This window comes from Saimiri boliviensis, chromosome 10, assembly GCF_048565385.1.
Source record: "Saimiri boliviensis isolate mSaiBol1 chromosome 10, mSaiBol1.pri, whole genome shotgun sequence".
NCBI lineage: Eukaryota > Metazoa > Chordata > Mammalia > Primates > Cebidae > Saimiri > Saimiri boliviensis.
The window spans coordinates 44042118-45117016 of NC_133458.1; the positions used below are offsets into that span (position 1 = coordinate 44042118).

Sequence of the window (1074899 nt, forward strand, 5' to 3'; positions counted from 1 at the left end):
CTGGTAAATTTGAAAGAATTTAATGATAATTTGGTAAGCTCGAAAGAATGGCTTTTTTAAAATTAGCTTTCCAAAATCTATTTTTACTTCCTAACAACACACTCATTTTTTAAAAGTTTTTTTTCACAGCTTTTATTAAACACACACTGTCCAGAAGGCTGTTCTGCTCCAATGACTTCTCTAGAGACAGCTACACTGACTTCAGAGAGAGCATTTATTCAGTTTGAAGGGACAATTCTGTGCTCTCCACTGGAGTGGTACCTAAGGTCATGACTGCTTATGCTCCTGTGGGTGGCTGCTGATGATAGGAACCATTTTCGATGTCTGTAGGATGAAGGTGACTTTCACAAGAGAGTACTTGTATTAATTTGCTAGGGCTGTTATAACAAAGTGGCACAGCTTGGGTGGTTTAATCAACAGAAATTTACATCCTCACATCTGTGAAACCTGAAAGTCCAAGATTAACGTGTTGGCAGGGTTGGTTTCTTCTAAAGCCTTCTCGCCTTGATGAGACGATCATTTTTCCTTGTGTCTCCATATGTCATTACTTTGTGCATGCCTGTGCCCTAAACTCCTTGTCTTATAGGGACACACTTAATGCTGTAGTAGGGCTCACTGCTATAGTTCATTTTACTTTAATTACCTCTTTAAAGGCCTTGTCTTCACAGTCTCATTCTGAGCAGGAGTTCAAGACCAGCCTGGTCAACATGGTGAAACCTGGTCTCTACTAAAAATACAAAAATTAGCCAGATGTGGTGCACACTAGTAATCCCAGCTACTTGAGAGGCTGAGGCAGGAGAATCAGTTGAACCCAGGAGGTGGAGGTTGTGGTGAGTGAAGGAAAGGGAAGGGAAGGGGAAGGGAGGGGAGGGGAGGGGAGGGAAGGGAAGGGAAGGGAAGGGAAGGGAAGGGAAGGGAAGGGAAAGGGAGAGAGAGAGAGAGAGAGAGAGAGAGAGAAAGAAGAAAGAAAAAAAGAAAGAAAGAAAAAAGAAAGAAAGAAAGAAGAAAAGGAAAGAAAGAAAGAAAGAAAAAATTTATTCTAAGGGATAACAGAAAACTTCCCAAACCTAAAGAAAGAGTTTCCAAGTACAAGAAGGTTTTACAACATCAAGCAGATTTAACCCAAAGAAGACTACCTCAAGGCAATTAATAATTAAATTCCCAAAGGTCTCTTGCATCTAAAAGCAGCAAGAGAAAAGAAACAAATAACATATAAGGAAGCTCCAATATGCCTGGCAACAGACTTTTTAGTGGAAACTTTTGTAGACCAGGAGAGAATAGCATGACATATTTAAATTACTGAAGGAAAAAATCTTTTACCCTAGAATAGTATATCTGGTGATAATATCCTTCAAACATAAAGATGAAATAAAGATTTTCCCAGGAAAAAAAAGCTGAGAGATTTCATCAATATCAGACCTATCCTACAAGAAATGATAATGGGAGTACCTCAATCAGAAGGCAAAGGACATTAATGAGCAATAAGTAATCAACTGAAACTACAAAACTCACTGGTAATAGTAGCACACGGAAAAATAAACCAGAAGATTATAACACTGTAACTGTGGTGTGTAAACTACTCTTATCATAGGTAGAAAAACTAAACAATGAACCAATCAAAAATAATAACTACAACTTTTCAAGACACAGTACAAGAAGATATAAATAGAAAAAACAGATAGTTAAAAGGCTGGGGGGTTGGGATGAAGCAAAGAGTAGAGTTTTTATTAGTTTTCCTTTTACTTGTTTTTTTGTTTAGGTGAACAGTGGTAAGTTGTTATCAGGTTAAAATAACGCGTTATAAGATAGTATTTGCAAGCCTCATGGTAACCTCAAACCAAAAAACATACAATAGATATAAAAAAATTAAAAGCAAGTAATTAAATCCTATCACCAGAAAAAATCACCTTCACTAAAGCAAGACAGGAAAGAAAGAAAGAAAGTAGACCACAAAACAATCAGAAAACAAATAGCAAAATGGCAGCAGGAGTAAGTTCTTACTTATTAATAATAACATTGAATGTAAATGGACTAAACTCTCCTATCAAAAGGCTGAATGAATGAAAATACAAGACTCATTGATGAGTTTTCTGCAACACACTTCACCTATAAGAAGAAACACAGGCTGAAAATAAAGGGATAGAAAAAGATATTCCATACATTTGATGTGAGTATATAGGTACTCCTGCTCTTTTTTGTAAACCAAAAAAGAGCAGGAGTACCTATATACTCACATCAAACAAAATAGATTTTTTAAAAATTGTACTTTAGGTTCTGGGGTACATGTGCAGATCATGCAGGATTGTTGTGTAGGTACATACATGGCAAGGTGGTTTGCTGCCTTCAACCCCCCATCACCTATGTCCGGTATTTCTCCCCTCATTATCCCTCCCCAACCTCCCCACCCCCACTGTCCCTCCCCTAGACCCCCCTACTGACCATGGTGTATGATGCTCCTCTCCTGGTGTCCATGTGTTCTAATTGTTCAACACCTGCCTATGAGTGATAGCATACAGTGTTTGGTTTTCTGTTCCTGTGTCAGTTTGTTGAGAATGATGGTTTCCAGATTCATCCACATCCCTATGAAGGACACTAACTCATCGTTTTTTTATGGCTGCATAGTATTCCATGGTGTATATGTGCAACATTTTCTTTATCCAGTCTATTGATGAATGACATTTGGGTTTGTTCCACGTCTTTGCTATTGTAAACAGTGCTGCAATGAACATACGTATGCATGTGTCTTTATAATAGAACAATTTATAATCCTTTGGGTATATACCCAATAATGGGATTGTTGGGTCAAATGGAATTTCTATTTCCAGGTCCTTGAGGAAGTGCCACACAATCTTCCACAATGGTTGAACTAGTTTACACTCACACCAACAGTGTAAAAGTGTTTCTATTTCTCCACATCCTCTCCAGCATCTGTTGTCTCCAGATTTTTTAATGATCACCATTCTAATTGGTGTGAGATGGTATCTCAACGTGGTTTTGATTTGCATCTTTCTAGTGACGTGTTGATGAGCATTTTTTCATATGTTTGTTGGCCTCATCAATGTCTTCTTTTGTAAAGTGTCTGTTCATATCCTTCACCCATTTTTGAATGGGTTTATTTGTTTTTGTTTTTGTGTTTTTGTAAATCTGTTTCAATTCTTTGTAGATTCTGGATATTAGCCCTTTGTCAGATGGGTAGATTGCAAAAATTTCTTCCCATTCTGTTGGTTGCCAATTCACTCTAATGATTGTTTCCTTTGCTGTACTGAAGCTCTGGAGTTTAATTGGATCTCATTTGTCTATTTTGGCTTTTGTTGCCGTTGCTTTTGGTGTTTTAATCATGAAGTCCTTGCCTATGCCTATGTCTGGCATGGTTTTGCCTAGGTTTTCTTCTAGAGTTTTTATGGTGTTTGGTCTTATGTTTAGATCTCTAATCCATTTGGAATTAATTTTAGTGTAAGGTGTCAGGAAGGGGTCCAGTTTCTGCTTTCTGCACATGGCTAGCCAGTTTTCCCAACACCATTTATTAAACAGGGAATCCTTTCCCCATTGCTTGTTTTTGTCAGGTTTATTAAAGATCAGATGTGTGATGTTGCTTCTGAGGCCTCTGTTCTGTTCCATTGGTCTGTGTCTCTGTTTTGGTACTGGTACCATGCTATTTTGGCTACTGTAGCCTTGTAACATAGTTTGAAGTCAGGCAGCGTGATGCCTCCAGCTTTGTTCTTTTTGCTTAGGATTGTTTTGGCTATGCAGGCTCTATTTTGGTTCCATATGAAGTTTGAAGTGGTTTTTTCCAGTTCTGTGAAGAAGGTCATTGGTAGCTTGATGGGGCTAGCATTGAATCTATAAATTACTTTGGTCAGTATGGCCATTTTCATGATATTGATTCTTCCTAATCGTGAGCATGGAATGTTTGTCTGTCTGCCTGTGTCCTCTCTTGTTTCATTGGGCAGTGGTTTGTAGTTCTCCTTAAAGAGGTCCTTTATATTCTTTGTTAGTTGTATTCCTAGGTATTTTATTCTTTTTGTAGCAATTATGAATGCAGTTTGTTCTTGATTTGGCTCTCTTTAAGTCTGTTATTGGTGTATAGGAATGCTTGTGATTTTTGCACATTGATTTTGTATCCTGAGACTTTTCTGAAGTTGAGAAGCCTACTTCTCAAGAACATACAATGGAGAAAAGACAGTCTCTTCAATAAATGGTGCTGAGAAAACTGGATATCCATATGCAGACAAATGAAACTAGACCCCTATCTCTTGCTGTGTACAAATATTAATCAAAATGGATTAAAGACTTAAATGTAAGGCCTCAAACTAAAAAACTACCACAAGAAAACATTGGGGAAAATATCTAGGACAGTGGTCTCAGTAAAGAATTCTTGAGCGATACCCCACAAGCACAGGTAACCAAAGCAAATATCGACAAATGGGAACACATCAAGTTAAAAAGCTTCTGCATAGCAAAGAAATAGCCAACAAAATGTAGACAGAACTCACACAATGCAAGAAATATTTGCAAACTGCCCACATGACAAGGAATTAATAATCAGAACATGTAAGGAGTTCAAACAACTCTGTAGGAAAAAATATTTAATAATCTGTTCCAAAAAATGGGCAAAATATTTGCATAGGTATTTGTCAAAAGAAGACATAAATGGCAAGTAGACATATAGAAAGGTGCTGAACATCGTTGATCACAGAGACATGCAAATCAAAACTACAATGAGATTTTCTCTTACCCCAGTTAAAATGGCTTTTAACTGAAAGACAGGCAATAAAAAATGCTGGACAGGATGTGAAGAAGAAGAAACCCCTGTACAATGTCAGTGGGGATGTAAATTAGCACAACCGCAATGGAGAACAGTTTGGAGTTTCCTCAAAAAACTAAAAATTGAGCTACCATATGATCCAGCAATTCCACTGCTTGGTGGGATCTGGAAGAAAGAAAATCAGTATATCAAAGAGATATCTGCACTCTCATTTGTGTCAGCACTGTTTACAATAGCTGAGATTTGGAAGCAATCTAAGTGTCCATCAAAAGATGAATGGATAAAGAAAATTGTGGTCCATATACACAATGGAGTACTATTAAAGAAGGAGATCCAGTCATTTGCAACAACACGGATGAAACTGAAGATCATTAAGTGAATTAAGCCAGGCATAGAAAGACAAATACCACATGTTCTCAATTATTTGTGGGATCTAAAATCAAAACAGTTGAACTCATGGAGGATGGTTACCAGAGGCTGGCAAAGGTAGCGGGAGGCACTGGGGGAAGGTGGGGATGGTTAATGTGTACAAAAAATAGAATGAATAAGACTTACTATTTGATAGCACAAGAGGATGACAATAGTCAACAATAACTTAACTGTATATTTTTTAAGTAACTTAAACAGTATTATTGGATTGTTTTTAACTCAAAAGATAAATGGTTGAGGGTATAGATATCTCATTCTCAATGAAAAAACAACAACAATAACAACAAACCAAGATTGGCACTGCTGACATTTTCCTGAAGCAGTTCTCTCTCTTTGCTGTGGCCCTGCCTGCTCTTGGCTCTCTTCTCACAGCTCAGCTCTTGATCTACTCTTCACTCTTCAGCCTTTCAATTGATGATCTTACCTGCTTCAATGACTTCAATAAAAACCACTGTTCAAATATTTAATAAATCAATATAATTTGCTTTGACCTAAGCTGCTGACCCACATTGCCAACTACTCCCTGGTCAGCTCCACTTCGGTGCATGACTGGCACCATCCACACACCATGAGCAACACCAAATTAATCATTTCTCTCCCATACCTACACATTTTCAACAAATAAATTGGGATTTTTTTTAAGTAAGAGGAAAATATAAGAGAAACCTACAAATTCAAATAGATTTAAGAGACATAACAGCCTTGGAGATTATATGTTGAACCTGATTCAAACAAACTGGAAAAAATCATAATGCAATCAGGAAAATTTGAACACTATGTAGAATTATAGCTAAATTTGCTTAGGTGTGATCATGGTATTAAGTTATGGTTTTTAAAAGACCATTTTTCTTGAGGTACATGCTAAAATACTTATGGATGAAATGATGTGATGTCTGAGAGTTTTTTTTTTTTTTTTTTACAGTAATATGGCAGAAAAGGGAGTGGGGGTTACAAATGTAATAAGACTAGGCATGAAGCTGGTAGTGCTTACCTAGAGGTTCATGCACATACTTGTTTCTACTTTGGCATTTGTTTAAAGTTTTCCATAAAATAAAGACTGAAAATTAAACAAAGGTCAACAAGTACAATTAAATTAGAAAACCTGTATGTCTTCTCACTTTCCTAATTTTGACCAGTTCTTCTTTTTTATCTGTTATTTCACTATTCTTTGCCTTCTCCCTACAACCCCACATACATAGGAACTGGGTTAAGCCCAGTTTGTTTTCCTTCTAATGCATACTTGGTTTCCTTCCTCATTTTTTTATGTTTTCTAATCATTCCCTAAATGCACAGGACCTCATTTTCCTTCATCTGTGATAGCATCCTGTCCCCTAACCCTGTCTTTCCTACCGAAATAGTTTATTCTAACCAGAATAAATATTATTGTAATCAGAATAAAATAATAGTGTAATTCCACTTGTATTTCCAGGCCATTCCTTAGAATATACTTATTTGAGAAAATAGAACAACCTGTGGCAGGACTAAATACCTAGAATGAAGCATGAAATAACTCTGACTTTGGGGTGGTGGGACAGAGAATGGGAAAAGAAGCTTGGGACTTGCATTTGTATTCCAAACTTGGGTTACATTTTTCTAATAATTGTTAACTAGGCAGAGATAGCTGAATGCACTGGTTAAGAGCCAGACAGCCTCTAAGCTCCATGCCTCAGTTCCTTCCAAAGTGAAATGAGAAAATAATTGTACTTATCCCACAGGGTCATTATGAGGACTAAATGAGCTCATATTTATAAAAGTGTTTAAAATAATGCCTGGCACAGAGTAAACACTATATATAGTTGACGAACTATAACTTCTTTCACAAATTAGTAAATCCTTCCCTTAACAGACAAAAATTGCCACACCGCATTGGTTTTTAGAATATTCTCTTTTAAAAATAACCCTCAGGTTGTGAGGTTTTCCTAGGTCTTCAAAGATGGGTGCATTCCCAGGACAAGCATAAGATGATTTGGGCAGAGGATGTGCAGAAGAAAAGATGCCTCTTCATATTTTTGTTCTTAAAAAAAATACATTAGGCTTTTTCTGTTCAGTATTCAGAGAGACACTGGAGCCCCCATTCTTTCTCTATGTGAGTCTTTCAATATGGTAGAAAGATGTCTTAAAGGAAGAGTAAGTGTTCTGTAACATGATTGGGGAGTAGAGTGTAATAGCGTTATTTATCCCTATTCATTTAGCTTTCAGTGTGCTGAATATATTACAGATATGTGTGCTGGAAAAGGGAGTTTACAGATTATATTCTCTAATTTTAATAAAACTTACCTTTACAAAGTGAATAAACAGCTTTAAAATATTTCTGTAAAACAAACAAACAGGAAATAGGAAAAATGACAGTTCCAGATGGCCAAACAAAAATAGCTCCGGTCTGCATCTCCCAGAAAGATCAATGCAGAAGGCAAGTAATTTCTGAATTTTCAACTAAAGTACATGGTTTATCTCATTGGGACTGGTTAGATAGTGGGTGCAGCCCATGGAGGGTGAGCTAAAGCAGGGTGGGGCGTTGCCTCACCCAGGAAGTGTAAGGGATTGGCCAACTCCCTCCCCTAGACAATGGAAGCTGTGAGGAACCCTGCCATGAGGAACACTGCATTCCGGCTGGATACTACACTTTTCCAATGGTCTTTGCAACTCACGGACCAGGAGATTCACTCTGGTGCCTATACCACCAGGGCCCTGGGTCTCAAGCACAACACTGGGCGGCCATTTGGGCAGACACAGAGCTGGCTGCTGGAGTTTCTTTTCATAACCCAGTGGCACCTGGAATGCCAGTGAGAAAGAGCCATTCATTCCACTGGAAAGGGGCTGAAGTCAGGAAGCCAAGTGGTCTAGCTCAGCAGATACCACCCCCATAAAGCCCAGCAAGCTAAGATCCACTGGTTTGAAATTCTCACTGCCAGCACAGCAGTCTAAAGGCAACCTGGGATGCTCCAGCTTGATGCAGGGAGGGTCATCTCCCATTACTGAGGCTCGAGTAGGCGGAATTCCTTCCACAGTATAAAAAAAAAACGGCAGGGAAGTACAAACTGGACAAAGCCCACCTCAGCTCCGCAAAGCTACTGTAGCCAGACTGCCAGTCTAGATTCCTCCTCTCTAACCAGGACATCTCTAAAAGAAAGGCAGTAGCCTCGATCAGGGGCTTAAAGAAAAACTCCTATCTCCCTGGGACAGAGAACCTGAGGGAAGGGCTCAGCTGCAGCAGACTTAAACATTCCTGCCTGCTGACTCTGAGAAGAGTAGCAATTCTCCCAGTACAGCAGTCGAGCTCTGCTAAGGGACAGACTACCTCCTCAAGTGGGTCCCTGAACCCCATGCCTCCTGACTGACAGACTCCTCCCAACAGGGGTCGACAGATACCTCATACAGGAGAGCTCTGGCTGGCATCTGGCAGGTGCCCTTCTGGGATGAAGTTTTCAGAGAAAGAAACAGGTAGCAATCATTGCTCTCCTGCAGCCTCCACTGGTGATACCCAGGCAAACAGGTTCTGGAGTGGACCTCCAGCAAACTTCAGCAGACCTGCAGCAGAGGAGCCTGACTGTTAGTAAAAAACCTAACAAACATAAAGGAATAGCATCAACATCAACAGAAAGGATGTCAACACAGAAACCCCATCTGAAGGACATGAACATCAAAGACCAAAGGTAGATAAATCCATAAAAATGAGTAAAAACCAGCACAAAATGGCTGAAAATTCTAAAAACCAGAAGGCCTCGTCTCCTCCAAAAGATCACAACTTCTTACCAGTAAAAGAACAAAACTGGATGAAGAATGAGTTTGATGAATTGGCACAAGTAAACTTCAGAGGGTGGGTAATAACAAACTCTTCTGAGATAAAGAAGCAAGTTCTAACCCAATGCAAGGAAGCTAAGAACCTTGAAAAAAAATTAGAAGAATTGCTAACTAAAATAATCAATATAGAGAAGAACAGAAATGACTTGATGGAGCTAAAGAAAACACAGTATGAGAACTTAGTGAAGCATACATAAGTATCAATAGCCAAATAAATCAAGTAGAAGCAAAGATATCAGAAATTGAAGATCAACTTAATGAAATAAAGCATGAAGACAAGATTAGAGAAAAAAGAATAAAAAGGAAAGAACTAAGCCTACAAGAAATATAGAAATATGTGAAAAGACCAAACCTAGATTTGACTGGTGTACCTGTAAATGATGGGGAGAATGGAACCAAGTTGGAAAACACTCTTCAGAACATTATGCAGGAGAACTTCCTCAAGCTAGCAAGACAGGCCAACATTCAGATTCAGGAAATAAAGAGAACACCAAAAAGATACTCCTAGAGAAGAGCAACCCCAAGACACATAATTGTGAGATTTGCCAAGGTTGAAATGAGGAAAAAAATGTTAAAGGCAGCCAGAGAGAAAGGTCAGGTTACTCAGAAAGGGAAGCCCATCAGACTAGTGGATCCCTTGGCAGAAAACCTACAAGCCACAAAAGAGTGGGAATCAATATTCAACATTCTTAAAGAAAAAAATCTTCAACCCCAAATTTGATATCCAGCATAACTAAGCATCATAAGCAAAAGAGAAATGAAATCCTTTACAGACAAGCAAATGCTGAGAGATTTTGTCACCACCAGGACTGCCTTACAAGAGCTCCTGAAGGAAGCACTAAATGTGGATAGGAAAAACCAGTACCAGCCACTGCAAAAACATACCAAATTGTAAAGACCATCGACACTATGAAGAAACTGCATCAATTAATGGGCAAAATAACCAGCTAGCATCATAATATCAGGATCAAATTCACACATAAGAATATTAACCTTAAATCAAAAGGGTTAAATGCCCCAATTAAAAGTCACAGACTGGAAAATTGGATAAAGAGTCAAGACTCATTGGTATGCTGTATTCAGGAGACCCATCTCACATACAAAGACACACATAGGCTTAAAATAAAGGGATGGAGGAATATTTACCAAGCAAATGGAAACCAAAAATAAAAGCAGGGTTGCAATCCTATTTTCTGATAAAACAGACTTGAAACCAACAAAGATCAAAAAAGACTAAGGAAAGCATTACATAATGGTAAAGTGATAAAAGCAACAAGAGCAGCTAACTATCCTATATATGCACCCAATACAGGAGTACCCGATTCATAAAGCAAGTTCTCAGAGACCTACAAAGAAACTTAGACTTTCACACAATAATAGTGGGATTCTTTAACACCTGGGGGTCAGTAGTAGACAGATCAATGAAACAGAAACATAACAAGGATATCCAGGACTTGAACTCAGCTCTGAAGTAGGTGGACCTAATAAACATCTACAGAACTCACTAACCCAAATCAATGGAATATACATTCTTCTTAGCACCACATTGTACTTATTCTAAAACTGATCATATAATTGAAAGTAAAACACTCTTCAGCAAATGCAAAAGAATGGGAATAATAACAACAGTCTCTCAGATCACAGTGCAATCAAATTAGAACTCAGGATTAAGGAACTCAATACTGCACAACTACATAGAAACTGAACAATCTGCTCCAGAATGACTACTGGGTAAATAATGAATTTAAAGCAGAAATAAATAAGTTATTTGAAACCAATGAGAACAAAGACACAACATACCAGAATCTCTAGAACATAAATAAAGCAGTGTTTAGAGGGAAATTTATAGCACTAAATGCCTAAGAAATAACTAAGATCAGAGCAGAACTGAAGGAGATAAAAACATAAAGTCCTTCAAAACATCAATGACTCCAGGAGCTGGTTTTTTGAAAAGATCACCAAATAGATAGACTGCTAGCCAGACTAATAAAGAAGAAAAGAGAGAAGAATCAAATAGATACAATAAAAAATGATAAAGGGGATATCACCACTGATCCCATGAAATACAAACTACCATCAGAAAATACAATAAACACCTCTATGCCAATAAACTAGAAAATCTAGAAGAAATGGATAAATTCCTGCACACATACACCCTCCCAAGCTTAATCAGGAAGTTGAATCCCTGAATAGACCAATAATAAGTTTTGACATTTAGGCAGTAATTAATAGCCTACCAACCAAAAAAAGCCCAGGACCAGATAGATTGACAGCCAAATTCTACTAGAGGTATAAAGAGGAACTGGTACTATTCCTTCTGAAACTATTCCAAACAATACAAAAAGATGGAGGCCCCCAACTCATTTTATGAGGCCATCATTCTGATGCCAAAACCTGGCAGAGAAACAACAAAAGAAAATTTTAGGTCAGTATCTCTAATGAACGTTGATACAACAATTCTCAATAAAATCCTGGCAAACCAAATCCAGCAGCACTTTGAAAAGCTTATCCACCAAGATCAAGTGGGCTTCATGCCTGGGATGCAGGGCTGATTCAACATACACTAATCAATAAATGTAATCCATCACACAAACAGAACCAATGACAAAAAACACATGATTATCTCAATAGATGCAGAAAAGGCCTTTAACAAAATTCAACAGTCCTTTGTGTTAAAAACTCTCAATAAACTAGGTATTGATGGAACATGTCTATACATCATATGAGCTATTTATGACAAACCCACAGCCAATATCATACTGAATAGGCAAAAGCTGGAAGCATTTCCTTTGAAAACTGGCACAAGACAAGGATGCTCTCTCTCTCCACTCCTATTCAACATGGTATTGGAAGTTTTGACCAGGGAAATCAGGCAAGAAAAAGAAATAAAGCATATTCGAATAGCAAGAGAGGAAGTCAAATTGTCTCTGTTTGAAGATGATATGATTGTATTTTCAGAAAACCCCACTATCTCAGCACCAAATCTCTTTAAGTTGATAAGGAACTTCAGCAAAGTTTCAGAATACAAAATCAATGTGCAAAAATTAAAAGCATTCAAATACACCAAAAAAAGACAAGCAGAGAGCTAAATCATGAGTGAACTCTCATTCACAATTGCTACAAAGAGAATAAAATACATAGGAATACAACTTACAAGGGATGTGAAGAACCTCTTCAAGAAGAACTACAAACCACTGCTCAAGGAAATAAGAAAGGACGTAAAAAAATGGAAAAACATTCCAAGCTCATGGACAGGAAGAATCAATATCATGAAAATGGCCATACTGCCCAAAGTAATTTGCAGATTCAATGCTATCCCCATCAAGCTACCATTGACTTTCCTCACAGAATTAGAAAAAAAATACTTTAAATTTTACATGGAACCAAAAAAGAGCCTGTACAGCAAGACAATCACAAGCAAAAAGAACAAAGCTGGAGGCATCACACTACCTGAACTCAAACTATACTACAAGGCTACAGTAACCAAAACAGCCAGTACTGGTACCAAAACAGATATATAGACCAATGGAACAGAATAAAGGCCTCAGAAATGATGCCACAGATCTACAACCATCTGATCTTTGACAAACCTGACAAAAATAAATACAGGGAAAGGATTCCCTACTTAATAAATGATGTTGGGAAAACTGGTTAGCCATATGCAGAAAACAGAAACTGGACCCCTTCCTTATACCTTATACAAAAATTAACTCAAAATGGATTAAAGACTTAAACATAAGACCTAAAACCATAAAAATCCTAGAAGAAAACCTAGGCAATACCATTCAGGACATAGGCCTGGGCCAAGACCTCATGACTAAAACACCAAAAGCAATGTCAACAAAAGCCAAAATTTACAAATGGGATCTAATTAAACTAAAGAGCTTCTGCACTGCAAAAGAAAGTATCATCAGAGTGAACAAGCAAACTACAGAATGGGAGAAAACTTTTGCAATCTACCTATCTGACAAAAGGCTAATATCCAGAATCTACAAAGAACTGAAACAAATTTACAAGAAAAAAAATAAAAAAACATCAAAAAGTGGGCAAAGGATATGAACAGACACTTCTCAAAAGAAGACATTTATGTGACCAACAAACACATGGAAAAAAGCTCATCCTCATTGGTCATTAGAGAAATGCAAATCAAAACTACAATGAGATACCATCTCACACCAGTTAGAATGGGCAAAATAACCAGCTAGCATCATAATATCAGGATCAAATTCACACATAAGAATATTAACCTTAAATCAAAAGGGTTAAATGCCCCAATTAAAAGACACAGACTGGAAAATTGGATAAAGAGTCAAGACTCATTGGTATGCTGTATTCAGGAAAAATAGTTAAAAAGTCAGTAAACAACAGATGCTGGAGAGAATGTGGAGAAATAGGAATGCTTTTTACACTTGTTGGTGGGAGTGTAAATTAATTCAATCATTGTGGAAGACAGTGTGGTGATTCCTCCAGTATCTAGAACTAGAAATACCATTTGACCCAGCAATCCCGTTACTGGGTATATACCCAAAGGATTATAAATCATTCTACTATATAGACACATGTACATGTATTTTTATTGCAGCACTATTCACAATAGAAAAGACTTGGAACCAACCCAAATGCCCATCAATGATAGATTAGATAAAGAAAATGTGGCACATATACACTATGAAATACTATTCAGCCATAAAAAAGGATGAGTTTATGTCCTTTGCAGGGACATGGATGAAGCTGGAAACCATCATGCTCAGCAAACTAACACAGGAACAGAAAACTGAACACTGCATGTTCTCACTCATAAGTGAGAGTTGAACAATGAGAACACATGGACACAGGAAAGGGAGCATCACACACTGGGGCCTGTCATGGGATGAAGGATAGGAGAAGGATAGCATTAGGAGAAATACCTAATGTAGATGATGGGTTGATGGCTGCAGCAAAACACCATGACACATGTGTACTCATGTAACAAACCTGCAAGTTTTACGTGTCTCCCAGAACTTAAAGTATAATAATAATTTTTAAAAAAGAAAGAAAGAAAAAGAAAACAGGAAACAGACTGGGTTAGGTGGCTCAAACCTGTAATCCCAACACATTGGGAGGCCAAGGCAAGTGGATCACTTGAGGTTAGGAGTTTGAGACCAGCCTGACCAATATGGTGAAACCTCATTTATATTAAAAATACAAAAATTAGCTGGCTGCGGTGGTGTGCACCTGTAGTCCCAGCTACTCAGGAGGCTGACACAAGAGAATTGCTTGAACCTCGTAGGTGGAGGTTGCAGTGAGCCAAGATCATACCACTGCACTCCAGTCTAGGCGACAGTGTGAGACTCCATCTCAAGAAAAAAAAAAGAAAAAGAAAACAGAAAATAAAAGTAGAAACAATAATGCAGATACAGGCAAACAGTAAGAAAATGACAAATCTGTTACTTGGATTCCTGGTAAAAAGCACTTCGCAGCTGCATTACAAGTTAAAAAGAATGATGATGAACATAGATCTGACAAATAGTACTATGGACTGAATTGAGTCCTTCTGAAATTCATCTGTTGAAATCCTAACTCCCAATGTGATGGCACTGGAAGAGGGGCCTTTGTGGGGTAATTGAGTTCAGATGACATTATGTGGGCTGGGCTCCTATGATGAGATCAGGGCCCTTATAAGAAGAGACTCAGAGTTAGCTTCTTCTGTCTGCCAGAATTTAGTATGATACATCTGATACATTCTGCAACATGGATGTATTTTGAAGACATTATGCTAAGTGAAAGAAGCTAATAATATAAGCCCTCATATTATATAATGGCATTTATGTGAAATGTTCAGAATAGGCAAATGTATACACATAAAAGGTGTGTAAGTAATTGCTAGGGGCTATGGAAATGGGGGCATAAGGAAATGATAATTAAACAGTATGGAGTTTCATTTTGAGGTGATGAAAATGTTCTAAAATCGACTGTGATAATGGCTGTTTATGTTTTCATGAATATAAATAAAATCTATTGAATTGTGCACTTTGGGTGAACTATATGGGATGTGAATTGTATCTCAAACTATTTTTTTGAAATAGTGGGAATTATGTTTCATAAATTTTGTTGCTGGTGGCACACGATCAGAAAAAGTTTGAGACTACTTATTAGATGTTCTTGATGGATGCATGTCTTCCATATATACCTTAATTCATGACATCTGTATCACTCTTTATAAGTTATAAAGTAGCCTCATCTATAACTATTGTTGTTTATGGTGCAGTACAAGTTCTGGTAAAGAAGGATAAAACTATTTCCAATTTTATTATATACAAAAATGGGGGGGCTCACTCCTATAATCCCAGCATTTTGGGAGGCCAGGGTTGGTGGATCATTTGAGTTCAGGAGTTCAAGACCAGCCTGGCCAACATGGTGAAATGCTGTCTCTACTAAAAATATAAAAATTAGCTAGGTGTTGTGATGCACACCTGTAATCTCAGCTGTTCAGGAGGCTGAGGCAGGAGAATTGCTTGAATCCAGGAGGCGGAGACCGCACTGAGTGGAGATCATGCTGCTGCCCTCCAGCCTGGGTGGCAGAACAAGGCTCTGTCTCAAAACAAAACAAAAACCAAAACAAACTCTTTAGATGCAGTCTAAGCAACATAATGCCTACTAACTTTCTAATTTTCTTCACTAAATTCTAATGTTCTTGGCCAGGCATTTACAGCTCAGTAAGATAGACTTGCCAACCATCTAATTTATTTGTTATCTAAGTTAATAACCAGGCTTTTTTTTTTCTTGGTCCTTAAGTTGGATGCATAATCTGTGGACAAGACTATCTTGGAGCAGGAGTTAGCAAGCTTTTTCTGTAAACAGCCAAATAGTCAATATTTTAGGCTTTGCAGGCATGCTGTCTCTGTCTCAGCCACTCAGCTCCGGTGTTACAGCACAAAAGCATCCATAAACAATCCATTAGTGAATGAGCGTGGCTGTCTTCCAAAATCTCTAGTGTGAAGTCTGAAAATTGAATTTTATATAACTTTCACACAAAAATTATTCAGGATAGTTTTTTAAAAATCATTTAAAAATATAAAAGCATTCTTATATTGTGGCCTTATAAAAACAAATGACTAATTGAATCTGACCCTGGGCCTTAATTTGTCAACTCCTGTCTTTGACTATAACTGAATAGAGATAAAACTAAGGAAATCTTCTAAAATAATTAGTATCCTTTAAAAATTTATTTCTGGCTGGTTGTGGTGGCTCCCACCTGTAATTCCTAGCAATTTGGAAGGCCGAGGCGGGGGAACGCTTGAGGCCAGGAGTTCCAGACCAGCCTGGCCAACACAGTGAGACCCCCATATCTATTTTTTAAAAAAGATTTTAAAAAATATTTTCTTTTCTTGAATATAGGGCTCATGGTGGGATTGGCGAGGTGGTGAAAGCTCAGAAAATTACTAAAAGCTTTGCATTTGTGACTTTTACACTTAAAATCTCTCAAATCTCATTATATACAACTGAAGTTAATTCTATCATTGTCTGAGAACATAAATACAAACAACCCCCTAAACTGCTTAGTAATCTTCTTGGCAAGCTTTTAAATTAAAAATTAATTTTTATCCTCCTCAGCTGAGTGAATTTCATAGTCACTATTATCTTGAAAAGTAGGTACTGGGGGAAAAAGATTATCTAGCCATTCCCAGGAACCAACATAAAAACTTTCTTCCTTTCCTTCCTTTCTCTTTTCTCTCTCTCTCTCTCTGATTGATCATACATAATTTTACACTTCTTATCACCACGTTAATTTCAAACACACAGATTGTAGCAAAGTAACACAAAAATAATCAGTTGAAGAAAAGTGAAAAGGTCAACCTACCAAACTATCACTTCTACATTTACACAATAGTTTTACTGGATTTTCAAAACTGAACTGGTCGGCCGGGCGCGGTGGCTCAAGCCTGCAATCCCAGCACTTTGGGAGGCCGAGGCGGGTGGATCACAAGGTCAAGAGATCGAGACCATCCTGGTCAACATGGTGAAACCCCGTCTCTACTAAAAATGCAAAAAATTAGCTGGGCATGGTGGCTCGTGCCTGTAATCCCAGCTACTCAGGAAGCTGAGGAATGAGAATTGCCCGAACCCAGGAGGCGGAGGTTGCGGTGAGCCGATATCGCGCCATTGCACTCCAGCCTGGGTAACAAGAGCGAAACTCCGTCTCGGAAAAAAAAAAAAAAAAAAGAAAACTGAACTGGTCATCATTGATCTTACACTCAGTTGGGGCCCAAATTTGTGTGTGTGTGTGTGTGTGTGTGTGTGTGTGTGTGTGTCTGCCTATACTTCCAGTAGTTTTGCTTCTAGTTGTGAAAATATATTCCCTTTTTTTACTGAGTCATTAATATGGATTTTCTAATTAATATCTATCCCCAACTTTAAGCATACATGCCTAGGTTGAAAGATATAATGCTGAAAAATGAAATATGCTTTTCTGTTAGCTTTACCACTGTGATTATGTGAGGGACATCCAGAGACCACAATAATCTAGAAGAAAGACATTTTTTTTTTTTTTTTTTTTTATATATACACACATTCACATGTATTTATTTTTTCTTTAGCAATGTAAGGGTATTGTTTGCTTCTAAAGTTGGGTTACAGAATTTTCATTTTGTGTAAGAATAGCATATATTTTATTTTTATTTATTTATTTATTTATTTTTGAGACGGAGTTTTTCTCTCGTTACCCAGGCTGGAGTGCAATGGCGCGACCTCGGCTCACTGCAACCTCCACCTCCTGGGCTCAGGCAATTCTTCTGCCTCAGCCTCCTGAGTAGCTGGGATTACAGGCATGTGCCACCATGCCCAGCTAATTTTTTGTATTTTTAGTAGAGACGGGGTTTCACCATGTTGACCAGGATGGTCTCGATGTCTTGACCTCGTGATCCACCCACTTCGGCCTCCCAAAGTGCTGGGATTACAGGCCTGAGCCACCGCGCCCGGCTCAAAATTTTAAAATTAATTCCATTATTGAAAGTATGTCTATTTTTTTTTTTTTTGGAGAAAGTTTTGCTCTTGTTTCCCAGACTGGAGTGCAGTGTTGCAATCTCGGCTCACTGCAACCTCCACCTCCCGGGTTCAAGCAATTCTCTCATCTCAGCCTTTTGAGTAGCTGTGATTACAGGCACCCACCACAATGCCCAGCTAATTTTTGTATTTTCAGTAGAGATGGGGTTTCACCATGTTGGCCAGGCTGGTCTTGAACTCCTGACCTCAGGTGATCCACCTGCTTCAGCTCTAAAGGTGCTGGGATTAAAGGCATGAGCCACTATGCCTGGCTGAAAGTGTGTCTCTTGATTATATAGATATTTAAAGTGAACTCTCTGTATATTCTTCTGAAACAGAAAAACTTGCTAATATTATTTTATTAATTCTTTGATTCTTGTCTCTTAGTCCCTTTTCTCTCTTTCTTCCTTTGTGTCTTTTTGATTTTTGTATTTATATGCTTTTCTTTCTTTCTTACTTTGTTTTGTGAATCTACACAAATATATTCTTTGTGGTTCCTTGGGGATTCCATAAAACCTCTTTGACTTCAGCAGACTCAAAATGTCATTCCAAAGTACACCACCATTTCTTTCAGCCCTTTCTGTCATGGGAGACAGAAACCAATGTCTAAGCGTGGTGGCACACAGCTGTAGTCCCAGTTACTCCGGAGGCCGAGGCAAGAGAATCGCTTAAACCTGGGAGGCGGACGTTGCAGTGAGCTGAGATCATGCCCCTTCGCTCCATCCTGGGTGACAGAGCAAGACTCATGCATCACTCAGTATTATCAGTTAACCACAAGAGCCTCTCCACCTAGATTTCATCATGCATCTTTCATTTTAATGTTCTTACTTTTCCACAGAAAAGGTAGTAACGCCCACAGTAAAAAACTGAAGTCCAAAGAAGTGAACAGGCTGGGCGCGGTGGCTCACGCCTGTAATCCCAGCACTTTGGGTGGCCGAGACGGGTGGATCACGAGGTCAAGAGATCGAGACCATCCTGGTCAACATGGTGAAACCCCATCTCATGTCCGGGCTTCAGGCGGTCGCGGCGTCTCAGCCGCGCATCTCCCAGCACCTGCGGGTCACGGGGCCGCCGAGACCGGGCCTCCGGGAGCAGCGGACACGGAGCACCGAGCAGAGGAGCGGGCGCGCCGGCGGCGGCCGCAGACAAAGGCCCCGCCAAAAAAGAAAGACATTTTTAATAAACCAAATGTAATTGTTTTCTTCCTTTCTTCATTTTTTTTGTTATGATACAAACTTAATACCAATCGCAATTTTTAAAAATATTAAAGCTAGAAGAAATTGGCATCTTCTCCAAGCACAATTTAATATAGCAACAAGAAAGCAAATTATATTGATAAATCACACTGGGTGGCAATTGGGTTATGAGTCATGTCCTATTTAATTCTACTGTGGGATACAATGTATTTGCATGCATTTTAGTGAAAATTCCTAAGCCTCTTTTCCATGGGTTTACTGAAGTGTGTTTTCACTTTTCTGGTATCATTATCCTTTTCTCTTTCCTCATTTCTTTCTCTAGGCTTTTTGGACAAATTTAGAACAGAATGTGCTGTAACCATGGTGAGTAAGGGGTATAATCAATGTAAAATAAATTATCAGGATGATTTTTTAAAAATATTTTTGACAATCCCTTCAGTATACTGATATCTTTATGAAAACAGTTAATGAAATCTTAAAGCTAAATGACCATTGGTGGGAAAAAATGCAAAATAAAAGTTTGACAAGTAGCATATGGATAAGACTCCAGCTTTTTTGGGATTCAGAAATGCTAACAGAGAATACTGAATTATGAATTTCTTCCCTAGGCAAATAAAGCTCTAACTTTAGGAATTTCTGCAAGAAAACCACAACTTTGCATTATTTTCACTCTGAAGCCAAAATATTCTTCTGAATGTTGGCTTTCAAGCTTATATAATATTCCTAAAGTCATCAGATACCAAGCTCAGGGATGTGGCACACGTTTAATATAGATAAAGTGTTAAGTCCTCCAAAACTGGTGAAGACGTGAATTTATATATATTTCTTTATATCCCTTTTTCCTTTTTTTTTTTTAGCATCAACAAAGCAAAGGTAAACAAATGGACATACATTTAAGAAGTTAATTGAAACAGAATCTCTAACTGTTCTAGTGATTGAATAATCATGTCCCTATATATGTTTTCTCTAAACATATATTCAAGACATTTGCAACTGATAGCTCTGATATACAGTTCAAAACTCTAATAGTAACTCAAAGATAAAATAACCATTTGATGATGGTCTAAAATCATGATCAAGAGTCCTCAATTTTTTTTAAAAGCAGGAAATCCTAATGTTAAACAAAATTGTATACAGAACTCCCAAGATAGAAAGTATATTTTTAAAATAAGAGCTTATTTCATAAAACACACAAACAAATAAGGCAAATTCTCTAATCAGAAGTCACTTGTTGAGACTAAAATGTCAAATCAGGTCCACCACCTAGTTTTACACTGCCTAAGAGTTAAGAATGGCTGTTTTTTAACTTGCTGAAAACTATTAAAAGAATATTTCTTCTTCACGTGAGAATTACTTATAAAATTCAGATTTTAGTGTCCATATATAAAGTTTTATCAAAACACAGCCACAGTCTTCTGTTTACCTATTATCTATGGCTGCTTTTGCATAGGCCACAGGTCAAACTTGAACAGTTGTTACAAAAAGACTATGCTTTACAAAGCAAAAATATTTATTATCTGTGCCTTTATAGGGAAAAAAAAATAAATGTGCCAACATTCTAGCTCACTTCCCAAAAACTTGTTTTTCAACAATTTACTTTCCTCTAACCTGTGGGCATACTATTACTCTGCCAGCTGCACATGTCTGTGAGTATTAGTCGTCATGCCTACTTAAAGTAGATTCCATCAATGGTCAGTTGCATATGCGCTTGCCCATGACTGTGCTTGGCCCTGTGGTGAGCTCTGAATGAATGTAAGTTGTAACCTCTACACTCAAGTAGCTTAAAATCTAGCTCAAGAGAAAATAATGTGCTTTTCTGCATTGAATCAAATGTGAAACTCAACTAAGGTCTGTGATTTCTAACAAAAAAAAAAAACCATTCATACTAAGTCTGTGTGTCAGGAGCAAATCAAAGTGAAAATTGGAGACAATGGAGACCAGCAAAAAAAAAAAAAAAAAAAAAAAAAAAATTTCCAATTGAGTACTGAACAACCCTATTCTTAAACCATTCCACCTTGTTGCCTGACCCTCCCCTTCCTCCCTTCTCCTCTCTGTCATTCCCAGTTCTCTCCATCTCCATCTCCATCTCCATCTCTAATGCAAAGAACTTAGCTATTTTTCTTCCTTGGATGTTGCAACCCATGCTTTCAAGGTTCCACCTCTCACTCCAAGCACACCTTATCAAAATTTGTTCTCTAAACAAACATGATTCTCTCCATAAGAGAAACTTTGATGCCACTGTTAAGATAATGCTTTTAAAACTGCAACAAAAATGCACTTCAACTGAGCAGGGGAGGGGAGAAGATAAGCACCCTGGGTGAGAGAAACATAGCAAAGATTTGGAGACAGAGGCATGGGGCAGTGAGGAAACAAGCTAAACAAGAGTGGAGTTTCAATACTAGAGGTTAAAAGAAAGAAAGGTCAGGGCCGGGCGCAGCGGCTCACACCTGTAATCCCAGCACTTTGGGAGGTCGAGGCGGGTGGATCACGAGGTCAAGAGATCGAGACCATCCTGATCAACATGGTGAAACCCCGTCTCTACTAAAAATACAAAAAATTAGCTGGGCGTGGTGGCGCGTGCCTGTAATCCCAGCCACTCAGGAGGCTGAGGCAGGAGAATTGCCTGAATCCAGGAGGCAGAGGTTGCGGCAAGCTGAGATCGCGCCATTGCACTCCAGCCTGGGTAACAAGAGCGAAACTCCATCTCAAAAAAAAGAAAGAAAGAAAGAAAGAAAGGTCAGAGAAGCAAGCATGATATGGCCAAAGGGCCAGGCAATGAAGGTAAAACTTAGAGACAAAATCAAGAATCAAATTAAGTATTTGAGCACAGGACTGTCCTGATGAAAGTGGCACTTACTGAAAATAAATATTGAGGTTGGATTCAAGGGGACACACTGAAGGCCAGTAAGTCAGATGGGAGGATACCATAATAATCTAGATGTAATATGGTAAGATCCTGGACTACAGGGCAAACAATGGGGATGAAGGAGGAAATGGCTATACACATTTTCTCGAGAAAAAAAAATCAATGGGACATAGCTTTCAGGAATGAAGGGAAGGAAAAATAGAGGATTATAAAGTTTGAGCCTGAATGTCTTGAAAAATGGTAGAGATATTATCAAACATATTACTATCTTTAAAATAAATGTGTAATCTATTTCTTTCCTATTTCCATAAAAGAATTTGATCTTATAAAAAAGGCACATAGTCATACACAGGGAAATAAAGTTAAGACAGAGCTCTAAGTTAATACAGAAAAAGGAAACTGGGGGTGATGTAATTCTCTAAGTATTAAATTTAGCTCTGACATTCCTTGCAGGTGAGGCAGATAGCTTCACAGCTGTGTAACTATCTATAACGTTTTCTCCAGAGACTATCACTTGCCTAACTGTAAGTTCTGGAACAAATCACATCAATCTTTACTATACTGGGTAATGTAACAGATATGGTTTTAGTAGGGGGTGCTTAAAGATGTAGAAGATGCTCTTTATATATCTGATCCATTGATCAATACCTCAGAAAATCTGGGATAATGGTCTTAGGTCCGTTTTGTAAATGCTTTTCTAAAATAAATGAGGCTGAATGGATCAAGTAGGGTGAGAATTGAGCCTGGTGTTTGGATTCATAATAATTAATTATCTAGAATTTTGTCCTATTAATTTTGAGTAGAGTTGCATTAATGTTATATTAAGAGAGATTATATTAATAAAGAATATTTGATATTATTGTTAATATCCAATCTCCTTCTACTTCCTCTACTCTGTAGTTCTTCCCAAAGTCACAGAAATCCCTACCATCTCTCTACCCTACATTATAAAGAAAATTAATGACAATGTGGCATTTATTGAATGTTTATCAAGTGCTAGCTTCTGTCCTAAATACCTCATAACTGTGATGCCATTTAAAACTCTCGCCAACCCTATGAGGTAGGTAGTTATTGTCTTTAATTACAAAAGAAGAAAAAAGGCAAATAATGATTTTTAAAAGTGCACAAGGACCAAGACTACACCTATGGCTGTGTAGACTGTGCACTGTACAACTCCCATGTGTGCCATTCTAAACCCTACATTATATGTACCCTATAGCTACCTGCCAAGGTTACAGAGCTTGCTTTGCCTTGCACTGCTGAGGTCACACAGCAATTGGCACAGCTAAGGTTCTAAGCCAGGAACTCTAGCTACAGACCTTTTTAAATTTTATTTTTTATTTTTAGAGACAAGATCTTGCTCCATGCGGTGGCAGGACCCTAGGATTGAGGAAGAAGACCCTTAATCCTCTTAAGCTGCTAAGAGCCCTTCCCCCTATACTTCTATATTACATTTCAGTAGGAGAAGTAAAGGCAGGCAGCCCAGGCACCACCCTTAATTGCCCTCCTAGAGATCACAGGCATGGTATGGAGGAATCTTTCCGGAAGGCATTGTTTTTGCTTAAACACAATCAAACCCCCACCAAGTCACGTACCCCACACCTACTTCATGGATCAAGACTCTTTCACATATAATATAGAGAACTCTGAGCCTTTAAAAGGACAAGGATTTTCTTTGTTGAGGAGCGAGGCTGTTAAGGTACTTTCACCTGCTGCAGCTCCCGGCCGAATAAATCACCACTTCTTTCCCTGTTCGCTGCTGAAGAGATTTGCGGCTGCTCCTGCTTCAGGATCACAGATCACTGAACCCTCAAACTCCTAGACTCAAGCAAGCCTCCTGCCTCAAACCTCCCAAGTAGCTGGGACTACAGGCACACGCCTCCAAGCGTATCTTGTCATTAAGAACAAAACAGAAATCTCAAACTTCCTCCTAGCATTAACGAAATCATTTTATAAATTTGTGAGGAGGAAAGGAACTACTTTACTTAGCGGAATTCTGGTTTAGGTTAAAGAACGCCCTCTGCTTTTCTCAGCTTCCACCAGTGATATGCTGGTCACAGTCCCAGTTACTTGAAGGTTCTTTTTAAGTAAAGTTTAAGACTTACTTAAATTCATACCTCCATGGGGTATGAATTATGTGAAAGGAAATAGTCTTGGATTAGTATGATTAATACTAATTCCTCTCTTTCTCCTTAGGAATGTTAGGAGTACGAATCCCTCCCTCAATGTTCACTGTTGGTAAGTTCCCGATTCTGGCAAGGTATTTTAGTATTATTTGGGGACTGTTCATCATCAGTCTTAAATTTTACTTAAAAAGAACCTTCAAGTAACTGGGACTGTGACCAGCATATCACTGGTGGAAGCTGAGAAAAGCAGAGGGCATTCTTTAACCTAAACCAGAATTCCACTAAGTAAAGTAGTTTTTTTCCTCCTCACAAATTTATAAAATGATTTTTTTAATGCTAGGAGGAAGTTTGAGATTTCTGTTTTGTTCTTAATGCCAAGATATCAGAGAATAAAACCATAGGAGAAGATAAAGCATGGGTTTATTAATAACATGTACTCATAACAATTAATATACATTATATTGCACTTGTTCTTGGCTGAAAAAATTTTTTATTGATACTTAAAACAAACAAATACAATACGACTGACTTTAGCTGCCTTTTGCCTTCAAATACAAGAAGAATGGGGTTTAATTTCTAGAAGAGAAAGCTACACTCTCCAAATAGAAGTCAGGAACTGAACTAAGGAAGCAAAGCCTCAGCAGTCTTAAAATTCAAAATATCCACACAAGTGTTTTTTTAGGGTAGAGATACCAGGTAGGTGGTCTTTTGTTCAGAAAAGCAGTTTAGAGTATTGCTCAGAAAAGCAGTTTAGAGTATTGCAGTAAATGTGGTTTGCCAACCACAGCATTATTGACATTCTGGGCTGGATAATTCCTTTGTGGGGGGATGGCTTGTGCATTGTAGGGTGTTCAGGAATATCCTTGGCCTCTCCCCAGTTGTGACAACCAAAAATATCTCCAGACATTAGGGGAGGGGGGCAAAAATGAACCCAGTTGAGAATGCCTGAGATGGACAAAGGTTCATCTCAGAAATAGATCAGAATCAGAGTTGGATTGCTCCTGTCCAGTGTTTCTGAATGTCTAGTCCTTGGGCCAGCAGAATTGCCAGGGAAGCTTGTTGGAAAAGCAGAATCTCAGGCCCCACCCCACACCCATCACTACTGTTTGAATGTTTGTCCCCTACAAAAATGGTGTTGAGACTTAATCTCCGTTGTGATAATATGAAGAGGGTGAAAAATGCAACCATAGTATTTGAGAGGCAGAACATTTGGGGGAGGTAATTAGGATTAGATAAGGTCGTAAGAGTGGGGCATAAGAATCCTGAGCTGGCAACTCAGCCCCCTTACCATGTGATGCCCTGAGACACCTTGGGACTCTGCAGAGTCCCCAGCAGCTAGACGGCCCTCACCAGAAGCGTCCCCACAACCTTGGCCTTCCCAGCTCTCAGAACTGTAAGAAATAAATTCTTTTTCTTTATAAATCATCCATCTCAACTATTCAGTTAGAGCAACAGAAAACAGACTAAGACCCACTGAATCAGAATCTGTATTATAATACAATCTCTAGGTGATCCATATGCATATTAAGTTTGAGAAGTACTGTTATATCTGTATTAAAACACAGGCATTTCTGAAACCATCTATGTGCAGAGAGAAAGGGATTTCAGAAAGCTCAAAGAAGTGGAGACTGACAAAGGACTGGAAAAAAAGTGAAGAGAAGAGGAATATGGTAGTGGGCAGAAATTTTCTTTTTTCTTTCTCTTTTGTGTGTGTGTGTGTGTTGGAGTCTCACTCTGTCCCCCAGGCTGGAGTGCAGAGGCACACTCTTGACTCCACCTCCACCTCCTGGGTTCAAGTGATTCTCCTACCTCAGCCTCTAGAGTAGTTGGGATTACAGGCATACACCACCATGCTCAGCTAATTTTTTATACTTTTTGGTAGAGACATGTTTCACCAGTGGGCAGAAATTTTCTAAGGCAGGGTAGCTGAAGACCTCTGGAAAAATAATGCTTAATATTCAATTAAATTGTGTGCTGTACTGTGATGTAATCCCTACTGCACCTTCCATGTCTGCAAACCTAGATTACTACTCTGCTACATACCAGAACCTATATTTATATGACTTTGTGGGATTAAAGAAAAGTGAACCATTCCATGTTTGTGTTGATGTTGGGGGCACACACATGAGGTCAGCTACAGGACTTAAGACACAAAGGACATCAGAAGTACAGTGGAAGCAGGAATTTAAAGCAAGAGACAACTAGGAGAAACATGAGCTCCAAAATCTTTCATAATATGGGAAGAGGCAGGGAGGAGGCTGGAGAATGGGAGCTGCTGGCTCTGTATCTGGAATGGGAACTATAACTATTTTTATGTTAAAGGAAGAATGACTTTCCCTGTCCTTTCTTGTTAAAGGAAGAAAATCTCCTACAGAAAGGGGAGCTTGGTACAGGCATCTGTAAGTTTATAGCCACCTCTCTATGTGTGTGTGCTTCCAGAAATATATCACTTTTTTAGGCCCCTGTTTTCAATTAATCTGTATTTGTAACTAAGTAATCTATATACATAACTAAATTCTCCATATAATGAGATACCCAACATGGATATTTTAGTAATGATCTTTCCATTAACCTCAATATAAACAGGGGAAGAGGCAGAACAAATGACTGACATATTTTTTCTATAGCCTTGCAATGAAATGGATGCCTTGGATGAATAATGAGATTATATTTGGCATATTAGCATGAAATACTTTGAAAAAAATCTATTGGTATCAACTATAGCATGTCAATCAGAAGTACTAAAACATTCATTAATTAATGTGAACAATATTCCCTGTCCCTCTCACTGTGCCCCAGGAATCAACTGTTTTAAACAGTGTATGTTAAATTTTATGTTGAAGAAATGTTTGTTTTGTAAACAATTTCCTTTACTTCTATTTTTGAAAACAGTTTGGCAGTTTCTTAAAAAGTTAAATATATACTTACCATATGATCCAGCCATCCACTTCTAAGTATTTACCCAAGATAAATGAAAAAATATATCCATACAAAGACTTGTACGTAAATATTCCCGGCATTTGTAATGAGCCAAAAATGAGAGAAAAAACACATTTCCATCAACAGGTGACTAGATAAACAAATTGTAGACTACTCATCCAATGGAATACCACTCAACAATAAAAAAAACACTATTTACACCCATTAAGAGCAGGGCTGAATCTCAAATTAATTGTGCTGAGTGAAATAATTCAGACAAAAACAGAGTATTTATTCTATTTATATAAAATTCTAGAAAATGCAAACTCATCTATAGAAAGCAGATGAGCACTTACCTGAAGAATAGAAGAGTATGAAGAGAATTACAGAGGAGCCTTAGAAATCTTTTAGGGATTATTAGTCCGTTTTCATACTGCTATCAAGAACTGCCTGAGAGTTCTCACAAGATGTGTTGGTTTTATAAGGGGCTCTTCCACCTTCCCTCCCCAGCCATGGTGAACTGTGAGTCAATTAAATCTCTTTCCTTTATAAATTACCCAGTTTACTGAGAGTTAGATACAAATGTAAAGTTTACTGGCTAATTTATAAAGGAAAGTGGTTTAATTGACTCACAGTTCACAATGGCTAGAGAGATCTCAGAGACTTACAATCATGGCAGAAGGTAAAAGGGAAGCAAGGCACCTTCTTCACAAGGCGGCAGGAAAGAGAAATGTTGAACAAAGGGGCAAGAGCCCCTTATAAAACCATCAGATGTCACAAGAACTCACTAGCACAAGAACAGCATGGGGGAAACTGTCCATATGATTCAATTATCTCCACCTGGTCTCTCCTTTGTCACATGGGCATTATGGGAATTACAGGGATTACAACTCAAGATGAGATTTAGGTAGGGACACAAAGTCTAACCATATCAGGGACTAATGGGTATGTCATTATTTTGATTGTGGTAATGGTTTCATGAGTGTACATGTATGCCAAAGCTCATCAAATTGTACACTGTAAATATATGCCATTTATCATATGTCAATTAACCCTCAATAAAGCTGTAAGAAAAACATTAAATCAAAAACTCTTTTTAAATGATAATCAGTCATAAATTAATTACAAAAAGAAGCATATGTGCTAAATATATTTAACGTTTTTAAAGCAAAATTGAGCTGTACTTTTCTACTTTCTGGGAATCTTTTCAATTAATCTTAATCAGCAGTGGAGCTTGTTTTGCTTTTCAGTGGCACTGTCTGATGCTCAGTGGGTAGAGCACTGCAATTTTGGCTATTAGCATGTTTTCTGTGTTTTGCATATTAATTAAACCTATTGTTTATATTGCAACTAATACCTGCTTACTTAAATTTTTTATTGAAATAGGCCTTGGTATAGAAGTCAATACCTATGGTTGTAAGAGAAGAGATACATACCCTTACTTACTGATGGCATTTTGTTTGCCAAAAGAGCTAGTTGCATGCATGCTGCACTCACTTGTACATCTGTTTGTCAAATGAGATAAATCTTCGAGAGCACTTTGTAAATTGTAAAATACTAGAGCAGTAGAAATTGTTACTGCTACTTCTCTGCTGCTATTAATTAATTAGATGGAAATTGTGATTACTAATTCATTTGCTCAATACAATTAGCTAATTTAGAAGGCTCTAACTCCAAAGTCAACCAATATATTAATAACAAAGTTAGCATAAAGCTGATATGAGCAGACGAGGTATATTTGTCATAGAAACACATCCAAGATGGGTGCAGCCTGCACTATTTTTTTCTTCTCTAACAGAATTGTAATATAATTATATCACAATAATTGTAATAATGCATAATAATTATAATTCAATTACATAATTGTAATATAATATATATTGTATTACAATTATGTTAGAGAAGGAAATAGTAGTGCTAGTTGCACCCATCTTAGATGTGTTCCTACAAAGAACACACACACACACACACACACACACACAGATGTATGTGCACACACATTTAGCAGCCTCAGGGATTAAGATTATAAAGAAATGATAAAATTTAAGGGGCAAACTAGGGATTTTGCATGTCAAATAAAACTCTGGTTAATGAATGTCATCAACACTTAACATGAAGTCAAATAACCCTCAGAAATAATAAATCCTCTCCCAATTTCCCACATATTAGAGAGTATTATCTTTAAACAAAGATAGCCTATAATCTCCTGTTCTATGGGATCCTCTGCAGCTTCCTTTTGACCACCTATATTTTACCTCCTTTTCTGTTTTGTTCCCTAACCTCCTTTATTTAATTCTCTTTACTCTGTTGTGCTCTTGTACTAAAAATCAAAAATTCAATTTTTTCTTCCTCATTCTCTTCCCAGGCTTTTTCTTTCCTGTGAGAATCGATGTCAATCAAATGCTTATAAAACTCCTTTCACATTATTTTTTTCCAGAGAAATGCTACAGTTAGAAGCTTGCTAGGATTTGCAGTGCAGTTTTTCTTGCTCATCCTGAGCACTTCACAGACACAAGGATCATTGGTTTGTGTATTCTACCTTACACATTCTAAAGGATTTAAAATGAAAAAATATTGTCCTGTCTCTCAGCTGAGTCCTTAAAAACCTGGGATATCATTAATTCTAGCCTATCTTTCATTTCTGAGGCTAAAGAAGGTCTGGGATTATCTCTCTTGGGCCTAGATTTCCATTCTTATTGTATCCTATAATGAATTTTTAAAAAGATGATCATTAGATTACTAATTTAATTAGAAGACTAGAGACCAAAATTTATGAACTATATGTAATGGTCAGGGTTCTCTAGAAAAACTGAACCAGTGGGAGATAATGCATACATATGATGGTATTTATTAAGTTGTTTCTCAGGTTACTATGGAGTCTGAGAATGTTCACAATGTGCAATCTACAAGCTAGAGACCCAGAAAAGCTGTTGATGTAGTGCCAAGGTCCAAGAGCCTGAGAGCGAATAGTATAGATTCCAGTCTGGGTCTAAAGATTGAGTGCCAGGAGCACCAGCAGAGGAAGATTGACATCCCAGGCTAAGTAGTCAGGCAGAGTTAATTAAACCTTCCTTGGCCTTTTTGTTCTATTCAGGCCCTCAATGGGCTGGTTGATGCCCACTCATACTGGGGAAGGCCATGTGCTTTACTCAGTCTGCCCATTCAAATGCCAATTTTTTCCAGAAACATCCTCAGAGGCACGTGGGCCTGAGAAATAATGGTTAGCCAACAATCCATGACACCCACAACCCAATCAAAATGATATATAGAATTAACCATCACAATGTTATATGATGATGTAAGTATTGGATTGAATTTTGAATAACACGAATACCGAGATGAAGCAAAGAGTAGAATAACTGAGTAATCTGGTAGCAACTGGCAAGAACCAAAATACTCCTGTTAGCCTCACAAAAAGGGACACCCTCTCCCAGTATGAGTTTGGGATAGCAGTATTCTCTTTGGCCAGCTATGGACACTTATCTGTCTGCTGAGACAGTGACTAAAGAGGCTACACCCTCTAACTGAAAGAAGTATAACACAAGATCCTGGCGCCCTTCAGGCTGCTTAGACTGTAGCATAGACCACATACCACCCGGCTAGAGAGACTTCAGGATGCACCTCCTCCTGAGGAAAACTCCCACTTCCTCCCAGGGCCACAGGAGGAAATAACAAAACATGCTTTTAATGTGAACACATGTGTATATCACTGCTCTCTGTTGCAAGGCACAGCCTAAAAGGAAAATGTCCAAAGTGACAGCCCCTGGCCACCATCAATACAATCCACAAACCAATCTAGATTCTTCTGATTTTCCTTCAAAATAACCATTTCATTCATGCCCATTACTGTATCTAGCTCAGGCTATGGTTTTGTCATGTGTAGATTATGTAACTGTCGTATCTTGAAGGCCTGCCACATGACAGGCACTTCGCATACATCATTATCCTCACAGTAACATTGAACTTAATAATAAAGCTATTTTATGGATGAGGAATACAGTGGAAAGCTGTTTTTGTTTGGTTGATACGTCTTCCTTTCCCACATCTTCTTTTGAGGCTCTTGCTCTGCCCCATTCCTGTGATGCCAATGACAATGCTCTCATTCCTCCTCCCAGATATATTTAGGTCAAACTCTGGCCACAGAAATGTCCCAGAGGTGAGACAATGACAATGATCAATCACACAACAATAACAGCTTTGTGAGGGCAACTATTCCAAATACTTTAAATATTTTAAGCCATTTACTCCTTAGAACAATCCTGTGGTTTTCCCCTTTGGCAGAAGAGGAGACAGAGGCACAGAGATTTAAGAAACTTGCCTAAGGTTACAAACTAGTCTTTTGTCAAAACTTCAGGCCAGGTACGGTGGCTCACAACTGTAATCCCAGCACTTTGGGAGGCCAAAGCAGGTGGATCATGAGGTCAGGAGATTGAGATCATCCTGGCCAACATGGTGAAACCCTGTTTCTACAAAAAATAGAAAAATTAGCTGGCTATGGTGGTGCATGCCTGTAATCTCAGCTACTCAGGAGGCTGAGGCAGGAGAATCCCTTGAACCAGGGAGTCAGAGGTGGCAGTGTGCGGAGACTGCACAACTGCACTTCAACTGTGGAAAGAGTCCTTTTCTCTTTGGCAATGAAGCTAAGAAGAGATGAGCACAAAGTTTTGAGTAGTCATGTCCCTTACCCCACTGTGAAACCTTTCCCACCTTCCTCAGAGAAGAAAAGATAATTCTGGCAGGTTTTAAATCTCTAGCTCAATTTCTTGAGTTCCCCCAGCTGTCTGAGTTCATGTTTTCCCAAAGCTTGACTGTTCAGCTTTGTGAGGCCAATCCAGTAATTATCCAAGAAATTTCTTCTTTTGTTAAATTGAGATTGAGTTAGAATTTAATTACTTGCCAGCAAAAGATTCCTGATTTATACGAGAAGTAGGCTAAGAGAGGCTAGATGATAAAGGGAGAGTTACTACCAGCCTTTTCTGACTGGAAACATGCTCTCTACTCCATCTGACCACATTCTTTCCTTGGAAGCCTCCTCAGTGGGCCTGTTATTATAGGGTCTTGTCATTTGAGTCCCTTCTGTTTATCACTGCAAGGTTAGCCTTTCTTCTTCTTCTTTTTCTGATAGAGTCTCACTCTGTCACCCAACCTGGAGTGCAGTGGCACAATCTCAGCTCACTGCCACCTCCAATTCCCTGGTTCAAGCAATTCCCCTGCTTCAGCCCCCTGAGTAGCTGGAATTTACAGGCACATGCCACCACGTCCAGCTAATTGTTTTGTATTTTTAGTAGAGACGAGGTTTCACCATGTTGGCCAGACTGGTCATGAACTCCTACCTAAATTAATAAGAAAAAAATTATCTTGTTTTTAAATAATGAGCAGAAGCCTTGAGCCAGCACTGCACAAAATAGAAAATCCAAATAAACATCAGCTTTGTGAAAAATAATGAATTTATTAGTAATCAAGGAAATGAAAATAAAAATACATTATCAGTAATCACCTATTAAAATAGTTAAAATTAAAAACTCAAAATGCCATATTTGAAGAACTAGATCACTAGAATACATTACTGATGGAAGCATAATTGTTACTACCATTTGGAGAAACTTGTTGCATTATCTACAAAAGTCAAGAATATTCATCCTATGACAAAACAATCCACTTCTGAATATATAACTTAGAATATATAACTTATATTTCTTGTGCACATAGAATATATAACTTATATTTCTTGTGCACGTAGAAATATGTGCACAAAAGTGTTCATAGAAGTATTATTCATAATAGCCCAAACCTGGCTATAAACACAAATATCTATCAGGAATCAAATAGATAAATCACAATATGTTCTATAGTGGAATACTCTACAAAAACAAAAACAAATAGCTGCACACAAACACACAAACATATACACACAAACACACAAAAATACTATGTGATTATATTTATAGAATGCTAAAAAATTAGGCAAAATTAAACCATAAAGTTAAGATAGTAGTTGCCTTTAAAAAAGAGAATACATTGAGCTGTACAGTTATGATTTGTGCATTTTTTTCTACATGTATATTAAACTTTGATTTAAATATATTTTTCAAAATTATTGGCACTGGCAATTAGAAAATCATTAGATTTCTCTGAAAATTTTCAATAGACTAATTTAACTAAAAGACTGATTTAAAGTTTTTATATAAAATGGAAGTGAAGAAGAAATGGAGGCACTTGGTATATAAACATTGAAAAAATTGAAGCAACCAGTAACAGCTCACCAAAATATACATTATAATAAGCATATTTGTTTATATGTACATTAAACTTGCTTGTTCCTCAATCTTTAATTTAGCTTTAGTGTAAATCTTCACAAAGATGATTCCCATTGTTTAACCACAGTAATCCATAAACTCAGTAATGAACATCCATACTCTAGCTACAGAATTGAGAAGCAGTTTCAGTTTTGTGAACAAATGGCTAATCTTGGAGGACTGACTTTGTTAGTTTTGACTTTGAATTAATAGTATGTCTGGCTTGAAAATTTGTTTTTAAAATAATAAATATTGAAAATGAGTTTTAATTATCAATGCACATAGTATATCTCCAGTTCTAATAGCAATGTAGCTTCAGTATTCATATTCTATTTTTACATTCTAAGTGAGATGACCCAGCAATACCTATTGTAATTTAAAAATTAATATAAATATGAGAAATGTGCTCCATTTTAAAAATTAAAACAGAGGTAAATAGCACAAAATAAATTTTTATTCAAGAAAGTAATAAATTTGCTATGTTCATAAGTCTGGTTTTCTTATTAGAATAACTATTTAGTATTCCATTTTGAAACTTCCTTACTTTCTTTTTATATAACACAAAATCATTATCATTTAATTAAAATAATTTCATTAAATAGGTGACCTTTCACTTCATAAGACTTGCCACTAAGTCTGATTTAGATTCCAAGTCAAAAGCACTCTCAGCTTAGGCAAAGGAATATTTGTGAGCTCAAGCTTCAGAGAGAGGTTCTACACCACTCCCTGTATTAAGGTTCTCTGCCTAAATCAGTTGGGAGGGATTACTGCAACTCTAACTCACAAATTTGATGAAGAGTTTTAAGTCCTATGGTCATAAAGCCATCAGATAAATATATTGAAATACTAATTAAAGTTTAAAATTCACAGAACCATAATTTATGAAGGTATTCTCAAAGTGAAACTCAAGGTTTGATATATTTTGAAATTTTACCAAAAAATGTAAACTTAACAAATAAACTTTTTCATTGCTGTAGGATTAAGATTACTAGGTTAAAAAAATTATAAAAACCTTGGAAGACAACCTAGGCAACACCATTCAGGACATAGGAATGGGCAAAGACTTCATGACAAATACACCAAAAGTAATCACAACAAAAGCAAAAATTGACAAATGGGATCTAATTAAACAAAAGAGCTTCTGTACAGCAAGGAAACTATCAACAGAGTGGACAGACAACCTACAGATTGGGAGTAAATTTTTGCAAACTATGTAAAAATTTGACAAAGATTTGCTAATATCTAGCATCTATAAGAAACTTAAACAAGTTTACAAGAAACAACGTCATTAAAAAAATAGACAAAGGACATCAACAGATACTTTTCAAAAGAAGACATACATGCAGCCAACAATCATATGAAAAAAATCTCAGTGTCATTGATCATTAGAAAAATGCAAATCAAAACCACAATCAGATACCATCTTACACCTGTGAAAATAGCTGGTATTAAAAAGTCATAGATACTAGCGAGGTTGTGGAGAAAAGGGAATGCTTACACACTGTCGGTGAGAGTGCAAATTAGTTCAACCATTGTGGAAGGCACTGTGGTGATTCCTCAAAGACCCAAAAGCGAAATTACCATTCAACCCAGCAATCCCATTACTGGGCATAGACCCAAAAGAATATAAAACATTTTGTAATAAAGACACATGCATGCATACGTTCATTGCAGCACTCTTCACAGTAGCAAAGACATAGAATCAACCTAAATGCCCCTCAGTGGTAGACTGGATAAAGAAAATGTGGCACATATACACCATGGAATACTATGCAGCCATAAAAAGAATGAGATCATGTCTTTGGCAGGGACATGGATGAACTGGAGGCCATGATCCTCAGCAAACAAATGCAGAAACAGAAAACCAAACACCACATGTTCTCACTTATAAGTGAGAGCTAAATGAGAACACATGGACACATAGAAAGAAATAACACACACTGAGGCTTATTGGAGAATAGAGGATGGGAGGAGAGAGAGGATTGGGAAAACTAACTAATGGGTACTGGGCTTAATACCTGGGTGACAAAATAATCTGTACAACAAACCCCCATGACACAAGTTTATTTATATAACCTGCACATATACCACTGAACTTAAAATGTAAAGGTTACTGGGTTAAAGGGCATAATAATTTTCATAGCTATTAATACATGTTGCCAGACACCTTCTAAAACAGGAGCAGTAAGTTCTTTTCTGTGTGCAAAATTTTGTATTTGGATTTTTTCATTTGGTCTTTTAAATTATATTTAGAATATTAAGATGGGGCATTAATCTCTCAAATACATGAAGCAAAATGTCTCCAGGGCACACTGAGAAGACTGCTACCCAAGATCCTGAGATGGCCCTGGTTTTTGTTCCTTCTGAAATCTGGTCAGCCAATGTTTCACATTAATACAGTTGTATTGGTCTGTTGCTTGCCATCAACTTCTAACAGATATATCTCCCCATATGTAGAGCACTTCCAGACAGTTTACCTGCCTTTCTACCTGGATCTGAAGGCAGTAAAGGTAAATTATGATAAGACCCAAAACAGACAAGAGTAAATATTTGACTATAGAATTCCATTTCTCTGATGGCCTGGATAAGAATGGATGAATGGACTTGCAGAGTAGTGTTCTCTGGTCTAGACAGGTGTATTAGTCCACTTTCACACTGCTAATAAGGACATACCTGAAACTGGGTAATTTATAAGGAAAAAGAGGTTTAATGGACTTACAGTTCCACATGGCTGAGGAGGCCTCATAATCATGACAGAAGGTGAAGGCACATCTCACATGGCAGCAGACAAAAGAAGAGAACTTGTGCAGAGAAACCATCAGATCTCGTGAGACTTATTCCTATCATGAGAACAGCAAGGGAAAACCCACCTCCATGATTCAATGACATCCCACTGGGTCCCTCCCACAACACATGGGAATTGTGGGAGATACAATTTAAGGTGAGATTTGGGTGGGGGCACAGCCAAACTATATCAACATAATATTTAAAAAATTACTAAGGATTTGGATTATCTAAACATGAAAGAGATAGGGGCACTCCTTGAGAATCAAAAGTAGTTTGATGAAAAAAACAAGTTAGCATTTTATAGGATAAGTGCTACAAGAATGTAATTTCTTTCTCAGAAAGAGTAAGTTTTTAGATCAAGCAAGAGAAACAGTATAGTAGAAGTTTTCATTAGAGATATACTACATTTTTCTTTTTTCAGTAATATTAACTTTTTTAATCTTCTATTTGTGAATCTATTTTTATATACACACAAAATTGTCATCCTTTATTCAAAAGTAAATATAGGTTTGACTAGGTATGGATGATAATAGAAGAGAAATTGGTTGGGATATTTATGGATGCTAAGCCTACAAAGAATCTAGGGACTTTTGTATATGTCATCTCACCCTAACTTCTTTTCTCCATGCTAGGCCCTTGCTTCAGTGGCCTCCAACTCCTCTTTCAGTAAACCCTTAATTCTACAAGACCCTGATGTGTCTGCCTCTCTGGGACCACATCACACCACACCTTGCCTGATCCTGCACTCCAAGCCATACTGACTTCTTTCAGTTCCTTACATCATCCTGCAGAGCACAGTGCCTTTGCACATGCTCTCCCATCTCCCAAGAACATCCTGCCTCCTACTCTAGAATCTCCCTTTCCCAAATTAATTTAGCATAAACATGGCTCCTCTGGGGAGTCCTGACCACTCCAGCAACCAGGCCGGGTTCTTTTGTTCCCCACTCTCATAACACTGTGTTCACTCAGGCTGTAAGTGTACATGTAATTGTGTATATTATTAAAGATATCTTCTAGACTATAAGCTATGTGACAACAGAAACCACATCTGGTTTTACTTACAATTTTATCCCCTACAACTAATATAGTGCCTGGACACATCCTTGGCACATAATAATTACTTAATAAATTTAAAAACAAACTAATTGAATTGGTGCCAATGTCAGAGGCAGATTCCTAGGCTGGAGAACAGAAGTCTGAGATTTTTGTACCTGCACATTTTTTCTGATGCCTATGTATTGGGTTGAAAGTGAAACTGCTTTTGTAAAAATTAGATCAGTGAAAAAATTATGGCAGTAAAACAGGTATGATTTAATCCACCCCCTATCTTGCCTTTCCCTTAATTATTCCTGGGCTTAGGCTAAACTGACTGATATGGTTTGGCTCTGGGTCCCCACTTAACTCTCTCATCTTGAATTGTAATCCCCGTAAACCCCAGGGTATTGAAGGTGAAAGCTGGTGGGAGGTGACTGGATGATGGGAGCAGTTTCCCCAATGTGGTTCTCACAATGGTGAGAGAGTTCTCACAAAATCTAGTTGTTTGATACGTGAGGGACTCTTTCCACTTTGTGCAGTTCTCTGTCACCTGCTACTGTGTAAGACGTGTCTTTGCTTCTCCTTCACATTCTGCCATGATTTTAAGTTTCCTGAGGCCTCCCCAGCCAGGAGGAATTATGAGTCAATTAAGCCTCTTTCTTTTATAAATTACCCAGCCTCAGGTATTTCCTTACAGCAGTGTGAAAACAGACTAGTACACTGACTTTGGGAGACGTTTAGTTTATAGTTTAAATGATAACAGGCTTTCCCCCAAACTCGTCTACCTTTGTAAAGATAATGCAAGGCCATCAGGCTCGGGGAGGAGAGGAATCTGAATTCCGTGAAGGTATGGACATAGTTTGCCAGCCATTCCTGCAGATAACAGCACTGTTACACATTGGCCCCCTTGTTTTTAATGTATTTTATAAATATTTTATTTAAAAATATGGAATGCTTCACAAATCTGTGTGTCATCCTTGCTAAGGGGCCATGCTTCTCTGTATCGTCCCAATTTTAGTATATATGCTGTCGAAGTAAGCACACAGATAGGCCTTTTGAGATACCTTTTCAGGGATTTTTTTTTTTTTTTTTTTTTTTGCATGTCTGACATCCATGGTTCTACCTGGATGCTTCCACTTGGACATGCCAACCTCATTCCTGTGGCTCCACCCAGAAGCAACTCAGTGCACAGGACAGCTTCACAGAACCACAATGATTTTATCTCTGCCACAACCAAACAACAGCAAGCCTAGCCACTCTCACCCATTACCCCAAACTGCCTTTGTAAAACCCCTAATCTACAAGCTTTGGATGAGACTGTTTTGAGTACTAACTCCATCTCTCATGTGACATGGCTGGCCTCATGTCTATTAAACTCTTTTTTTACTTCAATGCCATGGTCTTTGTGCAGAAGGCAGGAAGAACTTCTTGGGCAGTTACAAAAGAAATCTGTGCAGTGCAGCGTTTTGCAGGTTTGCACTTCCGCAAATACCTACAGGACCTGGTAAATGTGTAGGTAACATTCCACGCAATTCTCTCTCCTCATACCAACTGTAGGTAGACTTGGAATATTTGGTAACGTGTGGCTGACCTCAGATAACCATCCTTCCTCTCTCAAAGAAAGCATACAGGGCTGATGCCCACAAATGAGGCATGCTCTGACATCCTTCAAGTGATGCTAGAAGGAGGCAAGTAATGAGAAAGTAATGCTTCTGCATGTTTCTGTTTCCTTATTTCATTATATCCCAGATCACACATCTAAAAACATGAATGCAGAGCCTGGTTCCAAGCAAGCCGCAGAGAACAAAGACTGCCATCAATAGAAAGATGAAGCAGTACTTTGTTTTTTCATAGAAAGTGGAATTAGCAGCCTATATGAATGGAAAATGAAATATAATGAAAGTGGAATGGAAAAGCACTTGTTTTAAAAACAACAATACAGACTTTTAATTTTTATTGCAAAAATCTTGACATTAGGAATACAATCTTGAAAAGATATTAGGTTACAGTAAGCATAGCAATTTTTCCCAGTTCAATAAATATTATAGTTAACTTTTTCCTTGGAACAACTATTTAGGTAAAACACATTTTAACAACTCTAGATTATACCATTTATGGCTACATCTTAGCATATATTCCTAGTATTTCATACATGTAACATTCATTTTTAAAGAGGAAGGGAAAAATAGTAGCTAAATAGCAGAAAAAGCTGTTAAATTTAATGAGAGTATTGCATTAGAATAGTTAGTGTGAATCTTTTACTTTAAGTGCATACTAAGGAGACATTTAAAAATTTCTAACCACACAACATTAGACACTTAGGTTGCCAAATATTTATGTTTTTTTATATCTCTGAAGCCCAAAAATTTCATGCAAAATTTCCATTTGCATTTCAGGCAAAATTTCAAAAACATTTTGCTTTTAAAAAACAATCAGCAATCTGTTCCTCCAATCTGTAGGGAATAAATGTAAAGACTTCTCTGAACTTCCAACTCCATTATCAATAATCACCAAGTTCTGCAGAATATATTGGCTGTAGTTTTCATGTTTGTCTCCCAAAACTCATGTTGAACTTTGATACCCAATGCTGGAAAAGAATCCCTATCAGAAGGTGTTTGGGTCACTGGGGGCAAATCCCTCATGAATGACTCAGTGCCTTCCTCATCATAAGGAGTGAGTTTTCATTCTATTAGTTCCTGCAAATGATGGTTGTTAAAAAAGAGCCTGGCACCTCCCCATGCCTCTTGCTTCCTCTTGCCATGTGATCTCCAAACATGCGTGCTCGCCTTTGCCTTCTGTCACAAGTGGAAGCAGCCTGAAGCCCTCATCACAAACAGATGCTGGTACCATGCTTCTTCCACAGCCTTCAGAACCATGATCCAAGCAACCTCTTTTCTTCTCTGTGGCCCAAGGTGGAGTGCAGTGGGCTACTCATAACTCACTGCAACCTCAAACTCTTGGGCTGAAGTTATCCTCACATCTCAGCCTTCTGAGTAGCTAGGACTACAGGCATGTGATACCATGCCTATAAATTTTTCTTTTTAGTGAAAATGAGGTCTCACTATATTGCCCAGGCTGGTCTCAAACTCCTGGGCTCAAATAATCCTCCTTCCTTGGCCTCCCAAAGTGTTGGGATTACAGGTGTGAGCCACCACACCCAGCTAACCTCTTTTCTTTGTAAATTAACCAGCCTCAGGTAATCCTTTACAGCAACACTAAACAGACTGAGACAGTATCTACATGATTTTTTTTAACCCAATTCATCAAATCAGGTTGCAAATTCACATAATTTGTATTTATTTTCTTCTCTCACTAGACCTAAGCTCTTTGAGAGCAGGGTTTATCTAACCTGTGATTACTCAAAGCCAGACACACAGCAGATGAGCACTATACCTTTTTGTTTGGTCAATGCACACATGATTGCTCATGTTGAGAAAAAATATTATGTGATTTAGGAAAAGCTTTTTCTATGTATTTTGGAGAGGAATCATATATAAGTATTTAATATTTAGCATATAGTATTCCTTCTGATTCAAATACAATGCACAAAATTCTTCCTTTGCAATTCAGGGGATTAAAAATTTAACCATCCTAAAAAATGAGCATGGGAAGAAGTGCTTCTAATCTTCCTAAATCTCTGGGGAAACTATGCTGAGATCTGACAACACCCTGATAATTCACTTTCTACAAAAAGTTTGTTCTGTGTGCCGAAATTAACTCTATCAAACATGCTATAAACAAATTAGTAGGATGTACATTCTGCCTGTTCCCTGTTATACGCTAGGAAAATACAAGGTGACTATGGGCCTAAAGTCTCTAATCTGTCTGGCTTATTTCACTTAGTATATCTTCCAGGTCCATCTGCATTGTTGTAAATGACAGAATTTCCCTTTTTTTGTGGGGAAATACGGTTGAAGAGTTTTCCTTTGTAAATGTGTGTGTATGTGTATGTGTGTGTGTGTGTGTATGTGTGTGTGTGTATAGGCCAGACTACTGACGGCAATATGTGTGTGTGTATGTACACATATTGTATGTGTGTATATATGTATATATATATATATATGCTATGTGTATATATATACACACACACATATATATACACATATATATATATACGTACATACACACACACACACACACACACACCCCCCACACACACACACACACAAATTTTTTTTGCCCATTCCTCCATCAGTGGATGCTTAGGTTGATTCCATGTCTTGGCCATTGTGGATAATGCTACAATGAACATGGGGATGCAGATATCTTTTCCAGAGACTAATTTTATTTCTTTCAGATATATATCCAGAGATAGAATTGCTGAATCAAATGAATGATAGGCCTATTTTTAATTTTTTGAGAAAACTTTATACTGTTTTTTTATAATGACTGCACTGCTTTACATTCCCACTGACTGGCTTGCTGCCAGCGTCTCTGGTTGGGCATGGCCAGTGCCTGTGTTATGAGATCAACTCAGGGCTACTGGCTGGAGTCCTTGGTCAGGTGAGTCTACTAGCTATGCTCTATGGTCAAGCAGGGTGACTGGCTGGACTCTGCAATTGGGCATGGCCATAGTCTGTGCCTCAAAGTTGGGCAAGGTAACTGGTTAGGTCCCTTGCCTACGTAGGGCTACGAACTCTTCCATGGATGGGAAGGGTCACTAACCAGGCTTCTTTTTCAGGCAGGGCTATAGGCTGTGCTCTGCTAGTCAGTTTGGTCATAGTCTAGGCTCTGTGGCCTGGCCAGACAATTGACAGCAATCTCAGCTGGGCAGAGTTCTGACCATCCTTGTTGGCCAGTTGGGGCAACTGGTTTAGTTCTGTGGGTGGACAGAGCCAGTGGCTGTTCTCTCTAGTTAGTCAAGGCTGCTGGCAGGGATCTAGTGCCAGCACCAAGATTTGTCTGCTGATAGCTCTAAGCTCTGCCTCCCTTTTTTTATACTTAGCTCACCCCTTGTGTTCTAGCCATGTGAATTCCTCCAATGTTCCCCTGAAGTGAGATATAAGTGGGCCTCCTGGGAAGCACTCTAAAATGCTAGGGAAGCTGACTACCTCAGGCTCTTTTTTTCTCACTGGAGAATCCATAAGCCCCAAGGGTCCGTCTTGGAGTGGCACTCTGCCAGCCTGTGAGAGGGGCAACATGGTCAAAATGAAGCCACTTATCTAACCCTTGTAATGTAACTTTTCTTAGCTTTTGTACTCCAAGGGAGTGGTTCAGTCTCACCTCCCCTGACCCTTCTCCCCACAACCTCCTCTTGGGTTCTGGTATTTTTTTTTTTTTTTTTGAGACAGAGTTTTACTCTTGTTACCCAGGCTGGAGTGCAATGGCGCAATCTCAGCTCACCACAACCTCCGCCTCCTGGGTTCAGGCAATTCTCCTGCCTCAGTCTTCTGAGTAGCTGGAATTACAGGCACGTTCCACCATGCCCAGCTAATTTTTTGTATTTTTAGTAGAGACGGGGTTTCACCATGTTGACCTGGATGGTCTCGATCTCTTGACCTCATGATCCACCCGCCTCGGCCTCCCAAAGTGCTGGGATTACAGGCTTGAGCCACCGCGCCCAGCCTGGGTTCTGGTACTTTTCACAAAGGCATTCTTGTCTGTAGTTAGTTGCTAATCAATATTTCTGTGAAAGAAACTAAAGTCGGTGACCTTATATTTTGCCATCTTATTAACCCAGACAAAATTCTGAAAAAGTGATTACCCTCAGCTTGGTCGGAAAAATCTGGGTATGTGGGAATCTCTGAGAAAAACAAATAACACCCTAAGAGGAGCCCTTCTTCCCTATGATAAGTGGACAAAGACTCACCCTGACCTGAAAGAATCATAGAGATCATGCTTTTTAAATATTCCTACCAGCAGAAGATAGGTAGAAAAAGTATAAGGATAAGGACTTTGAGGATAATGATCATGACGAAACACACAAGCTTGACCAGATGAAGGGAGGAAAAACAGGAGTAAGCCAAAGCCTGAAGCCATAGAGTCTTGTGCATCAGATCAAAATTAGTCCTTCCAGGGAAAATATAGGCTGCAATTCATGGAGTGGACTTTTTGTGGATTTGGAATGTGATTTTACATTAAAAGAACACAGATGTGATATAGCTGCCCAGGCCTCAGTCTTCTTTACTCCCAGGTTCTCAGGTTGATTCACAGGGCTTTGTGTTCATGCATATTTATACTAATATAATGAAAAAAAAAAAGCCTGTTTTACTAAAACGATACATTTTTTAAAGTAGATTAAATTTGTGTCATCTGTTCTAGCACTTACTTGTCATAGAAAGCAGTCATTTTAGGACTTTTGAAGTGCATAACATTCAAGAAACACTTATGAATTGGACATATTTTTACAAACCTATAAAAGAAAAAAGATAACATTCAACTATACTATGTGAGTTTCTAACACTTCATTAATGATACTTGAATGCAATGATCACTAAGTGAACAAAAGTATGAGAAATTTTTATCTCAAAGTCACTGCTGTTTAATGTTGTATGTTTGTTACAGCAATTATATTATTCTTATTATTCAAAGTCTATTTCTGTAGTATAAAAAGTTGTTTTACTATTACAAGCAATCTAATAAATGAATCCAAATAATCTGATGGTAGTGTAAACATCCAGTGATTAGTTATTTTATAAAGCTGATTGATTCACTTCAGTAAAAAACCCAGCTGCTCAGACATATAGACATACAGAAGAAATTAGTTAGACCTGCTAATTACTAACTTGTTTAGAAAAGAGCATGTTGAATTTTTCTACTTATAACTCCATAAAACCTCAATAACCTGTTTTATTTACTTAATTGGAGCAAGGATTTCAGCAGCCAGAGTTTATGATTGGATAGTTTCAATAACTCTACATACCACTGTATTGTCAGAGGCCATTCATTTAATTCTAATATTTTCAATGCATGAAAACTACATAAGTGAAATTTTTTCTAATTTTTCCAGATTTCTTTCTTCTTGAGATTAATAATAACATTCTTTTTAGTTTTCTACCATTCTCAGTTCTGGCAATTATTAAATCTCAAAATTAGGGTCAAATCTGATGTTCCAAGTCTCATTAACTCAAATTAGAGTGTTTCGTTTTAGATGGCTTTTTATTCTTTCTTTCTCTCTCTCTCTCTCTTTCTCTCTCCCCCCCCACCCCATGTGTGTGTGTGTGTGTGTGTGTGTATGTGTGTGTGTGTGTGTGTGTGTGAATATTCTATATAGAAGAATATTTTTATAAGTCTCATCTGAATAGCAGAAAGTTGCTTAGACTTTGAAGATAAGCTTCAAGTACAATGAAGTCACAGTAAGGAAGAGGTCAATGTGTTAATATATGGTAAGATCATCAAGATGAACTTCAAAGTCACAAAATAATATTATTGCATATTCCTATTTGGATTTGAATATCTTTTTTAAAATATAAATTGTCTTATATAAACTATCAGCTTATACCTCGTGGAAGAATACATCTTATATCTCCTGGAAGGATACATCAGAAACTACCACTAGGGAGAAGACTGGAAATATAGAGTAGAAAGAAGATTCACCTTTCATTACATATTCCTGAAACTGAATTTCTCCATTTCTTCCTACCTTCTTATCTGCTTCTAAAATCAGCTTTGCAAAAATCACAGCAGTAAGGAAAATTGAGCACAGGCTAAAATGCTTGTGCTGATCCTTGTGGAGAGGCCTTTCCTTGAACTTACCTCCTCCTTGTTCAAAGATTAAAACCACATTTGTAAGTACTAGTAAAAGGCCACAGTGTTAGAGTTATGGTAGGGGTCTAAACTTTGCTAAAGAATAAGCATGTAAAACGATAGCCATCCACTGCTTGCTTTGCTTAGCTTACTTTATTATAGTTGCTTACTGCCCCAGAGGTCACAAGATGTGTAACTTCTCCGGCTGCTCTTATAGAGAAATCACTATTGTGAGACCTAAAGGTCTGGTTTTTAATATATTTTTCAGAGTTATCATTTTGGCAGACCAAGAGATTCCACCCATACCAAAGAACTGATTCAACTGGTCCTGTGACCTCTGGCTGGGAACTGACCCAGCTGCAGCTTCAACATGCCTGCAGTTATATCCTCAGCCAATCAACTGATTCAGTTTCCCAGCCTCCTGCCCACCAGTGTATCCTTAAAAACTCTAGCCTATTAATTATTGGAGAGGCAGATTTGACAAATATTTCTCATTCTCCTCGTGCAGCTGCCCTGTGATTACTAAACTGGTTCTCTGCTGTGATACCTGTTGTTCTCAGTATATTGGTGTTTTTCTGAGCAGCAGGCAAGAAGAACTAGTCAGACTATAACACTCATTCTCATTTTTTTTTACTTATTCCTTTTACTGTGTTCAAATTCTGAACATTGGTTTACCTTAGAGCTTATCCTAAATTCCCTTTTCTTCTCCATTCTCTATTAATGACCTAATCCAGGACTATACCTTTCAATATCTTCAAATGCTGATGACTCTCAAGTTACCCATTACTGAGCAGATAGCCAAAGGATTATAAATCATTCTACTATAAAGGCATATGAATACGTATGTTTATTGCAGCACTATGCACAAGAGCAAAGAGTTAGAACCAACCCAAACGCTCATCAATGATAGACTGGATAAAAAAAAAATGTGGCACATATACACCATGGAATACTATGCAGCCGTAAAATACAATAAGTTCACATCCTTTGCAGGGACATGGATGAAGCTGGAAACCATTATCCTCAGCAAACTAACATTGGCACAGAAACCAAACACTACATGTTCTCACTAATAAGTGGGAGTTAAACAATGAGAACACATGGACACAGGGAGGGAAACATCATACACCAGGGCCTGTCAGGGGTGAGGGGCAAGCAGTGGGAGAGCATTAGGACAAATACCTAATGCATGCAGGGCTTAAAATCTAGATGATGGGTTGATAGTTGCAGCAAACCACCACGGCACATGTATACCTATGTAACAAACCTGCATGTTCAGCACATGTATCCCAGAACTTAAAGTAAAAATTTTTTAAACCCATTATATAACCACATACACACACAAACACACATGCACACACAAATTTCTGTCCCTGAAATCTTCAAAATTTTGGATCATATAGCAAATTGGCCACTTATTATAAGCACATTATTGACTAATGGCATCTCAGAGGTTCCAGAAGAAGGAGGAGTCACCCATCCATCTTTGCTGCTCTCCAGCCTCCTTAAGTGACATCTCTGGACACAGGAATAAGTAAAAAAAAAAAAAATGAGAATGAGTGTTATAGTCTGACCAGATAAATAGAAACTGAAGTGAAAACCCAGCAAATTGCAGCAGCCTTACAGAAGAGGGACCAGACTATTGAAAGCAACACAAAAAAGCAGAAAGCAACAACAGCATCAACAACAAAAAGGCCCTGACAAAAACTCAATTCAAGGGTCAGCAGCTTCAAAGGCTGAAACTAGAGAAACTCATGAAGATGAGAAAGAATCGATGAAAAAGTGTTGAAAACCATAAAGGCTAGAGTGCTTCTTTTCCTCCAAATGATTGCAATGTCTGTCCATCAAGAGCACAGAATTGGATGGAGGATCAGAAGGATGAGTTGATAGAAGTAGACTTCTCAATTTCAGAAAACTCTCAGGATACAAAATCAATGTGCAAAAATCACAATTATTCCTATACACCAACAACAGAAAGCCAAATTATGAGTGAACTCCCATTCCCAAATGCTACAAAGAGAATGAAATACCTAGGAATACAACTAACAAAGGATGTGAAGGACCTCCTCAAGGAACTACAAACCACTGCTCAAGGAAATAAGAGAGAACATAAAAAGATGGAGAAACTTTCCATGCTGATGGTTAGGAAGAATCAATATCATGAAAATGGCCATACTGCCCAAAGTAATTTATAGATTCAATGCTATACCCATCAAGCTACCACTGACCTTCTTCAAAGAACTGGAAAAAAACACCTTAAACTTCATATGGAACCAAAAGAGAGCCTGCATAGCCAAGACAATCCTAAGCAAAAAGAACAAAGCTGGAGGTATCATGCTACCTGACTTCAAACTATGCTACAAGGCTGCAGTAATCAAAACACCATGGTACTGGTACCAAAACAGACATATAGATCAATGGAACAGAACAGAGGCCCCTAAGTAATGCCACACAACTATAATCATCTGATCTTTGACAAACCTGACAAAAACAAGCAATGGGGAAAGGATTCCCTGTTTAATAAATGGTGTTGGAAAAACTGGCTAACCATGTGCAGAAAGCTAAACCTGGACCCCTTCCTTACACCTTATACAAAAATTAACTCCAGGTAAAAGAAACAAGCATAAGAGTGAACTGGCAACCAACAGAATGGGAAAAAATTTTTTTGCAATCTACCCACCTGACAAAGGGCTAATATACAGAATCTATCAAGAACCTAAACAAATTTACAAGGAAACAACAAACAACCCCATCAAAAAGTGGGCAAAGGATATGAACAAACATTTTTCAAAAGAAGACATTTATGTGGCCAACAAACATATGAAAAAATGCTCATCATCACTGGTCATTAGAGAAATGCAAATCAAAACCACATTGAGATACCATCTCATGCCAGTTAGAATGGCAATTATTTAAAAATCTGGAGACAACAGATGCTGGAGAGGATGTGGAGAAATAGGAATGCTTTTACACTGTCAGTGGGAATATAAATTAGTTCAACCATTGTGGAAGACAGTGTGGTGATTCCTCAAAGATCTAGAATTAGAAATACCATTTGACCCAGCAATCTCATTACTGGGTATATACCCAAAGGATTATAAATTGTTCTATTATAAAGACACATGCACATGTATGTTCATTGAGACACTGTTTACAATAGCAAAGACCTGGAACCAACCCAAATGCTCATCAATCAAAGACTGGATAAAGAAAATGTGGCACATATACACCATGGAATACTATTCAGCCATAAAAGAGAATGAGTTCATGTCCTTTGTAGGGACATGGATGAATCTGAAAATGATCATTCTCAGCAAACTGACACAAAAACAGAAAACCAAACATCACATGTTCTCACTCACAAGTGGGTGTTGAACAATGAGAAAACGTGGACACAGGGAGGGGAACATTATACACTGATCTGTTGGTGGGTAGGAGGCTAGGGGAGGTATAGCAGGGAGTGGGGAGATTGGGGAGGGATAACAATAGGAGAAATACCTAATGTAGGTGAAGGCAGAATGGAGGCAGCAAACCAATATGGCATGTGTATACCTATGTAACAATCCTACAAAATCTGCACGTGTACCCCATAACTTAAAGTAAAATTATAAAAAGGAAAACCTCATCATCTTAGCCCAAAAATTTTTGAACTCATAAGCATCTTCAGCAAAGTCTCAGAACAAAATCAATGTGCAAAAATCACAAGTATTCCTATACACCAATAATAGACAAGCAGATAGCCAAATCATAAATGAATTCCCATTCACAATTGCTACAGGGAGAATAAAATACCTAAGAATACAACTTACAAGGGATGTGAAGGAACTCTTCAAGGAGAACTACATACCACTGCTCAAGGAAATAAGAGAAGACACAAACAAATGAAAAAATATTCCATGCTCATGGATAGGAAGAATCAACATCATGAAAATGGCCATAGTGCCCAAAGTAATTTATAGATTCAATGCTATTCCCATCAAATTATTATTGAGATTCTTCACAGAATCAGAAAAAAAAAAACTATTTTAAATTTCATATGGAACCAAAAAAGAGCACGTATAGCCAATACAATTCTTTTTTTTTTTATTGCATTTTAGGTTTTGGGGTACGTGTAAAGGACATGCAAGATTGTTGCATAGGTACACACATGGCAGTGTGGTTTGCTGCCTTCCTTCCCCTCACCTGTATCTGTCATTTCTCCCTATGCTATCTCTTCCCACCTCCCCTCCCCACCGTCCCTCCCTCATTTCCCCCCAGTGGACCCCAGTGTATAGTGCTCCATTCTCAGCAAACTAACACAAGAGCAGAAAATCAAACACTGCATGTTCTCACTCATAGCTGGGTGTTGAACAATGAGAACACATAGCCAATACAATTCTAAGCAAAAAGAACAAATCGGAGCCATCATGCTACCTGACTTCAATCTATACTACAGGTCTATAGTAACAAAAACAGCATGGTACTGATACCAAAACAGACATATAGACCAATGGAACAGAACAGAGATCTTAGAAATAATACCACATGTCTACAACCATCTGATCTTCAACAAACCTGCCTCTCCTCTGAAGTAAATGGTGCTATGAAAACTGGTTAGTCATATGCAAAAACTGAAACTGAACCCCTTCCTTACACCTTATACAAAAATTAAGTCAAGATGGATTAAAGACTTAAATGTAAAACCCCAAAGCATAAAAACCCTGGAAGAAAACCTAGGCAATACTGTTCACAACACAGGCACAGGCAGACTTCATGGCAAAAATTCCAAAAACAATTGTGACGAACACCAAAATTGACAAATGGGATCTAATCAAACTAAAGATCTTCTCCACAGCAAAAGGAACTATCATCAGAGTGAACTGGCAACCTACAGAATGGGATAAAATGTTTGCTATTTACTCATCTGACAAAGGTCTAATATCCAGAATTTACAAAGAATTTAAACATATTTACAAGAAAAAAAAACCCTATCAAAAATTGGGCAAAAGATATGAACAGACACTTCTCAAAAGAAGCCATTTACACAACCATTAAACATGAAAAAATGATCAACATCACTGATCATCAAAGAAATGCAGATCAAAAACACAATGAGATACCATCCCATGCCAGTCACAATAGTGATTATTAAAAAGTCAGAAAACAATAGATGCTGGTGAGGCTATGAAGAAACAGGAATGTTTTTAGACTGTTTGTGGGAATATAATTAGATCAACCATTGTGGAAGACATTAAGGCAATTTCTCAAGGACCTAGAACCAGAAATATCATTTGACCCAACAATCTCATCACTGGGTATATACCCAAAGGAATATAAATCATTCTACTGTAAAGACACATGCACACGTATGTTTATTGTAGCACTATTTACAATAGCAAAGACATAGAAGCAACCCAAATGCCCATCAATGATAGATTGGATAAAGAAAATGTGGTACATACACACCATGGAATACAATTCAGCCAAAAAAAGAAATGAGATCATGTACTTTAGGGGCATGGATGAAACTGGAAGCCATTATCCTCAGCAAACTAACACAGAAATAGAAAACCAAATACTGAATGCTCTCACTCATAAGTAGGAGTTGAACATTGAGAACACATTGATGCAAAGAGGGAAACAACACACACCAGGCCTGTGAGGGGGATGAGTGGGGTGAGGGATAAGGGGAGGGAACTTAAAGTACAGGTCAAGAGGTGCAGCAAACCACCACGATACATGTATACCTATGTAACAAACCTGCACATTCTGCCCATGTATCCCATTTTTTTGTTTTAGAAAAAATAAATAACACAAAGATTGCATTTACCTCTTTATGATCTTTATTCTCTTCAAACTGCTCATTTACATCTGTAATAGATTTGATGATGGCCCCTCTAAAAATTAAAGTACAAATGTGAGAAGGATTTAGTCTGAGACCATAGTTCAAATCATAAATGGTTCTTTTGATTTCTTTGCATGAATTCCACACAAGAGCTCTAACATGGTATACACATCTTGGAAAACACAAAGGTCATCCAAAAAAAAGTAGTTAATCTTTAAACTTCAAAGAAATGGAATGAAATCAAATAGGGTTGTGCTAATCGTACAGCCATGCAGATTGTGCACTGGAAACCCAGAGGAGCCATTCACATGATCTAAACTTAGACATAACTTTAACCAATCAGTTTTCTGAATTTCAGTGTCCTCAACTATAAAATGAGAAAGTTGGAACAGGTATCTTCCAGGCTTCTCCAGCTATAGAACTACAATTATCTTCTTCATGCATTTACATCTATTACCATTAGCTCTGCTTTTCTTTTCAGTAAACTGCATATACCATTTGATGGAAGGTCATTAATAATATTAATGCCACATTTTATCAACATATTTCTCTGAAAGTGAAGTTATTTTTGATAAGGCACATTTTATGGAGATGATGTGCAGAAGTGAATCATCTATAAAACAAGTTTATTGGTTACAAACATTCTTTAACTTACTTAAGTCTTCCTAAACTTAAATTTTGCATCCCACAATATAGTTCCTACTGACTTAAAAACTAGTCAAGAAAATATACCATGGCACAGACATACATAAAAATAGAGATGAGTAATTATAATATGTAAAGATTAGCAAGCATACTGATAAAGAAAAAAATCATCATAATGCACCATCATTTGTCATTTATTTTGCAATTAAAATGTATCAAACCTACCAGGTTCAGATTGTCCAAAGAAATTGCTTTGTTAGCATCCTTTATTGTTTCTTTCATCTGTCATAAATCATTGTAGAGAATGTCTAGAGTAAGCATATTTTTCCATAGTTTTCCTTTACAATTTATTTCCAAAAGTAAACTAGATAATAAATGCATATAATATTCTAATTAATATTCACCTATGTGGCATGTTCAGAGATAGTTGGAATTCACTTAAAAGGTGCCACATATTTATAAAGTGAGAAAATTATTTTTAAAATAAAAATGAGCTATCAGGATGATCTAAAAGCAGCTGATGGTAGTAAAAGGCATTTCACCTCAAACTAGACAAGGAGAGTTGGCTTTGGACATAGCTTATATGGGAGATAAAGATCAGCACATATAAAAGGGCAAAAGAAAAAAGAAAGTAGAAGATTAATCTGTAAAACTGGCTTTAATAATCTTTTACTTCTTCAAACTAATAGAAAATTAATAAAATACTTGATGAGGCTTTGACAAATCTTGATAAAGTAAAACATAATTGTCTCCCCCTTGAAAAATAATTTAACTGTTTACATAGATTGCTGGAGATTAAAGTGGAGATTATCAGGGGCTTCTGCTTCCTGCTATTGTATCAGTTATCTGTTGCTGAGTAACAAATTACTACAGCACGAAGACCTGGCCTGAGCTAGGTTCTCATCTGCAAGCTCAACTAGGGAAGGATACATTTCCCTGCTCATGCTGTTATTGGAAGCATTAATTTTCACCTTCCTGTAGCTATAGGATCCATGGAGGCTTACAATTGTTTAAAAATAAAAAGGCAGAGAGACAGTATGCTAGCAAGGCAGACTAATGTAACATAATGAAATTATAGGAGTGATATTCCATCACCTTTGTCCCATTTTATTGGTTAGAATCAAGTAAGAGGTCCTGCCTGCACTCAAATGGAGGTGATTACAACAGGGAGGCTCAGTCAGAGTAGAATCTGCTTCCCTGCTTATAAGTGGTTGTTGGCAGCATTCAGCTTCTTGTGGCTACAGAAGGCATGGCAACTTAATTTCTCAAAACCAGCAAGAGGAGACAGGGAGTGAGTCTGCTACAAACATGGAGTATTATAGGATGTAGTATAATCATAGGAGTAATATATCAGCACAATTCAATATTCTGTTAATTAGAATGCAGTCACTGTTTTTGCCCATACTTAAAGAGAGAGAATTACATGTGAACACCAGGAGGCAAGGACCATGGGGGTCACCTTGGGTCTTTCACCCTTTCCCAAAAGTCACTAATCCATTTCTATTGCTCCCTCACAGGGTATCTTCACACCAATTGAAAGTATTGAAAATCTCTCAAACGTGATACACACTTTCACATCTTTGAGGCTTTGTACATTCTGTTTCTTCTAACTGGAATGTCATTTGATCCACTGCTAGTTGTCAATGCATGTATGTGTTTGTTAAGTTTCTTAATATTCAAGAGCAAAAGCCAGCCCTGCCCTCAACTCTGCTACCTGTCAAACTGCGGGGTTCTACTTCTATCAGTAATTACAGATTCTATTTCAGGTTCTTAGCAGAACATATAAATTTGGCCCATCTGCATCAAGAAAAGCTATCTATGGGAGGTTCCAGGAAATAGGACACAAGGTCTCTGTTCCTCTAATCATATTTAGTTATAATCTTGACTTAATCTTTAACTCCTGACCTTGAATGCAGCTCCTACCATATTCCCAGTTTAGCTCTGTTCTTTCTAGCTTTAGTTAGAACTGCTTGTGAACAGTCAAAGCCCTGCTTCCAGGTCAAGTCTGAGACAAGTCTATAGTCTCTCCCCTTCCCAGCATCTCCCCATCCAAAACTCCACACCTATGAAAACCAAAGACTCATCTTTTTGGAGGGTCACATTAACTTAATCTGCATTCTACACTATCAGATTAATCATTTACTCACTTAATTAATGTATCTAGACTCTTTATCCTCTGCTAGATGATTGGTATACAGTGATAAACAAGACATAGTCCCTGTTCTGAGTGACTCATAATGTAAGGAAACATATATGAGCAGATAATGGTTATATGTCATGTACCACAGAAAATATTTTAATACAAGGGCATGGAATCAAGCAAAGGCCTCTTGGAATTAAAGAAATGAAAACAGTGGACTGTGCCTAGGTATGAAGTGCATGAGGAAGAGGTGAAAAAATAAAGAAACAAGAGTTAAAATGTGGGTGACCACTTACCAATATATTTTTAAAACAATCAACTTTTGGGGAGATACCAGAGAGTCACAGGATCCTCAAAGTGTAATAAAGAGTGCTGTGTTTAAGTGCCCCAGATCTATTGACAAGGCTTGGAAGAGTTAGTCCCAGACATGAGAAAAAATTTAAGCACTAGATGAATTCTAAGATCAGATTACATTATAGCAGCTAACTGTTGAAGTTTGGCATCATTCACTTAAAGTGTATAGGTGATTTTAAAAACTTTTCAAAGGATATTTATGAGTAGCAATTAGAGATAAATTTTTTTAAATTATAGTTCTGAAGAAAAATCTTTTCCTATTATCTCCATTTACATGCAAGGCCAATGTACAAGAAGCTTGCTAAGTCACAATTTAAGATATCACTTTTTATTTGGAAAAAAATATATGGATCACAGAAGCAATGACTAAGAAGAAACATTCAGGCACTATAGGGCTAATCCTTCAATTTCCAAATACATGAAGATATGCTAAATTTCACAAAACAAGATCACAGTTTAAATCTGAAATAGTATGTAAGAAGTAAGCATTAATCATTTTTATATTAAAAGTGTACAAAAGGGCAGTAAAGAATCTTTATTCAAATAAAATACTGTACTGTTCATGAAGCAGTATGAAAACCATGACTATGATAGAAAAGGACTATGTTTTGGGGTCTGACAAGGATTTTTTGAATAATAATGTCTGTACTTAATAGCTATGTGATTTTAGACAAGCTACTGAACCACTTTTTTTTAAATGTACTTTTTTTCTCCAGTGTTTTTATTGTGGTAAAATATACAGAACAAAATTTATCATCTTAACCACTTTTAAGTGTAGATTTCAGTGGTATTAATTACATTGATAATGTTGTAACAAAAAGAAAAAAAAAAGAAATTGGACTTTATCCTGCAGACAGTAAAGAATCACCAAATATTTTTTAATATAAAAGCTAAAAAATATATATTATTTTCTTGAGATGGAGTCTCCTTCATCACCTGTGCTGGAGTGCAGTGATGTGATCTCAGCTCACTGCATTCTCTGCCTCATAGGTTCAAGTGATTCTCTTGCCTCAGTCTCCCAAGTAGCTGGTATTACAGGCCCATACCACCATACCTGGCTAATTTTTGTACTTTTAGTAGAGATGGAGTTTCACCATGTTGGCCAGGCTGGTTTGGAACTCCTGACCTCTAGTGATCTGCCCACCTCGGCCTCCCAAAGTGCTGGAATTACAGGTATGAGCCACCACACCCAGGCAAAAGCTAAAAATTTTAAAATAATGTTTGAAAAAGATGAGTCTAGAAGAAGCTATCAAAAAGCTAATACAATATTTCCGGTATAGAAAGAGACTCAACTCAAGAAGCATTTTTTAGAGGTTCAGTTGATAAAAGCCAATAGATAGTCTCTCAATGAAGGAGAGAAAGGAATCTGGAATAACTTCTAAGTGTTTCTCTTAGGAAAATGCCTGGAAGACAGAAACATGAATCAAGATGGGGAACAGAAAAAGAGATGCAGGCTTAAGAAGAAAAGCTCAGAAATGTGGAATCTTCTATAAAATTGGAGATAGTTTAAACTCAAGCTATTTGCATTTAAAAATCTAGAAGGTGAATGATAGAAAGTGCTTTTTCTCTATCTTACAAGGCATGAAAGCCTTTAAGTATATCTTGTTGGCACATGTAGCATGGCTTTCCTAAGTGGTGAAAAATCAGTGACCTTTCTTATAAACATGCATTCTGCAATTGAACCTCTGCGTTGAATTGTCTCCCAGGCATGTGAAGATGCTGTCTCAATGCATTTTTAAAATCCCAGTGCTTTAGTCAGGCTGACTGCTTGTGAATTGTGAATGTATAAAAACATCTGAGTATAGGAAGCATTTGCCATTTCAAAATAATAGTTTTTTGTTAACTATTGCTTATGTATAGTAAGAGTAAGGTCGTTAATGGCAACTTACTTTCATGGGAGAACAGGTTTGTTAGCTTGAAAATTATCAGCCCAGTTCAAAGAGAAATGATGCAACTTACCACACACTGCATATGAATATGCCATTCTTGAAAATACTGGTGTGTAAAAGAAGGTTTCATATTTACTCCCAACATTACAGCCATTCTGGAATTAAGGAAATAGTAATAAGACACTATCAATTACATTTTCATTGTTAAATCATTATAACAACATTGAAGATTATATATGGAAAGTAAAAATAAAAGATCTATAATCCCACTATCTCTAAATAACTTACAAATCTTTAAATGTTTCCTTTCAGTCTTCTCTAAATAATTGTATATAGTGACAATAGCCTGCATTCTATTTCATATTTCACTAATTGTATATAGTGACAATAGCCTGCATTCTATTTCATTTTTCACTAAGGATTCTAGTTAAGGCATTTCTATGTTGCTATGTGAATTTTATTATCATCATTTCTATCAGTTGCATAATCTTCTACCATGAAGATCCACTCTAATTTACCTAACACGACTTTATTTATTCATTGTTAGATCTTTTTCTTCCTATATTTTTTGTGTTCTAGACAATATTGAAATGAACATCTTTCCCAATAAGGGTTTTCCCTTATTTTAGTTTACTTTTAAAAAACAAATTTCTGTTAATTGACTTACTAATTATAATAGCTATTTTAGTTTACCTTTAAAAAACAAATTTCTATAAATTAACTTACTAATTATAATGGCATAAGCCTTTTCATGGCTCTTGATTCATATTGCCAAATTGTTTTTCAAGAGGGTTGCATCAATTTGTCTTCCCACTTGCAAGATATAAAAATGCCATTTTCATGACATTTTCTAAATCATATCCTTTCATTAAGTGGAAAAATAAGTTATTTTGTCTTAATTTACATTCTATGATTACTAGCAACCAGAAACATTTTTACTGTTTCCTCAATATTTCTACCTTTTATTCTTTGATGAAATTGTATTATTTGCCAATTATATTGGAATACTACTTTTTTCCTTATAACTAAATGTACTCTTTGTATGTAATCTTTAACTCTGATTATATATACTAAAATCTCTTTGTCTGCTGTTTTCTTAATGGAATGATTTTAAAAATAAATTTAATAATTAACTAGAACTGCTATATATAAAACTTCTTCCCAACAAATTTAACAATATTTTTATACCATAATGGTATTTGCATAATTGGTTATTTATTCTAAATCGCCACCCTTATTTGTCTTGACAGGACTCTACAAAGTTCCTTCCAGGACTTTAGCTATTCCTTTAGGGCTGACTTATGACATCATCCCAAATGTGTTTCCTATAATTGCACTCAGTTCTTAAAAACAACATGAAAACCCAAGTGGCTAGAAAGGGAGCTGTAACATTAGCTACACATTAATGTACATTAATTCATATCCTTAGAGATTATAATTTTTTAAACATATTCAACAGACACAAAATTATATTGAACAGCAAATATACTCTCAAAACACAAATACATCAAATAGAAACTTTTATAAAAATAAAAAATCGGCATTCATTTTAGGTTCATCCATCAGTGGATGTATTTTCAACATCTGTCCATTTGTACAAGTGTGATCAGTAGCCGGAGAAAACAACACAACTGCCAGGCAAAATGAGAAGATCACAGACCCTAGAATCAGAAAACCTGAATACAATCTAAGCTTTGCCAATTGGCAGCAACAGAGTGAAACCCCATTAAATCACATCTGTTTTCTCAACTATAAAATAAAATCATAGCTTCATGTATGCCTGTGGAGCTCTGCATACTTCTCCCACATGCTTGCATTGTCACTATCAGGCAGGAATTACAGCTTCCATTTTACAAGGAGAGCTCCTCTGACTTCATTATTTAAACAATCATCTCCCCCATACACCACACTTCCGTTCCCTCATATTTGTTGAATAAATAAATAATCTATAATAACTGCTGCTAACCTAGGTTTCTTGTATCATTTTTCTAAGCCATTTATAATTTCTTTAAAAAGTTATTTTTATGGGCAAACACATATTCTAAGTGATAACAGATCTGTTCATTTTTTGATTTAGTATTTCATTGATAAGTGGGAGAACACTTTGGAAAAATTTTAGTAATAGGCTTGAATTCCTCCACACATTTAAAAAAATGCTATCCCTTTTAAGCTAGACTGTCGAATCTACTCTTCCTTGTTTATTGTAAACTGAGACTAAACATTAAAATGTTAAGACATCAGATTATGCATTCAGTACAATCCTTAGACATTATGCTGAGTCTCTGGTGAAATCTCCAAAGCTGGACATCAGTCCAGATTAGCAGAATTCTATAGATTCATTCATTCATTGAAAAAGCCTTCCAATCCAATTTGTGCATTGTCTTGTGAAAATTTACCAAAATGGGCAACGCATTTTGATCTTACAAAGTCAGATGGGGGAAAGAGATGTCAAAAAATTTTTTCTCTCATGTGGTCAAGTAGAAATGACAGCTTTGGAAACAGAGAAAGCAAAGTCATTTTTCTAGCTCTCCCACTTATCAGCTGTGTGACTTTTAATAAAATATTTAGTCCCACTAAGCCTAAGTTTCCTTCCACATTTGTAAGTGGCAATGATATTTGTCTTGTGAGGCTGTGAGAATTGAACACAATCAGCATGTGAAGTATCCAGCACAATTACTTACCTAATGGAGAATCTCAATAAATCAGCATCTTCCCTCCATTCCTTTCACATCTAAGATAGTGGTGATGATTTCAGAGAGCTGGGGTTGAATCCTATCTCCCACATGGCCTTGTGCAAATTATATAAGCACTCTGAGCTCCCACTAAATGATTGGTAATCAGTTACTGGGGACAGTGCCAGGCTCCTAGGTTTTTCACTAAGAGAGAGCGCTTATGTGCAGTGCTTAGCATTCAGCTGACACATGCTAAGTGCTCAGAAAGAAAGCTTATTATTAGTTAGTAATAATAACAACTATGTAAGTAAAATGACATTGAAGAACAGCAGGAAGGGCTAATTTCTCCCTAACTTTATTCTGTTAGACACAAATTTAATGGCAAAGAAAAAGTAAAATTCAGTTTTTATCAAGAGTCTCTTTCATTAACATATCTGAGAGTGTTGTCATAGCTTTAGTAAATCCAGAAGGCACTGTGAGTAGTGGAATTTGTACTTCCTTTATTTTCCACATTTCCAACAATGAGTACATATAATCTCTGCAGTCAGAAAGGGGTTAAAAAAAGAAAAGCACAAAGCAGCAAAAAATATTCAGAAAAAAATGGGTTGTGTTACTGCCTGATTAAAAACAAAGCAATGTGCTGTGTTTTCTTGGCTGGTCTATTTACATGATATATGTAGTCATGCACTGCCCCTGGAACCATCCTACCACTTGCACATTTTTGAAAATTCTAAGCAATAGCTCCCAGGTTTACCTTTATTGCAAAAGCAATCCTTGCAATACTTGTTCATTGCTGTATGGCTCTCTCGTGGAGATTCGGGTTTTGGAGCGGTACTGCTAGATGAAAATGAATCGCATAGAGCTGAAAAACAAAAACGGTGTCAAAGTACTTAAGTTTGGTTTTTTTTTTTGGCTTTTAAGTAACAAGTTTTGGTTAAGTTTAAACTCTAAAATAAAAGCTTTTTCTACCACTTCAGTAAGGTCGCTGATGAAGTGAGGTAAATTGCCTTATCTCCCCACAGACGTTAAAAATAGACCAGTTCAAAGACACAGACTCTGTGATCTCTGAGCACATGATCCTACAATCACACTCTATGTATGGGTCCTTGTATAGGGCAGTCCAAACTCTCACTAGTCTAAGTGTTTAGTGGTTTGAAATGGCAGACACATATTTTTATAATAAAAAAATATATAGCTCACAGTTTCCTCTAGAAACGACACTTCCTACGGGTTCCTGGATACAGTAAAATTTTTGGTTAGTCAGCTTACTTTCCTCAACATATTAGATCAAATCTTCTGTCTGATGAATAAAAAGATGCATCAGGAGCCAAAAAGACAGGCAGTATAGGTAGAAAATCACAGATGTGGCTCCAGCCTATGCTATGCTAAACCACAGAAATTTATTCTTAAAATCCCAACCACAATTATTTTCAATATTTTTCAGTGGTACAAGTTAAATGTCATAATTTTAAAGTCTTTAAAGAAAAAAGTATGAATTTTATTCTGATACTACTGATCCTAACTATGCCCCATTACATTTAAAAGAGGCATCAAGGCACCAAAATTGTGGGTCCAAACAAATTGGACGTGGCTCAGTTTTCTGATTCAACAATTAAGGATTTTTAAAAATCTCTTTACTTGGTCTAGGATATCCTTCCATGATACAGCATTGAATTTGCAAGTTGAGATATATGAAAGTCGGAAGGAAGCATAAGGTTTTTAGTTAACTGCACCTGCTGTTTCAAAGCCACATTGAGATACATGAGAGAGCACAGACCTGGTTTCAGATCAGACCTCCAAGCCCATCTCAAGAGCCTTCAGCAGTAGAAGTCACTCAACCACTCTGAGACTCAGTTTCTCCATAAATAAAATGAAATGAACCAGGAGGAACTCTTGAAGTCCTTCTCATTTTTGACATTCTGTGGTTCTCTGACTTTGCCAGTACCTAAGTTCTGGCCAGATTTCTGGGATTTGGCCCAGACATATTTGGATAAGCAATAATAATTTATTCCTTCTATCTACCAAAAACAAATAATAAAACATCAGATATGAAAAAATATGTAAACAAGACAAAATAGAGTGTAGTACTATCTCTGGTTATTTATACTTAATATTTGTAACAGTTTGTGGTGGAGGGTGTCAATACCACCATTCTCCAAAATTGATTTCTTCTTGCTCATCACCCTTGTCCATTTCTCTAAAGGACACAACCCTCTTTTCTTTATGCTCATCTTTTGGGAAGTTTTTTCTAGCTGGGATTTTAACCCTTCTCTCATTATCCTCCTACCTCTATCATTGTTTCTCTCTGACCTGAGCTTCTCTTCTTTTACCCCTGTCTTAACTTCATATTTACCACAAAGTTCAGTGCCATCTTTTCTGATTTTCTTTCTGTGTATTCACTTGCTTGGAGAAATCACATTTTCTCATCTAATAGCGTACATTTTCTATGTCAAAGATTCTCCAATTCACATCCATAGTGCAAGTTTCTTTCCCAGCATATGTCCAACTGCCTATTATATAAATATTTACATATCCTGATATCACATCATTCTAACATGTCCAAAACAAATTCATCATTTCCTTTCATTATCCATTTGCCGAGAAAAATCCAGGCTACATCCTATGTCCAGTTCTTTCATTATCGTTAATAATACTGATCTTCTCTCAAGAAAGAAGCCTTAAAAACTTTGGACATTTCTTTGTATTTTGCTGTGGTTAAGGGGGAGTCAAACTGCCTAGGTTCAAATCTTAGCTAGTCATCTGCTAGCTTTGTGATCTGGGCAAGTTATTCCACCTCTCTCTGTCTCAGTTACATTTGTAAAAATGGGGGTGATAATGATACCTGCCTCATAAGGGCAAACCGTTAATATATCATAAAGTGTTTAGCACAGTGTTTGTCATAAGCTAAGTGTTGAGTAAATAATAGCTAACCAAAAAAACAAGCAACAAACCACCAACATATGGATAACTTCAGGAAAAGCAATAAGAAAATATAATAATAAAATACTATGTGTGGTTCATAATAAGTATGTCACTGAATATGGACTTAACCAAAAGTTGTGAAATAACAGGATAAAAGGAATGGAGGGGGGGAAGTATATATGCAGTTGGGAGTGTGTGTGTGTGTGTGTGTGTGTGTGTGTGTGTGTGTGTGTTTGTGTGTGTGAGAGAGAGATATTCTGTGGATGAGAGAGATGCTAAATCATCATCTTCCAGGATAGAAAGCCAATATGTAACACCTATAACAAAAAGACCAGAAAGTAGCAATACACATAAATTATTGAGAAATATAGAGGTAAGTGCTAAGAGAAAACATTAAATTAAAAGACTAGAAGCAGGAATCAGGGTTGGGATGGGATATATCTGAGGGCTACTCTTTGTTCCTTAAAACATTATGTTTATGTATTACTCAGATAAAAATAAAATTTTAAAAAGTAATTTATTATATCATGGAATGTGTGTTTAGAGGTTACATAAAATCTAGGGAAAATGCTGCTGCATAAAGAACCTATTACTTCTACATTTTAATTTCCCACACTATAATTTATAGTCCATGTTAAACATATAAACTGATTTTAAAATGCTTAGAGAAATTTATGATAAATTTATAACGAAGGCTTTAAAAAGGTAGGAATATCTGAGTGACAGCTTAGTCTGGGCCATATCTTGAAATGCAACCATGACCTCTGAAAAATATTATTTATCACCTTCAGGAACAGAAAACCAGATTGCAAGACTCTAAATCTGACCTACAATTTAACAAGCAGGGTTTCTTCAAGTGTGAATATTTATTCAAATGGTGGTCAGGCCCAAATTGGGTTTGGTAATATTATTCAAAATATTTTGGTTAAGAATCTCTTCCATTAAAGCATAACACTTGCCATTTTTTCTGGTTTGTATCTCCATCAGGTATCAGTGCCACCAACATACTTGGAACAGTATTTATAAGAACGAATTATTTGCAAAGTACATTGAATTTCACAAATTAAAACTATGGCTTCAGCACAGTTTTAAAATCCTCTAAGTATGTGCTGCTTCATAAATTTAGATGGATTTGTTATTCTTTCCTAAAAATGTGAAATCAATAGAATTGATAGTATTTTATGAAGGTGAGGAAATTCTAATTAATAAATATTAGCAATTAATGGTTTAGAAGATGATTTGTTAGAATTGCTTAAACCCAATTTGATAGCAAGAGGACCAGAAGAATCTTGAGAACGCCTTGTGGCTAATTTCTGCTTTAAGGCATAGTTGGTTCCAGTGAGCTTTTGAATATCAGTCATATCTCAGAATCATGAAAACTTCACTCTACTGTGGAGCCCAGAATGGGTGGGGTGGCTTTCTGAGGAAGATATGAATCACTATGATACTAAGGGAAGCTCTGGTTGGTAAAACAAAAAGTATCATCACAGAAGAATACTTAGAGCCAGCTCTTAAAGTGTACATTTAAGCATTGGTAGCTTTGGTTCTATATCTATCATATATTTAAGAGGAAAAAATAAGTTAATCACAGGAACTATAGCATCCTAATATGTGAATACACAAAAATTACTTGAAGAAAAAAAAAGTGAGTGCTTCTACAATCAATGCTCTAATGCCTCCACAAGAAAGCCAACAGGCTATGGTAGGACTCCTTTCCACACTCAGGTTTCCAGGCATGCTCACAGGCATGTTTCTGGAGACTGCCAGGAAAGAAATTTGTTTTCTCAGATGTTTCCTGCCCCTAGTCTAAGAAATTGGGCTATGAAGTATCACAGTCAATTAAGAAATGTTACATATAGCTGCATTGTCTAAAAGTCACACCATTTGATTCCTCATTCTTCCTTTTCTCAGTCAGTGAAACAGTATTAAAAGAACTTCAAATTTGCTTCTGTGATCTCCACATTTAAATCTGCATTTGTTCAGCCATTGTGGAAACTAATGTGGTGATTCCTCAAAGAACTAAAAACAGAACTACATTTGACCTAGCAATCCCTTTATTGGGTATATGGCCAAAGGAATAGAAATCATTTTACCATAAAGACACACGGATGCATATGTTCACTGCAGCATTATTCACAATAGGAAAGATATGGAATCAACCTAAATGCCCATCAATGATAGACTGGATAAAGAAAATGTGGTACATATACACCATGGAATACTATGCAACCATGAAAAAGAATGAGACTATGTCATTTGCAGGAGCATGGATAGAGTTGGAAGCCACTATCCTTAGCAAACTAACACAGTAACAGAAAACCAAATACCACATATTTTTACTCATAAGTCAGAGATAAATAATGAGAAGACATGGTCAGAAAGAAGGAACAACAGATATGGGGACCTACTTGAGAGTGGAGGGTGGGATGAAGGAGAGGTTCTGATATGGTTTGGCTCTGTGTCCCCACCCAAATCTCACCTTAAACTGTAATAATCCCCACGTGTCAAGGGCAGGACCAGGTAGAGATAATTGAATCATGTGGGCAGTTTCCCCCATATTGTTCTTGTGATAGTGAGTTCTCATGCAATCTGATGGTTTTATAAGGGGTTTTATAAGGGGCTTGGTTCTCACTTCTCTCACCTGCCACCATGTAAGATGTTTCTGTTTTGCCTTCCACCGTGATTGTAAGTTTCCTGAGGCCTCCCTAGCCATGCAGAACTGTGAGTTAATTAAACCTCTTTTCTTTATATATTACTGAGTCTTAGGTATGTCTTCATAGCAGCAGACAGATGGACTAATGCAGGTTCAGAAAAAAACGTATTGGGTACTGTGCTTAGTATCTAGGTGACAAAACCTGTACACTAGACTCCCAAGGCACAAGTTCATCTATGAAACAAACCTGCACATGTACTCCTTAATGTAAAATAAAAGTTAAAATATGTTTTTCTTATTTCATCACATTTATTTTTCTTATCTTTTTAAAGAAAATTATTCTTTTATAGCTAAAATCCTCATAATTTGTGTACTATTAATAATGTCAGAATATTCCATTTTTTTCTCATTGTTCCTTTTTGAATGTGACTTATACCTTATTCTGTAAGTCAGTGGAAAATAGAATTTTTTTAAATATATATTTTATTGTGTTTTAGGTTTTAGGGTACATGTAAAGAACATGCAAGATTGTTGCATAGGTACATACATGGCAATGCAGTTTACTGCCTTCCACCCCATCACCTATTTCTGGCATTTCTCCCCATATTATCCCTCCCCAACTCCTCACCCACCACTTTCCCTCCCATAGATCCTCCCAACAGGCCCCAGTGTGTGACGCTCCCCTCCCTGTGTCCACATGTTATTGTTCAACACCCACCTAAGAGTGAGAACATGCGGTGTTTGATTTTTCTGTTCTTGTGTCAGTTTGCTAAGAATGATGGTTTCCAGATTCATCTATGTCCCTACAAAAACATGAATTCATCATTTTTATGGCTGCATAGTATTCCATGGTGTATATGTGCCACATTTTCCATGTCCAGTCTATCATTGATGGGCATTTGGGTTGGTTCCAGGTCTTTGCTATTGTAAACAGTGCTGCAATGAACATTTGTGTGCATGTGTCCTTATAACAGAATGATTTATAATCCTTTGGATATATACCCAGTAATGGGATTGCTGAGTCAAATGGAATTTCTATTTCTAGGTCCTTGAGGAATCACCACACTATCTTCCACAATGATTGAACTAGTTTACACTCCCACCAACAGTGTAAAAGCATTCCTATTTCTCCACATCCTCTCCAGCATCTGTTGTCTCCAGATTTTTTAATAATCATCATTCTAACTGGTGTGAGATGGTATCTCAATGCAGTTTTGATTTGCATTTCTCTAATGACCAGTGATGAGCATTTTTTCATATTTTTGCTGGCCTCATATATGTCTTCTTTTGTAAAGTGTTTGTTCATATCCTTCACCCACTTTGAAAATTTTAAAAATTCAAATAAAATCTACATTTGTTTTAAACTCAGTCTCAGCTCTAAGGCTATAAATGTTTAAAAGAAAGACATTCATTAACCAAGTGCTGCATTCATGCTTAATTCTCCAACTTTACTGCCCATTGAAATGATCTGGGGAGCTTTTAAAAAGGCACATTGTGGATTATACCTTCAGAGATTCTGAAGTACAGCCTGGGCCTCTGAACTTCTGTATACTCTTCAGGTGAATCTAATGTGCAGTCCCTGATGAGAAGTTCTGCTCTCAGAACCAGTGCTCTCACAACTACAAAGTTGACTTCATGTTTATCATATTCTTTAGACTGTGTGCTCTTTGAGTAGAGTGGATTGATTTTTGTTTTTCTATCTGCTTCTTTGGCTTCTATTTTGTTCAATTCTTTGCAAGGGTGAATCCAAGAGAATGATGCTACACACATGATTTGAGGAATGCTAACTAAATAACCCATCTATTTCTGATCATGTACCAGTGGTTTTCCTGAGTTACAAACAAAAGAATCTACCTTATATCCATGAGAAAATATTTTATAGGATAACAATCATTGATAAAACTCAATAATAAAAATCATTATACATTTTGTGCTTTTCATTCCAGAAACTCAACTCTGTTTTAAGGATCGCCTTATTACTACCCATAATATATTTCTTTGGAAAGAAAGTTAAAAATTACCAATTGAGCTAAAAGAATGTTGGGGTCAGATATCAGGTGTATTTCTACTTAGTTTAGTATGTCCAGCAGTTTAGTATAATATTCAACAATCTAAAATTGAAGGAAAAAGGAAGATATTTAACAAATTACCTGGTTTGGTCCTACTGATTTCTAGAGTTTGATATTCACCCTTATAATTACCATGTCAGAGCCTTATTTTAAGAGCTGTGGGTGGTCACTGAGTATCTTTAGTTATAGAAATAACCTTGTTTTCTCATAGGAACTTGGAAGGAGACCAGATAGAAAAACCTAAGTTCAATTTTGGGCTACTGAATTCGAAATGTCTTTGAGACATCCAAGTAGTAAGTGTCAATTTAGTTAGTTGGCTGTGCTGCCAGAGGAGAAGTAAATTTGCAAATCTCTACAGGCAGAAAATAACTGAAGTTATAGGCAAGATGAAGGGGGTTTGTGAAAAAGTAGAGAATAAGAAGAGTGAGTAACTCCAACATATATGGTCATATAAAAGAGAATTTCAACTAAAAGGGAAAAAAATGCAATAAATATACCTTAATCTCTTTCACATTTCTAATTACTTCATGTGTAATACTAGCAGTGGAATTGTTAAGTTTATAACATATGTAATATATATACACACTGATATAGCTCACATGGCTTACCCATATCACTGCATCTCTTCCGCCTAGTTATTAAAAAGAATTGAGTTGTTTATAATAAAGGTGACATCTTTACTAATAAAATTGTACCTTTTAAAGAACTGTTCCTATGGCTACCATTAGAGCCTTTCAAAGTTCTTTGTCCCTGGACTTGCACTACCATTGTAGCCATGATGCTACATGAAACCATGTGACTAAAAAAGGTTATTTTTTACTAATTAAATCTATTTAGATGGTGAAAAAAAAATTAAGAGCATTTAAAATTTCCTGATTCATACCGACAGTTTTTTCAAAAACTTATACCAATTTTCCTCCCCATCACCAGCACTAAATATGATCTTTGTCAATTTGGTTGACAAAACATTATCCCATTATCTCAGGCAACTATATGAAATAATTTATATTATGGCAGCATAAACGGTGTTGCTACATAAATGAGACCAAAAGACTCCCAAATACAGATTTGTGTTTAAACTGAGACTGTGCAAAAAATATAGTAAATATCCAGTAAATCTGCTAAATTAAGTTGAAACCAAAGTATAGCTACTTGTTTTCAGAAAGCAAAAATTGTCTAAGAGCAAAGATTCCAACATCTGTTTCTTTGGCTGTGGCTGGGGAGGTCCCAAGACTGCTTAGCTAATTAGTTCTGGTATAGCCTCTCAGATATCTTTCAGCTGGCAGGAACTTCCAGGATGCAGCTCAGGGTGATGGGAACTCGATAATGGTGATTTTTTTTGTTTGTTTGCTTTTTAAGATGGGAATTTCAAATTTATTTTATTAACATAGCTTGAAAAGCAAGCATTGCCTAACATATTCTTTGGTCAACCAATTACTATAAATTCACAGGTAAATATATGCACTCTATTTTCTAGCTTGTTAACCCCAAGAATAAAGCACTACACTACTGAATGTATCATGATTATGCTCAAAGCCTTTTGGTTTCGTTGTCTTATCTTAATGTGATTAGACCCAGATTCATTCCAATTGATGTCTTTCTGATATTAATGCACATATTTTTCTTAAAATAATTGCAGTTAACATATCTGTATTTTTAACTGAGTCCATTGGAGATATTATAAACTGAAAGCATATTTTTAAATAGGGACTGTGTTTTAAAACTAGTTCCTGCTCTGTATATTACTTTCAATTCCTGTTATTTTCTGCTCCCTACTGCCAGAGGCATTTGAACCAGAACAACTCCACCTCTAATAAGGACTGAGTAAAATAAGGCTGAGACCCACTGGGCAGCATTCCCAGGAGGTTAGGTATTCTTAGCTACAGATGAAACAGGAGGTCAGCAGGACTAGTATCACAAGATACAAGTCACATAGACCCTGCTGGTAAAACTGGATGCAGTAAGAAGCCAATCAAAACCCACCAAAATCAAGATGGTAACCTCTAGTCATCCTCACTGCTTATTATATGCTAATTATATGGCATTAGCTAAATGACACTCCCACGAGTGCAATGACAGTTTACAAATGCCATGGCAACGTTCAAAAGTTATCCTATCAGGTCTAAAAAGGAGAGAGACACTAAGTTCTGGGACTTGCCCATCCCTTTACAAGAAAATTCATGAATAATACATCCCTTATTTAAATATAATCAAAAAATAACCATAAAAATAGCCAACCATCAGCCAACAGCGCTGCTATGGCTATGAAGTAGCCATTATTTTACTTCTTTACTCTCTCAATAAACTTGCTTTCATTTAATGGATTCGTCCCAAATTCTTTTTTTTTTGAGGAGGAGGAGGAGGAGTTTCGCTCTTGTTACCCAGGCTGGAGGGAGTGCAATGGCGCGATCTAGGCTCACCACAACCTCCGCCTCCTGGGTTCAGGCAATTCTCCTGCCTCAGCCTCCTTGAGTAGCTGGGATTACAGGCACATGCCACCATGCCCAGCTAATTTTTGTATTTTTAGTAGAGACGGGGTTTCACCATGTTGACCAGGATGGTCTCGATCTCTTGACCTCGTGATCCACCAGCCTCGGCCTCCCAAAGTGCTGGGATTACAGGCTTGAGCCACCGTGCCCGGCCCCAAATTCTTTCTTGAGTGAGATCCAGGAAGTGGAAAGGGGTCAGGATCAGGACCTCTTTCTGGTAACACTACCACTTCACTTTAAAGGCAACACATACACTTCTGTAGAAATTAAAGAACTCCCAATTTGTACTCGATCAAGCTTGTTGATATTGCCTGCTATGAGCCTGTCCCAGCATTTGTCTTGATAGGTTGCCTCAAGTTTGTATCTTCAAATTATGCAATTGTTTCTGTTTGCTTTCTTTGGAGAATGGGTAAGTACTTGGATCTGAATCCCATCATCACCCTTTACAACCTGCATGATCCCAAGATTATTCAACCTCTAAGGTGCCACAGATTCTGCATCCGTGCCCAGGTGATACTAATAGTATATCACATAGGCAATTAAGCAAGCACTGCAGGTGTTATGATAATCGTCTTGCCTGGTTGTTTCTGCCATTGCTGTTGTTACTGATTTTCATTTATTTGCTTGGGTTCACATATCTGTAAACACAGGGATTAAAACTCAGTCTCCCCCTCCGCACACATACAAATGGATAAGCCATTGAATCATCTCTCCTCCCGCTTCTTCTCACCCTCCCCTCTTTCCTCTCCTCATCTCTCTAGTGGAAGAATGGAGAATGAATTTGAGAGCAAGCCTGAGACTGGGAGACCAACTGGAAAACTAGGGAACCCAGCTCCAGGTATCTGTGAGGGGAGGGGTGACTGAGTACAGAAAAAGGAAATGATGCATTTATAGCATGAGAAGCATCAACAGTACATTTTACATCTTTAACGTACCTTTTAAAAAGCACACAGGACGTTCGGTATGGGGACTGGGGCTATAATTTCCAGATCCAAAGAACAGGGAGGGCTTTGTGGGAACTGGGATGGCCACCTGGGAGCTGGATCTACCCCGCGTTGGTTACCTTCGCCCAGGAGAGTGTGTGCTGGGTGACCAGGGCCACGAGCAGCGCCGCCGAGGCCGCGCCCTGCGCCTGGCTGCGCCCCGACCGCTTCCTTCACTGCCTTGAGCCAGGCGACCTGCTAGGCAAGGACATCTGACTTCCTGGGGTTGGGTCCCAAGATGGGAAGCGGGAAGCCGCCTAGCTTGGGGTGGAAAGGTCTGGGGTGAGGGGTGGGAGGGAGTCATTGTCATATCTCCCTCGTAGGCGTTTTCATCAGCATCACAAAGGGACCCAGTTCACCTGGGGAGGGGCGGGACCCAGGGAAGAGACAACCTCCTTCTAGCTGATGATCTCGACCCCGAAGGCAGGGCCTGCAGCTGCCACCCTGAATTCTTACAAGGGCAAACAAAACCTCTTCCTCTATGATCATCAGTATGAGTATTTCCGTTGATAAGCCTTACTGCTGCTCTTCCATCCTCTTAATGATAAAAGACAAACCATTGGTTTTCACTTGCTGTGTTTTTCCCTCGCATTCTCTTATGTTCTCCTTGCTGATGTTCCAGGCATGGGCCTTCAGGCTGAGGGGTCAATTGAAGTCTTCCTTCATTGCTCCTGGCCCCGGTGCTTCCAGACCCCTCCTTCAGTGCGGGAGCCCTGCCTTTATGTTGTGAACTTCTTCCAGTATCTCATCAGTTTCCAGCCAGAATCCTCACTGATCTTCCTATATTTGCCTGAAATTCTTTAGTTATGTAGTCTGAAATTCACCTACTAGCAATAAGCTTCCTTTTTCAAATGCAGGCCAGGAGCAGTGGCTCACGCCTGTAATCCCAGCACTTTGGGAAGCTGAGGAGGGTGGATCACTTGAGGCCATGAGTTTGAGACCAGCCTGACCAAGATGATGACACCCGATCTCTACTAAAAAATACAAAAATTAGCTGGGTGTGGTGGTGGGAGCCTGTAATCCCAGCTACTCCCGAGGCTGAGGCAGAAGAATTGCTTGAACCTGGGAGGTGGAGGTTGCAATGAGCTGAAATTGCGCCACTGCACTCCAGCCTGGGTGACAAAGGGTGACTCTGTCTCAAAAGAAAAAAAAAAGAATAAAATGAAGATGTTACTTCATGGGTAGGCAGTCTCTCCTACCCAAATTAGAATTGCTCCATCATCCTGTATTTTCCTAAAAATTTAACACAGTGGTTTCAGAGGGAAGCTAGCATAGTGGAATCAGGGAAATGCAGAGGACAAGGTGGGTGTTGGGCTGCAGGTCTCATCGGCATCATAGACACTAGGAACAGTGGAAAGGAGTACCAGGCTTCAAGAATTACTTTCCTGCCTTTTCAGGTCTGCTCTGGGTAGAGTGTATGTGGCTTGTAAAGCTGGAGAAAATATTCACTTTAGTAATGCAAGTGCTAAAATAATCAAAGATTTTAACAAAAAATAAAAATGTAAAAGGTAATTGTCTTTACCAAAATCTTCTGCAAAACACTGAAATCTACAGTAAAACCTGATAACCTCTTTTGACATCTGCCCTTGTCATTGTATCTCACGCTATAGTCGTCCCCTCAGATCCTTCCCTCCCCTACTTCACACTTTCCAAAACCTTCCCCTACCACCTGAATAGGATAGCCATTCTTTTTGTTTCTCAAGTATGTATTCTCTCATCTGCTGGAACTAAAGAAATGTTGGTTCTCATTATAATCCATCCTAAGCATGAAAAGTTTCTTGATAAACTTTTGTCCAAACTGTCAATAAATAAATGTGTCACTAGAGAATAAAAGGAGAGAGAAAAGAAAGCGACTTTATTTTAATAAGACAAGAAAATTGGTCATCCTGTCTTCCTAATTTGCTATTTCTTTATGACTAGTGAGTCGCTTTGCATTTTTTCCAAGACGCAAGACACATAGTCCAATCTCCTTCCCATCTGAGCAGTGTCTAGTTGTATTCTGAGAATTACACAGCGTTTGATTTTTACACTCCATGATAGTAATGACTTCATAAGCATCTTCAGTTCCTAAAAATAAATGTATAGATGAACAAAAACAAGGATACATTTACTTGCAAATATATTTACAAAGTTCTACCAGAGACTTCAAATATAAAGTTTTGAGGGAAAATATTGGTGAGAATGGCCCATGGTAGCAAAATAGTTTTTAATCAGATTTAAAAATATATTTCAGAAAGGACTGACAGGGCCTTCAGGCACACCTCACTTGGTGCAGAAAAACAGTTTACCTTCCTTTGGTCTGTTGACAATCCCAAGAGAGAACCTGATGCTGGGCTTTCTGGAAGATCAGTACTGAACATCATGCATGCTGGATGTTCTGCCATTGCAGGCAGGTGAGGGCGACTGGGGCATAACTCTTAGGTGCGATTTCTCAGGAGGCTCCCTATGCCACTCCATTCCTATCTGAAATCCACATCAAGGACTTCCACTACCCTCCACTTTCAATTACCTCACCCAGGGCCATTTTGGGAAACAACGTCATCACTCTTGCAAGTCAATATTTTTATTTTCTTCTACCTGAATCTTCTTACTAATTGTTTAGCTTTTAAAAGACTCATGCCCCGTATGTAATTTATAAGCTTCCTTATATGTTCAATAACAAACAAACAAACAAAAAATCAAAAGAAGAGGGAGAAGGAGGACAAAGGAAGAAAAGAGAATGAATGTGTTCTGTGTTGCCCTTGTCTTCCATTAATATAAACGCTTATTACCACCATGTCCAGAACAGGCCCAAGAGAAAGAGAAAGGAGACAGGGGAAATTGCCCTTGAGGTAGTAATTTATTCACATAACGTTGTTGCTATCCTTTTTTTGGAAGTATCCCACAACGTTTATCACCAGCCACAAGCTTCTTCCTCATCTCATATCTCTACTGTATTATTTCCAGTTAGATGTCTCCCTGTCACTTCAAGGTAACAATTTCTAAAATCATTTTAACTAGCTTTATCTCAATCAGCTCTCTTTCCCTCAATTCACATTTCTATTAACAGCACCACAACTTTCTAAATACCTCACAAACTCCTTCTGTGCCATAATCGACTCCTCCCTTTTCTCTCCTTAATACCATCAAGGTTTTCATCTTCCTAACATTATCTCTCTCCACCATTCCTTTCTTCCCATTCTTAACTTTATCAGGCCCTTATCATTTTACAGTTTTAAAGATAAACTTTAATAATTTCACAGTTTTTCTCCAGGCTCATCCTGCTTGACGATATTCTGAACTGAAAGAAGAAATTGCTGAAGAAGATAAACTTAAAAAAAAGTGAAAATAGTAATAATAATAATAATAATAATAATAGTTAACATTTCTTAAGCACTTACTAGTTGCCAAGTACTTCCTAAAATCCATTGACATAAATTAGCACATTTAAGGCTCACAACAAAACTTGTTATTTGTACTTGTTTAGATTAGGGAGAGAAAGATGAGAGTGGATATAACATTTTTGTGGTGTGCTAGGAGTTAGAGGACCTGATTCAAGCTCTCACAATCATTATTTATAAAATGAGAGAGCAGAGGAGATAATCTCTAAATTCTCTTTCTTGGAAATAACCTGATTCTATCCCAGCATTGAGATGAGAAATTTGGTATGAAATAGAAATGGAATCATGGAATTCTTCAAATTCTATTATTTTTAGACTAGAAAGAAAAACTAATTCATCCATTAAACAAATTCATCCAACAAATGTTCATTGAGCAGCTACTATGTAACACTGGCAATAGATGGTTGCTTATGCCATTTCATACTGGCTTCTCATTCACTCTAATGATTGCCTTACTATTACTAAAGGCTTACCTGAGGTAGACAGCAGGCCAAGAAATAAAAGAGCAAAGAAAAGGTAGTGAATCTTCATGGCAAGGTAGCTCTGAAACAACAAAGTGTCTTAAAAAGATAAACCAATACAAATGGAGACGATTTTAGAATCAGAACTCCTGTATTTAGAAACTTTCATGGGTAAGTAGGACTTTAAGTGTCTCAGTTTCTCTCATATTTGTGGGGAACCAACTCCCCACAAGCCCTGTACACCTCCTATTTGTTTAGATCCCATTATGACATGTGCAGCCCTTATTACATCTTCACAACACTTCTGTCTTATCTGTTTCCTTCCACAGTGTCTCAGTGACCCACCATCAGGGCTTAACCTCTGGGCCTATTATCCCTTGAAAGATGTCTAACTTGATGGTCCTGTTGTAGATGATACCTCTTCGCCTGACACCATTTTCACTCCCTCCACATAGGAAAAGTGCTTTCCCTTACTATCTGTACTTCTTTCCTCGACTGGTTGTCGTGTTCACCAAGATCAATGCTGCCCAGAATTCTTAATACACCATAAGATCAAGAGCAGACTTGAATCTTCACAGCCCCCAACTCAGCATCCTCTCCTCCCATCCTAAGTCTGGCAAACAGAAACTCATCCTGTGACTATGCTAATGTTTCACTTTTATTTACTGTCAACTGGTTCTGTTCCATGTAGCTGCTCTCCCACTAAATGTGATTTCCATGATGAAAGGGACTGTATCTTCTCTGATCTTGTGCCTAGCACAATGTCTTAACATGGTACATTTTCATCAGAGTTTCTGGAACTGTTGAACCGACTTTCTCCACACTTTTGGGGGTTCTTTTGTTGTCACTTTTTGACTCCTCTCACTCCACGGTGGCTGTTTGTATCAAAAGTAACCCATCTCCTTTATTCGCACGATTACCTAAAATCTTCTCCTTCTTTCTTTCCTGAAGATATTGAGCCATCACATGTATATTCTTTCATCTCACCTTCTATTTACATTAAATATCTGTCTTTACCTCCATTCATTGCTATCATTTCTTTCAGAAGAGATGCCACTTCTGCCTTTAAACTGTCATCTTCTTGGGCTCTCTGTCTGATCCTTTTCTACCATTTTCCTCCATTCCAAGCTTCAGAATCTCATTTTTCTCTCCAAGTTCATATGTTTAATCATTAATTCTCACTGTAGTTGGAGAAAAAGAAAAACAAAAGCAAATAGACAAAATGGAAAACGTCCCTTGACCCTGCTTCCCTCTGGGTCCCGTCCAATTTCTTGCCCATCTTACAATGACAAGCAATCAGAATGAATGATTTCTGTTGCATTTCATTGCCCACTACTATTCTCTCCCAACCTTCTGCCATCTAGATTCTGCTCCCTCATTCTATCAAACTTACCTTCAGGATTCACCAGTGAATAAACAAACCAAGGAGTTCGTAGTTTTTATACCCATTGGTCAAGATGTCGCTGTTACTTTTGATACTAGCAAGCCTGTGCCTTTGGAACTCCAGCTTCTACCCTGGTTTTCTCCTGCCCTTTGTCTCATTCTCCTTTCAAACTTCTTCTCTTCCTGGAGACGTTCCCCCAGGCTTCAGTCTCTAGAGCTATACTCTTCTGTTTTTACCTTTTCCTGGACATCTCCCATGCTGACTGTTAATGCTATCACCTTTGGTATAAACTCCAAAGTCTTGCCTGTATGTCTCCAGGCCTGATCACTTTCCCCAGGCTTCTGTCCCTTGGTTCCATCTGCTTATATCCCACAATCTTTTCCAGATCCACAGGATTGAATTTACACTCAATGGAACCTCAACAAGCAGACTCCAATACTTGTAGATTGATATCTATAATTGATATCTCTTAGATCACGATTGCTTCAAACATTCCTGCAGACAATGGAGAAGTTAGCTTAATGTTGGACATAGATGGTAAAGGCAACACTTAATACAACTTAGAGTCACTTATGCAGGAAATTAATGATGCAGACTTCAAAATTATGATTATATGTTTTATCATAGATTCTCCTGAAAAGAATTTAAGGCAGTTTATTGACTAGACACATGAAAGGTTAAAAAAATGAGACTATAAAATTGAGATGAAAAAATAAATAAAATCACAGGTAAGCTATAGATAAACCACAAATTTTGATTGCATTTATTGAAGTGAAAATAGGAATAGACACTTAATATTTATATATTAATATCAACATTAATATAATAGACACAGAAGTCACAGAGATATAGCATAAAAATATTTCCATTACTAAGAACAAATACAACTCTTTTTTTTCTGGCATAGAGATTTGAGAGAAATTTCTGTCATGAATTCTCTTTAAAAAGTCAATGTGTTATGTGGGACAATATATTTGCTTATGTTTTATACAGCAATTTATTATTGCATTCATCAATGTAAACAGATGGCATAATGTCAAAAAAACATTTTGATAAAAGGCTATATGATGTTAAATAATATGGTCCATGTTTGCAACTCACTGAGTATTTGGCTCAATCAAGATTGAAATATGAAAAATATTTAGCCTTTCCTAAGGAGCAGGTAAGAAATCTAAGGGATGAAAAGGCTGGCCAAAGCTGGGGAGTCAAACCTAATTTAAGAAGCCAGAAAGCAAGGAATCAGAAATGAGAAGACTCAGTAAGACTAAAGACTGAAGCATGGATATCAGTTAGCCCTCAGGATATCAGTTCAGACAGCCTATTATCACAACAGAAATAAAATTCTACAGGCAAAGGAGTCACAAAGTCCTCCTACCTCTCCATCCCCACTTTCTCCAAGTAAACTATTCAGTAGCCACAGGACACCAATAACTAACTGTCCTTACTAATTAGAGAAGCTTCCTATCCTGTTCAAAATGCCCTTGTACTTCCTGCTAAGGAAGGAGCCAATGCCAGGGCACAACCATTCTGAGGCCTTTGAAGCAGGTAGTGAACTGTGGTGAGAAGTCTATTGGAAGTTCAATCAGAAGGACTAATGGTGATTTGCCAGGTACGGCTCACACCTGTAATCCCAACACTGCGGGAAGCAAAGGTGGGTGCAGCTCTTGAGCCCGGGAAGTTGAAACCAGCCTGGGAATACAGTGAAACCCTGTTTCTACAAAATAAAAGTTAAGAATTAGCCAGGGATGGTGGTACATGCCTGTGGACCCAGCTACTTAGGAGGCTGAAGAGGGAGGATCTCTTGAGCCCAGGAGGCAGAGATTACAGTAAGCCAAGAATGCACCACTGTACTCCAGTCTGCATGATGAAGCTGACCCTGTATCAACTCCCTCCCCAAAAGTAAGAATTAATGGTGATTATACCATTAGTGGGGAGTGGGGCATGAGGGCAGATACATGGGTAAGTACTGCCATTAAGATAGGGTTAGCAAGTAGATTTAAGTTGTGTCTACTTTTTCAGAAAAAATACTCCATAAAGCCTGAAAGCAAAATATACAGGGCAGCATAGTAGCTCCGTGATCACCAGGCTCCTTTGTCTTGTTGCTCCATTGCACACAATACGTAAATACCACCTCTTGGTCCTTGATGGCTACTCAAGCTCCAACTATCTGCTTCTATCCAGTCATCAGGAAGGAAGATGTGTGAGGAAGGACACACTCTTTTTTAAGGAAGCCTCCTGAGTTGCACAGGACACTTTAACTTATATAATTTTGATGTGGAGACATCATAGAATGCTTTTATGAAAGATTCAATGCCATGATGCAAACAAACCATCTAGCTTAGGACAGCCTTATAGAATGGGTCTTCTGCGAAACACCATGTACAGCGCCAATTTCAAGACTTTATTGTAATCTCAAATGCCTTAAATCAGAAGAGACGTCCCCCATTTCCAAATTAACATTTCTGTCCTAAATAAAACTTCATCACAAATTTTTATACTAAAAAGGAAATAAAAGTATTCTGCATTAAAATTTAGAACTGGGAACATCAAGCTATTAGATATTTTAGTTCTGTACTGTATTTAATTAAGATGGAGTACAACAGATGGGGGGGGGAAGAAATCTAAGAAAAGAGGTAGATGAACATTCAGTATTCATCATATTCTAAAGAACAGAGTTAAGCAGATTCAGCAGTATTACTTTAAGTTATCCCCACACTCTGAAAATTCAACTATTTTTGAAATGATTTTTAGTGTCCTAATTTTAAGCTAAAAAAGAAACAGCCTTTACAAAATTTATGGCCCCTAAATAAGAAGCAAATTTTAATAATACTAATCACATTATTTAAGTGGTTTTCACTTGGCTACCATAAGAAAATTCTGAATAGACTTAATAAAGAATTTCAGACAAAGAAATGGCAAAGATGGCAGTTGATTTCCAAACATGATGGCAACTGAAATTCTGCCTGCACTCTGTAGCAGTGTCTGAACCCTCATATCACCTTCTTCTGCTTTTTTCAGTATTATCCCAAATAAAGCATTTTCCCCCAGTCTCATCAACATGATGATAAATCTTAAACACATAGTGCATTAAGCAAAAACAACATCAATTTGCTAAAGGATATCCAATTACACAAAGTTTTAAAACCTTACATAAAGTCTATATTGCTTGTGGGCATACATTAGTAAACTAAATTTTAAAAAGCATGATGAATACCTAATTTAGAACAGTAGTCATCTCTAGTGAAGGATACATCAGAGACTTAATACCTGAAATATCTTATTTCTTAAATAAATGAAGCAAATTTGGCAAATTATTAGGACTAGTCCAAGTTGTGTGTGGAATACAGATATATCCTTTTGTATACTTCTGTTTGTGTGATATAATTTATCATTTTAAGTAAAGAAATTAAAATAATAAATTATCCTAATAAAGAGGCTAGAGAAACAATAAAAAAATAATTTCAGAGAAAGAAGAAAAAGAAATGTATAAAGATTTAAAAGAATGAAACAGAAAACATAAAGGAGTAAAATCAATCAATCAAATCAAAAGTCTCATAAAATAGAGAATAATTTTGAACCTGTAACAAAAGAGAAAAAATGAACAACTTCCATAATGAGAATAAACTTTCTTCATAATGAGAAAAGAGGTATGTCTACAGGTGCACAGGGGATTGCCCCTTAAGCTGTAAGAGAATGTCAAACTTTCCAATACCAGTTAATTTAAAAATATAGTTGAAATATTTTTTAAAATATATATTATCAGGCCGGGCACGGTGGCTCAAGCCTGCAATCCCAGCACTTTGGGAGGCCGAGGCGGGTGGATCACGAGGTCAAGAGATCAAGACCATCCTGGTCAACATGGTGAAACCCCGTCTCTACTAAAAATACAAAAAATTAGCTGGGCATGGTGGCGCGTGTCTGTAATCCCAGCTATTCAGGAGGCTGAGGCAGGAGAATTGCCTGAACCCAGGAGGCAGAGGTTGCGGTGAGCCGAGATCGCGCCATTGCACTCCAGCCTGGGTAACAAGAGTGAAAACTCTGTCTCAAAAAAAAAAAAAAAAAAAAAAAAACATATATATATATATATATATATATATAAAACATATATATATAACATATATATTACATATATATTACATATATATAACATATATATTACATATATTACATATATATGTAATATATATTACATATATATATAACATATATATATATATATATATATAATATATATGTAATCAAACTAGACCAGAAAGAGGGGGAAAGCATGATTATAGCAATAATTCTAAAAATAATTGTAAGAATTGTCAAAGCTTTATCCTAAAAATAGCCTCCAGTCACAGATGGTTTTATAAGTAAGTTGTACTAAGCCTATAAAAAGCAGATAGTTACTATGTTATATAAACTCTTTCAGAACATAGAAACCATGCAAATCTTCCCATATCATTCTATAAGAAGAGCATAAGTTTATATCAAAAGTAAATAAAGATTGCTCAGAAATAGAACACTATGGATGACCTTATTCATAACATTGATGTAAAAAATCCTAAATAAAATATTAGTGCACTGAATCCAGCAGTTTACTTCTAAAATAATATATTAGAATTATTGGGAACATTAGTCATTCTTCCAGGCTACTTAGTATCTGATATATCCTTGGTTTAGAGAATTCCCAAACACTCATCAAAGAAGCTGCCCATGCCCTCTTTCCAAGGTTTCCTTGAAGCTATAATAAGAGATACATGGCCTCAGCTTTGCCCATAAGACACCACCACCCTAGACATCAAGTTGGAAGCAACTGGCACAAGAAGCAGAGAGTGCCCAGGATATGTTTACTTGGTGGTAAAGGCTACATCCAAGTGCAAAGGTGGTAAGGCCAACAAGAGTATCCACAGTCCAACTTAGGTAAGAAAGGTTGTGGTGTATGTGTGCAGCAGTTTCTGCAGCGAGTCTTCACTAGATCAGTTCTATAAAATTATGGGAGGCTTTGTTCTGGACTGTGTAGCCTATAAGCCCAACTTTTTGATCTCCCAGAGATTCTAAGAGTACGCCGATAGCTTTTCATAGGCTTTTCTGCCCAACTTAGCATGAGTTGATTTGTTCCTTTCCACTAAAAACACTGACTCATAGACTAACAAAGTAGCATTTACCCCAGTAATACAAGGGTAATTTAATTTTCATAAATCAATTGATATAATTTACTACATGAATAGATTTTAAAAGAAGAATCATAGATTATGCAGCCCAAGACTACTCAAGGAAGTTTAGTAACTCTTATTGACTAAAAACAACACAACACAAAATCTTATCAAGCTAGGAATAGTAGGACATGTTCTTAATTCATAAAGGATGTCTACTAGAAACAGAAAACAAACATCATACTCACTGTGAAAACATTCCATTAATACCAAGAGAGAACAAAGATTTCCACTTATGCCAGGACTGTTCAGTTCACATACCTGACCTCACGTCCAAAGCAATTTCATAATTAACTATGTGAGATAAATTATTTTAAAATAATAAAGTTGTCATTATTTGCAGAGAAATATAATTGCTTACACAGAAAAATCAAGAGAAACCAACTGAAAACTATTAGAATTTTTAGGGGATTTAGTAACATAGGTAGATATAAGATCAGCATAAAAACATTTATAGCATTGTGATATGCAAGTAATAGTCCATTTTAAATAAAGTAAAACCTACCATTTATAATAGCAAAAGGAATATAAAATATGATGGAACACATTTATCAAAAATATTCAAAATGGGCCAGGCACTTTGCCTTTAATTCTAGCACTTTGGGACGCCATGGCAGGTGGATCATTTGAGGCTACAAGTTTGAGACCAGCCTGGCCAACATGATGAAAACCTCATCTCTACTAAATGACTTGAGGCCGGCAGTTCAAGAACAGCCTGGCCAACATGACGAAAATCCCATCTCTATTAAATCACCTGAGGCCAGGAGTTCAAGACTAGCCTAGCCAACACGGCAAAACCCTGTCTCTACTAAAAATACAAAAATTAGCCAGCTGTGATGGTGATATATATCTACAGTCCCAGCTACTCAGGAGGCTGAGACACAAGAATCCCTTTAACCTGCAAGGCAGAGGCTACAGTGAGTCAGATGGCACCACTGCACTCTAGCCTGGGCAGCGCCGCAAGATCCTGTCTCAAAAGAAAAAAGGTCCAAAATGCATTTGAGGAAGATAATAAAATGCAACTCACAGATTTGCATTTTATTATCTTCCTCAAATGCATTCAAATAAGATTTGAATAGAGAAACCCACCAGTTCTTAGAGGTCTTCTCCAAATTAATCTATTTAATGTAATCTCATTCAAAATCCCTATAAGAATTTTGTTGTATATGTAACTTAATAAGCTGATTCTAAAGTTAATCTGGAAGAAAAAATAATAATATCCAAAAATATTTTAAAAAGAAAAAATATAGGCTGGGCGCGGTGGCTCAAGCCTGTAATCCCAGCACTTTGGGAGGCCAAGGCGGGTGGATCATGAGGTCAAGAGATCGAGACCATCCTGGACAACATGGTGAAACCCCGTCTGTACTAAAGAAATAAAAAAAATTAGCTGGGCATGGTGGCGTGTGCCTGTAATCCCAGCTACTCAGGAGGCTGATGCAGGAGAATTGCCTGAACCCAGGAGGCGGAGGTTGCAGTGAGCTGAGATCGCGCCATTGCACTCCAGCCTGGGTAACAAGAGCAAAACTCTATCTCAAAAAAAAAAAAAGAAAAAATATAAGAATTACACTAACATTTATTCAAAAATACTATAAGCTTCAATAATAAAAAGAGTGTTTAACATAATTGGAACTGATACATACAAAAGCAGATTAGTGAAATAGGCTAGAGGGCCCCAAAATGGTTCTGCATATAGACGGGAATGTAATACTTAAAGCTGATGTTTAACATTTAGGTGGAAATGAGTCACTTTCCTAAAAATAGTGTAACAACCAGCTATATCTTAAAGTGGGGAAGACTTAAACTCTTCTCCCCACCAAATGTAAAATCAAATATCTATGCATAAAGGAATTTGAAAACAAGGAGAATCTATAAACAGAAAGGCTGATAAACTATACGGTACCAAAACTTACAGCTTCTATATGGTTAAAAAAAAAAAAAAAAACCCACAAAGAAAGGAGACAAGAAGGATGGACCAGCAGAAAATGTTCATAATATATAGCAGACAAATGTCTGTGTCCATAAGACATAACATGTACTCATACAAAGAAACTCACCTTTTCACTTGTTCCTTCATATTACTCCTTATCGTCTGAAATTTTAGCAGGAAATTTCTCATATATGGACATACTGCAGGTTCAGTTCCAGGTCAGCACAATACCATAATATGGCAAATACCATAATATGGCAAATCACACCAATTTTTCAGTTTCCCAGTTCGTGTAAAAGTTGTCTTTATACCATACTGTAGTCTATTAAGTGTGTAACAGCATGATGGCTTTAAAAGTACAAACCTTAATTTAAAAATACGTTATTGCTAAAAAGCATTCATGATCATCTGAGTCTTCAAAAAATTGTAATCTTTTTGCCAGGGGTTAGTCTTGCCTTGATCTTGATGGAGGCTGCTGACTAATCAGGGTGATGGTTGCTGAAGCTTGGAGTGGCTGTGACAATTACTTAAAATAAGACAACAATGAAGTTTGTCAAGTCAATTGACTTTTCTTTTCATGAAAGACTCCTCTGCAGCATGCAATGCTGTTTGATAGCATTTTATTCACAGTAGAACTGCTATCAAAATTGGAGTCAATCCTCTCAAAGCCTGCCACTGCTTTATCAACTACATTTATGTAATATTCTAAATCCTTTTTTGTCATTTTAACAATGTTTATAGCATCTTCACAAGGAGTAACTTCCATCTTATAAAACCTCTTTCTTTACACATCCATAAGAAGAAATTCCTCTTTCATTAAAGTTTTATCATGAGATTATAGCCATTCAGTCACATCTTCAGGCTTCACTTCTAATTCTAGTTGTCTTGCTATTTCCACAACATCTACAGCAACTTCCTCCATTGAAGTCTTGAACCCCTCAAAGTCATCTATTAGGCTTGGAATCAACTTCCTCCAAACTCCTGTTCATGTTGAGATTTCACACACACACACACACAAACACACACACACACAGAGAGAGAGAGAGAAAGAGAGAGATGAAATATATATATTTGATATGTATTATATATTATATATAGTTCATAGGTATACATAGAGAGAGAGATCTACAGAGAGATATAGATATAGAGAGATGGAGATAATTAGTCAATCCAATTCCCAGGCACATGTTTATATTTTTACCTCCTCCCATGAATCATGAATGCTCTTAATAGAATCTAGAATAGTGATTTATTTTCAGAAGGTTTTCAATTGACTTTACCCAGATCCATCAGAGAAATCACTCTCTAAGGCAGCTGTAGCCTTACAAAGTATATTTCTTAGATAATAAGACTTGAAAGCCTATATTACTCCTTGATCCTTGGGCTGTAGAATGAGTGTTGTATCAGCAGACATGAAAATCACATTCATCTCCTTGTATGTCTCCATCAGAGCTTATGGGTGACTAGGTGCACTGTCAGTGAGTAGTCATATTTTGAAAAGAATGTTTTCTGAGCAGTAGTAGGTCTCAGCAATGGGCTTAACATATTTATAAACCATGCTGTAAACAGATGTGCTATCATCCATCCAGGCTTCATTGTTCCATGTATAGAGCACAGGCAGAGTAGATTTAGCATAGATTCTCAAAATGATAAATGAATATTGGCTTCAACTTAAAGTCAGCAGCTGCAATAGCACCTAATAAGAGAGCCTGCTAGTCTTTTGAAGCTTTGAAACCAGGCCTTGACTTCTTTCTAGCCAAGAAAGTCCTAGAATGCATTTTCTTCTTCCAATAGAAGACTGATTTGTCTACATGAAAAATCAGTTTTCGAGTGTAGCCACCTTCAAGAATGATCTTAGCTAGATCTTCTGGGTAACTTGCTGCAGCTTCAACATCAGCACTTGCTGTTTCACCTTACATGTTATGTTATGGAAATGGTTTCTTCTTTCCTTATGCCTCATAACCAACTTCTGCTAGCTTCAAACATTTCTGTAACTTCCTCACCTTTCTTGGGCTTCATTGAATTAAAGAGACTTAGGGTCTTGCTTTGGATTAGGCTTTGACTTAGAGAATTCTGGGGTTGCTTTGATCTTTTATCCAGACCACTTGAACTTTCTTTTTTTTCTATTTTTTATTGTACTTTAGGTTCTGGGGTACATGTGCAGATCATGCAGGGTTGTTGCATAGCTACTTACATGGCAAGGTGGTTTGCTGCCTCCATTCCCCCTTCATCTATATCTGGCATTTCTCCCATTATCCCTCCCCATCCCCCACTGTCCCTCCCCTAGCCCCCAACCAACTGACCCCAGTGTGTGATGCTCTGCTCCCTGTGACCACATTTTCTCATTGTTCAACACCCGCCTATGAGTGAGAACATGCAGCGCAATAAGACTGTTTCACTGTCTTATCATTTGTGAGTTTACTGGAGTAGCAGTTTTAATTTTTTTAAGAACTTTTCCTTTGCTCTCACACCATGGCTGTTTAGCACAAGAGGCGTAGCTTTTGGCTTATCTCGGCTTTTGACATGCCTTACCTCACTAAGCTGATTTTTAGCTTTTGATTTAAAATGAGTGATATGCAACTTTTCCTTTTACTTGAGTACTTAGAGGTCATTGTAGGATTAGTAATTAGTCTAACTTCAATACTGTTGTATCTCAGGGAACAGGGAGGCCCAAGGAGAGGGCAAGAGATTTGGGAATAGCTGGTGGGTACAGCGGTCAGAAGACACACAACAGTTACTAAATATGTTCACCATCTTTTATGGACACTGTTCATGGCACCCCTAAACCATGACAATGGTAACATCAAAGATCACTGATCACAGATTATCATAACAGATATAATAATAATATTTGAAATATTGTGAGTAATACAAAAATGTGACACAGAGACTTTAAGTGAGCACATGCTGTTGTAAAAAATGGCATAAATAGACGTACTTTATACTGAGGTTGCCACAGACTTTCAGTTTGTTTTTAGAAAAGCATTATCCACGAAGCACAATAAAGAAATTAAAAAGATGTATCTTTATTATTTGTATAATTTAAAAGATAAAAAGAATTTTTAATGTAGGAAGTAACAACACTTTTCATCAAGATTTTTCCATATCAACTTTTTTCTTTCTTTCTTTCTTTTTAATAGAGACAGGGTTTCACCGAGTTGCCCAGGCTGGTCTTGAACCCCTGAGCTCAGGCAATCCACCTGCCTCGGCCTCCCAAAGTGCTGGGATTACAGGCGTGAGCCACTGCGCCTGGCCCATATCAACTTTTTAATTTAAATATCTCACAAGACTTCAAGGTCTATAAAAATATTGCTCCAGATATTGTTTTTTAAGTTTAAAATAATCTTAAAATGAAGTATTTGTGCACTGTATCTGTTTCTTAGAATGAGGAATTCAAGCATTATATGTTTGCTCCCTGTTACAGTATTAATAAAAGAAAAGAACGTTGCTATTACTTCCAGTTGAATTGAACTTGCAACTTGGGCTGCTTTAAATGTTTTTAAACTATAATTCATAAATGTTAATAAATGGTTTGTAAACAGTGGTTCTATAAAAAGGTATATCACCAAAATAATTTGGGAAATAAATTAGTGATTGTGTCTCATCAACAGACTGCTTATGTGCCATAATGATTATTTTTACAAGGGGCATAATCTATTTCTTCCCTGTTTGAGTTGACATGGTGGGGATGATAGTTATAACTTGCAGTCAGAAGATCTCGATGTGCACTCATGCTCTACTTAATCAGTCTTTGTGCTATAGTTTCCTCTACATAGCTGGTTGTTCTGAGAACTGAAATAACTTTGTCAAATGTAAAGCACACATAGAGGCAACCTAACAATACGAACTGGGATATGAGTACATTTTAACAGCTCAGCATTGATCACCTCTGGCATATTTTCCCTGATTTTCATGGGGATTAACACAGGACAGGAATCATGTTTTATTCTAAGCAAACTTCTTGGTGACTTTGAAAAGTATTTACTCTCTCTGGGACCTTTGTCTTCTAAGTAGAAAACTAAGGCTTTTTTACATTTGTCTCTTAAGACACATTCATAAATGTGTCTTCATTGAATGTAGCAATCAGTTCATAGGACAACCTTCCCCCAATCTGTTGCCAGGATATACAACTCAGATAAAAATTCTGCATCAAAACTGCAACTCTTTCAATCTGAGTTACTTCTTCCATCCAAGTCATGAGCCTCTCAGAGTCATCAAGTTAAAGGCATATTTTAACTATACACCAAACAAGTAAAGATTGGCTTTAATTGCTTGTGACTTATTTTCCCAATGGTCATGAAGGCCAACTCCTCAGGCATAATTCAGAATATATCACTACCTTTCTGGGAGAATTTTCCTTAATGAGTCATTTCTAAGCATTGTTTCTTCCCAATACATTAGAGGAAATCTGCGTCTTATATATTTTAAGAAAAGACTTTTGAAATGGTCCAGCAAAGGCGGAGAGCCTTACAATGTCTAAGAAGAAACTGGAAGTCTTGAAAAACATCTAATGGTTGAAATCACACTGGGAGGTTCCCAATATTAGAATGTACAGTAGACGATGAAGGGCACACTTGCTTTTTATGTTGCCCACTGTCTCAGTCCATTATGGCTGTTATAACAAAACACCATAAACTAAGTGGGTAATAAACAACAGAAATTTGTTTCACTATACTGGAGGTTGGGAAGTCCAAGATCAAAGCACTGATAGATGTGGTGCCTGGTGACGGCAGATTTCCTGTTTCATAGATTGTGCCTTCTCACTGTGTCCTCACAAGGTGGAAGGGCTGAGGGAGCTCTCCAGGGTCTCTTTCATAAGACTATTAATCCCATCATGAAGGTTGTACTCTCAGGACCTGACCACCTCTCAAAGTTCCAACCTCCAAATAGCGTCACATCGGTGATAAGGTTTTTAACATCTGAATTTTAGGGAGATATAAACATTCAGACCATGGCCCCATGTAGAGCCATTTTCCCATCAAGGATCCCTGTAAACTAATAAACTCTTCTGGACACCCCAGAGAGCAGCTCAACTCAGCTAGTCATTGCTTCCCTACAAATCCCAGTAACATCAGTCTTCTCTCCCAGAACTTAACATGTTGCTTCTATGTCACATTCACCTCTTCGCTCCAAGTACTTGGACTCACATCTGAATTGCTCATGAACAAAACCAAACCTTTAAAGTCTGAATACTTTTAAACAATGCATTAAGCTGAAAAACAAAGCAGGGTGATATTAGGTTCCATTCCCATCTTACTGTCCACAGAGCTCCTCTTGATCATAGCTCAAATAATGAGAGGAAAGGTAGGAAAAAATGGCCCCATATATACCAACTGGATGGATGAAGAGTGCTTAGTGGGCATTTGAGTATAGGGTCTCAATATATAATTTATAGGGCCTCTGGGGGTAGGAGTAAAGAGAGTTAGGGGAAGATTAGAGAAGGCATTCTGGAGATAGTTTCACAAAGTTGTGTTTGAAAGTAGACAGTTTTCTAGATGTATAAGAGGAAGAATGGCATTCCAGGCAAATGAAACAGCACAAGGACAGAGGCTTTTCTTCCTCTTGTGACACAGAGTTCTGGTAACAATAGCAGTGTTGAGGGTATAATCACAATGTAAGGTCAGTGGAGTTGGCAGTAGATAAGATAGGTGGGATGGCAAGGGCCATATCATAAAAGGCCCCATAGACTAAACAAAGCAGCTTGGATGTGGCTTCATAAGCTCTGCCTCTGACATGTGTGGCACCACGGTGACATTCTTGCTTCATAAATGGAGCTGGAGAGGAGGGGAAAGGCCAGAGTCAAATGTTGACTTTGGAAACAGAGCCTTCAAACTTTTCCTTCTATAATCAGCTACATTATTAGATATGTGATGAAACAATATCAATTCCTGGTAAACTGTACTGCTGTATTTAGCAAATGTCTAGATAAAATATGTATCTTTATAAACTGGCACTGGGAATGTGAACTGTTGCATCTGTGGGAGTCATTGAAGGTATTAAGGACAACCACTATTAAACAATCTTACTTCAAATCCAGGCTCTATTCTTGTTCCTTTACAAGCTATGTTATTATGATCAAGTTATTCCATTTTCTAACCTCTAAAACAGAGGTAATAATACTATCTAACTCACAAGTTTATTGACAGGATTAAATGCTCTTGTAAGACAAGCCTGGTGTTGATGAACTCTCTCAGCAATTGCTTGTCCATAAAGGATTTTATTTCTCCTTCACTTATGAAGCTTAATTTAGCTGGATATGAAATTCTGGGTTGAAATTTCTTTTCTTTAAGGATGCTGAACATTGGCCCCCACTCTCTTCTGGCTTGTAGGGTTTCTACCAAGAGATCCACTGTCAGTTTGATGTGCTTCCCTTTGTGGGTAACCCAATCTTTCTCTTTGGCTGCCCTTAGCATTTTTTTCTTCATTTCAACCCTGGTGGATCTGACGATTATGTGCCTTGGGGTTGTTCTTCTTGAGGAGTGTCTTTGTAGTGTTCTCTGTATTTTCTGGACTTGAATATTGGCCTGGCTTGCTAGGTTGGGGAAGTTCTCCTGGATAATATCCTGAAGAGTGTTTTTCAGCTTGGATTCATTCTCCCCATCATATTCAGGTACACTGATCAAACATGGATTAGGTCTTTTCACATAATCCCATATTTTTTGGAGGCTTTGTTAATTTCTCTTCACTCTTTTTTCTCTAATCTTACCTTCTTGTTTTATTTCATTGAGTTGATCTTCAATCTCTGATATCCTTTCTTCTGCTTTATCAATCTGGCTATTGAAAGTTGTGTATGCTTTGCGAAGGTCTCGGGCTCTGTTTTCAGCTCCATCAAGTCGTTTATGTTCTTGTCTAAGCTGGTTATTCTAGTTAGCCTTTCTCTAACCTTTTTTCAAGGTTTTTAGTTTCTTGGCATTGGGTTAGAACATATTTGTTTAGCTCAGAGAAGTTTGTTATTACCCACCTTCTGAAGCCTGCTCCTGTCAACTCATCAAACTTATTCTCCAACCAGTTTTGTTCCCTTGCTGGTGAGGAGTTGTGATCCCTTGAAGGGGGCAGGTGTTCTAGGTTTTGGTGATTTCATCCTTTTTGCACTGGTTTCTTCCTATCTTTGTAGATTTGTCTACCTTTGGTCTTTGAAGTTGGTGACTTTCAGATGGGTTCTCTGAGCGGATGTCCTTTCTGTTGATGTCGAAGCTATTTCTTTCTGTTTTTTTAGTTTTCCTTCTAACAGTCAGGCCCCTCTGCTGCAGACTGCTGGAGGTCCATTCCAGACCCTGCTTGCCTGGGAATCACCTGTAGGGGCTGCAGAACAGCAAGGATTGCTTCCTGTTCTTTCCTATGGTAGCTTTGTCCCAGAAGGGTACCTGTCAGATGTCAGCCAGAGCTCTCCTTTATGAGGTGTCTTTTTGGATATACGGGAGTCAGGAAGCAACTTGAGGAGGCAGTCTGTTCCTTATCAGAGCTCAAGTTCTGTGCTGGGAGCTCTGCTGCTCCCTTTAGGGCTGCTGGACAGGGACATTTAAGTCTGCTGCAACAGAACTCACAACCACCCCTTTTTCCAGGTTCTCTGTCCCTGGAAGGCGGGGTTTTATTTACATGTCCCTGGCATGCTAATGCCTTTTTTCAGCGATGCCTTGCCCAGCAAGGAGGGAGTCTAATCACAGTCTGCCTGTCAGGCACTGCTGAGCTGCCGCAGGCTCCGTGTTAACTTTGTCCTGCTTTTGTTTACATTGGTAATGTCAGAACTGCCTTGGCAATGGTGGGTGCCCTTCCCTGACCAAGCTTGACCATCCCCAGTCAAGCTCAAGCTGCTGTGCTGGCTGCAAAACTCTCAAGCCAGAAGGTTTCACTTTGCTGGTCTTTGTGGGGATGGGAGCTGCTGAGCCAGATCACTTGGCTCCCTACCTTCAGCTCCTCTTATTTCAGGGGATCAGGAGGCTCTGTCTCACAGGTGTTCCAGGCAGCAGCCAAAATAACCACTCAGATTTGTGCCACAAACCCACAGTGCCACCTAAAATGGCAGCTCACATCTGTGCTGGAAACCCATGGCTCTTATTGGCCTGGCTGAAATCTGGTCTGTGGGCTGTAAAGACCATAAAGACCATAGGAGAAGTGCAGGATCTGAACTGGAGTGCCAGGTGGCTGGAAAAGTCCCCAGTGTCCTCCATTGGGTGTGAGGGGCGTCCTCTGGCTAGTTGCACTTCCCAGGTGAGGCAGCACCCCACACTGCCTCGGTTTGCCCTCCTTGGGCTACACCCACTCTCCAACCAATTCTATTGATATAAACCTGGTACCTCAGTTGGAAATGTGATCACTTGTCTTCTGGCTCTTGCTGGGAATTGTGCTGCAGAGCTGTTCCTATTCAGCCATCTTGGCTGATTCCCCTATATTTTCTTAAGTATACTTTTAAAAGGTACTTCTGTAATAAACTACAATGTTGTGTCTCAAATGTGTTTCAAAATCAATCTATGGTAAAAGGCTACAAAAATTTAGGAATGATACATAGACAAAGAAAATGTTAAATAAACAGATTTTACCATTATATGCAAGCTTGAAGTAAATATATAATGGAAAGGAACAAATGAGAACTAGGATGGAAAAGACTGTGAAAAAGAAGAAAGTATTCACGTCTTCTGTTTGGGAAAAAACATAGACATGGGAATTCAATTTGCGAATAATGACCAAGCAGTTATGGAAAACATTTAGCTAACAAGAGAACTTCCACTGAACGGGAAGGCTGGGAATGTTGCAGGAGGAAGCTGGGGAAAGCAGCTGGAGTATGAGGAAACTGTCATCAAGACAAGGAAAGCCTGTACCAAGGAATTTACATTCACTGTTATCAGGTGTAGGTAAAATCCTAAGGTCAGAGAGAACCAACGCTTAGAATAAAAATGATGAGCTATATTAAAAGGTACAGGGCAGTTTACCTAAATGTCCTCAGATGTTTAACTTTTTTAAAACTTCTACCTCTGGTGGAAATTGCTGAGAGACAGCAAAGAGCACCTGAAGAAATGAATCAAAGATGGGTCAGATGTGGATTACAGACTTCATTGTGTCTGTTATTAGCTCAGTGTCCTCTGGTAAGCCATAAAAGCTCTCAAGTTTCCAAATATTGCCACTGATCATTTGTTTCTCTTTGTATGGTTCAGGGTGCACAAATCTAAAATCTAAAATTATATTACTCTGAATGTATGAATTTATTTTAATGGAGATAGTTATAAATCTAAATATAGATATGTGATTCTGTGAATACATATACACTGGAGTATTCAGAATATTTTACAACCAGTTTAGTATCAACTAATTAGGACAGAGACTGCCTACAAAGAGCCAGTATGGCCATACCAGTACATGCCTTCTGAATAACAGCTCTAAAGGGAAAAACAAGTGGTAGACAGACAGACAGACAGATTTGCACGTAAATGTGGCTGCTCATTACCTCCTGAAGATAAAAACTACATTCACACCATAAAAATGCAATCCATGTGTTACTTACTGCTCACCTGGTTGTAATTCTCCTTAGTTGTAGACCTAGTGAATAGGAGGGAAGGGAATAGGAGGGAAGCGAATAGCTTCTGGGAAAGAAAGGAGGGAGGAAGGAGGGAGCAACTGCATTTACGAATCATAATTCCTACATGTAGCATAGGTCCCAATTAGCCTATAGACAGAACTTGGAATTGCTTGATAAGTGTGTACTTATTCTCATCGTCTGACTTAAATGGAAACTAAAGACCTTCTTGGGGAAAATAATTTTAAATGACAAGTTATGTTTCCATGTATACAGTTCAAAGACTCAGCTGATGGACTAGGGCAAGAAGCAGAAGAACTAAGAGAATCTAGGTGTGCCCTTAAGAAAGAATTCTCCCTTGGCCGGGCATGGCAGCTGCTCACACCTGTAATCCTAGCACTTTGGAAGCTGGCAGCAGGCATCACTTGAGATCAGGAGTTTGAAGCCAGCTGAGGCAAGATGGTGAAACCCTGTCTCTACTAAAAATACAGGAAAATTAGCCAGGCATGGTGGTGGGCACCTGTAATCTCTGCTACTTGGGAGGCTGAGGCAGGAGAATCACTTGAACTCAGAAGTTGGAGGTTGTAGTGAGCCAAGATTGTGCCACTGCATTCCAGCCTGGGCGATAGACAGAGACTTCATCTGAAAAGAAAGAAAGAAAGAAAGAATTCCCCCATGGAGAAGAAAGAGTCTGGCATGGGACCATATTTAGTTGGAAGGGAAAAGTGGTCTTGGTTGTACCCTGAAGCACCATGTAGCTGTTAGACAGAGTCCTAGGAGGAAAAAAAGAAGGAAAAGCATAGCCTCTAGACTCTTCTGAAAGGGATCTCTGAGCTGCATCCAGCATTACCTCCTGTGGGATTGGGCAACTGCTTAAACTCTCTATGCTTCAGTGTCTTTACCTGTAAAATGGGGATGGTAATGTTAGCAGTCCCTGTATCATAGGGTGGTTGTGAGGATGAATGTGGGAACTGCATGTAAAGCCATTAGAGAACTTAACACACACTAACTGTTGTTACCCAGAAGCTGAGGTACCCTCTGGAAAGAAAAGGTGAGTTGTTTGCTAGTGAACTAAAAAAAAAAAAAAAAAATCTCACAATGATGAAAGCAATAATAATACCAACAACAATAATAACAGCCTCATATGCTATTCATCATTTAGGGATATGGCTAAGTGCACCCCACCCCCACTCCACCCAGGCCTGTATTTTTGTTTCACTCATAAGACAGTAATTTCGGCTTAGTTTTAGGGAATTGTGGGCTTTCCTCGCTCTGGGGGAAAATGTGAAGACTTTTATTTGAAAGCAGAGAGTCCCAGGGCTGGACTATCTTGGGAACAAGAACTCCCCACATTAAAAAAGATGAGAATAACCTACCTGAGGGAGACAGAGAACACTAAAATACACCTGTTCCCCGAATCTGACACATCAACCTTTTTTTTTTTTTTTTTTTTTTTTTTTGAGACGGAGTTTCGCTCTTGTTGCCCAGGCTGGAGTGCAATGGCGCGATCTCGGCTCACCGCAACCTCCGCCTCCTGGGTTCAGGCAATTCTCCTGCCTCAGCCTCCTGAGTAGCTGGGATTACAGGCACGCGCCACGATGCCCAGCTAATTTTTTGTAATTTTAGTAGAGACGGGGTTTCACCATGTTGACCAGGATGGTCTCAATCTCTTGACCTCGTGATCCGCCCGCCTCAGCCTCCCAAAGTGCTGGGATTACAGGCTTGAGCCACCGCGCCCGGCTAACCTTTTTAATTAAAAAGAAAACACCATTATCAGGGAAAAAAATCTTTATAACACTTTAAAGTTGTTCCATATCACTGTCTAAAACAGGTTTTAAAACATTCCTACAAAGAAAAGGCCAGGACCAGATAGCTTCACAGCTGAATTCTACCAAACATTTAAAGAAGAATTATTACCAACACTTCTTAAACTTTTCCAAAAACAGAGCTAGAGAAAATACTTCCAAATACATTTTATAAGGTCAGTTTCACCTTGATACCAAAGCCAGACCAAAAAACTACCAGAAAAGAAAACTACAGGCCAATATTTTTGATGAACATCAATGCAAAAGTCCTCAATAAAATGTTAGGAAACAGAATTAAGCAATACATCAAAAAGATTATTCATCATGACCAAGTGAAATTTATCTCCAGCATGAAAGTCTGGTTTAATGTATGCAAATCAATTAATGTGGTATATCACATAAACAGAATGAAAGAGAAAAACCACATGTTCATCTCCATCGATGAAGAAAAAGCGTTTGACAAAGTTTAGCATCCTTTCCTGATAATTTTTTAATTATTATTTGTATTATATTATTTGAGATGAAGTTTCACTCTTGTTGCACAGGCAGAGTAAAATGGTGCAATATCGGCTCACTGCAACCTCCACCTCGTGGGTTCCAGTGATTCTCCTGCCTCAGCCTCCCTAGCAGCTGAGATTATAGGTACCTATCACCATGCCCAGCTAATTTTTTGTTTTTTTTTTTTTTTTTTTTTTTTAGGAGACGCAGTGTTTCACTATTCTGGCCAGGCTGGTCTCGAACTCCTGACCTCAGGATATCCACGCACTTTAGCCTCCCAAAGTGCTGGGATTACAGGCATGAGCCACCACTCCCAGTTTTATTATTATTATATTTTAAGTTCTGGGATACATGTGCAGAATGTGCAGGTTTGTTACATAGTTACACAAATGTCATGGTGGTTTGCTGCAGCCATCAACCCATCATCTACATTAGGTATTTCTCCTAATGCCATCCCTCCCCTCCCATCCCTTGAAAGGCACTGGTGTATGATGTTATCCTACCTGTGTCCATGTGTTTTCATTGTTCAACTCACACTTATGAGTGAGAACATGCAGAGTTTGATTTTCTCTTCCTGTGTTAGTTTGTGGAGAATGATGTTTTCCAGCTTCATCCATGTCCCTGCAAAGGACATGAACTCATCCTTTTTTATGGCTGCACATGGTGTAGTATATGTGCCACATTTTCTTTATCCAGTCTAGCACTGATGCGCATTTGGGTTGGTTCCAGGTCTTTCCTATGGTGAATAGTGCTGCAATAAACATACATGTGCATGTGTCTTTACAATAGAATGATTTATAAACCTTTGGATATATACCCAGTAATGCGTTGCTGGGTCAAATGGTATTTCTATTTCTAGATCCTTGAGGAATCACCACACTGTCTTCCACAATGGTTGAACTAAAATTCACATCATCTCCAGTATCTGTTGTTTCCTCACTTTTTAATGATTACCATTCTAACTGGCATAAGATGGTATCTTGTTATTGTTTTGATTTGCATTTCTCTAATAACCAGTGATGATTAGGATTTTTTTCATATGTTTGTTGGCTGCATAAAGTTCTTCTTTTGAGAAGTGTCTGTTCATATCCTTTGTCCACTTTTGAATGGGCTTGTTTTTTTCTTGTAAATCTGTTTTAGTTGTTTTTAGATTCTGGATATAAGTTCTTTGTCAGATGGATAGATTGCAAAGATTTTCTCTCATTCTGTAGGTTGCTTGTTCACTCTGATGATAGTTTCTTTTGCTGTGCAGACGCTCTTTAGTTTAATTAGATTATATTTGTCAATTTTGGCTTTTGTTGCCATTGCTCTTCGTGTTTTAGTCATGAGGTTCTTGCCCAAGCCTATGTCCTGAATGGTATTGCCTAGGTTTTCTTCGGGGGTTTTTATGGATTTAGGTCTTACATTTAAGTCTTTGATCCATCTTGAGTTATTTTTTGTATAAGGTGTAAGGAAGGGGTCCAGTTTCCGTTTTCTGCATATGGCTAGCCAGATTTCCCAACACCATTTATTTAATGGGAAATCCTTTCCCCATTGCTTGTTTTTGTCAGATTTGTCAAAGATCAGATGGTTGTAGATGTGTGGTGTCATTTCCGAGGTCTCTGTTCTGTTCCATTGGTCTATATCTCTGGTTTTGTACTAGTACCATGCTGTTTTGGTTACTGTAGTTTTGTAGTATAGTTTGAAGTCAGGTAGCATGATGCCTCCAGCTTTGTTCCTTTGTTTGTTTGTTTTTTGTTTTGTTTGTTTGTTTTTGTTTTTTGTGTTTTTGTTTGTTTGTTTGTTTTTTGCTTAGAATTACCTTGGCTATAGGGGCTGTTTTTTGGTTCCAAATGAAATTTAAAATAATTTTCTAATTCTGTGATGAAAGTCAATGGTAGCTTCATGGGGATAGCAATGAATCTATAAATTTGGGCAGTATGATCATTTTCTCAATATTGATTCTTTCTATCCATTAGCATGGAATGTTTTTCCATTTGTTCATGTCATCTCTTATTTCCTTGAGCAGTGGTTTGTAATTCTCCTTGAAGAGGTATTTCACATCCTTTGTAACCTGTATTCATAAATATTTTATTCTCTTTGTATCAATTGTGAATGGGAGTTCACTCGTGATTTGGCTCTCTATTATTGGTGTATAGGAATGCTTGATTTTGCACATTGATTTTGAGTCCTGAGACTTTGCTGAAGTTGCCCATCAGCTTAAGGAGATTTGGGGCTGAGATGATGAGGTTTCCTAAAAATAGAATCATGTCATTTGCAAACAGAGACAATTTGACTTCCTCTCTTCCTATTTGAAATACACTTTTTTTTCCTTTTCTTGCCTGATGGCCTTAGCCAAAACTTCCAATACTATGTTGAATAGGAGTAGTAAGAGAGGGCATTCTTGTCTTCTACCAGTTTTCAAAAGGAATGCTTCCAGTTTTTGCCCATTCAGTATGATATTGGCTGTGGTTCTGTCATAAATAGCTCTTATTATTTTGAGGTACATTCCATCAATACCTAGTTATTAAGAGTTTTTAGCATGATGAGATGTTGAATTTTGTTGAAGGCCTTTTCTGCATCTATTGAGATAATCAGGTGATTTTTGTCATTGGTTCTGTTTATGTGATGAATTAATTTATTGATTCCCATATATTAAAACAGCTATGCATCTCAAGGATGAAGCTAACTTGATCATGGTGGATAAGCTTTGTGATATGCTGCTGGATTTGGTTTGCCAGTATTCTATTGAGGATTTTTGCACTGATGCTCACCAGGGATATTGGTCTGAAATTTTCCTTTTGTTGTTGTTGTGTCTCTGCCAGGTTTTGCTATCAGAATGATGTTGGCCTCATAAAATGAGTTAGGAAGGAGTCCCCATTTTTCTATTGTTTGGAATGGTTTCAGAAGGAATGTTACCAGCTCCTCTTTGTACCTCTGATAGAATTCAGCTGTGAACCTGTCTGGTCCTGGGCTTTTTTTTTTTTTTTGGTTGGTAGGCTATTAATTACTGCCTCAATGTCAGAATTTGTTATTGGTCTATTCAGGGATTCAACTTCTTCCTGGTTTAGTCTTGGGAGGATGTATGTGTCCAGGAATGTATCCATTTCTTTATTTATCTATTTTTCTATTTGCAGATGACATAATATTATTATTTGGGGAAAAACCCAAAGATTACATGCACACACACAAATGGTTTCAACAAATGAATTCACTAAAGCTGCAGGATAAAAAGGCAATATACAAAAATCAGTAGCATTGCTATACAAAAACAATGATCTAGGTGAAAAAGAAATCCAGAAAACCATCTCATTTATGAAAGCATCACAAAAAATAAAATACCTAGGAATAAACTTAGTCGAGTAGGTGAAAAATCTGTACACTAAAAAATGTAAAACATTAATGAAGGAAATTAAATAAAACATCAATAAATGCTAAAATATATCACTTTCAAGGATGGAAAAAATTAATATTCTTAAAATGTCCATACTACCCAAAGCAACATACGTATTTAACACTATCCCCATCAAAATTCCAATCACATTCTTCATAGATTTTTTTAATCCTAAAATTTGTATTGAATCACAGAAAAATTTCAAATAGCCAAAGCGATACTGAGAAAGAGAAACAAAGTTGAAGGTATCACATTTCCTGATTTTAAATTATATTATAAAGCTATAGTAATCAAAACAGCATATTACTGGCATAAAAACAAAAACATAGACCAATGGAACATAATATAGGGTACAGAAATAAATTCAAACATATAGAGTGCCATGATTTGAATGTATTCCCTAAAAGTTTCTATGTGAAAAGCTTCATCTTCTCACATAGAAGATGTATGTAGCAGTATTGTGATGTGAGGCCTACTTGAGGTATTTGGATAATGGGAGCAGATTCCTCATAAATAGACTAATGCCATATCTCAGCAGTGAGTGATTTCTCATTCTTACAGAAACAGATTTGCATGAGAGAGTACATTGTTATAAAGCAAGGTCGTCTCTACTATTTGGCCTCTTTTGGCAAGCCTGCTTCCCCTTCTGCTTCTCTGCCATGTTATGATGTGGCAAAAGTCCCACAACAGAAGTCAAGCAGATGTTGGTGGCATATTCTTGGACTTTTCAGCCACCAGAATTGTGAAATAAACCTTTTTTTTTTTTTTTTTTTTTTTTGTAAATTAACAAGTCTCAGGTATTTTGTTATAGCAAAACTAAATGGACTAAGATATATGGACAACTAATTTTTGACAAGGACATCAAGAAGACACAATGGGGAAAGGAGAGTCTCTTCAATAAATTGTGCTGGGTAAACTGAATTAAACCGGACTCATACCATACATAAAAATCAACTTGAAATGGATAAAAGACCTAAATATAAGACATAAAACTCCTAGAAGAAAACACAGGAGGAAAGCTCCTTGACATTTACCTTGGCAATAATTTTTGGTTATCACACAAAAGCTTAAGCTACAAAATCAAAAATAAGTAAATGGGACTACATCAAACTAAAAAGCTTTTCCAAGTAAAGGAAACAATCAACAAAATGAAAAGGCAAGCTAGGTACTGGGAAGAAATAATTGTAAACTACATATTTGATAAGGGTTTAATATCTAAAATGTGTAAAGAACTCTTATAATTCAATAACAGGAAAACAAATAACCCAATGAAAATATGGGTAAGAGGTCTGAACAGACAATTCTCCAAAGATGACATGAAAATGGCCAACAGGTTTATGAAAAGGTGTTTAGTATCACTAATTATATGGAAAACACACATTAAAATCACTGTAAAATATTACCTCACACTCATAAGGATGGCTATTATTTAAAAGACAAGAGATAACAAATGTTGGCCAGGATCTCGAGAAAAAGGACACTTAGTACACTGTTGGTGGGAATGTTGATTGGTACAGCCATTATGGAAAACAATGCAGAGGTTTCTAGAAATTTAAAATAGAATTATCATATGACCCAGCAACCCCTCTTCTGGATATATACCCAAAGGAGCAGACATCAAAACCTTGTTAAGATATCTGCACTCCCACACAAATGTTCATTGCAGCACTGTTTACAATAGCAAAGACCTGGAACCAACCCAAATGCCCAAAGATGATAGACTGGATAGGGAAAATGTGGTACATATACACCATGGAATATTACGCAGCCATCAAAAACGATGAGTTCACGTCCTTTGTAGGGACATGGATGAACCTGGAAACCATCATTCTCAGCAAACTGACACAAGAACAGAAAATCAAACACCGTATATTCTCACTCATAGGTGGGTGTTGAACAATGAGAACACATGGACACAGGGAGGGGAGCACTACACACTGGGATCCGTTGGGGGGAAATGGGGGAGGGGTGGGGGGGTGGGGAGGTGGGAAGAGATAGCATGGGGAGAAATGACAGATACAGGTGAGGGGACGGAAGGCAGCAAACCACACTGCCAAGTGTGTACCTATGCAACAATCTTGCATGTTCATCACATGTACCCCAAAACCTAAAATGCAATTAAAAAAAAAAAAGAAAAAAAAAACATATAATTTATACAAATGCAAAAAAAAAAAAAAGATATCTGCATTCCCATGTTCACTGCAGTATCATTTACAATAGCCAAGATATAGAAACAATCTAAATGTCCACTGATGAATAAACAGATGAAGAAAATGTGGCATGTGCACACACACACACACAATGGAATTTTATTCAACCTTAAAAAGAAGGAGATTCTGCCATTTGCCACAACATGTATGGACCTAAAGGACAAAATTCTAAGTGAAATAAGCCAGATGCAGAAAGAAAAGTACTGTATGATCTCACTTGCATGTAGAATATGTTTTTTAAAAAAGTTCAAGTACTTAGAGCCAGACCATGAAACAGTGGTTACCACGGGTCGAGGGAGTGGCAGGAAATGGGGAGATGTAGGACAAAGAACACAAAGTATCAGGTATGTAGGGGAAAAAAAGCCTAAAGAGCTGAGATACAACATGAGGACTAAAGTTAATAAACTGTATTGCATTAGGGATTTTTGTTAAATAAGTAGATTTTAGCTGCTCTTGTCATAAAAAGCAACTATGTGAGATGACAGATAGGCTAATCTGCCTCACTATAGCAACCATTGTACTGTATATGTATTCCCAGATTTTCTCTTGGATAGATTTCCAAGGGGGATTAGTTCCAGGACCTCCATGGATACCAAAATCTGCAGATGCTCAAGTCCCTGAAATAAATGGTGTATTATTTGCATATAACCTAAGCACACTCCTGTGTATACTTTAAAGCATCCCTAGATTACTTATAACACATAATACCCTGTAAATACTATGTAAATAGCTGTTATGCTGTGTTGGTTTTAAATTATTTTTATTGTTGTATTGGTATTGACTATTATATTTTTCAATATTTTTGATCCATGGTTGGTTGAATCTGCAGATGTGAAACTCCAGAATACAAAGAGTCAACAGAATACACAATTAAACATTTTTTAAAATACAGGTTTTAAGAACCAGCTTGAGGGTTAGGACAGGTTAAGGAAACAAGTCACCTAGAGAACAACTGAGGCCTCAAAACACTGCCCAGGGTCTGAGTCACAAGTCAAGGATGTCACAGAACCCAAGAAGGTCTGGGTTTCTTCTAGAAGTTAGAATATGGAACTAGGATCAAAGTCAAACAGAATTGAGTGCCAGATCAACATCCAGAAAAAACACAGGAGTTGGCTGATCAACCCTAGATGCACACAGTTTGCTGGCTTTCTCAACAATGAGGCCAATAAAAGTATCACTCTCTTAGATGGTCACTCTAATGATACAGGGCTTAGTTTGCTCTAGAGGATTGGGAAGAAGGAAGGAGGCTGGGCACAGTGGCTCACACCTGTATTCCCAGCACTTTGGGAGGCTGAGGTGGGAGGATCACAAGGTCAAAGGATTGAGACCATCCTGGCCAACGTAGTGAAACCTCATCTCTACTAAAAAAAAAAAAAAAAAATACAAAAATTAGCTGGGCATGGTGGTGCATGCCTGTAGTCCCAGATACTCAGGAGGCTGAGGCAGGAGAACTCCTTGAAGCCAGGAGGCGGAGGTTACAGTGAGATGAGATTGCACCACTGCACTTCAGCCTGGCACCTGGCAACAGAGCGAGACTCTGTCTCAAAAAAAAGAAAAAAGAAAAAAAAAGGAAGGAGTTTGCAAAAGATCACTTTTAAAAGAGCAGAATTATAAATTGTTTAAATTATTATTCTAAAAGTTTATTATTTTGAATTTTATCCCAATGTCATGCATTGATATAAAAAAATGAATGCTAATAATAACTCAAAACCACTACTTTAAATTATTTTAAATGTCATAAGCAAGTTTTCAGAATTAATGTCAGAAACATATACATGTTTCCATCAAGAGTTAAATACACCATTTGGAGAAAAAATGAGGGGCTATGAGATGTTTAATTATGGAAATATTTTGTGTGTGAGACGATTCACTCTTGGTCTTGAAATGTAAAATTTGGAGTTTTTATTTTTAGTCTACTTGGTGTCCTTACGTGACCAATGAGTCTGTGTAAAAACAGTTACCATGGTGACCAGAGATCCCCCTTTCTATGTAGATGAAATGTGAGTAAAAATGTTTTCGACCCATCGTTTTCAACCATGTTCCTTTTAAATATATCTTCCTCATTAACATTATAGCATAAAGATGATACACACACACTTAAACTCCTTCCTTTTAATATCAAGATCACTGAGCCACCCTGTCCTGTACATAATAAGGTTGCAACATTTACAGATTACTGCTGTCAACTAAAAAGTGGTTAAAGTGAAAATTACCCAGTCCTGGTAGACATTCATGTGACACTAAGGTTTGGTTTTTTTCTTAGGATTTATAACCTCGATAGTTAATTTTGCAGGCCTCTTTTAAAGCATGTCATTTAGCACAAATTGACATTTAAGCAGCTTTTTAAAGCTCTAGTATAAAAATGTTAAAAACAGTCTGGGTTTTTCCCTATTAACATCACTTATTATTTATTATCACAGTCAGAGAAGTGAATCATCAATTTTCCCCTTTTCAACATTTTTTTTGGGAATTGGAGGCAGTGAAGAAGACAGGACATCCTCAAATTTATTTCCTTCTTTAAAAAGAAAAATATAAACTATTTAGATTAACACTAAAATCTTTTGTAAAAAAAAAAAAAAAAAAAAAAAAACACCACAAAATGAAGACAGGCCACCACACCAACTGGGAGTTGTAATATGTTTAATAACAAAGGGCTAATGTCTAGAGTATAGATATGTTAATATATACAACTACAAATTATTAAGAAAAAGGTAAACAGCCAGTATGAAAAAGGGAAGGGATATGAACTAGCAACTTGTGAAAGAGAGAGTTTGAATGGCCATATAAAAAGATGATCAAGAGCTGAGATCCAAGATGGCTAAATAGGAATAGCTCCACAGAGCAGTTCCCAGCAAGAACAGCACAGAGGGTGACTGCTCACTGCATTTCCAAACGAGTTTTCACTGCCCACAGACCAGGAGATTCCTGTGCCAAAAAGCACCACAAGTTTTCAGCACTACAGTTTCAGCCAGTACCACATTGGGGCACATAAACTCACACAAGTCTTGATGGCCATTTCGACTGGCACCCAGAATACCAGGGAAATAGAGCCACCCATTCAACTGAAAGGAAGGGGGCTGAGACAGGGAGCCAGGCGATCCGGCTCGGCAGGTAGCACCCCCACAAAACAATCTGAAACGCTCTGAGAGTTTCTCAGCAAGTGCAATTAGACACAGGATCGTCCAGCTCAGTGGGGGGAAGGGCGTCCACCACTACTGAGGCAGTCTGTCACTATTGAGGCAGTTCACATAGCAGTTGGGCAGAGCCTGCAGCAAGCTCAGCACTACCTCTGCTGGCAGACTGTGACTAGACTACTCCGTGCGGGGCAGGGCATCTATGAAAGAAGGCAGCAGCATGATAGGAACTTATAAACAAAGCCAACCTTCCTAGGACAGAGCATCTGGGAAAAGAGGTGGTTATGAGTTCAGCTGCAGCAGACTTAAAGGTACCTGCCAAGCAGCTCTGCATGGAACAGTGGAGCTCCAAGCACAGCACGTGAGCTCCTATAAGGTACAGACTGTCTCCTCAAGCAACTCCCCAACACCCATATACCCAAAGAGACACCTCACAAAGGAGAGCTCAGGCTGACATCTAGGGGGTACCCTTCTGGGACAAGGAGAGCAGAGGAAGAAACCATCGGCAACCCTTACCATTCTGCAGCCCCAGTGGGCGACCCTCAGTCAAGTGGGGTCTGGAGTGGACTTCCAGTGGTCCTGCAGCAGAGGGGCCTAACAGTTAGGAGGAAAATTAAGAAGCAGAAAGAAATTGCTTCAACATCAATACAAAGGATGTCCACTCAGAGATACCATCTGAAAGTCACCAACTACAAAGACCATAGGTAGATAAAACCACTAAGATGGGAAGAAACCAGCACAGAAATGATGAAAACACCAAAAAACCAGAAGTCTCTCCTCCTCGAAGGGATCACAACTCCTCACCAGCTAGGGATCAAAGATGGACAGAGAATGAATCTGATGAATTGACAGAAACAGGCTTCAGAAGGTGGGTAATAACTAACTTCTCAGAGCTAAAGGAATATATGCTAACCCAATGCAAAGAAACTAAGAACCTAGAAAGGTTAAATGAGATGCTAACTAGGATAAACAGCTTAGAGAAGAATATAAATGACTTGATGGAGCCGAAAACACAGCACGAGAACTTCACAAAGCGTACACAAGTTTCAATAGCCGAGTCGACCAAGTAGAGATTAAAGATGTACTCAGTGAAATAAAATGAGAAGGCAAGAATAGAGAAAAAAAAGAATTGAGAAGAAATGAACAAAGCCTCCAAGAAATATGGAATTATGTGAAAAGTCCTAATCTACATTTGATAAGTGTACCTGAATGTGATAGAGAGAATGAATACAAGCTGGAAAACACTCTTCAAGATATTATCAAGGAGAACTTCCCCAAACTACCAAGACAGGCCAACATTCAAGTCCAGGAAATACAGAGAACACTACAAAGATATTTCTTAAGAAGAGCAACCCCAAGACATATAATCATCAGATTGATCAGGGTTGAAATGAAGAAAAAAATGCTAAGGGCAGCAAGACAGAAAGTTCAGGTTACCCACAAAGGGAAGCCCATCAGACTCGCAGCAGATCTCTCAGCAAAAACCCTACAAGCCAGAAGACAGTTGGGGCCAATATTCAATATCCTTAAAGAAAAGAACTTTCAACCTAGAATTTAATATCCAGCCAAACAAAGCTTCATAAGTGAAGGAGAAAGAAAATCCTTTATCGACAAGCAGTTGCTGACATATTTTGTCACCACCAGGCCTACCTTACAAGAGCTTCTGAGAGAAGCACTAAACAAGGAAAGGAACAACCAGTACCAGCCACTCCAAAAACATACCAAATGGTAAAGACCACAGACACAATTAAGAAAATGCATCGACTAATAGGCAAAACATCCAGCTAGCATCAAAACGGCAGGATCAAATTCACACATAACAATATTCATCTTAAATGTAAATGGACTAAATGTCCCAATCAAAAGACACAGACTGGCAAACAGGATAAAAAGTCAGCATACCCACAACCATCTGATCTTTGACAAACCTGCTAAAAACAAGCAATGGGGAAAGGATTCCCTGTTTAATAAATGGTGTTGGGAAAACTGGCTAGCCATGTGCAGAAAGCAGAAACTGGACCCTTTCCTGACACCTTACACTAAAATTAACTCCAGTTGAATCAAAGACTTAAACATAAGACCTAACACCATAAAACCCTGGAAGAAAACCTAGGCAAAACCATTCAGGACATAGGCATAGGCAAGGACTTCATGACTAAAACACAAAAAGCATTGGCAACAAAAGCCAAAATAGACATATGGGATCTAATTAAACTCCAGAGCTTCTGTACAGCAAGGAAACAATCATTGGAGTGAACTGGCAAGAAACAGAATGGGAAAAAATTGTTGCAATCTACCCATCTGACAAAGGGCTACTATCCAGAATCTACAAAGAACTAAAACAGATTTACAAGAAAATAAAAAAAAACCCCATCCAAAAGTGGGCAAAGGATATGAACAGACACTCTTCAAAAGAAGACATATATGAGGCCAACAAACATATGAAAAAATGCTCATCATCACTGATTATTAGAGAAATGCAAATCAAACCACATTGAGATACCACCTCACACCAGTTAGAATGGCAATCACTAAAAAATCTGGAGACAACAGATGCTGGAGAGGATGTGGAGAAATAGGAACACTTTTACACTGTTGGTGGGAGTGTAAACTAGTTCAACCATTGTGGAAGACAGGGTGGTGCTTCCTCAAGAATCTAGAAATAGAAATTCCATTTGACTCAGCAATCCCATTACTGGGTATATACCCAAAGGATTATAAATCATTCTATTTTAAAGACACATGCACATGTATGTTCATAGCAGCGCTGTTTACAATAACAAAGACCTGGAACCAACTTAAATACCCATCAATAACAGACTGGACAGGGAAAATGTGGCACACATACACCATGGAATACTGTGCAGCCATAAAAAATGATGAGATCGTGTCCTTTGTAGGGACGTGGATGAATCTGGAAACCTTCATTCTCAGCAAACTGACACAAGAACAGAAAATCAAACACCATATGTTCTCACTCACAGGCGGGTGTTGAACAATGAGAACACACGGACACAGGGAGGGGAGTATCACACACTGGGGTCTGTTGGTGGGGGCAAGGGAAGGACAGCAGAGGGGTAGGGAAGTCAGAGAGGGATAACAGGAGTAATGCCAGATATAGGTGATGGGGGAATGGAGGCAGCAAACCACATTGCCATGTATGTACCTATGCAACAATCCTGCATGATCTGCGCAGGTACCCCAGAATGTTAAGTACAAAATGAAAAAAAAAAGATGCTCAATCTTTCTTGTAATTTTAAAAACATCAGATTACCACAATGAAATGCCATTTTGTGCTCATAATACTGACAAAGGTGTAAATGTCTAAGGCAGGAGGATCGTGCTTTGAATTAGTTTTGTGTGCTCAGTATTTGCTGGGTCCTCACTTCCAATCCAACAGCCTCAACACTGTCCAGCCAAATGGCTCCTGGGCTTAGAAGGTGTGAGCTCTGGCCTGTCCTAAATGAAAACGATGAGCCCAAGGAACGCCCAGGGATCTGAGGAGAAAGTCCCAGGAGGAAGAGCAGACCAGTTCCTGAGGCTTCTAGGGAAAAATTGGTCTGTGGAGATCTGTGGTCCCTGGGTAGACTACTATTCTTTCTGTTCCTTGAGGAACTTCAGAGGGGCCATGCAGGAATCCAAATCTTCACTGCCCTAAGAGACAGAAGAATAACACCCTTTTGCTGGCGTTTTTGTTTTTGTTTTGTTTTGTTTATGGCTTGTATTAATTTTGTTTTTTAAACTTCAAGAGCATAGTGTTCAGCTAATCTGAAGGAATGCACATTTATTACAAAGGGCCACAGAAGAATATCGCTGGGGAATATCAGTCACATCAGCATAGAACTGTTTATTTGGAAAGAAAATGGATAAGACCTGGGTTGACAAATAGTGGGAAAGTAGACAGGAGCTCACTACACATGGTTCATACTATCTGTAGTCACATATAAAACATTATCCATACTGGGAGACATCTTCCATTACAAGATGGAGTCCATGTATCCTCACTTCCCCAACTATGTCATTATTCAGGAGAGTAGATGTCTCAAAATCCAAAATTTTAGACATATATATATTCATATATATATATATATATATATATATATACATGTGTATATACATACACATATGTGTATATATACATACATGTGTATATGTGTGTGGGGGGTGTGTGTGTGTGTGTTTGTGTGTGTGTGTGTGTGTGTGTGTATTCATAAGTTTTGGATAAGGCCAGGCCATTACTTGTTCAGTGTCTCAAGCCCAGAATAATGAGTTAACTCTTGAAGGAAACAACTTTAAACAGTAATGAATTCAGTTGCTTCAATTTAACAAGCCCTAATAGTTAAGACCAAGGATATCAGAAAAGTTTTTAATAGTATCTGTCTATAATAAAGGAACAGTTCAGCAGGCTGATGAATACCATCTGGGAGCTGCTCAGCTAAGGAAACAGTGAGATGCTGAATGGTACTTAGGACCTATTTGTGATATTTAGAAAAAACAGTTGAATTCATCTATTGAAAAACAGATGTGAAAGGAAAGTAAAGGCATTTGAGATATTTAAAATCATTTTTCTAAGTAATCCTTGGATTAGGAGACATTACAACTAAAATTACTGATAAAAATGAGCATCAGTGAGAGGACTGCATTTCCTGCCTATGGCATGAGGCCAAAGGATACTCAGCAGAAGGGCACAGCCTTAGGGGCATTTTTAAGAAAACAGGACAGACAGAAATGAATGCATTAAGCTTTCAACTCATGATGATAATAAAAAGAAAAGACAAAAAAAAAAAGAAATGAATTTAAAAAGATAAAAACAAAAATAGATTAAATACAAAATAATCCCTCAAAGGCAGACTAGATTAATTAAGATAAAGTCAGCTCTTTGAAAAGCCCAATAAAATGCAGCAGCCTCTGGCAATTCTCTCCAGAGAGAGGAGACCAAAAATAAGAATGCAAACACAGCCAAGAATGCAAATAATACTTGTGAAACCAAGAAAGAATCTATCTAATACTTATATCAGTAAATCTAAAATTTTAGAGGAAAGAATTGTTAAGGATGCATGGATTATTAAAGTAATATCAGAGAAAATGTACAACTGAGTAGCCAAATAGCCATAGAAAAAAATTCAAAACATAATTTTTATAAGTCTACTCTACAAAAAATGTCATCAGTCTCAGAACATTGTGTAAGTTCTACAACCACTAAATGAAAGATTTTGTGTGTTTGTGTTTTATTTAAATCATTTCATGGCATTGAATTGAAATAAATTTTCCTTATTTGTTCTATAAAGCTAGCACAACACCAAATTGAACAAAGACTCTCCAAAATAACCATTTTCTAAATCTCATGTAAGATTATAAAGGTAAAAATCTTCTTAAAAGATTACAAATCAAAAGTAGCAGCATATTACAATAATAATATATCATAAACAAGAACTTTTTATAAGAATGAAAGGGTGTGTAAATGATCACATAAGAAATGTATTCATTTAATTTCTTGTATAAATAAACAAAAACTAGAAAACCTATATGATTCATGCAATCATAGGTGCTGAAAAGGGAGTTGATAAAATCCCAAAACTACTCCTGAAATAAACTCAGTGTATTAGTCTGAGATAATAGGATGGATGAATAAATGAAAGCAAGCTTATTAAGGGGTACTGACTTACACAATCACAAGATGAAGTCCCACAGTAGGCTGTCTGCAAGCTGAGGAGCAAGGAAGCCAGTCTGAGTCCCAAAAACATCAAAAGTTGGGAAGCCAACAGTGCAGTCTTCAATCTGTGGCTGAAGGCCCAAGAGCCCATGGCAAACCACTGGTGTAAGTCCAAAAGTCCAAAAGCTTTTGGAGTCTAATGTTTGAGGGCAGGAAGCATCCAGCGCAAGAAAAAGATGAATGCCAGAAGACTCACACAGTCTAGTCCTTCCACGATCCTCTCTGTGCATTTATTCCAGTTGTGCTGGCAGCTGATTAGATGATACCAATGCAGATTGAAGGTGGCTCTGCCTCTCCCAGTCCACTGACTGACTCAAATGTTAATCTCCTTTGGCAACACCCTCACATACACACTCAGAAACAATACTTTGCATCCTTCAACCCAAACAAGTCAATCCTCAATATTAAACATCACACTCAGTAATTTAGGAATAGCATGAGAATGGGAATAAAATTAAAATAGCATGAGAATTTTTCACATTGATTTTGCATCCTGTGATTTTGCATCCTGTGAAGTTGCTTATCAGCTTAAGAAACTTCTGTGCTGGGCTTAAGCAGCTCAATGCCATTAAGACAATGGAGTTTTCTAGATACAGAATACTGTCATCTGTAAACAAAGATAGCTTGATTTCCTCTCTTCCTATTTGAATATGCTTTATTTATTTTTCTTGAGTGATTGCCCTGGCCAGAACTTTCAATACTACGTTGAATAAGAGTGGTGAGAAAGGGCATCCTTGTCTTGTGCTGGTTGTCAAGGGGAATGATTCCAGCTTTTGCCCATTCAGTATGGTGACATTGGCTGTAGGTTTGTCATATATGGTTCTCATTATTTTGAGGTATGTTTCTTCAATACCTGGTTTATCGATATATTTTTAACGTGAAGATATGTTGGATTTTACAAAGATCTTTTCTGCATCTATTGAGATAATCATGTGGTTTTTGTCTTTAGTTCTATTTATGTGACGAATCACATTTAATGATTTCCATATGTTGAACTAAACTTGCATCCTGGGAAGAAGCCTACTTGATTGTGGTGGATAAGGTTTTGATGTGCTGCTGGATTCAGTTTGCCAGTATTTTGTTGAGGGTTTTTGTACTGATATTCATCAAAGATATTGGCCTGAAGTTTTCTTTTTATTGTATGTCTGCCAGATTTGGCTTTCAGGGTGATGCTGGCCACATAGAATGAGTTAGAGAGGAGTCCCTCCTTTTCAGTTGTTTGGAATAGTTTCAGTAGGAATGGTACCAGCTCTTTGAGTCTCTGGCAGAATTCAGCTGTGCATCCATCTTGTTCTTGGCATTTTTTTGGTTGGTAGGCTATTTATTACTGCCTCAATTCCAGAACTCAGTATTAGTCTATTCAGGGATTCCATTTCTTTTTGGTTCAGACTTGGGCGGTTATATGTGTCTAGGAATTACTCCATTTCTTCTAGAATTTCTAGTTCATTTGCATAGAGGTGTTTATAGTATTTTCTGATGGTTGTTTGTATTTCTGTGGGGTCCTTGGTGATATCCTTCTTAACATTTCTAATTGTGTTTATTTGAGTCTTCTCTCTTTTCTTCTTTATTAATCTAGCTAGTAGTCACCAAGAGGTCACCAATAGTCACCAAGAGGTTTTACTTATATCCACATCTGGCTGCCTAGCTACTCCCATCTCACACCAATCTAGCCCCACCTCATGTCCCTAGTCTTGCCCACATACTTACGGGAGTCCCAGAGGTATTCCATATGTGCTCACAAACAAGCCCACTCAAGTCCTTCTCATATGGCCTCTTCAAAATTTACCTATTTTGTTAATTTTTTTCAAAAAAGCAGCTTCTGGATTCATTTATTTTTTGAAAAAAAAAATTTTTGTGGCTCTATCTGCTTCAATTCAGTTCTGATCTTGGTTATTTCTTGTCTTCTGCTAGCTTCAAGGTTTGTTTGTTCTTGGTTCTATAGTTCTTTTAGTTGAGATGTTAAGTTGTTAACTTGAGATCTTTCCAGCTTTTTGATGTAGGCATTTAGTGCTATACATTTCTCTCTTAACACTGCTTTAGCTGCATTCCAGAGATTTTGGTATGTTGTATATTTGTTCTCATTAGTTTCAAAGAACTTGATTTCTGCCTTAATTTCATTATTTACCCAAAAGTCACTCAGGAGCAGATTGTCCAATTTCCATGTAGTTGTTGGGTTTGGAGTAAATTTCTTAATCTCGAGTTCCAATTTGATTGTATGCTGTCTGAGAGGCTGTTTGTTATGATTTCTGTTATGTTGCATTTGCTAAGGAGTGTTTTACTTCTGATTATATGATCAATTTTAGGGTAAGTGCCAGATGGTGATGAGAAAAATGTATATTCTGTTGCTTTGGGATGGAGAGTTCTGTAGACATCTATCAGGCCCACTTGATCCTGAGCTGAGTTCAGGTCCTGAATATCTTTGTTCATTTTCTGTCTCAATAATCTATTATCAGTGGGGCATTAAACTCTCCCACTCTTATTGTATGAAAGTCTAAGTCTCTTTGAAGGTCTCCAAGAACTTGCTTTATGAATCTGGGTGCTCCTGTATTGGGTGTATATATATTAGGATACTTAGTTATTCCTGTTTAATTAAACCCTTTACCATTATGTAATGCCCTTCTTTGTCTTTTTTGTGGTTTCAAGCCTGTTTTGTCAGAAAGTAGGATTGTAACCCCTGCTTTTTTCTGTTTGGTAAATTTGCTTGGTAAATTTTCCTGCATCCCTTTATTTTGAGCCTATTTGTGTCTTTGTATGTAAGATGGGTCTCTTGAAAATAACACACCTATCGGTGGTCTTGGCTATATCCAGCATGCCCTTCTGTGTCATTTAATTGGGACATTTAGCCCATATACATTTAAGGTTAATATTCTTATGTATAAATTTGATCCTGTCATTATGATGCTAGCTTGTTATTTTGCAGACTTATTTATGTTGTTGCTTCAGACAGTCACTGCTCTGTGTACTTCAGTGCGTTTTTGTAGTGTCTGGTAACAGTTTTTCCTTTCCATATTTAGTGCTTCCTTCAAAATCTCTTACAAGGTAAGCCTCGTAGTGATAATGTCCTCAGCATTTGCTTGTATGAAAAGGATTCTATTTCTCCTTCACTTATGAAGCTTAGTTTGGTTGGATATGAAATTCTGGGTTAGAAATTCTTTTATTTAAGAATGTTGTATATTGGCCCTCAATCTCTTCTGGCTTGTAGGATTTCCACTGAGAGGTCCACTGTTAGTCTGATTGGCTTCCCTTTGTAGGTGACCTGGCCTTTCTCTTTGGCTGCCCTTAAGATTTTTTCTTTCATTTTGACTTTGGAGAATGTAATGATTATGTGTTTTGGGAATCATCTTTTAATGGAGTATCTTACTGGAGTTATATGCATTTACTGAATTTGAATGTTGGCCTGTCTTACTAGGTTAGGGAAGCTCTGCTGGATGATATCCTGAAATATGTTTTCCAACTTGATTCCATTCTCCCCTCCCTTTCAGGTACCCCAATCAGTCTTAGATTCAGTCTCTTTCTATAATCCCATTTCTTGGAGGTCTTTTTCATTCCTTTTCTTTTGCTTTTGCTGAGGAGTATTTTACTTCTGATAATGCGATCAATTTTAGAGTAAGTGCCATGTGGCAATGAGAAAAATGTATATTCCGTTGTTTTGGGATGGAGAGTTCTGTAGATGTCTATCAGGTCCACTTGATCCTGAGCTGAGTTCAGGATGTAGGTTAGGAAACTTGATCCTGGTTCTCTTTTCTCTATTCTTGTCTACCTGTCTTAATTTAGAAAATCAGTCTTCAACCTCTGAGAGGCTTTCCTCTGCTTGGTCTATTCTTCTATCAATACATGTGATTGCATTGTGACATTCTTGTGTGTTTTTCAGCTTTAATGGGTCAGTTATGTTCCTCTATAAAATGGCTATTTTGCCTGTCAACTCCTGTATTATTGTAATTCTTAGCTTCTTTGTGTTGGGTTACAACATGCTTCAGTAACTCAGTGATGTTTGTTATTATCCACACTCTGAAGCTTACTTCTGTCATTTCAGCCATCTAGCTTCAGCACAGCTCTGAACCCTTGCTGAAGAGGTGTTGTGGTCATTTGGAGGGAAAGGGGCACTCCAGTTTTTTGAGTTTTCAGCATTTTTGCATTGATTCTTTCTCAACTTTGTGGGCTTATTAATCTTGGATTTTTGAGGTTGGTGACATTCGGATTAGGTTTTTGTGGATTTTTTGTTGCTGATGATGTTGTTTTCCATTTGTTTTTCTTTTAATAGTCTGGCCACTTTTCTGTAGGACTGCTAAGGATTTCTGGGGTCCACTCCAGACCCTAGTTGCCTGGGACTTTTCCATACCTGGAGGTATCACCAGGGAAGACTGTGAAACAGCCAAGATGGCAGCCTGCCCCTTCTTCTAGAAGCTTTTTCCCAGGGGGATACTGACCTATTGCTGGCCCAAATGTGTCTGTGGGAGAAAGCTGGAGACCCCAGTCGGGAGGTCTCACCCAGTCAGGAGGAACAGGATCAGAGACCTGCTTAAAGAAGCAGTCTGGCTGATTTTTGTTAGAGCAATTATGCTATGCTGGGGATCCCTTCAGCCCCTAATCAGTTTGGGCTCTCCAAGGCCCATAAACTGGAACAGCTGAGAAACCCCAACAGCCAAGGTGACGGCCTCCCCCACCCCTCAGGCACTCCATCCTAGAGCTCTATCACCCCCATAAAACACTGGTGGGGGTGGCCAGAGGCCCTGACTGGGAGGACCTACCCTGCAAAGTGGGGTGGATCAGTGTCCTGCTTAAAAGAAATAGTCTGGCCATACCTCAACAAAACAGCTGTGTCATGGTGAAGAACCCCCTCTGGCCCTTTGGCTTGGACTCTCCAAAGCCCTAAGACTGTAATAGCTGAATTGTACAACCAACCCAGGTGGCAGCCCTCCATCCCAGGGAGAGATCAGAGCTCTGTCCATAATACATGTGGACAGATGTTGCAGTTGGGCCCAGCTAGGAGGTCCTGCACAGTGAGAAGGAATGGATAGGGATCCCATTTAAAGAAGCAGTCTGGCCACAATCTAACAAAGCTGTTGTGCTGTGCTGCTTTGGGAATCCTTCCTTGTCCAGACCATCTGGACTTTCTAAAGCATGCAGGCCAGAATGGTTGAGCTGACCAAACAACAGAGATGGTGCTTACCCTTCTCCCTGGGGACTCTGTCCCATTTCAGGCAGGCTCCATCCTGTTGCTGGTGGCTGGCTGGAATTCCAAGCCAGTGCGTTTGTGTTGTGAGGTGTTGTGAAAGTGGGGCCTACAAAATGACACCACTTAGCTCCCTGGATTCTGCCATCTTCCTAGGACTATGTGCAGAACTCCCACCTTGACTACATTGCAGATACTTTTGTTGGGGTTCCTGGGGCTGAAATACGTAAAGCCCCTGGGTCTCTGTGCATGCCTGAGCAGACTCCACACAGCTCTGTGTGTGTTGAACCCAAGGCCCTGGCGGTGTGGGCTCATGAGGGGATCTCCTGATCCTTGGGTTGCAAAGATCCATGAGAGAAGTGGGGTTTCCCAAGCCTTGGAATAAACACCATAAGAAATGTGTCAGACCTATGAAGAAAATCAAAACTTTATTTAAAAATGTTTAAAGACTTGATTAAGTAGAACATCACACTATGCACACATGTTTCTAGATATACTATTTTTTCCAGTTATATAAGTAGGGCGAATTATTTAACCTCTTTATGTGTTCTTTCCCTTGTCTGTGCAATGAAAAGGAAAACAGTACATATTTCATTGCATTGTTATATGAATTAAATGTGTCAACTTATTTAAAGTATAATGTCATTGTTTGCCATGATTAGTAATAAAAACTTCTCAATCTATAATTTTAATGCAGTTTTAAATAAAATGCCAAAAAAATTTTACAGATCATTAAAAATTAACTCTTTAGTTCATCTGCAAATATAAATGTTAAAAATTACATATGAAAATTTATGAGTATGACAGGGAGTTTGCCCTGCATCTATTTGAAAGCATACTGTGAAAAACTTTGGTGACTCAAACAGTGTAGTATTCATTAAAACAATAAATATCATTTAATGAACAAAGAATACAATAAAATAAAAGATCTAAAAAGATTCTTTTTTATCTGTATATGTAGGACTTGGTGTGAGATAAATGTAACATTTCAAATCCATGGAAAAAGAATAGACTATTCAAAGAATTTTGTTGAAACTAATAACTATCCATTATATATTTATCCAACACCAAATACAAAGATAAATTCCAGATGTAGTCTCTACTTAAATGAAAAACGACAACTATAAAAGCATTAGAAGAAAATATAGGGAAATAAGTATATAACTTCAAGAGGGAGGCATTGCAAACTATATTGGTCAGAGTTCATTTGAAGATAACAGAAATTATTCTACCTGGCTTAAGCAGAAAACAGTTTAACACAGACAGCCTAATTCTGAAAAAAATAACAGAAAGAATTGAAGGACCATGACTTAAGTAGAACTTTCAGAAACGATTTTCAAATTTCACACAGATCTGGCCACCAAAATAAACAATAACCCTTCTGTGATCAGAAAACTTCAACATCAGGAAGCTGAGGAATCCATTAACATTAAGACCACTCTACCTTAACCCTTCCATGTTAGCCAAATGAATTCCCATCTACTGGATTTCTTGATAGCCATAAAAGTAAAGATAGAAACTGGGACTTCTACAACTGCTGCCTCTGAAAATCAAATGCACCTGCCACTCTGCTGGCCTGTGGAAATAGCTAGAATAGCAAAGGCATAGATGTACTCCTCACTTCCACTTTCTAAATGTTGGCAGGCAGGGGATTGTCTGCTAGATATTAGTTTACATGTAAAATTCAAGCTCTGATGGATTTTGTGAAATTTAGTCTTTCCACATTCTAGTCTTTCTACTTTATAGCCTCTAGCATGAAGTAAAACATACTATAAGGGGGCTAGAAATTTACGAAGGGAGTCAGTTTGCAATTCCTTGTACAAAAAGAAAGAAAACTCAGAAGCTATAAAAGGGAAGATTGATGAATAGACTACATAAAACTTAAACTTTGATATAGTAAAATAAGTCATTAAAAAGTAAAATAAACCAAAATGATAATAAACAAGTAATATACTGGTGAAAAATGTTTGCAATATATAGAGCAGATGAACATGAATGCTTATAATGTATAAAGATGACTACATCACTAAGAAATAAACAACACAATAGAAAGATGAATAGAGTATCAGAAAAAACAATGAATAGAAAAATAAATATGCACAAATGATAAATATATGGAAGGATTCTGAACCTAACCAGTTAAGAGTGAAATGCATATTAACACAAGGCAATACGATTTTGAACAATCAGATTAGAAAAAAAATATTTAGTTGCTGACATACAATGTTGACGGAAGTATTCATTAGTATTATCTTCCAGACAGCCATTTGTCAAAATTTCTGATATATGTCAAAATTTTAAACATACATGCCATTTAACTGAATGTTTCACTTCTAGGAATCAGACCTCCAGTAAACTACTTAATAAGGCAGCTTTTGGGATACTGAAAAATGGAGACAACTTAATTGCTTTCATCGAAAAGAAATAGTGTTTAATAATTTAGGCACAGTCATTATTGAAAATAATAAGTAATCAGCTTTTTATAGCTATATCTATTCATTCCTGGAAAAGACACAAGATTTCAGTACAGGGACAGATCAATTGTTACTTATAGTAATCACATCAGTTTCCAAGGGTGTTTTGTGTCTGTATCTCCTTCAGTTCTGCTCTGATCTTAGTTATTTCTTGTCTTCTGCTAGTTTTTGAGTTTTTTGATCTTGCTCCACTAGCTCTTTCAATTTTGATGATAGGGTGTTGATTTTAGATATTTCCCTGCTTCTCACGTGGGCATTTATTGCTATAAATTTTCCTCTAGACACTGCTTTAAATGTGTCCCAGAGATTCTGGTATGTTGTGTCTTCATTCTTGTTGGTTTAAAAAAAAATCTTTATTTCTGCCTTCATTTTATTGTTTATCCAGTCAACATTCAACAGCCACCTACAAGGAGACTCCCACACAATAATAGTGGGAGACTTTAACATTCCACTGTCAATATTAGATAGATCAACAAGACAGAAAATTAACAAGGATATCCAGGACTTGAACTCAGATCTGGACCAAGCACATCTAATAGACATCTTCAGAACTCTCCACCCCAAATCCACACAATGTCCATTCTCAGCACCATATCACACCTATTCTAAAACTGACCTCATAATTGGAAGTAAATCACTCCTCAGCAAATGCAAAAGAAAGGAAATGGTAACAAACAGTCTCTCAGACCACAGTGCAATCAAATTAGAACTCAGGATTAAGAAACTAACTCAGAACTGCACAACTTCATGGAAACTGAACAGCTGGCTGTTGAATGTTGACAATTTGACTTCCTCCTTTCCTGACTGAATATCCTTTTCAGATGGGGTTTCTGAGTGGACATCTGTTTTGTTTATGATAAAGTTATTTATTTCTGTTTTTTATTTTCCTTCTAACAGTCAAGTCCCTCTGCTGTAGAACCGCTGGAGGTCCACTCCAGACCCTCTTTGCCTGAGGATCACCTGTGGCAGCTGCAGAATGGTAAGGGTTGCTGCCAGTTTCTTCTTATGTTACCTTTGTCCCAAAAGGATACCTGCCAGATGTCAGCCTGAGCTCTCCTTTATGAGGTGTCTCTTTGGATATAGGGGGGTTGGGGAGCTGCTTGAGGAGACAGTCTCTCCCTTATAGGAGCTCAAGTGCTATTCTAAGCATTTCATTGTGTTGGCCTGTGTTGTCTAATTTATGTTGATGAGGATGTGTACAAAATGTATATACTGTGGAATGGTTAAGTTAATTAATGCATTAACTCACATATTTATCATCTTCATATGATGACAACACTTAAAATCTACTTTCTTAATGATTTTCCAGTGCATAATACATCATTATTACTATAATCACTATGTTATACAATAATCTCTTGAACTTATTTCTCCTATCTGACTGAACTTTAGTATCTTTTGGCCAACGTCTCCCCAGTCTCCTATCCCCAGGCCCAGCCTCTGTAACCGCCATTCTGCTCTCTGCTTTTATGAGTTTGACATTTTTGGATTGCACATATAAGTGAGATTGTACAGGGCTTGTCTTTCTATACCTGGCTTATTTCACTTAACAGTAAATAATAAATGGATCATGCTTACCATTTATAATCAATTAATTTATATTTAATGCGAACGATTGCTCTCACTAGAATAGTTAGATCTTTCCAAATACATTTGTTTAAAGGGACTTCCCCAATATAGCTTCCCATTCATTTCCTTGGATCATGTTTTGAGATGTCCGTAGGTGTTAGCTATTCTCCTTCCTACAAGGAAACTAAACTTAAAACACAGACTGACTTTCAGTTGGGGCTGCAATGACATGTTCAGTGACCCCCAATTCCCAAATTATTTCTTTCTGTATTCACTGATAGTGATAGGAGTCAGAGAGAATAGTTGATATACTGGATCCCAAGTGTGAGGGCAATTTGCAGGCAGGCCAGGAAAGTCCACTCTGATGGAACAGTCTATGTGGATAATTGTCAGGCCTCTCTGTAGGCAGTGTAGATATACATAACCTATGGACTTCTCAACCCTCATAGTTTCTCCAGCTACAGATTTAACAAGGAAAAGAAAAGAAAGTGACATTTTAGAACTCTAACTCTAGTAACTGATTGATATAGTTTGGATGTGTGTTATCACCAAATCTCATATTAAAATGCAATCCCCAATGTTGAAAGTGGGACCTGGTGAAAGGTGATTGAATTGTGAGGGAAGATTTCTCATGAATGGTTTAGCGCCATTTCCCTTGATACTTTTCTGTCAATAGTGAGTGAGTTCTCTTGAGATCTGGTTGTTTAAAAGTATGTAGCAACCTCCCTGCTCACTCTGCTGCTCTTGTTTTCACTATGTAATTTTACCTCTCCCTTTTCATCTTCCATCATGATTGTAAGCTTTTTGAGGCCTCCCAGAAGCAGATGACAGTACTCTGCTTCCTGTACAATGTGCAGAACCATGAACCAATTGAATCTCATTTCTTATAAATTACCCAGCCTCAGGTATTTCTTTGTAGCAATGTGAGAATTGACTAATATATTTTTTATAAATATTCCTAGGCAAAACTCAAATGATATTTTCTAAATGCTGTCTCTTGACTATCTCGCCTTGGAGGATAAATTTCCTGCCACTTTATCTTTCCAACTAAAAGTCATTTGTAGTTCATCAATTATTAGGGACCTATTTCATTCAACTCTTACTTGGAGCTCCTACTTAATTATTTCATGACTCTGGAATATAAACTATATAAGCATATGTGAACATCAACTTAAAAAGGAGGGCTCTCAACAATTTCTCACATGGGCAAGTTTAAGAATTGTACTATAAAGGTGCCTGAAATGTGTAAGGCTAACAAGAATCTTTAAAGGGAATAAATTAAAGGTAGTTCTATTAAGTACCTATTAGATTTGCTTGAGAATACAATCTAGATATTAGGATCCCTTCTTTCTGCCTTACATGTCCAAGTCCACCTTCTTTAAAATGACTCATTAGACTACACAGGGCTACTCCATGAGACTGGCTTCTAAGTGACCAGAGCATATAAGGAGGTTCTTGGTGAAAGAATAAAAATTCTTGGTGTCTGCTACTGATTACAGCTATATGCTGGTTCTGCACACTGTTTCAGAGCTGTACTCTGAGTTCTTCTGAGTCTGTATCCAAATTCCAGAGCCAGTGTTGGGTGGCTATTAATAGCTAAATGTCTATCAGAATCCCAATACCTACATCCAGAATTAAATACAATATTTTATGTGCAATTTTGCGTGTGTATATTTCTCAGGACAAAGGACAACAGATTTTTCTGTGTTCCCACTGCATGTTGAATTGTAATCCCCCATTGAGGGAGGGACCTGTTGTCAAGTGACTGGATTATGGGGGTGGATTTCACTCTGGCTGTTCTTGTTATAGTTAGTGAGTTCTCACGAGTGTGGTTGTTTGAAAGTGTGTAGCACTTTCTCTCTGTGTGTCTCTGTCTTTCTCCTGCTAGCCATGCGAGGATGTGCTTGCTTCACCTATGCCTTCTGCCATGATTGTAAGTTTTCTGAAGCCTCCTCAGAAGCAGAAGCCTGTATATCCACAGAACCATGAGATGACTGAAACTGTTTTTTTAATAAGTTACCCAGTTTCAGGTAGTTCTTTATAGCCATGCAAGAACAAACTAATATATCACTAATTTTCATTATCTTTGCTATCATAGTTCCTGAACTCTCTCTGGTTAATCTATCACTTTGCCTAACTCAGGCTTCAGGAGTCACCCATATTTAGAAGAACAGCCTCTCCAGCACATCCAAACAGTGCATCTCATTCCAGGCCTTAACTAATCTTAGCCATCATCTCTGGGCACTTTCCTATCTCACTCCTTTCCTGTGCCTCCCTCCTTCTTTGTACACATTGCTATAACTATTTATCATTGCTCCCACCCAATGTGAATATGCAAATCCCTATTCAACTAAATCTGTGGATCTTTAACCCAGTTCTTATGATTCTACTTATTATAAAACTGTTTTCTCTCACTGATTTTAAGTTCATTATCCTAAATAAATCCTATTCACTTGCCATTCCATGCTAGTGAAGAAAAAGTGTGTGTGTGCACATGTATGCACGTGTGTGTGCATGTAATAAGAACTTTAAGTACTTTAATACAATACATTGTAGTTGGCCTGTAGAATTGGTCAGAAAAAGGACTTCTTTTTACTAAATGTTTGTGCCTTTGAACATAACATAAACCAACAAAGAAGGGGATTTTGTAACTGCAGTCACAGTCTGTAAATGAACGAGAATGGGCAACATATATAGGAAAATAGGGCCCCTCAGGCATAGCAGGCAACTACAGGGAAAATTCTACTAAATTTCAATACTGGAATAAGCATGTCGATGACCTGAAGGCCCCATCTGCAGCAATGAGCTATTTTGTTCCAAACTCAATAGGAAGTGTACCTTTAAATTCAGTAAATGGTCATACATAGTTGTCTCTCATTTCTGGCTTATGCGTAATATAGAAATGATATTCTATGTTGCCACAATAAGTATTTCTCCCAAAGATAGAAGCCATATGATCAGATGATTAAAATGGAGTAGTATGCTATAATTATATATATTCACAAATTATAATAATTATTCTAAATAATGTCTTTGTTTTAGATGGAATTCTAAGATAGATCCCCAAGATTCCTGTCCTCTAGTTATTCAATCAAATACTATCCAGGTGCTGCTGTAAAGAGATTTTGAAGATCTTAAAGTTCCAAACTGGTTGAACTTAAGCTGCAGAGAATCACATGTGCTCTTTAAAAGCAGCATTTTCTCTGACTGGTAGTGGAGGATGAAATCAGAGAGATTTGAAGCCTGAAAATAATTTGATGCACAAAAAATTGCCGACCTTGAAGACAGAAGAGGTCACATGCAAGGACCAAAGAGTAACCTCTAAAAGCTAAGAGAGACTCACAGCCAACAGCCAGCAAGGAAACTGTGGCCTCAGTGCCACAATGGCAAGGAATTAAAGTTTACCAACAACCTGAATGAGCCTCTCAAGGCCAACACCTTGATTTCCACCTTTTGAGACCCTAAACAGTGAACTTGGTCAAGCCATGCCAAATTTCTGACCTACAGAACTGTTACTTAATAAATTAATGTTGTTCAAGCCACTAACTTTGTAGACAATTGTTGCACAGCAATAGATAACTAATACACTATCCTGATGTACCATGCTTCTTTTGTCTTTAATGTTTTCTTGCATGTTTGTACAAAGATTCAAAATCTGACTCACAAAGAGAAACAGAAAGGCCACCAGGTAACCATCAGAAGAGCTCTGTTGACTATTCCAAAGATCATTTGTTGAGTTATGATCTGTGTAGAAAAATGACTCACTTGGCTTTAATAACAAGCCAAAATAGAAGAATCAGTAGAAACATCTAACCAAAATGACTAACAATCATTTTCTAGATTGCAGTACACATTAGGAAGTTTTAACATAGGTCTCTGACGAAGTTATTTTTATAGCACACAATTTTGCAATAAAAGCAAGTGATTGTGAAAACAAAGGGCAAAACTACACTGGATGAGTCCATGGAAACCTAAGACTGAATTCATACCTATAGGCATGCAAATTTGGTTTTACCACTGCCACATAGCCCATCTCAACATTGTTTGGCTGAGCTTACTTTTATCCAGCTTTCTGTTTCCCTCTCAATAGAACAAATATAATTGGAAGATAAGGAAATTGGTAGACCATGGGGACCACAGAGAAAGTATATTAATGAGAATTACACTGGGAAAGCAGTACAAAGCTGCCTCTACTCACAGTCTGGAAACAGCTCAGTATGCTGCTCTGATTAAAAATTAATCAAGTGAATAAGACCCTCCAATACAAAACAGCAAAAGAAAATTAAACATCTCCCTAGGGGAAAGCCTACAAGTCATAAAAAAAATTAAAAAATAAAACTGAATATTTGCAAATATCATTTACAAACTTAAGGTTGTTAATGACTCACTTCCATGGCAATATCACAAGTCCCGAGGGAGCTGCCAGACCTTTCAAGAGTTGAGCAAAGCTTATCCTGCTTGAGTATGCACCAAAACCACCACCTAGGGATGGAGATGGCAGATAACAAAACACACGGACTCTGAGAATCCATCCCTGATGAGGGGTGCTGATTCAGAAGGTCTGGGATTCAGAAGATCTGGTTTTAGAAATTAGGACAAGTAACTTGAAGGGATTCTGATGGGCATATGATAGGAGAAACTCTTGCAGCAACCAGTTTCCTCACAGTTGTCTAGCAAGTTAGGTGCTCTGTCAGTACAACACATTGCCTATTGTACTGTTTATTCAGGAGCTGAACTTCCATTTGTGAATTATGCAGACATTTTCCAGTTTTCTCATCCAATTCCAAATGAGAACATCCTGAGCAGAGCTAACTTTAGGATAAACACTGGTGAATAAAACTTTTCCTGTTGCTATTTCCTTCATTCACTAATGAATTCAAAACATAATGAAAAGCTATCATGTGCCAAGCACCGGATAAGGTCCTGAAGATTCAATGACAAAGAAGTAAAATATAGCCCCTGCTCTCATGGCATTCACAACCTAGAGTCATTAATAAGTAAATTTAATACAATATTATTAGTTGCAGGCTGAGAAAAATACAATGAGGAGAAAGTGTTCCTAGCAGTGGAAACAGCTTATGCAGAATCTAGAATTAAGAAAGAAGCTTATTGCTACCCAAAATGAAAAGATGGCCAAATAGGTACTGCTCTGGCGTGCCATTCCCAGCAAGAACACAGAGGGTTCACCACATTCCAAATGAATTTTTACTGCCCACAGACCAGGAGATTCCTGGGTGGAAAAGCACCACCAGTATCCAGCATGGCTGTTTCAGCCAGCACAGTGGGTCTTCACACAAAAATTCACACAAATCTGGGTGCCATTTGAACTGGTGCCTGGAACACCTAGGAGACAGAGTCCCTATTCAACTGAAAGAAAAGGGGGCTGAAACAGGGAGCCCAGTGATCTGGCTTGGTGGGTCTCACCCCCACAAAGACAAGCAATCTGAAATGCTCTGGACTGAGAGTTTCACATCAAGCACAGCTGGACCCAAGACACTCCAGCTCTGTGGAGGGAAGGGTGTCCACCATTACTGAGGCAGTCCACAACTACTGAGGCAGCCCAACATTACCAAGGCAGTCGGCCATTACTGAGGCAGTCTGCCATTACAGAGACAGTTCACCATTACTGAGGCAGACTGCCATTATCAAGGCAGTTCTAACTATACCTCTATAAACAAAACAGCAAGAAAGCTCACACAGCAGCTGGGCAGAGCCCACAGCAGCTCAGCAATGCCTCTGCTGGCAGACTGTGACTAGCCTACCTCCTCTCTGGGCAGAGCATCTCTGAAAAAAGGCAGCAAGATGTCAGGAACTAAAAATAAAGCCCCACCATCCAGGGCAGAGCACCTGGGAAAAAAAGTCAGTTAAGAGTTCCACTGCAGCAGACTTAAACATACCTGGCCAGCAGCTCTGAATGGAACAATGAGCTCACAGATCATTACTTGACCTCATATAAGGGTCGGACTGTCTCCTCAAGCAGCTCCCCAACCCCCATATATCCAAAGAGACACCTCATAAAGGAGAGCCCAGGCTGACATCTGGTGGGTATCCTTCTGGGAAAAAGAAAACATAAGAAGAAACTGGTAGCAACCCTTGCTGTTCGGTAGCCAACATAGGTGATCCCCAGGCAAGCAAGGTCTGGAGGGGACCTCCAGCAATCCTACAGCAGAGAGGCCTGACTGTTAGAAGGAAAATAAAAAACAGAAAGAAATAACTTCATTGTCAACAAAAAGGATGTCCACCCAGAAACCCCATCTGAAAGTCACCAACTACAAAGACCACAGGTAGATAAATCCACAAAGATGGAAAGAAACCAGTGCAAAAAGGATGAAAGAATCAAAAGGCAGAAAGCCTCTTCTCCTCTAAGGGATCATAACTCCTCACCAGCAAGGGAACAAGGCTGGATGAAGAATGAGTCTGACGAACTGAAAGAAAGAGGCTTCAGAAATTGGGTAATAACAAGCTTCTCTGAACTAAAAGAACATGTTCCAACCCAATGCAAAGAAACTAAGAACCTTGAAAAAAGGTTTGACAAAATGCTAATCAGAACAAACACCTTAGAGAAGAATATAAATGAATTGATGGAGCTGAAAAACACAACACGAGAATTTCATGAAGCATACACAAGTTTCAATAGCAAAGTGGACCAAGCAGAAGAAAGGATATCAGAGATAGAAGATCAATTCAATGAAATAAAATGAGAAGGTAAGAGTAGAGAAAAAAGAGTGAAAAGAAATGAACAAAGCCTCCAAGAAATATGGGATTATGGGAAAAGATCTAATCTACATGTACACATATGTTCATTGTGGCACGGTTTACAATAGGAAAGAACTGGAACCAACCCAAATGCCCATCGATGATAGACTGGACAGGGAAAATGTGGCACATATACACCATGGAATACTATGCAGCCATAAAAATGATGAGATCTTCTCCTTTGTAGGGACATGGATGAACCTGGAAAACATCATTCTCAATGAAACACCGCATGTTCTCACTCATAGGTGGGTGTTGAACAATGAGAACACATGGACACAGGGAGGGGAGCACTACACACTGGGGTCTATTGGGGAGAAATAGGGGAGAGACAGTGCGGGGTGGGGAGTTGAGGAGAGATAGCATGGGGAGAAATGCCAGATACAGGTGAAGGGGAGGAAGGCAGCACATCACACTGCCATGCGTGTAACTATGCAACAGTCTTGCATGTTCTTCACATGTACCCCAAAACCTAAAATGCAATTAAAAATAAAATAAAATAAAATGCAAAAAAAAGAACACAAATTTTATATAGTGTTAAAGCTGAATGAATTAGAACATCATTACATGAATTGGCTCTATTCCTTCATCTGGACTCCAGATTCTTCAATTTCACTGATACTAGTTTTTGAAACTATTTCTATTAGGAGATTTCTAAAGGCAGAAAAAGTGGAGTTTTTAGTCAGAAATTAATTGTTGGCAGGTAGATATTAAGATCATATTTTATAATGATAATTGAATCAAGGAAGAGTGGAAAACTGCCGAACCAATTGTTCAGTGGCATAGAGATAAATCAACCACCATAGTGACTGTTTTCTCTCTTTTTAACAACTTGTTTCTTTTTTATGTAGACATAACCCAAATATCCTTATTGTGTCAGTAAGCATATGGGAAAAAATTTTAAAACTTTTGTAATTCTAAACAAAAAACAGAAAAGAAAAAATATTTCTATAATAAACATGATAATGAATTTCATAGGATACTCAATTCCCAAAATAAGTAACTCTATGATGAGTGTACACAAAATAGAGTTGAGAAATATGTGTAAATATAAATACAAAATATCTGAGCAGTTTGTGCCTTTATATGGTAAGAATGTTGTTGAGGGCCCAGAAGGAAGATTTCTATGTTAAAATCCAAGGAGTTTGGTGGCTAAGGTAAGAGAAGGTAGATCTGAAAAAGTTAGAATTCAACTTAGATCACTTCTGACAAAGGGGCTTTTCCTCTCTCATGCCCAGAGAGCCAAAGGGTTTAAATCAGTGAATATCAAAAACTGAGATATTCAGTGATTAAATGAGAAAATCCAGGTCTCCTTCTGATATATGTCTATCAAACATTAAATAATTACCCCTGAATAAATTACACACAGTAAAGATCCTATCTCCTTTTAGGAGAGAAACCATCATCACTGGAAAATATATTTCAGATGGAAAAGCATGAAATCTGTGACCTGAAGATACAACAGCATTAAAAGAACCTCAATTTCCCATTGAGTAGCTTGCCCCAAATTTAGAAAGATCTTCCAATTCAACATAAAGCTTTCCTGACCAAACTCACTCAGTTTGAAATAAAGCTTTTCTGAACTGGAATGACACTTTGAACTATAGTTCTAGAAAAGAAATCATTTGAAGGTGGGAAAAGGAAGTGGAGAAGATCATTCAATTTGTACAGTACAACAGAAGAAGGGAAAATGTGAGAGTAAAAGAAACATTCGTCAATAAGGAAGTAATTGGTAACATTCAAGGGTATAGGCTTAGTAGTAGGGGTAGGTGTGTCCTAAACTATCATAATGAGTGGACAGAAATGAAATGAAGGTAGTAATCATAGTCTACAGAACAGAAAAATAAGTGGTTGAAAGAAGGAAAACTGTCATCATGGTTGAGCTATATCATTAGTCCCCAACCTTTTTAGCATCAGGGACCGGTTTCATGGAAGACAAAAGTCCCTGAAATACTCTTTCAGGCGTTTCATTTTTTATGGCCCTAATTTGTATTGGAGGAGGGGTGGGTGAAGGTTTGAGGATGAAACTGTTCCATTTCAGATCATAAGGTATGAGTTAGATTCTCATAAGGAGCATGCAACCTAGATTCCTCACATGTGTAGCTCACAATAGGGTTCACGCTTCTGTGAAAATCTAAGAATCTAATGCTGCCACTGATTTGACAGGAAGTGGAGTTCAGGCAGTAATGCTTGCTCGCCCATTGCTCACCTCCTGCTGTGCACCCCGCTTCCTAATGGGCCACGGACCAGTACCAGTCTGCAGCCCTAGGTTGGGGATCCCTGATCTATATGGCACTATAAACAACTGGTTTGGCAGATTTCTATTCTTTTTTTTTTTTTTTTTTTTTTTTTGAGACAGGGTCTCTCTGGAGTGCAGTGGCACCATCACAGCTCATTGAAGCCTCAACCTCCTGGGCTCCAGTAAGTTGGTCCTCCCGCCTCAGCCTCCAGAGTAGCTGGGACTACAGACACATGCCACAATACCCATCTGATAAATATATTTATATATTTTGGTAGAGACAAAGTCTCACCATGTCACCCAGTCTGGTTTCAAACTCCTGGGCTCAAGCAATCCTCCCACCTCAGCCTCTCAAAGTGCTGGGGTTACAAGTGTGAGCCATCACGCCCAGCCAATTTCTGTACTTGATTCAATTATTTTAAAATATGACCTTAGATATCTATCTGCTCATGATTAATTTCCAATCATTCAGAAAAGTCGCTTGTGAAAAGAAAAAAACCCAATTTTGTGCTCCTCCATACCACTGAGACCTAACAGCTAATGCCTGGCAAATGGGTTCTCAGACCTTGTCCATCCAGTCAGTACTAATTCAACCAATGACAGAAAGGGCTTAAGATCAAGGGAAGGCTTTTTTCATGGGAGGGAGGAACTGTATATGTTTGAAAGCTAAGGGGAGGAAGCCAGTAGAGAGGAGAAATTGATCATATTAAAAGAAAGACCTTGATTTAGACGGAAACATGGGAAAAGGTCACCAGAGGCAATGGTCAAAGATGGTATGAGAGCCTTCCTAGGACCTCTCCCCATTATTTCTAGGAATCCTTTTTCATTCCCATCAATCTCCTTTCCTCATCCCGTCAATCTTTCTTTCCCCCCAACTTTGCAGTCCTTTCTTTTCATTTGTTCTATTTCCTCTCTCCCTCACTTCACTTGTCTCTCTCCTACCTAGCCATAATATAGATATAAAACAAATAAGAAATATTCACTTTTATAAAATTACATTAAGTTTTATGACTGTTCTTAATCTAAAATCAGTTGAGTTGAATGTTTTATATCTAAAATTTTTTAATGTGGTTCTAGAATAAATATTTTTCCTTTGGGTAAAAGGCAATATTTTTTAAACTTCACCCCAATTTAGACTCTTGGAAAAATAATTTGCTTTTATGGTAGAGAAGGGAGTACTTTGTGGCAAGAAGCATTATGATATAGTTATAGGCTACAGCATGGGCTGCAGAGTCAAGCAGCCTGAGATGAAATCACAAATCCACCACTGGCTGGCTGAGGGACTTTGGCAAGTTTTCCTGTCTCTGAAGTGGTGTTATCATCTTCCTCTAGAGAGTGGTTCTAAGTTTTAAATGAAGAAATGATGGAACTTTAGCCTAGTACCCTGCACAGAGTAAACACTCAATAAATAGTAGCCATTGCCATTATTGGCTATGGTATCCTGAATTCCCTTAAAAAAAAAAACAGTAAATTTTTTATTAAAGATAAATTAGCCAGATAAATTAAAGAAAACATTCTTTTAGACATTTAGGTTTTTATGGCCCTGGTTTGTATTGGTAAATTTGCCATTACTTTTATTCTCGCTATTCTTGTCTAGAATGAAAAAAAGAGAAGAAATGGAATCAAATCCAGTCTCCTGCTAATACACACAGTTGCAGCCAGCTGCCCCCAAGATGTAGCAGGGCTGAGAAAGTGAAAGACGTCTTTGTTGACTTGACAGTTCAAGAGATAAATAAGCATATCAATTTTAATTTAACTTCCCAACCACTCAAGCTGTCACTCAAGATCATTGTTATGCCAATTATCTGGCATTAAATATTGTTATGATTTCTGACATCAAATCCATAATAGAACATTGTTTTAGAGTGACGGTTCAGTGGAAAATTCCCAGTACTTTCCCTCTGGCAATCTGGCCTGGTATGGTTTAATTAAAACAGCCAAATTACAAGCTGCCTCAGAAGGTTTTATAATGAAATTGCTGGCTGGCCTTTAGTGATAATCGTGCTACAGAACATTGCTTATTATCACATGAGCTTACTTGGATATGAAAGGATTGGTCATTGATTCAGTAATGGAAGCCAAGACTTTTTATTGCTGTCATTTCTGCTGCTTTTACTGGCAGTGAAAGTAGGAGATTTAAAGTTTCTGTTGTCCTCATAAATATGCCCAGTCACGGAAAAGCAAGGCGAAGGACTGGCACTTTAAAGGTCATCCACTGAAAATCTATTGAAGGCTAAATAATATAAAATCCTAAGGACATCAAATGATATTCCAAACACTAACGGAAAAAGACAATTTGGTCTGGGCTCAGGCAAGTCATTTCAGAGCCCTTCTGTCCTGTTTGCCAGCCGCTGAGTCCCCACTGCTTATATTACAGAAGAGGGAAAGAGGCCAGCCAGGGCTTCAGTTCTGTTGACGAGTGAGGTCGTAAATGGGGCATTGGGCTTCTTGCTTCAGCAACCTTTTGTTCCTCAGGGCCTGCTCTGAAATTTCGGAGCTCGAAAAGCCTATCCAAGACTATGATTACTCCGCTCATCCTAGTGACATTAGCTGAACATCTTGCTAATGTAACATATATTCTTCCACACCTTGCGTTACTCTCTTTCATGCACCTGTACTGAAGTCTTTGGAGGTTTTAATCTGCTTTTTCAAAATAGTCTCAATTCTTCTCTTCTCTCTTAAGCTGCTCAAATTGGCTACCTAGACATCAACCAAATAGTCCAACTCCACCATTCTTCATTTCTATAGGCATAATGCTAGTATGTTATTTATGGCTTTGAAACTACATATCTTTGTAGATTATATGAATGAACAATCTCAGATTTAGGTCAGAGTGTGAAAAATAAGCACATAATCAGATTTTAAACTTTACATTATAGTAAATAGACTATAACTTCTTTGAAAATATATCTGAAAACTCATTATATAATCTTATATTACATATTTATATTATATATAAAATATATAACTGTATAATGTAAGAAAAATTGTAACATATAATGTACAATAATTCTTCTTACATTATGTAATGTCCCTTAGACATCACTTCTCAGGAATGACATTGAGCACACATGGACATAAACATGGGAATGACAGACACTGTGGACTACTTGTGGGGGAGGTGGGAAGGGAGGGGTGGGTTGAGAAACTACCTACTGCATGCTGTGCTCACTGCCTGGGTGCAATATACTCATGTAACAAACCTGCACATGTAGCTAAAGTAAAAGTTGAAATTTAATAATATATATGTGTGATGTACTCAAAGTATGCCTGGCACCAAGTAAGCACCTCCTCAGGAATGTCTAAGATGGCATTATATCCTTCAATGTACTCTTTATTGGGAGCAAAGAGTAACTTTAAACACTTAGAATTAAACCGTGAAAGGAAAATATATAGGCACTCTATGTTATCATACTTCTTGTTTTAAAACATGTAATCATGACAGTGAGAACTGTCATGGGTGACATAAAGAGAAAATTTAGTCTGAGAACCTTACCTACCAGCACTAAAACTTTTACTTGAAGTCTAGTGAGAGTCACTTAATTATTCAAGCAATGCAGGTGAAAAGAGCTTTGATGCTTTGATTGACAATGGACACTAAATTACTCTAAAACTTTTACTCATCAATAAAATAGTTGCCCATTTGGAGTTCCATCATCAAATCTTGTTCCTATTTCATTCTCTCATAAACACATTATAGAGACAACTCTGGAATTGTATTTACCTAGGTTTGAACCCATCAACTCTTGTTAACTGTGTGACTTTGAGTAAGTACTTTAGCTTCTCTGAGCTTCAGATTCCTTATCTGTAAAATTGGGATGGGTAAAAATAGCAATTACTATACAGAGATCTTGTGAAGATGAAATGAGTTAATATGTGTGATATCACCAGTCAGAATGGCTATTATTAAAAAGTCAGAAAACAATAGATGCTGGTGAAGCTGCAGAGAAAAGGGAATGCTTATACACTGTTGGTAGAAATGTATGTTTGTTCAGCCACTGTGGAAAGCAGTTTGAAGATTTCTCAAAGAATTTAACACAGAGCCACCATTCAACCCCAAATAGTTCAATATGCCAAAAAAAAGACATTTGTGCTCATATTTTCATTGCCATGCTCTTTAAAATAGTAAAGGCATGGGCTCATCCTAGGTACCCATCAATAGTGGATTGGGTAAAGAAAATGTGGCACATATACACCATGAAATACTATATAAAAAAAAAAGAATGAAATCATGTCCTTCACAGCAACATACATGGAGCTGGAGGCCATAATTGTAAGCAAATTAATGCAAAAAGAGAAAACCAAATACCTAATGTTCTCACTTATAAATGAAAGCTAAACAACAAGAACACATGGACATAATCAAGGAAACAACAGATACTGTGGATTACTAAAAGGGGAAGGTATGAAGGGAGGTATGGGTTGAAAAACTGCCTATTGGGTACTATGTTCACTGCCTGGATGCAATATACCCATATAACAAACCTGCACATGTATCTAAAGTAAAGTTGAATTTTAAAAATATATGTGTGTGATGTCCTAGAAGTATATCTGGCACCAGTAAGCACTCTATGAAGGCTGACTCTGCTACTCTAGGACATCAATGCCACAAAAGCTGGAGCCCAGTCTTCACTGTATCTGTCCTCACTGTCTGTCTGTATCCACAGTTCTGGAATAGTACCTGGCACAGAGTACATGCACAATAAATATTTACTAAATGAATGAACCAGAACATTCAAGTATAAAAATAAACCACCAATCACTTTTCTTTATTGCTTTCTCATTTTTTTCACTTTGTATTAATGCTTATTGTGTGCATTTTCCAAATACATTTCTATTAATTAAATCCACACAAACAAGGAAAAAAAGTCATGGGAATATGGACTCTACCAATAGGGGGAAATACAATGAATTGTAAATTCTGCCAATATTAATTCTATAATAAAACGTAGTCTTTAAGCAATTGTCTATGACTCCAAGTTGCAGATGCAATTAATGCAAATAAGAAGAAAAATATATTTAAGGTTTTTATTCCTAATAACTGAAGCCTAAATGTATTTCTTCTTTATTCCTCCTTGAAATAAACTTGTAGTAGATTATTTCTATTTTTCATAAGACTTTTGGATATAAGTCCAGTTGTTGGACCATTATTTACTTCACTATTTGGTAGTCTGCAACTATATGCAAATAAGTAAAGGATTATTATGGCAGTTACTGATCATCTGCAATTGGATCAGAAAATGCATATCAACATAAAGACAAATGTTACATGTCTCATTTATTTGTGGGATCTGAAAATCAAAACAATTGAACTCATGGACAGAGAGAGTAGAAGGATGGTCACCAGAGGCTGGGAAGTGTAGTGGGAGGGTGGGGGTGAGGAAGGTGGGCATGGTTAACGGGTATCAAAAAATCATTACAAAGAACGAATAAGACCTACTACTTGATAGCACAACATGGTGACTATAGTCAATAATAATTTAATTGTATATTTTTTATAAATTTAATATTTTAAAACTGAATTGTTTATAATTCAAAGGATAAATACTTGAGGGAGTGGATACCCCATTCTGCATGATGTGCTTATTTCACATTGTATGCCTGTATCAAAACATCTCATGTCCCCCATAAATATATATAATTACTATGTACCCACAAAAGGTTCTTAAAAAGAATGTGCATACCAGTCAGAAAGCCCTCTAATTCTACATGCTAAGTTAATTTAAATATGTCTTTACATATATGAGGCCAACAAACATATGAAAAAATGCTCATAATCATTGGTCATTAGGGAAATGCAAATCAAAACCACATTGAGATACCATCTCACTCCAGTTAGAATGGTGATCATTTAAAAATCTGGAGAGAACAGATGCTGGAGAGGATGTGAAGAAATAGGAACACTTTTACACTGTTGGTGGGAGTGTAGATTAGTTCAACCAGTGTGGAAGGCAGTGTGGATTCCTCAAGGACCTAGACATAGAAATTCCATTTGACTCAGAAACCCCATTACTGTGTATATACCCAAAGGATTATAAATAATTATATTATAAAGACACATGTACACATATGTTCATTGTGGCACGGTTTACAATAGGAAAGAACTGGAACCAACCCAAATGCCCATCCATGATAGACTGGACAAGGAAAATGTGACACATATACACCATGGAATACTATGCAGCCATAAAAAAGATGAGTTCATGTTCTTTGTAGGGACATGGTTGAATCTGGAAACCATCATTCTCAGACACAAAACAGAAAATTAAACACCACGTGTTCTCACTCATAGGCAGGTGTTAAACAATGAGAACACATGGACACAGGGAGGGGAGCATCACACACTGGGGTCTGTTATGGGGTCTCTGTGGGGAATGGTGGGGGAGGGATAGCATGGGGAAAAATGCCAGAGACAGGTGATGGGGGATGGAGGCAGCAAACCACCTTGCCCTGTATGTACATACGCAACAATCCTGCATGTTCTGCACATGTACCCCAGAACCTAAAGTACAATTTTTTTTAAAGTCTTTTATTTTTTTAACTATGTACTTTGAGTTACAAAAAAACATGGCTTATAATTATGTTTCCCCAAACTGTCAATATTTTCTATTAATCAAAAATCAGTCAATTATTTATTCTGTTTCAGTCATTCACTATAGAAAATACTTGCCCAGCGTTCACAATAGGCCAGGCTCTGTGCTAAGGATTGAGGATACAGACAGATATGGCCCCTGCTGTCACAGGATTTACAATCTAGCTCATGTTACAGAGGTAGTTTCATACTTGTATGTCAGATTTTATTTTTACTTACGATATTATATAAATTTATTTATTTTCCATTGTTCTGAGAATAGAAAGATGAACCCTTATCTTAAAACTTCAGTTTTCTCAGGCCAGGTGCGGTGGCTCATGCCTGTAATCCCAGCACTTTGGGAGGCTGAGGCGGGTGGATCACGAGGTCAGGAGTTCGAGATCAGCCTGATCAACATGGTGAAACCTTGTTTCTATTAAAAATACAAAAAAATTAGGCAAGTATGATGGCAGGTTCCTGTAATCCCAGCTACTCAGAAGGCTCAGGCAGGAAAATTGCTTGAACCTGGGAGGCAGAGGTTGCAGTGAGCTGAGATTGAGCCATCACAGTCCAGCCTGGGCGACAGAGTGAGACTCTGTCTCAAAAAAAAAAAAAAAAAAAAAATTCATTTTTTTCAGCCATCATTTAATCCTTTCAAGTCACCTGAAATTATCACAAACCAAAGGAAATTACTAGTTTTAATAACCCACAAGCCTGAATATCTGTGTTCAAAGTCTCTGAGACTAGAATTCCTGCCTATTTTGATATCTACGGATTTGAGAGGAGACAAAAACCTAGTATTGGATTTAATGTAAGAAATTGATATTGACTGGCAGGATCCCAAGTCTGAGGCTTAGAGCATGCAGATCTGCAGTCACATCACTGATGCTGGAGAGTGAAGCAGGATTGCAGTTCTTTGAAATTGTTCTTGAGTGAATAGGAGAAAAAAAGAAAAACGTTTTGAGTTCTTGAATAAATAATTCTTCATTAACATTTTCATTGGTATTGTTCAAATACTGTAAGTGTGAGTATCCAAATGCTTGAAAACAGCTTATTGGACTAGGGACTTCATTAGAATAAGTGATCTGCTTCTCTTATTTACGTGATTAATATCTTTATCAAACATTTTTCTTAATGCAAAGATAAACCCATTCCACAGGTCAGAATTATCACCAATTCCAATGAAGTCTGTTAATGAGGTGTTTGTTTGTTCTATAGAGTGCTATTCAAACCAGTAATGCACATCCGATGTAGTTCATAATGACTTTTTTATTATGCAATCAAGAGTATTCACAGGAAAAGCATACCCTTGTCTGTTTACCATGTCTCTGTTTATTTGTCCACTGATTTATGAAGTGCAATACATTGCAAAGGCTCTCTTAGCAATTATGGAAAGTTACTAAAGTTCCTCTGTATAGTATTTCTTATTATAGTATAACAAGAGTTCACAGAAAACTCATTTATGTAAACTAAAGATTAAAGTTTTTGTCCAAGTCATGATAAAAAGTCCAGGAAATCAATATACATTTCAATTAATTCAGAAAAAGAGAAATTCACCCAATGTTCAATGGATCATGTAGACCAGTGACTAGTAATCTTTTGGGACTCAAAGACCACTTTGAGAATTTAATGAAAGTTATTTTTTCTCCAGAAAACCTAGACCAGGTGAAGAACCTCTGGTGTAGAAAAAAAAAAAAAAAAAACAGTGATTTTTCACTCATCAAGCAGTTGTCATGCATCATTAGATAGCCTTAAATGCCAATGCCTTCTGTTTCTGAGCTCAGCTGTTTCGATCAGTACAGTTATTTAAAAAGGTCTACCTGAACTATAAGTTCATCATTATAACATGAATCTAGGTTTGGACTCCTGGGGCTTGCTATGCCTCCTCTTCTCACCTGAAAGCCTCCACAATTTTAATGTTTAGAAAAGCTCCTGAGATGCCTTATCACCAAGCAAAGTGTTCTGAGACTCTCTTGGTCACTCTGGGTGAATACTTCATATCTTTGAATCTATCTTTCATCTTTTAAAAGTCTACAGCTTTTCCGTGGTCATCAGTTTTCCCCACCCTGGTATGTCCCTAAATATGATCCCAGCACTCCACCCGACCTTCCCTTCCAAATGTTCCTCTTGTATTTTCTAACATTCCTAATCAATAAATTCCACTGTATCTTTAATAGCTTCTCTGAACATCCCTTTCTCTCCTTACTTTAAATGAAACTAGACCATCTCCTGAGAACATTGCTTCCTCTGCAACCTTCTCAAATAGAGGCCGGTCACTGCAACCTCCCCACCCTGCCCACACACCCTACCCAGCATCTCACATACACAAGTGTTAGAAGCTGAATTATCCTTCCTGTTTCCCATTGCAACTTTCAACCATTCTTCTTCCCTCCTAGAGAGCTTGCTACTAAAGCTCTGAAACTCATACTGGCCAGCTACACCAGCCGCTCTACCTCCTCAATGCTACCATCTTGTCTCTCAGTTACTCCCTTTCTTTCTTTGACAGGATTAGATCCTGGATTTTAGACCAGAGTCTTCCTTATTGCCCCCACTCTGTCATCGTTTTTCGTAAAGACAACATCCACATGGTTGACCCATCACACACCCCAGTGTTTCAATTTCCTAACCACCTCAATTTCAAGACCATTCTACACTGTCTCAGCCAGCCATTCCCATAACCATACTGTGGGTCCTGACATTATCACTTCCACAATCTCTATAATCTCAGTTTCAAACATCTCATTTCTTGAGGGAGCTAGTCCCGAGGGAGCTAGTTTGCCCTTTCCACCATGTGAAAACACAATGAGAAGGTGTTGTCTATGAAACAGGCCCTCGCCAGACATGGAATCTGCTGGTGCTTTGATCTTGGACTTACCAGCCTCCGGAAATGTGAGAAATTACTGTTGTTTATAAGATACCTGGTTTATGGTATTTCATTATAGCAGTCCAAATAGACTAATTATCCAGGTACTTTCTAAATTCTTCCAACATTTTTACAATCCATATTTTTAGAGTCAATGAGGACATTAGAGATTATTTGTTCAACCCCCATTTTGAAGGCTCAGCAAAACAGAGTGATTAGGACAAATCACAGATTAGACAGTAACGAGGCAGTGAACACAATATGAATCATAATCTCTAGTATGAATCATAATCTCTAAGACAGACGTGGTTTCCACTTTGCTTTTTTGAAATTGTGAGCTCCTTGCAGTAATAATACCCTAAAAGTACTACAATATGAGCATCTGGCCAAAAAGCTGAGAAATAGATTCATGGGTTCACCTAGTCAATTACATATGAATACTCAAAAGACTTCCACAATAACAGACTAGAAACCATTCACCTGTGTGTAAAAGCAACATTCTAGGAGCGTACCAACCCATTAGCTATTTTGTATATTACTTCCCCAGAACAGTCACCTCTATCATGGCCTTATTGTAAAAGGATACTGAATTTTAAAGGACTCTGGATTTAGAAGCTGCCTTTACACAGCTGGAGATAGCCTCAGTTTCCTAGTGTTTAAGCAAACCCAGGAAATTTTTTTAATTAATCTCATTTTATAATTCATCAACCAGCCACCAATTAAACAAAGATATACCAAGTGACTGCTATTGTCAGGACCTGCGTGAGATGCTGGGTTTACAGTGACAAATGTGATATAACTTCAGCTCTCAGGAACTCAGGATCTGTCAAGAAAGCCCTCATGACACATTTGTGTGGTACAGCCACCTTGAAAGGCTAGCACAAGTAACTTGCTATTAATAACAAAGTACTGAAGTTAGTGAAGTGTGTACTTTTTAAATTTTGCTGTGAAGGAACAGATTAGTATCCTTATAACTTTGTAGTCATTTACTGTCATTGTGATACATATCATTGAATAGGAATAAAAGGGCTGGAGTTACAAATCATAAACTACAAATAATCCACATCCTATCCTGTCTTTGCTGCAGCTCACCATCTGAGTAAATCCATGGGGGTGTGTTAGCAAATAAAAATTATCTATAACACGTCCAAGTAGGAAAAATTGTTAACATGGGTGAGTCTAGAGATCAGTGAGAGAGACACACAGATAAGCAATTATTACAGGATAGACTGTTAAGTGCTATAATAAGCACTTGGTATATGCATAGGAAGCTGTCACCATGCAAAGAGTATCTAATGCAGTCTTAGGGTTAAAAGAGAAAAAAACATGCAGATAGGTGAGGGTGAGGTTAGGGTCAGAGGAAACTGTACAAGAGGTAGCTGACATAGGGAGAAGACTGATCAAGGTGGGCAGAAACAGGAGCTGAATTCAGACAGCTTAGGTAGAGGATGGGTTGGGGACCTGGGTCTCGTATACCTTAAAGCAAAGCAGAATTTGGAGTTTGTGCTTTCAGGTCAAACTGGAGAAACCTATCCAGGCTCACAGTCTGGTACACAGGCTGCAGTCAACTTTCAGAGGTCCAAGTCCAGCAGGGGCCAGTCAGGCTGCACAGCACAGCCAAAAGAATGGTAGCATGGGTCAGAGGTCAATATTTGGGCTGAGCATTTGGACAAATCATCTGGAAGGAGGGTGTCTTCAATTAGAACACATGGGACCACAGAGCAGCAGGGGCAGGGTGCAAGTGTGAGGCCAAGATATGCCTGTCTCACTTGTGCTCTTGTCATAAGCTCTGATTTGGGTATGTGGCAGATAAGGTTTAGCAAGTGTGTGCAGTTCCAGAATCAAACAAGTAGAAGATGTAGAATAAAAATAATACAGCAATATCTCTGCCCTTGAAAAGCATCTAATAAGGGAGAAAGAAACAGGTAAGCAAACAAGCTCTGGAGGTGCTGTGAAAGAGATTTATGGGTGTAGAAGAGTACAAAAGAGGAAGTGGTTAATTCAGCCTGGGGAGGTGGCATAAAGGTTTTGAAATGTAGGTGACTAGTGAGTGACTAGACATAAAAGATGGATAGATGTTTGCTTGGTAGACCTCAGAAGAAAAGGGCCAGTGGGAAAGACATTCTGAGCAAAGGAAGCTGCAGCACGTGCAGGAGTCAACTGCACACATGGAGCAGCTTAGAGCATCAGGGACAGGATCTTAATCCATTTTTGTTGCTATAGAAGAGTACCTGAGGCTGGGTTATCTACAAAGAGAAGAAGTGCATTTGACTTACAGTTCTGCAGGCTATAAAAGAAGCATGGCACCAGTATCTGCTCCAGGTAAGGCCTCAGGAAGCTTGAAGTCATGGCAGAAGACAAAGGGGGAACAGATTTGTCACATGGCAAGAGAGGAGGAGGAAGAGGAGAGGGAGAGAGATTGAGAGAGAGAAGGAAAGTGCTATGCTCTTTTTAACAATCAGATCTCATGGGGACTAACAGAGGAAGAGCTCACTCATTACCTCAAAGATGGCACCAACCCATTCATAAGAGACTGGGCCTCATGATACAAACACCTCCCACCAGTCCCCACCTCTAACACTGGTGATCAAATTTCAACAAAAGATTTGGAGTACACAAATATTCAAACTCTATCAGGTAGCGTGTGGACAAAACATTAAGTCAGGATGGATTTCACAATTTGGAGTATGGTGAGGAGAGACTTCTGAGCCTGGGACCATGAAGCCAGCCCTGCAGAGGGCAGAGTGGAGTGAAACTAGTTTGTACTTTATTAGGTAAGTCACTAGAGTTATTTTAAATTTTCATTTAACAGCTTTATTGAGATATAATTCACATACCTTATGATTCACCTATTTAAAGTACACAATTCATTGATTTTTAGTATATTTACACATATGTGGAACCATCACTACAGTCAATTTTAGATTTTCATCCTGTCAAAAAGAAATCCCACAGACCATGTCTTCCACTAACCCTAAGCAACCACTAACCTACTTTGTCTCTATAGATTTATCTGTTCTGGACATTTGTTCTGAGCGGGAAACGTATGAGGGGAGAAGAAAAGACACACACACAATACCTTTAAGAGTTAACAACCTTTATCCCATGTAAATGGCAATGCAGATATGATAAATGAATGATATAATAAGCAAATAATATAATAATAAGAGATATAATAAGCAAATTGCAACAAGAAGGGGAGAAGGAAAAAGATGTACATATATATTTACACTCACCAACTATGGAGGATTCACCACCAGACTCGGAAGCAACAGCCTTGGTTCCAGAGTCAGCCACCTGTGTGTGCACAGACAAAGTGAGGTCTCATGAAGCTTCAGTGCAGTCTGGGACCCTAACTCTTTTTGTAACAAGTTGTTTGGCATGAAGTCCAGTCACGAGGGCCCTTCACAACTAGGGTCAAGGAACACAAAAAGGTCAATTTGTTTTTGTGATTGTCTATTGTTTTTCAGTAACTAACATATAGGAATAGATTGCAATAGAGATTTTTTCTGAAACAGCGCTAAATGAATGCCTCAAGAGGCTCACACCACCTGTCCTGAGACTTGGTGACCATTGTTTGTGTCCACGTTCAACTGAGTTCAAATTTAACTTTTCCTCCACAACATTTCCTAGGAATGGAATCAAATAATATATGGTCTTTTGTGACTGATTTGTTTTACTTAGCATGACGATTTCAAGGTTCATCCATGTTGTACCATGTGTATTTCATTTTTATGCCCAAATAATATTCCATTTTTTGGATACAGCACATTTTGTTTATCCATTTGTCTATTGATAGACACTTGTTTCTATGTTTTGACTATAATGATGTATGCTGCCATAAATATGTATACACCAATTTATTTGTGGACAGATGTTGTAACTTCTGGCTATATACCAAGGGTTGGAGTTGCTAGGTCATAGGGTAACCCTACATTTAATCATTTAATGAACCACCAGACTGTTTTCCAAAGTGAATGCACCATCTTACATTCCTGCCAGCAGTGTATAAGAGTTCCAGTTTTTTACAACCTCACCAACTCTTGTCATTATCAGACTTTTTTTTATTCTAGCCACCCTAGTGGTTGTCAAGTGCTAGCACCTTTTGAGCAGATAATAAAAGCAAATTTCACTTCAGAAGGATGACTCTGACATCAAGATGGGGAAAGAATTAAAATAAGTAGGACTAGAGGCATATGAGACTAACAAAGAGATTCTAGCAGAGTTAGTAATATATAATTGAAATTTGCCAGGACAGTACATCTTAAATATCCTCACCACTGAAAACAAAAACAAAACATGTAACTATAAGGGGTTAAAAGAGAGAGCGAATAAACCTATGACAGTCTGTTTTCTGTCAGTGGCTGCTTAGGAAATATTACAAGAAAAAGAGGCCCATCATTCCAACTACTTTGTAATATCAAGATCTTGACTTCCCATCGTTTCCTCTAGAAGTTGATCATAATCTTAACAACTACTATAAAAAAAAAAGTGGAGGTCACATTTTGAGACTGTGCCAAAAGGAAGCCACCTCTTCTACACCTACCAAGTTCTTTGCCTGTTCATCCCACTTCCATCCACCAGAGCGATATTTCTGGCCACAACTAGAGGCAGTCTTGTTTTTAATGCATTAACAAGGATTAGACAATTAATTGGCTCTAGAAGGTGAGAAAGAAAGAGGAACCTAGTAACTCCTGGTTTGGAGCAGGGGTAGCTGGTAAATAGTTCTTCTTAATAAGATGCATAAAGCAGACCAGGAAAGAGTAGTTATGATGAAAGGAAGTGTAGTTAGGGAAATAGAAGGTATTTGGATTTAAAAACATTGACACTGGAGACATCTAGGGGAAGAAGGTGGCAAGTAGCTGGATAGGAGTCCCCATGGTAGCGCTTCAAATTGTCTGCTTCAAGTGCTTAAACTACACACCTGCAGAAAAGCTTAATAATTTGCTCATTTAAATGTCTAGAACTTGCCATTCTCCTGCCCTTTGCTATAGAAAATAGAGTTTCAAACTAGGAAATTGGCCCCAATACTCAGTGAAAAGAAATTTGGAGGAAGTGTCTCAGTAAAAGATAAAAAAATAGCTATGCATTTCCCCAATTCTCTTCTGTTCTTTGCTGGTGAGATACAACATGTTTACAAAATCTACACTTGATCTTAGCCAAAAGGCCGAGAAACAATGATGTTTACAAAATCTAAAGCAATCATCGACTTCACCTGACATTTGAATTCATTTGTCTACTCAGTCATTCAACAGAAATGCATCAAATGTCAGGTACTATTCAGATGCTCAAGATGCAATTTATTAAACAAAAGAGACATGGGTTCTGCCCATCTTATCCCCTGCCATGGAGGTGCCTCCATGTTTTTTCTCACTCACAAGCTATTTGTCTGGAAAAGACAATCATCTAGCATCTGGGAGTTGCACTAGATAGGAAGATTTTATTTTATGCATCAAATTATATTTAATAATGATTTAAACCACTTTGGAAAAACATTTTTAATTAGTTGGCAGTTTTCCTAGAATACTAAATTTCATGAACAACATTGAAAAAAAATGGTTACAAAATTGTTTAAATCTCCACAGAATACACTGTTAATTTTCTCAAGCAAGATAAGAGTTGAAAACCCTAGTTTAAAAATAGAAACTCAGAATAAAATGTTAAATACAAGACTGTAAACACTGCAGCACTGTTTGCCTCTGGCTCAAAAAGAAAAAAAAAACAGGGCATTGAGAGGGAGCCACATTGATATTTGCAAGACTTTTATTTAATGGTGCAGATTCAATGATGAAAATTACTAAAACCCTAGATAAGACTGTTTAATCAAAGAATAATAGTACTTTGTTAAATTCTTATTGAAATGTAATTTACATACAACATTATCTCATTCTGAGCATACAATTTGATACGTTTTGGCAAATCTATACAGCCATGAACCCATGAACACAATAGATACAGAGCAGAGGTTAATAGAAGTTTTGGTAATCATGGAAATATTCTGTATCTACCTTGTCCAATGTGGGAGCCATGAACCACATTGGCTATAGAGCACTTGAAATGTGGCTTGGGAAATTTGAGTACTGAATTGTTAACTACTTCGTTTTAACTAATAACACAGCATTTTCTTCACCCCTAAAAGTTCCTGTTGCTATCATCTTACAATTTTACTATAGTGCCCTCTACTGACAAAGCCTAGCGTTCCACTAGCTGGCAAAGACATTTACACGATGTAAACAAAGCAGGGACTGAGGGTAGATTTGAATAGACGACTGCTTAAGTTTGATGAATTTCAATTTATCAATTTTCTTTGTCCTTTTTGTCCTACCTTAGAAATCTTTGATTCAATATTTTCTCTTAGATTTTTTTTTTTTTTTTAGAAATTTCATTGTTTAGCTCTTACGTTTAGACCTATCATCCAACTTGTGTTAAGATTTTTATACGGTGGCCAGGAATGGTGGTTCATGCCTGTAATCCCAGCACTTTGGGAGGCCAAGGTGAGATGATCACTTGTGGCCAGCAGTTCAGGGCCAGCCTGGAAAATATAGAGAGACCCCATCTCTACAAAAAATACGAAAGATAGCCAGGCATGGTAGCATGCCCCTGTGGTCCTAGCTACCCAGGAGGCTGAAGCAGGAGAATCACTTGAGCCCAGGAGTTCAAGGCTGCAGTGAGCTTGACTGTACTACTGCCCTCCAGCCTGGGTGACAGAGTGAGACCCCTAGCTCTAAAAATAAACAAACAAATAAATAAATTATATGGCTTGAGGTAATTATATTTTTACATATGGATGTCTAATAGCTTCAGCATTTGTTGAAAACACCTTTTCATTCCCCATTGAACTACATTAGCATATTTGTCAAAAAAAATCACTTGATTGTATACATACAGGTCTATTTCTGAACTCTCTGATTTATACGTCTATCCTTATACCAATGAAACTATTTCTATTATAGCAACTTTATAGTAAATCTTGAAATCAGTTACTGTGAGTCTTCTAACTTTATTCTTTTTCAAAATTGTCTTGGCTCTTTTTGGTGGTGTGCACTTTGATATAAATTTTAGAATCAGTTTGTTAATTTCTATTAAAGAAAATGCCTCCTGGGATATTGAGATTTTATTAAATCTATAAATTAATGAGGCTAATTGACATCTTAATCCTATTGCATCTTCCAATTCATGAATTCAGCATATCTTTCCATTTATTTAATTTTATAAAATTTATCTGAGTAACGTGTTGTAGTTTTCCTCAGTTGCTATTCTAGGGGTTAGACAAACTCACAATTCTTATCCCTTCTGGTTCACAGATTAAACTTTCCTCTGTCTTTCATCTGCTTTTCAATACTTTCCAGTATCTTAAAATCATTTTTTTTAATTATTTAACAAGTTTTAAAAATTATTTTCTGGGAATTTGTGAGATCACTTCACTTCTCCAAAAGCAGACTCCTTAAATATGTTGATAATAACTCTAAAAGCAAAGATTAGAGTTCTTCTTTGCTCTAAATTCTATCAACCTTCTAGTCACATCTGGTGCTTGCATTATGATAATGTCTTCATTTTAGTCAGCTAAAGCCTAAAATAGGAAGAACAAAATAGACAAAGCAAGCTAATTTTCCATCAAGTTTCTTATATTTATGAAGTACACAGACCAGAACAGATTCACCAATCAGAATACCCAAAGATGTGATCATTCTCTTGAAATATTAGATTATAAAGCACAGAAAAATCCTGATGGAAGGTAAAGTAGTGAAGAGAGTACAAGTAAATATCTCACAGTATTATTCAATGTGTTTCATTTCTGACTTCCAGTAATTCCTCCTACCATGCAAATATTTTCTCCAATTTCTCCATAAAGAAAGCTGCAAGAACAAGGGGTCTCATACTCACTGCCATGTTCAGGTTTGTGTTTTATAGCAGGAATGAAGTTGCAACCCTCAATGTTCTGCAATCCCCCATGGGTGATTCTCAGGCAAGCTGGGTCTGGAGTGGACCCCTAGCAGTCCTGTAGCAGAGGGGCCAAACTGTTAGAAGGAAATCTAAGAAACAGAAAGAAATAACTTCATCATCAACAAAAAGGACGTCCACTCAGAGACCTCATCCGAAAGTCACCAACTAAAAAGACCACAAATAGATAAAGCCACTAAGATGGGAAGAAACCAGTGCAAAAAGGATAAAAACACCAAAAATCAGAAGGCCTCTCCTCCTCCAAAAGATCACAGCTCCACACCAGCTAAGGATCAAAGATGGATAGAGAATAAATCTAATTAATTGACAGAAACAGGCTTCGGAAGGGGGGTAATAACAAACTTCTCTGAGCTAAAAGAACATGTGCTAACCCAGTGCAAAGAAACTAAGAACCAAGAAAAAAGATTAGATTAGATGATAACTAGAATAAACAGCTTAGAGAAGAATACAAATGACTTGTTCGAGCTAAAACACACAACATGAGAACTTCGTGAAACATACGCAAGTTTCAATAGCCAAATCGACCAAGCAGAAGAAAGGATATCAGAGATTGAAGATCAACTCAATGAAATAAAATGAGAAGGCAAGATTAGATCAGAGATTGAAGATCAACTCAATGAAATAAAATGAGAAGGCAAGATTAGAGAAAAAAATAGTGAAAAGAAATGAACAAAGCCTCCAGGAAATATGGGATTATGGAAAAAGACCTAATCTACATTTGATAGGTGTACCTGAATGTGACAGAGATAATGAATCCAAGCTGCAAAACAGTCTTCAGAATATTATGCAGGAGAACTTCCCCAACCTAGCAAGCCAGGCCACCATTCAAGTCTAGGAAATACAGAGAACACCACAAAGATATTCCTCAAGAAGAGCAACCCCAAGGCACATAATTGCCATATTCAACAGGGTTGAAATGAAGGAAAAATGCTAAGAGCAGCCAGAGAGAAAGGTCAGGTTACCCACAAAGGGAAGCCCATCAGACGCACAGCAGATCTCTCAGCAGATAGTCTACAAACCAGAGGAGAGTGGGGGACCAATATTCAACATCCTTAAAGAAAAGAACTTTCAACCTAGAATTTTGTATTCAGCCAAACTTAGCTTCATAAGCAAAGGAGAAAGAAAATTCTTCATGGACAAGCAATTGCTAAGAGGTTTCATCACCACCACCAGGCCTGCCTTAGAAGAGCTCCAGAAAGAAGCACTAATCAAGGAAAGGAACAACCAGTACCAGCCACTCCAAAAACATACCGAATGGTAGAGCGCATTGACACAGTGAAAAAAAATGCATCAATTAATAGGCAAAACATCCAGCTAGCATCAAAATGGTAGGATCAAATTCACACATAACAATATTGACCTTAAATGTAAATGGGTGAAATGCCCCAATAAAAGGACACAGACTGGCAAATAGGATAAAAGTCAAGACCCATCAGTGTGCTGTATTCAGGAAACCCATCTCGTGTACAAGGATACACATAGGCTAAAAATAAAGGGATGGAGGAAGATGTATCAAGCAAATGGAGAGGAAAAAAAAAAAAGCAGGAGTTGCAATCCTAGTCTCTGATAAAATGGACTTTAAACCAACAAAGATCAAAAGAGACAAAGAAGATCATTACATAAAGAAGAGCTAACAATCCTAAATATACATACACCCAATAGAGGAGCACCCAGATATATAAAGCAAGTTCTTAATGACCTACAAAGAGACTCAGACTCCCAAACAATAATAGTGGGAATCTTTAACACTCTATTGTCAATATTAGACAGATCAATGAGACAGAAAATTAACAAGAATATCTAGGACATGAATTCAGATCTGGACCAAGAGGACCAAATAGACCTCTACAGAAATCTCCACTCCAAATCCACAGAATATACATTCTTCTCAGCACTGCATTGCACCTACTCTAAAATTGAACTCATAATTGGAAGTAAATCACTCCTCAGCAAATACGAAAGAATGGAAATCATATCAGACAGTCTCTCAGACCATGGGGCAATCAAATTAGAACTCAGAATTAAGAAACTAACTCAGAACTGCACAGCTTCATGGAAACTGAACAACTGACTCCTTAATGTCGACTTGATAAACAATGAAATGAAGGCAGAAATAAAGATGTTCTTCAAAACCAAAAAGAACGAAGACACAATGTACTAGAATCTCTGGGACATATTTAAAGCAGTGTCTAGAGGAAAATTTATAGCAATAAATGCCCACATGTGAAGCAAGGAAAGATCTAAAATCAACACCCTGTTATCCAAATTAAAAGAGCTGGAGGAGCAAGATCAAAAAAACTCAAAAGCTAGCAGAAGATAAGAAATAACTAAGATCAGAGCAGACTTGAAGGAGACAGAGACACAAAACACCCTTCAAATACTCAATAAAACCAGGAGCTGGTTTTTTCAAAATATCAATAACATAGACAGACTGCTAGCCAGATTAATAAAAAAAGAAAAGAGAGAAGAATCAAATAGATGCAATAAAAACAATAAAGGGGTTATCATCACTGATTCCACAGAAATACAAACTACAATCAGAGATTGCTACAATCAACTCTGTGCACATGAACCAGTAAACCTGAGAAATAGATAATTTCATGGACATTTGTACCCTCCAAAGTTTAAACCAGGAAGAAGTTGAAACCTTGAATAAACCAATAAGAAGGGCTGAAGTTGAGGAAGCAATTAATAGCCTACCAACCAAAAAAAGTCCAAGTCCGGAGGGGTTCACAGCTGAATTCTACCAGACATGCAAAGAGTCACTGGTACCATTAGTTCTGAAACTATTCCAAACAATACAAAAAGAGAGAATCCTTCCCAAATCACTTCATGAGACCAACATACCAAAACCCAGCAGAGACTCAACAAAAAAAGAAAACTTCAGGCCAATGTCCATGATGAACATAGATGCAAAACTTCAATAAAATACTGGCAAACCAATTGCAACAGCACATCAAAAAGCTTATCCATCATGATCAAGTAGGCTTTATCCCGGAGATGCAAGTCTGCTTCAATATATGCAAGTCTATAAACATCATCCACCACATAAACAGAATCAAAGAAAAAAAAAACACATGATTATCTCAATAGATGCAGAGAAGGCCTTTGACAAAATTCAACAGCACAGTCTGCTAAAAACTCTCAATAAACTAGGTATCAAAGGAACATACCTCAAAACAATAAAAACCTACAGCCAATATCATACTGAATTGGCAAAAACTGGAAGCATTCCCTTTGAAATCCAGTACTAGACAAGGATGCCCTCTCTCACCACTCCTATTCAATATAGTATTGGAAGTTCTAGCCAGAGCAATTAGGCAAGAAAAAGAAATAAAGGGTATTTAATTAGGAAAAGAGGAAGTCAAATTGTCTCTATTTGCAGATGACATGATTGTATATTTAGAAGACCCTATCATCTCAGCCCCAAAATCTCCTGAAACTGATAAGCAACTTCAGCAAAGTCTCAGGATACAAAATCTGTGTGCAGAAATCACAAGCATTGCTATACACCAATAACAGACTAACAGAGAGACAAATCAAGAGTGAACTACCATTCAGAATTGCTACAAAGAAAATAAAATACCTAGGAATACAACTAACGAAGGATGTAAAGAACCTCTTCAAGGAGAACTACAAGTCTCTGCTCAACAAAATGAGAGGACACAAACAGATGGAGAAACATTCCATGCTCATAGTTAGGAAGAATCAGTATCATGAAAATGGCCATACTGCCCAAAGTAATTTATAGATTCTATGCTATCCCCATCAAGCTACCAGTGACCTTCATTACAGAACTGGAACAAACTACCTTAAATTTCATATGGAACCAAAAGAGAGCCCACATAGCCAAGACAATCCTAAGCAAAAAGAACAAAGCCAGAGGCATCATGCTACCTGATCTCAAACTATATTACAAGGCTACAGTAATCACAACAGCATGGTACTGATACCAAAACAGAGATATAGACCAATGAAACAGAACAGAGGCCCTCGAGGCAATGCCACAAACTACAACCATCTGATCTCTGGCAAACCTGAGAAAAACAAGCAATAGGGAAAGGATTCCCTGTTTAATAAATGGTGTTGGGAAAACTGGCTAGCAGTGTGTAGGAAGCAGAAACTGGACTCCTTCCTGACACTTTACACTAAAATTAACTCCAGATGGATTAAAGACTTAAACATAAGACCTAACACCATAAAAACTCTAGAAGAGAATCTAGGCAAAACCATTCAGGACACAGGAATAGGCAAGGACTTCATGACTAAAACACCAAAAGCATTGGCAACAAAAGCCAAAATAGAAAAATGGGACGTAATTAAACTCCAAAGCTTCTGTACAACAAAAGAAATAATCATTAGAGTGAATCGACTACCAACAGAATGGGAAAAAAATTGTTGCAATCTACCCATCTGACAAAGGGCTAATATCCAGAACCTACAAAGAACTGAAACAGAATTACAAGAAAAAAACAAACCCATCCAAAAGTGGGCAAAGGATATGAACAGACACTTTTCAAAAGAAGACATATATGAAGCCAACAAACATATGAAAAAATGCTCATCATCACTGGCCATTACAGAAATGCAAATCAAAACCACATTGAGATACCATCTCACACCAGTTAGAATGGCAATCATTAAAAAATCTGGAGACAACAGATGCTGGAAAGGATGTGAAGAAATAGGAACACTTTCACACTGTTGGTGGGAGTGTAAACTAGTTCAACCATGTGGAAGACAGTGTGGTGCTTCCTCAAGGAACTAGAAATATAAATTCCATTTAACCCAGCAATCCTATTACTGACTATATACCCAAAGGATTATAAATCATTCTATTATAAAAACACATACACACGTATGTTCATAGGGCACTGTTTTCAATAACAAAGACCTGTAACCAACCCAAATGTCCACTGATGATAGACTGGACAAGGAAAATATGGCACATATACACCAGGGAATACTATGCAGCCATAAAAAATGATAAATGTGTGTCCTTTGTAGGGACATGGATGAATCTGGAAACCATCATTCTCAGCAAAGTGACACAAAACAGAAAATCAAATACCACATGTTCTCACTCATAGGTGGATGATGAACAATGAGAACATATGGACACAGTGAGGGGACCATCACATACTGCTGTCTTTTGGAAGCCAAGGGAGGGACAGCGATGAGGTGGGGAGGGCAGGGAGGAATAAGATGGGGTGAAATGCCAGATATAGGTGATGGGGGGATGGAGGCAGCAAACCACATTGCTGTATGTGTACCTATGCAACAATCCTACATGATATCCACATGTATCCCAGAACCTAAAGTACAATTAAAAACTAAATAAATAAATAAATAATAAAATAAAATAAATTCAGGACCTGTTTTATTGAAAAAAAAATTTTAAATAGACCACTGGCTAGACTAATGAAGTAAAGAGAATAATCAAACAGACAGTCAAAAAAATTATAAAAAGCTATATCACCACTGACCCCACAGAAATACAAACAACCACCAGAGAATACTATAAATATCTCTATGCACATAAACTAGAAAATCTAGAAGAAATGCATGATTTCCAGGACATATACACCCTCTCAAAACTTAACCAGAAAGCAGCTGAATCCCTAAATAGACAAATAACAAGCTCTGAAATTGAGGCAGTAATAAATAGCCTACCAACCAAAAAAAGCCCAGAACCAGATGGATTTACAGCTGAATTCTACCATAGGTACAATGAGCTGGTAACATTCCTACTGAAACTATGCCAAACAATAGAAAAAGAGGTACTCCTTCCTGACTCATTTTATGAGGCCAGCATCATCCTAATACCAAAACCTGGCAGAGATAAAACAAGAAAACTTCAGGCCAATATCCCTGATGAACACTGATGCAAAAATCTTCAATAAAATACTAGCAAACTGAATCCAGCAGCAAATCCAAAAGCTTATCCACCATGATCAAGCTGTCTTCATCCCTAGGATGCAAGGTTGATTCAACATATGCAAATTAATAAATGCAATTCATCACACAATCAGAACTAAACACAAAAACCATATGATTATCTCAAAAGATGCAGAAAAGGCCTTCAATAAAATTCGACATCTCTTCATGTTAAAAACTCTCAATAAACTAGGTATTGAAGGAACATACCTCAAAATAATAAGCGCCATTAAAGAGAAACCCACAGCCAATATCATACTGAATGGGCAAAAGCTGGAAGCATCCTCCTTGAAAACCAGCATAAGACAAGGATGTCCTCTCCCACCACTCCTATTCAAAACAGTGTTGGAAATTCTGGCCAGGGCAATCAGGCAAAAAAAAGAAATAAAGCATATTCAGATAGGAAGAGAGAAAGTCAAACTATCTTTGTTTGCAGAGGACATGATCCTATATCTAAAAACCCCATTGTCTCAGCCCAAAATCTTCTTAAGCTGATAAGCAACTTCAGTGGACTCTCAGGACACAATATCAATGTGCAGAATCACAAACATTTCTGTACACCAATGACAGACAAGCAGAGAGCCAAATCATGAACTCCCATTCACATTGCTACAAAGAGAATAAAATACTTAAGAACACAGCTAACAAGAGACATGAAGGACCTCTTTAAGAACTGTAAACCACTGCTTAAGGAAATCAGAGAGGAGAAAAAGCATACCATGCTCATGGACAGGAAGAATCAATAATCAATATTGTGAAAATGGTCATACTGCCCAAAGTAATTTATAGATTCAATATCATTCAGATTAAACTACCATTGATATTCTTTACAGAATTAGAGAAAACTATTTAAAAATTTATCTGGAACCAAAAAAGAGCTTATATAGCCAAGGTAATCCTAAGCAAAAAGAACAAAACTCTAGGTATTATGCTACCTGACTTCAAACTATACTACAAGTCTACAGTAACCAAAACAGCATGGTACTGGTACAAAAACAGACATATATACCAATGGAACAGAATAGAGAACTCAGAAATAAGATCTCACATCTACAACCATCTGATCTTTGACAAACCTGGCAAAAACAAACAATGGGAAAAGGATTCCCTATTTAATAAATGATGGCTGGGAGAACTGGCGAGCCATATGCAGAAAATTGCAACTAGACCCCCTTCCTTATACATTTTACAAAAATTAACTCAAGATGGATTAAGGACTTGCATGTAAAACCCAAAACTATAAAAACCCTAGAAGAAAGTCTAGGCAATATCATTCAGCACATAGACATGGGGAAATATTTCATAATGAAAATATCAAAAGCAATTGCAACAAAAACAAAAATTGACAAATGGAATCTAATTGAACTAAAGAGCCTCTGTACAGCAAAAGAAACTATAATCAGAATGAACAGACAACCTACAAAATGGGAGAAAATTTTTGCAATCTATCCATCTGACAAGGGTCTAATATCCAGAATCTACAAGCACCTTAAACAAATTTACAAGAAAAAAAAAAAAAAAAACATTCAAAAGTGGGCAAAGGACATGAACAGACATTTCTCAAAAGACATTTACGTGACCAAGAAACATATGAAAAAAAGCTTAACATCACTGATCATTTGAGAAATGCAAATCAAAACCACAACGAGATACCATCTCATGTCATGCCAGTCACAATGGTGATTATTAAAAAGTCAAGAAACAACAGATGCTGGTAAAGCTGCAGAGAGATAGAAATGCTTTTACACTATTGGTGGGAATATAAATTGTTCAGCCATTATGAAAGACAGTGTGATGATTCCTCAAAGACCTAGAAACAGAAATAAATTTTGGCCCCATAATTCCATTTCTGAGTATATACCCAAAGGAATATAAATCATTCTATGTTAAAGATACATGCACTTGTATGTACATTGCAACACAATTCACAATAGCAAAAACATAGAATCCACCCAAATGCCCATCAGTGATGGACTGGATAAAGAAAATGTGGTACATACACATCATGGAATACTATGCAGCCATAAAAAGGAATGAGATCATGTCCTTTGCAAGTCATTGATGGAACTGGAAACGATTATTCTCAGCAAGCTAATGCAGGAACAGAAAACCAAATATTGCATGTTCTCACTTATAAGTGGGAGCTGAACAATGAACATATAGATACAGGGAGGGGAACAACACACCCTGGGATCTTTTGGGAGACAGGGGGGAGGGAGAACATCAGGAAAAATAACTAATGCATGCTGGGCTTAATATCTGGATGATGAGTTGATAGGTGCAGCAAATCACCATGGCACACATTTACCTATGTAACAAACCTGCACATCCTGAACATATACCCCAGAACTTAAAATAATTATTTTAGAAAGAGGGAAAAATCCTATGTGTTCCATAAATAATTTGTAACATTTAGTGAATTTTTATATCTCATTAAAAGTCATCCACATTGTAGCAAGTTAATAAATTCTAACACTCTACTGTTTATTTATCTTAATTTTTTTTCAAAGAACAGAGCCTGCTGTTTAACTCAATTTGCCAACAAGCATAGATTATTGTTGAATGCAGAGGATCTTATGACCTGTCACTTGTTCTTAATTAACCAAGAGAACTCCACAGGGAGAATTCTAGTGTATCACATTCGTCTCTACTTGAAAATCAGTCTATTTGTACTTAGCACCAGCTTCTCCAAAGCTCTCCCACGACTCTCCGCTGAGTCCTACATCCCATGTTAATGCAACATCTCAATCCCTATGTCAATAGAGATTAGAGGACCATTTTTCATCTAATTCCCTTGACCCACAGTACTCATTTCTGTCAATGAGAGTATAGATGGAACTCAGCAAGGTGCCGAGGAAAGCTGTAATGAATCCTCTGTGTATATTAAATATATTGAGATGAAGCACTGAGAGAACACCTGATAAGCTACTGTTTCAGTAGCTTAAAATAAATTAATTTTTTTTTATCACATTCAAGTTCTAGGAGAAATGAGATGAGTAAAGCATTACACAAGACATTTGCTTTGTGATGTGTAAAGGAGTAGCCTAACACAGGGGTAAAAGCCAAAGGCTTACTCAATGTAAGGTCAGTCTCAAAGAGGTGTTTGAATCATGCTGCAGTGTGGGGAGAATTGAAAGAGGGCAAGACAGGAGTAGAGAGATCATTAAGAAGACTGAATTAAAGCAGTAAGCATGGGATAGAAATGACAGAAAAATGATTAAGGAGAAAGATCTAAAATACAATAATCAGGTAGAATCAGTAAGATCTGAGGACTGATCATCAGTTTAGAGAAATTAAGAACAGAACCCTGGAGTCAGTGACTTCCGGTTCTATTATTAAGAATTCTGGCTAAGTAAGACTAACATAAATAGCAACGAATTGAATTATTAGTAATATTGGGTAGAAATAGGGATGATTCCCAGGTTCTAGATTACATGACTGGTAAATAGAAGTACCTTTCTCTGGTAAACAGAGGAAATACAGAAAGAAGAACAGGTTTTGGTGCGAGGAGGGACAATGAAAAAGATGCTGAGTTAAAGGAGCTTGGGAAGCATCCGATCAGAAAAACGCCACAGGCAGATGCAGAGGTGAAACCCACAGGCAGGAGAAGAATTGAAGTGCAGAAATACAGAGCTGTGAATGGTCACACATATTAGTATTTGACAGTATCAGAGCAAATGAGAAAAGAGAGAACCAGGAAAAATATGTAGAATGTAGGAAAGACAGAATGGGGTGAAAGGGAAGACCAGAGGACTTGCAGGGAAACAAGGGCAACATCAGTGACACAGAAGCAAGGGAGGGGAGGGTTGGAGAGAGAAGGACTTATCAGACACTGCTTTCTCACCAGATCAACCCAAGCAAAGATGTGTCCAGAAATGCATAAAATTTGTGAACTTCTCTAGGACCTCAGGCCCAGGTCTTGAAGAGCATCCCCTGGGGCATACCAGGAACCTCCCAGCAGTCTTCCTGGAAGCTGCCCTGATAGCAATGGCCAGGACAGAGCAGTCGCCCTCTGCATTCATATCTCAGGTCAGCCAGAAGTTTCATGGCTTCTGCGAAGCAGAGAAGAGTTTATCCCACTGATCAGCATGTAGCCCATGTCAGCTTCACATCAGCTGGAAAAAATTTAAAACTCATGGAATCATGGAAAGGTGACAAAACAACCTGCCTACTCATAAGTTAGAGATGATAGTTATATGTTGGAAGTACAAAGTTGACACTCTCGGATTTGTCTTTACTGTAGTGGTAAAGTAGTAACATCTTTGTGAAAGCAAATGTTCTAGATAAAGTTTACTACTTTAGGAAATGAGCATTTTATTTTAGCCACCTTTTAACATAAATCTCATCAAAAGTTTTCTATATTGCCAATACATGGTACACTGGATATAATATAGTCTTGCTTACAAACTCAAGATCATCATTATGATCATTATTTATCATGGTAAATGATGGAAAGAATGAGAAGAGGTAACATTTATTGCTTACCTATGTGTCTGATATATAATACTCAACTTCCTTGAACCTATGAACTAAGCATTGTTATCTGTATTCTACAAATAGAGACACTAAGGCTTAGAAAAATTAACTTGTCCAAAATAAGACATATTTAGTCAAAATATGTATCTAGTTATGCTGATTTCAAAACCTTTCTATTCCTCTTCCCACAGCCCTCCCCCAATTTTAACCCAACTTTTGAAAGTTGCTTTTTATACGTCATTTTTTGCTCTAGGGGCCCTCAGTAAAAAACAGCGAAGACTGTTTACCGCTATGCAAAATGGTCCAGTTTGCTGATATTGTAAAAGATGATTTCTCTCCTTCCTTCCTTGCTACCAATGATCACTTTCAATATATCAGCTTAACAGTAACTCCTCCCTTCTCCTAATATGTTTTTTTCCTAAAACCTAGGCAACTTGCCAGGGAAAACCAAATTATCTATTTTATTAAAGAAATAATATAATACTTGACAGAAAAATGTCTATCTCTTCTGTGAATACTGTTTTCATCTTTTGTTAGAGACTTTTTTAAACTGTCAGATTTATGGCTATCTTCAAAAAGGTTAAAGTTCACCAAAGTCTAAATATTAAACAAATTGCTCTCTGGGTTTGCCCAACAAGTCTTCACTGAATCACTAATCTGTATATGGGCCATAGTGATTAGTCCAGAGGTAGGCAGGTACCCAAGGCAAACAATCAGAGCCTTTCCTGAGGATTTTTCTGGCTAGAGGTAGCATGAAAGAGATGCTCTTGTCACTGGAGCTATTACACCATGAGTTCAGAACTTTTCACTACTTTATGGAGAGAGCATACTGTTGTAGTAGAGAATACTACTCACAGAGAGAACAGAGACCAAAGACAGAGAGAAAAAGGATCTAGATAACCTTTGTCTCTGGATCCACTTATTCCTAGCTCTACAACTACCATGGTCTTATAAGCATATAAGTTCCCCCCGACTCTTTTATTTTTTTAAACTAGCTGTATTTGTCTTTCTGTCACCTATCACTGATAGAGCCTTAACCAATAAATGTGGACATTAACCAAGAACAGTACTGCTCAACTTTGTCTGCACATTAGAGTCATCTGGGGAGTTTTTAAAGTCTCAATGCCCAGGCTGCATCCAAAACCAATTAAATCAGAGTTTCTGAAGGTGGGAACCAGGCATCAGTATTTTTTTCCTGAATTAAATTGCAAATTATATATATATATATATATATATATATATATATATATATATATATATATTATATATATATATATTTTATATATATATATATATATAAAATTGCATTTTAGGTTTTGGGGTACATGTGAAGAACTTGCAAGATTGTCACATAGGTACACACATGGCAGTGTGATTTGCTGCCTTCCTCCCCATCACCTATATCTGGCATCAGTATTTTTGTAAAGTTCCCCAGGGAAGTCCAATGTGCATCCAGGATTAAAATAACTGCTCTGCATCAGCTTTCACTCTTCCATAAAAAGTGGCTTATCAAAAACCATCAATAAAAGGTTAAAACTTTGGAAACATTCTTAACTGAAATGAAAACCAAAAGAACAATTGCTACTATTCCCTGTACCACTCAAGGCATGCTGAAAATCATAAATGAGACAATAAATGTTGTATAAAGTTTAAATCTAGAAAGTGAACAAACAAAGCTGTCATCTGTAGGAGAAAATATGATTGTCTACATAGAAAATCCAATAAAATATGTAGACAAATTATTAGAATTACTATTAGAAGAGCGACTTGATATAAAATCAACACATGCACAAAGTGTCAATTCTCTCCAAATAAATGTGTGCAATCAGTAGATGTGTCACAGGACTTCTTACAGAACTTGACCAGCTCATCCTAATGTTCACTTAGAAAAATAAGGAATCAATAACAGCCAAAACAAGACCAAGTAGGGGACATGCCTAGCAGATATAAAGTTTCTCTCTTTCTCTTCTAAATTATATTTTAAACATATGCACACACACAGTTATACCATGCATATCTACTTTGACTCCAGAGATTAAAGTAGTATGCTACCAATGCAGTATTTTAAAAAAACGAATTGATTAATAACAAAGAATAGAAAGTCCAGAAACAGACCAACACATATCCAAAAAGTTGGTAACAGAGATGGAATAACAAATCAGTGAGGGAAAAAAATAAACTATTCAATAGGTGGCACTTTACATGGGGGGAAAAATGGATTCCTATTCTCACAAAAGATAAATTACAGAAGAATTAAAGACCTAAGCTTAAAGGTAAAATTTTAAACATTTCAGACAAAAAAAATGAAGAGTATTTTTATAACCTTAGGATAGGGAAAGGATTCTTAACAAATGTAAAAGTATAAAATACAAAGACACCCACTAATAAATGTGACGCTTAAATTTAAAACTTCTACTATGTAACACAACACTGTAAAAAGAGATAAGCCACAAACTGGGGGGATATATGTGTACTGTAGAAAATCGACAAAGAATTAGTATCCAGGCTATTTAAAGAACTCTTGCAAGTCAAGAAACCTAACAGAAAAATATACAAAACTTGGTGGGAATGGGCAAATTACAGATGAAACCCCATCAACAAATAAATAAATAAATATATGAATACTGTAAATTTAAAGTGTTATATATTTTACACTCATCAAATTAACAAAAATTTAATGACATGACAATCACAAATTTGGAGAAGGAAATGGGCAAAGGGAACTCTGAAAAGCATATATTGCCACAACCTGTTAGAACTGTTTGAACTTGTCCTAAGATCCAATAATTCCATTTACTTAATTTTTAACTTGATGTTTTCCCCCTAAGATCAGGAACAAGACAGATGTCCACACTCATCATTTCTCTTCAACATTGTACTATAGGTTCTAGCCAGAGAAACTAGGTAAGAAAAAAAAAGCATCTAGATTGGAATGAAGAAGTAAAACTACTTCTATTACAGATGCCCTGATCTTGTATACAGAAAATTTTAAGGAATCTATTAATATCAAGAAGACTAATAAACAAGTTTGGCAAGATTGCAGACAAGAGATCAATATACAAAAATCTATTGCTTTTTTATATACTTTCAATGAACAACCAAAAATTAAATTAACATAACAATTCCATTTACAATCACATCAAAAATAATAAAATACTAAGGTATAAATTTAATTAACTACAAAGCTTATAACCTGAAAACTATAAAACATTGTTTGAAAAAATTTTTAAAAGATCAAAATAATTGGAAAAGTTCTGTTCATAGACTTGAAGACTTAACATCATTAAGATGGCAATACTCCCAAATTGATCTACAGATTCCATACTTATCAGAATCTCAGCTGACTTCTTTGTAGAAATGAACAAGCTGATTCTAAAATTTATAAGGAATTGCAAGGAACCCAGAATGGCCAAAGCAATCTCAACAAAAAGAACAGAATTAGGAAGACTCAAATGTCCTAATTTCAAAATTTAGTACAAAGAAATCATAATCAAGACAGCATGGCACTGGTGCAAGAACAGACATATATCAATAGATTAGAACTGAGAGTCCAGAACTAAATCCATATATCCATGGCCAACAGATTTTAGGCCAGGGTGACAAGATCATTCAATGTGAGAAAAAAAAAATAGCCTTTTCAACAACTGGTCCTAGGACAACTGGATTGCCACAAGCAAAAGAATAAAACTGGACCCTTACCTCACACCATAAAAAAAAAAAAAAAAAAAAAAAAAAAACTAAAGTAGCTCAAAGATGTACATAGAAAAGCTAAAACCAGGAAACTTAGAAGAAAACAGAGGTAAATTTTCATGACCTCCTTGGATTATGTGATGTATTCTTAAATATAATACCAAAGCATGAGAAAGAAGTAAAAATAGTCAAACTGGACTTCATCAAAATTAAGTTTTTGCACTACAAAGGATATCACAAAAGTGAAAAGACAGTCTGCAGAATGGAAGAAAATATTTGCAACCTATATATCTAATGAGACTGGTATCCAGAATATTTAAAGAACACTTACAATTTAATAATAAGGCAAATAAACCAATTTTAAAATGAGCAAAAGATCTGAATAGACATCTCTCCAAGGTACATATAAAAATGGCCAGTAAGCACATGAAAATATGCCTAACACTATTAGTCATCAGGAAATGCAAATCAAAACCACAAGACCCCACTCCATGCCCACAAGCTAGAATTTAAAAGTTAGATAAGTACAAGTGTTGACAAACGTGGAGAAATCATTACCCTCATACATTACTCATAGGAATGTAAAATGGCACAGCCTCTTTGGAAACAGTCTGGCAGTTCTTCAAATAATATTGGTATACAAAAGAATGGAAACATGTCCATACAAAAACTTGTTCCATAAATGTTTATAGGAACACTATTCATAATAGCCAAAGGTGGAAACAATCCCAATGTCCATCAATGAACAAATGGATAAACAAAATGTGTACATCTACACAATAAAATATTATTTGGTCATAAAAAGGAATGAAGTACTGATACATGCTACCACATAAATGAACCTTGAAAACATTATGCCAAATGTATGCTGAGTGAAAGAAGTCCATCACAAAAGACCACATATTATAGTACTCAATTCCTGTGAAATGTGCATAATGGGGAAATCTAAAAGGCATAAAGTAGATTAGTGGTTACTTCCAACTAAGAAAGGAAGGAGTGGGGAGATTAAAATGTTCATATTCAGTTGGGTGTGGTGCCTCACACCTGTAATCCCAGCACTTTGGGAGGCAGAGACAGGAGGATCCCTTCAGCCCAGGATTTGGAAACCGGCCTGGGTTGCCAATGTAGGGAGACCCCACCACTACAAAAAAATAAACAAAAATAAGTTAGCCCGCTGTGGTGCTGCATGCCTGTGGTCCCAGCTATTCATGAGGCTGAGGTGCTGAGGTAGAAGGTCCAGGCTGCAGTGAGACAAGATCATGCCACTACACTCCAGCTTGAGTGGCAGAGCAAGAACCTGTCTGTCTGTGTCTGTGTGTCTGTGTGTCTGTGTGTCTGTCTGTCTGTCTGTCTGTCTGTCTGTCTCTCTCTCTCTCTCTCTCTATATATATATATGTATATACATACACACATTCAAATATACATATTTATATACACACACATATATAATATATACACATATTCATATTTTTTAATTGACCATGGTGATGGTTGCACATCTGTGAGTATACTACAAATTATTAAATTGTATACTTTCATTGGGTGAATAGTATGGTATGTGAATTATCTCTCAATAAATGTAATGAAAAGCTGCCATTTAAATAACTTGCAGAATTATATGTATGCCATAATTCCACTTAAAGTTTACAAGCACACAAAACAAATATTTTTAATGTTTAAGTATATCAATACAATATATGTCTTAAAATTAATTTGGGCAGAAAACAAATATTTTAAAACAATGAGTTATTTGAGAAAGATTTTTAAAGTGAGTAGATTGAGAAGGATGAAAAGGGAGCTTCAACCACATCTGTAATATTATATGAAAATATTAAAGCAAAAGCAAAATTGTGTAAAAACATTGTAGTATTCTCTAATATTTTTAATAAACTTTTTGTTGGCTTTTGTTGAGGCCAATTGACATAAGCAGCAATTATACTAATTGCTAAGTCAATATTTGTCTCCTCAGCCAAAATTTGTCTCAAGAGAAACAAAGTCTATAAGATCCATCTACTTAGCATATTTTGAATGAAATAAGGACCTGGGTCTGTAGTTAATGAGGAATTTGCTATACTCCACATCTTTTGATCTTTTTAGTTTCTTTTCCAAACTCTTTTGTCTTTCTACCCTAATTTTCTCAAGTGCTTTGGCTGAAAATAGATGTAATATAATGTAACAAGTACCTGACTAATGGAAGGATTTTATATATCCTCTTTTTTCAATACAGTCAAAATTCTGATGTTTCCCCAACCACCACCACCCCAAATTACCTGGCCATAGGCTCAGGCTCAGTCTGGATTGTTGTTGAGCCACAGATAATAACCACGGGTAACCAGCATCTAAAACATTCTGACTTAGCAAATAGAAGACCAAGAATTTGCTCTGCTAGGTATCTTAGTTCCTCAACATGGGAGTAACAACTCTTTGATTGTGTAAAATGCCTCTTGCAAACTAAGAGCTAAAATATTCTCTAGATCTCCTATCACCCTAGACTAGTAATTTCAGCACTAAGGTCTTCCAGATCTCCCATCTCCTCTAGTTTCTTCTCTCTTCTGCTCCTCCATGTGTCGAACATGATTCTCATGGCTGATTTATCAACTTTAGACCATGTGTACCTATTGCTTTTCTGCCACAATAGGCAAGGATTGAGCACACACTATTACCCACCTTTCCTTCTTCTTGCCTCCTCACATATTTAGATAACTATTTTAATTCATCTTGTTGATTATCTTTATAGTTTTAATCATTAAACTATTTGAATGTATTCAACTCAATCTCGACTCTGGTTTGTAAAATGAGAATATTAACACTCTTACTTGCCTGTCATCTCACCTTCCCCTTCCCATCCACTGACAGCTACCTCTTGGCTTTTCCCTTTGCAAAGTTCATGCTATTTATAGTCTGTTCTGCATTCATAATTGTGTGTTCCATAATTTTTAAATGTCGGTTTCTCAACTCATGTGATTTCCAAAGAAAGATATTATTACAGGGTTAATTTGCAAGTATTGTTTTGGCTTAGAAGGACATTTTAATGTAGTCATTTTGATTCAGCTTCATCAAAATGTAAAAATTTTCTATTGTTTAAAACAAAAAATAGAAATGTATGCAGTAGACTTCCCTAAGCCTCACCCCATCTCTAAACACAGGAGAGGATAGGAATGGTGTAAGGCTATTTATGATGCACATTGCTTGATGGTAAGAAAACAAATGCTTAATATGATTTGCACACTTCAAAAATGTCATGTACCTTTTGTTTTTCCCTGTATTGTGAAGGCATATAATCAGGGGAAAATATTGGAAAGCTCAATTATTTCCTAAATTTGGGGCAGACTAGACAACCAATCTAAATGAAAATAATATCAAAACCTTACAAAAGAATATGCCTAACTATATAAGTAGCCCTACAGGGAAATGTCACAAAATTACGAAGGACAATGCTTTATAAAAATAAATCTTGTCTGAAATGCCAGTGCTAAATCTCTTCAACCAAATATAAGCTTAAGATAAAATACTAGAATTTCTCATTCATCTCTAGTCTTCTGAGAAGGCTGTAAAAGAATCATTGTTCTCTTTTTACACATACCAGCCCACCCACAATTTAAGTGACTCCCATGAAGCCATAATAAGGGTGCCAGTAGGTTGCTACTAGAACCAAGTCTCATAAAGCTTGAAAATTGCTAGGAGATAAAAATCAGTCTTGGATCCTTTACCACAGATTTTGATCCTCAAAAATGTCAGAATACATAATCCTGTAACAAAACTCCTAAGTCTGCATTATGGTTAGACTTCAGAGTGTTTGACAGTTCATTCAACTGTCCTCCCACAATGTTCAGCATTCTGTTAGATATGAGTTAGATTTAGTTTCCCTTCATGAATGAAGGGAAGTGGACGCTTCCTTGTGCAGACATCCATATGCCTATATCTTGCCAGAGTATTTTTGAAAGAGAGAAGAAGAGAAAAAAGATGTTTAAAAAGGAGTGTAATCATTGTTTAAAAAAAGATTGATTCAATTGAGATTGACTTTAAGATTAACATTTGAGGCTGTAAATTTGCTTAAGACCTCTCAAACAGAGCTTGCTGCTGCTTCTGCTTAATTTTAAAAATAAAAATCCCTACCCAAATCTCAGGTGAATTAAGAGCACTCATGACCAGTCAAGTCAACATGGAAGCAAAAAAAAAATTAATCAAGTTTTAGATATCATGTCAAGCAAGAATTGTTTAGCAGACAACCTCCAAGACTGTCTGGATATAACATTTAATACGGAACTCAAATGGGACACCAAATAGAGGGGTGACATGGAAAGCTCCAGGAACTTCTACTCTGTTTAAGTAAACCAGAAATTCACACACAAGAAATTGTGAGTTTCCTGATCAGAAAGGCAGAAATGGAAATAAAGAGGAAACTGTCTGGGGGAAAGAAACATTCTAGAGTGAATTGCACTGACACTGAGCTGCCACCAGGACACTGAGGTAAAAGAAGAAACATTCCAAACATGAGGATGTCATTCATTTTTGCTGGGCTATGTAGGGGTAGTTGACCAATTCCAGTGAGCTCTTAGACAATAGGCTGAGAGGGTGAAGGAGAATCCTTTGGGTGTCAGGAACCTTCAAAAGTACAGCTCTCTCTGCATCAGCTAAGTCAGCTCAAAGAGTTAAGATCAATTGATCTGGGAATTAGAAGTAATACTGTAAGGGATCTCATTAAGCTGTGACATACTAAAGTGAAGGACAGTGTTACACAGCAGGCTCTGGTGTATGCACCTAACACACAGAAACCTTTCCCATATGAAAGTAGACCAACCCAGGGGGTGCCCAAGGGACCCACAAATTCCTCATCCTATCCTAATGCCACAGCTTAGGATTTCCTTTCCCTCTCAAAGGCTGCTATGGGAATCTACCTTTCTTCCACTCCCAGTTAGATGATATACTTAGGGTTCATAAAATAGACATTCTCTGATACGTAAAAGTCTTGCTTCTATCCACCATGCTTATAGAGTGATCAGAAACTCTTATGTGCAAATTAACCTGATATTATCTGAGGGAAGATAGAAAGTTAGGATAGAAGGAAAATATAGAGGGACATCTTCTATTCCATCATCTATAAACAAGGAAAGATGCTCATTAACACAGCTTCTTACCACCTACACCTTGGGCCTCGATTCTGATCCCTCACCCTCCAGAAGTAATGTACAAAAATATTTTAGGAAAATATTCCCTTTGTAAAATATCCACCATGTATACTTATTCTTTGCAAACTTCAGAACTGCCATGTGCAGCTGTGGATTAAATAGGGTCCAAAAGAGTTATGCAACATAGTGGCCCTGAATGCTTTTACCCCAAGATTCATTTTTTACTCATATGGAAAAATATCTTCATTGCACACCTACTGTGTGTCAGGCTTTTTTCTAGAAGCTGAGAATACAGCAACACAAATGGTAGTCCCTGTATTTGTAAATTTTTATATTAAACAAACAAGTAAATGATAAATATGTAACCTCAAGCAGCAATAAGTACTGGGAAGAAAAATAAAGGTTAAGGAAATTGGCAGGGAGGAGAGCAGGTCAGTTGCTTTAAAGAAGATAATTATGTAAGACCTCCTACCTAAGTTTAGGGAAATGGGGAGCCAGGAACTTTGTTTACAATATTTTAAGTCTGACGTGCCCATTAGACATTTAAATAGGGATGTCACAGGCAGTTACGATACAGGCAAACCCCAAAATTAGGGCTCAGCTAGGATGGTTCTTGGCTTTGCACAGGAAGGAATTTAAGAGTGAACTGACAAAGTGAAAGCAAAGTAATTTTATTAGAGCAAGTTTATTATGGCTGCTCTATAGACAGAGAAGAGCTGGCCCATAGCCAGAGCAGCACTCGTGGACTGCTGGCTAGCTATATTTATAGCTGCTCCTTAATTACAGCTAAATAAGGGGCAGGCTATTTATGAATTTTTAAAAAAGGGATGGGGAATTCCTTGAACAGAGGGTTTCTCTACCTTTTAAACGATATAAGGTAACTTCTGGTCATTGCCATGGTATTTGTAAATTATCATAGTGCTTGTGAGAGTTTCTTTTAGCATGCTAATGCATTATAATTAGTGTCTAATGAGCAATGAGGGCAACCAGAGATTGTTTTTGTTGCCATCTTGGTTTTAGCTGGTTTCAGCCAGTTTCTTTACTGCATCCTGTTTTGATCAGCAGCCTCGTAACTGGGGTCCTGACCAGTACCTGGAAAACAAGACCTGCTAATCTCCCATCTCCCATCCAATATGCAAATCCAGAGCTTCTAGTAGAAGTCAGAACTGACTGGAGATGTGAATTTGGAGGTCATCAACCATGTGTAACATACCACATATTAGAATAAAGTTTCTCTTCTTTTACTTGACCAATAAAGCTTTGCATTCTATTTACTTTCCTGTTGAGAAAAGGTACCCAATGGAAGTTTAAAGACTTCCTGCAAAGACTGGAGTTTATTAATGGTGAAAGATAGTCTAAAACTTTCTTATGGGCACCATCCAGAGCTTGTTCCAACTGAGTTTGTTTAGTTGGACGCTGTTCAAGCTCCTGATGCATACGTAATTTTAGAAATGCATTTGGCACAAGGTATACATATATCAAAACATCTTGGTGCACACCATAAATATATACTACTTTTACTTATCAATTAAAACATTTTAAAGAAACTCATTTGGGAAAAATGCCCTCTGCTTACCTGCTTACAGTTCCTATATCTCCCACATGGCCACACACACAGCTATGGCTAATCTGAGCTCTTGTTGGTACTGTGATTCCTCATGAGGAAAATCAGCTAATTCCATTTGCCCTCCTTTCCATTTTCCTTTTAGTATTCACACAGAGTGGATTTATTAAAAGGACTCAGAGATCTTGCCCAGAAACCAAGACTCAGGAAAGACCTAGAACCAGAAATAGGAAGGTCATCAGGACTCTCTATCCCTCCTTCTGCTTTTAAGTATCTATGTCAGTCTTTTTCAAGACAGATGCACTCTCCCTATTTTGTTGTCTACATGGAGGAATGTGGCCACTCACAGGTAAACCCAAGTTCACACGCATAATATACTGTATCACTGCCTTTGATTCTTCTCCCCATCCACCACTCATCCCTTCAGTCCATATCCATGCCATGTGCCATATAACTGCAGTTCCATCAAGGGGCAGAGTGCTTTCAGGTCAGTCATTGACTTATCTGGCCAACAGAATGGGGCAGAAATGAGAGTGCCAATTCCAAGCCTAGCCTCCATGAGATCGGCTACATTTCCACTGGTATCCTTGTATTTCAGGCATTGCCATAAGAACTTGCGAAGCCTAAGACACTAGTGCCAGGGGATAAAAGGCACATGGAATAGAGCTGCTCAGCTGGGCCCAAACTAGATCAGCCAAATCCCTGGCAAGCACAGATGCATGAGTTAAATAAACGATGATGGTCATGTGATCCTGAGATTTGTGGATGTTTTGCAGCATTATTGCTCCCAGAGCTAAATGACACATTACAATGGTAGTCACCCAGAGACTAACTTAGCTGTGTCTGAATCCTAACTTCACTTACTGAGGAAAGAGACTATCGTGGATTCAGCTTGGATCAAGTGTCAACATCCATGGCTGGGGATGGTATTCAAGGCTGTATATATAAACATGGCTATCGGTGGCCTATCCCTGTGGGTCAAGAAAGAGTCCCAAATTAAGGTAGAGATGTGGTGGTTATGGTGAGCTGAGCAGACACCCAAAAGAAGCCTACTTCTTCTACTTTATGTACAAAATGCTTTCTAGAACAAGAACTGTCTTTAGGGAAAAATTGTTTCCAGTGACAAAAACTGTCTCCTGTAAGAAAATTCTGATCCCATAGAAAACCAAACTTTGAAAAAAAAAAAAAAAACCATGAAAAACAGCTATATTCCTTAAAAAAGGGAGATAGAAAGCAAGGAGAGATATTTAACTGCAATAAATTAAAAGCTTTGGATAAAATCTGATCAATAGTTTACAAGGAAATCAAGGGTGAGGTAAGTAATTTCTATTCCTTGGTATTCACTCTTTCGTGAATCCGTAATCCTTGGCTGCTGCCAGCCACTACGTGCAATTGCCCATCTAGCATAGATCTGACCTGGCAAAGGATAGAGAGCAGTCTCTTAGTGAATAAAAATGATCAGGGTGCAAAGGTAAAGTTGAGACATACTCACCCATTTCAAATTTAATAATATTAGACCTTGACTTGAATGCTGAATTTAATATCAGAGAGCTATTACACTGCAAAAAAATGGATTTATTCAAGTTAGGTAATTCTGTCTCCTCTATCACCCTTTGGGAAGATATAATGAGAACTTGTAAGTTTTGAACATTCAAATCAAAAAAATGTTTATAATAATATACATAGTTTAGTTTGCATCTACTATTTAAATAACTCTGATTACCAACCCATTTCTTAAAATGCTAATATGAGGGTGAAGATTACATTTTTACTTTACATGCCACTTCCAGTGAGGAAATGGCTGATGCTTTTACCCACTTATAAATAGAAGCATCCATGTATATAACATATTTTAAATACCGTTACTATTATACAGACCACATGTGAAATTTAAATGGAATAAATATACCATATCGTAAATTATAGCCAAATGGACTATCAATACTTCTTTGTTTTTTGTTTGGTTGTTGGTGTTTTTTTGTTTTTGTTTTGTTTTTGAGGCAGAGTCTTGCTTTGTCTCCCAGGCTGGAGTGCAGTGGCACAATCCCAGCTCACTGCAACCTCCACCTCCAGAGTTCAAGTGATTCTCTTGCCACAGCCTCCTGAGTAGCCAGATTACAGGCATGCACCACCATGCCCAGCTAATTTTTGTATTTTTAGCAGAGAGATGGTTTCACCATGTTGGCCAGGCTGGTCTCAAACTCCTGTCTTCAAGTTTTCTGCCTGTCTCAGCCTCCCAAAGTGCTGGAATTACAGGCATGAGCCACTGCACTGGGCCCTATGAATACTTCTTTGAATAACTGATATAATTCTGAAAGCAGTACACGATACTTGCCAAAAGCAATGCTTATTGAAGGATTCTATTTGGAAGCAATTAATAATTAATAATAGTATCATAATGAGTGTATTTGTGGGGGTACACGGTGTCCTACCAAATATTTGCCAGGCAAGCAATAAGATTTTGAATAAATAATTTAAAGAGAAAGGTAAAGGAAAATTGCGATGAAATGAAAAGCTATTCTAAATACTTTATAAGAAATTGTACTGGGGCCAGAGTCATCTTACAGCAGCTGCCACTCAGTGAATTTCAGTTTTCACGCAAAAGCTTCTGTTTTTTCCTAGGCAAAAATCCCTGAGGCAAGTAAATTCAAAGCACTGTGAGCTACTCTGAGGGTGAGTTGGTCTTACCCTCTTCCCTAGACCTACTAAATCTGACGCCCTCCAAATGGATTAAGAATCTATGTTTTTAATAGGCACCCCAGGTGATTCTGTTGTACAGCCAGATTTGGAAACCATTGCTCTGGAGAGAAAAATAGAAAAATAGAAAGTTGACACAGTTAGTACATATGTGAAGGCACTGAAGCAGGAATTCAGAATTCTCAGGAAATGCAAGTCAGGAATGGCCCTCTGGCTCAATACCCTTTTGCCCTTCCCTCCCAGAAGCTAAGAATTTTCCTTTCTTGAAACATCTCACTTAGGCAATGCAGTGCAGTTGCAGTGTGCGATTCCTGACAGTCTTACAGCCCCTGTGTGCCCCGAGAGCCGAGGGAAGGTTGGCACGGATGGAAACAGCATGATTGAGAGGTGGACAGGGGAAAGCGCTGTGCTTCGATGACAGGATCCTCTGAAGCTCAGGCTGCAGTTTCGATCTTTTCCTTAATGTGAATAAGGTCAATTGAATTTCCTTTTTTTGAACTACCTTTGTAGTATAGTATTTTAAAACTTTTTTATGACATCTCAAGGGAAAACTAGATCCATCCAATGACATGAATGACTTGGAATTAAGCTGACATAGGGTCCAAAATAAATCGCTAAATTATTTAATCTCTAAATTATGTATTTACTGGGGGACTGGGCTACAAAGAGGAACAATTGACCACAGGCATGGTTTCCCTTTACATGTGTACTTTAAAATCTATGTTTGGACTATTGTACATTTGAAAAATTAAATGCCGCATTTAACTCACAAATCCTTCCTTCTTTGTGTATTGATTTTTAAATTCTATCACCATAACTGCATCATGTTGCTGAAGTGAGATTATGCTACATGATAAACTGCTAATAAGTGAAGACCTAAAAAGAGCCTCCATCTGCCCATCAGCTTTCTGACGAGCAATCAAGGCAGTGCTTGTGCTAAACTGTGCTTACAGTGCCGTGACTCCCAATAGTGTCTGCAGCCCCTGTGTGCCCTGAACGCTGAGGGAAAGTTGGCACTGATAGAAACAGTACAATTGAGGAGTGGACAGGTGGAAAGTCCTGCCCCTTGATGACATGCTCCTCTGAAGCTCGGGTTGCAATTTACGTCTTTTCTATCAAGTGAATAAGGTCAATTGAGATTAAGGAAGCTATATTCAGGAATATAATCATTTTTTAGATTTCCAACATAGTTGGAAGGAGAAAATCTACTTCTCTGACCCTTATACACCGCTTTTGATGGTCACTAAGAACAAGTCAGTCCACTACAAAAAGAAGAACCTAGAGAGTAGTGGAAATAAGTAGACATATAACTTATATATAAACACACACGTACATACACAAACATAAAAGTGTATGCCAGTGTGGGAGGCAGAATGCATAGGAAGCAAGAGGTTGGGTTCACTGCAGGAAGAAAACATGAAAGGCCAGTGGGGCAGAACTTACCCAGTTCTGTTTGCATGAGGAATAAGAAACCATTTCTTAAAAGTCTCTCTAAAAGAAAGGATAATGAAATTACACAAACTTGGTCCAAGAGCACTAAGTCTGTGCAGGAAGGAAGAGGAGATTTAGGGACAGTTGTTTGCCTGTGTCACGGAAAAAGAGCCTGGAATACACAAAATGAAAAAATATTTCTTTCAGTAAAGTTTCAGTCAGGTACAGAGCATTAAAAACAATACCCCTCTGGCCTGTGTAACAGAATATGAAGGAGTTAATCATCCCTTCTCACTTCCGGGGAATGTGGAGTTCATCAGAGCAGAGGGGATACAGCAGCCTGGGCACGAAGCTGGACCTGCCTCCTCCTGGAATCGGGGAGATGTAGGGGAGAATGACAGAGGTAGGAAGAGAGGGCGGTCTGGAGAGAGTGCTAGCTCCTAAGCTCATGTGAGTCATCTCAGGGGCTCTCTGAGCCAGCTGGAGAGATCTGAGAGCCATCTCCATTTCCACCATTACAGACAGGAACAGAGGTAGAGAAATACCCTTTTTCTTTCTTACATTATGACCTCATAGTAACCTCCATGAAGGCATGACCTGGGGAAATAGAAGCCATCCTTTTTTTTTTTTTTTTTTTTTTGAGACGGAGTTTCGCTCTTGTTACCCAGGCTGGAGTGCAATGGTGCGATCTCGGCTCACCGCAACTTCCGCCTCCTGGGTTCAAGCAATTCTCCTGCCTCAGCCTCCTGAGTAGCTGGGATTACAGGCACGCGCCACCATGCCCAGCTAATTTTTTGTATTTTTTGTAGAGACGGGGTTTCACCATGTTGACCAGGATGGTCTCGATCTCTTGACCTCGTGATCCACCCGCCTCGGCCTCCCAAAGTGCTGGGATTACAGGCTTGAGCCACCGCGCCCGGCCCGCCATCCATTTTTTAAAAGAATGTGATGATGTATCAAAGACGACTCATGTCTTGATCTAGCACGTGACATCATAGATGGATAAAAGGAGACATATTTATGTACGTATACATACATGCACATGCATGCATACATGTATTATTGTTGCCATCAGGTTTAAGTGTAAACACATACACTCTTTTCTTACTTTATTAAAGTACTGAGTTTATTTCACTTGTCTCCCCATCATTTCCATGTCTGACCACTGCTACTATTATATCCTATCGCAACATTTCATACATACTTAAAACCAAACAAAAAGTGGGGTTCCATCTTTAAAAACCAAAAAGGCATTTTGGACAACACATTCTTGGCAATGGAGCATGAACGACATTTATTAAACACAGTAGGGAAAGTTCTCACTCTGCATTACAGAGAGGACAACCAGATTATCAACGGTTACAGAAATGAAACAAGATGAAAATTTTTTAACAAATTGTTTAAACTCTTTTCTTAAAGAGACTTCCTCCACTGCCAGAGATCTTGAGTAGCCTCCTGGTCAGTTATCTGGAACCAATTCTTCACATAACCGATGAACTTAGCTTCCACTTTAGGAAGAGAACCACCTTGTTCTATACTTGCTTGCGTTTTGCTTTAATGTCTTCTACAGGACTTGTGGTGTTTTAAGAGAGTTGGTGTTTTTTTTTTTCCTGTTTTTTGAAGGATTCTTGACCTTTTGATCTGGGTGTTAGTGGCTTTAAGTCTTTTCTATTCTGGTTTTATTTTTGTACATTTTTGGCTGGTATATCTTATACAGATTTTTTCACTGGAGCTTTTTCTTCAGTTTCCTCATCATCTTCATCATCATCATCATCTTCACAGCAGTAGGTTTTACTTTTTTCCATGGAACCCTGTTACCACCTACAGGAGCAGATCACTTTCCAGATATTCTTAAGAGTTTCACATCCACCTCTTCATCTTCTGACTCTGTGTCTTCTTCCACAGCTACTAAGTGCTGTCCACCAATATGCACTGTCCGTGAAACACACTTCAATTGTAAGATCACAGGCCGGGTGCAGTGGCTCAAGCCTGTAATCCCAGCACTTTGGGAGGCCGAGGCGGGTGGATCACGAGGTCAAGAGATCGAGACCATCCTGGTCAACATGGTGAAACCCCGTCTCTACTAAAAATACAAAAAATTAGCTGGGCATAGTGGCGTGTGCCTGTAATCCCAGCTACTTGGGAGGCTGAGGCAGGAGAATTGCCTGAACCCAGGAGGTGGAGGTTGCGGTGAGCCAAGATCGCGCCATTGCACTCCAGCCTGGGTAACAAGAGCGAAACTCCGTCTCAAAAAAAAAAAAAAAAAAAAAGATCACAGGTGGTGTTATTTCAAAGCCCCCAAGAGAAACTGTTGCCTGTACAGACATTTTCAAAGTTGCAGTGTTACTTTAATTGGACTGCCTTTGTAATTCATCGCTTCAGCTTCAACAATGTGCAATTCATCCTTTGCACCAGCCCCTAAATTGACCATTCTTAAAGATAACTGGTGCTCATTTTCATAATCATTCACCTTAAAGTGATCATCTGTGCCAGCTTTTAGTTCACAATTGAAAAGATAGTTCTCAGGGTCTCAAGGGGTTCACATCTATGTTCATGGAATCTTCCATGGAGTGGCAGCACGTGTTTAGGTGGGAGAGAAGGCAAACAGAGACAACCAACTACTGCTCCAAGGACAGCCGTGCAGAACAGAATCACACCCAACACACACATTCTTAAACTCTTTTTTTTTTTTTTTTTTTTTTTTTTTTTGTCAGAAATGACACCTACTGTTGATGGATTTAATGACAATCCAGATGGTGGGTGGTGATGCCATTTCCCGAGTAGGGAAAACCAGAGGAATCAGATTTGGTCAGGGGAGTTATTAACAAGAGCTCAGTTCAGGTTGCATTCAGTTTGAGAATAAAATGCTTAAGTTCACAGTGGATGCACTATGTGGAGTTCAAAGGAGAGATTGCAGGAGATGTCAAATGGGGCATCATCTGCATTTAAAGTCATGGCCCCTTGAGCTCAGGTATGAGGAGAGGGTAGATAGAAAAGAGAAAGCAGATGAGAACTGAGCCTATGGCAAGGAAATGGAAGAATAGGGAAACTAAGCTGTATGTTGAAATCAATTGATAGCTTTATGTTGAATTTAATTCTATTCTATTAATAGAATTGTGTCTCTCCAATTATAGTCCTTGGTTTACCCTAAGGGAAAGGGTTTTATGATCCAGTCAATGTGGGATATCTCTCATATACCGCTCCCTCTGGGAGTTTCAGAGGACAAGAGCAATATTTACAGATGAAAGACTCTGAGATGTCCTTAAAGGAAAAACTTAAATTTTAAAAGAACATTTCTTTAAGTCAGGGGTTCTTGGAATATGATCCCCAAACCAGCAGTATGAGCATCACCTGAGAACTTGGGAGAACTGTTCATTCTCAGCTCCCCACAGACTTACAGAATCAGAAGCACTAAAATGAAACCCTGCAATCTATATTATTATAATCCTGCCACAGTGACTGTGATGTGTGGTTCAAAGACCACTGTCCCAAACATTTGGCCATTTTTCTTTTGTTGACAAATAAATGCTTTCCAAAATGTCTTTGTTGGAAAATATTGTTACTGCAAACTCTAGTTTTAAGATCTTTAGTTTAACAAACTTTAAAGTGCAGAATCACTATTAATAATTAAATTCATGGCTGGGCACAGTGGCTCACATCTGTAATCCCAGCACCTTGGGAGGCCGAGTTGGGCGGATCATCTGAGGTCAGGAGTTTGAAACCATCCTGGCCAATATGGTAAAACCCCATCTCTACTAAAGACACAAAAATTAGCTGGGTGTGGTGGCCCCACACCTGTAGTCCCGGCTACTTCGGAGGCTGAGGTGGGAAGACTGTTTGACCCCAGGATGCAGAAGTTACAGTGAGCCAAGATTGCACCACTGCACTCAAGCCTGGGCAAAAGAAAGGAATTAAATTCTAAAAAAGAAAGGAATTAAATCACTATCTCACTTTTTATGCATTTGGTATTAAATCATCATGCCCCAAAATATTTCTATCAATTAAAAAGTGGCTTTTTGCCAACAAACTTCACTCAGTTATATGCCAGTCAATGACATATTTCAAAATATGTTTGTTTTCTTTGGTTCTTTTTTTTTTTTTTTTTTTTTGAGGTGGAGTCTTGCTCTGTTGCCCAGGCTGGAGTGCAGTGGTGTAATCTCAGCTCACTGCAACCTCTGTCTCCTGGGTTCAAGTGATTCTCATGCCTCATCCTCTCCAGTAGCTGGGATTACAAGTGCAAGTCCCCATGCCCAGTTAATTTTTGTATTTTTTTAGTTGAGACAGGATTTCACCATGTTTCCCAGACTGGTCTCAAACTCCTGACCTCAAGTGATCCACTGATCACAGCTTCCCAAAGTGCTGGGATTACAGATGTGAGCCACCACAACCAGCCTAAAGCATGTTTTTAAATTTTACAAATATAGTCATCTCTTTTGCCTTTCTAAACAGATTAACTTTTCTAGACCTCCACTATCTAGTGAGTTAGTCCCTGACTATATGGGCTATTTACATTCAAATTGCCTAAAATAAAATTTTAATAGTTTCTTAGTCATATTATCCACCTTTCAAGTACTTGATAGCTATGTGTAGCTCACAGCTATCATATCAGACAGTGCAGAGCTAGAACATTTGGTGAACAACACTGATTTAGATTATGAAGGGTTCCTTGCTTTTGTTACCAATTAATTACTCACAGCCAACATTTTTTAGAAGAAAGCAATTGTGATACATGAGTGTGCTCTTCATTTTTCCAGAGGACCTCAGTCTTCATGGGAAGATTAGGAAGGAGCAATGAAAAACAGCTAAGAAAATCAGTGATCTGCCAAGTGTGGTGGCTCATGCCTGTAATCCCAGCATTTTGGGAGGCCAAGTCAGGTGGATCACTTGAGGTTAGGAGTTTGAGACCAGCCTGGCCAACATAGTGAAGCCTTGTCTCTACTAAAAATACAAAAATCAGCCAGGTGTGGTGGCAGGCACCTGTAATCCCAGCTACTTGGGAGGCTGAAGCAGGAGAATCCCTTGAACCTGGGAGGCAAAGTTTGTGGTGAGCCAAGATCACACCACTGCACTCCAGCCTGGACGACAGAGCAACACTCTATCTCAAAAATAAAAAAGAAAAAGAAAATCAGTGGTTTAGAACCTTAAGCTTAAATGTTTCCCTCATTTTTCTACACAGAGCCTTAGGTATCTTATGCTCCAACTCCATTGAAGTTCCCCTCCTGCTGCCCTCAAAATCCTCTCTTCTCCTCTCCACCACATAACAGCCTTGTCCAGCCATCACTCCTTTACCACCACTGCCGCTACTGGTGTCAGTTCTCACTGCCATTGTCATTCTCATCACATATTCTGGCCACTCCGCATCTTTGAGCTTTTTTTCTGCACTTAGGCACACCCACTTTATGAATCCATGCTTTCTCAAACTAGATGCCTTCCCCTTGCTAGCTTCCCTTGCAGTCTACCTAGAAGCCTTTGACCTAGGCTCCACCAGTCAAGTGCATCCATGAGAGATTTCAATTTGGGAGAAAGCAATACAGTTAAAAGCCACCACCCAGGCACTATGTGATAGTATGCTGGCAAGAATGGCAGAGGGTAGCCAAAGAGACTTTCTGCTTTCAGTGGGAGCAGGGGCAACAGTCTGGAGGTAGTGCCCCATGCTCAATGTCGGCAAGGCGAATCCCTGTCCTGGCTCAGCATGGCAGGAGGGCCGCCACCGGAACAACCCACTGATGTGACTTGCAACTTCTTTCTGGCTATAAAACATCCAAAGCCCTATTCTCTGGCTTCTTGGAAATTCTGTGAGCTCTCTCTTAATATGTTCCTTCCCAGCTCAAATTAGCAAGAGTGGGTTCTGTTGCTTGTAAATAGCATCCACAGCAGAAATTCCTACCCAAGTTGGAACGAGTTCTCTCCACAGCAGTTACCCACACACATTGATTATATGGCTTGTGTTAGACTCTCTGCCAGGGACTGGAGATACAAACATGTAGGGGATTTGTTCTCAAGGGGTCTAAAATTTAGGGAAAGAAACAGATCAGGATACCAATAAGGACTTTAAAATACTGTTGGTGGCCATGACAGAAATACAAATGTGGCATCATGGAGACCCAAAAGACAGGAAGGAGGAAAGCAAACTGGGGAAGTCTTTAAGCAGAAGATGGCCCTTGAACTGAGTTGTCAAAGATAAACAGGTGTTTGACAGGCAGGCAATAAGACAAAGGAAAGGAAAAAGTATGCACCACTGGGGGAGCCGGCTGCTTCAGTCTTCCTTGTTCTGGGAGCAATGGTCAAAGCATGCACTCACTTGGGGACAGGAAGGAGTCCAGGCAGCAAACAGCAAGGCCAGAGAAACCATGAAAACAATAGTAGTGTCATCTCAGTGCTTACTGTGTACCTTGTTCTAACTATTTTACATCGAATTAACTCATTCATGCCTCATTACAACACTAGGAGGTGGATGATTCTATCAGCCTTATGTTATAAAACACTAAGGCAGGCTGGGCGTGGTGGCTCCCACCTGTAATCCCAGCACTTTAGAAAACAAAGGTGGGTGGATCACCTGAGGTCAGGAGTTCAAGACCAGCCTGACCAACAGGGTGAAACCTCATCTCTACTAAAAATACAAAAATCAACCAGGTGTGGTGGTGTGCACCTATAATCCCAGCTACTCAGGAGGCTGAGGCAGGAGAATCACTTGAACCCAGGAGGTGGAGGTTGCAGTTAGCCAAGATTGTGCCACTGCACTCCAGCCTGGGCAACAGAGTGAGACTCCATCTCCAAAATAAAAATGAAAAATGAAACACTAAGGCAGAGAGGAGACTTGCCCAGGTTACACACACCTAGTAGGTAGCAGAAGAAAGTTTTTACCCTGTGATCCAGCTCTAGAGCCCATACTTTTAACTACCCACACTACTACAGCTAGTTGGGAGCCAGTGCAGGGCATCTTTATATGCCATTCTAAAGAGCTTGGACTTGACCTTCTAGCAGTGCTAAAAGGTTTCCTTTTTTTAACTTTCATTTTAGGTTCAGGGGTACATGTGCAAGTTTGTTACATAAATTGTGTGTCATGGGGTTTTGGTGTGCAGATTATTTCATCACCCAAGTTATAAGCATAGTACCCAACAAGTAGTTTTTTGATCCTCACCCTCTTCTACCCTCAAGGAGTTCTGGTGTCTGTTGTTCCCTTCTTTATGTCCAGGTGAACTCAATGTTTAGTTCCCACTTATAAGTGAGAACGTGCAATATTTGGTTTTCTATTCCTGTGTTAGTTTGCTAAGGAAAATGGTCTTCAGCTCTATCCATGTTGCTGCAAAGGACATGATCTCACTCTTTTTTATGGATGCATAGTATTCCCTAGTGTATCTGTTCCATCTTTTCTTTATCAAGTCTACTGTTGATGGGCATTTAGTTTAATTCTTTGTCTTTGCCATTATGAATAATACACTAAAAGATTTTAAGCAGGTGAGTGGAATGATCAGACTTGTGTTTTAGGAAAAATACAAAGTATTTAGAGAACAAGGCAGCATGAGCGTGGATAGCTAAGCAGGAAAGCCTGCCTCCACTTCCCACAATGCACACACACTCATACCTCCTTCTAGGGCCTGCCATACAAACCAGGACACCAAAAAGGAGCTCTGTTTCTTCAAAACCAAGGAAGAAACAGCAACTCTTAGCAGAATATCTGACAACAGACCTGGGTCACAACCATGGTTCACAACTTAGCAGCTTTGTGACCCTAGGCAAATGGTTAGGTTAGTGCAAAAGTAATTGTGGTTTTTGCCATTGAAAGTAATGGCAAAAACTGCAATTTTGCACCAATCTAATACTTCACCTCTTTGAGCTTCATTTTTTTTTCTGTGAAAGTGGAGAAACAGCATGAAAATCCCTATTCCAAAACTCTAGGAGGAGGTCAGATGTGTTTTCAGAATTCAGATTTCTGGACGATAAAACAGTAATATGTTGTATATATCACATATTACATAACATACCCAGCAAGGTCGGATGCACTCCTCCATAGTCAAATTCATTAATATTTCTGCAGTAAAACATATAAATATTCACACCAAGTGGAATAAATCAAAACTAGAAAAAGTCCACATAAGTTCTAGTTAGGTTTTTCTGTCAAAACATTTCAGGTCAGGTTCATTTCACATTCATGAAATGAATCTTAAGGCTTTCAAAGATTTTTGGATTTCCAAATTGTGGATAAGGGATTGTGCCCCTCTTATAGTACTATTGTTTTAGAGTTATTGTAAGAATTAAGTGAGATAATGCATATAAAGCATTTAGGTTCTGCTATCCCTCCCAACTGACAATGAATGTGACCCAGGATCCCAGCTACGGAGCCCACGAGCCCCAACTCTGCCATTTCAAAAAGAGTTCACATTGGAGCCTTTTTCATCCCCGCTTTCAATTGCAGGTTCTAATCTTTCCTGTCTGTGAGCCCTACCACCAATCATAATGCATTCTCCATCATTTTTCCGGGAATTCTAGCAAGTTGCCATGCAACTGGACCCCTCATTAAGTCCCAAGTTCCTAAGGTGGACGCTATAGACCAGCCCACCCCATGTGCCTCGATACACAGGCCTGTCTGCAGGACCATTCCTGGGAGGTGTGGAGCTGCGGTGAATCACACTATGAAGGAATCTCCATCCATAATATTTTTGAAAGCGAAATCTTGTTAAAACCAGCAAAAGTGATCATTAAATTTTACTAAATATGGGAAAGACATACCAGGAAACTCACACAGAACTTCAGCCAGGTAATGGTCAGCAAGGAAACATTGATGACTGTGTTTCAGGCACGGCGCTTCTGGCCCCCCTGCCCCACCCTTAAGGACAGCAAAATTTCTATCCCTTTTTCTCCAACCCTTCATTATACTCCTTTATCTCTATCAGAGCTTTGCTGAAATCAGTATCACTATCATCATCATCATCCTTCCATGAATACAGTGCTTTAAAACTTAGGATTCACACACACATCACTTGTTCCTGCCTCACAGCTGCATGGGTTGTTATGATTAAACCTGTTTCACAGGTGAAAAAAACTGGATACAGTTTTTTTCTGTACAGGATACTGCCTTCTCAGCCAGCCAGACTTCGACAGGATACTGCCTCCTCAGCCAGCCAGACTTCCCACAGCAGACAATTTTCATAAAATGCTGGTTGCTCCAGCAGAGGCTCTGGAGACAAAAACATCAAGCAATCCAGAGTAATGCCTATCACACTCACGGACCAAGCCATAAATGCCATTTCGTGTGTTTGACTGGACCAGCTCAGGAGGTTTCCCTGGACTGGCCATTAGGTCCAGGGGTAGAATAATCATAGTTCACCTGTCCACAAAGAGGAGAGCTGCTGAGTGCTGACATTTCCATCTTCGTTACCAAGAGCAGTGCCTCCCACACCCTGACTGAGTGTCAGATTTACCCTGGGAGATTTTTTTAACTCATATTTCCAAGCCCTTCCCCAGAGATGCTGAGACCATCAATCTTAGTTTAGGTAAAGGCTGGGAACATGTGCTTTCTTATGTACCCCCAGATGATTCTGGTACAAAGGCAGTCTGGGGAACCCTTGACCTAGAAAAATCAAGAGATACACCTTACAGACAAACCACTTGAAACATACCAAATCCTAATTTCTAGACACTTAAAATGTTGTGACCACACCAGGAGCAGAAAGGAAATGCCCTGGGAATATTCATGCAAACAGCTATAATAAATGTTCACTTTGGATAACCTTTGTACAAATGGCATAGATGTTGTGAGGGAAGCATAAAATTGTAAAATGTGAAGCCAAAAATTAGGTGGACTGCCAAATGAAGGTTGGGCATCTAGAAGATGCTCTCAGGCAGCTTTGTATGAGGGCTCGTTGTTCATTCTTCACCTCATTCTGTTTCCCCACTGCCCTCCCCTCCCCTACCATCCCCAAGTAGGAGCTTATTTCAGTTGCAGGATGACACTTCAGAAATCAAATGGAAACCAAAAAATTACTTCTCTGGTTAGCATCTGTTTGCCAATATGTTTACTGCCTCTATTCAGCTCTGAGCAACTGCCAGAAAAGCCAGAAAGAGGGCAAGAGCTCTATTCATCTAATTACTTGAGCAGAAGAAAAATATGTTAATTAACTGACCTTAATAATTCATATATATCTCAAACGAGGGATCATTAGACTTACACGCGAGGCCTGGTGTCTGAATAAAGGATCACTGGAACGATCTCATGGGCAGCCTCATTTTGGAGAGCTGATCTATTTTTGTTTTCTCAAGAACAAACGTAATGCCTCCAAAATGATTGAAGAACTTTTCTGCAAATTACAGGTTTGCAGTAATACCTTGATTCCTCCAATTTCCTTAGCCCCTCAGGGGGATGTGAAATATTTTTAGAATCACAACAGCCTAACATATTAATTGGATTTCATTATGCTGGCTGCTGATTGGAACATTTTACAGCAAAGGGGAACATGTCTGTGTGCGTCCTCTATAGACTTTCAAATCAGAATGAGGAGCAACAGGAATGAGGCTTGCTTTGCTAGGGAACTGATAGAATCATCAAATCACAGTTCCCTATCAAATATGCTACCATACAGAAACCAGCCCAGGAAGTAGTGTGACAGGCCTCAGCTTTTGAAGACAGTCTAAGGAAGAGAAAGGATGCTGATAATTTTATTCTCAAAGATAGTGGGAGCCCCTAAGCAGGTGCACTGTTTACATTTGCCTTCCTGGGGTTTTGGCAGGGGGAGTGTAGATCCATTTTAAATCCACAGATAGAAAGGCAAAGGTGAATCATGGTGCATTTGCAATGGAGAGAAATCATTTTCCAAAAGCATTTATGAAACAATTACACAGACATCATAGATGGAGAGGCACATAGACAGAGGCTGTGCGTCTATTTCACAGAGGACAAACAAAAAATGACACAAAGTGGCAGGAGGTTCTCCAGCGGGTCAGCAAGACATGGCAGTGATGACAAAGACACAGATGCCATGGTGGCCGGGCCAGAGCACCTGCTCTCTGGCAATGACTCCAGCCCATCAGGCCAAGGCTGTCACTGCAGTGTGTGCACCACAGCTGAGCCCCAAAGCCAGCCGCAGAGCAGGGGGACACTCACCCATGCCAGAGGCCCCAGGGAGGTGGAAACAGACTGGGAGCACTGCCAACATGGGGCCCCAGGCGTCCATGGATTCTTGGGTGTTACAAGTTGAATGATGTCTCTCCTTCCAAATTAATGTGTTGAAGTCCTAGTCCTCAGCGCCTCAGAATGTGAATTTATTTGGAAATAGGGTTGTTGCAGTTAAAATTAGTTAATAAAGTCATCCTGGGGTTGGATATGCCCCTCATCCAAAATTTATTCATTTATAGAAAGAATGCCATGTGAAGAGGCAGGCATGCACTGGGAGAATGCCATGTGAAGACTGGAGTTACTGCTACAAGCCTAGAAACTACCAAAAGCTAGGAGAGAGCCCTGGAAAAGATCTTTCTCTAGCACCTTCCAGAGGGAGCATGGGTCTGCCGACACCTTGATTTCAGACTTCCGGCCTCCACAAATGAGAAGCAATACGTTTCTGTTGTTCCAAGCCACCCAGTTTGTGGTACTTTGTTACAGCAGCCCTATGAAACCAAAACACTCAGCCATCAAGCCTATTTCTCCAGCTACAAAATAGGATTGCTTAGATAGCACCTGTTCATAGGGCTGTTAGGAGCACAAAATGAGACAACACTGGTAATGTGGTTGGCACTGTCCTTGGCATATAAAGGGCATTCAATAAAAGTGAGTTAGCTACTACTTAAGGAGCTGCAGAATGAAATAAGCAAAATAGTAGACAGTGGACATCCATCTGTAATTGTTACCCTCCTAGGTTTTGTTTGTAGACCCTACGAATTGTGATACATATTTTCTATCACGGTGACTAAAATATTTATCTGCATGGCTGATTCACAAATACCACAACTCTCATATCCTTCTTTCCTTATCACTGCTTTACTAAATCGCTCCTGGCTTTCAGCCCCTCTCTCTGCACCTTCCTCACTCCTGGCATCTCCAGCCATCTCCACCCACATCCTTTTCCTCTTTTCCCTTTCTGTTTGCTGTGCCGACCTCTGGCTGTAAATCTTGTTTGTTCTCCAGCTGCTCTGCCTGGAGGAATCTCCCATTGTGGGCCCTCTTCTCCTTTAAGCCCCCTCTCATCCTACTGTCTGCTCAAAAAAACCCATCCACATCCAATTACAGTGAATGAAAATGGGAGGCAGGTTCCCACTCATACCTAAACATCAACTACCTTCTAACCCTAACCCACGCACAGCTGATTAAAAAAAAAAAAATCCTTTAAAAAACAGAACGAGTCATATGAATGCAGCCTCTCCTCCCTCATAGCATCGCAAGGAGCTGGGTTTCCATGCCCTGCACAGAAACACTGTATGTGCATGACAGGGAGGTGTGCATGGATGCCAGTTTAGGAGAGAAAGCTGCTGGGGAGGTGACCTGAGCCCCCTCACCTGCCCTGCCCTGCACTGGTGTCTACTAGACACCCCCAGGGAAAGGAAGAAGTAGAGCACCCAATAATTCATCTGCAAACCCACAGAAAGAAAGCCACACCACACAGGCAGCCCCTCCCTCACTACTCCAATCACCATGAGTCAACCTTTCGGGATTTTCCTCCCACCAATTTTAGAAGCAGCATCCAAGATATGAGTTGAATTAAGTATAGCAGTGCACAAGTTTGTGGTGAGAGGAGCGCTTCTACTCTTTAGAGACATCTTGTTATCGACAAGTAGATAGGAAATGGTTCTCATGTTTGCCTGCCAGCACCTCCCAGTTTCTCTTGGGGAACTATTTCTTCCCTGTTCCATATGAATCTCATGATGCAATTAAGCACAAACATACATACAGTAACAAAATTGATCCCAGATGGGGTCAGTCATCATACCTCATTGCCCCGGCCACAGTGACTGCCCCCTTAGGAATAGGCATGAGCTGTGATGACCCAATGGAGCCCTTCCCTATGTAGGCATAGAGTGAGAGAAGTGCCTTTTCCCACTGAGGTTGCTAAACTGGAAGGATGTCTTCATGGGATTTTCATTAACTATCTTCCTCATTGCATTAAGAGATCCTGCGGCAGGAAGACAATCCACAGAGGGAGGGCAGAGGTGAGAGACTGCCAGAGGGCAGCACAAAGCTATAGCAGCAGCATTCAAGCCCCAGGATCCAGCCAAGCTTAAGCCATAGCCACCCCCAAAGTACCCCCAGTTCCCCAGTTGCAGGAGTCTTATTTTATTTAGCCCAGTTGGAGTCAGAGTCCTGGTAGTTACAACCAGAACTGAAACTGAGCTCATTTACATCCATATAGTGATAATGATATAGAAGGGCTGGGCTCCTGGCTAAATCCCACCCTTAAGCCTGGAACCACAGCTTTAAGTGAAAACAGCTGACCCTGGTTATTTTTACCCAAATGTTGCCTTTTTGGCCTGTCCCACCCCTATCCTGTGTCCATAAAAGACTTCAGCTGGCAGATCAAAATAAGCAGCTGAGTGTAGGGGATACAAGCAGCTGAGCATCAGGGACTACAGAAAGACACAGTTAAGCTCAGACGGTGTGGTTTTGGAGAGGGGCCCCGGCCGAAGACAGCCAGGTTTCAGAGAAAAATCTCCTTCCCATCCCCTTTCCAGCCTCCCTTTCTGCCACCCACAGCTCAATGAAGTCTTCTGCATTCATCACCTTTCAAACAGTTCGTGTGAACTGATTCTTCCTGGACACCAGATGAGAACCTGGTGTTGAGAGGGCAGGGGCTGCCACCTGACCCTCCAGTGAGCTGGTTGGGCCATCCCCAGAGAGCAGAGCTGAAAGAACAAAGATCTTGGATGCTGCTGCATGGCCCACACAGACCTGCTCCCTCCAGAGAGGAGCAGCCAGGCAGTTTCAGCATTCATTCGCTCCAGTTCCCATGCTCACTCTCTCACATGTTTCCACATGGAGTGGACAGCAGCAGGCTGAGTAAAACAACCCACTCCAGTTCCCGCCTGCGAAGGGTGTCAAGGGATCTATTTCGTCTCATCATCTGTGCTTCGTCAGCAGCCATTTTGACTGTGTTATGGTTGTTCAATATTTTGATAATCACCACAGCTTTCATCAAGAAAGTCCTGACCCACTGGAGTAGGTGGTTAGCAGTGCTATCCAAGCTGTGAGTGGGCAGCCTCCATTCCCTGCAGGCTATGGTTGCCTCTTTAGAATTTCTTCCAAGTGCCAACTCCTACCACAACAGGGCATGAGACCTGAGATGTGAGGAGGAGAGCTGCAGGAGCAAATTAAGCTCCTATTCCTTAACTTGACACAGTCCCTGGCTAGAGCCATCTGGAAAGATGGGACACAAGACTGCACAGATATATTCCATAAGAAGGAGATCAGAGCAAAGTCAAAGATGAAAAATGACAGAGAGCAAAAGTTCAGAGAAAGAGTGGGAACTCCTATTCCTGGGAAGATGGTACTGCCCGTAGAAGAATAAGTACAGTTTTCCCTTTACAGGAAGACTGAGAATGAGTGAAAGGTTGGTGAGCCTTGCATGCACTATGGAATGAATTATGTCCCCCCAAAATTTATACATTGAAGCCTGAACCCCCAATATGATAGCATTTAAAGATGGGGCCTTTGGGAGGTGATTAGGTTTAGATGAGGTCTTGACTGTGGGGCCCTCATGATGGGATTAGTGCCCTAGTAAGAGGAGACACCAGAAAATTCCCTCCCATTTTCCCTGCAGCCCCTCTCCTCTCTTTTGTCTTTCCACCAAGTGAGAACACAGTGAGAAGGTGGCCATCTACAAACCAGGAAAGGGGCCCTCATCAAAAACCCATTACAAGGGCACCTTGATCTTGGACTTCTGGCCTCCATAACTGTGAGCAAACAAGTTTCCGTTGTTTAAGTCACTAAGTCAATGGTATTTTGTCATGTTAACTCAAGCTGACTATAGCATCATGAAACCAAGAACCTTGCTGAGTATATGGGATTCTGAAAGCAAGGAAACAGCCCAAAATGTTGAGAAAATAAGCTGAGAGGATGGTTCAGCCCTTCAGCCATGCAGGTGAGAGCAGGGCTACCCTTAGAATTTTGCTGAATGACCCCAGGCTGCTCCAGCTTTTGTCTACAGTGATGTCCTATTAATATTTAAGCTCAGTGTTTGCTGACTGCACAGCATCCTCCCAACCAGGCCGGAATTTCAGCCCCACGAAGATGTTCTACAAAGACTCAAGAGGAGTCCTCAAAAGCTATCCACAGATTCTTGCAGAGGAGTAGGAGAGGAGGAGCCATCCCTGGACACCTGCCTCCACTGCCCCAGCTTCCCCATGGCTCCTGCATAGCCTCTCCACCATCCTGCGGACTTCACTACCCAAGGGGCCTCAGCAGTTGAGAGGCTGTTTATGAGAAGGACACAGGACAAGAGTGACATCGCTCTGTGTTATGCTCAGTTGTTGTACCTCACCAGCCCCAAAGTGTGACAGGCCTTAGGCCTTGATTAAGGTCACTTAGGCTGACTCAAAACCAAGACCAAACTCTAAATCTTAAGAAGAAGCGGTGGGAGTCCATTCCATGGCTTCTTATGCGAACTGACCCATCTTCCCCCAGATTTTAAACACCAATGCCACCATTCACCATAGCAAAAATATGGAATTAACCTAAGTGTCCATCAATAGATGACTGGCTAAACAAAAATACATACACAATGGAAAACTATTCCACCGTTTTTAAAAAAGAATGAAATCACATCTTTTGCAGCATCATAGATGGAATTGGAGGCCATATCTTAAGAAAAACAAGTCAGATGCAGAAAGATAGATATCACATGTTCTCACTCATAAGTGGGAGCTAAATAATGTGTATACATAGAGTGTGGAATGGTAAACACTGGAGACTTGGAAGGGTAGAAGGCTGGGACGATGTAGATGATGAGAAATTACTCAGCAAGTACATTAGGTGACATTCGTATGTACATTATTTGGATGATAGATATCCTAAAAGCCCTGACTTTACCGCTATGCAATCTATGCATGTAATAAAACTGCACTTTGGCTCTTCCAAGTCAGACAAAAAGTCTCCTTACCCCTTTGCCCAGAGCAGGCACTCTGATGCCTTACAGTAACACTTTAAAGGGGACAACTCCTCTAACTCCTCAATAAAGATCTAGTCCCTGCTGGGCACAGTGGCTCACACCTCTAATCCTAGCACTTTAGGAGGCAGACAGATCACAAGGTAAGGAGTTCAAGATCAGTCTGGCCGACATGGTGAAACCCCATCTCAACTAAAAACACACAAAAAAAATAGCGGGGTGTGTTGATGCACGCCTGTAATCCCAGCTACTCAGGAGTGAATTGCTTAAACCCGGGAAGCAGTGGTTGCAGTGAGCCAAGATCATGCCACCGCACTCCAGCCTAGGAGACAGAGCAAGACTTGTCTCAAAAAAAAAAAAAAAAATGACCTAGTCCCATCCATGTGACTTTACTCACTAAGCATACAGCTGTCAGTTTCTCTCAAAAACAAACAATAGGCTCAGGGAAAGTACCCAATTAGGGCACCTTATTATACAAGTAAAAGCAAATAGATACAGGAGGGGAAGTAGTCACTGGCCCCCATAAGCCAGATATAGCCACATCTCTCTGTTCTAGTCCAGGCCTTGTGACGCAGACACACCATTACCAACTCAGTTACAGTTCAGGTACTTGTGGGAGAAGAGTTGAAGAAAGGCAGTGATGCTCGGCAGAGCACAGAGCATGGATGTTAACAGTGGCCAATGGCCTAAAGAGAGAATGCAAGAGAGAGACTGACTAGTGTAACATGGGGGATAAAACAGCCAATCCTGGGGAGGGGATTTGACCAAGCTGCCAGCCAAAATTAACAGCACAGTTCCTCATCACCCACCAGAGGGCTATGCTTCATTTTCCAATACCCCTTCTCAATAGGTTTTTCCCTCCACACAAGACTCTTACAAGGATATGGGAAGTTTCAAGAAACAGGACATTTAGGAGACTCATCTGCTTTCCTGACTCTTAGCCAGCCCATCTCTGCAAGAAAGGTAGACATTCAACAATGGGACTAATTTGGCATCTTTCAGTAGAATGAAATACTGGGTTCATTGTTTACTCCAGGCCCCCGCAAGAAGAGGGGAACAGAGGCCCCTTGTCTCATGCCTCAGCCCATCATGCTACCTCACTGAGAGCTCATGCATGTTTGCTTTTCTGGCTCCAGGAACATCTGCTTGGAGCTTTGCAGAGCTCCATTTGTATCCCTGCTTTGGCTCTTAATTTACAGTTTTGCTGCCATCATCAGGAAAACTATGAGCAAAAGCAATGGCAATTCACTGACTAGATAGACAAGAGGGCTCAGGGTCTTGGGAAATGGTAGAGAGAAACACAGAATGCAGAAGCATCTTAGCTCTGTTACTCCCCAAAGCATCTTTACAAAAATAAATTAGAGGTAAATTTAGACTACAGTTAAGTAAGGGATATTGCAAACAGAAAATTGTATGGGTCTGCTAGGAAAATGAACATTTGGAAGTTATTGAGAGAAGCCAGTTTGAGATATGTTTTCTGTGGATACAGATAAAGACTGAATTGTCTGGCAGATACCACTGAGATAGAAGAGATTATAAACTGAAATAGGGGCAAAAATACCCTGAGTGAAGTGCTTAGAAAATGATTCACATTTACATGGTAAATAAGGCTTTCTTATAGCATGAAGAAATGATCCCAACAGTGTGACAGCCTGGTCACCTATGAAAAGTAGGTTTCCCAAAAGTGCCTGGTAGGGAGAGGTAAGCTGTTCAGAGGTTGTTTTCCTAATCCGAGACTTGCCAGGCAGGGCAAGTGGCAGCTCCTGGTGCCCTGGAAACTCCATCCACTCTCTTTTCAGGACTTTGTTTAACCCCGGCTGCCCCTCCTGCCTCTGCCACTGGCCTCACCACCTACTGTGCCACTGGTGCAGGCTTGCCTTCTCCACCACCGCTGCCACTGAGATCAGCAAACATTCTTGAATGGTAGACCATCAACTCACACTCAAAAACTAGATCGATGATCATCCTCCCATCTTGTCCTCCTTATCTTCCAACTCAGATCTACTTCTTGGCTTCATTTCTGACAATAGCACCTCTGTTCTATCAGTCACCCAGACTTGAGGCTACCAAGTTACTTTTGACTTTTTCTTCATTAACCCTGCCCTAAACCAACTGTGTAGGGGAGAATTAACCTTACCAAAGGGCTTTAAATGGCTAATGAAAAGCATTTGGCACTTGCCTCCTCCACAAAGAACAACCAAAATAGCAAGTAGATAGTCACACTGCAAATGGAACCTCTAAAAGAACACTGAAAATCAGCAGATAGGTGACAGGAAATACCTGAGGCATAAAAGGAGAGGGAAATGAGGTGGCCAGTTGGGAGCCTAGAAAGGCTCCCCAGTGCAGGGAAAGGGTAAGTAAGAGATCCCCAGGAGTCTACATTCTCACCACAAATTCCGGCAATCCTAACTACAGGGGAGTCCCTCAATTCTTGGGTCCCTGAGACTAGCATAGGAAGCTCCCTGGAAGCCATATGGTAGCAGTGCTCCAGAAAGGGAGTTCACACTGAATCCCACATACCTGTGTGCTAAACAGCTGCAGTATGTTACTATTTTGAGAGCCCAGGCCCCATCAGACTGAAGACTGGCCTAAGGCCAAATCGTCCCTCCATCTCCACATCCCTGAAGACCCACTGACATCCCCTCATATTCACTAGAAGGGTGCAGCAGCATGACACTAGTTGGACCCAGTGGAGCAGCAAGGTCTCCAGCATACACAGTATCCTAAACCCCAGGGAACAGGTGACACAGCACACCGAGGTTGCCACCCCTAGAACAAAGGCACCCAAAGTACATGTCCCTAGAGTCTGAAACCTGCCTGCTTGGAGCCACTGTCACTGACAGCAACTCTGCCCCCATCAGCAGCAGGGTGCACCTTGAGGAGAGGCACCTCAACCTGCAGCCTCCACTGCTGCCACTGGGGCCTAAAGCAAGCACCTCTGGCAGTGAGCCGACTTGCTTCAGCAGCAGAACTGCTGCACATTTGCATGTGCCTTAAGGATAGGCATTCCTGGTTTACTGCTACTGCTGCTGCCGACACCTGAGCTCTCAGCTAGAGGGCCTGGGGATCTCCCCACCCTGCCCACCACAGCCCTGACTCATGCAAACCACCAGGGGACCTGAGGACAGATCAGCCTGGCCCAGCTCAATCCCCCTAAGTGTCTGAACATGTCAACCAGAACCACCCCTCCCCATCCATCACTGCTGGCCTCTGTATACTCCTATCAGAGCCCTGAGAATGAACTCACTCAGGTTGCCACTACTAACACAGACACCATCCATGTGCACACACCACCTGGGGACATGGGGGCCTGAGGACTAGCCCACCCAGCCCATTACAACCGCTGCTAACACAAGGGTATGCTGCCTGGGAGCCTGAAGGTTGTTCTCCCACCACTATGGCCATTATCCATGCCACAGACACTTCTCAGGGGCCCAAGGACTTGACCTCCCACCCAGCCCACTGCTGCCATTGCTGGTACCTAAGCAAGCTGCCTAGAGGCCCAAGAATCAGCCTGCTTGTGCCCAGTATCACCAGTGCCTTTGTATGCCACCCAAGGGCCCAAGAACAGGCACAATCAACCATCTACTCCCACTACGTGGGACCAAGAACTAGCCTACCTCAGCAAAACCTCACCACAGCCTCCACTAACAACCACAGCCTAAGACACAGAAAATCACAGACACCACTGACACTGTTTATAACTAAAGAAGTCATACAGAAACTACACTACTACATGCACCCAGAATGAAAACTGAAGTGCCCTACCCAACCAACACCATAAATAGATCAAGAGTCTTCCTCTATGAAAGCTAATACAAAAAGTTGGAAGAAGTAACTTTGACAATAGATGTGTAGCTATCAAAATGAGGACCTAAGAAACAAGAAAAAGCAAGAAAGCATGACAGCACCAAAGGAATACAATAATTATCCAGCAACAGATTCCAATGAAAAAGACATTTGCGATATTCCAGAAAAAGAATTTTTTAAAAATGATATTAAAGAAGGTTCAGCTCTGGGCAAGATGGCCAAATAGGAACAGCTCCAGTCTGCAGCTCCCAGCAAGATCAACTCAGAAGGCCAGAGGTTTCTGCATTTCCAACTGGGGTACCTGGGTCATCTCATTGGGACTGGTTAGACAGTGGGTGCAGCCCACAGAGGGCAAGCAGAAGGAGGGTGGACATTGCCTCACCTGAGAAGTGCAAGGGGTCAAGGAACTCCCTCTCCTAGCCAAGGGTAGCCGGGAGGGACTGTGCTGCAAGAAACAATAGATTCTGGCCCAAATACTATGCTCTTCCCAGGGTCTTCACCACCCACAGACCAGGAGACTCCAGTGCCTATGCCACCAGGGTCCTGGGTTTCAAGCACAAAACTGGGTGGCCATATGGACAGACACCAAGCTAACTGCAGGAGTTTTTTTTTCATACCCCAGTGGCACCTGGAACACCAGTGAGACAGAACAGTTTACTCCCCTGGAAAGGATGATGAAGCCAGGGATCCAAGTGGTCTAGCTCAGTGGATCCTACCTCCATGGAGCCCAGAAAGCTAAAATCCACTGGCTTAAAATTCTCGCTGCCAGCACAGCAGTCTGAAGTCAACCTAGGATACTTGAGCTTGGTTGGGGCGGGAGGATTGTCCAACATTACTGAAGCTTGAGTAGGCAGTTTCTTCCCCACAGTGTAAACAAAGCTGCCAGATGGTCTGAAATGAATGGATCCCACTGCAGCTCAGCAAACCCACTGTGGCCAGAGAGCCTCTCTAGATTCCTTCTCTCTGGGCCTGGCATTTCTAAAAGAAAGGGAGCAGCCCCAGTCAGGGGCTTATAGATAAAATTTCCATCTCCCTAGGACAGAGCACCTGAAGGAAGGGGCAGCTGTGATCCCAGCTTCAGAAGATTTAAACATTCTTGCCTGCTGGCTCTGAAGAGAGCAGCAGATCTCCCAGCACATCTCCCAGCACAGCACTTGAGCTCTGCTAATGGACAGACTGCCTCCTTAAGTGGGTCCCTGACCCCAGTGCCTCCTGACTAGGAGACACCTCCCAGTAGGGGTCAACAGACCTCATACAGGAAAGCTCCAGCTGACCTTTGGCAGGAGCCCTTCTAGGATAAAGCTTCCAAAGGAAGAAACAGACAGCAATCTTTGCTTTTCTGAAGCCTCTGCTGGTGATACAGGAAAATGGGGTCAGGACTGGACCTCCAGCAAACCCAAGCAGACCTGCATCAGAGGGGACTGACTGTTAGAATAAAAACTAGTAAATCAAAAGTAATAGAATCAATATCAACCAAAGGACATTAACACAGAAACTCCATGTGAAATTCATCAACATCAGGGATCAAACATAGATAAATCCACAAAGATAGGGAGAAAACAGCACCAAAAGGCTGAAAATTCCAAAAACCAGAATGCCTCTTCTCCTTCAAATGAACACAACTCCTCACCAGCAAGGGAACAAAACTGGACAGAGAATGAGTTTGATGAATTGACAGAAGTAGGCTTCAGAAGATGGGAAATAACAAACTCCTCCAAGCTAAAGGAGCATGTTCTAGCCCAATGCAAGGAAGCTAAAAACCCTGAAAAAAGTTTAAAGGAATTGCTAACTAGAATTACCAGTTTAGAGAAGAACATAAAGACCTGAAGGAACTGAAAAACACAGCAAAAGAACTTTGCGAAGCATATACAAGCATCAATAGCTGAATCAATCAAGGAGAAGAAAGGATATCAGAGACTGAAGATCAACTTAATGAAACAAAGCATGAAGACAAAATTAGAGAAAAAAGAATGAAAAGAAATAAACAAAGCCTTCAAGAAATATGGGACTACATGAAAAAAACAAACCTACATTTAATTGGTATACCTGAAAGTGATGGGGAGAATGAAACCAAGTTGGAAAACTATCCAACTTCAGGATACTCTCCTGGAGAACCCCAATGTAGCAAGACAGGACAACATTCAAATCCAGGAAATACAGAAATTCCACAAAGATACTGCTCAAAAAGAGCAACCCCAAGACATGTAATTGATAGATTCACTAAGGTTGAAATGAAGGAAAAAATGTTAAGGGCAGCCAGAGAGAAAGGTGGTGTTACCCACAAAGGGAAGCCCATCAGACTAACAGTGGATCTCTCTGCAAAAACACTACAAGCCAGAATAGAGTGAGGCCAATATTCAACATTCTTAAAGAAAAGAATTTTCAACCCAAAATTTCATATCTAACCAAAGATTCATAAACAAAAGAGAAATAAAATCGTTTACAGACAAGCAAATGCTGAGAGATTTTGTCACCACCAGCCCTGCCTTATAAGAGTTCCTGATAAAAGCATTAAACCTGAAAGGAAAAACCGATAGTTGCCACTGCAAAAACATACCAAATTGTAAAGACCATCGACACTATGAAAAAACTGCATCAATTAATGGGCAAAATGACCAGCTAGCATCATAATGACAGGATCAAATTCACATAATACAATATTAACCTTAAATGTAAATGGGCTAAATGCCCCAATTAAAAGACACAGACTGGCAAACTGGATCAAGAAGCAAGATCCATCTGTGTGCTGTAGAAGCTTAAAAAAAAGGGATGAAGAAATATTTAACAAGCAAATGGAAAGCAAAAAAAAAAAAAAAAAAGCAAGGGTTGTAATCCTAGTCTCTGATAAAACAGACTTGAAACCAACAATGATCAAAAGAGACAATGAATGGTATTACATAATGGTACATGAATAAATGCAATGAAAAGAGCTAACTATCCTAAATATATATGGGACCCAAAACAGAAGCACCCAGATTCATATAGCAGGTTCTTAAGACCTAAAAAGAGACTTAGACTCCCACACAATAATAGTGGGAGACTTTAACACCCCACTGTCAATATTAGACAGATCAACAAGACAGAAAATTAACAAAGACATTCAGGACTTGAACTCAGCTCTGGACCAAGCAGACCTAAAAGACATCTACAGAACTCTCCACCCCAAATCAACAGAATATACATTCTTCTTGATACCACATTACATTTATTCTAAAATTGACTACATAACTGGGAGTAAAATACTCCTCAGCAAATGCAAAAGGATGGAAATCATGACAAAAAGTCTCTAAGACCACAGTGCAATCAAATTAGAATTCAGGATTAAGAAACTCACTCAAAACCATACGACTCCATGGAAACTAAACAACCTGCTCCTGAATGACTACTGCGTAAATAACGAAATGAAGGCAGAAATAAATAAGTTATTTGAAAGCAATAAGAACAAAGACACAACGTACCAGAATCTCTGGGACACAACCAGAGCAGTATTTGGAGGAAAACTTATAGCACTAAATGCTCTCAAGAGAAAGCAGAAAAGATGTAAAATCAACACCCTAACATCACATTTAAAAGAACTAGAGAAGCAAAAGCAAAAAAATTCAAAAGCTAGCAGAAGACAAGAAATAACTGATCAGAGCAGAACTGAAAGAGATAGAGACATAACAAGCCCTTCAAAAAAATCAACGAATCCAGGAGCTGGTTTTTTGAGAAGTATAACAAAATAGATAGACCACTAGCCAGACTAATAAAAAAGAAAAGAGGGAAGAATCAAATAGACACAAGAGAAAATGATAAAGGGGATATCACCACTGATCCCACAGAAATACAAACTACCATCAAAGAATATTATAAACACCTATATGCAAACAACGTAGAAAAACTAGAAGAATAGATAAATTCCTGGTCACATACACTCTCCCAAGACTAAACCAGGAAGAAGTCGAATCCCTGAATAGACCAATAACAAGTTCTGATATTGAGGCAATAATTAATAGCCTATCAACCTAAAAAGAAACCCAGGACCAGATAGATTCACAGCCAAATTCTACAAGAGGTACAAAGAGGAGCTGGTAACATTCCTTCTGAAACTATTCCAAACAATAGAAAATGAGAGACTCCTCCCTAACTCATTTTATGAGGCCAGCATCATCCTGATAACAAAACCTGGCAGAGTCACAACAACAACAAAAAAGATTTCAGGCCAATACCCCTGATGACCATGATGCAAAAATCCTCAGCAAAATACTGGCAAACCAAATCCAGCAGCATATCAACAAGCTAATCCACCATGATCAAGCTGGCTTCATCCTGAGATGGAAAGCTGGTTCAGCACATACAAATTAATAAACATAATCCATCACATAAACAGAACCAATGACAAAAACCACATGATTATCTCAATAGATGTAGAAAATGTCTTTGATAAAATTCAACACTCCTTCATACTAAAAACTCTCAAGAAACTAGGTATTTATGGAACACACCTCAAAATAATAAGTGCTATTTATGACAAGCCAACAGCCAATATTATACTGAATGGACAAAAGCTAGAAGCATTTCTTTGAAAACCAGCACAAGACAAGGATGCCCTCTCTTTCCACTCGTATTCAACATAGTATTGAAAGCTCTGGACAGGGCAATCGGGCAAGAGAAAGAAATAAAGATATTCAAATAGGAAGAGAGGAAGTCAAATTGTCTCTATTTGCAGGTGACATGATTGTATATTTAGAAAACCCCATTGTCTCTGCCCAAAATTGCCTTAAGCAAATAAGCAGCTTTAAGAGGTCTAAGGTTATTTGAAAGCAATAAGGATACAAAATAAATGTGCAAAAATCATACATATTCCTATACACCAATAGTAGGCAAACAGAGAGCCAAATCATGAGTGAACACCCATTCACAATTGCTACAAAGAGAATAAAATATCTAGGAATACACCTTACAAGGGATGTGAAGGACCTCTTCAGGAAGAACTACAAACCACTGCTCAAGGAAACAAGAAAGAATGCAAACAAATGGAAAGACATTCCATGCTCATGGTTAGGAAGAATCAATATCGTGAAAATGGCCATACTTCCCAAAGTAATTTATAGATTCAATGCTATCCCCCTCAAGCTACCATTGACTTTCTTCACAGAATTAGAAAAAAACTACTTTAAATTTTATACGAAACTAAAAAAGACCCCATATAGCCAAGGCAATCCTAAGCAAAAATAACAAAGCTGGAGGCATTATGCTACCTGATTTCAAACTATACTACAAGGCTACAGTAAACAAAACAACATGGTACTTGTATCAAAATAGATATATAGACCAATAGAACAGAACAGAGTCCTCAGAAATAACACCACACATCTACAACCATCTGATCTTTGACAAACCTGACAAAAACAAACAATGGGGAAAGGATTCCTATTTAATAAATGGTGTTGGGAAAACTGGATAGCCATATGCAGAAAGCTGAAACTGGACCCCTTCCTTACACCTTATACAAAAATTAACTCAAGATGGATTAAAGACTTAAACATAAGACCTAAAACCATGAAAACCCTAGAAGAAAACCGAGGCAATACCATTCAGGACATAGACATGGGCAAAGACTTCATGACTAAAACACCAAAAGCAATGGCAACAAAAGCCAAAATTGACAAATGGGATCTAATTAAACTCCAGAGCTCTGCACAGCAAAAGAAACTATCATCAGAGTGAACAGGCAACCTACAGAATGGGAGAAAATCTTTTCGATCTATCCATCTGACACAGGGCTAATATCCAGAATCTACAAAAAAGTTAAACAAATTTATGAGAGAAAAATAAACAACCCAATCAAAAAGTGGGCAAAGAATATGAACAGACACTTCTCAAATGTATATATTTATCTGGCCAACAAACATATGTAAAAAAAAATCTCATCATCACTCATCATTAGAGAAATGCAAATCAAAACCACAATGAGATACCATCTCACACCAGTTAGAATGGCAATCATTAAAAAGTTGGGAAACAACAGATGCTGGAGAGGATGTGGAGAAATAGGAATGTTTTTACATTGTTGGTGGGAGTGTAAATTAGTTCAACCATTGTGGAAGACAGTGTGGTGATTCCTTAACTGGTGTTTCAGTTTTCCTAATACTTCTAGCATCAGAAATATTATTTGACCCAGCAATCCCATTACTGGATATATACCCAAAGGATTATAAATTATTCTACTATAAAGACACATGCACACATATGTTTATTGTGACACTTTTCACAATAGCGAAGACTTGGAACCAACCCAAATGTCCATCAATGATAGACCAGATAAAGAAAATGTGGCACTATACACCATGGAATACTATGCAGCCATAAAAAAAGGATGAGTTCATGTCCTTTGCAGGGACATGGATGAAGCTGGAAGCCATCATTCTCAGCAAACTAACAGAAGAAAGAAAAACAAACACTGCATTTTCTCACTCATAAATGGAGTTGAACAGGGAGAGCACATCGACACAGGGAGGGAAACATCACACACTAGGGTCTGTCAGGGAGTGGAGCACTAGGGGAGGGATAGCATTAGGAGAAATACCTAATGTAGATGACAGGTTGATAGGTGCAGCAAACCATCATAGCACATGCATAACTATGTAACAAACCTGCATGTTCTGTACATGTATCCCAGAACTTAATGTATAATTGTAAAAAAAAAAAAAGAAAAGAAAAGAAGAAGTTTAATAAAACACAAGAGAACACAGATAAATAATACAAAAAAATCAGAAAAATAATTCAGGATATGAAGGAGAAATTCACCAGAGAGATAGATAGAGATAAAAAAGAACTGAACATAAATCCTGGAATTAAAGAGTTCAATGAATGAAATAAAAAATTTATTTAAGAGATTCAACAACAGATAAGATCAAGCAGAAGAAAGAATTTCAAAACTTAAAGACAGGTCTTTTGAAATAAGCTAGTCAGACAACAGAAAAATAAAATTAAAAAAATAATAAAGCCTATGTGACATATGGGACACCATAAAATGACCAAAACTGCAAATTCTGGATGCTTCAAAAGATTAAGAGAACAAAGGCATAGAAAACCTATTTAACAAAAATAACACTGAAAACTTCCCAAGTCTACCAAGAGATTTAGACATCCAGATTCAGGAAGCACAGAAATTCCTCAACCAGATACAATCAAAAAAAGTTCTCTCCACAGCACGTTATAATCAAGATTCCAAAAGGCAAAGAAAAAGAATTTTTAAAACAGTAATAGAAGAGCATCTAGTCAATATATAAGGCAACTTCCATCAGACTAACAGCATATTTTTCAGCAGAAACCTTAAGATCAGAAGAAAATCGAATGAAATAGTCAAAGCAGAATCAAACAAAAGGGAGACTTAAAAAAAGACAAAGCATCAATGAAATGAAAAGTTGGTTTATGGAAAGAGAAACAAGATTGATTAACCTCTTGCTAGATTAACCAAGAAAAAGAGAGAAGGTCCAAATTCAAAATCAGAAATGGAAAAGAAAATGTTACAACTGACAACACAGAAATATAAAAGGTCATCAGATACTATTATGAAGTATACATTAACAAACTAGAAAAATGTATAGGAAATTAATAAATTCCTGGATACATATAACCTACCAAGACTGAATCAGAAAGAAATAGAAAACCTGAACAGCTCAACAATAAGTAATGAAATTCATTCAGTAACAAGGTCTCTCAATGAAAAAAAAGCTCAGGATTAGATGGCTTCACTGCCAAATTCTACCAAACTTATAAAGAATTATGTAATAACGTCAATTCTCCTCAAATTATTTTTTTAAAAAAACTGAAAATGAGAGAATTCTCCATAATACATTCTACAATAATTATCCTGACACAAAACCCAGACAACCACACAACAAAAAAGGAAAGCTGTAGGTCAATATCCCTGATGAACCTAGATAAAAACTCTCAACAAATACTAGCAAAGTGAATCCATATCAAAAAGATAGATCGAATAAGATTTATCCCAAGGATGCTTAAACATACACAAATAAACAAACATGATACATCACATCAACAGAATGAAGGACAAAAACCATATGATCGTCTCAACAGATGCAGAAAAAGCATTTGATAAAACTCAACAACGCTTCATGATAAAGAAAAAAAATCCTCAACAAACAAGGCATAGAAGGACTATATCTCAAAATAATAAAGGCCATAGATGACACACCAACAGCTGACATCATACTCAATGGGGAAAAGCTGAAAGCCATTTTCCTAAGCCCTGGAACAAGACACGGATGTCCATTTTCACCAGTGTTATCCGACATAGTACTAGAAGTCCTAGCCACAGCAATCAAGCAAGAGGAAGAGACAAAAGATATCCAAATTAGAAAAGAGGAAGTCAAATTGTCTCTCTTTGCAGATGACATGATCTTGTATCTGGAAAAACCTAAAGATACCACCAAAAACTCTTAGATCTGATAAAGAAATTCAATAAAGTTGCAGCTACAAAATCAACATACAAATATCAGTAACATTTCCATATACCAGTGATGAAATAACTGAAAAAGAAATCAAGAAGACAAACTCATATACAATAGTTTCCCAAAAAATATCTAAACATACATTTAGTCAAGGAGATAAAAGACCTCTACAAGGGAAACTACAAACAATGATGAAATAAATTGAAGAGAATACAAATTGAAAGTCACCCCATGCTCATGGATCAGAAAAATTAACATTGTTAAAAGGTGACAATACTGCCCAAAGCAATTTACAGATACTACTTGACCATAAAAAAGAATGTCATTTGCAACAACATGGATGAAACTGAAGGTTATTATGTGAAGTAAAATAAGCCAGGCACAGAAAGACAAAATTGCATGTTCTCACTCATTTGTGGGAGCTAAAAAAGTGGATCTCATGAAGGTAGAGTTTAAAATTACAGAAAGCAGAGGCTGCAAAGGGTCTGGGGAAGAAGATGAAGAAGAGTTGGTATGGGTACAAACATAGAAAGAATAGTTCTAATGTTCACAACAGAATAGGGTGACTATAGTTAACAAGATGTTATATATTTCAACATAGCTAGAAAAGAGGACTTGAAATGTTCTCAACCCATAGAAATGAAGAGGTAAAGGATACGTTAAACATCCTGACTTAATGATTTCTCATTCTATGCATGGAACAAAAACACATTTACCCCATTAAAATGTACAAATATTATGTATCAATAAAAAAAATTAAAGGATATGGGTACCAAAAAAGTTAAAAACAAGTAAGAATTAATCTTACCCAGGGAGAAATCAGGCCTTCGCCCTTGGCTTTGGGAGCTGATCTCTAGGCCTTTGGTAATACCCTACCTCATAAGAGTGTCTTTGTTTACCTGGGGACTTTGGGCAACACCAGATAATCTGTTACTGTCATTTATGGTGGGGACTTTGGGCCATGTGGTATCAGTTTAACCTCCAGAGAGACTAGAGACTAAAGGCAGATTTGCAGTAATCAACTATGTCTACATGATTAAGTCCCAGTGAAAGCTCTGGACACCAAGGCTTAGCTGAGCTTTACTGGGTGGCAAATGATTCCACTGGGTGAGGACAACTGGAAACCCCACGTTTGGAACTCCCCTGAAATCAGATCCATGTGTCCCTTCCCTTGGCTGATATTAATCTATATCCTTCCACTGTAATAAGCTATAATAGTGAGTATAACAGCTGTGAGCGAGATCTTAAGTACTTCTAGCAAATTATCAAACCTAAGTGTGTACTTGCCTTCTCCCACCCAGAATCTGCAACTGGTTTCAGCGGTAAGGGTGTTTTTGTGGATAATCCCGTAACTTCACACCCACTCTTGCTAGACCCTACAGTGAGCTGGCACACAAGGGTTGATTGACATGACAGTCAAAAGAGAAAAATTCTTAAATTTCTCCCCCACAAAAACTAAGGATAGGGGCTGTAACAGTCAGGTTTTTTAATCCCCAGTACCTGTGACATAGTAGGTGACATACATATGTGTGTGTGTGTGTGTGTGTGTGTGTATACATACATATGTGTTTGGGGGGGTGTTTGTATTTGATTGTGTGTGATGCGGGGTCTCAGTCTGTTGCCCAGGCTGGAGTACAGTGGCACAATCACAGCACACTGCAGCCTGAACCTCTCTGGTTCAAGCAATCCTCTCACCTCAGCCTCCTGAGTAACTGGGACTACAGGCACAGGGCACCACACCCAGCTAATTTTTTATAATTTTTTTGTAGAGACAGGGTTTTACCATGTTGCCCATGCTGGTCTCAAACTCCTGGCCTAAGGCAATCCTCCTGGCTTGGCCTCCCAAAGTGCTGGGACTGCAAGCCTGAGGCACCATGCCTGGCTAATTTCTTTTTGAATTAATCAATTAGCCATATGTCTAGCCAAGAACAAATAGCAAGAGAAATATGTAATTTGCTATTTGATCAAAAAACATAGAAATATGCAAATTAACATTGTTAGGAAATCAGGAAAAGAAATTTTACCACAGTGAAATTTAACCAAGACAGAGCTTGGCTGGGTTCACGCTGGCTGGTCGAATTTGTACTTCCTCATATTACCAGTTTTATATATGAACTATCACAGTAAGCAAGTATTCAAAAAACAGATTGGAAACTTCAGACCCATATATTCAACTTCCCACTGGACATTTGCTGTTTGTCTCAGAATTTGCCCAACCTCAGATTGGAATTTATCAACTTCCTCACCCACAAAGCCTGCTTCTTTTCAGTATTCCCCCATCTCAGTGAACAGCACTCTCACCTACCCAGCGGACCAAGCCAGAGAAAACTGAGAACCATGTGTGACTCCTCCTTCTCCCTCACCCACTCATCTAATTATCACCCATGCCAGCTGAGCCTCTAAAATATCTTCTCTTTTCCCAGTCCTACTGCTCCAACAGGTCATCATCATCTGAAAACTGGCTTATAGCTTTCTGCTAACCAACCTGGCTTTCAACTTCCTGTCTGCTGGTCTTTGTGCCTCACCTTTTAGCCCTTCTAATTCTCCACAGTGCCACCAGAGTGATTTTTTTAAAAGCACAAATATTACTTTGTTGTTTTCTCTTAAAGCCTTTTAATAATTTCCCACTGTCCTGTGGGACCTGCCTCCTACACACCATCAACACCTCCCTGTCCAGCCTGATCAAGTACCACTTCCTCCTCCTACCTTATGCCCCAATTATTATGAACTTCATCCACTTCCTCAAAGTCACTGCACTTTATTTCTTAACTCCAGGTTCTTACTAATTCTGTTCTTTCTACCTGAAACATTATTCCCTCCTCTCTGCTCAGCTAATTTCTATACATTTATTAGGTTTGCTGAACGTTCAATTCTACTGGGAAGTATTCTGTACATATTGGGTTTTCTAAAGATGGCCATTACAGTATCTCTCAGTCCGCATGCTCTTTGGAACTCTGAGCTTCCCATGTAAGGAATCCAACTATTTCAAGGCTGTCATGTTGTGAGAAAATCCAGGTCTCATCTCATGGAGAGATCATAAGTGGGTCCTGCCCAGGAGCCAGATATGCAAATGAAGACACCTCCCATGATGCCAGCCCCAGGCCATTCAAGTCTTCCTGGATGAGGTCCCAGATAGTTTAGAACAGAAGAACTGCTCCACTAACCACATCCCAAATTCCTGACTCACAAATTCCATAAGTGTAGTAAATCGGTGGTATTATGCCACTAACCTGTGGGGAAATATGTTGCCTAGCACTAGTAACTGGTATGCTTTCCCTTACCACCCAGGCCTGGATTAGACTCCCTTTCCCTGGATTCCCAGAGCATCCTGTACCATTCCCATTCTAAATTTCCACACTGAATTATCATTGCTGCCTTGCTGATATCTACCCCACACTATGAAGTCTATAAAGGCTAAGATTACGTTTGCCTTATGTACCTATATATCCCCAGCACTCTGCACAGGGCCTGGCACAAAATAGGCAATAAATAATAGTTGCCTAGAAAATCACCAGTGACGGAGTACCACAGGAGCATTAGAAAGATTGCCAAAAGCATTGTCACAACAGGGGAAAGCAGCCCAGAAATGCACCCCAGAGAACAGGTGTATCATCTTCATTTAGGAAAGTACCTTGGGTCAGCGTGAGGGTTAACAAGAGCTTAAGCCCAGTTTCACTACAAAACCAGGTTTCAATTTGTGAATTTTTCATGAAAGAAAGACAAGCTGTGTACTGGAAGAAAGGCCCAGATAGCAGAAAGGTTACAAGGTCAGGGCTATGGCTCTACATGGCAAATTATACTGTGAGTTTAGACACAAAGGGACTCAGAGAGAGAAACAACATCTGGCCGACCTTTATCTAAGGCCTAAAATTAAATATTAATCATAGAGCCTGACCCAAATCTACTGAGGCTAGAGCTAAATCCTCTTTTCTACAGAGGCCTTTGTGGAGCTCAAAAGATGTAGGGAAAAGGGCCAGGGTGTCACACAGGCAACGATGAAAGGATCCGGAAGATTCATTTACTGGATGAGGAAAAATTAACGGAGTTTAGTGTAGGAGTCAAGGTTTTATTCAGAGAAACTAGATGGAAATGTAAACACTTTAATTCGTAACCAAAGTAAAAACATAAAGAACAAGGAATATTATTTAATCTTATTTCCTGCTTAGAACTAGGGTAAATGAACTGAAGCATATTTTATGATACATGAAATAAGTATTACTAGCAACAAAATCACATTTAAATCAACAAGAAAGGCTGAGCATTGGAATGAAAATGTCCTTAGATGCAACTAGAAATTCAATAAACTGTTTTGACAATAAAAAATACCTTTTGAGATTTTTCTCTCTTCAGTTCTGAGATTTTTTTTTCCACAAAGGCACTCACATAAAAAGGAAGTTAATAAAAAAAAATCTGACAAATGCAGATATGGCATACTTGCTAGAAGACATTCTATAAGCAGAGAGAACTGGGCTCTCACAGAGGTTCCAGACTGATTTTTCTGAATCTGCAAAACTTGTACATAATAAAAAATCCAACAAGTAAAAAAGGGTATAAAATACAAACTAAGGTCTTTAAAAGTCTTTTAATGCCCAGTTTTTTCCTGAAAATTAAAAATCCTTGGATTTTTTCAGCCTACTTGAAGTATAGATTAGGAGTGAATTTCTGTGTTTGTGCCCAGAAAGAAAAAATCTATTTGATCAATGTGTGGTGTTATTACAGTTACTTTCTATCTTAATTCTACTTTTAAGTTACTTTTCCTCCTCTCAACATTTTGAGACATGACCATGGCAAAATCCTACCACCTAGTGGAAAAATTCTCTGCTCTTCACTCTAAATCCATTTTAGAATTTAGAATACATTAGCTGTTAGCCATTAGCTACATACGTAGATCACTTTTAAAAGCTACTTTTAAGAGAATGAGCTGTTCAAACATCTTTAATCAATAAAAAATTGTGCAAATTTTAATACCAAAGACGTCAGCAATGTAACCATTTCCAGAAAGACAGTATATTTTAACTGCAGAGATCTGCTTTCATTGTTAGGACTTTTTCCATTCTTATGTTCATTTAGTGTTGAGAACATTAAGATCTAGACACAAGTGGGTGACATCAGGCACAGTTTTAATTGTCCTGTTCATATTAAGTAAGATAAATTCATATCCGCATCTGTCTATGGCAGTCATTCAAACTGAGAAAAGATATCTTTTCTCTTCTAACAAGTCTGTGAAGCAAGTCCCATTCTTTTAGTAGATTTTGAGGTTGCAATTTTTTTTATGAGGAATAAACAACAATTCTGTTCCTTCATAGATATAGATTTTCCAATGCTTGGTTTAGTTTGATTACCTCATCCCAGGCAATAGTCTTGAAGGCACAAAACCTGCTTTAGAAATTATGGACTGATTCAATAGAGAAGAGAAGGGAAAGAGAGGGAAGTCAGAAAGTCAAACATTATAATAAAATATATAAATAAGCAGCTATGAAGAAGAATTTAATATCATATGCTACAGATCCGTAACATGCTTCTAATTTTTTTTAAGACAACATCTCACTCTGTCACCCAGGCTGGAGTACAGTGGCATGATCTCAGCTCACTGCAACCTCCGCCTCCTGGGTTCAAGCGATTCTTCTGTTTCAGCCTCCTGAGTAGCTAGGACTACAGGCATACACTACGATGGCTGGCTAATTTTTATATTTTTAGTAGAAATGGGGTTTCACCATATTGGCCAGACTGGTCTAGAACTCTTGACCTCATGATCCTCCCACCTCGGCATCCCAAAGTGCTGGATTACAGGTGTGAGCCACTGCACCTGGCCTTTAATTTCTAATCACTCAGATGAACTACGGAAAATCACCATATTCATCCATAAAATATCCTTGAGTGCCAAAAGCAGAATCCTGAGCTAAATAAATATCTGATTCAATATGGGTAGACTTTCTTTTCTTAGGTCAAAAATTAAAACCAAAGAATAAGTTGATATGGAACCAAAGAAAATAAAGAAATAGTCAAAAATCAATCAAGAGTCAACTAATGGTGAGTGCTAAAATAATTACAAGTAAAACTATACATAGGAAACTGATACTAAATGGACGTAGGAAAAGCTTGAAAAAGGAAATGCCAAGTACACTGTGTCAGAAGCCAACCATGAGAACAGAGTGGGTCTAATTTAGAGCATAACAGCTGCTGGAGGGACTAGCAAACCATCCACTGATAAGCTGGGTCTCCTAAGATCAAGGCAGCCTAAGCTCTACCTTCACATCTGTGGCTCCTGGAATACCACACTCCGTTTTAAACACTTTTTTTTGCTGAGGAACAAATGAAAATTGGAATGTATCCAAAGAAAACTAAAATGATCACAGAAGGACAGTTTTTTTTAAAGACAATATAAATGAGTTAAAGATGGAAAATCTGGTTAAAGGACAACAAATGCAAAGGAGAAAGAATGTAGGAATGAAAGAACGCAGTGCACATTCAAATTTCTAACAGAAAGGATGAGAGCAGGCAGACAAAAGAATGACACCTGGAGTGGTGGCACGGAGTGGTGGCACAGCCCAGTGGTGCAATGGCTCACACCTGCAATCCCACCACTTTAGGATGCTGAGGTGGGAGGGTCACCTGAGCCTGAGAGTTTGAGACCAGCCTGGGCAACAAAGCAAGACCTCATCCCTACAAAATTTTTTTTTTTAATTAGCCGGGCATGGTGTCACACACCTGTAGTCTCAGCTACTTAGGAGGTTGAGGCAGGAAGATCACTTGAGGCCAGGAAGTCAAGGCTGCAGTGAGCTATGATAGCACCATTTCACTCCAGCCTGGGTGACAGGGTGAGACCCTGTCTCAAAAAACAAACAACAAAAAAGAATTAAACCAAGAAACCATAATGCAAATATGTTCAGGGTCTTGGGCAAAACAAACCAAAAAACCCAAGCCAGTGTAAATTACAGGGAACATAGCTCAGCTTTACAAAGGAGAGAGGACCAGCCTGCTGGGTATTTTTCTAAACTTCATAAGTGAGGAATTGAGCTGAACACTGCTGAAAATGCCAGGAACACACAGACTTTCTTGTCTGCCAATATTATTATAATCTCTCAACTAGAGCAGTTTCTTCGGTTGTTAACCTGTGTAGTTGCAGAGGACACTGTGCTTGGTTTAACGCTCTGCTGTTTCCATCTTGAAATCATTATGAATTTATAAACATGGGGCCTGCACTGCATTTTCATTTTGCACTGGGCCCCACAAATTACATAGCTAATCCTGCACTAAACTCAGACCATAAAGAATTCTACCACAGGCTGGGCGTGGTGGCTCACACCTGTAATCCTGGCACTTTAGGATGCCACGACGGGCAGATGACTTGTGGTCAGGAGTTCAAGAGCAGCCTGGCCAACATGGTGAAACCTCCATCTCTACTAAAAATACAAAAAATTAGCCAGGCATGGTGGTAGATGCCTATAATCCCAGCTATTGGGGAGGTTGAGGCAGGAGAATAGCTTGAACCCAGTAGACAGAGGTTGCAATGAGCAGAGATCATGCCACTGCACTCTAGCCTGGGCAAAAGAACGAGACTCTATCTCAAAAGAAAAAAAGAATTGCACCTCTATCATCAAAATGTCTCTTTTCTCCTACACCTGGAAAAAAAAAATTTGAGTAGAGAGTAAAGCAAGAACAAGGACAGTCTATTTACCTCCTTTTCCTGCAAGAACCCCTTTCTGTCTCATCTGATGACTGAGCTGCCCCTCAACCTCCTTCTCCAAGACAGCAGCAGCAAGGTCAAGGAGAATGGACCGTGACTGCATGAGCTGCATCATCAGGGTCCACTAAGCAATGGATTCCTCCACAAAAGTCACTACACATTGAGAAAAACTTTTGCTGGTCAACTGACATCTCTAATCTTTTCAGGTTAAATCACTCTTTTTCATGCAGAATCCACAAGCCACCTTTGAGGAGTAAAGAGATGCATTCGCAAGTAAGAGAAAGCCTAGGAAAATCAAAGATTTCTTATCCCCAAGCAATTTTAATAAGGAGGAAATTGTAGGACATATGTATATATACGTATATATATACACATTCCTAAAGTCTTTTTTTTAACTCACTTATTCAAAAAGCCTTCAGACACTGCTAGACACTAAGGATTCAAGAATGAAAAACAGAGACATGGTCTCTACCCTCATGGTGGTTATAGCCCAGTGGAAGACTGACTATGAACCAGGAGTTATGCTAAGTGTTTCACAGACATGTGATCTCCATTCAACACTATAGGGTCAATGTTATCACCCTCATTTTCAGAGAGGAAAGAACTAAGAGAGGTTAAGTTTCCTTCCCAGGCCACACAGCTGTTAAGAAGCAGAACCAAGATTCTAATCCAGTTCACCTGACTCCAAAGTCTATCTGGTGCCTGAAAATATTAGGGTAGGACTCCTTGAGGAAGGAAAACCAAAAATATTTTAGAGGATCTGTTTTAGAAGACTGAATAACCACAGGAGAAATGTTGAAATGAAGGAATTAGAAAAACTATCCTGAACAGAAGGGACACTATGAACAAAGGCATCGTGGAAATAGCATTCTCTAAAGAACCTACAAAGCAGAATTTGAGAACTATTAAAGATTTTTGACTAGGAAGGGTATAGATTTACATTTTTAAGAAGATTATTCTAATGGCCTGTGGAATGAGGACTTGAAAGAGACAAACCCAATGTCTGTGAGACCAGTGGGAAGGCTGTTGCGATCATTTGGACAAAACACAATTGTGGGCTTAAGTAGAGCACAGATGGCAGGGATAGGGAGGAAGGGATGGATTTGAGAAATGTTTTAGAAGTTGGAAAGGGACAAACTGACTAGATAGAACATGGTCCCAGGTTAGGAATAGGAGATCGAATTAAGAACAAAGGTCATTTCTTAAAACAAGCAGTTTACCTCAATCTGAGTCTTGAAGAAAAGCTAAAAGTTTGTTAAGGATGAGGATGAGGTTGTAAGCAGGTCTGTAGAGACATCCAGAGAAACTCTCCGATGGCTGTTATTCTCTCTGAAGGTAGGGTAACCAACTGTCCTAGTTTGCATGGGGCTGAGGGCTTTCCTGGGATAGCAGTCAGCTTATTGTCTGCTCAAGGAGATGTCTACCCTCCCCTGAATCATTCCAGCTCTTATTTTCTGGGCCATAAATTTGGACATTTAGCCATGTATTCTTTCTTACTTTGCCATTGTGTGGTAACCTTGCCTCCCCACTAAGAGATAAGGTCCATGAGGGATGCATGCCTACATGATGAAACCGTTTGGAGCTTAATAAATTCCTATTGCGTTACGGGGAGATTCTTCCCAGAAGAAGCCTGAAAATAAGGTTACCTTGTGCAGACCTTCCTAAAAGTGGGATCGGAGAGCTCCCTTCTGAGGAAATTCCTCAAATCCAAAAGAACCATCAGCCTCTCGCTATAGCCAGCAGAATCTCTCTCCTAGGCCTCAGACCCAGCCCTCTCCCTTCTTTCTGCAAATAAAAAGATTACCCACTCTGATAAATCCAGTGCTTACCAAGTGCTAGGCATCATTTTGTTCAATCTTCACAGGAACTCTGTAAGATAAATATTATTCCCATTTCATTGATGAGCTGACCAAGGCCCAGGAAAGATAAATAACTTTGCCAAGTCCCACAACTTGTGAGCAACAGAGCCAGATTCAAAGGCAGGTGCTTCAATTCCAAAGTCCACAGTCTTCACCACCGTCTCTGAGGCCTTCTTAGCCTGCTTGGGGCCATGTTTCTCCAGTTGCAGCTCCCAGTTATCCTTTGTCTGATGCCACCATTTGCTCTCCCTTCAGTATTCCACACATACTCTATCTTCTCATTTACCTTCTTTCTCTCAAAGGGAGCTCCTTTGCTCGAAGTACCCAACCGCCACCAGGTGTCCCTCCTCTCCTATGAGTGAACACCACTGTGCTTGAATTGCAAATCAGAGGCAATGCAGGCCGCCTGGAAACTCTTTCTAGCTTGATTCAATTAAATTCACGTGGTTGAGCGATATACTAATACACTGGGGATGCCCAGACCAGAGTCAAACAAAGAGTACAACACAAATACACAATCACAAGGCAAAATCTAAGAGGGTTGAATGAAGTTCTAGGTTCAAAAGAAGAGTGAATTTCATCAAGTTGGTGGGAAAACAATTATAAAAGATTTCTTTTGTGACTTCTACCAAGTAATATAGAAAGAACCTGGGTTTTCTAACATCGCTACCAAAGGTTTTCTTTAAAAGGTTCCAGATTCAATGTAAAAGGCTGCCTCATGTCTTTTTCATCAGTGTTTTTCCAAGTCTATAAAAAAACTGTTTTGAGCCTCTACATAAGTTTACAGTAAGTCAGAAGTTGACCCTGACTTATGAATATTAAAGAAATTTGCTAGATTTGGGAAGGGGACACAGCAGAATTCTAATTTAGTCTGATTCTGGCAATGTTGAAAATCATTTTTGGAAATGACAAATTAGGCATTTTTAGCATTGGAGAAGCCATAATTGAATTATTAACTGGTTTTCAATTGTTTGGTCTGCCCCATTTGTTCATTAAACGATAAATGCTCTGTTGCAGCGGCACTCCACATTCAGAAAGAATGTTCCTGATGGAATAAGCTTGTTACAACTCATTTCTTTGGGGAGCCACGCATGAAAAATGAATCAAGTTTCAAAATTTAAAAGGGAACAGATGAGGCCAAGAAATGAAGAATTAAGATGATGACTCTCTAAATTCAGGTCTGCATTTCTCACAGATCATTTGTTCTTTATCTGTTTGGGAAGACATGAAATATCTCATGCCTGCCTCCATCTGAGAAAACTTCAAACACTGCCACCTTGCAGGTGGGCTCTATATTTCATGCCATGGCTGCTTTCTCTGTTCTTATCCACCTTCACATCCTACTCCCCACATTGCTGACCAAAAAGAAAACGTCTACAGAAGAATTCCCAGCTATGTTATTGGCAATACCAATCTTGAAGGGGAAAAAAAGAGTAAAAGAAGAAATTAAACCGAGGTAAATGCTTCCTTGAATTTCATTCTGACCAATTATGTGACATTTTTTGATTTTCCTTAAGTGGTGAGGGAAATTCAAGGATAACACAAGTTTTCTCCAAATTGACTCTTGCAAAGGCAGAAAACTCAGCTAAACTTAAAACACATTTTATTCTTTGCCATTTTAGGAGTTGCACTATGCTACATAACAGCCTGTCTCTGCTCACTTTAACACTTGGTTTTGCTCCTCGGCTCCTGAGGAATAAATCAATCACCTGTCTCACAGTTCATGGTGCATGACTGTCATTGATTTCAACTGACTATTGAATATTTTAATGATGGTTGATTACATTTTTATCGCACTAAATCTGAAGAGTAGAGTTGTTTCTAAGTCATGAATACAGTTAGATCAAATAAGGAACATCTGACCATCCCCAGAAAGGAATGTCCATCTTCTCCTATCACAGGTCGAGAAAATGTCTTCAGAAGAAGACTCGAGACAGAAAGCTCCCACTCAAAATGACAGGACTTGGTAGATCCTAATGTAATTGATTTGGGTAGGATCAGGTGGGGGTGAGTCCAATGTGTAGCCACTCCCTTAGGCAAAGCCCCGAGCAGCATTACTTTTCTCAACAAGATCTTCTCAGGCTCTCTTGAGGCAGTACGTGGAGCCGGCCCCTTGTCTGGGCTCTCCTCAGGTTTCTCACCCTTCAGGGTTCCCAGGTGCTTGCTCATACCTGCTATCAAAACAGCCCTCAACAGCTCCATAAACTGGATCCTAAGCTCCATGCAGTTGAGGAGGTCAAGACACGTGGGACCAGTGGTACAGGAATGGAATGGAAATAAAGAGAAAATCAAAATGGGTGAGGGAGGAAGTGACACAGGTATGTTCTTCTGAACACATTTGGGGGTTATTGGACAAGAGATTACTAGTGATGCCTAAACATTCAAAACAACATCTACAGAATGGCCTCACTCTTTAATATACAATTTAAGTTCGTTTAATTTTTTAGTGACTTATAAACAACACAGAGACCGAAGGGTTTTTTGTCAACTCCCCTATTCTCACCAGCAGCAACACCCTCCCATGATACAGAAGAAAATGCTGAAAGTCAGGGGAATTAAGTAACATGATCAAAGGCATACTGTTACTCGTGCATAGAACCAGAATCAGAATCCAAGTTTACTCCAAATCCGTTATTTGTCCAGTCACCCTGAGCACCAGAATCATCACAGCAGCATTTCATAACAGGAATTCCTAAGTCCCACCCCACGCCTGCTAAGTCAGAATAGCCAAGGCCACAGTCCAAGAATCAGGGTTTTTCCAGCCTCTTAAGTGATGCTAGGATGGGCAAACTGAGGAATCGCTATTTCTAATTCATGATTACAGATCATTACTGATTGCCTGGACATGGCTTATTTGCACGACCACATCAGAAGCCTCTTTGAAGGGACCATGCCTTCAGCGCCTCTGAGACCCTTTGTAGTGTCCAGCACAGGGCAGCACAGCATGGTCCCACTGCTGAGCACAGTGTATATGCCTAGTACCTATTTATTAAATGGAATTTTGTTCTGCGTTTTTCTCACTGCTTTTTTAAAAAATAGTTTTTATCCTCATAAAAAGTAGAATTATATTTCAGTAATGTTTTCCCTATGTAAACAAACATGTACTGAGAAGTCTTCATCTTCACCAAATAAGTGGCAGCACAGATTCTAATAAGAACATTTTTATTTTTCCTTAAAAATATATATATACTTCCTCTCTCTGTGGAACAATGGTTCACAGTTCTAAGACTCTCTCTCCTTTTCACAGCTTCTTGGGGGCAAACTCATTCACAGAGGCCGTAGATTACCAGTCTTTTCTGATGATCAATCTCTTTTGCTTATCCTTCTCTCCTGAATATAAATAGGGTCATTATGTTAAGCTGGAATAAAATTATTTTCATGCCCTGACTCAAGGAGAACTTGTTTCCATTAAAGTTTTTCTTCTAAGCAATAAAAATTGGTTATAACATGATGGTTTGCAAAATATATTCCAAGATACCTCAGTTAGTCCAAATGGCATGCACACCGAGATTCTTCCCTTTTCTCCAGGCTATTGTTACCAAGAACAAAACAGTTGTTTTGTGTTATTTTCATATCTCTTTGTTGCTTTGTTCTTGGTTTGGAGATTGGTGCTCATTGACAGAGTCCTGGCCAGATGACCCTGGTCTATTCCTGAGTGATACGTACCCTGTACCCTTAAGTTGCAGCTCAGTGGCCTTAGTAGAAGCCAGGCCTTCCTAGTTTCAGGTAGCCACAAGCCCCAACAGCCTCCAGGTATCACAGCAGTGCGAGGTATGCAAGGCTGGGCCAGGCCCACCTGTAGGTGGTTACCAAGACAGAACAATTTGTGGTGCTACAGGAAAGTTCTTCCAGGGTCCTCATGGTAGAATACTAAGTACATGGCATTGGACCTGGAGTCAGAAGACATGTGTGATCCTCTAATAATGGCTGGCAACATCAGGAAGGGCACGCAGATAAAATCTGTTACTAGAACAATCATCTCTCTCTCAGACTCTTGCGAACACCACCAAAGTCCAAAGAATGGTGCAAAACTGTCTTTTCTTTTCCTATCAATATGTGTCTTGGTTCAGCTGTCCCTTCTATTCCTTTTGCTCCTCCTGGGACTTACCTTTAGTGTCGCACTCCCTCCTCCCAGTGCACCCTGTGGATCAAGCCCTTAGCCCAGGGCAGACAGGTTCCTGGCTCCATTGCAGGTCAGTGAATGTGGATCCTTATGTTCTTCAGACTAGATCACTTGGAAAACAACAAACCCTCCTGCTTATACTAATCACCTCTTACGTAGTAACTTAACAAGTTATTTTGCTAAAAGACTCTCACCTCTTCAATCTTGGTCAGAAGAGATCAGTGTGGTTATCATCTTAAACCGTGCCACAGAAAAAATGTTTGGCCCTTAGCCCCACCAATAGAGGTTTAAATGTAGCTGAGTTTTTCCACTATGCCACACCTACTACATTTAACAATAATAATTATTAAAACAATTAACATTTATTGAGTACTTGGTTTTTGATACCCTTTTAAGTCCTTTATAACATTTTTAAGTCTTATAGCAATACTATGAAATAGATTTTCTAATTATTCAATTTTACTGAAAACAAAAAATTAAAGAGGTTAATTTCTCCAAATTCACAGTATGTGGTGGCACCAGAATTCACACTAGGATGTTGGTCCCCAAGCCCATGTTCTTAACCATTGTATTTGACTATCATCAGATTATCTGTAGCCAGCCAATACTTTTTAAACACATTCAATGGAAGATGTTAATTTGTGAATCCAATATCTAATACTGGGAGTTGTGGTGACTGAAGTTTCCCAGGCTGTGAGGATCAGAGGCATCACCATACCTTTGTCTGTGCAATACAGGCAGGACAGTACAGATCAAAAACACTGGATCCAAAAAGATGAATAAAATGACTTATCAGACACTATTTTATGTTGTAAAAACCATACATTTCTTGGAATAAAGATTATTTATCACTGAGAATGAAATGTATCCACTGTTTAGATAGAAAAGAGAGGAAAATATGATCAGAGCGAAAAGAAAGGAAAGAAACAGGTGGTTTTTCAAAAGAGTTGTTACATCAGATCATCAGTTTCTGAAACAACCTTACAACAAATCATGATGACAAATAATTTTTGCCATACCCTATCAACAGGTCAAAAACGATTGTCCAGTAATTGCAAATTTCAGATTTTAACAATGTTCTGCATGATATGTATCAATTAAAAAAAAAGAGTTTCAGTAAAAATAGTTTTTGAGTGCAAAAATGGATAAGCAAAATGTATTGTGTTTATTTCATTAACTATTTAGTGTTATAAAGTGAATGTTTCATATCCTAGTAAACCCAAATGTTTTTGATCAAGCCAAAATGATAGAATCATAATACATTCTTCAATTTACTAGTAGAATATATTTATATTAAATAAAATATTTTCTAAGACTCATATGCTTTTCAAACTCATTTATTTCACACTGCGTCTTATGTCATATGCTGTGTACCTTACTTTCATTCCTGAAATTAATACAGGTTCCAAATATTCTAATTACATAATTTCCTAGTGTAGTTTAGCAAAGGCCACAAATCTACCAGATTTCTTCCAAATCAATCAGCAGGGTACCAAAGGGGTTTTTTCATGAGAAACAAGGTAAACAAAGCTTATATAATTATATGTAACTATCCATCTCCTTTCTTTATCCTGCACACTTATGTAAGCTCCTCTAGAATGTTTTGCACAGAGTAGGAGCTTAATAAACATTAAATTAATTTGGCTTTCCCTTTTGACCCCAACCCCACATAACTACACTCATGTTTTCAACAGCAAACACTAGACAGCAACTAGCTTTGAGGACCACCCATTGCTGTCCCTGGGAAAATAGAGTCAAAGTCTAATTACCTAAGCAGAATCCCTTCTATTGAAAAGAGCAATCACCTGGTTCCCTTCAACACGTAAAACTCAATGAATTTCTCAGGCTCTCCCAGGCATCTGTAAAGGTGCATGAGTTGTCATGAACCTCATTGACAAAGTGAATTTGTTCTGGTAGCAAAGCTCCTTCTGTAAGAAGTTGTAGTACATGGTCAAGTTCTCTTGCTTTCTGTTGGTTCTCCTCCCTACTCGCCACCCACCAAAAACCCAATTCAAGTTGAAGTGCCCTACCATGAAATAGGGCTGAGACAAGTCCACCCCTTTCTAGTTGCTATTCCCACACCCACTTGCTTTAGAGTTGCTCCCACACTGCTGCAGAAAGAGGGCCCCAGAGCTGGGTTCCCTGACCAGATTATCTGTTGCCTGAAGAAGTGCACTTTCTCAGTTCTTAACCCTGTACACTCCTAGGAAAGTAAGAAGCTCAAGGTGTTAGCAGCTGCTCTCAGAAAATCATTTCTTTAGTTCTGTTCAGAGTCCAGCTGGTTGAGTCGCTTTACGATCATGTTGTTGATTCTCTTAAGATCATCTATGTCTTTTCCTTCAGCTGTTAGTCTTCTGGACACATCATCCATCTTGTTTCCAGTTTGAACTTCAAAACAGAAAACAGACTGTGTTACATTGGTTTCCACTGTGTGCCACTGAAATTCATCAGAGCTCCATGTTGGTGCTCAGCATCAGCTGAATGATACTCTTGACAAAACCCCTGTTCCCACATTCATGCATCCCAGAAGCCCAGGAGAGAAACTGGTGAAGACTGAAGTTGCCTAACCAGTGAATTGTTTTTACATCCTCTTGGTGCCAGCCTAGACTACCTTTGGCAACTTCACATCAATTATGACTAAGAAAGACCTCGCTGTGAGCAACCAAAGGAAACTGTCAGCATGTTTGATTATTCTCCCAGATGTGATTGCTATGTTGCTTTATTTTGAGACCCATTCTCAGGAAAAGGTTTTTGCTCATCACTTCATAAATTACATTCTTTGGATTCCAGCCTATTTTGACTTAAGTCTGCTGGTTCTGAATTACCAGTCCAGAATGAATGTGTAATATTCCCCCTCAGACCAAGCATGAGAAGGTATATTTTCCAAATACACAGAACCTTTGGCAATAAGATACAGAATGGAACACTTTAGAGGTTTGCTTAACAGAGTTAAATTTTCTAAGATAGCTAGAGGAAGGATTTAAGATAATAAACTTGATGTAGCTAACACAAAGTAATTGCCCAATAAAACACACTCTTCTTTATTCACCTCTTCTTTCTGTTTCTCACTTAATATGACTTTGTCCTCAGTAAAAAACACTCAAGGCAAATATAAAATAAATCCTATTTATACAAGTGGAATATAATGATGTTGATAAAGTGCATAGTCTTTGACGTCAAGTGGAGTGTCCTTGAGCCCCAGTTTGGTACTTATTAACAACATGACCTTGGGCACATTAATAGAGCTCTGAAAGCCTCCATTTCACCATTGGTAAAACCAAAATAATAATGAATTTGGCTGGGCACGGTGGCTCATGCCTGTAATCCCAGCACTTTGGGAGACCTCAGATCACCTGAGGTCAGAAGTTCGAGACCAGCCTAGCCAACATGGTGAAACCCTGTCTCTACTAAAAATACAAAAATTAGTTGGGCATGGTGGTACACACCTGTAGTCCCAGATACTTGGGAGGCTGAGGCAGGAGAATCACTGGGAGGTGGTGGTTGCAAGTGAGAAATTAAAGTGCTATAGAAATATTTAATGTACATATTCATGGACTTCTGGCACTGTGGGCTCTGCAGTGAGTTCGTACCCAAGGGACCCTATGCTCAGCCAGGTGGTTCACGTGAGGCATTCCTTCTTCCTCTTTCAGTGTAAGCACTGATCACCAAAAAGCATTGACTTGAGGGTGCAAACTTTCCAGGGGCAAAGTTAAACAACCAGCTGTGAATAAATGCACACAAGTAATAATAATAATAATAATAACCTGTGGTGGTACTTACTTATTAGAAATATCACGAAAAAAACCAGTGCCAGACTGACAATCAGCACAATTAGCAGCCCCACAAAAAACAGACTCCGGCTTCCATTTCCTGAGTTTGTGCCAAGGACAGGGATTTTATCCTCTAGAGCTAATACGAAACAAACAAAAAACAAGGACAAAAACTCCTCAGCACACAGCTTGTCAGCAGAACTGAACAGCGCCCCACTGTTAGACCATGAGTAATGGATACACCCACTTTCCCTCTGACAAGCTAGAAAGTGACTTCTGTTTTAGGAATGTCTTCAGAAAGAGAGAAATTAGTGAATTATTTGCCTTCTTCTCTACTGGTATTCAAGGAATAAGCAGGGTTAACCTATCTCCTTAGACCTATTTGGAAAGTTTTTTGAAGACTGTCTTAACACTGAAGTAGCAGGACACAGATTTTGGGGGGGTGGGGAGAGAATATAGAAGTTAAAGGGTAAGAGTGATAGAAGTTCTATTACCCTTTCCCAAAGTAACCCTGGAGTAAAACAGAGCTGGATGTGCGACACCTATGCTGGGTGGAAGATTCAACTGAATGCTCTGGATTATCTCCCTGGTAACTTCTTTTATTACAGGAATAATCAGTTAAGCCTATATCCATTTAGACAGAAATGGCTCTGACATCTTTTGGTTTCTTAAAGCTGTCTTCTGGGTGGAGATGCTCTGGAAGCAAGGTTCTTTTAAATGTTGTGCAGTTGAACTGAGAATGCGGCTGGGTTTAATTAACAGCTTGGTTTACTGAAACCATGAATTGTCTGCATTTAATCACCATTTTGTAAGGTCTAGTTGCCTAATAACACCCAGGTTAAATTGAATAAGCAACACAGAAACCTGGGGTAGTGGAGATCATTGGATTACTTTTTGCATACTGCATCGAATTGGTCCCACTCATGGTGCCACTTGATTGCAGACAGATGGGTGGTTTATCATGCCTTGTAAGTACAGCCTATGTCATACCCTTCAGCCACTTTTGCTTCATAATCAAAGCAACAGTGTAGGCTGACACTCAAACTTCTACTGTAGTTGAGACTGACTGCAATAAAAACAGATGAAAATTTGCACTTATCATAAATGAAGAAAAAAAGAAGGAACTTAGAAAGGACTCAGACAGCAAATGATAGATATAAAATTGCAACAATCAGTTTAGAGTGCATATGAAACAAATGGCAAGTGGGTAATTAACGCCAGTGTTTGAATGTAAGCATTTAAGTTAGAAAAGATGGTGCTCAGAGTGGTCTGACAGAGCTCATTTATAATACTTAGGAGGCAAGATGCACATTTAGTATTTAGCAGGTTTTATTTTGTTTTCCCCACCCTCTTCTCCTAACCCCTAATTGCATGATTTGTAACTTGTCAGTAGAAAACGAAGTTGACTTTTTCGCCCAACAGAATTTTAATGGTTTTTATAAAACTGGGTGAATGTGTTGAGCATTCTCGCAGCAATCTGCTCTAAAACAACGCTCCTGTGGGAAGTGGTCCCCGTCCCCATCAGTAACCTAGCCATGGCCACTAGAAGAAGGATGAACGAGCCTCCAGGAGTCCAGCTTTGCAGGCTGCACTCCTTTCCCAGGAGAATATTTGAAGACAAGAGTTCTTCCCAGGAGAATATTTGAAGACAAGAGTTCAAATCTTGTGTAAGAACCAAGAAAGCCCATAATCCTGTCAAGTATTCAGAAAACAAAAGCAAAAATTGCCTAACAACAAATAACATTACCAGTGCCAACCTCTTCCTAATGCCCACTCAGCCCCCACCACACCCACACATCCAGTCAGCAGTGGCTATTTTTAGGTAACCTAGAAGCTAAGAAGTGCCGCCCCACCTTCCCCAGCACACATACGGAACAGATGCTGTGATCCGGCTGGACAGAGGTTTAGTTTGTTTAAGTCATTTATGGAATCCACCACATAAAGCTTTCCATCTTCCTGAATGCCACAAGAGCCAGTGTCCTGGGAAGAATGAGTCATTGTCCCTGAAAGAAAACACTGATGTTAAAAACAAAAGGTTGGGCTTGTGAACTCAACTTCACAAAAATCACAGCCAGCAGGAAGCCAGACAGGCCTGTGAAGAACCACCCACAAATACTAGTTTCAACTAAGGGTCTAGAGAACTTTGCTTATCCAGGAGAAAAATATTTCCTTTTATGGACCACTTTGTAATTGTTCTTTTTGCTTTGCTTGCCAGGAAGCTCATAGTCAAATGTGTGGCCCAATTTTACGAGTTATGCATCTGTGTATACCCTGCTTATCTGCAAACACTCTTTTCTTCTCCTCAGATTTCTCAGTTCTGCCTTTATCTTCCCTGGATCTGTTTTTATTTTGTAACTGATTTTTTAATTTTTCTCTTTTATTACATTGTTCATATTCTGGTGAGATGCCTCAAATCCTTTGTGCAAGAAGACTAAGTATAAGTACATAGACAAAATTAAGCTAGTCATCCAGTGGCCGTAAAACATTCTGAAAGAAGAGAATATTGCCATGAACCACTCTAATTGCAGGAGGCTTTAATAGAAAATTGCAATTTTTATAGCCTCCCTCCATATGGCATATAAGTCCTTACTTCACACATTTCCTTTAGCCTTTAGACGCTAAGTGCGAGTCCCCAAGACAACAATCTTAGCAAACTTAGATGCTATAGAGAGGAATCCTGCTAGACTTCAGGACCTCTGAGATCTCTTCCACCTGGATTTCCCTTAGACTGCAGTCACTTATGTAATAAATAGCTTGAGGTTTATTAAATATTAAAGGTAATATTCTCTAATGACAGCACAACTATAAGCAACACTGAAAAGCCTGAAGAGATTAAAAAGTTTTCTAACCCATAAATTAAGGGTTAGAAAAAGGCGGTGGGTTAGAGAAAGCTGTTATCTCTAGCACAACAGAGAACTTGTGGCCATTTAATTGAAAAGGTTCTAGAAAAACAAATTTTAATTACTATAAAAGCTTTTCCTTTTATGGTAATCAAGTCTAATCATGATTGAGGACTTCTGGATCTAGAAAGGGTGTTGCATGTGCTCTAGTCTAGCCCCATCCTTTCCACAAATGATGAAATGGAAACTCAGCGAGGTAGATGCCCGGAATCACACATCTGCCCGGTAGCAGAGCTGGAATCGGGCCTTTTGCTCAGCATTCACTGAGTCTTGCTTTGTGCCACTTTCCTTTTCTATACCCCTTCTTAATCCTCCCTCAAGACTCAGCTCAAACATCACTTCCCCTAAGAAGAGAGAACCAGCCTGTCTTTCCTTGGTGCCTTTGCTGGCTTCTGTACATTCTTCTATCAGAACACCTATAGTATTTTATTGCATTTATTTCCTTGCACCTTTGATTTCCCCAAAAGACTGAAAACTCCTTAGGGTAGGGACCAATCCAATTCTTCAAATGCCCAGTGCCAGGTTTAGAAGTTGGTGACTTACGTTAAGATGGAACACCTGAAATGTTTATTTGGGATTTAAATCTTACTATTTTCGAAAGAATTAGAGGCAGCTAATCATCGGTACATGAACAGAAATAAGACTGAGGATAAAAATCCTCATGTGATGTCTATCTGGATTCTAGTAAAGTCAATGCAGCAAATACTGTGCCTGTGCGTATTTGGCAGTACACTGTTTACTTCCTGTTATTACAAAAATTTCCTTTAAAACTCAACTACAAAATGAAGAGAAATATAGAGTTGGAAGAAACCAAATTCAGGAAAAAAAAAAAAAGGTATACATCTAAATAAGACATGGTGGAAAAAAGTATCAGACATTTTTGAGCAACTTAAACTGTACTCTAAAATACTTTTTTAAAAACAGCAATTTCCCAGTAATACCTAAAACTACTGGTACTTGTGAAAAATGTGCTACCAGGTCCCTAGCTAAGAAAGAGAGCTCAAAAATTCATGACTAAAATTATTTTTTAGAGTTAAAACTAAAAAAGTGTGTTTCACTTATCCTGAAAGTTTAATTAACAAGAACACACAATTCCCTGAGTTTTCAGATAAGATACTGCTGCAGCACTTTGTGGATATTACGGATTTCCAAATATACTGCATAAAGCATTCTTAAGGAAATGACTTGATATGACAATTAAAAATAATTAAAAAGCTGCAGCAAATAGAGTAAAAGGACCTCAGACATCGGTCAGATCTTAACCTTTTGCAGTTATAACCAAGGCCCCAAAATATTGACTAATACATAGTCACAGACTTTAGAACAATTCGTTTAGATGTGTTTTATATTTTATCATCTGTTTATACTAATATTTTATCAAACGAATATTTAACCAGGAATAAAAGTTTTATGTGTCACATCACAGGACCATTGTCCCGCACACAGCTTCTATTTTAGGTGTGGTAACTGAAGCAAGGTTCATTTTTGGATCTCTGACTTAATAGCTTTGAGCCTTAGCTTCCCCTTCAGGAATCTATCTACTGCTGCTTAAATTTCATGCTGAGGCTTAATCAATGTTTACAAAATGGAGACCTAGCTAGAAAATCACAGCCGCAAAAACTGACTTTAAGAGTACAGCTAATAACATCTCCAAATTACTGGCCTTGCTATCAGCTCAAAAGGTGACTCCAAAAGAACTAAGACAACAACCTAGTGAGCCAGGACGTGTTCTGAAAGAAAACGTCTTCTTTAGAATGAAGTCAAAATGTAAATAGATGCTATTCCATTTTTTTTTTTAAATAAACTGCAACATGCAAATAGAAAAACAAAGAAGTAGCAGAGAAAACAGTTGGCTGCTGTTCCAGGGCTCCAAGAGCCGGCAAATGACTAGCAAATGACTCATGAGTCTGCTAGTAAATGGATACAAGATCACATGGCCCTAAAACCAGGCCCCACAGCTGTTTGACACCCCACAGTTGCTATCTTTGGCATCTCAAAATGAGGGCATCTAGGAACAACCAGCAAGGCTGCAGAAGCCAGTGTTACCGGCAATTCTTCATCACACCAACTTGACCCTCCTTTTCAACTCCAGTGTGCAAATTTGCTTATTCACCAAGATTGGCTAAAGCAGCATCCCTTTAATAGAACCCTTTCTTATACCTTGAGTGGAAACATGTAAGTAATTTCATTTTCCTCTGGTTTAGATCACTGCTAACAGCTGGTTCTTTTTGTCATTTAAGCATTCTTTGACTATTTACAAATAAGTATTCTGACAAATAAATTGTCTATGAAAAATTGCCTTGTGCTTTATTTTTTTCCCATGGGTGCTTGGTATCAAACCACAGAAATAACTCACACCAGTATTGCTTGCCATGAAATTGGAATTGTTATAATAGGGCTTAATTCAAAGCTAGTAAGCAGCTTTATGGAGTGAGTCATGGTAATTTGTTCTTTAATTTCATTTCCGAGTCAATGCCTCTTCACATTCAGGAAGTAGTTTTTAAAATCAAGTCTAAATCATTTCTATCAAAAATGAAAAACACAGAGTTCATGCAACAAAAACTTCCCAACTCAAGAATCATAATTCAGTCTCAGTAGAGTAATAGCATGCAAATTACTTACAAAAATGTGAGCTTTGACTGCTAGGTTACCAGAAAACAAAACAAAACAAACAAAAAACGAATTGTTCAGAAGCGACTACAACAGAACTTTTCAACAAATTTTGTAGTTCTTTGCCTTTCTTCAGCATACGGGTGCTCCTATGAGGCCCATAAGCCGTAGCATGAAACTGTTGGTCTATATTTAGTGTTAATTTAGCCAAGCAGTGTAAGATTCCAAATCCTGACTTTTTTCATAATGTCTAAGGTTTTCAGTAAATATATTACTAAAACTATGCTTTAAAAAGAAAAAAAATTCCATGTCCTGATTTAGTTGGTTAAGTGATGAGGCTTTTATTGGACTGAAGTTACTGCCCGTATTTGGCTGAAGCAACTGTGTAAGCTGACACCATATTTCCAGCATTCCTGCCATGGTATGCTCTCATATATAAATGTCCTGTAGCAGGCAGGAGCTGCCACTCTGAAGACTAACTTGCAAACACTCCAGACTAACCAGAGAACTGCAATGAACAGGGACAGAATATGGTTATGACATCATAAACAAGGAAGGCGGCAGGTCAGATGCCTAGCTACAAAAAGTGATTGTGTGTGGGAGAGTTTGTGACTACAGACCCACTGCAGATGAAGGAAGCACTCCATTTCATCAGCCGCCTTTCCTTTACAAAGGCTTTATTCTGTGAGTGTTTTACATCCTCCATTCTCAGGGAAATCGGCCATTTATGTGGTTCCCTCACATACATGCCAAGGAGCTTCTGCCCTCTGCTGTACATAAAAGATACTACAGTGACAAGACCAACTATCCAAGCAGGATACTAACAGTGAGGCTGTAAACAGTTGTGCAATCCAATATCCTCACTTCCATTGCCATGGTTTGACGAACAGTATTCATCTTTGAAACATTTTTCATGTCAGTGAGAAAATACGTGTTCCACAAAATTTTCTTTTTGAGATGGAGTCTTGCTCTGTTGCCCAGGCTGGAGTGCAGTGGTATGATCCCAGCATCACAGTGGTGTGACAGTGTGTGGCAGTGGTGTGACCTCTGCCTCCCAATTCTCCTGCCTCCGCCTCCCACGTAGCTGGCATTGCAGCCATGTGCCACCACGGCTGGTTAATTTTTGCATTTTTAGTAGAGACAGGGTTTCACCATGTTGGTCAGGCTAGTCTTGAACTCCTGACCTCATGATCCACCCACTTCAGCCTCCCAAAGTGCAGGGATTACAGGCATGAGCCACTGCACCCGGCCCCAAATTTTCTTTACACCTATGTCCCATATGGACCTCACTCTGCTTTACGGGAAGGGGAATGTCACTTTTTTTTCTTCATGCTACCTAGTCTAAGAGAGGAAGACAATATAACTAGTGAATAACTAGTAACTTTTATCAGAAACCAATTATACATTAAAAATTTATGCCAAATTTCTCTGAATAAAATGTTCATGTTAGCTATTATACTGTTTTTAAGTAATCTCCCAACTACCTGATCTGCTGTAAGCCATCTATCCTTCGAAGATGTAATAGAAGTAACCACCTCATTTTTGGACATTTACTATTTTTCCTCTCTCCTGTAATCTAACTTTGTGAAATATTAGCCTTTCCTGAAAGAGGAAGAAAATGGAGACTAAAGAATTTAATTGTTAAGGGATACACTGATTGTAAGTGGCAGAGATGAGATTTAAACCCAAACCTGGCATTAAAGTCTGAATTCAACTATACACTAGTGAGGGAGATAAGACTGCCTTTACACCAGTTAAGACTTCTGGAGAGGCACTTAAGAACAAAGCAAGACAACTTACTTCATTTTAACCATAACGTACCTGCAAGGCCACCTTTAAGAAGAGTTTTGGGATCGGGGACAGTGGCTCATGCCTGTAATCCCAGCACTTTGGGAGGCTGAAGCAGGCAGATCACCTGAGGTCAGAAGTTCGAGACCAGCCTGACCAACATGAAGAAACTCTGTCTCTACTAAAAATACAAAACAAGCAAGGCATGGTGGCACATACCTGTTAATCCCAGCTACTCGAAAGGCTGAGGCAGGAGAATCGCTTGAACCCGGAAGCCAGAGGTTGTGGTGAGCCAAGATCCCACCATTGTACCCCAGCCTGGGCAACAAGAGCAAAACTCCATCTCAAAAAAAAAGTTTTGGGTCACAAAAAGAGATATTCTCACATGAAGTGTCTGATCTAGGGACATTCTCAAATATTTCTGACTTTTTCTTTCATGTATTATATCTCAGGGTATCTAATTCACTCCCAGGAAATTCAGTACCCATCAAAGATGAGTCACAGACATTAAATATTTCAAAATGCTTGAGCCTCAAAATAATGAAAGTGGACAAGATTAATCAAGAATCAAGCAAGAAACAACTAGTCTATCACACATCATTTTTCTGCTTTCAAGAAAACACAAGCATTCTTACACATCGAACACCGAACCATCCTTGTCTAGCAGTTACAAGTTTCATGAATAAAGTCACCCTCATATAAATTCAACATGCAGATTAACCCTCTGTATCCTCTTCTTCCAAAAACCCCAGTAAAAAACAGGGGTACAAATTGCAAAACCAGACTAGCACTTTGGGAGGCCAAGGCGGGTGGATCACAAAGTCAGGAGTTCAAGACCAGCCTGGCCAATATGGTGAAACCCCATCTCTACTAAAAATACCTTAAAAAAAAAAAATTAGCCAGGAGCAGTGGTACACACCTTTAATCCCAGCTACTGGGGAGGCTGAGGCAGAAGAATCACTTGAACCCAGGAGGCAGAAGTTCCAGTGAGCCAAGATTGCACCGCTGCACTCCAGCCTGGGTGACAGAGCAAGACTTCAGTCTCACAAAAACAAAACAAAACAAAACAAAACAGAAAAAGTAAAATAGGAAGAAACAATGCTGAAGAGCTCCACAAATGTATTGAACATGGTAAGAAGAGTGGTATCTGCTAGCAGGGTTATCACGGATGAATGACAGTCAGACTGACTGCAAAATTCAAGCAATTTTAGCCAAAAATAAAATGCAATAAACATTGGGAAATTGTCTTAGAGAAATATCCCAGAGAGAAAAATAATAATAATAATAATAATAAGGCTGAAGGCTCAATTTAGGAGCTCCACTATGTCATAAAGTTCCAGAACAAAGAAAATGAGAAGGGGAGAAATCAAGAACTCATTATTTTCCAGGTTGCCAAGCCCACCAAAGCACAGTATCATGCAATCTTAGAACACCAGAAACAAAGAGATTGTGAGAAAACAAAAACTGCAATAGATATCTCAAGATTTTGCAAATAAAGTAATGCCATCAAAATTCTGATTTTGAATATGTCAAAATTTTCAGAAGTTCCAAATTTGATTTTCCACCTAGAATTTCATATGCCACGCAAACTGTCTTTCAGAAATATGATGAAGTTCCAGAATAGCTGACCTTTCATGCACTCATTCCCAACAAGCTACTGAAAGAAGTGCTCCATGTTAACAAAGAAGTAAATTAAGATATGGGATCCAGAAAATGAGGGATCCAATTCAAAGCAAAGAAAAACAAATCCTCACGATTGCTCTCTCAGGATAACTGCTGTCAACTGGATGAGAAACTAGTCCAGATTGAAACAAGTATTGAATCAAGAAAAGTTGTAATAAATTTATTTGGGACCGTTTGGGAAGAATAAATGATGTGCATATAAAGCCAAAAAATAAGACATTTAACTCCAAGACAAAATGTTGCATGAAAATGAAAATGTAAGCACATTAAACTAGTTCACAAGTGAACATACAAGTATGATCACAGTTATGCAAACAAATATTAGAAAGATGTGAAAGGAAAAAAAATTTTTGATGTCTTAATAATTTGACAAATGCCTAAAAAATAAATGGCTATATAATCATATTATTTAGAAACCTGAAACCAGAAACTGAAGGGTGAAAAAACTGAAGGCTGAATGTCTCCTGGGATGGGACTGAGGAATGGAAAAGAAAGAAGCAAGGGGTTTCCCCTTATTAGCTTTGTAGTACCATCAAACTATGTTCAAGCTGGGCACGGTGGCTCATGCCTGTAATCCCAACACTTTGGGAGACCGAGGCAGGATCATTTGAGGTCAGGAGTTCGAGACCTGCCTAGCCAACATAGTGAAACCCCATCACCACTAAAAATATAAAACATTAGCCAGGTGTGGTGGCACACACCTGTAATCCCAGCAACTCAGAAGGCTGAGGCAGGAGAATCGTTTGGACCCAGGAGGCAGAGGATGCAGTGAGCTGATTGCGCTACTGCACTCCAGCCTCAGCAAGAGTAAGACTGTCTCAAAAGCAAAAGCCTATGTTCATATTCAAAAATTCATTTAAAATTACATATACATACATATGTGCAATTGCATATTTAGAATAAACTACCATTTGCAGTCTCTTTTCCATGGTCCTAATCTATTTGGAATATAACCAAGTAACAACATACAACTTCTAGATTCCAAATGTTTTCCATTGCACTGTAACTAGGGGATGGAACTCAGCAACAGTGACTCCATAAGCCAGCAAATGATTTTCACCAAGAAGGAGCACCAGACTTCGTTGCAATGTGGGAGAGGAACACTAGTTTGGAAAAAAGACCTTAAATGATTTTGAAACTTCTCTCTGCAGTGTACATGCTTCCATAGCCCTCACTGTGATCTATAGCAAGAGCAAGGAAGAAACAAGTCTATGGATTTGAAATGGCACGTTGCTCGTACTATACCTTTAAAAGTTTATTAAATGTTAATGTGTTGTCAAAATGCCTTTCATAAAAAGGAAGAAATATACCTCATGGGGCAAACAAGCAGCAATATTCTTTTTTCTGTTTTGCTTTTGAGACAGGGTCTCACTTGTCACCCAGGCTGCAGTCCAATGGCACAATCACGGCTCACTGCAGCTTTGACCTCCTGCTTGCCTCAGCACCCAAGTAGATAAGAGTACAGGCACACACCTCCACACTCAGTTTTTAAATTTCTGGTAGAGACAGGGTCTCACTGTTGTTCAGGCCGATCTCAAACTGGGCTCAAGTCATCCTCCTGTCTCAGCCTCCCAAACTGCTATGATTACAGGTAACAAGCAGCAATATTCTTGAAAGTCAGAAACCATAATCTCAATTACATATTGCTATATTCTTTTCAACTGCTTTAATGTTTGCAAATATACACATAAAGCTTTGTCTCTCCGCCCACCTGGCCTAGTCAACTTAAACTCTGTACCTTGAAGCCATAAATAAAGTTTCTTCTATTAGAAAAGAAGCACTTTCCATGTGAAAAAAAAACTTTATTTCAAAGTAAAATGTAAAGTCTCATACAGCAGATAAAATCAATGTTACTGCTCTCAGAGGTTAAGATTAGCAACCTTTCTGGCATATGCTAACTCATTATGAACTCCCAATAGCTCAACTGTGCGGCTTTTAAGCACGGCTGTAAGGTCTCATGGTATAATTCCTTTTGTTGATGCCAGTGACAAAATTTTAAAAGCTACATTCCATTCAAAATTAAAAATACAGCAGCGTTTCCAGAGGAACTAGATCCCAAAATTGTACCTAGAACTCTTGTCTAAGACAGTAAGTTAAATATATATCATTACAGTAAATCAGTATTTTTGACAACCACAGTGTAAGAAATTAAACTTTGGCTAATAGTTTTTCCCATCATGAAATCAAAGTTTTTTTTGATGTCTTCATAAATAAAATATGACAAAACATTACAAACACTTTATACATGTTTACTGATTTACAGAGAATAATAATCAGAACTCACCAGTTTCAACACTGTACATTAAATTATAAGCAATGTAACCCTTACTACAAAAGTTATCTATGTTAATCCAAGATAAAAACTGTCTTTAGAGTTTAAATACATTGAAATAGAAAAAAAATAGAAATTAGAAAATAGTCTTCAAGTTCTGAAAATCTAGAAGAATTCTCCAACATCTGCTCTCTTATCTCGACATTTGCTTCTAGCTTTGGTTCGAGCTTTGAAGGCTGCAGAGTTATATAAATGCTGAAATGAAGAAAAGGAAAAACATGTATTAGTAAGACTTAAGATATTCTTATAAAACAGAAAAAGGGTAAAAAGTCACAAAGAAAAGAAATGAACTAATCTGACCCTATATACATTTAAATATGGCAGAGTGCAGTGGCTCACGCCTGTAATCCCAGCACTGTGGGAGGCCAAGGCAGGTGAATTACTTGAGGTCAGAAGCTGAGACAGGCCTGACCAACATGGTGAAACTCCATCTCTACTAAAAATACACAAACTAGCCAGGCATGGTGGCGGGCGCCTGTAATCCCAACTACTAAGGAGGCTGAGGCAGAAGAATTGCTTGAACCTGGGAGGTGGAGGTTGCAGTGAGCCGAAATAGTGCCATTGCACTCCAGCCTGGGAAACAAGAGAAACTCCACCACAAAAAACAAAAAACAAAAAAATAAAACAAAAACACACATTTAAATGTTTATAAAACACATACACAAAGAACGAAGGAGAAAAACAAAGAGTTCATGGCTATTCCTTATTTAGAAAAGTCCTAATGAAATTGTAAAACACCAAGAAAATAAGACAATTTCAAACAACAACAATGAAAAAAGAACATCAACGTTTAGTTTGATCCAAGAAAAGACAAATAACTAATGTGGAAAACAGTCCTACTTGGTTGTCAATTAAAACAACAAGGGAAAAAGTGATGAGGTATCATTTTAATAACAATTAAATAAACAAATGTTTATAATTATAAAACTCAAAGGTGTCAAATCTTGGTGTAACAGCTACATGCCTTCATTCCTTGCTGGAGACAATTTAAATACTGTCTCCAATATTAGAATAACTTTGGGAGGTAATTTGCCAATACATTATGCAGGGGATTTCTTCGAAAAAATATTTCAAAAGAGAAAAATATGTAAAAATATTAGTATGTCTTAAAAAACTCAAAATACCATACAACAAACAATTGCGCAGATATAAAACTGATAAAATATCCAGGTTCTATAAAAATATAATTAAACAACTTCACACCCACCAGAATGGCTATGATTAAAATTATTATTAGTGAAGATGTGGAGAAACTGGAACCTTTACACACTGCTGATGGGAATGCGAACTGGTATAGCAGCTATGGAAAACAGTTTGGTGGTTTCCGAGAAAGTTAAATGTAAAATCACCATCTGAGCCAGCACAATTCCACTCCTACGTAATACCTCCCAAAATTGAAAAGAGCCTTTAAAAAAAAAAAAAACTTGTATGTGAATGCTCACAGCAACACCATTCACAATGGCCAAAAGATGGAAACAGCCCAAATGTCCATCAACTGTTAAATGGATAAACAAAATACAGTATATATCCACAAAATGCAATATCATTCTGCCACAAAAAAAAGAATAAAGCTCTCTGATACATGCTACCACATGGATGAACTTCCAAAACATTATGCTAAATGAAAAAAGCCAGACACAAAAGGTTGCATGCTATGTAACTCCATTTACATGAAATCTCCAGAAAAAGTAAATCTTTTTCATATTAATCAGATAAATCAGAAAGCAGATTAGTGGTTACCAGTAGCTGGGGGTAGCAGAAGGTAAGTGACTGCTAATTAAGAGGAGGTTTACTTTTGAGGTGACAATGTTTTAGAACTAGACAAAGTTGTACAATATCATGAATGTAGTAAATGCCACTGAATTGTACACTTTAAAACAGTCTGCTATGTGAATTTCACCTCAAGGAAAAAAATACATATAATAAAGGATTTTTGAAATGTAGGCTAGGTGTGTTAGCTCAGGCCTGTAATCCCAGCACTTTGGGAGGCCAAGGTGGGCAGATCACCTGAGGTCAGGAGTTCCAGACTAGCCTGGTCAATATAGTGAAATTCCATCTCTACTAAAAATACAGAAGTTAGCTGGGCGTGGTGGGCCACACCTATAATCCCAACTGCTCAGGAGGCTGAGGCAGGAAAATCGCTTGAATCTGGGAGGCGGAGGTTGCAGTGAGCAGAGATTATGCCCCTGTGCTCCAACCTGGGCAACAGAGTGAGACTCTGTCTCAAAATAAAAAAAAAGAAATGTTAAATAAAAATGTTATTAATTACTATTTAATGCTACAATCTCTTTTAAGTTTCTTCATTTGTAAAATAAGTCTGGTACTTCACTTAGTAGACTACTATCTGATACAAAAGGACTATGTAAATACTTAAATATAAAAACTTTATAGAATAAAAAGAAACAAAAAATGAACATCATTCCTATGTTAAGATAGGATTATAGGTAAAATACATACATGTATATTAAATTTTAATGTATTGTCAAAATGCCTTTCATAAAATAAAATATACCTCATGGGGCAGATAAGCAGCAATATTTTTTCTGTTTTGCTTTTGAGACAAGGTCTCACCCTTATCACCCAGGCTAACATATATATATCTATATATCCCATACTCTAAATGCTTTCTACACCTTTAGTACAGCTATTCTGTGTGAAGCATCATGAAAAACTAAAACTCCATATATAGGTAGACACAGTTAAGTTGCTGACACCAGAGGAATCAAAGCTTTGGCCCACTTAGTTTTATAAAAAATAAAAATAAAACCTACCCTTTCAAAACGAGAAATCTTCATCGTTTTAAGTGTTGCAGCATCAAGCATCACTGGGGGTCCAAGTTCAAATACATTTCGAAGGAATTCATTTGACTTATGTGAAAGAAAAAGGTGGTAAGGCTCAGTATTAAACATTATAGCTCTTTTTCGCTAGAGTGACTCTGATTAACGGAAGTTATGTGGAACCTACAAATATAAACTTGGATCACTTATTTTCTGTTTCTCAGACTGAGAACAAACTGTTTTCCAATGCCCTGAATCCAAGAAAGCTATGTCAAGCTATTTGCTTTCATACAGACATCGGTAACAGTCCACCCGACTTGCCCAACACAAAGAAAAAAAAAGGAACAGTTTCGGGTTTATTCAATTCTACTTTCAAAAACAAGTTTACTGTTTTCTGATATGTGGAAACATACTGAATAACTAATTAATCCAAAAGCCAATTAAGTGGGCTACATTCACGACTGCTCCCTAATTTAAAAGCAAATTCGTAGAAAGGATGACACTTACCTGCAGGTGGTACTGCATCCCTGATCCAAGAACCTCCTTAAAGGTGTCATAGGTGTGTTTTTTTACCCAGCAATCAATATACATGCGTTCAGGACCAAATTTAACGGTTTCTGTTGGAAAATCCCGTTCCTAACCAATGGAAGAACCAAAATTACCAAAAACACTAAAATGGCCCACATCATGTAAACACAAACAGTCATATACATGCTGACATAAATGAATAATACAGCTGAAATGGATACTGCCATACCTCAGATGTGGACAAACTAATAACTGCCATCCTATATATAAGGGTGTGGAATTTGTCTAGCTTTTATAGACTTAAAGACACAACTGAGTTTCAATAACTATTAAGGCAAAACTACGCTGTTGAGAACACTTAAATTTCAACAGCTCTCAACAAACTTAAAAAAAGGTCAGGTGCTTATACTGGTCTAGGATGGGAGAGGGAAGAAGGTTGCAGAACAGTCAGGAAAACAAAATGGCACCACAAACGGGGTGAAATGACGGGCAGCAGAGATCCAGGGAAGAAAGTGAAGGTAAATGGGGTTAACTGACCAAGCAAAAAGGAAAGGTCCAGCAACCAGAGGGTTCCAAGAGGTCTCAGGCTAGGTTTATAAGATAAGAGGTAACACTAGAATCGAAGATTTTAGTGATGGAACAATTCTGTCAGAAGACATTTCTAAGGTATAACCATGGGAGTTTGCAGCCCAGATGACATGGAAATAAAAGTCAGATGGATTTAAAAAAAAAGTCAGCGGGAACAGTGGCAGAACTTGTTAACGCTGGCAGAACTTGTTAAGAAAGAAACTAGCTCCTTAATTCTTCGGTAAATCATGAATATGTCAGAGTAACCAGGAAGGGAGGAGGAGCTGACTGCCACAGGGAGAGGAGAAAGGAGTTGGAACTTGAAGGACAAAACCACTCCACCTGCCCTCAGCCCCTTCTCACTCAGCAGACACAGTATATAATGCAATAGAAAGAAAAGAATGAAAACTCTATACTTAAGATGGACATGCAACTTGCAGGCTTGTGATTTCATCAAGTAACTTAACCTTGTTGAGTCTGTTCCCTTGCCTGTAAAATGAGGCTGTCTTTACCTAGACTGCATGAGGAATATTAGAGGTGTAAGAGAGGACATGCATTTGAGGCAAACACAGTGACATACGAGCTCAAAACAACAATAGAGTCCTCTTAATTTCAATCTTCTTTATTTCAGAAAACATTAGGGCACCAGGAAAGAACTATTTCCCACCAACCCTCTATTAACGTCATCAGCATCCTTCCCTATACCCCCTCTGCTGTTGGTAACAGACAGACCTCCGACCCTCCACAATTCAAGGTTAATCCCAATCTTTCTCATATATAGTCAACCCTCCATATCTGGTTGGTTCTGCATCATGGATTCAACCAACCACGTATTGAAAATATTCAGAAAAAAACTGCAACTATATTGAACATTTACAGACTATTCTTTTCATTATTCTCTAAATAATAAAGTATAACAACTATTTTCATAGCACTTACATTGTATTAGGTATTACAAGTAATCTACAGATGATTTAATGCATACATGCATAGGTTATATGCAAATACTATGCCATTTTATTTATTTATTTATTTATTTATTTATTTATTTATTTATTTAGAGATGGGGTTTCACCATGTCGGCCAGGCTGGTCTTGAACTCCTGACCTCAGTTGATCCACCCGCCTCGGCCTCCCAAAGTGCTGGGATTACAGGCATAAGCCACCACACCCAGCCAAATTACTATGCCGTTTTATATCAGAGACTTGAATACTCAAATTTTGGTATCGGGGCTGGGGGGTGGTCCTAGAACCAATGCCCCATGGATACTAAGGAACAGACTACATTTTCAGATGCTCCTTTCTCCACTGGTTCCTTCTTCATAAATCATCTCTAGTATTTAGAACAAAACAAAACAACAATTCTTCCCACAACCAGCACTACATTCCAGCTATCAACACTCTTCCCCTTTCCATTACTGCCATGCTTTTTAAAATAGTCAAGACATGCCATCTTCACTTATTCACCTCTCACTTCTCAATCTATTTCAGTCTGGCTTTTCCCCCATCACTCCACTGAAGCTACTCTTAGAAAGGTCACCAATGATCTAATCGACAGACCTAAGTGAAACTGGTTACTCTCTCGCTTGACCTATCTGTATGTAGCATTTGGACATGCTCAAAGAGCACAGAACAGTGGGTTCAAATTTCAACTCTACTACTTAACTATTCTTTAACTATTCCCTTGGTCCCCATTTCTCCTTCAAAAGGAGACAATTCCACTGCTTAAGAGGTATAATGAAATAAGATAACTGTATAGCAAAGCACCTAACATATTAAGTGCTTGCTGATTTAAGCAATGCATGAGCCTCAAGGTTTTAAATGAAAAGAAATGGTGTGGCAGCCACTACCAAACCTAACATGCTTACATCTCCTTTGTGGCAGTAGAACAACCTTCATTTAAAAGACCCATCAGGAAACTGGGTGCTCCAGAAAAAGCTAGGTTCCAGTGGGAAAAAGAAAAAGAGAAACAAGAATCCTTAGCAAGGCCCAGAGGATACGTCTTTCTTGGGCAGGTGCATTGAAGCAGAGGCTGGAGGGACAAGGAAGATCCTGAGATGAAGAAAAGTGGGCAGGCAGATAGATAACTATGGGATAGGAATGGCCTCCATTTAACAGAGCCTGAGAAATTCACAAGAGGCTGTTAATGCTGGTGTAAGCTGAAATGTCACTTGTGTCTTCCTCTGAATAATCAGTAATGAGTGCTATGGCTGGCCTGGTTTGAGGGGCTTGTCAATGGACAGGAACCTTTCAATCACCAGGTTCTGGTGACCCTTACAATCTACTACTTAAAGAAGACGCATTAGGGCAGAGAACCCGAAATCAGGTCAGGTCCACCCAGAAAATATAGGACATGACATCGTATCTTTGGAGACTACAGTATCTTAAAAAAATATATAGGAATAGTTTATAGTTACTTAAAGAAAATGGCTTACTTTAGAGATACAACCACACTAATTATAAGACTAATTTCAATTCTTGATATTTGCTAAAGTTGGGAGGTTTTTTGCTTTTTAATCTATAAAATCCAGAGTAAATATAAAATACTATTATAATGTGATAAGAGTCAGCATTCTCAAAAAAAATAAAAATAAAAATAAAAAAATTAGGCCAGGCGCGGTGGCTCAAGCCTGTAATCCCAGCACTTTGGGAGGCCGAGGCGGGTGGATCACGAGGTCGAGAGATTGAGACCATCCTGGTGAACATGGTGAAACCCCGTCTCTACTAAAAATACAAAACATTAGCTGGGCATTGTGGCACGTGCCTGTAATCCCAGCTACTCTGGAGGCCGAGGCAGGAGAATTGCTTGAACCCAGGAGGCGGAGGTTGCGGTGAGCCGAGATCGCGCCATTGCACTCCAGCCTGGGTAACAAGAGCGAAACTCCGTCTCAAAAAAAAAAAAAAAAAAAAGAGTCAGCATTAACCAAAGTATGTAGATCCGAAAGGATCTAATTTGTATCCTAGATTTTACTTTTCTAAAAATAGATTAAAATTAAGAAAGTAGGATACATATAAGAATTCACTGGAACATATTAAAATTGGATCTGGAGTGGGGCCTCACCATTTTCAGTTTAAATTCCCATTTTAAATTTTCACACACACATCAAGTTGAATGACATTCTGATGATATACTTACTCTTAAAACAACTGCTATATCAAACAGCAATAATCTAAGAAACATGTCCTTTAAATCCAAGAAATATTTTACCTAGCCAACCAAAAACAATTACTAAAAGTTTTCAGTTTTCTCCACTGAGACTTTTATCCTGTAGTTCATTCTAGCCATGCATTCTAAACTAATTTATTTGCCATATAAATTGAAACAGGTTTGAGGACAGAAGAAATTCCAGCATTAGATAATGATTTTAAGTGGCCTTGTCAAAATGCTGGGTTTCATTATTTCAGTTTTTAGCCTCCAGCTTTCCTAGAAAGATCACAAAGATCTCTGTTTAAAGACAATGAGGCTGAGTTGAAGTCTGAGGAGTAGGCAGTAATTTATTACATTCATAAAAAACACTGTACACTAAGAATGTATTTAAGCACCATTGTTTAAATGAAAAATACACCAAGGTCAAATACATTTCTATCACTATGGGTCTTTTTATTTAAAAGAAAAAAAAACTAAACAAAAAAAAAGTATCTTTATAGATCAGCATTAATTTTCCTTTGTTTGAAAAAAAAGTCTTCACTTATATTGTTAAAATACTGCTATGACGTAAAATGACAAATTATTTCCAAAGGTGAAATTCAATCAACAAAAGGACCCAATTGTTAAGTTTAGCTTGAAACAATCCAATTTCAAAATGAGACGCTATTACAGCATTTAAGAAGCCTACCTCCACTGCCCTCAGGACATCTCTGAAAACTGACCGCTGCTTTCTCTTGTCCACTTTGGCCCGGTGCTTATTTCCATCTGTTGCCAAGGCCCTAAGCATTTGCGTCAAAGACTCCATGTCTTCATAAAAAAAGTCCTGTTCAAAAAAAGCAATTTTGTTTCCTTTATTATTGTTTTTCTTTTCCAACCTCATATAGAGCTAACAAAGAACAGTGTACCTTTGGAAAATACCCAGTTGCACAGAGCATTGCTCAATTCCTCAAGGTGTTTAGGGACTAGGCACACACACACATATTTTCATGTAAAAATTTAACCCAGAAATGCTGACTACAAGATGATGTATTAGAGCAAAAGAATTAATATTTCCAAGTATATGTATCCAACAAATACTGTGTTCCTACCATATATAAGACATCCCTGGCATTTCAAAGTTCAGTAAGAGACAGATACCAATATAGCTTTTACCCTTTGACTCTCCAATTCCCAAACCAAATATTCACAGAATTCCAATTATTCTTACCCCAAAGGTGTAAAGCTACTATTAGTGCTTTTAAAGCACCTACTTCATAATTTACTGCCATATTTCAAATAACTAATACAGCACATAATTCAGGTGATTAAATTATTTAAGGCAAGAACAAGGTTTAATCCTTTTTGTGGGGGGCAGCTACAAAATGTACTGAAATTTGCTATAACCTTAAGCAGATTACAGGCTTCCTTGTCACAGTCAACGTGGCTATGCATTTAAGAAGTCTCTTTATTTGTGGTGTTTTTATTCCCTAACTCCATTTTACAACCACACTAAAAACTAAAATATGAGTCAAACTTATTTAGTTGATCAAAACTAGAACAGACACTTCTTACTAAGAAGCCAGGAGATGGGCAATCTCCAGTTCTAGTTTATTCATCCATGTTTAACATTTATTGCATTACAGGTTAAGAATCATAAAACTTACTCTATTAAAACAAACAGCTCTTCTGAGTATTCTTGGTTTCTTTTAATGTCTTAAATGAAAAAGATTATTACACTGGTAGAAAATAAGCTTGAAATTAATGTGACAGATATTCTAACTTTTAAGTATATAAATGCCTTCTTGTCTTATTTCCAATTACATAGTCTTAATTATTCCAATAAATGTTTTATTCAAAGGTTTCAAATTCAACCTCCTATATCTAAGTTAGAGACAACACCCATTAAAAAGATGCAAAGTGGGTATTAAAATAGACCAAACTTAAGTTGATCTCTGTGTTTAAATTCCAATAAATTAGACTGCATCATAACAATCTAATTGTTATAGGCGTAATTTTACTTATAAAGAACAAGTATATTTCAGAGACTAGCAGTTTCCTAATCATTTTATTGGTTACTTGTTCTTTTACAGTATTCTAAATATATGTGTATGTATATACATGTATATGTAAACGGTTTTTAAACCTAGAAGAATAAATCAAAATTTAAGAAAATTCTATACATTATTTTAATTTGTTCTAAGAACTGAACATCACTGCCAGTGATTATCAACTAGGGATGATCTTCTTACCTCCCACTGGATTTTGACTATGTCTGAGACATTTCTGGTTGTCACAAGGAGAGGGGGTGCTATCGGCACCTAGTAGAGAGAGGCCAAGGATGCTGCAAAATATCTTTCAATGAGCAATACAGCCTGCGCCCCTACAACAACAAAGTATTATCCAGCCCAAAATATCACTAGTGCTGAGGTTTAAAAACTCCACTGTAAGCCAGGCGCAGTGGCTCACGCCTGTAATCCCAATACTTTGGGAGGCTGAGGCGTGTGGCTCATGCCTATAATCCCAACACTTTGGGAGGCTGAGGCAGGTGGCTCATCTGAGGTCAGGAGCTCAAGACCAGCCTGACCAATATGATGAAATCCCCTCTCTACTAAAAATACCAAAATTATCCGGGCGTGGTGGCTAATGTGCACCTGTAATACCAGCTACTCAGGAGGCTGAGACAAGAGAATCACTTGAACACAGGAGGCGGGTTGTAGTGAGCTAAGATCACGCCACTGCACTCTAGCCTGGACAACAAGAGCAAAATTCTGTCTCACCAAAAAAAAAAAAAAAAAAAAAAAAAAAAAACTCCACCGTAATAAGATCTTAGCAACAGATAAAACCCAATCTAGTTTAGTTTGTGAATCACCAAGTTCAATACCCTACTAAAACCTGAAAAATTAAATGCTAATAACTATTTTAGAAAAAAGGCTCTATAGAGTACTTGGGCATTAAAAAGAAAAAATAAAGGAAGGAGGAAATAAAATGTAACATGTAACAAAAATAGTCCATAAACAGCTTCTAAAAACCTATTAATTGGAGTTTAGGATAATTATATAATAGAGCTGTACCACTCCGGGACAAATAAAAAATGGGCTCCCACAGAAATAAGTAAATATCTTAATATATTATCAATAATAAAAAGAAAATAGTGGTCATTACTACACAACAGGGTCAAAAGTCCTGGATTAGAATCTCAAATCTACTACTCTCCACACCAAGTTTTATAAATTATAAATCTATCTTATCATCTGAAAAAAAGATATTATCTACCCTCTCAAACAATGGTTGTAAGCATTAAAAAGACTTAATTCCCCAATAAATTCTGAAGCATTAACTATTTTATCAATAATCTAGACTTACAGGAATTTATAGAGAACTCACTTTTTAAAAAAAATCTGTGTGGCAATCACAACCATATGAGACAGTTTAATGTCTTATATAAAACATAGGTTTTGCAATCAGAACATCTAGGTTTGAATCACAAGCATCCACCACATAGCTCTATACAACCTCAGACAAAACTACATTATCAATCTGTCTCAGGCTCTTCTTATATAACAGTTATTACTACCCATATATCATAGGTTTATTATAAGGAAATGAACTATTAGAAATATATAAAACACAGGACATAAACATTCATTAAGTTATAGATTCTACTGTTACGATATGCACGATATAAATACAACAAACTGGTCAGCTGAAGATAATTATTTCATAGCAAAATAAGAGTTACAATCAATTAAATGGTTTCAAAAGTTGAATGGAATTAGGATGAAATGAAACCAAAGAAAATTTCTGGAAAAGTTTAGGCAGACAGGGTGAGATGCTTAAGATCACAAAAACTAACCATTCCCCAAACTTATTATTTCTATATAGAAGTCATGGAACACTCACTATAAACAAAATAAGCTAGGTCTTAGATAATTAAGTATTAAGAAATAAAAATCAAACAAAAGCCAAATATTAAAACAAAACTTGAGGCCAGTCACAGTGGCTCTACATCTATAATGCCAACACTCTGGGAGAAGGAGGGAGGATTGCTTGAGGCCAGAAGTCTGAGGCTGCAATCAGTTATAACTGTTCCACTGCACTCCAGCCTGGGCAACAGAGTGAGACCCTGTTTTAAAAAAGACTTATATTTATTTCAAATCCTGCTAATCAAGGCAGAATATCATTGTCAAGGTATGGAGATATTTTTACACAGGGTTAGTTATTATAAAGCAAAAGCAAAAACAAGAAGAATGCTAAGTTGCTGCTTCTGAATATAAAATCTAAGTGATTTCAGACTTGGCCCCAAGAAGTATATTTGGTCTTTGTCTTTTTTCTTTCTCTCTATACCATAGCACTTCCCCCATCTGCTCAGCTGGGGAATGAGACTTGGAGAAGGTCTAACTATATTTTATTTTGTTCAATTTTCCCAAGTTAGGATTGGACCAGCACATTACATGGCTCCCAAGATCTTAATTCTGCCCACCAAACAATACCTCTTATATTAAGTTGCCCTAGAGTTCCTAAAATGCCACTGGTAGACTACTGCCAAAGGCAATACTCAATTCAAGCAACGTTCTAAATAACAGCTAACATTTATACTGTACCTATCATGTGTTCTCAACAACTCTATGAAGTAGTGACTAATAATCTCTCCATTTTAATGATAAGGACACTGAGGAATAGAGAAGTTGCCCAATATTATCCAACTAGTAAGACAGAGAGAGCGATCTAAAGGTAGGCAGAACAATTTCAAAGTCCACTATCATCTAATTGGTTATATGGCAAATATCCACTAACCTGGAACTCTCATAAAGGAGTAATAATTACTATTTTCAACTTTGAACACATGGTTTATTATTGATATTTAACCAACTCATTCATTAAATTCCAACCTAAAAGCTCTTCAGAAGTTTTTTTCCAAGTCTCTCAGGCAGACTTCAAGGTTAATAACATCAAAAAATAAGTTAGCAAAAGGCCATAATTCAAAACTCCTTTGCTGAAAAACCCTGTTTTGAATCTGTCTATGTATTTCATTAACGCCCTGGTTTAATTTTTGAACACCCTATTACTATCCCCACCAGCACACACATATAAAAAGCTTATTTTAAAAAATACATAAAAACACTAGGTTCTATTTTGTAACTCAGTTCATTTTTGTCCTTGGATAAGAATTCAAGTCAAATGAAATATGTCTAGATGAATTCTCCTGGCTATCCCGTATAATTTATTAAGTTGGAGAAAAGATATGTGGGTGGCAACACATTTTTATGTTTATACAAACTTAAACAAGTTCAACATGTATAATTTAAATTGCATTATTACTTCATTTTAAAGATACATTTCCAAGGAAAAAAAGAAAAGAAACTGCCATTTCTGGCTAGTTGAAGAATGTAAGATTAAAAATTAGGACATCTGGTTTCTGTGCCTTGAGGTTAAGAAGCTATTAACTGGCTCAATAAAATTAAATTGATTGCTAAATTTGAGTCCAATTTCTCACATAAGGAGAATCATTAGCTACTGACTACATTAACTTACTTTCCATTTCTACCTACTATCCCTTAAACAAAAGAAGGGGTGTGGGGAGATGGAGAGAGCTACTTCACACATAAAAATTTTAAGACTGTAAACCTTATTAAACATAGCCCTAGAATGGAATATGAATGACTGTACATGGCAGAACTATATTAATCCTATTTGGAACTGTTCACTGTAAATAACTACTTTAAATGCAAAAGTTTCATTCTGAAAATACAATCTTTCTCCTTAAATTAAAAAGCATCTAGTAAGTAATTCAGGGTTGGCAATAATAACTACTACTGAGTTACCCATTTCCCATATATTTGAATTTTCTTATTGGATCCTTCACAGATTCAGTGTGAAGGCAGTAAAACCTGCTTCTTATTTCTAAATATCAGCACAATATCTGAATCACGTATCGTAAGAACAAATTATTCCTTCCAATGGTAAGATTTGAGGCATTCCTTTCTCTTAGCATTCCTTAAAATAGAGATGACAAACTAGGGTTACCAATCATCCCAGTTTGCCTGAGATAAAGGATTTCCCGGAACATAAGACTTTCAGTGCTAAATCGAAAACACGTACAAAGAAAACTGGGTTGGCTGGTTAAACTATCACAAACTCAAATCCCTTGGAGAGCCAAGCTATGGCAACCAACATCCAGGACACGTGAATGGGTTACTGCAAAGCACATGTCCCAGTTTATTTCCATCTTTGTCTTAAGAGAAGCTAAACAACAATGACTGAACCCTTCTCATCCCAAACCTATGCTAACTTAAACTTTTATTCATTTGTTTGATATTAATTATGAAGCATCAGGGACCTACATTAGCTTGATATATTGGGTATCTGAGAAATCCAAGCAGTTCCATACAGATTATAATACACAAAACTCTCTCCATGAGTAGTCAAGCATCCCTAAACTTCAGTTCTATAGATAGCAAAATTTAAGTATAATGAACCACAGTCAAACACTGCTCTACCAACTCTACTGGTTTCGCTCTCTGGAGTATTACACTACCACTGCCAAGAAGTAGGGAAATCAGTCACTGGGTTCTCAAGCTGGCCATGCTCCAAAGTTATTGTTCAATTCTTAATTCCAAGGTAATGATAGAATAATGGGCCTTGTGACATAAGCTGTTTCCTCTGCCAGTCAGATACTTACACTCTCTATTCCTCTGGCCAATTCAAACAGAAGTGCCAAAGATTCACCAGCAGCTATTCTCATGTTTACATCATCACAAGAGAGGAGGCTTGGAAGCTTATGGAAATGCCTAAAAAACAGTTAGTCATTACTATGTGAATACAACCAATCACGTCCACTAAACGGTGCTTTTATAAAATATGAAACTAAAAACACATACATCTCAAGCTTTTTCTTCACTTCATTGATTGGGCATATGGTCAGCAGTAGTGTCCATGCAAGAAGCGAGCTGATATGAAGCACTGTATTAGGGGTGCTGCAAATAACAGTGGTGTCTTTCTCTTTGAGATAGGACTTAGTGAAGATATTTTCCAAACATTCCAGAGTTGAGTACAGTTCCTAATGCATAAGAATATGAAGTAAGGTAGCCATCTTAAATTAGAAGTAACTGCAGATAACCAGAATCAAAGGATTTTTACTTACAGTAATGTCATCTGTGGCAATAAAACTGCAAACACCAAAGCAAGTTGCACACTAAAAAAACCACAACAAAATATATACACATTAATGATTTTATTATTCTACATCTTCCTGCTTTTATAACTCAACTTGAAAATTTTCTCAGCAATGTGATATATTAGTTCCCAAGCACTGCATATAAAAGAGGTGAGGAGAGAAAGAATATTGAACTAAGATCAAAGGAAGTGGGTTTCAGCTCAAGCTCTGCTACCAAATTCACAGTATGACTTTAACAGTGATTCTGTTCATCCTCAGTCTTCTTTTACTGATCCGTAAAATCAAAAGCATGAAAATGAATTACATAATTTCTAGAACAATTGCACCTCCATAATCTATTACTTAAACTACTGAATTACTTTTATGAGTCTATGTCAATTAAAGGATTCTGAAAGGGTGAAATACCCCTCATTTCCTTTCTGTATGCTTTACAGGTGCTTAACAGATCATTTGAAGCTTTAATTGTAATTCAAAGATAGAAAGGTTAGACATGTGAGATAAAGAAGCCTACCCTATTAAAAACCTTTAAAATACTTTCAAATTCCATTGGTTTTTAAGCTGTTAAAACTATATTCTTTTGTTCTTATGAAGACTCTACTATTAAAACTTCTAAAAGAAATCAATTTCTGGCCAGGCACAGTGGCTCACTCCTATAATCCTGGCACTTGGGGAGGCTAAGGCAGGTGGATCACAAGATCAGGAGTTCAAGACCAGCCTGGCCAACATGGTGAAAGCCCATCTCTACTAAAAATACAAAAATTAGCCAGGCGTAGTGGCAGGCACCTATAATCCCAGCTACTCAGGAGGCTGAGGCAGGACAACCACTTGAAACCAGAAGGTAGACGTTGCAGTGAGCTGAGTTCACACCACTGCACTCCAGCCTAGGTAAAAGAGCAAAACACCATCTCAAAAATAAAAATAAATAACAATAATAAAAAGAAATCAACTACTAAGAAATAAGCACACAAGAGAAGAAATTTCATAAAATTTAAATAACTGTCTGTTCAAACTTCCTACCTAACGAAGGATCTCATTAATTCAGATTTCACTTATTCTGTAGTATGCTGAAAAGAAGCTGGGAATCCTATAATTGCCATTTGTTTGGGGAGGGGAAGGGCTAAACAAAAGTGAGTACACTACATGATTACAAAGGTAAAGCTTATTCAATAAAACACACTCAGAACACAACACTTACACAAACCATGTACCTGCAACATAAACAGAAGCCTTCGATTCTCACATTTAACAAATTAATCCATATAAAAACAGAATTTGTAATCTGAGATTTTATTATTTGCCATTTCCCCTTTCTCCACATTTTGTCACTCAAATTCCCTCAGGTTTTTCCAAGAATTATTACAGCTTTAAGTCTTTAAAGTCACCACTGATATCAGGCCCAGGTTTCAGCCAGTTCTGTTCCAGTAATATGAGGAATATCTGTGGTATTAATCTGCTTGGTGTCACTATTTTATTTTCATTATATCATCCTGGTAAAAACTGGACACTGTTAAAATTTAAAAGTAGCCTAGCATTAAAGGAAATTTTCAATCCATAATCCCTCTGCTAAGTAAGCACCAGAAGCAAGGCTATATCGCTCCTTTTGGTGACTCTAAGTAAAACGGCCAATTAAAAACTAGAACTGGCTGGGTGTGGTGGCTCAGACCTATAATCTCAACACTCTGAGTGACCAAGGCAGGAGGATCACTTGAGCCCAGGAGCTCAAAGCCAGGCCAGGCAATAAAGCAAAACCCATCTCTACAAAAAATTTAAAATGAGCCAGACATGGTGGCACATGTCTCTAGTCCCAGCTACTCAGGAGGCTGAGGCAGGAAGATAACCTGAGCCTAGGAGGTCGAGGCTACAGGGAGCCATGATTGTGCTACTACATTCCAGCCTGGGTAACAGAGTGAGACCCTGTCTCAAAAAAAAACCTAGGACTGCCTAATTTTTATAAGGATTCCATCTGCTACACGGGGAGGCTGAAGAGGTTTTTTAAAAATTCACAGCAACTCAAAAGCATGAAAAAGAAAACGCCTTTAAATGACCAACAAACTCGTATACAACCAAAATTAAGTGACTGCTCCAAATATCTACCCAGCAGTGTTTTCTGTCATTCTAGTACTTTGAAATTACACCCATAGTTCCGTATGATTTAAAAGTTGCATAAATTCACCCAAAAAGAGGAAAAGAAAAAGAGGCAAAAGCTAATTAAATATTTTAGGATTACTAACTACTGGAGGGCACAGAGATTACTACAAAGTCATCAAACTCCAATTTCTTGGCCTCCAGGGCAAACAGCTGGACTATTCTCTGCCTCCATATGGCTGGTAAACCAAGGAACTGGATGCAAAAATGAAGTGCTCTGGCTGAGTCTGCCACCTAGCTACCGTGCTGCCATATGGAGAGGACCTAGAGGTGGGCGGAGCTGCAATGGAGGCCTGGGGTTCCAGCCAACTTGCATTGGGTGGTGATGATAAAAACAAGAAATAAATTTTTACCAAGCTACTTAGACCAAGATTAATGTTACTTACCTGAAGTGATACTAAAAGGAATCTGATTTGAATAATCAATACTAGAAGTATTAAAATGTTTCAAGCTTAAAACTGATTCACTTGTTTAAAAAACAGCTTAAGATCACGTTATTTTTCCAAATCCACTAAGACCATCTCAGACGTTTCTTTGACACAGTAAAACATGTCCATATGATCATTTCTATCACTTATTAGCACACCAAAACCAAAAAAATAAAAACCTCAAAAATCCAAAATCTAAAGCCAAGTGTTATGCGGTAAATATCAACTATTAGAGAATGAAAGCTTTCTCAAACCCCAAAATTAGAAGATTATTTCGCAAGTCAGAATTTCAGTTTCCTATGTCTACCCAAATCCACATCGAATTATTATTTTTTTTTTTTTTTTGAGACAGAGTCTCACTCTGTTACCATGTGCCAGGCTGGAGTGCAGCGGCATGACCTCGGCTCACTGGAACCTCCACCTCCCGGGTTCAAGCAATTCTCCTGCCTCCGCCTCCCGGGTAGCTGGGACTACAGGCGCGTGCCACCACGCCCAGCTAAGATTTTTGTATTTTTAGTAGAGACGGGGTTTCACCATGTTGGCCAGGATGGTCTCGATCTCTTGACCTCATGATTCACCCGCTTCGGCCTCCCAAAGTGCTGAGATTACAGGCATGAGCCACCGCGCCCAACCAGAATTATCTTTTTAAAGATACAGCGTCTGGCTCTGCTGTCCAGGCTAGAGTTCAGGGGTGTGATCATAGCTCACTGCTGTCTCAAACTCCTGGACATCGGGGATCCTCTCTCTTGACTCAACCTCCTGAGTAGCTAGTATGGTACTATAGGTGCACCATGTCTGGGTGTCATGACTAGACAGATCTGTAAATGTAAATACCTTATACTTACAGTTTGCCTAACCTGGATACTAGCTGCCCCATCGCAAATGATTTTCTTTAGGATTGGTCCAAGAGTTTTCAAAATCTCTTCGCTTTCAATTCCAGGGCCCAGCTGAATACAGAGAACAGATGCTAATGCTGCGGCTGCACGTTGCTCATCACTCTTACCTATAAAAGCAGCCAAGATGCAATCATGGTAGTCTAACTTACTAAGACAGTAATTTCCCAAATTTGATCAATGACAAAATAGCATTTACCATGTTTGAAACCCTATGCTCCAGGCTTTGACATAAGTTACAAACCTTAGGCTAACAAGCTCCAACTGTACAGACAGGCAGACCTCACTCAAATCCTAGATCCCATTTATTAGCCAAATGACCATTGATTACTCTTATCCTCTAAACAGAGTTCCTCATCTGTAATATGAAGATTAGTATTTATTTTCTGGGAGTACTTTAACAGTTCAACTAAACGTACTTCAAGCATATTTCTGTCTTCAACCTCCTTAATGTACTGATGTAAACAGTGCTCAAATTGCCTTTGAATTACTCTCCTAAGCATTTCAGATGTACACAGTCCATCAGGTAAACCTTCAGGGTTTCCCCACCAAAATTTTTTTTTAATAAAGAAGGGATTAAAAATAAACAACTCTTTAAAACCATAAAAAACATATTAATTAGACTACATTTGAATTTATTAACTTTTTTTTTCAGACAGGGTCTCACTGTCATCCAAGCTGGCATGCAGTCATGCAAAAAATACATTTATATAAAGGCAAATATAACTTAACTCTTAAGAACTGTATAGGCTGGGCACGGTGGCGCACGCCTATAATCCCAGCACTTTGGGAGGCCAAGGCGGGTGGATCACAAGGTCAAGAGATTGAGACCATCCTGGTCAACATGGTGAAACCCCGTCTCTACTAAAAATACAAAAATTAACGGGCATGGTGGCACGCGCCTGTATTCCCAGCTACTCGGGAGGCTGAGGCAGGAGAATTGCTTGAACCCAGGAGGCAGAGGTTGCGGTGAGCCGAGATCGCGCCATTGCATTCCAGCCTGGGTAACAAGAGCAAAACTCCGTCTCAAAAAAAAAAAAAAAACTGTATATACCCCAAGTACAGGGCAAACACTAAACTTAAACTATTACCTAACAAATTAAAAATTTATAAAAAATGCAGACTAAAATGGAATTTTTAAAGGTCATCTAGTCCAACAACCATTACAGCATATAGTTTGAATCTGAAACACCTTTAAGAGAGCCATTGTGTTATCTTTAAAAAGCTGGCTCTGCTATCACCTATACCAATAACAACATATTTAAACACACCCACCTCAGTTTTCCTAGGCCTCTTTTATTCTATACAATGGAACAGGTGAATTTTATCAAAGGTTTCACTTACAACAAAATGTTTACTCTCAGGTAAAATGAAAAAATAAGGACCTAAGGCTTAGTTCATTCAGTTTTTTAGAAGTGTATGTCTACATTTTGGTGCTAGAATATTTTGCTAATAAAATAATGATAATGGAAGATACTTATTTTCATAATGTTCTTACTTGGCCGAATAAGTTGGCAGACACCAAATCTTATTTTGTTTTGTTATAACAGAAACCAAGTATTGCTTTGTTGCCCAGGTGGTCTCCCACTCCGGGATTCCAGCAATCCTCCCACCTCGGTCTCCCAAAATGCTAGGATTACAGATGTCAGCCACCATGCCTGGTCACTAATCTCTTTAAATTTGGTGGTTCCTAAAACTTCTAAGTCTGGTAACACTGAACTTTATGATCTAATGACATTATCTTTAAGATCTCTCTTTGGTTTTAAAAAATTCTATCACTGTAACAATTTGTATTCCAGAATTTCTATTATGAAGTTCTAGAATTCAAATATTCCAAGGGATATCCTGAAAATGATGTAATTTACAGGTACAATCAATGTTTTAAATAAGTGCAAGGGAAAAATGAGCTAATGTCTGACATACACTTACAAGCTTATCTGACACACACTTTCAAGCTTCTCTGGCATAACAAAAGAATGACAATCACCTCTTCTGATACAAAAAAGAATGATGACAATCAACCCCAATCCTTCTTAGTTTCAAGCTATTTTTTTTACATAAAACAAAAACAAGTCTCATTCTGAACTATAACTAGATGGTACACTCCTTGACTATTAGAAAGTTTTAAGAGTGGGCCAGTATTACAGTGCCATTACTGAATGTTACTGAAAAATAGGTAATGCACTCCTTATTAGTTCTGTGTCTGTGACTTAAAAATAAAGCCATTACCTTTTCTCAGGCAGCGTTCAATACTGTCAGTTAAAGTCATTCTTCTTTCCAGAATAAATTCATACAGCATTTTTGAAGCCAGCGCATTTTTAATACCTTCAAGAGCTGCTTGCCTTGTCTTCGCACTATTTAAAACCCAATGTAGGAGAAAGATCCAGATGGAGTATATAATAAATAACTTTTTAAAATCTAACTTATTTCCTTCTAAACTTTATCTATGTGTAGACTTTTTAAATCTCATTGTCATCAAGCTCTAAACATCTGTCAATAATATAGTTTAATATCTATCTATGACTCGCCTTAATACACAAAACACTTAGGCTGCTTTATATCATAGCATTTTTCTTAGTTTGATAGCCACAACTTTAAATGCCTTCATAATATTTTATTGTTTCAATCAACAAGTATAACTTCAATGCAGTGTTTTCCTATATTACACATTTAAGTAAATTTATACTTTTTAAAAAAACTACAAAAGTCTAGAATTGTATCTTCAGGGCTTTTTAATTCTATTAAGGTCAGATCAGGAGCTATAGTGAAGAAAAACAATAAGCTTTGATATTTTTTCATATCATAACAACATTAGCGGACAAGCAGCTTAAAGCAAGCTTTCATTATCATTTCTGGTTGAAGATTAACTTTTAATTCAACAAATTCATTTTTATTATAATCAAATATAATTACATATATGCTATTATGCTGGAACAATGACTAATCTGACTCAATCTAAATTCTAATGGCATGTTACTCCCCACATTAAAGTCCAACAGAACAAGAAACATTATCCAAAGCAAACATACTAAGCTTTAAGAAAAATATATTGCTATTATCTAAGAGCTGCACAAATTGGCCGGGCGCGGTGGCTCAAGCCTGTAATCCCAGCACTTTGGGAGGCCGAGGCGGGTGGATCACGAGGTCGAGAGATCGAGACCATCCTGGTCAACATGGTGAAACCCCGTCTCTACTAAAAATACAAAAACTAGCTGGGCGTGGTGGCACATGCCTGTAATCCCAGCTACTTAGGAGGCTGAGGCAGGAGAATTGCCTGAGCCCAGGAGGCGGAGGTTGCGGTGAGCCGGGACCGTGCCATTGCACTCCAGCCTGGGTAACAAGAGGGAAACTCCATCTCAAAAAAAAAAAAAAAAAGAGCTGCACAAATTATATATATGTAAGGTAGCTGATCAGAATCACGCAGAATACTCACTTCTCTTAGCTGTTGACTAAGATCAAGCACAGAATCACACAGAATGGAGTTTCCAGTAATGCCTACCTCTTATCCAGGGTTAGGTCAATTAATCCTTTCAACTTATATTCTAGGTCTTCCTGAGTTCCTTCCTCATCAAGGACTTCTGGTCCTAAGAAATAATATAAACCAACCACTGTAATTTAAAAGAAAAAAAGCAGACGGAATAATAGTATACCTCAGCTACAAGAATTCTTCCATCTAAAACATTTTCTCTAAAGTTCCAAATTTAAATTTAAAACTCATACCATCTTCAGCAAAACTGGAAGGATCGCTATAACCACTGCAATGGCTCATTGTTTCAATTGATGCATCTTCATCACTAAAAGGTTGAACGTTTCGATGCTGGCCACCTAGTAGGTAAAAGAGGAAAGAGGTAAATTATTTAATTGCCATATATTTAAATATCAAACTTTGGAATTTTTAAGTTTACTTAAGATAAATCCAGTAATAAAACCAGACATTTTAGAAAAAGAGATAACTGTATCACAAATGAACATACTTAAATATTCCTAAACCAAGTCAGTTAAAATACACCTAGTATACAATAATAGTATTAAATACACCCAGTATGCATTTCAAAGCGCCAATGATACATCAACTATACGCATCAGTCTCCCAACAAGAGGCACTCATGGTTTATGACACAAAAACTGATATGAAGATGGGCACAGTGGTTCCCGACTGTATCCTAGCACTTTGGGGGGCCAAGGTGGGTGGATCATTTGAGGTCAGGAGTTTGAGACCCACCTGGCCAACGTGGTGAAATTCCGTCTCTACTAAGAATACAAAAATTAGCCTAGTGTAGTGGTGTGTGCCTGTAGTCCCAGCTACTCCGGAGGCTGTGGCAGAAGAATCGCTTGAACCCAGGACGAGGTTGCAGTGAGCCAAGATCATGCCATTGTACTCCCTGCCTGGGTGACAAGAGTGAAACTCTGTCTTGAAAGAAAAGTACCAATGCTGTTACTAAAAAAATAAATTTTTTTTTTAAACTAGAATCTTTCTTTCAACTTCATTAACTTCAGGAATAAATATACAGTCACTTAGGGATTATGTATTAATAAAAGGACTGCCCAGTCATGAACTACATTCAGCACTAAGTTAAATTAAGTCCCAAATTCTGCCCCAAAAGTGACCCTGAGTCATTTGATTAACCTCTGAACCTAATTTCGTTTTGAAATCAAAGTTCCTATGTTCAAAAGTCACCATCTTAAGGGTTTTGTTTTTTTAATCTTCTAAATTTAAGCCTGTGACTGTTGGGCTGTTTTTTTGTTGTTTTATGGAGTTGTCTCTTTTTTTTTTTTTTAAATCGAAACATAACAAGCAAGTGGACTTCACATTTGCTTGCGTGGTGCCAAAGTAGTAAAGCATAAAGATTAAGTAATGAAGCCAAATCTCAAAATTTCTTAGAGTGCTTAGGACAAGAATAAACAAAAAACTATGATATCATACTCTATTTCTGGATCTGTCTTCCTCATTTTTATGACTGAAGTCATGGCAATAGATGAGTGTCATCTGATTAATTTTACATTTATTCACAAGTCAGTTCACAGTTTTTCTTTTTCACAGCCTCTTTCTAAGAGTATTCCTCCTATGCAGCTCTTACTATGTTCCCCTAATCATCGGTATTAATGATTTCTAAGATTCAAGGGAAAGAAAAAAATACATACATACATAAACATATATAACTCAAGAAAAAGAACCCTGTTATAAATGCCTGATATCTAGGTCAAACTCACTCACCTTGTGAATCTAAGTACCATTAAAGAGATGGTACTCTAGGCAGATAAAGTACTTATTTCTAGAGGGCTCATTAACAAGGTTTTGTACTTTCTTGAAAATATTCTCTTTGAATTAAGTGCTATGACATACCTGTACAAAAGAAGTCAATTTTATTAGCTTCCTAGAACTCTCCACTAACATAAAAAATAAAGACTTTAAATGGAAAACTCATTAATAAAGACAATTTGGTTATATAGTACAGACTTCATTTGAATTCCACTTCTTCTTGATGTCACTTAAAAATACCAATTAGGTAAGTGGCTTGTAAGTAAGCAAAAGTTTGTGCAATTTTCCATCTCTTCTACTCGATTATTATTTATTCATTATTTAGTAAATATTCACATAGGACGAAGTTAAAGTTAAAAAGTCAATCTCATCCCCATACGCCCCCAGTTCCACTTCTGAGAGGCAACCACAGTTAACAAATTCTAGCACACACTTCCAAAGATATTCAAAACACGTGTAGTGTTTTAAATTAATCAAAGAATTATTTTCCATTTGTTTACATATGCCAAAATTCAGTGGTGAAATGGATCTTTCAGTGAAAAGGTAGCAGCTATAAAGACGATGAAAGGTCACAAATGAGCTTTGAGGCAAAATTTAAAAGGCAATCCCCACACAGCCACCAGGGGCCTGTATATACAGGTACTGGAAGCACGAAGAGGGAAGGAGGCTCGCCCGGAAACTTTAGACCGGAATCAAGGTTTGCGGGTGATTGAGGCCATTGCTAACATCGTTACTACTTTCAAAATGACTTTTGCTTTCTGCTTCTTTATTTCCATTTCATCAACAAAAGGGTAAAACAATAAAATAAATATCTTCTAGACAAAATTCAAATGTTTGATTCAGATGAGGAAAAGCTAAAACCCAGTGGTAAAAAGTATCCTCAGGCCACGCATGGTCCCAGCACTGTGGGAGGCCGTGGCAGGAGGAGCCCTGGGGGCCAGGGGCTCCTGACCAGCTTGGCCAACATATACCTTGTCTCTACAAAAAATTTAAAAATTAGCCAGGAGTGGTGTCACATGCCTGGAGTCCTAGCTACAAGAGACTGAGGAGGGAGAACTGCTTGAGCCCAGGAATTAAGAGGTTGCAGTGAGCTATGATCACACCACACTGCATTCTATCCTGGGCGACACAGCCAGACCCCCCCTTTCCCTTAAAAGTATCTTCAATTCACATAGAGCAACCAGAGGCCACAATAAACTAATTACATATTCTACATCTTGATAAAGAATGAATTTCATGAACATGAAGAGCATTCAAAATAAAGAGGCACCTAAAAAACTGGAAAAAAATGCTGTTAAGAATCCCTCCCTATTGTTAATTATTAAATGGTTTAATACATGATCATGAGTTTTTGCGCTTTTTAAATGCCAGTTTCCAATAAACTTTAAAAAGATAACCTGCATATTTACTTTTCTTATGAACAAAGGCATATCATTCTGAGCGGCCACCGTGGCAGAGAGTGACAGCTGTGTCCAAAAATACCTAATGGCTAACAGTTCCAGTGTGATGACGTCGGAAAATACTCCAAGATTTAACTCCTGTTTAAATTTCTGCATAAAATGGTATTACCCAGTTTAATATTCCATTTGAGTTTAGTGGGGTCTCTCCTAGAAGGGCCTTCCAATTGGAATCCATATGATAAGTAGAAAACCATAAATTCAGTTAAGCACCTACCCATCCCATCCAGGAAAAGCTTCAACTTCATAGCGAGGGCACAATAACCTCAACTTTTAGCCAACTGCAACCTGAGCTCTTCACCACCCTGCCTATTTGGGGCTCACTGCAGAGAACATATAGAATGCAGCACAAAGAGAACGCGTTTCTTTCCTCCAGGAACAAGAGGTGGCCTCGGCTGGTCGCAGAGGGGCTGGAGGATAGGGGCTTCTGCAGGTGCCAGTTAGGGGCAGGAGCACAGCCTAGCGGCTCCCGGCCTCCGACGCCTCCGCCTGGTCAGGTAGACACGCGGGACGGAAAGCCTCTCCAGCGCCTCTGCGTCACCCGGGGCACACGGCGCAAGGCGCAGGCCGCGTGACGCAAGAGCCTTTCCAAACCCGCCGGACGTTTGGCATCCCCGGGAGCTCCATGTTGGAGCCGCGGGGTCAACGGCGGCCAGTGACAGGACGGACTCAACTCCCAGCTCTGCCCTACTCGTGGTTGGGGGAAGGTCGGGCGAAGTCGCCGCATAGAAAGGAACTCTAAAGATAGTTCCTTTCTCGCCCAGCTCCCAGTCAGCCCGTCTCCACACACTCTCAGGCGCACGGACCCATTCCTCCCCGCCCCCAAGGCCGGTGCCTAAGAGTCCGGTTCGCACGCCAGATCTAAATCGCGCGATGCGCGGAGCCCAAGGCACGCTGGGAATTGTAGTTCAGTAGCCAAACCACGCATCCTGGAAACGCAAACGTGTACAGCAGAGAGAGAACTACAACTCCCACTGTGCCCAAGCATGGGAGACTCGCAGGTCTGGCCGGTAACCGGGATGCCGGCGGCGGGGATACCCCGTACCTGCTGTCGCCGCCGTCGCAGCAGCTGCCCCTGACCCGCCGCCGCCAGCACTGCCACCGCGGTGGGGAGTGTTCCGCTTCTTGTTCTTCGGCATCGTGGGACGCCCGGTGCCGCCTAGAGTCTGAGCTTAGCGAGGATCAGCCGATGGAGCTGCACTTTTTACTCGTGCGTCTGTGCGGCGGGCGGCTGAGAGGCGAGTCTTCGGCTAACAACAGAGGTGAGAAGCGGCGGGGGTAAGAGTGGGCAGTGGCGGCAGCAGAAATCCCCGTGAAGAGCTGTGATCGGAAACGATACATGTTTCTCTCTAGCGCGGGAGCTAAGGCGGGGCGGTCGAGGCCACGACGCCTTAAGTAGCAAGACCGCCGCCTGTCGTCACCATGTGTGGGCGGGACTCGAGCGCTCCTCAGCCAATCCCTGCACACCTCCCCACTCGACTCCTCCTTAGGGCGGGGCGCGGATCCTGCCTACAAATCCCATGCGGCAAGTCTTCCCTCGGTGCCCGGAGAGTCCGTCCTCATGGCCTCACTGAATTCTGGGAAACGTAGTAAGGCTGGAGCCGGGGCCTCCTCCCAGCCCTCTCTTACCAACGGGCTTTTCTGCCCACTTGCTTTTTCCCCGTGACCCCACCCCTGCCTCGGCGCGGCCCCCGCCTTGGAACTGGGTGAGGTAGGCACCGGCGATGCGCAATGGGGCAAGTACGCTCGATGACGAGAGCCGGCTTCCAGCTGGCACCTACGCAGTCACCTTTGCTCCTCTTTCTCCCGAGGCTCCTGTTCTCCTTAACCTTTCCTCTACCTCCCTGCGGGCCCCTGCCGGGCACAGCCTTACCTCTCCTGGGGAGCATTTCCGTGGTTTTAGTTGTTCAACTAGTTAAGCGATCATCAGTACTGTACCTGTAATTGGACCGTGGTTCAGGGTTATGTGTCCCCCAGGCCCCCAAAGAAGGGATGCTTTCGTCTTCTTCGTTGTGGAGTTCGTGTATATCTCTGATTCTAGACTAAGAATATATGGTGATTCCGTGTCCTGGGTTTCTATACAGGAATGTGGCCCTTAACAATATTACCTGCCCGTTGGGAGGTCAATTGAGGGTAAGAGTTTCTGAGAACTTAACAGCTGGTAAAACAAACATGAGTTATAAGTATCAATAATCGCAGTGTTCCTTTTTTTTCTCACGGCACTCCTAGATCTCAGTCTTCCTTGCTAGGACATTTGTCAAGTATTTGGAGCCTGTTATTAGGTTCCTATACTATGCTTATGACAGATCAAAGTCCCTGACTCACCTCAATGTAGGTGAGTCATCTGCCACCCCACCTCTCAGCTGAACTCCATTCTTTTATTTTCAATTGCCTGTAGCACATTTCCACCAGAATGTTCCACCTGTACCTCAACCCAATATCTCTGAAACAAATAATTATGTTTCCTTCTTCCTATCTTCCTTTTGTGTGTTCACTGTACTATTTATTATTATCCCATATGTTAAATTCCAAAACTCGAATTCATACATGGTCTGTTTTTCTCTTTGATGCACCCCCACCCCCCCGCAAAGCAATTAGTTTTAAAATAACACTCTTAAATTCCTGTCCTATTCTGTGATCACACATGACCTCAGTTCATGCCTGGGCATTTTAAGCGATCTCCCAATCTTTTCATCCATGTTTCATGCACAGTAATGCCGCCAGATTTATTTGTGTGTCCCCTATTTTACTAATCCACCTGCTTTAGTAGTTGCTTCAAAACATTCCATGGCTCCCATGACTAATATATTAAATGCCAACCCTCTTAGCCTGGCCCCTGACTCCCTTTCCAGCCTCATCTTTCACTGCTTCCTCATACAGTCCTTGTTCTTCAGCCAAACAGGACTGCTTTTCGTTTCCAACACACAGCTCTGTTCTCCTACCTCCATTTCCTCGTTCATATTCTTTCCTGTTCTTGTAATGCCTTTCCTCCCATCTTCACCTTAAGAAATTTTATCCACCTTTCAAGATCTTGCTCATGCTAGATCATGAAGCCTTCATGAAGGTGATCAGGAAGGCTTCATCTTCCTGAAGCCTCCAGCCAGAATTATTTCTTCCTCCTCACAACTATTTGTCATGCGTCCTAATAATGCCCTAGTGGCACTTACTACCTCCCACATGGTCTATTCCAAGATGCTATTTAATGGACAACATTTCATGGTTGCTTTTACTTTGTTTAATCCTGAAGCAGCCAGTAAACTGCACAAAGCACAGAAACCAGATACAGAGGCAGGTTGTAGGGGAGGAAGCAGCTCCCACTGACTCCTTGTATCTATCTGGTAGAGGCATACTGCAACTCAGTGACAGGGCCGACATGGAATGAGATATCTCATAGAATTGTAGGCTCAGTAACTTTTACAACAAGGCTCTTCATCATCCAGAAATAACTTATATTATACACAAGGCAATAGTTTTGCTACTTTGCTAGCCACATCACCAGGGCCTAACGTCCAGGTTCCAGGCCTGGAAATGTGTGCTTTGCATTTGGGGCAGGGGCTTTTTTTTCATATCACTTGCCTTCTCTCAGTTTTTCTTTGGCAGCCCGGCCATGGCCCACCACATCATGTACATACTTGTTTTACATTTATTTATGAACACATCTGTCATCTCATGAAATTACCAGCTTCCCAAGAACAAAAATATTGTTTTCTTTTTCATTTGTTTTTTTTCTTTCTTTTTTAATTTACAGACCCAGGAACTTGAAAAAAATCTTGTTTTCATCATTTCTGTATCACTTATGGAACAAAAAGAAGTGTTACATTTGAAACAAATTATAGTCAGCATATATATATATATATATATATATATATATGCAGCATGTATATATGCTGACTATAATTTCAGTTTCAAATGTAACATATATATATACATATATATATGTGAAATGAACATTTAAGAAATAATTGTTGGCTGGGCGCTGTGGTTTACACCTGTAATCCCAGTACTGTATAAGGCAGAGGCGGGCGGATCACATCAGGAGATTGAGACCATCCTGCCCAACATGTGAGACCCCGTTTCTACTTAAAAATACAAAAATTTGCTGGGTATGGTGGCACATGCCTATAGTCCCAGCTACTTGGGAGGCTGAGGCAGGAGAATCACTTGAACCAGAGAGTTAGAGGTTGTAGTGAGCCAAGATCGCACCACTGCACTCCAGCCTGGCAACAGACAGAGACTCCATCTCAAAAAAAATAATAATAATTGTTGACTTGATTTTTCTGGATCAAGGAAATGAAGAAACTATGTATCACTACATACATACATACATTATACATACAAACCTATTTTCTGGATCAAGGAAAGGGAGAAACTACGTATCATTACATATGTGAAGTAAACCCTTCAGTAAACTGAATTCTGAAAGATACTGTACCTGTGACAAAAATTGCCTTACTATAGTTTTATGCCCACAGTTTAGCTCCAGATCAATACAAGTATCACAAAGATTTAGCCCAACTCCTCATGGGACAGGGGTCTTCAGCTCCACATACTGTTTTGCATCAAGTTTAAAGAAATTAGAAGACTCCAAACATTGAGTCACTAGATGATTACAAATACCAGGAAGGAAGGGGAAGCACAAAGGGGAACAGGAAAAGGGGCTTTCTCCAGACTTTGCCTTTTCATTAAGGAAAGACTATCCTCCCCAGCATGTTTAAAGAAATTAGAAGACTCCAAACATTGAATCACTCAATTATTACAAATACCGGGAAGGAAGGGAATGCACAAAGGGGAACCAGAAAAAGGGGATTTCTCCAGACTTTGCCTTTTTCTTCAGGAGAGAACACCCTCCCTAGGAACTTCCACCTGTATGTTAACCAGAACTGTGTCACAGGATGCTCCCTAGCTGCAAGGAAGACAAGTATTTTTGGTTGGGCTCATTGGCAAACAAAATTGAGGTTCTGTTGTTAAGAATGAAGGGGAAACCACTGATATAAGGTAGGCAAACAGCAATGTCTGCCTCATATACCAGAAGGCAAAATTCTCTCATGCTCTAATAAATAGATATCACATGTTTGTTACCAATATGACATTACGTGCTGCCTCAACATTTCAGTCATAGTAAGATATATTTTCCTCTTATAAAACAACTTAGTTTAACATCCCATCAAACAGAAATCACCATCAGGGTAAGTATACTCAAATGTTGCAAAAATAAATTTTACATTAATTAGAATTTAGGGGCACACCTGAGAAGAGTTCTAACTTCTCATGGTCTGTGTGTTGATGACTTTGATTTGAGAGCAAGTAATAGAGATAAGACTCAGTATTCAGACCTTCCTTGAACACATACACATGAAAGGTTTTCTTTGAATGACTTTAGTTATGGCCTTCCTAGGAGTCTCTGCAAAGCCCTGAGCAGAAATAATGCCTCCCAGATCCTCCATGCAGGGATTATCAGAATCTGTATTTTGCCTATATCTCCCAAATGACTTCCTCATCACCTAACACAGTCCTTTTCCTAATGTCATATCAAACTCTTAGCCAGTCTCTCAGCTCACCGCTCTGAAGCTTGTGGGCCTCACTTAGGTCTGGCACCTGCCTCTCTCCCTGTTGCATCTCCTGCCCCTCTTTTCACCCACTGCACTTCAGCCACACTGGTCTTTGCCAGTTCAAAAACACAGAGTTTATTCCCTGCTTAAGACTTTTGTAACAGCTCCTCCCTCTGCCTGATATGATCATCCCAGTCTTCCCACAGTCGCCATTCAGACTGAGCTTAAATGACGCCTCCCTGAAGAGGCCTTCTCACTCTCCCACTCTTCCACTCTCCATTCTAAGGTCACATCCTCACTCCACCTACCACCAGCACCTCCACCCTGCTTAGACTCTCCCAAAGTACATCTCACTACTTAATATTTTTCTAGCCCAGTTATTTTCGCCTCTCCTACTAGAATGTTAGAATTGCAAGAAAAGAGATCTCGCCTTTTTTATTCACTGTTGTATCTTCAGTACTGGAACAGTGCGTGGCACTTAAATATTCCTTTAGTGTGTACTGAATGTTTACACTACTCCTGAGAAGAATAAGCATGGGAGGAAGAAGATGAAGCTGGCAGTCCTAGAATACTTTAAGGTGGGTAAGAATGGCAAAATAAGTCACCTTCATCACCTTCATCTAGAGTGCTCTTCAGATGAATGTGGTGCTGGAGCGTTTATGGCCAGCCACTTTGACAGACATTATTGTGACAGATGTCTCATGTACTGCTTCAGCAAACCAGAAAACAATTAATTGTGTATGAATTAATAAAACACATGAACTAAAACAACATATTGACTGAATGGATAAATGTATTAATAATTAAATGTCACTCTTCTGCCTAGAACATCCTTTCCTATGATCTCCCCGTCATCTTTTAAGTCACTGATCCTGGGTCACTGATCCTGGGTCCCGCAACTTGTCTGATTTAAATGTCTTTTTTGTTCCTATAGTGCCTTCTTTAGACTGGCATTAATTATATGTATTGTAGTTCTTTTTTTTTAACTTTTAAAAAATTGTATTGTAGTTCTTGATTACATATCTGTTTTCCCCTCAGGCATAAGCTACATGTGGGCAAAGTTCAGTTTTGTTACTTCTGAAACACACATGTAACACCATTGTGCAAATTAGAAACAGAATACCAAGATTGATGAGTGTTTATGAGCCAGAATCCAGTCACCAATCTCCCTTCAGCAGGAAACAACCTATACATCTGTACATAGTGCCTCAGATAGATAATAACTGTGTATGTTTAATTGAATGAGGGAGTGAATTTCCTCTGTATCTTAGCAATTTTCCTAAAAGCAAAGGAACGAATGTGGGAAAAAGTATGAGGCTAACATTTATTGAAAGTCTACACTGCCACTGTCCTAGACTGTTTTCACAACTCCCATGTAATTCCTACAGCAATCCTACGTGATAAAGGTTAGTTTTACCATTTCGCAGGTGAAGAAATGAGCTCAAAGAGGTTTTGCAACTTCCCCAAGGTCGTTCTGTTGGTAAACAGGAGTCTGATGAAAACCTATGCCTATCTGATTCCAAGTTTGCCCCTAGATGGCCTTGGCCACATGGGAAGCTGACTGCTTGTTCCCAGGAGTCATGGGTTTTCTTCTTTGCCTTTTTTACAATATCAACTTTTATTTTAGATTCAGGGTGTACATGTGCAGGTTTGTTACATGGTTATGTTGCATGATCCTGAGGTTTGGGATATGAATGATCCTGTCACCCAGGTAGTGAGCATAGTATCCAATAGTTTTTCTTTTCTTTTTCTTTTTCTTTCTTTTTCTTTTTTTTTTTTTTTTTTTTTTTTTTTGAGATGGAGTTTCACTCTTATTGCCCAGGCTGGAGTACAATGGCATGATATCAGCTCACTGCAACCTTTGCCTCCCAGGTTCAAGCATTTCTCCTGCCTCAGCCTCCTGAGTAGCTGGGATTACAGGCATATGCTACCACACCCAAGTATTTTATGATTTTTAGTAGAGATGGAGTTTCTCCATATTGGTCAGGCTGGTCTTAAACTCCCAACCTCAGGTGATCCACCAACCTCAGCCTCCCAAAGTGCTGGGATTACAGGCATGAGCCACAGCGCCTAACCCCCAGTAGTTTTTCAACTCTCCCTTCTCCTTCCCTCCTGCCTCTAGTAGTCTCCCCAGTGTCATTGTTGCCATTTTTATGTCCAGAGTCATGGGTTTTGTTTGTAATCCTTCGAGAAAAGACCCAGTGAAGCAAAATCTTGCCTTATTTCCCTTTTTTTAAAGAGTCTCTTGATCCCTAGTATTAGTATACAGGCAACATTCAATTGTTGACTCCCTGATGATTGTTTGCCAGTGTAGGTTTTTTCTGATATATCTAAAGCTTTAGCAGAATTTTATTATTAAACAGTAATGTTATTCCATCAAATAATTTTTTACATGGATTATCACTTGTTTTGTTTTAGGTTGTATTGTTTTCTTAATATGTTTGCAATTTTTGTTTTATTGTCAAGAATGGTGATAATATAGCATTCTAAATTTGAGATCCCTGTTTGTTAAGAAATGATACAGTAGGCAAATTTAGTTAGAACTCTTTAAAGCCTTAAGATATATTTTGTTTGCTTTTTTTCTTTTTGTTGTGTAGAAGATACTTCTTTGTAGTTGTCAGTTTTGAAATTACATGAACTTTCTCTAATGAAATTTCTGACAAAAGACACTAAGAGTAATGTTCAATTGTCTTCCCAAAAGGGAGTGTTGCTCCTCTCATAACTTTGCAGTATTATCAGTAATAGAAGATGAGAGTATGTTAGCAGGATACTGTGAGCCAGAAGTACCATAATACACACAGCCAAACTAGGAGAGTTATGACACATTGTGTTGGAAGAACTTTTTATGGCAACAGCATAAATTATTTTTCTGTTGAACATAGAGAATATCATTGGACTTTTCCATTTGGATATCCTCTGACTCTTCATACCAAATATAACCAAAATCAACTTGTTCTTTACCAACCTCTCTACATCTCTACATTCTACAACCAGTTATTTTTGTTTTTGTTGTTTTGTTTTTTAGAATTAAAAGAATAGAGATCCTGTCTGTTTTATTCACTGTTGTATCTTCAGTACTGGAACAGTACGTGGCACTTAGATATTCCGTTAGTATTTACTTAATGTTTACACCACTCCTGAGAAGAATAAGCTTAAGAGAAAGAAGATGAAACTGGCTGTCCTGAAATACTGTAAGGTGAGTAAGAATGGCAAAATAAATCGCCTTCATCTAGAATGCTCTTCAGATGGATGTGATGCTAGAGTCTTTATGGCCAGCCACTTTGATAGACATTATTGTGACAGATGTCACTTATTGCAACAAATGTCTCACTTATTGCTTCAGCAAACCAGAAGACAATGAATTGTGTATGAGTGAATAAAAGACATAAACTAACAAAATATATTTACTGAATGGATAAATCTATTAATAATTAAATATCACTCCTCTGCCTAGAATATCCTTTCCTACAATCTCCCCATCATCCCTTAAACAAATAGTATTTTCACCTGATCTCCTGAGTGACCCAGATAACTATACTTTAGCCAACCCCCTCAATACCGCACGGTCTGGGGGGATTTTTTTTGAGACAGAGTTTTGCTCTTGTCACCCAGGCTAGAGTGCAATGGTCTGACCTTGGTTTACTGCAACCTCTACCTCCCAGGTTCAAGGAATTCTCCTGCCTCAGCCTCCCAAGGGATTACAGGCATACACTACCACACCCAGCTAATTTTTGTATTTTTAGTACAGAAGGGGTTTCACCATGTTGGCCAGGCTAGTCTCAAACTCCCAACCTCAAGTGATCCACCCACCTTGACCTACCAAAGTGCTGGGATTACAGGCATGAGCTACCTCACCTGGCCTTTTTTGTTTGGTTCGTTGGGTTTTTTTTTTTGTTTTATTTTGTTTTTTTGTTTTTTTGTTTTTTTTTGAGACTTATCTCCCTCTGTCATCCAGGCTGGAGTACAGTGGTGCCATCACAGCTCCCTGCAGCTTTGACCTCCTGGGCTCAAGCAATCCTCCCATCTCAGCCTCCCGAGTAGCTGTGATACAGACACATGCCACCACACCCACCTAATTTATTTATTTATTTTTTTAGGGTATTGCTGTGTTGCTTAGGCTAATCTCAAATTCCTGAGCTGACGCAATCTTCCCACCTCATCCTCCCAAAGTGCTGCGATTATAGGTGTGAACCACCACACCCAGTCTTCAGCCAGTTCTTGTTCCCAGCTTTCTCTGTGTGGGAGTACTAATCTTATGGCCAACAACCAGAGAATCTTAAATACTTGAAAAATTCTTAAGGGGTGATCTACTTCAGACTCCTGTCTCATCTAGGAAACTATTGCTAACATGATTAAGAGCCAAGGCTCTAACTCAGTATTCCAGGGTTCAAATCTTGGCCATACTATTTGCAATGGATTCTTGAGCAAGTAACTTCACTTTCCATGCCTTGGTTTTAATGTGGCTAATGATAGAACCTATTTCATGTGGCTGGAATGAGGAATACATGACAATGCATGTAAAGTATTAGCCCAGTACTTAGCCCAGTACTCAGCACATAGTAAACAATTAATGTTAGCCATTAATATTAGTAAGCAGATATTAATCCATTTTTTCTTAACTCTGCCAGTGCTAGGATTCACACAACTCCAGTGTAGCTCATTCCAACAGTGGATAGTTGTCATTTTTTGAAAAGTCTTAATTCCTTCAACAAACATTCCTCAGATGCCTTCTATGTACCAAGCATGTTCTAGAGCATAAGAATAAAGAGATGACTGAAAACAGAGTGTTTGTCCTCATAAAGTCCCTAGTCTAGCAAGAGAACTCAGCACCAGTTGGCCTGTGGCTGTCTGTCCCTCCCAGCCCATCTGGAGATGACTCTTGCTTCTCTCCTGACTTTCACTACCCACCCCGAGGGACATGACCAAGGAGGTCCCTCCTCTCTACCACTAAGCAATGAGTTCATAGGCTCCGTAGAGTGTCCAATCATCTCTTCTGGAGCAAGTCAGCTTGCCGCAGTGAACCTCCATTTCCTTATCTCAAAGATGGGAGTCAATTATCCCTGCCCTATTGATGTCACTGGACTGTCATAAAAATGACATCATCATGTAAAAGTCTTTGTAACCTGCCAAGTACTCTATGATGATGAGATACTCGTTATATTAAACCAAAGAAAGAAATGACTCTCCTAAAGATGGAATTTTACTCATCAGTAAGCAAGGGAAAATCTTTTGGCTGGGAGTTGATAAAGTGGTTAAGAGGAGAAATTTACTAAGCCCCAGATCATACTTATAAGGACAAGACTAGACTGAGTCAACCAGGCCTCCAGAATTGCTCCTAAAAATCTTATTGGAGTTATATTGGAGTTATGCTGGAGGGTCACCAAGTTTTAGATCCAGACAGACAGAACTAGGCAAAATGCCTTATCAACCACTTACTAATTTGGCGAGTATGTGCAAGTTCCTTAATCTAAGCTATATGAATGAGGAATATATGAAACAGTACATGTAAAGCACTTAGCCCAGTACTCAGCACATACAGTGAACAATTAATGTTAGCCATTAATATTAGTAAGCAGATATTTATACATTTTTTTTTAAACTCTGCCACTGCTAGGAATCAACACAAGTCTTCAGGGCCACTTGTTTCAACACTGGATAGCCGTCATTTTTGGAAAAGTCTCCCTTCCTTCAACAAACATTCCTCAGGTGTCCACTATATACCAACCATGTTCTAGAGCATGAGAACTAAGAGATGCCTGAAAGTGGAGTATTTGGCCTCATAAAGTTCCTAGTCTAGCAAGAGAGCTCAGCATCATTTGTAAATCAGATTCTCTCTCTTTGGAACTGAGAGACACTCGAAGAGTCTGGACTGTCTTCTGAGCAGAGAATAAGAAGTAGCTATCATCTACCCACCACAGATATGAAAAAATAAGAAAGACAGCTTGTGGAGAGGAGAGAATGAAACAGGACTGTAGACAGAAGTAGAGACAAGAAATGGATCTTCCCATCTCATCATGGGCTTCCACTTCCAAGTAAGCAAAACTGCCAGAGACTCAACTGAATTCCTGCCTTAGGCTTCCAGGGGATACCCTGAACTTTTTATCTTTTTTTTTGGAGATGGTGTCTTGCCTCTTGCCCAGACTGGAGGGTAGCGATGAGATGACAGCTCACTGTGGTCAGGTGACCCTCCCACCTCAGCTTTCAAAGCTGCTGGGACTACCAGTGTGCATCACCATGGCCAGCTAATTTTTGTGTTTGTTGTTGTTGTTGAGACAGGGTCTCGCTCTATCGCCCAGACTAGAGTGCAGTGGTGCGATATCAGCTTACTGCAAGCTCTGCTTCCTGGCTTCAAGCAGTTCTCCTGCCTTAGCCTCCCAGGTAGCTGGGATTACAGGCATACACCACCATGCCCAGCTAATTTTTGTATTTTCAGTAGAGACAAGGTTTCACCACATTGGCCAGGGTGGTCTCAATCTTTTGAACTTGTGATCTGCCCACCTCAGCCTCCCAGAGTGCTAGGATTACAGGCATCAGCCACTGTGCTCAGCTTAATTTTTATATTTTTCGTAGAGATAGGGTTTTGCCATGTTTCCAAGGATGGTCTGGAACTCCTGGACTCACTCTATCTCCCCACCTTGGTCTCCCAAAGTATTAGGATTACAGAGGTGAGCCACTGCACCCAGTGTGAACTTTTAAAATAAACTCTTTCTTATGCTTAAGTTAGTTCCAGTCAGTTTCTATTTCTTGCAAGATGGAGTAGTTTACAGTTTCTCCTAAAAATCCTCTGTTTCCTTGATTAGTATCTCTTGGAGTTCCAGAAAACTGTCCAGGCATTTGCAAGTAGGACTTTAAAAGCCTATCTTTTATGCTCAGATGAAAGGCAGTAGGAAGTAGGAACAGATTCTCCAACACTTTGGAGGCATGTTAGCACCTTTCTAAATTATGGAGAACGAGTGAACTGCCAGATTTCATTCATCATCACTGATATTTATTGTGAACCAATCCAGCCAAAAGAATTCTGAACAGACACTTTAAAAACCTATGCCAAACTGAATTGACCATACCAGCCTATCACACTGAAAAATCTATTTAAAGTAGTCTTACAATTTAATTATGTTAATCGTTTTATTAAAATCAAGAGAGACAAGTAGCTATTTATCAAACTGCTGAGACTGCTAAAAGATTTATCAGCCTTATATAAATAAGGTACACTTAGTAAATATTTTCAATCATCCAAGAAAGCCTTTTGTGGCCCAGTGCCATGGCTCACGCTTGTAATCCCAGCATTTTGGGAGGCTGAGGCAGACAGATCACCTGAAGCCAGGAGTTCGAGACCAGCCTAACCAACACGGTGAAACTCCATCTCTACTAAAAATACAAAATTAGCTGGGCATGGTTGTGAATGCCTGTAGTCCCAGCTACTCTGGAGGCTGAGGCAGGAGAATTGCTTGAACCCAGGAGGCAGAGGTTGCAGTGAGCCAAGACTGTACCACTGCACTCCAGCCTGGATGACAGAGTGAGATTTCATCTCCAAAAAAAAAAAAAAGGCTTTTGAAATTAATTTATTGCAGACATCATTGATTTCCTGCCCCGGATCCATCTTACTCTCTTCCTTATTCTCAGAACCTCAGTTTTGTTCAGATATCCAACCTCCTTTGAGGGGCCATGTGCTTCAGGGGAGGCTGGACCTACTCCAGCTCCAGGGGTTGGGTCATAATTGATTCCTCTTATAAATGATTGGTTTATTTTTGGGCACAGAACACAGTTCTAGCCATTGAGGTATAAGAATTGAGGGCTTGAGGGACAGATTTCTCCTTTCCGAGAGAAATACAAATGAACAGATGGTCTTGTATTTCTCTGGATGTTGTCATTTATGGCCATAAAGGCAAACAAAGCTAATACCAAGAATAGCAAAAGAGAAGGGTTAAAGAATGTAGATGAGGTTTTGAGTCACCCAATTAAGCAGGCACCACCTACCATCCCCTACCCCTAAACCACTTATGTGATTATAATAAATGCTTTTAATATTTAAATCAATTTGAACTGGAGATTTCTGTGGCTTGGGGCTGAAAGTATCTCAACTGATACTGTTATATCTAACAATCTCTTCAAGATGATGATCTCATTTGGCACTTTCTAACAGTCATATGCATTCAAAAATGAGTTAAGGAAAAAATAATTCCCCAAGTATTCCCCTACTACCCTTAAAAGTCCCATATGTTCCAAGAAAGAAAATGTCTTTGAAATCCTCTCTCTTGTCACCTGCTGTTTTGTACATACAATGTACCAGCATAGGGCCACTGCCCACTTCATTCCGCCTCTACAGAATTCTGTCCAAGAACACCCTGTTAAAACTGTACTTGGAGAATTTCCTTCCTTCTATGCCCACTAGTATTGTGTATGACTGCTTTTTGGGCTTTTTTCATTCTTGTTCTTTTTCCATCTTTGGCTTCCTAATTGAGAGTTTTATTGCCCTTAATGGTCCTTAATAGGGCTGTTTGTTACTGTTGTTATTAATTGGCACCAGAACTTTTTTTAACCAAAGCACCTTTCAACAGGAGAAATCAATTTTTCTGTCAATGATATCCCAGGTGGCTAATTTTCGTTATGCTTAGGTCGATGATTCATGAATGGTAGTTTTCCTTCTAAACAAGTGTTGCCATGATGGGTGAGTATTGGTTCCTTTGCTAGATTCCAGAGACCGAGGGAATAAAACAGACTCCACCCACATGATAATAGGGTTAATTTGACTCTGCATGTATCGATTGAAGGTTGTTTATTTGTTGACTTGATTTCCACAGCCTAGCCTTTTTTGGGGAAGGAGGTATCTTCTAGTCCCAAGTTATTTCTATTCGTGCATCCATTCAAACAATTTACCTTTTTCTCCTAGTTCTGTTTCTTATGATAAATTTTTAGAAACCCTGGACTGATCAAGGAACTCTCAAAATAGGAAATGAACCAACAACATTTATACTTATAGCTTTTTATGTGCTTAAGGCAACATTCAGGAATATTCTTTCCCTTGTTCTCTCAAACTCTACCTCTTTACCTCAATCTACCTCTCTCCTCGCCCATGTATTTTTCTCCTCAAAGGTATGCACAGTGCTTCAGTGCCATTTTCACAGCCCTATAAGCTAGAAAACCTGCCTACATATTTGCTTTTAAATGAAGCTGTACACTTTGCCAGCTTCACTGTTTTCTTTCTTGTGCTATTATTTCATTTTTAGCCAAAAATTTGGCCCCATTTTTAATGAAATCAGCAGTTATGATCTGACACTCAGAGAGACACAAGCAATTAAGTAATGTATTAGTTTGAAAGTCTTCAAAGTTGACATTCAATAAAATCCCTATCTTTGATATTTATCCCAAACTCCAGAACCCCATATCCAATCACTGTCTTCTTCATTTGCTATGCCACAGACTTGTCAAATTTAACAGTGAAAAATGTAGCCACTCTACCCCTACCCGACTCTTACCTGTTTCTTCTTTGGCATTATGCATCAGGGTTAACGGCTCTACTATCCATCTCAATATCCAAACCAGAAACCTAAACTCATTCAGCATGCTAAACCATTTCACATCTACAATATATCTAAGACCCTGTTGTCTCCCCTCCTTCCTACTGATACTACCAAGTGTTACTTAGCCTCTTAGTTCACTGTCCCACCTCCGGTTTTGCCAAGCTCTAAGCTATCAAAATGATCTTCCTTATCCCACCCCAATCCCATTACCATCTCCATGAAGACTTTCCAGCCCCACTTTCATCCCTGCAGAATGGATTGCCTTAAATAGTGTGGCCTCTAGTGCTCAGGAGAGATTTTCATTATGGGGAAGTAGCATAGCCCTTAGTGGTTTAAAAGTACATTTTCTGAAGTCAGACCATTAGGAATTGAACCCTGGTTTTACCACTTACCAGCTACAAGTTACCAAATCTCTGTTCTTCAGTTTCCTCTTCTATAAAACAGCACTAACCAATAGTACTTGTTTGGGTCATTGGGAGAATTAAGTAAGATAATACATGCTGGCACTTAGCACATGCCTGGCACATGGTATTGATAAATACCCAATAAATATAAGCTATTATCATCATCATTATTATGGAAAATCTATGACTTTCACTGCACTAACTTGTTTATATTTTTCTTTATTAGGCTTTTAGTTCCTTGTATCTAATTGATTTTTGTAACCCAGCACCTAGCACTGGCCTGAAAACTAGGAAACACTCCATACAGAGTTTTTGATTGAATCATCAGGTTACTGCTTGGCTCATAACTCCTCTCTGGCTCCTGATTGCCTGCAGAATAAGAGTCATACTTTTCTAGCCTAGACAACATAGCAAGACTCCATCTCTACAAAAAAAAAAAAAAAAAAAATTTAAATTAGCTGGGCATGTTGGCACACATCTGTTGTCCCAATTACTTGGGGGGCTGTGGTGAGAAGATTGTTTGGGCCCTAGAGGTTGAGGCTGCAGTGAGCTATGATCGTGCCACTGCACTCCAGTCTGGTGACAGAGACCCTGTCTCAAAAAAAAAAAAAATACCTACTCTTTAGCCTAATTTATGCACATGTTCAGCTTCATCTTCTCCTATACTCTAAGGAAGATTGCTTGCAGTTCCCTGGACATTTCCTTCAACCAGAAATGTCTTTCCAGGCCCTTTTCTCAAACTTGGTGAACATTTTTTGATATATAAGACCTTAGTCAAGCATCTTTTCCTTTAAAATCTTTCCTGACCCTTTTATAGGTGGCTAGCAAGTCTAGAAACACAGGCACATACATAATAAATGGTTTGTTGGTTTTATACTATAACACACAATAAAATAATGTATTTGCATTTCCTGATTTCATGGCTACCCTATAGCTAGAACTGATCCCTTCTCCTCCTTCATGCTCTTAGTGCCTTCTATGAAGCACTGATTAGCTGGGGCAGAACATAGCACCAAACGGTTCTGCTTTATTCATCTTTGTATCTCAATCACCCAGCCCCATGATTGGCACAGACAATGCACTCAACAAATACTTGTTGAATCAATAAAATATCAGTAAATATTTATGGATCATCATTGTATAGGACAAGAAAAACTGCCACCCATTTAACCATTGAGAGTGAATATCCCTAATCCCCCTACAATCATTTTCATTACTGCTGCTCTGGATGTTCGGTGAAGCAAAATACTTGGCATGTACCTTGGTGATCTCATTTTGCATTTGTTGCATTCAGCTTTCATTCATGGTTAAAATGTGTTCCCTGAACAAATATTCCCATTTTTTAAAAAAGAAAATTATCTGCTTTAATCAGTCAACATCATTTGAAATTCTTTTTCTTTAAGAAGAAAGTATTCAGCGAGGTATGGTGACTCACGCCTATAATCCTAGCACTTTGGGAGGCCAAGGTGGATGGATCACCTGAGGTCAAGAGTTTGAGACTAGCCTGGCCACCATGGTGAAACCCCGTTTCTACTAAAAATACAAAAATTAGCCTGGCCTGCTGGTGCATGCCTATAATCCCAGCTACATGGGAGGCTGAGGCAAGAGAATCACTTGAACCCAGGAGTCAGAGGTTGCGGTGAGCTGAGATTGTGCCACTGCGCTCCAGCCTGGGCATCAGAGCAAGACTTCATCTAAAAAAAAGATATTTCAAAATTAATGATATATTGAAGTATGAATGTTCATTTTTAGTAAGAGCCAATTAAAACCTGAACAGATAAATATATTTCTGTTAAGGTCAACTTGAATTTGTGCTGGCTGATGAGCTCATGTATATGGTTGCAGTCAGAGTATGTGGCATTTTCTTCAAGTGCACACACACTCATCTATAGCAGATTCCTCTGGCTCAGTGTTGGACTGGTAAAATCCAAGTCAGTCTCCCTTAGCAAACTCTCCAGTGAAATAAAATTCCTTAAAGATGACATTCAGCTAGGAAAATAGATGTTTAACATGACAGTTTCATTACATGGTCTGTGAAATTGAAGACGGCCCCTGGCTAGTGATGATACCCAGGTTGTCAGATCCGTGTTTTGTAGTCACTCACTCACTGATCTAATGAGGGAAACATTTAGACTTCTCTCTGCTTTAATAATGACTCATTGTCCTGGGACTCTTCACTCTCTATGAGAATAAGCCCTGGAGTGGCTCACAATTTGATGGTCACTATGACAACACCGAAGCTTTCAGAGATGCTCTGGTTCTGTCTGCGGGTGGTTCCGTGTTGATCTGATTTTGAGGGAGTGTTGTAGTAGAGAGGTAATACCGCCGTCACTTACTGAAATCTAAAGTAAAATTATTGCCGTTCAATAAAATGTTACTCTGTTAACCATTAATCCAACCTCTAAAATGCATCTTGCAACATGAGCCATAATATTTAGTCATGGCACAATAGCATCCAAGGCTAAGGAGCGCTGAGTTGGCGTTTGAAACCTCTCAGAAGAAGTTGTTAAATGATACAGGGTGATCAAAAAATAATTGAACACTTCCAAAATGTATTTGTCGGTAACCAGGTAATTCAGAATCATGTATGAACCAAACTGTGAGTGACCTTTTTAATGTCTATGGAAAATGTTAGTTTGTGATCATGTTTATATTAATATTTATAAGTGTTCAATACTTTTTGGATCATTCTGTACAATAGTATAAGTGTGATATTAGTATAATCTGAGGTCCAAACATCCCACAATATGAGATTTAGATGGTCTTTGAAACTCCTGAAGTTAGGTGCAAAAATATTGTGTAGTTGAGCATTGAAGTTACTTAATTTTATCCTATATTATAATTTGTCTTTGTGTAAAAATATAGAATTGACAAAAATTTTCATTAACAAATTTTATGATGATGTAATTACTTAATTACTAAGTTAATCTTAAATATAATTTAGAATTTAATAAACTTCTGGCCGGGCGCGGTGGCTCAAGCCTGTAATCCCAGCACTTTGGGAGGCCGAGGTGGGTGGATCACGAGGTCAATAGATCGAGACCATCCTGGTCAACATGGTGAAACCCCGTCTCTACTAAAAATACTAAAAATTAGCTGGGCATGGTGGTGCGTGCCTATAATCCCAGCTACTCAGGAGGCTGAGGCAGGAGAATTGCTTGAACCCAGGAGGCGGAGGTTGCGGTGAGCCGAGATCGCACCATTGCACTCCAGTCTGGGTAACAAGAGTGAAACTCCGTCTCAAAAAAAAAAAAAAAGAATTTAATAACTTCTACAGTTATTAAAGTATATAGTAGACATATTTAAAATGTGTTATCATATGAAGTACAGTATATAAACCTGGCTGTTGTGGCACCGTTATCATTCCCACTGTGGGACTCAGGGCCACTGCTAGCCCGTAGAACATCTTCCTAATTTATACAGATTTTAAGAAGGCTCCTAAATGCCCTTCTTTTGGTGGGAGTGAGTCAGTCCTGCAGTGAGAAGCATTGTTTAGTATGCAGGCTTGATTTCAAACTCTTTTCATGCTCTCAGCTGGGTATCTATGTTCAGTGCACAAAATAACAGCCATACAAAGCAGCCCCACTGGGACCTCAAAGAAAATGAGAATAGACTATGTCTCTTCAATACTTTTACTAATTAAAATACCTCAAACAGAGAGCAAGACATACTCATCAATTAAAAAAATAAAACACTCAGCCAGGCGCAGTGGCTCACACCTGTAATTCTAGCACTTTGGGAGGCCAAAGCAGGCTAATCACTTTGAGCTCAGGAGTTTGAGACCAGCCTGGGCAACATGGCAAAACCCCATCTCTACAAAAAATACAAAAATTAGTAGGGCATGGTGACTCATGCCTATGGTCCCAGCTAACTTAAGTTGGGAAGCAGAGGTTGCAGTGAGCCAAAATCATGCCACTGTACTCCAGCCTGGGTGGCAGAGCAAGACCCTGTCTCAAAAAAAAGAAACTGTATTTAGTTGTGAAGCTGCCTTCACAAAAATTATAACTGAGAAAATTATGACCATGAAAGATCTGACCTAACTGACTCCTTCTTGCTTCTAACCTCCAAGCTGTCTTTGTTAATTCCTGGGCACAGACAGAATCAACTTTGGGAGGAACTTAATTTATAGTTTAACTTTGAAACAAAGGATGACAACAGTCCTTTCCCAAAACAAACCCCCTTTCTGCCTGGGGACTAGATTGCCTTTGCAAGATTAACAAATTAGCCACAAATTTGAAATTATAGTTTAGGAGTATGCAGCTGGAGGGTGCAAGATTCTGAACCTCCCCGAATTGCTCCTGGAGATAACAACACTGTCATAAAACCTAAAAGCAGTGCTTGAGGTATTTTGCAGACCCAGTACTTGGTGGATCAGCTGGCACCACCCAGATCAATAAACTGGCTCATCTGGTCTGCAGGTCCCCACCCAGGAACTGATTCAGCGCATGAGGACAGCTTCAACTCCCTATGATTTCATCTGTGACCCAACCAATCAACACACCCCACTTTCCAACCTACCCACCAAATTGTCCTTAAAAACCCTGATCCCTAAGTTTTGGGGGAGGCTGATTTGAAGAATAATACAACTCCAGTCTCTTGTACAGCTGTCTCTGCATGAATTAAACTGTTTATCTATTGCAATTCCTCTGTCTTGATAAATCAGCTTTGTCTGGGTGGCAGGCAAGGAGAACCCATTGGGAGGTTACAGTTTATTCTATGATCCACATGTTTTAACAGTTTAATATATTTGAAATTGAAATGTCTTACAGTGCCATATCTATTCTGACACTCAATAAATTGCATATAATTAATATATTCCTTGAGAAAAAAAGATTAAGGAAGTGAAATAATCCTAACTTCTATTTATATTGTGTTTTCACTCAGAATAATAGGTCATTGCCTACTTGAAAGCTGATATGCTATAGGTCTATCAGAGTATTTTCTTTTGTCCTCTGTTTTCAAAGACTCCTTAGACCAAAATAATCCCCCTTAAATCCCAAAGCAGTTTGCTTATACTCTTGTGACCTTATATTCTGCTTTGCACTTTAAGTGTATTTTACTTTTCTCATCATAAGCTCCTTCAGTGCTTGGCCTGTGGACTTTTCTCTTCATTACACCACCGGCCAGTAGTGTGACCTATGGAAGCAGCATGGGCTCTGAAGTCAGGCTGATGTGTTTCCAGATCTTAGCTCTGCCATCTACTAGCTCAGTGATCTTGGGCAAGTAATGAACCCATCCAGGTTCAAGCGATTCTCCTGCTTCAGCTTCCCGAGTAGCTGGGACTACAGCCAAGAGTGCCATTTCCTTATTTGTAAAATGAGGATAGTCATACTTAATACATGGAATTGGTTCAAAAGTTTAAAAATGAGCCAAGTTGTAAAGGATTGGCGCTTAGCAGTTTCTTTATAATTGATTATCACTGTTTTTCAGAGGCAGCATAAATTTTAGAATCAGATTCAAATCCTGCCTTTGTCACTTGGTACGTCTCTACCTACCAGTTACTTCTCTAAGTGTCAGCTCTAAGTGCCATGAAGGTCAAGATCTTGTCTTTCTTGTTCATTATTGTCTCCTTAGCATCTAACACAGATCCTGACACATGGTTGTTGAATGAAACAATAAATGAATGAAAAATGAAGATAATTTTTACCACACTACTGTGAGAATTCTAAAAAATGTACACTGCACCACTTACAGTTTCAATGCCCAGTACACAATAGGCCACAATAACTGATTTTTGATGCTCAAAACAAATGAATATTTAAAAATAGGATACATAAAGTCCCTGGGCACTCATGCTACTGTGTTTATCGTGTAATTATAGGAGTAGGCAATAAGAGGACATGGCTAAACGGCTGACCTGATGACTAATATCTTCTAGCATTAAATTGTGTTCATACCGCCAACACAACACTATTAAAGGCAGTAAGCATCACTTGGTTGTTTAGTAAATATGTATTGAGCACATAGGATATGGAGGACACCAAAATGGACAAAATATTTATGAACGATTACATCTATGTCAAGGACAGAATGTGGAGATGCTTGCTTTCTAAGAATGGAGGCCTCAAATGACTGAAGTTTCCATATAAAGGAGATTCCAGAAAGATCATAAAGAATTGACAGAATATTTGGCAGCCCCTTTCCTTTCTTTAATTCAACTACTACTTTCATAACTGTGACATTTCTGCTTCCACTCATTTAGGCAGAGAGAGTAACCCCTATGACCTCTGGTCATCAATGCAGATAGTAGAAAAACAGGTTATGGAGGTTAGGACAAGGGAGTTTCCTACTGCCCTGGATATTTCCCTCCCAGTCTTCCAATAGGATGGGAAAGAGGACTGCATAGATGTGAGGAATAGGTGGTGGGAGGGTGAACTGCAGCTGTGAGTCTGAAGATAAATGTTCACACCACACCTCATCCAGAACCTGGCTTCTACATGATTTCACCTAAAATATTCCAAACTGATGCATATAAGTCTTGTTTTCCAACATAGATAAGAGAATAGATTCCGTAGGTAGTAGTAGAGTCCTGTTTCAAAGTCCTGAACCATTATGCTGAATTAGCAAATTTGAATTTTGTTACCACATATCTGTATATTGAGACCAATCTTAATTCAACATATATAATATGACATATAGTTAAAACAATAGTATATGTCTTCATATAATAATTTCTAGGCCAAAAGGGTAAGACAGTAACTTCCTAGCCTATCCTTAAGCTTCATTAGCTCCCTTTGTGCCCTGTAAAATATTAATGATATTAGTAGCTTTCTGGCCACAACAGGGAACACGGGATACTGGTATTAGCAGGAACACAGGATACTGGTATTAGCAGCAACACAGCCTGAAAAACAATGAGGAGAAAATGTTCTAGGATTAAGGACACATGAAGAAAAGAAGGTAGGAGGGAGGGAAGGAAAAGGATGAGACAAGAAAGAAGAAAGGAAAGAAATAATAAGTTCCATTCATCTCAATAAATAATTATGTAAAACCTTGAGTCAAAGGAACTCTGAGGAATGATGCTTCCACCCTCACTGACCTTTAGGGAGCCTTTGTATCAATTAGCTGGGGAACACGGCGCTGACATATATAACACATGATGCTGGGAGAATCTTCTCCATCAGGGCCCAGACTATATGAGTACCCCAGGCCACTTCTGGTGTGGAATAGCAAGCTGCAATCGGTAATCCTTCCAACTCCCTTTTAGTCTAGTTCACCCACTTAGTCAACCCCAAAATTAACAGAGACAGAAAGGGGATGAAAGGTAGCTAGGAGTGAATATGTATGTGGAAAGGAAGCAGGAATTAGCCCCATTCTTGGACATGGACTCAGGAAGGTTTATTCTGGGTAGGCCAGATATTTTCTAGTGTTTCCAGAGCAACAAAAATCAGGGCTCATGTCATTTGTGACGAAAAGGAAGTTTAGGCTCTTACCAAGTTCTCCTTCCTAGGTAATTCTGAAAATCCCCAAAGAATGCTCACCTGCTCCACACATCTGTTCTGGGTACTGCTTGTCCCCTCAGGTAGGAGCAAGGAGCTAGGCTGCTGCTCCAATCTTCAGCAGGCCACCCCCCAGCCATCTCACAACGACCTTCCAGGTTGCTGCCAGGCTTCACTGTCTGCTGTGTTCTAGGCACTGACACAGCCCATCCCTGAATGCCCAAAGTACCACAACAATCAGGAGGCTTGGAATAACAGAAGGGAATTATGATATAATTTCTTAAAACAGTATTTTCCCAAAAAATAATTGGGCTCCCAAATCCTCCACCTGCCCCAGGTTGCATCTGTTCTATGTTGCTGATTACAACTTTTTGCTTTTCTTGGCTCCTAACTCCCTTTGTGGAATGATGGTGGGAAGCTCCAAGTCCTTTTATCCAGGAGAAGCCCTTAGGCCTCTACAGGTGCTGTCAGCCTCATCGCATCTCTGATTTGTATCTGCCAACATGGAACAGACATGGAGAGGATGAAGAAGTAGGAAGAAGCTGGAAGAAGGGAAATGAGAAATCTGTCAGAAACATCAGCACTCTGCTCTATGGCTCAGAAGTGTCTTCTAATAGAAACATTCTGTTTTATTTATATAACAACTTTTCTCATACGTTATCCTCTTATAAGAAAAACTGAAGGACTATCAATAGAAAACAACCAAACTGCAGTTTTTGTAACATGAGATTGCAGATTATGTTCTTTTTTAGGAAGATGCTGGGCCTGCCTTATCCCAAAAGTAAAAAGAGCATAGTAAGACTGCCTTGTTTATTGAGATTGCTAAAATAATAAATTGATATCATGAGTCCCATTTTAGTGTGTCTGAGTGAGAATCTGTTGAAGCAGACGGGACATTATGGGAAGAAATCTTAGAAAGTAAAATTAGATTTTTCATACACAGAATAGCAGCTGCTCAAATAGCAAGAAAATCCTTACAAGCCATTTACCAGGCAGCAATGTGGTGAACAATAAAGACAACTCTTTTTTCACATGAGAGAATGGTCCAACACCTCTGTGACTGCAGATGATAGTATGCTGTGTTGCAGATATTGCAACTATTGAATAACTGATGTTCAGAGGTTTATACTTCTGAATGAACATTCTAGAGTACAAATTGCCTTTGACTTAACATGACCAAAAACAGAATTCTAAAGTGTAATCATGTTGCTGGATGTGCCCGATGGCTATGACACAGAGTGATATGTGCATATGCCAGTGGTTTCTGTGAGTACAGTCATGCTAAACAGTACTCACAACTGAACAGCCAGGTCTGAGATTAGGCAAATGTTTTAAAGTAGAAAAAGCCACAACTGGTATAAAAACAAAGCAAGAATATGAGTGATAAACAAGAAAGTACAACGGAGTAATTGTAACTAAGGCAACTCAATTGGTAAATAGGCCTAAGAACAAAAGAATTCAAACATTTGTAAATGATTTCCCTGCTTTTAGACAGACAGGTCAAAATTACTTTTCTGAAACTATAAAGATTTTTGGGAGATGAATTTTAGATGAAGTAAAGGACCATCTCAAAGTAAAATAGTTAATCTGATGAAGTCTGTTGTCATGATGACAGTAGCTTTTGAGAAGACGATTGACATGTCAACATTTTAGTTTTAGCAAGATTAATTCTGCTAATAAGAAAGATGACTTGAAAGGGGATGGGCAGGGTGGATTCAGGTTTTGTGTGACAGAGGTTAATACCAGCTTTAAAAGGGTATGAGCTCTATTTAAGAAAAGGAATACAGATTCAAAAAAAATTGCTATGGCCTTTCCCAGAGCCTTTGAATGGCTTCATGCAAGGAAGTCTGAAGGTTAAGCTTCCCTACCTTCAATATAAACCACCTCATAAGCAGGTGATAGCTAAGCCACTAACACTTTCACCCTCATCTTGCCAGCCACCCAAGTGAGAACCCCAGGAGTCATCTTTTATCCTTCATCTTATTTCCTCTTCACTCAGCAAGCCATGCCCATTTTATTTCCTAAATATTTCTCAAGTTCATTTATTTCTTCATTCTTAATGCCAGTACCTTAGATCTACCTGACGCTGCCTCTTAACTACTCCATTGCAAATAGCTTTTCCAAACTGGTTCCTGTTTCCACCCTTGTTTACTTCCTAGAAACCTATCCTTCACCCAACCACCCAGAATACACTATCTGTAGGTAGGCCAGTTAATCTCATACTTCTGGTTAATACTCTTCATTCAAGCCTCATCAGGAGAACGCTTTAATAATGAAGAGTATTAACCAGAAGCAAAGTCTACGTGATCTTACCCCTTTGTGAGCTCAGCTCTGGACATCCTTGCTTTGCACTTCTCACATGTCAACACAATACTGCATTTCCTGCAAATGCCTTGAAAGTTCTCACATCTGGGTTTCTGGTTCCTGACTGACCCCTTGGCTGATCATTGTCTCCCTTTTCCCTCATCCCTCCTCCTTCCAACCTCACTTTACCAGGCTCACCTTTTCCTGGGGGCCTTCATAGAGACATACTCCTCTGCCCTCATCAAGCTGGTGAGGTGCCGTCCTCTGTAATCCCACATACAATGCTCCATCAAAGCACTTAGCACCCTGTGTTAAAAGGACTTATTTATATCTGCCTTTCCCTCTCCTCTCCAGACCGTGGTCTCCTTGGGAACACATCTGATGCATTTTTGTATCCCCAGCACTTAGCAGAATGTAGGTTTCATTAGATATTTTTGAATGAGTGAACAAATTAATGATGAAATCAAGCACTACGTGAATTATTCTCTGTGACAGAGAATAGAAAGATAAGGGATAATTCTGGGGTATGTCTAAGCTTGTGCGTAAGAGAAAGAAAAGAAAGTAATTAAAAATAGAAGACAGAATCATAAATTAGTAAAAGGGATCAAAAGCTATTGTTTATGTTGTTTTTCTACTTATCAAGTTAAATTTCTACAATGAATGCATATTACTTTTTAAATATGAAATAAAGGAGCTCATTATGGTAATTGCTAAGCTACAGAAACAAAAGGACAACAAAATAGAGTGATGAAAATATAGTGTTAATGTAATTCTCTCACATGTAAGAATCCAGTGGTGATTAGTGTAGGGCTGGCAGAGGAGCACTGCTGTCCTCAACATGCTAGCCCTGCCACCAGACAAGTCAACATGGCAAGACTCTGTCTCTACCAAAAATAAAATAAAATAATCAAAGTGGACTAAAGGTTGAAATCTAAGACCAGAAACTATGAAACTACTAGAAGAAAACTTTAAGGAAATGCTCTAGGACACTGGTTTGGGCAAAGAATTTTCTGTGTAAAACCTCAAAAGTTCAAGCAGCCAAAGCAGTAATAGACAAATGTGATTATATCAAGTTAAAAGGCTTCTGCACAGCAAAAGAAACAACAAAGTAAAGAGATAACCCACAGAATGAAAACTATCCATCTGATAAGGGATTAATAACCAGAGTATATAAGGAGTTCAGTCAACTCAATAGCAAAAAAACACAAATAATCTAATTTAAAAATAGACAAAAACCTGAATGGATACTTCTCAAAAGAAGAAATACAAATGGCTAGTACATACATGAAAAAATGTTTAGTGTCACTAATCATCAGAGAAGTTCAAATCAAAACCACAATGAGATATCATCTGTCTTAGTCTATTTTGGGGTTATCATCAAGGAATACATGAGGCTGGGTAATTTATAAAGAAAAGAGATTTAGTTGGCTCAAAGTTCTGCAAGCTGTGAAAGAAGCATGGTGCCAGTATCTGTTTCTGGTGAGGGCATCAGGAAGCTTCCACTCTTGATGAAAGGCAAAGGGGAGCTGTAGGGTAGAGATCACATGGCAGGAAGCAAAAGAGAGGAAGGAAGTGCCAGACTCTTCATAATAATCAGGTCTGGGTGCAGTGGCTCATGTCTGTAATCCTAAGACTTTGGGAGGCCAAAGCAGGCAGTTCACTTGAGCTCAGGAGTTTGATACCAGCCTAAGCAATGTGGAAAAACCCCATCTCTACAAAACAAAAAAACAATAAATAAAAAATATCAGATCTCACAGAAACTAATAGACCCAGAACTCATTCATCACAAGGATAGTGCCAAGCTGGTCATTAATGATCTGCCCCCGTGACCCAAATACCTTCCACAATACCCCACCTCCAACACTGGGGATCAAATTTCAACATGAGATTTGGAGGGGACAAATATCCAAACATTATCTCACCCAAGTTAAAATGGCTTTTATCAAAAACAGGAAATAACAGATGCTGGCAAGGGTGTAGAAAAAGGGAAACACTTGTACATGTTGATGGGAATAGAAATCAGTATAGACACTATAGAGAATAATATGGAATTCCTCAGAAAACTAAAAATAGAACTATCATATGATCCAGCAATTCTACTACTGTGTATATATCCAAAAGTAAAGAAATCAATGTATCAGAGATATGTGCATTGCCATATTTATTGTAGCACTATTCACAATAGCCAAAATATGGAATCAACCTAATTGCCTATCAGTGGACAAATGGATACAGGAAGTATGGCATATATACACAATGGAATATTATCCAGCCACAAAAAGGATGAAATCCTGTCATTTGCAACAACATGGATGAAACTGGAGGTTATGTGTTAAGGAAAATAAGCCAAGCACAGAAAGGCAAATAGCACATGTTCTCACTTATATATGGGGTTTAAAAAGTAGATTTCATGAAGATAGAGAGTAATTTGGTAGTTATCAGAGGCTGGGAAGGGTAGAGATGTGGAAGGATGCAGAGAGATGGATTAATGGGTAGACATATACAGTTTGATAGAAGAAATAAAATCTAATGTTTGATAGATCAGTAGAGTGGCTATCATTTATAATGATCTATTGTATGTTTCAAAATAACTAGAAGATAATTTGAATGTTTCCAGCAAAAAGAAAATACAAATATTTTATGTGATGGATATCCCAGTTACAGTTGATCTTTATAAATTATATAAATATTAAATTATCACATGTACTTCTAAAATATGTACATCTATATAAATAGATATACATCTATGATAATATTATATATTAATTTTTAAAAGAGCAAAAATATATTGGAGGCCGAAAATTTATATGAAAACAGCAGTGGAGAGAAAGAAAAAATGTTGGAGGTCTAGAACTGGAGAGATTTTAGCCTTGTTGAGTCAGAAGGACAATTCTCCTTTTGAAGTTGGAGGAAGGATGGTAGGACAGTATAGAGACATTGATGGAAGTGAAAAGGCTATTGGAAAGGGAAGTTTACACTACCCACCAGCTCTCCATTTCTCCCACTGTGGAGCCTCAGGCTCCAAACTTTCCCATTCTTAATCCTACTTAATCACACCCTTAAAAAATATTACATGTGACCCATTTCTTCCCATTTTCTAATTTGCAAAGTCAATGAATCAGCTAGACAAGAGTATCAAGTCTTCAAGGAGGAGAGACACCCTGCCTCCTCCTCACCTCTTTAATTCATTTACATACACATTCTTAATTCAGTACATAAATAGATTGCCTACATTCCACAGGTAGGGATATGGAGGTGAACAAGCCAACCTCTTTGCCTTCATGCAGTTTGATTTTGAGGACAACATGTACATTTCAGTGATAACCTTCTAAAGACAATGCTCCTGCGTTTGCTGCCTTACCCAGTTACCGTAATAATGAAAATTTCCAGGAGAGTAGGAGATGGGATACACTGTATTGTAACTGAGTACCCCTATTTTTCTAAAAGAAAGAAGTTTCTTTAAATTATTTTCTTCTTTTCTCTTTTCTTTTTCCCCATTTCCCATTTCTTACTTAGCTTTTTAGAAATACTATCATAATCTTTACCTTCCCTTCACCAGACACTCTCTACACAGCAAGTTGACTCTCTGCTGACTTAGAAGCTCCAGAGCAAGAAATCTCTCCCACCAGGTGATTACCTCAAGACAGCATAGTCAATTTACAACCTAAAATATGCCTGCAACAGAACTCTCTCCCACCTGGAGGGTATCTTCCGACAATGAGCACTTTACAACCTTGCTCTGCCTGAAATGGTGCCAGTTTATATACCATAGGGTATATAAGACACCAAAGCAAGTCACATAGACCCCCACCTGCTGGCTCCCTCCATGCTTGCTGTTCATACCAAGTCTCCCTTTAAAAGTCCCTGCTTTCTGTCCCAAAAGTGAAGTGGTATCCTTAAAGGGAGGAGCCTTTACTTCTTCCCCTAAGCTAAGCTTTTAAATAACTCACTTTCTTTATACCATACCCCACTCTTGTTAACTGGACTCTGCAAGCAGTGAGCAATTGAGCCTGTGTTTCAGTTGCAGTATGGCAGATGCCTCTTCAGTCACACTGAATTCACACTTGTCCCCTGGTGGCTGGAAGAATCCAGATCTACATAATAAATCCATGGAACACATACATGAAAAAGAGATAACAAAGCATGTCAATCTTGAAAAGATGTTAGGTGAACAATCCTGTAGGTGGGACCCTACATGGCCAAAAAGAGCCATGGATTTTAGCTACTTTGATTTTCTATCAAGAGCCTATGCTTTCCTCCCTCTACTCTCCTCATCACCTTCCTGGCCCACTGTTTGTTTTTAATTTTCTCCATATTCTCCTGCATATGATCACCTTCTGGTTTTGTTTAATCTCAATGAAACATTTCTAATCTCTGCCAAGGCAGTAGTATACCCACTACTTACCAGGTTACTAACATAAACTCTTAACTCAAAAGGCTTGAGTAGCATCTCAGTCTTTGAGCAGTTTAACATCTTTAAGCCTCATTTTCTCATATGCAAATGAAGATGATAATACCTACCTTGTGATTGGCTTCTGAGAATTAAATGGGATGTCCGCGTAAAGTTCTTCACAGAATGTTGGCACCTAGTAATCACCGAAAAATGCTAATTTTATGTGACAGTGCTACCAGATAAAGCAGCTGGCATCAGCCCAAAACCTGATCAGCTTAACTGTTGGCTCAAGTAAAAATAAGTAATAAAGGAACATCAAATACTGGGATGAATTAAACACATCCCTCTGGACAACCTTTTACTATACAGACCTTGAATGAACCAGAAGCAAGGAGTGCAGATTGGTTTTAACAGCAGTCAGCCTTGATAGGGCCTCCTGGGGTTGGCCTTCACAACAATAGGAAGTGCTGAGTCATCCTGGCCCCCGGGTAGGGTGGGGAAGCAGGCAGAAATCCTTCATGGCAGGCCTCCGAGCAAGCATTCCAGGGCCTACTCCGTCCACTTTGGTCTCCTGACCCATTTACAGCTGACCTCTTTGTTACAACCCTATTTATTCTCCCATCTCTCGCCTACTGATCCAACTGGTTATTTTCTTTCTCTGGACTCAAACCTCTTGATCCCAGTTCTTGAAGTGCAGCCAAATGGTCAGGTGCTCTTATAAACACCTGAAAATGTCCAACTTTGAATCAGTGGATGCCCTGAGCAGGAAAAGTGCTAACCTTCTTCCTGGAAACACTGCCCTGGTTCTTCTTTTAAGAGTTAAATGAGAGGGAGGAAGAAGCAAGTAAAAGATCTGCACGAAGTGGAAACATGAAAATGAAGCTAAGGGGGAAAATTAGATGCGTTTTCTAGAAGATAGATGGAGCACAACTACGTTATTAATTTCTTAATCTTGTCTGTGCAATTCAAGGGCATTGCCAGAGTTGTAAAAATTCCTTGCCATCTATTCTCTGTTATAAATTCTCCCCATTATAAATATCAATTTTGGTAGCTAATTGACCCTAGTTTCTGCTGTAGGACTGTGAGATGAATGGTCTGTTCTGATTGTCAAGATGCAGAGCTCTGCAGCAGACTGCAGGTGTCATGAGTTACAGAGCTGGTCAACATGAGAAAAGGAGCAACACCGGAAATGCATTACAGCATCTTCAGTTACTGAGGAACCTGAATTGGCAAAAATATTGCCCTTTAAAGTCTTGAATATACCACCCCCAACCCTGTGTTTCCATCTAAGCCCTCCTGTTTCCTGTTTCCTCCTTGTCAAATGTGGAGTTGTATCAAGTCTCATGCAGGAGGACTGAGTGGTAACAAATGCCTCCTCTGTCCCCACTGCTCCTCTTGCAACCCTGACCACAGCCCCTGCAAGCAACAGGAGGTAGGAAGGGCTGGGCAGCTTACAGAGCAGAAACCACCATCTCTGCATTTCCTTCCGCCCTAGGTACCAATCTCTGAGATTGCATCCTCCCAACCAGTGATCACTTTTCACCCCTCAGGTGATGCAAACTACAGTAATCCCTTTGCGGAGGCACCCACAACCTGGCTATGACATCTTTCTCCACACTGATCCCTGAAGGTGGCTGTAGTGTGGCTGAGGTCCCTCCAGAGGTGCCTTTGAAGAAGATGCTTTCCAGCAGACAATGAGGGCTGCTCCCTGGTTCACGGCACACTATTGGCCCATTTCCTGATCTTGAGACTGCTCTTTTTGACCAACATTATGAAAACCTTGCCATCTGCCCACGAGGTCCTAAAAGTTCTGACTTCAACATTTGTGCTGAAGATCACATCCCTAATTTAAATTCTTAATCATATTTGTTTGCAGACTGATTTTTTTTTAAGATCCTGGATCCTTACTCATATTAATTCTCCTGGTTGCTTATGAAATGAATTAACACAACTTCTTCTCTTTAGTTAGATTTTTATTGAGTTATTACTGAGAAACAGGACAGAATTGTAGAAGGAGTATTGATAATTTTTAAACTATTAAGGGTTATTTAAGTTATTATTTTATTAACATTTCTGACTATAAACCTACTGCAGAGTCATTTTACGATGTATAAAAAGCTGGGGAAAATTTAAATCACCAAGATAAAAGCACAATAATCTCACCACCCAAGAGCAATGACTGTTCACATTTTGATATATTTCCTTCCAATCTTTTTTCCCTACAGTTTTTAGTAGGAATAGTAGATCTATTTTTATTCATAGCTCCCTTCATCGAAGAATGGACACTGTGCTAGGGGTATAGCATACATATTTGCTACTATTTCCAACAACTCAGAAAAATGGGGGTTACTAAAATTGTGGAAACTGAGTCCGAGGATGATGAATTAGTAAATTGTTCAAGCTGGGATTCAATCCACATTTGTCTTACTCCTAGGACTAAATGCTTTAAGAAGTAACTCTAAACCAGAGCCTTTCATTGGATATCATGGAAACAATGAAATGTTAAGAGAGGGCTAGGGGGAGGTTGATGCGATTCTTAGTGATAGTCAGATTTCTCCAGTTTATTGTTAAACCAGATCTACTGAAAGAAATTTCTTCATCTGTATGTTGCCATTTTTACAGAGATTTATTTCTCCATGAATCCAAATTATCATGGCCTATCATTGTAAGCCGACTAGAAAGGCATGGAGAGACTCCTCTGAAACATCCACAAAGCAGCCCAGCAGGAAGTACACTAAAAGGGAGAGGAGAGTAAATCTTTGGCAGTTTGGGCCACTTTCAACACAGCACGAGCCAGGGCAATATCATGGCTGCCGGAGACTGCCAGCTACAGATGAAGCCAGGACAGCAGGTTCCAGGGCTATTGGCCAGACATGAATAGAAGTCAGTGAAGACAGGCATGTAGTTGCAGTTCTGCTAAAAACATCTGGGCTCAGATAAAAATATGTATCAAGCAATTCCTTTGTTAGTCCTGTGCTAGCTTTGGGGCATTAAAATGAGTACATACAAAGAATGGCTTTGCTTCTTTGCCCACAAGGAGTTTTATTCATTCAACAAATATTTATTGAACACCTACGGTGTGCCAGACATGTTCAGTCTATACGAATGCATCCGTGAACAAAGCAGACAGAGATCCCTGCTGCGTGTAGCTGACTATTCAGTGGGAAAAGACAGACAATAGACAGTAAACACAATTGAAGCAAGTTTTGCAAATTCCACAGCCTGCCGTGGTTGCAGTATAAAGAGCAAGCTTTACTGGAGAGCTTAAGTCCAGAATCAACAAGAAGAGGCACGTGGTCCAGCCATCTGATATTCATTTTAAGCTCATTTGTTTCTAATATCTGTGTGTTCTCATTTTCCTTCTTCATTTTATTATTTTTTTAATTTGTAAAACCTTTACATTGCTCAATATATGTAGATCATTATCACTGCCTCTATTTCCTCAGCCCTTCTCCTGCCCTCCCTAAGAAACAGCTTTTACTAATTTTTTAAATTTATTCTTGCAGAGCCTGTGCTTTTGGCAAAAATAAGCGTTCTTCTTTGTCCTCTTTTCTTACACAAAAGATAGAATCTATGTATATCTTTTATCTATTCATCCAATCTTTTGTTCTTAATCTTGGATTTTTGTTTTGGTTTTTTGACAGGATCTCACTCTGTTGCCTATGCTGGAGTGCAGTGGCACAACCAAGGCTCACTAGAACCTTTACTCAAGCGATCCTCCTGCCTCAGCCCACTCAAATAGTTGGGACTACAGGTATGCATCACCAAACTGGGCTAATAGACGAGGTTTCACCATGTTGCCCAGGCTGGTCTCAAACACCTGGACTCAAGTAACCACCCACCTCAGCCTCCAAAGTGTCGGGAATACACTGCACCCTGCCAAGAACTTTTCTTTTCCATAGCTGTTTCCTTCTCTATTTTGTGGATGCACCATAATTGATTTAACAAGTCCCCTATTGATGGATATTTTTTATTGTTTTTTTCTCTTTTCTTTTTAATTTATATGGGCACATAGTAGGTGTATATATTTATGGGTTATGTGAGATGTTTTGATACATACAAAGTCAAATAATCACTTCAAGTGTCCATCACTTCAAGCATTTCTTTGTGTTAGGAACATTCCAATTACACTGTTTTAGTTATTTTTAAATGTACAATAAATTTTTGTTGACTGTAGTCACCCTGTTATGCTATCAAATACTAGATCTTACTCATTCTAACTATATTTTTGTAACCATTAACCATCCTCTCTTTCCTCCCCACCCCCACTACCCTTCCCAAACACTGATAACTGTTATTCTATTTTTTATCTTCATGAGTTCAATTGTTTTAATTTTTAGCTCTCACAAATGAGTGAGACCATGTGAAATTTGTCCTTCTATGCCTGGCTTATTCCATTTAACACAATGCCCTCTAGTTGCATCCCTGTTGTTGCAAATAATAAGATCTCATTTTTTATGACTGAATAATTCCCTGTTGTATACCACATTTTCTTTCTTTTTTATTTATTTTACTTTAACTTCCAAAACACATGTGCAGAATGTGCAGGTTTGTTACCTAAGTATACATGTGCCATGGTGGTTTGCTGTACCTATCAACCCATCTTCTAGGTTTTAAGCCCTATGCATTAGGTATTTGTCCTAATGCTCTCCTTCCCCTTGCCCTCCAAACTGTAACAGGCCCTGGTGTGTGTTGTTTCTCCCTGTGTCCATGTGTTCTCATTGTTCAGCTTCCACTTATGAGTGAGAACATGTGGTGTTTGGTTTTCTGTTCCCGTGTTAGTTTGCTAAGAATAATGGCTTCCAGCTTCATCCATGTCCCTGCAAAGGACATGATCTCATTCCTTTTATGGCTGCATAGTATTCCATAGTGTATAAGTACCACATTGTCTTTATGCAGTCTATCATTCATGGGCATTTGGGTTGGCTCCATGTCTTTGCTATTGTAAATAGTGCTGCAACGAACATATATGTGCATGTGTCTTTATAGTAGAATGATTTATATTCCTTTGGGTATATACCCAGTAATGGGACTGCTGGGTCAAATGGTATTTCTACATCCCACCAATAGTACAAAAGTGTTCCTATTTCTCCACATCCTCTTCAGCATCTATTGTTTCTTGACTTTTTAATAATTGTCATTCTGACTGGCATGAGATGGTATCTCGTTTTGGTTTTGATTTGATTTGCATTTCTCTAATGATCAGTGATGGTGAGCTTTTCTCCATATGCTTGTTGGCTGCATAGATGTCTTCTTTTGAGAAATGTCTATTCATATCTTTTGTCCACTTTTTGATGGGGTTGTTTGTTTCTTTTTTCTTGTAAATTTGTTTAAGCTCTTTGTAGATTCTGGATATTAGATCATTGTCAGGTGGGTAGATTGTAAAAATTTTCTCCCATTCTGTAGGTTATCTGTTCACTCTGATGATAGTTTCTTTTGTTTTTCAAAAGCTCTCTAGTTTAATTAGATCCAATTTGTACTGGCTTTTGTTGCAATTGCTTTTGGTATTTTCATCATGAAGTCTTTGCTTATGTGTACATTCTGAATTGTATTGCCTAGGTTTTCTTTTAGGATTATGGTTTTGGGTTTTACATTTAAGTATTTAATCTATCTTGAGTTAATTTTTGTGTAGGGTTTAAGGAAGGGGTCCAGTTTCAGTTTTCTACATATGGCTAGCCCATTTATTTTCCCAGCACCATTTATTAAACAGGGAATCCTTTCCCCATTGCTTGTTTTTGGAAGATTTGTCACAGATCTGATAGTTGTAGATTAGTGATGTCATTTCTGAGGTCTCTGTTCTGTTCCATTGACCTATATGTCTGTTTTGGAACCAGTACCATGCTGTTTTGTTTACTGTAGCCTTATAGTATTGCTTGAAGTCAGGCAGTATGATACTTCCAGCTTTGTTACTTTTGCTTAGGATTGTCTTGGCTATATGGGGTCTTTTTTAATTTCACATGAAATTTAAAGTAGTTTTTTCTAATTTTGTGAAAAATGTCAATGGTAGTTTGATGGGAATAGCATTGAATCTATAAATTGCTTTAGTCAGTGTGGCCATTTTCACAATATTGATTCTTCCTATCCATGAGGATGCAATGTTTTTCCATTTGTTTGTGTCCTCTCTTATTTCCTTGAGCAGTGGTTTGCAGTTCTCCTTGAAGAGGTACTTCACATCCCTTGTTAGCTGTATTTCTAGGTATTTTATTCTCTTTGTAGCAATTGTGAATGGGAGTTCATTCATTATTTGGGTCTCTGTCTATAGTTGGCATATAAGAATGCTTGTTAATTTTGCACATTGATTTTGTATCCTGAAACTTTGCTGAAGTTGCTTATCAGTTTAAGGAGTTTTGGGGGGTAAGACAATGGGGTTTTCTAAATATAGTATCATGTCATCTACAAACAGAGACAATTTGCCTTCCTTTCTTCCTATTTGAATACTCTTTATTTCCTTCTTTTGCCTGATTGCCCTGGCCAGAACTTCCAATAGTATGCTGAATAGAAGTGGTGAGACAGTCCTTGTCTTGCGCCAGTTTTCAAAGGGAATGCTTCCAACTTTTGCTCATTCTGTATGATATTGGTTATGTGTTGGTCATAAATAGCTCTTACTATTTTAAGATATGTTCCATTAATACCTAGTTTATTGAGTGTTTTTAGCATGAAGGATGTAGAATGTTATCGAAAGCCTTTTCTGCATCTATTGGGATAATAATAAAGTTTTTGTTATTAGTTCTGTTTATTTGATGGATTATGTTTATTGATTTGCATATGTTGAACAGCTTGCATCCCAAAGATGAGGCTGACTTATAGTAGTGGATAAGCTTTTTGATGTGCTACTGGCTTTGGTTTGCTGGTATTTTATTGAGGATAATCACATCCATGTTCATCAGGGATATTGGCCTGAAGTTTTCTTTTTTTGTTGTGTCTCTGCCAGGTTTTGCTATCAGGATGATGCTGGCCTCATAAAATGAGTTAGGGAGGAGTCCTTCCTTTTCAACTGTTTGGAATAGTTTCAGAAGGAATATTACCAGCTTCTCTTTGTACCTCTGGTAGAATTTCGCTATGTGTCCAGGAATTTATCCATAATGATATCCATAATATCTCATTCTTTTTTATGGGTGAATAGTACTCCATTGTGTATGTATACCACATTTCTTCTATCCTTGTGTCTGCTGATGGACATTGAGGTTGATTCTACATCTTGGTTATTGTAAATAGTGCTGCAATAAACATGGGAATGCAGACATCTCTTTGATACACTGATTTGGTTTCTTTTGAGCATATACCTAGCAAAAGGGTTGCTAGATCATATGGTTAGTTCTATTTTTTGTTTTTTTGAGAAACATATACCATTCTCCATAGTGGCTGTACTAAGTTACATTCTCACCAACGGTGTATGAGAGTTCCTTTTTCTCCATACCCTTGCCAGCATTTGTTACTGACCACCTTTTGTTTTTTTTTTTTTGTTGTTTGGTTTTTGTTTTTTTGTTTTTGTTTTTTTGAGACAGAGTCTCACTCTTGTCACTCAGGCTGGAGTGCAGTGGTGTGATCTCAGCTCGCTGCAACCTTCACCTCCTGGGTTCAAACAGTTTTCCTGCCTCAACCTCCCAAGTAGCTGGAACTACAGGTGTGTGCCACCATACCTGGCTAATTTTTTGAATTTTTAGTAAAGACAGGATTTCACCATGTTGGCCAGGTTGGTCTCAAACTCCTGACATCAGGTGATCCATCTGCTTCGTTTGGCCTTCCAAAGTGCTGGGATTACAGGTGTGAGCCACTGTGCCCAGCCAACTGCCTTTTGAATAAAGGCCATTTTAACTGGTTTGAGATGATACCTTATCGTAGTTTTGATTTGCATTTCTCTGATGATCATTGATGTTGAACACTTTTTCATATACCTATTTGCCATTTGTATGTCTTCTTTTGAGAAATGTCTTCAGATCTTTTGCCCATTTTTTAATCAGATTATTAGGGATTTTTTTTCTATTGAGTTGACTGAGCTTCTTATATATTTTGTTTAATTCCTTGTCAGATGGATAGTTTGCAAATATTTCTCTCATTCTGTGAGTTGTTGCCTCACTTCATTGATTGTTTTCTTGCTGTGCAGACTCTTTTTAACTTGATGTGATCTCATTTGTCCATTTTTGCTTTGGTTGCTAATGCTTGTGGTTATTACTCAAGAAATCTTTTTCCAGACCAATGTCTTAGAGAGTTTCCTGGTGTTTTCTTCTAGTAGTTTCATACTTTGAGGTCTTAGATTTAAGTCTTTGATCCATTTTTATTTGATTTTTGCATTTATCAAGAGATAGGGGTCAACTTTCATCCTTCTGCATATGGACATTGTTTTCCCAGCACCATTTATTAAAGAGACTGTCCTTTCTCCAGTGTATGTTTTTGGCACCTTTGTTGAAAATGCGTTCACTGCAGAGTATGTATTTATTTCTTGGTTCTTTATTCTGCTCCATTGGTCAATATGTCTGTTTTTATGCCAGTAACATGCTGTTTTGGTTACTATAATTCTGCAGTGTGATTTCAATTCATGTAATGTGATGGCTTTGTTCTTATTTCTCAGGGTAACTTGAGCTATTTTGTGTCTTTTGTAGTACCATATAAATTTTAGGCTTTTAAAAAATTTCTGTTAAGAATGTCAGTGTTATTTTGATAGGGATTGCATTGAATCTGTAGATCACTTTGGGTAGTATGGACATTTTAATAATATTGATTCTTCCAATCCATTAACATGGAGATGGATATTTGGATTGTTTATAATCACTGCTTACTATACATAATGTCTCCTGATAAATAACTCTCTTCATATATCATTTTTAATTTGTAGAGGTTCTTAAAAGTAGAATTGCTCAATCAACAGGTAAATTCAAATATAGTTTTATTAGTTAATTCTAAACTATTCCCCATAAGGCCTACACCATAATGATGACAGAACCTATTTTTCAACAGCCCCACCAACAAAGTATATTAGCAAACTTTTTGAACTTTGCCAATTCAGTAGTTGAGAGGTAAGATTTTTAAATTCTTTTAATTCACTTCTTTCTTAATATAAGTTAGACTGAGTAGCTTTTCAGATATTTTAGGGTCATTTTCATTTTTTAAATTTCTTTCTGCTTTGAACAGCCAGTTTGTTCCTTTTGCTTATAGTGCCTATTTTTAGGAGTTTTTCTGAAAATTCTTGCATGTTAATTTTTCTTATGTAGTTTAGAAACAACTTCTCTCACTCCAGAAAAAAATAAATAGTTACTTTTAATGTGATGACAATAAATGTATATATTAACCTGGGAGAACTGGCATCCTTATGATGCTTCATTGTCTAATCCAGGAATACAGCACATCTTTCTACTTTTGTGTTTCACAGGAGTGCTTTAAGGTTTTTCTCATATCAGCTTACCATGTTTCTTTGTACTCATTTGACAAAACCACAACAGGATGCAGCTGAACTTTGCTGGAGAAAAGCCCACGATCATGCTGACTGGTCTTACTTTAAATTTACTACTGCTAACCGCAAGCAGTGTCTTCATGCTGCTAGGCAGTCACACTGCCTTGTCCTTCCATCTCCAGCTCCTTCAGACAATTGTTCACACCTTCTCCCCCACCCTTCTCCCATCCTCATCATTCAACTAATTGTCTTGTTTTCTACCTCACTGACAAAACAAAACAACGCAAAACATCAGAACTTTTGACATTTTTCCATAGGATAATAACGCGAGCCACCCAAATTCAAATCTCTCCACATACACTCTCTTAGCACAAAAAAAAAAAAATACAGCTCAACAAAGAAAGCCAAATAAATAAATAAGTAAATAAATAATATATGTACCTTCAGAATAACTGGAAGACAAAGTAATTGAAAAAGATTTCAATTTTGATCTAAATGAAGGAGATACTCAAGAGCAGGTGTTGCTCCAGAGCCTACCCCAGAACACCATCCTTGTGAGGATTACATGGGAGAGAGAGAGCAGTGGGAGAACCTCAAGAATGTCAGCTGGGGTTCACCCTGCTCCACCACAGGAGACAGGAAAACAAAGGTTTCAGACCATGTGCTGCTTCACCTTCTGCATGGCCCACTGGGGAAGGGCTGAACTTCCCCAAGCATGTATGCTCTACTTTGGCCACTGCAGAGGGACTAGGGGATGCCTGTGAATGCCAGGGTTACAGCAGGCACCGGGGTCACTTCAGCAGCCCATGAAGGTCTGAGAGAGGTGTAAGGGCTTAATTTCCATAGCCAACAGCTCTTTGGAATCCAATTGATGGGGTTGAATGAAAGCCTAGAGAGATGACAGTCACAATGGGAAACAAGACAAACAGCAAGCAATTAATAAGCAGTACAGATGGGAACACCTTGTGTTTACTGACCGAAGTGATAATTTACTTAATTATGTAGTAGAGACAATTCAGGACTGCCATAAGATATAATAAGTTGCTAATCATAGGATGCAGGGGTTAAATACAAAAGATGCTTGAGAGCAGACCAGATGTTATGAACTACAGTCACCAGGTCGTGGTTATCTTGATGAGAAGCAGGGGATATAAAGCTAGATTTTTAACTCTGGCATAAAAGTTGTTGAGGAGGTGTTTGCCAAATGGACCCAAAAATGAGTCAGATGGAGGATGTACATCTGTGACCAACAGGGTGTTTGATTGGCATGTTCCAAGAAAGGTCTCAATTTAGCCAGCAGAGGGCAAGAGAACACAAAACTATTCCAAGATTTATAGACTTAAGATTGTTTGGAATAAAGGATTGTGTAGATATCTAAGCAAAAACAAATCACGAAAACAATTACAAATCTAGCTCTTTTGAAATAATATATTTTAAAACTACATATCTAAAGAAGAGATTGACTAATGTTGGCATTACAATAAATTCATGCTTCTTAATAAAAAGTCAGAATTTCATTAAACAGTGCATGCCTTTATATGTAGATCCTTAAGTGCTTGACAAAATATGGGAACCTCTTTGAAATATTTAACTTAATATTTTAAGAAACATTTTTATTTGAAGATTCTAGATAAACTGAAACATTTATAAACATACATAGCAGTGATTTATTTTCTAAACCTCAGAAATAGGCTTTTTCTAAAGCATGAGAATCTATTATAAAGGTAGCTAGCATGTTATGACATTTATTAGACTATTCAAAATAAACATGTATGTAGTCTATCACGTAAGAAAGAGTGGAGATAAGAAGAGTGAGAGAAGCAACTGCCCTTTCCCATAGATACAGGGCAGTTACAGGGTTAGGCATCAGCAAATCCCAGAGGCCAGTGGCCGTGTGCCTGCTCCTTTCAATGTCCATCAGCTCCTCCTTTTATGCCGTGTCCCACGCTCCCACCTCACCTCCACTGCTAAAAGTATACCAACTGGACATTATCTGGTAAACTATTGAAACTTTCTGGTCCACAGTTTTTGACTTTTTTTTTAAAGGTGTGAGGTAAGGTGATCTCAAAGATTTCTATGAACTTATAGGTCCTAAAATTCTATTCATTTTATCTGCATCTTGCAGTTCTCCAACTCTGCTAACGAGCGCTGATAACAGTGTAGGATGCTGATCTCCACCCAAGAAAACACATAATTTAAGTAAGAAATCTTGAAGACTCTAGGAAATTAATCTTCACAAATAGAATTTCAGACCGAAAGCAGAAAATAAATTTATTTATTTATTAAGATGAGAATGGTGATGTCCTTCAAACCACATATTTAGAGGCTGACTTTAGTTGTGAATACATGCTGCTTTTATACACCCCCAGGCTTCGCTGAACTATACTCCTTAGGGCTCTTAGGGCACTGTGCAATCGAAGTGGTAAACAAGAAGGCAGCAATTAATAGAAAGTAGGATGGCCAAATTCTAATACTCCTCCAGAAAGAAGTGTGGAGAAGCGTTACCTCCTACTCAGACTTTCGACCATCTGTAGCAGCTAAACACACATTCAGCTCTAACTAACAGGATATTCAAGTGCAGAGGTTTAAACCCTAAGAAACAAGAAGTTCAGAGCTAGGCTTTTCCAGGTGTCATCAGCTCTCAGGGGTCTCATCCACAGAATTAACACCTCATGGTTACAAGATGCCTGCAGCCTCAAGTAACAGCTCCATAAAGCAGGAAGGAATGAGAATAGGCAAATGTCACTTTTTTTTCTTACTTTAGGTACGTAATATATCTGGCATTTCTCCCCATGTTATCCCTCCCCCGCTCCTCACCCTCCCCACCCCCTGCGTTCTCTCCCCTGCCCTCCCCTAACTGCCCCCAGTGTGTGATGCTCCTCTCCCTGAGTCCACGTGTTCTCATTGTTCAACACCCACCTATGAGTGAGAACATGCAGTGTTTGGCTTTCTGTTCTTCTGTCAGTTTGCTGAGAATGACGGTTTCCAGATTCATCCAAGTCCCTGCAAAGGACACGAACTCATTGTTTTTTTATGGCTGCGTAGTATTCCATTGTGTATATGTACAACATTTCCTTTGTTCAGTCTATCATTGATGGGCATTTGAGTTAGTTCCAAGTCTTTGTTATTGTACACAGGGCTGCAATGAACATACATGCGCAGGTGTCTTCATATTAGAATGATTTATAGTTCTTTGGGTAATGGATTGCTGGCTCAAATGGAATTTCTATTTCTAGATCCTTGAGAAATCACCACACTGTCTTCCACAATGATTGAACTAATTTACACTCCCACCAACTGTGTAGGAGTGTTCCTATTTCTCCACATCCTCTCCAGCATCCATTGTCTCCAGATTTTTTAATGATCACCATTTTAACTGAAGTGAGATGGTATCTCAATGTGATTTTGATTTGCATTTCTCTAATGACCAGTGATCATGAGCATTTTTTCATATGTTTGTTGGCCTCATATATGTCCTCTTTTGAAAAGTGTCTATTCATATCCTTCACCCACTTTCAAATGGGGTTGTTTGTTTTTTTCTTGTATATCTGTTTTAGTTCTTTGTAGATTCTGGATATCAGCCCTTTGTTGGATGGGTAGATTGGAAAATTTTTTTCCCATTCTGTTGGTTGCTGGTTCACTCTAATGATGGTTCCTTTGCTGTACAGAAGCTCTGAACTTTAATTAGATCCCATCTGTCTATCTTGGCTTTTATTGCCATTGCTTTTGGGTTTTAGTCATGAAGTCCTTGCTTATGCCTATGTCCTGAATGGTTTTGCCTACATTTTCTTCTAGTGTTTTTACGGTGTTAGGTTTTATATTTAAATCTTTAATCCATCTGGAGTTAATTTAGTGTAAGGTGACAGGTAGGGGTCCAGTTTCTGCTTTCTGCACATTGCTAGCCAGTTTTCCCAACACCATTTATTAAACATGGAGTCCTTTCCCCATTGCTTGTTTTTATCAGGTTTGTCAAAGATCAGATGGTTGTAGATGTGTGGTGTTGCTTCTGGGGACTCTATTCTGTTCCATTGGTCTATATCTCTGTTTTGGTTCCAGTATCATGCTGTTTTGATTACTGTAGCCTTGTAGTATAGTTTGAAGTCCGGCAGTGTGATGCCTCTGGCTTTGTTCTTTTTGCTTAGTATTGTCTTGGCTATCAGGGCTCTGTTTTGATTCCATATGAAGTTTAAAGTTTTTTTCCAGTTCTTTGATGAAGGTCATAGGTAGCTTAATGGGGATAGTGTTGAATCCATAGATTACTTTGTGCAGTATGGCCATTTTCACAATATTAATTCTTCCTAACCATGAGCATGGAATGTTTCTCCATCTGTTTGTGTCCTCTCTTATTTCGTTCAGCAGTTGTTTGTAGTTCTCCTTGAAGAGGTCCTTTACAGCCTTTGTTAGTTGTATTCCTAGGTATTTTATTCTCTTGGTAGCAATTGTGAATGGGAGTTTGCTCTTGATTTGGTTCTCTGTCTGTTATTGGTATATAGGAATACTTGTGATTTTTGTACATTGATTTTTGTATCCTGAGACTTTGCTGAAGTTGCTTATTAGTTTGAGAAGATTTTGGGCTAAGATGATGGGTTCTTCTAGATATACAATCATGTCATCTGCAAATAAAGACAGTTTGACTTCCTCCTTTCCTAATTGAATACCCTTTATTTCTTTTTCTTCCCTGATTGCTCTGGCTAGAACTTCCAATACTATATTGAATAGGAGTGATGAGAGATAGCATCCTTGACTAGTGCCTGATTTCAAAGGGAATTCTTTCAGCTTTTGCCCATTCAGAATGATATTGGTTGTAGGTTTGTCATATATAGCTTTTATTAGTTTATAATACGTTCTGTCGATACCTAGTTTATTGAGAGTTTTTAGCATGAAGGGCTGCTGAATTTTATCAAAGGCTTCTCTGCATCTATTGAGATAATCATGTGGTTTTTGTCTTTGGTTCTGTTTATGTGATGGATTACATTTATGGATTTGCGTATGTTGAACCAGTCTTGCATCCCCAGATTAAAGCCTACTTGATCGTGATGGATAAGCTTCTTGATGTGCTGTTGCAATCGGTTTGCCAGTATTTTATTAAAGATTTTTGCTTTGATGTTTATCACGAATATTGGCCTGAAGTTTTATTTTTTAGTTGAATCTCTGCCAGGTTTTGGGATCAGGATGATGTTGGTCTCATAAAATGAGTTAGGGAGGATTCTCTCCTTTTGTATTGTTTGATACAGTTTCAGAAGGAATGGAACCAGCTCCTCTTTGTACATCTGGTTCAATTTGGCTGTAAACCCGTCTGTACCTGGACTTTTTTTGGTTGGTAGGCTATTGATTGATGCAAGAGTGGGATAATATAACTTTCTTCTCATGCAGCTCTTGCTTTATCAGGAGGCAAGTCTTTCCCCAGCACACTTGCTCTTATGTTTTATGAGCCAGAACAAGGTCACAGGCCTTCTCCATGGCAAGGGAACAAGACTCCTTTTCCTGGCTTAAATTGGTCCTGGTTCATAACCTAAGGTTTCAAAAGTATGTTTATTATTGCTACTATTGGGCCTATTGCTGCAGAACAAAGAAATCTGCTTATGAAGTGGGGGGAAGGATGCTTATTCAGTGGTCAATTAATCTTATCTTCCAAATGATTTCACAAAAAGCCTAAGGACACGTTTCTCTGCTAGATTACAGTAATGGTCAGATTTAAGCCCAACTGTGGCACTGAGAGACTGGAAATAAGAAACAGCTGTTGGTAGAGTAGATGATCAATGTTATTTTTGTCTCATTGAATTGAAGTCAACTAACCTGAGGTAGCTGGAGTTCTTTGCACACCAGGATTCATAGATTTCTCGAGTGCTTTTTCTGATCTTTTAGGAGGTAGGAATTCATGGGCTGGTAATTGATTCACTGCCAACTCACTGCTGTGATTACAAGAGGAAAGAGCCTAATGATTTTCTGTGAACAAGAGCCAGAGAATAAGACTCAATGTGAAATAGTTGAGTTGGGGGGAGCTATAGATTATACAATTCAGGACATATGGTTTTCAGTACTAAAATTAGGCAACCAAGCAAGCACATTTCTTTTTTTTTTTTTTTTTGACAGAGTCTTGCTCTGTTGCCAGGCACCAGGCTGGAGTGCAGTGGTGCAATTTCAGCTCACTGCAACCTCTGCCTCTGGAGTTCAAGCAATTCTCCTGCTTCAACCTCCCAAGTAGCTGGGACCACAGGAGCGCACCACCATGCCCAGCTAATTTTTGTATATTTTAGTAGAGACGGTATTTCACCATGGTCTCTATCTCTTGACCTCATGATCCGCCCGCCTTGGCCTCCCAAGTGCTGGGATTACAGGCATGAGCCACCATGACTGGCTGCAAGCACAGTTCTAAGACCTTTTCTTCAGTACTTTTCCATAGTCTAGGAATTTTTAGATCTGCGAGAAAATTAGAATTTAAGAGTAATTTATAATGACTTTAGTTGAAAATGGTGGTAATAAGACCAAGGTCAAGGACATGAGTGTCATTTAGATCAAATTTTGTTAAAATCATCCATCACGGTCCCATCTAACCAGCAGTAGCATACTCTTGATCACGTGAAATCTGAGAAAAAAATAAGGCAATATGAGCAAAACTGCTCCCAACTGAAGAGGGGAAAAAGCCAATTGAAAGGTATATACCAATGATAATATTTAAATACCATATTGTCAGTATGTATCCAAATAAATTAAATGAATTGATGCCTTTTTAACATTTAAGTGTTTTCTTTCCTATTTTGCACATTTCCCTGATTTGATGAAGTCCTAGAAGATTAAAGTGCCACACATTAATCCCAGGTCCCAAAAGAACCTCTGGCATTCAAGCTTTCAAGTGCAGGCAATCTAGTCATACAGAACCATTGTTTGTCTCATTTTGTGTTCTAATGAAGAGCAAATGCTGGCTTGTAAAACTCTTTTTCATTTATGGGAAGCCAGATAAGCCAATGGGGAAAACATACCATGTGTGTTTTCCTTTTTATATCCATGCCATTGCAATATACACCCAAACTCCAAATTAGGGCATTTGTCTATGATTGCCTGGATTTTTCCACTTGAACAAATCCAGGTTGGTTTTTGAACACCAACTTGCCTTTCCTATCATTTTCCTTTTGCTCACTTCTACTTCTTCTTCACTTAAACCCCTTTGTCACAGTCAATTGGGGCTACTGTAATAATATACCATAGACTGGGTGACTTAAACAACAAACATTTATTTCTCACAGTTCTGGAAGCTGGGAAGTCCAAGATCAAAGTGCCAGCTGCTTGGGTTCTGGTGAGGGCCGTCTTTTAGGCTTACAGATGGCTGCCTTCTTGCCACATCCTCATAGTGAAGAGAGAAAGAAGGCCCTGGTCTCTTCTTCCTCTTATGAGGGCACTAATCCCATTAATGAGGCTCCACCCTCATGATCTACCAATTACTTCCCAAGGGCCCCACCTGCTAATACCATCACATTGGGGGTTAGGGCTTCAAGATATGAATTTTGCAGGAGACACAAACTTTCAGTCTATAGCATCCACCAGAGGAGTTTTAACATATTTAATTTCCACTTTTTCCCTCTATTGCTTAATTTATTGTATTTTTCTTTACCTTCTGTTGAAAGAATCTGTGTTGAGTAGGCTGCCAGATTATTCCAGAGGACTGATTAAAGATTCCTCGGGAAGACTTTCTTGGCAGATAGACAAAATGCATCCTGTATGTTTCTGCAGCAGCCCATAGAGTGCAGCACCACACTACTCGCTCCCTCCCAGAATGAAACTCCATGAGTTGTCAAATTAATTTCTTCTTTCTAAAATGCATAACACAGTTCATTCTGGGCTTCTATCTGTTCCGGAACTTAGAACCAGAACTTTAGACAAAGGGATTTTAATTGCATGCTGATAAAATGATAAAACCTTTGTGCATAAAGTAACTGTGCATTTTTTTTTTTTTTTTACAATGCCTCGAGGATAATGAGAAAGATTTGCCCCGGTGTGTGAAATCCATTTTGTAACTCATCAGAAAATCTTTAACCTATGAGCTAATTCTTATAATCTCCTCTATAAGCCATTAGATTGTGTCTTCTTGCCTTCTGGACTGCACAGTTATACAGTCTGCAAATTTGGTTAACCCATTGCTAACTTTAAGTGGTGATTTTTACCTCCCTGTGAAAATCTTAATGATGAATAGGACTGCTGCTTAATTGGAGAAGTCATTTATTTCACAAGACACAGTTGATATGCCTCATGTTAAACTGTGAAGAGCTGCATCAGAAGGTCACCTTCCTGCGCTGTCCTTTCCACTTTAAAAAGAGAATACCCAGAGAAAACAACAAGGATGTGGCTTGATTTTCAAGGCCATCTAATGAGATAAAAGAGTTTCTCCAGGTTGATAGTGGGAGTTTTCAACCAAGGCATATCATTGTATCCAGAATAGTCAGATGCTTGGGGGGCAACACTACTGACTTTATGGAACAGTTGCTGAGGCACCAGCAGGATACCTAGAAATACACATTCATCTTGCCAAAGACAAGTTTTCATTTCTATCACAGTAAGACACAATCTCTGAGGCAGCGATTAGTGAGAGGTAAAATACAAAAATTCTAAGGCATTTGTCACTATCTTTAGTATTTAAGGAAAAGGGCCCCCAAATATTTCCATTTGAGATGACAAAGTACTCTTCAGTCACTTAGCTTACTCTTCAGTTCAGATGACTCATCTTGATTTCAAACAGAGAGTTCATATATGTCTGTTTTTAAAAATTGATTCAAAAAGTCTGAAGTTACAAAACTAAACCAAATACTCATTATTCTCATGTCAAATTACAAGGATCTTAGCTGCTGGGTTTTTTTCACATGCAGCCTGGAATCCTTGAAAACCTCTAACTCCCCTGTTAGACTCTCCAGGGTAGACATAAGTTGCCTTATGATTTTAGCTAAAGGTGATTGCAAATGATCCCCCCACCAAGTCATTTAACTGTGTGCTTACCATTGCATTAAAGGAACTCCATGGTAGGTCCTCATGTAGGTAAAGGAGCTGCCTTCATACATGTCTATTCCTAAACTTGTCATATATTGTAGCAACACAATTTAAAGCTAAGACAAGAGTTACTCTCAATAGAAGATTAATTTGAAATTGCTTGAACAAGCTTTTTTATTGAAGTCTAGTGTACATACAGAAAAGTATAAACATATTGAGAGTATAGTTCAATGAATAAATATTATGAAAAAAATGGATCCGAGAAGACTTTACTGAAGGAGCTGTCAGCCTACAATGAAATGTTTTAGGAGAAAAGACAGGTTGGTGAAGGGACTGCCATGAGACCAAAGTAAGAAGCTTGACAAATGTCCCCCAGAGTTTGAAGCACACAGAGATTGTTACCTGATTCTCATCCAGAACAGTGTGAACTGAGGGACTGTCTGGAGCTGCCAGAGCTAGAATGGAGAACTGTGGCTGAGCCAGCAGCACTCCTCCCTGTGATGGACAAGAGTGCTTGCTTTCTGTGGGCCAAATTGACATCACAGGGGGCCATCAGGCCAGAACCATCTTCAGAGGACCCTGCTCAGGAGGATGCCTGCAGGGACAAGGAGACCCCAGGTGAGGACTGTGGAATAGGATCAGAAGAGGAGTCATAAGAAATCAGACACAAGAACAGTACATGGGTCAGAAAATAGTGTAACGAGAAGGTCCTTGGTGGGTGGCGGCAGGGGAAGGGCTACCTTCAGAAGTGCCCCAGGAGAAAAAGAAAGCCTGGCATTTGGACATTCCCTATAACAAGTGCATTTCTTTTTTGTTTGTTTGTTTGTTCATTTGTTTTTAGAGACAGGTCTTGCTCAGTCACCCAGACTGGAGTGCAGTAGCATAATCATGGCTCACTGTAACCTCAAACTCCTGGGCTTAAGTGATCTCCCATCTCAGCCTCCAGAGTAGCTAGGACTACACGCATACACTACCATGCTTGGCTAATTTTTTGTTTTGTTTTGTTTTTGTGGCATTGAGATCTTTCTATGTTGCCCAGGCTGGTCTCAAATTTCTGGCCCCAAGTGATCCTCCCACAATGACCTCCCAAAGTGCTGAGATTACAGGTGTGAGCCAGCAACACCAGCCCACAAAAAGCATTTAATCTCTGAGAGACAACTACAAACAGTTAAAAGGCAGGAGGTTCTTGTCCTGCCATCCTCTTCCACAGTCAAATTCTAGAGGAGACAGAGGCAGGGAGTGAGGAAGGGAAAAGTGCTCTGGGCAACTTCAGGTCAGACCCACGAAGGGTAGGGATGGGGATATGAGGTGAAGTTTTCATCTGAATTAGGTTTTTTAATACCTGAAAACAAGACTGGTCTAATAACTGAAAGAGACCAGAAACAAAGGGCGTATGTCCAAGATGTCTGCAGGGCAAGAAAAAAAAAATCCAACATGGTCTGTTTGAAAGCAGCTCATTTCATAATGTTAGTTTGAACATCCACCGGCAATCATTGAAGAAGGCCTATTGGCCATCAAAAAGTTGATCTGCCACCTGGGGATGTTTGGATTCTTAGGTAGGATTTGAGGTGAGATGGAGAAGCTTTTAATTAAAGTCAAAAGATAAGAGCAGTGTGACATCAAGTTTTCCTGCAACTACAAAACAGGAAAGGTTAAAATGACAGCTTGGACATCTTAACCATGCTAACGGTACTCATAAGTATTTATTTAGTCTAGGTTCTCTCTAGGAGCTTCTTAAGTAGGAATCATCTGCTTCACAGGTTATCCCTTGCCTACCTGGCCCTGTCTCATCACACCATATTTCACTCCAGGGGCCTCACTTTCAGAGGCATGAAGCCCAAGAGTAATATAAAAATTGTAAACAGAAGGAGATTCAAAGCCCTGAGAAATGAGCCAGTGGAAGGAAACTGGGATGTTGAAGTCCATTTTGTGAGCTGTGCCCCGTCTCATGAAAGCAGTCATTGTGTGCTTTCAGGTGGCAGCCCAGGTACAGTGTGAATTTTAGGAAGTAGGTCTGTGTTTTGTCTTTGGAGCCTTTGTATCAAAATGACTCCTAGCTATCTTTTAGGAGACATTACCCTAAGGCTTAAGAGGTTGTCATTCCAGTCTGGGAGCTCCCTCTCCTTTGAAATGTCCAGGGTCAACAAGTTCATGATTCCTCAGACATTAAATAAGAACTCAAATGTGAGCTAAGAAGCAGGCGAGAAATGGAATTGCATGTCTTAGGGCCTTGTTCTCCTAGGTCTGCCTTTCAAGGAAGAAAAATGTTCAGAATTGGCACATGGGAGTGAATGGGAGAGATTGTGGTTTCCAACAAATAGCGAGGTTGGTCAGAGCCAGGGGAATGAACCTTGGTAGAGCTAAACAGGTCAAATGGAATTCAATTTAATCATTTCAAGATTTTTTTTTCAAGGCCCTCAATTCTCATATTTCAATAGATATCACCAATTTGGAACTCTACAAAAATATGGGTGTTTCTGGTCCCAGGGCTTCTTGGCCTTGGGTGGGAGAATGGCCAACAGTACAAAAGCAAGGGCATTGGAGTCCCAGACAGAAAAATTAGCTTTTTCTCATTAGCCATTCAGCCATCTTCAGGATGTCACAATTGAGACCTGTAGGGCACAATTTTGAAATACAGGAAAACAAGATCAAAAACTCTTTGGCAATGTTTTTATGAAGTAACATCTTAAATCTCACATTCATTTAAGAACTTTGCCTCCCACTTCTTGTTCTTATTCTTCATAGCATCTGTAGCATATTTCTAGAGTAGGCATGAAAAATAAATTCCTTTTATGCCCTTTAGAAGAATATTTCAAAGCCCTCATGGTAGATACACAGCAGTGATTTAAAATGGAATACCCACCCTAACTAGTATTCTGTCTTTCAGTGCAGGGGTGATCTACCACCATTATTGAGGATCTTTGAGCTGATTTTTTTTCGCCGGTAGTGGTGATACATTTAGACTTATCCACTCAACACTCCCATAATGAGCACATTTTGCAAAGCAGCCAGCTAAGCTTAGAAGTGTAATAAAGCCCTGGAGAAGAGAAAATCCACATAAAGAAACAATAATTATTAAGAGTATTTATTGAATTCTTGGTATGTGCTAGGACCTGTTCTAGAGTTTTGTTTACATACATAATTGCATTAAATCACCACAGTAGTTTAACGAGGTAAGAACTACATATCCCTCCTTGCTATGGATGAGGAACTGAAGGCATAGAGAGGTTACATGACTATTCCAAAGCCAAACAGCTTGTAAGTTTTGCCATCTGAAGGCTGCCCAGCAGGGACTGTTATTTTGTATTCATTAGCACTGTGTTCCCAGTAAGAGTACTTTCTGGACATAATCAATTTGCTCAGATATGTGCAATTCTAAAATTTCCCCAAATGCCTACCCCTACTGCCAAGCATTTAACCTTCTGAAAACAGTATCACAGAGCCAGGTGAGTTTAAGTTAATGAAAATCTTGAGAGTGAGTTAAAGTTTTGCAGTTAATTATTTCTGAATGTGAACTATATATACTATTGAACATTTTCTTCAAGTAACAGCTAAAACTGTGTCTTAAGAGTGGATCAGTTGTGTGATTTTCATCTTTTAGACTATTGAAAAGTTTAGATATGTCAGTCATGGGCTGATTATAATTCACGGTTCAGTTTCTTCTGAGGACAACGTACATTCCTACCTTACTACACCCACTCTTTCTTCATTACTGGCTTCACTGTTGGCAACATTCACACCAAGTAGTATTCCATTCTCTTCCCCCTGCCCACGTGAGACTTCATTCCTTCCCCTGGTACCTGCCTTTCCTCATTTCACCCAGCGTAGGCTAGGGGACAGGGTCCTAACACTATTTAAATCAATTTGGATACAAATTATAGGTTTGCCTTTTTTTTTTTTTTAATTTTCTTTCTTTCTGTTTTTTTTGTTTGTTTGTTTGTTTGTTTGTTTGTTTGTTTTAAGACAGGGTCTTGCTCTATCACCCAAGCTGGGGTACAGTGACACCAACCCGGCTCACTATAGCCTCTACTTCCTGGCCTCAAGAAATCCTCTCACAGCCTCTGGAGTAGCTGGGACTATAGGTATGCACCACCGTGTCCAACTAATTTTTGTATTTTTTTGTAGAGACAGCTTCTCCCTATGTTTCCAAGGCTTGTTTGAACTTCTTAGCTCAAGTGCTGGGATTACAGGCATGAGCCATCATGCTTGACCTAAAAGTTATAATTTCGAATCAAACCTATTCAAGTCAGATTTCTGAAACAGGATGGGCATAAAAAGCGGGCTGTTGGAGTCAGGTTGCTATACCTTGGGCATGGTGGTCCAGGTCTGAGAGAAACAGAAGCTCTACAGGCCTTAGTATTTGCGGAGCTTAGGGCCAGAGTACAAACTAAAAATTATTCTTTATTCTTGTTTCAATATGTTCTATTAAAATTCAAAGGAAAATAATAATTAAAATGAATGATTATCAAAAATTTTTATTGACTAGACATGGTAGCCCATGCCTGTAATCCCAGCACTTTGGAAGGCCAAGACATGTGGATCACAAGGTCAGGAGATAAGACCATCCTAGCTAACACAATGAAAACCCATCAGTACTAAAAATATAAAAAATCAGCCAGGCATGGTGCCACACGCCTGTAGTCCCAGCTACTCAGGAGACTGAGGCAGGAGAATCGCTCGAACCTACACTGCAGCCTGGGTGACAGAACAACACTCTGTCTCAAAAAAAAAGAAAGAAAGAAAGAAAATTATTGTAGTAATAGCATAATGTAAAATTTACCATCTTAACCATTTTGAAGTGTACTATACATTAGCGTTAACTGCATGCATTTCCTTGTGCAATAGCTCTCTGGAACTTCTCTATACCCATTGAACAATAACTACCCTTTTCCCCTCCTTCTAGCCCCTGACTACCACCATTCTACCTTTTATTTCTAACAGTCTGACTACTGTAGATGCTTGATATCAGTGGAATCATGCAGTATTTGTCTTTTTGTGACTGGCTTATTTCATTTAGCATAATGTTCTCAAGGTTCATCTATGTTGTAGCATGATTATCCAGATTTTAAATCAAGCTTCTGTAAATAAACTTGATATTTTCATTTAGTTTTTTTGAAAATATTATAAAACCTCATTAAATATATTTATAAAAATTAAATTACAATTTTTACAAGCCATGAAAGTGGGCCCCTCAGACCCCCTTCAAAGAGAAAAATGGCCATGAAATGTGCAGCTATCTACAGCCTTGAGCTACAGAGACTTTAGGAATTACCTGAATGTCAAGCTGAGGCTACACTCTTCCCAAGGAGCTATTAGAAGCTGCAAGGTGGTAGGGAGGGGTATGAGGGCTGAGCCATTTCTAGTCAATACAGGACTCTTCTACTGGCAGTCTTTGCCCCTGAGCTTCACGCTGGGCTAGCCAACACTTTCTCAGAGATGTATTGCAGTCTGAGCTTCCTCCTACCCCAATTCCCTTCCTTTCCTCTCTCCATTCACAGGTGTCAGACACTTGTGGTCTGAAGCCTTCTTAGGCCCACTCTTCTTCCTTCCTTCCTTTATCTTTCATGGGCATTTCCCAAATAAATCTCTTATACTGCTCACGCTGTCTTGCCATGTGCATTCTGAAAAACCCTACTGGTATAATGTTCTAGCATTCTGTTTCCATTTAGTTGACAATGTAAAGAATTCATATTGCACTTTGCTCATGTTACAACATGCCTACATATAAACACATTTTTAAGTAATATTAATTAACATTACAAAATATTTTTTGGCCACCATATGACATTTTTGTGAATACTGTGCTCTGGAATCACAGATTGGAACATGAGGAGAAGCAAGAACATGGACACTTGGCACTACTAAAAAATATTTTATTGTGCAATAATTTATTGCATCAGGTTATCTGAGGGGAAGCATTCAACATATTTATTGATTTTGTCTTCTCTTTTCTAAGCATTTTTGCTACTCAAATTCTCACATCAAAACAGACAGCTATCTGCAAAGATAGACTGTCTTTGCAGATAGCTGTCTGTTTTGATGTGAGACAGACACATCAAAACAGTGTCTATCTGCAATGTCTGCAGTAAAACAGACAGCTCTTCAGGTCATTCAGATGTCATCACCCGTGGTTTAAAAGGACTTAGGGCTAAAGATACGGATGCATGTTTCCCTGTGTCCTGAACAGTATTAACCATGAGTGTGAATGTGTAGCATTACACATTGAGCTCTGGATCCCAATGACAGAGGATGTCATGTATTCTTTGTTTTTTTCTTTTTTTAAGATGGAGTCTCACTCTGTTGCCAGGCTGAAGTTCAGTGGCACAATTTTGGCTCACTGCAACCTCTGACTCTCTGGTTCAAGTGATTCTTCTGTCTCAGCCTCCCTAGTAGCTGGGATTACAGGTACATGCCACCATGCCCAGCTAATTTTTGTTGTTTTTTTTTTTTTTTTTTTTTTTTTTTTTTTTTGAGACGAAGTTTCACTCTTGTTACCCAGGCTGGAGTGCAATGGCGCCATCTTGGCTCACCACAACCTCCGCCTCCTGGGCTCAGGCAATTCTCTTGCCTCAGCCTCCTGAGTAGCTGGGATTACAGGCACACGCCACCATGGCCAGCTAATTTTTTTGTATTTTCAGTAGAGACGGGTTTCACCATGTTGACCAGGATGGTCTTGATCTCTCGACCTCGTGATCCACCCGCCTCGGCCTCCCAAAGTGCTGGGATTACAGGCTTGAGCCACCGCGCCCAGCCTAATTTTTGTATTTTTAGTAGAGATGGGGTTTCACCATGTTAGCCAGGATGTTCTCGATCTCCTGACCTCATGATCTGCCCACCTCAGCCTCTGGGGATTACAGGTGTCAGCCGCCGTGCTTGGCCTCATGTATTCTTTAATAAATGTATGTTTCCTGTGATTGTGAAATACAGGTGTTGAAAGCACAGAAGTCAGGACAGAAAATCATCTTGGCAGGATCTAAGAATGGTGCTAACGCTGTACAGTGGGCATTCAAAGGACTAAAAGAGGGAAGCAACCACAGCAGCTCATGAGCACTGGAGGAGCACCTGGTAGACAAAAGTTTCCAGCTTGGCTGCACTTGCTCCTTAGCTGTCTCCTGCCTGCAGGAAAGCCAGGATAACAAGTGCTTGGCAAAAATGCTTGCTGGAGGAATACTTGCTAAATCAATGAACCTAGCCAAATCCAACAATTCCCCTGACATGGTATCTTCCTGCATACTCCCTTTATATTTGTTTCTCATTCTCTTTCTCAAAAGCTCTTTACAAGCCTTCTTTCTATGTGAACTCCTTTCTATTTTAGAAGTGAAAAGCAACTGTATCCTAATACTTAGCACTTTCTTCTAAATTATAGAGATTGATTAATCACAGTTCGGTTAGAACTAAAATTAAGATTATTTTACATTCTAAAAGGTTCTTAAAAGTACAATTCTATATTTATTTTGGTTTCATCATAAAAAGTCCACTACCAGCCAAGATGCAGTAACAGAAACCATATTTACCATCTCACCTTAAACAACTAGGAAAAAATGGACAAAATAAATGTAACTATTTTCCATATTGGAGAACAGGCAGCATAGGACCTTTCTCTCTGAAAGAAAGGAAACTAAAAAGGGAATCCTACAGTTGCACCAGTTTACTGACCGGAGGCAGTTTCTAGGTTGCAGTACAAAAATGGGAAACCCAAATAGACCCCAAAAGTCTTACTGGGTTGAAAAGCAGGTATTTTCAAAGGCAGGTAGAATTTTTAAGACAAATTATCAAAAAAGAGGGAGCTTCTGAAAGAGAACAAGCAAGCTCCAGAGATCTAGAGGTGTATGCTCAAGTGTTTGGCTAAGTACTAGTCTATGTGTGTGAAGGGAAACTGCCCAAGGCCAGCAAAGGCACCACTGGAAATGAGAAGGCCTAACAATTCCGAGAGCTCACACAGGGCTGAGAAAGGCTTGTGTTGCAGAAGCCTGAGTGGAAAGGTTCTGCACAACATGGGCATTGGATAGAGACCTCAAAAGAATGCCACCTTAGTTGGAGGGCTAAATTATCCCTAGACTGAAGACAGCTCTGGATCTGCCGTAACAAAGATTATAAAAAAGAGAAAGATTTGAAAGAATCCAGCTGATTCCAAAGAGCTGTGTACCAGAAGAAAATCTAACATTATTTAAAGGAATACAGCAAAATCAGGTCTTCAAAAATGTTCAATATCCAATTATAAATTAGTAGCATGCAAATAAGTGGAAAATATTATCTATAACCATAAGAAAAACTATCCATGAAGCACAGAGAAAAAAAGACTAGGAAATACACACAGCATCAGTGACTGTGAGCAATATCAGGATTCCAACATGTGTGTAACTGGGGCTCATATTACATGTTAGAAAAAATAGGGGGTTGTTTGATGCTACAATGACTAATTTTTTTCCAAATTTGATGTAAACTATAAAATGAGAATCTCCACAAATGCCAAGCAAAATATGCATTCAGAAAACAATGCCAAGACAAATTATGGAACATTATATACAGAGAACAAAGATGAGAATGACAGCAAACTTCTCATCAGAAATCATGCAAGCTGGAAGAGGCTGGAACAATAGCTTTAGAGTACTGACAGAAAAAACTTTCAAGCTAGAATCACTTACCCAAAGAAAATATCAGATAATCAAAAGCTGAGACAATTCATTGCCAGTGAATTTATAAAAAAATATTAAGTGAAGTTCTATAGGCATAAAGAAAATAGTACTGGTTGGTTTTATCAAAGCATACCTTCAATGAATTGATATGAACTCCTAGAGATTAAAGTCATACACATATGTCTTATATTTTAGAAAGTATGTATAACACTTAGTCCAATTTTGCCAAATGTACAAAAAACACAATTCTCACCTTGTAAAGTTTACTTTCTGTTCATTAGTTACACGTTGGGAGAAGCAGAAATTAGTTTACTACTTAATTCATTGAAACAGAATTTACTAGATAAAATATATTGAACCTATAAAAATAGTATGTAGATTTTATAGGCTCAGTGCCTGCAAGTGGTCATAAAGCCTGACCTGATATTAAGCATTTTCTAGGATATTATCACGAGATTTCTAAACTCACAGGGTCTCACTTTGTTAGCAATCCAATATATTAGCTGCTTTGTAAAAACAAAATAATTTATTATAATATAATCATGACTCTCTGCCAACACTCATTTCAAAAATATAAAACTCCAATACGATTGTTGTAGGAAGTCTTTATAATAACCCTTAATGATTGTCTCTGCCTGATATTCATGCCCTTCTGTAATCCCTCCTTTGAGTGGGGGCTGAACTTCTTGGCTCACTGCTAATGAATAGAATATGGCAGAAATTATAACATGCCATTTTTGAGATTAAGTTTAAAAAAGATTGAGTTCTATTTGACTTCTTTCCCCTTTTCCTTCTCCTTCTCCTTCTCTTTCTCCTTCTCCTTCTCCTCTTTCTCCTTCTCCTCCTCCTCCTCCTCTTCCTCCTCCTCCTCCTCCTCCTCTTCCTCTTCCTTCTCCTCTTTCTCCTTCTCCTTCTCCTCCTTCTCTTCCTTCTCCTCCTCCTCCTTCTCCTCCATCAGCTGTCATGTCATGGGGCAGCCCTATGGAAAAATCTGCTGGCAAGAAATTGAGGGCTGCAAACAACCACATGAGTCATCTTCGAAGCAATCCCCAATATCATTATCAGTTGAGCTGTTAGATAAGGCTACAACCTCAGTCAATAGCTTGATTGTGACCTTGAGAGATACCTTGAGCCAGAGGTACTCAACTGAGCTATGCTTGGATTCCTGATCCACAGGAATTATTTTAAACCTCTAAGGGTTAGGGTAATTTATTATATGGCAATACATAATTAAAATAGCTATTATTCTGTAGTTTAAACACTTATTCGTGAAGAAAAATCAATGATCCTTTCTACATAATATAGGAGAAATTAATTCTACTTGCTACTTTGTGTACAATGTATATTCATGGATCAGCCAATAGACCAACATGTGGCAAGCTATTACATGAAGATTCAAAATTCGGCACCATGAACTATTCAACCACTGTCTCCAATGAACAGTCTGACACTGAGGTTAGATTTACGAAGAACCAAAGTAACACTCGCACTATCCAACTCTTGTTACCATTTTGTAATCTTGGAGAATTATTAGGTTCTTTGAAAAGTGTTCCAGAGCAGAATCTTTAATTGTGGCTCAAGTTAAACAGCTTTATGCCCACACAAATTGTAGAATTACATGATGACTTACTAATTCTCCCACTGAATACAAAGCTACACACAACCCTTTGACTATCTGGCCAAGATAGCTCTTTGGGAACTAATAACGTAGAGTTCCCTGGAACCTAATAATTATATCAGACTAATATATAATAACTCTAAATAACATCTATGCTGGAGCCATGAGACAAAGAAGATGATGATAAAAATAACACTGGTAGACAGTTTAAAGTTTATAATATACTATTTGTCATTCATAGTTTCATTTGTTTTTCACCAAAAATCTTGTGTGTTAGATATGATTATTATTATAAGACCCTTTCACCACGCTACACTCTGCCTTGCACATAAGACAGAGTTTGATAACTCTAGACCAATTTGCCTCAGAGTAGTTGTTAACCCCCAGACTGTAAAATGCCTACATAAAAAATAAATTGTTTCATCATAAAGAGAAAAATCCTACTATCGTACTGTCTTCCCAACCTATCCTAGGCTGGAATTTGAGATTGTTTCTATTCCACATTGCTTAAGAAATTTTTTTAAGTTGCTTTACTCTGGCTTAATGAGCCACATTCTCTGAGCCAACGGCTACCTTTCCTACCAGCACCATAAACAAAATGGATCATATTTGTTAAGGAAAAAGGCAGTCCAATGACATGGTAATGAGTGCAGACTGTGGAATGTTCATCTCCTGCAGAAATTTATGGCCACCATTCACAACAGCATCATATGCCTCCTAGAAAAGACGCATCATATGCCTCCTGTCTGGAAATTGATGTGTAGCCAGGGGTAGCATGTGCACATTCACATCTGCCTAAAGCAGGATGTAAAATGTGCCCATGATTCAAACATACTCTAGTAGTTTTAAATCACAGAGAGTCAGGACTAGCTGCAAGAGGCAGGTTTTTATAGCTAGCCTGCACTTTGCTGAAATATGAGCCTTGGTCTGTTGCTACTCCATTCCTTGGACTAGATGTTCTTTATGGGTCCTTTTGGCTCTAATGTTGTAAAATTTGTGGATTCACTAAGTTGGCTTAAAGAATCCTCCTGAACTGTGTTAGCCATGTATTGGGTCTTTGAGGTCATCTAATATTTTTCTTATGTGCTTTGGGTTAGGAGATATAGTGTACATGGAAGAATATTACAGATTGACTATGACCAGCAAGGAGTCATCAAAATTAGTTAGGATAAAAAAATAAAAGTAAATGTTTGAATGAGCAAGAAAACAGGTTACAAAACAATGCGTTTGGGCAAAGACCACTAGTGGTGTCCTAATTTCCATTCTCACCTATTTCCTTTATATTAGAACTCCCGCTTTTAAGCTGGGCATACAGCCATCTGAAAGAAAGCTGTATCTCAGTAGCTCACCAGCAGATATGGTCATATGTCTAAGTTCTGGCCAATGGACTGTAAGCTAAAGTGTTATGTGCCACCTCTGGGGAGTGTCCTGCGGGTTGGAATTCAGGCAAGATGCCTGGAGCACAAGTAGCCACCCTGAACTATGAGATAGAACTTGTATGCTGAGGATGGCAGAGCAACAAGATAGAGGAGCCTCGATCCCTGCCATTATGGAGTGCCATGGCAGCCAGAACTGCCTCCCAACTTCATTTACCTGGCAGAAAAATAAACTGCTCTCTTGTTTAATCTCTCTCTATTTTGGATTTTCTGTCACTCACAGAGGAATTAATCTTGCTAACAAACCAGAGATATCTGTATCTCATTTTAATAAAATTATGTAGGTGGGTGTGCTACATGTGTGTGCATGTGTGCACATGTGAGCATGTGTGTGTGTGTTGAGTCTGGCCATCAGCATCCATTTTCCCCCTTTTAGTATCATTCTAATTTCCTCATAGAGAATTGCCTCTCTCACTGTGTGATGTCATTGTGGGATGGTCAATACACATGCCCTATTCTCTCTCCAAGTAATTCAAAGGGGTCTCTGGAGGTCTCTTTCATAAGGTCATTCTTCTCACTGCCCTATTTCAGTGGAAGGTAAGTTACAGTTTTTTAGACTTTGGTCCTTAATCCTCTCCATTTCTCAGCTGTGCTCCCTCACAAAGGATTTATTATCCATACTGGCTTCTATGACATCTATAAACAGATGATTCACAAAATGCCTTCCCAGCCTGAGATTCTCCTCTGAATTCTATACCCAAGTATTTGGTAGTATCCTCGCAGAAATGGGCGATACATTCAGACTGAAACAACTGGAGTGAGTGGACGGGAAACAGGGACATGATAAAAGGTCATGCGGTATTCTGGAACAAGCCAGAGCATGTCCAGAACCTGGAGAGAAAAGAGAGGTGGAGAAGGCACCTGACAAGGGCTATGGCTTGTGGTTCTGAGATGCAGCCAGCCCACAGCAACCCTGCAGGGAAGAAGGCAGAGAGATAAACATCCCCTGCATTCCCTTTCATTCTCTGATCAGCTGCTGTTCCCCACTGAACCAACTCAATATGAAGCCAGAGGTAAAGGGATTTTAATACAGGTCAGCCTCCCAGGGCCTACAGCAGGATGGAGAAGGATGGACAGTAGGTCTGAAGAGGCAGAGAATGTGCAGCACAGCCCATCTATCCACTTGCCTACTAAAGATCTTTTGATGACTCAAGGCACCTTAAATTCAAGGTAACCCATTCATCTAACCCCTCCCTGGATTTAGCCAGCCTAGTCCTGTCAGTATTCCCCATCTTAGGAAATAGCACCATTACCAATTTAAGCAAGCCAGAAACCTGGAAATGATTCCTGACCCCTCTCTTTCTCTCTTCATCCATGGTCAGTCCATAGCCAAGTACAGCTAATTTTATGTACCCTACTTTTAGCAAAACAAAACCCATTCTCACCTGGTACTTTGATCCTCAAGAAGAGTGGGGCAAGCAAGGCAAAAATCCGAGGCAGGCTCATTGAGTAGTTCCTCCTGTTCTCTACAGCTGCCACATTCTTGTTTCTTATGAGCCCTATTCCTCAGCTTCTCTTCAATCCCAAGACCACAATCCATATTCTTCCTGTGAAGCCTCTTTTTGCTTCATATAGTGAGAGTTTCTGCTGCTTGAACAAGAGCCTTAATGAGTAAAGTAAAAAATGTAATTAGGAACCTAACAGAAAAAGTATTTTGCTCCTCAAATGTATCATCCCTCTTCAGAGCCTACAGGACACCTGAAACCATTCTCTATTTTAAAACATCTTCTCCAAAAAGAAATAATTAAAGATAATTTTGTTAATTAAAAATGATAAAGTACCACTATGTAGAATTTAAACATTGCATGTACCCATATGTTAACAATGGGCATCCCTCTGAGGGAGGATCAGAGGTGATTTGTTCTTTCCTCTTCAGGTCTCTGATCCCCATGTTTTGAACTGTGAATACACACTACTTTTGTAACTGGGTTTTACAAAGTAGGTAAACATTATCTTTAAAGGTGAAGTATAGTGTATTGATGCTGGAATAATAGTAAGGAAGCTTTGATACTGCATACCAAGGTAAATAGCAAGAAAGCAGCTATTATAGAATTGCTTTTAAGAACAAAACAAAGATTTGGCTTTTGCATGGGTGGTCCCACTACACACACATGCTCACACACACGCACAGACAGTAACTGATGTCATCATTCAATAGACATTTATTCATTTATTGAACGTCTATTTATGTCTAGGCACCTTGCAAGTCTTGGAGATACAAATGAGTGAAGCATGGCATTCATTCTTGAAATGCTTAGAGTATTGTGTAGCGTTTACCCAAAGTGTGGCTTCTGGACCACCTGCACCAGAGTCATCTGTGATGACTGTTAAATGAAAATCCTGGGTTATTTTCCAGGGGCTAGGAAAGAGAACACAATGGGGATGACAAACTTAATTATTAATGATATAAGGAATTAAACAGGGAAAAAGACAAGGAACTAGGATACCATTCAGTATAAGACGAAAGCATTCAATAACATAATCCTACAGCTTCCCAACTTACTAGTTTGTAAATAGCATATCATAATGACAATATTATAGATTGTGTCTACTGCCAACATTTATATCCAATTCTAAGATTTCTGAAAAAGATTCTTATTCCTTGCTGCTCAGCAGAAGTTTACAGAAAATACCAGTTCACTAAAAGCACTGAAATCTGCAAAGTATGTCTTCTGCTAAAATAACGTTTACAAATGTGAAAATGATGATTTCTGGCACGCCATCATGAGGACGGGGTACGGTACTGGGCGCTGGTGTTTGCCTCATTTGAAGTAGGCAAGCTGAGCCATTTTTATACCATTATAAAAGTATACATGCTAGAGTTAAAAGCTGGATGCTGGCAGTGTCCATAGCTTGAAGGAATAATTAATAAATTTATTAATTACCCTCCTGCTAATCCTTCAAACTGATTATACGTCTATTATAAGTCATCTGTGGACAATAATAAGTAAAGCTGTATTTTTATGGTTATCTCTGAATTAAGGTTAACTTATATTTTATACCAGGACCCACATTCAACTGACTCTATACTAATACTGCCTTTGAGTCATAAAACATCAAAAAAATGTACATTTAAGCTTTTTTAAAAAAATTGCAATGGAAATGTTAACAAAATGATTATTTTAAAATTGTAACTTAATTAATACATAATTTAGAATTATAACTCCCTGTCCTGCCTTAGTTGTACATTACCCTACCTTAATTGTACGTAACTCATTCATCCATGCATCTGTTTATTTATTCTTTCAGTCAGTCGTTCATTCAAGCACTCATGTACAGAGCATGGCAGATAGGTAAGAGAAACTGTGGAGGTTCAAAGATAATTAAGCTCCTCTCACAAAAAAAAAGTTTACAGATAAGACATGTGAAAGAACAGATGTGAGATAGTATGTTGTAAATACCACAAAATTAAAACATGCAAAGTACTAAGGGAGCCTGGAGGTGAGAGAGATGGTTGTCATTTGGGTTCACCATGGCTGCCTTGCCACTGACAGCTCAGATAATGAGGGATGAGACAGACAGGCTTGGCAGCAACTTGGATGTGGGAGTGAGAGAATCAGAGATGCTTGGAGTCTGGGTAGATAATAGGAATAATGGGAAGACGGAAGTCAAGAAGAGAAACAGATTTTGAGAGAGGAAAAATGAATTCCATAGGAACTGTGTATTAGTCTGTTTTCACAGTGCTATAGGTAACTGCCCAAGACTAGGTAATTTATAAAGAAAAGAGGTTTAGTTGACCCACAGTTCTGCATGGCTGGTGAAGCCCTGGGAAACTTACAATCATGGCAGAAGGGGAAGCAGGCACATCTTACACAACAGCAGGCAAGAGAAAAGTGAGTGTGTGAGAGTGCAGGAAAAACTGCCATTTATAAAACCATCTAATCTGGCGAGAATTCACTCATTATGATGAGAACAGCATGAGAACCACCTCCATAATCCAATCACTTCCCTCCCTGGACACATGGGAATTACAGGTTCCTTCCTTGACACATGAGGATTACAATTTGAAATGGGATTTAGGTAGGGACACAGAGCCAAACCATATCAAACTAAATCTGATATGCTAGTACAGTATTTATGGAATAGTGACAGCAAGCACAGAAATTAGGACAGCTAGTCCTGGACTCTGGAGAGATCACAGGACTCAATGTAAGGTGGCATACGAGTCATACCCAAAGCTCTACTGCTTACTGGAAATATGGCTTCAGTTGCATCATTTAGCCGCTTTGGTTCTGTTTCCCTTTCCCTCTCTACAAGGTGAAGATGCAGTGCTGAGCCCAAGTCTCCCACAGTGTGGTCTGCAATATGATTTTAGGTGGTCCACATCAAATCTTTAAAACATTTTTATCATTCACATTTATGTTGGCGTGTTTTAGAGAAAAAGATTGCCCAGGCCTGACACAGTGGCTCACACATATAATCCCAGCACTTTGGGAGGCTGAGATTAGAGGATCACTTGAGGTCAGGAGTTTAAGACCAGCCTGGGCAAGACGGCAAGACCCCACCTCTGCCAAAAATTTAAAAATTAGTTAGGTGTGATGGCTCAAGTCTGTAGTTCCAGCTACTTGGAAGGCTAAGGCAGGAAGATTGCTTGAGCCCAGGAAGTCAAGCCTGCCGTGAGACATGATTGTGCCACTGTGCTCCAGCCTGGGCAACCGAGCAAGACTCTCTCTCTAAAAAAAAAGACTGCCCAACATGCTTTTCATTTTGCTGATATTTCTCTGGCTAAGTAAAGTGAGAAAGCATACTGATTTTTTAAAAATGTAAATAAATAATACATGTAGTAAACTGATAGGGTGGAAAGAGTAAAGGTCATTTGCCAATGATAGGATTGAGAAACCAAAGTTTAGGTTGTCGATAGGGTGCTTCATATTCAATAGTCCTAAGATCCTAGGTTTTATGGCATTGTCACAGGTACAACAGGAGGAGTAGATAAGATCATCAAAGGGCCAGGCACAGTGGCTCATACCTGTAATCCCAGCACTTTGGGAGGCCAAGGTGCATGAATCACCTGAGGTCAGGAGTTCGAAATGAGTTTGGCTAACATAGCAAAACCCTGTGTCTATTAAAAATACAGAAATTACTCAGGCATGCCACGTCTGTAATTCCAGCTACTTAAGAGGCTGAGGCAGGAGAATCACTTGAACCCAAGAGCCAGAGGTTGCAGTGAGCTGAGGTCATATCACTGCACTCCAGCCTCGGTGACAGAGCAAGACTCTGTCTCAAAAAAAAAAAAAAAAAAAGAAAAAGAAAAAGAAAAGAAAAGAAAAAAGAAAGAAAAGAAAATCATATGAAATGGGAAAGGCGCTTAGGGCAGAGCACTGAGGATGTTTACATTAAGAAAGAAAGAAGGGAAGCAGGCAGGAGAGCAACCAATCCTGTCAGCAGCCTTGGATGGGGGTACTGTGAGCGGAGGAGGAGACAAATTGGAGGGGCAAGGAGCTGCCACTTTGGTCTGGCTCTTTGGTCTCAGAGGCAGGATGCTAGAAGCTTGTTCCATGTAGAGGGAGCTGAAGGTGGAGGCGATGAAACAATTCCTTGGCCTTCCTGAGGACTTCCACATGCTAAGCAGACATTCTCTTATCCTAGGATTCAGTAATCTGAGGGAATGGGGAAGGGAATTGCATTATGCCATTCTTGCATTGCTATAAAGAAATACCTGAGACTGGATAATTTCTAAGAAAAGAGATTTAATTGGCTCACAGTTCTGCAGGCTGTACAGGAAGCATAGCGCCAGTACAATCATGGTAGAGGATGAAGAGAGAGCAGGAGCAAGAGAGAGGTGAGGAAGTGCCACACACTTTTAAACAACCAGATCTCAAGAGAACTCAGTCACTATTGCAAGGACAGCACCAAGGGGATGGTGTTAAAGCATTCATGAGAAATCCATCCCCATGATCTAATCACCCTCCCATCAGGTGCCACCTCCAACATTGGGGATTATATTCTAACATGAGATTTGAGCGGGGACGAGTATCCAAACTATATCAGGGACATTAACTGCACACAGCAGAACTACAAACAAAATCAGTCATTCCTACATCTCACACTGTATCTGCACCTACTCTTTTAGGTATGGGCAATGCGTTCCAACTGACATTTCACTGGTGTCTGCTAAGTTCCAGATGCTATTCAAGATAGTGAAGATTTAGAAATAGTTTAGATACAGTTACTACCCCAAGGAGCCTGCAGCAAGGGAAGGAAAGCAAACATGTTTATAAATAAATTAGAATTCAGTGTGATGAGTCTAACCAAAAACAAGTGTAAGGAGCAGGGGTAATAAAGAGGAGAAAGTGAAAAACTTGCTTGGATAAGAATAGAAGGACGGGTGGTCAGGAACGCCCAGCTAGATGTAAATGACCCCAAGTTATAAAGGAAATCTTACATTTCACATCACACACACTCTGTTTAAGATTTATTCATTCAAACAATATTTACTGAATGTCTGTTATGTGCCAGACATTATTCCAAAGCAGGCAATAAAACTGGCAAAAATCAGAGGAGACAGATAACAGGTAAACAACTACACGGCATGTGAGAGGCAGTAAAGGACGGAGGAGCTGGGCGCAGTGGCTCACACCTGTAATCCCAGCACTTTGGAAGGCCAAGGCAGGCAGATCACTTGGAGCCAGGAGTTTGTGACCAGCTTGGTCGACATGGTGACACCTCGTCTGTACAAAAAAATAAAAAATAGCCAGGCAAGATGGCACATGCCTGTGGACGCCGCTACTTGAGAGGTTGAGAGGAGGATCACTTGAGCCCAGAAGGTTGAGGCTGCAGTGAGCTATGATTGTGCCACTGCTGTGCAGCCTTGGTGACAGAGAGAGACCCTGCCTCCAAAAAAAAAAAAAAAAAAAAAAAAATTGCAATGGAGAAAAATAAGATTGGAAGAGAATCAGGAAGGCCTGAGCGAGAGTGATTGTTATTTTTTAAAAGATATTCAGGGGAAAACTCACTAAAAGCAGAATATTGAAGAAAATCCCTGAAGGAGATGAGGAAGAAAGCCATGGGGACATAGACCAGTGTTCCAGGAAGAGGGAGCGGCAAGTGCAAAGGTTCTGAGAGAGAAGCTTGGCTGGTAGTTCTGAGGCGCCGCGTGCCCAGTGGTTCGGAGGTAGACCTGTGCCCGGTGGTTCCGATAGAGTCGCGCGCCCGGTGGTTCTCAGGGAGCCGCGCGCCCGGTGGTTCTGAGGGAGCCGCGCGCCCGGTGGTTCTGAGGGAGCCGCGCGCCCGGTGGTTCTGAGGGAGCCGCGCGCCCGGTGGTTCTGAGGGAGCCGCGCGCCCGGTGGTTCTGAGGGAGCCGCGCGCCCGGTGGTTCTGAGGGAGCCGCGCGCCCGGTGGTTCTGAGGGAGCCGCGCGCCCGGTGGTTCTGAGGGAGCCGCGCGCCCGGTGGTTCTGAGGCAGACGCGCGCCCGGTGGTTCTGAGGCAGTTGCGCGCCCGGTGGTTCCGAGGCAGACGCGTTCCTGGGACTCTGAGACGGACGCGTGCCTGTATATTTGGAGAACAGCACAGAACAAAGTGAGTGGGAGCAATGGGAGCAATAGAAAATAGAACGTTAAATCAGGTAAGTTAGATAAGTAATAAGTTAGGTGAGTTAGATAAGCGGTTAGAACCAGTTCCGGTTTGAAGACAGTAAGAATGAGAAGCCGCTGAAATACCACGGGGGCGCATACATCCAGTGGGAGCGGGCTCTTTGAATCTGGAGTGTACTAAGCAGCTGTCTCTTGAACATGTGCTATATGCTAGACATCGAAAGAAGTGCTAAGGACACAGAGGTGACCCCAGACATAGTCATCCTTGTCTTCAAGGATCTCGAAATCAGACAAGTAAGCAAATATTGACAATACATACATAACCACAATGCTACGGGTAGGTATGTTGTGCTAGGGAGAGTTCGAAGGGGCACCTAACACAATTACTCGCGGGGAGGGGGATCAGGGAAGTTTTCCTACGGAAGCGACCTCTAAGCTAAGACTTGAAGTAGAAGCGCTTTGCTCCACAACGGAGAAAATAGTCTGTTTCTTGACAAGTGTGAGAACCACTGTGCTCCCAAACCATCTACATAGACCTGGGATAAGAAACAAGCCAGACATTTACATGGGGTTGCTGCTTTTCAAGGCACTGTCCACATATTATTTTATGACACCTTCACAACAGTCCTGAGAAGTAAGCAGTGCAGGGTTATTATCACCATTTTACATGTGACCAGGTTGAGGTCGACAGAGATGACATGTCCTTGACTTCCCCAAGGACACAAGACTGGTACCTGCTCCTGGAACCAGGGTATGAATGTGGTTGATACATAGGCAGCACTTACTATGTGTCTGACAATATATTAAACACTGTACATGCAATAATCTATTTACTTCTGACAAAAAGCCTATGCCATCCCCGTTTTACAGAGGAGGAGACTGAGGCACAGAAAGGTTACCTCTTGCTCAAGGCCACGAGGCCACGCGACTAATAAGTGGTGAAGCCAGAATTCAAACTCAGGCATCTTGCACGAGAGCACACAATCCTACCCTCCACACCATGTTGCCATAGTTAGAAGAATTGCAGTCATTACTAAGACAAAGTGGGGGTATATGTGTATATGTACGTGTATGTGTATATATGTATATAGAGGGTGGAGTGAGGTGGAACAGGTGTTCTTTCCTGGTAGTCCTGAATCACATCATTATCATCTTATCTATATTGGGATGGCCAAATGGGCTTTATAAGTGAAATATGTTTTCATTTTGCATAATCTTGTGATTAGCAAGGAGAAACTTCTTTTATGAAAGAGAGGGGTGGCTTGGTTTCTATGACCTGGGAATTGTCTTGAGGTTCCTCTAGTTTTGTTGCCTCCTCCATTCATAAGCTTTCCAGATCCTGTAGGGTGTGTACAGAGAAGAGTCACATACCAGATATTACAATGCAGGGATGTGACTGCTTCAGAAATACACTGGCAGTGAGACAACCAAATGAGGGCTATTCCTTTTAAACCCTTTTATTAAGGTGGGCTCTGAGACTGCCGTTGCTCAAAACATTTATGTAACTCTTCTTCCACTCAGAGGTGGACCCTATGGCATGTAAAGAATGTTCATCCTTACAGCAAGGAACTGTGGGACTGTCTAAGGGACATCCATAGCTAAGTCTATTAATAAGATTTTCATTCTTAGCAGCTTTATTGAAGACTAATTTCTATACCATAAAATTCTCCCATTATAAATCTACAAGTCAATGACTTTTTATGAATGTATAGAGTCATACAACCATCACCAAAACCCAGTCTTAGGATGTTTCCACCACTGCATAAAGCTTCCTGGTGTCAATTTACAGTTAATCCCCACTCTCATTCTCCTGCTTTAGGTAACCACTGATCCCATTCCATCTTTATAAATTTGCCTTTTCTAGATATTTCATATGAATAGGATCATACAATATGTGGCTTCTTCCACTTTGCATTGTTTTCAAGGTGTTGTAGTATGTATCAGCACTTTGTTTCATTTTATTGTTGAATAGTATTTCATAATGCATGTACATTTTGTTTACTCATTCACCTGTTGATGGGCATTTAGGTTATTTCTAGTTTTTGGCTATTATGAATAATGCTGCTATAAACATTCACATGTATGTCTCTCTGTGGGCATGTTTTCATTTCTATAGAATAAGTACTTTTTTTATTATTATTATTATTATTATTATTATTATTATTATTATTGAGACTGAGTTTCGCTCTTGTTGCCTAGGCTAGAGTGCAATAGCACGATCTCGGCTCACTGCAACCTTTGTCTCCTGGGTTCAAGGTATTCTCCTGCCTCAGCCTCCTGAGTAGCTGAGACTACAGGTGCAAACCACTGCCATGCCCAGCTAATTTTTGTATTTTTTGTAGAGATGAAGTTTTACCATGCTGGTCTGGAACTCCTGACCTCAAGTGACTCATCTGCCTCAGCCTCCCAAAGTGCTGGGATTACCATGCCTGGCTTAGTATTTTACTCTTTTTTGTACTAAGTAACCAAGTGTTTTATTCTTTTTGTACCACATAAAGTGTGGATGTACTATACTTTTTAATCAAATCAATTCATCAGTTGATGGTCGTTGAGTTGTTTTTACTTTTTGGTTATTATGAACAATGCTGTTATAAACATTTGTGCACACATTTTTGTGTGGACATGTTTTGAATTTTCAATTCTCTTGAATATATATCTAGGAGTAGACTTGCTGGGTCATATGCAAACTCTAAGTTTAACTTTTAGAGGAACTGCTAAACTGTTTTCTGAAGTAGTGGTACCATGTTACATTCCCATAGGCAATGTATGAGGGCTCCAATTTTTCCACATTCTCAGCAATGTTTGTTATTATCTGTATTTTTTTCTTAATAGCCATTCTAGTGGGTGTTGAATAAGGTTTTTGATCAGGTTTTGGCAAGATTAAGTAAAGCTAACACCACCAACAAGAACAAGAACAAGAATCCCAGAGGCTAATAGCAATGTAAAAAAGGAGTTTTTGTGTGGTACATGATTTGACTATTAAAAGTTCCCAAATAGTTGCTCTATAATAGTCTCTCCAGACTGTTATATGATAATTAATAGTTTCTCCAAACCATAGGATTGTATACTGAACATGGCTTTCAGTGGGCAACACTAATCTCTCCCCACTTCTGTCTGATTGTACAGAGGCTTTGGAGATTCATAGATGGCACATATGAAGACAAATTAGTAAGACTCCTTTGGAGGGCAATTTAGCAATAAAGTTTTAGAAGCCTTAGACCCAAAAATTTCAGCTCTCAGATTTTCTCCTAAGAAATTTAGAATTCATCTCTGATTCTGGTCAGAATTTATCTCTAGTTAGAGACACAAAATTTATGCACAAGGATGTTTATTACAATATTATTTATAAAGGCAGTTACTAAAGACTTTAAATCTTTGAATCTTTACATCTTTGTTATTATCCACATTTTTCAAATGTTCCATGGTTCCTTTATATAAAGAAATTCAGCGTACGTATTATTTCTTAACTCTATTCCATCTCAATGGTCCAGTTCAAGGATGCATCTTTCTTGACGCCTTTCGCAGTCATCCAGTGATTCCTCTTCCTTGGCATTTCGGGTGCATCTAGGTCTGGGTCCAAAGCAAAAAAACAACGAGAGAGGGATTGCTTGTAATGGCAGAGACCTGTTACTAAAAGTGACTTATTAACCAGGTTTCTAACTACTCAAGAAACCAGTTATACTTCTTTTGCATATTTAAGAGTTGTTTCTGAGATCATCAACAAGCAGGGAAAAAATTCTTTTCCTAAATTAGGCTGTGAAAATTTGCTTTTAGCCAGTTCAGCAGCAGTTAATGACACCTAGGTTGATTCCCAAGAACATAAGATAGCAACATCCCTGAGTTGAGCCTCTGGAGTTTACTGCTGGTTTACTCCTGTAACTAAGGAGAGAAGCTATTACATGCAGACAGTGATCCATGGCAAAATCTCAGAAGACTCCTCTGTAGTGAGCTAATCAAGTAATAACAACCTTGTAGTAATAGTTATGCTCCAACAGCCATGCAGCTTCCCAGAAACTGCTTATTAAACCTCAGAGCATTACACATACTTCATGAGCAGTTTCACTAACAGGTTTTAATTGATAAGTTAAAACATTTGCCTCACACGGGGAGAAAATCTGTCAGAGGAAATTAAATGTGTGTATGTGTATACATATACATACATATATATATATTTATTGCTGTAGAATTTGGCATCATTTTATCATTCATACTAAAATGCCTAGGCAGACAGCCAAAAGCCTCAGCTCATGCTTATTTTTGGTCCAAATAAATAATAATGGATAATTTGGAAAGTGTTAATTATATTGAATTACAATTAGTAATATCTAAGTGTGAGGTTGTTATGTGATATATTTCATTCACTGTTCAACTGCTTTAATTATAATTTTGGTATGTTTTCTGCACTAATAAAAGAAAAATATCACATACTCTACTGGATTATACCAACAGGCACAATAATGTTAGGAAGTAATGAACCCAAGCAGAAATTCATGAAGAAAATTTACATAAACCACAATCTAAGAATATTTTAGAAAATGTTCTATCAATATATATTTGAATGGACTTGTAATAGGCAATTCATGCTAACAAATATTCCTCTACTTTATAAAAATAACAATAAAATGTCATTAGCAAAGTCATCACAAAATCTTTACGAGAGACAAAAAATCACAGAGAGAAGGAAGAAAAGAGAAAGGAGAAAAAAATCAGAAGACAAAATTCCAGGTGTCAGATCCTGAAAGAAAATATGTTAGAAATATTCTCCTTTCTAGATAGGCCTCATGGCTCATATCTATATTAATGTGTATGAATCCATATTGCTATCTTTCTATTCTTTTTGATTAATAGTTAAAATTATTAAATTTTTTTTTTCTCTTAGCAATAAGCACAAACTGAGCAATATTAGTGAAATGTTAGTAAACCCTATCTTGGAATCTTACATCAGGGAAATGGCTCATGGGGCCTCAGTCAGGTGACTCTGGTTAGGAAGGACAAAAGTGTTCCAAGGCCTTTCTTGGGTCAACAGTAGTAATCTCATGTGTATGTACCAGGGAGTTTTGATTGATAAAGATGGCAAAGGACTGGGAGGTTTACTAAGTGCACACACTCACAGAGAGCAAAGATTTTTTTCAGAGGCCATGGTTTTAAAAACTGGGGCCGTCCCCATTGAGTCCTTTACAATCATCCAGACACTGGAAACTGGGTTTAACCAATCTTAGAACATGCTTTTTGAAGTCAAAAAATAGAATCTCAAAAGAACAATGTCAGGTGCACGACGTGGTGCCAGCTTAGCTGACGGGTTCCTATAAGAGGGCTTCCTGAGGACAGCCAGGTCAGACCTGGCTCAGCTCTTCATGCCTTCCTGCAACTGTGTTGAGAGACTGCTCTGTTGGGCCTGGCAGAATGAGAGAGAGAACATCTGCCATGCTGCCCACTGTTTCTGCTCAGACGACCCCCACCTCCACCCCCAGGTTGTAGAAGAGTCTGCCAGGAAAAACATCCCACCTCCAGATCTGGGCATACAGAAAAAAGCGGGTGGCTAGTCTAGGTCTTTGAGTTTCAACCACTGAACCCCTAACTGTAGACTTCTCTTTAAGGTGCAGATGCGAAGAGGACTCCATTCTGATGACTGTCTATATTAAGGCTTCCTATCATCAGGGAAATTGGGTGAGCTGCTCCTGTTGATGATGCTATGGGGCTCTCCTATGGGAGATACCAGTATTAGCATATAGGACTTGGTGCCTAGATTTGGGCTGGCTTTGGGATAGGTGGGACAGAGACTTCTTGAAGCTCTCATGTAGGCTAACCCATGGAAGTTAAGTCTCCTGGAAGTGGCTGCTATGTCTCACCTTCTTCCTGGCCCAGTGTGACTGCCCCTCATGGTCCTTCACACTAGGAACTTCTCCATATTATACCTTTAGCTTCTTGGCCTAGGAGGGATCCTTAACAATCCATTATCTCAAATAGATGTAAAACCCAGCAACACAGAGATACTAAAAAGACCTCAGAGACCAAATACTGGTGAAAATAGCTTAGCCCATGTGAAGATCCCATGACTCTAAAAGACACAAAGAATTCACTCCTGAGCTACTAATGTCCACCTACTATTTGCCCAACACTGATTAATATGCTGGAGATTCATCAGTGCATGAAAGAGATGAAAATCCCTGCTGGGGAGAAAAATAAAGTAGGGAAGAGGAGGACAGAAGGGGATAGAGTATGTTGCAGTATCAAATAAGGTGGCTAGAGGGTTCACTGTGGAAGTGCTGCATTTGAGCAGACTTGAAAGAGGTGAGACTGTGAGTCATGCAGTACTCAGAGGAAGAGCATTCCAGGCAGAAGGGACAACGAGTGCAAAGGCCCTCGGCTGCAAGCATGGTGGCTTGGGCAAGGAGTAGCAGGGAGGCTGATGTGCCAGAATCAGAGTAAGCAAGAGAGAGAGCTGTGCAGAATGAGGTAAGGCAGGGGGATCAAGTTGTGTGGGGCCTCATAGGGCCTGGAATGACTTTGGCTTTTGCTCTGGGTGAAATGGGTACTCCTAGGAGCATTTTGAGCTAAGAAGAGAAAAGGCCTGACTTACACCCTGTTAGGAGACCTCTGCCTGTGATGGATCAGCTCACATCACTGGTTGGCCTGTTGGTGCCCACACTAAGTGCAGGTGAAGCTTTGAGAAGGGAGAAAGGAAGTAGAAAGAGCAACCAAGCAGGAGGAGCAGCAACCAGCACAGCAGGTGAGGGAGGCTGTGATTTAGAGCAGCATGGGGAAACCTGTAGTATACATTTGCTGACAGTGAAGGAGCGACAGCTGGCAGAGATGGAGGTGATAGAACACAGGTGTAGAATCACATCAGTCTACAGCCAAACCCCTAACCCACCTTCAGGACCCTGGCGGGCTTCATAGCCCAGAACAATTATGATTTAATACATGAAGAAAAAGTTAAAATGTGACCAAAAGAGGGTGTGTTTTTCACTTTCTTCTTTCATAAGGTTACACTGTCTTGGGGCAGTCTGCCAGACAGACATGCCTCGCCACTTACCTTATGCGTGTCCCATGCTGGTGTCTGCTTTTAATGAACACTGTAAGCCACTTTGCACATGAACATATACCAGTTGCTACTGGTGAGATATTAAACATCTATTTTATAATCAGTCTTTGAAAAATCCAAGGTATACAAGGAAAGAGTACAAAGAAATCCCAAAGGTCCAGTGCTAAGCAAACACAGAAAATGTAAGATTTCTGATAAGCAATATGGAACAAGTGACCAATTTGACACTGACTGCTGTGCTGGGTGTAAAGTAGAGGATCACAGATGCAAAGGCCCTGGGAGAGGCAGGTGGGTGGGGATGTGATGATAGGTGACTTTTTGGGGGGCATTCCTATATCTTTTCTATTTGATTTCAAAAGTAAAGCTTATTTATTACTATTAGCCTTGCAAAATTACAGAAGAGTATGAAGTTTAAAAAATCCTTCCTCTCTAATCCCTCTACTCACAAATAGTCATAGTTAACAATTTGTTGTTTATCTTCTAGAGTTTTTTCTGCACATGTATAATTTCTTATGTATCAATATATGTATTATATATATTCTTATTACATATAATGTACACAAACACATATGCATATTTAAACAATGAAACAGGAGTTCTCCTTATTTTTCTCCCTCCTTCCCTGAACCCCTTACTTCTTCATGGCTTTCACTCTAGATTACAGTGTATAGATCTGTCTCATTTTCTTAAATAGGTTTTTTTTCTACTCTAAAATTCATATGGGACTGGTCGCGGAGGCTCACACCTGTAATACTAGCACTTTGGGAGGCTGGGGGCAGATTACTTGAAGTCGGGAGTTCAAGATCAGTCTGGCCAACATGGTGAAACCTTATCTCTAGTAAAACTACAAAAATTAGCTGGGTGTGGTGGCATGCACCTGTAATCCCAGCTACTCAGGAGGCTGAGGCAGGAGAATCACTTGAACCTGGCAGGTGGAGATTGCAGTTAGCCAAGATCATGGGTAACAGAGCAAGACTTTTTCTCAAAAAAAAAAAAAAAAAAGTCATATGGAACCCACAGAAAGCCCAAATCACCAAAGCAATGCTAAACAAAAAGAACAAAGCCAGAGGCATCACATTACCCAACTTCAAACTGTACTACAAGGCTGCAATAACCAAAACAGCATGGTACTAGTACAAAAACAGACAGATGAATGGAACAGAATAGGGAACAAAATAGGGAACCCAGAAATAAAGCCACACATCTACAACCACCTGATTTTTGATGAAGTCAACAAAAATAAGCAATGGGGAAAGGATTTTTTTTTTCTTTTTTTTTTAGAGGAAGTCTTGCTCTGTTGCCAGGCTAGAGTGCAGTGGCACTGCAACCTCCACCTCCCAGGTTCAAGTGATTCTCCTGCCTCAGCCTGCTGAGTACCTGGGACTAGAGGTGTGTGCCATCATGCTCAGCTAATTTTTGTATTTTTAGTAGAGACAGGGTTTCACCATGTTGACCAGGATGGTCTCTATCTCTTGACCTCATGATCTGCCTGCCTCAGCCTCCCAAAGTGCTGGGATTACAGACATGAGCCATGGTGCCCAGCCAGGATTTTCTGTTTAATAAATTGTGCTAGGATAGCTGGCTAGCCATATGCAGAAGAATGAAACTGGACCCTTACCTTTCACCATATACAAAAATTAACTCAAGATGGATTAAAGATTTAAAGGTAAGGCTTCAAACTGTAGGAATCCTAGAAGAAAACCTAGGAAATACTATGCTGGACATCAGCCTTGGAAAAGAATTTGTGACTAAGCCTTCAAAAGCAATTGCAACAAAAACAAAAATTGACAAGTCAGACCTAATTAAACTAAACAGCTTTGCACAACCAAAGAAACTATCAACAGAGTAAACAGATAGCATACAGAATGAAAGAATATATTCACAACAAAGGTCTAATATCCAGAATCTATAAGAAACTTAATTTAACAAATGAAAAACAAATAACCTCATTAAAAAGTGGATTATAGACAGGAACAGACACTTATCAAAAGAAGCTATACAAGCAGCCAACAAACATGAAAAATGTTCAAAATCATTAATCATCAGAACACTGCAAATAAAAACCACAGTGCAGTAACATCTTACACCAGATGTTATCTGTCAGTCAGAATGGCTATTTTTAAAAAGTCAAAAAGCAACAGATATTGGTGAGGCTGCAGAGAAAACAGAATGCTTATATATTGTTGGTGGGAATGTGTATTAGTTTAGCCACTGTGGAAAGCAGTTTGGAGATGTCTCACAAAACTGAAAACGAAACTACCGATCAAGTTAGTAATTCCATTAGTGGGTATGTATCCAAAAAAATGTTTTATCAAAAAGACTCACGCACTCATATATTCATCACTATTCACAATAGCACAGACATGGAATCAACCTTAGTGTTCATCATTGGTGGACTGGAGAAAGAAAATGTGGCACATATACACCATGGAATATTACATGGCCAGAAAAAAGAACAAAATCATGTCCTTTGCAGCAACATGGATGCAGTTGGAGGCCATTATCCTAAGAAAACTAAAGCAGGAACAGAAAACCAAATGTTGCATGTTCTCACTTACAAGTGAGAGCTAAACATTGGGAACTCATGGACAATTAAGTCCATGGCAACAATAGACATTGGGGATTACTACAGCATGAAGGAGCAGGGAAAGGGTTGAAAAACTGACTGTTGGGTACTATGATCACTACCTGAATACAGGATCATTTGTACCCCAAACCTTATCAAGCAATATACCCATGTAACAAACCTGGACATGTACTCCCTGAATCTAAAATAAAACTGAAATTAAAAAAAAAAAATGGACTGAACTTAGCCACCTGCTCAACACTTACATCCTGAAGCAACTTGTTTATTTGATGCCAATATGAATTATTTTCATTAAGAATCTGTAGAGTAACTTAAATTTTAATGCTATGTGGATGGGGTAGAGAGCAGAAGGCTGGAAAGTCAGGAGGAAAGGATAAATACATTACAATTTTTTTCTTGATCATTTTACTGTGTAGTATCTGTATCATGCACATAAATGTAATTATAGTTTTTGTCCCCTTTAATATAATTGAGTCTTTTATGGCTTCTATTTTCCTTTTAGTTAGAACGTATTCCACTCTCTAAATTTATATAAGAATTCTCCCATGCTTACTTCTAGAACTTTTATGGCTTCATTTTTTTCCAGTTTACCTTGAAGGATAATGGTTGCATTCATTATCTTGATTGTGGTGGTGATAGTTTCATAGATACATCAAAACTTATCAAATTATCTGTCAGTTAAATATTTTAATATGCCCATTAAACATTTTACTATTGTAATGTAAATTAAACAGATTTTTTAAAATTGTGGTTTAATGTACATAGCATAAAATATATCATCTTAACCATTTTAAGTGTACAGTTAGTTCAGTTGTGTTAAGTAAATTCACATTGTTGTGTGCCTCACTTTTCTTAAGAGATGGGATAGCAGAAGAATCACAAATACGGGCTTTGGAAGCTGGCTGCCTAGGTTCAAATCCCAGCTCCTGTGCTTCTTTGTGGTCTTGGGCAAGCCATTTATCCTAGACGCCTCCATTTAATAATCTGTGTTGTTACTACCTCAATTTCTAAAATTGGAATAATAATACCATCCATCTCATAGCAGGGTTACAAAGCTCAAACACATATTAACAATTAAATTACTTAGAATAGGGTCTAGCATGAGAGAAGAATTAACTATAGCACAAATTATATTTAATTTGAAGGATATATCATAATTTATCTAACTAATGCCCTACAAATGGCTGGTTAGTATATTTTGATAGATAGCTGTTAGCCATACTGGAGGCACCAATTCAAATTTGAACCTGTTCTTTTACTTTTTCCTTTGGACAAATGATACCAAAGTATTTCGCCTTTTATTAAGTAGGATATTTCATATATTTGAGAAACCTAAGTCAGAAGAAACATCCTGCTCTGGCATAAATTTAGTTGGATCTATATCTCACACAACACGTAAGGATAAACTCCAAGGTCATCAAAGACTTCAAGATAAACTGGAAAAAAATGAAGCCATAAAAGTTCTAGAAGTTAGCTTGAGAGAATTCCTATATAATAACTTTAGAGAGGGGAATACTTTTAGCTAAAAGGAAAACAGAAGCCATAAAAGATTCAATTATATTAAGGGGAAAAAGAACTACAACCCCATTTATATGCATGATACAGACACTGCAATGTAAAAATGATTAAGAAAGTTTGTAATTCATATAAAGACAAAAAGGGTAATCTCCTTGATACATAAGATGCACTTAGAAATTGTGGGTTTTTTCTTTAAGAGAAATGCAAATGAAGCTATACTAAGGTATTGTTTTTCCTATATCAGATTGGTAAAATCCAGAAGTTTGACAACACTCTGTTGGTAAGACTGGGGAAAAGGTACTCATATATCACTAAAGAAAGTATAAATTTGGTTCAAACTTTTTGGATGACAACTTGGCAACATCTATTGCAGTAAACTAAATGACGGCCCCAAAAAGATGTTCATGTTCTAATCCCTGGGACCTGGAAAAATTAATTTCTATGACAAAAGATTAAGTTAAGGATCTTGAAAGGAGGCATTTATCCTGAATTATTTGAATTGGTCCTAAATGTGATCACATGTGTAATACAGTCACATGTATAATGAGATCACATGTGCAATAAGAGAGAGGCAGAGGGAGTTTTCAAGTGACATATAGAGAAGACAGAAAGAGGACAGCCATTTGAAGCTGGAGGCAGAGACTGGAGTGATATAGCTGCAAGCCAAGATACAGCCACCAGAAACTGGAAGAGACAAGGAAGGAATGTGACCCTGCTGACACCTTTTTTGCAGCTTGTTTTCAGAATTCTAGCACCCAGCATTGTGAGAGAATAAATTTCATCATTTTAAGCCACCAAGGCTGTAGCAATGTGTTAACAGCAGCCACAGGAAATGAATACATTATTAAACTTAAAAAGATTAGTACAATTAAAAATTCAAACAAATTACAAATAAAATGAAATGACAAATATAAACGTTGGGAACATGACCATCCCTCCTCCCACTCAGAGGCAGTTGGGAAGGTGAAAGAGCACACATTACCTGACCTCTGTGATAGTGGGTGCTCCTGACATTTTGGGAGTAAGGAGCAGTAATAGTAAACAGGCATGTAGGGAGACCAGTTCCAAACACTGATGAATTCCTTCACCCTGAATGTCATTAGCAGAGAAGCACTGCCACCCCTTTTAATGCTTCAATTCCACTTCTTGTCATTTTTTCCCACAGATTAACTTGCACACAAACAAAATGATGAATATAGAAGCTCATTCAATGCAGTGTTATATCTAATAGTAAAGGATTGGAAATGACCCAAATGTCCTCCTCAGCATGGGAGTAGTTAAATAATAAGTTATAGTATATCCATACAATGGACTACTATGCAGCTGTTTTAAAAGATTGAGAAACTTATCAATGAACTAATATGGAAATATTACAAAATATGTTAAGTGGAAAGGGTAAGGTATAAGACAATATACACTGAATGCTAACATTTATATAAAAGGGAAGGAGGAGAATACAAAGTTATATTCATATATAATTTTATAAATATGATTATCCAAGAAATGGTTTGCAGGCAGAGGTGAGAATGTGATGGATGGAATTATGGTGGCAATTAGGCGTTTCGTGATTTGACTTTCGCTATATGTTTCTAAAGTTTTTAATCATGTGAATATTACTCTATTAAAAAATAATCTAAGGCATGAGGGTAGGCTTTCCTCAAACACTTGTGCAGCCTGTGGCCAGAGTACAGATGGAAAGCTGCATAATATTAAGTCTAAACATTTACAAGTTATAAATAAAGCTGGGTGTGGTGGCTCATGCCTATAATCCCAGCACTCTGTGAGGCCTAGACAGGTAGATCATTTGAGGCCAGGAGTTCAGGAACAACCTGGCCAACATGCTGAAATTCCCATCTCTACACAAAATAAATAAATAAATAAATAAATAAAATAATAAAAGTTGTAAATCAAGTCAACAAACCGTTAATTAAAATATTTTCTCTTCTATTTTGAAAAACTTTCTTAATGATAAAATAGAAAAAAGATAAGAATAAAATGTAAAATTTGGCCAAGTTTCAAACATGATAAAATTAAATTATTACTATTATTATTTTACGATTTGTGCTCTTAATTTTTTTTACTTTTTTAATTTTTTTTAATTGCATTTTAGGTTTTGGGGTACATTTGAAGAACATGCAAGATTGTTGCATAGGTACACACATGGCAGTGTGATTTGCTGCCTTCCTCCCCTTCACCTATATCTGGCATTTCTCCACATGCTATCTCTCCCCAGCTCCCCACCCCCGACTGTCCCTTCCCTATTTCCCCCCAACAGACACCAGTGTGTAGAGCTCCCCTCCCTGTATCCATGTGTTCTCATTGTTCAACACCTACCTATGAGTGAGAACATGCGGTGTTTGATTTTCTGCTCTTGTGACAGTTTGCTGATAATGATGGTTTCCATCATCATTTTTTATGGCTGCATAATATTCCATGGTGTATATGTGCCACATTTTCCCTGTCCATTCCATCATTGATGGGCATTTGGGTTGGTTTCAGGTCTTTGCTATTGTAAACAGTGCTGTAATGAACATTCGTGTGCATGTGTCCTTATAGTAGAATGATTTATAATCCTTTGGATATATACCCAATAATGGGATTGCTGGGTCAAATGGAATTTTTATTTCTAGATCCTTGAGAAATCACCGCGCTGTCTTCCACTATGGTTGAACTAATTTATATTCCCACCAACAGTGTAAAAGTGTTCCTACTTCTCCACATCCTCTCCAGCATCTGTTGTTTCTAGATTTTTTAACGATCACCATTTGAACTGTCATGAGATGGTATCTCAATGTAGTTTTGATTTGCATTTCTCTAATGACCAGTGATGATGAGCTTTTTTTCATATGTCTGTTGGCCTCATGTATGTCTTCTTTTGTAAAGTGTCTGTTCATATCCTTCGCCCACTTTTGAATGGGATTGTTTGTTTTTTTCTTGTAAATCTGTTTTAGTTCTTTGTAAATTCTGGATATTAGCCCTTTGTCAGATGGGTAGACTGCAAAAATTTTTTCCCATTCTGTTGGTTGCCGATTCACTCTAGTTACTGATTCTTTTGCTGTGCAGAAGCTGTGGAGTTGGATTAGGTCCCATTTGTCTATTTTGGCTTTTGTTGCCAATGCTTTTGGTGTTTTGATAAAGAAGTCCTTGCCTAAGCCTATGTCCTGAATGGTTTTGCCTAGATTTTCTTCTAGGGTTTTTATGGTGTTAGATCTTATGTTTAAGTCTTTAATCCATCTGGAGTTAATTTTAGTGTAAGGTGCCAGGAAGGAATCCATTTTCTGCTTTCTGCACATGGCTATCCAGTTTTCCCAACACTATTTATTAAACAGGGAATCCTTTCTCCATTGCTTGTTTTTGTCAGGTTTGTCAAAGATCAGATGGTTGTAGATATGTTGTGTTGCCTCCGAGGCCTCTGTTTCATTGGTCTATATCTCTGTTTTGGTACCAGTACCATGCTGTTTTGATTACTGTAGCCTTGTAGTATAGTTTGAAGTCCAGTAGTGTGATGCCTCCTGCTTTGTTCTTTTTGCTTAGAATTGACTTGGCTATGTGGGCTCTCTTTTGGTTCCATATGAAGTTTAAGGTGTTTTTTTTTTCCAGTTCTTTGAAGAAGGTAATTGGTAGCTTGATGGGGATAGCATTGAATCTGTAAATTACTTTGGGCAGTATGGCCATTTTCATGATATTGATTCTTTCTAACCATGAACATGGAATGTTTCTCCATCTGTTTGTGTCCTCTCTTATTTCGTTGAGCAGTGGCTTGTAGTTCTCCTTGAAGAGGTCCTTTATGTTCCCTGTTAGTTGTATTCCTAGGTATTTTATTCTCTTTGTAGCAATTGTGAATTGTAGTTCATTCTTGATTTGGCTCTCTTTAAGTCTATTATTGGTGTATAGGAATGCTTGTGATTTTTGCACATTGATTTAAAATTAAATTATTATTGTGCATGTCTGAGTGGTCCACTGATAGTCCAGAGATGTTGAGAAGAGTAGTAAATACAGACATTTAATTTACAGTGTATTTTATATTTTTTCCATATGTTCTCTTTTCTTGCCTTCATTTCAATAAAATCACCAATTACGTAGTTATAAGCAAGATTTTTGCATAATTTGACCCCTGTAAACAGTAATACCAAATTAGATAATATTTCTTGAGTAAAGTTTTTAGGTATTTTTTTCTTAATTAGTTTCAGTTTGAGGAAACCACTCTGCTGAGGCAAAAACAACTGGAATTGTCCATAACTTTTCAAAGTAACATTTAGATTAGAAACAAACCATAAAATGTTTAAACATTATAATGTTCATGTTCAAACATTATAATGGGGTCCTCACTGCAGAAATTATTACAAAATACTTTAATTTCATCACATAAATCACTAGCACTCAATTGCCCTTCTCTCCATCACTCAAAGAAATGTTTAGATCTGTACAGTATTTCTTACATTTCAAAAATTTCGAGCCAGGCATAGTGGTTCACACCTGTAATCCCAGCATTTTGGGAAGCCAAGGCGGGTGGATCACTTGCACTTAGGCATTTGAGACCAGCATGGGCAACACAGCAAAACCCTGTCTCTAAAAAATAAAATAAAAATGTCAGTGCTAAGAAACTGTAAAGCAACCTAGAAGTTGTATACCTCCTTCAGCGTTCTATTCAAAGGACTCAAACTCTCAGAACTTGCCCAGGTCTTCCTGAAGTATGAATATCATTGGCTTCTTTTAAACTGAGGGACTATGTTAATCAAAATAAAATAAATTATGAAAAAGCATCTGTAATACCTAAAAACTTATTACAAAGATTGATAATGTGGTTTTGGAAAAAAAAAAAGGAACTCTAAATGGACACAGGTGAGGATATGGTCAACATAAGGCTGTCAGCAACAAACCAACTCTTCATTCAAAATGTTTCAAATCATAATAGAACTGAAGATGCAATAGCAAACAATTTTACAAAACTGCTAAGAGCACATAGAAAAACCCAAACCAGCCATCTAAAGCAGATGGAGATGAAAGCATACAGCTATACAATAAAACTCTCTCTAAAAAGAGTTACTAGGGGGAGAAAAATCTCAAGTCTCTGAAGAGAAGGTAATTAATCCAATTATTTCAATGAACTTGAGTTTCTCCTTGCTACAATGTTTCTGGAATCTTTATGTGTCTGTAACCTTGACAGTGTGGTCATCTATAATATAACAGCCAAGGGTCTGATACAAAATTCTAATACCCTAAGAGTACATCATTAAAATGCTTTAAGTAGAGTAAGAATTTCAAATTCTGATTACTTACTAAAGGGATATATCTTAAAGTTAACTCAGTAAGTGAAAGTGGTTACAAGAGAGAGAAAAGGGAAAGAAAACTGAAGGAGGTCAACTGTAGAAAGAGGACTGAATGAGGTGAGCATTGAGTGGATTGATTTATCAATGGACACCTATGTTCTTCATAATCCCTATGCTCACCTCTCCTAGCATGTAAATTACATTGTGTGGCCATGGCCTTTTTATTTGACTGCCTCACCCCTGTGCTATAAGCTTAAGGATAAGATGATGACTGTTGTATTCTCCATTGTGTCTCCAGAAATTACACAAGGTCTAATATACATTAGGTACTTACTGGTAGATGTTAAGTAGATGGATGGATGGACGGATGGGTGAGTTGGTAGGTGGAAGGGTAGAGAGGGATAGAGGGTTGGGTGGAAGGGTGGATGGGTAGGCAAGTGGATGAATAGATGAATAGACAGATGGATGGTTAGATGGGTGGATTAGCCCATGCATCTGTGGTGTCAGGAAGCTGCAGATTTCTTGGCTACAATAATTACGAGTTTCCTCATATCCATGGGAAGCTCAACTACCAATGCCACAGCCTTGGCCACAAACATCTCTTAGACACCATTAAGCTCTCTGCAATAGCTTGATCAAATTCCCAGTGTTCACATAAAAGAAATTTCATATATTGGAAAGAAATTTTAGAAGTCAAACCTGAAAAAAAAAGAAAAAGAAAATATACCACTTTCTCATAAATGGCAACATCTTTCAGGGATAGTTCTGGTCAGAATCAACGTAAAGCAATCTTTTTTATTGAAATCTTTTATTATTTTAACAGTGTTATTGAGAAATAACTCACATACCATATGACTTTCCCATTTAAAGTATATAATTCAATGGGTTTTTAGTATATTCACAAAATTGTGCAACTATCACCACAATGAATTTTGGAACATTTTAATCACCCTACAAAGAAATCTTATACTTATTAGCAGTCACCTCCCATTTTTCCAGATCCTGGAAACCACTAATCTGCTTTCTGTTTCTATAGATTCCCTATTCTGGACACTTCATATAAATAGAATCATACAACCTTTGGACTTTGATGACTAGTTTCTTCAATTAGTGTGTGATGTTTTTATTCACCCATGTTGTAGTATGTATTAGCATTTCCTTTCTTTTTATTGCCAAATAATAGTCTATTGTATAAATATATTACATACTGTTTGTCCGTTCATCAATTGATGAACATTTGGATTGTTTCCACTTTTTGGCTGTTATGAATAATGCTGCTATAAACATTCATGCACAAGTATTTGTGTGGACATATGTTTTTATTTTTGGTGGTTTATATATCTAAGAGTGGAATTGCTGGGTCATGTGGCAACTTTACATTTAACCTTCTGAAGTACTGCCAGACTATTTTTCAACCTGACTTTGCCATTTTACATTTCCATCAGCAAAGTATGAAGGTTCCAATTGCTCTACATTTTCATTCATACTTGTTTTTCCCTGTTTCTTTTGAACAGAAGGCAGTCTTATAATATATTCAAAGTCTGATTCCTGGGCCCTCATATTTCCCTTTACTTCTATTTCCTTCCTAACCAGGCTTTCTTTCAAGTATACAGTGCCCTCCCTGGGCAGTGTCCCTTCCCACTTCCATATACTGTTGAGACCTAAACTCTATAAATCACTGATCCCTCCCTCCTTAATTCCCCAGCTCTATGATTTTTACTCAAAGACTTCGAGGAGCATCACATTCAAGAAGCACAGGGAAGCAAGCCAAAACATTTCAAAATAACTCAAGTTCTTTACATGATTTCTCAGCACTAAGGAAAGGGTTGGGATAGACATGTAACAAAGTACCCCCATTTTTCTAAGAAAAATAAAATGTTCGGTTTTTTAAATAGTTTTTCTCTTTTCTTTTTTCTCCGTTTCCCCCTGTTCCCCAATTCCTACTTAGTCCTTTAGTAATACAGTTATAATCTTTTACCTTCCCATCACCAGACACTCTACAGGGCAAGTTCATCTATGTACTTAGAAGCTCCAGAGTGGAGCTCTCACCCTCTTGGAGGTTGCCTTGAGAGATGACAGTCAATCTACAATGCAAAGTATGCCTGCTATGAAATTCTTTTCCACTTGGAGAGTTTTAGCCACCTTTACAACCTAGTTCTGCCCACAAGGACACCAGTGGTCACCAGCTTGATCACCTGGTAGATAAGGCACTGAAGCAAGTTTTGTGGACTCTCACCTGCTTCCTTCCTCTTCTGCCTACCATTCAGGCTACTCCCCCTTTTAAAAGTGCATGCTTTCTACTCCAGAAGCAAAGTGGTACCCTTAAGGCAGGAAGCCAGTACTTATTCCCCTAAGCTAGCTTTGGAATAAAAAAGTCACTTTATTTATATGAAACCTCACTCTCATTAATTGGACTCTGCAATAGCAAGCAATTGAACTTATGTTTCAACTACAGACACATAGGTAGGTGGCCTAAATCCCTTTCAAAGAAGGACTGGCTTCCCAGCTGGGGGTGGGTGAGATGGGGTGTGCTGTGAGGTACTTCAGAGGCCTCTTCCTTTCCAGAGAAGCACACATTCTATGATGAAGCCGATTGAAGGTGTATAGGCACATTCATTCCGGCTTGGCACAGAACACTCCTTCCATAGCTCTCTGCCAAATTGGCCAAGGCTACTTTCAGTCTGCACTGCAGTTCAGCTTCTTCCTTTGCCCAATCCTATTTCCTTTGCCCAATCCTATTTCCTTCTTCTTCCCTTCATAGGTGTTGATTCTTAATAAATACCTTGCACTTCAAACTCCATCTCAGCATTTGCTTCCAAAGAACCCTAGCTATGTGAGTTGTTACCAGGAGTTGCCCAAGAAAACAGGCAATAAGATAAGATTGTTGAGCAGTTATCAGTTGCCTCTGGCTGGCAATGAAGACTGGTAGCAGGAGGAACACAGATAGCCCTGGGGCAAGGTGACAGTTCAGTTGTTAAAACTTTGTGAATTTGGAAGGGAATGAACTAACTGGAGTGATTTTGGGCATTTTGGGTGTATGGAGAAAAGAACAGCTGCAAGGATTAAGGGTATTGGATGGGACTGCTAAGTGCCAGTGATGCTATACAGAAAGATAATGAACATTTAAGCGCTGAGTAATAAGCTATTGGAAGCCAGGTGTGGAAGCCAGAGGGCCTCTGTAGATTGCATACAAAGAAACTCTTATTTCCTCAAGAAGGGTGGAAAAGCCAAGGAACAAGTTCAGGAGGGTTAGTCTCCAGACTCATCTGAATTTACTGAGCCCATTGACTACAGATGTTGTTTACTAACGTGATGTGAAAGGAAAATAAAATCTTGGGACCCCAAATTCACTGTGCCAAAGGGAAAGTTAAGCTTATAACCTGAGTCACATAAAAACTGCCTTACTTTTGTTCCCAAATAGATAGCTGTAATTTCACATGCCTACTTTCTTTTATGTAAAATGTAGATCTACTAAGCACAAGACCAATGCATAATTGGCTTTTCTCTCCACTTTTTTTCTTTGCACATATAAGATGTAGATTTGCTGAGTGCTAATTAGAGCCTCAGAAGACTGCAACCACTTGCCTCATTGCCTACCCACTCCCCTCCTTTTTGACTTTCCTCCCTCACCTCCTGCTCACTGTTTCCGCTTTAAATGTTGTAGTACTCAAAACCCTCTTAAAAAAAAAAAACACACAGGACACAGGACTCTACTGTGACTTGTGTCTCTTTTTCCTGGGCACATCCTAAACCTTGCCAAAATAAACCTCTAAATCAATTCAGATGACTCAGTCACTTTTTGATTTACAATTATGAAGGTACCCTTTCATCCTCTCACCCCAGAAGACAATTCAGAAGCCTCTCCCTTTTCTTCATGTGACATTTACTCTGATAACTGCAATAGGAAAAGGGGAATATCTAGATATTTTTCAGACTGCCGGAAATGAAATCTGAGTAGATATTGATACCTAAAGACCTAAAGCATCACCATAACACCCTTGTTACAGTGAAGGATATGGGGACTAGGTAATAAATACAATTTATCCAACTTCTGGCTTAATGATCTACTGTGTCTGTGAACCACCCTGTGATTAGTTCCACTGTCACCAACTGTACAACTAAAATGGACGTAATTGACAGTTGGTGTAACTCCCATCTAGAGCTCTTGGTCTGTGAGGTAAGAGTAGGCTATCATAGCAGGAAAGACCAAGTAAAAGACTCTGAACCTCTCCTGCACCCCACCTGAATATAGTGATGTTGTGAGAAAAAACAGAGATTAATGTCATCCTTAAGAATCAAAAAGATGTAGCCACGGTGATTCCTAAAATATCTCCCTTTAATTTGCCAATCTAGGCCCTGAGAATCCAAATGGATCTTGGGGGATTACTATAAATCCAGAGTCAGCAAGCTTTTTTCAAAAAGGGCCAGATGGTAAATATCTTAAATTTTGCAAGCCATAGCGTTTCCTGTTGCAACTATTCAATTATGTTGTTGGAGCATTGTATTCGGGTTTTCTAGAGAGACAGAACTAATGGAATATATATATATATATATATATATATATATATATATATATATACATATGAGTTTATTAAGTATTAACTCACACAATTACAAGGTCCCACAATAGGTCATCTGCAGGCTGCGAAGTAAGGAGACACAGTCCAAGTTCCAAAACTGAAGAACTTGGAGTCCAGTGTTTGAGGGTAAGAAGCATCTAGCACAGGAGGAAGATGCAGGCTGGGAGGCTAGGGAAATCTCTCTTTACATGTTTTTCTGCCTGCTTATAGTCTAGCTATGCTGGCAGCTGATCAGATGGTGCCCACCCAGATTAAGGGTGGGTCTGCCTTTCCTGAGCCCACTGACTCAAATGTTAATCTCCTTTGGCAACACCCTCACAGACACACTCAGGATCAATACTTTGTATCCTTCAATCAGGTTGACAGTATTAACCATCACAAGCATGAATGTAGTCATAGATAATTTGTAAATGTGGCTGTGTTCTAATAAAACTTTGCTTACAAAAATACATAGAGGACTGGATTTGGCCTTCAGGCTTCAGTTTGCTGACTCCTGCTATGGACTACAACAAACAACTAAGTAGTGTCCCCAGTTATAGCCACCAGGTAATTGTACTATGGTTTGAATGTGTTTCTGAAATTTTATATATTGAAAACTTAATCTTCAAATTCATATGTTGACTGGAGGTGGATCCTTTGGGAGATCATTAGGATTAGATAAAGTTCTTCAAGGTGGGGCCCTCATGATGGGCCTTCTAGGAAGAGGAAGAGAGGCCTAAGCTGGCACGCATGCTCTTGCCCTCACTATGTGATGCCTTCAGTCATGTTACAACCCAGCAAGAAGGTCCTTACAAGATGCCAGTGCCATGCTCTTGGATTTCCCAGCTTCCAGACCATACTAAAAAATTTATTTTATTTATAAATTACCCAGTCTTGGATATTCAGTTATAGCAACAGAAAATGGAGTAAAACATATGATATCTTTGCTAGATAAAGTATATGTCATTAGGTATATGGCATGTGGTCATTGATTTGATGAATACATTTCTTTTTTATCACAGTCATGAGTCACATTCACATTGAATAGACAATAATTTATATTTTCAGTTTTGCCCCAGAGCTGTGTAAAAGTCTTCCCTCTGTCATGATGTACTAGGAAGAGATCTGGTCTACTGTGCTCATGAACCACCCTGTGATTAGCTCCCCTGTCACCAACTGAACAACTCAGATGGACATAATTGGCAGTTGGTGCTACTCCCACGTAGAGCTCTTAGTCTTGTTCTGTGACATTCCACAGAACAAGATTTTAACATACTACATGAGGCATTATATTGACTGGATCAAATGAGCAAGAGGTGACTAGCATGCTGGAGGCTGGTAAGACATGGGTGCTCCAGAAGGTGGGAGACAAACTCTTTAAGTATACAAGAGCCAGCTATATCCATTCAAATGTTATGGTCTAGTGGTCAGGGACATGTGGGCACTCCCTCCTAAGGAAAAGACAAATTACTGCATGTTTTACTTCTGACCACAAAGAAAGATACGCTGTGCCTGGTGGATCTCTTTGGGAACTGGAAGCATCATATTCTATGGCTAGAAATATTTCTACAGTCCATATTCTGAAAGAGGTGAAAGACTGCTGGATTTGAGAGCTGCGAAACAAGAAAGGGCTCTGCAGCAGGTCCAGGCTGCAATGCATGCAGCCCTCCTGCATGAGTCACATGAGTCAGCAGATCCCATGGCGTTGCAAGTATCAGTGGTGGGAAGAGAAACTACGTGGAATTTGTGGCAAGCCCAGTGGAAGAATCACAATATAGGCTACTGGGGTTCAGGAGCAAGGCAATGCCTTAAAAACTACTTTTGGTATGCTTCTGGGTTCTGGTAGAGACAGAATGTCTAACCATAAGACAATAAATGACCCAACTTCTAGAACTGCTAATTTTAAGTTGGGTCCTGTCAGACTCACCAAGTCATGATATGAGACTGGCCCTGCAACAGTTCTTCACAAAATGAAGAGGTATATCCAAGAATGAACATAAACAGGACCAGAAAACACAAGCGAGCAGTGTGAGAGGGAAGACAGGCCTCCATAGAACCCATCACTCCTGCACCAGCTTGCCTTCCTCAGATCACACTTGTGGCTACATGTATGATTCTGTACAACTAACTGAAGAGAGAGGAGAAAGCCCAAGCTTGACTTTTGGATGGGTCAGTATGTGTGTGCAGTTTGAAAAACAGACACCAGCTACCCTTCAGCTCCACTCAGGGTGGCCTTGAAAGACAGTGGCAAAGGAAAATTCTCCGCATGAGCGGAACTTATGGGTACCTATGGCTATCTACTTTGTGGATGGAGAAATGGCTCAAGGGTAGAATCTTTTTTCTTTTTCTTTCTTTTTTTTTTTTGTTTGAGACAGTCTCACGCTGTTGCCCAGGCTGGAGTGCAATGGCACAATCTCTGCCTCCTGGGTTCAAGAGATTCTCCTGCCTCAGCCTCCCGAGTAGCTAGGATTACAGCTGCAACCACACCTGGCTAATTTTTGTAATTTTAGTAGAGACGGGGTTTTGCTAGCCAGGCTGGTCTCAAACTCCTAAACTTAAGTGATGTGACCACCTAGGCTCCCAAAGTGTTGGGATTATAGGCATGAACCAATGCACTTGGTCCAGTAGAATCTTTATGAATTTACAAGTGGTATCATATGGGCCAGCCAGCTGGTCAGGGACCTGGACAGAAAATAATTAGAAGATCAGGACAAGGAGGTTTACCGGGAGCAAGTTTTTAGACAAATGGGGACAAAATGTGGAGGTGCTTGTATCACATGTTACCATTCACCAAACAGTGTCCATTACAGAAGAGACAATAACACCTAAATAGACAAAACGCCCAGGCTAGCCTCTGTCATCAGCTAGCCAAGGCATTCCTCTCAAAGTATAGGGGTACCAACCTCTAGGATGCAGGTATTCATTGAATGAAAGCCCATTGCATACTCTAAAAGAAAAGACAGATAGGATCAGAAGCAAGGGTGAATCAAGGCTGGGCCACCCACAATCCCTCTTAGCGACCTAGCCACTGAGAGACTTTGTGGCACACTTTTTTGTCAGCGGACATAACAAGAGTCTCTTGAATTATAAACTATGGCTTCCACCTGGGCAGTTTGGGCTCCCTGTGTCCAAGACCAGCAGGAAGGGAACTTACCATCTTGACAGGAGTTATTGTGTCTGACTGTTGGAAGGAGGAGGCAGGCCTGCTGTTACACAATGGGAATGAGACAGGGAGGTCTGCATGTGGAGCCCAGTTGTGACTATAAACAGGCAAGTATAGCAACGCTGGCCTATAAAGGGCATGGTGACCAGGCGCTTAGGCCTTTTCAGGATAAAGGTCTGGGTTACAGCACTAGGTAAGCTCCTGAGTCCAGCAGGGGTGGTATCTGAGGGTGAGGGGATTTAGAATAAAGAATGAAGGTGGAGCCAATGAATATTATTTATAGCCCGAGACCATCTGCAGCAGCACCTCCTTCTTCCGCATTTCCTCTCAGGAATAGAAGCTCACGGAGCAATGGACAAATTGTGCTGCAAATGGCTTGGGAAATGTAAATCTGAGCCCTATGTTGGGAGAATGTGGTAGTCAGAGACATGCGTACCCTTGTTTCAGCCTTGGGAGTGCAGTGAGCAGTCTTCAGCCCTCAGGTCGGCAGTGTCTGTCTCAACTTTGCAGAGACCCCCTTGACCAAGGTCACACACTTCCTGGGGAGCCCACATCTGGAGATGGAGTAAGGCAGGAGTGGAAAGGCCTGGCCCTTCTAGCTTGCTGGGCTCCCCCTTACCCTCCCACCCCTGTCTGTGAGCTGCAGACTCACTCCAGGGCCAGGGTGCCATACCAGACTAAAGTTCTTCCTTCTGCTTCCTCCCTCTCCCTCCAAGCCATAGATACTAAGCAATTGCTTACAACTCAAACTCTGCCTTAGTTTCAGCTTCCAGGGAACCCAACCCTAAACAAGAAGTATATGAACCACAGCAATAATTCTTTAGAGTCCCTTTTTCTCCCATCTCCCATCAACTTCCTTCCAAAACTTTAACTACTCCAGTCTTCTCCTTTTAGGGATTCCTCAAAGTACTCTGACATTTTTGTCAGACTACATTATTGAAAGTGAGCCCTCAGACTTCACACCCACCTGGCAGAGAACCACCATGACAGAGCCCTGCCCCTACCCCTTTTGTATTTCGTCTTCCTCATTCACTGCCAATCTCCTGGGAAGGGGAAGCTGTTGACGCTCATAAGTTAATTTTTGTTGCAGTCACACATATCCCACAAGTACAAATTATTGCCAAAGGCCTAATGAAGTAAACCCCCACAGGTATTTGCATATGGTTTTTAGAGACAAGGTCTTTCTGTTTCCCAGGTTGGACTACAATCATGGTTCACTGCAGCCTTGACCTCCCAGGCTCAGGTGATCCTCCCATCTTAGCCTCCTCAGTAGCTGGGATTACAGGTGTGCATCACCATGCCTAACATTTTATTTTTTGTAGAGACAAGTCCTTGCTATGTTGCCCAGGCTGGTCTTGAACTCTTAGCCTAAATCAACCCTCCTGCCTCAGCCTCTGTATTTCCATTTTTTAAAAAAATTGTTAACCTAAGGAATGCCTCTCTAGCAGACTTTCATGCAAAATAAAGTGAACAAAGTTGCTCCTTCTCATATTATTCCAAACACTCCTGTTTCTTTGCCTGCCCCTTTGGCTTCCTCAAAGACCAAAGAACATTAAAATGACAAAAATAACAAATGACTGAGTCCTTGTTAAATGTCTGGTCCTTGAGCTGGGCCTATTGCATTCCTCCAAACCTCTCACCAACTTCGTTTTAGATAAATGGCTGAGGCTTGGAGCGCCTAAGTGGCTCCCCAGGGCGCATGGCTCAGAAGTGGTAGAGTGAGAATATCCACTCAGCTCTTTTGACTCCAAGTGCCCAGCCCGCTGGAAAAGAAGGAAAGCCACTACCAGCTGGGCCCAGACGCAGGCTGCCATTAGCAACGGCTTAACAGCACACCACAGAAATCATCACACACTTCATTGCTGAATAATAATCAAAGGCATTGTTCATCAGTTAGGGCCTAAACAAATATGCTGGACTGCAAGGAAAATATTCATGTGGGATGTACTTGGATCTATAGGAGAATTTCCGAATTTTTAATTTTTTTACCCAGGCTTTAAATCAACAATGAAGCCTTCTGTATGTGTGAGTGCTGTGAGCTAGAACAAGGGCTTTCCATTTGGGGATGCGGGTGTCTCAAGGGGTGGTGGAGACCTGCTATTTACTAAACGTTAGTGACTGTTGGTTGTTTTAGATGTGTACTCAGGGGTAATGACAGGAATGCCATGGCCTCAGCCCCAATGAAGCAGCAGTTTGGTTCAGAGAATGAAAGCTGATGAAGGCAAAGCACCTATCATCCACTTCCCCTCTAATGTAACATTGCCATGTATGTGAATTCCAGTCTGCCTGGTGGTAGCAGTTTTAGGAAAATGTGGGAAGTGATATTTCAATTGTTTGCACAACCATCTCAACAAGTACACCTCCCTGTAATGTCCTCTGTGAAAGTGGCAGAGATTTAAGGACAGGGTATGGTGGTTGTGACCCGGAGGATATTTAAAATATTCTAACCCTTATGGTCTACTGTAAATTCTGCAGAAACCCAAAGAAGCCATGCAGGAGTGACTCCTGGATGCAGGCAGCAGGAAGCTGCAGCCTTGTGGTGGCCAGGTGGGCAGGGGTCCTAATTCCCTACTGGGTGACAACCTCTCCATAACCCCCACCAGGAGTGCCAGTGTCCACAACTGCTCTGGAAGCAGCGATGAGGGTGCGACGTGGAGAGAGGAGAGGTACACAAAACAACCTCAGGTGTGTCAATGAGTGCATATGACATTTTGGAGATCCGCAACCTGATTGTGATATGAATATATCTGTGGTTTCTATCATCAAAAGCACGCTAAATTCTTCCATGATTGACTGCCTCCATTAATAAAGGAAGGAAATGCTAATTTTCAGTTTGTTCATGAAAATAAAGATGGCATTGTTTTTCCTCTCATTCAAAATCATAGACTCCTTGAATTCTAACCATGGACCCTTTCAGGGAGGGTGTGGGGACCCCAGGCTAAGAACTCCTAGTTGAGACTGCAGCATAGACCCAGCCACTTGTTTGTCACATTGTTCTCTAAGACATCCAAGACGAGTTCATTGAAGTCCTGAGTTTGTACACCAGCAACTAATGTCTATTATTTACCTAAATTGCATATCATCCCACAACTTCCTCAGAGGATGATAAGGGAGGATGATGCACAAGTGTCCTGGTTTTCGTCATAGCCCAAATCATGGCCCAGTTTCCAAGGAAACAGAAAACTCTTCCTACTGTGTAAATTCCCTGGGAAGCTCAGGTGGCTCTGGGGTCTATGGAATTGAAATGCAGACACCATGGATCCAGGTGTTCACTAAAGTGGCAGCTCCTTGTGGCAGTGTGTAAGTCTGGGAGCAGTCACTAACTCCCTTGGGCATGGCAGAGCTGGAAGAGAAGGGTGACTCTAATAGAATCCATTTGCTTTGGCATCGATTGCACATACCAGGGAGAAGAATGGCTGGCATCTGCTCCTTGACTATGTTTGTAAGAGCTGTACATTCTTACAGGTTGCTTAATTTCTAATTATCTCCTGGTAGAGAGTAGGACTGAAAACATTATTTTTCAGATGTGGACCTTTAAATTAAAATATGCAGATTTTGACAATGGCACGCATAGAGTAAACTGGCACTAACACTTTTGGAATATAAAGTAAAACTCAAATTTGGTCATTACCATTTACTATATTTAAATTGCAGTTATTATGGCATGGAAGAAAAAAGTAAACAGCTTCCACCTGGGACATCAAATAATGTTTCTCTGAGCAAATGTCAACACAGAATTTTGGCGTAGTTGCCAATAAACACGCAAACACTTTTCTTGGCTTTTGCCAAGTCCCTCTCAAACTCCAGAAGTAGTTGTAGCTGAAGTCAATGGAAAACACATGCCCAGGCCTTGATCTCTACGCTTCATTCCTTGAATGTTTCATTCTTTGACCTCAGGCTTGCTCTGAAATTACCTACACAATACAGTTCCCCTTTAGGCTGTTTATTTGACTGTTTCATTCTCCTGGCAGTGAGGTGTTGAAAATATTCCTAACAGTGTAGCATTCAAGAGTACAAACCACACAGGGACTTCCATACTCTGTAGACTCTATAAACGTATTAACAATAGCACCTAGGAGCCCATAATTGGCTTTGTGTGAGCTGTGGCTTTGCCTATGGACTTGCTGACAGCCATTGTCTGTCCAGCTACTCCCAACGGTGGAGCAAGGATAAGTCCCTTCATTTCTATTCAAAATCCTGCAAGATAAAAAAGATCTGAGACTTTGGGGGCTAATAAGATCTTGGAGTCTATTCTTCCACACTTAATCCCTGTTCAAATCACATTTCTCCTTATACCTTGTCAATTCTCTTGCCAAACTCAAAGTCTATAAAAAAGGAGAGAAATGAACCTGAACTAACATGACATCAGCATGCAATATGCAGAGAAGTAGGCTGGGAGAAAAATTGGTAATTATGTTCAGGCTTAGTGATGATAAAGATGATAATGATGATAATAATGGCACATTTATTAAGTGCCTGGTATATGCTGGAAACCATATTATTTCTGGGTTCTCTAAATTAACCCTTTGGTTTATACCTCTGTCTTCATGCCAGCACCACACTGCTTTGATTACTGTAGCTTTGTGATACACTTTAAAATCAGGAAGTATGACATTTCCAAACTTGTTCTTCTTGCTCAAGATTGTTTTGGTGATTTGAGTCTCTTGCGAGTTCATATGAATTTTAGGATAGATTTTTCTATTTCTGCAAAAAAACACTGTTGGTATTTTGATAGGGGTTATGTTTGGAAACTATGTTATACACTTTGAAAGATATCCAATCTATTTCTTATGACAGCCTCTGACATATATACTATTTTTTTTCCAAAATACACATAAGAAAACTGAGACACACAGATATTAAGTAACTTGCCCAAAGATACACAGTAAGTGAGAGAACTAGGTTTGCACCTAGGTAGTCGGATTCCAAATACCGTCTACTTAACCATGATTCTGCACAGCCTCCTGACTGATGATTTGAGAAACCTAAAAGCTTTCTGCCCTTGTACCGTACGAGGGTGCATAAAGCAGACGCAGCTAGTTGTTCACCAATCTCCATTCTCTTTTCAACAATAAAACTACTGAATTTGGGTTGGCCATATATCCCAGCATACTCTGCAGTTAAGGATGGCTTTGTGATTAAGTTCTGTCCAATGGAGTGTGAGCAGAAGTGATTTGTGCTCTTCTGTGGTGTGCTCCTATAAAGAAACAGACATGCACTCCTGTGGCTCCTTCCCCACTTCCTACTCATTGGGTTGGAAGTCCTATGCAGTGATTGGCCTGGCAGCTCTACTGCCAAGAACTATCAAGACTGTGATGGGAGATTCAAATAGACTCTTGGTTAAGTCATATGTCCTTGGGCCTTTTTGTTACAGCAGCTTAACCTAAAACTGATTTATGTTGTGGCAATTCTAATTCTATTAGAATTAGCTTTGGGGGGAAGGTTCACTTGGAATTTTTGCACTGGGAATTCAGCATAATTCAGCATTCTCAAACGCTTACCCCAAAATAGAACATCACTTTGTGTATATAACATTCAATGCTTGCTGGTATTTTTTTTTTAATTTTCTTGTTGATTTTTAGGTTATACTTCCCAATCTATTAATAGTATCTTTTTATAAAGACATTGGTGCTGAGTCGTGGAAATCAGGGCATGTGCTTTGAATTTCTTTCCCAGTAGTAGTAATAAATATGCATCTGTCTACATTTTTCTTTTACCTGTTCTTATGATCACCTGCTTTTGTTGGTGGGAGTGCCTGACTGGAGCTGGGAATTTGGCCCCAGTGTTGAGGACAGGGCCTGGCCAACTGGCTTATCGCAGCAGCAGGATCACTGTTGGCTTGGAAACGCCAACTCCAACAGCTCTGACAAACTGCTACTTGTACATATTGGCATGATGTGCTTCACACAGAATGCATACTAGATACATTAATAATGCTCAGACCTTATTCATATTGGTGACATCAGCAACTCTCCCAGTGAGTCACATGTGGTAGAAGTTGGAGACATGGTTCCTCAAATTCCTTGCCCAGGTGTAAAGTCATGTGATATTAGTTAGAGTTATCCTTAGGAAGAAAATGTTTGGTGCAGTTCATGTGAACATAGACTTTTAAAAACTTTTTTATTAGGAACATTTTCAAACATATCCATCAACAGAGAGATTGGTGTGATGAGTATTCATATCCATGAATATCTTCATATGGATGAAACCAAGTTAAAACGAACATCAAGAGCAGCTTTGAAGAGGAAAAGAATTTGAGAAAGGGCAGACAAAGGAGGGTGTGATACAAGAAAGGGGCTGTGCTCAGTCGAAGGTTCTTTGTAAGGTGGACAACAAGGGCTACCGCTTACCTTGCCTGCAACATCCCTGCTACTGCCCACAGGATTTAAGGATAAATTAATAGTAATAAAAACAGTTATTTATTGAGCCATTCCTATGTGCTGAGCATTATTTTACAAACTTATGAGGTAGCCATTATTATTGTGCTCATTTTACATATTAGAATATTAGGACTTTGAAGTCCCATGGCTGATCACTCCTGATAGCATCAGAGCCAGTATTTGTACCCAGGACTTTTTGACTCAAGAGCCTGCACTCTTAACAACATACCTATGTTTATTAAGTCTAGTCTGCGGACTTTTGGACACAAAATCAGTTAGGGCACTTGTTAAAAAGGCAGATTTCTCATTCTCACCCTAGATCACCTGCATCAGAATATCATGGTGTAATGTCTAGAAATATGCATTGAAACAAGTTTGTTTTTTAAGTCTATCATAGTTTAAGAACCATTGCTCCATGAAATTCTGGAGGTGTAGTCTCCATCAGAGGTTCTCTGAACTCTCTTGATTAATATGTAGACATCATTCTAATGGATTACATATGCTATAAATATACACAAATGAAAATTTTAAGTATCCCCTGGGTATATGGACTCCACCCTACTTTTGGGAACACTGGTTTATAGCCAATATGGTATGAATTTGTTATTCGATTTTACCATGTCACACATATCAGGAGTCACAACTAGAATTAGTTGTTACACAGGAATTAAACATTAGGAAATCTCATATAAATATCCAGATTTCTGATTTCTTTGAAAAACAGAAGATTTAGCCACCTGGGCCCTGTTTCTGCTATAGCAACTGGCAGGGCTGCTTAGGGAAATGGGTTAGAGCTAAGCAGTCAGCCCCTTGCATGGGGGAAAGGAGCACGCACACATGCCTCTGGGGTCGATGTAGTCCCTGCCTAGCTCACTTCACTCACTCATATTAATTACTCAGATGGTGGGCACTTCAGACTTTGACATCAGATCTACTGCCTAGACATGAGGATTTCTAATTCTAGCCTAACATGAAGTTTAGATAATCTTTGTCTCGGCATGTTGTGTGCTGCCAGATCATTTTTACCCCTCAACTTTTAAAGTTAATCATCTTAGTTGACTCATATAAATTTGCTGTTTTTGTAGGCTTCAAATGCTAAAAATAATTTTACAGAGATCACCCCGATCATAAGCCTACGATTATTGTGTGCACCGTCGTGGTAGCTTGTTTCAATAACTTAACCCAGGTTGTTTCAGGAGCAGAAGATAATAATATGCTTTTGAAAGAAGGAATTTTCACTAACCAAGACATTTAGAAAACAAGATTAGTATTATCATTGGTTTCAAGGGAGATTTAAAATAACTATGTTGTCACTTTCTAAGGAAAGGAAGTGTGCAAAGATAAAGCTACCCTAAAAATTAATGAGCCAGACTTCTCTCCAGAGCTTAAGCCATTCCTTGATTGCAAGACAAAAATAACTATTTCATTAGTGTCTCAGAATTTCACTGGTAAAGGAGAAACTAAGTTTCACCCTGAGGTTTGTGTTTATCCATTTGTTACTGGATTACCACTAAACTCTCTTGTGGCCTGCCTCTTCATGGCACTTCCAAAAAGAACACCGAGTTAACTGCAGAAGCCTCAACAACAGATTTTTAGTGAGGAACTTTTTTTCTTGGTCATAATGAATTTGATTAGAAAGAATAATCTCCTAAAAATTTCACACTGAACAATTTGTTAGAGATTTTTTAAAAGATCAGATTATTTTGATAAAATTTAGACCTACAAGTATGTGTCCAGAAAAATTGGGTTTGATAGAAACAATGGTCACTACAGAAAATTCACAATGGCAGAAGTTTAATAATGGATGCAATTTGGTAGATGTATTAAATCCTTCCTGTATAATATATACAAAACAAAATTACATTTTTTTTTTGGAAAATGATGTTAGTAAAATAAAAATAAAAGTAAAAAGTATTAGAAACACATTTACTAGACCAGGATAGGAAACTGCTCAAGGAGTTAAACTGGCTTGATAGAACTTGCTTCAGAAAATTTATTACGTCTGTATTCATAAACATGGAGTCCAAGGACACCATGACTGAAACACCCATCCAGTAGGAATGCTCAAGTCCACACTCCGGGGACAAAATGCCTCTGGTTCCCACTAGGGGGAAGTATCCTGAATCCATTCAAACTCAGGCGTGGGTGTGGAGACTCCTGGCTGAATCTACTCAGACTCTACTACCTGCCTTTAGAGACAGCCATGTCTGGGGCACTGCCCGCCTGCCCGCTTTTCAAGATGTCTTTGCAGTTCTCTTCAAAGTGGGTGATTCCCCAGCCCTGGTTCCTTTGTTCACACCACTTTCCCTCCCTAGCAGGTCTTCCCATGTTCTGATTCCTACTGTTCCTTCAAGACTCAGGTTCTGTGACCCATGGTTGCCTCCCAGGTGACCTCCATCCCTGCAACCCAGACCTTTCTCTCCTCATAAACTCCTCTGGCCAAAGTCACCCATGAACTCCATGTTGCCAAATCCAGCCGAAGCTCTCCGATTGCCTTCCCTACTCATCACTTGCTCCTTCTGGTAACTGTTTCTTCACAAATTCCCATAAGCCCTTGTAGCTCCTTTCAGCCAAGGGAAGTTCCCATAAAGGAACACAGCTCATGACCATTATCAGCCTACACCAGGCCAGCTAGGGAAAGAGGAAAGAGTGCCTCATTCCTGGAGGGATCTAGGCAGTTTCCACTACATGCCTCAAACTCAGCAGGACCAACACCAAACTAGGTTTTTTTGCTCTTTGCTTATTGGGCTTTCCCACTAAGCTCAAGGCCAAGCAAGAGTGTGACCATTTCCTTTGCAGGAGATCTATCAGGACAGTGCTGCTCCCACCTTCAGGAGTGCATCTCCCACTGCCCCCACGCAAATGGCAGCTACTCTTTGTGTATTCTTCCAGGACTGGAGTGAAGAATGTATCTAGTGCTCTCAGAAGGCAATTCATTGATTGAAGTAATCCAGAGCCATGCTGAACCCCAGCTGAAAGTTCCCAATTTTATTTTCCATTCCTAATTATGTCTAAACATGTTCAGAATAGTGTTTGAGAATAGTGTACAGGTTCTGCAAAGAGATAATATGGCAGTGTAAAGTTGTTTCAATAAAAAATTCTAGTAAAATACTGATGTTTCAAATTTAATTACAATCTTGACCACTGTGAATCTCTCAGGGAGAAATTGAAGTACAAAGATTGGATTTTCTTGTCTGAGTTAAAGTTAGAAGACATTAGAGTCTAAAATTCATCCTTCTTAATTTCTGATTCTGCTCATTCTGAACTAGAGGGGTTCTTGATGCCGGGATAGCACTGTAGTTCTTCCAGCAGCCTGGAGAGTGTCTCATTAGAATTGCTAGTGTGGCTTTCTTCTGATCTTGGAACATGAAGTTAAACACCAAGTTTCTGGTATATCTCACTTTTAAGAGTATCATGAAAGCACTAAACACCAACAAAATTAAACAAAAGAAAATGAATCAATTCCAAGATCTTCAGTAGTAAGACAAAATGATGCTCCCAGAACCCTGCATTTTCCATAACAGAGACTTAGCGGTATCTTGATTTTGGATTCCCCAGGATGCTGCTCCATCTGCATGTTACCTGAAATCCTTGATCTCTGAACTTAAACTTGATTGGGAGGAATCCTCCTGAAGACATTAATATACTTTACCATTCCTGGAGAAAGACTCCAGATATTTCTCTCATGGTGACATTTGAGATATTTGCATTCTTGCAAAGCTGATTAATAGGCAATGATGGCAAGCCCAGCTACACGATCTGTTTTGATTCCTTTCTTTCCCATTATGTATTTCCCTTGAGCCATCTCTCTTCAACGTCCCCTGATCCAGGGATTTTGCACTCTAGATAATGATGGCATGGTTTCCACACTCTCCTGTGTGCTCACTTCTCAATTCTTTGCCATAGTGGCTCCTGTTGCTGCCTTGTGCTTTGGAATTGCCTAGGCTTGTGAAGGCTGGCTTCTAAGAATAGTTTCCCATTCATTCCTTCATGTTTCAGCTGGAAAACATCCTCAGCCTATTCCTGAACTAAAACTGCTGTTGATGTTTCTGCTGCTTGAATTCCTAGGTGTATTGGTTGGAATAAGTTTCGGCTATGAATGATAGAAAACCTTAAATAACTGTGGGAAGGTAGAAGCTTATTTCCTTCATGCAAGTGTGTATTTCAGCATTCCAGGGCTGTAGAGTCCTCCATAGCGTCAGGGATCTAGATTCCTTTGACATTGATATCTCACTATGCATGGCTTTGACCTCAATGCCCGATATGCAGTTATCTACATCCTAGGCTACAGGAAGTAGGAAGGGATGAAAAGCAAAGCAGAGGGTGCTTGTGTCCAGTATCTTAAGGAAGTCTCTTGGAAGCTGTCATATGAGACCTGCTTATATCTTGTTAGCTGCAATTTGGACACATGAGCATCCTGAGCTGTAAAAGTATGGCCATTCAGGATAACTGATACTGGAATGTAGTTTTCATTTTAGGCAGCTTTGCACTCAACCACACTTCATTAATTATTGAAGAAAAGGATGGATATTGTGGGCAACTGGACTAGATTAGTTGCACTGGGACCTGTTGAGGACAGACACCTCTGCTGAGCCCTCAGCATACCATCATCCCTTGCTTTGATCTGTCCAGTTTCCAGCAGTACTTCTTTCGGCTCCTTTTCAGCAGTAGTGGATGTGACCTAGTGCTTGGTTTCTCTCTAGGCCTTTTAGGGAGAAATAGCTAAATTTGTTACAATATAACTTACTTTTTATGTTGATCCCTTTCCTTCCCTAATGTAAACAGGTCTAATGTTAGTTGTAGTTTGATTTTTTTTTTTTTTTTAAACTTTCACTCTTTTCTGGGCCAGACATGTGCTTATATAACATTTGGTTCTAGATTTATTTAATGGGGCCTTCAGTTGTTGAAAGATAAGTCACTAGGCTTTGGTCTGCCAAAAGCAACCATTGTCCAAAAAAAATCTTGGCCACTCTCACTTTCTTAAATAATCTTAACTGGCATGCGTTCTCTGATTGGATTAACAGCTAATCTGAGCTTGGATTCTATTTATCACTGTCGTGCCTGGCTCTCTTCTGTTACCTGTCATCTTGTTGTCTTAATTCTTTCTTAATTCTAAAAATTTCTCAGGCATGTTTCCTTCGGGGCACAAGAAGCTCTTGTATTCCTTTCTATAATTATAGTGACATCTGGAAATTCATCCAATAATTTCTTGAATTGTTTTGCTTTAGTCTGGTCTTTCCTCTCAAATTGTCCTGACTTTCACTGTCCCAGTCTTTAAAGAGTAGTTCCCACTGGTTCTTACCAAGGAGTCTCTATGTAGTTTAGAGCGACATAAAGAGTCCTTTGCCAATAGTGGCCTATATTCTTGGTCCCTCTAGGAATCAGTGCAGTTCACTGAAAATTTGCTTCCATTCTTGTTAGATTTCTTTGGGTCCAAGTTGCCATTTCTGTCTCCAAATAAACCTGAAAATGTCTAGCCACCTAATCAAACAACTGCTAATATGAATTAAGCCCTAAGTACATCTTTTCTCTTTTATGTGTTGATCTGTTCTTCAATTTCATTTTTCCTTTTATATCTATTTGACTTTTTCTCTATCGACTTTTCCTCCAAAAAAGACTTTTCCTTCTCAAGTTTAAGTATTCTTAGTTTATTGGTTCTCATTCTTCCATTGCTCCTATCCTAACACTGAAGCACACTCTGAAAACCTCTTCAGACATTCCTTGACGTCCTGAACAAACCTGATTCCTGGAGACAGACTGTTCCAAGCACAGTTTAATTGCCTAGACTAATTGCCCTTTAATCTTTGGTTTTAAAACATTTAACTTAATTGTGTCTTTAACTTAGGTATTTTTCATTATAATACAGGCTCCTGTATCTTTGCTTAGTTTTCAATAAAAGCCTTCCATGGTGTCTGCAGAGTGGGAGGGTTAGAAATCTAGAGCTGTGGTCAGAGTCTGTGTAATTTACAAATCCAGTTAAGTTAGGACCACATGGTGGGAGAAGGTTGACTCTTGAGTCTCTGGATAGGCAATATGATTCCAAGATGTTCTGGGACATCACCTATGCAGGCTGGCATTAATAACTGAAAACCAAAGCCTCAGTCTCCAGCATTCTGTAGCATACATGCTGCATAAAAAACCCACTGTATGGCCCCAGGTACGGTGGCTCACTTGAGGTCAGGAGTTCAAGAACAGCCTGGCAACATGGTGAAATCTCATCTCTACTAAAACTACAAAAATTAGCCAGGCATGGTGGGGGTGCCTGCAGTCCCAGCTAGTCGGAAGGCTGAGGTGGGAGAATCGCTTGAGCCTGGGAGGTGGAGGTTGCAGTGAGCCGACATGGTGCTGTTGAACTCAAGCCTGTGAGACAGAGTGAGACTCCATCTCAAAAAAAAAAAAAAAAAAAAAAGAAAGGCCCTCAGAAGGATGATTAGGCCATGAGGGCAGCCTTCATGGATGGGATTAATGACCTTATAAAAGGGTTTGCTATAATTTCAATGTTTTGATGTTCTCTCCAAAATTCCTGTTGAAACTTAATTCCTGCTGCAACAGTATTAAGAAGTGAGGCCTTTAGGAGGGTGATCAGGCCAAGAGGGCAGAGCCTTCATCGCTGGGGTTAATGACCTTATAAAAGGGCTGGAGGGAACTAGCTAGGCCCTTTTGTCTTTCCATCCTTTCATCCTATGAGGACACAGCCTTTGCCCCGTCTGGAGAATGCAATATTCAAGGTGTCATCTTGGAAGTAGAGACTGCACCCTCACTGGACACTGAACCAAGATCATGGACCTTCCAGCCTCCAGAACTGTGAGAAAAAAATCTAATTGTTTATAAGTTCCCCTAGTCTCAGGTGTTCTGTTATAGCAGCAGAAATGGACAGAGACAATGGATGACAGTGGAGCATGTTAAATAATATAAAGAAGACACAATCATCTAAATCCAGAAAGACAAATAATCCAATTGCTTTAACAAATAAGTGGCATTTGAAAAAAAGGGTGAATCGTTATAGATTATAAGACCCTTAAGAACCACACCAACCAAATGTAATTCATGGATCTCACTTGGAACCTGATGAAACAAACCAATTGCAAAAAGACATTTTAAAAAACCTTTACTTTTGAAATAATTTCAGACTTTCAGAAAAGTTGCCATAGTACAAAGAATCTCCATAAACTTTTTACCTAGATTCCCTAAATGTTAACATCCTGCCATGTCTACTTTACTATTCTCTATATATCCATGTTAGTTTCTTGGGAGTAAATAGCAAACAAACTGTTCCTTTAACTCTAAATACTTCAGTGTGTATAAATATTTCCTGAAAACAGACATTCTCATACATAACCACAGTACAGTTATCAAAATTTGGAAATTAAGATTACCATAACATTTACTACAGATCTTATTCTAATTTTGCCAATTATCCTGCTAATGTATTTTGTAGCAAAGGAAAAACGTTTTTTCCTTGGTCTAGCATCCAATCCAGGATCATGCTATGCTATCTTTAGCCACCTTTAATCTGAAATAGTTTTTCAGTCTTTGTTTTTTTATGATCTTAAGATTTTTGAAGAGTAAAGGCCAATTATTTTGTAGAATGTCCTTCAAACTTGGATTTTTTTTTTTCCTTTTCTTGAGACAGAGTTTTGCTCTGTTGCCCAGGCTGGAGTGCAGTGACATGATCTTGGCATACTGCAATCTTTGACTCCTGGGTTCAAGAGATTCTTGTGTTTCAGCCTCCTGAGTAGCTGGGACTATAGGTGCATGACACTATGCTCGGCTAGTCTGTGTATTTTTGGTAGGGACAGGGTTTGAACTCCTGACATCAGGTGATCTGTCTGCCGTGGCTTCCAAAAGTGCTGGGATAACAGGTATGAGCTACCATGGCCAGCTTCAAACTTGGATTTGACTGTTTCTTCATTATATACAAGTTATGCATTTTTGGTATAAATCTACAAAAATGATGTTCTGCTGTCCTCAGTGCATCTTATCAGGAGGCACACAATATTTATCAAGAATGAAATGGATAATATTGTAAACATACATTTTGAGACAAGTGGGGAAAACTGAAAACAGACAATATTGAGTTAATGTTAATTTTTTTAGGTGTTATAATGGTATTGTGGTTATGTTTTCAAAAAAGTATTTATCTGTCAGTGATATACACATTGCAGGGAAAAGTGAAATTAACTGGCTTGATGTCTATTTCTAGGGAGTCTGGCAACCCTAGGCAGAAGGCAGTAATGATAATACAATCAGCGCTTGATTCTTCTAATATAATGGCCAATTTGCATATTACCCAGGTCTTTGACCATTTCTTCTTTCTTCTGTGGCTTTTCTTTTAGTTACCACATTTACAGCTCTCCCAATATAGTACAAAAAGGATATTCAAATTTTGCAACTTGTTGGATGAAGATCCTTGGGGAGGAAACTGAAACTACTGATTGAAAAAATCAGGTTTATAAATAATCTGAATATTTCATTTCTTTGTAATTGGCATATCCTTCTATGGATAATTATGAGTTTAATGAAATGAGATCACTTAAGATGATCACACAATAAAACTTTACAGTCAAATTACAAAGTCTTCATCTTATTTTCCTACTTCATTTTTTATGTAGTTCTTAGTAACTGCATTTTTCTACTTTATTTTTTGAAAAAAACATTCATTTTTGAAAAGTTTATTTCATGAAGGACTAATCCTTTGCTGATGTTCAAATTTAAATTATTCTTTCATGTCTATCTCATACGAGAAAAACAAGAAAAATTGCTTCTGTGGTAGTTTCTTCTAGTTTTTCAAGCACTCTTGTAGTAGCAACTGGTTCAAAATACTGTTTTGTTTCAAAGCATACAGTTTAGATGTATCTTCACTGATGATGGGAACATCTTCATTTTGTTCTCGAGCTGTCAGGTCACTTTCACTGTCAGACAGTGTACACAGGAGAGTGTCATTTTCATAGGTTGGAAAATAATACCTGAAAACAACCACAGATAAATAGTATTAAATTACCAAACTAACACTGTCCAGGCAGCTGAATGTACACATTCACTATAATTTTGCTAGGTTTCCTTGCTAACAATTTCATAGCATTTTGCAAAGGCTATATTGGAGACAATTTCTGAGTTGCTTTCACTTTGACTTTTACTGGCTGACATCAATCTTACCAAATCCTTGCCTGCTGGCCACTTAGCCGCTGCTTGATAATCTATCATGATAAGAACCACACTATCTTCAAAGGCAGCTGACTCCAGCATTGGGTAGCTCTAGTTGGTGGATATACCTCTTCATATGAAGCTCAAAATGACATCTTTCTCATTCCTTTGAGTAGAAATGACATCTACTCAAAGAAATGAGAAAGATGTCAGTTCTAGTTCTTCCTTATAAGTTAACGAAGTTCAAATATAGTGATTTTTTTCAAACACAAATTCTTAATACTTGAGAATAGTAAGTTCTCCCTTGTGTTTTGTTTTTCAGCCTAATCATTACTCGTTCCTTCTTTCTAGGTAATCACAAAAGAAAAGATTTATGGACTATAAAGTTTGTTATTCTGATTCCTTCTTGGAACACCCTTTGGAGTTACTTTTGGAATCCTACTAAGGATTTTAATTTATATAAGAAGTATTATAAGAACAGAGTACCTTCACAAGTATGGGATTTTCTGAAGGAGAAAAACTGGAACATTCTGGTTAAAGTTCTGGGGGACCTGACTTAAAAGTCCCTAAGAATAGAAGGAGCTCTGGGCAGCTAGAAACCCAAAGCCTCTCATAGGAGCCCTCAACTGAGGTTATCCAGAATGATGTGAGAACCAGTCCAGAAGGTTCTGGCAAAGGATACTTGGGAATCCAACAACAAATGACCAGCTGCTTAACGTTTTTAAAGTGCCAGTATACAAAACATATACCAAAAGTCCTAGCAGTGTGCAAACTCTGACATGGTAATTTTATTTCTAGGAGCTCAGTTTAATGAAATAATTAGATAAGTGTGGTAAAATTTAGACATATAGATATTCACTGTATCATTATTTATACTCACATTATTTATACTTTACTTATATAAGTTGTAAGTATAACCTATTTCTAGGGAGTCTGGCAACCCTAATACTTACAGCCTAGGTATCTAGCAGATCAGATTATATCCATACAATGGGATATTTGGCAACCATTGGAAAGGATACAACAGATGGATACTGGCTATAGAAAAATATTTACCATAGTTTGTTAACAAAATATAATTTAAAAATCTGTATCTACTTCACCTCTCTACACATGTATCTATCTCCACACCACAAATACTGAAAAATACTTGGTTTCATTTGTAAGAGGGGAATTATTCTAAAAATAAGCATTTTGAAGATTTGTATGTTTTTCCCCACACTACACTGATGTATACTTTTTATAATAAATATGTATTCCTTTTTTCTGTAAGTTTAAAGAAATTAAATTAAGGGACAAAATAAAAGAGTTGGAGCAAAGAAGTGCACATGTGGTTTCGCAGTACGTACTCCAGTTGATCCCACGTCTTTCTATCAGGGAGAAGTGAAGTGTGTTTAGTTTCTTCCATATGAGTTCTTAAGTCTGCTTTGGATTTGTACTTCACATGGCAGCCATAACATCTGCACTGGTGAACTTGCCTCCGAATAAAATTGACCAGTTTCACTTGCTGATAGAAATTTAATCCTGAAAATGACAGAATACAGAACCATCAGACAACTGCTCAGACCCATTCTTGGCACTGTTATAATTTCTTAAAGGAGCCACTTATCTTTATTAACCAACCTGAAGATGTAGTGCAATTATAAATCATAACATATATCAAGTAATAACAGCCCATACTTACATAGGGCTTATGGGCTAGGCACTATTCTAATCATTTTCCATGTATTAATACATTTAATCTTCACAAAACCCTATCAGATAAGTAGTATCATACCTACATTACACATTAGAAAACTGCCTAAGGTCACATAAATAGCTGTCAGCTGCAAAGTCCATGTTCTTGACTACTAGGCTAATTATATATACAATGTATATACATGTCTATAAAAGCAGCAAAGTAACACATCCAAGGACCTAGGAGAGCAGTGACTGAGCTGAGATGTGACAAGTGAGCTTTTTACTATCTTAGGTCTATTAGCAAGTCAGTACTTTATTCATGTCTTAATGCCCCAAATCCTTCTATTGTTGTGATACTGAGAATGATACAACTGGGTACACCTATAACAAACAATCCTAGCTATACTGCCCAACAGTGCAGTAGGTGTTTACCCTATCATTCACTCCTCATAACATTTTTTCTGACCTGAGGCCCAATGTCCTATAGCCAGTAAGTGTTGGAGCTGGAATCTGAACTCTAGTTTGACATAAAAATCCATATACTACTAGCGCCCTCCAGTTTATGATATATTATTAACCACTAACATATTTCATATGAAGCACTCATAAATGTAGGAAGAAGGAGTACATGAAATAAAAAACCATATTTGACTATTATGGTTGAGCATCACTGCTTCACAGAGAGTTCTGTCAAGCCATCTATAGAGAGACATACTTTGGTGGTACACTCTCCAATCAGCTACAGAACATAGGCATCGTTTACAGGTTGGTTTACAAAAAGCGAAGCATCACAGAAAAAACTTCCGAATCAAACTTACCAAGTTCTGACTTTATTTTGAGAAGATCAAATTCGTGTGCATCCTAAAAAAAGGAATGAATACATCTGTAAGCATATGAATTATTTAATCTTTCAGGCTAAATTTATAAACAGCTTATTCACAGGAGTTTGAGTAGTTTAGAAACTCAGTCTGAGTTTGGCATCTTCTGCTTTGGAAGTTTTCTAACTACTTCCTTCCATACCCAACTTCTTTTTAAAGCATAGTCCAAACAAGTCATGTCACTCAGTTAAAATATTGTAATTGGGTCGGGTGTGGTGGCTTATGCCTATAATACCAGCATTTTGGAAGACTGAGGCAGGCAGATCACCTGAGGCCAGGAGTTTAAGACCAGCCTGACCAATATGACAAAACCTTGTCTCTACTAAAAACACAAAAATTAGCTGGGAATGGTGGCAGGTGCCTATAATCCCAGCTACTCAGAAGGCGGGGGCATGAGAATGGCTCGAACCCAGCAGGCAGAGTTTGCAGTGAGCTGAAATCGTGCCACTGCACTCCTGCGGGGGTGACACAGTGAGACTATTTCAAACAAAAACATTGTAATTGCTCATAGTTTATAGTTTTTACAATTTACAATGTATGCATTTTTGCAGCCTTCTAAAAATGTAGAAGTCTATGTATGCATTCTGCGGTGGGATAAAAGTATAGGTAAGATACGTTCTATTGTACTGTGCTTTTGGACTAGAATTATGGATATAGGTTTGTTGCCCCACAAGCAGATAGGTAATTTTTCTAAATTCTGCTTTTCATTTTTTGCTGTCAAATACTGTTTAAACCTGAAAGTTTCTCTTCAGTCACACCTTCCCATACATCATACTTACTTTTGATTTTCACAATGCAGACTTATTTTTTTGCTTGTTTGACACCTGCAATTGTCTGTCTGTGTAAATGTTTTAACCTACAATCTCACAGAGGTTAAAGATCATTTAACTCAATGGGATGGCATTTAGTGCAGCACCATATGCAGGATGATTAGGAATTTGTGATATGTTATCACTGAAAGTGACCAAGCAGAGGTTGAGGACCCCTGTCAATGATGCTGAGAAGGTAATCCCTACATAGGATAGGCATACTAAGGCTGCCTTCAAAACAAAGACATTAAGATATTATGAATTAAATCTAACACAGGAAATTATACACACATATTAGTGGGAACCTGTTTCAGAGAAACTAAAATTGGGGTAAATGCTTATGTTCTTTTGAGCACTTTCTAGGTCCTCATTGTACTAAACTAAGAACAGTATTTTTGAATGAAGATGAGGTGAAAGTGAGTGAAAGTGGAGAATATAGTCCACTATGGGCAGAGGTGGCTGCAGGAAGTAGAGGTGGAGATATCAGAATTGTCCAGTAACATTTTTCTCTTATAATCATCCCTCTGCCCACAAGCTGCAATATTGTCATGAATCATTAGATGTTCCCTTTCCCTATCACCCTTGTCGTAGCTAAGGATCAGATGTGTAGTGTGTGTGTCCTCTCTCAGGTCTGCTGGGGTGAAAAAGGTCTAGAACTGTTAGCTCCAAGCTTCACTCTAACATAAAAATGTCATCTAGAAGGGAAAGCACACACTAGAAAGTTCCCTATTTTCTTCTTTCCAAATCCTGGTACCTGAAGGAACTGTAGGATCATGCCCTAGACCCTCTCTACCCACCCTCCTTTTTCCCATTCCTCCAGGGGCTTTGTAAATGGTAATGTTCTCCCTTTTTATTCTCCTATTCACCAGCACAAGAAGCACTGGAAAAAAGATTCAGAACCTGTTCCACCTTCCGAGCTAGAATGATCTTGTAAGCATCTCAAAGGTGAGATGGCATCAGTGGTCTGAGAAATCTCACACTAACAGCTCACTCAGGTCAAGTCAACTGTACCAACTAAATTGCCATGAGCCGTGGTTCTCCCTGACAGCCCTAGCCTGTCTCTTCTGTTTGGAATAATGATCAAGAAACTAAAATATAAGCAGATGAGGGTACAACAATTACTAGCTTCCTCCTGTCAGAATAAAACAAATTTCAAATAAATACAGGTATCTTACCTCCATGTGGACATACAATTTCTCAATTGTTTCTGCTTGCTTTTCACAAAATAAGCAGACAGCAGAGGCAGGGTGCTCTTCCCAGTCAGACCAGTCACTGGATTAAAAATGAAAAGACAAAATATGGAGATTCCCTTCATTAAGAGAATATACTACATACTGACTTGGCAGTACTATCTCCCTCCTAAGAAACCCTACCAATCTCTTTCAACTCTGACATTTTGGTAAAGACTGTCACATCATATTATGATTCTCTGATATAGCTTTTGAAATTCAAAGCAGCACCATGAAATTAATATAAATAGTGAACAGGTGCCACTCCATTTTCTCCTATTTGCCATTCTTCTGCATAGCTATCTCAGTCTAGAGTCAGAGGAATGTTGTCATGAGACAATGAAGTTTAATTTGCAAAGGAGACATATCAGAAAATGTGATGCCCTCTCTCATTAACCACAGCCACTGAGTGCGCACGCTGTGAGGTGTGATGCTAGGAATGTGTTTCTGCATGACAAATAGTGTATTTTAAAAAGGCAAACCATGTCTCTTTCACGAGGGAAATACTGATCATTTTAAATTGGGCAAGCGTTAAATCTGGTGGAGATAGGGAACTCAAAAAGGATACCGGATCCCTTTTACCACTTTCCCTGCTCCTTGCATTTACTTTTTGAAATACTGTCAACTTCTTATCATTCCCAAATCAGGAAAACTGCCAGAAGGGAAGGACTGTGGAGATGAGAGACACATTCAAACTCAGATGAGAGAATTTCTAATGGCAAGCTCAGAAACGAACACTGATAAGACTCAAGATCAACCTAACCCAATTCACATAGAAGCTTCCCTATTAGAAAACAGGAAACATTTTTCTTAATCCTATCCATCTAGAAGGAAGTTGCTATTCCTGGCCCAGGTCATGACTTACTATTTATAACCTTTGGTGTCATTAAAACTTCAACATTCACCCATTAAATATTCCAACTAGTACATCTTAATGGGAAAGATGTTTTCATTTCAGTCTGGAAGACTCTCTGTGATTCTCTACGCATCAAGAAAATTCAACAAATGGCAGCTCTCTACCTTTGGGTTTTACTTCACTATTAAAATAATAATAATTCAAAATCCTGAAGAGAAAAAAGGCCAAAAAGCTTTGACTGAAAACAATGTGAAAAATAAGGAATCGTTTTAGGTTGAAAAGAACATTTCTCAAGCTTATAATTTCAAGCAAAGAAGCTGTGAATGTTTAAAGTTAGTCTTCAATGGCCTGAACACAGAACAGGATTAACTCCAATGCATTTACATTCTCTATTCCAATGACAGCAACATGGAGAGGTCAAAGATCATATCACTTCAAGGTCTAAGCACCAACTCAGCATGCAAAGCACTTCGGAATGTATTTTTCTCTGAATTATATATTATTTGTATGTTCAATTAATAGCTTTAATTTAATTGGAATAACAGTGTCTTGAGGAATTTTTATGTCAAAGTTATTTCAAATTCAAGTTTTTGTCACATTACATGAAGGGATGCATGGCTCAGAGAAGATATTTTTTCTTTTTATATTCCTTCTTCATAATTTAAACCAAACTAAAGCAGTGTCTTCTTACTCGTGAAATATTGCAATTAATTAGCAGCAATAACAAGTCTTACTCTTCCTGATGGTCCAGCAACTCCCGATCATCTTCCAACTGAACCTCTTCCCATGATTTTCCAAGTTCCTTTGAAGGAAGAACAATAGGATGAAAGAGAATGGAGGAAAGAGAAGGGAGAGGGTAAGCAGAAGTGTGAAAAAAAATCAAAGCCAAAAAATAAACAAAAACCACCTATGTTCAAATGGTTTTGAAACAGTACAAATAGGATATACAGACAGTCCCCAACTTATAATGGTTTGATTCAACAATTTTTTTGACTTAATGACAGTGCAAAAGCAATACAAAGTTGAAACCTTAATAAGATAATTTTTTGGAGAACAGCAATATCCTTTCAATCAAGTTCTTTTCTCTTAAATTTGAACCAGTGTTTCTCAACCCTGAATGTGTATTAGAATCTCTGGGATTCTAATGGCCTTTGTTCATTGTTATATTTCCAGGGACTGGCATACAGTGGGTACTATTACTATAAATTATTTTTTTAGTTGAATTAGAAAGTTGAACTCAATTTGTTAGAACTAAAAAAGAAAGAAAAAGATAACATTTGAGGTCAACTGAGATTCTACCTCAAAAGTTTTTTTTAAGGTGATTAAATGAGTGAGTTACTATCTATAAAGAAATAGTACTAGGCTTGAGTAGGTGCTTTAGTACCTATTCAAATCTCTTTTATACCTTAGCAAAAGTGGAAAAGTTCCACTTTTCTGGGGCTATGTCTGGCAAGCCTAGTCATAGCGTTAGCAAAACTTTATGGAGTGATGAGTAGGAACGATTTATTCTGGCCCAGCCATTTCTTTTGTTTTCCTTGGGCCATTTCTACCTCTCTTCTCGTCCTGTCTTCTTCCCAGTCTTCCCATTGTGCCATGCAAAAGCAGACAGTGTTGCAACAAGAGATGTAGGAACATGAATGGATATGTTTTTAAGCAGCAAAACTATGGTTAGGACCAAGCCCACCTGACATGCTACAAGCACAGATAGCTTTGTTGGTCAATATCCTTCTTTTGAAAAAATTCAACCAAAATTCACTCAATTATGAACCTTTTTTCCTCCAAATAAAGGTATTCATTTAGCTAAAAACAAAGAACTATGAGTGCCACTATGATTCGGGGGGAGAAAGAAAATCCATCATTCATCAACTTAATGAGAGGTTTTGAAGCTGTCATTGTCTTATCAGCTAAATGATGCATACATTTAGAGACACAGTGATCTATCATAATGTCATTAGAGATGGTTATAATGTACTCTATAATGTACTCGGACTCTATAATGTACTTCCCAGAGTCATTATGAAGTGTCTGAATCTCATTACAGAACACCAAAAACAGCCTCAACACTGCCAACAGGATGCTTATTAGAAAGTTCGGCAATGAATTAAATCTTTCAGGCCTTACTTGGTTTTTCTGTACTTGGACTTAAGGTCATGCTTTTATTGCTGCAAGCTATTATTGAAGTATGGGCCTTCTGTGATTTGATCATTCTAAATGATAAGGACAAATGTTGCTTATCAATGAATATTTTGAGCCAAAAGTAACAAAAATTATCTTCCACTGTTAAACTTCTAAACTTGAAGCATTATTTTGCAAGTTCCTCAGTGTTTGGTACAATATGTAGAGATTTATCTAGGCCATTCAGCATTAACCACTCATCCCACTTGATAGGAAAATGAATGCCCATGTTTATTAGTATATTAGAAAATAAGCAATTTGCACATGACAGTGGCCCAGTTTCCTAGAGTGCTCTGCTTTGGTACAGTTAAAGATATGACTTATTATAAAAACAAGTCCCTCCCCCCTCCAAAAAAAGCACATAACTCTCTAATTAAGACACTGTGCCTTCTAATGAATCATGTCAGGAAAGCAAAGAATGTAAAAAAACAAAGTTTGGAAGGCATATGAGTAAAGATGCTCAAACACCCCCTCAAATCCCTGCATCAGATGGCACACGAACAATGAGAGGGTGGAAAAAAACATGAAAAAAAAAAAAGATCTCCTTCACCCATCACACTTCTGCCTAATACATACTCACTTTACATGTGCTTACACAAAACTCCATCAAAAACAGAAAGAGAAATGTTTGAAGTGTAAATAATTTCACGAGAGAACTATAAAAAACTGAAAAATCAGTTAAAAGCCTACTTTTTTTTTTTTTAAATAAGTGGCTTTGTGTACTTTAAGAATAAAAAGATTTAAATCAAAGAATGATAAAAATTAAGGCGAAACCAATTCCCTTTAGGAAAACTCAGGGTTTGAAACAGGAGCATGGTAGGAATGTGTAGCTGAAGCCTCAATGATGTTAAGCAGTCTGCTGCTCTCTAAGGCAGGGTTCTCTGAATGTGAAACTAACTGGCACCTTGTCCCCGACCCATCCTCACTACCTGCTGAACTCTTTTGTCTGTGAGAAAACAAAGCAAGAATTTGAAGCAGATAATTCAGACTATGCAAAAGAGTTAATGTTTTTGTAAGTCTGTTATTATTCAGAAACTGATATAAATTATTAAGCACAGAAATTATCTCACCTAAGAAGGAAAGTGAAACTTGTCAATTTGCTGAGCTCAGAAAGCCAAAAGCAGCCTCTCTGTCCATTGGCTGTCCTACTTCCGCTACCTATTAGAGTGTATCCTGCCACGGATATCCTGGATGCTCCCATCACTGCTGTGCTGGCAGAGTCTACGACGTTTGAGGTGAAGGTGAGGAGCTCTGTGTGTGAATGACTCAGTGACTGCACGTATCTGCTACAGGAAAGGTCAAATGCTGACTTTCTATATACCATTACAAAGGGTTCAAAATATTGTGCTTACATGGTGTCATCCATACTGAACTCTTTGAAAGTAGTGACTCAAATCAGCCTTTCTATCTACAGTATTTTTTCTTTCTCTTTTAGCATCTGGTACCTGGAAGGCACTCAAATGTAGGTAGAATATATGAAGTCAATAAAATTAGATGTATAAACACTGACTACTAATAACAATTCTATCTTTCACCCACACTCATGTCAGCCTTTTCTCATAGAGGGATAACAAGAAAATATCTTTCTTCTTCTTTTTTTAAATAATATGTTGTCATTATTCATTGTTTAAGTAAAATTTTAGAATTTATTCTTCATGTTATTTAATATTCATGTTCTTCATATTGAATATTATTCTTTAATGAGGTCTGAAATAATACTAAAATGATACTGAGAAGACACTGGCCTTTATTTTTCTCTATACTCTGTTAGTATTTGGAACAGTTTTTTACACACTCATTCTATATATTATTATGCTTTTAATGTATAACAATATTCCTTCAACTATTCCTAAAATGTTGTTAAGGCTGGTAGCTCTGGGAAGCACCCCTCTAGTTTAGGGCATGTATATACCTTCAGTGAAGCCAACAGGCTTCTTCACTCCTTTTCAAAGGTGTTTACATCATTTTAATAATGCTAACGCATCGTAACACATTTTAGGTTTTCTTTTTTGTTAATCATTCTTACAGTTTTTGATTATTTACCTCAGCAGGAAATTCCACATAGGAATAGGGAATAAAAATAGGGAATAGGAATAGGAACTGGAAAGCTAGGAAGACTTAAGATTGTGGAGGATAGCCTTAAAGTTCTGATTAAAGTCAGCTTTACGTTGACCTTGGCTCACTTTTTAGTTTATTACAAAAGAGAACAGGCAAGGGTGGGTGAATATATCATTATGAACTCATAACCAGTACCTGACCAAAATACCCACCCCAAAGCACAAGATATAGGTACTAGTATTGTCTCAATTGTAAAAATGAAAGAGACTGATACAGAGGATAAGTAACTTGTCCTAGCTATACGACCTTCGAAAACTTACTCAACCTCTCTGTGCCCCAGTCTCCTTACCTATAAGAGGCTTAATGATAATACCTGTGTCATAGAAATGTGACTTAAATTCAATAACTTAATATAAACACCTAGGATACTGCCTGCAGATAGGTATTCAAATAGCTGCTAGTTAAAAAAAAAGGACTTCTATTGGTAAGACTAAAGTTGTAATTTAATTTTCATTTTATATGTTATTAAAGCCGTTACTTTCTCTTGAAATGCTTCTCTTCATCTGTGATCCACACCACATCAAATCTGTGCCCTGTGTGAATGGTACAATCTAGCATGCTCCTCTAGAGATGGCTGGCCTTGGCAGATGATTTCAGTTTTGACAGCTACCCTACTTGATGACCAGGAAATGAAGTATCATACCTTTCTAAAAGTGCTGGCAGAGTAAGAGTGAGCAAATCCTTCGAAGTCTCCTCTAAAAGGTAAAAACCTCCAGCTATATAATATTCCACTAGTCTCAAGCTCTTGAATATTAGTTTTAAAAGAGCCACAGAAGGAAGAACTATTAAATTGCTCCCATAGCTTGCTGCTGTAGCTGAATATTTCTTAGAGCTAGCACTGAAGTCCACTCCCTATTAGATTGGGCTGGGTCCTGAAGCAGCATTTGCTCTAGGAGGTAACGACCAAGAGATTTCAAGAAAAGATTGAAGGGCTCAGAGGGTACATTTGCCTTTAGCGGGTTGTAAAACATTTGTAGAAAACCATGGCAACCTCTTAGAGTCAATCTTCAAACACATGTTAAACTTGCTTCTCAAGGGGAATTTTATTTTAACACTACAAGGATTAGTTAGAACAGACAAAATTCTACCCTAAAGCAGAGATTTCCAAAATAATTCAGGATATGCTTGTATCTATCCAACAGATATAAAGCCTGATTATATTCAATTAGTCTTTTGTGACCAGTGGGTTTAGGTTTTAATTCATTTATATTGAGAGGAAAAAAAAATTTCCATTTGCTTCAGAAAAATGCCCATTCAAAACAGAACTCTCAATTTTTCTTCTAATTCCTTTGGAGAGTTACTTAACCGTGTCTTTTATATGAGTAGTTTCTCTCCTTTGTCATATATATTATATTTTAAAAAACTCAGTAGATTGAAGGCAGGCCCAGGAAGACCCCCCGGTCATTGTGGTCTATCAAAAATCCCCTCCCATATTTCCAAATGCCTTTCCCACATCTCCCACTGTCTCCATCTGAATGCTTTTTCTTGAAATCTACAGAGTCCAGCAAATGGCGTTGAGTTTTCTGGGCAAGGAGAACTTTCAATGCATTTAAAATCCTTGGCATGGTAACCTGGTTAGTCTACCCTACAAGCCAAACAAATAAAAATCTCCTTCCACAGTAAAATGGTTTGGGTTTCTTGAAACTTCCCTTAAAAGAAAGCTGACTGCAGAGAATGATGAAGATACACACTTTTGTAGGGGTGAAAGGGAAAGAGCAAAGAGACTGTTTTTAAAGAATTATTTCGCAGAGCACCTACCACATCCAGTACTCAACGGTTTTGTTTTTTTTTTTTTTGAGTAGAATATAGGAGTCTCTCTGGCCAAGTGCAGTGGCTCACACCTATAATCCCAGCACTTTGGGAGGCCAAGGTGGGTGGATCACCAGAGGTCAGGAGTTCGAGACAAGTCTGGCCAACATGGCGAAACCCTGTCTCTATTAAAAATATAAAAATTAGCCAGGTGTGGTGGTGTTCACAATCCCAGCTACTGGGGAGGCTGAGGCAGGAGAATTGCTTGATCCCAGGAGGCAGAGGTTGTAGTGAGCCGAGATCATGCCACTGCACTCCAGCCTGGGCAACAGAGCTAGACCCTGTATCAAGAAAAATAGAAAAACAAACAAAAAAAGAGTCTCTGGCCCCAGGATAAAAGGTATTAGATAAATGGGGGTATTCAAATGCTGTATTTTGGTGGGGGGCAGTCAAGATGACTATGAGTTGTAGAAACATGACATTTTTACTACATAAACACTATCAAATAAAAGACAAATCAAACGAAATGTCTTATACTCTAACCATTTTAAAGCTAATCACCACTTGAATGTATCCCTCAATTACATTTTGACCTTTGCGTTAATTGCTTATTCAAATATTAGTTGGTCCTTAGAAAGATTCTGTTTGCAGTACTGCAGTCAAGTTTTAAATTGTGAAAAGAAAAGCTTACCAAATAATTGATGACATAAAATCGATCATATTCTCTGTTCTTAGGATTAATCTTACGATGTTGTTTTTTCCTCATATGATCTTTAAGTGTATTTTTGTCCCTGAAGGTCTTCTCACAGTACAAGCACTGCAAACTAAAAGAAATACACAAACACTAATAAACAAGTCTCTTGTATAGTTGCTGCAGTAATCCTTTATTATTATTGAGTTTTGTATTTATTCACTTTAGGTCACACAGAATCTTCAAATGGGATATAGCATCCTTGTCAGAATCCCCCCTCACTTTACTCATTTGGCTTTGCAGCATGCATATTATGGAGTATTTTGTAGTTAGCTAAGTTGGCAACTTGGCTATTTAGTTACAACTGTGACAAAGATAGGTAACATCCAAAAATGGTTTTGGTTCTTCACTAACTGAATTACCTATTCTAAAGTAAGTAGGTAGGTATGTTCTTCAAATAATTATAATGACTTGCACTTACTGCACCCATTGTATATAATAATTGATACATGGTTTGGGATATCTTGTGAGCTGATCTGCAGGGTTTAATTCCTTGCTCCAGTGCCAGCTAGATGTGCAACTTGGTAAAGTTACTTGCCTGTCGTTGCCATTTTCTGATTTCTAAACTGAAGATAATACCAACATTTTAGAGATTTTTAAATGACAATTTAATATATATATTCATTTATTTATTGAGCACTTACTGTGCCTGAACTGTGCTAGATATTGATTCATGTATGTGAATAAGATAAATAGTAGCTGTTACCACCATATAATCCTCATATACCTTCTGCTTGAATATTTTCACTGACTAGGCATTCATTGCCTAATGAAGCAGTGATTACCAGTTTTGAGCAGATTATTAACAAAAGGTCTTCCTCATACTAAGCTTGACAATTGATACAACATGTATTAAAACTGCTACTCAGCAAAAAGTAGAGAGTTCTACTTTGTGGAGCTACATGGAGTCTAGTATCCTTTACATGGGAAACTCTCAAATGGTTGCAATCTGTTACTGTTTCAATTTTGAATTTGTTTTTATCTCTACTAAATACCTTTTCATCAATTTCGTATGCCAAAGAATATATTCCAGGGTATAAGAATATCCTTTTGTAGTATATTCTTTTATAGTAGAAAATTTACAAATGATAAGCTGATTATAGATATTCATTATTGCTAATCTTGCTAGAAGACACATCTGGTCTTATAAATAGTCATTTAACAAAAGGGTGAAGTCAGGACTCAATTTAACATAGTGTTGATATCAGAATTTAAGAATTTTTTATAATTAATCTGTATCACTTGTTATGTCTTTTCTTTTAATGTTGTTGCTATAAATGTTGTGGGTTGAGGCATCACAATTGTTGGTATTTTACTTAAATTAAAAAAAAATGGGGTTCTCAGAGAAAAAATCTTGGGCCCTTTCCTAGAAAGAAAAGTGGTTATATTTTTGAAAGTCATTTTGTTGATCTAAATAATTTTCTTCCTTTTTCAACAGGCTAAGCTCTAGATATGATTGCCGAGGTTGCTAGAATATGACCTTGAAGAAATAGAGTATTATATTATATACAAATGTGAATGAAAACCAAAAGGCAGAAGAATACAAACAGTATGCTATGTTTCACACAAAATCAAATACTATACCATCATTTGACATTATATTTACCTTATTAAATATATAGTATAGACAAGTTACAGTGAAAGGTAAAGGAATTGCAATTCCAAAATTAAGAATAGTGGTTTCTGGGGAAATCTAATGAGGAAAAGCACACAGGGAGATTCAAAGGAATTAACAACGTTCTATTTCATAGACTAGACAGTGAGTATATTCTTCATATCCTGTATGGCATATGCTGTATGATATGTATATTGTTTGGTATATATGACATAGTATATTTGAAAAATTTAAAAAACACCAAAGGGCAATATGATTTAGACAAAATAAGGACTGTCATACAAAATATGAACTCCTTGAAAATGTGAAATTCCCACTTCTTTAATTACTCCGACTATTAAATTAAAAAAAATTCGCAACAGAGTCCAAGATTAAAATAGCTTTAGGCAGTGTTTCATAAATCAGTACCTACTTGTCAAGCTTTTTCTGTAATGTACACAAAAATTCATTGCAGTTTACAATGTTGTCTGGCAATCCAATGTTGAAAGCATGTTCTCTGGCCATGTGGTTCAAAAGAACAGATCTAGGAAGAAATTTGAGCAATTAGGATTATTCACAAATCATCTAAGAGCACATTTGGGTTGATAGCATTCACATAATAAAAACACTAATTAGAGGTATAAGCAAGTACTAAACACTAACACAAACATTTTAGCTATTAAAGAGTAACATTATAAAGTATGTAAGTATACACAGTCACATTAGTTCTGTAAAGGGATGTCAAAGTTCGTTCTACTATTTATTGCTTGGCTACACTCCATAGAAGAATCAGGTTCTGTCCTTTAAACCAGGAGTATCAGTCCATGGCCTGTTAGGAACCAGGCTACACAGAAAGTGGTGAGAAGCGGACAAGTGAGCATTACCACCTGGGCTCTGCCTCAGATCAGCGGTGGCATTAGATTCTCATAGGAATACAAACCCTATTGTAAACTGTGCATGAGAGGGATCTAAGTTGTGTACTCATTATGAAAATCTAGGGCCTGATTATCTGAGGTAAAATACTTTCATTCTGAAACTTGTCCCTGGTGCCCAAAAGGTTGGGGATCACTGCTTTAAACTATTAAATTAATTGTGTTTCTTTTACTTTTCCAATTAATCATGGAGAAGAGTAAGAAGCGACTGCCTAACGTAAATATGACCTATGACCTAAGATCACAGGCATTTAGCCAGTCTATCACTTGACAATGACCTGGAACCCACAGTTAACAGGTCTAATTACATGCAAGGGCTGTGATAACCTGCAAACACAATGACTAACTTCTTGATTAATTTATACAGAAAAGGACAAATGTAATTATGTAACTTTTACACAGCAAAAAAAGTATATGTGTATAATACGTTCTACAGAGTCTTTATCACAACTTTAGTTCATAAAATAAAGGTGGCCGTTTTGGATATATCTGTATAAGTACCATGGATAGTCTGACTATGCATGGTCAGTAAAAGTACCATTGATAGACCATTGAGAGACTGATTATGTATAGCGACATATTATGTGGTTTTATCTAGATTATTTAGATACCTACCTAGCCCCCCAAAAATGTTTTTAGTGGTTTTTTTTCCCCTTGAGAAAGTGAAATAAAGAAATAAAACAAACATTTCTATAAAAATGTTTGACTTTTTTTTTTTTTTTTTTTTTTAAACTATGTAGGAAGCCGGGCGCGGTGGCTCAAGCCTGTAATCCCAGCACTTTGGGAGGCCGCGGCGGGTGGATCACGAGGTCAAGAGATCGAGACCATCCTGGTCAACATGGTGAAATCCCGTCTCTACTAAAAATACAAAAAATTAGCTGGGCATGGTGGCACGTGCCTGTAATCCCAGCTACTCAGGAGGCTGAGGCAGGAGAATTGCCTGAACCCAGGAGGCGGAGGTTGTGGTGAGCCGAGATCGCGTCATGGCACTCCAGCCTGGGTAACAAGAGTGAAACTCCGTCTCAAAAAAAAAAAACAAAAAACAAAAAACAAAAAAACTATGTAGGAGACACATTTATTCATCTTGTGGTTAATATGTTCATTTGTCTTACTGATAAGTTTGATGAAAACTACTTGTTAGGGTAGTTCACAGTGCCTTTTGGGCCCACAAAGGTTCTCCCAGGGGCATCCCCGACAGAGCTTTTCAGGGGTTCCAGACCTGAGGCTCAGGCTGTGGAAAAGTTCAGGTGAAAGTAGAGCTGGGAGCCTCTTGCAGGCAGTGTGGTAGGGGTGTAGGGGTGTGTGTGTGTGTGTGTGTGTGTGTGTGTGTGTGCGTGCGCGTGTTGGGAGTGTGTGTGTGTGTGTGTGTTGGGAGTGTGTGTGTGTCAGGCAGAGGTTAGAAAGCTCCCTCTACCCCCAAGGCCATGTTGGGGTAAAGTACAGTGCCTCTGGATCCAGAGAGGTTCTCCTAGAGTGGCTGAGCCATAGTTAACATCTGCCTAGAACTTCCAGGATAAAGATGCAGACCCTAGATTGTGCCTGGGTGCTGTCAGAAATAATATCTGATTCAAGGGGTATGGGTGGGTTGGGAGGTTTCCCTCACCACCAGGCTATCTAGGATCAAAATGTCTTGCCATTAAGAGTCACAATCAATGTACTCATGGGAACCTAATCCTGCTCTCAGCCTCTCTGGGGCCCAAGAACCTGGCATCTCGAGTCTGAGTTAGGAGATGAGATGCCAGTGGTTGGCTCATGGGGTAAATGAGTTTGGAGGCTCTGCCAGTCTTGAAGACTCTGTTCAGGTAAGCATAGTGGTTTCTGGGATCTAAGGATTGGTTCAGTAAGGCTTTTGACCCCAGCCAGTAGCTTGCTGGGAGGGATGTGGGTGGAATTGGCTGACAGCCGTTAGAACTTGTTCCCAGGCTTAGCTAGGCCAGGACTTCTTGACTCCAAAGTGTTCCTCCAAGAGCATCCAACCCTGACAGGTCTACCCAGTACTTTCAGGCTTGATACCCAAGGCTTGGAATGGACCAAGATACAGTAGCTGGCTCAAGAGGTACTGATGTATCTGCTAGGTACACTTAGTACTAGGTGTACTAGGAAGGTCCCCATGATCCCAGGCTCTGTTGCCCCACTGAGAACATGCCTGTATGAACAAAGACTGCTCTGAACTTTTTTGGGGCTTCTCAGCCAGGAATATAGTTATTGAAAGTGAGGGAATGAGGGCTAACAAGCAGCTGTCTTGAAGCAGATAGGAGTGTTGGGAGGCTACCCTGGCTACATACCTAATTGCTACCATCTCTAATACCTTCTGGATCCAGGACAGTTCTACCACAGTGGGCCAAAATTGAGCTAGGTTTGCCCAAGGGTTCTATGACTGACATCAAAGAGATGGAAGGGGACTGAGTGAAGGCAAAGTCAGTGCTAGGAAAAGGGTTGGCGGGGTTAACAGTCTTCATTTGGTACCATGCTGTGATGTGATGGTTGCTGATGTCTTCTGGTTTCACAGGAGGTTCCCCTAGGAGTGGCCTAGTCTTAGCCAGGACTACCGAGGGTTCCAAGGCTGATATCCAGGCTCCGAAAGTGGAGCCAGGTACAGATGGAGCTGGTAACAGACTCAAGAAGAGGCTGGCTGTCCTCTCCTATACTATGATCGTTTATTTAATATGTCAGCTTGACCTGGTTAAAGGATGCCAAGATAGTTGGTAAAAGCAGTGTATCTATATGTGTCTGTGAGGATGTTTCTGGAAGAGATTAGCATTTGAATCAGCAGACTGAGTAAAGAAGATAGCCCATACCAATGAGGGGAGGCATCATCCAAGCCATGGGGGCCCAGATAGTTGAGCTGGGAAATTCTCCTGTTCCTAGACACTCAGGTTCCTGGTTCTTGGACCTCTAGACTCAGACTGAATTTACCCCTGCCTTTCTTGGATCTCCAATTTGCAGATAGCATATTGTGGCACTTCTTGGCCTCCATAATTGTGCAGGCCAATCCCCATAAGTATCCTCTTATATATCTATATATACTATTGGTCCTGTTTCTCTGGAGAACCCTGACTAATACAAGTACCTAATTGGTTTGCTGGCTAATTCAAAATTAGCTTGATTCAGCCTGTTGTCTGAGGTGAGAAGAGACAGAAGGCTTCACCCTTCTAGCCACAGTTGCTGGTTGGTAAAGGGCCAAGAAAATCTTTGAAGCTTTGAAGTAGAGATGGCACCTTGTGTGATCTGCTTGTCAGATTTTGAAGTCCTTCAATTCCTGATCAGGAAGATGATTCCTCAAATTGCTGAATTATTGCTTTAATTTTTAAATTAATCCCTAATGTCAATTTGCTTTAATTTCTGGGAAATTAAATGCATAACAGTTTAAATTATTATTTTAATGTCTTTCTTTATAAACTTATTTTTTATTAATGACACAGTTTTTCTTCAAATTACAAGTTTCACATAAACTTACATTTTTCATATTTATAAACAATCCCCAATTTATAGATGGTCTCACTTTGAGTACTCATACAACCATTTTGCTTTTTATTTTCAATTTAATTGCATGAGATATTCAAAATTTTATTATAAAATATGGTTTGTGTTAGACAATTTTGCCCACCTATAGGCTAATGTAAGTGTTCAAAGCATGCCTAAGGTAGGTTAGGTATATTAAACATTTTTGTGACTTATGATATTTTAAATGTACAATGGCTTTATTGAGATGTAACCCCACTGTAAATCAAGGAGCACTGGTATTCTATTTTTTCACATTCACAATGGTCTTTAAAAGCATGTAATAATTATAAATAAATAAATAATATCTTTTGGGCTGAAATGAAGTTTTACTTAAAATATTATTTCATGCACTTTTCTCTTTCAAATATTCTTTCCTCTTTAGGAATAAATGTTTCCCTACATAGTGATTTCTGATCTTTTTTTTTTTTTTTTTTTGCTGATTTCATACAGTATGTAATCAGTTTTTGCTAAACTTATAAAGTGATTTGGCCAAACAGAATTAAATTAAAGAAACAGCTTTGAGAGAAGCAGTTTTGGAACTTTGGGGCATGGACCTCTGAAAATCTGCTCCTCTATTAAAGCAGCAGTAGCACTGGTGAAAACAGTCAAAATCAACTTTTTAAGGGCTCTGGAATTAACAGGAGGCAAGCAACAGTTCAAGGAACATTTATTTAGGAAACACGGGTCAACTGTGGGAAGAATGGTGAGCTTTGTGATGTTTTAATTTGCCCCCCTTAGCTCCACAACAGCCTTGACAAGAGCAGCCTCACAGCCACTGGAGGGGGCCATTCTGAAAGAACTGTTATAAGAACTGTTACTATTCAGCCTGTATGGCAGGTAATGGGAAAAGGCCCATTCACAGTTTGTCTTTCTGACATGATTCAGTACACCCACTGAAAAAATTCTCCCCACTAGGGCATTTGCCAGAAACGATCAGAAACAATTTTGTAACATCACAGCTGCCCAAGGCAATACTAATTGCAGCAAACAATAGCCCAAACACATTAAAAGGAGTGTTTGGGTAATGAGGTGTCTATAGAGGACTTTGACAAGTTGACATTTTCCTGGGGAAACTAGAAGGCAATATATATGTGCCCGTCTATGTATGCCCTGGAAAAACCTGTGAAGATCCTAATCTATCACCTCCGGTCGACCCTGAGACTCTACACAAGCATGAAGTAAAGACTAAAGCAGAACTGTAAACTGATGAAGTGTTGAAGGTGTGCTCCAACTCACATACAGAGCCCCTTGGTAAAGGGCAGAAGATATAATGGTTTAAAGCATTTAAGGAAATCTCTGACCATTAGCTGAACACTAAGCTAACTGTGAAGAGATTTCAGTGGCCACACATTTGCAATAATACATACTTTGGGGAATTAGTCCAAGAAAGTCACTAAACACACAAAAGTAACAAAAACCCTGGTGGGGTGGAGGAAAAATTCGATTTCCAGAGTCACCACATTATATTACTTAAATGTTGAGTTTTCAACAAAAAAATTACAAGACATGCAAAGAAATAAGAAACTTTCATCCATACACACAGGGGAAGAAAGCAGAAACAGAAATCACCCCTGAAAAGGCCAGATGCTGGACACAGTAGACACAGACTTTAAGTTAGCTAATATAAATATGTTCAAGAGAACTAAAGAAAACCATGTCTAAAGAATAAAAGGAAATTATGAAAATATCTTATGAAACAACACCAAAAAAAGATATGAATTATTAAGTATTTGATTTTTTAAAAATGTTGCTCTATAGACAGAGCACAGATATCTCATAGGAAGACTGGCCCAGAGTAGCAAGAAATTATTAAAAAAAAAAATAGAAATTTTGGATTTGAAAAGCACAGTAAATGAAATGAAAAACTGACTAGAGGGGCTTAAAAGATTTAAACTGGAAGTAAGACTCAGTGAATTGGAAGATTGGTCAAATGAAATTTTCCAGTCTTAGAAACAGAAGAAAAAACAAACAAAAAAACAGAGCTACTGAGCTCAAGTTTACCAACATACGTATAATAGGATTTCCAAAAGGTGAGTGAAGAAAGAGAGAGACAGACAGAGAAAGAGAGAGAGAAAAAGAGAGAGGGCAGAAACAACATTTAAAGAAATAGTGTTTGAAAACTTTTCAAATATGAGGAAACACATAATCTTTAACATCTAAGAAACCCAATAAACTTCAAGTAGAACAAATCAAGAGAATTAATGCAAGAAAATCACTAAACACACAACCAGCAACACAAATCCTGGTGGGGCAGTTAGGAATCTGATTGATGATCTCTGTAGCTGTTTATTTATTTTGTTGTTGTTCGTTTTGTCTTCTATTCTGAAGACTGGAAAATCTCAATTGAACAATCTACAAATTCACTGATTCTTACCAAGAGATAAGACATCCTTATCAAGACAGGCAAAGACAAAGTGAATGTCTTAAAAGATGCAAGAAAAGAGTCAACTCTTTACATACAGGCAGGTGATCCTTAATAAGACTACCATTTGACTTCTCACCAGAAATTATGAAAACTAGAAGGCAGTAGAATGCCATATTCAAAGTGCTGAAGGAAAAAGACTGTCAATCAAGAATTCTATATCCCATAACTGTTACTCAAAAAATGATGGAAGGAAAAAAATGAAGGAAATCAAGACATTCCCAGATAAACAGAAACTGAAAGAATTCATTGTTGGCAGAACTCTCCAACAAGAAACTGAAGAAAGTTCTTTAGGTTAAAAGAAAGAGACACTAGACAATAACTCAAATCTACATAAAAAAATAAAGATTACCAGTAAAGGTAATTACATAAGTAAATATAAAATACAGTATAATTGCATTTTATAATCCTTTCTTCTCATATCTGATATGAAAGATAATTGTACAAAGCAGTATTGAGAAAAAATGTTCATGAGCTGATAATATATAAAGGTATAATATGTATGACAACAATAGCACAAAGGAGTAAGGAGGAAACAAATTACACTGAAGCAAAGTTTTTGCATATTATTGAAATTAAGTTATTAATCTGAACCAGATTATTTTCAATTAAAATGTTAATTCCAATCCCCAGGGCAACCACTAAGAAAAAGAGTTCAAAATCCATGGTACAAGAAACAATGGAACTAAAACCACACACTAGAAAATACCTATTCAACACACAAAAAAGGCAACAATAAAGGATAACAATGAAAAGACCTAAAACATATTGAAAACAAATAGCAAAATTGTAGAAGTAAACGTGATCTTATTAAATTACATTAAACAAAAATGAATAAAGCACCACAATTAAAAGGTGAAGACTGGCAGAATGGATCAAAAATGATCCATCCAACTGTCTATAAAAGATATACTTTAGACACAAACAGGTTAAAACAAATAATGAATGGTGTGGAAGAGAGGAGAAAACGTAGATGTACGGTAACAATAAAGTACTTATTATCCTTATCTGTTATTAACCTCCTTCTTTCTATTTTTATGTCTGATTGCACTGTGGTCTGATAGACTACTGTGATTTCTGTTCTTTTGCATTTGCTGAGGAGTGATTTGTTTCCAATGATGTGGTCAATTTTAGAGTTAAGTGCAATGTGGTGCTGAGAAATATGTATATTCTGTGGATTTGGGATGGAGTGTTCTGTATATGTCTATTAGATCCGCTTGGTCCAGCTCTGCATTCAAGTCCTGGATACACTTGTTACTTTCTGTCTTGTTGATCTGTCTAATATTGACAGTGGAGTATTGAAGTCACCCACTATTATTGTGTGGGAGTCTAAATCTCATTTTAGGTCATTAATAACTTGCTTTATGTATCTGGGTGCTCCTGTGGTGGGACCGTATATATTTAGGATAGTTAGCTCTTCCTGTTGGATTGGTCCTTCTACCATTATGTAATGTCCTTCTTTGTCTCTTTTGATCTTTGTTGGTTTGAAGTCCATTTTATCAGAGACTAGGATTGCAACCCCTGTTTTATTTTGTTCTTCATTTGCTTGGTAAATCTTCTTCCATCCCTTTATTTTGAGTCTATGTTTGTCTTTGTATGCGAGATGGGTTTCTTGAATACAGCACACCAATGGGTTCTGACTTTTTATCCAGTTTGCCAGTCTGTGTCTTTTGATTGGGGCATTTAGGCCATTTACATTCAATGTTAATATTGTTATGTGTGAATTTGATCCTGCCATTTTGTTACTGGCTGGTTTTCTTTCTCATTAGTTGACTCATTTTCTTAATTGCATTTTTGGTCTTTGCCAACTGGTTTGCTTTTGCAGTGACTGGTACTTGTTCCTTTCCATGCTTAGTGTTTCTTTCTGGAGCTCTTGTAAGGCAGGTCTGGTGGTGATAAAATCTCTCAATAATTGCTTGTCCGTAAAGCATTTTATTTCTTCTTCATTTGTGAAGCTTAGTTTGGCTGGATATGAGATTCTGGTTTTAAAGTTCTTTTCTTTAAGGATGTTGAATATTGGCCCCCACTTTCTTCTGGCTTGTAGGGTTTCTGCTGAGAGATCTGCTGAGTCTGATTGGCTTCCCTCTTTGGGTGACCTGACCTTACTCTCTGGCTGCCCTTAGCATTTTTCCCTTTATTTCGACCCTGGTGAATCTGGCAATTATGTGCCCTGGGGTTGCTCTTCTTGAGGAATATCTTTGTGGATTTCTCTGTATTTCTTGAATTTGAAATTTGGACTGCCTTGTTTGGGAAGTTCTCCTGGATAATATCCTGGAGTGTGTTTTCCAGCTTGGATTCATTCTCTGTGTCATATTCAGGTACAACGATCAAGTGTAGATTAGGTTTTTTCACATAATCCCATATTTCTTGGAGGCTTTTTTCATTTCTTTTCACTCTTTTTTCTCCTGTATTGCCTTCTCTTTTTATTTCATTAAGTTGATCTTCAATCTCTGATAACCTTTCTACTGCTCAATCGATTTGGCTATTAAAACTTGTGTTTGCTTCACATAGTTCTCGTGCTGTGTTTTTCAACTCCATCAAGTCGTTTATGTTCTTCTCTAAGCTGGTTATTCTAGTTAGCATTTCGTCTAACCTTTTTTCAAGGTTTTTGGTTTATTTGCATTGAGTTAGAATGTGTTCCTTTAGCTCTGAAAAGTTTGTTATTATCCACCTTCTGAATCCTGTTTCCATCAATTATTTGCACTCCTTCTTGGTCAAGTTGTGATCCTGTGTTGTTGAGGAGTGTGATCCCTTGAAGGAGAAGAGGTGTTCTGGTCTTTGATGGTTTCACCTTTTTTGAGCTGGTTTTTTCCCATCTTTGTGGATTTACCTGGCTGTGGTGTCAGAGAGCTGCTTGATGAGGTCGTTTGTCTGCCTGTGGGGGCGCTACTGGGTTTCTAGGGACTCCTTCAGGTTACTAGGGAAGCTTCCTGTGTCTTTTTTGTTTATGCTGGGAGATTAGGCCTGCCTCTTCCGCTGACCTGTAGGCACTGCTGGGTTGTCAAGAATACTGTGTCCCTTTGCTATGTAGGCTTCCTGTGTTTTTTGTTAAAACATGTAGTCCAGTCCCACCCCTCTAGTGGTGGGTTGTGCCCTTCCTCCACTGGGCTGGATCATTCAGGGTTCATCTCAGACTGTGGCACTAGCTACGCAACCCACTAGAGTCAGAGTTCCAGCTAGGGCTGGCGATAGAACCACCAATGCCCCCACTTCTTTTTTATGTCTTTATTTTTAATAATCAAAAGTGAAAAATTAGCAATGACTTAGAGGAAACAAGTTAGTATACAGAGGTGGATTTGCAGTAGTTTGTTGCATACTACTAGTCTTGCTGGTCAGCTAATTTTAAAAGCCCTACAATATCAAACATAAATCTGCTTCTGTCATTTTAAGAATTTATTCTCCTCCACTGCTTAGAGCAACTACAGTCCATCTTTGATGTTGGGCGTATTTTTTTTAAAGTACTGCTTATATACAGAAGGGTCCTGAGCCAACACATATAACTTAATTTATATAACGAACAGGAATGTTTTGATGAGTTTTCAAATTAAAAACAGTAAACTTTAAAGATGCATAATGGCAAACCTGTTTCCAAGGAATTCTTCATTGCAAAACATACAAATGCCATGAAAATTGGTATCATTTCGTTCTTGCTGCTGTTGTTCCAGAATTTCTTTCTGGAAAGTAGAAACAGATTTATGGTATTATATTAATGCACAGTTGGCTAATAAAAAATGTCTAAGTCTGGATGGGAAGAAACTAGGCTGGAAGCATAAAGGGAGTATATAAAAGTTGCCAACATTTCAAATTTCTCTATTACTGTTTTTTCATTAAACTCCAAGTCTGTATCACAAAATGCTTACAGAACACTCTGCTTGAACAGCTACGTGGAAAATAAAGTCAACAAGATCTTACCATCCTTTGCTACCCTGTCTTTTCCAGTGTCCTCCCATCCTTACCCTCTTCCAAAAGCAAAACTGTGGTTAGATCTTTGATTTGCTCCTCTTCCTAATTCTCAGTTTAATTTGTAAACAAATTCTGATCAACTTTTCACTTGATTCACTTGATTTTTCGATACAACTTTTCTCCACCATTCCCAAGGTCACCCTTCAGTTTTTATTCAGTCATTGTGGGTTACTATAAATAAAGTCTCCTAAGGGGTCTCCCTGATTTCAATCACTTTTCCATCTAGAATTTTTCTTAATACTTTCATGCATAATTAATTTGTTGCACCTCAACTCAAATAATTTAAAAAATGCTCTAGTAATATCCTGCTACAATCAAGGTGGTTCCATGTGTCATTTTTCCTGAGGTCGTTTTATTTCCTTTTGCTTTTTCACTTTTACAAATCTTATCTGTTCATCAAGATTCTACTTGATTCCTGCTTCTACCATGCAACCATTTCTGACCACAGTACAGCAGTTAAGAGCTTAGGCTCTGAAACATGGAGCAAATCTGGATTTGAAATATGGCTGTCACATATAATTGATATTTAATGTCTTTAATCCTCAGTTTTCTCATTTTCTTTTTTATTATATATTAAGTTATGGGATACATTTGCAGAATGTGCAGGTTTGTTACACAGGTATACATGTGAGATGGTGGTTTGCTGCACCCATCAACCCATCATCTACATTAGGTATTTCTCCTAATGCTATCCCTCCCCTAGCCCCCCAATCCCCGACAGGCTCCAGTGTGTGATGTTCCCCTCCCTGTGTCCATCTGTTCTCATTGTTCAACTTCCACTTATGAGTGAGAAAATGCAGTGTTTGGTTTTCCATTCCTGTGTTAGTTTGCTCAGAATGATGGTTTCCAGCCTCATCTGTGTCCCTACAAAGGACATAAACTCATCTTTTTTATGGCTGCATAGTATTCCATGGTGTATATGTGCCACATTTTCTTTATCCAGTCTATCATAGATGGGCATTTGGGTTGGTTCCAATTCTCTGCTATGGTGAGCAATGCTGCAATAGATATTCATGTGCATGTGTCTTTGCAGTAGAATTATTTATAAGCCTTTGGGTATATACCCAGTAATGGGACTGCTGGGTCAAATGGTATTTCTGGTTCTAGATCCTTGAGGAATCACCACACTGTCTTCCAAATGGTTGAACTAATTCACACTCCCACTAACAGTGTAAAAGCATAAAAACCCTAGAAGAAAACCTAGGCAATACCACTCAGAACATAGGCATGGTGAAAGACTTCATGACTAAAACAATAAAACAATGTTAAAAAAAGCCAAAATTGACAAATGGGATTTAATTAAACTAAAGAGCTTCTGCATAGCACAAGAAACTATCATCAGAGTGAACAGGCAACCTACAGAATGGGAGAAAATTTTCACAATCTATCCATCTGACAAAGGGCTAATATCCAGAATCTACATAGAACTTAAACAAATTTACAAGAAAAAAAACAACCCCATCAAAATGTGGGCAAATGATATGAACAGACACTTCTCAAAAGATGACGTTTACACAGCCAAGAAACATAAGAAAAAAAAAAACCCAACAAAAAGTGGGTGAAAGATATAAACACACTTCTCAAAAGAAGACAATTTTTCCAGTGTCTCCCTATTAATATGTTCTATTTCTACTAACTACATTTAACCTCTCTGCTCTAGAAAGATTTTCTTTCTGACCAATATTGTATAGAACTGGCTTTTTATAACATGCAGCTGAAGGGGATCTCCTGAAACTATCTACTGACTCCCTATAGGAGATGTTAGGAGATATATTTAAAGCTACATAGCTACTTGGTATGAAATTTGGTGCTATTTTCATGATACCACATTTACTTTTTTCTCAGAAGGTACCCACTGCAGCATATGCAGATACAGAGCTTAGAACAATGACTTTCCCATTTAGTGAACAAACAACTTCAGAATCCAGGGGACAGCGACCTGGAGGGGTAGGGGAGCATTCAAATCTTTATTACAAAATACCCACACAGAAGTCTCATAGAAATGAGTTGAATATAAATGAGCTGCTCCGCATTTGGGGCTGAAGACACACTGAAATACAGCCATTTTAGCCCCAAATGCGGAGCAGCTCATTTATATTGAACCAAAATATATGCAAATATAATTATTCCTCTTTCCAGCTTAATTGGAAAAAGAGGAATTCTAGATAAGTAGATTTTCTAGATCACAGAAATTTTAGTTTGATATTTGAAGGGTTAAGTTTCGTATAAGATGGTTTCTAAGACAATTCTTATGTTTTTCTGCATTCCAAATTCAAGACATAATTTAACCTGTTGTATATGATACAGGGTCTTTGCTGTGAACAATTACTACCAGACCCAACTGTAATACAAATGTATTTTATTTTAAGGATCACTTCGTAAATGACTCCAAACTGTTGTGCTCTTTTGGTTTAATTTTATTCTCTCTCTTCTATGGCCATGTATGTTTAACTCCCTTTATTCACTGAAGCTTTTCATCCCTATTTGTGGGTCTACTTCTACACCCAACAACTGGTTTCCCCATCTACACCTTTTTTCCATTTGCTATCCTCTGTTTAGATCTTCTGTTCTTTCTTTTAACCTGGAACAAAATTATAGGGACTTAGGGACTCCCAAAACTCAGCTAAGGAGAAACAGATCATCGAATTCTAAGAATAAAATTAACTCATGTATGTTTGGTACCTAAGAAAAAGTAGCTCCTAGTATCTTCCTTGATGAGTTGCAGGGGGATTATTTTTATCTGGTAAGGTTTATCTCTTATTACTGGGTTCTCTGCAATTTGGATCTACTGAGCTTACCAGATACTAGATAGATGGATTTATAGGAAAGACTTTCCCTGTACATATATTTTAAAAGTATGTTTATCTGATGCATTCTCAGAGGAATGGAAGACAAAATCTGACTGTAAATGGACCTGTAAAAAATTAATCTGCAAATATGTAATGACATTATCTGGAAATAAAACTAAAACTGGTAATCAATAAAATCTTAAGTAACACCTTAATGGCTCCTTGTTTTCTACTGAATATAATCCACAGTATGTAGCATGGCATTCACAATGCTCTGTACCTGATTCCAACCTAGGTTTTTTTGTTTTTTCTTTAGAGACAGGGTCTCATTCTGTCACCCAGGCTGGTGTGCAGTGGCATGATCCATGGCTCACTGCAGTCTCAATTTCCTGGCCTTAAGCGATCCTCCCACCTCAGTGTCCTGAGTAGCTAGACTACAGGCACACATCACTATGCCTGGTTAATTTTCTGTATTTTGTTTTGTAGATACAGGGTGGGTTTCTCTATGTTGTCCAGGCTGGCCTCAAACACCTGGGCACAAGCAATCCTCCTGCCTCAGCCTCCCAAAATGTTGGGCTTTATAGGTGTGAGCCTCTGCGCCTGGCCTCTAACCTAGATTTTTAAAAGTCTTCTCTCACATTTCTTCCCCATATAACCTTACATTATAGGGTGAAGCAAGAACTCATGCTGTAATTTACCTGTGTTATTATTCTCAATAGCAGTTCTCAACTACCTACTATGATTTCTGGTGCCACTCAGTGGCCTGGAGTAATCGTTCCCTCTTTTGCCCATCTTTGCCTATTAGAGGGTCAGTTCAAATGCTGTATCTCTGTGGTGAGTGGAAAGAACAATGGCCTGACACTTAGGAGTTCTATATTCCTGTCTGGTTTTTGTGATGAAGTAGTTCTTAGTGTGGCCTTGGGCATGCCACTTCCCAGAACTCAGTTTCTGGTGATCTCCAAATTGCTTGTGAAATATTCTACAAATCATTAAAGTGACTTTCCCAGACTGCTTTTGTATTAGAAGTGATACTTCCTTTTTTTAATCACAGTTTTATAGCATTCAGTTGGCATCTACAAAGCTTGGTCTTCAGGAAAACTGCGTCCCAACCATCTCGACTCACAGAAAATGAGCTCCTCTATGCCATATGTACACACTTTCTTATAGTAGATTCTCATTAAATACATGATGACTAAATTTATACCACAGGTGCAACAACATAAACACAAAAATCTATGTGCTCTACTGAAAATCAAAATGGCTTTCGCAAAGGAAAGGGGTTTATAACACCCTTGATTATCCTTTACTAAATAATAAGTTGGCACTTATTATTTAGTTTACATTTCATTTATAAAGTAAAATGAGTTTCCCACAGAACAGTAAGTTGATAATTTGTTTAAACAAAGAGAATGGTCTACTGAATAAGTAAACTATTCTAAGAAATTTATTATGATGATTTTTTAAAATCCTGAAGTTTTTTTTTTTTTTTTAAACTTACAATGGACAATTTTTATAAAATATATACAGAGATATACAGAGCATTTTACTTGGTATACGAGTAGAGCTTTGGGGATAGGTTTTTACTTTTAAAAACTCATTTTCACTTTTAATACTATAAACACAGCCTGGGCAACACAGGAATACCCCATCTTTACTAAAAATAAAACAATTGGCCAGGCATGGTGGTGCATGCCTGTAGTCTGGGTATCCAGGAGGTTGAGGTGGGATGATTACTTGAGCCCAGAAGCCTGAAGCTGCAGTGAGCTGTGATCATACCACTGCACTCTATCTAGCCTGAGCAAGACAGCGAGACCCTATCTGAAGAAAGAAATTAAAAACCTATGTTTTAAGAGCACAAATACAATATATTACTAAGGTGACTTTTTGAGCAAAATAGAAGATCCAAGTCATGATAAAGAAATGAACTAGAGTGATAATTATAAAGCCCAACAGCTAAGGAAAATGAAGTATATTGGTATAGAACACAACTACTCTTGTTTTATTTCTTAAAATATATTAAGAATTGAAATAGTGATATCAAGGTTTCCCTCCTTTCCACTTTAATGAAGTTTAGTCTACGAAGTGCTTTTGCCTTATAAATTTCTTAAAATAACACCAAAGATATCATATATACTTCTGACCATTTTTCACTTATACATAAAGTCTGAAAATAAAGAAATTTAAATCTGTAACTATTATGTCGGTAACAGTTTTTATTTTTGTACTGTAATCAATTCAATAAATTAAGGAGAAGAAAGCTCTCCTTTAATTGTTGAAATTGGCTTTGCTGACATAGCTGTGTCATGACATTCTAAATGAACTAGTAAACCTGGAACTAAATAAGACAGGTAGCTTTCCTTAAACTTTGATACTGTCTCTTTCATTTAAAAAAATTTTTTATTATGAAAAATTTCACCAACACAGAAAAGTTAAATGAACAGTACAATTAACATTCTTATACTCAATACTTACATTCAGTAATTGTGAATGTTTTGCCTGTTTCTTTCTCTCTCTTCACATGCACACACACATTGGTATATTATATACTTTCTTTTGGCTGAACTATTTGAAAACAAGTTGCAGATACAATGATATTTCGTTTCTAAAACTTCAGCATGCCTCTTCTAAGAATAAGGACATTCCCCTATGTATAATCACAAAATCACTATCATCTCAAGTACGAAAATCAACAGTAATTTCAAAATCAATAGTAGTATCCAGATAATATTTAGATTTCTTCAATTACCCCAAGAATTTTATTTATTTTCTTTTTTTTGAGACAGAGTCCTGCTCTGTCGCCAGGCTGGAGTGCAGTGGGGCAATTTCGGCTCACTGCAACCTCCACCTCCTAGGTTCAAGCTATTCTTCTGCCTCAGCCTCCCGAGTGCTGGGACCACAGGTGTGTGCCACCACGCCTGGCTAATTTTTGTATTTTTAGTAGAGACAGGGTTTCACCACATTGGCCAGGATGGTCTCAATCTCTTGACCTCGTGATCCGCCCACCTTGGCCTCCTAAAGTGCTGGGATTAGCAGGCCTGAGCCAAGGATGTTTTTTAATATTCCTCCTAACCTCTACTCAAGACCACCCTAGATGAACATTTCACTTGGTTGTTAGGTACCCTACCTCTAAATCTTAAACTACAGAATAATTTATCTGCCTAGGACTCAGGCTCTGATGCATATAATTTTTTTTTTTTTCCAAACTAATAGTCTTCCAAAGTGTATGAATGACTCACAGGAAAACCTTGTTAATGCTATTATCTTTATGTAATCAACTCAAAATGTATTCTACCAGATAATAAACCAACTGAAGGCAGAACTGTTTTATTCATCTTTGTAATCTCCACTGTGCATTATAGACAGAATACACAATAACTGTTGAATGGAGTTGCTGCCCATGGCTTCTATTTCTTCAACACTTCAAGTGGTTAAAAGAAGTCTAGATGGACGACAGTTACATTACCACTATGCCCTAGCACCTTTATTCCTATTGCTGTTACCTTGCTAGGATGTGAGAAAACAAAACAGTTTTAAATTCTGTGCATCCTTCTGCGGTAAACACACCGACAACTGCTAATCAGGCAAAAAAACTGAGTAGAAGCTACTTGAGCAATGAAGAAAACTATTTTTTCTTTTCTATTTTCTTTTCTCCACTCCTTCTTCCTTTCCTCTTTTTTTCTCTCTTTTTATTTCCTTCATAAAGCTTAGCACCAAATAGAATTATCTGTGGCATATGTTTGAAGGCATTTATGAACCAAAAAATATCAGAAGACACTCCATAGAAACCACCACAAAGATGTGCAAATCGGAGATGTGCCCATCTACTTTGTGGTTTTATGTTTTCTAAAACTAATTCAAGCTGGGCTATATACCAGGTTTTATTCATGGGCTATATACTAGGTTTATTCTGGGCTATATACTAGGAATAGGGGGATGAAGAGCATGGCGCAGACATTATATGTTTGAGCCTCTCAAAGAAATTGATAAAATCAGATAAAATTTTCATTACAAATACACTTAGAAACACCATAGTTGTAAGAACATAAGATCAGCTTATGTACTAGGCAAAGAGTCATAATAATAAGCTATATGTTTTTCTAATTAGTATAAAACATCAAGAGTGACAGCAAAGGGGTCAATGCCTAGTCTTTGATCTTTATTCATAAGCTAAAAGCAGAGAAAACAGTAAAACAGCAGAGATAGCAGATGGCACTCAACATAGTCACAGGGGATTGACACATAGGTAGAAAATGAAAATGTAAGTTAGGTTGAAAATTGTGAATAGTTTATGAAAGAGCAATTCAAAAATGTTTATTTAGTTAAAAATATATACATAAGAAAGTAAAAACTGATGCTTAAAATGACAAATCCAGTGGAAACAACCTGCATTAACACACGAAAGTAAAACCAAGACTAACATTATTAGCTATGGCTATCAAAAACATTTTTGGCTACTGTCAAGTAGTAGATTTACAATAGAGTTTCTTGGCTAAATGGATATATGAGTGCCTATGAGAGAAAAAGTCACATTCCTCAGGTTCCTTCCCAAACCAGCTTAAAAGCAGCAGCATGGCAGAACCAGCTAGGCATTCTCAGCCTAGGAGTCCAGGGGCACTCCTCCAATATAGAACATAACAGATCTCCCCATGAAAATTATAGCAGTGGCTCAAAGCCTCCACAGAAAGGCAGCAGAATTTCCTATTGCTCCTGCTTTTTATTTTAAGAACCATGGGTTAACTCTGAGGTATCTGGGATTATTTCACTTAGTTCTCATAAATGTTTCAGGCTGCTATAGAACAATGTAGCATAGAAATGGGAGTAAAAGAAGAAAGAAAAAAATAGGGTGGGCACCTAAATTGCAAATAAAAAATAAAAGAACTCTCTCTCTCTCTCTCTCTTTCTCTCTCAAACCTAACCTAAAGGTGGGCCCTAAATTCAGCTCTCAGCTTTGGCAGACAAGGGAAACACACCAGATAAAGGGGTTTGTGTGGAAAATTTGGATGCCCTTTGTTGTCTGTTACTAGGAGGTAACTTATAAACCCTCAGAATTTACTGAGTGACTGGAGTGTCTGTATAATTCATGCTGGGCCCTTTGACTACATCTGAGAGTTTATATAAATGAGATGACTCAGAATGGGAACTGGCCATGCCAGAAAGACCAACCACGTGATTAGTGGGTTGGGGCTCTGAGCCACATAAGATCAGCCTCATTTCCTGGGGAGGGAGGGGAGCTGGAGATCAAGCTCAACCATGTGACCAAAGATTTAATCAATTACACCTACTCAATGAAGCCACAATAAAAACTCTGGACACCAAAGCTCCAGTAAACTTTTTTGGTTGGCATTACTCTGGGTATTGTTATGTACTGATGTGCCAGGAGGACAATGCATCCCTAGGAAGGATGGCAGCTTTGTGTTTGGGAATCTCCCAGATCTCACCCTATGTGTCTCTCTGTTTGACCTGTTCTGATTTGTATCCTATTGCTATGACTGCACTGTAATCACAAGTATAGTGCTTTTGTGAGTTCTGTGGGTCATTATAACAAACTATTTGAACCTGCGAGAGTAGTGGGAACCCCTGAATTTGTAGCCAGATAGTCAGAAGTATCCTGAGGAACCTCCAATTTGTGGCTGTTGTTTGAAGTGAAGATAATCTGTGGAGCACTTGGCCCTTAACTTGTGAAGTTTGACCAGTCTAGGTAACCGGTATTAGAATTATTGTGGGTACATAATCAGTATATGTATAATGGACAACATACTTAGGATTAATAGAATAAACAACATAGGATTGCTTCTGATACCGATCCTCAAAAAAAGCTAACACTCATCCCAAAGCACAATCTCAAACTCAGTGAAAACAGTACAGAGGGGTGGGGTGTGGGTTGTCATGATGCAGTACAGATACTTGTCTCCTGACTAGAGGCTGATTGTTTAAGACTATAGAGAGAAATAATGAAATTTTTCATAATTAATTATGATATTTTTCTATAATCAGTCTTCAGTCTTCCTCAAACAATCTTCCCTGAACACAGTTTTTGTAAGTATTGGTTGGTTATAATCTTGAATCTGTCTTTCTTCCAGTCAGTATCTGGAATGTTGCTTTTATAGATGCTCACATGGATACAGAGGCACATGCTTGAGGTGATCATCAGGAGGAAACATTTGGGTTGACTCTCTTATAAAAACTGCATAGTCAGTGATGGGTTTCAGAACATGTCACCCCAAAATACGGCACCTTGGCCAAAATAGCAGAAGCAGGAAGCTCACTTTTACCTTCTCCTTCCCCTTTTCCCCTAAAGCAGATCATAAAGCCTTCCTTCAAAAGGTACCCTCTCTTATACCTGGAGGAAAGGAACATCCTGATCTCTGAAGACACAAGGATAACGAGAAGAATCAGAACTGACAGGTTTGGCTAAGTCCTCTCCGGTTTCTTACCAGATCATAGCCCCCCTGTCTAATCATACTTCCCCACAACTATGCACTTCTTCATCACATTTAGCATAAAAATGCACAAGTTCTTGTTTTTTTGGGTCTTCGTCTCCTTATGACAGCTCTTGTGTCAAGTAAAACATACTAAATACATTTTGGATGCTTTTCCTTTGTTAATCTGTCTTTTGTTTTACAGGTCTCAGTCATGAAACTAGAGGTGAATGAGGGAAAATATCTTTCCTCTTCCATATTGTAAGCACAGACTAGAACTTGCATGAAAAGTTATTTAATTGTTACTCAAAAATGACTGAAGAGAATACCCACACACCCGACCACAGTCAACTAATCCTCATCCATCCTCCTAACACCAACTATTGGCTTCCAAAGTTGTACCTCATATGTTGTGGTCACAATTTTTTTTTTTTTAAGACACAGTCCTGCTCTGTTGTCCGGGCTGGAATGCAGTAGTTTGATCTCGACTCACTGCAACCTTCATGTCCTGGGTTCAAGCGATTCTTGTGCTTCAGCCTCCCAAGTATCTGGGATTATAGGCATGTGTCAGGATGCCTGTCTAATTGTACTTTTAGTAGAGACAGAGTTTTGATATGTTGGCCAGACTGGTCTTGAACTCCTGGCCTCAAGTGATCCACCCACCTCACCTCCCAAAGTGCTGGGATTACAGGAGTGAGCCACTCAGCCGAGTCATGGTCATAATTTTTAATGGATTAAATTTTAAGTAAAGTGTTACCAGATACATAGCCCTTTTTTGGTGGGTATCAGAAAATTATCCAAGGAACATCTGGCAGTCAGTGACAAAATTTGCTGGCTTGTTCTCCAGACAAAGTTTTGACAAAATACATATGAAGATAACTGTTATACTGAACCCCAAGTTTCTCTTCAAAGAATCAGTATGTCAGTACGTATGTTCAGCTCTCTTATTCTTTAATTCTCCAAAGTAACTTCCTTGTACTTCCAGTAAACAACCTTCTCTACCAGTCACAATCAGTAGTTCACATCTGTTCCCCGCCCCTGGTTCCATCCTGACTCATCCCGGTCACCTGATCCAGTCACCTGCTCTGGTCACCTTCTTTGACCTAGGTCACCCCTGGCTACCTGCTCTGATCCACCTGTAACTGTCCTTCCTGCCAGAACACCCACTCTGCCAGTCCAGCTTGGACCTCTGCTCTCTTTAAAATAGTCAACTGGCATTAGTCTAGCTTGTGTGGTCTAACCCTAGCCAATAGGGGAATGACACAGCAGTAGGTATGACCCCCGTCAGGCATAAGTAACCCCTCCCCCTTTGTCCAAGTGTGTGGCCACCATTGCTCCATCTGTGAGCTGCACCCTTCTATACAAGTAAATTGCCTTGCTGAGAGGATTTATCTTCGAGTGCTATTTCTTTTGGAGCATTGAAATTTTACTTAAAACATAACCAAATACTACAATTTAGTGATACAATAATTGAAAGGTAAGTCAACACCAAGATTAAATACTAAGTCATAATAACAGGTTTTAGAATTTATGACAACTAGCTGACAGGTCAATAGTCTCTTGAAGCTATACCTCATTTAGTAGACAAATACATATGTATTTGTACATATGCATACATACTAAATACATATGTATGTATGTATTTATCTTTTTGAACTCTATAAAAGGAAAAAAAAAAGCATCTACCTTAACCAAAAGTAGCACTTAACCACCAAGATACTACTTAAAATTAAGCAGGGGAAGGAGGAGCTCAATTTCTAAATTAGGATAAAGATAGATACAAAAGAACATTCTACCAATGACAAAAAGCTGAATAATCAAAAAAATTCAACTGGGAAGCCAAGGTGGGTAGATAATTGATGTTAGGAGTTGGAGACAAGCCTGGCCAATGTGGTGATACCCATCTCTATTAAAAATACAAAAAAAATTAGCCAGGAATGGTGGCATCCATCTGTAATCCCAGGTACTCGGTAGGCTGAGGCACAAGAATTGCTTGAACCCAGGAGGCGGAGGTTGTGGTGAGCCAAAATTGTGTCACTGAACTGCAGCCTGGGTGACAGAGAGAGATTCTGTCTCAAAAAAAATTTTTTTTTTCATAACTTATTTTGAGTTCAAAGACCTGAAGTTACACAGCAACTACACAAAATGAATTCTAAAATGTGATTAGCCTCTCTGAGGAGAGACACGAACACATGAACTATTTCTTTCACCTTTGGCAGAGCATGGGAGGAAAAGGCAAGTAGTAAGATAAAAGCTTGTACTTTAAATCAGTCTTAAAGGCAAAATCCCTGGGAGTCCTAGACATAGGGGTCCCCAACTCTCCCATGGGCTTCCTTCAAGTTCTCAGGAGAAAGACTAGGAGTAGGGCAAAGAGGCATGAACAAGAGCCCTTTGATGTGAACAGGCACGAACCCTAGCTTGCTTCTGAGGACCATTCTTCAGTATACAAAACAAAAGCTATAAGCTGCTGGGAGAAGGACCCAAATCCTGCACTGCAAAGTAGACAATGGCTCCTGCTAGGGATGGGGTCAAAAATGTTGAGAAATAAAATAATTATTCCTGAGTTCTTCTTCTAGAAGGTACCTGTGTGTGTATTAGTATTCTAGGGTATAAGAGCTGGATCTAAGGACAGGCCTGAGAGAACCTAACCTGCAGTTTGTCAAGCACGTTTTGCAATGCACTTTCTTTAGAACATTCAAAAAAAGTTATAGGCATGCATTGGGTGAGAAAAGATTTAAATATTAAATAATTAAATATTTAAAATACTTAATATTTATGAAAATGAAGGTCTTTTAAAAGACGGGGTAGGTCAGGTTAGGAACAACCTGATAGAAAGATGCATAGAAAAGGAGGCAGATGAGGTGACCTACAGTACCATCCCTTGGTCACTGTGCTCCCTGAATGTCTAGAGAGCAGTAAAGATCTAGTGTGCATTCCCTTTTTGCTTACATGCTGTGATTACAAAACAGCCTCTCTAGAAAAGGGATAAAAATATAAACATTCAGAAATCTCAGGGGAGAGAAAATCTTAAAGAACAAGCATTTCAGAAACAGTTTAGAATTTAGGATTAAAGTTTTCAGCCATTAATTAAAGCTCAGGATAGAAAATAAATAGTACCTGGTCAACAAAATGGAAACTTAAAAGGAAAGTAACAAAAATTAAAATTCTCATTAATCAGATGCAGAAAAAGGTCTGTTTTGTTGATACAAAGGAGTCACAAAGTACTAGCTTTCTTTTGAAGTGACTTACAATACCAGAACCAAGAAGGCAGGTCAAATGGCAGAGCTCCCTAATACATATGGAATGCCGATGAGCCTCTTCTCTTGAAGAATGTGAGCACTCAGAGTTTATCAGTAGAAGCACTGGAGACACTGGACTGGCATTCGTTTGAGGAACTGACATCAAGGCATGGAGAATGGTATATCGGTCACCAGTAAATAAAAAGAGGGGCCACAGATGCTTCTTTGCTATCTAGTCCCTATATTCCATCAGAGTAAATGCATATAAAATATAAAGAAGAGAAGGTTTTTTGGTTTATTTTTTTGGTGAAAACAGTTGAGTTGGGTACTCCAATCAGTTAAAACATATTTTATTCAGTAAAAATTTCCTAAAGGCTCATTAAAAGTTTAGTATTACATTGGGCTCTGTAATATGTGACTTCTATTGGGTTATAACCTCAAACTCAATAGGTTTAAATCTTTCCTACCCCCTGAGAAAGGAATTCCCAACAAATTAACCAATCAACATAACTACTGAGTATCTACTTTCCAAAACATTGTTGCTGATAGCTAAAGTTAATCCTCCACACAAGGCAATTTTTCGTCAATCATTTCAGCTGTATGAATTACTCTACATGTCTTTAGCTTCCCTAAGCACTTTCAAAGCATTCCTTTGCCTGTAGTACCATTCCAGAGGCTCATCTTCTCCAAAAACTCTTCTCTTCTTCTTCAAAAAAGCTTCTTGCTACTATTATTATTTTTAGGGAACACAGTCTTGCTTTGTTGCCCAGGCTGGTCTCCTGAGTTCAAGTGATTCTCTCGCCTTGGCCTCCCAAAGTACTGAGATTACAGGCATGAGCCACTGCGCCCAGCTCATGAGATTCTAGGGAAGAGCATTCCAAGAAGAGCAAACAGCAAGTGTGAAGTCCTTAAAGCTGGAAACAGCTTGGTGTGCTGGAGACAAAGCCAGTGTGGCTGGAGTACAGTGAGCACAGGAGAAAGTGGGTGAGAGAGATGTGGGAGAGTGACTCAGAGAGGCATGCACCTGCTCCTTTGAGATCTTGGTAAAGAGTTTGAGTTTTTATTCTAAACAAATTTGAAAGTATTGGATAATTGTAATTACTAGTTACATGATGTGAATAAGTGAACATTGTCTAAGTCACTGAAAGAGTTTTCAAATTGTTTCAAACTGAGGCTGGCTAAAGACATAATACCATCTCCTCTTGTTCTGCCTGTCATTTCTTATCTCTTCTGACAGTAAGATGGTATTTTCATTTTAATCCCACTCAGCATTATGGTGAAATTTTTTTTTCTATCACATCTTTTATTCTATCTGATGTAATGAGGAAATTAAAGTATAAAAAGTTCAGTAAATTTCCACTAGTTTAAGGATTAAAAGGCAAGTTTGGTTAATAAAGTAAAATGGAAACATGAATAAATTTTTTGTACAGATAATGATATATAGCTTCAACAACTTTCAGAATGGAATCTCCCTACAACTGACTTAAATATTTTAGAAGCCCTCACACCAGGGGTCAAATAAAAAGCTACTTTTTCCCACCCCCCAAAATCCCTTTTAAGTGTCAAAAGGGTCACTGAATAACACTGGGAACGACTGATTTGTTTGCCAGAGTCTGATAACTTGAGCACTTGAATTTAGTTAGCAATATACTCAAACAATATATTAAATAACACTTAATATACTTAATCATACACCTCTACACGTAGAAGGTAGGATAACTGAAACAAAAATTATTAACGGCACAATGCAGTTTCTTTAAAATCAATCAATGAAATCTACCTTTCTCATCATGAGAGATGATGGACAGTTAACTTTGTAACATTAAGAATCTTAATAAATAAATGAGGAAGTGCCATCCATGTCAATGACTAAAATAAGGCAGTGAAACATAAAAGACAGAGAAATTTCTTAACTGGATGATGATATACACCCCCAAATCCATGAGATTTGATCTGACTAATATCTCACCTTCTTGAAAGATATCAGTACCTCCCACCGTTTCTGAAACTGCAATGATAAAGGCAACAACCATCTGCTTGCTACACAGGATAGCAATACAGTATTTTCTTCTACTTTGAGTCTTACTGAGATAGCTTTTGAAGAGTGCCTTCAAAACAGAACGGACAGAGCATCTAAAAAAATGAACTAGGAGAGGAAAAAATGGGATGAATTTAATCATTCACGTGGAATATATCATCACAATGAAAAAATAAGTTAGATGTACAAAACAAAATGAAAATGCAAGAGTTAAACACACAAGAAACTAGAAAAGCCAAATTCCTATTTGTATTAAAAGTATAAGAGAATTTAGCTTAGGTAGAAAGAGAAGGACTTTAAAAAATTCAATAGGTGGCTATGGGAGATTGCAAAATACCCATCTTTTAGATGAAAAAGGAAAAAGCTATCAGCATGGCATAGCTCAGTATAGTATTACCAGCCTGAGGAAGTATTTTCCTGTATAAACTCAAGGTCAGGTATAGCACTGTGTTTCTCTAAAGATAGAGGAAACTCTGAAAACATACTATTTTGTGTTTTAAAAGAAAATATAAGAAGCTTAGGCCCAAGAGAATAAGAAATTCCTATCTACTACTGAACTAAGACAAGAGGAAATCAGATTTTCTTTAAAAAAAATTATTTACAATGAAAAAAGAATGTTGTTATTTATTTACATATGTATTTATGTCCTGTTCAGCCATTTTCACTAATTCTAACAAATGTCAATTTAGAAAATGTCACATTTGGCCAGACACAGTGGCTCACACCAATAATCATAGCACTTTGGGAGGCCAAGGCAGGTGGATCACCTAAGGTCAGGAGTTTGACATGAGCCTGGCCAACATGATGAAACCCCATCTTTACTAAAAATACAAAAATTAGCTGGGTGTGGTGGCAAGTGCCTGTGATCCCACCTACTCCTCAGGACACTGAGGAATGAGAATTGCTTGAACCTGGGAGGCCGAGGTTGCAGTGAACCAAAATCGTGCCACTGCACTCCAGCCTTGGCGACAGGGTGACATTCTATCTTACAAAAAAAAAAAAAAAAAAAAAAAAAAAAAAAAAAGCTACATTTGCTCAGAAAGAAAGATCAAATGTGACAAAGTATTCTGGTGCAATTAGAAAGGGAATGGTGGCTAGGGTTGGAAAACAGGAGTTTGAGTTGCTTCTCTTTCTGTTTAATACAGTTTATAACCATGGTTGTGTACAAGTTTCCTACTGTCCTTTAAACAGTGGTAACACTCAACGAGTATATATACAAAATGTCAGGTAAATTTTAAGTCCTTGTTGAAGATGCTTAAAGTGGTAAACCTTATGACTCAGAATAATATTGTTTCAGATTGTGATTACATTTGTTTCCCAAAGCAGTCATTAATCTGAAGGTTTAACTCACTCAAAGGTCATTGCAGTTAAATTGATCTCTGTTGCACTGTTAACAACAATGTTACTTTCAATGGGAAATATTATCTTATATTTACGAAAGTATTATTTTAGATGCAGTATTAGAACTTGTAGGTATTGTGCCTCAAAGATAGGAATTATGCAAGAAAGGTATAAATATACACTGATTTTTTTACTTTGAGATTACTGGCATACAGTAATTTGATCCTTTATGGAAAGTGTCTAAAACCTATATTTTAAAAAGTGGCATGAGGAAGAACAATCTTCTCAGTGGGACATATGCAATTTCATTTTGTTGTGGCTTTATTGTGGAGAGAGGTGAGACACATGAAGTAGAATTAAAAACAGAAAACACTGTTTCTCTCTTGAAGATAAATTTGTTATATATGTTAAAACTTTCATAAAATATTTGTAGTTGTCATGAATGATGTCTCAAACTGACATCTGAAATAGTGATTTAAAAAAACCTTCATATAGTTATCTTTCACTCTTTCCCAACTTACTTAAGCTATATCTTGCTACTGAGAGCTTATGAATACCACAAATTTTCTCCTGTAAGCAAATAGAAAACTTAGGATTTTTTATGTTGAAGTACAAAGTATAATGTAGTGATTATAGATATCTGCCTTGGCTATATTATATCTTTGTTAATCAGAGATATTGCCTCTCTTAACTGCTGAGAGGCATCTAATCCCGTAAGGAAGACAGATTTTAAAATAACTAACTATAATTGAAAAGCCAAATAAAATAGTGTGTTAAAAGAGGTAAGTTATTAATTTTAGCAAGTGGTATATAGGAAACTTCTGGAAAATGTGGCAGTTGAGCAATGTCTTGAGGGATATGTATCTGTACAGGTGGGGGCTGCCATTTCTTGTTCACAAAGTAGAATCCTGAAAGTACCTAAAATGCTTGATAAATGTGAGAAAAGTAATGTTTATATTACAGTCTAAATTTCACAAGGGCAGTGATCATTGCCTTATTGCCTGTTTTATTCACTGCTATATCAATAGTATTTAGAAAATATCTGGTGCAAGTTAAGTATTTGTTGAATGAACCAATTAACTGGACACTGGGCAATTGAATGAAAAAAGGGGAAAAACACTAGAAATGCAGTCTGAGCCTAGAAAACCTTAAGAACATGAAGACAATAAAGGACAGGGCAGGTTTCTGAAGAAGAGAATAGGACCAGGTGCAATGGCTCACTCCTGTAATTCCAGCACTTTGGGAGGCTGAGGTGGGAGGAACCCTTGAGCCCAGGGGTTCAAGACCAGTCTGGGCAATATTGTGAGACCCCACTGCTACAAAATTAAAAAAAAAAAAATTAGGTGGGCGTGGTGGCATCCACCTGTGGTCCCAATTACTAAGGAGGCCAATGTGGGAGAATCGCTTGAGCCCAGGAAGCAGAGGTTGCAGTAAGCCACTACGCTCCAGCCTGGGTGACAGAGGGAGACCTCGTCAGAAAAGAAAAAAAAAGAATAAAGTGATTTATGTTATTTATTGATTACTATTTATTAATATTGAAATTCTGGAGGCAGTGTCAATTGCCTGAAGAGGACAGCCTATAGACAAGGTAAGTATGAGCATGGAAGTGGGACTTGAGACTCAGCTGGACCTGGCAGGATTTGACAAATAACTTAGACAAAGGGGTGGGAAAAAAAGGAGTGAATTAAAGATGCTTCTAGAGATTTCCAAACTGAGTGACCAGAAGAATGGTAGCATCATAAAAGGAGAAAAGGCAAATAAGCAAGTTCTGGTGGAGGAAAAAAAAAATCAAGTTCTGTTTTTAGGCATATTAAAGTGCTGACTTGAAATCTATATGGAAAAGTTTCATAAGGAAATCAGATTTGGGGTTTGGAAGTGAGCCAGGATGAAAGCTGTGGATGAACTCAATCCGTGAATATTTACTCTGCTTACTCTGCACCAGCACTAACATTGAAGCCATAGGCATAACAGTGGTAGCTATATGGATGTGCATGCCCTGAATGTGGGATAAGATCTTGGGAAACATACATACATATATTTAAGAGAAAAGAGGGAAAAGAATCACTGGGCGAGACTAAGCTAGATTGATGAGAAATAAAAGAACGATGCACCAAGATTAAGGGAGAATTTTTAAAGGAAGCTAAAGGGAAGGTGTACGAGCTACTTAAATCCTTGAGAATCTTCCTAATTCTGTAGTTCCCTTCAGATTATGGATGAAAATATTCAAAGAAGTGTCAAGTAGGAATCAAGCTCTTCAAAAAGAAAACTGGGAACACATACAAATCTTGCAAATGTCAAGAAACCAGTGAAATCTCGGAGAAAGTGGAAAAAGAAATATGGTTCTAGCATAAAATCTGCTACTGCAATTTTCAGTGAATCATTAAACTCTATATACCTCCAGCCACTCACACAGAAAACAGATTTTGTTTGTTTAAAATGAGGTTTGGGGGAAAATAACAAAACGAACTTAGGAGTATAGGGAGGACTAGGAAGGATGTTTAAATATAAGACATAGTTTCTGTCCTTAAGTTTCAAAGTCATTTTGAAATAAGAACAAAACACACAAAGGTACTTAAACTATATGATTTACTTAGAGATCCACAGGAAATAATAAATATTAAACAATAATACATATGCAATTAACATTAATGCAAATCAAGTCAGTAAATGCCTACTGATACTCTGGTTTGAGGGTCTTCCTCATAGACTTGGATTGAGATCCTTAAGTTAAGATTCTCAAGATACTCAATTCAAGATTCTTGAGTTGAAATATTGAGCTGCGGTCACTCAAACATTGACTACACAATACACTAATTATCATAAAGCAGTTTGATTGGTTTAAATTACACGTTTTAGAAACTAGACTGAAATTCTAATTAATAAAAAATTGTTTGATGAAGTATAATTAATAGCAACATAAGGGAAAAAACCACCAAGCTGTGGTAGAATGACATCAAAACCCTCTGGCTGTATAATTCTCCTAGGATGAGTTCTTGTAGACTATGAGCCAAGGGCATAAACATCTTTAACAGTTCCAATGCATGATGACAAAGCATCTTTCAGAAATGGTATACCAGTTTACATTCTTAAAAGCAGCTGAAAAACTACTTGTCTCTTGACATTCTTGCCACCATTTAGTACTGTTATTTTCAAATCCTGTTAACTTGACAGAAGAAGAAAAAGTATATTGTTGCTTTTGTTTCACTGAATGATTTAGACTTCTTTCTGGACATGCTTCTTACTGATTTGTAAAGTTTTTTCTACATAAAAGAGATAGATCCTATAATCATTACTAACACCCACAGAAGAATCACCCACACTAACTTCATGCTTCCACACTACATAGCATAAAATTGTGATTAACTGGCTGATGGCAAATTCAGCCTGCCTTCCTGCTGCTTGGCAAGCCTTTTTCACTTTTTGGTGCTCCTCTAATCAGAATTCCAGTGGCGGCTATTGTAAACCTCCTCTGCTTTCCCTAAACTCCAATCCAAGCCTGAATTCCCTTCCTATAGACTTGTCAGAACATGACCATCCAGGACAGAGAGATTCCCAGAGTCTAGAATAATAGTACCAGGCACATGAGAGGCCAGATAAATAATTACTACACTGGCATGGCATGGCATGGCTTAAAAGGCATGTATCGGAAACATTTGGTTTGAAACTCTAGTTTTGCACCTCATTCACTATGTGTTCCTGGACAAATTAAGCTTTCTATGCTACATTTTACTCATAAATAGGATGGCATTTAATAGCTACCTCACAGGGTGCTACGAAGCTATGTGCCAAATACGAGGCATGACATATGGCTGGTCATCAGTCATTGTTAGCTTCCTTCCAATCCCCAAGTTAGTCTGATCTTTCTCAGGATTTGACAGCTTGAAATTGATTTCTATACAGCTACATTTGCATCTTTTCTTCATGTCAGTCTGATGGGCAATGAGGACACATTAATGGGTCTTTATACTACAAAGTCAAGTTCCTGGCACTGAAGGATTTGCACAATTTAGCTCCATTTTACCTCTTCAAATTTATCTCATACTCCTCCCCATAAAAAAATTTCTACCTAAGGCAGAGTAGACTTTTACTCAATTTTCCTGAATACACCTTGAACATTTAGATGTATATGTATCTTCCTTCCCTTCTCTACAACTCTCTTAACTATACGCTTCTCATTGTTAAGACACAGCATTATTACTGTTATTTTTATTGGCTAACATTTATTAAGTGCCTTCTATGTGTCAAGTAGTAGTCTAAGTGCATTATATGTTGCTTAATCTTCATAAGCCTGCAAGACATTCTATCATTATCTCTATTAAGCTCTAATAATTAAACATTAAAGATTAATAACTAAATATTTATTAAATATAAAATATATATTTATATATTATACATTTATCTTTCTTCTCTAACTAGACTTTACACTCTTGTATGAGATGAACTATGCCTTGTACAGGCATCTTTGCATAGGCATCTACTTAAGCAGAAATTCAACGAGCATATATGTATTAATTGGATTTTCATTCTTATTTTGTTTCTGTAAGCTGCCACAATGCTCACTTTCATTAAATGTATCACTTTAGCCAACTGTAAAGTAAAGAAGTTCACTTAAATGTAATATATGCAGATATTTTTAGAGACACAAGTCCATCGGCAGACGTACCGTAAAGATTCTGCATGCCCAAGAAAAGAATGGCTGAAGTAGGAGGGTTTGAGTTCTTATAAATAAATCTTTAGGAATACTAGGGTCATGACAGCTTGATTATTCTTAAGGCCACTGTTAGCAACAGTGAGAAAATACATGTAAATTAAAAATTATGAAGCAGTACACGCAACTAACATTCATAAAACATGACAGTAAATTTACCCTTGTTTTGCAGATTTCGTAAGACACTGCTGTAAGGAGAGGAGAGAAACTCAGGAAGTCCAGTTTCTTTACTGCAATTGTTGTACAGGAAAAGCATAACTTTTCTTACATATAAATCAATATTTAACGATATCACCTTCCCCTGCTGGAAGAAATAATCATTTGGGATGTCTACAAAGTAAAATGTGTTTCCAGGGACTCTCTAAAATTATATGACTATGGTAAGTAGTATTTATTTTCCGCCTAGATCTCTTGAGGATATAGTACAAATATTTAAATCATCTCTTTCATAACAGATTTAGCCAAGTCCAAAGATACAAAAAATACTTAAAGGTTTTTGCTCAAAGAAATAGGAAAAAAGAAAAAAAAAGAAATCGCTAAAGGAGCAGCAAGTCAACCTCAGGTAATAGTTGAGATTAAATCACAAATAATGGGAACCTATGTACTCTTAAATAAAATTAACGATTTAAAAAATCACTTTCTGATTAACTTATGAAAATAAAAATTTTCATGCTTGTATGTGCTGTTACTTTTTTTAAAGGCTAAAGATGCTGAGGTTTTCAAATTAGCTTGCTTATAGTTAAGGCTGAAAACAAGAAAGGCTACTATGCAGATTAAACCATATGCTTAATTCATAAAGGGAAATTAAAAAAATGCTAGTGCATAGCACATTCCAGTGAAGGGGAGAAAAAAAGGTTAATCAATTCAACTCAATTTTAGCTGAGGGCATTTTTCCACGACTACTGAACCCTAGCATGTGTCAGGCAGCTAAAATTACACTAAAATGTGTCAGTTCTGTTGTTATTTTAGAGATAATCCAGGAAGCAAAACAAAGCCAAAAATTCTCTCTGCATTTTTAACATAAAATGCTTTAATTTTCAGTCAAGTGTATACGTTTTTCTGTTTTAAGATCTTTTGTATTGTTTCCTCTTTTATATATGTTTGAAAGTTTCCATAACAGAAAGTAAAAAAAAAAAAAAAAAAAAAAAAAAAAGAAAAAAATATGATTTTTTATGTGTTTACATGTATTTTCAAGACACTATTCACCCTTTAAAAACAATTCTTACCAGTCTCTGTTTCTGAAGCTCTTCTCGAAGGATTCTATCTTCTGGTAAAACGTCACATAACAAAAAATAATTCTCTTGTTCTTCTGTTGAGAGGTTAGGAAAACAAATAAGAAAAAAGATATTTACTTTTTTTTCCCAGAAGGACTTCTTAAAAAATACATGTTTGTGTCTATCAGGATCTCTTTGGCATAGAATTGTTTTTAACTTTATTCAAGTTAGGCCAAATGAATGCATTAATTTAAATTAAGCTATCATGAAAGTAAAAGCAATTCCAATATAAGACAGATTATTCCTTTGAATTTTGGTATTGTAGGAAAAAGATGGTAGCGAGAATGCATACTTACCAAATGGAGCAGTGGAATTAATTCTTATCACACTACAAAAATCTGTGACGGGCTGTTCAGTGAACCTTTTCCTCCAATATAAAATGTACCTTAGAACAATACAAAATAAGGAATGATGAGAAGACTCAATATACTATTTGCTTTAGAATGACAGGATTTTGCAAGCATATTCAGTTATCCCAAAGCAACAAATCAAATGTTAGCTTAAAACTGCTTTTCTAGCAGTTTTTTTGTGAATACAAAGGCAGTGGAGCATTATAAAAGTATGAAATAAAGATTTAATAAAGAGGAATTACCATGTAAGGGAATGAAAACACCTAAATTTACTCTCCCCAAATTCAATAAACATACATGTAGAAAAGTTAAAATATATTATTTTTTATGTGATAATGAATTTTTCTGAAATAACATCTAAGTTTATGTGTCTTCAAAATATAGTAATGACTAAATAGACTATAACACATTCTGCAATAAAGAGAAAACTGAGTGGTTATCTTATATATAAAAAGAACAGAGGTCAGAAGAATAATGCAATGTGAAATCAGTCTAAATTTAATATCTACATAACAAGATAGAAAAATTCCATATGTCCACACTGTGTCTGAAATGAGGCAAATTTAGACTTTGGGGAAATAGCCTAACTTACAATTCTTCTATCTAATGAGCAGAGTTAGAAGCAGCATACCAGCTAAATTAAAAACCAAAGCATAACACCCAGACCTGCATATGTGATGAAAGAGGGAGTAAGATGACAGGATTTAACAAGTGGTTCATCCTTTCATTTACCTAACAAGATTTATATTGGCAATTGCAATCTCATTTATTGAATGGTACCAAGAAGAGAGTGTTATCTTCACAGGGAGAAAGGAAAAAGAAAGGTTGACTCTACAGCTCGCGATTTATCAGACCACACAACTGAGGGATAAAACAAGTAACTTACACCAACGAACCAAAGCCTTATAAAGAAATGAGACTTATTGAAATAGATAAAGGATATGTAAAAAGTAGGCATTTGGACATTTTAAAGGGCTTGACATAGCACATCTAGGGAATGTTTTGGAAATAGTAGGTCCACAGTAAATGTTTTAGAGGTAGAAACTTCGAAAATTCCTGTAAAGTTCTCTAAGTAGTCCCCAATTCCCAATATTTTGTCTCCTTTTTATTATTACTTTTTTCTTTTTCATTTTCTTTGTGACGGAGTTTTGCTCTTGTTACCCAGGCTGGAGTGCAATGGCGCATCGGATCACCGCAATCTCCGCCTCCTGGGTTCAGGCAATTCTCCTGCCTCAGCCTCCTGAGTAGCTGGGATTACAGGCACGCGTCACCATGCCCAGCTAATTTTTTGTATTTTTAGTAGAGACGGGGTTTCACCATGTTGACCAGGATGGTCTCGATCTCTTGACCTTGTGATCCACCCGCCTCGGCCTCCCAAAGTGCTGGGATTACAGGCTTGAGCCACCACACCCGGCCTCTATTACTTTTTTCTTAACATGAATTTTCCATTCCCATGGTGCTCTATGGAAAGGGCATTTGTGTATTAGAAATCTGTCCTGGCAAGAGGTCTGGGTGAAGAGAGAAACGTGACGAGCTGACATCAAATACAAATACACAGAATAAATACAGAATATGTGAGAAAAAGAAGTCAATGAAGAGTGCACAAAAAACAGAACCCCATGTTTAAGTTTTTCTTCTCCTATACAACCATACTGCTAACTTTGATGTGTAAGTAAGGGGAGAACCCTTTCCTTATAAAACAGTTGTAGATTTTATCATAAGAGATCTGAAAATGACAACCTTTAGCTTCCATTGAGCCTTAAATCACGAATACATGAATGATGCATGTTACTCTATGGCTAACTCACTGGCTTCCATATTAGAAATCTCACAAGGTGGCAAGTGCATATTGGATCCATCCGAGCAGAAATAGAGAAAAATTTCCTACAAAAGCTGGGACATTATTTCCTTAGCCATCCTGGGCCAGCTTCAACACCTCATACTCCTCAGTCTCCTACATGGCTACTTCTAGTCTCTATCTTTCCATTCCTTGCTAGTTGTTTTCCCCTCCACCCCATGGGAGAGAGGAAAAAGGGAGAAAGAGAAGACAAGAGGAGGCTTAAGAGAATAAAAATGACATTCCTAATTCTTATTCTTCCCTCAGCACATTTTCTATTCCAAAGTGGTGACAGGGATGAAGGAAAACAGTAGAAACTATATTAGAGAAGTCAGCAACAGAAGATGGATTATTCTTCTAAATTAAAATATAGACATTCATTTTCAGGATTAATCAAATTTGTACATGGCAGAACCAGGTGCTAAGATAACTGACTTCAAAAGACAGGAAGGCCAAGTTTCCTCTGGAGATTCTTTATGGCTATTGCTAGAATACACCAAAGAGAGGATCATTGGTGCTGGTTGCCATTCCACTGAGGACTACCTGGATGATATCCTCTAGACAAAGCAGAATGGTCAGCCCAATATAATTAGTTCAATTCTGGGTCTAGAGCCTGTTGAAAGGCAGTGATAATTCCTCGAATACACAGACAACTTTACTTTGGAAAATGTTCACAGTCTTAGACAAGTAGCTGTGTGAAACCATGTGGAACAGATGACCAGGTAAGAGCTTTGGATCCTCATGAACAGGCTGCTTTTAGAATTATTAATGACTTTTTTTTTTTTTTGAGATAATGCCTGGCTCTATGGCCCAGGCTGGAGTGCGGTGGCATGATCTTGGCTCTCTGCAACCTCTGCCTCCTGGGTTCAAGCCATCTTCTACTTGAGTAGCTGGGACTACAGGCATGCACCACCATGCCCAATTAATTTTCCTATTTATTTGTAGAGGTGGGGTTTCGCCATGTTGCCCAGGCTGGTCTTGAACTTGTGAGCTCAAGCAATCTGCCTGCCTTGGCCTCCCAAAGTGCTGGGATTGCAGGTGAAAGCCACTGTGCCTGGCCATGACTTTTTTTTTTTTTAAACGGACAGTCGATACTGTTCATTGCTTATCTGCACAGATCTTATGCTAGAAGCAGTTTTACTTTTTAAATTAAGACAGTCATCAAAGTATCATAGTTAATGTATTAATTATCACCCTAGAAGCAATGGTGAATAGAGAAGCAGGGACTTTGAGTTCAAAAATATAAGCCTAAATTTAAAGTTGTTTAATCTTTCTGAAACTCAGTTGATTCATCTGCAAAATAAATTGTTGATAATTAAATAGAATAATGCATGTAAAGCGGTCTCCAAAATTCTGGGTGTTTAAGATATGTGACAGTTATCACTATAAGAAAAAGTAACATATTTAAATAACTAAGATAGTGAAGAATTTATGTTTATCCCAGGGACATAATGGGACACACAACAAATTCAAAACAAAAGCAACAATAACATTCTAGCAAGCATTTGATGAAAAAGACAAAATAGTTATATTAATAGTGTCAGAGGGCACATATAGGTAGAAGAGAAGAATGATAATGATGACAACAATCACAATTATTAGCAGCTACCATTTAATGAGTCCTTACTTGTCCACAGTCACACAATTAAAATGTTAGATTTGAGATGTGAACCTTGTCTCTCCGGCTCCAAGGCCAAACTCAGTCTTCTACAACACAGTTTCTCTATTGTCATGTGGGGACCATTCAGTACAAGAAATGCAGAAAAGGGAAGACAGGGACAGGAAAAAGCCCCTACAATTAAAGTTGTAATAGAGACTTGAAGCATTTTTCCCCCAGACCAATGAGGTCACACAGAATCCTTTTTGACAAGGCAGAACCAGAAGTACAGAAATGAAGTCGGAAGAGAAAGAGAATGTTTTCCCTTTCTGAAAGGCATGCTACTCAACAGTAGCCTTCAGTCTGAACCGCTCCTAAGTTGCTACCAAAGGGCTGAAAATGGACACCAGCTGTTTGGGGCTGTTGATTTGGAACTGCTTAACTATGCAAGGAAAAGGTGCAAAGAAGTTCCACTACAGAAGTAACAAGAGCCTGATTCCAATAATCAGTGGGTCTCAGTCTCCAAAAACTTCTATGTTTGGGTACTGTCTCTTTGATATCTGAAGAGAAGAATCACATGACATACTTATTTTCTATGAGAGTTTACTTCAGGGTGATATACACAAGGGAAGCAATTACTGACATCAATTGACTTAAAATCATGGGGAGATTCTGTCTAGCAGAACCTCAGTTGCCTTCCTCAAATAGGAAGTGCTTCCCATGGGATAAAGCAGGTAATAGGTTGGTCCAAGAGGAACAAAGTTGTCATTTGAATGTTCTCTTTCTAACCAAAACTTGGGTGACAACATCAAAGAAAAAAATCATCTGTTATAAAGCAAAATATAATCATAAACCACTATACAACTTAAATATATAAAATTATGCGTCATATCTTACTATGGTATACTATAGACATCAACAGCAACATACATTTGACCTATGTCTAAATTGGAGTAAAGAAACATCCTAGTCATTAAACACATATCAGTGGTTTTTAAGCTTATAATTAGGAGGTGTTAATAGTGTCAGAGGGCACATATAGGTAGAAGAGACGAATGGTGATGGTGACAATAATGACAATTATTAGCAGCTACCATTTAACGAGTACCTTACTTGTCCACAGTCATATAATTAAAATGTTAGATTTGAGATGTGAACTTTGTCTCTCCGGCTCCAAGGCCAAACTCAGTCTTCTACAACACAGTTCCTCTACTGTCATGTGGGGACCATTCAGTACAAGAAATGCAGAAAAGGGAAGGCAGGGACAGGCAAACGCCCCTACAATTAAAGTTGTAATAGAGACTTGAAGCATATACATTTCCTTTTGGATGGTAAGGGCATTCAGATAAATTGTAATCAATTGAGTGACAGCATAAAGATAATAGATCTTTAGTGCATGCTTCTTGTGGTATTTTTCCCCACTCACTAGAACATACTGTTCAAACTTAAGAGATCATTTAGTACTCCTCTTCTGTATTTTTTCCAACTTCTTTAGTTTACTGAAAGCTACAATTGTGGCTACTCAATATATAAAGGCCACCAGGAAATAACGTGGTAAACTAAGTTATCAAAGTATTTCATACTTTATTAAAAATCCAAGTAAAAAAGTAATTAGGTAATCAGCAAATACTATTTTTCTTCAAATCATATCTCATGGGATTGTCTCACGAAAAATCCTTGTAGCAATATCCTGCCTGTCCACCCCCACTGTAATGGGTGTGCTTATTGACACAGGCATAGATTTGAAATATGGTTGTTAATTAAGTAGCAGCGAATGTGTGGAATTTAATATAGAAAAGGGTAAGAAATAAGAAGTTAACATTTATTTTTCAGAGCAATTTTATCTACTGAATAAGGCTAGCAAATAGCTCAGTATAAATAACTATGTTAAATGGACTCAATGGAAGACTTTTATTTTTGTTTTTATTTCTTCTGCCCCAGGAAGTGTTACTGTTATTTTGTTTCCAAAAAAAAAAAAAAAATCAAATATATTTAGTATGAAAACTTATAGCTTACTTCTTACCTAGTGGAAAACCACTAGGTAAGTCCATCTCTTATTTATTATCATCTTTATTACTTATTGTACTCAGAAGTAACAATTCCTCTTGAGTTCTGAATGAATGTGTTCATGCCAATTGAACTTCTCATGTTCCCTCCTCCCAACCCTATGCCTTATAACTTGTCTTCTAAAGTTAGAAACAAATTACATGATACTGAGAAGATTCCAACTTAACTTTGATCATAACAATCGATATTTGGATTGTTTGGGAGAGGAATTTTTAGTTTCCTTAACTACTAGGAGGTTATTATTTAAAGGAGACTGGATGTAGTCAAAGGTATTTAAAAGCAGCAGAGTTTACTCAGATACATGCCTAGTCAATTAGAATTAATCACATTTTTAACTGCTGAGAGTGAAAATTTTACTTAATTAGAAGGACAGTTGACAAGGAAAATCTAGGTTTCCATATTTTAAATACATGTTAATGATACACTTTAGAAAGCACTTATATCAGATATGCATCCTTTTCTTTTTAATTAAAGCATCCACTTTACTGTATATCTACATTTATAGCATGAATAATCCCAACATTTAATTACTAACTCCTAAGTCCTGAGACCTAGTAAATAATTCAATTTTCCTGTCCGTATATGGATAAAAGGATAAGGAGATTAATAACAGTAATATAAATACAAATAGAGATTGATTAGTACAAATATAGCTACTTACCTATGATACATAAGCACTAAGGAGAATACAGACATTCCTCAGACATTCCTTACATACTTTACGGGCAGAGGAGAAAGAAAAATCTTAACCTATTCAATTATCACTGGTAGATAATCATTTTTATTCAATTCCCGAAGAAAAATTTCTGTTTATATGATAAAAGAGAATAAAAGAATAGTTTCACGGCCAGCCACCGTGGCTCACAGCTGTAATCCTAACACTTTGGGAGGCCGAGGTTGGCAGATTGCTCGAGCCCAGGAGTTCTTGACTGGCCTAGGCAACATGATGAAACCTTGTGTCTACAAAAAAACATAAAGAATTAGTCGGGTGTAGTGGTGCATGCCTACAGGAGGCTGATGTGGGAGGATTGCTTGAGCCAGGGAGGTAGAGGTTGTACTGAGCCAAAATCATGCCACTGCCCTCCAGCCTGGACTCAAAAAGAAAAATAAAGGTTTCCCATGAAAGAAAAGCTGATTAATAGAAACTTTTGCAACGAATAACCCATGTTGTATTTCTTTCAATTCCCCCTTTTTTTTTTTTTTAAAAAAAAAAAAAAAAAAAAAAAGAAAGGCAGACTGCCACATGCAGCACCTCATATGGATGTGTCTGGAATCTTGGAAGCTTGACTAACCTACATTTTCCTGTAAATGGACCTTCAGAGCTTGTCTGGAGGTTCTACCAGGGAAGTGCAGCTACTCGTATACTCTTGACCAAAGATCGATCCTCTTCTATGGGGGATGGTTGTCCTCTTTGACTGAGAGCACAGCTTTGGGAGGGATGCACATGGAGTGGTGAGGGAGGAAGGGGACAGCCGCTTAGCCAGCCAGATCGCTCTCAAATTCCATACTCTGCTTTATGCAATATTCAATAACCTTATGATGGCTGGTGTTACCTCCATTTTATAGATGAGGAAGCAGATGCTTAGAGTAGTTAAGTAGCTTGTAGGAAATCACAAGGTTAGGAAGTATGAAAGCCTGCATTCAACCCCAGGCTTGCCTGCTTTCAGAGTCAGCTCTTAATAATACAGCTTGCTGTTCTGTAAGACCTATCATAAGAAAGAAGCTGTTTGCTAGGAATGTTTTATATGGCCTGAGAGAAACAGAGTTTAGATGCAGTGGTATTCAATGTCTGGGCTACTCTAATGTTTTGTGAGGAATCAAGACAGAATGCCTCAAAATGGGACCTTACCAATACACCAAATTTTATACTTTCAGTAACTGTACAGCCAATGACCTGTTGATGTTGCCTCTATGGAAAATGCTTTCCAAGTCTCAACCAATCATAACATAAATATAACTACTCCACTATAGCTGCTTCAGGGAAGGCACTCCCTTCCCTTCCCTTCTGTTCCCTGGACAACTACTTCCAGAAATTACAAATTGGGAAAAAAGGAATCAACCTCATCACAGCACTTAAACTGAGATTTGTTTGGGCATTAGCCCTTTGGCTTGAAAGGCTCCAAGGATCCCTTCCCAAACCCTGCCTTTTGAGTGTCCTATTACAAAGTCTATTCTGGAATTACTGGAAGGACCCACTCAGAGAATGTCTATGGCCTAAAACATGAGACATAATCTGATAGACTACAATCTACAATCTCATGGAATGTTGCAAAGGGAGTATTATCGACTTTGGAAAGTTCACGTCTTTTGAGAACTTGTAGGAAATAAATTAGTGTGTAACATTCTCAAATAAGCTTATACACTCAAGAAAAATAATGCAAAGATTTTTTTAAAGTCTAAGACCTTGGCTGGGCATGGTGGTTCACACCTACAATCCCAGCACTTTGGGAGGTTGAGGCAGGTGGATCACCTGAGCTCAGGAGTTTGAGACCAGCTGGCCAACATAATGAAACCCTGTCTCTACTAAAAATACAAAAATTAGCGAAGCATGGTGGCAGGTAGCTGTAATCCCAGCTACTTGGGAGGCTGAGGCAGGAGGATCGCTTGAACCCAGGAGGTGGAGGTTGCAGTGAGCTGAGATCATGCCACTGTACTCCAGCTTGGGTGATGAGAGGGAAACTTTGACTCAAAACAAAAACAAAAACAGAAACAAAAACAAAACAAAACAAAAACACACCAAATTCTCAGAAGTGCAAAAGAGTTGTGAAGTTTTTTCTGAAAAAGAGTATGTATTTTCATATTTGTATAGCAATTATTTTATACATAGATTATGTCATTTCTTTAATAAATAATAAATTTAATTCTCTTTCTTAAGAGACAGGGTCTCATTCCGTCTCCAAGGCTGGAGTGCAGTGGCATAAACTGTAGCTCATTGCAGCCTTGAACTCCTGGAGGCAAGCAGCCCTCCTGCCTCAGCCTTCCAAATAGCTGGAACTACAGGTGCATGCCACTGATTCTAGCTAATTTTTAAATTTTTTTGTAGAGCTGGCATCTTGAACTCCTGGTCTCAGGTGATCCTCCCATCTTGGCCTCCCAAAGTACTGGGATTACAGACATGAGAAAGCACACCTGGTCAAATTAATTTCTTTTAAGGACAAAAACAGAACTTACCTTTGGAAATCAGCAACCAATTTGACATCAGCTATGACAATCTTATGCTCAATAATCATGTGCTTAAGAAGTTTGTCTTGTTCAGCCACAGGAAAATGTTCTTCACAGAAAATACAAGGCACAGATGGAGAACCTTCTAAAGTGGTGGTGCCACCTGGACTTTCCGGCAGGGAAAGTGGCTCCAGGATACAATCCTTAATGTCTGAAAGAGACAGATAGATAGATAGATAGATAGATAAATAAATAAATAAATAAATAAATAAATAAATAAATGAAAGAAGGAAAGAAAGAAAAGCTGAAGCTAACTCTTCATATGGATGATTTCTCATCTCCTGCATTAACAAGATTCTAAAGATATTTACATGTATCCAAAAAGAAAAATACATAGTACTAGAGAGTAGGATAATTTATTATCATTTTAAATAGCTTTTCCAGCCCAGAGGCAGGGAGTACTGCAAAGCAGCTTAAACTACTCATTTGCTTGCTTGAATTGGGGAAACCCATTTGTCAGGGCAGCTGTTCAAGCTTTCTTCTTGGACACTGGCCAATGGCAGCAATTCCTGGGGTACTTGCAAGGGGGAAGGCTGCAACACTCTGGGTTAAGGTTCTAAGGCTCAATTGTGACCTACGGCTGAGAATCATCACACTAAGGGAAGTAAATGGTATACATTAAGGCTACAGATGATGCCAGGCCTGTCTTTTAAGCTGCTTCCTTTGCACCTGCAAACTCTTTCTTGTTTCTGATCATTTGACCCAAATAAAGAAGAAGACAGCTTTCACGCTGGGTAGACATAGTATGTGCTGGGTGGCCCTGATGACAATTTTCTATGCTGATTTATGTTTATCATTTGCCTATTACACAAGTATGTATTACAATTCATGCTTCTGTGAACAAATAGATGAACGCTCAATCTATTGACATATGTGATGTGGTAGACATTTTTCCTGGCTGTATTATTCCTTTGCCTAACACCATCCACAGTATCTTTAAGAGCTGAAGTGTATAAAGTCTATGTCTCTCATTTCAGGGCCTAAAACCACAGCCAGTTGTGACAGAAGCCCCGTTTAGTCTGCCAGAGTGGACGTCTAGACCTGTCACTTTAAACAGGCTATTTAGTAGTTACTAATCAGAAAACTGGGGTAAACAAACTAGGGTAAAGCCTCTGGCATTTTCAGAGGAGCAGGCGACTTTCTTCGGAACGAAAAGAACCTTCTTCAGAAAGAAAGATGGCTATGCCACAGACAAGTTTTCAGAATTAGGTTCACATTAGTTCTCCTGTTAAAGTTTCCTATTTTTGTCTTACTTTATATTATTTTTAAAGGCATCTTAAATTTATAAATTAATCGAATCAGTCACTGGTACATTGCTGACCATATGTTAAGAATTATTTAAGTGATGTTCCTTCACTTAACAAAAATCAACTGACTGTCTACTGGGATGTTCAATGTTGCATGATATGGTCATTGCCACCAACCAAGGTTAAAGTGCTCACAGTTTGTCTGAAAGTACAAACAAGTTAAAAATATAAGAATGGAGAATGTACAGGGTTTACAGGAGCAGGGGTTAGGGGAGTCACTAAACTGAGCTGGAGAAGGAAGGTGTCCTGTAGGAGAGAACCTCTAATATATCACTCATACAGACTCTAGTTACATTAAAGTATGCTAAATCAGACTGTTTCTCTTTGTTCACAAAATTACTTACTAATATCAGAGAAGGTGAAAACACATAGGATACACATAACAGTAGGGAGAATATTTAAAATATATAAGCACTTTAGAAGCACTATTAACAAAACTGGCATTATCAATGACTATTAAATTAGGTAATGAAATCAAGGAGTTCTGGAATTCTATAGTTCTTCAGTTGTAGGTTATATTTTTTAGTAGTAGGTTAACTTTCATAGAAATTTAAACTCAAATGTGAAAAACAGAATGGGGAAAGAGAGATAAGTAATATACTTATTAAACTCTATGATAGTATTTTATATCCACTAGTATATAGCAACGAAAGGCAGCATATTCTAAACAAAGATAACATTAGTAAACATTACCTGCCATGTAGGAAACAACAAGTACTATATGACACCCTTTCCACAAATTTAATTGAAATATATATATATATATAAAATAAATTTATAGATATATATATATATAAATTTATTTTGGTTTGACTGCTAAAAACAAACCCATGGTATTAATTGTCATCATCAATAGCACAACTAACATTTATTGGCTACTTGCTATTTGCAAATTACCTGTAAAGTGTGTTAGGACATTTTCCTAGTTAATTTTAACTATCTTATTCAGTAGTCCTACTATAATCCAATCTTCCAGATGAGAGAATCAATATTTAGAAAAATTAAATAAGTTCCCAAAGTCAAAATATTAGTGAGCAGTTGAAGCATTTTGAGTTGAGCCTAAACTCAAACACTATGCTATTCTGTTCCCTGTACCACATGCCATTTCTCCAACTCTGTTTCTTCTTTAGTATGTATGTTCGGAGCTGTGAATTTCTATGTACATATTTATAAACTACTTTGAATTTATATGTGTTCTGCCAGTGTTCTCCAGTCTTCTCGATACTACCATAGCAATTTTTACACAAATCTCAGGAGCCCACAATGTCCAAAAACCACTAGAGTACAGTTCAAGACCATCATTTTATTTTTTTCCCCAAGGTTTTATTGTAATCTATTATTCCTCCATGGATTACCTGTTTCTCCCCTTTTTTCATGTCTAATGCCCAGTTATTTTTTGAAATTATTCCTAAGAGAATGGACCTAAATATTCACATATAGAAGAACCAAACTGCCTGTGGTTACTGCAAAGGTCTAGAAACAAAATCATGAATATGCAAATTTCCTGCATGAGAAACTTGTGGTTTGGCAGGTATTAAGTTGTATTTGGGGGCTTGAATTACTATGTCACAGATTCTCACTCTGTTGCCCAGGCTGGAGTGCAGGGGCACAATCTCAGCTTACTGCAACCTCCATGTCCTGGGTTCAAGCGATTCTCCTGCCTCAGCCTTCCAAGTAGCTGGGATTACAAGGGCCCGCCACTATGCCTGGCTAATTTTTGTATTTTCAGTAGAGATGAGGTTTTCGCTGGTCTGGCTGGTCTTAAACTCCTAACATTAAGTGATCCTCCCACCTCAAACTCCCAAAGTGCTGGGATTATAGGCGTGAGCCACTGTACCCAGCCAGAAAATAAATTTTAATATAACAATTTTAGATAACAAGATTTTATAGTTTTCTCTCTGATTCCCAAATGATTTTTTGGCACCTTGTTTAAAATTATAACAGCATTGATCATATGGAGTAATTTGTTTATCTCTTCGTCTTCTTGTCCAGCTTCAGGTTGTTAGCCCTTAGAAGGCAAAGTAAGTCCTAGTTGTCTTTATTTACCTGGCATGTACACTGAATTAACCTGCTACCCCATTATGACAGAATCCTTGTGTATTTATTTTGTGCCAGGCATTGTTAACAACGTCACATGTACAGTATTTACTCAATTAACCCTCACACTAACCCTATGAAGGAGATTCCACTTCCATCCCTGTTTTACAGATGAAGAAACTGAGGGGGTAAGAGGTGGAATGACCTGCCCGCAGCTATCAAGTGATGAAGCCAGGGTTTTAATCCAAGCAGTCTTGCTTAGATGAAGAGTTTAGATATTTTCCTATAGGAAGTAAAGCCACTTATGATCTAAACTGATATGAGAATGGACTGGAAAGAGGCAGGTCTCAATGTAGGGAGACCAGATGGGAAACTACTGCAGTGTCTGGGTCTGAGGGCTTGTCTGAGGCAGCAACAATGGCAGTGGATAGAGGAGACGAGAGGGATAGTGGTTAAACGGACAGTTCTTGATCACTGATTGGCAATAAGGAGTGAAGGAGAAGCCTCCCATGTTCCTGGCTGGAGACATAGTACAAAATGAAGTGCCAGTCACCAGTGAAGGAATACATGCAGAGAAGCAGGTTTTGTTTTATGGCAGGGAAGGATAATAAATTATATTTTAAATGTACTCACTTGACCTGTTCAGAAGTTAGATATTCCTCTTATGTCTGGTAAATAAGGGCAGCACAGACTGGTGACTTATGTGATGCATCTGTACCATTCTGTTTGCCGGGCCCTTCTCAGGTTCTTCTGTGGGCTTGACCCACTCCCATCTCTCCATGCCCAACAAGAGCAAATACTTCTGTACTAATTAATTATTTACGTGTATGCCTCTATTACTGTGCTAGTCTATGAACTCCTTAAGATCAAGGACTAAATCTTACTTATTTTTATACAGCTGGTATATAATACAGTGGCCTGGCTGGGTGCGGTGGCTCATGCCTGTAAACCCAGAACTTTGGGAGGCTAAGGTGGGTGGATCACGAGGTCAGGAGTTCAAGACCAGCCTGGCCAAGATGGTGAAACCCCATCTCTAATAAAAATACGAAATTTAGACCGCCATCTTCCAGGAATTCGCCAAAATGACGAACACAAAGGGAAAGAGGAGAGGCACTCGATACATGTTCTCTAGGCCTTTTAGAAAACATGGAGTTGTTCCTTTGGCCACGTATATGCGAATCTATAAGAAAGATGATATTGTGACATCAAGGGAATGGGTACTGTTCAAAAAGGAATGCGCCACAAATGTTATCATGGCAAAACTGGAAGGGTCTACAATGTTACCCAGCATGCTGTTGGCATTGTTGTAAACAAACAAGTTAAGGGCAAGATTCTTGCCAAGAGAATTAATGTGCGTATTGAGCACATCAAGCACTCTAAGAGCCAAGATAGCTTCCTAAAACGTGTGAAGGAAAATGATCAGAAAAAGAAAGAAGCCAAAGAGAAAGGTACCTGGGTCCAACTGAAGTGCCAGCCTGCTCCACTCAGAGAAGCACACTTTGTGAGAACCAATGGGAAGGAGCCTGAGCTGCTGGAACCTATTCCCTATGAATTCATGGCTTAATAGGTGTTAAAACAATAAATAAATAAAAGACCTCTGGACTGTTAAAAAAAAAATACAAAATTTAGCTGGGTATGGTGGTGTATGTCTGTAATCCCAGCTACTGGGGAGGCTGAGGCAGGAGAATTGCTTGATCCCAGGAGGTGGAAGTTGTAGTGAGCCGAGATCATGCCATTGAACTCCAGCCTGGGTGACAGAGCAAGACTCTGGAAAAATGAAATGAAATAAAATAAATAATAAAAATACATAAAAAAAAAAAAGAATCTAGTGACCTGGAATAGCTGAAACAGCTATTGAATAGCTGGTATTTGATAAATATTTGCTGAATGAAGACATAAAAGAATGCATACAGACCAGAGGTGCTCAGTTTCTAGGAAAGTCCCATTTCAGGAAACACCTATATGGCTGTCTTTAGGGGAACTTTCTCTGCCTAAGACTGAGGGCAGTCCAACTATTTTTATAGCCTGATGTTTAGTGCTATGGGCCTCATTGTAACAGGCCCGCTAATAAATAATAAATAATGATGGAAAAATTACTTTGAATTCTAAGATAATAAATCTTCCAGAGAGTAATAAAAGTATGTTATATTTAATTAAAAAATTTAAAATTCTTTTTATCACTCTTCATGTAAGGATACTCTCCAGTAAGCAAGGAACAAGTGGCATTTGGAATTCAGAGTAAGTTAAACCACTCTATCAGAGGGCGTTTATATAGGATAGACCTGAATCCTGAACACATTTTAGCTTAGAGCAGTGGTTTCCAAATTTGAGTTTTACCACCTGGAGAGCTTTTTAAAAAAATACTGACTTCAAGACCTTATTGTAGACTGAGAAAATATAATTTTTTCCCAAGCAGTAGTCCCTAGATCACTGCCTGGAAATCAGTGGTTCAGAGGATGATCACATGAGGACCGCGAACATCCTGATCATATAAGAGTATGCATATTTTAAATTTATGGAAAAGTCCATAAATTAGGTGACAGGGCCTTGTAGCAAGGCTTATTTGATAGTCCTCTATTCCGTCGAAGAGAGAGTCTCGAAATTACTAAGCACTGGACCAGCAGACATAATTCAGTAAGATTTGTCTGACAGATTGTTTGCTTCCAGCTGTCACTACAAGTGTCACATTTAGATCTTACTTCATGGTAAAAGACAATAGATACAAAAATATATAATCCTCTGTCACATGGACCTTGAACTGTAAAATACAAAAGGAAGTAAATCACATCTATCTTTTTTTAGCAAAGAGGCAAACATCTTGGAACTTCTGCTTTGGCCCTAAATCCACTTTGCACATGTGTTACACATTAACAACAAATTATCTGCTCTAGTTCTCACTTTGAACAGCAACTCTGTTCAAATGAACTGTAAAATTAAAAAAAAAAAAAAAAAAACCATCCCAAGGAAACTGAATTTTTGAGGAGATCCTATGCTGATTATTATTTTTTTTTTGTTTTGTTTTTTTTGAGACGGAGTTTCGCTCTTGTTACCCAGGCTGGAGTGCAATGGCGCGATCTCGGCTCCCGCAACCTCCGCCTCCTGGGTTCAGGCAATTCTCCTGCCTCAGCCTCCCAAGTAGCTGGGATTACAGGCACGCACCACCATGCCCAGCTATTTTTTTTGTATTTTTAGTAGAGACGGGGTTTCACCATGTTGACCAGGATGGTCTCGATCTCTTGACCTTGTGATCCACCCGCCTCGGCCTCCCAAAGTGCTGGGATTACAGGCTTGAGCCACTGCGCCCGGCCTATGCTGATTATTAATATTTTTATTGATTCTGGGTAAGATCCTCAAAGCTACAAATTATTATTCTAGACAAGTGCTTCTCAAAATTCTTCAACGTGCACATAAATCACTCGGAGGTTTTGTTAAAATGCAGATTTGATTCAATAAGTGTAATAGCCATGGAAATGCGCCATTCAAAGCTCTTGCTGCCATGAACATAACTGGCCAGAGGATTTCAGGTGTGGTGCTCTGAAATCCCATTTGCACTGAGGCCAAGCCTCTCACAAGCTGCCCTGAGTCAATGAAAAGGGATTAATATCCAGCATGCAGTTGACCCTCAAAAAACACGACTCTGAACTACACAGGTCCACTTACACAGGAATTTTTTTCAATAAAAGTTTATACTAAGTGTGTCAATCTTTCTTCTCTCCCCTTCCACCTTGTCTATATCTTCAGCCTCAGCCACCTCTGAAACAGCAAAACTAATCCATTCTCTTCCTCAGTCTATGCAATTGGAAGACAATTATGATGATCCGCTTCCACTTCATGAATAGTAAATATATTTTCCCTTCCTTATGTTTTTAAAAAATATTTCTTTTCTCTAGCTTATTTTATTGTTAAGAACATGGTATATAATATATATACAAAATAAGTATGAATCGACTGTTTATGTTATGTTCTGGTAAACAGTAGGCTCCAAGTCATTAAATTTTGAGGGAATAAAAAGTTATACACAGATTTTTGACTGGAGAGGGGGCTGGTGACTCTAATCCCTGCATTGTTCAAGGGTCAACTGTATATTAAAAACTCCTACAACTCAATTGCAAAAAAACGGAATAAACTAGATTTAAAAATAAGCAAAGGACTCGAATAGGCGTTTCTTCAAAGAAGACATACAAACATCCAATAGGTATATGAAAAGGTGCAAATCAGCAGGGAAATGGAAATCAAAACCACAATGAGATATCATCTCATACCTCCTAAGATGGACATTATTAAAAAAAAAAAGAGAAAATTACAAGTGTTGACAAGGATGTAGAGACATTGATAAAACTTGTGTACTGTTGTTGGGAATGTAATGTACCTTATGCTATCACAATCAATTTAGAGGTTCTTCAAAAAATTAAAAATAGAACTATCATATGAGCCAGCCATCCCACTTCTGGTTATTTATCCAAAAGAAATGAAAACAAAATCTCAAATAAATATTTGTACTTTTATGTTCATTGAAGTATTACTCACAATAGCCAAGAGGTAGAAATAATAGATATATGGACAAAGACAATGTAGTATTTAAATACAATGAATATTATTCAGCCTTAAAAAAGAATGAACCTTGAAGATATTATAAGTGAAATAAGCCAGTCACAGGAGGAAAACGAACTACATGATTCTACTTATATGAGGTATCTAGTCAAACTCACTGAAGCAGAAAGTAGAATGGTGGTTGCCAGGGCTGGGGAGAGGGGGAAAATGGGAAATTACTGTCTGATCAGTAAGAAATTTCAGTTATGGAAGATGAAAAAGTTCTAGAGATCTGTTGTACAATAATGTACACATACTTAATAGTGGTGTACATTAAAAAATTTGTGAAGAGGATAGATTTCTTTTTTCTTTTTTTTTTTATGAGGGTTTCTGGAAAATTTTATTCATACTTCTAAAAAACTGAAACCAGTACTGACTCTGATTAATCGCATCAGTTTGCATAGGTTATCCTTCACTTGCAACATTAAAGGTCCCATATTAGAAAGCAATACATAGGCATGGTGAAGTAAAGGGTGGGTTTTAATGTTTATTTACAGGAGGCTGCAAGATATGAAATTCCACATAGAAATAAGAAATGTAGCCAGAGGACAAGCTTCATACAGTATGTACAGTTGGAACTGTTCATGTATAGTTTCAGTGTAAAAAATGCTACAATAACAAACCACATTTAGAAAGAGTTCTTCGTAGAGAAACAGGAAGACAAAATACCAAAGATAGTACACAACAGATTTGTACCTCAGCTACATGATCTAAAAGTTAAAGGTCCCAGGAGTCCCATCCTGAACTTGGAAGGTATAGCCTTCAGAGGTAGTTTCTGGCACAACATTTTGATCTTCCTCTTCCTCTACAGAGAAATACTTCTCAATTAAGTTTAATGAAGCCTTATACACAGACTCATTTTCATGGTTTTGCAGAGCTTCAATTTTGTCTAAGCCTCCACATTCTTCAATCATTATACTAAGTTTCTCAGTTTCACCTAGTTTCTCAGCAGTCTGAAAGATATTTGAAATGGCATCCAGGATAACCAGAATAATCTTGGTATCTTTTGCAGTTAAGAGGTTCATCAACGGTTCTATTACGCCACAATGAAAAATGTACACAATCTGTTCAACTGTTCCACCACTGGTATAGTTGGTCACAGCCCATACAGCTTCTTTTTGTGTCTTAAAATCTGCCTTAGAAAGAACACTGACAAGGAATGGGACTAATCAGTGATTCACAACTTGCTGTATCTGGTCCTGACGGCCAGCTGTGATGTTTGACATTGTCCATGTAGCTTCCTTCTGAATGTTAGTTTTGGGGTTGGTGAGCAGTCTGGGAAAGATGGCAAGCGCTCCTGCATCGATCACAACCTGAGTCTGTTCATCTGTACCAGTGACAATATTCCCTATGGCTCGTAGGGCAGGAGTCACAATTGGCAATTCAGAAGCTCCTAAAAGCTTCACAAGTTGGGGCACAACTCCTGTTTTCATGACCATGACAATAAGGTAGAAAATAGCCCAGAAGTATCTGCTAATACTTCTGGATCATCATGATGCAGGAGCCGAACTAAGGTAGGAAGAATCTGCTCAACAGCATCTAACGGGGGTGCAGGATTCTTGTTGCAGCAAAGATTTGAAAGTGTCCAGGTAAGATTAAGTAAGTAACCACATGCCAAAGATGACATATCACGAACTGCAAGAAGAGCCAAGAGTGGGTCAACTGCACTGTACTTAATAATCAAGTCTCAGAACACTGAGCCATCAGCTGCAATGTTTCCTAGAGCCCATACAGCTTGTTCACTGATGTGAGCATGGGGAGATGCCAACAGAGAAGTGAATGCTGGGATGGCACCTCCATCTACCACAGCCTTGGTTTGTTCTGATGTCCCAGAAGCAATGTTAGTGAGTGCCCAAGCACATTCAAACTGAATGGGACTACAATCAGTTCTGCCCAAGAAGGACACAAATTTTGGAATCAAACCAGCCCAGATTATGTTGTCTATGGGGGGCTGTTTTTCTCTAGAAAGTAGTTTCCTGGCAGCTTGAGTAGCTTGGAGCTGATTTTCCACGTTGTTGCTATTTATGCCTTTGACAATGTCATCAACAGACAATTTACAGTGCCCTGGTTGTTGCGGTTTTCCTGCAGCGGAGAAGTAGCATCTTCAGGAAATGAGCTTACATTTCTCCTCTTCAGCATCTGATCATCCTTCTTAGCTTTCCTCAGCTCCACATTGACTTCTATTCTGCAACGCCTCATTTCTGTACTGTCTTTTCCCTTGTTCTTGAATCTGTTAAGACGGGCAGCTGTTGTACGTGCATTCTCATTGGTGGACATGGTTATGAGACAAAGGGAGAAAGCTGCGAAGCCGGCCCGGGCTTCCACAGGAGGCTTAAGTGGGGATCTGCGGCTGCAGGGAGGCTGCGCTACAAGCGACCACCTTGGCTCAGCTCAAAGACCATGTTGAAGAGGATAGATTTCATTATGTATTTTATTTTTTAACAATAATTTTTAAAAATGGAGAGGAGAAAAGAAGAGTTAAATGACTTTATTCAAGACTGGAGGAATCATGGTCCTATTACTTCCCATTAACAAATTCTGACCAACTTATTTAACCTCTCTTAGCCTGTTTCCACACATAAAATGAATTAATCAAAATATCTACCTGATAGAGTGTTCCACCTGACTGAGTTGTTCCAAGCGTTAAGGAAATTAATGTAAAGCACATGAGTATCTGACACACATGCTCAATTATAGTTAGTTCCTATTACTAATACTGATAATAATGAGTAGTAGTTGTACGTTAGAGGATGAAGAGAGATGAGTACCGTATGCACTGATGTCTATTAGCAATTCCTATGGATTAATTCAAAATACACACTCTAAGGTCCCAACACAGATTTAAAGAATTAAATCACGTTAAGAGTGGAGCCCAGGTTAGGTTGGTAATTGTGGTTTTTGCCATCACTTTCAGTAAAACAGAATAAGCCTACTTCCCAACTATCTACTCTTATGTCCTGATTATACTGTTGAAATTCTAAGGCTTTTGCATTCTGTTCATCACTTTGCTATTTCTGCAGAACATTAAATTAAGAGACAAGAAGAAAACAATGACATTTTTGATATAGATATAAGGAAAAATGAAGGAATTTATATTGATAGCCTCACTTCTGAGCATATGAAATAAGCTCCATCCATATTGAAGACAAGGGTTAAAAAAAGGGAAAATATTTAGAAATACCACTATGTAGAATGCAACTGAGACAAAGGTTAAAACCAAATGATCATAAAACAGTCCTGAAGGCCTAGCTAAGCCTGCTACCTTACTTTTAGTCAAACATATGTTTTAGCAATAAACTTGTATTTGGTGCCTAAAAGAGACTGTTTTTTTTTTGTTTTTGTTTTTGTTTTTGTTTTTTTAAATATCTATTCTGGGTTTTCAAACTACACAGTTCAATCTAAACACATATACATAAATACACATAATGATAAGACAAACAGGCAATTTTAAAATCACCTAACTTGATGCTGTTCAACATAACTTTCTGTGATGAAGAAAATGCACTATATCTGTTCTGTTCAACAGTGGTAGCTATTAGGGATATGTGACTATTGAGCACTTAAAATGTGAATAGTGAGACTGGGTAACTGAATTTTAATTAGTTTTAATTAATTTAAATTTAAATAGCCACATGTGGCTATTGACTTGCCTATTAGACAGGAGAGATGGAATTTATGCAGATGTTCTTAACCTGGGGTCAGTGGGCACTTGATTCAGAGACTAGGGTCTGGGGAGTTCAATGGGAAACTATATCAATACTGGGTGTATGCTAAGTTTTTTGGGGAAAAAAGTCTCTTGATTTAATATTAATAGATTCTTAAAGGGTTCTGGGGGTTTGCTCCCTCCCCCAAATTTTTATTTTTACATTCTCATTTTATTTCAAAAAGTCTATTTTAGGTGTTAAGCTTTATGGCATCTTTCATCATTTCATAGTTTCTAGGGAAGCCCATTTGTTCAGTTTATAAGCAAACATAAGCAATAGCAAAGATGAGATAGGTAGAGGTTGAGTGAGAATATTTGGCAACTATCCTACTGTAATATTAAAGCTATTAACATGTCCAACCTTTCTAGAAATACCCAGACATTTCTTATACATTCCTAAGGTATTATCCATCCATGAGATTCACCCATGATGGACTGGGAAATTGGTTATTTCCAAATTTATTCTTTTTGTTTAGAAAAACTCTTAATGAGTTCAGGAGCTAATGGATTCAGCAACAAATCAGTTGTTAGACCTGAGATGAAACTCTCTGTAGAAATGGCTTGATTTCCCATCCACATGATGGGCGAACTGCATGGTTAACAAGACAACGCTGATGAAGCTCCTTTCCCTATCATGCCAGCAAAGCACTGCAGAATCCAAGATTTTGACTGCTGCCCCATTTCCATGTGGCATTTCTTAGTTTCAAAACTACCAAATGATGAAAATGTGGTTAAACTTCCTTTCTCAAGCAACTTTGGTTAAAAAGTGGGAAACTAATGATGCAATGGTTAAATTTCTTGGCTATAGATTACGTATGTTTCTGGTTTATACATGACGCCTTCTTACCTTAATCAGTTTCGTAAAGAGGAATCAGTGCTGTCTACATTAATAATGCAACAGTAACAAGGATGTGGAAGCGGTAGCTTTTTGAAATGTCATAAATTCATTATATTTTAGAGAGAAATAAGTACTAGGAAGAGAAAATAAATGGATAAAAACAAATTGCTCTTTATTAATAAATTATTGATTTATTTGCAGATTTAAATCAGAAAAGATTTCTAGTGTTAAAAATATGCTTTGAAACATATATGGTTAAGTATATTCAGTTCTATGGAAATAGTTTCTATAACTCTACTGTTTATTGCCAATGAAATTTAGAATCTAAAAGGAAATGAAGGATGAAGGATCATACTATATGTTATATGCTTACTTTACATACTCTTTCACATCAAAGACATTTCATTATCTCTACTGCTTTTACTCTGCACTACTGAAGATACTTCAGAGCATTCAAATTAGACTACTTTGAGTTCCTACTTTCACAGGGCCAGGACTAGGGATGCTCTAAGCAGAATCCAAGGCTGGGTGTATATTGTGTTCTAAGAGGTGGCTACTAATGGGCACTAAATTCTCACTGTTATTTCCTTTTTACGAGTAGAAGCAGACATTAGGGATTTGGAAATATAAATGTAAAATGATGTTTCAATGGTAAAGGGGAAAATAAGCAAAAAAGATATGAAAATCCTAACCTTAGTTATGGTAAATTTAACTAAGCAGAATAACCTATTGCAAACAAGCTGGTGATCCTAACAAGAGTGTCAGCGTAACAAAAGACACTGGCTTTTTGGCAAGACCGAGGAAACAAAGTGACTGGTGAGTGCTTTTATTTATTCAATTCTGTAGAGGAAAAGATAGAAAAGAAGGGAAGGTAAACTCTGACACAGATAGACTTGATTGGTTATTGGCCTGTCTTATACTTTCTAAATAAGTATTGCCCTAATTTAATTCATTTGATTTGACAGAGAATTACTTTGGAAATAGTAGTCTAGTTAATACTTTAATGAAATGAGTGGGCACCTAGAAAATTGTAAATTATCTATCTGATGCCCTATATTATAATTAATGTTTTTAATAGAAGCATAAATTTCTGAGTTATGGGGATAAGATTATCTTTATTTAGAAAATTAAGCACTGTGACACATTTTTATTTTAGTGTTAGATGTCTTAATTCATTAACATGACCAATATTTTAATATAATAAATAGTTTTGTTTTCATGGAACAGGTAAAGAATGATTTTTTTTAGGGATTTAAAAGTTAATAAAGTCAGGGTGCTGTGGCTCATGCCTCTAATTACAGCATGTTGAAAGGCTGATGCAAGAGGATCGCTTGAGCCCAGGAGTTCAAGATTGGCCTGGGCAACATGGCAAGACACAGTCTTTACAAAAAATAAAAAATTAGCTGGACATGGTGGCACACACCTGTGGTCACAGCTACTTGGGAGGCTGAGGTGGGAGGACTGCTTGGGCCCAGAAGATTGAGGCTGCCGTGAGCTCTGATTGTGCCACTGCACTCCAGCCTGGGTGACAGAGCAAAACTCTATCTCATAAAACAGATGCAAAATGAAAATTAATAAAAAAACTTTTGAAAGCACCATATAACCACTGATTTAAATTCTCATTTTTGAACATGTGAATTTCTCAACCTTTTCAAACAATACATATATATTTCTCATACTACATATAGGTATATATAATTGCTATAAAGCAACACTCAATGACTTGAAAAGAAAAACTAATAAATTGCCTTTTGGTTCTAGTATATGAGATAGAAACTTTCTTAAAGTTAGGCAAGTCTTAGTTGATACTCATTTTATCACAATTTTATGAACTTATTTCCCTACAAAGTAATTCTCCCTTCTAGTCTACTTTCAGGTAAAAGGCTGTGCTAGATACTGAGGAGTGAGCAATCAAAGAAATAGAGTTACCGTATCCTCAAAGAACCCACATCTTTTTTTTTTTTTTTTTTTTTTTTTTTTTGAGACGAAGCCTCGCTCTGTTGCCCTAGGCTGGAGTGCAGAAAAACCCACATCTTTTCTACCAGAGAGGCTGGTCATGTTCACAGACACAAGTAACACAACTTTAGAATGTCAGGGAGCAAGATCGTCAAATAGAAACTTTTACCGGTAATCCTCCTGGCAGGAACACCAAACTGAAAAACTATTCACCCAAAAAAATGCACCTTCATAAGAACCAAAAATCAGGTGAGCAATCACAGTACCAGTTTTAACTTCATATCCCTGAAAGAGGCACTGAAGAGGGGAGGAAAGACAGTCTTGAATTGATAAGTCACCCTTCCTCCATCCCCAAGCAGCGGCCATGTAGCCTGTAGAGAGAATCCATATGTTTGGTCGGGGACAGTGCAGTGATTGTGAGACTTTGCAGTGTAACTCAGTGTTGCCCTGTTACAGCTGAAAGCAACACCAGGTAGAACTCGGCAGGTGCACACGGAGGCAGCATTTAGACCACCCCTAGTCAGAGGGGAATCACCCACCCCAGCAGTCACAACTTGAGTTCCAGCAAGCCACAGGCTAAGGTGCACTTAGGTCCCAAATAAATTTGAAAGGCACCAGGCCACAAGGACTGCCAGTGGATGTGGGGTACATGTGACCCAGTGAGACATCAGCCAAGGTGTCTAAGGGAGTGCTTGTGCCACCCCTCCCTAGACCCCAGGCAGCATAGCTCGCAGCTCTGGAGATGCTCTCCCTTCATTTGAGTAGAGCAGAGGGGACAGTAAAGAGGACTTTGCCTTGCAACTTAGATACCAGCTCATCCACAGTACACAGGTAACGGGCAGAGTCCTGAGGACCCCATTCCTGGCCCCAGCTCTGGAACCACATTTCTAAACATACCCTGGGCCAGAATAGAATTCACTGCCCTGGGGGGAAGGACCTAGTCTTGGCAGAATTCAGGTGACTAAATAATAATTAGCAGCAGTACCCAGGAAATACTTGCTGTGGGCGTTGGGTGAGACTCAGAGATGTGCGAGCCGTAGGTGTGACCCAGCACATTCCCAACTGTGGTGGCTATAGAAGAGACTCTTTCTGCTGGAGAAAAGGAGAGGGAAGAAGAGCAAAGGGGATCTGGTCTTGTAGTTTAGGTACCAGCCACAGTGGAGTAGAGCACCAAGCAGACTCTAGGGTCCTTCATTCCAGGCCTTGGCTCTTGGACAACATTTCTGGACCTGCCTTGGACCAGCAGGGAGCCTGCTGCCCTGAAGAGAGAGTCCCAGGCCGGACAGCATTCACCACAAGCTGGCTGAAGCGCCCTTGGGCCTTGAGTGAACATAGGTGGTAGCCAGACAGTACTTGCCACAGGTCTGCAGTGGTGGTGGCCATAGGGACAGACTTCTCTGCTTTTGGAAAAGGTAGGAAAGGTGTTGTCTTGTGGCTTGGGTACTAGCTCAGTCACAGTAGAATAGAGCAGTAGACAGATTCCTACAGTTTCTGACTCTAGGTCCTGGGTCCTAGATGGCACCTTTGGACCCACCCAAGGGTGAGGGGAATTCGCCATCCTCAAACCAAGAAACAAATCCATACATCTATAGTGAAATCACTTTTGACAAAGGTTTTAAGAACATACACTGGAAAAGAACAGTCGTCTCTTCAATAAATGGTGCTGGGAAAACTGTATATCTATATGTAGAAGAATAAAACAAGGCCCCATCTCTTGCTATATACAAAAATCATATTAAAATTGATTAAAGATTTAAATCTAATACTTCAAAGATGGAAACTATTAAAAGAAAAACACTGGGAAACTCTCCAGGACACTGGACTAGGCAAAGATTTCTTAAGTAATAAATACCTTATAAGCACAGGTAGCCAAAGCAAAAATGAACAAATAGAATCTCATAAAGTTCAGAAGCTTCTGTACAGCAAAGGAAACAATAAATAAAGTGAAGAAAGAACTCACAGAATGGGAGAAAATATTGGTGAAGTATCCATCTGACAAGGGATTAATAACCAAAATATAATCAGCTCAAACAACTCTATAAGAAAAAAAAAATCTAATGATCTGATTTTAAAATGGGCAAAAGATCTGAATAGGCATTTCTCAAAAGAAGACATACAAATGGCAAACAGGCATATGAAAAGGTGTTCAACATCACTGATCATCAGAGAAATGCAAATCAAAACTGTAATTAATGGCATCTCACCCCAGTTAAAATGGCTTTCATCTAAAAGACAGAAAATAATAAATGCTGGTGAAAATGCGGAGAAAAGGGAACCCTCATACAATGTTGGTGGTAACATAAATTAGTACAGCCAGTATGGAGAACAGTATGAAGCTTTCTCAAAAAATCAAAAATAGAACTACCATGTGATCCAGCAATCCCACTGCTAAGTATTTACCCAAAAGAAAGTAACTCAGTATATTGAAGAGATATCTGCATTTCTGTTTGTTGCAGCACTGCTCACAATAGCCAAAATTTGGAGGCGACCTAAGTGTCCATCAGTGCAGGAATAAAGAAATAGTACTCCACTCTGCCATACAAACAGAATGAGATCTTGTCATTTGCAACAACATGGATGGAACTGGAGCTTATTATGTTAAGTGAAATGAGGTGGAAAAAGAATGACAAACTTTGCATGTTCTCACTTATTTGTGGGAACTAAAAATTAAAACAACTGAGGTCATGGAGATAGAACGTAGGATAGTTACCGAAGGCTGGGTAGTAGGGGGCAGGAGGAAGGGAGTATGGCCAATGGGTATAACTACACGTAGTTAAATTGAATAAATAAGATCTAGTATTTCATAGTGCAACAAAGTGACTACCCTCTATAATAATGTATTCTACATTTAAAAAAATCACTAAAAGAATAAAATTAGAATGTTTGTAAGACAAATAAAGGATAAATGCTTGAGGTAATGGATATTCCATTTATCCTAGTGTGATTATTATGCATTATATGTATCAAAATATCTCATTTATTCCATAAACACATACACCTAGTATGTATCCACAAACACTTCTTTAAAGTTAAAGAAAAAAGAACATCAGAAGCATCAGGGGAGAAAAAAGAACAAAGTATAATTTTAAGATAAATCACTAGATTAATTTCCTCTAGTTCCAATTGCATGCCTGCCTGCTAAGGCAGGCGGTTTGGCCTTACTTTGAGGCATTTCATAAGTCCTTTTTCTTCAAGTTACTTAGACCCACCAGAATTTGGGCTGCTTTTAGAAAATATAGTTATAAGCAGTCTTTCAAAGTTCCTGCAAGACACCTGAGATTCAGTCTTGTTCAGGACATTTAAAAAATATAATCCTCCAATTTATTTGTCTACTGACAATACTGTTAAGTTCTCAGTGACATTAAGTATCATAAATCCCATCTCTATGATGTAATAGAATCCTCTACAAATATGTGACCACATCAGAAAAATCACTTGACTTCACAGAGGAAGGCTGAGGGAATAAAATGATGTTGGACAATAAAACAAGACACAACAGATTTTATTCCTAGTATTTCGGATAAGTAATAAATTTCCTGTTTTACATAACAATCACAAAAATAAATCCAAAAAGTGATATAAATCTCTGAGAGAATATGTGGTCTAGTTTACATCAATGGTACATGTTGCAAATTACTCATAAAAATTAACAATGAATTATGCCAGCAGTTAATCTGATTAGCACTGGCTTCTATGGAATGTCTAAATGGAACTTGACTGAAAATGACATCCTAATGAATACCATTATTTTTATTTTCAGGCAACAATTCTCAATCCTAACAGTACACATGAATCAACCTGGGAGCTTTGGGAATACACTGATGCTTTTTACACAGTGATTCTAATGTAATTTCTTGATGGTATGTTTTGTATTTTATTTTTTTTACTTTATCTTATTTTGTTTTTTACTACTCCCAACTGCTTAAACAGAGATATGCTTTACGTGAAGGCACAAACCAAAGTTCTAATAAAAACCTGATATGATCAATTTTATGACTTTATAAGTTAGCATAAGAAGATAAACACTATGTAGAGTAAGAGTTAAAAATGGTTTCTGTTTTTTAGGAAAATATATTACCTTTTCTATAGGTTTTGGAAGAAGATATATTTTGTGACAGATATTATACTTTGTAGATAGCTGATGAAAAAAGAAATGACTATGAAATGTAATTAGACTACAGTCTTTATTAATATATATTCCTTTGAATCTGCTCATATATATTTACTAAATTGAAGAAAAATGTCAGAATAAAAGTTGTTTTGGTTCATATTTATTTTTTCCAGCACAATAATGGTTTTAATCAATCCATGCCAAGGTTTCTCATTATTAAAAGCAAGCCTGAGCAATACATAAAGATCTTTAATACAACTCCTGAAAATTCTGAGTCCTTCCTTACAGCAAATAGGAACATTTTCAAGAAAGCCACAAATGAGGATTAAGATCCCTCAAAGGCATTTCTTCCTGGGTTTTAAAAACGCCTAATAGAGGTCTATACCCAGGGTTAGGTATTTAATTTTGATAAAACTAACCTCAATTAGACATAAGTGCCCCCAAGGACCTCCATTTTGAAGAAGGAAGCATGAATCTTAGAATTCAAGGATGCAAAGAATCAACTAGACTATGATTCTGGATGCAAATCCAGTGGAGAATTAACCATGTTACTCTTTTTGTTGGGATGACTTAACTGGACTGATTCTGGATGCAAATCCAGTGGCGATTTAAACGTGTTTCTCTTTTTATTAGGATTGCTCTGGTTACAAAGTTACATTGATATTGAATAGTCTGTCCCTAGCACTCTTCCCCCATATGATCGCTACTTTCTTATTGTGTGATTTTGTAGAATGCAAAGTTTTTCAACAACACAAATATGGTATTAGAGTAGAAGTACCTGAATATAACAAAGTTTTGTTTTTTTTTTTAAAGCCAGGGGAAAGTGCGAACGCAGTCCCCCACTACCACAAATTATGCAGTCAAGTTTCCCACATTTGGGGAAATCACAGGGGTCAGCACATCTGGAGTGCAATGGATAAGCCTCGCCCTGGGAAAACCACCTTCGTGATCATGGTACCCCCCCTGCCAGGTAAATATTACGAAGTATTTTTAAGGTAGAATTATACACTGGGACAGAAAAGGGTATCTGCTGGCCAAGCTTGATCAGCTCAGCTTCTAGACTTTGATAAACCCTTGATAAAGAGGGTGGGATTAGGAAATAGAGGCATCTCGAATGTTGAAAAAGTGCTCTGGTACAGTATATCATAGCTTACAGCTAGGAAGGACCTAGAATTTAGAGACAAGAAAGCTGTGACCCAAAACCTTTTTTCTACCAAGACTTCCTCCTTAGTGAAGTGCTACAAGTCTTCTTGCATATGCCAACGTCCACTATGATAAATGATTGGCTATCTTAACTGTTTTTGTATCAAGTTAACAACCAACTCAACAATGAGGCTTTGTAACTCCCGGATATAGTTCTAGTGTTTTGTTCCTGCAAAACAGTAAGAAAGTAGTGTTTTGTTTACCAAAACATGCTTTACTACAAATTGTACTGGAATAATTTATTCCCCACAAAATCCAGACACATAAATGACATAGAGTGAGATAAACATATTAAATGGAGAAAGGTAACACAGTATCACTCAAGATTCCCAGTCTTATGATTTGGGGTACTAATTCATGGGAAAAAAAGACACTGATATCAAAGGTATGTAGAGTGTTTTATATTCAGCAAATTGTAAAAAAAGAAAATCTATTGTATCTTAAAATTCAATTTGACAACACATCCTAGGAATAAGATCATGAACTCATTCAAGGTCTTGCCACTCATTGTCCATATACTTCTATACTAATGACTAACAAGAGGCAATTATATTTGAATACTAACAAATCAAGGTGTATCAGTCAGGTATTGTCATATTAACACCATATAACAAACAGCTCCAACACACAGAAGCCTAAAACAATAAGTAGTTGTTCAGCTTACACTTCTGTGAGTTGTCTGCGTGATGTAGAAATGCAGAGTCTTAAACGTGGAGAAACTTCTCAAACAGTCTAAAATAAAATACCCAATTGTTTATCTGAAGTTATTAAGTGGCAATCAATGAAAGCAAGGCAGATGTTTATACAAGCCACATAAAACAGATTATCAGTAATCTTGAAAAAACCAAGAGTAAATTAAAATAAGCCAGCCAAAGAACAATTATATGCATTGAAAAAACACCATGGTTTGGGTATATGTTACTTTGATCCAGAGGTATGTAGTTATGATTCTTAAAAATTTTCTACTTTGTGCTTTTAGTTTTAAATATGCAAAAAAAAAAAAAATTCAGGAACAATATCTATACCCTTTTCTTTTGTACTTCTTGTGTTATTAAATCATTCCAAATTTCTGTTTACCAAATGATCCTATGTAGGATAATGATCTACTGTTTACTAAATGATCTCATATGGGAACAGGAAAAGACAAAAAGCAACACAGTGTAGTTCTTAAGGAAGATACAGTTAATACTAATTAGGAATTCCAAGCTACTGAGAAAAACTGTTCTTTACCTGATCGTAAGTCCTATTCTAATCAAACAAATTAAAAAAAGAAAAAAAGAACCAACCAAACAATTAAGTCCTAAGGCTTTCCAGTTCAAAAACTGATTCAAAATAATCACTAAGCTGTGTTTTGTGTGCTTGCATGTGCACACAGGCATATGGTATATTTTCCCCCTAAATCTAAAATGAGCTTTTCTTTCCTGAAGGTCAACTTTACTTCCTTTCCATTTCTGTACTTTCACACAGAGTCACTTTCTCTGGTCACCAGGTGAAAAGCTGTCTCTCACTGAGGTATCTTCCTTGACGGATTTGATTTATAGGAAAATTAAATTCACTTTCATGGCAAATTGTCATGAGGTACCTTTGACTTTCTAGAAAAGGCACACAAAATTATTCCGATTCATTTGAATGGGACTTAACTGGGCCAGAGTTAACAAAAATGCATAGCTGTCCCTATGAAAGAAAAGGGTTAGTTCCTGATGCTTGAGAATTTCATTCACCTGTGGGAACATCCAGGGAAATCTTGGTGAAGGTGTTGGCTGGGGCAGGCTACCTACCACCTCTGCTATTTTGAAAGGTCAGTGGGCTCACATCCCCCTTCTGGAAAAAGGAAATGTCAATACTAGAGAAAACTTTGTTTCCCTCCGTGCCTCTCAGGTCTGAAGCTCAGACCTTCTACTATTTTCCTAGTCAGCCAATATCCCCTATCAATGAAAGGCACATTAACAAAAACAAATGGATAAAAAGGGGAAAGAGAAAAAACCGAAAGGGACTTTTAGAAGTAGGCAAGAGAAAAAAGAACAAAAAAAGGCAGCAAAAGCTAATCACATGTTGGCAATTATTAAAGGGTTGTTCACTGTCCTTTTTGTATTTCCTCTTTATTCTCCAATCTTTTCTCATTCTCAACTCTGATTTTATACAGCCTAAAGCATTTATAAAATAATACCTTTCAAATAAAATATGATACTTTTCAGTAAGATAACTAAAGTTAAAACATATTAGAAAAAATGTTTGATTGCTGAAACTGATAAAGATGAGATCAGCACTGAAAGATACTAGCTTTACCAAATCCCAGCAGTCCACTAATTATTGATCATATATGACAGCAACCGAATGAAATACAGAAATATAAAATAAGATATTTGGGTTGTATAAAATAGGTTAAGTGAACAATAATTCTATTTAACATATCCAATATACTTAAGAATAGTTTAAGAGACTACGGTCAGAGTCTTTCAGAGCAGAAAGATGCTTTGCTCTGACTCTCACTGCAAGCTGCCATTTCTGCTGTATTCTAAACCAGTGATTCACAATCACTGGGAGAGGATATTGTCACAATAATTTGGGAAGCATTGTTACCTCCCCCCTCCTACCTTCCTATGAAAACCATTGGAAAGAATGAACACTTACTCAAAAAGGAATAAAGAATAGAAAGTTTATGAATATCAAAGAGATGATTCCTACAATTATTAGAATATATGCATTTTTTGATGCATTTAGGCATTATTTATGAACTTTAGGAATTACTTATTTAAAATTTAACATTTATGTCACACTGATAGTTCTGCAAAGGAAGACCCAGAACTATAAATAGCCCAGGGACATTTTGAAATGGAAAAAACCACAACATTCCTGGCATTACCAGTTTTTGGTGAAGCAATTGTTTTAGTAGCACAGTAAAACTTTAAAGGTTTCAATAAGGTTTTCTGTGCTCCACATACCTAAATTTTATAATTATTTTCAAAAGTCAGTTTGGTTGTTATGATATACTGGTGAGGTCTTCAAGTATCTTATCTGAAATCTCAAAAGCTATTGTAGCTCTTACCCCACTGTCAAAAAAAAAAAAGTCTTCATTTTTTGGTTTTTGAATTTTTGTCTAGTAATAACCCTGGACCAATGTTAGTAACCAGATGGCCAGAGAGTAACTACATAGCAATCTTAATAATTAAAAAGTAGGCCAGGCACTGTGGCTCATGCCTGCAATCCCAGCACTCTGGGAGGAAGGGGTGGATGGATTGCTTGAGCCAGGAGTTTGAGACCAGCCTGACCAAAATGACGAAACCCTGTCTCTACTAAAAATACAAAAATTAGCTGGGCGTGCTAGAGGGTGCCTGTAATCCTAGCTACGCAGGAGGCTGAGGCAGGAGAATCTCTTGAACCTGGAAGGTGGGGAGGTTGCAGTGAGTCGAGATAGTGCCACTACACTCCAGCCTGGGTGACAGAGTGAGTGAGACTGTCTCAAAAAAAAAAAAAAGAAAGAAAAAAAGAATTAAAAAGTAAATATAGAAATGTTACTCACAGTTCCTTCTCCCTGCGGTAAGGTGAAAATACTACTCTTCACAGCTTCTATTTGTCCTTATCAAAGCAAAGCAGAGCCAACAAAGTATCTGCTTTCAATAGCTTCTTATTGGACCCTTCCTTCTCCAAACACTGACCCTTCTTTTCTACAGAGGGGCACCCAGTACTGTTCTGGGTCTTTTACCATCTCCTCTTATTCAAAATGAAAGGAACAACCTTCTGTACTTCTTGGTTGACCAAGGCAATACTTTGATTAAAACCCTTACTAAACTATTTTGACTAAGCCTTATAGTGTTTTGACAAAATTTTCCGAATAAAAAAACTGAATGTATTGTTCACTGTAAAACTTTCAAGCCAAGTGAAATGAAAGACTACCCATAATCTCACCATTCAGAAATAACCACCATTAACATTATGATGATTTTTCTTTGTATACAGGCATACTTCGCTTTATTGTGCTTTTCACAAATTGAAGGTTTGTGGCAACCCTGCACAGAGCAAGTCTACTGGTGACATTTTTCCACAAAAGAACATGCTCACTTTGTAACTCTGCGTCAAATTTTGGTAATTTTGGTGACATTTCAAACTTTTTCATATTATTCTATCTGTTATGGTGATCTGTGATTGGTGATAGCTGATGTTCCTAATTGTTATGTAATCATTTTGGGGATTGCGTCCATGTAAGATGGTGAACTTTAAGATAAACCTGTGTGTTCTTACTGCTCCACGAACCTGCCATTCTCCTCTTTCTCCTCCCTATTCCCTGAGACACAGTGATATTCAAATTAGGGCAATGAATAATCCTACAATGGCCTTTAAGTACTCAAGTGAAGAGTAGCAAGTCTCACTTTAAATCAAAAGCTAGAAATGATTAAACTTAGTGGGGAAGGGATGTGCTTTAAATTATTTCATAGGATTTGAAAGGTGCAAGAGAGACAGATGTCAAAAATGTGACCAGAGGGGAAGATTGGTCTGGGGTAACTTGCTATGTCATAACAATGTTTGGACTTTATAAAGTATTTCACCTTTTCCCAAAGAGTGGTTAGGACCAGAATTATTCAGGGCAAGACCTAATTACCGTAACAAAATTCTAGGGGTAGAGCCCACAGCAGAATCCCAAGGTGGAGAAGTAGAATTTTTAGGTCAAAGAGTATGTACATTCTAATATGGTTTACTTATATATTATGTTGTGGCTAAAGAAAGTTTGGGCATTAGCATTTAGGAGTTGCATTCTATGCAAAAGTGTAAGCCAGGGCAATGGGTTTTGAATATTAGTGTACATAAACCAATGGATTGGCAATGTACGTAATTCACTGGCTTATGCACACTAATATTCAAAACCCCTCCCCTGGCCTACAGTCTTGCCTAGAAAAGGTTGCTGTGGCTCCCAGGGGCTGGCACCCTCTTAGTCATTTTCAACCTTTGTTTGAAATTCCAAGATACATTTTATGTTTTCTAAGTCGCTGTTTTCATTTATATTGCTCAACCTTTTACAACTGAAACTATGTTTCCAGAGGTGAAGATTCTGACAGAGAATTTATCCTTTTGAACAGAGGCAGCTCTGAAGAGCAGGGCCTGAACTTTCATGAAGCCGGAGTACCAAAGAAACTGGCCACAAAAATGTGTATATGTATATATCCATTTCTCAGGAGATAGTGTTCACAGCTTTCACAGGTTCTCACAGAGATGTGTGATGCTCATAAAAGCTTAACAAAACCAAACACACAAAAAGCCCACTGGCACAGAAAGCAAATGATTATCTACTTACAACTGAGACAAATACTGCAGAAAATGCTGACATTGCAGAGCTGTGTATTAACTACACAAACAAATGCAAATGAACAGCGTGTACTGTGTAACTCTGAGGAGTGAGACAAATTTGAGAGGTCACGCTGCCCAGTGTGATGATCTGGAGCTCCAAAAGCTGGGACTTTCATAATTGAGGGACTTGACTCTCTTTAAGATAAGATTGATAAAGAAGATGGCCTGTTTCTATTAGGCATTATGCTAGGAAGTTTACATGTAGACTCTGATTTAATTATCAGAAATGTCCTGTGAGGAAGGCTGTTTTGCTATTGTTAAGCAGTAAGAATCATACAACAGTTGTAAAATCATCCCAGTGGGTCAGTGACAACTCAATTCCATTACCACATTTCAGAATCATTGAAAACAGCCTCATTTAATGACTATACTGCCATAGCTAATGGGCCCCAATCCCCACACACTCCTGCTTTTGACAGTCAGCCAGTCCCTAACCTCTACTATTCTCAAAACCCTCAATAAGATCAGCAGTCTCCTTTATTCAGAAAGACTGTGCCTTACAAGTACACATTTCCACTGTTCAACAGCAAATCCAGCTTTCTGTTTCACATATTCAGTAGTGGCCTCTTCCTTGACAAAAAGGTTACATACAGGGTTACACAGCCAGTAAGAAATGAAGAGGACTGGAATCCACAAAGTCTGACTCCAGAGCCCAATCTCATCATAGCTCATAATACACTCCCTGAGCAAATATCTTAACATTAAGATTATGATGGAGAAACCTTGGTTTTCCCCTCCTCCTCTTGACAATAGTAATGTTGTTAATGAAATACAATATATATTTTATTACTACTCTAAATTATTTTTTTAATGGACACTGTAAATGTCTAAGTCCCTATGAAGTTAGGCAGTATTATTTATTGACTTTTATAACCAAAAGTATCCATATTTCTAACTGGAACAAATTTAAAATATAACTTCTTAAGTGCTAAGCTTTGAAGAGTTTCTAAATAGGAAAAACAGTATGTTTTTACACTAATAAGACAAAATATTTTTCTTAAAAATATATAGCCCTCTATATTGTTTATAAAATATCCTGAGAGGCAATCCTACAAAAATAAATGTTTTGTCATAAATTACATTTATCTATATATTTAACTTGTTAGCCTTTAATATATATCAATACAGAAAATAAATCATGTAAATCATGTACTTTTTTCATAAAAATATATATAACTATGGCAAATAGACAAATAATCCCTCTAAAAATTGAATCTAAAATTGCCATTTGTTATGGGAACTTAGAGTACCAAGTTCTCTCTGTAATGACAATATCCCATACAGTGCTCTCTCTTTGGCTTTCATGCTGAGATTTAATATAAAGCTGAAAAGTTCCTGGCTAGCAGCTTGGCCATTTTAAGAACCATTCATCTGGGCAGTCTATACACGTGGCTCAATAATCTTTTTTTTTTTTTTCTATTACTTTTTTAAATGTCTCAGTAATTTGAGAAACAGGACATGAAGAAAGAAAATCTACTGAGGATGCAAAACTATAAGGGCATATTGTATGAAAGAGGAGAGCTATTAAAGTATGAAAGAGGAGAGCTATTAAATGCAGGCTGACTGAGAGTAAAGTAAAGAATTCATTGTAGAGAAATAGAAAGTAATGAGTTAGAGGACACCAATTTCTGTAGAAAATGAATATGCCCTAAATACTCATAAGCTACAAGACAGTGAACAGAATAAAATGTTTAGTAGAGGATAATACTCGAAACCTTTAGCATACTGCTTTAAAAACTAAACCATTCTGAAATGTTTAATGCCTTAGTGTAAGCCAAAAGATGTCACTTAAAAACCAAGTAATGGACTTTATTTGGAACAAATGGTTGTTCAGGTCACCTTGTTTTTTAAAGAAGTTTTATATTATAGAATATTCAAGTGAAAGCGAGCTGAATAATACAAGACCTTTGACTAGAGGCTTTGATATTCAAGAGGAGTAAGCAAATGAGCAATGGTGTCTTTTAATGGAGAGAAGATTATTAATAAGTTCATAAAAACAGATACACTCCTAAATGAATCATAAAGGTTTAAAAATTAAAGAATTTCGGGTGAAATGTTATGTGGTAATATTTAGGTAAGAAGCATGAAAATAAATTAGGGGAGAAGTTAACACTAAAAATGAGTATTTTTTCCATCATCAGAGTTATCATTCTTTCCTCCCAGAAAAAGCAAGAAATGATTGTCAAAATAGGCTCAAATGAAATAATCACTTTTCTTATTCTGAAAAACAAAAACATAACCAGAAAGTAGATATAGCTAGGCATACAAAATGCCAGTTATTGCATTTATGGGATATAGCAAATTTATTTCTGAAATAAATGAGCTGAAAACCAAATTGTTGTCCTCTAGGTAAAACAGACTTTAGAAAAGCTAAAAGGAGGGACAGTCTTCAAGTATGTATATTATTACTGAAACTTCATTCCCATCATATATGCACCTGGTTGAAGATAATGGCACCAGATAACCTACAGAACAAGGGAAGCCAAGTAAGGAATTAAAATAATCTAATGCAGAGAATGATAGAGATCTATAGAATATATGAAGTGACCAGAGGCTGAAGTTTTTATGGTGGCTAGGATCTTCCCAAGATGTCTGAGCAAACCCAATAAACAGAACCACTTGAAGGAAGATCTAACAGAAACTAATTAAAGGTTAGGTGGCCTATTGTCATGAGTTCTGATCTTTCTTTCTCACATACACTTCTGTGACTGGCTTTGAATGACATTAACAGATCAATCAAATCTTGAAAGAACTGTTAAGACTAAAAGAAAACTACTGTAAATTTGAAAGAAGTGAACCTCACATGAAAAACACAATCACTCTATTCTTTATTCATCTTGAAAGTCAGAAAAAGTAGCAGACACTAAGAGTAGTAGGCACAACTATTTCTATTACCTGTGTTATCCGTCTAGCCCGTCTCCCACTCCTGATTTCATTTCCATTTTGCCCTAGTTTTAGGCAACTAATACATTCCTTATACTCTGAAATGGAATTTAAAAATTAAAGCTTAACTGGTAATTAAGGCTTATCCCTCCCTAGAAATAACACTCTATAAAAGCAAGACTTTGGGGTTTAAGAATTATACGTTGATGTTATACAATGCTAGGAAAAAAATTAGAAATGACTTAATATCCAACAACAATTAAATGAATTACAGAAATTAAGCAAGTCATTAAAATGTGTTTTGAGAAATTGAGTAGTATGGGAAAATACTCAGAATACATTGTTAAATGAAAAAATATAGAAAACTATATTTACACTCTGATGCTTATTTTTTAAATATATGTGACATGAGTGCAGTATTGTGACTACAGCTCACTGCAGCCTCGACTTCCTGGGCTCAGGAGATTCTCCCATCTCAGCCTCCAGAGTAGCTGGGACCACAGGTGCATGCCACCACGCCAGCTAATTTCTGTATTTTTAGTAGAGACAACATTTTGCTCCATGTTGCCCAGGCTGGTCTCAAACTTCTGGACTCAAGCAATCCACCTGCATTGGCCTCCCAAAGTGCTGAGATAACAGGTATGAGCCACTGCACTGCCTATAGCTTTTATACTCATATGTCACGATATTTACCTGATAGGCGAACTTACCTACATTAAATTTTTTAACAGTTTTTTTTTCTCCTAATGTATTTGTATGAGATTGCTTAACTCAAGTATCTACTGATTTGGTACCAGGGACACTGCACAAAATCCTTTTATTCCTTTCTAGAAAGAGCATGTTAGAGGCTGAAAGTCCAAAATAAGGACTGCTCAGTTTGTATGAGCTGTTACTTTTGTGCATGCATTAATTGACACAGTTATAATTTTCCATCCTAATTTCTCTAATAAAGCCTTGAACATTAAAAATCTCTCCTAAAGCTGCCTTTCTATTTCATTCTTTTTTTTTTTTTTTTTTTAAGTCAAAGTCCTTTAGACACTGCAAACAAAAAACTACGAAAAGCAAACAGTTAATAAAGTCACTGGACGTGTCTCTGAAATTGAGTTCTTAAGTAAACTGTTTAGTGGTTAATTTAGATAATGAATCCTCTATTAAAGTACTAAAAAGAAATCTCGTAGTTTTACTCTAGCCAGACTAGGCTATTCACTACTATCTAAATCGTATCCTTCCCTTTATTCATTATTTTGCTTACTTTGTTTCTTGTATCTAAGACGTCTCACTAAAAAAAAGTAAAATAAAATAGTATGCAAAATTTTTATATAAATTTGTCTCCAAAATAACTTTGATCTATAGTATAGGATGGCAAATAAGACAGAACTGAGTATCAACACATGCTTTTTTTTCTCAGCTTTTAGAATGATTCCACACCCATTAGAGAAAGAATATCTATTTTACCCTTATCTACCTGCACAGAGACAGCTGTTAGAGAGCTATTACCTCGTAAGTAAATATTTTAGTTTTCCTAAACTTAAAAATAGTTTTAAGTTTAGATTGTTTATCATAGTGTTTTCCATTTTAAAAGTGTCTTCAGTTGAAATTCAAGACACTGTTTAAATACTATTTTAGCCACTTCTGGGATTATAGTTGTATAATTTAATTTGTTGAGCAAAAACGTGTGCTAGATGCAACAAAGGACACCAAGATTAAAGATTCTAAAAAGAACTGTTGTCTTACAAACCTTGAGAAAAGAAATAATGCCAATCCTTCACAAACTTTATGATAACCAAAAAAACCTATAAAACAACAGTCCTTATAAATATAGACACAAACATCTTCAACAAAATATTAGCAAACTAAATCCAGCAACATATAGAAAGGCTTAGATACCATGACCAAATGGGATTTATCTCATTAATGCAAGTTTGATTTACTATCTGAAAATGTAATGTACTGTGTTAATAGAATAAAGCACAATAGATCCAGGAAAAAGGCATTTGACAAAATCTGGCTCTCATTCACGATAAAAAGAAAAACTCTCAACAAACTACAAATTGAAGGGGACTTTCTCAACCTGATTAAAAAAAAAATCTCTGAAAAACCCACAGTTAACATACTTAATGGTGAAAGACTGAATGCTTTCCCCTGAAAATCAGGAATAAGGCAAGGATATCTGTTGTCACCACTTCAATTCAGCATTGTACTACAGGTACTAGCTGGTGTTACCAGGCAAGAAAATAATTAAGAGGCATTCATACTGACAAAAAGAACAAGAAATCTCTGGGACGTACTTGGGTTCTTTTCTATAGGTTTGGGGGTCATAACACTCTTCACTACCAAATAATTTTTATTCCTGGATTTTATTCTTATGGTAATTAGAGTTAAGTGAGTGTTTTAAAGACAAAACTGACTTTTCTTCTAATATTTGGAATACACTGGTAACAAAACTTCTACCAGGCTTTTATAATATACAATAGAGTAATAAATCTTGACTAAGTTTAATATATGCAAAAATAGAAAAATTCATTGTATTTTATTTGGGGATAATGAAATAAAATCAGAACATCTGCTGCCATGTTAAATATCTTTCTAATGAAATCCAGCACTTGAATGAATCAATTCATTAGCAACAAGCCTGGTTTATTATCTCATTAATACAGATGGTTAATATCAATAAGGGAAGAAAAAGAGATCTTCAAAACGTACAAAAACAATTGCAAAGTGACATGGGCATCGGGGAGAATAGCATTTGCAGCAAAGTACTAATAATTTAGCTTTTCAAAGATTAAAACCAAAATCAGTTTGCTAACATGGAAAGATGGACATTTATAAGGAAATGTATGTACATATTTTTAATGCCACAAAGGCAAATGGTAGCATGAGAGTACATAGGTAGACAAAAATGTTCATTTGTACCACAAAAACAATTCTTTCAGTGCCAAAATAATAAAGCATGGTAACACAAGTTAGAAATTTATATATAATGGCCGGGTGCGGTGGCTCAAGCCTGTAATCCCAGCACTTTGGGAGGCTAAGGTGGGTGGCTCACGAGGTCGAGAGATTGAGACCATCCTGGTCAACATGGTGAAACCCCGTCTCTACTAAAAATACAAAAAATTAGCTGGGCATGGTGGCGCGTGCCTGTAATCCCAGCTACTCAGGAGGCTGAGGCAGAATTGCCTGAACCCAGGAGGCGGAGGTTGCGGTGAGCCGAGATCGCGCCATTGCACTCCAGCCTGGGCAACAAGAGCGAAACTCCGTCTCAAAAAAAAAAAAAAAAGAAAGAAATTTATATATAAATGCTAAATAGGAAATTTTCCCCATAGATGGATTATTTTAAACTTCCTGTTTGCTGGTTTGCCCATCTTGACAAACAGCGATCACCTAACAAAAAAATAAATTTTAATTACTTAAAATTATCAGTATTGGCCGGGCGCGGTGGCTCAAGCCTGTAATCCCAGCACTTTGGGAGGCCGAGGCGGGTGGATCACGAAGTCAAGAGATCAAGACCGTCCTGGTCAACATGGTGAAACCCCGTCTCTAATAAAAAATACAAAAAATTAGCTGGGCATGGTGGTGCGTGCCTGTATTCCCAGCTACTCAGGAGGCTGAGGCAGGAGAATTGCCTGAACCCAGGAGGCAGAGGTTGCGGTGAGCCGAGATCGCGCCATTGCACTCCAGCCTGGGTAACAAGAGCGAAACTCTGTCTCAAAAAAAAAAAAAAAAATTATTAGTATTAATACATAGGAAAAAATGATTAAACATTTCATTTAGTCAAAGGCCACTTATTCGGAGAACTTAATTTCGTAATAGTAGTACAATGCTAGAAACAAAGGTGCCAGATAGAATACAGCATGCCTAATTAAATTTAAATTTTAAATAACCAAAGAATACTTTTTTTTTGCATAAGTACATCTAAATACTGTATGGCTTTGCATAGTACAAGTATATCCTTTACTATGTACTATAGTACAAGTAGTTAAGAGATATACAAAGTGTGTACTAAAAAGAAAAGAAGTGTTGTTTATTTGAAATTCAAATATAACTTGACATCATCCCTTATTATCATTTGCTTAATCTAGTAATCCTAACTAGGAATAAAGCAAAAAAAAAAAGGCTTCTGTGTATTCAAATTAGATGCTGAAATTCATGCACTTACTTCACAGAGGCTCACTCTCTCAGAACCTACAAACTGGCAACTCTCATGCCAAATTTACTTCACTGATATATTTTATTTGCTATGCAAAGTCTTCTAATTTCAGTTAGTTACCATCATTAAAATGAAAAGAGTAGACATAAAAAATCAATTTCATATTCTGGCTTAAAAAATTTGCCAGCACGGGCAACATAGCAAGACTCTATCTCTACAAAGAAGAAAAATGTTAGACAAGCCTGGTGGTGTGTACTGGAGTCCTAGCTAATTGGAAGGCTAAGGCAGGAATATCGCTTGAGCCTAGGAGTTCTAGGTTGCTGTGAGTTTAGACTAGGCCACTGCACTCCAGCCTCGGCAACAGAGCAAGACACTGACTCTAAAAAAATAAAGTAAAATAAAATAATATACATTAAAATTAAAAAATTTGGTTGGAAATTGTGGTAACACTGAGGGTGATTTTCCACTTGTCAACAATTGGATCTAAATGGCTGCTTCCTTAGAGAGGTTATGTTCTTGTTTGCCATGACCCTTGCTACTGCCAATTAACTCTAACATAAAGCTGAAGGCAGTATTAATTTTAAAGTGGTCATGATTAAATAAAGTCAAACAGCAACAGATATTACTAATACCTAAAATCTACTAATGAAGTCTAATACCTGTTGTTTTCAGATATCATCTAATCTTATTTTGTATTCCACTTCCTTCATTTTTGTTACCTGGCAGGTCCCTTGCAGACTCTGAGTTCATGGCCTGACTTCTGCTATAAACATTCATTTTATACCCAGTTCTCTCTACCACCCATTAAGATATGGAGAGAAGTTGAAATACTGCTAAAGTCTATTTCTCCTGCCAGTTTTTAAGTCTGATGAAGGCAGGAAGCCTGTCTGTTTTGCTTATTCTTCTTGTTCTACCACCTAGTGCAGTGCCCTGCACAAAGCAAATCCTAGATAAATATTTGTTTGATTGTCACCAGGCAAGGAGAAACAAGAATAACTACGGAAACAAAAACCAAAAATACAGAGCAATTTAGAAATATCTAGTGTGGCATCAGCAAGTAATATTGTATTGATTATATTGATGGTCATCAATACACAATGTTTGTAGTCAGTGAAGTATGTAATCCCTTTGAAAAATAATTTCTTAAGCATAATAATCTTCAGAACTCTGGTAAACTCCTTATACAAAACTTCGTATTGTTTTCTGAGATGTTCCAAATAAACTAAAGGTCATTATAATCCATTCCCCATGGAATAAACCTAGAATTGTTTTTTATTTCCCAATTCTAGCCACATTTCCCCAGTATTCTGAATTTTGGATAGGTATGAAACTTCGAAGAGAAGTAAGAAAAAACAGATTTTCTATATGGTCTATTTCTAACAATTCTGAACAAAAATTGTGATACTAAACCTCTCAAACATGCACAGAAGCCTAGGCGCGGTGGCTCACACTTGTAATCGCCGCACTTTGGGAGGCCAAGGCGGGTGCATCACCTGAGGTCAGGAATTTGAAACCAGCCTGGCCAACATGGCAATACCCCGTCTCTACTAAAAATACAAAAATTAGCCAGGCATGGTGGCACGTGCCTGTAATCCCAGCTAGTAGGGGGTGCTGAGGCAGGAAGATCGCTTGAACTTGGGAGGTGGAGTTTGCAGTGAGCCGAAAACGTGTTACTGCACTCCAGCCTGGGCAACAGAGTGAGAGTCAATCTCAAAAAACAAAACAAAAACAACATGCACAGAAACATTCTATCCCATCCCCCAGCTTAAAACCTTATCAGTGTGGCTGGCGCAGAGGCTTATGCCTGTAATCTTAGCACTTTGGGAGGCGGAGGTGGGCATATTACCTGACGTCAGGAGTTTGAGACCAGCCTGGCCAATATGGCGAAACCCCATCTCTACTAAAAATACAAAAGTTAGCCAAGCATGGTGGTGCACTTCTGTAATCCCAGCTACTCGGGAGGTTGAGGCAAGAGAATCACTTGAACCTGGGAGGTAGACATTGCAGTGATCCAAGATGGTGCCACTGTACTTTAGCCTGGGTGACAGAGTAAGACTGTCTCAAAAAAAAACCCCAAACCAAAAACCAACCACCAACCAACCAAACAAACACAATTAATGGCCTTCGTTGGAAATGTTCTCTTTCTCTTTTTTTTCTTTCTCAGCAAATTAACATAGGGTGGAGATGTTCTTAAATGGCTAACATACCCTTCGTCAAGAGTATATAGTTTTCCTCTTTTTAGGTCCCTGGCAGGTGGTAACTTTGAAGGACTTTTTTATTTCTATGTATAAGACATTCAGGAGATAAATTTGGGACACAGAAACAGCTGAATTTCAAAATTACTGATAGTTGAAATAAAAGGACTAAATATTTCAAATCAAAATTATTTAGGAGAATCCATGATTTATGTTTGCCATGCCTATTATATGTAGAAATCTGTTATACAATCATTCAAAAAATATTTATTGAAAACCTATAATATGCTAAGCACCAAGCTAGGGGAGAAGACTAGAGAGATAAGACATAGATTTTAGTCTCAAAGAATGGGTAGCAACAAAAGCAATTATGATAAATGGTATTTGTTATATATCAAGGTATTCACAAGGTCTAGGGAAAATCCAGGGTGAGGAGAGACCTAAATCTGCCAATCAAAGTGTAACAAGTCAATTATTTGAATCAAGTCTAAGAGGCAAGCACAAGTACAAGAGGCAAGGAGCAAGTCGAGTGTGGAAGAGCAGGGCACTTCAAGGGGCATATGGAAGGAAGGCAGGGACGGCATAGTCACAAAACCGAATGTTATTAGTATTCAGTGATCTGACTCCAGTAAGGAAGCAATTTCAACAGTCCAGGCGAGATACAGTGAGGGTCTGAATTAGGGCAGTGATCCTCAAGAGGAAGGGGCAAATGTCAGGTGCTTATTATAGCAGGATTAAGTGGGTAATGGGAATTACTCTGTTTCTACTGATTCCTTGGACTAACTGACATTTGGATTACTGATCAATGGATTCTTGCTTATCTTGATTTCTAAACCCTATGTAGCTCTTTGTATTATAGCCTGACAGGTGGGGTTTCAGGTCTAGCCAGACCACCAACAATGTAACTTCTTTAGGCGCTATTCCCACATCCTAGCATAGAGGTGGTTCAGCTTTTGTGATGAATGGAAATTTTTAATATTTATCTTTAAGACTGTCTCTGAGACTCAAATTTCTGCCTGGATTTTCAACTTCTGGATCCTACCTGCCTCTTAAAACTTTATGTGATAAAGTCATTTTTTTAACTGTATGCTTTTGATGTTTTTAAGAAAAAAAAAAAAAAAAGAATTATTAACCTCAAACAGAAAAAGCACTATTTAAAAGGCTTCTTTCAAAAAGGTGAATACTTGTCAGCATCCACATAATTGAAATATGTTAGCTTTCCATTTAAGAAACAAAAATAGAAAAAAAATACATGCTTTTATAGTTGGAGTCATTACCGACTACTATAACATTTACTATAGAGTAAATGGCAATCACTTGCTGTTTTTTTTTGTTGTTTGTTTTTTTGAGACAAGATGTATCTCTGTCACCCAGGCTGGAGTATAGTGGTAAGATCTCAGCTCTTTGAAGCCTCAAACTCCCCTAGGCTCAAGTAATCCCCCCACCTCAGTCTTTAGAGTAGTTAGGACTACAAGCCCATGCCACCACACCCAGCTAATTTTTAAACATTTTTTGTACAGGCAACATCTCACTATGTTGTCCAGGCTGCTCTTGAACTCCTGGACTGAAGCAATTCTCCCTCCTTGGCCTCCCAAAGTACTGTGATTACAGCCATAAGCCACCACACCTGACCTTAACTTGGCTTTCTCTTACACTTGTTAATAACAAATAAACAAGGATTAGGAAATATTTCTTTTCATTGGCAAATCTGACACTCTGTAATGCCATATTTCAACACAAATTGTTATTCAGTTAATATTTCATAACATAAACAAAAAACAAACAGCACATTAATTTCCAATCATGTGAGCACAACCCCAGACACACACACAACCTGGATGTGATGTGGTTGCCTACTACAGTACTGCCTATCCTGTACACCAGTGGTTCCTGAATGGTATCATGCATTCGAATCACCTGGAGGACTTGTTTAAACAGAGCATTGGGCTCCATTCCCAGAGTTGCTGACATGGTAGGTTTGGGGTATGGCATGTGAATTAGCATCTCTAACAAGTTCCCAGGTGATGCTGATGCTGCTGAGGAAACATATTTTGAGAACCATGGCTGTATGCCCACATGCAATATGAATGTGGGAAAGGAGATGGTGTCTCAAATGTGGTTTATTGCTTCCTAAAAAGCTTCTCTAAGTTAGAGATTCAGACAGTTTAGAAAGTTAAGTCTTGATCATGGGAGAGATTCCAAAATACTGATTTCTTTTAAGGAAAGAAAATAGTGTTTCGTGGCTATTTTAACAGAGATGCTCTGTGGGAGAGCTTAAGATGTTGCAGTTTCATTAGCATTATCCAGTGTTGCTATGGGGACAAACTAGAGAGGAGTCATCAGTACGCAAGTGAATGAAAAGAGGGGAACTGGAGAACAATAATAATGATGATAAAAGAACTTTAGCATTTCTGAGAAAATAAAGTCACATTGCACATTTTCTGGTACTTCTAAAAATTAAGATATAAATTCTCATTTAATAACAAGATATGATCACATATATATCTCTCCATCTTTAGACGATGCATAATCTCCATGCAGTTCAGGGAAGAAAACAAAAACAACATCTTTTTGAAAGGATGAGAAGGAAAAGTGGCAGAAATCACATTGCGGGATTTTATTAAGTACAATAAGGCATGATGGCCCTGAGGCTGGGGGCTACATGGAAAGGATGAGCTATTTGCCCAACTGGATAGGGGGGACAGAGGGCTCAAGTAAGTAAAAAATTACAGTTCAGGAGATGGGGAAGGGAGAAAGATAGGTGGATGGTCTGCTCTCAGTTTTCCAGATAATGAAATTAAGAAGAGTCGGGGGAGGTGGGTGGGGAAAGATAACATGAGAGGTCGATTTAAATGGGATGGGGAACAAGTATCATTAGAAATTGCTTTCAGTGACATGTGGTTGTATGCATCAGTTTACTTATGGTTTGGAATGATATTTATATTAGAATTTTAAACTCAATTTTAGCAAATGAAAATGCTATCTCCATGGAAGTTTCTCTACATTTTCCATTTCAACTTTCAGCTCTTTGATTTTAGAAGAAAATCTAACAGCAAAATTCTTAAATTATTATATTTACACAACAGAGGACCAAGATTTACTATACCTGATATTTGATGTTGAATGACTAGCAATACAATCTTCCAAATAACTCCCTTTTGAAGCCTTTTCCATTACAACCTCATCTTTGAAGATGTCAAAATCCTATTTACCTTTTTTCCTGAGCATTCCTTGATAAACATACCTGCTTATCAAATCCATTCACAAGATACCACTTATTAAACCATATTGTGATTTGCCTGTTTACAGGACTGCTTCCTCTGACTTTCTCAAGGACAAAAGCTATGTTTTATTCATCGTTCTATCCCCAGTAGGTGGCCCAGTTCCTAAGACACTACATCTAGCTTCTTAGGAAAAACTCTTTTGTTTCTTTGTTTATTTACTCATTCGACATACAAAGCCTGAAATGCTGAGTATCTTGTGTCTTTTACCGGATCTTATGGTCAGGATTTTCACCATATGTTGTCACTGCACTTCATTACAAAGGTCTACTCACTCTTTCATCTGAGGAGTGTACTTCATTACTACTTTTCAGATAAGGAAACAGAAGCAGGGAGCTATCAAATGTTTAGTTTCAGGTCCAGGGGTATCACTGGTAAAAAAACATTGTAGGTCCCCAGATTCCAGGTTTGTTGATTCTACCCAACAGAATTCCTTCTCAGGAATTGGGCAAAGTTATTTTTATCCTAGAGACATTATGGGCATATATGTATAAAGTACCTGTTAGCCAGAAAAAAGTTGTATTTGTTTGTTTCAAGTTTTTCTTCTCTCTCAGTGATTCAAGAAAACCATAGCTCTACCCCTGTACTGGACACAGGAAAAATATTATGCTATCCTGCTCCATTCATTCACTCTTTGAAATAAATGCTTAAAGAACAAAGGGGCTCTGTGGTGACAAAGGCACTTTATTCTCGGTTCAGTATTCCACTCAGCAGCCTTGTCTTTCTACTTCCTAATTCCAATAAGCTACCCTCTTGCATCTCAAATGTAGTTGTGATCCAAAGGAAATAACTAAATCAATGGAACTCTCATTAATTGTATACTAATTAAATAATATAGTAAGAAAAACATAAATAATGGGGCTTTGCTATACATGCAGTTCAATAAAACGTACCAGTTCATATATTGTGCATCAATGTAAAAAATTTAGTCCAAAAAGCAAAAATGGGATTGAGAAGTTATGTCCCAAGCCTGGGGCAGTCTCACAAAAAACTGATAACTGAAATGGCATTCTTCAAAAATCTATCTTCCTTACTTGCTGCTGATCCATGAAATAATATCTTTATTAATCCATTCATTTGTGTTATATACCACCCTCTCTTATAAGCTGTCTTTTAAAATGAGAGCTATTACTGAGAGGCAGTGCTTGTGTCACTTAAAATCTCAGTAAGAATTTTATAGATCATCTACAAAATGAAATTTAAAAATGAACCCACCAACGAAATGCATCCCCTTTGCTCAGCACTGCACTTTAATACAAAGATCTAATCACTCTTTCATCTGAGGAATTTGATACCTCATTACTACTTTTCAGATAAGGACACAGAAGAAGGGAGCTATCAAATATTTAGTATCAGGTCCAAGGGTATCACTAGTAAAGAACACTGCAGATCCCCAGATTCTAGGTTTGTTGATTCTACCTAGAATCCTTCCCCACTGGGGAAAAGAAAGGTAACTAATTTCAAGGTGCTTCCAGTGTAATTTATGAGACAAAACATATATATGTAAAACAAAAATGCAAGTAACAGTATTTCATTGACTGAATGACAAATGAGTTGGTATTATAATTAGAGAGCAACATTTCTTAAACACTTTCTAAAGTTATGGGACTTTCTTCCAAATTATCTCACACAAAATCTCATTATATAAAACCTATACGAGCAGACTTTTTGGTTAAAGAGGGTACAGGGAGGCTTAAGTGTGCCATCTGTTCCAATTGTCCTTCATCCCCAATGAGGCTCCTTGGATCTGAGGCATCTCTGGGATTAGAGTTAAAAATCATTAAATTTAGCACATAAACATGCAGCAAACTGAGAGAAGAAAAATTCACTGTGGGTATGGCAAGTAGAGGAAAGCTCCAAGTGTAGATTCTTCCTCAAGTTGGTTTTTAAAGGCTAGGCAGGATTTACATGATTGGAAGAGAGGAAGAAACAAGAAATGCAAACAAAAAGACCTGATCAATATGAAGGTTAGTGAGAAATAAAGGTAGGTGGAAATCAGAAGCTAGAAAAGTAGGCATACAAGTTGATTATTTGTTGAAAAGGAAAATAGAAGGCATTAGGTTTTTAAACTTGGGAACGATATGATTACCGCTGACTTGAAGAAAGGAAGCTGGTAGAAGATGCAGATAATTTGGATACAAATTGATGTTTATTGTTGAGAGGGGCACTCTTTTTGCAGCTCACATCAGCATTCTTAGCAACACTTCCACCACTTGGGAGGGCTAGGGAGGAAGGTTTTCTATCTTTGTTCACCTCTCCCCACAGGAGAAGCAGAGGTGAAAAAATAAAACATTATCAGGGTAGGGTGCCCGAAAACCACTACTCTCAACCCTGTCTCTTGTTTCCTTCTCTTTGACCAGTTGTGCTTGAACACATTATCCGGGTCCCTCTTTTTCAGGAGTCTCTCCCACTTTCTACTATCAACTAAGTTTGCAAACCTATCCTTATAGAGCTACGTGGTTTATGCATTTACTAAGCAGACCTCTCTTCCAATCCCCAAGGCATGAAAGGGATCAGATGCCTCATTTGACACAGTACAAAGTCACATCTACTAACATAGTTTAAGAGGGAACCCCTAATTTTGGGTATTAAAGCAACTATTTTATTACTCATTTTGTTCATTGGACCTATGTATTTATTGGTTAAAACACAAAGAGGAAAAGATCAGTAATGAAGTGCCCTCTTGCCTCAGCCCATCCTAGCAACATAAAATTACTTTAGACAGAAAACTGTGGAGACCCCAAGACTTTAGCTGGAAGGACACAAAGCAGCTCAGAACCATTGGACCTTTGGTCTGTGAATGTTGGGATGACAGTTTTTGGACCACACCTAGTGTTAACCATGAATGAGAAAAGAAGGCAAAATTCAGTCCAGGCAGGGAGAATTTGGAGTTAACAGTACAGGCTGGAGAACACACAAAAGAATTGACAGGATAGAAGTGACAGGCAGAACCAAAAGCACAGATAACTTGGTAAGAAAAGATATGTCAATCCAGATTGTGTTTTACAAGGCAAATTTCTTCCATGAAGAGAAGTCCCTAGAGAGAAGAAGTAAGAAGGTGTCCCATGTACAAGATGGAAAAGAAGAGCTAAGAATTCAGGGAACTTTAGTCACCAAAAATGATGACCATCATTTTTTAATGCATAGTTAAATGAACCAAGATACATGAGACTAAACCTAAAATAATCAGACTAGGAAACAGAATTTATGGAATGATCCCACTTAAAATATGTTTATATACACATATAAACATATCATATATTTTAACATATATATGCACAGAAAAGTCTGGGATACTGAAAGATTAATAGTGATTGTCTCTGGGTGGTAGATTTATACAGTAATTTTCTTCCCTTTTCCTTTATACTTTTTGGTGTTATGTAATTCCATTTATTGATGTGTTATTGGAAATATATTATTAAAATTGGAAAAAAGCTCTATTTTTAAAATCTCTCCTAGTTTAGTTATTTTACGATTCTGTTTTTTCTTGCTGTTTTAGCATTTGTTCATTCTTCTGACCCTTAATTGAGTTTCCTAAGATTTTAATGCTCGCTTTTCTCCACATGGGAAAAAACAACAACCACCACCAAATATAAGACCTGCTCCCCTCAACCCTCACCCCTTACTCAGAGCCACATCCACTCTCCTAGATGAGCCAGTCTCTATCTGCAGTCATGATCAACAGGCGTATCCTGAGACTACCTGCATGTACTGCAGTCATCTTGGAAATACATTAAATTTTCTTATTTTTCTGACAACCAGCAACACAGATTCTTGACTCATACTTTTCGTAAAAGATAAATCATTACCCAGCTCTCCAAGGTGGAAATAAAACTTCTACATCATTTACCTTCTTCTTTATTTGTCCACTGACACCTATTGAGTACCCAAAAAGTATAAGGCCTTATTTCAGGCTTTTAAAACCAAGGTCTCATAAAGTCTTTATTTTCTGAGATGGAGTTTTGCTCCTGCTGCCTAAGCTGGAGTGCAATGGCGTAGTCTTGGCTCACTGTGACCCCAGGGTCTCATGAAGTCTTTATTTTTTGAGACGGAGTTTTGCTCCTGTTGCCTAAGCTGGAGTGCAGTGACGTGGTCTTGGCTCACTGTGACCTCTGCCTCCTGGGTTCAAGCGACTCTCCTGCCTCAGCCTCCCAAGTAGCTGGGATTACAGGTACCCACCACCGTGCCCAGCTAATTTTTGCATTTTTAGTAGAGACAGAGTTTCACCAAGTTGGCCAGGTTGGTCTTGAACTCCTGACCTCAGGTAATCTGCCCACCTCAGCCTCTCAAAGTGCTAGGATTACAGGCATGAGCCACTGTGCCTGGACTCATAAAGTCTTATTATGTTACAGTCTCAAAGAATCTCTAATGCTAAATTTTAATAAATGAAAAAACATTCAGTCATATAACATGATAGGTGCTCAGTGATTCAACATGTATCTCTTGGATTTGTCTGTCTTCTATTTCCAACTTCACATCTTCATTTCCTCATACTGAGGAAGGAGACTTAGGCATCTAGGATCACATCCCCCTTGACTTCCACACTGCATTTCAATAGAAGAAAAGGCTGGTCAACTGGTGCCTCCTAAATCACCTTTCTATAAGATAGCAGGCGTGGTAGAGGGGCACCTCTCCAGAAGATACTGTTTTTACTTAAACAAGATCAAACCCCCACCCCACTCCTCCATCCAGAGACTGAATTACAACCTTTCACATGTAATTCCTACAACTGTAAACCCAAGACCCTTTCACATGTAATTCCTAAAACTGTAAACCCAAGACCCTTTCATATGTGATTTCTAAAGCTTTAAACCCAAGACCCTTTCATTTGTAACTTCTAAGGCTATAAACCTAAGATCCTTTCATGTGTAATATCTAGAGTATAAGCCTATATACAGGCAGAGCTTCTCCTTGTTAGGGGAGCTTGGCCATTTCGACAAACCATAAAGCCTTGTTCCTGGGCCGTAATAATAAAACCCCTTCCTTTTCTAGTTCGGTGTCCGAGAGGTCTGTTTCTCATGGCCCCTCCTGCTTCAATACCAATATTATTTTCAAAACATTCTAGCTTATTATTGATTGCTGAGAATTCCAGCACTCAGCTTGAATTCATCCTGCCTTTATGTCACTCTCAGACTAATCTTCCGAATACAATTTGCTCATGTCAATCTGCTATCTCAAAATTTTATAGTTGTACCATATTCCAACATGTTTGAACTTTGCTGCACCTATTTGAATCTGACTCTACTCTAGCTAATATTGACCTAAAGAAAGAAACTGAGACAAAATTAATATAAGTAGAGAGCTCATTTGTGTCAAACTTGAAGACTGCAACCAAGGAACACAGATTTAAGGTGCCCTGAATATATCCAACGCTTAGCAGCAATTACAGGTCGATTTTTAAAGGCAAAAAGGGGGACAGGGAGTGGCCTGATACAAAGTTCTCAGGAATTCTCATTGGCTTATAAAAAAACATTGATCAGTGATTGGTTATACACTGCTAAACTATAGGGTATGGGTTACAGTGTTCAGTGTGGCATGATTAGGTTAATTTATAGGTACTTGTGGCAAGAGCAAGCAGTTTCAGGAGAAGAATACTTAACACAAAGTGGGTAGCAGGGCATGACTGCAGTCTCATTTAAGTGTTTCTCTGGGGCCTAATAATTAAAAGAACTTGCATTCCTAAGATAAATGTTCTTTTTCTTTTCTCACTAACCAACACTGTTTGTTCTGCTTTTCTATTAGTCATTCATTAAATCAGTATTTAGTCAGTGCTTACTTTATGCCAAGCATTTGGATGGACACTGAAGATACCAAGGAGAACAAGACAGAAAAGTCCTACAAATAAATCTACTCCAGTCAGTGTCTTTACTGCCTACCTCTTCTGTACAACCTGATGCTGCACACAGACTTGAGACTCACCATGCTTTTCGCCTCATTTGCAATGCCTTTCCTTTCCTATGCTTCATCTCATCTCAAGTGAGGTCAAAATCTTAGGTCCTACAGAGCTGGCTCTCTTTAGGTCCTCAAAGACCTTTCTTCTCATCTTCCGTTTTTACTTTTGGACTACTGCCCTTAGTATTCAGTTATAATATCAAATTTCCTATTAAGCTCTTTGAGAACAAATATTGCCATACACTTATCTTGGTTGAATTATGTTTTGTTTGTTTTTGAGACAGGTCTTGCTCTGTCACCCAGGCTGCAGTATAGTGGCATGATCATGGCTCACTGCAGCCTTGACCTCCCAGGCTCAAATGATTCTCCCACTTCAGCCTTCCAAGTAAGTGGGACTACACGTATGCACCACCATGCCTGGCAAAGTTTTTTTGTATGTTTTGCAGGAATGGAGTATTGCCATGTTGCCCAGGCCGGTCTCAAACTCCAGGGCTCAAGCAATGCTCCCACCTCAGCCTCCCAAAATGCTGAGATTATAGGCATGAGCCACTGTGCCCAGCCTTACCTTGTATACCAATGTAGTCCCTGGACCATTATATTTTTGAGAACTACCTAAACATTCTTTAGTAAGAGCATAAGGGACAAAGAAGGATAAGAGAAGACTTTCCCTTCCTTCAGTTGTGAAGCCATGCTTATCAAAGGAAGAAGGTGAGTGTCCCAGTTTTGGATGCTCTGACATTGGCTGTTATAAGATGTCCAATGATATGCATTGAATTGTGTCTCCCTAAAAAGATAAGAAGTCCCAACCCACTGTATTCAGAATATGACCTTATTTGGAAAGAAGGTCTTTACAGAGGAAATCAAGTTAAAATGAGGCAATTAGAGGTCATAATCCAATATGACGGATATCCTTACAAAAAGGAAAAATTTGGACACAGAGACACATATAAAGGAGAACACCATGTAAAGGTGACAGCAGAGGTTGGGATGATACACTATAAGGAATGCCAAATGTTGCCAGCAAATCACCCGAGGTAGGAGAGGGGCATTGAACTTATTCTCCCTCACAGCCCTGAGAAGAAACCAATCCTGCTGAAGCCTTGATCTCAGACTACCGGCCTCCAGAACTGTGAGGCTAGATCACAAAACTTTTGTGTTTAAGCCACTCAGTTTATGACACTATGCTATGACAGCCCTAGAACACTAACGTATCCACAACAACCACGGAATGGAGCTTTTCCATTGCAATGGCATAGAAAGGACATGAGAAGAGGATCTAAGAGGTCACAATAATATAGAGCCCCGGTAAGGGAGAAGGGTAGTTGCAGTTTCAACTGGTATCCTCTGTCACCTTTACCCTTTTGCCCTGGCAATTGGAATCTACAGATTAATCCCAAAACAATATATGCTGACTGCTGTCACTGTCTTAGGGTAGGGGTAAAGGAATTACTGAAAGAAAGAAATGATGACTTGAAGGTCCATAAGCCAAAATGTCCAGGAGAAGAGTAGTCACTAAGAAATCAGAAAGCTAAGAACACGAAGTCTCTGAAGGGAAGGCTAGAAAAGAAGAGTAGACAGGAGAAAAAAACATTATTTTGGACATTGTAAATGAACATTTATTCAACAGATACATAATTTGATATTTTCTGTCCCAATAAACTAGGTATTCAAAGTAGAAAAAAACAAACAAACCAGGATTTGTGCTATTTTTCCTAGTTAACAGAAGGTGGAACACATTACACTTTCTTTATGAAAACTATTCATAATTACCTGATGAATTTTTACCTAATTATACAAATAACTGTATATTATTAGGCTTTAAACTACTAAATCATAAAAAATTATGTTTGATGCACATATCAGGGTTAGAAACAAAGTATAGGTTAGTGCATATCAACAAATCACATGATCATAAATTCTAATCCAGGTTAATAAAATTAGGCAATAGGTGACATAAACAGAGGTCTGCAGATATTGTAAAAGAAAGTGGTAATAAAGAAAACTATGTTTGTATATGATATTTAAAAGAATAACTGGTTAGGTAAAATACATCTAACCTTTTTCTGCTCTTTTTACTTATCTCTGCATATATCTAAATTTATGTCTACTAACTTATCTGTTTTAATTTTCAAGAAGTAAAAGTCACTGACATCCAGAATGTCAATGGGTCTACTTAAGTGAAGAAAAGTACATTGCAATTTAAATTATAACAAAAAATACTGTACATAAAATGTCAGTAGGTTACATAAGCAGAAAACCTAGAAGGGAGAACTGCTTATTATGAGAAATATGGTAAAATATTTAGAAATACATTTCTATCAGGGTTACTAGCTCACTTTCATAGGAAGTACATCTTATTTACACAGGAAGACTACTACATTATACATCTTTCTTACTTTAAAAAAATATTTGTGAGTACAAGTGAAGTTTTGTTATGTGGATATATTTCACAATGGTGAAGCTTTTGGTGTAAAGAACCTGAAGCTACAAAAATTCTAGAACAGTGTACATTTACCTGAACAGTGTATATTGTACCCATTGAGTAGTTCCTCATCCCATCCACCCACCTGAGTTTCCAATGTCCATTATTCCACTCTCTGCGTCCATGTGTATATATTATTTAGTTCCCACTTATAAGTGAGAACATGTGGTATTTGACTTTCTTGTTTCCAAGATATTTCAATTAAGATAATGGCCTCCCTCCAGTTCCATCTATGTTGCTGTAAAATAAATAATTCCTTTTTTTTTTTATGGCTGAGTAGTATTCCATGGTATGTAACACTATATTTTCTTCATCCAGTCATCCACTGACGGACACTTAGGGTGATTCCATTTCTGTAATACTCTAAATAGTACTGTGATAAACATATGAGTGCAGGTATATTTATAAATGATTTCTTTTCCTTGGGGTAGATACTCAGTAGTGGGACTGCCATATCAAACGACAGTTCTATTTTTAATTCTTTGACAAATGTTCAAATGTTTTCCACAATGGTTGTATTAATTTACATTCCCATTTTCTCTGCATCCTTACCAACACCTCTAATGTTTTGACTTTTTAATAATATCCATTCTGACTTGTATAAGATGGTATTGCATTTTGATTTTAATTTTCACTTCTCTGATGACTAGAGAACTTTTTTTTTCTCATATGCTTTTTGGCCATTTGTATGTCTTCTTTTGAAAAATGTCTAGGTCCTCTGTGTGCATTTTTAACGGGGTTATTTTTTTAGTTCCTTTTGGATTCTAGTATTAGTCCTTTGTTAGATACACAGTTTGCAAGTATTTTTTCCCATTCCATAGGTTGTCTGTTCATTCTGTTAATTGTTTCTTCTACTGTACAGAAACTTTTTAGTTCCATTAAGTTCTATTTTTGTTTCTGTTGCATTTGCTTTTGAAATCTTAGTTATGAAATCTTTGCCTAGGCCAATGTCCAAAATATTTTTTCCTAGGTTTTCTTCTAGAATTTTTGTAGTTTCATGTTCTTACATCTACGTCTTTAATCCATATTAATTTTTGTATATGGTGATAGATATGGGTCCAGTTTCACTCTTCTGGATATTGGTATATAATTTTCCCACCATTGTTACCATTGATTGATTAGTGTGTCCTTTCTGTAGTGTATACTTTTGTCAACTTTGTCAAAGATCAGTTGAATGTAGGTATGTGGCTTTATTTCTGGGTTCTCTATTCTGTTTTATTGATCTATGTGTCATTTTTATACCAATACCATTGCTTTTTGGATATTGCTAGTAGCCTTGTATTATAATTTGAAGTTAGGTAATGTGATGTTTCCAGCTTTGTCCTTTTTGCTTAGAAATTGCTTTGGCTATTCAGGTTCTTTTGTGGTTCCATGTGAATTTTAAAATCTTTTTTTCTAATTTTGTGAAAAACGACATTGACATTTTGATAGGAATTGCACTGAATCCATAGATTGCCTTGGGCAGTCTGGTCAATTTAATAATATGGATTCTTTTAATTCATGAGCATGGGATATTTTCCCATTCATTTGTGTCATCTACAATTTCTTTCATTGTAGTGTTTTGTAGTTTTCCCAGAGATCTTTTACCTCCTTGGTTAAATGTATTCCTAGGTATTTTATTTTATTTTGTTTTGTTTTTGGTAGCTATTATAAATGGGATTGACTTCTTGATTTGGTTCTCAGATTGACTGTTATTGGTGTATAGAAATGCTACTAATTTTTGTATGTCATTTATATCCTGCAACTGTACTGACATCTAGGCGTCTTTAGCACCTATTACAAGCAAGCAGAAATAATTTAACTTCCTCTTTTCCAATTTGGATGCGTTTTATTTCTTCTCATTCCTGATAGCTACGACGAGAACTTACACTACCAAGTTGAATAACACTGGTGAAAGTAGAGATACAGCTTCTATTTCTTAGGGGGGATTTTGTCAATTTTTCCCTGTTTGATATAACATTGGCTGTGGTTTTGTCATATGCTGCATTTATTATTTTGAGGTATGTTTCCTCTATGCCTAGTTTGTTGAGAGCTTTTATCATGAAGGGATGCTGAATTGTACTGAATGCTCTTTCAGCACCTACTGAGATTATCTTTTTTAAAATTTTAAATTTTTTTTTTTTTTTTTTTTTTTGAGACAGAGTTTCACTCTTGTACCCAGGCTGGAGTGCAATGGCGCGATCTCGGTTCACCGCAACCTCCGCCTCCTGGGTTCAGGCAATTCTCCCGCCTCAGCCTCCTGAGTAGCTGGGACTACAGGCACATGCCACCATGCCCAGCTAATGTTTTTTTTGTATTTTTAGTAGAGACGGGGTTTCACCATGTTAACCAGGATGGTCTTGATCTCTTGACCTCGTGATCCACCCGCCTCGGCCTCCCAAAGTGCTGGGATTACAGGCTTGAGCCACTGCGCCCGGCCTAAAATTTTAAATTTTTATGGGTAAATAGTATATGTGTATATTTATGGGGTACATAAGATACTTTGATACAGGCATATGGTACATAAGAATCACATTAGGGGAAATGGGATATCCATTCACCTCAAGTATTTATCATTTCTTTCTGTTATAAATATTCCAATTATACTATTTATTTTTTAAATGTACAATAGATTTTTGTTGACTGTAGTCACCCTGTTATGTTATCAAACACTACATCTTAATCACTCTATCTAACTATGTTTTTATACCCTTTAACTAACCTCACCTATCCATCACCACTACCCTTCCCAGTGTTTGGTAACCATCATTTTATTCTTATCTTCATAATTTACTTGTTTTAATTTTTAGCTGCCACAAATGGAGAACATGTGGTTTGTATTTCTGTTAGCTTATTTCACTTAACATAATGTCCTCCAATTCCATCCATGTTGTTGCAAATGATAGGATCTCATTTATTTTATGCCTGAATAGCATTCCATTGTGTATATCTATCACACTTTCTGCAGCTATTCATCTGTTGATGGACACTTAGGTTGCTTCCAAATCTTGGCAATTGTGAACATTGCTGCAACAAACATGGAAGTGCAGATTATCTCTTTGATATACTGATTTCCTTTACTTTGGGTATACGTCTAGGAGTAGGATTGCTGGTTTGTATGGTTTTAGTTTTTTGAGCAACCTCCAAACTGTTTTCCATTGTGGCCATATTAATTAATATTCCCACAGTATATGAGAGTTCCCCTTTCTCCACATCCTTGCCAGGATTTTTTATTAATTGACTTTTGCATAAAAGTCATTTTAACTGGGGTGAGATGAAGATACCTCATTGTAGTTTTGATTTGCATTTCTCTGATGATCAGTTATGTTGAGCACCTTTTCACATACCCAATTCAGCATTTGTATGTCTTTTTTGAGAAATGTCTATTCAGATCTTTTGCTCATTTTTTAATGAGATTATTATTTTTCCCAGTAGAGCTGTTTGAACTCCTTACATATTCTGATTACCAATCCCTTGCCAGATGACAGTTTGTAAATACGTTCTCCAATATTGCGCAGTTTCTCCTGACTTTGTTGATTGTTTCCTTCACTGTACAGAAGTTTTTGAACTTGATACAATCCCATCTGTCCATTTTTGCTCTGGTTGCCTGAGCTTTTGGGATATATTCAAGAAATCTTTGCCTAGACCAATGCTTTAGAGAGTTTTCCCAATGTTTTCTTCTACAAGTTTATAGTTTGAGGTCTTAGATTTAAGTATTTAATCCATTTTGATTTGATTTTTGTATATGGTAAGAGATACAGGTCTAGTTTCATGCTTCTGCCTATGGATATCCAGTTTTCCTAGCATAATTTGTTGAAGAAACTGTCCTTTCTGCAATGTATGTTTTTGGCACCTTTGTCAAAAATGAGTTCACACTGTAGATGGGTTATTTCTGGGTTCTCTATTCTGTTCCATTGGTCTATGTATCTGTTTTTAAACCAGTGCTGTACTGTTTTGGTTACCATAGCTCAGTAGTATTTTTTTTTCTTAATTACTTTTTGTGGACACGTATTTATGGGATACATACTTTGATACGATTTGTAATAGTGCCATCAGGGCAAATGGAACATTGATTACCTCAAGCATTTATCTTTTCTTTGTATTACAAACAATCCAATTATATTCTTTTAGTTATTTAAAAATGTACAATTATTGTTGACTGTATCACTCAGTTGTGCTACCAAATACAACTTAATCAATCTTATTATATTTTTGTATCCATTAACCACCCCTTTACTGTGTAAAAGCTTTTTTAACTTGATGTAACATTGGAGTACAGACGTCTCTTTGATATCCTGTCATTTTATTTGTTTTCTGATTGTTTTGTAGTTTTCCCTTCCTTCTTTCTTTCCTTCTAATCTTTCTATTAACAAAGGTGATTTTCCCTGGTAGTACATTTTAATTTCTGACTTTTCATTTTTTATCTGTTGTAGGCTTTTTGATTTGAGGTTATCATGAGGCTTGCAAATAACATCTTATAACACATTATTTTAAACTGATGATAAGCTAACACTAGTTGTATAAACAAACACACTAAAAAAGAAGCAAATAGAAAACCAATAAAACTCTACACTGTAACTTCTTCCTACTTTTGAACAGTTTGTTTCTATTTAGATCTTATACTGTCTATGTCTTAAAAAGTGGTTGTCGTAGTTATTTTTGATCGTTCATCATTTAGTCCTTCTACTAAAAACACTCAAAATATGAGAAGTTTACATACCACAATTACAGTTTTATAATATTCTGTCCTTGTCTGCGTATGTACTATTACCTATGAGTTTTGCATCTTCAGATTTCTTACTGTTCACTAACATCTTTTTCTTTCAGACTGAAGAACTCCCTTTAGCATGTCTTACAGGACCGGTCTGGTGTTGACAAAAATCCCTCAGCTTTTGTTTGCCTAATCCAGAATTCTCTGAATTAACAGGCAGAGTCTCTCGTTCTCTTTCCTTGTCTTTCCCCAAACAAACAGAATCTCCCTCTCCATGCTGAGCTGTCTGAAGTGGAGAAAGGGGGTCACAAGCACTCCTGTGGTCACCACCACTGGGACTCTGCTGAGTCAGACCTGAAGCCAGCACAGTACTGAGTCTCACTGAAGGCTGTGGCAACAATTACCTGGCTACCACTGTGTTTTATCCAAGGTCCTAGGGTTCCTTAATTAGCAGTAATAAATCCAGTTAGACTTGTATTTTTCCCTTCAGGGTGAGGGGGTTTTCTTCTGGCCAAGGGTGGGTCTAGAAATGCTGTCCAGGAGCTAGAGCTTGGAACTGAAAGGTTTAGGAATCTACTTGGTGCTTTCTTTTCCTGTGGCTGAGGTGATACCCAAGTTGTAAGACAAAATCCTTTTTACTCTTCCCTCTCCTTTCCTCAAGCAGCAGTCCTTCTCTGAGGACACCATAGCTGGGAATGTGCTGGGTCACACCTGAAGCCAGCCCAGTACTGGGTGTTGCCCAAGGTTCAATAGTGAGTAGTGCCTAGCTACTGCTGATCTTTATACAAGTCTCCAGGGTTCTTTAGTCAGCAGGTGATAAATCCTGCCTAGACCAGGTTGTTCCCTTTAGGCAGTGGGTTCCCTTCTGGTCCAGGATGTGTCTAAAAATATCATCCAGATGAGATAGGGCAGGTTCAGGGATGTATGCACCAAAGTCTCAGAAACCACCACTAAATAACTTCATCATGTAACCTAACACCACCTACTCTCTAAAAACCTATCAAAATTTAAAAAAAAAATTACATAAAAAATGTCATCCAGGAGCCAGGGCCTAGAATGCGGGCTTTAGGACTCAGCTTGATACTTTATTTTACTGTGTCTGGGCTGTATCCAAATTGCAAGACAAAGTCTTCATGCTCTCATTCTTCTCTCCTCAAACCAAGAAAGGAGACTGTGAGAGCTGCAAGCTGTCATGCCTAGGGTTGGGGGAGGTGTGACACAAATACCCTCCTGACCACCCCAGCTAGTATCTCAGTGGGTCACATGTACCTCAAATCAACTGGCTCCAAGCCCAGCAATAGCACTAGGATTTGTCCAGGAATCACAATCCTGTGGCCTAGACTGTCTTTCAAATTTCTTTAGGACCTCAAAGCACTGTAGCCTTGCTGGTGGGGCTAGCTGGAACTCAGGTTCCAAAGCCTGGAATGGATGATTTCCCTCTGGCTATAGAGCTGGTCTGAAAATTCCTTCCATGGGTACTGGCTGAATTCTGCCCTGGGTTGCTTTCCACTGTGACAGGGCAGGACAGAGCTCCAATGCTATGTCCCACAGTTACTGTGCTCTCCCTCCCATAAGCCCTGTCTGCGCTAAGCTGCCACTGCTGAGAGATAGGGAGAGACGGGTTAGACAATTCAAGACTGTCTTTCCTATTCTATTCAATGTATTTTCTTTGATATGATGTTAAAATCAGGTACTGTGATTTGCTCACCTGATTTCTGGTTCTTATGAAGGTGCCTTCTCGTGTGGATAGTAGTGCAATTTGGTGTTTGTACAGGTAGGGATGATTAGTGGAGGGTTCTATTCACTCATCTTCCTCTGTCTTCTCTGTAGGTCATGGTATTATTATTATTTTGAGATGGAGTCTCACTTTGTCACCCTGGCTGGAGTCAGTGGCATGATCTCGGCTCACTGCCACCTCCGCCTCCTGGGTGCAAGCAATTCTCCTGCCTCAGCCTCCCAAGTAGCTGGGACTATAGGCACGTGTCACCATGCCCAACTAATTTTTGTATTTTTAGTTGAGATAGGGTTTCACCATGTTGGCCAGGCTGGTCTCAAACTCTTGACCTCAGGTAATCTACCCACCTCAGCCTCCCAAAGTGCTGGGATTACAGGTGTCACCTTTTTTTTTTTTGGCTGTCACCTGGAAACTGACTTAGTGCAAGAAGTCAAATTCAACTCACTATGATTTCATCTTTGACCTGACCAATCAGCTCTCCCCACTTTCCTACTCCCTGTCCACCAAATTACCCTTAAAAATTCCAATCCCCAAATTTGGGGAGATTGATTTGAGTAATAATAAAACTCTGGTCTCCTGTACAGCTGGTCCATTTGGTCTAAAGTTCAATTTAAGCTCAGTGTTTTTTTTTGGTTGATTTTCTGTCTAGATAATCTGTCTAGTGTTGTCAATGGTGTGTTATGGTCCCTGATTTTATAGCATAAATGTTTCTAAAATTGCTTTTTGGGACTCAGGGAGAGGAGCATCACACACTGGGGGCAGTTGAGGGGGGTAGGGAGAGACAGCAAAGGGTTGGGAGGGATAACATGGGGAGAAATGCCAGATATAGTATGCACCTAAAGTAAATAAATTAATTTAAAAAAAGATTAGATTGTGTTTAATTTCTAATATGGAAAGTAAATAGTTACTGAAGGAGGACTTGTAGAATTTTATGAGTTACCAGAATTCAAGCCATTTGCCATAGCACTCAAAATCATTCTAGCTTTCCATTTTAAAATTTACTGTGAATTATACAACACGAGTGTTTCATTAAAACTAACTAATGAGGCTGGGCACGGTGGCTCATGCCTATAATCCCAGCGCTTTGGGAGGCCAAGGCAGGTGGATCACAAGGTCAAGAGATTGAGACCATCATGGTCAACTTGGCGAAACCCCGTCTCTACTAAAAATACAAAAAATTAGCTGGGCATGGTGGTGCGTGCCTGTAATCCCAGCTACTCAGGAGGCTGAGGCAGGAGAATTGCCTGAACCCAGGAGGCGGAGGTTGCGGTGAGCCGAGATCATGCCATTGCACTCCAGCCTGGGTAACAAGAGCGAAATTCCGTCTCAAAAAAAAAAAAAAAAAAACACAAAAACAAACAACAACTAACTAATGAGGACATTTTTTCTCTCCTATACTTACATGTTCAACTATAACAAGATGAAAGGAGAGATTACTGACCCAAATTTTTGGAAGCTATTAGAGACTTAGGATATCTAACTGATTCAACATCTAAATACAAGAAAGAAAAACTAAAACCCATAACTGTTCAGAATCTACCTGACCATAGTACCTAGTCTAATGTAATCAAGGGATAGTGCCTGAAAAATAATCCACTAAGAACAAATTTCAAGAGACTATTTACATTACATATATGCTAAAACAAAGGGTTACCGCTGTTATTTGTATTTCTTTTGATGTGCTTTGGTTTTGGAAAAATCAGCAGGTAAGTCAAAGAAATCTTGAAAAAGGAGAACAAAGTTAAAGCTCTCACACTTACCCAATTTCAAAATTTACTAAAACACTACAGTAATCAAGACAGTGTGGCATAATATCAGAAAAGATGTTATCAGTGGAAGATTTACAGTCCAGATATAAACCCTCAGGTATATGGTCAATTGATACAGTAGCTTTTTCAACAAATGGTGCTGAAATTGGATATTTATATGCCAAATAATAAAGCTGGATTACTTTCTTAAACCATACACAAAAATTAACTCAAAACTAATCATAAACCTACATGTAAGCACAAAACTATAAAACTCTTGGGAAAAAACAGGAGTCAGTATTAATGACCTTGGATTAGGCAGAGCTTTTTCGGTTTAGGATATGAATACAAGTGATTAAAGAAAAAAAAACAGACACATTTGGTATAATTAAAATGAACAAAAAAACCCTTTTGTACTTCAAAAGACACCATCAAGAACATGGAAAGATAGTCCACAGAATGGGAGAAATACCTGAAAATCATAGAACTGATAAGGGACATATATCCAGAATATATAAAGATCTCTTACAAACAATAAAAAAGATAAACAACTCAATTTAAAATGGGTAAAGGATTTAAATAGACATTTTGCCTCAAAAGTTACACAAATAGCCAATAAGTACATGAAAAAATGCTTATTATTATTAGTTACTAGAGAAATACAATTCAATACTATAAGAAGAGACTACTTCACACCCACTTGGGTGGCTATAATAAAAAACTAATAACAACTGCTATGGTCTGAGTGGCCCCCTTAAAATTCATATGTAAAAACATAATCACCAATGTGATGATAGTAGGAGGTAGGACTTTTGGGAGGTATTTAGGTCATGAGGATGGAGCTTTTCGTGAAAAGTGACAGTGCTCTTTAAAAAGAGTCCCCACAGAGTTGCCTTGTCCCTTCTGCCATGTAAAGACACAGCTAGAAAGAACTATCTATGCCCTCATCAGACAACAAATTTATTGGTACCTTGATCTCAGACTTACCAGCCTCCAGAAGTTTGAGACATAAATTCCTGTTGTTTACAAGCCACCCAGTTTATGGTATTTTGCTACAGCAGCACAATGGACAAAGATAGAAAACATTTGTCAAAATTTAAAAGATAGATATAATTTAACCCAGAAATTCTACTTCTAAGAAATACAAGGATAGTTACTTCAGCATTCTTTCAAACTTCAAAAGGAGGTGCAATAATGTGAATGCCTATTAATAATGAACTGGCTAAACAAAGCACAGTAAGCAGAAAAAAAAATTTAAATCAGCAGGCTGGTTTTGAAAGATATTAAATATTTTAAACTACCAGTGAGGTGATTCTAAAAAATCCTTGTAGTTAAATTACCTAAGTAACTGAAATAGAGAAAGGCAAGAGAGTAGTTAGCATAACTGAAAAAAAAAAAGGTACCCAGACAGGCAAGAAGAACTTTAATTTACAGTTTCATATAATAGACCTATTACCCAAATCTCAAAAACTTTCAAAAAATTTTGAAAGAGATACAGCTAGAAAAGGTTCTCAATTTTCAAGTGACAATATTGGAACCTGTGATTTAATATTTGGAGGTAAATCTCAGAATATTCTGTGCATAAAACTCTTCATCAAAATATAATAACCATGTAGTCAACTTCAAAACCCAAACCAACTACTCTAATGTTTTTAATGCCTCTTCTTTGAAAAAAGAGTACTGCCAATGTTGCTGGTAAGGGAATAGATGGCTAGTATTATATAATGATAACATGTTAAGAGTAAGTAGATCTAGGACTTCCCATGACAGTGCTGCTGCTAGAAACTAATTGTGTGACCTTTGCCTTTTGCTTTATAATTCACTTATCTGCTAAAAGTAGTTGAGGTGGTAAAATAAGACCAAGCATGGAATGATGCTCCAGGAAATATGACTTGGAAGGACTGTGGAGGAAGCCAATGTAGCACTGGCCCTGCAAGGACAGTATCTTGCAATGGTCAGCAAGGCAGAGAAGAATAAGATGGAACCAGAGGTGCTTTAGCTTCTGCATTGGACATAAAGCAGGCAGATGTCTAATCTCATCCAAGTGCCAATCAAAAGTAACACTGACATTTACTGGGCATCTTAACATAAAATACAAGAGCAAAGTGCATCACACTCACAATCCCAAAAGGATTGTGAAATCCCTATTTCTGAGCTGAAACCAGAAACTGATAATGAAAATAAAGCTTGAAGAAGATAAAACAAGAAAATTCTGGGTAGATGTGTACTTTTGGGTGAAGGAAAGGAGTCAGCAAGAACACTTCACAGAAAAGGTGAAGGTGATATCTAAATGAAATCTTAACGAATGAATAGGAGTTGGTGAGGTAGGGAGGCAAGGAAGAGATTGTTTTAGGCAGAGAGAATATATAAATTAGGGTTAGACTGGTCAGAAGATAACAAATATAAACTTTTTCAAAATATGCAGAGATAATGAGAGTATATCATTCAGAAAACCTTAGGCTTTTGGAATTACTGGTCATCACTCTGAAGAGTACAAGGTACTCCACTGACAGACAAAACCTCAGCATAGTGAGCTCAATGGGATAGGACTTGCACCACCATATTCTTGACTTAGACACTACAAAAAACATCTGATACACAACTGCTCCAACACAAAATGATACTAAATTGCCATTCAGATACAGCACTTAAGGGGATCCTGAGGAATGTGCATCCCAGGGAGCACAATGTTTCAATCTTTGCTCATCCCTTTCAATACCTAGATTATCAACTAATGTGTGCTATTGTTTGGGTAGAGACATATGCTTGCACTTCAGTAACCTCAGAGAAGTGGCCTCAATTCTTGGTACTTCATTTGTAATCAGGCTTTCAAATTAATTCAAAGTAGGTATATCATAACCTCAGAACAGGCAGAAAGATACTGGAGAGGACACAAACCACATGAAGTGTTAATCTACAATTGATCTCAGATATACTACTTTATTAAAATTCTCCAAATGGACACATCTTGCCCATTTCACGAGGTTTCTTCAGTTGTCTAGTTGGTACCTTGCTCTTTTTCTTGCAATTCAGTTTCTGTTTGTCATCCCCTGTAACTTTAATTTAGATTGACTCCCAATCCTTATTTTAATTCCTTAGATCTCGTTATCCACTTTTAAAATCATTTGTCCAGTCTTTCACATATAACACTTACAAGAAAAGGGTTTTGAGATAACTTTCAGTAGTTAAGGGGATATATATACACACACACATATATATATACACACATACATACATATGAGTTCCCAATACTGCTGCTGTTTTCACCAAGGGAGATAATTGGAGAAAACAAAAAATTTTAAATAGACACTTCTTCCTTCATGAAGTAGAAAGTATTATTTTGTCTGTTTTCTGAAATAATAGACTAGATTTTTCACTCAGAATGACCTATTTGAAGTTAATATACTTGCTAATCAGAAAGAATACATAAATTGTAAACTGATCAATGGAAAGAGTCTTTGAATGAAGAAAGTTCTGTAGTCATCTTGATACCAGTACTTGATGTAAAATAGGACTATACTGGTATCCTCTCTTGTTTTCAGGAATAAAAGGGAGACACCATTCATGTTAAAGACATTTAAACAATGTCAGTAAAAACATTCATAGGCAATGGAGTAATCTATTATAATAAAAAGTTATCAAATTAAAAAAAAAAAGGTTGGGGGAGGATGGGGAGATGGAAGAAGCCAAAAAACAACCTGAAAAATTGCAACCCAGCATTTGGACCAGATGGCATTCATTGGAGACTTCAGAGATAACAAAGCTACTCATAAAACATGCAGTTTATCATGAAAATGCACTCTAGCGGAAGACTACTTAGTCTTCAGTCTCCTCTGAAATTTTGATAAGGGTGACCTTGGATTTCAGTTGCACAGAAAAAAGGATTTGCAGGAGATAGGAATGTAAGTTTTCAATAAGAGAAAAATTATACTGACAAACCAGCATTTCTCCTTTCAGGTTAATCACACTAAACTTGACTCCAATTAAGACACTGACATTTTAAGAGTTTCTTTAAAAAAAAAAATTTATACACACACACCACATAGAAACACACAGTTTTAAAGACACAATCACTCCTCTATCCCAAATCCCAAATGAGGTAAGGTCTTGTTTAGAAATTCTTAGAAGTTTTGTATAAAAGTTGGAGCTTAATTAGGAATATCTGGTAAAAAGTCATGGATGATAACAAAAATTCAGACTTGCAGGAGTATTAATATATGGCCATTTTTAATTTTGGAAAAGCTATGAGCTGTAAAATTCCTTAGAAATATGAAAAGCATGACTTAAGAAAATATACTCTCATTTAGAAAATAAAGGAAATTTAAAGTAAAGATTTCCACACAAAGTCAAGTATGCACTCAACAAAGAGGTTTAATTACTTGATCTGTGCCTCTTAGTTGATTCTTCTAGTATGGAACTCATACTTCAGGTGTGGTTATAAGAAAGGGAGAAAAATAAAATCCTCAGTTATTTCTGTTCTCTGGTTGAGAAGCGGCAATAGATTAAAGTAGTGGGGCAATTCTGGGAGACTTGCCAGAGATATGCTTTCATTTTGGGCTTTTTTCTTTAATACAAAGAAAATCATAGCTGGTTTTTAGCTGGGCATCCAGTTTGGACTACATAAGGAACATGACCAATTAACAAGTCTGTTAATATCGCACCCTGCCCCTGTATCCATTATCACATTAGTACTGCTACAGGCTGTTTCTAGGAGAGATGAGGTTTCGCCATGTTGGCCAGGCTGGTCTTGAATTCCTGACTTCAGGTGATTTGCCTGACTCAGCCTCCCAGAGTGCTGGGACCACAGGCGTGAGCCACTGCACCCGGCCAAACACAGGTTGTTTCTATACAGGAAATCTGATTTATATTATTCACCTACTTAAAGTACTTTCCTCTTCATGTAGGAGAAAATCCAAGTTCTTTTGCATGGCCCGCAAGGTCTTTTATAATGCAGTCCTTGCCCCCTTCTCTGGCTTTGTCCCCTACTCCATTGCTCCATCTTAGGTTTTGGTAAAAAGTAGGTGTAGGGCATCCCAAGCCTTTCCTTAAGCACCTCACTCTATCAAGAAGGTATACCCATCCTTGGCCACCTGGCAAAGACCCCTGCCTAGGAATCATCTCTTTGTGAAGCCTACCCTAACTACCCAGACAGGTTAATGACACAGAAATCTAAAATAAGTTAATTTGCGGCTTCAGTGTTGACTCTTTTCTAGAACTTCTGCATTACTTTCCTCTACTACACAATTGGCTCCTTCAAGACAGGAACTTGTCTTGTTCTTTTTGGTGGCTTCATGGCCTAGAACACAATTGGTGCTTAATAAATGTTTGTTGAGACTCAGAACTCGAGAATATCAGAGGTGTCATTTTTTTCTAGGGAGAATTGTTTGTGTGTCAGTTACTGGAGACATTCTACTAAATGCTTTGGATACCACTTGGCCTCATGGAGAACAAAGACCCACATGGCCATATAAATAAGGGCTTAGCAGATTGGACAGTTTCTTCAGTTTCTTGTAAGTTGGTTATGAGATGTAGTCTTTTGTTCATTTTTATCTATACTGCTTCTCTTTGGAGTCTGCAGCTTTAAGAAGAGTTTCTGAAATGTGCTTGGATGGCATCTGACTCTTTGCAGTGTTGTATGCAAGCTGTTGACTCTAGACTACGCTACTCTGTATCCATCTACCTGCCTGTTAGTCTTTCCCCGTCCTCTGGTCTCTCTTACTTCTTCCATGAAGCCAAACATAATTACCTCTTTCAAACAAATGTGTTCTCTATCCATTCCTCAGAGCTTAACCTAGTTACTGGTACTAGTTCCTCTTCTTCAATCAGCCTGTAAGCTCAAAGAATATACAAACTATGTCTTGCCCTTTTAAAACATTTCTCAAATTGACTTCTTTCCATGTCACTAACAGAGTAAATGCTGTATATTTAGAGTGACTGATATAAAAAGAGTCCCTTCATGCAGGATGTTAATACACAACTGCTTAATTTAAATAGCCCTTTAAATTCTGTAAAATAATCTCCTAAACACTTCATATCTCACCAAAACTCTGTGAGATAAGATGATTTCTGTTTTAGTTGTGAGAAAACAGAAGTTCAGGGAGTGTGATTTTATCTAAGATCACATAATAAACATGCCAACTTGATCCTTTTGTCCACAAGTTCAATATTCTTTCTACCCTACTATGCTCTCAATCTTTGGATAAGACCAAATTTCACAGGCTATATGCACAAAGAACAAGTTTATACTTATCTGTAAACTATATAAGCAAAAGAACTTAGCAAATAGTATGTATAATCTGACTACCTAAAACAATAAAAGGATAATAAACATATAAAAGTGTTGGAAAAGCCTGGCATAAAAGACCATGCATATGGTGACTTTCTAGAAGTTTAGTATTTATGGGAATGACAAGGTCAATGCATAAGGCCTAATGTTCATAAAGTTAAGCAATGGACAGCATGTGCTCAACAGCTTAAACAAACAAAAAAAGGCCTCTCCTCTTCCCAAAAGAACATGCATTCACCTGTGCACATACCTACTGGCCAAATGGAATAGAAGACTATATAGAAATATGGGTGATCTATTCAATAAAAGTAGTTGGTTGAATGATAACTCACAAAATTTGTTTACCTGGAACCTCAAGGTGTGATTTTATTTGGAAATACGGTCTTTACAGATGTAATTAAAGTAAGGATCCTGAGACCATCCTGAATTAGGGTGGATCCTCAATCTAATTCCTTGCTAGAGACAGAAAAGGAGAAGACAAAGAGATACAGGAAAGGAGGCCATGTGGAGATGGAGGCAGAGACTGGAGTTATGCTGCCAGAAGCCACCTGGTACCACCAGAAGCTGGAAGAGGCAAAGAAGGGCTCTCCCGTAGAGCCTTCAAAGAGAGTATAGCGTTGATGACATCTTGATTTTGGACTCTGGCCTTCAAAACTGTGAGAGAATAAATTTCTTTTGTTTTAAGATGTGATTCATGGTAATTTGCTACAAGCAACCCCAAGAAACAAATACAGTATATAACAGCTGAACTATTAGAATTAAAATTTATCTCTCTACAAGCAGATAATGGGATTTCCCCTGATAACTAAACAGGATGATATAATTAAAGCTACAAAGAGTTATGTAGCTAATTCAGCTACATAATAATACCGCCATTCAAGAATCGCTTCACATTTAAAAAAAGCTAATATTTGAAGTATGAATATGACTTCACTAGAAACAGAAATTATATATATTTATAATGATGGTTACAATATTTATACAGTATATCTAATAAAGAATATAACTGTTAAATTTAGCCTAAAGTTGCCTTCTTACATAGGTATGACCAAAAGTTTTCTTCCTACATGGTGAACTAACCTAACTGGATGTGTAAACAGACAGTAACCTACTCTTGTGCCAATCATGCAGGTTTGGCCAATCATGGTCAAAGGAGACTTATGGACAGAAAACAGAAGTGAGGCACAGAAACAGCTGGATTGGGTAGCAGCCTTTGCCTAAATGCAATTTAAACAGTTTTTGGGCTATGATTGGCCAAAATTGCATGAGTGAATTTCACAGCAGGATCAATTAATTTCAACCAAAGATCAACTAATGTTGACAAAATTATAATTAATTTTGAACATTATCAATAAATAAAATGCATTCGAAGTCTGATTCATTAAAGTATTGCCACAAGAGATGTCAGCAAATGAAATTTCAGGAAAAAGTAACAAGCAAAGACGGCAATGCAGTTGTGTCATTTAAACTCTGCTTGCCTAAATTGGTCTGCTTTGAAACCACATTTAACGTAAGTGGGAATCCTGCAGAAATGGGAATTTGCCAGTTGCCTCTGAATATTGCTAATAGGAGTGAATAACAATGGGCCCTAGGAATCATTTTGAAGCTGTCTTAAAAAAAATACTTTCATAAAAAAATTCCTCTATATCATACTAGTTTTGGATTTTACATCAAAGGGATGCCTAGATTCATCATTTAATTAATAAACAGTAATTCAGAAACTGACATTTCTGACAATGATACCACACGCAGACAAGATAAAAAAAAATGCAACAACCTACATTCTTGAAGTCAATGAAAGCTGATAAAGGAATGTGAATTAAATTTTCATAACCTTAAATAATGCATTAAAAAGCTATGGTTACCTGACTTGATAAGAAGCACAGGAATGAGTACTCTGGAACAGCAGGTCAGGAAATGGTTACTCAGCAAATTTTTTTTTGTTTTTCTTCAATAGTCAAATCTTAATTCAAATGTATTATCAAAGGAACACTAAAATAGAGAAACAATGATGCTGATTTGAAGAGTAAATGTTCTCATATTATGCTAAAGTGATGTTTTTTTTAATATAAATATTAATTTCAATAATACCTGGGACATTTTCAAGAGAACTCTGGCTTCTTGGATATAATGGAGAAAAATGCTCCTTAAAAGATGCTACATTTCCCTGAGGAAGAAAAAACACCTGTTTCTTGTATTTATCCTGTGCTTTGGCATCCTATATTTGTTGTCTTATCCCTGGGGGCATAAATAGGAAACATATAAAGATGAACGACAGTGATTATTACTATAGACACAGAATAAAGGATCTTTTCTGGGGATATTTACAGATGGAAATATTTGGAATGGTGAAATTCTTAATAAATAAAGGGGAGATAACCCTGATTAGCATTTCCCAAATTAAATTCCATGGAACACTAGCAACCCATGAATTGTTAATAGATGCCACTAGAGAAAAATGTAGTGATAGTCAACTATTTGGGAAGCAGGATATAATATTCATCTCTTTGATAGTCACAAAAATTAGCACACTAAAGTCCTAAAAGTAAAACAGTAAGGTAACTTTAACTCATTATTTACAAATTATTTGCTCAAAAATTTTTCTCCATGTAAAAAGATATAATACTTTTCTGCCTTATAATTCTATGGAGTCCTGGAGTACTGTTCCTAAAAACATAAATAGTATACTAAATTTACATTGGCCCTGCCTAACTCAATAGCATAGTTAAAAAAAAAAAAAAAAAAAAAAAAGAGAACATAAATTTCTATTAACATATCTTAAAAGCATCAAATGAATTTGTTTACAGTCCATTACCTAAAGGTCTTAGTTTGTCTTTAATTATTAATTCATTTAGGCTCCAAGAACATGTAAATATGCAATGCTTGAATGTACTCTGGGATTCACATAAAGAAAGAAAAACAGAATTGTTTTCTATTTATAGAAACAACTATAACTACTGATATCTAAAAATACAAATGGGGAAAATTATTAACATTATAATGTAATCTGTTCTATCAATAAACTCTAAGATATTTGGCAAGGAAAAACAAGAACAGGAATCTTTCTCTGCAGCAAATCCCTTGTACTCTAGAGGTTATGAAAAAGAAAGGATATTATCACCTTATACTTGAGAATTATATTACAGTTGGCTGATAATTCAGGATTAATGAGCTCAGGGTTAGAAGTTCAGTGGACACATGGGCAGCTGTAATGACTTGCCTGGCACTAAGCCCCAGCCAATACCACTAATCGGTATGGCAGGAGTCCCTAAGCCCACCATTGGTTTGGCACTGTTCCAGCCTAAAGCCAATGACTCTGCATCAACCCAGTTTTCTTGGCCTCATCTCTACCTGGTTCTAGGATGCTAGTCACTGGACATATGACTAACTTCTTGAAACCAAATCTCAACTTTAATTCCTTTTCCAGTAATTGAGTTCTCAATCTGTTGCCCTGATTCTATGACTTCTTGACTTGATGCCCTATCCAGAATTCATGTTCCTCTATATTTGTTGCTTTTACAATTTTCTTTTTTAGAGACAGAGTCTAGCTACGTTGCCCAAGATGGTCTTGAACTCCTGACCTCAAGCAATCCTCTTGCCTCGGCCTCCCAAAGTGCTGGGATTGCAGGTGTGAGCCACCACCACACCCAACCCTAAATTTTTTTCAGGCCTTTTAATGACTTGAGTCCTGTCCCTAAAGTCCAGTTGATGTATAGCTGTGTTCTTGCTGCTGAACAGACTCACTGATCATATTTTAGTCAGGTTCCTCTGAACCGTTTTCCTGACTAGGCCCTGTCCTTGCCAGACCTGCATAGTTTGGTTTTATCAAGAATCTTGCTAAATCAGTTTAGAGAGAATCCTCCTCAATAGCTAATCAAATTCATCATGTCTCACCATCCCCGAGGTGATATCTGATTACCCTGGCCTGCCTTCAGCTAGAATCCCCCCTTATCCCTGATGTTTCCTCTTAGTGATTTTTCATCTCCCAAACCCTCCAACCTATTTCTTGGCTATAAATTCCCATTTTTCCTTGTTGTATTAGGAATTGGGCCCAGTTCTACACTGAGGTGTCTTTTCCTAGCAAGCTTGGCTAATCCCAGGCCCCTGGGCCACACATGGCCCAGGATGGCTTTGAATGTGGTCCAACACAAATTCATAAACCTTCTTAAAACATTATGAGATTTAAAAAAGAATTTTATCAAAGCTCATTATTTCTTGTAAGTGTTAGTGTATTTTATGCGTGGCCCAAGACAGTTCTTCTTCCAATGTGGCCCAGGGAAGCCAAAAGATAGGACACCCCTGTTATACTGTAAGAGTTTCTGAATAAAATATTTTTTCTACCAGTTTACTGTCCAACTCTAGTTTTTCTTTAATTCTACCTACTACCAGATGTCTCTACTTGTCGGTACTCTAATTGATGACTGTCTAATCTGTATGGTATACTCTGCCTGCAGTCATCTGGGCATTGTAAATGACAGTGCCCAAGCAGAACTCAACTTATTAAACTAGACAGAATCTTCACATACAACTGCTCTGTCCAAGCACATTTTTCTAATTTCAGAAATTTCCTTACAGGATGCAGCTATCCTTTGACTTTATTAACAAGGGCAGAGCTCTTTCCTTTTGAATGTGACAAGGAAGACTGCAACGCCAACTGCTTCTGAAAGCCTTCCTATTACTACTGTTGTCTGTAATACCTAGTTTAAGACATTCTAACTAGAGAATTCTTGGCCAACAAGACAGTGGAATAGGAGTTCCCCTGCCTGTATCCCCGCTACTCTGAAAAAAATTGCAGCCATCCCTGGACAAGTGCCTTTGTGAGACCCTTGGTATTTAGGCAGGAGTTTCTAAAACCCCGGTGGAGCCTACAACATAGAAGGGTCATTCTGAGAGGGCAAACCTACAACCTGGTGGCAAACTCATGAACTATGATCCTGGCTCCAGACTTGAAAATGATGGCTACAGCCCCATTTGGATTTGGGCCTCTACCAAAACTACCCACCTAGGAGTCTGGGAAAAGTCACACATACTAGTGCTTAGGGAGACAGACCTCTTGACCTCAGTCTCTGCTGTGGACCCTAAAAGGACTCCTTAACATGGCTTCAGCCCCTTTCAGCTACAGTCCTAGATCTATGTTCCTGGAACAAAGACACAGAGGAGACACACCATTCTGAGTCTCCTGGACTAGCTTGCAAACCTCAGTCCAACAGCAGATCCTGAAATGTCCCCGAATCTCATCTTCAAGCCTCTCTCAGCTGTGGAATGAGAGCAGTGCTGCCTAGCCAGGGATCAGCTAGAAGATATGCTATGTTAGTCAGGGTTCTCTAGAAAGATAGAGCTAATGGTATAAATTATATATATATACACATACACACACACACATACCCAAATATATATACATGCACACACACACATATACACACACACACACACCATACACATATATATACACACACACCACACACATACACACACACCACACACACATACACACACATCACACACACACACACATATAGACACACACACACACATATATACATACATATATATACACACACACATACACACACACATGTCACACACACACACACACATATATATTTTATATACGTATATGAAGGGGAGTTTATTAAGTATTAACTCACATGATCACAATGTCCCACAATAGGCCATCTGCAGGCTGAGGAGCAAGGAGAGCCAGTCCAAGTTCCAAAACTGAAGAACTTGGAGTCCGATGTTTGAGGAGAGGAAGCATCCAGCACAGGAGAAAGTTATAGGCTGGGAGGCTAGGCCACTCTCTCTTTTCACATTTTTCTGCCCACTTATATTTTAGCCGCACTGGCAGTTGATTAGATTGTGCCTACCCAGATTAAGGGTGGGTCTGCCTTTCCCAGTCCAATGACTCAAATGTTAATCTCCTTTGGCAAAACCCTCACAGACACACTCAGGATCAATACTTTGTATCCTTCAATCCAATCAAGTTGACAGTCAGTATTAATCATCACACATGCCTATTCACATCCCAAGGGCAAGCTTGCAGAACTCAGTCCCACAGTAACAACTAGAAAAATAATAGAAAGGATCAATACAACTAAAAGTTGATTTTGGGAAAAGATACACAAAATTGACAAACCCTTAGCTAAACTAACTAAAAAAAAAGAGAGAAGTCTCAAATACGTACAATAATAAATGGAGACATCACAACTGATACCACAGAAATACAAAGGATCATGAGGCTACTATGAGTAATTATATGGCAATAAATCGGATAACCTAGAATAAATGGATAAATTCTATACCCATACAACCTAGCAAGACTGAATTATGAAGAAAGGGAAAAACGTGAACAGCCCAGTAAGAGGTGAGGAGATTAATTCAGTAACAAAAACTTTCGCAAGAAAAAAAAGCCTGAGACCTGATGATGTTACCACTGAATTCTACCAAACATTTAAAGATAAACTAATGCCAATTCTCAAACTCTTCCAAAACACTGACAAGGAGGAAACACTTCCAAACTCATTTTACAAGGCCTTCATCACCCTGATACCAAAGTCAGACAAGGACACTTCAAGAGAACAAAAGTACAGGTCAATATCCCTGATGGATAAAATACTCAACAAAATAGTTGCAAACTGAATTCAACAGTAAACTGAAAGAATCATTCACCAGAATCAAGTGGAATTCATCTCAGGGATACAAAGATGGTTAAAAATACACAAATCTATGAATGTGATAAACCATGTTAATAGAGTGAAGGCCAAAAAAATATGATTATCTCTACAGATATGGAGAAAGCATTTTAACAAAATTTAACATCTCTTCATGATTAAAAGTATAGAAGGAATGTACCTCAACACAGGAAAAGCCATTTATTAGGAGTCCCCAGCCAGTGCTGGTTCGTAGCCTGTTAGGAACCGGGCCACACAGCAGGAGGTGAGCTGCATGTAAGTGAAGCTGAGCTTCTCCTGTCAGATTAGTGGCAGCATTAGACTCTGATAGGAGTGTGAACCCTATTGTGAACTGTGCATGCATGGGATCTAGGATGTACACTCCTTATGAGAATCTAATGCCTGATGATCTGTCACTGTCTCCCATCACCCCCAGATGGGACTATACAGTTGCTGGAAAACAAGCTCAGGGCTTCCACTGATTCTTTATTATGGTAAGTATTAATATAAATAAAGTGCATAATAAATGTAATGTGCTTGAATCATTCCAAAACCATGCCCCAACCTGAGTCTGTGGAAAAATTGTTTTCCGTGAAACTAGACCCTGGTGCAAAGAAGGTTAGGGACCACTGCCATATATGATAAGGCCTTGCTAACATACTCAGCAGTGAAAATTTTGGAGCTTTTTTTCTAATATAGGGAACAGGACAAGGATGCCCATGCTTACCACCTCTATTCAGCACAGTAATGAAGTCCTAGCAAGAACAATTAGACAAGAAAGAAAAATATAAGCCATCAAAATCAAATGTAAAATTGTTTTTGTTTACAAACAACATACTCTTATATATACAGAAGACCCTAAAGACTCTACCAGAAAAAAAAAAAAAAACAGAACTGATAAATGAATTCAGTCAATTTGTGGGATACAAAAACACAAAAATAATTAGAATTTCTACACATTAACATATGAATTGAAAAACAAATACCATTTGCAACAGTTCCAAAAGAGTAAAAAATGCTTAGGAATAATTAACCAGAGTTGTAAGATCTGCTTATTGGAAACTATAAAACATTGATGAGAGAAATTGAAGAGGCCACAAATAAATGGAAAGATGTGCCAGTCTTATGGATTAGAAGAATATTAAAATGTTCACAGTACCCAAAGTGATCTACAGATTCAATGCAATCTATACAAAATTCCAATGACATTTTTCACAGAAACAGAATAAACATCCTAAAATTCATATGGAACCCCAAAAGACCAGGAATAGCTAAAGCAATCTTGAGCAAAAAGAACAAAACTGGAGACATCACTCTACCTGATCTCAAAATCTACTACCAAACTATAGTAATCTGAAGAGCACAGCAGCTGGGTTTGGTGGGTCAAACCTGTAATCTCAACACTTTGGGAGGCCAAGGCAGGAGGATTGCTTGAACCTAGCCTGTGCTAACATAGTGAGACCTCCCTCTACAAAAACTTTAAAAAATTAGCTGGGTGTGATGGTGTTCACCTTTAATCCCAGCTACTCGGGAGGCTGAGGTGGAAGAATTGCCTGAGCCCAATAGGTCAAGGCTGCAGTGAGCCATGATTGTGCCACTGCACTCTAGCCTGGGCAACAGAGTGAGACTCTTATCTCAAAACAAAAACCAAAACCAGAAAACCTAGTATGGTACTGGCATAAAAATAAACACAGAGACCAATGAAACAGAATAGAGAACCCAGAAATTAATCTGTGCATTTATGGTCAACTAATCTTCGATAAGGGTGCCAAGAATACATAATGGGGGAAAGGACAAGCTCTTCAATAAGTATTGTAAGGAAAACTGAATACTCACATAAAGAAGAATGAAATTGGACCCTTACTTCACCTCAATCTAACAATCAACTCAAAGTAGATTAAAGACTTAAATCTAAGACCTGAAATTGTAAAACTCCTAGAAGAAAAAATAGGGTAAGAGTTTCTTGACATTAGTCTAGTGAAAGATTTTTTGTATATGACCCCAAAAGAACAGGCAACTGAAGGAAAAAGCTAACAAGTATATGAAGAAATGCTCAACATCACTAATCATTAGAGAAACGCAAATTAAAATCACAAAGAGATACCCCCTGTTAGGATGGCTATTAACAAAAAGACAAGAGATAAGCATTGGAGAGAATGTGGAGAAAGGGCAACTCTGTACACTATTGGTGGGAATGTAAAGTTAACACAGCCATTATGGAAAACAGCATGGAAGTTCGTCAAAAAATTAAACATAGAATTACCATATGACCCAACGAATCTACTTTTGGGTACATATCTAAAGGAAATGAAATCAGTGTGCCTATGAAATATCTGCACTCCCATATTCATTGCAGCATTATTCACAATAGCCAAGATAAAGAATCAAGCTAAGTGTTCATCAATGGATAAACAGGTAAAGAAAATGTGGTGCATACACACACACACACACACACACACACACAGAGAGGAATATCATTCAGTCTTACAAGAGAAGGAAATCCTGCCATTTGTGACAACATGAATGAACCTGGAGAATGCAAAGTTAAATAAGGTACAAAAAGATATATACTGGGTGATCTCATTTGTATGTGAAATCTAAAACGGTCACATTCGAGAGAAGAATGAATGACAGTTGCCAGGGGCTAGGGGGAGGGGAAGATTGGAGATATTAGTCAAAGGATACAAAATTTCAATCAGGAAAAAGTTCAGGAGATCTACTGTACAACATGATAGTAATAACATTAATCCCAGCCTCCCGAGTAGCTGGGATTAAAGGCGTACACCATCACACCCAGCTAATTTTTTAAAGTTTTTGTAGAGAGAGGTCTCACTATGTTAGCACGGGCTGAGTTCAAGCAATCCTCCTGCCTTGGCCTCCCAAAATGTTGAGATTACAGGTTTGACCCATCAAACCCAGCTGCTGTGCTCTTTAGATTACTATAGTTTGGTAGTAGATTTTGAGATCAGGTAGAGTGATGTCTCCAGTTTTGTTCTTTTTGCTCAAGATTGCTTTAGGCTCCTGACTTAACTTTCCCTCACCAGTACATTGTTATCTCGCTAAACTTTGATCTTATCATTCCTTTCCTTCAAACTTTCAAGACCCATTTTGCCCACTGCCCAGACAGAGTTGATTTATCAAGACAGGCAAACTGAAATGGAGAGAGTTTAATTCATGCAAAGCCAGCTGTACAGGAGACCAGAGTTTTATTATTACTTAAATCAATCTCCCCAAATTTGGGGATTGGAATTTTTAAGGATAATTTGGTGGACAGGGTGTTGGAAAGTGGGGATAGCTGATTGGTCAGGTCAGAGATAAAATAATAGGGAGTCAAATTTGTCTTCTGGTGCTAAGTCAGTGTCTGGGTGGCAGCCACAAAACTGGATGAGCCAGTTTATTGATACAGGTGGTGCCAGCTGATCCACTGAGTGCAGGGTCTGGAAAATCTCTCGAGCACTAATCTTGGGTTTTACAATAGTGATGTTATCTTTAGGAACAACTGAGGAGGTTTAGAACCTTGTGGCCTCTAGCTGCATGACTCCTAAACCAGAATTCTAACTGGTGGATAATTTTGTTAGTCCTGCAAAGGCAGTCTAATTGCCAGGCAAGAAGGGGGTTTGTTTTGGAAAAGGGCTATTATCATCTTTGTTTCAAAGTTAAACGATAAACTAAGCTCTCCCAAAGTTAGTTCAGCCCACATCTAGGAATGAATATGGTCAACTTGGAGGTCAGAAGCAAGATGGAGTCGGTTAGATTAGATGTCTCTTGCTGCAATAATTTTGTTATAATTTTTGCAAAGGCAGTTTCAGTCTGCATAATCAAGTTCTAACATCTGAGACAGTATGATCTACTTTCAATTTACGTTTCCAAACTTCTTTTCCACTGCTGCCATTTACTTACCATTTTCTCTAGGCAACATGACTTGATACTTGTAAACGCCCTTAGTTTTTCTATTGCTCCCTCCCTTTGCATAGGCCTATAACACTTTTTCCTTGTTTCTGCATGTCCAAAAATTATTAAACGTCAAAGCCCAGTACGACCTGTTGGAAATAATCTCTTTTTTTTTGCATAATTCTATCTATATCGCTTTTATGTTCCCCAGCACTTTCTACCTTGTAATAGGCACTTCTCATATCCTCCCTATTAGGTAATAAGATCCTTGATGGCAAGACCAATGTTATTTTCATCTTTGTATTCAACAGCATTCAGAATAAGGAAGCTAGTACATTGCAGATGCTTAATAAAATTTTTGAATGAAGCCTCACTTCTATCAGTAGCTCTTTCAGATTTGCACTGTTTATTACAAATGAAAAGGAGGGTGAGATAGGATGCATCCTAATGATCAATCTACACTGCCTCAGAGTAAGGGATACCAGAAGTCATCTACTGCAGTGGTTCTCAGCCAGTTTTCTAACTTAATACACCTGATCAAGGACACACACATGTGCAACTAATTCTTCAGGACATATTCAGATTTTTTTTTTTTTCTTTTTACAGATGCTAGGATTGAATAACGTGGGCTCTCTAGCTGTAAACTACCTCTTCTTTTACTGATATTTGGAAGATGCAGTTGAAAGAATGCTAACATAATCCAACTTCCTCATTTACAAACCTGGAAACTTAACCAGGAGTGCTAAATACTTCTCTAAAATCACAGTCAGTCGGAAGGAGAAGTGGGATTAAAATCCTAGCACTTTGGGAGGCTGAGGTGGGTGGATCACTGAGCTCAGAAATTTGAGACCAGCCTGCACAACATGGGGAAACCTCATCTCTACAAAAAATGCAAGAATTAGCCGCGTGTGGTGGTACACGTGTATAGTATCAGCTACTCAAGACGCTGAGGTGGGAGGATGGCTTGAGCTCGAGAGGCAGAGGTTGTAGTGAGCTGAGATCATGCAACTGTACTACAGCCTGGGCAAAAGAGTGAGACTCTGCTTAAAAAATAAATAAATGAATAAACAAAACCTATTTATTCTGAGTCCTTGTCCAATGAGCTTTTTGCAGAACTGTACTATCTATAATCACTGCTGCTGGAAAAATAGCTCAATGTCCCAGTATATTATTAGCATTACTTTCCTTCCTGACTGGGTGCATATTTAAAAAGCATTCAAAAGTCATTCATAAACTGGTTTGAAAGAAATTCAAAAAAGCCTGCAGACTCTCACCTTCCTTTCCTTCCTCTCCTCTCCTTCATTTGAGAAACTTAGTTGTATGGTGCCTTGGCAAAGACAGCTTGATTGATGTTGTGTTACAGTTCAGCAACAGTTCCAGCTATTAATTGCTTTATAATGGTAATTACGATTAGTGGGTACAGGATATTTTCTTTCCTAATTGGCTATTACTGGTGAATAGCAGCTTATTACATAACAGAAGACTGTGTTAAATAAACAACCACAATTACAATTCTGAGGTCTTTACTAGTTAAAAAAAAAAAAAAAAACAATCTATTTGGATAAAAACACTAAAAAAATGTTTTTTAAAGGCAGGGCCTCTGTGATTACTTGGGGGGAGGGGAAAGTTCTTTCAGTTAAGAAAAAACACGAAATGAGGACAATGTTAGAGAAACAAGGAGGCAAAACAAGAATTTCCTTTCTTTTAAAAATAAACACATGTAAAAACTTTAGTAAGCTCCTCTGGCAAGGCATGCATATCATAGATTCAAATGTATACACTTCTTCCTACAGTGCTACATGGAACTCGAAGGGACTCTCTTACTAAATCTGGTTAAGACAGGGATGCAGGGCCCAACAACTTCACTGAGACATTGGCATGAATAAGGCTGGGGGTTCTTCATTTGTATTCCATACAGAACCCAGCATGGGGCTGATTCACAGTTGCCAAACACCACCAAATGCCATCACAGCATGGCACTGTCCCAGAGGAGGAGGTTAAAGGTATATGTAACAGTCCCTGTGTTTACAGAGTTTATATATTGTATAATTTGGGATTTGTCTTTATTCTACCTTTAATGTTCTTCGATAAGTTTGTAATCATTTTAAAGCGACATCCCGACTTTTGTAGTAGTTGCAGCAGTAGCAGCAGCAGCAGCAGCAGGAGCAGTTGTCATAATAGTAATAACGAGGTCCTATTATTTTCTCAAGGTCATATAGCTTTTAGCTGACAGCTCCCTTTGATTCCAGTTTATCCAAGTCTAAAGCTTGGGCTTGTACCCACTACTGCCTCTTGAGACAGACCTTTATCAGTAGCATCATTTGTCCCTATATTTTCGGGTGCCTCAAGATTCATAGAGTGCTTTAACATACACTGCCCTCACCAAACTTCCCAACAGTATCAATATCATTTTTTTTTTTTTTTTTTTTTTTTTTTATGAAACTCAGGCTAAGAGAGGTTAAATGATTTTTCCCAAGTTGATATTGCTAAAAAGCTGCAAATTCAGATTCAGAATCCAGGTTTTCTGACTCCTATTCCTGTTTTTCCTTCCATACATTTTACTCATTCAATACAGTACAAGGTTATTTTAAATATGCTACTCACGGGGAAAGCTTAATAGTATCCCACATTATCCTATAACTCTAAATATTTTACCACTTGTCAATTGTTGACTACCTCTTTCCCATCCTCCCTTCACCCCGTGAAGCAAAGGTTTAAATTCTGTTTAGCTCTAGAAAATTTTACATGGTTCCTACAGCCAAAGACATCCTCCAACCCCAGCTGCCTATGTTGCAAATAAATGTCACTAGTCACAAAGATGATCAGTGAGATGTAAAAAAAGCAGAAGACTGATCAGTCAAATCCATCACCACTTCTGAAAAAAGCTGCCCTGCTCAACTTTGGGTCAAGTAGGTCAGTAGAACATACTTGTTTCAGCATGAGGTGGCAAGTCTTTAAGATACTGTCAATAGGTGATGGGGAGGAAGGCAGCAACTCACACTGCCATGTATGTACCTATGCAACAATCTTGCATGTTCTTCACATGTACCCCAAAACCTAAAATGCAATTAAAAAAAAGATACTGTCAATGAAATGCCAACCCATTCAGAGAATGATAAGTTTATCAAATAAATAAAAAATTAAACCCTAATTTTGTGGCAAAGTTCTCTAAGAAAAGCTAATAGAAACGTTTAAAGATTTAATCACTGGAGATAACAGTTTATGTACACTGCTTGTTTCTGTATACCCGTCATTTATATTTAGAAGAGAGTATGATTTCTATTATATGAATCTGATCAACACTATCTTAACAATTTTTCCAGATGGAAGTGTATGAATATGTGTTGTAAAGGGCAGCACTATTCTTTTTCATGAATGGGAAAGTCAAGGTCAACACAAGTGTATGTAGTTTGGTATCTGACCCATATCAAATCCTTCAATCAGTGCAAAAGACACATTAAAATCACTTGTTTCATTTCTGGCACATATGCCAAAATGTGCCTATACCTATGACTGAAATAAAAGTCACAATTGAAGACCAGAGTATTGTATCATCTCACCTAGTCATTTCCCATCCTAGCAACATAGATACGATATTACTCATTTTACAGAAGATAAACTGAAGTTCAGAGGTTACCAGAATCTGATCCTAAGTTGGCCTGACTTTAAAATCTTTCACTATTCTATACTGCCTTTCTATAGTAACATTAGCTTTAGAGCATATTTATGTATAAGAAAAGTCTGTTTCAGACCTCTTTCAATGGAATTTCGTTACTATGAGACACAATTACAATTGTGCATAGGATAAAAGTCTTCTTTCAGTTATTGTGTGACCTTGGGCATACTTCTCTTTTCATTAGTTTCCTCATTTGTACATAAAGAGCATAATATGACTACCTAGGGGTTGGTGTGAAGATAAAATGAGACAATACCTTTAAAAGCATCTGAAACAGAACCTGGCACAATCAATGCTCAAAAAAATGTGAGCTATCATATGCATCATCATTATTATAATAACCCTTTTAAAAAGAGCTCCTCTCTAAATATCCGACACACTGGGTCCCACTGATTTGTCATAGGAAAATAAAAGAATGCTTTAAAGAAGCCCTCTTCAGAACTTTACACCAAATGTATTAGTCCATTTTTCATGCTGCTGATAAAGCAAATTTGCAAAAGAAAGAGGTCTAATGGACTCACAGTTTCACATGGCCGGGGAAGCCTCACAATCCTGGCATAAGGCAAGGAGGAGAAAGTCACGTCTCACATAGATGGCAGCAGGCAAAGAGAGAGAGCTTGTGCAGGAGAACTCCTCTTTTTAAAACCATCAGCTCTTGTGAGACTTGCTTACTATCATGAGAACAGCATGAGAAAGACCTACCCCCATGATTCTATTATCTTCCACCAGGTCCCTCCCACAACACATGGGAATTCAAAATGAGATTTGTGTGGGGACACAGCCAAACCATATCACCAAACAAGACATACAAGAGTAGTTTCTATAATTCTTATCTTTTCCCACATCTGTGGCCTTTACTTTGCAAGGCAAGCCCAGTATGCAAGGTTACTTGAGTTTCTTGATGACTCTGAGTGTCAGTGCATGTGTAGGGTTGGGGAGCTGAGTGTGAGTAGAGTAGCACTGTATAGAAGTAAGAAAGGATACAGAAGATAATATAAAGGCTTGCAGAGCACATAGTTGTAATACCAGCATGTGGCACCGACAGACATTCTGACAGCCCCCAAATTCCAGGAAAGTATTGACAGCATAAACAGTTATTACCAACACATTCCTAAGCTTCCCCAGGGTTAATCCACAATTTAGATTGCTTCTAAGTGAATACAGTATAAAAGAGCAGGCAGTTTCATAGTTCAATTAGGGATATCTTTATAATGAAAGCAACTAATACTTATTAGTTGCTAACTTTATAACAGGAAATATGCTGGGCTTTCAGAAATATATAACAATGAAATAATCACAATAACTCTGCAAGATAGGTATTATATGGTATTTTCATAAATGTGGCAGCATATATAATAAACCTATCTTACACAGCTATTAAATGTCAGAATTGGAATTTAAATACAGTTTTGCCAAAATAAGATCTAGTCCTCTTTCCACTGTCATGTCAAATATATGAGACTGGACTGAATAATGGTCTATAGAAATAGGATGACAGCCTGTGGAAAATTGGTAACAGCCATATAGATGATATGAAGACAGATTTCAAGGTTCATGTGGTAGGTCATTCAGTTATAGGCTTAAAGTTATAAAGTCCAGATCTAAAGTATTATTTTTAAAAATATAATCATTAAACAACATTAAAACTTCAATTTAAAAAACTGAAAAACTATCCTTAAATGCTAACTATGATCACCTTGACAGAATATCATCTTCCAGATATTTTACATTTTAGTTGGTAGGCACACCTTTCACAAGCATAAAACTCTGTTCAGTTTTTTATTCTATTTCAGTTCCTCTGCTTAAAATAGTTGCCATTCTAAACGCCTTGAATAAATTTCAAGCATATTCTAACATTAGACTGTTATACAATGTTTACTCTGTGCAGCTTTGATAAACACTGGATATATAAAAGTGAAATAACTCTTGGCCTCAAGAAGTTCACTGTCCACTGGTATAGACAAAGTTGCCAAAAAATAACTACAGTGTGACATGGTAAGTGGATAACAGAGATATGGGAAGGGAAGCAGGGTAACTGAAGATGGGGCTAGACAAGTAGATTAGAATCTTAAATGCCACACAGAGAATTTGGACCTCATTTTTTTCTATGTACCAGAGTTACACTGAAGATTTCAAGTGGAGATCCATGAATACATTTGTTTTAGAATGTGGATTAAAGGAAGTAAAGTCAAGAGTCAGTGAGATCAACAGGAAGATTTTGCAACTGTCCGGGCTAGAATTCCATTCTGGTCAAACATTTGTTAAACATTAAATGTACCAAGAACAGAATCAGGCTGTCAAAAACACATACGACTGGTTCTCAAGAGCACTTTCTGGGGTATGGGAGGTACAGATCAGTAACTCAGCAGTAACGGTGAGGGTTAGTGATGGAATTAGAATAGTGGCTATAGCAATGAATAGAGGGAACAGATTCAAAAGATACTTCAGGCACAGAAAAATAAGGCTTGCTAACTGATAAAATTCAGTATCTGAGGGCCAGCTAGGAATCAAGGATGCTTTCTTGGTTTCTAGCTTAGACTTGATGCCCATTTATTGAAATAGGAAATACAAGAACAAGGAGTTTACGTCACCTGCTACCCTTCCCCTTTTCTTCCAGAGACATCTAGAACATTACCAAAATCATCAGATAATAAGGTTTCCAGAATTCAAGCATTACCAAAATCATCAACTACTAAACACACCTTAGGAGGGAAAAATTTAACTTTGACAGAATATTACAATATGGAGATACAGATTAATACTGTCAGAAAAAATCACCTCAGTCACAAAAGCCCCCTAAATGTATTATTATTATTAAACTGTGCTATCTTGCTGACTTTTAACTAAAAACAGCAAAAGAACAAATGCCAATAACACCGTGTGAGGGATGCTGAATCTATTTATTATCTGTTCTTAATTTTAGGAGACAGATTGAAACCTTAGTTACTATTCCAATGTATGTAAAGCAGTGTCCTTTAAGACTTTACCTAGTCTGCCAGGCGTGGTGGCTCACACCTGTAATCCCAGCACTTTGGGAGGCTGAGGTGGGTGGATCACCTGAGGTCAGGGATTTGAGACCAGCCTGGTAAACATGGTGAAACCCCATCTCTGCTAAAAATACAAAATTTAGCTGGGAGTGGCGGCAGGCACCTGTAATCCTAGCTACTTGGGAGGCTGAGGCAGGAGAATCACTTGAACCCAGGAGGCAGAGGTTGCAGTGAGCTGAGATAGCGCCACTGCATTCCAGCTTGAGCAACAGAGTGAGACTCCTTCTCAAAAAAACAAAACAAAAAACCCCAAAAAACAACAAAAAACTTGACCTAGTCAATTTGGGGACCTTCCTGGAGAAGAATGGAGCCACAGAAGTCTGGCAACACAGTGGCCTCAGTGAAGGGGTTGCACCTGCCTGCACCCCACTGACTGACTCACTCTAGCAGAGATTCTGAGGAATTGCAAGGATTTCTATAAAAAGCCTTCCTAGGCTTTGCTGTCCCAGGGTATTAAACACACAGACTGTCCTTTTAATTAGAACTTTAGGAAAATCTCTTAAAAGAAGCAGTTTTCAAGAAATCAAAAAGGTATATCATTTTTATAGGGAAAGACATACTTGATAATCTAAGTGACTGCTAAACAAAAAATATGAATATACTTTTAATATAAATATTTATACCTAAAATTTATATCACACTTTGTTGGCTTTGAAAAGATTTTGTTAAAAGTAACAGAAGGATACACAGGTTATTGAGCAGAATTTTTAATGACAACTTTATCTTATAACAGTGACATAAAAATATCAACCATTAATTTCTCCTATTGACTGCTACAAGTCAATGAGAATACTGGGTAGTTCTGAGCCAGCGTGAGAAATTTTTTCATGTATAGATGCTGCAGATTCACTATTACTCAACACTTTTGTTGAGAACAAACTGGAACCAAAATTTAAGCTTTCTATCAATTACTTAATTCAATCCACTAGTCATTTAAACATTGGTCCTGGATTATTTCCTCAAAGTTGGTGACAATATAGGGGAAAGAACACTCATCTACTACAGATGGCAATGTATGCTGATTATCTTTTAAGAGGAAAATCTGACATCTATCAAAATTTTAAACTTGAATAATCTTTGATCCAGCAATTTCCCCCCAAAATACACACCTAGTGGGCAAGAATATATGTACATAAAGCTGTTCACTGAAACATTATTGAAAAACTAAAGTCACACTATATGTTCATTTATAAGGGAATGGCTAAAATATGGCACATTGATATTTGGGAATATGATGGGCACAGTCTTAAAAAAAAAAAGAAAAATGTACTGACATAGAAGGGTTTCTATGATAGACTGCTGAAAGAAAAAACAAGGTTGCAGATCTTTTAGTTTACATAGACTTATCCCTTTTTATTAAACCATACAGACGTGTGTCATGTAAGAATATATTGGTTTAACAGAATATGGATTGCAGGATAAAAGAAAGAATATGTTGGAAAGAATATGCACCAAATTCTTGCCACTTAATACTCCGGGAGTGGTACTGTGAGGTGAAGGAATTTTCATCTTTTTACTTCATACAATTCTGAATGGTTTCAAATGCTTACAATAAATACTTTTAAAATCTAAAAATAAATATTTCTAAATATTTTACATTTTTGAAAGACACAACCATTTTGTAAAATAAGTTAGACTGTAAGAAAAGTTATTCAACAAAGGTATAGTTTTAGATCTTAAACTGGTAGCTCTCTGGAACTTTGAGAATCTAGGAAACTTTAATAGTCTGTTACCATCAGATAGCCCAATATATTACCAGCCAAATAATAAACCGTTAGGGTGTTAAACTCAATATTTAACTCAGGGGACTACCAAAGATTTGTTTCGCAGAGGTAGTAAAATAATTTCAGGGTAGGGATTCCACAGTTGGGAAGTGGAAAGAAACTGCACTTCGTATCTGTGCTGCTGAGGTAAATATTTAAGACTAAATATCAATTTAACTGTGAAAGCAAAAACAAAGAAACAAAAAAGCATCAAATTAAAACCTCAACAAAGTCTGAGAACCATATTTAAGCCCCAAACCATGTTCATCAGAAAAAGACAACTTGTGCTAAATTACACACCAAGGTAAAAATAGGGTGAGGGAACGCGGGAGAGATAGACTAAAGGTAAGAGTCCTAAACACAATCCACCTGCAGCTTTCAAATTTTGGTTTTTTACTCCTACAGTGGCTCAGAAAGAATCTCTAGGACCCAGAGACTGGGAATATCTCCCAGGCTCCATGTCCAATTCTGGAGAACAGCCAGGGTAGTTAGCCATCTACGAGGAAGTTGTGAGACGCACAGACTTTCCCTTCCAGAGGACACTTCAGCCGCAAACTGGGCAAATTTGTAGAGTGGAGAGCAGTGACCACCAGTGTCCGACTGGAAATTCTCCGGAAGCTACAGAAAACACATCTGCCAGGTCAAACCAAGCAAACCGAGGCAGTGTACTGGTGAGGAGAAACAGCTGCTAATCCCGAAGTTACAAACACATGCGCGCGAACCAGACCTGAGCCAAACCCACTCAGCAGCTAGCGCACAGCTGGGAGCTCCAAACCAGAAGACAAACGTCCAGGGAGCTTCCCTGGCCGAGGGGAAGGCCATTCCATGGCATTTTCTCCGCCCTTCCCGGGCAGCCCCAACCAAGTAGCCGCCCCCAGCTCCACCCCATCCCGCTGGGCCATCACCCGTGGAGCCCCGTCGAATCCAGGTGGCCCAGGGCTGAAGGGATCCTCGGAGCAGACCAGAGGTCCACTGCACTCCCGGTCACAGAGAAAGAAGACACATCGGCCGCGCCTCGGGGACATCATACTCACCCCCATAACCTACACCCCCGACTGTGCTGCAGCTCCCATCACCGTCTTCCTTCAGTCGGACGACAGACCCCTGGGTCCGGGGAGCAGCCATTACCCGGCAGAGAAGAAAAGGGAGGGCCACAGGGCGGGGCGGAGGCGGGGCGCCCCCAATAGAAAAGCGACTGGAGGCTAACTCCTTGCCGACGCGACGTTTTCGCCACGCCTACGTCGCGCTCTGGACCAATAGAACGTAGCGAGCAAAACAATCCCCGCCCCAAACCGCAGTTGCCGCGCCCACTTCCGGGATAGGAAGGCCGAGAACTACAATTCCCAGCGTGCCGCGGGGCCCGGGGACGGGAGGGCTGGACTAGGCGCTGGCGGGCGGGGGTGCTCCCGAGAGTGCCCCGGCGTGTTCGCTTAGTTCAGTGAATCAGAACAATGACTGCGCCGCGGGGTCCCCGGGTGCGCGTCGGAGGACTGTGAGCAGCCGCCGCCGGGAGAGCTGCGGGCGGCGCAGTGTCAACGCTGGGCTCGGGAGCCTCCAGCGCAGATCCTGCCCAGAGCCCTCAGCCCGCGCGAAGCTGCCGGGCTCCGGCGCTGCAGCGCGGCTCGGGGACTGTGCATTGTTGTGAGCCGGAGAAAGGGCGCGGGGATTACAAAGCCTGAGGACCCCGAAGCCCCCGTTAGCCATGTGGATACCTACGGAGCACGAGAAATACGGTGTGGGTGAGTCTCCGCCGGGCGAACTTTTATTCCGCTCTGGCCCGAGCGGGTGCGCATTTCTTGTCCTTGCCCCCGCGCCCCTCTCGCTCCGCCTGGCTGAAAATGCCTAATCCTCGCATCGCGCAGCGGGTACCGGGCTTTGCCGAGCCAGCCCCTGCGCACCAGCCTCGGCTTTGCCGAGCCAGCCCCTGCGCACCCCTGCGGAGCGCCGGGACGGCTTTGGGGAGCGCGCGGCCGACCCTCTTGCTTCGGGCTCTGCCTGCGGAGTTTGGAGTGGCTACGGGGCGTGTGTGTTTGTGTGTGTGTGTCAAGTTGGAAGAGGAGGCGAATGGGGTTTCTCTCCATCCTTACCCGTCTTCCCCAAAGTGACAGGGAGCTGCGACGGTTCCCCTGGGTGGAGAGGGAGACAACACTTGGGCAGAGAGAACACCCCCAAAACAGTAGGGAGGCGCAGACCCTTCCCGCTGGCTCTGATCTACATTCCCGGAGTGTGGAATGTGGCAGGGTCCTGGAGAGAGCCGCTCTGACAGGCTGAGCCCGCTCTGACCCTCCTCCTTCCCTGCGATCCCGGGTTTATGGGGTGTGTATGTTGGGGGGCGGGGGCATTGGTAAATGTCAACATCTGCGCCGCTCGGTTCTTTGGTCTTTGGAGGAGAACGGGTATTTCAGCAGTGTTTTTACTTCTGGCCACCCTCTCGACCCCGGGTGAGCGGCACAGAGCGGTGTGGCGGCACCGGGCTGCGGAGTGATAATGGGGAGGAGGATCGGAAAGCCTGGTTCTTGGGGGCAGGGAGATAGCTTTTAGGAAAGCGAGCCCTGACACTGGCGTTCGGAGAAAAAGGAACAGGATAGCGCTCGCTGTTCTGTGCAAAGGTGAACAACAAAGGACATTAATGTTGACTGATGAATACTGGAGTCTCCCTTCCTTTCCCTCCTCCCATTTCAGCTGGGTTACAGTTCCCGTTTTTGTTGTTTGATTTCAGCTGGGTTGCCCCTTGACAGTTACTCCTTTTAGGGTTGAGACTATTAAGAAGCCAGGCTCTCCGACAAGCCTGCAGCCGGCCAAATGCAATTATAACCTCCCAGAAGGTCTAACAGAGAGAAAGCTTTATGGATTTTACTAACACTCTTTATTTCCTATAATGCCCTGTTCTGCCTACTGGTGTACTTTGTGTGTGTGTGGTGTTTTTTTTTTTTTTTTTTAATTGAGGACAGATCTAGTGATTTAGATGATGTGTGAATATCTGCTTATGTTCTAAATGCATTTTCTTGCAATTTAAAAAATATGGAAAGTCTTCCTAGGGAGTCATAGAGGGTATTTTTTTTTCTCAACTTTGCCTGGGGATAGGACTTTCGGGTCTACTGAAAGGACTGCAGGATTCAGTAAAGTCATTCTCACATTTTACGTTAGCTTCCATTCTGCATTGTAACTGGTTAGCAAGACAATAGTTTGACCTGAACCCACCTTTGGAAAAGGTTTCCAGCTTTCCCTCCTTTAAAGTGTCAGGGAAGTCTTTGCCAGCCTCTCCATTGGCAAGGAGTAGATGTTAGTGGTTGTTAATTTCCTTCTCCTCACTCTCCTCTTTTTTGGGAGGCAGATTAACCCTTGCTAGGAAAAAGATATTCCCTTTGCTGGACCGGTGAGGGACCAGAGAACATCGCCTCCTAAGCGGCTTCAACACTCAGTACAGGAAGCTCAGATCCATCCAGGCAAAGCTGTCCCGCTTGGAGTCGATCCCAGATGTTGCTTTCTTCCAAGTGTTAAATTATACAGATTATGGATGGGATTTATTTTCTTGATTTCTTCATGTGCCAGGTCACAGCTGGGGTGCTGGTATCGATTAGTTCCTCTCTCGCCTTTCTTTACAAGCTGTGGGCAGAGGCTTAAAAACCACTCTGGGATTTCCTGGAATGGCAAACCGGATATTATCAGTCAAATGTTTTGGGCTGCAGCAGACACCTCGGTTTTTGGGTGGTTGTGATTTGATTGCAGAGTAGGAGAGGCAGAAGGGTGTGCTCATAATTGAGAAAAAGAGGTTGAATGAGATGAAGGGCGAGAGCAGAGAAGGGTCTTCTGCCCAAAATTACTGCTGTTGTTCTCATTTAAACAATATCACATGTGCCAGAATGTTAATTAACCTTTATTATTAATTTTTGAGCATTTGGATTGTGGAATGCTTAGCTGTTTTTTGGAATCCATCTGTTAGGCGTGTGTGTGTGTGTGTGTGTGTGTGTGTGTGTAGTAAAATTTTTGCTAGTATACTTAACGTGTAGACTTTATTTTTCACCATGGAGAGCACTGTTTTGTAGCTGCTTATATTGCAAGTTGTTTTTTCTTTCAACCTTGGTTAGTGTATATGTTTTTCTCATGTAGTTCATACAGATGTTAAAGAAAAGAAAAGATCTTATAGGCACAGATCTTTGTTACCGGGTGCAGTGGTAATTCAGTTTCTTCATTCTTTGAAATAAATCAGTCTTTGTAACAGAATACGTGAAGTTTCAATATAAATTATATATTTCTGCAAAGGTACTTTTTATGTACCCTCATTTATGTATGATTATGAAGGTACATAAAATTATGTTTTTATATGTTTACGATTAAATTTCAAGCAGCATATTGTAAACATAGGTAAAATTACTTACATTTTACTACAGACGTAAAATTTATCGGAGATGGAAATTCTTTATCATATCTGATGTATAGGTACTGTCTCAATGATTAAATTCATTAAAAAAATGAATACTCAGTTGTGAATATTCTGATTTTAGGAAAGGTATATTGATGAAGTTACAGTTCTGAGGAACAGGGAACCTTGTCTTTTAGAAACCCTGTTAAGAGGCACAATGATAGGCAATTTCACCCTAGGAGATTCTAGTTGGCTCTTGATTCTGGGCTAGACACTACTGCCAGCTGTATGACCTTAAGTAAATCACTTAGCCTTTCTGCGTCCCAGCCTCTGGGGCTGTTGTTAACTAAAGTCTTGCCTGGTACTAATTTTGTAGAGCTCTTCTAACTAACTGTGGTCCTTTGGTTTGAAAAACATCTTTATTGTGTAGAGTCTGCATGACAGAGATACTTTTGTTGTGACATATCTCATAGGGTTTTTAAGTAAGATCAGAGGTAAGCAAATGCTACCTGGCAAGCTGCCAGAACTGAGGTGATGGTTGCACACTTTCTCAATCTGTCTGCTTCTCTCTAGCAGGAGCTCCCCATTGGCAGTGACTAAAGCATTCTGTTTTTTGTTTGTTTGTTTGTTTAAGTTAGTTCCTTGACAAATAATACATATTTTTTAAGTGTTCTTTTTTTTTTTTTTTGGGTGACGGAGTATTTTTGCTCTTGTTACCCAGGCTGGAGTGCAATGACGCGATCTCGGCTCACCGCAACCTCCGCCTCCTGGGTTCAGGCAAGTCTCCTGCCTCAGCCTCCTGAGTAGCTGGGATTACAGGCACGCACCACCATGCCCAGCTAATTTTTTGTATTTTTAGTAGAGACGGAGTTTCACCATGTTGACCAGGACGGTTTCGATCTCTTGACCTTGTGATCCACCCGCCTCAGCCTCCCAAAGTGCTGGGATTACAGGCATGAGCCATCGTGCCCAGCCAAGTGTTTTTTTTTTTTTTTTTTTTTTTTTTGAGATGGAGTTTCGCTCTTGTTACCCAGGCTGGAGTGCAATGGCGCGATCTCGGCTCACCGCAACCTCCGCCTCCTGGGTTCAAGCAATTCTCCTGCCTCAGCCTCCTGAGTAGCTGGAATTACAGGCACGCGCCACCACGCCCAGCTAGGTTTTTTTGTATTTTTAGTAGAGACGGGGTTTCACTATGTTGACCAGGATGGTCTCGATCTCTCGACCTCGTGATCCACCCGCCTCGGCCTCCCAAAGTGCTGGGATTACAGGCTTGAGCCACCGCGCCCGGCCAGGTGTTCTTTTTTTAAAAAAAAATGTAGAGACGGGTTCTTGCTGTGCTGCCCAGGTTAGAGCACAGTGGCTATTCACAGGCGTGATCATAGCGCACTGTAGCCTGTAGCCTCAAGCTCCTGCTTGATTGCCTCAAGCATTACTCTCACTTCAGCCTCCTGGGTAACAGATTACAGACATGTACCTCCTCATCCACCTGTGTGTGTGTGCGTGTGTGTATACACATATACATATATATGAATATATATGGTATACAATGTGATATTTTGATACATGTTTACAGTTGGAATGATTAAATCAGGCTAATTAACAAATTCCACCTCATACGTTACCAATTTTCGTGGTGTAAAAAACATTTAAAATCCATTCTAGCAATTTTGAAGTACACAATGCATTGTTATTTATGATATCTCCCTTCTATATTTATCACCTCACATCTGTTGGAATGGCTGTATAAAAACAGTGAAAGGTAACAAGTATTGGTGAGAGTATGGACAAAAGGGAACCCTTGTGCACTTGTTAGTGGGAATGTAAATTAATACAGCTATTGTGTAAAACAGCATGGAGGACCTTCATGAACTAAAAATAGAATTACCATATGATCCAGCAATTCTGCTACTTGGTATATATCCACAGGAATTGAAATCAGTGTGCTGAGGAAATACCTGCCATCCCACGTTCATTGAAGCAGTTCTTAAAATGTCTAAGATATGGAAGCAACCTAAGTGTCCATCATCAGATGAATGGGTAAAGAGAATGTCATATATATGCACAATAGAATATTATATAGTCTTGAAAAGAGGAAAATCCTGCCATTTTCAGTAATGTGGAGGATATTAAGTGAAGTAAATCCAAGTCTGGCACGGAAAGATAAATACGCCATGATCCTGCTTATATGTGGAATCTAAAGAAGTTTAATTCATAAACATAGAGATTAGAGGATGGTTGCCAGAGGCTAGGGGAAGAGGGTGGTTGGGAAAGTGGAGATGATGATCAAAGTGTACAGCATTTCAGTTAGGAGGAGCACGCTTTAGTGATCTATTGCACAGAATCGTGACTAAAGCATTCTTGATCGCAGACTCACTAATTTCCTCAGATTACTATCTACCTCCTGCATGTCCTCATCTGTCAGTACACCGCCCCATGCCCCACCCCTGCCTTAAACTGGTGGGGATTATTCCGGGGAAAAGCTAAGAGCTTTGCAGATACGTTTTTGCGTTCATTTGTCCAACAGGCTTTTATGTACAGAGCCACAGGTGAGTCATGGCATCTTCCTGAGCTGAAGGCTGCACCCCTCAAACCTAGCCAGATGTTTTACATGTGTGATCTTAGTTAAGCTTGACAGGAGAACATGGGTTGGATTGATCCATGCAGAAAATCCATGAACCTTGTGAGAAACAAAACTCAGAACAAGCTGATCTGAAGGTCACAAGTGTCATTTAAAAAATTATATAGTACAAATATCACTCAGTCATCACATACATTCCTGTCTCCTATTTCTCTTGAAGGGGTTTTTGAACTCATCTGGATAGGAATCACGTTCCTTTTTACAGCCCCTTCTATGTTGGTGGAAGGTGCACCTTCTCTTACTCATACAGGATTGTTAGTTGTCATTCACCTCAGAAGGGTGCTTTAATGTAGCCTGTGTGTGTGAGAGAGCCTAATGAGGATCTGTTTCTTTTATTCTTAGCTTTTTGCAGTTTCTTAGCTAACAGTTTCTTAAAATGTTTCCTATCTGTGGTACCATGATGTATCTACATAGCATGTAGAGCTAAATAACGATGTCCTGCTTAGGATTGTTTGTGACATTTAGAGCCTGACACAGGATTCTAAACTTTAAGTGGGAATAGGAGAGGAATGATTTATAGCTCCCAGTAAAATACGACTGAAGGGCCATGCAGACGGTGGGATGGCAGCTTGTGTTCTTGATCTGGCCTCCTATGGGAATGGCCTATAAAAATGTTCCCCTCTTTCGGTAATTCTCCTAAGTGATAGTTCCTTGCAAGGCCCCTGAAGCCACATAGAGATGCTCCCCTTCTTCTATGGGCTTTTTTTTTTTTTTCCCTAAGAGGCTGTTACGGTAGATACTACAAGAAAGATTATAAAAATTTCAAGAAATTTAGGTTTTCCTATCTGTAGCTCTATTCTTTTCCAAAAGGAGACAACATTTTCTGAGTTATGCTTGATACAATATGTCTAAGTTTCTAATATAGTGACTTCATGCTGTGAGTATATATGTGAAGGAAACATTAAACTCTAATGAAACCCTCCTAAAATGCTGTACCTGTAATACAGTAATACAACATTTTATTTGAAAAATGAAATTATTTTATCTGAGTCTACACTTTGAAGTTGAATGATAATTTCTATTTAAGAGAGGAGAAAACAATTTCATAGAGGTTAAGTGACTTAGTCTAGATTAGTAGCTTGCTTTTAACCTTGTTTGACTATTATCTATAATAAGAAATATATTTAATTTCCTGACCTGGTATACATACAAACATCCCCCAGCACCTCCCCATACACATATAATTGAAACAGCATTTGCTCATATTCTGTGTAATATTCTATTCTTTTCATTAAAAAAAAATGCTCGTCACTAAATTGACCTATGAGTGGGTCCTGACCCACAGTTGAAAAACACTGCTTTAAATGCTACATTTGTGATACCGGAAGGACTACAACTCAAATCTTGTTGGGTTTCTATGAAGTTCCTTTCATGACATTGGCAAGGATTTGATGGTGGTGGTTTTTGTTGTCTTTGATAGTCAGATACGTGCATTTATTTTGACAAATAATTTAATTATCATACTTTTTTCCTTCAATGTAAGTCAGTCTGTCTTCTGTAGTATTTCTTATTAAAGATTGAACAGATGTTCAAAGCTATTACATACATTGCATAATTTTTCTCTTTTAGTGCTTATATGTGTTCCTACCAGGACCTTTTTGACAAGGGTTGCGTAATGACCAATATTAGACTCTTCTATACCATGTCTTTTCACAACACTCTCGGGTCACTATAACAGAACAATAAAGATAATGGGTCTACTGAGGTACTTTGCCAGTTGTAGGATTACCACTCACTATTCTTTTGTACCTTTATTAATGTTGCTCATCATTATTAGAAAGACAAGGCAACTTGTATAACCTGTTTTATTTAAAAAGTGAGCTGTATGCTTATTTGGGTAGAGTATATAAGACGAAAGAATAAGGAATTAAAGTTCCCCAAGCCTAGTTTAAGCAACTAAAACTTACTTAAGAAATGGCTCTTGAACTCTCTGGCATTTAAAAAAATTTGTGCTAAGATGACATTGGGTAACTACTAAGTAAATAAAAATCACCCAAAAAAGTGGAATGCCTTTGGTAACGTAATTGCAGTAAAACTGGTATGCAGTACCCTGAGGCATGGTAATCATGATCCTTTTGGAAATTTTTATATAACTTTTATTGGAAACTGCAATATAAAATATTATTTATGGAGAACTTGCTGCATGTCAAGCACAGTTCTAAGAGCTTGTCTTATATTGTTATTTAATCCTCATGATACTTCATGAGGGAAGATTCAGTTATCACTCATATTTCACAGGAAATTGAGTCATAGAGGGATTAAGTAACTTGTTTAGGGTCATACTGGAAATGGTGGAGCTAGGACTGGAACCTAAGTTGTCTTGCATAGAAACTGTTCTCTTAGCTGTTAGGCCACATTACCTAGTATGACAGTGTTTAGCAGAAGTTTGAATCAGTAATCCTACTTCTTAAAGTTTACATGTCAAAAAAATCCATAGCAACCAAATGTTTCATGCGCAGAGTTGTCCCTTGCTGTATTACCTGTGAAACAACTTACATAACCATATAGTTGTTAAATCAGTTTTGGTTATGAGCACATTGGAGCCTCAGACAATCATGAAATGAAATAATTTCATAAACAACACTATTTCAAAAATATATTCCAGGTATCTAGTGTTAAATGACAAAAGAAGAGTAAATATAGACTGAGTAGAACTATGTAAAAAGTGTAGCATATAGAGAAGAGGCAGTCAATGCGTAGATGAGAATAATTCTTTTGCTGGAATATAGAGATTATCGGTAAATTCTTTTTTAAAGAAACTTTCTGTTTGGAAATATGAGCAGTATTGAATTTTAAATTACACATTGTTATTTATGAAGGAAGAAGTGGTATAAAAATGAGTATAGAGAGGCATTGCATTAACTGAGGTGAGAGAGAAGTCCCTGAATCAGGTTAGCAATCATTATCATGGTGAAGTGTGGATAGATTGGAGAGCTATTTAGGAAATGAAAGCAACATGGTTGGTCATTGGATATAAGGAGTTAAAAAAAGGAAGCAGTTTAGGATGTTGTCTTAGTTCAGGATACTATAGCAAATATATCGTAGACTGGATAGATAGTTTAAGCAACCGAAATTTATTTCTCACAGTTCTGCAGGCAAGAAAGTCCAAGATCAAGGTACTGGCTGAGTCAGTTCCTGGTGAGGGCCTTCCTCCTTTGGAAGAAGGTGGACACCTTCTTGCTGTATCTTCACATAGGTAGGGGGTAGGGGTCATCAGGAGGAAAAGAAGCAAGTTTTCTCTCATCTCTTCTTATAAGGGCACTAATCCCATCATGAAGGCTCCCCTTCGTGGCCTAATTACCCCCCAAAGTTCACTGTCTCCAAATACCATCACACTGAGGATTATAGTTTCAAAATGTGAATTTTGGGGGGATATAAACGTGATTTATAGCAAATGTCTTCCTATTTCTGGCTTGGACACCTGGATGAATACAGGTGCCATTTCACAAAAGAGCCATTTTTTTTTTCTTTTTTCTTCAGCAGGTCAGGCTTATGTAAGATGAAGACTTTTGTTTGGCTGCCTTGAGTTTGAGATACCTACAATTTTTAAGATTCTTGCAAAACATTCAGGTGATGAGATCTAGTAGGAAGTGAGTCTTCAGCAAAAAAGAGAAATTCTGCACTAAAGAGTGTGATTAGAGATTATTTGGCTTATGAGTGAAGGCTAAAGTAATGGATCTAGATGAGACTTTGATAATTGCTTTGACTTTGATTATGTATAGCCTGCCTGTTCATTCTAAGTTTTAATGTGACAGACGCCAAATTTCAAAGAGCAGTTATCTCAAGGCATTTTATTAATACGGGTACAAAGGATTCTAAAGTAAGAAATATTAGCTGTCCATTTAGAGTTGGTAGTAAACTACATTTTATGGTCTTTTCTTACTTTCTACTAGGGCATTGCCTGGCTAAGGCTTTAGTTATTTCTATGTCTGTGACAGTTTTCTCCCAAACAAATATTTCATGCCAGATTCTGCACATTTATGAGATTTCCCCATAAGGATGTTGAAAAACAGAGTGTACAAGTAATATTTCAATAAACAAGATTTATACATTCCTGAAACAACATTTAAGAACACCCATACATCTAAAAATGGAAAAATGCTCAAATATATAAAATAATAGATTTGTACATACAGATTTTTTTTGGGGGGGGGGTAAATATATTATACCTCTTAGGAAACACAAGAATTTTTAAAGTTATACTGTGGCACTCCTGAAAAATAAGTGATTTAAAGTAAGGAATTCTAGCTTATGATGGTGCTAGGTTCCCTTCCCGTCGTGTGGGCTCTCCTAACTAATCAGTGGACTACCAATAAATTCACAGAAATAGACAAACATTAATCATATTAAAAAATAAGTCTGACAGAAAGACTGTTGGCAAAATTCAGGTGAAATTTCCCTAAGGTAGGTGGAACTGGATGAAGAAAACCAGTTGATAGTGTGTTGTGGTGATTACAGTTAATAATAATGTATACTTGAAATTTACTAAGAGAGTAGATTTGAGTATTCTCACCACAGGAAAAGAAGAAAGGGAACTGTGTGAGGTGCTAGATGTACTAATTCATTTGATTGTGGTAATCATTTTGCAATGTATGTATGTATATTTAAGGTGATAATAAACATCAATTTTTATAACTTAAATATATACAATATATTAGTTAATTCTCCTTCAATAAAGCTGGATAATAAAATAAAAAACCTATCAGTGGCTTATTTTGGCTTTCCCTTATTAAGCAGAGAGGCCTCAATGACTGGAAAGATGGCAGGAGGACCCACTGCCCCTTCCCCATTCTCTGTCACCAGCTTAGAGACCGGGTCAATACATCCAACTTGGAGCATGCCATTTACTGCCTGAAGCATCTGTGATCCTTCTCTTTTTAGGCCATCTTTTTAATTCCATTGAGAGATGACCACTCTCAGAAATAAGCGGGACAGGAAGGTGGGTAGGTGGGTGGAAAGGGGTCTACAGAGGATGCCACTTCAGCATTGAGAAGTATATTCTGGTCTTCATAAGGACAGAGATTTTGTAGATGCCTTCAAAGTGTTGTAATAACAAAGCTTACTGGATAGTGTAGTTTTTCTTGCAGGGTATTGGTGACAGAGAAAGAGGTAGGGGAATAAGAGATGATTTTGTCTGAATTGCCCTAAAACCATGGCACATGGTATGTAATAACTTACAACTGGGAAGCTGGCTTGGAGTTGTATGCATCAATTGAATGCAGATCTGAAAGCGGAATTGAACTCATACCTTTATATTTAGCTCAGTCCTTAACACTGTAGAGAGGTTCCAGATCCAGGTTGCCTTAATCAGTGATCACATTTGCATCTCTATGGAAGAGGGAAAGCAATTAAATCTGGACAGGCCTCTGTCACTTAGCAATGAACGAAAACATGGCTGTTTCTCAAGGAAACAGGAGAGTGAGGAATAGGGGAGAGCATGACATTTACATGGAAGTCTTTTGGAAACTACAAACACCTGTGTATTTGTTCTCCTCCCCCATTCGTGTCCCCTCTGAGTGTGCCAGAGAGAGAAGGCTGGTGGGAGGGTGGTTGGTGGGAACCCTTATGGATATGAAATTTGAAAGTTTTCCTGGTTGAATTTCCTAACTTTTCTCTCAAGTTGTGAACCATTTTCCTAAACCAAGAAATTTACTGTTTATTAGATTATCAATTGGATGTTAACCAAAAATTTCTCCCCAAAGTCTTTAAGCAGAAATGTGGAGATTTGTTATGTCTTTTTTTTTTTCCCCTCCAAAATGGAAAAATCCTGTCCGTTGTTGGCAACCAGAAGTAGGCAGATTTGGGAACATGAGGATGCATGTACATAAGGCAACTGAAAATAACCCCAACCGAGATCCTGGATGAAACATTATTCATTATTCTATGGAGAAGAAAGAACCTGTTCTCCATTCTTCGCTGGTAGCCACAGTTAGTTGAGGAGCCTGTGAAGCTGCCTTGATAACAGGCTCAGGGGTTAGACAAGGTCTCAAAGAAACAGGAAAACCCAAAACATAAACAGGCAGTTTTATAAAGAATGAAGAGAGAAGAAACCTCTGAGGTTTTCTCCAGTAGTCTGGATAAAAAACATTAAGAATAAGATGTAAGGATTTCTACAAAATTGCATACATAGTAAAGGTTTGCCCCTTCTCCAGTTTGTTTTTTGAGATGGAGTCTGGCTCTGTTGCCAAGGCTGGAGTGCAGTGGCTCAATCTTGGCTTATTGCAACCTCTGCCACCTAGGTTCAGGCGATTCTCCTGTCTCAGCCTCTGGAGTAGCTGATATTATGGGTGTCCACCACTGTGCCTGGCTAAATTTTGTATTTTTAGTAGAGACGGAGTTTCACCATGTTGGTCTGGCTGGTCTCAAACTTCTGACATCAGGTGTCGGCTTGTGTTGGCCTCTCGAAGTGCTGAGATTACAGGTGTGAGCTACCACACGCAGCCTTTAGTTTTTTGTTTGTTTGGTTTTTTTTTTTTTAGGAGAACCATATTTGTATTAATTGTATGTAAAAATTTCCTTTAATGCTCTCATCTATAGTTATAGAAATTGATTCAGAAGACTAAATAGGTTCTTTGCTCCAGGTTAGAAGAGGAGATATCATATATACAGTATGTAGAAATTACTGTAATGAGTTTTAAAATGGGAAAATACTTAGGAGAAGTGAAGAATTGGAATACACATTACCTGTAATGTTCCTACAAACAATTGTTATAATTCATGAGATTACTTTTTAAACTTTCATACTTTCTAGCAATTTCTTAAATTAGCAAGAATTTATAATCAGAAAAGAATTATATAAATTATCTTATAAGGCAAGCATTATTTCCTATGTAGGGTTTCCTTTCAAGATTAGAGGTTGGACTGGTAGAAGTTGAGTCTGGACAGCCTGAATTTAGTTTGTCATTTATGTGCAGAAAGTACTCTGTTTCAAAATTTTGAAGTAGCTTTCTTTGTTACACCAGTTTGACTGCTTGTGATTCCACTGCTCTGTTCATTTTCCAGTAGCCACAGTGAAGATGTGCTTTCATATAACCTTGGGGTGTTAAGTTTTTGAAAGAGAGCTGTAATGGCTCTTTTAATTTGTTGAAACAGCTTCAAATGAATTCACCTAAGGTAAAAATTCTATTCTCTCCATGAAATGTTTGCTTAGAAGACTGATGTTGGTGTCACTATTCACTTTCCTTTGTCTTAGGAACTCTGTCCTGTTAGACTGTGGGTCCAGGGGTAATTTATGCAGGACAAACCTTCCAACATAGAGAGTCAACAATTTGAAGAAGTTTTATTTAGCAATTATAGAATAATAGGAATAATTGCTTATTCATGGGTGCTATAGACTGGATATTTGTATTCCTCCAAAATTCATATGTTGAAGTCCTAACTCCCAATATGGATATATATATGGAGTAAGGTGATTACTAAGATTAAGTGAGGTCATAAGGGTGGGGCCCTGTTCTGACAGAATTTGTGTCTTTATAAGAAGAGATCCTAGAGATCCAACATGCTCTCTTCATAGGTAGCATGAGAAAGGGCCATGTGAGGATGCAGCAAGAAGGTGGCAGTCTGCAAGCCAGGAAGAGAGTCCTCACCAGGAACCAGTTCTACCAGACCTTGATCTGGGACTTCCATCTTTCAGAACACCCAGCCTGTGGTAGTTTGTATGGCAGCCAAAGCAGATGGGTTAAAGAAATTTTAGGCATTGTAGGAAGAGGGATATAAAAAAATAGAAGCAGAATCCCCGACCTCAGTGTAATTAATATAGTTGGTGTTGGCCCTCTCTGTGGTTTGAGATCTGACTCCCCAGAGCTAGACTTTTTTTTTTTTTTTTTTTTTTTTTTTTAGTTGTGGTCTGGCTCTGTTGCTAAGGCTGGAATGCAGTGGTGTGATCATAGCTCACTGCAGCCTTGATCCCCCCAGGCTGAAGTGATCCTCCTGACTCAGCTTTCTGAGTATTTGGGACTATAGGCATGCACCACCACACCTGGCTATTTTTGTTTCCTTTTTTTTTTTTTTTTCTATAGAAAGAGAGTCTCACTATGTTGCCCAGGCTGGTCTTGAACTCCTTGGCTCAAGTGATCCTCCTGCCTTGGCTTCCCAAAGTGCTGGGATTACAGGTATAAGTGACTGTACCCCTTTTGAGTTACATTTTATGATGGTGGTTATCCACTAACAGCTCCAGATATATGTTTATCTGAATAATTGCATTTTTGCAAAGTTACTGACATTGTCTTGAATCATCTCATCAATTTGGGTGCCTTCTAAGCAACCAAAAGAGGTAAAGTCTCCAGATATTTCATTTCTCTTTGCTACAGTTATTTATACAAACCTAGGGTGACAGGTTTAATCACATAGGTTAGCATTTGTTAAAAGTAGATGGAAGTTTTATTATATGAAACTTTGGTTTGGGGCATTGGGTCAGGAATACTTAGTTTTTGAAAGTCCTGGCTGTTGAATGTCAGGTCTCTGAAGAGAATAAAGCAATATTTGGAGGATTTTTTTTTCTTTTTCTACTACCCTTAAATATGTATTTCCTGAAGTAGCTAGTACATTCCTCTAAAGATTTACTCGTTGCATTTTTTTCCTTAGTGACAAGTATAAAGTCATATTTTATGACATGGTGGTAGAAAAACTTGTGTTGGATGATTATTTCTGGGATATGCCTACTACGATAAAGCAGTGTGCTAGCTTGATGAGCATCCAAAGAGATTCAGAACTGGCTGGCTAGACAAGTGAAGGAGCTAGAAATGTTTCATAGTTTTATCCCTTTAATTTGAACAGCATTTCTTCAAGATAGATGTTACCCTGATTTCTTTCTTTTTTTTTTAAATATACAGTAAGGGTGTGCATAAGATATCACAGATAAATCAGTGTGAAGGTTAAGACAGATATTTTCCCTTCAAGCTTCAAAATGAAAATAAGGACTTGGGAGGGTGATGGTATTCACTTACGCACCTGAAGAAACAACCCTGAGGAGGAAAGAGTGTCTCATATCCTGAAAAACTCAGAACTTCTACAAAAGAATAGAGGTTTCATATTGAGATACTTCCCATAGGAGTGAGTCACCAGCTGCTAAGATCGCTGAAGATAAACAGCTGAGTGGAATGATGTTTTAAATATCTGGAAAACCTTCTTCCTCTTCCTTCTGGATAATTTCTGCCTCCTCCCCATACCCCTTGTCCCCTCTTATTCCTGTCACCTGACCGATGTTGCATATCTTGGAAAATGGTTTATCTTTTTTGTGTGTGTGATTTCCTTCTAAGACTGGGCAAGGGAAGAAAGACGGATTTACGATTGATTCTTCTTCTTCAGGAGATTTTGGGAAGGATAAATAGAAACTACAGTATATAATTATGTGTATATATATATGTATATATACACACACACTATATATATATATACACACACACAGAAACACTATATATATATATGCTATACTTATTTAAATTATACTATGTTTAAATTGCATACTATATAATAATATATTTAAGTATACTTATAGAATTATAACATACATAAGCATACATAGTATGTAATATGACATAGTATATAATTTAAATATATACCTGTTTAAATTGCAGAAAAATGAGTGGGCAGATAGAGGAAAACCCGACTTTAAGATGAATGCTTACCAGGGACTGGGCCTGTTTGATGGCCTTATGCACACACTCCAGCCTCACAGCAAACCTGGAGAGGGCCAGTTATTTGTTGCAGGCGACCCACCTGCAAAAGGCTGAGATTCAGGTACTCATCTGTCCCAGCCTGAAGCATGTGGTCTCTTCATGGTATGATTCTCTTGAACATAAGACCTAGGACCATAATCTGGAGGCACAGCCCCGGGCTCGGGGTTCTATGGACAGTGCTGAAGAAATTGCTCACTATATTTTTCTTTCCAAATAAAATGCTGGTGCTAATGCCAGTGTTATGTGAAATAAGTCCCCATGTTGTCTTTTTACTCTAGCGTTAGTCTCTGGTAGTGATGGTTAGCGTGGTGACTGCTGCTGGGTGGCACAGTGGTGACAGAGGGGCCACTAGGTGCCTCAGGAGATGAGGGTGGGTGCTAGAGGGGTGGGGGGAAATAGGGGAATGAGAGCCAAGGACCAAACAGTGCCGAGTGACGTGAAGGGAATAAATGTGTGCGTCTTTGAGTGAGAATGGACCAGGAGCAAGGAGGAACCCTGGAGTGGAAATGAAATTCATGGCTGGTGTGAGGCTCACACTTGTAGTCCCAGCTACTTGGAAGGCTAAGGCAGGAGACTCGTTTGAGCCCTGGAGTTTGAGGCTGCAGTGAGCTCTGATCCCCTGTGAATAGCTACTGTACTTTTGCCTGGGCAACATACTGAGGCCCTGTCTCAAACACGTAAAACAAAACAAGAAACCTGCAGTAACAGGGATGCCTAAAAGGTAGGGGGCTAGAGAAAAGGGAGGATTCCCATTGATTGGAGGAGCAAGAGAAACCCTGAGCTCTGAGGTTTGTGGTTCTGATATTGTCAGCCCTTGCTTTACTGGGACCTGGGGCTTCACATTCTGCTCCATCCATGCTCAGAGAAGTCCTGTCCTGCCTGGCCAAGGAGCTGGTATGCTCTTTGGTATGCTGAATAGGTACCCCTTTGGTCTGAATTACTGCTAGAGTCTTCTAATCTTTTCTTTTTCCTGCATTCTCCTTTCTCTAGTACGTGCTTTGCACTTAAGCCACAAGTGACCTTTTTCATAAAGCAAATTTGTTGATGTGGTTCACTTGGAAAAAGAAAAGAACCTTTAACTTTTTTTTTTTTTTTTTTTTTTTTTTTTTTTTTTTTCAGTCAGGATAGAGTCCAAAGTCACTTTATGGCACACAAGTCTCCTCCTAAATCGGCTCTGTCTGCAATCTCATCCTGTTCTTGGTCTCATACTCTGTCCTCCATCCTGGGGAACCACTGGCTCCTCAGAGGTGCCAGGCTACTTGAGGACTCTTGCTTCTGTACTTGCTGAAATGCTTCTTGGGCTGACCATCCACCTCCCCTTCTTTACCTGGAAAACCTAACTGCAATGTCTCTTCTTTAAGAGTGTCTGTTTCTGACTCCTCCTGGTGGAGGACTGCCCTACCTCTCTTCCTGCTCTTTGCCCTGCAGCTGCTTCTCTCAGGGCCTTTGCTTTAGCTGTTTTGAAACTTTCTACCTTTGCTACAGTTAGGGAAGTCCTTGAGGCCAGAGATGCTGTGTTGTTCAGCTCTGATTTCCCTGGAGGGTAACACAGAGCTAACTTGCAGTAGGCTCAGTAAGTGTTGAGTCAATGAATGAATGGGTTCCTTGGATGAGGGAGAAAGCCCAAAGCTCAGCGTGTTGTAGTTATTTGTTACGTTTATATACCAGGTTGTCCAGAATGTATAAACCAGACTTTGTTGAGTAGATGAGGGTATCCTGACTGGGGCCTGGCAACCCCCCAACATCTGAAAGTGTTGACACAGGAAGATAAGTTTGTGAGACAAACGATAGAATTTGTCAAAAGTATGTGAAATTAAGTACAGGAAATCTGAAACATACGTTGTGGTTCTGTTTGTCTTGTGACCACGTAAAATTGCCATTGAAAAAGCCCAGAAAGCTGTGCATGGTGACTCATCCCTGTAATCCCAGCACTTTGCGAGGCTGAGTCAGGAGGATTGCTTGAGCCCAGGAGTTTGAGACCAGTCTGGGCAACATAGAGACGCTGTCTCTATTTAAAAAAAAAAAAAAAAGAGAGAGAGAGAATAAAAACAAGGTTGGGCTGCTATTTCATGAAGAAACCTACCACTAACCACTGAACTTCAGTAAAGCTAGGATTGGATTATTTTTGTTGCATCCTCTACTCTTAGTATAACATTTGCTACACAATAAATTTTAACATATCATAAAAATATACATGTTTTCTGAGTCAGTGTGTGCAGGTATAAATTTTTAGTAGTTATTTACACTTGAAGTCTCTACAGCAGTAAAGTGCTGCACTCCTTTTAAATGCCGGAAGATGCTCAGATACATCTGCTTGTCACATCCTCTGGCCACCATGTAATGGTCAGTTGTAGAAAATCTTCTGGCCAGTACTGTATCTTAGGCATTTTAACTGCTTCCTGCAAGTTTGGGGTGCTTTTCCAACCTTTTAGTGATTGCATTTTATATCAAAAATTTCCTACCACTGTTTTTTTTTTTTTTTTTTTTTTAAGAATAGTATCCTGAGATAGCAAGACAAGCTGTTATCAAAAGACAGAAACAAAACTCCTACTAAATATGCAGTTAGCCATTGGTGAGAAACAGCATTGTCACTCCACAGTATAACTAACACAAAATATAGAAATATATGGCATGCTGAAGAAATAGACTACAGTTGTTATTTATAGCTTCCCATTTAAAATTTTTGTTTTCATTAGAATAGGCTTATTCACTAGAACAGTGTTGGAAGTGATCTGTCACACACATGTATGGTATGCTCTGCATATGGTGGCTGGATTTGGGATGTCTCAGCTGGGGAGAAGGATACCCCCTTTCTCACTTACAGTGTTGTGACATGGGCTACCAGGAACCCTCATCACTGTTCTTACTGACTTGATACTGGGCAAATATAAATTCAGAAAGATGAAGTAAGTAAGGACAAAATGCTACTTTTATATGATGAGGTTGTATATCAGTGTTTATTCAAACAACAGCAAAAACCCTTTACTGTGAAAACCAAGGTTTGAAAACTACTGACTTAAAATGAGGCTGGAGTATTGCACGGAAATTCTGTTACAACAAGGTTTGAAGCTACCAGCTAGATTTTCCTAATGAGCTGACATCTTTCTACTTTAAGTAGTGGTGGGACAGTCTTCTGGATTGGGGGGTATGAATTGTCACAGAATTATTACATTTTCCAGATACATATGCCATGCAGCACATTTTGCAGCATTGTTGTAATAAAGCTCTTCATATCTGAAAAACATTTGTCTGATATCGTCATTCTATAAAGTACCTAAGTGAAAGGGTTAACTCTTTTGTATCTTATGAAAGTAGGAGGCCAGGATTCTAATTTTGGTTCTTTCACAACTGTATGAACTCAGGCAAAGCATTTATCTTCTTAGGCCCTCAGCTGTGAAAAAACAGTTGGATGAGGTGATTTTCAAGTTTCCTGAAATTCTAAAATTCATTGTTAAGTTTGAGAGTCTCTTGAGCACTCTGACTAGATGTCACTGGAATTGTCTGAAATATTCTTTATCTGAAATGTTTTGGTTTGTGTTCAGGTAACTGAAGGTAAAGGGTATGAGATATTTATTCTTTGTGCTGGTTTCTTCTCAGAGAGTTTACTACATTTGCAGCATTATGTGTTATTTTGAAGCTCTTGGGCAATTCCCTATAGTATTTGGTTCCATGAATTTGGGTAAGTATTTGTTAAATATTATATAAAACGACTCTACTTCCCTAAGTCTTTTTGTCCTTAACCGGGCATTGCCAGAGCTATTAAATTATTCAGATAAATTAACTAAACCCCATATTCTATTTTTGAGTCACATGGTACCAATTCAAAGAAACATTGGTTAAAGGGGTGAGATGTGGAAATAACTTATTTTTTCTGAAAGTCTTCTTTTCTTTTTTAGTTGTGAAAAAAAAGCTCAGGGATGAAAATATAATACTACACTAAGCTGTCAAATGGAAAGAATCATCTTAGATCTCATTCTACATCCAAATTATAGCATTCACTAACCATACTGTGCAAAGTTGGTCAGATTCCATCGACTGGTTGCGTTTGCTCCCCTAATTGGAAAGAATTGTGACTATTAATCATTGTGACACAAGGCAGAATGTCATCATGGAATGACATTCTTATTTTCCACCTGAGAAATGGTAGCTTCTGAGCACAAAATCAAACTCTTTTTCTACTTTCCCTTGCCATTTCTTTTTTGGTTTTGGTTATACTTCTCTGGAGTAAATCAGACAAAGACTTGTGAAAAGTGGGGGATGCAGAGGCAGAACAAGAAAGCTTTCCTTCATTTGTATTTCCCAGAAACAGCTGTGAAAATGAAAATGGGATGGGGAGAGAAGAAAAACATTAGAAGAAAAAGAAACATGACTACTGGACAGACAAAGACATTTGAAATTATTTGCATGTAGGCAATTGATGGAGATAAAGTCTTTTTAGGCATGAGGACTTCAAAATGACTGAACTCGGAAATTTTATTTTTTTCCCTCCTAAATTAACTCAGAAGAGACACGTTTTCAGGAATTTGCCAGGATTTTCTATGAGTATAATAATTTTCTAGTTATAGAAATAATTATGGTTGTAACACATGAATTATTTTGGTATTGAGTTTTGTAATTTCTTGGTGTTTTGGTACACGTAAAATTTATTTGGGTGATTGCATATTTTAAGGAGGATTGAAAAGAAAAAGGTAACTGACAAATGCTAGTCTATCTCATGCTTGCCTTTTGAAAATATTTCTGTTTTTTAATTTTTTGTTCTAGGTATGAGTATTAATGGCTTTTAAAAAAAAGAGAGAGACAGAAGTGTGTTTACAAAGGTGTGTAATTAGTGGTTTATTCTTCCTCTTCGGACCATCTATTTTTGATAGCCATGGCATATTTACTGGGTGACTTTTGTTTGTCTAGTAAGTAAGCAACTTCCTTTATATGTCCCTGAAATTTTGTCACCCTCCAAATAAGAGTTCTTATAGTACTCTAAAGGAGAACTGACATTTTTTGTGTTTTAATGTTTCCCAATAGGAAAATGATTGTGGCATATCTGGTGAACATTATGTCCAAATGCAATGGATTTTCTGTGGGTATCTTATTAAGCACAATGAGAAGATGCTTGCATTTCCATTTCTACCTCAGTACTAATGTTGTTGATTTCAAATTGTTAATGCTACCATATTTTGTGATGATACAGACTACTATAAGCAGTACCTTGTTTCATAATAATAGTAAACATTTACTGAACTCTTACTAGGTGTCAGGCCCTATGCAAAGGTTGTACATGCATAATTTTATTCTGTGCTTATGACAGCTACATGATATGGGTACTATTCTTATCCCTATTTTACTGGTGAGAAATTTAGGAACAGCAATGTTCTAGAACCTGTCCAGGATCTCAAGGAAATTGAGTTGTGGAACTCTGATTTGCTGTCAGATTCTGAAGCCTGGTTTCTCAGTCACTTTGTTATAGTGTCTCCTCAGTCATATTTTCATTGCTTTTTGTTTTGTTTGGGGTAGTGGTGTGGGAATAAGGGGTGTCTGTTATTATAAAGCTAAGCAATTGACAAAATTCATCGTAAGTATTGAAGCACAGTTTCCCTCTTTTGAGACCAAGCAACTCCGCTGCGGTGCAGGGCTTGAAGATGGCTACTGATGCAGAGCCAAAACTGCAGGTTGGGTAGCCTACGACCTTGAAACCTCTGCTTGGAGGTGGGTCCATGACCATCTGCTTCCAATGGAGAGCCCCTGAGGGTGTCCCAGTGAAGTTGCCTGCCACACGCCTAGCCCAGCACTGTTGCAGGCTCATCAGAAGGTAGCATGGGCTGAGAGTCAGCCGAGCATGGTGTTCTTCCAGGAGGCTGGGCTTGAGATGTCTGTCTTAAGTGTGCAGCTGTGATGGTCCTTCCACCAAAGTGACTCCTACCCTCGGCACTTTCCCACCTGGCATTAGTCACCAGCTGATCTATAAAAGACTGGATTCTGCTTAGGAAAGGCAGTTTAAGACTGTGCCTTCATGATGTAGGGAGGAGTAGGTTGTGAGAATAGAACACATGAAAGTAGAGACCTGCCTGTCCTTTAGAGATGGATCTGTGGCATTACAAAGGAGAGCTAATTATAATACCAATGTGTCACTCAAATGTTGTACTCAGACTATCGAAGGTGGCTTTTATTTCAAATGACTTTTGCTTTTTTTTCAAACCGATGGTGATCCATGTTCTGACTTCGTTGTGAAATCATCAGGTCTCATAGACAGAATGAGACTTGAATGCTTACATCATCGCTTTCCTGTTTGTAGAATACTACCCCATTCCACTTTTTCCTGTTTGTATGCTTTCTCACTTGTCCTGTTTGATCCTTTTAACCCTTATGAGGTAGACAGAGAGGGTTGTTCCTGTATTAATGATGAGACAGTAAGACACAGCAAATGAAGTGACCAGGGCTGTTTGTTTGAAGCACTTAGTGTATTCTTCTGTGTACTTATTTTCCACATCTGCAGAACTGTGACCATCCCCCACATGATTTATAGTCCATACCAAGCAGTGGATCAAAGGAGCTCCTGCCAGGCAGTCCCCATCTTCTGATGAGAACAGCAGCATGCAGCCTGCACTTCAATGCTGCACTCCCAAGACCAGCTCTGGCCCCCACACTGCCAATGCTGTGTGTACTGGGTGCTCTGTAGTTTGGTATTACTGGTTTCCTATAGATTCTTTATTTTTAATAGCCCATGTCAGTTTCCTTTTTCTTTTCTTTTTTTTTTTTTTTAGGTGTGGGAAGGGTCCTAAGCTTTGGTTTCCTGCTCTGTAAACAGGGATAATAGTATTTGCCTTGTTTATCTACCATGTCATTATTATGATCAAGTGAGATTATTTTTGTGAAGCCATGTAAACTATAAAGTGCTTTACAAGCATAAGGAATTACTGTGGAGGACCTCGAGTTTCAGCTGGAGGTCAGGAGCAGTTAAAATAATTGATTGTGATACCATCCATAATCTCTCTTCTCAGGATCCTCTGCAAGCTCTGGAGGGGGGAAATTGTAGGGGTCACACAGCTGTTATTGATAGAAATTTAAAGAGCAGAAAGGCTTCTCAGTCCCCCTGGGAAGGATCTAGCTCACAATTCTGGGAACCAGTGTCCAAGGCGTGTGACAAAAGGAACAGAGACTTTCTGTCAGGAAGGAGTCACCAGCTGATTCCAAGGGCCAGGGTTTTTATGAGGAGAGTCAGTGCCATCTTGCTTGTAATCAGTCAAAAGGAGGGTTAGTAGCTTGTATCTTTTGCTCCCAAAGGGGGAAAAAATAAATGACAAGTTGCAGAATATGCCCTATTAAACCCCAGATAAGTTAGAGTTAGCCAAAGGACTAGACTGTAATGCTCCTGGGTGAGGGTGGGGTGGATACTACAGTTCTGTGCTGTGAAGTTGCCCAAAGCAGCACCTGCAGGAGGTGCCTGCAGATCATGCTGAGGGGTGTGTTTGGGAAAGTCTGACCTTGCCCAGTTAAGTTAGCAAGTGGTGGTCACCTATGTGGCTGTGTGTGTGTAGTTTTCACTGATATATGTGTTCCTCCTTTGTGTCAGGCACTGTGCTAGGTGCTAGGTCTGCATTGGAGGGTGGAGGGTTTTCAGATCTCCCACAACTTAGAAACTCATGCATCTGTAAATACAGATCTGTGCATTAGGCACGTGCAGTGTGCTGTGGGGACAGAGATGAAGAGTGAATTCCAAAGACCTCCAGCCTGTGTGGAGAAGTTAGAAAGGATCACTGATCATGGTCCTAGGAGAGGCAGGGTGGTGTGGTAAAGTCTGCCCTGAGGAAGGGGCCCTCAGACCTGGGCAGGTGCATGCATCCTGGAGAAGGTGATAACTGAATCGAGTTGAGAAGGTACTGTAGGAGGTAATTAGGTGAATGAAATAGGAGAGGGCATTCCTGGATAAAGAAACAGCAAAAGCAAAGGCAAGGAAGCTTAAAGGCTTCCGAGAGTGGCTGGGGAACCGCATGTGGATTACTCCTATAAATGTTGCCATTATCAAAATACGGCTACCTGTAGCTGACACTTCACCTCATTCCAAGTTAAATCAGTGGTTCTCAATCTGATTAACTATCCAACTCTCACCTACACTCCCAGGGTTTTTTGGAAATGTGTTGCTTTTGATAAATGAGTGATTGGACAGCCCTCCTAGTGTTTGTTCGACAAGACCCGGTGAGCTGCATGGCTGTCAGAAGGAAGAACCGCCCTCTTCCACATGCCCAGCCATCCTCTTTGAGAAACCCAGGTTTAAAACCTGGTAGACACAATCCTGTGAGGTGACAAGACAGTGAGTGTGTTTTCTGCTTTCAGCTATGGCATGAAAGCCACGATCACATAATTTTCAGGCCATCAGTAAAGGCTGGAATGCTTTTCTCATCAATAACTTTTCTTTGAAATTTCTTTTGCCTTTTTGGTTTCCATGTTTTATTGATGTCCTGCTTTATAAAATACTAGGTCATGCCTTATGTTGATAGTATCTTTGTTAAGAGCTAAGAGTTCTTCTCCTCCTGTTCCCAAATGGAGGACCTTCCATTAAAGAGGCAGTTGTGGCCTTTCTCTGCCCTTTCTCCCCTTCCCTTTCCTACTCATAGGCAATTGGCTGGTGAATTTGGAAGATGAGACTGGGCTGACCTTGCTCATTCCCTCCTTTCTATGGAGATTTTCCCTCTCCAGAGGCTTCCTTCTGATTTGTAAGGTCAGTGGTAGTGTAGGAAGCCTGTATGTTTATGACCTAAACTTAGTCCAGGAGAGTGTAGCTGGGCCCGGTGTACAGTGATGCTGTTTGTGCACTGCATGAAGGCAGCAAGTGGCAGCTGGAAGCCGGCCAGAATTCCATTGGGCCCAACCAGCTGTGCTGGGGTCCAGGCAGTTCCTTTTGCTCATTTGAACAAGTGCATTGCACAGTCCTGTAGCCAGCCACCCTGTTGCACAGCTCCAGAGGCTACCATTGTGTTCTCATTGCATTCTACGTCTAGTGATTTAGGTCTTGATAGTGAGTCAAATGTCTACATACCTAGCGGCGTGCTTCCATGCAGAGTTCATTGGCCATAAAGCTGACTTTTCAGTTTGACCTGCTTCTTCTGTCTCGCCCATGGGCGAAGGCTAGTATTTAGTACTTTTTCTGGACCTATGGTTTCCTTAGTGACAAGAGGCTCTGCTTCCTTGTGAGCTCTTAATTTTATTTCTCTCACACACATACAGTTAATACATGGTTGTGATTAAAAGTTCACACAGTGTAGAAAAATGTAGCCTATGAAACTGAGGTCTTCCTTCACCTCCTTCTCCCACTCTTCTTCCGAAAATTGATCATTAGCTAATGCAATGCGAAGGTCCCTCTCAGATCCTTTCCTGTTCTGTTGGTGTGTATAATTTTAAAAAATGCGATTACTTTATTTATGTTCTGTAACTTGCTTTTTAAAAAAAAAATAAATCATGGAGATATCTTTCCATATAAGTACATTATAAAAATTTAGAAGTTACTTTATTTCAAATCTTATTTTTAAAATTGTATATAAAAACAGTAATAAGATTTAATTTAACTCCTTCTGAATGCCAGGTGTCATAACAACTCTCTGGGATAGGCAGTGTTGATACCATTTTTCAGCTCAAGAAACTGAGGAATAGAGATCAAGTAACTTGTCTAAGATCATCCTGGACAAGTATGTAAAACTGGTATCTGAAGGCAGGTGGTGTGTCTCTAGAATGAACAGTCTTAAATGTTATGCTTGACAGTATTTGGTACCAATTCCAAAAAGTAAAGAGGGTTAGTGGTATGATGACTGTTGAGGTTCCTGGCTCTGTGCCCCAGTGCCTGGAGTTCTCACCCTAGAGGCAGATCCCTTTGGGTACAGGTGCCCAGGCTGTCCTGCGGACTTACTAGCACAGAATGCTCAGGAAGTTGTATATGCCCACTTAGAACCATTTTCCTTGATTCTATGAGATACAAGTACATGTGCTGTTCAATTCATTTCAAACCTGTGATTCTGCTTCCTGTTACTCTTTCTTGTTAGGAGTTGCATGCTAGCCCACAGTGGGAATGTATCATACTTTATTTAAATAGTTCCTCTTCTGGTTTTCAATATCATGCTATTATTTCTTCTTCACCTTCCTCCTCCTCCCCCTCCTCCCACTCCCCCTCCTCCCCCCTCCCCCTCCCCCTCTTCCCCCCTCCTCCGCCTCCTCCTTTCTTCTTCTTCTTTCTCCTTCTTCTTCTTCTTCTTCTTCTTTCTTCTTTCTTCTTTCTTCTTTCTTCTTTCTTCTTCTTCTTCTTCTTCTTCTTCTTCTTCTTCTTCTTCCTCTTCCTCTTCCTCTTCCTCTTCCTCTTCCTCTTCCTCTTCCTCTTCTTCTTCGACACGGTCTTACTCTGTTGCCCAGGCTGGAGTGCAGTGGCATGATTCTGGCCCACTGCAATCTAGAACTCCTGAGCTCAAGCAATCCTCCTGCTTCAGCCTCCTGAGTAGCTGGGACTAGAGACACACACCACTATACCTGGCTAATTTTTAAAATTTTTTGTAGAGATGGAGTCTCCGTATGTTTCCCAGGCTGGTCTTGAACTGCTGGCCTCAAGCTATCTTCCTGCCTTTGCCTCCCAAAGTGCTGGGATTATAGGTGTGCACCACTGTACTCAGCCCTAATATCATGCTATTCTAAACAATGCTACCTCAAAAAATGTTGCACTTATATGTAAATATATGTGCTTATATTTATGGACGTATTTATGGACCCATACATGGGTCCATATCTCTGTAGAATATAGTGTTCAGTGTGGAATATCTGGGTCAAATGAGATGCATATGAAATATTTTTATAGATCACGGCAAATTATCTTACCAAAAGGCTGTACTGTTTTATATTCCCACCAACATACTTGTTTCATGTCTCTTGCCAACATTGGATATTATCTCTAATATTTTACTAGTCTGTAAAGTGATGTTAGCATATGAAATGAGTAAAGTTAACATCTGAAGTTATTTTTAGCTTACCTAGTCTTGCTAGTATTCACTTGCTCAAGAAGAAAAGTCATATGCAAGCCATTCTGCATCTTCTACCTCCCCTATTTACGAAGAAATATCGTCCATACTTTTGCCTTAAAAAATGCAGCTACCGTGAGCCATTTTTATTAACTTCAGGAAAATGACTGCCACATCACCAACATGCAGATGCTTCCTAGAGGGGCAGGCACTTATGAATTGGGAGTCTACTTACAGCCCTTTAATACCTAAAGCAGTTCACTTTGCCAGCCCCTCCCCCTAAGGTGGTGGAGCAGTGTACAAAGTACTCTTGGCACTGTGAGGACCCCAGCTACTCAAAAGAAGGATACTATCATCGGGACAGTGTCTCATTCAAACATACGTGTCCACAGGCAGGGAGCCCATGCTGTTGTCATGGCACTGACATGGCTCCTTAAGTGACTCTCAGGCTGTGCTTTTATCATGGGCACCCTCCTCTGAGATGGTTTTTTAAGGAGAAACCAGTGCCTTTAAGTCCATGCCCACAGATTCCATTTCCAAGTACTTTGGCTTCAGAGGACCAACTCACACTTACTTCCAAACTTGGAAAAGGAGAATTTCAGTCTGATCTGCCTGGCAGATGGCAGGTTGTGCTGTGTGGACTGGTTGGGGTAAAGGTTGTCCGCAGAGGCGAAGAGGATATTTTTACATATAAAAGAGCACTGTGCTTCTGTTTTTCTGAAGTCTTTGGTCCTCTGATGCTTGTTGGGCTGTTTGGGAGAGCAAGCTTCTCCGGAGTTGTGTTGCAGCTGCTGGGGGTTTCTGGGTTGACGGGGACTAGCTCCTTCTTTGTGTGGTTCTGCCTGTGCCCTACCGTGTGCTCAGTGAATTCCATTTCTCTTTTACGGTCAGTTTTCTGAGTGATAAACTATGCCTACATGGCACTGACAGCTGCACCATTGTTGACTTTGAAGCTATTAATTTTTAGTTTTTATTTTGGAATTTTGTTTTCCATTTATGTTATATTTTAGACTTTTGGACTTAGTATCCTGCAGAATAAGAAACTGATGTGTATGCACCCACCCCCACTCCACCCTGTGTTAAAACTAGATTGACAGCTTGTCAGTTTATTAACAACATGTCAGAAGTTTGCATAATATGAATAGTCAAAATGGAAAAGTGCATATGCTAAAGTGATATGAGCCCAAGTTTAATATTCATCATACCTTTGAGGTGTCTGTTTCACTGGTGTATTTCTGATTTTGAGGGATTTTAAATAAAGCTATACTAATCTCCTAAATCTTGACAGTAGAACTGCCATTTTAATTTCCATATTTCTAATTAAGCTGGGTTTTCGTAGGGTGTGAAAGAAAGGGTTTTGAGGTGACCTTATGTGTCAAAAAATCACATAGTGATTCTAGAAAAACTTCCTTTTGAAGCAGCTGTGTTCTCCTTGAAGGGATTCTTTGAGTGCCAGGCATGTTTAATTCACTTCTGGGGTTTGTGTGCATGTAGCTAGGTTTAATTTAAAAACTACTGTTTTTGCTGGATGCTTTGCTGAAACTTTCTTAACAAATAATGATACGTTAACATTGTATTTATATATAAGGGAATGTTACTGGAGAGTTCACTTGGAAGATTTTTCCTGTGTTTACTTTGATCTCTCTCCCTCTCTCTCCTTTTTTTTTTTTTTAAGGTACAAGGCCTTATTCTGTTTCCCAGGCTGGAGTGCAGTGACATGATCACCACTCACTGCAGACTTAACCGCCCAGGGACATGTGATCCTCCCACCTCAGTTCCCAGAGTAGCTGGGATTGCAGGCATGTGCCAACACACTGGGCAATTTTTTATTTATCTTTTTGTAGAGATGGGGTCTCCTTGTGTTTTCCAGGCTACTCTTGAGCTCCTGGTCTCAAGAGATCCTCCTGCCTCAGCCTCCTAAAGTACTGAGATTGTAGGTGTGAGCCAAATGCATCCAGCCTTCATCTCTATTTCTGTTAAATAAATAAACATGTTAAGTAGCTTTTTGAGTTTATCACAACTTTTAAGTAATTGGCTAAACTCAAACAGTTTTTTAAAAACGTTCTTTCCGTGTCTCATCATAGGTTCATGTTATGTCTGTAGTTGCTGCGTCTTTCAGGAAACCTTTGTAATAGCTCTTGTCCTGATTTCACATGGCTCAGCCTATGAGGATCTGTACAAAAGCTTCTGATTTGGCAGCCTGCATCATGTGCACGTTTATTCTGTATCTGAGCTCATCTTCTGTGGTTCCAAATAGAGGATGAACGAGAGGAATGAAGGGTAGTGTGATGATTGAGGTGTAGAAAAAATATTTTTATTTTTGGATCCCCTTTTTTAAAAGTGTGCAAAACCAGTCATTTCTATGCTACTAGCTGCTATCAGAAACCAAATAATGCGCTTGTCATCACAGTTGAGGCAGCTTCTCTGTCAGATTGGAACTCAGGTTATGTTGGTATGTGTCTGGTTTTGAGGCATGATATGAGGAATCCATGTATTTCAGTTCAGCTCTTTTCCTAGCCTGTTCTTTTATGGTGGGTATTTCCTGGCTACATCGTAGGAATGGGAAGCAGAGATGAAGGTACAGTCTTTGACAAAAGGAAGTCTTTTGAACAGCTGTAGCTATGAGAGAGAGGGGCTATTACTGATGATTTTTTGATTTCTCATAGCTCCCCACCTCCTGCTAAAATCCTCTTTTTTCTCCCCAGCTCTCTTATGGCAAAACAGTTTATTCATTTAAAGTATGACTTGAGACCAATAAAAATTGAATAAGAAGAAAGGCGTACCGTAAGCCTCACTTCAGAAGTACAAAATGAGTGATACAGCCAAAGTCCTTCTTAAATCTTGGAGCAAGAACACGACAACTCTCTGAGTACATGCACTGCTGTCACAGGACATTGCATTTCACCTGTAACTGTGATGAAAGAAAATGAGACCAGAAGCAACCTTCAGACGGGTTTCAGGGAATGAGAGTGATATTGATGTCAGTAAGCATTTTGGGATTCTTCTATATCTGGATGTTGGGTACTTAATACAATTTGCTTATTGGATTGATGATGGTCCCATAGCCATGATACTATTATCAAGAAATTCCCAAGTGATGGGTATAGGTGTGTAGCCTGTGTTAAACAGATGAGAGCCGGTGGCTAGTCATGCCCAAGAGATTTCCCACAGTGCTCATATAGCATGAAGAAGAACAGCATTTCTGCAAAGCTGGTGTCCTTTCCTTTAAGCAAACCTAATGCTCTTTTGATAAAAATCTGGATTTCCTATAAAGGGTGACTTTTTTTTTTTTTTCTTATAAAAGGACTTATTTCAAATTTCTGTTAAAAAAAATCAGTAGTCTCCTATAGCATTTGACATGTCAACTATAAATTCACAGAAATTGGTCTGCAAATCCGTAAGAATATTTTAACAACAGCTACCATTAAATGAACAGTTCTGTTGGCTAGGTATCAGGCTAAGTGCTTTTAAATGCATTATTAGCTTTTCCAGTCATCACAATAGCCTTGGTAAGTAGGTGCTATCATTATCATCTATGTATTTCAGAAGAGCTATCTAAGATTCAGAAATGTTGCTTCCCAAGATCACATGGGTATAGTAAGGGGTGATAGCAGACTTTGAGCCCAGGGCTGTTTGATTCCTGTGAATTAACTCTTCACACATTCCTAGCCTAGGGTGCCGTCTGTAACAGTAGGGACAGGCACCACTCTGCAAGGATCATATAGATTTCCAGTGTCTCTCCCCAACTGCTTGTTTTGGCTGTGATTGTGTGTTCTGGAACTTGATTTTTGGAAGTGATGACTAGAATTAGAAGTTGGTTGGCAGGAGGATTATTTTCTTTCTACCCTCATTCTACCTCATTATCCTCGTAACCTAGGGAACTTATGTCACAAAGGACACCATGGTCAAGATCCTGAAAATGGTATTTAAGATTGCTCACATGTAGATGATCAATATCTGTGCAATGATTTCATTAAAAACAAACACAAACACCACCACCATTAAACTTGTTTTTATCTTATGTGCAATTTCAGCACTGAATACAGTGCTTTCAGAGCAAATGCAGTTGGTTGAAAGAATTGGGTACTTAAGAGACAGCTTATTGTAATGAGTCAGTTTCCATATTGTTACTGAGTAGGACTTGGTGTTAGAAGACTCTGGGGGATAAAAATTAATGTAATTAAAATATAGTAATTGACAGATTTGTGCAAACTACAGGTTTTTCTATTTTGATTCTGAAGAAGCCAAATAAGGGCATTGTGCTTGTCGTTTTTTTCCAATACATTTTTCTGTGCCAAGAAATTGGGTCACTAAAAATTTTATCTTGTTATTAATAATGAGAGGTCATATAGACAAGAACTGCATTACTGTAGGAGGGAAGAACAGAGCTCCCAATTCTATGTTGTCTTTGGAGTCAGAACCAAATAGAGCATTGTGAAGTCAAGTGGAGACCTGCAGATGAGTTCACAGACCCAGAGGCTGTCTAATGGGTACACATTGGGTGAGGGTAGTGATAAGAGGTATGAATGAATTTAAGGAATTCTGTTTCCAGATCTTAACTTTCATGTGTTATTTCTCTTTAGTGCCTGCATTCTCCTTTCCCAATAGACCTTCTTTCACTCAGTAAAAGAAAAGTCAGTCTCCCACACCCCTGTTCTTAGTAGGGTGCTCTTTGGATCATGGGGTAGAAAAACACCTGGGCTCCAAACAAAGGAATGATTGAAATAACGGTGTTGGCTGATGAAAATTAATGACTCTAATGACAGGATAACAAATACTTTCGCAATTCAGGTGGCATCCAATTCTTTATTTTCCACAAAATTGAGAAAGGACTTAATTGACTTGTCAGTTGATCATTAAAAATAATTTTGATGATAGATCACCCTGAGATTTTTTTGGCGTATGTCCCAGAATGAATTCAAACTATAGAGGAAAATTATTATAGCACACTTAAATGTCCATGTAGTTATTTGTGTGAACAATTTTTGTCAGCTTTTAGATTAAAAAAGGGGATGGGGGCAGATAGGAATAAAATTGATGCACATTTTAGCAGTATTCATCTGCAAATGCATAACAATTGGAAAAAGAATCTCATCTGTCTCAAGAGAGATTTTAATTTTTATTCTTAATCATTTATAAAAGATATAATGTTTATGTTTTTATCAACTGTACACAACAAATAAAAATATAAGTCAATCCAACTGAAAAAAATATGAGTTTTGTGGCCACAAAACCTTCTAAAAATTTACATTTATATACATATGTCAATTTCTACTAAGTTATGCTTATTTATTATGAGAGATATGCGATGGGATGATTAACACAACTTTCAAACTTAACAAATATTTTACCTTAAGATAAAATCTTATGAGGATAGCGAAATGGAAATACGGCAGGGCAAATAAGGGAAAAATTTCTGTTACACAAGAGTTTTTCAGATTTTATTAAACATGTATAGTGATAGATAGCAAACAGCTTGGTGTTTTGATTCAATGGATACATTTTCAAGACTTATGCTATAGTTTAATTTTCTTTTTCTTTTTTTTTTTTGAGATGGAGTTTCATTCTTGTTGCGCAGGTTGGAGTGCAATGGCACAATCTCTGCCTACCACAGCCTCCATCTCCTAGGTTCAAGCGATTCTCTTGCCTCAGCTTCCTGAGTAGCTGGGATTACAGGCATGTGCCACCATACCCGGCTAATCTGATATTTTTAGTAGAGACAGAGTTTTTCCATGTTGGTCAGGCTGGTCTCGAACTACCGACCTCAGATGATCCGCCCGCCTTGGCCTTCCAAAGTGCTGGGATTACAGGTGTGAGCCACCGCTCCTGGCTTGTAGTTTAATTTTCAAATGTCATTGTATGACACCTTGGAAATCCTTTTTTTACCATTTAAACTTCAGATGAAGAAATGATTAAGATGTCAAGTTAAAAATGTTCCAGGGGAAACACAGTGGCCCAATTCTTTTTGTAAGCATGAAAAACAAACAAACACTTTTTAAAACATTGAGATAAAACATCATTTAGTGAGAATGAGACATCAGTCGTCTAAGAGTAGAATATGGAAGTGAGACAGAGCCCTAAAATCAGATGGTATTACAAGTTTCTGGAGCCATTTGGGGTTATAATGAAAGAGAGGGTTTTGGGAAGAACACGTTTCATTATCCTAAGGTGGTGATGAGAACTTTTAATTAAAACAGTAACAGTAATAGTTACTGTTATTATTTAAAATCCTGCCTTTGCTCCCTATAATCATGATTTCTTTCATATATATATGTGTTTGTGTATATATTTGGGATGCGTGTCCATGAGTGTTTGTGTATGTGCATGTGCAGTTACAATGTGATGATAAAGAGAAGGTTTTTGATCCTTTTATTAGATAAAGGCAAAAATTGTGAGCTTGTGATTTTGTGCAAGATCGCTGCACACACCTTTTCATGATAGAATGTCAGCAGCTGACCCTTGAATTAAGTAGTGAGTTGGATGAGCTTCTGAATGAATTAAAGCCCTTGAGAGAAAAAAGCTCAAGCTAGAAAAGGCAGAGTGTGTTTTGAGGATTGAGGCCGTTTTTTTCCAGATTGTGTGTGTGACAGAGAACACGATTTTTGCTTTTGGATAACAGGAGCCACCTCAGGTTGTGTCCTAACGTCTGATGGGATAGCACAGACTCTCACAGCCAACCCAAGACTTGAAGGTCTGCAGCTGGTCCAGCAGATGGAATGGCTCACACCTGGGTAGGCCAAGACAACAGGACGCAGGTGGAGACTCAAGAGGGAATTGGTGCAGAGGTGGGGGGTGGTGTGGGGAAAGGCAATGAGGAAGAATAAACCCTGCATGGGAAGGCTGGATGGTCGTCTCTGAGGCCTCCTGTAGGTCACCTGCTGGGGGCCGGTCTGCCGTCAGTACCTCACTGTTGTCAGGCCTCACAGGTACTCTGCTTGCTTTCTTATGTATTTTGGTCACTGCGTTGTTAGAATAATGCTGCTTAGGGAGCCTTTCTTTCGGGTTATTTCATTCCACATGAAATTGCCAGTGAAAATGTTTGGCTGTGGCTTTTGCTGGGCTAGCACCTGCCCTTGGCATTTCCAGATTTTCCCTCAGCTGGCATAGCCATGACTACCGTCTCCTACAGGTCTTCATGCTGTTTTCAATGTGTGCTCTCTTCATCGGGAGCAGATGATTCCTAATTATTACCCAACTAATACCTACTTGGAAAGCCACACTAGATCCCAGTGGAACCCTTTTGGACTAGCTGCTGACTGCCTTTAAAAGAGCAGCATAGGCCTCAAAGCCACTTCTGTTTGGCTCTGTTATTAATCTCTTTAGGAAATGATTCCTTAGGGAACCAGGGTAAGAGGACCTGCTGCCTGCAAAACAGCTGCCTCGCCACTAAGTCTTTAGAAAGAGACAATGGAAAATAATTTAGTACAACAGGGGCTATTGTCCGGAAGTGACATTTCCCTCCTTCCCTTGAGTTGAAACAGTTGTGTTGAAACATGGAAAAGTAATTTACAAATTGGGGAGGGGCTGGGGAGTCCTCCCGTTTGCGGTTTCTTTCTCACACAATGCACTCGGGAAATCATGCTTTTTAGCCGTTTGTTTCCCCCTGGTGTTTGAATAGAATGTCTGTAAAATCTGACAGTAAAGTAATAGGTAAATGTGTGGAATGTGAGAGAGATTACAGTGGATTCTGGGTATCATTGGGTGGCCTTTGAGCTGTTGACATGCCAGATGTCTTTGGTACCAGCGAAATGATAAATGTCCATGTGAACAGACTGGTAGTCATGAAGGGCTCACACGAGGTGATTAAGCTTATTTCTGGTTTGTTCAGATCTGAGACCGTATCCTGTGGGTTCTGGTCTAGTTACAGAGCTCTTTCATTACATGCTGTCATTTTTACCTGTGCGTCTATATAGCGGAAAATAAGATTTAACACTTTTTGGTTGAAAATTTGGAAATAGCAAAAAGTGTAAAGAAAAAGTGTCAAAATCTATCTATAACCTCACTGCCAGAAATAACCTGCTATTCTTCCTGGCTTTACATTTTTTATTTGTGTATTTGATATATCCTTATAGTAATAGGATCATATAATATTTACCATTTGGCATTATGGGTTTTCCACATAGTGACATATTACTCATGAATTTTTCTCTATTGTGGAAGATAAATACTTAAAGATACGAATTACTGTAATTTAAATTAGTGTCGTCTGGTTCTGGAGGGAACAATTGCCCTGATTTTTACCTCTGGTTTTAACACTGGCAGTGAGTATCTAAAAGTCACTGATTCTCTTGATACAAAGGAAGTGACTTTTATCTGAACATATTTTCTAATAGTTTACTTCCCGCTAGAAGTGGAGAAGTCTTCTGAGAGATTTGGCCCAAATTCCTTTCTGATAGGGAGATAAAATAGGACCTTAAAAGAGAGGCTGGTGCCCACCAAGAAGATAAAGCTTCTGGCTTTCTTATTTGAGAAGTATTCTTCTTTTTATGGATGTTGCCTCTGGCCAAATAGTTGTAAACCTTCTAGGTAGAGGATATTTCCCCAAATTGCTGTGAAGAATCCCAAAATGCACAGCACAGGAAACATACTGGAATATTCACCTTAAATTTCATTTGGACATTGTTATGGGCTGAATTGTCTCTCCAACCCTAATTCATATAAATCCTAACCAAGCACTGCAGAATGTGACTGACAGACAGTTGAGTTAAAATGAGGCCCTAATCTATTCTGACTGGGTCTGTATAAGAAGAGGAAATTGGATCACAAGGAGACACCAGGGATGCGTGTGCACAGAGGGAGGATCATGTGAGGACACAGCAAGAGGACGGCCATCTGCAAGCCAAAGTGAGAGGCCTCAGAGGAAACCAGCCCTGCCAGCATCTTGATCTTGGACTTCCAGCCTCCAAAACTGTGAGAAAATAAATTTCTGTTGTGTGAGCCGCCCAGTCTGATGTTTTGTTATGGCAACCCTAGCAAACTAATAATACAGGTAGAAGAATTGTTTGAAATATTTGGGAATATATTTTCAACTATAATTAATAATGTGGAGAAAATGTCAATGTGGAGGTGAAGAAAACACGTTAGCAAACAGAGGGATGCAATAGGGGTATAAGATACCCAGGTGTGTGTGCAGGTTCTTGGTAAAGCTTTAGTTCCCACATCACGTGGTTGGTTCACCATGTTCCATTACATTATTATGCTGTATAGTGTACACCTGTGTAACATTATGTGATTTTCCATGGATCAAATATTACATTAAAGATAAAGGGAGCTTCAAATCCCTGACAAGTTAAAAAAAAGATAAGGGAAATAAGTTAAATATAAAAAAGGAAAAAACAGTTTTTTACATGGATCATATTTAATGAAATAAAATATGACATGGTCAGAATTCTTATTACAATTCATTTAAATATTGCTTTTCTTTTCAATAGCTAGTCTATTCTGTGAAGCAGATTGTAATTGTATTCATTAGTTATTTCTTTATGGGAAATAGGTTAATTATTTTTCCATTTAAAAGGAAAATTAATATCAGAAGTGAGCCATGCAGCCTTGGCAATGAGATAGGAAAACGTGGATGCTTAAGCTATCGAAGCATGATGCTGAAATATCCAAGCTTTGAAGAAGGGTTGGGACTGTTTATGAAAGTTTTTCTGACATTTAGAATGGAAATGTTAATTGTGTCCTGGAAAATAAGTTGTGGATCTTTGGTGGAAACAGGTCTGAGCCATGTTCATGTTAGTTGAACCTTCTTGTGTGTGTGTGTGTGTGTGTGTGTGTGTGTGTGTGTGTGTGTTGTGATTTATTTTTCACACTGCTGGATCACATTTGAAATGCATGGCAATGGTTATAAGGTCTGACTGGGATCACTGTGCTAAGAAAGCAGTTGTTTCTCTTTTTTAGCATATATGATACTGCTTCAGAGTGTATACTGTCCTCTGAAGCAATAGCTAACAATATTTCTGTGTACAGCATCTCAATATCTTGATAATTATTCATGGGCAGTCATTTTGGCTTTAAAATTTCTTAGATTACTTTGGTACTCTGTCAAGTTTTATGGATACGTACAACTCTCCTTAGCATCCTAATTAAAAACATTTTTTAAGAAAATTTTTGTCAAATATGTTAAATAATCCTTTCCCTCTTAGAGTATCCTGAATACAGCTTGACCAAGTTTGTGTAACTAATGAAGGTCATCATTATGAATGTAATTCTTGTTCTGCCTCTAATGATGTCTTTGGAGCTATTGAGATAAGTACGGTCTGCTCCTATACTAAATAACTCTAAATATATATGCTTTATTTTTTTAGACAGGACGTTGTTTTGTCACCCAGCCTGGAGTGCAGTGGCATGATCATAGCTCACTGCAGCCTCACCCTCCTGAGCTCAAGTGATCCTTCCACCTCAGCCTCCTAAGTAGCTGGGATTATAAGTGTGTGGCATCATGCCTGGCTAATTTTTTTTTTTTTTTAAATTTTTTGTAGAGATGGGGTCTTACAATGTTGCCCAGGCGGGCTTTGAACTCCTGGGCTGAAGCAGTCCTCATGCCTTAGCCTCCCAAAGTGCTGGGATTACCCGCGGCCACTAGGCCCGACCATGTACACTCTTTGAATATTTTCCTTGCCTTTCATTTTTTTCTCTTCTCTTTTGTCATAAGACCATCACTTCAAATTTTGTTTGCTGCTTTTTGCAGCCTCTTTACTCCTTAAAATTTTGCTTCTACTCTGCTTGTAAGAATGGAGATAACAATCAAACTTAAAGGGATGGTGTATAAATCAGGGACCTGAGAGGCCCAAGAAATTCTGTTTCAGGAAAAAGTGTTGGTGGAGTTGATAGTAACTAGTTGAAGTTGCACAACTGTTCAGATGAATGTAACTTCTCTTGGGTGCCTATTGTAGGCAAGCTCCACCCCAGTGCCGGCACTGCTCAGCTCCCTGAATTTGGACTGCTGAAGCACAGAGGTGATTTGTCTCCTTCCTCCCTTATCACCCATGACATTTAGATTTTGCAGTTGAGAAAGAAAAATTTCTGCTTCTCTCAGTCTTGATTTGCATGCTGGAATTGAGGCTAGAATTCTCACTAAAGGTCACACGAGAAAGGTGGAGCAGAACAAGAAAGCCTTAGATGGTCCACAGTTGCATAATTGGGATTCATCTGCCTAATTCTGCATCCCTTAACTAGTAGCGTGATGTTTCTCAGAAATTTCTTTGTGAGCCAACCACAGAATAATTTATGATTCCCCCACCCTCATAGAAAATGCTTCCTTTAAAAGATCACATATTTGGGTCACAAAATTCTCAATGTAATCTCCCAGAGAATTAAATGATCCTGTTCTAAGTGGCATTTTAATTTTTGTATGTAAAGTTTTATTTTTCAAGCTATATTGCTACCAGTTTCACTTGGAAAGGTGTAGCCTTGGAGCAATGGTGTATTAGTCCATTCTTGCACTGCTATAAAGGAATACCTGAGACTGGGTAATTTATGAAGAAAAGAGGTTTAATGGACTCACAGTTCCACAGGCTGTACTAGAAGCATGGTTGGGATACTTCAGGAAGCTTTTACTCACTGCAGAAAGCATATACGTCTTATGTGGCTGGAACAGGAGAAAAAAAGTGAAGGCAGAGATGGAGTTTAAACGACCAGCTCTCATGAGAACTCACTATCATGAGAACAGCAAGGGGGAAATTCACCCCCATGATCTAGTCACCTCCCACCAGGGCCCTCCTCCAATATTGGGATTCTATTCCACATGAGATTTGGGCAGGAACACAAATTCAAACCATATCAAATAGTGATAATACACATGTATGTGTATTTTCCTAAAAAGGATCACCCAGGGTGCTGATACTCTTTTTTAAGTTGGCCATGCTTAAAATGTAATTTTTCATGGACTTCTGACCCAAACTGGGACAACAGATGTACCTGATTTTCCCCCTCAGTGATTGACAAATATAGCCGTAAGTAGAATTCAAAATTATTGTCTTCATCAGCTGTAGTCAGCATTTACCTGGCCTAATTTTTATATTACTTAACTATGTTTTTTGAGACACAGTCTCACTGTCACTCAGGCTGGAGTATAGTGACATGATCTTGGCATTTTGACTCACTGCAGCCTTGACTTCCCAGGTTCAGGTGATCCTTTCACCTCAGCTTCCCAGGTGGCTGGGACCCCAGGCATGCACCACCATGTCTGGCTAATTTTTCAATTTTTTGTAGAGATGGGGTCTCCCCATGTTGCTCAGGCTGTTCTCGAACTCCTTGCTTCAAGCAATCCTCCCACTTTGGCATCCCATTGTGCTGGGATTACCACTGTGCCTGGCTTGTTAACTATGTTTTTAAAGGAACTCTTTGTATATGTGCTGGCAAGTTACCCAAAAGGAGTGACTTTGAGACTTTAATTTACATAGCTCCAAACAAAATGTCCAGGTGAAAGCACAGGTATCAGAATAGGTATGACGGATCTAAGAGCTAAAGTATTTCATTCTCATTCATTGTAGTCCAAATGAAAGACATTTGAATTATTAAACATTTTGAAGAATTTTTAAAACACACTTTTAGATTGTTTTACAACCAAATTAATGATTTAAAGGTAGTTTAGAAACTTGATTGGGCCGGGTGTCGTGGCTCATGCCTGTGATCCCAGCACTTTGGGAGGCTGAGGCGGGCGGATCATGAGGTCAGGAGTTTGAGACCAGCATGGCATGGTGAAAGCCCCTCTCTACTGAAAATACAAAAATAGCCAGGCTTGGTGGCAGATGCCTGTAATCCCAGCTACTTGAGAGGCTGAGGCAGAAGAATCACTTGAAACTGGAAGTCGGAGGTTTCAGTGAGCCGAGATTGTGCCACTGCACTCCAGCCTGAGTGAAAGAGCAAAACTCCATCTCAAAAAAAAAAAAGAAAAAAGAAAAAAGAAAAGAAAACCACAAAACTTAATTAATACCTGATTTTTACTAGTTATGTAACAGAGCCTTTATTTCAAACTGAAAAACTATTTTAAATACTTATGAGAAGTAGTATTTTTTTTTTTTGCCAGAAATTGTGGCATGTGGTAGATTTAGTGATTCAAAAAATTGATATGGTTTTCAAATTTGAATTTAGATATAATTGTGATCATCACTGTGTTTATATATCCAAGTCAATGCATTTTAAGTTGTAGATAATTGTTATTTAGAGGTATGAAGGATAAGAGGGGGCGGGTGGGAAGTATGCTAGCATAGGAGACAGTAAAAAGAAGCTTCAATTTTATAATGATGAAATTAAAAGTCTTCAAATATCTTAGAGACTGTTTAGTATAGTAGTTAATTTTTTTCCAAAGAAACAATCAAAGCACGTACTGGTTAACCGAGTTACTTAATTTTACTCAGGTTGGCTTAAATTAGCAATTAAAGAAATAGTACAAAGGCCCAAAGTGTTAAAAATAAACTCCAGAGGATGATCACAAGAATGAGGGATGGGCAGTTTTGATTATTGCTATCTTAAAATATTTTCCTTGAATGTATATGACACCATCCTCACCAAACGGTGAGTGTGTGTCTTTGCTGCTCCCCCTTTTGCCATGAATATTTCAAAGTAATGGACGGGAGTCCTATGTTCACCATGGTATTCAGAGAGTCTATAATCAAGCGAGTATTTTTATGCCTTTTCCTGTCTCTCACAAACATTTTTTTTGGTAAAGGTGGGACTGGTACAGCTGTGCATTGGGGAGTCACTGGTGACCTCAGCTGAGAATTCAGGCCATCTGGCTACAGGCCAGAAGCTTTGCCAGCTTAGCTACTTGACCACCTGCTTCTGTTTTTCTGTTCCACTTGCAAATGGAGGGTGTTTGTTCTTTTCCTGGCATCAACATCCATTTAAAAAATTCCTTGGGTGAAGTTGGAAAGGGGAGGCAAGAGGTTGATTGGTGTTATTAGTTTTGTTCCCTGAAGAATATCAGCTCTTAATTGAGATGCTGGGACATTGGTCCAGCTGTAGGCCACTGGCTGAATGGAATTTTCTCCACTAATGAATTATTTTGTGTTTGAGAACTATTGGAGATGCATCTGCTGGTAACTTTGAAAATTACAAACCATTTACTTTACTTTTCCTTCACCATACAGCCCCAACAAATACACAGGGGGTTTCATTAATGAAAATTTAAGCTGGGCACAGTGGTGTGCACCTGTAGTCTCGGCTGCATTTAGAGTTGGGGCGATAGGATCACTTGAGCCCAGGAGTTCAAGTCCAGCCTGGGTAACATAGCGAGACTCTGTCTCTTAAAAACTAGGGAGTTGAATAATGAGAACACATGGACACAGGGAGGAGAACATCACACACCAGGGCCTGTGGGGGTGGGGATGGGTGGATAGGGGCAGGATACCATTAGGAGAAATATCTAACGTAGATGACGGGTTGATGAGTACAGCAAACCACCACGGCACGTGTATAACACATAGGTGTTACACACCTATGTAACAAGCCTGCACGTTCTGCACATGTATCCCAGAACTTAAAGTATAATTTTAAAAAGGGCAAAAAAGTAATAGGAATTTAAAACATATGGTTATCAGAATTTATTCTTTCATGCAACTATTTATCACTTAAGAGAAGTTACTTTAAACATTTAACAGTTTTTCAGTGATACCATCATTATCAAGTAAAAACATGTTAGGAATTTCTTACAGCCCAGTGAGGTCAGGCTCTTTTTTAAAAAAACAATTTTAATAGTTCTAGCTGGATTGTTACATCTGGTTCCCTTGAGAGAATTGAGGTATAAATTTAAATTAAATCTATGAAATGATTAGATTTGAAATTCACAGTAGGCTCTGAAGGTACCTCCTGTGACATGATACAGGCAAAGTAACTGTGTAAATCTTCCAAAGTGATTACTTAGAACAACACACACAAACGCGCGCGCGCGCACTCACACACACACACACACACACACACACACACACACACACACAAATAATGAGAATAATAATAAGACAGGAGGAAACTTTTGGAGGTGGTGGATCTGCTTATGGCTTAGATTTTAGTGAGGGTTTCATGGGTGTACACTTAGTTCCAATCTTACCAAGTTCTGTACATTAAATACGTACAGCTGTTTTTTGGTCAGTTGTGCCCCAATAGTGTGTGTTTTCTTTTTTTAAGAAAAGGAAGAACAAAACACTTATTCTTGGCAGTTTTTTCCTCATTCTTTAATGACATAGTTCTAGTTTATTTCATACTTAAAATATGCCTTTTAGTTTCCCTAGAAACCTAGTTCAGATTTATAATGGACGTGGATATTTGTTTAAAAGCTCCTCGCTTTCTTTGCCTCTTCTAGATACGGCATTAAAAAGAAGCAGCAGCAGCTAGCATGGGATTTTCCTCTTAGAAGATGATAAAAGATGTGACAAACGGTTGGGGTGATGGCTTGTTCAGTTACTCCTTAGTAACAGCAGTGGAGCTTGTAGGATAGTGGGAGTGCTAGAGATACAGCAAGTGACAGTTATTTGGAGGGGCTGAGGGATTTCAAAAGGGGTCCCAAGGCCTGGCACAAGATGGGAAACGTGATGAGCATGTTTAAACAGTAGAATTCTTTGATCAACTTTGTGTTACTGAATGATTCTTAGGTGTTCTCATTTACCTTGATCTACGCCAACAGAGTTTATCCTTATGTTTTATTCAGTTTCTCAGTGAAAGATAAGTACTTCTTGATAATTTTTCCCTTATATCACTTTAAGAAATGTACTTGATATTTAAATATCAAGATAAAAGAAGGGAATAATAGTTCTCATCTTGGAATTTGTAACCCAGGGAAATAAATGAAACATGTAAAACATGGAATCACCATAAGTGTTCAAAGAAATGTGACACACACACACACACGCACACACACACAGGAATACTATTCCACCATGAACAACAATGAAATCATATCATTTGCAGCAACATGAATGGAGCTGGAGGTCATTATCTTAAGTAAAATAAGCCAGACACAGAAAGACAGATACCACATGTTCTCACTTATATGTGAGTGCTAAAAAGTCTGATCACATGGACACAGAGCATGGAAAGATAGATAGGAGAGATTGGGAAGGATGAGTGGGAAGAAGAGGGGAGGATGAAGAAAAGTAGGTTAAAGGGTACAGACATGCACAGAGACTGAATAAATTCAGTTTGATAGCAGAGTAAGGTGACTGTACTTCACAAAAATGTGCTGTACTTTGGTGATGGTACACCCTAAATACCTTGGCTTGATCACTACATGTTATATACATGCAACAGAATTTCTCAAGTACCCCAAGAATTTGTACATATAAAAATAATTTGTTTTTTGAGATGGAGTTTTGTTCGTAGCCCAGGCTGGAGTGCAATGGCGATCTTGGCTCACCGCAACCTCCGCCTCCCAGGTTCAAGTGATTCTTCTACCTCAGCCTCCCAAGTAGCTGGGAAAAAATAATTTTTAAAAAAATTAACTTTGTACACATGTAGTGGGAAATTTTTTCCTTCTAGGCACAGATCGAAGCCCAAACTTGGTATTCTGCACAATACTAACTAAGGAGTTTCTGCTGATGCCGGTTCTTGGAAAGATAACAAATTTTTACTCCTTAATGGATAGTTCTACGTTTCACCAGCTTGTAATAACATGTCCATTACCAGTAAGAGACGTTTTCCCAGTAGTCTGTAGTGGAGCTAAAATGGACCATAGTTTATATTCTGGCTTTTCCACTTACTAGATATTTAAGCCTTAGCTTCCTCATCTGTGTTTGAAATAATAGTACCCACTTCAGGATGGTCATGAAGATTCAGTAAGTCATGTGATGCATTTTGCATGATGTCTGGCTCACTTGATGACCCAGAAAGGTTTTAAAAAATAATTGTAAGTATTGAGTGTAAAACAGGGTCACTCACTAGTTCTAAGATTCGTGAGATGAGGACTTTTCCATCTGTTGAATTTTAGATAGAACACAGAGTCGTGTGTGTGTGTGTGTGTGTGTTTGTGTATATAGAATATATAAATGAAGCAGTACACACTTAGTATAGTTCCTGGCACAGGTAATCCAGATAGATTAAAAAATAACAACTGTGAGTATTGTTATGAATTCAATTTTCAAAGTTTACAAAATGTGTACTTTATTAATATGGTTATATACAGACTTTAAGACAATTATATATATTTAAAAAACACTAAGCATGCTATGTAGCCATTAAAGAGGTACAGGATAATCTTAATATGATTAGAATACACATGTCAGCAAAACAGGGTCTATTTTTTTAAGAAACAGGGTCTCACTCTGTCACCCAGGCTGGAGTGCAGTGACAAAATCATAGCTCACTACACCTTCAAGTTTCTGGGCTCAACCATTTCTCTTACCTTACCTTCCTAAGTAGCTAGGACTACAGGCATGTGCCACCACACTTAGCTAATTTTTTTAAAAAAATTTTTGTAGAGATGATGTCTCTCTATGTTGCCCAGACTGGTCTTGAACTTGTGGCCTCAAGCAATTCTCCAGCCTTGGCCTCCCAAAATATTCGAGATTATAGGCATGAGCTCCCAGGGCTGGCCAAGACTGGGTCTTCGTGTGTTTTGATTACTGCGTTCTCCTCAGGGGCTAAGGAGTGTGTAGTACATAATAAATGCTCAAAACACTTGAATATCAGAGTGTGTGCTTGCTTAGCCCCTTGCAGTTATAACTGATCATGAATTTTTCCATGGCATAAAGGGTGGAGTATAACTTCTGTCACAGACAGTTCAAATCTACTTACTGGCTGTGGGTCCAGGGCAATTTATTTACCTCTCTAAGCCTCAGTTTCCTCATCTGTAAAAAGGGGTAATAATTATTTCATTGATTTATTATGACTGTCAAATTAATGAATATTGGTAATTCACTGAGAAGAGTATATGCCTTGCCTATACTCTGCTCTATGTAAATGTTAAACAAATGACTAAATAAATAAGTCAGTAAATGAGACCTTGCTTTGACTACTGCTAATTGTGCCAGGAATGTGCATACGACCAAAAGAAAACCATTCATTGACTGTAGTTGGCATGATTTTGGCTTAGCTCAAAAAGAGGTAGGCCAGATTTCTCTTTTAGGGAGTTACACCTGGGAAGTTGGAGATTAAGTCAGATATCTGTGAGAAAGGAGATTTATCGCCCAGGGCAGAAGGTAGTCATTAAAGGATGCAGGCAACAAAGATGCCTTGTTGGCCCAGGCAGTGATGAGAGTGGAGCATGTCCTGCAAAGAGGAAGGGAGAAAATGGGGAGGGGAGGGAGGAGAGCAGGATGCTGGGGTATTGGGGTTAGGCAGAGTAGTTCCCCTAACCCACCGGGTTCCCCCAAGCCCACTCTTTTTGTTGGTTTGTCTTATAACTTCAGTGAAGCTCTGTTCCTTGTAAGACAAAGGACATGGTGTGATTAGTCCTTCATAGTAAGTTGCTTGCCATGTCTTAATTTATTCCTCTTTGGTACATGGTTAATTGTTTAGGAAAAACCCACCTGTTGTAGGACATGGCAGTAGAGGCAGTAGCTGCTACAAAGGAGGCTAAGTTGACGTCTGCCTCCCCACCCCCCCAGGCAGTGTTATATTGCATACAGTGTAATGAACAAAGAAATCTGTTACAAAGAAGTGTCTGCCTATTTAGTGGAAAGTCAAGTATCCTTGGATAATTCAATGGTGCTTGAGAACATTATATGTTATGGTTGAAGTAAGTGACTAGATAAAAAAGATAAAATTGTGTTTTCTGTGGCTTTATGGTTTTCAAGGTAGAGAAGCATGCAGTTCATTTTGAGAAGGTTTCCTTTAACATCAGGTAAAATTTAGCTAAATGAACTTTGGACATTGTGTGAATCACTATTCTTTTAGTTGAAAGTGATAAAAACCCTCCTCAAAGTAGTCCGGGGCAGAGGTTATATGGAGTTTTTTAGGGCTCCATTGCTTTTGCTCCAAGTCTACATGGTTAGGGCTTTTGGATAAAAGAGGGGGGCGGGGAGATACACACACACACACACACACACACACACACACACACGGTGGGGGTGGGGGAGAGAGACAGACAGACAGACAGACAAACGCTCTCTTCCTCCCAACATCTATACCCAAAACTAAGTGAAAGCACAGGTCCTGCTTGGGTCACATTCTTACTTGTAGAGGTACCGCTGTATTCAGGGGGATGATGAGAGATTGGTCCAGTCTGAGTCATGTGTTTCCTCTGAGGCCAGAGGGCTGGAGTACCAGGAGTGACAGCCCAGCCCAGGCCCTGCAGAGTGGAGGAGGGGACGCTCCGCAGGGGAGGAGTGCTGGCAGGCAGAGACAACACTTCCACTCCAGGCAAATGAATGGCAGAGTGTTTGTTATTCAGGAAACCACTCCTCCAGAGCTCTGCTCTCTTGATGCCAGATAAATGGGGTTTCACACTGTTTGGAATCACTTACTCTCTTTGGGAACACACAAAATAAAAATTGTGACGCATTTTAAAAAATTACATTATCATTTTAAAATCAATTTTTTGTTCTTATATTGACATCCACAGGGAACCTTTTTTCACAAGCTTTGAAACAACCACAGTAGTAACAGTGCACCCCCATTTCTATCCTTCAGATCTTAAGATCTTGGGAAGTTCAGACCAATCTGGATGGGGAGTAGCAACTGTGAGTTCAGAATTCTCTGTAGTTAGGACGCTTAGGATGTAGGCTTTTTGTTATCCCTTACTTACAGTCACTGTGGAAAGAATTACTTCGGCATAAAGGTTCTCCAGTTTTGTTATGCCACATTAACCAAGATATGTAAATGTCATAAGTGAACTATTGATATTGTTTAAATGATCCAGAGAGACTGTACCAGAGCTCAAGTTATCCCCAGGAGAGCTTAACCTCCCTTCCTTCCATAAATAAAGCATCCCTGGCATCACATAAATCAGTCCGACCTCTCTAGTCAGTCACTACACACTGTTTTCTTTTCCTCACCCTAAAAAACTTTGCTGCTTGACACTGGAATGTAGAATGAATATGCTGCTTTTGTTTCACAGGTTGACACAATGATAAAGACAGATCCCAGGATCAAAGCAAAATTCTCTGATTACGTTTTCTAGTCTAATTAAAATTTATAGGAAGTGTGGCTTTCTATTAGGTTTTTCATGCCAGACATGAAAGATCTATATACCTTTTCTTCCTGTTACTGTGTGCCTGGCCAGATTGTTTGTTCTGTTAGCATCCAGGTTACCTGGTACAGTGTATGAAATTTTCTTACATGCATTTTGCGATGGACCTACATCTTATTCAGTTTTTAAAACAAGTGCAGCAAGTTTCAAAACAAGGCCACAGACTTTTTTTTCTTCAAACTTTTCTTTTATACTGGACTTACATAGGTAGTAACAAATATGTTCAGTGTTCTAGAAATATTTGTATATGGGGTCTATTCAAAGACTGACTAGCTGTCACCAGGTAGACACCATAAAAGGAGTCAGTAGGAAATTTGTCACTTACAAACTTTATCTGTACATGTCTGCTTTCAGGGCTAACTTAATTATGAAAGTCCCGTGACTCACTTGAGTTGTTAAGTCTTTCTGTCCCCCTGCAAATATTAGTTAAACATCCATACCAGAGAACAAGAGGTACGGGGCCACAGGGGTGATTCTGATGGGGGGCCTTGAGTCCTGCTTTAATAGAGCTCAGAGTCCATGTTAGCCCATGAAAATATTTGCTTGGTCTGTATTCTCAGGAAAAAGTGATGAAATGTAAACTGATGAATGCAGCGATAGGATCTTTAATAGAGGCTATAGCCAAGTACAAGTAAGTCATTTAGGAAGATAAGTGTATAGAAAGCTAAAGTTTAACAAATTGGTTGTTGTTCCCTGCTGAAGGAACATTCTGTTTTCTTTCCCGCAGTGGCCACTGACCTCTGGCTGGGGCAATGGGGGTGCCTGCTTAAGAAGACCACCCAGGGCTGTTCAGATTTCTGTGTAACCTCTGACTGCCATGTTCAGAGTCTTGCTGATTTACTAAATAGATTAAGATGTTTTCCAGAGATTGGGCAGGCTTGATAGGCTTCCTTTGTCCTCATTGCTCCTCCCTCCGAGCTTGCCTCACATCATCCGCTGCAGGGAAAATTTCCTCCAAGAATCCCATGGAATCTGGCATGGTCTGTACTGTCTTTGAATTCCTGTGCCATTCTAATACTGTTAGAGCTTGATACCATACTGTTCTCTTATTTGGTTCTCTGGCATTGTGCGAGGGTACATTTGCCTTCCCAATTACATTATCCCACCAATTCAATTTGCAGAGTGTTTTCAAAAGAAATCTTTTATCATCTCATTTGATATTCACAAAAGCCCTCTGAGAGAGGTACAGCAGGAGCTTATGTTTACAGATGAGCTGAGTCACAGAGTTGGATATACATGGAGCCTTTGCTCAGACTGTAGTGCACTGAGATGGACCGAGGTTGAGGAGTCTTTATCTGAAATGCTTGGGACCAGAGCGTTTCAGATTTCAGATTGTTATTTTGATGTTTAAATATTTGCATTATGTTTGCTGGTTGAGCATCCCAAATTTATAAACCTGAAATGTTCATTGGAGTGTCATATTGGTACTCCAGAAATTTTGGGACTTGAGATGCTCAACCTATAATATGTATAATACACAACACTTGTTGTAGAAGCTTATATACTGGCTACAGAGGGAAGGTGTATACGGTTACCCCGAATTGTGAGTATTTATTTTGTGGAAATGTGGGAAGACAGAATTGTTATTGGAATAGGGAAAGCATCTGGGGTGGGAGTGTCACATAACTGCCAGATCCCAACAGATGGATAAGACTTGGACAGAATGTGACACATAATTATCAGAGAGACAACCGTTAGAGCAGAGAAAATATGGAAGTATGAACTACGTTTTGATAGGATGAAGTAGGGCCATTTGTCTGTAGTTGAGTATGTTTAGAGGAGAAAGAAAAACATAGGTCAGAAACTCAGGAGGGAATCAAGTAATGGAGGCCGTGTGCCAGACCAGGTTGTGCTTTGAATGCGTTTGAGGATGGGAGTGATGGTGATAGAAGTGGTGGTAGACATGCACCGGGGGGGCCACTGAGAATGTGAAGGGTTGAGGGACTGCTGCAGAGTCTACCTGATAGGGGCCTGACAGGGATGATTAGCACAGGAGGAAGAAGAGATGCTGATAGGAGAGAGATCGTGAAGGGAAGAAAGGCAGCCCCAGTCAAGTAATGGGACAATAGTATGGATTTGTAGAGTGATAGAGACTTGAAAAGATGCCAGAACTTCCTTTTATGAGACAATAACATATTTCTAGAAGGGCCTATTTGCAGTGACATACTGATAGGGAGGATACTGAAGGGGTTTGGTTACATTCACAAGTATGAATTGTGACCAGATTTCTCTTTGTCTTCTCTTACATCCTTCATAGTAACCAACACAGAGCAGGCCACTTGGTAAATACTACTGGCTTCAGTAGTGGGATTCTTTTAGTTGGCTTGTAATAACTTAGATGAAGCTGGTCTGAATCTTACCTGCCATGTAAACCTTAAACTGTGGTAATAGTAAAAGAGAATGGGCAAGAAATATTTAAAATATGTATGGAAACAAATGATTTTTAAGTAGTCAGGAGCTTGAGAAACATCCATTTAAAACCAAACAATTGAGAAACCTGTAAAAATAGTTTTTAGCCATCTATTACAAAGCTTCTCTTAAGACTTTTATTGAAATTCCCTTTGAAATTTGCTAAGTATGCTAAAAATGATAGTTTCTTTTAAATTTTCAGTATTTGACACTGATAACCTTAATAAAAGAGATTTCTTATATATGTATAAAGATGATTTAGCATTTTATATGTATATATTATTATTGCACTTTAGGTTCTGGGGTACATGTGCAGAACATGCAGAGTTGTTGCATAGGTACGTACATGGCAATGTGGTTTGCTGCCTCCATCCCCATCACCTATATCTGGCATTTCTCCTCATGTTATCCCTCCCCAACTCCTTACCCACTGCTGTCCCTGCCTTATTCCTCCCCAACAGATCCCAGTGTGTGATGCTCCCCTCCCTGTGTCCATGCATTCTCATTGTTCAACATCCACTTATGAGTGAGAACATGTGGTGTCTGTTTTTCTGTTCTTGTGTCAATTTGCTGAGAATGATGGTTTCCACATTCATCCATGTCCCTACAAAGGACACAGACTCATCCTTTTTTATGGCTGCATAGTATTCCATGGTGTGCATGTGCCACAGTTTCCTTGTCCAATCTATCATCGATGGGCATTTGGGTTGGTTTTAGCATTTTAACAGCATTGATTGCCCAAGGATTGTTTTGAAAAGTAAATGCAATGCTATAAGTATATAAATGGTAACTTAAAGATTATTTTATGAACTTTATCAATTATTGTGTTAGATCAAAATTCGTTGTCTTTGGGAATTCCAGGGACAATTTAAAAAGGAATACAAAAGCCAAACGAAGTTCTAACTTTTCCACACATATTAAGTTCTACTTTTACTGTTGTGTCTATATTCCTACTTCATTTGTTCAAAAAGTAGTTATTGAAAATTCATTCTGTATACAAGCAATAGGTGATAGGGATACATAGATAAGTAAGACTGTGAGTAGTACCAAGTCCCTATAGGTTTCTAGCTAGAAACCTGGGCATCACCCCAGTAAATGGTTCGTATTGTTTCCCCAGACCAGAAGCATCAGCACAATCTGGGAACTTGGAGGTACGGCTCAGCAATCTGTTATCACAATTTCTCCTAAGTGATTCTGATACAAATTTAAGGTTGAAAGCTGCAGGATTTTAACCTGGGCTTCCATGGAGATAACTGCATTTCAGTATTATTATAGTCAGTATTATTATTATGTACTGCATTTCAATGTGTATGTGTGTGTGTGTGTGTGTGTGTGTGTCCGCGCGCGCGCGTAGTTGCTATATATTTATATATCGTTACTATATGCATTTAAAAACATTTTGAGGAGAATTTATAGGCCTTACTAGACTCATCCTCTCCACTATTAGCCAAAGAGACCATCCTGATATGCTAATCATTTAAATCCTTTAAATCATCGTCTTTGGTCACGTAGGATTGAGTCCAAATCCTTTAGGATGGCTTACCAGGTGTTTTCGTGGCCCTTGTCTGCTTTTCCAAGATCTCCTCCTATGCTTTTCAGCACATGCCTGTGCTTTTAGTCTTAGTGGAAGTCATGCCACACTTCCTTGATTGTACCATGACACCCAAATCTTTGCATTGACAGCTTTCTCCATCTGAAATATCCCTCTGTTTCTGCCTTGCCTGGTAAACTTCTGTTCACGCTTCCGGTCTATAACCAGAAGCTTCTCAGCATCCCAGGGCAGAATTAGGGTGCTCTAATCCCTGAACTGAGTATCTCTTGCATACTTTATCTTCAAATAATTATTATAAAAATATTTGGCCACAGATTTCCTATTTTAAAAATCTTTGGTACTACATGAAGATCTTTCAAATGGACTACATAGGTATATAGTTGCTACAGAGTAGTGCTTTTTTTACCCTTAAAATGTTTATATCTCTGGAGGGTAAGCCAACAGCTGGTGTAGAATCTGGCCAACAGTGTACCATGCCCAGGGCAGGAAGGTGAAAATGATGCCTCCCATGGCTGCTACAAGGTGGGTATTGGATAAGCAACTCTGTAATTACTCTCATTACTTGGTTGCCAGGCTGTTGGGGGCCAAAACACATTTGGGGTATTGTGGTTTGAGCTCGTGAGGTGCTCTCAAATGATGGGAAAGATGACTGGGGCTTGACCACAGTGAATAACTTAAAAAAAAATTTGAGCCTTACCTCCAAATATAAAAGTCATACATACTCATAGAAATCTAGGAAGATAGGAAAAAGTGTGAAGGGAAAAAATTACATGTTTCCCTGTCTGCTAATGAAGATAGCATTAAAAAAAAAACTTGTTAATGTATGTATTTAATTTTTAAATTCAAGCTGTATATAATTTTAAACTCTGGTTTTCTTATCCTATAAACTTGTCTCATAAATTCTCCATACGTATTTTGATAGCTACATGATACTCCATTGAATTAATTTGTCTTTGCTTGCTTATATATTCTAATATGGAAGGTTATGGTGATTGTCCATTTTCTCTCTTTGTAAATAAAACTACCTTGAATATATAGTGAATAGTGTGCGTGTATGTGTGTGTGCACGCGTGTGGGTGAGTGGTTTTTTTTATTAGTCTTTATAGCCAAGTATATAATTATGTCAGTAATTTCTCTTGAACTTCATCTATTTGACATTAATCAAATATTTATTGAGCACTAGAACAATGCTGCATATCTCATCCTTTCACAAGAATGTAGAGTCTCCCAGTCTGCTATTTGTGAAGACTACATTATAAAAAGTGGCATTTAAACCAGTTTATATGATTTTTATTGTCTCTATTATAGAATGTCATGCTTGGTAAGAATAGAGAAGAGCAGACTTTAGCTTTCTGGCTCACTAATAAAGTATAGTTATAATTAACCAAATATTTAAAAATGAATACAGTTTATAATTCTTCAATTCCATAATTGTATGTTCCAAATTATAATGTAACCCCGACATGATTTTTTTCATGACTTCTAAGAAATGCAAACTTTTTTTAGATTGTTCATGAAATTATATCTCATAATTGCCCGCTAAGTTCCAAATGTGTAGTTCCTTTAGACTGAGAAGGATGAGGGAGGACTGAAGAGAGAACTAATTTTTATAGTGTCAGTGTGCTGGACACACAGGGAGGCCATCCTGAGAGTTTGGTGTTGAGATTCCCATTATAGAGATGAAGAAACTAAGTCTCAGTAAAGTACAATTTCAAGGTTGTGTAGGTTGGGCAAGAGACTCTAGTCTGTTCACCTCCAAAGCCCATGCTCTGTTACATCTAGGGGTCTCGAGGTCTGTGAGCCTTGTGAAAACAAATGGGGCTGTGATTCCTGTGTGGAGTGATGGATGTCATAATTCTAGAATCTTGCTGTCTACATATGGTTCTTTATTTTTAAATTTAAACTAATTAAATGAAAACAAAATTAAAAACTTAGTTTCTCCACTGCAGTATATATACTGTTCAGTGCTCAGTTGTCACATGTAGTCAGTGGCTGTCACATTGGATCATGCAGATGTAGAGCATCTCTATTATCACAGAAAGTTCTTTTGGATGATGACAGGGTGCCTCTGGAAAGGTCCTTAAATACTGCTGTCCATTGCCTTCACGAGCAGAATCAGTGACAAACTCAGAAATACTTCCCTGGGACTTTGACTCATCCTTTTGAACTCTGGGGTCCACACTGTCCACAGTCTGGGACTCCTGACTGAAGCAGGGTGAGAGGACTTGCATAACCCACTGGTTGGTGATTGCAGCAGAACCATATTACTAGTTTATATGGAATATTACCCCAAAACATTTTTTTTAATATGACAGGCCTTGAGACAAGTAGTGATTTCTGTTTCTTTATATGATGAATGCTATAAACTATGTATTTCCCTGGTGCAAGTTGCTTTTTTCACATTTTCTTAATGGTTACTCAACATCGATTCTTCCATTGAGTTGGGGAAGGGTAAACCAAAATGGGGAGGAATTAGTGGGAATCAAAATTCAGGGTTTACTCTGATGCATTTTGAACATACTGAAGTAATCCTTAGCATTCTCCTCTGGAAACTTTAATGATTCAGGTAATAGACTTTTTTGAAGGACTTTTTTTTGGGGGGGGGATACATAAATGAAATTTTAACCTACTGCGTATATATATTTGGTTATGACATTTAAAAGTACTTGGGGAAAACAGGTCATTTTGATGGGTTAAACAGTGTCACATAAAAGAGAAAGCACTGTGCTGCTGATCTCTAAAAAGCCATTTAACCTCTCTGAGCTTTATCAATTTCCTTGTCAGTTTCTTCATCAATAGATGGGAATAATAACAGCTTCCTTGCTTGTCAAAGTCAATAGAGACTCAATGAAATCATAAATATGGAAGTGTTTGGGAAACTACCAGTGAGTGCTATGCTGTGTATAGGTCAATATGGTATTGTTTCATTGATCCTCTGTTTTCTCTACCTGTTTTAAATCTGAAGAACAGCAAGGTATTGTATCAGGCCAAAACTCCTGAAGAATGCTCCCTGCTGTTGTATGTCCGTAGCCTGACCTGAAGTTGCAGTGAAGGATCTCATTTCTAGAGAGGCAGTAATAATGAAATTGACATTATGAAAAATACCTTGAGTAGGAGATCTTGATGCCATGGGCTGCATAAACTCTCTTCCCTTTGTGAACCCCAAACCAGTGTTCCTCAGAGATGAGAGAGTCTTTGTCTCATGGAGAAAAACGCATCAGTGTCTGTCTTAGTAGATCTGTAGCAGAGGACAGTTGTCTTCATATATCGTAGACTCTATTCTCTGTATCAGCTGCCATCCTGATTCAACAAGAGGGAAGGAAGTTGTCTAATACTTTTTAAACATGGAAGGACATTGTGATAAATGTAAAACGTTACTGTAGAACTTCACATTAATCTGTATTTCAGAAAGCAAGTGCAAAGAAAAAGGAGTCGAACAGTATCTAAGCAGCATGGAATTGTGCTCTTAGTTCTGAACATAGCAGTCTCTTGTTCAGTGGTTATTGTAATTCTTAGACCTATGCTTTCTTCAAGTATGTTGCTTAAAGGTTACTTATTCTTTTCATCTAAAACCAGTATTTTTAAAAACCAGCTGGGTACACTGGCTTATGCGTATAATCCCAGCACTTTGAGAGGCCAAGGTGGGAAGATTGCTTGAGCCCAGGAGTTTGAGACCAGCCTGGGCATCATAGGAAGCCCTTGTCTCTATAAAAAAAATTTTAAAAATTAGCTGGACATGGTGGGAAATCCTCGTGGTCCCAGCTACTCTGGAGAGTAAAGTGGGAGAATCGCTTGAGCTTAGGAGATGAAGGTTGCAGTGAGCCCACATCAAGCCACAACACTCCAACCTTGGTAACCGCGTGCGACCCTGTATAACAACAACAAAAAAGTGCTACATTATTGTTTCTGCAGGAAGTTTGCCACTCTGTCATAGTTGTGCATTTTTTATTATTGGTAGCCTTTAACTTAGAGGCTGATGTTGCTGAAATATTGCTATTTTCTATCCTCTGAAGTACCTGGTATGATGCCTTGCGCACATTGCTTGCTTATTCAATTACTGGGCTTGGTAGAAACTGGAAGGTGATCCTTTTGTTTTGCTAGGACAATGTGTCCTTCACACACATCCCACATCCTATATTGGAACTAGCAATTAATTTTCTAGTTGGAATAATGTTATAAATAATGGGTTGATTCCCAGAATGGTCCACCAAATTAACCCATAATGTGGTTTAGCTGATGAAGGAACATACATGATGGAGTAACAAACAACTTAGAGCTAAATCTTACACAGCCAACAACTTAAATTGATAAGCTGGGAACTGCCTATCATTTTAAAAATAAAAATGTAAACAATTGTTTCTCCAATTTTAAGTTATTTCTTACATCTCAGAATATGATCCTCCTCTCTTCATGGGAACATTAACCTTAAATCTAAAACTAAAGGAAGTGTAGCAACTGGTGGATGTGAAACTAAATTTAATTTTGTCTGCTTATATGTCAAAGTTGTGCTGACTATTAAAAATGAACACTGTGGTTTTAGTATTTTCCTTCCCCTAAATGTAGTTTTTAAATGGCTATTTTAAAATGTTCAATGTGCAATTTAAATTACCATTTACAATGGTGTTCTTTGCTTAATTTACACTGGTATTTCTTTGTCGTAAAGAGAGTTACTTAAAAACTCAACAAGTCGGTACATTGTGGTGGTAACAAAGTCATTAAGTCTAAGGATTTATTGTGCTATAAAGCTAAATACAATTTACTATAAAATTATATTGATATATAAGACTATAATATATTACTCATTTGCCATTCCAAACTTTGTAGTCTTTAATTTACAATTGAAAGTGACGTTGACATTTTGTGTGACCACTGATCCTATTTATTACACGTATTTGAAATGGTTAAACACAAAAATACATTTAAATTTTTATTACATGATAGATTATACATTTACAGGCTCTTGGAAGAAATGTCTATTTTTTTTTTCATATTTTACTACTTACGTTTGTTGGCTTGTGTGTAAATTATAAATGTACTTCTAATAATCAAGACTTTAGGCTGAATGTGGTGGCTCAAGCCTATAATCCCAGTGCTTTGGGAGGGTGAGGCAGGAGGATTGCTTGAGACCAGGAGTTTGAGACCAGCCTCAGCAACATAGAGAGACCCCCATCTCTACAAAAACCAACAAAGAAAAAATACCAAGAAACCAAGACTTTAGTATGTTTTGATTGGCAGATGAGTTTGTTTTTGCGACTTAAAATCTGTGGTAGGGACATTTGGACTGCATATACCCTTTTTGTTCATTTTCAGTGGAATCAAGGAAATAGAAACCTCCTCAGTGCTGCCAGCTAAGAATTGCTATGCACATTGCCTGCCTGTTGGACTCTGTGACTTGTACCCCATCACACCACCGAGCTGTATCTTTAGGAGGCGTGCTGTGCGGCATGTGGGTCCAATTATCATCACCATGACTATTTCATTTGATGGAAAATCTGTAGTAAATCAAGAATATTAAGTCTGTTTGTTAATATTGAAGTCCTTAGCAGCCAGCTGTGCTGAAACTGTTTGTTGCTTATATTTATAGATGAGTTGAATGCTAATTCTCTCTGTCATGGAATAGTCTTATTGTCCATTTTCTGAGCTTGTTACATAGTAAATGGAAGAATTATTTTGTCTTTAGCCTCTCTAAAATTAAAGTTGAGCATGTGCCTTTATATAAATATTCTTTACTGAATAGAGCGTTTGAGAAAACAGCATTCATTATTCATTTGTATGTATTTAAATGAATTTTAGGTTTTTCCCTCCGTCTCAAATGCAACTAAGCATCAAGTTATTGCATATTAGCTTCAATTAACTAGAATTAGTGTCTTTTTGTTTGTCTGTTTGTTTGTTTTAATAGCAGTTTGGTGTTCTAGTTTAAGATATGTGGTTCTAAATTCTGCATTTGTGTGGCTGCTCTTCCTTTCCTTCATGCTGAATCTAAAGCCAGACACAGGTTTTTTGTTTTGTTTCGTGGTCATCAGATTTCTATAGGTGGTTGGGTCATACTAATCTTTATGTTAATGTGTACCTTTTTTTCCCCCATGTCTGCTTCTTGCTGAATGTTGCTCATTGTTGAAAAGAGACATTCATTTAAATAAAACAAAAACAACAGAGCTCTCTGAAAGAAAAGCCTTCAGAGACCCGCAATAGCAGGACTTCGTGTTTGCCAGATTTAACCTCAGTATTGAAATGCAACGGGGGAACGATGTGTCACTACAGAGTATGACTCAGAGATGCTCACTGAGGACGAGCTCTCGTCCCAGTGGTGTCCCTCTGAATTTCCACAGTGCCTGCCTTCACACTGAACTAAAAATTAAGTGGATTCTTTCTTACCCTGGCTGTGTGACAGTTGTGGTACTATGGGTATGCCACTGAGTCACTCTCCATTTTACTACTACTACTGTCTACCACATTTGGAGCATTCACCTTTTTGTTAGGTGCTGGGTTCAGTACCTAACATGCATGATTTTATTGGTGTCCCACAATCCTGTGATGTAGATCTTATTACCGTTGCCATTTACTGTGAAGAAACTGAAGCTACAAGAGGCTAATGTAGCTGCTGAAGATGGGCCACCAACTCCAGTTCAGATGCCAAAGCCCCAGGCTTTAACCACTGAATTGCCCAAGCTGTAGGTACAAATCTTCCCTCTTGTAGAACTGCTTCAGAGCTGTATATTACATCGAATCTCCTAGAAACTGGCTCCAGGATATGATAAAAGTATATAGAATTACGTTACTCGTCCTATCATGGAAAGTCACTTATTTTATGTGTGTTGTGCTTAGTGTTAAGGAAACGCTGCTCACCTTCCATTTAATAACTAGAAAACTCATCCTTAAGAGATGGTTGTGGCTTAAACAAACAAACCTCTGCAAGTCTTTTAGCATCCACAGTCTGGCTGGGGCCAAGTAGTATCTTGTAATTATGTTATGGAGATTATGTTGCTCTTGCTGATGTTTCCAATAACGTGGGTAGGAAATGGTGTCTGGATGTATGGAAGCCCTGAGAAGGGACTGTGGTCTCACACTGGGACTTTTTAAGTATTGGGGAGGTTGAGGATGATGTTTATTAAGCCACCTGGTGTCTAGCCATGAGGACTGCTGGAGTGGAGGGCATGGAGCTGTATTAAAAACTGGAAGTAAAGGATGGAAGTGGATGAGCCAAGCAGATGTTGAAGCCACCTCAGGGAAGATCTGTGAATGGAATTAGGATGCTGAATAGTCCAAACCTCAGGAGGTTTACAAGGCAGATCAAGATTGACTTGCTGTTGAATTGGTGGGCTCTGTCTCAGTGTTTGAAGGAAATAACTTGATGCAGGACTATGCGTGGGGGTAAAGCAAGACAGGACAAGGTTATCTCCAGATATGAGGGGCAGAGACAGAATCAGCAGACTCAAAGAGCTTGAGGCAGACAAGTGCTCATTCTTGAGGGATGTTTCATTGAGTAACTTGAGGCTATACCCATAAATTACCTAGTCATTGGCTAATTTGTACCTTGATATTTCTGCCAACCGTGATAAGACAATATACATTTACCACTGCAGTTGCGTCAGACATTTTGGGAGATGCTTTGATTAGAAAAGTAGATTTAGGGTCTTAGGAGGAGAAATTTCTCAGGCAGAAAAGCATTTCAAAGCAAGAGCTTAGAGTTCAGATTATATCCTAGGCTCTTACTAGTTTTGTTATTTTAGGAACATTACTTCACTAAGCCTATATTTTCTTTTCTAAAATGGTGGACAATAATAAGACTTTCCACAAAGTGCTTTTGGAAGGATTTAATGAGACAGTGTGTTGGAAGCAGCTGGTACCTTGCCTGGCCTGCCGTAAATGTTCAGTAAATGTCAGCAGCTGTTGCCTTTCCCACATCCTCTCCATCCTGTAAGTATGTGGCAGTGGAACCTGGCCCATAAGCCTTTTCTGGGGGCTGCCCTGGGGGCATATTTCAGAGCCTTAGGGTTTCTTCAGAAGCCTGTTGATAGGAGAAGCATATCAGGTGCTTTGGCCTGGAAGCTCATTCCTGCTTTGTCTGCCAATATTTTTCATCCTTTTTCCAGATGTACTGAATTCAGAAAAAAGACATTAGAAATAATATCTCCTGATGAGGGATAACTTCTTTTCATAGCTTATGTGAACTTGTATTCTCTTGTCCATGGTAGGATGGTTGACCTTCTCTTCTTTGATAATCTTTTATTTTCTGTAAAATAAGGATAACTGGGCGCGGTGGCTCAAGCCTGTAATCCCAGCACTTTGGGAGGCCGAGGCGGGTGGATCACGAGGTCAAGAGATCGAGACCAACCTGGTCAACATGGTGAAACCCCGTCTCTACTAAAAATACAAAAATTAGTTGGGCGTGGTGGCGCACACCTGTAGTCCCAGCTACTAGGGAGGCTGAGGCAGGAGAATTGCTGGAACCCAGGAGGCGGAGGTTGCGGTGAGCCGAGATCGCGCCATTGCACTCCAGCCTGGGTAACAAGAGCGAAACTCCATCTCAAAAAAAAAAAACAAAAAACAAACAAACAAAAAAAATAAAATAAAATAAGGATATGCTGTATTTTTTTTTATAATGTTGTATGCTCCCCTTTTTTTTAAACCTCTTTATAAGTCATTTCTTTCTTTCCTACAGAGATTTTATGAAGTCCTTGTATTCTCATACACAGAAGGGTTATCAGACCCATGTTGGCGTGGTAACAGAAAAGTTATCACGTGTGCTCAGAATCTGTCTTCTGAAAGGCCCAGTTGCTGAAAACATGATTGTCCTGCATTTTTTTCTTCCTTAGTGCTGGCTTATATCAGCCTATGGGCTGTTTGCTTGAGCATAGACATAGTGGTATATTCAAGTGGGAGGCCGAGAAACCATAATGACAAAGGGATGGCAGAACCATCCTCTTCCGGAGCCTGGGAATGGCCTTGCAGCTGCACCATCTTTTATGCCATAGGCATTAATGAATCATAAGTTCCTCTTGAAAAATTTCCATAGTGAGTTTCTATGATGAACTTGCCAAAAAGAGAAGTGTTAACAAAGCACTTCTTAAAATATATATATTTTTAAAGTTCAAATAATTAGGAACAGAGCAAGATGAAGCAGTGAAGCTTGTGAGAGGGAGCAGCACGCTCAGTGGCCAGACTTCACCTGAGTTCCAGAAAGTGAGATTTCCGGGCTATTGGCGCATTATCAATCCACAAAACGTTGGGATTCACGTTACCTCTTTTGTCTAGTAGTTTGTATGTTGCCTTCTCACTAAATTGGATTTGGCATTCAATTTGAATTGACAGTGAACTTTGCGGTAATTACTTTCAGACACGTGAATCGTTTTAGAATCTGGGAAGCATAACTGTGGCAGAGTCTCTTAACCAAAAAGTGCATGGAGAGAATTCTAGGGTTTCTTAATGTAGATGGGGGAAATAACAACAACAACAGCAAAAACCTTTATTTTCACTGTACCCCTAACTGAAATTTAGCATTCCCTTCAGTTGTGAATGCAGACAGCAATAATGGTAGTATTTGAAATGTGAAATTATACTTGTGAAACATGCTGCTAGCCCCTAGATTGTATGGTACTAGTCCTGTTAGTCAATGTTATTAATAAAGAAGCACAAAACATCTTTATCAGAAATTTGTTTTTTAAAGGTTAGATAACTGTATTTCAGCTTAATTGTTTTTCTTTGTAAATACATGATTTCCATGCCTTTAAAAGCATTATTCTGACCAGGAGTCCATAAACTTCACCAGCTTTCCAGAAGGGGTTCCATGTTAGTCCTGGCTCTTAGCCATTCTTTCAACGTCTCTCCCATGTCCTGTCCCTCTGCCTGCACTCTGGAGAGTCGTGATGAGGCTTTGAAAGGCCCAGCATCAATCACTGGAATCCGTATTATAGTCTTGACTCTAGCAATGAAGATTCTGTGGCCATTTTTGTCTAGGCTTTACATGTCTTAAAGGAGGAGGATTTCTTGAGCTTTTCTATCTTCCCAGGACAATGCTATCTACACAAATTTCCAGTGAAAGATGTTGATTCAGTGACGATTTACTAGAAAGCTGGATGCTGTGAAAGCAAGACACAGAAAGCAGAGCATCAAGCCGTGGGAGTGCGGAGGAGAGGGAGAGAACAGAGGGGTGATATCGGGCCTGCGGGGAGAGCTGGTGGAGGCTGTGAAATGAGATGGAGAAGTAGAGAGTGGGGCAGAAGATTGAGGAGATGGAGAAGTCATTAAATTCAGGCTTTCAAGCCTCCTCCTGGTGGAGGCTTCTCTTTATCAAAAATCTACATTTGCACCTGGGAATTGTTTCTGTGTAGTTAAGGATGGATTCTCCACCAGTGTCTTCCATTACTTGAATTCAGTTAGGAGGTTTCGTGACTCAGGGCTTACCTCCTTGATAACCCTCTTATTTTTGTGATGGTTGTGGCCAGGTCTTCTGATGCAGTGTTTTTAGATTCTGTACTGAACACAGGAAGGTGGGCAAACGGTTCAATTAGAGGAAATAACTTTGAGGTATTTTTGAGGTATTGGGCAAAGGGTGAAAACAATTTTGAAATAACATATTTTTAGGCAAAATATCTGATATTCTTATAGTTATCTGATATTTTGCCTAAAAAATACCTCAAAGTTACATTACAGTTGACTCTAACTAAGTCAACTATAAGAATGTTGACTCTGTTAAGCCCAAAGGGAAATATTACAGGTCAGGTGGATCCAGGACCTTTCTTAAGGAGGCAGATATGCACTGATAGAAATGTCTATGCTTAAAATTTAGTTCTAGGTCACTAAAAAGTTATTCATTATGGTACTAGTAGAACTTAGATTTGGATCTTCTTGAAAACCCCCAAAACGTATTTTACTTACTATTTGGAAAAGATAATTTTAATGACTAATTAGCTTATATGGATCGTAGTGTCTATAAACCCAGTAATTTACTGTTTACCTGTGTATGTATCTAATGACAACACTGAATTCAGATTAAAGATAATCTAAATTAGGCACAAGACAATATCCATAAACATTATTATATAATAACCGTATTACCTTCAAATAGTTTTAATATATGGATTAATATAATAAAGTGTTGCCTAGTATATATTCCTAGGAGTCCTGCTTTAAAAAATAAATACATGATAGTTATATATCATGTGTAGGTAGATGTATTTATAAGGTTTGTTGGGGCTTTTAAGAAAGTCTCTTCTCTTAAATATTTAAAACGTCATTTTTATTTGCATTACTGGTTTCCCTAGCATATCCTTTCTTTAGAGGAAAATAGAATCACATTTTGGATACTGTTGAACTCATCTAAATTATTACAAATCCTTAATTTCAAACTTAGTGAAGAAATTAGATGGGATGAAGGGATATCCAAGCCTTCTAGATCTCTGTTAAATGTTCTTCCTCTGCTGATGTTCTTTTTTGAGGCAAGATCTTACTCTGTTGCCCAGGCTAAAGTGCAGTGGTGCCATCAGGGCTCACTGCATCCTCAACCTCCCCAGGCTCAGGTCATCCTCCTGCCTCAGCCTCCTGAGGAGCTGGGACTGTAGGTGCACGCCGCCATATCCAGCTAAATCTTGTAGTTTTTGTAGAGATGAGGTTTCACCACATTGCTTAGGCTGCTCTCAAACTCCTGGGCTCAAGAGATCTGCCTACCTGAGCCTCCCAAAATGCTGGGATTACAGGCATGAGCCACGGCACCTGGCCTCAGGGTTCTTTCAGTTATACTGGCAACAAACCAACTTTTGGGGCTTTGAAATTCCTGCATTTTATTTAACACTTCTGAAATCACAGTGACCAGGAAGGAGGGGATCAAGTTTTGCCAGCTTGTTAAAGAAAGCCTTGGAAAGCCTCTCCTAGGATGGCCATGCTGTGAGGACTTCTGTAGCTTTTGGTTGGAGACTTTGAAACTCCTCCCATGCCAACCTTAGAAAAAGGCTGATTTAATGAAGTCTTTCTGCCAAAGCATTTAAGACCCAGCCACCTTTCAAAGCTGAGTTCCTCTGTAAAGTCACCGCAGGTTCCTGCTACAAAAACCAATCTTTGTTCTGAGTGTTTGATGAATACTGCCATGTTGTGATTTTTAGATGTTGGGTTCTCGGCTTTGTTATGTGGACTTCTGGCTTTGGGAGGTATTTTATCCTGTTAGAATATTATCTCTTCCAGTCTATTTCTCTCATTTTCTATATGACAAATAAACATTTAAGCGCATTCTAATGAAGTATGCAGTTTAAGAGAAGTTAAATAACATTGAATAATAGATTGTCATAGATATATTTTTACATACTTGCTCTCACACCCTCCTCGACCCACCCATTGCCCCATTTTTTTTTTTTTCTTCCAAGTAACCAAGTTCCCTGACTTGGATGCTACATCCTGGACTTTAGAGGTGAAGTCAGATGAAAACGAATTTTCATGGAAATTATGTTTCCCTCAAGTGCATGTATGTCTAGTGTAATGCAAGGCTTACTAGAGGGAGGATGAAATTTGGTAAGCCTTAAAGGAAATGTAAAAATCCTGCTTAATGATCCTGTTAGGTTTTTACACAGATTAACTGTTATTACACAAGAAATTGTATGTCCGTTTGGAATGAATTTCTTATCCGCTAAATAGCCAGCTTTAGCACTATAAACTGGGAAGATTTCTGTTGTATCTCTGAATATATAATATTGCATTACTGTGAGCCCTATGGCCCTTTTCCTGAATAATGCACATGTGTCAGCATGGGGCTCAGTTTTATGTGAGCCAAACCAATCTTAGACCTAGTTTATGGGAGTTTATTAGTATGTGTATGCTTTTATGTTTTTTTAAGAGAGATTTTAGGATCTAAAGAACTGAGACATGGCAAGTTACAACAAAGCTTTGCTTAGGGACGTGGTTCAACCTAAGTCTGAACACTTTTGCCTATAAAATATCCTCATTCCAGATCTTGAGGCAAATTGTCTTTGATTCACATTTGTCTTTTCTTTCTGTGGTGCTTGCCTGGTGCTTGCTAACCTCTCTGTCACCTGCTGCCTGTATACCTCCCTAAGGTGTCTAGTCCCTGCCTTGGGACCATCTGACACTTTCCTGCTTTTTACAACATACTAATAGATATTGTTTCATCGTATAGGGAGCTGCTCTTACAGAAGCACTGGAAAATTTCTGTGTTTATAGCTTATAATAAGTGTAGCACTTTAAAAATTATAACAAGCAAGGGTGTTTCATAACCCAGTAGAGCAAAAATCCCTAACAACGAAATCCAGGTGTATTCTGGGATGGGATCCCTCTTATCACATCTGTCTGCTCCCTTTGTGTCAGTAGTCCTAGGAGGTTTCTTGATATTCCCAAGCATCCCAAGGTGAGTGTGCATACCACAGTGTGCTTTAAAGATACGGCATTTTGGTGTAGAGCGTGATTCTAGGCTACCTCTGATAGAAAGATGGTTGCAAAGCTACCAGGGTATTTTCTCAGCTGTGCCAGAAATCTGGGTAGATGAGTATTAGACTATTAGCTTTGGGATTGAGGTGCTGACCTGCAAAGCTCTGTTGCTGCTGCCCTGGGTCCTTGCTGACCTGGCATCCTGGAGAGACCCTGGTCCTCCTCGACCTGACTCAGACTGCAGCTGTGAGCTGGGTGCCTAGTGCCATCTGCCTGGGCAAATGTAGGAAATGCCAAGTGGGCTGGCAGTTTTTCGTGTGGCCTTTGGATCCTTGCTCAGCCATATGGTGCTAAAATGTCAAACTGTTCCTGAGTGTGAGCCATGATGGAGAAGGCTAGATAGAGAACACATACTTCAGATAAAGAATATGCTGAGTCTGTTTATTCCCCAGCCACAGGCTTATCACTTTGCTACTTTAACCAACATTTACTGAATAGTGCTTAGTTGATAGCAGACTACTTATATTGTGAGAGGTACCAAAAAAAAAGAAAATAATATAATCAGATGGTTCTTATTGGCAAGGATTATGTCTCCTGGGTCCATGTATCTTGTATGCAATACTGCCACTAGAGGAAGGTGAAATGAAGAGATTCCACCAATGGAATTTAATGGGAGGAAGCTATCTTTGAAACTGAAGAATGACAAGGAATCTGAGTCCTCAAAAAGATTGTAGCATCCTTAAATTGTGATAGCAGAGACATTGCCAAGCCTCATACTCTTTTCCTCTTCAGCTTCTTTCTGATATATTCTGGCAATTGCCCTTGTTGATGGATTGACATAATGCCTTTAAAAGTTTACAATCCATGTAGGAAGAGAAAACATAACAGGGACTTACAGATGATCTCAATCAAAACATCCGCAAGTGCTAAGTGATTGAAACCAAAGGGAATGTGTAAGTCTAAAAGGGAGAGAGGAGGAGATGAGTGATGTGGTTCAGATGAGGTTAGCCCTGGCAGGCTTCCTAGAGGAGATGGCTGGGGTTGGGTTTGGCCCATGTAGCTCCTAGTCCCACTCTCAGGAGACTTTACATAAACAGATTTTTCTCCTGGCACAGGGTGTCTGACTGGTTGGAAAGAACAGGAAGACAAAGAATAGATGCTTAAATTCCAAGAGGCCCTCCCATCCCTTATAGTTGTGCCCCCGAATGCACAGAATTAAATATATCAGATACAATTTAAACCTAGGAAAAAGGCAAGTCATTTTATATATTGGATAGAGAGTTGTAGCTTGAGAGACTTTTTCACTAATGGAGCTTTATTGCCTTTTTAATATAAATACCTTCTGCTTGTCTTGGTTATAAATATTCAAAGAATTGCTTTGATTTTAGTTAACCATACTTGACCGTATATAAGCTCAGCTATTATGCAAATACAAACAGCCAGTTTCATTTGGCAGTTTTGTGGCATTTCTGGGATGCGGGAGCCTGGAGCCTTTTCGTTTCTACTGCTGTGGAGGTATCGTCTGTGTCTGGGATTCAGCCCAAGGCATCGTGATCCTATGGTGAATTGCTTGGAGTTGCAAAAATCATAGAGTGCCCTTACATCCTGAACTCACCCACTTCCCCCAATGTTAACATTTTACATAACGATAGTAAAATTATTTTAGTCACCCCTACTTATCCACCCTTAGAGAAAGCCTCACACCTATTCATAAAAAGACACATGTACAAAGGTGTTTTGTTTCCTGGTACAGCCTGAATGCCTAATAAAAACAAATAGGTAACTATCCTGTGCTATGCAATAGTAAAAGTAAATAAATGTCAAATGCATAATGTTAATGAAACAAGCAAGTTGCAGAAGGGTATATGCCTTATGTTTCCACCTAGTTCAGGTTTAAAAGCATGCAAAGCAATACTACACGTATGCATGTAAAGTAACAGTGTAATACTTGTACATGTATGTGAATGATATACACAAAATTGAGGATCCTGGTTCGTTCTGTAGTGGTAAAGAATACATGTGAGATTTCTATTGTACTTGAAACATTTAATTTTAAAAATTGAATGGTAGGCATTCTGGGGATTATTATATTTTCCAAACCTGATTCAAGGACTAAAATGTTTAATTTTAAAAATAGTAAATAATCATAATAATACAAAAGCCCAGCAAGACCATTCATTAAAAATGCATTAGTGGTGAGCTTTCCTGAGACAGTGGTATACCTTCTGAGTTGAAAGGCAAAGGAGTAAGGCTTCGGTTGAATTCTTGACTCTTCTATATGGGTTAGAATTTCAACATGTCTTGAGTTTCCTGGGTCACATTTTCTCTACCTGTAAACTTTCCACGACTGTCTTTATAAGCCTAACAAAAGTGAAAATTCAGAGCTAAAACTCTTCAATAATGATGCTAGAAAAGGTGTGCAATGCTGTTTGTGGCCCTGTGTTCTGCCTGGGTTGACGTCCCAGCAACCCCACTTTCTAGGTATGTGACCTTGCCTGAGTTATTCTTTTGATGTCACAGTTTCTTCATCTGCAAAAGGGGCTTAATAATAGTACCTACCTCATAGGGACGTTGTGAGGACCACATGAGTTAACGCATGTAGAACGCATAGAGCCTGTTTCTTCCTCTCCCGTCTGGCTTCCAGACTCATTGTATTTGATCTTCATAGAGTTAAATTACTAGGTACCTTAAATTTGAATTAGTTGCAAGTAGTTAAGAATTGTAACACATTACATTTTACATGCAATATAAAATGTTACATATTAAAAGGGTGGACTTCTGGCCTTTCTTGAACAAATGGAGCATTTAGTAACACTGGCCCCAATTGCAATCTGGCAACTCTGCTGTCCCCTGTAAGTGGTTGTGTCCCCTGTTCAATGTAGTTTCCAGAACTCTCTCATGTCCCTTGGACACTGAGGCAGCCTGCTCATTGTCATTTATTGTCCAGCAGACATTTGCACCAGTGACATTACCTGCCGGACCCCCATTAACATTTGAGTTTGCAATCCTAATTTAAAGAGGCCGTAGTGATGCAAAGAGGGCATTGGATTATGTATCAATCCATGTTCTCCAGAGAAATAGAACCTATAGGAGATTTTACATATGTATCTATTATGCCATTCACATATAAGGAAATCCTTGGGCAAGAGTTGATGTTGCAATCTTGAGTCACAGTTTCTTCAGGGAAACCTCAGTGTTTGCTTTTAAGGCCTTTCAACTGATTGGAAGAGGCCCACTCAGGTTATGAAAAATAATTTTGCCTTTACTTAAAGTCAGCTGATTGTCAGTGTTAATCACATCTATAGAATACCTTCACAGCAATAGCCAGATTAGTGTTTGATTGAATACTTGGGTACTGTAGTCTAACCAAGTTGACACATGAAGTGAACCATAACAGACTGCAAGTTTTTGAGCAGTCTTGCAATACTGTGTGGCCACTGTACACTTTTCTGTCCCTTATGGTAGAGGGTTGCCGTGGGATTGGGGATTGAAGATTTTTCAAAGGGATTGAATATAAAAAGCTCGGAAAACTTCTGAGCTTTGCAAATAAAACTACTGTGTCTGTGCCTCTGATTGGAGAGGGAGGATGTTGGTGAATGATGATGCAAGATGCTTCTCTGAGTAGTAGATGCTGGGTTTGGTAGTTCTGGGTGTGTCATTCAGTGTTGAGAATAGTCATGGGTAGACTCTGAGTTTCGAAGGAAGAAAGGGCATTTAGGAAGAAATTGTATTTATGTTTATTTTACCAGCTGTAGAGCCTTGTGCTAACCAGGTTTACAGGTGTGTGCTCTGCCTGCTCACAGTCAGGTACGAATGCAGGTTCTGAAAACATCTCCATTGTTAGGTATTAATGCAGATTCTGAAAACATCTCCGTTGTTAGGTATTAATGCAGGTTCTGAAAACATCTCCGTTGTTAGGTATTAATGCAGATTCTGAAAACATCTCCATTGTTAGGTATTAATGCAGGTTCTGAAAACATCTCCGTTGTTGGGTATTAATGCAGGTTCTGAAAACATCTCCGTTGCTGGGTATTAAGGCAGGTTCTGAAAACATCTCCGCCATGTGGCTGTGTGCGTTGGAAGGTTGCCAACAAGGCTTAACAGGAATTCTCCCAAAGCCTTCTTTGATTCTTAGAGATTTGTGCAGAGCTGTTATAGAGAGGATGAAAGGCAAGGAAAAAAATTCTTCTGCGTATGTTTTATTTTCTTTACAAAATCCATCAGGTATGATTATTTTTCTTATGTGTATGTTTTTTGTTTAAAAAATTTTTTTTGTCTGGGGGACAGGAGATCTGAATAAAGCCTCAAGACTTCATTTCTATGTGCCTTTTGAGAATTCGCTACAACTTAAAATACTGAGTTGTGTCTTGATTCCATGAAAAACAAGACTGGCCAGAAGATCCAAGAATATTAATCTTAAGCAATAGCCCCAAAACCCAACAGCTCAGCCTCACAGTTTTAATCTCAAGTATGTTTTTGTGTGAAACATATTCAACTGCTGATGACCAAATATAGCATCAGCTCTGGGTGTGGTCTGGACATTGTTGAACTGGAGTGAAGAACAGGGTCCTGCAGATGGGGGTTGGGGGCTCCAGCATCTCCACATTTCAGAGTTCCCTGTTCAAGGGGAGAGCATAGAACCTTGTGTTAGTTGGTTTGTTATTGTGACCAGTCTTTTACTTTTGTATCCTTGGTTTTTCATGGGATAATTCCAGCTGTGTTTTTATTCTTGGAGTAGATTATAAACTTTTTGGAGGGAAAGCCGTGAATCCAGGCTTTGGACCTCTGTTGTTCCGTCTTGGTTCTATTGGTGCCTTAGCTTTGAAACTTTAGGGGATGTCTCTTTTTCCTCATCTTAACTGGAAGAGGATTGAGCTGGATGGTAACTAAAATTCTAGAGATACTGAATTTTCCTTTATAAACTGCACTTTGGCAAAAATTTTTAGCTTGTTTAGAGCTCCTCACAGTCTCTTGATTCTTCTACTTTTTTTTTCAACTAACATCCACTCTGTTCAGAGGAGGCCTGTAGTCTGTGGCATGCTACTACCTCATTTCTCCTGCTGTCTTCAAGCCTCCTATTCTGCTATTTCCCTTTTACTGTAAAGATAATGATTTTTACTATCTCTTTAGTACATCTTCATTGGTCCGTTTAATTTTGTCACCTTGACACACTCTCTCTCTCTTGCTCGCTCTCTCTCTCTCTCTCTCTCTCTCTCTCTATATATATATATATATACACATATATATATATGTATGTTTTTGTTTTTTTAGGAAAACTTTTAATTATCACTGTTAATCTGTATGGCACTTACTATTTTGTCACAAAAGTATCAGGCTGCCACTGAATTTGTTACTTTGATGCTTTCCCTGTTCCCTCTCATTTTAGGTTAGCTAAAATGAAATCCCATCCTCACATGTGATAAGGTTAGACTTTGATATTGCCCTTTTCCTATGCTCTGTCTTAGTCTCATGTTGTCCTTTATATTTAAAAAATTATACTCTTGATGACATTGCTAACTAATAGACCAGGGGGAGTGCCTTCTGTTGGGATGGGTGGCTACTGGATCTAGAATTTTTCCTTGTATTAAATAGCGTACAGATTTGCTTTGGGAATTAATGTCTTTGTTCAAAAGACTCAACCCTTTTTGGGGGCATTTTTTTTTTGTGCTTGCAACTTGCAGTAGCATTTTTGTGGATTTAGTGGTAGCCAGCCTCCATACCGTCTGCAGTTGTTTCCTAGATCTGAGAGGCTCTGGTTCTTAATGTACGCAAATTAGTTGCAGAAATTGCCACTACTGTTGAAGCCACCCGTTTCTTATGTCTTTCCTGACTCTTAGTACCAATTACTGCCTTAGTCTGCTCAGGCCACTATCACACAATGCCACAGACTGGGGGGCGGGGGGGGCGCTGGCTTAAAAAATAAACATTTATTCTTCACAGCTCTGGAGGTTGCAATTCCAAGATCAAGGTACCGGCACAATTGATTCCTGCCTACAGAGGGGTTAGGCCAACCTGCAGAGTTGAAATTATAATGCAAGCCCACTTCCTGGCTTGTAGACAGCCACCTTCTCACTGTGGCTTTTTCTTGGTGCATGTGCATGGAGAGAGAGCTTTCTCTGCCTTCCTTTTCTTATAAGAGCACTAATCTCATTAACAGGGCCCCAATTTCAGGACCTAATGTAAACCTCATTACCTACCAAAGAGGCCCCATCTCCAAACTGTCATATTGTGGATTAGGGCATCAACATAAGGATTTCTGAGAGACACAAGCATGTAGCTCATAATGGGAACAGAGAATTATGGGCGAGTTGGGTACGGGCAGGCGTGTGGTTAGTAGCTGTAACTGCCTGGAGTTGGGAACCACCCTTGTCTTCTTCCTGCATGCTATTCTGCCCTTTTGGTATTCATACTTGGTTTCCACATGTCTGCCTGAATACGTAAATCGTAAAAATTTCTTCTGCAAATACTTTCTTGGCCATTCTTCTTCATCTGTATCTGAGAGACTATAACCTGGGCTCTGTAAGGAGAGAAAGCCTATCAAGAGTAAAGGCAGCAATCGTCCTCCCATACCACATGTAAGCCGAACTAGTCAGAGCATATTGGGTCCATTTTCCAACAAAATACTTCTGTAGCCAGGTTTGACAAAATTGTAAGCGCTTTACAGATTAACAGTGATAATGAAAGGTTTTCCTAAAAAATATGGTCAAGGTGACACAACTAAAGGAACCAATAAAGATGTAATGAAAAGATAGTAAAATCATTGTCTTTAGAGAAAAAGGGAACTAGCACAGTAGGTGGTTTGAAGAGAGCAGGAGAACTGACAAAACATATTTTAGGAGGGTGTTGACAAACTGGAGTGGACCCAGAAGCAGACAAAAGTTTTAGCAAGTATGTCATATGGGAGATGCCTGTAGAGAAGAAATTATTTAATCTAGAGGTGGGTGATGATGATTGATTACTATCATGGCTAACATTTACTGACTGTTGACTGTGTGCTACAATGCAAAAGACTTAATGTGTATTTTCCAGTGTGATGCACACACAGAAAGCCTAAGAAGCCAGTATTATTTTTAGCCCTATTTTATAGATAAGGAAACTAAAATTTTAAAGAGGTGTGACTCAGGTCAAGGTCACTCAGCTGGTAAATAGGAGACTGTTGCTGGGCTGGAGAGTATATGGCTGCAGAACCTTGGCTTGGTATCTCTACTTTTGAGGAATTTGTCAAATATGGAAAAGAGATTAGCCATTGAAGAGGGGTTAAGGCAACCTTTTGTAAAATATTATCCTACTTGTTTTATTGCATCTGAGATACCACTGGCTATAAAATGCATCATTACTTTATTTGCTTCTGGGAAAAATTGCTGCCTATTAAAGTTATAATGCAGAGTTGATGGTAACGGCTCCCTCTGATTTTATAGTTGTTAAAATGTGTAAAAAGCATGTCTTAGAATAGATGGAAAAAAGTTGTTTTGTGTGTGATCTGGGACCAAAGGACCAAACTGCAAGGGAGATTTTAGCTCAAAGAAATGCTTTGCAACCTCTCAAGCTGTGGAAAATGTAACCTCCTCTGACAGAGGCCTTGACACATAGCAGGGGCTTGCTGTGAGGTTCCCTGTAGTGTAAGCGTTGAGACTGGCTGGCAGATCTCTCTGGGATGATATAGAGGAATTTATTCAATTGAGTTGAAGGTGAAATAAATTATGTTTTATGATTCTTCCAAATCTTAATACTTTTAGTGAAATATAGCATACAGGCATTACATAAGCAATCATCAAAATTATTTAAATGTGCTTGGCAGTTATTTGTACCAATTATCCATAGCAATATGTATGACCCAATACCTTTTATTTCTTGCCGTCTTCTTACTCTTCTCTTTTGGCATCCAAAACGTGGTTGGTAGTTTCCCATTTTTTCCTCAGGTAAAGTTCAGATTTTTGGGGTCAGTATTGGAGGCACTCTGCCTTCTTCTCACTCAACCCATCTTCCCTGCCTTTTCGCCTTTCTCCCAAATTCCTTTTTTTTTTTTTTTTTTTGAGACAGAGTCTCGCTCTATCACCCAGGCTGGAGAGCAGTGGTGTGATCTCGGCTCACTGCAACCTTCGCCTCCCAGGTTCAAGCAATTCTTCTGTCTCAGCCTCCCAAGTGGCTGGAGCTACAGGTGTGTGCCACCACGCCCGGCCAATTTTTGTGTTTTTAGTAGATACGGGATTTCACCATATTGGCCAGGCTGGTCTCAAACTCCTGACCTCGTGATCCGCCCACCTTACCAAAGTGCTGGGATTACAAGCGTAAGCCACCGTTCCCGGCCTTTTCTCCTAAATTCTATAGCCAAATCCCATGGTACTTTCCCATTGAAAATAAATGAGATATCATACATAAAAGCTCCTAGCGCACAGTGCTGGCATACTTACTAGCCTTCTGGAAAATGTCAGCACTCTCTCTTTTTCTTTTCATTTTTCCAATTACCCATCAGTTTCTGCTTTCAAAATCTTATTCATCCTTCAAGACCCAATTTAAATGTGGTCTGTTTCCAAAAAGCCCTGCCTGATCACATAAACTAGAGGTAATTTCTGCCTCTTCCTGACTCCTAGTGTGTTTTGTTTATGCCAGCCTGATGGTAGTTACGACATTTGACTTTGAACTCTAGTTATTTGTATCCAGTCTTTTGTCTTCCACCTAATTATAAATTCTGAGGGTGGACACAATTCTATTTGCCACATCGTCCCCCAGCAAAGGGCTTGACACGTAGGTGCTACACACGTGTGAGTGAGTGAGTGAATTATGGCATTTTGTAGTAGATTTATCTTCTCATAATTGTCTGGATTAAGGTAATAAAAATTAATTTTGTGTTCCCTAAGTGCCTTGTACTTGTCTGTCAGAGTGGGAATTCTGGCATGGTGTTTGGCTGAGTGATTTACAAGCTACTCTGGGATTGCAAATGTGAAATCAACCAGGAGAGAAAAATCTACGAGATAATGGCTTTATGTGTGTTGCTAGTCCTTCATAGTTTCTACATTTCTTTTGATATTAAAACATATTAGCCATAAAATGAAATGTTTCATTCTTTTTGTTCTTAATATCTTCAGAACTTTGAAATTTTACAAGTTATTGATTTGAGTTATAAGCCACACTGAGGCCAAAACTTCTGAGAGTGTATTTAATTTTCACTACATCTTTGGAAATTGGCCCAAATAATTCCCCTTTCAACCCATGGCACTGGTGTATGACACAAGAAAAATCTGATTATCTCTTGATGGTTGCCAAATACTTGACTTTCTCCATTTGGCTAAAGATTTAGATTATCATTGGGGGCAGGTGGCCTGGAATTAGGAAGATATGGAAGGGAATGAATAAGGATTGGTTTCTCTTATTATTTTCTGTTGGCCTTTCAGATATTCCACTGGGAAAGCAACAAATTTCAGTTTTTATCATTAAACTTTGTGGTAATTTGTACTGGTTCAATTTTTTTGGTGAGAGGATTGATTACAATTTTATGGAACCCTTGGAGAAAAGAAATAGAAAAAGCGATTGGTTACTTTCTAAAAATTTTCTGGTGTTTGAATTTCTATTCTAGATGGTATGTAACTCCTTGCACAGTAGTCTGCAGCCAGCTTATTCAAGATGACAGGATAGTTAAGTGGATGTAATATTGAATGCTTGGACTGAGGGCTTTCTGTTGATTAAAGGAGATAGGTTATATAGCGAATACGAATTTGCTTTAGGGAATAACATTTAATAAATAAGTTAGACTATAATTGGATATTGGAATAAATTTTTCATGTGTCATGTAGTTTTTTCATTCAGGAAATATTTTTTTCTCTAGTAGCTACAGTGTGTATGGTACTCCCATCAGGGAAGTACAGTGAGAGGAAGTACAAAGAGATAGATGCCTAGTTTTGACACAAACATAAAGAAGACTAAAAAGGTAAAGCTTAAATATATTAATGAAAAGGTATTTATTTCCATGGGTTTTAATTATTTTAAAATGACAAAATTGAATATATTTATCAATGTTTTAATCATATTTACTTGAAAAATATACTGAGTTTCAATTTAGTAATATAAAATAATTAAAGAGCCACAATCAGGATAATTATGTCTCAGTTAAAACAAATTGTGTCCTACTTAAGGCAGAATTAAGCTGACCAAGGATTTAGAAATAGTAAATTATACAGAAAGTGTTTTATTTTTTAATTTTTTAAAAAATTTTATTTTATGTATATATATATTTTATTGCATTTTAGGTTCTGGGGTACATGTGAAGAACATGCAGGATTGTTGCATAGCTACATACATGGCAATGTGGTTTGCTGCCTTCCTCCCCATCACCTATATCTGGCATTTCTCCACACGTTATCCCTCCCCAACTCCCTACCCTCTGCTGTCACTCCCCTAGTCCACCCCCGCAACAGACCTCAGTGTGTGATGCTCCCTTCTCTGTGTCCATGTGTTCTTATTGTTCAACACCCACCTATGAGTGAGAACATGTGGTGTTTGATTTTCTGTTCTTGTGTCAGTTTGCTGAGAATGATGGTTTCCAGGTTCATCCATGTCCCTACAAAGGACACAAACTCATCATTTTTTATCACTGCATAGTATTCCATGGTGTATATGTACCACATTTTTCCTGTTCAGTCTATCATCGATGGGCATTTGGGTTGGTTCCAAGTCTTTGCTATTGTAAACAGTGCTGCAATGAATATTCGTGCGTATGTGTCCTTATAACAGAACAATTTATAATCCTTTGGATATATACCCAGTAATGGGATTGCTGGGTCAAATGGAATTTCTATTTCTAGGTCCTTGAGGAATTGCCACATTGTCTTCCACAATGGTTGAACTGATTGACACTCCCACCAACAGTGTAAAAGTGTTCCTATTTCTTCATAGCCTCTCCAGCATCTGTTGTCTCCAGATATTTTAATGATTGCCATTCTAACTGGCATGAGATGGTATCTCAATGTAGTTTTGATTTGCATTTCTCTAATGACCAGTGATGATGAGCATTTTTTTCATGTTTGTTGGTCTCATATATGTCTTCTTTTGAAAACTGTCTGCTCATATCCTTCACCCACTTTTGAATGGGTTTGTTTGTTTTTTTCTTGTAAATCTGTTTCCGTTCTTTGTAGATTCTGGATATTAGTCCTTTGTCAGATGGGTAGAGTGCAAACATTTTTTCCCATTCTGTTGGTTGCTGGTTCATGCTAATGATAGTTTATTTTGCTGTGCAGAAGCTCTGGAGTTTAATTAGATCCCATTTGTCTATTGTGGCTTTTGTTGCCAATGCTTTTGGTGTTTTAGTCATGAAGTCCTTGCCTATGCCTGTGTTCTGAATGGTTTTGCCTAGGTGTTCTTCTAGGGTTTTTATGGTGTTAGGTCTGATGTTTAAGTCTTTAATCCATCTGGAGTTAATTTTAGTGTGAAAGGGCTTTATTGATAAAGAAAAAAAATGTGGGAAATTTTTAGTGTATGTATATATACATATATATATGTTTTAAGGGTGAAATAAATTTTTTAGCAATCATGGGTAAATACTGATTAAAGAAATTACTGAAGTAAATGTGTTTTATTATGACATATTACTTTTATTCTGAGAAGTGGAATATGCCTCATTGAAGCGTAGCGTTTTCTTATTAAATAGGATAACACGTTGTGACACTTTGAAACCCACCTTTATATACTTACTGTAGAATTCACTTCCTTATTTTTCTGGTCTTAGATATTTTATTAAGTTTATATTTTTAGGGTTATTTAAGGACATAAGTAAAAACACTTTTTTTATTGGGTCAACCTGCCATATTGAAATCAGATGCTTGTGGAAGAGATTGAGATGTAGGGTTTAGATGATTTGGGATAGGGAGTTTACCCCTCTCCCAAGCTGTTGGTGTCACTGCTGGCTTTCCATGCCCCAGGGAGAAAGAGTGTTGCTATTGTAGTAAAAGCTCAAACCCTGTTTATTAATCTGTCTGAACTCTATAAATTATAGACTCTGAGACTTAGTCTAATTACAGTTAAATGATTCTGAAGCATTGTGGTGCGGTGAAGTATTCAAAGTAATATGAACATTGCATTTCCATTTTTCTAAATGTCAAATTGACATCATTCTGGCCTCCTACCATGGCACAGGTTTTACCAGATAATAGCTATTCTGACAGCATGTGGTACACTCCAGTATTTTATTTTCCATTCTATTTCATGCCATCCCACGCCATTCCATTCCAGTCTGTTAAAAATATTATTCCACAAACTGTTTCAGGAAGCCTTAATGAGAAATAACTCGTGGTTTGAGAAACGCTGGTTTGCTTAATACACCTGCCTATATGCAGCACTCGTCCAAAGAAACAGTCTTCGTCCTTTATAACCACACATCCAAACAGTCATTTTATTTTTTAATGTTTAAAATTTTCTATGTATGTATTTTTCTCTGAACAGAGTCTCACTTTGGCACCCAGACTGGAGTACAGTGGTGCCGTCTTGGCTCACTGTAGCCTCGACCTCCCAGTTTCAAGCAATCCTCCTGCCTCAGTATCGCAAATAGCGGGGACTACATGTGCAAGCCACCATGCTCGGCTAATTTTGGTGTTTTTAGTAGAGCTGGGTTTCACCATGTTCCCGAGTCTAGTCTGGAGTTCCCGAGCAACTCCGTAGCTCAAGTGATCCACCTGCCTCAGCTTTCCAAAGTGCTGGGACTACAGACATGAGCTGCCTTACCTGGCCTAAGCTGCCTTTTTATATCATCCTTTTTTTCATTCAGGCAAAGAGGTGTAAAATCAGAGTCTAAATAAAAGATTAAGCAGGAAAGTGTGCTCATTTATATGAAAATGCTCGTAAGAAGAACATTTGTGAAGTGGAACCATAAATTCTCTCTCGATCAGCCCTGGACCCTATTATGATTTCTCTCTGGCTAGGAAAAACTACCCCCGGGAAATGCTTCTGCATTTGAAGGTCTCAGTAGCTCCTGCCGTCACCCGCATGGCCACCATCAGTATTATAGCCTGTCACCTTTCCTCAAAACACTAGAGAGATGTAGTATGACCTGTATCCCTCTTCTGGGATTTAGGTTGGAATAAAGACCTAGAGATCTCAGAAGGACTTTAATATTAGAGAAGTAGAAAATTATTCTGGAATTTAGAGGGAGTTGATCATCCTAGAATTTGAGATTCTAAATTTTAAGAACTCTGATTACCAATCTCTGGATTCATCTATTTCATTTCTGTTTATTGTCAATTGAAATTCAGGAGTGAAACTTAGAATTCCTGACAAAGAGTAAGGACTGGTTGATAGGGGCCTCCTTGCTTAATGAATCCTATAGGGAAAGTGGATCTGTCAAGCTGTGGGCCAAGTGCCCAAGGAGAAGTTTAAACCGGGAGTAAATTCCCTAAGGCCAGAGAATATTCTGTCCATCCTTTAATAACATTTTTTGTATGTGTCCCATGTTCCCTCCTACTTTTTAACCAAGGATATTGAATGTAGGTGAAATAGCAAGACCAAAGACCTTCCCTTTCCATGCTCCAACCCCTACCCCCCATCCCTTTTGTTCTATTAAAGCATTTGTTTAACTACCTTGCTGTGTGTATGCATGCCTGGTCTCTATGGCTTCCTCTTCTAAGGTCCTTTCAGGGCTGGTATGCCATCAATCTTTGTGTTGTTTCTAGATACCATCTCTGTGTGAATGTTGTTGATACTATTTTTAACATTGCATCCTTTGTGTGAGCTGCCACAAGACTGGGATGACCAAATGTCCTGTTTTAATCCCAGATTTTTCCTGGTTAAGTTCCATTCTTTAGTTTGTGATACCTAGAAATCCTTTTGGGATGGCAAAAGGATTCATTTTTGCTTCATTAACTGTGATGAACCTAAGCAGAACTGTGCTTTGAAACAGTGTGACTTAAACCTCTTCAGCAATCCCTGTAGTTAAGATTAAGCAACCACAGAGAAAATGTCCTCCGGCTCTAAAGTAGGGGGCCAGTTTACATGGATTTGTGAGATCCTATCAAAGTGAGAAGTAACCTTTGTAGCAGTCCACTGTTTTCCTAATGGTCTAAGGACTGCCGGCCTCCCACCCCAAGCTCCTTTCATCCTTGCCTTCAATGCAGATATTAATAAATCTGCCCCAAATGAGATTTTTGAAGGCTTTTCAGGCTCACAGTTATGATGCTTATACGAAGGGGTCCCTTTTTTTCTTCTGTCTGACTTAGTCTTCTGCCTCCAGACCCTGTGTGTTTTCCCTGTAGGACACTGGCGGCTTTCCAGGGATAGAATTTAAAAGCATCTCTTCCTCCCCCCATGCCGATAGATCAGTTTAAAACCATGAAGTGAGTTACAAGCCCACTTTATGCTTTTCTCTTCCTTCTTTTTTGTGTCATTAGTGTTCATGTCTGTCTCTCCTATTACATCTTTAAGGACAGGGACTGTGCCATATTTTTTTTTCTCTTTCTCATTAGCTGGCATGATCTTTGGCTCACTATAGGTACCTGATAAATGTTGTAACAACAACAAAAAAGAATAAATAATGTCTGTGTCACATTTTAGTTGTTTCCTGCATTGTACCATGCATTGATTTGTTTAGTCAAAAAACATTTATTGAGAGATACTGTCTTAGGAGTGGAGATACAAGGAGAAATAAGACATGAGTACCCTTAAGGAGCCCATGGTTTATTGTATGTGAAAGTCAGTTTCCTCTCTCCTTGTCTTACAAAACCAAGGGCAACTAAGTTTCGCATACGAGTGAAGGAGCCACGTTGGCGTTTTTGAGTTGGCATCCCTGCATCCAGGCAAGGAAATTGCGTGCCTCCTTTGCCCTTCCCAGGTGCACAGGGAGTCACGTGGCTGCATACACTTGGTGCTGCAGTCATTGTGCAGTGATTCATTAGTCATGGGCCATAACACTTTTAAAACAACCTCAAGTGCTGAATGGAGAGCTGACCTCATCTAGTGGGCAGCATGTATCTCATGCAGTGAGTTTTAGATTATTTCAAAAAACAGAAGACCCCTCAAAAACTACCAGGAACAGGATCACAATTGTTAGTTTTAGGGCATGTTTATGGCATACGGCTGGCCATTTCCTTTACATCATGTAGATATTCACTATTATCAGTTTCCATATTTCTATGCCAACTTGACATTGCGAGAAATGGCCCTATATATTGTCTCAAATACTGGAAGTCAAATGGATTTGTTTTTGGTAACTTTTACTGATGTAATGACTTGATATAAAATAAAGACTGTTCCAGAGATTGTGAATTACTGCCCGTGTGAATTCAACTTTGCTATGCCATTAATATTTTACTGCCATAGTGAACAAAGTTGTTAAATTTAAGTCAAGAATTTTATTGGTTCCTTTTGGTAGGACACATCTGTGTTTTTACTCAGCCTCTGTACATTTTATTTTTCCCCACATTTACTAACTTAAAACATGACCTAAGTTTATATTGAGAGTGTAGACCAGCACTGAGAAAGTGCATACTCAGAGCATATCTTTTCTGATTCAACCTGCTCTTGAGATTCCTTTATAGTTTGTATATTATTTGGAGTAGTGATTTTGGCATCCTTCATCACTAGCTTAATTTTACTTGCTTTGCTTAGAATCCCTTGCTTTGCTTAGACAGAAAAAAGAAAAAACTGACAAAAGCATCACATTATTATACTTATTGAGAGAACCATGACATCTTGTTTATATTAACTAGCAAAAGATATTCATGTGGAAGAGAAATACAATGTAAGCATCTTAAAATATGAAGGGAAGTGTTAAAGAGACTCCCCGTTATTGGTGAGCATGGTGGGTGTCTATCCTTGAGCTTTGAGAGTTACCACCTGTCAGATGGAACCAGGGCTTTTTGGACCTGGTACCTACTTCATTCCAGGCTCATATTAGCTCTCCCCAACGGGTACCTGCACTGTCACACAACCCCGTCCCCGTCCTGTAGTGTTCCAAGGCTGGGAGTCTGGCCAGGATATGGCTTCCTGGATTGCTCTTTCCTTCCAGGTTTGCCAGGTGATCTCTTACCCAACATTCAAACTCAGCTCAAATTTCCCTACATGTGGGAAGCCTCCCCTGACCTTTCCAGGCAGAGTTAAAACTGGCTCCATGTCTAGATGTGTTCAAGGTCCTGTTCATTTGGACAACAAACCCCACGGACTTGTCACTGGGGCAGTGGTTTTACTGAAAGCCCAAGATTATGGATATGTTAATGCATTTCCTTCTTCATTTTATTCCATTATAAAAGGTGTGACAGAGGATTGGATTTTGAGTTAGGTGGCATGAGTTCTAGTCTCTGGTCTGCTGCTAGGGTAACTTGGGGGAAATCACAACCCCATAAAAGGAGGAACGTTGTCCTCCTCTGCTGTTTATGGGTTTCTATATATAAATGAGCTGAAAAGCCACTTGGGATATTTTGTTTTTTATTTTACTTACATTTGAAATAATTGTAATTATAGACTCACAAGAGTCTACTTGCCCATGAAGGATTTTATGTATCCCTCAACTCAGCTCCCCTAATGGTAACATCTTACACAGTTATAATACCATATCAAAACCAGTTTATTGATACTATTGGTACTGTAAAAGGAGACTATATGCTTTGTTCAGTTTTGATCATTTTGTACACACATTGGTGTATGTGTGTGTAGTTCAGTGCAATTTAGTCTCATGTACAGTATGTGTAACCACCACAATAATCAGGATACAGAATTGTTCCATTAAACAAAAGACCTTCCCTAATGCCATCCCTGTATAGGTGCACACATCCCTCTACTGTTTCCTAGCCACTGATAAATGCTTGTTTGTTCTCCATCTCTTTAATTTTGTCATTTCAAGAACGTTATATAAATGGAATTACACTGTCTTTAACCTTTTGAGATGACACCTTGGGATCCATTCAAGTTGTTATAAATAGCTCACTCCTTTCTATTGCTGAATACTGTCCCATAGTGCACACCACAGCTTATCTAAACATTCACTCATTGAAGGACATTTGGGTTGTTTGGGACTATACAAATAAAGCTGCTAAGAACATTCGTATACAGGTTTGTGTGAGCACCTAAGTTTTTACTTCTCTGGGATAAATGCCCAAGAGTGTAGCTATTAGGTTATATAAGTGCATGTTAAGTTTTATAAGCAACACCCAACCTGCTTTCCACAGTGACTATGTATTTTACATTTTCACCAGCAGTCTATGAGAGGGATCAGTTTTTAAGGGGAGAGTAATATAACACTGAGAAGGTCATCTGGTTACAGGACTTAGAATCTTTTAGGATTGGAGAAGGAGAGTACTGGAATCTACCCTTGCCGAAGATATTAAGTGACTCTAAATTGTGTGTTTATGGTGCCGTTTGTTTAACTAAATGTTGTTTAAATAAATGAGGCATAAGCTTAGGCTTTCTTCCCTCACCCCGGAATGGAGTCTCACTCTGTCGCCCAGGCTGGAGTGTAATGGTGAGATCTTAGCTCACGGCAACCTCTGCCTCCCAGGTTCAAGCAATTCTTCTGCCTCAGCCTCCCGAGTAGCTGGAATTACAGGTGCATGCCACCATGCCTGCCTAATTTTGGTACTTTTAGTAGAGACGGGGTTTCACCCTGTTGGCCAGCCTAGTCCCTAACTCCTGACCTCATGATTTGCCCACCTTGGCCTCCCAAAGTGCTGGGATTACAGGTGCAAGCCACCACGTCTGGCGAAGCTTAGGCTTTCTTTATAAAGCACACATTCTCATTGGTGCTATAGTATTGGTTTATTTTGTTGTTGTTTTTAATGTTTTTATTAGCAGACATTCAGTATGAGACTGCTGGTACCAGACACTAAGGGGGGAATATGATCTAATATGAGGAACTGGAAGTCAGGGAGATAGTGTTTAACTCACCACTCCTACCCATTTTATCTGTTGGTGTTTTTGTGATCTTTACCTTCATCCTTAATGTGGAAATGATAATACCCAATTCTCTAGGCTGTTGTGAGGACGAAGTAGCATAAATAGTATGATTCCTGATTATGGTATGCACCCAGAGAGCCTCTTTACTTGAAGATTTCAATGTTATGCCATTTTATTGTTTATCTTGATTAGAAATAGCTAATATTTTCATACATTTTGCGGAAGAGAGAAGATTCCATTGATAATTCTTCAATAATAAGAATAGTGAAGGCCAGGCACTGTGGCTCATGCCTGTAATCCCAGAATTTTGGGAGACTAAGGGGAGTAGATCACTTGAGCCCAGGAGTTTGAGACCAGCCTAGCTAATGTGGCGGAACCCCATCTCTACAAAAAATATGAAAAATTAGCCATGTGTGGTGGTGCATGCCTGTAGTCCCAGTCACCTGAGAGGCTGAGGTGGGATAATCACCTGAGACTGGGAGGTCAAGGCTGCATCGAGCCACAATCATGCCACAGCACTCCAGCCTGCATGACAAGTGAGACCCTGTCTCAAAAAAAAAAAAGAAAAAAAATAGTGATGATGAGCCTGCCATTTATTGAGAATATATTGAGTGCAGTGCCATGCTTGGTAAGTATGAATTACCTGTCTCACTTAAGATTTATCACAGATCTATGACTAGATACTCTTACAATACCCATTTTTCAGATAAGGGAAACCAAGGCTTAGAGAGTTAAATAAGTTGATGAAGATCACATTTCTTGTGAAGCTGAAATTGTAATCTGGACAGTCTGTCTCTAGTTTTAGCCATGCACCTGTATCTATCCCTTAGTGGTGATTGCTTCTTAAAAGGCAATTCTCTGTGTGGTATAAATTATAATTGAAGTGAGTTTATACTAAGCAACACCAGCTACATTGCTGCATTCATTGGGAGACAGCCTAGTGAGAAGTACAATTGAGCTTTGTCTATAGGTCAATAGAAGCAACCATACAAACAAAATGACCTTGCGTTTCAGAAAGAAAGACTCTGAATAACTTTGGAATTTTTTAAATAGCTGGTTTGGATTTTTGAGAGGCAAGACAATTACTCTAAATGACATGATAGAGAGGGTTTGGGATCATCCTGATTGGAGGGAAAGCATTGTCTCTGAAAACATATGATTTTCCCGACACACTGTAATTTAATTCACAAAGATATTATAGAAAGTAGTGGATATTGTAATTACCTGAGAGTAAACTAACTTATCCCTTTATTCATTCATATATAATTTCAAATTTGGTGACGCTATGGGATTTTAGGCTTGTTGTTTTCACAGTGAGGCCTTGTTAACTCAGTGCTTTAGAGCCATGCTTGAGACTTAGGGCCCTGGAGCGTTCTTGTGAAAACATCATTTTGATCCATAGTAAACCAAACTCATGTTTGTATGAATATCTCATCTAAGTCTGTCATTTATTTCTTAGCACATGAATAGATTCAAATACAGCCTGTGTTTTGAAAGTTTAAACAGGTTATTGTTAGGAAGGTGGTTAAAAAAAAAAACCCAATTATATATGAAATGCATCATCAGTAAATGTATTGCTTTAGTGAATATGGGTTCTTTCAGTGAAAAATAAGCAATTAGCTAAGTGGTTTTCTTAAAACACTGTGGGCCAGGCACTGCGCTAGAAAGTTGATAATATGTGATTTTATTTTATCCTTAAAATGGCCTTATAAGACAGTAAATTATGTTATCCATTTTATAAATGAGGAAATGATATTTCACGGCACATGTCCAGTGAGTGGGTAGGCCTCTCTTCACTTACTAAACTTCCGCCTCTAAGCTGTGTTCTTTCCTGTATTACACTGGAGGAAGGAGAAAACGAACTTGTATTTGGTCCTTGGCTGGGTGGAATACCCTTTGGTGTGGCTGTAAGGTCATGGATAGAACACTCTAGTCAATTCATTTCTTATTTAAATAGTGACAAAAGTATGTCCATGTTAACCATTTCTCACTTGTCTTATGCTTTATACATAAGAATGACTTAAAGAGAATGTTGCTTTATTATGTCACTTAAAATGTATGGTCAGGCACTGGTGACTCATGCCTGTAATCCCAGTACTTTTGAAGGACAAGTGGGGAGGATCGCTTGAGACCAGGAACTCAAGACCAGCCTGGGCAACAAAGCAAGATCTCATCTTTGTAAAAAATAAAATAATCAAGCGTGGTAGCCCAGTATTGTAGTCTCAGCTACTTGGGAGGCTGAGTTGAGAGGATCGCTTAAGACCAGGAGTTCAAGGCTATAATGAATAATGATTGTTTCACCACACTCCAGCCTGGACAATAAAGTGAAACCCTATCTCTTAAAAATTTTTTTAAAATTTCTTGATGATTAGAAAAATGAATACCCTATCTTCATGATACACTTCTGAACTTCTGATTACAGTTAGTGCAAGGGCAGAGTAGTAGGTGTATCATATAACTGTAGACAGTCTTTCTGTTACTTCTAGTTAGATCCCTTTTATCTAGATAGATTGTATTAATATTTAGGACATATTCTTTAGTTTTTAAAAGCAGTTTTTCTTCCATATGATTCTGGGGATAATGGAAATTAATTTGCCTGCCTTGAGTTGTAGCAGAAGAATGTGATACAAGCTAGTTCAAGGCCATAATGGTTCCAGAATATACAATTTCCCATGTGGTATTCCACAGACTGGGAGTAGAAAATTTATTGAACAAATAGTTGATGCATTGGATCGAATCATTTAGAAAATTATTTCCTGTTTTATGCAGGAGCTAAGAGGTTTCTTGACTTGATAGCTAAAATTCCAGATACTGTTCTTTGCTCGAGTGATTGAAATGACTGTTGTAAACTGGCATCACTTAACTAGAATTCCGTTTTGACTTTGAGTCAAAGGTTTGTTCATGGTCCTTTTGTAAAAGGCCATGAAACTTCTTGTTACTTTTTTGTGATGTATGTTAAATTTCTTATCCCTGTGTTGGGATTCAGAAACCCATGCCCCCCAAATATGGCACTTTGACATGCTGAACTGAAGAAGCCTCAGGGTCTACCTGACCTTCCCCCTTTCTCCTCAGCCACCATCTCTCCCAAAGCACAGGATGAAGTTGAAGTTCTTTATCTGCCTAAAATTCATACCCAACAAGGAGACCGTCTCCTTCTCATTAGACCAGGAATGTAACCACACCTGAATGGACCTTCTCACAAGATAATGTCCTAGTTAATCCCTGCCGCCTGATTGAGTCATTCTCCCTAGCAATCCCTTTAACAGAACTCCTCTTCTCTGTCTTCTATTTTGTCAGGAAGGCATAGAAGCTTCTGACTCTAGTTGGAGTTTTGTGGTTCTCCCTGTGTTTATATTAATGAAGTTTGTATGCCTTTGCCCTGATTAATTTTTCAGCAAACCTTCAGAGGGGCAGTTTCCCTTGGCCTCTGCACCTTCATATAAGAAAATTGGAAGTGATCTTGTTCTTGACTACATAATTAGGGAAATGTGGGCTTCAGTATATATTTGATAACTTAAAGACAGTCACTCATAAAATAAAAACAATGTTTCAACTTTCAAAATACTAAAATTAATTAAAGCAGACAAAAAAACTAGTCTTTATAACAACATAGAAGATAAAGTATATAGCACATAAGCACACAAAAAAAGGAAGAAATTAAAGTGACAAATTCAAATATATCTATCATCTCAACAAATGTACTTGGGCTAAACACTAGAGGGTTAAAACTCAGATTAAGCTTTTAAAAATTCACCTAAACACTGTTTATAAGAAGCAGTCTTGGCTGGGCATGGTGGCTCATGCCTGTAATCCTGGGACTTTAGGGGGCCAAGGCATATTGGATTGCTTGAGGCCAGGAGTTCATGATCATCCTGGGCAACACAGCAAGACCCCATCTGTATTACTAAAAATAAGAAGAAGAAAAAAAGGAGACAATCTTAAAACATAATGACCCACCTCTAATGTAGTCAGATTGCTAGAAACAGAAAGTAGAATGGTGCTTACTAAAGGCTGTGGGGACAGAGGAAAGAGGAGTTAATGAGTAGAATTTCAGTTTTGCAAGATGAAAATGTTCTAGAGATCTCTTTCACAACAATATAAGTATATTTAACACTGTTAAACTGTACAGTTAAAAATGACTAAGATGGTAAATTTTATGTTATGTTTTTTACCACAATTTTTAATAAAACTAACCATAGTGACCCACCAAAATTCAAATTAAAAGATAGGGTAAGATCTATTAGCAATGGCAAATGAGAATCCAGTATGACAATATTAATATCAGACAAAGCAGAATCCAAGGGAAAACTTAAATGTGGAAAATATTATTTAATATTGTTTGTAGCATTTTTTATAGTCGGGAGTAAACGTAAATCAAATGCTTATAGAAGTGACTGGAGACATTGATTTTAGTGTAGAATTCTATACTATATAATTCAAAAAGAAGAGAATAATATCTATGTTTACTAAGAGATCACATATAATTTTGCACCAGGAAGGTTATGACATTGATAAGAGCAGTTTCAGTGCATGCATAGGTTCAAAACCACTTGTCTCACAAAGAAGAATAAAAGGAAACCAGAGAGAGCTTCCATAGACCCTGAATATCTGTATGTCGGTTCATGAACCTTCCTACCTAGAGTGATTTTCTCTGCTGTCTGCAAATGAAATCTAATTTTTAAAAGGTAAAAGAATTCAGTTTGTTGCTGTTCTCTCTCACATTAAAGCGGGGTGAAGATTTCCTGGACAAGTGTAATGAAATAATAGAGGTGGGAAGTCTAGAAGGGCAGGTTTCTGAAAGTTCAAGAAAATTGAACCTAATTCTGAGGTCAGTAACTGAGAAAACATAAAGTGGACAAAAGCGAGAAGAATCCTAGCCCCTGTGGATTTGTCTAAAGCTGTGTTTGAGATTTCGCTGAAGGAGATGGACCTTTGCAAGAAGCGGTAGGAACCTGTGCTCAGCAGAACACAGAGGGGAATGTATGGAGTCTAATAACAGAGATAGCATCCTGCTATTGCCCCTAGAAGGAAGACTTCTTGGAGATCAGAGACTCTTTATCCAAGGATTCAGAAAATCTCATACCTGTTATAAAAATACCATTAGACAGGATGGGGGCAAGAGATTTAGAGTCAGGCTGACCAAGTTCAGATCCCAGCACTTCCACATATGTAATGAAAGGTATTTCGCCTTGCAGTTTTATTATGAGGTTATAACATATAAAAATATCTAGCACTGTGTCTGGCATACAGTAGTTACTCAGTGACATCTGCTAGTTAATAAATGTCTCCTTTCTGCTAAGATGACTGAGATCATGGGGTGAATTCCCTTGATGCCAGTCTCCTAGGATGAATCCACTGTTCTCAAAGAATGGAAACATAAAGGTGCTTCCCAGTCCCCCTACAATCAAACGACTGGAGTGACCTAACTTTGGTAATTATGTATTTCAGGCCTTGGAATGTCTAAATGTCTCTCCAAATGTTGAATTATTCTAAAATTATCAAAGAAATGTTGAAGCTCACAAGATCATGGAATCAAGCCTCTGAGGTTGTGTTATTCAGTAGATATATTGCTTATAAGCCTGGAAGAAAAGGTTTGCAATTTTATGTATTATAATGCGGTATAACAGATGTGTATATATCTGTATTTATGGGTATTTGCAGTGCAAAACCAGATTTGATTGGTTTTTGAAGTCTGCATCATGAGGATGAATAATTATAAGTTGACTTTATATCAAACTAGGTTTATATAATTTAAACATGTTCCCAAAATTTGTCGTCTAGATATGTCCATTTACTCTTAGCATGACTAGTAGGAACATAGGGGTTTTAGGGTCTGATTTTGAGGATATAAACACACAAAATATTTTTTTCCTCTTTTGTCTATATTACTAATCCAGACAGACTGTAAACCTCACCAAAAATTTGTGAAATTTGAGTATAGATTTCTTTTTCATAGCATTACAACATTATTTTAAAATAGCACTACTAAACAGTTCTATCAGAAAATTCCAACAAATGACATGTGGCGCAGTGGATGAAAAAAATTCTGCAATTCTTAATAAATGCTTTTACTGTTCAGAGCTTTGCTGTTATTTGTTTAGTAATAGTGGTCTGTGCATAGGCTTTCAGGCAAGGGGACCAACTAGGAATTCTCTGTAATAATTTAAGTACAGCTTAAATTATTAAAAAGAGCAATCTACCCATTTATTGAACACTTAATATATGCCAGGCACTGTACTACATGCCTTCAGATAATCCTTACAGCAGCTCCATGGAGATGGGTACCGTTATTATCCCCATTTTATAGATAAGGGAACTGAGACTCAGAACAATCAATGACTTTCCCAAGGCCACCAAAGGGTGAAGCTGGGATGTGAACCCAGGTTTCTGACTTCAGAACTCAGCCTTCATAACCACCCAGTTCTGTTTCCCTGTGAAAGGGCTGTGTCTCCAACATTTGTTTAGGACACAGTTGCTTGGATTTGGCACACGTGTTGCCGTAGAACCTGTATTTCAGTCAGTGTTCGATGGGCCAATATCGATTTGTCAGAAGTATCTGAGTGCCAACAGCACTGTAATCTAAAGCCATTGTGAGATGGTGTTGGGCTTTTAACTTTGAACGCCAGGATTACTCTGTACTCAGTGTTGCCTTGCCTTGAACACATTTGCCCTTTCTTGTATCCCTTGACCTACTGCCTGGACTGGTGGGGATGTACTGCCACAGTGGGGTTGGGACAGAGGCTAAAAGCAGTGGGATGGGGTGGAGTGGAGCGTAGACTTCCATCCAGCAAAGCTTCTGGAATTCTCAGTGTATCCCATTCTCTATCTTCCTCTGCTTCCCTCCTCCCCTGCTGTTCTTCACTTCTTGTCTTGAAACGTGATTCCTTCTGGATATTTCTTCTGCTGCTCTGGGTCCTTGGTGGAATGACATAACAACTTGGCCATTGTCTAGGGGTGTTTTCACTGCCAACAATGTTTGGAAACAGGGAGGTAAAGTGATGAGGTCCAGTCCCATCCCTGCCCCCTTTTTTCACATAGATACACATTTTCATTAGAAAATGATGAAGATGCATATGAACTATTTGTAGGCCACTGCATAGTCAGACTTCTAGGGAGAGATGTATCTACATTTAAGGAAAAACGAGGAACGTGTGAGTCTTCTGGGTGGTCATTGAAGAAACTGGGCTCTGACTGTGTATGTATAACAGATGGAGAGTTTGGGAGCATGACAGCGTTGAGCTGGAGGGCTGACAGTTTCTACTGCATTCTTCTCCCCTTGCCAGACAGGCTTGTTTGCCAAAGTGGCTTGTTAAGCTCAGCACTTTGGGAGGATTGAGGATTCATGGATTGAGGACCCGCTCTGGACTGGGGTTGTAGGGGTTAGAAGAGAAGATGGTCTTAGCATGTTGGTCTACATTACTGAGGGGAGAAAGGTAGGAAGAAGGGGTTGAAGTATGGAGAGAAGTCCCAGTGGCCAATCAATTGTGAGGGGCAGAAGGAAGGCTTTTTTAGTGATGGTTTCTATATAGAGAGTCATTGAGTGTCAGTTACTTTATGTTTGTATGAAGTGTGAATTTTATTTTGGTGGTATATTTGGGTAGATTGAGCGGCCAAAATATTTATCTTGTTTTCAAATTACTCTGATATCTCACTTCCTTACTCTCATCATCATCTTGCCTATTTCTTCTTGAATGGTTTTCATTTGAAGCAGTCCAGTTAAGTCTTGTGGAGTATAACAATAAATTACTTAGTGATTCCTATAAGTTCTCTAAAATATAAGAAGGAGAAAATTGAACATAGCCCAAATAAGTGCCAGGGATTTTTAGAGAAATGATTCCTTCAATCCTGTGTCTGTGGTTCTGTTGTTATTCTTTTAAGGTCTCAAGGGGAGGAGGAAAAAATATATAGGAGAAAAAAATACATATATATAAAAATAAGAGGTCTGCAAGAATATAAGAGATTTTGTGGAAAATGGAGATGGTTCAATAAGGAAAATGAACTTCTTACACAATTGTATAGAAAATCTTGCGTGGATTTTCCTGGCTCTGGAGGAGGAGGCCATTCTTTCTTACTACGGTGATATGAGAAGAAAGGTTTTAAAGAGAGTTGAGTGGAGAGAGGGTTTTGGAAAGTGCAGTGATGTCTTTGGATGTCCAGGATTGACTCAAGGTAAAGAAAGAGGCAAGTCATGAAGCTTGATCTTGGACCTAAGCTTCTATTTTGAAATCAAAGCGTAAGTCAGTTCTACTGTAACACAAATTCTGCTCTCCTAAAAAGTCACCATACCATACAATAAAACAACAAAACCACAGTACTTATGAGATACAACATTCAAAAACTTAACAATACATTAAAAAAAAAAAGAAAAGAAAAGGTGGTTGGGCATTGTGGCTTACACCTGTTAATGCCAGCACTTTGGGAGGCCAAGGTGGGTGGATCACCTGAGGTTCGAGGTTTGAGACCAGCCTGGCCAACATGATGAAACCTCGTCTCTACTAAAAATACAAAAATTAGCCAGATGATAGAGAACATCTAATACAACCTGTAATCCCAGCTACTTGGGAGGCTGAGGCAGGAGAAGCACTTGAACCCAGGAGGCAGAGGTTGCGGTGGGCCGAGACTGCATTGCTGCACCAGCACCCCCAGCCTAGGCAATAAGAGTAAAACTCCATCTCAAAAAAATAAAAATAAAAAAGAGAAAAAAGAAAAGGTAGGAACCTAATAAAAGTGGTAGGATGGTTATACATATGTTAAATGGTTATGAAATACACAAATAATACAATAAATTTTCTCTAATGAAAATACACAAATAATTACAATAAATATGGCATTTTGACTTTAAAAAGACCTGAAGTTTATTTGTGAATGAGGGTTTTAGAGGGCTGTAGCTTGTGAGTTATTGTGAAAAGGTGGAAGGAGGGCTCAGTGGCTCACACCTGTAATCCCACCACTTTGGGAGGCCGAGGTGGACGAATCAGAGATAATGAGATTGAGACCATCCCGGCCAACATGGTGAAGCCCCGTTGCTACTAAAAATACAAAAATCAGCTACTTGTGGTGGCACATGCCTGTAGTCTCAGCTACATGGGAGACTGAGGCAGGAGAATCGCTTGAACCCGGGAGGTGGAGGTTGCAGTGAGCTGAGATCGTACCACTGCACTCCAAACTGGCGACAGAGCGAGACTCTGTGTCAAAATTAAAAAAAAGAAAAAAAGAGAAGGTGGAACGAAAGCTGTGGGACTCCCAGGAAGGCTGTTAACACCAGGTATCAATGGGTGTGGCTTACAACACAGATAGTGAACTGAGACGGGTGGTGGGTGTTTTAAAGTGTGTGCGCAGGTGTGTTTTGTTTGCTGCTGCATGACGTGGTTCACCTGGGAATCTTCAACTATTGTTTCTCTCAGAAGAAACATACTAAATTAACATGAAATTTGCGTTATGCTCAGATTGTTCCCTTTTAAAATCAGTTGCATTAGAACAAATTTGTGTTTTCAAAACAAGTATTAGAGAAAATTGACTGTACTGGCTGGGTGCAGTGGCTCATGCCTGTAATCCCAGCACTTTGGGAGATGAGGTGGGAGGATCATTTGAGACCAGGATTTCGATCCTGGGCAACACAGTAAGACTCCTTCTCTACGAAAAAAGAAAAGAAAAGAAAGCTAACTGTATAATACATTCTTTTGACTTTGTTTATTCTCTTCAATATTTATAAAAAATATAAATGCAAGTCCTTTAGTTGATCTACAGAATAGGCTCTTCATTCTTCATTGCCTTAGGTGTGAATATGTTATAAACAGAATTGTGGCCAGAGCTCACCCTCACTGCAGTTACAGTGTCATGTTTACAGTCACTTGTTAGTCTTAGGTTTTCTCTTCTGGTTTTCCCAGTTGTGACACATTTTCTTTGTGGAGAAAATGGGGCGGGGATACTGGGGCAGGCAGTTTCTTTTCTTTGATGTATGATCATAGGGTGGGCATTTTTAGTAAAATTAAGTATGTATCCAAATGTCCATCAAGAGATGAATGGATAAGTAAAGTGTCTATATATGATAGAATATTATTCAGCCTTAAAAAGGAAGAAGTACTGACTGATACATACTACAACTTGAATGAACCTTAAAAACATTACGCCAACTGAAGTAAGCCAGACACAAAGGGCCACATATTATATGATTCCATATAAACGAAATATCCAGAATAGATAAATCTGTAGAGACAGAAAGCAGGTTACTGGTTGCTTGGAGCCGGGGTTGGGGAAGGTAGGATTGACTGCTAATGGGTATGGGGTTTCCATTTGGGATGATGAAGATGTTTTAGAACTATATTATGGGGATGGTTGCACAACCTTTTGAATGTACTTACTGTTACTGAGTTGTACACATTTAAATGATTAAGAAGGTAAATTTTCTGTGATGTATATTTTATCACAATTTAAAAAATAGGCTGAGCATGATGGGTCATGCCTGTAATTCCAGCATTTTGGGAGGCCAAGGTGGGAAGATGAGTTGAGGCCGGGAGTTTGAGACCAACCTGGGCGGTACAGCTAGACTCTTTCTCTACAAAAAGTAAAAAGCTGAGCACTGTGACTTGTGCCTGTAGTCCTGCTACCCAGGAGGCTGAGGCAAGAGGATCACTTGAGCCCAGGATTTAGAGGCTGCAGTGACCTATGATTGTGCCACAGCACTCCAGCCTGGGTAAAAGACTGAGACCCTGTTAATAGATAAATAGATTTCATAGATGATGGATAGATGGATGGATGGATGGATGGATGGATGAACGGATGGATATTTAGATAGATGGCATACTTTGGATCTCTGTCCTGGGCACAGCATTGTGCTTGGCACTGCAGGGGATGCAGTGTGGAGTGAGGCAAAGTGCTGTCTCCAAGGAGTCTGCAGCACAGTTGAAAGATGACAGAAACAGAATAGACTGCAAGGCAGAAATGAAATGTGGCATGGAGGTGAGAACAGTAGGCTGCAGGTGTCCAAAGCAGGAGTGCACCTGTTCTGGAAGAATCTAAAAGGTGTTCTTTCAGGAAGTAGCATATCATATGGACTCATTGGGTCTCAACTGAGTGTCACCTAGACAGCACTGAAAAATACCTATTCCTAGGCTAGCCCCTGTTCAAATTACGTAAAAGTCTCGAAAGGGAAGAGCTTCCAAATAGATTTTTTTCTTAAAGATTGCTAGGTGGTTTTTTTTGTTTTGTTTTGTTTTGTTTTGTTTTAATGCAGCCATTGGTGCAAATCACAGGTTGAAATAACAGTTGGATATTGATAAATGTATTCTGGGCAGAGGGAATTTTAGGGGCAAATACCCAGCTGGGAGAGCCCAAATCGTGCTTGAATAGACACTAGGGTAAGCCAGAGATTAAAATGTCTGCAGTATAGATAGACTAGAAAGAGAGAGGCCTGTTGGGAATGAGTTTTAATGATCTATAGCAGGTGCTCTCAAGGTGGAGTCTAGGGGTCCCTGAGACCCTTTTGGAAAGTCTGTAAGGGTGAAATTGTTTTCATGAAAATTTTAAGATTTTGTTTGCCTTTTTACTTTGGATTTGATGTTTGTAATGGTGCAAAAACAATGCTAGGAAAACTTCCGGTACTTTAGTGTGAATCAAGACCATGGCACCAAACGGTAGTGACTGTATTTTTTTTACCTCTTTTTGTTCTTGCAGGAAAAAATACAAGTTTAGCTTAAGAATGTTCTTGATGAAGCAATAAAAATCCCAATCTCTTGGGTTCACATCTTTTTAATATTCAGTGGGACAGGATAAGAAGCACACATAAATTACTTCTGCTGTATATTAGGGGATGCTGGTTGTCTTGAGGGAAAACACTTCCAGAGTAGTAGAGTGAAAACAAATGAACTAGCGGTTTTTTTCATGGAATAGCATTTTACTTGGTAGACTGATTGTCACACAATAGTTATTCAGACTTGGGTGTTTGACAGACATTTTCTTGGAAGTGAATAATGAGAGCCTGTCACTTCAGGGTAAACAGTTGACAACATTTATTGCCAAAGATAAAATTTGAACTTTCAAGCAAAAATGCATATTTTGGAAAGTGTGTATCTGCCACTGTGAACTAACAGCGTACCAACACTTTTAGACTTCTTGCTTTTGTATTGCATAAGAGGAATGAAATGCATCAATATTCGGGTGATCTGTATTACAGGTGAACCAACATTTTCCAGTATTAGTGGTGGAGAGTGACTGTGTCATGAAGGCTTGACCAGGATGGGGACAGCTCAAGGAGGCAGCATGGCTCATTTGTTCATGTCTTCCTTCAGGAACACAATGAAGTAGGATTTGGCCTCTGCATTGGGGACAGTGGGAAGAAAAACCACAGCTTCTTTGAGCCCAGTGGACTTAAAAAACAATAGTACTTTTAAAGAAATAAGGAATTCAAGGAAGGAGCTGTTTGTGGGCTAAGGGTAAAGAAAAATGATGCTTTGCCAAAATTTGCTAAATTTATATCAGGCTGGGTCCTGATACACATTTTTTAAAATCCACGCCATGCCTGTATTCCCAGTACTTCGGGAGGGCAAGGCGGGAGGATCACAAAGGCCAGGAGTTTGAGAACAGCCTAGCAACATAGCAAGAATCTGTCTCTACAAAAAAAAAAAAAAAAAAAAAAAAAAAAAAAAAAAATAGCCAAGTGCGGTGGTGTGCACCTGTAGTCTCAGCTACTGGGGAAGCAGGAGGATAATTTGAGGCGAGGAGCTGGAGGCTGCAGTGAGCTATGATTGCACCCCTGCACTCCAGCCTGGGCAACAGAGCAAGATCTTATCTCTGAAATATATACATATATGTTTTTTAATTTAAATTGTTTATAAAAATTTTGGAAAAGAAGCTAAACATATTAAAACTTGTCTGTTTCTACTGATTACCTGACTGAGCCAGGTACTGTGATAAGTCAAAAACAGAATCAGAATGAGCCAGAATTGTATAGCAAGAAAAGGCAAGGTCATGCATAAGACAAAATTATGGGGAACTGAAATTAGAAACCTGCAAAGAAGCAAGTTTGCAGAGATGAAATTGAAAACAATATTGCATAGAAAAGCAGAGTAAGAGAGTTAGAGAGTGGCTGCCTGACGATTTCCACCTTTCCTGAGCCCTACCTGCATTTTCTACACTGAATGGTTCCCACCATTCTTTTAATAAAACTCCCTTTGCTTGAAAAAAACAAAAACAAAAACAAAAAACAAAACTTGTCTGTTTCTGGGAGACTTTTATGGAGTGAGATGCAGAGAACATAATTTTCCAATGAGATTTTTTTTTCTCTTTACCTGCCTTAATAATCATACTTTCCCCTTAAAAAAATCTTTTATGGTACTAAAATTTAGTCCTCTCTAAATACTGACTTTACAGAGGACTAAATACTGACCTTACTGTCAGGCCCCTGACCTTATGCAGAGTTGCCCTCTCCTCCTCATCCCAGCTGTTTCACCAGACTCCTGGTTCTTCTGTTGTTCCTACATCCGACAGATTTTCTCCCTTCATCTTAGGTACTGGCGTTTGTATTTGAGAACTTGCGAACAGATCTCTTTGGCTTTTAAACTGCTAGAACTTGGCCAACACCCTGCTTTGCCTCAGGAATTTCCTAATAATGGCTCCTTTCACCATAGCCTCTGACCTAATTTGTCGTTGTTCTTTATTTGCATGGTCATCTTTTTTGAATATGCAGTAGTATAATTTCTCTTTCCTATTAGTAATCCACCCCTGCCTTCTACAAACCCTAGTTGGGAAAAATTCTGTGATTTCCTGAGTACACAGTCAGCTCTTTCACAACAGCCCATCACGTCCTTGAAGACAGTGCTGAGGTCAGGGATACAAGACTTGAGGTAGAAACTGGAATAGAATACAGTTTTTCTGTATGGGCACGTGAGAGACATGAAAGGTACCTGAGGAGGAGACAAGAGCCAATGAGATTCAGAGGTCTCTTTTGTGAGCCTGTTTTTCTTTGCTATAAAGAAATACCTGAGGCTGGGTAATCTATAAGGAGAAGAGGCTTATTGGGCTCACAGTTCTGTAGACTGTATAAGAAGCCTGGCTTCAGCATCTTCTCCTGGTGAGGGCCTCAGGAAGCTTACGGAAATGGTGGAAGGCGAAGGGGGAGCAGGCATATCATAGGGTGAGAGAGGGAGCAAAAGAGATGCTTTGTTGTTTTAATCAACCAGCTGTCATATGAACTCATTGCAACAGTGAGGGCAGCAAGCCATTCATGAACGATCTGCCCCCATGACCTGAACCTAGCCCACTAAGCCCACCTCCAACACTGGAGGTCACATTTCAACATGAGATTTGGAGGGGACACACTTCCAAACCATATCACCTCTCGTGGGTAAGGTTTCCAGCTGGTGGCTGGAAACCAAAAACAAAGATTTGAGAGGAGAAAGATGCTACAGGCGTTGGTACAGTTGTGCAGGTGTGAGCCTCCTGGCACTTCCGCTCACTTCCAGTTTACTGTGAGCAGAATTTTCTGGATGGATGTAGAAATGTCTCCAAGTTGGGTCTGAGCAGAATCATGGAGTTCCTTGGAGATGGCCCATGTGGAATTTATGTAGCCTTCTCAACTCTTTTTTACATGAATGAAGAAGGCTGTACTTATTTAAAGTAACTGACAATTCCAGGTTAGGCCAGTAGGTCCTACTCTGTCTAGAACAGGGGCCTCGCCCCTGGCCCTTATGTGAGGAACTTGGCCCTATGCAGGGTAGGACACTATCACATGAGCTCTGGAGAGCAAAAGCCGAAGATGGAACTAAAGGTCAGGGAGTGATACTTTTTCTGAATTAGAGCTCATAAACAGTAAGATGGTTAAATATAAGCCAGGCATGGTGGATCACACCTGTAATCCCAGCACTTTGGGAGGCCCAAGCAGGCAGATCACAAGGTCTAGAGTTCGAGACCAGCCTGACCAACATGGTGAAACCCTGTCTCTACTAAAAATACAAAAATTAGCCAGGCATGATAGCGCGCGCCTATAATCCTAGCTACTCAGTAGGCTGAGGCAAAAGAATCTCTTGAACTTGGAAGGCGGAGGTTGCCGTGAGCCAAGATGTGTTACTGTACTCCAGCTCGGGTGACAGAGCGAGACTTCATTAAAAAAAAAAAAAAAAAAAAAAAAGATGGTTAAACATGAAAAATAGAAATTATTGTCCAGAATTAAACCATAAAATAGCAAGATAACAAAAGACTTGTGAAAATGCCTAACATAGGTGTAAGTTCAATATATAGTAAATGATGTCAATATAAACCGGTGGTTTTCAACCAATTTGTAAAATTAAAGTATTTTTCTCAGCTTGATATAAATACAACTGAGACCAGGACTCCCGCCTATGTCCTAAGGAGAAGAGGCAGAAATAATGAGACCTGAAGCCCTTCCCTGCCTCCTCCACACGTAAGGTGGATCATAGCCCTATCATCCTCATACCCACTGCTCATACCGCAAGGCTTCCCTGCCCCACGTGAGACGGCTTCTCTTCCCCAAAGTCCTCAGAACCCCTCCTGGGTGTCATGTGATCTACTTGAATGCTGTCAGGCACTAGCTATTGAGCTTGTGCCAGGACCAAGTACCTCAGATGTGAGGAACTAAAAGGGCCATTCTTCCTATACCTCCATCACATCACCTGCAGTGAGTGATTTTCAGAATGACTATACCCTGTTTCTGACGTAGGTCACCTGCACGCCTTATACTCCACCCAAGGGTGGACATTCAGGGGGCAAAAGGGGTTTGAGTGGTAATTTATTAGAACATGGGCAGGAATTCTTCTTGCTGGGGTACAGGTGCATTCTGAATGGGGAAGACGCAGGCAGGGAATGAGGGTCTGCACTTTTCAGTGGGTGGGGGAGTGCCCCCTGCAGGACAGCCTCTTCCTGCAGCATGTGACCCACCCAGTCTGATTTCCTGGAGCAGTGGATACTGTCTAGACTGGAAGTGTCTGAAGGAGGGTCCTCAGAGCAGCCCATGACAGGGTTGAGGAGTCTTTAATCTGAAAGGCTGCAATCCAGAAGTCATTCCAGGCAGAGATGAGGTCTCCCCTGACAGCAGGGCCACCATCTCTTTGGCTCAGAAATTCCTGGATGACTCTCCCATGCAAGACCCTTGCCAGATTTGGCCTTTATCCTGCCTCCACCCACTGATGAATATGGCCTGAAGATATGTTCATCATGTGGCTCCTCCCTGGACAGGCCCAGTGTCAAGGGACTGATGCAGGGGTAATAACGTGTAAGTGTATTCTATCCCATTTAGTTTTTTGGCATACCTAGTCATGTCTTTGAAGACTAAGGCTCTAAGATGGATGAGCAAGCAGAAGACCTATGAATATATCACCCTGGACTCAATCCACAGAGTGATGCATGTGAAGGGTTGTTTGCATGCCATTGCACAAACCCATATGAAATACTCATCTCCTTGGACATTTAATCATTATTGAATTCTGCAAGTGTTAGCAATGTTTTAAGAGCAGATTTCTTAGTATTTAAATTTTTTACCTTTATTGGGAAGTTATCTGTTTGGATAATAGAGTTTAATCAAAGAAAACACTGTTAGGAGACTTGGAAGGTCCTATTCATATTTGGCAGTCCTTTGGCTTCTCTGGGAGGGCATCCACAAATGCCTTTGCTTTTGGATACAATGCTGTGATCAAAGATGATTTTACTGCAGCTTTAAAAAAATAGTGCTATATATAGAAATGGACTCTGGCTACTCACAAAGATGTAGCAGTTGTCCAATAACTACCTTCTCTTCGAACTTCTGAGGACTTCCCTTTTCTGCAGAGGCACACTATCCCTGAAAATCAATACATTCTTATTTTTAGTTCAGTAGTTTTACCTTGAGAGAGCAGGTGGCCTAGTAGTTTCTATCATGAAAGCTAGTTGCATTTATGTGAGAGGTGGACTGCCTGTTTTATAGAGTGTTTTCTTCAAAAGAACAGTCGTGCTTTTTATACTTTAAGCTTCCCATATATTTTTTTTCCCTGTCTGTGACTTATTGGGGTGCCTGTGGAGGAATTGAGTTGGCCAGTTCTCTACGTCCTCTGGAAACCTAGCTGGAGGGGTGACGTACAGTTAGCAAAGGCCTCACTTGTCTTGTGTTGCACTTGGGAAAGAATTCTCTATTTTTCCCTCTTTTTTTTTTTTTTTTTTTTTCATTTTTGTGCTTGGGGAAATAATGAGAAGAGGGCAGTGTTGGAGTGCTCATGAGCACCCAGCCTGCTGCTTCTGCCCCCACCAGGGAAACCCCAGCCTCTGACCATGCCAGCTGGCATGGTACCATGTGGCCAGGAACGTTTAGTCTTCCACTAAGGGAAGGGAACATCTCTAACTGAGATAAATCCATCAAGAGAGGCAAAGGCACATTCCTCTTACACTCATCTTTTGAAATGGGGTTAGGATGGGGAAATTATTCTCAATGGCTGCTCTCCTGCCCCAGTAAATAAAACTGGGCCAGATACCGGAAGAGATTGGTCTGTGGCAGTGCTCAGAAATAAGGGGTCTGGCCCAAATCCCCTACATTCTACTTATTAGACCCCTCAGAAGCAGAATTACAACATTCACTTTCAGTGTCCATTTTCTTGGTTTCTTTAGCAGCTGTTGGGTTTCCATTGGCATTGAAATGCAATCGTGTGGGTATTTTGACATTTGTCTTTGATAAATAGAAAGGATGTAATTAAAGGTCAGATTTTGAAATGAGTTTTTAGTTTATTTTGGTCTATGTGGAAACTTGCTGTGTTTGGTCAATGTTCTTTTAATGATCAAAGTTTTAAATACCTTTTTAATTATCTGAGTTTCACTGGGGTCCGCAAATTAAAGGAGTATAAATAAATGTCTTATTGCCAGCAGGGTGATCCAACAGTGTCCTCAGTGGTCTAGTAAGAAGCAGTGTAATTAATGGTGTAAAATATTACACGCTCTTGTTTATTCATTGGGGTATGAATTTCAACTCTGAGGGAGGGTGAGGGTTTCCTTGGCTTCTCCTATAAAGTTTAAAGTCAGAGCAGGGTAAAATGAGGGCTCTGTTTAACTTTTTATTCAGTTCCTAGAAGGATTTGTGTCACTCTAGTATAGTGTTTGGTTTGATACCTAACAGATTGTGTAAAGAATATAAATTTAGAATTTGGGTTACTATTTTTTTTTTAGAGAGGGTGATATTTATCTCTCTAAGCTCTTTAAGATTCAAGATAGCTTGCAGTGAAATAGTATCTTCAACATATATCTATGCATGTAATTTCAGAAATGTTTGTATTATACTAATCTTAGAGTCCTATAATAAATTTAAACTCGGAACTCTTTGTGTGTGTGTGTTTCTTACAAAAAGGAAAACTAAGAAATTTTAGTAGCTCCATTGCCCTATACAAGGCACTTCCATATTTTGAAATGCTGTTGTTGCACGTGAAGTCTGGGTAATTGGCGATTTCCCTTTTATGGACACTCCTACCTCTGCCAAATTTAGGATAAATTCCTCAGGCTGACGTTTCCAGCCCTTGGCTGTGTGGCGTTACTAGGATCTCCCTTCCTTGGTCACAGGCAATCAGCACTTCACCAAGGTGAGTGACTGGCTGCCCTCCAGATGCTTTACTTCTTCCCACCCAGGAATCTCGGCCATGCTTGGAGTCACTTTTTTTTTTGACCTTTTCTGACCTTCACTCTTCAGAATTCTACGCATCCTCCGGGGCTCATCCCAGGTGCATCATCCATGTCATCTCCTGTTTCCTTCACTTGAATAAAACGTCACTTTTCTCTTAAAGTATGCATTATTAGTTTCTCTACAGAGTGATTGTGTTCACCTGCTAGAATTGCCGTAACAAAATGCCGCAGACTGGGTGGCTTAAACAACAGACATTGATTTTCTCTTAGCTCTGGAGGTTGGAAGTCCACCATAAAGGTGTTCATAGGTTTGGTTTCTCCTGAAACCTCTCATTTTGACTTGCAGACAGCTGCCTTCTCTCTGTGTCCCCACATGGCCTTCTGTGTGCCTGCCTCTCTGGTGTCTCTTCCTCTTCTTAGAAGGACACCAGTCAGAGTGGATTATGGCATGCCATCCATGTGACCTCATTTAGCCTTAGTTACCCTTTTAAAGATCCTATCTCCAAATTCAGTCATATTCTAAGATATTGGGAGTTAGGACTTCAACATATGAAGTTTGTGGGAACACAAGGCACCCAGTAATAGTGGTTATTTGTATACCTTACATATCTTCTCCTCTCTCTGTTCCCCCATTAGATTGTGAGATATTTGAAGGCATGGCCTTATGCAGATAGGCTTATTAAGTCTTAGTATAATGACCATACATAATAAATAGTCTCAAAATATCTGAAGTTAATTTTAATTAAATCAACACATCAAAAATTTAGTGTAGTTATTAGACTTTTACAGAAATGACCTATAGCTACATATGGTACTTTAAAAATCACTTTACGATTTTGGCAAAATGCTGCCAAGTCATTTATAAAACAAAACATGACCAGAATACTAAGCTGCTCTTCTTCTTTTTTTTTTTTTCTTCACACTTAAGGAATACTCATTGTTCTTTTGCATATATATATTCTCTCATTCTTATAAACTCAAGATGAAAAAAAAGTCAGGCTGGAACCTAACATGTCCACCTTCTAAATCTGCATAGGAGTCTTTATTCTCTGCATTCAGCTGGCAAATGTTAAATAATACTTGGATGTAACAAGTCAATTCATTCAGCTGTCTGGGGTAGTAACATCAAAGGCTACACCAGGAAGCCATGCTACTCAGAAATGGATGTTCCTTGGGAATATTTATGAAGTTAACATTGGCTAAGGAACATAGCAACTCCCATTTTGAAAACATATGAGGCTTAAATCATTTCTGCCATCTTTTGTGGTGTAGATTCCTGGATGCTCTATCAAATGCATGTCTAAATGTCAGAGAGGAATCTTTGCTGCATGCTGAAAAGAATGCACCTTAGCACCTCACCTCTGTGTGTATACACATTGTTCAGAAAGGTCTGGATAAATTCTCAGCTTTACTAACAGGGCACTGCTCTGCTATCTGGTTGTCTGATTTTCCCTTTATCAAGAGTTGTCCTTATCAGTGGTTTAGGGTACCAATTGTTTGAGGCAGATTGGAGTATAATAAGCTCAACCCTTCTCACAAGTAGCTTTTATTAGAAACCTGCCTAAGAGAAAGAGTTCAGTGTCACTTAAAGGACTTATATTCATTTGTACCTGTAGGTACCAGCTTCTCATAGATTCCATTGTCACCTCCCCAGAGCTGTAGTTAGTTGAATGTTGTGCACTCTTCTCTTACCGCAAGCTACATAAGAAACAGCCAAACAAAATCTGCTGTGGAGACCGTTGCCCCTTACATGCCTTCGCGTCCCTTGATAGAAGGGTAAAAGCTCTGGCTGGGTGCAGTGGCACATGGCTGTAATCCCAGCACTTTGGGAGGCTGAGGAAGAAGGATTGCTTGAGCCCAGGAGTTCAGACCAGCCTGGGCAACCTAGTGAGATCTTGTCTCTACAAAGAATTTTTCAAAATTAGTCAGGTATGGTGGCTTATGCCTATAGTCTCAGCTACTTGGGAGGCTGAGGTGGGAGAATCTCTTCAGCCCAGGAGGTCAAGGTTGCAGTGAGCTGTAATTGCATGACTGCACTCCAGCCTAGGTGACAGACTGAGACTCTGCCTCAAAAAAAAAAAAAAAAAAAAAAAAAAAAAAAAAAAAAAAAAAAAAAAAAAGAAAGAAGAAGAAGAAGATAGCCTCTTATAAGAAATTTCTTTTAGACTTGGTGGCTTTGGATCTTGCTTCCAGGAAGCATAAACCATATTTGAAACTGAGTTTATCCAAGTTAACTCATATAGTTACAATGTTTGCATTTTGATTTTACTCTCATAATGATTTTAAAACTTCTTACATTTTTAAAAAATACTTAAGTTGTAAAAATAGCACAGAGGGGCCTCATTACCTATTACCTTGTGGTGGTTACTATTTTTAAAAATATACTTTTTATTTTAAAAGAATTTTGGATTTTCACATCAATTTTTAACCTTGTTTTCCTAAACATATTCCTATGTTCTTTATTGTAATTTTTCACGACATATAAAGAGAAAAAGTGAAAATAAAGGCAGATAAATAAGAGAAAATAACTTAGGAACTGTCCTTTCTGTAACCTAAACATGTTTCAGATTACTTTCCAAGGTGGTGGTGACTAGGAGTTTTTCCACTTGGATACAAGAGCAGAAAAATGCACTCAGTGTGATCTCTGACATGTTTCTGACAATGGCCAGTATCTTCCGTTTTTTTTTTTTTTTTTTTTTTAATGATCCCAGCAGCATAATAAGCTAGTAGTCTTTAGAGGATTACCTGAAATGATGCTTTAATCCCTTTCTCGAGTCATAATAGTTACCCTCGAATGTGTATCATCCCCCAGCATTACTGATCTTACTTTTCTTTGAGCTCATTTACTCCTTACTATTGATATCATGTCATTTAACATTGGGCTAATTATGTACTACCTTATATTTTTCCACCTATTTTTTATTCTCCAGAACTGTGAGATAAGTATCTGTTGTTGAAGCAACTCACTCTATGGCATTCTCCCTACCCAGATTATAAACGTTTTGAAACGTCTGCCTCATGCTTCTCATATTCTTTCCATATTCCTTAGCACAAATTTAAAACACCAAAGGTCATTTGGATATTTTCTCCTAAAAAATGGTATTTTATACTTGTCCATTCACATTATGCTCTCCAATACAGGAGATGAGGTGGATGGGAAGCCAGTTCCTTCTGAAAACTGATTCTCAGAACTTGGTAGCAGCCAAGGTTAATTTTGAGTTTTGGCGCTTGCCTTGCAATCAGAGAGCCAAGATTCATAAGCCGTGGCCTGCAGTTATGCCTAAGGAGGCCGTAAAGGTTCTGAGTTGGGGTTGTTTTCCCATTAGCAAAGAGGGCTGTACTCTAATGATTAGTTTGCTAATGGAGAGAACATGGCTGGTTAATGAGGCATTCTATTGCAGTGATGTACTTAAAAGTAATTCAGTAATAATTGTGGCATCTTATGATTCCTATTCCAGAACACACAGTAGCAATAACACATCTGTTGTGAAAATACCATTATAAGATTGAGAAAGCATTAACATACCTAACCCCTGTTCACTAATGACCACTATGGTAAGAAAAAATTAAGAATGAATTTCTCTGCAGAAAGAGATCTTTCTGTGTGGTTCAGCAAACACTGGTCCTCAGCAGGGAGAATATAGTTGAGACTGGGAGGTAGGAGCTTGGTTTTACTCTCCCTGTTGGAGCAAAGCTCTGGCTGGTAGGTAGTCCCCCAAAAGTTAGCCCTGTATCTTGTCGTGAAAGGATATGCAGGACTCAGTTCCAGGTCTCAGAGAAGGGGAAATGTGATTGAGGATTATTCTTTTTAAAGAACACTCTTTATGAGTTTCTTTTCTTTTCTTTTTCTTTTGAGACAAAGTTTCCCTCTGTCACCCAGACTGTAGTATGATGGTACGATCTTGGCTCACGGCAACCTCTGCCTCCCTAGCTCAAGCAATTCTCGTGTCCCGGCCTCTCAAGTACCTGGGATTACAGGCGTGCGCCACCATGCCTGGCTAACTTTTGTATTTTTAGTAAAGATGGGGTTTTGCCCTGTTTGCCAGGCTAGTATCAAACTTCTAGTCTCAAGTGACTCATCCACCTCGGCCTCCCAAAGTGCTGCGATTACAGGCATGAGCCACTGTGCCTATCTTGTTTATGCTTTTTAAAATTCAGTTTAGATTATCTTTCAGCAGTCTATGCTTTCCCAAGACAGAACCTTTGATTTTAGGGACCAGGATCACATATACTGCAGCCCTGAGTTCCCTGAGTAAATAAAGCTTCTTCCTTAGGCCCAGGAGATCACACTTTGTGGGTTTCCCCGTGGCTCTCAGGAACATGGGGTTGGGCCTAGAAAGGAGGAAGAAGGTGCTGTGGATTTGCGGTTAGGACTTCCCTGGGCTCAAGTTCTCATTCATTTTTCAGTACTTCCTACTGCCTTGTTAGAAACATTCTACCTTTTTCATGCTTGCCATTTGCTCTCCAAGTTTGGGGATTTTGATCAGAGAATTGAAAAAAGCGTAGAAATGAATCACGTGCTATTTTCCTATAACTTGATTAGAAAAAGGATAAACAGTGATTCATAAGTTTAAGAAATGAAACTGTTTCATGTGACTTAATTTATAGATATTTTAAGTGAATTCTGTAGTGTCAGGTAAACCCAGGCGTGTCAGACGTGTACACAAGTCAGCATAACCAGAGACAGAGGTCTAAGCATCGATGGGGTTCATTAAGAAAACTCTTAAACATTGTTTAAACTTCTTATTTTACTAATAACTTTAAAAGTTTATTGGTGTAAACAGAATTTTTAAAGGGCTAATCTGTGGTGTATTTGGTAATTTTCGATACTTAAAGACATTTTTTAAAAGTGTTTGTCCTGTACTAACTCAGTTGTTCCTTATGGCACTCAATAAAGTAGGTACCTGTTGTAGTTCACTTGGGCTGCTATAACAGACACATCACAGATTGGGTGGCTGAAACAACAAATATTTTCTCACTGTTGTGGAGGCTGAGAATTTCAGGATTAAGGCACCGGCAGATCCAGTGTCTTGTGAGAGCCTGTTCCCTGGTTCATAGATGGCAGCTTCTCACGGTGTCCTCACATGGTGGAAAGGGCAAGGGAGCTCTCTGGGGTCAGTTTCACAGGATCTGTTCTTTAAGGGCATTTATCTCATTCCTGAGACTCTACCCTTACTACCGAATCACCTCCCAAAGGCCCCACCTCATAATACGACCTGATTGGAGGTTAGGATTTTAACATATGAATTTTGAAGCGAGGTAAATGTTCAGTCCACTTTTCCCAAGGCCACACACCTAAAAAATGGCAGGGCTGAGATTTGAACCCTGGCATTTAGCTCTGGAGTCCTTCCTCTTAATGACTGTTTTCGTGGTATGCCTACTTTAAACATTCACAATGTTTCTAACTTTCTTTTCCCACTTGTCCAATTTCTTAGTCACTTACTCATTAATCTTTCATTTATTGAGACCTGCTATTAATTAGGTGTTGTTATCAGATATGTTTTCTGTCCTCAGAAACATCAGCCTGGAAGTGGGAGACAGATAGATACATAAACAATCCTGGAGTGGTACAGAAGGAGTGTCATAGCAAGAACCGAGAGAGGTCGGGCGGAGAGGAAAGTGCTCCATTCTGCCGGGGAGAGGGGGCATGTGAGCCTTAGAAAAGGTCTCAGAACCTCAGTATTTAAACAATGGATGGAGGATAAGGGCCGAGCAAAAAAAGACTGTAAGAAAAGTTGGTCGGCAGGTATTGAAAGCAGAAAGTTCAAGAATGAACTATAGATCTATTTAAGGGCAAAAGGAAAAATGAGTCTATGTGCCAGCGTGAGAAAGATAAAACAGTTACGGTTGGAAAGTGAGGTAATGGAGTTTAAAAATACCGAGGGGGAGGGTTCTGAGGGGTTTCATTGTGTGGCAAATCATAACAACAATAAATATCAAATCCAACTGAGAGAATTGCTTCAGGAAGTTGGCACTGGGTCATGACTTTTCTACATCTGATTGGTAGCCTTTGTAATAAGCTCTTTTATTGGTCCCATTTGTCTTTTGCCGTAAAAGTACTTGATGCTAAGCAACCGTGTGTACAAATCAAGCCTTTCTTCTTTATAGCATATATTTCGCAACTCCGGGGACCAGAGCTATGGAGTAGGCAGGGTGACCACCATCTAGATTCAAAAGACATTTTGAGTGATATATTATAGATGACTTTCTTAACTAGCTTGTGAAATTTATAGCAGTACAGCATGACCTTACACTGGGATAATGGAGCTGAATTTATACCGAGGATCTGTCTGCCTGTGATAAAACCGCTTGTTAATTCTGGGTAGATGACTTTTTTTTTGATGGGTTGTTGACCATTATAATTCCCATCTTTAGAAGTGGTTTCCAAAGTGGAAATCTCACTCTGTGTGTCCTCCCTGTATCCCTTCCTTCCATAGCACACCCCCACATTCTGCTCCTAGGAGACTCTCACAGTAGATGAATGGCCATTTCCTATAAACTTCTCAGTGTTGGCCATTCACTTGGTTATTTAAGTCTGAATTCAAAGCTCAGAGTTTGGAATATAACCCATTCTTTAAGAGTGGAACTTATTTTAAGTGCTTCCCTTAGCCCTGCTTTCTTTTGGGTGATGTGTCTGTATCTGTATCTCTATATAGATATATAACTTACATTATTCATAATTTCTGACCTTATCTTTGCCTTTGGTAAATATTTAAATGTCTAGTATGTTCCAGGCCTCAGGAATATGAGAATGAATGTGGTTTGGTTTTTGAATTCACTGAGCTCTGAGTTTAATCAAGGAGCTAGAAGTGAACCACATGTCTAAATGCACTTTGATATATGCAATTCTGGATGTTGAGTGGAAGCTACCAGAAGTATGTAATCGTCTGTGTTTTGTGGAAAGTCAGGAAAAGCTTTCCCATAGATGTGGGGCTAAGAATGGGGCCCCTGGGCGGAATCTTAAGAAAGGAACAGTTCTCTAACAGGCTCCATAGGGAAGACGGGATCTTCTGAGGCTTGGGTAAAACCCTGGAGCATCCTCTTGCCTCTGCTGGATAGTGAATTGGCTTTTGATAGTTGTTTCATCTTCTTCCCAAAGGGAATGGTAAAGTTTGTTAACTCAGCATCCAAATGTGAATCTCATCAGAGTGCCAGAGATCTCAAAACAGTAATCTCAACTAATCTATTTTTAAGGAGAATTATGTGTATTTATTTTTTAGAGTTACCTAATTTCATCAAAGGCTTTATGTCATTTCTAATAGTATCTCAGCTATTTCAAAGTGTTATCTGAAATGCTTCATGCATAGTATAATATTCCTATGCACAATTGGAAGGAGGTATGATAGTTAGCATATGTCGGTTTGAAAAACAGCTTGTTTTTATTGCCAGAATTTATTTTTGTTAAAATATTTCATGGGGTCTAAAAATAAAGGTATGATTTTAAAATTATAATAACTTAGAACACTAAGAGGATAAAATACTATTTGTGAGTTCTTGTTTTGCTAATGTTTATCAGTGTTTAATTTGTGTAATAAATTTACAAAACAACCTGTTCATTATTTTTTATTGGCTTTTCATTTATTACAGTCTACCTATAGTTATGCCATTAGTAATGTGTTATAATGGGTTCAAATACCATCAAATATATTTATAAATATGAGGGAGGGGGTAGTTTTTTCTTCTATGTCATCTATCTAGCTTTCTATTTAATTATATCTGTTATTTTCCTTGTAAGCACAAATTATGAGGTTCCTGGACCAACTTCATACTTGGCTTCTCTGAATGATGTGTGTGTAACGTCAGTGAACCTATACGAAAACATTTATTCATGAATTCAGTCAATCAACTTATCAATTTTACTGAATATTGACCATGTGCTATGATAGTTGCCGAGTGGCCAGCAGAACTGTTACCCTTCCTGATCTCCAGAAACTTACAATGAAGTGCTGGGGACAGGAATTGAATGAGTAAACAAACAAGTAAATACATAATTATCAGTTGTGTTAAGAAACACAATAAACTTTTTTTCTGTTAAAGAGAATAAGGAACTCCTGTTTGTTTGTTTGTTTGTTTGTTTGTTTTTTGAGACGGAGTTTCGCTCTTGTTACCCGGCTGGAGTGCAATGGCGCGATCTCGGCTCACCTCAACCTCCGCCTCCTGGGTTCAGGCAATTCTCCTGCCTCAGCCTCCTGAGTAGCTGGGATTACAGGCACGCGCCACCATGCCCAGCTGGGTATTTTATTTTTAGTAGAGTATTAGTATTTTTAGTAGAGACGGGGTTTCACCATGTTGACCAGGATGGTCTCGATCTGTTGACCTTGTGATCGACCCGCCTTGGCCTCCCAAAGTGCTGGGATTACAGGATTGAGCCACCGCGCCCGGCTGGAACTCCTGTTAAAGAGAGGCATGTGTGTGGTGGGTCGCATTGCAGATGTGGTTATCAGGTCTGGTCATCGCCAATACCGTGTTTCTTTAGACTGCCTTTTTCTTTTCTTCGAGACAGGGTCTTGCTCTGTCACCCAGGCTGGAATGCAGTGTTGCAAACTCAGCTCACTGCCCCCTCTGCCTCTTGGGCTCCAGTGATTCTCCCAATTCTCCCACTTCAGCCTCCCAAGTAGCTGGGACTGTAGGCATGTGTCACCATGCCCAGATAAATTGTTCTTTTTTTTTTTTTTTTTTTTTTTTTTTTTTATAGAGGTGGGGTTTCACTATGTTGACCAGGCTTCTCTCAAACTCCTGGGCTCATGCAGTCTGCCCACCTCAGCCTCTCAAAGTGCTGGGATTACAGGCGTGAGCCACCACATCTTGCCTCCTTGGATGACTATTGATTGACCTTTCTGGGTTGTAAATGGGGTAATTAAGTTTTCAGAATTTAAACTTCTTCTGTACTTTTGTATTTTAAGTGTTGTAAAAATGTTTCTTAGATTATGTAAAATTCAGTATATGTTAATTTAGGTCTAGTATTTAAATTATGCTCAAAAGATATAATTTATATATAAATATATAGATACATGTTTATTAGCATAATTTAGATATTACACCCAAATTAACATGTACTGAATTTTACATAATCTATATAATTATATAATTTTACATAATCTATATATTACATAGGAAATTACATAATCTATATAATTACTAATAGATTACTACATAATCTCTATAATAACTAGGTAATTAGAGAGATTATGTAGTAATCTATTAGTAATTATATTACCAAGTAATTACTAAGAATTATATAATTTACATAATCTATAATTACTAATTACTAAGTAATTAGAGATTATATAAATTGTAATCATATAATATAGATTGTGTAAAATTACATAATTACATAATTTACATAATCTATAAAATTATCTGCATATATTATATAAAATTGTACCTATTCACTGCTAAAGGAAATTTTATTTATATAATTTAAGATACATAATTTATTAAAAAATCTATGTAATTTCCTTTAGCAGTGAATATTTTTATAGAGTTTGATCAGAGTTATGTAGATTATCTTTGCATTTTTCAGTGCGTATGACATTTCATTTCAGTGTTTACTCACATTTATGCCGTTGCTGATAGTTGTATGGCATGGAAACATTTCAGACATGGAGTGAGAGAAGGAAGGCATTTCTTGAAAGACTGTACTATTTGTATGTACCACTGTAAAGCTCTAGTTATATAACAAGTCATTGACGATGAAACACAGTGGAATCCCTTGAATTCCACCAAGGAATTTAGCTTTCCATGAAAAAAACTCTGGTGTCTGAAACTCTTTTAGGATTGGGATTTACTTTGACATTCTGGCATTCAGCATTGTCTCCTGCATCTCAGGGTAGTGATAGGAAATTCATTAATGAGCTATTGTCATAGGCCCAGGAATGACCAAGTTCTGTTCACACACACACCTGTGTGATCATTACAAACAATACTGATCAGAATAGCAAAAGTATATATGACTAAGCATGTTACCATAAAAATATTAGTCAAACATAGGTTTAGTCTACAGAAGGCCAGTATCAGAGACCTACGGAACAACTTGAATCTTTTTCTTTTTTTTTGGATCAGGAACGTGCCGTGCCACTCAGGCTGGAGTGTAGCCTCGGCCTCTCAGGCTCAAGTGGTCCTCCTGCCTCTAAGCCTCTTGAATAGCTGGTACCAGAGGTGCACACTACTGCAACCAGTTAACTTAAAAAAAAAAAAATGTAGAGATGAGATCTCACTATGTTACGCCGTCTGGTCTCAAACTCCTGGGCTCAAGTGGTCCTCCCATCTCGACCTCCCAAAGCGCTGAGTTTACAGGCATGAGCCACTGCGCCCCGCCAATAGCCTGAATCTTTTTCATCCTTCTCCTAGAATGTTTTAAACATCCGTATGTTCAGACCTTCCCTAGGATTTGGAACCAATCCTTTTCTTAGCCAAGAAAGTTTAAAAAATCCTTAATTTGCTGGCTTGAGGCTGAGTACCAGTACTCCTTCTGGTGGGTACTTAGGTTCCATTACTCAGTTTCTTCTCCTTTCCTGTGAACTGTTAATTGACTTTTTGTGATAACCAGGTCTTGAATTCCATTCTCAAGCTCTGCTTTGATGTGCTCCTTTTGATATATATTCCATTTTTTCTGTATTAAGGCCCTGCTTTCCAGAGACAACCGTGTCCCTGGGACAGAAGTTCTGCCCTGAGCCTTGCTGCTCAGCGTCTTTTATGCAGGCAAGCCTGCTTCTCTGCCACCTTTCTGTTCTGTGTTTCTCAGTACTGTGTCCTGTAATCCACTGCCAGAATATCCAGTTGCCCTTCTCCATGCTGGCTTGGCACATAACATTCCTTATCTTCTCACTGGGACCTTTACTAACCAGCTACATTTTGGTCTTTGGGTCTGGGCAGCACCAAATCCGACTCATTCTAGAATGCCTTATTTACATTTAACACTGTCCTGGCTCCTGGGTAGAATTCAAAGGCATTAGTTTCTTCTTGTTTGGTGAAATATTTATTAAGTACTAGCTTTGAATAAGGCAATACTTTGTGTTGTGACAAAGAAATAAGTGAAAGTTGATCCTTATTTCCAGTACCACATACTTAAAAGACCAAAATAAAATTAGTACATGTTACGTCTTGGGTTAAAGAACAGCCTAAAAAGGCCTGGCCCAGTGGCTCACACCTGTAATCCCAGCACTTTCAGAGGCCGAGGTGGGAGAATTGCATGAGCCCAGGAGTTGGAGACCAGCCTGGGCAACAAAGTGAAATCCCGTATCTACCAAAAATTAAAAATGAAAAAGTTAGGCGGGCATGGCATGTGCACATTGTTCCAGATACTCAGGTGAGAGTATTGTTTGAGCCCAGGAGGTCAAGGTTACAATAAACCGTGTTCCCACCACTGCATTTCAGACTGCAGAAAAGAACAAGACCTTGTCTAAACAAAGAAAATAAAAAAGACTGTCCTAAAAAGATCACAAACACTTACACACACAATTTTATTTAGTTGAAGAACTTTCTTCAAAAGATCTTATACCCACTTTTTGATAGTGCAAAACACGGTTAAAGTCATGAAACTTGCTTATTCAGTCTTCTTAAGGGAATTAACTGAAGTGCTTTCATTTTATGGTTTGTGTTTTAAAATTTATTGCTTTTATTTTGTCCTGCTCTACATCAATGAACCTTATACAAGTATATCAAATTAGTATGCATGGATTAGGAAAAATGATACCATTTGTTGATTGAGCTATTAATGCAACAATTAAGAGAAAGAAGACTTCTGTGAAATGTTTACTGAATTCTCTATTCATGGGAATCATAGAGTCAAGTAACTTTAAGAAATGCCATGGGTCACTTAGTCACATGTTCTGTCTCTTAATAGATTAAAAATTTGAGGGTTGACTCCTTTTTGTGTCCTGTTCACCATTTCTGTTGATTTAAAAGTAAATCTAAACTATTTTTTACAGCAGTTAAAATCTCTTATCCCCCCCCAACTTCTCTCTTAAACGTTTTCTTTTCCTTTATGTAACTTCAAGTCTTTATCTGTTCCTCAGTGATTCAACATTGCCCTCTCACTTCAATTTCATTACCTTTCTTTGACTCCTCCTTGCTCATAATCCATATAAAATAAAGAAGCCAAATGTTAGCCTTATACCATTGAAAGACTGATCAATGTTAAGTAAAGTACAGGTATTTTTTCAGGATTGCAAATTATCCTTTTGCTGTACAAAAATTCACAACAAATGTCCTGTATTAGGCTGTTCTTACTGCTATAAAGAAAAACCCGAGACTGGCTAATTTACCAAGAAAAGATGTTTAATCACTCTTGATTCTGCAGGCTGTACAGGAAGCATGGTGTTGGCCTCTGCTTCTGGAGAGGCCTCAGGGAGCTTCCAATTATGGCAGAACATGAATTGGGGAAACAGGCACATCACATGGTGAAAGCGGTAGCAAGGGTAGGGGGTGGGTACCATACACTTAAGGACCGTATCTTGTGAGAGCCCCTCACTGTCATGAGAACAGTACCAAGCCATAAGGGATCCACCCCATGACCCATATATCTCGCACCAGGCCCCACCTCCAACACTGGGGAATTGCAATTCAACTTGAGATTTGGGGCAGAACAAATATTCTAACTCTATTAACTCCCTAGTTTAGTCATTACAGTATACTGTTAAGCTATGGTCAGTTTTCAGCTTCAAAACTTTCTTTGTTGCTGGTTTTGTCATTTTCGATCACATATGATAAAATTTTTTTATCCCTAGTTATGCATCATATTTTAATAGGCAGTTGTAACTTTTTGAATTTCAAGTTTGCTACAACAAAGTTGGTGTATTTTGAAAAGTATTCTTTTCCAATTTGCAGTATTGGTAGCGAGTAGAGATTCCCTGGGTATAAACTCAAAATCTTTGGAAGATGTTTTTACCTAACACTATCTCTGTTTGATAAAACTATCATTTAGGAAGGAATGGGCAGCTCTGCTTTGCATAGTCCACTTCCTTCTATGTAGTTCATCACTGTGTCACAAAAGAAGATTCACTGTTGCTCATCCCTGAGCCCTGACCTGATAGCATTGCAGGTTTTTTTCCTCTTGTGATGACTGTTAATTTAACCAATGACAGACCAGTGTTTCTGAAGTAAGGAGTGTTTTATTTTACTGGGATTAAATGGATGCTAAATTTGTTTTTGAGACAAAGATAGCATGATGTGCCTTTGAAAAAAACCTCTTGATATATATATTAATATAAATATTTGCCAGTCAGCTGCCATTATTTTAGTGTGTTTTTATGCTTACCCCGGGTAAATCAAATGGTCTTATAATATCTAAACTCAATATGCTTCTTTAAGATAAAGGCTAATTTTTTTTGTTTTTATATTTCAAAAATAACCATTTTAGACAGTTTTGGTGCTTTTCTGTTTTCTTCCTTATCTGTCAGAGAGCCAGTAACTTTTATAAGGGCCTAAAGCTGTGGTAGATCAATTTTTTAATCTCAATATTTCAACAGAATTTTTAAAAGGCAAGCTTTATAAAGCGCTAACTTGATATTTGATGGGTACAAGACATTCTCTTCCTTAAAAACTAGAAACAAAATTGCTGGATTTTTTGCACTAGTTTTCAAGGTGATATATTACAGTAATAAGAGTTTCCTTACAGAAAGAGTTTCCTTACAGAAATGCTTATGCAGCATTTCTCATTTAAAAGGAACAATACTTTTGTTGACTATGAGCTTCACTTTGGGAATGTTTTAAAAACAGAGAAAGCAGCCTTGCATCTTAGAATTGTTGGTCCACATGAAGCCTCTGTAGTCCAGTGTGGTGATATATTAATATGATTGTTGTCTGGTAACTTTAAATGTAATTGTAGTATAAGGTAGTGGATTATTTTTGTGAAGAGTATATTAATGATGATTGGTAGACTAGCTTGAATAATAATTTAAAATAGTTAATTGCCCAGAAAGAATTACTTAACAGTATTAACAGGAACAGAGATTTATGGGGAATGGGAGGTGGGGATGTGAACATTGAGAATGAGCACATGTGCTAAGAGCCACTTCACGTTTATTTGTGATCAATGATAGTGAAGCAATTCTTTGGTAACATTATGCCTACTTGTATTCTTACAAGCAACAGCGTGACTATCTGCCAGTTTAAGGATGCAGTAGCACACCTTAACAACGTTTGGATTCCTTTCTTTTCTGTATTCTGATAGAATTTTCTCCACGTGCCCCCAAATCTTCCATAATGATGCTCATATGAGAGAAACAAGAAAGATAAATCTGTTGATAAACTAAAGTTTGGTTTTTCATAACACTTGCAGTTGCTAGGAAGGTAAAGATTTCAGTATTCTGTTCCCACTTCTCCCAAACACCCACTGAGAGAGCAAAACCTCTCTGACATCCTGAGGTGTTGGGAGGGTGTAATTTACTGGTGCCCAGAGCCTGCTGTCTGTGCTTTTCATTCTGTCTTCTTAGGGAAGAAGGACGGTGCAGTTTCAAAAACTGGAATAGTGATTATGGCCTTCTGATCTATTGCTGCCTGTCGGGCATGTTAAAAAAGAAAAGGAAGAGAAGTTTAATGCAAATCACAATCTCTTGTGGCAGGGTCAGCTTTGGCTGTTTCACACTGTAATAGCCTTTGGAGGAACTGTTTTTCACTTGAGTTCTTTTAGACGTTGCTTTGAAGAGACTTGATGCTTCAGGCCCAGAGTCCTCATGTGAGGCCAAGGACAAGCAGGAACCCAGGTTTTTTTCCATTCAGGAAGAGAGAGCCTGTCACACTGTTAGGTTGTTAGCAAGACTTCTCTAATGTTTGACATCAAAAATGTGCACATGTCAGCTCTGCAGGGAGCTGTTTTGTAGACATATAATTGAGTTCTAACATCTTCATCTATTAGGAAGTATTGGTAAAAATATTTCACAGAGTTGTTGAGGGGATTTAAAAAATAAAATGTGAAAACCCCTAAACTAGTGCTTAGTACATGGTAGGAACTTGATAAGTGTTCATTTATTTAGTGGCAGATGAAAGACCAGTGTGGCCAATGTACTACGTGGTAGTTAAACAAGCGGGAAGATGTGAATATTTACAGTCTGATAGTCGGACAAGGAATGGTTCATGACAGTCCCTTGCATCTTCATTTGTCAAACAAAGTTACTAGACAGCCAGTCCTGGGAGGTGGTGGTGTGGGATATAGAGAACAGGGCTCAGTATTGAGAAAGTGGTCCTGGGTCTGTTAACGCTGACACACAACAGCCTCTGTAGTTTGCTTGCAAAGTGCTCACCTGCACATGCGCCGTTATCTGGTGAGATAGTGAGAGCATCACACCCGGTACAAGGAGCAGTGCAACTGACATGATGAAATGGGGTTAAAGAGAAGGCTGACCAGATTGTCTTCTGATACTCAGAAACTAACACCAGTCTTATGAAATAGGCTATATGGGTTTGATACTTTTTGGTTTTTGATGCCTTCAGGAGGTGCAGGAAGGATTATGGGTGTAAGTTGTGGATTCTCATTCATTTCTAATTGCAGGAGGACACAGTGCTAACTGGGGGCATTGGTGGGTACAGCCTTCCTCTCTAGGTGAGGAAAAATCTGAGAAATATCCTTATGAGTTGGCTCTGCTCTTTTCAAGGCTGGTATCTTGAATGTTTTTCAGATTCGGCCCTGCTTCTGTTTCTGTATCCAGGCATAGTGCTGAGTCTGGGGGAAATTATAACCATTTATCAGTGTGATACAGTGTCTATTGGTAATGCCCCGGCACCAGGAGTACCTCTTCTAGCAGGTAGCCTTGAATATTCTAGAAGCTTGTTTTCAGTTCAAGAGTATAGGTGTATTGGACATCTTTCTAGAATGCAGAGCTGTCTTAGGTGTGCAGGGAGGGCAAGGCTGCAGTCTCCCCAAGTGAAGAAGGCCTAGGAATGTCTAGACATCTCTGTCTGACCTGCCCCCAATCCAAGCTGATCTTTGCTGGGCCTGATGTTCAATTCTTATGTATACCCTTTAATCCCCATTTTACCTCTCTTTCTTCTTAAAGGGAGAAGCTGGGATATTTGCTGATTGTTGTATCTTAATTATGTCTACGAATTAGTTGGTAGGAACACTGGGGTCAATACTAAGTCTGTGAAGCGATGTGAATGGCAAACTGGGGCCCCAGTACAAAATCCCTGGGTCTTTCCCTATTTTGTAACAAAGAAGAGATCCCTTCCTTTACTTAGGAGAGCTCTAGTTGAACAGTACCTCCTCATTCTAATGTCTGTGCCACCACTGGTGATTCATAAACAGATTTTTGTGGGTTAGGGTGTTTGGTGAGTGTGAGCCCAGTAGAGTCAGCGGGGGTACTGCCTAGGAATCTGGAGACAGAAAACCTGTTGCTCTCCCCACCACCTCTAGCTCTCTGGGCCAAATAACATTATTTCCCTGAATTGCAATTGCTTTACCCATAAAATGAAGAGTTAAACTAAAAGATCTCTATTTCTAAAATTCTGTCTCAATTGTCACAATTTGCGCATCCATTCAATGTATGTTCATTGTGATTCTTTGCTCCAGACACTATGTTTATAGCTTATGCAGAATATAATTTATAGAATCAAAGTGTGTTGTTTGCTTCTTTCCATGAGAAATGATCTGTTTAATATTTCCAAAGGAGCTTGTATATTTAATATTTTCAAAACCCAACCAATTTGCCCTTACTGCAATGTAGACAAGTGTTTTCATCTTTAAAGAGATCAGAGTCTCCTATTTTTCCAGATTATAAAATATGGTTACTTACATATGCAGATGACTAGATTATTTCAGAAACAGACAAGAATGGTTTGTCTGAACAGATATTTTTAGAATGTTAAAGGTGAATTGACTTTTTTATTTTGTTTTCATATTGTTTTTACCTCATGAAATATGTTTATATCTCAAAATTAATATAGGATCATAATTTATAACTATACTGCACAGAATGTCTAAATGCATAATTTCTGTGCCCCCATCTCAAAGTAGAATTAGAATCAATTTAGCTGGCAGAATTGAGATTTTGATATCTTATTTTATATTTTAGTTATTTATCTTCTTAGAACCTCAATGATACCATGTAATTTTCCTTTGTGGCACTTATCACCCATGACAATTATGCATTTATTTGTGTGATCGAATTATGCTCTCTCTACCTTGAGATTAGAAGCTAAAATATAGGTTCCAGGTGCTTATCCTGGAAACACTAACTCAGAATATCCAGAGAGAGGGTCTTAAGAATATTTTGTGATTCTTCAGTTGACACCATAAACCTTGATTTGTAGATCTCAGGTAGCAAAAACTGAAGCCAGCTTTCAGCTTTCAAGGTTTGGATTACTTCAATGAATACATTTAACACTGTATTAGTCCATTCTCACACGGCTATAAAGAAACACCTGAAACTGGATAATTTATTTTAAAAAAAAAATAAGTTTAATTGGCTCATGATTCTGCAGGCTGTACACAAAGTGTGGCTGGGGAGGCCTCAGGAAACTTTGATCATGGTAGAAGGGGAAGCTGGCATGACTTACATTGCTGGAGCAGGAGGAGGAGAGAGAAGGGGCAGGTGCCACATACTTTTAAACAACCGCCTCTCGAGAGAACTCATTCACTATCATGAGAACAACAAGGAGGAAATCCTTCCCCATGATCCAGTCATTTCCCACTAGGAGATTGCAATTCAAATGAGATGTGGGCAGGGATACAAATTCAAGCTATATGAAACACCAAACCGTAATTTAGTCTTTGATTCAAATATCCTTTGGAAAGACTTCTGGATATAAGTTAAAGCTATTGGTTTCATGTTGTATATCCTTGAAAGGTCATTAAGTGAAAAACTCTAAGAAAGTATTTATAAAAATTGAAAAATGGATGGCTGGTTTGTTGATGTTGGGTTTGTTCATTTCTTCTGGTGAGAAATGGGAGGTCCATATCAACAAGGCAAGGTACAATAAATGGGTAACATTTTTTTTGTATTGATTATATCTAGCCAAGGTGTTTTTTAGTTAAAGAGAACCTCATTTGAAGCCCTAGAAAGGAGGAAAGGCAATGGATTTTTAGTTTTAGATGTCAACCTTCTGGAGCAACCCTGGCCAACAGAAATAAAATGAAAGTTACACATATAATTTTAAATTTTATAACAGCCACAAAAAAACTTTAAAAAGTAAAAGAGGGAAAAATAGGCAAAATTAATTTTGACATATTTAACACAATATATCTAAAATATTGTCATTTCAATATGTAATCAACGTAAAAATTGTTAATTTGATATTTTATATTCTTTTTTTTTTTTTGGAACCAAGTCTTCAAAATCCAGTGTGTCTTTTACATTGACAACATATAATAACAAGCATTGAAAACATATTGAGCACTTACTACCTGCCACCTGTTATTGTAAACTCTTTAAGTGCATGGCTTATTTAATCCTTTCAGTCACCCTATGAGGTGGTAAATATTAGTGTTATCCCCATTTTATAAATGAGGAAACTGAGGCACAAGGGGGTTAAGAAGCGTTCCTAAGGGCACAGTAAGTGGCAGAGCTAGGATACATTCTCAGCAGTGCAACTCCAGAATGTTTGAAGTTAACCAGCAGGTTCTCCTCCTCCGATTAACACAATCCTGCCTGATAGGAAACTGAATGAGTGGAATCTTGCCCAAGGGACTCAAAGCAAGTGATTTAGCATAAATTTAAACCCCATGCTCTTTCCCATAGTATTAGGAGAAAAAAGCAAGAGGTCATACTGGCTGCTTTAATCATTTTGTCAGTATTGAATATGAAGACTTAGCTATGTATAGAAATTTTCACTTAGGAGTTTGGGTATCTCTATATATACGTATATACGTGTGCAAATAAGTGTTGTCTTACATGTTTTCCAAGAGAAAGAGGATAAGAAAATCCTTTATTTAGGAGATACATTTTCTGATCTATAAATATCTAACCTTTCAAATAAGTATAAGGGGGTATTTCAGTTGCCAAAATAACACATTTTAAAAGTCTTTGTAATTCTGTTTATCATCTGGTGGTTTATGTAGCCATGGACTGAATGTTTAAACTTGAAGAATGACCATGTGTTAAAACTTCACTCTAAAACTGATCCACCAGCCAACAGTGTGACCTGCCTGAAGATGTGATTTTGTGCTTCTATGCTTTTGCCTGAAAACTTACCTAGTTGGGCTCCCTGTCTGCATGTAAGGTCTCATATGGGATCTTGTCCCACAATCCCACTGGTCACTTCTTGTCTACCTTTCTAGCCTATTTATTTAAAAATCTACTCCCTTTCACCATTGTTGGGGATGTACCTCTCACTAGACACCACTGTGTGTTTATTTTTATCATAGTTTTTATCATGTTACATTGGAGTAGTAATTACAAATCTCCCACCTGCATGCCACTCCATGGATCTCTTAGAGATGCGTGAACCGGGCTGCATTTCATTCACTGTGTGTCTCCTTTGCCCCATAATTGATGTAGAAACAAATGGTCCCAATAATGTTAATATGATGATCTAGGTCTTAGGAATTAGGTACCCAATTCTGAGTGGAGCTAGAGAGAAAGGTTTAGGTAAAAAAGTGAGACTCTATTTAAGAAGTAACCCAAAAATGAAGCTGTCTGACAATTTTGTCTCAGGGTACATAGTATTTTAGATAAGGATATCTTTTTCTTTCTTTTCTTCAAGGAAAAAATTTCAAGCTTAAATCTCTCATTTTGTTTTCTAGACATTTTATTTGTTTTTGACACTTTATACTTTAAGGGTATATTCCAGAGCTGCAGATTATTTTGCTTTGTCATTATTGAATCTGAAGACTATCATGCTTGTATAGGCGTCTTCAGTGGATTTGGATATTTTTATGAGGATGTCTATTTGTGTGCAAAGAAGCATTTCCCTATATGTCTTTCCAAACAGAACAAATCTCAATCTAAAGATATTTTTCAGGTTTGGCCACAGCATCCTCATGTTATTCTGATTCCATAAAAACGGGAATGTATTACTTCTAAGTTGAAGAAGAGAGGCCCTACAATAGGCACCTGAGTGTCAGAAGGGGGTTATCAAGAAAGGGTACAGTTAATACATAAGTCTATCCTGATTGAATTAATTAATCAAGAACTATAGGTTTGAAAAGAGAAACGGGTGCCTCGAGAAGGACATCATCTAAATTGGCATCTCGGAATATTAAAAAAGGAAATAGCTGGTGTGTGCACCACAAATTATAGAACTCTGAGGCTCCTGCGGGTTATCTCAGCTTTTCTGTCTTCTCCTCCTTCTTACCCAGGGTTCAGCATGCAAGGTTATTTATTCATTAAAATCCTGTCTTTTTCTGATTTGTTTTTTCAGGAGTGATTGGGGGCTTGTAGTGATAGAATATTCCAATTCTCCTAGGTGTCTTTGCTTTTCTATCCTGGTGCTACTGACCGTATAAACTGTGCCAAAATTCCCTTCTAATCTTTGGTTACTGTTTAATTCCCCTACATGTGCTTCAGAGTTAACATTTAGTGTGCTTGGGCAAGGTGGCCTTGGCTTAGCATAAAACTCTGTCAGAATCGGTTAGATGTGACTTCAGAGTTGGGTTTTATTGACATTTTACATGCCAGAGTTGATTTTGGAAATTGCCTCTCTTACCACATCCTTACTTCTGATCCTAATGGGAAGCCAACATTTGCTAGGTTTTTGGCAGGCACTGTTATAACAGGAGGAACCTGTGTCCCCACAGCCTTGAGTTTTGACAGTGAGGAGAAGGTAGGTACTTAATAAGTATTTATTGAATTAATGCATTTCGGTGCTCTCAGTTCTGATTTTAAAACATTTTCTGTTTCATTGACGCTCATGTTAAGAAAACAAAGCCTTTCCCAAACTTAGTTATTTAATACAAAAACTTTAAAGAATAATGAGAAGAGAGAACGAACAGCCACAAGTGTTAACTGATGCACGACGAATGGTCCCATATTTAAAAGAGCATTAACTATGGCCGATTAGTTTTCCTGGATTTCCCTTTATGCTTTATTTACTGTGGAAATTTGTACACAAAGGTGTACATAGATAGTGTAGTATATATTCATTTATTTTCTGAACTTCAAGAATTATCCACATTTTACCAATCTTATCCATGTCTGATCTTCCTTTTTCCTGTGGTACATTTGGGCAAATCCTAAATATTGTGTTATATTACCTCAAAATACTGCAGTATATATTTCTGAGGATTTTTGAACCAAATTGTCATGACGTGTAACATAAGGAGTAATCATTTCAAGAATTAGTATCATACAGTGAGCCTATTTTACAGTGTTTCTGATGGTTTCAAGGAAGTATTTGTTGGCTCTAGAGACTTGATTAGATTCTGGCCTGTTTATTTGCCCTTTTTTTTTTTTTTTTTTTTTTTTTTTTTGCAAAAATGTCTCATAGCTGGGGCTGTGTCCTTTTCCCTCCCTTCAAGAGGGACGTGTCGTATGTCGTCTGGCTCTCCCTCTTCCAGTGGCCCTGCTGAAGTGACCTAGATCAGGGAGTTCAAGTGCTGTCGGCCTGATCCCCTCTGGAAGTTCTCTATCAAGCCTTCTCTGCTGGATTTAGCATCCATTGATGATCCCTGCCTAGGTCTATTATTTATCTTAAAAATTAGAAAAATCACAATTTCTCATTGTGATTCTGTCATTTCTTGTGCATTTATTGGCCAAATTCTTCCATAAAGAACATCTACCTGTCTGCTATTTATCCTGAAATACACTTTTTACAGGAAAAACAAGATAAATGCTTGATACTTTTTCCTTATTTATTACATTTTGGAATTACAAATTTGTTCCCTGGCATCTGGCGGTAAGGAATAATTGAAATTTTCCCATAAGTATCGTTATGAACTCTTGAGTTTTTTTTTTTTTTTTTTTTTTTTTTTTTTTTTTTTTTTTTTGAGACGGAGTTTCGCTCTTGTTACCCAGGCTGGAGTGCAATGGCGCGATCTCGGCTCACCGCAACCTCCGCCTCCTGGGTTCAGGCAATTCTCCTGCCTCAGCCTCCTGAGTAGCTGGGATTACAGGCACGCGCCACCATGCCCAGCTAATTTTTTGTATTTTTAGTAGAGACGGGGTTTCACCATGTTGACCAGGATGGTCTCGATCTCTTGACCTCGTGATCCACCCGCCTCAGCCTCCCAAAGTGCTGGGATTACAGGCTTGAGCCACCGCGCCCGGCCAACTCTTGAGTTTTTATGTATTAGATGTCTTGAACCACTGCGTTTTTTTTTTTCTCTTTAATTGCCCTGTCTTAGGTCACTTTGACCCCTGTGTCTTTTTGACGCAGCCACATTAGTTTTTGATGGGCTATGGATTTGAAATCTCTAATCTTGTTTACTGACTTAAGAAAGCTATTTGAAATTGCTCTCTGAGCATCCTGACCCTTGGATTCAAGCAAGTATCATGGGAGTGAGGGGAAGCTATGAAGTCCTTTGCCAAATGTTACCATATTCGATCTCTTCATTTTGAGGATAGAAGATAGCTTTGTGATATGATCTGTGTGGCAGTTTCTGATGTTAAAGTGAATACACTAGAACAATTTTCTTACAGAATGGGATATGGTAAGAGCCCTGGTCTGAAGTCAGACAGCCCTCGCTCCAAATTCCTGCTTGACCGCTTCCAAGCCATGCAACTTGGCCAAGTGACTTTCTTCTGTGTGTTTTAGTTTTTCATTTTCTAAAGTACACATACATGGTAATAATACCTGCCTCTTAAAATAGTTGTGTGATTAACTTGAAGAGATAATGGTGAAAACAGCCAGCACAAAGCTGACCACATGGGAAATGCTTTGTAATGGTAGCATAATAATGGTAGCAAGTCATACCCCTATGATTTGGCATTGAATCTGGGTATCTGTTACTTCACTCTGTACAAACATGAAGGGAAGTTTTCTAAGAAAACAAGGATTTTCTTTCGTTTTCGTTATGCAGGTCTTGAATTTCCTGCATTGCTCTATTTGTGGGAACTGAAGTAAACATTTTCTCAGCCCAAGCGTCATGTGACTATTTCTTTTTGCTAGTTAGCTGCGTGAAACCTCAGATGAAAGTATATTAACTCAGGGTCTGGCAGAACTGTTCAGAAAAGCTAAGCAGACATTATTTAAAGAAAATGCTCGTTCCCTTTTGCTGGACACACAGTTTCTAAGATCCATGTATCATGCTGCTAAGTAGTGGGTTTGGGATGCTCTCCATCTAGGTGAAATTTTCTAGTCAGCTGAAATTCAAACACTAAATGTTAAAATATTTCAGTAGCTGCTGATATAAATTGTACTAAAATGTAACTGTTTTAAGCAGAAGCAATTTAAACATCTTTTCACTTTTTCTTTATGACTGCATCAGTCAGCTGTTGCTCCATAACAATCAATTACACAACTCAGTGGTTTAAAATAATTTTCATTCATTCTTATTCTCTGTGATAGAGATTGACTGGGCATGTTCTAGGCCAGGCCTGACTGCATGACTCTGCTTCATGTTGCAGGCCTGTCTGGGTTTAGGTCCTCACTGTGGATTAAACTTAGGTCTGTTCCACAAATGTTTATTCTGAGGGCCCAATCTGAAGGAAGCAAAGCAGTGAAGCTTTTCCTGTGGTCGTGGAAGGAGTGCAAGAGGGCTAGCCCAATTGTGCAAGCACACTTCCGGTGTCAACTGAAATCACATCTGATTCCATTCTGTTGGTCAAAGGAAGTCAATTACTGAGCCTAACAGCAGAGGAGGGGAAGTATACTTGTTCCATGAGGTGGGTAGGGAAAAGTGATTGTTTGACAAAAAGCTATCTAATTTACCATACTAAACTAAGCCATCGATATGATCCTCTAACAAGATTCTATACTATATATAGTTATTATTCATACCTTTAATATCCCTGCCACCAATTCAGACTTTTCATCTTGTTCATTATGTGCCACATATAACCATGTCTTTTAAGAATTATGTTCAGGTAAAGATAAATAAATTCTGCATGAGGATTTTAAGGCCTTCCAGGGAGTGAAGCTTTGTTTTCATAGCTATTTGGGATGTCTGGTAGCCTTTTAATTTTTTTTTTACTTTAACATTTTATTCCAAAAAGAATCGGAGATGTTGCCAGAAATTTGATGTCTGGGTATAAGGGATTAAGCTCAATATGTAAAGGTAAAAACTTCTAGGAAATAGCGGTTAATTCATTATGTTATTATAACTGGGTCATACATTATACTATTCTATATTTTACATTCTAATCTTGTATTTATAACCAACTCACAGAACAACCAGGGGAAAATTACCTAATCTCTAGGTATTTGTATGTAAAACCAGTGGAGATGATAGATGTGAGAGCCTGAGGCAATTGTGGTGGTATTCACATATCAAATAAAATTATTTTCAACTATGTTAAGATCATAGTAATATAAAATTCTACCAATTCCTAATTCATAATCTGCCTGAACTACATTGAAATTTACTTTACCTTGGTGTAATTGATGGAGAAAGGGATTATTTATAATATTTATGGTATAACCTCTCTGAAAAGAAATACATTATTAAAATTAGAATATCTGGAGCTACAATTATGCTGATTATAATTAGTGCTAATTTCAAGGGTGCTTAATCTATTCAAAAAACGGACCCAATGGACTTTAAATTGACCACCTCCATAATAAATTAAAAGTAATAAAGTGGTTTTTATTTAAACACATTCTATAATAAATTATACTTCCTTAATTTAAAATCTATTTCTAGCCAATTCACATAGGTAGGATTTTGTCAAGTTTAAAAATTATGTATTTTTCAGATGCATGAATTAACACTACCAGTCTCAATTACTTCTGATATAAAATGTCTCAACGAGTACTGTGGTGGTTAGTATTTCTCTCTCCTTTCTCCTTTTTTATATAGTAAACTATAAGCCTTAAATTGTTCAATGTAATGTAATCTGAGGAGAGAGAGAGTTCACCACTATCCATAAAATACTTCTACGTCTCCTTTAGTCAAGGGTTAAATATTAACAGTGCATTCTTTGTAGGCTTTTTCAGTTTTTTACAGGAAGAAAAAAGAATTTTGTAACAACAATTACGAGATTTGATTTGATTTACTGGGAAATCCCAGCTTGCTAGGAGTTGCCAATGCTGTGATCTCCCAGTAAAGGCAGTGGGAAAAGGTGGATTTTGTACCACAGTGACTACCCCAACTATTTCCAGCCATTCGTCCTTTGTTTCTTTTTGACCCCTTCAAGAGAACAGCTACAAATAAATTATTTAATTTAATCAACATTTATTAAACATCAGCTGTGTCTGGAGTATTGTGACGGGCACTGGAAGATTTGTTTGTTTATTTTTCTGCCTGCAAAACATTGGAGATAAGTCATAAAATACATACAATAAGAAAGGGATAAAAATAAATTGCAAGACCTTTAAGGCATAATGACTTTCTGGCCGGGCGCGGTGGCTCAAGCCTGTAATCCCAGCACTTTGGGAGGCTGAGGCGGGTGGATCACGAGGTCAAGAGATCGAGACCATGAGACCATCTTGGTCAACATGGTGAAACCCCGTCTCTACTAAAAATACAAAAAATTAGCTGGACATGGTGGTGCTCACCTGTAATCCCAGCTACTCAGGAGGCTGAGGCAGGAGAATTGTCTGAACCCAGGACGCGGAGGTTGCGGTGAGCCAAGATCGCGCCGTCGCACTCCAGCCTGGGTAACAAGAGCGAAACTCTGTCTCAAAAAAAAAAAAAAAAAAAAAAAGACATAATGACTTTCCTCCAGGGACCTTTCTAGAGGAGTCCCACATGAGAGTGGTTCTTCCATGTTCTTGTTTTGTCTATCTGGCCTGCTGTGCAGGGCATAATGAATATCCCATCTGCACTTTCTGTTCCAGGCTTCCCTCGAGGACTCTGTCCTCACCCTGAGTCTGGGATGCCAGGCACCCTGATTTGTGACTGTAATAACCAGCCTCTCCTAAAAAGTCAGTAGTGTCGGGATATCTTCACATGGATTGTCTTGTTTCCATGTGAAATATTCTCATAGAGCCCTGAGAAGTAGCTGTCACTTGGAAACTGAGTCATGCTTGCCTGCATTCTTGTGTGTCTCCTCCAAACCTCACTACTTCCTTGAATTGCCCACAGGATTCACATTCCTGTCTGACTTTGGGTTCCTTCTTCCTGTTTCGCTTCTTCTTTCGTGGCCTTTTTGCACCACTACCCCGTCTTCCTGTCTCAGCACTTTTGTTACTGGCTTATCCTTCTTGTCTTCTCAGATGTCAGCTTCCTATCCATGGCCTATGGGCTACTTGGAGGGCCCTCCAGAAATGTGTCTCAACAGTTGTTCATGTCCTTTAACAATTTCTTTCATATTGTTGAGCAGATGGAACTATTATTTAAGTCTATTCTCATTCCTCACACCCCACAAATCTACACAACACAAGTGTTTAGTGACATAAGTATAAATATTATTGAAACATCAAAATATCTTGCTGTCTCCATCCAGTGGCTAGTTCACAGCATTCAGGTGATAGTGGCTATATTTGTAGAGCCTTAGGAAAATGACATAAGACGTTTTCTTTTCCAGTGGTCGTCTCACGTATTTGGATATACCAGTTGTGTAAATATGCACTGAACAGAGGAGCTGTGTCATCCATGCCTTACAGAGGTGAAAACAAAAGTCTGCCATAAGGTCTGTCTGCCGTTAGCCAAATGGGAAGTGATGTTCCTGCACATTGAGTACATAGCCAACCATAACCTCTTGAGCAACTTAAGCTGGCACAGGAAATCTGAGACATGACTAAATGACGTGTCAGGAGAGAATAATTTCTGAAACGTTGTTTAAACAAAAACTGGCAGACATGTAACATTTCTCTATCAATGCAAGAAAACATCCTACATGAAAAGGAAGCTCAAAATTTTGTTTATATAAAAACTTTTTTATTACATTTTGTTAACATTTATCTTTTTACAAGGGTTGCTAAAGTTAGTGAATAAATTACAGGACGCCCAGTTAAATTTTAATTTCAGGTAAACAGCAAATAGATTTTTAGTATAAGTAGGTCCCATGAAATGTTTTTGACACGCATATACTAAAAACTTATTATTTATCTAAAATTAATATTCAGCTGGGTATCCTGTATTTTATCTGACAACCCTACTTTTAAGAAAATCTGATAATCTATATTTACCTAATAGGTAAATCAGAATATTGATTATTTTCTGAATGAAAATAATGTATTTTTTTAAATTGCTCTAATTTTAGTTCCTTTAATAGAAACTAATGTAGATAACTAAGGAAGCATAGGAATTTAAAGGCTGACCTATCAGAAATAACTTCAGCTACGTTAGATTAAAAATGAAGAGAAGATGGCTCACCCCTATGATCCCAGCACTTTGGGAGGCCAAGGTGGGTGGGTCATGAGGTCAGGAGTTCAAGACCAGCCTGGCCAATATGGTGAAAACCTGTCTCTACTAAAAATACACACATTAGCCAGGTGTGGTTGCAGATGCCTGTAGTCCCAGCTACTTAGGAGGCTGAGGCAGAAGAATTGCTTGAACCTGGGAGGCACAAGTTGTAGTGAGCCGAGATTACACCACTGCACTCCAGCCTGGGCAACAGAGTGAGACTACATGTCAAAAAAAAAAAAAAAAAAAAAGAAGGTGAAGAGAAGGAATCTCTGAAATAGGAAAGTAGGATTTATACCCAATATTCAGCCAAAATTAGTTTTTAATTTCCACCCATTGGTCCTGAGTCTGTCCTCTGGAGGCTATAGAAACTAATGATGATGATGATGTTAATGATAGCCAGCACTTGCTGTGACCAATTATATGCATTATTCTATTAATTCTAATTTGTTTAATCTTTATAACAGCCATGTGAGGTAGTTGCTTTTCTAATTTCCTTGGTACAAAATAAGAAACTAAAGCCTTGGTACAAAATAAGAAACTAAAGCACAGAGAAGTTGATTAGCTTAACCATAGCCACATCGGTCAACTCTTAAAGTACTGGAGCTTTTGTAGTTTTAAAGTTCCCAATTCCTTCTGCTGTTTCTTCTAGTGCAAGGTCTCTAGACCCCAATTCTGTCCTCATTCAACTCTCAGCTTCCTTGTCGGTGCCCTAAAATATGTTATGGTCAGAATTTAAGAGTATACTTCATAGGTCGTATAATTTACAAGTAGAATACAGCAGGATTGTTAATGGCCTTGGTACTAAAGTTTTATTTCCAATAGTGACCCATGGATTACATGAGTTTTGTTTCATTCTAATTTTTTTAATGGAGAATGTACTTTTACATAATACAATTGGCTCAGATTGACCTTTTAGTCAGGTAAAACTTCTAGGTTCTTATCTTTACAAAATGCAGGTAATCGAAGTCTTCCTCAATTTCTACATGCACAGTTTGTTTTTTTAAACAGATGTGCAGGAATTCACTTGTATTTGTATAAGTTTTAGAAATTGTCTCATTTTACCTTATTTTTTCTGCCTGCTATCATATTATATATTTCTTTCTTTTGTTTGTTTTTTGAAATGGAGCCTCACTCTTTTGCCCAGGCTGGAGTGCAGTGGTGTGATTTCGGCTCACTGCAATCTTCACCTCCTAGGTTAAAGCGATTCTCTTGCCTCAGCCTTCCAAGTAGCTGGGATTATAGGCAGATGCCACCATACCTAGCTAATTCTTTATATTTTTAGTAGAGATGGAGTTTTGCCATGTTGCCCAGACTGGTCTTGAACTCCTGGCCTCAAGTGATCCATCTGCCTTGGCATCCCAAAGTACTGGGATTACAGGTGTGAGCCAGCATGCTCGGGTGTATTACATATTTCTTTATAATATATCAGAAAGGCAGTACTGGTCTATGATTGGAGCAGAGACCCAGACTCTGCAGGAAATACGTGAATAAGTGAGTGAGCTCCCTCCTGTTTCTTATTCCTGGAAATCCCTATGCCTCTGTTCTTCCTGGTTGGCTTGAGTAGACATCCCAGGGGGTGACATCAGCATGTCTATATTCTTTGACCATTTCAGCTTCGGGGAAGAAGGTTGGAGCTGTGTTACAATATGTATCTCCCTTATACTCGACAAACTCTGAAATCACCTTCCTTTGATATTAAATAAATTTTTTCCTAAATCATCTCTTTGTGTTTCATGCTTACAGCTGTAGCTTTGGTAAAGTTTGTCTCCAAAATAATAAGGCTTATAATACCTTGTTCTTGGTAATCGAGAGAGTTAATAATAGGAAAAAGTATTTACCTGGGGAATTGTAGACCATTTGTATTTCATACAAAACATGACAGCTCTAGTGGTATTGGATGTAGCTTGGTGCAGAATGTATTAAGAGAAATAGGGTAGAGTGTATGTAGTGAGACAAAAGATGCTTCTTTGTGTTTGTTTTCAAGGAAAGCTCAGATTTAGATATAAACTAATTATCTTCTAACATTCAAAAAAGATGAGAGACAAAATCTTATTCACGGACCTGATAGTTCTAAAATTTTATGAAAAATTGAATAAATTTATATATGTTAAGTTGATTCATATATCATTATACCATTTAGTTGAGAATAATTTTCTCTATTTTTCATCATTATCAATATTTAGTATAATATCTATGCAGATGCATTTAATAAAAATAGAATTTTACTCACATAGGCTTGTATTTCTAATAAATACCAAATATAAAGTGATCAACACTTATCTTTCTGGGACTGTTTTGATATGTCTTAGCTACCTATTATACATCAAATTTATCATTTTTTTGGCAACCCTATTAACTGATAAATTTACTAATTATAATTTTTATTAAAATGAATAACATAAAAATTTGAGAGCATTATTCATAAAATTACAAATGCTGCATTATCCAGTGCTTTCTGGCATCAACATTCAGGCTAGAATGTTGCCGTGATGCTGCATTTAAATAACTGACATGTTAAAAAATACACACATACACACACACACACGCATTAATAAATCATATGTGCTCTTTGAAGGTAATTTGTTACACACTATGGTTTAAAACATGGTTTTATAATGCATGATACTACAACTCATTTTGGAATGCTTATGAATGATTTATTAGTGAAAGACTTTTTCTAAACACGTATTCCATCACTCTTAAGCACACAATAGAAACGATACGTAATTTTCTGTTTTATAAATGCTGCATCTTTAAAAGACATGTTAGTTTCTATAAATTTTTAAAATATTTTTGTAGTATAAAAAGCATAAAATGAAAAATGTTCTAATTCAGGTTTCATTTTATATGTCTTTCCCATAGTAGTCAATGTAAATACTATTCTATTTTTGTGTTTAATGTTCAAAAGGAGCCCAGATTTGTTGCATTTTTTGCTAGTTTGATATTTGGCTTTTATAGCATTCCTCTTTTTTGAATAACTTAATTTACCATGTAATTGTCCATGCTGGGGTGGAGCAAAGGTTTATCCCAAAGGTGACTTTAATTAGAAAAGTGTACTGCTTTAGGGTTTTTAGCTTCTGACTGTTGGTAGACAGTAAGCTTATTTGATGAATATCAGTTGTCGTTCAGTTACTCTTTCCTTGTCTCACCGACTTTTCTCTCCCTGTTTCTCATTTTTATACTAAATAAAATCACACATCTAAGTTTTCTGCTTACTATATACACCTTGCCATTTATATTTAACAAGGCTCTTATGGGAAAAAATATTCAAATGATGCTATCTTTGTTTTATGCTATTTGAAAATATACTTGTCAACCTTTAAGAAATAGTATATTCAGTCCACTCTTGATTAAATGTAGTATTCTTTCTTGAAAAATAAAACCCAGTTCTCTGTTTAGTTCTTACCTACATTATAGTCTGAAAATAAGACTTATGACAAATGGGTTGTAAATTTAATTTCAATTTTAAATGAAAAATGATTTCTAAAAAAATCTCATTTTGTTTCATAAAACTCTGACTTTATGTAGAATTTAGGACTCATTTGTAACCATAAAGGAATAATAACCAAACTTCCCAACAAGATGAGGGTTTGGGGAAATATGAATTAAACCAGCTACCTGGAGAATGTCCAAATATTGCAAAACATATTTTGAAAATACGAGTGGGCCTTAGGGTGGAATTCCATAAATAATCAAAAAAGCCAGATGTCTTTGATCATGAAATAATTTGTGGAAGTGTGCCAGGGTGTTCTAAGCTTTCCTCATCTGTTTTTTAAATAAGCCATTTAATATGAAAATGGGTTCCAAAAAAATTAACAATTTTGCCAAATTCAGTTTGTCTTTATTAACTGATTCCCCAGATTCTAAATTAATGAAGAATATGACTTTAAATATTTTAAGGACCCTCCAATTCTTTTTCTTAGCCAACTCAAATTGGCAAATATTTATTATGTATTTACTATAAACAATGTTGTACTCTTTCAACGGGTCATAAAAGCAAAAAAAGAAAGAAAGCCCATACTGTTTACCTTCAAATTACTACAAACTAATCCAACAAAATAGTTTCATATAGCATTTAATAAAGTTCTTTAAATGGCTACCTGAAAATACGTTTAGCATAAAAGTCAACAAATATTTTAGGTGTTTTTCTTCACCGTAACAAATTCTAGGAGAATATAGAAAAAGTGTCAAATGTAGCATTTCTTTTTGACAAAGTAATTTTTTGTAATCTAGCCTAAAAGATAAGATAAAATATCAGATAGTGTAAGGACATGAGTAAATAGTAATTGTATGACGATTTTAAGTTCTGTAAAAGCTCACAGAAAATGAAAATTAGTAGTCACTATATTATTTTAACAGTTCTTTTGGACTAAAAGAACTAATTCCCATTATTATATTCATTTCTGTAGCTTTTTTTTTTTAAATAAGGACAAAGTTTAGCCCTACTTATGTCTGCATTATCAAAAGTTTCATTGTGACTATGCCTGTAAATGGGGGAATGTGTTTATATCCAGGTTGAAGTACTTTATAATGAAAATCTTTGGTTCAGAAATTAATGTTGCCATACCATTTTTTTTGAGATAGGCTCAAATCCTATTGTTTGCTGCCAATGAGTATGACTCAAAATTTGGGAGCTAGTTGTATTTAGCTTTACAGTATTCGGCGAGTTGTATCTGAATTTCCTGCGAAGTTATATAACTTGTCAGGGGAAAGACTTCATCTTATAGTTAAGGTTTCTAACTTATCTCCAATCATCTCCCTCTAGATGATGATTCCTCTACAAACTTCCTCTTCATTACTGTCAGTGCTGCGCCATCCGAAGCAGGGAACTGCATGTGAGGCTGCCCAACAGCTCTCTATTGCCTGTAGAAAACATTTCTTAGCACCAACAAAAAGTCCCTCCTCCAGGCTTGCCTCTCTTTCCCTGCAAAACTTATTTTTATGAGCAGACTCTGCATTTGGGTGTTGTACTTTCTACTGGGTGAATATCTTTTAAGTGTCTGGCTCAGTTGTTAGGTCTTCAGTGTCTTTCCTGGACCCCACTGTTACATTTTTCCGCAATCAGTGTTTCCACATTTATTATATCATAGTATAGGTAGTGTATCGGGAGAGTTCAATCAGGGACAGAAACCACAACAGTTACTTGAGCAGAGATACATCAATATAAAGAGTTGTTACCTAGGTAGAAAGTTGATACCTAGCAAACTGATAAGGCAGGAAGAGAACCCTAAGGGATCAAATGTGTTTCAACTTCAGTAAAGAAACTGGGTTATTTGAACTTAGAAACTTAGAGGAGGAGCCCTGTAGAGCTAAAATAGATCTCCGAGGAGAGAGTGCTCTGCTAGCGCTGCTGTAGCTGACTTCAGACGATGGTGCCTGTGGGCCTGGGATCCAGCTCTTGAAGGAAGGGTGGCCAGCCGGCTGGTGGTGAGATCTCTGGGTAGAGGCCGAGGTCAGGATAAGACTGGATTTGCAAGTGAGAAATTTGGCCAACTGGATTGAAATGCTGCTGGATAGAACTGCCTCTGTCCAGATGAAGTGTTGCCCGGGTAACACACGAACCATAGACAGACAGGAGGCAAAATGGAAACATCCATAGACAGGAAGGAGAAGTATGTCCTTTCTTCCTCCTGAGCCTTGCAGTCTCCCATTAGTATCCCTATGGCAGATCTCAGAGCCAGCAACTGACAAAGCAGAAATGAGGTTTGCAGAATTGTTAGCCCAGCATCACAGAGCAGGATGAATTTGAGGTGATAGACAATGGTTTAATAACTGATACAGTAGAATAAAGGCTTCTTCCTGTTTGGCTATGAATCCCTTGATATAGTAGTTGTGTCTTATATATTTGCAATTTCTAAATATGTGAAATCTAAATCATTTTATAACTAATTTGACAGAAAAACTTAATCTAACCTGTGGATGTCATATTCATTCATGTTGCTACAAAAATATTAATCCTGCCTGGATACTCACCCACATCTGCCTGGGAGGGTTTTTAGTACGTGATATTTAGCCCGAATTATTTTTTAAAACCTAGAGAAATTCTTTTTTATTTTTAATGTGAAAGTCATTTATGTGAAAGTATCCGAAAAGGCTTATTACATAGTAGCCAAAAGGCAAGCTAAAACTCACTTTAGATCCAACTGTTTTTTTCTTTTTTCTTTTTATTGGACATAAAATCATAGTACATATTTATGGGATACAGAGTGATGTTGCAATTCATGTATAGAATGTATAACGATACTTCAGGGTAATTAGCATACCCATTATCTCAAACATTTAAAATCCTCTCTTCTAGTTTTCTGAAAATATATAATAAATTATAATTTAACCACCTTCACCCTAACAGCAGTACAGAAGAACACTAGAGCTCGTTCCTCCTAATTATAATTTTGTATCTTTTTTTTTAAAGAATAATAAGCAAAAGAATAAAGAAGAAGACGAAAGAGAAAGAGGAAGAGGAAGAGGTAGAGAGAATGGGGGTATTGCCTTATTGCCCGGGCTAGAATGCAGTCGAAATATGGGTATGCCTATAATTGTCCTTAATAATGGAGACATGAAAGAAAATGAGGGAAGAGAATAACAAACAAGGAGCCAACCAACATTTCATTTAAACTTCTAAGTTGATGTGATGTGGTGCTGATAAGAGTGTATATTTTGTGTATTTAAAGTGGGGAGTTCTATAAATGTTAATTACGTTTACTTGTTCCAGATCTGAGTTCAAGTCCTGGATATCGTTAATTTTCTGTCTCATTGATCTGTCTAATATTAATGTTGAAGTCTCCCACTGTTATTGTGTGTGAGTCTAAGTCTCTTTATTAGTCTTGTATGTCTGGGTATTCCTGTGTTGGGTGCGTATATATTTAGGATCTTTAGCTCTTCTTGTTGTTGCATTGATCCTTTTATCATTATATAATGTCCTTCTTTGCTTCTTTCGATCTTTGTTGCTTTAACAACTATTTTATCAGAGGCAAAAATTGTATCTTCTGCTTTTTATTTATTTATTTTAGCTCTCTGGTTGGTTGGTAAATCTTTCTCCATCCCTTGTTTTGAGTCTTTGTATATCCTTGAATGTGAGATGGGTCTGGATGCTGCATACTGATGGGTTTTAGTTTTTTATCCAAATTGCCTGTCTGTCTTTGGATTGGGGATTTAGTCAATTTAAATTTAGAATTAATAATGATATATGTGAGTTTAATACTGCCATTTAATATTAGCTGGCTGTTTTGCCCATTAGTTTATGTAAATTCTTCATTATATTGATGCTCTTTCCTTTTTGGTATTTTTTAGAAAGGCTGATACTATTTGTTCCTTTCTATGTGTAGCGGTTCTTTCAGAAGCTCTTGTAAAGCAGGCCTGGTGGTGATGAAATCTCTGAGTGCTTGCTTGTTCACAAAAAAACCTTATTTTTCCTTCACTTATGAAGCTTAGTTTGGCTGGATGTGAAATTCTGGGTTGAAAGTTCTTTTCTTTAAGGATGTTGAATATTGGTCCCCACTCTCTTCTGGCTTGTAGGGTTGCTGCTGAGAGATCTGCTATAAGTCTGATAGGTTTCCCTTTGTGGGTAACCTGACCTTTCTCTCTGGCTGCCCTTAGTATTTTCTCCTTCATTTCAACCCCGGTGAATCTGACAATTATGTGCCTTGGAGTTGCTCTTCTTGAGGAATATCTTTGTGGTGTTCTCTGTATTACCTGGAGTTGAATATTATCCTGTCTTACTAGGTTGGGAAAATTTTCCTGAATAATATCCTGAAGCGTATTTTCCAGCTTGGATTCATTCTCTTCGTCACATTCAGGTACACCTATCAAGTGTAGAATAGGTCTTTTCACATAGTCCCATATTTCTTGGAGACTTTATTCGTTCCTTTTTATCCTTTTTTCTCTAATCTTGTCTTTTTGTTTTATTTCATTGAGTTGGTCTTCGACCTCTGATACCCTTTCTTCTGCTTGATCAATTCGGCTGTTAAAACTTGTGCATACTTCATGTAGTTCTTGTATTGTGTTTTTCAGCTCCATCAATGCACTTATTTTCCTCTCTAAATTGTGTATTCTTGTTAACATTTCTTCAAACCTTTTCTCAAAGTTCTTAGTTCCTTTGGATTGGGTTAGAACAAGTTCTTTTAATTCACAGAAGTTTCTTATTATCCACATTTTGAAGCCTGCTTCTGTAATTGGAACACACTCGTTCTCCATCAAGCCTTGTTTAGTTGCTGATGAGGAACTGGGATCCCCCGCTGAGGGAGAGGCATTCTGAACTTGGGTGTTCTCAGCCTTTTTTGGCTGTTTTCTTCCCTTCGTTGTAGATTTATCCATCTGTGGTCTTTATAATTACCGTCTTTGTAATTGGGTTTCCGAGTGGACGTCCAACTTATTGCTTCTCAGCGCCGGAATCTGAGCAACCCACTGCGCCGACTAAATCAGTGGCGTTAAGATTGGTGATGCTTTTCTGACTCTGCACCAAGAACCGACGCTCTGAGGCGCCGGCAAAACTGCCTCGCAGGTCACAAGAGTCGCGCTGGCGACCCGTGGGGCTCCTCCGCTGGGAATCTCCTGGTGCGTGAGCAACAATAATTCATGTGAAGGTGTGGCGTCCTCGTTCTTTGTGCTTTCACTGGGAGCTACAATCCCGAGCTGCTAATGATCAGCCATCTTGGATCTCTCTCTCCATAATTTTGTATCTTAACCAACTTCTCCCAGTCCTCCCCAGCCTCTGATACAGTCCCACTCTCTACTTCCTTGAGTTCAAAATTATTTTTAGCTCTGATAAATGAATGAGATCATGTGGTGTCTCACTGTATCTCATGTGGTATCTTTCTGTGCTTGACATATCTTGCTTAACATAATATCCTCCAGGCTTATCCATGTTGCTGTGAGTGAAAGGATTTCATTCTTTTTTATGACTGAATAGTATTTCATTGTATACATATACAACAAAATATTATTCAGCTATAAAACAGAATGAAATTCTTTTTTGCATTACATTTTATTACATGTACTAATACATGCAATACATGTATTATTTTGTATTACATTATTGTCAAGAAAATACATTTCTTTATTCATCTGTTGAAGGACATTAAGGTTGATTCCATATCATAGCTCTTACGGATAATGCAACAGAAAACATGGGGGTGCAGGTATCTGTTTGATATACTGATTTCATTTCCATTGGGTAAATACCCAATAGTGGGATTGTTACTGGCAGGGAATCTGTGCAGGTCTGCAGCAACCTCAATTCTTGCCTCCTCAGAAGAAAGAACTCCACCGAGGGACATAGGCACAGTGAGAGACCTAGGCTAGTATTAAAAAGCTTTTGAATAGGACTGGAAGGAAGTCAAGGATACTTGGAAGAGGGCCAAGCAGGCAACCTGAGCGATCAAGGGCAATGTTTGACCTTTGACCTTGGGTTATAGACATTTGCATGCTTCTGGGGTGTTGAGCCCCTTCTTGCATGATTCTTCCCTTGGGGTGGGCTGTCTGCTTGTGCAGTGGCCTGCCAGCACTTGGAAGGGGCCGCATGCGCAGTGTGATTACTGGAGTTGCACGCACAATTACTTGAGGCATTTTTCCTTTACCACTGGAAAATTCCCAGAGGAAGGTTATATACTAGTAAAGCTCTGCCCTTTTACCTCTTAGTGTGCATTCGTGAGACCACTTGCTCAGCTTCTGAGATCTTATCAGGAAGTTGCTGATCGTCAGTTTCAGGTGTTTCTGTCTATTGGGAGATGGCCATTTTGTGGCACCAGCTGCCACCAAATATTATTTTAGGGAGAGAATTTAACAACTTCCTGACCATCACCTGATGGTTGCCTGACATTCCTGGTGGCAGGAGCTGGGTGAGGGGCTCTCCTGCCCTGCTCATGTCTGCCTCTCTACTTACTGTAACATGATTGCTGGATCACATGGTAGCTCTAGTTTTGGTTTTTATTGAGAAACTTTTGTACTGCTTTTCCTAGTAGCCGTTCTAAATTACACAACACATCTGACCCCAAGGTTATCAGATAAGAAATTAAGGATTACAGGGTCTACCAAAATGTCTTGTGTAGTTTAGTAAAGAGTCCATGAATTGATAATAGGTTGTTTACTGACTTATGGTTGTTATGCTATTTTGCAAGCTGATACTCTGATAATGGATAGTTTTTTTTTTCACATGTAAGAATTTCTGAAGAGGTGAGTACATGGAAATATCATGGTTTATTGGAGTTTTAGAAAAGGATATGGAAGTTCTTTTGATAGAGCCTCAAAGAAAGAAAACAGAAGATGTTTTGAATTCCTAGTAGCTATGGTGTTCAAACAGGTTATGACTCAGAAAATAATTTTCATAGTGGTTTGCAGCAAGATGAGCTCAGCGAGGTAAAGGATATTTTACTTCAATCTTTGATAGTCAAGAAATTTCACTAAAATTGTAAACATATAGAGGAAGAATCTGGAGTTTCATTGGTTTAATCTTTTTAACTAAAAATATGAGATAATTCTTTACTCTTCCTTTGACAAGATTGCAATGGTAATTTTCTATTAGATTTATTTCTGTCAATATTACATATTGCTGTTGGTACATTTTTCTAAAGCTACTGTACTTTTAGTTTTTCCTTTGTTAAGGCAAGGACATACAAGTAAGAAGATAAGATTTTGGCAGGTTATTTTGAAGAAAAATAAATTGAAAGGTTGGAAAATAATTAAGAGGTTTATGCTTGTATTTCTTTGAGAAGATTGAAGATTTCTCTGAATATGTAAATACTTTTACAATTTGTATGGCATTCCTATTGAAATAGAATCATTCCAGTTCGAGTAATAATGGAACTTTTTGGCTTTTTTTAAAAAAAAATATGTTTGCATTCACGTGATGGAACAACAATTTATAGTTAAAATCAGTCTGTTAAATTTCAAACGATTGATATTAACCTTAATGATGCTAAGGAATTCCTTTTGTTTCTGTTTGGTCAACACTGATTGGGTCTTCCAACATGTTTAGTATACTCTGCCAGGTGCTGTGGAAGCTACAAGAAGAAAAAGTCCTAAAAGATAAAGTGAAGGAGAAATTAAGTAATAATTAAGAATAGTAGAAAAGAGTCTCTGTCCGAGTTGTCACATTCATTGCCAGCATCAGATATCAACAAAGGTGCAAGATATCTCATGAGGAGAGCTCTGTTGTGGGTTGTGGTAAAGATAAAATCATATTCTAAATAAAGCTATTATTTTAAAAGCAAAATGATTTTGTAGAACAAATGATTTTTCCCTACTATCATGTAACCCAAAGGCACTGTTGATCTGGTTGCGAGGAATTCTGTATAGTGAACTGTCTTCTGCTAACCACTTTACTTAAACATTTGCCTGAAGGCCGTGTGTGTGTGTGTGTGTGTGTGCGTGTGTGTGCGTGTGTGTGCTTTTTAGGTAGGAAGAGATTGTAGCTGGATGGCTCACACCTCTTTGGACTCTTCATTGGGTAGTGGTCACTGCCACTGCATACCTCATGCCCCTTCAACCCAACCGTGTACATGACACCTGCTGATTCTTACACTGTCACTTGAACAAACTCATGAATCTCCAGGGAGCAGGAGGAGGAGGAAAAAGGCAGGGCCAGTGTGTCCAAGACTTTTCCTTTTCCCTTAGGTTTAGGCGATTTCTTTTCATGTTCACTTCCTAATATGTACTGTGTCTTAAGACCTCAATTTATTTTTATTTTTAATTAAAAAAATTTAGTGGTTCATTAATAAAACTTTGCTACCAAAACAACCCCTAGCTTCAAATACAGTTTTCAAATCCCCATCTCTGGGCAGGCCTGTTTCCTGGGCTTCAGGAACCTAAATATTCAACTACTCCTTAAATACTGTCAGCTTGTTATTCTGCAGGTTCTAAAATTCAGCATGATTAAAACCTAACTTCTATTTCTTCCAGAAATATTAGGTTGGTGCAGAAGTAATTGGTACAAAAGTGATAGGTGTTTTTGCCATTTTTTTTTAAATGGCAAAACTGCTGTTACTTTTGCACCAACCTAATATGTCACTTCCCATATAGTTAATCTCAGTGAATCGCATCATCATTCATGTGTTTGTTTAAGCCTGAAACACTGAAATCGTGCTATCCCTTCCTTCTTCCTCCCATTCCTGTGTCTAAAGGGTTCCCATCTATTTCTAAGTCCACATCCTTAATATCCTTTTACTTAGTCATCTCCTCTTGAACTCTGTTGTCATTTACTTTCATTTGGCTTTGAGATTTCCTGCCTGCTACTATTGCTGCTTTCTACTTAGTCTTAGGGTCTCTTCACCTCATCTAATCCATCATCCACACTGACATTAAAATGAACTTGTTAAGTTGTGATTCTCATCCTGACTGCTGCAAATCCTTCAATGGATCACCATTGTCTTCTGACTGAGATCAGAACTCCTGTCAAAAAGTGACCAGCTTTTCTATCCCCTCTAATGTTCCACCATTACTCAGTGTGCACACGGTGTAACTCTCTTCTCGTGGCTGCATGTGCTCTTTTGTTTCTATCCTTTGTGCTTCTCTCTCCCTTGCCCGTTTGGCAATTTCTAGGTTGGCACCTTCTGTTTCAGGAGGCATTTTCTATTTTGTTTTTCTTAGTTCTCTTTTAATGCAATGGATCTGTTTGAACAGAGAGGCATTTTGTATTTTCTGCTACTGAATTGGGTACTCTTGATCTGTGCTCTGATGCCAGTCTGCGCTTTTCTTACCCTATATTCATCATCACCACCACCACCAAGACCACCACTGATTGTAGCAGGAACAACAAGAACAACAAAGAAGCCAAGTTTTTAAGAGAAAGCTCTTGTGTGAAGCTCTTTGTATTGCATGTGTGTTATTTCATTAAGCTCAGAACAACCCTATGAGACAGGTAGATACCATTGTCTTTGTCTTACAGGTAAGAAAACTGAGAACGAGAGAGTTTAAGCCGGATTTCTCTAAGTCTTCCAACAAGAGGTAGAATTGAGATTCAAATAAGTTCTTCCTACTGTAGAGTCCTATGACACAACTATGATACAATGCTGCTTACCTCATAAGGCGGAGAGCCCCGTGAAAGCAAGAATAACGTCTTTCATTAATAGTTGGTTGAGTGAATGCTTGAATGAGAAGCTGAGCAAAGGCGTGCATGTTATAAAAACATTTAGCCTACACCGCCAACGATAAATCAGTCTTCTCAGAAGGAAAGTACTGAGCCATTATCCGCCCAATGACAAAAGTTTGCTTGGTGTACAAACTTGGTGTTACGTAGAGAGCTTGGTGTACAAGCCATCATTGTCTGGCAGTATTAATGTCAGGCAACAGGTAATCATTTGGGCAGTCAGAATAGCCAGTCTGTTATTCAAGATATGCAAGAGTGCATTTTAAATGTCAGGCACATTTATTTCTCTGAGGCAGGCACATTTTATGGAGGAGTGAAGAATTAGAGATAGAAGTTGGAAATTCTTCCTAATGATATCATTCATTAATATTTCTCTTTTTTGTTGTTTTTAAATGTTTCAGCTGGTTATTTTCATGTTCACTCATTGAAAAAGTGATTCCCTGATGAATCACTTTAGGGACAATCAGAGGAGACAGAGATCCTACATTGAGGAATGTCTGAACCACAGGAAGGGTCTTGGGACCATTATTTCCGTCAGAGTATGAATACCTACTAAGCAGGGCCTGCAACAGGTGAGGATGAATGAGACACCATGTGTGTCTCTAGAAAGATGAGTCTCACTGCAGCTGATGGGAACATCAGAGAAGGTATTTTGCTCTTTAAATTGCCTTATAGGCTTCTCATTGCCAAAGGTGGAGTAATTATTATAATAATAATTTGTATGCGTTTGCAATGTGTCAGGAACTGTGCTAAGCACTTGACATGGGTTCTTTTGTTTAATTCTCAACATAAGTGTATGAGGTAGATATTATTATCTCTATCTTACAGATGAGGAAACTGAGGCTTAGAGAGGGTAAATAACTTGCCCACATTCACATACGTGGAAGGGATCTAGCTGGAATTCACACCCAAAGCCAGTGTGCTCTTAATCATAATGCTATACTACCTCCCTCTCTGCCCGAAAGCAGTCTGGGGAAATACAACTGTCAAGGTTATTACAGGGTGCTCCAACATTGTTTATCTTTTCAAGGAACCAGCAAGGGATGCAGGTACTCTTACCACTTTACAGTTGAAGAAACTGACCCAGAAGGATTTTTCCTGGATCAAAGTCATACTCCTGTTATACTAGATTATGAGTACAACAGTGCAGTCTTCTTTGCAAACTCCCCAGTAGCAAGTAAACAGCAAGAACAGCAGATTATGTGTGAACAAAGAGAACTGGAGCTTATTATATATTTTTTCAATTCATTTTTCTTTTCCCTCATTGTGTGAGACATGCATAATTTTCTTGGCTCTGTGTATAATTATATACCTGCTTTGAGATGAACACTCTTAAATGTAGTGATTAATGGGCTGGGATTGGACGTAGTCACACTGAAATCCAAGTTGTTCAATATCTTTCACCAAAAATGCTAATAATTAAACTGCAGTAGCAACAAACAGCCAAGATTTTTGCTGATACCAGTCTATGCTGTAGTTTTCCATGCCGTAATGTGGTAAGCGTTAAAGAGTTCCCTGGGGATTTCAAGTGGTAGCCTTTGAAGGCGTGTTTTGTGCATCTCGCCTGCCCTGCGGAGCTTTCCTGTTCCTCGCACGTACTGGAAGCAAGTTAAAGCTATCAGTTCTAGAAGAGCTGGCAGGAAACTCATCTCTGCCCATTTTCTACAAGTAATGCTGCTTCCAGGCAGGCAGCAGCCCAGTACTTTACTTTGACATTTACATTATGTTTTTTTCTTTTTAGCCCTCTAGTTATCACCCAGTGAGAATGTAAAAGACTTTATTTTCACTCTAATATATTTTCACCCCTTTAAAACTTAGCTGAAGTCATACCCCCTTAGGGATCACCACCCTGGCTGACTCATACCTATCCTCCTCTCTTTTTCCTATCTCAGATTGCTTTTAACTACCCTGGCCAACCATCCGGGAAGAAGCACTGCCTTAATGGCCTTTCTGACCAGTTCCTCGATATCAGGATATTGATGGGTTTGTTTGTCTCATATCATGGCAGTATCCAGTTTAAATCTAGGAGTAGGAACCGTCTTTTTTTTTTTTTTTTCTTAAGTAAAGGTGGTTATTTTTTCTGATTATAAATATAATAATGTTTATTGTGTAACAGTTTTTTGGGGTTTTTTGAGACGGGGTCTTGCTCTGTCTGGAGTGCAGTTGTACGATCTTGACTCGCTGCAGCCTCCACTTCCCTGACTGAAGTGATCCATCCACCGTAACCTCCTGAGTAGCTGAGACCACAGGTACCTGCCACTATGCCCAGCTAATTTTCGTGGAGGCATTTTGTTTTGTTTGGTGGAGACAAGGTTTTGCCGTGTTGCTCAGGCTGGTCCCAAACTCCTGGGCTCAAGCAGTCCTTCTGCCTCAGCTTCCCAACGTGCTGGGATTACAGCCATGAGCCACGGTGCCTAGCCCATGGTATAACAGTTTTAAATGAAATAAAAAGAAAAGACATGAAATCATCTTGAAATTCGCCACTTGCAGGTAACCAGTGTGTTAATTTGGGTTCTCCAGAGGCACAGAACTAGCAGGATAAATATATATAAATATACCTATGTAAGATGGGATTTATTAGGGCAATTAACTTATGCAACAATGAAGACTGAGATGCCCCGTGATAGGCCATCTGCAAGCTGGAAAGCCAGGGCAGCCGGTGGTCTCTCAGTCCAAGTCTGAAAGCCTCAGAACCAGGAAAGCTGATGGTGTAACTGTCAGTCCCGAGGCTGAAAGCCCAAGAACCTGGAGTTAGGTCCAAGAAAAGTAGGAGAAGAACGTCCCTGCTCCAAAAGAAAGAGTGAGCAAAATGATCTTTCTTCTGCCTTTTGTTCTATGTGGGCCCTTAGCCAGTTGGATGGTGCCCACCCACAGAGGGTGGAGGTGCAGGCCACTGATTCAAATGCCATTCTCTTCCTGAAACATTCTCACAGACATGCCCCAAAATAACGCCTTACCAGCTATCTGGGTATCTCTTAATCCAGTCAAGTTGATATGTAAAATTAGCCATCACAAGCAGAGTTAACGTTCTGGGACATTTGGGTATGACTCAGTATATGTTTGTTGTGTCCTTGGACAGAAGCTCCACTCTGGACACTCGATGTGATGTCATGTCACATGATGTCACGGCCCTCCCTTTTTTGATCCTTAGACAGAAGCTCCATTTTGGATGCCTGGCATTATATCAAATGGTGATTGATGTCAGTGACTCTTCCTTAATAATTCCATCAATGGTTTTTGTCTTATTGCATAACTTGTAACTTGAGGAAAAGAAACTATCATGACACAAAAGTGTCATGGAGATGAACTAGTGTCGAAATGGAACTTGGAAGTCATCTATCCTTGTGACTCCAAATCTAGCTGTGCATGAGAATATCTGGGGACTTGTTAAACTGCTCCTGTCCTATGCCAATTGAGCCAGAATCTTAAGGCTGGAACCTGAGAATAATAAATGCCCTAGGGAAGGTCTGTACTGAGCTGAGCACCATCTAGTCAGCTGGAATTGGAGAGCCAGTTCACTGATTTTTAAAAGGTAAGCATGGTACCTTCTCTCATGCAGTTTAAGTTTTACTAGGTAAGATAATGAAATATCAAATAAAAGTAATAATTAAAATTGTGGTAAGTGGTTTGAAGGCAAGGCACTGAGGGAGAATAACTTTCGCTATGGTGGTCAGGGAGAGCTTCCCAGAGAAAGAAGCAGTCTTAGGACTAGTAGCTTGACAAAGAGCCAATCGAACGAAGTGTGGAAAAGAGGCTTCCAGCTGAGGAATGGCACTCCAAGACATGCTGGTGTGAGAAAAAGTGTGGCATGTGTCAGGGATTGAGGTAGCAGTGAGTCTGGGGAGAATGCACAGAGATGTTCAAAGTTGTTTTAATTAGTTACTCCACAGCCCCAGCTGGTAACTGACAGAATGCAGGCTAGAACCTGCTTTGTTGATTGCATGTCCAGTGAATGTCCTGTATGCTGCTGTATTAGTCTGCTCAGGCTATCATAACAAATACCAAGGACTGGGAGGCCGAAACAACAGAAACTTATATTTTACAGTCCCAGAAGCTAGAAGTCCAAGATCAAGGTGCCAGCAGGTTTGTTTTCTCTGGAGTCCTCTCTGATGGGCTTACTGATGGCTGTATTTTCTCTGTATCTGACATGGTTCTCTCTCTGTGCACATGTGCCCCTGAAGTCTCTGTGTGTCCAAATTTCTTCTTATAAGGACACCACTCAGGTTGCATTATGGCCCACCTTAATGTTCTCATTTTAACTTAATCGCCTGTTTAAAGGCCCCATCTTTAAATATAGTCACATTCCGAGGTCTCGAGGTTAGGCTTTCAACTTCTAAATCTTGAGGGGTTACAATTCAGCCCATAATAGCTGCTGTCTTGTAGTTGGCAAAATACCCCGTTTGTCCTAGGATTTAGTCTGACGAGACAAAGCCCTTGTTTCCCACTTGCTATTGAGACCAAAAGGGAAATTTATATTACTTTTTTGGATTGAAAAAAGCCTAAACAAAACAGACTGTCTTAGTGTCTCTGAAAATTCTAATACGGATAGAGGAATGGTTAGTGGTGTGGAGCTGGCTTATAAAATTTTTGCTTTCCTGTCTGGGAACTTAGCAGTTTCAGAATCTTTCCAGAGAGTACTGTGTCTGCCAAGATCCTTTGATGCAGACAGCAGAACTCATCCTAGATGATTTAAGTGGGATTTACTATGGGATATTGGTTGGTTTATAGACGATTTGAAAGGATGCAGAAATATGCTCTAGGCTAAATTTCCATGAGCATTTCCTAGAACCACCCCCACAGGATTAATCTGTCAAGAGAGCTGCTGCTGCTGCCACCAACCCCAGAACCACATTACTTCTGCTGTGATCCAGAAAATCGCTGCCACGTCTCACTCCAGAACCCCAGACCTCTGCCAGCAGCTGTGCCAGCAAAATGGATACCTTGGACCTGGCTTGTTTCCTTACATAGTTAATTTCCAAATCAAAACTCACATCTGATGGATGGAACCTGGTCTCACCAGGCTGTACTCTAGCTGCAAGGGAGACCTGAGAAGGAATAACACACAATATAAAGAAGTCTCAAAGATATCCCCTTCCCTTTAAAAAAAAGAATAGAAAGAAGAGGACTTGGAGTACCCAGAAATGTCATATGACAGATGTCCTCTGCAACCCCCCTTTTCAAGATATGCTCACATTTTACATGTCCCAATCCTACTCTGACAACACTATAAAACTAAGCAGGCTCTATATTCATTGTCTTTTACATCTTTGAGAGGGTACAAATAAGATACAAAGAACCCAAATTGGAAAACAAGCATGAAAAAATCTTGAGTCTCATCAGTAAATTCCTTTTATTCTTATGATTGTACGCAGTCCCCGACTTAACATTTTTCAACTTTATGATGCTGCAGAAGTGAATATGCATTCAGTAGAGACTGTACTTAGAATTTGGAATTTTGATCTTTTCCTGGGTTAGTGATATATGGTACAATACTCTTATGTGACATATTTCACACTTTATTATAAAATAGGCTTTGTGTTTTATGATTTTGCCCAACTGTGGGCTTAATGTAAGTGTTCTGAGCACATTTAAGGTAGGCTAAGCTATGATGTTCAGTAGGTGAAGTGTATTAAGTGCATTTAGACTCACAGTATTTTCTGTTTACAGTGGGTTTATGAGGACTTAACCCACTTCACGAAATGAGGAGCATCTGTATTATGTGTGATGGAAGGATGATAGAAGGCCATGAATTACAGGCTGGTGTATACCAATTACAGACATGGCATTTTTGATTCGCTTGGTTCTGTCTCTTGAACCATAGCTTTGATCTTCAGGACAGTCTTTTGCAGTTTGGTCAAAGAGGAAGCAAGATATTGTGGTTTATTTTAAACTGGGAGATTGTGTGTGCTTTGTATCTTTTAGGAGGACTCTACCTTAGTTTTCTGCTTATAACTTCTCTTTTTGGGAGGCAACTGTGTATAGATACACAGCCACAACTCACTATTCACATGGTGTAAAAGTAATGAAAGCTATTGTACTATCTGGAAGGACACAACGAAAATCATAGAATATGTACTTCTACTAATGCATATATTTGCACACAGGATTGTTTTAAGTTGGCCCTTGGTTATCACTCATCACTGTATACGAGATACAGCAGAGATGAAGATAATATTAGCATATCTTGATGGTCACTGCAATATGTTCATCAAGAGATACTATATAAGTCACTAGCTAAATATAAAAACATTGACAGTTGCCTTTACTTTGGAGTATAAGATTTAAGAAATCCGCATTATTTTTACTTGAGATTGAACTGTCCCTTTGAATTGTCTTGTTAATGTTCAGAGTACTTTTTCCCACTTCCATGACTTATATTCTCCTCTTTTGAAACCTACTTTGCTTTACAAAAAGTGAAAATTGCTGTGTTTTTCTTGAAGCTTGTTTTAGGTCTAAATTTTTTTTAAATATTGAGGTTGGTGGGAGAAAAAATGGTGGTCATAATTATTGGTATTATTATTATTAGGACATACTATATCTTAGTTAGGAGTGTCCTACCCATGGTAAGTATTAACTAGCTAACCAAATGAATAAATGAAGGAATGAATGAAAAAACATACTTTGGAGTCAGAGCTGGATTTTCGCTCCTGCTCTGCTACTTACGAGCTGTGTTATTGTCATCCCTCTAAGCCTCAGTTTCCTCATCTGTGTACCACATAATTATACCTACTGCATAGGTCTGTTTTGAGAATTAAATAATGTTTTTAAAAAGTGAATAATGCTGGTCTGACTTCAGTTTAAGCACTCAGTAAAACATTTCCATTGCCACTGTTATCACTTTATTCCTCATGAAGATTCCCATAACAAAGACACTGGGAATTTCTCCAGCAGAGGAAACTGTTGAAATTCCTAAACCATGTACACCTTTTGTGTGTGTGTGTGTGGAACATTGTTAACATCATCACAGAATATTTTCCCACAAAATAGAATTTGGCAAACGCTGCTATGAATCAGTTTATAATTCTTGTTAAAGGGAAAATTGAGTGTGTTAAGAGTTTTTTTATAATGTGGCCATAGAGAGCTTATGAAGCATTTGCTCTGTGTGGTGACTCTTGTTCCATATTAAATGGAAGGATGGAGAGCAGGTGACAGAAAGACATGTGTAGCAGGCCCAAGGCTCGTGAAGCACGGCCTGCTTTACATGTTGCTCCTGAGCATCTTTCTTGAGCTACCTTGCAAACCAAGCCTTACACTTCAAGACAGTCTTCTTAATGTGGCTATCATTCTCGTTCTGGCAGTGAATGTCTGTGTGATTTAATTCTGTGATTACCTGGTCGTGTGACCCACCTTTGCAGTCCTTAAGGATGCAGGGCAGGGCAGCCGGGGCAGGATGAGGCTTTTTGCAGTGGTGTGCAGTAGTCACTTCTGTATGGAGGGCTGTAGCCAGGAATTCATCCAAAGTGGTAATTACTGGAAATGCTGATTTATACATCTGTGGTCATCATCGCTTTGTAGGAAACATCTCCATAGATGGAGAGAGAGGGGGAGTAGTTTTTAACTCCATCATTTCCTTTTTATAGTAGAAAATATTCATGTGGGAAAAAAAGGAATATAAAAGTAAAACAGTAGGACATGAGGGATTACCAGTTATCTCAAATACATCTCTGTTTTCTAATTTTTTATTGTGGTAAAATACACATAACATAAAATTTGCCATCCGAACCAATATGTTTTAAGTATACATTTCCTTGGTGTTAAATACATAGTGCTATGTAAACATCAGTCCCATCCATCTCCGTAACTCTTATCATCATGCAAAACTGAAATTGCATACCCATTAAAAATAACTCCCCATTCTCCCTAGCCCCAGTCACTGGCACCCTCCCTTCTACTTTCTGTCTGTGATTTTGACTGGTCTGAGTACCACATGTGAGTGGAATCATACAGTGTTTGTCTTTTTGTGCCTGGCTTATTTCACTTAGCAGAATATTCTCAAGGTTCATCCATGTTGTAGCATGTGTCAGAATTCCCTTCCTTTTTAAGCTTGATGATTATTCTAGTGTGTGTGTACACCATATTTTGCATATCCAGCCGTCTGTTGGTGGACACGGGTTGCATCTCCATTTTAGCTACTGTGAAAAATGCTGCCATGGACATGGGTGTGCCAATATTTCTTGGAGACCCTGTTTTCAATTGTTGGTATGTGCCCAGAATAGAATTGCTGCATCATATGGTAATTGTATTTTTAATTATTTGAGGAACCATTATACTATTTTTAGAGAACTTTGTACCATTTTACATTCCTACCAACAGTGCATAAGGGTTTCAATTTCTCCGTATCTTCACCAACAAATTGTTAGTTTCTGGGGTTTTTTGATAGAAGCCATTCTAATGGGTATGAGGTAGAGTCCATTGTAGTTTTGATTTGCATTTCCCTAAACTGATGAACTCAAACTGTTCTTTTCCTGCTAGATTTTGCTTTTGACCTTTAAATGGCTTGAAAGTCAAAGATGAAAGCTCTTGCAGTTCCAGAACTGAGTATCAGGATCCTTCTAGCTTCCGCCTTGGATATGCTTCCAATTGTTTCCGTTATACCAAAGTTTTCAAAGTTTTTTTCGTGAAAACTACTTTAAAATATTTTTATTGGCTCTTAAATGTATCATCTTTCTTCTTGGTCTGAGTTTGTATAGACTTTGAGAGCAGTAATTTTGAGTGATTATATTTGTACAATTAGATATGCTATCTGAAAAGGAATGTCTCTAACTTTTAGACAAAGATATTGGAAAATGTCTTTATTACTGCTTGAGATGGATAAGCTGCACATTCCATGGCTTTTTTCTCCCTCTTTTGACATGCCCATGTTTTTCTAAAATCTTGAATCCATTTTTATATTAATCAAAAATTTATTTCATTAGTCAACTATCTCTGTTAAATTCACTGGAGAGACTTCTTTGAGTAGACAAGGTTGTATATCTAGAATTCTCTTTGATTTTATTATATCACGAGTTGGTGAAATAATTGTATATTACTTTTACTGTTAAATGAAAGCGAAGGGAAATACAGAATGATTATTATCATGCCTTGATTAGACAGGTGAAAGAGTAGGTTTCTAAATGATGATTTTATATTCATTGCATTCAAAAAAAATTGGAAATGCCGCAGTATAATTTTGTGAATGTGAAATTATTACATGTGCTTAAGAGCATTATTGTGGCTTCATTTGCCTCTGAATTTCCCGAGTGGTTGAAACAGGGTTGTCTTCCTGAATCTTCGCAAATTTAAGTCAGCTAGCACTAGGAAGCCCCAAATGTCCTTAAAATGGAGTTTAATCTTTACTCAAATCAGCTTCTCCTTCTGAGCTTTGACCTATGACCTAGCAAGAGCTTTTCCCTCTTCTTCCTGCCTTTACTTTCCAGTTACCAAAAGACCAGTTTATAGGACAGTGTGATCCTTAGAGATATGGGAGGAGGGAGAGGAAGCAGGCTTTGATCTTTGTCATTGTGTGCTGATAGAACTCACTCCCAGATTCTTTTTCTTTTTTCTTTATCTCTCCCTTTCTTCCGTCTAGCTGACTTCATTGTCTTCCTGCTCATATTCTGTCTATGACCTTATAAGATAGCAAACAAACCCACAATCAAGGCTCTTGCCTGATTGAAGCCCTGAGAATTGGCTACATGAGGCCTTTGCTCAAGGGACTCAATATTTAATGTGTTCATGATCTCGTTAATAAAACAGGGAGCAGGTGACAAATTTAGTCTATGGAAGCCCCATTCTGAAAAGTGAGCATTTGAGAGGGCTGGAAAGACATATCAGAGATTCTCATCAAACAAGGTGGTTTAGATGAAAGGTCACAAATTTAATTTAATGTGAACTATGCTAATATAATTCATATTAAGAATATAATTTAAGCATATTACATCATGTCATCACTTCATATTGCTTTTGGAACTTTCTTGGAGTAGAAGAGCAATGTTTGCTGTTTCTTATAACAGAGGCTTTAATGATTTATTAAAAACAAACAATTACTAGGCTATGTACATTGTAAAAGTATATTTCTCATGGTAGGGATAAAGAGAAAGGAATAAAAATAGGGCAGAAGAGAGAAGCCAAGATAAGGTGATTGTCACTGCTACTAGAATTCCCTCTCTCCAAAAAATTTTCTAAATATTTCCCAAACATTTTGACTTCCTACAGTTCATACAGTTTCTTCTATATTAGTGAAACTCTACTGGTAAAAAAATTGAAGCCTATACTTCCAAAATATATTTTTTTATTTACAATTTATATCCATATACTGCAAATTCTTATTAAGCATAAAACACTTTTAAAAAGACATTTTAATAGGATGAGATAAAGCTAAAATAAACTCTTCATCCTTTAATTTTTTTAGTTTTATAAATCCTTTTTAATAATATAATTATGTACTTTTAGTGAGAGCATGTGATTAAATGTGCTTCATTGTTATTATTTTTAAATATTTATTTTATAAAGACAGGGTCTTGCTCTGTTGCCCAGGTTGAAGTGCAGTGATGTGATCATAGCTCACTTGAACTCCTGGGATCAAGTGATCTTCCCAACTCAGCTTCCTGAGTAACTAGGACTATAGGCACACACCACCAATACAGCTCATTAAAATTTTTTTTTTTTTTTTTGTGCAAAGATAAGGTATTGGTATATTGCCCAGGCTTATTTATTTTCATTTTTATTTATTTATTTTTTGAAACAGGGTTTTGTTTTGTCACCCACGCTGGAGTGTCGTGGTACCATCATGGTCCACTGCAGCCTGGAGCTCCCAGGTTCAGGTGATCCTCCCACCTCAACCTCTGGAGCAGCTGGGACTACAGGCACCTGCCACATGCCTAGCTAATTTTTTGTATTTTTGGTGGAGATGGGGTTTTGCTGTGTTGCTTAGGCTGGTCTAGAACTCTTGAACTCAGTTGATTCACCTGCCTCGGCATGCCAAATTTCCAAAGTGTTGGGATTACAAGTGTGAGCCACCATGCCTGGGTTTTTTTTTTTTTTTTTTTTTTTTTTTTAAGAGATGGCGCTTGCTCTGTTGCCCAAGCTGGTCTCAAACTCCTGGACTCAAGTGATCCTCCTGCCTCTGCCTCCTGAGCCGCTGGGATTACATGAGTGAGCTTCCTTGCCCAGCAGATATGCGCCATTATTTTTAACCTTAGCCTAATTATTTGTGATACAGGGATTTTTAAGGTTAATTTCCAAGTAAGTTACTATCTTTTGCCTCATTGTCATTATAATTTATATACAATCTATTGCAACCGTTTTAAAGTATACAGTTTGATGAGTTTTCACCTAAGTAGTTTATTTTGATATTTTATTCACTGATACCTAATATATAATATATAGTCGTGTTTAGTAAAATATTAAAACTATTTTAAAAAGTTTTCTTGATTATTTCAGCCTTGTATATATAATTTGTTTTGCTCAGCTCTTTTTAAGATCTGATTAGATCTTCAGTTTTTACCTATAAATGGCTGACTAAAGTAAAACCACAGAAGTGTCCATTTTACCAGTTTTTGTTTGTACATGCTTATATTATTAGTGCTATTTTAATCCACGTTTTCTTTCCAGGGATCTTTTGAAGCCATTTGTCCATTTTGTAAATGAGTTCAGTTAAACCAAGATAATCTTGTTTGTAAATCCACTTAGCCGGGCCCAGGTGTTCTCCAGTCTTTCACAATATGCTGAAAGTGAAGAACCGAGTGTGAACACTTCCCTTGGGAGGAATTCCCCCTCCTCTCTGAATGCCTCATGGTTCTGCTACCATGTGATGTAGGAAATGCACCCGTGAGAATTCATATAATAAATATTAAGAGAGCTTACACGTTTTTAATAAATGTTAGTAGTTTTAATAAGTTATTATATACTTAGTATCTATTATCTATTTTAGATAGTATATTTAGCATATTTAAAAGCATACACTTGTGTTTTATAGAGAAATTTTACTTTGTTCTTCTGTGCCTCAGTGGCTTATCTTATGGACCTAACTATCAACCATTGTCAGTTTGCTGTTTACAAAAAAGCCACATAACCCGTTTTTCCAAATAACATCTTACAGAGAGGCTAATTATGTAAAACTAAGCTGAATTGCTCTTCTTGAAAGGGGGTTGCAGAGCTGAAGTCTACCTGGTCTCATCACCTGCCATATCCCTTTCCCACCTGCCACCCTCCTGCCTTCCAATCAAGGCTTATAAAGCACAGTTTGATTCAAGATAGGAGGGAAAAGCTTCCTCTGATCATAGTATTAGGTATCATTGTGCTCCTTTTTTTGCTAGCTCTTTGTTTTTATCTTGTGGACACAGATTCTTGTCAGTGATCACATTTCTTGCCTTATCTTTCTTTAGGAAAGGTTGGTTGGTTGGTTTGTTTTGGAGACAGCCTTCCTCTGTGACTCAGGCTAGAGGAGTGTAGTGGTGTGATCTGGCTCACTGCAGCCTCTGCCTCCCAGGTTCAAGCAAGTCTCCTACCTCCACCTTCTCAGTAGCTGGGATTACAGGCATCTGCCACCACACCTGGCTAATTTTTGTATTTTTAGTAGAGATGGGATTTCACCATGTTGACCATGCTGGTCCCGTACGCCTGGTTTCAAGCGATCTGCCCACCTCGGCATCCCAAAGTGCTGGTATTACAGGCGTGAGCCACCGTGCCCAGCCCTAGGGAAGGTTTAAACCCAATTTTATCCCATCTTTTGGAGTACAACAGGTCCTCATATAACATTGTTTTATTCATTGTTGTTTGCTTATGATGAGGAGGAGGGGAAAAAAAACCCCGATTCTCAGCTGTGGCCCCTCGTTGTGTGGCGTTTGCACATTCCCCACATCTGCATGGGTTTTCTCTGGATATTCCTGTTTCTTTCCATATTCCAGCGATGTGCATGATAGGTTCATTGGTGTGTCTACAGGGTCTCCATCTAAGTGAGTGTCGGGGTGTGTGAGTGCTCTGTAATGGGATGACCGTCCTATCTGGGAGGCTTCCCTGTGGAATAAGTAGATAAATAATCATCTTCCTTGTTTTTGTTAATCTATCTTAAATTTATGAATAGGTCACATTTATTTCAGTGTTGAATATTAGAAGTGTTTTAGATCATTATTTAGAAGTTTTGTGATGCTTTTGTGACCAGAAATATGCTGCAGGAACTTAACTTTCATTTATGTCAATTAGTCTATGGTAAAATTGGTTTCATTATATGTTGTTTGAACTGAAAGTCGCAGTTTCACTGTAAGTAGCAGTTTGAACTGAAAGACCCTATCAGTGATGGTGAGGACTGATTGTGTGAAGAAATACATGGACTGTAGAAATACTGTTTGTAGAAATAGAATAAACATAGAATACCTTTATTTACTTTACTTTGTATTCAATTTATATTTTCTTTTTAAATGAAAGAAGTTTATCTTTTTATAGTGTCTGTTAAATTGCTTTAATCTTCTTGCAATGTGTACAAAAGGATTTGAAAATATCACCTATTTTAGCCGGGCACGGTGGCTCAAGCCTGTAATACCAGCACTTTGGGAGACTGAGGCAGGTGGGTCACGAGGTCAGAGATCGAGACCATCCTGGTCAACAAGGTGAAACCCTGTCTCTACTAAAAATACAAAAAATTAGCTGGGCATGGTGGCGTGTGCCTGTAATCCCAGCTACTCAGGAGGCTGAGGCAGGAGAATTGCCTGAACCCAGGAGGCGGAGGTTGCGGTGAGCCGAGATCGTGCCATTGCACTCCAGCCTGGGTAACAAGAGCGAAACTCTGTCTCAAAAAAAAAAAAAAGAAAATATTACCTATTTTATTGTTGCTCATAAATGAACCTTAAGATTTTTGGAAGAAAAGTTCTAAACAAATGTAAAATAAGTTAATGCAAAATTCAGTGAATGACTTTCGCTTAATTAAAAGGATTTGGGAGTGTAGGTGAATAAATCCAACATTGCATGAAACAAACATCTTTTTTTTCCTACAAGAACTGAAAAATACATTGTTCTATTTCATGATTTTGTAGAAATTTTTTGTCCATAATTCCTAGTTCAGAGCTTGGTTTAGAAAAGAAGAGCATTAGAGCTGTTTAAGTTGGAAGTCGTTTAATATAGTCATGATTTTTGTGGTGTCTTTGGCTGCCAGGTTAGTATTTTAATGCTGGGATTACTTGGAGAGTGAAAGTTCTTTTCTCTAGAAATTGGGGTCAGTTGTGGTGAGGATACATGGAGTGTTGGAAAGGTATCTAATGATAGGTCTCATCATTTTGAAATTGTAAAGCAGTATTAAATCACTTTTATCCAAAGAATATAAGGTTTTGTCATCCCAAACTCAATGCTGAGCAAGTAATTATTTTGTGACCCAGTTCTGAAGTGGAGGTACTCATTTCCTGTACCTCACTGTTCCAAATATGTTACCGTGGTTTTTATTTTTATTTTTATATTTTGTAGAGTTAGGGCCTCACTATGTTGCTCAGGCTGGTCTTGAACTCCTGGGCTGAAGTGATCCTTCCACCTAGGCCTCTCAAAGTGCTGTGACTGTGAGCATGAGCCACTGCACATAGTCCCAAATACATTCCTTTGTTATTTATTCCCTGCTCTTCTCAGAGGAGTGCTTCATAAGAAATGCCCAGAGCCTTTACGCAGTGGGAATTCGAGAAGCTCAGAAGGGACCTCCCAGACATTTGTTGTTTGCTCCTCAGCAACCTACTGTCCCTTCCAGGAGCAGCTCTTATCTTCATCTGCCACTTTGCACTCTCTACTCCTCACCTGTGTGCTTAGGTCAGGTCCCAGCCCAAATGATAAGCTCACAGTGTAATTAAGACAACAGTGCTGACAATGCCTTTCCGTTGGACATTTCTTCCACAAGTTCTGATAGATAAAGCTGCTTTTGCAAGGTCTGGTAATCCATGCAGTCATTGAGTGGAAAAGCAAGCAAGATTTTAAACGAACTAAAAAAATAAAGCCTATGTTTTATAAGTTGAGCATTGTCAAGTATTTGGAAAGGGTCTTTTTAAAATTATGATTATGCTTTGTAACACTTTGTAATTAAGCCGGATGATGCCTTGTTGGGGTTTTGCAAGTTAGTGGTATTCTCCCTCATGTGAATGGACAGAGTTACTTCTTGGACTTCAGAGAAATAGGGATCAAAGTGAGGAAGAAATGAGTGGAATGATTTTTTTTTTTTTTTTTTTTTTACAGAAAAATCCTTTTCAGGATACATGTCTGCACTGAATCACAAAAATGGGACAGGCAAGGGTATTTTTCCTTTGCCTTGTGTTTGGTCTTGTGACGTGATCTGCTGCAGTGAAGTCTTATTGTGGCACCTTGCTTGTCCTTACCTTGAACTTCAAATCCTTGAACCTGATCTGAGGAGTAGGATATAAACAGCACCCCAAGGTCTTGCGTGTGGCCAAACATTGTGCTATAATTAGTAAGGGTTATGGCCTGCCATTGCCTTTCCTGAGATGGCTGGACAGTAAGAATTAGTGCTTTATTAACTCCAGGCTTTCAATGGTTAAGAGAACCGAGTCATATTAAGTGTATGTTCTTTGAAAGAGTAATTGACATGAATAAACACTGGGTAAGAGAAAATTTAGCATTTAACTGGTTTTCCACTTGGCTTTTTTTTTTTTTTTTTAACTCAGGGGAGTTTGGTGAATTAAAAAGGAAAACTATGAACTGGAATAATATTGGTGTGTTCTGTCACTTGCTTTGAAAACAGACTGACTTTATATTGGCTATATATTATTTCAACTTCCCTTGGGCCTTAGTTTGTAAAGCTTTAAAATGAGAATGTTGTGAAGAAGAATTAAGAGCTTAATAATGATATTGGAGAGGAATGTGAAATAAATGCAGAGACATATCAAAGTGGGGTGGTGGGAGGGAGTGGATGAACAAACCCAGCTGCTTTTATATGAGGAAACAGCATTATTGCGGGTGGGTGAGTGGGAAGCAGCAAATCTTTTTGTATAATAGTTCAGGGCTGGGTCTAGGGCATTACAGCAGGATGTAAAGATACAGATGGCAAATTGGTATGGTGGAAACAAGTCTGACCCAAAATGGGCCTGGAGATCCTTCACTGAAATAACATAACTTTGTAATGAATTTCAAAGAAATACAGAATGGAAATTTGTAAAACATTATATGCCCAAAATATGGATGAAAGAAGGGGAAACAGGAAAGAATATTCAATGAAACTCCAAAATTCTACCAAGTGCAGCATTACTTATATCTATAGCGTTTTCTATAGGAAGAGTATTGGGACTTGGAGGTTAGAAAGTAGATTTAAATATGTGTGTGTGTGTGTGTGTGTGTGTGTGTGCACGTGTGTCTAGCCACATATATACATGTATATATACATGCATACACAGAGTCAGCGTTCTGTATCCATTGGTTCTACATTTGTGGATTCAATTAACCACAGATCAACAATAATTTATAAAAATTGCATCAGTACTGAACCTGTACAGTCTTTTATCTTCTCATTTTCTAAACAGTATAGCACAGCAATTATTTACATAGTGTTTGCATTGTATTAGGTATTACAAGTAATCTATAGATGATTTAAAGTATAGGAGAGGATGTGCATAGGTCGTATGCGAATATAATGCCATTTTATATAAGGGACTACTTGAGCATCTGTGGATTTTGGTATCTGCAGAAGGTCCTGGAACCAATTCCCCTCAGATACCAGGGGACAACTGTATAAAAATATGTATAGATATAAATCTATAAATATTGATCGATTTAAAGGTTTTAATTAAAAGTAAGTTTTCTGAGAAGTAAATTGGAATAGTCTTTGGAAGATTTAAGAGCATCTTTTCATGCCTTTTAAAAATGCCTGAATATTTTCTACAGCAGTATGAAATCATCTCATATCATATTATAGTATCATTTGAGCAGCTCCAAAGGTTCTTTCCTTCATGCTCCCAAGTTTTTACTGAAAATATATTTGCAGCCAAGAGCAAATTAAATTTTTTTATTATTAGAAAATGTCATTCTTTTCTTTGATCTCCTCACCTATTAATGGTTCCTCCAAAAATTATTGCAATCATTTTTAGATATCTTACTTCAGAAATTAGCATCAAAAGATGTTGAGCCTACTAATTCTTCTCTAACTCCATTGCTCTCCCTGGCTCTTCTTTTCAATAAAAGAAGTCATTTAAAAATAATCTATAATTTAGCATCATTGATAATTTTCCACCTAAAAAGTATAACTAACGTATATGCAGAAACTTCAAGGCCTTTTTTAATCTGGTGCCATGAACTCTGCCCTCCATCGTATTACTAAATCCTGCTACCCTATCCTCTGTGAGAGTTTTTAACCCTCCACCCCAGAGTTTTGATAAATTCCTAATTAATTCATGAAACTTTTCTTGACAGTGCCTAGCCACCAAGATTGTGCCGTTCCTTTCCCCTTTATTTTGTAAACTTTAAGAGTAACACAGTATTTTTTAGTGTTCCAGTCATTTGTTCTAGGTGTAAGCACAGTATTGTATAGTACTGAAGTAGTATATAGTATTGATATGTGTGCCTCATACTGGCTTATTTATTTTTAACTGTGAGCAGTGGCCATATTTTGCTCTCAGAACTGTGTACCCAATGGATCATACTGCCACGTCACAAGAGATTTTCACAATTCATTCATTTATCTGTATAATGCCATTATCAGAAATTATTAACTTTGAAATACTAAGCTAAACAAAAATAATACATAGATGTTCTAGCTTCAGAATTTGCATTTTAGTAATTCTTGGCAATTTCATTTTGTCTTAACACGAAAACTTATGCAGACTTTCAAATCGATAAAAAATCGGGATTGAAATGAGCAATTCTCCTAATGTAAAAGTTAATGGTGAAAGAGTGAAGTATATACTGGAAGCTGGAAGCTAGAGCGCTCTCTCTAGTGCACTTGCTTTCTCTCTGTCAGACTCCTCAGTGAATTCCAACATTTGAATTATGTCTAAAAAAGTGCAATTGAGACTACTATTAGTCATTTATATCAATGACTACCTTTAATCTTTCTATCTAGATGTTTGTTTACCAATGTGGAAAACTAATTGAAATTCAATACCTAAAAGTATTTCTGGGATAGTAAATGTTATGTAATCTATGTGGATTTGACAGAATACTAAAAAGATTGTTGGGCAAGTAAATACCATGTTTAGGATTGTGCTGATTAGTGTATAGTTGATTTAAAGTTAGGGATTCAACACAGTGACCATAACTCTGGATAGCAACAGAGCCTCCTCCATAGTCCAGGGAAACATTTATCTCAGTTGGAGACCTCCCTTGAAACTTAAATACAAACAACAGGCAAAGATGACCAATATATTAAAGTGTTTTGGGAGAGGCTTCTTTGAATTCTGGGGGAAAGTGTCAGATTTTATTTGTGCTGCTGAATGTCTGTTTTTAGAAGGAAAGCTAAAACAGACACAGTGACAAATAAAAGGAGAGGAAAACAACCAGTTTTGAATGTCTGCTCTGTATCAGACATCATGCTAGGTGTTCAGACAGATCCTCTTAAATCCTTAAAGTAGCTACCTAGTTTGAGTACACTTACACTATAGGAAAAGAAATGAAGCTGTAAAGGATTATATCACATGCCTTGGGTCACAAAATTAGTACTGGTGAAGCTAATACTCAGATTTAAGTCGCCAAGTCTCCAAACACCACACCCTTTCTAGCACATCTGACTTGATAGAGCTGTAATTAGATGTATTTTTCAGCTCTGTTTTTAGTTACATAAATATTTAGGATTAAGTCCTCTTTATGATTTGACTCTTTTATAATTGTGCAACGATCTTTGTGCTAATTTTTTTGTGCCCCGAAATCTACTTTGTCTGATATTAATACTACTACTCCAGCTTTCTTTTCGCTTGTGTTAGCATGTTAACTTGTGCTTTTTTATGTGAAGTGCTTTTCTTGTGGACAGCATATACTTGAGTCTCACTTTTTAAATCCAGTGTGACAATCTCTGTCTTTCAATTGTGGTATTTAGACTCATTTGCATTTAATGTGATCATTGATGTGCTTAGATTGTAATCTGTCCTCTTGCTACATGTATTCTATTGGTATCATTTGGTTTTTCTACCTTTTCTTCTTTTTCTGTCTTCTTTGGTACTATTTTATTTTAATGATTATAATTTATTTCCTCTCTTGGCTTATCAACTGTAAGTCTCTTTTATTTATTTAATGATTACTTAAAGGTTTTAATGTATATCTTTAACTTGTCAGTTTATCTTCTAGTGATATTACACCATTTCATGTGTAGTGTAACATTTCAATAGTAGCCTTCCATTTCTCTCCTCCAAGCCTTTGTGCTACTGTCATATACTTTATTTATACATTATAAACTCCAGAATATGTTATTATTTTTGTTATAAGAGTCAATTGACTTTTAAAGTGATTTAAATAATAACAAAATTAAAATTACCCCTGTACTTAACCACTTCTGGTGCTGTTTATTCCTTTGTGTATATCCACATCTCCATCAGCCTGAAGGGCTTCTTGTACTATGTCTTGTAGTGCTATTCTGCTGGCAGTGAATTCTTTCAGCTTTTGTGTGTCTGAATAAGTTTTTGTCTGACATTCGATTTTGAAAGCCATTTTGGAGGAGGCAGGGGGAGGGAGAGCATCAGGATGAATAGCTAATGCCTGTGGGGCTTAATACCTAGGTGATGGGTTGATGGGTGCAGCAAACTGCTATGGCGTATGGTTACCTATGTAACAAACCTGCACTTCCCACATGTGTATCCTGAAACTTAAAGTAAGCTTTAAAAACAATAAGAAAGATATTTCTACTGGGTGTAGAATTCTAGCTGGATGGGTTATTTTTCCATCTTTCTTAATTTTTTTGAGACAGAGTCTCGCTCTGTCACCCAGGCTGGAGTGCAATGGCACAATCTTGTCTCACTGCAACCTCTGCCTCCTGGGTTTAAGTGATTCTCTTGTCTCAGCCTCCCAGGTAGCTGGTATTTCAGGCGCCTGCTACCATACCCAGCTTTTTTTTTTTTTTAATGTTTTTATTTTTTGTATTTTTAGTAGAAATGAAGTTTGACCATGTTGCCCAGGCTGGTCTCAAACTCCTGACCTCAAGCAGTCCACACACCTTGGCCTCCCAAAGTGCTAGGATTACAGATTTGAACCACTGTGCCTGGCCTTTCTTTTTGTTTCTTAAGAATTTTTTCTTTAGCATTGGTTCAAAGTCCTTTTATTATGATGTATAGTTTTCTTCATGTTTCTTATCCTTGTACTTTATTAAGCTTGGATCTGTGGATTTATGTTCTCATCAAATTTGGAAAAATTTTAGCCACCGTTTATTCAAATGTTTTCTTTGTCCCTGCCCTTCATTTGGAGACTCCAGTTACTCACATTGCCCTTACAGATCACTGATGTTGTGCTTATTTTAAATTTTTTTTCTTGACCAGGCATACTGTGGTGAGGTCACACCTGTAATCCCAGGGCTTTGGGAGGTCAAGATGGGAGGATCCCTTGATGCCAGGATTTGTAGATAGGCCTCTGCAACATAGCGAGATCCCATTTCTACAAAAATAAAAATCAAAAACTAGCCAGGCATGGTGGCATGCACCTGCAGTCCTAGCCACTCAGATGGCTGAGACAGGAGGATTCCTTGAGCCCAGGGACTCCAGGCTGCAGTGAGCTATAATCACCCCATTGCCCGGCAGCTTGGGCAACAGAGCAATCAAGACTCTGTCTCAAATAAATAAATAAATAAAGTAAGTGTAAATGTTCTCTGTGTTTCATTTTGGATAGTTGCTAATTTTATGCTTTCAAATTCATTAATCATTTGTTCTTCAGTGTCTAATGTTAACCCCATTAGTAGTTTCATTTGCTTTTTCCATATGACATGATAGTTTTTTTCAGTTATTTCTCTTTTGAGTGTTTATTAGATATGATTCATAAGTATTTTCTCCAATTTTGTAGGTTTTTTTTTCTTCATATATATATATATATATATATATATAATTGTACTTTAGGTTCTGGAGTACATGTGAAGAACATGCAGGATTGTTGCATAGGGACATACATGTCAGTGTGGTTTCTTGCCTCCATCACCTATATCTGGTATTTCTCCCCATGTTATCCCTCCCCAACTCCCTACCCCCCACTTTCCCTCCCCTAGTCCCTCTCAACAGACCTCAGTGTGTGATGCTCCCCTCCTTGTGTCCCTGTGTTCTCATTGTTCAACACCTGTCTGTGAGTGGGAACATGCAGTGTTTCGTTTTCTTTTCTTGTGTCGGTTTGCTGAGAATGATGGTTTCCAGGTTCATCTATGTCCCTACAAAGGACACAAACTCATCGTTTTTTATGGCTGCATAGTATTCCATGGTGTACATGTGCCACATTTTCCCTGTCTAGTCTATCATCAATGGGTATTTGGGTTGGTTCTGAGTATTTGCTATTATAAATGGTGTCACAATGAACATACATATGCATGTGTCTTTATAATACAATGATTTATAATCCTTTGGATATATACCCAGTAATGGGATTGCTGAGTCAAATGGAATTTCTAAGTCCTTGAGGAATCGCCACACTGTCTTCCACAGTGGTTGAACTAATTTACAGTCCCACCAACAGTGTAAAAGTGATCCTATTTTACCACATCCTCTCCAGCATCTGCTCTCTCCAGATTTTTTAATGATCGCCATTCTAACTGGCATGAGATGGTGTCCCAATGTAGTTTTGATTTGCATTTCTCTAATGACCAGTGATGATGAGCATTTTTTCATGTTTGTTGGCCTCATATATGCCTTCTTTAGAAAACTGTCTGCTCATATCCTTCTCCCACTTTTGAATGGATTTATTTTTTTCTTGTAAATCTGTTTTAGTTATTTGTAGATTCTGGATATTAGCCCTTTGTCAGATGGGTAGATCACAAAAAAAATTTCCCATTCTTTTCATTGCCGGTACACTCTAACGATGATTTCTTTTGCTGTGCAGAAGCTCTGGAGTTTAATTAGATCCCATTTGTCTATTTTAGTTTTTGTTGCCAATGCTTTTGGTGTTTTAGTCATGAAGTCCTTGCCTATGCCTTTGTCCTGAATGGTTTTGCCTAAGGTTTTCTTCTAGGGTTTTTATGGTTTAGGTCTATGTTTAAGCCTTTAATCCATCTGGAGTTAATTTTAGTGTAAGGTGTCAGGAAGGAGTCCAGTTTCTGCTTTCTGCACATGGCTAGCCAGTTTTCCCAACACCATTTATTAAACAGAGAATCCTTTCCCCATTGCTTGTTTTTGTCAGGTTTGTCAAAGATCAGATGGTTGTCGATGTGTGGCATTGCCTCCAAGGCCTCTGTTCTGTTCCATTGGTCTATGTCTCTGTTTTGGTACCAGTACCATGCTGTTTTGATTACTGTAGCCTTGTAGTAGTTTGAAGTTGGGTAGCGTGATGCGTCCAGCTTTGTTCTTTTTGCTTAGAATTGTTGTGGCTATGCAGGCTCTCTTTTGGTTCCGTATCAAGTTTAAGGTGGTTTTTTTTTTCCATTTCTGTGAAGAGGGTCATAGGTAGCTTGATGGGGATAGTGCTGAATCTATAAATTATTTTGGGCAATATGGCCATTTTCACAATACTGATTCTTCCTAACCATGAGCATGGAATGTTTTTCCATCTGTTTATGTCCTCTCTTATTTTCTTGAGCAATGGTTTGTAGTTCTCCTTGAAGAGGTCCTTTACATCCTTTGTTAGTTGTATTCCTAGGTATTTTATTCTCTTTGTAGCAATTGTGAATGGTAGTTTGTTCTTGATTTGGCTCTCTTAAGTCTGTTATTGGTGTATAGGAATGCTTGTGATTTTTGCACATTGATTTTATATCCTGAGACTTTGCTGAAGTTGCTTATCAGTTTAAGGAGATTTTGGGCTGAGATGATGACGTGTTCTAAATATACAATTATATCGTCTGCAAATAGAGACAATTTGACTTCTCCTTTCCTAATTGAATACCCTTTATTTCTTTTTCTTGCCTGATTGTGCCTACTAGAACTTCCAAAACTATATTTGATAGGAGTGGTGAGAGAGGGCATCCTTGTCTAGTGCCATATTTCAAAGGGAATGCTTCCAATTTTTGCCAGTTCAGTGTGATATTGGCTGTGGATATGTTGTAAATAGCCTTTATTATTTTGAGATACGTTCCATCAATACCTAGTTTATTGAGAGTTTTTAGCATAAAAGGCTGTTGAATTTTGTCAAAGGCCATCTCTGCGTCTATTGAGATAATCATATAGTTCTTGACTTTGGTTCTGTTTATGTGGTGAACTATGTTTATAGACTTGCGTATGTTGAACCAGCCTTGCATCCCCAGGATGAAGCCTACTTGATCGGTAAGCTTTTTAATGTGCTGTTGCAATCGGTTTGCCAGTATTTTATTGAAGATTTTTGTATCTATCTTCATTATGCATATGGGCCTGAAGTTTTCTTTTCTTGTTGAGTCTCTGCCAGGTTTTGATAACAGGATGATGTTGGTCTCATAAAATGATTTGGGAAGGATTCCTTCTTTTGGATTGTTTGGAATCATTTCAGAATGAGTGGTACCAGCTCCTCTCTGTATGTCTGGTAGAATTTGACTGTGAACCCATCTGGACCTGGGCTTTTTTTGATTGGTAGACTATTAATTGCTGCCTCAACATCAGCCCTTCTTATTGGTCTATTCGGGGTTTGGACCTCTTCCTGGTTTAAGCTTGGAAGGGTGCAAGTGTCCAGGAATTTATCCATTTCTTCCAGGTTTACTGGTCTGTGTGCATAGAGTTGTTTGTAGTAATCTCTGAGGGTGATTTGTATTTCTGTTGGATTTGTGGTGATATCCCCTTTATCATTTTTTATTGCATCTGTTTGATTCTTTTTTTTATTAATCAGGCTAGTGGTCTGTTTTTTTATCTTTTCAAAAAAATATCTCCTGGATTTATTGATATTTTGAAGAGTTCTTTGTGTCTCTATCTCCTTCAGTTCTGCTCTGTTCTTAGTTATTGCTTATCTTCTGCTAGGTTTTGAGTTTTCCTGATCTTGCTCCTCTAGCTCTTTCAATTTTGACAATAGGGTATCGATTTTAGATCTTTCCTTGCCTCTCATGTGGACATTTATTGTTACAATTTTTCCTCTAGACAATGCTTTAAATGTGTCCCAGAGATTCTGGTACATTGTGTCTTCGTTCTTGTTGATTTCAAAGAACATCTTTATTTCGGCCTTCATTTGATTGTTTACCCAGTCAACATTCAAGAACCAGTTGTTCAGTTTCCATGAAGTTTTGCGGTTCTGAGTTAGTTTCTTAATCCTGAGTTCTAATTTTATTGCACTGTGGTCTTAGAGACTGTTTGTTATGATTTCCTTTCTTTTGCATTTGCTGAGGAGTGATTTATTTCCAATTATGTGGTCACTTTTAGAGTGGGTACAATGTCGTGCTGAGAAGAATGTATATTCTGTGGATTTGGGATGGAGAGTTCTATAAATGTCTATTAGTTTTGCTTGGTCCAGATCTGAGTTTAGCTCCTGGATATCCTTGTTAATTTTTTGTCTCATTGATCTAGTATTGACAGGGGAGTGTTAAAGTTTCCCACTGTTATTGTGTGGGAGTCTAAGTCTCTTTGTAGGACATTAAGAACTTGCTTTATGTATCTGGGTGCTCCTGTATTGGGTACATATATATTTAGGATCATTAGTTCTTCTTGTTGAATTGATCCTTTTACCATTATGTAATGCCCTTCTTTGTCTCTTTTGATCTTTGTTGGTTTAAAGTCCATTTTATCAGAGACGAGAATTGTAACTCCTGCTTTTTTTTTTTTTTTTTTTTTTTTTTTTTTCTCTCCATTCATTTGCTTGGTACATCTTCCTCCATCCCTTTATTTTGAGCCTATGTGTGTCCTTGCATGTGAGATGGGTTCCCTGGATACAGCACACCAGTGGTTTTTGACATTTTGTCCAGTTTTCCAGTCTGTGTCTTTTGATTGGGGCATTTAGCTCATTTACATTTAAGGTTAATATTGTTATGTGTGAATTTGATCCTGCCATTTTGATCCTAATTGGTTGTTTTGCCCACTAGTTGATGCAGTTTCTTCATTGTGTTGATGCTCTTTACCATTTGGTACATTTTTGGAGTGGCTGGTATTGGTTGTTCCTTTCTATATTTAGTGCTTCTTTTAGGAGCTCTCACAAGGCAGGATTGGTGGTGATGAAATCTCTGAGCAATTGCTTGTTCATAAAGGATTTTATTTCTCCTTTGCTTATGAAACTTAGGCTGGATATGAAATTCAAGGTTGACTCAAGTTCTTTTCTTTAAGGATGTTGAATATTGGCCTCCACTCTCTTCTGGCCTGTAGGGTTTCTGCTGAGAGATCTGCTGTGAATATGATGGGCTTCCCTTTGTGGGTAACCTAACCTTTCTCTCTGGCTGCCCTTAGGATTTTTTCCTTCCTTTCAACTCTAGTGAATTTGACAATTACATGCCTTGGGGTTGCTCTTTTTAAGGAATATCTTTGTGGTGTTCTCTGTATTTCCTGGACTTGAATGTTGGCCTGCCTTGCTAGGTTGGGGAAGTTCTGGATAATATCCTGAAAAGGGTTTTCCAGGTTGGATTCATTCTCTTCGTCACATTCAGGTACACTATCAAATGTAGATTAGGTGTTTTCTCATAATCCCATATTTCTTGGAGGCTTTGTTCATTTCTTTTTACTCTTTTTTCTCTTATCTTGCCTTCTCATTTTATTTCATTGAGTTGATCTTCAATCTCTGCTATCCTTTCTTCTGCTTGGTTGAGTTGGCTATTGAAACTTGTGTATGCTTCACAAAGTTCTCGTGTTGTTTTTCAGCTCCATCAATTCATTTATATTTCTCTCTAAGCTGTTTATTCTTGTTAGCATTTCGTCAAACCTTTTTTCAAGGTGCTTAGTTTCTTTGAGTTGGGTTAGAATATGTGCTTTTAGCTCAGAGAAGTTTATTACCCACCTTCTGAAACCTGTTTCTGTCACTTCATGAGACTCATTCTACATCTAGCCTTGTTCCTTTGCTGGTGAGGAGTTGTGATCCCTTAGAGGAGAAGAGGCGTTCTGGTTTTGGGTGTTTTTATACTTTTTGTGCTGGTTTTTTCCCATCTTTGTGGATTTTTCTACCTGTGGTCTTTGTGGTTGGTGACTTTCAGATGGTGTCCCTGAGTGGACATCCTTTTTGTTGATGATGAAGTTATTTCTTTCTGTCTTTTAGTTTTCCTTCTAACAGTTGGGCCTCTCTGCTGTAGGACTGCTGGAGATCCACTCCAGATCCTGCTTGCCTGGGGATCACCTGCAGCAGCTGCAGAACAGTAGGGTTGCTGCCATTTTCTTCTTTTGTTATCTTTGTCCCTGAAGGATACCTGCCAGATGTCAGCCTGAGCTCTCCTTTATGAGGTGTCTCTTTGGATATACAGGGGTTGGGGAGCTGCTTGAGAAGACAGTCTGTCCCTCATAGGAGCTCAAGTGCTGACCTGTGAGCTCTGTTATTCTGTTCAGAGCTGCTGGACAGGTACGTTTACGTCTGCTTCAGCAGAACTCTTAATCACATTTTTTTCCCCAGGTGCTCTGTCCCAGGAAGGTGGGGCTTTATTTGTGAGTTCCTGACTCACTGCTGCCTGTTTTCAGAGATGCCCTGCCCGGCGAGGAGGTAGCCTAGTCACAGTCTGCCAGCAGAGGTGTTGCTGATCTGTCGTGGGCTCTGCCCAGGTGCTGTGTGAACTTCCTTGCAGTTTTGCTTATAGAGGTATAGTTGGCACTGCCTTGGTAATGGCAGTCTACCTCAGTAATGGTGGACTGCCTCGGTAATGGCGGATTGCCTTGGAAATGTGGACTGCCTTGGTAATGGTGGACTGCCTCGGTAATGGTGGACACACCTCCCCCCACAGAGCTGGACCTTCCCGGGTCCAGCTGTGCTTGCTGTGAAACTCTGAGTCAAGAGTGTTTCAGATTACTGGCCTTTGTCGGGGTATGACCAGCCGAGTCAGATTACCTGGCTCCATGTTTCAGCCCCCATTTTTTCAGTTGAATTGGTGACTCTGTCTCCCAGGCATTCCAGATGCTAATTGAAACAGCACCCAGATTTGTGTGAGTTTTTGTGCAGAGACCCACTGTGCCAGCTAAAACAGCCATGCTGGACACTTGTGGCTCCTTTCCACCCAGGAATCTCCTGGTTTGTGGCCAGTAAAAATTCATTTGGAAATGTGGTGATCACACCCTCTGCATTTTTGCTGGGAACTGCAATCCAGAGCTGTTGCTAATTGGCCATCTTGGATTGTTCTCCTATAGTTTTTATAAAATCTCTAAAAATGTGATTTGTTCTTTCTAATGTCTTTTAATGGCTCTATTAAATTTTTGAACATACAGTATACAGTTATACTATTCCAGTGTCTTCGTGTGCTAATCCCAACACCTACATTAGTTCAGAGTAGTTTTTCTTCACGCAAAGGACTATATTGTCCTGCTTACTTGCATTTCTGTAGAATTTTTATTGTGTATCAGTGGATTTTATCAGTTCAGGTGGTGAATATTTTGAATATCTGTAAATACTCTTAACCTTCCTTCTGGGATATACTTATGTTAACTTGATTCTCTTGGGTCTTGCTTTTGGGTTTTGTTAGTTTGGACAGAATAGCATTTGGTCTAGGGCTACTTTTGCCTTAAAACTGAGGCAAACTTTTGTCTTCCCAGTGTCCAATGAATTATGAGCTTTTCCAGTCTGGCTAATGGGAACAGGTCCTGTTTCGTGAATTTCAGGTACTGTTCCTTCTAATCCTTCAGTGTTTTTTTTTCCCCAGACTCATGTCATTCCCTCACATGAGTGCACTGGTAACGTTCTCTGGGATACTTAAGGTAGAACCTTTGCAGATTTCTGTGATTCTTTCTCTTTGTAGGTTTTTCCTCTTTGCTGCTGTAAACTCTAAGCTGCCTTGCTCGCCCCAGAATCCCCCCTCTTTCCCCTCAACTCAAGGAGTTGGCTGGGTTCCATTTTGGTTCTTCCGGTGCTCCATGGCCTGGACCCTCTATTGAGGGAGTAAGCTGGTGCAATCATAGGGCTCACATCACGTGTAGCCCCTCTCAGAAGGAGCACATTCTTCAATGTCTGAAATCTGCTGTCTCAAAAACCCATTGTTTCATGTATTATCCAGTTTGTTGTCATTATTGTTTTGAGACAGGATCTCACTCTGTCATCTGGGCCAGAGTGCAGTGGCAAGACCTTGTGCTCAAGCGATCCTTCCACTTCAGCCTCCCAGGAAGCTTTTTTGTTGGTTCAGGCAGCGGGTTAAATCCGGTTTCTTGTATTCCATCTTGGTTGGAAGCAGAAGTATTAGATAGAAATGTCCATCGAAGGGTTTTCTTTTCTTCTCCAATTTGCCAGCATTTTTAGGAGACTACTTCTTTTTCTTTTGGTTTTCACTTTTTTATTACTGACCTGTATCTTTTATCATAAGAATACGGTTGTCCTAAATTGACTTTTTCAATTGTCGGAATTTTCTTAAATGATTCAAGGTAGAACAAATAAACAGTGCTATCTTTTGAAAATTCCAAAGTTATATACCTGATGGGTATACTTGTATAAATCTGGTTGATTATTGCCTTTTGTAAGGTAGAATGGGCTAGGATTGCTTTTTTCCCTCTAACAATAAAAGTTCCCCAAATCCAGTAAATGCCAAATACGTCCAATAAAGAAACAAGCACAAATGATAAGTAGGTTTTGAGTTGACAGACTTTTCTGTACAGTTGTTATTTAAGGGATAGGGTGTTGAACAATGTTTTCTCTAAGCAGCAGTTCCATATGCCATGACTATATAAACTTAAACATTATAGTATGGGGGACTTGTGTTCTTTCCACTCCACAAAAAATGTACTATTATTTTCTTAACTTCACATTATCAGGCATGAATTTAACAAACACTTTTGGGGGGTTTGGCAAATGGCAATTGACATGTATTCCCTAATCTTTTAAATGGTGGTATATGCTATGGCTTTGCTTTTGATAACTGTTAGTCAGCTGTTTCTCTCTTGAACAAAATGGTGTGCTCTCACTAGCCTGTCACACATCAGACTTAGAGACATGACATTTGAATTTATTAGTTCCTGACTTGTTATTTTAAGAATGCCTTCAGATATTATTGGGCAATTACTATCTTCAGGCAAGTGCTAAGTTTTGACTGTGTACAGATGAAAAGACTTGAGCTTTGTTCTCAGCCAAGGAGCGTTTAGTGACAAATAATCATTATAACAGATTGTGATAAATTATTTGCTGAGTTGTTCGTGCATTTAACACATATTTACTGAGAATCTACTATGTGCCAGATATTAATATATGTGTAGGTTTAGCACAGATATATTATATAATATATTACATATAGGCTGTGGGTTTAGCACAGTGAATAATCCCCCAGTCTCATAGAGCTAACATTTCACTGAGGAGAAAGATGGTGATATGAAGGGAGTGGGAGAGTGTAGAAAATGCTATGAAGATAAATTAGGGTATGAAGACAGAGCTTGTCAGTGGAAAGGTGTTGCTTTTTTTTTACAGTGGTCAAACTTTTCTTGTAAGACGATGTTTGAGCCAAGACCCTACAGAAATTGAGAGGACAGGTCACTCAGATATCTGGGGGAAAGTGTTCTCAACAGAGGCAGATATAAAGATAAGAAAAGGTGAGTATGCCTGCTCTGACTGAAGAACCAGAAAGAAGCCAGAATAAATGAGCAAGGGGAGAATGGCAGGAGGTGAGCTCAGCAAGGTGGAGGTGAGGAGAAGCTGTGGACTGAGAAACCAGATCACCTGGGGCTTTATTGGCTGTGGAAAGGATGTGAGTTTTCATTCAGAGTGAGATTCTGAGTAGAGAGACATGAAGGGCTTTCGGGTTGGGAGGATTCTTCTAGTCATTGCCTTATGAAGCAAGGGAAGAGGCTCAGGGGCTGAGGACTGGGAAGAGTTAGAATCTGTAGCAATATACCAAGTGAGAGATGGTGTAGAGCTTGGGCTAGGATAATTGTGGTTGTTGGATAGGGCAGTTGTGGGGGTGTGAGATGGTCCAACTCAGGATTTATGTTAAACAACTTGTTCAGTGAGAGTTTGCTGAACAATTGGATGTAAGGTATGATGCGAAAAATAAAGATTTGGGGCATGAACAACTAGTACAAGACAGTTCTATTTCACGAGGTGAGTAAGAATGTGACAAGATCAGGGGATTTGGGTGGGTATTAGAAAGGAAAAATCTGATTTTAGACCTGCTATTTTTCAAACATGTTAGGCACCAAATGGAGATGTCAAGTAGACACTTGGATTTATGAGTTTAGAGTAAGAGATGCATTTTGGGCTAAAGATAAAAATTTATTAAGACATAATTTAAGTAGAAAAACATATGTACCTTGATGAGTACTAGATAAACGTATCTAAGATTATCCAATATAGATGATTTTTGTGGAAATAAAGAACCTAAAGCCGAGAGAAGTAGAGTGAGGTACCAAAGGACACAGGTTTTAGGCAGAATCCATGTCATTTGATTTCTTGTGCTATTTCCAACCCAGCAGGCAGTGTTTTATTCATGCTGGTGTGGTTCAGAAATGAGGGGAACCTTACTTGTACAAAAGCCAGGATGGTAGGCAATGTTTAAGGGCACAGACTCCAGAGCAAACTTTTAGGTTTAATTCTCATTCTCCCCTACCTACTGTAGGACCTTGGTTAAATAACACAGCTTCTCTGTGTTTCCCCTTCCTTATCTGCAAAATTCGATTGATAATAATAGTACTTACCTCACAAAGTACTTGGGAACTTAACTGACAGGACACAAGTATAGCATTTAAGACACTATGTTAAGTGCTATCCAAGAGAAGCTGCAGCTGTGATTTATTATTAATAATTATTATTATTCTAATTATTATTCTAAGTAACTCATTGGTCGATCTTCAGAAAGTTTTTTCTTTAAACTTTAGTTTCCCTAGCTCAAATGCAAAATAATAGAGTTTTCCAATTGCTTCTGAAAATTCTTATTTCAGAATGGAAGCTAAGAGCTTTCATTATAACTTCTTGGGACCCAGAATTAGCTTATCTAAGGGGTACTTATATACTATGGAGAAGTCATATAGAGGTCAGATATTCTCAAATTCTGTCTATCCAGGGTTGCTTGCTTATTCCCTGACATTTGCATCTACTGGTGATTGTAATTGGTTGTTTGCATGCTCTGCTGTATTGGAATACTGTATTCTTTTAATTGATTGCTTTCTGTTAAAATGGCTTATCTGCCTTTTTCATTAACATTCATGATTCTGTGACACCTCATTCTCTCCATTGATGACTTTATGGATGTCTTTTTAATAGAGATATTAATCTTGTCTTTAACATTTTAGGCAATGTCTTGGTTATCTACACTGTAACATCTCATTGTGTGTTTATGTTATTAATTCGTCATTGTGTACTAATCAAAACAAATAAGCGCCTGTTTTTAACACCTCATTCTTTGTGGATAACAGTTGATTTGTGGCAGGTTCTAGATGGTAGATGAATTGAATATGTTAATTTACCAGCAAAGTTGATTAATTTTCCAGATGGAATAATGAGATTATTGATTAAGCTCTTTTTTATTATAAAGGAGAGTTAGTAACATAGTGTCCATAAAGAAATAGGAAAGTCTCTTTATATCACTGGTTGATGTGTGGTTATTTTCCTTGCCCTGGCTGTCTTAGTTCATTTTCTGTTGCACATGACTATTATTTTTGTTCTATTAAAAAACTGGATAATCTTTATTTTTTTTTTTTTAAGAAATGATGTTGCTATATTGCCCTGGCTGGAATGCAGTGGCTGTTCACAGAGTGGTCATAGTGCACTGTAGCCTTGAACTCCTTGCCTCCAGCAATCCTCCTGCCTCAGCCTCCTAGGTAGCTAGGACTACACACATGTACCACCTTGCTTGGCTCTCAACTGCAGAATCTTTACATTGGCAGCTGTATTCCCCATATGCCCATAGACTGACACTCTCATTCCAGTGGGGTACAGCTTACCTGTCAGAAAGTAGGCTATTTGGTACAAAAGGGACAGCCTGGGTCCAAGCATATATCTTCTCTTTGCCATAGAATCATAGAATTTTAGGTCTGTGGAAGGGAGAGCGTCATGGAAATCATCTATGTTTGGTCTTTCACTTTATTGATGAGAAAAGGCAATTCAAAGTGCGAAGTATCTTTTCCAAAATATAAGTCAGTAGCAGAACAGGAACCACTAAAAAGTCTTTTTCAGTTCTGTGTTACCCCAATGGTGAAATGGAACAAAAAACAGATTGGTAGAGCAGAAATGGTATTGGGTTTGCAAACTGAAGATATGCATTTTATGCCCAGATTTATTGTTACACAATAGTTATTTGATTTTGGCATAAGTAACTTTCAGCATTTTTGAAATTGGTCTTATCTGTAGAATGGTGAATTTGTCAAAGACCCCGCCAACCTTCATCTGAAATTTGTTGTGTATTCATATACATTGAATTACAGCATATTGTTATTCTTAAAATCTGTTAAAGGTTGTGATTTGATGAAAATATTGGCTAACATGGAAATATACTGTGACCCCACTTTCTTCTCTCCCCTGTTTCCTTGAGGTCAGAGGAAATATGTTTTTAACTTCATAATCGTATGTTCTTATCTTCTCTGACAGTTACACCTCAGGGTCTCACCTCTCCTGTAAAGAATTATAATAATTGGGCATTCTGTGACCTTCCTGTTGCAATAGATGGGTACTTGAGACTCAGAAGGATTTTTATTAGTAGTATTCAACCGTATTTCCCTGTTAAACCCAAGAAAAATAGTTAATAAGACATCTCAATTCAGAGCTGTATCTGAGCCTGAGCTGGTATATGTTATCACTGCCTTATCAAAAAATCTTATTTTATCATTTGTTAAAAATGTAAAAAAAAAAAACCTTTAAATCCATCATTTAGAGATAACTGCTTTAGACATTGCATATACTTTGATTTTTAAAATACATGTTCATAAACTTATATATACATATGCACAAATTTAATGCACAATGTATAATTACATACACATGTTTTAATGGAGTAATACTACATGAACTATTTTAGAATCAGCTCCTTTTATTTAATGATACTTCTTTTGGTTCACTCTGCTTAGCATCTATCTATTTATTGAAATGTGTATTGGGTCACTGTGCCTAACAATGTATCTATTTGTTGAAATGTGTTTGTGGGTTCACTGTGCCTTGCCATCATTTGAGCCTACTGAAATGTGTGTTTTGGTTCACCGTGGCTCGTCATCTACCTATTTTTTGAGCTGTGTGTGTTGGTTCACCATACCTTAGCATCCATGTATTTATTGAAATGTCTGCTGGGGTTTACTGTTGCCTCCACAACTATCTATTGAAATGTCTGTGTTGGTTCACTGTACCTTGGCAAATGATGCTTCTTGATCAGTTTTTCATGTGGTTAAATTTTCCTCTACAACATCCTTCTTAATGCTGTCTAGAATTTCTTCTGTATGGAGCACAGTGATATTTAATTAAGCCATTATTATTGTACATTTTGAAACCAAAGTACAGAGTCTCCATGTGGTAGAATTTCCCATTTGTATCTCTTAAATAAGAAGATGTTTCTCTTTAGAATTCTGATGAGTTAGAAGGTAAGATTTAATAGTACAGAAACTAGAAATTCAATCTCTACTGCTTAAGAATCTTGGAGAATTTCCACTTAAATGATTTTTGTTGTTTAATATCAGTTTCATTAAATTTTCTTTAAAGCATTTTGACCTGACTTAAAATTGGGTCAATATACATACATAGAGAGCCTGTTTTCCCAGGTAGTGGGTTAGATGCAAGGTAAGTCATAAGTCTGGGCCCCAAACCACTTACATTTCATTAGTAAAAATAGCCGTATGAATAAGGCAATTACAATACAATATATGTGTTGTATGGTAGGGTCTGAAAACTCAAATGCTAACTGAGGCCAAGTACGAGTATAGAGGTCTGGGTGAAAATTATAGGAATACTTGGAGACTGTGTCCTTCATTTAAAGGGATCAGCTGTTATTTAACTCCAACTAGGTTATTAACATGGGAAATAAAGACCTGGAGTAACTAGATTCTCTTAATTTTTAGGAAAAGCTGCAATTACATTTTTTTGGAGAAAAACTCCTAATTCTTAAATGTTGGCAGTAGTTATAATTGTTTTTCAACATAGTTCTGTCCAAATAGGAGACGTCTGTGGCTCTACTCTAGCCCATATGCCTAGATAGAGCTGGCTCTGGGGCAAGTGGTCAGCAATTTGAGAGTCAGAAAATCCTTCATTTAGAGAGGGCTTTCCTGCATTCATCATTCCAAGGTTAGTTTAAGGATAAGTATAATTTATAGAAAAACCAGAAGAGTTCAAGTAGGCAATTACTTAAGGGAAAAAAAAGGAAAAATAACAGTTTATAACTAGATTTATGCATCTTGCAGACCCCCCTAAATGAAATCCTCTTTAAAACCTTCAATTTTCTACATACCGCAGTAAGTTCTTGGTAATTCAGGGTTATCAGCAAGAATTGTGGCAGGGTGCCAGAGTTGGAGACAATTCCAACATCACTTATACTTAAGTATGGAATGCATTTGAAGTGTGTGTTTAAATATGGATGATGATTCTGGGGGATCTTGGAGATTCACTGAGTCTGAAATGTATCATGATATGAGAATGTTAACACTCATAGCTTCTCTGTTCTGTCTCCTCTAAGTCCCTTAACTCACTTTGCGCTATGAAAAAACTAGACCACCTCTCAGAAGCAAAGGTACAGCATAAAGAGAACATGAATACTTCCATGGGTAAATTTGCTTGTATGTACCATTTCCTAGGCCTAGAAGACAGCAACATTGGTCTAATATGTTGCCTTTTAAAAAATGTTCCTATCGAGTTGGAATAGACATGATCTAGCTTGCAGCCCTAAAACATTAGAGTTGGTGACTAAGGAGCAAGGATTTAAATCAGCTGTAGCCTGCTTCAAACATTATGGTCTTTTCCTAGAGCCAAACAGTTTGACTTCTTTGAGAGTACCTAGCTTCTGCTAGCATTTTATCTCTTTTTTGTTGATTTAGTTACTTGGAAGAGAAATGTGACCTGCTGGTGTTGCTTGTCAAGACACACACTTAATGACAGTAAGGGTAGCCTGTCCTGGGTGCAGTTGAAGCTCCACAGCCAGTGGTGGCATACGAGTGACAGTACTGTCACCTCCAGACTGTTCTTGACCTCACTTGGCATATTGATCTTCAGTCCTGATCCAATTATGTGGCAGGGTGACATTAGAATTCGTCACCACTCAGCTGCTTCCATTGCTCCTCCCTAAAAAGATTTTGAGAACTCAAAATCTCCAAAATAGAGATGACCTATTGATATGCCTGCTAATTTACTCTTCAAAAGCACTTTGACCTCAAGTCCTTATTTTTTCTCTGTGTGCATTTATGTGACTTTATGATTTCCCAATCCCCGCCCCCAAACAACAAATAATGGCTTTACAGTCTTAAAAAAAAAAAATGAGATGTACTTTTTAATAATATCCCAGTAATAAAGAAAAACATAAAGAAGACAGTTACAAATCACCTCTAAATCTTACCTGACGGATATAAAATGTTATGATTTGGGGAATATCAGCCTCTTCAAATATACTGTTAGAAGGATGAATGAATGGCTAGGTAGACAGGCGTGAATAATGTTATAACAATGCAAACATGTTGTTCATACTATTTTAAAATTTAAAGCTTTACATTTCATAAAATGAAACTGGGTAACTTTTTAACTTCTGCTTAATTTCATCATAAAAAATTAGGAAGTTGGAGCCGTTATGGTATTATAACCGTTAGAATGGCTGAAATTAAAACTACTAAAAATACAAAGTTTATGTGAGGATATGGAACAACTAGAACTTTCATGCAGTCCTGGTGGAAATGTAAAATGATACAGACCTTATGAGAGAATGTTTTTTATAAAATTAAATTTACCCCTATCTAATAATCTTGTAATTATACTGGTATTTACTCAAAAGAAACCAAAAGCTGTGTCCACAAAAAAGTGCAAGAATATTCAGATTTATTCCTAATCGTACTTAGAAATTATATAAACAAACTTTATAGTCATGCAATGGAATAATAAATATTCATTTTAAAAAGCCTATTAACATACACAATGACATGGATATATTTTACATTATATTGAGCAAAAGAAGGCAGCCATAATAGAATATCTATTGTATGAGTCCATTTATATAATATTCAAGAACAGGCAAAACTTACCTGTGTTCATAGAAATTAGAACGATGGTTGCCTGTGAGATGAATGGGAGGAAGATTACCTGGAAAGGGGCGAAAAGGAGTAGTTTCTGGGATGATGATAACATTCTGTACCCTAGTTGGGGCATTGGTTAAACAGCTACAGTTTGCAGATGCATCTTGACTAATGATGGAGTTACAGGCTGATAAACCCATCGTACAGTAAAAATTTCTTACATTGAAAATGTATTTAACGCACCTACCTTACTGAACATCATATCTTAGCCTAACCTGCCTTAAACATGCTCAGAAAACTTACATCGGCCTACAGCTGGACAAAATCATCTAACACAAAGCCTGTTTTATAATAAGGTGTTGAGTATCTCATGTAATTTATTGAACACTGTGCTGAAAGTGAGAAACAGAGTGACTTGCAGCCACTGCCCAGAATTACAGGAGAGCATCATACTTGCCTGGGAAAAAAGCTCAAAATTCAAAATTCAAAGTATAGTTTCTACTGTGAATGTGCATTGCTTTCATATCATGCAAAGTTAAAAAATCCTATCAGCCTGGGCACATTGGCTCATGCCTTTAATCCCAGCTCTTTGGGAGACCAAAGCAGGTGGTTCTCCTGAGGTCAGGAGTTAATGACCAGCCTGGTCAACACGGTGAAACCCTTTCTCTACTAAAAATACAAAAATTAGCTGGGCATGGTGGTAGGCGCTTGTAATGCCAGCTACTTGGCAGGCTGCAGCAGGAGAATTGCTTGAACCTGGGAGACAGAGGTTGCAGTGAGCGGAGATCGTATCATTGCACTCCAGCCTGGGAAACAAGAGCAAAACTCCATCTCAAAAAAAAAAAAAATTGTCTAAGTCAGACCACAGTAAGTTTGGAACTGTCTGTATAAATGTTTGTGAGGACCCATCAAACTGGACACCTAAAATCCATACCCCTTGTTATACCCTCAATATAAAAAATGTAAAAGCAAACAAAATTTAGACATTTTAGGTATTACATATTGTCTCCCTGTTATGAAACCAGAGAAGATTAACACACTTATGCTTTCTCCCACCTCCCCTTATGTTGCTTGCGTTATTTTTTTCTTTCTTCAGGTTTTACAACATTCATTCTCTGATCTGCAATCATAATTGCCCCAATTGTTTAGTCTTAGTTCTATATTTAAATGGACTCTGTGCTCACGATTAATCCTTTTGCCACAGTTTTTCCATATCTGATTATTTTTATTCATCTCTTGTTTATCCAAATTTCATTGTCAAGTCCTTTTGTTGGTTTGTTTATTCTAAGGAAAGACTCATGGATGTGCTATTTCCTGAGTTTTTGCATGTTTATAGATGCCTGCCTTTTGTTTTTATGCTTGAACTGCAGATTAGCTGGATTTAATATTCTTGGGTCATACCTATTTCCTTTGTTAAAGACATGTGTTCTGACATTGAATATTATTGTGAAGATATCTGTAGTCAGCCTATTTTTCTTGTCTTTCTCCCTCTAGTAGATAACTTCCTTTTTATATTCAATGTTTGAAGATTTTTTTATTCTTTTTTTAAAGATTCCAGATCAAAGAACAATTTTTTCTTTCTTATGTTCAAAAACTTATTCAAGTTATAGCTTGATTTTTGAAAATTATGTTTAAATTTTTGCTGGTGTAGGAATGCCCTTTTGATCTGTAACTTGACTTCTTCCTTTATTCTGGAGAGCTTTTTTATTTTTAAATGAGTGTTTGGTTTTGTTTTTTAATGTGAACACTTCTGTTCTCCTGTTTCTTCTGTGTGCCGTGTGTGGCTACAAAAACAACAATCATCTTTATGTTTGTTTATCTTAATTCTTCATGTATTACTTTCTTCCTACTTCTTTTAATGTCTTTGTTTTTCCTGCTGCACTCAGTGTGATTGTCTTTCTACCCCACACCATTAATTAGATTTGCACTTCCTCTCTTGCTATTTCTAATTTGTTTATTAACTGTGTAATACTATTGTTATATTTTCCATACGTTTCCTGATTTCCAGTCTTCCCTTTCGGTGGTTTGTTCTATCATCTCATCTTTGGATTCTAATTTTATGGAATTCATAGTTTTATGAAGTTTTTATAGCATGTGACACATTCACTGAAAATCTTCTTATGTTTCTGGGATCATGTTTCTTATAGTCTTAGTTTTACATGTGTCTTTGAATGCTAGGTTTTTGTTTTTTTTTTTTTTAGTATAGTTTTTATAATTGTCCTTATTTCATCTCACTCATACATAGTGGAGGCCACTCCACATCATCTATGTGCTCTGACTAAGCAGAAGTGAATTCACTTGATCCTGTTTCTACTTTATCTGGGACTGACTTGTTTTCCAAATCCCCACCTTCTGTTTAAGGGCTTGCTTTCAGCTTTAATGCAGTGCTCTCAATCCAAGGGCATGAGAGTAGGGAGAACTCAGCTGGACCAGAGTACTGTTGGGGTCCTGGGTCTGGGTTGACCATCTCTGTGTGTCCAGGACTTTCCTAGATGAAGCATTCAAAGTTCCACATCATGGAAAACTTCCTTAGTCCAGAGAATAAAAAGATGGTTGGTTACCACATCAAGATCTTTCTCCTATAGGTTTTTTTTTTTTTTTCTAGAGACCGAATAATTTTTTTTGTCTCTCCCAGGCTGGAGTGCAGTGGCAAGATCTTTGCACACTGCAACCTCTACCTCCCAGGTTCAAGCAGTTCTCCTGCCTCAGCCTCCTGAGTAGCTGGGATTACAGGTGCACACCCCCACACCTAGCTAATTTTTGTGTTTTTAGTAGAGATGGGGTTTCACCATGATGCCCAGGCTGGTCTCAAACTCCCAGCCTCAAGCTATGCTCCTGTCTTGGCCTGCCAAAGCGTGGAATTACAGGTGTGAGCCACTGCCTCTGGCCAGAGTTTTTTCAATACCCTAGGCCCCTGCCCACTCCATGCAGCCATGCATGGTTCAGCTTGACTAACTCTGCTTAGTATCTTGAAATGTGATCAGGCTGCCTTGGTACATACAAGAGTCTAGTCTCAAGGATTGTTTCTTTCTTTATAACTTTCAATTCCAATTCAACTTCTCCAGTTTAGAGAATTTAAGTGAGGATTGTTATAAGTAGAATTTTCGATGCTGCAAAAGAAGTAACACTCAAATATAAATTTCCTCAGCAAGGCAATTTACTTCTATAGAATGGTGCAGCTCACAGATGGAACAATGGCAAGCACACACCTGGACAAGGAGGGGAAGGGGTACTTACATTTGACGGGGGTCGCCCCTACCACTGTGTCGTTCCCCTATTGGTTAGGGTTAGACTGCACAAGCTAGACTAATCCCAATTGGCTATTTTAAAGGGAGCAGGGATCCAAGCTGGAGTGGCCGGGTGGGTGGTTTGGCAGGAAGGACGGTTACGGGCAGGGTCAGAACAGGTAGCCAGGTCAAAGAACGTGACCGGAGCAGGTGACTGGGGCAGGTGACTGGAGCAGGTGACCAGGTTAAGTCAGGATAGAGCCGGGGGCGAGGGAACAGATGTGAACTACTAATTAGAACCTGTGGAGAAGGTTGTTTACTGGAACTACAACGAAGTTAAACTTTAAAATAGATAATTAAAGAATAAGAGAGCCTGACATACTGATTCTTTAAAGAGAAACTTGGGGTTCACTATATGTAACAGATGTTCAGGGTTTAGTCAGCTGATCCTTTTTCCTCATTATTATGTGTTGGGCAGAGGACACCGCCGGATCCAGAGCCATGCTAGAGTTTTATTCCTTTCCTCCACCTGCCACTTGTCAAAAAATAGCATGTAGTTAGTGTCCCTTTCTTGCTTAGCTCGTTTGAAAAGATGTTTAAAATATTTTATTAGCCATTTGAGGAAGCAGATTCAGGAATTGTGTTTGATTCCACCTTGGTTACCTGGTTCATTGTAAAACTGTGGTTATTTCAGTCAGTCAGGTGATTTAGCCTTGCATATCTTCTCTTTCTCCTTCCATCCTGCCCCCAAAATGCACACATGAACAGCTCTCTTTGTCTTTCCCATATGAGGATGCAAGTGAAAATAATAGGTTTGAGAGAGCTGAAAGCCAGCACCCAATCAAAAGCACAATAGATTAGCCTATGAATTGAAAATGTGCTCCTTTCTTGCAGGATTTGTAAGTCTAGATGCTATCATTTGAGAGCTCCTATTTCTAGAGATTGCTTCAAATTGAGTGCTATATTTCACACAGAAACATTAATGGTGACGTGGTTTTTATGGTTAGCTTACTAGTTCTCTTAAGAATTATTTCTTTAAGAATAAAGATTATGATTCTTCAGGAGGGATATAGTAGCTCACACTTCAAGCACTGTGTTACTTGGGGAAATGAGTGGGAATGTTGGAAAACTAGTGCTGGCTCTCCCCAGCCATGTCTTTAGCAGAACTGTTTCAATAATTTTGTGACCATGAAAGCTGGTCAAGCAGTCATGGTCAACCCATGAAGTCAAGAAAGGTAAGCACAGTCATAACTGAAAAGGTCAGGAAAACAGTGACACAACCTAAAAGAGGGCAAGGTTTGAGTTTTGAATGAAGGTGAGAAATCATTGCAAATTTCAGAAAGTAATTTAAAGCACACCTTGAAAAGTACTGCTGAATTCGTTAGGATGTAGCATGTGCTATTAGAATAAAAGGCATTTACTGCTACTCTCCCTGAAGAGGGATTTTCGTTTGATTTTATTTTGCTTTTTTGTAGTGGGGTTGGGAGTATTAAAAAATCCACATAAATTTGAAATTTTATGCTTTTTCACCTTTTTCTTTAAGCCTCAGGCAGTAGGTAATAGCAAGAAAAATGATTATTTTTATATTTGTTTTTGTTAGCCCATTTTTTTTTCTACTCTAGAACAATGAAGAGGTTTGACCTATTTTTAGATTATTATGTATCTGTCTGCATATTGTATTTCACTTGAAATTATTTGCTTTATATTGAGCTTTCCAGAAATATGTGCAGTTTAAAAATTGGAAATTTAAAAATATCCTGTATCTCTTACTAGATTGTTTGCTTGCTTAGATAATTGCTAAAATAAACAGATATATTTAGTGATTGAAGACAGAAGTTATTACAATGAGCTTTATTTTATTTATATTTGCTAGCTAAATGTATTAACACTTTAATACCTCTTTTCCCCTTTAGGAATGTTGTAAAAAGACAATTTTTTCTTTCCTCAGAGATTAGAATTTCTTTTTTTCATGGAAAGTAAAATATATTAGAGAAAATTATTCAGTTGATGCTTAAATGATCATTTGAAGCTAGAATAATAGGTAGTACATTTGTTTTCACCTCTTTCCTATCCCTCTACCTTTTTAGGGCAAGTGTGGGGCTTTGGGGAAAACAAGCCAATAAAGATAAACAACGTAGAATCACAGTGATGTAGCTGGAAATAAAATCTCGTCTACCCCTCAGCAACTTCTTGCTGTTCTATATGGTGTTCACATAATGTCGGGAACCTGACTGCAACACACTGTTATGTAGGGAGGAATTCACAATAAGACAGACCCTTCTTTGGTTCCTTACAATGAATACCAAAATACAAAAAGGCCCTTTTTGCAAATAAAGCAAGCAGCCTCAGAAATGGAAACCAAGGACAGCATTTATGTGAAATATCACTAGAGTGATACGTGAAAGGTTTTCCTAAAAATCTAATCCATTTATTTGTATAAACTCTAATTTTATTTGGAGTTGATAGCCATGCACTTTGGATTTCCAATTTGAAGTAAGCAGTACCTTACACCTAATTACTTATCAAACATTTTAGTTGAAGATGGCACAGGACTTCTTTTAGTGTCTGTGTTTGCATAGATATTTTTGTATATTCTCTTCCTAAATATTTCATAATTTTGATGCAGTTGAAGTTGGGCCAGAATAGCAAAATACTGACTTTTCCTCCAAAATGATGTACACATTGTCACCCATCACATTTTTCTTACTATCAAAATTTTCTAAGCTTGCTATGACCTACTTAAGGGTCTTAGGACAAGATTAAAAATTCTAGAGAATTTTGTGCCACAGACAGCAGTGGATTCAGGGCTTGTACTTGTGTTTTCCAGCCTTGTTCCTATGGAGATAATGGCCAGTCTTGTCATGCAAACCCACTGCCTTCTTTTTTTGGTAGACATGCTTTTTGTTCTGACTCCCAGGAAGCAATACCATTTGAGTTGGTTGACTGGACTTTGTAATGCACCGTACATGTGTCTTTCGGTATTTCATCAGGAGACACTTTAATGACATGTTCACCTCACTGCAATTCTGCTTTGTTAGCATTTCTCTTATAAATCTGTATGTTTCAGGGGTTCATTTAATAGTTTCAAGAATGTTCTGGAGTAAAGCAAGCGTTGCTCCTGCGGCAATAAGATTAATTTGAAGAGGCTTGAAGTGATGAAATCCACATAGCAAATTCTCTTTGAAAAAAGCCAGTTGATGAATTTCAGCTCAAGAGAAAGAAAAGAAAGACTGGTGGGGAGTGAAGGAAGAGGCTCAGACTTGATTAAAGGTTAGGAAACAGTGCACACGGTGGAAGGTTTTAAGAACTGGGCCTGGTTTTCTTTCTGAGAAGGTTGTAGGAATATATGATCAGTCTTTAACACTATAAAGCTTATATAAGGAAAGGCAGATGAGAGGGAGGGAGGGGAGGAAGGAAAGAAGGAAAAGAAAAGTATGAAGATAAGAAAGTAGAATTAAGATTTCCTAAACATCAACAAAAGCCTTTGGTGTCTCACCTTCACTAGGTGAGAGAGTGATGCTCAACGCCACTGAAACCCAACAGACAAGACCCGGAGTGGAACAACTACGTGAAGGATGCCTCCGATGGGCAGGCAACGCACTGGGCTCAAGGCCATTCTTATTCGCTAGGTATCTGACCAACCCCTCTTTCCACATCCTTGGATTCAGTGTCATCCTTTCTTGCTTTTTCGTGATTGCTAGCGTCTGATTCTGATTATTCGACTGAGTTATTAATAGGTAATGGCAGTATGATGCTCCTGCTATTTGTATAATCTTCCCGCTGTTTTTCCCTCTGTCCCATTCTGGTTTGGTGGCACTATATGAGGAGGACATACAGGCGTAGTTTAACCATGGTACACTGCAAATCACAAAAGACCATGGACCAGTGACTCCTGCCTTAAAAGGCATCATCCTTGTCCTATATCACACCTCTTCCTATTTGCCAAAGGTTATGGCCAATGCTTTTACAAGTGACAACCCCCCAAAATTCAAACTCGCTTTTAAAAAGTTCGAGAACTGAGAAATCTGAGGAGCTGACTATTGCTGCAGCACCTGCTGGGTCCATGAGTTCATTGTATCATCAGAGCTCTCTCCGTCTCTCTGTGAAGACTTTTTCTAGCATGCTTTCTCATGTGGCTTTAGCTTTTCGTCTGTCTCAGAGCTCAAAGTCCCAAAAGATGAAAGAGCTTTCTCATCAACTCTGGTTAAAGTTTGAAGGAAGAGTCTGGTAAGACTTTTCTCATTGCCCAAACAAGAGGGTGTAGAATGTGTCAGGCCTGTAACCCTCAAACTACAGGAAATAAATGTAATCATTAGAAAAGATGAAAGGCTAGCTGCACCAACAGTTTGTTCACTACAGCCACCTTGCTCCTGTTTCATGATCTTTGTAGTTTCATTGTGGTTCAGAAATACTTGAAGGATGTTAATCCATTATTTAGCTGCATTAATTGAGGCAGCACTAACACAGCCAAGTGGATTCTTCATAGTTGACTTTGAATGGGAATTTGGTTTGTACAGTTGAATGTATGTCTCAGATTTGAGCGTTCGCTGTTCAAATCCAACATGAATGCCCATCCCAGCCCTTTTCTAAGTCTTGAGGTGTGTTCTCAGAAAACAGATTTCTGTATGCTGGCTGTTACACTTTCAAATGCTGGTTTAGGCTGAAAAGGTCATTTTTTTCTGCATCCTGCAAAATGAAGATCCTGGTCCTCCATTTGTTCAGTAGGAATCTGAAGCCAGCAGTTGAATTGGAGATGTGCCATGCCAGTAGCAGAGTTCTTGACATCATGAAGTTTTTCCTGCAGATGTAATGATTCTCCTATGGAACTGCTTTGCTTCTATTCAAAAGCAAAAGAATCAGAAAGTTCCATTTGCAATGATTTAGCCATTCAGATCTTTTTTGAAATATTATAGCTATTTAATTGTCATGAATATTCAGAAAAACAGTGAATCATGATACTGTTTCCTTTTAGCCATATTTTGCACAAATAATTTCTTTCTGTGATGCATCAGTAGTTGATACTTCTACTTCCAAGAATTAAGTGGGCTCAGATTGGTTCAAATTAGTATCTACTTCTGTCAACACACGCAAACAAACCACCCAGTGAGTGCAATTACCGTCTCCATTAACACTGCTGTCTGTTGGAACTAATGAATTTCCATGTAATTTCAAGAGTGACTGCTGGCTGACATTTTAGATTGTTCAATCAGAGTGACAAGTTCTGTCCTTTAAATTAGCATGGAGGTTCAAGGGTTGCTAACAGTTCTCATCCAACCTCAATATGACTTTGCAAAAGATGTTGCAAACACCAATTGTTGGTCTTGTGCTGCAAATGAACGGTAACATTTTGTGAATTGTTTTTCCCCATTTTATTTTCTTCCCTTGAGGCTTCTTAGGATTTTCATTTTTATAAAAGAGTTTCATATCCAGAATCGATCTGAAAAAAGCAATTCTATGCTGTATCCTTTGAGAGGTTAAAAACCTTACTCTCTAGGGTTGTCAGGAGACTCAGATGTGTTGGAGTAGGAAGAGTGGAGGTGCATTCTTCACACGAAAGGTTTATTTGAGGTTTTGTTTTCTGGAAGTGGCCATCCAGCCTTTCTGTACTTGCACATTCACAATGATTAACTTATCAGGATGTGTTGGATCCAGTGGACCCCAGTGGTGGAGCACAGAACGAAGGAATGAGCAGGCACATTTCAGAGCTAGGTGCCACCAACTCAGTGACAGATTTTTTTGAGGGCAGCTGGAATAGGGTCAGCTGCCAAAAAACAGAAGAATTAAAGCTCAAAATTGTACCTTACTTGCAAAATAATATTGCAAGACCAGCACTACTGGGTATCTGATTTATATTTCAGGTAGGCAGTAGGAAAGTACTAGCCCCAGCATTAATTATTATGTTTAAATAATTAGCAGTCTAAAAAGTAATCAAGACCTCAGCAGGTTTGAGCTGTAGGATGATTCAGTGTGAAATACATGTTGTCTAATGCTGAGAGAGAAATGGGCAAAGGGAACCAGTGAGGCAATTAGAGACCTTTTTGTAGCAAGACTGAGACATCAGCAACCTGTGCTCAGGTTTCAGTGTAGCTGACTGTGTCAGAGAGCAGAGCTCTGTCTTGCCATGTAGATGATGATCAGAAGTATTCATTCATCTCTTGAGTTTCCATTTTACTTGATCCAAGTTGTTGAGAAAGATTTTTTTTGGAGTTGAAGTTTCTCCTACTTGATAATTCTTAAAGAGACTAGCCAGATTGTTTTAAGTTATTATCAGGCCGTTACAATTCAGCCAATTCATTGGGCTGATAAACCTTTAGTGCTGAGATCATGCTAGTGAGATGATGTAGTTCTGTGTTTGGAACAGTGGGGTAGTGGTTTTCAAACAAACATTAATAAGTCCTTTTGATGCAAGGTCTGATCTCCATTCTGCCAACAAAATACTTTTTTTTTTTTTTTTTTTTTTTTTTTTTAGGAATAAGAATATATAGTCTTAGAGTTCTAGGAAGATGTAAGAAACCATTTCTTGTTTGTTGTTTTGAGACAGAGTCTCACACTGTCGCCCAGGCTGTAATACAGTGACTCGATCTCTGCTTACTGCAATCTCTGCCTCCTGGGTTCAAGCAATTCTCCTGCGTTAGCCTCCCGAGTAGCTGGGACTATTGGTGTGTGCCACCACACCTAGCTAATTTTTTTGTATTTTGATAGAGACGGGCTTTCACCATGTTGGCCAGGCTGGTCTCGATTGCCTGACCTTGTGATCTGCCAGCCTCAGCCTCCCAAAGTGCTAGGATTATAGGTCTGAGCCACCGAGCTCGGCATAAGAAACCATTTCTTATCTTTGCTCTTGCCTACTAGATTCTCAGCCCTCAGAGTGCTTGGACTTTGAACATTTTAACATATTCCTTTGTTGGAGCCTTCTTCAGGTTAATCTTTTTAAAAAGTCAATTTACCACTTCCGGTTGCCTTCTCATCCCTCTGGGACCTGTACTTCATGCTCTGGTGTTATTTAGCTTGTGCTAGTGTTATTTAGATGGCTTGTTATTTCTTTCCTTTCTCTCTTGCTATCCTTTTTATTGTTTAAAACTCAAGTTCAGGGTTATCTTTGTCATGGAGGCTTTACTATCTCTCTCCAAGATGTATTGTTAATCCTCTGCTGTATATTGCTCCGAACTCACCTTTAGTTCTGTCCTTCTCAAATGGAATGGTAACTCTTGGGTTTCATGTCTCTTTCCTTCACTAGACTGTGAGTTTGGAGAAAAGACGATGATTTACTCACCTTGTCTCAGCTTCTCTTTTTGGTACTCAAATCAGTGCTTAAGAAATGATGTTGAAGGAAATTGTGTTTGCAGAACAAAGTCAAATAAACATTTGAAAATAAACCAAGTGCTTTTCTTTTTTCTACTTTACTGAACCTGTGCCTTGATGGCTCCGTACAATCAAAGCTCTTTGATGCATGCCAGGTTCTTAGCACAAGAGTCTTCCACTAATTTTAAGTTCATGTAATCTACTTTGACCAAAATAACAAAAGCCAAATGAACTGATATGTTTCATTTGCTTATCAGTTTGGTGCAAACCATTTTTTATTTAGTTAATTGAAATTAACTAAAAACATGAGTAAAGGACTGGGCACCATGGCTAACGCCTGTAATCCCGATGCTTTGGGAGGACCGAGGTCAGGAGTTCAAGACTAGCCTGGGAAACATAGTGAAACCCCATCTCTATTGAAAGTACAAAAATTAACCGGTTGTGTTGTGTACGCCTGTAATCCCAGCTACTCAGGAGGCTGAGGCAGGAGAATCTCTTAAACCTGGGAGGCGGAGGTTGCAGTGAGCTGAGATCATACCATTGTCCTTCAGCGTGGACGACAAAGTGAGACTCTCTCTGAAGGAAAAAAAAGAAAAAAGTAAAGAAAGGTAGCCTGTCTGTATACACAGTTCCTTTTTCTGGGCCTAGAGGCTTGGGATATTAGTATTCTAGAAGAGTCTCACATTTCTCCAATGTATTTGTGAGGCTCAATTACATGACTATTTATCCTTTTTAATAGTTGTTGCAGATGATTAAGTGCCATTGAGTAGCAAATGAGTTCATCCAAGCTCATTATGTCCTTACCTGGCCCAGCTGAGCAGCATTTTCTGTTTATAGCTGAAGACCAACCTCCCATCTCCAGTCACTTTCAGACATTTCCACTCTCTTTAATTTGAACTTTTGTTGCATTTCCAGTGGAAGTTCAAAGTGCCCTTGAAGTGAGATGACCAGGAGAGTAATAGGCAAGGGAATGAAAGCTGTAGAACAGGAGTGGAAAACTCTTTCTGTAAATGGTTGGCTGATAAATATCTTAGGCTTTGGGGGCCATCTAATTTCTGTTCCAACCACATCACTCTGTCATTATACTGCAAAAGCAGGCATAGACAACGAGTCAATGAATGAATGTAGTTATCTTTCAGTAAAACTGTGGACACTGAAATTTGAATTTTATATAATTTTTACAGGTCACAAAATATTACTCTTAAAATTTTGTCTTAGAATTTATAAATAGAGAAGCCTTTCTTGGCCCACATGCCTTACAAAAAATAGGTGGCAGACTGTATGTAGCTGGTAGGCTGTTTTTTGTTGACACTGTTGTAGGGCAGCGGTCCCTGGCATTTTTGGCACTGGGGACCAGTTCTGTGGAAGACAATTTTTTCCATGGACAAGAGTGGGTTGGGGGCATGTTTCAGGATGAACTGTCCACGCCAGATCATCAGCCATTATGGCATTAGATTCTCATAAGGAGTGTGCACCCTAGATCTCTCGCATGCACAGTTCACAATAGGGTTCGTGCTCATATAAGAATCTAATGCCGCTGTTGATCTGACAGAAGGCGAAGCTCAGGCGGTAATGCTCACCCACCTGCCACTCACCTTCTGCTGTGCAGCTGGGTTCCTAACAGGCCAAGGAATGGTACTGGCCTATGGTCTGGGGGTTGGGGACCCCAGTTGTAGGGGACAGGTGTGCAAGTGGTAATGGGGCCTTTATTAAGTTCCTCCTATGTGTTTGATAATATGCTTGTGTTAATAGAGTTCTGGGAACTCAAAATGTGGTGGAAGAGTCTGTTGCTTGTACAGATAGAGAGGTGACTGCAAAGAGAGAGGGTTTTGCATTGGGTATCATGGGAGTTCCAAGGTGGAGCCCCAGGGTTTGGGAAGTTAGCTATATGCCTGTGTAGGAGTAGGCAGGAAAGGCTTCCTGGTGGAGGGGACACCCTTTTAGTTGAATCTGTAATGATCAAACAGTGAGTAGGGCTGTTCTCTGCAGAAAGAACTACATGAGCAACTTGGACTTAGGAAGCAGTGTTATGAGTGACAGGAACTACAAGGATCTGTTGTTGCTTATAAAATAAAGGATAATGAGAGAAGAGGCCCGAAGTAAGGCAGGCAGCTGGGCCAGACCACAGAGGGTTAGCACTTCATTTCATTAGTCATGAGGATCCCTTGAAAGGTTTTATGTGGGAGGGATAGGATTGGCTTAGTTTGGGTAGATCATACCAGCACCCAAATGGAGGAGGAATCAGAGGGTCTGAGGCAGGAGCTATCATTAGGGTGGCTGAAAAACGAACCTATCACACTGATAGAGTTGGCTATCCTCTCCTTGGCCAGTCAGCACTTTAAAACCAGAAGGGCAAGCGGTCTCATAGGTGTTGCTAAAATAGCTCAGGTACTCTAACCCACGGTATAGATCGGAAGCTGGGTCTGTTGTATTCCTTGTTCTCATCCAGAGTATCTTTGAGCGTGTGGTGATTTTCCTTGCATAGAGCTTAATTGGAAGCTCAGTGAGAGCTTAGAGAACTCAATGAGAGGTGGGGTGTGGTGGCTCATGCCTGTAATCCCAGCACTTTGGGAAGCTGAGGCTGCTGGATCACAAGGTCAGGAGTTCAAGACCAGCCTGACCAATATGGCAAAACTCCATCTCTACTAAAACTACAAAAATTAGCCAGGCGTGGTGGTGGCTGCTGTTAGTTCCAGCTGCTTGGGAGGCTGAGGCAGGAGAATCACTTGAACCTGGGAGGCGGATGTTTCAGTGGGCCAAGATTGCGCCACTGCACTCCACCCTGGGTGACAGAGTGAGACTCCATATCAAAAATAAATAAATAGAAAAAAAAAAAAAAAAACAGAGAACTCAGTGAGAATGAGACAGAAAAGGCAGCTTTATTATTATCATTATTATTATTCACTGGATCCCTAGCACCCAGCACAGTGCTGGCATATAGTACATGCTGAGTGAATACTGAGGATTTGGCTTATGTCAGCGTTTGGAAGACATCTGTACTATCATCAGTGTCACTAAATACTTTAGGTTGGTCTTCAGCGTTTCTGTTGATTACTGCTTTCTCAATGACCAGCTGTGTTATGCAAACCAAGTTTCTTGGAAATTTGGTTATTTTGTGAGTGTATTTAGTAGCATGAAATAATGGGAAAGAAACGGTTCTTTCCTGAGAAGTTCTATAGCTTTGTATATAAGAGGTAAGCCATTTAGTTCAGAAAGGTTTGTATCACTTTGCTAATTATACATTATACATAACCAAGAACAGGTCTTGGTAGCATTGTTCATTAGAACCCCAAATTTGAAAATAACCAATGACTGTCAGTATACAATGAAGAAATAATATGTTTTATTTTGAGCAGAGATATGTCATGATCTACCTTAAGTTGTAGAAGAATCACTCTGGCAGTCACTGCAGAATTGACTGAAGTCAAGTTTCCTGAAGTAGGAAGAGATTTAGGGAGGCGTTACAATTATCCATATAGCTATGATGATAATTTGACTAGGGTGGCATTGGTGCAGGGGGTAAGAAATGGCCAGATATATACTTTACAAGTAGAGGACAGTATTTGTTGATGGGTTGGGTAGAAGATGTAAGAGAAAGGAGGCAAAGGGCTTTTGGCTTGAGCAGCTGGAAGAATGCAGTGGCCATTTACAAGGATGGAAGGCTAACAATAGAACAGATTTTGGATTATGGGTCGAGTAGACTGAGAAAGAGTTCAGGAGTTTGGTTTAGTAGAGGTACTAAATAATAAGTTGAAATATTAAATATACTACTCTGGCATTCAAGGGAAAAGGCCCAACTAGAATATCAATTTGGGAATCTCAGCGTTTAGATATTTAAAGCCGGGAAGCTGAGACAGGCCCCGTGTGATGCTTGAATTATCCAGTATAATTATTATGTTTTTAAGGCACATTGATTATTTTTATGAACTCATTTGATGTGAAAATTGAGAGCATTGCATCCTTGTGTCTCTTCAAAGATGCATACATAAATAGTCTTTCTTGATAAACAAGTCGAGATGAAAAACAGACTTCACGTATACATGATAAACATTTTCTTGCCAGGGAAAGCTGTGAACAAAACAGTTTAGGAAGGACATGCGTTGAGCAGCATTTATGACTGATAAATCAAGGGAAAGAGTGCTGTTTCTGTGCTGCGTCACTAAGTCTTCTGGCTGGCCGTTAGTAATGTGAATTATCAAAGTTTTATTTTTTTAAATGACATGAGAAGAGCTAGAATATAGATTAAAGAGTAAGTCTGTTTTTTATAATTATTTTTGTTAATTTCTCAAAAACATACAATGAATTGATAAGTTGAGGGTTGTCTTTTACAGATTTTCAAGTTGCAGAAATAATGCTGCACAAGTTATGCACCCCCCCACCCCCACCTTTCAAGGGATGGAGGACAAATGCCTGTCTCTCTTTCATTGGTATTCTAGTGGTTGGATTCCAAGGACAGAGTTTATAAAAACAAACAAAAGTCCTTTAATACGATTGATTTAAAAAATAGTAGAAAGGCTAATAACCTAAAACCTCTGGTCCCTGATCCAGAAGACATGATGTCATCTAATGTTGTGCTTTCCTCCTGAGCTTTTGCTCCATGAGAAGCAAAGGATGTGTCTTTATGAGAGGGGAGTGTCACTTTGCTCTGCACCCTGTCTGGTTTCCTTGGATGCTCTTTACAACTTGAACAGGAGTAAACACCAAATCTTAAGGGGGAAACAGGCTTTTGCCAAAGTTGTCTGCATTAACTCAGCACCAAGTATAAGTACATCTCACAGCTTCAGTGCTTCTCCCTACACATGCTTCCTTCCGCTGTGTAGAGCAACTCCGGAAATCCACTCATGAAGGTTATGCAGAAAAAGTTTCTCAGCCAGGTGTGGTGACTCACACCTGTAATCCCAGCACTTTAGGACGCCGAGGTAGGCGGATCACACAAGGTCAGGAGTTTGAGATCAGCCTGGCTAACATGGTGAAACACCAGTCTCTACCAAAAATACTAAAATGAGCTGGACGTGGTGGTGGGTGCCTGTAGTCCCAGCTTCTCAGAAGGCTGAGTCAGGAGAATTGCTGGAGATTCGCTTTAACCTGGGAGGTGGAAGTTGCAGCGAGCTGAGATCGTGCCACTGTACTCCAGCCTGGGCAATAGACTGAGATTCCGTCTCAAAAAATAAATAAATAAAAGAAAAAAAGCAAAGGCTACTCTTTGATCGTAGTGGTACTTGGATTTTGGGGGCAATTCGCAGAACTGTGGCTTCCTTAGCAGGAAATTGCAGCCCAGGAACCAGAGTTAGGATGTTAAGAAAATAAGCATTTCATCAGGGAAATATTTATTGATGCCGACTACTTGCCAGGTGATTATAGGTGTAATCAAAGAAGTGGTCAACATTGACAGCTCACGTGCCTTTGCTGCCCAGGTGTGCCCATCGCTATGCTCAACGGCATCCATGTTCCCCATGAGATTCATTCCATTCCCACACAACCCTGTGAGGCAGGTGCTCTTATTTCCCCAGTTTCACAGTCTGAGGAAACTGAAGCACAGCACAGTTAATAGCTGGCTGTGGTCACATGGTTAATAAGTAGCTGGAATGGGACTTGAACCCACCTGTGCAGAAGCCTCAGCCATGCTCCTCACCACTGCTCTGTGCCTGCTTCCCTCTCAAGGAGCGGTAATTACATCTGCGACAGTCATCAATCAGCTGGTCAGGGGCGGAACCCTCTGGCATACCACCATCGAGTTTTGTGACTTTTGGTAGATTACTTCTGTTGTCTGGGCCCAGCTTTCCTCATCTGTAAAATACAGTTAATAATGCCTATTACAGAGAGTTGCTGTGAGGAGTACTTGTACTACATTTGTGGATACTTCTGGCTCCATACGTAGAATGGTACCATCTGTGGTAGATGTTTAGTAAACATTGAGTGAGTGATTGTACTGTGCTAAACACATACCATAGCATTTCCTGTAGGGAACTGGATAGGGACAGAGGAGATTGCATGTGAAGGGAGAAGGGTAAACCTTCGTGACATAGAATATAGTACCAAGTTAATGTCCCTGCTCATAGTGAGTGGTCTTTTTGCAGATTACAATTTTGACATTAATTGGAAGCATAAATAATAATATGCATACTTTTTCAACATAGCGTTTAGTATGCCCTTAACATGATACTGGGCTTTCTGGAGTTTGTACCAGGCCTACTCTGTAGTCTGTTAGTGGGAGAGATCGGCTGGCTCACGTAAACTGGGGAAGCAGGGCGAAGAAACTCTGGAAGAACCCGTAGACAAGGCCTTGATCCTTTTTGTTTATAGTTGTGTTTGATAGCTGTGAATAGTTTGGGAACCCTCTGAGGAAATAGTAAACTAGAAATCCCCTTACAATAAATAAATTAAAAGACTTAAATTTGAAGGAAGCTGTTGAAAGTTGGGAAAAATTAGCTTCAGAGTAGACGTGGGAAATTTCATGGAAATGATGGGTCCTTTGTGGATGAAATACAATGCTTCAGCCTGTGCTCAGATTCATGGAGTAGATCAGTCTGACTTGCCCATGGGAAGGCATTAGACTTCCTCCTGCACTATGAGTAGCCTCAGGAATTTTTATTCCGCTTTCTGTGTAGGGCTATGGATGAAATTCAAGTACCACTTCTTTTCTGGGCTAGTCAAAGGATAAATTGGTATTGTTTTCTATTTATTTTCATTTATACCTACCCCTTTTCTTCATCTAGGTATAGGCCCTTTGAGAACAGATGCCTGGTGTCCTATATAGATGAAACATTTCATATCTCTGATATTCACCTCATCTATATAAAACATAGCTAAGAACTAACAAGTAAGTTTCTGAACTAGCAAAACAGATTTGCCTATGTGTGCTACAGCTCCTGATACTCATTGGTAGCCTTTTATTGATTCTTTTTTATGCTTAAATATAAAATGCTGATATCTGGACTAAAACAGTTTCAAAGAGAAAAATTATTATGACTCTGGGCGTCAGCTTTTGTCCTCTGTGTACCCTCTAGTGTTTGTCCCCCAGCACGGCTGGACGTGACCACGGGCCACCTGCCATCCTCACTTGCCCTCCTCCTTCGTTCCAGCTGTTGCTGTTGACCCTCCAGAACTCTGGGGAGAAATGGGCAGGAAAACAAAATACAAATACTTGGATAAGTATAGAGAAAATTTAAGGATTTATGTTGAGAAATCCCAAATGAAATTTGGCTTAGATCATGTTTTACCAGAGTTCAGATGGTGACAGAACCTGAAAGAAACATCTAAAGCCAGACCGTTGTGAATAGCAGTGACCACACCTTTTCATTATAGTCTGGCTCACTGAACAGCACAGCTTTAGTTCATTTATTACATTTCCTTAATTTATTTTTATCTTTATTTTTTTATTTTTAAGGTACCAGTGACTCCTTGGCATAGAAGGCAAAGTCAGTTTCCGCCTGTCTTCTGTGCCACGTGGTCTTATAGTGCTCTCAGGTTTGAGTTTCTGAAGGAATTACCACTTAAGTCAAAGACTAGTCTTCAACACATGATGGACATTTCCCCTTTTTCCAAAACAAATGTTATTCCTAAAATTGGTTTTTCACGAGGCCGGTCGGGATTAGCTACAGACTACATGAAGGGCATCAAGGGTTCAGACCAAGATTTGTTTAGTTTTGTTTTATGTTTTAACAAATAAAAGGACCTGCCACAGCTGGTGAATACTGTGAAGGTGAACTTTTTTACCTGGGAGTTCAAGATTGATGTACAGTGAGTAATTTGGTATAAGTTGCTTGGACCCAACTAGATTTTGGAAAACTGACATATTATTTCTAACATGTATGAGGATAAAAAAAGTTTCAATCTTATGTAAAGAAAGGAAAATATTACCTCTCAGCTCATCTATTTTGAGGAGATCTTGGTTAGCCTGTCCTGTTTCCTTATTGTGTCAGAACTCAAGTGGGTGCGGAGCAGGTGTGATTGAGAAACACTCAATACTTTTATATATTTGTCACACAGCTTCAAACACAATGTAGGAAGGTTTTTCTGCATAATGTTGGGTGTTTTTAACTCTGTAGCTCCAGTTGTAAATTGGGATTTTCTACTGTAATGTGACTTAGTTCTAGATTTACCTTCTAGGTAAGCAAACAAACAGATTGACTTTTCTGGTTGCCTGTGTTTTTAGGAAGAACTCCTAGCAAAATGCAGATTTTTTTTTCTTTTTTTTTAAGATTCCATCCTATAGTAGGCAAATCTACTATTTTGGATTTATTAAAAAGGTTAAAAAATGAACAAACATTTAGTACACTAAAAAGACCTTAAAACTCAGTGATTGAAAAATTTTTCAAAAAGTATCTTAATCTTTTACTAGTATTTCCTTTAGCTATAAGAAGTAAAGATAGCAAAGATAGTAGGGATATTTATTTAATTATATTTGGATTTTCCCAGAAGCTGATAAACTCAGATTTTTAAAGCATATTATTTTGGGGTCTTAATACACTTAAAACACTGGCCTATGGTCAGTGTTTTGATCCATTTCCTTAGATTTAGAAATAACTAAATTATTCATTTGTATAGATTGTTTTGTAACTTTCAGAACTACCAAAAAATATATTCACTTTAGCCCATATTATTAATAGTGAAGCTATTAGTAAATGGGCAATATAGTTATAAGATATAACTATCTGTTAGTAATAACAAATGCCTGTTACCAGAGGCTTTAAGACGGTTTTAATTACAGTCATTAATAAAAGGAGAAAAAGTCATGTATGTACTTTTCATGCAGGCATACCTTCTTCTAGCCATACTTAGGAATTTGAGCTCCTAAGGAAGACTGTTTCTCATCCTCAATTTAAGCTTTGTATGTTGAGTCTATTTTTGGAAGTTTTAAATTGTCTTCCAAAAAATAAAATTCTTTGAATTGTTTAAAATGTTGCTTTGAATCTTACTTTCTTTGGGCACTTGTTATTTCGCTTTGCGTTAGCTGCGCTGCAGTGTTGAGGACACCCACTTTGGATGTGAGCTCCAAGGGCATTCACGTTGTCAGATTTAGTTCATGGACAAACCAAGTCACCTCTGTTGATGGTCAGAAAAATAAAAACAAATGCAAAATTATCATTTGAACCAAAGAACTGCAAAAGATGGATTGTTCCTAATTAACCTATTGTGAAATCAGTGACTGCTTTTGGCCCTAATGCCAGACCTGTTGTTTGTTTTTGAAGATATTTTGGAAAATTTATCTCATTTGTTTGGCACATTTCATAGTGGAGGGGAAAGGAGAAATATTTCTCAAGATTTTAACCCCAGCTAACCATAGGGATTTTGATTTCCATGAAAATTTGGGGGGAGGGGAAGGTAGGGAGTATTTTGTAAAAGTTTCTTTTGAATAGTGTAGCTTTTTGCAAACAAAGACAATCCAGATTTCAATTATTAGACAACATCTGGAATCAGTAGTTAGCTGAAATTTACAGTGAAAAGAAAGGCATGGAACACAACTGCTTCATTAGCTTATAAAATTAGAAGAGCAGAATAACAGAGGGCATGATTCCCAGGGGAGCCTGGTGCCCTCTAAAAACCCCGAGGAAGAATTTAAAAGTTCATTTATAATTGACAAGTGCTGAGTTGGTAGTGTTCATTTTTATCCTGATTCCCTGATTTGGCTATTACAGTTTCATGAATTTTTCCTTAACTTGTCATTAAATTCTCTGTGATAAACAAGCAGCATTTTTTTTCCCCTTAATATCTTTTCATTTTAAAAATAGTCATTAAGAGGAAGCAGAAAGGCTTCATAGAGAATTTATAAAATGGAAATAACAGAGTTTTATTAGTTTCCTAGATAACATGAGCCACATGAATACCAGGTTTACAAGTACTATATGTAGAATGATGAGTGTTCCTATAAGGCCTTTCTAGTCCCAATACTGTGCAAGTCTGAAGAATGGCTGCCCGGGGTTTGACCCAGATCCCTGAAGATAAGAGTGTTCTTTCCCTCAACTCCCATTGGTCAAGTAGCTACTGTGTTTTCCATAAAGGTTGGGGTAGGGTGTGGTGGAGAGATTGGTGTTCTCAGTGCAGCTTCGTTCCCTTGGGGAAAAGGGAAATGATGGAAGAAAGCAAGGTGTGTTCATAATTATCCAGTCTCTCCTGGGGGCTGTGAACATTATGGTTGTGGCTGGGGTGAGGCTTTTCAGGAATCACGGTTTTTCTAGAAAGCCAGGAGGAGAAACAGTATTGAGGAGGAGTTAGCTTGTATTCATTTTGTCTCCACATTTGCCAAGACCACTCTACGTCTCCCATACTATACTGCCTCTACTGTATATAAATCCTTCCCATCACCCAATTTTCATTACATGTGGAATTAATATTTTAGTTGTTTAATCGATTAAGTAGGCCATTACGAAGTAGCTTCAGCATCTAGTTATTGATTCCAAATAACCAATTTGATAACATTTCCAAAATGTAAATCCTTTGTAAGATGCTCACTGTAGTTAGTAGTTAGTGTCTTATTTTATGTAAGATTTTAATACTTAAAATCAGTTAAACATAGTTCTTATACAGTATGCCACAGAATTCACAACTTCTGATCACTTCTGTATCAGTAAGTCCTAAGACCTTAGTTAAAAATAAGTGTTATGGTACAAAATGATTAGAAAGTCTAGATTCCTGCCAGAAAATGAAACAAATATATACAGTTTTACCCAAGATTCCTTCATAAGTCACCGATAATTGCAGTGAAGATAGAAGGATTTGATTCAAATCTGAAGATGATTACAGTTAATTGTAGGACACATTCAATTTTCCTTAAAAATGTTGGCGGAAACCGTTCAAAAGCTATCTCTCACCAAACACTCATATACAAATTATTTAGTTAAGGAAGTAATATCTAAAGAGATCATGCCATGTATGAATATTGGACAAAAATGTTAATTTGTTTCATTTTCTGAAATAAATGATACGTTTTCATTTTCTGAAACACTTGAAATTTCACCTGATGTACTGAGTATTCATTTCAAGGATGCCTATGGTAGTGGTATTAATTTTGTATTTTATATTAAAGAAATCAAGACTAAACTAAGTATATTGTATCCACTTCAAAAAGAACCCATTAAAGGTTTTGATTGCAATTGAAATAATCCAGCTGTGTCTGAATAAACTTGTGAGAAAACATCATGATTAGAAATGGCTAAGGTTGCAAGGCAGAAATTATCAATGAATGTTATGAGGTATGAAGAAAAACAGTATATTTACATAGTCTCAAAGTATCTTCTTTTAAGGTACTTGTTACTTACACAGGCAAAAATAGTAACGGTACAGTGGAGAATCCAGGCAGACACCACCTTAACCAAGTGATCAAGGTTAATATCATGAGTAATAAAACTTGTCACCATCATATACCTCCTAATGAGATAGACCTAGCAGGGCACATCATCACTTCTGTGATATTCATGCCAAAAATGCATATTCTACATTTAATTAGGAGGAAACGAACCAAAGTTTAGAGATACTCTACAAAATAACTGGCCAATATCCTTAAATTATCCAAAGTCATGAAAGACAGAGAAAGACTGAGAAACTGTGCAGTATGGGAGGAGACTAAGAAAATTTAACAACTAAATGTAACGTGCAAGACTGGACAGGACAAAGATGATGTTAGTTGGACAAGTGGTGATATTTGCATATGAACTGTAGAATAGTTAATAGTATATGTTGTGGTTTAAATGTTTTTGTCCCCTCCAATATTTATGTTGAAATGTAATCCTTTTAAACATGCAGGTCTTGCCAAAGAGAGAGTATTAAGAGGTGGGAATTTAAGAAATGATTAGACCATGGGGACTCCTCCCTTGTTAATGGGATTAAGGTCCCATTGAAAGAGGCTTCATGCTGTGTTTGGGTAGTTTACACTCTCATGTTCTTTATCCTTCCACCATGTGAAGATACAGCAGGAAGGCTCTTACCAAATGCTAGTACCTTGATGTTGGACTTGCTCGCTTCCAGAACTGTGAGAATTAAATTTCTTTATAAATTACCCAGCCTGTGATATTCTGTTATAAACAGCACAAAATGGACAAGACAGTATATTGTTTCAACATTAACTTCCTGGTTTTGTTAAATGTACTATATTTATTTAAGATCTTCACATTTGCTGAAACTTACTTAGAATATATAACTTTATTCTGTATGCGTTATTTTCTTCCTTTTTTTTTTTTTTTTTTTTTTTTTTCTGTTCTCAGAAAAGGGTCCTGATCAGACCCCAAGAGAGCCTTCTTGAATCTCGTGCAAGAAAGAATTCAGGGCAAGTCCACAAGCAAAGTGAAAGCAAGTTTATTGGAGAAGTAGAGATAAAAGAATAGCTACTCCATAGACAGCCCTCAGGGCTGCTAGTTGGCAATTTTTATGGTTATTTCTTGATTATATGCCAAATGAAGGGTGAATTATTCATGAATTACCAAGGAAAGGGACCAGAACTGAGGGTTCCTCCCCTTTAGACTACACAGGGTAACTTCCAGATGTTGCCATAACATTTGTACATTGTCATGGCGCTGGTGAGAGTGTGTTTTAGCATTATAACTAGTATATAACAAAGTGAGGCTGACCACAGGTCAATTTTGTTGCCATTTTGGTTTTGGTGGGTTTCAGCTAACTTCTTTATCGCATCCTATTTTATCAGCAAGGTTCTGATGACCTTTATTTTAGTCCTGCCAACCTCCTAACTCATCCCGTGACTAAGAATGCCCAGACCTACTAGGTGGAATGCCACCCAGTAGGTCTCAGCCTTATTTTTCTCAGCCTCTGTTCAAGATAGAGTCACTCTGGTTCGAATATCTCTGACACTTCTTTCTTCCTTTCTTTTCTTTCTTCTTTCTTTCTTCCTTTTTTTCTGAGACAGGATCTCACTCTGTTTCTCAAGCTGGAGTACAGTGGTGTGATCATAGCTTACTGCAACCTGGAACACCTAGGCCCAAGCGATCCTTCCACCTCGGCCTCTTGAATAGCCAGTACCACAGGCATACAACACCACGACTGGCTTATTTTTGTAACTTTCTTATAAATCTGAAATTAATTCAAAATTAAAAGTTAAATAAAAGACAATAGGCTTATTTTTTTTTCTACGTAAGAGTAGTAGAACTATAAGTGTATCTGTTTGCTGTGTACATTTTAAAATCTCTGGCAATATAAAACACAGAGCTGTAGAAAGGAGAACTAGCCTGGAAGTAGACCTCAGCACAAGTACAGCACGAGTACTAGTGCTGATGTACTCTCCTACCAAAGGCATTCTCAAACCTTGAGCCACGGTTTGAGAATGCTTTTGGTAGGAGAGTACATCAGCACTTTAAGGTGGTATGTGTGGGGGCTGAGTCCCTATCTTCCAGTTCACTTTTGTGGTATTTGCTGAACAATTAAGAGATCCTTATTTCTAGGTGCTCTGCTGGTTGGAATACTAGTCCCTTCCTTAAAGACATGTTTGGTCTTGTTGAAGTAACAAAATTCCTTTAGATGGTAGAAATTGATAAATTCAATAAAAGTTAATAAAATGGATTAAATGCACATAAGTGCTAAATTGAATGATCAAGTGACAGAATCCAAGCATCTGAAGAGCTATCCGTCTACACACTCTGAACTGTGTTTTGTAGGAACCAAAAAACGTAGGAAACTTAATAACTCAACACCAGAGCAAAGTGTTATCTTCACCATTGTATTTCTAGTGCCTAACACAATACTGGCACATGGAACATGACCCTTAATTATTAATTGAATTAATGAGTCAACTGCACACTTTGGTGATTTCATTCCGTTATATATTCAATTGACACTTGTTGAGTTCCCACTAGGTGTCACGCGTTGTGCTGGGTATCGGGAACATAAAGGAGCCCCAAACATAGAGGAGGTGAGTGAGTATAGTCAGTGTTGGAGGAACATAAATGGGAGTGGTGCAGTGGAGTTAGGGTACAGACCAAGCCTTCCTTAAGGAGGATGCTTGTGTTGTTTTGAAGACCTGTAAAGGGGACAAAGAGTAAGAGGCCTAGATGTCAAGTGGGGGGAAAAGCAATTCCGAAAGCACAGATAAGAGAGGTTCAGTGGGACTGTTGAGTGGGGAGTTGTAAAGGGTAAGATTGGAAAAGTATGCAGGAGCTAGATTTTGAAAGAACTGTGGACTTTGTTCCTCTATTTCTCCATTGACCTGTTCACTGGCTCCTCTATCTCTTTGAGAAATGGTTTTTGACTAGGTATCAATGGCCAAAGCCAGTAAAAATTAGTATTTGTTAAAAATTGGAAAAAGGCTTGTCATCAGAGCAAAATGGTAAGTAATTATAGAAATTTAGAGTTTGATTCTTCCAATGGGAGTGTAAGGCAATTTGTAGGTAATAATATAGCAGACCTCTTAACAAGTCAACATTGGGATGGGAGTCAAAATCCGCATCTGAAAAAGGAATACCTATGAAGGAAAACCAGAAAAATAAATGCTTAGTTGTATGAGGAAGATGAGTGACTGACATTGAGACAGGACTGAATCTTACGCTGGAGAGAACATTAGAAGAGGCTGCAAAAATAAGCTGGACACATTAAAACAGTGTGTGTGGAGGCCGGGTCCCTGTCTTCCAGTTCACTTTTGTGGTATTTGCTAACTTTTTGGTGACTTTTGGGAAACTGGGCTGGCCTGCTGAGTCACTCTGGTGCAGGGTGGAGATGGCAGTAATATTTGGATGTACCACTTCAGTTCTGCTGTGTTATATGTTTTGAGACTTTGAGTATTTAGTATTCAAAGAGAGAAATCAGGAAAAAAAAGGAACACAGGGCTATAACATTCTTTTTCTCTTCCCTTATAGAAAAAACTAGAAGTAACAAACAGAAAGTTAGCAAACTTTATCCTGTATGTTAAATAATCTTAGTTCTTAATCTGAAATAGTATTATTTGAATATTAGCCATCTCACATTGGAAGAGGTGATTTTTTTGTTTATTTTTAGCAGATATTGGTGGTAGATTAAATACATTTGATTAGAAAGTGATATTTTATTAAAACAGTTTTTCGTTTGGATTGGGGAAAAGCGGTTGCCTTCTGTTACTTCATTCTCCATTGTGACATGAAGACTGTATTGGAATTTTTTTCCTGCCTAGTCTATTGTACTGCCTAGTCTGCTGTCTATTGTCCCTTGCACAAATAATACTATTGTGCAGAGTGAATGGTAAAAGCTGCCTCTCCCTCCCTTCCTAATTCTGCCTTAGCATTTTTGGAAAATCCCTCTTAACTCCATTACTTTCCTTATCAGTCTCATTGCCAAAGATTTTTTTTTTTTTTCCTGCTTTATCAGAAAAAACAGTAGTGTCAGCTTTTTTTCCTCGAGGTGCTTAAGCCTGAATCTTTCTAAGTTTAACTAAATAATGATTTCCAAGAAACTGTAATAACAGAATAGAGAAAAGGTTTTTATTTACTATTATAAATGGAAGACTTATTTTGGCTTTTAAATCTATGGCAGATTCAGATCCTGCTTCCAAATTTCCAGTTAACAATTATGAAGAAAAAATATTATCTCGTATTTACTTACAAATAGAATTCTCATATATTTGTTTGATCCTCGTGACATCCTGTGAGGTGGGCGAGGCAGGTGATGTCATCCTGGGCTAGCAAATGGAAGGACTAATGAATGGTTCATGGGTGGTGGAGCTAAATCCCAGGCCTCCATCTAATTCACATTGGCTCCCTTTCCTAAGTGCTAGGAGGCTTTCGAAATAATTGTTTGGGCTTTCTTTATTCTAGGATGCTCCTTTTGGCTGGCAGCTGGCCAAAATCATAACCTTTTCTATCATATTAAGTTGTTTTTAAAAGTATGGATAGGTGGATGCAATAATTAGCTTACAATTTTATTTTTTTTTGACCTTCAGTTCTTCTTGTAGCCACTTAGGAATGGATCTTAGCATCCGTGACATGAAATCCAAGGTGAAGAGTCTGTTTATGACCCTTTGGAGAATAAAACTGGTTCATTTATTGCCACAGTGACAATGTCTTCAAATAAATCGGAATGTGGAAAAATTCCCTCCTGATATTGCTAATTCTGTCCTTGTTTGCCTCTTTCCTTTTCTTTTTCTCCATCTATAAAATGAGTATTGAAATGTCTGTGTCATAGAAGGTTAGAACTAACACAGGAAAAACTTAGCAAAATCCTTAAGGGTAGAACAGTAATGCTATCATGTTATTTTTTCTTCTCCCTTAAAAAGAGGACTTTAAACAAATTGGGCAAGAAGTAAATTCTGAACGGGGAGTGCTCAAAAGCTCGTAAGAGGCTGAGCCCTTCAGGAAGCACACCCTGAGACGGAGATTGGCTCTCAGGGTATTTATCAGGAAGTACTCTTGAGGTTCACTCTAGTGCAGTGGTGGGGAAGGAAGCAGGACTTGGCAGAGAGGGAGAAGTTGATCTGTGATGCAGGCCTAGTGACAGTCTTAGCCGCTTAAGTTGGAATGGCCCTGCAGAGTTATACCGAGTTGCAGTGCCAAGGTCCAGCATTCACTGGATGTAAACCACCCTGGGAAATAGCCCCAACCTTGGGGAAGGCAATTCTCTTCAGCTGAAGCCATCCTAGAGAGAGCTAGGGTTCGAGGACTGTCTGTCTCAGCAGCACTCCCAGCCAGATGGAGAGTCACTGATTTCCAAAGAAGGATCTGGGAGGTGCATCACAGCACATACCACCATGCTTTGCCTTGGCGTTCGAGCGCGATGAAGTTCTGCAATCCCTGGAAAAACTACCGTCCACAGTCAAAGGCAGCAATATGTTTTCAGGTGGTACTTGTAATATGTTAGTAACAATGATGTACTTTTCATTCAATATGCTTCTGATTTTTCAAAGTCACATAGGCCAGAAGGGAGTCGTATGACATGTCTCAAAGGCTGACTATATGATAACTGGCCTAAGAATGCAGTCCTGCTTGTGAATGTGCATATATTTGTGCCTCTTGGGTGAGCCTGCAAGATGTGTGAGGCCAGTGGGCACAATCTATTCCCAGATGAAGGCAGATCCCAAACATATGGCAGGTCTGAGGACCAGAAGGGGAAGCACAGCATTTCTTTATTCTTCCCAGCAAGTTCATTTTCACCACAGAGCAGTATCGGGAAGATCATTTCCACATAGTCCTTCTGTGACACAGTAGCCACCTGGGAATTCCTTGCAGTCAGGAATAACCAGCTTGCTCCTAACCTCATCTTGTGGAGGGAAAAGACAGAAAGAAATAAAGAAGAAAAACAGTTCTATCCTATACTTTTAAAGTGATAGTACCAAGAGTAATCTCCAAATGACTTCTGTCTTCCTCCAGCCCTGTCCCAGACATCTAGAAAAAGGGAAATACCTTGAAATAGACTACTGATACGTTTTTTTCCACCATATTTTATCTTTCCCTACAGTGGGGTTTTGTACACATGTAGAAGAAGTGACTCCTTTTCCTTTTCCATCATAGTTCACCATTTTATGAATTAAAATACCTGAGAAAAATTTAGTTCTCCTTGGCCAGGAGTGGTGGCTCACGCCTGTAATCCCCGTACTTGTGGAAGCCAAGGCGGGCAGGGTGTTTGAGACCAGCCTGGGCAACATGATGAAACACCATCTTTTCAAAAAAATATGAACGTTAGCCAGGTGTGGTGGCATGCACTTGTAGTCCAAGCTACTGGGGAGGCTGAGGTGGGAGGATGGCTTGAGCCTGGGTGGAGGCTGCAGTGAGCCAAGATTGCACCACTGCACTCTGGCCTGGGTAACGATGAGACCCTGTCTCAAAGAAATAGAAAAAAAATTTTTAAAAAGAATTTAGTTCTCCTTAATCCCTTTCCTTTTTCTCTGTTTTCTCTTATCTAGATTCTTCAGATATTCTACCCCTTTCTTTCTTTTCCATTTGTGAGCCTCTCCAAAGGATCCTTATAAAAGCTGATAAACCTTAATGGATACTTCCATGGCATGCCAGAGCTGAATGTGAAAATGAACATGGATGTAGGAAGGAACTAGTTTGAAATGTCCTCTGAGGATGTGACACCAAATTCCTTTAGAATGTCTATACAACACCAGTGCCTACTCTATCATTGCCTTCTGATGGGGACTGCTGTGTTTTCAGCACCAGTGTTCCATATTTTACAACCACTCATATCAAATTTTATATTTAATTTCTGGTGCAGTCAGTTCATTTTTGCTGTGAAAAACAGCAGTTTCCTTTTGCCGTGAAATAGGATTCTGTGGGCTAGCCTCAGAACTTGGGAAGAGTAGCTTTGTGTGTTCTGTGTTGTAAGGAGTTGGCTCATAAGTGACCTTTTAGACCACAGCCTGTTCATGAGTTAGAGATCCTTTTAGCAGAAAGGTGAAGCCAAAATCCGACTTGAAGAGAGAAGTTTTCCTTCCTTTATATCACAGAAGACAAAGTGTTTCCATCATTTCTTTCCTGTATTATGTTCCATTCATCTAGATGGTCAGTCTGTAAAGGGCAAGGACAGCATGTGCTGGGCTCGAATTGACCTGTACCAAGTAGAATCATTTTGAATATTATTTTCACAAAGATGAGGAAGCATATGTTACTGTCTGTGGCTTAGAACTACGTGATTGACTTATAATAGTTCTTTTTCTTTCTTTCTTTCTTTCTTTCTTTCTTTCTTTCTTTCTTTCTTTTTTTTTTTTTTTTTTTTTTTTTTTTTTTTTTTGAGATAGAGTCTTGCTCTGTCACACAGGCTGGAGTGCAGTGGTGCAATTTTGGCTCACTGCAGCCTCTGCCGCCCTGGTTCAAGCAGTTCTCCTGCCTCAGCCTCCCAAATAGCTGGGATTACAGACATGCGCCACCACGCCCTATTAATTTTTGTATTTTTAATAGAGACGGGGTTTCACCGTGTTGGCCAGGCTGGTCAAACTCCTGACTTCAAGTGATCTGCCTGCCTTGGCCTCCCAAATTGCTGATATTACAGGTGTGAGCCACCATGCCCAGCCAATAATTCTTAATATTTTGTTTTGATTTTAAATTTTAAAAGGCATGGACTCCTGTGATTGAATTTCTTTGTATTCAGTTTAAGTTTTAAAATGTGCATTGGTTCTTGGCATGAGCAAATAGCATCGTTGAAACTAGGAAATGAGTCCGCATTTCACTGCATTGTTTGCCTTCATTTTATATTCCTCATAGAAAGTTAGGAGTTGTGTCGGAGACTGTTTCCCATGGCTATTCAGTTATTAAACTGTCAACAGATACTAACTAATGTCATTATATGAAGGAATGACACTGATAGTAATAACAGGCAGTTGGTTAGAATATCCTTTTTAAATGATTATGCTATAAATTTAGTGTTTTCAGCTGACAGATATTTTTAAAAGACTTAGCTATAAACTGGGTTTATATACATATAAACGGGGTTTATTAATCCAAGTAAATTTTTACTTAGTAGCAAATGGGCAGAGATGAACACACCACCGTAGAAGTAGTTTTTATCCGCAGTTTAAAATTGTGCTCTCAGGGCCTGTATAACTAAAATAATACTACTGAATATTTATATTCCCAGCTTTACCAAGGGTTCATTCACTATGATTGTTTTCTGTAGTTACCGAAAATCAATTAATAAGAAACTGTACAGTTTATAAGAAAAACAAGAAAAGGAAATCGAGGGGTCAAAGCACTGTGTAGTCACCTTTGGTAAACCTTGTTATTGTTTGGGGGAAAATGCCTCTGGGGAGTGTACAATGAGTAAACTTTTATATAAAGAGATAGCTACTCTATAATAACTGGTGACAATGCATTTTCAAGTATAGGCGTGTTTCATGCAGAAACACTTGGACCCAGGGATGAAGAAAGGAAAGGAGTAGCATCAGGAAATCTTCTAAAGTCCTAACCTTGGAGCTAAGCATTAAATTAAAGCTGCTTTGCAGTTCCCAGGGTAGGAGTGAGGAAGGCAGCCCCCTAAAAAGGGAATAATCGATGTAAAAGCACGAAGGTCTGCAAGAAAAAGCTTGATGAGAAATTGAGTATGGCTGAGCATAGGGCAGTATGTGGAGAGGTGGGTTGGGTGTGAGCCTAGAAAAGTAAGAGAGCAGTTGATAAGGGCCTCATATGAGATGCTGAGAGCAGGCTGTCTCTTCTGCGCTATCAGACGGCTGTTGCAGGTGTGGACAAGTGTCCACTTGATCACAGGCAGTGATTACATAGACTAGGCTGATTTGGGGACAGAGTTCTTTGGAAAGTACTATGCCATGTCACTGCTGAGCTGAAAGTCCTATTGCAAACTCAGAATTTGGGGCTGGCAGGGGAGTTTCAGTTCGTTTTTCCAGCTCCTTTGTTTTAGAGGAACCATCTGAAGACCAATGAGATTAGGGAACTTATTTGCTTTCCTTTAATATTTATTACATATTACATAGCTGAACAGTCAAATCAGAGCTCACCCACATATACTATTTGGATAAGAAATGAGATAATACATGGTTATGACTCAGATAAGCTGTCATCCCAGTTTTCACCAACTCCTATGAATGAGTTTTCTCAAGTAATGCAGTTTTTGGTTCTTAGAATTTTAAGCACACTCTTAAAAGTAGTATTCCCAATCATAAAAGAACCTGACTACTGAAGACCAGAGAGTTTAACAGTAATGGCCACACCACTCCCTCGTTCACTCACCCAGTCATTATTTACAGTGAGGTTGTGGAGATTCTGAGAGGTTAATATCCTGATCAAGGTCACACAGGTAATAAGTGATGAGATTGGAATTCAAATCCATGGGTCAAAATGCCAGGCTTGATATCATTTTCCTACACTTGAGAATCTTAAGGATGGAACTCTGTATCACACCAACACTTAAGAGGAGGGCTAAGAAAGAAGGTCTGGGAAAGAAGGCTGGCGGGTGTGACAGAAGCAGTAGAAGATTCAAGAGAGGATAGGGCCAGGCTCAGTTGCTTACGCCTGTAATCCCAGCACTTTGGGAGGCAGAGGCAGGTGAATCACGAGGCTAGGAGTTTGAGACCAGCCTGGCCAACATAATGAAACCCTGTGTCTACTAAAAATACAAAAAAATTAGTTTAGTGTGGTGGCAGTCACCTGTAATTCCAGCTACTCAGGAGGCTGAGGCAGGAGAATTGCTTGAACCCAGGGGGCGGAGGTTGCAGTGAGCCGAGATCATGCCACTGCACTCCAGCCTGGGCAACAGTGCGAGACTCTATCTCAGAGAGAGAGAGAGAGCGCAACAGTGCAAGACTCCATCTCAGAGAGAGAGAGAGAGAGAGAGAGAGAGAGAATATGAGAGAATAGAGTCCTGGAAAGCAATATGAATGTGACCACACTGAGGGGACTGGAGATCTTAGTAAAGCAGTTTCAAAACACAGTGAAGGCTGGATTTCAGGGGCTGAGGAAGGTAAAGAAATGAAACCTATTAGTAGTACTACTGTGTTCAAGAAGGTGTTGAGGAAAAAGAGAGGAGAGCCAAAAGTGAGGGAGGCAGCCCTGGGTACACAAAGATGTTCCTGAGTGGTAGGAGCTGTATACAGAACTGTGTTGGGAAGTCCATGCACCAAGACTTCCAAAAGAATCATCAGTAGTGCAGAGTTTGGGAAGGCAATTCAGAGTGTTAAGTTTGTCCTTAAGTCTTCTAAATTGCAGTCAAACTACTGTTGGTTCAGTTGCTCATCCCTTGTAAGAAAAGGTCTCTGAAAGTTACATGAAATAATCTGTCAAGACATATTTCCTTGATTATTTTGCCAGCAAAAAGCTTCTTGAATGTCATTATGAGGCTGTATTGTATTCATGGTTATACTTAGAAAAGGATATCATAAATTAGTGCTTATGTTCTTAATTGGTTTCTATCTATATAGTTACTTTGTTCTATCTCATAACTTTGGGTTGTGTTTTCTGTCCTGCATTTTGACCTCTACTGTTAATTTTGTTTTGAGATCATAAAAGGGTTTGAGACTTTTCTAAAAGCTCATTACTTATTGGCATGTTTTCATTTTTGACAGACTTGTGTGTTCCTTTAGATTTTTTAAATAATACATTCCCAACAGTAGCAATAACTTCCTTTTGAGGATTGGGGTTATATCTAAATCTCACTCTGAAGCAAACTTATACGTTTCTCTCCTAAAATTTTGGCCTTTTAAGAATCATTTTCTTTTGATGTGAATTGTTAGTTTATTTCAGCATACATAGTATTGCATAGGCGATGTCTTCTCTCTTTTTGTGTGTTGAAATACATTTTCTTTATTTCTCCGTCTTTGCCTCTTTTCTGACTCAAGCTTTACTTACTATTCAGGGAAGAATCACTGAGCTTTCTTCTCTCTGTAAGTCCTCGGGTTGCCAGGAAAGAACTATGCATACCTTCTCTCTATGGGTGTAACATCCTAGTCCTGTCCTGCCATGCAAAATGTTTTAGAAACCAATTAATCCAAACCATTAATCTATAATTAATTGTGATCCCTCCCCATTCCAAGTGGTATGAGAGCTAAGACATGTGGGAATTGTTGTGGTGGCTGTGTGTTTAGGCCTGTGGGAAGGCCCCGCTATTACTAAATAAAATGTCTCTGTTGATTACTGCATAAGAAGACTGCTTTTATGCACCACATACTATGCTAGGCTCTGGGCACATAATGGTAAGTGAATGGATGCAGTCCCTTCTCTTGAGAATCTTATAGCTTATGGAAAAGAAATCTGCTCCAAACAATATCGCAGAAAGGTAAACCAAACTTGATAACAAGCAGGAATTATAATCCTCATTTATTATTGAACACATATTTATTAACCACCATGGCCTGGCATTTGGATGGTGGAGTGAAGAGAGCAGTGAACAAGAGGGTCATAGTCCTTTAAGCTCTCAGGCAATACCTTTGTTCATATCTGTTATTGGGTGATAGCACTGATATATTGTATATTATTTTAATAAATTTCATATCTTTGAAATGCATATTTATAATAATTTGACCAAGAAGTTAGCAAAGTATATAAACTTAATAATTTTCTTAAAAAGATGTAAAATTAAAATATGACAAAGGATTCTAGCTATCAAATTATACTTAATATTTATATTAATTTTTCCTAGTCAATAACATTTAGTAATAAGCTATAATGGAAATGATTGCCTTCATATATTCTGTATCATTTTTTACAGTTATTGCCAGTTTCCGAGGAACCGTTCCATATGGCCTGTCATTGGAAATTGGAGATACAGTTCAGATTCTGGAGAAGTGTGATGGTGAGTAGCCTTGTGTCAATCACTTGAGATTGTATGAGCAACTTCCTCAACATACAACTGTTTGTAAAGTCTACAGATGTTGTCCATACCACTAGTAGTCTCTGGAACTTTTCCAATAGTCACAGCAAGTCATTTCTGACAAAATTATTTTCTGCATTTTCAGTGTTTGGCTAATGAGAGGTTATCATTGCCTATTTTTAAGCTGATTATAATGTTATTTCCTTAAAGTCACTAGATGCGAACAGAGAAAATAGTTGAAGCTACCGTATCTAAGGTAGTTCTTGACTCAGTGCCAAACTAGAAGGTTTTTCTCTGGATCCTGAGGATCTAGTAGATGCCCCAGGACAGGAAGAAGCAGAGCCGTGAGCAGACATGGCTTACTTAGGCTGAGTAACCAGATGCCTGTCTGGAGGGCTCCTGCCCAGGCCAACTCTGCTCTCCACCTATAGTTTCTTCCCCTCGAACTTGGAATAAAATTATTCAATGCACTTGAATAATATTAGTGGAATATACTGTCTGACCTTGATGATTATTAATTTATATAGTAGAAAACTCATTAAAGACACCTAATAGTTCCCAAACGTTTCCATTCCTGACCCATGAATCATTCTTAAATGCTAGTCCTTAAAAAGATTTCTGATCAAATGACTACTTTTTTTGTTTTTTCTTTGAGACAGGTCTCCCTTTGTCACCCAAGTTGGAGTGCAGTGGAGCGATCATGGCTCACTGCAGCCTTAACCTCCTGGGCTCAAGAGATCCTCTTGCCTCAGCCTCCCAAGTAGCTAGAACCACCGGGACACTCCAATATGCCCGGCCAATTTTTTTTTTTTTTTTAAATATTTTCTGTAGGGATGGAGTCTCACCGTATTACCCATGCTGGTCTCAAACTCTTGGCTTCAAGTGATCCTTTCACCTTGGCCTTCCAAAGGTGAAAATTCCAAAGTCAGATTATAGGCATAAGCCACTACACCCAGCTTTTCTTTCTTTCTTTCTTTCTTTCTTTTTCTTTTTTTTTTTTTTTTTTTGAGACTGAGTCTTGCTCTGTTGCCCAGGCTGGAGTGCAATGGTGTACTCTCAGCTCACTGCAACCTCCACCTCCCGGATTCAAGCGATTCTCCTGCCTCTGCCTCAGCCTCCCAAGTACCTGGGATTACAGGCATGGGCCACCAAGCCCTGCTAATTTTTTATATTTTTAGTAGAGACTTGGTTTCATCATGTTGGCCAGGCTGATCTCAAACTCAGCCTGACCAACATGGTGATCTTGACCTCAGGTAATCCACCCGCTTCAGCCTCCCAAAGTGCTGAGATTAGAGGCGTGAGCCACTGTGCCCGGCCACACAGCTTTTCTTGTTAGCAAAATGACTACATTTTAAATCCCTGTTAGTATATCCAAAAATACCCATGATTTTCCTCTTAAAAGGTTTTCCTTACTAGGATTTTATGTTATGATGAAATTCTATCATATCAAGGTTTATTATAGATTGAACTATATTATTCCAAACAGAACTACTACATTAGATGTAGTATTAGATGGTGTATTAGATGGTGATCATATTGGAATGTTTATTCTTTCTACTGTGATTGATGCCTTAAAAAATATAAGATTTTCTACGTTCTTACCAAATATATTTTGACTGTTCCTACTTTGTATACAAATAAATAGAAAATTTATTTTGAATTGCTATATGAAACTGGGCTCCATAACTAATAGGAGCTATTTTGTAATCTAGAACTTTTTCTGTATAGTATAAGTCAGCAGAGACCTCGCTCTGACATTTTTGCAGTTCTCAAAAAGTTTTGGTTTTTGTTAGAATAATTATTTACAAATGGATGTATTTCTTGGATTTGTCTTTATGGAAGCTGATAAACTCTGAGATATAGAGATTCTGATTTTCAGTTCATTCTGCTCTCTTCAGACTGATTTTAAAACTGTTAGGGATGATATTTTACAATATATGGTTTTAAGAAAATGTATTATGAGGAAGAAAAATGTTTAAATACAAAGCTCAAATAGTTGTTTTATATGAAAATGTTGACTAAAATTTAATTATTCAAAAAATTTTATTAGCTATAACATTTACTACATAGTATAATAATTTTTTGCCAATCAGCAAAATGGTCTTTACACTTGAAAAAATACAACATATGTCCTGATTTGTTTTAAACTATAAAAAGACATGTAAGGATAGTGCTGCAAAATTGAATCAGAATTGCTGGGAGCTTAAATCCAGTAGTCCTAGAGCCCGTTTACTGGTAAGGGATGTGACCTAACATGCCCCGGTGGTTACCTGCAACCTTGGATAGTACTGGATCTTATATCCTACGTTTTTGTTTTTTCCTATGCATGTGATAAGGTTTAATTTATAAACTAGGCATAGTTGACAATAACTAATAATGAAATAGAATAATTGTAACAATATTCTGTTCACAGTTTTGTGAATAGAAGATTAATTCTTACTTAGATCTTAGCAACCTCAACATATGATTTTTTCTTTCCCTATTAAATTCAAGAACTTTCACCTTTTCACTTAAAGAAAGCACTTTATGGCTTCTCTTCGCCGCATCCCAGTTGCCAGCATTACCACTCTTGTGCTTTCGAGCCATGATTAAGTAAAATAAGGGTGACTTCAACACAAGGACTTTGAAACTGTGATCCTCAATCTGACAACCAAGAGGGCTACTAAATAACTAGTGGGTGGGTAGCATTGACAGTGTGGATATGCTGAACAAAAGGATGATTCATGTCCTGGGCAGAACAGAGCAGGCAGGCACAGGGTTTCATCATGCTACTCAGAATGGCATGCAGTTTAAACGTTATGAATTGTTTATTTCTGGAATTTTCCATGTCGTATTTTTACCCTCTAGTTGACCATGAGTAACTGAAACTGTGGACAGTGAAACCACAGATAGGAAGGGACTACTGTGATAGGCATTCTACAGAATAAAAATTATGCTGAGCTCTTAATCAGCCATTGTGCCGATGAAAATGTGCCAGTTAATTCCGGCAGTGAATGATGGCTTTTCTCTTCATACGATATGAGACTGATCGTAACCCAAGACAATGGGCTTAAGGATGTGCAAATTCACTATGTGACTGATTGACCAGGTACTATTATTGGTGGCAGAGTCTGGGCTTTGTAGTCAGGCAAGTGGAATTTGGAAATGTATGAAATCTTGTGCAGATTCTTGACTTGCCAGGCATAATGTGGCCTTCTATAAAATGGGACTAAATGGTACTCGGAGAGGTCAAGTAACTTGGACAACATTAAACAGACAATAAGAAACAAAGCCAGAATTGAAGCCCAATGCTTTGATATTAAAGCCTTTATTTACATTATGCATGATGCTGTCATTTAAATAAATTTTGATACAGTTTTTAAAAAATGGTTTTATTAATAGAATGCTAATGTGTGGTCACTTGAGCTATCGTCTAGCCAATACTTACCCGTATTTATCCACAGAATATTTACATGTATGGTAAAATTCCATCGGCAAAGAACAGATTGATTTGTTATTTCTTTAAAATACTATAATGGTTTATCAAAATATGACCATGATTATTTTTCCACAGGCTGGTACAGAGGATTTGCCTTAAAAAACCCAAATATCAAGGTAAAAAATGTTATTTCTAACTATAATTATGAAATTCATTGAGAAAGATAGTTATTTAAATTATTTCTCTATACAATTGAAATTACAGTTGGAAATCAGTTGAAATACCAAGTGATAATACAGATTTTCATGATTTTGGAAGTTCCTTTGAACTTGGATTATAGTTAAGATGTGCTACTCAAATGATAATCCTATTTAGCTCTTGAAAATTGTACTGAGAAGCTCTTAATAAGCTCATTATATATAAATAAAATCTTTCTGAAGTGGTAGTTTCTCAGAAAGCTAAATTAAAATTCAGGCAGGGGAAATATGTATTTCAAAAGAAATATTAAATTGCAGTATTTAATCTTTATGTTTTCCATGGTATCATTTGTAAAATACTGGTATGGAGAAACAAGTTTACTTTAGCGGCGTGTTAAGAGTCCTTTTGGGTTTGGGGGCTGAAGCCAGGAAAACAATATTATTTAAAAGCCCATTTTTCTTACCATTTCAGGCAGAAATTAAAATTCATTATCCTTTATACATTTCTATAAATCCTCAGGAATTATAGCAAGAAGTAACGTCATTTTTGTTTTATCTTTTATTTGTATAGTTTGCATTTTTGACACTAATCTTACTAATAATCTGTGTTTTTTATCTTACTCGAATCTCCTCAGCCTTCATCCATATTTCCTATATTCTCTAATATTTTCATATGTCATATTCATTTTTTTTGGTTTAATTCTGCCTTTAGGATTGTAGATAAGAAATTGTATCACTTTTCATTCGGAAAATACAATTTTGCTTAAATATGCCATTTTCTGGATCATCCACCTGTGTTTAATTACTTCGTGTATTTTAGGTCATCCTAAAGGGAAGCATAAGGGACAGAAGAGTATACATATTTAATTTTTAAAATATTTTAGTCCTCATTTAACATTGTTTTTATATATCTATGAGGCACATGCAAATATAGCTTCAGTATTCAAGGAATCCATTTAGACCATGTTTGAGAAGGAAACTCAGTATGATTTCTCTGTTATTTCTGTCACTTTTCATAAACCTCAAGTCTGACTTTTCCTGACTAGTTAGAATTACTCTGTTTGTTGATCCTACCATATTGAAGAAAACAAGTGAGTTTTAAAAATCTACCTGTATATATTGACTATCTATTGAATGGAAAGATTTGCCCATGAAATTTTGTTTTATACTCGGATCCACAATGGTGATATATATATTCAGATGACATTTGTTTTCTTAAATATTTAATTGAGTTTGTCATTTAATTATATGTTAGAAATTCTTCAGAAGATAATTGTCAGTTAATGAACAATAAAATTGATGCTCATTTTTGTTGTTGTTGTTTCTTTCAATTTTCCATTTAGAACAAAGAAACAATTTCCTTGCCCTATCATTTCCCTACAATAAAAGCTTCAAGCTAGCATGGCTTCTTTTGTTTAATTTCCGTTCCATCAGAATGGTAGCATGGTGATTAACTGCTGCTGAGTTGTCATCCAGAATCTTCCATAACACAGAATACACATATTATCTCTCAATTCACAGTGATATTTTTTGTATATATATTTTCAAGATAAATATGAGTGGTTTGGGGGGGAAAAAAAGAATAGCCACCAAAACAAAGAACCTTTCAAAACTATGCAATACATATTTTAATAACTCTTATTCAGTATAAGATGCTTTTTATGTAGAATCTCCGAAATTTTGTTATTTTCTGTTTAATAAAGAATATATTTTCTGAGCAAGATTTAGTTTTTTTTTAATATTTGTTTAGAATGTCTCTAAACTTGTAAACTAGTTGATGGTAGAAAATGAAAGGATGGATCTTAAGCCACAGTGGATTTCATCCAAGAGAATCTGGTAGAGGTGTTGTTTTTTCCTGTTCCTGATATTGTCATGGTTGTACGGCTGTGTTTTATACATATGCCTTGTGAAACCAACCCTTCCTTAACAGCTAGCATTGTAAACTTCATGTTTTTTTTTTTTTTTCAGGGTATATTTCCTTCCAGCTATGTTCACTTGAAAAATGCGTGTGTAAAGAACAAAGGGTAAGAAATGAGTTTTATTGGTAGTTAGAGGATTCTCACAGAACCTTTGCTTCTTCTGGAATTTGAAAGGCATAGTAATTGTATTGAAAAATGAACTGTAGAAGATCATACCATTGTCTGTGTTCTTTGTTAAAAATATATTGCACTAAGGTCATTGGTGGAGAAAATTAAAGAACCCCATCTGTGCATGCTGGACAACGGGATCTGAGGCACTGGAAGTCTCTCAGTGTCCACAAATCAGAGAGTCAGCCTACACTTGAGCAGAAGGAGTTGGTCATTTTTGGTGTCTTGCTGCTTAGGGAAGCATGTCAGTCAGACCCATTACATGCTGTCATATTGTCTCAAAACCCAGGAATTTCCTAGGTTCACCACTGATTATAAGATACGTAGTATGACTTTCTCTAAATGGACATAATAACATATTCTTAGGTGACCACTTCACAAAGCCATTATTCTATTTTAGAGAATGTCATTTATATGATACTTTGATTGAGCTCATTGATCACCTAGTATTTCTAATACATCTTTTAAAATTCTAGTCTATTTCTAAAAGGATTTGAAGTGGCAGTCACTTTAACATAATTCAAATAAGATAAAGCAGAATAAAACAGAAGAACTTGCCTATTTAAATAGCTAGCATGAGCAGATCATTCATTATAAAAGGCCATGGAGTTGGACACAAACATTTGGTGTCAGTGTCACAAGGACTATTCACATGACCATTGCATAATTTTCATCTTATGACAACAGAATACAGATTCAGCCATAGAAATTATATTTTTTCTCAAATAGCAGTAAATACCAATTTATTATTTAAATTCTTAAAGCATAGTAATGGTATTTTCCAACTTGAGTCTTATGACAAAAGTTCCAAAGAGGATATTCAAATAGGTGATTCTTAATTTCCCCCTCAGTAAAGGTATGGTATTAAATTTCTGTTCAGTGAAACAGCCTCTGCAAGTGGCTAAGAGTCTATGGTATAAATACTTTAAGAGTTCCCTACCTGGGTAAAATTTAAAGACTCTCAGAGGCTATTACTCTACATGTCTTATATATGTTAGCTAGTTTAAGCATGTTAATAGTAGTAGTCAGTAGTAGTAATTATTGAATAAAACATTAAAAGCGTAATCCTAATTCTAACAATTACCACTGCTACTACTGATCTTTTAAGAAATGTGTGTCCTTCAGAAGTGTTGTGTAGCTATAATCCACCAGAAGCGTCAAGCTGAGTTATTAGTCCTTTTGAAGCTTTCCTACCAGGCTAGATAGGACGCCATCCAGCCTCTCCTCTAGTAAACCAAAGGACACTTCAGAATACACTCTAGCCACATGCTAACACTTTATTCTGATCCTTCTGTGCTAGTGATCTGGGCTTGGCAATGTGAAAACGCCATGGGCTACCCCTGTTCCTTAAAGTGTCCGTTTGGGCAAGCCTGTGCAACCAGTCTTCTTTGCTCTGTTTGCCCCAATCCCAACCCTGACATCCCTCAACTCTGCAGTGCAAAGGGCCACCCAACCCCCATTATATGCTCTGACCAAGGAAGAGAAATGAGAGATTGCTGTGCTAGCAAAGATCTTGTTGACCATCTCTCAACTTAATCAAAGTCTACCCCTCAAGGTGAGTTGGGGTAGGATACGGTTTTTGAATAAGTACATCCTTTTTTAAAATCCTGGTTAATAACTGGTGTATATCTGATCCCCTTCCACGAGCCCCAGGAAGTTTAAATGTGGGTAAAGGTACCTCAAAATTTGGTTGCTTACATTTAAAACTTTCTTGTGGGGTTTCCACCTGACACCAGTTGTGGTGGACATTGTGCAGCAGAAAGCCCAAGATGAGTTTGTAAAGAAGAATTATTGGAATTGAGTCAGACTCTAGGTCTGGGGCTGTTACTGGAAGAAAAACTTTGGCCTGAAAACATTTGAGGGCATGTATTGCCAGATAATTGCTTTCTCAGAGAGGAACGTCTTTGGGGTTTTGGTATTACCTGTCTTATTTTAAGTGGATTTATGGCCCACTAGGATGAAATAATGGAAAAGTCCATTTCAGAATAACTGAACAAAATATAATTTCAGAGGTAACTACTTAAGACAGATTATTTGAACACTGATTTTTGTTTTGGAATAATTAATAGGAATCAGCCACCTTACCTAAAATGGCAATTTTATGCTTAAAAATTTAAATTTTGCTTGGACAACCCTCAATCAACTTCCCACAGACTGTATTGCCTTTATGTTCTTCCCTGCATCTTCTGATCAATGTAGGACAGATGGAGGTCAATTAAATTATAGTTTACGAACAGTGAGGCCACTTCTGTATTGTTTAATTCCTACTGAGGTCATGTCACTTTTTAAATGTTAAGTAGAATGTCAAGGTTTCCTGGAAATTCGGTATTTCCTCCTTGACTGTATATAGGATCATTTTGTGATCTCCATCTCCAAATATTCATCATTTAAATTGCAACAGCTGCTTCAAAAGCAAAATAAATGTACTACAACTTAAAAATGTCATATGCAGACTTAATAAAAGGTTCTGTATCTGCCACAGTTTATATATTACTGTTTACTTTTATTTCTAGTTTAAAATCCCAGTGTTACATTTTCAGCTGTGTTTAAGCTCTAGAAAGAAGGAAAATATGCATAGGGCAAGTATTTTAGCAGCACTGTGAAATAAGGAGATGAAGCTCTGCTGGGAAAAGAATTAAGGCAAGATTTTAGTTCCCATATGTCTGACAGCAAGATTTTACAAAAGACAATTATACACACTTTGGACATAACATCAAAAAGGAATCACAGAGCAGTTATTAACCTCATGCTAAGAAGTAATTTTCCCTCGATCATCTAGACAAACATGGTTCTGTGTCTAATATGTTGCTACTTTCTATGTATTATTAGATGTTTTCTTGAGAAAAAATATACTGAAATAAAATAGTCTCTATCAATACATCAGTTAACATTATAGTCTCTATCAATACATCAGTATCATAATAGTCTCTGTCAATACATTGGCTCACACACACACACGAGGAAAATGTTTGAAAAAAGAAACTGGAAATGAAGATTATTATATGGCAGAGGTAGAATTCAGAAGGCAAATTAAATCTTCTCCTTTATTTCCCGTGTCTCCTCCTGCATATTCTCAACTTCAGGACCACCATACGTACCCTACTAGATATTGATAGAAATATTTTCCAAGGATAGTTTCTGACTTTTGGAGAAGAAATGAGAAGACTATGTTACTCTAATCAGAGAGAGGAACATTTTTGAATGAATATTCAAATATCTGTGATGTCATAAGCCCTTAGGTTTTATGCTGCATGATAACATTACTTGTAGTACTAATCAGTTTTCATGGTCCAGGTTTGCAAATAATAAAAATGAAGTGTTACTGAGATCACGGGAGTATTCAATTAATATCTCACTGTCTAGTTACTTATCACACTGGGTTAGTTTGGAAGCTCACAAGTTGTCATGTCCTGATGATTGAATAAGGTTCCTTTTATTCTTCTTGAGTCCTATGGTCACAGCGTTTGGAAGGCAAAAGTCATCTCAGAGTTTATGTAGCCCAGTGACCTCATGTTATAGATGCAGGCTTTTGGCCTTAGGTTAAATGAGCTGCTGCCTAGTGGCGAACTGGTACTGGAGTAGAACTCTTCTGATGTTGCTTCTTCTTCACCACGCTGCTCAAACTTGATCTGGTTGAAGTGGCTGGTTGTTCTGGTATTGTCCTACCATAATCCAACATAGCATTCCTCACATTAACTTACAGCCAGATCCTGGTTACTATCTGTAGAACGAACAATAGCTAGGCAGCTTTCTTTCCTAATTATCTTTTAGAGTATTTAAAACAAAATTGTTGTCTATGGTATTTACATATATACTTTTTCTTTTTTAATTTCACAGACAATTTGAAATGGTTATTCCCACTGAAGACTCTGTTATCACAGAAATGACATCAACATTAAGAGACTGGGGAACCATGTGGAAACAGCTCTATGTGGTTAAGTAGCTTTTTAATGACATGGTTTTTCGGGTAAAGAATTGTTTTAAGAAACATATGAACATGAGTAAGGGTTAACTAATATAGCACCTTCGGCAAGTCTCTAGGAATCTTTGGGGATATAGATATTAATAAGACAGTCTTGTAATCTCTGTGTCCACTGAGCATGGGTTTTGTAAGTTACTTTTCAATACCACAAGAATATAAAGGATTCTCTTTCTGGCATCCAACCAAATAGGATGGTTTACATGGACCTAGTGTTGAACCTCCTGAATATTTTTGATTTTCAGGGAAAAATAAAATTCAAGACAATTTTGGTGGCAATGGTATTTTATCAAATTCAAATTCTGTAAGTCATTCAAGTATACTGTAAATGTCAGACTTCTTAGCTAATATCAATGAGAATATTTTAAATATACTAGAGAAAAGAATATTTCTTGAGGGGAAAAAGGATCTGTGTTTTGGAGGTATGTAGTATATCTTTATTTACTTATTATAAGTAATCACATTGAGCACTTACGTGGCAAATCTCATGGTAAGTACTCTTGATGCAGTATCTTCTTTAATTTACTACCACTCAAAGGAATAATAACTATGACCATGTCTGGCTTATAAATGAGAACAATGAGGAACAGAGAGTGAAGTACTTACCCTAGATCAAGTAATGGGAAAGTGGCTGAGCTGGGATTCTGATGTGAATATGGTGCTCTCACAGTGAACCTCACTGTAAATGCAGAAGTCTGGGAATGGTGAACTATTGGGAAGGCCCCATGCTATTTTTTTTTCTTTGATTTTTAAAATTTGTAGAACAGCTTCATCATTTGAAGGGATGAATTCAAAATACAAATGTGTACTTATCCTGACAAAATGATTTAAAACAGTCTGTCAAAGAAAAAAATCCAATGGTAGTGTTTATTGTCTGTTACATCTAAAACGCAATAGGACATTTCATCGAGGCAAGAAAATCTTACAAAGTCACTAGTGAAAACCCTTTGATGTTGGACTTCTCTGGTTATACCCTCCTGGAGCTGGTAGCTTTAGGACTCACTGAAAAATCACAAGACAACCTTGGGTGAATTGGCAGAGCATAGGTTTTATAAATACAAAGTCAAGATAACCAACCTCTAGGGCTCCGTGCTGGGGAAGTGCAAGGAAATGCAGATCTTCTTTTTTAAATTTTCTTTTTTATTTATATTGGAAGGAATTCAAAATCCAAGTATTATTTCACTTAAAGTAATATTGTGCATGGCACTAACATGGAAAAGGAAACTATTTGAAATGCTCAAACCACAGCGTTCGAAATACCCGACTGAGACTTACAAAAATAATGACTGTCTAAGTGTTGTCCATTAGCTGAACTAGAACACCGGCACTTTTCTTTTGATACAGCTACTAGTGGGGAACAAAGTTGAATTTCCTCTTGATTCTGCCTTTTCTAGCTATTTTTACCTGTGTTTGAAGTTGCAGATATCTATTTTGGGGACCAACTTGGTTGGTTTGAAAATCTGCGTGTTGTAAACTCCACAAGTAACTCCTCTCCTCCTAGTGTTCTGAGTAACTGGGAAAGAGATAATTACCTAAATACTTCCATGGACACTGGAATGGTAGTCATTTACGTTAGAAACAAATATTCAGTTTAACTCAGAGATATTTGATTTTTGACACTGGGAATGAGGCTACCTTGGCCGTGTTGGATCTTCAGCTTTTCTTTTCCTGATGTAAATGTTTTGTGCCAAATGTTTTGGTTCAGGTTCTTCATGTTGAAGTGTATTTAGGGTACTGTCCGTCCTCTTTGCCAACAGTTTTAAGGCACCTAACTTCTCTACTGGAAGATGTTTGATGAGGGCCATAATATTTTATAAATGGTTAACAATTTGTATGACAATGCTTAGCATAGAAGCAAATGACGAATGCTTGAAAGGTGCTAGTTGCTCTTTAAATAACGTTGCTAAGGACCTAAGTAATGCTCTTTAAAAATACCACTTAATAATCAGGAATGCAACCACAAAAGTTGAGGAGAAATATAGCAGCTGTCTTTTACTGAGTACTTTTATGCAGGCCCTGAGCTGGATATTTTACATCTGTCTTACATGGGGCTCGGCCAGGCAGTTTTTATTCTCGAATCTTATCAACGATAATTTACCTAGGGTCTCATGCTAAAGCCTGAATCTAAATCTAAGTCTGCTGCTGCCAAAACCTATACGGTTTTCGTTTTAAGACATAAAAGCTCATCCATTTCTAAAACACTAAAATACTCTCAGTTAACTTTTTGCTGTATTTTTGATACATTTCCAGAATCTCTTGATATTATTTTATTCCAAGTGTTTAATATTGTACTCTACCTGTTTCCATTTATCACTAAATCAAAAGTGTTTTTTATATTTGTGAATAGCTTTCATAGCTATCCAGTGTTTAAAGAATCATGATTCTGTGACTAGATGTGCAGTTGTAGACCTGTTTGTTACACTAGTAGGGCTGGTTTGCTGTCCAGGACTGCACTATGTCAGTGTTCCTGCCACACCTGGGTTTTCTTCCCTTAATGGAGAGCTGACCAGCTGATTTTCAACTTTATAAGGGATTCTTTTTTTTTTTTTTTTTTTTGAGACGGAGTTTCGCTCTTGTTACCCAGGCTGGAGTGCAGTGGCGCGATCTTGGCTCACCGCAACCTCCGCCTCCTGGGTTCAGGCAATTCTCCTGCCTCAGCCTCCCGAGTAGCTGGGATTACAGGCACGCGCCACCATGCCCAGCTAATTTTTTGTATTTTTAGTAGAGACGCTGTTTCACCATGTTGACCAGGATGGTCTCAATCTCTTGACCTCGTGATCCACTCGCCTCAGCCTCCCAAAGTGCTGGGATTACAGCCTTGAACCATTCTGCATCCTATTCATCTTAGTGTTCTCTTAAACTTAAGTACTAGGTAACATCACAGAAAATCAAGTCCATCCTGTTAAACAACTGCAGAATACCTTTCCCAAGAGAAGGCAGGTGACTTTCTCCCTGTGACAGTTCAAAAAGGTGCTGTCCTTCTTCTTTGCTGCATGAGATTTGACTTGTTTAATAACTTGCCTATGTAATTTTTTTGACTCTGGTGGACTTTTCCTTCCTACCACTGACTTCTTCAAGTGTTTCTTGATCTTCACTGCTTATTCTTTTGTATCACCTAAACAAAACCTACCTCTTGAGATCCACAAAAATTAACATGTTTAAATCAAGCTATTCATTCATTCATTCTCCAGCTGCTACGGCTACACAGGCAGACAGCCATTGTGGTTGGGCACTTACAGCCAAATGGGAGGACATGGACACTGAGCAGTTAACTACAAGAGTATTGTGTTACACTGGCCTTGTATGGCTTCTATGGGAGTGAGTTAAGAGTGCGAAGCAATAGAAGAATGGGCTCAGTCGAGTACTTTAGGAGTTGAGAGACAAGCAAGATTATTTTTTGTGGGGAGGATCAGGGATGACATCTTGGAGAATGCTTTTTGTTCCTCTGGCAAATTCGTCTGACCTGCACATCACATGGAAATTATTCAAGACACCAAGTACTAAAAAAGCAGGTAACACGTCACTACTTTTAAAAATAAAAAATAATTGTCTTTCCCCATCACCCAGAATTTATAATATTTCTGGTAGCTTACAGCTGTAGAGGACTTTAGGTGGATGATAACCTCAACACCTCCCTGTCACTACTGATGAAATCCACTAATAATTTTTGTAGAAAGTAAAAGCATAACTGTTGTTATGGTTTTGGAAAGACATGTCATGGAAAGACAAAGGGTAAATACTTAGATAAGATTTACTCTCATGTCTCTGGAGTAAAGGATATATATTTTCTGGAAAGAAACAGTATTTGTAGAGGGCTCATTCTGGACCAAGCCTAAAACAATAACAGTACTCTAGTGATAGTAACAGTGAGTACTTACCTATTTTTTCTGGGCCAGGCATCATTCTCAGAGTTGTAATAGCTCATTATGCTCACAACAACTCTGGGAAGTAGGTACTATAATACCTGTTTTACAGATGAAAAAACAAGTACAAAGATGTTAATGAATTGCCAAAGCCTTTTCAGCCAGTAAATGGCAAAAATGAAATTGAGACTGAGGTTGTTTGGCTCTAAGTAAGTTTATGTTCTCAGCCGCTGTGCTGTAGTGCTCTCTGCATAGTCGCTACCCCTAATCCATAAAACAGCCTTGCTAAGGGAATGTGCTGCCCATCTACAGATGACAAAATTGATACTATAACACTAGTAAGTGACAAAACCAGGGTTTTAACTTATCTTCTTTCTGGTAAACCACATAGCTTAAATGAATTGCACAGCAGATTATCTTGAATCTCCATTATTGTTTTAAAAGTATGAAAGTATTCACTTTTTAAAAATCTAAATACTGGCCGGATAATAGCAGTGCCTATCCATCAATGAATGACTTCGTGTGCCCACCTTCTGATAGTGGACCCAATAAAGTATTGAGACCATTGCGCAAGAAATATAATTGGAAAATAATGTCTTGCATTTTATCGGCTTTAGTTGCATGCAGCCATGGCTCAGAGAAGGGAGAAAACAATGCGAACAAGAGTGATCAGGGAAGATTTCCTGATGGAGGTGAAAGACAAGCTGAGCCTTCTTGGATAGTAGCATTTGAGTAGTGTTTAAAAAAAAATAAAAGTAGCAGTTGAGAAGTAAAGTTGCATTTCTGGACATGAGAGCAGTGTTGTGAAACTTGGATGAAGCACATAGAGAAGGCAGTGAGTGTGTTTGAACACAATGAGCAAACAGTTTGTCTATTAACGAACATCTGTCCACAGAGGGGCAAGCACATAGTGGGTAACCAGAATGGACCCCTTCCCTTTCCTTTTTGGTTATCCCACAGCTCAGTATGGGGCTGACTGCCAAATCTCCACCTTTGTTTATTTCTTAGAGAAATGAAGGCGATCTCTTCCACCGGCTGTGGCACATCATGAATGAAATCCTGGACCTGCGGCGGCAAGTGCTGGTGGGCCACCTCACCCACGACCGGATGAAGGACGTGAAGCGCCACATTACTGCCCGCCTTGACTGGGGCAATGAGTGAGTATTGACCATCGCAGGGCGGCCTCTAGTAGGTGAACACAATGGAAATGACACAGGTCTGAGCCAGAAGGTGGTAATGTCACCGGAAGAAGTCCTACGGGCTTTTTCAGATTTCCTGTTTTTGGAAAGTTAGTATGAACTGTCGCTGATGGAGTAGAGAAGCATTTCTTCTCAATCTGATGTGGGCACCGAGATGTCGTTTGTTCTCTGGTATGTATGTGGTCTGACGGTGCGCACGTGCTCATGGAAAATTGTTCACAGCAATGAATTAGTTATGGCTTCTGGCTAAAATGGATCTTGTTCTCAATAGGCTTTAGGTTTGGCATGTGGATTTGCTTTTAAAATATATCTCTTCCATTTCATGGTAATAGGTCGCCAGTGTAATCCAGAGGGAGATACTAAAGTTAACAGTTTCTATGAAAAGTCTTATGACAAATGCACTGGTGGGGCCTTTTATTATTGCTGTGATTAGTCCTGTAGATAAATATTCGCTACTTTGAGGAGTTGCTTGAGAGAACTCAGTAAAAAGCTGTTCTTGACCAAGATTTATTTTTAAATAAAACCATAAATGACTTATTTAAAATACCAGCCATGTATTTAAATGATAAATCTAATCACTGAGAGCTCTGACCAAGGCTGATACTGTACTAAGTATGAATGTTAACATAGAAGTGAATAAACCAACTTTGACTGAGATCCTAGGATTGCATGAGGTTTAGGTTTAAGGCAGTGACATGGTTTCTCAATAACCCATATGGCCATATCTTCCCTTCTTTTCCTCTCTCCAAATCCCCAGTTGCTCTTTGGACCTTCAAAAGGATCTTAGGGAACAACAACAAAAAAAGAAAGCAGACAGAAAGGAAGAAAACGACAGGAAATGAACCTTGGGTAAATTTACTTCCAGCTGAATGTGGAAAAACCAATTTGAAACAGAATGCCACTTCCCATAACCGTAGGAAATTCCTTTGTCAGAAGCCAGGTTTGGGTCTTCCCAAGAGGTTACACACTCTGAATATGAATACCCAGACCTACTAACATACAGATAGATAGATAGATAGATAGATAGATAGATAGATAGATAGATAGATAGATATTTTGATACAGAGTCTCACTCTGTCACCCAGGCTGGAGTGCAGTGGCATGAGCTTGGCTCACTACAACCTCTGCCTCCTGGGTTCAAGCTATTCTCCTGCCTTGGCCTCCCAAGTGGCTGGGATTACAGTTGCATGCTACCACGTCTGGCTAATTTTTCGTATTTTTAGTAGAGACAGGATTTCACCATGTTAGCCAGGATGATCTCTATCTCCTGACCTCGTGATCCACCCACATTGGCCTCTCAAAGTGCTGGGATTACAGACGTCAGCCACCGCGCTGGGTACCTATTAACAGATTTTTAAGCCTCCATCTCACTCAGAGGACTTCTGGTATTTTGTTGAATAGGATTCATCTCTTTATAGACAATGAATAGAAGAGCCCAATTCATTTATCTCTTTAAGATTCATTCCTGTGAGAAATAAAACAGCTACAAATGTGGAGGGAGAGCAAGAGCTCAGTCCTGGGAGCTCTGCTTTCTTAAGACCTGATGCAAACTCCTGAACCCCCTTCATGTCAGTTTCTCATCTGTTGAAGGAGGAAGTTGAACTAGAAAAGGCACAAGGGCCCTTTCAGCTCCAGGATGACATTTAAAATACACAGCACCTCCTAGTAGATTAGACTTGCCAGCCATTTGCAGGCAACTTCCCGTCCTGCCATGGGAATGAATTTCACAGGAGATTATCTTGAATCTCCATGATTGTGAAGTGGAGTGGAGTGGGAGGGGTCTGTTGGAATGAGACCTGTGCTGCCTTATGTTTATTCCTTGATTGTTTTGAAAAACCTTTGAGGGTTCTCTGAATTATTTTGGGTCTTAGTCATTATGCTGGTCATCATTTAAAGGACTAGTTTGTAAATACAAAGAAAGTTGGATGAAGTTAGCTCATCCAAAATAATGTAGGAATGTAGATCAGACAAGAAAATGATACTTCTTCAGTTTTATGAAGGTAAGTGATGGCAGAATGAAAAGGGGAAGGAAGGAAAAACATTAATTATGACTGAATCATGACTCAGGTTTTACTTACATAAGTTCTGGCTTGTATTTTGGGCTGTTCTGTAGCTAATTTATGATAAGTTGGTAAAACATTGATGCATGAAAATGAGCAATATAATTTATTTAGATCATCTTCAGCTTCATGAATTTTCTGAGCTATGATTCTGTTTTCTTTGCAATTCTTTGTTTATTTTTTTAAAAACTTACAATACAGAGATTATGCATTTACCTTATTCCTTTAAGTATACATTTGTTTTCTTACTGAATAGTGCTCATGGAGAGCAAATCAAGATAATCTCTTGCCTATTAAACTAGATGAGATTTCATGCAAAATAATCTGTTAGCACATAAATCTCTGGATGAACATAAATTAAGAATGTGTTCCATCTCTCATTGTATATCAAACTGTTGAAGAGTAGTGAAGAGAAGCCCTCTTGATGTGGGAAGCTTAGGAAAAAGAGATCATTCATCTCATTCCCTAACAGGGCCAGCAAAAGAATTGTCCCTGAACCTGAGACAGCACTAAAATAATGGTACATGTTTCTGTTGCCCACAGAGTCCTACAACACGGTGTTCTTTGACTTTCCTGCTGAGATTATATGGGAGGAGACAATCAATTCATCCTTTCTTCCTGATGTCACAGAGTAGTTTAATGACTGAGTTGATATAGAACATGATGCTCTCCCTGTGTGATCTCCTCTCGTCCTGTCTCTCCCCATTTGCCTCACTTCTCCTTATTCTTTGTAAAGCACATCCCTGATTCTAATCTGTGGGCTAGAAAACCTCAAACCGTGAAAAGATATACCTAAGAATTACCAAAATCAAACAGAAACATATAAGACTCCTCACATAACCAGGATGCCGGGAAGCCAGCAGAAGCTGAACAATCAAAACTATGGGAGAAAAAGACTTGTATGTTACAGCTTTCTGGGGCTGCAGAATCTCCCGCACACATTCTGCAGCCATGTAGGTCACCTGTTCTTCACGCATCTTCCTCAGGCATATGGCTGATGTCTGAATTTCCAAGTTCAAATTCTTAAGGAGGGAATATTACTGACAGTCAATGTCTAATTTTGGGCTGAGCAGTTTATACCAGCCTCTCATAAACTGCTGGCCAGTCTTTGGGTTATTTGTTCTTAGGTCAGGTGTTTACCCATGGGCCAGTCAGGTGTGGCTCAGGAAGAGGAGATAGTGAGATTGTAACTGGGGAACAGGAAGCAGGGCTGCCGGGGCGAGGGGAGAGAGAGAGAGAGAGAGAGAAAGAGAGAGAGAGAGAGAGAGGATTTCTTAAATAATTATGTGTATTCTTAAATAATTCTAAGATGTGAAAATCCAAAATCAGAGTAGAAGGTGGTTGGGATAGGCTTTCAAAGACTATCATGCTACCCATAACTGTACTTTGATCTCATTACTGCTGCTTCTTACTGCCCCATTCAAGTTCTTGTCCAATGAGAGGAGCTTTTCCAAACTTCCTCTGGAGTGACTGATCTTCCACTCTGAAGCTGGATTGGTTGCCTTGGTCGCAACAGAGCTCTTCCTTACAAGGCTTTTGGCAGTCTTTTTAAACAAGGGAAGCTCATCTGGGCTGTCTACCTTCCCACATGCCCCAGGGAAAATTAGACAAAGAACTCTAGGCTCCCGGATGAGGGGTGTGGATAGAGATATGGCACTGGGAAGTTCTTGCCTTTGAAACCACACCCCTTGTGGACCCGGGAAGAGAAGTTAACACAGTCCCTCAAGATGACTACATTGTCTGCCTCCACCTCTCCCAGTAGAGAATGTGGGTGGAACAGCTTCTCATAGAAGGAGCTATGAGTAAGATAGGTACCACGATTCATATGTGGTTACAAGTCCTCTTTCCTTTGCTAAATGATATTCGTCAGCAATATTGACCCAGTAGCAGATGATGTCTTATACTGTAGTACAGTAGTTCTCTCTGGGCAGGGAATGGAGGATGGAGAACAGACTTTATTAGACTCCCTGGTGAGATGTAGCAAGGGGGAATGTGGACATTATGAAAACAAATCAGAGTGCCTGTTGTGAGTTAAAAATTAAACTAAAATTAAATAATGGGTGTGTGATTTTTTTTTTTAAGTTTCCCAAAGAGAAACATCATTTAGGAAAATTGAGAAACTGTTTTAGTATCTGAAAGACAGCTCCTGCTGTCAAGGAGGTGACAGCTTTCTAATCTTAAGAACAAATATCCCTCAGGGTGGCTAGGGCAGTGCCTGACTTCAAGTAGGTGCTGAATTAATAAATTTTACTTATGAAACAATGAGTTTTTTGGGGAGGACATGGAAGAATTTCAGGTTTTTTTTTTTTTAAACACAAAAGAAAGCTGTGGTTCTATAATTGGAAGTGTGATGCCAGAAGGCTTCCATGTTAGAGAGAGTGGTGATGTGAAAGAGATGCAGAACAAGTGATCCTCAGAAAACTGAGGATGGGGCCTTGGATGTGGCGATCGAGGGGGCTGTGCTAGAGAAGAGGGTATCTTGGCCTTAAACGATAGGGCATTACACGGGCATTGTGAAGCCTTTGAGATGATCATGAGGCTTAAGGAGATGAACAGAATTGTGTGGCATTGGTGTCAGCATTGTACCATGTGTGCCCTGGAAGGGATTGTACTAACAGGGTCACTGGAGGGAAGGTAACCAGAATATAGTTAGACTCATGTTCCTCTGTTGATGGGAAGACATCACAAATCAATTACTGTACTTGGTACCTCTGAGGCTGGATATAACCTTAGAATACTTTTCAGCACAGCGAGCCATCTGTCAGTCGCAATGAAACCTGACATAAAGGGTTAAGCTATTCTGCCAGCCCACGCCTAAAACTCTTCTCCCATTTCTATTTCCTGCCTTTACTGAGTTTCTCCTAATGACTGACCTCAGAATTTACTGTAAATAAGGGCCATGTGCGAACTGCCTGAGATTCACGTTAGAAACATGTTGACTCTAGACACAGCTAGGTACATTGATGCTAGGTCAAATCCTAATGGCCAAATTTCCCTCTCCTCATCTCCAATTTCTAGAACCAATGATGTCTGGCTCTAGTTTCCATTCACTCCAGTGTGGAAGGCCTTCCCTTGTGAAAATTTGAAGGGTGCTGAAGGCTTCACACCATAGGGGGCTAAGGGCCCAGTAGCAGGAGCATTCCACTGACATCACCAATCCATCCCTCCTGCATTTGCCTGTCTTTCACCCCTTCTGTGTTTCAAGTTTTACCCAGTGTCCAGCCTAGTTACGTTGTCCACCTCAACTGTGGTTAACAAGTCATATAAGGTAAAACTATGGGTGAGAGAAGCATGGTGGGTGATACACCTAACTTCAAAGTGATATAGTAAAAAAAAAAAATTTAACATATTTAATGGAAGTAACTTTTCCCCCAGACTTTTGCAATTTGTTTTCTAGACAACTGGGACTGGACCTGGTGCCTAGGAAAGAGTATGCAATGGTGGACCCAGAGGACATCAGCATTACCGAGCTCTACCGATTGGTAGGTACAGGAAATCTTGGCTCCCAGCCTCACTGCTAAATTTGTGGTTTCCATGGCATTCTTCATACTTGCTTGATTTTGTAAGAACAGGATGTTCCAGGATTAATTTAGAGAAAGTAAAAAGGCTTGAGGGCTGAGGTGACCATGCCCTGGGTACAGTACCGAGACACTTTACCTGCCTGAGAATGACATGATACTCTCCGTTAGATCCTCAACGCCCAGGCATCAGGAAGTCAGTACAAAGACATTTTCAGTTCTTTTGCAAATCTGCTTTTTACCTAGTCTGGTAAAGTGCTTACAAGTCCTGCGTACTTAACTTAACTGTTGTTCTGTAATTAATGGCATCTAGTCATGGCTCAGCAGCATGTTAAACCTCCTCCTGCCCCCATTAGCTCCATATACATATAGTGTGTGTGTGTGTGTGTGTGTGTGTGTTGTATATTAGCACTAGATACACCAACTACTGAAACAGTCTTCTCCTTAGTCTTCAGCTGCTGGATACCCACCCTTCCCAGACCCCAATCCATTCCTAAGTACTGAAGCCCATTAATCATCCGAAAATATTTGATCATATTGCCCATCATGGTCTCACATATGATTTGAGTTTTTTCTCTAGTTACATGGTAAGTTATAGTTCAGTATTTTTGCTTGGCATCCAGGTTCCCCAAATCTGGTTCAATCCACCTTCTGGTTAGCCTTGTATTCTTAAATAATTATATGAAATGTACCTAATCTCTTGATATTAAATGAGATGTAAAAATCTAAAATCAGAGTAGCAGGTGGTTGGGATGGGCTTTCAAAGGCTATCATGCTACGCATAACTGTGCTTTGATCTCGTTACTGCTGCTTCTTACCATAAAGTTCCAAGAAGGACTGCCTATCGGAAATAGTAGACTCCTTTTTGGATGAGCCTGCCTTTGTTGGCATAGCTTTCCAAGCTTATTTTTCTGAGAATAATGGGATATTCTTAACCTGAAGATTATCCATATCTGAAAAATGTGAAGGATAATTTCAGTAAGTCCATTGGGGATATGTCTGATTTGAGAAGGCAGTTCTTAATATTGCTTTCAGATTTTTCCGTGATCATCAAATTGATGTTCAGATTATCTACACTTTATTGTGTCCGTTGGAATAAATTCCATTTTTTAGAGAATATTGTATGCTAAATTTCTTCAGGGTAGTGTGTGTGCTGTTTGCCTTCATCACATCAGTGCTAAACAGAGTATCTGGCATGTAGCAAGAACATAGAGGTCAGTTAGTGGGAGGTGAAGAAGGAATGAATAAGAGCATTCCAAGTTAAAGTCATCACTGCCTCTTAGCTGATACAACAAATATAATCTGTATAGTTTGTCAGTCACATCCTCTGATGTGGCATCTTTTTCTTCATTTAATTAACTCATTGGACATCATATTCTCTCATTTTTAAGAACATATCTAACTTAATTTTAGTTTCTTTAGGGAACACACTGTATCTTCTACCTCTACGTGTTCAAGATAAGTGCTTTTGCACTTAATAAGCACCCAGTCAATGCTTTGGAGATCATATTGTGAAAAGACTGTGTATTATTGGCTCCAGGCAACTACATTTACAATCTATCTCTTTCTTTTACCAGTACTTTGGGTTTTAGATTTATTATTTAATCTCTCAAAGCCTCAGTGTATTCATCTACTAAATGGGGAAATAATTATTTTTATGTTCATTATGAAGATCAGATAAGAAATATATGTAAGAAATTCCTTGACAGGTAATTGCACAACGTGTAAGCATTTAATCAGTGTTCATTCCTTTCTTATCTTTATTTCGTCTGCATTGGAGAGGCAACATGGGAAAAATAATTGATAGTTCATATTAGGATTAGATTTGGCTGTGTCATGTAATAAATAAAAAAATAGAAGCTAAAACATGATAGAAATTTCTCAAGGTATGCAAGTTTAGAAACAGGAATTTCTGGGTTTGGTTGTGGTTTTATTGTATGAAAAGGATTCTAGAGCCTTATCTTTCTGCTACACTGTACATGGCTTCCATCACCAAGAACACCTAGAAGTGCAGTATAGCTCTGAGAGTTTTAACCATCCTATTTGCATTCTGGTCAGTACGAAGGAGACAACTTTCTCTCAGTTGATTCAAATCCTTTAATGAACCTTCCTGGAAGTTCCACACAACACTTGCACTTACATCTCATTGGCAGAGCTTGGGTACACCCCTGTAAATAGTTGAGGATTCCAAGTTTTGGATAAATAACTGATGTCTGACACAAGTATATTTTATTTTCTCGAGTTTGATTTTGCGCGTGTTTAATTTTTTCTGTTCTTTTCATGTAACATTATATATGGGATGGCAAGTTGACTTCACCTTTGTCAACATTCCAGTTGATTGGTAGGTGACTGCCTAGAGTACACTGTGGATAAGATTCCAGGGTCTTGTGTAGCCTCTGATTGATCAGCAATGTCTGCCATTGGTGGGAAAGACAGCAGGAGATATTTTAGTATGTTACAGCTCAGATCATAGTCCAAAGTCTTCATTTTACAGCTGAAGAAAGTAAAACATCATGATTTGACATGAAAACTTAATTTCTCCTCAGTGGCAGCTATACCTTACTACTTCTAAAACAAAGACAGTAGCCCAAGTAAAACTCAAATAATTATCAGTTTCGAAAGAGCATGTGCTCTTCTTTAAGGCAGCTTCTTTTTCTTTTTTCTTTTGTTTCCTCTTCAATTTTTATTTTAAGTTCCGGGGTAGATGTGCAGATTCTGCAGATTTGTTACATAGGTAATGTATACGGTGGTGGTTTGCTGCACACATCAACCCATCACCCAGGAATTAAGCCCAGCATCCATAAGGCAGTTTCTTTTTCAAGTTACTGTTTGTATCCTGGCCTAACAGTAATAAGATTCCCTGTAGCCCTGATCTTCTCTGTTCAACATAAAAGTGACTGACTGTATTGATTTCACCAGGGAGAGTGGGGAGGCACCAACACCAATCCCTTGTTGTTGTTGTTTGGCAATTTATTGTCACTTTGGGTCAGGGACCTCAGCATGGAGGTTAAATGTCCCAACAGAGAGGACGTTTGATTAATTGCTGCTTTTCTTCTTTTACTTCTTTCTAGTCAGTTTCATGTTTGAAACACAAGTGTTTGCATCTTACTAAATTGTATTGCATTGTTCAAAAAAAAAAAGGTCTCTCTTTAGGTTTTTGATAGCACTGTTAGCAGATCTTTCTCACCTAATTGTGTTCATTTAAGCAGTAAAAGTGCCAAACCTCACAGTGTTTGCATATGTCCACCTTGAAACTTTGGTTTAGTGCCAAAGCCAAGATCTTAATCCTTGTATAAGTAAAGAGAACCTTATTAGCCAGCTTCTCTCTTATTTGTGTCCGCAGGTTTCCATCTTTTTGGAAACCTTTCTTGGTTTTATGAGATCATGCATCTGCTTACTCTGCAATCCTTAGTAGGTTAGACTAGCAGATGTCAGATGGAACATAGTGGTTCTCACAAGCAATTCAACCCCAAGGGGATATTTAGCATTGTCTGGAGACATTTTTGGTTGTCACAACAGGAGATGGGAGGGAGAGGTACTATTTGCATCTGGTAGGTAGAAGCTAAGAAAAGCTGTTAGATGTCCTACAAAGCCCAGGGCAGCCCCCACAACAAGGAAATATTTAGCCTAGTTGTCAGTAGCACTGAGGTTGAAAAACCCTGGTGTAGACAGTTCATTCAATAATTACTGCATTATTTGAAGAGTAAAAATTTGAGCCAGTTAAATAAATCTTTGGGATGAATCTATTTCTTTTCCTAATCAAAGGTCTAGTTCAACTGTTAAGCACAGTTAGTTAGAGTAACTGATAGGTATATTTGTAGCCACAAATTATCTCAGACTCTTGAAGTGTGAACTTCTTAATTTTATTGTAATAATATTTTCACAGAGTTTTTTTTTTTAAACAGTTTGCCAAAGTACTGAATTACCAAGAGAAAATGAAAGTAATCATACCTACTTAAGTCCAAATCAGTCCCAGACCTGAAAGAATAGTGGGGATGGGAAGAGGGGTGATTTCAGTGCTAGAGTGTGCCAGATGTGAGGGCCCATGTTAAATGTGCAAAGGGTAGAGTCAGGCAGACTTATTACTAGCATGCATTCAAGAACAAAGGTTTCAAGGCCATAATTACTGAAAAGACGCAACAGTGCATTGTTTAGTTTGCTGTGATTTGCATCTGTCTGCACATGATCCTAATCAGTGATTCTCAACCCTCATTGCCCAGAATCACCTGGGGAGCCTTTAAAACTACCAGTCTCTGGACCCCCAGCCCCTAGAAATTCTAATTTAATTGTTCTGAGATAAGAGCTGGGTATAAGTATTTTTAAAAATCTCTCTTGGGGACTCTAAAGTGCAGCCAAGATTGAGAACCACTGATCTAGATATATTGGATTCTTTGCATGAGTAAAGGAGCTAATTGTTTTTCCTCAATTCTTAGTGAATGTTGTGATTGCTGCAGGGAACTTTGCACTGTTTGGGGTTAAGAGCATATATCTCCTTAAGGTCTATTCTTTTCATAAGGTTTTTACATCTGTTTCTATAGCTCTGGCCCTTAGTAGTCATTCAGTTCTTCATAGTAGCTTGTGCTCTGTTACCCTTTTGAGTAAACATATGTTTTTCTTTTAAGTAAATCAGTAAATAAGTTAGCAATTCTGGTGAGGTAGAGGAGGGATCGGAAGCCTTGTTAGAGATGTATTTTTATGAAATATGATGCTGCTTTTGCCACAGTAAAAAAAAATAATAATAATAATAATTGTTAAGGCGCAAAATAGAGCCACCTTTATAGGAAACAAGGCAGAATTATTCTTTTTTCCTGCAGTTAGAATATTTCTCTGCAGGAACCTGTTTATGGCCAACACATGCCTCAGTGCTTAGGTCTGCTTTTAAAAACAATTTATTTACTCTCCACTTTTACAAAGAGGTTCCCAGTGTACTTGTTGAGTATACACTGATTATAGATGAGTTTAGTTAACTACATTTTTTTCACCTTTTGCTTTTCAAGTAGTTCAAAATAAAAGTTTTAACTTTTAAGCATGAAAAAATTGTAGTGATTTTATGTTGCATTAACACTTGTAAATTTACATGAAATAGCTGGGCTCGGTGGCTCACATCTGTAATCCCAGCACTTTGGGAGGCCGCGGCGGGTGGATCATGAGATCAAGAGATCGAAACCATCCTGGCCAACATGGTGAAACCCCATCTCTACTAAAAATACAAAAATTAGATGGGTGTGGTGGTGTGCACTTTTTGTCCCAGCTACTCAGGAGGCTGAGGCAGAAGAATTACTTGAACCGGGGGGCGGTGGTTGCAGTGAGCTGAGACTGCGCCCCTGAATTCCAGCCTGGTATCAGAGAGAGATTCCGTCTTAAAAAAAAAAAAAAAAAAAAAATTACATGACATTTTGGCTTCAAAATTTGGTGATTCAGTAGTTTTCTAACTCAACTTAAAGGCTTAAAAGATGGCTAGTATAGACATGGGGTCATTTACCTTATTGTTCAACAACGGCTATGGCTCTGTTACAATGGAACTGAAATACCTGAATTTTTTTTTTTAATTGTCAAAGTCATCCAAAAGAGGTAGATTTTTTAGTTGTCTGTGCTATGAAAGTGATAATCTTCCACATCCTTAGCACCTGTTCTATTAATACACATGCCTAGTCATGTGTTTTTCCTGTACTTTATCCTGAGTCAGTGCTATGTGAAGTGTGGTCCAAGTAATGGCTGGACTGTGAACTGTGGGTCTGACTATACAAATGACAAGTAAATGATTAGAAACCTTTATGGCATTTTGACGTTGCCATGGCATTTTTATTGTATTTTAGGAAAGAATCAGTCTGCAGTGAATTAGCAGGAGAACAACCTGCTCCCTCACTGCAAAGCAGTTTGAGGAGCCCTATCCTAGACAGATAAATCCTGCACCCTCCTAACCTTTCAGCTGAAGTGCCGTTTTCCCAGGACGCTTGCCCAGTCTCATGTCAAATCCCCACGTTTATACTCTCATCGTAATCTGGATCTTTAGGCCAAGGGCAGTGGCTCATACCTGTAATCCCAGCACGTGGGCAGGCTGAGGTAGTAGGAATGCTTGAGTCCAGGCGTTCAAGATCAGCCTGGGCAACATAGCAAAACCTTGTTTCTACAAAAAATACAAAAATTAGCTGGGTGTGGTGACATGTGCCTGTAGTCCCAGCTACTCTAGAGGCTGAGGCAGGAGGATCGCTTGAGCCTGGGAGGTGGGGGCTTCAGTGAGCTGAGATTGTGCCACTGCAATCTAGCCTGAGCAATAGAGCAAGATACTGTTTCAAAAATAATAATAGCAATCTGGGTCTTTGCTTCCATTCATCACAGTTGCAGTTTTACATGCATATGTGTGACAATTTTGTTCAGGTTCATGTCTGCTTCCCCTAGTAGACAGACACTCTGTGAAGGCGTGAACTATTTCTGTTTTTACTCATTATTGTAGTCCCAGGGCTAGGCACATAGGAGATACTTGAATGTGTGTTGGGTGAATAATCATCCCCATGCTATCCTCCCTGGACTCATGAATGATTCTTTTTCTCCCTCAAGTTGTAGGAACTCACATCTTGTCTTGCTTCCCAAATGGAGCCTCAACTGGCTGTACTGAGGACGGGATGCCAGGTGGACATAGATGCTATTCCTATCTTTAGACATCTTGTTGGCTTTCCTAGGCCCATCTCCCTATAGCTCCACAGCAAGTTAGAAACATTTTCTAGCTCAAGTGATAGACTATTACTTGCCACAGCCTGTCTCAGACAACTAGTACAACTGTACAGTTTAGTATAACCTAAAAGAACTTCTAATTTTGAGAAATAAGAAGTTATAACTTAGATATAATTTAGTCTATTCTTTAAAAAGATAACTAATAACTTGTTCTCATCTGGGGAGTTGATAACAAAGCAACAGAATTCTTTGAACTTCCTGCTTCCTGAATCTACTCAGTGAGTTGTTATTTTAACATTAATGATTTAAAAAATTTTTCAAGCAAGGTTTCTTGATGATCTATAAACTTCATGGATTCTTGTTTTAGAAGTTGGAAGAAAATTTGGAATTTTTTAACATCCAAAGTTAAACTGGATGTCTTCTGGACTGTTTCTATGTCCAAAAAACATCGACTATATATTTTGCTGTACATTTAGATACCAAATCCACAGCAAAATAAACAGTTATGTCAAAGGACACCACAGTCACACCATAGCTAACAGTTTGTTGGGTCCTGTTATTTTCTTCAGTCCATGCTGATCATGTTTTTGTTGGGGGGGGGGGGTGTCATTCAGATGGAACATCGACATCGGAAGAAAGACACCCCGGTGCAGGCCAGCAGTCACCATCTCTTTGTCCAGATGAAGAGCCTCATGTGTTCCAACCTGGGAGAGGAGCTGGAGGTCATCTTCTCACTCTTTGACAGTAAAGAGAACCGGCCAATCAGGTAACTGCATGTGGAGATAGAAGTTGAATGTCTTAATGTTAGAATGGTGGATATTTGTGATTGGCAAGCTTTAAGATATATGATCTTGTGTACCTTTTACTCCATCAGCCTCAATTTTCTCACCAGTAGAACTCTGAGTTTCTAGGCTGCCTGTCCTTTGGATGTTTCTGTGAGGGATGATGAATGCAACATTCTTTGAAAAATTCAAAAGGGCTATAGAATCAGAACAATTGATAGTAAATGGAAGTATGACATTGATACCAAGTTTTTTATTTGTTTTAATTATTTTGTATTGATAACAAAGAGAAGATACAGATTCTCTGGAGAATTTTGCTTATCACAGTCAGCATGTTATGTCATTCAGATTTTCAGTAAGCCATTATGTCATTCCTATCTTATCTGGATCAAATGGTTTAAAGAGACATCTAAATACGTAGAAACTTTCCCATTAACATTTCAGAGCTGTGAGATGATAAACAATTTCACATATTTCTTTTCCTTTATCAGTTCTCTGAGTCTTACCTATTATAGTTCTCTTTTGGTTCCTTTTCTCTTTCTATATTTAGAAAAAGACATATAGTGGATATTTTGGTTGTTATTTGAAAGTCTCAACTCTTACTAAAACTTTTTTGTCTAAAATTTTTAATATTTGTTTTGAAGTTAAGCACAAAGCTTGCCCTCTTTTAAGTTAAAATTTTCATAGTTAAATTGACGATTTAAATTGATTTAAATTGAATCACACAAATCACACATAATGACCCAATTTTACCATGCTTTAAAAAAATACTTATCAATAAACACTAACAATTGTAGGCAATACAGAGTCACTTTTTTTTTGCGGGGGGCAGGGGATGGAATCTTGGTCTGTCATCCACGCTGGAGTGCAATGGTACAATCTCAGCTCACTGCAACCTCCAGCTGGGTTCAAGCAATTCTCTTGCCTCAGCCTCCCAAGTATCTGGGATTATAAGCACCTACCAACACACCTGGCTAATTGTTGTATTTTTAGTAGAGACAGGGTTTCACCATATTGGCCAGGCTGGTCTCGAACTCCTGACCTCAGATGATCCACCCACCTCAGCCTCCCAAAGTGCTGAGATTACAGGCGTGAGCCACTGCGGCCGGCCCATCATCTTATGAACACAAAATAATCTTAGAGTAATTCTTTTCTAGTAAAATAGATTTCTTTTTCTAGGGAATATTTGTGAAGTTTATTTTTAATGTAGTTACAACCTTAAAATCTTTGTTGAAGTAATTTATATTTTAGTCATTATCTACTAGTAAGTGTACTTTTTATTTCTTGACAGTGGACTATGTCCATAGAATTTAGATAGTGGTGTTTTCGTGCAGCAGGGACAAAATTGATGAGGTGTGGAAATAACAGTGGTAATACAGTTTTTAAAAACCTACTTTCTACACTGCTAGAGAAAATGAATCAGTGTGTTAGAAGAACTTCGCCTCTTTACAAATCAGTACCACTAAGAAGGGAAGTAAAAGGCATGAAAACTGATCTAAGCTACACTTTAGAAATGCGAAAGACTATTTAGAGATATTTGTTTATATATTGAAGTGTGTCTGGTTTATGGCTAGTTTAGTTTAACAAAATCTTTATAACATTGTCTGTATAATATATGATCTCTTTAATATGCTTTATAAACTATATGAAATGTAAAAGGAAGAACTAAAGTTTTTCTTTTGCTCATTCCTGTTAAACTAAAGTTTTGTTCGTTTGTTTGTTTGCTTGCTTTTCTTTAAGGCAGAGTCTCATGCTGTCGCCCAGGCTGGAGTGCAGTGGCACATTCTCGGCTCACTGCAACCTCCACCTCCCGGGTTCAAGTGATTCTCATGCCTCCGCTTCCTGAGTACCTGGGATTACAGACACCCGCCACCATGTCTAGCTAATTTTTGCATTTTTTTAAGTAGAGACAGGGTTTTGCCATTTTGGCCGAGCTTTGTCTTGAACTCTTGGCCTCAAATGATCACCCACCTCAGCCTCCCAAAATGCTGGGAATACAGGCATGAGCCACTGTTCCTGTTCACCTGTTGAAGTAAAGTTTTTGTGGGATACAAAGTCTCTTTTGCCACTAATGCTCAAATTGCCTTATCATAGGATTATACTAACTTGGGATTAATATTAGCTTGTCTCTAAATGTTATCTTACAAACATTTTCAGATTTTCTCAAACATTCCTTATAGGTGTTGATCTTCAGAGTGCCCCTTATTTTATTCCTATTTACTTAGTAAAAGTAAGATAATCACCTGGGTACAGGGTCCGCCAAAATGTTGTGTTTGTGTTCCCCAAGTTCAAGCCAGGAGCTGGGCAGCTTTCCCGGTCTGTCATGCGGCTGGGCTGCCATGCCTGCCTGCTCCCCTCTGTTGTCTCCCTCCATTTTTCCCTCCCTCACTTCCACCTTCACCCTCTCCTTTGTCACCCTCCTCCCTATCCCTTTTCCTTCCTCTCCCTCTCTCTGCATCCCCCCAGCTCTCTTTCTCTCCCTCTCTCTCTCTACACACACACACACACACACACACACACACACACACACACACTCCTTCAATATCCCACCTGATCTATAATGGTCCTAGGAGAAATCAAGTCAATCCCTTCCCATTGCTTCCCCTCACTGCATTTGGTTATCTGTGGCTCTCACCTCTCAAACTCACAATCACCATAAAGGTGATTGGCAAAAGAATGAATAAGAATCACAATATATGCTTACTAGATGTTTGGAACAGTGTCAGATTTGTCTTCTTGATGTTTCTGAGGCCTCAGGCTGCACAGTGATTGTTTTCTTTTAGGAAGTGTTCAAAACCTTGTAATGAGTGAGTTTGGTTCAAACTGCTGGGAACACAAGGCAGTTCACTGTCCCTGTGTGAAGAGGCCTTAGGATGTACAGATCTGAAGACTGGGCTTGACTCTTGTCTCTGCAGTTGATGGTGACTCTGCAGCACTGACCCCTTTACTTCCTTCTATTTTTTCTTTTATCTTGGAACTGCTAACAGTTCTTGCTCCCTTTATCCCACTTGACATAGGTAATGAGTATCAAATGCCTGCATCTTCTCAGAAAAAGGTACAGCGAATATGAGATATGATTTTAGGGCATTGTTATATTCTTATTTGTGAGTGTTTTAAAATTTTGTATTTCTTTTAAATGTTTTATTTTAGAAACATTTCCAACATGTATTGTAAGGAACCCTTATGCACTCTCCACAAGCTTCAACAACTATCAGCAAAAGGTTGATCTTGTTTTAACGACAATCCTTTCCAATTTCTGTCTTTACCCCCAGATTATTTGGACGTAAATTCCTGACCTCATAACATTTTCAAATGTAAAAATGGGATTATCATCTAAAAAATTAATATTCCTTTAATATCACTAAATATTCGTTTGGCATTGGATTCAGGTTTCTCCTATTGACTCATAAATATCATCTTACAAAATTGTTCAAATTGAGACCCAAATAAAGTTTATATATTGCAGATAAGTCTTATATGTAAATTTCAGCTCTAGCTTCCCTCTCCCTCTTAAATTCCTGGAACTTATTTTTCATTTGATTTATTTCTTTTTGAGAGTTCAAAGTCTGATTGCAGACATTGAAAATCAGTAGACAAAAGATAGTATAGTTAAGTGAATGCTCCTGTTATTAAATAGGATGGTTAGTGCTCTAATTTATAAAAAGTAAAATGCCACAGGAAAGGAAGTCATTATACGAAAAATATTCTTGCACACTCATGTTTTCAACAGCACAATTTGCAATTGCAATAATATGGAACTAGCCCAAATGCCCATCAATCATTGAGTGGACAAGGAAAATGTGAGATATACATGCACCATGAAGTACTCTTCAGCCATCAAAAGGAATGGAATAATGGCATTTGCAATAACCTGGCTGGAATTGGAGACCATTATTCTAAGTGAAGAAACTCAGGAATGGAAAAGTAAACATTGTATGTTCTCACTCATAAGTTGGAGCTAAGCTATAAGTACACAAAGGCAGAAGAAAGATACAAGACTGTGAACTCAGGGGAAAGGGTGAGAGGGGGATTAGGGATAAAAAACTATGCATTGGGTACAGTGTACACTGCTCAGGTGATGAGTATACCAGAATTTCAGAGATCACCACTAAAGAACTTCTTCATGTAAAAAAATTAATAAAAAAAAAATTAAACAAGGACAGAGAAGTAGAGATGTGGTAAAGCATGGGATAAGTGTTAATATCAGAATGTAGATAATATGTATACATGTGTTCACTGGAGATTGTTTTTGTTTATATTAAATTACCATAATAAATGCTAAAAAAAACCTTTTTCTTTTTAAGTAAAATACAGCCTAAATGATCTTTACAGCTTCTGTTTGACCACTGATCACAGAACGTTACCTTGTTCAGGTACAAGTGGAGGGACCAACATGTGTAAACCTGTAGAGGACGGATTAGGAAACAGGATGTTTATTCCTCACATAAGACAGATAACTGGTTAGTACTTTGCAAAAGAAAATTTCCTTCCTTTAAGAAGCAAACAACCAGCATTTATTGAGCACTAACCATATACCATACTCTGTTCTAAGTGCTTTAAATATACTATTAGCAATAATTTTACAGAAGAGGAAGCCAGGGCACCGAGAGGTTAGAGAAGGTGACCAGGCTTCTTAAGTGGCAAAAGGCAGAACAGAGCTGCAGATCCCGTGCTCTGGCCCAAAGCCTGCCCTCTGAACCATACCACCAGCGATCGCATCACAATCATTCCCTAAGTGCCTTAGTATTTGTCTGGAAGTTTCTATAGTTGAACAGGATTTTATTGGTCAGAATTGGGGCTTTAGAGACTGATAGTCTTAATATTAAATTGTTATGACTTCTTGATAATGGTAACACTGAAACTGATATAGGGCCTCAGAAATCGTCTGTGCTATAGAAGTTGGGTTTTGAAATTGAGTCCTTCTCAAAATACTTTCAAGAATAGCAAAGTGGCTCCTCCAGCTACCCATGGTGTGGAAAGGAAAGAAGGCCAAGAGAAAGAAGGTGGCCATGACCTCTGTTGTCTTAAAAAAGCAGAAGGCCAAGAAAGTGATAAATCCCCTGTTTGAGAAAAGGCCTAAGAATGTTGGCATTAGACAGGACATCCAGCCTAAAAGGGACCTCCCCTATTTGTGAAATGACCCCACTGTATCAGGTTGCCGATATCCCCCATGGGATGGCTCTTTGCCACAGCAGCCTGATACAGTGGCTGAAAGTGCCTCCTGTGTTAACCAGTTCACTCACGCCTTGGACCGACAAACAACTAGGCAGTTGCGTAAGCTTGCCCACAAGTACAGACCAGAGACAAAGCAAGAGAAGAAGAGACTGTTGGCCCAGGCTGAGAAGAAAGCTGTGGCAAAGGAGATGTACCCACTAAGAGACTACCTGTCCTTTGAGCAGGGTTAATACTGTCCCCACCTGGGTGGAGAACAAGAAGGCTCAACTGATGGTGATTGCACATAACGTGGATGCCATTGAGCTGACTGTCGTCTTCTCTGCCCTATGTCATAAAGTGAGGGTCCCTTATTGCATTATCAAGGGGAAGGCAAGACTGGGACATCTAGTCCACAGGAAGACCTGCACCACGCTTGCCTTCACACACTTTAACTTGGAAGACAAAGGAGCTTTGGCTGAGCCAGTGGAAGCTATCAGGAACAATTACAACGACAGATAAGATGAGATCCACCATCACTGGAGAGGCAATGTCCTGGGTCTAAATTCTGTGGCTCACGTTGCCAAGCTGGAAAAGGTAAAAGCTAAAGAACTCACCACTCAACCGGATTAAATGTACACTGTTGAGGTTTTTGTACATAAAAATAATACTTCTTAAAAAAAAAAAAAACAAAATAGCAAACTGGCATCAATTCTCACTCTATGCTAGTGATCAAAATAATAGATTAAGTACTTAGATGTGTCCAATACAAAAGCAGCCCGCATGTAAAAGTATTCCCCTTCTTGTTCACACAGTGAAATTGTGAAGCACGTAATATCTTCTCAGTACCAGGAAGAGTGCATTTCCTGATAAGAACTTATCATTGAAACTGCATCATATTTAGAAAGCCCATTAATTTTTGTCTCAAAACAATTACTGAATATGGCTGAAGGCAGCCCAGAATGTTAGGCCCGCAAAGTGTGTTCTGGACACCTCTTGGAGTGACTAAAGATTCAGGCCCATTCCGAAAACATCCGGCTCAAACACACCTGCTGCAGGCCTCTTTTCCAGTTAACCTTCCTCACTTGTTGATGTCACAGCACCAGCCCAGAGTCTCCTGAAGGCGCAGCTACACTGGAGCAGCAAAAATCACATACTTACTTGAGATGTGTACGGTCTTGACACAGTTTCTCTCTCTAAAAGATAATTATTAGTTTTATAAAATGAGTTTGCCAGATTTTTACATGAGCCCATTGTTTTTAGAGAATATTTATCTGGTTGAAAGTTTATTATTTCTTCAGCCCACAAGGGTATAGCTGGGAAAGGCAGGGAATCAATTCTCTGGAAATCATCTGTAATTTTATTACATTCATTTAATACTTACATAATGCTTATTATATTCCAGGCATTGTTCTAAGCTCTTTAAGAAATATTAGTTTAATTAGCCCTTGTAACACTCTATAAAGTGAATACTACTAAGTTTTTATAGCTGGGGAAACTGAGACACAGATTTTGTTTGTTTGTTTGTTTTTTAAATAACTTTCTCAAGGTCATACATCTGATACATGGTGGAGCTGGTGTTCTAACATGGCAGTTTATATAGGAATTGGTATTCTTAAACACTGCTCTACACCCATACTCATCATGTATAATATCTATAGGATTCTGTATTCTTCATCCACCTGTTTTTACTGACCAGAGTATAGTAAGGGGTCTGTGGACGGTTTGTTTTTTTAAGCAACTAGAGTAGGAGGGACTTGACCTCGTTAAGAATTGACAGGAAAGATCCAGTAATGAGGGAGAGGGGAAATCACTGATCGTTCAAGGTCCCTTAGGAGGCATCAGGAAGCAGATTTGAGTTTGCAGATGGGGAGATTAGCCATGAGCCAGAGAAAGGAAGAAACAGAAGAATGTGGACTTGCATAAACTGAGGTATAGGATTGGGCATATGAGTTTTTGTTGCATAAAAACAAACTACTTAGCATTATTTGCTACTGTGTCTCCTTTAGCTTGCATTCAAAATTGGCTTCTGCACTGCATGATGGTAGAAAGAGTCACGGTGTTTATGCTTTCCATAGGTTATGCAGCGGCGGATGTGTATATTAATTCCTATCTTTCCTATTTTGGCGTATGTCGGTTAATCTACAACAGACAGTAAATTGTATGGACCAGTGAAAACAACGCTGTTCACTGGTTGACTACCTCCCTTATAGTTTTCATTACTTTGTTTACTGATGTACTCTAAGACTTCATTAGTTAAAGTTGTAAATTTGTTTTGGGACTAATCTATTAATGTATTACATTATCATCAGAGAATATATTTAATAGGACCTGAGTGCCACCAGTTGGTACTGAGCTGGCATAGGGCTGCTCATGCATGTGAGCTGCTGGCGTGGGCTTTTATTTGAGAAAATAGCAACAGGGTAGTACTTCTTGAAAAAGCGTTATCCCAATGATTACATACAAAAAGTATTATCCTAGTAATTAAGTGCAGATGAGGTTTACTGACTGCTTGTGACTTATTCACATACTTTTCGGAAGCTAGGTATTTTTCCTAACGTCACACCATTAAACTCTCCATTTTTCTTGAAATGCTTCATTTCCATATAAATTTTATATTGCCTGTAATTACCTTATATTTGGTATTCATTCCATTCTGTCATTTAAGGAAAGGAATGAATGCAATTGGTAAGGTATAGATTTTTTAACATATGGAAATGTGGATTCATACTGAACTCTGAAATACATCTGGACATCTCTTCACCTTCAAGACACATAACATTCTGTGTTTTGTGCACCACATAGTAACCTAAGTGGCCAGATTCTGGAGTCAGATGGCAAGAGTTCAAGCCCTGGCTTTGTCATTTAGTAGCTACATCAGCTTTGGCAAGTTAATTCATGTCTCTCAAGGCTGTTAACTTGTCGGCTAAGCAGAGAAAATAATAATACTTTTCCCATGGGATTATTGGAGGATTAAAGCTACTGTAATACTTTCCACCTGATAATTGGTCAGTAAATCCTAGTTCTTAGAATGATTATTTTTTAAAACCAGTACAGAAAAATATACTTTAAAATAACCAGAAATAATATGTGTTGGTTGCTCTTGAAGTCTTAAATATGTTTTGAGGAACTTTTTTTTTAGGTATATGGCATTATCGTTATGTAATATTTATAGAGACCTGCTAGTAAACAGATAAAATGAAATCAGAGGTATAATTTGCTTTAAAATACTTCACCAATAGAAGAACAAGAGAAAGACGCAAAAAGGAGAAAAATGACAAAGTATGTGGAGAAAGTATGACAAACTTTCTTGGTTATGAATTCCCTGTGATAGGTATATGAGCTCTTGGTTGAATTTCTGGAATATAATATATATAGTTAATGAATTACCTGTATATAGGTGGTAAAGCAATGAGAAAAGACTTTTTTTTCCAATCTCTTTAAAGGATATTAGATTGGTTATGTCGCTAGCCCCATAGATGATGGTCTGAATTCCATTTTGCCTAGAATAATATACTTGTTATATGAACGGACAGTTATGTTTTTCATAATGTATTTGACAAAACTGAAGAGGAGTGTTTTCCTAGTGGTCTAGGACATTGAGTATTATATCACACTTAGGTTATAATAGTATTCCCCTTGCGCGTGAGCCTTGACTCAGGTTTAAAATAGGCAGCTTTTAGAAGATTACTAAAGATTTTGTGAGAGAAAATACCTTGTATGCTTAAATCCTTAAAGAATTTCTGCCTTACAGGCAAAATCAGTACCACCTTCCTAGAAATTCTAAGTAAGTATAAGTTTATCCTTCCAAAGGTGAGAGAATCCCACTTGTAAGAATGCACATCTCCTCTACCCATTTGCTTGTTCATTCACTTACTGTGAAAGTGTGTAAGAGTAAGTGAAGTGTTGTGTGCCAGCTGTACGAGGCTCTTTGAACCTTTTTAGAGGTTCAACGGTGAATCCTGAAGCAATGGCAGAAGGGATCCAGACACAAGTGAAGCAATCTACTTTGAAAAAGCGGGAGGACGCTTCTTTTATTAATGTGGAGGATGAGGGCAGTGCAACAGGTGTAAAATGCTGAGATGGAATCAAGAGACTCTGAGTTTGTGGCCTTGATCTTTTGTAAGTAAAGGGGGAAACTAGATCAGCTGCCATTGGAGAGCAAAAGAGAGGACGGGGGAGCTGAGGACTGAACGTGAGTTGTAGGAGGAAGGCGAGCAGACTTGGACCAAACGTATGATAGGGGTCCATCAGTCCAACCCCTGGGCATGCATCTAAAGGAAATAAAACCAGTGTGCCCAAGAAATATCTGCACTTCCATGTTTACTGCAGCACTATTGGCAATAGCCAAGATGTGACGTCAACCTAAGTGTCCATCAACAGATGAATGGATAAAGAAAATGTGGTACATATACCCTATGGAACCTATGGAATACTACTCAGCCTTACAAAGAAGGAAATTCTGTCGTTTGGGACAATACAGATATACCTGGGGGATATGATGTTGAGTGAAATAAGCCAGGCACAGAGAGAGACAAATAGTGCATGTTCTCACTGACATGTGGAGAGTAAAAAGTTGAACTCATAGTAGCAGAGAGAGAAAAAGGGTGATTATCAGGGGTTAGGGGAGGGAATTTTGAAAAACAGGGGAGAAAATTTCAGTTGGATAGGAGAAATAAGTCCAAGAGAGCTATTGTACAACGTGGTGGTTATAGTTAATAGCAATGTATTAGATACTTGCACATTGCTGAGACAGTAAATTTTACGTGTTTTCATCACCAAAAATAAAAGCACATGAGGTAAAGCACATGTTTTACCTCACGATAGATTAGCTTGATTTAGCCATTCCACAATGTATACATATTTCAAAACAACATGTTTTATTTAGAATTGATAAATATATACAATTTTCATTTATCAACTCTATTTTTTTTTTTTTTTTTTTTTTTGAGACAGAGTCTTAGTCTGGAGTAAGACTCTTACTTACAGTCTTAGACTGGAGTGCAGTGGTGTGATCTTGGCTCACTGCAACCTCTGCCTCCCAGGTTCAAGCAGTTCTCTGGCTCAGCCTCCTAAGTAGCTGGGACTACAGGCGCATGTCACCACGCCCAGCTAAATTTTTTTAATAGAGACAGAGTTTCACCGTGTTAGCCCGGATGTTCTCGATCTCCTGACCTCGTGATCCACCCGCCTTGGCCTCCCAAAGTGCTGGGATTACAGGTGTGAGCCACCGTGCCTGGTTCATTTGTTTTCAGTTCTAAGTAAATGAATAAGTAAAATGTTAAAAATGTATAAATACTTCAGTGTCAAAAAGAAAAGCATGATAGAGACTGAGTGAGGGCTCATAGAATTGCTGAGTGCAGTGAGAGACGCACCAATGGGAGACGTCTGAAATTGCTAGTGCATCTGGGCTCCCAAGTTAGCTTTTGCTGGACGTGCTTAGCAAATAGGAATCAGAAGCAGGAGAAAAGGTTGGGGACTGAAACATCATAAGTAGAAAAGAATAAGAAAATTTAGAATTCTGTGTGACAAGGAGAACCTAAGAAGTTACCATCATTGCAGAGGTTGATATAATCTAATAGCCTTTTCAGTTTTAAAAGGAAATGAAAGAAACGTCTTCTTTTGAAAAGACTCAGTTGCTAGGAAAATTTTTCAAGAGCTTACAGAAAAAGCTGTTAGGGAGAATTGTTATTTGACCGAGACTAGTACAAAATGCTAATATTTTTGTGTATGTATGCTAATACATGGCATAGTTAAGAGAGCAGATATGGCTTCTTAATTCCATCCACTGTGCTAGCATTTCTTGTTTCATACATTATTTACAACGTATAGTATGATCACACAAGTTCAGCATCTATGTTGTTACATGAATTAGGAGCATTTATTGTTTTGAACTTCAGAAATCAGGGACATAGATCCCTTTTTGTAGTTTCATGTTGTAAAATCAACTAAAAAATGTGACCTCTCCAAAGCAGAGTAATAATGTAGGGAAATTGTCTGACTGGCCAGACGTGCAGAGAGTACAACTTTGAGAACAAAAATAGATGGAGAAGGCATTCAGAGACCCTCCTTGGATTGTGGCAGTATCAACTATTCTGTGCGGCCCAGAGCATTTCCTGCCATGTCTAGACATGCTGGCACAGATTTCTCTGTGGGTGTCTGCCTGTCAGTGACCCGCAGCGACCTTCCCTCGGGCCTCCTGTTGAAAGGCACTCCTGCTTTCCGCCTGCCTCTTCTCCGTCATTTGATTGTTCCAGCAGGTGCATGAAATGTGGGGTTGTTGTCACTTCAGAGTTAATCAAATTTGTGGTTTACTCCCCCTTTGGTCACACTTCTGTGTCACATAAATAATAATAATTGCTTTAGAGATGTTCTGATGTCAATAATGGGAGAGTTTTCAATATGAAATGAGCCAGGAGGAGGATCTAAATTAATACAAAACAAGCAAAGAAATGCTTTTATTAATATTGACAGCAACCAGGGTAGAACTGATTCACTTTTTTCTCTGTAGCATTTTAAGAGCCATACAATTCTAGTTGTTTTTGAAGTTGTAAATTACTGCATCATTATAATGTGTTATTATAATAATAGGTGGCTAGAAATTCCAAGTTTCAGAAAACCAAAAACTCATAGAGTCAGTGAACTCAGATCTGGCTTTCTCTTTCTCTTTCACTCTAAGCTCTGATTATTCTAGCTACTTGTCTCTTTTTACTTAAATAGTGCAGAATTTTAGAAGGTGACCAGAAGGTCCTTTTACCCCTATTCCTGTGTTTTAAAAGATAACCAGACCAATGTTCTTTTCACAGATTCGGGTCATCTCTATCTTTCTTCCTTTGGCCTGTGTCTGCTTCCTTTGGCCTGTGTCTGCTACCCATAGGGTATTCAGAATTGTTTAGTTTTCCTAAGTTCCCTGCAAGATAAGCTATGGTCACACACAGCAACTCACCTCACAAGGACTTCTTTGGTATTCAATGTCATTTATGTTGTAAGACGGCTCAGCATTAACAAAGGAATTATTAATGATTTATTTCTTGTTAGTCCCTTTTCTAAAGACAAGACTTTGCCCTCTCATCATCTAGATGTTTCCAGCACCTTGTAGAGTGCCTGACACAGGGTGGGGATTGATGCCATTAAAGGAAGCTTACAAGTCTTTCATTGTTGTTGAGGCAAAGCATTAAGAGATCGTGCTATTATTATCTTAATATTTGCTATCATCTTTCCACTGCAGCTGGGATGTGCTTATTACGAAGAGAGAGTGCTCGAAGTGCTGAGTGCGCCAAAAATGTTTATAGAGTCATTTCATGTTACGCAGTGTTAGTAAGAACTTGTGCTCTCAGCCCTGTCTCTAGGGAAGCATCATTTGCAAACACAGTCATGCCAAAAAGTACATAAAAATTGTTGGATAAATGTGTAGCATCTTCCTGTAAGTCATTTGTATGTAGAGATTTTGGACTACATGTTAAACAGAGACTGCATCTTCTTTTTATTTCAGTTGAGCTTTATAAAGTTCACACTATTCCTGTCGAATTGCTGATGTTCATATGTTCATTCATTCATTTATTCAGCAAACAATTATTGCTGTCCTTCTCAGGGCCTGGCACTTATGTGGACACTGGGAACATATCACTGAATAAAACAGGAACAAAAAATTCCTACCTTCACACCATTTATTAATATGTTGTAAGACAATTCGACAGTGACAAAGGAATTAATAATGATGCTGTCCTTGTTAGTTTCTTTTCCAAAGATAAGACTTTACCAGTAGACAGAGCTTATAGTCTACTGATGTTCAACATACTCGAGCAAGTATTTTTTTCCAGGGTGTTTAGGAATATGGTATACCTCTGAGGATTTTACTTGAAGTGAACTTTGGGATTTCTAAAGTCTTCTGAACTTAGAGTCATGGCTGTCTTTCTTAAATAAACAGTCAATCAAAATCATTTCCTTAATTCAACAGTTTCTGTATCATTCCTTTGTGTGGTATCCAGTATGCAATTTTTATTTCGCAAAGGTGTTTCACATGTCTAAAGCAATGGTTCCTAACCTTTTCAGTGCCTAATATACTTGTTCTCATAGACATTAGACATTAACATTTGCCTGTTAAGCTTTGTAGTTTCCAGGTCAAAAAAGCACCTGATCTTCAAAAAATGTAGTTGAATGAGTCATCTAATTAATAAGTAGTATTTAGTGATGCTTTAGATAATTTTCATTTTTTAAAGTTATAATAAATATAAAGAATCTGTCAGTAAGCTGTTGTGTCCATCGGTAAGCTATTGAAATGAAAGTTTGATTTTGGCTTGTAAACAAAAATGTATCTGAGGCAGATCTCAATTGATTTAGTTTATTTTGCCAAGGTTAAGGACATGCACCTAGGAGACAGGTCTATGCCATTCTCCAAAGATGAGAATATTGAGAGCTTCAGTATTTAAAGGGGAAAGGCAGGCTGGAGGGGAAAGAGGGAGATGGTCACATTACTGAATCCACATGTTGCAAGGGAAAAAGAGTAGGTATGGGAATAGTCAATTATGTATTCATCTCACGCTCAGTAAATGAACACTTTATAAACAATAAGGTGAACATAGAGTAGCTACCTGTGGAGATATGTAACCTTTTATCTGTAGTTCTCTGCTTCATAACAAAAGGAAAGGAAGCTTCTTGCATGACTCAGCTTTCAGCTTAATCTTTTTCCCTTTGGCAGAGTGAACTGGTGGTCTCAAGTTTTTATTTTTCTTTCACAGACTTAATTTCATTAAAAAAAGAAAATGTTTTTAAGATAATAAATGCGTGAAAGATTTACTTACTGTTTTTGCAGGACTTGAATTATATGGATTTTTAGTACTTATTCTGTGTTTATGGCTTTTTGCCTTTTTAAGAAACTGCATGCATCAACTCAGAGTACCTATAAAGAGCTCAGGTTTACTTTAACGTTCCTTATTATAGATACATTCCTAACGAAAAGATGTTAGAAAGGTCAGAATAATTTCCGAATATAGATCAGAGTGATTCTTTTCTCATAAAATGTCAAAGATAGAGTATTTACAGTGATCAAGTGATATAAATTCCCAGAACAATAAGCACAACACATTCTGCCTACATATAGGCTTTCTTACTTCATGGTGCCTGTTTCTGTTAACCAGATCCTATCTGTGCCTACTTTTGGTTACTCCTCTAAGGAACTCATTTTTTAGTGAAATTCTTAATAAGTTCCCTAGAGAAGACTCAAGCAAGTATTTTTCTCAGTTTGGTTATACAGTGGGCCTCTTTCTAAGGATTTTACCTGAAATGAACTTTGAGATTTCGAAGGTCTCAGGTCTTCAGAACTTAAAGTCATTGCTGTCTTTCTTAAATCAACAGTCAATCAGAATCATTTCTTTAATTCATTTACTTAACGTCAATTACTTAATCTGATAACAAACAGCACAGAAGATGTGAAACAGCAGCTGATCTGAACATTATTTGTTTATAATTTTTAAAAGTGTTATATCCCTTTTTTTAATTAAATTTTACCTTCCTAAAAATTCTTTCCTAAAATTTTACCTTTCCTAAAAACAAAGATATTTGTGTCAGATATCTTTATTTTTATGCAAAGGAAAATAGCATGAAGTGCTTTACAATAATCCTGGCTAGTTAGTAAGAAAGAATTGGCTTGTTATTGAAAATTGGAGTTGACTATAGTTTAAAATGTATCTCCTGTTGGCCTGGTGTGGTGGCTCATGCCTGTAATCCCAGCACTTTGTGGGCTGAGGCGGGCAGATCACAAGGTCAAGAGTTCCAGACCAGCCTGACCAACATGGTGTAACCCCTTCTCTACTAAAAATACAAAAATTAACTGTGCGTGGTGGTGCATATCTGTAACCCCAGCTACTCGAGAGGCTGAGGGCAGGAGAATTGCTTGAACCGGTGAGGTGGACGTTGCAGTGAGCCAAGATCGTGCCACTGCACTCCAGCCTGGGTGACAGAACGAGACTCCATCTCAAAAAAACAAAGGTGTATCTGCTGTTGTATCATTCAACTAAACCCGAATTCTTTATGTGCCAATTAGGCCATCACATCATTTGGTTGCTTAGTCCTCAACACTCAATTATTTGTAAGGTGCATATGGGCTTGAGCATTAATAGTTTTGAAATAAAACAGCATCTATCTCCTCTTTAGGTAAACTCTGGAAACAGTTGTATCAAAGGTCTTCCTCTTTCCATTTCCCTTTAATCAGAAGAGCTCATGACTCTAACTTTGCTGTAGTTTTAAAATTAGAAAGCACATTAATAGTCTTATCGAGGAAGACTTGCTTGAGAAGTTGCTTTCATTTATCGCCAAGGAAAAACTCTGTCATTTGTGTTGTCATTGGGAGAAAGAGGGGAAAAGTCTTCGACCCTAAGATACCAGGCGTACATTGCCTGTTTTTTGGTATACATGACTGTCATAAAACACAGTTCAGCAATTCTGATTAATTAAGACTAGGGCTTTTGGGTAAAAATAGTGATCCTTTAACATGGCTGGGCTTTAAACAAACAGGAAGCTATGAGGTCCATCCTGACTCAGGCCTGGGCTTTATACAACTCACCAGGAGAATATTTTACACAATCAGGTTGGGAACCGCTGATTAAAAGGCCCGTGGGTTTCTTCTGTTTACCACTGATTATTTCCTGTACATAATGTACATAGGGCACCCATTCTCATGTCCTTTGTCTCTGCAGTCATGAGCGCCAAAGCCCATAGTCCAGAAGCCACTGCAGAGCTGCCAGCACACCTTCTAGCTGCTTCCCAAGGTATCCTGCCTGAACTGAGGAAGCACCAGTTTCTTAGGGTCATAAATACAGCAATTGATAGAGCAGCCGGAGCTGTTTTGACTTGTCCTTTACCGCTCATTCTAGGAGAGAGCACAGTAAGAGCTCTCTTCATAGTGTTGGGGAGGAATATAATTTTTTCTTTAATCCTCATAAGTTCTTACTTGGAATGGTCCTCTTTATCAAAATACAAATTAAAAAGAGAAAAACAGAAGTTTACTGACATGCATATTTTATACACACATGGTATATATTAATACCTGGGGAATGAGAAATTCTCAAAAGAGGTGGATTTGAATTCCAGCTTACATAGCATCTTCAAGAAAGAACAGTAAAGTTTGGAGAAATGACAAAACCAGAGGACTTGAAGTGTCTCGGGGAGGCAACTTCTAGGAAGGCAAATAACTGGCAGACAAAGGCGAGTTGGTCAAGAGTGTTGGCAGGGATATACCTGTGGTGCCATCTCCAGGCCTGTAACGTTTAAAGTTGTCATCACTCTGTTCTCCCTGGTAGAAGAAAGGGCAGGCCCATGACCTTACCACCCTGAATGTGCCTGATCTTGTTTTATCTCAGAAACTAAGCAAGGCCAGACCTGTTAGTACTTTGATGGTATAAGAGGGGCAAGATTTCTTTTGTTTTTGTACATCTTTGCATTGCCTTTAGGCAATTAGAGGGAAGGCAGAGAGCTTTCCAGCACCTACTTCTTAATTACATTTAGCTCAATAATTCTTACACCAAAGAGGCATATTTTGGGGTGCCATATTCTGGTCTCCCACAGCAGATTGCTGGATATATCTTACACTATTAGGCAGAACATTTGAGAGAATGCAGGAGAAGCAGTGAAATAGAAACAATTCAGATCACCTTACATTTGTATTCTGTTGCCTTTTAGGGAGAGGGTCCAGGGTCAGCACTGTGAAACCATCCTCTTGGCTCTTCTCATTATTCCTTCATCAGTCTTACCACCCCTTAGCTTTTTGTGTGTCTCTCTTCATACCTACTCAGTGTAGAATGGGAATTAATTGTTACCCTTACAGTCCTCACACAGCATAGGCATAGTTAATTTTTTTTTTTTGGAGGCAAAGTCGCATTCTGTTATCCCATCTGGAGTGCAGTGGTGCAATCTCAGCTCATTTTAACCTCTGCCCCCTGGGCTCAAGAGATCCTCCCACCTGAGTCTCCTGAGTGTCTGGGATTATAGACATGCACCACCACAACCGGCTAATTTTTTTTTTATTTTTTGTAGAGACAAGGTTTCACCATTGAGGCCGGTCTTGAACTCGGGCTCAAGTGATCTAGCCACTTCTACCTCCCAAATTACTGGAATTTCAGGCATGAGTCACTGTGTCCAGCTTAGCATAGTTATATTTAAGACAAATGACTGCTTTTTCAAATATGCCACATGGTCTTTGGTTTGGGCTTTTTTTTTTTTGTAAAATTGGTTTGTATGAGTATAAAAGAATATGACAGTTGTTTTTCAAATTAGTTTACTAGAACATGACCGTCTAAATGATTTCTCTCTTGTTACTGTTCTTCTTGGAGACCATAAATCTATTTCAATGATATTTAACTGTTGAAAATTATTTTTCAAGTGTTCTTTGTAATTTTTTGCTGATTGATTAGCTTGCTAATGTTTCTCACAACATGTTTCAACCCAAGATATGACCCAGTCATATATTTTTGGATAAAAGTAAATGTGTAACTTTCATGTTGATTGAATCACTAGACAGTCATGCTTCTTATGTGAGGTGAGGTATAAAAGTGATAAATATAAATCCATGCAGAAAAAATAATTTTTATGTGAAATATAGAAATATATTTCATATAAAATGTCAAAATTTTTTGTGTTGGCATTCCCAATGGAAGGATGACTTCTACCGAGTGGTTTATAAGGAGGCACAGAAGACAGGAGCATCCTACTGAGAAATGGAAGAGAACCATCAAGACCTGCAAGTCCCTACTGTGCCTCCTATATTATTTGTATCACCAGGAAGAACATTTCTACTAAACTATGCTGTGAAACACACTTATCATCATTAGATCCTTTTTGACTACATCAGAATATCAGCAGTAGTTCAACTGAGAGTTGGTCACAGGTATAATCTCCCTAAACAGATATATTGTGGCTTTTTTTTTTTTCCCATTTGGCTTCATGTAGTTTTGTTTGTTTGTTCATTTATTTTGATTTGTTGTTGTTGTTTTCCCAGACAGGGACTTTGTTATCTTGCCCAGACTGGACTTGAACTCCTGGGCTAAGTAATCCACCCACCTCAACCTCCTGAGTGTTTGGGACAACTGGAGTGTGACACTCTGCTTGGCCATTTTATAATTATCACGTTTTAATTTTATTAAGAATATTCACACAAAACCTCTTGGTTTTTGTGATATAGTTAGTCTTGCTCTTCTTTGTCCATTTCTTTCTTTCTTTCTTTCTTTCTTTCTTTTTTTTTTTTTTTTTTTTTTTTTTGAGGCAGAGTTTTACTCTGTCGCCCTGCCTGGTGGAGTGCAATGGTGCAATCATGGCTCACTGCAGCCTCAGCCTCCCAGGCTCAAGAAATCTTCCCACCTCAGCCTTCTGAGTAGCTGGGACTACAGGCATGTGCCACCATGCCTGGCTAATTTTTTTTCTTTGTAAAGGTGGGCTCTCACTGTGTTTCCCCAAGTTGGTTTTGAACTCTTGGGGTCAAGAGATTCTCTCACCTCAGCCTCTCAAAGTGCTGAGATTACAGGCTGTGAGCTAGGCCTTCTTTGTCCATTTCCAAGGTGCTCTATTCTTTTAAAGACAGGATTGCATTGCAGTTAAAAGCTAAGACTCTCAAATCATTCTCTGACCACACGACTTTGGCTAACTTATCTAATATCTCTCAGCCCCACCTTTCTCACTGGGGTAGCAAATGGGCATGACAGTGGTTTCCACCTCTGGTTAGGAGAATTAAATGAGAAGAGCTATATAAAGCATAAGGCATAGGGTCTCATACAGGGTGCACATCTGCCTTTATCGTTTTTCACAGGGATGCTTAATTACATACTTATTTCATTATCTTGATTTCATCAAATCATTGTTGGAAGAAGAAAGGTTATAAATAATAAATAATTGTGATTTGATATTATTTCCAAAGAACAAATTAGTCACTGTTGACTTGTAGTATCATGATTTATAATGACTCATACATGGAATTCAGGTGAGAACTAAATTTCTCCTGCAGAGAGATTTCTCCTCTGGAAGAACATGGCAGTATATGGGGAAGTCAAGTAATTATTTTTCTCTGCTGTTAATAATATCAACCCTCATTTCTCAGTGTTTCTAGAAATGTTCTATTTGGCTATTCATTCTTTAAGAAGAGGAAGATAGTATTCTCATTTGAAAACATATCATTATGGCTTTTTTATTACTATGTGTTGAGTATAATAAAGATATAAAATGTTCATGGGGATAGCATTAAATGACATAATCTGAAATCTGGAGGTGCCATGAAGTTAATGTGAGAATCCTAAGTCTGGTCATGAGGCATCATGGATTGAAATATCTTTTTGCAGAGTTTCATACAATTTCCTACCATAAAGAGCATGATGGGAGAGTTAAGAGAGAATTAAAGGTTTCCAGTCATTTGGGTGTTGTTATATTTTGTCCTAAAAGATTGCATTTGGTTCGTCTTATCAAACATCTAGGAATACCAAATCTTTCACTAGAAGTTGAAGATACAATAGAATAGTATCTATTTACATGGGCCTGTATTCTAGTTGCTCATAATGTAATAGGAAAGAAACATATAAACCTGTCTTCCACTTAGGAAAAAAGTCTAAATGATGTAACGAAGGTGTGCACATCTTGCAAAGACATTCTTTAAATTTACAAAAACTAATTTTGTCATCTGATCATACTTACCACAGAGTTGCAATAAAACAGACTTAGAACTGAGTGTCAGACATCTACTATGTGGCCACAAACGTATGCACGAAATATTTGGAGAATTTCAAAAGTATGCCAGAATGCAATATTATTGTATTGGCCAGGCATGATGATCATGCCCATAATCCCAGCACTATGGGAAGTCAAGGCGGGCAGATCACCTGAGGTCAGGAGTTTGAGACTAGCCTGGCCAATGTGGCGAAACCCCATCACTACAAAAAATGTAAAAATTATCCCGGTGTGATGGTGCATGCCTGTACTCCCAGCTACTTGGGAAGCTGAGGCAGGAGAATCGCTTGAACCTGGGAGGTGGAGGTTGCAGTGAGCTATATAGCGCCACTGCACTCCAGCATGAGCAAGAGAGTGAGACCCTGTCTAGAAAGAAAGGCGCAAAATAGGAATGCAATATTATTGACTTGTTGAGTTTTTCTCTGGGCATCAAAGGCGAACCTTCCGATATTCTCCAAACATTTCAGTGTGGGTAAGTAATTATAATCCAAAAATTCTGAAATGTGTTATTATAGGTCTTTTTTTGGTCCAAAACCATTTGCTGAGTGATTAGTTGCTGTATCACCAAAGCAGAAGATAAATTGATTTGAGTTTGTATAATGATAGCATGTCATCAAATGAATAAAAAGGATTTTTTTAATTGGCCATAAACGTTTTTCTTTATTTTTTCTTTTTTTTTAAAAAAAATCTCTGGCTTTTAAAAAGAACTGCACATGAATTATTTCTCCGTAGTACCCATCTTCAGTCTATTTTTATCTCCCCCTTAAGGCATGCTTAAGCTAAGGGATATGTCATTGGCTTAGTACTTATTGATATTCTTTCTGAAACAGGATATGATATAGTATAATACTTGCATAATCAGGATTCTGTCTAGACTAGTGAAATTAAAATAGTGACAGAGCAAAAAGGGTCTCTTTATGTAATAGAATACTTTAGGAAACATTATTTTCCAAAATATCGATGAAATGTGCAGATATGGAATTAGATTTTATATCATTATTAAAGTTAAGGTTTTAATATTGAAAATGCCTTATTGTTTTTTGTATTTTAATCTTACTGGTGTCCATCATTTTAGACTGACCTATTAGAAGATAATGTGAAATTTGCTTCAAATGTTTCTGTGGTGATAAAGAGAAGCTTCAAACCTAAGTACATCTCAAAAAATACGAAATAGAACATAAGGTCAATGATATAGGACAGGGGAAAATGCTCACATTGCTTATGTTTTGTGCTAAAATGTAATCATTAAATATATGTTAGTAGGTAACTGATTACTAAGAAACAGACTAAATATCATCCTTAAACCTTAGCAGTTTTGACTAAATAAAGCTGAGTTCTTAAATCTTTTTGGAGTTTTTTTGTTTAATAAAATAATTTCTAAGCATGTTTTATTAAAGAAAACTACCAGAAAACAATTTCAAACCAAAGATTTCTTTGAAAACTGCTAAGTCAAGATTCCCACTTCTTTCATTCCTCTTAGCCTAGGAAGGGTATAGAGAAAGTTACCTTGAACTCTTGGGACCAGGCGTGACTGAGTGGGTGCCCCAGGCAAATGATGACTTCTCCTTTATCTCAATATTCTGGAAATATTTGCTCAATATTTCTATAGAGAAGAAGAGGAATTTACCTTATAGCATTCTAATGGAGTGTTAGAGTTTTGAATGAATACATGGGATAGAGTCTCTGCTCAGCCACACACCATCTCTGTGACCTTGAGTAAAACTATTTACTATTTCTCACTTTTCCCATCTGTAAAATGGTCATTATAATAGTACCTATTTTCTAAAGGCATAGTGAAGATAAAATGAGATAATTTATGTAAAGTCCTTGGCAGAGTACCTGTCAAGTGGTAAATTCCCAAAAAAGTCTTACCTAATAATATGGTTAAAGTATGATCACTTTGTCCCAAGATAAATTCATGCACATTTCCTTTTCATTGATTTTAAATTTGAAATAAGCCAGATGTGGTGGCTCATGCCTGTAGTCCCAACACTTTGGGAGGCTGAGGCAGGAGGATCACCTGTGGTCAGGAGTTCAAAACCAGCCTGGCCAACATGATGAAACCCAGTCTCTACTAAAAACATTAACTGGGTGAGGTGGCACATACCTATAGTCCCAGCTGCTCAGGAAGCTGAGTCAGGAGACTCTCTTGAACCCATGAGGCAGAGGTTGCAGTGAGCCAAGATTGTACCACTATACTAAAACCTGAGTGACAGAGTGAGACTTGAGACTTCATCTAAAATAATAATAATAATAATAATAAATTGAAATAATAGTGCACTTTCTTTTGTGAAGAGAGCTTACAGTCATTTTCCTTGAATGATGGTAAATGGCAATTGGATAAGATTAATTGATCTCTGCGTCTGCAGTTGTAGCTGTCATTCCCAGCCTCCAGTTTGGAATCATATCACATGTGAACTTCAGCTTCAGTTGAGGATCCCTACAGCAGTTTTTATTCTCTTCATACCTGCCTATTGGCCATCTGTTTCATGGGAAAAAATAAGGGTAATAAGAGTGAAAATGGCCCCTCAGAAATATGTATTGGTTGCCCTTTCTCTTAGGAAAAGTCAGAAATGGGCATAATACAAGTAAAAGATGAGATAAGCCAGGTAGTTGAATCTGTTAAACATATCTAGACTTAGATCACCAAAGAGAGTAAGTGTTCCAAAACAGCCATCAATTCAAATTCATATGCTTCCTTAGAGATCTTTTTATGGTTCTCATTTCTCCTCTTATGTGTATTTGAATGACAGAGCCATTATTTAAGGCAAGGGTCTGTTGATAACACAGATCTGAGCCTTTGATTACTGTCCTGCTTTCCATTTCCCTGCTTGTTCCCTAGGCTGAAGCTACACTGACCAAACCATAGCATCTGATAATTTCACATTCCGTAGATGTTGATTGTGTGCTCATTGCCTGAGACAGCCGACTATTAATTCTATTGGTTTTGAAATTCAGTTAAAATTTGAAGCTCATAGTAGTTGATAGATTAATTTTTTTTGTGGGATTATAGTCGTTTTATTTTGTTGAACACCTTGGATCTAAATGGCATCCATGGCTGGGCATCCGTAGTGGCTCATGCCTGTAATTGCAGCACATCGGGAGGCTGAGGCAAGCAGATCACTTGAGGCCAGTGGTTCGAGACCACCCTGGCCAACATGGTGAAATGCTGCCTCTACTAAAAATACAGAAATTAGCCAGGCATGGTGACGTGCACCTGTATTCCCAGCCACTCGGGAGACTAAGACAGGAGAATCTCTTGAATCCAGGAGGCGGAAGTTGCAGTGAACCGGGTTCACATCACTGCACTTCAGCCTGAACAACAGAGTGAAACTCTGTCACAAAATAATAATAAATAAACAAATAAATGGCATCTATAAGTATTTGTTGCTATGAATTAGTGGCTGATCAACAGCATTATTTGTGTTTCCATTAAATCTAGGTGGCATTGGGGGAGTTTGAGATCTTCCATTTGTAGACCAAAGAAAATTTAAGTTTCATTTTTTGAAATCTCTACTTGTGTTTTGCATTGTAGACTTATAAGACCATAAAATATGAGCCTTCTAATAGATAGCACTCAGAATAATGTCTTTAATGTTAATTAAATAATGTGACATAAAACATGAAAAAGAAATCTTAGTTACAAGCACATGACACATGTTAGATTGTATTTTCTCTTTTAGTACATTTATTTCTACTTTTTGGAATAATACTGATATTACTCACATAAAAATGTATTCAAGTCTTCCAGAAGTTAATGTCTGTTTGTATATATGTGCTTTCTGCCTTTGCAGTTGCTGCTTTGCCAGTTTTATCAGAAGTGAAGCAAATATTTGTTGTCTTGGGAGCTCTCCTAATTTATATAAGCTACGTTGGTATTAAATGAACAACCTAATATTTAACTTACCTGTTGTGATGAAGAGTAGTTACAGAGGGACAAATATTTATTAAATAATTTTCAAATTGTTAAATGGTTTTTCTCTTGTAGTGAGAGATTTTTCTTGAGGCTGAATAGAAATGGGCTTCCCAAAGCCCCTGATAAACCGGAACGACATTGCTCCCTCTTCGTGGTGAGTGGATCTTGTTTCATTCATGAGTCAGATTCATCTAGTTATGATTCATACTATTTAGGAGAAATAAATTACTGTGAGAAAACATAGTGAATTTGCTTAAACTTTATATAAATAATACACAAATTACATTAGTGCCCAGAATTCTGAATATCGCCTTCCGGGGTTACTTTAATTCCTTTAATGTATTACTGCTCCTGTTAATACTGCTGCCAAAGTATAACAGTGATTGCCAGGCACAGTGGCTCATGCTTGTATTCCCAACACTTTGGGAGGCTGAGGTGGGTGGATCACCTGAGGTCAGGAGTTCGAGACCAGCCTGGGCAACATGGTGAAACTCCCATCTTTACTAAAAATACAAAAATTAGCCGGTGTGATAGCAGGCGGGAAGCTGACGCAGGAGAATCGCTTGAACCCCGGAGGTGGAGGTTGCGGTGAGCTGAGATGCGCCACTGTACTCCAGCCTGGCCTACATGAGCGAAACTCCATCTCCAAAAAAACCCAAACAAACAGTAATTGCACTCGGCAAGACACCTGGTATTTAGTATGTGGTTGATAAATGTTTAAAGAATGAAGGACTGAGAGATTGAATCAACAGTGGTCACTTCATTAAGGTATTACTTGGTATTAATTGACCTAAATTTGATTGTAATGAGATTTTTAGAACAGGATTTAAATCATGTACTTCTGCTACAAACATTCCATTAAGAATGTTGTTGTTCATCTCTGTCTTTCTTCTTTTATTTGTGAAAATAAAGTGCTATGCCCTTTAAGTGCTGCCCATGACTTCCAAAATAACCAAACTTCATTTGTTTGTAGGATTTGGGTAGCAGCGATCTAAGAAAGGACATCTATATCACCGTGCACATTATCCGAATCGGTAGGTACAGTACTTCATAGTGCAGTAGAGGAAGGAACAGAGAGAAGAAATGCTGAGAGGTTTCTGTGTCGTTGTGGTTTATTTGCTGTCTGAATCAGAAAGATATCAAAGCCAGATTTGAATTCCAGAATCACAGAAGTTGTGAATTGTTCCTTGATCTTCCAACTCCACATACGACCTCTTCATCTACCATAAACAGATTTTGGTCTCTTTTAATATAAGTACTTGTGAAGTTTATTGTGTTTCATTTTGTTCTGTTAGTCTTCTCAAACATATTTGATTCAAAAATTGTTTGTCTTTTTTTTTTTTTTTTTTTTTTTTTTTGAGACAGCGTCCCTGTCACCCAGGCTGGAGTGCAGTGGTACAATCTCGGCTCACTGCAACCTCTGCTTCCTGCGTTCAGGTGATTCTCCTGCCTCAGCCTCCCGAGTAGCTGTGATGACAGGCGTGCACCACCACGCCTGGCTAATTTTTGTGTTTTTAGTAGAGACGGGGTTTCACCATGTTGGCCAGGCTGGTCTTGAAGCAAGCCCTGGCCTCAGGTTATCTGCTCACCTCATCCTCCCAAAATGCTAGGAATACAGGAACGAGCCACCACTCCCAGCTGTGTTTGTCTTAAAATACGAATTTCTGTTAGCATAAAATGAATTTTTAAGAGCTGAATTTCCCATAAGTTAATGAAAACTCTATATAAATTGGCATTTTCCAAAGTGCAGAATGCTTCAGAGCGTTATTCCAGAAGGTGCTACAAGAAAAACAGGCTGTGAAATACTGAATACTGAATGTTTTTTTAAGTTGTATAATGTCATCAGTTTATTAAAGGGTCTGAGATGTTCTAAAGGGAAAAATAAATATGCCTGTCTAACTTTGTTGACCCCAGATTTTCTCAAATTTGATTTGACTGTGAAAACACTTATATAATGTAGCACTTCTTAACATCTTGTGGAACCCACTTTAATGTTCTGTGATGAACTTGCTCAATGAAGCCAGAATGTGTTCCGTTATTTTTACACATAAAATCCCTTTAAAAGCAGGCATTTTATGGCAGAGGAACTAGGTGAATTGAGGAACAGTGTAACCGACACAGTTTTTCCATTAAGTCTAACCAGTCATTAGGAATTTGTTCTCACTTCTTCACTAACTGTACTCCATTACTTGCCTAGGAATACTTGTGCAAGACAGTAATATCTTGCCATGCAGTCCTGCAAGATGATTTATTTTTATAGGCCTTTGTTTTATGTACAGGATAACTACATTGTGCGTTTAGTAAGGCTATTAAAAAACGTGCTTTCGTTCCAGCATAGATTTTCTATGTGTTTTTTCTCATAAAAATCTATTCTGAAAACCTGTTTTCATTTTATGCTATTTTTATATTTGAAGGACAGGAGAAATAAAAAATAGATATTTTTTAGTTATGTTTTATTTTTCTTTTTATAAATGAGTCTAATGAAAAAAATTCAGAAGAATCTTTGAAAAGGTTGGAAAAGTTAGAACCCATGCTGCTGTTTTCTTATGAGATAAAGCCTGTCTGTTCTCAGGATGGCAGAGGTAGTTTGTTATTTAATCTGTGTTTGTTTAAATTCAAATGTATAACACCAATGGTTAAAGTAAAATGTGATTTTATATATCTTCATGTAAACATCGCTAAAATTGAATATCTCCTATAGTAAGAGAAAAAGTAAACCACTTTTGCTTTTAGAACTTTCTCAAAGATTTCTATGGGTTTGGGGCGGTAAAAACAAAAACAAAAAAAAACCATGCAGCAAGGTGTGTGCGCTTCTGGCCCATGGACTTCACTCACAGCATTGTTACCAAGGAAGCCACCTCAGTAGTACTGCCCATCACAGGGCAGTCCTTCAAATGCTTACTGTTTAATTTGTAATTACACTTTATATTAAGATTGCTTTGGGCCAGGCACGGTGGCTCACACCTATAATCCCAGCACTTTGGGAGGCCGAGGCGGGTGGATCACCTGAAGTCAGGAGTTTGTGACCAGCCTGACCAACATAGAGAAACTCCGTCTCTACTAAAAATACAAAAATTAGCTAGGCGTGGTGGCTCACGCCTGTAATCCCAGCTACTTGGGAAGCTGAGGCAGGGGGATTGCTTGAACCCAGGAGATGGAGACTGCAGTAAGCCACGATCGCACCATTGCACTCTAGCCTGGGTGACAGTGCCAAGACTCCGTCTCAAAAAAAAAGATTGTTATGGTCATTAAGTCATTAGAATGAATGTTGAATCAGAAATTACCTCCTTGTCCTTGTCCTCAGTTTTAGGCAAATGAATACTTCTCTGGGATTATTGCAAAAAACATTTACCAGTTCAACACTCTGAGACTGAGGGACAAGTGAGATTAAGGTAAAATACACTAAGATAGGTTAAGATGTACTCTGCCAGCTCCCTTGATCCAGTGAAATTAGTGCCAGATTGCTGTCTGTCAGGGACACATGCTTCTTAATAGAATGTTCCTTGTACCTATTTAGTAGGAAAAGGGCACATTGGCCCTCACTGGCTACAGAAAGCAGGAGCAATAGCACCTCACTTTTGGGAATTTAAGTCTAGCTCTTTAGAAAGATGGAGAGGAAAAAAAGGAGAGAATTTAATAGTTTTATATCTTCCTGCCCATGCCAGTAAGTTCCTTCAACCTCTGTGCCTCACTGCCTCCCTTTTGACTTTTGGCTGATTGCTCAGTATTTTCCCCTTTCCTCACTCCTGCTACCTTCCTTCCTGCTTAGAGGAATGTGCCTAGAAAACTGATCTGGTTTCCCAAAGCCCAGTCAGAACTGTGAATTCTTACTAATCCTAGAGTTGGTGCCACCAATCCGGCACCAGATCATTTTTTCAGCATAGTAATTAGAATGGTGTCCAAAGCTATGGCACCCACAGCTCCCACACAAAAACCTTAAACTTTCATGTTTGAAGACATGAGTCAGCTGGACCACATAAGCTTCTCAGTGGTCACAAGTGACAAAATCCTTATTGAAGAGTCTTAAGTGGTTGTGAGAGCTACACTTCTCCCATCAACCTTACTCCCTTATTTTGCCATTCCTTCTCTCCCCTACTGTTTTTTCTTTAGTGCAGCTTTAGATGAAGGGGTTGTTTAAAAACGAAGAAAAGGACTGAAATGTGTGTATCCCCTTGTGTAAATTGTGGGAGCTAGCAAAAGTCATTAGGAATAATCTTGTTCACAGTTTCTAAGTTTCTTTTTTACTAAGGAACTTCTTTTCTGATGTTAAATAACTTTGAAGTGCTCCACTCAGAAATCATATCCCTTTGTCATCTTGTATTTACAAGGAAATGTAATAAGTTTTAAACCACGATATTGATAAAGACTGGAGTACATATTAATATTTCATTCTAATATAAAATTCTGTAATAATATTCAAAATAAAGATAAATTGAGACCTTTTTTTTTATTTAAAAATGTGACCAAAGTTTTAAATTTGTCTAAATCGGTTGTGTAAGTGGAAGTCAGATTGGTTGATAATTAAACTCAAGTATGACATAAAGTGTTTGATTTTCAGGCAGAATTTATAATAAATTTTTGTAGAGTAAAATTTGGCCATACATATGCGATCAGATCATGAAAACCTGGTATTTTGAATTCTTACATTTTGCGCATCTGAAAAACAAATAGATTTTTTGGCCATTTTTTAGTTTTGATTCTAACTAAGAGGTTTTTGGGCTGCATTTCCTCAAAAGTGACATCTTGTAGAGGTGTCACTTTTTGCAGAGGTTTATTTTACTACTGAAGAATGAAAGACAAATTGGATAGTGTCATCCCATTTTTCCTACTTCACATTAGATTTTGGAATTGCTGGAGATATCTTGATGTGCTGTAGGAGAATTTTGCTCAGTTAGAAACAATTTTATGGTTCTGTCGAAAAGCATCTAGAGACAAATTTGCAGATTTTTAAAAATCATTTTTCCCACCTTGTTATATTTCAACTTCAGTATACTTTTCACTTTTTGTCTTCAAAATAATCCTCTCATAATAAACACTAATAAATTAGAGAAATATATTAATAACATATTTTAAAATCTGCAACATTTTAAACAAGTTAAAACTTTATAACAGTTAAAACCATTTTGGTGATAACTGAGTTATGAACAGCCTGAGAGCTGAGGCAGGAGTGTGTGCAGTTGATCACCTGTGCTGACTTGCCATACTTCAGACAACCTCAAACTACTCCTTTCACAGGTGAAATTTTTTAAATAGTTTTTTTGAATATAGAATTTATTGAAAAATAGAAAATGGGAGAGTCACCATTACTGCCTTTAGTGACATGAACTTCGTGGGGTGCCTTCACGAATCTCAGGGGTCAGGGGATGGTTCCCAAACATGAGATTTGTTCCATTCTTTGTGTTTTACAGATGGCAACTGATGCCCAGAATTTAAGTGGCTTACCCAAGGTCACACAGCTAGGTGATTGGAGAGAGAGTCCAAAACTGAAGGAATATCTTCTGTTATGCCCAACCCAGACGCTTTTTATTGCCCATTACATTTCATGTGGCCTATTGTGTAGCTGGATATTTCTCTGCCTAAGATGCAGCTAATCGAATGGCTCTGTGGGTAATGTTTGCTTTTTAATTGAACAGGTCGAATGGGAGCAGGAGAAAAAAAGAATGCCTGTAGTGTCCAGTACCGACGACCCTTTGGCTGTGCAGTTCTTAGCATTGCTGACCTGCTAACAGGAGAGACAAAGGATGACCTCATTCTGAAAGTGTACATGTAAGAACCATGCACGTGGTGGAGGCTGGGTTGGGCGCCGGGGTACGTGTGGGTCCTACTTGGGCGAATGCTATTTTACTTCGGTAGAGAAGAACAGTGGATGGTTTATGAGCCATTCCTCAAAAACCCAGTAATCTGTAGACTTTTTGCAAGTGAGCCAAGTGAACCCTCAAACCACAGTTTGCCAGTCAGAGGAATTACTGAAGCAAGAACCAATGAGTGCAGACAGTTTATCAACTAGGTAGACTATCTACTATGTGGAATACCACCTTTGAATTTATAAACTGTGCACGTCTTTACCTTCAGACAATCAATGTGTTTTTGAAAAGTGAAAGTACTTTTGAAGTAAATTAATTAGAATTGGGAAAAGGGAGCTCATATGATTTCCAACCTACTCTCGGTGTTACTTTGCTGGACCTGCCATAACAAAGTACCACAAACAGTGTGGATTAACCCATTTATGCCTGAGATTGCAATTTTTTAAATTTTTGCAATCATACCATGGTGATGACCTTGAGCAGTAGGATATAAATAACTCCACATGCTTAGCGTTCCAATAATGGAACAGTAGGCATAAATGGGTTTTAAACAATAGAAATGTATTATCTCACGGTTCGCAGATCAAGATATTGGCATGACTGGCTAATTCTGAGGTCTATGAGGATGAATCTGCTCCATGCCTCTCTCCTGGCTTCTGGTGCTTTGCTGCCAGTTGTTGGGAGTCCGTGGCTTGTAGACGCATCACTCTGACTTCTGCCTTCATCTTCACACAGCATTCATGGCTTTCTCTGGGTCCAATCACCCACCCCACCCTACCCCCCCCCCTTTTTTTTTTGAGACAGGGTCTCACCCAGGCTGGAGTACAGTGGAACAATCTCAGCTCACTACAACCTCTGCCTCCCGGGTTCAAGCGATTCTCCTGCCTCAGCCACCTGAGTAGCAAGGATTACAGGCACATGCCACCATGCCCAGCTACAAATTTCTTCTTTTTATAAAGATACAGTCATATTAGATTGTGGTTCACTCTAGTAACCTTCTTATACGATTATCTCTGTAAAGACCCTCTTTTCAAATAAAGTCATATTCTGAGGTACTGGAGGTTAGGACTTCAACATTACCTTTATTGGGGAATATAGTTGAACCCATAATGCTCTGCTAAGAAAGTCGCCTAATATGTTCCAAATCCTAAATTAATGATTTTTTAAATGCACATGGGTTTGGCTCACACCACCATGCCACCTCCCCACAGGCTTGGACATTGAGGCCTGATACACAACAACATCTTCAGAGCCGACCCATTAGGTTTCCACACTCCTGGTGTGAGGACCATGCCCTTGGCTACCTCCATGAGTGAGCTGGCTTTTGTATTCCATTCTGGAGGTTGTGTTAATATATCCGATATGTGCCAGTGTTTTTTTCTTAGGTGATGGTAACACAAGTAGCCCACTGCCTTTGGGACATATATTAAAATTGCCTTTTTGACTTCTGCTTCAGGGTTTCATGGATTTTCCTACTGTCCATCCAATGGGACCTTTGTAACACAGTTAATAATTCATTGACAAAGATTAAACTATGGTCTGTGGTTTAGGACTGGAAACTCTCTTAATCCCTCTTACAAAGGGAGATGCCTGTGATGTTGATGTAAACTTGAAAATTTTGGCAAATTTAGTGGGTGGTAAAAGTTGCTACTCTTTTTATCACATAGCGACCCTCAATTTCAGTTGTTAAGCTTAAATCCGTGATGCCTTTCTTTCCATACTCAACTGGTAGTCATAAAAGGCAATTTATTTGAAATACTAATGACTAATAATAACTACCCTTTACTGTGTACTTACTATGTATGAGGAACTGTGGAAAGCACTCTGCTTGTGTCATTTCATTTTGCCCTCACAACAAACCCAGTTAATAGTTTGTAATTTTCCAGGTGTTGTTTCACACCCCAGTCTAGTCATGTGATGCTGCTGCTTATGTAGCTTTTTTTAATGTGGCAAACTAAAATTCCTCACAAACACACACTCATCATTTCTTAAAGTAGTCTTTCCAGGTGTGAGTAGCAAGTACTATAGGTGTCCTGCCACTGGGAGAACAGAGGGACAGACAGTCCCATCATCACCCTTGATTATGCAGCCAGCTGAACAAGACCCCTGCCTGTGCGGGACACTCACACTCATGAAGACAAATTGTTCTGCTCTTTGTGGCTTTTTATTGTCTGCTTTTCCTTAAGCATCAAATAAGGTTTTGGGTAATTCTTGTTCTAAGAGAAATTCCTTAAAGATGCCCATTCGGCAAATGGTGGTGCTGTTTCAAGAGTAATGCCACTCAAAACAGCCACTGTAGATTAGGGAGGAACTGTGAATTTAGTCAAACATGGGAAAGTGCTTATTAGAAACAATTTGGGAGAAATTTCTGCTTGTTAAGGTGACTGAACCCCCAGCCCATCTGGGACTCAGATAAATAACAATAACAAAATCCGGCCTGAGCATGGAAGATATTTTAGTCACATACTTTCGGAGGTTTTGTTTTTGTTTTATTTTGTTTTTTCAGTTTTGTAAGCTAAAAGCATGAATTCTGGAATCACTTAACTATCTAATAGGAAGTAAGCCATCTTTCTTCCTTCCCTACTGGGCTGAAATAAGAAAACTGGAGGCAGAGTGTGCTCAATGGCAATTTGGTGTCTTACAACTGGACAGGTGGGATGGTTTCATTCCATCTTAATTTTCCGGTCTTCTAAGATTCGGTGCTCAGTTTGGTATCCCGCTGTTAACTGGCTCAAAAATCACCTCCATCATGTTCATCCTGCAAAATCCTGTGGCTATAAAATAAATAAATATGTAAGAAAATAATTGTAAATTATCTGACTCAGACTTGATCACTAGGAAACAGAACCTGTTCTGTGGAAGATTTTGATTGATAGTGTACATAATCTTGACGTTCAGGCCTCCTGGGAGGACACATTCATGGATAATAAAATAGTGAATTTACACATACGTTCAGATGAAGGAAGTTTTCCCTAGCAAATCTGGGAGAGTAGTGTCAGTAAGGATGGATAGCAGAACCATATGCTTACAAATCATCATGAGTTACCAGGCAGAGGGACATCCATCTATTCATTCACGCAACTGACAGTTTTAAGCATCCACAACATTCAAAGTACTAAAGGAAACTCAGATATCAGCCAGTCCTAGATCCAATCCTCAAGGACCTTAACAGTCTACCAGGTGAACTACACCATGTAAACAAAGATAACATGACCAATTGATAAAAGCTAAGAGAAAGAGGTACAGATAGCTGTGAGAAGACAGAGAGATGCCCTATGTGGAAGCTCTGAAAGAGTAATTTTATTATTCTTTGGTAAATCCTGCCAGTGTTTTGCCAGTGCAAGCTGTGTTAATGTCAATTTCATTTGCTTAATTTGCTGCATTTGGATGCTAGGCAAACCTGTTCATGTTACAGTAGGCAGAGACCTTGCTAATGAGAACTAATTTATTGAGCATTTATTATATGCCAGGAATTATCCTAAGCCCACGTTTGTTTAAAGTTCTAGTATATTACCCCTGTTTCACAGATGGGGAAATTAAGACAAGGATAAATAAACTCACCTAAAGAAAATAGCTTGGTTAATCGTGAGAGTTTGAATTCAGGGAGTTGAACTCAGTTGGGCCTGCCTTCCCCTGTATGCATTGTTCTCTGAGATTTCTCTCTGTTTTGGGTCCACTTGTCTTCTGTTAGTTGTTAATCCCAGCTGCTTCTGTCATGAGGTAGGTAGGTGGGCAGGCATTACTAGATACAGGCATTCCTGCTCATCCTGGGACAACCATGCTAAAACTGACAGTCAATTGCAACAGGTTGATGGGGACTCCAAGGAAGTACATTACAGTGGTTACAATGAAAAGAGCAGGTATACTCTTTTGAGTATGAGGGTCATTGCTGGATCACATGCATCAGTAAAACTTAATGGAGTGTTAATGTTTTCACAGGTGTAACACAGAAAGTGAGTGGTACCAAATCCATGAGAACATCATCAAAAAGCTGAATGCACGTTATAACTTGACTGGCTCCAATGCAGGTGAGTATATGAGCCGGCTGATTTTCCCTATACTTTTCATTCCAAGCCCTTTCTTTTATTTGTGTGGGAAGGAAATTATCCGCCCTTTGTTTTTCTCTCCATTCACTCCCTAACTTTAAAAATGCTCGATGAATATTCTGGTACATCTTCGTATGCTATGATAGGCTTGTACTTATAACTCCCTATAAAAAATGTATTTCATTCTTCTTGAAACAAAAAAGATCATCTGAATTTGTTCATTGGTACCAAGTCTTCAGACTTGTAAGTTGTTAATGAAAGCTAAAAATCACATGAGAAATATGCTTGGATTTGTGACTGTTTTGTGGAAACAAGTTTGATAAGCAGCAGTCTTCAGGGAGGTCCAATAAACACATGCTTCGCTGCCTGTGGCTGGCTGCGAGCAGCAACATTATTGACAAACATACAGGTTCACAGACTGAAGGTGGCTAAAAAGGAAAGTGATGCTGACTGCAGTGGCATGTGAGGAAAAATGTACGTATGCTCGTTCAGAGGAGAGTTGAAATATTATATACCACTGTAAGTAGTATATGGTACATAGTGTTGTAATAGTAACATATAGTTTATACTACATTATGTAGCATATATAGATTGCATACCATATATAATGATATCCTGAAGTTTGGTCAGTAGACAAAAACTTGGTGAATATGTTTGCTCTTATCCACCTTTCAGACCCATATTGAAGCAAAACAAAGCTTGCAGCCATCTGCTTTAATTGACATAAAGAAACTTCAAATTAAATAAGCTGTTTCTTGAACTGAATATGTTGCTTTTTAATACTGATTTTTAAAAGCACCTTGAACATAGATATTTGTGTTGTAGACCAATCACCTGGCAACTAGGAGAACCGGAATTTAAATTCAAACCACCTTTTTTTTCAGACCCTTGGAGATCTTGCTAGACCAAACTGACCTGCAAGAGAAAAATCACTGTAGACAGAGCTTTGTGGTTCATTCAGTAAGAGCCATAAGTACCTCCAACTCACACATACAGCAGTGTTTCAGACTGTAATGAGTGGTGAGATCAGTTTTCTCCTCCCTCTCCCAAGAGTTGGGGAGATAACTTGGGTTTTATTTAATGCAGATGGCCTTTTTTGGGGGACAAAGTCCTGCATTTACCACTGAACAAACAAGACACTCGGAGCACTTACTATTGAGACCAGAGTCTCTAAGACTCAGAGGAGACAGGAGAAATGAAATACAACATGAAATACAACTACTATGTATGCATGTCTTCTCTTTTCCCACAAAGGAATGATAATTCTCCTGATTTTCTGTGGATAAAATGGTTTAATTTCAATACTCCCTCAGTAAGATGGTAGAGCGGCCGTTTTTTAGAGAACATGTCTTGTGGAATTCACTGGTAGACTTCCAGCCAAATCTAGTTCTAGTCCAAACCATTTGACGTTTCTTGATACCATTGACCATCATTTTATCATTAAATTTACCCTAGACCTGTGCTGTCTAATTCAGGAGACAGTAGCCATGTATTGCTATTGACCATTAGACATGAGCCTAGTATACCACTAGGGTTGAGATGTGCTGTAATTGTAAAGAACAGACCAGATTTTGAAGACTCGGCCCAATAAGAAAAATGAAAAATATGCCATCAATAATTTTGATATTGATTACATGTTGAAACAATAACATTTTAGATGTCGTGGGAGAAATAAAATATGCTATTGAAATTAATTTTGTTTCCTTTTCACTTTTTTGACGTGGTGACGAGGGAAGTTTAAATTTCATTCATGACTCACATTATACTTCTGAGTCAGTGCTACTCCAGGCTCACTTTAAAGACTAACATTTTTTAAGTTTTTCTTATGCATCATAAACAAATCCATTATGCCTTGCTCCTTTCCTTCTGCCTTTTAACTGTGAATAGAAGAGTTGGTAGCCATTACGTATCTTGTTCTTTCTCCTCAGGAGCCCTGTTATTTTAATTTGCTTACGTTCGTTCTCTATGTGGATAAACAAATAACAAACTAACCCTGACCTTCTGACTTTTCACATGTAGTTCCTGACCTTCCTGCCATCATAGACGTGGTCTTGACGCACCACGATGTGTTGAACTGTTGGCTACATGTCTTTCCCAGCTCCTTTTCATCTCACAGCCCTTTCCCCCTTCACTTGTGCCTGGTGCAGAACAACATTCATCTGTTGTTAGGTTGTTTGAATATATCATTGTCCAAACTGTGAGGTGATACCCAGTTGCCTCTTGAATCTTGGCGAAGTTCTCAATGATAGGCTTTAATTTATATCTCCAGATAGACCCTAACATAAATGATCCTATATCCTTAAGGCCTGTGTTAAAGGTCAGGGTTCCAGTTCAACCAAACCACAAATTGCCCTCTGCTTACAGACGGGAGTCGTCTCTTAGAGAGTATAGAGTAGTATTTAGGAGCTTTTTCTCTATAAGCAGGATGTCCTAGGCTTGAATCCTTTAAGGGATATTGGGAAGATTAGACGGAAAAATGTATGCAAAGCACTTACCGTAGGACTTCATACATGATAAGTGTGTTGAATGTTAACCATTATTATTGTTTACCCACTTTGAAGCCACTATCTGAAATATTCTATCCTCACCTCTTAAGTTGCCTATTTTCATTGTTTCAAAATGGATTCTGATTTAATCTCCTTGATGAAGACTTTTAGAATAACACAGTAAGATTATTGATATGTTGGATTATTGAACCAACCCCTTCTATGCTTTGTTTCCTTCATCTCCTCTCTGCTGATTTGATTCCTAATATCTCTTCCTGGTTTCTTTTAACTTAATTGTTGACCTTCTGATTAACTCCAGGAAGGAAGGGAAGCACATTCTGTTTCCTTGGGCAGTTCCTCCGATTCTTAGATGTGTTTTGTGCTTTAGATGTTCCATATGTTTTGTCAATTTTACTAGCTCCTTATTCTTACGGGAATCCTGAGTGAAACCCTACCAGAAAGTGAGATCCAAACCATCCTTTCCCGTGAGTCATACCTTTTCTCTTTACAGCCATTGTATTGAAATGAAAAGCTACGTGTTGTAACCTTTGCAAAGAACGAAAGAAACCACTGTACCATAGAGCCTTATATAAAGGGTTTCCCTTCCTTTAGCAGGATCCATCCCTATTTTGCAGCCTACTATGATACTCAGATTCCTAAGCAACCAAACGTGTGCTCTTTATACCTGGCTTCTGCTACAAAGCCCTGTCTGTTCTCCTGTCCTTGTGACCGCAGCTCTCCTCCACCCTTATCTCCTCAAAGGTGAGGCCCAGCCAGGGCCCACACAGCCTGCCTCTCTCTGCCTTCTATTTCTCTGGTCTCTCTCTCTGATCCTTTCTAGCCTCTCTGAAGCTGAGGCAAACCCAGCCCTAAGCCTCTTCACTCTAAAATTGTGCTCTAGAGAACGGAAGCTCAGGAGGAAGCCTAAAAACGATTTTAAAGAAAAGCAAAGCTATACTCTTTTCACCAAAGTTCCCACTCTTTGGTCTAGGTAGATCATTGTTCTGTATCCCCTTGATCTATACCCTTGGTGGAGGAATGGAAGTTCTATGGCCAGCAGATGGGGATTCCAGAGCTTTTCAGCTTCGTTATTGAAAGGGAGGCACATTAATTAATGGCTTACTTCAAGATAGTGGGAGAAGCAAGAACACCAGAAATTGAAGTGGGAAATTAGGGTGCCTAATGTGTAAGCTGTCACAACAGTTAGATAATGTTGACTTCCACTGTTTTCTCTCTGGACCACAGAATTGTTGATTAAATGGAAGCAGTGCAGTCAAACGTTTTCAAGAGTTGAGTTCACCCTAAAAAGGACTGTTTTTCCATGCTTTCTCCTGCTATTCCTTGGTCATTGGCACTAAAAAAAGATTTAAAAAGGCAACTTTGAAATTGGTTTTGGAAACAAATTCTACCAGCTAATTTTCAGGCCATTTATGCTTCATTGATGTCCTCCTAGCTGTTGGAGTTGTAATCTTGTCTGGTTAATAGATAAAGGGATTCATCTAGTTAACTGGGCTTTTTCCCCCTCTATCCTAAAACTTATGTTGCAAAGGTACATTAACCACTATCTTAGTTGAATTTAGAAACTGGAAGAAAATGGCAAGTGATCATTTAACTTTTTAAGATTTTTTAAAAAATTGAATTACTGTATCTCTACAGTTAGATTTAGTTAGGTTGAGTGGTTTGAAATATCCAAAGTTGTGCTGTTTTATGAATTTTAAATCCAAAGGCAATATTGTGAGAATTTGAAATTCTAAAAATATTCATTAATGTGAGCCTGATTTAGGTTTGCTGAGCAAATGGATATTGTAAATGTCACTTCTGATAGCAGTCGAATTCTAGGAATGTGAAATTAGACTGAGCCAATATAATTTACTGAGGCAAATTAAGTTCTAAGTCTTGAAACTGTGTGTAAAAATCATTGGCTATGGTTCAGTATGTCCTAAGAGAAACTTCAGAGTCTTTTCATGTTATCTGTATATTTATGAAATATTTCCTATAGTTTGCACATGTAGCTTACAACTAGAAGAAATCGTATTTGCTATTCAGGTAAGTTTCTAGAGTCTGTTTTATCTTAGTTGAGTGTACATGATTGTATTCCTACAACTATACTTTTTAACCCCCACAGAAGCTTAAGAGGAATTACCTGAATAAGGAGACCACAATATGTAGCGAGAGCAGTTTCATTCTATTCAGGAAATATGTGGTGTTCTTTATTTGGCTGAGGTGAAAGGAGGCTTTTTGAGAATGTTAGGTTGCATTTTTATGTCCACACATACCAAGTAGTCATTTTATTCTATATTACCAATTGGTATAATTCATAAGAATTTGATCAGTGCACCTGATTTTTGAACATTGTATTTGCTTTCTAGTATCATTAAAATAAAAATGGAACTTATTGGCACCACCTATTGGTTAGAAATTTAGTATATGACCTTTTTGCTGACTTTTGGAATTTCCTAAATATTTTACCATGATCTCTCTTTAAAGTTTTTTTTCAACTAGTTTTATTTATAGAAAAATAGTACAATTAGTAATTTCTGAAAGGTCTACATTTTACCACATTTCATTTGCATAATATCCCCCTCCATTTATATATGTGTGTATATGTGTATGTGAATATAGTCATATAACTCAACATTAATAAATTTGATGTAATTCTTAAGGATTGTATCAGAGCCCTGATTTTATAAGTTTGTGTATATATATATGTGTACATACACCTATCTATGCATGTATACACACATGTACATATATACACATATACACATCTATACATATCATACATCATATATACATTTATTTTCCTGAACTTCCTGAGAATATATTGCACACATGATGCCTGTTTATCCCTGCTCACTTCAGAACATAGCAACAGAACCACAGTACAATTATCTAAATCAGAAAGTTAACATTGATATAATACTATTATCTAATCTGCAAACTTCATTCAGATTTTAACAATTTTCTTCATGTCTTTTATAACAAAAGACAATCCTGGCTGGGTATAGTGGCTGCCACCTGTAATTACAGCACTTTGGAGGCCAAGGTCAGATCACTTGAGGTCAGGAGTTTGAGACCAGCCTGACCAACATGGTGAAAACCCATCTGTACTAAAAATACAAAAATTAGCCAGGCATGGTGGCCTATGCCTGTAATCTCAACTACTCGGGAGGCTGAGGCAGGAGAATCACTTGAACCCAGGAGACAGAGGTTACAGTGAGCCAAGATCATGCCACTGTATTCCAGCTTACGTGACAGAGTGAGACTCCGTCTCAAAAAAAAAAAAAAAAAAAGAAAAGCCAGGCTGTTTTGCATGCAGTTGTCATATCTCTTGTTTCCTTCCATCCAAATCATGCTAAAGAATGGCAAAGAAAAAATATAGTTCAAAATATTTACTACATTATACTGTAAGATATTTTTGAAAGTTCATGCAGTATTTTTTTTAATTAAATCCAAATGATGTTAATGGAAGTAGAGCTATGCATGGCTCTACTTAATGTAAATGAGCTATGTATGGCTAATTTATATATAATCACTAGCAATTCTGTTTGCAAGATTTGCTGTATAGGAAAAATATGGAAGTATTTTAACAAATTAAAATAATCAGATATTAAATGACAGTCATAGATACTATTGTAGAGGAGGAAAAAAATCTCATCTATTCTAGGTTCATGGATTAGGCCCCTACAACAAAAGATGGATTAACAAAAGAAAAGTATACAAATGTATTTAAGTTCTATGTGACATGAGAGTCTTCATTAGGAAATGAACACCTGAAGAAACAGTTTGATCTTAGTTTTTTATAGTAGGTCTGATGAAGAACAGGGAGTTATAGAGAAATATGATAGGGAGAAAAGGTATTATCTAATGGCAATAAACTGGGAGAAACTTAGCCAGGCCTGTTTATTCAGATTCTTCTCTGTAGCACTTTATTTTCAGAGATAAGCTCATACTTTCCCCTCAGGTATAGAAAGGACACCTCTTAGGACCTGCTCAGGGAAGAAGGGCAGGGAAGGTCAGAGAGACCTTCCTGTACATGGTGTCTCCCAAAATAGTATGCCACGGTACCGTATTTTAGGGTAGTGTGTCCTGACCCCATCATTATGCTCTATACACATTTTTAAAATGGTTTTCAGCCCATGAATTCCTTTGTACTTGTTATTGTAGAAATAAAATATAAATAGGTAATAATAGTTACAGTAAAAAACAATAAAGCCTGTTGAAAAACCTAGACATAATCCTTGTGTATATACTCTTGAAATGTGGATACACTAAATCAGAATAAGAATGGAAACTTTAAAGTGAAAAATTCCCCTTAGTTAAAAAGGAAATTTTGAAATCCCTTTGAGTGGTCTCACCACTCCTTTCAAATGTGGACAAGCCTCTCTCCAGCTTTCATTGCTCGTCTGCAAATTTCTTTTGTGGTTAAGACTCAGTGAAAGTAAATAATTTCACATGTCTTTAATGCCCTTTCATTTGACATTCTGTGACATTATGCATTGCTTTAATCTTATGTTACATTCTGTGACATTATGTATTGCTTCAATCTTATGTTCTCTGTAACTCTTAGCCATGAGCTAACCACTTCATTAGAGAAAACATAAAAGCCTTTCCCAAAACTTTGAAATGTAGAACTAGCAGATCTGCAGACAAGCAGTTATAATCACAAGATTATTTGTTCATGCTTCTCATACTGTTTACATATTAGAAGGTAGTCATCCCAATGGATAGGGTTACCCACTTCAAAGATCAGGAAGCTGATATTCTGAAGGTGAGCCTGTGGTCAGATCCTTTGAGTTATCCTCGGTGATGTCAAAATTATTCTTTAAGAGTTAACTTAGTTTAGTTTATATTTATATTCTTTAAGAGTTAACTTAGTCTTTAAGGAAGCAGTCAGCAATAAGCATATTTACAAATTGAATAATACTGGTTAAAATCAGAAACCAAGGTATGACTATTCAGAAATAAAAGTTTTTTCTTTTTTCTTTTCTTTCTTTCTTTTTTTTTTTTTTTTTTTTTTTTGAGATAGAGTCTCGCTCTGTTTCCAGGCTGGAGTGCAGTGGTGCAATTCCAGCTCACTGCAACCTCTGCCTCCTGAGTTCAAGCAATTCCCCTGCTTCAGCCTCCCAAGTAGCTGTGACTACAGGTGCACACCACCATGTCCGGCTAATTTTTTTTTTTTTTTAATTTTAGTAGAGGCAGGGTTTCACCATGTTGGTGAGGACAGTCTCCATCTCCTGACCTTGTGTTCTGCCCACCTCAGCCTCCCAAAGTGCTGGGATTACAGATGTGAACCACCATGCCCAACCCTCTTTTTTCTTTATTTTCATTTTAAATTGGCTTTGAAAATATATCTGAAAGAGGAGATACATCCCAAATTTGAGCAGTGGTAACATTAATAGTGTTAAGTGTCAAGCTCTGCAAGATGACAGTGTTAAAGGACAGCTATAATTTGAATACTTTGGTCCTACCGTGTAGAGGCTTTAAGTAACTAGGACCTTTTCATCATGTAATTAACACATTTTTAAGCAGGCGTCTGGTAATGCTCACAGCTCCCATTTTCCCACCTGCATCTTGATTTCTCCATCTAACCTGGCTCATTTGTACACACCAGTCTCTTCCTAATATTCTTGTCTTGTCTCACTTGACACCACACTTTCTAGAAATTTGACTTTCCTTCTTCTTGCTTTCCTCTGCTTCAGAAACTTTCAGAGCCTGTCTCTGACCTCCCAATGTAAATACCTCATCTTAATCAACCAGAATTTTACTGCTTGGTGTAGCTAGGATGTGCTCCTGTAAAGTTTTCACTGACTTTGAGTTGAACTCTAAATAGGATTTCATTTACTGAAAAAGCCAATTATCTTATCTTATAGATATAACACATAACATTCTAATGCACAAAGCAAAACTTAGATGATTAATTCTGTAAATCAAGCAAATAGGAGGGAATAGATATAAAATTTGTGTTCTAATAACATTGAGGCCCTAGGTATTTCAGAAATGAACAGGTTTTACTGAAAGTGATTTTGGAAAGAATCTGGTAATATCATCTTTAGGAAGTTTTGCTAATACCTCTTGATGTTAGTAATTTTGTAGTTCAAGTGTAGAAATTTCACAAATTGTGTTTTACTGTTAGCCCTCACCTCCCAAACACATACAAAGTGTGTAAACACTGTCAAGAAACAGTGTTTTGAGAGTTCGCAACAGAATGGCCGTGTGAAGAGCTGCACCAACATGCTCCAATGGAACAACCATTATTGATGAAAATCATATTCCCTTTTAGATTTTCAAATATATTATTTTTCTTATTTATTTTTAAAAATGAAATGGGGACTCACTGTGTTGGCCAGGTTGTTCTTGGACTGGCCTTAAGCAGTCCTCCCACCTTGGCCTCCCATGGGATTACAGGTGTGAGCCACTGTGCCTGATCAAAAATCATATTTTACAATAGGACTAACATCTAGAAATCTTCCTAAGTGTAGATAGTAAATAAAGAATAACTACCAAATCCTGATAAGAATCAAGAGAGTTGGTGAAACTTACATCTCATTTTCTCCTTCTGGCCTGCACTACTTCAATGTGATGAAAATTCTACTCTATATACATGTAGCCAAGAAAATGGGGTTCCCTCTACCCTCAGCTCACAGTCAAGGGATGTGGTAGCTCACCAGGAGAGGGTAGGCTGCTAGCATTTCTCATTCCCCCTGCTGTGACATGGAAAGGCCAAGTTTCTGACAAGTATGGCTTAGGGGTTGGGGGCTATCTTCTTCTGCCCAACCCCCACTCCTAGAGCAGAGGAGTTACCCCAAGTGCAACAGGCTGAGAATGCTGGACTACCAGTTACCCTTCCCCCAGCTTGCTTATACAGCAGAGGTTTCACACAAGGGGAGGCAAGTTGAAAAGAGCGGTTACTGCCTCAGCCTAGCACCTTGCTTATAAAGCAGAGGTGTCACTCTAGAGGGTGGACTACCGTACCCACTTCCAGCTCTGGAACTGTAGTTCAGAGATTTGGCTCAGAGGCAGAGGCAGTCCATAGAGGAGAAAACTCAAAAGCTCTAGTGAAAAGAATGGATTTATTTGAAACAGAGTATATGGAAGTTTAAGCGTAAGGGTACTCCTGAAAACAATGTAAATGTTAGAATAAAGATGTTTTGAGAAAAAAAAAAAAAGGTATGAGAAAAAAATGAACAGAACCTTAGAGAAATGTGGGATGCCATCAAGCACATCTGCATACCCAAAATGGGAATACCTAAACTAGAAAAGAGGGAGACAAGAGAGGAAAAAATATTTGAAAACATACTGACAGAAAACTTCCCAAATTTAATGAAAAACATTATCTATCCATGAAGCTTAATGACTGTAAGAAAGCTAAACAGAAAGAGATGTACACCCAGACAAATCATAAAGAAAGTGCTGAGGGACAACAACAAAAGAGTTTTTCCCTTCCTTGCAAGCAGCAAGGGAAAAACTACCCATCTCATACAAGGGAACCCTAGGCATATTAGCACCTGACTTCTCATAAAAAAACAACAGAGATCAGAAGGAAGTGGGATGATGTATTCAAAGCTAGAGAAAAAAGCAGACAGAATCTTATATCCGCCAAAACTCTTTCAAAATTTCTGGCAAAATAAAGACATTCCCAGACAGACAAAAACTGGAAGAATTTGTTGCTAACACAACTACCTTATGAGAAATGCTAAAGAAATTTCTTCCTGCTGAAAGCAAATGGCTCCACACTATAATTCAGATCCTCATGAAAAACAAAGAACATGTAATTACGTATTTATAAAACACCGTGTCAATGACTATTTCTTCTCCTTTCTTCTCTTAACTAATCTCTCCATTTCAGTACAGAGTGCCATCATCTATACAGCTTCGCAGATGAGAAACTCAGAAATCTTCCATGATTTCTCATTTTCCCTTATCCCCTGACATCTTATATACCCCCAAGGCATATAACTTCTTATATTTCAGTACGTAGCTATTTTGCCACTTTTTCTCTTTCTGTTGCATCCATGTTAGTGTGAGCCTCTGTGATCTCTTGCCTTTCTGTCTGCAGTAGCCATTAACTGGACTCACCAGTTCTACTCTTGCCCTTCTGTTTTAGTCTCTTCTTGCATTGCTACAAAGAACTACCTGAGACTCGGTCATTTATAAAGAAAAGAGGTTTAATTGACTCACAGATCCACAGGCTGTACAAGAAACATGGCTTGAGGGAGACCTCAAGAAACTTACAATCATGATGGAAGGCAAAGTGAAAGCCAGCAAATCTTAAATGGCCAGAGAAGGAGGAAGAGAGTGAGGAGGAAGGCGCCACACACTTTTAAACAACCAGATCTTGTGAGAGCTCACTCACTGTCATAAGAACAGTAAGGGAGATGTCTGCTCCCATGTTACAGTCACCTCCTACCAGGCCCCTTCTCCAACTCTGGGGATTACAATTCAACATGAGATTTGGGCAGGGACACAAATTCAAACTGTATCACCTTTCCACTCCCATTTTCCAGGCAACACCAAGAATACTTTCTTAACACACAAACTGGGTTATAATCCTTTACTTAAAATTCTCCAGGGGCTTCTCATTACTCTTAGAATAGGAATAATTTATCATGGCCTCCATAACTGTTGACTGTATTTCCACCTCCACCTATGGTCACACTTGACTCTGCTTCAGACACACTGGCCACTTTCTGTTTTCTCAGTCACCCCAAGCTCTTGCCTGTTGCAGGACTTGGGCACGTGGGCTTCTTTTTGCATGAAGCATTCTCTCTCCATTTTTTGCATTGCCCTCTCTTCTTCCTTTAAGCTTAAATGTTAAATTATTCTGTAGCCAATTATCCTTTATTATTTTTACCTCAGTCTCTGCTTTATTCACCTTTAATAATTATAACAACTAAAAGGAAGAAAATTCTCATAGAATACGTAAGAAATAGTAAACAAGAAGACAGAACCTAGGAATTGGGATACGGGAATACTTTTTCTGCTGTAATAGTAATAAGACCTTTTATATAATTTCAATTATTTAACATATACATGTGCTTTTACATTTTTAAATCTAGTTAAACTTTAAAATTCCCAATATTTAATGATTAGTAATCACTCAATATTTGTTTCACAATTGAGTGAATGAAAATGTTATAAGAGGTATACCTCCAGTTTGTTTCTGTAATTTTCTAGTGCCAAATCAAAGAGGAAAACAGAAGATGAAAAAATATCATACTGAATCCTAAAGAGGTTACATAATATTTCCTATCTTTGAAGTCTAAGGCCCTCATTTACTTATCCAATCCTAATTGTTGGACTCTCGAGTGCCTTCAAATTTTTCATATTTATACATAATCATGTGGGGAACGTCACTCATATTTTGGAATATGTTTTTAAAATAAAGCCTTAGAAGTGGGATATTAAGGGAGAATTTGAGCTTTATTATGAATTTTGCTGTTTTGCCAAAATTAAAAGGGGCTTGGATAGTCATTTTGGGAGAAATATTAACCCAATCTAGAACAGATAAAAATCAGATATTTACATCTGGAACCTGAAGATTCAGAATTGTGGGATTAATCAATACAACTAGAAAATGGAGGAGGAAATTGTTTGGGGATTGAGTGGAAGAGACTGTGTGGTTTTAAATGTGGCTTTACTTCCGCAAACTCTATGTGCTCAAGGTAAGCTGCTGAGGTTAATGATCATCTTCTATAGTAATTTGTGATATTAACTTTAATCCCTCATCATTTCTCATCTAGGCTATAAAAATTGTTTGTGATATGTATCCTGCCAAATCTTTCTCTGTGTCACTATCAGATCTTGTTCAACCAGGTCCATTTTTGAGAATGAGTTTCTATAAGCTTTCGAGTATCTTGGCTGTATTGAGATTAAATGTCTAATTCAGGGCTATTTGACTTTATTTTGAGAAAAAGTAAAATGCGGCCACTTTCTGGTCTTTTCTTAGCATATGCATATATTAAAATGCTTAAAATCCAGAGAGAAGGCCATTTCAGTTTAGTCATCAAACTTCATCAAACTTCTAATTGATAAAATAAATAAGGCTTAATATATATGTACTGACTATATTCTTCCTTTCCTAACCCTATAGTTCAATTTAGGGACTTGTTTGTGATTATTTCTGGTTTGTAATGTGATCTTTAGATACCCCTATGGTGTAAGCTTTACTATACTATTAGCACATCTTTTCTTAGCTCAGCTATACATTTTTATATCCTGTCATTTTTCTTCTGTATTTATATAGAAACTCAGGAGAATGAAGAATAAAAATCAGTCATACGGTGTTAAGTACTTTTGAATTGTCTTATTTTATTTTCTACTTTAATTTGGTATATTATAAAATTTTTTGTCAGAGAACAGTTTTTGAATTAAATATTGGCAAGATTGATATTTCTTAAATACTACATAATTTTTTTTGCTTGGTTAATTAATTTACTCATTTACAATTACAACTCAGCTAAAGGCACTAAATTACATTTTCCTCCTGGACCACTTGTGTTACTGGAGAACAACAGGGATTTCAAGGATTTTAAAATAAGCCACCTTTCTGAAACATAGTAGGTTCAATTGTTGTAACCTCCCTTTCCACTAAAAGCATATAAAAATGCTGGATAAATTACAACCAAGAGGTGGTAAAAATAGAGAATTAAAGTTTAAGTAAAGAGAAATCCTCTTGCTAGATGTAAAGATGGAGTCAAAACTGGAAAAATAACATTCAGGTAGATACACTGGTAAGGAAGGAGAGTGGAGTGGAGCATTAATATAGGACTTGACATTTTGAGGTTTAAGTTTTAAATTTTCCATGGAAGATGAGACATTGCCTTGGTCTGTACAAGGGGCACCTAGAAGTCAGTCCTCTAATATGAAGCCTGAAAGAGCTGTTCTTTATTTTTAAAGATGATGAGGTGAATGCTTCTGCGATGAGACATCAGAACTCTATGCTTATATTATTAGTCTGAATTTATATTAACTCAGTAGTTGGGAAAAATCCATAGCCATTAAATTCAACACAGAAAAGAAAAGAAAAGGCTTGGTGTCAGCTATATAGCCTAAAAAAGTAAATGTATAACCCACTGCATATGTTGCTTCCACACCTATGATGAATGGGATTCCTTTGAAAATAACACCCGCTAAAGATGAGTTGTGATAAAATGTTAACAATTAACAATCAATGAGGCAGAGTAAGCAAATGCAGCAAATGAAAATCATGATCTTTTGGAATTTTATATAATAAACTATCAGGAAAAGAGGTAGCAAAAGAGATTCCTAATGCAGAAGAAAACATCATGAAAAAATGAAAACAGATTTTTTTTTTTGAGGTGGAGTCTTGCTGTGGTGCCCACCTGGAGTACAGTGGCATGATCTTGGCTCACTGCAACCTCCACCTCTCAGTTTCAAGTAGTGCTCCTGCCTCATCCTCCCAAGTAGCTAGGATTAGAGGAGCCTGCCACCATGCCTGGCTAGTTTTTTTGTATTTTTTAGTAGATATGGGGTTTTACCATGTTGGCCAAGGTAGTTTTGAACTCCTGACCTCAGGTGATCCACCCACCTCAGCCTCCCAAGATGCGGGAATTACAGGTATGAGCCACCGCACCTGGCCTGAAAAGAGGTTTTTAAACCCATACATTGAAAGAATATTGAGTATATACATTTCAGCATTACTCGAGGCACTGGTATACAGTTTTTAACAATGAAAAATATTTGTCCTCTTTGTGTTTAAATTCTAGTGGTTAAAGAGAAGTAAATAGAATTTCTAAAATTCTTTTATAATATGTTACTAAAATAAGAAATCAGTGGACTAATTAAATAACAAACAAGTATAGTTGAAAATGAATTAATAAACTGAAGTTATAACTTAAAATTTTAGCCAGAATACTACCCAAGGGGTAAATGCAATGGAATAACCTGAATAAATATTTAAGAGCAATAAATGATTGAATGAAAAGACCAGCATACATCTAGTAGGAATTCCAGAAGGAACAAATAGAGTACATGGGTAAGCTGCAATATTTGGAAAGGTTGACAATTGGTAGAACTTTTGCAGAGGACAAAATGTGCAGATAAAAGAAAAAAGTTATAAGTAGGATAAATTAAAGTTCTCTCTAGCTAAATTAAATAACTTTTGCAGAAGAAAAAAATGCCCAGATAAAAGAAGCAAAGTTTATAAGCAAGAGGAATAAAATGGAAATCCCATCTAGATCAATTATGATGAAACCACAGAACATCAAAGACAAAACTAGAAACCAGAGAAAAAATATGGATTACCTAAAAATAAATAATAGTCTTAGCAGCAGTTTCAGAGGTCAGAACATTATGGAATAATATCTTAAAACTGCTGGGAGCATATAGTCAATTTTGAATTCTTTACTTGACAAACTATGACAGTCGTTGTGTAGTATCCAGGGGAAACTGGTTCGAGGACCTCTTAGGATACCAAAATTTGCAGATACTGAAGTGCCTTATGTAAAATGGCAAATGCTATTTACATATAACCTATACGTATCCTCTCATATACTTTATCTCTAGATTACGTGTAATACCTAATGCAATGTAAATGGTATGTGAATGATTGTTATACTGTATTGGTTTTTGTTGTTACTGTTGTATTGTTATTTTTTATTGATTTGATTTTTCCAAATATTTTTGACACCCAGCTGGTTGAATCCACAGATGCAGAACCCCACAGAACAAACAGCCTACTATATTTAAAAGGGGGAATAAAATAAAATGTCAGATAAAGACTTGGAGAGTTTACATTCACATTCACTGAAGCAACTAGTCAGAGTTGATCATCAGGAGTAAAGAACTGAACTTGGAAGGAAAGAAATGTAAGAAGCAAGTGTGTACAAAGAGAATGGCAAATGTCAGGGTAAACCTACTTCAGCACTGACTGCGAACAGCAACAATTTAAAAATATATCATCATTGGCCAGGTGCCATGGCTCACCCCTATAACCCTAGCACTTTGGGAGGCCCAGGCAGGCAGATCACAATGTCAAGAAATTCAGACCATCCTGGCCAAGATGGTGAAACCATGTCTCTAGTAAAAATACAAAAATTAGCTGGGTCTGGTGGTGCACACATGTAGTCCCAACTACTCAGGAGGCTGAGGCAGGACAATCACTTGAACCCGTGAGGCAGAGGTTGCAGTGAGCTGAGATGGTGCCACTGCACTCCAGCCTGGTCACAGAGCGAGACACCATCTCACATTATATATATATATACACACACACGCACACACACACACACACACATGCATACATACATACATTTATATACTCTCTTCTATATATATGTGTGTGTGTGTATATATATATATACACACACATACATACATACATACATTTAAAATCATCATCATAGTTTAAAAGATCCAAGTTCCCAGAATTGTTCCAGAAGAGAGTAGAGCTATTGATTAAATTTAGTCTTTAAGTCAATTACTTACATTAAACTTTTAAAGAATAGCAATAGTATGTATAATTTCCAGAACTATAGAGAGGTATATAAGGGAATAAGAAAGCTCAATCCATCTAGAGAGTAGAAATAAAGAAAGAAAGAAAAAAACAATTAAAAATCATGGTATTTGAAAAAAAAAAATAGCAATATAACCTCTCCTTTTGACTGAATTACATGCTAAGTATCTTCTAAAGGATATTTTAGAATTTGCCACTTGTTACAGAGCTTTGGCTTATTAGTATCTGAGGACAACACTGTAATCCCCATATCATTAGGAATTTTACCACCTTCGTATATGTCTAATTGTACATATCGTCTATTTGTATGTATCAATTATGACTGTCAAGTCTTCCATGTTAGAGGATTGTTCTCAATATACAGACAGATTTGCCTTTCAAACCTTCATAGAACCTAATTATAATACTTGGATTTACCTGGTGGTAAGTGGGCTCAACTATTAAAAGGGATATTTTATTTGTATATGATGCTAAGGGGACTTTGTCCATTTTTTGATGGAAGCTAATTTGTTGATACTCATGGCAGGAAGGAATAAGAACAGAAACAATGGTATATATAATGATAGTAGTGACGGTGGCAGTTGTAGCAGTAGCAGCTGACATTTTTGAGCACTTCCTTTGTGCTAAGCATTACCCGAAGTATTTTATGGAATTGGTGTCATATCTTTATTTTACAGATGTGGAAACCAAAGCATAGAGAGGTTGACATTGAGACAGTTGCTTGCAACTGTATGATATAATTCTTAAACTGCACACTTCATAACAGCATGTATTTATCAAATATATTTATCACAATTTTCCATTTTTGCATGGCTGTACATTCATAGCCAAAAGTTATTTGGTTTATTCGTGGCAAAATGGCTGATGTATTCTAAAATTAATTTCAGCTGCTACTTATAAATCATGCTGTGCTTTCCATTTTTTACATAAAATTGAAGAATTTCATGAATTTAAAAGGAGTCAATGTATAGACTGAATAAGCTTCAATTCTCATGAAATTAGAGCTTCAATAATCAGCCACATTTGGCTTAAGAGATACCAAGCTTTTCTTTCATCTACTACTACTCTGTAGGCTGAACTTAATCATGAATCATATGTTGTTTTATGGCAGACTTCAGATTAATGACTATACCTTTTGTTTAAAATTAAATGTTAAGTATTTATCATGTTCAAACTTACTGCTTGAACATCTAGGCTGATGTGAAAGTTCACTTTAGTGATTGTTTCTTCCAGTGAGGGGAACATTTCTCCCATGGCAATTTCATTTTGGGCACTTATATTAAGGGCTAAAAAAAAAAGTGATTTAAAAACATTATTTACATAAATAAAATTAGGTTCAATTTTATGAAATTAAAGTTGAACCTAATTCAAATTTAAAATTTAATCTAATTTTACAAGTTGTCATAAATTATTCCCTACACTTTCAAATTCTTCCTGTGATACTTTTTTCTTATTTTAATATTTCTATCATACCCATGATCCATTCTGTTTTATATTCTCTCTCTCTCTCTCTATATATATATATATATATATATGTGTGTGTGTGTGTGTGTGTGCGTGTGTGTGTGTCTTACTTTCTTTGTTAGATTATCAATTCCTTGGGAGTAGGAACACTGTTCTATATACATCCATAAATCCCACTTTCCACCCTCCTCTCAAGCCGTAAGTTACTGCTGCTCAGAGTGTGCATTTTGAACTGTAGCAGCTGTAAGGTGAAGTGTGCAGATAAAATTTAAGAAATTACCTTACCCCAAGAGATAGCAAGTAAAGCCAGGACACTGAAGGAGAATGATAAGAAAGAAAACGGAAAAGAATTACTCTTCTCCAAACATGCCCTATGTCATAAACAATAGACCGTGAAAAGACAGGGCTAATCCTCAGATAATTGGAATGTGTAAATATTTGTCTTTTTTGTCCCAGCTTTAATAAGGTATAATTGACAATTAAAAATTTTACATATTTATGGTGTACAATGTAATGTTTTGATATATTTATACACTGCTAAATGATTAAATCAAGCTAACTTACGTATCTCCCTCATGTATTTTAAAGCAGTGAGAACATTTAAGAACCACTCTCTTAGCAATTGTCAAATATATAGTATTTTATTATTAACTACATCACCATATTATACAATAGCTCTCTAGAACTTCTTCATCTTGTCCAACTGAAACTTCGCCTCCTGTGACCAAAATCTCCTGGTTTATTCTCCCCAAGCCCCACATCCCCCACCCTCTCCAATCCCTGGCAACCATCATTCTACTCTCTGCTGCTATGAGTTCTACATTTTTAGGAGGAATGTGTAAATATTTACTGTGTCTTTCCTTTGTAGTGATGAGTAGTTTCTCAGTCTTCATTATGTTAGTTCTTACTGTTCTGGTGGCTCATTTATCCAGCCTCTTGGTTGTGGTCAGGGTAATTAAGGACCACTGTAAAAATAGGATCTGGAGTTTCCTTGATTGGAAATAAATGAAATTGCAATGGCTCTTTGTGGGCTGGTCCCTGTGAACTCACTCTCGGAATCATGTTTTTTCTTTGTGCACCCGCTGTTTGATGTTTCTTAGTCATGTGTTGTGGTTTCTTTGTGGAAAGATTTGATGATTTGGGCAGAGCCAGATATATTGTGGTCAAATGCTGCGTCCAGTTAACTTTTGTAATTCTTGATGTCTGTGAATTCTTCATTCTGGAGAAATTAGGGAATCTCCAAATGGCAATAACTGCCCTCCCCGACAACCCCCATTATCATCACTTGGCTAGTCAAAGGCCATAATGACACTGAGGGCTATATTGCTCTAGGTTGAAAACTACCATAGCTATCAGAATTTTAGTATGCATCCTGTTCTGAAATGCCTGCTTCTTCTTTTCCCCATGCTGTTGTGTCTGTTTGTCCTGTCATTTTCCCATTCCCTTCCCTTCTCCGCTGACTGACTCCTCTCTGTTGCCTGTCTCCTAAATAGGTCCTCTCTGTCCTTTTGCACTCTCTCCCCGCTGTGGCCCTTGCTGTCTAGAGAACACTGATGTATTTCTGTTTATTAATACTCTCCCTCCATCTATGTGTTTTTCTAAAACAATTTTTCTCCTTTTCCTATCTTCATTAATTTTTTTTTAGGATTCACCTTCTCTCTGACCCAATGATTTTCTTTTTTCCTTGTCTTATTCTCTGTAAAGTATAGTATTCAGCGTGTGTGTGTGTGTGTGTGTGTGTGTTGTGTTTTAAATCACTGCTGGTTACATGAATGCTGTCTCCTATAGGGCAAAATAAGAATCTTGGTCAATTGTCCTCTCTCCAGCTTCTTTTGTAAATAGCATGATCTCTTCGTTTTTTCATTACTGTTGAGTCCTTTTCTGTTCGTCCTTTATATATACCACATAATGTCTCTGATCAGATCATTCATTGAGAAGTCCCAGTAAAATGATCTTCACTTGCAAAACTTACAAGATCTTAAGAATTTTGTTAAATTCATCTTATTCTCTACTGGAAATCATTGCTGATATAGTACATCAGGATTTGAACAGTGTTTTCCCCAGAAGGAAGAACTGTTATTATGTACCATGTCTGGCAAAAACTGGTCTTCTACAAATACCAGATCCTGGTGATGCTAATGATGATGGCAATGATGTGGGTGAGTATTTTGAAGGCAAAAGGACACAAGTAGGAGGAGAACAGAGACACCAGTGATGAGATGGGGGTAGAGTGTGAGTCAGGAAGAAATAGCAGCTGGGACAGATGGATCATAACACATGTTCATTTGTCTTCGTTCTCCTGCGTCTAGGTTTTAAAAGGTTCCAGTAGTATCACATAAAGTGTCTGAAAGCTTCACTGATAATAGTTGTCTCCATCAAATCATCCAGATGGCTTATTCTCCCCTTTTTCAATTCACATGGCCATGGAAAGACAGACTCTCCATTTTATCGTCGTCAGTCACCTCACTCAAACTGAATGGGGTGGGGCTGGAGCGAGAGAAGGGGTAGTTAGGTTAAACTGGGATGCAGATTTGAAGTTCTCAGGATGTGCCAGACTTAATGTAATTCTCACGACAGCTCTTGGAGACATTCTGTTAGTGCACAGACTGGAAAGTGTGAGGACACGATCATGTCGTCATATCCCTGTCCTCTTTCTCTTTTCTTTCTCCTTATTGCCCCTCATCTAGCTCTGATTGGGGCCTCAGGAGAGGCTGCAGTTTCTCTCTGAGCCTAAAGCCTTTTCTTTTCTCTTTCCTTCTTTTTTTATTTTTTGTTTACAAATTTTCCTGATATTTTAACCACTCTATTGAAAAACAAGCAAACCAACAAACCAAATGCTCCTTTAATTGTTATTGTTTGTTTGCTCTATTATTGAAAGAGAGTAAAAGGGAAGCTCTTCCTCTAGATTTCTGACAAATAATCTTTGCATTTTTTTTTCATCACAGCATGATCTCATTCTCTCACCTTTGTTCTTATACAGCATTATAATACTCTAAGTCGTTATTGGGAATTATAACGTGTGATCTGTGCATTATTGAGAGAAAGGTGGAGATAAGTAATGATGTAGATAGAGGATCTAAATCTAATGATGCAGATTTATCATCTTCTTGACTCCACTCTGCAAATTTATCTTTAAATCGACTTTAGGTTAATGATGACTGAATGTTTTTGAAACTAAGTCACATTTCACTGGTTTCATTTTCTGTTACTAATATAGTAAATACAGATGGGAGATATTTTTGTCCTTATTTTATCACATAGAAGCCGGGTATGGTGACTCACACCTGTAATTCCAGGACTTTGGGAGGCTGAGGCAGGCGGATCAGGAGGTCAGGAGATCGAGACCATCCTAGGCAACATGGTGATACTCATCTCTACTAAAAATACAGATTAACTGGGTGTGGTGGCATGTGCCTGTAGTCCCAGCAACTTAGGAGGCTGAGGCAGGAGACTCGCTTGAACCCGGGAAGCAGAGGTTGCAGTGAGCTGAGATTGCATCACTGCACTCCAGCCTGGCAACACACTGAGACTCCATCTCACACAAAAAGAAAAAAGAAAAAAAAAAAAAGCACACACCCACACACACAGGGGGAAGGGTGGGAGTGGAGTGAGGGATAAAAGAGTACAAATTGGGCTCATGGTATACTACTCAGGTGGTAAGTGTACCAGAATCTCACAAATCACCAATATAGAACTTACTCGTGTAACCTAATACCACCTGTTTCCCCAAAACCCATGGAAATAAGAAATTAATGAAATAAATTGAGTATCTTAAAATATTGAAACATAGGAAGATAAAGGAAGAAGGAATTAAAAAGTTGAAAGGGAAGGACTGTCTTTGGAATATGTATACAGACAACATCACAATGATATGACATTAATTTTCTTTTTACTTCTTGCCTGGAAATTGAGAAAATAATATATGATAAAAAGTGTTATGCATCTTTTGTGTATCCCACTATGGTAATGTGTCACTATGATTGGAGTAAAAATAATAATTTTCTCTACTTTACTGACTAAATTCCCTTTTGTTTGTCAAAGTGTCCTGTATCCTGTTAAATTCTCCTCACTAGAAAATAATGTCATCATTAATTTCTACTGTATATATTATTAATATAATCCTGGTTTCGTTATCAACTTTATTATGTTTTGAAAAAATCTCTATCAAGATCCTTCAAATCCTTAAATTAATATGTCTTCAGATTTATGTTTATGCTTTTGATATTTTATAAGCAACCATTCATAGGTCTTATAGAGTGGTTTTCATTTTTTTTTTAAAAAAAAAACCCTCCAGTTTTGATGTCAGTAATTTTAGGGCCGGGTGACCGTCATCTGTCGCTGGAATGAGTGTTGGTACAGGGATGTGCTCCACCAGATTGGGGCTAGAGGAGAGATTTGGGGGTTCAAAGCCAGCCTTCCTCTTAGAGTTCTGCTCATTTTCTCCACTTCCTATGAACCTCCTTATGAATGGGAAACTCAGAAGCTGAAGTTGGAAAAGTGTTATTCAGATATGATTCATGTAGATTGTGTCGATTTTGTCAGAATATTAACCCTTGGTTTAAACCATGATAACTCTAAATTTGGGCTTGCTTTAGCTCATCAGTTTCTATTTATGCTATTTCTGTTCTGTTTTTAACTTGGGTATGTCTCATTTGTTTTAGGTTTAGCAGTTTCCTTACAGCTATTGCACGGAGACATTGAACAAATCAGAAGAGAATATTCATCCGTATTTTCTCATGGAGTATCCATAACGAGGAAGCTGGGATTTTCAAATATTATTATGCCTGGTAGGTGTCTTGGGACGTACCAACATGATGAAATATGGGTATACTATCTGTTTATGATGTTTGATAAATTTTTCAAATTGCCGGCTTTGAAGCATTCTCATGGGCCATGCTGAAAAATAAAATGAGGTATGTGACTGTAAATGAGCAAAATTTTTTCTGAAATATCGTTTTTAGTTTAATTTCTCCATGTTTCCTTTTGTATAAATTTTCTTGTCAGTGATTTGAAGCTCAAACATATCTTTACATTCTGATTATACTAAAGTGGTTAACTTGTGGGGGCCATGGCTACGTTTCATTATGATCAGAAGAAAACTAAGATAGTGTCCAGAAATATTTACCCTTTGATGGAAAATGTTGGTGAAGTTGCTTAGGGGATATCCTAAATTTTGATTAAAGCTTATTGAACACTAGTTAGCCATATGTAAATAAGCAACCATATGCAAATATTATGTGTACTTCTACACCTTTTCTAGATCTATTTATGTCAATGATTTAGATCTATATTAGCATCCCAAAAAAGATTCTCCACAAGTGGAAAAGATGTGGGTCAAGGAGATTTACGCTGTGAAATGAATAGCAAATTTATTGAAACTGATGCATCTGGGAGTGGGTCAGTCCTAATCTCTCCCCTAAAATAAATTTTTAAAACCACACCCCTTTTCATGCTTATGGATATTTAGGGTTTTTTGAATGTGTTCATCTACAACCTATGAATTGGGCAAGAATCGTATATTTGCTGATGAGGAAGGATGTATATTTAGCAAAAATTGATTTAGTCAGTGATAAGCATTGATTGTCAATCGACATTTTGTGTCAGGGGCCAAAAGTTAAAAGATGAGTTCATTCATCCTACAAATAAATATTTAGCACTTTCTGTGTTCAGAGGTATTCTTCCAGATCCTGGGGATATAATACTGAACACAACAGAAAAACTCTTAGCACTTTGTAGTAGGGAAAATTATAATAAATGTGTAAGTAAAACATGTATGTTCAAAGATGATGAATGCTAAGGCGAAAACCAGTGTAGGTAAAGGGCTAGGGGATGTCTTAGGTGGTAGTGGGTGGAAAGAGGGAGATTTTAGGTAGGTAAGAAATTTAGGTGAGAAAGTCATAGGGTAGAGACCTAAGAGACGTGAGAAAGCTGTGCAGATATGAGCATTCCAGGCAGAGCAACAATAAGGGCACGGTCCTGCGGCTGTAGAAGCCTGGCTTGTTTGAGAAAGAACAGGAGGCCAACTTGGTCAAAATACAGTACTGGGGATGGGAATAGGGATTCGAAGAGGGAAGTCATGTGGGACCTTGTAGGTCACACTCAACACTTTGGCTCTTACTCAGAATGAGGAAGGAAGCAGCTAGAGAGTTTGGAGCAGAGGTGCGCCACTGCTTTCCATTGCCTCAGGATCACTGTGGTTGCTGTGTAGATTATACCTGGAGGGAATGTGGGAGGGCAGCAGAGAAACAGGGACACCAGTTTGGAGGCTTTTTAAACGAATCCAGGTGAGTGGTGATCATGGCGTGATCCAGCAAGGTGTTAGCAGTGCAGATGGTGAGAGTAAGACCTGTTCATGCCTTGAGGGGGATTACAGTCCACAGGCAGAGACAGGCTGTAATCTGAAAGGGGTTAGAGAAGCGGGCATGGAGAGCACAGAGGAGGTATAGAATCTTGTTGAAGGAGTCTTGCTGAGATTTCCTGGGGAGGTAACACCTGAGCAGGGTCTTCAATGCTACCAATTCAAGGCCCACATCTCCCAAGTCTCTTTGTTCTCCACTGCGCTACTAGCAAGTACCTGCTCTAATAGTGAAAAACTATGCAGTCATAGTCAACATGGCTGTACCTCTGATGTTTCCTTTGTTTCTTTGTTTCTTTGTGTTTTTATTTTTAGAGATGAGTTCTCACTCTGTTGTCCAAGTTGGCGTGTGGTGGTGCAATCATTGCTCACTGCAGTCTCAAACTCCTGAGCTCAAATGATCCTCCCACCTCAGCCTCCTGAGTAGCTGGAAATTCAAGCACACACCACCACACCTGGCTAATTTAAAAAAAAATTTTTTTTTTGTAAAGATGAGGTCTCCCTATGTTGCTCAGGCTGGTCTCAAATCCCTGGGCTCAGGCTGTGCTCCTGCTTTAGCCTTCCAAAATGCTGGGATGATCAGCTTGAGCCACAGCGCCCCCTACCTGCAATGTTAAGAGGAAATTTCTGGCCTGGTGCAGTGGCTCATGTTTGTAATCCCAGTACGTACTTTGGGAGGCCAAGGCGGGTGGATCACCTGAGGTCAGGAATTCAAGACCAGCCTGGTGAAACCCTGTCTCTACTAAAAATACAAAAAATTAGCCAGGTGTGTGGTGCGCACCTGTAATCCCAGCTACTCTGGATTTAGAGCCGAGGCAGGAGAATCGCTTGAATCTGGGAAGTGGAGTTTGCAGTGAGCCAAGATTATGACACTCCAGCCTGGATAACAAGAGTGAAACTCCATGTTAAAAAAAAAAAAAAAAGAAAAGAAAAGAAAAAGAAATTTTTATGCTCTAAAAATTTTAATTTCTAAAAATTCTGTAAAAGTCACAATTTTATGAGAGGATAGCCTTCTAAAAACTTTAGAAGTTTAAAAGCTAAAAAAAAGTCTAATTGTCATTTAGTAATGAATCAAAGTTGCTGGAGTTCTAGAAATTTCACACCATCCCTAGGAACAGAGGGCTATGACCAGGTGGGGTTATCTTCAACAAGCCTTGGTTCCGTTTGTGCCTATTTCTTTGTGTGTGTCTGGACCTCTTATTTTCTTTCTCTTTTCCTGTCTTGAACTTAATCTTTCTTTCTTTTTCTTCTTTCTTACCTTCTTTTCTCCCTCCTCCATCCTCTTTCCTCCTCCTCTTTCTCCTCCCCCAATTCTGCTTCCTTCCTCCTCCTATTTTCTCTTTATGCCTCTTAATCTTCCCTCAGAATAGGACTCAGCTACACAGGTTATTGTGGCTTACATTTCAAATTTTTTTGACATGTCCTATTCTTGTTTTACAAATCAAGAAATGAGTTTTTTAGTTATGAATCCTGTAAGTTTTCCTGAGATGACCTGACCTAACTTAGGGACCCAGTCAGCCTGAGCATCTCATGATACTGTTGTCAAAAATGACTGTTTATAGAACTGTTTACTTGGTGGCATGATATTCTTTGGCTCTTGCAACCATTCATTATTTCCTTTAGTTGCTATAAATAACTGGTATTTCCTTTTCAACAAATAAAAAAATTCATCCCACTGGGAAGTAAATCGATGGGCAAATCTAATATTAAAGAAAAAAAAATAGTTTAGAGCAGAATACAGCCAGCTGCTAGAAGAATTATTCAGCTTGGTCTCTGGGCAATATCACTGAGAAATGGAAAAATATAAAGCAAGATGACACTTCACTGGCTGATGAATTGTCTGGGATCTGCTGTGCTCACATAGCTTTTGTCTGGCTTTAATGAGGGACATGAACTTTCTGTGGAATAAGGCTCACTTCTGTCCCTTGCCGGTACCACCTTGCAATGTCATGTTTACACTGTCCAGGAAAATTGTTCTTTCAGACATGTGTCTGTAGTGGAGGAGGGTACAAAAGGGAGTTTTTAAAAGCACTTTCTTCTCTTTCTTTTCTCCTTTTCGTCCTCTGGCTTTTTAATCTTCCATATTAGAAAGAAAAGGGAGAGATGTATGTATTTCCTTAAACAACTAAAAGCTACTTTAAAACTCACTGGATTTTTTATGCTGGGAAACATGGCAGTCATGGTTTTGTTTTCCTTTGTTATTTTCAGACTTGTCAATTCGTTCTCACCAGTGGTTCTAATGAAAACTTGAGCTGAATTCTTCCATGAGAAAATGAATATGAACAATATTTCTGATCCCAGTGTTACACTGACAGTCTGCAAGCATAATTTTTTTGTCTAGATGTGTCCTTTTCATTGTCTAGATGTGTCCTTGAGTTAATTTGCATCTTTAGCATTCTGATAGGGGTCAAAATTAGTGAGGCACACGTTTATGCTAACAGGACCAAGTTTATGGATGCAGTCACTGCCTCTGCAGAGTGAATTACCTGTGATCCTGACAAGGACAAGAAGATACACAAAACTCTTTGCAATCACAGAATGCAATCAATGCCAGACTTTTTGAAATGGGAAAAACACAGGCACAGAAATTCCCCACTTGTCTCACTATTGAGCAGACAGGTTTCCTAGTGTGAAGAGGTGACCTGCCCATGTGCTTCTGAGTCGTCGTGAAGTTCTCTGGACTCTTCCTTGGTGAAGGGTCTGTCATGCAGCACTTTATTTCTTAGGGTATCAGACTTCCAACTAGGAAACAACATTTTCTGCGAAGCTCTGTCCCTGCCACCTCCAAGCCAAATAACTCCGATTGAGGGAATTCCATGGTCTGGGCCATGAAAGGGAGGGAGAGCAGCAAATTATTTAAATCAGTGCTTTCCAAAAGGAACATCATTTGACCCACAAAGGTAATTTAAAATCTTCTGGTAGCCACTTTTAAAAAGTGAGAATAAAAGAGGTGAAATTCATTTTAACCATATATGTTATTTAACCCAAAACATCAAAAATATTATCATTTTAATAGGTGATCCATATAAAAAACTACTGCTGAGTTATTTTACAGTCTGTTTTCAATCTCAGTCTTTGAAAGCTGGTGAGTATCAGACATGTACAGCATCTCTCTTTTCAGCAAGTCACATTTTAAGTGCTCCATTGCCACATGTGGCAGCAGGTTGCCTTGCTGGACAGCCCAGCTCTAAATATCTTAACAGACCCTATGCAAAGCAGAGCCTGGGCTGTTGCTAAGTATTGGGAAGGTGTAAGTGTCCATCCATCAGACATTCTGAAGCAAAGCTGGCCGATGTGTCAGGAATGTCATGGAAGATCCGACTGTCCTCCCTGCACCCCAAATGTCCACTTTTTGCTCTGTGATTCTTTCCAGGAAATTTTTTTTTTTTTGCCTCCATCATGATCTCACTACTTAAGCTGTCATGCTTGTACCCTGTTTCCTTAGAGACTTGTTCCCACATATCAATTGGTTAAACTGTCACTCTTTGTTAGAGATCCCATCATTTATGCATTTTGGTGCATTCACTTTTAATAGGTCTTTGAAGCTCCTAACTCCAAAAAGTTTCTTTTTTTTTCTGAGACAGAGTATCCCTCTGTTACCCAGGCTGAAGTGCAGAAGTGTATCATGGCTCACTGTAGTCCCAACCTTCTGGGCTCAGGTGATCCTCCTTCCTTAGCCTCTTAAGTAACTGGGACCACAGCATGTGTGCCAACACACGCAGCTAATTTATTATTATTTGGAGATAGGAGGTCTCCCTATGTTGCCCAGGCTGGTCTTGAACTCCTGGAATCAAGCAATTCTCCTGCCTCAGCTTCCCAAAGTGCTGCGATTACAGGTATGGGCCACCATGCCCGTCCCCAAAAAAGATTTAAGTGAAAATATTGGAGTGATAGGGTTGAGATTTGGGGGCCAGTTTTAATAGTAATCTCAAGATTTATTTAAGTTTATTTTATAAGCATTATTCAAATGAATCCTCCTTTGTCTTTGATCCTTAGGCCATAGTTCAAATAAGTCAAATTTCTATTTGGTCACAGTTGACTAAATAACGATTTACAGACTGGAGTAAGACGAATTTTATAGAGATGTTTGTCTCATGTTTAAGAAAGTAAGCAATTTTGAAGGATACGAACAGACACTTTTCAAAAGAAGGTATTTATGCAGCCAACAAACTTAGGAAGAAAAGCTCATCATCACTGTTCATTAGAGAAATGCAAATCAAAACTACAAAGAGATACCATCTCACACCATTTAGAATAGTGATTATTAATAAGTCAGGAAACAACAGATGCTGGTGAGGCTGTGGAAAAATAGGAACACTTTTACACTGTTGGTGGGAGTGTAAAGACACATGCACAGGTATGTTTATTGTGGCACTGTTCACAATAGCAAAGACTTAGAACCAACCTAAATGCCCATCAATGATAGGCTGGATAAAGAAAATGTAGCACATATACACCATGGAATATTCTGCAGCCATAGAAAAGAATGAGTTCATGTTCTTTGCAGGGACATGGATGAGGTCAACCTTCTTAGCAATCCATCATTCTTAGCAAACTAACACAGGAACAGAAAACCGAACACCACATGTTCTCACTCCTAAATGGGAGTTGAACAATGAGAACACATGGGTACAGGGAGGGGAACATCACATACCTGGGCCTGTTGGGGGTGGGAGGAAAGGGGAGGGACAGTACTAGGACAAATACCTAATGCATGCAGGGCTTAAAACCTAGATGACAGGTTGATAGGTGCAGCAAGCCACCATGGCACGTTTATACCTATGTATCGAACCTGCACGTTCTGTACATCTATTCCAGAATGTAAAATAAAATAAAAACACACAAATAAATAAATAAAAGAAGTAAGCAATTTTATTATTTTAAATGTAAATATTATTCTTTACTATATACTGATACAGAAATACACATCAACAGATGGAATTGAAACAGGAGTAAGCCTTCTTTTGGAGAAAGTAGACATGTGCTAGTAAGATTTGATGTTCCTCAAAATATGTATCCTAAATCTTGCTGGCCATGGTGGCGCATGCCTGTAATCCCAGCACTTTGGGAGGCCAAGGAGGGTGGATTGCTTGACCTCAGTTGTTCAAGACCAGCCTGGGCAACATGGCAAAACCCTCTCTCCAAAAATTCCAAAAATTAGCCAAACATGGTGGCATATGCCGGCAGTCCCAGCTACTCAGGAGGCTGAGGCGGGAGAATTGCTTAAGCTCAGCAGGTTCAGGCTACAGTGAGCCAAGATCATGCCACTGCCCTCCAGCCTGGGAGACAGAGTGAGACTCTATATCAAAATATACATATGTACACACACACACACACACACACACACACACACACGTATCTGTATATATCCTAAATCTTACCAAAGCTTACCACCCTTCAGCCCTAGTCACTGTACCTCCACACCACTTAGCTTAGACCTGAACCCTCATGTGCAAGGAGATAGTGGTCTTTCATCCAATGAATGCCACAGTGACTGAACAGAGATGGAAGCTGAGATTCTAATGTGTCACCCTGAAGTTATATCCCAGCCCTAGATCAGACAGAGGGAGGGGCTGGTACCTTCCAAATTATGAAGCTTATAGTCCTCATTGCCCTAAGAGTATAGGACCTGCCGCAGTGGGCTGCCAGATCTCCATGCATTGTCCCAGAGTGGGATGGCAACAGGGAACCACAGTTAATCCCTGCTCTTGCCTCTGCCAACCTGTCTGGAGAGCCCATTGTGGGTGTTGTATCATGTGCCATTGCTTGCTTAACTCACAGCAAAACATAAAAAGCTACTTCCCAAAAGAGCCCAATATCTCCTAGTACTCTTTTAAAAACAAAAATGAGAATGACAGACAGAAAATAGAGAAAACCTGATGGGTTTTACTCAAGTGTATCTTGTGTGAGAAATTGAAAATATAATATTAGTTAATTTTTCAGCCTATGCATACATTTTCCCTGTCTGTGCTGTGCTTCAGTCTCCAGTTACTTGTGAGTCCTGCTCCCATTCCTTCCTCCTCCTTGAAGATGTCATGAAGTGACAGCAGCTTGGGTGTGGTAGACACACTGTGTTAGTTTCCTGTGGGTGCTGTAACCAGGTGGCTCCAAACAACGTACATTTATCATACTACAGTTCTGGAAGTCAGAGGATGAGCTTGTCTCACTGAACTGAAATCAAAGTGTTATCAGGGCTGCATTTCTTCTCACGCCTCCAGGGGAGAATGTTTCCTTGCCTTTTCCACTCCGTGGAAGCTGTTTGCAATCCTTGGCTCATGAACCAGGTCATTCCAGCCTCCAGCCTCTGTGTTCCTTTCTTTAATTCTGATCCTTCCCCTTTCCTTTTTTAAGGATGCTTGTGATTATATTGGACCCACCCTGGTAATCCAAGAAAATCTCCCTATCTCAAGATCATTAATTTAATCATGTCTACAAGGTAACATATTCAAAGGTTCCAGAGATTGGGACCTAGGCCGCTTTGGGGAGGGGGTATAAATCTGTCTGTCACACACATGAGGGGCTACACAGTCCAGCCGTGTGTCTAGTACATGCATTCCTGTTCATGGTTCCTAGAGGTGGTTTTCAGGCTCATACTTGAATATTTATATTGACCAAGAACACATCATCACATCATCTCTCAGAATGACTTACGTTGGACCAGTTTACCTTTCTGCTTGGAACTTCAACATTTTAAAATTCAGTTACATCTATCATCTACCTCTTCCTTCTTGTGATGGGTCCCGAGTCATTTCTTAAAATTGTTTACGGTCTAGATGATACCATTTGTGTCTGTTTCTGTCTTGTAAAGATGGTCCCTAGAACTGCAATCACTGTTTCAAAACTGGTCTGACAAATGCAAAGCAACATAGGACTACAACCTTCCTTGCTCAAGTCACTTCTCCAAACAAAGGCTGAATTGCAGTAGCTTATTTGAAGGCCATTCTCCCTGCATGGAATTACAGGTTCTCATAGGTAAAGTGGGGTCACTGATAGTATCTTGGGCACCTTTCTTCATCCGTACATTTTAATTTCCTCATCTGCAAAATGGAAATAAATGTTAGTGCCTTTTTTATAAACTCGATGTGATGATTTAATGATGTTCTACTTCTAGCATTTTGCAAAGGAGTAGATACTCAATCAAGTGTACTGCTGCTACTGTTGCTACTAGGACTGATGCTCCTGGCAGCATCATTAGCAGCAGCATCAACAATAAGTTCACAAAAAACCCAAGTCATTTACATATTTTTTTAAGCTAACAGACAGGAAATTTCATTTGGTTCCATAACTCTTAACTAATATCATGGATGGATGGATAGGCAGATGATAGATAAAGCATACATAAAGCCACTAGAACTGTGTATGTAGTTTACATGCTGTGGTGATCATGCACTCTATGCCTTTATCCAAGGCATTCATAAGACAGAAACAAGGATCACAGTTTTCAGCTGCTGATGGAAACCTCTTGCCTGTCCAGGTCAAGCTCTTAATGGACCCATTTGACTGCAGTCACTGAAGTCTTAAATTTGTTCCCACTTATGTGGCCTTATCTTTATCTTGTGGTGTTCTGAAAGGCCTTTATATATGCAAAGTTTTCGTAGCCAGCAGGCCTGCTAAAGAGAATAAAGTTTGGTGCACATCAAATTTTCAGAGTAATAAATTTGAGAACTACGAGGTGTTAATAAACATTGTCAGGGAAATAGCTTTTCACACGGGTGCTGTGACTCCATTTCATACTCATTTGATGGTTTCTCTCTTAATTACCCAAGATGCTTTCTTAACACCATTTGGACTCATGAGTTTTCTCCAGAGTCAACCTCAAGTGTACTGATTTTAATTAGCACTTGTTTCAACTTGATCCTTCTGCATATTTTGGCAAAATGTGGCACCTTGCAATATTGGAACATAGCAAGCTGTAAAATTCCTGGGGAGAGGCACATGGAGAATGTCATCCAGAAGAAATGTTCTTCTTGTCGTGTTTTCTCTTTTCAAAGAAATCTGGTTTTAGTCTAAAAGATTTGCAAGCGATAACGGGGGTTACGGGGATAATGACAGCTAAAGAATAGAAAATTAAAGCATATGTATAAGGGGTTTGAATTTGTCAATGTGTTATATTCAGGAGGTTCTTTTGTAAGTCACAGAAACAGCCTAATATAACAAAGTAGTGTTGTCTCTCCTTCCAACTCTCCTGTCCCCACCTTTACCCTATTCCCATTTTAATAACAAAAACCTGAGACCCGGAGGTTTCTCATGCCCTTAGAGACTGATGTCACATGCAGTAGCAGAGAAAGACTAGAACTTGTATCTCCTTATTCTGATTGTCCTGTGAACCTATAGCCTTTCGTGTATTTGAATTCAGAATCTTGTTTGTAAGGGAGAGATAGGAGAATATAGCTACGTTATGAGCTAAACAGGCCTTGGGGATTGGCCTGGGAAGCTAACGCCCTTTGTAACCTTATCCTTTGTCAAACACACTGCCGCCTACTCAGGGTGCTTATCTTCTCATGAGGCTTTCTCTTATTACCCTGTTGAAATTCTGAGTATTCACCATCCTCCTTCTCACTTTTATCCGCAGCACCTATTATCACTCGACATGCTATATATTTTACTTATTTTTCTATTAATAAACACAGGGAAACAGGTTACCTTGCAAACCTCCCTTATCACCTCTTGCCTTGGCTGGAGTCTGAGGGGCCATGTCTTTCCAACAGATAACAGTGGAAAGCACCCTCCCAAGAAACACTTCCTCTTCATTTTGCAGGATGGTTAATCCCTGTGTGGTTTGGACAAGCTCATTACTCATTATGAGAAATTCCTGAGGCAAAAACCTCTGTAGCTATACTTCCCATTACTCAAATGTACGTTTTATAGTCTATTTGTAAGCAGAGCTACTTATTATGTGTCACTTACTCCAAGAAGCAAAGAATTCTGCTGACTTTAGGCAATATATTTTGCTCTAAAGTATCTTGATTTGAGTGTTGTTTCTTCACCTGCCAAACCTGTTAGTGGAAACACTATTGTCAACTATTTCCTCCCAAACCTTTGTTAAACCAGCATGTGTAGACTGTTGTGTGTACCAGACCTATTTTTTGTTTGTAGTTGGTTGATTCAGAGGACAAGTTTTGGGGATTTGCTGTTGATTCTATAACAGAATTGCTAAAATAAATAACACTAAAGGTGGTAGTAAAAAATACATATAGTAATAAAGTGAAATGGGCTATAGAAAGTCTACTAAACATAAAATGTACTGGGCCGTTCTCTAAAAATTAATAAAAAAGGAAATAGTTAAAACAGAAAACTTTAAAAGCATACAAATAAATTTTTTAAAGTGTTGAAGTATGTTGCTTTGCTCCTGGACTGTATGTTCACTGCCTTTCCAGGTTGGTTTTCCCAAGTTGGTTTGTATGAGTTGTATAAGAGCACTAGAAATTCATAAGCCAGAGACCTGTATATTGTTTTCACTAATATATGTTTTATAAACTCTTTGTATAGGGTGACTAAGATGTAATTCTTTTTAGAACTTCCTCAGTTTTTCTACTTTACGGCCCATCTGTGTTTTTGTCAGCCCAGGTCATTTGCAAATGATGCCATCGTGAAAAGGTGGTCTTTATGGAGGAAGACAGTCAGGCACAGTGATATTTACCCATGGTCCGTGGTATTGAGGAACTAGGGTACTTCCTGGTGCACACTTTGATCAAGAAGTTTTATAAAACTCCCGATTATAGACATAGTTGTATGGTTATTTTTCTTTCTAGTGATTGCTTTCTTATGGGAAGACTTTTTTATTAGAAAACTATTACTTTTGATTTTTCAAGTGTTTGAAACCTATGTTAAGTAAAAGTAAATTCGACCTTGCCATCTCACCATTTACCTTTTCCAGTTGTGCCTTGTTGACTTATTTCTCACCTCTCCATGCATTCATTATTTCCCCCTAATTTAATTCTTCTAAGAGAGGTAAAGGCATGCTATTAGCACATTTGCCTAAGTTTGCTAATTGGCACCAAATTTCTCTCTTTTTTCTTGCCATAATAAGAAAGGGGTAAGATTTTTTAAAACTCAAGTTTTATAAATCACCAGTAGAGAAAAAATAGACAGTGTATATGTACTTAGGATGTATCCATTTGAATATAGGGTTTTTCTCATTTGCTTTATAGCTTGATGATATGAAATATTAAGCTGAGTTTGTCTGTGTGACTGAATTATTCTACATCTGTGTTCATAAAATGCTAATCTGAATTCTTCCAGCAGTGAGATCATTTTGTCCATGAATTTTGGAAAAGATCTAAATTGTAATTGTACTCTTTACAGTCCTATTATTTTACTGCATTTAAGTATTTCTTCTACCCTAAATTGCTATGACTATAAAGTAATCAGACTGGTTTCTCTGAGCCACCCCTGCTAGGCTGTCATTTTATAATCATACCTCATAAATAAAAAGAGGGAAACATTGAAAAATGGTGAGACTTGACAATACCTTCCTACTCAGTCCCAGTATTTGCCTCCTAGATGTACAATTACAGTACTGCTAATTCATACTAGCAGAGGCTGGCTTTATTCTCAGATGTTGTTAGTGAGGGTGAGGACACTTTTATAAAAATGCAAATATATTTGTATTTTATATATTTGTATTTTTATATGTATAATAGTATATTGCATAAACTAAGGTTTTTCTTGATAGAGCACTTTATTACATTTCCTAATATATATAACACGGTTTTAATTTTCCTTTCCTAATAGGTGAAATGAGGAATGATTTATATATCACTATAGAAAGGGGAGAATTTGAGAAAGGAGGGAAGAGTGTGGCCAGAAATGTGGAAGTTACGATGTTCATTGTAGACAGTAGTGGCCAGACCCTAAAGGTATGTTAATACTTGATATTTCTAGGTCCAACAAATCTATATCATTGCTTTTACTTCACCTTTAATGTGATCAGTTATTTTCTGATTAGTGATCAGTTATTTCTGATTTGCATTATTTTCTGTCTTATTTTTCTCCTTCACCCCGTGTAGTTTTCTTTTCTTTTTTCTTTTAAATTCACTAATATTCCTTTCAGAAAATAGAGCAGGAAAACACAGAGCCTTCATGCTGAAGACAAGCCAGGAAAAAACAAAACAAAACAAAACAAAACAAAACACAAAAAAACTTTTACAGTTTGCTTAATTAATTATGTCAATAATTTTCTTACAGCAGCTATTATTTAAATTCAACTTTTTCTTTTTTTTTTTTTTTTTTTTTGAGATAGAGTTACTCTGTCGCCAGACTGGAGTGCAGTGGTAAGCTCTCGGCTCACTGCAACCTTTGCTTCTGGGTTCAAGCGATTCTTGTGCCTCAGCCCTTCAAGTAACTGGTTTCACAGCTGTGCACCACCATGCCTGGCTAATTTTTGTATTTTTAGTAGAGATAAGGTTTCACCATGTTGGCCAGGTTGGTCTTAAACTCCTGGTCTCAAGTGATCCACCCACCTTGGCTTCCCAAAGTGCTGAGATAAATGCAGCATGTTTTTAAAGCCATTTCATTATTTAATCCTATGTATTTTCTTTCTGATCAAAATAGGCATGAAGCCTAGGGTACTACTTACTAATTGAGGTGAGAATAGCAGGTGTTTTTATGGAAGAAGTATTTTTCATGAGCCGCTTCTTCGTAGAGAAATACAGTTGCCCATTTAAATAAGAAGTTTGGCCCTAGGACTTAGTGAGTTACCCACTGAGGCACAAAACAGGCTTTTCGGTACAGCACTTTGGGAACTTTGCCATGTAGTTGATCTCCAAGGGGGCATGCAATCATCCATCTCCCACGTGTCACCCAGCTCTACCCTTGGCACAGTAAATCCCTGGAGACCAACATCAGAATTAAATAGATACACCTCGCTAAGCAGCAGCAAGTACAGAAAGACACGGCAAAGGACCAGCGAGGTAATTTCATAGGAAGTGCTATTTGGGAGGCAGGCAGATAGAGCAAAGTGATTGCTCTGCCTTTTTCAAAACACCTTTAAATGAAGCTGTCTTTAACCTGTGTGTTTCCTTTGTTAGGATTTTATCTCCTTCGGCTCTGGGGAGCCACCAGCCAGTGAGTACCACTCCTTTGTGCTTTATCATAACAACAGTCCCAGGTGGTCTGAACTGCTGAAACTTCCCATTCCCGTGGACAAATTCCGGGGCGCACACATCCGCTTCGAGTTTCGGCATTGTTCCAGTAAGTGTTTGGTGGCATTGGCTACCTGTCTCTATCGTACTGGAGTAGGCTGCTGACTGAGCTGTCATGAAAATGTGGGCTGATCTTAAATTGATTACTTTTGTAAAAATCAGTTTGTCCCATTCTAGAAAGATTAGCCAGAAAGGGGAGGCACAGCTTTAAAAACCAAACTGCTTCTGGTGATCTTAGGCAACCCTAACCATTCTGGTATCTCCAGGAGCTGATCTATCTCTCACACAGATCAGGGAAACCTGCTAGGACTTTTTGTGGCGTGTTAAGCCACTGGGAAAGCCTTTGGTCAGCTGAGATCATGTCCGATTTGTGTGAATCTGCCTCACTGTACTCTCTCAGACAGTATTCAGATGAGAATCAAATAGTGTCAGCTGGAAAAAGACTTAGATATAACATGAAGTAATTGCCTCATTTTATAGATTTTTTTTTTGGAGACAGTTTCACTGTCACCCAGGCCAGAGTGCAGTGGCACGATCTCAGCTCTCTGCAACCTCTGCCTCCCAGGTTCAATCAATTCTCCTGTCTCAACCTCCTGAGTAGCTGGGACTATAGGCGCCTGGCTAATTTTTATTATTATTATTTTTGAGACGGAGTTTCACTCTTTTGCCCAGGCTGGAGTGCAATAGCATGATCTCAGCTCACTGCAACCTCTGCCTCCCAGGCTCAAGCGATTCTCCTGCCTCAGCCTCCCAAGTAGCTGGGATTACAGGCATGTGCTATCATGTCCAGCTAATTTTTTTTTTTTTTGTAATATTAGTAGAGATGGGGTTTTACCATGTTAGCCAGGCTGGCCTTGAACTCCTGATCTCAGGTGAACCACCTGCCTCAGCCTCCCAAAGTGTTGAGATTACAGGCATAAGCCACTGCACCTGGCCTCATTTTCTAGATTTAAACAACCAAAGACATAGAACTGTTACAGGGTTTACCCACATGGGCCTTGCTATCCATAAGGTTATCATTTCTTAATGTTTCTGCTTCATTTCTTTTTCACTCATTACCACTTTCTCAAGCCCCATCTGTCTCTCCCCACTACCCAAGTCTAGGAATCCTCTGATATTGCCTGTGCCCCTGAGGGTATCTTAGCACTGCCAGTGTACACTGTAACCAAAGAAGGTTCTGGTGAATCTTGCTTCAGGAGCAGTATAACAAACAAGAGATGCAGGAGAATCCCATTTTTGAAGAAGCAGCAGGCTCCTTTCCAATCTGGAAGGAATGGGGGCCGTGCCAAAAGATTTGTGGTGACTTCACCTAAGAGATGTTGTAATTTATCCAAGGTTCAGGCAAAGAAGAAGGACTTTTATCTGTTGCTGGAACTATGGCATATTTCAGAATTCACTCAAGGAGCTTCATAAATTATGCTTTTGTGGATGTTTCTGAATGCAGAGAGAGAGCTATCAGGGTCTTAAAAATCCTCCAAATTCCAAGAAAAGGTTTATGCAAAGGACTTGAAGTAGAAAAACATAAATGACCTGGAATGGTGCCATACTATTTCTTCCATCAATCTTTGTTATGAATTCTCACTTTGGCCTTATAGGAGCTTTGAGCTTTAAGGTAAGAAAAACATAGAGAAAAATCAAGTTGAAATAGTGCAGAAAGAGAGAAAGAGCATTTGGAGATAATTATTCTAATTCAGAACTTGGAAATAAAGGCTATTTTCAGTAAAATCTGTTAGATCTCTGCCTTATTGTCCCTGTACTTCAAAAATTGCTTATAGGTTTTTTCTTTTAATCTTCATAATTAAATCACAGAAGAAACAGCAAAGTATAAAGAAGAAGGAAAAAAATCTTGGTAATATCACAAACTACAAGTAACCAATGTAATCATTTTATAAAGTGGACTTCCAAATATTTCTGTGTGTACATATATTTACTCAAAAACATCAGTTATTCATGAAATAAATATGTATTGATCACCCACTATATGCCAAGTACTTTACTGGGTGCTGGAGACACATCAGTGAGCACAAGAAAATCGCTTCTCTCACAGAGCTTTCATTCCAGAGAGGGAAGACAGATAGTAGCTGGGAAACTAAGCACATAATATATCAGGTAGCAAGTGATGAAGTGCAGTGAAGACTTAAATTGCAACTAAGGAGCAGAAAGTGATGGTACTGTGTTGCTATTTTACATGGGGCAGTCAGGGAAGACCTCTCTTAGAAGGACATGTGTTGGCAACAAACTGAAAGAAGTGGAGGCCTGAGCCATGAGACTATTCTGTCTGGGGAAACAATATTTCAGGCAGAGAGGACCGTACGGAAGGCTTGAGGTTGAAACATGGTTGGCATTTTCAAGGCTTCGCAAGAGCCCAGGGAGGTAGCAGAGGTGCCAGATCTTGTATAGTCTTTTATTTCATGATGAGGACTGTGCATTTTCTTTGAATTAGAAAGAACCACTAGAGGATTTGGAGTTAAGATAAGTCTGGCTACTGTACAGAAAACAGATTATAGGTAGTCTGGTTGGGAACAGAAAGACCAGTTGGGAAGCTTTTTTTAGTCTTCCAAGTAAGAGATTTAAAGTGTTATGCATTTCGATGGTGGTTCAGTTCTTTTTTACAGAGTATTAACAGATTGGATATGAAAGCAGGAGAGAAGTCAGGGCCGACCCAAAGATGTTGGCCTGGTCATTTAATTAAGTGGGGAAGACAACAGGAATAATCTGTTTGGGGAACAAAATTCAAACATTGCATTTTAGACATGTTAAATCAGAAATGTCTGTTAGACACTCAAGATGTCAGGTAGGCAGTTAAGTGACGTCCAGGTTGGAAACGGGAATGAGAACATTCTACCACCGTGGGCAATTTCAAGCTTCCAGCATGACATCATTGAATGTAGAACTCAGGAGAGATGTGCTCACTCAGCTCTTGTTGGCCTGTATGATCCAGCTCCAACACATCACTAATTTTGATGATTTCTAAAGCCTGAGACTGATTGGGTTCCTAGGTAGTAAGTTTAGATGGCAAAGGGTCTCTGGGGTACTCACCATATTTAGAGCTGGGAGAATGAGAAGGAAGCATTAAATGACATTAAGAAGAACTGTCTAATAGATTGAAAGCCAATCCAGAAAGAAGAGAATCCAGGAGCTAAGTGAAGGCAGTTTCTCGAGAGGATTGATCACACGTGTCAGGTCCCAGTGGTAGATCAAATAAGATGAGGACAAATAATTTGATTTGGCATCATGGAACTCATTTTACCTGACAAGTGGCTTTAGTGAATCTGTGGTGATAAACATGAGTTAAAAAATGAGATGGAGGGGGATAAGAGGGAGCAATGGGTATAGACATACCTTTTGAGAAGTTTTGCTATAAAGTATACAAGGCTTATGGTCGTGCATAGGAAGATTCAATATCGTCAAGATGTCAGTTCTTCTTAAATGGACCTATAGATTCAAGTTCCAGTACTATCATGTATGTGGAAGTCTCTTCCTAGAGATCTTTGGTGTGATTTTTGCTTGACTTTTTAAAAAACATCAATTCTTTTTCCAGTTTCTCTTTGGGGTTGAAATTAATGATTTTAAAAGAAAGTCTTTTGCTATAATCACATTTTCAGGGACGTCCTCATATTAGGGGCCAGCAACTACCAGACAAAATTATGATTTTTTGTGTGAGGCTCCACTTCCCTGTGGTTAAATGCCTGGAGCAATTATAAGTGAATGCTGTGTTGGTAAACCTCTTGTCTGATCTTCAGGATCATCATACCTCACTCCTCCAGCTCAGATCTCACTGCATCCCAAAGTTGAACTTTTCTGTTCCAGTGTAATGTTCCACTCATGAAAGAGTAACTATCCAGTCCTTAACATGCTGCTGGCCCTGAAGAACTCCTCTCTGCCCATCGAAGGACAAGGGGAGACTCAGGTCACCAAACCAGGTTCTGTTAACGCTTTCTCCATTTTTTTGAGGGAAAAAAAATTGAAAAGCTTGCTAGAAAGAACTGGAATGGTACTTAAGAGATCCTGGCATCTATGACCTCAATTTCCTTATCTATAAATAATTAATTGCTAGTGATCCTTGGCATTTCAAGCTATTGTAATTTTTAGTTAGGCATCTGAAAACTTCGTCGCCTCATTTCCTGCTTCCAGGGTAGTAAGCCCTTATTAAACTATAAGTTTAATATTCATATTGTCTTTCAACATGCCTAACTTACTACAAGAAGGTAACTGTCATAGGACTTAACTTTACTTACATATGTGGATATAGGGAAAGAAGTTCTGTCGTAGACCAGGGTGCCCTTTCCGTGGATAGAACTTAGAAATTCCTTTTCCATGGATAGTAATCAAAACAAAGCATTTCACTTTCATTCATTCACTTGTTCATTCATTTTTTTTTTTTTTTTTGAGCACCAACTATGCTCCTCTCAGTCTTTGAGACTATAAAATAAAACAGATAAGACCCCGGCCCTCAATGGTACGTAGAGATAAAAAGAAGAAACAGGGAACTCACAGATTTTTCAAAAACAATTTCAAATAGTAACTCCCATAAGGAGAATTAGGCAAGAAATATACGTTCCAGATAAGGGGGCAGAAAGAGGGTTATTAGAGGGTAGCTGCTTTAGATAGAAGGCCTGTCAGAAAAGCTGTGCTCCACTGTGTAGTGGGAACTGTTGTGTATGGGTTGTGTTTCTCAATGATCATACTTCTTGACAAACTATGTACCTGAACGTAGATACACTTAAATAAGCAAGTAATTTTGTTTTTTACAGCAAAGGAGAAAGGAGAGAAGAAGTTGTTTGGCTTCTCTTTTGTCCCTCTGATGCAAGAAGATGGTAGGACTCTTCCAGATGGCACTCATGAGCTCATCGTGCATAAGGTAACATCAGTCAGATGGTGGCGATAGGCAGTAAAACATAGTGCAGAAATAGCACCTCACTATCTTATCATCATTTTGAAAAGAGAGAAAAAGGACAGAAAAGAATACTCTTTTGTCTCTCAGAGAGAATTTCTTTTTGAAAGTGTTGTTTCTATATTCTGTTGCATTCTAGAATGTATTTTAGAGATGATTTTTTTTTCATCCTAATTTAGGGGTAGATATGTGGATAAATCTGTATATTGTCCTTTAAGTTCCTTCCATTGCTGCGATAGGATTAAGTAAACCTTACAAGTAACTTTTTAAATACTACGGTATGCACTTTGTTATCTAGGTCTGTATATTCCCAGAAGTCAGTTGGGCAAGGTCAGCATTACTCTTTTTCTTGTCTGCTATTGTTACTAAGCAGGCAGAGAAATAGCTGTATTTTATCATGACAACTTTAGTGGTTCTTGTAAATCAAGAATTATGATAAAAACAAAATTAGAACTAAGTGTATTGTAGTAGGCAATAAAAAGAAAGCTTGCAAAAGAAGAACCCCTTGTAATTATCTGAGAATACTAGTAATAATGAACTATAGGATTAAAAAATGTATTTTTAAGTGCACAGGCAATTTTCTCCAAAATATTTCTCCTTTGCATTTCTGCATTTCTGTAACTGTGTGATAGCCGGGCCTTATCTACTCTCACCTATGATAACTGGTCCTGCCGACCTAGGCCTTGTCTCCCTCTAGCCCAGACATTAGGGTCGTTGATCTAAGGAGCATACCCAGCCATGTCACTCCCCAGTTTAAGACCCTTTCAAAAGCTTCTTGCTGAGAGAATAAATTTCAGGCATCTCAGGGCATGCCAGCCTTCTTCCTCCCTACTGCCTCACTCCTCACCACTTCCAGTCTCTTGATGCTGCAGCCACATTCAGCAGTTTCTAGTTCTTCATCCTCTGCTGCTGGCTCTTCCCTGCCCTTGTGGCTCCTGGAGTCAGACTTCTCCTGCCTCTCCCTCTGAGTATCTTCTGCTCATCCCCAGAGGCTCACCTGGGCCACAACCTCCCTCAGGAACTGTCGCTTGCTTCCTGGCCCAACTCCCTGTATTTTCAGCTGGCCAATTGCCCTTCCTTGAGCTCCCTGGTATCTGCACATATCTCTTATCATTGCTCTCATCATACTGCGTCAGAACTATCTGTTGATCACTCAGCTTACCCTGTTAGATTTATGAGCCCCTTGAGATCAACAGGTATGTAGAGGGATTCTGACATGTGATAGATGTGCAATGAAGATTATTGAATGAATAAGAGATTACAAGCAAAAACTTTCTTTTGATTGCTAACTAAATGAGGGCAATATAAACACACCTGGTATGTTCTATTTTTATAGAATGTATATTTCAGTGTCTATTTCTTTAATCATTCATTTTCTTATTATTTGTTCAACATGTTTATTGACCACAAACTACAGCCAGGCACTGTTCTAGGTGCTGGGGAAATCGTGGCAAACAAAATAACCAAATCCTTCTGTTTCTGGCATTTACATTCTCTCTTCAAAAAGTAATCTGAAGGAGCTAACAAAGCGAACAATGTTGAAATAGAAAGAAACAAAAATATTTTAAAGCATAGTAACCAGAAAAGCAAACGGAAGAATAAATGTACTAGACTGCAGGGATGATCTATTTATCTCACCTTTAGGTCTGAGGCTCCCCGGTAAGATACATAATATGACAGGTAATGTCTTGAGCTTCAATTTTCAAAAACATAAATGGTACTTCATGTAAATGTCTTTGTAACATTAACTTTTAGCTCAGAAAAGGTAGGGCTGAGATAATTAAGATGGGGCTCCCAGTTCCCTAATAATATACAAGACAATGAATCACTTCTCCATAACATATCACATCTGGACCCTCTCACCTATGGGTCTAGGGTACTTCTTTGGGAGTGCTTGTTTTCCAGCCAAGTCCTCGTTGATTTCTCTTCATGAGTGTGAACCGTACCAAGATTCTCTGTTGCTGAATAGATATGCATATGCTTAAGATGCCAAAGGACAGGTAGCAGAGCTCGCTTCTCCACGTGAACAAATGTTCACCACCAGTTATTTTGTTTGTTTCACAAACAGGCAGGGGTCAAACAGGTATTGATTCCTAGACAAAGGCCTCCAGGTGCCTGTTGTCAGGGCCGAAACTTTTCTCAAAAATAGGACTTTGGCTCAGTTGAAGCTCTTGCACAAAGATTGACTTAGTACTTAGAATCCTAATCCATAAAGGGAAATTTATTTGAGCATGAAAAATGTGTCCTCAACCACAAGGGAAACTCAGTATGGTGTGTGTAGGCTGTCTAATTTGGGGCAGTCCTACATTGTATAGATCCATTAGGAAGCATACGCTCCACAGAAAAAACCCCAAGTAGCTGAGTTTTCTTATGAATAGGGTTGTTTAATGATTCTTATTTACAGAGTTGTGAAATACTTGCCAAGTATAACAACTTGTATTTTTCTTTCTCATACTGCTGAGCCAATATGTTCAGTTTCAGCTTATGGCCACTTGTAGTTTCTGATTGTGAAACCATATTACCAGCATAATACATAGTCTTCTGCCATGGCAGAAAGGCACACAGCCTGCTGATCATTGCAGCCTTGAATTAATTATTTAAAAAGAAATATAGGGAGAAAAAGTATATTTGTGTATTTAAAATTATTAGCTAAAAATATAGTCCATTTAATAAGTGGTGTTGAGATAAATAAAATGGATATTAGGGAAGTGGGGAAGAACTGAATTCCTACCTTCCTCTTATGTAAAAACCCATTCCAGATTGAATGTAAGAAAAAAAGCTAGACCAGGTGTGGTGGCTCGTGTCCGTATTCCTAGCTCTTTGGGAAGCCGAGGTGGGTGGATCTCCTGAAGTCAGGAGTTCAAGACCAACTTGGCCAACATGGTGAAACCCCATCTCTACTAAAAATACAAAACTAGCCAGGAGTGGTGGCACATGCCTGTAATCCCAGCTACTCCGGAGGCTGAGGCAGGAGAATCACCTGAACCCAGAAGGAGGAGGCTGCAGTGAGCTGAGATCATGCCATTATGCTCCAGCCTGGGCAACAAGAGTGAAACTCCACCTCAAAAAAGAAAAAGAAAAAAAAGAAATAAAACTGTATGAGCCTTAAAAATATGGGTGAACATTTAATAATCTACAGGTGAAAAGGGCCTTTCTAAGGATGTCTCAAATGTTAGAAATCAAATTTTAAAATAGAGTAAATATGGTTACATAAAATTTAAGATATTTACTGGATAAAATACTCATAATCTAGGCTGGAAACACATTACAAACTGAAATATAGTTGCAAAACAACTTGTAAAGTTGCTTTATAACCCCATAAGTAACCCTTATAAAGGGTTACTATTCCTAATTGACCAAAGTTATCATAAATCAGTAAAAAAAAGGAAAAATTGTTAAATGCTACCAACAGGCGATTTAAAAATAATAAATGCAAATTGTATAAAATGAAAGCATGAATCAGTAAAGGAATCTGTTTGAGTTAAAAAATTCAAAACCTTTTTGCCTATCAGATTGGGAGAGATTTTTAAAGCTCAGAATTGTATAGCAAGGTTAAGGGAAACAGTCTCATGCATTTATAGAAGAAATATGAACAGTATTGTGTTTCTGGAGGGCAGCTTGGCCATACATAGATAAATTTTAAATGTGTATATCCTTAGATTCAGCCATCCTACACATCTTGGTATTTTTGGGGAGAAGATAATAAGACAAGGTAAGCAAAGATGAATCAAGGCTGATCATTGCAGATTGCTTAAAATATGGAAAACATGGAAGTAATTTAAAATGCCAGTAACATAGATCTGATTCAATTTAGTTATACCCATACAGTGAATGAAATACTATATATGTGCAGAAATCATGTTTCAGAGATATTTTAGATGCATAAAAAAGTGTTTACTAATAACACTCTATACATGCATATATTTAGTATAATGCTATTTTTATAAAATTGTTTAACTGCATGTTCTTATGTATATATGTGCATAGAGAGATGCTTGGAATGATATCCTAAAATATTGATAATGACTTTTTATTTTCAACATTGCTTAAATATTTTGTTAGTGGACAAGTATTACTTTATAATATTAATAGTGTTTTTTTTTTCATTTTGACCAAACAAAAATAGGAAGAGACAGAAATTTAGACTTAGCCTGGTTTTATACTTTTTAATTCTGACTTTTATGTAACTAAGGACCACTTTTCTGTCATATAATCTTACCAGTAATGTTTATGGTAAGGTTTTGAAGGAACATTAATTGTCTTGGATTTTTATAAACTATTCTGTGTCATTCATTGACAGGTGCATCCATGATATCAAAGGTTGATGAGAGATGAAAAAAAAATGCCTTTAAATGTGTCTTTAAATCTGTCTTGGAGATATGATACAGAGTATAGCTCTGGTTTTTAGTAGAGTATTGGTGAAAACTTACTTGCTCTTCATGTAAAGTATAGTTTAAAAGACTCAATCCTGCAGTGAGCTAAGAAGAAATCTGCTGTGTTGAAGGCAGCTAGTATCCTAATTTGGCTTTCAATTTGTGAGATAGTCTTTGTAGCAATGGCTGGACTTCATTTCTGAATGTGCTCTAAGGAAACCGTTCTTACAGAGCTGTTACGGTAAATACTTCTTCAAGGACCTGGACTCACCCTTTAGGGCAGGGTCAAAGGAATCCTAAGGGAAAAGACCCCTTTTAAAGGTCATTTTCAACGTTACTTGATTGATTACGCATTTGGAGTGGTTTCCAATGGAAATAAACTCTGAAATCTATGAAAATCTGCATATCATAGCTCTAGGAGGGTAAGTAAAATAACTTAATATGTCATCATTAGAGATTTTGTCCTTCCAGAGCCCCCTTTCTAGCTCTCAGGACATCAGTAATATCCCCAGTTGGCTCACATATAAGTCAGAATTCCCTTTGGAATTGCTAACTTGCTAATAACCGTATGTAATCTGAAGTTTTGGTATTTCATTCTGTGAGAATTCTTGTCTTCCTTAACTTTGTAGGGATGTATTTGGCTATCCTTCTTTAGCTACTTGCCAGAAAGCAAGTTAAGAAAAAAGAATGAAGCAAAAAATTAAGAAAAGAGAATGAAGCAAAATAAATAAATAAATAAATAAAGTAAGAAAGAATAAGCAGGAGCAAATTTGTTTTTCAAAAGTCAAATCTCTTAAGGAGAGTGATATGAGGATCCAAAAAGGGGCCTAGGAAGACAGTCACTATGTGCTCAAGTCCCCATTCATTCTGACTCACTGTAGTGGAGGAGTTTTAGTCACTGGAAGTACTTTCTGAAACACCCTCTGGTCCAGTAAGAGAATAGTAATAATACCATCTGCTTTGGAGAAATTGGGGTTTTGTAAATTCATCACTGTCAAGCACCACCATGGCTGAAGTGGCCTGACTCAACCAAGCTAGTGTTTGCCTAGTAGAGAATCTGCTTCCTGTAGCGGGATTGATTGGCTTCCTAATCCAAGGCATTTGAGCAGGAAAAGAGCCAGGTACAAAGTCAGCCAAACAGAAGGTGATGCTGTTTCCTAGTTGGAGAGGGATTAATTTAATATGATGACATAGACAGTAAAAGCCTATTGTGGATTAACTTATTTTACCTTTGCTGCCTAAAAGTTTGTCCCTAAACCTTTGTAGCCCATATTTTTCTGTACACATTTTTAGGTTCTTATACTATGTCCTAGTCCTTAACTTGGTCCATAGTAGTCCAGCACATTCGTTTCACTGGTCACTACCTATGAGATGGACTTCTCAAATCCAGGTAGTAACTACTGTTCTCTGCTTATCTCAAACTTCAGTGTAGCCTTTTCCTATAGTATGTTTGCATTCCTAAGTAAAATGAAAAGATGAAGGGAATCTGAACATTTAGATAGACTGGTGGGTTTGCAATGTAGCCTGCTGCCCACAGAACTCCACATGCTCCCCCGACTCTCCTAAAATAGACTCCCCTATAACCATAATCAATAAATCTTAGACAAGCCAGAAACATATCTGTCCTCCCCAGGCTTGGAAGTGGAAGAATTGATCACTTGACTGATACTTCATTCATTACACACTGTGAGAGAAATTTAAAAACAAACACCTGCAAGTTTATAAAGTAAATAGCCTGGTAAGTTTAGTATAAAAGCATATCGAGCTGGAGACATAAGCTGAACAGCAGGGAAAAAAGGCTAAGATACCTTAACAGGTAGACTTGGTCCTAGCACTTAGCACTATTTAAGTAACTTGCAGACAGCCCCTTCAGTGCTAACCAATTCATACTGCTACATCTTCAATCCTCCCAGAATGTTCCGCCTTAAGTGAAACCTGACTTTCCTCTGCTGAGAGGGCTTCCTGTAATAGCTGCTGGACTAGAGAGCCTCTCTTCTTAAGCCAGGTGTCTAGTGTCTAGTGGTCAGCTGTCTGCAAATACCTTAATGCCTTCCAGAGATGCTGTTTCTCCACCGTCTTGTGAAGAGCTCCCCTAGCCTCTGTAAGGCTCACTCCATACAGTGCTGCAATGTTCCATGTGTCCTAGTTACTATCTTCCACCAACCTGTATTTTGAGGGCCAGGGAGGAAGGCGGGGTAGATGGAGTGGTGTGGTGAGTGGCTGTTTAGTTTCCCACAATTAGCCTCGTTCCTAGTTCAGATTCTTCTTATTGTTGACGGTCCAATTTCCTGTCCTCTTGTTTTCTTGGCCACTTCAACTCTAGCCACCTTCATTTGCCTTCTACTTTATTATGGCCACACTGCTACCTCTCTACCCATCAGAATCTCCCATTGATTAGGCAGATAGGTAGATGGGTGGATGAGTGGATGAAATCATCCAGAACCACTTCATATCAAAAATCATAAACTCCCAACATTCTGACCACAGCCTTCCAACCTTCTGATTTTCTAACTATGCCTATTTTTCAGTCTTTTTCTCCTCCAGTAGATCCCTCTGACTATGTTCTTCCCATTCTTATCTAAGAATCTATAAGATTCTTAGATAAGAATGGGAAGAACATAGTCAGAGGGATCTACTTAATCCTTAGTTCTACAAAATAGTCCTGGATCAATCTGTCAGCATTGCTAGAAGAAATTATACAGTTGTTATAGATTAGCATCTGCCTGGGTATAGATGTGGGTCCATCAACCTTGCAGGCAAACTAATAAGCTCCTCCCACAGTCCCCGCAAGAGCTATTTAGAAGAGCTTACCATTCTCCCTACCCCACCACTTCCAAGCTACTTAACAGAGAAAACAGATGCCATCAGATAGGAACTTCCTCAACTTCTTGTGCTCTCTCCTTGCACCTACAATCTTATCTGCCTCCTTCCTTTCCTTCCTGCTTCCTGTCTCGGGATGGGGCAGGATTCCGTCCCTTCAAGACGAATTCTTCCACCTGCTTCCTTCAGGATCTCCCTTCCTCCTGACTCTTCTGGGACCCTGCCCCTCCTAATGTCCTCTCTCTTCCTCCTGCATCTCTTCTGGCAGTATTCACACTGATTATAAACATGTTCCAGCCTTTTTTAAAAAACATAAATTTTTTAAAATAGTCGCCATGTTCCTTCCCTTCCCATCATGACAGGCGGCCTGCGTGAAAAGTCTGTCTTCCCTCACTGCCTCTGCTTCCTCCCATCCTCATTGCTCAACTGAAGTTTCTCTCCTTTAGGTCACTGGTACCCACTCAAGGGGTAAAGCCATTAGACATTTTAAAGACCTTTCCATACTTGACTGCCCTATAGCATCAAGCACTATTAATAACGCTTCTTGAAAATCCCATGCTCCTTGGCCTGACAATGTGCTCCTGAGTTTCATCCTTCTCCCACTTTGAGGACTCATCTGTCTTTATAGATACCTTAAATGTTGACGTTACCAGGGGTTTAGCCCTTGGCTACCCCCGTCTTATACTTGCTAGATCCATCTCCTCCATTTGGGCAGGTAAGCTATGTTGTTAACCAATGTTTTTCTAGTGCAAGACTTTTGCCAGCCTACATCTTCAGTTGGTCTTCCCAAAGACGCCACACACTCAGCATGTCCAAAACTGAACATTTTATCTTGTCTCCATCCACTCCTGCCATGAAAAGAAATCTTGTCACGGGCTTCTCTTGTCACACTTACCCACCATGTCTAAATAGTCGGTTGCACAACTGGTCGGTTCCACCTCCTCAATAATACTTTAATCCAAGGAATCTAAACCAGAGATGAGTATTAGAACCACCTGAGTGTTTTCTTATGTAAGATATTTGGGGATAATGCCTAGGCTGTTTTATATTGAAAAATTTCATGCTCCAGCCATACTTAACTATATAGTCGTCTCAATATGCCTGTACTTTTTATAGCAGTTAAAGATATTTTAAATGTATAGAAGAGTTACAAAAATAGTACAGGAAATTCCCATATAACCTTCATCCAGCTTCTCCTTATGTTAACCTCTTATATAAGCTAGAGCATATTTATCAAAACTAAATCAATCTTCATACAATACTGTTAACACAGAATTTATTTGGATTTCACAATAGGTTTTCCACAAATGTCATTTTTCTGTTCTAGGATCCATTCCAAGATCCCATATTGCATTGAATTGTCGTGTCCCCATAGTCTCATACATGTGCTTTTATTACCTGGTGCCTTTAAGTATATTGTTTCTTCCCTCCCTTGATTTTTCCTATCTTGCCTGCTTGGCAACCCTGTTATTCTTTACAGTTGAGGTCAGATTGTTCCCTTTCCATAAGGTCTTCCTTCCTTCCCCAGCAGAACTGGTACCTAGTGGTCCTTATCCCAGTGTCGTAATCAGTATTAACAGATAAGTGTGGAGATCAGACATGCAGTGCCCTCAAGGACAGAGACTGTGTTCATTTCCTTGTTACATTCTTAATGCCAAGCTGAAGGACTGAAAAATATTAGGAAGTTAATAAATGTTTAATAATGACATTAAGGATGACTAGTCATTTTGAAAAAGTTTCTGAAAGAAAGGTATTTTCCTCCAAAAACTATTTAAATCTGGTTTTTATTAACTGGTAATACAGAGTTTCAACTGGATTGTCTACCACAATGTATTTTTAAATTTTAGTTATCTACTTTTCACAAGTTACAGATCCCTTAATTTGATTAATAATTCCATGAATTCCTGTGTCAGTTTTTAAATTAATAAATTGTAGATGTGGATCTCTCAATCTTAAATCTTTTTATCTTTTCTTTTAATCTCAAAGGTATCAATCTCAATCATATATCTTGCATAACTGCAGATATCATGCTTCTGGAACACTGTCCAGGACTGACCACTGACATTCTCTTTCACATATCTAAGACAGTAGTCAAAAAGTAGCCTAGAACATAATGCGGTATTCACTGCTGTACCAACTGATTTTTATTCTGGAGAAAGAAATAGACTGTGAGCCAAACTATATAATCTTATAGAAAATGGCACTACTGCTACTGCTGCAAAGCCTGCATTTTAATAATTCTGTAAGAGTCTGGGGAGCACATCTCTCTGGTTAGATCTGATTTCAGACCATCTCTCTCCTCTCTAATGTGTAAATTTTCTCCATACCATTTTAAGATAACTTGCACAGATTCCAACACAGCAAAGGCAGAGAACTATCCTTCACTATGAATGATGACATCGTTTTGTTCCTTCAGCCCACAAGTTCTCTAGTAGAGAGGACAGTGTCTTGTTACTCTCATATCCACAGTGCCTTGTTCCATGCCCTCACTGGGTTTGGTAGAAAAAAATATTCTCTATGCAAAAGTCTAAACTGTTTTACAAGTATTCCTCACAATGCAGATGATCCATATTTAACGACCCTATCCGGGTTAGGGATATAGCTGGATTTTACCATGATAATGAAGCCATCTCTCAATTATATGCAGTGGAAGAATCTCACATCTGCAGTTTGGTGCTGTTGAGCCTGTATTGCTCGGATTTTTAGGCATTCAAGAACCCAACCTCTACTCTGTTGCACTTAATATTTCCAGTTAAATTAAAGCACAGGCAGTGACAAACCATACTTTTCCAGCCTCATTTCTATAACTTCATTGACTCCTAGCCCTTCACCTAATGGGAAGTCTGTTTATTTCCATTTGTTTTCTTCAGTCCATACTCCAGTTCAGAATCTCACTTACAGTAAATGCTTTTCCCACCTGGGGAATTTACTGACTCTCTGGCTGCTTCTAGTATTAGGGAACTGGATAACCTTTTGGCTTAAACTGTAGGCGACAGCTGTTTTTGCCTTACAAGGCTATCTTCTAGAACCTCATTTGTATTCTTCACTGCTCTTGAACCCATTTCTTTCCTATCTATTCCCTATCGTTGAAAGAGTGAATGATTTCTAGCTGATTTGTTGTGTTCTTAAGCTCCTATGTTATGCCCTGTCTGCTCCCACTCGCCCTTCCTCTCTATCTTATCCAGGTTAAATGATCCCTTTGCTCCCTGCATGGTTTGAAGACATAAACTATCCATTTCATTGTAAGATTTGTGAGCTTATTGCATTTGAAATTATTTCAACTCCATATACCACTCTGAGCCCTCTCTCAGGGTGTCTTCCACAAAGATACCTTTCTTTTGTCCCTGAAAAGCTAACCGTTTTTTGGCCTTTCTTAGTAATACCTACCATGTAGTATTTTATCTATAAATCAATAAATTTTGAATTTATTACTTGAATTCAAAACTTGACTAAAACAACAGTAGAGGGAGGCAATGTTATATAGTAGTTGTGAATACAAATTCTGACTCTAATTCTTTCTTTCTTTCTTTCTTTCTTTCTTTCTTTGAAATGGAGTCTCATTCTGTCGCCCAGGCTGAAGTACAGTGGTGCAATCTCGGCTCACTGCAACCTCCACCTCCCGGGTTCAAGCAATTCTCCTGCCTCAGCCTCCCAAGTAGCTGGGATTACAGGTGCCTACCGCCATGCCCAGCTAATTTTTATATTTTTAGTAGCGACAATGTTTAACCATGTTTGCCAGGATGGTCTCAAACTCCTGACCTTGTCATTTGCCCACTTTGGCCTCCCAATTCAGTAAAGAAAACCCTTTTATATATTTACTAGGGGGTTCAAAGCTGATTTTTTTATCCAGTAGGATTACACTAGATGCGGTTTTAGGTTTTAATCTATTTCTGAAAAACTTAAGCTATAACACAGAAAATATTATAGCATATCTTTTATTATTCCTTGAGTTTTTCAGTATGTACCCTTAATATATCATACAAACACTGAAGATTTTAAAAGCAATTCAAGCAACTACGCTTTACTGTCTACTGTGTGATACGCACTACTATGCACTGTGTGTATATTTGCTTCTCATAACAATCCTATGAGGCAAGATAATGTAACCTAAGGAGCTTATGTGATTTGCCCAATGTCACAATATTAGAAAGTATCAGGCCGACCACCGTGACGCAAACCTGTAATCCCAGCACTTTGGGAAGCCAAGGCTGAGGGATCATGAGGTGACGAGATCGAGACCATCCTGGCCAACGTGGGGAAACCTGGTCTCTACTAAAAATACAAAAATTAGCTGGGCGTGGTGGCGCATGCCTGTAATCTCCCCCTACCCTCATTTCTCTTACACATACCCCAGTGTTCTTGCTGAAAGCTCTTAAAATCCTTTTTATGTCCGGAGTATTGTTCATCTTTATTATATTTTATACTTGAGTAAGGGTGACAGAGTTTAGTTGTAAGAAGCTATCAAGATGTCATAACTCAGACTCAGATGCTGAGTTCTTGGCCGCACAGGCTGGGGGAGAAGTGAGAAGAACCAAGCCTGGTGGAACTGACCTGACCACAGGACCTTTTCCTATTCAATGGAAAAGCAGCCAAGTCTTCTATTCATAACACTTGCTAGGGATACAGCACAGCCATCACATCTTCACTCACAGAAGTGGTCCATCCCACAGCAACCATTTAGCTAGATGGGATATCAGACAGGAATTCCAAGAGGCAACAGAAGTGCTCCAGAAATGGCAGGCAATTGGGGAAAGGAGAGTTAATAAGAGATATATTTACAGGGGCAGAATTTCTGTGAACAGATGGATCATACCAGACCAGGGCAGGCTCCAAATCCTGGGGAGGAAGCCTGGAAATAGCAGGACAGAATGTCTGGGCTGGGTTTGGCATGAGACTTAGTCACACCAGGAAGTGGTAGTTAGACATAAGGAACACAAATCAGGATAGAGATGAGAGACCCGAGGATGTTTCCAACACTATAGACCAGATAGGGTGACTGTAGGGTGCTGTGCCTCATACTTTGACTTGCCAGAGATGAGACTGAGTGGAGGAGGTCAGTGATCTAGGGTTCCAGAACATTACTTTGCCTACGCACTTTTTCTGAAACAAAGCATGTGAAGTATTCACTTTACCATTATTCTTTAAACGATGTAAGTATGTTTTATGCACTCTTCTGTCTATGTGAATTATTTTGCAGTAGTAAAGGAAAGTATTTGGAGTTGTAATATTAGAAGAGAATTATAGAGGCTGTTTATTGTGTTTATATTGGTATTCTGTTACTGGGCAGGTGTGTTAGTAAGAACATCTTGTCATATTCTGGTTCTGTTTCCCTAAACTTGTTAGGTCTTTCCTAAGGATTTATTATTAAAAATGTAAAAAAAAATTGTGAGTCACACAAATAGTCTAGAATATTAAAGGAATTCTGTGCTTAAACTCCTACCTGTTACTAGGGCAGTAGCCTTGAAAATCTTTGAACAAATTCAAAAGAATAAAGTTAATACGAGTTTTTAAATTTATAATCAAAATCATCTAAGCTGTACCAGCTGTGTATCTGTTACAATTTTTTTCTCAAAATTTTAATTTAAAAATCACCTTTATTATTACAGCATTAAAATCAGTATACAGATAAACCAAAATAAAACACCATATTCTCATTAGCCAGGTGATATTAACTCTTAGCTCCTTAGTGTATATCATGCAGATATTCTGTGTAGATTTTTTTTTTACCCAAATGATGTTATAGAATATACTATAAAATTTTTCTCATTTTTAATTTTGTGGGTACATAGTATGTATATATATTTATGGGGTATCTGATATATTTCGATATAAGCATGCAATGCATAAAAATCACATCATGGAAAATTGGGTATCTATTTCTTCAAGCATTCGTCCCTTCTATTACAAACAATCCATTTATACTTTTTAGTTACTTTGAAATGTACAGTTAAATTATTATTGACTATAGTCACTCTGTTGTGCTATAAAATACTAGGTCTTGCTTCTTTCTGTCTTTTTTGTACCCAGTAACCATCCCTACCTCCCTATCACCTCCCACTACCTTCCCAGCCCCTGGTAACCATTCCCTCCTCACTATCTCTATGAGTTTAATTGTTTTGGTTTTTAGATCCCACAGAAAAAAGTGAGGACATGCAATGTTTCTTTTGGTGCCTGGCTTATTTCACTTAACATAGTAACCTCCAGTTCCATTCATGTTGTTGCAAATGACAGAATCTCATTATTTAATGGTTGAATAGTACTCCATTGTATCCATGTACCACATTTTCTTTATCCATTCTTCTGCTGATGGACACTTAGGTTGCTTCCAGGTCTTAGCTATCGTGAACAGTGCTGCACAACAAACATGGAAGTGTAGATATCTCTTTGATATACTGATTTCCTTTCTTTTTATTATATATCCAGCAGGGGGATTGCCAGATCACATGGTAGCCCTATTTTTGGTTGTTTGAGGAACATCCAGACTATCTCCATAGTTGCTGTACTAATTGACACACCCATCAACAGTGTATGAGGGTTCCTTTTCTCCACATCCTCGCCATCATGTGTTATTGCCTGTCTTTTGGATAAAAGCCATTTTAGCTGGGGTGAGATAATATCTCACTGTACTTTTGATTTGCATTTCTCTGATCATCAGTGATGTTGAGCACATTTTATATGCCTGTTTGCCATTTATGTATCTCTTTTTGAGAAACGTCTATTCAAATATTTTGTCCATTTCTCAATTGGATTATTAGATTGTTTCCTAGAGTTGTTTGAGCTCTTTATATATTCTGGTTACTAGTCCCTCATCAAATGGGTAGTTTGCTAATCTTTTCTCCTATTATGTGAGTTGTCTTTTCACTTTTTTGGTTGTTTCCTTTATTGTACAGAAGCTTTTTGACTTACTGTCATCCCATTTATCCATTTTTACCTTGGTGGCCTGTGCTTTTGGGAATGCTCAAGAAATTTTTGCCCAGACCACTGTCCTGGAGAGTTTCTCCAATGTTTTCTTATAGTAGTTTCATAGTTTGCAGTCTTAGATTTAATTTTTAATCCATTTTGATTTGATTTGTGTATATAGTGAGAGATAGGAGCAAGTTTTATTCTTCTGAATATGGATATCCAGTTTTCCCAGCACCATTTATCAAAGACTGTCTTTTCCCCAATGTATGTTCTTGGCACCTTTGTCAAAGGTGAATTCACTGTAGGTGTGTGGATTTGTTTCTAGGTTCTCTGTTCTGTTCCATTGGTCTATGTGTCTGTTTTCATGTCAGTACCATGCTGTTTCAGTTACTATAGCTCTGTGGTAGAATTCAAAGTAAGGTAAGGCCAGTTCTTTTTGATTGGTTCATCATTTAGTCTTTCTACTTAAGTAAAGAGTATTTTATACATCACAATTATGGTGTTATACTATTCTGTGTTTTTCTGTGTGTTTACTATTACCAGTGAGTTGTACTATTCTAGGATAAAGATTTTTTGTTGTTGTTGTTGTTTTGTTTTGTTTTCCTTTAACACTTTATTTTTTATTTTTTTATTTTTTTTAGACAGAGTCTTGCTCTGTTGCCAGGTACCAGGCTGGAGTGCAGTGACACTATCTCGGCTTACTGTAACCTCTGCCTCCCGGGTTCAAGCAATTCTCCTGCCTCAGCCTCCTGAGTAGCTGGAACTACAGGCGCACGCCACCATGCCCAGCTAATTTTTGTATTTTTAGTGGAGACGGGGTTTCACCACGTTGGCCAGGATGATCTTGATCTCTTGACCTTGTGATCTGCCCTCCTCAGCCTCCCAAAGTGCTGGGATTAGAGGCATGAACCACTGTGCCTGTCCTCCTTTAGCACTTTAAATGTGTCATGCCAGTCTCTCTTGGTCTTAAGGTTTCCACTGAATAGTCTGCTGCCAGATGTATTGGAGCTCCATTGTATGTTACTTGTTTCTTTTCTCTTGCTACTTTTTAGGATCCTTTCTTCATCCTTGACCTTTGGGAGTTTGATTATTAAATGCTTCTTTGAGTTAAATCTGCTTGGTGTTCTGTAACCTTCTTGTACTTGAATGTTGATATCTTTCTCTGGGTTTGGGAAGTTCTCTGTTATTATCCCTTCAAAAAAACTTTTTAGCACCATCTCTTTCTCTGCCTCATCTTTAAGGCCAGTAACTCTTAGATTTGCACTGTTAAGGCTATTTTCTAGATACTATAGGAGTGTGTCATTGTTTTCTGTTCTTTTTTCTTTTGTCTACTCTGTGTATTTTCAAATAGCCTGTCTTCAAGCTCCCCAATTCTTTCTTCTGCTTTATCAATTCTGCTATAAGAGATTGATGCATTCTTCAGCATGTCAATTGCATTTTTTCAATTCTAGAGTTTCTGCTTGATTCTTTTTAATTATTTAAATCTCTTTTACTTCTCTATTATCTCAGATTTCTCTGAGTTTCTTCAAAACAGCTATTTTGAATTCTCTGTCTGAATTTGTGGTAAATGCTGCCAGACCTGAGACTTACCCTGCTCTCCTCTCATCCAGGGCAGGTCCAGAAATGCTCTCCAAGAGCCTAGGCCTGTACTGGGGACCCCAAGAGCCTGCTTGGTGCTCTACCCCACTGTGGCTAGGCTGGTACCTAAGGTACAAGACAAAGTCCCCTCTACTTTGCCCTCTGCTTTTCTGAAACAGAAGGAATGTATCACTGTAGTCATCACAGCTGGGAATGTGCTGGGTCACACCTGAAGCCAGGACATCTCACAGCCCAAGGCCGGCAGCATACTCCCTGGATATCACTGCTGGTTATTTAGGGCCCAAGGAGTCTTTAGTTAGCAGGAGAGAATCCTGCCAGAATTGAGTCATTCCCTTCAAGGCAATTGGTTCCCTTTTGACATAGGATGGGTGTAAGAAATATCATCTAAGCCTAGAATAGGGGCCTCATGACTCTGTCCAGTGCCCTACCCTGCTGTGGCTGAGCTGGTAACCAGGATGCAAAACAAAGTCCTCTTTACTATTCACTCTTCTCTCCTTAAGCAAAAAGAAAGGGTTACTTTTGTTGCTGCAAGCTGCGCACCCTGGGGTTGGAGGAGGGATGGTGCTGGATTTACTCTTCCCTTATTCATGCCAGCAGGTGTCTCTCTAGGTCACATGCCACCCGAGTCCACTGACTCTAAGTCCAGCCTAGCACTAGGAATTGTCTAGGAATTGCTGTCCTTATCTCCTAGACTGCCTTTCAAGTTTACCTAGGACCCCAGAGCACTTCAGCCCATGGTAGCAAGAAATTCAGGTTCCAACTGCTGAGATGGTGATTCCCTTCCGACCTGGGCTGGTTTCATTGCTCCCTCCTTGCATGGGCGCTGTCTGAGCCCAGAACAGCTTTATTTTCTATTCAGTGACAGGGCAGCACTGAGTTCAATGCAAAGTCCCCTAGTCACTACACTCGCCCACCAATTTGCACAGATTCTTTCTCCATGCTGCACAGCTACTGCTGGGGATGGGGGAGGGGCAGGGAATGGGAGAGGGCATCAGAGATTGAGAACTGTCTCTTCTGCCCTCTTCAATGTCTTTTTCAGGGACATGAAGTTAAAACCAGGTACTGTGTATGCTCACCTGAGTTTTGGTTCTTGTGAAGGTGCTTTTCTGTGTGCAGATAGTTGTTAAAATTTGGTGCTGGAGGGTGCAGAGAAACAAACAAGCAGTGTAGGCTTCTGTTCCACCATCTTGGTCTGCTTCATATTTATTTTTCATCTACTTATTTTCAGTTAATGATTTTCCAATCACTACATTTTTTTATATTATGTAGAACTTAGTCAATGTACAGATTTTTTAAAAGTCGGACACATCAGCAGGTTTGTTCAAATCTAGGACCATATGTTGCATCTGGCTATCTATTTCTTAAGTGTTGTTTAATCTAGAACAGTCCCTTTTTTGGCAACACTGACTTAAAGAGATAAGACCAGGCATCTTACAGAAAACCCCTGTCTTTTGGATTCTCTGGTTTCTTCCTGTAATATTGCTCAACATGTTGCTCTCTCTTGTGTTTCCTATGATGTGGAAGTTGAATCTAGATGTGATGGACTTGGGTTCTGCACTTTTGGTAAGAATGCACTGTAGGTGATGATATGTGTCTTTGCATTGCCCTGCATTGGTGTAATGACAGCTCGATTCCCCCACATGCAGTTATATTTGTCTTCTTGCCAGTAGGACGTAATCTGTATGTTGGTACATTGGCATCATATGAACATCCGATTCCTCCTCAACAGTTCTGCTGGTTTTAGCACTAAGCAACAATCCTTGACTAAAATAATTACAGTAGGGATTTGAAATTATATTTTCTAAACCTGTAATTGCTTTTACATGTGTTAGCTGGCATTTTCTGTGAAAGTAGAGATTTCCCTCACATAGTGGGACTCTTAAATTATAATACCCGAAATATCTTTTAACTGCTGGTTTTCAAAGTAAGGAACTGTTTAACAGCTGCCTCAGATGAGATGTTGGAAGAATTTAAGCATTTTTCAAAACAAGCTATGGTCACTGCAAATATGATGTATTGATCATTTTCAGTATATCAGGACTGTGTTAAAGGCTTTATATAACCTAATTCTTAGGATAACACAATGAGATTTTAGAGAAGATAACAGAAACTGTGTGTGGTTAAATAATTTGATTTGGTATGGTCACTCACATGGGAAGTGACAGAGCTGGGATTGCAACTCAAATTGATCTTAGTCCAAAAATCCATGCTTAATTCTTGTATACAGTTTTTTGGTTTTGTTTTTGTTTTTGCATTTTACCTAGAAGCCAAATTCTACTTGTAATGCTGTTTGGAATGTTGCCCAGTTTATGAACACTAGTAATATAAATTATGCTTCATAATTCTTATGAGATCTCTTCCCCTTCCCTTATTTTTTTTTTAATATTTTTAACAGTGTGAAGAAAACACAAACCTTCAGGATACTACCCGCTACCTCAAACTTCCCTTTTCCAAGGGCATTTTCCTTGGGAATAATAATCAAGCCATGAAGGCCACAAAGGAGTCTTTTTGTATTACATCCTTTCTCTGTTCCACAAAACTCACACAAAATGGTAATGTATAATATTTTATTTGAAAGCCCTAGTACCTAATAATCATGTAAATTTTGGTAAGTTCAGTAAACACCAAAGTTATAGTTAAGAAGTTTACACTAGAAAATTATTGATCCTTCTGTTTGTGATTTCTAATCAAATGGAAACAAATGTGACGTAGTGATCTGTTGAATGCATGTCATTTAAGAAGGACTTCAAAATTATCCCAGTATTGAAAAACAAGTACACAACTTTTCAAATAAACCATCAAACCCCAGCTGCTTTAAAAAAAAAAAAAAAGGAAAATACCAACACCTTAATCTTGTGTTTTATGGCTCCATAAACAGTGCTAATTGCAGGCTTTAGAATAAAGGCTGTTTTTTGTTTAATTAGATGCATATTGCTTTTCAGTTCTAGCATTACTTTTTATGTCAGTGATTGCTTAGCAAGTTATGATTAATAAAGCAAGCTCTTCTCCTTGGCAAATTGCTATAAAAACATCTTCTGTAATGAAGGAAGTAAATTAAACATTTTTGAGTTCTTTATGGTTGCCATATAAGACTTCTGGCTAGCACCCTGAATGCTACATTAATAAGTTAGATTCATTATGTTGAGAAGAATCACTTTATAATGAGGTATTGTGTCTCATAAAAACCTGTGCCTAAACATGTGTGCTATTAATAGTTCTTTCTTAGTTCCTTCTTCTGTGTCAGAGATCAGCATTTGTAGAAGGAAACATTTCTTCTTTTAGATCTTAGTCTCAGAAAAAAAAGCCAAATGTGGCATTAAAATACTGACCGCTTTTAAAATACCTCTCAATTTCAACATTCATTGCTACTGTATTTATATAGGACACCAAGTTAAGATATGTCATGTTATACCAGGCTTTATCAGCATTAGGTTGTTAATAATTTTACTTAAATAAAGTCTCCATTGGCATAATTTAATAAATGATTATAAAGCATTTACCAAATCTCAGGTATTTTTTATGAGGCCAGTTTACCCCCATAGAAGTTATGAAGATAATAAAATCAACCTCTTATTGACATCCTTAAACAGAAATTTTTATTTATCCTATGTGGATTAGTTGTGTATGTGTAGTAGAGTTTACATTCATGTTGAACTGAATTTCCCTGTTAGAATATTCGGGAGTTGTATTGCTTATCTATTGCAGCTTAACAGTTACCACAAATTTATTGGCTTAAAACAGTACAGATTTATTATCTTGCAGTTGTGGAGGTCAGAAATCCAAAATCAGTTCCCCTGAGCTAAAATCAAGGTGTCAGCAGGGCTGCATTCCTCCCGGAATAGAAAGAATCCATTTCTTTACCCTTCCTAGCTTTAGAGGCCACCTGCATTCCTTGGCTCATGACCCCTTCTTCCATCTTCAAAGCCAGAAGCGTAGCATCTCCACATCTCTGGGACTCTGACCATCTTACATCTTTTAATGACCCTTTTGATTACGGTGAGCTGGCTAATCCAGTGTAATCTCCCTGTTTTAAGATCTTTAATCACATCTGACAAAAGTCTTCTTTTGCTGTGTGAGGGAAACATAGTCCCTCCTAATTCTTAGAACCTGTTCCTCTATCAGGTTCCAACAGGTTCCAAGAATTAGGACATGTTTTGAGGCCATTATTCTGTCTACCACACAGGTAAACCTAACAATAGATTCTCTTCCATTAAAAAGTTTGGTCCTACGTAAGGAATTTGTGCTGGTTGTAGGGTTTAGGACATTAGACACACTTATGCAAGTAAGGCAGAGAGAAACAAATCCTGAAAATTAGAAGTTGCTACTTTTTAAAAGTAGAGAACATTTTCAGGTAAATATGAGTAAATAACAATTTATGAAATAATTATATTAAACATCTCACTATATGGAAAGTGGGATCAGACTTCCATGTAATGGTTGGCTCATTTTTGGAGACGGTAAGTGCTTCATTATTATTTTGACTTTGATTAGACTTGTCAATGTGAAAAAGCTCAGAATGAACCAGGAAATGAATGGCATGTTTCAAGAGATGGAAAGGAAGAAGGATGTTAGTGGGTCTCTCTGAAATTTACATGCTAAACACACATCTCTGTGTCGATGTAATCCAGTTCCAAATTGGAATTAAATTGCTGTGTATTTGTTTTTCTTGACTTGGAAAATATACAAATCTTATTTCTACTACAATTCAGCATTTAGTAAGTGGTACAGTATCTAGAAGCAGTTTCCTAGAACAGATTTACATTTCAGAATTCCCAAAGCATGTCTGTCTGCACACTCTTTGTCCAACATGGATAGTGTACCAAGGCCAGGCACAGTACTATGCTGGGCATCTGTGACTGCCGGATCAAGTAGAGATTTTAAGGTTCAGAGGATTAGCAGTCATGGCAACCTCCTATTTTATAGCTCTTGGTACGTTAGATACATAATATACACCTAATAAATGCTTGCTGAATGGAAGTTGGAAATTGGTATTTTCTGTGATAGGTTATAGCTCCTATCTTGCCACTAACATCCTCAGATGGCAAAAGCAAAAACCTAGGATACAGCAATTTTGCCTAAACTCTAAGTACTTTGCATACATGATTAATTACATCCAGATGGACATAGCTACTGGGCTTTTCCACATGCTCCATGAACAGTCTAGAGATTCATCAGCCTTCTTGCAGGGAACATGGGCAGGCTCATCCCGACTCATTGTCTGGACCCCTATCTATTTTCCAGGCCTACTTACATGGGTCCTAGTCCGGGTTCTCCACTGCTGCCACTTTGCGGTCAGTATAGCCACCTCCTTCCTCCCCACGCTCCTTACATGGAGCTGGGTCCTCAGGGACCCTGCAACTGCCTCACTTTAAGGGAAGGGAAACAGAACACAAAAGAGGAGTGAGAGCTGGGTTGGGGGTGGAGTGGGAAGTGAGGAGTGAATGGCAGGGGAAATGCACTGGGGGATTATGAAAGAGAAGATGCTGGGGAGGCGAGGCCTCCTGAAGTGAGATGCAGGAAGTAGGAAGTAGGTGGGAGGGAGGCGGCAAACTGGGGAGAACAATAGAGCCTTGCCTTTGTTGCCCTGAGTCTCACTCTGTGGAAATACCTGATATGCCAAATATAACCAATCAGTTTTTAAAAGGTTTCAGTCATACCCCAGGATGTCTGAATTACATCTGAATATTAAACATTTTCAGGGTTTTTGGTTATGAAAACATCATAGATCTCTTTTCCAAAGTCAGTATTTTTAAAATCCCTTTATTTTTCTCATTCTAATTCCTCCCCCTCCTCCTCTTACCCGTGTTTGTTGCAGACAAACATTCCTGTTTGGTACTGAATTCCTTACTATTAATAGTAAATCCTTTGTGAGGTTTTTCTCTTGAATCTGGCTTTGGTGGAGCTTGCTTCTCTTTCTCCTTGAGATGCTTAATGCTGTTTCTCACTTCTGTTCTCTATATTCTCTTTTCTTTGTCATCTTACCTTCTTCTTGGTTTTGGTGGGTTTGGAGTTTTTGTTCCCTTACTTATCTTTCTGTTTCTCAGAAAGTTCCATTTGGATTTCTGCTAAAACAAGTGATTCGAAATTAATTTCCTGCCTTTCTGCCTGGAAATGTTGTCCTGGCTCCTCTCTCTGCCAGTCTAGTCTGGCAGTTCCACCAAGCCCTGAGGCTGGTTCTTCCAGGTCCCACTGCGCTGTGCATGCCTGGCACGAGCGAGCCTTGTCAGTTCTCACTGCCTTCACTGGCCTCCAGGTGCCAACTCTCCCTGCATGCTTTGGAGACTAATAACACATGGACACTATCTCCCAGAGCCTTTCTAACTTCTGCCCAAGCAAGATAAAGGAAGAATGTATTCCCTCCCCAGACAAACAGGTTCTCTGAGGACCTGCTGGACTAAGGCCCACCTGTCTGTTTAGGAAAGGGTTAAAGAGTGGGGCTCTGCACTTACCTGGACACTGGGATGGCAGATAGCCCATGGAGGCCAGGATCTGCTCTTCTCTGGTTGAGAGCTCCCTGAATGATCTGATAAATCACTGGGCCTGTCATCATTCTTTTAGTCTGCAAGGTTTGGGTCACATTGTAAAGAAGACTTTCGTTGCTGGGTTGAGTTGGTTGCTAGGCAGAATGCTATGTGCTAGGCACCCAAACAGGAATAAAGAAGGTTCCCAGCCCTCAAGAAATCTCATCTTTCCAGGAGGAGGCAACAAATTAGTCAACAAATATTTGTTACCTGCCTGCTTTGTTCTTCGTTTTGAGAATACAGTAGGACCAAAGTTGGCATGGCATTTTTCTCTTGAAGTGTAGAGTCTAGTTGAGGCATACACAAATACACCAGCAACTGTAATGGTAAGGTACTGTGATGTAGAAGCACTCAGAAGCAACAGTTAGCTCGAGATTTCAGAAAAGGCTTCCAAGATGAAGCATGAAGCAACATCTGACCTGGGGACTAAAGGGTGAGTAGGAGTTTGTAAGTCAAGAGCAGTGGAGAGGAAACAGAATGCAGTGTAATAAATGCCATCCTAGAGAGGTCTAATCATGGTTTGTGGGAGCCTGCAACTTGAGTGGCCAGGAGAAGGGAGCCAGCCACATGTGTTAAGAGTTTTACTTTTACCCGCGGAACACTTTCGTGTGAGGACTTGTTCTCTATTAAGGCAATTAATCTTCCTTTTCTGTTTTGAAAGGTGATATGCTTGATCTTTTGAAATGGAGAACCCACCCGGACAAGATCACTGGCTGTCTCTCTAAATTAAAAGAAATCGATGGCTCTGAGATAGTAAAGGTATACAGTATTTCGTTACCATTTTCCTTGCAGAGATCCATAAAATAAAGAACACTGGGAGGAAAAAGGCGGATATTATGTTATTCATTCATTTACTACTTCTTTAACAGTTTCTGCAGGATACACTGGACACCTTATTTGGAATTTTAGATGAAAATTCCCAAAAATATGGGTCTAAAGTATTTGATTCTTTGGTAAGTTCAACTTCCATTAATTATATTTTAATTGTTTTGTCTCTCAATCTTGACTTTCATGAGGCTGGTTCAGAAATGTGTGCTTAATAATGTAAGCGTTTATTTTAAGAAAACCAAAAAAAAAAGGGAAAACCTTGATTTGCATTCAGTTTTATAAAGCTCAGTTTTCTCTTTTTAGGTTCACATAATAAATTTGCTGCAAGATAGCAAATTTCATCATTTTAAACCTGTAATGGACACTTATATTGAGAGTCATTTTGCTGGGGCACTTGCATACAGGTAAGGCCCTGGATCGTGTGATTAGTTTAGGAGTGGTTCCTTTTAAGCTTTTCTCAGCAGAAGTGGCACTATAGGAAAATTTTAAAGGGAGTGTAGGAAGAAATGGAGCACAACTGAAGTGTCTCTTGAGATACTCTCTTCCCTGCTCACACACCCTTTTTAAATGGCTAGAACTTATTTCGATTTAAAAGGGGAAAAAAAGAACCTCCTGAATTCTATTCCTGAGACCGAAAGTATAAAGTTTTTCCTTCTTGTCTATGTTTCACTGGATATCCTTTGGTCTAAAATACCTGGTTATTTCACTTTGGCTGTTAAGAGTCTCACTCCATCACTTTACTCCCTGGCGATTATAAATGTTCATAAGAAAGAAATACGAATAGAAAACAACTTTGTCTTCACACCTGCTAAAAAAACTTTGTCGTTCTTCACCTGCCGTCACGTGGGGAGGGAATGCATGCTTCCTTTATCTTTCTTGGGCAGAAGTTAGAAAGGCTCTGGGAGATGGTGTCTACCATTCTCCCTCGGTGGAAATATCTGATATGCCAAATATAACCAATCATTTTAAAAAGGTTTCAGTCATACCCCAGGATATCTGAATTGCATCTGAATACTAAACATTTTCAGGGGTTTTGGTTATGAAAACATCACAAATCTCTTTTTCTTTTTTCTTTTTTGAAGTGGAGTTTTGCTCTTGTTGCCCAGGCTGGAGTGCAGTGGTGCGATCTCAGCTTACTGCAACCTCCACCTCCCTACTTCAACTGGTTCACCTGCCTCAGCTTCCCGAGTAGCCGAGATTACAGGCGTGTGCCACCACGCCCAGCTGATTTTGTATTCTTAGTAGAGACGGGGTTTCTCCATGTCAGGCTGGTCTCGAACTCCTGATCTCAGGTGATCTGCCTGCCTCAGCCTCCCAAAGTGCTGGGATTACAGGCATGAGCCATTGTGCCCGGCCTAAATCTCTTTTTCAAAGAAAAAGAGAGCCTCATTTATCTGTTAGGATTTACTGAGTGCCAGCTGCTTGCCAGGTGCTCTACTTTATGCTAATGATGTAAAGACCTGGTCCCTGGCCTCAGACAGTTTAGGAATTGGGATCTGCCCTTTGATAGGAACTGCTGTTTTTGCTGCGCCTCCTTTTCTACCAGCTCAGGTGATGCTGAAAAGTTATGAATCATGTTCAGCTTTGGCTAGTGCCTGCCTCCTCAGAACATAGTTGATAATTGCCAGAGGCCACAGCTTCTCTCTTTTAGTCCGACAAATAACACCTCCCCAGTCTGGCCCTGCTTAAATAGCCTTAGAATGTACCCCACTGTTCTGTCTCCCGCGTGCAATACCGTCATTGCTGTTCTCCCTTATTTCTACCTTATACTTTAAGCACCTGTGGGCATGCACATACCTGACAGTTCCCAGAGGTGAGTTTAAAAAGCATGAAATCAAGTTTTATCCTTCCCCCCACCTATGTCATATGTAAAGGTTAGTAGGTAATCAGATAAGCATTTGATCCTGTTTACTTGGGAATTCCCAGTCATGACGTGTTAAGATCTACATCTCAAACATCGAAATGAATAAAGGTATTTTTGTTAGACGAGACCCTTCATCAGTGTGATTTTTTGCTGAGAGCGAAATGCAACAGCAGGAACAGTTTTGAAACATTGGCCCACTCAGCCTAACAATTTGGGCCCTAGTGTGAGGAGGTTGCTGCTTCCAAGTAAAATTGTCTTTGGAAGCTAGAAAACAAGAGTGTAATTTCTAACATTTCCGGTTGGTCAGGAAAGCAGGATCTTAAAAAGATAAATAAAGTTTGTGGAATCCTCTCAGACTGGGGGTGATCAGAAACTCATTGGCATGTTATCTTAAAAAATAGCACTCCCCAACATCCACCTGCTGGCACATCCAATTATTCCCTGACTCAGAGAAACATCACTGTGTAAACCATTCCCTAGAAACCAAGAACTGGCTGGGTGCAGAGGCTCATGCCTGTAATCCCAGCACCTTGGAAGGCCAAAGTGGGCAGATATTTGAGGTCAGCCTGGCCAACATGGTGAAACCCTGCCTCTACTAAAACTACAAAAAAATAACTGGGCATAGTGGTGCACACTTGCAATTCCAGCAACTTGGGAGGCTGAGGCAGGAGGATTGCTGGAACCCAGGAGGGAGGTAGAGGTTGCAGTGACCCAAGATTGTGTCACTGCACTCCAGTCTGGGTGACAGAGTGAGACTCTGTCTCAAAAAAAAAAAAAAAAAAAGAAACCAAGAACTGACCACCACAGTTCAGGGTGGTAAGACTGTCATCTTGAGAGTTGCGGGTTGCTGTTGGTTTTACGATTTAATTTCTTTTTTCAAAATGGAAAAAAAAATACCTTGGCCTTTCTAGAAATTCTCCTAAGATGCATATTGACATAAGCCGTGTTCTTCTCACAGGTCAGAAAATTGGCTTGATAAATCCATGAGGTGTGCATTGGAGTGGGGAGGTATTGTCTTCGTCCCTCCTCCCCACCCCATCTTGCCTGCAGTCTAATGATATTGCATCCAGCTGCTTACATGGTCACTGGGAACGAAATCCCAATGAGTGAGTTGACAGCATTGACCACGGCAGTCATACTGCCAGGCACTTGGTTGGCCAGAGTCCTTTTCTCCAATATTTGTGTTCACCCATCTGGAGGAACAGAAACAGCAGGGCTATCGAATATGTCCAGATTGAGTGTTGTTTCTCTCCTAAGCTTTGAAAAGGGGCGGTGATGTTGAACTGCAGGCTTAGTAAAATTATTATACACCAGATTGACAGGAAAATGTGAGAACTGATGGGGAAAGAAGCCTCCTCATGATACAGCTAAATGTTGGATTTGTTGACTTCGAATTGAAAATTAGACCAATTCTACATTCTGGACATTTTTCCCTGTGTTTTAGAGATCTCATCAAAGTGCTCAAATGGTATGTGGACAGGATCACAGAAGCAGAGCGGCAAGAGCATATCCAGGAGGTGCTGAAGGTGATAACGTGCTGTTGATAACAGATAGAAGAGTCTAACAAAGCTGTTGCATGCTGATGCTTAAACTAATTGGTTTCTCTACACAGACAGTAATGGGCGATGATACATTACTAACATTCCAATTCAAGGAACTTAATCAGTTTGTGGCTGCCTGAATGCTGATGAAATTTGAAGGGGACTTTTCCAGGAACAGTTTCTACTGGAAACTGAGATTGAATCTTTGTTTCTCTGGGCTCCAGAGCACTTGAAGTGACGTCTAAAACTAGCAGGAGAGGAAGGGTTTATGAGAGAAGACTATACAGAGGCAGTTAGGCTTAGTTCCTGGCTCTTGCTTCTACCAGCCTGACAGAGACCATCGGAGAACCATTTCCATTAAATTTTAAGAGCAAATAGGGTGGCTTAGCAGGGATTCTAATGATGAAACCTGAGGCTTTACTGGGTCTCTGGCTTAACACTGCCCAAGTCTCTGGGCACTATATACTCAGTTGTCTGTGGAGGTAGTAATTCCTTACTTGCAAACATGTTCAAAAAGTATACAAATTCTTAAAGGAATTATCCAATACTAGTCCTGGTATTCTTCTGATTCCTGTTGTTGAGGACCATCCTATTTGGAGTCAGTATATTAAAGTCGATAATGTCTACATTTTATAAAACAAGCATTTTGTGAATTGTATGTTTGTCATTTGGGACTGATTGAAGGTAAAATGCTAAGTGGCAAAAGTACTACTTGTCAAAACAATTTTTTCTTAAAGCCAGTTACGTTTTTGTTGTCTGAATTTAAAAAACGCGTTCATCAATGCTTCAGAATTATAAAGTGTTTTTGTTTTTTGTTTTTTTTTTTAAGATGGAGTTTTACTCTTGTTGTTCCAGGCCGGAGTGCAATAGCACGATCTTGGCTTACCATCACCTATGCCTCCTAGGTTCAAGCGATTCTCCTGCCTCAACCTCCCAAGTAGCTGGGATTACAGGCACATGCCACCACACCCAGCTAATTTTGTATTTTTAGTAGAGATGGGGTTTCACCATGTTGGTCAGGCTGGTCTTGGACTCTCGACCTCAGGTGATCCACCCGCCTCGGCCTCCCAAAGTGTTGGGATTACAGACATGAGCCACTGCACCTGGCTAAAGTGTTTTTAAATTTTCTGTATGTCTCTCTCATTAGGCATCAGAGCAAAGTGGCCATTCCCTGTACAAGTAAATACTGTTCAAAAAAGCCTCACAAGGTCTTGGTGTTTACATCAATAATTTAAAAGTTTAATCCCCTACCATGGTTTTTATGCCTTGTCATTGTTAAATAAATGCTCTTGGTCTCCTTTGAAGCTAACTTTTTAAAATTGTATTTTTAAGGCACAGGAATACATTTTTAAGTATATAGTTCAGTCTCGAAGGCTGTTTTCCCTTGCCACTGGTGGGCAAAACGAAGAGGAATTCCGCTGCTGCATTCAGGAGCTTCTCATGTCAGTCCGTTTCTTTCTTTCACAAGAGAGCAAAGGATCTGGAGCATTATCTCAGTCACAGGTAATTTGTTTTCATCTATGCTGAATAGAGGAAAATGATGAGTGCCGTTTGTTTCTTTTTACACAGCGAGAGTAATCAAATGTTTTCTCCATCAAAAGTCCATAGCTCCAGTTTGTGTTTGTAGCTTAGCCATCTTTATGAGTAGACTTTTTAAATTCCCCTACCTTCCCCGTGCCAGCTGAGCCGAAGTGGGTTGCCTTTCCCCAGACCCTTCTCCCTCTTCATGGAGAGGCTATTGGTTTGCATCAGCTTCATTTCCAGTCACCAGAACGCATACTGATGATTGGGCATGCTGTCACCACCAGCCCTGGGGAAGGAATTTCACTAGAGCCAATTTCTTGCAGTTCTTTTCCCCAAGCCGCTCACTGCATTTTAATCTGTCAGCTTGAGAATCGTTATATTGGACTCAGCAAAACTACATGTTGTTTTGTTTTATTTAACTTGACCCTAATCATCCTGGGACTGACCTTAAAGAGCAGTGTGGAGCTGCTGCTGCCAAACTCTATTACCGGAAGTAGCCCCACATGGTTTTTTTATGAACAGGATTCATCCACTTTCCAAGTAGCATAGCCTTGAATATGATCCGTGAGATAATTCTGAATATTTTTCCCTATACTTTCTTGATTCTTCTTGTATACTTTTAATTCTAATGACTTGGTTAAAAACCTATCAGAAGGAGAAGGAGCCTGTTATCATACCCTAGAGATTAGAGAGACTTGGAATCATTAAGAACTAGAACATGAAAAGGGAGATTAGGAGACAAAATTAGATCCTTAACAGTGTCGTTACGATTTGGCACCATATGATGTTTGGAAAGCAAAATCCAGGAATGCACCAACCCTCTGATAATGTGCTGTATTTTTTCTGTTTAGGGGTCTGTTCTTGTTCCTATCTTCTTTATAGAGGTGGATTCATCTTCCATCTGGGCGAGGATACAACTCAGGCTCTTTTAAATGTCATTTTGGCCTTTGCAGTCAGCAGTACAGTCATTGCACTGTGGGAACTTGCCAGAGATCTCAGTGTCAAGTTTCCCACTACTAGCTGGGAAGCACTTGATATTTGAGCGGGATACACCAACAGGCTATCCATGCATTCCTTTGGATCAGAGTTCTTAGAAGTTTAGTTTTTCCACAAAAGCAATTCAGAATTTGAGTTTCCACCATGAGATTTTTCGTTTTACCCTCTGTCAGTTACAGAGATGAAACTTGCCTGATTCATACCTGAAAAATATTTTCTTACTCTTAAGAGGAACCATAAGTCATGGTTTCTTCTTAGTGATTCAGGAGACTTTTTTTCAACCTTAGTTGTACCACTGGATCCTGGAGGTCCCCCTGAAGTGGCTTGGGCCACCATGGTACAGCAGGGTGAAGCAGCTCTGCTTTTACCTCTTCAACACGCTGATTTCCACTGCTCTTGATTCTCTAAGTTCTATCCCACATCAGATTGTAGAAACAACTTCAGCAGCTTCAAAGAATCATATTTGGTATTTTTTGCTTTCAGCTTTTAATCAAGAGATAATATGTAAATGTGTCCATAAAGTTTCTGAATGTCATTGTAAACTCTACTGAAGTCATTCTCTTTTTGTGCGGTATTACGAACTTGGATATTTTGATGTGATAATTTTATTTTTAGTTTGATGCTAAGAAAAAAATCCATATAAAATGATGAAAATGGTTAGTTTTCTTTGTGAAGGAATGAGAACTTTGCCCCTTTGTATTTGGGGAGGACAAGAAATGCCACACACCTCTGCCCATACCAGGTTCCCGTTTGATCCCATGCTCTCTTTTTTGTTTTTGTTTTTATTTTTATTTTCCCCAAGGCAGAGTCTTACTCTGTCTTCCAGGCTGGGGTGCAGTGGCAGGATCTCAGCTCACTACAACCTCTACCTTCCAGGTTCACGCAATTCTCCTGTCTCAGCCTCCCGAGTAGCTGGCATTACAGGTGTGCACCACCATGCCCGGCTAATTTTTGTATTTTTAGTAGAGGTGGGTTTTCACCATGTTGGCCAGGCTGGTCTCAAACTCCTGACCTTGTGATCTGCCCGTCTCTGCCTCCCAAAGTGCTGGGATTAAAGGCGTGAGCCACTGCACCCTGCGATCCCATGCTCCCTTTGCAGAGATAGTCCCACTGATTCGATGGATCTGATATGTTAGTTTTCTGTTGCTGTAGAACCAATGTCCGTAAGCTTAATGGCTTTAAACAACACTCATTTATTAGCCCACAGTTCCATAGGTCAGAATTCCAGGAAGGCTTGGTTGGGTCCTTTCCTTGGGATCTCCTAAAGCCAGAATCAAACTGTTAGTTTTCATGTATTATCTGGAAGCCTGGAAATGAATTTGCTGTCACTATCTTTTATGCTGTTGGCAGAAATGTTTCTTTGTTTTTAGAGGGCTGATGTCCCCATTTCCTTGATGGCAGTCAGCCAGTGGGGGAAGGTGCTGTCAGCTGCCGGAGGCCACTTGTACTCCTTGGCACATAGCTGCTCCATCCTCAAATCCAGCAACAATATGTCAGATCTTCCTCATCGTGCTTTGAATCTGACTAGTTCTCCTGCTACCAGACAGAAAAAAAACTATTTTAAGGGCTCTTGATTGGCTGAGACCCCTACTGGATAAATCTCCACATTTTATGGTAAACTGATGCGTAATCTTCATTACATCTGCAAAATCTCTTTTTGCAGGAACACCATCAGGGACAGGGTCATGGGAGTCATCTTAGAATCCTGCCTGCCACATTTACAGCGAAATAAAGTTTGTCTCGGAATTGGTCTGAGTTTTACTATTAGGCTGCCTTATAGACAGAAACCTGGTTTCCTTGCTCCAGTTTACATTTTTTCCATGTGGGCTACAACTCAGGGCAAACCCTGTCATCTAGAGGCCATCCCCACAGTCCTTCGGGCTGGATCAATGGGCAGCTTCTGGTCCTATTGGGAAGTTCATTTAGTCCTCCTGCCTCAAATGCAGCTTGCTAATGACACTTCTTAGAACAGTGCCCTGCCCTGGAAGGACTAAGGGCTAATTCAGCTGGTGCAGCAGCAGTTGTTAGCATTCCATTTCATGGACACACACAACCTACCCGAAGATCCCTAAAAGAAGAAGAATGTCAGAAGGAATCGAGGCCGAAAACCCTGCTAGACGATTCTCAGTGGTTATCTTTCCCTGTGTGTCTCGGCTACCTGGAAGGTCAAAACCAAATTGTACTTTTATTTTTACTTATAGTAAAAACTCTTAGCTTCCCCTGGCATGGCCATCTTCCTTCCCTCATCACAAGAGACTTGTTCCCTTATGCTTTTTAATCATCCTATTATATGTGTATCTTACACTGTAGCACATTCAGATACCTTTTTGAAGTCACGAAGTATAAAGAAACAATGGATAAATTAAGGGATATCTGAGGAAAATCAACTTAGTTGACTTTTTGGTAATCAGACAGCAGGGCTCATTTTATTTAACTTCATCGGTATGACTCAGCTCTTTGCAGGGTGACATAAAGGTTATATAAATACAGGCTCTGACAGAGAATATCAAGTTATTACCTTTAAATATTTTCAAGTAAACCTATAATTTTTAAGAGCCAAGGGCCTTCTCTGTTGATTTATAGCACCTGAAATATTTTGATGGCTCTGGCATCAAAAACAGATCTTGGCTCTTCTAGATATTCTTGCTGCTGCTGTATAAATAAATAACTAAAATCCTTAAATTTGAGTTTGAGCGAGTCTGTGTTTGAATCATCAGCACATGTAGACGCGACCTGCTTTCTGATGGAGCCAGATTTCATTGGTAAGCCAGCTAGCGCTTGAATCTTAGCATATTAGAAACATGTGTCTCCTTCCCTGACTAGGTACAGTTGAAGCTAGTCAACTCTTCCTTGCATTGCCCTCCTTTTATGGAATTTTAAAAGGCTGACTTTGTTTGTTTTGATGTACAATCCTAGCCCAATTTTTTAAGTATGCCCTTTGAGATTTTATGTGAGCATCTTTTTTCCCCATAAAAATGATCATTGGGTTTTTTTATTTACATAAAAAATACGGTTCTTAGTCTGTACACACAGATCTTGGTTTAAAATAGAACTCAAAGCAACCCGGGGGTGGGGGGGGGTTCTAATGATCTTTTTGTTTTACAAGAGATGAAACTAAAGCCTAAATGATGAAACTAAAGGGTGCTCAAATAACTTTCCAAAGTCACAGAGTTGATTGGAAGTAAAGCCAATACTAATATAACCTGGGTCTTCTGATCCCCTGTCCTGTGTTTTTTCTTAAATCAGAAGTAGAGTTCTTTGGGGGAATTAATGTGTTTAATTTCTTAAACATGAATGAGATTTAAGTGAGCATTTCAGAAAGCGTCTTCCAAGAGGAATGAAATATAAGTGACTACCATCCAGGTCTTGGTTGAGCATTCTTTCTATCCAGTCATGATGCTCTTTGCCAATCCTTTTGCTAATGTCAGTGATTTTCCAAAATTTCCAAGTTTTTATTAGGCTGTTCCTTTGTCCCTTTCAAAAACTGTCCTAGGCCACTGCACATTTTAAAATTTTACCTTTTAGCTTTAGGTAACAGAAACATTTTATACTTGTATTCCTACCATTCAAAAATACTTTTCATGGTCTTTAAACTTACTGACATTTTGCAGCATATTTCTCATAGCATATCTGGGAATTGATTGAAGTTTATTTTTCTTTAAGGCTGTGTTTCTGAGCTCTTTCCCCGCCGTGTACTCAGAACTGTTGAAACTCTTTGATGTCCGGGAAGTGGCCAACTTGGTCCAGGACACTCTGGGCAGTCTGCCAACCATCCTGCACGTAGATGACTCCCTGCAAGCCATCAAACTGCAATGCATTGGCAAAACTGTGGAAAGCCAGCTGTATACCAACCCAGGTAGGGTGCTCAGTCTCTTGGAGGAAATCGTGCCTCTAAAAAGCCTTTTTGTACATCTTGTAGCCATTGGTCAGCAGACACAATTAAAAACAAAAAATTAAAATGTACTTTCTCAGAATTGTTGTTTATCTGGATGGTAAATGTATTTAGTAGTCAAATACAAAAGTATGGCGATTAAAACTTTATTTCTGGAAAGAATGAAAACTAATGATTAAATTATTGTTATTTATGTTCAGTGATATTTAACACTTTCCTTCAGAGATGCTTACAGGTACCTGATAGGATCCTTATTTGTTTGTCTCTTTTGTTTTTAAAAGTTTTTCATTAATTTGTGTTCTGAAGCTGTATGAAACTTTGCATTATGTTGTTTTTTCCTTTACCCTGACAGCAAATGGTCAGTTACTTAAATTAATTTTGTTATAATACCTGTTAGTAAGTTCCTTTACCTCTTGTTTTCTTCTGTTTTTTCCCCCCCTCAAAGCAATAACAGAGTGAGTACTAACCTCATTTTAAGGTTTATTTTAAGAAATTTCAATCAGCCTCCCAAGTAAAAAACTTATTAAAATAGATTCCATTAAGAATTATTTTCCCAGATGGGTGCAGTGGCTCACACTTGTAATCCCAACACTTTGGGAGGCCAAGACGGGCAGATCATTTAAGGTCAAGAGTTAAAGACCAGCCTGGCCAACATGGTGAAACCCTCTCTCTACTAAAAATGCAAAAAAAAAAAAAAAAATTATCCCGGTGTGGTGGCAGGTGCCTGTAATCCCAGCTACTAGGAGGCTGTGGCAAGAGAATTGCTTGAACCTGGTAGGCAGAGGTTGTAGTGAGCCAAGATGGTGCCACTGTACTACAGCCTGGGCAACAGAACAATAAGCCATCTCAAAAAAAAAAAAAAAAGATTTTCCCGCATGAATATGAGTATATGTATAATTTTTTTGAAATAGTTTTATATAAACTATTTTTTACATTTTTTTGCAAAATATTTTACACATGCATTTAAGAGTATAGCATAATAATGGCAAATCATTAACAAATCTTAAATTTTCCACATAGTTGCTTTAGATTTTTTATTAAGAAATTCATCATAGATATATTCAAGTTCCTCCTGTCTAGGCTCCCATTTCCTTCATAGAAATGTTCACTATCAGAGGTTATGGTTCCTATTTTCTATTCCTTCATTATATAGCTTTAAAAAGATAGGATTTTTTCTTCTTACAAATTTTTAAATCTTTTCATTTTTAAATGATAATATTACATTATATGTCACTCTTTGGAGTGCTTTTTTGATTAGTCTTATATTTTTATATTTTTTCATGCCACTAGATATAGTTCTACTTGATTATTTTTTACTATTGTATGATATTCCACTGAGTGAACATACCACAGTTAATTCATTTTTTCTTCTATTGAAGGACTTTTGAGATGTTTCTAATTACTTTTTCTGAAATAGCACTTTAAACAATATAAAAGAAACTTCAACCTTCTGATTTGTAATCTCAACACTTTGGGAGGCCAATAAAAACATACCCTGGAGAAAAGATATTTCTTGTAGTGGTTTTCAAACTCTGCTGCTCAGAGCCCTAAGGGTTCTGTTGCAGTGACTCAGACCCTCTCTGGAGTTAGGAGCAGGGACTGTGCAGAGGATGTAAGTCCTACTTTAACTATTTTAACTCAAGCACCAACCCTGCTTTCACCACACTAAGAAACGTTCACTCCTGTCGCAGAGGAATTGGTGATTTCTGCCATATTTCTCCCACACTGACCAGATTATTCTTGGTTATGTTAAAGAGCACTAAAAGAGCAATACAGTCATCAAAATTGTTTTCAAATAGAAGGAAAATATTGTGGGGGTTTCTGTTCATTGCCTCTGAGCAATGTAATCTGTCTTTGGACCCAGTTCCTTATTGGTTCCTGATGCTCCGTAGACAATAGAGAAATCAGGATTAGAAGGATACACAGCGAAGAAGCTGCTGCAGTGCAGGAGAAAGAATGTTGGGTCTTGTGGGAATTGATGTGAATACGTACTATGGTAAAGGATGGAAGGACTCATGAGACCCAAGAAATGTTGACCCTGCAGGGTCTGTGCCAGTGCTCTGGAAGAGAGGCTCGGGGCCGGTGTAGGGAAGCTGGTAATTGTGTCATGGCATGGAAGAGGAAGAGAAGAAGAGTAAGCCCTGTCTGCTCATGTTGTGTGGGAAGCTTGCCATGGAGGATGATTATGGAGAAGCAAAAGTGGCTCACGATCAACAGAATCCTTAGCACACACAGATGTTCAAAAGAGAAAAGGCTTCTGTCACTGCTGCAGCAGGATGCGGCTTGGCTTGGTGTTTCCTGACTCAACGTTGAAGAAAACAGAGACTGCGATGTATAGATGGCCAGCAGAACACGTCAAGAAGGAGCCCATCTTCATGGAGGAAACTAGGAAATGTCTCTGAGAGCCTTCCAGGACTCAGAGTACCTTCTGTTGAAATCACATGGGACTAGACAATACTGCTAGGGAAACCTGGAAAGTGTTTTTAGTGACGTTGGCATTCTAAGTCAGAAACTGTGGACTAAGGGGACTGATGGGCATATTTACGTTGTCTGCTTGAAAAAGGAGATGTTGGAAGGAAAAGATGTGAGATGCTAACAGCAGGCTCCACAGACAGTGTCAGAGAACAGGACGTGATGTCTTGGGTTGTGGCTAACTAGAGAATGTGATCCTCATGAGGGCCTTGGTACACCTTACAAAATTAGGCTGATTCTGTCTGACAGGAGGGGAAAGAAGAGGGACAATATAAAACTGTATAACTAAAGAACTGTAATAAAAGAGGGCCCAGTAGTCCACTCAGAATAACAGGTAAAAGCGTTAAGCCGTTTAACACTTCTGACCTCTCATTTAAAATATTAACACACACATACATAATTTTTATATCAGCAAAAGACTTTTTTTTGAGGGGACGGAGAACTTGGGATTGAATGCCCTAAGTTTTTATCTTATTTTCCCAGAGATAACTGTATGCAAGTGACAAGGAATGGTTTAAAAACATTCTTTTATTATAAACATGAAGAAAACAATAGCATCACCAAAATATGGAAATAAGACTCATTTTAAATACGGTTATGGTGTAGTCATTTCCCATTGCTGCTGTGACAGTAATCAAAAACTTAGTGGCTTAAAACAACACAAACTTCTTATCCTACTATTCCATAGGGTGGAAGTCCAAAATTGTTGTCAATGGGCTGAAATTAAGATGTTACTAGAGTTGCATTCCTTTTTGGAGGGTCTAGGGAACAATGCATTTTTTTGCCTTTTATAGCTTTTAGAGGCCACTTGCATCCCTTGGTTTGTGGCCCCTTCCTCCCTCTTGAAAGCTGGCAGCACATCTTCAAATCTCTCTGTCTCGGACTCTTGTTCTCTTGTCTCTTTTGCTTATAAGGACCCCTGTGTTTACACTGTGCACACCAAGATAATCCAGGAAAATCTTCCCATTCAAGATCCTTTACTTCATCGCATCTGCAAAGTCTCTTTTGCCATAGCATACTCACAGATTCTAGGGATTCAGAGATGAACATCTTTGGGTGACTGTTATTCTACTTACCACATACAGGTTAAAGAAACAAATTCAAAAGCAGTGTGATAGCTTAGCTCTATATGGGAAGGTGAAAAACACTCAGAAATCTAAGATTTTTGTTTATTTCTTGAAAGTAAAAAATAATGAAATCTAGAAGTGCTACAATAGTGTGAGTGTACACATCATGACCAGATGGAGGATACAAATGACACTTTTCTGATTAAAATTATAAACGTGAAATGGGATAAGGTAAAGTAGGGATCAGGACATTTAGGGGTATCCACTGGATATGTATTCAGCTAAAGACAGAGTACTTAATCTTGACCTGCCTTAATGACAGTTCAAATTCTCTAAATATAGAATATGGTGAAGACAATTGCTATTGTGAGTTTATTTTTGATCACGGAAGAACAATTGGTTAGCAATATGGAATAAAGAAGAATCTGAGAAAGTGGCCTTATTTCCTGAAAGGTTCCTATCAGCCAGAGAAAGGAGTAAAGAGAGCTGGGCTCATGCCTGTAATCCCAGCACTTTGGCAGGCCAAGGCAGGAGGATTGCTTGAGCTCTGGAGTTCAAGACCAGCCTTGCCTAGACAACATAGTGAGACCCCATCTCTACAAAAATAAACAAAAAATACTCAGGTGTGGTGGTACATACCTGTGGTCCCAGCTACTCAGGAGGTTGAGGTTGGAGGATCACTTGAGCCCAGGGGGCCAAGAATACAGTGAGCCATGATCATACCACTGCACTCCCACCTGGGTGACAGATGGACACTCTGTCTCGAAAGAAGCAGGGGAATACAGAGTACAGTTGGATCACATTTTAAGAAAATGAATTTCAAAACCTTTTCAGACCTTAGATGTTTCAGACCAAGCCCATCAAGACATCTAGAAGTTCTAAAAGTTGACATTTTACTGGAATCCTGTATTAGTCAAATTTCTCCAGAGAAAGAGAACCAACAGGGTGTGTGTGTATATACATGAAGGAAGGAAGGGAGGAAAGGAAGGGAAGGAAGGAGGAAGGGAAGAAGGAAGAAAGGGGGTCATAAGGAAATGATGTATATCATTAAAGAGGCTGAGCAATCTCAAATCTGCAGCCAGTAAGCTGGAGACCCATAAGAGCTGATGATACAGTTTCTGTCTGAGACCAAAGGCCTGAGAAGCAGGAGGGAAAATGGTATAAGTTGCAGTTCAAGTCCAAGTCCAAATGCAAGAGAAGACCATTGTCCTGGCTTGGAGACCATCAGGAAGAGAGAGCATATTTTCCATTACTCAGCCTTTTCTTCTGTTCAGGCCTTCAACAGAGTGGATGAAGTTCACCACACTGGGGAGTACAATCTGCTTTACTCTGTCTGACAATTCCAGTGTTATTCTCCTCCAGAAACTTCTTTACAGACACACCCAGAAAAATGTTTAAACAACTATCTGGGCACCCTATGGCCCAGACAAGTTGATACATTAAAATTAACCATCACAAATCCCAAGGAGAACAAAGCGGAGGAGGCATGCAAAGGAACAAGTATGGCTCCAGAATACTCATGGTTGAGCTCAGAGTAGCAATTAACATGTAGAGAAGACAGAAGTTCATATATGCACGTGAACACCAAAGAAGGGAATGAAATGTTGTCATGGCAAGATTCAAGCTAAGGCCGGGCGCGGTGGCTCAAGCCTGTAATCCCAGCACTTTGGGAGGCCGAGGCGGGTGGATCACGAGCTTGAGAGATCGAGACCATCCTGGTCAACAAGGTGAAACCCCGTCTCTACTAAAAATACAAAAAATTAGCTGGGCATGGTAGCACATGCCTGTAATCCCAGCTACTCAGGAGGCTGAGGCAGGAGAATTGCCTGAACCCAGGAGGCGGAGGTTGTGGTGAGCCGAGATCGCGCCATTGCACTCCAGCCTGGGTAACAAGAGCGAAAACTCCGTCTCAAAAAAAAAAAAAAAAAAAAAGATTCAAGCTAGGTTGTGGTAAGGGTCTCTGGGAAGCCTCACAGATGGCCAGAGCAGGCTGGAGGACTGAATCACCCACTTAGTCATACCCCCAAAGCCAAATTCTAGAACTTCTGACCAAACCTGAAGGACACCGATAATATTTGGAATCTAAATAGATTAATATTCAATGTCTAAATCATCTGAGGTCCAGGTGGACTTATTTAAAGCATTGAAAACTGGTACCTCATTTTTCATTTTCTCCCCCAAATTTTATTCTTCATATTTCCTGAAAACCACAAATAGAAGAATCTAAGTAGTTTTGGAGAAGACAGCTTTGGCAATGGCAAACAGATAGATTTGATGCATAGAAGTTGTTGGGGAAGGGGGAAGCGTGGAAGTGGCAGCAGAGAGACATAGTTGAGGGCATGGTAGCAAGAGGTTAGAAACAGGGTCCCCTGGACTTTGCAGGGTCAGATTCTGCTGGAGCTGTGGGTTTTACATTCACTTTGCATTTGTCACCATTACTTGGTGCTTGATGATTTGTTTAGCAGATGTCTGCAGTTAATGCTGAGCTATTTTCTTGCTTAAAAAAAAAAAAAACAGTTAACATATGTTTCTACTTTGGAATAATTGAACAGTTTATCAGGCAAAACCCTGCACAGATAGCAGAAGTAAGGATAAAGACCTAAAGCCACTGGTCATGTATCCCTGGTGAAAAGCGTACTGGTACAACTTGCTTTTGCCTACACACTAAAAAATCAAGTGTTTTAGGGTAGGAATTTCTTAAAGTAATCAAGTGGAATTTTTTTTCCTTTTGGCAGAAACTCCTCAGTCCCCATTAAGAGTTTTGTGGATTTCATACAAAACTGCAGTAAAAATGTAAGAGAAAGAAAGAGAAAGGTGGACTATTAGACTATTTTTAAAGTATACTTTAAAAATTAATGCCCTTCCCCATACTTTAGGCCATACTATGAAGAAAAGATGTTTGATAGGTTTTTCTATTAATTTGACAACTTCAGGAATAAAATCCTACTACAGTTTATGGGTGCCTTTTATTTCTTTGAACTGTAGTTAAAGTGCAGTTTAGTGTCGGGTTTTATTGCATTGCGTGTGATTAAATTTCTTTCACTCTTAAAAATTACATTTGTTTAGAACTTTTTTGCTAGCCAGGGCTTGCAAAATAGAAAGGCTTTATAAAGAATAAAGTTGCATAAATAAGAGCTTCTTTTTTCTCTAGAAGCAGAGTAATAATGTAGACCATTGGAAAAAATGTACAGACCTTAGTTTTTTTAATGTGGAATTTGTGATGATGATCCAATGTAAAATTATATTTTAAAAAACTACCTGGGACTTCAAGAAAGCCTTTGGCTAAAAATCATTAGCGTTCTGTTCCTTCTGTTTCAATCCCTTTATCCCAACCCTTCTCTTCCTCCTTACCTGTATACTCCTCTGGCTCCCTTTCCCAGGCTTTTCCAAAGGGAAGAATCTCAGGATGAAGGCCTTTCCAGGTGTTCTTCACCATCAGGGAGCTCTGAAAGCACTTGCTGAAAGTTGACCAGTTTTCACAGGTTTTCAGGCTCTGTTCTTGTATTTTATGAAAAATTTGCCCACATAATGATTTTGGGTTTTGCATTTTTGTTATTGTTGTTGTTGTTAAAGATTAAATGGCTATAACTATGTTTAAGTGCATGTTTTAATGAAGAACCTAGAAAGTTGTGTCTTTGAAAAATAGTTTCTTGCTGGGTGCGGTGGCTCACACTTGTAATCCTAGCACTTTGGGAGGCCACGGTGGGCGGATTGCCTGAGCTCAGGAGTTCGAGACCAGCCTGGGCAACACTGTGAAACCCTGTCTCTACTAAAAATATAAAAATTATCTGGGCATTGAAGCGTGCACTTGTAGCCCCAGCTACTGGGAGGCTGAGGCAGGAGAATGGCTTGAACCTGGGAGGTGGAGGTTGCAGTGAGCCGAGATCGCACCACTGCACTCCAGCCTGGGCAACAGAGCAACACTCCATCTCAAAAGAAATATGAAAAGAAAACTAGTTTCTGCATTTGTCTCTAGACAGGGCAAAGATAAAATTAAGAGTTTTAGGTAACACCTCACCCTGCACATAGAACTTAAGATGAAAAATATGCCTCACCGAAATCATAGTGGCCCCTACCTTTCAACTATGGGTTTTGAAAACAAATGTAAATTCACATATTTTGGGAGTCACAAGTCTCCCTTTGAACTTAGTTCTGTTACTGTGTTTCTGTACTTTTCGGGGCTGATTGACAGTAACAAGCACATTACTGGGGAAAGGATGACACCTGTATCATTTCGTTTCTTACATATCACTCTCCACATTCGCACAGATTTTCAGAGGGGCGGGGAGCTTGTGTGTCACAGGCAGCTGCTGTGGCTCGCAAGATAGTGAAAATCGCTGTCTCCCCGTGCTCAGAGCAAGTACCAGCAGATGGAGTCATTGTAAACTAAACTGATAATGGGCCTCTTGCGCTCTTCCTGTTTAAGTTCTGTTTAAACCTGAAGACAGAAATGCCAGGCTCTATTTCAGTAACCTCTAATATCCAGTAGAATTCATCATGGAGTCCATTCATTCAACAAATATTTATTATGGGCAGGTTCCACAGTATTATATTAGAAATACATTATGATGGAAATACTGTAACAAATTGAAAGGATAGAGTCTCTGCCCTCTGTCTGCCTGCAGTGAAGCACAAAAGCAGACATCAGACAAGTAATTATAATATGAAAAAGTACAGCAGCATTTGTGATGGGGCAGATTTCCAGGGTGCCATGTAGCAGGGAGATCCAAGCAAATCTTGGGACTCCTTCTACTTGCTTAGCCTCAGTTAGTGCCGCCATGTGCTGACCCAACTCTCACGTTTATATTTCTAGGTTAGACCTCTCCTCTGGGCTCTAAACCTGTCTCATGGATATCTCACAGGCTCATTAAATTCAGCAGGTCTAAATGGAAATCTCAACTTTTTTCTTTCTAAGTTTACTCTTCCCCGTCTCAGTAGGTGGCAGCACCATCCACCTAGAAACCTTAGAGTCGTTCCTTCTCCCCTTTGGCCTTTGTCTCTGTCCATCACCAGGACACCTCACATGCCTCTGTAGCTTCTCCCCGCACCCACTGCCACCTCTGCAGTCCAGCTGCACTTGCTCTGAGCTGCCTCTGCCCTTTGTCTCCTTGTTTCCCGTATTTACTTTCGCCTACCCATTTACTAGCCAAAGTTACCTTTTGAAACGTACCAGATGATGTCACTCCCAGCTTCTACTCACATCCCAGTTCTATTTTATCGGGGGACACACTCCAGAATTATCTTCCAGGCCCCATGATGTGGCCCCACCCACCTGCTTCATCCCATCTCCTTGCTACTTTTCTCTAGGATTCTCTGAAATCCTCTTTTCTTTTCTTTCTCTCTCTCTCTTTTTTGATGGAATTTCACTTTTAATGCCAAGGCTGGAGTGCAATGATGTGATCTCGGCTCACCACAACCTCTGCCTCCCAGGTTCAAACAATTCTTCTGCCTCAGCCTCCAGAATAGCTGGGATTACAGGCATGTGACACCACGCCCAGCTAATTTTGTATTTTTAGTAGAGACAGGGTTTCTCCATGTTGGTCAGACTGTTCTCCAACTCCCGACCTCAGGTGATCTGCCTGCCTCGGCCTCCCAAAGTGCTGGGATTACAAGTGTGAGCCACTGTGCCCGACCTGGAATCCACTTTCTCCAGCTCCTGCCCAGCAAAGTTAATTACCACTTATCCTTTATGGTTTATTCTCTCATTTTCTCAAGAAATCTCCTTGCTGCCCCGCCCACTTTGTTATCACTTTCATAGTACACTGTGTTTTGCTTCTTGACCACCCAGCGCAGTAGTAATGAAATAGAGAATTGGGTATTTCATTGATTAATGTCTGTTTCCCTCTTCCACCCCAGTAGAGAAAACCCCAGAGGCCAGGGACTTTATTTGCCTTGATCACAATGATATCTCTAGCTTCCCTAATAGTGCCTGGTGTATAGCAGGTTCTTAATAGATGTTTCATGAACACTAGGTACTGACTGAATCATGGGTTAGGGATCAGGATATAGCAGCAAAAGCTACTGTATCACCTGAGGTCAGAAGTTCGAACCAGCCTGGCCAACATGGTGAAACCCTGTCTCTACTAAAAATACAAAAATTAGCCAGGCACGGTGGTATGCACCTGTAGCCCCAGCTAGTCTGTAGGCTGAGGCAGGAGAATCATTTGAACCTGGGAAGCAGAGGTTGCAGTGAGCCGAGATCACCCCACTGTACTCCAGCCTAGGTGAAAGAGCAAGACACCATCTCAAAAAAAATAAAAAAGCTGCTGAACAAATTATGTGTATTAAAAAGGAAAATCTTGTTGTATTAAAAACTTTTGAGCTGAGGATAAGCACGAATATGACAATAAAGCAGTAGGTGGCAAGGTGGCTATGTAGGAGTCCCAGGCCAGGAAGTGGCACAGCCAAAAGTAAGAGGTACACGGTGCATGCCTCTTGCTTTAGGAAGGACGTCTAGGTGGAGGCATTCAGGGTGGGATTAAAGCCAGTGGCTGAGATCTGGGAGCTTAATACAGAGATCATCCTTATCCCTTTACTGTTGCTTCCCTCTGTGATCTTGACATTGTCTGCATGAAAATGTAGCCCCCTGAATCTGCAGTCCTTTTCTCTATGAGTGTTGGCTGTCTTTATACTCCAGTGTCTGAAAGGCTTGTTTGCAGGTTTTGTGGCTGGCTATGACTTTGCCAGTTCAATTCCTGGTGGCTTTGATCACAGAGGCCCAACCCAGCTCTGATGTCAGGCTTTCTGCATTCAGCAGCTTGGCTACATGCAAAGCTGTACCGCCGAATGCCCTTCCGCCTTCCTTGTTTACAGTGTCCCTGTAGTGAGGCCGCCCCACGGCAGTGCCCACGTCCAGCCCATGTTGGAGCCCAGTTTGTGGCATGTGACAGCCAACCCTTGTGTGCTGCCATAGGACTCACAGACCTCACTCTTGGTGTCCGATGCTAACTTTAAGGATCCCTGTCTAACGCTTGTTGATAGAGGAGGCAAAAGTATGACTCCTCAAAATTAATCTAAAGGAGGAAATCTACTGGCATTTCTTAGCTTCCCTTGCTCCTTCCTAGTCCTGTGCCCAATAGGGAGTACCAAGGGAGCTGGCTATATATCTACTCAAGTGTATACCAAAAAAGTAAATGAGAGTCACTCCTTCTACACTCAAGGAGACACAGGCAGCTTTATCTGAGATGAGGTATATGAGTGTATCAGCCCTTTCAAGGACAGAACCTGCACAGCAGATTCTGGAATTCAATATATGGAACGTTAGTATATGTTCAACTTGGGTTGTTTTCTGGGGGGTCTTATTTGATGGGTCTGGTTGTTTTCTTTTTAAAGGTAAGAATTAGCATATCAACCAGTCAGCTTGTTTACCATTTACCCACCTATTCTATCATTTGCACTGGCTGGCATTGCCCAAGTAATAGAGAAAAAGGAAATCTGCAAGCTAGATGGTTATATATTTCTTTTTATACATATCACACACGAGTTATTTGTTCACCTTACTTACTTTTCTGCAGTTGGTATTTTCTTAACAGTTGGCTACGAATAGAATTTTTAGAAATCAAATCTCCCTAGCTGTAGGAACATATCAGATAAGCTTTATCTTCCTTTCTAATTAAACATTACTAGACCGTGACTCCTGGCACTTAGATTTTCAGGTGGTGGTTGTTGTTGTTGTTTTTCCTGGTTCTTTTTATCAAGTAATTGATTTGTAAACAAGTATTTAAGTTTCCTAGTGAGGCTTGCTGTTTAAAGAAGGCTTACAATTATTTTACAAGTTTGGATTTTAATATTCTGTATTTGTTTGCTTAACATATAGAATTCCTCTGCCTTAGGTTGTCTGTTTTGATCCTAAACCAGAGGCTGGACCTTGTTATTTTGGTAACCCAATGGCAAGGGTCAAAAGAAAAAGGAGACTCCAAACCTAATTACTAAGAGAAGTAAAAAAGACATGAGAGAAATCAGGGAAACACCAGAAAAGGCACTTTCCCAGTTGTGGATGCTTTATTTGCACTCCTTACGATTTTTATTAGCATACCGAATCACTTTTATCTATAGATATAGGAAGAAATTGAAAGAGGAAGAACGGAGAATCACACTTCTGTAGCACTCATTGTGTTGCAAGCACTGCTGGCTAATATGATCTGTAACACAATCCCAAGAGGAGTGACCATTGTCTTATCCTCATTTTACAGATGGAAAGACTGAGGCAAGTATTTCACAGAACTGGAATTCTAATCTAAGCAGTCTGATTCTTGAGTCCTCAAGTAGAAAGAAAGCATCAAATAGGGATCTTGAACAGGGTCAATGGTTCAAGTCAAGTAGAATTTTTAATTTTGATCAAATGTAATTTATCACTTATCTTTGATAGTTTGAGCTTCATGTACTTGTTTGGGAAATCTATATCTAACTCATGGTCACTGGGATTTTCTCCTATGTTTTCTTTCAGAGCCTTTAAACTTTTAGCCTTAGCATTTAGGTCTGTGAGCTATCCCAAGTTAAATTTTGTATTTGGTGTAAGGTAAGGATAGAGGTTTTTTTTTGTTTTTGTTTGTTTTTAACATGTGTTTATCCAACACCATTTGTTGAAAAAAACTATTGTTTTTCCGTTGAATTGCCTTGGCACCTGTTAAAGAAAAAAACACTTAATGACATTGGCTGAGGATGGTAAGGCAGGCTTTTTTCAAGGTGAGGGTCATGCTGATAGGTGTAGGGATGGCTGCAAAGGGATTTTTCAATAGAGGAGAAAGATTGGACTAACATAGCATGGGTAAGTGGGACTTTATAGCCAAGGAACAGAGTCGGGGTAGGTAGATGGGAAATTATTAAGAGGAAACATTAAAGGGTGGGAAGTGGGGGCAGGGGTTTGCAGAACCTGGTTAAACTGACATAACAGGATTCTTGCTAAGGACAGGGCAAGGTGATCAGATATCACCTGGGGGATGGTGGAGGATGAGGAACTCAATCAGATAGCAAGGGTCTTATCGACTTTATATTAATATATTGTTATAATTAATTTGCTAAAGTTTTGAAAAGAGTTTTTGGATCTGTTGTTACAGATACAAAAAGGAATTTTTTTAAAGGTATAATCTTACAGGTTTAAGAGAATGGAAGAAGAGATACAATGCATAAGAAATAGCAGCAATTTTTACAAGGTTGGGTGGCAGTTGGCTTGCAGACAAGTTTGAAATGTGGGTGTGGTGTGTATGGAGTTAGAATAAAGCCAAGAAGCAAACTAATTTATTCCACAGAATGTCAGAAGACTCAGGTAGGCTTCAGAAAGGATCAGGAATTGAAAACATCTGGTAGCTCTAAAGATGAAATTGATTGATATTCATATGTATTGTACCCATTATCTTCAGAGAAACTAACCAGCCCAAGAGAAACCATCTAGATACTGAACCCTGGAGACCCCGCCCCAGTGGAACACCTTGCTTCCTCCCATCCCACAGTGATGCTTCCCTAGTCCACAAGCTTGCCTAGGCAGACAGAGGTTTTGTTATTTCCAGTTAGCATTTTAGTGCCTTACTTGTAAAGAAGAATGGACAATGAAGGATCACCAGATACTGGAGAAACGCCCATAATGTGAAAAGCAAAAGCCAAAATAAAGAAAGAAAAAAGTAATCCCAGCACTTTGGGAGGCCGAGGCGGGTGGATCACCTGAGGTCAGGAGTTCAAGACCAGCCTGGCCAACATGGTGAAACACTGTTTCTACTAAAAATACAAAAATTAGCTGGATACAATGGCACACACATGTAGTCCCAGCTATGGGGGAGGCTGAGGCAGGAGAAACATTTGAACCCAGGGGGCAGAGGTTGCAGTGAGCCGAGATCATGCCACTGTACTCCAGCCTGGGCAACAGAGTAAGTCTGTGTCAAAAAAAGAAAAATGTAACTAGAAAGAAAAAGATAGTTCAGGGTGCAAAACTGTTACCAGAAGAAGGGTCTTGAGTGTGAGATATCCAGGTCCTTGGCATTTGGAACAAAGAATTGGGAAAAACACACAAAGTAACAAATGAGTGAAACACAGAAATCAAGCAGCAAAAGCGGGGATTTATTAAAACAAGAAAGCACTCCACAGGATGAGAGTCAGCCAAGCAAGCAGCTCTAGGGCCAGGTTACAAAGCTTTCTGGGTTTGAAGTATTCCTTTTGAGGTCCTTTGTCTAGATGAAGGATTTGGTCTGTGGCTAATTAAAGGCTAAGGTGAATTGGTGCCCTTTGCAGATAAAGGGATGGTTCTTGCTTGGCCTGTGGCCAATCCAGGCCACTTTCCCTTTCCATCTGAGAGGCAGCAGAAGAGAAGGGGTTTAGGGAAAAAGAAGAGTCTTTGATCCTTTGCTACTCAGGCATGGGGAGATGGGATTTTTTCCTTTTGGTTCAACTTTTGGAAGTTCACATTAATAGGCCTTAAGTTCCCTGTCCCCAGACTCAGGTTTCTTTCCCTTTCAATCCAGTTTTGGGAAGTTCACATGAATTGGCCCTCAGATTCCCTGCCCCAGACCTTGATATTTTTCTTTGATTCAGCTTGAGGAAGTTGGCACAAATTGGCCTTAGATTCCCTGCCTGCAGACCCTATTTTCCTGCTTTAAACATTTCCTTTGGGAAAGAAGAGAATGCACCTGTGAAACAAGAATGGGAAGCTCTGGAAAGAGAACACTCATAGAAATAAACAGAAATGGCTGCATAATGAAAATACAAGGCCTGTTGTTCAAAAGTTAAGAATTTCAAGGTGGCAGTAGCATAGCTTACACCAAGCATGGGGTCCTTCTGAATACAGGGACCTGTGTGGCTGCTCAGGTTACAAACCCACAACACTGGCCCTGGGAGGGAGAAAGCTCTTGGAAATAAAATATGTGATAGCATAAATACTAAAACTGAGTAGATGATTTGGAAGATAAGGTATGGAGATCACCCGGGAAATTGAACAAAAAGAAAGGAAACATCCTAGAAAAGTAGAAGATAGTTCAAGAGATTTACAATGTAAATGTAGTTGAATTTCCAGACAAAGGATAGGAAAAAAAAAAAAAAAAAATCCTAGAAATAATTCAAGGCAAATTCCCAGAACTGAAGGACACAAGTTTATAGACTGAAAGGGTCAAGGCAAGTTACATAATCATGAAATTTTGAATTACCAGGGATAATTTCCCAAAAGCTTTTAAAGAGAGAAAAATAAAACCAAGCAAAACTCCAGCTATGTACCAAGGTTTGCAAATCAGAACAGCAGCAAAACCATAATGTTAACTTAGCCAGAAACTGATATAACCATTTCGAGAGGCTTGGGGAGAAAAGGAAGTATATTAGTCCATTTTTGCACTGCTATTAAAGACATACCTGAGACTGGGTAATTTTTTTTTTTTTTTTTAAAGAGGTTTACCCAGGCAGTGGCTCACACCTGTAATTACAGCACTTTGGGAGGCCAGGGTGGGCGGATCATGAGGTCGAGAGATCAAGACCATCCTGGCCAACATGTTGAAACCCGTCTCTGCTAAATTTACAAAAATTAGCTGGGCTTGGTGGCATGCACCTGTTGTCTCAGCTACTTGGGAGGCTGAGGCAGGAGAATCATATGAACCCAGTAGGCAGAGGTTACAGTGAGCTGAGATCACGCCACTGCACTCCAGCCTAGTGACAGAGTGAGACTCTGTCTCAAAAAAAAAAAAAAAAAAAAAAAGAGGTTTAATGGACCCACAGAAGTGGGTCATGGCAGAAGGTGAAAAGCATGTCTTATGTCTTACATGGTGGCAGAGAAGAGAGAGTGAAGCTAAGTGAAAAGAGAAACCTTTTATAAAATCATCAGATCTCTTGAGACATATTCACTACCCCGAGGACAGTATAGGAGAAACTACCCCCATGATTCAGTTATCTCCCATCAGGCCCCTTCCACAAGGAATTATGGGAGCTATAATTCAAGATGAAATTTGGTTGGAGAAACAGCCGATCCATACCCAGGGGGTTAAAAAAAAAAAAAAAAGGAAAAACTAAGTTCTCATCTACAATCGTAGAAAATCAGTAGGTAGTCTCTCAATGAAAATTCAGGAAACAGCAAGAGAAGCATGTAGTTTAGATATTTAGAGATAAAACAAACAATTTTAAAAAGATACCTATTTTACCTAAAAGTGTCAAAGGCCTCCAGAGTGTAGGAATTAATGCTTTGGGGAAAGGAACTACTGTTTTTCAATATAAACCTTGCAGAACTAATACCTTTGTAACTACATGTGTTAATAATGTAACAACTAAAATTGGATTAAAAGTAGATAAGGACTTGCCCTAGGTATTGTGTGGGACTCCAACAGATGTGACACTAATGACTCTTCTCTCTTCAGATTCCCGGTACATTCTTCTGCCTGTCGTGTTACATCACCTCCACATTCACTTGCAAGAACAGAAGGACCTAATCATGTGTGCACGTATCCTTAGCAACGTATTTTGTCTCATCAAGAAAAACAGCTCAGTAAGTAAATACAGGTCCTAGTATATAGTTTCCATCAAATGGCTTCTGGAAATAAACTTGTAAAAGTCTACAAAGAAACTACACTAAAGAGGAACGCTTTGAGACTCACTTTTATTTCCAACTGGGCTGGACTTATTGCTTCTCTTTGGAAGGAATTTTTTTAACCTTGTGGGATTCTGTAACCCCAAATAACCTGGGTTCCCCAAACTTGCATTCATTTCAAGGAAGAACTGCATACTGAGTGAGAAAAATAGAAATCTCAAAGCCTCCCACATGTGTCTTTAGTCTTGATATGATGACTGCTCTGTGGCAAGAATAAATTACTGCTTGCAACTTGAAGTCGTTTTTGATCCATTCTGTGAAAGATGGCATAATGATACTCAGAACTTGGCTATGGCCCTTGGGCCGGGTCCCCTGGAAGTTGCAGAAGCAAAAGACAGCCCCAGGAGATTGGGGGTGTCTTACAATATAACCATTACTTGGCCCCAACCATGATCTCCAAATTGTTACGGATTTGGGGATTCCTGTCAATGTGCCTAACTGTTGATGCAATGCAACTGCATTAGAGAATGCAGTGCAAAATGAGAAGAATCACATGCTTGCTTATAAATGGGACAACTCAAGAGTATTTGTGTTCATGGCTCAGGGGTCTGGTGTGAAATCCACATATGGAGAATATCCTGTTCCACTTCTGCCAATATGCAACTGTTAAGTAACCATTTTACTCATCAGTAACAGGTTTTTATGGAGCAGAGTTTGGCAAGGAGTGCCAAGACTCCTGTTTCTCTGCTTCCTCTATGCTACAGTTTCCCAGTTTGTCACTTAAGATCAATTTCTGAAGATCAGTGAGCTGGGACGGGGCCTCAGTGGAGTTGTTGGAGATAGAGTCCCAGTAGCACGGGAATAGAGTTGGCAATTGAGGGAAAAAGCCTAGAAATTTTGCCTCTGAAAGTGTAATAAGAGGAACCTGCATGGAACAAAGCAGTTTACTTTTTCCCACCCCCATAATCTAGGCCCCAAGGGTGCTTTGCAACTGAATAGAACAGTGGTGACAGAAGGCATGAGTTCACATTTAAACCTCCCTCTGTAAAATTCTATAAAGAATAACCATGCTATGCCTAGTTAGAATCTTTTTCCAAATTATAATTGCTGAGGGTAAAATGTAAGTTAGATAGTTCACTGCACAGAAACGAAAACAGCAGATGAGAAATAAAAAGAAATCACCTCCACAACTTCTGCTCTCTGTAAGACATTTAAAGCAGAAACTAACTCTCTGGAGCGAAAACCTTGGTACTTTTCTTTCAAGTGTTAGAAAATTTATCATAAAATCCTAGCCAAAAAGCTCTTTCCAGCTTGTACTTTCTAAAAGTATTTTTACAAAGACTGATCTCCTTGGTTAGGAGCATTTGTACACAGAGTTTTGTTTTGTGCAGGTGTAGTAAGAACACAAATCCATCACATACAGTCAGTGCAGAGGAATTTGGGGTTCTTTTTCAAGTCCTGGGGCATGGATAATATTAACTTTGCATCAGGAAAGCAGTTCCCATATGGCCACTGACCTCAGATCCATTCTGTAGCTAAGGGTATTTGCCTGGGCCAAACGCTGTTTCTTAATATTTACATGCAAAGACTTTTAAAAATCACTTTTTATAGGAATAGTCATTTGTACTTAAAATAGAGTTTTGGAAAATGACTGATGCAACTCTAGTGATGAGAAAAGTAAATATAAGCACAGTCTGGAACCGGGGAGTTATAGACTAAGAACCAGGATGAAATTGCATGAAGAGTCAGGCCAGGAGGCAAACTGAATTGCCTAAGGTAGCACACCCTGTTGGGAGCCTAGCTGGTGTTCTGAGTTAGTCTGGTATGCCTTCGTGACATCACCGACCTTTTTATTTGTATCTCAGGTATCCATTACACCCCCAAGTTGTATGCTCTTGGGTAAGCCATTAACTTCTCTGTGCCTTTGTTTACTGTAAAAGATCATTCACTTAGGAGAAATCCAGGTCTCTCAAGTTCTCTGACTCTTGGATTTCCCCTTTTCTGTTAGATTAAAATGCATGTTAAACCCCAATTTCCTGAAGACCTTTTTTTTCTCTCTTAAGGAAAAATCTGTGCTGGAGGAAATAGATGTGATAGTGACCAGCTTGCTGGATATCCTGCTGAGGACCATATTGGAGATCACCAGCCGACCTCAGCCATCCAGCTCAGCAATGCGGTTCCAGTTCCAGGATGTCACTGTAAGATCATAGAGCAGGTGGCACGTGGAACAGGGCCTGGTTATGCTTGCTAAAGCTTCAGTCACATTGCAGGTGGCTTGATATTATCATCTGGAAAATCTAGCCTTAGGAGAGTAACCCGTGAGCATTTCAAAATCATATGAGGTTAAGGAAACCAAGATATAAAGCATGTTTGTTAAGGGAACTTGGAATAAGCAGTTTTTAATTGCAGAAAGCCAACTTTGATATTAGTCATACCTTGCCCTGTTTAAATTAACTCATGATCTTATATCCCAAGTCTACTTGGTAACTTTTTGTTCTCTTACCATCCATCAAATTGCTTGAGTAAGTGAGAAGAGTGAAACAGAGTAATAGGAGTCAGGGGCACTGAATTTTCATTCCAAATTTTTCACTCTTACTAGTTGGGATCGTATCTTTTCTAGGCCTCAGTTTCCTCAGCTAAGAAATAAGAAGGTTGGAAATGGCAATTTTTTTTTTCTTCGAGATGGAGTCTCTCTTTGTCGCCAAGGCTGGAGTGCGATGGTTTGATCTTGGCTCACTACAACCTCCACCTCCTGGGTTCAAGCGATTCCCCCGCTTCAGCTTCCTGAGTAGCTGGAATTACAGGTGCCCACCACCACACCCAGCTAATTTTTGTATTTTTAGTAGAGACAGGGTTTCACCGTGTTCGTCAGACTGGTCTCGAGCTCCTGACCTCAGATAATCCACTCACCTTGGCCTCCCAAAGTGTTGGGTGTGGGCCACCATGCCCAGCCTGGAATTGGCAAATTTTGAGGTGCTTTCAAGTGCCACTATTTTGAGTCTAATATTTATATTTTATATTACATGTAAAACATTAAGAAAATATTAAGAAATAACATATCTGACAGTTTATAAATGTGTATCTATTTATGTATATTCATGAATATGAAATGATACAACCACTATGGAAAATAATGGTTCTACTATATATGCAAGGTATGAATGGTCCACTTTCTCAATACTGCCATCAGCATTTGGTGGTGTCCCTTTTTTGGAGTGGAGAGCATTCTGATAGCTATGTAGTGATATCTTATTGTGGTTTTAATTTGCATGTCCCTAATGGCTAATTATGCTGAGCATCTTTTTACATACTTATTTGTCATCAGTATGTCGTCTTCAGTGAAGTGTCTTTTTGGGTCTTTTTGCCAGTTTTTAATTGGCTTGTTTTTTCACTGTTGTGTTTTTATTTCTTTTTACAATATGTGGTTTGCAGGTATCTTCTCCCACTCTGTCGCTTGTTTTCTCAACCTCTTAACAAGCTTTGCAGAGCAAAAGTTTTTAATTTCATTTAAGTCCGGTTTATTAATGTTTCCTTTTATGGGTCAAGCTTTTGACTCTTTTTGCCTAGCCCTGTATCTTAAAGGTTAGCTCCTAGTTTCTTCCCTAAAAGTAGTGGTTTTATATTTTACATGTAAGTCCCTTACCCATTTTGAGTGAATTTTGCATGTGTCAGATAATTCTAACATCTCTGACCTTGCAGTGTGGACATCTATCGATTGTCTTTTTCATCCAATTTGAGATTTTCTTGGTTCTTGACAGGACGTGTTATTTTCTGTTACAATCAAGACATTTCTGCAAAGGCTCTGGATCTTACGTAAACCTTCTGTTTTAGCTAGTTTTAAGTGACACCACGCATCAGGGGAACAGTGAGTGCCTACATGTTATGGTGAGACAGAGATAGAAATCCACATTTGCCTCTCGGCCTCCCTGCATTGACACCTGAGGCAAGAGAGCTTCTTGTAACTGCAGGGTGAGGTGGAAATTCTGGTTCTACATGTAGTCTCTACTGCCAATGTGGTGGGAGTGGCTTTGTTACTGCCGGGCCATGGTAACCGTCCTGACTTTCTGCTAGGCCTCTTTGACACCACCCCTGTGGGGACGAAAAATATGACTTGTTACTGCCAATTGTGGGTGGACGTCCAGGCTCTCCCTTGGGTTCAAGTGATTCTCCTGCCTCAGCCTCCTGAGAAGCTGGGATTACAGATACCTGCCACCACACCTGGCAATTTTTTTGTATTTTTAGTAGAGGTGGCTTTCACCGTGTAAACCAGGTTGGTCTCTGTCTCCTGACCTTGGGATCCGCCTGCCTTGGCCTCCCAAAGTACTGAGATTACAGGTGTGAGCCACCGCACCTGGCCAGGTATTCAGGTTTTTAGTTGCACTTAGCAGGAGGAATAGCGGATAAGTATGTCTACACTTTCAACCGGGAAGAGGAAGGATGTCTCCTTCATTATGGTTTTGATGGTAACATTTTGATTGCTTCTTAGCAACATAACTCTTAACATAGTTCAAAAGTTATAATGGCACAGAAAACAGAATCATAGCAGATGCTGGACATGGTTAAAGGTTGCCTGAAAGCAAAAACTAAAAACACTTTCAAACTGCTTTGTATCGACATGCAGAGTGTACAAAGTTGTCTACATCAAATCTCTATGGGATATACGTGATCTTCAGGCCATTATGGTGTAATAACCAATGCCAATTATGAGACTTCAAGAAATCAGTCGGTGAATCAGGTCTGTGGATGGAAGTAGGGTAGGGCAGGCAGGGTTATTGTCCTGGTACTAAATTCTAAGAAAATCACATGAGGAGAATCCTTCCTGCATAGCTCTGTGGTACCCCTTGCTGTGTGAGAAACCAAACTCTCAAGATATGTGTGGTGAAATTTTCTAGGAAACACACACTTAAGTTATTTGATGTCTTTGTTTTTATGCTTTACGACTTTTTTTTAAGAATACTCAGACCTAGTTTTATTCCTACTCTGCCATTGCACTGACTCTGTGATGTTGGTCAAGTTACTAATGTCTCTAAGCCTCAATTTCTTTGTCTTCAAAACAGAGAAAATAGGCCTGGTGCCATGGCTCACACCTGTAATCCCAGCACTTTGGGAGGCCAAGATGGGCATATTGCTTGAGACAGGGGTTTGAGACCAGCCTGACTAACATGTTGAAACTTCATTTCTACTAAAAATACAAAGAAATTAGCCAGGCATGTTGGTGGGTACCTGCAATCACAACTATTCGAGAGACTGAGGCAAGAAGAATGGCTTGAACCCAGGAGGTCGAGGTTGCAGTGAGCCAAGACCACACCACTGCACTCCAGCCTAGGTGACACAGCGAGATCCTGTCTCATAAGTAAATAAATAAACCAGAGAAAATAGTTGTACTTATCTCAAAGTTAGTGTGAGGATTTCAGCAAATTTGTAAAGGTATTTAAACAGTATCTGGCCTAATACTCAGTACGTGCTGGCCATTAGTCATTGTGGTAGCAGCAGCAATCACAGTAATAACTATGACTGTTGCAGACGTGCTTGTTGTATTGTTACAATAATTCTAAAGCGAGAAACATGCTCTGGTCTTTCACAAAATCCATTCTCTGAAGACTGAAGATCTGTTGAATTTATCATTTTCTCATAGAGAACAGGCTTTCTGAATAGGGAGCCTTTAAAGTGACAGTTCTACACTGAGCACCTTTTCAGTCTGTGCAGACACATGCATGGAGAAGTGCCCCTGTCAAGTAGACACACTGTGGGTAAATGCAGATCCCACAACATGCCATGATGAATTCTTCCAGCGCTCTGTAAGCACCATGATTGTTACCCTGTCTCCTAGCCACACCAGCTTGAGCACTGGCTTCTGCTGTACCATAGTTCCAGATAACAGAGTCTTATTTTTAAAATTTAAAAGAATTGTACTTTTTGTTTTTCCACCAACTGTTTTTTGAATTTTAAAATGCTTTCTCTAGCTAGAAAACTAAACAAAACAGAAAAACCACCATTGTTATCAGTTCCTTTCACAAGTCTAATTATAGGTAAAAGCAGATTTTATAAAGCAGTAGAAATGACCACTTGACTTGCATCGTCAACTAATGGAGCTCCAGAGTTCCTTACAATTTATAAATGCTTCCTTGTTCACAACTCTGTTAAGTACCATTTATGAAGCAGATTCTTCTGGGTATAGGCCAGGTCTAAGACAGCCACTGTGGTATGCTTATCTAAAGTTTTCAGGTATTGTTGATTTGTGGTTGGGGTATGGAAATGGGTCTGGGTTAATTCTGTAAGAAATATGTGAAAAAAGTAATGAATGTGTATAATAGGTTTCATGAAGACAGTTGTAGCCATCCAGGACCCTTGCTGTACATAGTCATTTGTAGAAATTCCCATTGGACTCAGTCTATACATAAAATGGCCCCTGAAGATTACAGTGTTTTCAAGGTGATTTATATATAAGAAATTCTCACACTGCAACTAAGTACATCTTAGCCATTGATGGTGTTTTATTTCTTTTTAACAAATTATGGGTCTAGGATTTACATATAGATATACCCTTAAAATATCCTAAAAACAAAGAAAATTACATTACAGATAAAATATACATTAGTAATTGGACATTTCACAAATCACCACTAAAAAACTTACTCTTGTAGCCAAATACCACCTGTTCCCCCAAAACCTATGGACATTTTTAAAAAATTAATTATATTTTAAATTTTAAAATAGAGCAAAAAAAGATACATTATAGATAAAACATACGTTAGTAATTGGACATCTCGGCCTCCTAACAGAGTTGAATGTGCTTGCAGTTCCTCAACAGCATAAGTGAATACATAAAATGACATTGTAGAGTAGATATTGGGATTGACAATAATACATCATAAATGCCCAACAGATTATATGTCATGATTATAAGTTATTGCAATGGGCCTGAGTCAGATATGACAAATAAAATCATTAATCTGAATTCAAACAGGTTTCTCCCCTATGTATATTGACTGTAAAGACTTAAGATGAAAGTCTGTTCATTACTGCTTGAAATTTCTTGTTATTACTAAATTTGCAACAAGTAATATGTCATTCCTTCCACTTCAGCATATTTCACTATTCACAGGATTGTGTGTTGAAGTAAATGTCTTAGGAAAATTAATCTAGTCGCTGTATTAGATACAATGGGAATATGATATGGAAAACTAAGAGATGGAAAAGAAATGAATGGATTTCTACTAACTAGATTTGCATATTTAAGTCAAGACATAGTTAAGAGAAAGGTAAAAAAGTATGAGCATCAGTTATCAACTGATGGATTATAATATATTTTAATTATAACTTAAAAACTCAAAAAAAACTCAGGTATATTTTCTCTATAATATCAATAGTCTGAGCAGAAGGAAGATGAATCACTGAGTACAGACTTCTAGAACAGATACCTGGGTTCACATCCCAGCTTCACAAATCTCAAACTGTGGGGCCTGGGGTAAATGTCTGAACCTTAAGAGATAATTAACTTTTCTTTGTTGATTGTGTCAACCCAACAAGACCCAAACAAAGAATGAATTCAATAGTATAACCCAAGTATGGTAACACGCATAGTGCCATTCCATAAATCATAGTGTCGTCATATGTCTTTCTTATTTTATAGAGGTATAATTGACATAAAATAAATGACAGCTGTTTGAAATGTATAATTTTAGTTTTGACATATGTGTATTCCTATGAACCATCACCACAATCAAGATCGCAAATATGTCCATCACTCTCCAAAGCTTTCTTTTCCCTTCTCTATTCCCTCTCTCTTGCCCTTCCATGCTACCTCATCCCCAAACAACTACTGACCTGCTTTTTATAGTAACTTATCTGTTACTATACGTAAGTTTGCATTTTTTAGAATCTGATATGAATGGAATCATGTAGTACATAGCTGTTATTTGTATTTTGGGGGCATAGGGGCAGGGATTCTGGCTTACTTCACATAATATCAATAGTTTATTCCTTCTTGTTGCTGAATAGTATTTCGTTGTGTGGATATACTATGATTTGTTTCTTCATTCACCCCTTGGTAGACATTTGAGTTGTTCCTGGGTTTGACTCTTGTGTTCCATTTACCTGTTTTTCTGTTTTGACACCAATAACATACTATCTTCATTGTTATGTTTTATAATAAATCTTAAAGTCAGGAAGTGTAAGTCTTCCAACTTTACTCCTCTTTTTCAGTTTTTTGGACTATTTTAGAGCCTTTGCATTTCCTTATGGATTTTAAAGTCAGATCAGCCTTTCAATGTCCAACCCCCAAAACTATGCTAGGATAATGCCTGGGATTGCATTGAATCCATTTATTGATTTCAGGAGAATTGACTTTTTTTTTTAAGAGGGCGTTTCACTTTTGTCACCTAGGCTGGAATGCAATGGTGTGGTCTTGGCTCACTGCAACCTCCACCTCCAGAGTTCAAGCGATTCTCCAGCCTCAGCCTCCTGAGTAGCTGGGATTACAGGCATGTGCCACCACTCCCAATTTTGTATTTTTAGTAGAGATGGGGTTTCACAACGTTGGCTAGGTTGGTCTCAAACTTCTGACCTCAGGTGATTCACCTTAGACTCCCAAAGTGCTGGGATTACAGGCATGGGCCACTGCGCCCAGCCAGAATTGACGTCTTAACAATACTGCATATCCCAATCCATGAACATGTAATATCTTCATCTTTTTAGGACTTTAACTTCACTCCTCAGCATTTTGCAGCCTTCAGTGTGCACATTTTACACATCTTTGGTCACGTATATTAGAAATTATTTGATATTTTACTGATATTATTTTAAATTTCAATTTCTGATTGTTCATTTTTAGTGTGTAGAAGTAAAATAGATTTTTCTACATTGATCTTATATTCTGGAATGTCAATAAACCCAATTAGTTCTAGTAGCTCTTTGACAATTCCATAGCTTTTTCTATGTACACAGCTATGCTCTCTGTGAAGAAAGACAGCTTTTTAAAAATTCCTTTCAAACCTGTATTCCTGATAGCCTTTTCTTGCCTTATTGCACCGATTAAAACCTTCAGTACAGTGTTGAATAGAGGTGGTGAATAAGCTTGAAAAGTCTTTATTGTGTCTTTGCTTTTGGAAGATACTTTCCCTGAGTAACAAATTCTTGGTTGATAGTTTTGGGGTGTTTTTTTTTTTTCCTTTTTGTTCTCTGAAGCTGTTGCTCCATCGTCTTTCAGCTTGTATTTTTTCCAAGAGAACTTTTCTCTCATCTTTGTCTTTGTTCTTCTCTACGTAATGCACCTTTTTTATTTTTATTTTTTTCTGAATAGTATTTTAAGATTTTCTCTACCACTGGCTGTAATCAATTTGATTATGATGCGCCTTGGTGTAATTGTCTTCTTATTTCTTGTGCTTGGGGGTTGTAGAGATTCTTTAATATATAAGTTTATAATTCTCAAAGAATTTGCAAAGGTTTATTCTCATTTCTTCAATTACTGTTTCTGTCTCTTCCTTCTCTTTGAGTCTTTCAGTTACATAGATATTCTGCTAATTGAAGTTGTCCTACAGTTCACTGATGCTTTTTTATTGTTTTTATTTTAGTTTTTATTTATTTTTTTTTTTGGTCTGTGTTTTATTTTGGAAAATTTCTACTGCCCTCCCTTTCAAGTTCAATAATCTTTTCTTCTGCAATGTCTAGTCTTCCACTCAACCCATTCAATGAATTTTTATCTCACAACTTGTAGCCTTCATCTCTAGAAGTTTAATTTGGGCTCTTTTTATGTCTTCCATCTCTAAATAAATATATTCAGTCTTTCCTTTAGCTTCCTGAATAATTAGAATACATATATAACTATGTTAATGTTCTTGTCTGGTAGTTCTAGCATCTGTGTCGTTTCTGGATCTGTTTCTATTGACATATTACTTTTTCTCCTCATTTGCATCATTTTTTCCTTCTTCTTGACCTGCCTGGTAATTTTTTATTGCATGCCAGACATTGTAAGTTTTGTATTGTTGAGAGGTGGATTTTTTTAATTAAAAAAAAAATAACTTTCAGCTTTGCTATAGAATAAGGTTAAATTTATTGGAAACTATTTGATCATTTTAGGACTTGTATTGAAATTTGTGGGGTAGGACCAGAACAGCATTTACTCCAGGAATACTTTTTCTCCAGTACTGAGGAAACACTCTTTTTGGTATTCTAACTGATGCCTTAATAATTGTGAGGTTTTTCCAGTCTGTCTGGCTTTAAAAAAAAAAAAAGGCCCTGTTATTCCCAGTCCTGCGTGAGCACCAGGCACTGTTCTCAAAGTCCTTCCAGATCATTTTTTTCCTAGTGTTGGGTTGGGCTACTTCCTTACACACATACACAAAAATATTAATAATGTTGCCTGTAAATTTTTAATTCTTTTTTTAAATATCAAGGATTCTCTTGTTCATTAACAAAGTATGTGTTGAGCTTGGAGGATGTTTCTTCTGGCCCACACTGGTTAGTTTCTTGATTATTTACCCTAAAAAATGTATACAGATAATTATTTGTCATACTCGTGTGTTGCAAATGATTATTTGCAAGCAAAGATCTGGCCTGAATACCTGGTTACCCTGAGATGGTCTTTAAGAATTATAGCATCTTGGGGCCTCCAATTGCAGTGATTGAGGGTACATTGAACTTTCCTGACCCAACTGCCTCTATTAAAAAATTCCTCTTCTCAGGCTTTTAGTTTCTACTTATAAAATCTGTAGTCTCTTTCCATGTAAAATCTAAGAAAACAGTTCCCAATTAAATTGCACTTCTGTAAATATACTATACAATTAGTTATCAGTGACTGCCTCTCCTATTGTATTTGTTTTATTTTAAATGTTATTACTCTGTTTAAAAAGATAAATTATTTGCTGAGCACAGAAAGGTTGCACTGAAAATGCAAGTATTTTAAATTAGAAGTTCATTCAAAAATGCAAGTGATAGCAATTTTATATAGGTCCTCAAATATATGGATGCTATGTTTACTTTTTTACTGTTAATTTTTAAGAATTAGAATTTGTGAGTATAAATCACATAAAGCTCAAGCACGAAAAGAATGGCCAATTGAAAAATTATTTTCAATCCTCCAAGACATCTGAATAAAACTGTTTTTTAAAAGGAGATTGAAATGGACATTATGCAATATATGGCTTTCATTATACCCTGTGAGTCAGCAGATCAACTCTGATGAGTTGGAGAAGGTCATGTGAATTCAAAAATGGAGCATGAAGCTACAGGAAGGGCTTTGGAGGCAGAAAGACTGGGGATAACTCCAGCTCTGCTGCTTTCTAGTTGAATGTCTTGGGGCAAGTCTTTGGCACATCCGAAACTACATTTTACTTTCTTCAAAATGGCCTTATATACCCTACCTCATAGTGTTTATATGGAGCTTAAATGATAGAATCAATGCAGACATTATAAATGCTCAGTAAATGATCATCAGCCTCAGTGCCTTACCTTCTTTAAATGTGTCAAGTGAGTTCCCAAGTGAAAAGCATCCACTCAAGTTAAAAAAAAAAATCCTCTCTAAAATTATAAATTTGTGAATACCAAGTAAATAAATGGTAATCATCCTAGGCAGAAGTTTTGGCTGTGATATTTTGGGTAATTTAGATTAAGAAGACTTCACAAGGCAAGTTTGGATCATAGTGATTTTATTTTAAAGTATTCTCTTTGAGGACAGTTTCAGTGTAAGTTACTGATGTTCTTTTACGTCCTTACTAAAATATATATATGTTTTTTTTAAACTTAGGGGGAGTTTGTTGCTTGTCTCCTGTCCCTATTGCGGCAAATGACAGATAGACATTATCAACAGCTTCTTGATAGTTTCAGTACAAAGGAAGAACTAAGGGTAAGTGACATTTTTCAAAATTTTCTTTAACATATATTTTTAGTTTCTCTTGTTTTTATTCGTCACCGTTCAGAAAGATCCTAGACAGTTGCTTTACCTGTTTCCGTTAAGTTCTAAGCTGTTTTTTCTCAGGCTCATCCACAAACCTTATTTGTATTGGCTTTTAAAGATTTCTATTACTCAAGCGAAGCTATTAATTCTTATTTCAGAGGAGGATATAGGATATAAAATACTTGTCATCAAAGTTCAATAAACTAGAAGCAGAATAACAGAACTGAAGAGATAAAAACAAATAGACTAACTCTAGTTAAATGAACCTAGAAATATTGCCTTAGTAGAAGATAAAGGAGAATATGTAAATATGTTAGCTCATTTCATCTCACTAAAACCATAATGAGAAGTTCTGGCTACAACTTTTTGACTAGGCATACACAGTTGTGTTTGTTATTCTCTATCAGCTATAATCTAATCAGTATGCTGTGCTACTCTGACAAGCTGACATTAAATAGGAAATATGGATGCCAGGTTCATAAAAATCCAGTATTTGGTAAGATTTGTGGAACTATAATGCTTCTTTCATGTTTTCACTAAATGCTTGATTATTCTTAGTTGGAAGAATGATTTGATCTGTCGTCTTCCTTATTTACTTTTATTTCTCTTCCATCTCTTTAATTTTTCAGACAACTTTCATCTGGAAACCATCATATTGGAAGCATTGCTTTTATGCTGGGTGGTGGAGAATTATAGGACCAAAAGTATAGTTCTGCTATGGCATTTGCTTAATTGGAAGCCTTCCCAGTGCCTTAGGGGAAGAAATTGTTGATTTTTTAATATGGATAGTGCCTAGGGGTCACTTATCTGTGACTTTAACTGGAAAATATTATATGATCTCAGAAGAATCTTCCTGTTGTTACTTTAGAGAAGTTGACAAGCGGAGTCACATAAAACAAAGAATCATTTGGGGCAGATACAATCTCTCAGCAGTCAGTCATTTGGCATATGGCATCATGCTTTTCATTCTTAAATTGAATCTTTTTTCTTTTTTTGAGACAGAGTTTTACTGTTACTCAGGCTGGAGTGCAGTGATACAATCACGGCTCACGGTAGCACCAAACTCCTGGGCTCAAACAATCCTCCTACCTCTGCTTCCCAAGTATTTGTGACTATAGGCATATGACACCACACTTAGCTAATTTTTAAAAAAATCTTTTTGTAGAGGCAGAGGCTTACGATGTTGCCCAGGCTGGTCTCAAACTCCTGGCCTAAAGAAATCCTACCATCTCAGCCTCCCAAAATACTCAGATTACAGGCATGAGCTACCATGGCTGGCCGTACATTCAGTTTTGAGTTTAGAATTAAAAATGGATAGAAGGCCTTAGGACTTACTCTGAATACAGAAATACGTAATGTGAACGGAAAATAATTGTGCATTTGTTAACTATCATTAGGAATTGTATTCTTAACACAGTTAAAGAATCATTAGATTTTACTTAAGAAGTCAACTTCACATTTGAAAATTTCCCATAGGAAAAGCCTACATATTTTTATGGAGCTTGAGAATTAAAAAATAGCAGAGAAGCATAAACTAAAAGACATAATTAATTATCTAGGTATTGAGTTTTATGCTTTGGTATTTGTGTTAGCAGTAATAAAACAAATGGAAATGATGAATAAAACATTTTATGTGGACTTTTCTCATTTCAGTCAGCCAATACATCTTTTCAGAGGACAATTATATTCCCCTTTTCAAAATTACTGAAGCTGGCTGGGCACCATGGCTCAGGCCTATAATCCTAGCACTTTGGAAAGTCGAAGCGGGTGGATCACCTGAGGTCAAGACCAGCCTGGCCAACATGGCGAAATCCCATCCCTACTTAAAATACAAAAATTAGCTGGGCGTGTTGGTGCATGCCTGTAGTCCCAGCTACTTGGGAGGCTGAGCCAGGAGAATCGCTTGAACCTGGGAGGTGGAGGTGGCAGTGAGCCAAGATCGCACTACTGCACTCCAGCCTGGGCAACAGAGTGAGACTCCATCTTAATAATAATAATAATAATAATAGTGAGGCCTTCTGACCAGAATTATGTAATGATACTAATCACTTAATCTGCCATTCAGATTAAATGGAGATTGAGCAACACAAGCATGGCAAGCACTGTGCCATGCACTAGGGACATACACAGGCACAAGATGTCCTGTTTCTGGAAGTAGGGAAGTAACGAGACAAATAACGGGCATTAGCACCTGAGTGGTGAATGTGCAGGGTGCTATGGAGCATGTGGGAGTTGCTGCCAACCTAGACGCAAGGCAACAGGAAAATTTCCAAGGGAGATCTCAGCTGAGAACTGAGATTAGTAGGAGTGTACTAGATATATCTGGCTGGAACGTTCAGATCTGTCTCCTAAAGTATCACCTGAATACCCCAACTGACACCTCACACTCTCTATGCTACCTTTGTAACACTTATTAGAATCTGGAATGTTTTTGTTTATTTGTTTATGTGTGTCTATTTCCCACTGGGTGATAAGCTCCTTGATGTCTGAAGCTTTGTCTGGCTCACTGCTGTATCCTCAGATTCTAGACTATGCCTAGCACACTGCAGGACTTCAAGAAATAGTTGTTGATTGTGTGATCGAATATAGAGTTTAATTCATAAGACTGTATGAATGAGTGTAGACTTTGTTTTGAGGACATTTTGAGGGTTTTAAGAAGGGAGAGACAATATCACATTTGAGGGAAGAAAGACCTGTCTGGTTGCGCTGTTGAAAACGCATTTGGCCAGATGCAAATAGCTCATGCCTGTAATTCCAGCGCTTTGGGAGGCCAAGGCAGGAGGATTACTTGAGCCCAGGAGTTTGAGACTAGCCTGGGCAATATGGCAAGACCCTGTTCCTATAAAACGTTTTTAAAAACTAGCTAGGTGTGGTGGCAGATGCCTGTAGTCCCAGCTACTCAAGAGGCTGAGATGGGAGCATCGCTTCAGCCTGGGAGGTCAAGGCTTCAGTGAGCTATGGTTGCACCACTGCTCTCCGACCTGGGCAACAGAGGGAGACCATGTCTCAAAAAAAAAAAAAAAGAAAAGAAAAGAAAAGAAAAAGAAAGGGAAGAAAGAGGATTCACTGAGGTCAAGATGAGAAGCAGAATGCTGTAAAAGATTTGAGGTAGTAACCTACACTAGAAATGACTGTGGTTTGAAATAGAGGTGATCGTGGAGATAGATTCTAGGGACAATTTGGGAAGTTGAATTGGTGGGACTTGATGGCTGATAATATTAAAAAGGTGAAGGAGAAGGAGGAGTTGTAAATGACTCCTCGGCCTTTTGACAATTGGCTGGATGTTGGTGTGGTGCTGTTCACCACATGGGGATCCCAGGGGGAGTTAGGTATACAGGTTTGGGAGCAAAGGTAAATTCAGTTTCAGCCTGAGTTTGGTCATCTGAGGGACATTCATATGGAGATGTTTAGTAAATTGTATCTGAAGTTCAGGAGAGAGAGAGAGAAATGGGTTGTGGGATGTGGATCCAGAAACTGTCAGCCAATGAATAGTAACTGACATCATCAGAGTAAATGTGAACATCCAAGGAGAATGTAGAGCATGAAGGTAAAAGGGCCTGTGTAGAATCCTAAGCAAAAGGACAGAGGTGTGATAAGCAGTGCCTGCTACTGCAAGGAGGTCAAGTACCATCATGAAAGGGTCCCTAAATAGTGCTGGTGAACCTGACAAGCAGTTTCAATGATGAGGGAACTTTTCATGGATTGAAGAATTAAAAAAAAAAAAAAAAAAAAAAAAAAAAAGATGCAGTGGATTGAATGCAGTGTTTCAAGAAGAAGAGGGATAAGTTTGAATGTGTAGATTTTGATGAATACTTACGATGGAGGAACTTAAGCATGTCTAAATATATTCATGATTAGAGTTGGTGGACAGGGAGAAGCTGAAAATATAAGAAAGAGGTGCTAACTTCCAGGGTGAGGTCTCTGAGAAGGCAGCAGGAAGGGACAGAATTATCCTAGATTGGGAATAAGGTTCTTGCACTTTCCCAGTGTAAGAATAAAAGAGAAATAACTGGAGTTAATGCAGGCTAGAGGACATTTATTTCATTTACTAAAGGCTAATTAATCATCTTATGTTAATCTGCATTTTTAAAGTTCATATGTCCCCTTATAAAAAAATATTAATAAATGTTTCCTGTGCTCAATTTCCTTTAAAACCAAATATTTCCAGTTATGTTCCTGAACCTATATTGCAGTATTTTCAAACATAATAGTGCTGGTCCCTAGGCCTTTATAGAAAGTCCCTAGAACCAATTTTACTTCAGAAATCAGAGTTTTTATGATTTCATAAAGATAACATAGTACATATATATTATATGTACATATATGGTACATATATATTATCACCTCCAATAAAATCTGGAGTGATACAAAATATTCACTCCATATGGGATAAATAAAGACTATAAATCATTCTGGTCAGGTTTTGCTGTCAAATGGATTGTAAGACCAAAACATTTTCAACTATTTTTGGGTTTTGATAGTAAAGGAAGTAAAAACCTCTAAACAACAAGCATTTTATGTGCAATTTAGTATGTACCAGGCACTGTTCTAAGCAGCTGATTAATATTAACCCATTGTAATCCTCAAAAGGACCCCATGAAGTAGGCCCCCATTATTTTATTAAAGGTATCAATTGTTGATTCAACAAACATTTATTGAGCATCTTGGTTAGACATTTGGGATATCAAGACTAATAAAAATCTGTTATTAAGGCCATCTAAATCATTCTTATAAATAAGCATTATGTGTATAAACTGCAATGATACTGGCTAACAGTTACGGAACACCTCCTCACCCCCATCCCACAGCCATGAGCCAGATGTGGTACTTAACCCACATTTCATCCTCTCCCTGCCTCCCCCGCCATGAAGATTGACTGATGCTATTATTGTTCTCAGGTAAATGGGAGTGCTAGGAATTCTATTAACATCCTGAGCTCTTTGCTCAGGCAGCTAAACTCAGCTTTTCCCTAAACTTTAATAAACTTTTTTAAGCCAAAATCTTTTCTATCAAATTATATAAAATTTCAATAGTCAGTTCTTTAAAGATAATAAGGCAGTTCTAGCCATAGAATGGAGATGGCTGAGAAAGGCCAAATTAATAGGAGAAGAGTTATTTGGTGTTTTGTATGTACCTTTAGGTTAGAAAGTAAATAACAGGTAAAGTACAATTCACAGGGTGATATTTAATGGAAAAAATATAAGTGATATTGAAATTAGAGACCAATAATTCCACATAACCCTACTGTTTTAAAAAGTGATAAAATATATTTACCCTCCCCTCAATCCCCAACATATCCTAATCTGCAGAGGTAGCTGCTGTTAACACCTAAAGGCATAACCTTATAGGCTATTTTGTATACTATATATGTATATATATATATATATATATATATATATATATATATGCACATATTTTTAATGGAATCATACTATTTATATTGACCTATACTTTTTTACATGATAATAACTCATAGATATTATATAATCCACTCCCTCATTCTTCTGAATCTCATTATATGAATGCTACATAATTTAATTGTTTCTGATTTCTACGGTTAGAATGGGTCTTGCAGTCAACATCTTGATAAACCTCTTTCTGTGGAGTTGTACCCATACTGCTGTAGAATAAATTCCCAGAAGTACAGTTGTTGGATTGTAGGATGTACACATTTTATGTTTTAATTGATACTTGACCAAGTATATATTGAGATTTTCAAATGAATATTCATATTCTTTATTCCTAATGTTGCTTTTTCCTTTTTACCAATTCAAAGAAAGATAAGGTTTGTCTTAGCATTTCCCAGTGGTTCTATAAATCAAGATGAATTCTAAAAGTATGTAGCTCTCAAGTATCTACTAAGCTAATGGTCTTTCAACTCCGTTTATGCCTGAAGAGCCTGGATGCCTCCAGGGTTACTGCTGAAGTAGCTTCTGGCTTGAGCAGTGTCCCACTTCTCCTCCTTGGTCTTCAGGTTCCTTCTTGTGTGTGAGAGGCATGAGTCACAGTGGCAGAACACAAGTGTGTGAGAGCAAAGACCTGAGGGCTGGTATTCTGTATTGTTTAATTTTTTCCTTCTCTAGAACATAACATTATGTAAAAATGAACAAAAGTAAACACTAGGTAGTGATTAAGATTTTCTTCCTCCTTCTTTCGTCAGTAATGTTTCATTATGCACCTACTTTGTCCTGGAGGCTACAGTTTTGTCCATATCCTTGGCATTTCATATATACCCAGCAGTGAGACTCCTGTGCTTTGTTGATTATGACTTCTCATAGAACTCTGGGGATCTTGCTATAAGCACAAGATTATATATGAACTGGAAGTTAAATACAGCACAATTATAACTCTGTATTGTCTCCTACATACTGTCTCACCAGCTTTCAGAAATTATATCTGATCAGGCCTCAATCCAACTTTAAAACTCTGAATAATTCCCATGCCCTACAGGACAAAGTCCAATCTCCTTATTATGTTGTTTGTATCCTCAGTTTATCTTCCAACCACATTATCCTCTGCCCCCTTCTAAATACCTTTCAGTCACTCAAAACTGTTACATTCCTTAAAACCCAAATATGTAATTTTTTATTCCTATGAATCATTTTTTTTCTATCTGTAATGCCCATTTTACCACCACCTCACTTCTGTTGCCTAATATGTACCCCTATTAATCCCTTCTCTGATTGAGTTCACCCTACAAAATCCAGCTCAGGTATCACCTTCTTGATGAAGCCTTCACAGGATACAGTCCTCCCTCTCTGATAGCATGCGACAATGTACTTTCAGTATTTGCCATTTCCTTGTGTTTTTTATGACTGTGGGCTCCTTGAGAGTAGAGACCATGTCTTTGTGTCCTAAGCACAGAACCTAGAACATTAAATCTTTGTTGAAGGAATGTATGCTCTTAATATTTCTGCCTGCTTCAAAAGATTTTCAGTACAATTATTTTGACTTGCCTTTATTTGAATATATTGATTACAGAAAAATGGTTATTTAGCTCTAAAAGACTGAAGATCATTTGAGAGTTATTTTGCATACTACGCTTAAAAGATTCCATTTTAAGAATATAAATTTCAATGTGATAATGATTATTAACACCCATTGATTGAATTCAAGCCTCACACCAAGGGTATTGCACATTTGAAATTTGTGGCAAATGTTTTAAATGACATTTAATTATAGTCTGAGGGTCTGTCCTGTTCATTGTTCTTGAAGTAAGACAAAAACACCCTAGTCTATGTGCCATCCTCATGATGCTTTATTTTACGGATATCTTAACTCATGTTTCATAGACCCAGGATTCATCTCTTTGTGTCTTGCCAGTTCTGTTTCACAAACCTAATTTTTGTCTTGTGCCCTTCTCTTTTTAAAAATATTTTAGATTTAGGGGGTACATGTGCAGGTTTGTTAATGAGCATATTGCGTGATGCTGACGTTTGGGCTTCAATTGAGTCCATCATCCTAATAGTGAATGTAGTACCCAATAGGTAGTTTTTCAGCCCTTTTCTTTCACCCCCTCCCTTCTTTTACAGCCACCATGTCTGTTGTCCCCATCTTTATGTCACTGTGGATCCAATGATTAACTCTCACTTATAAGTGAGAACACAGTATTTGGTTTTCTGTTTCTGTGTTTACTCACGTAGGATGATGGCCTCTAGCTGCATTCGTACTGTGGCAAAGGACGTGATTTTATTCTTTTTGGGGCTGCATAGTGGTGTAGATGTACCACATTTTTTAAGCCAATCCTGTCTTGTGCCTTCCTTAATATCATAGCATCGTATGTAAGCAGAAAATAATTTTTATGTGGTACAGTTAGAAAATCTAAAACACATGTTTGGTTCTTTCAGACATCTACATAAAACCCCTCAGTGTCTCCACAGTGTCTTCAGGATAAATGTCCAAACTCCTTACCATGGAAGAAGTTAGATTTGCTTATCATTTACTTATCCCTATTTATCTTTCAGCCCTATGTCTTGCCACTGCCCCTTGTAGTCCAGGCAACCCTGTGCTCTCTCTTGCCTCTGTGGCCTACCGGTGTTGTCCCTTCTGGGTGGAATACCTGACCTTCAGACTTAGCCACCTTTGCAAAGCATGCATGCATCTGTGTGGTTTTTAGATTAACGCTCATCTCTCTCACTAAACTGTAAACTCCATGGAAGCAAAGAGCACATTTAACCTACTTACTATTGTGTGGCATATTCCAGACACTCCATAAACGCCTGCTGCATGAATAAATAAAAGAATGTTTCTTACCTTGCCAGGTGTCCCCAGCATCTAGCATGGTGCCTGGCACACAGTAAAGCACCCAGTATCAGTACATGTTAGTGATCATTTCTAAAATCATAGCAACTCTTCCTACTTTGTTTTATAGTTAAATATAGGACTTTTTATTACTTTGGAAGACTGTCCCAATAACTTTCTTACTTGAACCTCTCTCTTACTTGGACCTCGGCAGAAAAAAATACTTCTATAAAGTAACACCTTCCTATTTCTTTGAACTCTGATTTGAAGAATACTAATAATACAGTTTAACCATGGAAATAATGCAACATGGTTAAGTGACCACATTGAGAGACTGCTTCCAAGCTGCCAGGTTTTAAATGGTAGCAGACGAAACACTTATTTCTTTGTGCTGTCCAAGCAGGAGTATTATAGGCATGGCAATGTTGTTTTTTTTAAAAATTATAAAAAGAATCTCTTAGTTGTATGTGCAAAATAACCACATCTATCTATACAAAAACACCTATTTGGTGAAAAGACTAGAGTTGAAAAGTACTTGAAGAGGGCGGTCAAGGAAATGCCACTGTGTTTTGGGTAGGAGGGAGGGAAATGTTGAAGAATCTAGCATTGAAGTCATAGTGCTTTTAAATATTGGAATTGACTTTGGAATAAACCCTGTTGCATGGCAGTAGACAAAGACTTGCTGAACTAAATTACATGTCAGTACTAAAGTGGAAGGTATTCGTGTTATGTGATGTGATGAAACATTTGCCTACATTTTGGAAATAAGAAAAATGTGGAGATGCCTTCTGAATAACTAAATGATCATACTGATTTTTTTTTAATCTCCTCTAATTGCAAGAGACTTCAAAGCCCCGACATTTTACAAGTAAGAGAACTCACTTCCAGAGAGGTTAAATGAATTGCCAAGGTCATTGAGCTAGTTAATTGCATAGCCAGGATTTAAAATCTAGGTTTTCTGATTCTCATTATTATACTCTTTTATTTTTCTTGTAAGGTTTCTACTGTTGAAAGTGTTTGGTTTTATAAATGTCAATGAAGCTTCAGTGGACACTGTAGAAAGCTACTTGAGACACTGAAACATTTTCTTGGGGGAAACAAAGATTTATGTCAATTCACAGGCATTGGCAATGTCACATGCTGCCACAGCCTTTTCTTGTGGAGGAGCTAAATGGACTAGGAAAATGAGATAGCACAGAAACAGGTCCTCTATCCCCAGCTCCTCCACCTGCAATAATGTTTCCTTGGTCTCCAGCACTACCAAAGAATAACTGAAGTTGCTAGCTGCTAAGATAGATGTTTTTCCTCCTATAGCCAATCTTTTCAGTGAATACTTTTTCTCATTGCAACTGACAGCATAGTCCCCCACCCCACATACCACATGCACACATACATACACACCACCACTGCCACTAAGAGTACTGCTTCCAGTTTCCAATTCTGTTACAGCTGTTGAGGCAAGAAGGTAAAACTTCAGCATTTTAGAATTTATTTATACTATTCCTAACTAATTGTAGACTATAAAGCCAAAGAATCCCGACTTTCATGACTTTCATACCTATCTAAGCAAATACAAGAAGATAGGAAACTGAAGTGCGATATAACTCTTTAAAAATAGATACACAAACCATTTTTGCAGGGATTTTATATATATATATATATATATAATATACTATATATAGTATATAGCATGTATCATTAGATATACTACATAAAATATATATTTATAACTATATATTATAGTATATATTATATATACATATATGTATATATAGTATATATTATATATAATATATAATAGTATATATTATATATATACTATATACATATATGTAATATATACTATAATAGTATATATTATATATATAGTATATATTATATATATATACTATATACATATATGTATATATAGTATATATTATATAATACCTATTATAGTATAATATATAATGTATATGATATATATATTCATGTCTGAGTAACTCAAAAGACTCAACTGAGAAACCATTAAAATAAGTTTCAGAAATGCATTAGAAAGGATTTCTCACAGTTTTATTAAGCTAATGACCTACTCTCCTGAGAGAGCTAGAACGTGAAGCATTTCCCAAAATTATCTTACCTACAGTGAAATACATTTGGGAAACTCTGCTTGCAGTGATTCTGGAGCTATGTCTAGTCATTTAAAGATGGATGACCTAGTGGGCATGTTTCCACATGGTGCATACTATATATCAGTGTATGTGTGTTGATGCCAAAGAAGCTAAAATAAATTCGCGTCAAAATATTTATGGGCTTGATTGAAGTTGTTAGAGTATATAAAAAGAAAATAAAGCGACCACATGGTTTTCAGTTTTTAGATTCTTTCTGTCTTCTGACATGAGTGACAATCATAATCTTACATTCAAGCATCTTACATGTTTATCATAGTGTGTTGTTGGATTTGATAAATAAAACTCTTGTGTTGGGGTTGCTTTTTATTTTTGAAGCAACATCATATCGTTACCTTCAATCGGATTGTTGAAGAAATATATTTTCCTAGAATCACTTAGGTTTCAAAAAGCTCTTTAAGTTTTCTAGTTAATTAATCTAAATCAAAGCTAGATTGAGCCAATCCCTTTTGAGTAGGGAAAGCTCATTTCATTCATTGTGTGTAGTATGTTAACTCCTTGATTCCACTGTAAGTATCATATGCTATACTGCATTTGACTGTATCTCTTGTAATGTTTAGAGAAGAGATATTTCCATGTCTGGTGATAGCTTCTTGTCAAGAGTATTTTCAGGTGATTAATTTAAAGATAACATCTCAGTAAATATTACTGCCATCTGGCATGTCATCTTTGTGAGGAATATATTGATACTCTCATAACTACTAAGCACTCCTCACTGGGCTTGATTTAGCACACATCCTCATTTGAATGTATGCTGCATGGCATACTCTGGAAAATTCACTCAAATTCTATAAACCTGCATACATTCCATGAGTACTGCATCTCAAAAATGCCCTGTAAGAAAAATAGGTTTTTGTATGAGATGCTTTTTGATGAGCATAACTTTCTAAATTTTGACACCCACTTAAAGGAAAGCAGACTGAGCCAGGACTGTTCATTGTTCTCTTGGATTGAAAAGTTCTGATGTTTAAGACACTCTAATAGAAGAAAGGGAATTTGTTTCTCTGTTAATATTCTGTTACAAGTTCTCCACTTGATTTTCAAAACCCTAAATTGTTATAATTTGTGAAAAGAAATAAAAATCCATTTTCACTGTACCCAAGAAAGAAAAGAAAACATTTGGGTGGATGTGAGTGCTGAGAATGGGAAGGGTCATGACTCCTTCCCTCGGGCAAACTATTAAACTGTGGCTACCTTCTCTGGAAGCCAATGGAAATGGTAACAACAGTACTTAGTGTGTATGTATGCTGACAGTCACAATAAACCAATACAGTGATCTGTTTTCTCCTTATCCAAGGATTTCCTGCTGCAGATATTTACTGTATTCCGAATATTGATACGCCCAGAGATGTTTCCAAAGGACTGGACTGTTATGCGCTTGGTTGCTAACAAGTAAGACATTTAAGTTGATGATACTTGCAACTCAATGTATAGAGGAAGAAGAGAGTACAAAATGATCTTTTTCATTTGATCTCAAGTTTGAACTGGAGGTGTTGGGTTTTTTTTGCTTCTGAATTAAGTCTTTAAAAAAATTATTGACATTTGTTTTGAATTATTGTTTCCTTTGTATATATTAACATCATTCAAAATTTAAACGACATAATAGCATATGCATTGGGAAGTTCTGTTCCCATTCACCCTCTACCCCTAGGCTATATAACCACTTATCTTTCTTTGTTTTTTACATATCCTTCTGGTGTTCCTTTATGCAGAGGCCAGCAGGTAGTGTCATATACATACCGTTCTGTACAATGCTCTTACTCTTAGAAATCCTGGCAGTCTTTCCAAATTAATAAATAGAAAGAAAGCTATCTATCTGTCTGTCTGTCTATCTATCTATCTGTTTATTTATTTTTGAGGTGGAGTTTTACTCTTGTTGCCCAGGCTGGAGTACAATGGTGAAGTCTTGGCTTACTGCAACCTCCATCTACCAGGTTCAAGCGATTCTCCTGCCTCAGCCTCTTGAGTAATGGGGATTACAGGCATGCACTACCACGCCCTGCTAATTTTTGTATTTTTAGTAGAGATGGGGTTTCACCATGTGGGCCAGGCTGGTCTTGAATTCCCGACCTCAGGTGATCTGCCAGCCTCAGCCTCCCAAAGTGCTGGGATTATAGGCATGAGCCACCGCGCCCAGCCAAAAGCTCTTATTCTTTTATGTATTTTCCTTTACAACTGAATAATATTCCACTAAATGGCCATACCATAGTTTATTTAACCAATGCTCTGTTACTAGACATTTGAGTCATTTCTGATTTTTCTTAATTCTTCTTAACAAAATACATACATTAAGCATCTGCCATTTGCTCGACACTGGGAATAAGACATGACCCTTGAGTTAGACACATGAAGATTGAAGTTCTTTTTATTCACCCAATTGGTTTGGCCAATAAAGAGCTGAAAATATTGCCCTCAGGAAACTTCAGAACAAAATACAGGCATGTGGGAGGTTATTGACCTAAAGTTCTTATTGGAATCTCTAGAAGATGATAAAGTTAGTTTATATTCAGCATATCCAGCATGATCTGAGAACAATACTAGAAGAGAGAGGAGCCAGGAAGAGATATTAGGGCAGTCGGAATGGCAGGGTCTGATCCCAGAGAAGACAGTGTCATGAATTTATCTGCTCTCTCTACTTCCTGTCTCCGTAGTCTCGGGATACAGAATGGAAAAGTGCTCTAGGAAACTGGCCTGACCTTCACTTCCAAGCTTGTTATTTATTCTATTTCATTAGCATTCTCACTCTCCAACCCCACATTTGCCTGCTTCCCCTTCTTCCTCTTTTCCAAATGCCAACTCCCTCATACTCAGGATGAAGGTTAGATCCTCTAAGCATCTATCCATAGGCCACGGTCGCCCCATGTCTTCTCCATATGGCAAGCTTTGGTGGTGGTGAGAGCTGCAGGAATATGGGATTCAATTTTGATTATATATGCTCAATATGGCTTGTGCTGCAGTATACATTTATAGACTTGGAGGTGTTAAAATGATGTGTTAAAAACTTTGTGAAGTAACAAATAGTATAACATAGCATTTTATATTTTACATAAGTACAGAAGCAGCTTTTCCATTTTGAAGACTAATTGAGACTGCTAAAATAGCTCTCTTTAACATATTTAATTTGATATCTGTGAGTAGAATGAAGTATCTATTCATTTGGATGTCCACATGCTACAGATTTAGGTGGAAGTTTTTGCTCTTGCATCTGGCCTTATAATCAAAAAGCAAACATTCTGGGGACCAGGGAAGGGCTGTGAGGTGATCCAGGGAGCCAGATGGGAAGAAGTCCAGGTGGTGAACATCATCATCACATAGCATCAGTTCTCGGTCATTCTTCTGACTCATGTGCAGAGGAATATTTTGGATTGAATTAAAATTTCAGTGGTAGAAATTCACACTGAAAGTAACATTGACATTTTGTTCCTTACATACACATTTTCTGCTTAAGCTTTGCTGAAAATTGTGACAACAGTGTGGCTTCTTGATGTTAAATACTGCCTCTCTCTGCCCCATCTTCACTCCAGTTATGAAGACTTTACGGTCACACAAGTGGATAGCAGTCTGAGAAGTATAGATTCTACTTTTGAGTAAACACACACTGTTTAGAATTTCCATTTACAGTGTTAACCAAATAGGAACATGATTTTGTTAGAGATGAGCTCTGTGTAATACATTTAAACAGAAGGTTACTCCCATAGCAAACCCAAGAAAAGTGCCGTCAGCCCTTGCTAAATGTGGTGATTTCATTCCGTTGCCAACCATGTGAGTGCTGGTAGGAGCCTGGCGCTGCCTCTCCACTGGCATTGCCTGGTGGCTGCAAGTCCAAACCCATTCATGGACAGGACTCCAGGGTCTAGTGAGACCACTGCCGAGCTGGAGCAGCCAGTCTGCTGTATGCTCTTGCTCTTGCCTCTTCTTTCCTCTCCTCTCCTCGTTTAAGAGTTTCTAACCATTCTCCTCCATTCAAGTCATGAAAGCAGATGAGGTTTGCTCTGCTTCATAAATGCAGTATAGTCCAAAAATTAGCCCTCCACTGTTTGTGCTTTATGAAAAATATTAACCTGTATAATACTGGTAGCAAAGTCGATTTCTGAAAGATGTTTAAGACATCTTAAATATGTTAAAGAGCATACACTTGGAAGAAAAGTTTCCGCTTGGCTAAACCACGTTGAAGCAAGTTGCAGCAGTTAAATCTACTCTCTGAAGTTGACCACCTTTTCTTCCATAGTTTCGACTTTCTTAGACAAACAGTTGTTCAGGGCCTTTTAAAGGGGCATTTTAACCCAGACTCCCACTTTTATTAACCCAGTCATGTGCCTAGCAGGTGGCTGAGAAGTCACCATTGCCCTACCCTTGAACTCAATTGAATTTGCTCATCTCTCAAAATGAATGTTCTTTTATGTGTTTGGTCCTTTCCTCCTGTGTTTTCCAGTAAATTAAATGCCTCCAACTTTCATCTATAAGCTGTGTTGTTCCAAATCTTGTAGCTTTCCTGCTTTATGTGACACTGTCAGAGGCTGAGACCAGATACCCGGTGATTTATGTGGTTCTTTGTTTTTTTCTACCTGCATCCCTAATATTGTGTGACATAGCAAGTGTGCCCTCTCACAACTCTGCAAGGGCAAGAAGCATTTCTTCTCTTCCCTGCTTGCTGCAGAGCTGTCTCATGACCCCCCGTAAGTTCCTGGTAGATGTTTCTGATGAGAACAACTGCTCAATCTAAGAAAGAAGGAACATAAGGAGGATGAAAATTAAGTACCAAAAATACAGGACACTTTGAAACAAGCTTCTCTCCACCCCCTTCCCATACACATTGTGAAATAAAGTACAAAAATAAAGTCACAGCTTTATACATATTTCCAAGAAGAAAAATCTTATAACATGCTTGCTTACTGAGGAAAGTAAAAACTCCTTTCTTCAGTTGACATTTCAGGTCTTTATTTTGGTTATCTTGTGTGCATGTTGGCCTCAAACATATCACACATTAACCAACTTGGGTTTTGAGATCTACGTAGCCAAAAAGCGATTTGTTAAATCAAAGTTTCTTAGAGAGGCCATCCATTCATTTACTGACCCATCCATTCAACCAATGTTTTCCAGTGCCTAATGTGTAAATAAGTAGTATAAAGACAAAGAGCACAGGTCCATGAAAGTGTTATGAAATGAACATTGTTCTGGACTAGAATAGGAGGGTCTTTCATGAAGGAGTGAAGCTTGAACTGAAAGCTAAGCAGTGGGTGAAAAACGGCAAAGGAAGAATGATTCTATCAGTAGGAATAGTAGAATACAAGGGCCCTGTGGTCAGAGTAAACATGGCACACTCGAAGAACTGAAAGACTGTTAGTATGGCTGAAATGTGAGGAGGGAAGGAACCAGTAAAGATGAGGTTGGTGGGGGAAGACAGAGCCTAGATATTGACACATAGAGAGACCAAAGAGAAACCAGGAAGAATCAGTTAGGAACTTCCTGAAGCCATCCAGGTAAGAGATGTTGACAATGGCTTGGACTTCATTGGATAGCAATGAAGGTAATGAGAAGATTGGTTTTGGAGATGAGGATGATAAGACTTGCAAGTGACTGGCTATGGGTGGGAGAGAAGAAAAGTAATGGAAGATGCTCCTTAGATGCTTGGCCTAAGCAAAAGGATGAATTGCGATGCTATTCACCTGGGTGGAAAACATGGAGTGAGGTGTAGCATTGGGGGTGAGAGGAGTGAAGAATGCCAAATTGAGTGTAAGTTTGAGGTGCGTTGTATATCCAAGTGGAGATGTAAAAGGGAAAGCTAGGCATGCTCGCGTGGAGCTCAGGGATGACGTTGGGGCTGGACATGTACATTTAGGCTCCTCAGCCTGTGGTTAGGATTTGAAGGCTTGGAACTGAACAAGAGCACCGAGGAAGAAAGTACAGACTGAAAAGAGAAAAAGACAAGGCTAAGCCCTGGGGCATGCCAAAATTCTAAAGGTCAGGAAGTGGAGAGGTATCCAGTGAAGAAGACTGAAAAAAAGTAGCCTGTGATGTAAGATGAGAACCAGCAGAGTGCAATATGCTGAGCAGAAAGCATTTCAAGAAGGAAGCAGTATCTAGAGCTGCTGGGAGGTTGGTGGTGATGTGGACAGACAATTGGTCCTGGGATTTGGCAGCATGGTAGATATTGGTGACCATGACAGGTGTTTCACTGGAGTGGTAAAAAGGAACACCTGATTAGAGTGAATTCAAGAGTGAATAGGAGTTGAGAAACTGAAAACAGTAATTACAGGAGTTTTACTACCAAAGGGAGCAGAGAAACAGGGCTATATCTGGAAGGAGACGGGAGGACTGGGATTCTTTTTAGAATATGGGTTATTACAGCATGTTGATTTACTAATAGGAATGGCCCTGCTAGTAAAAGACAGAAATATTGGTGCTAAAGAAAACAGGGATAATTAAAAGAACAGTGTCCTTGGGCAAGCAGGAATGAGATTGCATGCAAGGTTGCTACGTATACCAGCCCAAGAACTATCTGCTACCTGTCCATGACAAGCTTGCACCTAAAAATAAATCACAGTATAAGCATGCAGTTTAATTAAACTGACATTGTTTTTTTGTGATAAGACTTTTCTCAAGGCAGGAAGCTTCCCACACTTAGAGCAGCATTGATCTACTGCACACAAAGAAAGCTAGGAGCATTGACAGTTTATCCATAGTAACAGGAAGGAAGGCGGAATATGCAATACCGACCCTGAGTGGTGGAGTAGCTGACCTGCTTAGCATCCATTGACACAGCTTTGTTTTACTGTTTTGTTTTTGGCTTTTTTAATTAAGTGTAGTTGTCCTTAAAGGATTTTACTGTTCAGGGAGAGAATAGATATTTATTTTTTATCGAAACTATATATTACTATGCTGAATGTGCCAAATTTGAATAGTTACAGCAAATATTGGCACAAGAATTGCTTGCACAATTCATCTCCTTCAGGTGAGTTGTGAGGAGTTGGTAGAGAGAATCAATGCATGAAGGAAAGGCTTTCTTAGGGTTTAAGCCTAAAAGGTCAAAACAGAGGCTGTTGTCATATGAGTGATTTTCTGCCATTACTGCCCAGTGGAGTACTGGTCAAAAGGGTTTGAAAATCACTCCATGTAAATCCTTTTCCTTTCTTTTAGCTTCATCCACAATGCGTGCCTCATTGACTGAAAGTAAAATCACTCCTTTCTCTGCTTCCCTGCTTTGGCTGATTCTGTGCCCTCCACTTGGATCAGCTTTGCCTGTCTAATTTCAGTCTGTTCAAAATAGCTAAAAGGAAAATTAGAAGTTTTTCAAGCTTCACATTTTAGAGTCATCTAAAATGGCAAATCAGTATAACAAAGTGTAGACTCAAATGTAGTCATGAGGCTACAGTCATTGAACACACACTTACTGGTCTCTGCCCTTGTGGATGCAGTGGTAAACAAGGCCAAATTCCCAGATGCCATGGCTCTCTAAGTTCCAGCCCTTAATCTCCTCCTCATGTGTAACACCAGTCCTCAGAATAAACATGACTACATGCATCAAATCGCCTGGTTGGGCCTGGTTGCAAACCACCCAAGCCATAGGTAGTGGAGTCTTAAGCATCCTTTGGGTGGTTTTCATGCATGCTGAAGTTTGAGAACCACTAGTTTAGATGCATTCCCACATTGGTTATCCAGGAATTTCTTCACCCCTACATGTTTTTGTGTTGATTTCTGCTGCCCCAATTAATCCACCAGGTTGTAGGGAAATTGTTGGACCATAGATTTAGAGTTCCTTAGTTTTTCATTATATAAACATCAATATTGTGAAGACTCAGTTTATCCACAAAGGTATTTCTCTCAGTCCATGTATGATTTTTTAGAGATGGGCTTATGCTTGAGTAGATTATAAAACTGGAATAATTTTCAAACAAAAAAACAAATTATGGGAGATAAGCTTTCCCAGGTGAGAGGGAGAGGGAGAAATAGGGTTGCTTAAAGTTACTTCTTAAGCTCAAAATGAGATGGTAACTGGAAAACCATAAAGCAGTAACTTTGATTTCCTGTATACCCGTTTCTCTTTTATATATAAGTTTTATCATGCTGTGCCTGTAGATTATGATTGTCAAAAATGATCCTAGTGCATGCATTGATGTGGCAGAAATCAGTAATTTGGGCCAGGCACTGTGGGGCCGAAGCTGGCAGATCAGTTGAGGTCAGGAGTTTGAGACCACCCTGGCCAGCATGATGAAACCCCATCTCTATTAAAAATACAAACATTAGTCCGGGCACAGTGGCTCAAGCCTGTAATCCCAGCACTTTGGGAGGCCAAGGCAGGTGGATCACGAGGTCAAGAGATCGAGATCATCCTGGTCAACACGGTGAAACCCCATCTCTACTAAAAATACAAAAAGTTAGCTGGGCATGGTGGCGCGTGCCTGTAATCCCAGCTACTCAGGAGGCTGAGGCAGGAGAATTGCCTGAACCCAGGAGGCGGAGGTTGTGGTGAGCCGAGATCGCGCCACTGCACTCCAGCCTGGGTAACAAGAGCGAAACTCTGCCTCAAAAAAAAAAAAAAAAAAAAAAAATACAAACATTAGCTGGGCGGCAGTGGTGGTTGCCTGTAATTGCAGCCACTTGAGAGGCTGAGGCAAGAGAATTGCTTAAACCCGGAAGGTAGAGGTTGCAGTGAGTTGAGATCAGGCCACTGCGCTCCAGCCTGGGTGACACCATCTGGAAAGAAAGAAGAAAAGAAAGAAGGGAGGGAGGGAAGGAGGAAGGGAGGGAAAGAAAGAAACAAGAAAAAGAAAGAAGGAAAGAGAGAAAGGAAGGAAGGAAGGAACAAGGAAGGAAGGAAGGAAGGAAGGAAAGAAGGAAGGAAGGAAGGGAGGGAGGGAAAGAAAGAGAGAAAGAGAAAGAGGAAGAAATCAGTAATTCAGCCATTTGTGGTAGCAGATTGAAAATCTTTTTTGATTATTGAGTTGGAGCACTGAGATTTTTAATACTCCATATTCAAATATTTAATACTCCATATTTTTTCTGTGTTTGGGATCTACCCTGTAAACAGTTTGGTTACTCTTGCCATGGAATAGCCTCTCTCTCCCTTGGAAAATTGAGTTTGTTACCAACTTTCTGTGACATTTGGCCTGATAGTCTAAATTTCAGATACTGTCATATTTCACTAACACCAGAATAAAAGAATGAAACCAGAGAAGCCACATGGTTTTGGATAAATTGAAACAAGTAATGAAAAGTCCCTAAACTCCACAAGTATCCACTAAAATGAAGGAGCAATAATGTATAAACGCCTCTGGCTGGCTTAGGGACCTGTGTGTCAGGAAACAGTCTCAGTGACGAGTTACCACAGAAAGCTCTGGGAACTCTTGGCAACTTGGGCTGAATGTTATAGGTATGAAAGAAAAGCATTTCAGTAGTCATTTTAAGGTCTTTCTATCCTTGGGCAGTCATATTTTTGGAGGCCCTACTTCTATCAAACGTTAAATAGACCCACATGCCACATTAGATATAATTTTGCTGAAGAAAAAAATTAAAAGTATTTTTTATATTTGCTTTTTACTCATTGACTTACTAAGTAAAATAATTTAATTTTGATTGGCTGTGACTTCTCAGCATCTGTGTATACTATATTTAGGAATTATAAAATTATAAAAAGTAATCTATAATTTTTAAATTGCATAAATATTAAAATTGGCAATTAATGGAAGTCATCGTGTCACTTTCTGTGGACATGTAGTTATTCATAATTTTTACTTTTTATTTTGCAGTTTCAGTTTGGTTTCATAACATTCTTTCAGGTCTCAAAGTATTCCAGAGTCTCTGAAAGGCTCACAGGCCCTATGCCCTGTGCCTCTTTCTGCCTAATGGTAAAGCAGCCCTGATAAGAGGGTGAGGTGTTAAATCTAGAAATAAGAACTGCAGGACCCCTATGAAAGAGGTCCCATACAAATCTGCCTAAAATTTCAGAAGTCGGGAGAATGGTGAAGCAGAATTTGCAGGAATATTATTTCTGATTTAGGCCACTCCAGAGCCTAATTCTTCAATAGGTGGTTGCAAACCAACAGCATTAGCATCCACGAGAGCTTGTTAGAAATGCAGGATCTCTAGTCCCACTCCAGGGTTGCTGGATCATCTGCACTTTAACTAGATAACCAGGTACCTGTTAAAGTTTGAGAAGCACTGCTGTAAGGTAGAGCAGTGGTTCTCAGCTTTGAGTACACCTTAGGAATCACTTGGGAGCTTTGACAGTCCTGATGTTCTGGTTGTAGCCCAGACCAATCATTAGTCTCTAGGGATGTGATCCAGACATCCATATTTTAAAAGCTCCCTGGTGATTCTAGGGCACAGGGCAGGTTGAGAGCCACTGTTCTATAGTAAGGCCACAGAGATTCCATGTTGTTTACCGGCAAGTGTACTTCAGAAAGTCACAAATATTTATTCTGTGTTTGGGATACACTATGTAAACAACAATTCGGTAAACCTTGCCATGGAATAACCTCTCTCTCCCTTGGAAAATTGAGTTTGTTTCCTCCTTTCTGTGACATTTGACCTGGTAGTCTAAATTCAGATATGTCGTATTTCACTAACACCAGAGGTATTGTGTCTGAACATCAATTTAAGCTGAAACTGTGGGCCACAAGGTGATTTTTAATGTAAAACTCAGGTGTAGGGGGACTGTGTGTATTTCTCTGTTGAACATCAAAGCAGACAGTTTGTGCTTATAACTACATGTTAAGGAAACAGGGTTTTCTTCTTTCAATTTGGAAGTCCAATGATCTTATTAGATGCTAGGCAAGAACAACTTTCTTGCCTGATAGCCTTTCATTTTCTGATGATTCAGTTTCAGTTTCTTATAGTAAAACTTAAGTAAAATATTTTGGAAAATCAATGATGTCTTCAATTATCATTGGTTTCTCCAGTGTCTTTGGGAAATTGCCACATTATACCATCATTGGCAGGTGATGTATCTCTTTGATATGACTTTCACTGATGATATCTGCCATTTAGGGGACTGAAGAAACCACAAGACTTCTCAATCTCATAGGTTTTTCTTGTAGTTAAATTTCATAGTAAGATTCACTGAAAGGTGCACATGACGTATGTAAAATGCACACGCATGTAACAGTACCTGTTCACTGTAGAGTGGATGCCCATGAAATTGTGGTGGTTTTTCCTTTTCTTTACCTTGAACTTCCACATTGAACCATCAACTTACCTTGTTAATGTTTCCCTACCCCACCAGAAAGCTGTAATAGTGAGTTTCCCAGCAAATAACAATAATGAATATTTATATCTTTCGAAGACTGTATTTTTCTAATTAGTAAATATAATCTCTGTTAGCCAGATAACCAAGGTATGAAGTTGATAGTGTATTTTGTTTTCTTTGTTTTTCATTTTACCTAACATGACATAACTACATCCTTCAATTCCAGATCCCATGAAGAGAAGTGAGGCTTTATCATATCATAGCACTCATTACACTTGCATCTCAGAAAAGGCAAAAGAAATTTTAAAGATTAACAATTTATATATTGGTGCTCAGTTATTAGTAGCTCAGGGGGTAGCTTATCTTGCTTCAGTATAATGCTGTATTAAACATTAAGTAAACCAACTGGAAATACATTCAACTTTAAATATTTATCCTCCAGTTGTAAAAATTAGCAGATTTTAAACAAATTGCAAAACTCTAGAACTAACCAAGGATGCTCACCAAATCCTTTTTTTTTTTTTTTTTTTTTTTTTATCTCCCCGGTGAGCTACCTGTGGTTGTATTTGTTCCCTTGGTCAGGCTTTTTCTGTTTTCTCCTGTCCTTTCTCTGAATGTCTCTAACATTCTGTCAGTTTCACACAGCTTAGCACTGGGTTATAGACAATTTCACAGTCTGTAATTGTTTCTTTAGTGGAAATCTTGTCACTCTGACAGAGGGAATCTGCCTTCCATAGCTTTTGCGTGCCCTCTAAGACTTTAAACGGGAGAACAGAGAGAAGGCTAAATAAATATTCAATATATTCTATTATTTTTTTCCTATCCATTTTGTCTTTGGGCTTCATTTTTTCTCTGTATTTTAAAAAGTGTGGCCTTCTTTTATGATAATCAGAATGAAATGTTCCTGTAATCCTAGCACTTAGGCAGGAGGATAGCTTGAGGCCAGGAGTTCAAGACCAGCCTGGTCAACATAGCAAGACTCCTGTCTCACAAAACCTGAAAAAACACTTAACTGGGCCCAGCAGCATGTGCCTGTAGTCCCAGCTACTTGGAAGGCTGAGTCAAGAGGATCACTTGAGCCCAGGAGTTCGAGGCTGCAGTGAGCTATGATCATGCCGCTGTGTTCCAGCCTGGGCAACAGAGTAAGATCCTGTCTCAAAAACAAATAAATATGGAATGTCATGTTTGTAGTAAATCATTTTGTTTTGTTTGGAAATTAATAAAAAAACATTACAAAACATCAAGATAATAATGTATTACTGTCTGAGTCATATGAATTCATAGATCTTTCTGTGTATCAGTTTACAAAGGACCTGACTTCAGTGTTAGATTTCTTCCCCTTTTTTTTGCCTGGTGTCTCTTTTATATTTCAAATATGAATTATTTAATATTGCTCCAAATGCTTACTGAAGAAGACTTTATTTTAATATCTTTTTATTCTTGTATACTAAATTATTTTCACTAATACGAAGTTTTCACCTTGACATTATTTTTTTTATCACTAGTGTTATCATTACAACAGTTCTGTACCTCTCGGATGCACTTCGTAAGAACTTCTTAAATGAAAACTTTGATTATAAGGTAAGCATTCATTTAGCTGACTCTCCTGTTTGGGCTAAAATAATTGCATTGTATTATAGCAAATTATCTAACATTTTCTTGGGCCATATTAGTTTTAACTATGAATAATAATAGAACAGTTTTCATTATATTTGTGAACAGATGAAGGCTTTAATAATGCTTATCAGCCTGGGAAATCATAGTACCTAAAAGGAGATGGTTTTTTATTGTTACTATAAATTTTAATTCTTGCTCTTTTCTATATGATCCCTGTTTGTGACAAAGGGGACTTTGAACATAATTTTTTTACTTTTTAGAGATGGAGTTTATATGAAGGAAACATTTACAAAGTAAACTCTTTAGTTTCTTATTTCTCTGTCTTCCCATTTTTTAGAATGAATAAATGAGAAGAAGAAAAATGAAACATTGGTAGGATTGTTTAAGGCAGTACCCTCTGTATATCTATAACATAATGTGATATACCTGGGTGCCTACAAATTCTTGATATACTATTTCTCAAATAGCAAATGATAAATGTCAAACAAAGATGAGCAGTGCCTATCTTGGCTTTCTTTCCTAATGATCTTTCTTTGTTATTGGCATCTTTGTTTCTTGTTCTGTTTTCAATAACATTTTCCATATTAAACATTTTTGTAAAATGTTCTTATTGGAAAATAAGAAAATACTAATAAGCACAAATATAATAAAGGAATTTTAATAGTTACATAAGATTTGTCTATATTATAGCTTATATCAAAACTTCTTATTTTATTCTTATAAATTATTCATTTTATATACATTCTTATAAAATAAATCTTTGCATATATCCCTAATTATTTCTTTTCTTCTTCTTCTTCTTTTTTTTTTTTTTTTTTTTTTTTGAGACAGAGTCCTACTCCATTGCCCAGGCCGGAGTGCAGTGGAGTGATCTCAGCTCACTGCACCCTCTACCTCCCGGGTTCAAGCAATTCTCTTGCCTCAGTCTCCCAAGTAGCTGGGATTACAGGCAAATACCACCATGCCCAGCTAATTTTTTTGTATTTTTAGTAGAGAGGGGGTTTTGCCATGTTGGCGAGGCTGGTGTCAAACTCCTGACCTTAGATAATCTGCCTGCCTCAGCCTCCCAAAGGGCTGGGATTACAGGCATGAGACTGTGCCTGGACCTTAATTATTTCTTTAGATAAATATTTATTAGTGGAATTGTTGAGTAAAAGGTTATACCAATCATATTTGATTGCCTGTTTTCCTGCAGTTACACCAACACTAGAAGATTTTTTTTCTTGACAGATAGAGAAAAGTCCTGTTTGCTTTAATTTGCATTTCTCACTAGTTATTACTTACTGACTAGTTACTAGTTATTGACCAAAATTCATATTTTTGTGAATTTTATGTTCTTGACTTTTATTCATTATTTTTCTTAGGGTTTTATGATATTCTTTTTAATTTCTTTTTTTTTTTTTTTTTTTGAGACGGAGTTTCACTCTTGTTACCCAGGCTGGAGTGCAATGGCACGATCTTGGCTCACCACAACCTCCGCCTCCTGGGTTCAAGCAATTCTCCTGCCTCAGCCTCCTGAGTAGCTGGGATTACAGGCACACACCACCATGCCCAGCTAATTTTTTGTATTTTTAGTGGAGACGAGGTTTCACCATGTTGACCAGGATGGTCTCGATCTCTTGACCTCATGATCCACCCGCCTTGGCCTCCCAAAGTGCTGGGATTACAGGCTTGAGCCACCGCGCACGGCCTATTCATTATTTTTCTTAGGGTTTTATGATATTCTTTTTTATTTCTAAGAGCTCTTCATCTATAACAGATACTAATTCTGTGTCATATTTCTCCGGGTTTGTTATTTGTCTTTGGTTTTACATGGTATCAGAGGAGAAGTATGTTCCTTCCATTATGTCCTTTATTTATTTATTTATTTATTTATTATTATTTTGCTAAGTTTACTTCAGGGAACTTTATTCAGATCTCTTTCTGATTCTGTTTTTTGGTATAAGAAAACTTAAAAGATTTGTCTGGGCAGGGAATTTTTATATAATGTCTGAATTTAAAGCAATTAGCGTATCTGAAGAAGTGTATGCATTTTTTACAGGTTGTACATTAAAAGGAGTTCCAAAAATGAACTCACACAGGAATAAAGAAATCCATCTTATAACATATCCTCTTGGAGATTCTCAGACATATTACAAGAGGAACCACACACCTACCATTTAGCATATACCAAAATGCTTGTGAAACCTGGAATATACCTTTGGAGCAATATATACCTAGATATTAATGGTATTATTTATTTAGTTCTTTGTTATAGAAAATGTCAAGCATATGTAAAAGTAGAGAGAATAGTATAATGAACACCTATGATGGTTCAACTATTATCAACTCAGGGTCAATCTTACTTCAGCTATACCCTCATCCCCTTACCAGTTTGGAAGCAAATCCAAAATACTGTGTCACTTCACCTGTCAATATGTTTATAACACCATAGTATTGAAATATCTTGTTCTTGTTTTAGATCTGGGATTCCTACTTTTACCTCGCAGTCATTTTTATAAACCAGTTGTGTCTGCAGTTGGAGATGTTCACACCTTCCAAGAAGAAAAAGGTGTTAGAAAAGTAAGTGTCAATGTATAGATCAGGTGAGAAATGTTGCCTCTTAAAGAGTATTTAGTTCAAATGATTCACAAACCAGAATGCCTATAACTGGAAGAACCAGTGAAGAACGCAGTAAAGAACCAGTGACCAAGAGTTCAAGAAGCAATCTTTTCTGGATGCTGTGATATTTTAAACATGTTTGCACATTGTTTTGACCTGGCTCTTTCAGGATTCAAAATGTCTATAAGATGCAAAGAATTATGAAATACATCTATTTTACTAAAAGGTTTACATAAGGATTTGACTTGGAGGCATCATGACATGTATATTAAACGTCTTTAATTAAAAACTCCTTACCTTTTAATTCAGAATGACAGCTTGTATCCTAAAGACACACAAAGACTTCTTTTTTCTGGAGGTGTTGTATCAGGTTTGGTTTTTTTCTATTTCAGGTATGGTGACATGCGGGTAACAATGGGTTGTGAAATTTTCAGCATGTGGCAAAACCTAGGTAAGTGGAGAAAAGAGAAGCCACATCCACTGTACAGCTCGTCACTGTACTTTGAAGTGTACAGCTCAAGAAGGGCAATTTACCAATGACAGCATTTGAAACCAAATGCCTAAATCAATAAACATCAATAGAAAGTAAATGACACTTTGGCATTGAGTAAGGTTACAACTAATTCTTTAAATTGGTGTCTAAGAAAAGCCACCTTACCTTTGTGTGTTTAATTGTTAATTAATGATAAAATTTTGTAATCTAGCATTGCTTCAACATTACACATATTATTTCCAGCAATGAGCTAATCTTTCAGAATTTGAAACCATAACAACTCAAAATTTCTAGACCTCTGAATTGAAACTGTGAATCATAATAAATTTAGGTTAAACTTCATGAAACGTTGACTTGAATGTCACTGCTCTTAAAAACCTGAAACCATTGTCCTATATATAAGGAGTATAGCCAAGGGATTTTAAAAGCATCTGCAGTTGCTAAGAAACTGTTGGATCCAATTGTGTTAATCTGCCACAGCAGGTAGAGTATATTATCCCAGAAAATGGATGGTACAGATCTGGTTACATAGGAAACAATAATATTTGGGAAACAAATTGTTTTAAAATTCATTGGCATGGGGTCCCTTTCTAGAGATTTATAACTTATTTCATTTAGTATATTAACTATGCTGATTTTTAGTATTCATTTACTATTACTGCATCTTAATTCTCCTTTTTGATTTATTAAAGTGATTGACCTATTTGAGTTGAATATGTAATGACGTGAAAGTATCCTTTCTCTTGGGCTCATCCGAGCACAACTTGAAGATGGAAAGATTTATTTTCTGTGAATGAAAATAGAACCATTGTTGTTTTACTTCCACTCATGTTACAGACTGACTTTTGACCAGGATCATAACAGGGTGATTTTTTTTTTAATAGGGTATGTATATTCCTCAAGTATACTTAGCAACTTGAGGGATCCTTGTTATATATAATTAAGCCCAGTGTTCAGTGGTTGCTGATGATTTTAGGAAAAAAAAAAAAAAAAAAATGAGGCCGGGAGCAATGGCTCACGCCTATAATCCCAGCACTTTGGGGGTCTGGGGCGGGCAGATCACTTGAGGTCAGGAGTTCAAGACTAGCCTGGCCAACATGGTGAAACCCTGTCTTTACTAAAAATACAAAAATTAGCTGGGCATGGTGGTGGGCGCCTGTGATCTCAGCTGCTTTGGAGGCTGAGGCAGGAGAGTCACTTGAACCTGGGAGGTGGAGGTTGCAGTGAACCAAGATTACTCCACTACACTCCAGCCTGAGCAACAGAGTGAGACTCTGACTCTAGGAAAAAAAAAAAAAAGAGTTAACATCTTGAAAACAACCTCCAACTATGTAAGGCCAACCAGAAGATATCATGGTCTGTCTTTAGATGCGGCTCAAAAATAGTTTTCTTATTTGGAGACTGCTCTTCTTCGTCTTCAGGTTTTATTGATTCTTTGTGTCCTTATTTTTTCAAAAGAAGATCAAGGCCCTTGTCGTGTCCATATTGCCTTTGACATTAATTTAGCAAGATGTTTTTGAAAGAATGCTGCATTGAATCTGTTTGACTGCAGTGGTTGCCTAACTTCTCTGGGCTCAAATTACGAGACCAGGACAGATTCGGTTGGGTTACTAGAATGTTAAAAAAAAAAAAAAAAAAAAAAAAAAAACATGGCCAGTTCCTGTTCTAGATACATGTCAGCATTGCCATCTATAGTTATTTCCACATAAATCTATATCCAAACCGTAATAGTTATGCACTTAGGCCCATGACCCATGGGCTGCTAAATAAAGCTGTCACATTTAATCTCCCTAAACATGTCATTGTATACTTCATAAACTTTCATCCTCTATTTTGTCTTTCTTCTAAAATGAAACTATTTCTACCTCTCTGGTTTTTATGTTAAATTATGTCTCTTTTCTCTGAGATCTGGAGAATATGAAAAACTTCTGGAGCATATCAATCCCTATATTGGAGTATTTTGTCACACTGTAGCATCAGCATACTTGGAAGCTTGTAAGAAATGCAAAATCTCTCGCTCTACCTTAGACCTACTGAAACAGAATCTCAGGGACTGGGGCACAGCAATCTGTCTTAGCGAGTTCTCCAGGTGATTCTTATGTACTTAGCTAAAAACTGAAAAGCACTGCTTTAGTTTATCCTCTTTCTTTGTTGTTCCAGCCCTAAAGACTAGCTCAGCACAATCCCGGGACTCTGTTAGAAAAGGCACCTCCCCTCCAGCCTGGCAACAGAGTGAGATTCAGTCTCAAAAAAAAAAAAGTCTCCTCCCTTATACTCAACTTACAGATTCCCAGCATGACATGGTTCAGGCGTAGGGTCAGTGTAAATTTTCACTTCATTCCTTGGTCGCTGCACTATTTCCCTAGAATTGTGTCCTGACTGCAGAGACTTCCCAAATATTAGGTGAATTTTAAAGTTTGTTGCTATTGTACAATAGCTAGAATTGGAAAATATTCAGAAATGATAAAGCCTCTCTTCCAACATGTATTTTTATAAAATGAGAAGAAGAATTAAGTATTCAGGGTGATTTTTTGATACCCCTTATAGGCCTTAAATCAGCTTGTTACTTAGGAATATCAAAATGCATTAGTTATCATTTGGTTTACTTATAAATATGGCATGTTGAGAATTTGAATGCTAAAAGAGAATTTATTTAGGTAATTATAAATTTGCCATGTTTTAATGTAACAGGCCAATAAATTCATATGACTAAGTTTATGAAGCACTGGCTATATGCAAGTGTTTTGGAGGGCATAAGAAAAAATGGTCCACACCTGTTAAAATCTTAATTTTAAAATCTTATATTTTAAACTTTTTGCCCAATTTAGTTGGAACTATGAGAAAGCTTGACAAAGACAACATCATCATGTTTTAGTAAAGCTAATAAGCTTTTATGAATTCATAAATCAATATCATATATATATATATATATATATATATATATATATTTTTTTTTTTTTTTTTTTAGATGGAGTCTGGCTCTGAAGCCCAGGCTGGAGTGCAGAGGCACAATCTCGGCCGACTGCAACCTACCCCTCTTGGGTCCTGGTTCAAGCAGTTCTTCTACCTCAACCCCCTAAGTAGCTGGGATTACAGGCACGAGCCACCATGCCCAGCTAATTTTTATATTTTTTAGTAGAGATGGGGTTTCACCATGTTGGCCAGTCTGGTCTTGAACTCCTGACCTCATGATCCGCCTGCCTTGGCCTCCCAAAGTGCTGGGATTACAGGCATGAGCCCCTGCGCCCAGCCAATATCCTCAATATTTTAAATAGATACAAAACACACTAACTTTTAGAAACTAGAATGAAGGAAGGAAATGCCCAAGGTCACTTAATATACTTTTATCCACTTGAAACTGCCTAGTTGATCTAATTTAGAAATACACGTTTTACTGGATAATACTTTTACACCAGATTTGGTCATTGATGTTTACCTCAGAAGTGTTGAAATTCTTCCATATGCTAGAAACATGTTGTTTTTTTCCATTCTACTGATGGCGGTCGGGGGGGAGACACATGTACTTCAGTGACTTGTCAATTTTTAAACTAAAAGCTATAGTATTTTAAAATCTGATCATTATATCCCTTAGCAACCTGTGAGCAATTTTTCAACCCTATGAGACCTAGAACTGCTTACGTTTTCAGTGTTATTTTTAACCATAAATCAGCTGACTAATAGACATTTAGTTGTGTGTGCTTAATATATTTTATAATTCTAAAATTACATAACAACTTACCTATAGTATTACAAATGCTTTTATTTTTATTTATTTATTTATTTATTTTTTGAGACGGAGTTTCGCTCTCGTTACCCAGGCTGGAGTGCAATGGCACGATCTCGGCTCACTGCAACCTCCGCCTCCTGGTCTCAGGCAATTCTCCTGCCTCAGCCTCCTAAGTAGCTGGGATTACAGGCATGCGCCACCACGCCCAGCTAGTTTTATTGTATTTTTAGTAGAGACGGGGTTTCACCATGTTGACCAGGATGGTCTCGATCTTTCGACCTCGTGATCCAACCGCCTCGGCCTCCCAAAGTGCTGGGATTACAGGCTTGAGCCACCGCGCCCGGCACAAGTGCTTCTATAATGATTATTTACATACAGAAAGTTTAACCTTTGTTCTGAATAAGTAAATATTTGAATTCTTTAGTATATTTGTAGCTCATACAACTGGGAGAAGCAAATTCTAAATTCTCTTCTGCTTTCCCCTCAGTCTTGGAGTTTTTGCAAGCAGGGCCATGAGCACCCATTTTTTTGTCAACAGGAATGAATCCATGGCTCTGCTAGTTCATGCTTCAGCCCTAGTTCTATGAAGTCTGGTTTGGAACATAGAAACAAAATCAAAAGGTTTTGTTATCTAAAGTTAAAAAAAAAAAAATTCCACGGGTCAGCAAGGCAAGGTTTCTCTTCTTTCCCGTGAGACAGCAGTGGTTCCTGGGGACAGAAAGGCTTTGAGCTCTTGCCTGGAACTTTGAGTCATGCTACCTATCTCCAGTGCATACAGAGCACTGAACACATCATGCCACTCATATAATTAAAATTTAGTTTTAAAGTATTTTTAAATTGTAGTAAAATACATATAAAATGTATATCTTGGCTGCATGTGGTGGCTCACACTTGTAATCCCAGCACTTTGGGAGGCTGAGGTGGGTGGATCACATGAGGTCAGGAGTTTAAGACCAGCCTGGCAAACATGATGAAACTCTGTTTCTACTAAAAATATAAAAATTAGCTGAGTATGGTGGCATATGCCTGTAATCCTAGCTACTCGGGAGGCTGAGGCAAGAAAATCACTTGAACCAGGGAGGCAGAAGTTGCAGTGAGCCAAGATCGTGCCATTACACCCCAGTATGGGGGATAGAGCAAAACTCTGTCTCAAAAACGAAAATAAAAGTAAATGTACATCTTAACCATTTTTCAGAGCACAGCTCAGTGATATTAAGATATTAAGTATATTCACATTGCAACTATCACCCCTATCCATCTCTAGAACTCTTTTCACCTTGTAAAACTGAAACTCTATACCCAATAAACAATAACTTCCCATTCCCCTATTTCCCCAGCCCTGGTACCACCATTCTACTTTCTGTCTGTATGAATTTAACTACTCTGGGTACCTTACATAAGTGGAATCATACAGAATTTGTCTTTTTGTAACTGGCTTATTTTACTTAGCAGATTGTCCTCAAGATTCATTCATGTTGTAATATATCAAAATTTTCCTTTTTAAGGCCGAATAATAAGCTGTTGTATGGATATACCACATTTTCTTTATTCATTCATTCCTCAGTGAACATTTGGATTGCTTTTGCTTTTTGTCTATTGTGAATCATGCTGCTATGAAAGTGAGTGTACAAATACTCTGAGATCTGGCTTTCAGTTCTTTTGGGTATATAGCCAGAAGTGGAATTGCTGGATCATATGGTAATTCTATTGTTATTTTTTTGAGGGAACTCCCCGCCGCACTGTTATCCATAGCCGCTGTAACATTTTACATTCTCACCAACAGAGCACACACATTCTAGTTTCTCCATTTTCTCTCCAACATTTTTCATTTCCTGATTTTTTGGTAGTGGTCATCCTAATGGATATGAGTTGGTATCTCATTGTGGTTTTGATGAAATAATTTCCTTTTGGAGCATAGAGGCCAGCTAGTAATAAGTAAACACCTTTTCTTAAATATGGTATTCCTCAGCGGTTTCATTTTCTAACTTGAAGGACTAAAAAATGTGTTATCAAGAGCTGTTGTGGGGGAAGTCAAATATTTTCCCCCAAAACTTTACCTATCTGTGCCCCTACTTCCAAGAACAGAGAAAAAGGTTAGTCTTTACCATTATGTTCCAGCTTTGGCTTTTGTCTTCTTCAAGGTTAAGTTTTTCTATTTTTAAATGAACTAACATTCTTACTAAATATAAAGTGGGCTCTTTGTTCCACATTTGCAAACACAGTGTCTTGTAACTGCTGTAGAAAAAAAATCAATACTTTCCTAGCAGGCTGTTCTGTGTGCATAAATATAAAACTCCAACAGCCCAAGTAGCAGGTGCCCTAAATACTTCAAAACAAGACCATGTGGCCAACAATTAGAGATGGAGAAAGTATACTAAATCTGTGGTTTAAAAAGAAATCATTTAAATGAAGTTTATTTTGCTGTTGCTGTACATAGTTCAAAATTGCTTTGCTGGTTCAGTAGGAATTAATTTTCTCTGGTTGGAGAGCCTGTTCAGGTTTGCAGATTCCATGTTCCAAAAGTATGTTTTCAGCAAATAAGGCTATTCTCATGCATTCCTGCACAATGACTTAAATATAGGTGTGGCTTCTCTGACCTTCTTACTGTCAATGGAAAAATCAGGCTATAGAATGTAGTATATGGACCTTGTTTGAATTGTGATTGTAAGAAATCTGCTATAAATGACATATTTTAAAACCATTAAAGGAAATTTTAATATAGGCTGGGTTTTAAATAATTTAAGGAATTATTATTTTATTTGTCTTTGTTAAGTGTGATAAAGGCATTCTGAATCTGTATTTGTAAGATGTCCTATCTGTTAATGCTTAATGATGTGTGTACAAGTAGACTTATACAATATCTCAGACCTGCTTTAAAGTACTCTAGAAAAAGAAATAGTTGATGTGTTAGGTAAAATGAGAAGGACGAGAGTCTTGATAATTATTGAAGCCAGATAATGCATATATGGGAATTTATTTTTTTTAAACTATTTTCTCTAGTTTTATGTACCTTTGAAATTTTTCATAGTAAAAGCAAAATTTTTAAGGAGAAAATTTGATTGTATCCATAAGTGGAAGAGATTTTTTTTAAGAGATTCAAAATTACTCAAATAAGTGCATGCTAATATGGTCTTTATTAGAAAGACCAAGAGATGCCAGGTTCCAAAACGACTAAGATAGTAACATGGAAGCTCTGAATCTCATCTACCAACTCAGGCATGGGAGCACTATTCAGGCTGGCAGGAAATGCATTTTCGTTTTGTATTTCCTCTCTCTTCCATCCCCCTTTTCCCACACATACCCAAAAGCTGTACAGCGGTTCATGTCTTACACAGTGTCAAGGCAGCAGAGAGGGCACAGCTGGGGCTCTGCTGTGGCACAGCCTCTGTGGCTGGACTTTGAGCCCCTGTAGCCATCTCCTGGGGCAGGATTATGGAACAAATGTAAAACCTGTTAATCTCAGGATTTGTGAGCCTTTGCCCCAACAGAAATTTTCTGCCTCCTTTTCTCTTTCCACCCCTTCAATTTCCAGGACATCTTGATAAGCTGTTCAGTGGGTTTGGGCTTTTTTAAATGACAGTAAGAGTGATTGAGTTCAGGTTGCATCTGTTTTCTACACTGACAAAAATAACTGAGGGAAGGAATTGCAAATGGTAGCTGCTAGTTACCAGCTGGAATTGTATATGTTGATAGAATGAGGAAAATACAGGGAGAGCAATGAATTTATATTTCAGTGAGTTTGTCAGTCTTGAAAGCATTTATTCTTTTGGAGGTAAATATACAATTAGATTAATAGAAAAGTTTCTTTCGAGGTATTCTTGCTCTGATGAGGAAAACTAAGCAATCCTTTGGTAAAAACAAAGGAATATCTAGGTCAAAAATAAAGGTAGGAATGTAAAAAGAGTTATGAGCCAAGTTTCTTTCATACATAATGGATATGGATTAATAATTTGGAGATAGTGATGATATGTCTCCAATGAATGGAAGAACACCAGGGTTTTTGGTCTTGCGCCAATGTAGATAAAATGACACGGATACACGTGGAGTGGTTTTCAGGAGTGAAACGTTTTAATAGGTAAGAAAGAAGAAAAAAGAAAACAGCTCCCCTGTACAGAGACAGTTGGGGGAGTCTTAAAACAAAGACATACCCCATGAGCAGCAGGAAAATGGTTGGTTATATCAGAGGCTAGATGAGGCAGTGTTTGATTTGCATGGGACCAGGGTATTGGTTTGACCAGTTGTGTCATTCGCATAGCTCATGAAAAACCTGGCCCTCCCACCTTAGTTCTTTAATATGCAAATGTGGGTTGCCATGATGGTCTGAACATATGGTGTTATCCAGAAGTGGCCATGACACTTGGCACAGGTAGTGACAATGAGAAGGCAGGAATTGCCATACTGGCCATGTCAGATGGGCCTGGTTTTTAATTGCTTGCATTTGCATATCAAAGCTTGCCAGCCTGGCCCTTTAAGCCACCTTTTCTGTTAGAGAAGAAATGCTTTGGGTGGTTGCTTTTAATTACAAGAAAATTTTCACCAATAACCTTTACTATTACTATCTGCCTAAAAGTTATTTCTTAATAACTCATGTATTATTTCCCCTTTAAAGAGAAGTAAACTTCACTGCTCTTAGAGGGTGTCGGATGATGATTCTTTCTGGCTGCTTCCTGTTGAAAAGGGGTGTCATGTAGGGGAACAGCAGTTGGGCCTTCTCCTGAGGATGATTTAAGAGTTTTGGGAAGAATGGGGTGACTATGTTTGGCTTTGTTCATAACACAACTCCACTGTTTGGAGTTTGATTACCTTCAGGCTAGAAAAGATAAATTTTACAAGAAGGTTTAACATAGAGGGTTAGAATATGAGCATTAAGATTACCACCATTAGTGAGAGTCCTATAGACTATAACTGACACCTGTTTGTTACACCAATGGATGGTAAAACTTGTTTGCATTTACTAGATGTCACTGTACATTACCAGAAACATTAATATAAAAGTAACATTTTTCTTGAGGAAAAGCATATATTTCCCCCTTGGCTTGCCATTAGAGAGTAACTTTAGGCTTAGGCTATTTTTATAAGTTGCAAGGTGATTGGGAGAGATATGTTATTGGTTGGCTTAAATAACTTTAGCATTAATTTTGACAATTTCTTTTCTTTAATTATTACATTTTTTATAACTTCTACAGACCCTACAACATACTTAAACTTTCTGACTTGTTCTATACATCTTTTCATTAAACAACCAGTTATTTATTTTTTTAGGACAACTATTTACCATACCAAATTTTTCTGTATATAAAATCTTTTTTTTAATAACCTTCTTTTCCTAGCTTAAAGTGCATTATATTATCAACCTCTAGTAAAAAGTCCTGTTAAACTTAATAATAGTAAAAACTTTTATACTTTTTATCCGTAACTATTACTTTTGCTATAAGCAAAACAACTTTAAGTCTTTCCTGCAATTATTAATCCTGTTATAAGGATGACAGTCAGGCAGAATATTACAGCAATTTGAATTTTACAACCAGAATTCCACATTGTTGGTGCCACAGTGTATAGTTTTATTGCAAATAGTAGCAGGACTATAACAATTCCCACAAGAACAGTATAGTAAATAATTTCCGTTTAAAATTATTTTTTTACTTGCCAAGATATAATATTCTCCTTTGTGTATTTATAAGTTACAAATGAAATCCCATGTGTAATAAAAATTTACTTGCATATATAAGTTGAAAAGAAGTTTTACTATTTGTTATTTGAAGTTTGAGAGGAAAGGGTAGAAATAATGAAACGTATCCGGTGAGGTAGGAGTGGGATTAAGATGAGTAGCCCTCAGTTACTTACTTTTTATGAGTTTTAGCTTAAGATTTTTTATTTCTTTACATTGACATTTAGGACGTTCCTCTGGGCTGTCAGGGGTTGCTCCCTTAGCTTTTTAGGCTTTGACTTGAGTGTGATGTATCCAGAAGTTGATTTCTATAACTTTTATTGCCAAGGGTGTTGAAAGAAAAACAGTGTGGGGCCCTTACCAGGTTGGCTTAGGGAAGGAGAGAGAGATGAGAGTTTTTGATAATACTAAATGTCTTGGGTTGAATAAAGGTGGCTTTATTTTCTGGGGTTGGGCTTCTGCTAGTTGTGTCAAATTTTGTTGGAAGTGATAGAGAAGTTACATGCTTAACCAATTTAGAGATTTTCTGCCAGAAAACAACATCTGAGCATATTGATAAGTTTTATTCTTTCCCAAGTGAAAAGCTTGGTGAAGGATTTTAAGGACTTTCCATTGGTTGGAGGCTGGCAAATGGAGTTTGCCATTATTTGACCATAGCAATTCTGAGGGCTGGAAAGTATACCCTTGAGACGTGGCCTATTTTATTTCTGTGGGGAATACTGAAGTTTAATTTCTTTTATGGAGCCTTCCTGTATTAGAAGGGGTTTGAAGCATGTTGATGCCTTGAGGCTTCCTTGCCTTTGACTTAGCTGCCTGATTAGCTAATTTATTTCCTTTGGCAACCTCACTTGTTTCTTTTTGGTATTCCTGCAATGCATTATTGCTATTTCTTGTGGAAGAAAGGCCGAGGATAATAACCTATTAATTTTCTGGTGATATTTTACAGGAGAATCATTAGTGGTAAGAGAATGTCTTTCCTTTCAAATGTCAGCATGAACATGGAAAATTAGGAAAGCATACTTGAAGTTAGTATAAATGTTAGCTACCTTTCCTTTGCTTAATTTAAGTGCTCATGTAAGTGCTAATAGCTTAGCGAATTGAGCGCTGTGGCTGGGGAAAGACATTATTTAGAGTGACTACTGCTTATCCTGCCTTATGTATTTCTTGTTTTACTGGCCGTTAGCTAAGAGCTTTTTCTAGAGAACAGTAATTATGCCACATTACATGAGGTGTAAACAGTTAAATTATTTCCTAGGGTTAACTTGGAGGCTTTTTTGACTAGTAGAACTATTATGACAATGGCTTGGAAGCATGTGTAAATAATAGGTCATCCTAACTGCAACTGAGGTTGAGAAAAATACTGGATTAGAGTTTTTCCTGAGACACACCTTATAGTCTTGCTATGAGAAGAGGAGAGAGAGGCCTGGATTCAAGAGGAGAAAAGAGAGAGACTGGCTGTAGTGTTTAAGAGAAGGTTTACTTTCCTTTCTTTCATTTTCAGAATTACCCAGGGCTCTATTCTATAATGGCAGTTTGAGCCACTGGAGCCAGGGCTTGAGCCCCAGGATCCATCAGTCCTGCTGGACCTTCTGTGAGACTGGTCCTGAACCCAGTGACCTCCATCTCTGGGGGCAGTTCTGTCTCCAGTGGTCTCCACCACAGGCTGGACAGGGTTGAGATGGCTTTTTCTTGCTGCCTGGCATTCTTTTCAAAATGCCCTGGCTTGCCCCACTGATAGCAACTAACAAATACACCTCGGAGATCCCGGACTTCGCAATCCTGCAAAGCTGCTGCTAGAGCCTTTGTCCTACTCCTGAGCTTTTCTTTCCCTTTGGGCATCCTTCTTGTCCCTATTAGAAAAGACCAAAGTGCCACCGTTAGGTGATTTTCTAAGGTACTATCTGGTCCTATAGCTTGCTTTTGTAGTTTCTTTCCAATATTGAGAGCTGCCTATGTAATAAACTTTTTTTTTAGAATGAGCCGTCCCTTGATTGGATTAGGGAATAAGGAGGTGTGTTCTATTAGTGCTGTTCTCAACCTTATCATTAAAGCCACAGGATTCTTATCTGGCTTTTGGTCTATTATAGACAGGTTAGAGTGTTGGCCCTGGTCTTCCATAGGCCTTCTAAAATGCATATTAAAAAGTGTTCGTTTGTTTTTTCATTTGTTTCCTGAGTTATTGGGGTTTCAATCAGAGTTGTTTATAGGAATTGCTTCTCTCCCAATTGGGGATGATGTGTCTAATTTCTTTCTTTCTTTCTTTCTTTCTTTCTTTCTTTCTTTCTTTCTTTCTTTCTTTCTTTCTTTCTTTCTTTTCTTACTTGCTTTCTTCCCTTTTGGTGTATTGTAGGAGATATATTGCTTACCTCTAAAATTCTCTGCTGCTTGCAGGGCTGCTTGCTTTTTAGCTGCCATTAGGGTCTGGTTTAGGAGCAGTATAACATCCTTCCATGTAAGGCAAAATATTTGAGTTAAAGTTTGGAAAACTTCTATACACCTATTTGGGTCTTTAGAAAATTGGCTTAAGTTTTCCTTTACTTGGCTACAGTTCTGTAATTAGAAGGGAACTTGAAGGGGCCCCAAATAAGGGTGATTTTTAGATGGTTCCCCTGGAAGTTGCTTTTTTGAATTTTGGGGAACTATTTGCCCTGGGCCTGCCCAATAAGATTTATAAAAGAACTGGGTTGATCTTATAACATTTGCAAAGGTTTGGTAAAAATGCCATGTCATTGTGCAAAAGAAAATGAGCTGCTTTTCTTTTTAAAGTTCTGAGATTAAGGAAGTTCCAGTGTTTCAGAGTGCACTTCAGAGGGTGTAAGCTGAAGATAATTTATTACCAATTCAGAAAAAGAAGCAAGAGTAAAAGCATTGTTTTAGTCTTCTTCTTTTCCTGGTTTTGACCCAGAGTGGAGGAGAAGACAGGGAGCATTCTCCAACTGTTTTCCCTTTCTGGATTTTGGATCTCAGCATCATATTAAATGTGCTTCCCATAGTTGAAGGCATGATCCTGATGAACTAAGTGATGGGACTAAGCATGCTTATCCGCCTTGTGTGATTTCCCCTTTGACTTCCTAAATGTGTGATTTGCCTGGATTTCTGAAAAATGGATCTTGGAGAGACTATATCATTTGGGCAAGGATTCTTTAGTGGAGGCAATGTGCTAGATTGCTTGCTAGTACAGCCCATGCTAAAGCACTTACCCTTAAAAAAATGGTTCTGGTTAACTTCCGAACTTAAAATCCCCTTACTAATTAAGTACCGTTTTAATAGGAAACACTGTAGGTGACTTAACAGAGTGTAGAAACTGAATGGCTGTTTTTTTTTTGTTTTTTTTTTTTTTTTTTTTTTTTGCTGATGGGATAATATCGAGACTAAAATTTGGCTACAGAATATATCTTACTCCCAACTGCTGAAGGCAGAACTTTTCTGTTTACAGAAGTAGCAGTAGAAAAACATAAAAAGGAAAAGTTGCAAAGCTGCGGTGTACTGCAGAGAACTAGCAGTGTGTCTTGTATTAGTGAGAAACAAATAAGAGAGTGGAAAGGATTGTGTGACTTCAGTGATATAAAGGAACTTTTAGATGGGCACAAGTCTGTGGGTTGTTTACAGAGCTGTATTTCTGGCTAGACACTCAAGGCACTTTGTCTAATGGCTTTAACTCGCGCTGACACTCAACCCAAGGTAAAATCAGACACTCCCGTGATACAGCGGCACTCTCTGAAGGTTGTGAGGTTTCTAGGGCGCACCCAATCCTAAGAATGAGGGACCTTCCAGATGCCCCAAGGTGCTGTGTCTATACCAGCTAAAGGAGGGGGCAAGCATGTTGCCACTAGAGATCATGAGGACTTTGGTCTCCTCGGGCACTCTGTATGCAGAGCAAAGGCAAGAATATTCAGCTCTTAATGGAGGCAGATATCTGAGACAGCCTTGAGACAGCGTCACAGACTGTGGTTGAGAAGTTGATACAAAGCCCTCTAGGTATCTTCAAGTTAGAAGGTAGTTCAGACCAGTGGCCTCTGTCAAGGGTACCTTTTCCAGGAGGATAGAAATTCCAACAAAATTCGTGCTCTTGAAGGTCTTAGCACAGAGCTTCCCATCTCCTCCTTGTCACCATATTGGTCTGCACAGGGTAGGCAGGACGCTGTTCAGAGGGCCTTAACAGAGGGTACAGGTTCTTACATTCTAACTATTGTAGCAGAGCTCTGCTGATTATATTTGACAAAGTCAGTGATCAAAACATTCAAATTAAACTCATGTTAAAGAAATATATTGTCTCTGGGAGCTAGGAAGCCCACAAGTGGATCTGACTTCAGGGATGGCCATTTTCAAGAGGACACACATCAGGGCTGGCCATTTCCCAGCTCTCCTTTGTTCTGTGTGTTGACTTTGACCTCTGTGTACTCTCAGGCTGTTTCCACTCTGTGGGAAAATGGCTTCCATCAGCTTTAAGCCTATTTCCCCTTTTCAAAGTTCCTTTTAGAATGTTGCTCAGGGCCACAGATTGCTCCTGCTGGGTGATGTGCCTATCATGAACCAGTCCTTGGGGCCAGGGATGAAGCTGGGTTTCGTTTGTTTGTTTGTTTAGAGATGTTTATGTTACATGTTGCTCAGTTGGACTCAATTTCTGGGCTTCAATGATCCTCCTGCATCAGCCTCCTGGGTAGCTGGGACTACCAGCAGTGCCACTGCACCAAGCTGAGGCTGGATTTTTACAAGGCCCAGGTTATATGCCTACTGTTGAGGCTGGGTCAGTAGAGTGGAGATTTCTCAACCCACCCAACCACATGAAATGATGGATAAATGTGGAACAAATGACATATGTGATTGCACTCTCCCATCAGAAAGAGAAAAAAAATCCCACTTCCTCCCCACCCGTCAAGTTCCTGACTAATTGACTTTCTTGCATTTACTCTCAGAAAACTTTAAGAAGAAAAATAGGCAATCCTTTCCAGCTCGCCTTGTCTCTCTCTCTTTTTACTTTTTAATTGTAAATTAAATTTGTAATCAGGTTTCCACTTGCATTACTCTTCTGCCACATCTAAAGACCTATAGTAAGTCCCATCCCTAGGATAGTGATTAAGAATTCATTGTAGAGCCAGCCTATGTGAGTTCAAATGCTGGCCTCCCTAAGTAACTAGCTGAGTGACTTTGGGTGAGTTGCCTGACTTCCAAGGATTTTAACACCCAGAGCAGGACCTGTCACAGGGAGCGCCAGGGAATGCTTACAAGTACCAGATGTTATTAAAGAGTTACTGCATTTGACAGCCTTGCTGCTCTTCACTTCTGAAAAACTTCGCTGTCATTTCCCACCACCACTTTCTTATTTCTCCTTCCCAACCCCACACCCTGTCACTTTAGTCGGCTCCTCTCTTGTCCCAGCACGTATGTGCTCAGGCTCTCCTGCTCCTTTTGCTCCCCTTATGTTTTGCCACAGGGTTCTGCCATGTGACTTCGTTCACGCCATTTATCACTGAAGATTCTGAAATAGTCCGTCTCCAGCCCAGGCCTCCGTCCTGAGCCCCAGACCAGGCTCTTTGACACCGGCTACAGTAGTCAGTGTTAGAAGTACCTCAAACATGCCCCAAACGGAAGTCATGGTCTTGCTCTCATCATAAGTTGGCTCCTGCTCCTATAAATTTAATATCATTTAATAAGTGTTTACTCTCACTCACCCGCTGGCCCCTTTTTCCCATTACCATGGCTGCTGCTTTTAGACCAATACTTATCATAGTTACTTGGATAGCTTAATTGGCCCTCCAGCATCTGTCTCCCCACTACAGCCCATCTTCCACTCTCCCAGTTATGTTCTTACAAAATAAAGCTCTAATCGGCCACCACCATCCACAGCTGAACTGCCTAACTCCCCCTTCCTCTCAGCTTGGCTTACAAACTATGCCACCCTCATTGCCAACACTTCTCTCACCCAACCCTGACCCCTGCCGCACTGAACTTCTGAGCATGACACACCATGCCTGGCTAACTTTTTGTATTTTTTGTAGAGATGAGTTTTCACCATGTTTCCCAGGCTGGTCTCGAACTCCTGAGCCCAAGCGATCCTCCTTCCTTGGTCTTCCAAAGTGCTGTGACTACGGGCGTGAACCGCTGTTCCCAGCCCTTTGTTGTTTCTTGATACTAGATTTGTAGCTTAGCAATTGCCCAAATACCCATTGTGATTTAGCTATTTCCAAGTATTTCTCCAAATACAGTGTTCAAAATACACTAGGCATTCTTTTTGTTTGTTTGTTTGTTTTTTGTTTTTTGTTTTTTGAGATGGAGTTTCGCTCTTGTTACCCAGGCTGGAGTGCAATGGCGCAATCTCGGCTCACCGCAACCTCCGCCTCCTGGGTTCAGGCAATTCTCCTGCCTCAGCCTCCTGAGTAGCTGGGATTACAGGCACGCACCACCATGCCCAGCTAATTTTTTGTATTTTTAGTAGAGACGGGGTTTCACCATGTTGACCAGGATGGTCTCAATCTCTTGACCTCGTGATCTGCCCACGTCGGCCTCCCAAAGTGCTGGGATTACAGGCGTGAGCCACAGCGCCCGGCACACTAGGTATTCTTATGTCTTGAGTCACTAAACGAGTATAATGACTGAATGAATTAATAAAATGGTGAGACAGCAAACACATACAATATAAAGTAAGGTCCAGTTTTATGATCTTGACCTTCCCCAAACTTTCCAAACTATCTATTAAATGAATACTTTGTTCCTTATCAAAACATGTACGAGAAAGAAGTCACCCTTATGGCTTTGTCTCTCCTTGTGTTTATTGTAATTTCGGTACTTAAAAATTCAGATCATTGCTTTGACTGCTGTAATGCCTTTTTGAGGGAAGTTGATGTATAGAGACAGAAGATACCGTGAACTCTCTGACTTACAGACTATAGGGAAGTTTTTCTAAATTCTCTTCTCTCACATTGGTAATATGTGCAGCGTTGCAACATGGCCCCTCAAATCTAAAATATTCAGCTATGTGTGGTAACAGTGACCCTTCTGTGTCATTGAGAGAGAGGAAAGTTTTGTCATGATAGAAATGTTCATACTCTGAGGATATTAGAGAGTGAATACTTGAGGATAGAATTAATCAAACAACTCTCCTTGATTCTGGATATTTTAGCCTAAAGGAAAAAATAATACATGAGTTTAGCTTTGAAATGTTTCAACAGTTTCACTGGTTGTCCAGAAGTCATTGTGTGCCCACTTTCCTCATGTGTTCATCTATTGCCAGTGTTACTTTCTGTGCCAAGATCTGAAAAACTTGCTATTGACTCAGTCACACTGTTGCTAATGTTCCAAAGCACTGAAAATAAGGCAGTTATGTAGAGGTGAGGGCCACATTCCAAAGACAGTGGATGTTCCCTGCAGCACTTCCAATCACAAAAAAAACAGTGAATTCATAAACATCCGCATGTTTTCCCAACTCTCATTCATCTCAGTCATTATTTTTTCTCCTCCCCAGATGCTTCCATATTCACTTTACTTTAAAAAAAACCCTCTAGCCGGGCGCAGTGGCTCAAGCCTGTAATCCCAGCACTTTGGGAGGCTGAGGCGGGTGGATCACGAGGTCAGAAGATCGAGACAATCCTGGTCAACACGGTGAAACCCTGTCTCTACTAAAAATACAAAAAATTAGCTGGGCATGGTGGCGCATGCCTATAATCCCAGCTACTCAGGAGGCTGAGGCAGGAGAATTACCTGAACCCAGGAGACGGAGGTTGCGGTGAGCCGAGATGGCACCATTGCATTCCAGCCTGGGTAACAAGAGCGAAACTCTGTCTCAAAAAAAAAAAAAAAAAAAAACCCTCTAAAGTCATTTATACTGTACCTATGTGCTATGAATCTATAGTGTTACTGGAAAATTACCCTCCTTCCTGAAGCCAGCTGTCTTTCTTCTCAGCCTCCCAACTTGTAAGTTCTAAGTGAATGCTCTCATATGCTTTCAGCCATGATGCTGAAGGTTAGCTCTTGAGTATATTTTTCATAGCATGCAATAGTCATATAATAGAAATAGAAACTTAGGAAATTTAATAAAGAAGATTAGCATAATAGACTTAACACTCACCTGCTATATGAAATCATCTGTGTTCATACCATTCCCCACCTTCCTTTCCTCTGAATTATCAATACCATACCTTTTAGCACTTGGTAGTACATCATTGTGGGTTCACTATTGTTACATTTTTGTCTTTTCAGAAAATGTTTACATTCTCTTGTGGGGGACCACTATTTCGATTTTTATTTAGGCTGTGAATTTATTATGTTAAGAAAAAACACAAGGGGCCCAGCCCAGTGGCTCATGCCTATAATCCCAGCCCTTTGAGAGGCTGAGGCAGGTGGATGGCCTGAGCCCAGGAGTTCAAGACCAGACTTGGTAATGCTGTGAGACCCCATATCTATTTTTAAATAAAACAAAAACCACTCAAGAAAAATTATACAGATAAGAACCACTTTTTTTCATATACAAAAAACACCCATAATCTCACCATCCAGAGATAACCTCTGTGGTTAACATTAGATAATGCTCTAGACTAAGATATATATGTGTGTTTGTGTGTGTTTGTGTGTATTTTAATGAAAAATGTTCCTATACATACTGTATTGCACCTGCATTTTGCTTTTTCACTTAAGTATATTGAAAAACTTCACCTATATTATCTTTCTTCACCTTTATTCTTAGTGATCGCATAAAAATTTTAATGTATGCAAGTACAATAATGTACATAACCAACTCCTGATGATTTATATCATTTTAATTGTATCTCATAGGTTATTTTCTTATATTTTCTTGTTTGAGGAGACAACTATAATTCAGTATACTTGTGGCAATTGTTTTAAACAGATTTTATATTAATTTTCTGAAATCATATTAAGATTGAATATATTGGAACTCAAATGTTTTTCTCACTTTAGGAGAGCACAAGCTTCACTTTATCCCTGCGCTAATTGGCCCCTTCCTAGAAGTGACCTTGATACCCCAGCCGGATCTTCGAAATGTCATGATTCCAATTTTTCATGATATGATGGACTGGGAGCAGAGGCGGAGTGGCAACTTTAAACAGGTAGGCAGAAGTGCTCCTCAGAAGTTGTGGAAGAGTTTCAGCTCTTCTGAAGCATCTATGAACTTCCAGATTCTACTCCAAGTTGGGAAGTGAACACTGGGCCATCAGACCTGGATTCCATCCTGGCCCATCCACTCCTAAGCCACACAGCCGTGGATACTTCTCAGATCCTGTGTTGACCTGAGCCTCCAGTGAATCCCTGAAAATCATTTGATTCCCTTTCAGCTAAAAAAATTTGTGATTTTGCAGGTCTATATTTAAGAACTTGCAGAGACTTTATTTGCACCCAGTTGGACACAGAGCCAAAGAATCAGAGAGTTAATGATTCTTAAACTCATTGAGCTCTCAGTGGTCTGCACATTTGTATTTGGTTAATGGCTTAGCTTTGAGCATTTGATTCCCGGTATGTTTTATTTCTTTACCTGAAGCATTGAGAATTAATTTAAAGGAGAAAGCAGTGGAAATTCTTATAAAGGAGATTCCACGAAAATGAGTTTACCATTTCTCATTGACATAGGTTCTAATAGTTATGCTCCAGTTTTGGGAAAACAGGCATTCTTATTACAAAACCAGATCTCTTAAGGAATCCACTGCTTTTGTCCTGCCAGGTCCTTCAATTTAGAGATAGTAGGCCTACTGTCTGTTCACAGAGTCACTGCACAAACCTGTGTGCCCACAGGATTTGGCACTACCTCATGCTTCTCCAAAGAAAGCCTCTCAAATCTCAGGACTAGTTGTCAACTGATCAAGCAATCTGACTGCAGACATGGAACCCTCCTGTGGCCAAAAGCATGGGCGTTTCCCCTGTATCAATACACACATTTATTTTCAAGAAAACTAATAGGTGAATAAAAGACCATTTAAAAACTGTGCATAGGAAAGAAAAACCCACTTTTCTTCCCCTTTGTCTTTATCTTTTGATTGAAATTCAGTTTAAAGGAATAATTGGGCTTAGTCCTTTGACGAAGTCAAATATTCCTTCCAATCCTTAATTGTTTTAATTTTCTCTGGCTATAGAGAAGTCTTTCATTTTCTGTCTCTTCTGACTCAGATAGATGAAAGGATATTTTTTTCATTCCTGATATTCAAGTTCCAAAGGATTTATATCCTGGAAAATATAAATGTTTTGACTACAGTTTTCAGGAAATATGTCCTTTCTCTTGCTGCTTATTGCTGACTTAGACTATTTCTATGGATCTACCATCTGTACATGGATAAGGCAAGTTCTCAACTTCAGCAAAGATTCAGTGCAACCTCAAACTGTTTTGAGAAAGAAAATAGATGTAAAACACATCAAAGATTTAAATTAATGTATGTGGATATGTTAGTTTCCCGATGTCCTTATATATCGTGATGTTTAAAAAAAAAAAAAAAGGAAAAAGAAACAGGACTTGCCAGTTTTTATAGCTCCTAAAAAAGAATTCAAGCATTTAAACTGGGCTGCAAGCATTTGTGTTTGAATCAACAAATAGATAGATGTCTTTGGCAGCAGTAAACGCTACCCAGCCGGGAGTGTGAAGTCATGTAACTCCCTCTAGATTAGTCCCTTAGAATTCCAAAGGGATGCCTGCTATTAACCATAGCTGATAATGTCACTTTCACAGAATTTACCGTAGCTTTTTCCTTGACATAAATAAATACGTTTTAACTTGCCTAGAAATCCTGCTTGTGAAGGGGAGGAAAGAGAATAATATTTGGATATGTTTCAGGTGGAAGCCAAGCTAATTGACAAACTGGATAGCCTGATGTCAGAAGGCAAAGGTGACGAAACATACCGAGAGCTCTTCAACAGTATGTGAGTAATATGTTTATCTCAAGTTGATTCTATTCCGGGGATTTGGTGTCAGTATTGAGCCTCTCTGCACCACGGTAGCTGAGAGCTGCAAAGACAGCTTATGTCTCACAGGAGTGCTTTGTCTTTGTGGAGTGTGAAATAAAGGATAATTGCCTAACTCTGGCAAATGGATCTTATTATGTTGATGATTAGGCATGTCTCCCTATTTTAATCTCTGATTAGGACAGGTCGCATATGTTACATAACAAATCTCACTCTTTTCATGCCTGATAATTTAAAAACCATTGCTGTAAGATAATGATTTTAAGTGGGGTTACAAGTGGGAGAGGAGAAAAGGGATGTGATTGTAATGTTTGTGTGCACCATTTTCCAAAGCAAGATACTGTTGCTGATTTGCTACTGGAAGATTAACCTAATTTGCATCTGTTCTTCAGCACCTGATTTAATTCATTGATACTGATTGTTCACTCAGCATTAATTGTATCCTAAATGTTTTTTATTAGAATATCACAGAAGTAAATCACTTGTAGTAAATTATGTGTTTTGGATTTGTATGGAAGATAGAGAAATAATGGAATGCTGTAAAAAGACTTTAAGGTTGCCCTACCCATAGAATTCGATCATAGCCATAGGATGAATTGCTTGTACCAAGTATTCATGCATTGTGTTTAAATGGCCAGAAAATACAGTGAGAATGTTTTAGTGCTTTGAGATTTCACTTATGGCATTTGTTGTCTCTATAGCTTCCTATGGATCCTAGTCATTTTCAAATCTAACATATGCAAAGTGTTTCTTTTTGAAAGAATTCCCTTATTGTGCTTGAAAAATGTTTGCAGTTTTTTCAGAAGTACAAACTCATTCAGTAACACATTTTTGTATGACAAAATACATTTGTATTTATATTTATGCCCAAGTATCACCTAAAACTAAATATCAGTGCTTTAGTATTGATGGCCATGTGCAAAACTTTGTAATTCATTTTATGATCATGAATTTACAACACTAGAAACATTAATGTAAAGGCTTGAAGAATATTATTAGTGACTAATAGGTTAGATAGATTTCAGCTTGCCTGATTAAAAATTATCTTGAAGCTTTTAGGAAAATTACATTAAAAGGAAAAGCCAAGAAGGTATAGAGATTTCCTGTGGGAATGGTGGGTGATAAAATACATTCTTTGTACTGGATTCTGAACAATATCATTTTTTTCTTGTATGGTAATTAAACCAGAAGTTTTTATAATTATTCACCAAAACCTCATTCATTCTAGTGTACAAAGCTTCAGTCTTTCATGACAGCTGGAGTTTAGCAAGATTTCTGATTAAAATCTCATCCAGTATAATAAATTGCTTTTGAAAACTGCTCTCATTTCAGCTACTAGTTTGTGGTTTGAACAAAGGACCAAAATGAGCAAGCACTCAGTGAAATGAATCTCTTGAGATTTATGATTAATTATTTATAACAAATTCACAAGATTAGTAAATACTCACATAGTTCTATAATGCCTCTTATCTACTTTAATAAAGGCTTGATAGTATGTAGTTTTGATTGCTTGTGTATAAATATGACTTTGAAATAGAAGATGTACCTTGACATTAGAATCAAACCAATAATTAAATATTAAGCCGCTATAATTAGGACTATTTTAAGGTGTCTTATTCATTCAATAGAGATTTTTATACTTTTGTTGATTTTTAGAATATTACTAGAAATGCTACTATAAATCATTTCCTTTCATGCTCTTATAATCAATATATTGGGAATAAATCAAATCTAAAGTGATACTTAAGTATCATTACTACCCGAGCACAAGAAAGAAGGTGCAAATCTTACTTTATTTCAGGAAACAATAATTGCTTTTTTGGCAACAGAAATCACAATGAATTAGTATAATCACAATGAGTCACTGCACACATGATGAATTAGGAACACATACTGTTATGGTACACATTCTCATTTGTTCCACGTAATTCATGTCTAAAACTTCTTAAAATTTGTTCTGAAGCTAAAAAGCTGTAAGTAGCTCACTGCTTCCTGAATTGTAGTGCTTGCCAAAATGGCCCCCTTGGAGTAAGACTTTAAATTTGTCTAGTACCTTCCTGTCTAAGAACTCAACTTGTCTTTCCCTAACCCCAAACATTATCTTCATTAATATCTACTGCATTTTTTTGAAATAAGTTTTTAAAAGATTTATTCATTTTGATAACACTGAAATTCTAGATTATAGACACCAATATGCAATATCCAGAACAGAGTATCACAGCTAAATTCTGCTTCTCCTGGCTCCCCTTGATTCACTCATTCTGGTGTATTTATTGGACATTCCCCAGGGCTGGGCATGCAGCAGTGACTGTACTATAGGAGCACACAGTAGGTCTACCAATAGTCTTGGGGATTCCAAAGGCACTTTCCAGAAGAAGTAACATTCATCTGAAGTCTTTCTTAGTCTTTCACTCTGCCTTCTCCTATGTACTTCTAAATAATTCAGTAAGACTCCACATTATTTCAAAGATTTTCAGTCACACATTTAATTATCATTTGGAGACAGAGAATTCGTTATGTGACACCATACCTTACATCTCTAACTCTTCTATTTGGATTAAAAAGAGCATGCACATATTAGAGTGATGACTTTCACATAACCCCATTGTGATACTGAGAGGAAGATTAAGGGTCAAATCCCCGACACACACACAGGTTTCTTTCACTGAGTGAAAACCTATTGAGCAGTGTCATCCCTGCAGGGCCGTGGCTTATCTTGCTCCCAAGTGTTATGAAGTTCTATTGCATAGAACAGACCAGCCTTATCACTTAGCAATGAGAAACCACTTTTCACTGTTATTAGGGCTCCCTGTATGCTCAATGTGGGCACGTGGGCATTATTACGGAGCAAATGAAAATACGCACTCTCACCCAGGTTACCTCTTCTCTTCTTGCTGATGGCCTCTCTTTCTCAGTTTGTATCAGGTAAACAGGGAAATGGCAAGCTTCCCAAGAGAGGGAACAAGGCTGGCTGAGCACACAGATGATCTGGGTTCTAGACTCAGTCCTAACATTTGGTCTTGAGTTAGTCAAGGAAACAGGCTGTGCAGAATTTTGCCTCTTCTTTCAAGAGGATTATGTAGCTCTTACTCCATCAGAAGTCTGTGCAAATTCATGAAACTTATGCCCATAAAAGAAGGCTCTGTGTATTTTTAGAGTTATTACTTAACTTGAGTTCTTTGTTATTCAGCCTCTAAAGTATATGAGGTGTGGGCTGTCACGGGGAAATTTCGACATCATTCTGCATTGCTTTTTGGCAGACAGATTTTCATTTGAGTTCAATACCAATTTGCAATTGAAGCCTGAAACAGGTGCTGTGCAGAGGTTTTTAAAAGAAAACACATTTTAAACCAACTAGGGGACCTTCCTCTGGAGGACTGGTCAGGGCAGATTCCATTCCTTTCATATGCAGTCTCTACTTTTAACCTAAGAAACAGTTTAGTATAAATGAGAAAAATGGGACCAGGGATACATAGGAAACAGAGGAGAAGACAAGACAGAAGGCTGGGCACAAGAGAAAGAGGTGGGAGGACAAGAGAAAGCTTTGACAAAACAGCTTTCTTCTTTAATGTTTATTTTTGACCTAAGTACATATATGTTATGTTTAGATTGTACTTATAAGAAATGTTTTCTCTCTTATTCCTGAAACTAAGGTGAAAGACAAATAAGATTTTAGACAGAAATGACTGTCATTAAATTTGGAGAGGCAGGGAAGAATCTACATATTGCTATGCTTATGTTCTTACCTTTATCTTTTGGGGAAAGTCCGGTCATAAAGCCTTTGCAAAGTACGCTGTTAATTTGCTGAGAGGTGGGAGTGAAAGTAACACAGATTCTAATTATCGTGATTGTTGTTATTTTGTGTTTACATAGTGTCTCTGCTCCCAGGTGCTTAGGATTAGGGGAGATGTAGGAGGAGAGAGGTGGTTTGGTACTTGTCATCAATCTGCTGTAACAACCGAATAGAAAATCTTCTGTGATTAGTGACAAAATGAATGAAACTGTTGAGTGAGTGCACAGATAGTACAATATGTATTGAGTGGGCAAATGTTAAGTGAAAGGAAAAAACGCAAAACGTCATACCGTCTGTACAAGGATTTTCCTGTGGCAGTTGCATTGCAGTAAAATTGCTTGGATGAAGATGCATTCCACTGAGAGGTAGGAAAACATTTTTATGTGAATAAAGCAAGATCTTGCTTGAAAGTAAACTTGGAGGCACTCCTGTTTTCCCTTTTTGCAGTGTTATTTGATGTGGTAAGACTCAAGCCTCTGTGAGTGTAAGAGAGAAGCTAGGAAAAAATGTCTTTGAGCTGTGAGATGCTTGTATATTTTGAAAATGTGATTATATGCATGTGTTTGTATTTTATGACTTGGATAATCTGAAAATCAATTTGCTTTGTCAATGCTTCCTGGATTAGAATTCCACTATTTGGTCCCTATCCTAGGTAAGACATTGTTTGCAAATTGTGCTACTTGTGAGATGTTGCAGTGGTTGCTAAGGCATTTAAGGTACTGATGAAAGTAAAATGGTTGTCATGGTGACTGATAAAAATAAATGTTGCAAATGCCCTGGGTTCTTTCTTTTCCAGTCTACTAAAGAAAATTGAGCGGGAAACATGGCGGGAAAGTGGCGTTTCATTAATTGCTACTGTAACTCGTCTAATGGAGAGGTTGTTAGATTACAGGTAAGCTGAGTCGCACGTTTTCCAGATATGCTGCACTACAGTTCGAAAGTCAGATAGAATACAATCACCATTCCACTCGCGTGAGTCCTCAGTTGATTCTCAGACCACAGAACCTGGTGCACTGAGATAATGAACTTTTCACCAGCTGGTTCACAGCCGTTAATTTGGGGTTTTGTTTCTTTTTTATTTTGTTTTTTGATAGTTTGAAGGATTGGTGAATTGAGAGGATTCTCAGAATCTCTGAGAGTTCTCAAAAAATAAAAATAAAAAGAATCTTTATTTTGGTATTTAAACTCAGCCACTAGAACCAGTAGACTCTATCTATTTTAGGGTGAAAATAATGTAACAGAGTTGTACAATCATGCTATTCTCTTATAAAGAGGATGTCAGTGGGATGAAACTCACCCTGTCACCTTCTTTGGACCTTTTTTATTATTATTATTTTTATGTTATCTAAACTGTCAAAGTAGTTCATTCCACTTAAATGCATGGTGATTTGGTTTTATTTCAGGAATGAAATCCTCATTCTTGTTGCTAATGGCCAGGCTTACCGCCGCTTCTCACCCCACTGTAGGAAGCGTACAGTAATACACTTTCACTCCTCTAACTGCCTCAGCCCTGTGTCCACTGAGAGGGAGCATAATCTTGATATGGCAATGAAATTCTTAACAGAAACTGATGCCCAGGAGTCTCTGACTCCCCAACTTCCTCAGAGATTATCAGTCCTTGGAGTATGTATCTAAACGGATGCTTGCCATGCAAATTGCTTCCGGTCTCTAAAAGTGGCTTTTTTTTTCCTTCCTTTCTTTTTTTCCCCCAAAAAGAACAAACTGTGTTTGTCCCTAGGAAGGAAGTTCTGAGTTCTGACTATTGCTTTTTGTTTTTAGGGACTGCATGAAAATGGGAGAGGTAGATGGCAAAAAGATTGGCTGCACAGTTAGCCTTCTGGTTAGTAAACGGTTCCCCTTTTTCTCCTTGTCTCCTAATATTTATTTTTCCCCAGAAGTACTGTGTTTTGTTGGTGTTTAATCTGAAATGTGATGTTTCTTAAAAGAGTTTTTTAATATTCGCAAGTGTTTCTAAAAGAAGCGTAGGAGCCGCAGGTTAAATGAAAGCCCAGGATATCCTCAGCCCCGGACATTACAAAGTGCAACCCCTGCATTCCCCACAGCCCTAATAAGAGACCCCTGTGGGATCCCAGAGTGATGCCATCGGGTTCCCCAGTTGCATTGCATCACCCTCCTAGAGTCTTGTTGCTGACCTAGGAAAAGGCACTGTGTCCCCCATTAGAAGTCTTTCTACTTTTGTCTAGCAATCTCTTTGTCCTTCTTTTCCTTCCTCAGAGAGTGATATGCAGTCTACATTTTAATAAATATTAGTGATCTCTTTTGTGAACAAATGACAGTTTTCTATTTAACATGCTAATTTTCATTCTATCTTTTTTGCAGATTGAATTCATAATAGCACTTTTGTTAAAGTTGCTCCATAACTAAGATGACCAAGCAGGACATTTTTGAGGGTAAAATTAACACTCTGTAAAGATAGCAGGCTAATCCAAGCTGTCCTGGGCAAACCAAAATTTATATAAAACATCACAGAACTATATTAAATAGAATGATATTCTTACCACAAAGCAAAGGAATAGCCCTACATTTAGACATTTATTTTTCATAGTTTAACACGTCAAAGTTTTTGATAAGTTCCTTAATTGGATGGGAAGAAATTAGGAAAACAGATAAAAAGTCACAAGAAAGCAGAAACTCTGAGCTTTGAAGGACTGTGACAGGAGTAAACAAAGTAATACAAAACAAAACAAAAAGACTGAAACTGATGAGCTAAGAAAAGATGAAATCGAAGTGGGGCAAAAAAGAATTTCAAGGTGCAAGCAAATAGAGAATGATATGGCACGCATGTGAGGAACTCAAATGATCAGTATGGGAAAATATGAAATACAGGAAAAGTCTAGTTCTATATTTGTGACTCTCATGATTTCTTTTTCTTATTTTTTGTGGAATAAATGAATCCTTGCCATCTATTATATTCTAAGTACTTGCAGCGTCACTCTTATCCTTACTCTGATCATTTGAGTTCCTCACATGCCGTATCGTTCTCTATTTGCTTGCACCTTAAAATTCTTTTTTGCACCACTTCGACTTAATCTTTTCTTAGCTCATCAGTTTCAGTCTTTTTGTTTTGTTATGTTTTGTATTACTTTGTCTACTCCTGTCACAGTCCCTCTTCAAAGCTCAGGGTTTCTGCTTACTTGTGACTGTCTTTTTATCTGTTTTCCTCATTTCTTGCACTGCTCTTCATCTCTGAGTCTGTGACGGTATCTATCTTTATCCCACCCACTGCCTCCTCCGCATTTTTAATCTAATTGTTACATCTCCACCTCCAGTATCAGTCCCTAAAAATGGTGAGACCTAAGCATCCTCTATCAGGCCACATCTTGTTCACTGACATAGTTTTTTCGTTAGACCCAACAGTAATCTGCAGACCATCAGCCTAGGCTTACTGGGTCAGACCATTGACCTCTGCTGTCAGTACTCATGTCTAACCTTGACCATAGTCATTCCCTCTCTTAAATTTCCTAGTCGATTGTCCAATTTCTTGCCTGCTTTTGCCAGCCTCTCATCACAGTCAAGACCTTGAACCTGAGTTACGTCCTGCTTGTGTGTCAATGTTGAGAGAAAAGCTAAGTGCTTGATAAGCTTTACATCTTTTTCTGTCTTCTTAACCCTGGTTCTACCTCAACTCCAGGCACAAAGCCTCATAAATAACCTCAAAGCAAAGCCTTTACCTTTCCCCAAAGTAATCCTCTCCATTCTTCCATCTTCTTTCACAAGTACCTTCCATTTGGAGATGAACAAATAAATGTAGACCTTATGTTCATTTCCTCAGTTGGTATAAAAGAAGGGATCACTTCCTTGGATGAAAGAATTAATGCTCTGCCCTTAATGTATTTACTCCAGTCTCCCAGTAGGAATACACCTGAGATTTAATATAGTAAACTTGTGTGCCTCCATTACTAACCACTTGAGACATTATCCTGATAGCTTTGAACTAACCCAGAATAGTCCTTCCAGAAAATTTTAATACTTTGAAAGCTCTACTTATTTCAAATTAGCATAAGAATATGTATTAAAGAACCAAATATATCACTTTGAAGATAATCTTTTTGGCTTCTATTCCATATGGAAAGTTCTTGATGCTTTCTATTAGCAATATGGTTCTCTTCAGCTACTCACTTCCTCTTAGAGACTTCTCTTAACTCTTTGGAAAAGTCCATTCCAGATTGTCTTCAAGAGAGCTTTGGCATCCCATACAAGATCCGAGTTAAATTGGTTTAAAAAAAACAAAAGATATTATTTGACATGACTAATAACAGGAAATGTAATTATTGTTTTGTTCTTTGTGCCATACACTTTGTCAGACATTTGGAAGATAATCTACTGACTGGAGAGATTTTTTTTTAAGAGAACTATTTATTTAGAATGATTACTTGTTTTGTTCTCAAAGCTGCTTCTTACCAGAAAGCTATTAGAGCAAATCATCCTTTAATAATATAAAAGCCTGCTGTGGAGTTATTAGACTTGTGTTTATGGTACAACAATTCTTGCTAATTAAAATTATTTTGGTTATAATAAGAGAGACGTGAATAGCATTATTTACTGAGCTTTGTAAAGAATGCCAAGATCTACAGGAGTCAAGAGTAAAAGAGGGAGGATAATGGTATAAATTTAAAAAAATATATGATGCATTTGACTTAATATAGTGTCTCAAAGTTAGTCTTCAGATTGAAGAATAGGCATCTGTTAGGTAATGAGCAGAAAGTACATTTGATAGCAGATCCTCAGGCTTCAACCCCAAGTACCATTTCAGCAGACACATTTGCTAGGTTAGTCCATTACCAAAGCCCTGTCTAGCTAATCAGCTTCAAAAGTTTTTAGAATTCCTGGTCTTTCCTCCTTAGAAAAGCCTGTTGTTCCTTCAAGTCAACAGATTTATCTCCTCATCACTGATTTTCTCTTCTAACACATACCAACTAGCATCAATTAAAGCAGCAACAACAAGTCGTAATAGTAGTTCAAATGCCTCCAGCAGAGATTTCATAATCAACAATGATTTGCTCACTAAATGTGTCTTGTTTGGAGACTCACTTTTGCTAGAATCCAACTTCATTTATATTCACTTTTATGTTGACTAAGTTCAGTGAGGACTCATGTACTTTATAATGTGGTGAAGGAGTAGCTTTGGATGCTTATCAGTATGTCTTTAAAATGCCAATAGAGACCAGGCTCAGTGGCTTATGCCTGTAATCCCAGCACTTTGGGAGGCTGAGGCAAGTGGATCACTTGAGGTCAGGAGTTCGAGACCAACCTGTATATCATGGCAAAACCCCATCTCTATTAAAAATACAAAAAATTAGCTGGGCATAGTGGTACACACCTATAATCTCAGCAACTCAGGAGGCTGAGGCAAGAGAATCACTTGAACCTGGGAGGCAGAGGTTGCAGTGAGCTGAGATTTCACCACTGCACTCCAGCATGGGTGACAAAGTGAGACTCTCTGTCTAAAAATAAAATAGCCAACATAATGTGTCCAGTTAAGTAAAAGTTTAGTTTTTGTTAAAAACATTTTAGAGATGTTTCGTAAGATCTAAATACTTCTTAGTAAACAGATATTTTCAATAAGCATGTTTCTACAATAATAATTGAAATAAAATCTCATATTATTAGTCCCTTTATGTTTTGGACATAAATTGGAAACATTTGAAGTCTAACACGAGCAGGAAATGCAGAATAACATCTTAAAAATAAAGCCTTTTTATTTACCCTCTTTCACATTCTTTTACATTGCTTTTGCTCATCCTTACCTGTATGTCTTGGAGACTTTTTTCTTTAGAGCAAACTATCTTTGAAATTTAAAATTAAAGAAACTATCTTGTGACTATCAATCAGCAAATTTAATAAATGGGTTAATCTGTTACATATTTTTTATATTTTTAGTTGAACAAGCTGATTGTTCATTGACATTTAAACTAACAAAAAAATCATAAAAAGTGAAGAACTATGAATCAGCAGTAAAACCCAAGATGCCAACTTATCCAATAATTGCTAGGAAATAACTGACACCATCACTGAGCCACCTTACTTCATTTTTGGAGATATTTACAGGGAAAAATGCATCAGTTCTCTTGGCTCTAGACATGGAACTTCAGCAGAGTAAAAGGCAGATAATTGTAGGCCTGAATGTTGAGAAACTATCCATACCTGTACTCTTTTTTTTTACAGAACTTTTATAAGACTGAACTGAATAAGGAAGAGATGTATATACGCTACATTCACAAACTCTATGATCTGCATCTCAAAGCACAGAACTTTACAGGTAATTCTGTCTTTTGGCATTGGAGAGGGGGCTGGGCACTGGTGTATTAAGCATGATGATCCTCTGCTTTTTATAATTAGAGTGGAACAATCAAGCATTTTTACTTTAAAATTAAAATTTATTTTTAATTAGATATATATTTCTACAGATTCTATATGTATCATATACATGATACACACATCTAGGTTGTTTGACTATATCTCTTTGCATATTTTTTCAGAGGTGGCTCTTGAGATTATAAAATACATATATAACTTTTTACAGTCTGCTTATAGTTAGTATTTTACCACTTCAAGTTTGTATTAGTCTATTTTCACACTGCTAATAAAGACATAGCCAAGACTGGGTAAATTATAAGAAAAAGAGGTTTAGCAGACTCACAGTTCCACATGGCTGGGGAGGCCTCACAATCATGGTGAAAGGCAAAAGGCACGTGTTACATGGTGGCAGACAAGAGAGAATTTGTATAGGGAAACTCCCCCCTATAAAACCATCAGATCTCGTGAGACTTATTCACTGTCATGAGAGCAGCATGGAAAGACCCTCCTCCATGATTTAGTTATCTCTCACTGGGTCCCTCCCATGACACACAGGAATTGTGGGAGCTATGATTCATGATGAAATTTTGGTGGGTACACAGCCAAACCATATCAAAGTTAAATGTGGGAATTTTACAACTAGATAGGTCTTATGATTCTCCCCACTGTATGTTATAGTTGTCATATATATAATATACATTGTCAGCCCCATCAGATAATGTCATAATCTTTACCTTTCAATAGTCATACATATTTTAATGAATTTAAGGGGATAAAAATACTTCATTCTATTTACTCAGATGTTTACCATTTTTGTTATTCTTTCTTCATTCATTAAGTTCCCAGGTTCCTTCTGTTATTATAATATTTTCATTCAATCTGAAGAACTTGTTTCAGTATTTCTTTTAAAGCAGATCTAGTGGTGAAGAATTCTCTTAGTTTTCCTTTGTCTGATATTTCCTTCCCTTTATTTCATCTTCATCCCTAAAGGATATGTTTGCTGGATACAGTATTATAGGTGACCAGTTCTTTGGTTTCAGTACTTTAAAAATATAATTACACTGTGTTCTGGCCTTCATGGTGTCTAACAAGAAATATGCAGTCATTTAAATGACTTTGCCTGCAAGGCCAGGCATGGTGGCTCATGCCTGTAATCCAAGCACTTCAGGATGCCAAGGCAGGTGGATCACTTGAGCCCAGAAATTACAGACCAGCCTGGAAAACGTGGTGAAACCCATCCCCACCAAAAATACAAAAAATTAGCTGGGCATAGCCACACACGTCTGTAGTCCCAGCTACTCAGGAGGCTAAGGTAGATCACTTCAGCCTGGGAGGCAGAAGCTACAGTGACCGAAATCACACCACTATACTCCAGCCTGGAGGACAGAGCCAAAACTCTGTCCCAAAAAAATAATAAAAATAAATTACTCACCTACATGAAATATGTAATTTTTTTCTGTTTGTCTTTAGGGCTTTATTTTTGGTTTTCAGTGGTTTCATTATTACATGTATGGGCATGGTTTTCCTGTTTAGTTTAACCTGTTTGGGTTGGCTGAGTTTCTTGGATCTGTACGTTTATTTCCTTTACCAAATTCAGGCAGTTTCCAAGCATTATTTCCTTAAATCTATTTCTTTACCAGTTCCTCTCCTCATTTTGAGGACTGTAATGGCATGAATGTCTGGCCTTTTGATGTTGTTCCCTAGGTTCCTGGAACTTTGTTCATTTTTTTTCAACTACCTTTTTTTTCAGATCACTAATATCTATTGATTTAAGTATACTGATGTTCTTCTGTCACTTCATTTAGCTATTGACCTTTCCAGTGAAATGCTTTTTTTTTTTTGTATTGTATTATTCAGTTCTAAAATTTCCATGTAGTTATTTTCTTTTTACACCTTCAATTTCTTTGCAAAGAATGTCTATCTTTTTATTTATTCAAAAATGTTCACCTTTACTTCATGGAGCATGGCTATAATAACTGCTTCATAGTTTGTCTGTAATTCTAACATCTGCATCAAGTTGGGGTTGGCAACTGTTGATTGCATTTGCCCTTTGAGAGTTGTTTAGTTTTTTAAAAGTCAGATAATTTTGGATTATATTCTAGACCTTTTAAATATTATGTTAGAGGCCTCTGGATTCTGTTAAACTCTTTAGGAAGACATTAACTTTTTAAATTTTAGCAGATCGACATAACTACACTTGTGCACCTTGGAGATGAAATCTGACTTTATATACAGAGTTTAATATCCCTTTCTTAAGCTCCCTCCTCTCTGTGATCCTCCCCATTCTTCCTGCCTCCCAAGGGTTTCCTTTTTTAGTAATCTGGCTATAGAGCCAAGGCACGATCCTCTTCATGCCATGATGCACTCCTTGTAGTTGGTCTCTCTGTGGGCAAAGCAGTGGGAAAAAAAAAAAAAAAAAAAAAAAAAAAAAAAAAAAAAAAAAAAAAAAAACCTCGTTGAAGGCACTACTGCCATTGCCACGGCCCCCAAAGGCCCCCCTACAGTGTGCAACTTTGTTTCTGAGACTCAGTGTGAGGCCAGAAATGTCTACAGAGCTTTATCCCACAGGGGATCTTGTACCCAGTACTCTGACTAAAGGAACTTTTTTGGAACTTTTTCTATCTGTTCCCATTTGCAGTTCCAGGAAACAGAGAAGTCTAAGCCACGAGACATGAGAGGCAAAAAATAAAAGCAGATAATTAAATGTGATATGGTCATTCTTTGAGTATTAATTTCTTCCTCAGTCCATCTGCTCTTACTTACTTTTCAGAGTCCGCCAGTAGTTGTGTTAGATGGTCCCTCCAGGCTGTTTGGTTGTAGTCAGTGGGAGAGACAGGGTGGAATGTATGTACTCCATCTTAAACCGGACTCTTTAATTAGATTTGGGAACTACAAATCTTGGTTTTTTGCCACACTGTTCTTCCAAGGAACTCCTGAATCATGGCTCCTCCCCCAGCTTTAAAAGAGTAAGGGAATCCTTTCTGAAATGGTACTTATGTTTTCAGAATTTACACATTCCTCTAGCTGTGGTTCCACTGTCTTAGTTAATAGCATCACTGTTTACTCAGTCAGAAGACCCCGATGTATCTTCAGCTTTTCTAGCCTCCCTCACATAATCATTCATGAAGTTCTATTGATTCTGTTTCCGAAAAATCTCTCAAACCATTTCCTTTTCACTGTTCCCACTTTCACTGCCTCAGTTAGGCTTTCATCATTTCTCACCCAACTGCCTCTGAACAATCACCAGAGTTATTCTTTGGAACAGGAGTCAACAAACTACAACCTACAGGCTAGCCACCTGATTTTGTAAAGGAAGTTTTATAACAGCTCACCCATGTCCACTTATTTGTGTATTGTCTGTTTCTGCTTTTGCACCACAGTGGAAGAACTGAGTAGTAGAGACAAAGACCACAGCCTAAATTATTTACTGTGTGGCCCTTAAGAACAAGTTTGCCAACTCCTTCTCTAGATATCAGTCTCTTGTCAGTTTATGTATTCTATAAAATAAACTTAAATTCTTTATTTAAGATCTGTTGTAATTGAACCAACGCCTGTCTGTTCAGCCTCATCTTACCACTTGAACCACATCCCTTCCTTTCATCCTTCAGGATCGGCTCCGTCACCCTCTTTTCCATGCAGCCATCACCCTCCTGAAGTTTTTTTTCTTCTCTTTCTCTCACCATCTCCATGCCCCACAATCCTTCTCCCATAGGCTGGGTAATTTTTCTCATTGCATTTTTTCCAGATTTATTTGTTTTGTTTTGTTTTGTTTTTGAGACAGAGTCTCACTCTGGTACCCAGGGTGGAGTACAGTGGTGCAATCTCAGCTCACTGCAACCAACGCCCTCCGGGTTCAAGCGATTCTCCTGCCTCAGACTCCTGAGAAGCTGGGATTACAGGTGCCCACCACCCTGCCTGGGAAATTTTTTTTGTATTTTTCAGAGAGACAGGCCTAACTGATCTCAAACTGCTGGCCTCAGGTGATCCACCTGCCTCAGCCTCCCAAAGTGCTGGGATTGCAGTTCTGAGCCACCGCACCTGGCCCCAGATTTCTATTAAAGTACCTATCAAACCATTTTTTATTGATAATTGTATATTATATATTGCATATGTACATGCATGCATGTATATATGGATAATCTAACATTAAAAGGTTCCTTGAGAATAACACAGCAATGATGTTTTCTTTCTTTTTTTTTTTTTTGAGACAGGGTTTCACTCTGTCACCCATGCTGAAATGTATTGGCACGATCTTGGCTCACTGCAACCTCTGCCTCTCAAGTAGCTGGGACCACAAGCATGTGTCACCACACCTGGCTAATTTTTTTATTTTTATTTTTTGTATTTTTGGTAGAGACAGGGTTTTGCCATATTGTCCAGTCTGGTCTCAAACTCTTGAGCTCAGAAGATCCACCCACTTTGGCCTCCCAAGGTGTTGAGATTACAGGCGTGAGCCACATTGCCCGGCCAACAGTGATGTTTTCTTACCCTTAGTCTTCTCAGTGCTTAGAATAGTGCCTAGCAATGTGAGATTTAAATAAATGTTTCATGAGTTAATGTACCCTTTAATTAAATATTAACACCTGGTAAGCAGATTTTCTCTCTCAATATTGATAATTCTCAATTCAAAAAGGAAATACAAACAGTAAATTATTTTTAAAATTTTAAAGTTCATAAAAAGAGAAATGAGGGAGGGAACTGAGGACAAGCTATTCCAGATATATAACAGATATATTTTTGTTCTCTGAAATAAAGTCCAAATTTGTCTGATTATATTTCAAAAATGGATAAATCTTTTTTCTTTGTTTACTCAACTTGCAGTCCTTATGTTCCCCAAACTCATAAGAAATAAGTTCTTTTCCCACGTAACATTTTATTCTTCTCTGTTAGGTCATTTTTGTCCTTGGAGAAAGTGAAATTGATGGAAAACTTTTCTGTCTTTCTAGGATTCTGTACAAGTGACTTACCCTTTTCCAGCCTTTCATGACAGCATCCTTCATTCCTAATTCAACTCTACTCTTCTATTTCTTTTTGCATATTGGTGTCCTTTTAATATACTTCTCAAAATGGTAGAATGGGATTAATAATTTACTACTGCTTCCTCTAGACACAGTTTATCTCAGATATATGTTGTCATTTTCCCAAATCAAATTCTGAAACAGGTATAATGTGTCTTCACACCTTTTCCATGCCATCACTCAGTCATTTGTCAGTTTCATCTGATTGCCTGCCAATGCCTTCTTTTCCCAGGCTTTCCCAGGGCACCTCACCCACACCTGGCATTCCGCCCATCCCAGGACCTTATAAGACTAAGCCTGATTGGGAAAGCATCTGGGGACTGGAGACCTTCATTGCTCTTTTGGTTTTGGTTTTGGTTTGTGTTGTTTTCTTTGTTTTGTTTTGTTTTGTTTTGTTTTGTTTTGTTTTGTTGAGATGGAGTTTTGCTCTTGTTGCCCAGGTTGGAGTGCAATGGCCCAATCTTGGCTCACTGCAATCTCACCTCACAGGTTCAAGAGATTCCCCTGCCTCAGCCTCCTGAGTAGCTGGGATTACAGGTGCCTGCCACCACGCCCAACTAATTTTTCGTATTTTTATGGAGACAGGGTTTCACTATGTTAGCCAGACTGTCTTGAACTCCTGACCTCAGGTGATCCACCTGCCTCAGCTTCCCAAAGTGCTGGGATTATAGGCGTGAGCCACCGTGCCCAGCCTCTTTTTGTTTTTTAATTGTGCATAACATGAAATTTACCCTCTTAACCATTTTTAAGTGTACAGTTCAGTGGTATTATGTTCATATTGTCGCACTACTATTACCACCATCCACCTCCAGAACTTTTCCTTTTTTGAGATGGGAATCTTACTGAATCACCCAGATTAGTCTTAAACTCAAGTGATCCTCCTGACTCAGCCTCTCAAGTAGCTGAGACTACAGGCATGTGCCACCACACGTAGCCAATTTTAAAATATTTTTTTTTTAGAGACGAGGACTCATTATGTTAGCAAGGCTGATCTTGAACTCTTGGCCTCAGCCCCTGAGTACCTAAGACTACAGGCACAAGTCACTGTACCTGGCTCAGAATTTTTCTCATCTTCCCAAACTGAAACTCTGTACCCATTAAACACTAATTCCCCATTCCTTTTACCTCTAACAACCACTATTCTATTCTGTCTCTGTAAATTTGACCTTCATTGCCCTTGAAGTCATCACCAACAAACACCCCTACCCTCCCCAATACCCCTACCCTGCCCCACAAACACCGCTACCCTCCCCCACCAACACCCCATTCTCATCCAGCACTTCCACCCTCTCCAATCCCTGACCCTGTTGCTAGATTTTTTTCTTTCTTTTTTTTTTTTTTTTTTTTTTTGTCTTCACTCAACTCCTCTCTGGCTTCTCTCCTCACTAGTTTTAATTTTCAGCCCTTTATTAGCCTGAAGAATTTGCCATTTTTTGTTTCCTAAGCCTGCCCTTTGGAAGATGCTCATAGTCCCAAGGAACTTACTAGCAAACTCTCCCAGCACACAAAGTCCTGTCTCACCACATCTCTAAACCAGCAACAGCAAGATATCCTTGCACACTTTTATTATGACATAGCATACAGACATTTTAGGGAAAACAAAAAGCAAAGTGTGAAACAGAAAATACAGGGAAACCAAAAGATGAAGTACAGATCTCTGATAAGTCCAAGTCCATCCTCATTCATAACCCTGCTGCTGCATATATTCTGGGCATTTTTCTGCTATATCACGAAATTCAGAAAGTAGTATTTTTTCCCAGTTTGTCGGAAACTGGCCACTTTTGAGGGAATGTGGTTTGGGGTCCTGTCTCAATCATTGCCTTCCCACGTGACTTGCAGAAGCTGCATATACCCTCCTCCTGTATGACGAGCTACTGGAATGGTCTGATCGGCCCCTCAGGGAGTTCCTGACCTACCCCATGCAAACAGAATGGCAGCGCAAAGAGCACCTGCACCTCACCATCATCCAGAACTTTGACAGAGGCAAAGTAAGTGGCCCTGCCCCACCCGGGGTCCCTCCTGGGGTGATGGTGTTGATGTCCCTTTTCCTTTCTAGTTTATGAAGCCCACCTCCTTAAGCAGGGACCCTCACATTTTAATGCATATTCAAAGTACCCAAAAGCTTGTTAAAATGCAGATTCCTAGGCCCCACTCCTAGCCATTCAGATTCGTGGCTTGTCTGGCACAAGGCTAGGAATCTGTGATTTTAACAAGGACCCTAGGGGAGTTCAGTGTGTAACCATTTCATTACACTTTGATAAATACCAATTTAGAGATTTTGATCCCCAGTAACTTAGTTCACTCCTGACTGCTTTAGCAAAATGCCATAGACTGGGTAGCATATAAACAACAGAAATTTATTTCTCTGTCTGGTGAGGGCCATCTTGCTGTGTCTTCACATGGCAACATAACTCTCTGGGGCTTCTTTTATAAGGGCACTAATGCCAATCATGAGGGCTCCACCTTCATGACCTATCACTTCCAAAGACCCCACTTCCTAATACCACCACCCTGGGGGTTAGGATTTCAACATATGAATTTGCAGGAGAACCAAACATGCAGACCATAGCACCCAGGTATTCTCTGAAAAACCGTTATCACCCTTCACACTCTCCTGAAATTGGCATGCATTCTGGCTCATTCTACTTTAAGGTAAAATATGCGAAACTTAATTTGTTCAAAGAATTTTGTGGCATCCCATCGTGTATGTAAGAGATGTACTGGGGTGTTGAAGAAACTTCACTGGCCGAATAAAGCAATTCAGTACAATGCCTCCCTCCACTTTCTCCCCCTTTCCAAGGGCTTGTAGTACTCTTTTTAAAAATTAGTGAATCTGACCACCATTGTTGGATTTGAACACTTGGATGCTTTGGTGGTATGTGTCTTAGACTTAAATATATCTTCCAAATTGCAAAGGTTAAACAAAATTAAAATATAACCAATGGCTATCATTCATTTACAAAATATAATTGGGCACACATAAAAATCTGATGCAAGGAAATTGATTCTTTAACATCTTCCTTTATTATTCAGCTACACTGACATATCATCACATGAATAGCAAAAGAAATGTTTTTGTGCCCCCCTGCTGTCAAGTTTCCACCTGTGAGTTAAGGTGGCACAAACTCTCTGGATTCAATTATTGGCCCATCCCCAGGAGTTTGTGCTAGATTAGGGGTTGCAAACTATGGTTCACAGGTCAAATGCTCACTGCCTGTTTCTGTACAGCTCCAAAGCTACACATGTCTTTTACATTTTTAAATGGTTGAAAGAAATCAAAGGAATCATAACATTTTGGTACATGTGAAAATGATATGAAATGCACATTTCAGTGGTCCTGAATTCTATTGGAACACAGCCATGCTCATTTCTGTCTACGGCTGCTTTGGTGCTATAATAGCAGAATTGAACAGTTGTGACAGACTATCTGGTCCTCAGAGACTAAAGTGTTGACCTCCCGGCCTTTTGCAGAAAACATTTGCTGACACCTATGCTAGATCAAAGAATTTTTGCATTTCTGCTGAGAGTAACCAGCGGGGTTAGACCTCTCACAATTTGCAAGCACAACTAAGCTAAGCAAGGAATCCAGGATACCAGTCACAAATAATTGAGCCTTCGGGGTCAGTGGTAATTCTCTCCTCTGCACTGAGGGTGCTGTTTAGAGCCATGTACTTGGCCATTTTGGAACTATAGTTATTTCAAGATGATGATTCTGGAATGACACCAGAAAATGTTGTTCATGTACCATATATTAATGACTGTTGTGGTAGATTATCATTTCCAGCATTCAAAGGATTTTTAATAATTTACGTTTTGATTACTTGGTGTTTTCAAGCTTAAAGTCTCAATGATACAATTAATGTTATAAGGATGAAGGAGTAAGGCTTGGTGCTCTAAAAGCACCCATGTTCTGACTTTTGGGTAGAAGTAAGTGAATGTTGTCGGATGGTTCCACTTATATCATTCATTTGTCCACAGTGCTGGGAGAATGGCATTATCTTGTGCCGAAAGATTGCAGAGCAGTATGAGAGTTACTATGACTACCGAAACCTGAGCAAGATGCGGGTAAGGTGCCTAGATGAATCCTGATCAGGCCATAGCCTCTCTTTGTGATTAGCTTTCCAGTGTGGTTCCATGAAATTAACTTTGTGGTCTTGCAGAAACCTTTTTTAAGATAAGCGTTTCCTCTGAAGCATACTCAGCTATTTATACAGAGAAATAGCAAACTGATTTGTGTAATGCTTTTATTTAATATACAAAACGCAAGCACTTGATCTGTTTTAAACACCACGTATGAAATATACAATCTAATCCAGGATTAATACTTTGTTTATTGTGGAAAATCTCTACCCTTGTTTAAAGAGTTTCTACTTACACATAAGTTTCTGTAGCAGTATACCATTCTTAGTCCCATAATCTGCAAATCTATAGGAGTGGCTGACCCATTTCTAAGTAATTTAGGGCCAAATTCTGTAGGTGTCACCTCTCTTTAGCTTTAGCAATGTATTTTTATTTACTAGACTTAGCTTGAGGTTTTAGTACCTAAGAGCTTAAGGAGTTGAGTGTTCTCTTTCTCTTAGTCAAATGTCTGATAACTGCTTTGCTCTGAGGTTCAAACAAGTCCTCCTAGCCCTCCAAGCCCTTACTCTTTTAGCGACATGAACATTTGCGTTATCTTGTAATACACAAGATCCTGCTGACTGCTTAAGTTCTTAGGGGTTTCTAAAATAGGATCATCAGTTTTTATACATTAAAAAAAAAGGTTACAATATTGCCTTTTGAGGTAGCCATTTAAGAGAGAATACCATAAACCTGTAACTGCTCATAAAATCCCTTATATCCCAACAAGGAATTTATTCAATTGGCAGGAACTGACTCCGTCCTTTTGGCACAGTATTTCATGTCAGCAGTTCATCGATACTTCTCCTGAAATGAAAATGAAAGAGAAAAAACTTGCTTTAACTTCAGTCCATCATGTTGACTCTGGCAGGCACTGCAGTTTTATATAAAAACATTGCTTTTCATCTCTTGGCATCCTGTCCCTGTAACAGAAGCGAGGTGATGATGTTTACTCGTGAGAGCCCTTGGGTGCCATAGTCACAAAGATTTTTATAAACCCAAAGCATTACACTTCATGCCAACTGCTCTTTGGGGTGCTGTTACTAGATGGAGGATAGAGGGGGAGTCTTCAAATGTAATATTAGTCTTTCTCTGGAAACCCTGGGGATGATAATATCATGAATGGGAAACCATAAGGTTTATATGCTTCATAGTTTCAACATTGTCAGGCACACTTAAGAGCTTTCAGCCCAGACAGCACTTTGCACTATGAGTCTCCTTTGGTTTGTTTTATCCTTGCCCAACCTGTGCAAGATTGCACCTTTCAAATGTCCTGAGTTACCATGTGCCAGGTGGAAGCAAACTCACAGGTAAGTACATCTGGCACGAGAATTCTCTAGAAGGGTTTTGCCTCTAATAGTTCATGTTAATTTCTACTTATTTGTGAAGGAAATAGTTTTCTTAATAGACTACATGCATAGAAATAATTTTTCCCTGGTGATAACATGATAATATACTTGATCCTTTAAAGCAGGGGTCAGCAAACTGCAGCCTGTGAGCCTAGCAGAATTAAGTAGTTGTGCTGAGATGATATGGCCTGCAAAATATAAAACAGTCTCTGGACATTCATAGAGGAAATTTGCCAATCCCCGACTTAAAGCATCAAAAAGAAAGCCGAACTTTCTTTTCAGCAAACTCACTTAAAATAAAGTTCTCCTTTATATAAAAAAAAAAATCTTGTCCTATGAATTTGATAGAACTAAAAGATGAGATAAAATGCTTAGACCTTTTCCTGTGCTTTCTAGATGATGGAAGCCTCTTTGTATGACAAAATTATGGACCAGCAACGTCTTGAACCTGAGTTCTTCAGAGTTGGATTTTATGGAAAAAAATTTCCATTTTTCTTAAGAGTAAGTAATATACTATTTAATTTGCTTTCATAGTTCTCATATAGATATCCAATCAAGAAAACTAAAATGTTAATGACATTTTAATGACAGGCAATAATATTCATGAGACTTTTTTTCAACTTTTACTTTGCAGACACGGTATTAATCTAGAATGCCTTGTTTTAAGTAATTTCCAAGATGGCAATAAACTCCTTCCTAAATTTAGTATATATTGTGAGCAGTCTTTGATAATTATAGTTTCCCTTGTATGATATCCACTATTTTAATTCAGTCTGCCATTTCCATCGAGTTAGTATCAGAGAAAAAAAACGGTGGGGCGCTTCAGGAGTCTTGGAGTTGCAGAGTATAGAAAACCATGCAGTTTCACATCATGTGAAAACCCTTCCTCCTCCACCATGTAAAGAGTAGTGTTTGGCTATTTTGATGAATTTGTAAAAAGATAAATGTCACCCAGCAAAAAGACCCAATTTATTGCTAGTATAAACTCCATTTCTACAAAGGGAAAATTTTCAGACATTCTAAGACATTTACAAGATAAAATACTCACTGCGATTCTTTTCATTTTTCACATTCTGCCAAGTAGTGTCTTCTATGTTTGAATGTTTATTGAACACTTCAGTATATACACCTTCCTTGTTAAAAAAAAAAAAAAATTGCTTAAAAGAGCAAATGTAATTCCCTAAGCAACTAAGGAAAGGTATCTGGGATAATTTATAAAATTGAATCAATTTGTTACAACTTTAGTTCTCAATATACAAATATTTTGATGTTTGTGTTTACCTAAGTCTTACGTAACTGTCAGCACATATGATAGGATAGTAGGATGGGTGTACTGGCAGGAGAAGAGAAAAGGGAAAGATTTCACTTTACTGTTTGTTTACTAATCATTAACTTACCTGCCTTTCAGAATGAAATAGATAGATAGGTAGATCCAAAAATATCCATTACAGGTTTGTTTTAGTATCACATGGAAGAAATGTTTTCTTTAGTGGACTGAAATGGCCATGCATTCAGGTGCTACACAGACATAGTGAGAAATCTCCTTGTTGCATTAAGAGAGACTCCACACAGTGTTGTGTGTGGTCAGAAAGCTGACTCTACAGGTGGGGCTGCCTAAAAATAGAGGAAATCTTGAATCCTGATCAAAAACAGCAGCAAGTGTGCACAGTGGCACACTGTAATACCAGTAACTTGGGAGGCGGAGATAGGAGTATCACTTGAGCCCAGTTCCAGACCAGTCTGACCCTCAAAAAAATAAAAATAAAAAAAAATGGCAAAGTCAGAATAGATGTTGAATTAAAAAGACTAAGTTTTGGAGCTATAGCTGGTCCCAAGCTGTTCTGAGCATCTCCCCTAAGCACGGCGGATGGCCTGGATCCAGGTTCTGAGTGGAGCAGACAACAGACTGGAGCTGTAGCCACACAGAGGGCTGGGGATTGCATGGCGGGGTCTGGACGAGACTCTGCCACTGTAGGTCATCTCCCTCTGTTAGCACAAACAGACATGACTCTGTTGACAGAGTCATGTCTGAAAGATTATAATTAAAAGTATAAAGTTTAAAAAAACTACAAGTAGTTTAAGAGTAATAATTTTAAAGACAGTTTAGCAAATTGGAAATCTGCATTAGCTAATAGAATAATTTTTTTTTTAAAGTGAATTCGAATAAATCATCTTCTATATCATCCTTCTTTTATAAATAGCTTTCCTGGGTATAAAGGGCATTTTCTTCTAAATGAAAGAGAAGGGCCCCCTCTGTCGGTTTCTAAAGGTCACTACACTCTTCAGAATCCCTGAGCCTGACCTTTTTTTAAGGACTCATATTCTATCGTGTCCTTGGATTTAAAAACAAATAAATATCTACATTAAAAACTTCCTTTGGCCAGGCACAGTGGCTCACACCTGTAATCCCAGCACTTTGGGAGGCAAAGGCAAGAGAATTGCTTGAGGCCAGAAGTCTTAAGTCGTTTCATCAATTTCCAAGATAATTTTTAAGAGTCAAATAAATACATTTATACAATTTTATGATCTAAGTGGGGTTTTTTCTCCTCATGGAAGATGGGTTATTTGGCTGGGCATGGTAGCTCATGTCTGTAATCGCAGCACTTTGGGATGCCAAGGCCAGAGGATCACTTGAGCTCAGGAGTTCAAGACCAGCCTGGGCAACATAGTGAGACCCTGTCTGTACTAAAACTTAGCCAGGTTTGGTGGCACATACCTGTGATTCCAGCTTCTTGGGAGGCTGAGGCAAGAGGATTGTTTGAGCTCAGGAGTCAAAGCTTCAGTATGCTGTGACTGAGTCATTGCACTCCAGCCTGGGTGACACTCCTGTCTGTCTCAGAAAAAACAAAGAAAAGAAAATGGGTTATTTTTTTAAATGTTGACAAATATGACCCAGGAGTTCTACTTTTATGTACATACTAAAGAAAATTGAAAATATATATTCACACAGATACCGGTACCTGAATCTTCATAGCAGCATTATTCGTAATAGCCAAAATGTAGAAACTCCCCAAATGTCTATTAACTGATGAATGTCTATTAACCAACTAAACAAAATGCAGCATGTCTATGCAATGATACTCAGCAATAAAAAGTAAATACTTATATGTGCCACAGAATGGATGAACTTTAAAAATATTAAGTAAAAGAAGCTAGTCACAAAAGGCCAGCCACATTGTATAACTCCATAATAGGCAAATCCGTACAAACAGAAAGTAGTTTTGTGCTTGCCAGGGGCTGGGGGAAGGGTAAGTAGGAAGTGACTGCTAACGAGTAGAGGGTTTCTTTTTGATATGATGACAAGATTCTGAAATTAAATTTTGCTAATCATTGCACAACACTATAAATATACTGAAAACCACTGAATTGCACATTTTTAAAAGATAGATTTTGTTGTATATGAATTATAGCTCAATAAAGCTATAATTTTTTTTCAGAAAAAAAGAGAGTACTGATAAGGAAGACGCTTTATTTCTTGGAAACCCCAAAATCAGACCCAAAACTTTATTTTTAAATGGCTTAATACCATTGAATGCCTGTATTCTTAGAGTAACTGCCCCAATTTTTACAAACTGTTGTTATATATAAGCATTGTTTTAAAATATATTTCATTTACTAGGATATTTAAATATTTACTTGGGGGCTCCTGTAATAGGCAGAGAGGGGTGTATTGTCTTTTATTTTACCAAGCAAATTATCTTTTGTGTAGAATTTTTAAAATACAACATCAGAAATTGTAACTTATCTGGAAAGTTTCATATAGAATTGTACGGGGTCCTCAATTCTAGGTAGTGTCTGCCTTAGCCTTGTGTTTTCCGAAAGATTACGATTTATTTAGGGGTTTGTGGGGAATCGAGGTGAGTTACCAGCCCAGTTCCTGCTGCATTTCCTCTCCCTGCCTGCAGCTGCTCTTTCTCTGCAGAAGAACTGAGCCTCTGCCCATGACTTGTTTCTCACGCCCTCACTGTGGCCTGGAGTTCCTCTTTACGGCATTTTACATGAGAACCTCATAGAGCTGAAAACCTTGGGCCTCAGCTCCTCTAGGCCCCAAACTGCTCTCCCCTTAAACTTGAAGATCTTCGGAGCCTGAGATCCCATAAGCTTTCTTGGTCTTGGTAGCTCCTAGGAGTTTTTCCTGCATACTCTAGGCCACGTTCAGAGTAGACAAGAGTCCAAGGTTTGGACTCAGACCAGAATTTCAATGTAGTACACGTGGACAAAGTACTTCAAGACATTAGGCCATGGCCCGGTGTGGTGGCTCACACATGTAATACCAGCACTTTGGGAGGCCGATGTAGGTGAATCACCTGAGGCCAGGAGTTCAAGACCAGCATGGCCAACATGGTGAAACCCCATCTCTACTAAAAATACAAAAATTAGCCAGGCATGGTGGTGCATCCTTGTCATTCCAATTACTCAGGAGGCTGAGGCAGAAGAATTGCTTGAACTCGGGAGGTGGAGGTTGCAGTGAGCTGAGATCATACTACTGCACTCCAGCTGGGGCAACAGAGTAAGACTCCATTGCCAAAAAAAAAAAGGACTTTAAGCCTTGGTTCCCCAATCATAAAATGGGGTGGGGTGGGGAGCGGGACTATTTCTCAAGCTTGTATGAGTTAAATAAGACATGCAGTGTGCTTCATCAATAACTCTGCTCAATTACAATTTCATTATCATTAAAATGTCAGCGATCCGTCATATCTAATCAGATCATTCAGGTACTTTTTGGAAAACTGCCCATCTTTCCAGCTGTCTTAACCTACCTCAAAAATAACCTTCACCATTCTTACCTGAAGGAGAGCATCATGAATGGCAGGATACTCATCCATGCATACATACATACACACACATACATCTGTACACACACCACACACACACACACATAAATAAAACAAAAAGCAGACAAAAAATTTACTTTCTATTCCTCCAAATTGTGAAATTACCCACATGAATTTCATATGTACTTTATAAAAATAATCTTTACACATGTGCTTTTTACCATTTGGAGGGAATACAATTGTTTTGTTTCCATACTTTGGTGCTCTGAGAATCCACCTCTTTGCGTCTCATGCAAGTGAACCAGGAAAAGTAAGGTATTCTATTGGGTTTTATTAAATGCAGTCAAGAGTGAACTTATGATCTGTATCTGCATTTTTAATCATTGGGCCAACTTTTCTGATTGTGCTGTTACAGTGTATCGGTATGGGGCATGTGCTCAGTTATTGCCAGTCATGTATTTTGGCTCTGTTGTAATTAATGCATTCAGTTATATAGCCCTAATTTCTTTTTCACTTTCATCTCCAGAATAAGGAGTTTGTGTGTCGAGGGCATGACTACGAGAGGCTGGAAGCCTTCCAACAGAGAATGCTGAACGAGTTCCCCCACGCCATCGCCATGCAGCATGCCAACCAGCCCGACGAGACCATCTTCCAGGCAGAAGCTCAGTGTATCCGCACCTACAAGGGCTGGACTCAGTGAGATTGCATTGGCTCTCAGCAGCAGAGCATTTGCATGCAAGGTTGTTGAGCCACCAGTCCCTTTTCAATAGCCAGGTCCTTACTGCTCCCTCTTTCCCATCATCTTAATTTATCATCTTAATGTTAGCTTAACTCTTTCTGAATAGAACTTAATTGTTCTATTTGTTATCATGATGTCAGTTGAAAGAAATCTCTTAAAAGAATTTTTCCCTTTTGATTAAACCTCTTATATAGCTCAACCCTGCTTTTAAAGCTCTTTTTTAGTGATTTCCTTTAGAATAATTCTCCTTTGACATATCCTGTGGAAACTGCTTTAGTTTAAGAAAATCGTAGTATTACGTTTACTGGCACATATGATTTGCCCCTTTCCCTGCCCTGATATTTTTATTCTAGGATGAGGAATGGAAGAGAAAGAGGTACTCCAGTATCTTTTTGGGGCTCTTAGCTTTGACATCCTGAACAGCCCTTAATAATTGCTGTATAATTCATACTCTCATTGTCTAAACACGGACAACTGAGCTTAAATTGCATAGGTGTTAGAGACTAAGGCAATTCACCCCAGCACTCTTCTTTTACCTCCTCTGCCTTTTCCTGAAACTGATGATCTTAAAAAAACACCTAAAACTTCCACTGACAATTATGAATACCATTTCAAAGCAGAAACCAAAATGCAAGACATGCAAGAAAGTACATAGGAAAAATATTTTGCTCTTTTTTTAATGAGGAAATAAATATACAGGTTAATATGATACCCCTTTAGTGTAATTTTTAAAAATATAAACTATAACTAAGTACCCTGTGTATCAATACAACATTTGGGAGAGCAGTTATCACAGATGTGGGAAGGCTAGGGACACAGAAAATCACACAGGTATATGTAAGTCATTGTCAGTGTTTAGGTTTTTGTCTTTTGTCATGGTTGCATAGGTATTTATGTGTTATTATAAGCAAATAATAAATTTAAATGGGTCATGCACAGACTGAAAGATGTCTCATGAACAAGGATTAGGATCATCCTAATTCTTAGTACCTAAAGCCAAACGATTTTGATCTTCCCCAAATAGAAAAAAAAAAAAAATGAGTGATATCTAAATCCACAGGTCATGGAAATTTCAAGCTCGTACTTCACCTACCTAGAACTAGTTCAAGACCTGTAGTTTGAGATGGGATTTGTCAGAACTGAGTTCTTGGCATCATCTTGGTAATTTTTTAAATGACTTCAACTGAAATGGAAAGAGAAGATTGTTACCCATCTTCTTCTCTCTGCCATAGCTTAGCCCTAGCCAGACTTCCATGGAGTTTGCCAAGCCAGGTTCTCTCCTTGACTCTTTAATTCTAGATTTGCAGATATATGCGGTGACTCCCATTCCAGAGAGCCAGGAGGTCCTGCAGAGAGAGGGTGTTCCGGACAACATCAAAAGTTTCTATAAAGTGAATCACATCTGGAAATTCCGCTATGACAGACCTTTTCACAAAGGCACAAAAGATAAAGAGAATGAATTCAAGGTACCATGCCACTCTTATTACATGCCAACTCCTCAGACTGCGAACCCCTTGGGGTGTGACCCTTGGTAAATATTTACTCAGACTAGTGTCAAGTAGCAGAAGGGACTATAGAAATCATTTATTCTACTGGTTCTGCAACTCCACTGTGTATCAGTGACATGGAGTGCCCCCTAACCAGGCAGATTTCTGGTGCCCAGCTCAGGAATTCTGACTCAGTAGGTCTGGGAGGAGGTCCTAAAATTAAATTCTAATGCCGGTGGTTCTCAGAGCAGTCTTTGAGAACTCATGGTTGAAGTCAGTCATTTATTACATCAAACCAATTGTGGGAACCTTAAGATGTTTATTTTCACGCAAAGTTCAACGAATAAAGAATACTTAATGAACAGAGAAAAAGAGTTCCTGAAGACAGAACAGTTGGGTAGACTGCTGGTACGGTGGGTAAGTTATGTGCCATCTTTTGCTGCTTGTTCTTGTTAGAACACTGTGTAATTCGGACTTCTCAGGACTCTGGGTAAAGGCAAATCTTGGACTCTTTGTATGTGTTGAGTTCTCTGCTCTCAGTAGTTGCAACACGCCTTCCTACGTCAGCACCCTCTCAACCAGAAAGGGACAAGGTTTCTCATAGCCCCACTGCAGCAAAGGGGCAATTCAGCAGATAAAATAGAGTCTGCTCCTTTCTTTGTCAAACAGTGACATAGTGAGACCCCCCAGTTAGTATTTCACACCAGAACAAAGAAGGCAAAATTAGCTTATTTTTGTGAGTGAATTAATTGGTTTAGCATTTTTCATCACAGATGTTCTCCACTGAAGCTAGGAAATGTGCTCCTAACACGACTGTCTCATATTCGCTCACGTGGTCGGCTCTCCTGTGTCAGTTTCCAGAACTCCCAGAAGTGTTTCCAGGAATTATTACTCACCACCAAGAGATGATCAGAAGGAGAAGGTTTTTCAGTTAAGACTGGGTTGAATGTAGAGCAGTCCCTTGTGCGCAGAGATTTGACGGGCTAAACATCAAGGCAAGGGGGCCACTGGAAAACAGCAATGGCACAGGAGTAAAAAGATCCGTGATCATTTTCTTGTTGTTTTCTGGAAACTTGCATTTTTCTTTTTGCCTTCCAAAATCAATTAAGGATATAGCTAGTTTATGATCCAGTTCTCCTTGCAGTTGCTTTTACTGATAACATAGTCAAAAATCCACTGAAATCAGGCAACTGATTTGTCAAAAGTTACCTTCTCATTACCAGTAGCTTCAATCCTAAAACACATTTTCCAACTCCTTCTCAATTGTTCTTTTTTTTTCTCCCCACACCACATTTCCTTGTGGCTGTCACTTTAAATCGGTATCCGTGGTGCAGCAATCCCCCTAAAAAAACAATAATAATAAATCTGGCTCCAGATTTATAGCCCTCAGAATCTGGCTCCAAACTGCCCCTCCAGAAGCCTGGTCTCCTCCACAACCCACTCACCCCTCCTCCCTCTCGGCCTCCTCTCCTGCCACGCCCTTTTGCAAGCCGCTCCGCCTGCCAGCGCTGCCACCCCCTCTCTCCTCCTGGCAAACTCCTACTCACTCCTCAGAATGCAGCTCACGTGTCGCCCCCTCTGAGAACTGCTGTCCTCCTCCCCCAGGCTGGCGTGTGCGCCCCCAGAGCCTTGAACATCCCTTTCTTTTCACTCTGAGCTCTTATTCATCTGCTTACCTCCCTGTCACCACCAGAACACTGCGAGCTCTTGTCACAGGATCCCAACCCTATTCATCTCAGCACAGCTTGGCTGGCCCAGAGAAACTCTTCCTTCTTTTTTGTTGTGGTTTGAGTAAATGGCACTATTTCAGAAATTTTGTAAGTCGTATTATCCTCTTGGGAATATGCTTGGTTTAAGTAAGAATGATGAGGCGTAGATACTAAAACCTGGTTGACAAAAAAGAAACCTGTCATCAACAGCAGCTTGTACCAAAGGCGGCGTGGTTTCACATGTCCTGGGGTTGCTCACCCTGGCTTTAAAATACAGATTTTCCTCTATTAACAGCAGTCCAAACAATCCCAAGACAATGTGGCACAGGAGATTTAGCAAGAGAGGAGGAGTCAGAGGTCCTAGTGGCTAGGTTCTAGTGTTGGCTCTATCAGTAGTTAGCATGTAGCTTTTGAGTAAGTCACATTGCTGCTTTGAGACCTAGTGTCTTCATGTTTAAGACAGATCCTGCCATGTGGTTCCTAAAGCCTTTTCTTCCCATCTTACATTAACTCGATGATACATTGACTGGCTGGCCCTTCTAGATATAAATGGCTAGATGTTAAGGAGTGAAGAGAGTTCACATTAGAATTTTAGTGAAATAGCAAAGAAAATAACATAATAGCATATTTTTTTTATTGTTAAGCTTGCTGTTTGAAGTAGGAGCCCATTTATTTCACTTGGAAATAAAGTTTGATGATATGCAGTGGAATTATTAAAATAAGCTTCAGCAATATCTCACTGTGATAGTTTCATGAGCACTTGAACGAAGACTAAAAGGCTGACAGGAATTGAGCAAAACCTGGTAACAGTGAGTGACAAACACTACTCATGGAAGGGTAACCTGAGGGACCTAATTTGTTTTGTGTTTCAGAGTCTCTGGGTGGAGAGAACGTCATTATACTTGGTGCAGAGTTTACCCGGCATTTCTCGCTGGTTTGAAGTGGAAAAGCGTGAAGTGGTAAGGATCAGAGCTTACACTCAAATACTTTCTCATCACAGTTGTTCTCTTGGAGTTGTGCTGTATGTTCATTACTTCTCCTTTGACCCAGATTCCCTGGAAGCACTCATGGTAAAATAGTGCATGTTGATGGTATCGACCACTATTGCCAAGGCTGAGAAGGTAAACATTAATATTGTCCTAATGTGACCAGATGGAGGAATTCCTTGAAACAACTCAATTTGCTACATGTGAAAAGAAAACCACTCAGGCCCTTGAGCTAGAACACTTGGAATTCCAGCTCTCCTGATTACTATAGCTGTGTGACCTTCAATGCTTACTGTGTTGCTAATACTAACTGCTTTATCTTATTTAATCATTCTATCAGGGCTGTGAGGTATACATTCCTGTTCCTGTTTTAGCAATTTTTGACAAGAGGTCAAAAGCCTTTGCCAGAGATCACATAGCAAGATGTTGAAGAGAGCTCCAACCCAGATCTTTCTGCTTCCAAAGCCAGTTACGTTGATCTCTTCTAGCCATGGTTCTTATAGGCAAGAGAAGGCTAATGTCAAGTCTCTGCACAGTGCCCAATGCATAGTGAGTCTGTGTTGTTACAGTTCCCAGTAGAAAGGAGGGCAGCGTATTAGTCTCACTGGGCAGTCCTGGGTGGAGCAGCAGCAGTAGAGCAGTGGGTGCCACTGCAGAACCTGGTAACCACAGCTCCTAAGAATCTTCTGGTTGTAACATGTGGCCCCAGCTCCAGTCCCCAGTTGTGGAGAACAGGGAGACAGCAGTGGAAGGCAGCCACCTCCAGGGTGGCACTGCACCCAGCTCTCTATGCTGCTCTCCCAGCTGACAGCACCTCGATGTCAGCCACAGCCCTGCAATCTCACAGCCTCCCTTGCTACATCTATTATAGCCATGTATTAACTTTATTTCACTTGGTGTGAATGTTCATTTGTTTCACTGCAGAAATATTAATGTGTTTGTTTTTGAGCCTGGGTCGCACCATTTCATTGCCATAGTTCTCTGATAGGAAGTGTGCCAGTTGTGCAAATATGTCATTCATAACCTTATTTAGGTCACAAGCCTATCCTGTCAATGCAGAAGAATGAGCAGCTTCTGACCAAATTGTTTTTCAAGAATTGCTTGTCCTACCTGAAATGTCTCAGCATTGAAACTACCCTCAGCTTATCATGTTCAATTAAGCTAAGGATTTAAAAATTTAAACTAAACTCTATTCAGCAGATTACATCAGTACAGTTGTATTCTTGTCCAATCTGAGGTCCAGGATCCCCAAAAGCTGGTTGCTTACATGTCATGCCCTGGTACCTTCCATGGAAGGGGGGAGACTGCTAAACGCAGTTCTCAAAAATTATTACGCTTCCCGCTGAAATGGCATGGGTCCAACTCATAGAAGTGTTCTTAGTCATCCATATTGCATTAATGATTCAGAGATCCTTTGCAGCTACTTACTACCCAGAGCATTAAATTCTGTGAAGTCTCACCAATGGCCCTGGCCCTTGGAAATGTCATACACACAAACACGCAATGCTAATTAAAAAATAGCATGCTGATAATGATAAAAGGAGTATTACTCTAAACACAACCTTTCAAACATCAGCTGCCTACTTTATTGGAATATGTAATCTTATGTTCCGTCAAATGGAACAAATCAAACGTGGCTGTTTTGTTCCCTGAACACAGCCCACTCTTAACAGCCTTTGTGTTTTTCTCTTGTTCTTGCTGCCTAGAATGTCCTCACTGTCAGTTATTGGTTTACTGGTTTAACTCCTAGTGTAGATCTTCAAGAACAGGAACAGATGGGAGGTACTCAATACAAATACGCCACGTTGAATCGAAATTCCTCATCTGCAGATGCCAACATCTGAAAACCAAGAGATGTTTTCATTTGTTTGGCTCCAAAGCTCATTTGCTAATAACACACCCAAACTCTTCTAATGCAAGGCCATTTATTAACTTTATTTCACTTAGTGTGAATGTTCATGTGTTTCACTGTAGAAATATTAATGCATTTGTTTGTTTTTGAGACTGGGTCTCACCCTGTCACCCAGGCTGGAGTGCAGTGGTGTGATCATGGCTCACTGCAGCCTCCACCTCCCAGACTCAAGTGATCCTTCCACCTCAGGCTCCCAAATAGCTGGGACCACAAGCATGTGTCACTACAGCTGGCTAATTTTCTGATTTGTTGTAGAGATGAGGTTTCACAATGTTGCTCAGGCTAGTCTCAAACTCCTGGGCTCAAACAATCCTCTGGCCTTTGCCTCCCAAAGTGCTGGGATTACAGGCATAAACCACCACACCCGGCCTTATTAATGTAATGCATTTGATTAAAGGAACCTGCCCTAGATCCTGCTGGGGGTATATACCATACATGCCCTATACTGCCTTTTAAACTCTGAAAAGTTCTTAATCCTGAAACATGTGGCACCAAAGGTTTCCGATGAAATTGGGGGCCTTTATTTTCTAAGTCATAGACCCCCCCCCCAATAGCTTATCAAGTTTGTTAAGATATCAGTGCCTTTGAACTATTGTGTTTCCTCTGTAGTTTATTTGATTCTGTTTTCAAAGCTAAAAAAGTGCTTTTTTGTCTGGATTAAGAAGTAAGCTCATTTCAGCTGGGCGTGGTGGCTCACCTGTAATCTCAGCAATTTGGGAGGCCCAGGCGGGTGGATCACCTGAGGTTAGGAGTTCATGACCAACCTGGCCAACATGGTGAAATCTCATCTCTACTAAAAATACAAAAAATTAGCCAGGCTGAGCTAAGATCGCACCACTGCACTCCAGCTGGGACAAGTGCAAAACTCAAGTAAAAGCTCATTCAAATGCTTTTAATCAAGACAAACATTTATAGTTTCAAATTCATAAATTATTTTTTAAATCCAACTAAAGATCATGAAAATATTGTCATACCACATCCTGCCCATCAGAAAACAACGTACCTTTACTTTCTAAATACTGTGTACCCAGAATCTTCTCTCTCCTCAGCCACCCTGACAATAGCGCCACCTAGTGCCCAATCACTGCAGTAGCCTCCTAAAAGGTTTGCTTTCCCGCTTACACGGCAGCCAGTGACCTTTTTAAACTTAAGTTATAGCACACAAAAATAGAGAAAATATATAATGAACCTGACTTACCCAGCGTTACTTCAACAGCCATAAAAAAGGTAAATTTTGTTTCATCTGCACATCTTCCTGCTCCCTCTCGACTATTTTTGAAGTAAATCTCAGACGTCATATCACTTCATCTACAAATATTTTAGTATTCATATTTTTAAAAACCTGCGCCGGGCGCGGTGGCTCACGCCTGTAATCCCAGCACTTTGGGAGGCTGAGATGGGCAGATCACCTGAGGTCGGGAGTTTGAGGACAGCCTGACCAACGTGGAAAAACCCTGTCTCTACTACAAATACGAAAAATTAGCTGGGCATGGTGGCACAGGACTGTAATCCCAGCTACTTGGGAAGCTGAGGCAGGAAAATGGCTTGAACCTGGGAGGCAGAGGTTGTGGTGAGCCAAGATCATGCCATTGCACTCCAGCCTGGGCAACATGAGTCAAACTCTGTCTCAAAAAAAAAAAAAAAAAAAAACAAAAAAAAACTTCAATATTACTGTCACATTAAAATTTAAGAATTCCTTGATCATAAATGTACAGTGTTCATTCACACTTTACCAAGTCTTTTATCCTACATTTTTAGACCAGACTGGGCAATGTAGTGAGACATTGTCTCAACAAAAAATTTAAAAAATTAGCCAGGCTGGCAGCACATGTCTGCACTCCTGGCTACTCCAGAGGTTGGGGCCAGAAGATCACTGGAGCTAAGGAGTGCAAAGTTACATTGAACTATGATCATACCACTGTACTCTAGCCTTGGTGACAGCCTCAACCCTGTCTCATTTTTTTTAAAATTATGTATTTTTAGGCCAGGCATGATGGCTCATATCTATAATCCCAGCACTTTGGGAGGCCAGGGCAGGCAGATCACTTGAGGTCAGGAGTCCATGGCCAACATGGCAAGACTCTGTCACTACAAAAAATACAAAAATTAGCCAGGCATGGCAGATGGCGCCTGTAATCCCAACTACTCACTAAGGAGGCTGAAGCAGGAGAATCACTTGAACCCAGAAGGTGGAGGTTGCAGGGAGCCAAGATTGTGCCACTGCACTCCAGTCTACATGACAGAACAAGTGAGATACTGTTTCAAAAAAAGGAAAAAAAAATCAAGTTTTTGTTTTACTCTTTGTTGTTTGAATCCAAATTTAAATCAGGGCCATGCATTGCAATTGATGGAAATGTCTTCTAAGTCTCTTTCAATGTGTAAGTTTCCCCTTGCATCACTTTTTCCTTATTTTTTTGTTGAAGAAACTAGGCTGTTTATCCTGACATGTTTCCTTACGTGTGGATTCTGCAGACTGCATCCCAGTGAAGTCATTTAACATATTTCTCTGTTGCCTGTATTCCTTGTAAACTGGAAGTTAGAAGTAGAGACCTGATAAAATGTTTTGCTCTTACTTTCACAGAACTACATCATAGTTGGTGTTATGTGCTTCGGGTTGTCTGTGGTGTGTGTGTGTGTGTGTGTGTGTGTGTGTGTGTGTGAGAGAGAGAGAGAGAGAGAGAGCGCAGGAGATATGTTGGCAGCCACTGGTGATCATTTCCCAGATCCGTTAATCTTTTATGGGTTACAAAATGGTGATGTTTTAGCATTTCATCTTTATTTGCTCACTGGAATACTTCTGTAAAGAGAAATGTCCTCTCACTAAATATTTGATTACCCTGAGGTACAGGAAAGACAATGCTTTATTCTACAAAAGTGACTAGAGGGGTTTTTGTTTGGTTGGTTTTGTTTTTAGTATCGTTAGTAACTCACAGATATGAGCATATTTGTTTTGTTTTAATCTGTGGCAGTTATTGTTATTAAATTTCAAAACGTCCCATGTTTGTCTGTTGGGAGCCTCTTCAGAATGGCTCCCAAGTCTTTTTTTCACAGTATCCAAGTAGTCTTTGTTACTGAGCTAACACACAGGATCTGATTGTCAAATTAGATGCAGGACTCAGCGACCGACTGACCCCTCCGAGCATCAAGCTTTGCTAGTAATTTCAAGGCAGGCAGGATGCTCAGAGGAAGCGGTGAGATTTCTGAGACATCACGCATCGTCTGCCAGGTCCTTCTTCCCCCCATCGGTAATAATTCAGAATAATAGGTGGAGTCCCTCAGTGAGGGTTCACAGGGTTCCTCATTCAGAAGCACATTTAAATTATGAAGTGTAAATTATGAAACATTCCATTTTCTACTCCACAGAGTGAGTTGTAAAGCTTCTCAGGGATGTTCTGTAATCATGCCTCATGGATTCTGGTTTATTTACTTAAAGAAATCCTTTGACTGGAGACTTCCCTCTAGGGCATTCGACAGATAACATCTAGCAATGATTTTTAGTCTATTTACTTGAAGGTTCAGTTGACAAAGAGATAAGACATGGTCACCTGTCTTTTCTGTCCCCCAAGGACATTTCCCAGTAAAGAAAATGAATGGATCACAGGCCAGATACTTTAATGACTTCCTGGTAGGATGAGGTGGCCTAGGGTCTCTTAAACATCTCCTGCCCCAGGCCTGAAAGCAGCTATTTCTCCAATGACTCATTCTTTTTAGTGATAAACAGTATTTAGATATTGTAATCTGAGGGACAGAGGAAAGTAATTCTTGGTGAACACTCTATATCATATATCTTTGCACACTTCCTTGACCGCCCCCTTAGAATTATTTCCCTAGAAGTGAATTAATCAAATGCATCCCCAGTGTAACCATTAATTCATGGATCACTAATGGGATATATCATTTACACCCATTCTAGAGGGAATAACTAGTCTTAGGAATACTTGTCTCCCCAGCATCTTCTCCAACACTAAGTGTTGTATATTATTTTAATATTCCACATAATAGACCGAAATGATCATACTGGGGTTGAATGTTTTGGTTCAGCATTTTTTGAATGCTGAGTGAAGGTATGTTTTCTTTTTTTTTTATTTTTTATTTTTGAAGGTATGTTTTCATATATTGATGTACTTTATTTTTTTTGTGTGAATGCACCAATCATATCATTTGTTTTATTTTGTTTTCTTCAGTATTTAGCAAATATTACCATTTTGTCTATCCTTCATGTTATAAATATTTTCCAAGTCGTTTGTATTTTGCCTGTGTTTATATCTTGTTTTATTTTTTAAGAAAATTTGATTTTACAGCATTTGAATTTATAAAGATGGAGATTGCTTTTTTTCTTACAGCCAAAAGCACATAAAATCTACTATCTAACCATTTTTAAGTGTACACTACAATAGCGTTAACTGTATACATTGTTGTGCAACAGATGTCTAGAAGTTTTTAATCTTGGAAAACTCAAACTGTATATACTGAACAGGTTCCCCTCTCCCCTAGCCCCACCACCACCACCACCCCGCCCCCGGTAACAACCATTCAATGTTCTAAAATGTTTTGCTTATTTTTTAACCTTTCAGTTAATCAGAGCTCTCAGATTTTTCCTTTATGGTTTAGCTTTTGTGTACATAAAGCAAGGGTTTAATATTACAAATAATCTGAAGTAAATACTCATTTTCCACCACTCGGGTAAAGAAACGGAACATTGCCAGCAGCGTCTTGCAGGCCTCCCATGCACCCCCTCTCAATTATAGCTCCATCTTCACAGTAAAAGCAGTCACTATCCTAACTTTGATGGTATCCATTCTCTTGCTTAGTTTATCACCTATTTGCCTCTCTAAACAAGTTGATTTGGTTTTACTTGGTTTTGAACTTTTTATAACATACTGCTTGTGTTCTGTTGAGAATATTTTTCCATGTTATTGCATGTGACTGAAGTTTGTTTCATTGCTGTATACTATTCCATTTCATGAACATATCACAATGTTTATTCTCTTGTCAGTGGACAGATGAATTTTGGTGATTATGAACAAAATATGTGATATGTTCAGAATTTCTGAATCATAAGATATAGATACACACACACACACACACACACACACACACACACACACATATATGTATATCTATCTTAAAGTTTTCCAAAGTGAATGAACCAATTTGAACTTCCAGTAGCAGTAACTGAAAGTTAAAAGTAAGCAAAACATCTTAGATGTTTCTTGGTACACATGTGCACAAACTCCTACTCCACTCTTCCTAATATATATGACTAGGAGTAGAATTTCTGAATCATAAGATATAGATAGATACACACACACACCCCTTCAGCTGTGTTCCAGTGAATGAACCAGTTTGAACTTGCAGTAGCAGTAATTGAGAGTCCATTGCTCACATGCTCTCATCCGCTGTTGTCATTTTTATCATTTCAGTGGATGTTTAGTACTATGTTATTAGAGTAGTATTTTTCACATCTTTGATCACAGTGAGGCTCAACACCTTTTCATTATGTTTACTGGACATTTAAATTTCTTCCTTTGTAAGTGGCTGTTTAATTTGTTTGCTAATTTTTTATTGGGTGGTTTGCCTCTTACTGGCTTTTAAGAATCCTTATATATCCTGAGCATGTGCTTTTTGATGGTTACACATTTCAAAATCTTCTCACATGTTCTGGTTAATCTTCCCTTCTCTTTATCGTGTCTTTGATTAATGTTCAGTCTTAATATTCTAGGATTTTTCAGTGTTGGTTTAAGATGATCTGAGTGACCTTTAAAAACTCTACTTTGTTTCCTTGCTTGAATGAACCAATATTTAAATATGCTTAGTATAATCCTGAATTACTTTATTGCTGAGAGCTTGGCAGACCTTCTCTTCAAAGAGAATGTCAATGACAATCGTCCCAATGACATACATTTGAAGAGTACTTTTATCATTTTCACAATTAGGTCCTCCATACAGCCTGGAATTTTTAAGTCATTATGATTCTATTTGGCTCTCCAACAAATAGATCCTGTAGTATATATTATCTTGTTTTCTATAATTCCCAACTGTGTGCCATCCTGTGCCACCTTATGGTGCTGTTATATATACCTATGCAGTTCATAAGGCATATGTCCCCTCTTCCCAACCGGGCTGCAAGCTCCTTGACATCAGAGGATCTTTATATCTTCCATGGTGCTTTGTATCAAATAAGCATTGAGAGACATGATATTTAGGGTCTCTGAAAATTTAACCCTTCAAAAGAAAAAAAAAAAGACCAGTTTTAAAAGATATGAGATGCTTGGATATTATTTTAAGGATTAAATTGGTTGTTGCAGTGCTTATATAGAATTGATGATTATCTAAAACACAGCTCAATGAATGCATATAATTACCTGCCCTTTCCAAACCTCGCTAATGAACATCTCACTTGACTACCATATCCTTGTCTATTCTGCGGAATGGCCCCGGTAGAGATATTGATGGAAGCCAAAGGGGAGCACAGATAATTCAGAACATGGACAAACTACTTTGTCTTTCTTCTTGAATGCCACTAAATTCAATATATTTATGCTCATTTGCTTCTCAGGTAGAAATGAGTCCTCTGGAAAATGCAATTGAAGTGCTGGAAAATAAGAATCAGCAGCTGAAGACTCTGATTAGTCAGTGTCAGACAAGACAGATGCAGAATATTAATCCCCTGACTATGTGCCTGAATGGAGTTATAGATGCTGCAGTTAATGGTGGCGTTTCCAGGTACCAAGAGGTAAGGATTAGGTATTGCTGTTTCAGAGGAACTTTTCAGTTGTGACTTCTTAGGGTTTCATGAATCTTTTTTCAGAATATGTACCCGTAACAGCATGCAAACTCAGGACTGCAATTGACACAGACTCCTTTGTGAAATAGAGCAAACACACAGTCATTTGTAATGCCCAGTTACTGCATTTTTCCAACGTTATATTTTGATAATAAAAATGTGTGTGTTCATTTTTGTATGAATAAAAGTAGAAAGGTTAGGATTAATAAATATCCATCTAAAATAATTTCTCTGAGCAAAGAAGTTCATGGGCATAGAAAAGTCTGATCTGGGGTGGGCTCAGTGGCTTACACCTGTAATCCCAGAACTTGGAGAGGGTCACTTGAGCTCAGGAGTTCGAGACCAGCCTGAGCAACATAGGAAGATCTTATCTCCATTAAAAACAAAAGCAAAAACAAAAACGACAAGACTAATCTTGCCTAGGTGATACTTTAAGTGGAACTTTCATGTGTTCTCTTAAACAGAAAGACATAGTAACCCGGAAGGTAAAGCCATCATCTAGGTCACACTGAATCTTCAGGCACTTTATTTTAGGACACAAGCCATGTAGCTTATTGATTTTTGTTCGTTATTTCACCAGGGGTACTTATTGTACAATCACTGATCTTCCTTTAACAACTCTTTCCTTATGTTCCCAGTCTGACCAGCCGCCTCCACTAGGAATCAGTCCATCTGTCCCAAAATGTGCTTTATAATGGCGTCATTTCCATCAAGATGCCAGGTCTTTAAAAACAACTTGTTTTTGACTTGTCTTATAACTCACTTAAGTAGACTGATTGTCCTTTCCTTTACTAGGCATTCTTTGTCAAAGAATACATCTTAAGTCACCCTGAAGATGGGGAGAAAATTGCACGATTAAGAGAGCTGATGCTTGAGCAGGTAAGGGAGGCAAAGCCAATCCCCTTCTGTCTCACCTGGATATGTGCCCACTTATCTAGAGCCCCCTCTGCATGGTTTCCTACGTCAGTGGTCTGACACTGGCAAGCAAGGGTTACAGACTCCTGTAATAGATCTCAACTTGCTAATTTCTACTTTTTCTTCCCACTGGGATGCAAAAATTAATTTAACAAGGAATAGACTACGGCAGCCAGTTACAGGTTGAGTATCCTTTATCCAGAATACTTGGGACCATCCGTGTTTCAGATTTTTAATTTTTTCAGATTTTGGAATATTTGCATATATATGAGATATCTTGGGGAAGGGACCCAAGCCTAATAACAAAATTGATTTTACATATGTCTTATACGCATAGCTTGAAGGTCATTTTATATAATATTTTAATACCTTTGTGCATGAACGTTTGCAACCCATCACATGAGGTCAAGTGTGGAATTTTCCACTTGTGACATCATGTTGGCACTCAAAAGGTTTCAGATTTTAGCATTTCTAATTAATTTTCAATTTTTGGATTAGGGATGCCCATCCTGTGAAACCAACAACTTCATGTGGTCTCTTAAACCATTCTTTGAACAACTTTTCCTAGAGACTTGCTATAGGCTTGATGCCAACTTTTCATTCAAAATTCTGTGCTCAAGAAAGTTCAGGCCAACTCCAAATATGAGGCATGAATGAATGAGATGGTTAGTTATTATAATAAGGAAGTAAGTGATCAATAGGCTGTGCCTTAAAGCCATGTCATATTTTCATGGTAAACTTATAGATTACATGATATGGACAAAACTAGATACAGCTCATCATTTTCTACCCCAACGAAGCATGGTTTATTTTATTTGTTTGGAACCATCAAGTACAAAGAACTGGAATGAGTAATCTGTTGCCTGCTGTGTCCCTGGTGATAGCTCTTAACCTGAAAATGGACTGAAAAACCTCAATGGATTGAGGTAGGAGACATGGTTGGAAGCCTGTGTTAAACAGGAAATAAAGACATTTGATTCCCATGAAAAGTGGAATGTGTATGATAAAATGTGACAAAGGCATCTCTTTCTACTCAGTATTACCAAATTAATAAGTACAGCATGCTCTTTGGATTAGAAAATAATGAGGTTGTGTCTGGCTTTTGTCCATGTTGTATGCTCTGTAAGCTTAGTCCACAAAACCTACTACTGCAAGGAGAGAGGTGGCCATAGAAAAGAGAGAGGAATTACTTGAAGCTGATTTGTAAGGAAATAAAGAATAAGTCAAGTTCTCAGTGTGACCCTGGGGTGTTTGTAGATACTAGAAGTGAGCAGTTTAGGTCATCCAATACTTAGGATTATGCAGTGACTTTATGCTGATTTTTAAAGATCTGTATTTTACCTCTTACGAATGGTTCACCTCACCCCAGGACTGTATCTGCTGGATTCAACCAGACTGAATTATTTCCCCAGAATTAAAACGGTAGCTCAGGGTCGAGAAGACTCCCCCTCAAAAAAATAAAACCAGGGAGCCTTTATTTCTTCTATGTCCTGCTTATGTTCCTGAAACCTTGTGGAAAGAGCCATGGCCTACAGTACGTGAGATCTCTATCATAAGACAAGCAGTACACATGACTATCACGTGACCCTGGCCAAGTCTCATCATTTCTATGGGACCGTCAGGTGGGGAGGTAGACTAGAGAGGCACCATCCTTCTCTGGACCTCTGCCAAGTAGTTCAGACAAACTCTCTGGTGGACAGGGACATGCATCACCCCAGTGCTCCTTCCAGGACAGACTTAACTCTGCCTCTGCTGCAGGAAATGTGGCTCTCCACAGACACCTCCAGCTGTCAGGCCCTTCCGAGATTGCCTTGGCTGCAGAGAGCCACTTGGCCCAAGGTTGCTACCTTCTCAATGGTGCACATCCCAGACTGAGGAGGCAGTAGAAAGCCTGGCCGTTTGGACCCAACACAGGACAATTCCAACAGACCATTAAAGGTCCACAGGTTGAGGGAGGAGGATCACCTGACACCAGGAGTTCAAGACTAGCTGGGGCAACATAGCAAGACCCCATCTCTGCAAAAACCTAAGAACTAGCTACGTGTGGTGGTGCATGCCTGTAGTCCCCACTGCTACTAGGGAAGCTGAAGTGGGAGGATCACCTGAGCCCAGGAGTTCAAGGTTGCAGTGAGCTATGATCATACTACTGCATTCCTGCCTGGACAACAGAGTGAGACTCTGTCTCTAAAAAGATTAAAATACAAATAAATGTTTTAAATTGTTCCAGAGGTCCCTAGGGTTTGGCAGCAGCTGACAGGACTGCCGTGTAGCTCATCTTTTGTTGTCAAGTCCTGCTTCCATCCTTCCCCCTGACAGGCATCAATCCCAAGGTGCATCCCGATAAACATTATGATCCCCGGGCTGGAGTCTCCTTCCCAGAAAACCCAACTTGAAACATTCCGTGAACAAAAGGGAGGTCACCTAATGTTAGTGTTTAAAATGGAGAAGACTGGGGGCCCCTGTGTTTAGATTCACCTCCTACATCCCTTCCATGTCCTCATCACAGATGGAGCCTCTCCACTCCAACTGTGCCTTTCAGAGGCATGCTTGCTATTTGTTATGCAAACGTGCTGGCAGTGGGTAGCATCCAAAGCCCTGTTGCTATTGCCCTGTCCCTTAGGGAAGGTGCTGGGTATTCCAACCTACCAGGGTCACTCCTATTTGACCTGAGCTTTCAGACTAAAATCTTCATAAGCTGCAAAAACTGAAAACAAAAAAACCAAACCTTGTGGTGATGTTGGGTTTGTTTTCTTCCCCATCTGTGGAATTCGTCCGTTTGACCATGTTAGCATGGGGGTCATTTTTTAAATACAAAAGTCAGCTGCTGCTCAAATCAAAGGAATCACACACTACTGACGGTTGAACAAAGGAAGGTTGAATGTCTTCATCTCTTCAGATCCTCACAGAATAAATGTTTTTTAAGAACCTGCCCCCTTGTTGAATTATAAGTGAATAGGAATTTTAAATATATATATATATATATATATATATATATATATATTTAAAGACAGAGTCTAGCTCCGTTGCCTAGGCTGGAGTGCAGTGGTATGATCTCAGCTCCCTGCAACCTCCACCTCCCGAGTCCACGCAATTCTCCCGCCCCAGCCTCTCGAGTAGCTGTGACTACAGGCACATGCCACCACTCCAGGCTAATTTTTGTATTTTTAGTAGAGACAGGGTTTCACTATGTTGGCTGGGCTGGTCTCAAACTCCTGACCTCATGATCTGTCCATCTTGATCTCTCAAAGCGTTGAGATTACAGGCGTGAGCCACCATGCTCGGCCAGGAAGAATATTTTAAAACAAAAACAAGAAGCATAGCAACTGTCATAGAATTCCTTCTCTGGCAGATTCTGAAAGTCCGTGGGAGGGATGGATGAGCAGAGGAACCTGATGGGAGAGAGAAGGGAAATGTGGGAGAGAGGGTGCCATGCCAAGAAGAGATCCTTAGGGGAGAAATGCTGGCCCTCTTCACAGGGCGCAGCGTCTCCCAGGTTCCTTCTCCATCCTGGGAAGAGCAGGAAGGGGCCAAAGGGACACACAAGTGTTACAAAGCATTGTAATTATAATAGATCTAAATACACGGGAAAGAAGCCTGGGGGAGTAGGAAAATTAAGTCTGAAATCAGACAGAACCAAGTTCTAATCTGCATTTGTCTTTTATCTGTGCAGGATTTTTCCAATCCTCAGTTTCTTTACCTGTAAAGTGACGACTGTTCCTACCTTGTCAGATGCAGAGGAACAGCCATAATGCCAAGCGAAATGCATAGTGAAGTGCTCGGCCCGCAGCAGGCACTTAGTGAGAGGTAGTCACTGACCACTGACATGAGGTTTTTTTGGTTTTCTTTTTATGTTGTTCATTAAGGCACAGATTCTGGAATTTGGTTTGGCTGTGCATGAGAAGTTTGTACCTCAAGATATGAGACCGCTTCACAAAAAGCTGGTTGACCAATTCTTTGTGATGAAGTCAAGTTTAGGGATACAGGTATGTACACGCAGGTGTCCACGGTGGGGCAGCCTGGCCACCGCCTTGTGCTTCTTGTTAAAGGGATGATGATGTAGCCAATAGTGACATCTTTTGGTTTTTCTACCAAACTGCAGTGTTTTACCAGGGAGCCTTCAAATACGATTACTTTGTCTGCTATTTGTGAGGCTTTCCTTCTGGGAAAATACAAATATAAGTGAAGGAAAGCCAAATAATACTGGAACTTGCTTAAATAGTTCCCTATGTAAAGATTTCATGACGATTAGGATATGTATCTAGTGTGCCAACCTATCCCATAAGTTATTTTGCCCATACCATTCCTGAAATGAGATATTTCCCCTTTACCACATCTTTAGGAGTTCTCAGCTTGTATGCAAGCCAGTCCTATCCATTTTCCTAATGGAAGCCCTCGTGTGTGTAGAAACTCAGCACCTGCCTCTGTGAGCCCAGATGGTACCAGGGTAATTCCTAGACGCAGGTAAGTCATATTCCAAATTATCTTACAATTTGGCCTCCCCACAAGATGATCGGGAATGGTTCTCTCATTCTTTATGGCACAATTTGTCAAATATGCTATTTCTTAATGAAATAACCCGCGAGGCAGCTGCAAACATCTGTCACTGGTAAAACAGCAACAGCATGAGAAATAAATAAGCTCAAACATTTGATCATATGGAGGCAAACAGAAGAAAACAAAATGGGATGTATTTTTCCTCCTTTGGTTTCATAGCATTGTAGCACATGATAAAGTGCAATTTGGAGACTGAGTTAATAACCTTTTTTTCCCCCCCCCAACAGCCCATTAAGTTACCCAGCTGTCAACCGATACTCCTCCTCCTCACTGTCCTCACAAGCTTCTGCTGAAGTAAGCAATATTACAGGGCAATCAGAAAGCTCTGATGAAGTCTTTAACATGCAGGTACTTAATTAGCTTTTTGTCTGCTCGTGTTGATTCCTTTTGTGTCTCAATTGTGAGTGTTTCTGTTCATTCTGCCATCCTAATGAACAGACCAACAAGCAAGAACTCGGCTTAAGGACAAACCTCTAAACACTCTTGTTGCTTTGTGGGTCTCTGGAGTCTACAAAGACGTTTCTGTCAAAACTGCCCCATCGCTCTAAGACGACATCAGCAAGCAATGGAAAAGGCCAGGCGCACCGCATAGAGTTCAGCTCTGATACCTGCCCCAAGCCCAGTTCCGTCTGCAGTCCAGGACTCTCAGATTGTGTTGCCACTTGCTAGCTGCCTGTTAGCATTTTTTTTCTTTTTTTTAACGAGTCTCAGTCTGTTACCCAGGCTGGAGTGCAACCTCCGCCTCCCAGGCTCAGGCGATTCTCGTGCCTCAGCCTTGCAAGTAGCTAGGATTACAGGGATGCACCACCTCACCCAGCTAATTTTGGTGTTTTTAGTAGAGATGGGGTTTCACCATGTTGGCCAGGTTGATCTCGAACTCCTGACCTCAAGTGATCCGCCCACCTTGGCTTCCCAAAGTGTTGGGATTACAGCTGTGAGCCTCCGCACCTGGCCCCTTTTAGCATTTCAAAATGGCTTTTCTTTAAGAAGACATGATTTAGCTGGGTACAATGGCTCACACCTGTAATCCCAGCAGTTTGGGAGACTGAGGTGTGTGAATCACTTGAGGTCAGGAGTTCAAGACCAGCTGGACCACATGGTGAAACCCCGTCTCTACTAAAAATACAAAAATTAGGCATGGTGGCACATGCCTGTAATCCCAGCTACTTGGGAGGCTGAGGCAGGAGAATCGCTTGAACCTAGGAGGTGGAAGTTGCAGTGACTTGAGAGCGTACTACTACACTCCAGCCTGGGCAACAGAGCGAGACTCTGTCTCAAAGGGAAAAAAAAAGACGACATGATTTAAGGATCCATTTTAAAATTACTTTACGTGCATGTCAGAAAGTTTTCAAATTTTTTTGTTTTACACAGAAAAATGTTTTTAGGGATTTTAGAGCCAGTATAACTCCCGCAACCAAACGTTTTATTTAGACACTACTAATATGACATTTGTGATAGTTCAGTAAGACTAAGCTGAAATTTTCCTCGCCACTGTCTTTGGAAAGGAGGCATAACACGTTTCTAAGTCATGCTTTGAACATACATTTACAGATAACAAGAAGGCACATTTTACGCCTTTCAGAAGCACTTACCTATTTTTGGGCCCTAGGCTGGAAGTCAGTCTACTTAAACCTGAACCAAGGAGCGTGCTGCTAACTGGTACAAAGTCACAGCGTACAGCTGAACCTAACATGAAGGCATTCCTTTGGCTGGAGTCAAAAGTTTAGACTTTTTATTAATTCATGCCGACTTTTTTGTCAGACTTTTATTGTTATTAAGATTTTTTCTATATTGTTAAATGGACTTTTTCTTTCTTGCTAATTTGAAAAAAAGTTTGATGATTTTTTTTTTTTAAAAGATGTCAGTGTTGTGGGAAGCCTTTCATCAGGGTGTGATAATAGCTCCTTGTGTGTTTCCAGCCAAGTCCATCTACCTCAAGCCTGAGTTCTACTCACTCAGCTTCGCCTAACGTGACAAGTTCTGCTCCATCGAGTGCCAGAGGTCAGTGCCAGAGTGTGGGGGAGACCAAGGGTGCCCAGAGAACCTTCTAGTCCTGGGAACAGTGGCCAGCTGCCACACATTCAGGCATTCTCCTCCAAACAGGTGTCCCACCACTACCAGGCTGATGGTTCTCTCTCCTCTCTTCCCAGCTTCTCCATTGTTGTCTGACAAACACAAACATTCCCGAGAAAACGCTTGCCTGTCCCCAAGAGAGAGACCGTGCAGTGCCATCTATCCAACGCCCGTGGAGCCTTCTCAGGTACTGCTTGCAGGGTAGAGAAACTGGAAAACAAGGACAATTCTGGAATTGCTTACATATCTCTGCAGAAAACACACGGTAGCTGCCAAAAGCAAGCAGCCAGGCAGTGTCAGGCCAGTCCAGCTGGTGAAGAGTGCACCTCTGTTTTCTGCCCATGGTTAGGAATTTCTGCCTGAGCCACGAACTTTTTTGTTTTTTGGAGACAGGATCTCGCCGTGTCACCCAGGCTGGAGTACAGCAGTATGGTCCTGGCTCACTGCAACCTCCGCCTCCCAGGTTCAAGCTGTTGTCCTTTCTCAGCCTCCCGAGTAGCTGGGGTTACAGGTGCCAGAGATGGGGTTTTGCCATGTTGGCCAGGCTGGTCTTGAACTCCTGACCTCAGGTGATCCACCTGCCTTGGCCTCCCAAAGTGCTGGGATTTTACAGGCGTGAGTCACTGCGCCTAGATCTGAGCCATATTTCTGATAGGAACACATGGTAGTTCCTTGGCAGTGATACTGAAAGGGAAATGGGAAATTTACTCTCCTGGATCTATTTCTTTACTGCTGCTTAAACATTACACGAAGTAGTTGGGTGAATAAAGAGCCTGTGTTTGCATGCCCTGTGTATGTTACAGAAGTCTGGGGGAACGTCTTGGACTAGGAAAATACCCTTGAAGAATAGCATGCTCCTGCCCAGCAGTCTTTGCCTTTGCCTTGGCCTATTTAAAAGAGCAGCAATTGATTCCTTTCTGGGTACCCGTGAGTATAGGAGCAGTTTCTGTTTGCCTTTGCCATTCTTCTTGAATGCACGAGCAAAGAGAGGTTCAGTCCTCCACTTTCCTTGTCAACTCCTCACGAGAACAAGGGAACATGGCCCTCGCCCCCTGCCTGAATTTGGTTTTGAAGTGATCCCTGTTTTTCTGAGAGCAGAGGCTTGGGCTCAGCCCTTGGGCACTTCGAGAGCCTTGAAGGATGGTTTCAAAGTTGTAGATTCATGGGTAGCCCAGAGTTTTAAAGATTATTTGGGAATAATTTAGGAGCAGAGAAAAACAGTTATTTCTACCTCAGTGAATGTCTCTGTTTTTCTACACCATCCTGGCAGAAGACTCTAGCTGTGTCAGGAGGAGGATGAGAGCGAATGAGATTTGGCTTGATTGGTTTGTCTTTGCTGATGGTGGGATCCTCCCGAAAGTCCCAGAATACCTCTGCACAACACTGGTGGCTTGCAGAAATTACATCTGAGTGCGTGTGGCTGGACTAGCTCTTTCCCTTTGTCACTTGATGCTGCTGCAAGGTAGTTTCTTAGTTTGCTCTGCTCCGGGAGCACCTGTGGCCAGCATGGGCAGCTCTGAAAGCCTTCTCTGATCAGCCTCCCAAGTTTTCTGGTTTTAGTACAATTGGAAGCAGTATATATGTTGCCAAAATTTCAATAAAATGTGCATTTCTGTAGCACATCTGCTTTTAAGGATTTGGTACTTTCTAGTTAATATGTTAGGTAGAACCATGTAAAACAGGCATTATTATAAGTTAAAAAATGTAGACTATTCACTATTTCATATATTTTTTGACCTCATGAAGGATTTTGAATCTGCAGGGGTTATATTTCATTCGCTAGTGATTTTTTGAACTAATATTTCTCCTTTAGTTCTTATTTCTGTTTTCTCTCGGCACTGTGGCATTTGTATTTATAAAGAACTCCATACAGGCCCGATGGGGTGGCTCATGCCTGTAATCCCAGCACTTTGGGAGGGCAAGGTGGGAGGACCTCGAGCCCAGGCATTCAAGACCAGCCGGGGCAATATAGTGAGATTCCATCTCTAAAAGGAAAAGAAAAAACTTCATAGTACAACTGCTGTTTCCTATTTTTTACATTTTATCATGAACATTTATTTGCCATTTGTATTTAAAATGTAATCCAAACTTTTCAAACACTGTTTGCTGTCTCAAAACCTAAGGCTCTTCTTCACCCCCTTTTACTTTAAATTCTTTGTTCCTAGGGTCATCATATCATATAAAAATTACTTTGAACAAATAGTTTCAATAAGGGGATACTCATCTCATTTTCAAAAAGGCTTCACATGTCTGTATATTGCCTCATAAAAATCGACCCCTGTACCTTTGCAGAGGATGCTGTTTAATCATATTGGAGACGGGGCCTTGCCACGCAGTGACCCAAATCTCTCTGCACCTGAAAAAGGTAAGGCCGGCCCCGTGATTCGTCCTGGAATGTGTAAGGGCTTGTTTTCTCCTCATTTCTCCAGTCTTCCATGTGTCTGTGTGGAAGGCAGTGCTCCAGCTCTTTAGTGATCAAGGCTAGTATGTTCTTTAGGGGATTAATCAAAGACAGTTATTCATGATCCATTCTTCAAAAGGTGTTTTCCTGTAAGATTTAACAGCAGAACCTGAGCAAGATAGGAACGCCTATGTTTAATGGCTTTTTGTTATCATCCAGTGAGTCACCCAGCCAATGCCTCCTCTTCCTGAAACAAACTTGCCAATTAGGCTCCTTGTTCAGCACAATGAAAGTAGCATCTTCCCAGATCAAGTCTGTGGTCCCATCCTTTGTCTCCCTTACCAAGCTCATTCAGCCAGCTCATCTGTTGTTTGTTGTGACTCAGATACGGCTCCTGTACAATTAAATTCCATTTAAGAATTGCAATCCAGTGCATAATGGAGTGTGCCCTGCCTCAAGGCCACACAAAAATGAGAACCAAACACATGCATAGCAGCAAATAGCCAATTAGCACCAATCTGCAACACAGCAGAAGATGAAAAGCAGAATAAATGCAACTTCCTCAGCTTCCTGTAGGGGCTTGCAGCAAGTCACCCATTCACCTCTCTCAGGGTCAAGCCTCAAAAATAAGAGCAGTTCTCAGACCAATGAATCAAGAGTCATTAATGATATATCCTGGAAAAGTGCATTTTAATTGCCCTCATTAAGAACTAAACTGTATTGTCATTTGGGTACACTGATACATTAAAACTTTCCTCGGGAGATGGAAATTAGTGAAGTCTTAGCCAAAATTATTTTAAAATACAAATTTAGCTTTAATATTACAAGTCACATGTTGATCTTTGTCAGCAGAACTGAGGAATGTGGTATTTTCTCACCCCTCCTACCAAAGAAAACCACAATGCAGATTTAAAAGAAATAGAATTTTAAGAATGGTCACTCCATCCCATTAAATGAAAATGGCAGTGGTAAAATGTTGAAGTTCTGAACATGCCCACCAGATGGTAGTGTCTGTACAGGGAGTGAGTCACTGGCACTCCAAAGGTTTGAAGTTGTAAACCTCACCGTATGGCAGCTATTTACAAGCAGCGTGTCCTGCCCTTGTTCCTACCAGGAATGCTCCGTATTTCTGCATCTTACCGAAGCACAGAGCAGACACATTGCAAAATAAGAATGATACTGTTGGTATTCCAAATCATGTTTTAAGGACATATTTCAGTGTGATTCATTGATTTCAGAAAGAGTTCTTTCCTCAAAGAGTTGATCAAGGAGATAATGTGGCATGGCTGTTCTTTCCCAACAATTCTGCCAAATAGTTAAAATATTAGTACGTCATTGCCCTCTCCGTGTTTAGGTGTCACTTGTCCAGAAATGTTCACTAAAAAACAAGCTTTAAGATAGTCCAGTGACTACATCTTTCATCTGTTATCCAGAATCTAGACACGTTTGTAATTCTCAGCAAGTTTTACACCCCAGTGTAGAGATTTGTAGTTCCCTTTGACAGCACTAAGGGAAATAAAGAGACTTGCTAGTGGCCAGTTAAATGGTAACCGTAACTGTTTGTTAGGCAGCCAATTAAATAAAGGTTTAGTACTCAAGAAGTTTCCTGTTTTGTTTTTCATCCAGTTAATTTTTTCCTTCTGGATAATTCTGACTTTCTTCTAAGATCTCAAGCATTGGAAGGGCAAAGCTGGACCATGTGTTTTCAGCTGTGTTATTCCCTTCCAGCTGTGAACCCCACCCCTAGCAGCTGGAGCCTGGACAGTGGGAAGGAAGCCAAGAACATGTCGGATAGTGGGAAACTTATCTCTCCCCCTGTCCCTCCAAGACCCACACAGACTGGTGGGTATTTGAAGCTTTGAACAATCACTTTTATAAAATAACTTTTATTGACTACTACAACTTATCCTGAATTCCTGAGAGAAAGGTAGGCATTTGATTTCTGGGATAAAAACCTTAGTAGCTGCATAATTCCTTGACAATGGTCTCCCTCTTTCCTGAACTTCTACTCTGCGGGGTCAAACAATGGTCTGTTTCTAATATGCCTCTCAGATTTTGTAGAGTGCTCTTTACCAAGGCAGCATTCTCAAATTCGGGGAGGCCCCCTAACCTTGCTAGGCCACTAGCATCTTCTCTCACCTTCACTTTGCACCACTGTATTCTTAAACAACCTCCACTAACTCAGCCACCTTCTTCAGTCTTATTTAGGACTGATGCCAAAGTTTCCAGTTGCCTCTAAAAAGCTATCGACTAACAGTTATACTCCACAAGCTTATCAAAGTCACTAACTTTGCATCTGTAGTTATCTATTGCTTTAAGAGGTCTTTATGCAAGGGCTATATTTCTCAAAGGGTTGATTCAGGGTACTGCATCTCCTGTGGTGGTTTAAGCAGCAAAATCTCGGCCGGGTGTGGTGGCTCATGCCTGTAATCCCAGCACTTTGGGAGCCCAAGGTGGGTGGATTGCTTGAACTCACAAGTTGGAGACCAGCCTGAGCAGCATGGCAAAACCCCATCTCTACAAAAGATACAAAATTTAGCCAGGTGTGATGCTGTAGTCCCAGCTAGTTGGCAGGATGGTTTGAGCCCAGAAGATGAAAGTTGCAGTGAGCCAAGACGGCACCACTGCACTTCATCCTGGGCCATCAAGCCAGAACTTGTCCACCGAAAAATAAAGTAAAATACAATTTGTAGTCCTAAACTCACACCTACTGAATCAGAATTTGAGTTTTTCAGGGATAAGACCCTAGTATTTCTATTGTTATGAAACCTTTCAGGTGATCCTTCTGCTCGCTAGATTTTGAGAACTACTGAAAATAAATCTTAAACTCTGTGAATTTGTAGCAATAACAGGCCTCCTTGCCTCCTGAACTTGCTTGGTGACCTACGTGTGGAGGGGGCGCTGCTCTGCTTCACTAGCTTTGCTTATTCTGGTGATGGGAGAGTATTTTCAGCACTTATCTATGTCTAGGGTAGAATTGAAGTTTTACAAATACAGCTAGCCTACTAACAGAAAAAATATGACACAATTTCTTTCACAGTTTTTTTCTAGATGATTCATGTTTCATTTGCTGCATTCTAGCCTCTCATCCTTCAAGATGAACTATGGGCCAGAAAAGGCAGTTCACTCCTGTAATCCCAGCACTTTAGGAGGCCAAGGCAGGCAGGTCACTTGAGCCCAGGAGTTCAAGACCAGCCTGTGCAACATGGCAAAACCCCATCTCTACCAAAAAATGCAAAAATTATCCAGGTGTGGTGGTGCACACCTGTAGTCCTAGCTACTGGGGAAGCTGAGGTGGAAGAATTGCTTGAGCCCAGGAAGCAGAGGTTGTAGTGAGCCAAGATCGCACCACTGCACTCCAACCTGGGCGACAGAGTGAGACCCTGCCACAAAATACAATAAACTATGTGCCACCCAATTTATTCTATACTTGTCAAAGGTAAAATTCAAGTCACCAATAATCTTTAAAAGGCATATGAGATCTTCAAAGAAAACAAGAAATAACTTTAAGCTTATTGATCACCTGCATTAGCCTATCAGCGTGTGTACAGAAACCTAAAACTTAGCCAGATTATTTGTATCTATCGCATTCACAGAGTGCATATATTCAGGCTGCACACTCCCACTTCAATTTCAACCTGGTTGTGTCCCTAAAGTTGAGATCCTGAAAAGCATTTTTTAAGGAATCATAATATTTATGATCCTTAAATTTCTAGGCCAGTTCAAACCTGAAGACAGGGATACTGATGGAACTATTTTAGGTCTCTGTGGGAAGACACATTTCCAGAGAAATCTCTTCGGCAAATGTGCTGTGGTTGCTGGGGCCACCGTGGTGGTTGGTGTCAGCCACTGCCCGAGTCAAGAGGAAGAGGGTCCCAGGGAACAGCAAACTTTCTGCCACTGTTAAGGCAGGAATTCAGTGCCCCATCAGGATCAGACTCTCCATATATACATGATTTTCTTCCATAATTGGCACCCACAATCAATGGGATAGTCTAATGCTGGTATTCGAATGTGACACGTGCTAACAGCATGCCCGAGAGAGTACAACAGCATGGCTGCACACTCCCAGTGTGATCATGGAGCACTCGCCCTGGCTCCTTAGGAACCAGGGCACACAGGTGCCCTTACCCCTCCCCAGTTAACTGGCAGGGCTGCCATCCCTTCTGCACTGATTGCTCTCATGGTCTGTTCTTATGTCATCATCTGTGGTCACTGTTGTGGGGCTCTGTAACTGTCTTTCTTCCTTTCAGCCTTTCAGTAGTTTTGTTACGAGTTACAAACCTCAGTGTGACAGCTGGGAGAGTGGCAGCTAATCACAGAGCAGCATACCCAGAGTTCACCGAAACGTCTCTGCGGAACTGAGAAATGTGGCTGACCCTCACCCTGTTGACTGTGTCATGGCCAGTTTTTACCATACAGGGCTATGCTTTAGAGAGCTGGATTTGCTCCACAAGCACGCACACGGGAGCAGTGCCGTCACACATGCTGTGTCCCTGGTGTAGGACTTGAAAGTCTAGTGAGAAAAAGCAAACGGTTCACTCTTCTTGGCCACAATGATGAAATCCATAGAGACCCACCACCACGGGACAATAGGAAGGCCTGAGTACAAGCATTCGGGGGAGAAATGGAAAACCATGCACCTCTTGTATGGCCATGACCAAGGGTTTTCTACCTATTTGGGGATTATGGGGGTTGTCGGGGGGAGCTGATTAAATATATTCCCATAGACCTGTTCCAGGCTGCCAGGGTGGCCATGGTGTTCCCATTGCTGCTCAGCCCAAAGTCAATAGCTGTTCCCCAAGAACCGCTCCCTAGCACCCCACACCTAAGGCACCTTATGAGATAGATCAAGCAGTGCCGAAGCACCTGGACTTTGGGGAAATAGAAAAGATACTGGATCAGTTTGGGGCCCTGTCATTTGGTCCAAGTATCTCATATGCCATGATCACTTTTCACTGATGCTCCCACATCTTGGCAGTGCCACCCTTTGTGAGGAAGCCATTCTAGACAGGCATCATTTAGCTTCTCCCTCATCCTCACAACTCCCTTTGCCTAGAAGGTCCTTATGCACTGGATCATCTGTCTGGGTGTATAACAGAGGCCATGTGCAGATAGTCATCTGGTTTTTCTTAATTGAAATGTTCTCTCTCCCCCCATTGACAGCTTCACCAGCAAGACATACAACATCAATATCCCCCTCACCGGCCGGGCGATCTCCATTGAAGGTAAAGGCCCTTCTTTCAGCGAGGCTAGAGACAGGCCCAGTTTTCTTTTTCTCTAAGACTCATCTCAGATATATCAGAAGGTGTTTAATTTGCAGGGACAAGGCAAAGAACATATTAAGCAGAGATAGGGGAAGCTGGGTGAGAAAACAACACCGGGCTCTCCCCTTTGGGTGCCTCCTCTACGAACACAGCCATTTGTTTTTCCATTATTTGCCTCATTCTCCAAATGGTAGCAGTGAGAACTTGAAAACTAGAGTCCGTGCATATACTGAATTAGCAAAGAAGTGTGGTCCCAATGTACCTTCCAGGAAATTTTCAGGCTGGCCTTTTACTTTAAGGCACATCGGACACACACTTAGACTGAGAAACCTCAGTGTCAATATCTACTAAATATTCTCCGCATCTTTTTGCCTTTATCATCAGCCTCACTCGTTTTGTCAAAGCAAGCCTAACATTCTCTCCTAATATTTTATACCAAGTTTCTCATTTACATTAGAAATACATACTTGATCACAAAAAGGAAGTAATACAGATTTTAAAAATTTCTCAGGAACAAACTGGAAAGCTTTAAAGGTTAGATATTTGAATTGGTATGTAGACATGGACTATTTAACATCTTACCATGTAAAATCCCTCATGAAGATAAAGAATAATATTTAGTCTTTATCCAAATTGAATCAGACTGGCTGCAGGGATTGTCAGTGCATGAGAGATTGGTGTTCAGAACTGCTGCACCAGAGGCAAATATGAAGTGTGTTGAAAGAATGATTTTGTACCTGAGTGATTTAGGATTTACACGCTCCATGTCCTTTGTGTTGATGAGACAGTTCTAGCTAATGTGCAAAAGACAAATTAGCCTCTACCAACACATAAGGGCTGGTTGCGATCCAGTGCATCTGTGGTGCTAACGATAGTTGCTGATAGAAATTAAGAAACTGGAAAACAGCCTTCTTCTCTCCACAAAGTGGAGAAAATTGTAAAGAAGTGTGATTCCCTTGCACTGCCAAAATTTTTGATGTAGAAATTTGCTGCTAAGTGCAAATCATTTGCTAGCTTTGTTCTCATTCCGTAATGCAGCTGTTATTAAAGTACCTGTGACAGCATTCACTCTGGAAGCCATAGCCTGTCACCAAGATGTGATGGAAAGGAAAGCAACATGGCCTTTCCACACCTTTACATTTACCCTTGCTCACAAAGAGCTCCCACACGTTGCTATGGAATTGTCATCTGTAGTTTTCAACTTAATTACAAGTAGTAAGAAAGTAAGTCTTATAGATTAATTCTTAAACATAAAAAAGAACCCAAGGGCTAAAAACATTTGAATAGCTATGAAATCGTCTTAGTTAGCAAGGTGGTATATACTGTCTTTCTGCAGACCTGTGTATATTTTTATATATGAAGCCATGTCTTTGTACGTAGGGTTTGAAGGAAGAGAAAGTAGACCGAACATTTGTGTTATACCTCCTGGATTACATTAGGGGGCACACTGCTTCCAAGTTACTAGCATTGCAGTGTGCTGCCTTAAGTGATAAGCATTTAGTGGAGTTTTGGTTGTTGGTTTTTTTTTAACCCCCCACCACTCCAGCCATTAAATTATGGGTCTAACCCTAGAGCAAAGACTGAGCTGACCTGCTATATTTTGAATTTCAGGTCTAATTTTTGACAAAGGTAGCAGTGAATTGGTTTAGGGTCCTACGAAATGAAAGGATGTGTATCTACCAGCATTATTTTGTTTACAAAGATAAACCAAAATAAAGTTAGCTTAGGATAACATTTCTCAAACTGTATGCCACAGAACGATAGTTTTCCCAGAACATTATGTAATTAGTGGGGGGCGGGGGGAGGTCTATAGTCAAGTAAGTTTGGAAAACACTGGGCTGAACAAAATTATTCATATTCCTTTATTGTAAGACTTGAAAATGCAAATATGCCTTGAATATACACAAGGAGTATATGGTGTGCAGCATTTCCCAGTGGAACCCTCTTTCCACAGAGCATCTCTTAGGACTTATTTTCCTTAGGATACCAGTTGGGAAAGCAACAAACTCAGATGCCATATGAGGCCAGACAGCTGACATAAATGAAGGAAGGAGGCCGGGCGTAGTGGGAACCATGGCAAACTGAAAGGGAACAGCCCTTGCTCACTGTTTAAAGATTATCTCCATTAAGAGAATTGTGTGCCACTGTGGCCAGAACTTCTGGTTCCTTATGAACTGCCAGAATTCTGGAGTTTCATGTGAAATGCTCTTGTTAAAAATTAACAACTAAATCAGATTTTAAAAAAATACTGCTGATGAAATAGCTCCCATCTCAGGCTACATCTGGAGGGCTGCCAGTTTGCCAGTTCAACTCAGGAGTCTGGAGTAGGGGCTGGAGAATCAGGTACAGGACTCAGGTGCCTCTGCTTCCCCTCCTGAGCTTTCTGCGTCCTCTGAGCCGAGTGTGCTCAGAGGCCCTGGCTCGTGGTCTGCTGCATGCCCTGATGAACTGGGAAAGTGCATAGCACCCTCAAAGGTTTTGTGGGTGTTTTTGTTTGTTTGTTTGTTGTGGCCAGTTCCTTCTCTTCCAAACTATAGGACTGACTAACGTGAAGTTATGTGGGTGGGTACCTTTTTTTATTTTTCCATTTATTGTTTGAGACGGAGTCTCACTGTGTTGACCAGGCTGGATCACGGCTCACTGCAGCCTGGCCCTCCCAAGGCTCAGGTGATCCTCTCAGAAGAACTGGGATTACAGGCATGAGCCATCACGTCCAGCTAAATCTTTCGATTTTTAATAGAAACATGGTTTTGCCATGTTTCCCACGCTGGTCTCCAGCCCCTGGCTTCAAGTGATCCTCCCGCATCGGCCTCCCAAAGTCCTGGAATTACAGGCATGAGCCCCCGCGCCCAGCTACTTGATTCTCTTTCTCTCTGAAAATAAGCAGTAAAGTGGGCGGTGAACTGAACTCAAGGACTGGTGGGCCTGGCAGATAAACGTCTGGTGTGTATTTTCACGGCTACAAAGGACAACACTCAAATTTGAGTGTGGATGTATTAGGCTGTTCGGGCTTCCCTCACAAAATACCCCATACTGGGTGGCTTCAACACCGGGAATTTTTTTCCCTCAATTCTGGCTCCATCTAGTAGTCCAGGATCCCGGCGTGGCGGCCTTGGTTTCCCCGAGGGCCCTGTCCTGGGCTTGCAGACGGCCCTTCCCGCAGGGTCCCTTCTCGGTGTGCAGCCTTCCCGGCGTCTCCCTGTGTGTCCAAATGCCTCTTCTTAGAAGGACACCAGTCAGCTTGGATTGGGGCCCACCGTCGTGGTTCCTTTTACCTTAATCATCTCCAGATGCAGCCGGCTTTGGGGGGCCCGGGGGCCGGGACCCCTGCGTGGGGGCGCGCACTTAGCGCACCCGCATTCCCGACTCAGCGCTGTGTCTCCCCCTGGCTTCCTTCCCGAGCAGGGCTCTGTGCAGTCTTTCACCCCCTCCCCGGTGGAGTACCACTCGCCAGGACTCATCTCCAACTCCCCCGTCTTGTCGGGCAGCTACAGCAGTGGGATTTCTTCTCTCAGCCGGTGCAGCACGTCGGAAACCTCAGGCTTTGAAAATCAGGTGAATGAACAGTCGGCGCCCGTGCCGGTGCCCGTGCCTGTGCCTGTGCCTGTGCCCGTGCCGGTGCCCGTGCCGACCTACGGCGGGGAGGAGCCGGTGCGCAAGGAGAGCAAGACCCCGCCCCCGTACAGCGTCTACGAGCGGACTCTGCGGCGTCCCGTCCCGCTACCTCACAGCCTCTCCATCCCCGTCACGCCCGAGCCGCCCGCGCTGCCCCCCAAGCCTCTAGCGGCGCGATCCAGCCACCTGGAGAACGGGGCCCGGAGGACTGACCCCGGCCCGCGGCCCAGGCCCCTGCCCCGGAAGGTCTCTCAGTTATAAGTCACTTTTCTATGTATCTGCGATGAATTCTTTGCCCGTTTACAAGATAAGAAGTATGATGAGAAGACATTTAGTGTAGGCACTTTAATAACTGACTCAGATCCTTCAATGAATGGAATTAAAACTTGCTTATTAATATCCTGTTGCACAATATTAAAAGTTGCTGATCTCAAACGCCAGATGTTAAATGAAGTATGGCTGAATTTCATTAAAACCTTTCTCATTTGAAAGTGGTAAATCGTGACAAAGACTCCTTTTGTACCTTTTTATGTTCTTTCTTTTCTTTTTTTTTTTTTTTTTACATAGTAAAATCTTAAAACCAATACGATATTGTCAAACAATACAATGCGTGACAATGTTGTATTCTTTTTACTGGATACTTGATACTTGGAGAAAGCTTATTAAGTCAGTGCACATCCTAACACAGTGGTCCTTATTTTAGAAGATGTCTGTAAATAAGGCAAGGTGTTTGGCTCTTCTGAGCAGATTATCAGTGAAGATCATGAGAATTAAAGTTCAGGCAGGCTAGCTAGATAGTATACTTAAGGGGTGGGAAGGATTGGAACTGGAAATTGTTTTGTTCTTGAAACAAAATACTTCTTTACGGTTGCTTTTGCTGTTTGACTGCTGTCTACATTCTTAAAATTCTGTTTTGTGAATTGGTTGCTAAATTCCTTACTACCCTCACACCATGGTATCTACTGTATTTCTTTTCGAGGTGCCATTTGCTTCAGAGTTCCAATCAGCTAGATTAAGCAAGAGACTCCAGAAGAAATGTTTACTTGAATTTTGTGCTTCCTTTCTTGATAGTTTCCTATATAAGATGTCATTGAAGAAGACCAGATGTTCGAGTATTAAAGAGGCACAAATTACTGTGCCCCATTAGCAAGAATTCAGGAATCAATACAGGACAGTATTAAATCAATAGTGTAAGTGAAGATAAAAAAGCTTAGCAAAAGTATATTAGCATGATTAAATGGCAAAAGGACTTACAAAAGGCAAGGGCATTAATTTTCAATCCTGCACAAAATAAAAAAAAATTCCTCACGACTCTCCACTTTTACCAGTGGAGCTTGTCGTCTTAGCTGACTTGTCGTCCTTCTGCTGAAGGAGGATTGCTGTAGACTTCTCTAGCTTGAATATTGCAACATAGCATCTTAGATCTAGATAGGGATGCTAATGCCACAGTTGTAGAAGTGTGAAAAAAGCACCTTGTATGTAGTAATGTATTTTATATATGTTTTTCCTTTTACTGACTGTTTATAACACTCAATTGACAATAGATATGAACTGTATTTTAAATCATACTGTTAAATATTTTCCCTCTTTTGTTGGGAAGCTCATTTTAGTTTAACCATGTTTGTTTTGTTGGTAGCTTACCTGGAAGGCAGTGACCACTTTTTTATATTCTCTTAATGAAACCATTCAGCAGGTATATGCTGTTGAGGCTGGTTATAGAGGTTTTCTATAATAAATGTTCAAGTATTTTTGTATATAACTGGTTAATTTTAATAAGAGATACCATTATGTGTAAAAAAAAAAAAAGTAAAAATAAAAGCAAACAGTTGTTGATGCAGTATGATTGTTATAATTATGCCAAATACTTTATGTATGGAAAAAGAATATTTGTACATATGTGCTTTTAACAATAATTCTGCCATATTGACTTTACAATTTTGAATGTCGGAAAAATTAATATATGTTAAATATTTATGTTTAGTGAAAGTGTTCATAATTGAGAAAAGGAACATATGCATTTTAGCTTTGTATCTTGCAAGTTTTGCAGTCAGTTTTTTGAACTAGATTTTGCTTTTGATAACACTTTGTGTTTGTAACCACATTCATATATATACACATACATATGTGAAGCTCCATATATCTGTTGCTTTAAAGAAGTAAAACCTTCCATTTAAATAAGATGACATGCATAAGATAACAAAGCTTCTTTGACTTCCTTTTCCTGTGTAATTTAATAGATTTGTTGTCTAGTGCTTGGGCACAGTATAAATCAGTGTTATTTGCTCTTGAAGCCATTTAAAAAAATTTTTTTTTTTGGTGGTGAGCAGTTGAATTTATCTTGAATTTATCATGTGTGTGTGTATTTCTGAAGCAGCTGCATAGCAGAACATTTTAAGAGATTCTTTGAGCCCACATGTTCATGTTGGTTGCTGCTGAATGGTAAATATTAAATAAAATTACCAGATTAATCTTAATATTTCTGTCTTTACTCCTATCATCAGCATATCTTAACCTGGAATAGAAGCAGCATAAATCTCTTGATCTTATTATAGTGAGATTTTTGAACTTCTTTTTAGACAGATCCTGTTTGTGCTGTCATACCTAGGTAGATGCATTCCACACTTGCTAAGCTTACTTATGCCATAGAAAACAATCATTGGGCCGGGTGAGGTGGCTCACGCCCGTAATCCCAACACTTTGGGAGGCTGAGGCGGGCAGATCATGAGGTAGAGATAGAGACCATCCTGACCAACATGGTGAAACCCCGTCTCTACTAAAAACACAAAAATTAATTAGCTGGGCGTGGTGGCGCGTGCCTACAGTACCAGCTACTCGGGAGGCTGAGACAGAAGAATCATTTGAATACGGGAGGCAGAGGTTGCAGTGAGCCGAGATCGCGCCACTGCACTCCAACCTGGCAACAGAGCAAGACTCTGTCTCAAAAAAAAAAAAGGGGGAGAAAAAGGAAACAATCATTGGAAAGATAACAAACAGTGTGGATTAGTATCCCACAGAGAAGGTAACATTTACCTGGTTGGCTGACCATTCATTGTTTAACCAGAACCAACTTAAGTCAAACCATCAAAATTTGTTTGCATCAGAAAACTTAACACAAAACATAACTTGCAAGTATAAAAGGGCATGGTTGAATGCTGCTTTTGACAGCTGTGGCAAAATCCATCTGCATGCCAGCTTTTCTCCCTGGTTTTCACAAAATGATAGGAAAATATACATTTGACATATACTGAAAAATCCATTGACTACAAGATTTCTATTAATAAAGCCTGGCTTTTAACTTGGTGAAATGTGCCAAAATTGTGTTAGGTTTAAGACATTTATGTAACTCGGTGCCAAGAAACCACTGTCTTAAGCTTCAGTCCCCTTGAATACCAAAACTCATTTAAAAGCCATTGTCAGCTGGGCGCCATGGCTCAAGCCTGTAATCTCAGCACTTTGGGAGGCCGAGGCAGGTGGATCATCTTAACTCAGGAGGTTGAGACCTGCCTGACCAACATGGTGAAACCCTGTCTCTACTAAAAATACAAAAAAAAAAAAAAATTAGCTGGGTGTGGTGGCGGGTACCTGTAATCCCAGCTACTCAGGAGGCTGAAGCAGGAGAATTCGCTTGAACCCAAGAGGCAGAGGTTGCAGTGAACTCAGATTGCACCACTGCACTCCAGGCTGGGTGACAGAGCAAAACTCTCTCAAAAAATAAAAAAATAAAGACCACTGTCAGTGTGCTCTTGATTGTTTCTCAACATTAACTAAATGACTTCAGAATATTTTTGCATTATTTACATTACAACTGAGCCCATGAGTATTTGGATTCTACCTGCATAATTATGGTATAGCTCAGTTTCCTAAGTAGGTTTCTACCTGGATTGTTATTAATTGCTCTACAAAACACAACAAAAAGAATAACAAGTTGCATAGCTTTGCCTTTGTTTGATCTGTACACATTAAAAGGCGACTTGTACTGAAATGAGTTCTTATTGATTAAAGTAAGCCTGGCCTTCATTATATAAGAATACCATGAAAATAGATTTGCAAATGTGACAAAGTACCAATTTCCTAACAGAACTGTTAATATTACTCTTCACATATTCCTTTTTCTTTTTCTACATGTTATGTATTACATAGTTTTTCTAAATTGTTAACTGCTAGTTCCTCAAATACACAATCATCAACACAACCTATTGACGATACAGGGCTGAGTTCACTGCTACCTGCCGTAAGGGAGAGAGATCCAGGTCCACAGAGCTTTGGTGTCTTAGAAGGCAAAGGGCAAGATCGGATTTTGTTGAAATCCTGGAGTTTTGTTTAAGGTGGATCTTTTAATGAGCAAGCTTTGAGTAGATACGGGGGAGAAACACTGCTACCTTACCTCAAGTTTGAGAAAAGGTTAATAAGTCAACAAGGTATTTTATTTATAGAATCTTGTGCAAAGAATATTGATATCCTGATAAAGGAAATGAAAAGGGGAGATGAAAAGTAACAGGCTTTGAGCTTAGGATAGCACCTACTAAAATGCTTCATCCCAGAGGAGAGAGATTACTAAGACATTTTAGATCCTCTATTTGTACAGAATACTAGAAAATCCCCAACATTCTGAACTTGAGTAAAGTGGTACATGGGTTCAGAATGTACTCATGGTATTCCAGAGTTTACCTCTGTCATTCACAACCAGTTAAGGAGCCAAAAGCCCAGAAGTGAGGATGATGATCTGAACCATGCTAAACAGCCCAGTCTGCTCACGAAATGAACGGTCTCCAAGAAGTTGAAGCTGGTGAAGTGCTTGATGTGTTTGAACCTTACTAAAGGGAGACATATACTTTTGTAACAGTGTTAAGAGATGAATGAGACAGGTACCTGGAAAGCTGCACAAGTGGAAAAAGCTATTAACTCCAGAAAGAACCAAAACCTTTTATACAAGTAAATTAACTATAATATACTACATGAGTCAGCCATGTATATTTACATAGTTATGGAAATGTAAAACATAATTGATCTAGCTCCAAATTATCATGTAATTATACTGGAAGGATGAGGTTAAAAGAATTCATGTATGTGGAGAATAAAATAAATTCTCATCTTCCATAAAGGTATATTAGTAGATAATGCCTAAAACTTAATGACGATCGAAAAGCATCAATAAAAGATACTTTTTTTATTTAGAGATATAAGGTAAACATTGAAAATAGTTGTCTGTGAGGAGTGAAAATGCCTGGTGACGGGGGATATTGCAAGGGATTTTTATGCAGTGGCTTTATAGAACTATATGCAAGTATGCTGATGCATTTTTCAGAGACTGAAAAAGAATTATACAACATTTGGAGGCCACTACACTGGTTTCACTTCTCTGCTTATTTTTTTTTTCTACTTTATGTAAAAGAGCAAATCTGGTTCTGGACCTCTTTGAAAAGCACATCTGGAGTTTGCAACCAGGTGTCTACTGAAAGGAGTGGGTGTGGCAGGTAGGAGGAGATGAAGGTGGAGGAGTTTCTGATGCATATGAAACTCCTGCTAGAGCAGAAGTGAATAGCAGTGAGACCAGCTATTTGTAATCGGTACGTTTGTAAAGGGTTTAACAGTCAAGCTCCTCTTCTTTAGTAGCAGCAGTAAGGAGTCAAAGGAAAATTTTTATACAGAATTCTAAAAAGGATTTTACAAGTATTAATAACAGTTTACAAGTCCCTTTTGTGTCCGTTATGTAAATGTTCTCATTCTGATCAAAGCACAGGAAGGTCTTAATATGTCTTAGTCCAGAAAAACAGCTAACAGTCTCAGGTCATTTCCCAGGGGAAACACATCAGTCATTGCATGGTGAACGTTAAGAGGGCTCAGGTCTATAATAAAGAAATTTGGCAAGGGTGTCCTATCACACCCATTCTCCCTCCCCTCACTCTCTAGATGGCACAACCTCAGCTTCCTACCTCAACAAACACAATTTATCCAAATCCTTGTTCATCTAAACCCAGAGAAAGAGGTTCTTCTCTTCAGGGTTAGGAGGTCTACCCATGCACTGATCCTGTCTAATATGGCCTCCTTTTTGAGGAGAGCTGGCTATGACCTTTGAGCATGTTCATCTAGCTAACACGAGGGCTAGGCCTGAAGACGAGAACAAATGTAATATTTACCAACCTCAGACAATAGGAAAACTTTCTTCTTCTTCCTTACTTTCTATTTCTTTTGGTTAGGCAATTTTTTAAGCTTAAGAATTTATTTAAAAAGTGGGAAAAATTAGCTGTATTAAATTTCAAAACTTCTCTAAGTGAAAGATAACCGATATAAAAGAATAAGACCAAAAAAAAAAAAAAAAAAAAAAACACAAAAAAAAACCCCAAAAAAACCATTTGCAGTAAATATAACAATGTTAATGTCTTCATTCTGTAAAGAACTCACCCAAATTGATTTTTTGTAATATGCTATTAAGATACACAGTATTGCAAAAGGGAAAATATGTTAAAATCATTTATAAAAGATGAACCATAAACAAATATATGGAAAAATAACCACTCTACTAATCAGAGAAAATATAGTGAAATAACATTTGTTGCTTATTAAATTAGCTACAAGTATAACATGACAGCACCCAATCATAGAAAGAATATTGTGAAAGTTGTACTAATTGATAAAGCTAGTGGTACTAAATTAGGATAGCTTTTTCAGAACAAAGTGTGGCAATATGGCTCAAAAGTCTAAAAAATGGTTATATCCTTTGAGAAATATAACTCCATTACTCTAAACCTATACCAAGAAAATATTTCAAAATGGGAACATGAATATTTGGATAAACAATAGGCAAAGATTTCAAGATTTCATAGAAATGTCAGTCAGTTCTAGGAGGCTTTGGGCAGAGACTATGGGGTTTTCTAGATATAGAATCATATTGTCTATGAAGAAAGATAGTCCAACCTCCTCTCTTCCTATCTAGATGCCTTTTACTTCCTTCTCTTGCCCCATTCTTCTGTCTAAGACTTCCAGGACTGTGTTGAACAGGAGTAGTAAGAGCAAGCATCCTTCTCTTGTTCCAGTTCACAAGGGGAATACTTCTAGCTTGTGCCTATTCAGTATGGTGTTGGCTGTGGGTTTTTCATAGATAGATCTTGTTATTTTGAGGTGTGTTCCTTCAATGCCTAGTTCACTGAGAGTTTTTAACATGAAGTTTTTAACATGTTGAATTTTATCAAAAGCTTTTTCTGCATCTATTGAGATAATCATGTGGCTTTTCTTTTTACTTCTCTTTATGTAATGAATATTAATGTGTATATGTTGAACCAACCTTGTATCCTAGGAATAAAGCCTACTTGATAGTGTTGGATTTGCCTTTTGATGTGCTGCTGGCTTTAATTTTCTTGTGCTTTGTTCATCAGGAGTCTATGTTCAGTAATACTGGCCTGAAGTTTTTTTCACTGGGTCTCTGCTAGGCTTTGATGTTAGAATGATGCTGGCCACATAGATGGTTAGGAAAGAGTTCCTCCTCCTAAATTTTTTGGACTTACTTCAGTAGGAATGGTACCAGCTTTTCTTTATATGTTTTGTAGAATTTGGCTGTAAATCTGTCTGGCCTGGGCCTTTTTCTAATTGGTAGTTTTTTTTAATACTGATTCAGTTTTGGAACTCATTATTGGTCTATTCAAGATTTCAGTTTCTTTCTAGTTCAATCTTGTGTTTCCAGGAATTTGTCAGTTTATTCCAGGTTTTCTAGTTTGTATGCATGGAAGTGTTCATAACAGTCTCTGAGGGATTTTTGTTATTTCTACAAGGTCAGTGGTAATGTTACCTTTGTCATTTTTTATTGTGTTTCATTTGGGTCTTTATTAATCTAGCTAGCAGTCTATTAATCTTACTCTTTCAAAAAACTTTTGGGTTTGTTGATCTTTTGTATTCATTTTCCCATCTCAATTTCATTCACTTCAGCTTCAACTTTGGTCAAGTTTCAGGATACAAAAAATAATGTACAGAAATCATAGCATTTCTACACTCCAATAATATCCAAGCTGGGAGAGCAAAATCAATAATGCAGTTCCATTCACAATTGCCACAAAAAGAATAAAATACCTAGCAATACAGCTAACAACAAGGGAGGTGAAAGATGTCTGCAATGAGAATTACAAAACAGTGCAAAAAGAAATCAGAGATTCCACAAATAGAAAAACATTCCATGTTCATAGATAGGAATAGTCAATATTGTTAAATGGCCATATGTCCAAAGCAATGTACAGTTTCAATGCTATTTCTATCAAATTACCAATGATATTTTCCACAGAATTAGAAAAAACTATTCTGAAGTTCATAAGGAACTATAAAAGAGCCCAAATAGCCAAAGCAATCCTAAGAAAAAAGGACAAAGCTGGAGGCATCCTGCTTCCTGATTTCAAACTGTCCCACAAGGCTACAGTAACCCAAACAGCATGGTACTGTGCCAAAAACAGACGGACCAATGGAACAGTTTAGAGAACCAAAAAATAAAGCCACACATCTACAACCATCTTGTCTTTGACAAAGTCAGCAATAACAAGCAATGGGGAAATAATTCCCTATTTAATAAATGGTGCTGGGATAACTGGCTAGCCATATGCAAAAGATTGAAACTGGAACCCTTCCTTTCACCATATACAAAAATTAACTCAAGATGGATTCAAGACTTAAATGTAAGAACTAAAACTCTAAAAACCCTAGAAAAAAAAAATTAGGGAATACTATTCTGGGTATAGGCCTTGGCAAAGATTTCATGATGAAGTCTCCAAAAGCAATTCCAATAAAAACAAAGACAAGTGGGACCTGATTAAAGAAATTCTGCACAGCTAGAAAAACTCTCAACGGAGTAAACAGAATGGGAGAAAATTTTTGTAAACTATGCACCCTTCAAAGTTCTAATATCAAGAATCTATAAGGAACTTAAATCAACAAGCAAAAAACCAAACCACCTCATTAAAAAGTAGGCAAAGGACATGAACAGACACTTCTTAAAGGCCACTTCTTGTGGCCAACAAGCATATGAAAAAAATGCTCAACATCATTAATCATTAGAGAAATGCAAATCAAAACCACAATGAGACAGCATCTCCCATCAGTCAGAATGGCCATTATTAAAAATACAGAATAAGAGATGTTGGTGAGGTTGCAGAGAAAAGGAGTGCTTAAACGCTGCTGGTAAAATTAGTTCAGCCAGTATGGAAAGCAGTTTGGCGTTTTCTCAAAGAATTTGAAATAGAACTACCATTTGACCCAGCAATCCTATTACTGGGTATATGCCCAAAGGAATATAAATTGTTCCTGTGCCTCTACCACAGAGGCACATACACTTGTTATGTTCATTGCAGCATTATTCACAATAGCAAAGACATGAAATCAACCTACATGCCCATCAGTGGTAGACCGGATATAGAAAGTGTGGTATATATGCACCATGGAATACTATGCAGTCACAAAAACTAACAAAATCTCGTGCTTTGCAGCAATAGATGCAGCTAGAGGCCACTATCCTAAGCAAATTAATGCAAGAACAGAAAAGCAAATACCACAATGAGGTTAACAAATAGGTGGGGTGTGGCAGCTTACACCTGTAATCCCAGCACTTTGGAAGGCCCAAGGTGGGTGGATCACCTGAGGTCAGGAGTTTGAGACCAGCCTAGCCAACATGATGTCTCTATTAAAAATATAAAATTAGCTAGGCATGATGGTACATGACTGTAATGCCAGCGACTCGGTTGGCTGAGGCAGGAGACTCGCTTGAACCTGGAAAGCGGAGGCTGCAGTAAGCCAAGATTGTGCCATTATACTCCAGCCTGGGTAACAAGAGCAAAACTCTGTCTCACAAACAAAAAACCAAAGGGGAACAATGGTGCCTACTTGATGGTGGAGGGGTAGAAAATAGATGAGGGTTAAAAAAAAAACTATCAAGTACTATGCTCACTACCTGTGTGACAAAATCATTTATTTGTACACCAAATGCCAGCAACACATAATTTGCCCATTTTACAAACCTGCACATATACCCCCTGAACCTAAAATAAAAGTTGAAAAACAAAAGAAATGTTGGTCATATAAAGATGGTTCCATAAAATATGATACAGCCAATCAATGGAATGGGACATAATACCATTTTTAAGAATGTTTTTAAAGACTGATAACAAGGAGAAAAAACCAGTATATGAAATTTTAAAAAGTGAAACTTAAAGTATAAGTATGCTATGATTATGGCCACATTTTTTAAATTGCATTTTTAAAACAAATACACCAAACTGATAATAACTGTTTTAAGTAGTGAAATTATGCATGATAATTTCTTCACTTTGAATTTTCCAGATTTTCCAGATTTTTTTTTTACCTCCCCCAAAAACCATCGTAATGGAAATGGAGAGACAAGAAGGCCAAGGAACCACCAAGTGAAAACACTTCATAGAAACAGGAAAATCCTGGGTAAAAATAAGCAGGAGCAGCCTCAGGCGTGGATTAGGTGAGCTCCAGCAGAAACCCAGTGCCACGGACACCCGGCCAATCTCCTCAGGTATTTGTGGATGTGAATTGGGTGACTGATCTGCGACTTGCCTTCTCTCACACTCAGTAATGGTGAAACCTTCTAAGAAAGGGGTATAATCAGGACGTCTGGGTTGTAATTTAAATGAGAGGACTAAAGAGAAATATAGGTAAGAAGCAAGAAAGCAGATGTTGGCCCATAATGGAATCAGAGCTCCATGGGATCAGAGGAAAAGCAGCAGGAAGAACAAAAGGATGAGAGTAAGCAAGAGAATCTAGGTGCCTGGGGAGGAGAGCAGGAGAATATGCCCCGAAACAACAGACTGGAAACAGAAAGGCCATGCTTTAAGGCAGCAGTCTCCAGCGTTTTTGGCACCAGGAACCGGTTTTGTGGAAGACAATTTTTCAACAGAAGGGATAGTTTCAAGATGAAACTCTTCTAGCTCAGAGCAGACATTAGATTCTTTTTCTTTTTGAGACAGTCTCATTCTGTCACCCAGGCTGGACTATAGTGGCACGATCATGGCTCACTGTAGCCTCCGCCTTCTGCCTTAGCCTCCTGAGTAGCTGGAACTATGGGCTGGTGCCATCACACCTAGCTAATATTTTTTTTTTTTTTTTTTTTTTTTTTTGAGACGGAGTTTCGCTCTTGTTACCCAGGCTGGAGTGCAATGGCATGATCTCGGCTCACTGCAACCTCCGCCTCCTGGGTTCAGGCAATTCTCCTGCCTCAGCCTCCTAATATTTTTATATTTTCGTAGAGATGGGGTTTCACCATGTTGGCCAGGCTGGTCTCAAACTCCTGATCTCAAGTGATCCACCTGCCTTGGCCTCCTAAAGTGCTGGGATTACAGCTATAAGCCACCACAACCAGCCTAAGATTCTCCTAAGGAACGTGCAATCTAGATCCTTCACACGCACAGTTCACAACCTAGATCCCTCAGATGCACAGTTCACAATAGGGCTCATGCTCCTATGAGAATCTAATGCCACAGCCAATCTGACAGGAGGCAGAGCTCAGGCGATAGTGCTCTCTGGCCTACTCACTCACCTCCTGCTGTGTGGCCCAGTTACTAATAGACCAAGGACCAGTATCATGGCCTAGGGGTTAAGGAAACTTGCTTTAAGAGGTGTGTTTGGGAAATGTGCAAAGCATGCTGTTACGCACTAAGGGAGTGTTTCCCAAATGCCAGTCTTGCCCCATTATGAAGTTTTTCACACATTTTTTGTAAAATAAGAAAAAATAAGAACAATATGATAGGGATTGTATGTTGTCTTAAATTCCCAATTGCCCCAAGTTGAGAAGAACTTCTCTTTAGTCTGTCTGTCTAGGACATTACAATATGCTCTGCTTTTGAACTAATAGTGATGTACTTTAGAGGATTTTTCTCACAATATCTTTACGTGCACAATTAAAAGTTAACAACTATCCCAGCTACTCAGGAGGCTGAGGCAGGAGAATTGCCTGAACCCAGGAGGCGGAGGTTGCAGTGAGCCGAGATCGTGCCATTGCACTCCAGCCTGGGTAACAAGAGCGAAACTCCATCTCAAAAAAAAAAAAAAAAAAAAAAAGTTAACAACTTAACAACTGTATTTTATTTTTCCACTGTACTACTTTCCGAAGTCTCAAAGCCTGGGAAACAGGGGAAAGAGAGGAGAAGTACAAGCCTAACTCTCTGAATAGTGGGTAGTGTGGAAGAGGATCCAGGGCCCAGGGCATCCATTACTCCTAATAAAGTGAGATGGAATATTTGCAGAAACTATTTTTAATACTTTTCTCAGCAAGAGTCAAAACCTTTTACAGAAATGAGCTGATTAGTTATCACCTTGGTCTCAGGTATTTCATGGGATATAATTTTCTCACAGTGATTGTACATCATTTAGTAAGTTTGAACCTGTTTTAATTTTTTGCCATCTTATCATGCTCAGTTGTGATTGCAGACTTTTTAGGCTAAGAGCGTGTATCTCAAACTGTGAGCCTTAGATTCTTGACTGCCGCAGAACTCAAGTCAAAAGTCTTTGAGCAACCCTGATGAACGGGTAATGTCTACAGACACTAATTTCGTTTTCCCCATATTCCTGTTACTAGATTTAAAAAAAAAAAAAAAAAAGTTCCACCACCCTTTAAAGCAGGTGGGAAGCCATGTGTCATTCAGAAAATTTCTTCAAGCCAGATGTACAATATATTGGTGATACCGTGCTGGAAAGAACTGAGGGGTTGATACAGCACTCAAAAGAACCCCTGAATGGCAACAGCGAATGTACATTTTCTGGAGGTGCTGAAATGGCCTTTGACTTTCCACGTTACTCCCAGCAATGCCCACCAGCTGCCACAGTCAAGACTATCCTGCCATCTATGAGTGATTCTGAGCAGAGGGAAGGCAGCTTCAACTCTGTTTACAAGTGTGCCAAGAACCATGGCAGGTAGCTGATTCTCTTAGCTGGCCCTTAATTAGGGGCTGAAAACATTAGTAGAATAAGCCCCTGTCCCTCTTCCTAGTAGTTTTATGATCAAGAGTAGATTCACCTGGGTGATTAAAACATTTATTGAGAGCTTACCAAGAGCACACACTTACAGGCATTCATAGAAGTACAATGGTTGCCATTTTCCAAGAGTTTCCTCTTAATTGTGCAAAATGGAGAGAGATCTATTATCTAGTGATATATGTATATTCATATCACAAGATATGCCTCTAGGTGATGAACAATTAATCGTCAAATGAGTGACACAGCCCATAAAGGCTGACTTCACATAATACATACCCATTCAAAACATAGGTTCAAACACTGTTTTATCATGCTGTTAAGCTGATTTATTTTCTTGACAAAAGTAGAACAAAGTTTGGTGCTGATGATCCTTTAGGCCTATTTATGTTTCCCTAGAGAACAGTAGTCAACCAGATGGCATGAATCTCTGACATGCCTGACTCTGACATGAGGCTGTGATACTTAAAGTGTGGTCCTAGGGACATGGTAACTAACACAACAATGCTGCCACCTTGCAGATGGCTCCACACTACTGGGAAGGAAGAGAAATAGACCAGCACCTCAATACACAGTGATCCTTCTACTGGGCAAAACATCTCCTGATACCATCTAAAATTCTCTTTGACCCAGAAATTTCACTTCTAAGTTGATTCTAAGAAATACCTTTATCAAATATGCACACAAATATTTATGCATAATCATTCCAATGTATAATAATGAAATTTTGTAATATTCTAAGTTACTATCAATGGAGAATGGCTTTAATAAAATAGCCATACAATGTAATGCTGCTTGGCAGCTATTAAAAACTATGATGTGTATGTCATGAAAAGATATTTGTAATACTATCTGAAAAAATTATGCTATAAAACAGTATTGGTAAACCCACTATCAAAGAATCATGTATTTATATATATGCTTAGAAATATATTCAAGAATATATGCCAAAATTTAGTAATGTTAGATCTAGGTAGAGAATTATAGGGGTTTTTTTTCTTCTCTCTCTGTAGTTTCACCTTTTTTTTTTTTTTTTTTAATTGAGATGGAGTTTTGCTCTAGTCGCCCAGACTGGAGTGCAGTGGCACAATCTTGGTTCACTCTAACCTCCACCTCCCAGGTTCAAGCAATTCTCCTGCCTCAGCCTCCTGAGTAGCTGGCATGTACCACCATGCCTGGCTAATTTTTGTGTTTGTAGCAGAGATTGGATTTCACCATGTTGGCCAGGCTGGTCTCGAACACTTGACCTCAGGTGATCTACCCGCCTCAGCCTCCAAAAGTGCTGGGATTATAGGCATGAGCCACAGCACCCAGCCAGTTTCAATTTTTCTACAGTTAATTTATGTAAGAAAATAAATAGCTTAATAGATGAATAAATGATAGAGGCATGATATGGACTAGAAAAGAATCATGAGGAGGATGCTATTGAAACGCCAAGGCATTTAACCTACAGTAGGGCGTTATAAGGTAAAGTGGGGGTAGAGAAGGCAGCACAGAGGTAGTAGCCCTTTATGAAACACTTTGAACAATCAACAATGACAAGACAGGAAAAAGACATCTCAAGTAGAGATACCTGCATAAGCAGAGACCTGGAAGATAGTAGTATGTATGGGGAGAGAAAGAAGGTTTCGATTGCAGGAGCATCAGGTGGCAGACAGAGAACAGGAGATAGAGCTGGAGAGGTTAGGGGAAGACCAAATTATGAAGGGCATGATATGCCAGGGAGTTTGAACTTTTTGCCTAGTGGTGATAAGGAGCCTCTAAAGGATTTTAATAACGGAGGAAAGACTGCTGAGGCTTATGTTTTAGTACTGCTATGCAAGATTACTCATAGGTGATGAGGAGGGTGGATTGGGAGAAGCAAAGAATGGAGGAGGCAGGAAGCAAGGGGCTCCTACAGGTCTGCAGTAAGAAGAATTTTACTAAAGGCAGAGAAGCGGAGAGGACAAATAAGAGATCTGCAATAAAAATAACAGGATCTGGCCGGGCGCGGTGGCTCAAGCCTGTAATCCTAGCACTTTGGAAGGCCGAGGCGGGTGGATCACGAGGTCAAGAGATCGAGACCATCCTGGTCAACATGGTGAAACCCCGTCTCTACTAAAAATACAAAAAATTAGCTGGGCGTGGCGGCACATGCCTGTAATCCCAGCTACTCAGGAGGCTGAGGCAGGAGAATTGCCTGAACCCAGGAGGCGGAGGTTGCGGTGAGCCGAGATGGCGCCATTGCACTCCAGCCTGGGTAACAAGAGCGAAACTCCGTCTCGAAAAAAAAAAAAAAAAAACAGGATGTGTCTGGGAGAGAAATAGCCTGTAGGGTAGATGAAGATGTTCCTGAGGATGTGGATGGGATCCAGGGGACAGGAAAGAGATTGGTCTTGAACAGAAAGAGGGATGCCTTTTTCCCTGGAGCTCCTGATGTTGAATACAGATCAGTACTTTCTAAAGACGTGGTGAGTTCAAAGAGTTCACTCCTAGTGACCCTATTTTATCCAGAAGCAGGAAGATAATTATTTGCTGAGAGTAAGTGAAATGGTAAAGTGGGCCTAAGGAGAGTTGTGAAGTTTGGGTCATACTTGTTAGAGCTAATGATGTCTAAACATATATGAGAATTCCTGGGCCATGTGGAAGAACGTCGGAGACTGGAGATCATGAATCTGTGATAGCACCATTTGGTGTGATTTTGCAGCTTTCTCCAACAGCATTCAGTGGCCAAAGTCTAGCTTGCAGAAAAGCAAATGAAGGTTGCCTTCATCTTGGTTCAAAACACTGGGGCTCTGATAGACTTGGAGGAGTGTGACTGGAGGTTTGGATAATGCCAGATGTGAAAGGAGTGAAGTGACGGGCCAAGAGTGGAATGTTATACATTGGCATTTTAGAGTAGTTCTGGGTGATCAGTAGTCCAGACGGTGCCAAGGAAATGAGGGGCTGATGTTGCAGGGAAGTGAAAGTTAGAAATCAGAACACAGAGCAGCCAATAACTGTGATGCTTATTGTAACGTAACTTGCTGTCATGGCCTTTAATGTATTCTTTTGAATACATGTATTACGATTTTACCTGTTTTATTATTTGTAGATGAATGCCATTTTCTATACTAAAATATTCTATTGCTTATGTCCTTAGAGTTCTTTGATTTGACAGGGGGCGGTTTGTGGGTTGGTCAAAATACTCAATCGTTTCTCTTATTCTGTAGAGTCAGAATCTACAGAGGAAAAGAAGCAACAGGTGAGGTAAGGCCCCCTGGCTCACTCGCTGACCCACACTCTAGTCTTCAGACCTTGTCCTTCATTTGGGAGGCTTCAGTTTAAGGCCTTTGTAGATTTCATCACAGGACCCTTGTTTGGTAAGGCTCAAAAACTTTCTGCAATAGAAAGGAACCAAATTTTCAAACACTGCTATCTCCAAAGAACTGAAAATGAATCAGATAAACTGATTGACTCAAACCCATGGAACGACAGCCTCTGAGATAGCTTTCCTCATTTACTGGTCCTAAGTGAGCCCTGCTGTTTATTTTTAAGTCTCTAAATGACAACTTGCCATTTCTTTTTATCATTTTTTTTCTCCTGCTTTTTCTTCATGCTCCAGTACTTTTTCACTGACTAGTTATCCCTCCACATATAACAACAACAACAAAAAAAGACGTTTCATTAAAAACTGTAATGAGAAGATAATGTTTCTTTCCTCTCCCTAGTTTAAAAAAAAAAAAAAGGTAGTACCAGGGAGACTTAGTTTCACAGTCTTGGGAACCTCGTCAAATGTAATGAGCCAAGAAACAGCTGCTGAACCAGACTCGTGGATTAAAACCAGAGAACGGTGCCAGTCAGGCATGAGTGGATGCTGAGTGGCAGAAGTGGCCACGAAAGGCCTCAAAGGTTGGGTTTTACATTAAGCCTCTTTCGTATTTTCCCCTACAAGCAGTGTCCAGGTCATTTGTGTCACATTTGGAATTACTAGCTTAAATGCCAAGATAACTGGTTTTTGGTTTTTTTTTTTTTTCCACGTAACTACTAGACACAAATTGTGGTGCTAATCAAACAAGACAGCACTGGAAGGAATTAAAGTCTCCTATTTTCATTATCAATTACGACCAGACTACACTTGCTCAAACTGTTCAGAAGACAGAAATATGAAAAGGAAGCACTGTTGCTCTGACCTACAGGTTTCTCCAGAGTTAGTGATTCATTATCTATTTTTTCAACAGTTATCATTAGACTGTTATATGTTGATAAATACCCTCTCAGAGTTTTTTTCTTTTTTTTTTTTTTTCAAATTCAAAAGGAGAATTCACTAACCCTCAGGGTCTCAATGGTATTATTAAGGACAAACTGGCTGGGCATGGTAGCTCCCGCCTGTAATCCCAGCACTTTAGGATGCCAAGGCAGGCAGATCATGAGGTCAGGAGTTTGAGACCAGCCTCGCAAACATAGTGCAACCCTGTCTCTACTAAAAATACAAAAAAAGTAGCTGTGTGTGTTTGGTGGCAGGTGCCTGTAATCCCAGCTACTTAGTAGGCTGAGGCAAGGAGAATCACTTGAACTTGGGAGGTGGAGGTTGCAGTGAGCCGAGATCGCTCCATTGCACTCCAGCCCGGGTGACAGTGCAGGACTTCGACTCAGAAAAAAAAAAGGAAAAACCACAAATCCCAAGTAACTAGAATTATTATCAAAGTATCAAAGGATTTGTAGCTAAGAAGTGACCATTTTCTTATAATCACACCAGGCAATGGGACTGGTGTGACACTAGAATCACCTACCAGGTCAGATCTTCTGTTGGGGTTACTTATCAGCTGTAAGAGCTAACAGCTGAGCATAATCTAGATTTTAAAAACACCCACGCAAAGCCCAAACCTTATGGACATCTCCAATCATGTCTTATGCATGGTTTATCCATGCTTTGGGTTCAGGATGAAAAGGGAGGGGATCACTACAGGTCTGCAAGGAAACCAAAGAGCATGGATACTCAGGAGGCTAACACTGGTGTCTCTTAAGCTTTCTCAAGAGGAACAAAGTGCCAGCCTCTACACCAGGGTCAGAGACAGCGAATGTCCAGCAGGAGTCAGGACAGGGAGTGTAAAAGCCCAGTTCTATAAACGGACACTCACATGGAAGACATGGGCTTAAAAGAAAGACTCAGAAGCTTATTCATATAAAGTAACAGGTAAGAGGTAGACGTGATCTTTTCAGAGAGCAATTGAGAAGCCCACAATTCTCTCTGGAATATCACATCTTAGATGAAAGATGTAGCAGGTACACTGAGGACACAATTCTGGAGCCTCATGTCGAGTGCTGGGTAACCCCGTGCCAGGTCAGGTCAAATGCCAGAGTAAGTCAATGCTAGAGTCAAGGGGTGGGATGTAAACCCGGAATAAATTTAAAGTGTTTTCTGCTTCCAATATTATTAACTCTGGAACCAAATAGGACAGAGGTGTCACCTGAGGTGGAGGGACACAGGAAGTATGTGGAAATGGGAGATTTATCAGCTGGAAAAGGCAAAGACAAAATGAATGAAGAGTCAGGTGGCTTCTGGCATTTGTTTACTGACTAATGATGCCAATAGGAATGCCTGCCCTTTATTGTCACTACTCCATCCTTAATGAAGGTGCTTTTTTTCTCCTGTATATTGCTTCATGGGCACAAAATCACTGCTGCAGTTTCAGGCATCCTAAGTCCAAATTATAAGAAAGGTGGGGGTGAAAGGGGAATGGAAGGAGGAGGAGCAAAACAGCCATACTGACAAAGTCTCTCTGAGCTCTGTTTTCTCTTGGCTTAGGATAGCTTTGACTATTCTGGGTTTTTTTTAGCTGTATTAAGATTCTCTTCTCTCTTTCTGTGAAGAATGTCATTGGTATTTTGATAGGGATTGCACTGAATCTGTAGATTGCTTTTTGTAGTATGGACATTTTAACAACCTTGATTCATCCAATTCATGAACATAGAATATCTTTCCATGTATCCTCTTCAATTTCTAATATTTTATAGTTTTCATCATAGTGATCTTTCACTTCTTTAATTACTGGGTATTTTATTTGTAGTGATTGTAAATGGTATTAATTTCTTGATTTTTTTTTAGGTTGTTCCCTGTTGGCATATGGAAATGCTACCGATTTTTTTATGTTGATTTTGTAGCCTGCAAATTTACTGGATTTATCAGTTCTAATAGTTTTTGCAAACAAGGATAATTTGACTTCTTCCTTTCCAATTTGGATGTTCTTTATTCGTTTCTCTTGTCTCATTGCACTAGGTAGGAATTCCGAGCCCTTTTTTCAACTAGGTCCTTGGGTCTTGTCTATAGCCTGCCTAGACCAATTGTAGCAAGATTCCTAAGTCAGTTTAGGGAGAATCCCTCCACCCCTGATAGCTAAATCTGATCAAGTCCCCATCACCCATCCTTGATATCTGATCATCTTGGCCTGTCTTCAGCAAGAATGCTTTCAGGTCAGTTTAGCAAGAATGCTCCTACCCTTGAAATCTCCTCTGAGTTATTTATTTTCCATTCACTGACCCCTCATTCTTCTCATTGGCTTCTTTACTGTATTCAAAATTAAGCATGACAGAGCTCCTTTATTGTGACTGTACTGATACCTGTTACAATACTCCTGAATAAAGTCTGTTTTAACTAGTGTCAGGATAATTTTTTTCCCCTACCAATGTCTCCCCTTTTTATAAGTAAAAGTTTCCCAAATCCCTACACAGACACCAGTACATCTCATTTGTCAGAACTGCTGCACAACTATCTCTGGCCACAAGGTAGGCTAGGACAGTAAACATTTTACCTGGTGCTGAATGATGCCTTGAATACAATCGGGCTTCTATTAGCAAGCAAAAGAGGACAGTGGATATCTGGAAGGCAGTTAATAGTGTCAGCCAGAGAGACCAGAATGCCATGTAAATCAGTACAATAAAGGATGATAAAATGGGCATCTCTAATGCAGGGAGCCTAAGATGCACAAGCAGTGGGAATAGATAAGAGTTGCTTGGGGGAAAATTTGAGATGAAAGTTTGAAAAAGTTCTGAGTATGAATTGTCTGGAAGGGATGGAAAGGAAGAAACACAATGAGCCAAGGCAGGAAGCCGCTAGGTGCTGGGAATGAAAAGAAACATGAGGGCCAGATGCAGTGGCTTATGCCAGTAATCCAAGTACTTTGGTAGGCTGAGGTGGGTGGATCACAAGGTTAGCAGATCGAGACCATCCTGGCCAATATGGTGAAACCCCATCTCTACTAAAAACACAAAAATTAGCTGGGCGTGGTTGCACATGCTTGTAGTCCCAGCCACTCGGGAGGCTGAGGCAGGAGAATTGCTTGAACATGGGAGGTAGAGGTTGCAGTCAGCTGAGATCGCACCACTGCACTCCAGCCTGGCGACAGATCAAGACTGTGTCAGAAAAAAAAGGAAACACGGGGGAGGAGTAAGAAGAAGTGAAGCTGGAAAAGTTTCAGAAGAGATGAAATAAACTCAACAGGGCTATGATTGCTCTTTGAAAGTATTACTCATAGAACAATACAAACGACAACTTCACAGTATTTTATTAAAAATATTAGCTAAAAGCAACTATTAATTACCCTCAGTAGATATAATAAGCATTAATGGAGGATTCCTATAATCCAAACACTATTCCAATTACTTTCATTCCCATCATTCTAATGAGGAAGCACACGAAGAGTAATTTACTTAAAGTCACAGAGCCAGTAGATATCAAAACTTGGATAATAAACCCACGTAGTTCCTATATATATTTTGTCCCCATATTCTTGATTCTACCTAATGCCTATTGCCTCTGTCCTTTGAAAGGAGCTAACAGGGCCGGGCGCAGTGGCTCACGCCTGTAGTCCCAGCACTTCGGGAGGTTGAGGCAGGCGGATCACAAGGTCAAGAGATCAAGACCATCCTGGCCAATATGGTGAAACCCCGTTTCTATTAAAAATAAAAAAAATTAGCTGGATATGGTGGCACGCGCCTATAGTCCCAGCTACTTGGGAGGCTGAGGCAGGAGAATTGCTTGAACCCGAGAGGTAGAGGTTGCAGTGAGCCGAGATAGCGCCACTGCACTCCAGCCTGGCACCTGGTAACAGAGCGAGACTCTGTCTCAAAAAAAAAAGAAAAAAGAAAGAAAGGAGCTAACAGGAAGAGACTGCTTGTTCAACAAGACATTCCTCTCTGAACTTCATTGAAACAAAGATTGAGTTAACTGGAAAAACTAGTAAAACTTTCACACATCAGGTGTCACTAATTTGGTACAGACTGCTAAACCCCTAGTATTCATTTTCTCCTTCCTTTTGTGCTAGAACCCTGCATTTTAGCTGGGTTCATAGCAGAGACTGTTTCCCAGCTTTCCCTTAAACCAGGAATGGCCATGTGACTCAATGCAGGCCAATAGGAATTGATCATAAGTGATGTATGCAAATTCTGGGACAACTCATAGCCACTTGCCTTGGACTAGCACCTTTTCCCCTTACCGTCAGCTGAAATGAGAAAAACTGTGGCTGTGGTCTTGGGGCTAGGGACAGAAGTCACACATTGAAGGCAGAGATAGATAGTCATGGAACAGAGCCATTTACTCATCCTAGAACCTTTAAATTATTGTGTGTGTGATGTGGGGGGCGGGGGAAGGATCTTCTATCAAATTTAATCTATAGTACTTAAGCAGCTTAGAATGAACCCTAACCATTGCATGTAGAACTTGAATTAGAGAATTGATGCAAGGTGTGTCAATAAAATTAAATCATGTTTGCAAGGGCTTCTTTTTGGATTTTTGTGCCACAGTAAGATGTAGGTAGAAAGGGATAAATCAACACAGACAATTAATGTATTTTTACATATATATGAAAGAATATTTTCAGTGAGTGTTCTGTGCATGCGTGTGTGTGCATGTGCATATGTTGAAATTACTTCAGAATTAAGATGTCTTAAAAACCTTTTTGAAGTCTATACTCTCCCAAAATATCTAAAGCTGATCATACCAAATTCATATCTTAAACCATCCAGAACAAACATGCACATTTAAAAGTGATTAAAAAAAAAAAATCAGACCGAGCACAGTGGCTCACACCTGTAATTCCAGCACTTTGGGAGGCCAACTTTGGGTGGACTGCTTGAGGTGAGGAGTTCAAGGGCAGCCTGGACAACATGATGAAACCCTGACTCTACTAAAAATACAAAAATTAGCTGGGCATGGTGGCAGATACCTGTAATCCAACTACTTGGGAGGCTGAGACAGGAGAACTGCTTGAACTTGGGAGGCAGAGGTTGTAGTGAGCCGAGATAGCGCCACTGCACTCCAACCTGGGTGACAAAGCAAGACGGTCTCAAAAAAAAAATACCAGGCGTGGTGCTCATGCCTGTAATCCCAGCACTTTGGGAGGCCAAGGTGGGTGGATCATGATGTTAAAAGATAGAGACTGTCCTGGCCAACATGGTGAAACCCCATGTCTACTAAAAATGCAAAGATTAGCTGGGCGTGGTGACACATGCCTGTAATCCCAGTTACTCGCGAGGCAGAGGCAGGAGAATCACTTGAACCAGGGAGTCGAAGGTTGCAGTGAGCCGAGATCACACCACTGCACTCCAGCCTGATGACAGAGCAAGACACCATCTCAAATAATAATAGTAATAATAATAAGGAAAAATAAATAAATGTGGTAGAAAAATCAGATATGTAGATTTCATGTTGAATCTCTCACTTAGTCTGGAAAATTGTATCTGAAAATATCTTTTAAAATAGATATAAAATTTTAACCACCTATGTAGCAGATTTTGTGTTTTGGGGAGAGCATATTACCCAGAATCCAATCCCCACTGGCATTTGAGGGAAGCCTCCACTGTGGGTCGTGTGGTGGAAGGCAGTGCTCAATCTCCCACTTACAAGCCAAGAGTGCTAGACCTTGCTTCTCTTTGCTCCTTGGCTATCAGAAGTCTCTAGCTGCCTATATCACCTCTGGACTTTGACTCTTGTTCTAGTGATGCAAAAAAGGATCAATAAGAATGCATTCCTTGGTCTTTGAAAGATGGCTGAATAGGAACAGCTCCGGTTTGCAGCTCCCAGCGAGACCAATGCAGAAGGCGGATGATTTCTGCATTTCCAACGGAGGTACCCAGCTAATCTCACTGGCACTGGTTAGATAATGGGTGCAGCCCACAGAGGGCAAACAAAAGCAGGGTGGGGCATCACCTCACCCTGGAAGCACAAGGGGAACTCCCTCCCCTAGCCAAGGGAATCCGTGAGGGACTGTGCCTTGAGGGTCAGTGTTATCTGGCCCAGATATTATGCTTTTTCCACGGTTTTTGCAACCCACAGACCAGGAGATTTCCTTGAGTACCTATACCACCAGGGTCCTGGGTTTCAAGCACAAAACTGGGTGGCTGTTTGGGGAGACACCAAGCTAGCCGCAGGGGTATTTTTTGGTACCCCAGTGGCACCTGGAACACCAGTGAGATAGAACTGTTCACTCCCCTGGAAATGGGGCTAAAGCCAGGGAGCCAAGTGGCCTTGCTAAGCGGATCTCACTACCATGGAACCCAGCAAACCAAAATCCACCAGCTTGAAATTCTCACTGACAGCACAGCAGTCTGAAGTTGATCTGGGATACCAGAACTTGGTGAAGGTTGAGGCTTGAGTAGGCCGTTTTCCCCTCATAGTATAAATAAAGCTGCAGGGAAGGTCGAACTGGGTGGAACCCACCACAGCCCTGCACAGCCACTATAGCCAGACTGCCTCTCTAGATTCCTCCTGTCTTGGCAGAGCATCTCTGAAAGAAAGACAGCAGCCCCAGTCAGGGACTTATAGATAAAAATCCCAACTCCCTGGGACAGAGCACGTGCGGGAAGGGGTGACTGTGGGTCCAGCTTTAGCAGACTGAAATATTCCTACCTGCTGGCCCTGAAGAGAGCAGCAGATCTCCAGCACAATGCTCAAGGCCTGCTAAGGGAAAGTCTGCCTCCTTAAGTGGGTCCCTGACCCCTATGCCTCCTGATGGGGAGACACCTCCCAGCAAGGGTTGACAGACACCTCATACAGGAGAGCTCTGGCTGGCACATGGCAGGTGCCCCTCTGGGAGGAAGCTTCCAGAGGAATGAGCAGACAGCAATCTTTGCTGTTCTGCAGCCTCTGCTGGTGATACCCATGCAAACAGGGTCTGGAGTGGACCTCTGGCAAACTCCAGCAGACCTGCAGAAGAGGGGCCTGACTGTTGGAAGGAAAACTAACAAACAGAAAGCAAAAACATCAACATCAACACATAAGATCCCCATGCAAAAACCCCATCCAAAGGTCATCAGCATCAAAGAGCAAAGGTAGAGAAATCCACAGCAAGGAAAAAACAGCACAAAAATGCTGAAAAATTCCAAAAGGAGAATACCTCTTCTCCTCCAAAAGGATCACAACTCCTTGCCATCAAGGAACAAAACTGGATGGAGTAACAAACTTCTCCAAGCTAAAAGGACATGTTCTAACCCAATACAAGGAAGCTAAGAACTTTGATAAAAAGTTACAGGAACTACTAACTAGAATAAGCAGTATAGAGAAGAACATAAATGGCTTGATGGAGCGGAAAAACACAGCATGAGAACTTCATGAAGCATACACAAGTATCAAAGCCGAATCGATCAAGCAGAAGAAAGGCTATCAGAGATTGAAGATCAACTTAATGAAATAAAGCATGAAGACAAGATTAGAGAAAAAAAAGAATAAAAAGGAAAGAACAAAGCCTGCAAGAAATATGAGACTATGTGAAAAGACCAAAACTACATTCGACTGCTGTACCTGAAAGTAATGGGGAGAATGGAACCAAGTTGGAAAACACGCTTCGAGATATTATCCAGGAGAACTTCACCAACTTATCAAGAAAGGCCAACATTCAAATTCTGGAAATACAGAGAACACCAATGAGATAATCCTCCAGTAGAGCAACCCCAAGAAACATAATAGTCAAATTCACCAAGGTTGAAATGAAAAATGTTAAGGGCAGCCAGAGAGAAAAGTCAGGTAACCCACAAAGGGACGCCCATCAGACTAACAGTGGATCTCTGTGCAGAAACCTTATAAGCCAGAAGAGAGTGAGGGCTAATATTCAACATTTAAAAAAAATTTTTAGATGGAGTTTGCTCTGTCACCAGGCTGGAGTACAGTGGCATGATCTCAGCTTATCACAACCTCTGCTGTCCAGGCTCAAACAGTTCTCCTGCCTCAGCCTCCTGAGTGTCTGGGATTACAGACACATGTCACCACACCTGATTAATTTTTGTGTTTTTAGCAGAGACAGAGTTTCAGTGCCTTGGCCGGTCTTGAACTCATTACCTTGTGATCCACCTATCTTGGCCTCCCAAATCAACCTTTTTTTTTTTTTTTTGAGATGGAGTTTCGCTCTTGTTACCCAGGCTGGAGTGCAACGGCAGGATCTTGGCTCACCGCAACCTCCGCCTCCTGGGTTCAAGCAATTCTCCTGCCTCAGCCTCCTGAGTAGCTGGGATTACAGGCATGTGCCACCATGCCCAGCTAATTTTTTGTATTTTTTTTTTTTTTTTTTTTTTTTAGTAGAGATGGGGTTTCACCATGTTGACCAGGATGGTCTCGATCTCTCGACCTCGTGATCCACCCATCTCGGCCTCCCAAAGTGCTGGGATTGCAGGCTTGAGCCACTGCGCCTGGCCCAAATCAACATTCTTAAAGAAAAGGATTTTCAATCCAGAATTTCATAGCCAGGAAAACTAAGCATTATATGTGAAGGAGAAATAAAACCCTTCACAGACAGACAAATGGTAAGAGATTTTGTCACCACCAGGCCAGCCTTACAAGAGCTCCTAAAGGAAGCACTAAATATGGAAAGGAAAAACTGGTACCAGCCACTGCAAAAACATACCAAAATATAAAGACCAATGACACTATGAAAAAACTGAATCAACTAATGTTCAAAATAACCAGCTAGCATTATGACAGGATCCAATTCACACATAACAGTATTAACCTTAAATGTAAATGGGTTAAATGCCCCAATTAAAAGACATGGACTGGCAAATTGGATCAAGAGTCAAGACCCATCTGTGTGCTGTATTCAGGAGATCCATCTCACATGCAAGATACACATAGGCTCAAAATAAAGGAATGGAGGAAGATATCACAAACAAAAGGAGAGGAAAAAAAAAAAAGCAGGAGTTGCAATTCTCATCGCTGATAAAACAGATTTAAGCCAACAAAGATCAAAATAGACAAAGAAGGGCATTACATAATGGTAAAGGAACCACTGCAACAAGAAGAGCTAACTATCCTAAATACATATGCACATAATACAGAAGTACCCAGATTCATAAAGCAAGTTCTTAGAGCCCTACAAAGAGACTTAGACTCCCACACAATATAGTGGGAGACTTTAACACCTAACTGTCAATATTAGACAGATCAAGGACACAGAAAATTAACAAGGATATTGCATACTTGAACTTAGTTCTGGACCAAGTGGACATAAAAGACATCTACAGAATTCTCCACCCCAAATCCACAGACTATACATTCTTCTCAGCACCACATAGCACGTATTCTAAAATTGACCACATAATTGGAAGCAAAACACTCTTCAGCAAATGAAAAAGAATGGAAATTGTAACAGTCTCTCAGACAACAGTGTAATCAAATTAGAACTCGGAATTAAGAAACTCACCCAAAATGGCACAACTACATGGAACCTGAACAACCAGCTGCTGAATGACTACTGGGTAAGTAACAAAATTAAGGCAGAAATAAGTTCTTTGAAACCAATGAGAACAAAAACACAATGTACCAGAATCTCTGGGACACAGATAAAGCAGTGTTTGAAAGGAAATTTATAGCACTAAATGCCCACATCAGAAAAGAAGAAAGATCTAAAATCAACACCCTAACATCACAATTGAAAGAACTAGAGAAGCAAGAGCAAACAAATTCAAAAGCTAGGAGAAGATAAGAAATGGCTAAGATCACAGTAGAACTGAATGAGATAGAGACACACAAAAAAAACTTAAAAAAAAAAAAATCAATGAATCCAGGAGCTGACTCTTTGAAAAGATTAGCAAAATAGATAGATTGGTAGTCAGACTAATAAAGGAGAGAGAAGAATCAAATAGATGCAATAAAAAATGATAAAGGGGATATCACCACTGATCCCACAGAAATACAAACTACCATCAAAGAATACTATAAACACCTCTTGTAAATAAACTAGAAAATCTAGAGGAAATGGATAAATTCCTGGACACATATACCCTCCCAAGACTAAACCAGGAAGAAGTTGAATCCCTGAATAGACCAACAACGAGCTCTGACATTGAGGCAGTAATAGCATACCAACCAAAAAAAAAAAAAAAAAAGCCTAGGACCAGACAGATTCACAGCCAAATTCTACCAGAGGTACAAAGAGGAGCTGATACCATTTCTTCTGAAACTTCAAAACAATAGAAAAAGAGGAACTCCTCCCTAACTCATTTTATGAGGCCAACATCATCCTGATACCAAGACCGGGCAGAAACACAATAAAAAAAAAAAAAAAAAAAAAAAAAGAAAGAAAAAAAAAAATTCAGGGCAATGTACCTGATTAACACTGATTTGAAAATTCTCAACAAAATACTACCAAACCGAATTCAGCAGCACATCAAAAAGATTATCGACCACAATCAAGTCAGCTTCATCCCTGGGATGTAAGGCTGGTTTAACTTAGTCAAATCAATAAACATAGTCCATGACATAAACAGAACCAATGACAAAAACCACATAATTATCTCAATAGATGCAGAAAAGGAATTCAGCAAAATTCAACAATACTTCATGCTCAAAAAACTAGGTATTGATGGAATGTATCTAAAATAATAAGAGCTATTTATGACAAACTAACAGCCAGTATCTTACTGAATGGGCAAAAGCTGGAAGAATTTTCTTTGAAAACCGCCACAAGAAAAGGATGTTCTCTCTCACCGCTCCTATTCAAAATAGTATTAGAAGCTCTGGCCAGGGCAATCAAGCAAGAGAAAGAAATAAAGGGTATTCAAATAGGAAGAGAGGGAGTCAAATTGTCTCTGTTTGCAGATGATATGATTGTCTATTTAGAAAACCCTATCATCTCAGCACAAAATCTCCTTAGGCCAACAAGTAATTTCAGCAAAGTCTCAGGATACAAAATAAATGTGCAAAAATCACAAGCATTCCTATACACCAATAATAGACACAGAGCCAAACGATGAGTGAACTCCCATTCAGAATTGCTACAAAGTTAATGAAATACTTAGGAATACAACTTATAAGGGATGTGAAGGACCTCTTCAAGGAGAACTACAAACCACTGCTCAAGGAAATAAGTGAGGATACAAATGAATGGAAAAACATTTCATGCTTATGAATAGGAAGAATCAGTATTGTGAAAATGGCCATACTACCCAAAGTAATTTACAGATTCAATGCTATCCTCAACAAGCTACCAATGACCTTCTTCACAGAACTGGAAAAAACCACCTTAAAATTTATATGGAACCATAAGAGAGCCCACACAGCCAAGTCGGTTCTAAGCAGAAAGAACAAAGCTGGAAGCATCATACTACCAGACTTCAAACTATACTACAAGGCTACAGTAATCAAAACAGCATGGTAGTGGTACCAAAACAGATATACAGACCAATGGAACAGAACAGAGGCCTCAGAAATACCACCACACATCTACAACCATCTGATCTTTGACAAACCTGAGAAAAATAAGCAATGGGGAAAGTATTCTCTATTTAATAAATGGTGTCGGGAAAACTGGCCAGCCATATGTAGAAAACTGAAACTGGAACCCTTTCTTACACTTTATAGAAAAATTAACTCAAGATGGATTAAAGACTTAAACATAAGACCTAAAGCCATAAAAACCCTAGAACAAAACCTAGGCAATACCACTCACGACATAGGCATTGGCAAAGACTTCATGACTAAAACACAAAAAGCAATAGCAACAAAAGCCAAAATAGACAAATGGCATCTAATTAACCCAAAGAGCTTCTGCACAGCAAAAGAAACTATCATCAGCAGGCAACCTAAAATATGGGAGAAAATTTTTGCAATCTATTCATCTGACAAAGGGCTAATATCCAGAATCAACAAGGAACTTAAATTTACAAAAAAAAAAAAAAAAAAAAAAAAAAAATCAAAAGCACACAACCCCATCAAAAAGTGAGCAAAGGATATGAACAGACACTTCTTAAAAAAATACATTGATGCAGCCAACAAACATATGAAAAAAAGCTCATCACTGGTTATTAGAGAAAGCAATTCAAAACCACAATGAGATACCATCTCACACCAGTTAGAATGGAGATCGGTAAAAGTAGGAAACAACGGAAGTTGGAGAGGCTGTGGAGAAATAGAAATGCTTTTACACTGTTGGTGGAGTGTAAATTAGTTTAACCAATTTCTCAAGGATCTAGAACCAGAAGTATCATTTGACTCAGCAATCTCATTACTGGGTATATACCCAAAGGATTACAAATCATTCTACTATAAAGACACATGCACGCAAATTTTTATTGCAGCACTATTTGCAATAGCAAAGACTTGAACCAACCCAAATGCCCATCAATGATAGACTGGATAAAGAAAGTGTGGTGCATATACACCATGGAATACTATGCAGATATAAAAAAAGAATGAGTTCATGTTTTTTGCAGGGACACGGATGAAGCTGGAAACCATCACTCTCAGCAAACTAACACAGGAACAGAAAATCAACCACCACTCATAAGTAGGAGTTGAACAATGAAAACACACAGATACAAGGAGGGGAACATCACACACTGGGGCCTGTCAGGGAGTGGAGGGCTAAGGGAGGGATGGCATAGGAGAAATACCTAATGTAGATGAGGGGTTGATGGATGCAGCAACCACCTTTGGCATATGTATACCTAACCTGAATGTTCTGCACATGTATCCCAGAACTTAAAGTATATATATTTTAAAAATGTATTCCCCTCCCTCAAAGGGACACAATATATCATACACCAGCTCCCCAACCTTTCCCTCTGTACCTTCTCTGACTCCCAAACACCGATCACTATTCTGTCTTTAACCTCTTTTCTGAACATTCTTTGTCTTAACTAAAAGCTCACATCCCCTATGAACACTTCCCATGCAAGTTGCAGCCCATTCCAATAAAGGCTGTGTTTTCTCTTAGTCGCTATGTACCTTGGGTCTAAGAGTTGACTTGTATGTTCTCCTTAGGCCCTGATGATCCACTACATTAGGAGTTCAACCCCAAAACTTTATAAATCATCTTCCAGATAATAAGTTCCTTCCATAACCAAACTTGTGTTTCTCTGTCCTCACTTTACCCAGTCTTGCAGCAGAATTCAAAGTAAAGTTGACCATGACATCAGAAGCACAGCAACAAAATTAAAAATAGATACATTACCAATCACCAAAATTAAGAACTTTTGGGCTTCTAAGGGCATCACTAAGAAAGTAAAAAGACAAACCACAGAATGACAGAAAAATATGTGCAAATCATATCTCTGGCTAGGGACTTGAGTCTGGACTGTATAAAAAGCCCTTACATATAAACAGTAAAAGACAAATAACGAAATTTAAAAATCAGCAAAAGATTTCAAGGGACATCTCTCCAGAGAAAATATACAAGCAGACGGATCCAAGATGGCCAATTAGGAGCAGCTCAGGATTGCAGCTCCCAGCAAAAGTGCAGAGGGTGAGTGGATGCCGCATTCCTAGATGGATTGTTACTGCCCACAGACCAGGAGGCTCCCAGGTGGAGGAACCCCATGGGTCACCAGCAAGGCTGTTTTGGCCAGCGTGGCTGTTTTGGCCGCCGGGCTGGGTCTCTGCACAAAATACATGGGTCTGGGCACCATTTTAGCTGGTGATTGGAGCTCCTGGGAGACAGAGTTGCCCATTCAACTGATTAAAAAGGGGTCTGAAACACAGAGCCAGGCCAGGAGATTCCCGAGCAAAAAAGTGCCACGATTCTCAGCACGGCTGTTTCAGCTGGTGCAGTTTGTTGCTGCATGGGAAATCACACAGATCCTGGTGCCTTTTCAACAGGCAACTGGAACACCTTGGAGACAGAGTCATCTGTTCAAAAGAAAAAGGGGGGTCTGAGGCAGGGAGCCAGGTGATCAGGCTCAGCTGGTCCCACCCCTACAAAAAAACAGCAATTGGAAACTCTCTGGATTGAAAATTTCATAGCAAGCACAGCTGAACCCCAGACCCTCCAGCTCTGTGGGAGAGGGTCGTCTGACATTACTGAGGCAGTTCATGACTACAGAGGTAGTCCACCATTGCTGAGGCAGCCCCCCATTGCCAAAGCAGCCTGCCATTACAGAGAGAGTCTGCCATTACAGAGTTGCCAAGGCAGTTCTAACTATACCTGTATACACAGGAGTGCAGGGAAGTTCATACAGCGGCTGGGCAGAGCGCACAGCAGCTTAGCAAAGCCTCTGCAGACAGACCGTGACTAGACTGCCTCCTCACTGGGCAGGGCAACCCTGAAAAAAGGCAGCAGCATGACAGAAACTTATAAATAAAGCCCTACCTTCCCAGGACCTAGCACCTGGGGTTAAAAAAAGAAAGGGGTTTATGAGTTCTGCTGCAGCAGATTTAAACATACCTGCCCAGAAGCTCTGAATGAACAATGGAGCTCACAGCTCAGCACTTGAGCTCCTATAAAGGACAGACTGTCACCTCAAGCAGCTCCCAGACCCCCATATATCCAAAGAGTAACCTCATAAAGGAGAGCTCAGACTGACATTTGACAGGTATCCTTCCAGGACAAAGTTAGCAGAAGAAACTGGTAGCAACCCTTACTGTTCTGCAGCTGCTGCAGGTGATCCCCAGACACGCAAGGCCTGGAGTGGACCTCAGCAGTCCTACAGCAGAGGGGCCTGACTCTTAGAAGGAAAACTAAGAAACAGAAAGAAAGAACTTCATCATCAACAAACTAGATGTCCACTCAGAGACCCAATCTGAAAGCCAACAACTACAAAGACAACAGGTGGATAAATCCACAAAGATGGGAAGAAACCAGCACAAAAAGGATGAAAATACCCGGAATCAGAAAGCCTCTCCTCCTACAAGGGATCACAACTCCTCACCAGCAAAGGAAAAAGGCTGGATGGAGAATGAGTGTGATGACTTGACAGAAACAGGCTTCAGAAGGTGGGTAATAAGAAACTTTGCTGAGCTAAAAGAACATGTTCTAACCCAATGCAAAGAAACTAAGAACGTTGAAAGAGATTTGATGAAATGCTAACAAAAATAAACAGAGAGGAATATAAGTGAATTGATGGAGCTGAAAAACACAACATGAGAACTTCATGAAGCATACACAAGTTTCAACAGTCGAATTGACCAAGCAGAAGAAAGGATATCAGAGATCGAAGATCAATTCAATGAAATAAAATGAGAAGGCACGATTCGAGAAAAAAGAGTGAAAAGGAATGAACAAAGTCTCCAAGAAATATGGGACTATGTGAAAAGACCTAATCTACATTTGATAGGTGTACCTGAATGTGACAGAGAGAAGGAATTCAAGCTGGAAAATATGAAGAATATCTTCATGATATTATCCAGGAAAACTTCCCCAACCTAGCAAGGCAGGCCAATATTCAAGTCCAGGAAATACAGAGAATACTACAAAGATATTCCTCAAGAAGAGCAACCCCAAGGCACATAATCATCAGATTTGCCAGGGTTGAGTGAAGGAGAAAATGCTAGGGGCAGCCAGAGAAAAAGGTCAGGTTACCCAAAAAGAAAAGCCCATCAGACTCACAGCAGATCTCTCAGCAGAAACCCTGCAAGCCCGAAGAGAGTGGGGGCCAATATTCAACATCCTTAAAGAAAAGAACTTTCAACCCAGAATTCCATATCCAGCCAAACTAAGCTTTATAAGTGAAGGATAAATAAAATCCTTTATGAACAAGCAAGTACTCAGAGATTTCATCACCACAAGTCCTGCTTTACAAGAGCTACTGAAAGAGGCATTAAACATAGAAAGGAACAACCAGTACCAGCCACTCCAAAAATATACCAAATGGTAAAGACACAATGAAGAAACTGCATCCACTAACAGGTAAAACAGCCAGCTAGCATTAAAATGACAGGATCAAATTCACACATAACAATATTGACCCTAAATGTAAATGGGCTAAACTTCCAAATCAAAAGACAAAGACTGGAAAATTGGATAAAAAGCTAAAACCCATTGGTGTGCTGTATCCAGAAAACCCATCTCACATGCAAGGATACACAAAGGCTCAAAATAAAGGGATGGAGGAAGATTTGCCAAGCAAATGGAGAGCAAAAAAAAAAAAAAAAAAAAAAAGCAGGAGTTGCAATTTTTGTCTCTGATAAAATAGACTTTAAACCAACAAATATCAAGAGACAAAGGAGGACATTACATAATGGTAAAAGGATCAATGCAACAAGAAGAGCTAATGACCCTAAATTTATAAGCACCCAATACAGGAGCACCCAGATACATAAAGCAAGTTCTTAATGTCCTACAAAGAGACTTAGACTCCCACACAATAATAATAGTGGGAGACTTTAACACCCCATTGTCAATATTAGACAGATCAACGAGACAGAAAATTAACAAGGATATCCAGGACTTGAACTCAAGCCTGCACCAAGCAAACCTAATAGACATTTACAGAACTCTCCACTCCAAATCCACAGAATATACATTCTTCTCAGCACCACATCACACCTACTCTAAAATTGACCGCATAATTGGAAGTAAATCACTCCTCAGCAAATGCAAAAGAACAGGAATCATAACAAACAGTCTCTCAGACCACAGTGCAATCAAGTTAGAACTCAGAATTGAGAAACTAACTCAGAACCACACAGCTTCATGGAAACTGAACAATTGGCTCTTGAATGTTGACTGGATAAAAAAATAAAATGAAGGCAGAAATAAAGATGTTCTTCAAAACCAACAAGAATAAAGACACAACATATCAGAATCTCTGGGACACATTTAAAGCAGTGTCTAGAGGAAAATATATAGCAATAAATGCCCACATGAGAAGCAAGGAAAGATCTAAAATCGACAACCTATCATCAAAATTGAAAGAGCTAGAGGAGCAAGACCAAAAAACCTCAAAACCTAGCAGAAGACAAGAAATAACTAAGATCAGAGAAGAACTGAAGGACACAGAGACACAAAAAAAACCCTTCAAAAAATCAATAAATCCAGGAGCTGGTTTTTCAAAAGATCAACAAAATAGGCCACTAGCCAGATTAACAAAAAAGAAAAGAGTGAATAATCAAATGTATGCGTTAAAAAACAATAAAGGGGATATCACCACAGATTCTACAGAAATGCAAACCATCATCAGAGATTATTACAAACAACTCTATACACATAAACTAGTAAACCTGGAAGAAATGGATAAATTCCTAGACACCTGCATCCTCCCAAGCCTAAACCAGGAAGAAGTCAAAACCCTGAATAGACCAATAACAAGGGCAGAAGTAGAGGCAGCAATTAATAGCCTACCACCCCCTCCCCCCCAAAAAAAACACAAAAAACAAAAAACAAAAAACCCAGTTCCAGATGGGTTTACAGCCAAATTCTACCAGACATACAAAAAGGAGCTGGTACCATTCCTTCTGAAACTATTCCAAACAATTGAAAAAGAGAGAATCCTTCCCAAATCATTTTAAGAGACCAACATCATCCTGATACCAAAACCTGGCAGAGACTCAGCAAGAAAAGAAAACTTCAGGCCAACATCTATGATGAACATAGATGCAAAACTCTTCAATAAAATACTGGCAAACTGATTGCAATAGCACATCAAAAAGCTTATCCACCATGATCAAGTAGGCTTCATCCTGGAGATGCAAGGCTAGTTCAACATACGCAAGTCTACAAATGTAATTCACCACATAAACAGAACTAAAGACAAAAACCACATGATTATCTCAACTGATGCAGAGAAGGCCTTTGACAAAATTCAACAGCCCTTTATGCTAAAAACCCTCAATAAACTAGGTATTGATGGAATGTATCTCAAAATAATAAAAGCTATTTATGACAAACCAACAGCCAATATCATACTGAATGGGAAAAAAATGGAAGCATTCCCTTTGAAATCTGGCACTAGACCAGGATGCCCCCTCTCACCACTCCTATTCAACATAGTATTGGAAGTTCTAGTCAGAGCAATTAGGCAATGAAAAGAAATAAAGGGTATTTAAATAGGAAAGGAGGAAGTCAAATTGTCTCTATTTGCAGATGACATGATTGTATATCTAGAAGACCCCATCCTCTCAACCCAAAATCTTCTGAAACTGACAAGCAACTTCAGCAAAGTCTCAGTATACAAAATCGATGTGCAAAAATCACAAGCATTCCTATACACCAATAACAGACTTAAACAGAGCCAAATCAAGAACGAACTGCCATTCACAATTGCTACAAAGAGAATAAAATATCTAGGAATACAACTAACAAAGGATGTAAAGGACCTCTTCAGGAGAAATACAAACCACTGCTCAAGGAAATAAGAGAGGACACAAACAGATGGAGAAACATTCCATGCTCATGGTTAGGAAGAATCAAATGGCCATACTGCCCAAAGTAATTTACAGATTCAATGCTATCTCCATCAAGCTACCAATGACCTTCTTCACAGAACTGGAAAAACCCACCTAGACTTCATATGAAACCATAAGAGAGCCCGCATAGCCAAGTCAGTTCTAAGCAAAAAGAACAAAGCAGGAGGCATCACACTACCAGACTTCAAACTATACTACAAGGCTACAGTGATCAAAACAGCATGGTACTGGTACCAAAACAGAGATATAGACCAATGGAACAGAACAGAGGCCTCAGAGGCAACACCACACATCTAAAACCATCAGATCTTTGACAAACCTGACAAAAACAAGCAACAGGGAAAGGATTCCGTTTAATAAATGATTTTGGGAAAACTGGCTAGCCATGTGCAGAAAGCAGAAACTGGACCCCTTTCTGACACCTCACACTAAAATTAACTCCAGATGGATTAAAGACTTAAACATAAGACCTAACACCATAAAAAAAAAAACCCTAGAAGAAAATCTAGGCAAAACCATTCAGGACATAGGCATAGGCAAGGACTTCATGACCAAAACACCAAAAGCATTGGCAACAAAAGCCAAAATAAACAAATGGACCTAATCAAACTCCACAGCTTCTGCACAGTAAAAGAAACAGTCATTAGAGTGAATCAGCAACCAACAGAATGGGAAAAAATTTTTGCAATCTACCCATCTGACAAAGGGCTGATATCCAGAATCTACAAAGAACTAAAACAGATTTACAAGAAAAAAAACAAACAAGCCCATTCAAAAGCGGGTGAAGGATATGAACAGATACTTTACTAAAGAAGACATACATAAGGCCAACAAACATATGAAAACATTCTCATCCTCACTGGTCATGAGAGAAATTCAAAACAAAACCAAAATGAGATACCATCTCATGCCAGTTAGGATGGCGATCATTAAAAAATCTGGAGACAACAGATGCTGGAGACGATGTGGAGAAATAGGAACACTTTTACACTGCTGGTGGGAGTGTAAATTACTTCAACCATTGTAGAAGACAGTGTGGCCATTCCTCAAGGAATAGAAATTCCATTTGACCCAGCAATCCCATTACTGGGTATATATCCAAAGGATTATAAATCATTCTACTATAAGGACACATGCACACGAATGTTCATGGCAGAACTGTTTACAATAGCAAAGACCTGGAACCAACCCAAATGCCCATCGATGATAGACTGGACAGGGAAAATGTGGCACATATACACCATGGAATACTATGCAGCCATAAAAAACGATGAGTTTGTGTCCTTTGTAGGGAAATGGATGAACCTGGAAACCATCATTCTCAGCAAACTGACACAAGAACAGAAAATCAACCACCACATGTTCTCACTCATAGGTGGGTTTTGAACAATGAGAACACATGGACATAGGGAGGGGAGCATCACACACTGGGGTCTGTCAGGGGGAACTAGGGGAGGAACAGTGGGGGGTGGGAGTTGAGGAGAGATAGCATGGGGAGAAATGCCAGAATAGGTGATGGGGAGGAAGGCAGCAAATCACACTGCCATGTGTGTACCTATACAACAAGCTTGCATGTTCTTCACATGTACCCCCAAACCCTAAAATGCAATTTAAAAAAAGAAAGAAAATATACAAATGGCCACTAAGCAGATGAAAAGATGCCCATCATTGTTAGTCCTCAGAGATATGCAAATCAAAACCACGATGAGTTACCACTTCACAACAATTAGGATGGCCATAATCAAAAAGACAGTGATAAGTATTGCTGAGAATGTAGAGAAATTGGAACCCTCATATATAGCTGGTAGTAAAAAACGTAAAATATAGTGAAGCCATTTTGGCAAACAGTCTGGCAGATCCTCAAATGGTTAGACAGAGTTACCATACGGCTCATCAATTCCAATCCCAGGTACACACTCAAGAGAGCTGAAAAACACACCACACAAAAACATATACATGAGCCATCACAGCAGCATCACTTGTAATAGCCAAACCAGGAAACAACCCAAATGTTCACTAACTGATGAATAATAAGCGAAATGTGGGATATCTATGTAATAGAATATTATTTGGCAATAAAAGAGGAATAAAGTACCAGTAAAGCTACAATATGGTAAATCTTGAAAATGTAAATGAAAGAACCCAGTCGACAGGACTACAAATCGTTTGATTTTTGATTTCATTTGTATTATATATCCAGAAGAGACAAATCCACAGAGACAAACTAGATTAGAGAATGCCAGGAGCTCAGAAGAAGGAAAATGGAGAAATGACTGCTAATGAGCATCGGGTTTCTATTTCGACGAAGGAGGAATGCAAATGTTCTGAAATTAAATGCACAAGTCTTTGAATTCTACACTTTAAATGGGTGCACTTTGTGGTATGAGTTAGAATAAAGCCATCATTAAAAAAGAAAAATCATACAGTTGACAAGCCCATCCTTCTTGAAGCACCCTGGCTCACAGGACACCATACTGCCCTAGTTCGCTTTCTGGCTGCTCCTTCTCAGTCTCCTTTTGTAACTGGGTGATAGGAACAGGGCTGCAGGGCTGTCCCAAGGATGCTCACTGTTCCCTGATTGGATGTTCTCCCAGGTCCTTGGGCCTCACTCACCCAAGAATGGGGAGAGAGCCCTGGTGGCATGGTGAGCTCGTTCACGTAAGTATCAGACCCAGAGAGTTTTGCAGGAAGCTATTATTAGAGAGACAGAGAAAGAGAAATAGAGAGAGGGAGGGAGGGAGCAAGCTCCCATACTGTCATGGGAGGCAATCCAGAGATGGAGTCCATAAAGGTAAAGAGAGAGAGAAGGCTCCCATGCTGCCTTCAGAGGGGATCCCAGAGGGAAAATCATATAGGTAGGGGAGTAGGGGGATTTTAACCCTGGAGTTACTCTTGCCCCATTGGGGGAAGTGGATGGAAGCATGGCACTGAGTTCTTGACTTTGAAACCACGCCCTGTGTGGATCCAGGAAGAAGAGTTAACATAGTCCCTCGCTTTATAGGTTCTCTATCTTCTCATAGGCGCCTACCTTGGTTTATCCAAGCTTACCCTAAACCCTCTTTTCTCTCTCCCTAGGTGATCTCATCCCACTCTCGTGGTTTCTTAAAGTAGTTTTACGCTAACACTATTTCTTCTGAGTTCAAAATTTCATTATCAAATCAGCACAGTCAATATCTCTAGTTGAATTTTTTTTTGAGACAGAGTCTCCCTCTGTCACCCAGGCTGGGGTACAGTGGCACAATCTCAGCTTACTGTAACCTCTGCATCTAGAGTTCAAAAAATGCTGCCTCAGCTCCTGAGTAGCTGGGATTACAGGGGCCGGCCACCATGCCCAGCTAATTTTTGTATTTTTAGTAGAGATAGGGTTTCACCATGTTGACCAGGCTGGTCTCACACTCCTGACTGCAGGTGATCTGCCCACCTTGGCCTCCCAAAGTGCTGGGATAACAGGCATGAGCCACTGCACACAGCCTAATTGAATGTCTTATAAGCATCTCAATTTTAGCTTGCCCAAAACCAAACTCTGTAGTATGCAAAGTAATTTGGGGAATGAACCTATAGCTTCTGAGACTAGCTAGGAGTTACAGTAGATGACCACTGTGGGAAAGGAAACAGAAGAATGCTCCATCAAACTAGAGAAGATATGGACAGCAAATGTTGCTAAGTCAATTTGTGCCCTGAAACCCTTGACTGAATACATGAGTGTTTTAGGTATGTCTGTTATGACCATACGCACTGAGAAGGTGTGTGTGAATACTTCCAGCAAGGTTTAGCCTTTCCTCTGCTTTATTCATAATGAAGTACAGGATAAAGCCACAATCTGTTACTCACAGAAAAGATGCAAAGAAGTGTGAAATCAGTCTTAAGGCACAAAGATCAGTACAATCTTTGTTTGCAAGCAAGCTCTGTGTCATGACCGCATGTTGTAGCTCGGGTGTCCAGGAAACAGACTCTGAGAACAATGTGCTTGCAGGATGGTTCTTGGAGGAACTCACAGAGCATTGTGAGGGGTGATGGGAACAAGGGTAGGTAGAGAGAGAAGGTGAATTGAGATCTCCTTGTCAAGGAAGCCTCAGTGATTCCTGCTGCCAGCTTGGAGCAAAGTTGGCCTCTCAGTTATCTCAGTTTGAGACAAGGGGGCAGGACTTTTTACCCCTGCCTTGACCAATTTCTAGGTGACAACTGCTGGGGCTCAGGGTGCAGCTAGGTAGGGTGATATAGCCTGGAATGAGGCCGCTCCCTGGGCTAAGGATACATCTTGGGGGTATGAGTGGGAGGGGGGACACATCTGTGAGTTATTTGTGCCTACAATGCCAGCAACCAACACATCAGTCCCAAAGGGGACCTGAGTCAGGCACAACAGCTCCACGACTCCGCTTGTGTTTACTTGGGTCACTGCCATTATCACACCATGCCACTACAGCTGCCAACAACCATGACAGCAAAGCAAGCACTTCAGGCTCTAGACTTCCTTAATGTGAAGCACTTATTGACTGGACAAGAGAATGAGGCCTAATTTTCTCCCTTTGATTTAGAGAAAGAATGAGATTGTTTAGATCCTCTCCAACTGGTTTTGGAAAACTGTTTTCTGGTCATGATGCTATCATGGACTATAAATAGGTACTCAACCACTGGCCATACTGACAGATGAACTAAGTTCTGTGCTAAGCAGATGAAAGGGGGCTGCGGTGAAGAGGACTCAGATTTCCTATGCAATGAATGGAATGATCTACCCAGGAAGAGAAATGACAACAGATGGTGAGGTCAGCTTGTTAGCTCTACTTACCTTATTAAAACCTTTACACATATTGTCAGGTAAAAATCAGCTGTCAAAAAGCCCACCTGGTCATAATTGATCATCATTAATAAGTCTCTTCTAGCCACTGCTGCCAAAATCTTAGTTATAGTCACACAATCTCAATTAATTAAGAACACAACTCCAACAACTGAGCTTGGCATTCGTTACTTCCCTAAAGTGAAATGCAATAATGATTGACGGCAAAGAGGGGAACAGAGCATGTTTGTTACATGAATATATCTCAACTCTAGAGCCAGGCACCCCCACTATGGTTAGGCTTCTCTGTTCAGGCTGAGTTTGATTATGACATGTGTATTGTGGGTGCAGCAAAATACTGATGAAAACAAATGAGTCTGGAGTTCTTATTTGCCCTTTGAAACCAAATCCTATTTGGGACCTTCTCTTGACCTTTCCTAGAGACATCTTCATCTGAAATACCAATTTGCATAAATCTATTGAGTGAAATTAGCCTTGACTTGCCAAGAGAGAAAACCCGATGTCTGCTCATGCTTCAGAAAGGTAAGGAAGACTGATTAAGCATTTTCACTGGAAAGGAACTGAAAGAGCTAATGGGCTGTATATCATCAATTTTTAAAAATATTAAATAATTGCTGTTCTTTGGTATAGCTTCTCTACTTTTTTACGTGACCCATACGTGCAATTAAAAAGTGCTTTCCTGGTGCACCAGAACAAAAACAATATATGCATTTGTTCATCATGCCAGTGCTATGGACCATATACTGTCTTATAAAATACTTTCCCTAGTATTTTAAATATATATTGATATATTTTTAAGATAATTACATCTATTACAATGTGCAATTTCTTGGGAGCATACCAACATAATTTTTCCTAAAAGCTCCTTAAGCAGTTAAAGCAAAGGGGAGAGACATTAATGCAAACTAGCGTGGAAGTTGCACCACTAATATCCATCAGAATTTTCAGACATCAAGGAACTAAAAAGAAGTATAGAGGAAAAAGATCACGTAAGGGTAATGTGACTAGAAACATAAGCTGCTTTCTAAGGTAGGCAAAACTCCTTTTGAAGTCAAAAGAGTTTTACTTACCTAAGAAGCAAAGGATTTAGTTCTCAAAGAATATTATTTGAAACGTTAGTTTAAATTAGCTCTCAGTAAGTAGAGAGCAGTTACGCCTGTAATTGGCTTTGTTATATAAAATCATACCAACTCAGACCTTAGAGCTCCCTAGATTCTGTTTTCTCATACAGCAAATTTCTCAGCCTCTGGGCCCGTTTTAACTCCATTGGGATGGTTTTGATATTTCCAGTAAAGGATTTACTTAGAAGTGATGGCTGATTTGAGGCAATATATCAAAGTTTTTCTAATACTTTCCAAAAAAGACTTTGAAGATGCAACGTGTTAAACAATTCTTTCTGTTCATTGAAAAAAATCTTGGTCACCATGTGGGAGCAAATTTAAAATGTTGAAGCAGCTTAGCCTATATTATATGACCACAAATCAACGTTGTATCTTGGGAGCTGCATATTAAATCTTTGGCCTTTTTATTCCTATTTTTTTCAAGTGAGATGTTTGGGAGAGAAATATTGTGATTACAATAGAGTTCTGACATTACTGGGTTTGAAAATAATCATTTTGACTTATTGATCATGTCCCTAAAAGTTTGTAATAGAAAATGAAACTTAGGTAGGACACAAATTTGAATTCTGTCAACTTCGAGTCAGTGAGCGTATGAGCCTGCCACCCATTCCTAGGCAGAATCCATATCTCAAGTCCAATATTTTGTTCTTTATTACTGTAATTTAAATCTAGTATTTATTTAGCCATCATTATGTGTCAAGTAATGTGATAAAACTTACTAAGTCAGCCAGATGTGGTGGTTCATTCCTGTAATCCCAGCACTTTGGGAGGCCAACGTGGATCACTTGGGGTCAGAAGGAGTTCAAGATCAGCCTGGCCAACATGATGAAATCCTGTCTCTACTAAAAATACAAAAATTAGCTGGGTGTGGTGGCACGTGCCTATAATTGCAACTACTCGGGATGCTGAGGCACAAGAATCACTTGAACCTGAGAGATGGAGGTTGCAGTGAGCTGAGATCATACCACTGCACTCTAGCCTGGGCGACAGAGTGAGGCTTTGCCTAGTTAAAAAAAAAAAACAAAAAAAAAAACTGACTGAGCCATCTCAATAATGCCTTGAGGTAAGTTTTGATGTTTTCTCTGAGGCAAGAAAAACTCAGGGAACTTGCCCAATGTCACTAAACGGTTAAAGAGAAAAGTCAGGATCTGATCCCAGCAACTGGCTCCAGGGCCTGTGCTCCTCAACTCACCTCCACACCATTGCCTTCAGGATCTCATGTGTCACAACTCATCCCATAATACAAGTCGTGCTTCTTTGCTATCTCCATTATATGAGCACAAAACATTAGAGAACGTTAAAATTTGTGATAAAGATAACCCATGAGAAAGTCAGGCATCTCTACAAGCATTCCTGTAGCTTCAATCTTGAGGGCAGGCAAGGACTTCAGAAAAAGGCTATGCAAATGCCAAGGGTGTGCTGTATTTACATTAGGTTTTTTTATTGCTTTACCTTTATGTGATACATTTTACAGAAACTGCCATTCAAAAGTAGTTAATTTTTTTCATGTCACTGAAAGAGGAAGGAGAAATCATCAGGAAAATCCATTTATGTACATTACCTCATTTCCAATAATATGAGTTAGAGGTTTGTCTGAAAATGTTCAGACTCTGCTCAGTTCATTAGCTGCTCTGTTCCTCTGAGATCTACCTCATACCTACAGAGACAAACTCTGAGACCACATTTCTACTGCCTGCCACTGATCACTGGCCATGCAGAGCAGGCATGGACACTTGATCCAAGCCTAGTGCATCGAAACGCTCCACTGGGAATTTGGAAATGGCTTTAAGCATACACATAGACCTGTGAGGCAGCACTGCATGCGCAAGAGCCAAGAAAGCTCATCTGCAGAGAGAAGAATGCAGCCGATGGGCTGATTATGAGTATTAAAAGAAACCGTGCAGCTACAGAGATTGAGACGGCCTGAGAGAGACAAGGAGGCAGAGCGAAATCGAGAGTGGCTGCCTGATCACTTTCCCAGTCTGGATTCCGTGTGGCTCAGCTGTGCTTCTTGCCCTTGAATTTTGTGAAACGGCTCTGTTAAATCTTAGGATACAGTCCAGAGTTTTTGCTTATGCTGGTTCTCCAAGAGGAGGTTACATGGCCCCCGCGGCAGAGGCCAGAAAGCCAAAGTGTCAGGGCACCATTTTGATTCTCACTCATAGATTTGCAAAGAAGGTTTAAGTACTTTTCCCCAAGTCTTGAGTCACAGCTAATCTTTATCACAGAGCAGAGAATAGAGGGAGTCCTTGTTGAAACGTCAGTGCTTAACCTGGATCACTTTGTTGATTTAATTGATAAGCACTGTCATTGAGTCAGTGAGTTTCAGAAGTGGAAGAGACTTTCCTATGACTTCCCTAGCAGATGGTCACCTTGCCACTACATGATTCAACTCACCCACATGAGACATCGTATTGTCTTCTAGAGGAGCCCTAGGATATTTTGATGGAGCCAATGGCTTTCCTGCTGCCACCTTGGCCCTCTGAAAAATCTAGCTCTTCGGAGCATAAGTCTCTCTCTTGCCAAGAACAACTCCTATGTTTGACGAGAGCTTAGTCTGCTTTGTGTCAGACTGAACATTCCTTCAAACATTCTGCAGACCACGAATTCAGGATCACTTACGACCCTGAGACAGAGCATAGTAGTCATTCTTCCCTGCTGTATGCTCAGAACCAAAAGCAAGGCTCCAGTGTTCTCTGAGAGGATCCAGAGTATCCTATACAGTTGAGTATACTTTAGAGAGAGACTTACTTACAATGATCTGAACTCCAGACATACATGCAGCTTTCGGTGCCCTAACCACTCTTTTTTTCAATGTGCTGAATTTACCAACTTAATGCATTTTATTTTGTTAAACACATATGAGAGCGACCTTTATTTTTATTTTTATTATCATTATTTTTTTAGATGGAGTCTTGCTCTGTTGCCCAGGCTCACTACAATCTCCCTCTATCGGGTTCAAGAGATTCTCCTGCCTCAGCCTCCCAAGTGAGATTATAGGCATGAGCCACCATGCCAGCTAATGTTTTGTATTTTTAGTAAAGACGGGATTTCACCATGTTGGCCAAGTTGATCTCAAACTTCTGCCCTCTTGATTCACCCACCTTGGCCTCCCAAAGCGCTGGGATTACAGGTGTGAGCCACTGCACCTGGCCTAAAGGTGTATTTTTATTTGCTTATTTTGAAATTGTGAAACACATATACCAAAGAGTCTATGTTACATACTTTTGCTGTTACGAAATAAACAAATATGTGTACACTAGACTCCTCATTAACTGCTTGTTGAGAAACAGAACACCTTTAACGCCTGTGAAGCCAACTGTGAACCCCTTCCTGACTGCATCCACATCCTCCCCAGGAATGGGGGGAAGGAAGCCACTATTCCCAGTTTTTTTTTTTTTTTGAGACGGAATTTCGCTCTTGTTACCCAGGCTGGAGTGCAATGGCGCGATCTCGGCTCACCGCAACCTCCGCCTCCTGGGTTCAGGCAATTCTCCTGCCTCAGCCTCCTGAGTAGCTGGGATTACAGGCACGCGCCACCATGCCCAGCTAATTTTTTGTATTTTTAGTAGAGACGGGGTTTCACCATGTTGACCAGGATGGTCTCGATCTTTCAACCTCGTGATCCACCCGCCTCGGCCTCCCAAAGTGCTGGGATTATAGGCTTGAGCCACCGCGCCCGGCCCACTATTCCCAGTTTTGTGTTTATCACTGCCTTGTGTTTTCTTACTACACAACATACATATCCTTAACAGTGTGCTGTATTTATTACCCTGTTTTTAAACTTTTTTTTTTTTTTTTTTTGAGACAGAGTTTCACTCTTGTTACCCAGGCTGGAGTGCAATGGCATGATCTCGGCTCACCGCAACCTCCGCCTCCTGGGTTCAGGCAATTCTCCTGCCTCAGCCTCCTGGGTAGCTGGGATTACAGGCATGCACCACCATGCCCAGCTAATTTTTTGTATTTTTAGTAGAGACGGGGTTTCATCATGTTGACCAGGATGGTCTCGATCTCTTGACCTCATGATCCATCCGCCTCGGCGTCCCAAAGTGCTGGGATTACAGGCTTGAGCCACCGCGTCCGGCCTGTTTTTAAACTTCTAATAGACTCATGCTGTTTGTTTTCTGATTTAATTCTGTATTATTTTAAAGATTCATTTACAGTCCAACATGTAGTTCGTTAATTTTCACTGCTTCATTTATCCATTTCCCCGATGGAGGATATTTTAAGTTCATTCTAGTTTCATGTCTTTAAGAAGTTTGTTATGGGTGGGCACGGTGGCTCACATTTGTTATCCCAGCACTGTGGGAGGATCGCATGAGCCCGAAAGTTCAAGACCAGCCTGGACAACAAAATGAAACCCTGCCTCTACAAAAATAAAAATAACTAGCTTGATATGGTGGTGCACACTGGTAGTCCTAGGTACTTGGGAGGTTAAAGCAGGAGTATTGCTCGAGTCCAGGAGGTTGAGGCTACAGTGAGCCGTGTTCGCACCACTGCATTCCAGCCTGCTAGACAGAGCGAGACCCTGTTTCAAAAGAAATGTGTTATGAAGATACTTGCACATGCCTCCTTATGCACATGTCCAAAAGTTTTTCTAAGGTATATGCCTAAAGAGTCAGAGTATGCACGATTTCATCTTTACTGGAAAATGTGCACTTGTTTTCCAGTGTCATTTTACCAATATGCAATCCCATCAACAGTAAGTGGCCTGTGGTTCCACATTCTTGCTATACTTAATATCATAGGACTAATTAATTTTTCCAGTCTAATGGGGATTAAAATGATACCTCACTGTGATATTAATTTGTTTTTCCTTGATTACTAATGAGGCTGAACATTATTTTATTTGTTGGCTGTTCTATCTCCCCTGTGAACCTCTTCATGCCTTTTCTATTGAGTTGAAATGTCTTTATTAATAAGTGGATTTTATTTGCGTATTCTGCATATTAATGTCATTTTAATATATTGCATATCTCTCTTCTTCCAGTGTCCATCTTTTATTTTTCAGTCTCTTTAGGATGCTTTTTATAATCATAAGTGTTAATTTCAGTGTAGTCAAATTTGTCAGTCTTTTCCACAATTGCTTATATATATATATATTTTTTTTTGAGATGGAGTTTCGCTCTTGTTACCCAGGCTGGAGTGCAATGGCATGATCTCGGCTCACCGCAACCTCCGCCTCCTGGGTTCAGGCAATTCTCCTGCCTCAGCCTCCTGAGTAGCTGGGATTACAGGCATGCGCCACCATGCCCAGCTAATTTTTTGTATTTTTAGTAGAGACGGGGTTTCACCATGTTGACCAGGATGGTCTCCATCTCTTGACCTCGTGATCCACCCACCTCAGCCTCCCAAAATGCTGGGATTATAGGCTTGAGCCACTGCGCCCGGCCCGCTTATACTTTTTAAAATAAGTCTTTCCATATCTGTTACAGAATTATTCTTCTGTTTTTAAAAATGCATTTGTCTTTCACTATAAAATATTTTATATATTTGGAATTGATTTTTGTCTATAGGAAGAGGTAAGGATACATTTCCATTTTTTTAATCCTGCTTACCAATTCTCCAACTAATGATGGTTTGTTTTACAATTTCTTCACTTTATGGTGAGAATGTGATAAGCATTCAGTGGAAACCATACTTCAAGTACCCATACAACCATTCTGTTTTCCACTTTCAATAGTTTATTTAATAAGTTACATGAGCTATTCAACACTTTATTATAAAATAGGCTTTGTGTTGATCTTGCCAAACTGTATATGGGCAAATGTACAGATGCGTTTGTTCTGTCTATGGATGGGCTTTTTCTGGGCTGTTAAACTATTTGTCTCTCCTTGCCTGCACCAACATTGTACTGTGTTGCTTTATACAGTTTTATAGTAAGTTTTTGTATCCAGTACTGTAAGTAAGCCCTTTCTGGTTCTTTGTCAAGCATGTCCGGCATAGATTTTTCTTGCAATTGCCTATTTTAAAAACTAAATGCAAAACTTTATATTCATCCCTTTCAAAATTCCCCTTGTTCTTTTAGATTATTATAGCACATTGAGAACATTTTAAACAATAATTTTGCCATCTGATATGTTATCTAGCCCTCATAACTTTTAATATATTCATCTCATTCATTAATAAAAAATTTGGAAAAGGACAAAGCACACTTTTCTGAGTCTCCAGTAGGGACATATCATTAACAAATATGATGAAAAACAAAACCATCACTAGTGAGAAACAGTAACAAAGTAAGACTCCTAGCTAGTGTCCAACCCTTCCAGGAACCTGTGGATGACCATCGCCAGTTTAGCCTCCCTGCATTTCAGTCCCCAGTATCTATTATGAGCACTAGTGGTACTAGGAATTCAAAGCAACAAAAAGGATGGAGGCAAATCCCTCAGAGAAAATAATGGGTGATGAATTTCAGGATCAAACCAGAATCATTTATACGGTTTCTTAATATTATCAATATTTTCATAATAAAATAATTTTAAAATTTTAAATTTCACAATAAAAATAATTTTAATCTGAAAGTCTAAAACATAAAAAGATGATTGTCATAAAGGAAGAAAGGTATGTCTTGGAACTCTTTAAATTTATTGTTGGTCTTTGATGATCTTGCTTTACATTTGACCAGAACAAAGGGGCCAACCTTCAGCCCCATCCTCCTAAAGTTACCAGACCCTATTCCCAGTTTGGCTTCCCTTCCCTATTACAGTGGAAAATGTCTCTCTCCTCCTGCCAAAATCTGTTCTCAATTCCTTTCTTCTCAGAGACTTGCTATGTCATCAATCCCCATTGTTTCCAGAATCTTCTGTCTTTCCCATCTACGAACCTCTTCCCATCAGCATCTAAATAAACTCAAATATTTCCCATCGTAAATAAGGAATGCAAAGCAAAAATCTCCTTAGCTCTCACATCAACCTATAGCTATTAATGTATTATTCAAACTGCTTTTGCGTCTGATATTCTCAGTTTGCTTCCTTCACTTAGAATTTCAGGGGTTCAAAGACCTCCTTTCATTTTATTCTATTTCTGTCCCTTTTATTCAAAACTGATATAACTTTTATTTTTATTTTTATTTTATTTTTTTTTAAGACAGAGTCTCACTGTCGCCCAGGCTCAAGTGAAATGGCACTATCTGGGCTCACTGCAACCTCTGCCTCAGCCTCCCAAATAGATAACTTTTGTATTTTTAGTAGAGACAAGTTTTCCCTGTGTTGGCCAGTCTGGTCTCAAATTCCTGACAGGTGATCTGCCCACCTTGGCCTCCCAAAGTGCTGGGATTGCAGGTGTGAGCTACCGTGCCTAGCCAAAGCTGAGACAATTTTTTTTTTTAATTATCCAAGTTTCTTGTGTGTCTATGTATAAACTTTAAAACAAAATTTTTTTTCTTGAAACAGAGTCTGGCTCTGTCACCCAGGCTGGAGTGCAGTGGTACAATCTTGGCTCACTGCAACCTCTGCTTCCCAGGTTCAAGTGATTCTCTTGTCTCACCTTCCAAGTAGCTAGGACTACGGGTGCCCACCACCACTCCCGGCTAATTTTTGTATTTTTAGTAGAGACAGGGATTCACTATACTGCTCAGGCTGGTCTAAAACTCCTGACCTCAGGTGACCCACCTTCCTAGGCCTCCCAAAGTGCTGGAATTACAGGGATAAGCCACCACGCCTGGCCTATTTATAAACTTATGAGACATACCTAGAAATCTCTCCTAGGAAGTCTCTCTCTCCCTTGGGCCTCTTCTGAGGCTACTATAAAACAATGCCCTTAAGATTCTTACATTTGTCTGTTCATCTGTCTCTCTTAGAAATCCTATGTTTAGGAGCGGGTGGGGAGGCTCATGCCTGTAATCCTAGCTCATTGCGGGGCAGAGACAGGTGGATCACAAGGTCAGGAGATTGAGACCATCCTGGCCAAGACGGTGAAACCTCGTCTCTACTAAAAATATATAAATTAGCTGGGCACCGTGGCATGTGCCAGTAATCACAGCTACTCAGGAGGATGAGGCAGGAGAATCACTTGAACCGGGGAAGAAGAGGCTTCAGTGAGCCAAGATCATGCCACTGCACTCCAGCCTGGTGACACAGCAAGACTCCATCTCAAAAAAAAGAAAAAGCCTATATTTAATAGAGAGTGTCTGCACAGCACACATTTAAGATCCTTAGAAGACTTCTGTCTCTTTGAAAAGAGTCTGTGAGGCCCCATCTTAAAGTTTTGTGAGTTCTAAGTACAGATTTGTAAGTCTTACCCTAGGCTCCATCTTTGCCTTCAGACTACACTTTTCTAACAGCAGCTAGGACTTGATCTTTACCCTGAGGTTCTTTCTTATTCTGAGATCTGTTTACTATCTGGAAAAACTCACTTGTTTCCCTCTTTTTTCTAAGCTCTATGCTTTAGTGCCTTGCTCACCCACATTTTATTATAAGCAGACTGAGAAAGCCAGGAGACATCGTCAATATTCTGCATAGAAATCTCTTGTCTAGATCATTGAGTTCATTAGGTATATTGCCTATTTTCCACATTATCACAGGTGAGAGTGTTACCAAACTTCCCGCTAACACTAACAAGAGTCCTCTTTCCTCCAACTTCCAATAACATTTTTATTTCCTTCTGTACTTCACCTCATGTTCCTAAAAATCCATCAAGCTCCCACCTGCCACCTGGTCCCCAAAATCAACACCACAAATTCTAGGTTATATTATAAAAGCACTCCTTTTTCCGGTGCCAAGCTACGTTCCAGATATCTGTTGCTGAATAATAACCCCAAAACTGAGAGGCATGAAACAACCACCATTTTATCTTGCTCATGGATTCTATGGGTGATGAACTCAGACAGAGGGCAGAGTGAGGCTGGCTCGTCTGTTCCATGATATCTAGGGCTTCAGACATCAAGAGGCTGAGGGTGACTCAAAGACCTGAATCATCTGATGGCATTTTATTCGTGCTTGGTGCCTTTGTACGGATATCGGGAAGGCTGACCTCAACCTGGAATGTCCACCGAACAACTTACATGGGGCCTTTCTAGCATGGTACCTTCCAGGCTGTGGAGCTTCTCAACATGGTGCCTTAGGGCTTCAAGGGCAAGTATTCCAGCCAACAAGCTGAGTGATCCTTGATGTCCTAGCATCATAGATCATTTAGCATCACTTCTTCTAAGCTCTACTGTTGAAGGCTTCAAAACCTGTCCAGATTCAAAGAGAAGGGCAAAGTCTTCATACCTCTTAATGGAAAAAGTATCAAACAATATAAGGCCATGTTTTTCAAACAACTACAAGTTGGTAGAATGGCATAGACTAAGTTATGACATTCTGATTGCCATATTCAGAAATGGATGTCTTCTAAAATTTCTTCACTTAGATAGCACACACTCCTCTTTTAAACCACAATATTTTAGAAAGTATATTTAGCTATATATGAGTGGAGTAAGGCATTGTGAACTGAAATTTCAAATGAGCAGTAAGTATCATGTAGCTGGAGGAAACAACTGAAATAACTTTAAGCTGCTGCTGAAATTAGATCTTGACTCAACATTAACCTCAATAAAAATGATATATAACTTGGGGAGCAATTGTATTTAACCTTATGAAGTAAGATCAATGCAATTAAAATAAATATTCTCTAGGGGCTGCCATATGACTTGTGTTCTTTCTTACTTAATGTGCCTTAGTTAGGATACCTGAGAAAAGCAAAATTCTCAAAGAAAACAATTTGAAGCAGGTAAATTTCATTTCCAGAACCAACATTTTAAAATCAAGAATCAGTATGCTAATGCTAAGCATAAAATATTCTAATTGTGAATGGCTCAATACTTAAAATAGCTCTTAGAATTTCATCCTCTTAATTTTTTTTATAGAAAAAAAATTACTGTGACTTCCTCATTCTGCCTTCCTTATTCTAGAACACAATAAAGTCACAACTTTAATTATAACCTTAATACAGAAGATCCCTAAATTAAGAAGAATTCTTTTTTTTTTTTTTTTTTAGACAGAGTCTCATTGTATCACACAGGTCGGAGTGCAGTGGCACAATTTTGATCACTGCAACCTCTACCTCCCAGGTTCAGGCGATACTCTCTCAGCCTCCCAAGTAGCTGGGACTACAGGCATGCACCACCACGCCTGGCTAATTTTTGTATTTTTAGTAAAGACAGGGTTTCACCATATTAGTCAGGCTGGTCTCGAACTCCTTACCTCAGGTTATCCACCTGCCTCGGCCTCCCACAGTGTTGAGATTTGCAGGCGTGAGCTGCCGCGCCCAACCAATGATGGTTTGATTTACGATTTTGGCTGTATGATGGTGAGAAAGCAATACCCCTTCAGTAAACATTGTACTTCAAGTACCATACAGCCGTTCTGTTTTTCACTTTCAACAGGTTACTAAACAAGTCACATGAAATATTTATTACTTTATTACAAAATAGGCTCTGTTTAATGATTTTGCCCAAGTGTGGGCACGTTTGAGGTAGGTAGGCTAAGCCATGATGATTATTACATGCAAGTGCATTACATGAATTTTTGACCTATGATTCTTTTCAACTTATGATGGGCTATCAAGATATAACTCCATCGTAGGTTGAGGAGAATACACATGTTTTCACTCTTTTCCAGCCACATAGTCTATGCTTACATTTTTAAAAGTCATTTTAGGGAAAATGATTTAATATAGTTTGTATAGATATCAGAAAACACGTTCTCATAGGTCAATTTATAAACTGGTATCTAAGGCATATGTAAATTTTAAAAAGAAAACATTTTAGAGGGCTTGAAAACCGTCATTTTTTAAAAAATCACTTTTATTGAAATCTAGCCAATGAGTTAAACAGTGAAATGCTTATGATAAATAACCTAGGTTGTTTCTAAACCCTTAAGATAGTCTTCGAACTTGGGAAAACTTTATATACGAAATTGCAAATGGATTCTATAATCTATTTAACATTGGAACTTGTTTAGGCAGAGGCAAACAATTTGTATTTAGCAATCACAAGCACAAAAACTGGCAAAACTTTATTGGATACAGATTGTAAAACCAAATGCAGGGATACAGTCCTACTGGTTGTTTGTGTGGAATACCTGTATTAGTTTATTTGATACTGCCTTAGGTATACAGATAATGTTTGATTATGTGGAGAAGAGAAATTACTAGGTTTCCCAGCAACTTCACACAATTGGATTCAAGTTTTTAAACTTGGATAACCAAAGAAGCAATATGAAACCAAAAAGACCAGTGCTAAGCCATACATAGGGAAAACATAGCAAATGTAAACACTAACTGGGAAATGACTGACCCCATCAGTACAGCAGCGCCTCCTTATCCAAGAAGGATACCTTCCACAATGCCTGTAGGGGCCCGAAACCGCTGATAGTACCAAATTCCTCATATACGATGTTTGCCCCTCTACATGTATACCTATGATAATCTTTACTTTGTAAATTAGGCACCTGAAGAAATTAACAATAACTAATAATAAAATGGAATCATTATAGTAATATGCCAGCATCACCATTCTTGTGCTTTAGGACCATTATTAAGTAAAATAAGAGTTACTTGAATACAGGCACTGAAATACTGAGACAGTCGATCTGATAACCCAGACAGCTACTAAGTGACTAATGGGCAGGTAGCGTAGGCAGCGTGGATACACTGGACAGAGGGGTGATTCACGTCCATGGCAGGACACAGTGGGACGCTGCAAGATTTCATCACACTTTTCAGAATGGCATGCAACTTAAAATTTGTGAATTGTTTATTTCTGGAATTCTTCTACTTACTATGTTTGGACTGCAGTTGACCACAGGCAATATAGCAAGGAAGAATTTTGAGACAATGCTGCTGTGATATTCAGCCATGATGTGACGACCGAAAAAAACTCCAGCAGACTCACGGAGCCAGCCCAAAGTAGGGCTGTACGAATGAAAAATTTGATTATTTGGGTCTATAACATTAAGCAAAAGTTTTACATCTGTAAAATAGGGATCACGATACCTATTTCTCAAGGTGGTTCCAAAGATGAATAGAGATAGACTGTATAAATTATCTTCAAGTAGGTACTTGCTAAATGTCAGTTCTAAATTCTAGCTGTATGATTTTTAAAGGGACATAAAGAGGTTCCCGGAACAAAGCATCTGACGTGGTTAAAAGGGTGGAAAAATAAAGTCAAGATGTTAATCAGAATTGTTTGTGGCATGTAAGTGAAAAATCAGGAATTCCTACTTGACAGAGGATGACCAACATAGTAATAAGACACTTCAATCTATTTTGAGGCTGGAAACTAGAGCAGTGTTGCCCTCAGTGCAGTGCAGGTATCAGTGGTGGTTCCTGGTGTTCACTTCTGCAGACATATTGGCTGCCTGGCTTTAGATAGAGCTTGAATTGTACTGTAATTTCAAATACTGCCTTTCAACTCATACAGAGCAGATCATCAAGAAGGGAGAGCCTCTAGATACTACCAGGCTCCCGACGAGGAGCCCTTTTCAAATTCTTCTGCTCTGTAAGGGTGGGGCTGTTTTCCCAGCAGGCCAGAGGCCGAGAATTTCTCATTATTTACTTTTAAGGCAACCTTTAAAAAGCAATATTGGGTATTGCTTAAGGTAGTCACACAAAGTTTGCTTTTTGTGTACATGAATGAAAGAAACTGAACCATATAAAACTATTAATGGTACACAGACATAGCAGGAATTATAAAAACATCTTGTGTGGTAATCACTAAAAGTTGGGAAGTAGTGAACTGAAGGGTGAAAGAGAAAAAAGGGCCGGGCGCTGTGGCTCACGCCTGTAATCCCAGCTCTTAGGGAGGCAGAGGCGGGAGGATAGCTTGAGCCCAGGAGTTTGAGACCTGCCTGGGCTATAGCGAGACCCCATTGTCCACAAAAAGGAAAAAAAAAAACAACAAAAAGAGTAAAAAGGAAAAAGAAGGGTGGGTAACAAGGGAAAACAAAGTAAGGAGGGAGCCTTTCACCTAGGTAGCCTAAGCTTCCCTGCTCCAGGCCCTGCCTCTGGGCTGTCATCCAGCATCCTGTAGAGAAAGAAACTGACTGGGATTCTAAGGATTCAGCATGGTCACTTTAAACAATTACCAGACCATTTAGTTCAACTGCTTTCTCGCTTTAATTAAAAGACAATTCACACTTCGCAATTTAGTCTCTTTTGGCATTTAATTAGGGCTTCCAATCTGTAAAGCCTGAGTGCTATCAATCAAATCTGAGCGAGCAGCCGCAGCGTCATTTCCACACCAACAGCAGAGAGGTGGTTATTACCATACAAGGTCCCCTCTCAGTCTATGATGATTAATCAGGCAAGTTTCTCCAGCAAACACTTATTAAGTACCCTTTCCCCCAGAGCTGTGTAGCTCAGAGTCTAAAACGGTTTTTACCTGTTTTAAGGTCATCAAATGGGAGAGTTTTAAAACAGTGTAGAAGCAAATGGGTAACTTTTCCTCACCCATTCAAGGGTCACTCCTTTAAAAGGCAAATAAACAAGAGAAAAGCATAACAAACTGACTGACAGATTGAGACAAGGTCTTGTTCTGTCACCCAGGCTAGAGTCCAGTGGGGTGATCATGGCTCACTGCAGTCTCAAATTCCTGGGCTCAAGCAACCCTCCCACTTCAGCCTCTCAAAGCACTGGAATAACAGGTATGAGCTACCAGGCCTGGCCAACAAATTTGTAATATTTAATCACAGTTTTATATGACAAAGGAGACTTCGGAGATGAAGATCCAAACACCTAGGGAAACCCATTATTATGCAAAATCTGATGAAAGCCATGGATAGTTGTAAAGAAACATGATTGGATAAAAAGGTATGATCTAATGGTATTAGACTGAGGGGGAAACCCAGTAAGGCTTGCCTATTCAGGTCATCCCATTCAGGTTCTCTGTGTAGCAATCCTTTTCTGTGGATAGGACAGGACACCTGTTACATAAGGGTCTTATAACCTACTTTCAGGGGAGGTAGGTCAGACAGTGACCTTTCTAGGTTTTACGGTTTGCTTTAGGGGAGGAATGAGAGGAGGGCAGGACAAAGAGACTTTCTTGCTCCTGAGACCCTACTGTCTCCTTCAGCTCAAAAAGACTCAGCATGCCAAGACGCCATACTTTGTGATATTATGTTCTGATCCCCAACAACTGTAGACCTAAAGTGGTACAGCAAACACTCTGATGACAGCAAACACAATGCTATGAGTCCCGGATGAGGCTCAGAAAGGCTTCCGAAAAGGGGATAGCTCAACTTAGTCTAGAAGGATGACTCAGGACTAGCTGGATAGAGGAGGAGGGCAGTCAGTTCTGTCCAGTGGGAGTAGCTTGTGCAAAGGCAAAGATACCCAGAAGAACTTGGAACTATTAGGGCTGGGAATACAACAACCCAAAGTGCAGTACTTTGAACAACTGAAGGGTTTTGGAAGGACTCAGAAACAAGGTCTTTCTGACTTTCTCCCACCCTCCTGAATCCTCCCTACTTTCTCCCTGAAAGCAAGTCATGGAAACCAGAATTTCTCTTCCCCAAAGGGAGGTCATAGACACTAGAATTCCCTTCCCCCAAAGCAAGCCATAAACCCTAAAAAGGTCACTCTCTCCTTTTGTCAAAGGCGTTTGAACCAGACCAACTCCATCATGAACAACAGCTGGGCAAAATGAGGCTGAGATCGGCTGGGCTGCATTCCCAGGAGGTTAGCCATTCTCAGTCACAGGATGAGACAGGACTTTGGCACAAGAAAAGGGTCACAAAGACCCCACTGATAAAACAGAATGTAGTAAAGAAGCCAGCTGAAACCTGCCAAAACCAAGGTGGTGATGAAAGTGACCTCTGGTTGTCCTCGCTGCTCATTATACACTAATTGTAATATGTTAGCATGCTAAAAGACACTCCCACCAGCTCCATGATAGTTTACAAACGCTATGGCAAGATCCAAAAGTTACCCTACGTGGTCTAAGAGGGGGAGAAATCCTCAGTTCTGGGAATTGCTCGTACCTTTCCCAGAAAACTCATGAATAATCTTCCCCTTGTTTAGCATATAATCAAGAAATAACCATAAAAATAGTCAACCAGCAGCCCTTGGGGCTGTTCTATAGAGTAGCCATTCTTTTATTCCCCTACTTTCTTAAAGAAACTTGCTCTCACTCTACTCTGTGGACTCACCCCAAATTCTTTCTTTCTTTCTTTTTTTGAGACGGAGTTTCGCTCTTGTTACCCAGGCTGGAGTGCAATGGCGCGATCTCGGCTCACCGCAACCTCCGCCTCCTGGGTTCAGGCAATTCTCCTGCCTCAGCCTGAGTAGCTGGGATTACAGGCACACGTCACCATGCCCAGCTAATGTTTTGTATTTTTAGTAGAGACGGGGTTTCACCATGTTGACCAGGATGGTCTTGATCTCTTGACCTCGTGATCCACCCGCCTTGGCCTCCCAAAGTGCTGGGATTATAGGCTTGTGCCACTGCGCCCAGCCCCAAATTCTTTCTTGTATGAGATCTGAGAACCCTCTCTTGGGGTCTGGACTGGGAACCCTTCCAAGTAACTGTTTCTCCCTTGAAGACCAGAAAACAGAGTCCTGCCCTAAACTGGGGAGAAAGAAATGCTACACAGAGATGCCAACAAGAATCTGGTCAGTCAGGCCTTGCTGAGTTTCCCACTCTGTTATTACCATTAGATCATACCCTTTTGACCAATCATGTTTCTCTACAACTATTCACTTCTTTCATCAGACTTTGCATAAAAATACAGTTTTCCTAGGTCTTTGGGTCTTCGTTTCTGAAGCCTCCCGTGTCACAAAAAACTGTGACTAGGGCCGGGTGAGGTGGTTCACACCTGTAATACCAGCACTTTGAAAGGCCAAGGCGGTGGATCACGAGGTCAGGAGATTGAGACTATCCTGACCTCGTGATCCTCTATCTCCACTAAAAATACAAAAACTAGCCAGGCATGGTAATCCCAGCTACTTGGGAGCCTGAGGCATTGAGAATCACTTGAACCTGGGAGGCAGAGGTTGCAGTGAGCTGAGATGGCACCACTGCACTCCTGCCTGGGTGACAGACTGAGAATAAGTCTCAAAAAAAAGAAAAAACAAAACTGTGACTAAATAAATGTATTATTGTTTTCCCTTATGTGAAAGGAAAATAAATACTGGGGACCCCAATTCACTCTGCCAAAAGAAAAAATTAAACTGAATGCTGAGTCATGTAAGAACCTGCCTTTTCTTTTGTTCCTAAGCAGACAGCTACAGGTAACAGGTTAAGTATCTCCACAGGTAGCTACTCTATGTTCACCTTATCTTATGTAAAATGCCGCTTTACTGAACATGAGAAGAATACATAATTGACTATTCCCCTACCTGCTCCTTTTCTCTTGCAACATGTGGATTACCATACCCTCCAGCCCACCTTTCCCCTTTAAATGTTGATGCCCTTAAATTCATCTTTGGAGAAAGTCATAGACTCCCAGACTATTTCTGTGATTTTCTTTTTTTTTTTCCCCAGGCATTGTCCTAAACCTTGGCAAAATAAACTTCTAAATTGATTGAGACCTAAGCATGTTTGACACCAAACTCAGCCCTGAGTTGAGCTGCTCAACCCCTAGTCATTCAAACCCTGAGCTACACAGTAACCCCTTGGTCAGCTTGTCAGCTGAGACCTTTACGACAGGTGAGAGAAAGTATCACACCTTTCCATCCTTATGGTACTAACGGCAAAATGCAAGTAGATGTGAGGCTGGAGTACAGGGTTTACTGGAGGGACAGCAGGAGGGTGTCTGGAGATGTAGGTAGGAGTTAGAGCCGATTAAATGTGTTTATCTCAGAACACAAAAGGATCACAAAGGGTGGGATGGTATCTCTATCATTGCTGATTTCCTTAGCTCAGATAAAGTTCAACATTCTTAGATTTTCTCTTGTTTGTGCCAAAGAAAATATTCAAGTTACTCATGAATCATAAGCAGGAACAAGACCTAATCAGACGAGCACTATAAGGCAATGGCACATAATAGCCAGCTGCTGCCACTTGCTCCCACCCAAAGAATTTGTCTCCGGCCTCTCACATGCTTCTGTTCCTTATTCCTGTCTTTGTTTCCATTCCTGGGTTCTCTGAATCCCAGTGTAAGCATCATGCCTTAGTTTGAAACCTACAAGCTCTTAAGTTCCTATCCTTTGCTCTGAGGATTGAACGTAATTGAGACTGCAGCTGCTAACAAGACCCCTTTTCGTGGGAACTTTGTCTCTTTGTTCCCTTTCACCTGGATCCTTGTATCTGACACCTGGCCACTGCCCCTAAACCACACTGAGAATGTCTTGAATGAACAGCCTTTCCTGGTAAGGAAAGTTATTGGCAAACCCTGGATTGCCGCAGTTACTCAGCAGTTCCCCTGACAGTCAGGTTGTGCCACAGCCTAAGCAAGGTCTGGTCCTTGTCAACTAGACTCTAGCTCCTGCAGAGTAGGTGTGTGACAGAACCGCTTTGGACCTGACAGCAAACTCAGCCCTGAGTTGAGCTGCTCAACCCCTAGTCATTCAGTCTCTGAGTCACACAGTAATTCCTTGGTCAACTCTAATTGAGGTTTGCAAACCTTGGTGCCCATGAATTTGTTAGAATAATGATTCTACTTAACCCAGTAGACCTGACATGAGATCAGTTTAATATTGTACCAAAACATATACTTGGGGGAAAATCCAGTACAAATTACATGGTTATAAAATTATGTTATCAGATAAATAAGCTCAGCTCAGAAGTTCTGCTGTAGGAAAAAAAAAAAAAAAAAAAAAAAAAAAAAAAAAAAAAAAAAAAAAAAAAACTAAGAAAATCCAAAACATTACTGATATTGCTGAAGTTTCCCAAAAAATAATCCAACAAAAATACGACGCTTTCACAAGATATCCAAAAGCTATGTGAAAATGGAAACATCTCAATGTGAATCCAAATACCATCAAGGTGCCGAGGCTATCTTTTCTGGTTGAACTTCATAGAAAACTAAGGATCCTAATGCACTAGGGCTTTCTTAGGAGACAGATATCATATAAGCAGATTTTAATCTCTGTAACAAATAACTTTAATGTAGTTGGTTAGGTTTGTAGTATTATGAATTCAAACAAAATTAAATTCAGCCATGAAACTTAATATCTTGAATTTATAGACCACTCTACTTAACTTCCTTTATTTTTTGACACTTATAAAGTCAATTCACTTCTGATATAATTTTCAAAGAAAAGCCTAAGATTTACCAATTACATCCTCCTCCTCTCCCAGTAAATTTTTACTAGCATTTCCTTTCAGTGATCTTTTGCAATTACATTGTAATTTCTATACAAGTTCCTCCACGTGTTTTGCAAACATTAATTAAGCTTTGCAATATCCCAGCAAGGGAGAAAACCAGCATTACACCCAGGAGTCCTCTACGTGCTGTGATGGTGGTTGGAATGACATTTGTTCCTGCCAACCACGATTCTGCCAGAATTAAAAAGGACACCATGATGTCTCATTGCTTTAAAAGAAAATGGATGACTTTTCCTATCAAGAAGTAACTCTTTTAGAGCATGTGAAGATACTTTTATCTCTTACTGAATAATGGCTCTGATGAATATTTTGAAATGAAGTTTAATGTTCTATCTATCCAACATTCATCCATGTTGTTTTAATAACAGATTTAAGTTTTATGTAACCAGTGCAAAATGAGAAATTATCATATAGAACATAGTTGGAGAGGTGTGCCCTTCTAGACACACATATATCTCATCCCATCTTCTAAATGTACAAACATAACTTTAGCTTAACAACAACAGGTGAATAGAAAATGGAGAGAAGAATGAGCCAGCTGGGTAAACTGGCCATGACATATGGACTGGAGAGATCAAGATGCTTGAGGCTTAACAGATACTTAGTTAAGCTAAGTTGAAATGTACAAGGAATTTTTTGTAAGTGCTTTCTTTAAAACATTATCTCATAAATTATTACAGCAGTCACTTCTGGCATAGCAATGTAGGCTGCTGGCTTTCCAGCACACTGACAGCAAAGCTGGCCTAACCAAGCTATGAGCCCTGCCTTAGCATTTAACCCTGGAGGAGCCTGTGTCACCATTCCTACCTCCTGCCCTTGCTGCCCAGTTCTGGGAACTGTCTGCTGAGTATGATGCCTTCTTGGTTCTCAACCCTGACTGCACCTCATAACCACTTGAGGAGTTATTTAAAAATACTTCTGCAGTAGGGCCCTACCCTACAGGAATTAAAACACAGTTTCTGGGGCTGAGGCTGACTATGGGCACTTTAAATACTCTCAGGCGATTGTTACATGCTGCCTAGTTAATGCCGCTCAGGGATCAGTGGCAGAACACCCCATGCATCAGGTGTTCCTTGCAGCCCAGCCTTTCTTGCAAGATAATGGCCATCTGGCCTCCAATTCCACAGAAACCTTATATGGTCTTTGTCCTTGCCATATTACCTTTTACACTTCCTATCTTTCTCATGTTGTAAGTACCTGGCTGCTGGCTTGAGACATTGGCCAGTAATGGAGAGGGACCAGCTGGGCTAAACTTCGTCTCACCTTTGAGGTCAAAGGATATTCTTAAGGGGGTGTTATCTTTGCACTAGTGCCCATCTCATACTTTGCAGACCACTTCTATGATGGTATTCCATGCTTGGGTACCTAGAGCCCATGTTGAGTCAAAGTAATATTGCAGAGGGAAATGAACTCAGAATTGAAGAGAAGTCAGATGCTATATAAATACATGGGCCACTGGGTCAAGAAATACACATCACGAATATAGTTTGTAGAAATATTGCAAACCAGGTCAGTGGGAAGTATCCCAAGGGTGTTACCTTGGTCAGTGTTTAGCAAAGAAAGACATTCTCATTTTTCCTATATTCTAACTACATTTTTTTGATAAGAGATTCTTTTTACATCAGTCTAAGGGAAGAAGACATGCAATGCCAGTTGGGTGGGAAAAAGGAGAATTTATGCTTCAGCTGTGTTTAATACTCTTGATGGTTTTAGGTAGTGCCATAGAAAGTGCAATAAGTATATGTTGAATCACAATGAGGAAATAATTTTGTTTTCAATTCTTTTTAATCTTTTTGATTATACCAAGATAAAAGTCTCATTTGTTCCAAGCCTTAAACACCTTTCTGGCACTTGATCTTTTTAACACAGTATTTAGGGAACAATGGTAACCAGCTCGAATGCAAGAACATAGTTTGATTTTCATTTGTATTTATTTATGTCGTATCTTTTATTCATAACAAGCCCGAATATTTTTTAATTTGTGGTAGTGATTTAAAACTTCCTTTTAAATCCCATTTGTTTAAGAGAATGTGAGTTGATTTAAAGAGATACTAAAACAGGTAGTGCACATATGCAGCATAAATTCTGAAGGGGATATACTACTATAGCTGAAAATTATTCCACTTTTTTTAAAGAGGTGAGTGTATTCTCTAAACAAATCTCATTGCCAACTGGAGCTTAGGGCAAATGTAATAAGCATTGTGCCTGATTTTTTTAAATGTTAATATTCTAAAAATAAATTTTTTTAAATATTAATATTTTAAATCATAGATTCTGAAGGGGACAGCCTACTATAGCAGAAAATTATTCCACTTTTTTTTTTTTTTTATTTAAGAGGTGAGCATATCTGCTAAACAGATATCATTGCCAACTTCAGCTTAGGGCAAATGTAATAAGCATGGTGGCTGATTTTTTAAAATGCTAATACATCTTTAGCATTTAAATGCATCTTTATTATGCACATCTATTCCTAACTTTGTTTTCAAATGAAAGCCCTTAATGTCAAATTTAACCATTATCTATAATTTATTATAATCTATACTTTCCATTTGTTTTTAGTATTCACACTGAAACTGAGTTTTTAAAAACTCCAAAATTGGTTTTCTAAAGCTGGTTCAGCTTTAGAAAATTGGTTTCTAAAGGCAAGTGGGGAAAACTATCTGCTTCATACCTATGTGGCCCATTTGTAATTTGGGTCATTTTGTTCTCAATTGATCCAGATGCTCTATTTCTACGTCATGCTTTTAGGTAATACATTTTTGGCAGACTTGCTTTTATGAAGTTGCAGTGAGCTATGATTGTGCCACTGCTTTCCAGCCTGGGCAACTGGGCAAGACCATGTCTCAAGAGAAAAAAAAAGAATACCGATATCAAATGTAGGTAAAAGATAATAAGATGATGCAGATAAAATGCTTAGCACATTGCTTGACCTAGACTATGAATGAGCAGATGGAAAATTATAATTGTTAACCTGGCAATCATTTTTGCTGCTACTAGATATTTGCATAATTATCTCCTACTCAGTAGTTAAGTCTTTGCTCAAAGTGTGAGTTTCATAGAACATACCACTACTTGAAATCTTATTTACTTGTTCTTTAGTCTGTCATCCTCAGTCACTATAAGCTCCACAAGGAAGGGCTATGTTTTGTTTATTGCCCAATACTCGAGTCCTAAAATTTTAAGCATTGATTTAAGCAGCTGTTTTCAAATTTCTAGATAAGACACCTGTCCATGTAGATATGATCTCAACTATGACATATAAATAAATTATAAGAAAAGTATGTCAAAGCACGGTTGCTTTTATCAATAGCTTATAGAAAGTTAAGAGTAAAAATGATAGTGAATTAATAATGACTTTAGGAAAAACTAATACCCAAATAAATCTTTCCTTTGACAACTTAATTCTGAAAATTATGCATGACTTTGAAAAACTGAATAAAATTATCAATTTCCAGAAACTACTGACAATTGTATGGTTGCAACTTGATTTCCCAATCCAGGGGGTGCCTAGAAAATAATTAGTACAATTGGGCTTTAGGTATTTTAATGTGCATTCCTTCTGAAAGGAGTTTATCACCATTTTGAAATTTCTGTGTTCTAAACCAACATTATCTAATAAAACTTTCTGCAGTGATGAAGATATTCTATATCTGCACTGTTTAATAATGTATTACCCACTATATATGGCTACTGGGCACTTGAAATAGTATGACTGAGAAACTGAATTTTTAATTTTGTAGCCACACATGGCTAGTGGCTTCCATATTGTACAGTAATATTCTGGACAGTTTTTCAGCAAATAGGCACAATGTATAGCAACAGGTTCCTAGAGGTTTAAATTTTGAAAATGGAGTTCCCCACTATCCCTTTTTAAGACTTTTACTCCCAGGAATGTTTGTTCTCATTTCTGTAGAGGAGTGTCTTAAACTTTCTGTAGGCTGGTGGATGACCAGATCCAAGACATCTGGATGCTTGTTAAAAATGCACACTCCTGAACCTCATCTGGAATCAGAATCTCTTTAACACCGGGAATCTGCTCTTGTAGCCCCACCCTAGGTTTTTCTAATGTGTACCAAAGAAATTTATCTGATGTGGAAGACATTGTTGGTTGTCCACACAAGAGCCATTCTCTTGTCTTATTAATGGAAACCTGATTTTGTTGCTTTCCCATTAGGAATGAGATGCTTAAGAAAATTGTGCCCGGCTCAGTAGATTAATCAAGATCAATCTAGAGCCAGGCATGCCCAAACTTTTTACACAGGGGGCCAGTTCACTGTCCCTCAGACCGTTGGAGGGCCGCCACATACTGTGCTCCTCTCACTGACCACCAGTGAAAGAGGTGCCCCTTCCTGAAGTGCGGCGGGGGGCTGGATAAATGGCCTCAGGGGGCCGAATAAATGGCCTCAGGGGGCCGCACGCGGCCCGCGGGCCCTAGTTTGGGGACGCCTGAAAAGCAATCTCATCTTCTTTCCTGGGGTTGGTTTAAGGACTCATTTTGGCAAAAAGACTTAAAAGGAGACTTCTCTGCTGGAACTAGCTGGGAAATAGTTTTCTTTCCTCCTAAGAGGACAAAGATATGCAGAGGTGGAACTTAGTTGTGTAGGAAGTGGATATTTAGAGCTATTGAAAACAAGTATGTCGAGGATAGTGGAGCAAAAGCATGGGTAAAACTGCAGGCGTGGCCGAACCTCTCAATCCACCTGGAGTCAGCTCCCTCTAGATTTCCCGTTCTAAGAGACAATAACCATTCCTATTCTTTAAATCATTTTATTTGTATATTTCGATGTTTGCCACCAAGAGAATGCTAATTGATACACTGGAGAAACACTAGGCAGAATTTGTTTTTAAAAATCATTATACCTTTGGTAGAAACTGAAGTTTTAAAGTGAAAGGTTTTTGAGATATTAGACACTGAACTGAATCAAAAAGTATACTTGACAGAAGTGTGAGAAAATCACCAACAGGAATGGACCTGTGTTTAAAAAAAAAAATGTTGTGGGAGATGAGAAAAGCCACTTTTTTTTTTTTTTTTTTAAGATGCAACAAAAATACTTGGCATGAGCATTAGGTTACAGGAGCTGGTCTCCAGTATATCTGCCACAGTTGCAAAAAGGATACTCATTACTAAAAGTTTTTGGAGAGGTAAAGATGTGAAATATAAATAAGATTATTTTCAGAGAAAAAAGTCAGCAGTTGTCACAGGTTCCACTGATCCTTTCTTCTGTGCAGGATACTCCTGCAGTTTGCCCAGATGGGGGCGCTACAGTGTTGGCATAGGAGGGATACATTTTTCCCTTTCTCCCTTGGGAAACTGACTATGTTATTTAAAAAAAAAAAAAAAAGTGTCCACCACAGTGAAATTTGAATGCCCTATCCCAATGCAGCTGATTTTCCCCCCTGTGGCTTTTGTCTAATCAGCCGCTCAGCATGTGGCTACTCTGAGACTGGAAACAGCTGTTCTCACGTAGTGACCCCCTCCCCACCTTAACTCACTCTAAGATTCTTTTCATCTCATATCCTGGGACTTCAAACTCAGATCCCGTCTGAAGCAGACATTACAAAGGAAGCTAAATACAAAGGCAAATTCTCATCCTCCTATGTGATGTCACTTGCAAAACAGAAAGGAGGATCAGGAAATGGGAAATGAGCTTTCTTCTTCTGGCAGAAGAGTGCTTTGAAGGTTCTGCCTTTGCCATAGCACAGGACCATCCTTGTGGTTATCATTAATACCTCCCAATACACCTGAGGGACTAAGGGCTACCGTCACATGTACATAATGAAGAGAATTACAGTAAACACCTGCATAACTTGGTCTTCCCTAAACCCCACTCATTCTAATTATTTGTTCCCTTCGGGCACAGGTAGCTTGAGTTTAAACAGCTCAATTTCCACTTTCATGTGTGGCTAAAGTAGTAGTTACTTAGCTCATCTGGTATCTGAAAAACATCAGCACTTTATAAACTCCAAGGTGAATATCAGTTGGCCAGGAATCCCACAGAGATTTTTGTGTGCAACCAGAACCGTGACTTGGGTAAAGAAGTAACATACTGTATTCTGAAGGCTCTGAGGTTGGCTTAATGGTTTTCAAAAACTTTTGGTTCCTCTAGTTAGGCATGGTCAGCAGGTAGGTTACTAGTTCGGAGATCTTTTCAAGGGCTATGTTCCCCTGACTGCTTTAATGATATCCAAAACAAAACCTTTTTCTAGTGAGGAGGCAGAGTTATTAAAATCAAAACACCCAACAGTGTGAAGCATCAGTCAGCTCTCAAGTAACACTGGCATGCAACTGAATAGAAAACTTCTACTCTAGAATTTGAATAGATTCAATGCTTAAAGATTGATGTTCGGAGACTGTTGAACATTTCAGCGTGAGTCATCACATATCAAGAAATTTACATGCTGAGGTGCTCTTGCCCTGAAATAAAAAGATGAAGAGCCTTGCATTCGTTTTCTATTGCTACCATAATATACCACAACCTCAGTAGCTTAAAACAACACAAGGCCAAGTGTGGTGGCTCAAGCCTGTAATCCTAGCACCGTATTTTTTTTTTTTTTTTTGGCAGAGTCTTATTCTGTCACCCAGGCTGGAGTGCAGTAGTGCAATCTTGGCTTACTGTAACCTCCACTTCCCAAGTTCAAGCAATTCTCCTGCGTCAGTCACCCGAGTAGCTGAGATTACAGCACCCGCCACCACGCCCAGCTAACTTTCGTATTGTTAGTAGAGACGGGGAATTTTGCCATGTTGATCAGGCTGACCTCAAACTCCTGACAGTCTGCCTCAGCCTCCCAAAATCCTGGGATTACGAGTGTGAGCCACCATGCCCGGGCTGTAATCCTAGCACTTTGTGAGGTTGAGTCGGGAGGATTGCTTGATCTCAAGTGTTCAAGACCAGCCTGGCCCACATGGTAAAACCCTGTCTTTACTAAAAATACAAAAATTACTTAGGCGTGGTGGTCCGTGCCAGCGGTCCTAGCTCCTCGGGAGGTTGAGGTGGGAGCAACACCTGAGCCCCAGGGAGGTTGAGGCTGCAATGAGCCGTGATTGCGCCACTAAATTCCAGCCTGGGTGACAGGGAAACCCTGTCTCAAAAACAAAACAAAACCCACATAAATGTGTTTTCTTACCGTTCTGTAGGTCGAATGGCCAGCATAGGTGTCACTGGTGTGGAAGTAAGATGTTGTCAGGACCGCATCCCTTCCCGGAGGTTCTGGGGCAGAAGCTGTTTCCTTGCCTGTTCCACCTTCTAGGGCGTCCCCAGACTTTTTACACAGGGGGCCAGTTCACTGTCCCCCAGACCACTGGAGGGCCGCCACGTACTGTGCTCCTCTCACTGACCACCAACGAAAGAGGTGCCGCGGTAGTTTGGGGACGCCTGTTCTAGAGACTACCTGCATTTCTTTCTTCAGCTTCAAAAGCTGCTCCCATGCTGCCGTCTTCCTAGTTTTCTACAGCTGAGAATGGTTCTCTGCTTTTAAAGACTCGTGTCGGTAGATTGGATTCACATGGGTAACCCAGAATACTCTTCCCCCATCTCAAGGCCCTTAGCCTTAATCACATCTACAGCCTTTCTTTGGCCGTGTAAAGTGACATAGTCACAGGTTCCAGTGATTCAGATATGGGCACCTTTATGGGGCCATTATTTTGCCCACCACAGGCCACTACACACAAGTGTGCCAGATTCATGGTATACAGGAGAATATGATCCACTAGTGCTCTTGTTTCACCAAAACACAGATGACTGAGAGTTTAGGGATTACTAAACTCTGCTCTCATCAGTTGTCATTTCTCAGAGCTTTACATTCCAAAGTATGCACAGTCTGATGAAAGCCCTTTTGTGTCAGTGACGAAGCTGTGGCCCTTCTTTCAGCATTACAACTTGGGGATTTTATGGGCTGCACTGGGAAGCTCGTGATGCATAATTGGGGAGGATGAGGAATTTACATTAAGTTGCTACTCCATGCCAGGCACTTCCACACTTTATAGTATTTGATTTTCCTAACCCCTACTCTAGTATGCCTTCGCTGTATCATGTTTATACAGCATACCCCTCCTGCAGAAATTATCAACACACCTGCCAAGAGCAAGGGCTTAGGCTCTGGATTCAGATGCACCTGGCGTGCCGAACGGTCTGTTTCTCCTCGAGACCCATTCTCCAACCTTCTTTGAACTACTCTGCCCAGGGAGGCTCACCTTTACAGAGTGGATCAGCCAGGATCCTTTGCCCTCGGCCTTCTCATTGGGTTTAGTCAATAGGAGCCACTAGCAGGAGAAGAAAAAATGTGATGAGAAATTGCTCAAGCAGTGTATTCTGTCAGTTCCCTTTGGGCCACAGTTTGGCACTGCCAGCTTTGCTCTACCTGACGACACTTCTGCCATGCACAGCAGCTCATGCCTGTAATCTCAACACTTTGGGAGGCCAAGGTGGGTGGATCAACTGAAGTCAGGAGTTTGAGACCAGCCTGGCCAACATGGTGAAATCCCATCTCTACTACAAATACCAAAATTAGGTGAGTGGAGTGACGTGCCTGTAATCCTAGCTATTTAGGAGGCTGAGGCAGGAGAATCGCTTGTACCCAGGAGGGGGAGGTTGCAGTGAGCCGAGATCATGCCACTGCACGCCAGCCTGGGTAACAGAGCGAGACTGTTCCCCACCCCTCCCCCCACCCCCTGCAAAAAAAGAGGACAAGAAGACTTCAGCTTCTGCAGCGCGTCTCCTCTCCTAGGCTGCAGGGGTCTCCAGGTTCCAGTAAGTGCTTCTCCCTGTGCCCCTGGAGACCTGTGAGCCACATGGCTCCCACTGCTGCTAGCCCTTGTATGTTTCACCGTTCCTTGCTGATGCTAATTATTCACCGATAAATATTTCCTTCATTAAACTCTCCTCAGTTACCCTGTTGAAGTATGCCAACTGTTTCTCGCCAGGTCCTGTCTGATACACCTGGGTGTGCCAACATCTTGTGATCTTGGATGAGATCCTTCTTTCACCTCGCTATTCTCGTATGTGAAATGGAGAGAAAAAGAGCTACCCCGTGGAGTCATGGGGAGGACTAAATTATTTAATTCATGTATAGCTGAACACAGTGTTTGGCACACAGTAAACACTTAAAGGAATTTTTGCCAAAATAAAGGAAATGAATGATCTGAGATCTGATAGCGCCATCTGGATACAAATCTTCCACCAAATCATTCCTTAAATTGTACTTTTTGCTCCAATAAAAAAGAGTTATTTCAAACAATTGTTTAACTGAGGTCTTTGGATTTACCAATGACTAATTGTTAGTGATGTTGCTGAAGCTACCCAAATAGTCCTACCTGCTGAGGGACATTCCAATTCAAGCACCTTTAATTTGTACTTTTATGCCTCTGGAATTTTTCAACATACCTGAGACTTCTCTTTCTAATTTTCTGGATATATAATAATTTAAGTAATGTAAGCAGAAAACTTTTAACAATAGAATAGGTAATATGAAAATATAAGTCTATCTACAAGTCTACTTAGACACACTAATTGCTTATTACAAATAATCTACACCATTATCTATTTACATGTATAAGAATATCACGGTAGATTTTTTTTTTTTTTTTTTTGAAACATGGTCTTGCTCTTGCCCAGGCTGGAGTCAGTGGCAGGATAATGGCTCACTGCAGCCTCAAGCCTTCCAAGCTCAAGTGATCCTCCTGCCTCACCCTCCTGAGTAGCTAGGACTTCAGGTGCACACCATTACACCCAGCTAATATTTTTATTTTTATTTTTAGTACAGACAGTGTTTCACTATGTTGCCCAAGCTGGTCTCAAACTTCTGGCCTCAAGTGATTCTCCTATTTCAGCCTCCCGAAGTGCTAGGATTATAGACGTTGAGCCACCACACCCAGTCAATGGTAGAATATTAAAAATGATGTTCAGTCTTCAAAAGTGGATGCTTATGGACTCAGGGAAAAGATGAAATAAAAAAAAAAAAACTACAGAAAATCTTTCAGTATTTTGGTACATGAAGATTCATGCTGAGAGAGAGAGAGACAGAGACACAGAGAGAGAGAGATTTGGAATAGAAACTTCTAATGTCACCTTTTCAGATATCAGATGAAAACACCATTTTAACAGCTGATAGTGTTGCGGTCACAGGCTTAAGTCTGTACTTTGAAAGATCTCTTTTAGAAGGAAGATGAGGCCCAGAGTGTATAATCTATAAGAAGACCACTCTGAATGAGAAATAACAGGAATTTGGGCCGGGTGAGGTGGCTCACGCCTGTAATCCCAGCACTTCGGGAGGCCGAGGCAGGCAGATTACGAGGTCAAGAGATAGAGACCATCCTGGCCAAAAAGGTGAAACCCCATCTCTACTAAAAATACTAAAAATAGCTAGGCATGGTGCTGTGTGCCTGTAGTCCCAGCTACTCAGGAGGCTGAAGCAGGAGACTCACTTGAACCCGGGAGATGGAGGTTGCAGTGAGCCGAGATTGTCCCACTGCACTCCAGCCTGGCGCCTGATGACAGAGCAAGATTCTGTCTCCAAAAAAAAAAAAAAAAAAAAAAAAAGAAGAGAAATAACAGGAATTTGGTGGTGTGTTAAAACAGAGAAGGGAATGGAGCCAAGGCATGGGTGAGAGATCCAAGAGGAAAAAAAGCCATGACAGAAGGCTCCAGCCATGTATATTTAAGTTGTTTGCCTTGCTATGATTTAACCACTGTTTCCCCAAATCTTTCATAAAATTCTGCCACACACCCAAGTGCTTTATCTGCGTGATTTTCTCCAGAAGCAAACGGGACTATAGTCCATTTTGTCTGGTCAGTACACGACAGAGAAAAACAGCAGTGGTAAGGGTTAGGAGGTATGAGGGTTAATTTTAGTTGTCAACTTTTTGAATTAAGAAACGCCAGGTAGCCAAGAAAGCATCACTTCTGGGCATGCCTGTGAGGGTGTCTCTGGAAGAGATCAGCATTTGAATCAGTGGACTAAGCAAGGAAGTTCTGCCCTCATCCAATATGGGCAGGCACCATCCAATCAGCTGAGGGCCTAGATAGAACAAAAAGGCAACAGAAAGGCAAATTCTCTCTCTCTTCTGGAGCTGGGGCACTCTTCTTCTCCTGCCCTTAGGCATCAGAACTCCAGGTCCTCTAGCCTTTGGATTCCAGAACTTACACCAGTCATCCCCCATGTTCTCAGGCCTTTGGCCTCAGACAGGAGGTTCCATCATTGGCTTCCTTTGTTTTTGAGGCCTTCAGACTTGAACTGAGCCATGTTACCAGCTTCCGTGGTTTTCCAGATTCCAGATAGTATATCATGAAACTTCTCAGTCTCCGCAGTTTCGTGAGCCATTTTCTCTAACAAATCCAATCTCAAATATCTACATATATCCTCTTAGTTCTGTCTCTGTAGAGAACCGTCTAGGGGAATCCCATGAAAGTGAATGAAGAGGTCAGCAGAAGTGGAGACTCTGAGCAGATATGTCCATAGAAAGATGAACTCTAAAAACTTTATGCAAATATCAGGGAGAGCATTATACATCCCACAGGATAGATGACAAAGAGACTGAAGCCAACTGTATTTAAATCTGAAAGGGCCAGGTGACCTCAGCTGATGTCTGAATTACAATTTATCAGAGATCTAACTGAAAAGTAGAAATATAAAATTAAGCTACTGGTGTCAATCTTTTAGAATAACCATGTTCTTATTGCTAGTATTTTTCCTAACCCCATATTTCTATGGTTTTTGCTGAATCTATACTAAAAACAGAATATTTATTATCAACTTTTTCCTTGATAAAAGACAGCCATTGTTGAAACTCTGTATCAACTGCTGGGAAAATGCTGGCATTAGATTTTCCCACATGAGGGTTTAAAATTTTTTTATTTAGTCAGTCATTTACTGTCAGGCATTTATTGGCTTCCAAATCTATGTCAGCACATAAGTAACTATAACCATTGCCTTAGCCTATGACATCTCACCTTCTAGGGATTAGCTGCAAAATACTACCTGGCATCAAAGTTCACTATTCGAGAGCACAGTTTTCAATAAAATAGAAAGGCACATGTCCACCATATGCATACACACACACACAGACACATAAATAAACATATATATGTCCTATATCTCCTTTTATTTTCAGTGGTCTCCAAACCTAATGGTTGTATTATTGATCACAACAGTTGCTAAACATTCATGGTTTGCCACCGATATGGTTTGGCTGTGTCCTCAACCAAATCTCCCACAATTCTCTTGTGTCATGAGAGGAACCAGGTGGGAGATGATTGAATTATGGGGGTAGGTCTTTCCTGCTCTGTTCTTGCAATAGTGAATGAGTCTCATGAAATCTGATGGTTTTAAAATAGAGAGTGTCCCTGCACAAGCTCTCTTGTCTGCTGCTATGTGAGACATGCCTTTCATCTGCCGCTGTAATTGTGAGACCTCCCCAGCCACGTGGAACTGTGAGTCCAATAAACCTCTTTCTTTTGTAAGTTGCCCAGTCTCTGTTATGTCTTTATCAGCAGCATGAAAACAGACTAATATAGCCATGATCACAAGACTGTAGACTTTCTGTGAGGCTGGAGACTTTTGCTCAATGCTTATGGCTTTATACTTTTCTCTACGCCAAGAAAATTCATTTATAACATCAACGTTCTTGGCCATTGCCAATGCAAGATCCCAAATTCTGTTAGGCAACCTCCAGTTAAAAGTGTTATTGGAAGACCTTCCATACTTATCTTCTTGCTTGTTTAAAGGGTACAAATAATCATATATGACCGACTTTAGAAAATAGTATTTTCCCAATATAATGGAGACCTTTAGTAGTGAGAATAATTTTTGGTTATCATGCATTATATTCCCTTGCTCTCACTGTATGAAAATACTTCACATATTTATTGATAATCTACTCTCCTGCAAACCAGTGTACCCAAGGAACTTAAATAAGGAGACAAGTCAGGCAAATCCAAAATACATATTTGTAACAACCTACATGTAATAGCTCATTTTGTGTGTCAACTTGGTTGAGCCATGGTGCCCAGATATTTGATCAAACATTATTCTGGATGGTTCTGTAAAGGTGTTTTTTGGATGAGATTAACATTTCAATCAGTGGACTTTGAGTGGAGTAGTTGCTCTCCATAAGGTGAGAGGGCCTCATTTAATCAGTTGTAAGCCTTAATAGAAAAAAGACTGACCACCCCGCTGAGCAAAAAGGAATTCTGCCGGAGACTGCCTTTGGATTCAAACGGCAACCCTTTTCTGAGTCACCAGAGTGCCAGTCTGTACTGCAGATTTCAGACTCAGCAAGCCTCTATAATGCCGTGAACCAATTCTTTAAAATAAATATCTCTCACATACACACATCCTGTTGGTTTTGCTCTTTGGAATTAATATCCATACCCACACAAAAAAGTCTTGGTCAGGAATTTATACTTACTTTGCACATTCATTCTGTATTATTCCAGATACAAATTTGGGTGTTTGGGATTTATTTTAAAGTAATTCAAGTAATGTTAGTTTCAGCTGAGTCTCCAGAAGCAAAGGTTGCAGCTCCAAACAGTTGCAATAGGCAGCATTTACGCAACTTTACATACTCAAAAAAAATTTTTGAGTACCTATTCTGTTCTATGAGTGCTGATGATAAAGTGATGAATAAAAAGACAAAAATCCCTGCTTTCAAGAAGTTTATATTCTAGTAGAAGATAGACGACAATCAAATAAACTTAGCCTAGTCAGATGGTGATAAGTAACAAGAATAAAACTAAAGCAGTTACCGTGCTTTAGGATGGAGAATGATGAGTTGAGGTAGACCTGGGTAATTTTATATAGGGTGTTTGGAGTAAGTAACATTTGAGCAGAGACCTAAATGAAGTGAAGTCAGGCAGGTTTACGAATGAGAATCGTTCCAGGCACTCCGAGTAGCAAGGGCAAGGGTTTTGAGACAGAAGTCTGTGCAGGATGTTAGAGGAATACAAGGAGGGCAGAGTGCCTGGAGAGAACAGAATGAGAGAGATTGGTACAAGATGAAGCCAGAGAGAAGTTCTCAGAACTGGACTGTGTGGATCTGGCCCTTTTGCAACAGAGAAAGGACAGAATTTTGTTCTGAATGAGACAGAAAGTAAATGGAGTGTTTGGAGCAGAAACTTCACATACTCTAAGTTTTAGTGGGCTCCCTTAGGGCACTCTGAAAACTAGAGTATGTGTGTTAAGGTTGGGGAGGGGTTGGTGTAGGGGTTACAGATGGAAACTGGTGGAAGACTACTGCAAAATTCTACCAAGAAATTATGATAGTGGGAGTAGTCAAGCTGGATATATTTCAAAGGTAGAGCCAACATGACTGAAAATACAAAAGTCAAGGGTGACTCCATGTTTTTTGACATGAACAACTAGAAGAATGAAGTTGACTTTATTGAGGTGGAAAATTCTGGGAAAGAGCAATTAGGGATGTGGGCCAAGGATCTGGTTTTGAACATGTTGCATCTGAGATGTCACTTAGACATCTAAGTGAATATGTCAAGAAGGTAGTTAGATAGGTATGGAGTTCAGAAGTGAGATCTGAGCTGATGTATTCAAAAAATTGTCAGTGAATAGGTGGTTTATAAAATCCCCCAGAGAGTAAATAGAGAAATTGAAGAGGAGACGTCTGAGAACAGAGTCTTAGGATGTGCCAATGTTTAGAGGTCAAGAAGAGAGGCATCAGGTAAAGAAGACTGAAGAGGAGCTGCCAGTGAGAAAGTGGGGTCTAGGAGGAAAAAGGAAGGAAGTGCTTCAAATAAGAAGTGATCTATGGGCAGGTGAATTAGAACAAGGACTGAGAATTAATCATTGATTTTATCCATGTGGAGGTTGTCAGTATCTTGCTACTCAGAGTCTGAGTATAGCAGCACAGGGAACAAAAGACTAATTACAGTACTTTCAAAAATGACAAAGACAAGGGGAAATGTAGACAAAAACGTAGGAAACTCGGGCCTCATATGGTGGCTCCCAGTTTTTTGTGAGGCCGAGACGAGTGGGTCACTTGGGGCCAGGAGTTCGAGACCAACCTTGCCAATGTGGCAAACCCCCATGTCTACTAAAAATACAAAAATTACCTGGGCCTGGTGGCCGGCACCAGAAATCCCAGTGACACCTGTAATCCCAGTGACAAATATATATAATATGAAACTCTATTTTTGGAGTGTTGAGGTAAAAGCAGTAAAGAACAGAATCTGGCAGGTTAGATATTTAATGGCATATGTGGACATTAATGAGAAAGATCCAACAGGGCATAGGCAGCTGATAAGGCAGGGGTGACAGGGAACTCTGTACAGGTGAACGGTGTACAAGGTTGGATTTAAATAGGAAAACAGGCAAAATTTTGGGTATAGATGCACATAGGTTGGTAGATTTGGTGATAGGAATGTAAAGAAGCTCTTTTTCTTTTTTTTTTTTTTTCTGAGACAGGGCCTCATCTCACTCTGTCACCCAGGCTAGAGTGCAGTGGCATGATCTCAATTCACTGCAACCTCCGCCTCCCCAGTTCAAGCAATTCTCCTGCCTCAGCCTCCCAAGTAGCTGGGACCACAGGCAGGTGCCACCACACCTGGTCAATCTTTGCATTTTTAGTAGAGAGAGGGCTTCACCATGTTGGCCATGTTGGTCTCGAGCTTCTGAGCTCAAGTGATCCATCTGCCTCGGCCTCCCAAAGTATTGGGATTACAGGCATGAGCCACATGGCCAGCCTGAAAGCTCTCTTTTGATTAGTCAATGGGTTTCAGTGAATTAAAAGCAATAAGCTGAGTGTGAGGATGAAGAGAGAGGGTGTTATAGGCTAGAAACTTCATTCTCTGACTGTGACTCTCTATTTTCCTCAGCTGAGTTTAAGGAATTTAGAGCAGGATCCTTTTCACATCATCTTGTTCAGGCAGAAGATATTTACAACTAAGCTATCTTTTAGTTTGTTTCTGAAAGAGATTGACCACGCATGTCAGCCAGCTTTCCTATTACTTAACCTGTCACTCTGCTGCTCCAAGTACCGGGGTCTGTCCAGTCACATTTACTAATGGAAAAACAACTTAAGACTTATCCTGCCTTTCTCTACCTAGACTTAGATAAGGACCTGTAGTAAAAGTGTGTTCTAAATGTTGCACTGGCTTTTGTTACACGCTTCTTGTTCTCAAAGGAATATCAGATCCCCAAAGGAGTTAAGAGCGCCTGCTTTAGAGTTACTATCAAGTGCTGATACTTTTAATCCATTTCTCTGACAACCTACAGGGCAATAAAACAAGTAGCTATTGGATGCCCACCATGCAGGAACTAACCTTTCGTAGGATTCACAATGTAAAAGAAGCAATAATTCTCCGCCTTCCATAATCACTGAAGGTGAACTTCTGGAAAATCTTACAACTACTAGCATAAATTTGAAATATCCTTTCAAACGTGTTCTACTTGATGGTTACACTGTTATTAATTAAGCAATAATATTTTGGTATGCCAGAGGCTGGTTTAAGGTTCAATGATGATGTTTTTGTCTCTTTTGTTTTGTTTTTGTTCCTTTTTATCTTTTGAATTTCTGTGTTGTGATTAGGGCTTTTTATTTGCAGCACTGGTCCCACTAGAACAGGGTGGGAAAATAGGGATGAGGAAGGAAACTAACATTCAGCTTTCAATATCTGTTAGGTACTTTCCACAGATTATTTAACATTTAATAGAAATTTTGAGACAAGATTTTTGAGACTCTACTTTGCAAATTGGGAGACTAGTATGATAAAAGTCATTCTAAGCCACTTGGCATCATAGAAAGTTGTTAATTAATTATAGTGCTTCAGAAAATGTCAGAAATAAAACACTGCCCAGTTTTACTGCAACATGCCATAAGTTTTCCTGCATAGAAAATCTGCACACTGTGTCTTGGCCTGGTATTCTGGCTCTGAGATTGTCTCACTCCACCAGCCCAACTTAATCAAGGTCATTGAAAGCTATTCCCATCTTGCCAGGTGTAAGCAGCTGCTCCAGATTGGTGTTATCAGCAAATTTATTGAACTTGCTCTCACTTTCATCACCCTGTGGATAACTCTGGCCCACAACCAGCCCTTATGGATGGACACCCCTTGATAAATGTCCTCAGGATGACAAGAAGTCACTGATAGCTACTCTTTGATTGCAACCCTTCAGCCACTTGACAGCACTATGATCCAAGCTATGTATTACCAGCTTGTTGAAAAGAAATGCCATGTGAAATGGTTCAAAAGCCTTACTGAAGTCTGGAGATATTATATCTATTGCTTCCTCTTTGTCAGCCTGCCAAAGAAAGAAATTAAATTTACTTAGCTGGCTTCTTCCTCAAGGCATGTTGCTGACTTCCTTACTGCTCGTATTTTGTTAATTTTCTAATCAATGGATCATTTGTATCTTCCCATAAGTTGAGATTTTTGCATTTCAACTAACCAGCATCCCTAACACCATAATCTAAAAATTTTAAGACACTTTTAGATTGTCTTTTCTTAGGTTCTATTCTGACTTTATGAGGTATAGGAATATGCCCGTAGAATCTACAGAGTCATTAAAATAATCCCTTTTCCCATTCACAAGTGCTGTATTTAAGCTCACTTCAAACAAATAACTAGATAACTAGATATATGCTAGTTCTGGCTCCAATATCTCAATGCAAATGAGTGTCATTCTTCCCAGGATATGCACTGCTTTGTGTGATGAATAGGATTGCATGCGTGACTATGTGTATGGATGTGAAGGTCGATGCAGAGAAAGAGCCACACTTTCTCAAGGTAAAGTGAGTTATTTCCTACCACTGTGCCTTCTGTCCTTCCCTTTAGTAAAGTGTTTTCTTCCAAATTTTTTTATATTCCCAATAAATATAATTCAATCATAGAACAGAAAACTAAACATATAATGCCCTTATGTTTGTAATGATAGGTTTGCTTATACATGTTTTCAATTGTTCTCTGACAATTCATCTCTTTTCCCTGACATCACCATCACTTCCTGTGTCCTTGCCACCAACTCTTTTTTTTTTTTTTTTTTTTTTTTGACAGGGACTCTTTCTGTCACCTAGGCTGGAGTGCAATAGCATGATTGTGGTTCACTGCAGACTCAAACTCCTGGGCTCATGCGATCCTCCTTCAGCCTCCCAAATAGCTGCCACTAGCTCTTTTGAAATACAATTCAGTGTCCACCCATTCCTAGTTTTGGTGCTGAATCTATGCTTTTACATCTCTATGTCCCAACATGCTGCTCTTACTTTGGGAAGGGGAAAAAGCAGGGCTGTTAAATACATGGCCCTTCTCCTCCATGAACATGGCAGACAGAAGAAAAATCAATCATAGCATTTTTCTGAGACTAGTTGGGGCCTTGGCAGCCTTTCCAATATAATATTTTAGACCAGTGGTCAGCACTCACTCACTATGAAAGGTCAGATAGTAAATATTTTAAGCTTTCAAAACCACACAATCTTTGTTGCAACTACCCAACTGTGCTGCTATAGGGGAAGAACAGCCGTAGACAATACGAAATGAATGACCATAGCTATGTTCCAATAAAACAGGTGACTGGCTGGATATGCTCCAAAGACTTTAGTCTGTAATTTGCCTGCTGAAGATTGCCGAGGCCTGCTTTAGACACTTAACCACAAATCCCACAAATCAGAGTTGCCATCTGAAGATGGAATCCTTCTGGAGTTCCTGGGCTAAAGAACAAGATGCAACAATGTTTCAGTGTTGACTCTTAATTCACCTGTTGTTGATTACTACCTGAGAAAAGGATGTAACTTAGTTTAGCACCCTTTCCTCTGGGTGTCTAGAAGAGTCACTTTGGGACCAAAGCAAGCAACTTTCAGGACCTGCTCATTTTCATTCTCCTTAACTTTGTCAGTGGTGTGAATAGCATGTGAATTCCACACATTCTTTTATTTGAAGACATGAAAAGAAATGGTATGAAATACCTCAGAGTCCTTGCCTGAGAGTAGGTACTATCAAATACAGCCGTTCAATCATCAAAAACTTTTCCCTGTAGGATTAAAAAGAAGCAAAGAAAAAACAACAGCTAAACAAACCTAAATTACATTATAATGGTATAGGATGAAATGGAATTCAGCTGCAGCCTAGCAACCATCAACTGTATCTCAATTATTTATAAGATTTAAAATGCGTGAAGTAGTGTTGAATGTCCCATTCCTGATTCCTGTGGGCTGAATTCTTAGCCAAATGGACAGTTGAAGAGAAGGTAGATATTAGGCTTTGAACACCTAATGGGACACTTCAGGCTAAAATAAAGCAAAATGAGAGGGAGAGATAGAGAGGTACATTTTTCTCAGAAAAAAATATTGCTTGAGTGAAACTTACCTCTATTGTCTTTCAGCGAGGATAATCAACAAACCTCTTAGGATTGTTAAATATTATTATATGGTACAGCTTTATACTTTAAAAAGAAAACTCCTGTGATTAAACGATAGAACGTTAACGTGCACCTTCTCTTAGGAAGTTGTCCAGTGGAATTTATTCTCTTCTCTCAGTCTGGCACTAACATCTACCTGCTTTTCACTGTCCCGTGACATCACTACCAGCAGAGATCATAAATGTCCTCTTTGCAGATTATCCAGAAGAAAAAGCACCAAATACTTTATTTGATCCTTTCAAGCCTGACTTTATATGAAATCTATTTTTATATATACTCGTTACCTTCAAACTCTCTTTAATGCAGCTTTAGCAATTTAGACAATAAAATCTCAGTAATTTGTATGTCATCACCTTAGAATTTGAGATAATTTGGGCAGGGAAAGATTAAAGATGATCAGTTCAATATTTATGGGAAAATATAATTATTCATAGTAATGATGAATGCAAACAACTTACCAAAGCAAGAGGTCACCTGGGATTATTAGAGCCTAAACTCACTGGTACATTTTCAAGGCCCTCCCTATACTAGCGGGAATACACCTCTCCAGCTTCGTACACAAATTCCACAGAGCCTCTGCTGTAGCCAAAGAGAAAGTCAAAGAACTCCCTGCATTTTCTTTTGCTTTTTCCCTATCTATACTGTTCTCTGCATTGAGAATACCCTTTTCTTTTCTTTTTTTTTTTTTTTGAGACTGAGTTTCACTCTTGTTACCCAGGCTGGAGTGCAATGGCGCGATCTGGCTCACCACAACCTCCGCCTCCTGGGCTCAGGCAATTCTCCTGCCTCAGCTTCCTGAGTAGCTGGGATTACAGGCACGCACCACCATGCCCAACTAACTTTTTGTATTTTTAGTAGAGACGGGGTTTCACCCTGTTGCCCAGGATGGTCTTGATCTCTTGACCTCGTGATCCACCTGCCTCAGCCTCCCAAAGTGCTGGGATTACAGGCTTGAGCCACCGCGCCCGGCCGAGAATACTCTTTTCTTCTTACTCTAGTTCTGTCTTTCAAAATTATATTCCTTCTTGAAAAGCCAAGCTGAAATGTCAAGTGTTATGAAGTCTTCTCCAATACTGCAACCAAGATGCACTCTTGATACGGTTTGAATGTTTGTCTCCTCCAAATCTCACGTTGAAATTTCAACCTCAATGTTGGAGGTGGGACCTGGTAGGAGATATTGGATCATAGGGGTAAATCACTCATGAATGGCTTAGTACCATTCCCTGGGTGATAAGTGAAATCCCGCTCAGTTAATTCATGTAAAATCTGGTTCTTTAAAAAAGTCTAAGACTTCCTCTTCTCTTTCATCTTCCCTCTGTCAACGTGTGACATGCCAGCTTTCCTTTGCTTTCCACCATGAGTGGAAGCTTCCAGAGGCCCTCACCAGGAGATGCCAGCACCATGCTTCCTGCAAAGGCTGCAGAACTGCTAGCCAAAATAAACCTCTTCTCTTTATAAATTAACTAGTCTCAGGTATTCCTTTAATGTACTAACACAGGTCTTTTCCAAGATTTTGTGACATGCATTACAGTGGTGTGTTGGTTTGCACATGTGGTTAGGACACTAACAATGACTTCACATATAGGCACACACTACTGACTTCTTCATTATGCTTTTATGAAGTCATGCCTGAACATTTATGTATTATTATGTTTTGTCCTCAATTACTTTCCTTTTATTTATACTTTATCTTACTATTGAGTTATTGTATTAAAGTTTTTAAACTATGTATATAAGTAGGTTATATTATCTATACATTTTCAGATTAGTCTAGAAGGTGATAATTTTTTTGTGTGTAAGAGTGTTGGCTCTGATATGGTGGAGAACATCTAAAAGAGACTTTGGAAGGATCTGTTTCCCTTTCATTAATTCCTACTGCAAAGAATGACAATAACAGACATCCATTTCCCCAGTTTTGGCAATGTCGTAAATTATTTCCCCCACCTCCCTTCACCATCCAAACAATGGCGAGGACCTGTGGGTTTGTCTGTTACGAGTCCTCTCATCTCTTGGCCTAGCCCCATAACTGCTGGAGATCACCAGGTTCTCGTCATCTGTGACCTAGATTATTTCAACTCCACCCAGTCTCCAGAGGACTTTTTACAACATGAATCTGATTATGCCCCTGCAAACCATATCATTTTTGAAATGTAAACTATACAAAATAAAAGCCTGGGCAACATGTTGAAAACTTGTCTGTACAAAAAAAAAAAAAAAAAAAAAAAATCACGAAACTCAGGCAGGCATGATGCCATGTGCCTATAGTCCCAGCTACTTGGGAGGCTGAGGTGGGAGGATCACTTGAGCCTAGGAGGTCAAGGCTGCCGTGAGCCCAGATTGTGCCACTGCGCTCCAACCTGCGCAACAGAGTGAGACCATGTCTCAAAAAAAAGGAAAAAGAGAAGAAAGCCCAATAAAATCTTCTTGTCTGGAAGGGATTGAAAAAATTTACCTTCTTCATTTAGGAGATTCTCACTGAGAGAAGTGGAAGCTTCCACAGGTGACAAAATATTTTCATGGGAGTGGATGGAGAAGATTTTAGTGCTTTTTGAAAGACAGCATGGGCTTGAAGAAGTTGACTACTCTAATTAGTTTCTATGTTGAGCAAGGTGGCTGGGCCTGTCTATTGATATTCTCCTATCTGTTCCTCTTCTTCTTCCTCCTCCTAAAATGTTTAGTTCTGATCTATGAAAACACATAAAACAAAATTGCCCATCAGAATCACCAAGGCCAGCCTGGTTAGTTGTAAGTGAAAACTACCTCCACCTCCTATGCCTATCTCCACCCTGTTCCAGTAACCCTAGAGTTTTAGAAAATAATATTTATATCACTCTCTTTAATAAGAATAGTGTCTGATATAAAACTTTCTTTTCACTTTTAGAGTGTTACTCAAAGGAGCCTTAACTGAGGAGATCTCCTTTAAATAAAAATTAAATTAAATTAAATAAAGCAATTTAATACACCATGTCAACTTTTCTTGGAAAAGAATCATCTGCTTCTCAAAAGAAAGCAGTCTACCGAAGTAGGCTTTGGCTGAACTCACGTATCTTTTGAACCTGACAACTTGAAGTGAGTGATTTCTTGATTGATTTTTACACTCCTAACAATGTTCCATTTAACTCCCTGAAATGTCACTAACTCGTGTTCTAGGGTCCTGTGGAAGTCTATTTGAAAAGGTAATCTACGAAATTGGATTATTTTAGCCTAAGGGAGTTAATGCAATACTAGAGAGGATAAATTTAATCGCATCTCATCTACAGGTGGTTTAAATTCTTAAACATTCCTCAAATTTTAGCCATCTGCCAATAAATAAAGCAAAGATAGCAATAAACTAAGTAACTTGAATAATAGAGAAAATTTCTTATATTATCAAGTAAAATTTATCCTTAGGATATGTGTTAATTTGATATGAAAAGGTTTAGGAAAATATAAAAATGATAGATAATATAAAAGCCTTTGCACTGACATTTTTTAGCCCAGTTGGTATATTTTTACGTTAGACAAGAAAATATGTGAACAGTAATTATTTGATTGTTTAGAAACAAAAGGAAACTGTGTTCTTTTATTCTTGAACATTCTTGACAGAGTATGAAATAGTCTTGCAGAGAATGAATAATTATTTTTTTCTAGCATTTCCAAAATGCATAGTTAAATAGAATTTAAACTTGCTCTCTAATCCCTAAAATATTCTTAATGTGTTTTGCACTGTGTTGTTTCTATTAAAATGTGAGACTGTGCAGCTGGAATATGGAGTAGAACCCTTAAAAACATCTGCAGCAGAAAGTTAACCAAACACTCAGTTATGAGCTCTTGATGACAGACTCACACCTTTCATATAACCAACCACTTAAAGAAATCCTTCTCTCTTAAAATTCTTCATGCAAGAAGAGATGTGATCATGTACTGCTGTGAGCACAAATATCTGGGCATTTTCCCCCTTGGCTGATATATTAAAGAATAAGAAACCAACATGACATTACAAATGAGAGCTTCTCTAACTGCTTCCCGGAGTCCAGGCTGACCAGCATTTCTGATAGTCCAGAACCATTCTGATGCAATTTACAAACATTGCTTCCTGGGAGAAGATGAATTGAGGTTAGTATTGAGCAGCCTGAGAAATGATAGCAGTGCTGCACACCATCATGTTCATAATGCCTTCATCTTTTCTTTTTCTTTCTTCTCTGGCATTTGGGCAAAAGCTGGTGGGTGTGTTGGTAAAATATTTTGCAGATTCTTTCTTTCCTTCCTTCCTTCATTCTTTTCTTTTTTTATAGACAGGGTCTCACTGTGTTGCCCAGCCTGGTCTCAAACTCCTGGTCTCATGCAATCCTCCTGCCTTCACCTCCCAAAGTGCTTGGATTACAGGTATGAGCTGCTGCGCCTGGCCTTTTTGCAGATGTTGAATGCACCGTAAATGCTCTCAACAAGTCCATCACAATGTTCTAAAGTGAAATTGGGGTTCTTGTCCTTAGCCGTACCTTAGTAAGCCAGAACAGACTTTGTAAGAAGTATATCAAAGGACTTGCATAGAGAGCCACAAAAATATAAAGCATTGTTAAAAGAATAAATTGAAAAAGTCTCTAGAAAGATTTTTGATAAGAAAAAAAAAGTATTGTAAGTACATAATAATGAGAAAATGGCTAAGACTCAGAGATTTTGTTTTTGTTGTTTGTTTGTTTGCTTGTTTGTTTGAGACAGAGTTTTGTTCTTGTTGCCCAGGCTGGAGTGCAATGGCACAATCTTGGCTCACTGCAACCTCCACCTTCCAGGTTCAAGCAATTCTCCTGCCTCCCCTCATCTGTGTTCACAGAACTGCTCTCTTCAGGCTAGGGACACCCCTGGGAGTGAATAACACAGGCTCTTATTTAAAATGTGAAGTGGACTGAGTGAATCTTGGATGTTCTGCAAGCCTTTTACCTGCATGCACTGCCCTAAGTGCCTCTCCTTTCCCAGGTTCCAGTGTCCATCAACCTCCCTTATTTTGATGCCCTGTCAAGGGTTAATGTCCTTTTTTTTTTTTTTTTTTTTTTTTGAGACGGAGTTTCGCTCTTGTTACCCAGGCTGGAGTGCAATGGCACGATCTCAGCTCACCGCAACCTCCGCCTCCTGGGTTCAGGCAATTCTCCTGCCTCAGCTTCCTGAGTAGCTGGGATTACAGGCACGCACCACCATGCCCAGCTAATTTTTTGTATTTTTAGTAGAGACGGGGTTTCACCATGTTGACCAGGATGGTCTCGATCTCTTGACCTCGTGATCCACCCGCCTCGGCCTCCCAAAGTGCTGGGATTACAGGCTTGAGCCACCGCGCCCGGCAAGGGTTAATGTCTTTAAGCAACACCCTGTGTTAAAGCCCTTTCCCCCTCTTCTCACCAACCCCCAACTCACAGATCCCCCAATTCCGTGTGCCCCCTCTCAGGTTTTATTTACATAAATAGAAATGTATAAAAGTGGGACCCATTTTCTGGCAAAGCATATCAGCGTGGAGACAAAGCAGTTTTTTGAATCACCTGTGTCACACACACTCCCATGTGGCATGTCTCCATGGGAGTGGTGGGGGAAAGGTATCTGGCTTCCACTCCTGGCTTCCATTGAAAATGAGTGAGTACAATGAGAGTTGTGGTGATTGCCTATGTGTGGGAACTAGGTAGAAGCAGAAATAAAGTTGTGTGATCTTAGGAAAGTAACTGGGGATTGTTAATGAATCAATGAATTTACACTGAAGTGTGTCCAAAGTGAAATCCATTTTATTTAAAACAGGATTACCTTTTAAAAGTAAGATTGATTGGCCAAGCGTGGTGGCTCATACCTGTAATCCTAGCACTTTGGGAGGCCGAGGTGGGTGGATCACCTGAGGTCAGGAGTTCAAGACCAGCCTGGCCATTATGAAGAAACTCCATCTTTAAAAAAATAAAATAAAATAAAATAAATAAGATTGATTTCAGGCTGGCATGGTGGCTCACACCTGTAATCCCAGCACTTTGGGAGTCCGAGGCAGGTGGATCACTTGAGGTCGGGGGTTTGAGACCAGCCTGACCAACATGAAGAAATCTTATCTCTACTAAAAATACAAATAATTAACCAGGCGTGGTGACGTATACCTGTAATCTCAGCTACTCAGGAGGCTGAGGCAGGAGAATCTCTTTAACCCAGGAAGCAGAGGTTGCCGTGAGCTGAGATTGCATCATTGCACTCCAGCTTGGGCAACGAGAGTGAAACTCCACCTCAAAAAAAAATAAATAAAATAAGATTGATTTCAATGTTAGGAATTAAGACAGCTTGAGTATGGTAACATTTCGAGGCACCTTTTCCATTTAATATAAGGCATATGCCTACTCTTGACATAAATCTGGGTATTTGAATTTACCCATTGACTATAGACTCACACAATGGACTAGGCTTCCCCTAAAGAGAAAAAAAAAAAAAACAAAAAACCTGGAAAAATGTGACTCACTTTTCCCCCTAAAATTATCCCACATAACAAGAAGCTCCAGAACATAGAGCTGATGTGTGTGTAAAGAATGTCTCTTTCCTGAAAGGGGTAGAGGTAGAATTTGGAGAGTGTCAGCAGATATACTGATACTTACCTGTTTTAGATGCTCTCTCAGGAGCAGAACAAGGGAATGGTGAAGTGATGCAACCTACTATTTTTTTTTTTTTTTTGAGACGGAGTTTCGCTCTTGTTACCCAGGCTGGAGTGCAATGGCGCAATCTCAGCTCACTGCAACTTCCACCTCCTGGGTTCGGGCAATTCTCCTGCCTCAGCCTCCTGAGTAGCTAGGATAACAGGCACGAGCCACCATGCCCAGCTAATTTTTTGTATTTTTAGTAGAGACGGGGTTTCACTATGTTGACCAGGATGGTCTCGATCTCTCGACCTCGTGATCCACCCACCTCAGCCTCCCAAAGTGCTGGGAATACAGGCTTGAGCCACCGTGCCCGGCGCCACCTACTATTGACATATCTTTGCCTTCCACTTCACCATCTTTCCACTCCTCAATTGTGAACAAGGGAAATGGGTGCAAATTAAAGCTAGAAAAATAGGCTGACTCAGTTAAAATGTTGTATTATTTATCCGAAAGTCTATGAGAAGCTATTTGAAGGATTTTAAACCATAGAGATGATATCAAGTTCGGATTTTGGAGAAAAATCAATTTAAGATATTTGACAGTCTAATACTAACTATCAAAGTTCAAATACTAACTGTTAAAGTTGGTCACTGGTCAGGTGCATTGGTGCCTATAATTTTAGTACCTTGGGAAGCTGAAGAGGATGATTATTTCAGGCCAGGAGCTGGGCAACATTAATTGAAACACCAAAGTTTGTCAACACACTTGGATAGACTTTTGTCACAAGCCATTGTCTGCTCTGCAAACCCAACAGACTTCATCTCAGACCATTGTATGTCCTTCAAGTTGAGTTCCCCTAAAAATTATTTATTGTCCCCCTAAAATTATCCACACTTCACTATGTCCCTTCCCCTAAGAAAAAGTGTGTGTAACCATCCGTACCCTGTTGTGTGATGGGGTAATCACTCTGTGATTGTTCCTCCACGCATGTGAAAACATGTGTATGTCTTTTCTCCTATTAATCTGATTTTTGTCAGTTAATTTTTCAAGGTAACTTCTGAGAGCAAAGGGGAAGTTTTCCTTTGGTCCCTACACCTCTATCACAAAATACAGATTCAGGAGAGAAAAGCTAACAGATTTACCATGTGCACAGGCATGCATGGAAGTCATAGAAAATACGAATTTGGGCCAGGCATGGTGGCTTACACCAGTAATCTCAGCACTTTGGGAGGTGGAGGTGGGCAGATTACTTGAGGTCAAGAGTTTGAGACCAGACTGGCTAACATTTGTAGTGAACTTCCCCCCCTCCCACCAAATACAAAAATTAGCTGGGCGTGGTGGCACGTGCTGTAATCCCAGCTACTTGGGAGGCTAAGACAGGAGAATCACTTAAAACGAGAAGTGGAGGTTACAGTGAGCCAAGATCGCAAGACTGCACTCCAGCCTGGTTGACAGACGAGACTGTTTAAAAATAAATAAATAAAAATTCGGAGGAGGGACAGATGTTTGATGCTTAAATAGCTTCTTCATTGTGAAGAAGGGAGATGTGGGGGCTTGAATATAGAAGTAAATGATTTTGAGGGAAAATGAATTAGCCCAAAGACCAAGGGCCTGTGGCCAAGTTTTTCTGGGCTCTGTGGAAGGTGGTGTCACAGGTTATGGGAGAATGAAAAGAGGAAAAGCATGTCAAGCAAAGGTAAAAAATTACCTGAGATATTTCATCTGTCATATGCGGATGAAATATCTCAGGTAATTTTGCAGCTGCTTTCAGAAAGAATAGTTGGTAGATCCTGAACAGGGAGTGGAGCCTCGGAGAAAGCCTGGCTATTTCACCAATGTAAATTTTCTCCACAGATGCAAATCTCCTCTACAAAAGGCAGCTTTTCAGGTGTTAACAGAAAAACCAAAGTCTGTAAATATTGACCTCTGTAAAATATTTTAAAGAGGTTTATTCTGGGCCAATAAAAATGACCATGGCCTGGGAAAAACATAAACCCAAGAAGCCTCGAGTGAGCAGTCCGGGGACAGTGAGGTCACAATTGTTTACACATTTTAGGGAAGCAGAAGTCACAGGCAAAGTTATCAATCCATACATAATGGTTAGATGCTGGTTTGGCCCAAAAAGGTGGTGTTATCTTGAAGAGGGGATTTACAGGTCATAGGTGGGTTCAGAGATTCTTTAACTTGAAATTGGTTAAAAGAGTAAAGTTCTATCTAAAAATTTGGAGTCAATATAAAGAAACATTTTAAGATATTCTTAAAAGTCCATTTTGTTAGTCTTATGATCTCTATATTTAACATTAATGCTGAGTAGTTGTTTCTGAACTCCAAAGGGAGAGTTTGCCTGACCTCTTGTTAGCGGTGGGAGAGATCCGAGTTACCAGCAGTGAATCCGTCCGCAGCTGCAGCAACTTCAGTTCTTGCCTCCTCAGAAGAAAGAATTCAACTGAGGGGCATAAAGCAGAAAAAGGGACCAAGGCGAGTTTCAGAGCAGGAGTATAAATTTATTTAAAAGACCTCAGAACAGGAAAGAAAGTTCACTTGGAAGAGATCCAAGAGGGTGCATGAAGTGTAGAGAGAGAAGGTCCAGTGCTCTGTTTAACCGTGATCCTAAGACTTTTACAGGCTCGGCTCTTCCCCATGATTCTTTCCTTAGGGTCGGCGGCCAGCCTGTGCAGGGCCCGCCTTACCCGTGGGAAGTGAGCATGCGCAGTGTTTAGGAGGGCGTAGGCGTGCCCATCTGAGGCTTTCTTCCTTCTCCAGTCAAGTGTACCCGGAAGATCATACTTTGACGTTTTTGATTCTTTTTTTGTTTGTTTGTTTTGTTTTAAGATGGGGTTTCACCATGATGGCCAGGCTGATCTTGAACTCTTGACCTCAGGTGATCCACCCGCCTCGGCCTCCCAAAGTGCTGGGATTACAGGCTTGAGCCACCGCGCCCGGCTTCAAATTCTTACTTGAATTTTTGTCTGTTTGTTTTTCTTTTAGACAGAGTCTCACTCTATTGCCCTGGTTGTAGTGCAGTGGCGTGATCTTGACTCACTGCAACTTCCGTCTCCCAGGCTCAAGAGATTCTCCTGCCTTGGCTCCTGAGTAGCTGGGACTATAGGCACACACCACCCCACTCAGCTAATTTTTGTATTTTTAGTAGATATGGGGTATGGGGTTTTATCATGTTGGCCAGGCTTGTCTCGATCCCCTGACTTCAAGTGATCTGTCCATCTCGGCCTCCCACAGTGCTGGGATTACAGGCATAAACCACCGTGTCTGGCCTGAACTGTTTTTAATATCTTAATAGTTCTAATTAATGAGTTAAGGGGAAAAAAAAAGAAAATGCTTGACATGTCCACATATTTTATATTTGGCAAGAGTCATAAATGTCCTATTTTGAAAATTATAGTTTAGCAAGTATGATATAACGGTCAGTCAAGGGGTCTTCCTGGTTTGACAATAATGAAAGCAAACCTGTGATTACATTTCATGATCCTCCTCTGTATAGATGTCACATGACAGGCAAATTAATCCTTTAAACTCTCACTCCAAAAATCCTGCCCCAAGAACTTTTACTAAGCTTGTTTTAATCCTAAAGAAAGTCTAAATTGGGCTGAGATTCAAGGGGGAAGGAGTCAATAAACCAAAAAGAAAAAAAGAAAAACTATGTAAAAAGACATGGAGTAAGCATAGAGGGAGGGCTTTAAACTCTCATAAATCTCAGTCAAATTTTTGCTGGCTGTGAGAGAAATTATTATTTGGCTCACATCCCTTACATTGTCTTTCTCCCCAGGCTCTTGTCCCCTGCGACAAGCAACTTTTAGAATTTCAATGCAAATTAGCTCACTGCCTGCCTTCCCCATTTCCTCGAAGCTAATTTTTCCACTCCTGCCCTTCAAGCCTTGGGGTCTTGCTGAATTTGTGGGATTGCTCCCAATAGCATTTAAACAAAATCAAATTAAAAGGAGCACTGAAAGTCCAGCCCAGTTCTGATTCATTGCTCATTGGAAGAAGAGTAATCTCAGCTTGGTGGTGGTACTGCTTGTTTTTTCATTTACTAAAGAACATCTGGATTTAAGACAAAGCTATGATGAAATACTTGAACATCTGGAATCACAGCAAAGTTCCTGAATGGAATGGGGGGGGGGGGGAAGTAAGATAAAATATATTACTATTGGCTAGGTGTGCTGGCGCATGCCTATAATCTTAGCATTTGAGGAGGCCGCGGCGGGAGGATCTCTTGAACTCAGATCTTCCCACCTCAGCCTCTCCAAATGCTAAGCTTAGCCAACATAGTGAGACCCTGTCTCTACCAAATAAATAAAAAACACTATTGTCTTTGTCCCTGTGGGGATTTTTTATAAGGGCACTGAGTCTTACAAACAACAGAAATTTATTTTTCACTGTTCTGGAGCCTGGGTACTCCAAGATCAACCTATCAGTAGATTCGATGTCTATGAAGTACATGCTTCCTGTTTCAAAGATGGATGTTTTCTCACTGTGTTCTCACTTGGTGGAAGGGGTGAAGGATTCTCCTGAGCCTCTTTTATGGGGACACTGATCTTATTCACAAGGGCTTTACCCTCATGATCTAATCACCTCCCAAATGCCCCACCTCTTAATACCATCACCTTGGGGGTTGAATGGGGGGCGCACAAACATTCAATCTGTAGTAACTTTTGTAAACTGTTTATCTATGAACTACTTGTGTAAATAAAAAATAAAACATTAAAGTTATAAACTAGAAAAATAATGAGTAAGAATTTAAAATATTAATCAATGGTACCTAACCTTTTTTTTTTTGAGATGGGGGTTGTCATATTTTGGGGTATCCATTTCTGAGCACCCAAACTGGGGTATCAGCCATGATGCTTTATGATGGGGCAGAAAAGGATTATTCCCTTTCCACACCTGTATGTGCTATCAAATGTTTATTTCCCTCTGGCAGAATAAGTGTTCAAAGTATCGCATTCCTACGTTTTTATTTTCATTCCTACTTTTTAATCCTAGTCTTCTCAATCTAATATCCCAAAGCTTGGACAACTAAAGTAAGGCACAAATCTCAATCATCAGGGTTTATTAAGCCAGTTTTAGGCACATCTGGGAAAAACACAAGCCATAGACACACCTGTGGCTGTTTTTGCAAAGAGGCTCTCAGGAGGCTTTGCATTTATACATTTCCTTAAAGCTGAGGAGGAATGTAGGAAGAGGGGCAGGTAGGAGGTAAGGCGAATGGTTACATTCCTGGGAGACTTGGTTAGTGCCTGGTAAATCTACATTTTACATAAGACAAGGTGAATGTTAGAAGAGAAGAGGGGAGTAAAGGAAGAGTCAATTATGCAGACATCTCTGGCTCCGTGGAGAAATGTGTCTTGTCTTTGTTCTGCACCTGGGAAGATAAACTTGTACTACACTATCAGTGTGGAACTGAACATACTTTAATTTTGGGAAGACCTTAAGTTACAACTGGCATGTCGTTGCTAATACGGGACCGAGATCGGCAAAGAACTTACTTGTGAATGATGTGGGGGGATGGCCCTTCGTAGATGCTTGAGGCCTTTTATCTTTCCACGGGGATCTGGCTGAGCGTGTTAGTGACACCTGTTCATTTGGAAGTGGGTGTTGCCTGACTCAGCCTCGAGGCTTAACCTTCTCTTTTGCAGTAAGAAGTTTGGGGGTCCTTAGATTTTTTATTTTCTTTTATATCTCAAGTTTTCCTTTTGTTATCTTCCTTTTCTGTTCATCAGAACTCCTATTTTCAATTGAAATAGCCCTCAAGACCACCTGGACTAATTGAAATTCTCTCTTTAATATCCTCCCAAAACTCCTTATACTTTTTATTCTTCTCAGGTTTCATAATTGTGTTTGATAACCTTGAAGATCTGTTTGTTTAATATGAGTCTCTCCATCTAGACCCTAAGTTCCATGAGGGCAAAACTGTTGACAGTTTTATTCAGATTATGTCCCTAATACCTAGTAAAATGCCTAGTACATAGTAGGTGCTCATTATATAAGTGTTGAATGACTACATTAATTTCCTCAGTATATTGCCTCTGTCCAATGGCTTCCAAGTAGGTAGCTTATAGAGATGGCATAGCATAGGATTCTTAAAAGAGCTTTAAAGTGGCTGGGCACGTTGGCTCACGCCTGTAATCCTAGCACTTTGGGAGGCTGAGGCGGGTGGATCATTTGAGGTCAGGAATTAAGAGACCAGCCTGGCTAACAGGGTGAAACCCTGTCTCTACTTAAAATACAAAAATTGGCCAGGTGTGGTGGCGTGTGCATATGGTCCCAGCTATCGGGGAGCAGAGATCATGCCACCACACTCCAGCCTGGGTAACAGAGCCAGAGTACGTCTCAAAACAACAACAACAACAACAAAAAGACTTTAAAGCCAGACTATATTAAATCCTAACTTGACTACTTATTATCTATTGTAAAGACAAATGCAAATTAAGAATAAGGGCAGATGCAGGGGCTCACGCCTGTAATCCCAACCCTTTGGGGGGCTGAGGCGGGCAAATTACTTAAAGCCAGGAGTTCAAGATCAGCCTAGGCAACATAGTGAGATCCTGTCTCTATGAAAAATACAAAAATTAGCTAGGCATGGAGGCATGCGCCTGTAGTTCCAGCTATTCAAGAGGCAGAGGTGGGAGAATCACTTGATTCTTGAGCCTGAGAAGTTCAAGGCTGCAGTGAGCCATGATTGTGCCACTGTACTTCAGCCCGAGTGACAGACTGAGACCCTGTCTCAGAAAAACAAAAGACACACACACACAAACACCACACACACACACACACACACACACACACACACACACACACACACACACAGGGAGAGAGAGAAAGAGAGAGAGAGAGAGAGAGAGAGAAGAAAGAAAAAAGAAAATAAAGGAAGAAATTTTTTTTCCTCCTCTCCTTTTTCTTAAAGCATTGACCTAAAAAGGAAAAAAAAAAAAACCTTCTAATTGTAAGGACTTCCTCCCCTCTTTGAAATGTATAAAAATTCATTTGAAAATGAGATAGGCCTTTTGTCACTTTTAAGACCTAGGAGCCATCTCTTTGAAATGTAAACATCAAAAGAGATAGTACCCCTGTCTTCTGTGGGAAGATAAGAGCCTATAACTTTGGTAGGTATCTTTTTCCAAGTTGCAAAACTACTTACTGTCATAAAAGATGTGACATGTTTGTTTTTTCTTCCAGATAAAGCCAAGTATCAAGTAAAGTGAGGATAACTATGTGTGATAAATGGTGATGTCAGACCTCTTATTATAATCGTTTATCTTGAAAACATATATGTGGCCTGACATGGTGGCTCAGGCCTGTAATCCCAGCACTTTGGGAGGCCAGGGAGGAGGGATCACTTGAGGTCAGGAGTTTGAGGCCAGCCTGGCCAACACGGTGAAACCCTATCTCTACTAAAAACATAAAAATTAGCTGGGTGTGGTGACGGGCACCTGTAGTGCCAGCTCCTCAGGAGGCTGAGACAGGAGAATCCCTTGAACCCAGGAGGCAGAGGTTGCAGTGAGCCGAGATTGTGCCACTGCACTCCAGCTTGGGCAACAGAGCGAGACTTCATCTAAAAAAAAAAAGAGAGAGATAGAGAAAGAGAAAAGAAAACATATATGTAATGGGTTGTATCTGGTATCTCCTTGGCTATGAAAAAGATAAAGAGTTCTTTCTGTCTTTGCAATCTCTTAGCATATTGCCTGTGATGGTCATCGCATACCGGTTTAGAGTTTATTCAATAATAAAACTGTTTCCTTTCTCCTCTAGGTTTGCTGAGAGATTGGGAAGATTTTGTTTTTAATTTCTCCAACACTGTGTAACCTTAATTCAGCAAGTTACTTTTAACTGTAAACCTGGGCCTCAGTTCCCTTGTCTAGAAAATAAGAATGCTAATAGAATTTTAGAGTCCTAATGGGATTTATAGGATTGTCGTGAAGATTAAAGGAGTTAATACTATAAAGCACCTAAAACAGCACCTGCCATAAATCAAAAACTCAGTAAGCATTGGTTATGATTATCATGCAAAAGTGATCACCATGGCAGCTTCTAGCACTGATGCTCTCAGATATATCTGTATTTGAAAATAGTATCCTGGAGGCCACAGTGTTCTAGATGGAAGTACTAATGTAGGCTCTGACAGGTAGAAAGGAAACGTGACACGTATGTAACATCCGTGCTTTGTTGCATGTTGGTTAACTGTCTATCCAAAGGTAAAAGGGAGTTCTGCACGATACACTTTTTACATATCCTGTAGCTTACTTTTGGTTATATTTTTAAAAATTCAAGAACAGAGTTTTTATTTTCATATGTTTTATCAAACTCATCCAATAACTCAATATGCCCCCTAGTTTCAAATTACTCCTTTTGGTTACATATGAATTCTACATTTAGCCATTTCTGTTTCAGGGGTATTTTCAGGTTTCTAGTATGGTATTTTTAATGATTCTCATTTCATTATGTTTCCATTTTAATTTCTTAAACTAATATATATATATATATATATATATATATATATATATAATTAAGTAGGAGAAAAGGCAATTTGAAGGAGAAAGCAAACTATTTTACTGATAATACAATAATAATTTTGTAACAAATTATTCTTTTGGCGTATATGTTAAAAAATTCTAAAGCAATAAAATATGTTAGCTGCAAACATTTACAATAAAGTAATTGCCAACTGCATAGAGGTTATTTCATTTCAGGAGTTGTAGATCAATGTTAGGGCCGAGTTCTGTCCACTGCAGGCAAACGCTTAGCGTTATAGCTGAAATAGGGCCACATTAGAAGTGCTGTTGTGTGATCACATTTTAGTATCTATTTTTTTTTTTTTTTTTTTTTTTGAGACGGAGTTTCGCTCTTGTTACCCAGACTGGAGTGCAATGGCGCGATCTCGGCTCACCGCAACCTCCGCCTCCTGGGTTCAGGCAATTCTCCTGCCTCAGCCTCCTGAGTAGCTGGGATTACAGGCATGTGCCACCATGCCCAGCTAACTTTTTGTAATTTTAATAGAGACAGGGTTTCACCATGTTGACCAGGATGGTCTCGATCACTTGACCTCGTGATCTACCCGCCTCAGCCTCCCAAAGTGCTGGGATTACAGGCTTGAGCCACCGCGCCCGGCTTTAGTGTCTATTATGTCTTGATTAAGACTCCCTTGGCTATTCCTTTTTAATGGAATTTGAGGAATTAAAAATGGCTTCACAAATCACTTTTTAATCTGGTGAAGTTAGCAGGGAATGAAAAACATCATGCTGTCATCTTCAAGAGCAAGGAAAGTTGTAAATAAAGAAAACAAATCAGTGGCTAGTTCACACTTCATCAGCTACCTAACAACCTGTTAACAGTTAATTACACACCTTTAAAATGCATGTACAAGAGAAATTATTCGGAAATTAGTTTCTCTAAAAGGGAGGGTGGCAAACAAATACCAAATCAGAACAAGATTCATTGAACTATTTCGATGTTATAACAAACCACAAAAGGGGAAAAGATAAATTTTCTCAAAAATTAGAGTCATAAAAGTGCCACCGCTTGGTTTTCTCACTTCAAGGGTATCCCTGCCTATGTTTACTCCTGGTGGAGAAATATTTGTTGAGGACTTCCTGGGAAATGGAGTCTCCTATATTCCTCTGTAAACTATTCCAATCCTTTTGGTCTTTCAGTAGCTTCCACTTACTGTTTATTATGTCAGAGTTCAATCCCAAGCTATTGGAGAATAATTAGACCACAGATGACAAAAGCTAAACACTACTACTCTTGAGAAGTTTGGGCCAGGTGTAGTGGCTCATGCCTTTGATCCCAGCACTGTGGGAAGCCGAGGTGGGTATATTGCTTGAACCCAGGAGTTCAAGACCAACTTGCCTGGGGAACATAGCAAGACTCTGTCTCTATTTAAGAAAAAAAAAAAAAAAAAAAAAAAAAAAAGAAGTCTGAGCATCCATGTTTTGAGATGTCTGACTAGAGGCACTGAAGCAGGAAAAGGCTGGGAAACAGACCTCTTGAACACGGAGCTGGGAAGGGAGGGGTGATTTATTCTGCTGGGAGCAAGGTGACATAGCTACCCAACAGCCAACCTTGAGCTCACAGAGAAAGTCTCCGTCCTTTTAAAGGTTCACAACTCTAGAAATTACATGTGAAAGGGTTTTAGGCTTACAACTCTAAAATTTACATGTGAAAGGGTCTTGGGCCATGGAGTAGGGTGGGGTACAGTGACTTACGTGGGGGTTTGATTGTTTTTAAGTAAAAACAATGCCTTCCGGAAATATTTCTCCATACCATGCCTGTGATCTATAGGAGGGCGATTAAAGGTGGTGCCAGGCCTGCCAACTTTTACTTCTCCTATTAAAATGCAATGTCAAAGTCAAGGGGGAGGTGGTCTAAGATGCTTCCGGGTCTCCTTCCTCAGCACAAGACACTCAGCTCCTTCACAAAGCAACAAAATAGTAGGTAGATAATCACACTTTGAACAGAACATCTAAGAGAGAATGCTAGAATTTCACAAAGTGACAGGAAGCACCTGAGACACTGAGGAGGCAGAGGTGAAGCAGCTAGCCCAGCCAGGATCAGATGGGAGCTCAGAGAGGCTCCTCAGTGCAAGGAAAGTGTAAGGGTTATTGCCAAGTTTAGAATGAGGAAACTGAGACCAGATGAGAAAATTAAATGCCAATTTATTCAACTCCTGGGCAAGGTTCCATGGTCCCGGGGAAAGAGGCCAGGGAAGTCATGCCCGATTTCCCGAGGCGCGGGATTTTTATGGTGAGTGTCTTGATTGGTTATGAGGGAACAGGACGTGGACAGGGCAAGCTGCTATTGGTAGGCAGGCGGGATTTCCAGTGAGCCGCTGCCCAGGGGGAGTGGGACCTGGATGGGGCAAAATGCTATTGGGCAGGTTTTGGTGGGGCTTCTTTTAAATTTTGGCAGGGTTTTCCAATGGCAGGCTAGGTGCCAAGTACAGAGTGTAGTGTTGAGTGCAGATTCTGGTGTAGAGTGCAGAAGTGGGCATTGGGGAAGCTGCCTGGCAGAGCTAGATGCTGAGTTCAGGGCTTGATGTCCAGCGCAGAGTGGTGACATAGTTTTCAGGCGTGGAGAGGGATGGGTGTGTCCGAGCTCCCAGCAAGGCAACTGGTCTTACAGAAAGGGAAAGTGCAAGAGCCCCAGTTGTCCCCATTCTTACCACAGATTCCTGTAATACTAGCCATGGGGGAGTTCCTCAAGCCCTGCAGCCACTGAGACTGGTATGGGGAGCTCCCTAGAGTCCATGAGACAGTTTTGCACCAGAGAGGGAGTTCATAGTGGATCTCACACCACATGTGCCCCCAACTCCCAGGCAGCTGCAGCATGACACCATTTTGAGAGTCTCCACCAGACTGCATCCTGTCTCAGTGCCCCACAGCTCCTGCATCTCCACCTTCCTGAAGCCCCGGTGACATTTCCCCACATCCACCAGAAGGGCTACAGAGGTGAGATGCCAGTTGGACCCAGCAGAACAACAGGGTCCCCAACAATCTAGCCCATACAGTGTCCTGTACACTGGGGAGAGGAAGGTGCAGCACACCAGGGAGGCTGCCCCTGTGACAAAGAGAGCGAAGTGCTTACTCCCCAGAGTCTGAAATCCATCTACCTTGAGCTGTGGTCACAGAGAGCAAACCTAACCCTCTCCCCAGGAACAGGACGGCCACGCACTTGCACATGCCCTGAGTCCAGGTGATTCTTGCCAGCTGCTGCAGCCACTGCTGTTACTGGGAACCAAAGTACATACTGTCCAGAGTCTGAAACCCACCTTCCTGGGATGGTTAAATAGCACCCCCACCCCCACATGCAGGGGCTACTGCACACTTGCGTATGCCTTCAAGACAGGTTTTTACTGCCCACTGCCACTGCTGCTATCCCTACCTAAACACACAACCCAAGGACTGGGGATTGACCCACACTTTCACCACGGCCTATGGCCATATGCAACACTGGGGAGCCTAAGGATATGTCCACCTAAACTGGAACCACAGTCCCCAGTTCCCAAACTTTCTACCTGGGGACCCAGTGGTTACCCCACCCTGTCAGCTGTCAGTCACCCAGGTGAAGACACAAACCAGCAAGGGGCCTAATAATAGCCCCAGAACACCTACCACTCCTGGCACCCTATCATACCTTTTAGAGGTCCAGGGACCTGCCCTGCCTCGCCCACCAAAGCCTATGCTTATGTGCCCCAATAGGTCACCTGAGAACAAACCCATCCTTATCAGGCTTGGCCCCTCTTTGCCCAAGCATACCACCTGGGGGCCTGGAAGCACACCACCCCATCAGTTGCCCCAGGTACACATGCACACAAGCAAGGGGCCTAACAACAGCCATTAACTAGAAAACCAGCTACCAGCACCCAAGCATGCTGTCTGGAGGCCTGGGGATCTCTCTGCCTCATTCATCATCATGGGCATCTGGACATTCCTTATATGGTCCTGCAGAGGGGCCCACTCAGCCATCCATCACCACCACTACCAGCACACACCTGCATGTGTCATCTGGGGACCTAGGGAATGGTCTGCTTAGACCACCACAAACAAAAGAAAAAAAGAAAAAGAAAGAAATAAATGAAAAAGGAAACCAGGCCAGCAAGTGCCACCTGGAAGCCTGAGGGTTGTCCTGTTCCCAAAGAAACCTCACCACAGCTTCCATTAACAACCAGAGCCCAAGCTACTGAGAAAGTCACAAACACCACTAACTGAGCTTATAGCTGAAGAAATCATGAGACTATACTACTGCACATACCCAGAATCAAAGCTAAAGTGCTCTACCCAACCAACACCGTAAATTCACCTATAGGAGAAAGTCTTCCCCATGAGAAAGCCAATCCAAAAATAGAAGAGACTGCTACACTTGATGTACAAATGCCAATGAAAGGAAATAGGAGGTCGGGTACATGGCTCACATCTGTAATCCCAGTACTTTGGGAGGCCAAGGTGAGTGGATCACCCAAGGTCAGGAGTTCGAGACCAGCCTGACCAACATGGCAAAACCCCATCTCTATTAAAAATGCAAAAAAATTAGCCAGGTGTGGTGGCAGGTGCCTGTAATCCCAGCTACTGGGGAGGCTGAGGAAGGAGAACTGCTTGAATCCAGGAGGTAGAAGTTGCAGTGAGCTGAGATCGCACCACTGGACTCCAGCCTGGGGAACAAGAGTGAGACTTCATCTAAAAAAGAAAAAAAAAAAAAAAAAAAAGGAATAGGAAACATGAAAACACAAGGAAATATAAAACATCTAAAGGAACATAGTAATTTTCCAACAACGGAATTCAAAAAATAAGAAATTTATGAAATGCCTGGGAAATAATTAAAAATAACATTAAAGAAACTCAGCCAGAGCAGGATGGTGGCCATGGAAGTTGGAATCCGCTAAGGAGTGTGTAACAACGCACCTGCCAAATCAACTAGAAAAGAAAAAAAGAAAGAAACTCAGCTGGGCACAGTGGCTCACACCTGTAATCCCAGAACTTTGGGAGGCTGAGGCAGGCAGATCACCTGAGGTCAGGAGTTCAAGACCAGCCTGACCAATATGGTGAAACCCCCATCTTAAAAAAAAAAAAAAAAAAGAAACTCAGTGAGATACAAAAGAATGGAGATGAACGATACAAAGAAATCAGAAGAATAATTCACTATACGAATGAGAAATTCACCAAAAAGATAGATATTATTTAAAAAAAAATAACTAAACAAATCCTGGAACTGAAGAATTCAATGAATAAAATTTAAAACTATAATTAAGAGCTCCAATGATAGACTAGATCAAGCAAAATGAACTTGTAGAAAGTTCTTTGGAAATAATCCAATCAGCCCAAAAAAAAAAAAAAAGAAAATAATAAAGGATAATAAGGAAAGGGTACATGATATATGGGACATCATAAGTGACAAAATATCCAAATTTTGGGTGTCCCAAAAGGTGAGAAGTTAATGCCATAGAAATGCCTATTCAACAAAATATTAGCTGAAAACTTCCCAAGTCTAGCAAGAGATTTAGACATTCAAATACAGGAAGCTCAAAGATTCCCAAATAGATATAATCCAAAAGGGCTTTTTCCTGTCATATTGTACCCAAACTGTTAAAAGTCAAAAACAAAGAGAGAATTTTAAAATAGCAAGAGAACAGTACCTAGTCACATATAAGAGAATCCTAATCAGGCTAACAACGGACTTCTCAGCAGAAACATTACAGGCCAAGAGAGAGTGGAATGATATATTCAAAGTACTAAATGAAAAAATTGCTAAGCAAGAATTCTATACCCAGCTAAATTATCCTTCATAAACAAAGAAAAAATATTTTCCCAGACAAGGGAAACATTTCACTGATTAAACATCTAAAAGTAGAAATGCTGGTTTAAAGCTTACTTGTATTTAAATGTCATTAAATAGCCTCCTAAAGAGTTTATCCTGCTCACTTATTCACAAAGTAGAAATGTACCTATTCCTGCTACCTACTTACCTGCACTGAATAGTACCACACTTCTATTTGTTTATCACTCTCTTAGATAAAAACATATAGATTTTTAAAAAAGGATTTGAGACCATTATGGGATTGAGGACTTATTCATATGTTTTGTGTCATTTTAATTTCTTTTCCGTTAATTATTGTTTGCCCTTCACCCTCGTCTCACCCCATTTCCTGGTTGTAACTTTGGACAAATCAACTTCTCTGAGACTTTGTTTCATTGTTGATACATAGTCCAAATGAAGTACTTCCTAAATCTGTGCATTTTCATGGATCTTTTCTCTTTTATCTGATTTCATTTATATCCCACTTTGTAATGTACTGTTAAAAGATATTTTTTGAAATAAAAGTAAAACCATGACTCTCATACGGATAAAAAAAGGAACATGTGTGAAAGAGTTTACTTATTTGATGAGGGAAGCAGGCAAATGTTATACTGGGTCAAAGGAAAAGTCAAAAAGTACAAATTTATATGGAATAAAGGAATAGAATTACAAATGGAGACAAAAGCATTTTTTTCCTGAGAGGGCGACAAGTTCATTGAAATCCTATCGGACAAGATAGAATGTGTAGTCTGTCAGTTTACAAAGACTTGTAAAATAGCTAGATTACAAAGGCTAGAATCTGACTGGCTGGGTACACTGGCTCACAATTGTAATCTCAGTGTTTTGGGAGGCAAAACACAATTTGCATAAGGCACAAATTTCTGGTAGCCCCATTGCATCCTCCTAGTGCGCATGCAGATCCTTAGCTTGAATTACTCCATATTGCTTTGTTCCCCTCACTGTGCATGTGGCAGGGGATGAAATTTTCCACTGTGGGAATGTCTTGACGAGTCAACTATGTAGGCTTTCTTATTTGGGCAGCTGTGGGCATGTCTTAGTCAAGCCTCCCCATCAGCACCCCGCTCGCCCACCCCCCCTCGACCCTCCCAACCCCATCCAGCTGTGCAAGTTCTCTTATCTGTGCCTGTTGCTTGATTTTTCAGGCTGTTCCTTTGTTTGAGAGAATTCAACTGGGGACCCACCCTAACTGCTGCCTAACTGGTTTCTCCCTTCCTCCTCTCTCAACAGATCTGTCCTGATTATATACACACGTGTAGCAAGACTATTCCTTTACCATAGAAACCTTAAATTTGCTTCGCTGGAAGTTTTTACAAATAATCTCAGAATGGACTTTTAAAATCTCTCATTATTGGGCTGGGCATGGTGGCTCACACTTGTAATCCCTGCAGTTTGGGAGGCTGAGGTGGGCAGATCACAAGGTCAAGAGTTCGAGACCAGCCTGGCCAATATGGTGAAACCCCTCCATCTCTACTAAAAATACAAAAATTATCTGGGCGTGGTGGCAGAGGCCTGTAGCCCCAGCTACTTGGGAATCTGAGGCAGGAGAATTGCTTGAACCTGGGAGTCAGAGGTTGCAGTGAGCCTAGATGTCGCCATTGCACTTCAGCTTGGGTGATAGAATAAGACTCTGTCTCAAGAAAAAACAAAAACAAAACAAAACTCTCATTATTTACTATCCTGTGGCTAAGAAACCAAGGTAAGAACTCATCACCAGATGTTCTTGCAGTTCCCATAAATGAGACAAATTGCTTTCTTCTTCAGGACCCCAAAAGATGCTAAGATTTTTGGACCTGCCAGAAAGTGAACTTCTGTACCCACCTGCAAGGCAGGGAAACCTATAAGCCAGGTACCAGGCCAGCTTACCCAAGTGGACATTGCAAATATTGGTTTCATGACGTCTACAACCTTAGTTACTTACAAGAATGTGGTCATATTGGATAAAATGAGCATCATTTTCAAATATGACAACTGGATATGCTGATGCAAAAGAATAAAGATGAACGTTTTCCTCAAACAATACACAAAAATTAACTCAAAATGGATCAGAGTCCTAAATGTAAGAGCTAAAACAATAAAATGCTTAGAATGAAATGTAGGGTATAAATCTTTGTGACATTGGGTTAGGCAAAGCCTTTCTAGATATAACACTAAAAACACAAGTGACAAAAGCAAAATTAGAAAATTGTGGATTTCACCACAGTAGTGCTTCAAAGGACACCATCAAAAAAATGAAGAGACAATCTACGAAATGGGAGAAATATTTGCAACTCATACATCTTATAAGGAACTTGTATCTAGCATATATAAAGAAGTCTTACAACTCAATAATAAAATAATCTCAATACAAAATGGGCCAGGTGTTCGAATTAACACTTCTCAAAAGATGATATATAAATGGTCAATAAACACGTGAAAAGATGTTCAACACCATTAGCCATCAGGGAAAAAACAAACAAACAAACAAAAAAAACCAACAAATAAATCTCAGGATGATAGGATAGTACTTCATACTCATTAAGATGCTGTAATCAAATAGATAATAAATGTTTTTGTTGTTGTTGTTGGTGGTGGTGGTTTTTGGTTTTTGGTTTTGTTTTTTTTGAGACAGGATCTCATTCTGTCATCCACAATGACACTAGAGTGCAGTGGTGTAATCACAACTCAACCTCCTGGGCTCAGGTGATCCTCCCACCTCAGCCTCCCAGGTAACTTCGACTACAGGCATGTGCCACCACACCTGGCTAATTTTTCAAACTATTAGTAGAGATGTGGTTTTGCCATGTTGCCCAGGCTGGTCTCAAACTCCTGTGCTCAAGAGATCCACATGCCTCAGCCTCCCAAAGTGCTGGGATTACAGGTGTGAGCCACTGTGCCTGGCCAAGTGTTGTTAAAGGAATAGAGAAACTGAAACCCTCATACACTGCTAGTGGACTGTAAAATGGTGCAGCCACTTTGGAAAACAATCTGGTAGTTAAACATAGGGTTGCCATAAAAATGACTAAACACAGAATTACCATATGACCTAGCAAATCTACTTATAAGTATATACCCAAGAGAAATGAAAACATGTTTGCACAAAAGCTTGTAAATGAATTTTTATAGCATCAGTATACATAATAATCAAAGAGTGGAAACAATCTAAATGCCTATCATGAGTGGATAAATAAAATGTTGTATTTGTACAATGGAATAATATTTGCACATAACAAGAAGTGAAGTAATGATGCGTGGTAAAATATAAATGAACCTTGAAACGTTATGCTAAGGGAAAGAAGACAGTCATAAAAGATCACATACGACATGATTCCATCTATATGAAATGTCCCAAATAGGCAAATGTGGGTTGGTGGTTAGTGGGGAAATACAGAATGACTGTTAATGGTTACAAGATTTCTTTTTGAGGTGATGAATATATTCTAAAATCAATTGTGGCGATGGTTGCATAACTCTGAATATACTAAGAACAGTTGAATTATACACCTAATTATTAATATCAATATTATTTTTGAGACAAGGTCTTGCTTTATCAAGGCTGAGTACAGTGGCATGATCATGGCTCAATTGCAGCCTTGATCTCCCAGGCTTAAGTAATTCCCCTAATTCAGCCTCCCAAATAGCTGGGATTATAGCCATA

The 1074899-nt window shown here is 38.8% G+C and overlaps 5 protein-coding genes, 4 long non-coding RNA genes, 2 other non-coding genes and 1 pseudogene across 17 annotated transcripts in view; 1 reads left to right on the plus strand and 11 right to left on the minus strand.

Annotated features, from left to right (window-relative positions):
* Nucleotides 1–16530, minus strand: part of LOC141580058 (uncharacterized) — a 22866-nt gene extending 6336 nt beyond the window's left edge. The window contains exons 1-4 of the long non-coding RNA XR_012512053.1: nucleotides 15448–16530; nucleotides 8564–8722; nucleotides 7472–7505; nucleotides 644–727 (exon numbers count right to left, since the gene is read on the minus strand). This is a non-coding gene — a long non-coding RNA (uncharacterized LOC141580058). The remainder of the gene's footprint in view (nucleotides 1–643; nucleotides 728–7471; nucleotides 7506–8563; nucleotides 8723–15447) is intronic.
* Nucleotides 16531–38181: 21651 nt separating this feature from the next.
* LOC120365443 (U6 spliceosomal RNA) lies at nucleotides 38182–38283 on the minus strand. The gene has a single exon (XR_005580384.1). It is a non-coding gene; the product is annotated as a U6 spliceosomal RNA (small nuclear RNA).
* A 10965-nt stretch (nucleotides 38284–49248) lies between these two features.
* Nucleotides 49249–59504, minus strand: LOC141580059 (uncharacterized). The gene is made up of 4 exons (XR_012512054.1): nucleotides 59421–59504; nucleotides 59206–59313; nucleotides 55850–55934; nucleotides 49249–50803 (listed from the first exon to the last, which is right to left on the minus strand). It is a non-coding gene; the product is annotated as an uncharacterized LOC141580059 (long non-coding RNA).
* Nucleotides 59505–211854: 152350 nt separating this feature from the next.
* On the minus strand, nucleotides 211855–225147 carry LSMEM1 (leucine rich single-pass membrane protein 1). Its single transcript, XM_003921077.3, has 4 exons — nucleotides 220005–225147; nucleotides 216354–216485; nucleotides 214493–214621; nucleotides 211855–213100 (listed from the first exon to the last, which is right to left on the minus strand). The coding sequence occupies exons 2-4, from the start codon at nucleotides 216478–216480 to the stop codon at nucleotides 212970–212972; spliced, it is 387 nt and encodes a 128-aa protein (XP_003921126.1). The 5' UTR covers nucleotides 216481–216485; nucleotides 220005–225147; the 3' UTR covers nucleotides 211855–212969.
* A 97-nt stretch (nucleotides 225148–225244) lies between these two features.
* On the minus strand, nucleotides 225245–280145 carry IFRD1 (interferon related developmental regulator 1). Of its 3 annotated transcripts, none has more exons than XM_074379210.1 (12): nucleotides 279889–280145; nucleotides 247154–247258; nucleotides 246933–247017; nucleotides 245663–245787; nucleotides 243386–243543; nucleotides 239935–239985; nucleotides 239672–239850; nucleotides 239473–239581; nucleotides 233503–233637; nucleotides 229080–229208; nucleotides 228567–228662; nucleotides 225245–225990 (listed from the first exon to the last, which is right to left on the minus strand). In XM_074379210.1, the coding sequence occupies exons 2-12, from the start codon at nucleotides 247200–247202 to the stop codon at nucleotides 225901–225903; spliced, it is 1206 nt and encodes a 401-aa protein (XP_074235311.1). In that variant the 5' UTR covers nucleotides 247203–247258; nucleotides 279889–280145; the 3' UTR covers nucleotides 225245–225900. The 3 variants fall into 3 exon arrangements, with proteins under 3 accessions (XP_074235311.1, XP_003921123.1, XP_010342342.1); XM_003921074.3 differs by lacking the exon at nucleotides 279889–280145 and adding an exon at nucleotides 251196–251289; XM_010344040.3 differs by lacking the exon at nucleotides 279889–280145 and adding an exon at nucleotides 250368–251117.
* LOC141580061 (uncharacterized) lies at nucleotides 251333–251491 on the minus strand. The gene has a single exon (XM_074379211.1). It carries the CDS (start codon nucleotides 251489–251491, stop codon nucleotides 251333–251335), a length of 159 nt encoding a protein of 52 aa, XP_074235312.1.
* Nucleotides 280146–298089: 17944 nt separating the features above from the next.
* LOC141580062 (uncharacterized) lies at nucleotides 298090–312969 on the minus strand. Its single transcript, XR_012512055.1, has 3 exons — nucleotides 311200–312969; nucleotides 300988–301161; nucleotides 298090–298719 (listed from the first exon to the last, which is right to left on the minus strand). It is a non-coding gene; the product is annotated as an uncharacterized LOC141580062 (long non-coding RNA).
* A 41991-nt stretch (nucleotides 312970–354960) lies between these two features.
* ZNF277 (zinc finger protein 277) lies at nucleotides 354961–493187 on the minus strand. Of its 3 annotated transcripts, none has more exons than XM_003921079.3 (12): nucleotides 493061–493187; nucleotides 412504–412705; nucleotides 403778–403866; nucleotides 403434–403516; nucleotides 381293–381384; nucleotides 371286–371396; nucleotides 369199–369331; nucleotides 363200–363267; nucleotides 361556–361652; nucleotides 359512–359554; nucleotides 358363–358537; nucleotides 354961–356835 (listed from the first exon to the last, which is right to left on the minus strand). In XM_003921079.3, the coding sequence occupies exons 1-12, from the start codon at nucleotides 493149–493151 to the stop codon at nucleotides 356649–356651; spliced, it is 1371 nt and encodes a 456-aa protein (XP_003921128.1). In that variant the 5' UTR covers nucleotides 493152–493187; the 3' UTR covers nucleotides 354961–356648. The 3 variants fall into 3 exon arrangements, with proteins under 3 accessions (XP_003921128.1, XP_074235308.1, XP_074235309.1); XM_074379207.1 differs by lacking the exon at nucleotides 493061–493187 and adding an exon at nucleotides 474844–474868; XM_074379208.1 differs by lacking the exon at nucleotides 493061–493187 and adding an exon at nucleotides 467680–467701.
* LOC141580060 (importin subunit alpha-1 pseudogene) lies at nucleotides 412718–466121 on the minus strand (annotated as a pseudogene).
* LOC120365526 (U1 spliceosomal RNA) lies at nucleotides 431911–432074 on the minus strand. Its single transcript, XR_005580445.2, has one exon. It is a non-coding gene; the product is annotated as a U1 spliceosomal RNA (small nuclear RNA).
* Nucleotides 493188–493418: 231 nt separating the features above from the next.
* On the plus strand, nucleotides 493419–973805 carry DOCK4 (dedicator of cytokinesis 4). Of its 3 annotated transcripts, XM_010344060.3 has the most exons (53): nucleotides 493419–493765; nucleotides 703820–703903; nucleotides 707475–707515; nucleotides 709505–709560; nucleotides 713461–713557; nucleotides 718474–718622; nucleotides 724122–724206; nucleotides 731529–731680; nucleotides 755539–755620; nucleotides 756440–756500; nucleotides 761100–761232; nucleotides 765210–765298; nucleotides 787402–787527; nucleotides 799830–799954; nucleotides 801125–801287; nucleotides 805993–806099; nucleotides 824223–824379; nucleotides 829010–829107; nucleotides 829218–829301; nucleotides 829480–829580; nucleotides 832485–832566; nucleotides 833914–834084; nucleotides 838765–838957; nucleotides 854853–854980; nucleotides 857086–857220; nucleotides 866766–866864; nucleotides 878622–878716; nucleotides 890015–890090; nucleotides 892588–892688; nucleotides 893120–893178; nucleotides 911529–911677; nucleotides 913387–913472; nucleotides 917933–917959; nucleotides 918104–918199; nucleotides 919087–919147; nucleotides 923494–923587; nucleotides 930483–930631; nucleotides 932622–932708; nucleotides 934508–934612; nucleotides 939413–939554; nucleotides 940925–941091; nucleotides 943694–943780; nucleotides 952279–952455; nucleotides 953302–953385; nucleotides 957285–957404; nucleotides 957761–957882; nucleotides 958203–958323; nucleotides 959895–959976; nucleotides 960126–960235; nucleotides 962341–962413; nucleotides 964178–964291; nucleotides 967616–967677; nucleotides 971122–973805. In XM_010344060.3, exons 1-53 carry the CDS (start codon nucleotides 493729–493731, stop codon nucleotides 971590–971592), a joined length of 5952 nt encoding a protein of 1983 aa, XP_010342362.3. In that variant the 5' UTR covers nucleotides 493419–493728; the 3' UTR covers nucleotides 971593–973805. The 3 variants fall into 3 exon arrangements, with proteins under 3 accessions (XP_010342362.3, XP_010342369.3, XP_003921129.3); XM_010344067.3 differs by lacking the exon at nucleotides 964178–964291; XM_003921080.4 differs by lacking the exon at nucleotides 917933–917959.
* LOC141580063 (uncharacterized) lies at nucleotides 932027–943473 on the minus strand. The gene is made up of 6 exons (XR_012512056.1): nucleotides 942789–943473; nucleotides 942009–942454; nucleotides 940719–940808; nucleotides 936828–936941; nucleotides 935160–935244; nucleotides 932027–933569 (listed from the first exon to the last, which is right to left on the minus strand). It is a non-coding gene; the product is annotated as an uncharacterized LOC141580063 (long non-coding RNA).
* Nucleotides 973806–1074899: the final 101094 nt, after the last annotated feature.

Coding starts and splice junctions, on each gene's coding strand:
- LSMEM1 (XM_003921077.3), bottom strand. CDS start 216,480: ATGACTCATTCTTCCCAGGACACTGGCTCTTGTGGCATTCAGGAAGAT. Junction 214,622..216,353: donor CGGATCACAGCATCTGTTCC/GTATGTGTGCTG, acceptor GTTTCGTATTAG/CTCTAGAGGATAAAATCCCT. Junction 213,101..214,492: donor TTTCGTGATATTTCTAATAA/GTAAGTACCACC, acceptor TCTGTTTTGAAG/TTCAAACTGGAAACAAGATG.
- DOCK4 (XM_010344060.3), top strand. CDS start 493,729: ATGTGGATACCTACGGAGCACGAGAAATACGGTGTGG. Junction 787,528..799,829: donor TTCAAATATTATTATGCCTG/GTAGGTGTCTTG, acceptor CTTTCCTAATAG/GTGAAATGAGGAATGATTTA. Junction 957,405..957,760: donor AGTCAAGTTTAGGGATACAG/GTATGTACACGC, acceptor CCACATCTTTAG/GAGTTCTCAGCTTGTATGCA.
- ZNF277 (XM_003921079.3), bottom strand. CDS start 493,151: ATGGCTGCTCCCCGGACCCAGGGGTCTGTCGTCCGACTGAAGGAAGAC. Junction 412,706..493,060: donor CGGGGGTGTAGGTTATGGGG/GTGAGTATGATG, acceptor TGTCTCTTTCAG/ACATTAAGGATTGTATCCTG. Junction 403,867..412,503: donor TTGGTTGCTGATTTCCAAAG/GTAAGTTCTGTT, acceptor TATTGTTCTAAG/GTACATTTTATATTGGAGGA.
- IFRD1 (XM_003921074.3), bottom strand. CDS start 251,289: ATGCCGAAGAACAAGAAGCGGAACACTCCCCACCGCGGTGGCAGTGCT. Junction 239,582..239,671: donor GTGAAGAAAAAGCTTGAGAT/GTATGTGTTTTT, acceptor ACTGTTTTTTAG/GCATTTCCATAAGCTTCCAA. Junction 229,209..233,502: donor ATGTCCTGAGGGCAGTGGAG/GTAGGCTTCTTA, acceptor TCCATTGGTTAG/GAACGGGATTTTCCAACAGA.
- LOC141580061 (XM_074379211.1), bottom strand. CDS start 251,491: ATGTATCGTTTCCGATCACAGCTCTTCACGGGGATTTCTGCTGCCGCC.